Here is a 1052187-nt window from a genome sequence, read left to right as displayed (position 1 = left end):
AAGCAAACGGCCGAGGCACCGAGGGCGAGAGGCTGAGGTGAGGCGAGCAGGTGCGACGCAGCAGCATTACCCGTGTGTTGTGCGGAGCAGCACCACTGTGTTTGAGGGCACGCGGACCCCCTGGCTCCTGGTGATCTTGGAAACCCCAGCTACATCCTGGATTGCTGTGGATATGCGTCCAGGAGCTCCAGGCTGGGTGGTTACCTGCTGCTCAACTCAAGGGCTGCAGGCAAGTCTCCTCCCTTTGATTTTGCTCTAAGTCAGTGGCACCGGAGTGGTGGGGAAGAGCATCCCTTGCCCGCTCTCCTGTCCCTTCTCCAAGGATGGGAGCCTCCTGGCAGGTGCCGGGTGGCAGGGAGCAGTGATGTCTCATGTCAGCCCGTTGTGAATCATGGCATTTCGTTAACCAGAGCTGAGCTGTCTGCCCCAGTGGGACCCAAAAGCCATAACAAAAAGGAGACAATCTTTTTCACTTGGGAAAAGGTTTAAGAAAGAGACAGATGAGACATAACTGAGACAGAAGGATGTTGATTTCATGGTTTATTGTCACATTAAAAAAGTAATCTTACTGATGAATTAATATTTGCTTCTTAATATAAAAGTGCTTATTCTTACAAATCCTTAAGGCTCATTCTGTTACATTACAGTAGGATTTTTCACCATCCCAGAAACTGTGCTACATGAGTTTTATATGAACTGTGGACATAGCAAAATCTCCAAACAGTAAAACAAGTCATCTTTAATTTCATTGCCTTTGTATGCATGAATCTGTTTAATTGTGTAGCAGAATTTAACGTGAAAGCAAACAGAAGTAATGTTTTCTTTTATTTTCTAGTTTGAATTGGAACTGATCCCATAAGGTTTATATTTTGCTTGAGCAAATGGAACAAATATAATTGTTTAAGAATCTCTTTTTTGTTGTTGTTGTTACTTGTATGGCAAAAAGGAAGGTGTGAGACAGAGGAGAGTTACAGATGTAATGTTTACTCTTTGTTCTTTCCAAAAGAATGACTACCAAGCACAAGGACTGGTCATATGTGGTATATTTATTTTTGTAATGTCCTTATGTCATACATTTACCCAGGTAAAGCTCCCACTGCAGCCAATGTGAGTTTTGCCTGAGGAAGGAATAAGACTAGGGCTCTCATGGGGAACATTTTAGATTAAGTGGCTTATTATTTTTTTGTCTCAGAATGGAAAAATGGACAAGGTGAAAGTTTCTAAAGCTCTTGATGTTTTTACTGATCACAACTGCTATATGGTTTCTGGCATATACTATAATACACAGATAAGAATATACAATATTTATTTTTAATCATAATCAGAGCTATATTAGTTGAATGGGCAGTGAATTTAGCTATTTCTACTTAATTTTTAAATATCTGTTTGTTGTAAAGACCATTTTTTAAAATAATTGGGTCAAAATGCAGTAACTGAAAATAATGTAATGCAAAAGATAAAAATAATTTAAAATATTCTGGAGCAAGGTGGGAAATGCTAACTGATCTAATAAATAAGGCAGTTCAAAGCATTTGTAACTGCTACAGTGATATATGTACATATCTTACAGCATAAATTACTGTACAGAACACTCCATTTGTTAAGCCGTGTAAACAATATTGCCTGCTTATACAGGGACATACTGTGGGGATATGCTCACTGGAAAGATGAATGGCTGCAGCTTTGGCGGGCTGGGCCTCAGGCAGAGCACCCTCCGAGAGACACACAAGCGGTACTTCACGAGCGACAAATACAGCCATGCCCACGTGAATAACCGCACAAGAATTTGCTGATGTGCGTGGCCATAAATGAAACGTGGAAGTGACATTCTCTGCGTTTTGTTACAGAAATGATGCTGGGCCTAAGCTGGTGTTTGTACACCCCCGACGGACAAGCGCGTGCAGTCAGATCCGTTCATCACGTACACCGAAAGGCAAGAGGCTGTGGTAGGTGATGGGCATTTTTGCATGCCGTGTTTTTTTCCTCCCCAGGCTCCTTTTGCAGTCAGTGCAAATGGCCCCATGTTAATGGCAAAGCTTAACTCGGGTGCTCCGAATAGCTCACGAAGGGAGCTGCTCTGTCCATCTCCACTGGCAGCAGAGGGAGGCAAGGGAGATGCCCTGTGTTGCTTGCAGCCTGTTCATCATGCCTAAAAATGCAAGTTTCTTGGAGTCCTTTCATAGAAGGCATTGGCAAATGCTGTTGAATTTCCCTAAAAAGAGTAATATTGGCCTAATGTTGGCTCATGGCCAATCTGATCTCTCACAAGCTACAGAAAAACTGTTTCTTCTGTTTCCACAAAACCAGCTGTACTTTCAGCCAACATATGAAAGAAGTGCCTTTGAGTGTTTACTAAACTGTAAACTATCTCTTCTGGATGTTTCAGTAATCTGAATACTTCAGTCTTGATAGAACACAGGTGCACACTGAGGCCTCAAGTAACTACTGACCTCTCTGGATTGGAGCCCAGTGAATGAGAGATAGGGAAGTGATGGTCCAGATCTATAACATATGCTTTAAATAGCTCAAGAATAAATGTATTTACCTCATACATATTTACCAGCATGTCTGCTGCCTCCCAAGTGATCTCAGCCATATCCTGCCTCAGCGCATCCAAACATATTTTACCAATTTCAGCAGCTCTCTCATTAGCAACAGGTACAATCATAAACTGAGTACGGGATTTATTTTACCTCCGTATTTGAGTTCATCACCTGGATTCCCTTTGCAGGCAGCAGAGGGAAAGAGGCATTTCTAGTGGGCGATTCATCTAGTTTATTTTAGACCTGCAATATAGGATGAGGTGACTCCCATCTTTTTTCGTGTGAGTGATGTCAGCATCTCCCTTCTCTCCCTTAGGAGATGGGCTTGGGGAAGGAATTGCCTAGAGCTGCAGGAAGAGCAGGCTGAGTGACCAGGAAGGTGAAATGAAAGACTGAGGACATAAAAAACTAATTAATGTACTAATCATGGATCCAATTAACTCTTTGTGATTTGCTGGGGCAAGGCAGAAGTCCCTATGGCCCCATGCAGCACTTTATGCAACTGGAAGGTGAACTTGTCATGGATGAAGGCAGGCCTCAAAATCTCAACTGCAAATGAAAATATGCTTTTTAAATAGAAATATTTTCAGCGATAGATTGAATAAAAAGACTAAGCAGAGCCTATATTTCAGTAAATCTTATTTTTGTCTAGTTTGTTCCCCCAATAAATATTTATTTTCCAATGTTTGTTGATGAGTTGAGAATTTCAGATAGAGTAGTGCAAAATGGAGGAAAAAACCCAACTCAATAGTGCTAAATAAGAATGAATTTGTTAGTATCATCTGAACATCACCAAAAGCAACAGAAACATCTTGTTGATTTGACTGGTGTTCATTTCCTGCCATTAGGGAAGTGCTTTACCACTGGCTGAGTCAGAAAAGCACTGGGAATTTAACCTCATTATGCCAGTTGACAGTCATGGTATTAGGAAAGTAACTCCCTGACCATGGCATTGCCAACATAAGCTCCACCTGACTTACTAGATGAGTTACTGGCAATGTGCATCACCCAAAGATGCACAGAGCTACATGCTTTTCCTAATATACTGAAAAGCAACCAGTCCCCTCTGCAATGCACCATTTTAAAAGAAAACACCCATTTAGTGGGAGTAATTCAAAGCTGGATTTGGAATAACAAATAAGTTGAACATTTCTGAAGCTGTTGATAAGAAATGCACTTGGTAAGATTTGGGAAGCAATTTTTTTTCCATGGAAATACAAAGCAGCTAAAAGACATATAAAGAACCTTTGAATTTTTAGGATGGCCACATACCACTGGGTTAGCCTGTACTGTCTGTCCCATTAGGTGCTGCAGTGATTCTTGCTTTCCACAAGGACGAAAGCTACAAATACTCTGGAAATTGCATTTTTCACCTAGGCTCTTATTCCCCTCAGTGTTAGGCAAAGCTTTCATATACTCTGGCACTTGCTCCGAGAGCTTACATGGTATTTAAGGAATTCAAAGGTCTTGTAACTCTGGGCTCAAGGGTGAAATTCATCCAATGTGCTTAGCAGTTTCTTCCATAGCTCTTCAACAGCACTTTCCTTCTGAGGATGCAAAGTGATTTGCAAACATTAATTAATTCTCATAAAGCCCTATGAGGCAGATAAGTGTAAGTGCCCCTGTGTTAGTATATAGGAGGAACATGAGACCTGAGTGCCTGCTGATCCGTGCTCCTCTCTATATTCATTCCCAAAAAGGAGTATGTGCGTCGGGGCAGTGGAAAGCCCTGTTTTTTGGGCATTCTGGCATTTTGGACTCACTGCAGTCCTTACAGGGTAGTGTTGTGGAATAACCAAAATACAGTTTAGATTCAGATCAGATGAGCAGCACTTTATTACTACAGAGGAGCTTCTGTCAGTAGAGGCCGTCACTCTGCTGCTGTGTGGTCTGCCCTATAGCTACTGCTTCTGCTCCGACCCAAACCTGCACTGTACTCCGTGACAGCAGGAAGAGCAGGGACAGGATGAGTGATCAGCACGAAATTCAAGCTACACAGATCAGGAAAGAGAGGGAGCCTCACTGTATTCGCTGCTGGCATTGGGGAAAGCAGGACTTTCTAGGCAACTTGTGGGTCATTTGCTTGCTCTGTGCTCCAGCACCCTGTTTAAAGGGCAGCTTGGGCTCCAAAAGTAGAAAATGCACCTGAAATTTCACACCTACTTGAGGACTAGCAAGAGCAACACAGCCAGACAGCACACATACACAAAGGATTTACCTGAGGAAATAATCCTCAGTTGAATCCTGCCCTTCACACTGAGGAAAACCATACTCTCTTGAGAGAATCATGTGGAATGCCTTGGACTTTCCAAATCTTTTTGTTTTTCTTCTGTGTGGATTCCTCTGGTGAGGGAAAGCAGTTCCCAAAGTGACTTTCCCAATGCATTAATTAATATTAAAAGCAACTCAAAGCACAGTAGCCAGGAATGCTGGCAGTGGAGCCTTGTCCTTACTGAAGGGAATGATAACTTTATGAGACACATTAAAGCAGCCAAAGTCTCATGCTACCAGTATTGTGTTAGAGACATTGTCCTGCCATTTTCTAGAGGTAAGAGCATCCAAGTGTTTTTTTTTTTTTTTTCTGAATCCATTCTGACTAATTTATCCATGGTCACATGCCTTACCAGCCTTCAGTGCATGGCACATCAATGTTAACAATTATGATTATGGTAGTGATCAGGCCTCGCGGGCATATTTATAACATGAGAATCAGAGTAATTCTCTGGTTTCAAGCACAATAACTTCCAACATGTGATGTAAATGCTAACAAAATGTTATCAAAAAGAAGAGGCATGTTGGATCTGTGCCACTCAAACTCCTGTCGTTATCTTGCAAATTAATTCTTCAGGCACTGTTTGTATTTCTGTTGTGTTGGAGAGATTCTATTCTTTAGTTTGAGTATCCACCCTTAATGGAGGGAGGCAAATGTTGCTGTTGTTGTGAAAAAAGAAACATTTCTTTTTGAAATATTAAGCATTAAGCAGATTAGGTACAGGCAAGGCATACTGCAGAAGGACATGTCCTTTATATAGCTTTGACCATGAACTCATGACCCTCCAGAAAATGTAAGAGTTAAAAAACATATTGCTTTGACAATCTTTTCATTTAAAAAAAAAATCTTGTAAAAATATCAAGGAATTCAGCCATTGTTATTTACATAAAATTCAACCTTTCCTGCTTAAAAACACAAATCACTTAATGTCACATCTGTGGGGTTGCTAAGGCAGATGCCATTAATCCGAGTCATTTTGCAAATTCCAATTTCATTTGGATTAAAATCTACAACTAAGTCAGTCAATAGTATATGCTGTACGTGCAATAACGGGGGTGACTACTAAAGTCTCTTGGGTAGATAAAGTAGATTAGCCAGGTCTAAGCATATGTCCTAGTCCAGAAAAAAAAGATATCCTGACATTTCAGTGATGTAGATTTGAATCAGTAGCTATGAAAAATGGTTGCACGCTTGTACTACAAAAGAGATACTATGGCGCAGTCCCAAAGGTGCATTTCTTATAAATTAATTAGCTGCACAAATTATTTTGATAACAGTTACTGCACTTCTGAGGTGATACGGCTGCTCAGTGATAAGTACTTGATGATCAATGGTAGGCACTAGTAATATCTTTCATGCTGAGTGACTTTTATTACTATTTAGATTTACAGTATATACATATGTGCTTGCATCTACACTTAGGGCTTGATCTTCCTTAACCTCCTTCCCTAAAGTCCTGTGGTCTTTGTAGTGTTTCCTCACGAATGCTATGATATTTGGATACGAGAAATAGGCAGGCAAGGGACTGAGATTTCCTTCCATGTGATAGGAGGACCATGCTTTGTTTTTACCAATACTTGAACCTATGCTTTGCTCTCATCTGCCATCCATGCCACCATGAAGTACTATAAGGGGTTAAGGCCAGCATGATCTGCATGATCTTGCTGTCAGTGAACATCCTGTAGACCCCTCTGCATGGGCTGCACCCACCTCCACTTCGTGGTTCCTTTGGGTGCAACCCGATTGCTTTGCCAGCGCGACTGATTCAGAAACCCCTGTTTGTAAACAAACCTCTCCCCCCAGGCATAATCCTGCTGGATATGTACAGGACTTCTTATTTCTGCCAAATGAACTTCTTGCTGTGGTGTAAAGAAGTCTACACGATCCTGAACTTTAACAACAGATTAAAACAAACGAGCTTCTTTCATGGAGCCCCAAATAAGAACAATCTCCACTGATCTCACCTAGAATGCACAGAGGCCCTTCAACTCTTGCTGAAATAACTAGGGACTATTTAGGTCCTTAAACTGAAGCATATCCTTAATTGGAACATACCTACACTTTTCGAGATCAGGCCCTAAGAAAACAGAAGGGAAGGACTGGTTGTCACTAATTCAGCTCCCACAATTCGAACAGCAGCCACCCTATACAGTAAGTAGTCTGCACAGAATAGTATTGTGAAAAACCTCACCAAATTAGTCCAGTTGTAAGAAGCCCTATGGAGAGAAGGCCAAAACCTCTAATCCATTTAGATGTCTAGTTGGTTTAAATGGCTGCTACTTCATCCTGTTACACCACCAGAGATTAAGGCTCGGAATGCTTATCAGATACTCAACATAAATGATGCCAGCACAAAAAAATGAAAAAAAAAAGAAGTGTTTTTCTGTGGAAATCAACGGGTCTTTTAGGTGGAATACTTCAATACAAGTACAATTTCTACAAAAAAAGGACAATCATCTACAAGAGATCCTAAGCACTTGGAAACACATGACAACAGGACAGTGTTAGTTCTTGCATTTCTTTGAAGTGGCTTGACATATGACATCCATACAGGGTTCATTAAAATTAAGAACAATATCTTCATCTTACTAAAATAAGCATGCTTCAAAGTTCCATACCTGAAACTCAAAATGCCAAGTGTGCAATAAAACCAACTCCATTTAAGGCAGTAATACATATCTAAATTTCCTCAACATTAAATAGCAATAAGGACTCCCAGAATGTATCTGAAGACAAACATCACAGGCACCATTGAAGAAAACAAGCTAATCTAAATCTCCCTTTCCTCAACTGAGCAGAAATCCCACAGTACCTTCCTGTAGTACTGAAGCCGCCCACAGAACCAACTCTGGAGGATCCATGGCAGACTTCCACAGCTGGAAACCAGGCAAGGAATAATCAGAAAGGCACCGACTGCGTTCTCCACTAGTACTTGTGACAAATTAAGTTATGCTGCCGCTGGGGTTAAGAGTGACTGGAGGAGTTGGAGGATGTTAAGTCATACAAAGGCAGGTCCATGTTCACTCTTAGGGCCAGCCTTGCCATGACCCACACTGTAACACAAAAGCAAGTGCTAGCAGGTTAGTGGAGCCCGAGCTCAGGAGCTCTCTCTGGAGGAGGAGGGATGTGAGCGGCCCTCGGTGCATAAATGGGCCCACGATGGCCTGGGGCTGAGCATTCGCCAGTAGCCACACTGCTGAGCAGCTTCAAAGGGCAGTGCCGGTGCCCTCAGTCTGAGCAATAGCTGTAATTATAGTAAGCAACCTGGACAAAAAATGCAGCTGCATGGAGCTCAATATGCTCTCAAACCTGTTCTTCACCACTAAAATATAGTCTGCGTTACCAAAGATGTTTTAATGAGAAAACATGCCACATCATTTGGTATATATTTTTAATGCAGTTCTTCAAATTGGGGGAGAAAAGAAGGCAGCAGGGACCAGCCAATCAACCATCAGTATCAAGTGGTTATTTCTGTTTGTATCGACTATTAAAAATTAGTCTTTTTTTTTTTTGTACTCACATTTCCTTAATATATATGTACATTGGTTTAGAAAACAACAACCAAAGGGTCCAGTCAGTGGTGCTGACAAGAATAGTCTGTTGAAGTGACCAGAGCTGCTGAGCTGAGTACCGGCTGCAAATCTGAGTGCAAAATAGGCAACAAAATTATAATTCCAATAAAGAAGAGGAAACCCAAATTCATCAAATCTACTGAAAATGAAAAGAAAATGCAAAAAAAAAAAAAAAAAAAAAAAGAAAGGCATTACTAAATACAAAACGTAGCTGATAGAAACTGGCCTTGACCTCAGCTGGCCCAAATTAAACTGCAATTATTGCAGGATTAATTCCCCTGGCACACAAAACCAGCTTGTCAACAGGCACTGAAAACATTCTGTAAATCAAGAAACATTAAAGCCTAGCTGAGGATTATGCATGAAGAGTGAGAGGATTATGACAGGAAACAGTTTTTAGTCTGGTGAGCAGCAAACTCGGCTTCCTAGATAAAGGAAATTGCATGTAATGTTCCCATACAGTCTAGAAGAAAATGCAGCAAGCTTCTGCTGCTGAAGAAAAAAAGGTACAAAGATCAAAACCTGTAAGATGAAGCCTTCCCACGCAAAGCCAACAAATGTCAGAGATACCTCTCTGTGTGTATGCAGCAGAAATTAACACATTTTCTTTACTAAGTGGATTGCAGTTTGCTTTTTTTTTCCATTTATCTATTTGCTGTCAGTAACAAAATGCAATTTTCTAGTCTATTTTAAGTTCTTGCTATTAGCATATCTGTTTTTCAGGCTTTTTGCCTGAAACTGTAGGTCATACTGTTGGTGAGGAGCTGAACAAGAGGTAAGCTTATTTAAAAAGATGAGGGATAAAGAAATGCATGCAATCTGTTGAAAGCTATTGCACATGAAGGAATGTCTTCTTTCGCCATATTAATGCAGTCTACACAACTCCTCCGTGTGACCCAGTGGGGAAGTAACAGCAAGAGGGAACATTAATCCTGAAACTTCTATGGCATGTCTGCGCTCTCTGGAGAAGTTCTCTGTGGCCGTGATTTGCCCCCAGTCATCCCAGTTCAGGAAAGCCCTTATGTATGTGCTTAAGCTCCGCTGAAGTCAATGGATTTCAGTGCCAGCTTAAATTTAAGAGTCTATTGAGAGCTCTCCTGAATAGGGATTTGTGCTTATTGCACTTGGTTCAATCAGCCCATGAGATTTTGGATTCTGAGTTTTTCAGCACGAGAGTAGAAGTAATATACTTGGTGTATTAAGATCAGTTCTTTCTAGTATTTCTAGTGTACGAAAATGTTTGGAGAGTGGTAGGGAACAATTCATTCTGAAGAGACATCATTGTATATTGTATATGCACACACAGATATGTCTACACTCAGAAAAAAATTGGTTCAACATTGACGAAATATTCACCTTTGTTTGGATCAATGCTGTGGCTGACTATTTCTGTAGCACAGTGTCCAGAATAACTGAATTATCCGTGAAAGTTTTACAGTCCCCGCGAATGGCACACAGTCATTATGACAATTGAGCGCTGTTCCGCACCCAGTGAAGTCCTTGTTGAGTGTACTGAACTAAATGCTCCATACTGCTGTGCAAGGTGACAGGTCCCATCAACGCATCCAAGTCGTTAAAAAAATCTATGAGGAAAAGAAAAAAAAAAGATTCAGCATTAGAACAGCAAAGTTATATTTTCGGTTTGTCACCCTTTAGGAGATTTTATTTTCCCACAAATGGAGTCAAGCTGAACATCTCACAAGAATGAAAGTTTAATGCTGCTGAGATTCATTTTAAAGCCCTGTGCTTCATGATGTTACAGGCTGATGCAATTTTCATTTTAAAGAACAAAACAGTTAGTTCTTCGGCTCTGCATTTCTGGTAAACCTTGAAACAGCAAACAAGTGCTGGGCAGGACTTGTTTTGAGATTAAGGACAACTAAATCCCAAAGATTACATACAAGTGTCTACCTATACGTATGCTAGATACCATGACAGTCAAAGAGACTTGTACAACAGCGTCATCCCAGACTAAAACATAATTTGCCTAATGAGCCAATTGGGGTTTGTATTAAGAGAGAATGGGGCACCTGGTTCCCTTCTGTATCTACCTGTGTCTGTGTGTGTGCGAGGGTGGGTGGGAGATGTCCGTTCGTTATGCAAAAGGAGAGAAGCTCCTTCCTGACATGGCCCAACTAAATGCATCCACCATCCTCCTCCGCGACTTTGCTGCAGTCAGGGAGCTGCCTTGCCTCCCCCAAACTTCCTTCTCCAGAGCAACACAAATGGCAGCAAGTGCTACCTATAGCCATGCCAGTAACTGTGCTGTCTGCAACCTGTTCTTGCCACATTAACGACAAAAATAGTGCTGTACTGCTGCTTCTGAGTGAGAGAGCTACGAGCACTACCTTTTGGGGCTGCAGTTTGGGACAGACTGAAATAGAAGAAAAAAAAAACCTCCGCAGTCCTTCCCTGTGAACATGGTCCTTATCGAAATAGATCAGCGATGTATGGGACCCAACCCAAGTATACATTCCCTTACAGCAGTCCAGTGCATTGAATCCCTCACCTCTGTTCTCCTTGGCCAGGTTGTCAGCCATCTCCCAGTAGTCATAGCTGTGCAGGATGCTGTTGGTGATGCTGACGTGGTTGGCGGCCATCTGATGAATGCGCTGCGGGATGCTGATTATGGGAGATGGGGAAGGGGCCCCTGTGCTCCCCTGAGACCCTACAGAGCTGACTGGAGAAGGGCTAGGAGACATGGGTGATGGCGTTCCCGTGCTCCTGAAATTGGATATTAACACAGTTACTTAAAAGGGTGGCGGGATTAAATGCTTGAGAGTATTCAGACACCTACACACTGTAGGTAAGAAAATACAATTTCTGGTAGCCAATCTGATAAAAGTTTCTGTGTGACACGTGAACTTACTTTCCACTGGCACCCCAAGGCGATGGGGTCTGGGCAGCTTTTGATGAATTCTGTAAAGGCAAAAATAATTCACAATGTATATGATGTATATAAGACCACAAAACAAGCAACAGTAAACAGTATAAAAGCAAGGATAGGTAAATAAAAGATTGTGCAGCTAGAAATAATAATGTCTCAAGGTGCAATAAACCCCCTGAGACCAGTTTGGCTGTGATGAATCAGTGCTGCAGCACAGAGACAAATCACATTCTGTTAAACTCTCTGGAACTGGGACTGGTAGAAAAACATCTTAAAAGTGAGTCTTTTCATGGAAAACCTAGGAAAGCAGAAAAAAATGCTGTCAGGACTCTTTCCCAGATTTAGGCTGGAATTTCTTGTGACAGAGGGATAAAACTTCTTCCCACCCTCTAGCTAGTAATTCCCCTAGCATCTGAGAAACTCCTTGGTCTTCTCGGTCTGAGCAAGACAGAAATTGTAGGGCCGGAAACTGCTCTTGCAGAATGTTTAAGGGTTTATGGCTAGAAGCGGCCATCAGATCATCTACAACTTTTTTTTATGCAAATGTAGTCATCAAGTTCTCGCTGGTACATTTTACTTAGACTGAAGAACATCATTCCTTGTAAAGAGACTGCCTTGTGCAGCATATTTACAGCAGCGGAAATGAAAGTGGCAATAGTAGGGAATAGAGAAGCAAAAATGACCTGAACCATTCATCTACAGGAGTTAAGAATTTATTTTTTCCTGCCCATTTGGCCTTCAGAAGAACCCCTTCCTACTCCCAAATGCAGTGTCCGATTTAATCCAGGGCCCAAAAGAAAAGAAACACGCAAGAAGCAGAAATCTAAGAAACAAGATTTTTCTGGTCCATCCCCATGTTCAGCAAAGGCCGATCCCTGATTCTCCAGGGGAAAGAGGCCTCCTTAAACGCTGCCCCACAGCAGCTCATGTAGATAACTGTGCGCTGGGGAGCAGCCCTCCCTGCTTGGCGAGCACAGGAGACAAGTGTTGAGTCCTGCAGCTGCAGGGTTGTTTACACGTGTTGGGTAAATGCACAGTTGCAAGTGCTACAAGCTGTACACGCTACAAGCGCTAACAGCGACACAAACGCGCCTGTTCTCCCGTGGCTCGTGAAGGAAAAATGACAAACAGGAGACGGAGCGATTCACGGATTTCCAGGCTGGAAGCAATCCCCCAGGGCACTCCCTCAGCAGTTTCCCTTTTCTAGCAATGATGCGGGGAATTTTTACCAGAAGTGCAATTATTGTACTTAAAAAATAAAGTATAGCTACTCATATAGAAATCCTATGATGCTGCTTATCCTCCTTATTCTCTTGTATCCTTTTCTCATGTTTAAGAGACCTCAGAGATAGGAAACACTCTGTTTCAGAACTTCAAGTTTGAATTTTCTTAACTTCAATGCTAGCTTGTGGATTTTGTTGGTCTAGTGCCAGCAAAACTAAATGTCACCTGGCATTATCGACTCTGTTTCCATATACACAGTGATCACATCCTCTGAGGATTACCTTTTCTCCAATAAGCCAGACAAATCCTTGGAGCTGCTCTTCATAGAGCTTGTTTTCTCAGGTTTGCCATGGCCTCTGAACTCCCTCTTGTGTCCCCACATCTCTCCTCACATGCACACACTGAAACTGGTGATGGTGTTTTAGCACATTAGTGCCCTGACAGTCCTCCTGCATTTTGACTCTGGGCCTTCTACATCCCAAGTGACTGCGAGGAGTAATAAACTATTGGGTGTCCCTCAGTGTTCCTTCTTCAGAGGCTTTTCTTTTCTTCCTTGTTTACTATCACAAACAGAACCAACTAGTGAATCCTTGCCATTTGCTCCACTGGCTTAATTAATTAATTAATTTTGCTATCTCAGAACTGTTGACCTTGATCTTTACAGTTGGCAGGAATTGGCTGCATATAATTTACATATGAAGTCAGAGGAAGGAAAATATGAAAAGTGAAGTCAAGGATATTTTCTCTGTAAATGTAGCCAGCCTTACTGGATGCAACTTCACACATCTTTTCTTTTTCTCATCCTTTTAGAGATATTATTCCAGCCTCCTCTCCAAAAGAAAAGGGGGATACTGAAGAGAGTATCACGATGTAAGGAGACATCTCTTATCCCACTCTGACTCCTGCTGCCCACCTATTCTCCTGACTTCTTTATACTCTCGAATGTTTCTGGCTCCTGAATGTCCATGGTTTCCTGTTAATTCTCTGCTGCGCTATTTTTTTATAATAGAAATAAAATGCTTAAAAGACAATTTAAATATTTTTTTTATTTATTAAAAGAAAAGCATATCTAATTTTCACTGAAAGTGTGTGCGACAAGGTTTAAAATCTGTCTTTGATGGATAGTTTACGTGGAAGTTCTTAATGCAGGCAGCATCTCACGTCACTTGGTTTTGAAAGCTTTTAGGTACCAAATATGGAATGAGTGGAGAATTGGCTAGTTTTCCACTGAAAATTATAGCAAATGGATTTTTTTCTTTCCATTTTTACTTTCAAAGGTGAGAATGCTTTCTAATGTGAATCTATGCTATCATTGTATCAGCAGGAGCTCTGCAAAAAACAAGCTCATCTTGGCTGTAACAGAGTGCAAGTCCATTTTATGTTTGCCATGAAACAGTTTCCGTCTGCTAGTAGAAGACATTTTACGTGGTCGAGAGCCTGACCATCCTGTTCTTAATGCAGGTATTCTCTGAACAGGTAAAGAAAAATAAAGCGCTATAATAAGCACATATTTCTTTCCCCTGAAATCAAGTCATTGTTAGAGAAAGGTAGCATGTTGAATTATATATTGCTAAATTTTTAGAAGCAATTACAGTGACTTCAGTTTCAGTTTGACAATAACAGATCTGTCAATTTCCTTCATGTATTTAAAATCTGGTCATGAGCATTTGTGCTTGTATTTGAAATTTTTTATTAACAAAATGTCAAAGGATGGATGTTTTTCATTTCAAGGTACGTCCCCTTGCAAAAAGGAAAAAAAAATAAGTAAAAGAAGAAGATGGGCCTTGTATCCAAAGACAAGTGGCTATTCAGGGTCGACCAAAACAGTTTGTCTTAGAGCACTCTCATGTATGGATTTTTTAAGCTAGGAAGATGGAGGCTGGTTTTCTGTTAGTTGGTCAAATGCTGGATGCACTCACTGGTTGGTGGGTTCTCCAACAGAAAGGTTTTGTTCTTGAGATATTTTCCAGACCTGGCAGAGAGTGGAGCACGGAAGCAGAGGCAGGAAAAGAGAAATGGGAAGGAGGAGCCAGCAGTGTCGTGTCAAGCACAGGATAGGAGGCAAGGTTGTCCTTGGATGCTTTTGTGTAACTGAAGCCCGCGTGGGCTGTCTGCAAGTTCCTTAGGAAGGAACATGTCCTACTGCACTATCTTACCTATCGATGCTGCTAAAAGGAATCCCTGCAGCTACCAACCGATCTGTATTCAAATCTTCAACTCACAGGAATATAGTGTGAAGTGCAGTCCTAAAAGGGATTCCTCCAGCAAAATCTGCAAAATCTATTCAGAACAAAGCTGGATAGTGCCAGACGATTGACTAAGGATAATCCGAATATGCCTACTTTGTGGTACAAAAGCCCCCACTCTCTTATGGAGTAACACAGTTTGTATATTGCAGACAGGCAGCCTTGTGAATACAGCATGACTGAGCACAAACCAGGTGCTGCCATGGGAGACTACAGTAAAACTCTTGACTAGACCAGGGAAGAATTGAGCCCACCATGGCACCCGCTTTTAAAGATGCTGTGTTTTCTATAATGATGCACTGATTTTAAAACACGCCATAGAGTAAGTACCTTGAAATACTCAATGAGAGCTTTCGAATACTTGACGGCATGGTCCCTCTTGAGCCGGAACATCCTCCAGTACAGAAGAGCCAGGCAGCGGTAACTAGAATGAGAGGAGAACAGAAGGTAAAGTGTGTCTCCTGCATAATAATTAAACAATCCTAATTGATTATCTTTAATTCTTAAACAAACAGACAATGGAAAACTAACAGCACCTTCCTTACTATTCTGATCACCACTCCATTTTCACACTTGGCCATGGGTTCATGAACAAGGCTAGGTACTGCAGCCAGGAGAGCCCACATTGTGATGGGTGCCACTAATGAGGTACTGAATAGCCTCTATACTAAGTAGGATTCACAGAGTTGGGTCCCTTTGGTTTGACAGGGTCAAATCAGGGTCTTGACCTGCAAAGAGATCATTGACAGGCCTGGAATCCAATATATGTAGTTTTCTGGGTTTTGTTGTACACACAAAGGCAAGTTTTTTGGCACCTTAGCCTGGGACTACATTACTGTAGGCTGGAGCTGATGTGATAATAAACTAAAGTCATCCTGGGTGTATTCTGTGTGCAGCCAGTTTTCTCTTCCGGGGGCTGGAGATGGCCAGGAAACGGGTAGACCTCAGAGCTACCCATATTTCACTGTTCAAGCTTGTTTTTGTTGAGAAACCAGAGTGGAAACTCTGTAGGGGTTGAGAGAGGGCATTCCCAGGCCATCTGCCTATTTTTTCTCATATAGAAAATCATCAGAGAGCTGACAAAGTCATCATATGGTAGTCGAACTGTCTGCCTTCTTGATCCTTGTTAGTCTGCAGAGTGCCAGATATCTTTATAATGCTATTAAAATAAATTAGCAATTGTAGCAAATGTATTATGTATAACTGTGCTTATACCTAATGGTAACTGATAATCAGCATTCAGGACACACCAACTCTTGTCTTTGCTATTGGATTTAGGTGCACTGGTCAAGCCCAAGAATCAGCGCAGCCTCTTCCCAGTAAGATTTTTGATCAGATAGGATGAGACTGCACCACAGGACATAGCTCTTGAAACAAATCTGGTATGTTCTGCTTTTCACTTGGCAGCAGAGGCCTTATTTTAATCTTGCAACTCAGTCTGAAACAACAGAAGGAAGCTTGAATTTGGGAAGTGCAGACTAGTGCCCTTCTCATGGTTCAGGAATCATAAAGTGCCCTATGGGGTTGCCAAAAACTCACCAAAACACTCAAAAACTCACAAAAAATAGTTGAAAATCCTCAAAATCCCAGCCAGGGTTTCTATAATTCGCAGCCAGTGCCTCTTTTCCTAAATCGAAAATGTGAATTTCTGCCTTGGGCCGCTGGAGGACAGTGTCTCCTCAGGAGTGTGGAGCGCGGCGCGCGCGGTGCCCGGCCGGCGCAGGGAGCAGCCAGGGGACGCGGCGGGCTCAGAGCCACCATCACTGTCACTCTGTCACCTTCACAGGTACCGCACGAGTGCAAATGGTGCCAGCTCGTCTGCTGGATGGCAGACCTGGCGTTAGGGCTGCTCTTCATCGCCGGGAGAAGGCCCCGGCAGCTTCCCCTCGCGCTGACCTTCCTCCTCAAACAGATGCGCTGGCTTCATGTGCTGGGATTCAGTTCCCTGCGCTGCGGCACCGTGGCACTCCTAGAGAACACTTCCTAAGATGGGTTTATTTCCTCTTAACCAATTTTTAGTTGTTTTCCCACCTCAGTGCTTTTAAAGCAATTGCCATTAATCTGTTCTGTGCTCCTCATTGCACAGCAGAACAGTGACAAGGAAAAGGCATTGAAAATAAAAAATCGATCAGCGAGTGTTTTGTTCTTTTTTACACAAATGATTAATTAAGGCTCCTTATTTATGGAGCCTAAAGATGCATATAATCTGGACTTTTAACAGATGGTTAATAGATGTTAAAAACACACTTGCTGATTGTAAATGTCCACTTACTGAGAATCAGTAACCATGTAATAGATACTTTATGTATTAACTGCACAGATATTAAATTAAAATTTGATTTTAATAACATTTTAGTATTTTATTAGCAATCACTAGCCACCTTATAGTATCTAAGCTTCATGCATATAGCTAGAAATCTCAGTTTAGAAGGTAATCCAAGAAACTTAATTATCACCTTCGCCATATCTCCCTTCACATAATGTAAATATAATTTATGATTACTGAGCCTAAAATGTCATCATCAAAAAAAAAAAAACTTATTGAGCTATTGGTACAAAAGGACATCGCTCATGAAAACAACAAACCATCGGACATTTCAGAATTAATTGTGCTGACGTACCATGGCTGACCTGCCACGGTCAATAGGTATGAATTGCCTATTTACCGAGATAGATGCAGATCTGGCGCAGTTATACAGGGGCCAGACCTTCCTCGTGCAGAAAGGATTCGCTTTATGTCAGCAGACAACATAGTCCTACCTGACTGCCCCCAACGTCTGATTTTAAGGAACTGGCTTGCTGCAGAAAAGGAGCCTTTTGAGGAAATTTTGGTCTACTAACCATAATGCTGCCAGCTGTTTGTCTTCTGCTGTGGCGTTGGGGCCTGAGTGGGTTTTTAGCCTCACTGCATACCTTAAGCAAAAGAAAAAAAGGTCAGTACGAGTTGACTGAGGCAGCATTATGTTACTGGTCAGCTCCTGACTGAGCAATGCTGCCTGATGTCATTCGAAGATCTGCCCCATTATACTCATTTTCTCAGGCTGCGACACATCTGCTGTGTTTTCCAGGTTGTGTTTCGGAGCCATTTTGTCAGCAGCGAAGCCTCCTTGTGCTTTCTGAACAGCAGGAACTCTCCCGCACGTCCATCAGCACAGAGGAGAGCCTGGCTGACAAGGTGCTGCTCCCTGGCTCACCGTGCTGCCCTGCCAAAACAACCTCCCCTGCTGCGGAGACCCAGTCACACCGAGTTCACGCAGAGGCGTTTGCGCGGGGTTTGAAGGCAGACAGCAGCATGCCTCGAAGCTGGTGCTGCCCTCGCCCTGCTCATGCTGAACGTGTCTGCTCAGATCTGCTCCCCCAAGCAGAGCACAGCAGAGCGGGAACATGTGGCTCAGAGCTATTTTTGTTCATATGACATTACATTCAAATTCTATAAATATTAAACATGCACAGAGGTAGCACTGCTGGTTCAAGAATGTATGTGCTGTGCAATCACAAATTAGTTTCTGGAAATCACAGCTTCTGGCTGAATACCTGAACAATGGACAAGGTTAGGACAACATGCAAGACTTCTGGGCTCGCTTCCAGGAAAATACCTGTCTCCATAATTAGCTGAAATCTATTTTACCTTATCTTTGTTTTCAAACTTTAATTCTGGTACCTGCACAAAGATTCAGTGTGAATATTTTGTTTCAGCAGGCATGCCCAGTAAACTGTTTGTTTTTGGAGGTGCAGCGAGCGAGATCAACCACAGTTCACACTACAACACAAACAAAGCTGCACACATTGTTTAAAGCAATGAGTCCGCAAGCAAAATTCATTTCCAGAGGTAGGACCATACATTTAAAATCATGAAAAATATCAAGGCAAAAAAAAAAAAAAAAAAAGCTCTGCCTGTGATTGGTGTAAGAGAAAAGAAGGGAAGAAATGCAGAAATGTGATGCACTATTCTCTTACAGAGTAAATACTTCTTTCTGTTTAACAACCTTCCAGTTAACAAGCTGGCCTCAATTCACTGAAATGCATTAGAAGACAGCCCGAAGTGGAATAAAATGCCAATGGCGTTGTTTATATATGCGAGAAAATCAGCACATCAACACTAAGTCCAAAAGAAATCAATTGTTTTAGGAGTTTTGCTTTACGATGAATATGATTAAAAAATACAGTGTGGTACTTCCTGTGACCTTAGCGCTGATTGTCCTAGCCCAGACTGTCCTATGACTTAAACATGGTCACTGGCAATACAGCCTTCTCCACTAGCATGGGTTGATGGACTCTCCTGGGGAGACAGTCACGCAGACCCTGGGATGATTTTGGGCTTTTTCTAATGACACTGTCAATCACGGCAGCTCTCAGTACCAGCTATACAGAGAAAAGGACTTATGAGTCAGAAGCTCAGAGGGTCTGAGGGTGGGATTGAATTCTAGACGGTATCATCTGGAGAGCCATGCAGCTGACTAAACCTAGGGGCCCACTGTGGTGTGAGATGGATTGCGCATCAAAGTCCAGTGACTACAACAGCAGCACAGGCACCTAATGGATATCGAGTGTCCATTTTTCTACCACTGTTCACATCTTCCTTCAGGAAACCATTAAACTGCAGTCACAAACATAAGTTGTAACATTTTGGAAACCACCACACCATGTGAATGTTTCGTTGTTATGGAGACATTTCCCCACCTTTTCAGGAGAGCAGGACTTTTATCATGAACTCTCAAAGTAATTTGCAATTTAAGTAGTAAGAAAAGCTTTATCTATTTTTTTCTATATGGTTTCCCAATTTAATTTCCATAGTGATCACAAATAATGCATATATGGTACATATTACTGACCTAGCACCTGGGAGGACTTTGCTTCTCCCTTTTTACTGTGTCTAGGGAATTGTATCATAATTTAGATGAGAGTATTTGAATGAACAGGATAACCCCTGCTGTCATCTCCTTCCTTCTTACCTGATGAGTTCAACTGTTTCTGAATACATTGTATAAGGGGATTTAGATTCCATTGGGCCTTGTTCCATTGCATTTCCACATTCAATAAATGACAGTGCTGCTTCTGCATAATTCAGTGCCTTTCCAAACTTTTCCACCTGGAAGGACATAGTGTAATTAAGATATGGTTATATGTGGTGGCGTTTTCTTAACATGATTTGTAAAACTGATGCAAGTAGGTACTGCTTCAGGTTCGCAAATTTTGCCAGAGAAAGCTAACACCCAACAAAACCCGAAAATCAGTGAAATTCATAACACACAGAAAGTAAAGCTAATAAAGACTGCAGGATGTTAATTGGTCCATACTTTTGTGCCCAAAGGGGGATCAACTCTACTAGTATATTCCTGACAGATGTTTGTCAAGCCTATTCTTAAACACTTCCAGTGCTGGAGACTCCACAAAGTGCTCAGGCCTCCTGTTCCAGCTTTCAAGCATCCTCACCATTAAAAAAATTTCACAGCTGTTTGCAGGTTTTCATCACTAAATGAAGAAAGGTAATAATCTTGAACTAAGAGAACTGGAGTTAAATGCTTTGACTATTAACTCCCCATTATTCAGAGGCTCATCTCGGTTCTTGTTTCTTTTTTCTCTCTTCCATCATCAGCACTGCTTGACCACACTCTCCTCTCCTGTCAGGATTTTGCTTTCTCAAGACTCCTTCTCTCTCAGAGATTTTTCTTCTCCCTCAGCTTTTCCTTCTGCAAATCCTTCTTCCTTGCCCCATTTCTTATTTTCAGTACATCTTTGTGTGTATTTATGTATTTATGCAGATACACATATTTGTCCTAATGATGGTACATACGTCTATGTACACATAGTGCACATGTGTGTACACTTCCATGCCACTTATCTGCTCTCAGAGTTCCACTTTTGCTATGGCTATAGATGAATCACAGCTCTATCCTTCTGTCCTTATTTCTCTTTTCTTCAGCCTGAACTCCTGTGGCACATAAAGCCCATTAATGGACTGGATGCATTTGCTTGAAATCTGATGCACACAGTGAAAGGTTAATGGACCTTATTCTCTTCTAAGGGATAAAGATATTAAATAGTAACTTTGGAATGGCACACTGGCTTCAATCTATTTTAGGTTCTTATATGGCTCCCATTGCGATCATACCTTAGAACTTCACAAACTTTTTATTATATTTTTCTCCCTGACGCTCTTGTGAGGAGTGGAGGTGCTATTATCCCAATTTCACAGATGGGGGACTGAGGAGCAGGGAGACTTACAGTCATCATTTCGGACTGCTCGCTCTAAGTGCCTACATTAGATATTGCAGTGTCAAATTAGGAGGTTTTGTGCCCAGCAAGGTGATTCAAAGTGCCTCCACATTCTCTCAGGAAGCCAATATGGTCACGGAGGGACAGGCAGTACCTCCAAATCAGAAGGTATAGGGTCTACTATGGAGGAATGCCGAGTGTGAAGGGTATTTCAATCACCTTGCACTGATGAGATTATTTAAACAAGTTTCTAAGTGACTTTCTTGGAGGAAACTTGTGGCAAACCAGGGAATCTGCTTGCATTTCTTTTTTTTGAGAGTCCACTATAAAAACATTTCTCTTCAGGATTAAGACAGAATTTCCTGTGCATATTAAGTGATTTTTCCATTCCGTTTAAAGCAACACACTAAAATGCACTATTTATACTTCTCTGCCATATTTTCTGATTTAAGACTCACTTCATCATGGGACTGAATAAATGATGGAAATTTGCACTAATAAACTCAGGTAAAGTGTAAAACTGCGTTAGTGACTAGATTAAGGGCCTGCTCTTGCTTCCCTGGCCATGTTACACCCTGTGCATCTGAGAAAGGAGAGATGAAGAAACGGGGGCTCTGAGCTTCCTTTCTTTTCCTCCAAATCCTGTGACAGCAAAATGTCTGTCTAACAGCACAAGGCTGCCCCTGCAGCCATCCTTTCTTGTAAGAGAGTCGTATTAATGCAGGCTGCCATATTAATGCAGGCTTCTACCCCACATATTGCACCTACCAGCCCAGAAATTTAATGTTTTTAAGGTTGCACTTAGCTCATTCATAGTGCTGGGCAAACATAGCCCTGGAGAAAGCCGTGAGACAGCTAAGTGGAACTTAGGGGAGCACTGGTTACTTCATTGCACCCTTCTCCTTGGGAAGAGAAGGATCCCTTTAATGCTATTTATAACCACAGATTCTCGTTTTTCAAGACGGTCTCACTGGCTACAGTTTTAGACAGGTCAAAGCCAGGGCTAAGAACCTGTTTGCTGCAACAGTCCTTTGTGTGAAAGTAGTTCCTCTATGGTTACTTGGATTTCCCATGAGCTTCTGATCATGTTAGGAAGGGTTTGCCATGAAACTAGATTTTTTTTGTTCTGGGAGGCAAAGTTCTTACAAAGAAGCGCAAGTTTCTCAGCCTGAAGAGCAAATTTGGCAATATAAATGCAAGGCCTAACCAGTTAGGTAAATTGGGGAGAAGATAGGTATGGAAATACCTAGTGCAGTCTCCATTGCGTTAGTTACTAACTAAAGTGCAGGAATAAATAGAAAGTTTTATTTATCTAGGCCCTTATCTCAGTAAGTCATTATTGGTTAAGTCATAGTTTATTGGGCTATGAACATTTGATTATATAAACATTTCTTAATTTAACAAGCCTAGCCATCCTTATAATAGATTTTATAATTACCCTAGCAATACTGCACTGATGAAGAAACTGCATTACAAAAATAATTTGGAACAACATAACTGGAAAGAAAATGTTCTCACCATTGCATCTGCTTTATGCTTCTTCCGTTTAGCTTCCTGCATAAAGTAATCTGCATTGTGTGGCCTACCAGGAGAAAATAAGAAGACATTTTATTATTTTCTGAAGTGCAGAATATTTTCAAGTTATTTTCCCCCTATTTTAAATCTGATTTGCAAACATTTTAATGAAGAAAAAGCATTTATCATGTAACCATGCATCTTATATTTCCAAAGTACTGCCTGTGGAGACAATAGCATTTATGGCTGTTCTCATTTTTTAGAATTCAGTGGCTCAAAGGAAAAAAGAAGGCTAATAAAATGAATTTTATGGATTATATAAACTGTTTCCCAAATTAGTGCAGTTTTCAGCTGCAAAATGTATGCAACACTAAGTGGAATAAGTTATTTGATCTTCTCTCCCTTGTGCTTGCTTACCTTCTTCTCTACTCCTCTCTGCATGTTGTCATTTGCCTTGGCTTCTCCCTCCTCACCAAACAAGTGTGTGTTTAATCTCTCCACTTGGAAAATACACACTGAATCTGCCTGCATCCACAGTTACCATCTCATCCCCCCGCTCCCTCTTATCTGTAAGTGTACAGAGAATGCTGTTTACTTTGGCTGCCTGGAGTTCATTGCTGGCACTGCACGAGGCCATCTGCTGCACTCCTCGGAAATTGCTCTTGCCAAATTCTCCATTGATTTCTCCCCAGGTTGATCTCAGAGACTCCAGTTCTTCACCAACCTGCTTGACCTACTGACTGCAGTTACAAACGCGACTGCTGTCCCCATGCTGAAACTCACGTGTTCATTTCCGATCCTGCCTTGTCCTCTTCAGGCTGAAACCACAAGCTGTCTGGGGTGCCCTTGGCTATGTTTGATCATCACGTCAGTGAGCTCCTCATGGCTGCAGCAGATCTCTTTATTTCCTCTTGCAAGCCCTCCCTATTGCTTCTTTCTTCACATCGCTATGGGGAACACTGCCATTTGCCATGTCACGTCAGGCTCATAACTTGCATCTTCGATTCAAGCCTCTCATAACAGCTCTCGCATCTGCTGACTTTTCAGGTTCTTCCAGCTGAATATATTGGGGAAATGGCCACCTTCCCTCTCCACTCAGCTAAAACTTGTCCTTTTTCTCCCCAGCTCATACTTTGGTTATTGCAACATCCTGTGCTCTCTCCTTGGCGAAGGAGGTCCTGCCTTCCAAGACAGTCATGTGTCATCACTCTGCCTTGATCTAATAAAATGAGATATTTTTGAGGTTTTGGGTTTTTTTAAGAAGTGCTTGGTTTTGTAAGTTATATTATGATTGCCACTTAGCAATGCTAACTATTTTTTTTTTTTTTGAAATTGGGATTTTTTTTGTTTAAAAAAATCATGTGAGTTAGAGAAGATACTGTTATAAAAACACAAGTCAGCAGCATGGAAGAGTCAAAAATTCTCACTGATAGCAATGCAAACACTCTCAAGTACATAGCTGAGATCAGTGCAAACATGGTGGAGCCTCTTGACAGAAAAAGACGGACATAGATGCTTTTTTGAGACAACTGCTGTTTGGCAATGCATTTACTCAGTCCATTTACTTCTACTCATATGCACATAATTGCAAGGAGACTTAACTGTATCCAAGAAAGAATTTTGAAGAAAAAGAAGACTAAATATCACTACATAGAAATAAAAATTTTGGCATCTGGGAGTTTTGAATGACCCAAGACCTAAAATGCTTGATGTTAGGAAATAAAACTTTCTTCAAAATAATGGTCTCCCTCGGATTGGAATTTCTCCCCCGCTTTCTCCAGCCAATTGTCAGTAATTTGGAAAGAAGACTAAAGACAGGTTTGTGCCCCAGCATCGCTTTGCTGACAGCAGCTGCACATACACCCTGTGCCACTGAGGTGCTAACATTACCTTAACAGTACAAACCATCCGGATTTGCGCTTGGTGTATTACCCAATATTTACCCAATCAAAACCATGCTGCCTTGATATGCAGACATAACTGTTTTTTTTCAGACCAGTAAAGTTCCATCTTTTTTAGTCTTACGCAATGAACTATGGAAGATGTTTTAACAGGAAGCGCCCAAAAGTACAGCCACACAAAGCAAAAGAGTGGACACAGCCCTCTGCAACGCTCAATGTGATGGACCTTTACGTGTGCCTCTCAAACCCATGTCATTAAAATCTGAAGCATGATAAGAACTTGTAAAAACAAAGGGAGAAAACACAGTGTAATTATGGTCTACCTGTTTAATTGCAAAATGTCTTTGAGACTCTAGCAGGATTTATTTTACAGCACTATGATTAGCAATGGAAGCACTAGCAAGAGGCACACACATTACTGAAGCAAGAAGCCAATGTAAGTGCTTAAATATTTTGATAGGAAAAGCACAAGATTGATTTACAAATCAGGAGATGCCTAATAGAAATTAAGCTTCATTAGCAAAAACGGGTTGGCTGTACTTTACTCTAAATTTCTTAAATAGTGCTAGCTTAACAAGGTTAATAAATGTGTCAAGTGAAATTCTGATCTCTACACCACCTATGCTGTGCTTAGCAAATTGAAGCCCTGAATAAGTTAACAATTCAGGATCTCTGTTTTATGTAGTGCACATTATTAATCTATGAAGTTCAGCAAAGATTCTGTTAATCATTTCCCTTTTTGCAAACCCTTAAGACATAGCGAGGGAAAACCCATCCCAAGATCTGTTAAATGCTCCAAAGTTTGTCCAAATTTCCTCTGCAACCTGGCCTTCTTAATGAAAGTGGCAATAATCTCAGACTGAAGAATTTGTAGGTAATCTCACTGCACGATAATTTCAGATATGTTACACTTCCTTAGAATTATTTTTTCTCTGTTAAATGAGTTTTGTTTAATTCAAACTGAGCTGAATGTTCCTTCTTGGATGTTACTGCTGCGAGGCATCTTGAGGAGAAGCAAATCACTGTTTTCTCACTGAAGAGAGTTAGAAAGAACAGGTCACAGCCTTGCTACAGCCTCAGCAGCCAGGAAATGGAGAGAATTTCTACAGGGTTAAAATGGCACTAGATTGAGCTGCAGTGGATGTGAGTGCTAGAAGCAGCACTGGAATTTCTTTGTTAGCCCAAAATAGTTAGTGGTCATGAAGTCCCACGGGAAGCTATTCACTCATTTCTGGTTTTCAGACAGCTCAGTCAGACTCTTCTCTTATTTATTTACAACTGTTGTACCTACTGGTGTCAACACTGTCATTCTAGATTTACCGACAGGATTCAGATTGCTTGTTCTTCTCTAATTATTTAGTAGAAGTCTGACTTCAAATTAGCAGGTACAATCAAGTGTTTTATCTCTATTAATAATGTTGACTGCACAAGAAACTCTTTTGTTTCTGAATATCTGAATGTTGGTGCTTTCAGAAATATAGTCCTCTTGAACAAAGCCAAAAGGCGTTCTAATACACTGCCCTAATACATCTCATATATCTCTCTGAAAGGCGAGAGAAAGAGCATGGAGCGGCTGTGCCAACTAAGTCAGGCCGCTGCTGAATTCTCCCTAGGATCAAGTGTCATTATGTGAAACTGGCTGCTCTCGAGAAGGATTTACCCGACTATGTTGATTGGGGAGAGCAATCAAGTATTGCTGGAACCCGTTCAGCGCATTCTCAGTCACCAGCAGCCAGTCACCTAGGCACTGCAACAGAACCCAGCCTTTTACAGAGCAACCCCCCATGGCTAGATCTGATAGTACAAACAAGGCCAGGCTTCCTTGTCAGCAGAGGTATTCAAATCGCTTATGGCTTTGACAAGGGCAGCCTCGGTAGCACGTCTGGGACTGAATCTGGGATGAGATTTATCAAACAATCTGCTACTGTCCCGGATTGCTCTCCCTCGCGTCGCCACCGCTTTCTCTGGGAGCCTGTCGAAAACCAGCAGGGAATCCAGCATTGCCAGTGCTCGTTACGTGGCACAGGAGCGCAGCATGAGGTGCGGTGGTGGCGGGCATGGAAGTTCCTCCCAGCCTCTCCGAATTTCTGGCTCTCAAGCTCCCAAGAGTGGTGTTACTATTACCCAGGTGAAACTCTTGTGGGTACCTGGGCCCTCTCTCTCTCTCTCAGTCCTATTTAGCTGCGTACCATTACGGTGCATCTCTGCCACCTTGCTCTTTTTGCCACCTTCTCTGAATTTAATTTAGTGTGGTTTAGCAGATAATTGCAAAAATGTAAACTCGTGCAGTAAAAAAAAAAAAAAGAGAGAGAAGAGAATCAAACAAAGTGAATCAATAAAAGCCTTACATCGCCTAGTAATTTATCAGCATCTACTGCAACAAAATCTTGGAACTCAGCACTACCACGTTTATTTACAGAGTACAGGGTAGCTTAGATTCCAATATACAATTTTAATTATAACTGCATTCAAAAACACATTTTTCACCTAATTTTTATATTTTATATGAACTACCTACTAAACTAAAGTGTTTTCTGCTTCATTTACATAATCTAGCACTTGTACATTATTTCTTACTGTGGTATGGTGCTTTATGAGGATACATTAAAAAAAAAACTAATAAAAGTTCAATTAAACATCATAAATGTAGCCAAGTGCATATTTTAATACCCTTCAGAGATAATGGTGCCGAAGTGTTATAAAAAAACAAACCAGTGCTTCCTCAGTATACAACAATTGCACATAATAAAAGCAGCCTAAATCATAGGGCTAAATATAGGACCAGTTTCACAGCTTTAGAAATCTAGGCCCTAGAAAAGGTGGGTGCGCTGAAAGGGAAAAAAGCAGAATGAGCAACTTGAAAATTTGATCAGAGCTATGGGGAAACCAGCAGCTGTACAGAGCAGCAACAGACGGGCAGAGCCTAACTGAACCCACCTCCAGTTCTGGAGCTGGGCCAGCAGGCACCGAACTCTCGAGCCAAGACAAGGAAATCCTGTAAGGTCAGGATAACCACATAAAGCAAAGGATTCCACATTGCTGCCCACGCGCTGTGTCGGACACAGCTATATTGGGAGACGCGTCTGGGATGTCTGACACGCTGGGTCACAGAGAGGGCAGGTCATCTTGAGGATGAAGGACCGAGCTGAAGCAGGGGACCGGGTATTGCAATGCAAAATCAAGTCTCTCCCTCATGCATCGTGACCTCTTGCAAATTCTGCAGCCCAGAATAAGTGCCACTGATCTGCTGTGTCTGGGACACTGCACGAGGGGTACAAGGGAGCCCAGGGCACTGTACAAAGTAGGTACCCAGTTACCAGAGCCTCATCCTAAGTATGGCAAACCCAGCAGCTCTGCAGAGTTAACAGAGGAGTGGAGATATGGAAAGCAAGGAAAGATCACTGTATTTGTGATCCATTTAAATGACGGTGTTATATGGAGTTCAGATTCGCATAGGGTTAGGCCAGGTGCAAGATACATTTACCTATTCTGAGGGGCCCTGTATAACAAGGTCAATGGCTTAGATAAATGTAATAATAGTACAGATGCCTGGAGAGGAAGTTGCTGTTGCAAGAGTAGAAGCCAAAATGAAAGCATGGCACCTAGTTCAGCGAAAATTAAGAAAGATAAAATAAATGGGGATTCTCATTTTGGCAAGAATACAGAACTACCCAGACAAACTATGTTAGTGAAGTGAAATGCAAGAGACAAAGAGAAAAAATCCACTACAAATACCTGGGCACGTCCCAGATTCATGGCATAAAGATACTCACATGAAATCAATGTCTGGACTAAAACGTACATGGGAAGAATGTGCATATGAGAAAGGAGTATTAGCAAAAGGCACTTGAACTCCTGTGTTAAAAGCAGAGAGGGAAGATTTTACATCCTTGCAAGTCTATCTCTTTTCTTGCATGTTGAATAGATATTCTGAAATCAGCTCATTTCAGTTGAAGGTGAGATGGAAGCCTCTATAGTCAGGCCTAGAGAAAGGGCAGGAGCACAACAGTCAGGATTTACATCATTTAAAAATGCCATGGAGTCATATCCTGAATTCACAGGAGGCAACTGAAAGCCAGAGGAAGAAACATCTCTTTAGGAGAGAGTACCTGATCAAGTGTACTCTAACCCTGACAGGCAGTTAGCATCCCAACCCTGATGAGTGTGAAGCTCAGATGGAGTTCTAGGGCTCAACTGCTGCTAACGATGGATCTGAAACCGGAGTCAATGAATGGGGTGTCTCTACCAACAGAAGCAGCAAATCCTCAACCAAAAATTGAACTAATCAGGGTACTTGTAATCCCTTGGACTTTGTCCTGTCATGCCTTTCTGAGAACCTTCAGTAATGGTAGGGTTTGAAAGAAATCATCGTCAGAGACTAGAAGATCAGAAATGCATCTGACAGGGATTTGGGGAAATCAGATTCCTCCAGTCCATTTAAAACCAACAAGTCTCTCTTCAGCTTCATGACATGATTTTGGCCCTCAGGAAGAAAAAGGATACTCCCAACTTAAAAATGAATTTGAACACCCTACCTGATTCTCTAGGCTGAGGGACATAAAGAGATTTGCCAATGCCACAGAAAGACTGGTAACTGTCTTGGAACTAAGTTGGGAATTAATCTGAATACAGATGCATTAAAATGTCTCTTATATACCACACCTCTTAAACCTGACATTGAGAGTGATGAAAACCCTCACTGCTATGTGGCCCAGCCCAGCAAGACAAACCCTGAAGTCTTGGAATGGACTGCTGGCTTTTAGAGAGTAATATCAATGTTTAGAACGAAGCCTGAGGAAGACAAGTTCAGGTAAAAACAAGTGTTAACATAGTGTAGAACCATATGGCTGTTGGGTAAGGCTTTCTCATACTCAGCATGAGACCCGAGACTAATCTAAGAGGTGAGAAGGGTTTTGGAAGGTGCTTATCACCTGCTATGGGCATCTGCCCCCTGCTCACCAGTAGTGGAGGTGAGGACAGACAACTGCCCTCTCTACCTTAGACATTCAGCTCTGCTGCCAGGAGCCAGGGGAAGGTTTGCTGAGCCAGGGGCTGCCTGTCTTGCTCACATTCATGATTCTCTGTGGACTAAAGATATTTCCTGGCCAAGTTGTAGAGTGAAAAAAAGGAACATCAAGAGTCAAGTCATAAAAACAGAGTGGTAATATTATCAGAGGCTATTTCAGATCTGAGTCTGTCAATTAAAGCATTCCTTGTCCATGTCTATGCTAGAGAAATAACCAGAGCAAGGACACCAACTCTATCATTTGATCATCCATGCTGTTTAATTGCTGGCAGTCTCCCTGGCATAATTCTGAGCTCTCTCCCAGACAATGCCTGGACGCAGCTGGGGGAAGGCAAGGGCCAGGGGCTCTTCTCAGGAGGCAGCAGCCATTCTTGGTTTTGGAGGCTGAATACAGCTTAATCATGAAGACAGAAGCAGTGCTGCACCACTTGCCCATACGGACAGAGGAGGGGCAGGGTTGTAGCCTTTAAGTTCAACCTAATCCCTGCTTCTCTTTTGACATCAGGGAGTAATGGCTATAAATCCTTTACCCCATGAGAATCTCCAGCTAGAGCTGATTAAACATCTATTTCCCAACCAAAGCAAGCTCTCACAAAATGTCCCTAAGGAAAAAAAGGGTGTAGATGGTCTTGCAGGGAACAGGCAACTTATCTAATCATGGGAGGCAGAGTCTGCTATCTGAGGGTCTAATGTTATTTTCTCATGGGCAGCGTAGACACGGGAAAATTGATTGTCTTAAGCAAAAAAGGAAGAAGGGGAACAATGAGGCAGTTAGATGAAGTCTTGCAATCTCCCAAAGTCACGCAGGTGGAAGCACTCAGAGTAAGCCTATGAATTTGTGAAGAAGTCAATATAGTAAATGCTGACCTGTTTGACCAGTAATTTCTTAGATTGCTGATGGGAAGAGGACCCAAACTCTTTTCCTTAAATGTTCTCCTGAGGATATGCTCAGTATTACACAAGTGTCTTAAAATATCTCAGAAGACTAAGAGTCCTTGAGGCATTTTGAGCAGAGTGAGCTGTGCTTCAGATCTTGTTTCAGAGTCACAACCGAAGCCCACCTTTTTCTTTCCTCTGTGTGGTAGATAAACATGGGAGAAGAGACTGATAATGAAAAGATTTGAGATCCAAGCCAAAACTTAAGAGATGTGCCAAGAAGCTGTTTTTTCAGGTCTTTATGAGCTCTATGCTCATACACCTTTACAGATGCACCATTTCCTGAGCACAACGTTTACGGCAAGAAACACATGAAGACACACAGCCATTAGAACCAGAAAGCTAGGTATGTTCTACCCTTTTCATAGCACACATGCAGTGCTTTGAGGAGGTGTGGGACTTAACTCTCAAACACCCACAGCATGTTTGTGCTTATCACTTCAAGGACAGCAGTCTTCCTTCCTGAATGCAGGGAACGCCATCATTCAGTGGAATTATAGAGGGACAGAGTTTGACTTGAAGCATTATTATGTAACTTTAAAAGGTTATCATCTCTTACAGTTATAAATGGCAAAAAATCAACAAAATCTTGTTAAGAAATAATACTAGAAACAGTATTGATGTCACTTATGCATGTGACATGCTGGGTATCTCGAAGGACATTCAGAGCAGGCAGTAAACAATGGCAAATCAGAGGTAGTTGGATTTTGCCTGCCTTTTTAAAGACTGTTATCTATATTTACCTTTATATTTCAATGCATGTGTGTACAGCATTCTGCCAAGAAAGAAACACTTTTTATTGACCTGCTTGTGTTCCAATTTATTGCTAGCGACAGCTGTTGTCAATGAGCTGGCGAAAATAAATTGAGAATATAACAAGATACTGATTGGTCAAAAAATTAGTCGTTGTTTTAAATCAAATATAAGGGATTTAGTCTCTTCAAACTATAGAGTCTGATTAAAATGAAGACTTTAAAGCTAGGGCTGGATTATAATAATTCTGAACTTCATGGATTAAGAGATGAAGTATTTCATGGGCATCATTTTGGACAAAGCACTGCCATTAGGATTACTAGATAATTTTAGACCCACGATATTGCATTTCTTCAAATCCTCTGTTGCGGTGCAGAATTTGAAAGATGCTGGCTGCCATGTTTAATCTGATCCTTCTAACACGTGAGCCAAATTTGTTGACATTCAACATTTGCAGTCAGTCTAATGTGCTATGTTTCAGCAACCTCTCTACACAGCAGTTTTAGAGGCCAGGTCTAGTATAGCTGTTATTCTGCTGGTGCTTCTTAAATATAGGTTCTGGACAACTGCTGTAGTTCATGAAAATCTCCCTTCTCTAGTTAGCACAACACACATTTAACTGTTCCTGTTTTTTTAAGGGCAAATTAAGACATATTCGATTTCTGCACCTTATCTTATTTGGCTTTTTTGATTGCCTTTTTTTTTTTTTTTATGGACCACAAACTGCTTGGGGACATTCTACATGGAAGGCACTATTCACGTACAGTTTTATTGTATCTCTCTTTCAAAGGTGAAGCAGTTTTATTGAAGATGCCTGCCAGAGAAATCACATGTATCACTAATGGAGAAAGCAAGTGATAAAAGCTTCTTAGATGATAGAGATACTGAAAAAAGCAGTTTTCCTGTGACAGCATTACAGGGAGAAAAAAAAAAGCAACAGTTCCTCCTTTTTTTTTTATCAGTGTGTTGAAAGAGATGAGTAGATGAAGACACAATAGTTGTATTGTAGCTCTTTTTCATTGTATTTTTTCTTCTAACCTGTACAGATGAGCACTTCCTACATTTCGAATTTTATCAGTTACACTCATGTCTTTTTGTTTCCTATTTACATCTTTAAAATGCAGAAAAGAAAATCTACAGTTGCAAGCAAATTACAGATGACAAAGTATTTGAAGAGCTATGAAGATTTAGGTCATAATTCCAAACAGTTCTAAATTTTCTTGGTAAGAGTGGTTGAATAAGTGCATTTGAAAGAGGAAAAAATAGTATGAAGGGAAATAGAGAAAGAGGGAAAATTAGAATATATACACTAGGGAGAGTTTTACATAAAAGGGACAGAGAAAATGGTTACATTTATTCAACCTGGATCTTCTTATGAGTCATGAATGCTCAAAGAAATGAATCTCATTAGCCTTCTTTTCCTGACATACCAAATAGATACCTTCTTTTGAAGTCAATGGGTGTTTATTTATACTTTACGCAGGAAAAGTGGTTTCCCTTGGTGAGATAATCTGGAGGTGGTGTGAAGAAAGCTTATAATTTTTGTATTTATTTATTAAAAATCACAGTTCTGGTAGAAGATAGTTACTGAGAAAATGGGCTGTTTTCCCAATGTTCCCTTTGGTACACAAGGGTGAATGATATTGTGGGTGCAAGTCTGGGGGTATGAAGGATCTGTCAAGGACATGCAGCATATGGAGCTGTATTCACTCCAGGCAGTCAGACATAGCTTTAACAGAATCTCTTTCATTCTAGCCAAGCCAGAAAAGTCAGTATTTCTTGGCCATAATCTCATCAGACAAAAAGCGTGTGACTTTTCTAGATACTAGGATTCCAGCTTTCTGTTTCAACTTTGCATTTTATCTCAAAGATACCACATTATAAATCACCTTTGTAAATGAACTAGAAATTTGAATTTACCAAAATTGGAAGAAAGACAGTTGCAGGAACTGAAACTGTTTTCAGAGGAAGGGAACAGGGGATGTTTGAAGGACATCCCAGGGACGGAGAGAGGCAGGTATCTCCCCAGGTACTCATACTAACCACTACCACCTCCTACTCACCCTGCCTTCATTAATGCTCCTTTTTCTGAGCAGCATTATCAACAAAAGCAGCAGCTGGCAAGGCTCAGGGCTGCATGTTCCTATTTGTCCTCTCCCCTAACTCCAAAGGAACTCAGGGGGAGAGCCATTTCACCCTGCCTTGCGACAACTCTGCATATATCTGCAGTTAGATGTGTACAGAATTAATGCTAGGACCCTGAGAGAGCTCACAAGCCTTAAGGGCCAGTCTCCCTGCAGCCTCTATGTTCTGTCCATCGCCCAGAAGCCCCCTTAATCTCAGGCTTGGCCCCCCAGGCCCTGTCCAAGTGATGCTGTAGGTGTGCCTGTCTTCAGTCCTGTCACAGCTATGCCTCTGCCTGGCTGTGCACCTCTTTGATATGGACTGTAGCCTGTCTTCCCAACTTCACCTCAGGCCTGCCCTGTAACTTTTCGCTTGCCTGACAGTAACTGGGCTGGATCTGACCATGGTTTCCCCAATCAGTCCTGCCCCCAACCTGACTTCTTAGCTTTATTTTAGACCTACGTCATCATGGCAGCCTTGTTGAGTGTTAGGACTCTTCCCTGCTTGCCTTGCTCACGCGAGGTGGGCTGGGCTCCTGGCTGACCTGCTGGCTGTGTTATCCCCTTCAGCTTCCCCGACCTTAGGAAACAGCCAGTCATCATGGCTCCCCAACACTTAGACACTGATTTGGTGAAGTTTATCCAGAAGAGTTTATCCAGTATGTCTCTGTACAACTCAATGTATAGTATTGCTGTAATGGTACTAGCCATGTCCGAACTTCTCTTGGACAAATTCATTTTTCTCTCTTTTAGTAGAGAAAACAACATTGTTTGCTTTCTTTATTTTAAAGGCATCTGTACTTACATATCATCAAAGATAAGCTTTGTCCTTCTGCAGTCCCTGGGTGTGCTGGACAAAGGCGACCAAGGCTCTGTCTGGGACTGTGGCTTATTGCAGAGAAGAACATTTTCTGAATTGATGTGAATTGCTTTCTGGACAACAAACAACAGAGAAGGCATTGAGGAATTGGCTACTAACTTCAAAAAAGCAACTAATAAACAACAGAAGCATCTTTGCATTGTGCTGTAAATTGCCAGTTAGTTTTCCTACTATTTCAGCAGGGAGAATGTATAACTGTCCTGTCACTGATAGCCACAAATTCACAGATATTGCTCAGAGCACTTTGAAATCGGCTAGAGTTTCAGCATGATATACTGAAGAACTGGAGCTGAACTATTAGTAACTATCAAAAGGCTCTGTAACACAGTAAGTGAAATTATTAAATAATAGATCTGTTGTGGTCATTTAGAAGATCAAGTTATATCTCTGCTCTTGAGTTTCCAAGCTAGCATTGTACCTTGCCGTGGGAGAGCAAGATTCACTGGTTTGACTCTTGTTTCTCACTGCACTGCTAATGGGTCTGTGTGGTGTGAATTTGCAGCCCAAGGTCTGGGTTTCTTTCTGCTCTAGACTGTTCTGTTGAAAGGTGACTGCTCTGTGCCACAGCAGGGGCACATGCTTTTCGGCAGGTTGACGTGCTGAAAAGAGGGTGTTGCACCTTCCTGCTGGAGATACACTCTTCATGGGGCCTCATACGCCCTTCATACCACCAAGTGATCTGCTGTGTGCACTACCACGCACTGGGCAATAGAAACCAGAGAGCTCCAGGTTGCCCTTGTCAGAAAATGCAATTGCTTCTCTTTCAGGCAAAAGAAGGGCATGGAATAGAGAAATGGACACAAAAAGTTCAAAAAGATAAAACCCTTCGTTGGCTTGTGATCTCCGACAAAAAACTCAGATGATCACTCGGGCATGCCAGGCAGGCCCCACACAGAAAGACTGAGCAAAACAAAGCTAGATATAACATTCAGAGTTCAGGAACTCTCATCTTCCACAGGGCACATGCAGATCAGTTCAGCACATGAATAAGTCAGCACATGAATAACCATATACATAAGAATTTTATTGCAAGGGTTGTTAAAATGTTGGCCAAATGGTGCATTACTAGGCTATGCAGAAAATCTCAGTGAAACGCATTTGCTAAGAGCGTGGATCATAAAGCAATCGCTTTCTATCTTTGATTTCCAACACATTTCCCTGTGAAGGAATTTAAATTGTTTTCAAGATATCCTGTGAAAAGTCATATCATTATAACTCTGAATGGGTTATAAACCTCTAAACTTAGGTTTTAAAAGTTAAAATGTTTAAAAATTTACAATTAATCCATTAAATAATAAATTAGTACAATATGTTAAACATGTCTTTTTATGGTACATTTTTGAGTATTTAATTTTATTTCAATATACTGAAAGCATCTGTGATACAGCCTTGAAACACATAACTTGTGACAAGATATTAAAAGAAAACCCTCTAAAATTAAAGTTATAGTTACCACTTTCCCCTCCTTTCAAGAAATAAATACATTAACATAGTCATGTGCTTATATGGGCTAGTTATTCCCACAGGTCAGTTATCCCCACAATAAAAGTGGCTGGCAGAGACCACTGCAATGACTCTGGCAATTTATTTACCAGAAAGTTGCTATAATATTTAGGCTTTTGTGGCCTCCCAACTATCAAATAACAAATAATGTGGCAGTGAATAGGCACTGGATAAAACATCTAGCAGCCTTTGCAGAGAGAAAAGGAGCATGGACCTACTTCCTTTCCCTTTGTACTTTGAAGGCAGTGGCTGCCACCTGATTTAGCATGTCATAGGCTTATCTGGAATAGTGCTCTGGACATGCTTATTAGACCAAGACTTTGATGAGATAAATACTCATATGCCTGGCCTCTGATGGGGCTGAGTTGTAAGGTTGGTCCTAAGCTATTATCCAGTGGCAAAACTAAGTATCAGTGTATGAAAAGCTTGTGTGTAAGACATGTAGGAGTGCCCAATTGCAGGCATACTCATGATCTGAGTAGAGGCCTAGAACACCACACTTTTGGATGGAGGTACCTTACATTGTGCCCTAGCTATTTTCTAGAGGCCTAAATCAGTTTGCTTTAGGCCATTAGCTTTTACCTCTTGCTTAGGTAGACTTTGCTGAGTATTTGCCTGCTTTACGGCCTGCCTGTCCTCCTTCCTTCTGTGCCTTGACATACTTGAAAATGAAGAATTGGAATGTACAGTACAGCATTTATTATAACTTTTTTTTTTTTGCATAACATTCTGCAAATCCAGCATGGATTGCAATACAAAATGAAGAATATAGAGCTAGTGAACAATAGTATAAACTTACATTGAAGTCTCCGGCATGTGGCTGCAACTGGATTTCACCCTTATGTTTTTTGCTGGAGGAGATGGAAGGTAATAGATTGCTGCCATTAGGTCTGCTGGAGGAAGTTAAATCATCGTTCGAGTATTTGTGTTTTGATGCATCAGAGAGGGGAGAGACGGGTGACCGAAGCATTTTCTCATTTTTATTTATTGGTATTGCCAAGCTGGAAATGGAAATTACAGTAATGGAGTGTCACAAAGCTGGCTTTGAGAAAGGTAAATGTTTTATATATTACCAAAACTTTAAATTTAAAACCTGCTGGCAGGATAAAGTCTATTGGTATCTGGTAACAAGCTTATTGGGACCAAGAGTTCATTTGCAAATTTGGATCATGCTTCTCCTCCTTCCCTTCAAGGCAAATTGTAATTCTGGAGTTAGTATATTAAGTGTGTATCAGGATATTGAAAAAAAATGTGGAGATAAATGGCCACTTGCTCGCCATCTCTTAAGGGATAGCTGGAGAAGATTAGACTCTGTAAAGTAAGTTTAGGTTATGGAGCCCTATTTCACCATTACGGGTGACAATTCATAAGTCACAGCGACAAAACCACATGTGAACTGAAACAGGAAATGTTTTTGAAGCTGGCTGGGTTATCTCTGGGCTCAGTGGCCAGCCTTTGATAGCACTGTTTATACTAATCTGATACACATCCTGAAGACAAAGACAGGCTGGTACTGCAAACAACAAGACACACAGGCAAACAGTAGACACAAAGAAATGTGAGCTGCTCCATCTTCTAAAGAAGAAAGCTATGACACAGACGATATTTTCAGCTTTCATTTATTTGAGAAAAGCCTTAGGTGAGAAGAGGTCAGACAGGCAATAAGATATGCCCCAAAATAAACTTCAGATGGATTAAATTGGAAAAAAAAATCTGAAACTTTTAAAACAGTATGCATGAAATAAGATTTTTTTTTAAGGAGACAGTTTACATTAAGGCTAAAACTGTGATTAAGATCAGACAGCAGACTATTTTAACACAATACCTTTCCCTGACGCTTTCCCCTTTATCTAGCCTATTATTTTTATGAACAATTCTCGCTTCTTTATAGCTAATGTTTTAGACGGTATGTACAAAATGGAATGGCCAAAAAGGAATGTGGTACAAAATATACTTTATTTCACCACATGATTTCAAGGAATGGAGCATATTAAAAGTCCTTAAAAACTAGCTATGAGAGAAGACGATCATAATTCAGAACCTTCTCCTTCCCACAGTGTACTACTATTAGGGTATGACACGGCCATTTTGCTTTAGTGACCAATGCTGTTTATGAAGGTAAGAGTTAGGGTGTATAAAATAGACAACTGTGCTTTTTTTCCCCACAAATAAAAATAAGATATTTAGTGCTGTTTTGAATTTGCAGGCTGATGCTGTTATTTCTTTTCCTGTTTTCAAACATACAACCATGCCTTGGTTAGCCATGTTCATGCATCACTGGCAAAGTGCAGGGCTAAAACACCCATGAGAAGCCATAGCTCCTTGGGATTGTTCCCAAGACTCAGAAGTTTTGCTTAGCCCTTGTGCAACTTCCAGTTGTGCTGCAGACCTTCTTCATGGTCTTTGGCACACTGCTTTGGGCCCACCTAAACACACTGCAAGCAGTCCAACTGCAGCAGCCCTCTCTGCCTTATTCTGCTGAGAAGCTGGGTAAATTATCCTGTGGTGAGCTCTGGTCTGTAGGGACCGGCTTGGCTGGGGCACCTGATGGAGGTGTGAGACATTTGTGGCATCTCCTCCTGGTACCACCGGTTTTCACGTCAAACAGGGCCTTGCTCAGCCGGTGCCCGAGGCTGTATTTCTGCAATACAAAATGCTCGTGTTTGTAAGTGTTGTGGTTCCTGTCTTTGCTAACAGCCCTCAGCTGTGCTGACAAAACTGTTGCGTGCCTGTGCTGGAAGAGGAGTAATAAAAGCTTGGTGGGGAAAAAAAAAAAGAGAGAGAGAGAGAAAAATAAAAAAGAAGGTTCTGGTTTCAGTGTCTTTAGTGAATTTACAAGTGGGCCACAGACAACTGTTTTGGCATGACTGGAGGGGAGACATGCCAGTGTGAGCACCTGGTTCTTGAAAGAGGCACAGGAGTTCCTGACATGGGCAATGTTGGTTTAGCTACAAGCTCGGTAGCACCTCCTGAGCAGTGGGATATTAGCATTTGATGTCGTGTCCTGCAGTAACATAAATCACATAAACGTCTTCTAAGCGGGACACACCAAAGAAGAATTAGGAGGCAAATGACCATTTAGGACCTTCTTTGTTGTTTGTTTGATGTACAGTTCCTACCGGGACTTTGGAATAAAATGTCAAGCAAAACCCAAATTGTGGTACTGCTTCCAGGAAGGGAAGAATTGACCCCTGTGACATAGGCCATAACAACCATGCGATTCAACTAAAATGAACGTGACAGAAAACATATGACATTGTGGTAACAGGAATGGCAAGTTTGCACACAATCAGCCACAATAAAATAAACTGTTACATGTAATGTTTTCACTTTATGAAACACACATGATTTATGTAAGGACAAATAAACTGAATGCATATTTCTGAATAGGCAGTGTTTGTATCAGTTTTCTCTATAACTTTTTCCAGCGTTAATGACTTGAGTTGTTCAAACTCATCAGTGATAAGTACAACAGAAAAGCCTCTTACAACAAAAAACAATATCCTCTCATTTTAGAAGTTTCATCCCAAGAGATACCCTGATACTATAAGAAAAAAAGATGTTTTTGAAATGCTGATGACCAGAATGTATAAAGCAACATATTCTAAGAACTCTTAGACATTATGTCTGACTGCTGAAAGCCTCCAAAGAAACCTAGTATGATTGATCTGGCATTGACGGAGTCCATGAGCATAAAATAATGCATAGACAATCAGCAGTTAGCTGGATCCTTTGGAAATTTGACTGTTCTTAAAGTATAAGATTCTTGTCCTAAAATGTCTGCTAATTACATACAGAATAAATGGATTTTAATCTAGAGAATGTTGCATTTAAAATGTATTCTGTAACTGAGTATAGTAGGCAGTCGTGAATATTTTTCTCACATGTTTCCTCAGAGTTAATAGATAAACCCAGACATATAGATAAACTCTATTTTGAAATTCTTAACACTATAAGGAAACAAAAGGGCGTAACATGGTCACCTACATGAACTGATGTCTACAACATATTGTGCTTACAACATAATGTTTGGGAAAACATCTCGGATAATTGCATTCCTCTAACTGTAACTATTCACACAGAATCACAGAATCACAGAATGGTTAAGGTTGGAAGGGACCTCTAGAGATCCTCTAGTACAAGCCCCCTGCTCAAGCAGATACACCTAGCACACATGGCACAGGGTGGCGTTCAGGTAGGTTTTGAAGATCTCCAGAGAAGGAGACTCCACAACCTCTTTGGGCAGCCTATTCCAGTGCTCCGTCACCCTCACAGTAAAGAAGTTCTTCCTCATATGGAGATTAAACTTCCTGTGTTTCAACTTGCACCTGTTACTCCTTGTCCTGTCACTGGCCATCACGGAGAAGAGCCTGGCCCCTTCCTCCCTACATTCACCTCTCAGGTACTTGAACATTCCTCAAGGCTCACACTTGAACTCACAACTTCTTTGCCCAATAGAACAAAAATGCTAGTATATAAATGTGTCAGGAGCTGCTAACTTCTTCATTAAACCAGAAGAAAGGAGAATGCACTGGGCAATTTTTCAACATAAAATGTGATAATTAAGAAATAAATCCTGTTAAAGGCAAAAATAACACACAGCATTAAACTGCAACCAGTTATGTGACTGAGTGGTAAATAAGAAGGAAAATGCTTACCTGTTTTCATTCATATTGCAGTGATTTGCTGTTGTGATGCTATGGGCAGGCGCAGCTAATCGTGAAGCACTCTCTTGTTCTAAATGAGTCTTCTTGATATCTCTGTACTCCTCCTCATTCTCACACTGAATAAAGAGAAAAATGATAATCTTGTAGGTTTTGGATTTACTACAGAAGCAAGAGCATTTTGGTAGTTCAGGGGCTGGTATTTTCCGATATTTTGGTGTTAATGGTGATGCTCTCTTTGAGCATTTACCTAAAGGGTATTAGAGAAGATTCTTTGCCATATCATATAGATAAAACAGGCCAGCAAGTGGCATATGTATCCAGCATGGCACAGCACACATCCATCTGGCTTGACACTTTTCTGCTTCAAACCAAGGTGTACTATATTTAGACTGCCTCTTGGGAATGGGCCTTGGTCTTTGTGGTCCTTGGCCATGGCCAGATATCATCTGGAAAAGAAAACGTTGCTCCAGGCCAACATCATGTATGCTAACAATTTTAGTAGATGGATGATTATACACCCCTTAGGACTCTACGCTGGCCCTATCTGGCTTAGCAGTGTGAGCAGAGTCCATTTTTCCTGACTCTATTTGATTTCATGTGAAGTTCCTTATGCTCTATTATGTTTGTCTTCCAGTGGCCCTGCTTTCCCACTCTCCCACCTCCATTTCCACTATTAACACTTAGCCCATTTCTGGCACTGACTGTGTTTTGGTTGTGATATGTTGATCCCACTGTATTTATTATTCGCTGCATGGCAACAACATTTTCTGTATCACACACTGCCATAGTTGCTGCTGCTGTGGGGCTAATGCTGTAGCTCCCCCTCTGCAACAGTGAAGATAATCCTGCTCAATACTCAACTAGCATCTTCTGTCTCTACTTTGCTCATCTTCCTGGGGCCATGACAGAGATGGGAATGATAAAGACCTCTTTCTAATTTTGCAGTTGTGCCTGAGATTCCTTTCTCATTAGTCTTTCCCTTAAAAATATTTTGAGAAGGGATGTCATATATTCCGAATCTGCCTACCAACTGAAGAAACGTGTAGATGAGGCACCTAGGGACATGGCTAGCAAGCATGGTGGTGATGGATTCATGGTTGGACTGGATGATCTTGAAGGTCTTTTCCAACCATAATGATTCTATGATTCTATGATGCAGTGAGAGTCTTATTCCAGATGGTTTGGGGCAATTTGAACCTCTAGCAATGCCTTGTATTTAGTACATTGCTAATAACAGCACGTCAACAACAGCAGTACTTCAAGACAGAAGAATAAAAGCTAGCTTGTGCCACAAAAAGTAAAATTAAGCCACTGCCATTAAAATTAAGTCATGTAGTCTTTCTAGACTATATCTCTTTGGCTCTTTTACCATATCCTCCTGTTTTCTCCTGGGTATATGCCCTGCCAGTATCACTCTAGCATTTCCTATGGCACAAAGGTAAATTTTTTTGCTTTGGCAAAAAAGTCCAAGTCTTCTTGCCGTGTTCCCCATCCTTGTGTACTGTGTAAATGTTTCCGTGCTAAAGATAATGCAGGCTTATTCATTTCAAAGAAAACGGGGCTTTCTATTACTGCTCTATCAGTGGCCAGAAGAGGGCTTCCACCTTCTGATTCTAAAGAAATGAAAAAATGGAAAGAGAGAAAAAAAAGACTCCTTTGGATAAATGGTCCCAGGGACCGTACAGATGAGCCTGCACAGAAGCTCCAAAGGCAACAGGCAACTGCAAAGTCAAAGTTTCCTGAAATGGGGCAGAAGGCAGTCCCTGTTCACAGCGACTTGTGGGGTCAGGTGGCTGCAAACAGCCTGGAAAGCTGCCTCAGGGGCACAGCTGTGGACTCAGGCTGGAGGAGGACCCTCAGCAGGGAAGCAGCCAGCACGCCGGGCAGCGATCCCGCACGGGCCGTGGCGAAAGAGCCAAGGGCACGAGGCTGCCGACGGTGCGGGCACCGTGCCGGGCTGCGCCTCCTGCTCACCCCACCACAGCCACCCCCTGGCCCCATGGCTCACCTTGCGTTTCCTTCTAGGTTTCGGTAAGCCCTTCTCTGCCAGGGGAGCGGCACTACTAGTCTGCTGGAGGCTGGCCGCCTCATTTGCTCCGGCGCTCATGGCCAGCGGCTCTTCGGGCAAGCGCTCTGGAATCCTGGACAAAAGAGTCAAATCAATTTTGACCCACAGCGACTTTACCTCATCACTGTCTTTCAGAGGAGACAGGAGCTCATTCCTACCGAAAGGAACCAGGGTGTAAAACTGTTCCTCCAGCTCCTTTGCTATTTCACTACTAGTCCTGGCATTAATGGAGCCAAAGGCACTGCAGCCGCTGTGGGCCTTGGGGGCAGCGCTGCTCCCCGAGTCCTTGGCCCGCGCCTCGGCCCCAGCCGGCGCTTTGGGCAGCGGGCGCTCCTCCCGCTCTGACTCAGAGCCCGAGTCAGAAGAAGACGATGAAGACGACGACTCAGTCTCGATGAACTCCTTGGATTTGGGTGCCGTTTTGCTCGGCCCCCTGGCCCGTCTCTTCTCGCCGGCTGCGGAGGAGCGAGGCTCACGGCGATGCCCGGCTCTGCTGCCACCACCGCTGCCGGGCCGGGCTCGTGGCGGGTCGCTGGTGCTGTGCTCCACAAAGCCGTGGCTGCCAGCGGGCGGCTCAGGTGCACGGCACGGAGCCACGTCCCCGGCAGAGCTCCTCTCCACCCGGCGCGGCGGTTTCTTCCCGGCCGCCCGCCGCGGGGGGCCGCTGTCCGCGGCGGGGGGCGACTTCTGCCTGCCCCCCTTGCTGCCTGGTGCTTTGCTTGCGGTGCGGGGCCGCGGGCCGTCCCCACTGCCTGCAGAGGCCGCGGCGGTGGCTGTGGTGGCAACAACCCGGCTGTCCCCACTGTGAGGGTCAGTTGTGCTGGTGGCTGGTGTCTTCTCGCAGTCCTGCCGCTCTGGCTTCACACGGCCGTAGTAGGGATGGCTCTCCAGGGCCGGGCTGTCATGGTGGGTCAGGATGGGCGCCTTGTGTGGGGTGACTTTGTTCAACCACTTGTCCAGTTGCCACTTGTTGGACGAGGGCGGCTCGGGCTGCAAGGCAAACAAAACCAAGGAGCACTTAGTGCTGGCCCCACCATGTTCCAGCTCTCCCCGAGTCCCCTGGAGACAAACAAAATATGGGGCTCCCCCACTACCCTCTACAACGTGGAGTCCCACTGCCTCCCTCCAAGCAAAGTGAGGCCCCAGGAAAGGCTGGAGAAGGTCCCCAGAGGCCACCACCACCATGGTCACCGCCAGGGAGCAACAGCCCAGAGACCTGTCCCTGCCCTCTGCTCTCCAGGGACCAAGCTCAGTGTCAGGATGAAGGTAGAAAAGGAGGAAAAATATCAAAGGATGCAGCTGAAGCTAGAAAGGGATGCCTAGTAAGAAAGCAGGGCTATATGTATTTTGTGTCCTGTATTTTGTGTACCACTGAATTCAACAACAACAACAAAAAGCATGAAAACAAGCAGCAGTGAGGAGAAGGAGGGCTAACCAGACCTCATCTTATGTATCATCTTACTGATATGGATGTTTAAATACTGTCAGATCACACAAATGTTTGCTGTGTGGTGGTGTTGTCAAGTAATCATTTTGTAAGCATTACATGGCTGATTGTTTTTCTCTTTGTTCCTGTCACAACATGATCAAGTTTTAAAAAATCATCTAAAATATAATGGCATCTGGACAGTGAAGAAGGGGCATAATTTTCCAATTCAGACAATGTGGCAATCAGTTATTTGAATGAAAACAAATGAAGAGGAGAGACCACGACCTCTCCCCTCTCTCCCCCCCCCCCCAAAAAAGAAGGGAAATGATGGGGTAGGTGATCAGCCATATCCTAGCCCCAAAGAAGCCAATGTGGAAAGTCTCCTAATTATCTTAACTGGACCAAAATTCATTTATAAGCAGTCAGAAAGCATGTTGTGAGCCCAAGTTGAAAACCATCGCAGCTCTATACTCTGCATGGAAAGAAGTTGGCTCAGAAGACAATATCCACACTCTAAATTCGGGTATTTAGAGAAGGTGCCTGAAAGCTACACCGGTTTCCTGCATAACCAAGGGTGTCTCCAGAATTGCCCTCTGAGGGCTCTGTTCGCTCTACAGGGAGCAAAAGTTCCTAAAATAAGCAAAAAAAGTTCGATTCTGCAATTCGGATGATATAAATATTCCCTCTCTCTAAAGTTTCTAATTTGCTTATTAGCCAGCTAGCTGATGTCTACTGCAACTTTGCTGAATTGCACTAAGTTTATTTTTTCTCAGTCATGCTCCCTAATATCTAACATGATAAATTTCATTCCTTAACTGTAAATGTTAAAGATGGGTGGGCAGATGTTGGCTGAAGAGATGTTTTTAAAACTCTTAACTCTTCATGTAAAATAAACAGCAGCTCTTAACTGCTGCAGAGAATAGAGACGGATTTGTTTGGTGCTATTCATTATGTATACATGAAACCAGATATGTAATAAAAAGGTCACTGTACACAGATCTCTTTGTAGTCTTCAGTGGATGTATATAACAAAAAGACATACAGCAGAAGCACATGGGAAAAATAGCTCTGTCTATAAGTATATGCCAAATAATAAAAAATATGTCAGAAATGTTGCAAGCTTTACTAATTTTGTTGGGAGTCTTTGGACACTATTTTTCTTTACAGCTTCAGTTTTAGGGATCATGGTCTTAGGTATATATCAGGAGTTTATTAGAAGAAATCTTCCCATCTATGTGGCTGAAAAAAGTTTTTTTTAAAAAAAAAACACAAAAAACATCACTTCAGGATGTGTCTTCTTAAAGCAAAAGGCTCACAGACCATAAGGTAGATCAAAAGAATCCAACTTTTAACACTGAAAATTTTTAAAGTTGTCTCATTATTTTGGTGGCCTGATACAATTTTGGAATATCTTAGATTGTCAGTGTACATCAGAGATGCCAATTTACTTTTGCAAGCATTATATTCAATTGATTGCTCTAACTGAAAAGTATTGCACTTTGAAAACCCTTACAAAAGCAAGGCACCTTGCAAGGGAGCATAACCATGACAGCCAACAGAGAGGAGTAGACCTCATAAAAAAATCACTTGAAAGTATCAGCAACCCATTTTATGTGCCTACTTGCAATTATTTGTGTGAGGAAAAGGAAATCCCTAATTCTCTAGTCTACACCATCCCCCTAAGCAGCTAATATACTGCTCTACAGAAGAAAAGCTGGCTTGCCCAAAGTCAGAAACTTTCAGCAGCCTGTAAGGATGGAATGCGCTGAGATCCAGACAGATCAGGAAGTGGAAAGGTCTCTGTCCCCTAGCTTTTGTGTCAAGGTAATATGCTGTCCTCGAGCGCTTATTTTAATAACAACTTGGTAGTATTTATCTGTGTTAAAACTGGTGGTGTCCTGGTGGGCAGCACCAATATAACCAACCAGTCTGTGGTGAAGCTGACTTGCAAAGAAAACTTGTTTGCTGTGAAAAGCCAAACCATGGAACTCTACCAGAGAAAGGCTAGTTCTGATAACGCATCACAGACTAATGCATCACATGATAAGCCAGACTTCATCTGAGAAAGACAGGGATGTTATATACGTCCTTAAAAACTGCGATTGGATTCATCTGTATGATGCAGACAACAACTTTTGAGATGGTAAATGAGTTCCTTCTACAGTCAGTGGACTCCTCTTCCAGACTGTGATTCACTTCATCTTGAAATATATGTCTGAAACAGGCCAGATCAGCTGCGTCCTAGAAATGTCTGCTCCTTTCCACTAGTTTTAAAGAGGAGGCTGAGGTGATGAGCAGATGTAGGCATCTGCAGTGCAGGTGTCCACATTTAGGAAAGATGACTCCCACAAACTGTGTCTATGTATCATCTTAGATGTCTTCAAACCTATATACCACTGGATGCACCAGTGGCAGTGGTCCAAAAGAAACCTTCTTCAAAGCATACTATCCAGGACTGAGGAACTATTAAATAGTATAAGAGTGATAGATTCACTGCACTTCGGACTTCAGCTGTAGTTAATTCAATGGTAAACTTGAAGCATGGTAACAATTTCACAGAGGGATTAGATAGAGTGTAATACTGTGCCTGTACCCCTCTAAGGGGTAAGAATGAGCCATCACTTTTCCTAAGTGCAGTGTACTTAATCTATTGTAAATCTGTAGGCTAGTTTTGCCTTATGATAACTTGATTGTATAGCTATACCATCAAAAAAATGGTTCAGGGCAATCCTTATATAAATATAGTGTCTTTTAATTGTGTCTAACATATAGATTATTATAATTATTACTACTTTATTGCTACTGTTGTCAGTATTGTTATTACAACTTTACTCAAATAGAAATGGGATGTGTTAGGTATGCCATGTGTTAGGTATAATGAGCACATACTGTAGAGATGGCTTCTACCACAGAGTTTTCTGGAAGGGAGAGCTGTTTGTAGTCTTTGCCCCCAGACAGTACAGATGGGACAGCTAGAGCCCATGAATATTATATGCTATGAATATTATAGCGAAGGTAAAGATAGTGTGCACAGTCGGTCTAGTGGCAAAATCTCCTATTTTTCTGAGTGTATCAGTCAGGAAATCCAAACAAGATTCTCACAGAGATGTGTAGAAACTTTATTTTTTTTGAAAACTATCAATTTAATTAAGTCCATCAGTGAAGAAAGATTGGTGAGGTGACAGAAGCATGCTAACCAGTTAGCTACTCTGATGGGTACACCTACAGCACACTGCTTATTTACAGAGCTATTAGGAAGGGAGTCAATGCCACACAATGCCTAAGGGAACAGCAGGAATTGATAGGCAATGGCTCCTCAGCCATTGGTACCAATGTCCAGGCAGCTGGAGGACTTGTTGCATAGTGCTGTGTTTGGAGTTGCTTTCTGTTGATAAAAGAGAAAGGTGGGAAAGAGCATTACCATACATATCACTTCACGTTGGACCTGGTCAGTCACAACCTGAAGGATTGAGACCAAACAGTATATCCTGTGATGATGGCGGAAGCATAGACAAAAGGTGTGCATGAAAAACAAGAAAACATTTCAATGGTTGTTGACTGGTCACTACAGTGGAGTGGAGGCTGCAAGGGCAGTGCATCTGGTGTTTGGGAATGGTGGGGCTCAAGACAAGATATCTCACCCAGTAGCCTGGTTGCTGAAAGGATCTGTGCTGCAACAGGCATTCACACCCCGTCCCATACAATGGCTCCCCTGCTTCCCTCCTGTCAGTTCCTCACTATAGCCTTTCCCTCATGGCATAAATTCACTGGCTGTCGAACCAGGCTCAGCTTTTTTAAATCTCTACATGTTAATTCAATGCAACAAAGAATGAGCATTTCAAATTCTTAGCTTATGAAATTTATCTCTTTCTATGGACTTGAGACTTATTTTTTTCCTACTGTTTCAAATAATACAAAGGACAAGATATCACTGTTTTGCAGAGTCCTCATTTATGACATTACAGAAGGTCATGCAAAGAATTCATGATCACAGCAAAGAAAGAGGAGATAGAAGTCTCAGTCCTTGTTCATAATTTTCTGTTTGGAAGGCCACAAAACTGTAACTATTCACATTGCTATCTGAGGCACCCTAATTTGTCCACATCACTGAAACCAGTCTGAATGTTCCTTCCTGTGCTAGCTCAGCCATTATTCTTGGTTTACTGCAGACATAAAGCGTAGACAGCTGAGCTAGTCACTCCAGGCTCTCAGTAGTCAATGGAAAGAAACAGACACTTTTAGGGGGCAATTAATCTAATCTATTTTCTACGTATGTTCTGCAATGAGCTACTTTAGCACTCTAGGCAACTGCATTTAGAACCTGAAAACAACTCAAAGATCTCCAGATGAGAAAAAATTGCAGAGGAAATGAAACAGCAATCCAAATTCCATAGAACTTAAAATGTAGAAGATATCTGCCCCAGATACTAAGGCCCTTGAGTTTATTTCAGTTTATGAAAAAAAGAAAAGAATCAAGGGCTCAGAATTCTAGATGAAGTTTACCCCAAATCAGAAATACAGATTTCCTGGCCATCATTATACCTATATATATTGATCTGCGTATGAAATGACGAAGATGCATTTGATGCAAAGTGACATTGTTCTATCTTATCCGATAGATGAAGTTCACCTTTATACCTGGATCTGAATCCGCTAACTAAATTTAGGCGGACAGGGCTTCCCTTTAAAAGCTTCCCTGGATTTCTCTCTCTGCATTTACTGGGTAAGAACATGGCATATACTTCAGGAAGATGACTTCTCTGTGTACCTAAAATGTAAGTTCAAGTACTGATGCAAGGCAGGCAGGACTTCCATCCGCATGTTTTCAGTTGGTGCCATCAGTTGCGTGTTGGGCTTGGGAAAGTGTTGGCTCCTGGGAAAAGCACAGATGATCTTCTTCCCTTGGACACCCCAACCCTATCCAGGTTAAAGTCATGGCCTCTCCCATACCCCATCAAGGATTGAACTGTGAAAACCACTGCATCCATCAATTTTTTTTTGATCCCCTTGTAGTTTCAGCATGTCCTAGAAGGCAAACCACACAAATATAATGCAAGGAGAAATGCAATCTTTTGGAGCAGTGCAGCTGTTTCATGACAGTGATCACTGGTAATTTAGATGCTATACAAAAATAGTTCTACAGATCTCAAGAGGATATGTATATATAAAAAACACGTAACAGGAGACATTTCCTGTAAGTTTCTGTGACTTTCAGTCCCTTCCAGAACACCCTTTCTATCTGGCTTAATGAAATCCATGCCCTGCCTCAGTTAATTCACTTCCCACGTTCCCTGAGGAATTGCCACACTCAGTTCCAAGGAGCACAGGTGAGCAGTTAGATACCCTTTTACTTTAGTAAACACTTCTCTTTTCCTGAGTATAATGCTTCTCTGCCTTTTATCTCATATTTCCCTCATGGGGTTCTTAGTTTCTTCTCTTTCATCGCTTAGTCCCTTCCTTTCCACCTTCTGAGATCCCATACCGAGTGAGAGCAAGATCTCTGCATTAAGTCCAGCGGGGAACAAAACAGAGAACAAAGTCTTAAAGGGCAGAACAAGAACGAGAATGGGAAATAAGAAATGGGCCACTACAGAGAAGGGATCAAAGAAGCAGAGACTAAAGGAAAGAAAAGTGAGGGGAAAGAAAGGAGAGAACTGGAGAGATTTACAAAAGGGGTGAAAGTGAGGCAGAAATAAATTGGAAATGGATCTGAAAATACTCCGGGGAAGGAGAGAAAGGAAGATATATGTTAAATTAGGAAAAAAAGTGACAAAACCCTTTCTGTGAGTGCTGTATTTTGCCTGATAGAAAGCATGAGCCCAAATACAGAGTACAATATAAGAAGAGGCTTGCTGGTATTAAGTACAATTTTTCAGGTTGAAAGAATAGGAGAGACATGGCTGTTGGGGGAGGAAATCCCGTGACTGGATGCGCTATTAGAAACAAGCTAATCTACTGACTGTATTTCATGTGTATTCTCAATCTTACTACTAGTTTTTTGAATATTTGTATATATATTAATGTGTATGATGTGGCTGTAGAGTTTGTGGTTGACCAAAACACATAAAAATATCCAGCCGCGTAAAAAAAAATAAAACAGAATAGAGAAAACAGCCTTGTGGTATCTGTTGAGCGCTCCTCTGAGATGAAAGCAGGAGGTGGCATAGAATTGGCAGATAAATTGTAATATGGCTAGGGCTGTTCCACATATGGAAATTTCCAGTATTAGCTTTGTGGATGACAAGTTTAGGCCTAATATTTTGCACCATCAGTAATTCAGTCTAATCCATTTTGGAGGTGGATTAAACTAAATCACACGAAGGCAGCAACATCAGAGAACAATTCACCTGGGGAGAAAGGGAACGGAAGTGAGTGAGCGAAAAACGACTGTTTTGCTTTCAAAATCCACCCTCAAACTGATTTTGCAATAGCTTCCCTATGTAGACATGCATTTAGTTCCCTTGCAGTGCTGGGAGCCCACACCAGGGCTTACGCAAGCAAACCATCATTATGGAGGCCAATTGCACAGAACTTCAAGCAAGCTGTGAGCCTTGCAAGGAGTTCCACGCACCTCAGTTTTGAGGGAAATATCACAGGGTTCTTTCTTTCTATCTTTATGTTTCAAATTTCTTCGTCTGCCCAGGGTTCCCTTCCACATTCATTTCAGAGTGTGCCAGGAGGAGGATCCTCAGTCCTTTCCTCTCCTACGTTTCTTTGTGCATCTCCCCCAGCCTCCTTGGGTTGGCTTGGCAAGAGAAAGGGCCCAAGTGGGTTTAATAATGGTTTGCTACCCTAAGTCATAAAAAGCCAATGTCCTTACCTCGGGGCTGGAATAATGCGAGCGCTTGCTGCCGTCACTCTCACTGGAGCTGCTTTCACTTTCTGAGTCAGACTCGGAGCTGGTCTCAGATTCACTGGAACTGCTGCTGCTTGACCCCTTGCTGGAGAGTCCTGAGGCTCGGGAATTGGGCTGCGGCACAACCAGGCTGCCAGTCCCGCACGCAGCCCACCGACGAGCAGGGAGGGAAGAAGAGAAAACAGCAACATAAAGCAAACCGTAAGGACCGTAGTGTTCCGGGAGCGTACTGGTGTGAACGCCTGTACGCACGTCTTTTTGCTGCTAAAGCAAGGTGAAGTGTGTTGAACATTACATTGTTTTGATTGCAGGGAAAAGATTTGGGTTGAGCTGCATATTCCTTTAAATCCCCAACCTTTGCTAACCCTTCTTCATGTGAGGAAGGTTGCAGCTTGCCTCTTTTCTCATTCAAGAGACATTTTAGGATACATTAAAAATGTCTAACATGGTAAAAACATAGCAGAGAAGGCAGGCTTACAGTGCCTAATGAACACTCTGCACAGAGGTAAGAGCAGGAGATGGAAAAGGTGAACAGTTAAGAAACTCCATTAACAGCCATTAACAAATTGTAATAGTGATGATAATAATAATACATCCTCTCTAGAGCTTCCTACTCCTACTTTTGTTCTCTACAGCTCTTCACTTCTCTATAAATAGATGAAGCCAAGATGATGTGGTTGTCTGTATTCACCATCTTGACAGTAACAACTGCAAGAGCTACAACTGTGATCCTGCAAGAGTTCCTAAGAGATCAGGCTTGTCTTTTTGCAAATCAGCAGGGTGGTGAGGTCAGCAGACCTACCTCCCTTCTAAAAGTTATGTTTGCATGCAAGTGTTCATAGCATCAGGCTTGACAGCAGGAGAAATGTATACTTTCCAAAAGTAGTTGACTAGGCATATTAAAATATCACAGTCATAAACACTTGGGTATGAAATGTCCTATTAAGTCATCCAGCTTATTCCCCAGGCAATGAAAGACTGTTCCCAATAGCCAGGTGCTTTTTCTAGTGGGTTTTCCAATCTGATTTTAAATGGCTTGAATGCAGCTTTCACTTTTACCCCTGGGAAGCTTATGGGTTCTTTTGCAAAGAAATTCTATGGTCAAAATTTTTTCCTTGCATTCAACCCGAAGTTGTCCTCTCTAAATTTATTGTTTCTCCTTATTACTTCATCTTCTTACTAATAGTTACAATGATAAATTATCCACCTCCCTTTTTGCCTTCCCATACTTGCAGACTGTTTTCCTGCCCTACTTCAGCCATCTCCGGGACAAGGCCTTACATATTTACTTCTGATCTTCCTTCGTAAGTCATTATCTCCAGGGATATGGAATCATTTTTATGGCTCTTTTCTGAACTCATTCCAATTCGTCTATATCTCTCTGATAACAGGATGCCCAAAATGGAGTGCTGCATTATAGATGGGTTCTGACTAGAGCCCTACAATGAAGGGCTATTACCTTCCTGCTCCCTGATGCGTTGCTTCTGTAAACATATACCAGAGCTGTGATGGAATATATAGTCCATTAACACTCCTACATCTCTTTCAACATTTCTTTTTCCAGAATTCCTCCACTGAATAGCTACATTTTAGATTATTCACTTCCAGAGAGGTTAGCTTGCCTTTTTTCCCCCTATTTTTTTCACACCAGATCTCATTTTCTTCTTTACTGCACATGCTTCTAGCTCCTTTTGATTTATTTCTATGCCTTCGGAGGTGTCTACAGCAACTTCTAATTTAGTATCAAATGCAAACTTAATTAAATGGTTATTCACTACCTTTTCCAGATCATTAATAAGACTCTTAAATAAGCCCAGCATGAAACACATCGGTACCCTAATAACTATCTCTTCCCCATTTCATTCACCAGTGTTTATCATTATCCTTGTTTATGCTCTGTCAGTCCAATATTGTAGTTAATGCAATGTGATTTCGGAGATGCATTTTGTGAGAAATAATATCTGATGCTTAATTATGTTGCACCTAATGAATTGTCTTTACCTAGGAGTGGTGTATTTCATTTGAAAAACAAATGGTGTCTGATACCTGGATAGGTACCAGACACCTGGACCACTTGTAACACGTTCTTTATGGGGCTTTGAAAAGAGGCCAGGCCACCAGAGAGGTGGTTATGGCTCTGTGACTCTCCCTGCCCGCACAGTCCCTGTCCCTGCCTTTCCTAACATATGCCAGCGCTTCCCCAAAGGACTGCTCATCTTGTACGAGCTATTTTAGCAGAACTCCATCCATTCTGCCTTTTACGCAGAGTTATCTCCCTGCCTATTTCTGGTTCCCTCCTTCTGCTAGGACAAGGCACCGCTGCTTGTGGTTCTTCCTGCCTCTGTCACCAGTCCAACCCCTGTCACCAAGCCTTCTGCACTCTCTGGGGCACAATGGGGTAGACGGTACAGGGAGGAGACAACATCCCCTCAAGCATCTTCTTGTCCCCCTCAAGTGGGACCACAGCACAAGCTCACACTCTGGCAGGATGGCTTGGTGCTACATGTGTTCTTTTTTGTTTTTTCTTCTTAACTTAATATGAAAAGCTAAGTGCCTCTTCTGGTACTATAGCTTAGGGAAATGTTCTTGACAGTGTCCAACTCTGATGGATCGTTACTTCTCTCCACAACAGCATTGCGACTGTTGTCTGAAAAGTTCTTCAACATCATGAAACATCTGCACATTTATGTCCTGCCCCTAGTGATTGTGGTTTTAATTTTCAAACCATAATTTTTGTTTGGCAATGACTAAAGTATTCAGAACTGCTATATGGAGGATCAGGGTGAAAAAAAAAAACTCAGTAATATTTCTTTCTTATTGTGACACAAAATGTTTTTCTAGGCTGCTGAATAGAAGTTGTTACTACAGCCATAGGTATAAAATATAACTGTTGGACTCTTCGCAAACATCTGGAAATCTATGTTTGTTGCTCTAATGGTAGTCAATATAGTACAAAAAATTAACAACATTACAATATTTTCTCATTTATGATGATACTATTGAAATCTCACGTCTCTCCTTCTACCGTTTTCATTTGTAAATATTGTGTAATTTTCTAAGTATCCTCACTAAATTATATTGATTATATTGATGGTCAAAACCATCTATATGTTTCTTCATGTTTTCGTAAAAAAATAACCATTATTTTAAATTGGTGTCTTCTATTTTCGACTGTTCTTTCTGAAGTATGTAAGCAAGATCATGCAGTCAAAATAAAACACTGATTTACATTTTAATGACTATGGCACAGACATTTGTGCATATTTTGCTACTGGCTTATGCCCCAGAATTAATTACTACATCTTAGAAATTATATTTTTATTTTAAGCAATTAAACAACGATTTGGGTAAGAACCACTCTTCTTTAAAGCCCTTGATCAGAGCATGCACTCTGACTTCAGAGAGAGAGTGAATAAATACTCCATAAAGGTGCCAGTAGCTCAGTAAGGCACTTATAACCAAAATAAAACCTGAATTTTCTGACCAGGTATAGTCCCATCCTCCTACCTAAAGCAGGACCTGGACATCACCTGAACACCATGCCGGTCTCCAGCAGCCTGTTGGCTGCACTGCTTAATGAAGTAGACACCCTCCTGCGGTAAACTGGTAAACAGCCAAACCTCGTAGCCTAAATATTTCTCAGATGTGCAGGTTCAAAAACATCTGGTTGCAGGGTGAATAACACTACTTCCCTGCTCCGGTGTTGATTAGTGCCATTAGACTGTGTGGCCATGGTCAGCATTTGAACGGTACCAGGGTGATTTAAAGAGCTGTCCAGGGAGGTGCAGACATTTGCTATTCAGTCAGTAGAAAAAGATTTTCAAATCAGGTTGCCTCAGTAGCACTCAGGAGACCTCTTGAATTTAATCATGCTGGATCTGGGTCCTACTCTGTGCTCCATGTTAAGCTGCATCTTGTAGCTATGTTGCTTTTCATGATAATAAATCACAATATCTAGCTGTGGGCACATGAAATTCCTGGGTAACTAAACACAGGTTATACTGCAGTAATTCAGACTCAGCAGTTCAAAGGCAGAAACCATGGATGCTTGATCAAAATACAAAAAAAAAAAAAAAAAAAAAAAAAAAGATGTTTACTACCAAAAACCAAGTATTTGGTAACAATATTAATTTGAATCAAAGGGGAAAATCCATCTTAGCATGAGGAATTCTCCATAGTCTTAGAGCATGAGGGCTTTACACAGGCTTTACCACTTTAAACGGATAAAAATGATTACCAAAAATCCAAACCAAGGAGGAGTCAGGCCTTGAAGAAATGACTGTGCAAAGAAAATATTTCATAGTGACCCTCTAAAATACTCTTCCAGCAACAAGAAAGGAGACTGTGGAAATTCTCATGCTTCATACAAGTGGATCCAGTCAATCTGTAATTCACTTTGCAACAGTTGTGTCCTGAGCCTTGTTCCGAAAAAGCTGGTGCACTTGCTTCCATGTCTGGAAATAGGGAAACATTTAGCCAGTGTCATCTGCTAAGCTGTGATGTCTATTCTGTTTTTCTTCTAAAATCTCACTCTCCACTACCATCTACCCAGTGTTGTCCACTGTCAAGTGGCCTAGGGCTCACAGTAGGAAAGAAAAATCAACCGTTAGCATGAAGCAACCTGAATAAACAAATGACACTGTTAAGGGTCACGTCATCAACAGCAAGAGGTAAACATGGAGAAGGTGACTTTGATTTGTAGATGCCACAAACATAGGAAAAAAAATCCCAGGAATGGCTGTATGAATGCTTGAAGTATTTCAAATGCGAAGAAAATCTGTCACTGTCTTAAGAAATGTTTAAAGATCAAGGGAAGTAGACCAATTGTGGGAAAACAATACTCAAACAGGCAGTCGGTCCCTTGGCTGGTATAAACTGTCATAGCTCCATTTACTTCAATTAAGCCACTCTGGTTTAAATCAAATGGTAAATCTGATCAAGACTCTGAAATGACATTTCAAACTCATCAATGAAAACATACTTCATGATTTAAAGGAATTATTTTGGCAGACTCCCTATTTTTATTCCAGATGAAAGTATCTGAAACACCACTTCCTTTTTCCCTTGAAACCAGCCTAAAACCCAGTTTAGGTATTTTGTGGCAAATGCTTTATCCCTTTGTTGTCAGAAGAAAATTCCACGTGATACATCCTCGAAGTACAAATTAAGCACATTGTGCCAAAATCTGCATAATTATCTCTACCCTACTAAAGATATTGCAAGTTTCGCATGCCCACAGCTGGGAATTCCTGTGCTGATAATTGTGAATGAATTGCAGAGGCAATGAAAATGCCCACTTCTTGCTACTGCAATACTCTGTGTATTTTTCCAATTCCATTTTAGCAAAGATATCCGAAGCATGTTCACCACTGGTGTCTATCCTAGATACCTAGACCACCCAACCTGGTAACACAACACATAGGCATATTTTTCTAAAGCAACTGTAGAATGCCAAGAAATAGATCCTAAGGATTTTCACTACCAGAGTGAAAATGGATGTCATCCATTTGTTCCAGGAATTATGGCCAAAGTAATGCTTTGGCTTGGCAAAGGGAGATGATACCAGAAACCCTAAAATACTCATCCACTTGAGGACTAGAGTTTTCTATAGGAAGACTGGTTGTTTACTTACATACAAATGTGAGCATAAGGAGTTCCTGTTCTAGTTTTAGCATTGTCATGTACTGTCTGATTGACCAGATCACTAGATCCTTCTCAATGAGTAGTCCTCATTCCCTCATTTGGTCACCATCTTGGTCATAAATGAGAATGGCTCTCGTCTACCTTCAGTGTGTTAGGCAACACCCTCTGTTACTGTGCAGAAAGCACTTGGATATCCTTAATCAGAATACTGTGCAATTTGCAATTTTATGTTTTTGTGCCTTTACTAACTGAGAGAATGAAACCAATTAATTGTCTGACTTCTTCATAGTTACCCATCACGAAAACCTATTGTTTATTAAAGGGGGAAAAAAAAAGGCATGCAGCCTTGCCATGGCCTTCTATTTGGTCCTGAAGGCAAAAAAAAAAAAAAAAATCAGTCTGGCCCCTTCCCCTTCTTCAGGTAAACCATTTCCCAGAAGTCTGTTAATATCTTTAGGAAACAGAGAAATGTTTTCATACCTCATTCCTATAATGGATGAGGTATGAAATGGGAGTCATGATGAGTGAGAATCCTGGAGGTTGTTTGACTTGTCACAATGTATAATGCTTCTGTGAAAACATCACCTTAGCTGTACCACCTTTGTGCAGCAGAGCTAATAAAGCACAGCTGCCAAGAAAAGAGTTCATAGACTCCACCTATATTTTAACACTGTCCTTGGGAGTTGCTTAAACGGTTTGTGCTGACAAGACTGCAAGTATTATCTGATAATGCAAACCTAAGGTAAATCAGGGCTTTTTGGAGAGTCAGGTGTACACTGTGTGATTGTAGCTTAATTGCCAGAATAGTCACCAAAGCAAAACAAATCACTAGGAAAAGCTGTTTAGAAAAACAAACTGTGAAGCTCAAAAAAAAAAATCAAGAAAGTTCAGTCTGACAGTCTAGGGGATGTCTATCTAAGATCTGATTGACACAGCAAACAGGGCAGAACCACTGCTTCCACCTTGAAAGAACTTGGTAAAAAAGAAAAATACTTTTTTTAAAAAAAACTTGGTTAAAAAAAAGCCCATAATAACATAATACATAGCAATTAATAATGTCGCTATATAAATAGCTCTCTCAGAATGAGTGTGTGCCTGGGTATCTGAAATGAAAGGGTTCTATAGACCTGGAGCAGTGTTAACGTGGGGATGAAGTGATTAGTCAGCAGGCTGACAGCTGCTCAAGGAGGCTGGTGCCAGATTCCTATGTATGCTTTCCGCTGCTGCCAAGTGTTTGCTTGTCGCTCCAGATAAATGGAGCATCAGCAGTGTTTTATTTGACCCGCTCACAAGAAAAATAAAGCAACTCTGACTTCCTCGGTGTGCTTGTCGTTGACCTTGCATCAGCTGAATATGAGCAGTGAGATCCCCTGGTCCAGGAAAGTTAACTCTTTAGTGGAAGGGCCTCTAAGAGTCTTTTCTCACTGGTAGAATAGCTAGTCTTCTGGTGGCATTGAGTATAGTGACTTAAAAAGTTCCATGCACAGCCTACGTGACTGATACTGTTCTAGGGTCATGCTCCCAGACCAATCATCCTGAAGAATGATGAAAGCTTGGGCATAATATAAACTGCCATTCTCCTGCACCTAGGGTAAAAAGCGGGGGGAAGTACCATCTGAAGAAGGACTTTGGCACTGATAGACCTTAAAAAGGGAGGGAGTACTACATAGGAGTCCCTTTTTCATAAAACCTTGATGTGTCACATATCAGGTAAGGAGGCACCAGTGCTTCAGACAAACAAGAAATTAGGAAACTAAACTTGCAGTCAATGAAAACAGGAAGAAAGACCCTAATCTGAGGAGGGATGGATGAATGGCAATACAGAGTCTAGAGTCGCAAGTGCTAAGAAGTGTTTCTAAGTAAGTCAGCTGGCAGGTAGCCCCTGAAGACCTCAACCAAGCCAATTGGCTGACTTTGTGCACAAATAAAGACTCTTACATCCAGGACTTTATCTCCTGCACGAGCTCAGTGGGGTATAGAATGGTGGGTCTGTATGCACTATGTTTTTATGTCCTTAATTTATAAGGAGGTCTAATTACTGCCTAACTTACACACTCGAAAATGCTCTCTGGAGATACCTATCTCTCTTGATTGACTAAAAGGAACCTAGGATCCTAGTGGTGGCTAAGGCAATATGCTTGGCATCCTCCATGCCTTGTCCTCTGTGAACAGGATGGGGAAACAAGGGAGGTGTTGTTCAGACTCCTCTCCACAACCATGGACTTTAGCTAAAAATTGGGGTTAGTCTGCACCATGAAGATTCATATCCATTCCCTACCCAGTACTCCAGTGTTTAGGTGTAATTTATCTTGTCTGCGTGTAGGAAAAAGGAGGAGATGCCCTCAGATTTCTTTGTTAATAAATATACAGATTAGGTTGCTAAGGAGCTTACATTCTGTGCTTACAGGTCAAATGAGGAAGAAAATAAGCAGAAGAGGATATAAAATAGATGTTGGATTACTCATAGCAAGAAGAAGTGCAAAATATTTGTGGAGTATGCAGAGTAGCATTAACTATATTTCTATCATCTTCCAAATGTCTCATCAGAAGAATTTTATACCACTGTCTGAAAATTAATTTGGGTGTTATCTTGCTTTTCTCATTTATTTCCTAAAGCATGATGTGCAAATGTACTTCCAGCCAAGGAAGGGGCAACTTTTGCTTCTGAGTGACAATGTCATCAAGCCACAGAAGGCGACGGCTGCACCACAGTATAGGAGGTTCCTTTCCCTCCCCTGCCTAACATCATCTCTTTCAGAGATACTGTATTGCCATGTCATGTCATGGCTGCGCATACGAACAGTTGGCCTGTTATAATTTTCAGACACAATTGTACCTCACTTCAGCATGGCAGTCTTGCCTGATTCAACAAGGGCCTGGATAAGGTTCTGTCTTGCAAGATATCTCTCTAAGCACTGAAAGTCCAAATACAGATGAACTTGTGCAGATAAAATTACTAACTACCATAATGGCTGTCCAAATGGGTGCAATAAATTTCAACGTGAGACAAACTCTCTCAGGTTTTACTGACTCTTAATGTTGCTGCTGCCAGCTTTAGTGTTACTCTTTGACTCGAGCCATATTCTGTTGCCTCCCAAAGGTCTTTTTGGCCTGTAAGCTCTAATCAATATGCTGCCTTGAGAAGGAGCTTGTTTTAAGTGGATTTGCTCACCATAAAGAACCATATAAAGAAAATCTAACTTCTACTGCTTGTCAGTATATATCACTTCTTATGCAGAGCAGCATTTAGATGGTCTGTTAGTTGAATCCAAGTGCTTTCTTTTATATGTTTCAAGAAATGACAAATGCCTGGAAAAGTGCATAGCTGTTCTACAGCAGACATTAGGCAGGCTCAGGAATGGCAAGCAGAACAGCTAATAAAGCCCAGAATTGTAGCTGAGAGGATGTTAAAAGCTAATTAGTTTGAGATTATTTGAAGACTTGTAAAACATTCTTCTATTCTCCATTCTAATATAAGTACAGTCTGTTTTCCAGCAACATGCAAAAGTATTTTAATAAGCTCTTACAAAGAGTTGTCCAAGATACTCTGTTTACCTATTATCTACATAATAGCTCAAAATAAGGTATGTTTAAAACAAATATTCAGCTGTTGAATGTTTGCTTATTGTGTAACATTAGTTTTCAGTGCTATGAGCTCTAGGAAAAATGTCTTCTCCCAAACAGACCAGGCTCAGATTTATGACGCCTTGTTTTGGCTTAGGACACTCTCACTTTTAAGCTTAGACTGGAGTACCCAGAAATACTTATAAAGCGCAGGAATGTTCTGCTCAGCGAGGGCATCAGGATCTGACCCACTGCGCACTGCATTGTGCAGACACCTGATGCAAGTTTTTAAGCAGAGAGTAGCTACTGTTAACCACCCTTTGCTCTGCCTTGCTCCATCATAATGTTTAAAGGTGGCCTTTGAAAAATAACAGACAATGATTAGCAATGAATAAGTATAATAAGCACAAATATACTAACTCCTTGTTAAGAAACAGAAGGCAAATTGCCTTCATACTTCAGAGGAAAAATCAGATGTGAATTGCATCCTTTTGTTAGATGTCTTCCATAGAAAGCAAACTTGAGGCCAGTTTATGCACATACGAATGACTATGGGAGGCAGAAATAAATTATAAAGCAAATATAATTTTATTTGCTTTATTAATCTAGAATGTAGTACCAACGTGCCTGGACTCAGTGGCTCCCCAGCTGCACCCTCCTGCAGGATGTTATCAATCCTTTATTTCTACAAAATGTGCTACCAACTAGTAGAAAAAGCACTAGAACTGTATGACATTTTAATAAAAAAGATCAGTCTTACACCATGCTGTGTTCTGATGTAGTTATTCCTGTATATTTCAATATATCTTTCACTCCATATCCCATATGTTTTGCTGTTCTTTAACTACCATGCATCTTTTTTAGATTTCTTATGATATTACAATATCACTAAGGCATGCATAGATGCATTTGCCTATTCTTCAATGTAGCTTTTGTTCTCTCTGCCTCTCCCAGGGAGGCAGAAAGGAAATACACACTTGATAAAGGGCAGGGGGCTTGGGAACAAGGAAAAATATTGCTCATCAGTACTGCTTCTCCCTCCCAGTGCCCCAAACAAGCTGTTTTTGTCCTCTCCCTCTCCCCACAGCCCTTTTGGCTCTCTGGTGTTTGCATCATGGGGTCTCAAGCAGACTCCTCTGTCCCCTAACTGGGGTCTTGCATGCTCTAGGAGGTACTACATGGTGAGCATGGAATTACTTTTAGCAGCATGATCCAGCAGGGAGACAGCTAAGAGTGTGGGAGTCAACATTTGTTGCAGGTAGGAGCTGAGGGCCCAGCTGTGAGGACATATTTTCAGTATTTCTTTACATCTACATGTATCAGGACACTTGTTTGCAGCTGGGAAAAGCGACCAGTGGAGGATTCTGCCCAAGCAAGGGCTTTGCAGATAAGATGATGCAGACAGATAGGTTTCCAGGAGAATATGGTTTATCCATAATCATTTTAGCAGCTTTTTTTATCATCTCTGCTTGACTCTAAACCCTGCTAGACATTCTGAGTTCGGAGAAAAAGATCAGGTGTTGGGTCTTTACCATTAGCTTAGACAGTTGGGGAAAGGGTTAGATGACTCTTTTGACAACTAGCTTGAAGACCTTAGCAGGTCTTCAGACAAAGTTCTATTTATTGTAAAAGTCATTTGAAACAGCTAATTCCTTAGAGGAAAAGTAAAATTTAAAAAATCCTCAAAAGTATGAAACAATGCAGCAGTCCCCCATTCCTGAGACATTCTGTTTGCATTCTGGGCATGACACTGAAAGGAAATACTGTAAGAGTGAAACTCTCATGTAATACAACCAAATGCTTTCTCAGGGAAGGAGGAAACACTTTATGATGGTTTTAGATTGCAATGAGGAAAGATGCTGATGGGCCCTGAATGGTACTCTGGAGCCTGCTGGTTGAGCAAGGTGATTGTTCCAATCTGTTCCTCTTTGGCCAAATGACATGTGGAGTCCTCTTGCTCAGTTTTGGGCTCCCCAGTACATGGAGAGTACCCTTGTACTCCCCAGTACACTAAAACAGGTCCAGAAAGGGACCAAAAAAGATGATTAAGGTACTAGAGCACATCTCAAATGAGAGGCTGAGAGAGCTGGGGCAGGCAGGCAGGCCGTCGCCTGGCACAGAGAAAGCTCAAAGGGGATCTCATCAATATGTGTTAAATACTAAATCAGGGGGATTAAAGAAGATGGAGTTAGACTATTCTCAGTGGTGCCCAGTGACAGAGAAAGGGCAGTGGGCACAAGGTGAAGTACAGGAAACCCAATTTAAACATAAGAAAAAATGTTTTTTTCTGAGATGTTGGTTGAACACTGTAACAGGTTGCCGAGAACTTATGGAGTCTCTATCTTTGGAGATATTCAAAACCTGACTAGACACATCCCGGTAAATCTGCTTTGAGCAAGGGGTTGGATCAGATGATCGTCAGAGGTTCCTTCCAACCTTTCTGTAAATCTGTGGGACTGGCTTAGGTACTACACACTCTGGTGCTCCTGGGGTATAACATTTGTGGCAGTGAATCATTGCTGAGCTCCGTTTGGCCGTGAGTATCTCTCCTTGTTTTTATAAAGCTCACTGAGATGGCTATGGAATGTCATTTCACCAGCTTGCCTAAAGAGTAGACATGGACTGAGGCACCAGAGCTAGTGTTTGGTGAAACCATGTGCCAGCTGCACATTGCACATGGACATCTTTACCCACTACTCCAGACTTCAGCCAGTTATTTAGGCTTGCTGGAGTAAAAGGGACTCTAGGGAGTGTTACGAAATTCGTTTGCTGCATTTGGTGTATTTTACAGTAGATGCGAGTCTGCAAAACTTTCTCCTTTACGTATTTCTGGTTCTGCTTCTGAAGGTGGTCAGCAATGCTTGAGGCAGCTCATAAGGTCATGACTTATCTGTTTAATTGCATTCTACAGTACCTCTCTCTTCTTCTATAAAACTGCACCATTAAGAGACTGTTTTACATTTTTGGAGACTCTCTCAAGTGTAGTAGTCTAGCATTACTGCCCAGAGCAGCTGCTGACAATGCCAATACACTGAGAGCTGCAAAATCCTTCCTTCCTGAAAACAAGAGTAGAAAAGATCATCGTGAAATAATGGACTAATGTGGCCATTCTATCTATGCTACTCATAAATTAGATTTTGAACTTGGCAATTGCAGGGTAATTAGGAGGAGAGTAGCTTTGCTGCAGGAACGTATATTTCCTATTCTGCCTGCCTGAGACACTCCAGTTTAATTTTTCCTTTGTTCACTCATCTCAGAGAACTGCAATTACGAAAGGTGATAGCCCAGTGGTAATTTTAAAATCATGAAGAGACTTGGCACAGAAATGAAGGGGAAAAATAAAAAGGACAGATATCACTAGTAATTAAAATAATTTTGGATTAGAGAGACTATTTCAATAATTGCTTTTGTACTATCATCGTCACTACATAACCTATCCTTATAAATTACTAAACCAGTGAAATAACACTACTATGCACTACTATGCAGAGGGAGCCTGAAAAGACTGTTTCACTAAACAGGTAATCTCATGAATGAGAGATAAGCAGCATCTGGACAGACATTTCTTAATGGTATGTGATGCCATGCAGCTGATCACTAGCAGCCGTACAATTTTTAAACTCTCCTTCCCCCTTTGGCCCTGTCAGAGAGGCACAGGAAACAGAGCTGGAATTCCCATCTCGGGTGGCCAGAAGAAGGTTTCACATTATTAAAATAGATTATTTCCTTCATCTAAAAGCCCCAAAGGAGCATAAATTACAAACAACATCAAAGCATGTGAAAAGGTTTAGAGCAGGCTGTCAAAGAGACTGCTGAGGTTTCCGTGGTAGCTTTCCATTTTTAAGGAGTCTCAGCAATTTACTTTCTTTCTCAAAACAATTCCATATGTCTTGGATTATTTAAGGTTGTTTTGACTTTTGTTGTCATGGATTTTAAAGAAACAATATCACAATTATTTAATGTAGGGAAATAAAGTTAGACAGACAGTGCCTGCAGCTACAAATTGCTTGGATGATCTCATGGACAAAAAATTTTGCAGACTTATTCTGTGCTCTCCAGGGTTGGATGGTGTGATTCTAGATAAGATGCAAAGCAAAGTATAGGCAAAGCATAACTAACTGGAAGTCAGCACAGAACTGGTGCTGTACAAATACAGCAACTAATTATTCAGGTTGCCATAACCAATTTTACAGCATGAAGCACAAGTATGACACAAGGAAAAAAGGCTGTGAGATATGTTGGCCTTGATTTGAAGTAGACCTGAGAAAACTGCTTAATTTAGGGAGAAATTCATCCAGTACAAACCACAGAAGTCATCCGTGATTTTAGATGGAGTCATTAGTGCAAGCTGTGAATATTAGCTCCCTAACTTAGAGTGAAGAAGAGACTATTCTTAGAGAAGGCATGGAGAAAGTATGTGCTGATGAGGTTATTAGATGCCCTCATGGCTCAATGCCCCACACTCGGCTTTTGCTGAGTGTGGGTTTGTTTTTAGTGCTATTCCCTCATGGAAAGGCTGGCATTAGTGTCCAATGAAGGGACTGTGCAGGACACCAATGTATGACACCTCAGCCCGCAGTTCCTATCAGGAGCCCTGCAAGGCTGTGGTTATATTCAGCAGTGATCCACAAATTTGATGCTAGGTCAGGAGCCTCTGCAACCACATGTAGTGCCACAGTGGGTAAGTGAGCAGGAGAAGCCAGTTTTAAGCTCTGTCATGTCTGGCCGTGTTTCTGCTGTGTTGTTCCAGCAACTAGAAATGATACAAAAGAAAGAGCCTTAGGAGCAAAGCACAAGTCTGAACAGTTTCCTTTCAGGAAAGACACCTTATTCCACTTGTGCATGAGTGCCCAGAAAAATGGAAAAAGCACTATATTGTTTCCTAGCAGCATATACCAGACTCTGAAATATGTCATTTTCTGCTAGTGAGTTATTTCAAATGTTATTCATGGTTCTTGTCTAATAATTCTTCAAAAAGCATTTTCATAAATGTTGAATTAATATTTTAAAAATATACAATTTTCAGAGTGACCTCTGATTCATGTTTGATGACTGGGTTGGATAACAGCAAAAGACTAGTGCAAAACAACCTTACATTGTATGATGTAAGAAGGAAATGCTAAAGGGTGACTTGCTAATGACTTCTCTCTAATGGGCACTTCCCTAGACTGACCCATAACAACGTCAAGCCTCCATGGGCAAGGACTGACGAACATAGTCTTTGAGTGTGTAAGTCAATGTACTGTGCTGATGGGAACATGATTTGGGGGCTTAGTCTAAACATGAGTTGCCTTCTCTTCACTTTTTCCTAATGCGAAACTAACTGGAAGTAGCTCCTTCTCATGCCAAGCTTGCAATTTAAAGGTGATTACCTTCTGCCTTTAATGTGTTTATTTGATAACTCAAAGTTCTGATTCATTGGTTGAGGTCTTGACTGTGGCCCTGAGTTGGTGCCATTGGATTGTCTGTTTTTAATTAGCTTGTTGTAGTTTTAATATGGTTATGAGTTCTACATTTGCTTGCTTATTTTTAGTATACCAGGCTAGTTCATTTTGTGCAATTGTAACATGAGTCATGTCAACCAAAGATGTATGTAACTTAAATAAGATACTTCCCAGCCTTGTGGCTCTGCAGACAAATAAATAAATCTACCCATGACGAGATGGTAGCAAGAATAAAACAAAGCTATTAGAATGCTGCCTTATATAGCAACTAAACTAAAAAGCCCTCAAGGTCACAGTATCGCCTTTAACAATCTCTTTACCAGGTGCAAGACAAACCTAAGGTGATCATTTCTTAGTGTAGCAAGCCCTGTTTACATCTCAACTTTGGAAACATACGTTGTCAATTTTAGAGTTGCAGTTGCCCTGTGAACTGGGTGGCACTTCTAAACAAAAAAGGAGAAAAAAAAAGTGACTTTGGGAGAGTAACTGCTTCTCAGCACAGGTACAGAGAGTGGATTTGAATGTTTTAAATGTTCACATGAGCTAAGCTTTGCCTCAATCAAACTACAACCTACCACAATCTGAAAACAGCATCACAAGATCTTTTCTTTCAGACATGCTATAGGCTTAATAAAAACTAGCTGAGAATTTCTTAGCTTAAGAAGAGCCTCATCTTTTCTTCTACTCTCAGATTTTACTTTCCCCCTCATGCTCTCTCATTTCATATTGGTGAGACTAACCACATGGCTACCACTTCTTTGTCCTTGCAGCTCTGATAAACTGGAAAAGGGACTTGTGGGTCCACTCAGCTATGGGTTTCACAGTTCTTTCAAGCTAATCTCCCAAATTAAGAACGGAATGTGAGTGCACAATAACCTCACGGAGCTCCACTCTGAAACAGCCAAAGAGCGCAGTGTGATACTGAAACATGTCTTCCTCATGCGTGGTGGGAGGAATTCATTTGCTGCACAGAGTTTGAGAGTTTCATAGAGTTTCATAGAGTTTGCTATAACATATTTAAAAGCTGTTGTGGTTCTTTGCTAATGTAAGAACAATTACAAATTGTTCCCCAATCTACTGGTGCTTCACAGTCACACCAGACCTTCTGCCATAAAAACAACCCCAACAGTTTTGGATAGGGCAACTTCACTGCGGTAGCCTGGAAAATCTTACATGAGCAGATGATACCAAAGGTGAAGACTAGCATTAACTTTGTCATGGATTTTGTCATGCTAATAAATGGTCAACATTTGACTGCATTTTGTCCAAATGGAAAAAAAAATGCATTTCTTGGAACATAATGTAATGCTGGCTCTGATTAGCTAACCACATCAAACAGTAAGGCACTTATGTCCCTAAGCACTGTCCTCTGTGGATAGAAAATGTGCATGGGAACATAATATAGCGCAAGGCTCCAGGAGGAGAACAATTATTATTGCCTCATAACCGAGACATTCTTGGATAACCAGGTATCAACCTGGAACTCTTCATGAGCACTAAATCCCCTAAAATTATTTAGGAAAATACATACTTTTTCACACACTTTTTTGCACACTACTCAGTAAATATTAATGTCATGAAGTTAAAATGCAGTGGCATCTGACCAGCAGATAACATGCTAATGCCGACAAGTGGCAAAAAAAGAAAAGTTGAACTAAAGGTCACAGCACATCTCTATACTGGTTAAAGTGTGATAATCACAGAGGGTGTTTAGGATTTGCTGTCTCTTCAAACTGCTCCCAAGGTTTCCACAACTGACTTTGCGTCATCTTCCTCTTCAGCTGAAAGGGAGGTGCTGCTCCATGAATCCTTCCCACACTAGGGGAAGAGGAGTGTGGAGTGTGATCCGACAGCTGGAAGAGCCTCAGATTCAGTTATTCCAAGAGCCAAACCTTTCAACATGTCTATTTCAAGTGCGTAGAGAAGATTCTCCACATAGGAAACCCAGTGGCACTTCTTTTTTGCGGACTGTACCTGGTCCTGTGAGGAGCAGGAGGTGCTTGCACAAAGCGTCTGCACTGAAAAGTTTCAATCTGGTAAAATGAATGTGCTCGTTATTTATTACAGCACACTGGGAATCTGTCAGTCTTTAACAAAACTGCTCATTTTCTGAGTTTTAGCTCTTTTAGCTATTATTTTTCTTTTTCTTTCTTTTTTTTTTGTGTGGGGGACAAACTCTGTCTTATTAAGTGCAAACAATGGAGAGAGAAGTTGGAAATTGCCAGGAAGCCTGGGAAAGACCGACACTCGGCAGAGATTTCATTCCATGTTTTCCTGTTGACCTCACAGGCTCCCAGCACAAGAGCGCCGAGTACATTAAAGAAAGGCCACAGTCTCATTTGGTCCTGTGAACATTGGCAATATGTTATAAGGACAATATACAAGCTTGAAAGGGAAAAACCGCAGCAATGTCCTCATGCCCCGGAGGTTTTGTCTGGTGCAATGCTGTTTAACCAGAGCTCTGTGAGGTTTTAAATGGCCATATGAGATTTATAGTAGGTCATGACCAGATCTCTTTTCAGGGCAAAGTTTGAAAAGTCCATTTGTCTCAAAATTTTAAAAAAGAGTCTGGTAATTCTCCAAGGTTTTTCCTCTTCCTTCAGGCAACTATTTTAGCCTGGCCAGAGTTCCTAAACCCTCCCCAAGAGGCCTTTTAATGTGGGAAGTATTGTCCTACTGCCTCCTATCAGAAGAATAATACCAAAGACACAAATATTTACTCCACGTGGTCAGTATCAAGCTTATTAAGTTTTAGAAAAAGGGACATCATGACCTTAAAAGAAGTGGTCACGGGAAATAAGTATTTGAGGTGATTAATAGCGTGGAGGAGCAACAGGTATTAAGCAGAGAAGACTCGGTGCCCCAGAAGTATCTCGCTCGCACCATGGCCTTGCTGCCGGCGCTTACGTCTTTTCTCTCCACGAAGGAGGCAAAGAGGTTCCTGGTAGCGCCAGAAAAGCCAGGCGGCACTGCTGGGAGCGAGCAGCTGCCGACATGACCACCAGCCCGGGGGCTGTCGCGATCCACCTCCTGCCAGGCTACGAAATGGTACAGATTTCCCAGGGCACAAACACACCGTGCCACATCCCGGGCAGCTTCACATACTCACACAAGCACATTAAAGTGTCTTAAGGGATCATTATGAAGCAAAAGATTTACTTGGCAGGTCTCTCTGTCTTTTCTGGGACGATTTTTATCTGCTGTGTAAATCAGACTCATGGGGTTCTTTAACTCCACTCCTCCTTTTATTTTATTTTATTTTACTTTATTTGATGAACTGTTTGTTCATTTAGAGCAGTTATGCTTCATTGTGCCAGTAAATAACAGGCCAGTGCAATGGTAAGTTGCTCGGCTGCTGTATTTTCACAGAGAAGGGCCAGTTCTCCTCTGGGTGTGTGAGATTCCCACAAGCATGAAGAAAAGTTATGTGACTGAGTCAAGAATGAAAATGGCCTTTAAAATCTTTATAACAGTCTGATACATGGGATACACTGCTATGAAAAGTAAATTTCATTAGACATAAAATACCTGCCTTTAAAATACCGAATTTTCCTTTTTAAAATACATACTTCTTTTTTTATTCAAATGCTGGAAGATTGTAAACTCTATGAAAGATAGTGTGTGTCTCATGTAAATTATACTCCTTTGAAAAATACCTAATTTAACTTAAATAATTTGTATTTATTTCTGCCTTTCAAAATGGAATCACTTTCAGGTTATAAAAATGTAATTCCCAAACTTAAGACTATTTACACTTAGTTTCAAGCCAGATCTAATTTTACATCTAAGTTAAAAACGCATAAGAGTGCACAATTATAATATGGTCTGGCCATTCTCTGACTTCAAAAAGGGCAACCTGCTATAAACAGAGATCTTGAGAGAGGCAAGGCCTTCCATTTTAAGGGTGGTTGTGAGATTTTATGCTATTCCAGTCTGGAACAAAGCCCTCCAGTTCTGGATTTCCCCATGAAACATAGCCTGAAAGAAAGTAATGATAATAAAAAAATAAAGGAGAAAGTCTTTGTTCTGAGAGTTTGTAAAGAAAATGTTACCAGGCAGACCTCCTGGAAATGATGACTGAGCAAAAAGCCTTGCAAATGGAGAATTGGAGACATTTGACTTTTAGCGGAGTCTTGGCTTCCATGGAAAGAGCTCTGGTGGTTTGGGAGCCTGGATGCCTTCCCTGCAGCCCTGCTCATTAGGAGTGTATGTGGGGAGCTGACAGTCATGGTGAGTTCAACCAGGACCAGGTCCTGATGTCTAAACCAGCCGCACAGAGTGTGCAGGAGCAAAGATTTCACCTGTGCAGCCTTTGGAAGCACACACAGGCAGCATTGTGCTTTTTAAAAACGGGAAATATTTCCAAAGCCCTGAGGTCAAATCCTCAGCAGGCAAAAGTGTCACTGAAATAACTGAGATGACACCACTGAAAGCAGCAAAGCTATTATAATTTATACCAGTGAACTATATCTGGTCTCTGAAGTTTCAAAAGAGTTCAAAGGGTAAAAATTAGTATAAAGCAAGAATCATTGCTGGTGTACACTGATCAGAGCCATCAATGAGCCAGGTAGAATTACTGGTCTGTGAGGCTCAAAACGTCAGAAACAATTACATGATTTAACCTTTGTTTTCATGTGGAAAAAAAAAAACAAAAACAAAAAAAACCCACTGTCAATCAAATTAAACCAGAAACTTGTCGTTTTTCTATTTACTTTTCACATTTAGCATTAAAAAATGCTCCCAGCTGCCACAGACTACCTTCTTGGGTAAACCAAAAGGTTTACATGCACAGCCAAATTGTCAATGTTGACCAAAAATTATATAAGCATACCTCCTTCTCCTGATGTCTGCATGAAAGACTTTTCACATGCCTGGAAGGAGTATTCCTTCTTTAACCAGCCCAAGCCCTACAGCTCAATATGACATTCCTTACTCACCCAAAACTTCCAACAATTTGAATTTGGCTTCTTGGTAAAACAGGAATGCAGGGTCAAGTCCCTGCTTTGGAAGCTCCCCAAACTTCTCTGAATTGTGGCTTTGCTTCACTATCTAGATTTCAATGCGTTGCACAGAAAGAAAGACTTGTTGTTTTTCTTTTTTTTTTCTTTTTTCTTTTTATTTTCTTTCTTCCACAAAAAAGAGTACAATCAACAGGATCTATGGAATTCTGGGGATAAGACCCCTGGAGGTCTGTAAATGGTCTGTGGAAGTGCATCTCCTTCACAGACTTTTCAATAAGAACTTGCTTACAAGTGTGGATGGTGGTCCTCAAGAGGCTTGGATGACATTTTCTTGGTCAAAAATCTTGGGCAGCCTTGAGATGACTGGTATATGTCACCCAGCATGCAGTGATTCCTCCTGATAAGGTAGGAAAATGGCAAAATTGTCAAAAGAATAGGAGTAGACAAACAAAAATAGTCCTGTGAATCTCATGCTGTTCTTTAGAAAGTTTGGATATTTTTCTTCCCAAGGCTTTCTTAGCCAAGGACTTCTCCAGGAGTACTACCAAGCAAGCCTGCAACCTTGCAAATAACAGGTGACATATTCGTTCAAGATGAAGCATTTGTAAGAAACTTGGTGGAGCAAACTGAGCTGCAGAACCTCGCAACCTGCTTCTGTACCTTCACACTGGCCTATGTCAAATAGCTGTGCAGGAAAACTAGCTTTCCTGTCCTCAGAATTCTGTTAGATTTCACAAATGTTCCAATTCTTCTCTGAGAGGAAACCCAGCTGTTTGAAGATAACATTTTTAATTCCTTTCATAGAAATGCAAGAAATCTAGAAGAGTGGGAAGCCCTTCCTCAAGGCAGAATAAATCTGCCCCTTCTGTAAGTCAAAGACAGGGAAAAGGATGAAATTCTTCCTGCAAACTACGTCAAAATCAAAACAGTTGTGGAAAAAAAAATAAAAAAAGAAGGGGGAGACACCTGATGAGACTTTATAAGGAGGAAAAGTATCTCAGATTTATCACTATTGTCTTGCTAAAGCAACGTTTCAGGCCCAGTTCAATTCAGGCCCAATTCACTGGCACCCGAGTTGAAAACCTAAGGGGCCTATTTCCTTGTACATACTCACCTTTGGTTACCTGCAAAGAAACTGGCTGTAGTTCTGCTCCTCCTACTCAGAGGCCTCTGCATCCCACTCAGAGTGACAGAGCGAAAAGCCAACTGAGGCAGAGACCGTGTGTTGTCCCCACCAGGGGCCACATGAAGATGCAGCACTAAGGAGTCCCTTGCCCACCCTTGGCAATGGCCTCCTGCAGAAGCCGCCTGCTCTCCCCCTGGCAATCAAGGCTTTCACTGGTGCCAGGGACAGAACAAACCAAGAGCAAGGAGAAAGTGCTCTAATATATATAGGTATAGATATAATATATATATATATATTAAAGGGCAATAGGCAGATAGCCTTTCAAGTGACAAAGGCAAACCTTGAAGTTCAGTTCAGATTTCAAAACTACCCTAGTGAGAGGCTGGAAAAACACGACTATGGAGAGCATGTCATCCATGGAGTTTTTGGGGCTCATGCCAGAAAGCCCTATTGTGCTTGGCTGATTTCTGAGTGATTAAAGCTTGAAGTGGGGATCTCCTTCCATGGATAACTGGCTCCCAGCAAGGGAGCAGCAATGTCTCATTTGCCCTGCTGCACCTACTCTGGAGACTCCCTGAGCTAGAGCTAGAGCGAGATTCACAAACACAAGAGGGTCAAAAGTCTCATACTAATGTCATGCAACTGGACCACACCGAGGTGCCATGACTTTGTTACAAATTTTCAGCATTTCTTAAAAGAAGGTGGTAATGAAAGCATGGTGATTTGTGGGAACAGCATGGTCCCTCATTTCCTGCTATTAGTGCTGCATAAACCTGAGCTTTCCCTTCTTTAGGCCGCCAGGAAATAGATACAAATGTATTTATAAGATTTCACTTTTGCAGCATAACACTAAAAATAGCACAATACGTCATTCACAGTAGAGCTCTTTCTATTCTTCTATCCCACTGTTGAAGCCAGCCCATAGAGAGGCAAAATGTTATCAGCTGTCCTCACCACCTCTTCCAATACAGCAAATTTCAGCAACTAGTGTTGCTATCAAGGTTAAATCCCCTTTGTTTTACAACATGTTCATTGCCTTAGGGGATGGGCATTCCCCAAAGTCACCACAGTTCAGGTCTCATTGAAAGACAGTAAGTAATATCAATAATAAAGAAAATAGACTATTCATTAACAATTTCACTGCCCACAGCTGGCTATGTACTCGTGATATATGAAAGTTGTGTTCAGAGCATCAATTCAACAATACTTTAAGCCAGCACTCCTTTGACCCATGCTGATGAAGATGGACAGATAAGTTACAGAAGCTTATGCTTCCAAGGGTCATAAAAGTGTGGAAGTTTTCCAATTGCAAACTGATTTTTCAAAGACAATTACTTGCACAATTTCACCAGGCAGTCATTTACACCTTCCAGGTTTCGTATTGTTAATGTTTGCTTCCTCTTGGATTTTTGCTTTCCCTTGCTCTTACTCTTTTTTTTTCCCTCAGATGCAATTATTAGAAAAACACTCTTGCACTTCTTGTCCTATGTGATTTATTCCCATGAAATTAAATTACATTTTTATAAGCCTGTGTTACCGCAAATGATAGCTGAAGATTTGCTGAAAAAATTAATTCCTGATCTGTTGCTGTGAAGCATCCTCTCTAGCACTGAACTGACTCTGTCTTTCAAAACCAGATGGAAGCAGTCCAACGGTATGATTAACTTCTTAGTCCCCGCAATTTCCTATTGCTCTACTTGCCCTAGATTTCAGGATTGACCTCCTGCTTCACTGCAAAGTGCACAGTTGCTCAGCTTGATAAATCACGAGTACTTTTTTGATCACAGTTATCTACTATTTACTACACACCCAGTGAGGTTAATCATATGCCGAGGTACTTCACATGCTGCACACATACACACTCTTCTTCCCAACAGCACTTTGCATATTCTTCTTGCTGCCAGCCAGCAGTGGGACCTGTGTTCTCCTTACTATGCAAAAGACTGAATACCTGCACCTTGTCGCTTCCCCCTCCCCATGTTAATTATGTAGTTAGCCACACATTAATTCCTAAAGGAACTAGTAAGCCTACTAGTCAGATCTTTCTTGTAGCAGATGAATATTTTTCAAAATACATTTATTTTTCTGAACTAGATCTTATTGTCTCCTCTCAAATATCCCTGGGATGCTATTGAGAAAGCATGGGGTTTCCTATGGGGAGGTGGGAAATGGGCTGTGGGGATAGCAAACTGCTTTCGCTTACCCAAAGAAAAAAAAATCTTAACATTTCCACTTAGCAAATACTTCTTTAAACACTACAGGAATCTCAGTAATCACTGAAAACAAATCTAGCTAGGGCTCAAAATCACTAAAATTTCTTCAGACAGCTCTGCTCAGCACATCCAAATCTTGTCCCTGGGTGCTATTATAGAGCAATTCTATCCAAACAGCAGCAGTAGCCAAGCTATGGGAAGACATCCAGGAGCAGATGGGTGCCTACAGATCTCTCTCACAAGATAAATGAAGAGAAATAGAGCCCCAGTTTTGCAGAGATATCCATTCCTTTTCACTCCAAACCTTCCCCACAAGTTTTTCTTTCAAAGCCCTTTTTCTCTAGTGCACAACAGGAAGCTTTCTTATAGTAGAAATAGTATCCTATATATAATGCATATCGTTATTCTTATTCCTTTAAGTTTTGCAACTAGGAGGGCTGAGAAATGAGTACCCTAGATCATTTCTGCCACAAGATGTAACAGCAGTCGCCTTTGCTACCCTGCAGCATGTGGGAGGTCTGTGACTGTGGGACACCAGTGATTCCAAACACCAGGCAAGCTTTCAACTAGGGAACAAACTGTAAATCTGTATTTCCTGAAAGAAGTGTTCTCTCTCTCTCTCTCTTTTTTTTTTTTCTTGCAGAGGTAATCTGGGAAGCATAATCAATATACTAATAACTGCTAGAACCGTGCATTTGTCTCGGTGACAAAGAACACGGTGTGTGCACCTTGGTCTCCAGCCAGCCTTTGCATCCTGTGGAGCCCATGATCTCAGTTCCTTCATTTTCTTCTGGGAGCCAGATCAACCCTCACAAGCCAAGGCTTCCCCTTGGCTGTTACTGATTACACAGACCTGTCACACTAAGTCTTTCCTGCCGACCAGCAAGCTGAGTCACTCTGCTGATAAGCTGACCACGTAGCTTCCCATGTGGAGGACTCTCACAGTGTGAAAGGCGATGTTATCAAAAACTCAGTCCAACACAAACATAAATATGTGGGTGACATGAAGCACATGAGTATTTCTGCTGGCTGCCACTGGACTATTTGCTTACTTTAGAGTATCACAAGTTTAAATGCGTTGCTTGATCACAGCTCAAGTAGATACTTGAGAACAAGAAATCTTTGGCTATGTCCACAAGTTTTAAGACTGCTTGGATAGCTGCATTCCCTGTTTTCCTGACCTATTAAAAGTTTAAACTGCTGCCTATTGTTGCCTTAATCCTTCACAGACAGCCCCTCCCAAGGCTTACTAACACAAACAGTCCACCTCAGCATGGCATAGTTTACAGGCAAACAAACAGCCATGCTACAGTCTCATTGGGTTGATCACCACTCCATGGCTGCTTGCAGTATCAGCGGGAAGGACCGGGGTTGTCCCTCACTATCCCTCACAGCTCATCACAGCTGGGTGCTACCGTGCTTAGGATGCACGTGAGAGCAGGATCTGCAGCACTTCTGCTTTCAGACCACCCCATGGCACCAGTGTGTGTCATGACCTGCCGCACAGTTCCTGATATTAATACCTGACACTGAACAACTTTGTCCCTTCTCAGGATCTTGTATAAAGCTCACCTGAACTGAACCATCCTTTAGGGTAAACCAGCTCATGCTTGGCACACCCTGCATTTTGATGTCCTAACTATGATTAGATACGGAATAACAAGCCTCAGCTACATAGAAATACATAGTCCCACTCCTTCTGCTTGACAGGAGCTCAGGCAGGCTGTGTAGTTCACCAGATGTCATGCACGAGGCTTGTCTACATTGCAAAACGGAGATTAGTGTTGAGACGCCTGGTCTATCCACAGCCTGAGGTGGAAAATCAAATAACCCTATCATAGCCTGCGCTTAACAGTTCAGGTCTGGATGAACCATATTTATATTAACCAGGTGCTGAGCATAAGGTAGTAAGTTGGGCTCTTTACAAGACTTATCGGCTGAGATGGGAAGGCTTGCCAGCACGGCCATATGGCTACTAGGCTGAATGGGCTCACTCTGCCACTCGAGCACTCTCAGTCTCCCTGGCCTGCACTCCTTGCTGAGGTTAGCACACGCAGAGCTAATAAGGTCTGTCTGCATCCTCCAGGATGAGTGCACAAAAAGGATAACAGATCCAAACAGTGAACTAAGCATGTCTCGGAAGTCTCGCCTAAGCACCCCAGTGAATAAACTATCTTTTCCCTGTTGCAATGAAAGAGGAAATTCAGAGGCGGTGTCAGGCTTTCCTTAAGCATTCAACATTCTCAGACTTACTTGGCCTACACTATAGCACGGAGAAATAAAAGTAGCTATGGGAATAAAATGCCCTAGGATACTGTAAATCCTTACTTCATGGAAAATCTTATCTTGCACATGAATATGAGCTGCAAGCAAGTTTAATGTGTGGATTAAGTATTGCAAGGTCTCCCTTATGGTGGGCTTTTCAGCCTAAAAAGAACAAAAGAATAATAATGAGCGTTGTGTTTGGGTATGATTGCAAACATCTGTAATTTACAGCTGGACATTCTCCATTGCAAAAGTGTCCACAAAGCAAATGCTTTTGGGTTAGTGGAACACACTGCAAAAGAAAACAGCTTTTAAATCCAGCAATAAGGTCAGAGTTCTGGGACTGATGGAGTCAATAGTAAAATCTATTTAGCTCAGTGGGACCAAGCAGGTTTAAGACCTGGCTTAACCACGCTACTTACTGTTGAATAATAACAGAACACACTGAATATTTTAGAAATAGGCATTTTTCTTAACCTGAAAGCTATTCAGACAGCGAATATAAGAATCAGATGGTCAAAGATATTCTGGAGCACTCTGCCATTAAGGTATATGAGTTAAGTTCATGTTCTTTACTGTCCCAGAAACTGAATGCTCTGTACAGTCGAACCACTTTACTGAAGAGCATAATAAAATTAAAGCCAAGCTGTGCAGTATAAACACTGAGGATTTCATGAGAGAATGAAAAGCTAATGGGGCCAGTGCATCTTTCCTGACAGAGACTCCTGCAAAATAGTCAGTGCATGTGCAGAGCAACCTGTCTTCTGGAAGTAGAAAAGCTGTTTCAGTCAAGCTTCTGGGTCACTAATCTTTGTGTTTGCACATAAATCTGCTGGGGGTTACTGTGCCATGCTGAAAACAAGACTGAGTGCAATATACTGCAGAAATCAATGGCTACAGGTTTAAAAACTCTCCTTTTTTTTCCTTTTCTTATTTAGCTAAACTATTATATATATATTTTTAGAGGATCTGAAAGCTGAAACAGAAATACTTGGAGAATATTTTCAAAAAAGAAGAGCAGATGAAATAATGAAGAGGTTGATTTAAATTGTCTCCTCAAGGCAAAAGGGACTATCTTTGGACAATGAGAAGTATGTGACCAGGAGTCCTTAGTTGCTCCTGGGAGACACGGAGGGAGGGGCAATATCACATGCATCCACGCTTTAGCCAGGATTAGACAGAAACAGCTGTTCAAAGCCCCTTGTCCTCCTGTTTGCTCAATATAGTTAAATTTTGGGAGGTGCGGATCATTTCCCCTGGGGTGAGCTCACAGTTTTTCGGTGCTTAGCCTAGAAAGAGCAGAGGAAGGTGGCCTGACCCACAAACGTTTGCAGAGCAGGTGGGAAATCTTCAGTCTCCAGAGGCGCTTTCAGGAGGGGAACAGGGGAGGCAGAGGAAACCTGACCATAAATAATAAGCCCGAAGTGTGAAGGGCAACTCTGTGCACTTTGGACCCTCAGTCTTTGGGCCACCTGTGAGGGAGAACCTGTCTTTTAGGAGAAGGGGAAAGTGCCACACGGGGTTTTAGGCTCATTAACCCCTCTCACTCGAGGGTCAGCTCTGCAGGAATGTTCCTTGTTTAGCTTGTTCTCACTGATGGTGAGAAAAGTCATATTCTCCAGGCACAGTAGTGTTCCTACCAAAAGCAAAAGCTGCCTGGGATAGTGTGCACGCATGCGGGCAGAGCAGCGCGGTGCTGCTCTGCTTCTTCCTTCTCGTGGCAATTACGGCGAATCCTCGCGTGTCCTACAACTGAGACAGTGACTTCACCCAGCTCTCACACATCTCACTCAGGAAATCTTCTCCTCGCCAGAGAAAAAAGAAAAAAATCTAAACAAAACTGTGTTTCTAAACTGGAGCGGGAGGAAGGAGGCTGATAATTTTGGCGGTCTCAGCCTCAGACCGGAGAGAAATGTTATTCATCCATGCACAACATATAATTCAGCCTAAGTGACAGGCTTTGCTCTGGCGAAATCCTGGCCCGAGCCGCCTTGGAGAGTCAATTACTGCTTATTCCCAGGGAGGCGGGGGGCGGGGGGCCAGGCGCGGCCGAGGGGGCTGCCAACAAGGCAGGGGGAAATTTACTCCGTGTCAGCCGGCATGACACAGTACCTCATTTGTGGATAAATGTAAATCTGCTCGCTCGCTCTCACAGGCACTAAAACGCACAGTCCTTCCCTCCTCCCTCCCACCCCCCAAACTGGGAAAGAAATCAGGGCTGCTTTAGAAAGCTACCTTCTATTTCAATCAATCCTCTTTCATAAAAGTCATTTAAGGTAAATACCTGCATGGACCTATGGCCCAACTATAACATTTATGGTGGCCCAAATCCTAAATTCCTCACTCAGGCAAGTTTCCCCCTGAAGTTAATGGCATTTTGCCTGAAAAAAAGAGCTGAGTAAAACCTGACTATTGTCTAAGGATTTGGTCCCTTGCTTATCTGCGTGAAGCACCGCTGCCATTCCAGATGAAGGAAAAAAATGAATTAAATTCCTCAAAAACAGCAATCCCTCAAAACTTTAGGAGCAAAGAAAAAACATTGTTTTTGTGCATAAAATGTATAGAGGATCTCATCAAAAGAAGAGTAATTCCCAGGGAAAGAATTTGGAAAAAGTCAAAGGAGAACATCTCAAAATAAATGAAGTACTTATTGCTGAAAAATGAGCTTAGATATATCTCAGCAAGCTCTAAAGCCCAGAATTTACTGCATCATTCATGCCTTCACCAGTAAGTTTCTTATCTCTCATTTGGTATCACAACAAGGGATTCTGCATACTCTGTATGAAATACAACAAGACTGTGATTTTTGCAGTAATAAACTCTACACATGCATGACAAATCCAAGCATGCAAAATGTTTAACATCCCAGTTCACAGATACTTTGGGGACAAAATCCGATTATGAGTTATATGCCACAATAAATAGGGCTCAACGTTTCATAAAGCAATTTATAGTTCATAAAAATGACAAAATGTACCTGTCAGATAGAACGCGGAGAGCAGATCTCTGTGCTGCCTGCTGGAAGAAAGGGCAGAGATGTTTATTTTATATTCTGACTTTAAAATTACGAGCACAATCAACACTTTAAAAAATGCGTTACACACATTTTTGTCACGTGTCCAAATTTTAAACTACTAGCGACGGAGCAGAGAGTCTATAGTAAAATAGACATTCCAGCCTAGTAAATGTAAAAACACTTTGTTAAGTATGCCATAAACCAGAAGATTGTCAAAGCACTGCACAGTATTTCAGGTCTGAACTGCTCTCCTTAGATGATTTTCTGCAGGTCTCTGAAAACTCTGCAGGGCTCAGCTCTCTTCCTTCCCCTTTCCCCGCTTCCGCACTCCCACTCCCTCTCCTTTACCATTAGTCTCCTCCCATTCTTCCTCAGAAACAAACATCACATATTTGGTTCCTTTTGCGATGAAGCCTGTAGCTATAATTATAAATTTAGCCAAGCCTGCCAGAGCTGCTGCAGACTTTCCGTGAGTGCTTCCATGTTAATCTGCTGGCAGCCTTTGACTACACAGGGCAGGGTTGACCTGTTGCTGGTTTGCTCCTCGGATTTTGCCTAGTGCTACTCTTTGGCTGCAGGGGGAGGGAAGCATGGTGCTGGTCCTTGTGTTAACCAGCAGTCCTGGGAAGAGGAATCATCACCTCTCAAGTTTAAAAGGACCCCCAAGCCTATCCCTGAGCTAGTTTGCCGCTTTGTTATTATTATTCTTTCCCTCCTTGAATCATTTTGAGTGGTGTGATTCGTGGCTTCAGCACAGCAATTGGCTGCTAAGCAAAGATCAAAGCCATTATGGATTGAAAATCTACTTTAAAGCCTCCATGCTGCTTGCATGTGCCTCAAGCATGCCCTTGGCATTTGTACCTGCCCTTAGTGTGCTCAGAAGGGACACAGGTAACCTGGTGGAGAGGCAAGGGACCGAGAGTGAAAAGGGAATTTTCTCTTTGCGGCTGCCAGGTGGATGTGTTTCAGACTGCTCTCTGTGACCTCTTGGGCTGCAGAGTGGCTTGCCTGTATCCGTATCAATATATACAAGTCACGTGGCTGGTAGGCATTGCTGTCCGTGCTGGAGAGCATGAAACTAATCTTTCTGGCTAATAAAAATGCTACTGGCAGGAAAAAACAGAAAAAGCTTGGTAAAACATAGCTTGTTGAAGTGAGGAGCACTTCTCAGAAAGGTGTAAAAAGATTCCCTGGGTGGGGACAGGCTACAGATCTGACAAGAGCGCAGAAGTCCTTTGAGAAAGGTTTCAATTTAGTTTTGGAAGCAGGATTTCTGCCTGAAGAAACATCCTGGAATAACTTGTGCCTGCTGGGATCCTCGGGGAATTGTTGTTTGCCATGTCTCACACAGCAAATTGTCAGGAGATGTGGGCTATGCTTTACCCTCTGTGTCTGGTGTGGCTGGCAGGAGGCTTTTGACCTCAGCATCAACTTTTTGCACTGCTCAGAAAGCCCATAGAACAGATTGGACAGGTTCCCTCCAGCTCAGTGCAATGTGCCCATGGCATGAACATATTTAGTGCAAACAAAAATAATAGGAGGACTGTGGTATTTTTTACTGTCTCCAGTAAATCATCTTATCTGCATGCTCTTTAGATATAAGTCTACCCGTCATTCAGTCTATGCAATACAGGACATTTTAAGGAGAGCAACCACTTTCCATTCCTCTCGGTTGGCATCTTGCCTCTGAGGAGGATTCATTATAAGAATTGCATCTGACTTTTTGTGTACAAAAGCAGAAGAGATTGAAACCTTATATTTAAGAGTGTCTTACGGTTTAATCTCTTCCCAACTAAGCCAAGTCAATGTAAGTTCATCCTTTCCCACACCCGATGACCCTCACTAGGAGGAAGCTATGTTCTGTTTGAATTTGAAGTCTTCCAGCTTCCAGTGGTGACCCCTGCACCGTGTTATGCTTTTGGCTGCCAAGCTCAGGAGCCTCCCTTCACTACGATTGCCCGTTCCATGACCAAGTAATCTGTATAATAACTGAGTCGCCTCTCCTTCTTCTCCCCATCAGCAGCTGGCACAAGTCTTTTGCTCACAGGCAGCCACTACGTGGCGGTGTAGTTTAAAGTCACCTTTAACATTTCCTACTTTTGGTCCAGACTGCTTTGAGTTCTCAGGTGGTTGTGCAAGGAAACTGGTTAGAAAACTGATCCACTTGAAAGAAAATATTTTCTTTATGAAAAGTCACAATGCCGTGTTATCTGCAATGTGAATCCCCTTTCCAAGCTATTTCCTCATGTGCTGGCTGTCACAGCAGAGGCCTGGGATGGTGGATATGTTCACCCCATGGGTTGGTAGGAGCAGCATACAACAGAATGCCTCCCTCATAAGAAAAAAGCATGTCCACCAAGGGGTTCACTTGCACCTGACACCTCTCACTCCTTTCTGAGGAGGTGTGGAGACCTCAAGGGCCAAGGAATATGGTTGCTGTGGTAGCTAAAAGGAACAGAAGGAGACACACTGGTCTGTAGCCCCTATCCTCATGGACCTCACAGAGACCTGAAGAAAGAATGTGGGCTTTGATGATGCTAAAAAACTCCCACAGTGATGTGTGGGGTGCTATTTTATTTCCTTAAAATCCCTTATTTTGAGAGAGAGAGAAGCTCTGAATACTTTTTCTTCCGGTCTAGATGAAAGCTGGCCTCAGCAGGAAAATGAGGCAAGAAGACAAGATTGCTCTCTTGTCTTAATTTGCTTCAGAGTGCTCAACTGTGCTAGCCCATGTGGTACCGGACTGCAACCTCAGGTACCAGTCTTTAGTTTCAATCTTGTTATGTCCAGGAGTTGACAATTTTGAGAAGGTGATTCTTTCTGAGCGAGAAAATGCAGCCACATGAGAGACAGGGCAGCAGAGAGAAAGGTACCAGTACTTTTCAGTGGCATTGTTCTGTTTTTCAGCTGAGTTCTCTTTAGTAATCCTTTAATATATGACCTTCTTCACTTAGGATGCACTGCAAATTGTATAGAGCAACTCACTCTTTACTTGATGGTGGCACATTCTATATATGAAGCTATTGATGTCTTTCTCATAGTGTTAGAAAATGCAGCCATATTTGGTCATATATTTGAATGACCCCCTGGGCTGCTAACAACCCTATTTCTACACGATGGAGGTAAGAGACTGAGTTGCAAGTGGTTAAGGCCCTGGAGAAATAGATCTATTGCCTTCAGTGAGAGGCAGTTAGCAACTACCTGGCAATTTTAATTCTAAACTACATTGCTGTCCTCTCCTAGAGAAAGCAAGCTGTTGTAATTAAAGGTAGTTAGCAGTTCCCTAGCATGTATAAATACTTGCAGTCACTAATTACTGCCTGTTCTCTACATGCCCTGTTAGAGGATTGGGCTGCTTAACTTAAAGGGAAGTATTTGCCCTCAATTCCTGCTAACAGGTTCTTCGTGACCCCACTCAAACCTTGCCATGAATTGCCAGGGGAGGGGTCATGACCCATAGTTTGAGAAATCCTGCACTATGGAAACAGCTTTCTGTGATTTATTATGCTTCTAATAGGCTGGTATTATCTACATAACAATGTAAGCAAAAGAGTTTATCATTTATGTAAGCAAAACTTGCTATATAATTTATTGCCTGCACCACTATTTTTAATAGCTTGCTTTTGATTGTGCAATTTATTTTGCATTTTCTTCTACGTTGCTAAAAACCTCAGCGAGGACAACTCATCATTCATCAGGAAAGAAGTTAAGCATATGCTATATATTCTTGTTTATTTCTGGAAGTGAGTAACTTTACTGCTTACAGAAATTAGGGCCAAGAATTAGTTTGTACTTTGATACTGCTGACAATTTAAAGATCTTCAGGTGCCTAATATGCTGCTGATAAGTTGAGCTACACTCAGTTGTGAACAATAGTAATGGTTATAATCCTGAATTTTCATTTCTGAGATTCAATGGGATTACTCATGGAGTAGTTTTCTCAGTTAGAATAAGGTTATTGCAGGTCATCCCATCACATAGTAACTTTAATGCTAAATGGAAAATGGGGAAGTGGAAAAAAAAGTTTATGCAGCTCAGGTACTTGAGAAACTAGACATAGTAAATGAGATGAATTACTCGATTTCACTACAAGAGTTGTAAATTAGAAGATACCAGCTGGATAGACTTCTTCATTCTCCACCTGAACTGGTTATAGATGTATTTAGGACAGAGTTCCATTGATCAGCCTTTAGTACATTAATCATTCATGAAAGACTCTAGCTGTACCCCAAGACTGAAGAGAGAAAACAAGTTTTCAGCCAGCAGTAATCATGTTTGGATTCTCAATCTCTAGAGATTGCCTCTCCTTTCCCCATTCTTTATTGCAATGAGCCAGAGCTTGGGAACATAATCAGCAGATATTCAGGTTTCAGCGTGTGTTAAATGAGCGACCAAAATTACTTGAAGTGTCACAAGTTGCAATCTGTTGTTGAAAGGAAATCAAAGAGGAAATTAAATGCTTTCATTGTAATTGGGACTGAGCAGTGAGCAGAACAGGTTGAATAGGGCTATTGAGCTAGAGATTCTGGAGTTCAGAGTGGTCCCCAGAAATCGTCTCTCTCTTTTTTTTTTTAATCTAATTGGAACGGAATTGCCTCATAAGCTGCGGGGTTTGCAGGCATTTTTAGAAAACAAGAAAATTAGAGCCATGGAAGAATGTTATGCTGGGCTTGGGAGAGTGTCTTGGAGGCACTGCTGTTTGCATATGGATACTTTTTCTATACCCCATTCGAGACATACTTTGGCAAATAAAAGCCAGTAAATCAAGTATTGACAGATTCAGGCTTTTTTTTTATTTTTATTTTTTTCTTGTTTTCTTCTGCCATATGGATTAATGACTATTGTCAGGAGAGAGTTCACTTATGGCAAATGTATGGATTTACACCAGCATTAAAGGACTTCATAGAGATAGTGCAGGTGTACACATGATGAGAATTTGAACTGTTTCTTTGGTAAAGGTCTAAAGCAATACTTATTCACCTGCACATGAACAAACTCAATTGCTTCCAGAGCACCTTGTTTGTCTTCCTCTGTGGGTAGGTTTTGCCCAGGTACTATGCAGTGAACCAGTTTTTGTCTAAGTGAGGATGTCCCTCCTCAGGAGCCTTTCCAACTGCCTTCTCCTAAGCCAGGGTTAAGCAAAGACGTCATGACCATTTACTGTTGTTTGGGAAGGACACCAGAACAAATGTTTTTACATCTGCCTTCTTTCACTTTTTATTTTTCATTTTTCTTCCATGATGATTCTCTTTTAACTTCCTATGGTTTTGTTTGCCTGAGGCTTAGATGCAGTTTATTCTTTAACAACTGAAGCTCAGAAGAAGCTTTTTGAATGGCACAGCCTGACTACTTGCCACAGCTTAGGCCTCCAGCACTTCTTTCTGCTTCAAGTCTGGAAGTTCTTGTGGAGCTAGAGCAAATTTTGGGGGGTAATTCCCTGACTGTGATTAAAAATAAATCTCTGCAAGTGAAAATCCTACTGGTTCTTCACATGTGGAGCATGTTATTCTAGCCCAGCTTTGCTTGGATCTTCCTGCACTGGAAGTTGCTCCTTTGCCTGTGAGAGCTCTTTGCAGTCTCAAGACTCTGCTCCTTGCACATGTGTATTTATAGACTGCCATCAAGTGAGTCGCTAGCCCCGTTTTGGACAAGCTCAATTCATTGCGCTTATTTCTTTTGCTCTGGGGCAGGTTTTCCAAATTTGTAATGCATCCTCCTCCCCCTTTAAATCACCTTCAGGTTTTCAGTGCTCTGCCTGAAGATTGCAGAGATGTGCCCAGAACAATAGCACTCCCATCACAGCTCAGACCAGAGGCAATAATATCCCTTCATGCCTACAGATAAGCCCTTTGCAAATGCCTGCAAGTACCCAGCGGCCACAAGAGTTGTCCTCAGAGCTCATGTTTAGGTAATTTATTGGATATGATTCTTAATGTGCCTTATCTCTATGCATTATTCTGCTACCTCTCAAAACTCCTAAGGGTTTTGTTTGTGAATTGCTTTTCAATGTGGATTTTGCGGGGATTTAAAATCACTTGTAAACTGCAGCTCCAGTGTTCCTCTGTAAACGTGCAATGCGAATGTGTGAATATGAGTTTCACTGTCCAGTCAATGTTTATTGAAGATTTACAGGCTATAATACTTAAAAGGATCTCTTTTCTCTCCCCTTTTGGAGTTGGTTACCATCAGAGCCACATCTTTTATGAAACTATTAAAACCTTCCTGGATTTCATAGGTTTCTCCAGGCCTTTCAACAGCTTGCTATTCTTTCTTTCTTTCTTTTTTTTTTATTTTACTTTCTTTTTTTTAATTTTACTTTGGGGTTTTATGTTTGCATTTCTGGAGTGTGTTGTTCTTTCTCTTCTGCTTTGCCCATTAATCCTTATTAATCTTCTGGGGCAGCACAGTCTAGTGACTTGAACATAGCACCTGAGATTGAAAGCCCCAAGTACTAATCCTGGCTTTGCAACTGACTTGCCGTGTGCCTTCAAACAAGCCACGTCCCTGTCTTAGTCTCCATGTCAGTTCTGCAGAGATAATAATTCTTGCTTAACTTTACCTAAATACCTCCCAGGGGCATTGCGTTAAGCAGTTAATACTTGTAAAGTGATTTGGATCTCCAAATTACTATATAAGCAATATGGGTATTAACCATTCAGGCATTTTTATATGTTGAGTCTTCTGTCCTGTCTCTGTTCAGATTTATGCCTGCATTCTACCCTTGCATAAGCATGTACCATGTCAATGAAGACAAAATAACTTTAATCTTTTCCAGTGGAGACAAGCAGAAGGAAAGTCCTTGGTATTTTGTGTTAAAAAGACAAATGCTCAAACACACCGGAGGGAGGTCTCAGTCATTGCAAGGGAAGCAGCAGGCATCTTGGAAAACTCCTTCTGCCTCCAAAGAAACAATCTCCTTATTGAGGAAAAGATAACTTTGTAGAAGTGCTGCTTTACACCAGAACATCTCAAATGTCACAAAATGTTAGTGTTGTGCCCTGGATTGATTTTTGTTGTTGTTGTTGTTTTTTCAAGATTGACTGAGAAGTCCAAAACTTCAGGATTAAAGTTGAATTTTTCCAAAAGCCCAGATTTATGAACATGAGAAAAATAAAAGTCTAGATTCTCCACATGCTAGTAATTTTGTTCAATTAGATGCTATGCCATTTGTCTGGCATACTACCCAAACATTTTCTCCATTCTACTTGGGTTGTGTTGGAAAATAAGAAAGAACACAGGATAAAATACTTAATTGATGAAAATCAGTAGCAAAAGTCTTGCTAATTTTGGAGGAGCCAGATTTCCTTCTAGGCGCAAGTAAAATTACCTCAGTAGTTCCCAAATCCCTTTTATTTAAATCCTGTTTTTGACAGATTGACGGAAGCCTCTTTTTTTTCTTTTATCATGTGCATTCTTTAATCATGTGCTAACATACCTCCTATTCCTTATATTCTGCCATTAATTCTGAAGGATGTTATAGCAGAAACGGTGGGAAGCTATTTGGCTTGGGGAAAAAAAAAAAAAGGATACATTGGAAAGGGGCAGGCTTTGAAGATTTGGTAGAGCTGCAACTCGGTTTAGTCACAGCATCAACATAAAGAGACAGGAGAAACACCCCTGTATTTCAAGATTATCTTCTGGGCTATTTTTAGAGATTTGCTAGCAAGGAGAGCTGAGCTCAGTGTGCGGCTCTCTCCAAATATTGTGCAAGTCCAAGAGTCAGGCTGATCTCTAACCTTTCCCGCTGTCATTTGTGGTGGTGGCATTCAAATGTAGAGCTTGATCCTGCCAGCCAGTGCATGACAGACACTGAAACTGATTTTGTAAGATCAGCAGTGATGTGAGCCAAGCTTGGCAGGACAAGACCGAGCTCTTATTTGGTTTCATCTGACAGTTTCAGTGAGGCAGTCTTGGTCTTCTTGTCATGCCTTGTGGAAGTGCAAATTTAGATGTCACAGAGATTTTAAAATCAGAGCTGGCAAACCACGAAAAGCTTGGCTCAGCTGGCTTACATCTTGTTCAGGATTTTAGCTATGTTGTATACCAGAAGGGCTGCTTCTTTAATATGCAGGAAATAATGGACTTATCTGAGTTAAGTAAGGCTGTTACAATGGCTATTCTTCCAGTCTAAAAATAAACTCACATTATAGTGACAGAGCACTGAGCAAACCATTCAGATTAAATATGAAAACACCTCAGATTCTACCTATTCCTTAACCCAAAACCTAATTTTTCTATTTTTACTTATCTCTGCTTTGCGCAGTTTTGGTCACAAACTTGCACATGTCCTTACTTTGTGAAATAAATTTCCTGTGCTCAGTGGAGTGAGCAACTTCTCATCAAAATGATTTTTCTCAAGTTCATCAGGACTTTTTTTTTTGAGAGAGGTAAATTCATTTCGAAGGATGATACAGACTCCCTGTTTTACTTTTTTTTTTTTTTTCCTTTCCCCTGGGCTGCATGTTCTCATCTCCTTTTTCCTCTGTGCATTTTCACCCCTGATCAAGCGTCAAGGATTGCGCTGATGAAGAGGTGAATAAAATGGAGCACTACACTGAAATGACTCAATGTGGTTAAAATGTTTGGACATGGCATATGTGAACGCAATTAGCGCTGACTAAAAATAGTTCTAGTGACAGACAAGGCTATGCAATGGTGTGTTATAATTTACCTAATATAACTGTTCTCGCTAGGTGTACCTGGCTGTGCTCTGTGAGTGGCTGAGCTTTGACTTGGGAAGGCACCATCCTAACAGCTGAGGTCTGATGGAAAAAAAAGCTTGTAGCTGCTTTGCCCCCCTTTCAGTATGTTTTAAAATTCATTACAGATTGCTTCAAATTAGCTGGAATATTACATTTCATATGCAGAACTAGTGCATATATAGATCCTGCTAAAATTATTCCTTCTGGAAAAAGATCTGTGCATGACTGTTCATTTCAGGATAATTTTTACTTCTGCTTTGATTGGCAGCCCGTATCTAGAACTGAAAGGCAGAAATCCCGTATGGTTTTTAAAAAGCTTGTTCTTAAATATATATTTCCCACTTGTTTCTGGCTATTGTCAAGAAAGTGAAGCACAAAATGAAAAATAAATAATTTCCCAATGCTGGTTGCGTAGGGACATGGCAGCACTGCTGCAGGGGGACTCTGGCCCTGCCGCGAAGCCCCTGGCTGTGCCCACCCTGGCTGTGCCCAGCCAGTGCAGCCGCTTTTCCTCCCGTTCCCTGGGGCATGGTGGGGGGAAGCCAGGCTGGGCTCTGGGGAATCTGGATTTTCCCAACCTGGGGCTGCTCCTCCTGAGCTTTCCTGAGCCCGCTCTTCTCCTGGGGTCTCCTGGACGGGAACAAAGCCTCTGCTTGCTTTGGCTTGCTGTTGGACACCCTGCAGGGTCTCCCTGGCCCTCCCGCTCCTTAGGGGGCAGTTTTTAGCCTGAGCGTTTACCTGCTGTGGCATTGCAATAATCATCTGATTGCTTATTTATTTATTTTTTAAAAAAGAGTACTAAAGCTCAGTCTTTCCTTTTGAGATACAGCAGGGGCTTGAGCTTGGAGCCCTATCCCTGCGAGTGTGTTCTGATTGCTTCTTCAACTTCTGTTTATACAATTTCACAAAATTTGGGCAGGAATCAAGAGCACATACCAGGGTGTTGGCTTTTATGAATCTCCTGGGATGTGAAAGTCAAGCTGACTGGATGAACTTTGGTTACATATTCCAGACAAGCACAATGACTCTATTTATTCAGACTTGGCAGCCAGAATGCAGATTGACTCGGTGGGTAATAAATTTTCGCAGCCACAAAACTTCAGCGGCAACCAACCTGATCCTGCGCAGAAAAAATGCATGCAAGGAAGCAGACTTGGGTTGCAAAAATATGTTAGATTATTATTCCATGTATGTGTACCAACCAGTTAATTTATTTGGCTATTGATTGACATGAATTGCACAAATGAGTTGAGGGATCTTTTCCCCCTTAAATGAACTGCTTTCCATTATAGAATTTCCATGTTGTAAAAGGACAAGTAGGGGGAAAAAGAGAATTGTTCGTATTACAATTGACAATCTCCTTTTAATATTTCACCCAAGACTGATTTAAGTTATCCAGTGACCTCTGCAGTGAAGAGCAGGGTATTATAATGGGGACTCTTTCATGTGCTATGCCACACTTCAAGGAACCAAAAGGCAATAACCACTACAATTCAGTACTTTGAACAATCTTAAGCACAATTTTGACATCTTCATGCTGCAGAGCTTCAGATGCTTTCTGGGAGAGATGATGGCAAAATTATTACTCTCTGTGTTATAAATCAAAATGAATTGGCTCTTTAACTTGCAGATTTATGTTAACTACCTTGGTGTTTCTTAATTGCATGCTCTTCAGATATTGATTGGGGATTAAAAAGTATATTTTCTTCAATCTGTATGATGTAAAATATGCCAACAGGAAATTTTCCCTTTGCATATTAGATCCTATGATCACTGCCTGTAAAATTAAAACGATCAGTTTAAATGGATAAACTATGCTCATTAAAGAGGAAAAATACGTTTATGTAATTAAAATTAAGAGACTAATATGTGTGGATAATGCAATTACTGTGGGCACACACACACGCTCAGCCCAACCCCAGTCTCTTTTGCCTCTTCTGGGCCTGTGAATCTCCCTACCTTAATTGCTGGCATAGAGGGAGCGTTTGAGAACAGCTTGCCCACTGCGGTCCCGCAGCTCCCGACCACGTGTCTGTCTTGCACTTGCCCTCCGTCATCCATGGCTCACATTCCCTGTGCCAGCCATGGCCCTCCAAATATTGCCCTTAGGAACACAGTGGCACCTGTCTCCCTCTGCACGACTTCAGAAACTTTCCATTTGCTTCTTGGCAATTTTGAAGGAAAATACAAAATCATCTTCTAAGCTTTCTAAGCCTCTCCTCAAAACCTTCTGCTTTAGTAATCAGGAAAAAAGATAAGCTTGCTAAATCTTGCACTGTTCATCTTCAGCTGTTTAAACAACTGAACTACTTAAATGAGTATGACTACTCAGAGGTTAACTAATTATGTAAAGAGTATCTGGGAATTACTCATGTACTGTTCTCATACCCTCAACTTTAGTTTCTTTCTTTCCTCTTCCTCAATTTAGATCTGAGATTAAAGAGCCTCATAATTAAGAAGCAAAGGGAAAGTGGGTTCCTCCATTCACATTTAAACACAGATCCATGTGGCAATCCCAGCTAGAAGAATGGGTCAGTGTTATTCTTTTTTGGAGTCTATTTCCTGTCAGGTAGAGAAAACTTACTACTTTCTTCATCTAACAGTTATGTATTTGTTAAACAAGCCTGCAAGCTGCAGTGGAGATTCTGCAAAGCATTTTAAATAGAATGGAGCAGCCCACGCCTCAAGGAAATTTTTGTCTATAGAATCAAATCAGGAAAAAAACATGATTATTCCCATTTTACAGACAGGAGATCAAGTCACATTATTTTTAAAGATTGTTCGCCCTGCCATTTGCAATGACTAGAATTGGGAAATTTGAGCCCAGTTGTGCTCTAGTTGCCACTCTGGTGGCAAAATCTATTTTGGCCTCTGGAGAGCTTGTTCGAGCACAGAGACCCTGGCTAAATATGGTGTACCGTAAAGCTCTAATTACTGAATGAAGCCCTTGCATAGTGTACATATTACTAGCGATCCAAGCACAGGAAAGATATTAATAGTTGTAAGACATGGCATTAAAGCTAAGATACCATGCACGCATGCCCAAACGGCTGAACTTTCCCGCTATCTCGTTTCTGCCTAAAAATACCAATAATCTTCTTTTTCCTCTAATGCTCAGTCCCACATGCCAGGCACCTCAGCACCTTTGTGCCCTATTGTTATTCCTCAGACGTCCCTTCTGTTCTTCACTTTACTTTGCCCTACTCTGTCTATGGGCTGTATTTTAAACTATCTAGACAAGCAGGAAGAATAATTAAATGTGAAGTGCTTCAGGATGAAATATATTAAACAGAGAAATTGTATAAATATGTAAATAATTGAATCCATGTGCAGAATCTTCTTAACACCACTAAACAGATGAAATAGTAGTTTACTATGAGTATTAAAAGGTTTTGACTTACCAGCTGTTTGAAATATAATGTTAAATGCAAACTTGTGGTAAAGAGAATTAAAAAGAAACAACTGTAACAGTTTCAGGAATTATTACTTAGAATTTTCTGACGTAGATCCTGAATTTTGGAATGGTGTATAGCTACAATTGCCCTTGATTGAAATAGTCACATTTGAAAACCATGTTACATCCAACACTGGATCCATTTGTGGTCTACAAAGGTTGGGAGCAGCTGTGCAACTGGTGTCAGGATTTCCATCCATCCATGCACTTTGGAGAATGCACAGGACATGAATTTTCATGCAAGGAGGAAGCGAAGGCACTCCTGTCTGCTCAGCACTTCTACATCTGTGCCCGTATATTGTGAGAGTGAGAGGAAGAGCATGTGAGAGCACTGCAGGGCAGCCAGGCACTTGGTTGGCCATGGGAAAGCCAAGGTCCTCGTCTAGTGAGCGCCTAATTTTCCTCACCTAGTGAGCACCTAAACTCCAGGCAAGTGCCCCAGTTGTTGGATTACAGATTGAAACAAAGGCACAATGGAAGATTTTGTTAAATGCCTTTAGCTTTCTTAGTATGTACAGGGCAGGGACTTGAAACGCCCATGGGAGAGATGACAGCTGGGGGATGCTAATGAGACTTTCAGTACGTTAAGTGACCCAGGGGCTTCTCTCCGGGGCCCCACTTTAGACAGTTGTGTTTGAAGGTTTTTGGCCTGAATCCTTAAAACAGAATTGCTGTTTCTCCCTTGCTTGGCTGCTCTTTAAAACAAAACAGAAAAAAAACTATCAAATCAGAAGGAGACTGATACAAAAACCTTCTGGGTTACATTAAGGTCATAAATCAAGACCACTGCAGAACATTCCCCACAAATACAGCAGTTAGCACATGTAGTCTGGCATAAAGCAAGAACATCTGCTACTCCATTTACTGTACTTTCATGTATTTTGATAACCTTTATGTATATTTTGAAAAAAAAAAAAGCATTAGCAAAATATTTGCAGTAACCTAGGCTCAACATGAAACATTCTGCAAGTTATGTATCAGTTGTCTGGGTCTTACCTGGTCATTCTCTTCTTCATCGCTACTTAACTTGAGGTCATCTTCTAGCATTCTGCAAAGCGAGCAGTTGAATAAATTATAATTTGCCAAAATGCTATATTTTTTGTTATTCAAAGAGTTAATAATTTAAATAAAAAGAAAGTAAAATTTATCCACTAACTGCACAAGTGACATTGTCCTTATATATTTTTTTTTTCCTTAGGCAGTGGCAATTAATTCTTAATTCATTTCCTACTATAAGTGCTTAAGGGGAAATGTTTATTACAGTAGTAATTGATTTTGAGATGATTATTGTTATTAAACTCAGTGGCAAACAATTTTTACATTTTCAGTGTTGACAGGTCAATACTGTCTATAACAGGAAAAGTTTTGCTCCATTTGGTTTTGAACTTACAAAACAGCAGTAGATATTTACACAGGCAATACAGAGGATCGAAATAAGAATCACTGGTATTTCCCATGGGCCTTTTTTACCTTATTGAAAGTTTGATGTAAAATTGACATTGACCAAAACAATTAAAACTAAAACATTTTGTCTCAAGGTGCAAGGAGTTTGTTGTCATATAAGCATAGAAAACAATGCATATTTTCTAATGGGCTTTTTCTCCTGCCTTTCTGTAGTCTTTGTTCAGCTTGCTTAAATTAGCTCACAGAAAAATATGAGTTTGTTTTTACCTCTAGGCAATTTTTACAAGCTAGGGTTAAGCAACGAGCAGTGAAATGCATTGAAGAGGTGCAAAGATTTCTCCCTCACTGCTTGAAAGCTCTTAAAACATAGAACCTTTTTTTTTTTAAAAAAAAAAAAAGCCTTCGTAATAATAATCATTCAAAATCTGTTTTTTTAACTTTTTGCGTTCCAGGATAAGAGAATCAGTAATTTCACCCTGACTCCAGAAGAGAGCTTTGGAACAATTTAAACACATTCTATGACGTGGGTGGTCCCTGGAGTGTAAATATATCAAGAAGACATATGTAGTCATCTCAAACCGCCTCCTCATGCTTGTGCTGAGATCTTCCAAGAATGTGCCTGAAAAGTGTGATTCCTAACCGGGTACGTGGCATGTGTTTCTCCAAAGGATGCCATGTCTGCAAAGAGCACAGAGCTTCACCACCCTCCTGAAGGAGCCATCGCTGCTGGCACCTTGCACTGCTATTACTACAGTCATGGCTTGTCGCTGCATCCCAGTTGCTTCCACATTTTCCCACGGCACTTTGAGGGAAAGCTGGGATAGTAAGAACAGGGCTGCGGGGTTCGAGCAGAAATTCCTGCTAGTTTATCTCCTAAAGAATTGCATCTTGCTTTTTTTTTTTTTTTTCTTTTCCCCATGTTTACTGACACTTACACTAAGATTCTTCCTCTGCAAAACATATCAACATATCAAGTTCAGAAAAAATCGGTTGCAGCTCCAAGATGCTCCAAGTATTTTCATAGGAAATATGTCCGTAGGCAGGAAAAAAAGTCATCTACCATCTCCTGAGTTGGCAAAATACCCAAATTGATGCATGTGGGAGAGGTACCAATGAGAGGACATCTTCTCCTAAGAGCTAGACTATGTCAAAGAGGTAAAGCTTCCCCTATACACTGTAAGATCCGCTTTCCATTCAACTTTGCGTTCTGTCACTTCTGAGGGACATTTTAGATCTGGCAGTATTAAAAATCCATTTACTAGTTGGATGTGTTTAGGGCATGCCTGAGCAGAAAGTGCAGGAAAATAGAAAGCTTAGATTTAGGACTGGGCATTATGTAATTAAATGTGATGAAATCTGCACTGATAGCCAGTCAACCAGAGACAGATTTGCTGATTATGCGAAGAACATTGCTCTTCCAGTGCCACTGTCTATTCCTTTTTGATTTTAAGTGTTTGAATGGCTGATAGTGATAAGTTAGGTAAGCACATTGCTTAAGATTTAGTAATTTAGCTCTTCTCCTAAACTGAAATTGAAAAACAAAAGCTTACAATGAAATGTTCTAAGTATCCCTCTATATATCAAATTGTCCTGAACTTTTGCATCAACATAAAACAAATAATGTACATTATAAGTCCACGATTTAAGTTTTCAGGTATTACGGAAGAGTGGAGTTACAGTAAAACACACAGATAAAAAATATATATATAAAGGAGAATCATCCACACAAGAGAAACAACAAGTAACTGGACTGGCCTATCAAGAGCTCCCTATTTGCATGTTTTTGCCCTGTCTTTATTTTTCTTGTCTGCTTCTCATTTTAAAGCTGTTGCTTTCCAAGGAAAGCACAGCCTGACAGCTCGCAGCTTTTGGTCCTCTCTGGAACTACTGTAAAGCGCACAAACAACTCTGTGGCCACAGAGAAAAGCAGGTCATCATAAAAATAAGGCTTGCTTTCTCTTTCTCTTTCCTTTCTCTCTCTCTTTCTTTTTTCTTTCTTTCTTTCTTTCTTTCTTTCTTTCTTTCTTTCTTTCTTTCTTTCTTTCTTTCTTTCTTTCTTTCTTTCTTTCTTTCTTTCTTTCTTTCTTTCTTTCTTTCTTTCTTCCTTCCTTCCTTCCTTCCTTCCTTCCTTCCTTCCTTCCTTCCTTCCTTCCTTCCTTCCTTCCTTCCTTCCTTCCTTCTTTCCTTCTTTCCTTCTCTCTCTCTTTCTTTTCCTTCCTTCCTTCCTTCCTTCCTTCCTTCCTTCCTTCCTTCCTTCCTTCCTTCCTTCCTTCCTTCCTTCCTTCCTTCCTTCCTTCCTTCCTTCCTTCCTTCCTTCCTTCCTTCCTTCCCTCCTTCCTTCCCTCCTTCCCTCCTTCCCTCCTTCCCTCCTTCCCTCTTTTTCTCTTTCTTTCGGCCAGGTCAGACCCTCACCCGTGATCTGCGGAGCTTCAGCCAGAGCAGAACGCACCGCCACTGGTGACAGTAGCATCACCCAAAAATGGTTCTGGAGAGCTGGGAGGCCCTTTGGACACGATGCAGCTTTCACATCCCAGGCAGGAGCCCACTTGTGGTTACCAGGCAGTATTTGCATTAGAGGGATTCCAGGTAGGAACACGCACCTTGAGGAGATCAGATGAATTTTGAGTCTGAAAGCTTCTGAGGAATGCTTCCCCTTGACAATTCATGTCCAGTGTGACTATGATGATAGCTAAAAGTACCAGAAAAGGTACCAGCAGACTCTGCTTGAGAAGTGGGAGGACGGAAGAGAAGAAAAATGCTCCAAGCTCACCAGAGACATTATGTTAATCTGCAATTTATCTGCAAAGCACTTTGGCACAGGGTCAGCAAAGACCGAGCTGTGGTTCGTCCTCTGTTAACAAAGCACTTCAGATGATGTTTAAATCGAGCTCTGTTCAGATCAGAGTTTCTTTATATATTCTGGCAAGCTAGTACAATGATGGACAGCCAAACATATACAAGCTAATGTGCAAATACAGTCTTTTCAACTACACCCAACGCTCATTTTCTATAACATCTTTTTCAAAATACACAAAATCTAGGCCACTAAGTGACACTGTCTATGGGCTTTGAGAGTTTTTTGAAGTGGGGCAAGTTTTGATGCATTCAGGCATGGGTAGAAAGATAAATAAAAGCAATTTTGTAAACAAACAAACAAAGAAAATGAAAAGAGAAAGAGATATGCAAGGTGGCTCTGAAAAACACACATCACAGGTCTGCAGTGTGTGAATGCGTACAAATCTCGGTTGCGAGGAAGTTGTTTTGCAGACCCTATTCACACATCTGTAGTGAGATCTTTGGGAGGCCATGGAGGCTGCAGATGGTGGAAGGACTGGACAGGAGTGCTAGCCAAACCATATTTAATGCATTTTTTCCTATATCCTAGAAGAGATAGGTAGAGACAGGTAGAGATGTAATGAAAGGAAGTGAGGGTGAGCTTGGGATATTGAGAAATGCCAGCTGGCTTCTTTCTCCCGCAGCTTGTTAAGAGGTTCCAAGCAGGGATGCTCTGCCTGTCAGTCGCTGTGGAAAAGGGGAGATGGGGACAAGGGACTACTTGAACTGAAAATAGACAGAAAGCCTTCCAGAAGACATAGGTATCTAACTTCAGTGTGACTGCATGTCCAGATCACCTCTCGGAAAGGGTGACGTCTTTCTTGTGTGGACTGCCAGGGGCTGTGCAGGACCCTGTGGAGACACCCAGTGCCTCTGACTGGCCCCCACATGCGGTGGCATGGGAGATGATCCAGGAAGAGATGTAGATGGTGCAATGCCTTGGAGGGTGGCCTTGAACAGCCAGTCTGGGAGTCAGTCAGACCTCTAACATCAGGAGTCAGCCTTAGACCCATCCCATAGTCCTTCTTGGGAAAATGCCTATTCTCCTTCTGAATTTGTGGTAATACTGGGAGTAATTTCCAGTTCTTGAAAGGTCTGAGATCTGCTAAAGGTTTTCAGAGAGAGTTTGATCTACCTTTCGTTAATGCCAAAGGATGTGAAGACCCCATTACAACTTTCTTTGTGAAAGATCTCACGGATGTTAAGAAAGAACTCATGAGTGTTAATCTGATTGAGTATATTCCATTTTCATGAGAGAAATTAAAAAGGCAGAATCTCAGTCAGAACACAGTGTTTACTGAGGACTTTCATGATTTGTGCTTACTATGGAGGGAAGTGATCTTATTAGTGGAAAAAATACTTTGATTTTAGTGGAAGAGGAAGCCCACAGAGCAAAGAGCTGTGATGAAATATGAAAGTCAGACAGCTAAGTGCTCATTCAAGTTTATACCATCACTGTTTCATCTGAATGAGACTATTTGGGGCCAAAGTATTGATATAATATTGACATAATATTGATGCTTTATTTTCTTTGCCATAATGTCAAGAACAGTAGTCTCCACATTACATCAAACCTAGAATGAAAATATTCTCCTAAACAGGGCCATGCTCGAACCACTCAGAGGGTCCAGTTGTTTAAAGCCATGACTGATGCACGAAGCACTTCACACTGTTGGAAAACAAAACCAAACCCTCTTGGAAACACTGTGTTATGCAAGACCTTTAGTTCTGCTGCCAGCAAAATGACAGAGAATGGCAGGCAGGCATCTGCCTCATGCAAACCCTACTGTTACATTCCTGGGATTATTTCGGCTAGGAGCACTCATAACATGTAGGTAATAGGACTTGGGCACTCATGGGATAAATGTACCTTCAGTCTCTGGGTATGTCTGTGGCTTCTTTTTAAAAGATAAATAAAAGTAAATATATGCCTGATAAGAAGTACAGAGATTTCAAAAGAAACAGATGGACATGTTTCCTTCCTCAAAAGAAGTAAAAAAAGAAAGGGAAACATGTTATTGTTACTATCTTGGTTACCTGCACATAACAGATGGCCAGTTACATTTGCTGCTTATTGAAAACTGAAGTAGGTATTTCAAGAAGCTTTGCTTACCAATTCTAAATGCAGGAGTAGCTGTTTTTATAGAGCTGTAATTTTTAATTAATTGGGTTCTGATTGCTGAAATTATCTTTTGCTTTAGTGTCATAACTGATGCAAATCTTACACTTCAAAAAGTTCATGCATTGATATAGTCTGAAAGATAGTATTTATTCCTGTTTTATGTGAAATAAAATCAGAGGCTTCTGGACAGAGGCAAATAGCTAGATCAAGAGGGTATTCTATAAATGTTGTAATAGAGCTTTTAGCAGACTTGTCATAACTAAGCAAATACTGCATCTAAAATTCAGTTCGAGTATATGATGCTTAAGTTTTAAAAAATTCTCAACAAACAGCATGTTTCACTACACAGAAACATGTAGGAGAACATGATTATTCCGAATACTGTCAAATCTAATTAAAAACTGAATAAGAAGGTCAGTAAAATCAAGTTGGTGAAATATTAATGTACTAAATGTGGGAATGAAGTATATATATCAATGTGAGATTTAATTCTGGAGTGTAGAATTTAAATGCCTGAAAAACACACTCAGTCCACTCAGTCCATAGACTTAGCAATTCCAATAAAAAATAGATGCTCTGAGAGGAAGGTTTTCTGTCCTTGGCTTGAATCCATTTAGGATGGTCTCCACCACTCTCCGAAACCATTTAACTAGGCTGAATGCTCTGCTAAATCCCCATCACGGCAACAATCTCCTTACAAATGTAAGGCAGTACCCTCTGAGCAATGCAGCGATGACACTAGCATATTAGCAAGCACAAATAGAAAAGAAAACCAGCCGGCTTTTACAGAGAAGCTGAACATCCGCTGATAGGGGCCAGAAGCGCCATACGTCAAAGGTGAGTCTGGCTCCTTCCTGAGCTTTGTGCAAGCTCTTGGTGATGGGAACCACGGCTTTTCCTTGGAGGTGTCATGACTGCTAGTGGCCAGTGTCCAAGCAACTGGCACAGAAAGCAGGACCAGGAATCAAGTGGATGTAAAGAAAAGGAAAACAAATACAGTCTAATATTTCCAATCCATTACTTGCCTCCCGACCTTCTGTCCCTTCCAGGCTCTTGGGGTCTGATTAGCTCTAATTTACTAGCCCTGATTTGCTGATTTCCTGGTAATTTCTGATGCTGCCATCTACAAAATATTAATTCCAAATGGGAGGCAAAATACGAGCATGTGAACTGCACTGCTGCACCCTGTGTGCCAGCTGCCAAGGTAGATATCTTGGGGAATTTATGCTCCTGACACTCAAAATTGCCACTGCTCAGTCTCCCTGCTGAAGGTGCAGAATCTGATTTTGGAGTTGGTGATTATTTTTTTTATGAATAGTCTCTTTCTGCCTATTCCCCATCATTACAAACATCTGTCCTCACGCTGGAGTCATCATCCCACACATTTTTATTCCCTTGCTTGCTTGCAAATAACTGCAGTCATCTGTAAAATGCAGATCATTCGTTTAGCAATTTTCATAACCAAGGCTGCGATAGTATTTATCCACATCTCATTCCTCAGGCAAGAAAAATTGGTCTAGGCTAGAGGCTCCAAAACTTTGCTCAGGTCCTGTGGTGGCAAAAAGAGAAGCATCTTGGACCATAGCAGTGACGGGAGAAGCGCAGTGTCCCCGCGCAGAAGCTGCTCGCTGCCCTGGTTCCCGCCTCATGTGCCAGAGGCTCAGGGTGGCTCTTTGCTGCCAGTCCCACGATGGGCGCTAACCTCCGCTTGCCTCTTCACCTCCATCTCTGAATCATTTCTGAGTTGCAGCCTCTTAGGACACGATCCCTCTCTGCAAATAGGGGCATTAAGAATGACTTTCCTTGTGTAGGAATAAAACACTTGGTTTTGTTTTTCCCAACCCTCTTCTGTTTAAGTGAGGCTGAATTACCTAACCATTCAGGTTATTTGGTGAACTATTCCATCATCGCAGTTTCTTGCTCTTCTCTCCTCTACAAAGTTTGGTTTCAGTGAATGTCGTTTCCTTCCAGGTTGTAGCGAACAATACTGGATCTCCCTGCATGACTGCTCAAAAAAATGCTCCTTTGACTTCAGAGCCCTCACTGGCCTAACTTTTAGAATTGGCTAAGAGCTAGGATTTTTTAATTTGCACTTAATTGATATTGCATGCGAGACATTTCTAAAGCCAAATGCCTTACAAAGGATGCTTACAACTTCATTAGTGGCTTTATCATCTAAACTTGCCAGCTCCTCACAGAACAAAATCAGCTGTGCGGGAGAAGACCTGATATTCCTTTCCTAGAAAGTGGGCTATTGGATGGCCACAATCAGGCTCTTGCCCTTCAGCTCCCTGTTGAAATTAATGGCTCCCCACCACTTCTTTTTAGGATAGGTGCCAGGTGAGCTGTCCTGAAAACTAACATTTTCTTGGCCTTTTGATGTATCGCACAGCAGTAGCTGCCTCCTGGAGTTTATCTGACTTTTCAAGGTGTATGACAAGCAATCGTTAGACTAGCCAGCTTCATAGCTGCAAGGAAGATGGTAAGGTCTCAGGCTAATGGATGTTTGCATCTGGGGTAACTAATTTTAAGTGTTTTATTCCCACAAGACGCTGTTCACCTTCCTGCCTGTCTGCAAGTCATCCTGGCTTTCCTAGTACATTTTCAGCCAATCTAGTATCTTCAGTGAATCCAGCATTAATATTTCCGGTTAAAAGGGGCTATTGCTAGAATTCCTTTATTATTGTTGTTCTTTATATGCTTTTAAAGTACCTTTTTATCATTGCCCTTGAAACTTTTCCTGGCATCCAACGCTCCTTATATCCACATATCTGCTTATATCCATATATCCACTCCACACATCAGTTTTCAGGATTTTTAAAGTCCTCCTTTAGATTGATTGCTATCTTTCCCTTTCATGGTACATGTACTGTATATTTCATTGCTATTGCATAGATCGCTCTTTCAATTCTATTTGCTGCTTTTATTTCATTACTGAAACTGAGTTTTCGTCAAAGTTAGGGTTTTCCTTTACTGTGGAAATGCGGCCATTTGGCAGCCTAATAAGCTCTGCTTAATGAATTTCAAGTTTCCACTTTCAAACTTATTTCTACATCTTTCTTCCCCATCCATTCTGGTCAACAATTTCTTCCACTTTGGGGCACTAGACTTAACTGTCTGTTATTTGTCCAGCTTAGAGATAAAAATAATCATGATCTAGTTCCCAGGCAAACATGGGCTTGATTTATCTTTAGTCAAAAAAAAAAGTAGTGAAATGTCCTTTGTGTCAGAAAAGTTGTCATCATGAACAACATCAACAAACTTAATGTTGTTTTAATGCCTGGCTGCCCGGGACTTCTGGCGATATCTTTTAAATAAGACCTTGGGCATCGACATGATGCTTCTGCCCTGGCTCCACAGCCTGGTGCTGCTGGTTTTTGGCTTGGGTACATGAGGGACCCCTTGCCTGGCACCCAGGGCTGAGCTACTCCGTGTGCAGCCAAGATGCTGAAGAACGGGGCAGTAGGGACAAGAATATACGGACATTACAGGTCCTTTGTAATCTAGCGAGCCCCAGTCAGCAGAAACACATCTGCAAAAGACACAACATGACCCCCAACGTTTTCACTATTTCCTTAGAAAATACTTTTCCCGGCCATTTCCTGGAAAACCATTACATATATTTTACTCAGTCCCATCTTTAATACTTATAGCTTCATTTAGTTTTAATATAGTTATAAATGGGCTGTAGCGGCCTGCTTCTTTTAATAACTAAGTAAATGAAACCCTGTCTGTAATAATAAATGAACCATCCATCTGGGAGGCCTCCAGTAAAAATTTCAACAGGTATTTATTGCTCCTTTATGTAAACAGTACTCCGGACAATGCGAGTGATTATACTTTCTGTTAGTCCTGTCAGGAAGGAGACAGGATAGTTTTGGACAAGGTTCCACAGAGCACACATTGAATGTACAGGTTTATTTGGCTAGATGGAGAGAAAATGATTAAAGCAAGCAAATAAACGGACAAGCACCCAAGTTGGCTACTGTGAAAGCAAGCACACTGTGTCGTGTAAAGACGTGGTTTATGGGGTTAAAATGCAAGAGAACAGACAGCTCTGTGATGAAACAGCCTCATCGCAACCCCAGATGTGGCACAGAAAAGAAGAATTAAAAAAAGAATCTGCAGAAAAAGAGTTTCCCTATAAAATCAGCTCTTCCTATAAATTCTAAAAAATACTCCACCCTTCTAGGTTCTCACGGTAAATGCAGAGCAATGCCTGAACAGGACCGCTGACCCAGTGCAAGTTATCTTTCTCCATGGACATCTCATCTTCTGCCTTTTGCTCCTAGGCACTGCTGCACATACACCAGAAAGGACAATAACATGAGACTTTCACAGTAATTAAATTTTAATTAAAAAAAATCTCATTGTCACAATCATCTTTGTAGCACTCTTCCATTCCATTTCCTAATTACACACCACTACAATCCACTCTTGTTAAAATAATATGGTGTCAGGATATACTGTCAAATAATTAATTTGGTGTGTGGCAGGAGGAAAGAAAGAAGAAACAAGGGGCAGGAAGACTTCAAAGCCCGTGAGTAGCCAGGCTAGTGGGCCCCCATTTGCTCCTGAGGAGTGGGCTGTGAAGCCTTCTGTATTTTAAATATGTAGAGGCCTAGAGCATGCCACGATTCGTGTCAAATTTTCCAGCCTTTGAATTTCTTCAGGAACAGGCTGAAATCTCTCCCATGAGCAGCATCACTGACAAGTTTCCTGGTGCCTTTCATTTCCAGCCAAGCCAGGCATAGGGAACAGGGCAGGTTTTTCCTTACAAAACAGGCTACAAAAGAAAACGGAAAGTAGCGGTCAGCACGTCCCAGGGTGCTGGGCACGGATGAATCACCAGCGCCCACGGGGAAGGACAGCAGCGAAGGTGCCTGGCCCAGGCAGGGCTTTCCTGCCCCACCTTGGGCACCGTTTTGTTCGGCATTGCTCATGATACGTTTTTGAGCTCTTTTTTTCCTCGTGTGTGTGTGTGTGCGCGCACGCAAAATTATGAAGTTAGCTCTCAAATAGTAAACCTCTCTGTATCTCCTTTCTAATGTCTCTTTTTTAAATATACATCAGGGAACAACTCTCATAACTCACTTGACACATGCTGTCTTATGAGTTATAGGTCAGTCTTCTATGCGCAGAACGTGTGTTGCACTTCTGCATGCTGTTATGAATTTTCCATCTCTCATCATTCATATTGTGTCAGAATATCTATTACAAACTCCTGTTTGCAAGAAGGGCTTTTATTTTCCTCTTTCATTTTATCACTGCTCTTAAATTTTCTTCTGGACACCAGCTTGGCATGCTGGCAATACCATGCTGGCAGTTTGTAAGAAAAAGTCATATTCAAAAAATCATATGTCAGGACTATAATGTCACTTCCAAAGAAACATCATTTTTTTAACTAAGAGGAATAGTATATAAAAAAATGAATTAAAAACACTTCTAGTCTGATTGGCAGCCAAACGCTACCACCCAGCTGCAAGCTACCACAGCTATACTGTGCAAAAAACAAAAAAATCTGAAAGTCTGAATTATGTCTGATAGTGTTTTCTGCTGTCCTAAATCTTTGGAATTATTGAGTCATCCTGAGAAAACGTCGACAGCCATTTTTCACAAAGGCTTGAGTGTGGACAAGGTCCTAATTGGAGTCCTGTGTGAAGCATTCAGAGCTGAGCAGATTTTTTTTGACTAAAAGTTTACTCATCAAGAACACAGTGTTAGAACTGGCCAAAATTCTTGACAATTGCTGAATTTGAGAAATACTTTCCCACAAATAACTATAAAAGTTTAATCTCTGTATAAAAAAAAAAAAGTTTCAGCATTTCTGAAACTTTCTTTTTTTGTTCTTTCAAAAACACCTTATTTTGAAATATGCCTATACCTAAGCCTATGAAAGGGCTCCCAAGCGCTTTCTGTAATGAGGTAAGCTAAATGAAATAATTAATCCCAAACGTCTTTTCTCTCATTTTTTATTTTCCTGATAAGGTGAACACAGCTACTTTTTTTTTTGAGTTGACCTATATGATTTTTTAAATTGTATTACACAAAATATCAATTACTCCTGCTGATTCAGACATAAATATAACCCGACTTGCAAAGTACTGAAATTAGCCTCGGTTAGAGTTTGAACTGCATCCACAAAACACACTGGCTTCTTTCATTTCTTCCCACTCATTAGCAGTTAATTGATGCTTTCCATGAATATTTTGCTGTCATCACCTGCCAGGCTGCCATCCCTAGGAATAAGCATCTACACCATAGTAGTGTTGCAAGAGATATAAATGGAAGCATGTATGAAATAGGTTCTCAGCTTGTTACATGACTAAAATTCAAGAAATTAATATTTTTGTTTTTACAAAGGTACATTGGAATAAAACCCACTTTCTCAGATTTCTTTCCCAATAAGAAAGGTTGGTTGGTTGGCTGGTTTGTAAGCTTGTAATTTATGATCTCCAGGTACTCTGCAGTTCCTGGAACTCAGTTGTATACAGAATTCTCTGGGATCCATCTGGGGTCTCCACCTTTGGGAACTTGACTTTAAGAGTTATTGACTGCAATTATCTGCGGTGAAATTGGGTCTAACCTACAAAATCTTTAGTATTTCAGAACTACATTTCAGTGTGGAAATAAAATGTGTTGTGTCTTCCCACAGCAAGCATGTGGTACCTAACATGGACAGAGCTATGGATAACCATCTTTTTGATATTTAAATAAAAATAAATCCTACTAATAGTAAAATGTTAACTTAGTATATATGCAAACACATTATATGGAAATATTATCTCTGTATTATGCAGTATATATTAATATGTGTGGGAGATGACGCAACTTAATTATGAAGTATTCAATTTAGTACTAACATTTTTAATGTTCAAAAGTAGATCTCCTAAGTTAAAAATATTGGGTTAGTTTCATCACTCATGTCACCCTAGTAAAGCCAATGGAGTTTCATCAGCACTTAATTTAGTCCATCGAACTTCAGGTCATACAATTTTTTACTGACAGGAGAAAGGACTTCAGTTCCACATGGTTTATCAGGCACTTAAATATTTTTAGTGTTCTGAAGACAATGGAGATGGCTGACGAAAATACTGAATAAAATAGGCAAAAATGTAGGGGACTGATAATAAAGACTATTAAAATATATAAATAAATTCCCAGAAGCTGTAGAAACCTTTAGAATATATCCAACAAAGCCTTTATTCATCCAACAAAACCATTTTGTGTTTTTCAGAGTACTATTATCCTTGCAATAACAACAGAAATGCTTTTACTATTCAAGAGATGCAACAAACAGTCATCACTAAATATTTTCATAAATGTCTTGTGTGCTTGAAGCTTAAATGCAATTTAAAACAATATTATGGAATAATCAAGACTGAATGCAAGCTCTGTAAAATTTCCACATTGGTCCTTCCTCCAGCTTTTCCTGATTACAGAATATGTTCACTGAATGTGTAGTGATTTACTCTCTGTATTACTGGAATAATTAACTGGTAAATAATAAGACCCATCACATCGAGAGAGAAATCAGTTTATCAGTCTTTGTTCTACCACACTATTTTCCCAGCAAAAGCCCTCCATCTACCTAAATTTCCCAAGACTCTGTCATTTGAAAAGCGAACATAGACACCCTTATTTTCATTCAGTGGGAAAGAGGAAGCCAAGGTAAAGAGCTGCACTGATTTTTTCAAAATTCCACTATTCAATCAGATCTAGAACTGGAAAATAAAGCTCAACATCCTGACTTAGAATCCATCTGCATTCCTTCGGATATATCTGTGACCTGATATGTTATATTGTTTAGCCTGCACTTTATGTTGGAGCCTGTCCTAAAAAGAAATGCTAAGTGAAAGAAGAATGAGGACTAGGTGGAAAGGTGAAGAAGTGCTGAAACAGTATCCCCTTATATATGATACCACCTATTCTATCAGAGCACAAAAGAGCCACTAGAGCAGAATATGTCAACATTTGAGAGTCTATAATTCCCTGGCAAGTGTGTATTCCTGCCTGAAACAGGGCAAGCAGATTTTAAAGTAAAGAATGCATTTATTCATCTGCAAAATGTTGCAAATAAAAAATGAAATTGGACTGGGCGGATTGAACTTATTCCAAAAGAACCCTTAACATTTGACCTATTTTGGTGTTTTAAATCAAAATTGGATTTTTTAAAGCTGCATGTGAAAGATCATTCAATCCTAACAAGGACTTTTTGCTTCTTCAAAGTAGGATTAAACAAATTTCATCGTGCTGCAATTGTTAACTCCTGACATTCTTTACTATGCACATTTTGGCAGCTCCCAGTAGCCTGGGATTGGTTTGGGATGCAACTGCTCTTCCATAGATTCTTGTGAGATCTGAAACTGTGCTGAGAAGAGTCCTTTAAACACATATTTTCTGGTGGATTTTTTATGCCATCACTGTCATAAAACTACACTACTAGTGCCTTTCATGAAATATTCAGGCACGCATTTTAGTGGGTGTATGAAGCAATGGTATTTGCCTTTGGTGCCCCGGTCTGAGACCACCAGGACTGGGTCTGCGCTGCCTACAGTAGCTCAGGTTCAGATGCCAGCACTTCTGACACCAGTGCTGGGTCCCCAAGGGCCTCTGGGACATGGACGGTTGGGGTGGAAGTACCTTAAAGTCAGTGTTTAGGTATTTAACAGCAAAAGAAGTGGCTAATTTGGACTGAAACTTAGGCCATAACCCCATTTTGTAGGTTCATGCATACAACATGAGTGTCTTGAGAGTGAGGGTCTCCAGCATCTTTGCCCCAGCCATCACTCCTGGGGTGTGACCTGCAGAAACTCATCCCAGCAAAAATCCCAAGGCACGTGGGCAGGCCCTGGCGCACAGCACGCAGCGTCACTCCTACACGCTGGCAACGTGACAACAGCTGCGCCGCGGCCAAGTTGCACTCGCTCTTCCAGGGGCTGTCTCATCATCTGGGCAAAGAGAGAACGCCGCCAAGAAATAAGAAAATACAAGTGAGAGCACACGTAGGTGTTTTTAATTATTAGCATCATTTGTGATGTTAGGAGACAGGTGATGCTGTGGTCCTCTGTTAGCTTCGCATGTAGGCGGTGGGAGCTACTTATTGTGAGCTTTTGGGCATCAAACTCCAAAAGATTTAGGGGAAAAAATGCATTATACACACTGAAAATAAATACGTGTAGCTGGGACTTTCAAGCATGTCTTTTTTTTTTTTTTTTTCCTCAGGATGTAGATTAATTTTGCACGAAATCACAATAAAAATAGCCCCTAAGGCTCATTTTCCTGTTCTTATAAAAGGATGGCAATGACTAGTTTTACAAGTGGTGCTGTAAAGATCAGCATACTGGACTGTAAGGAGGTCCAAAAGAAATCTGAGGATTCAGGAGTCTGCTGGTCCAGAGGATTCTGCTGGACTGGCCCCAAATCTCCTACAATGTTTTCTTCCTTACAAATCACCCAGCAAAGAGTGGACTTTCATCTGTGTGAGCTGCAGGCATACTTGAAATTACTTAAATGAATGTAATTGCAAACTAATTTAATTCCCCTGCTTTATAGCAATTTCCTTGCTCTGCCCAAGGCAAGACCAGAGCCCTTGGAGTACAGGAGGCTGCAGAGAGCTTTGCATTTTATCAGGTCCACTTCTAAGGTTTTGATCCCTTGAGGAAGCGTGGAGGACCCCCAAGCCCACCCTAGACCAGCACCCTGAGCCCCACCACTGGGCAGTGACCTCCTCTCTTCTGCTGCTCATGCTTGGTCTCAGTGCCAGAGGAGGTGCTAACTATAGCGCTCTGGTGCAGCACGACTCCGGTTCTGGAGGTAATTTCCTACACCTTATTACCACATAATAACGGCCTCTTAACAACCAGGCTAATCAAGAATTAATGAGGCACTAAAACATTTTAAGCAACAATGAAGGATTTTTTAAAAAAAGATCTCCTATGTGTTTTATTTAAAAAGCAATCCATTTTAGAGTTGGTGCCCTTACTTGAAAGTCATACAAAAAGTCTCTGGATTTATGAGATGTGTTGCCTGTAGAGTTTTGTTCACTTATTGCTGTTTATGCAAGCAGAGCTGCATATAACTGCAGCCCCGAGGAAATCCTAAACAGAGCAGAACCAGCTTTGGGCCCCATTTCCCTCACCTCAGGCCTATCCATCCATCTGACAATGAAATGCAATACCCAAAATGAAACGACGTTAACCCAAATTAACATGACTGCCGCAAAGAGGACTTCACATTATTTCTGGAAAGTTACTAACTATCTTATTTCTCAGGAAGGGGGTACCTTCCAGATCCTTCTTGACTGAAGAGTTTCGGAAACTCAGAGCTAGGTAAGTGGGAAAAAATATACGGAAAACTTAAGCTTGTAAAACATTTCATATCAATACCTCAACACTGAATTAAAGCCTGCAAATCTGCCTTTGCCACTAGCCTAGAAGGGATAATCAACATAAAAACAAGTTCAAATTTGTCTTGTTTTTAAAAAACTTCCTTCTCTGGTGAAGTGATGGGTGGAGTATCCAGTTTTGCTGAGAAAATCCCTAAGTAGATCATTCTGTGACAGATAACTGTGATGATTATCAGCTCCTCTACTGACATTGAAATTAAACTGATTCCCAACATAATGGATGAGTAAATAGCACATCAGAATTTCTCAAATACTTCTACACTTCCTATGCAATCAAAGAAAGGACTCCCTCATTAAATAATACTGACAGAAAAGGCAATTTGATTAAATAAACCTATCTGCCAATCATGCTGAGAGTCATAAAGGGAAAGCATTAAGTAGCTAATCTTAAAACTTTGTTCCACATTTCTCTCTTTCCTGCTTCATTTTTCTTGATTCTTAAAAGAGAAGTGATGGAAAATGAGGCAAAGTAAGACCCAGACAATCTGGGCATCTGATTTAAAAGTGAGGTTTCACCCCAGGTATTAATCAGGGCAGCAAACACATACCCTCCTGTGACAGTAATAGCAAATTTTAGTATTGCCAACATTACCCAGCTGCATTCCACTAGTGGTGGGGTTAGCTTCTCATGCTGTTTAACTTCACAAACTCCCTGGGGCAGGGAGTGGGGAAGAGTTGCATAAGACAGTGTGATGGGCAGAAAGTCACTGAACATCACCGTGTCTGGTGGCCAAGGATGGGAACGGCGGCCTGGCAGCTTCTTCTCCTTGAATTTGGGAGGCAGCAGCTTCTTGGGACATCAAATACTCAATTAACTTTCACAACTGTGGGATAAGTTACAAGCAGTTGCTTCTCTGCTGGAAACCAAGAACGTCAGCCTGGGCAGCTCTGTTCCGGGTGAGTTCTTAAAGCTCACGCAGCTCACACCCAAGATGTTCTTTGAAACAAACCAGAGATTTATTTGGATAAAACACTGAGTGGATGACAAGTGCATGCAAGGAAATAAGACGAGGTTCTAATTTTTCTCAAGAAGTAAAATGTAAGCAGCTTGAGCAAGAGAGATTTGCTTTCCAGCTAGGCGTTAAGGCTTTTATGTTCTCCAGGGCACAGAAGGAATTGTTCTTTTCATAGCAATTTCATAGCTGTGTAACATCACTGAGCCAAATGGGATCATGCTAAAGATGTGCGTGGCCATTTCTCTTGCATAAAAATAAACCAAAATCACTTAAAGGGAAGGGGATGTTGATTTTTATAAAGTTTCTATAATGCCTGGGTTATTGATTGTCTTTTACCTTCTTTGGTCATAAAGAAACATATGCGAGTTGAGGCTAATATCAATATTTTAGGTCCCTCTAGCGATGTAACCATTCCTGTCCAGCTCTGCACCCGTTGTTGATCTATGTATTTGTTTAGTCGTATGTGTTACATTTAACATTGGAACTCCTACTAAAATCTTATTTTACTGCCAATTCTTTTGTGAAAATTTCTTTAACCACATCTCTATCTATCCCACGCCCGCCCAGGCTTCAGAGCTGGACACTTGGTTCCTGCCTTCTGGCTGCTCAGCAGCAATCACACAGTACTTCTGAGCCTACCACAAGACTCTTGCTTTCACACACCAACTAAGAGTGCTATCAACCACTGTCCCAGCCTGCTGGACAGCAAGCAAACCCATGCCCGGGGTAGGCTTAGGGAGAGGTTTCTTTCTCTTGAACAGGGGAGCCTGACTTGCAAAAAGCTCTGCAGAGTGGTGGAAAGGGAGCCCCTGCCCAGGGAGAACAATCCCGTGCTCAGAGCTGGAGGGCTCATGTGCAGCAGCTGCACTGGGATTACTTTAATGGAAGAAGGAAAGGGCAGCATATAAGTGGTAGCTGTAAAGAACAGGGAATAGGAACATCTGTCCTGACAAGAACAGGTTCATCTTTTTCCTTTTTTCTTTTTCTTTCTTGCTCTCCATGTGCTGTCATTCTGAGCAGGCCACATTTTTCAGCATCTCAAGATATCAATATATTCATCCTCTGGGCAAAGCATTCAGTTTACAGGGAAATACATGGTTTGTAGCTAAGCTGGATACAGGCAGCATGCATAACCCCAAATCTAGGTATCCACAAGGACTTTCTGTCTTTAAAGCAACAATGATGAAGCAAGTCCTGTTGGAAAGCAGCATGCTGACCTGCAATTATTTGCAAGATTGAAAATTTATTTTTTAAAGGAAAAGGCCCTTTTTTTAGACAGTTTATTGAACAATGCTGCATCCTTTCTTTCACGGAGACTGCTACTGTTGATAGTGTTTGCAACTACTAAACAGCTTGTGTCTCATATCACAGTTATTGTGTAAGTTATACATAGAGGAAAAACTTAACACCAGTTAAAAAAGTAAAAAAAAAAAAAACCAGGGTGATTCTAAACTATTTTTTAGGTTACAATCTGTGATGTCCTGAGGATCCAAAAGAAAAACACCTCTTGTTGCTTGGTCTTTGCTGTACCAGTCAGAACTATATCAAGCCAGGCTTCATGCTTGTGTTAGCTAGCTCATCTCCATACGGGATTTCATGACAGAAACCTCCCAGAACTTCAGCTATCATAAATGGCACAAAAATTGGCCAGAGAACAAGATAAAAAATAGTTATTTACTCACATATTCTGCACATCACACTATTAAATACTGCAAAGAGAGTATTTGTATTGGTTCATGTTCTCTGCTTTGATGCACAGTCTTTATCTTATAACTGCAGAGTAAAATAAATGATAAGTCTCCATACTCACTGAGTAATAGATCTTTTTTGTTTGTTTGGTTGGTTTAGTATACTTACTCCTTTAATTGTGCCTCTTGGATTGTATCTCTGAAGAAATATGTCATGAGTTTCCTTTTCTCTACCTGCAATTGCTTACAGTTTATGCCATCAAAAAGGGAATCGGCACAAATGAATCCTGACAAAATACCTTACAAAACTAATAAAAATCAGCATGCAGAAATGTCAGCTGTAATTGCACAATTTTGCCATAAAAAGTTTGTGGGCCAATCAAACCCTGTTATTTTTTTCTTGGAAAAACTTAGCTTTTATCCTGGTACGTCAGGGGCACAGCCGCCTTGATTTTGGAATGATCTGTAAGTACAACCCTTTTGAATCTCAGGAACAATATAGCTCATCCAAGCTTTTGTCCTGATTCATCTCTCAACACTGCTTGCTTGTCAAATCTATCATCAGTGCCAATAAATATATTCCACATCTCTTTGAGGAGATGTAGATTGCCTACCTGCTAAACAAAGAATAGAATGCATAAAGCCGAGATGCACAGGAAGATAAAATATTCTCACTCTTAAAATATCACAGGTGAAATGATAATGTGGAAATATTCTTACCCTGAAGAAGGCAGACTCCAGTTGTAGCTTAGCAAATCAAAGACCAGAAAACTTGCTTGCAATAACATCCTAGCAAATCCAAAGGGTAATTTTTCCCACAGTTAAAAAATATCCACACACATGAAATCCAAATCCAGAGATTAAGGCAGAAGTATTTCAATAATTTGTGTATTTAGGTATGACAAACTAATTTGTCATGAAACTGTCAGCTAGCTACTATAAATGTTTGAAAAATCCTTAGCTATTCATGGCTGAACAGTAGAATTTTTCCTCACTGGAAAATTGATCATAATTTCAGGTTTCAGCATCTTTCTGTGCTTTGCCTAATAAATAAAAAGTTGTCCTCCAAGTTTGAAAAGCCTCTTTTCTTGAGTTGGTCACTCTGTGGGAAAAGCAAGCTGTTTATTTAAATTCCCTTAATTTAGTCTTCATAACTGCAGAATAATTTAAAAGCCAAATGGGAAAGCTTCTCATTCAAAGCCTCACTTCCTGGTAATTAAAAAAAAAACCCAAAAAACAAAACAAAAATCTGTGTACCAACAAAGCAGAAAAGTAAAGCTTCTCAAATTCCAAAATCTTTCCATTCCTGGACGAGCTTTAGTGTTCAAATGTTAATAGGATGCCTGCACTGAAAAAAAAAAAAAGAAAGCCTGGCCCGTATTCAGGCTAAAGAGTCTGTGAAACAGACTTTTTTCCGTACTATGACCTCAGTCTTAGGATTTCTCTTTTGCAAAACGTTAGTTATTTTTCTTGGCAGGGCACCAGAATCCCGTATCTCCCTCGCTCTCCCCTCCTCTTGCCACCCTCTGCGCACCAGCACCTCGTCTCTCCGCAAGCCCCTGGTCCAGCGCCCTGGTGCGGGATCCCCCCACCCTTTAGCTGATGCTCAACAGTGGTGGTGGCGCGGGAAAAAAAAATCATTTTATGAAAACCTCAGAGTGCCGAATGCTCCCCATTTTTCCTTTTGTGAGCTGTTTTATTGTGTTTCCTTCCTGGCAGCCTGCTCCATGCCACTGGTGTCCATGGAGCATCAGCCCGGCAAGGCGCCTGCCGACCAGGGTTTCGGGTTGCAGCAGCCTGCACCTGGGGTACAGTATTTCCAAAACGCGTTACCCCGGCAACCAGGAATTTTCACTCAGCAAAAACAACAACACTCACAGCCCGACCCCAGCGTGCGAGACACCGAGCTTTGGTTTGTCATTTTCTGTAAGGAAAAAAAAATACTGAGCTGGTGGATGATGCCTAGGTTTCTTGAAAGCATTTCAGATGAAACAAGAGTTTTTCCCAGGTATTTGCATCTCCTGATTTTCCTGGCAACCCCTCCTTAACCACCGTGATATTTACAGCAAGTACCACAGTCAAAATTCCTAATTAGTCTCTTACAAATGACCAAGTCCAAGGAAAACAGCACTCAAAAGAAAAATAATATACTTTTGGTGCATTACAGAAAGACATTTCCTCAAGTCGGGCTCTATTTCAGCTGGTTATATTGGTTAGTTTTATTCTAAGTGACAGAAATGAACACAAGTACCATACATTTTTTTCCTCGCTATAAAATGAGACATAATGCCCAGCATTGTAATGCGTTTTCCAACTGGACAAAAGATGCTGAGCACTTCTGTTTTTGAAGCAAGGGCTTCAGTTACATTTAACCACTTTCCCCTTCGGCTTTGAGTCAAGGGTGGCAACAAAATGAGAGCACTGGTAGTGACTAATTATTTTTCTCTCTGGCGCACACCGCACAGGTAGATAGTAAAGGTGAAGGTGCTAAGCAAGAAGGCCTGGATTCAAGGAGGCTTTACAAATATGTGTCTGTGCTGAGTCCTGCAGTGATAAGGGCAGTTATCTCAAGCTATTGGCTATGTCTGGTAAAAGAGAGGACTAACATTTAAAAATAGCACAAAGAAAGCCCTGTCTCTTCCTATCCCCATACAAGTCAATCACAGAACTTCCCCCGACCTTAGCTGGTGCTTTTATTTAGACTTCACCTTTTGCAGTTCCTGTTGACATCTCAGATAAAGTCTTTTTTTTTCCCTGACTCAAGCACAATGGACAATAAATTTTGTCCCATGACAAGCATAGTTGCAATTAAGATCAGATTTGGCTTCCACGTATTTTCTTTCTGAATCAGACAAATACATATCATATTCCTTTATGGACATTAGTATCTTAGGTTGTTTTCGTATGGTTTTAAAATATTTTTCATTTGTACCATCTTTAGCTACTCTATGTGCCTACATTTTTTACATTGTAAAAAATAATCACTGAAAATGTTAATTCTATCCTCCACTATTAATTTCGCTAATCATGAAGACTAGATTCAGTCTAGACCCGCGTGAGCAAGCTTTAGCTGTTCTTGCTGGCCTGGCCGAGCAGAGTGACAGTCTGGCACAGTTAGGGGTTAGCTCTGCAAGCTGAGGCTGAAGTAAACAGGTGGAATAGTGCAATGAAACCAGCCTTTTTCTTCTGCCAGCTCCTTGGTTCATGGATAAATACTAGATTTCTGCTTCTACAGTTTTTCAAGACCTCCATCACTCTGAAAAACACTACCTTCATTCATCAAAGTAGGTTTTTTTTTTTTCTTGTTTTGCATGGACTATAAGACTTCTGTCAGAAACAGAGTCGTATATTAAAAGGCATCAATGATAGAATGCAGTGTGTTTTTCTGAAGCAATACATCTTAATGATTAACTTAAATGATGTCATTTTCTCCCAATCCTTCAAAGTTGTGATATTGGGCAGAGGAGACCAAGCCATGGCTCATGAACAGATTGAAAGTCTTATGATGGCCCTCTGTGGAGCCAATGGAACAACTGAAAGATGCACCACCAAACATTTGACCGTGTCCACTACAGATGTCCTTGCTCTCTAAACTGCCCATAACTTGAGCCATGAAAGACCGTTCAGGAAGTTGTACTGATATCTTATGCTGAAAGTCAAAAGTGGATGGTATCCAAGAAAAGTTTGGAAACAACTTCCACATTTTTAGGTTTTCACCCTTGATATTGCCCTTTGGACCCATCTATTTTCAGGTTCAGTTGACAGGAGCCATCATGCTCATCTTGGCAGAAAAAAATATAGGCTATCTAAGATGTATCACTGGAGGGGTTTTTCCTTCCAAGATTGCACACTTTGTCCTTTCTGCATTTGCCATCCCACCCTAAGGTTCAGGGAGACAAAAAACAAATCAGTCTGACTGCTGTCCCAAGAAGACTGAAACACACAGAAGAAGAGGGGCCAGAGTTGATGAGACAGCAACCACCAGGACTACCCAGATGTTGGGATGCCTGTGTGAGACGGAGGCACCCATTTCTGCCTGTGCTCCCTAAACCTGGTACCCACTAAAGACATCTTCCACTTATCACCCAAGACTCTCTTTAAAAACATAAACTACTGCTCATTTCCTTTACAGTTCTGGATGAGTAATCCTTAGTCATTTTTACAGAACATTACATTTTTCAACACTCTGTACAAACATTAATGGACTAGTCTTCATGGCGATCTAATTATTATTTTAGATGGGTGAAAGCCAACGCTAACTTTAAATAACTTGCACTGGGCCTTTCACCAAAATGATGTGGGATCAGGGTGACTCTTCCAGCTCCTGCACTCAATCAGGCTGTACTTGCTGCCTGAGAGATTTAAGGTCAGGCCTGAGATCATACGTCAGCCAGATGTGAAAGTCAAAGCGTTTTGGGGTCTAAGTAGAGGACAGTGCATTCACAATGCTTGGTCAGGCCGATCTCCTATATTTGGGACTGTTTTTCTTCACTCTCTGGAGGCCCCTGCTGAGACCTATGCCTCAGTTTCCCCACTTGACAAATGGGAAACTTAACCAGCAGGTATCTTTGAACTGTAGTATTAGTCTTTGGAGAAAGGCAAAGGCTCATAGAAAGGCTTAGAAGCTGCTGAATTACTACTGTTAATGAAGCTTCCCCTGAGCAAACCATTCTCCAAGTGATGGTAGAGACTCGTGCAAAGGGGAATAGAGCCAACATCTATTTCAGCTGGCAAAAGCAAGCGTACCAAGATCTCTTTGCTTCTTATAAATATAGAGTATTAACAAAGGACAAAACTTGCATAACTACCATAAATTATAGAAGCCTCCCTCAATCTTGGTTAATTCCATTGCAGAAAGGGAGGGAAAAATGTGGAGCAGCATAGCATGAAAACAATTGTGGGAGGGATAATAAAGAGAGAGCACAGAGGTATCTAGTTGCTAGTGCCGATATCATTAAGTAAGTGCACTAGAAATGTCGAGGTAAGTGCATAGCAGTGAATGACAGTCAGGCATGATTAACCTTGGGTAGTCTGAGCTGGAATCCATTTGCAAACACAAAAATGCTGAAGAACATCACAGCAGACAGGACATAGAAAGTCATACCAAGAGCAGAGGTCTTTGGGTGAGTTTGGTACATGTATGCTGTATATTTGAATTACTGTGATATGTGTTGCATGGGAGAGGATGAGCTTTATCAGACCCCCTGTTTCTATGGCACCTATGTAACATATGGACTGGTTGGAACTCTGTTTCTCAGTGTGGAAGTCTTATACAACTAAAATTTAAAGTCAACATAGTAAAAGTACCCTGTTTATGCCAAACAGAGATTAAAATTCTGTAAAAAAATTCTGATAACAAAAGTAAAGCTTTTTTTATATATATATATTCTATCCTTCCCTGTGAACTATTAAAAACCTGGGAAGAAAATATGAACTTTTTTCAACAAAATCTTGTATTTTTGATATTCATATGACCCATAGAGGGCTATATGTTAAGAGAACAAAAACAACAACAACAAACTCAAATTTAGATTTCTTTTGGCTTTAAAAGCATTCAATTATGAGAAACATGAATCGACTGGAGAAGATTCAGACAACTTAATGCTTCTTATTGTTTGCACCTTTTATTGCAAGTCTTTAGCGACAGTTCATCTGATTATTGAGCATGCTGATTTGGTGAAGACCACAGGAATATCGTGCAAAAGGATATAGCTCTACACAGACTTCCCCTGTGATTTTGCATAATTCTCATTCCCTGACATTCATCTAAGTTACTCCTAGTATTGCAATAACTGCCCTTATTTATCTACCTAATTAGGATGTTGCATCAATTAATGTAGATCATCTAATATATACCAGTCTCTTAATGTTTAATATTATTATCAGTGGAGAACTATGTCATGCAGAGGTCTAAGCCAGAAACTTAATGCATAACGAAATAAAACATGCATAATACTATTCAGAATGATACATTTACTGTACTGAGAAAACTCTAAGCAGAACACCACACATGCTGTGCTCCACTTTTCCATACTCTCAGAGATCACAGGTAGTAGTAGCTTTGTCCCTGTGACTCCATATCATAGCTTAGTACCTGCTTTTGAGACCGTAGAGCCTGGTGGACAAGCAAGGATCAATCTCTAGAGGAGGAACTTCATGGAAATGCTCAGAACATGAGCACCTTGCCACCTGATTCAGGAGGGTAATCAACCTGTCTTTTGAAAATGCATAAATAATGTGTAGATGGTGGTAGTAAATCTACACCTAGGGTGAATTAACTGCCACTGAGTCATATAAGTTTGGTTTGAGTGTGTGGCTTCTGACATGCCTGAGGAAAATAAAAAAGACATTTATGAGAGAGAAACATTAATTTGCTCTTCCTTGTCTTTTCTCTCTTATTTTTGCCTAGGCCACTATGACTTGCTTTGTGGGATTTGTTGCTGTTTGTTTCTTTCTTTACAAGGAAATGATGACTCACAGCTAAGTACATTCGCAGTGAAGTCTTCATGACTTTCCATGTTTTTTTCCCAGTGGGGCTCCGCTGCGCCACCCTGCCTATGGCAACACCACTCCATTGCGACATCCCTCCAGCACGGTGCCTATTGGACTCCTTGGGCATGTCCAGGGGATCAACACCTCACAAGAGAGTACTGCCTTCTTGCCCTTGCGCTGTTTGTGGCCCCTTGCATATCTCCAACCAGCCTCATGACTCCCTGAGAACCAGGGATAAGAAATATGTCTTGGAAATCTGAAGAAGCCCAGAGAAAACACACATAGCATAGTAGAAAGAGATTTGGGATATCTGTGTTTAACCAGCAGGTTAAAATGAGTTAATTTGCTTGATTGTAACACTCAGCTAGTGAGTACTCTTTTCAAATATATGTATACTCTAGCTTGCTAATGGTTATTGCCCATTTTACTCTCCCTTCTTTCTCTTTCCAGTGTTGTTTACCATCACCTTTCTCTTTCATTGCACTCGCTTTTATATCTCCTGTAAATTCTGCATTGGCATTTTATTTTCATCTTTTCTGGCTCAACCACTCACATTTTCTTCTTCCTTCTCTGCCACTGTACTTGCTTGTTCCTTTCATGCCTGCCTTCCTCACCTACTTCCTTTTCCACACAAGCCATTCCTCTAATGACAGAAACCTCCATTTCTTGAATGCAGTCATTTATCAGTGGTAACCCATCCTTTCTGCTTCTAAATATAGCGCTAGGAACCAGTACCTGCTGAAGGGTAACCTTTAGCATACGATAACAATTCAAAGAGGAGTAGTAGAAACATGCTGCATGCAATAGATGGTGCATAGTTTAAGAAGCTTGTACTAGGACCTCAAATTAGGCAAGCAGCTTTTCACACCTAATCAGATTTTCAAGTTTGCTGTATTTAGTACAGCACATTATATGACACAGCATGTAGTGTCAGACTAAACCTATAAATGGGCCGGGGCATTCCTGGTTCAGAGATCATGCAGAATTTTGTTCCAGTGAAGGAAAAGAAAGGGAAGTAGAGAACACACTTCATGAATAAAATACCATTTAACTAGCAAAAAAACACTTTGGAGGACTGATTATGTTTTGCATATTGCTAAATATCAGCAAAAATAAATGTGTTCATTTCTCCAAAATACCTCCAGATGGCATTAAAACCCTTCTTCTTTCAGCCTTTATTGCAATATTATTTTTAAAAATGATAATTATTGGAATTGTTCTATTAACCATTCCCAGCAATCATACTATCAAAAGGCATAAGGCTGTTAATGCTTAATTCATTTAATAAGTTTGGCTAAATACGCTCGCATACTGTAATTACATTCTACAACACAATATCCAAGACAAGTCGTTTCTTACACCATGTCAAATCTTTTTCTAGATTCATTTCCAGGAGATTTTTAATGTGTACTTGCAGCAGAAATCAAAACAACCCCCCATAAATCACTCTTATTGTACCTCCTTCTGTGACTACTTTTGGCCATGTAACAAATGGTGACACCTTGCAAGATTAACATGATATAGCACTCTGAATTTAAATAACAGGACTCAGAAAACATAAATTACAGGCAAGATGCACTCTAAAATTCACATAACTGACTGCTAACAAGAACTTCCCTCCCTCAAATAGGATAGAAAGGGTGAAAGGTTTTGTAAAAATCCTAACCTCTTCTGATCGGTAGATACTAAAGGAATTCTCTTATCTAGATCAGTTTGGGAGACGGATACTATTTATTTATTTTTTTAACTTGTAGCCCATCTGTTTCATGGAGTGGTTTATGTTGGCAAAACAATTCAGTCCTTTGTATTCTAGAGTTAAAAATGTTAAAAGCCTCTATTGTTGCACTAGAGTGAAGGTAAACACTGATATATTACAATTGCCTGTTCCTATCTATTTCTCGACTTCTTTTGTTAATTCAAAAACATCAACAAAATCGTGAGAGACCAGAGATAGCTGTAATTGGATTTCAAGTAATTCAGAGATGAAGCTGCAGACTGCAGTCTTTTAAAATTACATCAGTACATCAAAGGCATATGTGACACGATGTTTTTTAGCAGCATTGAGGTAATGTTGAAGTCAGGTTGTAGAGGCCAGCCTTGTGCACCCACAAAAATAATTTCCTACCTACTCAGCTTAATATAAAGCTATCTCACTTGGGAAGATCTCTGACTTAGCAGCATGAAAAAGTTCTAGGAATAATTAATGTTGAGTCATTATCTAAAAAGCCTTTTAAGGAACAGCATCAGTGAAAGAGTTTTATCTTAACCAAAACAAACTGACGAATTCTATTTTACTCAACAAATCTAACAAAAGCACAGTCCCCTTCTTTGGTTAGAAATGCGAAAGTGACTTACGATGTATGGGTTGCACTTTTCTCTGGACTCTTTGGCTCTACGTCACTTTTTCCTTCAAAAGAAGAAGAAAACAACATTAGGAAGGGATGAATGTGGAAACTGCTCAGATGCGACATGTCAAAGCTCATTGCTGACACTAAGTGCTCTTCCCACGCACACAACAAAATGATGCTGAGGCAGCCACCTGGCTGCTGGGGCACTGCTGGAGCATTTGCACGCTGCGAGTCAACCCTGACCTGACTTTTCTTGTCACTAGTATGTGAAATGTCAGCTGAAGAAACTCCACAGGAGAGGCTGCTTAGATGTCAGAAAGCCTCAAGTAATGCCCCCGCGTTAGCAGGGATAACAGCCTTTGGGTTCCTTGGAAAAAGATTTCTCTTGGGCTTATGGCTCTGCTATATGGGTAGTGCATGCAATATGCGCACACTCCCAAATGTTCTGCTGGGAAGGGTGAGAATTGCATACAAAGTGGAGAAGCGTCATCAGTGCTACTAAGTTTTCAGGTAGGAATTACTAAGGCCATGATTAGAGGATGCAATTGTAAATGGATGCTCCGGTTCACATTGTTTTTGACAGAGTAAAAGTCCTCTCTTCAGCTCTGGTAAATAGGGGCTAGGGAAGGGAATAGGGGCTTTTCACTCTTTTGTATGAGAAAACATTAATCTGGCTTAGATTCCTGACCCAAAAATATACCAGGTACCCAAATGCTTGAGAAATATCAGAGGCCTGAGGGATGCCTCTTCATGTTTGTTCATGACTCACTTATGTGGGTCCTGGCATAGCATGTTGGCCTGTGGTGATCCCCTTTGGGATCCAAAAGAATATCTGACAAACACAACTTAACTCCACACCGCACACACAAGAGACCGCGAGGCCACTGGACGTGGTGGTACTGCTTTTGTTAGATCAGGCTCAGAAACTCTTTCTGCCTCTTTCATCCTGCAGAAGAGTATTGCATTCTGTGTATTGAATTTTGTACCAAGGATCTGTGCAGCTGCCGCTCCTCTCATGTGTGGCTGAGTGCTGATAGCTGTCTACATAGGAGCTGATGTTGCTTGGCAGAAAAAGAGGCACAGAGGTTGATCATGATTAGTTTTTTGCTGAATATGGTTTTTTCTCCATTATCTTTTTATAAGCTTTTTTCTTTTAAATGTGTCATCTGAAAAGCAATGTGAGAATAGCTTACTTGTGTTTTGGTGTACTCTTGTCTATTTTACTGCTTATCAATTTGCCAGTTGACTTGAGTGTGTTTTGGACCAGCCCCATGAACACAAGCATTACATATCCATTTGTTGCTGGCGGAAGTCCTCAGCCTCAGTTTTCACACACTCTTGGAGGGCCAATATTGGCTTCCAGAAAATTTCGGCACAAGCTCGACATCCGCATGAGATGTGATACATAATTTCCAGATCACATTTCTCTTTTAACAGTGACCTCAGAAAACATCCCCGTGCAAGAAACTGACTGGTTAGAGAGATGATGCTTCGTGACATATTTGTCAGGTGTAAGGGACCTGGTGCTTTGGAGCTCCAGGGCATTATGGTAATTTGGAACACAAAACCAACAGTAACATTTGGCGTTTATTTTCAAAGATTTTCTATTTGTAACTTAGACTTTTTTATATATCAATTATGAATTATTACCATGAACACTGATTTGTTTGTGTGTGAGGAGGAATATGGGTTCCTGAGTGCTTTGCCAGCAGAGTTCACATCAGTCCTTCTTTAGCAATAGATGTTGATGTAGCAACAAGAGAAAGAGACTAAGTACCACAAGGAGAGAGAAAAGGCAAATTTAGCCAAACTTGATATTAATGAATTACTCTACAATAAACATCTGCAGCTGCTTTTCTACTAATAGTCACTTGACATACTTGTGAGAGAGAGAGGATGAAACTCATAGAGATGTTAGAAATGCATCAGTCCAGCCTATCGCAGTAGAAAATCTGGTCATTAATGCTTTATCCGTTCTTACCAACTTTGTTTGTGCTTGACTGAATCACAGCAATTTACAAAATGGATAGAGACTAAGCCTGATGACTGTCATAGATAAGGCACTGATATGAATTTGGTTAAGCATATGTAAAAGGCATTTATCTATCACAACAACTTGGCTTTTTTACACTCACTCTTGGCCAGACTAAGATTTGTTTTCCATTTTTCACACGATTTTTTCACCAAATGCATGATGGGACCATTCTGGGAGGCTGGCATTTGCTTAATACTAAATCCTCTGTGGTCCTGACTTACTTTTCAGGGCAAATTTGTGTGGTCCTTTGTTTTTCTTAATCTTACTGGAGCTGGTAAAGGATATGCTACCTACCTCTCCTCTTTCACAAGGCAGCTGTTAGCAAACTTCATTTCAACAAGAACTAAGTTAAGAATTGTCTATATGTGCCTTCTGAGATAGGTGTGCGTGTGTGTGTGTGTGTGTACACATGCATGCACCCAGCTACACACGTATCTGGTGGAAAACATCAGTCTTCATATGCTTAGTCAAAGACCTGGGAATTCTTTGCCAATGTCTACTACATCCACAGAATTAACTTCTTAACATTTTAGATGCTACCAAATTAGATGTGTCTCGACTTACCCAATTTCAAAATAAATTTCCAGTTAACTTATTTTTGGTAGGATTTTCCTCTTGAATAGGGGTAGGCCAGGGAAGTTTTTGCCTCTGAATTACAATTTGGGTGAATCACTCAACCTGATCAGGCCAACTATCCCTCTCTGGGTAACTGGGATAAATATTACTCCATCTTAAAAGGATGGTATAACTTTATCCATTGAGAGTTTTAAAATGCTCTAATTTCCTTGTTGGGGAAGGATGAGAGAAATGCAAACATTGTTTCTGAGAAAGACAATGTTTGCAGTTGGAGTGAAAACACTACAAATGACGCACTCAAGAGCCACTCTAAAGAAGACATGGTGCAGTGGGGAATAAGAGCTAATCGGGACTCCAAAGATGTGCAATCGCATAATGTAGTGTATAGACCATTAGGAATCTTTCCCATAGAGTCCTTTACCATTTCCTCAAGCTCACTTTTTTTTTTTTTTCCTGGAATTTGCACTGAGTTTGATATTCATAACTGTCAGAGTCCAGGTCTTATTCTACCTTACTGTGTCTTATTTGACATATTATTCCAGCATCTCAATAGGAATCACCCTTGGATATGGGTCTCAGAGAAAAATTCCTTTTCTAATATCAGGAAGAGTGCTGACCGAGTGGAGGACAACGAACCTAACTTGTGACACCAGTGAAGAAATGGTGTCAGCATGAGCTCAGCAGATCTCTGTGGCATTTGGTTCCACATATGTTGGTTTTGAGGAGCAGAGTGACTGGAAGCATGGTCATGCAGGCATGACCAAAGCCATGCAAATGCTGTGGCCTTCTGGTGTCACCGCAACCCCCTCCGCTTGGCTTGTGTCTGTATCCTGCTCACAGCTCTGTGAGTGGTCAGGGAGTGAACAAGATAGTGCTTTGGATTGAGATGATGTTGTGTTGAGAGCCGGAAAGGATCATGTATTTTTAATATGCAAGACAACATTAGCAACAGTCAGATGTGCCAGGGCAGAGGATTAATACTTTGTATCACAGAACATTTAAATCTCTCCCTTTCAATACCTTTCAATACAGTTGCTTTTTTGCCTTTTTTTTTTTAACCATAACTAAATGTAATTAAAGTGATGTTGATCGCTGGAGCCTGCGGAGGGGCCCGAACTGAGAGCTATATGAACACCCACCACCACCACCTTCCCACACTACAAGTCAGAAAAGTCCCCACAGCCACATGGATTTTGAGACATTATTGGCCATTAGTCTGCCAAGAACTTATTACAGTGTAATAGACACAAAGTATACCCTTGCCTATGAAAGATAAATGATGAGCAAGTATTTTTGCAGAATTTTATGGCAATCTGGATGTGGCAGTGCCCAAAACCATACAACTCGGTCAGTTCTTTACTGGCATTCTAGAAAAGCCGCTTTTCTCCCTTTCAATCTGTCCCATCTAAGGCAGAATTATACCTAAGTATCTATGAAGACACTGATGTTCTCATGGTTGCCCTTGAATCCAGTTCTCCCAATTTGGCTCAGACTTTGCATCCTCCCAGTCTACTACTGGTTCAATACTCTGACATTCACTTGGCTTTCATAATCATTGCCAACATCTCCCTAAATGCAGCTGTAAAACAAGGCAGTACGTACTTGTATTGCTGTGTCCTGTGGATCCCTGTTGTGAGTCCTGCAATAACATCAAAAAAAGTACAATATATTATTTTAAGGGAATTTTTAGCTGTAATACTTACTTGAACATTACCTTAACAACAAACACAGCATTGCTAATTGTTCATTCCATTAAAAAGCCATTTCCAATTGCAAGAATAAAGCCAATATTTCTTTGAAAATGCATTAATTCTAAAGCTTGTAAACTGATTTCATGACAACCCTTTAATGGTGCAATTCCTTGTATACCCATTACCTATTTCCTGCTCACTATTCATTTATTGATCAGCCAAAACTGGCCTACTATTAGAAGTTTAGATGAGAAGGCAGAAGGAAGACCAATATTGTTTCATGGGCCATTGGATTCTTGAGGTAGTAGCACAGCTGATCTTTTCTTTTCACATGTTGATATCCACATCACTGGAGAATGGAAATACAGGCTTTGGTTCTGGCTCCCTGAGGTTACAAGGTCAACCTTGTGTAGTATCAAAACTACAATACTAATTAATGTGCAATATATTAGACCATATTTTTCTTCATATATAATTGCTCAGGTATTGCTCACAGAATTTGTTTGTATTCATAAAAATGTAAAGGAAACATATAAATTAAAATGCAAATATAATAAAAAGATAATTAAAAAGAAGAAAAAAAAAACCAAGGAAAACAATCAAGTAAACCTACTTATTCTCCCTTATCTGAAGAAGAAAAAAGAAAGAATGATACTGTAGATATTGAAAAAATTGGATGACATAAAAATCTTATCAGAAAACACCCGACCTTCAACTATATCCTGTGTGTCTCAGTCTGGACCCTGGTAAACAGCCTAATATTTGTGATTTCATAATTTTATCTCAAACGAATTATTAGGTGTTTTATGAAGCTTGTTGAGAAAACATTGCTGGTAATCTGTCCCACATTAAATCTCCAGACTTGATATGTTCAAACCTGCTTCATCTTAAACAGCACTGTCCAGTGGTGGTCAACTTTTAAGTTTGAAAGTAAGAAGCACTAGCCTCACATTAATGGTAGACATTCACTACTTGGTATTATTTCTATTTCATGTTAGCAGCTCCTCTCACTACTGAAAACTGGAAACTCAGTTATCACAAAATCAGCACAGAATTGAGCATTTTTAAGCCACCTATTCCTCTGAAATATTTTGAATACCTCTCCTGTGCCCCTAGAGGGTTTTAATACAAACACTGACCCAGTGCAGTGCTTTCCACTGTGCCAGAAGCCGAGCCCATGGTGCCACGGGTTATGGAGGGCAGCCTGGAAATTTCCCATATGTGACTCTGTTTTTGAATAACATAAATATGCACATGGATACTCTTTAGCATGCAATTATGATAGCAGAGACTATTCTGACTGGGCAAACACCCCTCTGCAACAGGCACCTTCATTTTCAGTGAGGAATTGGACCTTGGACTTGATGGTTGGCCCACAGAGGCTCAGCACACAGACAAAAGCAGAGACTTTAGGCTCTTATTTTTATACATGTTTATTCATTTATATTTATTCATTTTACTTCCAGGTAAAAACTGCTATGTGTAGATTTTTGCTACGTTTTGAAGAGGGAAAGCAGTTCAGTCTGTAACAGAAAGTCTGTAGCTTTCCTCAAGGTAGGAAGCCCGGAGACTTCAGAATTTACGTTGCTCTTAAATTAAAAAAAAAAATCATAAAAGCATAGAAAAAATATGCTTAAAGCAATTCTCTTCTCTTTTGCTTATCCTCTAATGCCTCTCTGAGCAATCTTCTCGCTGGCTCAGCAGAGCCTGTAGGTTCAGGTAGAGATTTGAAGAAGGGGATGGGAAGCCCCCAGAGAGCTTGATTGCCCTCTGGCCTGGATGAGCAGAGATTTTATGGATGAGTCACGTAAAAACATGCCTTGAGCACTCTGGGCCCCAAGAGTTTCTTTGCACCTTTGAATGAAGGTTGACTGGACTGAAGGTGCTGAGATCTCTTGTGCCTGGCCAGCAAATTCCTTCTAATTGCACTGTCTGCTTTGGAGTCAAAGCTCTCTGGGCTGCACTATCTGTAATTTATATGTCTGTAATACACATCTGCTATCAGCTGCCATCCTACATGGCTGAAAAGTGAGATATCGAATTTTTGGACAAGTCTTGAGAGTTGATACCTTCATTTATAGTAGTAAAAGACCTGTACCATGTCTCAAATCATGACAGTAATTTCCCAATAATTTGAAATTGTCTACTTTTGACAAATTGTCTCAGGCTTTTATGATTGCTTCTGATGAAGAGATATTAAAGCCTGTCTTTTTCTGGTGACTGAATATAATCTTAAGAAGTCTGGATCCTCTTGCAATAGTGATGTGGCGACATACACCCTTGAATTTGAATGTTATTCTAGCAGCCAGCTCAACTGCCAATAAGAAAAATAGTCTATTAGAACAAGGCCAGTTTCAGAGTAGAGAATTTACGAATCTGTAGATGATCGGATCTTTTTCTGTTTTGGGGGATAGAATTATTTGGACAAATGCAAAGTCAGGTTTGTAAAAATGTTTGAAATATTTGAAACACAAGGCTCTCTCTCACCATTTGTAGGTGTTTCTTCACTTTCACTGCTGAGGTACCCCACAATCCTCTACATTTTCATCAACCTGGGGGAGAATACACCCTCCCCTTTGAATTGTCTACCTTAATTCATCATGCAATATCTTACCTCTGCCATTGAGTCTGCATAGTCTCAGACTTGACATCAGCAAAATATACGAGCTACAACATTTTCATTTATCCTTTTAACAGATTCTTTAAAATTAGTGACTCATTTCTCAACAAATTATCCTTAACGATAAAAGGTAAAATAAAAATGCTGCAAAGAAATAGAGAATGCATGCACCCACTGAAGCAGGAAAAACTATGCCTTTTTATATTTTAAAAAGAAAAGGTAGCTATTTCACTTTTGGAGTTTTTTTATTGTTGTTGTTGTTTTCTAATGCATTTGCTAGAGTTTGATAAAATAACAAAGAAAAAGTAAATGGATTGACCACTGAAAAGATAATGTTAATATTATAACTAAGCTTTTACTAAAAATAATTACTTGATACTTTTGTGAAAAGACACTGTTTTTCCTGGAGTGAATAAATTGATTCTCAGTTAAAAAAAGAAGGATAGCAGACTCTGTAATATCACACAGACATAAACAGAAACCAAAAATCAGATCAAGCTTTCAAGATACAAAATCACGGTAAAAATGAAGAAAGAGCAAATCGGGCAGCAGAATTAACAGCATCTCTTTCCTATACAAAAGTAGAGAATTACTGCCTGAACATGAAAGCTCATTCACGCAAGCATTAAATCAGCTCTTATTTGCCAAATTTAATTATTCATTTAAAGTTTATTTATTAACATGTTTGTAATAAAATTACAATCAAATAATGCCTAATCATTTATACATAACAAAGTGTGACATAGATAGGAGAAAGGAAAGCACATAGAGCACATACAGATTCAATTATCCTTTAGCTTTGACAAACAAGAAATCAAGAGACCCCTTCCTAGTAAATTCAAGAGTACAAATAAATTCTGCAGAGAAAAAAAAATCAAAGTTAAGAATGAAAAGTAACTTTATGTCCTCTATCATATAAAGGATAATTCCTTAAATACACTTTCCCAGCAGCGTTGTTCAGGAGAACCTGCTGGCCATGCCACACATTTCACTCTTGACACTGCCCTTTCTCCCACTGTTGTGAATTAATGTATACCTCCAATGTTAATGGAGATCTATTTTTTTATGCATGTACAGCATATGCACATGCATCCCCACCCACCCACATAGAGAGACCATATAGTCATATAAATGAAGATATTTTGAAATATGCATGATTATTATGTTTGTGATATATGAAACTCAGTCATTTACCTTTTTTCTTTTTTTTTTTCACTAGACTGATTTCAAAACCAGACTGGCTGTTGTTGCTTTGGCCTCTGCAACTTTAATAGCCTAATTAATAAATTTCAAGTTTTAAGCTGTCAAATCACTAATTAGCAGAGCTGCAGGTTAAAAGTGGATTGGTATGTGTAAGAATTAATGATGCTGATCCTCAGTTTTTATAGTCAGAAAAGTGAGAATGATTTGCATCCTTGCAACAGGCTAGGAGTCCTCTAAGCTTCTGTTTTTCTCATTTCCAAAACTGTGAGTATTCTGGCACCTGGGAGGCTTTTTTGTGTTAATGAAGGGTTGCAGCCTACTTGTTCCCCTGGAGCTGGCTGCAAGAGTCATTGCAGATGAACTGAAATGATCTCTTGCACTTCCACAAAGAAATGAATTCACAGTATCATGCACTGCTTGGAAATAAGAGATGGAGCCAATGCGCTGAATTCAGTATTTTCACATCTTTGCTGGCCTTTGCCTCTATTTGACTGACAGAGCCATTTCTGTGAATAACATTTAATGTACTGTGGCTTGGTGCAGTGCACAGGTTCTAACAAAAGAAGTTGGGACAGCTCCATAGCTTCTCTGGGAGAAAGAGTCCTAAGAGTTATGAAGTCAACCCCTCTGAGATTCAATAAGTGTGGTGTTACATCACACTTTGTGAAATGCAAATAGCTAGTTTTTGAACATTTTAGAAACATGTTTGAAAAATTATGCATTTTGGAGTCTGAAAAGCAGATGTCTTCCTGAACATGTGACTATCCAGGACCAGGTATTTGGGATTTTTCCATAATGCATGTTAAATGCATGTATATATATTATCATATGAAATCTGGTCCATTTAAAGCTTAAATAAATGGAAATTCTACTTTAGTAAGAGAAAATGAAACTATTTGGAAAAGCCTCATTAAATGGCTCCACAATTTGATCTGCTAGAATATTTCCCAGAGAGATGGATGAACAGGCAGAGAGAAGATGAGATAGCCGATATCACCACTTACACATATATCTTTGGCCTGTGTGCTGCGACTATATTATTGCTCTATTTATCATGATGCATTTAGTTGTGAGGCATCCAGGAAGGCCAGACAGATGTGCTAAGAGGTGTACGCCTTGCACCATAAACATTCTTGTTCATGTGCCCCACAGACGCGTCCAGTGGGGTTCACTATGGCAGAGCTTCACTGCTGTCAGGCCCAGCTGAGCACTTTACCTGCGAGTGAGCTGCTGACCCATCTCCTGCTACACTTACCAGCCCTCTCACCATCCTCAGTCAATTGCCTTCAATGCACAATCAGCTATGTTCTTTCTTTTTCTGCCATAATATGATGGAGATATTTTGCTTTGCGCCCCTGCTGCTTTAAAACCATGACATAGTCATCCATGGATAAGCTCTTTTAGCCCATGCAATCTGTAAAGGTTTTTTGGCCTTGCAATTGTAATCATTCCCCTCGCTATAAGCTATGGAGTAGACTCTGTAGACTCTCTGAGAGGCAGGGGATACTGGCACCCCCATGGAAAAGGTCATCAGCACTGCGCGGGTCTCGGTGTAGGGCCAGCACTGGCTTAGTCACAGCTCATGTAGGACATCCCGAGGCGGGAGAGGCACAAGTCTATGTTATGCTGCATGTCTTACCTTGTTTGGGAAGGGAAACTTGCTTTGCTCTACCTTGCCTGGTGTATGAATAGCTGACAGCGGTGGAGGCCAAGAATGGGTCATCTCCTGAAAAATAATATTGTACAGCAAACTGTATTTAGAAAGTCAATGGAATAAGAGACAATAACAGTATATCAGCAGCATGAATGTCTGGGCAGTGAAATATTTAAGTCACTGTAGCTTCTAGGAAATGCCCAGTTTACATATAATCTAGACAACACAAGAGCTACATTGATTTTTATCACAGACTCTTGAGAGCAGTTCTTAAACACCGTTTCATTTTCCTGAACGGTTAATGCATCTTAAGTGCAAGAAGTTTGATTTTTCTGACAATCTGCAACCATATTTTAATCAGTCAGTGTACTCTCATTGGTGAGAATAACAGAAGATTTTTTTTGTCTAGCGGTATCGGAATAGAAATTTCAGTTCGTGACCAAGTAATGGGGTGCAGAGTACGGATTCATAATAAAATAGATTTCACAGACCAGGTCGGAATGACAAATGCTTAAAATCCTGAGCTTGATCAGATGTTTGTTCATGAAATAGCCTTATAACCTTTTTTCTTTTTGTTGTAAAGATGTTAAATGAGCTTCTAACTGCCACTTGTTTCTCCCCCCCTCTTTTTTGAAGGACATTTTTTATTAGCTAAGTGATTGTATGCAGTCATTTTTGACACTCCTTCAGGTAGGCCACCCCGTTCCTTTTCAAGCTTGAATGATTTGGTCTCCAAAGCAAAGTTGCTTTGGCAGGAGTGAGGGGCTAGCTGATATTTATAAACCAAATACTTCAGATAAGAGATGACTTGATGAGACACGGCATTCATATTCCCCTCCAGTGTAGCCTGTTATCGGTTGTTTTTGCAACATGTTCAGCAGAAACGAGCATAATATTTGGCATATGAGAACTCAACACAATTAATAGGTGAAGTAATGAGTGTGAATATGAATATGAGAACCCTGAACAGTCAGTCTGTAAGTTTCAAGAACCAAAAAGCAAACAGCATCCTGCCTTATTATGGGCTCACTGACACTATCAAGAGTTTGTCTGGCAAATGCTTTGCCACTTTTTTTGTATCATTAACTGACTGTGGGATCATTTCTCAGGAATAGTCCATGGAGTTGTGCTGAGATCTATTGTTAGGCCCAGAATAATATTGAATCTGTATCTCCATGACTCATTTCTTTATAAATAGATGAGAAACGTTTTTTTTTATCTGAAAAAGGTGTATGCGAATCTCTTGCTCATCCTTCATCAGTACTCAGGGAAACACTTCAGAGCCTTCACGGACTGAGCTGGGGCACTTTTTACAGAGTCGAAAGTCTCTGAGTGTCCTGCCAACAAAAGGATCAGCCCTTTTGACATAGTTTATTAGTAATAAATGTCACCTCCAAAGTATTCTTGATAAACAGCTTAGTTCCCAACAAAAACTGCATTCTTTTATTTTATTTGAGGCTAAAAAGTTACATGATTTATTATACTTCTGTAATCTATGTGGGTGCCTCTAATCAGAGCATCTTCTGGTTTGCAGTTTCAATATCAGAACTGCTTTGCTTTTCAGTTCTTTGAGGCAGATTTTTCATCTCGCGTATCTGGTAAGTGCCAACTACAGCAGTACATAGTAATCTTTAATATACAGTAAGTTCTTTAAACACAGACAACCAAACCCAGGCCATCTGACATTTGGAAGCAAGCAGTCCTCCTGCCTGATACACATGCTGTCATTTCCAAATATCAATGAATTACACGTGGAAAAATATTCCAATAATAAGAGGCAAGTTGATAGAAAGATCTGTACTACGGATATTTAATCCTAAGGCCATGATCCGAACAAGGCGAGCTTTCTCATCTATGGTAAAACTTCTTTTTCTTAGTTATTATTATTATTTTATTTTTTCAACAATGGGACACATACAGAGTAAAGGTGTTTCCACCTGTAAAACCCCGTTCCTGAAGAAGCTAAATGCTTTTCTCTACAAGACGGGATGCTGAGTCAAAACTTTGCGTAAGAATGAACTATGCGGCTCTTTCTTTTGAAGAGTAATGCTTTATTTTAGTTCTGTCCATTGAAGGATCAGGACAGCCAGAGTGGGAGCTTCTCGTGGCTTTGACCCAAAGATACCTATGTCTAAAATATGCTATTAAGTACTTATGGTTTCCAATTGCCCAAGAAGCAGTTCCTCCAGGTTATATGATTGCTGACCTCCACTGTCACCTTTATGGAAACGTCTTCCACAAAGTGTGCTCTATGCCATATAGAAACCAATCTGTTACAAGAGGAGAGCTCAGTCCTCCTCCCTTGCCTGCCCAGGTCTGACAATGATACCTCTATCCGTGGAAGGGACGACAGTGCTGATTAAAAATAAGAGTGACCTTTTTCTCTGACATGTCAAAAATCTTTCATTTCTTCTTTTCCACAAGATTATTTCTCATCCATACTTCAATGAAATATGACCTTAATGGTCTTTTTTTTTTCTTTCCAGCTAGTTTCTCTTCTCTATTTGCACTTTGAGTTGTGGTATATAATAAAGCTCTGTACATAATTTAAACTTGATGTAACCCTTTCTGACACAAAGATTTAGTAAGACCACAGATATTTACCAGGGTTAGTAATTGCCATTATCAAGAATTATCACCTCTCTGAATGTGAATTTGCTGGAACAGTATTTTGAATATGCTGTATTTATCACTACCATTTAGAATTCAGGCAATTTAAAAATGAACTAGAATTAGAAAACAATAAATAAAATATGAGAAAACTTGTACAAAAAACACTCTTTCCCCCGAACTACAGCTCTTTGCAACTGAGTAGTGGTAAGTTTTAAAGGTAATATTTTTCAAAAAGAGAAACATTGAATTGTGTACAGTCTCCTTCTCACTGCCAAGAACAGAATCTCAAAAACAGGAAAAAGCATTTAGGCATCCTGCAATTATCAACACTTTGTAAGGTCAGTGGCAAGCAGAAACAAATCCAGAATATGGCCTGATGTTGCCAGCCCTTGTGATTTTTTACTCTGTATGAAGACATTTTATGCAGATTAAAAGCACTAGCAGTGACATATCATCTTTTAAGTAGGTAGTGTGAAATTTGTTTGAAAATGTAAGCTCAAAGGGTAACTTCCTTCTTACCTACCTGATGAGCTAGCCAGAAAGGACTCCAGTTTTACTACTGAAACAAAATCTTATACACAGCTTCTATCTATTCTGGTCAGCTAACTTATCTATCCTTGGTTTTTGAGATTGGCAGTTTTGGCACAAAATACCCTTGGGACTAAAAAGAATACTTTGGATGCCTTGTTGAAAGCCACTAATAATTAACATGTAATGTAATGTAACTCTGCACTTTGAAATTGGTGCTAGAACACCAATTTTATTGATGCAAAAGATTTTTGGAATCAGAAAGAGAAAAAAGCAGTTTTTTTTTGTATCATAAATGAATGAAATATAATTCTGAAACATCCAGTTCCTGCCATTACAAGATAATGGTCTAATTTTAAAGCAATAGAGATTTTCCTCCCAGTCTGGTCGTTAACTTTAAAGTCCTAGAAAATGTTAATGAAACCAACCACTAAGAAATCACTTGGGGTCCAGAAGTGGGAAAATCAAAGATTTCTAGATCTGAACAAAGCCCCGATTAGACCATTTACAAAATGCATGAGCACACGTGTGCTTAACTTCAGGCCAGTTTACTAGAGTTGACTGTCATCCTCCTCCCATGGCCTGATGTTTAATCCAAACGTTGCTTAGATGGTGTGAGATGGCTGTTTGGGCCAACATTGCTTGAAATAAAGTGGGCAGGGATAAAGTAGTAGGGATTTTCCATTGGGCAAAACCCAGTCCCTCACTAGTGGAGGGATATTGGCACTGGGTGAGGGACGCAGGAGGTTTGGCTGGACTCATACTCAACACCATCCATAGTCGCACATATTGTGGGCAGAGAGCTCCATGTCGCCTTTTACCTCCCTCGTGGGCTAATGGCTCAGAGAAAATACACCTGGGTGCCACCTAAATTTCAGTAGACTTCTGTACATTCTTTTAAAATTAATTAATTTATTTTTTGGACCCTTGCTTCTCCCTGTGTTACAGCTCCATTGTTTCAAATTGAGGTTTTCATGGTGGTAGCAATGATGCATTTTCACACACATATTGCAATTCCACACCCAAGTTCATCTCCGTAGTAAATCAGTTTCCAGCAGTTATATATAAATGCCTAGTTCTGCAAGTTATAAAGGTCTAAGTCTAGTTAATCTTAGTCAACACACAAACACAGCTCTTCTTCTTGCTGAAGACAGAACCTTCAGATAAAAAGATCAATAGTATTGTGTACCCTTGGTCTAAACTTAGTTTATACAGCAACAACTAAATAACAAGGCATTTCTTGTGGATTAATGAGTGCTTGGAAGTGTTTTGTTTGAGGCTTTTAACCCTAGCTTGTAGGTAATTTTTCAGGAAAAGTACCATGCAGAGGTAAATAACAGCATTCAGTCTAGACTTAAGGCAATGCTATTTATTTAGTGCCATCAGTCTTGCTATGTGGCATGTGATACTCATAATGGTTGAACTGATTCAGAAAAAAAAAATGTAATTAAAAAGTAGTAGTGAATTCAGGCTCTTTTAGATTTCAATTCTGGCCATGTGTACTAACCTTGGTGTTCATTTACTGCCACAATCAAAACTTATCACCAGACCATCAAGAAAAAAATGACTGTTTGCTCTTTGCTTTTGCTCATCTAGCCAATTTTTGATTCATAATAGTTTGTCTCTCATAGACGATGACTTAAGAAAATGTATAGCATGTCATAAAGATCCCTGTCAAAGATATTTTGAAAACTATTTTAACCTACTTACCTTCATCCGCTACTCTAGTGACACATCTCAAGAAACACAGGAGATAGACTGGTGAAACAATTTTCCTTTGCAAAAATGTTGCCAATCAGCTCATAAGCACCATAGAAGCTCTCTATATTCACCTACCCTAAAATACATATTTTACAGAAGCATTAAATATACCTTTTTTCAGCTGGAAGCAGGGGCAACACAAAGTGAACAGCAAGCTTTCCAAGACCTGTTAGCAAGTGATTACAGGATACAGCTTGCAAACCTCTTATCCAGTTAAGTGTTCTGTCTTCATTAAATAGTTTTTTTTTTTTTTTTTTTTTTTTTTAGCACAAGAGAGTAGCTCTTCGACTGGTGTCAGCTGGCAAAGATCCACTTCAATTCAGTGAAGCTACACTGACGCTAGCTGACAACATGGCTATGATTTTTTTGTTAAACATCCAAAGCAAAGAATCTGACACCGAAACTTTTGGAAACTGTGTTCAAGCAGACAGTGTGATAAAATTTCCATCATATGCGCTTCATCATATGAAGTACAAATTTTCATTTTTAAAAAATTGATTTCACTAGTATCTGCTGGAACAGATGGAACAGGTTGCCCAGAGAGGTTGTGGAGTCTCCTTCTCTGGAGATCTTCAAAACCCGCTTGGATGCAGTCCTGTGCCACGTGCTCTAGGTGACCCTGCGTGTGCAGGGGGGTTGGACTAGATGACCTCTAGAGGTCCCTTCCAACCTTAAGCATTCTGTGATTCTATGATTTGTTATGCTTGGCCTTTCAGACTTAAACTGATGGGCTTCAGCTGAAGTTGCTGGAAAATAAAAGGAGTGCGTGTGTGTGTGTGTCTGTGCACAAGCTGGAGAGGAAAAAAGGAAAAGATACAGAAATTAGGCCCTCGGAAAGGGAGAAGGTCATAGATTTTGCAGACTGCAGCATTAAAGAATGTATTCGGCATTCAATCTCCAGATGTTTGATATCTACTGAACTAAACCATTCCAAATCATGAACATTTGTAACGTGATCCGTGGATCAATTCACTCTACAGCAAACTGCAAATGCCAGTACATGAAATTTCTGTTTGGAATGTGTTATCTCTGCTTTACTGGAATTGTCCACAATCACCTGCAACACTTAGCTAAGGTCTCACAGTCCAGGAACAACAAATGCAAAAGAATGAGACAGCTGCTTCCTTACCAAACTGATTTATTTAGGTCTTTCACTGTATGATTTAACCAAGGGTCTTGTTTTTTTCTTTTTTTAAAAAAAAAATTATTTGACCAAATGAATTCACTAGCTCAGAAGCAGCTATAGCTGCCTGAGAGAAATGCAGTTTTATTCTAAGCTCAAGCACCAACTAGGGCATAGCCTGTGCCATATTCTCTAATGGCAGAGTTTAAACCAGAAAGATTTATTATCTTTAACTATCAGGAAAGAAAGAAAATGTACCATTTTCAGGTAAATCACAGAAAAGGATATAGAGGCTTGCTCTAAAAATGTTTAGATACTCTTCATTGACATGAAAAAAAAGGGAAAAAACAGCTCCTTTGGTCTCTGTATTGAATATCAGTTCTTAGTTAGGGAGTTCTGTTTTCACATGAATGCATTGGCCGTATGGTATGACAAACGGTCTGAAAAACAGCCTTGCCTAGGCAAGCTGAGATGATGTGGTTAATCAAGGTACAATCTTTATTAGTGCATTAACCTCCTGCACCCGAGGACTGTGGATTCTAATTCCTGAATTGCCATGCAAGACTGATGCAGCTAGTTTTGTGGTCTCAGTTGGCAGCAAGCTAACAGAAGTGGCTAATGAAGATGAATAGCTGCCTCCTGGGAGTGGGGGGAGGAGAAAAGAGGAGAGGAAAAGACCTAGGATACTTCAAGGTCCAGATCGCTGCATGATTTCAGATAATAATGAAAAAGTGCACATCGTCGACACTTTTAGAGATCCTAACAAGCAACTTCTAGAGATCCTAACAAGCACGTTATTTCTGCAGTTTGCCAACAAAGCAGCAAAGAAGCCTCTGGATTGATCTGGAAACATTTCAAGAAGTTAAAACAAGGCAATTGGAAATAAAGAGCATGACACTGGTTAGGATCTTCACCTGTTTTTGACAGAGGATTGTGTTAATATGGACAAAGGAGTAGAGAAAAAAACACGCTCAAAGCTATAAGACAGACACGTTTACTAAGAAAAACATCTGCGCTCTGGAGAAGACAAAAATACCATCATGGTAAATATTTAGCAATACAGAAACATCTTTTCCGCAAATGCTTGTAATATTCTAATATAAACATTCCTTTATTCCAGACAAAAATATGCTGCTAAATGTAAGGAGGTCCTCAAAACATGATTTATGGGGAAAGAAAAACAGATTTTTGAAACTAGACTTCTTTTTCCTCTGTTTTAGTCTTGTGTAAAGCTGGAAGCTTTCTGATAGGTCCATTAATGGTCCCGATTCATCCCCTAAACGGGAGGTCAAATAAAAGGTCATCAGATGAGTCTAATTTGCTTTTAATTTCAGTTTTTCTTTCATATACTGAAGCCTGCTTAAGAGGACTGGCATACCAAGAGGACTTACATAGTCACTAGAAACTCATGGGCTGTATGAAAGTACTTTTGTTAATCTACAGTTGGCATCCTCTAGTGGATTAAGAACTGATTACTGTAGCTCAGTTTATTCAGTGAAGTGAATGAATAGATCACACTGTACAAATTTATGGGTAATATTACTGTATGCTCTGTGCACTGCTTCTGTGCGGACACTACAAAAAGTAGATACCTTGTGCTCTGCTTGAAGGTGCAAGGTGCTACCATTTAAATAACCTGGAAGGGCTGCTGGCACTACCAAAACTCCTTTTAGTCACCTGCAAAGGCTGCTGACCATAGCCAGAAGGAAGAAAACTGTTTCCTGCTACTACAACAAACTCTGTGGTCAGTGTGGGCAGTGAGAAAAAAATCATAGAGAAGGAGAAAAATACCATAGGAAAAAGTCTGAACTAGAAGTATTAGCACTTACAGTGCTATGAAATGTGGCTCCACAAGGCATTGCACTTTTGGTTTATTAATGACATCAAGTAAAATGTGCTCAATTTAGATGTAAAAATCATGAGTCGAGTACTGAGTACTCAACTGAGTACTCAGCTGAGTACTGAGGCAGGGGCTCTCCTTCCCATCTCCTTTGAGGAGCACGAAGAGGTTCTGCAAGGCAAAGCAGCCTATAAATCCCTTCTGGACAACCTTGCATGGATATGGCTGGCTACAATTAGTAAACAATTTTGTTTGTGACACTCTGACATCTTGCGGAATCTGTTCACATACAAACCATTTATTCTCAATGAGATTAGGAAATCAGTGTAGCACTGTGTGCTCCAGTATTTGTGAATTCAGCCATCTGTTCTCAAGGCTGCATCATGTACCACCTAGATCGGAATCAACAGAAAAATGTTCGGTCTTGAAGGTTCTCATTCTAGAAGGAGTCTAGTGGCATTGCATGTCAGCTGAAGCCAACAGAGACCAGTTCAGCTAAGGGCACAGATGTCAAATATATGCCCATGAATGAAGAAGAGCAGATATTCCTGGTAGAGCGGGAGCCTAGATCCCAGAAAGGAGATAGAGATCACCCATGGACAAGCAACTGAAAATGGTCTCCCAACATCTCATGCTATGGTTCAAAGAGCTAGCTCAATTGCATATTTAAAAGAGAGAGAAGTAAGTCGAAGAGTAGAAATAGTGAGATCAGTGCTAGCATAACCTGTTTCTTTTGTCCACTTTTTTTTTTTTTTTTTCCAAAACACTGGAAATTTGGAGAAGGTGAAAAGAGAAATAGAAATATCACAAAGAGATTTATGAAGATCAGCCCTGTTAGACTAAGAAGTATTAATTTTGAGCTATGTAAGCATCTTCATAAGGGGAAAAAAACTCAAACAAACATCTTTTTCAAACAGGACTTTCAGAAAATTTATTTGCAGCCAACAGTCAAGGGTCGCAATGAAAAAGGTAGGAGGTCTACTGAACGCCTTCAACAAAGGTTCACAAGGGATGACTGAAAGATCAAGGTTGTTTGTAGTAGCAGTTGTGTAGCAGTCCACAGTTATAAAAATTTCAGAATGTTTCCAAATGGCCCTCACTGGAAAATATTGTCAGCTCATAATAACAGAAAAAGATGAAAAAGCAATCACTTCTTGTATCCTAAACGAGTGGATAGGAAGAAAAAAAAGGCAAAGTGAATTTAGATGAAAAGGACAAATGTTCATGAGTGATGGTGGTTCGCTGCTGGGATGCAGTGCTGCAGATATGCCTCTCCTCAGCTCTTCTGGTCTTCAGATGAAGAAAGGATGCTTTTCTGAAGGATATGCTGCAACCAAATAAAAGATCAACACAGGAGTAAGCAGCTGCAATTATCGGGCCTGTTAAAATGTGGGATAAAATAGAAGTTCATACCAGCTTCCAAAATGTATCTAAAATGGTATTTCATTTTAGAACTTCTTTTTCAGTCCACCAAAATCTTTAATACTTACGGCTCTCAACAAAATGTGAAGCACTGGCATCCACGTGTGCATGCTAGATGCTGTCTATCAAAGCAGTGTTTAAGAGAAAGATATGTTCCATTTTGTTCTAAAAGAGGTAGAAGCAAAACTTTGTTCTTTCCTTGTGTATCACTCATCTATGAGCCTGTAGCAGTCCTTGCAGCCTTTGATCATATAAGGTCCAGATGCCTCACAGTTAGCCTTGGGAATTTAACTGAATGGCCAACACAAGGAGTATAGCTGCCTGATGCTCTCACTATAGACAGTGGGAAGACACAATCATGGGCCACATCAGTGGACATAAAATCTGGAGCATCCTCTGGAAGTGACCCTATATTATCTAGATGGATCTAGAAGGCAGCTGCACCGAATGTGGAAGTGCCTCAAATTGTGGGTGTTGAATCTTGGCTTGTGCTCTTTTATTAAAAAAAAAAAAGTTTTATATTTTAAGTATTTGTATAGCACAAAGCATAATGATTTTGATCAGTACTGGGCCTCCCTAATGACTACAATAACACATATATGAAGAAGGCAAATTCAGAGATGGCTCACTGGCAGTGCTATTATATCAGTTAGGATGCCCTGCCACTTTTTCTCAGTCAGATGTCTATCTCAAAACCTGCAAGTGCTACCACATTGTATGTATACTGTCCCTCTTCCCTACCCTTCCGACGTTCCTTAGAAATATGCTCTTCTAATACCTTCACATTACAAAGACACTACTGTTCTGAAAGGTCGTCTGTGTTCACCTAATATATTTGCATTAGATGCATAAAAGATTATTTAGTATTAGGTTTTCCAGTTGAATATTGTGGGCCATACGTAGATTAGCTGGCTGGTTCTATCTACTTGGTGCTTTTTCCTTCCTAAGAAGTCATGAGGCTTCTGTCCCAGCCTGGCAGGGACATGCAGAAGCAGATGGCAGAAGAGTGACGCTATGCTCCACAAAGGGTACCGAGGGTTGATATCTCAGGACGAGACTTGAGCGTGCAGAACTGCAGTCCAGCAGGTCCTGCAGGCACAGATGCTACCTCAGGGCAGCCCTGGCTGGCTCTGTCCCTCTGGTTATCTTTGGTCATGCGCACGACCTCCCTCCCCTGGATGCAGCAGACGGAAAGAAGACCTCTGTGCTACCAACCTCACCCAGAGGGTTAGAAGCATCACCTTGGAGAAAAAATCCTAGCTGGAAGTTGAAAACATCCTCTTCCCTCCCGTGCTCTCTTGTTTTAAACAGCAAGTTTCATTGAGTTAACAGTTAAAAAAATGCCAACACAAGTGGGCAGAAATTTGGGGAACCACAATCATTCTCTTGGATAAACTACTGGATATCTTCGGGAACTATCATGTGGTAAAAAAAAAACACATTCACTAGCACAGCTTGTACAGTACAAAGATCGAGGTTCTCTTTGAAAGGATAAAATGCACAGTTGAACCTCCCCAAACTGTGATGGCACTGCACTGTTTTGGTGAATTTAGTGATATATGAATTGACATCAACTTTTGTTGAACAAGATCATCTGACAGTATTTTAAATGAGCAAAAAGTCATTTCCTTTTCTCTTACAATGTAGATGTCTGATTGTTTTTATCCAAAATCAGTGTGTAAAAAGCAGCTTACAATGTAGATGTCTGATTGTTTTATCCAAAATCAGTGTGTAAAAAGCAGCAGGGGATAGGGGAGGAGGCAGAAAAGATGCACTGGAGGATTTCTCTAAAGAAGTGAATAATTTATCAGAAAAGTCCCACTGATGGAGAATTTATAGGTATAAGTCCACGGAGCTCTTCTGAGACCCCATCCATGCACACTACAAACACCAGCCAACATGCACTGGATGCAACAAGGTGAGAGGCTTCAGTGTTCAGAGCAGAGGCAAAATTAAACCTGGAAAGCGATAGGATCCAAGTCCTGCTGATATGCTCAGCTCTTTGCTTGGCTCATGTAAGCAAGTGTCTGACAATCTAGGCCTTTTCCATCACAGCAAAGGGTTTGGTGAGCACCACACACAGGGCTCCTGTCACACTTACCTTCATCTATTTCTCAGGGACACAGCCAAAAATCAACAGATAAAAATACACTATTTTTAAAATTAATATGTGGGTGGTTTTCTGTTTGTAGGAGAGAGTGAAGGGGCCAGAGGATGAACTCAAAGGGTATTTTACCTGCTCACGGAGCTGGCACAACAGCCCTTGCAATTGGGAGGTTGCAGATTAGTGCAGTGACAGGCAACCTTGCACAAGAGACGTAGATCTGCACCATGAAAAACACATCCCTGGAGCCCATCTGGGCTGCTGCTTCTCACCAATACGTTCCTAGGGCTGGTGCCTGTGGCAAGGCGCAGCGCTTGCCACAGGTCCTGGCTGTGATGGGCAAGCAGTGCCCTTCCTTGCTCCCGTTGTCCCTGCCCAATGGCATGTCTCATTGAAACTGTGCTTCTCTCTAGTTGCAAATATGCCCACAGAGCAGCAAAGGAGACCTTTCTTTAACTGTGCAATCTGCTCTTATCTAGTGTTTACATTATGTGGATTCTTCAAAGCTGCATTGTCTTTCATTTGCAAGGGTTTCTACCAACTCGAGTTAAACATCCCAGCACCCCTGTCATCTCTGTGAGTGCCATGCTGACCATTATTATGAGGCAAAACATACAGATCCGTGATTCAGGCTGAAAGACTCTTCAGTGGGAAATGAGGCTCCTCCATGCCCTGCGAGAACCTCAAAGTTTCCCCATTCAGGCACAAATGTCACTGACGGTGACAATGCCCTTTTGCTCAGAAAAGTTAATCGAAGGCATGAAAACACACATCAAAGCCTTAATTCTGTTCCTAAATCACAACTTCTGAGCCCACCCATTGCACACTTTATGTCATTACACCCCACAGTAACAGTAGGATCTTATTCATTGTCATAGGTATTGTCTGTATAAGAAATTTGCATCTACTTTAACGAAGCGTTGATTTTTAGCCACTTGAACATGATGAGCATTTCAGATGGTATGAATGCTTTAATGAAAACAAAATATATTTAGGTTTATCTAAATGGATTAAAACCACATGAAGTGAACTATTTTGAATGGAAAGAATAATAGGTAGATCTCTGAAATAGTTCATAAGGAGATGTGTTAAAAGCAGTTTACATTTATGCAATGCTTGTATGCAAAAGAGCCTTCATGAACCACTACTTCACACTATCTCACCAATTCCACTTATTCTCAGGTAATTCTTGAAGGGATTCTCAGTACAAAAAGCCCTTGGTTTTATAGCTACAATGTTATGAAAAACAATTCTGACATAAGTTTTTACAGCTCCCTAAAACATTCCTAAACACATCTGCCAGCAAACAGTAAGTGATTATGAAATTATATGCTGTATCATGACAGAGGCACGTAAGCAAGACTTATGTTTACACATGCTTGCTTATTTTTGAGCTCTTAAGAGCACACAGTTGACTTTTTTACTTTACAGCAAAATTGACATTCTCTTACTGTCATTTAAAAAATCACAATGTATGTATTTTCATACCCAAAGATGTTACCTTCTTTGAAAAAAAAATAAAGTAATGCATAAAGGAAAAAGGAAACAAGACACAACATTACTACTTCTTAACTATGCTATCCATTTTTTGAGAGAGCAGAGAATAAGGCAGAGCAGCCTTAGCACTGGAAATTTAAAATATTAAAAGTCATAAAAGGTTGTTCAGTGACAGCAAATGCTAATTTCTTCTGATTCCTCTTCAGGACAACTATCAAATTGCAATTCACTGCACTAAGAAGGTCTGCCTAATGTCTAGGTATCAATTAATTTCCACTTAAGCCTTCAACAAGTCTCCTAGTCAGGGAAGGATTTCACCCCTGTTGATTAAAGGTAGTCCTTTAGGTGACTTCTTTTTTACTTGGAAAAAGTTTCTTATAAAACAAAGCCCTGGATATATCTTTGAAAGTTCTAATGTATGCAGAATTCCATTAGCAGAAAGCTTGCAGTTTCCCTGCAAGCAATAAAAGTACAAATAAGAAACTCCCTCAAAAGCAAATAGAGACAGTTGAATGTTACTTCAGTGGTAAAAGAGTATAGCAATGCAAAAAGAGCATTTTATGCTTTTTGAGTGAGAAAAATGGTATCCTGGAATTATGCCAGGGGGGTTAAAATACTCTGCATGGGTACTGCAAGTGCAACCAACCTGTGTATCCTGAGAAGAGAAACAATAATCACCTAGAGGTGATTCAACCAGTGAAATATTGCATTCAGAGCGGTAAATGTAAACTATGCCCGTGGTAGCAGCTCAGCCCCTCTCCAGTGAGGGACTAAGTCGACTAAAGGGAACTCTGGTTATGGTAAGGTAAAGCTGTGCAGCCTGCCAATGGTTCTGCAAAGATTATTTGGCAAATGGAACCATTCATAATACCTATATGCTAGGCAGACTGAAGTTTTAAGCTACAACATGTTATAAAGTGAGATGAGAAAAGATAAAAACTGTACTTTCAAATTAATCTTTTAATGCCAACTAGCAGTAAAGCTTTTAGTAGAGTCTGTTTGGTTTTATTGATAGGTTCAATGTGTTGAATCTCTATCCATATTTTAGCTCCAGTGCCTATGTTCCCATTGCCATTGGTTTCTGATGCTTAATCTCATTAGTACAGCTATTTGTATTGATATATCCAATAAGGCTGCTAATACTATCTTTGCTAAGTGTTATTTATTGTATCTGTATATACAACAATATTAACACAGTCAAGCATCAACATCAGCACTTGAGGGCACCATTAAATTCAGCCAGTGTTCAGAGAGAGATTTAATGATGGATTTAATGGTATTAAATGGGAAAAAATGCCCTTGGCCTTTACATTCTCATTTAAAAACATATAAAAGAGTAGTAATTCAGGCAGTTATACTTCTTTCAAAGATTTCCCTTTAAATCATACTCAGCAGTAAGAGATCAGCTCTACTTTGGCTGCTATTGTATCTTGACCAAAGCCAGCAGCCTCTAGCATATCAGAATTACCAAACTTTGGTGAATTCAGTTCAAGTTCCTATGTCAGATATGGGTAATATTTGCTGCTAAAACAATGAGGATAAAGATTGGCAAAACATGGTTTTGTCTGTGAACTATATTACAGAGATTTTTGTTAGCATCAAAGACCTGTGAAACAATTGGCCATTATATCTCTATGATGAATTATTTCACAAAACGTAATTTGTTTGTCATGCAGCAGTATGATTGCTGAATTTTCCCAAAGTTTTACCTGCAGCTACCTCACTTCCTTTCAGTCTCCCAACGCCTGTTAAGGGGGGCTACTGATGTTCTCTAAACCTATCAACCAGGGAATTTCACCTCAGAATAGCATGCAAATGGCCTTTGGTCTGTCTCTGATGGATTTGGGCTCAGTGTGAAACCTTAATCTGTCTTCGTGCATTGCACACCCTCATCTATTAGTTTGATATCACTAAAGATATGGAAGAAAAATGCTGGGAGATAAAGATGCTCTCTCCATGTGAACTTTACCAGGGATTAGAAGATGACCTAAAAGTGATTCACCTTTCAGTCTTCTTAAACTCAGAAACCAAGTGGCACATACCGTTCTCAATGACTTCTACATGCAGATTGAATTTATACCACTACGAACCAACTACTGCTCAGTCTCAGGGCTTTTTACATATTTTCCCTCTGTCATAAAAAGATTATGGCTAATAACGCAAACACTTACACTCGAAGCATGAATACTGACAATTAAAAGATTACTGTAAAACAATCATATTTGAATTTGAAACCAAATTAAAAAAGTTTTTTTTTCCAGCAATTTTAGGATTGAAGAGAATATGGAGCAAATCAAAATTATACTTCCGCACACATGGGTAATAACACTTAAAACTAGATTCTTAGTAGCAAATCATGCAAAAAAAAAAAAAACACTAAAACACTAACAACAAAAAACCCCAGGTGACTGCTTATCAGAAAACACTCACATTTTCCTCTGAAATTTCCCTGCTTGTGAATAGTTCTAACGACCCAGCTACTCAGACATTTAGAGCAAACTTGCAATATAATGTCTAGCAAGATAATGTACCTAGTTTAAAACATGAGTTATGCAACAGAGACAAAGAAAGGGACAGGGCATTCTCATTTCATCACACAGCCAGACACTCTGGATTAATTATAGAGCATAATATAAATGCATTTGTGCTTGATTCCACTGTGCTTTCCAAAAGAAGTGCAAAATATCAGTGATGCTCAGCCACCCTACTGATGGGGAAAAAAAGCCCCTACAGGATACACAATTCACTGAACACCAGCCACGGTACTGAGGATGGGGAAAAGGAAACTTCATCCAAGGACAAAATAAAAGAAATAGCATTTCTTATACGACAAACCCCTACGTCTCTGATGTCACTTCAGATCTGGCTCTTCGGATTTAAAGTATATCCTCATATCATGAAATATATGCTTCTGAGTTTATACACCTTAGAAAAATGAGCCAATATGAGGAAAATAGCTACCTATGTCACTGTGTTATCCCTCTACCTGTTTTTCTTTATCACATTGTTTAAATAGGAACAGATTAAGGCTCTGTTCCTGCCATTAGAGCAAGACTTGATGTATTTGCCTGCTTGGTGATTTTGGAGGGTAAAGCCCTGAGTGCATACAAAGCTAAGGCCTAATTTAGCTCTAAGTCTGATGCATATCTATGTGTGATACGTAGATTGTGCAGTAATTTTGGCTAATAAGAAAGCAGTTGGAAAATATATTTTAAAGGGTCTTGAATGGTAAGACTTGATAAGGAGGTATCAATACAGCTACTACCTAATTGTCTTCATTTGTAATCAACAGCGAGAAGTATTTCATCATTTCTAACAGCATATAATCTGGTATTAGAAATTCCTGAGATTAGTTTGCAACACTTTGCCATTCTTGGATGAGAGGCTTGGCAGTCCAAGTATCTTGTGGAGAGATACTAGACAACTTCTGTCTGTATGTGTTTGGAGGCATCTCTCATTGAAGACATTAGAAGCTGAAGGTCCACAAATAAAACATTCTATACTAGCAGCAGCAATGAGGAACAAAAATGACTGAAAAATGCTAGGCAAAATCCTTTCTTTTAACTGTCTGATAAAACCATATACTTTTAAGAGACTGAAATGGTTCGTCTAGAATTTGCACTGTTGGTTAAATAATACTTAGGCAGATTTTTGCGTGCCGATTATGTATCAATTATTGTATAATTGCATCATTACTTTAATTAGATTAAACTACATAATTGGGATGCGCAATTACAGAATGAGGACGTAATAAAGGTAACTTACCTGACACGAAATGTGGTTCCTAAGAGGTGTTGTTCACAGCTTTTGCACCAGGGCAATTTTATTTTGTGTGGGCACTGCCTTCCTCTACAGCAGCAACACCTAATGTGGCCACAAGTACATTTTCCTCCTTGAGATGCCTTCAGGTACACAAGGTTGTAGAGGGAAGATCATTTAGCACTTGGTACCTTCACTAGTAACCCCCCAGAGCACTGGGCTCTAAATTAGCAGGGAAGGGATGCAAATTGTCATGGCTGCATGGGAAACTCTTGGTGAAGAACCCCAGTGAGAACCAAGGAAGTAGCTGCTCATCTCCTTCATGCACCAGTCCACACAGACACCAATCTGGGTAACGAGCGTGTGGGAGGAGAACTCTTACATGAAGAGATGACTTTACAGGTGCTGGCATCCCATTTACTAAGTGGAATTGAGGCACTATGGGAAGTAAATGAGTATACAAAGCACCAGGAAGTAGACTTTGGTGCCTTCACAAATGGTGGACAAGCTCTGTCATTACCTGGAGGGTACTTCTTAATTATCTCCCAGAAAAAAGAACACAGTCCAAAATTTTCTTGGACAAAATTGGTTTCTAACCCTTTCAGGCAGACATCTGAGCAGTTCTGGGGGATCATCTGAGCGTATAAATCCTACAAATAACACAACATCTCACTGCTTTACTTCACTGTGAGCAAATACTACGAAACAATGACATAATCTTGAATATCAAAATAGTCTTAAACTCACTAAGACTGCATACCATTATGTTGGCAGTCCAACTCTTAGAGGCATACTTGCTACCTTCATCTATTTTTTTCCTAGAAGGATCACAGGTCATTTAACAAGTGGGTCAGCCAGAGGCACCATCCAGCTCCACAAACTGAAAAAGAGATGATAAGTAAATTAGGGGGAAGGCTAGAAAGCTCCAAGAAATATTATGTTCGATGAGGCAGGAAAATGGAAGACAATTAAAGGGTCCCACGGCTGAAGCTGCAGATCTGTTCAATGTTCCTCTTTTTATTCAGTGGCTCTGACTGAGATGAAAGTGGCAAGGCCAAAAGCATCATGATGTGCACTGATGAGACACTCTTGCTGGACACTGATAACACAGCTGATAGATACATTCTGACTGAGTTGATCAGAGGCAGAACTCCTGGGAAGCAATCCAGCCCATATACTTATTCCATTTAGCTTTGTAGAGGGTTATGTACTTGGCACTAAGATGTTTTGAAGAGTGCTGTCCAAAAAGCCTTGGACTCCCAGGTGTTGCCTGGCTCCAGGTGTCTAATTTGGCTCTGGTTCTAGAAAACTAAGATTCAGAGCAACACAACTGACAGAGCTGGCAGATGCATCATCCTGGAGAAACCAAATTATCCTGAATCTGCCTTCTACATGAGTTTTCTAAGAATTATGGACGTCCAGAGAAGCACTGGGGAAACAGAAGACTTTCTGAATTAAAGCCTCTAGTATTTTGCTATTGAAGTTCCTTCTGTGGCTCTTCTTAGGCAGGAAGTGACACTCTTGGCTATGATGTGACAGGTGAGTTTGAGGCTTCTTCTTTTGTTCTGATATGTCTTCCCTTTTGTTCTGGCAATGTCTGGTGAGGAGAGCTTTTGGTGCTTGCTCTCACTGCTCTGGGTGGTGTCTCCACTCGTTCGATAACCTGATTACGGGTCAGCAGAGACTTCTCTCTGTTTTCTGTCAGCGGAAAGGACGGATGATTAACGAAGCCAGCTCAGCTACCTGTGGCAGAACCTTCCCACGGATTAAGCAATCATCCATCTAAGCATAATATTGGCTTCAGTGGCTGTGAGGTGATGCAATCACCTTGGCAAGGTTTTCCATACAGACTGAGGGTGCTAGTAGGGGTCAGTTGGCAAACCTTTGTGTTAGCTGCACAATTTGCCTACCAGGGAAATCGTGGTGTGAAAGTGATCGTCCTGGAAGCTGATATTTAAAAGGCCAGGGTTCCCAAGCAAAATACACCTTTATACACAAATGTGCTGAAATCCTGAAAGACAGATGGGATCTCCGTGCTCATTTCTTCCCTAAAATTGAAGGAGGATCTATTTTTCTGGGCATTAGCAACATCTCCTCTCGGGTGTATCAGCCATGGCACAGTCCACGTGTCACAGAACAGAGAAGTTAGTGAGAAAACAAAAGTACATTTTTCACTATTTTTTGCCTCAAAGATACTGAAGAAACAAAACTAAAGTGCTGATATGATCCAGAGGCCCAAATGTTAAAGGCATAGCATGTATTTGAAGAAATGAAAATTCAGTTTGGGACAAGCCTATCCCTTCCATTGTAAGTGACAGAGGGGCAGACAGGGTGCAAATAGGGCCACCCCGTTCTCAGGACAAAGCCAGTATATTCCAGCTGTGAAATGTGTGTAGCCAGGTGTTCAAGCATGAATATATAACTGTAATTTTTAAAATGTTGTCAAAATTATTTGGAGACATTTTTCATCAATGTACTTTGATTGATTGTGAAATTAAACATTTTAGCCTTTGCAATTTCTCTTCTTTCATTTACAATTTCATCTATTAAAATTTCACAGAACTAATTATTTCATATTATAAATTAATTACTTGCACCTTTTTTTTTTCTCAGAAAAAGGCTTGAGAGCATAACAAAGTCTTACATCTATTTTTAACTCTTGTATAGCTTAAAAAATAACAGAATAAGCTTCTTTCATGTTTCTTTCACTCCCCTCATAGTCCAAGCACATTCCTTTGGAAATAAGGGCCCCAATACCACATGCCAAGTTGCATCTCCCAAGTGAGAGGTTAGATTAAATCCTATCGATTTATTGGGCTGTTGCTGGACGGGTGCGTACTGAAAAACAGCACTTTTCAGAGGCTTTTTTCGTGCTAGCGTTTCATCCTAAGCAGCTTAATTAAAACCTGATATTATAACAGTACTGTTTACCCCGCAAACGAACAGCAGCGATGCCAGTCACTGCTGCGTTGAGTCCAGTTAATGAAGGTAATTACAGTTCGCTCGTAGCGTAGGAGGCGCCAGGGATGGGGAGGACCGAGAGCTGCGCGCCGCACGCGGGGGCTGGCGGGTGCTCAGGTGCTCATGGGGCACCAGAGCCACCCCCGGCTTTTTTGCTCTGCAGAAGACACTTTGTGAGGACTATGCTGGAGCAAGCCCTGCAAGTTATTTTGCAGAAAAGAAATCACTGTTTTAAAGGGAATTTTTAGGCCTTTCCCAGGAGACACTAGGTCATCCCTGATTTAGTTACTCTTTTAAGCCTAGCTGCCATAGAGCTTATCTTAAATGTGCCATTATTCAAATTCCCTGATTTTTGAATACCAGGTGAACAGAAACACACAGCTCCCTCCACGAAAACAAACTGTGAGGAACGGAGAAACTAAGGTTTAGCACTAACGCATATGTTTTTGGTTTCACCTCCAAATTCTGTTAATAAAAACTCGTTGTATTTCTCCAAAACCTAATGGATGAAAACTCAATCAATAGATATCTAAGAAAGCAGGATAAGATCAATAACAGAGCTAATTTAGCCGAATTAAGGAGCAACATGAAGATTTTTAACGAGGAAGCAGACACCTTTGCAATAACTGCACCATGATATGTTGCCTAGCAACAAGATATAAAAATGATGTATAAAGCCAGTAACTTCTTTCACATATGAAAACAGCACCCTACCAAGACAGCTTCATAATGTACTCTTACAAACTAAAAATCCATAGAGACCATTAAAGCCTCCATCTTCTGTAATGTACTCTGTTAAACAATCATGTGTTTTTGTTAATGCAGTAAAACACTGAATTTATTTAATGATTACCCAATGATACATCAGCAATAGCAAACATGAATGTTGCTATTTTCAAGTCTGCAAAAACCCATTCCGAGATATCACACTTCCATGGAGAATAAGTGCAATGAGCCAGACCCACTGAATACCCAGGACAGGCATGGAGAAAAATACACATCAGAAGTTTAAGAAAGAGGAATTAAAAACACTTCCTATCTTTGAAAAAAAAAAAGAAAAAAAAAGAATTCAGGGCATGCATTTGTTCCTTTCCACCGCTTTCTTCTGCAGCTTGCAACTTGCTCCCTGAATATGTCCTGTTTTTCCATGGGCAGCAAGAGGAGGTGCTGGCAGCTCCAAAAGGCAGCTCATCCCTGAGCGCCAACTGCTCAGAGCCACAATGTCCCATGGCAGAAGCCACAACATCCCATGGCAGTGCCAGTTCGGTGGTGGGTTTAGTTTTATGGGCTTACATTGGCTTGGCACACATGGGTGCTCCTGGCTCTCTTGGAGATGCTGCTGCAGCACCTACCACCAACCCTTGCTGAAGTCCCCATCCTTTCCCCTGAGCACTGCCCTGCCTGTTGTTCTTAAGGGCTGTGTGCTGAATATTTCCAAATCTCGACACCTGCAGATTACCTGAGGCACGCGCTATGCGCCTGGAAAAAAAGCAGCCCTTAATCCTTTGATGATCTCATGCTTTGAATTTTAATCTCCACTCTGCTGCTGATGGGCCCTTTTTTATCTTGAGCAAACCATGTCAGCTCTGTGCACCTCAGTCCACCCATCTGTTTAAATATATCTAGCTATGTTCCCCTCCCTGGCTGACCTGTATGTTACAGGCTCACTGAGAGACTGAATTAATAAGTGGTTTGATATTAGTACACTTTTGAAGGAAAACAGTAACCGTGCTGTTGATCAAAATAAGCGTAAATCATTCTAGCATTGAATTGTTAAAAGTATTAAATACATACAAAGGATCATATAATCCACAAATGCAGCAGCTCCAAGTGGAACCAAAACCCCAGATCATTGAGATTTCAGTGTTGGGAGTGTCAGAGCATCTGAAGTTGGGTCCTGCCTATGTAAGGGTTACGTATAGAGAGAGAGGAGTAAAAGTAGGTATACAGCCCTGTCTAACTTCTTTGATAATTCCTGCCACAAGTCTTTGTAGGAGATATGCTCAGAGAAATGAGAAAGTCCCATTTTTCATGCAGTACTGGGGACTTACAGAAGTTCTGTGTCATGAGGCGCACATGATTAAAGCAAAGTGTGTGCAATTTTATTTAATCTAACTGAAGGCCAACTTTTGAACTTCAGGAGAGAATTTCACTGTAAAAGCATGCATTCTAAGGTATTATTCTGAGCAGTTACTTGGATTAAAGGCAACTGCAAAGATGGAGACATTGGCAAGATATAGAAAAATATATAAATATGTAAATGCATAAAGGGAAGTCAAGTGTGACTCCCTTTCCTAATTGCCTAACATGATTCCCACTAGATGCATAAATTACAGCTCCTATTAACAGCACTATGAATAATAATCAGTTTACTTTCTGGCTTGTATCTAAATATACTTTCTATATGATTTCATCTTTTATTCAGCTGTTTAAAAGCAGAACATCTAATTACAGTTCCTATTAGTCTACATTATTTTTTTTTGCCACAGAGCATGTGTGATGACTGATTTTCTAAAAACAGACAGAATTTCTTAGCATATGGAAAAATCACGTTATTATTAATACATTCCCACATGACTCTACATTTCAATTCCCTTAATTATTTAGTCATTGCTGATTATGTCTTTTCACAATTCATTATCCCATTTCCTGCAACGTGGGCATTTTATTCATTAAGTGTCAAAATGAAGGGCCTGACCTCCAGGAAGATAATCAGGAAATAAGTGGCAGATATAAAAGGTCTGGGTTTCCCTTAAGTGCTCACTTATTTCAGCAGCTATGCCATGTTTTTTGTAAGCGGTGACAGAAACTAACTGTTGTTTATAATTCCAAAAATGTACAGAACTGCCATTCTGCATGAGCAGCAAGTGCAGCTATCTCTTTTTTTCCAATGTGTGCCTTACCTCAGCTGATTGTTTCTGCTGTGATGTGACAACAATAGGGTGTCGTGATGGCAAAGTAAAATCACTTATTATGTAACAACACAGAGTCCCACTGCCTCTGAAAAATTTGGTGAACCACAGCAGGAACTGCAGAGGGACTGGCCAGCACTCTACTGCTCAGGTTGACCCTGGTGTATCCTGTTGGATTTGTTTTGGAATCCCTCCCTCCTGTCTGGTTTTGCCAGTGCTAAATCAGCAGGTAGCACAGAGGGGAGAACAAATGGCTGGGAGAGATAGAAGAGGAGGCCAGGGAGAGCAGAGGAAGTTGAGCACAAGGACAAGTGACACACCAAGTAGCGGAGCACAACTAGGCAAGGAGAAAGCAAGACCACTCCATCAGGTAAGGGTCACCCTCGGTTGACCAAGAAGTAGGTTTCTAGCCTGTTCAGTGGCCTCTCTCCTTCACAGCATCACTGGCTCATGCATGTCCTGGCTCCTGTGTGACACAGGGGCTTGTCTCCATCTGCTCTGACCATGAGTGCCTTGTATCCTTCAAGCCCCATGCACTGGGCTGCTCTATCCAGATGGTCTGGCAGAAGGGCACGTGTCCTGATGTAAGGAAAGGAGAACTCCAGAAAAGTTTATGAGGATGGAAATGAATCCACCTTCTATAGAAGCCTAGGACATGGTTCAGTACCTAGGACTTGAGCTGGGAGTCCAGGGGGCACTAAGAAGGGTCCAGCCTGAGGTTTAGCCCTCTAGGCTAGAAAGGGATGGCCTTGGGACAGCAGGTCATGTGTTGTGCTTCAGGGTGTCACCTGGCGAAAAATAAGCCCAGGCTGCACCAAGAGGTACAAGCACCCATCTCTGGACTCCCACACAAACCAAGCACCAGCCACAGATGGGCACAGCAGTGTCTTTGGGAAAATGAAGGCTAAAGGAAAAGACCCTCCTTGGGTACGGAGCCCTGTAGCTTCCTATGTCTGCTGCCAAGCTGAGCCTCTGAATGAGAAACCTGTGGAAGCTCCACAGACAGCCATGTCCCCTTCAGACTTTAAAAGATGAAAAAGAAAGCCTGTGAGGAACAGGAATGTTGCATCAATGTTTCTCTCTTTTCCTCCACTTCTAACAGATTTTTGCCAAATTTTGGTGCAGCAAAAATATTATCCTAAAACACCCCAAAACAAATTATACAGCATAATCCCGCACAAAATAGCAAATAAAATGAAAATTTGAAAATGCTTTAATGAAGCTGAATAGCCACTAATGAAGCATGAAAATTTTGCGATGTTAGGGCTGAATGTTTGCAGCGTCTGTAATATATATATAATGCGTACGTATATATAATACGTACACCCCATATATCTGTGTGCATATATCTAAAATACATATATCATGCTTTATTTATGGGGGCTCCATCAAAAAAAATAATTTGAAAAGCTTTAATAGACATTACATTAATATACAGTAATTTCCTAAATAGCCTCATAGCTAGACAAATACTTTGCCTAATGCCATTTCATTTTCTGCCAGCTGCATGTGATTTGCTTTTGATCTGGCACACACTTCGTTATACATTATTAAACAGCCAATCAGCTTGCCCCTGGAGTTAGCAGGGTGCCCCCTGCTTATTTTTTAACAAATTTCCTCTTTTCTTTTGTACCAAAGCGATTAATCATTTCAGCTAACGGTGCTCTGTTTATGATCTGAGTCAGTGACTTCAGACCATCTTAATCTCATGTTAGGCAGGTTTTAATATGCTGAGAATTTACTTACGAGCTTTTATTTATAGCACAGTATGCTCTCGATTTCATATAGCAACACAAACAAAACCTCCAAATAGCACTCGATTTCTGCTTTTAATGTTTCTGATGAACTTTCATGGGAGAGAAAAGCACAACCAAACCGCGAAGCAGAAACTGAAAAGGCAGCAGGATAAATGTGTATTTTTTTAGAACTGCCTAGGTTTTTATCCAGTTGTCTAGTGAGAACCTGTTGCCTTCCAATTTCTCTCTGCAGTCGGATCATTTCTGGTATGGGTTATTTTTTACCCTCTGGTTGTCTGCAACAGCGCTTTTAGATGACTCGCTTATTAAAGCACACTCCTCTGGGGCTTCTAAAGTCCTTATTTGCAGCATCCTTATTTGCAGCATGGTTGGCAGAGAAGCAGCTTTGATTTTTCTGTTAATATTACAAATATTTCCAGCTAACTTTAAGATCTATGCTGAAAAGGCTGACCTCTTTTCTGTGTTATAACAGCAGTTCAAAAGACTCTTTTATTAAGCCAAGTGCCTGACCGTTATTGTTTTTTATTGTGCTATAGTTTCGTACAATATTAAGGGAAATGATTTGAGGGGAGAGATAAAGCACCAAATGGATTTAGTTATCAAAAACATTATGATATCTTAGCCTGCTGCAGAAATAATCTGAATGGATATTTCTTTGGAGTTTTTTCTTTTTCTTTTTCTTTCTTTTTTTTTTTGGCTTTTCTTAGCAAAAAAATTATATACCAATATAATGCTCTCCATTACATGTGTGTGTCAAGGGCTACAAGCCTGAGATATATCTGCTTAAAAAACTATCAAGTGAGGCAGAGAGATGGTGACTACAGAGCCCAATTTGGATGAAATGAGGTTATGGGGTCAGGGTCTGTGATGCTTCTTTCCCAGGGATGGAGCAGGTGTGGGGAGGGTACCTGTTTTATGGCCAGGCTATGGAATTCTGAATTTCTAATATCTCTAGAATTCCTCTTTTATTTCTCATTTGCATTCTAATACGCTGCTAAAACCCAGACTTTTCTCCAGAAGGAGAAATAACTGAAGCAACTCATGCAACAACTCAAACAATGGCACTGGGGAGGGAACAGCAGCAAAAGGCAACACCCAGGGAGACAACTCCGACCTGCTCTGGAGAGTGAGGAGACTGTCCCAACAAAGCTCCTCTCAGTCCCCTGGGATGTAGATGAGATAGGAAGGTGCCAGGATCTCACTGCCTCCTGCTGCTTGTCACTTCCCCAGTGTTGAGCTCTTCTGTTTTTTGGACATAGTCATTCTTCATTCTTACTAGACATTTACTCGGACATAGTCATTCTTCATTCTTACTGGTCTTCATCCTCACTCCCGACACAGTGGCAATACATGACATCAGCTCCTCCACCCTCCTTCCTTTTCCTAAAGCCACACAGAACTGACTGTCTCTGCTCCTGAGCAGAGGTGAGCTCTGTCTCTGAGCTTGTTTATCTCCCTGCTGCAGTCTGGACATCCATGGCTCATTTTGAGACATGCTTCCTACGTTCCTGAGCTGTTCCCAAATGCTTATGATCAATGTGGACTATGTGGTTATGTTTTCCAGTTATCTACCCATATGAATTGATAAATGCATGGCTAAATATAATTGCACAATGCTATTACTTGTTTTTGCATTGGCAAGTTTTCTATGTACTCACCCACCTCCAAAAATATTTTTTCATCCCACCTTAGCTTTAGTTGTCAAAGAAGTTTATTGGTATATTTCAGGAAAGCGACTGGGATTGAAGAGAAGCACCACCAGGAAACAACTCATTCCATCTTCTCTCCCATGACTACACAGGGAAATGAAATTCCTAACTTGGATTAGATCCTATCTTCAAATAAGTAAATCAAGGTGAGATTAATTCCATCTCTACTCATCGCTTACTTAATATTCACACAGTAGAAAACATTATTTTAAGTGCTCTCGTTTACTTCACATTTCAGTAAATGTGTATAATTTAACATATTACATTTAGAACAAGGAACTTCTCAGTGACTTCACTTTACAAATTTAATAGGAATCTATCAACTTGTGTGGAGCTAGTGAGATGAGTAATAAATGTTACAAGAACAGCTTTAAGCATTGCATATTAATAGCTGTGGTAGGATTGACTTGCGGTGCCTTGGTTCTATGATCAGCAACAAGATAATTAGTAAAATTATCCTGCAAATTCATTATCTTGATTCCTTCCACTTGTGCATTTTATTCATTACGTATCAAAACGAGGAGCTCTGCCTCCAGACAGATAATCAGAATGTAAGTGGCAGACACAAAGGGTCTGAACTTTCTTTGAATATGCTTTGGTAGATGTGACCCTAAGTAGTCTCTGTGCTACTGAGGAATTTACTATCATTATGGCAAACAGAAGAATCTCTGTCATTTTGCAGAGGAATGTCTTTGTCCATTTTATTGGCAATCTCACACTTTATTTTTTTTCTCAGGATAAATGACTTTTAAACATTTAATAATTCTGGAATATAACGGCTTGTTTCTGTCCTAGCCTAAACTCACCTGAAGAACTGTGCCCTACTCTCCAGGCTCCTTGGCCTCCCACCACCCAAATCTGAGACTCAGTTGAACTGAATCCTTCAATGCAGACATGCAAGAATTTTCTGGGGGGAAAGTGGGGTACAGGAAAGATGTGGGCTGATGCATGCAGGGCTGTTGCTTCACTGTGTGGTTAACATTGCCAGGCATAGGAGATTAGAAGTACTCCTTGGTCACCACCTGCATAGATGGAGTCAGATGGACAACTAGTGTTCTGTTTAGCAAAATATCTCATCGAACTCTGGGTTAAGTGCCTGGTTAGATGCCTGTTTCTAGGATCTTGCAAGAGTCAGTGCACAAGAACAGGCTGCACCATGAAGGTGACTGTGGCACACTTTAAATTAAGTGCAGAACTTGGCTTGAGTGACCTCACAGTCATCTGGATTCAGAAACAGCAATAGGGTAGCAGAGAGACAAGCAGACATGAATTGGAGAGGAATAGCTAGGGCAGACAGGAGCACGATCTGCTAATTTTCCCCTTTACCTCTACTGACTTCATCATTTAATATCCCCTACCTTTGCCCTTCAGAATGCTCCATTTTCATATACCTTACAACATTTAAGTTATAGGAGTCTTGAAGTGTTTTTATTTTGGAATATGGATTTCATAAAAATGCATTTGCCAACAATGCAATGAGATATGGCCTGAAAAATATAGTAAGAGGTGCACCTTTTTTTTTCAGAAAAATTGAAGCTGAGTCCATTACAATGGAATACATAATTATGGTTACATGATTACGCACCTCCTACTGGCCCCAAATCCTGTGTGGTTTCTAGGATGCAATCCACAATAATTACCAATCCTACAGCTCATCGCCAAAATAGAGTCCCTTCTAGCAGTGAAGCAGATCCAAATACAAGAGTCAAGGACAAATCCATGCCTGTACCTGTAGAGTCTGCGGCCACTTGCATATACTACTTAGCTGGCATGTTTTGTACAAGGCCATCGGACACATTTCTGCTACGCAATTCAGGTAAGAAGGGACATTGCCATGCCGGAGCCACAACCCTGAACATCCTCAGACACTGCAGCCAGCAGTGGGTGATTCGAGAGTGCTCAAAGCACAGGGCAGGCTTGCTCCCTCCCCAGTATCACAGGTTCGAGAGATGGCACATAAAGTGGCAGCAAAGCCAAAATCTCTGCTGAGAGCTCCCTCCACCCATCAGTCAAATCTGCATGCTTTCTGCTGGCAAAAATGACACAGGGGGAGAAAAAGGGAGAAAAAACGCAAACTCCTGTTTGTTTTGTTTTGAATCAATCAGAACTCATTCGAAAGGCAAAAAAAAAAAAAGAAAACAACAACAACAACAAGAAACAAGGAAAGAAAATCTGTGAAAGCTTAAATGAAAGGTACATATACCACTGAAACAATATGGATATGGAACATGTTTTACAGAAGTGAATGTTTGATGATTTGGGGAATCTGCCTATGTATAATTTATGAATTCCTTATGGCTGTTTTTTACTGTGTAATGCTTTATGTTCCTTGAACTAAGAAGACAGGAAAAAGAAGCTAAAGTCTGTCCATGAAATGGTTGACAGTTAAAGGCTATCAGCAGCTGAACAGATCTTACACAAGGAGAACAAATGAGTAAAGGTCATTTTCTTCACTACATCTCCACAGAGGTCTAGATTTGGACAGTGGAAAATCCCAAAGAGAAGAACAAAGATATCAGAAACTAATCCTAGATCTTAAAGAAAAAAAATCACAGAACCTAAGTGACTCATGTGAGACTCAGAGGCACTAGAGACATGGGCAGCCTGTTTGGGGGAAAGGCCTGGGGGCATGTGTCTTGGCCTGCGCAGCACCATGGAAGCTGAGGAGAGCAGGAAGGGATGGAGAAAAGTTCAGGCAAAGCCAAGCATACCCATCTCCTACTGCTTTGTATAGAGATATATGCTGTTTGCCTGGCTAAAGTTAAAAATATCTGGCCCTTGCTTTGGAATAACCTTGAAAAACTGGAGGATATGTTAAAACTCAAGAGCCATTGCTTGGGAAAAATATCTAGGACACCTGCAAGACCAAAACTGAGTCCATGCCCTTTTTTTCCAGGAAAAATGTCTTTAAGTCTACTCTGGTATGTGCATGAAGCTGTTGCAGCTTTCAGCTTCCGCATCTGATGAGGGGGAGCAGGCCTTCACTAGCTGCAGTGGCAGCAACTATATTTAGCAGTCTATTCTGCTATTGATGCATATATACCTGTTCCTATTGACTATAATGAGAATTATTCTGACAAACCACAAGGAGAATAGGCCTTTTAGGATTCATCTCTTACTAATGAAATGTCTAAGGAAAATTACCCTTTTTTTGTCCATGCTAAATTATTCCAGCTTTTCATTAATACTCATTAAGTTTCTAAGGGTTGGCATTTTTAGCAAAAAAATGGTTTGCACTGACAGAAAAAAAGCCACCCAGATAAATGAAGAAACTGTTTACTCAATTTAATAGGCATAATTTTCTCTTTTGGTGCTCAATTCAACATGAGGATCTGAAGTCAACAAAGGTTGGATCAGGGTCTGCAATTTTTTTAATTGGGCTCTTCTCACTTATACGGGAATATGTTGAAAACTCAGGCTTATAATGAAACATCACCTATGCGTACATGCAATGCGAGGAAAATAAATAACTTCTTGAATTTGCTCGGTATTTGTTCAGCATTCATGAGTAAATAACAAATAACTTGATAATATTCATTTTAGAAAAAAAAAGCCTTTGAAAAATCTACACAGCTGGAAATAAACTTTTTTACTGCATGAAGCCCACTTTCTCTCCCACCAAGTTATTGTCATTACTCTGAATAACTTTTTTTCCCCAAGGGTGAAATGACATGCCTGCAATTTCTCTATAAAATTGTATATTTTTAGCCTAAGTTTGTATGTAAGCCTCTTTCTGTCTAGGCAACTTTAAGTGTAGTTGCCATCCTTCTAAAGAACATATTTGTTTTTAATTAAATTAATTCTTTTGGCAGAGCTCAGAAGCTTTTAGGAACTGTCAGGAAGATGATGGTTTATCACTGTCAGCATTAGACACTGCACAATGGTGGTGTCTGGAGAACCCTGTTGTTTAAGGCACCGTCAATAACATATACACGAAACAGGAGAGCCTTTTCCAAGCACTTCGCTTTTGAAGCACACCTGATAGCATTTTACTGCATAATACACTAAATCCAAAATAACTCTCAAAATGACACAATGCACCAGACACAGCAAATACCACTTAACATTAATCATAAAGGACAGATGCGATTAGTCAAAACCTGTCCAGTATTCAATCAGACTCTTTTAAACTGTTCTTGTTAATGGCACTTCGAGTTCTCAGACAAAGACTGTGTAAGGTCTTGTCTTCTCTTCAAAAACAGTTTTTCCTTTTCGCATTTTCAAAGGAAAAAAAAAAAAAAAAAAAGCCTGTAATATGTCCCAAGAGCAACCGCGCAACCTAATGGCTGAGAACTACAATGGGAAAAGCTGTCAAAATATATAGAGTAAAACAACAACAACAACAACAAAAAAAGCCTAATGATTTTCCACCACAGTTTTTACAGTGATTGCTAGCACTAGTGATTTTTGCTAGCACTGTATTCTCTAGAGTCTTTGCATTTTATATAAGGCAGAGTGTTGCCCAGCACACAGCACAGAAGAGTAAGACCACATCGGCCCTAATAAACTAATAGGCTCAGGGCACATGCCCAAACATTGGCCTGTAGTTGCCCACATCATTAAATTAGCAATACCAGTACGGTTTTGACTGGGGCCAACTCTCGCAAACAACATCCACGCTTGGCCACGGGCCACTCCTGACAGACTGCTTGGTTGGAGCCGCTCTGTTTTGGGGCTGTAAAAGAGTTTATCCGTATGGACGCAAGCCATGCTCTGTTGCATGGCCTCAGGGCAAGAGAGCGGTTATTGGTCTATTTTATTTATAAGTAGAGCTATTGCAATGGAATATGCTTGAAAGCAGTTTATTTTCCTTTTTAACAGACTCCTCTTTTCTGCCGCAATTTCCTTAAAGTGCTTCTGCCAAGAGAAGCTAACTTTTAACTCATGTGTTTCTCCTAAATAGGATTAAGCAAAATTAAGGAAAATGTATTTGCCTCAGCTCACAACTGCAGAAAGCTGCCTCTCTCAAGGATAAACAGAAAGACCTAAATACGGTGGGAGAGTCCCCACTGATGCTCATCAGCTGATGAAATTCAGGCATGACACAGAAATCTTTTCCATATGAGCTTGTCTCCACTGCAAATACTAATATAGGGGAAAAGAAAAGGTCCCTGCGTAAAGTACATGTGTTTTCGGCAGTCAGTTGAGTGTGATATCAACTGCTGAAACCCATAAGTCGATCTTGCCTGATGTCCCGTTTAATCCAGGGAGAAGCTAAAGCACTTTTCAAACATTTTGCAAATTTACACATTGTAGAAAAAGCACCTGTGAATCTAGGCTTTACCAGAGGATGCCGTTATCTAAAGTCACATTTCTTTTGTGGTCTGCCTTCTTTTGGGGTGAATTTAATCACAGGAGTAGAAAGTAGAGTGTTTTCTAAAGCTGACAGCTAGAGGCATCAAACCCCTTGCTCAGAGCAGTGTGAGTATCTGGGGTTACCCAAATTTTATTATTCTCTCATTAGGACTGATAGGGCAAAACCTTTCTGGTATTAATATGCATAATTCTGTTGGCCTGAAAGGCGCTGTGGTGGGGATTCACAAAAAGAGGATCTATCTGGCCCTTTGCCATGAACAACAAGGAATCATGTCTCTGTATTGGAACAAGATGGTGATTGTGCCTCTTTTCCAGCTTCATGAAAGACTCTAAACAGAGGGAAAAATTAGTAAGTATTTTACTGTATTATTTTTGCATAGCGGAGAGGCTGGATAATTCATTCTGGATTCTCTCTTGCCTTGTCAAAATAACAGGGTGTACACACTCACTACAAAACAGCAATTTTGAAAATTAATTCTACTGCATTAGCACGATAGCGTTTCACCAGCTCTTTTATACTTGCCTGCCATTTCCTATGTGGGCAATAAAAACAATGTGTCATATATAGTGCCTAAATGAAGGACAGTTTCTGCTTAGGTGAGTTAATTGCAATTCACACATCACCTGGAGGGAGAAGCTGGTGATTTCAAAAAGTAACTCTGGAGCCACCTTCAAAAGAGATTTTTTTTTCTTTTTTCTTTTGGATAAAAGCAAGGAGTGTCCCCCTATTAGAGTAACAGAAACACTGAGGTTGCAAGGGACCTGTGGAGATCACCTAATCCAAGCCTCTGCACAAGCAGGGTCACCTAGAGCATGTTGCACAGGTTCGTGTCCAGGCGGATTTTGAATATCTCCAAAGAAGGAGACTCTACAACATCAAAACACTTTGAAGTTTGTGGCCTTTTGAGTAGAGAAAGGAAAAAGGTATTAAAGAGACAACAGAGAGATCTTAGGTGTTTCTGTACAGACGACTAAGCACCTAAAATGCACACAAAATGAGCTGTGTAAGTTAGCTGGCTTCAATTTCCCCTTTTTCCCCCAGTTCTCCCAGGTCATCACTACATAGTAAATAAAACACAGCATGCTGGGACCTGATGTCCGGCTGCATTTCTCATATCACAACTGGGGATATGGGAATAGGGTCATCTACTCCTTGCAGTCCTCTGTGCTTGCGTATGTTCCCAGGGAAAAGAGGGACATCACCAGGAATCCAGTAAAAGTGATCATCTACCTCATCTATCAGGGTGCTAGAGACACCTAGGTAACCGCAGACACAGTAGAAAGACAGGGAAATTATTAATTTTAGTGCTACAATGAGTTAAATGCCTTTGTTATTTTTTCCGGAAATTTTCCATACTTAAAGTTACAGGAGAGCATCTGCGTGCAAACCAGGAAGTCACATTTTGGCCAGAGTGCAGCAGGCAATGCTACTGAAAGGTCAGATCTCAGCAAGCTATCTTTGACACGAGTTTCAGTACAGAAGGCCATCCAAGGCATGCCTGCTCTGCTTACATGGAGAAAGCCAAATCCGCAAGCTCCAGGACTGTTCCTAATTTTGCTATAGTGGCACGAGGTACAGTACAGACCGCACATTCTCACTGAAAAGCCGGGTTATTTCCAGGCAGAGAGCTTGATGAAGCTCCATGGTGCTGTCATCCACACTGCTAGTGGTACCCAGGCTGCCTGGATGAAAGCTAACCTGGGTAAACCACTACAAATAGCAATTGCGAGAGAAAGGATATTGTACAAAACAGCCGGAGGCTACAGTTGCAAGAAGGGCAATGTAAATAAGTGAGTAGCGGAGGCTGGATTAGAGGCGTGCTTGAACTATTGCTTAATGTTTCTATTTTTTAATGCATTGAGTGAAAGAATACACCTTCCACCTCGTGCATACGCTTCTCATTTATTGAGTACAAAAGACAAAAAGAACAGCATTGAAGAAGCACAAAGAACAGCATACGTCAGCCAAAACAGTGCTTTAATTGCTTTGAAATTTAGGATACTGAAAGCAAAATAGTGCCGTGAAAGCTCTTCTGAAGATCAGGATGAATATGAATGATCTTCCTCTGATACATTTTTAATACGATTCCATATTCTATTACTGTGGGATATTCCTATATTCTCTGACACCAGCCGAGAGAGGCAGTGCCAGCGCATTGCAGCTCCTTCCAAGTCTCTGCACCTTCTCTCCCCGTGCTCCTTCTGAACTTGCTTTATTCCTTCCAAAACTTTCCCAGCAGCTTCCCCTGGGAATCAGGCACAAAAGCCAATGAGTGTTTCCCTACGAATGTCTAGGGCAGCAGTGCTGGGGGCAGCCTTTTTACCTTCCTCCCGAAGGTGCCCAGCAATCTCTTTGCAGCAGGGAGCTGCACTAATAACATGCTCTGCTAGCGCCGAGGTGGCTATTGATCCACGGCAGGGCAGCAAAGTGGGTCTCGCTCCATCTGCAGGCTTTTCCCTCAGCTCTGGGAAGCAGGAGGAGCTCTTGGAGACATGCTGCTCATTTCCATATTCGTGTTCGGTAATTCCTCCCGTGTCTGACTCCACTAGGAGCTTAACTGAAACCAGTGGGATCTTACAGTCATTAACATTTACAAGGCAGCGGTTCACAGTTGTTGAACTAACAACCTACCTCTAAGAAACTGATTTTTCTCCCCTCTAAGTATTGACACGTGCTCCACTGGCTGTGATGCTTATTCGCAGTGACAGCGTGTTTGGTAGGATTTCGTGTTTTCGCAGGATTTGCCTTGTGCAGACAGTTTCTAATTTGCCTCTGCTCTTGTTTTAATTCAATCAGCTGATGGAGTGCAGCTGATCTCATGGCACATATGGCTGTTCAGATTTGAAAAAACCCTGAATATTTGATGGGCTGATCCTTAACGCTTTCTGCTAAAGAATTAGCAAGGCTGCTAATGAGCCAAGGGATCCCAGGTGGGAACGGGGAGAAATACAGAGTAAGACTTGGTTCTCATTCATTTTTCTTATGTTGTTTAAAGAGGGAATAATGAGCTTTACAACTTCCGACTAGTTTTTTCACAGAATAGAGAAATTTGAATAAGTTACTCATCAAAGATATTGCACTTAAAATGTCATGTTTTCAGAAGTGGATGTCCCTTCATCCCACATTCCACCTTGCTGAGTTGTTCAAGAAAATGCAGCTCGTCCACACTAGGTGGTCCTGCTTGATTTTCCTCTAGCTCTTCCTCTGCATTCCTCCTGCTCCTCTCTGCTAGCAGCTTCTGGGTGTCCTTGTACCCTGCAGCTCTCTAGGCCAAATGCCCCTAGCTGCATCCATCTCTCCAAAACTTGGTGATACCTCTCATGTCCATAACATCTTCAATAATTAAGAGCTCGGATTGTCTGTGAGGTTTGTTTCAACAAGCCCACTGCAAGACCAGGAAATCACAACCAAGACTGCAAGAATAACCAGATCAATCTCAGCCCAATTACCTTACTAACCAAGAGTCACTCACTCCCAATGCACTTCATTGCTCCCTAATTCTGCAGAAATATAGTCTCTGAGTGCATTAGATACTTGTTTCAATAGTTAACTTAGCTCAGAGGTAGGACCCTCGGTACTCTCGTTTTTCTCAGAATAAACACTTATCCCAAATCCCACTAGTCATAACAAAACACAGAGCATAACACACCAATAAAAGCAAATAAAAATCAGCCAAAATTATGACTCTCATTTACTAAGCTTGTGTTTTAGCTGAGGAGGTAGAAAGGCTGAATAGATCGGCTTTGGAGTTGTTTCAAGAATTCAAGCAGCAATTCTTCGGTGCATGGTGGAATTAAGGATGTTTGTGTAGACTTAACTCTTACTTTTCGCTTCAAAGTTTTCTGTGATGTACTCCGCCTACGATGCAAACACTTACAGAGAACTGTTTTTTGTAACTATGGTCAAGCAATGAGGCCTCTCTCTTCATTTGACATTGCATATGTAATTTGTCTTTATTGGGATTATTTACATCAAAAGCTCTCTTTAAGGTTTCCCTAACCACACTGCACATGTATGCATCTGTACAGAAGAATCACTATGGATTGAAGAAGCTGCTATAAATTCATGTGTGGGGTTAGTTTAGGTTCAGGATTCTTGCAGTGATTATAAATGCAGCAGGAATCCTGACAATAGCTTCGGTCTCTACAGGGCCACTGTCTTGTTAATCAACCTCCTTGAGGACTCATAGCGGTTCTTGCTTTCCTCAAGCCGCAGTCTCATGCAGCACACTATGCCAATTTACAAAGTCTACAGGGATCTGCTATGTTTGGTAAGAATGCATCAAATAAGGTTAGACTTCAACTGTGACACCCTGCTTGGTACAAGAAAGTCCAAAGGTTACAAGTTCTTGCGATGGTTATTGCATACTGAGATTTACTGAGTTTAAAGCTATGACTAAACTGATTCTGAAGCCCAGGTTCAGATGTTAGTCCTGGACACATCCAGGCTGTGACCAGATCTGAGCATGAACTGTTTTTCACCTCCTCCTATCTGCCAGACATGCAGGTGTGCTGGTGGAGTGGGTTGGTAGCGCCGGAGGGAAACAGGACTCCCGGCACACTGTGGAAGTGCCTGTCCCTTGGAGGAGGTGCAGACGAGTTGCGCAGGGAACGCACTGCCCAGCAAGGAGCCATCTTCCAGAGGAACATATGGATTGCAGCCCTCTCGGCTTTTCAGTGCTCTGTCTTTGCACATCCGTATGGGAATTGTGTATATCTTGTCCTAAAAGAAGGTAAACCTTGGCTTTATTATGGGTATGGCACTTTCAACAAAATCTGCAAATGGCATTCTTTCTAAATAACGCTTCTAAAAAGCAGAAAATCAATGTTTAACCTGAATGGATCTGTTCAGCACAAAAGGGGAGCACAGAGAGGATAGAAAAGCCTGGATATAGTAAATTGTCGGGGGATTAGCTATGGTTATTGTTATTGTTATTCTTTTTATTAATTATCAATAGCCACAACTGCTACAGGCACTGATCTGCATTGCCAAAGGACCTAAGAGCTGCTTTTGTACTATATGACAGGTCCTTGACTCAGAAAATTGACCTTTCAAGACAAGAGAGAGCAGGTGAATATATCTGACCTGACTGGGCAGTGCAAGAAACCAGTGGGGCAGCAATGCTCAGGCATGAGAAAGAGAGAGTTCAATGCACTCTTGACCCCATCTCTATTTTTTATAGTCCTTGTAGAAAAGGGGGGACTTACTTAAGCAGGGGGATCTCAAGGCAGATACAGAGGTACCTGAGAGAGCTCAGTGGCGCTTCCCGCGTACTAGGGGAAGTATGGGAGAATAGAATTCATGCAAAACTTAGCAACAGGGCGTTCGAGTCTGCTCTCCTCAGATGAGCAAAAGTGTGAGCCAATATGTCAGTCCTTACTGGTAGATTTGAGGCCTTAAAAGTGGAGACAAATAGTCCTATTTGATATGATAGAGAAAGAGATGTCAGTGGTGAGACGCAAAGACAAATGTGATGTGGGCAAGATGTTAAGCTAGGAAAATGATCTGTGCAGCAGCATGAATGGAGGTAGGTAACACTGCATTTGTCAAAACCGCAGAACAGGATACTGCAGCAATCAAGGTGGGTGATGAGGCGAATTTAGACCAGAATATCTGTGTGAATAAAGTGTTTCATTTAGAAAATGCTTCATAAGAAACAGCCTGCATGATTTAAACGTAGCCTTGGACAGACAGATGCAAGGAAAGTTCAGAATAGAAAGTGATACCCAGGTTACACACCTGGAAGATGGATGGATTGGAGAGGTTATCCACAGTGATTGAGTATACTCATGTAAGGACAAGAGCTAGGGAAGAAAATTATATGATCTCTTTTTGTCATGTTAAGCCTCAGCAGATAGCTAGACACTGATGAGAAGTGTGGCTTTCATGTTCTAACTGCACTTAAACTGCCTCCTACCTCCCATCCTGCAAGCTTGCTTTCTAGCCTGGTTAGCGCGCATCCTTCAGATGGCCATGTCCAATCCTTCACCTTGCATGTCCAAACGCGCTCAAAGCACTGCCAGGCCAGCTTGCAGGTGGCCATCAGCAGCACTCAATAGGCAGCATGGGCACAGTGCAGAGAAGGGCCAGCCAATAGTTGGTTTCTTCAGATGACTTTTTGAATCTTCAGCCAGTCTCTCAGGTCTGCAGACCCCGTTTATCACCTAAAGTATTTTAAGGTCTTCTGAAAATAAGTTTGCAAAGGGATAACTCAGAAAGTAGATGGTGATGTTTTTCATGGTTGGGAAGCAAATTCATACCAGCACATCTTTACTGAAACCAGCAGTGCTACACTAGACATAGCTGAAGTACAAGTTATGTTTGGTGTTGTCCAGATGTAGATTCCTGTAGGCTAGAAAGTTGACTATAGCCCTGGGCAAGTTAATCATACCGTTTAAGAGCACAGAAAATGAGTCCCAAAATAACACAGAAATTCAGCACTTGCATATGAAGAAGCCAATATTGCCTCAGTTCCCATACTGTTGGGAACTGAAGACAGGGACAAACCTGCTGAGCTAAATACATGCTGAGATTTCAGAAGGCCAATCTCCCAAATAGTTCCATATGAAGGAAGGAGTCTGGCAGGTGAGACATGGGGGATCTGGGCTCCTGCTGACATGTAAGACCTAGGGCAGAGTGCTCTGCAGTCCTCAGAGGCAGGAATTATTCTGTCCAGCTCCTCACCTAGGTACTGTGCTAGATTTTTTCTTCTTGAACTGCTACTTTGGGAGGACGCAGGATTGCAACTAGCATGATGACCTGTGCTAAACAAGCAGGAGATCTTGGGAAAGCTGCTTGTAGTAGATTTTTTTTTTTTTAATCCGCAGTGAAAGATTTTTTGAATACATTCAAAATACATTCATGTGTTTCATGTTTCACTGAGAAGTTATGCGAAAATATTTCTTGAGGAACATGCTCAAGGGAAAACAGGGAAAGTAAACAACTGTGTATGCCATTTTGAAGATGTTCCTTACAGTCCCCAGTCATACAACCAATTCTGCTCTTGACTAGGGACTATTAAATGTCCATGTGCCTCTGCATAGAAGGCACCATTTTTTTCCCTCCATTTCTTGGCTAATGCTAAGAAAGATGAGTTTTCTCGACTGTTCTTTTTAACTGTCCTGTATAGAAAAGGGATTAGTGAGCTTCACATAACATCATATGCCTAATGCATCATGAAAATATAAAAAAAAACCTCTTGTGATTTATACTCGGTGCTACTAATTTGTAACAAAGCATCAGTGAGGAAGGCGAAGGACTGTTAAATATTCAGTCGAGTCCTACAAAAGCCTACTTTGTAAATGTTAGCTATGTAAAAACTCTGCCAGTAATGTCATAAGCAATCCATCATAATCACCCTTTGATAAACTCTTTGTCCAGTTCAAGAAGTAAAGCTGTATTTAAGGTATTCATGGAGAAGGGAGAAATGCCTTTAGAAACAACAGCCTTAATGCACTACTAAGCTCTAAACCAAATATTTATAGGCCTGCAGTTTATAAACAATCTAAAATATTTGTATAGTGGATGTACAAGAGATAGAAGCAAATTCAGTAATAGAGGTTTTACCATTCCAGCTACCTTTTTTTGCTGCTTTAGCCGCTGTTACGTCAATAACTGAGTTATTGGCTTAGAAAGAGAACCCAAAAGAACATGAGCTAAAAATATACAGAATGAAAATGGTGCATTGTTTATAAGTTTATCTGCCTCAGATAATAGACAATATCAAAGCTGATTCAAGCTGAGTTCTATCTGGATATATATTAATTTTCACTAAGAAAATAAACTAGAAATTACTAGGATAAAAGAAATAATAATGAAATATGGGAATAACTGCAGATTTTGCACATTGTCATTATATAATGGACATAATGGACATAATGGCATTACATAATGGATTCTAATTAAATCCAGGTGGAAAATGACCTTCCTAGACCTCCTTTCAAAATTAAGATTCTTGACAGTCATGATTAATGGAAACATGCACTTTGCATGGTTTGTAAACCTGAAACATCGTTGTACATTTCAGTTTATAATTTATCCCATTATCTGCTTCTGCATGCATGAAGGTCAGCTGTACTGGTACAAAGTGGCAATGATATCCAGAAGCTCCAGAAGGTTGTTTTCACAGATTTTCAATTATTTCACATGGGTAAATAATTTTGCCTGCTCATTCCTTAGAAAAGTGACAGTCTAAAAGAGTAATATTTTTAACAGCAGAAATTACAATATTCTTCTTCCTTTGCTTTTTAGAGTAACAAAATGGCACAATAACAGAATTATTTTTAAGAATTCCTACCCGCAATATTTCTTCAATGCAGCTGTTATCTCCTGCTCCACTGTCCTGTAAACAAAATGAGAAAAGAGTTTGTTTGTGTTTTAAAAAGAAATAACAAATAGCAGGTTTCAGAAATGGCTGTCATGTGAAATTTATTCAAAATTCAATTACAGCTTCAAGATGAGGCCAAGTCTTTCTAGCGTCTGAAAACTGCCAGTGTTTAAAATTCCAAATTATTCCCCATCTGGGCCACAAGAAAATGCAATAATTGCAATGTTGACATACAACTGCAACATATTTGTATTAAATTCATAGGCTTTTGCTTATGCTACTTTTGCATGTGGTTGATGCTATTTTGAATATTTGCTGTGAATGAGTACAAGCAAAACACTTAGTGCATGTACACATATCCATCATACACATTTATTTACATGAAATAAGTAACATCTGTGTGCATATCCTTTGTGCAGGGAAGACTCTGCAGCAATCCTGTCTGTGTGTAGTCTGATGAGATATAGGGTAGACGCAGCTGTGATGCTGATGGGAGAGCTGCAGAGATTGTGGCACAGGCTGCAACACGGAGCCTGGACTAGTCAGCACAGTATTGGTGAGAAGGCTACAATCTCCTGAAATCTGGCCCCTAAACATACCCACATGGTGTGGGACTGACCGCACGGAGGAATTCAGCTCTTCTGAATTGTACTGCTTACCTGGAGTGGTTCTACAATGGGCAAATGAGAGATTTGGCAGCTCCGTGCTGGGAGCTGCTCTTCCTATACGGCCATCCAGCTGGCACCTTGCCTAATTGCTCAGCTGGGTTGTCCCTGAGGATCAGGTCCGAATGCAGAAAACACAAGGCAGTGGGGAACATCATCCTGCCATGCCATGGAGCCCCCATGGAGCCCAGCGCGACCACGGTGTGGGTGGTGATGGAGGCATGGGAGATGAAGGGGGCTGCCATCTCCAGCAGCTCTCCACAAAGTACAGGCGGCTGCTGCATCAAGCAATGTTTCTTGGGCGTTACTTCAGCACACTATATTCCCTGAAGATTTCCCAAAGCAAAAGAAGATTTTCTTCCTTTTGCGAAACAGAACTAGCTCAGGGGGTGAAGAATGGGGCTGAGGGTCTTGTCACCTGGTTAGAGAGGTATCCAAAAAAGGCAACCTCATTAATTGTCCCCAGAGAGGCAGCCATGGGATGAGCAAGCTCCCATTTCAAGAAAACGCCTAGTGGTTCAGAGGTTCTAGGTGCCCATCTGGAGAAATATCAAAGGGATTTGATTTTCCAAAGTGTGGAGCACTTGCCATCTGGAAATCAGACTCCTCAAAGACGTCTCCATCTGAGCACCCATAAAATCTTGAGGTACTTTCAGAATTGAGTACTTTTGTGTCTACAAGACATAAATGAACTCCCCAGCTAGCCTATGCAAGGCCTGCTCCATCACACTGTCACTGTCCATCTCCTGACTGTGTTGTGTCATGGAGGATGTTAAACTCGCAGCCACATGTAGCCCAATAGGTTTAACCAAGGTCAGAAGTAAGACCACCACACATAGGCAAAGGAACAATTTATGTTTTGTAATTTTTCTGTAGCTGTTATTTCATGCCAACTCATAGAAAGTTGTAAATGTTTTACTGTCAGCACTTCCACTAAATCTTTGCTGAATATGGCCCTTGATTGTTAAACAAATGAATTGCATTAACTCTTTTTGGTGCAGTGCTGCCAGTCACATGCAGTCATACCGTTGATTTCAAAGGGAAGGGAACTGAGCCTACTCTAAAGCCAGTTTGTTCGAGAATTACTCGTATTTGCTGTATTGCTGCTAAAGAAAGACTGCAATCCCTTGAAAATAGCCCCGTTCAGGGCTCCTCATGGTCCCTGAGACACTGCACAACAGCCCCTGCTGCCTTCTCTGCTGCTGCAGTGGGAAGGCAAGCAAAAGAGTTGCTGGTGCCAACAAAGTGGACAAGACAGGACGAAACACACACAGAGCAACAGCACAACAAGCTGTGGACTTTTAAGAATGGCAAGATACTATTTCAGATTAGGGTTATAAACAAGCTCCTGTTTCAAAATTAAATCTCTTTCCTAGACGTGCAACCAAATAGGTCTGCAAATACTTATCAGCAAGAAGCTGCACTTTCTATTATCATATAACTAAAACTACAGCACATTATATCTTTGAGCAGGGAGTAAAAAAAACTTTTCAGGCTTCACCCATCACACTGCCTTATCACGTTGCCTTCCAAAAGACAAAAAAAAAAAAAAAAAAAAAAAAAAAGAAACATTAGATCAAAGATAAGAGATACAAAGATGAAAACACTATTTAGAGAGAAAGTTTCTATATTATCCTTTTTGTTGTTTGTCTTGTGAATGCCAAATGAATATATATTTATATATTTGCTTTGAATCTTGGTTTTCTGGTAAATATCCTACATTGCTGTTGATATCCAAATGCCTAGAATAAAAGTGGAAAACTTTCTGTGTGTGGTCTGCACACAGCAAGCAACTTCAATTTCACATGGTCTGGGACCATATTATATTTTTTTTTCATGATATTACTCCATAATGCAGTGCAGAGTGTTAAAATGGGATCCAAAGTGTATCTGCAAGGTGTCTATGGCCCTTGGTATTCAAAAGATTCCCCATTCTCACTCTAAAAGTTTCTCCAACCCACTACAACTCTATTTTCATTACATAGAAGGCAACCTTCTATGTGAACCTTATGAACTTAAATTTAACTTCATGACCATATCTTAATAGAAAAAAAAAGCAGCCAGTAAATGTCTATTGAAATCTACATTAAAGGAAGAGACTATATTACCTATGAGCAACAAATAGCACACAGTGCTTCATGTGCTATGTGCATGAGCGGAGCTGCCTGTTCCAAACAACATGGTCCTGATGCTTGCAGCACACCCCTTGTGCAAGGTTTGTGTTGAAAATGCCATAGAATAAGCAGCATAGTCACTGTGCCGCCTTGATAGTGTGCAAGCCACAAAACAGTGATGCAATAAACATTTCAATTACCTTTTTTTTGAAAAAAAAAGGAAGGTTTTGAGGCTGCCGTTCCCAGCCAAGGTGCTGAGTAGCTAGGCTGGTTCCAGCCCTTTACCTCCACATGCTCTGCCCATTCCCTGCCTTCCTGGGCCAGCCTGGCCTCCCAAGCACCCGCGCGTGCGGCGTCTGGCAGCAGGAGCTGCCGCCGCGGAGAGCAGCGTTGGCTGCTGAAGAAATAGCCGGGAGCATCGCGCTCCCGATAGCGTGAGGAGCTAATTGCCATGCAAAGCACAGCGGCCTGCGAGCAACGCGCCTCACGAAAGGCTACAGCCAAGGCTTGAGAAATGGGATGTCATTTCTGAAAAAGCTACATCCGTGCAAATTTTATTTTAGAGCGTTACTTTCTTTTTCCTCCCCCTCCCAGCAGCTTTCACGCAGAGACAGACAAAAACGCCTCTCTGAAAGGAGCTGCTTATTTATGTTTTCCCCTCCTTTCAAGGCTTTGCGTTAAGGAAAACAAGAACAACCTTCTGCGAAACCCCTCTTGCTTCAATTCTGTGCAGGCTTTCAGTGCTGCTGCTGTTTGCACCGTGCTAAGTGTTCTCACAAACTCCCCAAAAGTTACTGGATTTTCGATTCAATATAAACTAAGCACGATTGAAATCTGCACTCCTCGCAGCCCTTCCCGTGGCACCGTCAGCCTCCGGGGAGGCTGTTCCAGAACCAGTGTTGCACCATGGTGGACACTGCGTTCACGGCTCCCTGGGGCTGCTGGGGTTGTCCCTCTGGACTCATGTGCAGTTTGGGGCATTATACTGCAGATTAAAAGACAACAACAACAACAACAACAAAAGCCTGGATCTGAGAGTGTATCACAAATGTTTCTTTGACATACAATACTATAAAAGAAGAGATACAAACATGTGCCTATATATACCTATGTATGAAGTGCTATATGCACATTATCACTGGCCTCCCTGGTTATTGTTTGCCTGGTGGTCGTTACATGTTCAGAGGTGCATAGGTGCACACATCATTCATTGCGTCATACAGGTGTGCTTTTCCCTAGCCTTATTTTTGTTAGGACAGCCAGAGTTTTCCAGGAGGACATTTCCTGCTCTTTTTATTGTTCATATATGTGGAGTTTCTGCAATGTAGGCTTATGAAGACTCATTATCCACACCAAAGCTGTCCTTCAGTTGTTTCTCTGAAGAGATTTTTATACCTTCAAGTTGTGGAATAAAATGATGAAACTTAATAGTGAGGTGTGTCTGAAATTGGAGAGGTGACTTTTGGTGTGTGTGTGGTGTAGGCAGATCCGGTAAGCATTTTTTTGCAGAGCACATGCTCAGTAAGGGGTTTTAGACACCGTGGCTTAGCTTGCTGTTGATCTTATTATTCATGCCACATCCAAAACATTCTTCAGGGCATGACTTCATTGAACTTGGAATGGCTGGTGGGGCACAGTTCGACTCTGGACCTAAGAAAAGCTGGGCTGATTAAAAAGTAAGACCTGGACCTGGTTAAAAACTCTTTTTTTTTTTTTTTTTTTTTTGTTTCTAAAGAAATGCCCACAATTCTTATTCTGAATCAGGGATTAGATCTCTAGGTGTAGTTTTTATTCAGTCAACTATGTTCTCATTAAAAAGTATAGCAGTCTGATATTACTTTCAAAATGAAATTTTAAAACGTGTTCAGTTCTGCTGAAAAATGATGAGTTGATCAAAACACTTTACTCCAATGTCAAATAAAAAAAATAGATTTATAGAATAAAATGCAACCTAAATTAAGAAGACATTGAAATAATATTGAAAGTTTCATTCTCATTCCAAATTTGGTAAATTTTAACTTATAAAAATATATTCTCTAAATGACAGTAAAAACAGGATCAGCCAAAATCAATAGATACATGCAGACATTTTCATAACTGGAGCATCCTAGAGGCAAAGGCTTCAGAATCAGAAAGGCCTGACCAGAATGGAATTTCAAATGGTGTTTCTCTTTTTAGCTCTCTAACTAACAAGAATGGCATTTCCATTTTGATGGGTGAAGTGAGATCCATCAGTGGTTTTTCAATGTACTTTAACAGAGCTGGACCTCAGGGACACACGGTATATACTGTAGTCTCACTCATTCTGCTCATCGGCATGAGTAATGCCATGCATTACACAGCCCTTACGCAGACAAGACTCCTTGTCTCCTACAAGCATCCTGCAGGATGAACTGGGCATGGCTATGCCAAGCAAAGAAAAGTGAAGATAGAAGCTTCATTTCTTGTTACTTCTGATTTTTCAAAGCTTGCCTTTTTCATTCTCAAGGTTCTTTAGTACTAATTTAGAATGCAAGTGGTCATAATCTGTTGATAGAGTAGTTTGCTCCTGTGCTCTGTATTGCTGGAGTAGGAGCTGTTTTGATTTAAACAAGAATTCCTGCTGTTTCCTTAGACACTGAGACTTAAAGGAGGGAGCTAGGGATGCATGGATGAATTCTACCCCGGCCCTGGGTCAGAAAGCCTTGCACTAATTTAAATTATTAGACACACCTAATTTACAGAGACTGTTAGTAAACTGTTCCCCTTAATGTGTCCATTTGCTTTTTGAAACTGAGTCTTTATATTGATTATAGGGTTTATTTTTCCTACCATGGGATCTTGCAACATTGTTCTTGCTTCAAAGGGGAAGAAGGGAAAGGTTTATAAAGATTCTATTTTAGAAAAATAAAATGTGTAAAGAGCAAGTGATGAAAGGCACCTAGCCTTGGTTTTTAATAAATGTATCTGGATGCATTAACTGGGGGTTTCATTGCAACTGGAATGCCGTGATGCCTGAGTCTTGTACCAGGAATGAGATATTCAGCTAATAGAAAATGGTGATGAATCAAAAATATCTCTAGATAGACACAAATACAAAATGATCAGATAGACTTGCCAAGCACACTAGAAAGGGGAAGTCTGTAGGACAGGAGCATGTTTCCTTCCTCGTGAGTGACACTTACCTAGAACAGCTCTACTCAGCAGCTTACCTGCAATGGGGGAAGGAAAGCTGCTTTTGGTGGCCACAGCCTCTGAGAAGGGAGATTGCACTTTGCAGTGCCGTTTAGATTGCTGTAATCTAGTATACTGCCGGCCTTAGGTCTGGCCTCAGTCAGAGCTGAGGGACCAAAGTGCGAGGAAGGGTCTTGTCTTTCGTGTCTTGCTGAAGATGAACTTAATGCAGATATGAAAGAAAAGGAACTCCTGCTGCCCACAGGGTACCTGCACTGAGCTATGTGTGAAAATCCCTGGCTCAGAAAGTGAGGTGAGGTTGAAGTGCTGTTGTGCCAGTATTGGAGCAGCTTTAGAAGTGCTGGATCTAGCCAAAGGTTGGGGTAGGATTCGTTAAACTAACAAGCCAGTCCAATTCCAGGTCCAAAAAGACAAGAACCATCACAAAAAAGGAAGAAAGTCAAGAGAATTAAAAGGCAAGGATCCTTTTCTGAAACCTCTCCACCCTCTTTACCTTGAGGGACCATGGAACAATCAATTACCAGAGCTCTGTCGGTAACATATCATCTAATAAAAGATGATGCTTGTGAGCCTCAAATGAAACATACTGGTAGACTGGAGGAGCAATTTTACAGGCTTTACACATGGTAGACTGGAGGAGCAATTTTACAGGCTTTACACAGTATATTCATAAAAAACACACACACACACATGAACACAAATTGCTTCATGACCCAGCAATAACAAAAGAGAGTTGTAATGAAAAAGAACAGCATTGTTCTTTTAATAAAATATAAAATGTTATTGTTATTGGAGAAGATTGTATCAAATCAATACCATGTCACGTCACAGCCTATTAACGTTTTTCTTCACTAATGACACAATAAGGGCCACGCAGCCCTTGAACAGCCACCCTGTGAGTGATAGAGAAGAATCTTTCTCCTCATCAGACACCTGTCCTCCCTGCTACACAGACACCAATTACTGTCAACTGGAACGAGGAGTTTTTAGCAATGTGGACACTTGTCCACTAAGTCCTGGACTGAAACCAATCGCATGTGTTTAATATATGGCCTATGTTTGAGAAGAATCCATAACATCTGTAAAGCAGCAACAGTTGGGAAGAGGAGTCTCATGGAACTATTAATCGTTCTGTGACAGTTTAATATGAATACACCATCAGCTAGTACAATATTCAATAAATTAAATGGATTATTTTGCCAGGAGATCCTTTAAAAATGTTAATTAACAATAAATCAATAAAAACTATTCAACATGAAAATCAATTACCTCCCTGTTTACATTATTTAACTCCAAACATTTCTGTTTTCTGAGCTTGTAATTAGCAAGCTATAAAAGATGCCATAAATAGGCGCATAATGAGAGGAACTGTTTATAAATGATAATTGGTATTCATTCCTACTGAGCTAAAGGTTATGTGATTACAAACTCTCATGGATAAAGGGTTAAACTTCTTACAGATATGTGGTTTTACAGCATAGAACTCAGCAGAAACCTTTCCCACAAAGGGCCCCTGGTAGAAGAAAGCCCTACATGACAGTGTGATACAAAGGGGAACATCTACCAGGCATTCCTTAAAGACTATTTATAACCAATTAGAAGTGACTAATGGGGAGAAATCTATCCTTCTGGCCGGGGGAAGAAGGATGAGCAGTGGAGGCTGGCAAGAGGAATTCAATATTAATACAACGTCACACTGATGTTATTCATTGAAAAGAAGGAGAGGAACACTGAAATGCTATTGAAAATTGAGTGACTGCCTTGTTAAATAAGATGACAGTGGGAAAAAGGAAACAAGGGTATATTCTGTCATGATGGGTGACAAAAATGTGCTTTACCCTCTACCTCTATTTTGGCCAGAAAAGAGCCAGCTCACAGGAGCCAGCACTGAAATGGGGCGACTCCAGGATCTTCCTGTGGCTGCTGGAGCTCAAATTGCCACCCGCCAGCCTGGATCTCCAGAAGGGAACGGCAGTCTGTTTCTCACTGCAAACTGCTTCAGGAGCAGAAAAACCTGCTTCCTCGGGAGAAATAACCTCTCATTAATCCCAATTGCTGAAAACTGCTTTCTCAATTTTAAAGACTTGGACCATGATCTAGACTTAACAGGTAAAAATCTCCGAGGCCTAGAGCCCAGAGTAATACTTGGCCTTCTGCGAAAGCCATTCCCTCATCTCAGAATGTAGCCAACACTGAGAAGCAGACATGTGGGGATTTGACAGCCTGAACTCCTACAAAAAAAAAAAAAAAAAAAAAAAAAAAAAAAAAAAAACCAACTCATTCCCTCATCACAAAACTTTTTGTGAGGGCAGCAAGAACCAAGCATCCTTGGGAGAGAGCTCTCTGCTGGGCACAGCAGTAAGCACCGGGCTGTAAAGCCAGCAGACCTAAATCCTGCCACTTTTTTTTTCTACACCATCCTGACAAAGCTGCTATGCACTTCCTTTCCTTTCTGGATCATCATCACTTAAAGTGAGTTAATTTTGGCGTGAGACACATTCTACTGCTTTTCTTAGTCTCCACATTTTTCATGAAGAATATGGGTCAAGATTAGAAGATACTAGGAAAAAAAAACTCTGATATGTGTAAGGAGCAGAGTAGGACATGCAACAGGTTGAAGCTCTTTGCTTGATCTCATCACTAAGATTGCAAAAACATGTTCTAGTCCTGGCGCTTATGACCTGAACACCTATTTACCCAAGAGGGATATAATTTGGTACTGGAGAGCCAAAGCTGTATTAACAAGGATGAACAATCTTTATAGCATTCCCTTGACATAAGCTTAGGTGGAGTCTCTTAAAATTCACATAAAAGTTAACAAATAGCTCAGTTCTACAGGCTGCGTCAAAAATCTCAGCAGCACTTCATTGTGCTCTCCGCTTTCCAGAAAGCTGAAAGAAAAATCCTGCCAGATTGTGGTCAGTGACAGATTGATGGAAACAGGCTCACTGCAAAAGCTACTGAAAATAGGACTCTTTGGAGATTTTGTAGAGTTAATATGACACAAATGAAATTGCAAATAAAACATCAATGTTGTAATGTCTTAGGGCTCAGACATCTAAGTTCCTTCTAGTTAAAAATGTACATGATACATATATATATAATAATACAAAAAAAAGTATATATGTATGCTCAGTGCAAAAAACCTTCTGAAAAAATAGTCTCCTGCTCAAACCAACCAAGCTGGTGTCAATGCTTATCAACTGTAGCCTTAATAAGGAAATTCATATGTTCAGCAAATCCATGATGTTGAAGTGTAAACAAATACCTCTTCTTTTTTTCCTAAAATCTAAATCTCACAGAAATACCTATTTTCCCACAAATTAACCTATTCACCTGTTCAGCAAGAGACAGAAAATCCCTGCCTTGTCAGCTAGGCAAGAACAGGCCACTTTTGTCATCCTGGTTGCCCAGGGTTTGCCTGGAAGCTGCCTTGCCACCTCTGCAGCCATCTGGCCCCGATGAGAGCCACCCCAGCCCACCGTGTGGTCATGCCAGCGCTGCCCCACACATAGTCCAGCCTGCTCCATTGGGCCCCTGACAAGTTGGGCAGTTGCAGGACCACAACTGAGAGCAAAAACCTTATCACAGGTTTGGAGAAGGTGGTATGTAATTCCCAAGGAGCGGTATGATACTAATTAACGTTTTTTGATGGGAGCCACAACAAGAGAAAAAAAGGTTGAGTTCAACCTACCCTAGCCCTTTCTTTTCTCATCTTTGGCTTTTCTCTTATTTTATATATATTCTCAGGTTGGCATTCCCTTTAAAGGGGCCATCGCATCAGCAAGTCAGGTTGTTTTATGACTTTTTTTTTGTCTGTTGCTGTTTCGAGTAACAGCGAACTACAAAAAGACAATAAAAAGGAAAAAAAAAGCCTTGACTTATCCTTTTTTTGTTGTTGTTTTATGTCTTTGAAAGAGTTCCCTTACCCTTCCAGTAGAGTAGCCATTTTCCAGTTCCCTGCTGTTTTCATAGTTCTCCCATCCAGCAAAAGGCGAAGGAAAATCTCTTATAAAATCCAGAAATACAAAACTGTAGACACTATGACTGTTGGCAATGTTATTTAGTGGCAGTAACCACTTTTCACTGTCACATGAAAGGTTTTTTTTTTAATACAAAAAAAATAGTAGAATAAGTAACTTTATAAGAACCATAGGGGTCTGACTGCCATGGACTGGCAGGTGCCTGCAGAGGATTGCTCTCTCAACAGTATTACTGCAAAAGGAAAAAGGTTTTAAACCATTTATGCACTAGTATTCTCACTCATGCAACACTGAATACAACTGAAGGAAATAGAAATAAGAAATGAATAGGTATAATATGATTTATATTTTCTTGGGTTGCAAATGATAACTAGCACCATATCACTGCTTTGCACTAGAGAGGCCTGTGAATCTTTTCAGAAAGTTTAGTTGATCCTTTTGGTTTGGTTTTGGGTTGTTTTTTAAAATCATCAGTATTTTTCTTCAAAAAAAAAAGTGATTTGGTTTTTGGATTTTTATTTAGGTTTATTTTCAACAGATAGGGTGTGGGGGCTTTTTCACTGAAAAGAAGGCTATTTAGTCTCTACAGGAAGCTATGCTCAGTGTAGACCCATTTGATTTTAAAGGGAAGCTAAATGGGGAGAAAAACCTCTAATACTGCTACAGCTCCCAGACATTTCTATTGAGGTCAAGTACACCAAATCTGCATTTTTTTTTTTTTTTCAGCAGCAGAGACAGATGTCTCTCCCTGTAAAAACTGCAAGGCGTTGTGTCGCCCTGAATTCTTGAAAACATACATAGAAAACAAGAGTGCAGCAGGGAAGACTTTGAGCTGAGAAGCTATGAGTTTAGCTTTTGCTTTGTGATTCTGATGAATTTATTTCTGTGGCTTTTATTCATGTTTCGGGGTGTTGAGTCCTTTAAACTTGTTAGTATTTTCTCTGCTGCCTTTCACTGTTTTAATTCATTGTTTTGTTCCCCGGTGTAACTGAAGGCAATACAGTCCTGGGCCTGTTCCCCTCCGTCTCTTTGATCTTGAGGGGGATATCAAGAAAGACGTTATTTGTTCTCAACACATTCAATCCTTGTGTCTAGCCTTTTACAAATTCTGTTATGCAACTTTGATACGGCCGGGAATAAGTTGTCAGGTACCAAAAGGCAGGGGAGCACAAAGACTTCTCAAAATGTCAGCATCTGAATGGTGTCATCTTTCTGCTCCGCGTTCAAACACAGCTCACACGGGCTCACTGAATAGGAGTCATTTGACTGCAGACATCTGAATCTGTATTACAGACACCAATACGCTTTTATAAGAACTTTAAATATCTTAGCCGAGCCCCGAGGATCAAAGCCTCCTAGGTAATAAACCTACCGTGAGTTACCCAGGGAGATTTTCAGTACCAGCGACAACGATGGCTGACTTGCCTCGCATAACAAACTACCCATACAACAGAAGGGCTGTGATCAATACTCTAACTAGCAGGAATAAAAATCTCTCCCAAACTCAGAGGTTATATTAAGGTCTCGTAATTTATTTTATAAGCCATCTATTGCAATTTTAAGATGCACATGCACCGAGTGATGTCTGAAATATATTAAATCTTTTTTTTTTTCTTCAAATTAGAACACTGGATAATGAGTGGAATTGGCAGCACAAATGCACACAATGCATAAAACACAAAAAGCTCTTGGCTGTTTTTTCATATGCAGCATTAGAAACAGAGAAACACACATTGTCTCCCAGCTATCTGCAATAAATGTATTTGTTATGGGTTGGGAATACTCCAAACTATTTGTTTTGGATGAGAGAGGATGCTCCGCTTTTATGATATACGACACCAAATTGTCATCAATTGTCATGCTTGCTTATAGCACTGAATAATTTGTAATTGCCAGATTACTATGTTTAGTCTACACTCCGTCTTTCAGACTACATGTATTATACAGACCAAATCCTTCTATCTTTTATTTATTTGCTTGTTTATTAAGGAAATGATGAGGTGCTCATTCCACAGAGCATTAGCTGCTTGGCGAAGGGGAATTTCAGGTACCCACTGCTATTTTCTGAGGAGGGAAAGGCAAAGCTTCTGCTGGGCTCTGAACTTGACCCTTTGGTCAAACTGCCATGAAGGGGCATTATGTAATAACATCAGAAAACAAAGAATACTCAAAGGACTATTTATATTTTAAGGGCTTCCTTCAGCTTTTTGTCCCCCTTCTTTTTCCCCAGCCACGTTTTTAACAGCATTTCCTATGTGGTTTATTTGCAAAGGCAGCTCTAAGTCCCTAGCAGTCCAGCTAAGCAGAACTGGGGTTCTGCTAAGTCCAGCTAAGCGGAAGCAGAACTTCTGCTTACTGGGGTAAGCAGAAGATGAGGAAGCCCCACAGATGCTCCTGCACCATATTCAGCAACAGGTACTTAATGGGGGAAGGGAAGGAAGAGACAAGGGTGCGCAGCAAATGGGCTCTTTTGCATCTTCTGATTTCTGCCGGACAAGCACTTGCATGAAGCAAGGGAACTGTAGCAAGAATTGCACACAGTGGCCGTAAAGTCCTTCGGGCTCAACACAAAGGAAGTCAGCGCACTGAACTGACAGTGGGCAAAATAAATCCTGGCCGAAGTGCAGCCCCCAGCACATTTACATTTTCTATACATTCATGCTACAAGCATGGCAGTGTTTATACTATAAAGACAAATTCTTGCAGAAGGGAAATCCCTCAGAACCCTATGGTTAAATGTTTGTAACTACTGATCCATGGGGTCTGTGCAGGCACAGCAGTCCCTCTGCACAAATCACCTCTGCAGGTCTGTGCTTACAGGCAAGAGCAAGGAAGTATCAGTCACTGCTTATACACTGCCTGGTTTACCTTGGCATTTAAACTCGAAATACAAGGACAATAAAGGAATTAGACATTCCCCCCAAAATAAATACAAATTTGAACAGCTGCTTTGCAAAATCATAGCACTGGTTCATTCCTCATGCAGAATATCTGCACCACTAAGATAAAAAAAACTTAAAATATAACCAAGAAGAATGAGACAGAAGCCAAGTTAAAATTTCCATACTTATCTCCCTGTACTGATCATCTCATGGAGGTTCCTGCTTGCATAGCAGCTGCTGAATTGCCACAGTTTTAGAGTCTAGCATATTAAAACAAACTAGCACTGATTTTGGCAGTTTGCAGTTGTGCAGTCGCTGCTATAGAAGCGGCTGATGGATCCCTCCAGCAAAGGCAGGAGCTCTGAATCTCTGCCCACTTCCGAGGCCGATCTCTAAGGCTGCACGAGCATAAGCACAGCAGAGGCTGCAGTGGGAACAGGCCCCCCGTAACCCCTCATTTGGGCTTCACTGCAGAGCAGAACTTGATCACCCTTGCCTACAAGAATGATGAGACTTTGGAAGTGGTGTTTCCTCTCTTTTGATCAGATGGAAAGAATTAAATGGGGACATCTTGATTTAAAATATTCTGCAACAATGAAGTCATTTAGCGCACACGCACATTGCCATGAAGCAGACAAACAGAAACACCTATGCTCACATACGGTTATGTAGTATAAGTAGATAGTATAGTAATAGATAAGATAGTATAGTAAGTAATAAGTAAGTATAGCATATAGTAAGTATATAAGTAAGTATAGTAAGTAAGTAAGTATAGTAATAGATAAGTATTTATAACTTCGGATATGGAATGTTGCAGCTGTTCTGTACAGGCAACACTACATATTTTTAGCAAGGATAAGAAAGAGTACATTTTGTAATTTAAAGGGGTGGAAGTATCCTGGGCAGGCAGAATATAACTCTCAGAAATGGGGATATCAACCATGGTCTGCAGTTGGAGATAGCCAACATTAATGGGCTACCAGGTACAGGTGGCCTTCATCAGCTCCTTATCAGGGCCTTATCAGCTCACTAAATAGAAGTCTCCAATTTGTGCCCCAAAATATCTCTAGTCCACTGCTGTGAGGAAATTTAGTCAAACGTTTGTGTCTGCCCACTGATTATATGGACAGATGTCGGAGTGTTACAAAATGTTCCCACAATAATTTTCAACTCTAAATGTTTGCCCACAAAATATGAAAGAGCAAAAATGTAAGGAAAATATTGGCACTTGACTAGAAATTCCTTCAGAAATCAAAATGATGATTAAAATTGGGACCTTATGTTCCAGATGATCACTAGCACCTTGCACATGGGAAAATCCATGTGAGAATCTGTAGAATTAGATGTAAGGAATTTTTTTTCCTACATGCTGCTAGCTGTTTTATTATCAGCTGGACTTCTCTCAAGGACTTGAGAATGCCTTTAGAAAGGGGAATGAAAACAAGATCAAACATTCCTACCTTATATCACAAGGAACAAAGCAAAACTGTATGCTGTCTTGTTTTACATGCTCCCACAAAAAGCTAACTGAGCTACTAGAGCATTCCCTCAGCAAGGTAAATTAAACCTTTAACTTATTTCAGTCTTCAGGTCAGATTTCAATATTGCTGTGGATATCTGTTGCAGGAAGTGTGGAAGTGGGGATGCAGGTGAAATTGCAGTTTGTGCACAATAAGGATATAATCTCTAACATTAGATATAAAAGCAGAATGTCTTCTAAGACAAACTATAAAAATGCAATTATTGGAGCAGTGTATAATTTACCAAAATATTATGACATTTTTTCTCAGAGATAGTCTGTTCTTCAGTATTTGCATACGTTTGACTCTAGTCTATAGGCAGGTATAAGCATGAAAAAGACAAGACAGAAAGTGATTATTTACTGGTTCAGGAGAGGATGGGCTTGAAGTTTGAAATACTAGCATCCCTATTTCATCTTCATCATTTTGAAGGAGAAAGAAGGAGAAATGAAACAGAAAGTTTTTAAGTCATGGAGAGTCCTAATTCTTGATGTTAATGCCATAAATTACTCCTCTTTACCCTTTCAGTTTAGAGCTGTCTCCTGATACGTCCAGGTCAGCTGCACTCAATTCATGTTTACTCTACTGAGGTGATGAAGGTTACACAACTCAAAATTTTTTCCATTTCTAAGAGAAATGAATCCAAACTGAGCTAATTTGTATACAGCTGCAGGCAATATAAACATGGCTGGTTAGAATTCTTTATATAGTATAAGCCTTTGTACTCCATACTTCATGGAAGTTAATAAGTAGGTGTCAAACTCTGAATTAAAATTCCCAGAAGAGGACACAGCACAAAGGACAATAAAAATGATTTTTAAATAATCATAGGGATAAATAGCATCCACTTCTGACAAATGTAAGTGCTGGCATAAAATGTTATTAGGCTACAGAGATTTTCTTTTGTTCAGGAAGTATGTTTTATTCTCTAGCAGTGTCATTCATCATCCTAATGAGCCCTCAAAATGTAAATTAAATAGCAAAGACTGATTCATTCAAAAACATCTTTGTGCTATGTGTTAAACCATTTTTCTACTTTTATCCTTATATATTGGTTCATTCTTTCATTGAAAATAACCCCTCAGCCCTTGTATACTTTAATGGCCAAGTTCAAGCAAAGCATATTTTCAGTAAACAGTATTTATTCATGGGTGCTCTGGTACAGTAATCTAAAAAAAAAAAATCTCATTTAAAAATGTTTTGCCCCCTAAATTATATTTGATCCAGAAAATCTCAGAAACCTGTGCATGCATGTAGTTTTTGTTTTATTCAGCATCACTTAGTCCACGGAAACCCTCAATGGAAAAGGATTAGTGAAAAATTCAAGTAGCTTTAATTTTCCAAACTGAATGCATTAACAACTAAGCAAACATCCTATTTTTTAGTAATGGCAAAAAAAGAGAATCCAGGGTCATGAGCCAAATTAGTTTGGATTTCTTGTTATCTGTTGATAAGGACATTACTTATTCTTACCAGGAGTACAGAGGAGAGGTTTCATACTTGACCTGAATTTATGCATGAGCACACACACAACAACAAGAGCGACAAGGAAGAGGATTTCTCTGGTGCCAATCCAAACAAAAATATAACAGGAATGGAAAAAAAAAAAACAGCAAAAGCATGTCTGGATTTGGTATGATTAGCCTTCGGCTATCTTGTTCTCCACATCTTTCCTTCTCTTTCCCATTCTGTAACGGCTCTGTAAATCATCTTCAGCTTACTTTGAGTGTATATATGTTTGTGTGTGCATAAGATGAAAACATTAATAGAGAAGGCAAAGTTTGCCTGATGACAAGAATGCTGCTATTAAGCTGCACATGGAAGATTTAAAAGCCACAATCTTCAGAATAAATTACCATAAAATTTAAGCATTCAGTGACATTATGCTTTTATGAGGTCAAAATGTTGGAGAGATACACTAGGGGTTAGAATGAAACCATCCAGCTGTGAAAGAGGTAAGTACATGTATGGTGTCGTGCTGCCAGTGAAACAAAAAACGGCCCTGGACCACCACGTCTTTTATTGCCAGCCCAGAAAGAGACGAGTGATGCATTGCGGTAATTGAGTTAGGAGGAGGAGGAGTTAACCTAAAGGCAGGGTTAAGTGTTACAACTTTTGGCTAGAATATCATGATGGCAGGTGACCTTTTGGAGGGCTTCCCCTAAAAAAGTTAAATTGGTGATTTATGGAATTTCAGTGACGGCTCCACACTGCAACTGTTAAAGAGACCATACATGTAATTAGGTTAAACTCCACTGAGCACAAGGATGGGGGAAAAACAGCTTTATACTATGAAATATTATCACTTAAGAAAATTAAGCATCATGGACCTTAGATGAGAGAACTTAATAAACCATCTATCATTTATTTTTGAGTGCTGATCCAGAAATCAGACTGGCATTCACGAATACAGTGACTGAGGAGTATAAATGTGCATGGTATCATAGTTTAGATGCAACGACGGTAATTTAAATTTGTAAACAGAATCTCTACCCTCAGAATAATCTGCTGAAGTTTGAGATATGCTTGAAGACACTATAGATGTACTCAACTTGTAGGAAATAGTCCTATGGGGCAAAAGCTATGAGATTTTATGCTTTGGTTTACCAGTCTTTAAATACAGAGGAGCTATTAGATGAAAGGCCCACTGTTTACATACAACATTCGTTATCCGTAGGTACCCTATCTGCATTTTTACTAATTAGCCCCCTTCTCATCAACACAGATTTCATTAGCTATTGTTAGCTCATATTTTTATATTAAAGTTGAAGCACAGACCCACAGATCCTCTATCTTGCTACAACTGAGGAGTTCTCAAGTTAGTTACCCAAAAATAGAGCACAGAAAAGGAATGAAGACTCTGGAACACTGCCCATTAGAACTCAGGCCACCCAAGAAGTCGGAAAAAAGAGAAAAGTATGCAATGGAAACTCTTTATTCTACCTCCCCCTTTCCTTTTCTAACAACCAAGAAAACAGTGAGATTATGCATTTCATCATGGTGTTCAAAGAATCCTATAAATTCACTATTTAAAAGCTCAGCCACAAAATCATAATTTTATTTGCATACTTAGCAACAAATAGGGTAAGGCTTTGAGCTTTTTATTTTTATCATTTTTCTTTTTTCTTTTTTTTGAAATATATGAAAAAAAATCACAACAAAGGAAAAGTTAATGAGATTGATCTGCCCTTGAGTCTTCCTGGCTTTTGTCAGCAGAAGTGAAGTCTCAATGCATCCTGTTGCAGAGAGTCTACCTGAAGCTTAGCCCTCGGTGGCGTGCAGAAGTTGCAACCTCTGCTCTTCCTTGGCATCTGCAGCCAATTAAAACATACTCCAAAATAAATGTTGTTGCCCGGGACTCTGGTGTGGTCCTGACAGATGGTGGAATATTTTGGTCCCTACCCTACACTTTCAGCAATGAGGTACAATGCGGGAAACTGGTTGCTGATGTTAAAATTGGTTGCCATTGCTAATTCAGGCACTAAGAAAATCACGGTTCATGACTATGAAACAGCCTCCAAGTCCAGGCTATGCACCGCTCAGACTACCCAGAGGAATGAAGAATAGGCCATGGCTTGGGTTACACACGGGTGGCAGCTGCCGCCACCACACTACGACCATGCAGCATCTAGGTGAAATGTGATGACATCACATTTTCCATAGTGAACCACAGACCTGCAGCCGCAATGAAACACTGGTGCTGAGGAACCGTGTCCCGCGTCGCAGGAGGCCAGCGTGCCGTGTTTCATAGCCTTCATCAATTGTTCCAAATTACACAGGAGGACAAAATCTGGAGTGATTTTGTCAGATTAGTCAATATTTGTTGGCAACTCCCCCACAACCTCTGTCAACACTGGTTCAGCCCCAGTTGCCTTGCTGGTGTTTGCGGGGAGGCCAATCAATGACTAACAAAAGACTTTTACCAAGGGACACCGCAGCAGGGTTGACAGTCATAGGATAACTACAAGCTTCAGCAGCGCTCCGAGATGAGCAGTGACAGGCGCAGACAGACCTTTTTAAGGATGTGACAGGACAGGAGGCTGATGGCATGCTGCCTGCGAGGGGACTACATCCTTCTGGGATTCAGTTCGCTGACAATGATGACAATGTTGACAACAATAATGATGGAAGTATAAAAGATCAAAATTTGAAGGAAGAAGGAGAGTTAAGCTCATCTGTGTAAAGTATCTCCCTTGGGCGTCTTGTTCCTTGGCTGGTTTCATTTGCTGCTTTTTGCTACTTGGGAGTTCTTTCTTGAGTCGGTTTCTGATAGCATTAGCTACATCTCCTCCATTCATTGAGGGTTTTATAGATTGCACAGGCTCAAAAATGACCAGCACAGAGAGAAGTGGGGGAAAAGTAGAGGGAGTGAGAGAAAAAATATTCTTTATATAGTGTGACTTAGCAGTTCCTGATATACTAGAAGTTACAAATCTTGAAACTTATTTCTAGAGCTCAAAGGAGGAGTCAGAAGCAAAGCCCAACAAGCATGGGTGAAATGTAAATAGTGAAAAAGCAGGAGAAGTTTTTTCAAAAGTGCAGCAGGTCGTAAAAGAATATTTGCAAGAGGATGTGTCTGACTCATTTTTCCCACTACACTTCTTCCTAGACATGAAGTTTCTGAAAAAAAATTCTTACTCATAGAGTAAAAACAGAGGTTCTGCTTCAAATAATTTGTATATTCTTAATTCGGCCATTAATGCTACCTGAATAACATACTCCTTGAAAAAAAAAAATTAACAACTTCTCTCTATACATGCCATTTTGATGTATATAGTCTGTCTCTATTAACGATTTTTAAATAAGCTGAGTAATAGTATGGTTACATATACGCATGCCAGTGCTTATTATAAAATACTGCAAACACATATTTAGATGTTCTTAATCCAGCCAAAAATTGCATTGTTTGAGAAATCATACATAAACACTTAAGAAAGCATCAAATTACAATAAACATATATATATTGTGAATGAAACTAAGATTGTCATTAAGATTGCCATCATCAAAATTATGCTATTCCATTACTTGTGAATGCTTTGATTTCAACAACTAATTTAGTCTAAGTGGAGAATTAGTAACTAAAGGACAAGAAGCAGGTTTTGTGCGGAAACATTCTGTCACTAAAAAAGACGCAGAGCACACCATCTGCATGGAGAGGAGCGTAACATGCCACAAAACCAGTTGGGACTGGTGGCTGGTTCACATCTGTTGGCCTCTTTTGAGTTTACTTTTGGTATGAGTAAAGAAACAAAAGAGGCTGTTGCCACACCTCCAGTGGGCTCCATAGCATTGATGAATTCCCTGGAGGGATTTAAATAAGGAAAGGGGGTGACCTTGCAGGTCATTTCGGCAGAGACGCCCCACTGTGTGTGGTGGCACAGACAAAAGCATAGAGACATGGTGTCCCTGACGGAGCCAGGCATCCAGTTGGATTGATGAAGAGGCCAGTGACGGCCGGAGGAACAGACTTTTGAGTGGCCTTGAAGAGGAAAATAAGAAATTTCAAGTTGATATGGTAGACAAGAAACAGGATGATGTAACCAGTGGGGAAAGTGATCCTATTGAGAGATTTTTGTAAAGACAGAATGAGAAGACCTTGTCAAAGATCCAGAGATGAGAAACAGCAAGCCAAGGAAAACACAGTGCTAGGCATCCTTGGTGAAAGCAGACTCATTAAAAAGCCTAGGAGAAAGAGAATTGGGAACTGGGCTTACGCTCAGGTGAGCGGGATGAGCCATGAAAAGTCGGATTGGTGCTGCAGTACCTCCAGCTGAAGCACATTGGAAATCTCTGACTTTTCCTGGCTGCCTTCCTTTGATTCACTGACAGATCGCCCAGGTTTTTGCAAACTAGCTACAGGATTTAATAGAAAGCATAGTTTTTGTCAGAGGGTCATTATAACACAAAGTCATTAATAACTCAGCTCCCGTTGAGCTGCAGGTCATTCATTGAACAATTTCATTTTCTCTCCAGCAAGGCAATACAAGTGGCAGAATCTGGCCCTTTTTTAACATAACACTGATGAAAGCCGAGGCATTTCTAATGTTGGCTGTGACCCAGTCCTACAGTCATGCTCATATGTTCATGCATTTCATTAAATGTGATACATAAAATCACTTAGTCTACTTGACTCCTTTAAAGACCTTGACAAAGAGTTAGATAAATTATGGTTTGTTTTCCCTATAAACAAGAGCCATAGGGTTACTTTAATGTACACACACATATATATTAAATTCACATATATTCAAGTATTGTTTTTACAAATAGAGTTATGTGACCCTCATACCAAATATTTCACATTAAAAACAGTCAGGAGAATAAACCAAATGGTATCAAATAGCTCATTGTCAGATGCTTATGAAAAACAACCTGTACATGGGCTTTGAACAATACACTCAGCATTTTTAATAAAATTATGTGTTAGCTGAAGGAGTACATTCTTCTCCAGCACACACAGTCAGGTCTTCTGGAATTCATGACCACTCAAAGCCTTTAATGAAAGCTGAACACATTAGTCAGAATAACCTAATCTCTCTGTCTTTGAAGATAAGCTCAGCTTTTCTTGCTCATTCCCACATCCACTGAAATGCAGAGAGACCAGGAGTGTCATCATCATGTAAGACACTTGCTATTAAATCTATTCTCGATACAAGACTGACCTGAGGTATGTTTCAGAAATCTTTCTCTTTGTCTGCTCTAATCCATCAGAATCCTTTCAGCTAAGACTACGGCATTTATACATCAAAACTGTATTTTTTAAGTAAAGCTGTCACTTTAAAGGCATGCATCTTTTCAGGAAAATGTCAGGGATGTTATACTTGGGTGTCCTTCTGCCCAAGAGGCCAATGGAGCCTGAACAATGAAGCAAACAAGACAGCTAATCAATAGCAGTCACAACACTATTTTTTATCCTCCAACATCTTCATTTTCAACTCGGTACACATCATTACAATAGGAAAACAGGACAGTCAATCTCCATTAGGTTCAAACACTGCATGAAAGAATTAATTTGAGTGCCATAAAAATGATGATACAACTGCATGCCCTCAAACCTTTTAAAATTTATTCTAAATTTACCAAAAAAACAAAATAAACAAAAAGAAATGGGAAGGCAGATTGCCTAGATATGAAGGCAATGGCATATTGACTCATTTTTTTTTTCCTGTTGGCACAATGCATTTCTTGCTATGATGATTTCTCTAAGCATTGGAATACATCCTGTAAAATTCTGTAAGGCTTTGGTATAAAGCAATTTCACAAGTACCTGTGTAACTAATCAGATTGAAGGTTCACGATGCCTATTTCTCAGAAGTATGTCAGTGACAATCAGTTGCATTGCTAGCTCTAAAAAATATCCTTTAAATTTGGGATTTTCAAAGGAGCCAAGGGATTTAGTTGTCCATAAGCCATTCAAATACAAGTGATGAGTACCCAACTCCCTTTGGCTATTTTGACAAATCCATTTCAAGTAACTACTCATTTTCACGTTTAATTTGAGTTCAAAGGAGTCCAAGTTACCATTCTCTCCCTCCTCCACACTGACTGCTTTTAGCATCTTGCACTGAACACTGACCTTATGTCATTCACACGTGTATGCATATATGCATATGAATACACACAAAAACATACACACAAGATCACTGAAATGGGCCAGCATATGGCAGGATGTCTTGCTGGCACTTCAAATGCATACAGTGGCACTTTCCACAGAGGGAACACAGTACAAATGAAAAACATACAGAGATTTCTAAGTCTCCATGCATATGTCTATTAACTTCCCTCTATTTCCCATATTTAAGATAGGATGCACACATCACAAACCTGTCCAGCATAACCTTACATCATCTGCCATGCTAAACTGCGTGGGAAACACTATTCATACAGACAGCACAATAAATAATATTATGTCCAGGACTATTTTGAAGTAAAGGTGAGTAGTCTTTATAGTTTTTAATCATGATGTGATTCTGCTTGATCAGACATGCTGATCTTAACTGAATCTGAACAAAATACTTAAACATATAAATAGTCATAGTGTTCTAAAATTTCAGGCAATTTTGAATGCTCTGATGAATAGATTTTTATTTTCTTGGAGTGGCAAGCAGTCAATACCCATCCATAGACACAGACTCTGCAGGCCAGGCTTTGGGTAGAAAAATGAGAGGAGTGCTCCTGTCAGAAAATGCAGTCCAGATCTGCAATATAGATGATAGTCTCTAGTGGTGTTTTATTTAAAAACTTAAAGAAAAAAAATGACATATTTCTAATTATGGTATGACATTACAGACACATGACTGAGGCAAATACGACAGAAATTTTTTAGTGCTTTGGAAGAGTAGCACGTCAGGAGAGACTTCTCTTAAAAAAACAAGTTTAGTCAAATTTGGAGAGTAAAGCCCCAACATCTAGTAGGCATTCTGAACATTTTGAAATGTATTTTCTCTATATTTCTCTGTATTGTCCTCTACTGACAAATTTTCAGCCTATTTTTCTAGGTATCAGATGCGGCATGAAAGTATCTATAAATTAGCCTCATGCTCCAGTGTCCTGTTGATAGCTCCAGGACATTACAATGACTGTCTCTATGTTTTTCATGATTAATGAAAGTTATTTGCTCCCAGATCTTGCTTCTGTCAGGCAGTCTTCCACTTCTTTTATTATCTACTATCATGGTTACTCTAAACATTTCAAGGGAGTCAAAACATTTCAAAATGTAATATAATCCTAAAAATGTTGAAAGTCATGAAGTTCATGATTAACTTGTGGCCTAAAAGATTATGGAATGACTAACCTTAAAACCATGCACACATTTTGGTTCTCTCCTGGATCAGAACTTTTACATTTCTTTCCTATTTTTTCAAACAAATTCTGAAAATGTAATTTAGCTTTTTTGATGGGAAGTGATTTGGTGGTTCACATAGATGTAAGGAAGCTATGGAGTACCTTTTTCTCTGGAGAGAATTAATCTTTTGGTAGGTCTTTTCTTACATTAGATATGAGATAGGTTTGCTGAACATATCAGCACCAGGAAATGGGAAAGAAGATGCTCTTGGAGAGGATCATATTCATACAACACCTATGCTTTACTAAAGACTCACTGAGGTGCCTACCAGTGGATTGCCAGAACTAGCTTTTCGCACCTTCTTGTTCATATTTGAAGCATCTACAAGGCCGTTGAGCTTTTCTTGCTCTTAACAGAAGTCTTTGAGAAGACCACGCTTCCACCAGAAAACAACAAACATATGTTACTGGCTCTTGATTGTAGCAGATTGTGCTTCTGTAGGAGAGATGCCAATACAAGCCAGGAGACACCTGCTAATGGTAAGGATTGAAGGAAGTGACAGCTGAAGGCCTGACAACCACATCAGAACGGTCCCTATCTTTTTGTTTGTTTGTTTTGGTGAAGTTTGCTGAAATCTGAAAAAGATTTAAGCTTAGCTGAGACTTAACTAGTACTAAAGGAGTACAGAAATTCTAAATATGAGCACATAACATTCCAGAAAGAAAACGGACTAGCAAAAGTAACATTTCAAACTTTCAAAACTAAACACTTGCATTTTGACAATTTCTCTCTTTTTTTTTTTTTTTCAGATCTCAAATATTCGTTATTGGAAAGCTCAGATTCCCTTGAATCTTTTCTGAGGAACCCGACTGTTTTACATAAACATGCGGAAGCAAGCACACGCTATATATGTGCTTCCAATTTATATTCCACCTTGATGCACAGACAAAAAGCATGGGCAGTGTTCAGTAAGCGCCTAGGGCATACAAAAGCACCAAAGTTGATGCACAGCTTGAGTTTTTCACCTCTTCCTTTTGTGGCTGCTGCTTTGTCCTTGCCAAACACCAGGCAGGGATGACTGCCCTGTGCCTTAGAGCCATTGGACCTGGGAGCGATTGGGGTTCCAAGGGACGAACCTGCAGTGCCGCATGGGGTGAACTTCCCCTTTCCTGCTGGACCTTGCCATTGCAAAGCATATCTGCCCTGGCTGATAGACCAGCTCAGCACAGCCTGTCTTCTAAATTTCAATACAGTTGGCTATTCTCAGCATAGCACAACCCACAAAATAAACTGATCTCAGCCATACCCTGCCCCTGTAAGTCCAAACACTGTTTTAGTGAGATCCCTGAAACTAGAAACTCTGTGTTGTCCTCAGGAGCTCCTTGAATATTATCTTTCTTATGCAGTGTTTCTATGTTCAAAGCTTCCAGGGACAAGATAAGAGATAGAAAAATTTCTTCGATATGTGTGCATGACTTCTGTTAATATTTGCAGGAGTTAGATCTGTTTATTGGTTAAAGAATATAACCTTTTTTGTACCTTCCATTTTCTTTCAGGTCACTCATCTCTCCTATTCTTGGATCAAACTAATTGGTAGCAGTCCAGAGTCAGAAGCATCTTAGCTGTGGCATAAAGTGGATGTCAATAGTATCAGTATAAAAAAATTACATGTTATGCTGTTTCAAATGCAGAGATAGTAGAAAAAAGAACACACACTGGTGTGCTATGCATCATTTAAAACCAGACATACTCTTCTGCCAAGATCCTTCTCACTGACAGTGTTAGATGTGTGTTTTTTTTCCTTTTAATCTTTACAGGGTTTAAATTCCTTTTTTTTTTTTTTTTTTGCTTATGGCTTTTTTTTTTTTTTTTTGGGAAACAAAGGTCACTTACTTAGCTACAGATAAATAAAAATTCACAAGCATCCCCAGCAAAATCAATAAAGGTACTAAAAAATCTAAGTTGATAATAAATTTTTGTTCCCCCTTCACATAGCTCAGGAATGTCAGTATTTACTGGAACCACTGTAATATCAGATATTTCAGAAGAGTATTGATTTTGCCACTGAAGTGTGACTAAAGGGATAAATAAACTGCTCTTGGGGTCAATCGATCCATTTATCTTTGCTGTTATTTTATAAAAAGTCAAAGCAGCATAAACTTTGATAAATAAATGTTATCATGAAAGAAATACTGTCGATATGAAGATTTTGAGAGCAGTGTGAAAATAGCTAGTCTGCCAGCATTAAGCTACAAAATCAGGATTATATTTATGCTGCTTTGAGTACTAGCAATGAGGACAAAATATGACTTTTCACCAGTGATGCACAATACAGAGTGTACAGCTTCGAATGCTGTTCAGTGATTTAGGGTGAGTGTTACAGTATGTAAAGCAGAATATGCCACAAGACAGGAATTATCCATGAGGGGAAAGAAAATGAGGAAAGAGCCTCTATTTTCTATTTACAATTAATCTGTTGGACTATTTATACTAGCACACTCTCCTATTTTACAAATTAAAAAAATTTGGTAACAGCTGAGGTATTCAAGTTGATAAGATTACTAATGAGAACACTCTCAAGTGACTTTATGTAGCTTTAATTGTAAGCAAGATAATAGCTACTTCAGGAAGTCACAATGATCTTGTAAAGACTTGAGTGCAAAAGTCATGCAGAGCCTGCCACAATGTGATTATGATGTAAATTTAAGATGGTAAGAGAATATTATCACAAATATGAGGTTTGTAAAAGACACAAGAAAGTGCTGTCAGCTGTGAGTCTAATTTGCAAAGATATATATGTAAATGTAAAATTGGACATAATGCAATGAGATTAAGATAAAATGACACAGAGAAAGTGTATAGCACCTTTTGGTATGATACTTGGATAACAGGTGGCTATTGTCCATGTTATTTGAAGTATCTGCAATCTTGACACCTAAACTCATGGCTAGTCACCTCTGCTCTGCTCATAGTCAAAGGAAAGAAGCAGAAGATCTGAGAGCAGTTCTTATTATTCCAAGGTATGCACCTCCCAAAAAGCCAGTTGAATCACCCTTGAAGGTGCCTATTTTGTTCTTTTGACTATAAAAGGAGGCTAGGCTGCACTTGGACATCCAACCTCTGAACACGGAAAATGAGGGCAAGTTAATCCTATGTAGGGTGTCACTGATAAGAAAGACATCCTGTATTCACCAAAGTGAGAAATGAGAAGGCAGTTCTTCAAAAGCAAAACTGCCTTTCCTATAGTTAAGAAATTAAAACAAACAAACAAAAAAACAAACACACATGCACACACAAAAAATGCCGAAAGAATACAAATAGCTTTAAGCAGTTTGAAATGGTTGCGTGAGTTTGAATGAAGACATCACGGACTGTCTGGAATGCTTTTCTACCTTCCTCTTTTTTGAAAAATCTGGGTTAAAGATTCCTCAGCATTCCTTCTCTGAAGCCCACGGGAGAGCTGCTGAAGACACTAGCCTCCTTTTTGCCATCAGAAAAGGACAGGATTGCTCAGAGCAATCAGGATGTTGACTTTACCTCACATGGCATACTAAAACCTGCAAGACAGTGCCCTGCTTTCCCTGAAGAGTGAGAATTCAGAGAATTGCTCCTTATCTGCAGCTGTAGTGGAGAAGCTAGGAAATAGGCAACAGGACGAATGAGGAGAAGCTTGGGAGTAATTTTGTGAGAATTTCATCACGAACAACTGCAAAAGTTTACAGTGAAATGCAGAGGTGATTTCTTTCTTAAGAATGAAAAAAAGTGAGACATGAAGAAAAAGAAAAGGATAGCTAGCAAAAGCTGTAGGAATGTAAAAAATAAGCAAATTTCCTTTTTGTTTGGTGTGCAACCTTTTTGTATTAGAAGTACACTCACACAGCTCAGGATCTTGCTCTTTAATGTTTGGGAAACAAACTTCTCACATTTGATATCTGTTAAACACCAGTATGTCTTGGTTCTTGGGATATAATCCCTACAGCCTCCCTGGGTCCCTTTCAGCCCTGTTGCCTAAGGTCAAAGAAAGATAACCCTTACATATTCTACAGATTTTTTTTTATCTGTACCACAGACATGTAAACAGGTGAAATGAGAGGGGTGACATCCAGGTTTCCTCTGCTGACATTAGAGCTGTACAGGTCCAACCAGCAATTTAGATGACCATCCAGAGAAAAAGCCACCAGAGAAACACCACATGCCTCAAAAACCTGAGAGAGACAACACAGCTTCTGGCTTTGAAATGTGAGGCCGTAAACCCCAAATTAATGGGCAGGCTTTAATCATGATATATCCTTAATGAAAGGCAAAGAGAGTTTTTCTGCTGCTCTCAGTAGAGCTACAGGTCTTTTCAACTGAGTGACAAAATTCATCAGAGTGCCTGCAATTTTCTCTCAAGGAGCCAACATGGTGAGCAAATTATTGTCCCACGTGGTTATTCTGCAATGTCACAGCTACACGTGGGCTCCAACATGTGAATTCAGCTAGAGAATTCAGGAGAGGAACATGATAATCGAAATTTCAGTTTCAATGAGGATCGTTGAGCTTTAGGACAGATCTCAAGGACTCATCTTGAACCATCCTAGCGAAATGTGCTTCAACAAAACCATTCAAGTCTCTGAATCTGGTCACGTGCATATCTTCAGCTTGCTAAATCAATTAGGGCCTCATAGCCAAATGCTAAAGAAACCTACAGGCAAGCCTTATGTATTCACCTTGTTTAGATACTAACAAAGAGAAACTTAACATCAGTTGGAAACACCTACCAGTACTTTGTTTCGTTCATGGCCATAAAAAAGAAAAGGAGACAGAAATATTGTGCACAGCATATGTGTGTTTTACTGTCTGTCATGCCAGTAACAGCTGCCAAGCGGTGATCTATTTGCTTCAGCAAACCATTAATTTTCTGAGAATAACTGGAAACAAACACCAGAGCTGTAACATTTCCCATGTTCTAGCAACAATATTCATGTATCATACACAGATTTTTTTTTAGGTATTGTAGTCTATATAACTCCAGTACAAATTTAATTCTTTCCTCAAAGTTTCTGCTGCCCCTTTGTATGTGTAGCACATGATAGATTTCCTTTGGCCTGCGATACTGCTTTTAGCTGACAAACTGGACAACTATACAACTCTTTCCTTGCTGTAATACTCATCTATGAAGATCAAATACATCTTTGGGAAAAACAGCAATTCAGCCATACATCCGAAAGGGGGGAAAAAAATTCCAAAACCCCCAGCCCTATAGCAGCTATTCAAGGTATGACTTCATTGCTGCACTTTGATATAAACCTGGCTTAACACCAACAGATTGTCAAATGCTTGTTGTCAAAAAGCTTTGAAGAAGTGTATTTTGATACAAAAAAAAAAAAAAAAAAAAGAACGGGGAAGGCAATTGGCTCATAGGAAAATTCTGTTACCATGAGGGAAAGGAACTATGGCTCAGCAGAGCACCACTTACGTGTTTTGGCACCACAGGAGAGAGACGGCAAGGTGAGTAAGAGCCCAGGTAGGCTCCAGTGAGAGCTCCCACTCCACACGATGAGCAGCAAACTTCCCTTCCCAGGAAAGTAAACAACAAGATCCTGCTGTCTCCAAAGGAAGGAAGAGCACGAATGGTGTAGCTGCTTCTTATGGGTTGTTTTCACATATGTTATCCCCATCAGGTATTTTAAAATCTATGTCATTTTACAAATCTGTTGAATTCATTCGCAATTTCTGATTTACAAGCTGAGCTGCTCTGTGACGTCTAGGAAGCTACACAAATGTTCAAATGAGACTTTCTGTTTTACTTTGTATTTTTAAATCTCTATAGGTGTCGATTATTCTTACTTACCTTTCTATTTGCTGGTAACTGTGCTAAGGACTGCAATAAACAAACTGAATAATTAAGCATTCATTTTCTTACACTTTAAGCAGTGTATTATTTAAGAGTTAAAGGCACTTAAATCTCAGCCCTAAAACCATGCCCTTGGGATCAGTTGTTCTGAATTCATCTGAAAGTTAGGCCTGAAGGATCAGGGCCTAGAACAGGTCATAATCATAATTACTGTGTTTGGCATTCTATCATGTGTTACAATATATCACCCATTCACCACTGGAAATATAATCACAGTTCACTGTTTCTATTCTTTTCATTTGATAAATGAATTTGCTTCATACACTTGCTTTATACAGTGAAAGAACATTAAAGCAGGTCTGGCTAACATCATGTCTGAAAGCATAAGGGAAATGTTCTTTGGGAGGTTTCACTCCTGTCACTATTAAAGTATCACAAAAGTTGAAATGAACATGCAGTTGAGTCAATTTAAATGCATTTGTAATGAACAAATGGATCCACTTAACTGCATAAATTAAAAAACAAAAATACCTGAATCTTTCCTTTTAGTTTTGTTGGTCTGTCCATGTTATTATCATCAGCAGCATCTTCAATGTTATCAGTTTGATTTCTTATATCCCAAATAGCATTTAATTGTGAAGCCTCTTGAATAAACTATGTTATTTTACCAAATAATACAAAAGTAGGTCATCAAGGATTTGGCCTTGGTTACAAGCAGAACACCACAAAATAGAATTTTGCTCTTGGGCATACAGACCTCAAAACCATGGCATGTGTGTGAGCTATTTAAGCAGGATGAATTCTGTTCTTAGATCCACTCTACTCGGCACCCAGCAGTAGGGTTTATCTGTCTCTTTTCCCTTTGATATAGCTGGTGCTGGTTTTCTTTTCGTTAGCACTAACATAAAGGCTGCTTAACTTTTTCATAACACCTCGAGAAACTGAAGAGCTTTTCATTGCTCCTAGCCATTCAGATAAACTTGCCCCTTCCCCTCCAAAGAATCATGATATCAGCAAAAATTCCAGATAAAATTTAACTGTTATTGATTCAGTTTCCTGGATGAAAAGGCACATTAAAGTAGGAGCAGATGTTACTCCATTTCCTGACAACTTGCGTTTAAAATGGGAATATTCAGAGCGCTATTGCCTCTTGGTCTCAAGCTGATTCTGGGAATTTGCTAAAGGGTCTTTAAATCCCAATTAAATTCAGTGCCATGATTTCCAAGGATTACCACAAACATTTGAGCGCACACACACACACACACACCATGAACATGCCTTGTACACAAGCATTTGGGAACGCATACACTACAGATCGTGATTGACCAAATCACAGTAAATATTTCAGGGAAAAGATAAGGAGAAAAGAGAAGCATCAGCAGCATCAGCTCCTTGCCCCAAACTGAAACAGTCCACCAGAAGCCCAATATAGAAAAACAGTTCTGAAATACATGCTCCTGGAGTCAAGCAGTATACAAGAAATATAGCTGAAAATTAATCATCAAGAGCCTGTTTCCTTTGGTAGGAACTGGAGTCCCTTACACCTGTGATTTATCCCTCCCTTCTTGCTAAAGGGGAATATCTTCCTCTTGCAGAATGTCACTCACAGGTGGCAAAGACTCTTTTAGGTTGAGACATCTGTACTCACATCATCATGATTCACGTGACAGTCTCTGGCGAGAAACGTGCACTGGGAGCGTGACTCATCTGGCCTATTTTAGATGTCTGCCTTAAGTGAACTGAGACCAAGAAGTCCCTATTTTTTTTCCTTTGACAGTAAGGGGAGTCTAGACAATTAGCTCAGATGCCAACATTTAAAATATACATCTGATCAGATGAATCCCATCTTTACAACCGTGGTGGAAAGCGGGGCATGGGGTTGTTCTTCATGTAGAAAGATTAGAGCAACGACTACACAATATTAAGAAAATCAAGCTCAAGCACCATGTAGGGCAAATGCACTTATTGACACTGGCCATGTGCAGTACTAAAATTCCAAAAAAATATCAAATCCAAATGAAATTACAAGGCACTTACAGATTAATTAAGCTTTGTGAAAAAAGTGTAGCTTAAAAAGTTGCCAGTATGTATATGAAATTATTAAAACACCTGTTTGAAGTGGTTTTGATAGCTCTTAGTGGGAGAGGGAAGCGTACCATGAATGTTATGTAACTGAGCTTTGCAGGCACAGGGTATAGGAAGAGGCTACATAAGTATAAACAGTTTATAACCAATAAAAAGCATCTGTGTTTAAAGCAAGATCCTAAAGGACTTCTGGCTCTTTATCTGTCTTTTCTGGAACCTTAATGTACCATTTGCAGAACCCATGCTGCCTCCTCACCAGGAACTCAGATCCACTTACCCGTGGCTGCATCTGCCTTCTGGCTGCCATGGGGTGCAGGTGTCTGCATGCAACCCAACAACCTGGGCTACCATGAGATGAGAAACTAGCTCTTTTCCAGCTGCAATTCCTCCACACTTTCTGGCATGTTTAGAAGATGTGCAAAGAAGACAAGAAATCCAATGAACCTTACTGATGAACATAAATCTCCCATACAATTTACATTAGCTAAGCAAATCCCACCAAAGTGCTATTTTGCTCATGTATTTTCATGGAGGCAGAACTGTGTTCAAAGCACCCCTTCTCCATGAATAGTAAGAATGACAGTTCATGAACTATTCATTAACCAGGTCAGCTGAACACACTTCCCTTTGACTGCGTGCAAGTCAATCTGAGTTAACTGGATAATAACCATATCTTAACCTTGTTTGTTGCCCTCAGATTTTATTCAGTCTGGTATTCACTTACAAACATCACGCATAACAAACAATGATGCTTGCAAATATCCAAATCTTTACTTAGTATCCTAAAGTAATAGAGAAAGCCACAGATGTTTTGGTTTATTTTATATTACAAACAATACTTAAGAACTTTCAAAATGAATGGCAATTGCCCAGCTTCACTTGTAGATGTATAAAAACTACCACTCATAATTTACAGTGATGTCATAAAGAGAAGTTACACACAAAAACAATGGATAAGAAGAGGAAAATTTATTCAACTCCATTGTCATAAATTTCATGTGCAATTAATTTTGCTGTCTTAGTTTGGTGTCTTTTCCCTACTTTTTTTCCCCCAATTTGATAAATTGACCTAACTAACCTGGATTGATTTGTACATTTGAAAACTGGGATTCCCTCTTACTGTCTCTGATGCATTCTTTCTCCTTTACCTCTTTAAGGTCTCTGGCCTCTTTCCTTCCTTCCTCCTGCTCCTTTCTCTTCCCTGCTCTCTTTTAGCATTTTTATTTCACCTTTCAAATGCCCCTGAAACAGGCTTTCAGGTAACTCTAACTTTCTCTTGTTGTTAAAATTGCTGAATCAGGTGATTGTCAGGAAATTTTGTTTTAGCTTTTCCACATACTATGGAACAAGCAGAACTACTTAGTGACACTGTAGTTGAAATGACAAAAAGAGCTTATTTATGCCTCTAGAAACCATGATTCCTTAATTCAAGTAATGTTGTACTGTGTTTTTATAATGCAGTTTATCTTTAGTAATGACAGTTATACAGTTTTGAATAATAATAGACATTTTTAAAGACTATACTAATCTCTTATCTTCTCATTTGTTATTTCCTTGTCCTGTCTGTTAGTATAATATAATAGTCATGCATTATAGACATAAAAGGCTCTATTCCATCATGAGATGTGCACTTTGGATAGATTATCCCTACCAAATGTTACCAAATAAATTAAACAGCACAAACATATCGAAAGCCATAAATCTCTATGACCCCCTTCACATACTGCTAAAAATATGAATCACTTGGATGGTGTATTGACCGTGCCCACAGATGGAGAGCCCTCTCAGGTCAAGGTGGGTTGAGAGTCTGGGGACAATGCCCTGGGAATTCAACAAGGGCCAGTTTTGACACAGTTGCCATCTGTCTTCCTTCCTTCGTATATCACCTACATCTGAAGAACATTTTGACTCTGAGGGGGCTGCAAATGGACATATGCTAAATCAACTGAGCCCAGATGGACCCAAGCTAACAGAAGGTGTCAGGAGGGCAGACCAGAGCTCTCCAAGCTGCTCCACTGAGGACAGTGCAAGTCCAAGTGTGGGTGTCTATTTCTGAGAAACTTTGGGCGATGATCCAGGTCCCATGTTGTTGATGGGAAAAATCCCATGGGTTTTGATGGTATTCATGACCTGACAAATTGTGCTTTTGCAAATGGAGTTCAAGTGGCTGGTCTAGACCCCCTATAGCACTAGCATGTGTCTGCTCTCTGCCAGTAAAATTTTCAGTTTTGATATCTGCATCTTTGCGGGGTCCTTAGCCATTACTACGACCTTCTGTGCTTAGACCAAAAATCTCCCATCACGCATAGTCTACACAAGACCCAGAAGTGAACCTCTGTACAAGATAGTGGGCTCTTCACTGACAGGAGGAGGTCCCCATGGGCCAGCTGCATGAAACATCCCGACGGGGCCATGACGCCACTGGCACATGTGCACCCTTCCCTGCCTAAAGCACCTTCCATAATGTCACCCCTGTCAACATCTCACTCAATATGCTCCTTCCTATCTGCCTGAAGTGCTTCAATAATCACATTGTAGGCTGCATGGCATAGTCCTAACTCTCTGTAGCTGTTTCCAGTCCTCCAGATCTTGTTTCTTTATTGTATCACAGCTAATTAATTTTACATTACAAACCAGCCGCCTCTAAAAGATCTGTTGAGGTTCAGCTTAAATGCAGAATTTCAGTCCCCTTCACATACCCTTGAGAAAGACAATTTTATTGCCCTGATGTCAGATGTTTCAGGCACTAATTGTGCTATTTTTTGACTCAGGTAAGTGAATTTGCAACAGCGTCCCCTGTCCTTGTTCTGCCACTATTCCTGATAAAATAGCAAGCGCCTGGATTTTATTTTCGCTCTTACCTTTATCGGAATATGTACAGACAGACTCATTACTGTGAGGTGCATAAACCAGAAAAAAAATTCCTAAGTTTAAATCCAGTCAGATAATGATTCTCTGAGCATACCTTAAATCTATTATTGGCAGCATGAAAAAATGTATAAATATATATATAAGTTAACAACGTGTAACAGACCAAAACAAAGTGAGATAACTAGTTATATTAGAATATATATGAGCAACTAATACAGCTGAATGATCCAAGAAGGTCCTCATACTATAAAAATAAAAATAAACAAACCATCAGCAATCCCCTAATGGAAGTCTTACCCATCACACAGTTTACCGCAAAGTCCTTCTTCAGCGCAGCCACAGGGACTCTGGATTCTCCTCAAAGTCTGCATGCCATTTCTCCTAAGGGTGCAAAAATCACTACGCTCCGGCACACACTGTAACCTTCTCACTGCTGTATGCTCCAACATGACCAAAACCATGTGCTCCCACCACCATCATAAGCATTTATTTATCTCCTGCCTTGGGAAGAAGGCACGCCCGAGCATCACAGAAATGCTACCTTGATTTATAGTGGGATTTAGGCATCATGTAGCTGTTGCCCAACGACAAAACCCAAATCTCACTGAAGCTGCTCCGGCTCCTTCCGGTCCTGCTTCCAGAGATGTGACATGCCTCAGAGAATGGCATGCAAGTCCCCAGTGCTGCATCCACAGCTATGAGGCTCACTGCTGACCATCCTGCCTGGAACAAGCCTGTTCATTTGGCAGATGTGTCCTTCCAGCCAGCACCTGTGCTGGGAGGACACTCTGCAGGAGCAGAGCACCATCAAGAAACATGGTTCCAGCAGTCTGAAGAGTCATTCTTCAAAAGCGTAAAGCCCCAGTGGGACACTCTAAGGGCCACCTGCCCTCAGGGAACAAGTGGGAGCTGACAGATGCTGCCAGAGTCTAACAGACAGATAACATGGACTTGAAAACCTGCCAGGCCATGGAGAAAGTGGAAAATGGGTCTCCCATTTGCTAGGTGAGTGCAAAAGCAGCTCATTTGCTCAGCTTTGCCTTGTGAGAAAGGACTGGCCTAAGTCAGGAGGAACTCAAGGGCAGGAATCTGGAGTAGCAAGACCTCCTTCTTTATAGCCTCCAGTTAGGGGCACAGGTTTTGGCGGGGGGAGAACAGCTGTAAAGTACAGCCACCTGCAGCATTTCTGACTGGCTGGTTTTCCTAGGCCTTTTGCACCCTGCTCTCAGTCATGTGCCTGACACAGGTTTCTCCACGTAGTCTGCTACCTAGATGTAATAGATTGCTATTAACTTGAAAGGCCGCACTATAAAGTATCACTTATTAGAAATGTAAAGCTCAATGTATAAAAAAAAATGCTATGTTCTTCCTATTAGTGAGGAGTAAACTTTGATTAGCGAAAGAGATTGGTCTATAAAATTTAACTTGCCATTTATTAACTGAACAACCTAACAACCTGGCTTTATTAAATACTCAGGGTGGAAACCACTGTGACCTGTGGAAAAGTATCTGCCTGGAGAAGTGCAGATCAATATTTCTACATTTAGCTAAAGTTTTACATATTATGCCAAAAACAGTTCATAAATGTCACTTCATAATTTGCATTAGTGCAAATTATTAGCACAGAGTCACACCCCTGGCTTCCCACACCAAAATACTGTATTAGTTATTTCAGCAGGTCTTCCAATTTATAGTTATGCGTGAAGAATGCAGTAAGTAACTCTTTTTGTTCTAACAATTCACAGTGTGACTTTATAAGGTACTGTCCAAGCAGACAAAAGTATATAAAAGTCTGAACTTTGAAACTTTTAGGAACTAAAGGGACGAATAATAAAACTCCACTAAGAAGTAGATTGTCTAGATATATAAGATATCAGAATGAATCTAACAACGTGACATACTGAAAATACAAATTTGTTTGACCTCTAAAAAATGAAAGGCCATTCTCTGTAAGTGCTTTTAAAAATTTATTATGTCTTAAAACAGCACTTTCCAAGACAAATACTCCTAATGAGATTTTAATATGCATTCATGTGTCCTATTTGAACTATTTTCTTCAATTATGCTGAGGTTACAGGCAGTTTTCTGTCTCTCATGCAGGCCTATTATGTGGGGCACTAACGTTTGCAAGTTATATATTGGGAGCTACACCTGAACTTCAGGCTTCACACAGCATGGTGAGCACACCTTAATGTTTTAATTGGCCATGGTATCAGAGAGAGGTCAGCAGCAAAATCTGTATCCCACAGTGTATGGCAGTCACTGCATGGATTTTGATTTAGGGCAAGCACCAGCACTGCAATTAGTGATCAAGTGGTGGCATTTGCACTGTGGATCTCGGGCGTGGGCACTCTTCTGGAGCAACCCCAGGCCATGACAAAACCAAGCTGAAGGTGACAACCTGCTCCCTGTGCCTGTGCTGTCCTCTCCCTGCAGCCCGTTTGCACAAACCCAAAACTCGCCTCTTCTCCATCCGCCTGCAGCTGGAAGGACCAGCCACCTCTGGGCAGGAGTCAGCGTTTAGCAAGAGACAGCGGGAGAGAAGATAACCGGGGAAACCTTTGGAAGGCTGTGTTCGTTATGGCTGATGCTGGGCACAGGTTCATAAATGCGCTTTCATGGAAACCCACAGATAGGAGGGATGGATGGTAGCCAGAGGTGCTTGGAACAGTGCATTCCCCATCATTTAACACCCCTAATGGGACGGTGCCCTTGTATTTCTCATGACACTGTTATTCTTCCTAAAGAGGATTAACAACCTTTCTTGTTACTCCCTACCTAGATTTCTCATGAGCTAACATCCCCACATCAGATACTATATTAGCAATAATAAGAATAAATGACAAACAGCTTGGCTTCTTGCTTGACACGGGTGCTGCATTATCCCACCACACAAAGAGTACAAAGAAATTTCTGTATTTTATTTATTGTTTTGGCTATTACATAAAAATATTACAGATATAAAAACTCTGAAGAACTAGTATGGTATGGTATTGCTCTAGTCATAATGTGCTAGTACACAATCAATTCTTATAAAAGCTTTTCTCTTTCAGAGTAGTTTAGTTGTCCAAAGGGAATAAATAATTTACTGCTAGTTCAATCCAGCACTTCTCTCCTATTATTTTTAAAAATTTATTCTACTTTGCATTTACTACATAAAGGGTTCTTTGTTTACATTTTGACCGTTTGAAATATTTTTCTTCTTTCAACGCATACAGGGTACCCTTAGTCAAACGAGCCCACAAACCTGATGTTCATGGCTTGACAAAAGTTGACGTTTACATTTTATTTTATGTATTTCCAAAGTCAGTAGGCTACCTGGACATATTTCATGTAAATTTGCAAGATTTCTGTATTTTTCAGATGAGAATTTTATATAATGTAGTGACATAAGCATTTATTCTCAATAAAACAGTATCCCATTAATGACTTTATGCCCTTACTCAATTCTGTAATGTATTCAGGTTTTCTGCACAGGCAATGTCACTGCGTGTCTATTCATTAAGGTTTGAAATGTCCTTTACATATTCATTATTCGTTATGTAACAAAAATGCTCAGAGATGCCTGGAATTTCCTTTTTTTTTTTTTTTTTTTTCATTTTTCCACAATATTCCACATTGACAATAATTTCACTGGTAGATCTGTAGCTGACACTGACATCAGGCTCACATGTGCTGAGGCAGGTAGACTGACTTAGGGGATGAGAAATAGAAGATAGGAATGTCAGAGTCTTTTGCAGCTCATTAGAAATAACCCTTTATATTCAGAAAATTCTCAGAGAAAGGTCAATACTTGCCTGTCCTGTTTGAGCCTTGATGGCAGCCAGCAGAGACCTGTCTGTGCTGCACCTATCCAGCAGCAACACAGAAAAGAAGACCTTCTTTCACCTAGACAGAGCATCTCCAGCACCTTTCATGAGATCAGCTTTCCTGCAGAGGATCAATCTTAAAACCTTGAGTATCTCCTTTTTATAGGACCAGTGATGCTCTAAGCATTTGGTGAATATTTCAATGGAGTAATTTCTACAGTTTCAGTAGTTCTTTTAAAAAATGGTATTTTGGCTGGAGATAGGCCTTAGTTTTTCATTAGGAGAGAAGAAATTCACCACCATATACATGTTTTCTAACATTGACTCCTGAAACGCTTGCATCTATTAAAGAATTTGAGGAATAGTCTTTGAAAGGTGAGAATGAAAATGAATTCATGAAATGAATTCACGGCACAACACATGCCATATTTTAGTGGTCTCTTCTGCTGAGAAACCCACAATTTAATTTTAGCTTTTAAATTATCTTTTCCAAATTGGTTAATTGGCACAAAGATGTTAGCATTCACTAGCAAAATGAACAGTGTTTACTAGATTGTATTTACAATTCCAATTAGCAGTTTAATCCCCACATGTACATATCTAATAGTGTACCTAAAAGTTTATGAGATTTATTGCATGACCCTAAAGCCTTTCACTAAGATATTTCTAATGACAAGGTCAAAGTAACTCATTCACTTTCTTTGGTATCACATAAAGATTCTGAACTGCATTCAATCTCAGATGCTATAGTGTTTTAAAATAGCATGGTTACTTGATTATAAAAGGAATCTACACTTGTGTATCACTTTGAAATGAGGAAAAGGCACATCAAACTCTGGCTTCTAAATAGGTTACTTTTGCTGACCTTGCTATTGGTCTGTGAGTGGTTTTGAGAACTGACATTCATCTGTTGACCGGTAAAACTTTGAAATCACTACTGTAAAATATTTAATGAGAAGAATGCAAGATAAACCTTCTCTAAAACACAATTTAATGACTAGTGGCTGATAAAAAGCAGCATCTTCGGCCATCCTAAAATGCAGTGTCATCACTCCAACTACAGAATAGATGTAGCAAAGACCCACTGCTGGTACAGAAATGGAGACAATATTAGATTTGGTTAATGTCTTCCCCATTACACTGCAAAATCCTTGCATCAGTGGCTGAAATTTCTGATCATTTTTATGACCTGCCTACAGGACTACAGGTCCAAGTCACACTGCTGATTGAACCTTTGAACTATTTTTCAGTTTGGAATTAGAGGTTAGTGAAGAGCAATAGAAATTGAAATCTAATATATTTCACTGCCTTAAGAAGCACACTTTTGCCTTCTAAAAATAAAAATCCAGGCTTCCTTTCTACAGCTTATTGACAAGAACATCTTGCTTGGAGCATACTGCACAGGGTTTATGGCCATACACGCTGCTGCTCCTATATGGGAATTAAGCAATTGATTTTGATCTGTGAAGTCCTAGACAGATGGGATCAAGTTCTTGAGTCTAGAGATTGAAAATATTTAGGGGAGAAATATTTGATTGCACTGAAAAATCTCATATTGGCCTACATAATATTATTTATAAACTCACTAAATTGTTTCAGCTGGAAAAAAAAATAGGCCTCGATTTACAAGATTGTTGATAGCAATCTGTTTGCCATTAGCTCGATTTTTTAGTATACGGTATGTATGAGATCCAGGTTCAAATCCACTCACTGATTTGATTGATCACAAGCAAGGATTTGAGCCCACTTTTTTTTTCCTGCTTCAGCAAATGTTTAAGTAGGACAAGCAAAAATTGAACAGCTCCCACAGAACGAAATGGGGGAGCCTCTCCCCGCTGCGCCTGTCGCATGCTGAGTAGATGCTCATCGGGAAGAGTGAGAGCTACATTTGGATCCATCTTGCCCAAGTAACAGCAAGTCTGAACTCCCACTCAGCAATGCAGAGACGGGACATATGCAATTCCTCTTGTTAAAACTGTTCTACTTTTCACTGACTACTTAACATTCAACAAGAGAGGCAGCAAGAAAACAACTCCCAAGCTTGATAGAGAAGTCATTCAGGATGCCTGGGCTCCTTTTGCTATGCAAGTGACTGGTTAGCATAGAGAGTGGAACAGCATTAAATAAAAAATAAGAAAATAAAACTGAAACCCCTTTCTCTTTTCTCTTTGGAATGACCTATAGGTTTGAGGTCAGGGCTGTCTTAAGAAGGCTGTCATTGAAACTGCTCCCAGGAGAAGCAAGGATGCTCCTCCTCCATCTGGGCCAAATACCTAAACCACTGAGCTTCCAGGCAGAAGTGGCCATAGGTCTTCTCTTTTAATAATCTAATTTGACATTTCCTTTGCTTTTATCATACGTATGTCCACTGCAGAATTTTACCTTTGGATTGCAGCAGGATTTTTTTTTTCCATTAGAAACAATCACCTTAATTTCTCATTCTGATAAATGCATTTTTTTTCTTTCTGATTTCAGATAATGCTTAAACATTTTTAATATATTTTTGTTGGCTAGATCCAAAGCCCACACACCTTATGCAAGACCTTGCCCTTTGAAATATTTTCGCTGTTGCTGACTGTAACAATAGTGTAGCTGAATCTTTTAGTGCAGCTGAAGTTTTAATCAAAACACACTGATTGATGGTTATTTCAGGATTTACTTTAATTCACTGTATGATAGGCTAAAGGTAGCTTGGTACTGTTGCAATTTGTTTGGAGTGGGAGGGTGAAAGGGGGAGACACACTTAGGTAAGGACTGCCACTCACCAGCAGGAGTTAATCATGGCTCCTTTAATGATCAATAAATGTTTGCAAGTTGTTATGCATATTCAAAAATGCCCAAGAGTATGTCTTCCTGGAGGGAGATAACATCCCACTAAAAACCTCCCTGGATTTGATATTTATATGCATGGCTCTGGGTAGATCCCAACAGTGACAGTGATGCTCGACCTCCTCTGGAGAAAGTGCCTGGCAGAAAGCCACTTTACTGTAGTGCTCTGCATGTTGAGCTTTCCTTGTTTTTGCCTTTTTTATCGTGTATTTTAGGAACCTCGAAGAAATCATCCACCTGACCTCTGTCAAATCCCCAATTCTGCTCTGTGCAGGGATGGTGGAAGGGAAACATTCGTGCCAGGCACTGCACAGAAATTCAAAAATTGGTCTGGCTAGACTTACAAAGAGATGCTAACATCAACTCTGTCCTTGTTAATATTATACGCCCTTTCTTAGGTGAAGTATCTTGTTGTTATCATATGATGTCCAGGTGCAAAGGTAGGTGCTTGCTCAGCAGTCTCCCTATCTCAGGACATCCACAAAGACAGAGCCAGCATTTAATGATAAGAAATTAAATGTGCGGCCTGGTAATCATGGCATTCGCCCAGGGTGCAAGGTTTCTGGGTTCTGATTTTCCTTCCAGTTTTTTTGAGTGACATAAAATACATCTATTTTTAATTGGACTTGCATATAGAGTCCTGTTATGTTATTTGTTGATATAGGCATGCAATGATCTCTGAAATCAGTGCCTGATTTCTCTTTTAAGCATCCATTTGCAAGTATTCACCTAAACCATCCCAAGAGCTCAAGAGGGGTTCCTAAGTACCACTATTTTATGACGGTAATGCTACACTCTTCAGACAGATCCTCGTTGTCTTCTGTGTCATGAGATGGTGGTGGTAGCTTCCCTGGATGTCCTTCCCCGTATTCAGCGAGCATTTCTGTGCTGCTGTTACTAGCTTGCTATTGCAGCTCTTTAATTCATCCTGTCACTTTCTCCACTATTATGGCTTCTGGAGTCTATTTGCTGCAGGCAACAGAGAGCTTGCACAACGGCGTGACATGAAATGTGGCGCCAGGCTGCTGGTACCTACCGTCGGTGTGCTGCTTCAGTCCAGCAGCATGCTCTGTGTGCGTCTCTGTCTTCCGTCTGCCTTCCCAATATATTTTCTTGGCAATCCTGACAGCTGCTTGTGCTTCGCTGTTAGGCTGGGGTTGATGCTGAAGAGGCACAATATGGTCAAAGCCTGCTAGTGCTCTACATATCTGACATGCAAACGAAGGTCCGTTATCTGCAATAACAGTTTCTGGAGCTCCTGCCCGGATGGACGCAGCCTTATGGCCATCAGGGATATAAACTGCTTTTTTTTTATTATGCAAGGGACCCATTTCCCAACATCAACAAAAGCTCTCTGCATTCGTTAAGGCACGCATCAAGCCGTGGGGGTTTTGTTTAACCTCGCTCCGTAGGGACACAGGCCTCCTTGCAGCCTCCATCCAGTAGGCCAAGCGCTAAGTAGCTCAAAGCAATATGGCTCCCCTAGGGAGCTAACGGAGTATTCACACGATGAGGCTGCTGACAGGCTGTCGGTATTAATACTGGTTAAAACAAAACTTGAGACACTCGCAGAGCACAGGTTGGCAATTTAGAGAAGTAAGCTAACAGTATCTGAAAATAAAGAGAAAACAGAGAAAAGAAGAGATGTCTCCTGGAAAACATTTTTTTTTTTTTCTGAAATGTGCTAAATATGGATAGATTTCTAGGCCGGTGATAGAGTGAGAAGCTGCATTTTTGAAGCATTGCTCAAAGACCAGCTTGGGAGCATTTCTGTGAAAAGATCTATGTACATTTGATTTAGCTATTGCCATTGCTAAAGGAAGAGTCCTTTGTACCAGTCATATGACAGAAATGTCACAAATGTCTTCATCAGGGCTCGCTTTGCTGCAGTGCCCAGTGAAGGCTGGGCTGCCAAGACCTGCTTGGTAAGACCCATGATGGTCCCCAACCATGAGAATGGGGCCATCTCTAACTTCTTGCTAAGCCTTGCAACCACCCCTACACTTTCTTTAGCAGAGAAAGGACCTTTAAAACTTCTTTCTTTTCAGTCCTGGACTGAATTAAATCCAGCTGCGCACCCTAACACTTGAGATACTGTGATTGTGTCCAACCTTAGTTTTAGGGTTACTTATTTAAGCGGGGAGGGAGCACTGCTAGTCAAGTTGCAGAAATGAAACATAACTTTAAACAGCTCTGTTGGGAATACACTAAAAACTCTGCTGTGCAACTATTCCATCCTGTGAAAACAGAGCAGGAATTTTTGCCATGCCTTTCTACTGAGACGCACCAATGGATGCAATTAGTTTAGTCTTCTGCAAACAGAAGATTTTCTCCGGACTGCAGGTTAGTTATGAATGACAAGAACAGGGATCAGCTTTAGCTGAATATTTTTATCTGTTGAGCTCCAACAAATGCTGAGTTAATATTGAGTGCAGAGAAGGCACAGCTTTAAGAAGCTTTTGTTTCAAATAAATGAACAATGCTATCAGAAATATGAAGTATGGCGTTGTGGAGCGTGGTATTGCATTTCAATTCCCTTGCCAGTTGTGGAACCTTCATGATGAAAAGCTGTTTATAAATTTAAGGTAATACTATGACAATATTTTTCTTTTTGGTCAAAAGGAAGGAAATATTTACATTTATTGTCTTTTATATCATTACTAGTAAAGCCAATATATATAAATATTGCATGGGCTAAACAGCTATAATTCTGTCATGTATTTATCTTTTATTTTTCATGGTGGTTTTGGCTATTTTTTTCAATTGCTGGAGGTCATTTTATGGATTTTATGTTGCCTAGGTAATCTTAAAGGTTTTAAACTTTCCATTTTTTCTTCTTCTTTAACGTTGATCTCACTGTAACAGCAGCTCTTTGGTTTTACATCTGGTTGCCAAGAAGAAATTGGAATGTGTCATACCAATAATTAATTCACACTAATCTCTGTACACTTGCTATATTTGAATATATTTAAGAGAAAGCAACCAATCTGTGGAGATGACAAAATGACAACACAAATCTGCATTCATTTTTGCCCAATTTCAAATACCAGGCCACATCTCACAAGGTACAAGGTCTCATCTAGAGAGATAACTCATCTTGCAAAACTTCTATCCTTCTAAACACAGACGATCAGGACTAGTTCACATGAATTTAATAAGATAAGGACTTTGCATTGGACCTGCTCCTCTCCCTTACTCTTGGTCTTGTAAAGAATAAACCAACAATAGTATAGTTGTAGAAGTGTGTTTCCTTACAACCCTGCTGGCAATTCAAAACTAAATGCTACTTTTAAAAAATCACAAGGTTTCTAAAAAATCTAAATGTCAGCATACCTAGGAACGTGCAATTGAGGACTTCAGCTTTACAATGTCATTCTGACACTCAAGCGAAATGTGGCCTGTTAGTTGTCAGAACAACAACTTTGGCTTATGTGAATGATATGCCCTTCCCTGAAATACTGATTTTAGTTGTTTGTGTCAAACTCTAGGATGATGAGAATATCTCATCTCTGAAGTTTAGCTGGTTGTCTTGACTAAGGACCTTTTAATGTCTGGTTGTGCACTCTCCTTTCACTACTTAGATTCCTATTGTAAATGTAGGTGCGTAGGTAGAAAGGGAGACACAATATTCTCCAGATGTCCCTCTGAGGTCTGGAGACCAGGACTGTGAATTGTGCTGAGGAATACACCTGCATTATAGTTAAAAGAGAGACTAACGAAGACACAGTAAAAATAGGAACTGAAGGAGCTGATCAAAATGATAGGAGACATGGATGGACTTCCAGATGAAGAATGAGGGAAAACAATTAAATAGCTTAGCTTAGAGAAGAATGGGTCACTGAAAATTACAGGAGAAGTCAATTAGATGCTGCCATTTGCCTTTCCTTGCAACAAGAAAATAAGGAAACAGTTGATGACTCTGAAAGGTGACAGATTTAAAACTGAGCGAAGATTCACTTTTTTTAGGTAAAACATAATTAAACTGTGGCATTCATTGTCACAAAGTAATGAGAAAAGCCTAGAGGCTTAGTGGGATTAAAGAAGGACTAGACCTTTATAGAGGTAATGAGAACACATTCTGTTATATTAGTTGGCATATAGTTTTCTTAATGAGAAGCGTAAAGTCTCACGTTTCAGTGTGTGAGCCAGCTACGAACCTTGAGGCTTGGGAGGAAATTCTCTCCCCAAGCAGGTTCTGCTGTAATTGCAGTGCCAAGAGTCAGGCCAGAGACAGGATACTCGAGCAGAGGGACAGCTGGCCTCATCCAGAACGGCAATTCCTACATTTCAGTGTTTATATGTAAAATGCAACAGCTCAGTTATATAACTAAAACAAATTTGAGTGAGATCAGTTGATAAAGCATATCCAATCATAAAGAAGAGAGAAAGTGTTATGTGCATACAGTAAATTCTTGTAGGAAAAGAAAATAAAAAAAAATAGTTAAAGTAAATACAGCCCAATAAAACTGAATAATGTCCAAAGCGCTCAGATATAATTCTCGCAAATGAAGGTGTCTTTCTGTTCCACTAGTCTGTGCCGAGGTACACAGAGGATAATATTTTCTCTAACAGTAACAAGTAATTGTCAGGAAAAAAACCAGACATTTTTCTGTTCTTTCCAAAATTCTTAAAGCAGCATCCACACTGGGAAAACAGCACTCTCAGCCACAGAAGACTGCCTCCCCAGCTGGCACAGATTGCTGCAGCTCCTCTGACGTCAACAGACCTATACCCATTTATATCAGCTGAGGATATTTCTCCTCAGTGAAAACCTTCAGAAAGATGGTGTGTCCTCCCCCAAAATGGTGTTAATTCTTGTAACTACGTGTATTCTTAAGCTTGCTTCTAGTACTTGAGTGTGAGAAAGGAATCACTGAGATGCAATTTTACAGTTCTGAGAAGCCATCTGTTCACATTATCTGAGCTGTGAGATAGTACTAATCATTGGAAACAAATCTGGAAAAGAGCAGAACGATATGTTGCTATATAAATTTGCTAGATTACCTATTTTTGTTCCCTTTTATGCTTTTATAACTCAAAAGAAAAGCTTTATTTCTTCCAATTGTAAAGGAAAATTTGCAAATCACTCATATAGAACACAGGCTCAGCCCTTTAGGGATTTGACATTTTTTATTGATGATTATGATTATTTACTATTTGCGCTTTTTATCTACTGAATAGATTTAAGTTAGCTTGAAATTGTGGAGCATTTTTACTGTTCAGCTTTTCTTCTTGAGTCAATAGAAATCATGGGCACCAGATTATTCAATATATTGATGCATGAAACGCAGTACATATCTGACTAAAATGACATAACCTCATCAATTATATCCTGGAAAAGGACCAGGAACAAAGTGATGAAATGATACAGATATGCCTCTCCTTAGCTAATAAAAGGCAACCTTTTCACGTTTAATTTCCACCACACTGCCTCATAGTTCCTTTCTGATCATTCTCTCATGTGACACTGGATGAAAAAAATAAGACAGCTGTGTTCAAACCATCTCCAATTCCTAAGTTCTCATTCTGAATAAGTGCAAACTTAGCTGTGAACAAATTACTTTGCAGATTTCTAATCCTGAAATAAAGGTCTGTATACGGTTCAAAGCAGGCAGTACCAAAATTAAAAAGAAATGCAGCGCAGCGCTTTGAATGCACAGTGTGACATGACTAACTATTTAGTCCCGTAAAGCAATAGATAACAAAACCAAGACTAGGCAATGATAGACCTAGTCCAAGTCCAGTAACTCCTACCCTCAGAACACAAAATCTGGGGTTTTCCAAGCCTATCCTGTTATCTATTCAGGGGGAAGTATACCAGGGTGGGAGAGCAGCTTTTTGGCTACTCTCTAGACCTTCAAAATTGCCAAAGGTCAGCATGAGAGTAGAAGGTTGACTGACACCCTTTCTGGAGTTTAAAAGAGAACAAAATATGTATTTTTTTCTTCACCAAATAGGACATCATTAGAAGCAAGTACTTCAGCAATTCCTTTCCCAAGGAGTACTTGAAGCATCAGTCAGACACATGGGGGTGACTCACTTCATGTCATTAGAGCTATCTCTTCACAGTGACACCACTCAAGGTCTCCAAGTCACTGTAGCTTTACTACATGAGAGCATGGGGGCCACTTGTGACTCAGGAGGCACTGCCCGTGCTCCCCTTGAGGAAGCTTGGAAACTTTGGACTGCTTTGTCTCACCCACACACGCATCCTCCATTCCTAGGAATTCAGTTTTATTGCACCATGCCAGTCTCTGAGGTATGGAAATATGAATAGGTCAAGAGAAAACTGCTTGTATTAAATTCTGCACGCTGAGCCTACGGATCCTCTCCTACATCAGAGTGGGAGGGCAAAGCTCCTCTAGTGTCCCTGTCTCCTCTGGTCTCAGCAGAAAGGTAAGGATTTCTTCTCCTCTATCCAAATGCCCGGGGGCTGCAGAGGCAAGATGACCCTCCTGGCGCTTCCCACAGGCCTCTGTGCCCTGTTGCCAGGGGGTGCGTGGGAGGAGAAGGGTGCCCTTGTGCTCCCATGAAGGAAGGCAAGGGAAAGGGAGTGGGAAGAGAGTAGAATAGGGATGCCCAGCACTTTGGGATGCCCTGTGGCTCTTTGGGCTCTGGAAAGGTAAGGAATGAGGTGGCCAGGGCAGAGGGGGAGAGGGGACTTCAGGTGTCATCCCACTAGAGCTGAGGGACAACTCTGTTTGCAAAATCAGGACTTCAGTGTCTAGCACATAACACACTGATGCTTGTCCTGTTGAATGTCTCTTTTTTCAGTTAAGTGGAGAAAAAAATGTGATTTTAGGAAAGATAGCAGACTTTCCAGACTGGAGCAATTATCCAAACCATGTCAAAAGTTGGTCTAGACTCAGTTACAGATGATCAAGGACAATCAGCAACTTCAAAAGTTCAAAAGCTTTGATTAATATTTGCAGCTACTCAGCAGCTACAATGCAATACAAGTCTAGCCTTAGGGCTTTTGTGTTTCTTTAAAGCATTAGCCATTAATAGGCTAAGTTTACCACTGGGATACAGAGCACTGGCCCAGCAACGTAGCTCAAATGTATTTATTTTCCAATCTATGGTTTTCAAGTACACTGTATCATTTCTACAAGGTTTAATAAGAGCCAAGAGGTGTACATTATAAGCAACAAATTTCTATTTCTAATGGTGCTCAGTTCAGGTGAAGGAGGGATATATTATCTTTTCTCAGCTTTTACTTGCATTTAGCTAGAGAGATCAGAAATTTAGATTTAGATCTAAAATTCATAGGCTAGCATCAAGAGCCTTGTTTTCAAAGTCAGATTTTTTTTTTAATCTTAAATTTGGTAATGTTCTTTTCTGCTTGAGGTCAATCATTCTGAGGAATAGCAAATATCTGCCAGCTGCTCTAGACTGTCTCATTAAAATGAAAGCATTGTAACTTCTAAAAGTAAAAAAAAAAAAAAGTTTTTTTGAGAGCAGAGATACTTACTGAAAAAACAGAGGGAAGGGTATTTGTCAAAATAAGTAACTCTCAGTAAGCTGTTTATTACTACAGTTATTCTCAGTAATAATAGGAACAATAAGACCAAGAGCAATATTAATTATTACCAGTTTATGGAACTGCAATTGCCCTCTGAAGTAGATGGCAAAGACAGTGCACGCTCAGCTACAACCTTTAAGTTAGGAATGGAGGGGGACCTGTTTTAAGAGCCATGAAGCTTCAAGAATGAGTCTTGTATGTTGGATCCCAACATAGGCAGCTGGCAAATGGCCAGGAAGGGTCTCTGGAAGGGTTATGATAAATGGCCTACTAGGATCATTAGACCGTTCAGAGGTTAGGCTTCATGCTGAATGCTGCAAGACTTAGAGACAGGAGGAAAACTAGAATAAATAAAACACAACCTGGAAAGAACTGTTTAGCATTTGAAAACTTACAAAGCAGATGTTTCCTGGAGGTACGATCTCGGAAAGCCTGCCATACATGACAAGAAGCTATTATTTCTGCCATGTGAAAGATCTGTGGTGGAAGTTTCCATTGGAATAGATTTATCAATAAAATTTCAAACACTTAAGCTAATGTCAGAGATTGAATATTGTAAATATAAGGCTACAATGTGCTCTAAACACTAAAAAAAAAAGCTTTTAAGCTGTGTAAGGCTGTGTAAACCTACACAGCCTTCTTTTCTATCATGTAACTGAACTGAATAAGAACCAAATATATTAAAACAAATAAATAGAATATTAATGAATGGCACATGTTGGTTGAGATAGAAATATTAATGCACTATTTGCTAGTGCTAGTGCCATTTATTTTGTCTTTTCCTGTTTTACTTTTTTTTCCATTTGAGATTGTTATACCAGTAAAGCTGAATTTGTATTACAGCAAAAAATAACTACAAATTTTAAAGAAGAGCATTCTGAACTTGTGCATCTTTCTAGAAAGCCTACAAGAGACAAGAGACACTGAGACAAGAGTTAATTCCTGCTTATTCATGCCTCTCTTTTGTCACATAGACCTGTTTGTTCTTGCTACAGAATCTGGGGAGAATAAGAATGGCATGACTCAAGTTTACATGATCAGATGATATTTTCTTCCTCTAATGGAAGAGAAGGACATTAATTCATCCCTCTCTTTACATAGATTAATTATGTTCAATAATTGTCTGTTATTATTACTGTACATTGTAATCTATTTCTAATGAATCTCCCTTGGTTATGATGAATCAAGTCTAGCATAAAGAAATCTAATCTGTTAGTCATTATCTTTGTTAATATTTTACAGTCTACATTTATTAGTAAGATTAAGAAATAGTTTATACAGTCCTTGGTACTTTCACCATTTTTAAGTACTATCTCTTGTAATTAGTTCTCCCTTTAAATTGGTCTTACGATTAGTACCGATCACAGTACAAACAGTAGGTTTTAGGGTTTGTTTGTTTATTTGTTTTTTCAGGTTCCTGCTTGAAAAGACAAGTTACAAAATTCCCACATATTTTTTGACATGGATATATCTTTGTGTACAATATCGTATTATCTGGTTGTGCTCAAGCCTGAAGGTAGAAAAGGGGGACTGGAGCTGAGGGGAGCAGAAGAGGCTGCACACAAGCAGGTCTGGGCAGGCTCCAGGGATTTCTCTTCTTCAGGACTTGGAGGTAGACATTTATTTGGGGGAAACAGCAAATCTACACAAGCTGTAAAACTGCTTCCCATCAAGTAGCTACGCGGCTTGGGAGTGCACTCTCTAGTTTGCAATACCATTTACAGTTACAAATGTCTTGGTGTATAGATAATAACTGGGGAGCTATTATCAGATCTTGTAATCTCATTACAAAACAACTGTCACTGGCTTAATGCAAACTAGCCAAGGAAGAACCCACAGTCTGCGATAAAACACTAAGGGACTCAGGGCTCGGCTTCCATTTAATTAGATGCATGGCAAGAGTTTGTTTAATGTCATGCCCGTGAGCATTACTGCAGTGAAGTGAGGAAAGGGCTATTTCAGACAGCTGAATAATTCCCAAGCAGTCTTATGTGTCTAAGGAGTCCCCCTGAGTACTTCATTGCTTATCCTGAGGTGGTGGTCACACCTCTTGGAGCAGGTTGCCATTGAGGCGCCTTTTGGTAGAAAGGACCTTGCCAGAGTGGGTTGTGCTCTCTGCGGTCTTTGCCCAGGCAAAGATTTAACTGGGGAAGAGCAAAGTGCACCCTTTATCCCCCTGTGAATGCTTATTGGCATTTGGTAATTAGATTTGGCAATTAGAGCTGGTTGGTAAACTTTTGATGATAAGCAATGGAAAATGCTGATTTGTTCAAGCTTTTAATTGGAACATGTTGGATTCAATTAAGTGTTTTGGAAAGGGTTCCTTAGGGCATGATGGACATGGTAAATAGCTGTGAGACTTCACAGCAGATGAATGGTTAGGAACCCACATGAGCTAAGAGACTGGGGCTCTAAGGCCCCACTCTGCTTTACTGGAGCAGAACCTGGACGTTTTGGTTCTCAGGCAAAAATCTGGTCTGAGATCATCATGTACACCAGTGAAAGCATGCTGCCAACATAAAAAACTTCCACCATATAAAACTTTCATCATAAAAAACTTCAAAAAGTGTCAAAATGAACCTGTGCCACTCTGCAGCAGTATCTTCAGGAAAGTAAAATTGCTTTGTGTCCACCTGAGAGTACTCAGTGACTCAGGTGGTTTGCCACCAATTTCTCCTGGGCATCTTTCTGAGGCATTCTGTGCTCTCTAGAGTGTTTTTTGTGGAAGTTTGGCAAGGTTTTTTATACCTTCAGAAATAATTTACTCTTAATGTCTCAGAAGAGAATGTTTTCTTCAATTTCCATTGCTCTATCTAATATGCTATGGAGAACAGCTTTTATTTCAGCCATTCTGAAATACTCTTTAACATGTGATCAATATGTAAGTATTTTTATTCTTCCCAATACCTTCCTCATAAGTAATGCCCACGAAGCCCCACTGACCCAACAGCCAAGGATTACACCAAGGAGCTAACTCCTGGCAGCCTCTTCCCAGCTGCAGTGATGAGTCTCTGTGTCCAAGTTTAAACATTGTGGTGCAAACATTTGCAGCAAAGGGGAAGGAAGCAGGAATTGCCAGCCGGCGAGGACGCCTAGGAGACACCAGTTGCCTTTAAACACGTGAAATGTCCATCCCCCAAATCTGACGTGTCAACACTAGTTCACCACGGTTGTATCAATGAGATGATCAAGGCCCCTTCCCCCCACGAGCAAAATTCATTGTGGTGAGATTAATCACCACCAAAGGGAACAGAAAACACCTGGCAGTGGAATGATGGCCTCAAGAAGTTGTGTGCAGCTGCCTTTTTCTGTATGATGGTATGGAGACTTATGCCTGAAAGGTTAGCTCTGCAAACAAAATCAAGCAGAGCTTTTGCTGTGGCCATTTCTGCAGTAGTTCCTTCAGCTGAAGGAGTTTGCTTTTCCACAGATGTGTGACACTCAGGCTATGAAGTTGCAAGACTGATTAAGAGCTCTGGACACTTCCGTAACATAAATGTTTACTCCTAACAAAACTAGTCACAGCTGCTGCAGTGATGGAAAAAGAGAACCATGGAAACTGTGAAAAACCAAACAGGAGAGAGGACAGGTAGTAACGTACTTGTAGTCAACAGACTTTTCCATGACTGCGGCATTTTCTCTGGAGCTTTGGAACTGTCCATAATGTTGCAGGTCTTCTGAACTAATGGGAAATGATGCTCAGTCATAACAATGAAAGCAGTCATATATTTTTTAAGAAAAAATAATTTCAGTCAATGATTACATGGAGTTATTACCAACTCTGTGATGCTGCCTCATTCTCACAGAAAAAAAAAATGACAAGCATATGAATGGCATGAAGATTCAATAAAAATTAGAAATTAAAAAATATGCATTTTTGAAAGTACAAATTAAATATCATTTTTATAATTAGGAGGGAAGGCACAGATGACAAGGCACAAAGAGCTCTAATGAGAAAGGAGGGAGGGAGAAAGGAGGGGAGAAACACCACCCCAGACAGCAAAAGTGAAACAATATATTCAATGCTTAGAGATATGCAGCCTCTGATATACAGCAGATACACCCAATGGAGAATGAGAGTTCGGAGAGAGACTTCAGAGGAAGAATGAGCTTTCCTATTCCCTTTGAAGGGGGAAGAAAGGCAGAAAAGGAAAGGGAGAGCCCACCGAAAGATTAGAGAAGGGGCAGGAAAGTAAAAGAAGAGGGATTTGTTAACAGAAAAATATAGAGGAGAAGCAGCAACAAAATTCATTCCCAGGGAAAAGAGGACTGAAAGGGGAAGGAGGCAGAAAGCCACAAAGGAGAAATTCAAAATAAACGAGTAACAGAAAAAGTCACACATATATGCGGTGCTGAAAGCCATTGAAAATACTCATCTATAATCATCAGGAATATCCACCAGGAGATATCAGATATTTGACACTGTAGAAGAAACTTGAGAGATCTGCTTGCAGTTGTGAGATGAGCATGAGGGTTATCACTTATAGCCATGGGAAAGTGGACCGCACATGTGTTTCTATAGCCTTCTGACAGGAGTTTGGTATTTCCCTGCTCTGTGAGAATAACGTACTCACTGGTTGCATATATGGACACATGAAGAGTATGCAGATGTGTGCACACATGCACACAAAGTATAGCATTTAGAAATGCTTGGACTGGTTCCAAGGCAGTTGAACAAAATGAGGCTAATAAAATATAATTAAACATTAATTACTCTAACTATCAAAAATAATTGACTTGTACAAAGCACAGCACTCCTATTAAAAAGGGACCTACGGGTAATAAAAAACATATAGTATTCTGTAATGCAGACATAATAATTGCTATGAAGCAATTAAATTTATAGGCAACCATTAAAATTCTTTTGTGACTATTTAAAAGTGTGAGCGTAGGATAGATTTGGTCCAAAATTGTCTACTATAAAGCAGTCCTGGTATTACAAGCGGTAAACATTACCATCTAAAATATCAAAGCAAAGGTGCATTGCTGCATGAACTAAATCAGAAGTAAAAACTGTCTGGAACTATCACAGAAACGCTGCTGTATGGAACCCTACAAGCCATTTTTCTTCTGTCAGCTTTTTCTTCTAAAAATATTTTGAGCACAGGAGAGCCAGAGCTGGCAGATGAAAAGAATGAGAGTTGAGATCCTTGGTGTGAAGCTACAGTGCTTCACTCACTTCTTGCTCTGCTGGTTTTTAGCAGCAAAAGAAAGAAATAGCCTCAGCACAGACAGAACTGGGGAAGAGACACAAACAGGTTGAACCAAAGTCACCATAAGTGAAAGTGAGCTGGAGTAAAGAAGGGCATTGTACCAGTAAGGGGAGCTGTGGATGGAGCAGGATGATATCCATGTCCTCATTACAAGTATTTCAGGGTGTTTCACTTCAGACCAGCTTCAGTTTGTTCCCATTGATGGAGTGTCTGTTAATGTCTGAAGTGCATTAGGCAACTCCTTGATCTGAACTAAGACACTAATATAGATGAATCTGCACTAATGGAATCTTTTCTTTTCTTTTCCTTTTTCTTTTCTATTTTTAAGGTACACGATAGGTATCTCATCCCCTTGTGAAGAGCTTGTTCTCTTAGCTTGCATTTAAGAAAAAATGAAAGTTGTGCATATCTGAGCAGTAAGTTAGGGACAATACTGACTGGCAAGACACAGAAGAGGCAACAATAATGATGGACATTGCAAGAATCAGTTTTGCAAAGACAAAAAATCACTGCAGATTACTGTCTTCTGACTTGGAGAGTTCTTATTCCCTTGACATTGCTCTCTCTCCTCATTTGCTTGGGCAGCAGTTAAAACCCACTCTTTATATTGCTGTTCATCTTTCTTCTCTCTCACTTAATCTTATAAATTCTATTTACATTGAAATGTTTTGTTCTAACCTAAAAGAGTTCTCAGTGTGGAATCTCTTTGGAATGATAATGGACAAATGGCACATCAAGAAAGTTCATTTTCCTGATCCCAACCCTAATCAGGGAAATGAGAAGTGTTAAAGATTTAGAAAGAGTAGAAAGAATACATTTTGCAGACTTATGCTCTCTTCTTTCTCTGCTGCCAGTGTGTTGACAACAGCTTGGTAAGTCAGTGAGTCTCAGCCACTCTCTTTAATAAAAAAATGGAGTTCTTACGTAACAGAATGACTTAAAAGGAATGAAAATTACTTAGGGCAGATGTAATATGGCATTGTGGTACCATATTAATATAATATAGCATGGTGGTGATGACATAACATGAAATATATCTGACCTGTGGTGCCTTCACCTGTTCCACAAGAAAAATATTATGTGTAGCAAGATACAGTCAGTTAAGATGGTAAAGCAATAATCCTAGCACCTCAAACTGAGACTACATTATTACTATGGTTCAACTTACTACAACCCACCAATCAAACTTACATCTACCAGAGAGCTCTGGTTTCAGGACATTCATTCATGCATGCAAAGGAAAAATGTGCTAGCTCAAGGATCAGTTGAAGCAGCTAACCAGGGTTCTGATTTTGGCTGCCCTTTCTGGCCATATCACATTATACACTACCTTACCCCACCCTACCCTACCCTACCTAACCCTACCCCATCCCACCCTACCCACATTAGAATGACAAGAAAGTGAACAAAAAAACAACTTATTTTCTCTGAGTTCTTCTCAAAGAATTTTCCATGCATGCTATGCTTTCTGGCCATGCAGTAGGTTGGGCTGCTTCTAAACTATAAATACCTCTCTTACATAACTAATTAATCAGCTAAAAAGTCAAAGAAAGCTTCTATTTTTAGCGTAATATTGCTAGTCATGCTTCTCCAGTGTTATTTTTGATTTCAAATAAAGAGACTTCTTCATTCTGCAGTTCTTTCCCATCAATGTGTGGGACTCTGCCAATTCAAGCAACATTTCTGTATGAAGAGCACTGATTAATGATGCAAGATTCCAAGCAAGCTTTATTGTCTCAGTTTTGCTACTAAAACCACTTGCAAATTTTCTGCAAAAGGATTTAAGGTATTCATATATTACTCCCAAAGTGTTTTTCAAGCTCCAGCTCTTTCAACTAAAAAAAGTAATGAACCAACCAAAGATTTTTGAAGAAGTTATTTTTACAAGAAAATCTCAATTTTTCATTCAGGGATGATCATTCTAATGCCCCACTGGTGGAGTAGGATGCTCTTAGCACATAATATGAAGTTAAGCATGGATCAAAAAGTTAAGTGCTGCTGGCTTGCTCCAGCCCTGGAGCATGAATGGCTCTGACTCCAGGATCTTCTGGTTTCACACCGGAAATATTGGAGTGCCTGGAGGGAGCACAGGCTGGATGCTACTGGCAAGGATGAGAGCATTCCCTCTCCCACATACATGTGTATCAGGGTTAGATGAACGAATCCAGACAAAACCAACATGACCTACAGGCAACGCCTACTCATTAATAATTAAATGTATTTCAATGTCGCAAATAAAGCACATTTTTTCAAGATTGGCTTAGTTTCTGCTTCAGGACATAGACAAACTTTTGAATAGTCTCTTTCTACAGGGTGTTGGCAGGAAAGGTATTGAAACCTTTCTTGCTGCAGTAAAGGCATCGCAGATTAAATGTGCATCTGTACCATTCCTGGATGATTATTTATGGGATGGCTTCTGTTTTCATTAAATATTATCATATGCAAACATCCAAACAGAATTCATTTATATGTAAGGCTGGATTTAGATACGGGAGATTAAGTACTTTGGACAAAAAGAACAATGAGATGATGATGGTGACAAAGAATAGTCCCCTTAAAGAGCAAAATAATTGTTTGCAGTCACAGTGCAGCACTTGAAAAGCAGGGCCTTACCAAAGATAACTCGCAGTTTTAAAAGGATCAAATGCCTCATGTTAGGTTAAGAGTAGCTTTCATACAAAGCAAGATGTGAGAGGCAACGGATTGTGCTGCCTGTCTGCCAAGATTTATTGAAGATAAAGACAGCACGTTAAATCATTTTCAGGGGAAATCCACCTCAGGATCTGGGAAGTTCTTGCTGTGTCTGATGTGTTTTCTACATCAGAGGCACAAGAGACGAGCCCATCTTTGAAGAAGAGAGAAGCCTGTACAATATTGAGTAAGGCAAACAGCAGGGCACTATGATAGTCCTGTCAAAACCAGAATTTTCCTGCTAATACAAATCCCATCTGTCAGACTGGGCATGTATGCCCTATCATGGTGTCATAACCAGCAGAGGCTGCAGCTCAAAGACTATCATGCCAGGCAATATGCAGTTTTACAATTAGTTTTATGGGAAAACCCAATAATCAAAAATTCTCTTTCTTCTCTCTAACAGTTGTTATTCAGAGACAAATACCACTTTCAGCTCTGTTAAATTCTTAAAAAGAAGTGAGGAAACTCCACAGAGTGCAATGAAAATGTTTTAAAAATGCAAATAAGGAGTGATATAGAACAGAGAAGAATGGGAAAGCTTTTTTGCAAGGAACATCAACTCCATTATTTGAATATAATCCCAATACATTTATAATAAACCTATTCTCTTGAACAATTCCTCTTCTTTTGGAATGACCCTTTATAAATGGCTATACATCACACTATTATTATTTCATAGTTTACTTCTCTATATGTTTGACTTAACTGTATTAGTGGAATACATTTTAAACGTATATACTATCCACAAAAGCAGGACAATAATAAAACTCTAATAAAGTGAGAAAAGCCTTGTATATCTGCCCTAATCTTGCCAAATTTAAACCTGCTCAACCCAAGTCCTTTTCTTCAAAATGCACACAATTAAAGAACTTTTTAATTCCGTGACTAAGAAGAAAATTAGTTCTTCAAAGCTAATCTATGTAACACTGTTGTTTCAGTAAAATTGAACAGAGCCAAGATGACTGCATGTTAAATTTCTCCAGTGGGGTAAAAGTGATGGCAAGAAATAAGAAAAAAATAGCGTCATCACATTCATTTAGTGGATAAAACATGAAGTGAGCAACAGTGGAGATAAGCACCCTGGAGGCTGTTTGGTTTGTCACAATGTACAAACACACTAATCCCTGACAGTCCTTCTTGGAAAAGAGTTTTTTTTTCCTTTTCTCTGCTAATACAGAGCAAAGCTGTGGTTATAGCTGCTTACTAATGCATTAGACTTAACAGCATAAACAAGTAGACAGTAATTCATAAAACACTAAACTTGAAAGACGTAACAGACATGTGAAGTTAATTTGATTTACAGCATAATCAGCATCAGAGTTCTTTTGCTTTTCCTTCCAATCTAAATCTGAGCTCAGCAAATCAAATTTCTGCTCCCCTTCACATCCAGGGAACTTCTCCTAACTTGGCTTATGTGAATAAAAGAACAGCTGAATTTGACCCTGACCTTCATACTCTTTAGGGGAAACAGTAATTTTGCCTTGCAACTTGTCTGCATTATGCTGCCATTATTACTGTCTTCATTTGCTTACTGCAAGAACATTTTTAATACACGAGGTGCTTCCCAAACAAAATACATACACTACATGGATTTAAGACTTGGAAAACTGTAGACATGAAGACAAACAAGAGGCGAGGTAGCAGGGGATCCACCTGAAATAACCACTTAAATAACTTCATTTTTGCTATGGCGCCAGTCGGTCAGATCTTTTCCTAGAGGCAAATTATAGAGTTTCAATTAACAGCTGTGATCCTGCTCAGCCATATGACAGTGAGCAGTGCAGTTCCCCTCCTCCTTTGCCCCACTGATGAAGTTGTTTTCCCACCCCGGGCTTTTTTCTCTCCACCTCTCCCACCTACACCTCTGCAACAAAGGTCAAACCCAGCCCTCACAAGTGTAGAAATCACTCATGGTGACCATGCTTCTCCCTCTGGCTCTCCAAGCACCTGACTGGTTTGCACAAAGCACAGCTGGGAAAGGATTGCTAGTTTTGTTGATTCGGCTTGTGAAAATCTGTGAACCTCCCTCTCTTATGGCTTAAGGCTTTGTGTTTTTAAGATGGTCACAGCATCTTCTAGAAACTATTTCATATTTAGTTCTTGAGATTTGTGTTCCTGAAACTGGTTAAGGAAGAGAGAACTTTCTGGGTTCAAACAGACCCTTACAAGCATATAATTTTAATCATTATTTAATCATTGCACAGTTACAATAAAAGCCCAAATAGCACCACAGGCAGCTCTCTGCTCCATCTCTTCAGTAGTCTAGGCTCAATTATCAGCTAGATCGTGAAATCAAGGCCCAAGGTTGGCAAGACAATGGGGATATGGGAAATACCCATATCTCTTGGGTATTTCTATGTAGGTGCCAATAGAGGAACACGGGGAGGGTGAGAGCACAAAGGTTTTGAGGTTCTAAAGTAGCTGCTGTGGGGATGTTGAGGCAGCCAGGAGCAGCAGAAAGTCCAGGCTGAAAGCAGAGTTGGCTGGTGGAGACAAGATGCCTTGATAGACCTTGGTTGAGGCCTGGATAGAGGAAATGCTCGGAGTGAGAAAAGGAGTCTAGCCACTGCAGAAAAGGAGGAAGACATTTGAAATTAGTTGACAATGATAGGAGGCATGACAAGAAGCGACTAGCAAGGTGACAGCTAGAGTTGAAGCATTTCCAAGGTGAAAGCTTCAAAAGCACATATAACCTTTCTGAAGGCCTACACTGGCAGTTTGGAGAGATGAGGCACAGGTGGGATCCTGTGCTACCCTGCATCCACAATGAGGTGCCTCAAGCCTGCTGCTTTGGATGCCTGGGAGAGGCACTCCAGGTCCTCATAGGAGCGGGACTGCACACTCACTGCACCACACAGGAAAGGGACTGCTCCAAGGAGACTGTGAGGGGGATGCAGCTGCTGCCACTGGCCCGGGACAACATGAAGCCAGTGTGGACGGATGACTGAAGCTTCTAAAATATGAAACTTACTCCCTTTCTGCATGTACACCATAGAAAGAAATTGCCTAATGTTTTCCCTTTCCTCCTTGACTGACCTGACATTCCCTTGCCCTGAGTAAACAACCCTTCTGCAGGAATGTAAAATTCTGTGAGGTAGATAGCACAGACATAGCCAGGATATTGAATCACATCCTCACAGATATTTCTGAGATGATAAACCGTGTCAGTCTCCAAAAATTCTATAGGCAACACTTTTTGATCATCCTTGGGATAAAAGATAGCCCATCTCCTATGGCACCCGATGTAACAGATACACATAATAGAAATAAAGAAAAATGTATATCTGCACACAGCCTGTTAACGATAAAACAGGTATCAAAATAAAACAGGGCTGAGCTTGGAGGATTTTACTGCAGTCTGAAGAACACAGTAAGGCACAGACTTTTATGGGAGAAAAACACCAGATTGTGACGACATTAATAGAACTGTCTGCAAAACGGAAAACATAGATAGCTTGGTCTAATTCTCAAGCTGGGCTGTCAAGTGGCAAGGTGACAGAGCAGAGTGGTGCTTTCAGGGTAGCATAAGCCAAGCTGGAGCAAGGGCCAGCTAAATGAAATGTGGGAGCTTGGCACAATGCTCCTTAAATTGCAACCGTGCTGCCCAACCTTCCCAACTCTGGAGGCCATGTAACAAAGTCTCCACCTACCCACCAGGCACATACCGCATCCCTCCAGACCGGGAAGAGAGCTTACCCACAGTAGCGATAAAACCGAGCAGGACAGAAAGTCCAAAGCACTAAAGCAAGTATATTCCCTCCCACACACCAACTACAGGAAATCTGTACTCAGTTCCTTACACTGCTCAAATTTCAGTCAATAAGGTTGGCATGTGTGAGCAGGTGATGGTGCCGATGTGGTGATGGTAGGCAGCGGCACATGGAGAGAACTCCTCCTGCAGAAGAGGGGGCTGCAAAAGGACCATCCCAAGGACCTTGCTGCAAAACGTGTCAGTGGGATGCTCTGGAAAAGACTCTGCCCTTTCCCAGCACTGCTCGCAGGTGCATGCACCATCCCGAACAGCAGTTGGCTATTGCACAAGCACACGCCCCCAATTATGTGATTTCGGCGCATAAGCGTTTTCCAGCATGAAGAGAAATTAGATCTGCCACACTACTGTACATGTGGCGTTTCATTCAGCAGTTTTTCCAAACTGAAGACTTGTCATATAAACAAAATGAGTGTACGTGTCATTTTACTGCTTCTGAGAGCCCTGCGAGAGAAACACAGCAGAACGCACGCCATTCATCAAGCGCATGATAGCGGAGGTAGGTATCCCTAAATATCCTCTGTTTCTGTTACTTTCTCTGCTCTTAGTGACAGCAAATACGGTTTGACAGAGACCAGAACATGCCCCTTTTTTTCTCATCTCCAATCTTGCCTTAAAAAAATAAATAAATAAAAGGTAAGACTTTCAAGAGCACTCACATTGAATTTGACTTACCTCTGCTCACATTTGAGTCAGTAGGAATTTAGGCCAGAGCTGAACCTTTTAAAATTCTTACCATGTATTTACATTATTCTTTTGCAGGTTTACATTAAATAATAACTGTGTATAACATATGCTGTATATATGCAAAGCACACTTTCACCTCTCCTGGCACTGAACTTTACAGATAATTATCCTTCAAAACATTTGCCTTTGCATGACAAGTAAATGTATGATACTTGCTGTTTATCTACATTTCATGAGTGAAAGAAAAAAAAAAGTGAAGAAAATGAATTGTACAGAAATCACACAATACACTGAAAAAGGTTATGAAGAAAGGATCCAGAGGGTATTGATGAGTCTTTGGATCATCTATAAAACACAACATTTTTCAAAAGCACTACTTTAAATTATATGCACTATAACTTCTAGCTAAATTATCTCTTTTGGCCACAGGTATGCGATACCACCATAAGTACATTTCAGAAGACACTAGTTCACTTAAGAGGAAGCTGTTAGAGGTACATTCATATTTGATAATAATTTTGGAGTCAGTTTTATGCAGAGCAGATGGAACAAAGCAACTTGAATTAATAATGTATATTTTCAGCTTCAGCTACAGCTCAGAGGCTGGATGAATGTGGACCATATTTTTTGAGCAATGCCCTCTGCCTCAAAATTATGTGTTACTTTTGAAAAACACTGTGGACCTTCGAGAACCATCTACCAAGTAGAGAATCTTAGGCTTGCTTGAAGCCAACCCTGTGAGGTTCTCCAAAAGGTTCACTGGGACCTGAGACCATCCTGCCAGGGCAATAATTACCAGGTCTCCAGATGGGTCATGGACTTTGGGATGCCTGATGCCCAATGCATCAGGTTGCCCTGCTGTCACTCTCCAGCCCAGGAGGTCTGGCAGGCTTCCCAGGGGCTGCAGCCCCTTTGCTTTGCCAATACCATGTTTCTGCAATCAGAATCCCAAGGAATATCCATGTGACGGGAACAAGAGCAAAATCAAATTTTGAAAGGTTAAAACATACTGCAAAATGGAAACGGAGTTCTATACAGTTTTCAATCAATTATACATAGTCTGATATGGGGAGGGGACTTCTGTTGTCCTCCTGAAAAGTGATTTACAATTTCCAGACCTTTTCCCAGTGGAATCAAGCCATCACTCCTTAAAAAACCAATGAATCTAATGGCCCACAATGGACAGAGCAAGTCCTGTTCTGTAAGAAGGAGCCATCTGTGACTTCCTCCTACCCGACCTAAACGTCTTTACTAAAAGATGCTGTGAGAAAATTGCATCAACTCTAAGTCTGCCCAGAAAAATGACTCAAAGAAAGGCCTATAGATTGCAACTCCCTCCAGTTTCTTTTGACAAATCTTCTCTACTTTTCAAATGCTTTTCAGTTCCTTTGACCTTCAGATGTCGCATATTGATTGTTGAGCAGAGTTTAACCTGCTCCTCTCTGCATCCGCCGCAAGTGCTTATCCCTGGCAGAACTTCTGTCGTTTCTTGTCATCAGCCACATGAGTGAGACCCAGAAGAAAGCCCTCTCCTCCACTTTATAGATACTCCGCAGTAGTATTTATTGAAGGCAAACACAGATAAAGGAGGCTTTTTTTATAGATGCTCTATTAACAGAGGCTACTTGCTCATCAGGCGCAAGCTTTCATAGAACAAGCACTAAAAGGATCATTTTCCCTATCCCACTTTACTGAAGTGCTGAATACTGCTAATTCTGATTGGAGGAATTTACCCTTGCTTGAATCCAGTACAAGTTTCATGTATTTATTTGGAGAGATAAAATGGGATTTAGATGATATTTAAAAGGCCTTCTCCCAAGTGTCTGTGCGGGGAAGGGCAAATCTTATCCACTACTTTTTTCCTCCTTGTTTCTGCATACATTCATGTGCGTGGATTATACCAAGGCTGCTACACAACCTTTTTTTTTTTTTTTTTTTTTTTTTAGCATTCAATATTTTTGGAAAACCTTATCCGTAACAACATAAATTGCAACAACAAGCATTCAGTGTTTTCCTCTGTCTTAATTTGAATGCGGTTTTGACTGAAGCTAGTCTCGTATATTTTTAATTACAAAAGAAATGTTCTTACCTTTGGATTTTTTTTTTGCTTTTCTTTGAAAACAAATGCTTCTTTTGTTTTCTATTTATGAAACCTTTTACAGAAAATTATTACTACACGTATGGGTCTTCAGTGGCACATAGAGCTTCTGCAGATATTATTTTAATTAGCTTGCTTGGCTCCATTTCATTTTTAAATAGCAGTGGCACAGACCTTGTGTTGTGATCTGCTGAATGGGAGGGAATATCTGCTGAGGATTTTTCCCTGCTAGAAGTAGTGTATTAATGAGACATTTTCTTAATAAGAGCCTTGCATCCAGTCCCATAATCAGAACACGAGAGACATCCAAACCAGCAGAAACATTCATTAATTCTGGAAGCCACCATTTCTGCATTGTGTTCAAATATTATTCCAAGAGGAATTTAACCTTAGCAGTGATTTGGGGTGAAAGGAAGTTTATATATTGCAGCGAGAGATACAGTTAGTCAAACTTAATGTGTCCTATACCAATTTTGCTTCCTATCTAGCCTAGAAAGGCTAGCCTTTCTTTGGGAGCAAAAAAATAAAACTTGTTATACAAAAAGGCTTTAGCGCCTTGGAATAAAGAAGAAGTTTAGTATGGGACTTCAAAATTGTTACCTGATTATTCTTCCTTTTGCCCAAATCTGCAAAATTAATTGGTGCCTGACTTCATACAATAGATGGATATCATTCTAATTTAGCACCTGTGAACTCGTTATTAAGTCTTTCCAAGCAGAGAAATAAGTGTGTTGTTCAACACTTCTGACATAGTGGTACAATATGATCACAACATCTCCACCTAAACTCGTTGGGAGGAGAAGCCTAAAACATCAATTAAAACAAAACCAAGACATACACCTCATCACGCCACCCTAGCAAGGAAATAAAAACCTCCACGGAAACCAAGAAACTGATCTACAGGCTATTAACGCAAGTTTTCACTTCTGTGTTCACCAACTGATTTTATCAGCACTTTTTATGGAATTAAAAGTAAGCAAAAAAGAAATAACACAGAAAGGTGTTCTTATTTATTTGGTCTGCATGCTATTATTTGTAACACTGGAGGAGCACAAGAGAAAGGCAGTAGTAACATTACAGTCAACATTACAGTCAGCATTGGATTGTGTTACTATAAATAAATATTCTTATTTTGGAGTTGCATTTTTTAATCTACAATGAGCAAAGTAAAAAAAATCCATTAATTGTTTCCAATGTCATGAATGGGAGAAGAAAAAATCTTTTTTTTTTTCCTTTTTTTTTTTATGAACAGGTTTTGAAATGGTCATCTACCTCCATATAATCCATAATATTCACTGCAATAATTTTCTGCTTTTGTAAACTCACAGTTGGCCATTTTGGCTGAATAGGTTCACATTTGGGCTCATCTGATAAGTTACTTTGGTTAAATCCCTTAAGATGTCAGGAAGCCATCAACAGAAGTGAATAAATATAGTGTACAACCATTTTCTGAACCGGGAAATAGGCTTTGAAACACCAATGAACATGTTGAGCTTTTTTTCACTTATGAGAGTTAGTGCACCTTACTTTAAGAAACCACTGTCAGACTACTTAGAGTGGCACAATGAGGAGCAAAGTACAATATTTCCTGAGGTGTATGGGTATTCACACACAAATATCACTTGACAAATGGGACCAGTAAAAGAAAAGCAGCTTAAGCTTGAGGCAGCTATCTGCAATCCCACTGGTTAAAAAAAAAAAAAAAATTATCTGATCTACAGGCAAAGGTGAAAGGTGAGCAAGTCAATCATCCACACAGCAAAGACTTATTTTCTGCCAAGCAAGTACTATCTGTCAGTCTCTTTTACGCTCCTCTGCAGTGATCAAGGTTCATCTGAACAATCTGATTTGTGCATGAGGCATTATAGATCAAATTTGCCAGTGGTACAGAGTTTCCTTTATTTATTCTTTACAGAACAAAATAACTACTGAAATGTCCTATAAGTTCCCCTTCTCTCCCTCAAACAAAATGAATTTCTTGGGAATAATGGGCCTGATTCTCATTATCACTAAACCATGCCTCTTCTCGGTCATGCTGGCAGTGAATTTCTTTGTGGAGAATGTAATGGAATCTAAATTGCAATTTCTACACTAATTTTTGAGCTCCTTTGTAGCACCAAAATAAGATAAACACCAAAGTAAGACAAAGAGGCCTCACCATAATAACAAATAAGGCCATATACAATTCTTATTTACCTACCTCTTCCCCACCTATTTTTTTCGAATGCCTCATGCTTGTATGAACAATAAAATTATATTTAAAGCCTGAGTCAGGATTTCATTTCACATCAGCAGTGCCCACTGGATATGATGATGGGTTGGCAGTACAACTTCAGATCAGCGTTTTGTTTCCCACTTTCAGGCAAAAAAAATGGGCCTGGCCTTCAAACACTAATATTGTGCAGAATTACATGCTTCATCCATGGATTTTGGTTCCCTGTTCTGTGTGCGCTTTTCCTCCACAACAATGGAAAATTAAGTACAAATCCCATTACCAAAGCAGCTTTTCTCCAGCTTTTCCAGTCCTGCTATAAGAGCTGCAACCAACCTAGCACCCAAGCACCTATAGGGACCACAAAACCCCTCCTCTGAGGCTGCTGTTGGATTTCCAGGAAGTTCTGCAATACCAGTCTGAGCAGGACCACTGCAGATCAGTGCTAAGTTACTTGGCATTTTCTTTCTTTCTTTCTCTTTCTTTCTTTTTCTTTCCTTTGTTCTTTCTTTAGACCTTGCTACTTTGTTCTGTTCTTCCTCCCATCCTCACCCTGTTAACAATATGTTAAACATATATATACACACATATATAAGAGAAATAAACATTACTTTTCCACCAAATATTAATGCGGAGTTCCTGAACTGCGACCAAAAGCGTACAGGTCTGTCACACAACTTGTCTCCCTTGTGTCTCCAGATGCCTAGTTGGAGGTCTCCTCTGCGTACCGAGGGCTTGAAGACTACTGCTCCCAAGGAGCAATGCTCCCCTGGGGATAGGTGAAGGCTCCCAGTGAGATGGAGGGCTCTACACTGCATGGGGAGGTCTGCAGCCCTTATCTCCATATTAAAGAAAATGGCAATTACAGGCTGCTCCATGTAATGCAAATGATGCTTCTGGAGAGTTGCCAGTGGGTTCCCCTGTGGCAAAATTGAGGCTTTTTGTTCCATATACTTGTTCCATATACTAAACAACTATATCCTGGATTTCCTGCAACACTATCTCCACAAACGCTCAACAAATTAATCACTTTCAAACTTTTCTGTTAATTATTTATTCCTCTTGTCACTTTTTATTTAAGAAGAAATGGATGCATTAAATTAGGGACTGTCTCATCAAATACACACAATACAAAATTCAAACCAGAGACTCTTATGACTAAAGGAGAACACTGCTGAGAAATATTCAAGTAAGAGTTTAACAATGATACAGAATTAAATTCTGTAATATACCCCAGATTTCTGATGGGAATACTTCACAAATGAAAAACACTTTTCAATTTAAATTAAATTAAATTTCCAATTAAGTCACAGAGAGATGTACTCCGGCAGGAAAACCTACTAAAAATCACATATTTCTTGGCCATGAATTAAACATCTAGTGTAGTTCAACCTACAGTGACCCACCATAGGAAGGACAAAAAAAATACCTTCTGGTTCCCCCTTGCACCCTCTGTTTTAAATCACAGGCTTTATAATGGGAAGTTTTTTTACCCTCTGACAGAAGTATAAGCAAGACTTTCTTCATTATACAGTTATATCTATAAAGTTAACTTCAGAAAACAAATTTGATAGTCAAGTTACTTCTGTCATAGCGTTTGATATGTTCATAAATATTTAAGATATTTTATGTAATATGCCCATCAAGTGACAGGCTAAAATAGCTCCTGAGACTTTACCATGAATTAAAAATGTGAAAATAATGGATTTTCTGGGTTGGTAGCTGAAGTGAAAGATGTAAGCAAAATAGTTCTTGTTTGAGTTGGGGTTTTTTTGGTTTATTGTTTTCAAAAAGGAAAAAAAAATAAATTAATCGTAATATACCACTGGAAACATTTGATTTTATTTGAAACCAAGTTCTGATCTTGTGATGCTATTGTCCTACTAAAAAGTATAAACAAAAGGAAAACTTTGAAATGAGGCAACTCGATTTTGAAATCCATGATTAGCTATTTCAACCTTTCTGTGATTGCTTGTTCTTTTCCTCCAGTTAAAGCATTTCATGGTGTCTGACTCTGCACTGACTACTTTGGAGAAACTACTATTCACGAAAAGAAAATTAATGTATTTCTATCAAAAATACCTCAAACTTTAAGAAAGTTCATTGATCCTAGTGAGAAATTTACCTTTGCCTCCAACAGAGCCAGGGCGTCTCCCCTTGCCTTTATCTAAATACCAAAGATAATGTGTTTTTGCTAGAAATGGCTGCAAGCAAATCCCATATTCACACAGATGTGAATTTAGAAGCTACATTGATGCAGACTTTATGCATTACGCACTTGTCTAAGATCCTTTTTATTTGAGCCATAGCTCCAGGACTCATGTAGTTGTGGCATCATTTGGCAGAAAAAGCATCATGTTATACACAGCAGAAAATTCCCTAAAAACATCTCCTTATGCTGGCAACGGAGCCTAAGAGATAACTACTGCCCAAGTCTCGTGCAAGGTCAGATGCTGATGGTGAGCAGCCCAAGACAGCAATTGTGTGCATCTCCATCAGGGACAACTAACACATCTTTAAGCCTTTTCTCTGCCTAAAAGTGACGAACATATTTATCCTGTTTTCACAGTACCTCTTGGAGTGGGATCCATGATTTTGCTGCCTTAGGTACTTTGCATCCACGTGCATCCAAATGCCATATTGGATCTTTGTTTTTATATCACTGAGTAACAGAAAGGTTGAGACTGGTTGTATGGAACATGTCTGAAAACATTTGCCAACACAAAAGCAAACTTTTTTTATATGCAATAAGGAAAAGGGATTAAAAGGCTGGAACAGACAGCAACCCTGTGAAGATGCCTTTTAAGAATATTTTGTCACTTTGAAGTGTGATTATTTGAAGTATTAGTACAATGTGATTTCATTGTGTAATTAGTATCATATGCACCTCTTCTATTAAAGTACACTCTGTAACATATGCTGAAGTCATAAGTCATAATTCACTGTATCCCATTTTCAATTTACTGTGTCAGCAACTTCAGTGACATAATGCTACAGAGTAATATTTCTGTATATTTATTACGGTAATCATGATATTAAAGTGTGATGACGCCTTGCTAAAACCTATAACCTCTTGTAAATGGTACATTTTTGAGGGAAAAAAAAAAACACCGAGTGAATAGTACATAATTCAGGACTACAGGTTCAGTGACTCCTGTTCAAATACCCTAACTATTTAGGTGTGCACAGAAGCAATATGCTGATAACATCTTTCAGAAGTCCCACTACCTAGGAAACATATGCAAAAAGCAGGGGACACATTTGGCTAACGGTAGACATCTACAGGGAAGCTAACTTCCCCAGGACCTCTTACAGGTCAGTAGAGATCATTATGTGCTCCAACTTAGTCTAATTGGAGATCTGGGAAGATTCAATTAATGGCACCCCAAAACTATTTATTTTACTGACTGCAAAGGGAACTTGGAGTAGTTCACATAACTTTGGTTCATATGATAAATATCAGGCGCTAGGTCCAGCCAGGAGAAAAGACCTAGTCAAAACTCTGAGAAGACCTATTTTAGATACAACCTCAGTTGCAACTCCAGATCTTCCTTGCTTCTCAGATACCTTCATTATGACTGTTGCTTCCCTCCCAGATCTCCTCAAGGAAACAAGCACTTGATAAAAGTCCAAAGAAATGCTTTTTAAATTCCTGCAGTTTTATTGCCCCGCAATAGCACTTGGACTTCCTGACAGGGGAAGAAGTGACTTTCTGAAGGAATTCAAGCATAAAGAAAAATACTGGGAATCTGAGAAATTAATAGCAGAGTTCTACCACTCAAGCTAATGGGAGCTATCTATGCAGTTCATAAGGGGAAAACTAGCTTTGCTCAGGCATCTTCAAAAGATCAGAAGAATAAAGTAAAGTAAGACAATTTGATGATTGTAAGACATGCCATTTATTTCACTGACGCCCCACAGCCACCGGTCACTGTAGTAGCTGCCCTGGTAGCAGACAGACAACGGCACCCAAGGGGAGCCTGGCTGGAATATATCTGTCTGCAGTTTCCAGCACAGTGTAAAATTGCTAGCAAAGTGCTACATCTTCTTGCCTATCTACTCCATGTTTATAATATTCCAGTTCCTCACCAGAATCTACAGTAAATGTATATATATATATATATGTCTTTATAAAAGTAAACGGCAACTTGTAGACAGGATTTCTCAGTAATTTCCAGAACATAAAATTGATCAGTTAACTTCTTTTATATTTATAGATATACTATTTTGGATACTTTGAGCTATTCACAGTTCATGAGTAAGACAAATTTCACCTGCACCTTCTGTCAACTTCATAATCTTGCATTTTACTTAAACCTAAGACATAAGGGCCAAAAAAGTAGCAGGAAAGGCTGAATTGCAGAAAATAATGGGTGAGTTATTCTTTTAAGTGAAGAAACCCATTGAATCCTTTCTGTTTTGTGGAAGCAAAAGCAAATTGCCTTTTTTTTTTTGAATAAAGAATGCCAAGTTTTTGCATATTCATTCAGGACCTGTGCCTGCTTTCATTATAGACGGTGGCCAAATTTGCATAGGTTTCAGTGATGCAGGATCAGCCCATCAAAAAGTTAACTGAGAAAGGCATGAGGCTGTAATCTGATGCCTAGATCAAGAAACAAGGCATAAAATATTATTGTGGAAAGAATCCAGTGCAAAAGAGATTATGAGTCTATGATTGTAAAGCGACTATAAATGTTTCATACAGTAGGCTCTTAGTAAGGGAGTTTTAGTATCAATAACTTATGTCTTCTTTTTATTTTGTTTTCATTTTCACTGTGAATTGGGCCAATATTTCATTATGGTATGAAGGATTCTTGATCATTTTCTGTGTTGATTTGCAACAGCACTGCCTCATTAAAAAATTACTGTAAGAGGTTCTTTATTCAGAAAGAGATTTTCATAATCCTTTTCTAATCTTTCCACTCTTTCTCTTTCTTCCTATCATCAAAATATTGAGGAAAGACCACATTAAATTTCCTGGCATTCTGGCACAGAAACTTCAGTAAGCTCCTGGGCTTGTATGTGGAAGCGAAATAATTGAGGGAGGAAAAATAAGCTTTCAAACTGTTTATCAATACGTTATATTAACACCATCTGTCCCACATCCATGATGTCAGACAGCTTTTTCCTTCTTCATTAAGGCATAGTTAGTTTACATGAGCCACTGCTTAAGATACTTGCTGGAACACTTAACAGCTCACTCGTTTGTTTGGTAGTTTTATAGGCCTCTTGTGCTGGAGCGGAGGTACCACAGCTTGCAATGCAGAAAAAGAAAAGATAAAACTACCCTGCTGTGCAGATTTAGTCAATTTTCACTGGCTCTCACACAGAAAACAAATTGCAACCCCCTCACAAAGAGTTCTCTCTCTGCACTGGCAGCCCTGACAAATGCAGACAAAAATGAGTAAATCAGGCAACTTCACATCAGGAGGAAAAAAACGGCTACTGCTTCAACAGCTGCTATCATAATTAAGAACAGATTTCATCACTAAACTCTTGCTGGTTGGGTCTGCAGCAAAACAAATACACAGATGTGGCGCATTTACATACTGAAAAATGTGCGTCGTGAAACTGAAACAAATTTGCATTTGCAGCTTTTAAATATTCACTTTTTAATATGAAACAATGGGGGTAGTTTGCATGCTAATCCCCGGTCCTTGCTCATCAAACTCATTCAGTCGGGGTATGAAATATAATGCAACACCTATACCTAGTAAGTCCACATTTCAGTGGTAAAATCTAATACCAAAATTTACTGCCATGTTCAATAAAGAAGCATTTCAACACAGTTTCCGAACTGTACTTGAGCACCACAGTTTGTAAATGACATGCTTAAAAAGAAAGAGAAAAAAAAGGAAGAGAGAAAATGTGAGAGGATTCTTTTAATCATGAAATGCACCAGATTTATTGCGCCTTCAGTTCCCACACGTTTTAAAAGGTCACCTCGCATGATCCACTAGAGAAGAAATCATGCAACCCTTTTAAAGTCAAAAGGGTATATCCTCCAACGCTGTGAAAGCAGGGAGGGATTATTAATACAGCAGTGACTGAACCTTCCCAGCTGCCAGGTGCCCATGAGAAATTCCACACCATATTTTGAGAGCCTGTCTTACAGTAAGGAAAGAGCCCTTGGCTTCTCTTTTCCTCACTCCAAAGCCACATCTTTTCGAGCTAGAGCTATTTCATAGCTAAATATCCTAGCTGTTGTCGTGCAAACTCCTGCAACAGTATCCTGGAGTTGTTTCCTCCCTAAAAACCTGTGATAATTAAAGAAAGAGAGTGTGATTATTGAGGCCCATAGACTTACTTACAAACTCTTCAGAGAGTAAATCTGCAAATCTGCTGATAATGTGAAAAGCAGTTTTACCTTAAATGTATTTTAAGCCATTCAGTCATGCCACTATGCTTTCCCTAGTGAATTTATTTGTTCAATTTAAATCCATCTGCAAAATTAATTTAAGAAGTACTGCGTAGAACTAGATGATTAAGTTTGAGCACAGTTATTTTTCAGACAGATGTAGGTCTGATCAAAGAAGCCTGAATACAGCCTTCCACTGTAGGTATATAAAACTCCATATATTCAGTCCTCTTGTGGTACTCATTTCAGAAACTGATACTCTGTGCGTTACAGATGGTAGGGTTTAAAACTTTGCAGAGATGTGTGCCTTTACATGTCAGTGATGGGACTCATAAAGTGCAACTGAAGATACTTGCACGCACATCTTTGCATGCATACAAAAAAATGTTATTGCTTAAGAACCAGAACCGCTGTAGACAGTGGACATCTTTATATGACAAATAACGAATGCTGCTGCATCATCAGTGCTATTTCATAGACATATATAACTACCGGCAAATGCTAAATGTCAAGGCTTTAGTGGAAAACCAATGTACGAAGAATTCAAATGAAATCTCCTCTAGCAAAAAGGAGCTACAAAGTCAGGGAAGAAAAGTGGTGCTGGTACACACTTTGTTTCCATGTACATTTTGTTCCTGATTTGCAATATGGGCCTCTGGATAATGTGACCTACTGACTTTAATCACCCAGCTACCTCTGCCCTTCACTCCATGCAGCAACACCAATGTGACTATTTGTGCAGCATCAAGGACAATGACTGACCACTTTCTGTCACTGTACATGTGGAATGAGAACTGGCCATGCCCTGCATGTGAGCACCAGAACCAGACCCAACTGCAGACTTGGGTCCTTTTCTACAGGAGTACACTGATTTTGCACCATCCAACCCATTTACAGCTTGTCTTACTTGTCTGTTCAGTAAGGGACGTGAAAGGCGTCACACTGTGCTTGGCATAATTGCAGGTGGGTTTATGTGTGAAGACATCTCTGACGCCAGGATTGTTGTGCAGGGCACCAGACCTTAAGCATCAGTCATTTGTCACTTAAAATAACGAGGAGTTAGACTTTATGCACAGTTATGAGAGCTGAAAAAGCACACAAGGAGGTGACTCTGTAGATGTAATTCTGCATGCATGTTAAAAGGAGGCCAAAATAGGACTTCTACAGAGAAACCTACATCTGTTTCACAAACAAAATTCTTCTGAAATTTAGAATGACTCCAGTGTTTGATGAGCCATGAGATACCTTTGCCGAGAAACTTGTTGGCCTCCCATCTTAAAAAAGTGGTTACTTTATTATAACTTTATTATTTATCTTTTCCTTACAATATTTTCATAATGAGGAAAGGCTCTAAAAAGTTGGTTCTTAAGGGATAAGTATATGGAAGGTTTAAATAAGGCAAAACGCTCCTCCCTGCTTAATAGTAATCAATGCATTACTTGCCAGCAAACAAGTCACTCTGGGATTTTAGGGAGTAAACAGTATCAGAAGAACCTGTCATATGCATCAAATGTATTTTTGCCTGTCTCTCATCTGTTTGTAGATGTACAGTGCAAGTGATATAGGATAATCTCTAGGAAGTTCTTTCCTGTACACATCTTCACTCTATTTTGGTTATCAGGTACTCGTTTCTATTTGTCTGGCAGATGCTGCGTGTTCATTTTAAGAGGACTTTATAGAGGGTTCCAAGGGAACTCAGAGTCCTTGTTTCCTTTTTTTTTCCTCTGGTCTGGAGTCCACCTTATCATACAGGTAGTATCAGTCAGCTGTTTATTAAATTATTCATTTCTTAGCTACCAATAACATAATCTCTGCAAAGCTATCTCCTTACAGCACTTAGATACTGTATTTACTGTTACACTAGGGCAAGCTGAACTCAGGGAGAACTGGTGGATTGGTTTCAAAACAGAAATCAGGTAACAGAACTCAGTTTCATGACGCATTTATGAGCACATCCTAGTGCATGCTGCACCAGCAGGCATCAGGGAATGATTTTGTCTTGGAAGGACACAAACTTTGGGAGTTGGGATACGTACACTCTAGCTATATCATTCCTGTGCTGTTTGCATGACAAACAATGAAAATTTATTTCAAATGTACTTCTAATCAAGTTACTCATAAGCTAAAACCTTCACACTAATACACCTAGCCTGTTCCATAGCTGCCAACTTTGTTTTGTCTTTATGCTAAGAATGGAAGACTGAATAGAGATATGAGCTAATGAAATCTGGATTTAGACAAACTGCTTAATTGAGATAGGTTCTGAAATCTGAAACATACATTTGAATTCAAGTAACTGGGTCAGAGGTAGCCCTTAGTCGCCAGGTACTGTTGCTACAGTGGAAAAATGGTAGCATTAGTTTAATGTATTGTAATAGCATAGTGTAATGATCCTTAGCTTAGTAGTACTGAAATACCTTGACGACAGCAGTCCAAGTCAATGGTAGCATTGCATGTGCCTGTAAAAGGGCAGTCTGCAGACCATTAGGCATAATTTCATCAGATCTTTATTGGAATAAAAACTGCACTTAAGCTTCTGCTGTTGTGTTGGCAATTTAGAAACACAGTAGCTGTATACATGAGTTTTACAAAGCCGCTCTGTTAAACCAGAGATTAAAGTACTGCTAGGATGCCTGGACACCGGGATTCATTTGGGTGAATTTTTCATTTGCTCTTAAGAGAGCAACAAGTAAAGAGGTTAATGTCCGGTGTTGGTGGCATGAGGACAATTTATACCTACAGAGGCCTTGGGCCATGGAAAGTACAAATACAGCATGCATACATTTGGAGCTAGACATTGTTTTTTCAGTGTCAGCAGACTTCAGCATTGCTAAGCAAGGGGAAGACAGAGAATTCACTTACATCTGCCTCCCCTTGAACAATTCTATAGGTTGTACTTATTATGGAGAAATGAGGTCTACATGCAAACAGCACCCTTCCAACCTGTGCCTCTGAGGGTGTACCTACATCCTATATTCCCCAAGCTAATGTGCAAGAATTATAAACAGAAACATCTCTGCTGGTAAGATGCTCCAATCTAGTTGCATAGTAGTTTCCCTTTTTCTCGACTGCATGAGCAATGCAGTAGCCAGCCTGCTAGTAGGAAAAGTTGCAGACATACACAGGGATTTGCAGCACGGTACCAGGATGCATGTAGACTTACCTCCTGCCCTCTGAGTTTCTGATCCAACCTTACCCACCACAGAAACCAGAGAACATGGCTGTCGACTGAATGTAGATGTAGTCCCTGACCCAACTGTTTGCCTCCAAGAACAGCACAAGCTCTGAAGCTTGTTATTCCTTTTGGGGGTTTCCTTTTAGGAAATGCTTTACTAGAAATAAAACAAGTCAGAGAAAATTTTTTAAATAATTTACTATTTTTCTGAATCCTAGGGGGAAATAATGTCTGCTAATTCCTGACTTCCACAACAGGCAGCAAAGAGAATACTATCCTAAAAAAGTCTTAACAAAAAAAAAAAAAAAAAGTTTCGAGGAACAATTCTTAACAAAAACTTTGCATTATGAGAAGCCAAGAAGGCAAGAGAAATTCCTCTAGAAAGTAGCTTCATGCTAATGTCAAAAGTCATGGCAAACGAGTAACAAAAGAAGCAAAAGGGAAAGGCTTAGCTTTCTATGCTCTCTGAAGGACAGAGAAGATAATTGTCAACATCCTTGTCATCTGGACATAGCTATTTCAACCATGCAGAAAGGAAAGGGCCCAATAACCCCAGACAGAAATTAGCTCAACACCATTATACATGTCCCCATTACTCTTGGAACTCATGGAACTATTTCCCATTTTTAGCTTTCAGTAACGCACTTAGGTTTTTTTTCACACCTTGTGACTTGAATCTCAGACAAAAACTGCCGGCGCCCGGAGGCATGTTCATTGAGTCACCACAGCAGCCAGTGCGCCAACATGACCTGTAGCCTTGGCAGCCTCCTCTCACTCGCTATGGGAAGCGAGCTCCCTTCAGTGAGCAATTACCATTTCAAAGTCTGACATTATCTCAGGAACAATTACATCCTGGGTGAAATGGGTAAATTCTATTTATTCAAAAAGACAACAACAGTTAAAAAAAAAAACTATAAATAAATAAATGAATAAAAACTACAAGAACCTCTTCCAAATTAATCTTGCCCAGGTCAAAATAATTCCACCAGGAAGAAGTCATCCAAGTTCCTGAGCAGGTTGCAAAGCACTACAGCAATTCTCTTGTCTCATAGAGGAGGGAAAAAAATATGCTATCACACAGCTGTTAGCTCAGTGCCCAGAAAGTCAAGCGTAGGCTTGATTACATGGGGTGGCATCAGTTTGTTCTCACATTCACAATATGTCATACCAGTGGGAAAAAAAATGGCAATTAGCGTGAGCTCCACATCATTTGGTTTAGCACAGCTTACTCAACACAAATGTCTTCATTTATTTCCTCCCCATGTAATGCCTCAAACTCACACTGGTGGTGCCTTCCCACCTGGTTCTGCACAGCTACTGTGTGAGTTCCCACTGATCTCATGTGCAGGCTAGAGCCACTGAGACAGACTCCTTTAATGTCCAGCCACTTTCTGGGACAGAAGTGTCCTTTCAGCTCCAGAGAGTGCCCTCCATTATCATTAAAGGAAATGCAGCGAGTCCAAACTCTCTTCTGCTCTTTTGGAGTCCTGTTTGGTTCAACTTCTCCTGTAAGCAGAGGCCCACATGAATATCTCCTACACCAGCCAGTCCTGGATTTCAGCTTATCATCTCCCCTCCATCATCTTTTTCTCTGTCTCACTCTTTCCCCTAGGAGCAGCCTTTGCCCACCCTATTAAGGCTTCTTCCTCCTGAACACCATCGACACTCTCCAGTTGGGTACTTCTCTCAGCTTTGTCCCTATCTCCTTTCTCCAGGTGCGATAGGTTAATTTAGTTTTCAGACTCCTGTTAACCTTTCCTGTGCCTTTCCAGGGCAGATACACTCTATCACAGAATACGTCTCACTGTGTGCTTGTGCAGCACCTTGCATAATGAATTCCAACCCCAAGCTTTTCAAAAACATTGTAAGGAATTTAAGCTTCTTGTCAAATTCAACAAAAAGTCCCACTATATGTTTGCTGAAGAATGCTTGGGAAAGGAAGAACAGCACAGAGCTGATCTAGACTTGTGATCCATAAGACCATTCTGCAGTTTCTCTCTCTCCTTTGCATTTAACCCTTAATTTCAGCCATGGACCTCAAAAGACTACATGAATCAACACATTATAATTTTTAATCTAAGCATATCGTGGTTTAATCAACAATTTTTGCGTGTGCCTGTGACTTGTTACTTAATCTGTGAAATACAGCTCAGGAAAACAAATCAAGCCCTATAAAACCTATTGGTGTAAAGATAAGCACTTTATTTAATATCCAATTAAATGTGGTCACCGGAGAAATCACAGCTTATACAACTTTATCAGAAAAAAGATTAATCTATTTCAGGCTTAACCCAAAATGTCATAAAAAGAACTCATGAATTTAGATGGGAATCCACTTATTATCCAAAGACATTTTCCCATTGAGTAGGAACAGTCTAAATTGCTGACTATATTTATACTTGGTTCAATCAAATTTCTGTACTCTGTAGCTGTCATTGATTTTTAGGACAATTATCAAACAAAAATGATGAACAAACTGAAGGAACATTATAAAGTCTTTTGCAACTCCACGGTAATCATTAGCAAACGCACAGCCTGCTCATTGGTAACAGTTTGGTAGCTCACGGGTAACATCATGACATTTAAGAGAGTGTCACACCTGGAAAGCAGAAGATTTTTTTTAATAGCATTACAATTTACCATTTTAAAGTTAATTGTATTTTACCTGGTGTCTCAAACCATATAGGCTGCACTAAAGTTACATTGCGCATGTGATCATGCCCAAAACTGCGATTTTAAAATTAGGCAAATAGTTGAATTTATTTATTTAAATTAAGCAGACTTTCTTGCCTGTCTAGAAACTGATCCTTTTCAGTTCATTAGCTGAATTTCCCACAGGGTTTGCGAAGGCACATTTCATTTCTACACTGTTTGATTTGTCTAGCTGATTTATTTTTAGAAGTATTCTGTATTAAATTTATTGAATAATAACTGTTTGGTTTCATCTTTTCACGTTAATCATTATATTTAGAAGGACACACATTTCACAGATAGTGCCTGCAACTTGCAAAAAAACACCCGCACATGAGTATCGGCAGGAGTCAGAGCAGCTGTCAGTTGCCGGGGCTAAGCACTTAATTTCTGTCTGCTAGATCAACTTAAGGCAAAGGGTGCAGGTGCAATGGCTAAAAGTCAGTATTAAACAGGGATGCTTAATGGCCTACTTCAAATGAGTTCAGGGATCCAACCCCATTCCGTTGAGCACCGAAATACCTGTCTATTCAGAGGATGAGAGGTCTCATTTTGACAACAGCGTAATTCACAACTGGTTACAGAATGGTTTCTGAAATGCGTAGCACCTTCTTTTCTCAAAATTGTTGTGGAGTTCACTTGCAAAGCTTGGAAAGGATGCCTTCTTAGTAAAAAAAAATAGCAAGGAATTAAGATGATGATGTGTGGGGATAGCACCTTACTGTCGCCTAATTACAAGCCCAGCCTTCAGAGAAGATGTAGTGGAAGTCCATGAGTTGGACTGGCCCATGCTCTGAATGCGCAAAAACTCAGTTTAAGAAAAACACCAGTTTTAGTTGGAGAGCCCAACTCTTAAACAAGATGGAAGTGGGGAATGGAATGTGGTTTGCCCCCAGGGCAATAAATTGTGGCCGTAGCTGGGCCTTTTCTAGGATGGTTGGCGAGCTGGCATGCTGACAGGGAAGAGCCAGGAGGGTGGGAAGCCATCCATAGAAGCCCTGCAGACCTGCGAGGTCCCAAGGCTGGTGGCAGCTCCCACCTTTGCACAGCCACCAGGGATGGCAGGTCCCCATGTGAGTACCCCTGGGTGCCCAAGTCTGGCTGCTGCTCCAGCTGGTGGGAACCATGGGCCCCAGTGCCCGGGCTTAATCTCTGAGCTACAAAGGATCTGCTGATCAGATCCCTAGCAGCAGGACCTGCTCCTCAGTGAGCCTTCAAAGAGTTGTGGCAGGTACTTTTTAGTGTAACTTCCTCTGTGTCAGCTCTTCATCCTGTGCTCTTTATACAGCAGCAATTAGCATATCTGAGAAATTCCCATTCGGCATGTTTTATGGTCTCTTCTCTGTGTATTGAGATAGTTCTGTAAATTATGTGCAGGCTACACCGTAATTCCTAATGTATGACTGTCACGAAATCACTCACATAGATTTATTCACTTAAGAGCCAGTGAGGAAACTGATTCTGAATAGGGAGCTGGAAACTTTAATTACATGAGAGGGAAAAAAAAAAAAAAAAAAAAAAGATCCAAGCACCTAGGACTGGTCAAGAAGCTCCTTTGATGCTGTAAAGAGATGTCCCGAAGTTAATAGATTAACGGAGTATAACATTTCAAGAGGATTTCTGAATTCAAATACCATCTTCTGCCACAGATCGTTACTCTTTATTACTGTTGCTGACTTTCTTCAAAGTAATAACAATGTCAAAACAACCACAAGTATTACATCTCCATTTCTGGAACAAAACAGAGAGAGACTAAAGAAAAAACCGTCTCCCCTCAAGCAATATCTTGTTGACCAAAGGAAGTTCATACAATGTGGAAAATAAATATTAATCCCTGTCAAACCGTGATCTTGCTGCCACTGAATTCAATGGCAAAACTCCTATTAATTTCAACTGGAGCATGATCAGTGAATAACTCAGTTGGAAGTGGTAAACCATAAGTGACACAATCACCCAGGAACCATCTCTGTCTCAAGAACCTAAATGGTAGGAAGAAATACATTGAGAAGAGCAATATTAACTCAGAGTTGAGCAAGAAAGCTTTACTTACGTTCTTGCATAACTTTCATCTCCAGAGTAAAGCCAAGGGAAGATTTTTATATGCTGCTGTGCTATACAACCAGCTGGATTGCAAACACCGGAGGACAGAATTGGGAGTTAGGTCTTTTCAGTTTCACGCCCTGCTTTGGCACTAATTCAATGTGGGGGCATTTTAACTCCTGCTCAGTGCCCTGGCTACCTGTGGTTATGCAGGAGGTAGTCTGGACCTCAACCTGGACCACAGGGAACCAGGCCAACAAGCACCACAGCAGACATCTGGTCTGTGGGGTGAGGCCTGGCTGTGCCATCTAGAATGATGTCCCCATTTGCCCCCCTCTCAGTTTATCCCTCTGAATTCTACATGGTCCGTTTTCAGAGCTGTCTGGCTGATAAAGAAGAGCTTTGAAATTCCCAAATGAAAGCAATTAGAATAGTAAAGCATGTAGTATTTTTTAAATACTGGTGTGAATGTACCTCTAGACCCCAGATATCCTCTGAGTGGAAAAATAAAATAAAATAAAATAAAATAAAATAAAATAAAATAAAATAAAATAAAATAAAATAAAATAAAATAAAAGTGTGGGGTATTTGAGACATTGGGCTGCATTGCACAGCTGTGCTAGGGGTACCTGCCCCAGAGCGCAGGCATGAAGCATGGCGATGGGCTCCCCGGGTGCAGAGCTGATTTCAAATCTGTGTAGGAAAAGAGTTGAAGACATGTGGCACGTCCTGTGTGAACACGAGGTTTTGCCTCTTCTGCTTTCCACCGAATCTACACCAAGGGCCTCATCCAGCTGCCGTGTGAGCTGGTGTGTAGCCCGCATGCAGGGACTGGGAATGGGCAAATATTGACCGCACCTTGTGCCAGGGTCAGTGCTACCATGTCTGTTAAGAGAGTCACCTTCTAAATTTTTGCCCTCACAGGGCTGGATGAGCTGAAAGCTTAGAAAGCTTTAGAAAATACTGCAGCTTTGCAGACTGAGCCTATCGGGAAACCCTCCGGACATTGATCCATTCCTGTTCAGGAGCAGAAGCTGCACTCAAAGAGTGCTCCCAAAGGCTTCCTCGGGGCAACAAATATGAATATACTGCAGCAAAAATCTACTGTTTGTAAGTCTGCTTGACCAGCTCTGAGTTACTGAAAACATAAGGACTCTGTCATAAATTACAACTGCAATGCCAGCAGTAATTCAGTTTCTCAGGGTCTGAGGGTTTCTCAAAACATAATTTCATTCTTTTCTCTTTTGATTCTCTAAAATTATTTTCTCAGACTCCTCCATTCAGGAGGCTATTTGTATGTCCTTTATGTACAGCTTATTCTTATGTTATTTTTTTTTTTCTCTGTGTATGTTTTACTTTCCCTGCATGCCAAATGTTTATAACTTGGTGCAAGAAAGACATTATCTGCTGACAGTTTTTCAAACCTTCCATCTCATACTGAGACTTAGTGCTTCCTTCCATGCCCTTTCTCTAGGCACCATGCTTCAACTGCAGATGGGTACTTCCACAAGATCAGAAATTAGCGGGCTAATGCATTTTCTTGAAGCAGATGTCCCTGAGTTTATAATTAAAACTGCAAAAGGTGTTTTAGAACATAAGGGATACATTCCAAACCATGGTCTTTCTATATGTTCTGTATTAATATCGGGTTTGACATTTTTGGTAATCAATAATCATATAGTTGTCCAACCAGTGTCTTCCCCTTTTCCACTTCAGGTCTAGGAGTTGCAGTAATCACATAAAGCTGTTCCTGCCTCTGCATTTGAATGCACTTGTACAGCTAGTTTTAAATAAATGCAAAATTTGATTAACAATAGATTATACCTGGTATTTGAATACTAATAATCTCTAGCATGTGCAAGAAAAAAACTATCATCTTCAACATCTCGTTTCAAAATAATTACAAAGAAGAAAGCATTTTAAATCTCATCACTTCTCAAATATGTGCTAGGACAAAGTGATGGGAGTAAACAAGAAATACTCTTTTTTTCCCTCTCTTTCTAGCCACACAAGCTTCCATTACATCCATTTGCAGTAAATACAGGGGAATATGAATGGCAATTTTTGGTTTGGAGAGAAAATGCTGGATCTAAGTACTCCTGACCCTGCAGCTCACTGGCGTAAAAGCTGTTGTGTATTTATCTTCTCAATACAAGGGGTGTAGAGCACTGCGCATCCACCTCTCTCATAAACCTGCTGGTGAGCTAGAAGAGATGTATGAGAGATGTATGTGGAGATGTATGAGAGAGTTTCGGAGAGGAAATGCTCAGACTAAGCTACATAATAAGCAACCTGAGCCTCTCTCACATGCCGCTTTTAAGTCATGAAGTAATAAAGGTACCGTATTTCAGTACATAAGATTGTTATGTATAAAATACAATTAAGAGATTTGAAACTACATGAATATGTAATGTAATGTATACATTTCTTTACAGATGCTTTTTTCTCCAGACAGGCCGGTGCCTGCTTTAATTTGGAAGCTATCCATTTTCATACAAAGTTAACCAAGAGTGACAGGAAATCAGACGCCTACGTTATTTATCTTTTCCAAATCTTTAAAAAAAAAGCCTCTGTTAATTACTTTTCTAGGAAGCTATTTTGTGATACCACAGGGATACATCTTCCATATTCAGTAGTGCTACGGAAATGACAACTTTACGATGTCACGGGTGAATAAAGTATGTTACATGCAGATATTTAAGGGTATATTTGTCTTCATTTACTGTAAGTGATTATGTGACCAACAATAAAGAATTTAACTGCTTCTGGCCTGGCTGGACACCTTTACAATGATTACTGGTGGTCTGACCTTTCTAACCTTATATATCAAGTGGTACATACGTGTTATTTATTTAGCTGGAATTAACAGCGATCTGTGAAGCTCTTTGTATTCCCTTTTGGCGCTCTTGCTCATCAGCCGTAACTGGCCCCAGTGAGTATGTTCAGTGAGGGCAGTTTCATGTCACCCTAATTTATGAAAATCTAGGGAAAGTACAGATCAAAGCAGTAAGACCTTTCTCATGGGTTCCACCTGGCAGCCCGCTGATACAATGGGACAATGTCAAATGTAAAGCCTGAGAAGACAGAGGGCATCTGCACATTTCATTTGTAATAAAGTTTGCAAGCTCCAAAACGCCCTTTGCTGTCCATACCCTACTAATTTTAAGCACTCCTTCATTTGAGGAGTCCTGAAGCAGGTGGGGCAGGCGCCCACAGCAGAGTTTCCAGCTGCCTTGTATTTACCCTTGCAGGCCCTCAAAACCATTCATGCTAATGGGGCCAAAGGCAGAAAAGTGATAGCAATGCCGTCTATCTTTGGAGACACATTTCACGATGAATGTCTATTAGACTCCTCTGTTTCTGGCAATGAGGGTTTTTATTGCCTGCAGTTATCATCATCATAAGCACTACTGATGGATTTAAAAAAAAATCAGCCAAATAGTGCAATTAGAAACTGTTTTTGTAGTTCTAGAAATCATATTTCCTTCATCTGTATCTTTACTGTCTTAATATAGCTTATCAAAAGGAACCAAAAAGCAATTATAAAGAGTTGTGGACATTTTGATGCATGCCCTTTAGTATTACCTCCAGAGCTGATTCATAACCCAAACCATCCAGTCTGACTGGAAAAAAAAAAAAAAAAACAGGACAAATGCACTATTCTCATGGTGAATTGTATTTTTACATTCATTGAACTCTCCTTATCTAAAAAGTGATTATTTTTCCTAAACTATTTGCCCTCTTTTCTTGAGTTAGAAAAGTAAACAGTTTTATGGAAGTAAGGCTCTGACCCCAAAGAGCTGCTAAAAATATTTGTCATTCATTAGAAAAAACAAACAAACAAACAAAAAACACCTTTGGAAAAACTTTAAAAAAGGCAGATGCATGGATTAAGGAATTCCCTTGAAAAGCTAGTGTCCAGTTTCAAGAGATCTTCCACTGATTAGGTAGTGAAACTAGTTAAAAACAATGAGGAATAACAAGTGATTCACCATAACAACAAACACATAGCACATGCCATATGGAAAGCAATCCCTACAGAAAACTTTAAGCTCAAAGTAAAGCAACTATTTTTTTTAAATCTATAGACAAATTCAAGTAGTGTTTTCCCAGAATAGAATGTTGACATTTATTTCAAAAGGGAAATGAAACTTTTGCTGAGGATAGAAACAGTAAAACTAGAGAGCTCTAAAAATCAAGTAAAATTATTTAGAAAATATTTTCCTCTACGAGCACTACTGTCCAATAATAATTAAGCAGATTAGGCCCACTGTGCTCAGTGAAACTGCCTACATGCACAGAGTTACTGTGTGCTCTCAGTGCTTGCACAAGGCCAGAAGGGAAAAGGCTTGTATCATCATCCAAAAAATGTATGAAAAATCCATCTTTACACATTGTGGCATTCGCTACATTTCTTAAGAGTGTTTCTGCAACCACTTTCTCTATTTAATACATTCCTTTTTTGCAGTCCTAGCCTGCTGAACATAAAAATGGGCAGTTATGCAGAGCCCTCCCACGGACACACTCAAAGGTCCTGAATAACATGCAGCTAGCAGGGATCTTCGAAACATACTGCTCCTGTTGTCTGTTTCTTCCTGTTTAACGTGGGAAAACATCCTTTATTTGTGGGGAAGGTCAGTGGCAACATTACAGAGATGAATTGAGCTGTGTCTTCTTGTAAATGCAGCTTGCTAGCTCTTTCCCATGAACATCTGGGAAAGAAAACATCTACAACTGGCTCATACTTACAGTACTTAACAGTGCTCAAGTGCTGTGATTGCAAACTGGCTTCTCAAGCACTGCAATTCTTCAATAAAATTGATAAACATTAGAGGAGTATCAACACATTTAATTCTGTGCTTATTGTGCTTATGTCTCCAGCCTCTTTGGGCTAGTCCTAGAATGATGTCACAAGATTTCTGGAGGGGTTTTTGTTTCTTTGTTTGTTTTTTTGCTAGTTTGTTCAACCTATCTCTTCAGTTTTCTCTAAAGGTATCTTCAGCTGCTTCTCTGTTTCCATTTCTGCCTCCCTGGGGCAGATTGACCACACACGGGAAGGCAGATAAGAAAAATTTGGATTCAACTTTTAGTTCTGAAGTAATTCAACAGGCTCTGTCACAGCAAGGCTAAGACAGTGCTGCCCTGTCTGACCCAGTCTACCCTCCACTTTCCTGTGTATCCAGATATGCAGTATTTCCAGGAGAAACATTCAATGATCATGACCATCTTCTGTACTTACTCTGCACTACAGTTTCTGTAATCAAATGAGATGTGGATGCACTTGTTTTTTCACACATTAATTTCCACTTTCAATGTTAAACATGGCAGTACACATTATACATGTGATGCACCAAAGCTATCCCTAAAAGAATATGACTGTGAACAAATTATTCGTAGTAAGTCTACATTTATTATTTTTGGTTTGTTTTGTTTTTTTGTTTCTGAGGAGTGGACGGGAGAGAGGAAAAAGTACTCTTTTTTTGGTTTCTATTAAGATACGGTGATGGAAAAGATTGCAGATTTAAAGAACGCTTGCTAGCGCATGTGCCAGATGCTGACAGCTATATATAGCTACTCGAACAAGAACGGCTGCAGAGAGTATCTCATCCAGGCAAAAAGGAATTTGCCTGAGTAAGGCCAGGGCAGAAATGAAAAAAATTCAGCATTTAATCTATTGTGCATTACTTCTGCTGCAGAAGAACTTGTGTAAGTACTCCATGAAGTGGAATAAGAACATGTCCTCGCGATGACCTTATCTGCTATCTACATTGCACATAAATGCGTTCCCAAATTTAACAAAACAAAACCTGTCTTTTTTGCCATTATACTGCTAGTCATTCTTGAATACAACCTTATTTTCCTAGCTCCACAGCCCTTAGAGAAGTAAGCAAAGCACAATAGGTAATGTATCTTTGAAGTAATAATAAAAATCAGCATGCAGTCTACAATAAGAAATTCAGAAACGGAACTCTAATATAAAGAATATGATTTGCCATCTTAGGTTATTGTTATTGTCTCATTCATAACAAAATTTTGGAAATGAGAGGCACTTACTTTTTCTGCCTCTTTCCTCTATACTGTGATACCACATTTTTCTTCCTTTCTATTCAGTACAGTGGATTTTTACCTACAGCTGTATAATTGCTAAGTAGTTTAAAATGTGAAACAGCAGTATTTGATATGACGAGCTATCATTTATACAGAGCAATATGATAATTTGAGAAGGATAGGGAGGGTGGGTATGGATTCTAATTAACACTGATGAACCTGGTTCCTAAAGATTAAATTCCCAAATGAGTAACCGCTACCTCTCTACACACAGGTCTACCTCATTAAAACAATTAAAAAAAAATTATAAGCTTCACTCCATGTCAAGATATTGAAGGCTTTCCAAAACTGATTAAAAATATTAAATGAGGTATTGAACTACATTTAAAATCAACCTTTTTTGTGTATTGAAAAGTAATGGTCTATAATTTGTATTCAAGTGCTTTTATTTCCAGTGAATAATAATTGTACTGCAGCCAACTTGGTGCCCTGTTCTTCTGAAAACCTCAAGGGATGTACAGAGGAGGATTTTGTTTCCTACTGAAGACACACACTTTGCATAACATTACTTCTCATGCTTCAGTTCTTATGTATATGCTTAACTTTGTTTCATTATGAGTTTGTTTTTCCACTGATGGATCCTTCAAACCAGTAAACACAGATGAAAGTGCATCACTATTAGATATGCTGACAGACTCTGCAAAGAACTTTATGCTAAATGAAAGCACATGCAAACAGAGGATTCGGCCCAAATGCCTTAGGAAGTGGACTTAAAAATCAGGAGATTTCTAACACTCTGTTATTGTCTCCTGTTTTTCTTTTTTTGCAAAACCTTGCCTACAGCCACATGATGTTAAACTAAAGCTGAAATGACACACACAAGTGTTCATCACCCTGTGTCCCCCTGAAAAGAAAATAAATTCTGTGGCAGTTGAGGAATCAGTCATTTCTTATCATTTGGCCCTTGTGCAACATTTGCCCCCACTGATCTTCCTTATGTCGAATCCCATCTTCCTGGGTCCCCAGTCTGCATCCTTTCCACTTACAACCTCCTGCTTTTCAGTTCCCCTACACAGCTGCAGACCTTGTCTAGGTTAAATTAAAAAGTACTTGTTTTGGATCATAGTATTACAATGCACATGGATAAAAAAAGCATAGTGATAAAATTATGTCTGTAGACAGAGAGCTTCCTGTCCCTCTCCCTTCTGTCTCTCATACACTTTTCCAGCATATTTGTCTACCTTCATGGTCACCCCATAAGGCATTTCCACTCTTCCAGCCACCTCATGGTCCTTTGGGGTATATTGGGAGGGCTTATTTTGCCCACGCAGGTCCACAGGACAATGTCAGTCAGAAACTTCTGTCCTAATGAGGGGCAGTGACCTTGTGATGCAAAGGAGAAGCTTCATGAAAGCAGAAATCTTAAAAATGCATGGAAATTCTTACAACACTATATTAGGAGACCTGTGATCCACAGCAAGAGTGGAAAATACTCTGAAACAAACACAAGTGTGCCTGAAAAATTAAAGAGAGAAGAGCTTAGGCAACATTGACAGAGACTGAAGTAACTTTCAGGGTTGGTCAGTATTTCTCCCTGCGGAAATACCAGTGGGCCACCAATTTCATCTTGCGCCACTTGGGATGGAAAATCCTAGAACAAAGGAAATGTCAGGATAAAGGAAAACAGAAAGGAAAAAAAAAAAAGGGTACTTTTATCTTCAGGACTCTCAGCTCTCAACCATGAGATCCAAACACTGTCTTCTCATTAGTTACAGTTTCAAAGGCCAGCAATATCTATAGTATCTGTTGTTTTCTTCCAAGTAATATGTCCATCATTTTTAATAATTTCTTAGCCACTTTTTTAACCTATCAGACAATGATTGCTGTCCACCTCTTTCGACTTCAGTTAAATATTTATATCCCATATTATCAAATACTGTTTCAAATATACTACATGCCACAAAATCTCCTTAGCAGCTCACCTGTGCTCCCCTCTCACCATAGCTTATGTTGCCACTAGTTTAGCAAGTAAACAAGTTAGATTAAAGCCACCTCAAATATGTCTATATGTCTAGAAGCTGCAGTAAAAATTTACCCTTATGCATCCTGTGGATTACATACAAGCCATGAAAGCTTCTTTTACTACTGAAGTAGGCAAATCTGGAATGCAAATCCTGAATTTCAGACAAACAAATGATTCCTTGTCCAAGTCCCTTTCCAAACTTGTCCTTAGGGTATTGCATGTATATAAAGGGGGAAAATTTGAAAGATTCAGACAATCGCCACAGACACCTTTAGTTCTAACAACCTGCAGGTAGAGGCACAAGTCTGAAGGAGGTAATAGTAGCTAATGGATATTAGTATGTGCCATTACCTGATCTGTGTGCACAATTACAGCAATCTACGTATACTACATTTGCTTATCAAATTTGGCTTGAAGAGCCTAAAACAACCACTTTTCAGGAACAACATATCACTTCAGAGTTGTTTGCAACTGATGGAACTTTAACTTCGAGAAAAGCCACATGGGTATAATGCCTAAAGGAACCGAGAAAAGTAATTGCTTCCAGAGAGATTTCTTTCCTAAACTAAACTGAAGGGGAATACAACAATGAACTCCACTTCTCGAAAACAGACATTATGAGGCCAGAGAACTCTACCAAAAATGAGAGTTTTCCTCTCCCTTAACAATGCCAGAAACAAGAATGTTAAGACTAAAAACATCTCAAGACACACCACAGCTGTCAAAAAATTGTAAACAATCACTATCTCTGCTCTGAGACAGTCCCAATGATTCAGCTGAACAGAGCTGTTTAGTCCTATCAACAGCACGAACTGTTTAAGTTGTGGGAGCTCTACCAATTAGCACAAGAAGAGGATGTGATTATCTTTTACTGGTCTATGGGTCTCTAAGAAAAAAACAAAACATTGCCCCTCATCCTGCTAAAACGGTCCAATTTCTCCCTTCCAAAAACCTCAAAATCAAACAGAAAATCACAGGCTAGATTAGTGATGAAGCCAGGTGCCCTGCTGCAGTGGAATTTGAAATAAATTAATGCAAAATAAATCAAAGCAGAGATCTTTTCACATCTACTGCTAGTAACAGAAATGTTGCCTAGAAGCTTTCAGACATTTTCAGATGTCTTCTCATCCTCGTAGCATCATTGCTTTTCTACAAGATGGTGGTTCTTGAGGAGGAAAACAACCATCGTTATAGAACCATTTTGAAGTAGAAACAGATATTATGAAAGCTAACAAATGAAAAAAGAGAATCTCTTTATTACATTCTCATCTATTCCACAGATCTTTTATTGGTTAAGTAATTTATTTAGATTGTGAACTGCTTTGACATCACTGAGGATGGCAGAACTACTTCTGATCAGAAGAACATCATTTAATTATTGCCAAAGAGGAAAAAGTCATAAAAGTATGAAAAGTTCATAGGAATACACAAGGCTAGCAAAAAGACAAATTAAAATTATCCAGGCACTATATGTCAACACAATGAAATTATACATAGTATTAGAAAATGTGTCAGGGTAGGAAACGTTACAGTCTTGAAAACAGTGAGCATTTTGCCAATCATTTTCAATATAACCGTGAGGCTGCTTTTTGCAATATAGGACGTCAATGTCAAAAAATAAAAAAAATAGGTGGGAAAAAAATCCTCTCAACCTTCAAACAAATACATTAAAAATATGTAAAAAGAGATAGATGTAGTTTGTAGTGATAAGCTACCATCTATACATCTAAGGTGAAGCATGTCAGAAAATGCTTACAGACACCTACCTCATCTTGCTTAGGAATGCTGAACTTTGTTATCTTTGACTTGGTCCTGGCTGAATCAGCCTTGCTAGAAGGCACTCCCCTGTATGATTTGGTTGTCTCTGCTGATAACTTCAGCTTTGGAGACTCATCAGGGGCCTGGTCTTGCCCATCCATTGGTCTCACATAAGCCGTCGGTTTCTGCTGAACCAGACTGGGCTTTGAAGCTAGTGAAGGTGGGAAGTTTTGGACACAGTGCCCACCACCGTGCTTTGCTGGCCTCTCTTGCACTTGAGCTGCTCCATCGGAAGCACAGCTTAGCTTCAACTGCTGCTGCACTCTGGTGACGTTGTCTCCCAGTGTTGACCTCAGCGAGCTCTGCTGGGCAGTGTTGGAGGAGGAGGAGGTGGGACTAGATGCATAGCGTTTCAGTTTGTCCAGACCAGATTTTTGGTTAGCCAGTTTGAAATCGCTCTTGTGCGACTCCAGTGACCTGTGCCCATGCTTGCTTGCTCTCTGCTGGCCCTCTGAAGCTGAGTTGTGCCCGGCCTTCTGCCAAGCCATCGTGGAGCTTTTGTTCTGTTGGGCAGGTAGAGCTGCTGGTGTGGAAGAAGCAGCGCTGCAAACTGGTGGAGGTGGCAGAGGTCTTGAATCAGCAATGAGGTGCTCATCAGGCTTAGGAAGAGAGGCCTGGGGAATGCCAGGTTTTGGGACCCCGACAAGGTGGCTCTGGTTTGATCGATCAGTTAACAAGTCTTTCATTTCATCGTAGTTGCCAAGTGTGTTCTGGATGCGATTTGAGAGCTCGTCTCCCTTGTTAGTCTGTAAAACAAAAATAAGAGTGTTCTGTAACGGTCAACATAAGAAAACCAAATTTCCCTGCATGCCTCTGCTGGAATCCTTACTGAAGTTGCACTGCCTTATTCAGCAGCATCGTTGAGGGATGAAATCGAAAATCCTTATTGTCTCTGAAGGCACTTGTCAACATCTTAAATCTAGCCTGAACTGGAAAAGCTATAAAGGGCCTTAGAGTATATAAAAGAAAAGAAATCTATCACTGGTATCATGCTGTAGTTAAAATATATTACCTGGAAACTAGAAAATTTATTAGTGCAACTACACCGAATGGTTTGGATTAAATCTGACCATGATAAAACTTTTCCTGTAGCCCAGTGCAAGCTTTTCTTCAGCCATGAGTGTAAGCTCTACATTCCTGATTTCTTCCTTCGCCTGCTTATGCTTTCACATTTCAGCACTGGGAAGCCACACAAGTGTTAGTGCAAGCACTGAATGAACTCACTAACCCACAACCTTTGAAGTCACTTGTGGAGACACCATGGGACCATAGGAAAACTATAGGTCATGATGCACCTTCTTTGAAAAATACTGTGTAGGATGCTCACTCTGGGCATCTCCCCTCTGAAAAAAAAAAAAAAAAAAATTGAACAGATCCCCCCAGGGTCTCAATAATGCTCAGTGCTTGCTGGGCACTGAGTGGGACAGTGGAACACCGCTCGAGACAGCCACCCTTTCTTTCCTTTGAGATTAATCACCACTATTTTAAAAATAATCCATTTACTTCTGACTGAAAAGAAGTTTCTCAAAGGAATAAGAAAAAGCAAACAAACAATATTTAAAGTGATAGAATATTATTGCTTTAAGAAGCTATTATGAACAAAAGGGCGAATTTTTGCAGCAGAGAGTTTTCTGAACCACCCCAGTAAGCAGGCAGGTGATGTCAACAGTATTCTCCTTTCTTTTATTCCAGTTATGTCATGATCTGCCATGAAGAGAAATGTGAAACCGTTATCCACAGATATGGACTGGCTTAACTTAATTTTAACTGGCTTAAAAGGGTGCGTTCCTTCACTTTTCAAAAACAACACTGGCATCCTATAGAAGAGGAAACTCCTAACACGGCTTCAAAAGTGGGAAGTATCATGTACATTTAAAAATGAAGTGATGCAAATGCAATGCATTGTCTACTGCTTTAATTGGATAAGAGGGAAGCTTGACTGGCACATTAAGTGATGTAGATGGCACTTCCATGCGAATCCCCTGTCTTGGTCTGCTTGGTTGGTACTATGGCAAAAGCTGCAAAGCTGACAGGGGAGATCCTGAGATGCTTCTAGATCAGGCTCTAGACTGCCTACAGTTGGGCTTACTGATCTTCAAGGGAGTTGGAGATATGTGATATGTTGCATATGCTTTTACTAGGTTCTACTTTCTGTAAAGCAAAGATAAGTCTCCTTTCATCCCATGGACCTCTTCTGTATTTCCTGTGGATTCTTCCACTAAAAGGTGGAAACCTGGAAGTTCTCTTTAATTCAGTCAATTCTTTGCAGTTTATATACTTTAATTGTTCATCACTACATCCGTACGTTCCTGCTCTAGAAAGTACAGCTTTCCCAATACAAGGTCTATGCTTTCTCACGGTTGATATTTGGATGAGAAGTAGCTACTAGTCTCATTGCAGATTGTCTGTGGGATATAAATACCCTAGAAAAGTCAGAAGATTGTCTTCAATGTGGATGATATGTTCACAGAAAGATAAGTCTCTTTGAGAGATGACAGACAGCCACAAGAATAATTGCAGCAAACAGATCTATATGATAACACATGCTGTCCTGTGTCCAACATGTTAGTGTTTTTGCCAGACTGAGAACAGCTTGAGGTGAGAAGATTTTGAGTAGAGCTGAGCTCATCTAGAAGAGCTTACTTACACTTTCTTGGAACACAATGGGATTTGAGGTACCTTATTTTGAGCTTTAGATGTAACACACCATTACTTTCTCTGTAATGCTGCTGGCCTTATTTAGTTAATCATTCATAATAGGAAAATATATTCATGAAATCATTCATATTAGTCTCAAAATGTAAGCAGGAAAAGCATTCAAGGCAAACCTTTCTAACTTACAGTGCTGTACAAAACAAAGTGGGAACTATTCACATGCTCAAACACCTGTAAGATCCAGTATTTCTAAAAATAAGCCTGATGGTTGCAAGGAAAGCCATCAGAACTTTTCCTTCATTAAAAATACTGCTACGGTTAGTGAGGAAGGGCATTCTATCAATGAAGCATCAAGAATGAATTTTCTACTTTTTTAACTCCTGTGAAAGACTTTTTTTTTGTAGAAGACACTGGATTTCTTTCATAAAAGGTTGCTATGGATACTTCGAAAGGCACAGGGCAAGGGGCAGCCCAAACAGTCAGGATTTTTCAGAAAATCTGATGCTACAGGAGTAGAGATATGTGTCAAGGTGAGAAAGGGCATAAGATGTAAGAGATTTCCAGTCTGCCTTTGATTTCCAGATATGGCCTTCCAGATAGCAGATCATTTAGTTCTAGCTCATGTTTCTCAAGCTGTGCAGAGGAACACTGAATTCAATCAGAACTTGCAGTGAATGTCACTGTAACTTCATTCCCTTGTGGAAACACTGAAGACTTGAACATGATCTTTAAAGATGGTATAGCAGGTTTCACTTTTATTTTTGCAGATCATTTAGTTCTAGCTCATGTTTCTCAAGCTGTACAGAGGAACACTGAATTCAATCAGAACTTGCAGTGAATGTCACGGTAACTTCATTCCGTTGTGGAAACACTGAAGACTTGAACATGATCTTTAAAGATGGTATAGCAGGTTTCACTTTTATTTTTGCAGTAAGGTATCCTCTTTTGCAGTCAGTCTCTCTTCTCAGCAAGATCAAAATGCTCACAGCCAAGAGTAGCAGTGCTGCACCTCACACTGATGATTCAGAAATGCTTGCAAGAGTTCAGAGAGCCCAAGGGTCCATTGCCAATGCAGACCTGACATTCAGAGTATCTCCCTGTCTAAATTTTAGTGCCAATAGAGTCAGACCGATGCATCTTCCCAGTTGCTGTTACTGTCATTCCCATGAAGCTGCAGTTGACTGATGTAGCTTGACTGAGCTTTGCATTTCTCAGTGCTTCCTTGCACTGAGCCAGCTGTAGGATGCATCTCTGCAGAATCTGTTTTAACCAGCTAGGCCAAAATAGGGATATGATGATTAAAGATGAGATGCATGGATGGCATCATTATTCCGATCTTCTGGTTCTACAGAGTGCAATGTTTTTTTGTCCACTCTTATTTAGGTGGGTGGAATTATACTGTGATTGAGTAGGAGTGATTTCAAAAATCATAAACAAATTCATAAACTACTGATGTGTCTGTGATGCATGAAGTCTGTGTCATGACAGTCAGTACAGGGGTCAAAGCATTGGGACACAGGTAGTAATCATGGTGTGCAAAAAATTCCAACTATACCACCTTTATAAATGTTTTGAGCATCAGTATTATCCACTTTAAGCATGACAGACAAAAGGTATCAAGGACCCAGCAAAATCAAAGACCCTGTTGCGAAGGCCTATTTAATTGTATCTACCAAATGCTAAATGACTATGACCAGTTGCAACAGAGCCCTCACTAAATGTCAAGACACAGCTGCATTAATTCTTTCTTTATTTATTTCTTTTTTTTTTTCCTGTGGATTAGCTGTAGTAGCTTGATTGGTCTCACAGTAGACTTTCTCAAGTGGAACCCTGAAGAGGAGTCCAAGATGCTTCTCACGGTTTCTAAGTGCCTTGGTCATGAATCTCAAATCTGGGCAACTAGAGGCCAGCTTCGAGGTGGATAGAGCTGTCTTCTATCAAGGGCCATGGTTTGAAACCAGTAGCTCTTTGTTTTTTATTACGGTCTAGAAACACACAAAAATCTGGAAGGAACACAAGCCTTAGCAAGTTAAAAGCTGACTGTGGGCCATGGGCAGTTAAAATAAAGTTGCCAGGTCCCAAACAGGCCTGCTGGGAAGAGGCCCTAAAGCACCCAAAGCACCAAGGATGAGTAGAGCTCCATGGAGAGGAAATGCTTCACAATCTGGTGAACTGTCACGCTAACTTGGGCATCACTGGGCGGGCACAGTAAAAGATACACGATGATGCTTTTGATGCATGCAGGCAGTGTCTGGCCTAGCTGCTGCGGAGGAGCAGCCCCTGTGGGATGCTGCTCCCAGGTCTTGTATCATTTGCGTGTTTCTGTCAGCAGCAGTTAAATGCCGAAGATCCTCCTTGATCCTAAGGGGAAGCGGGGGAGAGGATTGTGCCTCATCACACTACTGTTCCCAAGAGGGATAAAGCAAGGACTTGAGACTCATAAGCTACTTCTGCTGTTGCTGAAGGCAGAACATGGTTAGCAGAGAAAAAGACAGTCAGGATTTCATTGCATTAACCTTGCTTAGAGCATATTATTTACTATGCAGCTTGACCTTCACAGGCAATTCTAACGCAATTATTTTCTTCTATGTGTTGCAAAAACAGGGTACCATCACCTTCACCTCCAATTTTAATGCCACCTTCACCTCTAATTTTAATGCCAACATTGTTAGGGTGCTGCTAGTTTATTTCATCCTTATGTGCAGCTGAATTATAAGAAGATAATGTAAAAAAAAGAAAGAAAGAAAAAGCCAAAAAAAGAAAAGAAAGAAAATCCAGTTCCCAATGAGCCATAAATGTTCCATGTGAATTTTGTGAGCCTAGCACTTGTGAGAGGTTACTGAAACCTGGACAACACAGGCTGAAAAGCTGCATTTTTATACTGTGGAATAAATAAACAAATAAATAAACAGCCAGCTGGGAAGCATCTACCTTGTATGGTTCACTGAAGAGGGAGTAACTCGTGTTAAATGTGCCATCTTCCTGCTGGGCCTCCTGATTTCTCCTTTCCCATTCCTTCCTTCGCAGCACATTTCTATCCGGCTCATAGACACTGTAGCAAAAAGAGGAACATCTTTTTTAAGAGTGAATAATTAGAGGGCAACATATAAGCCAGTGAGAATCTAAAACTGAAGAACACTGGTTTGCAGACAGATGGCAAAAGTAAGCAAGGACATGAATCAGATGCATGCCAGTCCAAGCAGGCTGAGGAGACTCAGGTCTCCGGGAATGCGGCTGCTTTCTTCACACAGAGAATAGGTAATTAAATTCTTACAAAAGAATTAAAAAAAAGAAATCACATTGCAGGATCTAGTCTGCTTAGAACTTCTCTGCTTGAAATGTGACAAAGGAAATATCTAAGCAACTTTGACAAAGACTGAAAGTACTCTTAAGGCAGATGGTAATTACAGCTATGAGTAAATAGAAATTATGAACATATTTCCACTTATGACATATCCTCTGAGTGTTGTATGAGAATGCTCCTTTTTTTTACATCGATGTGTTTCTGTAGTGATTCTTTCATTAACTAGCTCCCTGAAGAGCTGTTAAAACTACATGCTGTAGTGGTTTCCACAGTTAGGCTGCTGCTTCTGATCTCTGTTAATCAGCCAAGTCATGAAACTACTACTGAAACAATTCCTCTTTCTGATGGATTTGACACCATCACAATTTCAGAGCATGAATAAATGAATACTAGCATGATCGTGTATGTATGGCTGGGAGAGTGCGGCTGGTAAGAGAATAAAATCTATGCACTGCACAGTATCAATATAGGCACACAAAATAAAAATCGACCTTTTTTTCTACAAATGCCAGTTTAATGCATGACACTGTAAAACACAGGGTCCTTTCCCCAGCTCAGCACAGGTCTGCAAAATTCAATCTCTCAGGTATTGTTCTCATCACAAAGGAAACCAATGAGTCTAATAAGTTTTCCGCGTTATTTCAGATAATGGCACGAGCATGAGGGTTGCTTGTTTTGCCTAGCTCAGCTCATGCCTGTGTTTGGGCGCTCTAAGTCTGTAAAGCAGATGCATATATTAATGCCATGTAAATGTACCATACGTTAATAAAAAAAAAAAAGATTGTCCTGCTAACTAGTAGTTTCCCAGATAGCAAAACACATGCTGCATTGGCAGCCCACATGACACTACCTAGGATGCCTCAGGCAAGACTGTAAAAAGGCCAACAGCTATCTTATTTTAATCCGAGAGAGCCAAAAACACATAGAAAATATAGACACTCTTAGTATTTTAAAACAATGCCTTCGTAGTCAGCAAAGGACACTGAAATTCTACCTTTATCCATTAATGCTGCCAATTCCTCCTGGACAGGTCTACCCTAACTAGTGTTCATGTGAATAGACTAATCCGCAGTGGACTCTGAGCTGACTCTTCTACCTGCCCCGCAATTGCTGATGCCAAACACGGAGCTCTGAGCACAGGCACTTATTTTAACACAGAATTTCACTACAGCAGCTTGGAGAAAGCTTCTGGACACTTTTTTTTTTTTTTTTTTTTTTTCCTTCTGCTTACAAGGATAATTTTTATCCTGTGCTCTTCAAGAGCAATGTATATATTCCACATCAACACTCCCCCTTCAAAAAGGAGTGCAATGAGTAGACCGTCTCAGGATGGAGCTGGGGACAACAAAATACTCCAAATGTCCCCTGGGAGGATGAAAGTAAGGAAGATGGAGGCATGCCAGGGGCACGCCACTGTGCACCCTGCAGATGCCACATGGCAGAGCAATCCTCGTCTGCTATTACATGAGACACTGTCCTCAGCTACTCCGTCATACTATTGGAATATACCCTCATGGGATACATCATGTATAAGAATTTCTTATAATAAACCTTGTGTCTAATTTGGTTTTCTGCCACCCCAAATAACTGTGGGTTTATCTGCAGTTGCAGGGATCTGTTTTCATCACCATCATCAGCTGCCTTTCCCCACCCTCGCCTCTTTGAGACACTTTGTATTTGGACTCTAGCCTGCAGTCAAATAGAGATGGGCAGCTCCTCTGAGATTAATTACAATACTCATCTTCATCCGGTTTCTAGGAAGTAAACAAGTGCAACATTCTTCACTGTGCCTCAGACGAATTAAAAAATGTATCAGCGTGATACTCCTTAAGTGGAGGGATTTATTTATTGCTTTTTATGATAGAGGAAAAAATCAATAAAGATATATAAGTCCTTTGATCTCTGAGGCTCCTCCTGCCCTTCCTGAATTAGACGCTGGCTGTTAGCAATGGCATTCATGATGGGCAATAATTTAGACTGATTATGCAAATGACAAGACAGTGTGACAATGCCTAATATGCTGTGTTTGAGCAGTAAGTTAGGAAGAGCTACAAGTCGAGTTGTATTCCTTTGGTAATACCAGATGGCAAAATCTCTAGCATTTGCGAGTCTGCTCCTTATTTACATGAACATTACAACAATCACATTTCCTTGAACGTATGTCACTGAATGTATTTATTTATTTTGGTTCAAGGAGAATATTGCCAACTGCTGCAATTGTCTTTATTGCAAACACTTCAGTTAATGGAAAATGAGTGTCCTTAATAGTTTCCTTCCTTCTTCCGTTCTATTCTTTTAAATTTCTAATTTAAAATAACAGCAAACATACATACACCTTTTCAATCGTATACACTACATTCCTCTTTTCCACTGCATGAGCCATGTAGAACAAGTTCACACAAATCTTAAGATTTTTTCTCCTCTGGTGCATGCATATGTATGAGGTGTATGTATATATGCATATTATATGTACAGGCCCCCATCAGTTTATTGAGGAAGGATTTTCTAGTACAAACCAAAATGTTGAAGCCGTTTTGCAAGATTAAGCAACTAAAGAACAGACAACCATTCATCTCTCAGTAAATTGGTATAGTTTATTTTATAGGGGTCAATTTCCAACAAGATGGATTTAGATATTTTTTAAGCAGTATATTGTTTTTATAAGATGCTGCACTCATTTCATATTCCTGCTTAAGGACATTAACTGATGCATGAGTGATGATTTAAATACTTACAAATCTGTACATGAGTAAATGTTGCATTATAAAAATGATACTATCCCAAGTTTAGCACACTGATTTAAAGACACATTTTCATTTACCTCTGCCCTAAGATCTGCCAAGAGACGTACTGAAAAGGAAACATTTCCTGATTAATTATGTCCAAGTGCCAGCGCCTCAAAGTGCTTCCAGCACAGCATCATCATCCAGGCTCCTCAGCATTATGTTCTCGGCTTCTTCTAAGGTACCTTGAATAATTTCACTATCAGATATTGTACAGACAAGGATACTAACAGATTGGCAGGTGTCTCGGACTTGGGATGTTCAGTAAGCTTCAAGCTGCTGTTACGACTTTCAGGAGATTATGTCAAAGATTGCCCCTTCTTTGGCTGTTCCCCACATCTGGAGGGCCCCTACCACCCCAGTCTCCCCATGCCGCAGACAGGGATGCTGCGAGGTTTATCATGCTCTTGTCGACATGGGAAGGAACCATTTCCTTTAGTCCTTAATTAGAAATAGACAGAGCCGGCTCATGGGACAACCAGGGAGCAGAGCAATAACCTTGCCTGAAAAACCCAGAACTGATTTAATCTGATACAAAGTCCGAAGAGTTGTGTGGTCTCAGGCTAGGCTGAAAGCAATCATATAAAAAGCCTAAAGTTTTAAGTGGTGAAGAGCTTGCTTCTTTTGATTGCACACTATTTCTGACTCTCACCTTTTTGTTTCTGTACCTTGCAAAATCCATTCAAAAGATTTATCTTATCATTCCCTGAATTATGAGGGCCCCTTCTTCCTTCTACCTCCCCAGGTATATGAATGTTGTAATGCAGATGGACAAGTTGCTTCTTTACTTGCAGTTAGCATTTTTTGACCCAAGAGGTTGATCTTCTTGACCACAGCAGCTACTTGTGACACTTCATACAAAACTTTCAGAACCTGAAGTATAGACATTTTAATGAGAAAAAGCAAAACCAAAGTCTCACGGTAACATAGAATGATTTGTTAAATTGCAAATACACATTTCCCTTGGGCTCCTGCCATATCTGTGCTAAAGAAAACCTGAACGCCACTTGCAGGGCCAGAGCTTCTTTCCCAGATTTTGTCAAGTAGTACCTGGATTTCTTCATTTGTGTGGAAACTGAACTTTTTGCTTTCAAGTTAGATCAAGACTACCCATATGAAGTTCCATCAGACTGCAAAACCTACTCTCAGTGACTCATGGAAATTACACTATTTCCAAGCAGGGTTCCTAAACACCTCGGAGGGTATTTAGAGATGGTAGTGTTCAAAGAAAAAAAAAAAAAACTCACTCCATAAGATAAGTTTCAAGCATAAAACTAGACTTGTGAACTAGTTTTCTGTGAGGACAAATATATCTTTAAAATGAAATTGTAGCACATATATTCATTTCTGCATTATGAAAAAAAAATGGAAATGTTTCAAAGATGCCAAAAAGGCAATATTTTGAAAAAAAAATAAATGGATTACTGATTATTCTCAGTATCCCTTCAAATTCTAATCAAGATGCAATATCATAGAAACATAGAATCATAGAATGCTTGAGGTTGGAAGGGACCTCTAGATGTCATCTAGTCCAACGCCCCTGCACACGCAGGGACACCTAGAGCACGTGGCACAGGGCTGTGTCCAAGCGGGTTTTGAAGATCTCCAGAGAAGGAGACTCCACAACCTCTCTGAGCAGTCTGTTCCAGTGCTCTGTCACCCTCAATGTTAAGAAATTTTTCCTTAAGTTCCTGTGGAACTTTTGGTGTTTCAGTTTGTGGCCATTATCTCTAGTTCTGTTGGTGGCCACCACTGAAAAGAGATCAGCACCATCCTCCTCACTGCCTCCCTTGAGGTACTTATGGACACTGATCAGATCCCCTCTCAGCCTTCTCTTCTCCAGGCTGAACAGGCCCAGCTCCCTCAGCCTCTCCTCATAGGGCAGATGTTCCAGGCCCCTGATCATCCTTGTGGCCCTGCGCTGGACTCTCTCCAGCAGCTCCACATCCCTCTTGTACTGTGGGGCCCAGAACTGGACACAGTACTCCAGATATGGCCTCACCAGGGCTGAGTAGAGGGGCAGGAATACTAAATTTCGGGCTGAAGTGAGGCTATTTTCTTAAATATTTAATAGGTGAATTCTCCCCTAAAATACCACATTTATGCCAAAGTAGTTATATTGAATAACTCCAGGGAAAAATGTATACAACACAATAAAGAACAAATCCAACCCTGATGCAGGACAGTGATTATAAAACTGAGTTCAAAATGGAAATAAGATACTGAGTTTAACAGCACTGTCACTCCCTTATCTCTGTAGTATTTTAATTTACAAAAGCACTAGCCAACCTAAAATTCTCTATAGGCGGTAGCCCCAAACATTTTTTACAAAACTCTTTTATGCTCACAATTTAATTACAGCCGTACAGGTCATCTTGCTTCCTAGATTTCTGGGCAATCCTGAAGTGCTATCATTTAATATTTATTTTGTATTTCATTGTTTATGTCCAGGTGTTTTGTTGGCCAATCTACTGTTACCAGTTCCATTTTCTAAGTAAAACGGGGAAGTACAAAATATAAATGTTAATTACTTGAGAACTAATTGCTAATGGATTATGGTGAGTTCTTAGAGATGACAACCTCACATTTTTGGATGTTAAATGTTTTCCCTAATGACATTTGAGCCATTCATGCGATTAGAACAAAAGGTCTACCTTTGATGAGCAAGTGACACAATCAATAAAACACCTTCCTAGATCGCTGATGTCTTTTTTTAGTCTTTTCAGCTAGCCTAAACAGCAGAAGTTAATTTGAGGATTTTTACAGTATTTTTTTTACCATTTGCAAACAGAAATGCCGTGGGGTAAAGCAATTACTCTGATTTACTGTTTTCTCTTTGATTGAACATAAAGATGTAGCAGGGTCTCAAAAAAGCAGTAACTTAACAAACTGTGCTCCTATCCACAGACAGATAAAGTACCTACTTTGCTATTTCAAAGAGTTTACCTCCAGGCAGCAGCACAGAGCAAACATCAATCAATGACAAGTGTCTAAGATGAGATTGATGTTTACTCTCACAGCTTTTCATCTTACATCCAATAAATTATTTTTGCTTCACCAAAATGCCTGGTTAAATTTCATTTTTCACTTTGCAGTATCAGTTCTAGAACTTTAGCTTCCAGCACTTCTAAAGCTAGGATTCATTGGTGCTTCATCTTTTATAGCCTGTTTATGATTTGTATGAACCATGAGACATAGGCATACAAACATGAATATGATCATGCAGGGCCAGCCATTCGCTCAGTGGCAGGTGCTGTCTGGAAGGTGCAAGATTGCTTTAATTACGTGCCTGCATCTTCTAAGACTGAAACCAGGAGCTGTATTTTCAGGGGTAGATACACCACATCCAACCCAGTGAATGCAGAGAGAAAACACAGACGCAAAATCAGCAGGCCTTTGAGAAGCCACACTGGGCAACTGGAGGGAACCAAGGAAAGACTAGTTGTCTTTTATGCAATTATAATGTTTAATGTTCTTGCACCTGAGATTCACAACTTCCCTGAATTTTAAGTATCTACTGAAATATTGAGAAAATCCATGATTAGAATGGAGATGGGGATCGGTGTGGTTGAATCAGAACAGTAAACATCAAAAGAGAGGATCATTTTAAAAAATCCAATTAAGTTCAACATCTGCTTGTAAAAGAACATCTCTTCTAGCTCTGCTACTGTTAAAATATGCACATTTTCTTCCCAAAGTGTAACCCCGAGTTTTGTCCAATGAAAGAAATACATTCATATATCTAATTTTTTTTTTTTTTAGTTTTGGGGAAAATAACTTATTCACATTATAAAAATCTATCAATCCATACCTACAGTATAGACAGATATACAAAAATTCACAATTCTGTAGTAACAGGCAATTCTACATTCAATGGTTTATTGATTTTTTTAGCTATGAAGTGCTGCCACTTTTTAAAAAAGAAACCCTAAAACTACTAGCAAAAATATGTAAGACAGATGGAATTCTAGTAACGCTATTGAGCCAAGTTAGAAACAGAACATTAATACTACTTTTCATTATACACTTAAAGACCTAAGCTTAATGGGAAAATACATTGCCATATTCTAACAATATATTGTTTGGAAGCACAGTCATATGTTACAAATTCACCACTGTTAATGAGCTTACACCTGGAATAAGTTCCTGTTTTTGTCTTCCTCTTCAATCCAAAACGGTATTGAAAAACCTCAGAAATGAAATGGCAATCTTAGTTGTGAGGAAACAAATACTGTAGATGAGATACAGGAAAGTATTCCTTTTGTATCCTCATCTGTGTTTTTCAGGAGAAAAGAAAAAAAATCAGGAATGAGTAGCACAAAACAGGCAAAGGAATATGTCTAAAACACACTTGTTTTTGTTATTTTTTTTTCTTGTAATTCAAAAATGCTGAAAAGATCAGTAAGGTGTGTTTTTTTTTTTTTTAATTTAACCTAACACTTCTAAATTCCCTGGGCTGTTACACAAGACCTTACCTAACTTGGCATTGCTTATACCTGATCCACTTTCTTATTACATTGCTTCCTGAATAGAGATGTCAGATACTGCACCCCACTTGTCTAATTTTTTTCCCACAATTATTTCTACCTTTCATAGCAACCTTATGCATAGAAAACCAGAGCAGTTATAGTCTGCCAAGTCTTTATTTTTCCCCCTTTAGCTTCTCCTTTAGACTCCTTACATTTGTAATTAGTCTATAATGATTTTTTTTAGCAGACCATACAGCTCATCTATGTAGAGGGCACGCTTAAACAAATGATGTATACAGGCTAGGTGCATAACCTAAATAACTTACAGATCAAAACTTGCAATAAGCTGAATTTCTGGGAGTGATCTGAACATATTTTAAGAGTAATGAAAAAAAGCTAGCCTCTTAAAAGCTATTCGATGTTTTTGTACAAGTGTTTAACACTTCAGTCAAAATGTTTGTTGAGCACTTGTTAGTGACAAGTGTTTGCTGAAGACTATGTTTCAGTCAATGAAAATCTTCAGAGATGATTGCAATAGCAAAAAAAAGAAGTATCCTGAAAACATCTGAAAAGTGATTTTTACCTCTGTGTTTTTTTTCTTTCAAAAAGATTGTTTTAATAAAAATATCCCTCTTTCTCCCATTTTTATCTATTAACTTAAATAGCATATTCTTCCAGTGGGACTCTGAACAGTGATCTGTTTATGCACAGCTAAGAGCACGATGGAGAACTATACTGAGATACACTTGACATCACATTAAAAAAATCAAAAGCTTGGTCACCAGTAGAAAAATATCATATCAACACACAATTCAACCTGCTGCAGCTTGACTGGAGGCAGCAAAAGCAAAGACATTAAGGCCAGATCTAAGAGTACTTTGTCACTCTAGAGATAGCAGCACTGGCTACTAAAACGTATTCCTGGCACAGTAACGAAGAGAGCAAAACTATATAAAGTTTCACGAACGAGAAGTACACATCACTCAGAGTTTGAGCTTAGATTGTCTTAAGTTGTTTTGAAACATGAGTGAAAACCATCAGAAACTCAGTCCTTAGAATGTAAAGGTTGTGAAGATATTTTGTCTGTATTTACATGACATGCACGTGATTCTCAATTGACATTCCAAATTCTCTGATGTCCAAAAGGCAGCAAAATACATCCCTCTCTGCCTCCTAGGACATATGATTGCAGATTTATGTAATTTTGCTCTTCCAGCAAAAGCCAAAATACAGTATTCCGTTATGAATGTGTCAGCTGTTAGTAACCATCAAATCTATGACTCATGAAAACGTCTATACATATTTTATTAACAAAGCAACACACTTCCAATTTACTTTTGCTATAATGGATGATGACTGAAGGTTCATCAAGGTTAATCAGAAAATTATATGAATTTTATGTCGTATTATGTTTCACTTGCCTTAAAATGGATCTTGTGTGATGATCTTTTATACATGTTAAATCATGATTTACAACATTGTGGAAACCACAAAACAGCCCCAGTGTGAAACAAATAACAAGCACATTAATATATAAGTCATCAGATCTTTCATATTCCCAGAAAATGACTTCTTAGGATGTTCTGTGGGTAGTCATTGAGTTTGGTTTTGTAGGAAAAGAGTCAATATATTTTGAGTTCCCTGTACAAAGAAATTGTGGTTGCTTTTTTAGCAATTGTATCTTTGTGCTAGAGTCTATAGGCATAAGGTCTTTACAGAGAATGATGAGGTTCCATTTTCATCCTGGCTAAATACACACAGACACACACGTCTATAGAGCCTATATATAGCTTGGTTTAATAGAACAAAAAGGAACCCTGTAAGAAATTTGGGCTCTAGAGTTTAGGAAAGCTGTGGTTTACATATTACTTTAAGCTATTGACAGTGAAAAAGTATTTATATGGAGGATGTTTCACTCTCTTTTCACAAGAAAATAGTATTATACAAACACAATGCATTGTACCATATAGTCAGCTAGCTGCTATAACATACACTGTGCACATTCACACTGCAGCCAGATGTAATTTTCTTCCTGGTTCTTTTGAATGAGGAGAACCTTAAGTGAAGCTGAGGTTTATGCTTGACCAATTAACAGTATCACCACATACCACTTATTTTTGGCATCTACCTAAGAAAAGTGCACAGCACACAGAAATCATATGAATCCTAGTTTTTTATTCATTATGTCCTGCTTGCTCTATGCAGTTCTGTCATATTTTGACACATAGCCCCAAGGGATACATAATCAAAATCAGGGAGAGAGCTTAGCTAAAACCACCATACCCAGGCTTAAAAGCACAATTTATGCCCAAATCTGAATAAAAATCCTTACACGGTAAAAGGGTGGCTGTGCTAAAACTTTTGTACCCTGTGACTGGTGTAGTCCACTTGTACTGCTTACACACACTACTCCCAACTCCGTCTGCCTGTGAAGACAACTATATCATAAACGGGTTCATGCTACTTGTCTCCAGAACCGCATGGAGAAGTACCCATGAGGTCAGTTCCTTAAGCGTTGGAAACAAACTCATTTGTAAAGCTGGTGCCATCTGGACATTCTGCTTCCATTTAAGAAGAGTGCTAGTGACATCACCAAGCCAGAAACCTCGAAAATGTAAAGTAAGGAAAATCCTAAACGTAATATGGGTAAAAGGAGGAAATAAGCTTCTGAATGGCAGCATCCCAGAAATGGCATTGTAGTTTGAGTGCCTTAATTTCAAGCAGGTTAAAATGTCTTTAAATACTTTTGAACTGTATGAAGGAAATGACATAAAAAATGCCAAAAATGACCCAGAAGGTTGTGACACATGCAGAAACCAGTCCAGAGTCACGAATATAGGGAGGAGAGGAAGATGCAGCAAAGAAGGGTTCTCCAGTCTTCATTTGATTAAGATTCGATAGGATTTTCATGACAAGGTAAGCTATGCCTTGACCACTAGCCATGGAGTTCACTGAAAGAGTTTTCCCATTGCTAAAGATTAAATACTTGAAGGAAGAGCATGTGTGTATTTTGGATTTAGCTGCACTCGCACCCTCAGGCTCTGTAGTCTAAGGCTTCAAACTTAACACTGAGTATTAGCAAAACCCAGCAGTAATAACACCCAAATTGCTGTTAATTAGTAACACCTGGACCCTGCAGAAGGTGTTCAACACGTCCACGACACAGGATGTCTGGTAGCTCTCATACCACGTTTTGCCACCCAAAGCTAGCATGTCTTTGCTCGTAGATAGAGGCAGTGCTCCTGGGGTGGGCTGTAACACCAGCTAAAGGTGGTGTTACACCGTGAGAATTACTTGCTGGCAGAAACCTGAAATAGCACTGAACAAAACCCCCAAAAGCTGACTGGAAGGGCCCACAATGCAGAGAAAAATGACAAGGATGAGGGTGGGAGAGAGCACAAAACTAGAGCACTGCAGGTGAACTTGAGTTTGATTTGCATCCAAGCAGAGCATGGTATAATTCACACTTGCTAACTGGAATATCCCCATGCAAAAAATAAACAGAAGCTGTTATTAGCAAGAGAATATTTTGTCGCTAGCATGCAGTGTTAAACAGAAATCTGCTACTACCTTTAGCCTCCCTTAATTAAAATTTTCTTAAGCAGCAATGCTGACATAGCTTCTCAGTAACCAAAGACATGGCAGAGAATTATTACACCCTTTCAGATCCTGTAATACCAAAAACTTAGGTAAAGATTTGGGGGTTCAAGACAATTAAAAGAAAGCATGCTCATAAAAAAAAAAAGAATTTTGAATCTGATGATGATTTATGGAAAGCAGTGAAATACTTACATTCTATTTTGCTGTGAATGAAAACAGTATCTTAGTAACTCAAAGAAAAACATTTGTCAAAGATTTCTGTTTTTTTAACTAATCCTAAAGAACAGTTTGCTGTTCCATGTAAATAGCTATCTGACCTAATTTGATACTAATCACATACCATGAAAAAGAAAACTTTATTAGCATCTCAGGAAAGGAATCATGAAATGATTAAGCACTAAATTAACAAGAAACAACCTGTTAGGTAGATGTAAGTACCAAGTTGAAGATACTATTATTTAAAATTATATATTTTCAAACCAGTCTGTTCTCTAACAATTTAAATGCCTAGGTTTGCCATCTTTTCAGGTATCTCATTCTACATACACAAAATGGAAAAAGCATACTACTTTGCCAATCTCCCAAGGGCCAAATTAAACAAAACAGAAATTCCAGAACATCATCTCCCTTAATGAACCTACTTGCTCAAATGTTTGAGAAAATGCATAAAATGCTAAAACATGAGCTGATTCTGTGAAACCAAAGCAAAATGCACTTTACAAAGTTAATAGCCTCCCACTTCCAATGTGAGTATGACTATATTGCATAACCTATTTAATGTACCTTTTCACAAGAGCTCACAAGGAGGAGCAGTCTCTCAGGTAAGCAGCTTCAATGGCACGTATCATTTTACAGCTAAAATATCATACATGATGGCACATAAAAACTACACTGGTTCTTAGGGAAGGGTTATAAGACAGTAGATTCCCTGAAAGTATGACCCAAAAAGTATCCCAGAAAATGTTCAGCAGGAGAACCAGCTGGATGACTCATAGTCCCATGCAGGGCCCATTTTAGCAACCACAAAAAGCCCTTGCATTCTCAAGACCTTCCCTTCACTCTCTTTATATTGCCTGTGTCTTTTTGCTAGCAAGCGTCATCCCAAATCCGTTCACAGCTGGGCACCGAGAAGACACTCACCAGCGGTACAGCCTTCAGGGTCAGCTGCCTTTGAGGCACAGTGGTGACCAGCAAAGGAAGCCACCCCTCTCATTTTGAGAGGGAGATGGCAGCCGGGAGCCCTTGCTGTGCCCAACTCGAGCACAAGACACCAGGTTACCTACAGCAGGGGGTCTGCTCTGGGAACCTCTGCAGTAAGAAGGGGGTGATGTCAGCCAGAAAAAAAACAGAGGGGTTAAAGGAACGAGATGTGAAAAAGGGCAATTTGCAGTTTCCCTTAGAAAAGAGAAGACCAGGGGGCACATGAACTTCCCACCTCTAAAAACTCAGTGCAGAGGAGACAGTAATGAGTTGTGTTCTCTGTCTGCTAGCTGAATCAACTCCATTTGCAACAGAAAAAAAAAATGGTTATGATTTTAGAAATGCCACCTTCATACTTCCACTGTTTCTGAATGGGTTGGGTAGTCTTGCCTTCTCTGCAAGCCAAAGACATTGAATGTCAATGCTGCTCCTTTTCAGCTAGGTTTAATCAACAATTAAATGTAGAGAATAAAGAAAGAAGGAAGGAAATCTCTATCCTGCCTTAGACTGGAGTGATGGAGTAGGAAAGGTGCTCTGCAGGCCACCATTGGGAATAATCCATTTTGGCTGTAATTTTGTAATTGTGAGGGTTGAAGGACAAAGCAAATTTCCCTACCCACAGCTGCTGTTTTCAGAAACTTCCATCACCAAACTAACCATGTTTGGCTGCAACAAGGATGTGCAGGGTGTTATAAGGAACACATGAGGAAAAAAAAAAAAAAAAGCTTTTTTAAAATATCTAAATATCTTGCATTGGTAATCAAGAGCTTAAAATATCACTGACACTAAGAATTCCAAAAGGAGTATTACCCACAACAGCTTATATTTTCTATTACAGATTTACTTTAGGTCCCTGCAACTCTGTGCTGCAGAGAAGATCTGCGACCTCTTTTGGAATAGGAAGATAGACAAGTGGAGAGCAAGGAGAAGCTGACTTTGCGACCACATTTAACAACTCGATCCCCTGCTCCCCCCATCCCCACCACAAAACTTTTCCTTAATTTTAGAAGTTTGTGAAATAAAAAGGAAGGGGAATCCCACAAGGTTCGGATAGACTACTTTGTCCTTTATATTAGAATCAGATGAGACATCTATTATGTGGAAATTACGGCATCTTTTGTCACAGACTAAGATAAAACACTTCTTTCGTATTGGTTTGGATATTTTTGCTGTGCCTGTCCATGGCATTCTATCAGCTGCCATCATAAAAAGAAAATACTTTTGGCAATATTTATTTGTAGAGACAAACATCAATGCTAAGCACTTAGAGTACATTTTTTTTGAGAAAGCACTTGGGGGAATCAAAATATTTTATTGCACAATAGATATTATTCCGTTTGTACCTGCATTCCTCCAAACTTAAACCATCACAATATTTTATTTCACAGAATACATAACCAAGAACACTGACTCTGATGATATTGTTAAGTATTCAAAAAATTCCTGCACATCACTTACAAAAAGAATGCCCTGGGGTAAATATCTACACTTTCTCTTTTTCTTCACCTTTCTTTAGTCAGCGCCCTCATATGACATATTCTTGGAGAATTACAGTTGCTTCATTTACTGACTAAAAAAAATAAAGCATGAAAAATATTATAAGCCATAAATAAAATCATCCAGTATTTGTATTGCACTAATTTGTCAGGGGTTGAATAAATGTTAATTATACAGCTTTTAAAAAATCAGACTTGTTAATGTCATTTTTAATTTAGAATGTTACACTGTAAATGTTTTCCATTGTGTTAATTTACACCTGTTATTACAGCCTCCATTATTAGGTTTACATTGGAACAGCTACTTTGTGCCACTGAAATTTGCTTAAAATAGCAGAAACAATTACTAATTAGAAGGGCATGTTTACTTTAATTATATTTATTTCCTAGTCTAGTTTTATACATAGCACACTATGAAATTGTATGATTCAATTAGCCAAACCCATTTATCTTAGGCAATTCCTCAAATGAGCTTTGCTTAGAAAGACAGCAAATTCTTTAAGCACCACTTTGCTTCATAAATTTCATAGGTGACACTAATAAATACATATGGTGACTGGATACCATTCTCTATGTGACCTCAGTGCTTTCTCCCATTTCTGCTAATGCCTCTTCAGTAATGGAAGATTAGCAGAATTACATTTTTTTCAAACAATGAGCCAGATTGTTTTAATCAAAGATTTTAAGCCAGTGACATGGATAGCCGTCTTTAGCATTCATAAACTCAAAATCAATATATGATAAGGCATTCAGCTCATTCATTTTTCCACACACTGGGAAACTACTAGATTCTCATTCACTGATACCTAGAGCTAGCCTTATATATTACACAATGCTTTGCAAATTTGCAAACCAAGTGCAATTTAACCTTCTTGAGAACAAGAAGTTAATGTCTTTTTCCTTTACAAATATGAATCTTTGAGGAGTTTTCTAGTGAAAGTTGTATTATCTATCCACTCTCACAGATTAAAAAGGAGAGCCATAAAAATTCTTTACAAATTACTTCCCTAGAGCTCATTCCTGGTATTATATTTTTAAACCTGAAGTGAGGATTAAAAAAAAAAAAAAGAGAGAGAGTTACATTTTTAATTGATAGTTGCCGTTCCTAATCTATGTAAATGATATTGGCAGTGTTGCTTTCAAGTAATATTATTTCAGCACTTATGACAACTGCAGTACTCTGCAGAATGAAGCTCTAGGTTCAATTCTCCCAGCTCCCAATTCTCCCAATATGTGTCACATCACAAGGCTCCCTGCCTGCCCTAGCCTCTGCCATCAAGGTTAATGTATTGATAACATCATGCCACCACGGCTCGGGCTTATCAGCGAGAGGGCGCTTAGTCATTTAAAGAGTGCAGCCGATGCTGTCAGAGTGGCTACGATGGCCACGTGGCTGTACTTCCCCAAACTGTGGGGATAACCTATCTCAAGGTACCATGTGCATGTGGACCAGTGTAATACAGCGCCGTGCATCAGCAACATACAAGGATCAAATTCATGAATTTAGACCACCACATTTTGGACTACTTAGGCCACGTGTTATACCTTCCCCTATGGAATTCATTCCTAGTTAAATTTCTCCTTGAGAAACAAAGCAGAGTAATAAAATCTCAACATATAAGAAGAATTAAGTCAGTATCATGTGTGGCCAAAGATCATAGGCCTACCTTGTGCTAATCTACTGCAGCGCAGAAAGGAAAACAGTGTATAAATAGAAAGCCTGATGTAATTTCGAAAAGGTTGCTATTAAAAAGTCAGCATTTTTAAAAAGCTAGCAGAGACATATCTCAGCTGCAGCAATTATTTCGCAGGTTAAGAGGAGAGAAATACTGCTGCAATTGAAGATTTGTCTTCACGGGGGTTCTCAGGAAAGTTAAGGCAAATCAAGTGAGGGAATGAAGTCAGTTCCCAGTCAAATGAACCTATATTTTGGCAGCTTATCCTTCCTCCAGGAGGAAAGAGATAAACTATAGTGATGCTTGAGACCCGACCAAGACTGTTGGGTAGGTAGACTGGCTTCACGCATCCATCCTCTATCCAGTCGCCTCTATCGGCGCCGCGTGGCAGCTGATAATATAGGCTGACTTAACGGGCACCGTCGCTGACCTTTCACCACTAGCACTTCTCTTTTATTTACGTGCAAGTGGGGGGAAGAGAAGGCTATGGGAAGAGCACTGGCAATTTCAGAGCACTGACTATCTTTAATAATGAAGTGTAAGATAACAAATCAAATCTGAGTCATAACTAATTAAAAGAAATGGGAATTGAAAATGAATGCAATTAGTCAAAATTTCTGAACAGTGCCTCTATAATAAAGTCAATAATTAAAATGGAGAAATCAGTGTTTTGTAACATAATCAAGTCCATGCTTAAGTAACTTCTGCCCTTTCTCCAAAAGCCTTGGTTTTGAATACCTCTGGTTTCTGAAAACCTGGATGACTACAAATGGTATTTTTCTCGGAGGAAGAAACTGATGACATGCACCTAGTTATCAATGCTGGTAAAATGTCATGAAAAGTTAACCGCAGTGTGTTGTTACTGCCTTTGCAATTAGGCTACTCTTTGCAACAGCAGGGAAGAGGCAAGATCAATTAAAGCTGGAATAATGCTGGTTGCATTATTTAGTTTAACATGGGAACGGACTTAGACGTATTGGTACATTCCATGTCGCTATAATGAGTCTGAGCTCTCGAGTGCCTGGGATACACGCATGCAAAGCAGGCATGTGCTTTTTAAAAAGGGCCCTGCAGGTGCTAAGTTGCAAGCAGACTTCAGAAGAATCTTAATTTCTGTGAGAAATATTTAGATTCACTCTAATATTTTCCCTGTGATACACACTTTGGTGTAACCATAGCCTGGTGCTGCTTCAGACTTGCTCAGTACAGATCCTCAGTCTTACATGCAACAGTTTTCTAAAGAGCAAAGATAAAGACCTTTTCTGACCAAATGTTCCTTCTGGTCTAACTCTTCTTGATCCTTTTCCAAAAGGAGAAGGGAATGTCCCAAAGAAACCACAAGGGATTCTGAACCTCCTATCTGGTGGGAATCCGCTTGCGCCAAGGAGCCAGATAATATACGCCACATTCATGAGTTCTTTATTACTCCTGGTAGAAAGTTACAATATTTTAATCCAGCTTCCTAGATCCACAGCTAAGGAATAGGGGGGGCGAAAGAGAAATGCACTGGTGCGCAACAATTCGGAGCTGTAGGATAAGGGACTCCTCCATGAAGCCATGTGTGAAGTGATGTGACGTGGCACTATCCAGAAGGCTCCTGCGCCCAGGAGCTCTCCTGCTGCTTGTTCCCACTGCCGTGTGCGAAAGGCTTCAATTAGCAATGACCTCAGCGTGGGAATATTTATCCCTGGGCGGGAAAGGAAACATCACAGACTGAAAGTACTCCTCTCTCCAAGCCTGGGCTAACTTGTGCCTTGCGGGAATCACCACGGCTCAGGAAAGGTAGCACACTGTGGAGCATCGTGGTAGTAAAGACACAAAGGTGGCCAAAGCCACTGATTCCTTAGATATTTGCAGGGTGTGTGAATGACATTAATTCTGTGCTGTTAGCAGCAGCGCACAGGGGCAAAAGCATGCACACATTGCACCCCTCCTCATCACTTTCGGATTAAAAAAAATAAAAATTAATAACAACTAATTTTTTTTAAAAAATCTGAGAGCTATTGTAATAGTAAAGAAGTTACTGAAACAAAACAAACAAGTCTCCACTATCCCATAGAGTAAGATTACCTTTCTTCTAGGTTTTTTCAGAAAAAAAATACATGTTTGTGCACAGCTGGGGGTGACTTTGAAATAGATGTACAGATTTTTACCATACAAAACTGACTATCACGAAAAACTGGGAAAGCTCCATGTACTCAAACGATCAATAATGCCTGAATTCTTCAGAATGAAAGGTAAATCAAGCAAAAATGTCAAGCAAAAGGCGAATGCATCTTAAAAAAATTACCAGAGAGGCAGTGTTGGATCTAAAGGCAACACCAAGCCTGCCAACTTCTCGAGGAGGCTGCCAAGAAGCCAGATGCCATAACTGGGAGGATAATATCCAGAGTTTTACATCTGAGACTCACGAGTGCCTTTGAAAAAGGACAAAAAAAAAGGATGCTGGCATGAGCTGAACTGCTTAATTTCTATCCCCACCCTAAATATTTATTTTATAGTTAAACTGAAACCATTGCAAAAATTAACAGCAGGATGCGCAGATACCAATGTTAAGTACTTAAAATGACCTACCAGAGCGAACTAGCCCTGCTGCAGTGATGGAAAACTCTGTGGGAGCACAGTTAGAGTCCTGAGGTCACCCCAAATCTTCCAGTTTTAGCTGGCCTTCAAGAGCACAGAGTCATTGCAGAAGGACTTGCAGTATTTGAGTTTATAGCAACAGCTGGGGCAGGCACACGGTGACTCTTTTCCACTGCTCTCTCATCAAATGGAGCACACAGACAGCTCATCCCCATTGCATGATGAGCTGCACCTGCTGCAGTATGGGCTTTATATGCGTCCCAGGGCAGAGGAGCTCTGTCTCTTATAGCCATATGGCTGCCATGTGACAGTGATGCCCTTGTTTTCACTGTTCTGTTGACATATTTGATCATACCATGGAGGAAATGCTGACTGCCCTGGGGACACAGGTTGCTGTAGACCATCAGAACAATTTCAGTGGTCTACAGCTTTCTCCATGCCCGTGTCTGAAGAAGCCATGGGAATGAGGTAGGTAAGTAACAGCCTTCAAGTAACAGGCTGCAAAATGTAGGAGCTGAAGAGTGCCTACTCAACAAACAGGCCAAAGGCTACTTTCCTCTGCATTAACCCTTTCCTCCAGCAAAGTGTAAGTTAGCACCGACAAACTGTGCCCAGCCCCTCTCAATGAGAAAGAAAGTGACCATAATATTTGAATTTTTAGGGTGAGTGAAAGAAGGTATCTGAAGATTTTCATTGGAACTGCAAGGCCAAACTCTGATTTAATGTCTCTACCCTCAGCTCTGTGAACCCATAAGCACATACATTTAAAATATATGAATTAGTCCATTTGAATACCTGGAACTGTTCACGTGCATCAGGTTAAGCACTTGCATAGGATCCTCAGGACACTGTCTTGCACTGTTTATGCGGATTTTTTTTTTGCAATGAGATTGATTTGTAAATCCTGCCATCACTTGGCACGGAACATTTGTATCCCTTGACGTTAACTGGCATCTGTCAAACCCTTTCCTATAAAAAGTTATTCAGCTGCGCAGGTTTGCAATATGCAACTGCATACATTACTTGGATAAAGGCAGCTATTTTGATTTCTGCTATAAAATCTGACATAAGTGTAAGCTATGAAGTGCAGAACACACACACCAAAAAAAGTAATAACTTTTTTTTAAATACGGACCAAGGAAGCAGTACTTTGCATGTCCAGAAATGAATGTTTAGGTCAAACTGCAAAGGCCACCAAACCCAAACCACTGTGCTTGAAAGTGCACAAATTGCTACCCCTAGACTGTGTTAACATGTGAGATTATAAAATACACTGCTATCTTGCCTTCTGTAATTTCAATGGGTTCATAGCCCATATTCATTAGGGATTTGGGGGACTTTTTAAAGAAAATAGCAGATAGCACCCTCCTTCCCCAAAAAAAGAGAACTCAAATTCTGAGCAAACCCAAACCCCTCTTTTATCTGTTTTGTGTCATACTTATAATGTGCATGCACCACTTTGCATTTACCATGCGGCTCCTCAATTAGTTCACAGACAAGTTAACCTTCTACCTCCCAGCAAATATAATTCATGCTTATTTTATACAACACAGCATTCTGCTGGCTATTATCCATCATTTACAAGTGTTATTTGTCTATAAAAATGACACTAAAAAGTTGAAAAATGATTCTGCTCTGCCTGCTTCTGGGTGTGTTTTAACAAATGGGACCAATGCAAAAGGCTCTAAGTCATGTAAGAAGCAATTAGTCAAAGAAGCCATAAATATTTTTTAAAAAGGATGTAAATGATTGCTTGCCAGATAGTAAAAGCTCTAAAGGTTGCTACATAATAAAAGGCTGAACCTACACGTACATATTTGAGTAACTTTACCCCTGTGTGCAATCGTATTAGGATGAAGAAGGTTACTCAAGCAAGTAACATTAGCCAGGTGAGTAAGTGTTTGTCCTAAAATAGTTAAAATAGTACTCTTCATTATTTATTGTTAATGAAGTTAATCAAATTCAGTGCTACTTACTCATGCATGCATTTAAATAGAAACCCGAACATGACATGCATATTTATGGAACAGAGATTGAAAGATCATTATCTGTAGGGAAGAAAATCCAGCAAAAAAAGGATGTGTAAAATGTGTCTGTTATCTTATTAGAACATGAACTGTTTTGCTTAAAGCGTAAATATTTATTTTAATTAATTCAATTAACCTAAATAATGGCTGCCACACATGACAACTATAGCTAATATATGAATTTTGTGATTTCTGATGCAGATGTAGGCTAAATCCATAGCTACCATAAACCAACCGAAGTCAAAGGAGCTTTATCAATCTACGTCAGGGCACATCTGGCATATAGCTCTCCACTACCTGAATCTTTTACATTGAGCTGAAGCACAGTACCTCACAAGCTACCAGAAACCTAAAAGCAGAGGAATTAAACAGTACTATTTACTTTCCAGTCAGCACAGACAGTGAACACATTATCCTGTTGTTCAAACACTTGAAGAGAAGCCAATAAATTACCTGTAACCGTATTTTCAAGTTCTAAGGTGATTTTATTAACTCCTCTTTATTGCCCAGTTTAAATATTCCAATTGGCACACAGGACACTTACAGCCACTAGAAATCCATTAGACTTTAATGGGTTTGAAACAGGCAATGCTATTATGGGGCTGACAGACCTACTGCAGTCCCATGTACAATGACACAAGGCAAGTGGGGCATAAAACCACAGCAGTTAGCGCCAGTGCAAGAGTAAGAAAACCTGCCACCACCTGATTGCCTCAGCGAGGATCCTTGTGGATGTTTTTTCACAGAGTGAGTGTGGCCAACCAAGGTGAGTGTGGCCCCAAGCGTGGCCAACCAAGGTGAGGTCCACAAGAGCATGCAGTGCAACAGGAGCAGGTCAGGAGAGCTACCCAGCATGGGAGTGGACCGTGCTTCTGATTCGTAAGCCCACCGTGAACACGTCTGACACAAAGCATTTAACCAACACCTGCTGGAATTGCCATCCTTTCCATGGAAAACAGGAGCCTTTGCATTCACCCAGTGCTAGGAGAGCTGCTTTCGCCGTGTACTCTGAGACTTGATTCTGCTCTCTGCCACTTCAGTAGGAAAGCACAAGCCAGCAAACAAAACCCTCATTGCTCTGAACAGAGCCAGCTCCAGTGCCTGGGCACCCGCATCCTTTTTCTCTGGATTTGTTGCCTCATTTTCAATTCCATGTCCTGTCAACCAAATTGGCACAGTTGTTATTTTTGGAGAAAAACAGTGGTCATCTAGGGAGAAGTTCATGACTGTGAGGAACGTGAAAGGAAGACCAAGCCGCTCTCATTTGCTTATTCAAGGAAAAAATGAGGGAAAAAGCCCTTGCTACTCACACCCTGTAGCTGTGTAAATGCCAGCCTGAAAGGAAAAAAATACCCATCTGAGTTCCACATGCTACTTTTTAATTAAATCCTTTTCCATGTGAGAGGTTTAAAACATCTCATGTTTTACGATACTTAGGAAATATTAATAAAAGCCCACAGAAATCTGGAGCTCTTTCTGCTACTGTATAAATAATTCCTCTGTCTCCACTCTCAGGGAAGTGCAAAGGCCACATGAAGATTCATACCTTCTCTTCCTCTCTCCCCCCAGCTTCTCAGGGTACTGAACAGAATTGAATGAGGAAGAATAATCATCTTCTTAAGCAGTATCCTCATTGAGTCTTAATAACTGATTCCACATATTTAGTCACAGAATCCTCCTTTTATTCTTTAATTATGCCCGTAGAAATTGAAGTGGCATACTTATAAATATTTTCAAATAAAAAAAAGAGAAGGAAAACTAGATGAGTAATTTGATGAGAAAAAAGGGAAAAGTCTTTCAGACCTTCCGTATTCTTTAGTTACAAGTGATTAGACCATTTCTATTTGGGTGGTTTTACACAATAAATTTTAAAGAGTAGTTGCTTAAGTACCTCTAAAGGTTAAACCTCGAGCAGCTAATCTGTATGTAAGAACAAGTAACTGTCAAATACTTAACCTTTTACAGATTAAAACTGTCTGCCTAAAAGATGTGAAATCATCATTGTTGTAATTGTTATAAGTAGATATCTGAGCATTCTGTGGAGATAGATCTTTTTTTTTTGAGCAGCAATTTTATGCCTCAGGTCACTTGCATGTTCAAGACTATGATAAAACCATTGCCTTTCATGAAAACTTATATGCCAGGATGCTTTAACTGCTGTACTGGCTTTCAACACCAAAGTTATTGGTTGTAACGGGATGTTTTAAATGATTATAAAATGAACTCGTGACTGGAAATGTTTTATTGTTCAGTTGCTATAAGCGTTTATATAAGTGAATTTTCGTAATGGCCAGAGTATAAAAGGAGAAAATGCTCTAACTTCTGAAAAGCTGCAAGTATTGCTAGAAAATACTTTTCTTTGTGAACACTGAATTGAAATGCATTCAGTTATTAGATTGTGTCTAAAAAGACATTATTTTACAACTATCTGTTGTAAGCTTTACAGATATAGGGCAAGACTGTTTCTGCTATGGTAAGTGGGCATTAAATAGTATTTTTTTCTTATATGTTACTTATATGAAGCAGGGCAAACTAGCTTGAAACACTTTAGATGCTTGTAAATAGATGCACGTTCCCCCATGGGTCTACATTTAGACCAGGATCCAGCAACTAAGTAGAAATTCTCCTGTTCAATCATGGAGAACTGTAATCTCCAGGCTACCACGCAGCCAAGTTATTTTATGAATTCAGCATGTTACATTCAGACATACGGACTTTGCAGGTATGGATTTTGGCATATAAAGACACCAGAACAGAGTAACTATAAATGTTTGGCCTATGTACTGCTGCTGAATTTGCATTGGGAATGTATAGCTGCCTCAGACTGAGGTCCAGACTCCAACCTTCCTTTCCCTCGCCATTTTTATAGTTTTATTTCATTTAAACTGTAAATATCAGTGGTCCGGATTTTTCCTGTGCTAGATGTTGCGCAAAGTCAAATGCAGGCATGGTAACTACTCTTTGCAGACTAACAGCTATCTCATCTGACTGCCTTTTCTGAAAGGCCTAATTTACTTCAGCAGGAAATTTCCTGCAAGTATTTGTGTTGGGCTCCATGCCAGATACTCAACTTGAACTTTTTTTTTCCATCTACCAAGTAAATTTGTGTTTGGAACAAGGAGGTCTTACTTTATTTTATTTTTTAAACCCGTCTGCTCCTTAGATTGATACGCATTGATGACTGGCATTGTTTCCTAACAAAGCAGAGCATGTAGGAGCATCACATAGGTCCACCAGTTACCCTTCTCCTACACCCTCCTCCCCTGAGGTCACTTGGAACCTGACAATCAACTTCAACCCAATTTGACAGGTTTTAAGAAGCCCTCCTGAAAGCCAACAGCTCTTTGGGTGGCTGCAGTTCACAGCTGCACCCATGCTTGGAGGATCATAGCCAACAGGTCAATCAGCACAGGGATATCACACAGCTCAAGCACATTTCTGAAACCACCCCACTACCGAGTGCTTTCTGCCCAGGGCAAAAAATGTCGAGCGCTGAGGGAGCTGTGAGCACCAGCAAAGAAATTATGCAGTGGGACTGCTGGGCTAGAGGATATGAAGCTATGTAAAATTGGGTTTGGATCATTCTGCTGCTCAGGAGAGGCTTTTTTCCCCCCTGACTGATAATAGAAGACAAAACAAAACAAACTCCCAAACACTAAGTACTGACGAGTGTCAGCGTGCAGTCTACAAGTACTCAAAGCCAGGTCACTAAATAAATTAAAAATGATGTTTCAAACAGCAGTAGAAATTCCCACAACATCAAACACATGCTCTCTGGCAAACTCCTTTGCAAATGATCTGTCACACCTTGACTGCTCTGTATAGGAGATGTAAAAATTGGTGCAGCACCATCCTCAGTTGGAGAGGTCATTCCCAGGATGCAGTGAAGCAATATGCACTGACCTGCACTCTGCATGGATGCAGTCTCAATGCAGGTTTATTTGTGAGCTGAACTTGAGCTGAGAATGCCAGCTGTGAGGTATTGTAAAGTGGATTTGTCATGTGGATTTATCCATACTTCGTCCATTAAGTCACCCTTGGGAACGAGCTCTAGTTAGAACTCTCTGATAGATGTGAAGGGGTTTAATATAGAAAGAAAAAAAAAAAAGAGGAATGCAGTGATTCCAGGAGACTGGAAGAAAAAAAAGAAAAAAGAAAGTGGTATTATTAGCACATTGAAAGGCATCTGAAATATAAATTATTTGAAAGCACATCATTTTATATATCCCGTTAATTACATGGTTAATATTATGGAATCTGACAACTCCCTATAGACCCTAGGAGTATTGATGAGTTCCATTTTATGATAGAAATTTCTCTCTTCTTGTGCAGAATTACCTCTTTAACCTCTTTCAGTCCAATAAATTCACATTAAAATGTGACCAGGAGTGACAACCTTGAGAGGGGACTAACCTCTTCCTCTATCATGTCATTTTAGCCTCAGTCTCAAATTGGTACAGCACTCTCATAGCTATTAGCTCAGCTCTTCTCCTACCTCCTGAGTAGATGAAACAGTATATCTAATTAATTTACAATTCTTAAGTACAAAGGTAGCTATCAGCAAAACTACATTAAAATCAAACTACCAATAAGGTAATTGTAAAATCATAATTTTCTGGGATGTTTTCACCGACTACCATCCTAGCTTCATAGCTGAATGTTTTCCAAAGTCTAGCCTTACGGCTACATGAAAGTCAAATATTTCATACATTACAGTATATCTAGCTCCAGAGAAAAAAATGGCAGGTACTCTTTAATACAATGAAATGCAATTTAAAGCCAAGTCAATAAGATACTAACCTGTTATCCTCAAATGAGGGCCACGTTATACATCATAGGTTAGAAGTTAAAAATGAAGAGAATGGTTCTTGCCACTCATAATTCAAAGACTCTTGTCAAAAGCTCTCTGTTCATGGAAATTCTATTGGTTTTATTCAGCTGGCAGAAACTGTGCAGTACACTAAGTAGCTCAGACAGATAGCTTTTTTAGCTATACAGTTCAGAGCCAAATTTTCCTGAACAGCATAAGGACTCAATTTTGCTAACATATACATGATACACTCTACCCTGTTCCAGAAATAACCAGAGACCATGAAGGTAGGCAGGGGTCTGGGGAGGATACATGCTAGCTGCTAGATTCCCTGCTTTGCTTTGTACTCAGAGGGACCAGACATGACCAGCAAAAATGATCTTCCTGAGCTTAGAAACCTTCTGACAGCACAAAGTTCAAGGAGGAAGCTCTACTGCTGCCCAGCTCCCTAGCTCTTCTCTCACTGATGAGAAAATACTGAATATTGGAGGTGGGAAGTGCTGTGCGGCAAAGCAGCAGTGGGTGAGGTTTTCCGCTGAGCTATAGCCACCCTTGAGGAACTCTCATTTTAACAGGGTCCAAATAGGTGAGGGACAACTAAATTACTTTGGCCAACCCATCCTCTGCTTCTCCTGCAAAAAGCTGCTTTCTTTGATCGTGGCTTTCCTACATGGTGAGGGGCATCAGAGGAGCTGAGTTCATTTGCTGATGGGGGATGCCTGCATCTGCCCTCAAGACAGCATCTTGTCAGCTTCTTGGAGGAGTTACCTGGATACTTGGGCTCAAGCAGTTTTCATAACCCCAACAGGATGTCACATGCAGGAAACACTGTAAGCCACATCTTCCTTTCTCCCTGTGGCCACACCTGATGGACACAACTCAGCCCCAGACATGGTCCTAGTCTTTTGTTGTAAATAGATTTTATGTAAAAGATTAACACAGGCAGCAGAAAGCTGGACCAGTCAGCTTGGCAACATTCAGAAGTGGTTGGGAAAGAGTGGGTAAAGCTTTACATGTGAAATGTCATCCTGCTTCATCAACAGCGTATGCTGTGATGGGTCCTGAGGAACTAGAAACTGCAGCAAGTCCGGATATTCCCGCCAAGGAGACGTTTCTGCTGAAAGGAACAGAACAAGATGCTTATTTGTCCCCATCATCTTTCTAGAAGGAAGTCATCTGCTGCTGTTAATAGTGAAATCTGTGCGTCATGCTCATGTCTGCACCAGATTGAGGGAATCACAGATAAAGGCTAACTTCAAAATTTAAACAGAAACCACTAGTTTTGAACAGTTTGTTGTATAGTGGCATTTCTCATTCTGAAAAGAAATGCCTGGAGTTTGATATAGGCATGCCATTAGATATATTTTACATCTATATAAGCACACTTGGTTAAATAACTGCACATATGGGTGTAATTTTCCACATACATTGGTATGCCAGCACCCTGCGGACTGTACAGCAGGCTACTCAGCTTACATCTGCACATATTTTGCTTGCTCACATATAGGCGAGCCCATAGTTATTGATATTCTTTTAGAAATTGGACCTGCTGTCTACTGGGAATTATTAAATGTCTCACCAGAAAATACTGAACAGAGGATAGTTCCTGCATGAGGGCATGACAACACGCATGCCTTTACCCTTACATGCCTTTTTTCCCAGACACATACCTAGCAGGTGCAATCCAGACCTTCATTTGTCACTCAGACACCAGTAATAGGCTCTCCAGAAATACCATAAATAGATTACATTAGATGAGAGTTCTCCTCTGTCTTTTTAGACCTTCCTGGTAGTAAGAAAAATTAATGGGTCTATCTTACAGGTGAACATGCTTTCTCCAAGAAACTAGAACAAATGTTGCTGTCTTCTCTGAAACAACGTTTATCAGACTTTGCTACAGAGAAGCAGCTAGCGCTAATTAATATGGTGGAATAACATTGAACTTAATAAATATAATGGCTTAAATATCTAAACCTTCTTCTAAGAGATACAGATACTGTTTAGACCTGAACAGTTGGGTGCAAGGCTAGACACCCAGCTCTAGAAATGGAAATCATGGTGCTGTGTTTGGTACCAAAATTGCCTGTACTGTGGATGAGGAGAGTTGGACACCCAACAAGTTTCTCAATAGTTCGCCAGCAAAGTTGAGGGTCAAACCCTATGCCTGACAAAAGAAAATGTCAAAGAGATCTTATATTTTTTGCTGTGATTAGACTCCCTAGTGAAACTATGACCTACCTCCTGAGTCCCATCCATGCATTCACTTGGACATCAAAGTCAAACACTGGGGGCAAAACCCTCTTTGAAAAGAAAACCAGAGGACACACCTAAGCTCATTATTTTCACAGTGTTTTAGGACTTAAAACACCAGCATAGGAAAATGGAGCACCCAGATCCAAGTATCCTCTCAGTAGGAGATACACATCCATCAATTCAGTTTCAAGGAAAATGCACTGTTTATTAGACCAAAGGCCTTTTTGGGTGACGAGCCCTTCACCACTCTTCCTGGCATTTGACCCTACTATAGATAATGCAAACACAGGAGTCCCCCATGGGACTGGAAGGTTGAAAAACTTAACTGTAAAAATGGAGTCCTGATTTCTATTCCTAACTTTCCCGGATTTTGTCACTGAAAGGCTGTGAAGTGCATGTTTCACCAACAGCACAGACAGTGTGTGGGCACAGGCATATCTTGGGCTCTTCAGCGAGCCCTTACTGTGGCAACGAGTCTATCAATCTCCTGTAGGAGACTAAGGAGCACACTGCCGGTATGTTTAAATGTAATTCTGCCAGAAAATGTTGGCATCTTGGATGCCTAGCTGGATTATACGGATGTTCTGGATTCTGATCTGGTAAGTAAATTCCGCCTAACTGTGCACATACATCTTTATGCTGCATCTAGCTCAAGATCTGTAAAGACTGAAGTAAGGATCTGCTTTGGTGGCACACAACCAGCTAAATTAACCTTGTAACATAAACTTGCACTGCTTGGTTAAACAAACAAAATCAAACTCCAGTCTCCAAATAACTCAAGAGATTTTTCTGGCTGATGTAGTGATCATTAGGCATAGTAGATGACAAGCATAATGCAAGTGATTTTTAGTGGTTCAGATAGGCAGCTAGTGCAGCATTAACTCCATTCACCTTCCAACCTAGGTTACATCTTCAGCTTGCTAACAAGCATCCCTTTGTGGATTACTTACTGTACTTTGACCTTGTAGAGCTGCTTGCTTTTTCTTTAGACTGGAGAGCCCTAAGAATCATCTCTGCTTCCTTCATTTGTACTCCCCGTAAGCAGTAAAACTGTGCCTGTTGACTGACTGACTTTCTCAATAACTGTACACCTCAGATAACAGGCTTTAGGTTTAGATGCATTTGTGTATGAAGTACTTCACAGTGAGAAAGGTAATGATATTCTATCATGCATGGAAAACTTAGTCTCATGGATAAAACTGGGCCCACCCCTGTCCTTCTAAACCTGTCAGGTGTCAGATGGCAAGAAAAGGGGTGGAAATACGTAAATCCATTGCTCAAACTACCTCCACTCCAGTCTGCATGTGCCTGGGGACTAGCTTGGCTGGCCCCTGTCCTTTTGGTAGGCTTTGGGTATGCAGATGTGGCACAGCAGGGAAGAGAGACCCCCAAGCTGGTGCACAGTGAAGCAGCATTTCACATACATGCAGCCCTACAGGCTTATATCTGGGAGGAGCATAGTTGTGTCCACAGGATGCTGATCCCCAGATAATTCATCTTGTCTCCTGACAAAAACATGTGACCGCAGCTGAACTCAGATGCTAGTCCATATGAACGCAGCTGAACTGCTTACAGATCTGCTTACATGATATTTGTAGCAAGCAGTGCTAAATATCAAAAACATCACTTAAGGTAAATACAACCCCAATGTTAGTAATAATATAATTTGTTTTTATCCTTACTGTGTGTATTTTAGCAATAACTTGTGCTGGATCTGGCCCATAACCACTCTATGATAATTGGGCGTTGTCAGTAAAATTACGCAAAATTAATTTTGACACCCTTCTTCTGAAGTATATGTTCTGTTCTTCTATGTCCTTGGAACAAAATGTTTTGATATCAGTGATTTTCTTTAATGCAAATCGCTCCCTAAGCTGCAGTTGCTACCCCTCTATCTGCAATGCTACTGAATGTGTCATAAGCAGGTTCCACTCCGTTACCATATGAATTTTGCTTAACAAGTCAACAGAGTTATTTCAAAGATCTTTTTCTCTGCCTTGCCATTATTAAGAAAAGGTCTGTTTCTGTTCACTTGAGCAAAAATAAGACTGATGTTAATTTTCTAGTGTTAAAATCAAACATCACACATTAAGAAAATCTTCAGATATATTCCCTACCTATCAGGAAAAGGGTTTTTTTTGTATGAAAAAGATATTACATATACTGAGGACTGGACTAAATCATGTTCTCTGCTGGGTTTCACTACTTTTGCTCAATCACTCAAAGCTGTAGATCCAAGTAGATCATATTCATGAATGTGTCATGCCTCACTTTATCATTGTACCAGAGACTCATTAAAGGTCTACTCAAAGCTTCCTTCCTAATTTTTATTTCCACTTTGCTTTGAGAAATCTCTCTTGCAAAAGGAAAGCCATCCATTGTTTGAACTCTAAAAGGAAATGTAGGTGTATAATTGGTGGATGTGGTTTTCATTATACATTCCCATATCCACCACAAACCCTCTTCATAAATTGTGACAAGTCTGCTGGCAGCCTGCTGTATCAGACTGGAGGTAGTTGACTTGATAAACAAGTCACCCAGCAGAAGAAAAACATGAATTCCCTCCAACTTTCCTTTAAATTGCTAATTAGTTTAAACGCAGTGTCCTGAACCGGCATGGAAAACCACTGTGAGAAAGTTCTAGTGATGCATGGCTATAATTGATCAGAAATAGTAATATCTTAAACACTTTCTGTTTTATTAAAAGCATGGTAGCATCTTTGCTCTGAATGTATTCCCTTTTTACATATACTTACAGTGATTTACAATCTGGTACAAACCCTAACATCATTTCCATGAAGCACACACCACGCTGGTAAAGAAAACTCATTTTCCAGAGAAAATAAAAAGGGAAATGTTTTTACTTTTTGAAAATCAGTCACCCACTATGCAGGTCTGAGGCTCATTTCCTCTCAAGTGAATATAGAGGTGCAATAAAGGAAGCACTGATCCCATGGGAACTGTAATCCTACTGCTGCCATTTCTCAATGAGGTTGTTCCCGCTCCCATTCCAGACAAGAGAAAAAAAAACATTAATTGCAATGGGTCCAGAGTAAGCTCTAGAAGAGCTATGTTATGGGAAATAGAAGGAAGCAGAACAGGGTCTCTTGCTTTAGTCATTCTTGGATAAATCTTTGTACTGTGCTCTATCTTTTCTCTTTTTCAGTAAAGAGATGACTAGGATAAGCAATTCTCTCATTACTCTAGAATATTTTGTTCACCTAGGAAAAGGTTTACATCTGCAAGGGCCAACCTGATTAGAACTTTGGATCCTAAGTCCCTTGAATCATTATGAAACAATTTATAAGACTGAAAGAACAATGGGGAGAGAAGCTGGCTAAATTGCCAGACTAGAAAATATTCCATGGAAATGAAACAATCCCTATTTTCCTCTCTCCGAAACAAATACTTGGAAAAAAAATCAGTCAATCTTGACCTGAAATGTTCGGCTTACTCTCTGTCCCCACCAAAACCCACAGAATCTGGTATGTGAGTAAATCGAGAGAGGAACTACTTCACAAAAGAGGTGCTGTGAGACCTTCTTTTTGAATGTTGCCTTCTGTGTTAGGAAGACTGTGGCTTCTGGGACAGGACTGTCCCTAGTCCTGTGCTAGCAAACCAGCCAGGACCTGGGCAGAGGCTCGTGGGCACTGTTGTCCATACTGTTCATGGCTAGCATGGGGCCTGGCCCAGCACAGTCCCTGTGTTTAGCTGGCAGAGGAAGATTTTCCATCAGGCAGTCTGCATGAGGTTACCATTTCATATCACCACATGGACATGACTTGTGTGAGGCCAGCCAGCACAGCCCTTGGCCCATTTTGGCATTTCTGATGCGGCCTGAAGTTCACCGCCGTTCTCAGATTCAGGGGACAGGGTAAAGAATAGCACTCAGGACGGTGCAGACCACAAGAGTTAGCTCTAGGGTGCTCGCCAAGAGTTAGGTAACTCCAGGTGCACCATAGGGTGCAAAGAGTCACCACACTATTGAGTTGCTGCAGTCCTTCAGAGACCCTATGATTGCTGAGCAAACCTAGTAAGCAAAGGAGTAGAAATACCAGAAGCTCTCACTGTAAGCACTTCACCACAAGCATCTAGGTCCTGGGTTGTTTGTTGAATGTGTGCTGTTATAACAGCCTGGTGGGGCCACGCTCTGCAGCCGTCGCAGGAAGGGTACCCAGAGAACCCCAAATGGATCTGAGGGCCCCCTGCCCTCCTGCCATAGGGTGGAGGGAGCAGAATTAACATCAATTAACAGCATTAAGAGATGAACAAGAATGGAAACGGGTCCCTGTTCGAAGTAGCAGGAGAACCCAGGAGAGATTGTGCCATCTCCCTCTCTGGAGATCTTCCAAACCCGCTTGGACGCAATCCTGTGCCCCGTGCTCTAGGCGTCCCTCTGCTTGCAGGGGGTTGGACTAGGTGATCTCCAAAGGTCCCTTCCAACCTTAACGATTTTGTGATTGTGATCTATTGAACATCCATACCGATATTTGTTGATATGTGAACTGCTACCTGTTGAACATCTGTATCTGCCAGTGATCTGCCATCTATTCTGTTGGATAACCGTCGTCCATCACTGTTCGACTGGATAATGAACTAAGCGTGGGAAGAATAAGAGAAAGTAAGCCACATGCCTTTGTATGGACTTGGACACACCATGAGCAGGCCTGCAGACCTGACAACCCACCCATCAGTGGGGATATCCCTGATGCCAGCTACCAGGGAGAACATGAATCACCTCAGTACAGCTCAAGCAAAGTGACGGCAATTCAGGGAAAGCTATACTGATCTTATAGTGGCCCATAAGGATAAGGAAAGGGCAAGGACAGCCATTGCACCATGCATCAGCGACTCAACCACAAAGCTCTGGACATATATATGAATATTTTTGTTCTGTTTCTAGCTTCACTATAAACTCTGTTATACTTGTAGATTGACTGGTGTTAAGTTAGTGTTGTTTTGTGTCTGCCGTATGTGTAGATCCACTTAGCTCTAAAAAACTCTTATACTTGACAAATGATGCTCTCTCGAGTTCAGTGCGACTAATCCCAGACTCTGAAAGAATCCCAGATGAACCTCTATTGGCACTTCACAGCGGGGAGGAGAATCCGCAGTCACTGTGTAGGGCTAGCAGATCCCTCCTGCCTCAGATACCTGTCCCCATCTTCCTTAGGAAGGTGCTCTATCACATAGAGTTCTGCAGCTAAAGCTCTCCAACTTCCTAGAAATACTTGAGCAATCACTGGAACAGGCACTGAGTCCAGATGTCCCACTTCCCAACTGAGTCCTGTTAACTTGGCTAATCATTGTGTTCCTCAGCTGGTGAATTATTTTGTACAAAACAGAACATTTTGGCATGACTGAGAGAGTTCTCAGGATACCTACGGTCTGAAGTAATTAGGGAACTCACTTGGCACACACAAATCTTTGTGCAAAGATAGGGAATGCATCTGAACTTGTAAGGATGAGGTATTGCAAAAATTTCTAGGCTGTCAGAAAGATCACTTTTATGGGCGTGGAGTTGTCTATACCATCAGGATGCCATCCTGGCTTGAATGAATATAGCCGCACCGAAAAATAACACTCAAGATTAGTCTCCCACATGTCCCACTCTTACGGGATTTGCTCTGGAAATTTTGCCATGCAAAGAAGAAATCAGCAGTTTTGCCAGGCCTCTCAAGCAAGCCTGGCATCAAGAAGTCCTCGAAAATGGCCAGTGTATGAACAGTATGTCCATCCTGTATGTCAGCATTGAGGTACATCAGATTTATTATGCATGTGCAGATCATCTGATTTATTGCCATGGTTTATTACCAAGTGCAGCAAGACTAGCACATTCAGAACAGGTTGGATTTACTGCACATACACAGGACATCTGTGAGCACACACACTCATATTTACTCCTGAGACTTCCTGGGAGGAAATACAGGAAAAAAAATACTAAAACTTCTGGATTCACTTTGGTTCTGTAGTTGTCTGTATGCAAAGATGTCTGGGATGAGGTAAACACAACTTCTTTTGAATGGTCTTAAAGTGTGCTGTGAGAAAACTTGTCTGTACTTTCAATACTCAACAAGCAACATCAAGAGGATACTGGAGAACTAGCAGTATTTCAGTGGAGCCAGCCTATTTCTGTACTGCAGAGAGGTTCAATAGCACCTAATGCATTATGATGACTTGAGTTTTAAAAGATGGCTTCTCTTCCACCAACCAAATTAGAGTATGAGCACTGCTGACATTTTACTACTTTTTTTCTTTTTTTTTTTTTCTGCATGTGAATATGAGCCGAGGAAATTAAAACCTCTGAGTTATATATTTATTCAAAAATCAGAATTCCATTTTCTTTAAGGCTTTCAATGAGAGATAGGTTTCCAAGTCACTTCTGAAAGTGGGAAATAGGGTACATTTGACAGGTACCCAGGTATGAGCTCTGAAACTTGCTTTCATCTGTGATAGCAGTAGTGGAGTAGTACCCACAGCAGTACTGTAATAGATAACAGCGAGATAGATGATCACACTGCAAGAAGTGCTGTGCATCAAGCATGCCCAGTCATCTGCCTTGGCCCAGGTCAAGGCTCCAGAGGACCTACCTGTATATAAAGATTTTGAATTAGGGCATTTTTCTGCAGCTACACCTACACCAATTTGCAAAACTGGGCTTCACAGATGAGAACCAGCTCCAGCTGGTTATATTATATTATCTCCCAGACAAGATGCTTTGACTATAACCCTCTTTTCTTTACAGCTCTTCACTGGCCCCTATTTGTCTTCACTGTCAAGGCCCTTTGTGGCCCATCCCCATCATTATGAAAAGTCATTACAAAAAAAGTCATTACAAAAAGGCTGACTCCAGGCTTCAATTGGTCCATGAGGACAGCTCACTCTCCAAGTTTCAAACTAACACCTTCAGGGTATCCCTATGCTGTCACTCAGGCTTGGGAGGAGCCCCTCATAAACGGCTTCATTGTTCTTTTCCACTTCTTGCGAAGAAACTGTTTTTTGCCATCACGCCCACATTCAAATACTTAGCAAAACCATCAGACTAGTGGTTTGCGGTGACCACTGTTCATTTGGGTGATTAAAATATTCTTTTTCTTTTCTTTTTGACCTATTTTACCCGTATTCATCATCATCTTTCTCTTTTATTTTGTCTGCAAAATCTTTGGGCTCAAAATCAGGTTTTTAGGTTTTTTTTTTTTGTTCCATGCCTGTACAGCATCTAGCATAGCAAATCCTGGTTCTTAATTAAAAATGCAAAGCACCACAGTAATGCACACCATAAGTAAAAACATCAGTAACAGGCATAAGGGTAAAATAATATAGATGCCACCCTCTCGTGGAGGCAATGCAGTCAACCAGCCATTACAGTTCGAGAATATCCATTCCAGTCCAGTCCACACCCCTTAATGATGGGAACATCAAGAATTTCGCTATCAGTTCTGCTGGGGTGAGGATTTAGGCTGTGTGTTTCGTCTTCTGGGAAACATTCACTGTAGTTTAATTTCAAATTGGTCAGGCACCAGAATTACCTGTACCTTTTCATTTTGCACTATTTTCCTCCTTCTTTTTAACCCATATGATAATTTCTTTCTTCCTTTTTTTTTTTAACCATAGGTTATACTGCCATGTATTAGTGCATCACAGAACTCATTTTTCTAGTTACTTTGACAAACTTGACATCTTGCAGCTGTTACACATCTTGTTTCAATTACATCTCTAGATAAAAAGAATTCTTAAAGCCCTAAGGCTACAGATGGCTTCCTGGTGAGAGGTTAACTCCAGCTTCAGATTAGAGCTGTTTTGGAGGTCACTTCTTTAGCTGTTCTCTTCAGTCTCCTTCCCCTTTGCTCTTTCCTGCATCTCCTTCTAATTTGGCTATCTCCCTCCCCTCAGTCTACATCCCATTCCTCTCTGGGGGCTGTAAGGTGGGAAATCATCTCAAATCAGCACCCACCACCATCTCCTTCCCACCCAAGGGTGTCTAGGTGGAAGTAAAGACATTGTTGCCTGGCCTTTGGCTCCATACACGGTAGAGGCAGCTCATTTCAGGACACAAATCAGGGGAGTGACAACTCAGGGCAACACTAATTCCTAAGGGATTGTGGCCTGTCCCACAAAGCTGGGGATCTCTTGAGAACCTGCAATGCTCTCAGCATCTGGCAAACCACTTGTGTTTAATTGGGTACCCTATAGTATTTACACTGTGCTTAATGATTACAGAAGAGATTGATCACCCTATTCTTCGTATCTATCCGAAAAGGGTATATAAAATCCTTTGATCTTGCTAAGGCAGCAAAACATGTCTAACCATCAGTTATGTAAAGGTGGTTGTTATTAATTTGAATACTGTACGGAGAGGAAAGAACAGAAGTACCATATAATGAGATATATTAAGACTACAAAAGAATTAAGTGAAGCTGTTATGTTATGAATCATGATTTTATTGTTTAGCCTTCAACTCCTGGTGTAATTCAGATAATTATGACTGGGCTAATTCCTTCCATCTTTATTCAGGCTAAACTTCCATTGATTGCAAAGAGAAAGTTGTCCATGTTGGGATTACAGACTATAGCATCTATACTGTTATTTATAAATGCTTTCCTGAATATATAGTGTTTCTTCCTTAGTCCATTATAATGGGCTACCTCAATAACAGCAATATTTACATAGTATAAACCTCTTACATAAGGGTCCTTTGTGTACAAAAAAAGACTTGTTCTTCTTATTCTAAACTGCCATGTAAAAAGTTCATCTACAAACCCTAGTATTTATAAAAGTACAGGAGCATATAGATTTTCTCAGCGCACCATTTCAACCACATTTCCTTCTGCTCAATGTTTTTACTAAAATTTCTTCACTTTACCATAATTTCTTCTTAACAGAATGTGTTATTTATTGATTTATTAGCAGAGACATTATTTATTATTGCAAATATTTCTCCTTTTCTTAGAAAACAGAGTGCCAAAAATGGGAAAATGTGCTAAGCCTTATTACAATTTAACAGATGCCGAAAGTATTTGGTGAAACAACTGAATAAATAGTCCTGCATCACTGTTTCTCTCACTCTGTATTCTTTTTATAAATTAATGCCCTATATAACATTTCAAAACAGCATTCTGAAGTAATTTTAAGGTAGTAGTTCAAAACTTGAAAAATCATGCTTAAGCATAATACTTTCTGTTTTGATCAGGGAAAGACTTTTGAGGTTCTAGGCAAAATCACGTTTTTTTTTTCCAACTATAAAATACTCGCTTCCATCTGGAACTTATTTTGATATTTTGAATCTTAATGTCTCAGAAAAAAAACACACAGAACAATAGATGGGCACTACTTGATTGTTTTAAATTGAAATTAATTAATTATGAAACAGCTGCAATAGTCTAAATTACTTATTTCCCTTTTCAATGAAAATGAATTTACAGACATTTGCAAAGCATGCAAAAATAAAGAAAGAGACCAGAAAGTCAGTAAGAAGGGGCGTCATGTAGAATTGTCTATGATCAGTATTTCAAGAAAGTAAATAATTAATGGCTCCAAGGAAGGATAGTAGAGATTGTTCTTTTTATTATACAGTCACATTGAGCAGTAAAATAATGCTTTAAATCTCACCAAGAAATATAGTACAGAACTCAGCATGGTTTACCTTTGCAGATAATCATTTTTTCAGCTGAAAACAGCGATTTTTTTCACATTACAACCAGACTGTGAGTTGAAAGAAGCTTCTCAGTCATTTAGTCAAGACAGATGAGCAATGAGCGTTAGAAAAGCTACCAAGGCATCAAAAGATCTACAGTCAAGGCCATTAAAGAATAGCTAATCTGCTCTAGTTCTAATTCTCCTCTAATGGGTTTCCTTAAATGTGCTTTACATCAGCTGTAATTAGTTCAAGATATTGCTACTTGTATACTTCTAAGAACAACTAAAAAAAGGTTTCATTTCTACTGCAAAATATATATCACATTCATACAGCCTTGCACCCAGGCTAATATGTTCTTGTGAAGCACAAAGCCTTGGAGAGTGTCATAACGAGATACCTTGCTTGGGCCTACAACAGCCAGGGCAGCTCTGGAAGCAACAGTATTTATCGGGGCTTTCCTTTATTAGGGTTATCCCAAACCTGCATTACTTCAGACGTTGCAGAAGCAGTAGCACTAAATAGCCAGGAATTTATTAGTCTCCATATCCTGGAAATACGTACCATTTTGAAATCAATGGTTTGGAACAGGCTTGTGTAATGAGCAACAAAACCTGAGAAAAAAAAAAAACTTTGGCCACACCATCAACTTTTGACAGGATTCTCTCCTTTTCAGGAGCTGTCATCTGAGGCAACAGCAGCCTAGGATGCACATGTGCCAGCTGCAAGCATGTTGCTACAGCCAAAGATGCGAGGCTACGTAGTGACATTAATTCAGATCAGCTGGGATCGTGGTGGCTTTCTTGCAGGGAGCCTAAGTAAATGGACTAGTACACAACCACTTTTGCACTAAGGAATTCCCGACAATCTTCCAGCCTAACACAAACAGAGCACATTGACGCATTAACTTTAAATTAGTGAAATTTAGTAAATTCAAAGGTCATCATCTTGCAGAAAATGTTACACTCTCCTTGTCAAACATGACATGAAGCAAAGCACACTTGTTTGTTTGTTTTTGTTGCTTCATCCTTTAAAACATGCATACTGGTTCCTTCGCTGACCACTTCAGAAACAAAAAGTGTCTTCTCTTGGATGTGCTGTTACATAACTGTCTTCTCTAGAGTATCTCTGCCCATAGACTGTTTTTTTCTTTTTTTTTTTTTTTTGACTGAGGTTCAACTACCTACTGCACCTGTTGCTTTAAGACAAAAGAAAAAACTGCAAAGGCATTCAGAAAAAACATTCAAATTATGTCATTCCCTCCTAAAATCCACAGACTTGAGGGCTAACCTAAGGCTAGGTGATCAGAGAAATGATCAGACAGAAGCTGCTAAGAAGCAGCCAATAACGCTGAAGGAATCCACTTTCTCCTGGTATATCACAAGGGCGTAGCTCTGACCAGAGCGAAATATAAATCCACATACAAGGAGGCTCAGGAAATCTGCCCATTCCCATACATCAGAAAAAGAATCACCAAACCCTTCTCCATGAGCTAAGCAAAGAACATAGGATATAAACAGAGGATAACTGGTATATGGTACATGGAGAGATCACAGCTGAGATGACTTCTTAACCAGAACCTTGCAAATGCCTGTTTGACCGCTTCCCTGTCCTCCTGGCCTATCCATCTGTGTTGTGTGTATTTTTCATTTTGTCATAGGTCATCATAGTCCCCTGGCGCCCAGACTCCACCATAAGGACAACTCAAAGGAACAGCAAGGTGACCAATTTCTCCCTAAAATAGTTCAAAAGTGATACGCACAATAAGAACTCATCACAGCCTGAAGCAGGCAAAACAAACTCAGTGTAAGAAGATACTGCCTTCATCCTCTGTTTGTCCAGCACAGTCATTCAGCTAGACTGGGTTGACTCACAAAAGACTCTTTCTTTGGTCAAAAACATGTGAAAACAACCACACAGAAAGACTGGATTACATTAAGAAGTTGTGTGACTTTGTCAGATACAACCCTCTTGTTTTTAGTTCTAAGTACTTACAGTTGTGGCTCATCTTTATTGAGAAACAAAACATAGCAACAAAAAAGCTTCCTAGCAAAGATTTCTAGTCCCTCCTGCGTAATTTTAAGTGTTTCCTGACTGCTGAGACCACCACTGCTGCTTTGGAACTAATTTATTTTTAAAAAACTACATGCAGAATCTCCGAGGATAAGTTTAAATTGCATTCCTGCTGTCACATTTCCCAAGATACACGCATATCCGTGTTTTTGGTGCACACATACAGGTTAAAATCTTCCTATGAGGATAAAATGCAGTCAACTTAAGTTACTAACATACTGTTTTGTTTGCTTGTTTGAATAAGACACCAGGAAAGCTGAAATATTGAGCTATGAGACCGGAACATAGGTAGCCTTTTATATATCTTTGTTATAACACATTTTTATCTTTGAAAAGATACATAAAAGGCTTTTCACATAATATTAACAACTACCATCACATTCATTTCACCATTGCTGCAATTCATTCATTCTTCTCCCGAAATATAAACGCATCTGTAGCTATCCGCAAATCGTTCAGAAATGATATGGATTATTACTTGCGTATAAAACGAGAAGTGTCCATTTTGGGTCTCCCGGGACCTTAGCCTGCACCAGCAAGCTTGATCAGTGTCTTAATATTGATTTTAACGGACAGAAGACCAGCCAGCAGCCCAGCTGCTAATGGTGCAAACACAGTGTCTCCTATGAAGGACCGATTTTCTCATTTTTTGACAAATCTGTAATGGAGCGGTGCTTTTCAGTAACCCCAAAACTTTGACAAAGAGTGTCCGCTTTCTGAAGAAACATCCAGCTTTCCACTAGAAAACAGACCTCCCATCCACCAAATCTCCAACTTTTACTGGTTTCCTGGGGATCCCCGTGCCATGTGTCCGGGACTGGGCCCTGCCAGCAAGGCACCAGGAGCCGGCACTGCCAGCTCCTCGATGCTGGACACTAACTCCCCTAAACCAGCCCAGCTGTATTGCCAAAAGGAAAGTTTTATTCAAAGCCAAGGAAGCCTTTTACTTCTTCGACTTTCAATTTTTCAGAAAGAAGTTATGGTTTTCCACTGGAATTAGCCTCACAGCTAACCAGCCCAGATAGAGAGGAAATTTCCTCTGTTTCACAGAAAACACCTTTTTTTTTTTTTTTGAAATCTCATTTTGTGAGGATGTCACTTCAAAACTACAGCTCAATTGTTAGATGAGATAATTATTATCTCACACGAAATGCAATCTCTCTGTTCTCTGTATATAATATCAGGGTTTTTTTATTATTTTTATTGATTTTATTGTTAACGAAGTTATAACCAGAGATTTAGGTAGCTCCGATTATATGCTGTGAATAATTTCTGGAACTCTTTTTATCTGTGTTTGAGTAAACCAGAAATTATCAGTGCTTCGTAGTCAAAAGTAAGATGCAAATGGAATAATTTGTTTTATGAGGTTAAAAAGCTTGCTATTAAACAGTTGTTTTCTCTAACGAGAATATTGTGGCATTGAGTGTGATGTTGTTGCTAATATATGGATGGCAGGAAAGATATTCCCGGAGCCTATGTTTCTTCTGTGTCTTTTTTTGCTTAATGGACCATACTTTCCTTCTTCCACCAGTTCTAAGAAGCCCATTTTTTCCTCAGAATATTCACATAGAATATGAAATGCAGCGTGTCCTGTCCTGAATCCTTCTCCATTGATCTAGCGAGGTTTCTGCCATTCACCTCTTGGCTCCTCATGGAAAACATACATGCGGTAACATAAACCTACAAGCCTGAGCCTGAAGACTGCCACTGCCTGTGGATAACAATCCACAGGCAACTGGGCTTGCATCCCCAAGTAGTCCTCAGTGAGGAAATAGGAAAGCACATGATATACGCTGAAATGTCAAAATTTCATTCATGGGACAAAAACAACATATAAGGATGCAAAAAAAACCAAAAATAGTAATTATTCTTTTAAAACTCAACAGAGTGTACAACAAGCCAGAGATAAGGGGCCAGATCCTTATGTGCTACAGACCAGCAAAGCCCCTGGACTCAGTAGAGCTCCTCAGCCTACAGCCAGACTAGGATGTGGTACATTACACCCAGCAAATGAACTCACGAAGCACTACAGACATATTTTTACAGCATTATTATTCAGCTGATGTTTATAAAGTATTATGACCACAAAAAGCTTGCTCTTCTTCTTATTTATACTTATTATGTTTAGCACATACAATTTGTTCAGAGCTGTAAGGAAAAAGTAAAATAAAATCTCAAATAAAATAAAAGTAATTCCCAGTCCACAGGGCTTGCAGCCTGAAAAACAGGCATGAGGAAGAGGGAACATGCTGTGAAAGCAGAAGGGAATGGGCTGTAGGTAGCACCCGTGTTGTTGTTTGCTCACAACTTACAACATCCCAGGGAGAGCAAGTTTCTAGGTGGGATCCCAGCAAGGGGAAGGTGGCAACTGTGAGCCAACACGAGGAGATGTGGACCAGAGCAGAGTCAGCCCTTGTGGAGATGAGAGATAAAAGGGGCTTGGGGGTATTTTTTAAGATGGAAGTTTTACGGTTTTGTACTGTCTATAAATTGAATTCTAATTAATGAATTCTACCCTATTAAGAGAATGGTCCCTCTCTAAAAACTATCTGCTTAGTGTTATCTGAAAACAAACATCTTGATATTCCATATCGACTGAAGATATATTTATAGAATTAGCTTTCCAAAATTTTCTCCAGTGAACATCGCCGGGCAGCATGGAGGAAAAAAAAAAAAAAAACTTTTAGACTTACACAAGTCTAAAATGTAGTGTCTAAAAACTAGACAACCTGGGATCAAGAAGTTACAAAAGGTTCATTTATAAGAGTGCTGGATGTCTAGCCACTTTTTGTTAATAGCAACTTCCAAACAAAACTCTCATTGACTTCAAATGGAGCAGGAACAGACCCAAAGATAGCAAATGAACTAGTAATTCAATACGTGGTCTGTAAAACACACTGGGCCACCTTACACTGTGGCATTTGATATTCATCTCAACTTGGAAACTATACAACTATACATTTTTACAGAACTATCCAACCTCTACGAAACTGATGCTAACTCAAAATACCCAGAAATATCAGATGAGTACCACTTAAACTGATTACATACTTGACTTCTGTTACCTAAGCAAACACTGGTTTATTTGTAGCTAACAAACGTATCATGCTCAAAATTATTCTTTTGTTCGGTACAGCACAGTGAGTAAGTGCTTTAATAAACCTGGTAATTGTTTTTAATGAACGTGAAAAAAATTACATGTGTATCTTAGAGGAAGCCTGGGAGGAGACCGTTTGCTAAAAGAAATGGTCCTCAGCAGGGCTATTTTTGGGCCTAAACCTAAGCACAGGCTCCAGAACCTGGATGACTTTTGATCTATCTTTGTCAAATAAGGCAAATAGCAACACGAATGCCTGAAATACTGAAGCAGTCCTGGCACTCCAAATAAGTCCTCTGCTCTGCTTACTTGCTGCTTTCCATCACATCTAATGTGTTTTCGGCAGTACAAAATGGATATAAAACACAACTAACTGAGAATTTTCCATCTCTTTCCTCTGCTGTGAATAAACACATGATTACATGGCAGTGGAGAATCCACATCCTTGAGTGTGAATGAGCAGCACTACACATACTGTGTACAAACAAACGTATGGAGAAGGCAGAACAGGAGCTGGGGCTGTGCTTCAAAGACGTTAGTGCCGCGTGTTTGGGATAAGCGCATTACTCAGCAGCAATGAAGCCTTCAGGAAGCGGGGCTGATCACTCCAAAATGTTCCAGAAAAAGCCTACCGCATGGGCACAAGTTCTGTTTATGCCACAGATTTGTATGTTTTGTTAGATTTGCTATTTGAGTTTGCACTCAGCTTTCACTATTTGAATTATAGTAGTTTTCTGGGTAGCAGAAGTGCTACTGGCATCAGCACAACCTGGAAAAACTACTGCTAGTAGAAAACTGCTTACAATGTTCTCCCGTTTCTGTTTACTAGCTAAACATTGTCTTATGGTCACAATATATCATTACGTTTTCTGTGCTACAGCAGAGTAAAAGACATGGCACGTATTAATTGGAGAGCAAATTCATTAACAGCATAAAAGTAACAATCAATGAGAATTGATTAGCATGCTGCTGTTCATCTGGAAATCCCTTTTCATACCCTTTTGATTTTCCAAGAACATAACAAATAAAAAACAAATAACACTTTAGAACAGCACATTAATATTTAATTGCTGCACTTTTAAGCAAAACATTCACCAAACGCTGCAAAAAGTGGATTTTCCGTCGCAAGTTAAGTGTGCAAATTGTCATCATGACTACATTCAAAAGAATAAAGGACAACATTCATTCTTGCTGCACAGAAAATTAAGTCTCCTAAGTGCTGCTCTTTGCTATGAAGTACTTCCCATCTATACGGTCGATTTTAGTTTCCTTTTTGGGAACAACTGTACTCGTTGCAGAAAATCCTGTCGAGCCTTTTGAGCTGAAAATTAACATCCTGGCTTTGTTTGGGCTACTTTAGCACATTATCCCAATCGGGGTTCTTGGGAATTCGCATGATGTGCGTGTTCTCCAGCAGGGAGCCGGGAGGGAGAGGAGCTGGATGCGCACGCTGCCCCTGGCTGTCCTGACACCCACCCGCCTGGGAGTTTTCACAGCTTTTTTATTCTTTTTTCAACATTACCCATCCAACTTTCAAAGTGACTATTCTGAAAGGTCCGCCCGACCCGCTGCTTTGTGACAAACTTGCAGCCTGTGAGCTCAGATACACCAAGCCAAGGCCATGCTAGGCCTGCAAGAACGCAAACACGAAGCACAAAACGCTTAGCTGATGAGCCTGTTAAAGCCTGTGACCGCCTTGGTAAGGCATCACCTTGGGCGTCTGTGGGTACAGCCTGTCCAAAGTGGTCAGAGTTTAGCAAGGAATGGAGGCCTATGGCCTTTAAAGTGCCATCTGGGGAGCTCTGTTGAATATATCTTGGAAAAGGGGAAAAAAAAAAAAAAGGAATAACAACATTGGAAAATAATACAAAGTCTATAAAGCCACAATACAACCTGTAACACAAACGCAAAGATTTTAAACATGGGATTTAGCTGGAAAATGATCAGTGTCCCTTTGGACCTGTCCAAGAGTTTGATATCTACCACAGTCATTTCAAAGTAGCCCCACAAGAGTCAAAAAAGATGCTACAAAGGTGACAGAAAGGAGCCATTGACCCAGTTTTTCTGGGTTTTTAAATTCAGTATTTCCTTAGGTTGTTAAATTCGGTATTAACCACAGGAGCTACCTTGTAGAATGAACTAATGAACATCGCACTTTCAGTGGAACAGAAAATTCCTCTGAAGTTTGTCTTCATTCAGGGAGAAAGGGAAAACAGTCAAATGCATGGGAGTATTATTTATCCCACTCTTGTTTAGAAGAAAATGCCTGCAACTTAATTTTAAAACGGTGCATATGGACTGAAAACTTACAATCAGGCCAGAGATAAATGTTATGGTTGGGATATAAACTGAATATTGGTATTTATAATTGAAACGAGGACATAACCTTAACTCGTGTCACAGGCAGCACCACTGTAATTAAAAACTTTTATAGGGCAGTAACTAATTTCACATTATACACGCTCTTTAAAGTTCCCACAGCCATATAAAAGTTTTATTAGGCAGGATGCTATCGAGGCGCACATTTATAAGCACCAGCATCGCGCCCTGCGAGCTGCTCTGACCCGCGGCAGGTTTTCCGTAGGGAGCAGGCCAGGGACGGGACGCGCTTGTTCTGTTACACCTGCCACCGAGGAGAGAAGCCCCAACTGTTGGACGCGCACCCTACTGACGGGAGCTATAGATCACATAACACGTTAACGTATATGTATACGCATATGTGTATATATGTGTGCATTTCTTCCGCAGGGGAAACCGCGCCCGACGGCGCGTCCCGCGCGGCTCCCCCCGCCGCTCCCGACGGCACCGGGAGCGCCTCCCGTTCGGGGGCTGGCGCCTCCGGCCGCAAACTCCGCCACTCGGCAGCGCCTCGGGGAGGGCTCTGCGGGGCGGGGGGGCCACGCAGCAATTCCCTCCTCGAGTCGCTAATGACATTTCTAGAAATTGTTTCCCCTCCTCCCTGGCGCCACCGCGGGGGCGGGCAGCGATGGGGGGCGCGGGGGGAGGTCAAGGGCATGAACGGGGGGGGCAGGTGCCCCAGGCAGGGGGGCACAGCGGGGCTGGAGGCAGGCGGGTTCGCAAGAGCCCCCGCAGCCGAGCAGCACATTCAGCCCCCAGACCCAGCCTGGCAGCCCCTGAGGGGGCACCCTCCGCTCGCCCCCTCCAGGGGCAGCGACCTTGGGGAGCAAGTGGCGGGAGGGGGACACTGGGGGGGTGCCCACTGGGGGGGTCCTCTCCTTGCTGTCCCCGCCGCCCCGTTCAGTGCCCCCCGAGCCCTCGCACTCCCTTATTGCAATCCCCGGTTGCAGCCCCCTTCCAAATTATCGCACTCGCGCCCCACATTACCGCAGACCCCTAAGTGTTGCACAGTCCCCTAGCTACTGCAGCCCCTCGGTTATCGCACCCGCCGGCTACCGCGCACACCCCCCGTGCTCGCACACCCCCCAGGTACCGCATCCCCATCCCACTCGGCTCACGCCCGTGGCGGGGGGACGGGGAGACAAGGCAGCACTCACCAGAGCGAGTCCAGGTCCCATTCCTGCAGGAGAGCCAAGTCGAAGCTGTCCATGGTGAGCGATGTCAGCGCGGCCGCGCTGCAACCGCACGGCGGCCGGGGCGCATCTTAACTGCACGGCGGGCAGCAGGGCGAGGGCGCGCAGCCTCCGCCGGCCCCGCTCCGCACCCGGCGCCCCACCTCCGCTCCGCGCCCGTCTCACCTTCCCCCTCGCCTTCCCCCCAGAAAATAAAACATTAGAATGAAATAAATGACTGTGCCGCGGCTCGCTCGCTCGCTCGCTCGCTCGCTGGCGGCTCGGCGCCGCTCCGCGCCCGCCCCGCTCCCCCGCGCTCCCTCCTCCCTCGTGCGCGCCCGCCCCGCGCACGCTGCGCCCGCGCACGGCGAGCGGCCGGGACGCGCACCCGCGGGGCGCCCCAAAGCAACTCGGGCTGCTTTTGTGCGCGAGAGTTTTCTCCCTTTTTTCTTTTTTCTCCCTGCTTAACTCCCCCTCCTGCCCCTTCTCTGCTCCCCTGTGGCCCTGGTGTGCAGGCCCCGGCTACCTGCCCCACGGCAGGCACGCCAGCCAGGGAGCCTCGGCTGTGCTGCTGCACCAGCCCGCGCTGTGATGATATTCCAAGATCTGGGGTCGAACTGGGGGAAAATCGTGCTGGTCAAGACAGTGGTGGGACCTACCAGGTCCTCAGCCTGCTGTAGGCCGGGCAATGACACAGGCCCGATCCATGCATGGGGAAAGTGGCCGTTCAGGTGGCACGGTCGGGCTCATGTGCTGTTGCACAGATGCCTCCTTGGACACATGGCAGAGCCCTTCGGGCTCTGTCTGCACGCTCACCTGCGCACATCTGCACCGTAGACCTTCAGAGCCCAGGTGTGCACGAGCCCTTTAAAAATCACCCATCTGTGGTTGCAAATAAGAGTAATGATGGTCAGCGCCTGCCATCCGAAGTGAGTAATACCTATCCTGGCTTTGGGTGTGCGAGTAACTGCCCTCGCGCTGCGCGGTCTGTGCAAAGCGCCGTCTGCACTATGCCGCTGGCCAGATGGGGCAGCCTCTCCTGATCTGCAGCTGCTGAATCACATTGAGAGGTTAAAGCACATTAAATACTGCCCAGAATATCGGGTTTTTTAGCAGAGCAGTGACTAGCTGCCAGAGAATTGCCATGTCATCCCCGAAGGGTGAAGAAATCTGCAGAACTGGGGATTACAAGAGGGGTTATTCCTGTGCCCGCGCCTATGCTGGTGGCCAGAGGGCCATCCCGCACTTGGGGGTTGCCTCTCTCGGAGACCTGCAGCCAGCCCTGCAGTGTGGACACACACTAAGGGACAGGTCTGGCAGCCCCCACATGTGTGTGCAGCTCTCCCCGGGCGTTACAAAAATCCTGAGCCGCTCCAGAGCCGCTTCTGCTGCCTTGCACAGCCAAGGTGGTGCTGCCTCCTACTGCCAGAAGCACCCGGACCTGGACGTGGCACGTCTTCGGGGCAGAGGTGCTGACCCGATGTGGCTCATGCCGCCTCCGTCTCCTCAGGGCTTCCCAGGGCTCCCCCCGAGGTGAGAAGGGCAGTCCCAGAGCGGGGAGGCTCTGCTGTCCGGCCTGAGCAAGTGAGGATGAAAATGAAAAAAAAGTCTCTATATAGAGAGAGAGCAGTTCGGATGCCATGCTTGGTCCAGCATTAATGGACACATAAAGGCAATTGAAAGATGGCTTTTTTTCTTCGTGGAGGTAAAGCTTAGCATGACTCAAAATTGACCCTGAAAACCAGGTAGCCTTCTCAACAGAATATATTACTTATGTGAGAAGGAGGCATGGCAGCATATTTATACTGACCTTTTAAAGCCGCTGCCTGTGCTGCGTCACTCTTCTTATTTTAAGAGAGATTTTGCAACCCAGATTTTGCTGGCAGTGTGGACCTGATTCTCTCCCTGAGTCCCAGCTCACACAGTGATTTGCAGCAGTGCTTAAATCACCCTCAAAGTGATATGTAAGGCGTGAGAGGATTAGGCTATCTTTATAGACTAAATCGATAGAGGTGGACCCCCTTTACAGCAGTGGTGGAGCTGGCTGTAGGTCATGCTTGCACCGAGGCGCTAACAAGTGGCAACACACAAACGCATGAAAGCTTGGGAGTGAAATTCTGTAGGTAAAATTCATCATCCCAACTGAGATCAATAGGAAAAAAGTAAACAAACAGCGTGAACAGCAGTTAGTGAATTAAATTTCAGACAGTCATACATAATGGTAACAACCTAGGCGGTATGTTTTATGTTTTTAATATGTTTTAATACATGGGAAGGCACTTTTTATGTTTTTCTGCATGTATATTATTTTTTGCTTCATTCTTCCCTTCCCTGTCATGGCCATAACTCTCTTCTCATGCAAAGCGTCGTACATGGAGACTGATTGCACCAAAATTAATGTCTATGGAAAATCTCAACCCTTTCATTCAGCTACCAAGTGCTGAAAGTTCCCTCTCTCTTCCTCTGGCCTCAATGGCATTTTTCAAACTCTTGTCTGTAAGGCTCAAACTCCAAGACCCTCTTTGGCCCATGGCTTTTCTTTCTTTGCTGCTGGCCAGGCTTGTGGCTTTGCTGTGACCAGAACATCCCACATGCTCAACAGTCGTGTTTTATTAGAACTCTTCCTGCTTGACATTCTTCGAAGGTTGGCTTTTTTCCTTAAAACTGCTCCGTGTATCACAACACATAGTATGACCGTAACAATGACGTACAACAAATTAATGAGGACTGGTTAAAAGGAGTTCAGACCTGGTCCAAAGGAGCCTTTAATGCCTCCCATTGTAACCCATTGCCTGGCCACAGTCACTCCCTCCATCATCCCTTGATGCGCTCCGTGTTGGCATGACTTTCAGCTCATGTGGGAAGTAAAACCTACCTCTTCAGAAAAGCGTGGCATTATGTAAATAAAAATATACTATGTGCTGCCTAATCCTGCTCGCTGCTTGCTTTCGTCTTTTTTTTAGTGATTCATATAGACATTACGTGCCCCCTCATGGTGCGCTTTCCTCTGCTAACAGCTCTTCATTGAGAATAAACATGAAGCTGCACCCAGTCAGGCAGGCTTTCTAAGAAGAGCTGAAGGCCAATGAACAACATGGAATTCAAACCCATTACATAAAGGATGTATGCAGTGAGAAAGCTGAACATCATCTTAAAAGTTGACATTTCCCACTTCTCACCCTCTCTGTCTTGAATGTGGCATAGCAGCTGTCTGAGAAAGAGTAAAGATAATTTTAATGCAACATAAAATAAGGGGGAGGTGAGAAATACTATATTCTTAGTCAACATCCTATGTGAAATATCTCTCCCTAGAACCTACCTTTAAAAGAGTTACCCAGTAAGAAATGAATTCCCAGCACATTCATAAAAGCAGAGCCTTCTGCTTTCAAAGAACAAGAAAGAAGAGGCATTTGGGGGTGCTGGGAGATACAGAAATAGACATGTTTTAAATAGGCTCTGGCATGGGAAATTCCAAAGCACCAGTCTACAGTGTCAGGATTGGCATCACCCTCCACCAGACCAGCCGGTGCAGAGGTGGTGGAACACAGTCCCACCCGAAAAACTTGTTGCATTTTAACTGTGCATATGTGGCACATTCCATGACGAGACCAGACAGGTCGTAACCTGTGGCTTTGAAGGCAAAGTGGGGCTGTTGCGTGTCTCCAGTAAACCCATGCATCTCCAAACAACCCAGTCCACCAATAGTCATTCCAGAGGGTGCAGTATTAAAAGCCTTTCTTTTCATGACCTTGCAGATCTTAGAGCAAGGCAGAAAAAGGATCATCTTGCCCGGCCACCCACATGTTGCAGCTCGTTCACTTTCACACAGTTACTTCTGTACTGACCTCAGCAACTTGCAGTCTGAGCAGCTGCAGAACCCATAGTTTAAGTGCTCTTAACATAATAAAATGTATATTCATAAGGAGTTTTACTTGCTAAATAGCTTCATTTTTCTCCTCAATCTATATATCCCCAGCCTCATAATGGTCCATTAAATAACAGCTAAGTTGTGTCACGTTGGCAGTCATTGCTTCAGCAGAGTGAAATGATCTGAGCTGAATTTCTGTCTGCTTAAACTCACCATTGGCATTTCCATTCCTCTTAACAAAAGTTGCATTTATGCTTGTCGGTGAACATATGCCTAACCATAACTCGGAGTCAGGATGCGCAGGTCTTCTGCAGCTCCATGCTCCTATATACTCCTTTCTTGCCCTGCTGTAGGCTGCATTCGCTACATGGTTCTTCTCCAGTCCCTACAGAAGATGCCAAAAATATTGTGAATGATTTCTCTCTTGCAAATATCATCACAGTCTATTTATATGCTGTAGCTTTTGAGATTTGATAAGACTGGAGTATAATATGGCATGGATACAGATGCTGTCAAAGTTAAGCTAACGCAACATATTTCATCGCTCTCCTACTTAACATGCATATACACAAATGGTTGCAAACTATCACTCTTTTAAAGAAGCAAAATATATAGATTTAATTTTTAATGATTAAGCTTGGTAATTAATCCAAATTATTAGTTAACAATTGCTAAAATGGAGAAGTGTAATGGATTCCATGGATAATGAAAATATTTATTATTTTAATATGCTGCATGGCTGGAAGTCTAAGTAAGTCAAGCCTTAGTCTACTGGCCACATATTGCTCTTGACTCACACATGGGACCCCCACTGAGGTAAGTAGATGGCTGTGCCCCTGAATGAAAAAATATAAATGGCTTTTTTCAAGTACTGGTGACAACATCTATCATGTCAACTGCAGAAGAATTGATCCATTTTAAATTATGAGCCAGGGCTGCAGAAATTATGCCAATTAGAGACAGGTTTACATTTTTTTCTCCCATTTTTTCCCTTTCCTGTACCCTTTCCCCACATAAAAGATTTTGAGACCCATATGTATTGTGAAAGTTCCTTTGTAGACAAAAAGTGTGGTTAAAAAAATGTTTTTATCACAGAACAGGAGAGTCCTGAGGGCCACTTCAAGACTCGGGGGAGTGCAAGGCACAGGCTTGACCCAGGCAAAGAAAGAACCAAAGCTGACCTTACGAGCAGGTTTTCCTGCTTGCACAGGGTGCACAGAGCCCTTTCACCAGCTGCAGCACTGCCAACCCTGAACAAGGCCAGTGCTGAGACACCTGGGAAAGATTAGGATGACATGTCATGTTTTGGGTTTGCAAAACAAAAAGAGGAGGGGAGGCAGGTGGTCCTTGATGAGCAACCACAGCTCTCCTGTATGTGCCCGGGGGAGCTCCAGGTCTGGAGTTCGACACTGGGGGTACCACATGTCGTGGGGCACATGGTGGGGACAAATGCCTCTCATGGACCCATCTCCACCTGTTGCATCCCTGAGGCAACCTGCTGACTCCAATAGGTGACAGTGGCTCTTGCACCACTTGCTCTCCCAGATGGCCCAACATCCCACATGTTGGGAACCGTGGCCCCACTGAAATACATACTGACCCATCTCCCGAGCATGAGCCAAGGCACCTCTCCCCTCTGCTTGGGAGGCAGCTTCTGCTTCTCCTGCTGCAGGTCATCACTGCTCCATCTCAATTGGCAATGGTTTGCCAGGAGCAAAGAGACAGTCCAGCTGCCAGTGAGCGGCAGGATCTGTCGGGATGACAGGATAACTTTCCAAAACCAACAGGGGCTTAAAAAAGAAAGAAAAAAAAAGGAAGGAAAAAAGGTTTTAGGATGGGATCGTTTCATAAATCACTAATGTTTCAAGAGATGAAGCCATGGCTTTCCATGGAGCTGGGGCAGGCCATCGTTGCTGGGTTGAGATATTTCCTCTACCTTCCTGGTTTTTTAGAGGACTGTTTTGTTTCATGAGGGAAAGAAGAGAGCCCTTTGCGAGGCAGTAAGGTGTTTAATGCAATATTTGGGTACTTCTCAGTGGGTTTTTGCGTACAAAAGATTGTGTATTCAACTTAAAGGGCACAGACCTTTCGGAAATTCAAAGGATCTTTTGAAAAGAGGTTAAATATGTTTAAAATTTATGACTGTGCACCCATGCAAATTGGAAAAGGAAATTAAACTATATCTACAGAAAAGGAAAAATAAATCTACTTACATATGATGTAATTGAGAAAGTCAACTCTACCTTTGAATGATGTCTGGACGAAAGGATAAGGTAATGCTGAGGAAGGCTTAATATCTGGGCTTAAAAAGCCACATGGGGCCATAGGGAAAAAAGGTTTGCAATATACATGTATACTCATTATGGATAGTTTCCAAGAGAATGAAAAGTGTAGCTAGCTGGCTTTGAGCTGAGAAAGATATGCAAACAGAGAATAAGTAGAATAAACTATCTTTTTCTGACTCTTCAGTATTTTCTGTTTAACTAGATCTACGCTCCATATAACTAATTTGAAAACCTACACACCAATATTTTTTTCTTAAGTCTGTTTAATATTTGTGGATCTCTCATTTCCTATGCTGTGCAAAATAAACCTTTAGTCAAAATAGCTGGAGTGAGAACAAAGGCAAAAAATGATAGTGGAGAGATGTAAAGCAGAAAGAAACAATTTTTGCAGGCATTTCAGATAGCAGAGCACTGTCAGAAAGCACAACTGGCAATATTTTCCTTATGCCTGATGCTAGAATTTGATGGTGGCCAGTAAGTCTACCCAGCTCTTACTGGGTTGGTGAATTGTTTCGTGTCACTGAGACTTGCAGCAAACAGAAGTTGCCTCCACATTGGGAGATGGGCAGAATATTGCTAAGATCAATGGGAAACTCCTTCCGTGGGTCACAGAGTACCATCAAAATGAAGAAGTGATGCTAATGGACTAGCCAATGAAAACTTGTGTGTCGTGTAATTTACTGGTGATGCAGAAATAAATAAATTACGGAGCAACAAATAAGGAGTTAAATTGGTGCTTGAAGCCCATCTTGGCATGGGGAGTTGCAATCCATGTGCCACATTAAAGGAGGCAATGATCTCAGCTGAATTCCTAGTGAACGGGTATTCACCGAATGGTTTGTAACAATTGGGTCCCCGGGTGGCAATTTCACTGGAGAGGCCAAGAACTGAAAGGACGTGGAATTAATATTGCTATGCTATGCTGTTCCTTTTCCGAGGGTAAGAGAGGACTTGGCTTTATAATGCTGATGCTGCAATCCCTTAATGAGCACTAAATTCACTTAACAAAATTCTAACTCCTTCAGATTTCTGATCTAACTCAATATGTCAGCTTTACCTTGGAGCTTTCTGTGTTTTGTTGGTCTACATCAAGAACCTAAGAATCCATAAATCCAGCATTTCTTTTTATTCACTGCACCTATTAATTCCTTAGTATATTTACCCTTTTATTAAGAGCTTCCACTTGCTTAAGACTTGTTCAAGTATAAGCTCAACAGGAAACATTTTCCTTTATACTGTAATAACTCTATATTGTTGCCTAGAGGGTGACAGAAAGTAACGTAAGATTCATAAAAATATAACTGTCTGAGCCAAGTAGATAGAATTATGGTAAGCATTAACCAAAGCGTATTTCTCTGTCCTATAGGGTGAAATCAGAACATCTTAATGTTTTCTTTCCTGGGTCACATAATTCTGCAAAAGAACACCCAGAGAAATAAAAGACTGCTCCTGTTCAATAGTTACATTCTGTACCAGGCTTTTGAGCAGGTTGCTAAATAAAATTACTTTATTTCATTATGTGTCATTTTGCATTTTATCCATGCACCACCCCATAGAGACTATTTGGCTTAAGATGCCTCTTTTTTTTTTTTTTTCTTCAAGCAATAAACAAGTTGAATTTTAAATGCATTTAAACTATAATTCAGGATACATCTAGAAGCCCATTTGCAAGTTTGGCCATTAAATCAGTACATCCTTAGAAAAAAAGAGAAATGCATGTCTAATCGTCACTCATTCTTTATCAGGAAAATATATACAGATATAGATTAAAAAAAAAACACAAAAAATACACCCTTGTAGATAAATTTTAACTCTATTGGAACCAGCATGGTGCTTTCTGAATAATTTTTTTTCCCACCCTTTTAAATTGCGTAGGCAAAATGTAGACATACTGACTCCACTCAGAGCCAAGGCGGGTAAAATTGCCTGTATGTCTCGCTTTCCTGTATAGATAGTGAGATCACAAGTCTCTCACTGACATGGCTCGATGTCAAAGCACTGGGTCAGTTTGTTTGTCCCTACAGGCTGGTCACCGGCGAGGGATCAGCCCTTGCTGGGAGGAGCTGTGCCCAAGCCTGGAGAGGCACTGGGGTAAGATGCTCAAGGCCAGTCTTCCCAAGTACCACAAAGAAGCTGAAGTATAGCAGCAGCAAGATAAATGCCACAGCCAAAGTCAGAAAGGTGAAATTTGTTAACAGCTATGGGTGTGAAAAACAAAAAACACAAGCAAACAAAAAAACCCTTGTACCTGAGAGACTGAAAGATTAAAGGATGAGATGATCTATTATAGTATTATCATTATTTTATTTCAGTAATTAGTTTTTTACATGGACATGTAGTTGCGTGTAATAAACAGGCTGGACTCTGTCTATTTGAAAACTCTAGGCCATTTTTCACATCTCAAGACTTGAGAATCCTGATGTTTCCTTTGTTCTGGTTGTCTGGTAAGATTTCAGTATTTTTATTTCTATATTTACTTTAATTCTTAAAAAGTCAAGAGGTGGAGATATGTTGACAGACTGGCGAAGGAAGCTATTCTTAATTAAAGTTTTTTTTTAAAGTCTAAGATTAAAATAGTGTTCCTGCATATAAATCTGCTTAAATGAGCTGGACCCACCACTATGTCAAATCACTGCATAAATTAGAAAATGTAGCAGGCATAACAAACATACTGGCTGGGGACAGGATGGTGCTAACAATTTAGGTAGTGCAGATTCTGCTTCCCCTATGCCCTATGTGTGCATGCAGCTTGGATGCCAGTGAGTTATTATCCACCTCGGCTATAAATTAAATTCTTTCTCGTAAAAGGGGCTAGTTCAAAGTCCATGAAAAATCACTGCAAATTTCCCAATCTGCTTTAGTGCAAGTTGGACTGAGCCCAGAAAGAAACCGAGTATGGAAATTTCGGAGGCAGTCGTTATCTCTGTTATTTGCTGGTAGTGCTGGAAGGAAATATTGCAAAATGCCACACAGCCTGCTCTTCATTCTGCCCAGCTAACGCCTGCATTGAGAGCCAGCGTGTCTCTGAGAAAACTCAGCTCCATAGGAAAAGTCAAGCAAGGAGGGGAAAACGGCTGTAGAAGAAAACAAGAGCTTCCTGAATTTTTCATTTCGATTTGGTGGCACTTCTCTGGAATCACAGGGAAAACAGGAGTAATTTTGCATTCCCAGATAAATAGTGATATTGGCCACTATAGTTCCTGCTTGGTAAAGGCCACATGTCTTCATGTCACATCCGTGACATGGAGCAGGGCTGCTGGCCCCGCTCCCTGGGTGAGGGCTCTGCCTGGAAACCTCCCTGCTCTTCAGAAGTGGTCCATAACTTCTCTGTGCTGTCCTCTTCTGGCCTACAAACCACTGCTGATGCTGAAAGGAGGGTGGCCATTCTCCTGCCCTCATAAATGGTCATTACACTTCAGTGTAATGCAACAGTCTCACCCCCTGCCAGGAGAGGGGAAATTCAGGGAGGTTATATGCAGAGAGACAGGATCATAGCCACTTCATGCACTCGGATTTACTCTTGCACAGCCGGAAGGTTAGATACTGAAAGCTGGAGGCAACATACAGCCCTCCAGAGCCTGTAGGTTCAGGCTGCAGAGACCCGAGCCACAGGGGACTACTGCAGTGGCAGCTCCTTAAACGGCAGATGGCAAGGAGAAAGCTATCCTTTCTCCTTGTGTGACATCCTTCGTGACTAACATCTCCGGTGGAGGTGACCTGCATCCCTAAGTGAACTGCAGGAGAACCTGCAGAATCAGCTATTCTTGTACTTTTAAGGCAAAATCCTAATGAGAAGCCAGTAACAGCGTTGTTCACTGTCCTGGCAGTACCTGGCAGAGTGGTATGCAAGGGCTTTGCCTAATTCTGCGGGATGGTCCTTTCCAGTGCCCAGCACCCTGCAAGATGCCCAGATAAGATTAACAAGACAGCAGTCAGGATCCAGTGCCTCAGAAACCACAAGACAGGTGGAACTCCTCCAACACATCTGCCAGGCGATGTCGTGGGACCTCCAATAGCCTGTCCAGGACCAGCCGCCACATTGCGTGCAAGGGAATATATCCACAAAGCTGTTTATTTATGTGATAGCAAAGGAGGAAGAGGATTTGCCCCAAACGCCTTCTTATTTATGTTCTCTACAAAGCAACCTACAGCTGTTTTATTATGCCTAATTTGTCATCCTTAGTGAATGCCTCTTATCATGTGCAAATTCCTTTTAAATTATTATATTGACACAGAAATAATAGATGCTTGATTTACATTATAATCTTAAGTGAGAGGGATGTTTGTATTTTTGAAAGTGTTATGATTTCAGTTGCTTCTCAGTGGGGTTTTTTAACTTGTGATTTTGTATCACAATGTATAGAAAGGAAGGGGAGTTCAAGCATTCATTAGAGACACTTCAGGGTGAGAATCATAGAATCATAGAATGCTTAAGGTTGGACCCAAATCCGAGTCCCTTAGCAGGACACCACAGCCATCAGCACAGGCAGCAGCCCATTAAAAAGCTCTTAAGTAAATAATGACTGCAATGATGATATAGTGGGGAAAGGAGCAAATTTTCAATTCACCAGGGTTAATAGTGATACGCTCTGTTTTCTAAACAAAGATTACTACCCATTCTCTGGAGCACACATACACTTAATACACAACCACAACATTAAAGCCGAGATAAGGAGACAGATAAAATTCACAGCGGGAAGCCCCATACAATGCAGCATTTATAGGCACGCTGCCACCGCACCGCTTAGCTGAGCGCTTTGGTACCGCGTTTACGCAAAGCAATCGAATCGGTCCACCTCGAGCACGTAAGGTGACCTCAGCCTACTTAACACTGCCCAGCTCCCACTCTGAGGAAGTTATCATCTTTCTTGGACCAAATCAAGCTAATGGCTGCTTTACGAAAGCACCTTTTTTTTTTTTTTTTTTAAGCTCTCACGGTCTTTGAATAGTTGTGTGGCAATATGTAAAATGTTTCTTTTTCCCGGTGAGACTGCGTGAATTTGGAAATAAAGAGCTCGTATACTGGTGAGGTCAATATTTGAAGCAGGGACTGGTATTCTTCTTTATGACATTAAATGTCACACTATACACTGGACCTTTTTGTCTCCTTGGTGAAGGAGAAAATGATTCAGGGAAGAGAATCTAATTTGGGAACGCCTTCTTTGTATTGTGATACAGAAATCTTTTGCCTGGCAGTAAACACATCTTCCTTCTGCAAATGTAAATAACAGCACTAAAGTGCAAGGGCCAGAATCGAGCCCCAAAGTGATTAAGATCCAATGAAAGGACAGGTGGCTAAGTTTCAGAAAGACTCGTCTCACCAAGCTTTTACCCCGCTGTAATGTGAGAAGAGGCCAGGGTACCCAGGGCAGGGAATCTCTCACTATTTCTCCAACAGGGTATGCATTAAAGGCAAAACCGGCATCACCTTCATTTGCACTATGAAAAAGCTCTTCGCATTTTCTGTGTAGTTGTTTAATGTCCCTACTTTATAGGCCAGCCTTTAGAATTATGCCCCAAATGATTTTACTGGCTATCTGACTGTCATTCTATTTAACACAGTCTGTGGTTTGCTAGTTGATGATAGCTTAAGCGGAATTTAATTGGTAACATATTGTCGGTTGAATTAAGAGCCATATGATACAGATTTAAACCTTGGTAATTTTTGCATAAAGAACAATCTGTCAACAAATCACAGCAAGAAAAACAGCCATAAATCAAATTGTCAAGTTTATTAGTAATTGCAGAAGTTTTGTTGTCTTGTTTGACTAAAGTCTATCTCTAGTACCTGTTGGAGAATGTTTCTCTAGATGCAGGTGTTTTGCAGATATGCAGATTTTATGCTTCCTGAACGCGTGCATGCACATAAACATATGCATATATGTGGCACCTGCTGCTGCCAACATAATGATCTAGACAGCTTCTCCACCCCTGTCTTCCTAAATAGATCAAACCGCGGCACCAGTTAGATATGCTATACAGTCATATCCACATACATTTGATCTTGTAAAGCTGAGGTTGTATTTAGAGGAAGAAGATGCACTTTTGCAATGCCTTTGAATTTATGGTGGCCAGATTTGCTTTATTAGGTTTCTCCTTATTAAGCCAAAAACATTTTCTCCAAAGATTCATGTTAAAATCTTCCTGACAAGAAACTGGAACTTTGACTCAGTCCTTTCCTTCTTTCCTTCTTTTTTTATTTTTTTTTATTTTTATTTTTTCCTGAAATCTTGCAGTCCTGAGACTGATTTTTCACCCCAACAATAATCACTCCTGTGCAGTGTTTCCCTTAGCACGTCTTGTTTTGTAAGTTATCAAGCTGGTCTCACGTAATAAAAGAATCACAGCTAGCCTTTTGCTGGGGGCCAGAAGAAACACCCCCCAAAAAGGCAGCCTCACACCATTCGTTTTTCTGAATGGTCAAGGATATGCAAACCCAGACAAGCCGCGGCAGCTGAATGAGCAGTTATCCAGTGGGCATCATTATGAAAAAGATGGGCAATCAGAAAAAAAGCATCCAATGAATATTTTATTTAAAAGGCCGTCTTATATATTGTGATTACCCTTGGGTGACAGCAACTACCGGAGCATGTCTATCATTCATGATAAAAATTGCAGGATGATCTGCACCACTGTTCTCGAGCATGATATAAGGTACAGTGGCTGTTACAGCAACATAATGTTCATATGCAGTAACAAATACACTATACAGAGACATGCACATAATTAAAACGACGCTCGCTGCCTTGCTAGCACCATTTGCCAAAGAATAAGTTGCATGCAAGTGGATTTGCATACAAATGAGATACTGTCAGAACAATAATGGGACTTTGATAAGACCACATTCTCATGTCATTAAGTCACTTCAGTAGCTAAGGAATATGTAGTTAGCATTAAATGAGGATCAAAGTTGATCATTTCCCTTCTCCCCCAAATTAAAACAAAAGCTAGCAATGCACATCCACTTCAAAATACTCACACAATTTTTAAATTGAAAAGGTATCACTCTTAATGTCATCCTGAAAAAGTTTGTCATGAGCTGCTGAAGTAAAAGTTACTCTTTTTAAGGCAAAAAGTAAACCTATACATTGCATATACAATCGCCAGCAAGTCTCCATGTCACCTGATTGCATGGCAAATACAGCTGTAGTATAGCGTATGTTGTTTTTTACATAAATAGATCTTGTAAAAGAAAACATTAACATTCATGTTTATATTTAGTTGCGTGCTGAAGTGTCATTTAAATCTGTGCAGGCTAAATACAGACTGAAATCCTGTGGTGAACTGGGGCCTGAGTACAGCCTATGTATGTTGTACTTTATGCTATACTTGGAGACCTCTTGGAAATGTCTGAACTTTGGACTTGATCCAGCTATGCTGAAATCAATGGGAATTTTTCCATTGACTTCAGTGAAAACAGGTCTCTTAGGAACAGTCTGAACTGAGATGTATTGCTCTACTTAGCTGATAAAAAAAAGCTTACGGAAGACCATCTCAAGGTCTGTACATCATATGGGCTTTAGAAATAAACAGGTATGCAGTAATTTTTATGCTTTTGTCATACATAATCAAAGGGAGAATTAAATACTCAGGTAAGAAAATCAAAGGAGAAATCAAAACTTAACTAGCCTTTTGCTGTGTGTGTGGGAGACCTGCTAATCCTGCATTGCAAGAAGAGGTTTTGAAATTTTGTTAACTTCATCTCTAACTTGGAAATTGGTGCAGGAATCACTCAGAGGAGGGTAAAAATTAATATTAATGATTTCATTTTGACAGGAATGAACTCATTACCATGCACATTTCCACGTTTTTCAACAGTTAATTTTAGCTACTGAAAAAAGACCTCTTGCTAACTGAAAATATGGTAATTTCACGTTAAAAAGTGTGTATTAAGAAGTCTTTCTTTGCCAAAGTTAGAAGTACTTGACAGAGGTTTATAAACCACACTGAGCATCTCACAAACTTTCAATCACATATTATGAGAGGACTAAAATATCCCAAGTTAAAATCAGTTGCTTGATTCAGTTTTTGCAACGCATAACTTTTTTAGCTACAGCTTTAATGCCAAAACAACTAAGACATATAGGGACAAGAAATACACTGGCCCCACTAAGATTCCCTAGATTTCCTTCCAGAAAGAAAATATGGCATTGTGTTTTCATAGCAGACACTTTCAGTGGTATGAGTTACACTTTTTTATCAGGGCTTCATCTCTGCTTCCTGGTAACTGCCCTCCCAGGACCGGCTGCACATCCTTCCTCCATCCACATTCCCCAAAATTTCCAGCTGTTTCGAGAAACAAAAGGGGCTGGGCCTGGGGCACATGAGCCCTCCTGGTGCAGACAGGCGCTGATAAACAAGGAAAATAAACCTCTTCAAACGCTGTCAAACCCACCAAATGCACAGCGCGCAAACTGGGGGAGATTGCCTTAATTCCCTTTCCGTTCCAATCATCTTCAGGGCTATTTGTAACATAGGTTGGCATCACGCTGCCAAGCACAAATGCAATTTCCAAGTTGGAGTTACTTTCATAAAATGGATTAGTTTAATTTTCCAGATGTCAGACAGGTGTGCAGTTAAGTATACACTGGAATTCAGTTTGGGTGATTAACACTCATAATGACTATTTGGCTATGACAATCAGATCTGTATTCTCAAAACCTGCCCCTTATTGTTCTAGCACATTTACCTCACTGAAAGCCACCAGCCAAATTCATGATCAACTAGGAGGAAATTAAGGACCAATTTATTATGCTTGTGCTGTTTGTATTGCATTCATCATCACTAGAAGAAAGTGACTGTGAAAAAAAAAAAAGGAAGGGTGAAGAGGTATTACACCAGTAAAGAAAGAAATGAAGATGTGTCAGTCAATTCCATGTGGTCTTGCCAGGAAAAAAATGGAGAAAAGAAAATGCATTTTTGGATTTCACTGTCGCTTGCATCAATTTGTCCTTTTCTCTGCAAAAGTTGCTCACTCCCAGGACGCCTCTGCCCCTGTAATCCTCACTCTGCCCAAACAGTTAAAAAAAGCAGCTGCTGCAAGTAGTTGGTGAGGAATGGGAGCTACGCATGGTAGTGTCTTTACAAGGTTACTGTTGTGAAAATCAAACTTAGTGGGGAAAAAAGGTGTTTTCTTTCTGGTGGCACTGCTGCCTTTGCCAGCAGTAGCCCTTTCAGGGCCATCAAATGCAAGAGCTCCTCTAGATAGGTGCATTTTGTTAAAAAAGGTAGGAGTTCAGTAAGAGGGATGCCTAGCAGTGTCCGGGTGGGATGATGACCAGCTTCTTTCCCCAGATAGAAAGCTGCAAGCAGATTTTAATAAATACACGCCAATATTCTATATCCTTGCCTCAATATTCTATACCCTTGCCTTTGGACTTTATATTCTTCAGGACTTGAGATGAAGTGTTGGAGGGACAGGTGAATAGAGACTCCCTACCCAGAAGTGGCCCACTTAGATGGAACTGCGGTTAGGATATCAGAGGATTAGATATAGCTGGGTGCTTACAACTTAGGAGTTTAATAATATTTTGTAAGTGTCTAGTGTTGTGGGTTTTCTGTTGTATGGCTAGCACTGACCCTGAATGTATTATTCAGCAGTTGCTAGTTAATTATGTGTGTGGTTAATAAACCCTCTCAGTCCTGATTTGATTCAACTACATGAACTGAGCAGTTTTCCTGCTACAGTCATAATCTGAGACTACTGCAACTACATGCTGTGACTACTCCTTGTAGCCTGAGGAAAAAAAAAGTGCCTCATCACGATAGGCAGTGATGAGGATTTTCAGTGTAATAAAGCATGTTTCCATCCTAACAGTGACGTGAGGGCGTATAACGTAAATCTTAAGAGTGGATGCACAGAGGAACCAGGAGCTGTCAGAGGTCAGTTTGGCTTAGCAAGCCCAGCAAGTCTTTTTCCAGGCTGCTAAAGACTGCATTGTGGACCCAGCCCCACATGGTTAAATTCTGCCTCCTCTTCCTGGCAAACAAGCCTTCCTTGGGTGCTTTCTTGCATACTTTCTCTCCTTCACAAACACACCTACACGGCACCTTGCTGACTGCCAAGCTGCCACAGCCTTTTCAGAGCCCTCGTAGTGCTGTTCTATTTTGTGGATGCCAAAATATCTTAAGTTGACTCGGTCCTTCAGTAGGTGCATTTAAAATTGCCTTGCTGATGTTTTTAAAAGCACCTTTGTAAAAAGACCAAGTAAAAAAATCTGAACATGGCTGTTCCACAGTGTGATTTTTGCACCTAGATATTACGTTATTATATTTTCTGTCAAAGAGCAGATTTAAGACTTACAAGTGCATAAATACGAGATGTAGTTTAAAAAAAAAGTTTCCTTTTCCTATTAAAGTTAGACATTAGAAAATAACCTCTTTGCATAGTTTATCACTCATCTTTATTAATTCTGAGGATAATGTCAAATAAAACATGGACTAGTTCTTTTCTGCATCAGGTTCTGTGAGAGCGAATTCCTGTAGGTGGAACCATTAATAACTCCAAGGAACATTGTGAAGGCAATAGCATAAAAAGGTCTCCTGGCATCTCTGAAGATGGATTAATGGGGTCTGATCTCCTTATGATGACCTTATGATCACTTGTTCAAGTCATATGAGCAGAACTGGGCACAGAAATGACTTCCATAACAAGAAAGCACCTTCTTAACCTCACCTCAAATTATTGCCATGTTGCATTGAAAAGTACTTAGGAGACGTGTTGACTCAAAAATCAGTGGCTGTCTCAATCGACAGAATTCACTCAAACATACAATAACAATCCCAAACCCAAAAGGAAAGGAAAGGAAAGGAAAGGAAAGGAAAGGAAAAGGAAAGGAAAGGAAAGGAAAGGAAAGGAAAGGAAAGGAAAGGAAAGGGAAAGGAAAGGAAAGGAAAGGAAAGGAAAGGAAAGGAAAGGAAAGGAAAGGAAAGGAAAGGAAAGGAAAGGAAAGGAAAGGAAAGGAAAGGAAAGGAAAGGAAAGAAAAGGAAAGCTCACATGGAAAGGGGATAACTTTAACTATAGCATCTACCGTTTTGCTATCATTGGAAAAATGGGACAAAGATATTAGAAATTGGGAGAGAGACCAAAAATTGACCACTTTTTTTTTTTTTTTTTTACAGTGATATTAGGTGATGTAATATACAGAAGAATCTCTCTTTACAGTCTCTGCTTACTTTACAGTCTCTGCTTACTTGGTACCTGTGGAGAATTATGCCTGCAGCACCACCAGTAAGATTACCTTCCAAACTCAGCTGATTTCTGATCAAAAAACTTCAGTGGATTGAGCCTGTACCCAGAAGGTCATAGGAAGACCTACTGTATGTAAGAGGGGAAGAAAAAGATGAGTAAAACCATCAGAAAAAGATCCAAAGACATGAAATACTTTTGATTAGCATTTAAATATCTCAGCGATTAATATGAACTCAATCAGAGAAGTCCATTTGGGCTTTTCACAGGTTTTAAGGAACCCACTTAAATGATTTGCCGGGACAAGAATTTACTTACCTCTTTAGAAAAAGAAAACAAGCCTAAATACTGAACTTCTTAACAAAGTCAAATAATTAATAAAACAATTTACTCTTGCACACGCACTGTGCAAGTTGAACCCATTATAATCTTAAAGCAGAAAGGCAATGCTAGGGTTAATTCGCCACAAAAGGGAGTAATTAGGCAGAATTTGCATCTCAACAAAAAAAGAAGAAAATAGAGATATGAATTTTGCTAAAATCTTAAATATGCAGGATTTGGTGGTTTTTTTTTTAATCATCACTGGGATAGTTTTTCTTCCATTGAAATCAACAACATTTTTATTGACTTTCCTAGAAGTAGAATTTTGGCAGTACCGGATTCTAATGAAAATGAAGTGTTAGAAAGATTGGCGGTACGGAGAGAGTGAAATTATGAAAACATAATTGTTGTATACAACACTTTATATAATTCAAAAATTAACTTCCAAAAATATAGGAAATGTCTTGGACTTCCTGGCTAAAAGTAATGCAACAAGCAATTACTGAGACACTAATACACAATTTTATTTTAATCTGGTATATGTATATGTTATTATATTAAGCCGCAGTCAGTAGCATAGACTGAAATATATGTATATATATGATTCTTCTTCTAAATTAATTATGCAATAGCAAAATCCTATTTTGTGGGCAAATAATTTACAAGCAAGGCACTTTTCTTTCTTTTCTTCCAATGTTACTTTTCCTTTTGGATATATGTCTTCTTTAGGCCTGCATCTGATTCTCAAAATATTTATCTATACTTCTTTTGCATCAAATATTTTTTCAAAAATAAAAAGTTTCAGACTGCAGAGCATGAACTGTGAGAAGATGTTTATGTCGATATTGTCCAATAATCAATTTTGTCATTTAAAGTTATTTTGTGTGCAACAGCTTCTCCACCTTTTTTCCAGCATGGGAGCTGGTTCTGTAAATTCAAACATTCATTCAAAAGCATAGTTCAAGCGTGCTGGATAGCTAACTCAACACTCTATTTTCTTTTCAAAAAGTGTTTTCATGCTTGTTTCCATAGCTTGGATCTAGCTCTTTATCACTTCACTCCCTTCATCGTAGTGGCTTATTCAATCTGACAAGGCTTCAGGGGTTTTCTTTTTATTTATTTTATTCAGTGCAGCTGAGAAAACCCTCTTACAATGTGTCAATTTTAATATTTGCTTACTCCGCCAGTGCACAAATGAGAGTATCAAGGGTTCCCTGTAGGGAAGTAGGAAATGCAGATGTTGATGCCGCACCGCACAGCGCCTGTAGCAGCATCTGGGGAGAAGGACTTGAGGACTCTACACCTACCAGCTTCCCTGCCCACTGCATTTTGCCCTCTCCATCCCCCTCTCCTGGTTTTCGTTGGTCAGGCAAAATCTGGCACTGCTGCCTCACTGAGCCAGGACTTGCTGCATGTGGAGGGGGGACTTCTGGTGTGTCAGAGCCTTTGAAAATATGGTTCTAGTCCGTCTCCAGTCGGCTTCTGAAAATTGAAGGATTTGAAATTCTTTCACGATTGCTCCAGCATTTCCTTGAATATAGACAGACACAACAAGACACACTTAACCCCAAAAGGATGACCGTTCATCAGCTTTTAATTGTTTTTTGGAAATGTGAAATGTAAAGCATGAGGGAAATGTGAAGCAGTGCTGTCACAGCTGTTCTCAGAGCAGGTCACCTGCCTTCTTCCTTTGGGGCAAAATACATTGCTAGGGTACTTCTTTTTCTCTGAGGCTCCCATGAAGGCTCTTGTCATGTCTTATTCTATGCACAGAACAGACTTGAAGATTTTATTATTAACAGTGCCTTTATAAATTGTTGATATAATCAGCTAACAGTTTAGTAGTTAGTCATTACTTCACCTGTTCCATAATACTGATTGTTTCAATAAAGATGAAAATTAAAGAAATTACCTGAAGGTTTTACCTACGAGGAATATTTTTGATATCTCTTCATGAGTTTCTGTTCTATTAAAGCATAAGCTTTCATCAGTCATTTAAGTTATCTGGTAGTTTATGTAGCACATGTGAAGTGTCCTTAACAGAAACCTGCATGATCTATCGGTTTAAAAGATTCCTCAGAGGAAAGAGAATATCTGTGTTTTTCTCTTTTATTGTTTTCCCCTTCGGCTCATCATATTAAAATTACATAATTAGTCTGCTGTTCAGTTATAGCAGAGAATATCTACATTGCTTCTGGGACCAAGACCTGCTGATTTTTAAGAACATGGATTTTTTATGAAAAATTTGCTTCTCTGATATAGAATAAAATAGAAATATTTACAAAAATGAAGACACATGACTTGCAAACTGCTAGCTAGCGTAATGATATTATCTTTTGTAGATACTTGCATTTCTTGGAAAATATTTGAAGGACTGACATTGTAAGGCAAATGAATTACAAAGGATGCTGCAGTCAACAAGAAAGAAAACACACACACACTTGCAGATGTGTATGTATTGTGCATGTGCATCTTTATATATGGTTGTACTTTGGGCATATAAAAATATATTTCTACTCAGTTTATAGGCCTGTCTTTTTAAAGAATTTAGAATTTATGAGACTATTAAAGAAAAAAACTACATTTGTGATCAAAAAATCTATGAAGTAGACAAAAATGGTATCCAGGAAACTTAGGTTAGTTGTAAAGTTTTCTGCTGAAGCATGGTATACGTAGAAGTAATTAATTTTGCTCAGTTGGATTTTATAGAAATGCTTTTTTTGATTGCAATGGTAGGATACATTTGACATAATTTAACTGTGGTATTATGAGTTTGGATTTTTTTTTTAACTGTCTGAGATAGAGTTGCCTATTCTCAAGCAAACAAACTGTTACACAGCGTTGTGTTTTGTGATACTATGTAATGAAATGCTATAATTGATATAGGTCTTTTACCACACTGACTATCATACAGTAGAATATAAAATAAATTACTGGAAAAGAATGGCATTTTTCTAATCTTAGATGCTTATATAAAGCATTCTGGATTGTTGCATTTTCGGGAAGTGACAATTATTCTCCCCATATTCACTTGATTCATGAATAGAGCAATTTTCAGGCATTTGTATTTGGTTAACAGTGCTGAGAGAGAAAAAAAAAGCAAAACACCATAACAGATAGACAAGAGGCTGTAAACCAGATCCTTCCATGTTGACAGACTAATTAATCTGGTCATTCTTGAATGCCAATGTTTGTCACGTGAGCAATTGCAGTGAATGAATGCTCAGCTACAGTGGTCACCTACAGACACTCTCCGGTCACCTTAGGGCTTAATACTTCTCTCACGAAAGCCAAGGGTAAATCTTACTGATTCCATTTTTTTTTCAGAGAACTGAGCAACCTTGCCTCAGTAACTGCCACTTTTCCACAAAAAAAAATGGTGAATAATAAGCTGGAAATTTGTCCAAAGCAAAAGCATCACATTCCTGAGAGACTGCCAGGCAGGAGCTGCTTGGGCACTGCAGGAGGAACCTCACTTCCTCTTGGCTTTCTTGGCACACATACAATGAGCTGTGCAGAGGCTGCCCATCTCCTGTGGAAATATCTAGTTTGAGTACGAGTGCAAACAGGCAAATGTGAGCTGCACTGGTGTGTGCATAGATGTTGCACGGTCATGTCTAAAGCGTCATGCTCTACTGTGCAACAACTCATATTTTTATCTGTAAGGGAAGTGCATCAAAACAATAGCACCAAAAAGAGAGGAAAAAAAAAAAACCCTGCAGCCGTAAATGCAGCTAATGAAAAAATATGCTGTTAAACAATGCATCTGGGATTCTTCTGTCACTTTTAAATTTCTCTGATTTGTGAGCAATCTTTCTCACAACTTGTGCGGCCGGTCACAGCAGTAGGCTACTAGGGTTTTTTTTTTTCAACAACTCATCAGGCAGTAAGGCAAAAGAAGCTTGTATTAAATTCTGATCATCCTCAGAACACAGCATATTTCTAGCAATATGCTACCAGGAATAATATAAAAACATAAAATCAAATTATATTTTTTGCATTTATTTATTTATTTTTACAAAATTCTCATTAAGTTTCATATCACATTATGAGCTGCAATTGCTGCTGTAGAAAAGCAACAACCTAGAGCATCAGATATTCTCTGGTGGATCTTTCAGACCCAAACCTGCTTAGCTTTTAAGATTAGACAAGATCAAGCCTACTTAGACGAGGAAGGCCATCTGTTTTCAAGAATCCAGCTGCTATCCCTTCAAACACAACTCACTGTGGACTCCTATAATTTATTAATCCCAGGATAAATGTGTAAGTCTGCAATATCATTATTTGAATTCTTTATACCATTAGCTTGAACATTTTATCAACTGCTGTGCAGGTAACAGTCAAAAAAAGGCTAAGGAGATTTGTCAATCCTCATAATTAATATCTCCCTTCTTTTAAATTATCAAGACTCCATTTTATCACTGGAACTTAAGCACATGCCTGGCTTCCTGTGTGTGGGCAGTCTGGTGGGAAGATTAAAGTCTGGCATGTGCTTATGATCCTTTCAATACCTGGGAACCTGTGCTTAAGATGTTGCCATCCCGAATTTGTTTCTGAAACTGGTCCATGCAGGGGCAAACACACATACAATGCTGTTTTGTTATTTCTAAGCCAGATTTCTGCAAAAGGGCAAAAGCCAAAGACTCCACTCAACCCACGTGCACCTGGTATTTTTCTGAAACAAAACAAGTCTGGAGTTATGTCAGCCCCCAGAATTTATGTGCTGGATTTAAAAGTGAAAATGGCTTTTGTTCAGTCAGACAACTCCAAATGGCTAAATGACTGGATGGATGTTAATAAAACTTCCCTTTCATCTGCAAAATGATCGTGTCTGGTCCCAGGTGGAGCATGATAAATCAATGCAGAGGATACTTTTCTAAGAAAGCTTCAAGCAACTGAAAAGCAGGGTTCAGAATATAAGAGCTATATTAGTTTCAGCTTCAGAGTGTTGCTACCATGATTTCAAAGGCCTCCTGCTAAACATATGGTGAATAAGATAAAATAAATATATCTGTATGTATGCACAAGTATATATTTGCCAAATCCAAAACACTGAAGTCCTTACAGCATGTTACGTGAGAAGTTGTGAAGAGTTCATTCAGGTTAATTCCAGGTTAATTATATGTTTCTTATGAACACCTCAAAGAGGCAGCACAGAGGCTGCACAACCTTTTTGCCCAGCCACACTCTGCCCTGCTCCCTTCCTGCATGCAACATGAGAGGGGTTCCCACTTTCAGGCTTTTCACTCCTGGAGCTTCCCTGATGGCTTTTCGGAGAAAAGTAAAGTGAGTGTTTAAAAAGCAATTTTTTTGTGGGTAACTTCTGCCTTATTTCTTCAGGCCCACTGGCTCATGTGTGGATGGAGAATTAAGAAGATTCTATATATTTAATATATTAAGATCCATCCTTACTTGTTTGAGAACGAGATGTTCTAGATGCTGACTATACAAAAGTGCAAATTGATGTTGATAGGTAAGAACTCATCCCAACTACTATCAAAATCATTGGTGGTTTGATTCTTCTACTGCACATCCAGTATAATACGAGGCAATATGCAGGAATTTCCATAGGTTATGCTGTAAAGCTCTGAGCAGCAGGAAAGCAACCTCCACATACTTTTGCAAGTGGTTTCATGTTATCAAATGCGCTCAATCAAGTGTTGAGACAAACTGAGTCGGGCTCACCAAATAGATATATACTCTACATATATATAAATATATATTCTGTAGTGAAAGAATAACTTCTAAATCAGATGATTACATAACTGTTATTATTCTAATAATTGCAAATATTTACATTTATTTTGTTTGTTATCGAAATATAGTAAACTATAACCACAACCAAAGACAAACTAAAACCTGGTTTGCCTTCATGCCAAAGGTTCATTTGAAGGGCTTCAGAAACTGTCCATGACTGAAGAGATGTGAACATTGATGTTGCCAAACCGTTTGGACATCTGATGTGAAGATGTGTGAAACACCTCAGAACACTTTCTAGATATCATATGAGTGCATGGGAAAGCAGAAAAAAAATCTACTCCTGGAATGATCTACTTGTAAAGGTTTAGCAATACCCAGATAGGACTAACGAACCTGTCCAACTTAGACAGAAAATAACTAGAAGGACACCTGGAGAAGAAGACAGAAGCATTATAGTCTAAGCAATTTGGTGGGCCAAACACACTGCATGCAGTGTGCATGCAGTGAATGGTGGTGCAGTAATGCCATAGTATGTGCTAGGGGGAACACTGACAACAGACGTCTTTCATTACGGGCTCAATGTGAAGGTGTTCGTCCAGCCAACAAGCCTGGTGTGGACAGCAGATCTTGCTTCAACAGCACTGGTATGAGCAGTGTGTGGATGGATGTGGGTCAAGATTATCATAAATGATGAAATTTCCCTTTAAAAATGCCTGAAAAGCAAACAGTGCTGGGGGAAAGAAAGCTGATGTCTCAAAGACACACCTGGGCTGCAGTGGCCTCCAGATCTGCAGCACAGACTGATGCAGAGGACTGCCGGAAAGCACAACAGCTCTATGAGCATCAACCACACTGCTCCAGGTTATACTATGAGGATCAACCACACTGCTCCAGCTTGTGCTTCACATAACCACTGGATGATGCCATTGTGAGAAGATTCACTGCATAGGGGTGGAACCCTGGTTAATCAGTTCTATCTGTGTGGAAGGTTAGGACAGACCTAGGCTGCTTCCCTCAACTTGCCCTGATGGTGGCTTGATGACCATCTCTCAACTAATACAGTGAGAGTGGACAAGACATGTATCTTTCCTATTAGAGACACAAGACTCATCTTTCCCTCCAGAAGGGATCAAAAGGATGCAAAGGCAAAATTATCTCCAGTGCCCAGGCCTCATCAGGAGTATCCCTATAGCTGTAAATAGGGTATTTTACATATGCTTTAGCAAGTGCAAGGTCAGCATAGCTCTGCTGGTTTGTCAAGGCATCACTAATTTACTCCAAATAGGTATCTGAATCAGAAGTCTAGTGCAATCAAGTGATCTTGATCCCAGGTAGGTGATTTCTACTGCCACTTGTTAAAAGTGCTAAAAAGGCATGAGGAAGCTTACTTGTTTTATCTTTCCATGATTATTTTGCCCTGTAATTGCAAACATCGTGTGTTAAGTCTGACAAAAATTAACTTATGCTTTGGCAAATACTGGCGGTTTCCTTCATGTTCCCCCTGATAAAAGTAGTCTGACTTTGATATTGCTTAAAGCAGTCATAGTCTTTGTTCTTCAGAAAAGATAAAGCATTTCTAATTCTAGGTTTTATAATACTACAATATGGAGAGACAGATTTTATCTTAATAACATCTATATTATGATAAAGAACCAGCTACATGACAGGAAAGTGAACATTTCAGTTCATCTACAATTCTTCATCACATCAAAAGACACTACATGTGAGAATGATATGCTAAAACTTCCCATTATGCAGTTTGGATACACATATTTATTCCAAAGCAATCAGTATTGTTAAGAGTAACCTCAATAGCTGATCTAGATAATGTTTCACCACCAAAATTGATACTTTAATTACAGTGTAATGATACTGATCTTATTTCTATACATCTTCTAAGATATTTCTGTGAGCAAGATGCTGAATGTAAAGAGCTGTTTCTGATACAATAATTGCAAATAATAACACAGATGCTATCCCTCCCAGCTATGTTGTGACACCTAAACTGTTGTTAGTTTTTAATGCAAGTGGCGATGAAATGGGATAAACTCAACAAGAATTCTATTTCCAGAAAAAGGTAATAATTTCTGTGAAGGAACAGAGAATCGGTTGAATCATTCATCACCCCAAAGAGAGAACGAGTTGTTTATTCTGTATAGAACAAAAAAAAAACCTAAGTCCTCTGCATCTTCCAATAGCAGAAAATATGAAAGTATGCAGTATAAACCATATGCATGCGAGTTTTCACTTAATATGCACATAAGTAGCTATATTTTAAAGGGCTCTCCCTCACATATGCACTTTCATTCATTTACGTGAAATTTATACACATGTACCTATTTAGGATGGACCCGATTCCACCTACCTTGTTTGTTCTGAGGTGTCTTACCCTGCAGTAGTCTCATGGGTATCAAGCAGAGATAATGCTCTTCAGTCTGACTACGTGGCAGATTTCACCTATATATAACAAGTCTATATTTATCTCAATTTTAAGTAGTTAATTTAGCCCTGTATCACTGATTTAAATATATATTATCTGCTAATACAAAAGCAGCTTGGGAGCAATTAGAGTCCTCTATCTCCCCCCACCCCAAATTCTGCTAAAAATCAATGAATAATATGCAAATTCTAAAGATTTTTTTATACTAAACAAGTTGAATTCTTAATATGAGACAAGAAGAAAATCATAGCTTAGCATACACTCGTAGATGTAATAAATAATGAACAGCACTAACAGCTTAACATCATAAGGAAACAGATGGAAAACTTCCCTCCAGAGATCATTGCATCTAGTATTAGAGAATGAGTTTCTGGACGTGCACAGGGTGAACAGTTCAAGTCTGAATTACAATGAGGTTTGTAACACTTTTTTATTATAAATGTAAGAATTTCATGTCTTCCTTTTAGAAAGTACTGCTATTATAGCGTTCATCTGTTTCACTGAAGACATGAAAAGCAAAAGGCAAAATCTTAAGCTGCTAAAGCATGCATAGCACGATCAAATCAAGATCTCGCTCTGGGAGTACCTTCACTGGGTTTCCAGAGTATGGTAGGGCTACAATGCCATCATCTGTCCAGAGAAAGAAACAGAATGAAAGTTGTGCGCTCTTTCCCTGTTCAGCTGAACATGCGAAACTAAACAACACCATTAAGCCAATAGTTACTGTATTTGTAGGTCAATGACTATTAAATGTTTAGAGAATAATAATGAAACAATGTCCAGTCTATTACTCTGATAGCACTTCCTTTTTTTCACAACAAGCAGCTTGGTGGTGTGATCAAAGTGCTTTATAAACAATGAATAGATGAAATAGAAATATCTCATGAATGCAAAGCCCATTTGTTTGGACTGAATAAACCATGCTGGAAAAGAGAACCGATCATCACATCTTACATGCATTTATTTGCATCTTTTTGTGACGTGATGCCCAAATAAGACGTGCACTGTATCATTGGAAGTAGCCGAGCTATAGCAAGATATCATCCCTGAATGCTTCAACGAGACTCCTAGCAATGGGCCTTTGAGCCAACGGCACAGACTCTGGCATTATAATAAGAGTTTGCTCACATATGTATACTGCATGGATAAGGTTAAAGTCCATATGCCTCACCTGTTGTTCATAGGATCTCAAAGCATGTTGTAAACTCCAACTCTAGAGACTCTCTTTTAAGGGTCTCTTTTTTTAAGTGTCACTGCATCTATTCACCACATATGAAAGTACATTTCATAGAGAATAGCTGTACAAATACTACTAAATTAAGCTTCTCAAGAAGATGGGGTTTTTTGCCCCTTGCTTCCTTCCTCTGCTCTCCTTACACACCTTTCCCATTTTATAGACCACAAAAGAGACATAAAAGTTAAATGCCTTGCTCAGAAGTTTTGAAGTCCATTTCAGCAGAGCATGCCCAAGTCAGGCAAATTCCTACATGGTCTGTCAACTGTTAGACAACTTCGCCTCCAACATCAGCTGGATGTGCAAACTGCCACTTTCTATTCCTGTTTTAGATACTGAAACCTGTATTGATTTTGAAGGCTGAACTTTTAGATGGCTAGAACTCTGGGGCAAAAATAGGGTCAGCCAGAACACCTTTGGTAACAGGATGAGGGGCGGAAGCTGATATTCTCCTGACAAACTTGCTGAGCTTATAAATGTCTAGTGTTCATTAGTTTATATGTAATCCTGGCCAATAATTGCAGGTTGCTGTTCCAAGACACAAATTACTTCCAAATGCAGGACTTGACAGAAATGGGTGGAAGAGGACCAGCTGAAGAATGTAAGGGACACTGAAGAATTATTTCCATATTAAAACTACTCAATAATTTTGTTTTGCATGGTTTGATATTGAATCACATGACTCTCCTCTGCAGCACCTTGATGCTAGAGTTTGCTGCAAACCAAGAGCTAGTAAGGTACTCACAATGAGACTGATTACATATATATATATACACAAAAGAAGTAGTGCAATATCTTTCTAGAATGGGAAGCAAAAAAAAGAAGAAAAAAAAAACTTCAGGGCTGCTGAGATAACTAAAAAAAAGTGTGTATACATGAACACTGCCTGAAGAGATGCAGGGTCACAGGGCTATGGACCAAGTTGCTTGCAGGGACAGTTCGGAGGGACTAAATATTTCCATTCTTTCCCGTCAAGAGGAGCCATGGTGGCTATGACCAGGAGCAGATGCTGGCCCAGGCCTGCTGGCTGTGGAGGAATCCGATCTGGAGCCTCCTCAGACTGTCTTTTCTAAGTGATGAAATGTTTATGCCACAAGTTTTGCCTCAAACTAAATGGAGTCAATAAAGCTGACATTGAACTGGGATGAAATTCAGGCTTGCCTTCAAGATCTTGCCTAATGAAGTTGTTGATCAGTATTTTCTTAGGGCCCAGTCTTCCCTTTGACCTGAAGTAGGCTAAAATAGCACCTTTCCTGTGCTCATCACCAGAGGTCCGAGAGTGGCTGTAGGCCACCGTCCATGCAGCACGGCGTGGTTGCCGGTGTATCGCACCAAATTTCATTCCAGCTTCCCTGAGACGACCAGCTTTGTTTGCCAGGCAAATCCTGTGCTGACTAGGGTGATAACGAAATGAGCTAGCATGATGGAAAAAGTTCCTGTGGAGTAGGGATGCGGAGCTGCATCATGCCCGGTTGCTGCTGGAAGCTGATTCCCTTCCTGCTCACCCCCGCTTGTGTGTGCCTCCTTCTGGCACTCTTTCTGCCCCATCTCATTGCTGTGGCACTTCCTCACCACCCTATCGTAGCCTTGGATAAGATTAAAAAGAGGGAGACTTCTGAGGAACGTTTTCTCTGTGCTCATCCTTTGCTTTTGTTTCTCCTGTGCAAGGAGAGGGCAGCTAAATTTTTAAGCGTGGGTCCTGGGGGTCTGTAACAGAAGCAGAGGAAAGCGATGCTCAGCAGTTTGCCCACAAACCCAGCTTGGCACCAGAAGAAAAATTTCCCCCAGTACATTTGGGGCTTTGTGAGGAAACCACATATTTTGTTTCTGAGGTTTGCTCTTAGCCTCTCTCTTTTCCTTAGGCTATGACGCATTACCCTACAGTCGCTGAATTTATCACTTCTTGACTCAAAACCCTTTAAAAGTGAGACCCTATCTATATAGCTTTGGGAAAGCCTGGAAGCTGAGTAGAAGGGGTGTCCAGAAGGAATGTGAGGGAAACCTTTGTGGTTGGAACCAGAACACAGGTTCTGCTGGGGAAAGGACGTCGACCCTTTGCGTAGCCTTGTACCATTTGACTTAGCAAGAAAATGGGGTTTAACCACTAACCATGTGGATTTACACCCTTCTGTATACCTTACAGCAGGCAAACGTGTGCTTTTAGGCCTATGTGACCAGTTCCTATCTGCATATAAGCATGAGGGCTGGATCCTTTATTATTTTGCTAAGAGAAGCCAAGAAATGTGAGAGATTGGGAAAAAAAAAAAAAGGGAAGAAAAAGGATGTCTGAGAAGCCAGCAGCAGTAATGAAGAGGGGAGGAGGATTGCTTTCCTTTAAAGTAGAGCAACTTCAAAGAAATTTGCTTGACTTCAGTGGACAGGCAGGCAACAGAAGAGTTGAGGCTTGTACAGTACCACTGACTCCCCGCTGTTGGGGAGGTGGCTTTGGGCATTGCTGGGAACCTACTGTTCACTTCAGGAATTCAGTGGTAGCAAAAGTAACCCTCACACTTGGTGCCTTTCCCATAGAAACCCGTAAGGTTGCCTTCCTGTTGTTTTTTTTTTTTTTTTCCACATTCCACCTATATAAATAGTGACAAATTAAGCACAACTGAAAGTGATTCCCTTTTCACCGCCTATTTCAGATTCCAAACACACTGAACAGTTGGACGAGTGCTGACCTACATAGCACTTAATATAGAGCAAGGGTGTTTAACCCAGAACAGGTCTCTGACCCACTTTAGTGTCGAAAGAGCACAGGTGCAGGCTATTGTATTCGTGTTCACAGGGGTTTTGTTGATAAATTATCAGGTTTTACTCTGTGCTGGGGCTCAGATCAATTGAAACTGTTTAGCTGCCATTAAGTCACAAATATTCCATACTCCTATTAATAAAAGTACCGGTCTGGGCCACTTACAGAGTTTTCCATTTCCAAAGCCCTTTACTATTATTATTGTTACCATTAAAAATTTATATTAACATAAGGCCCAGAGGGAGTAGCGAGGATTAATTCCCTATAGTGCTAACTCTCAATAAACAAACAAAATGTAAATATTAGCTAATCCATGTCTTGTAACCAACCTTGTTACATTGCAGCTAACCTCAGCATGCCGGAGTGGTGAATTGCCCTTCGGAAATGCTGGGTAGAGCAGGCCCTATGCCGTCAGTGGAGGGATGCAAACAGTCTTAAGGCTTCTGGATTGTCCTCTGAAGGCAAATACCTCTCTGCACTGATCCACGATGACTACATAGGGAGTGTGTTTAGTGGCTCTGAGACCAGTCGGAGAGAGGCACAGGTCTCTTCACAGAATAGAAACAGAGAAATAAACTTTAAAAACCTAAAGTATTGCTCCATTGAGCTTGCAAAATCTGGTTAAGATGTCCCTGTTCCTATACATCTCCCTGGTCAGACAACAGGCTGGTGTGCATGTCTTCCTCCCTTGTTCCTTTCACAGCTGAGCAAGCTGCAGTCCTCATCTTCCCTTTGCCTTGTGGGAATCATAGAAGCATAGCATCATACTGGTTGGAAAAGACCTTCAAGATCATCAAGTCCAACTGTAAATCCTTTTCCACCATGCCTGATAAACCATGCCCCTAAGTGCCTCATCTACACACTTCTTGGCCACTGCCATGGACCGTGACTCCATCACTTCCTTGGGGAGCCTATTCCAAAGTTTCACTGCTCTTTCTGTGTGAAATTCTTCCTAATATCTAACCTGAACCTCCCTTGGAGGAGAGATGGTGAGAAGTGGGACAAGCAGCCAAAAGGTCTTCCTGGCAGCTCCGAAGGGGCACCAAACTGAGGGAGGAAACCTGCCTTGTCCTGTGTGGCACACCGTGTTCCTGAGGCACCTCCCAAGCCCCCCTGCTCCTTCTGCTCCGCCGTGTGCTATGTGTCACCTTAGTGAGAGGACATGCTGGTGACATGCCAACTCATGATATAGGCTGGCTCAAGGGGGTGGATCTCCAGAGGCCTTTCCTTTTGGGGAAAGCAGAAAGAGAATTTAATTGCTCGAATTATATGTAATGTAGGGAATTGCTGGAGTCTGAGGACTGCATCTCAGGAGGCTGGTTTCTGTTTACATTTTAAGCAACACACAACTGTTGGGGTTCAGTGTTTCAACCCTCCCAGCCACACAATCAGACGCTTTAGCCCCAGCCAGTCTCCTTTCGCTCCCTCCAACATCCCTCTGAGTCACAAACTCTCTGCTCCTCGGTGGCCTCCCAAATGTCACTACTTTCAAGTCCCTCCATGTGGAACCACATGTCACCACCCAACAATTAATCCAGATTTCTCTAGGGAACACTGGCTACTCATAGGATGTTCCTACACACTGCTTTTTTGCATTTGAACCTCTGAGTCACAGGTAGTGAGGCCACATGTGGCAAAAAATAATCACATATTCTGTGGGCAAAGCGCTTCCTATTGAGCATGCATCGTAAGTTGTTCGTGCATGCCACTTATCCCGCTGAGTCTATAGGATAAATTATGCTCAAGAAATTTGCTCTCAATGGCCTCTTTCAGATAGCAGCAATGAGTAAGATAAAACCTGCCACTTTATGTCAAGTCACACTCGTTGAGTGCAGATTTAGTAATAGTAATACTTATCTTTTATGTAGCACTTTACATTTTCCAGTTGCTGCACAGAGATTAATTAATCAGCTAGACATATATAAGCCGGGCCTAAAGCGCATTCTGAAGGATTGACAGATGCCTGTGCTGCAGCAGAGACGCAGAGGCCACCGTCTGACCCTCAGATGCACAGGTATCGTTAATTGAAGTGAGATGGCAGCACGAGGCTTGCAATCTACTGAGATTTAAGTGGGGCTTCGGGGGTCCAGAGGCCTTGTTCTTCTCCTCTCAACCAGATAAAAAAAGTAAATGTAAGCAAATTCCTTTCTGCAATACATCTTCCAAGCCCTCTCCTGCGATTCGAATGGTTACCTTCTTTAGACTGGGAAATAAGAAACAAAGATGGATGTTTTCGCTTCCAGCTTTTCATTAACTTTAGTTGTCTACGGTGCCCCTTTGAGAATTCCTTTTGCAAAGGCTTAAATATCCTCCCTCCTGTGCCGTCCCAACCCTTTTTGGATATTTAAAAATCTCTCTGCATGGGGGAGAGGAAGGTGGCATTCCTAATGACAATCCGAGAGAAGGCCCCCACTGCACGAGCATGGTATCAAATGACAGGATCTCGTCCAAGCTGGCTACCCCGCTGCTGTTATTGCTGCTGTTAGAGTGTTTCAGACAGACTTTCCAAATCAGGCCAAGCCTGCGTAATTGGAAGTTGGAACAAATTCAAACCTGAGCCAGCAGACAAGGAATCATGGTGTTCACTGAATTTGTCCTCGACAAAGAAGAAAAAGCATTTTCTGCAGAGCCCTCCAGACAGGAGCGCTCACTGGAGGAGCGCCTCCAGGTTGCGTGAATATGCTGGTTGTCATCTCCAAGGTCATGTCCAGACTGGACGTGATCGTGCAGCCTGTCCTACGCCAACCAGAGGCAGCACGGTGACTTTTGCTCAAGATATGCTCAGCTTGTCATAAACTACAAAAACACACCAACCAACTCGTACAAGAAGCTGCAGACATTTTTTTACTTAGGGACTTTCTTTTTTTGTCATCCACCTTGCTGATACCTCCAGAAAAAAATGCAAAAAAAGGCATTAATATGCGCATGTGTGATTAGTCCTACCCTTATGTCTGTCATATACTTGCTATGTGAAGAAAAATCTTACATTAAGCATGTGTAAGGTGCTCAGATGTGCTGAAGCTGAAGCATCTATAAAACTGCAACACAGGCCTTGAAAGCATCAGTTTTAATTAAAATTTTAAATAAATGTGGGTCTCCTTTTATTTGCTTTTTGGATCCTGAGTCCCTAAATCATAATTTCAGAATATTTCTGCTCAGACAGAAGGACTACCAATGCTACTATTATTTGCAGTGAAAGATGAGATTCTCACATGATCAAATGACTTCAGCAACTGAGACTTTAAGAAAAAGTACCAGTCATCCTGAGAAAGAGCTGGCAAAACTGCTATGAGACATTACAATTTCATTTTTTTTTGGCACTGTGCATGTTTACATTTGTATTTATGTAAGCCTTTTTGCATTTAGTTATAGAGGCACTTCTGCTGTCCAGAGGCACTTTTCTGTCTTCTTACATTTACTGTCACCAGAAGTTCTTCTGTGATAAAGGCCACATAGTTGCCTCCAATTCTTAGCCGTACCCAGACACCTGCTTCTCATTAAATTCACAGATTTTTGTATTCAAAACAACTTTTAGTCCTTAAAAAGTGCTGTAAGGAGATACTGTGCTGCTCCAGGTGCCCTGTCTCCTTGAGGTCCCTTGCCATTTCCAACACCTCACATTGACGTTGCAGACATATGCCCTTATCTATTTATTTATTTATTTATAGATATTTTGCTGAAGCTCAAACACATCTGCTGCACAAGGTGAATTCACCTGAACAAGTTTCAGTGTTCAGCCTTGATGCTTTGATCGAATTTTGGCTGCCCAACCTTCTCTGGGGATGCGAAAGGCCTGACCTTTCGGTCAAACGTCACGTTGAATCCACAGGAGCTGGAGTATTGCATTGGTCAAACTACCAAATAACCAACTCTGACCTGTCACTGTATAACAGATTTTTTCTTGCATCTGAAGTTCATGAGGAGAAGCAATCATTTTTCCAAGGTCGCTTTGGTCATGACTGTTGCTGTGGGTGTAGGATTAAAAAGCGCATGCAGGCTTGTGACATGATATTTTTCCAAAGACAGAGTTCCAAATCACAACCCCTTAGGTTATACTCAGGAAGGACCATTTTGTGGCTGCTGTTTCATATGAAAACAAGCAGAGGGTCACTTTTAAAATATCACTGTCGTTAAACTCTGGCTAGCAGAAATAAATGTTTATCCCTTCTTTTTCCTCTTCCCGAAGAACACCTCCGCCTCCTCCAGAAGAGTGCCAGTTAAATTTTGTAAAGTCCTTATTATCACACTTCACTACATAGCAGGATGAATGAAGAGAGCTGTGCAAACAGTGCAGATATCTTTTCTTTATTACGGCTGCAACCACTCCCCGGAGACATTATTAATGTCCATGGTTCTTGTAAAGAGGCGGCGTTCGCGGGAATCTGATTACTATTCAGATCAGCCACCTCGCTCGGTCTGTCTGTGAACCAACACATTAGTGGGGACATAAAGGGCTCTTGCTGGGGGCTGAACAAGTTCCTAGGGCCTCCGTCATGAAAAGATAATGGCAGTGTGATTGCCAAAATTTCGTGGAAATTGCGCTAAGCCAAAGCAGAACAAAACCCAAGGTAGGAGATGTGTTTTTTCTTGGGCAATTTATTATTTATCATTGCTCAGCAAACCCCTTTGTTCTTATGTGTGGTACTTATTCTCCCTTTATAGCTCACTTGGGTGTAAGATCTGAAAAGATCTATGATCCTTTTTAAGAATGGAGGGGTAAGTCTCATTCCCTAGGCCAGGTCCAGGTTTGACAAGGGGCAGCTACATGAGAACTAAAAGCAAAACAAAAAAAAATCCCTGTAAAACCTATGGCCGCTACCACTCTAGGGTTTCTGACGAGAGAAACATGCTACATGAGACTACCAGTTGGAAGGATTTTGAGGATGAGGAAAGGCTCCCATCCTGAGACATGCAGAGGTGCTCACTGCTGGTTTGAACTGCACCGTGGAGTAGGAGCAAACACGTGGCTCCTGCAGCAGCAGGGAGCCCTGCACTCTGTGGGGGGAACGCCTGCAAATCCTGCTTGGTGCCACCTACTTGAATTTATGATAAATCAAACCTTAATAATACCCTCCTGCCAAGTGCATACACATTTTGTATGAAGAACAGGCAGCACACCCATAAAGTGTCCATCCAGGCTGGGAAAATGATATCTGTCTGCTCTGACACAGCCTTGGTCAAGACATACAGGTGGCAGGTAATTTGGCAGGAAGAGAGGAGAAAGATGTTTAGTGATGAAACTCGGTTAAGACAGGAAAACCAGTATTCACACAAAAGAACCACTAAAAGAAAGTTGCTTGAGTAAACACAAGAAGAAGGTAGAACGCCTCAAAACCATAGGCCTGAACATCTCCCATGCACTGCTGTTCTATTCCCAACAGCATCCAAGTCACTCACAACAACAGACCTCTGAAATAAGCTATGTAAAGAAAGAGACAGCAAAACAAAAGCATGCATGGCTGTGTATCAACCATGGGCATTCAGAAGCTGTTCTAGGAAACATGGTAAATGAGCCATACTATCACTACCAGCTTGTGACAGAACCACAGAGTGCAATCTGGATGCTTAATTTCTTGGAGAAATCTCTCTATATATACGACATAAGCAGACTGTCGAGCATGGGAGTGCGCATGTGTGGTCCTCACAATAAAACCTGAGTAGCCCGCCTCCATGCCTCTGTGAGAAAGCATTTCAAAATGAGAAAGGTCAAATGGAGAAGTGCTGAGAGGAAAGTGGCTTCAGCGGACAGGAGGGAACATCCCATTCTCAGTACCGACTCACACTGTGCTTTCATCATTGAACATTTCTCCGTAACAAGCCCTCAGCCTGTGCATCTTTAATTCCTGCCCGCTTGGCTTACTGGCAGAAAGCAAAGTCATTTTGTTTATGCCGAGGACATCTGGCCTGGCACTCGACGCCCAGCTAATCCCAGACAGGGTCATTAGCAGTGCTGCATTGCCCTTTTCTGCATAAATCGGGAATGAGACAAGTAGTAGTATCTTCTCCTTTCTACAGCCCCCATGGTAAGTGTTAACTATGAATCTCGGCTTCGACCCACTCTGTCTCATTAGTGTAGAGGGGAGGAAGTTAATCTCTGGAGTTGGCTGGCATACTAATATTTTCACCCAGTTTTGTGCATTCTGACTTCAAGGCCTTGTGTATTCTCAAACGCTCTCCAGCCTGATATGAGCACTTCCTTTCCAATACCTGCTCACCTACGCACCCCTGCAAGCATTGCCTACTGCATGATGCATCCAGCCATGGGCGATGGATGAGATGTGTCCTAGACCTTCACTCTCTCTCACTTTCTTCCCAAAAGAGGATGGGAATTCATGCTGCTGTGCAGATTTCACCCTACCTCAGTCTGGTCCAGTAAAGACATCACATCTTTTAATTATAATGAACTTGAAGATTGGAATGAACTGTGTCAATGAACTGTAATGTCAGGGCCTGTTAGGGTGAAGCTTTAGGCAGCAGCTAACTCAAGAACAGATGTTCTTGATTCATGTAGAAGACCCAAAATACATATCATCATTTTAGTTGATGCAGATCTTTTAAACGAAGCAAAGTTCTGCCCCATTATGCACCAATAACAAATTTTCTCTTCTACCTCTTGGTCACTGCAGAAGAGGGTTTTTTTGTTTGTTTGTTTGCTTTTTCTTCTATTTAAAAGATGTTATCTATTTGTAATATAAATTCCAAAGAACCAAGTCCCTCTTGAAAATGGTTTTGCTCAAGGAAAGTGTATCCATGGAAAGTTTTTTTTGTTAGGCACTTCAGTACAATTACTTGACCATATGCAGTGTGGCTGAGCTGCACTGGAAAACTGATACTTTCCGTAATGGTGTCTCATTACTAGTGATTCATTGGAGAAGTGCTGCTGTGATAATTATTGTTTTATGAACGAATGGGCAACACATTCTGAAAGCAGGGCTCTTCCCTAAGTATGATTTAAGTGGTTGGTTTCTGATAGTCATGTAAATAAATACGTACTAATGAAACATAGTGGCAACGCCTCTGCTGACAGGTTTCTGTGTCTTACCATAAAGCAGCGGTAGAGCTAAATCTGCATATACAAATCCATAATGGTTAGGGGCTTTTATGTGTTTTTGCAGGAATGGTTTTGACTGAATGCACAAGAAGATGCAAACTCCTCATTTCCATCAATTTTTACCTCCCAGGCTGACTTCAAAGTGTACTTTTCAATGCAGACATTTGGAGAGGATGATGGTGGGCGAATTAGGGCTATGATGCATCTGTTGACAGCCCACCACTGTTCCTGGGGCTGGCTTCCTCCTCCCGCTGCTTTCATGTGCTTTGCCTGCCAAGGGTGCCCAATGCTTTGCACAGTGCCCCACATTAAGGGATTTGGTCCCTGCATGCAGTAGGTGCTGGGGTGCCTTGTCCTGGTCACTATTGTTGACTACTTGCCACCATGGCTCTGCCATAAGTCACTGCCTTCCAAATTTACCTGCTGAGCTCCCCGTGTGAAAACGAGGCAGAAATGGTGGGTCTGCACAGTCAGCCTGGCAGAGATTAGGAGGTGCAGAGAGCAGGCAAGTCCACTAGAAAGCTAAAATAATGTCTTAAAAGCAGTATTCATTCAATCACATCAAGATAAAAAAAGTTCAAAAAAAAAAACCTTTTTTTCTTGATGATTATGGCATCATGAAAACAGGAGTTCAGGTTCTATCTCACAGGTTGTGCTGCTTCTGCAAACTCCTAAGACAGTCATGATCGCGCAAAAAGTAAATCCTTAAGTCAAAACTAAGTAATTAGCAAAACTCCCACCCATTTCTCCCAGGAGAATTTTGACCACTATGAGTGTTTTGCTATATAAGATTTTTTTTCAAATCAGAATGAAAGCATGTGTATATAAAAAAACATATTATAGAGGTAGTAAAATTATATATAGCACATTCATATATTCAGGGAAAAAAGAAATGGAAGGAAGGAAGGAAGGAAGGAAGGAAGGAAGGAAGGAAGGAAGGAAGGAAGGAAGGAAGGAAGGAAGGAAGGAAGGAAGGAAGGAAGGAAGCATATTTGCTAATAGAATATATAACTGTTTACATCTGCTAGTATAGTTGCAGGGAATTAGACCAGATGTTGAAAGTCTGTCATCTTTTATTTTGAAAGATATTCTTTCGATGCATGTAATCTGGTGTGTCAATTAAAATATGTTCAAGAGCAGATTTCTTCTTCAGCATTATAAACTTACTGCGACGTGGTGGCTGAGTCATGCTTGTCTGAATCACTTCAGATTTCCTGCATTACTTTAGTCAGACTTAATTCCCTGTGGACATAAAGCAGAGCAGAGCCTTGGCTGTGCCATGCTGGAGGGCATGATGTGACTTTCAAAGGCTGACAGACAGAGTGGGATGTTCTTCCCTGTAGTCTCTCGTAATCCTGTGTTCTCTCCAGGGATAGAAAGATGTTTCTTCTCTAAATTAAAATAGTAGCAGCTTCTTTTCGTTACTGTCTTTAAAAGCCTAATATGTTTGGTGAGCACGCCCTCTGATGAGATAGAGGGAATCATGCAAGAAGCAGCCTGTTCTCACCTAGTTTAGACGGTAAGGCCCCACACCTCAGCTCTCACTGCAAGGTGCCTACATATCTTTGAGTATTTGAAACTGCTGGACTTCACACAGCCACTTACTTATTGCTTCCTCTCTTCCAGAGCAAATTCTTTGAGCACTCACTACCTTAACTGGTCCTTTCTTGTAAAAAGCTTCATTACAGTTGTGGTGTTCAAGTAACGTATAAATAAGTATCGTAGCAATGGGGAGCCTGTGCCAGGCTCATTCTCGAGCCCCTCACCAGCACCGTGGCTTTGGCTACCCAAGGTGCTGAGCAGCCACAGAGCTCAAACAGCTTCCTGGAGAGCCCCGGTGTGATGGTGAGCTATTGGCAAGCAAGCTCTCCGTAACATTTTCTAGCCCTTTTTGTACTCACCATGCAGTAGGTCTGTCTAGACCACCCACTTCTCGTGCCTCGCTGAGAGAATGCTGTGTGAGGTGCCATGACCAGACATGCATTTGCTTAGGTCAAAAAGATCTGTCACCCTGACACATAAGGAAAGAAGACTGGTTTGACAAATCCATGTTGGCAGTTACTCTTCCCATGCTCCCTTCTAGGTGTTGGCTTGTTTGCTTCGGTATTTTTGTAGGAGTTGGTGTTATGCTTCTTGCACTGATTGGTGTGCACTTCCGCAGATGCTGCTTCCCGCTGCCCACGGGAGAGGCACCCCGTCCCTCCCCTGCCAGTCCTTCGCAAAAAGTGAAAATTACTCATCCCTTGCAATTTCTTGCAAATTTTCAGCCGAAGTGCCTCTGAAATTTCAGTCACCTCCTCCCACCCCGGTATTTCTTTGAGGATCCTAACATTCCTATCATTAGGTCCAGACAAAATTGGAAACATCATATTTATTTAGAAAGTATGTGTTAACCTGGTCCTTTGAACTCAATTGGAGGGCTTGTTTATTTTCAGTGTAATATTACTTACATAAATCTCTTTTTTATGTTCCTGCATGAAAACTTTGCTGTCAACTAAGGCTGTATACAAAGACTGACTCACTTCCTTTGAGACATGCTATGTTAAAACATGGGATGAGTGCCTGAGATCTCCATTTTGTTGTGAAGAGCTAAAATAAAGAAATCTTCCAAGAGCAGCTGGCAGAAGATATTTGTAACAAGAGCTGCCAACTACTAGGGGAAAGTGGCTTATTTATACAGGGGCACCACTGAGACAGGCTGAAGAGACAGACTGCCTTGAATTTAGAAAATGAAATTCACCCAAGTGGACAAGGCTGCAAAAACTATATAACATAAAAAATGAATTTTGTAACCGAACAGCACCTGCATGTGGCAATCACTTTCATGCTTTCTCAAAGAGATAAACCATCTTGCTACATCAAATAAACCCTATAATTATATTGCTTAAGTAGGATATTAAGTGGCATCATATTAAGTCATTACATGACCCTTGTCATCACCAGTCCTGGCGAGCAGTGGGGAGGAGAGCTCTCCCTCCCCGCTGATTTCTCCTGATAGCTATTTAAACACACTGTGGTAATTAGAAACATCTAAATAAAGCCTTGCCCAGGGTTGCCAGGGCTGAACGCAATATAAACCTGTCTTTCTTGTGGCCACAATGTCCTCCCTGTGTCCTCGGCTGCTGCTGAGCACACGTTCCTGCCTGCGGCCGGCTCTGCCTGGCATTGGAGGTCAGCTCCCCTTGGTGCAACCCAACACGTGGCAGGGTAAGAAAGCAAAGCTGTTCAAAGGAGGCCTCCTTTTCCCTCCCCTCTGCATAGAGCCTCGGCTTTCTGGGCTTTCTGCAGTGCCTGACGGACGCTGCTGCTAATTCTCCCTGTCTTGCTCCTTTATGCTGTTCTTTGAAGGGAAACACACGGGTTTCAGAAGCCAGCCCTATTTGAGGCTGCCTTCCTAATTACCCGAGCTGCCATCGTTAAATGCAACACGTGTAATGATCACTATCATGAGCACTGTTTTTTCTCATACTCAGCGACTGCAGATCAAACTGGGCCACAGGTGTGGGTTTCAATGACAAAGTATACCTGAGTGCACCCCACAGACTTCCCATCCTTATAGTGACTACAGTTGAATCAGAAAAAAAGAATCACTCAACTTCCCACCCTTTGGCTCTATCTAAGCTAATATTATGAGCTGAGAAACACAATTCAGCACCTCATCCTGGGGGAAGATTTCAAGTCCCTCTGGGAGAAACCCCTTGCTGAGCACAAAAGGCAGCTACAAACACATTTCCAGACTGTATTGGCTCACATATTCACAAAACTTATGTTCCAGAAAGATTTATATTCACTTTTAAAAGCAACATTTTTAGCCTTTACTTCCACTTGCCACACTAAAACCACTACAGCCACCACAGCATTTTGGCTCTGCTCTAGGCTGACATCCATCGTCCTCTCTCACTCCCGCACTTACCCATCGGACACGGGAACTCCGGGTCTGACCTTCTCTCCCAAGACTGAGAGAAGTGTTCAAGGACGATCCCACAAGCGAGTAATGGTTCATGTCACTGCCAAATGAGCATAGGATTGGGCAGAGAGCTTGTTAATAACATTTTGTTGTTGGTGGTTTTTACACAGAAAAAAAAATCACAGATATCAAGGACCTTTGTCCATAGCCAGTTTTAAGGATTTTGAGACACGTAAGGATAAATAGAATTTACCCATTTTTAAGGCCTGGCTTGAGTTGTAAGAAAATGTTTTAATAAAAAACAGCCTGTGTTTTATAGTCAAGGGCCAAACTATAATGGGTAGAGACCTGCACATGTAATACAAGTGATTTTGCCCGAATTTGACAAATGCACATAAGAAGAGTTTGTGTGGGAGATATTTTGGTATTAATGCATTGTCAGCTAAGACTCCATGACCTTGTTGCCTTCATTCCTCGCTGGCTTGCATGCAGGTAGAGATGATCCATCCAAGATGATTGCCCATCTCTTTGATGGGAATTTGGTCCAAGAAATTGCTCAGGCTACATTTTTTAGTTACAAGGCACTACTAATCTAGCCTATATTTTACCCTGCATTCAGAGCATCTCTTTCAGTAGAACACAGGCCTGTAAACACTAAAACTTCTCAGTGCCTGACCACCTAATTTATGCATATAATCGCATACATAGATGCACAATTGCACCCTCACACCAAGCCTGGGTGTGAAGGTGAATGTTGGGTTAACTGGTAATTCTCTGGCCTCTTTAGACTAGAATAAGTAGCCCAAAGCAAATGCTCCAAAATTGCAATTATGGGATGGCTCAGGGGTCTTGCTTCTGGAAAAATATAATAATCACAACCCCCTGGACATACGGCGGCTTTTCTTCATTCTTCCAACAGCGTGCCCTACTGGAAACTATTCCCAAACAGGTATTGGGAAGCAGTGCATCCTGCAAGAATTATTACAGGCAATTGATGTAGGCAGTTAAGGTCAGGAAAGATGTTGGGTAGAAACACTCTTGGATCAGTTTGCCTGGAGGTTAAAGAACAATTTTACCCAAGCACTTTCCCTATGACCACAACTGATGCTGAAAAGAAGAGCAGTGTCTACTTTTTTTCTCCTATAGCCTGCATAGCTATACCTGCAATCATGGTATTTGTTAGGAGGTCCTGGAAAGGAAACAAACCTTTTTTGCCCATAGTCATCTTCCAAACTTTTTTTTTTTTTTCTGTTCTTCTTTGGAGGTAATGGAAAGAATTATGTGTAAAGTGAAGAGGCAAATGCAATAGCAGATTCCACTCCCCGCATGCATTTCACATGGTGGAAGCTACAGTCAGCCCTGTATCTCTGCATGATTGAAATTCTGCATGTCCCAGTTCAAAAGTTATCTTTCTTCACCAATTAACTTTGTTGGCAGGATATCAGGATAATATTTCATATAACCTCTCGCTAGTGCATTTTATGGACCTGATATTCTAATGGACACTTTATCCATTTATCTCTAGCTACAATTCCACAAATTGCCCTTGGTCCACAGGGTTAAGAAAAGGCCCCAGCTAGCACAAGCAACTGTAACATAGTGACTGCCATCCTCTGCCAAACTAAGAAACAGAAGAACTCCATGTTTATTTATTTGTAATTTTTATTGTGGTATCCTGAGAAACCGTGGAGAGAACTGCAAAGCATGTTCTTGTTAATCCTTCTAATGAAAATGTCTTAATTCGCAAAGGTCACTCTTTGGCAAGGAAAATGTCCAACAACCTCAGCAGCTTTAAAATGTAGGATTTCTATGTTGGATTTAGCCATGAAAAAAAAAAAAACGCTATCTCGATAGAGTTATTTTGTAAAGCAGATGGGCTAGATTTTATGAGGGGAAAATTTATTCAGAATGACCTCAGTTTTTTCTCTATGGGAGAAAATTATGCTCATCTCCAAAGTGCTAAAATTAGGTGTCTCCAACTATTGTTAATGATAACAGTGACCTCTTGTGGAAAATCTGAAACCTTTCCTAGCTCAAGTTAATTTAACTGGGTTGTATTTTTGGATCTGTGTTTGGCATTTCTAATACCTTTGTTACTATTCATAAAAGAAAAGCATTTTAAGGAAGCTGCTTCTCTTCTGGAGAAATTTATGACTAGGTCCCTGATTTCAAAATGCCAGATCTTTAAATCAGAAATAAAAGTAACACTTGTTTTTTCAGAAGAAGAGATCTGGTGTTTTTTTAAAAAGCAATGGAAGTCCTTAAGTTAGATAATTAAGCATCCTATCATGTCCAGAAGCCACAAACAGATTTTGAAATCTCCAGTTAAAATTGATGCATCCATTTGGGGATTCTGCAAAATTTTTTCATTTGTATTCAAAATCTTTTCAGACCAGTCATGATTTCAGAAGCTCAGAAGCCAAAAGTGTCTTCAGAAAAAATGCCACAGGAGTTTTTTTTTTTTTTTTTTTTTAACCATCCCTCTCTTTCAGTAAGGACAATAATGTTCATGATATGGGTGAGGAGGCTGAAAACAGGAAGATGGAAATGAATGCAGAAAAAAAAAAAAAAAAAAAAAAAAAAAAAAACAGAAAACATACAAACCAAAGAAAACCTTATGGATACAGAGATAACAAATTGTCTCCCACCTGAAGGAGTCAATACTCTGTCTTTTTGGTAGGGATTTCTGTTAAGTATTTCCTAAATTATGAAAGTTACTTCAGGAATAAATATAATGCCAATATAGAAAGAGAGATGGCTATTTAGGTACTTACAGGCCCATCAAGCTGACCATAACAAGGTCAGCATGCAAGACTTCACAGCAGTTCCAAAATGAAAGAATAATTGAAGACCTGAAGTTAAAGGAAAAATGAGATTAAAGCATTTAAAATTAACCAGATTACTGTGCTTTCTCCATGAAGTGAATTGATTGGTCTCAAGTGTTTTCACATGAGACTTTGGGGGTAAAGTTCAAAGAGATGGCATTGAACAGCCAATTCTTAAGGCTTATGGAGGGCTGCAAGGGTGATTTGAAAAAGGAATTACATAGCTGGAGGTGAGAAAAGGTATTTAGTGTTCTTTCTCGAGGATCAGTCTTGGGAGAAGTTCTTTGAGCATAGATATTTGCAATGGGGATACTATGTTACTCACTGGTAGGAGGTTACAGTTACTTGGCGCCACTACAAGCAGGGTAAAGGACACGCAAGGAAAAGCTCCAAAATGCATCCACCGAACACGGAGCCAAGGTAAGGTCTGTGGCAGGTGAAGAAGCAAAGTCCAACAATAATGGGGATAGTCTGAAGGGATCACAAACAGAAAGCCAAGAAGCAAAAGAAAGAGCAAATACCCCCTGCACACACATGGAGGGGTGGTCATAAGCAACAACTGACATTTATGTTAAAAAAGCAACGTGTTTTGTGAACAGAAAATAAAAAGCAGCACACATTTGGCTGAAATGAGAACTCATTTGAAACGTGAACCAGTGTTTGCTAATGGAGCTTTGGCACATGCTGGCAATTTCAGTTATTAGCACCGACTGAATGATGCCAGAACTATACTATAATCCCCTAATCAGGGGATTTATAGCAGAGGGTAGGAGACACAGCAAGCTCCGCAAAAATGATGCTGTAGTCGCTTTCTTTATCCATGGGCTACTTATTAACACTAACAACATCACCAAGTAAAAGCAGGGTGATGTCATCCTTTAAAAAGAAAAGAGAAACAATGTGACAGTTTAGTCTACTGGTGTCGACAGTGCTGTGTGGCTTTCTGGAGGACCCCCGTGAAATTTAGTTGACTGGTAATGGATTTTTCATTGCTTAGTTACTTTACAGGAAAAATAGCACATGTATATAAATACATATTCAGTAAAGCAGAGAGCTGATAAACAGCCTAACCACAACATACTCAAATCTGTTTTTGTACACTTTGTACTCAGCATTGTGAAACTGGGACACACAGTACTTAAAGCATTATACTACACCAAGAGACAGTATTTCATTACCATTTCACATGGGAGAGGAAGGGAAAAAACACTGTTCATTTTGCTTGTTTTTCCTTTTCTGTAATTACCTCTTAACATCCATCACTTAAAATAATTTCAAAATCTCCACATGCCTCTAACCCTCTCTCTCAAGTTTCAGCATTAAGAAAACTTCTTGTGCTCCTTAGCAGCTGGAGGCTTGCAGGAACAACACATTTTGTCTAGAGAGCATCAACATCTTCCCTGTTTTAGAGTGGGACTTCTTGTCACTAATGTAAGTCTCTGGCTGTCACGTGTTTAATTGCCTTTCAGAAAAGTGATGCAGGGCCGTTGTTTACACTAACACCTTTCTCTTCCTCATGCTTGAGGAGCCTGGTTCCCTAAGAACACCATGGTAGCCAAGCGAAATGAAGCCAGTTCACACAGGTATTCCTTGGGGAAGCTCCCAAAATCTACCAGTGGCAAGGGACTCCTTTGGAAAAAGCAGCCCGCTCTTTCAGCCTGAGGCAGAGGGTGTGGATGAGAAATCCCAAGTGGAGCAGTGATTTTCCAGCTATTATTCTGTGGCCGAGACATAACGTTCTCCCTCAGGAGAGGAGCAGAGACCCAGCAGGGCTGTGATCCCTCTGCTGAATTGCCTCTGCAGAGCGCAGTCATTGCTGCGCCCCGGGGACGAGTGATGCGTCCGAGGAGTGTCACCAGACGCCACTGCCAGCCCAAAAGGAACAGGAAGGAGTACTTTGGCCTGGGCAAGGGTGTGGGAGGGATACGGAGGCAGCATCACTGGGCTCCTGCCCAGGAGTCTGCAAAGGTAAAAAGACTGCTCCGGTCACGCTGACCCCACCTTCTTCCAAGAAGATGTGTTTGCAGAAGAAGGAAGCCAGCGGGACAACACGCAAATTCTGCTCCTGCATCTGTAACATCTCTTGATGCTAATGGAGCTGGTCCAAGTTTAGAAGAGGCTGCCCCAGCAGCAGAAGTGGGGGGAAATCAGTGGAATTAGGGCAGAGGAAGACAAGAAGCGTCTGCCTAAGTGCAGGAAACTAGAAGGGAAGGTTTGTTCATAGGTTGTGGCAAGAAAAAAAAGTGCTGCTGCCAGCACTTGCAAGGCCTGCGTTGCTCTTGCTAAGACAGCTTCCAGCTCGGAGCTGGGCTGTCTCCGTCCAGCTCAGAGAGGAGGGCAGGCAAGCTCACATCTGCTCACACCTCCTCAGTGGCACGTGGCTGCCTTTGCAGCCTTTTTCTGCTGGAAAAGCCCAGGCTCAGTGCTAGGCTGCCTGATACGATCAGCACTGGGTCACCGCGGCAGCCAGGACCGCTCTGTGTACCCTGCTGATTAGTCATGCTCCTGGGGAACAAGATGACATGGGAGATTTACTGCTAAAGCAAGCAGTTCCCAGGGCTCTCACAACTGTCACAGACTAGTTTTTCTCAAGATTTGTTTCTTCTGCTTGATGGATAGCATCTAAAAACGCAGCTTTTTTCATTAGCAGGAACATTAATGGCATCTCGCTCCTCTACTTGGCTGCTAGTTTTCTTGAAATTTACTGGGATTGAGACTTCCGTATCTCTAGGAAATTTGGTTGAAATTGCCAAATGGCTTAAAATATTGTGGCAAGCAAGATTTTTCCTCTGTCTCTGATCTCTTATGGAGTCCCACTACAAAGGCACCTTGACCGGTACAATGAGGACTCCCCCCCCCACCAAAAGATGGGAGGGATTGGTTCAAGTTTTATACACTTTGGGTATGTAATAATCATGAGAATAAGAAATTGTTACAACATAACACAGTATCTGCCATTTGCTGGTAGCATTTTAGTCCTGGCAGTCTGAACACAGGGCCAAATATTGTATGTAGGGAGAGGCAGCTGGTCATCTGGCACCTCAAGGCTACTTACGTGACCGAAAGCAGGGGCACAGCCTTGCGCTTGGGCATGTAGACATGTTTTCCTATCCAAAAATCTGGTGAGAGAAGAAAGGAAGCATTGAAGGGAGACTCAGTGCCTCTTTCTAGAAGCAATTGCAGAACAAATTTCTCTATTTTCTACCGAGATGGTTGCACAGATACAGACAGGTTAGCGCTGCTCTTTTCAGGCTAGTCTGAAGAACTCATAAGGGACTAGTAGCTCTGAAGAGTAAAGATCAGAACTTCTTTTTTAAGTGCAAATATTATACTAAAATTCCCAGTGTGAGGCAGAACATACGGGCAATAACTCTCTTATGAATGTGCGTAGGGAAGATGTTTGTATTTGTACAACTCTCAAAGGCAAAAAGTTTTTTCACATAAACGCACTCATGAGATGCAGCACAGTGTGCTAAGGACTAGTCTATTGCTCTTTGGGTCGGTTATTGGGAGTGGTTAAAATGGTTAGATGCAGAGCTAGACTCTGAATCTGACCTGGCACGGTGCAGATGGCGGCATTTTTGCCAGTTCTAGGGCTGAGACCCCAGCTAAGGAGAGAGAAGAGGAGGTGAGCGTACGAGCAAGCCTGGTATTCCTGTTACATGGGCTCTTCAAGGCATGGAATGATATCCAGCAAGGGGGAGCTAGGTAACCTGTAGTAACCAAAATAAAGGTGTACTGTACTGGCTGTAACGATGGCTACGCGCTGCTCGGCGAGCTCGCACGCGGCTCAGGGGAAGCTGAAGGGAGCGGAGGAGGACACTGGCTCCTTGTTAAGGCAGGCTGAGAGAGTAAGCAAACGGCTCAGCACAACGACACAAGTTCTGGTTTCTTCTCAGGCTTCCCCTCCTCCGCTGCTCCCCTCCAGCCTGCCAGGGCAGGAAAGGGAAAGAGAGGAGGTGCAGGAAAAGGAAAGGAAGCTATAGGGAAAGCACGGTTGGATTTGGAATATTTCAGAAGAAAAGTATTTAGACAAAGAATATTTTGATTAGGTCTTGTTCTAGAGAGGTTTCCTCCCCGGCCTTAAGGATATGGCTTTACCTGGGGGAAAGCCAGGGGAGCAGTTATAGTTACAAGACGCATGCTCCCACTGACATGGTCACACAGCTTTGGGACATATCCATCCCTGGCTTATTACTGCTCCCTGCAGTGGCATCAGATCAGTCCAGGGAGTCTCTGGCACTAGTTCTCCTTCCCTTTTATTGTGAATACCGCTCTCTCTCTGTCTCTGGCATGCTTTGGGTATGGCTAAAGGACTGGCCAGAGGCTTGAAGAAATGAAGGATGCCAGCAGGAACCTGCAATTGGTGATAGGAACATGAAATCCAGAGGAGAAGCAGAAGAAGAAGCTGGCAAGTGGGATGTGCCTGGATCTTAGCCAGAAGGAAGCTATGCTACACAGAGTGAGACTTGGGAACACTCCTCACTCCCCCAGATATTAGGTGATGATCAAGCATTATGACAGTGACCATAGAAGAACAGAGTCTGCTGTCACCCAATGAAAATTTTGTGTCTCTTAAAGCTGAGAAGACCAGTCTCTGACGTCGCCTTCCATGGAGTCTTGAAAAGGCTTGAGATTCATAGTTTTAGTCTGAATAGCAACTATGTTTTGTACCACTTTCTTCACAGATAGCAGAAACATCTTCTACTTAGCGTGTTACAGGCAGATGTCTCTCCACCATCTGCTCTGCTTTGCAGGCAGTCTGGCTTTCTAAAGCAGTGGGCAGAGAAGATAGCAAAATTGTCTGTTGAGCAGAAAAAAATGGCTAAAAATATCCTTCTATCATATAATACAGCCTACACTGCCAGCAAAAATAGCCTTTGCCATCTCTGATTTTTTTCTGGCAAAGACCTAGGTGTAAGTCAAACAGTGTGGCCTATCCAGGTGGCTTTGGGGCTGACTGATTGCTTGGCTCGCTCGTTCCCCTGCGAAGCAACCCACAGACCTTGTGCTTCTGTGATGGAGAAGTCTCTTTATTCCTGACAATACTAAGTCATTCAGGACTATTAGGCTGTAGTCTAACTGTGAGGAATTTGGGAGGTTGAATGACTGATCCTGGACTCTATGAACTGACAAAGGCCTATGAAAGCAGTAGCAGCACAGCAAACACGGGGGAAAACAAACAACAAAAGAATTGAGGACTCAAGAAAGAATCCTTCCCCTTTGCTTGTTACGCTCTCGTTGGCTCCCTTTGGTGCCTCTTTGGTCTTGAAGAAAGAGAAGGGAGAAACAGGGAGTTGCAAGGCCATGTCTCGATGACCTCTTCCAAAAATTACTTTCACTTTCTAGTCCTTCCTCACCTAGGCCCTTACCAGACCCAGTCTACCTTCAGTCTCCCAACACAAGGATGAGGAAGCATGAAGCAAGTAAGAGATTGGTCCAAGCAAATAAAAGAGGGAGTAGTTCTCTATACACTCACCAGCCTGTGGGAGTCAGGCTGTGGGTGCTGAAAGTTCCCAAGGGCTTCAAGTAAATGCTGTAAAATTTATGGACAAGAGCTTTTTAACACAGAGACACCACATTAGGCTCAGGAAGCCTCTTCAGTGCTGGAGGCTGGGAAACGGAGTGGTAGTATTGCCCTGTTCTTCCCTGGGTTTTCGGCAACTGCCAGAAATAGGGCATTAGGCCAGACAGATCTGTATTGCAAACCAAAACCATGTCCTTGTATTCCTTTTAGATGCAATATACTCAGGGTTTGTGGTCATCATCAAACCTGCACGTACGGGCCTGGACTCGTATCCTGTCCTCATGCAATGGGAAATGAGACAAACGGAGACGCACCCAGTTGGACACTCTCCTGTGACTTTTCCCAAAATTAATCACCGCTCCTATACTCCCTCCCCTTCCTGCACTCTTGTGAGACCGAAGTCATACACTCAGTTTAGGGAGACGAAGCCGGAGCAATGTACAAGCCCAACACAGGTTCCTACCTAAGGGTGCTCATTAGGACTTGCTATGCTGTTCACCAGTGTCATATCTGAAACCAGTCCTAGCCAAACTGTTTCCTTTGCAGCCCCGCTCCTGGCCTTGTACTTTACATCCCCAGTCACAAAACCTGTGCTTTAAAAACAGCTGGCAAGGCCGTGTCTACACTATTGCAATAGATGGTGCTGGGAAAGACTATTGTCTCCAGACATGCACATCCCTCCCACCACCGATGTGCAGCCACAGCTCTGGCTTAGCACAGTCCTGGGACTGTTCCCATAGACAGCTGCCCATTTTGGGTGGGAAGGAGAGTTTCACACGAGGGACGAAGGCTGCTCTGTGCCAGGGAGCTCGGTGCCAAAGAACAATCATCTCAGATGCAGTTTATGCATACAGACACAGCCAAACGTTGTGGTTCTTTTCCTATATTTCTTCCTTCATTTGTAAGAACTGGAAGCAAAGCAAGACCTTGTCCTCAGCGACTCCTGCTCTCCATGTCCTTGTGCCCCTTCTCCTCCCAGGCATGCAGAGGGCCCCAGGTGTGTTTTTATTTGTGGTAGCTGTTCCTGCGCTCCTGCCTGCGCTCGTGCATGTCAGACGTGAGCAGCGAGCTCATGTTCCCGGACCGACTCCAACCCCATACGTGCTTGCAAGCAAAACGACTCCCGAAGCGGGGACAGATGACTCAAGCGAGAACTAAGAAATATTTAACTCCCCAGTGCCAGCAGATTTTTCCAACCGTAAGCACATAAGTAACAGAGTGATGAATTAAAGATGACCTAGAATCAGCAGCTGGATCTGTAAAGGAGACTGGATTTCTCCGTTAATAACAGATATACCTAGGCTGTCTTATAACTGGAAGGACATCAAATCATCTTATCACACACTCTCCAAGAGAAATTGCCTGTTATTACTCATAAAGATAAAATCAAGAAGTCTCTGCAGAGAAAAATTAATATGTAATGACAATATATGGAAAGGTCTGGCCAAAGCTGACACTTACTTTGCAGTCAATTGCTGCAAAGCAAACAAGAAAATTACTTCCCTGAAAAAAGCTCTTGGTAGGGAGTCACCACTGAAAAACAAGGAGCACAAAATTCAGACATAAAAGTGTCTGAAGGCAATCCAATATCTGTCTGCAAAGCAAACAAAACATTTGAGCGTGTGAAAAGTGGGAGGCGCATTTGGGTATAATTCCTTCATTTAGGTAAGCGTGCTCAATTTGGACCTTTCTAGCAAAAGAAAGAAAAGCATACTAGAAATTCTGAGACTGGAAAAGCGAAGTGAGAAGGAAAATAAAAACATTTTTATACACAATTCCTTTGAAAAATTCACCGATACAGCGAGGCATAGAGGCCACACCAGCAGGATGAAAGGACGGGATTGCATTTATGAATGGCATGAGCATCCAGCATTACTTGCCAAAGGTTACAGCCTCCCTCAAGTTTGGCTACTGGAGGTTTGCAAGAGAAAAAAAAAACTTTTCAGGACATATGAGAGTCTCTAATTGAGGGATTAGGGAGAGATGTCTTCCCAGATTCTTTTTATTTTTCCTGTCCAAGCATTTCTTGTACTTTTTGAAGGGTATTAGTCAGTGTCAAGAGAGAACACTTGGAACATTGCTCAGTTCCTATAGATAATTTACAGACACAACTCCTCCTCAGGGTTTGAAGATGCATAACTCTAAATATCTTCATTACTCCACAGTAAGATCATTTCTTCCTGCGAAGCTGGTCTGGGCAAACACTTGATCTTCAGTTACGGTGCACCATAAGCAAACCAAGCCGGATACGTGTTCACTGGAAGTACCGTGAGGCTTTCCAGCAGGTGCTTAGAGCTGTTCAGGGCTGCAGTCATCCCTGAGTGAAGGCCCCAACGCAGCCTGGGCTCTGATGAGGTGTGCTTAGGCCACAGAAGCCAACCCTGACTTGGCAGCCTTGTCACAGGTCTTAGTACAGGACCTGCTGTCTGCAGCAGAGAACACCACTGGAGGTTCAACCAGAGTTCTTCAAAGCCACTGTCAGCTTCAGACCTCAGTGTGACCTCACTGTTTTTACAAGGAATAGGTCTTGCTTAAATACCTCAATGCATTCATAGGGAGCAAGTGGTAAAACACATGGGTGCTGGGCAAGGACGTTAGCTAGGGACTTACATTCAGTTAATAGATGGTCTTGCCTCCTTCTGTCCAGAGTATTTTAGACATTTTCTGACACCAGGACTACCTAGCTGTGGCAAGTCACTGACCGAAACTATCTCCTGTTAACCTGTATAAAGCCTGTTGACTTATATCCTGGCAACCAGACAGTGCTGTGAGATGCCTCATACACCAACAGAAAATATGAGGTATTTGCTCCAGGGCAGGGCTGAGCCTGGACTCAAAGTTGGTTATCTTTCCTCTTATGATGAAGGACACCAAATTACATATTCTTCCCTCCTTTTGCTTTAAAAGCATCTTTCTTTCCTGATCTGCTATAAGAGTAGATCTAACAGGATATGGGGCTGCTGCTGCCTGAACCTGCTCTCTTACTGCATGCAGGTTGGGCTAGAAACTTGTCAACTGTGGAGACATTGGCCAGTCAACCTTTCAAGAGTGTTTGGCTTACCTATTTTCTTTGATCTATTCTCTCCAGCAGGTCAGTAAGGACTGGCTCAAGCCAGGAAGGGGAGAGGAATCATGGAAGAGGTGACATCCATGAACAGTGGGTTTTTCATGGAGTAGATGAGTAGAACTGAAAGTGGGAGGATTTCATACCCCAGTGAATATGAATGGGTAGATGGGGTGAAAGGGCCTGGGTGAGGGCATTTCCTTTGGGTATTGTTATACTTCAAAAAAAAAAAAGGAAAAAAAAAGAAAAAAAAAAGAACCTGCTCTTGCTCAACACCAATAGGCCTTAGCAGAAATTGCTTGGAAAGCAAGTTACTGTGCTTGCTCACTAGTGACTTCCCTCCACGGATTAATTGGTAAAATGGGGCAGGTCGAGGCATTTCAACTCTGCCTCTGGAGAATATTGGACAGGGGCATGTGGGCAAATTCCTGTCCATAACTGTCTCCTTCAACAGCTAGAGTGAGGTGAACTGGTCTGACCCTCAGATAAACATAAGCTCCTGTGTTTGAAATCCCTTTCATTTCTGGTGCAGCACTCCACCAAGGCTGCTTCACAAAAAGAGCAGCAGACGTTTATTAGAATAAAGCTTAAGCAACATTTAGAAAGTGAAGATTTTTCCTTTATGGATACACTAAGTCTCCCATTTGGCATCTCAGGCTGAACCCCACATAGTGCAGAAGAGCTCTACAAAAAGTTGTCAGCAAGTGATGTTCATCTTGATTTAGAAGCAACACGCCCCCACAGGGTACTATAAATCCAATTAAAAACACACATGCGTTCTAGCTGTTGAATGTTGCATACGCATTCCTAAAATTAATTTGGGAAAGTGCTGGCATAGATTCACATTTTTCTTTCCTTATAGACATAATCTGAGATTTTTTTGGGTCCAGATTACTGCCTTTTTATTCAATGACTCATTAGGCAATGGCTTCCAGCAAGCACTCAGCATTACGAATTTAAGCAATGTTGGACAGAACTTGGCATCATTATTTTGGGTTCTTGGTCTGATGAAGCAGAAGGTAGTGAGAACTTCTAACGTTTACGTGCTCTAGGAATGGCAGCCCTCTACAGTCTGGGGAAATGGCCACAGTTCAGTCTGTTGCCTTTTGCCACCTCTGCAACTCCTAGTGAAGAAAATGCTGCAGGACAGGATATCCCCTTCATTAAGATTTATTGACTCTGTTCAGTTATTTTACTTCTGTCTCCCAAGGTTTACAATCGAAAAAAGGAAAGCAGGATCAACCATCTTTCCCTGCCTCTCTTCTTTGCCTTCCTTTGGCAGACACTTTTTGGAGAAATTATTTAGCACATCAAGATAGCTCAAGGGGCATTTGCATGCACCCTCCAGCACCCTCAAGCAGCTCATTTCACAAGAGCATTCCTATGACTGATGGCTGACTGCTCAAACATTCAGTGAATACAGGCAGCATGAATAAAGCAGAAAGCCAATCCAACTGGGAAGAAATGGCTAATATTTACAAAAAAATGCCTTCACGGTGTTTTTGCTCAGCTGGCACTGCAAGTTGCTGAGTGATGCGATATGCTCGCCAGAATCTTGTTTTTGTTTGCCCGCCGCAAGGCAGCATTTTGCTGCCGTCGCTGAAAACCTGGCCGCTGTCCCGAGCCCCTGCGCCGCACGCAGCCATTGCGCCTGCAGCCTCACCATGCAGCACTGGCTAAGCCTAGCAGCACTGGAAGGGTATTTAATTTCACTAGTCAGTCAGTGAAGTGCTTCATGCTCTTAATTACATTTTTTTGAATGGACTGTGCAGGCCAATCAGATTACATTTAGAACTAGATAACTGAAGTCTCTCATCCAAGAATCTACAACATAAAAGTCAAGATTACGTGACCTCTAATTTCTCCTTTGCCACATCCCTCTCACTGTTGCATTTGCATCCCCTGTCCCACTTTTATAATTTCTGAGGGGGCTTGTAGCTGATGGGGACAACAGCATGGAGTGGCGACGCTGCACTATGCTGGGCGACAAGCACTTGCAGGCCACTGAGCATGTAGCAAACACCCCTCTCTGATAGCCCATGTTGGCCTGGAGAGCAGCTCTATGCTCCTGTACCCTCCCACTGCTTCCCAAGAGTCTCCGGCCAAGGAGGCCAGAGGTCCCAGGTCTTTAAGGGCGACATGGACAGGCAGGATCAAGTAGCCATGGGACCACAAAAGAAGTCTTCATCTTGCATAGCTTGGTCTCAGCCCTGTGCCCTGGCACACGCTAACCCCCAGACTGCACCTGAGCTTTGCTGGCATGATATAAATCATAACAGTGCTCAAGCGCATGCCCTCATACTGTTAAATTAAAAGGTCTTAAGGCACCCTACAGCGGTCCCTCCCGCCTGGCCCTGGAGGGCATGGAGAACTCGATGGCTTTTGGTACAGCACTTGCACTCTCTCCCGTGCTCTTGCCTCAGGCTCTTCAGTGGTTGTGCAGGCTCACTTTGGGTAGTTCCAGCTCGCAGTGACACGCGGCGTTCGCTTCCCTTAGGCTCTGGAGCAGCCCTGTGCACACAGATTACAAGGTTAGGGGTACACGGTCCAGCTGCATGCAGAGTGCCCGGAACAGGCCTCCACAGAGCGGTGGGAACTGTGGGATCACACGCAATGGAAACTTCCATGGCCTCAGAGTCAGAAGTGTTTTGAAGACCTGCTCCCCCTCAGCTTCATTTCTTGCTCTCCCCAAACCACCCAGCGCTGCCCTCTGCACATTCCTCTACTTTCCCCGCATCCGGGAAGAAACTCTTAAGATGAGTTTGTGAACTGCAACATCTAACACTGACTCCTGAAGGTCACTTGCTTTAACACTTTTGCATGGAAATCAAACTGTCCATCTACTCCTGAGAGCAGCACGTCAATAACAGGCTTCTGTTCAGATTGGGCTACCCCTCTGACTGTGAATTCACCAAGGACAGTGATCAAGAACAGCAAATTTTACCTACAGAAACAGCTCATCTCAGAGATACAAAATAGTAATATATATCACACAAGGAATTTGGACAACTTCTGGGTGAGAAAAAAAAAGCAACCTCCTTAGCAGTGGGGCTGGGGAGAGAGGTGCAATGGGGGCGAAGACAGGAGGGGTTTGCACCGGGGATACACCCGTGCTGCAGCTGGGAACTTGGACACAGTATGAAAATGGGAAGTGTTTCACTGTTCCATTTGTGATTTGTGGCATCACACATTCTTGCAACTGCATTAAATGAAATTCCTATTACAAATGCTTGCTCTGACAGTAATTCTAAATTTCTTCCTTGAAAACCACTCACAAAATGATAAAGTCATCCAATAAACTTAGACTGAATGGAGTGAGCTCAGCATGACACACTTGTAAATTCAATCTGTTTTATTCCAAATATCACATAAATTAAATACATTTCCCATGAATATTGCAAATATACATGAAATGAACATTGCAATTTTTAAAAAAAGTTTTGGCTTTGCTTATGCAACAAGAAGTGCCAAATGTGGTTAGAACATGAACTTCTCCTGTATTTACTAGATAAAAAAGGTGCAGATTAATAATTTATATTTATACATATGTACACACTCCATTTCATAACTAGCTTTAAAACAGTAAAAAATGGTTTCAAGTTTATCTACATTAAACATACTCGTTTAAATCTGGTCAGAAGCCCCAGACAAGAGTTGATACAATCATTTCACGACTGCAAAATTAAGGCGCTACCAAAATACCAGTTCCACTAGTGTAAAATGTAATAGAATAGAGAGTGTACAGCTTTCTATTTATCAATTTAAAAGTGGACTGGAGAACAAGGAAAAAAGGAGCAGTAAGAAACATGACAAGATCAACAGGTTAGAAGTACAAAGAGATCTCGATGACTATCAAATGAACATATTAAAATACAGTAGATAAAAGGCCTCAGTGGCAAACAATTAGTATGTTTCTGAAAAGACAAAAAAAGGTTAAAATATATATAATTTTGTAGTTTGAAGCTTTACAGGTGAACAACAGGTGTAGAGGTAGAGGGATTTTTTTTCAGGGCCTCTTTATGATGTATAAAGAAGGGCCACATTCACCACAGTGAAGAGACTCATCATATATCCCAGCATCCTTGCTTGGGCAGCAAGCAAGAAGCGCATAATGAGTTAGAAAGGCAACAGATCCCGTCTCTCTCCTGCAGGAGCCCAGCTCCGCGCTCCCCCGCGCACCTTGGTGACAAGGCCCACAAAAGCCCAGGCCGGCCGTGACGCCCCTTCTCCTCCAGCCACGAGAGCCATGAGATAGCCAGCTTCTCCAATGAGGTACTACTGGATGCTGCAGAGATTACACGGCAGAGAGATTTTGGTAGCAATGAACCTGGTACTCTCTCTCAGAAGGCGAGTACCACAGGGTAGTGGTGATTGTTTTCATTAAAGCTTTTCTGTTTGATCAGCATTCAATGTTTTGGAAGAAATGTCAGCTTTGGGCTGCTCGTTTGTTATCTGCATCCATGCACAGACAATTCCTAAGTTGTATCATTTATCCAAAACATCAGTCACTGAAATATTCAAAAATCGCTTTAGAACTTCACTAAAAAAAATCCCTCTACAGTTCAGCTTTCTCTTCAATAAATATCACTCCATTAACTACACAGGCCTTCATGAAGATAACAATGTCACTTTCCATGTAAAATGTCTCTTTATACATTACAGAACCGCAATAAGGAACTACTTCTGTTCTGCAGGGTTTCCTCTTAGAAGTACCTCAACAGTAGATACCTTGAAAAATCACTTTTGCAAAGAAAAATATTCACATTAGTTACTGAGGCAAAGCCAAGAAGACACTAACTAGCACCTTGTTTTTTTTTTTTCTCCTTAAATGCACTCCTATATGTAAAATTAAGCACATGTAAGACTAGGGACCAGCAATATACAAATACCATCAGTGTCCCTTTGCAGCCAAACTATTAATACTCAAAACTACGCCAGACACATGAAGGAAAGGCCAAGATGAGAATCTAGGAGAAATACATAGCATGGAAGGAGATGGAAAGATTGGGAAGTTGAACAGATAGAATTGCAAGATCAAATACAGTCCATTTTCCGGTCTGAGAATTAAGTTTGCCAAACCATCCTTTGGTAGCTGAGTTGATAGTGAGCTAAAGAACGACTGATTTCTGATATTTCCTCCCCCACCTATAGAGCAATCCTCTAAAAGTTCCTTAATACTTCAATGACTTTCTCTCCATCATCTACAAATCCCGGAGGAGATGTATTCAGCTTCTATTTTTCGTATTTTGGTGACGGTAGCAGAACTTGCAGAAGGCTACTGTAGAGGTTGTTACATCATTTGTTGTAAATTATGAACTTCACAATTCAGAGTATATACTTACAAATGATTTAAATAGAAAAGGCGTGTTCAAGGTAGAGGCAGTTACAGTACATTCAGGGTATGTTACAGAAACCATTTGTGGTAGCCATTTGCTGAAAGGAAAAAAACTCAGTATTTTTGTTTCCCAGACCACACAGGTTTTAACTACAATACCCAAAGAGAACACGTAATATCTTAATTGCTGCATTTTAATGCAGTCTTCTTCCAGAACTCATGTGCAAATTGAAAACAAAAACAAAATACATCTTCATTGACAAATACGGACAAAGGAACAAAAAAAGAAAAAAGAAACCAGGCACTTTGACCATTTGGGTAAACAGCCATTTCATCTTACCAGACTTCAGCACATGAACAAGTCTTCAAACTGGTCTTATGCTTGTAGCACACAGAGATTCAAGTCAACTTCTTTTCTGTTGCTAGTATCAATTCTACTTGTAGGAAACCATGCCAATTGAATTGGTAACACTGTTAGTTATTTCACTGGCAATTCAAAGAAAAGTTGATCATTTGACTGACAAGCAATGGATTTAAGAGCTATCAAAGTCAGATAAAAACAAAATGTATATTAAAAAAATCAGAAAACACAAATGACGGTTAACACCTGACGTAAGCTTGCATTGAGACTTGCCTTTTAGTGTTCGGTTTGTGCCTCCACTCACGGTGTTATTAGGACTAATTTCCATGGCATACAGCAACTGGTGCTAAACTACAATACTTCTGGTTTGAAACATGTTCTAGAGGTCATTCCAAAGTAGCACTGGGTTGGCAGGGCGCTACAGACAAGACAAGAGAGGAAGCTTCCCCGGGTTTTATCCCAGCAAGTTCCTCTTGCAGAACACGTTCAAAGGAACCTGCAGCGTGCTCTCCTACTACTTGGAATGAAATCATTTCACAGCAGCGTTCATCATACTTTAGGGAGCTGGTTTGATTTGAACTAGTGATAAGACCAGCTTGGATTACTTTGATGTGTTTTTTTTTAAACCAAAGTACACCTCTTCAAAGATTTTGTACATACTCAATCCGTTATAACACATAAATCACAACACAAGGGATTACCTAAGGCTACTAAATAGGATACTTATTCAGTAGCTATTATTCTTTCAGATAAACATCTTCAGATGCCTTGACCACAAAGGGCTTAGTTTTTTTTTTTCCTCACAGACTGATTTTTCTTGAAAGAGAGAGATGTGGGTGTATGACAGACTGCCTACCCATTCAATAACAGAGCGTACTGTTCTATATAGCCTTCATGCATTCTTCCACTGGGGAAGTATCTCTTTTCTTCTATTGACGAGCTCCAAAAAAGTCTAGGAAACACCTCTTCAGTCCACTGTTCAGATTCCTTTTCCTACTAAGTAGAAATCCAATTCGCATGCAGGCTGGAGATGCTGTCCTAGGACTTAACTCTCTTGCAGGCTAGAAACATCAACTCTATTACAGCACGTTGAAGCAGTTATCCACACCTACCAGCTACGTTATAACTGTAGCAATGCTTTGTAGAGGCTCAGATTTCACCAGGACAACAGGATAGAGTGCAAAGATTGGTGAATACCCAGAATAACAAACCGATGTAATGGATGGATGCTGGACACAGTCAGAAAGGGCTGTTCATTTTCGAAAGATACTTTAAAAACAAAGAAGAAAAAAAAACCTCTCTCTCCCCACCCCCCAAACAACCTATCATGAGATGTTGTCAGTGCCCGCCCACAACTGAAGTCCATGTTATCTGGGTCTTTTGCGAGTCACAAATATCAACACGCGTCTGATGGCAATAAGACGATCTTTAAGGGAAGTCATCGCCAGTATAGCCAGCTGAGCTCTGTTTTCCAGGGGCAACACTGCCAAGAGCCACCAGTACCAGGCAGGACCGCTGGGGTTGCTCTGAAAAAAGACAGAGAGACATGGAATGATGTATTCACCACCACCGTCCCACAAAGAACACCACCTTCCTGCCAGTCTACTACTACTGTTTGCTAAGAAAGCTACCACGAAATAGTTCAAGTAGCAACTCAACATTTAACTTCAGGTGTTCGTGCCTACTTGCCCCATTAAGGTTAATCTCTTCACATGCTGATTGATGTATGGTAATTGTTTACCATACTTCATGCTAATAGACTAAAACAGGGAAAAGTAAGAAGACCTTAGGATGTATGAAAACACAACAAAAATCTCTGTCATAAAACAATTCAGTGGAAAAACTTAGTATGTAGGACAAAGATGCATATGTGGGAAGTTTTTACCTGTGGCTCTGGTTCTTTTCCTGGCATGGACCCAAAATGATTGAGAATTTGCACTTTCATGTTGTCTTTAAGAGAAGTAAACCAGGCAACAGCTTGATCATAAACCGAATCATGAAGGCGGACAAGCTCTTCATATTCTGGTCCTTCAACCTTATTTTTAAGAGAAAGGAGAGTGAACAAAACAAGTTTGATACCACGGAGTTCATACGCTCCCCCAGAAGCGAGCGAAGCACAATAATGCAGTGACAGCTGCTCAAATGTCCTTATCTAAGCAAACTGTTCTCAAGTCTCATGTTTCAAACCTGTGATGCTGGATTCTTTTTACCCTCCCCTGTAAGTAATGTTCTGAAATGACATTTCTTAGAAAAATGATTGCTTTATTAAAATTCATTCCTAAATGCTGGCACAACTGAAGGACCTGCTTTCTCATCTCAGGACACTGTATTCATTCCTTTAAACCCATAAAATAAAGTCCCTGTCACAAAAGAAGACCTAAATATCATTATATCATCTTGTAAAATAAATGCAACTCTACAGCTACCATGCAAAATGATGGGGATTCTACTGCATTGAGAAATCAACATGATTTAAAGGAGCATTAAGGCCTTGGTAGAACAGCCAGGGAGAAGGTGGAAGAGGGCAGGTGTGTCAGCAGGCAGCAAGTAGGTGAAAGTGGATAATTTCTTAATATTACGCACAGCCATAAAAAAGACCCTCCCTGAGGCAAAAAAAGTGTTCTAGTTGCATAGACCTGACTATTTAGTCATTAGGGGAAAGAAAAAAAACAAAAGCAAAGAAAAACCTAGAAAAAAGACCACTGCAAATCACTTTTTTTTTTTAACTGTACACACCAATAGTGAGATTCATCTGTGCTACTCAGAACACTTCTGAGCTAGCTGCTCTGGATGCCCTTCACAGCTGAGGAGAAACAGCTCTAGAGGGCAATTAATCTCATCTTAAGGCAGGTATGTAAGACAGAGCAGATAAATAGGCAGCTTTGGACTGAGGTTTCTCATCACCAAACAGAACAGGAAAGCAAGGTGATTAACTTAGACTGCAGCCTCTCAAGTGAGACAGAGTAAATCTCACTCTAATTATAAAGAGCTGGGTCTCTGGCACCATCTACAAAACATGCCTTGACATCTACGTGCCACCATCCTTCACCGGGGATTTTAGAAGAGCAGATGATACCAGTGAACAGATTAAATACAGCTGTTTGTGGGGGGAGGCATTTCTGCAGGATCTGCCTTACCGGCCCCAAGGAGCATCTGCACCTCCCTGCAGGAGCTGAAGAGCCCTACCCACTGTCACGTCAGCTGCGGGACCAGAACGGAGCATCGCCACTTGGCATGAGACCCCTGCTAAGCTCCACGCTAAGAGGCACCAACAGTTTACAGACGTGCTCGGAAGATGATCCAGGAAGTCACAATTAAGAACAGCCAAAAATTCACCTTTTTGTCCAAAATCCATCACAAGCATCTCACCTGCTGGAGGCTTCCTAGGAGGACTTGTTTTTAAGTTACCCTCAGCCCTGCAATTCTCTGTTCTTAGCCAGCTTTGATGGATGCTGTTGGAGGCACAGCAACCATACGCCACTAACATCTCTTTTTAAGAATGAAAACACACATTTATTTGAAGAGCTGTTCTGTAAACCAGAGTTGCAAGGTTACATGAAGCTTGCAAAGGCTAGAAACAGATATTCTGTATTCAGTGACAGAAGAGACTAGTGAGTTCTCTAATAACACAGACATGTTCTTAGAAGGGTTGCAAGTCCGTATCAGTTTTAAAACATTACTTTGACCTTATCTACACATCGTGTCAGATACGTCATTCAAGACTCAGAAGCTTCTCTGAGAATCCCAGTGGGACTGCAACACTTTAGGTAGGGATAATTATAGAGATAGAAACGAAGAAAGGGAAGTAAGAGGCAGACTAAGTTCACAGTTTTCAAAATAGAGCTAGAGTTTTTCTAATTATACTAGTTTAAAAATAATGCACAGCTACCTTGAAATGCAACAAGGAAAGGGCATTTAAGTGAATCCAGCAATACATGGGTATGAATAACTTTGCACCATAGATCACCTTTTTATCTTCAAGATATTCGATGTTTGCTGTGTTATATCCATCTCGTTGGCCATGGCTTAAGACCCTAAAACGACGGACACCAACTGTATCAACAACTGAGCGTCCATCAGGAAAAAACTTTACGTCCCTGATCTCTAATATACAGCCATGATCTGCAAATCTGAAATGACAGAAGGGCATAAAATTGGAAGTCATCAACAAGTGTTTATACACATCAGGACAAATACTGGGCCTATATCACCACTTTTTATTTGAGAGAGGATCCTGGCTTTGGTGACAATACAGTTCTGTTTATCCACACAAGCCACACAACCCCCACCCTTTCTGCCTTTCTGCAAGGGTCTGGGGCAGCAGTGCTGACAGCTTGCAGGTATTTGGGAAGGTGGGGAAGGGACGGGGAACTACATGGGACATGTTTCATGGGAGCTGCCACCTGCTAGCGGCAAGTTCACCTGGTTAGCAAAGAAAACTAGATGGGTTGAGATACATAAGAAACTGAGGAACAACTGCAGGGATGAAGGGCTAGAACAGTCCAAGGCTGCTGCCCTGCTCTGAGGTGCAAACAGGATTAGAGGCTCTAGAAGGAAAAGGCATTTTCAAAGTAAGATTCTCCTTGCATTTATATTGTCTAAGTTTTGAAAAAGTCAGTAGAACCACACTTAATTTATGTCTATTTTACTTAAATAAGTCACTGCTTTTAACCATGTCCTGGAAACAACACAGAAAGTCTTAATTTAAATTCCTGGCTTTTGTCTATCTCGCGTTTGTGCTTTAGTTGCTTCCCTAAAAAGGTTGATTGCCCCATGATAAGCTGATCTGCAAGCACTTGCAGCTTTGCACCTCAGCTTACTGTGCATTGCTAACCAGAAGAATGTGCTGTATCTAGTCCCATCTCAAGATAACAAATCCCTGCCGGGCCCGAATGCTACATCGGGGAAATACTTGTTTTACCAGGGCTTGGCAGCATGTTGCATCACACTAACAACACAGCAGCAGCACTGCAGAGGAATGACTCCTGCTTCTACTCCACTAGAAATCATGTTTTTAAGTGCAAAGAGTAAAATCTGACCCCCTGTGAATAACTGCTCTATCCTCTTCATCACATTAAACACGAACTGAGGAACGGCAAGAAGAACACAGCTGTATAAAAGTAAGTGCTGTGTGTTCCACTGGTGGGATTGTGATGAATGAGTTTATTACAGCGAAGTTAGGCTAGGCACTAACTAAACATCTGCATAACTTACTTTTGTTTAAATTAAGCGTATTATGGGCACTCAGTTTAAAAATTAGTCCAGAAATAAAGGTGATGAATGACTTTTTGATTTTTTGTTCTGTGGAAGTTACTTTTGAGTAGAAAGTGACTTCGACCAGAAAGAAACAAGAAACACCTAAGATTGGGCATAAAATATACTTACGTGTACTAAAAAGTTACAACCCCCACCTCAGTTTAAATTTAAAATAGTAAACTAAAACAGAGGAAGGTAATGAACTGAACGTATTATCACCACGTTTTTCAAAGAAGGCACCAATCTCTGCCTTCCATCTCTCCCCATTACATATTGATGTAATGAGGCAAAACAAGTTTCCCTACTTTTTCTATTCCCAGATGATTTTGCAATTTTTAATCAGCAAGAGAATCTCTTTACTTATGTAAGAACCTACAACAGCCTACCAGGTGCTTACAGATCCTCATCTGTAAATCACTGCATTTCAGTGGCTTAAGCAGAAGATACCATATCTAAAAACATTTAATTTTAACAGCTGTAAAGAGACAGTACATATAAAAATCTAACTCTGCCAGATGCATTTTGAAATATCGTATGTGATGTTATCAAAACAAAAGTCAAATATTGTTTTTTCCGTATTATCCGCAGTCTGCCGTGCACCTGGCATCGACAGCACCCTGGCAGGTTCTGAGTGACACGAGAAGACTGGAAGTTGCAGTGTCTCCTATGCTCCTGTTGCCACAATTACCCTCTGATATGTGAGAAAAAAAAATAACAAACTGGGCAAATCAACCAGGACAGGCTGCCGAAGCCTGGTATGACTCGCCCTTCCTCTCAGTTCCAGTCATCCCCTCTAAGGCAGCTGCTCCTGAGGACTAATGTGTCCTTAAAACTTCCTGCACTTGTAGTCTACAGTTTGCATTACTCCAACATATCTTCTGAAGGTGGCAACTATCTATCACAACTCAAAAAATAGACTGCTCTTAAGATCTTCCCCCCTACACAAGCTTCTGCCTATCCTTTTTACCTCAAAAAACTGTTACATTATCTATATAAGATAAAAACTGAAGGTTTCACCTAGACTTTCAGCTACTGATTAGTATTTAGTCTCCACACAGGGAGCTGTTATCTGGAAAAACACCAGTGTCAGAAGTCACAAAAATGAATTTCGTATAGGAAGACAAACCCACTCACTGCAGAAAGAGAACACAGCAGGAAAGACAAACATCAAAATTCAACATTCAACAGCAAAACAGTCTTCTCAGCCAAGGATATATTTTGTCTCATTCAAATCATACAGTCTATGTAGAAAAACTATGAAAGGGTTGATTTTTTTTTTAAACAGAGCAGAAGAGCAACTTCAAACTGACTTTGTTAGCTTTCACTAAGAAAAGCAGGCTGAAAAGCTATTCAACCACATACACAACTAAGTGCTATTTGAAGCCTGCAGTAGGAGGATGAAGTGTATTCTTGCTATTCAACCAACAGAGGAGCAATAAAAATGAAGAGTTTTGTGTCAAAAGGAATGCTCAATATACTAAGCTAAAAATCCACCAGCTTCTGCACTGATTCATACAGGAATGGCAGGAACCACAGTGATTTGGGGAGACAAATATACAGCACAGAACATTTTTAGCTTGTGTCCTTACCCTTTCAATTCATCAGCTAAGCACATGCCAAACTGCTTGGTACCAGTTTCCATGCATCTTCTGATCATTAGACGATAACGAGGTTCAAAGACATGAAGTGGGCAAGGGATGGTAGGGAAGGCCATGGTACATACGAAGATGGGAACATCTTTATTCAAACTGCAAAATAATTGTTAAAAATAGGTGAGCTTTCTTCTGTGTGCTACTGTATTCAGCATAAACCGACCTTTAATGCTGCACTGACTCCAGTGGTTTCCTTAGACTCATTCTTGGTAAACACATATCTGGTTGTGGTTTATCATTTTGAAAGGGCAAAATATCTCAGGGCTCTTCCTGTTAATAAAATCCTCTAATCTACTTTCACAGTGGAAGAGTCAGGGAGTAATAGACAGTTTCCTAAATATGTGCACATAGATACATACATCTTAAATACAGATGGCAGGATTTCAGCAATTTTTAACAGTAATTTAATATCTAAGAACTTGTCGTATTTAAAGCAAGGTGGTGGAGGATTTCAAAGTTCAGTAAAATCCTTTAATTAAAAAAAAACAGCCAGTTAATCCTCATACTTCTTTCAATTGCATGTTTTATTTTTCATTTTGATTGAGTTGTAGAGTAAGAGCCATAGAGCACTGATACAGCAATGAACCTTGGCACTTATGCTGACCTGAAGTGAAACCCATTCATATTTGGGCTTCTACTCCCAGGCAACTCCCATTACAACTCTGAAAAGTGATATTATTTTCATTGAATGGAATAAAGCAATTATCTTTATTGCAAGATATTGTTGTGTCTCTCCGCCATCCAAGGATATTGTTTTTTGTCTATCCTCAACAAACACACCAAAAATATGAAATATCTGGTAGGTTCATTTACAAATTAATTTCAGCATTTTGCGCATTTTCCATAAGCAAGTTTCTTCAGCAATCTGGATTAAAAATGCATTGCTGTGACAACTTTTGGTAGTAAAAACTGCTTACTTGGACAATTCCTTCATTTCTTCCTCATGAACTTTCTTCCTTTCAGACAACTCTTCTGGTAAGTAGCGGATTATCAGCTCTTCTGTAAGGACGGTCTTTTTGTAAGTTCTGCTTGCCAGAAACTGCAAAGAAGAGTCACCTCTGAAGCCTGGTAATGAGAAGTCATCTAACATCTCTTCCTCCCAACCCATCCCCTTTTATAACACAACACAATACAGCACATTGGCCCACGAGTGTCCTCTTCCTTCTCCGCATTCAGGTTTCAAAACTCCCACTTAAGGATATGCAATTTACTCCAATGCCCGTTAATTTTAATTCAATGTCTTTAAGTTGGCAGAGGCTGTGCTAACACCAAAGCAAAGCCTTGAAAATATATTTGTATCTAGAGCTGGAATGCTTCTGCTTCCCAGGAAGTACTCAATGTATGGGATGGATTACATATACTGGACAAGTTTCAACCAAGGCCATGTTCACAGTCAGCAGAGATCCAGGAGAGGTATTAGGAACAGGACTAGGTTTGCTGCTCCTCAAGATGAGTCTGAAGTGAGATCGGAATTTTAGATAATCTAAAGCACCAGAAAAGCCCTCCTTTTCTTTAAGGACTGACAGGATGTATTCTGGAATAAAAGAGGTCTGTGCACAGAATCACAGAATGGTTGAGGTTGTAAGGGACCTCTAGAGATCACCTAGTCCAACCCCCCTGCTCCAGCAGGGACACCCAGAGCACGTGGCACAGGGTGGCATCCAGGCGGGTTTGGGAGATCTCCAGAGAAGGAGACTCCACAGCCTCTCTGGGCAGCCTGTTCCAGGGCTCTGTCACCCTCACAGGAAAGAAGCTCTTCAAGTTTGATGCTATGGGCAATACTGTGTTGTTCTGCCACAGGTGGAGCATAAAACACATCCAACATGCCTGCTTTCTATAAAACACTACTTCCTGCTTTTTTTGGTTAACTGAGGCAAGGATGTACTTACTTCTGACAGCTTTTCTTTGCAGAGAGGACAGTGGGGGTTATGGTCAAGGCAACGCTCAAGGCATTTGAGGCAAAAGGTATGTCCACAGGGAGTGGTAACAGGTTCGTAGAACAACCTGAACAAGAAAACACAGAGCGAAAAAAGCTGAGTGACTAAACCTAGACATCACCTTTCATACAAATCATGGCAACATTTTTATCTTAGGATTTAAAAAGAGGTAACCCATAAAGTGAAGGTGTCATGAAAAAACTATCCAGTTTGTAAAGAGTCATTAGATACCAGTTTCAGGAGAAAAAAAAAAAAAAACAGGAAAAAAAAAGAGTAATCAATTAGACATTTTGCAGACTGTCTCCCTTCCTAAACCATAAAACCTTTTTGTCAGAAGATTAAAAAAAAAAAAAAGCTTTTATATCTTCATGCCAGATCAGTCTAGTCATACCTCATGCAGAGGGAACACTCGAAGTCAGAAGCATCCACAAGGGTTGTTGGTATCTCACTTGAAGCAACAGCAGTGTTTTCAGGTAAAACATCTGCATCTAAGTAAGTAGTTAAGAGAAGAGTTACAAAAAACAAAAAGTTAATTTTACTGCAATTTCAAATGGTGTTTAGGTTGCTTTTCTATTAAAAAAAAAAATCTATCTCATTTGCCACAAGCTTTAACAAAAAAACAGTTTCCACCTAATTTTTAGGCTTTCTGGCAGGAGAGCTTTTTGGAGAGCAGAGAAAGAAGTCCATGGCCAGAGAAAGCATTTTACAGATGAATACCCATGATTTTCTTTTCCAAAAATGGTGGTTGTTTTTTTAAGTCTAGTTTTTAAAATGCTCTGCTATTGCTTTCCCACCACCACCACCACTCCCACATCAGCTAGGCCAGATGTTTTTGAGTATGTTAAGTCCAGGATTTAATTTGTTTACACATATTTAAAGTATTTCAGCACTGTTTGTTATAGATTTTCTCAGTAGGAGTACTTTTTCTCACAAGTATAAAAAGGGCTTACGCTCTTCTAGACTAGCCTGCTGTGGAAATCCCGTGTTTCAGACAGCTTAAATTTTAAGGACTACTGGAGCCAAATTAGCTAATACCAATTTTACCAGCTCAGCACTCTGCAAATACCAAAAACACACAGTGCACACACTTAAAATTTTGCCTACCCTGTTTTTTTGAGGGTGCTATGTACTGCAGTAGTTAATGCACGTATGAGTCAGGGCCTCAATCTTCATAGCAGCATTTAAGCTCAAGAGCTACCAGCTTTAAAACTCTGAGGACATTTTTACAGGCAGATTCTGCAACTTAATTTATGGTCTTCACCTTTACTGTCCAGTGAGAGCTGTAACCAAATCATGCCTACTGCCTCCATGTCCTTTTTATCATCCAGATTCACTGACTGTTAAAAAAAAAGAATGTTCAACCTCTGTGTGAAGTTAAAGAGTTAGGTTGTTTTGTTAGAGGGTAACTTTTGCTCAGCATCTGGTTTACCTCAAGCACAGACAGGACAGGGGAGAGGGCAGCAGTGTTGTGTGGCCTACAAAGAAGAGTTATCTTTAACCTATATCTTGCACACTGGCCTTTAGCAAGAGCAAGAACCTAACTGCTTTGTTCCACAAATAGTAACGCGGCATCAGGATCTAGCACAGACCAGAAATTAATGGTTATGGGTAAAACGCGATCTCTGGCCTTTCCTGCAAAGATAGAGGAGGGTCAGATTTCACAATCTATTTACTGAGTTTGCAGTTCATAGGCAAGCAGAGGGTTTTTCCCCTCACAGTAACGAGATCAGAAGCTAACCACAGACTGACAATTTATGGAGGTGGCAGATAAACAGCAGCACTTTGAGACCTGTAACAATTCAAGGCAGAAATTTGTCTTTTTTCAAAAAAAAGAATTTAAGGTTAAAAATGCATGCTAAAATAATGGCATTTAAAAAGCCTCCTTTAACCAATCATTTCACTACTCATGCAATATACTGCCTTCAGCACTTTTTTTTCCCCAGAGCACTAAAACTACTTTGTTAGAAGCCTGAGAAGCCCAGCAATTGTAAGCACAGCTATCAAGTGACAGAATGGGTGGGCTTATTAGCTTTCAAAAGGCTTCTTTGTTTGCTTTGCAAAATTCATGTAAAACTGCATGTGACTGTTTCTGATGCCAACTAAAGATTAGTTTCCCAGCTTATTGTATCTTTCCTTCATATAGAAAGTTGAAGTTCGGCTATATCTCCGAGGCCTGGAAAATGGCTATGTCACCAGCAATAAAAAGACTAAACTGTTAGTGGATTATATATTAGAAATGCTCCTTTAGAGAAAGAAAATACAGTGTTCACTGAATGAGATTGTTCTGGAATAACGTAAATAGTATTTGTTCTTAAATGGCTTTGACATCCTTTAAATCTGCATGGTCCAGGAAGACAGAAGTGCCTAATTGAGTAAAGCTGTTACAGCAGAAACAGACATACTAGACAAGAAAATATTATTTCAATCCCTCAATCCCCACAAGGAATGTTTCATTTGCATGTATAAAAAAGGTACAGAAAAATGCAAAATAAGTGACCCTTCTAAACCAAAGCACAAACCTTTTTTAGGAATCTTATTAGGGACATCCGAGCTGTGTAAATCCCTCATGTCACTGGACAGCTTTCTTTTTAAGCCAGCCCCAGGTAAACTGGAGAGAATAGTTCCCAAGGACTTCTTGTTGTCTTCAAAATAGAGTACATGTGAAACAGAAGAATCAGTGCTTCTAAATACATCAGATTCTTGGGACGGGCTTTTTGTTAATCTAAACACAGTATCCTAGAAAACAATAAGAACAGTTGCATGGGGCATGAGACAATGTTGCCTTTTATTTTTTCCCTCTGTTGCACACATCAGCAATACGTATGTTTAGAAAGTGGGAAAAAGCCCAAAACATGCTATAGAATGTTTAGAAAGCGGGAAAAAGGCCAGTACCAAATAGAAGGACTCTCAAGTTACATGAAACAGACAGGGATGTTTCTCTGTCAACACATCCCTTCTCTGAAAATTCTCTGCCCATCATACAAAGGTTCACAGTGCACGAAGGGCACAGAGAGGGAAAAAAGCACACTTAATGAATCCTTAAATCCATTTGTTTTCTGCAGAGTTTCATTCTCTAATTTTTAAGAAATACGCTCCATCAAGACATCCAACAATAACTCGAGAAAACAGGATTACCAAAATAAAGTGCCTACATGACCGCAAAGACAATGCCACCGAGATCAGACACAGACCCTTGTGTTATTTTTGGTATTTGTATTTGAGCACTTTTTACTTTACCTTTGAGGACCCGGCAATAGAACCATCTTCAGCAGCTGACTGTGTGTTTATGCTACTCAAAAATGCAGGTTTCAATCTTGTATAGGATGTTCGACTAGAAAAAGGTGCTGTTAGACTATCATGCACATTTTCAAAGGCTGGGAAAAACATCTCACACATTATCTAGTCAATTAAGAGAGAAAAAAAGAAGAAAAGGAGTTAAGATAGGATCTTTGTTGGTACGAATACAGACAGCACAAACTTTGAAACTTCCAAATGCCAAGATGCTTGCAACTGCATTCCCCATTGCTCACAAGAAACTTATATGGCATTGATCACAGTTGTAGAGACATCCCAAAGTTATCTTCTCTCTAGATACAGAACAGATACATCTCTTTAGATACAGTTATCTCTCTCTAGATATCTTCTCTCTAGTCAGCTTCCCACCCCAAAAGCCTTGGTTCTCCATGAGCAGGGTGACAGCCCGTTGCCTCTTTCTCCTGCTTCCACCCCTCTGCTCTCTGAGCCTCAGATCTCTACTTCCCAAAGGACTTAGACCACGCTTTCCTAACAAAACTCATTAAGCCAGATGCATTTCAGTTCCCATTAACTGCATCCAGCAAGCTATTTCTCTACATTTCATTCAAAACTAAAAGTTGCATAGAGCCCGTTCCCCTTCTCAACTCCCCACCATGCACCTCCACCAATTTCCTTTTCTTTTTCAAAAATCTGACTGTACAGACCTAAGGTGGAACCTATTTATGGCAGGTTAGTGTGTCCCTTATGGCAAGTTAAGCTTCAGAGTCCAAAAGAGGCAGCAACTCCTTCATCTCCATGACAGGGCAGCATGCAACTCCCCTCTGCCCTTTTCCCACTTTCTGCAAAAAACCATTTTCTGGGGGCACTACAATTAGCAGTCTTGAGTCTACTTAATCCAGGCGTGCTCAAATCCAGCTGATATACTGGCAAAGGAATCTATGAATTGTAGGAGACAAATTAAATATTTGCAGTGGGATTTACAAATATACAGTCCTTGTGATTGATATCTGAATCAAATGCATGAGGCCTCTTATGGCATCATACTAATAAGGTTCAGAGAATCTACTGAATCAAATTACCATTTTGTTGTTAACAACTATTACCTGAAATGACAAGAATTTTGTTTAGCTGCAGGAATAAGAGCAGCATGATGGCTATGAGGCAGCCAACAAAGACATTCCGTACCTTTTGGGCTTCCTTCTTCATTGCGCTCCATTCGGGATTTAAGGCAACACAGTAGAGAAACTCCTTCAACGCTTCCTCAGTCCTTTCCAATCCAGAAAGAGCTTTTGCTTTCACACAATGACCCTGTTCATACAAAGAAAACAAACAGTTTTAGAGACCATTTTTGAAGAGGCAGTAAGACACCTGCAAATAGAGTACTTGGAGTTTACTGCATTTTGCAGGCACTGAATAGCCAGAATTGTAGATGAAGGTTTTGCTTTTCATTGTCATTGCTGACCACAAGCCGCCAGCTCTACAATATCACAGTATTATTATTTCCAATTTTGCCTTGATATCAACATGTCTGATTTATGCGACTTTGGGAAAGCAAGAAGTCCTGGAAACCTGTTGCTCTTTCCCTGCCTCAACGGCACACATGGCTTTCCCCAGAGGGTGGCCAGACAGAGAATGAGGAAAGGTATTTATTTCCTGGGGCTTGGGAATATCACATCTCCATTTCCAGGGGAACTGTTTCACATACAAAAGCAATAAATACTACTCAGGAAAGGTAGCAGCACAGGGCAGGTTGGAGATAGCAGGTGAGGGAGCAGACTTCATATACAGGAGTCACACTTCTTCTGGATATCTTGCCAGGACAGACATGATTTGTGACTTACTTTGCCAAGCTAGAAAAGATCAGCATACAACGAATTTAGGAAATTATCAGTACTTAACTAGAGCTTCTTAGCCCCTCTGACCTCTCCCAAATACTGCAACACCACATCCATGAACAACAGGTAAGGTAGGGTAGTCAGCTTGGGGACAAGTCCTACTTTAGTTGTTTGTGACAACAGAACACTCCACTTTCAAATTTCTCTGTGGAATCCATTTGCATTTTGAATATGCCTATGGAAATTATTGTCTTAACATGGAGAAAAACTAAACACGGAGCTAAACATTTGCCTATTGCTGGGTAGACAGACTCATGCTCTGCAAAGTCAAGCCCACCTCTGATCTACATGGTTAGCTTTAGGCTGTGCTGAAAGTACAAATCCTTCAGAAACTGGTCAGGTAAGCAAAGACATATCTCCTATTCTTCAAGCTAATGCAAAATCTGGTTTCTGGTTTCACAGCGTCTTCCGAAGAAGCTACCTCAGTCATTCAAGCTGATTCAATGCCATTTAGATCATTCCCTCTCTATTGTCAGGAAGATAAGTAGAAGACCTATACCAAAACACTGCCTCACACAGGTTAGTTAACATTTATCATCTGAAGAACTAAACAAGAAGCCTCAATATACAGACATCTCTCAAATTGAGCAGTGAGAAGTTAGTCTGACTCTTTCTCTAAAAGAAGGTAAAGAAGCAGTCTACTTCTATTCTAAAGAAGCAGTGAATAGAAAGCATAAGATTTTCTAATAGGAGTTTGGGAGTGAGGAGTACTGCAAGAACTGTGCTTGGTTCCAAAGCCCTGTGGCTTCTGGGGACTCGGATACGGTCAACACGCTGGAGGCATCTCACATCGAGATCTCTGTAAGACATTTCTTTCGAACACAGTAAAGGAGGTGCTTCCAGAGACCTGACCTTTTTATTTTGACATCTGCACAGCCTCTGTAAAATCCTGTTAAGGAGCTCCTAACAAGTCAGACGCCACTTGTAAGATAACTCCACTGCACTGGAGAGGCTACAAGGTTGCCTGCAATCTTCCTTCAGGGCCCAAGAACAATTACCTTGCCCAAGTGCAAGTCACAAAGGGAATACTGATCTCCCACAGAAGGGCTTTCTAAAGATCTAATACCAGAAGCCCTTACACTTAAGGACTATCACTTCCAATTTCTCCCTTTCTGATTTTCACAGTCTTGATGAGCATCGGATTGAAGGGCAAAGTCTAGGCAGGACCTTGCGCAGCGTTAGGGAAGGCATCTGTTTCTATTTCTCACATGAAAAGTCCAATTGGAAGCTTGCTCTTGCCTCGGAGTCCAAGGATACGGTTTTCACAGTGACTGAAAAGAAACAGACTTGTCTCCTGCTCTAATTACTACCACGGGCCTGCAGACCCAACGGAGCTTTGCTAACCCAGCAAGCTGCTAAGTTTAAGTTAGCAGCAGGCCAAAAGGTTCTCGTGTGTGAATGCTGGGCTTACGTCTACTTTCTTTACTAGACAATGCATGTTTGAACTACATTTCAGCTGCAGGATGAAGTGTTGCAAAACACAAAACAAAGCGCATGCCCAGAATTCCTGTAGAATATTAATTTTGGACTACCAAAGCACGCCTGGAAATTCTGACAAATGCATACACAAAAGAAATAAAACTGTGATATTGCTGGTATGCCATGATGACAAATTTCATTTTAGATTAGCATTCTTCAGAGATGTGATTAACAACGTTTTTATCCGCCCACAACTGACATCCATCATATTTCCATGGATTCAAGGCAAACAGACAAGACACTTCATAAAAACATTTGAACGTGCTTAATTCATCTTTCCCTCTGTACAGAAACCCAATCAAAGCTGCCCAAGATTAATTTCTGACTTGATTAGTAATGATCCTGAACAAAAAGATAAATTTGGAAGAGTGAAACTGGGGATGAGGGGAAAGATGATGACCTGTCTTCAAACAAAAACTGTTGTAATAGATGATGAAACAGTTACCCTTTGAAGACAAGTATCCAACTTCCACCCAAGCTAGAAAAACAATGCTCTCTGCAGCCCTCATGCTGAAGCAGGTCACTGAGGACCACACGTGGCTCCTTCTCGGTCTTGCCAAGATAAGACTGAGAACAAGTCAAGGTATTCCAAAAATTCCCACCCCGTTCCCCATGCCCCCCTGTCTCCAGCCCGGGAGCTTTCTCCGACCAAGCCCGCGCTGCTGAGTTCTGCTGCTGGGGTGAGGGAAGCGGGCACCGACTGGAGCTGCAAGCCGAGGTGGGGAGACCGGTAACGGCCCGGCCTGCCCTGGGGCAACGCGCGGGCACTGCGCGCTTCCTCCCAGCCTCGGCTCTGCTGCTGGCTTCCAGCACCCGCGGCCGGCGCTCCTTGCAGCACCTCACTTCCTTAAGGAGAAACCCCCAGAGCCTCCTGCGACTCACCACGACACTAGAGGGAATTAGACATGTGAACCCCTGGTCTCAAGGGAAATAAAGTTTATATCTGAAATACAGTCTGGGAAACTCTTCAGGAAGACAGAGCAGTCAGGATCTGGCTAAGACACTCAGTGCCATGGGACACAGCACCCACTATGCATGCAACCCAGGGCATCCCCCTGCTGCCGGATCCAGTCCCACTCCCCTGAAGCAAATTGGTGGGCCCTAGTATGAAAAAAGCCATCTTGCTGGCAGCCCACTATAGAAATTGTGTGTGTTGGAGCCACATTAGACCCTCCCCATGCTTTAAGAACCATCTAAGGTTTCAGGAGACACTTCCAGTCCTGGTAACACCAAGACATTCTTCCAACAGCAACACTGTAAGTTCTGTAAAGAGAAACTGAAAAGAGAAACCCGGAGAGCAAGTAGCTTTCATCTTATCCTTTGCAAGAAGTACCGTACCGCAGGCCAGTGGGGTTTGTTTCGGCAGAGGACTTCTGCATCATGGAGAGCTTGCTGGTAGTTTTTCATTGATATACAGAGTTCTGCTCGCTGTGCTATTAATGAACACTTGCAGGGAGCTGGAAAACAAAAAGGTAACAAAGAACTCCATTAAAAGAAGCGTTACTGTGTGTTAAATATAGTAACCTGATTTTACCCAGAGTAACCTAAAAAGCACAACTGCACATTGGTTAAATTTGTACTCTTCTGTAATGGAAATGAGACAATTCTTTGCTTTCTTCTTCCCTTCTTAAAACACATTCCTTTCAACCTGGAAGCAATCTCTGTATTTTACCTATCGGGGCAGGTTCTGTTGATCTCATATTTGCACACACGATGCCACCTGCTCTTCCCCTCTCTTGCTTACAGGATGCTAAGAAGAAACTGAAAAAGGAACACTGTTTTTTTTTTTTTTTCTGCTTCTAGTGTTGACTTTACTTAAAATATAATCATATAGGGAGGAATCCCCAACATAGGACTCAACTAAACTACATCCTAGAAGCCACTCATGAAGGAAAACACATACGGACTTCAAATTACACGTCCACTGGCCGCCAAAGTACCCTGTCCTCCTCGGGCAAGCAACTCTCTGATGATCACCGACCTTGTTACTTTAGCACCTACTCATTCAAGGAACCACTTCCAGGTTACGCTGGCTACAATCGTTTCAAACGCCGATTATTCGGTCCTTTCATTAAGGTCTCTGTAGACCAGAGGCGCTGCTTTAGCTCTGCCATACCATTTGGATAAGCACAGGGCTTGCACTTTCCTTTGCTGAACCAAGAACGCTGGCCAGCCCGTGCCCGCAGGCTGCCCCTCTCACAGGCAGCCGTGCCCTGAGCACGGCCCACACGAACCCGCGCTCTGCCATGAGCACAGCCCACACAAACCCACGCTCTGCCCTCAAGCGCAGCCCACACAAACCCACGCTCTGCCCTCGAACACGTCCCACGCAAACCTGCGCTCTGCCCTCTCGCCAAGGCCGCCAGCGGGACGCTGACCCACGGCAGCCCCATCAGCACCAGCCGAGTGATGCCTGTGGAAAGCGTGCCTTCAGGACATGAACCACCAGCCCAAGCACCTCGCAGCCCAACAACTCGCTTCACCTCCCACGTCTGGCTATGTGGATGCTGCTGGGACCAGGCCAACAGCCTTGCTAACACCAAGGTAAGCCCCAAACGACGCCCTCCCTCTTCCACTGGTCATTTCATCTCCGCAGGCAATTGGGTTGGTCAGGCACCACTTGCCCTTGGTTGGGCTTGTCCTTCAGGAGCCTGGAAACAGCTTCCAGGAACAGGAAATTGGCTACCTAAGGGTGGAAGCTACGTGCAGCAGCTCCCAGCCAAACCGGTTTAAAATTGTCATAACCGGGACTTGTCTTTTAAAAATGCTGCTTGCTCCTACAAATTATAAACGTCACCTTCCAGGCTGGCACTCCAAGACTTTCCTTGCAAGAACCATCCCCCGTATGTCTCCACACAGGGTCCTATCCACATAACCTTCCTGCTGCCTCCACTAGGCTTTGGCTTCACTCTCTGTGCCCCGTTTCTGCACCAGCCCACGAAACATCCTCAAGGAGTGCACGTTACCCACACCAAGCCTGTGGACACGCCAGCACACGCACCCACGCGCGGCCGAGGCAAACGCCACCGCTCATGCACGTCAAGAGGGGGGATGGCCCAAGACTACCTGAGCTTCCCCTTTCCTCCCGTTTCCTTGCGCTGGCGCTCGTGCCACAGACCAAGTTTGCGGGGTGGCACAGTGAAGCAGACCAAAGAATCAATGTACCTCAAGCTAATCCAATCAAAACAAACAATCAAAAAGGTTTCAGAGGATCAGTTTCCCTTCAGCGCGGGTGCTAGCACAGGGGAGGAGACGCACACAAGCAAGCCCTGCTGCCTTTTTCGGCCGGAGCAGGGATCCATGCCAGACTTCCTAACTGTGGGTATGACAGGGCAGGCCTAATGGTGAAGCCAGGAACTCCACCTCAAATAAGGAAGCTGGCAACACACAGTTAGGAAAAGCCGGTGCACATCATGCACCTGAGGTTAAATTAGGCTGGAAACAAACAGCCTAAGACCTTCAGAGGCAAAGACTTTTTCTCCTTTTAGTAGATGCTCAAATATAAGATTATTCAGTTTAACTACCCTTTAAACAGCGAGTGCCTTGCGTGGAGAGCAGACGCGTGCTCTGCCCGCATTGCCAGGTCTGTACCCGCAGAAGGGCACCTGCGCCAAGCAGGGCATCGGGGGCAGCGCAGTGAGCGGGGCCAGAGGTTGCACCAGCAAGGCAGGACGCTGCCTGGGGTATTTTCTGGCACCACAGAGGTAAAGGAAGCAGTGCAAGATAACTGGGCAGGCAAGCTGGCTTCCTGCTTCTGTTCGCTGCTGCATTACTGACATTTTAGCTGTGTTGATATTTCCTAGAGCTTTTCTGTACACACCTCTTCGCCTCATACAGTCCACGGCCTCTGAAAGCTGAGGCTTTTCTTTTCTTTGGGGTGATCTTGTCTCCAATCCACAAAAGCTGGAGTTTCAAATATAGAAAAGTCACTGCAAGGCACAACTGTGATGCAAAGGTTGCAGGTCTTCCAGAAGTGAAGTACAAAGGGCTCTCACAACATGACATCAGGAAAAAGTACCTACATTTACGCAGGGCTTGCATTTCTGCTCACCGAATTAAGGTGCAGCATGTTTTAATGAATAATTGGCTAGGAATGTTTAGTTAACTGAGACAGGGAGGGGGAGAGGAAAGAAAGAAAACCCCCCATACCCAAGCCCAGGTCTAAAGAGAACAGTATTTATGGACAGAAAACTGCCTTTCTAGAGGGAGCTTAAGCAGTGGGAGGAAGGCAGCCTCACGGCAGGGTTTTCCCACATGGTTATGTTCTGGAGACTACTAGCTGTGAGCTACCCATGCTTCATGAAAGGCCAGGAAAAATAAGATTAAAAAAAATTCTAGGCTATGTGATTTTAGAAGCGCAGATCGATTGAAACATCATATTCCTCATCACTGTGACTGGCACCAAAAAGAGCATCAGCTGGTGCCCTGTCACTGCCTCCAACTTACTTGCGGCTATGTGTGAAAGTAGGAACTCAAAAATGAATGCTCAGCTGCAGCTCAAAGCACTACACGGATCCCTGAAGCGCCACACTCCACCTCATTTGTTAGGGGAATAAACAAGTTTCTTAAGCTAGACGGAGAAGGCATGAGGACAGACAGAGCTCATGGGTGTTGCTAGACACAAGCGTACTAAAAAAATGTGCCAAGTTTATTAATAAGTTCACAATAAGCAAGTTTATTTAAAATTACGCACTCATTTCTTCTGCAGTTGAAAGAAAACAAAATGATTTTTTATGAAATGTCTTATTATTTCAGACTAATAAAAAAAAAAAAAAGCATAGAAAATTCTACATTTTTTACAATACCAGCAGATGGCATTTCCCGAATCAAAGTCTTCTGGGAATCCGCAGCTGCGCTGCAAAATTTATGATCTTGTCAGCGTCATGGATCCACTGCAGAGGCTCCCAGGATCTGCGGCTCCAGGCGGCCGTGCCACAGATTTCCTGCAAGCCGCAGGTCCTGGGAGCCTCTTCCCATGGCTTCCCGACTCGAGCCTTGAGCCCGCAGCAGGAGACACAAACTCTGCCCGGCCTCAGCAGCTCCCTGTGTGATCCCTGCACCGTGGATGCTTCTAAACTGCCCAGTGGAGCCTACCTGGGCTGCCAGCACCGGCTTCAAGCAGATGGAAGAGCTGCCTCAGCTTGGGTTTTGTAAAGAAGTGTTGGCTTTCTGCCCCGCAAGGAAACGAACCTCAGCTCGGCTCACCCCACCTTCCCACTCGTTTGCAGATGTTCATTAGAATGCACTTTTCCTTATGCAAAGCCTAACACCCAAAATGAGTTTTCCAGACATGCTCAAGACTTTTAAAAAAAAAGTCCAGCTTGAGCTAGGGTTGCTGGCAGAAGAACAGGATTCCCCAGAATCTCCTTGTGCCAGAAAGACAATTAGAGCAAATATGGCTTACATGCAGAATGCTCCAAATACAGTGCAGATTACGGCAAAAAGTGTTACCGTAATAAGTTACTACTGAGAATTTTTTTCCAGGAATTCACCACAGAAAGAACACATTTAAAGTTGGTAGGACTCCCTAATCCTTCTTATCTGACATTCCCTCCAAGAAGAGCATGCCTTCCCCCCCGCCAAAACTTCCATCCTTAACATATTTTCTAACTGCATGAGCATAAACAATAGTATCACAAAAATACATTTGAGTTCTCTGACAAGAGTCAAACCTGCTCAGAACTTTACAGGCAGAGCTACCGCACAAGTCAGAGCAACTTCCACCACCAGAGAGAAGTTCAGCCTGCTCTGCTGTCTTATGCATTCAATTCTGAACAATTAAGTACTGAAAGCCTTTTCAGAAATTTGGAAAATATGAAGCATCTATTTTCAGTTCAGCAAGAAATTAACACGATCTGGGTAATGAACTCAGTGGCAAGCTAATTTTTCCTGTAGGCGTCATACAAGCATGACAAGTCAGCTCAAAAAAGAAGAAAAGGGGTTTTGCTTGGCTCTCTTTGGAAGGATAGAAGGATGGTTCATAAGACAATTAATAGAATCAGTAAATACATTCGGGACTCTAGAGGAAAACTTTATTCTACAGCAGAGATTACGAACTAACTCAGTTCCACAAAAGTGACAGACAGGGACCATGAATACGACACATACTTGCAATCAGCAAGCCCATGCTTTTCCACTTACTCTCAGCCAACATTCAATTAGTGTTTTAAAAAAGTGCTTTCTGCATCTAACGGACATTCCACCTTGCGTTTAAATCACTGACAGTCCTACAGCAAGTGGAAAAAATAATAAAAAAGGCCTCCCACCCCCCCAGATAAAGCGCGCAGGAAGTCTTAGCGTGCAGCGAATCCAGGCAATCCACTTCTTTCTGCCTAAGCCCATTCTTCCAGCGCTGTCTATCCTATAGAATAAGCTTTAGCTATTATTAGGAGGTAAATACGCATGAACAGCGCTCTGCGGGGGAATGCGCTTTGCGTTCTGGATAGGCCCTGGAATTTCAGCAATACCTCCACAAAAGCCAGTCCTGGCGGGAGCAGGCGGCGGGGGCAGATTACGACACAGGCCGAGGCGGGACAAGGCCAAGCGCTGGACAAGGCCAGGCAGCTGCCCATGAACTCGCCCGGCGCCCGCGGAGGCTCCCGCGGCGCTCAAGGTTACCAGCTCGGCGAGGGAAGTTAATCCCTTACGTAACGGGCGGCGCGGCGAGCACGTGGCCCCGGCGCCCACGGGCGGCCCACGCGAGCGCGGCGCTCCTGCCACGGCCCCAGCGCGGCGCCGCGGCACCGGCCACACGACCGACTGCTGCGCTCAGGCGTCCCACGGGCCCTCTCCTCGTGCAGTCCGCGCTCCCCACAGCCACGCTAATGGGATAGAAACCTCCTCCTCCTCCTGCAGACTTTGTTTCTCAAAGCTGTGAAGAGGTTTTTTTTTTCTTCTTCTTCTTTTTCTCCCTTTTAATCTTCATATAGATATGAAGTATTTATCTTCATCTCTGCAAGACAAAACTGACAGAATGCGTCCCTAACAGCAACTGAGGTCAGGGAACAGATGTAACTACTGCAAATTCCGAAGGCAGCTCCAAACCAACGTTTTCCCTTCACCCGTATGTAGAAAAAGACGTCGTTACCCACTATAGTGCTTTGGCATGACTCACTTTCACTAAAAATCTATGCTGCTGGTTCATGCAAGATTTGAATCTCTCATCTACAAAAGAAACCCAAGCATAGAATGCACTGAGGGTGCCAGAGCCCTGGAACAGGCTGCCCAGAGAGGTGGTGGAGTCTCCTTCTCTGGAGATCTTCCAAACCCGCCTGGATGCCACCCTGTGCCACGTGCTCTGGGTGTCCCTGCTGGAGCAGGGGGGTTGGACTGGATGGTCTCCAGAGGTTCCTTTGGCCGCAGCTGTTCTGTAAGGTGGAAGAACAGAGACTCACTAACACTGGGACAGAAAAGTTATGGTCACCGCCTGTCAGGCAGAGCTGAAGCTGCAGCCCCCTCACTCCCTGTGACCCTCAGAACATCCTGCCCCTCACTGCCTGCCTCATAGCACCCTCACTGAGATACCTTCTCCTCTGGGGCAGAGGGAAACTTCACGAGATACTCCCTTGGATCATCACGTCAGCCAAAGAGCACAGGGGACAGACCAGCCCCAGCTTTCTGAGGAATACACAACTTTTTGAGCAAATTAACTTCTCCCTAGACCTCTGTTCTGAGGTCCTGAAACCATATGGTATCTGCATTTTGCTGTACAGATAGAGAAAAACTTAAAAATAAGCATTTTTGTGTGTACTTGCAAAATGCCTTGGATTCCCAGTGGCTTTACCTCAGGCTCACTGCATAGGTCCTCAGCTAGGAATCTCCGTATATTATTTATTAAGTATTTAGCTATTTAAATAAAGGCAGACTGTCATCACCACAGCTAATCACTGTCCCTATGATTACTCAAGATGGTGCAAGAGATGCTGTGGGAAGAAAAGCTGCTGTGAAGAAAGCAGAACTAACTTCATGGCCTTACTTTGTGATTACACCTCCAGCCTAGCGAGGCAAAGGCACGGCAGGCTGCTTATATCAACCTACGTTAATGCAGCTCCACTCCTGTAAAACCAAAGGCAATCTCTCTTTACAGACTGGTTAAGTGAGGGGAAGAGTCCTCAGTTCAAGAACATCCTAATACACAGCTAAATATTTGATATTATATCAGAACTAGGATGTCTTGCTAAATAGCAGGTACTGAGACTACCCCAAAACAAGAAGCCTAGGAACCAAAGTAAGAAAACTCATTAAGCAGGTGTCCAAACATGAGCGTGGAAACCTGCACCAATTTCACGAGTCTCCAGTTGCAAAGAAGCTCCAGGGCAGCTCGTGCCTCACAGCCAGCCACGAGCAGCCACTGTATCTGCCTCTGATCACGGCTGCCAATGCCATTCACAGCCAGACGCTCTGTCATGATATGATTTTACACATGATAATCTAGTCACCCTTCTTGTCATGATCAGTAAACACACCACATTTCTACCAGTTACTCCTCATGTCACCATAACCATTGCTTTTTTCCAGTGCAAGCTTATCTCAGCCTGGAATTTCAGACTTTTAATTTATTCTTCTTTGTAGTAAGTTGTGAAAAATGCCTGCTTGCTTCTCAGCTGCTGCCCTATTGCTTTTGTCCTTAAACATCACAAGTTACTTAAGACTTCTGTAGAGGAAAAGAAGGAGCAGTGCTGGAGCGGCCTACTAATTTTCAGATTAAGAAGTCAGAGTCAGTTCTATAAATGGCTTCTTCCAAAAGAAAAAGACATCCCGTTAAACCTTATCTCAGCAAAATTAAAAGAGAATATGCTGTTTGAAGAGAATGCAGCAATCCGAGAGAAGCAGCTGTATCTACCTAAAAGAAAGCTTGAGAAATTTTCTGAAGCAGTTCAATTATTTATACGATATTACATCTGGATGACATACTCAGCCAAAAAAGAAAAAGGGAGGGGAGAAAAAAACTACTTTGTTTTAACTGTACATAATTAAGTTACATAAGCAATGTAACTGCTAAAAAAAAAAAAAAAAAAAAAAAAAAAAGGCAAACAAAACAAGAGAAATCCCACAAAGAGACTCCACAAGCCAGAGGTAGTTCACTGTTCTGCATGGGGCACAGGACGGATCTGGATGTCTGCGTGCGGCTCGCGCGGCCCTTGGTCTCGCAGCCCCGTGGAAACAACAGAGAGCAGGGAAGTTTCGGAGCTCCAACAGTGGGGCCAGAGGTTTAAATTTTAAGCGCTTTACAAATCGGGCGCAACGCAAGCTCCTGCTCTTAAGTGCTCTGCACATTTCCATTAGTGTCATATGGGAAGTATTTACTACTGTTTTTTTAAGCACTAGCTGAGTTTGAGAAAAAAAAGAATAAGTGGGACAGAAGTTAGCAAAATATATTATGCAAAAATAACACTCAGACTACTGCAGCAGTCTCTAGGTAACCTTAATTCCCACTCCACTGTTTACGCATTTTATTCTACACATGTAAAACAGAAAAATCAAATTCCAAGAGATACTCTTACAGAAGATGAGCACGTTTCTTGACTAGTAGAAATCCTCTAACAAAAACAGCACCTATTTTTTGTAGTATGTGCTATTCACATATCCATTATTTGGTTTAACACGATAACAATAAAAAACACAGTCAAAGCTTTTGCTCGGGGAGTTAACAAGTTTTGTCTCTCCCCACGAGTTATCGCATAGGGAGCGCCTCATCCTTCATTCAGAAGTCAATTTTATTTATTTGCTGAAAAATTAATTATTCCTTTGATCAGTTACTAAAGCAGCAGAACCATTGCTATTCCAACAGTTTTGACATCATCTGTGAGGGTATTTTTGTTTGTTTGTTTTTAAAGGCTGGTACCAAAGCAAGAGATTTATTTCCTTACAACTGGAAACAGGAAAGAGATGAAGGAAGACCAAGTCAACCTATTTCTGATACTTTTCTCCCTTTCTAAGGAAAGGGGAGACTACTAGGATGGACTAATGCACATAATTCACTGGTACGGTTTTGGAGCACCTCTCACGCTTTCCTTCCAGTGCAAGATAAGGAGCCATAGGCCCTAAGAAAGCAACAACTTAAAATGCGTATATCAGTTACCTTCATTTAAGCACAGCTTTCTAGCAAGATTCAGCAGCTTCCCCCTGCAGATGGGCTCAGTAGCTTCTTCGCTTCTCCTGACCCTTGGCCCACGACTAACACAGGAAGATCTTTCACCTTGCCAGTTCTGCAGCGCGCTAGCACCAGGTGGAGCGTCCCGGCCCAGAAGGGGGTTGACAGCACCACCAGCTCACTGGGAAACTCTGGTCATCTTTTTTCTCCCCCCGTTACCTGGAAAAACTCGGGAGCAGGCTGGGAAGGAAAATTTGCCCACAGCCATTTTAACTTTTCAGTGGAAATACCTAGCTCTGCCTCGAGAGTGCTTTGCTGGAAGTTTACCTATGTCATGCTCACCCAGCAGCAGTATGCTCCCACAACTTGGCATCCAAATGGCAGGAAAAACGGGACTGCTGCTCTTGAACCCACTTGCACTAAAACATGACTTAACATAAGAAAGATTGCAGCTTTAACAATCTGAGTGCCAGTACAAAAGGTCCAAAGACAAAGCAAGACACACTTTTTATTCATAACAATATTTTTTCCCTATTTAACGATCACTGGTATAAAAGAACACCTACCCATTTGTTAGACATCAGCAGGGGACACCAGTTCTGTTAACAGACCTTCACACTTTGAAAAGGACGACCTCACACTAAACCTGAATTTTAGAACATGTCAATTATTGAGCAAGCTAAGGTTAAGCTCCAGAACCTGCATTTTTCTCAACAGAATTAGTTTTGCAATCCAGCAATAGGAAGCGCAGACATCCATCCTTTGATCTGATGTGAAGCTAAGGGAAGACAGGGGGAGAAAGCAAAGAAACTGAACACATGAACTACCACCTACCTAGCCAGTACACTAGGAACAGCAGAACCGCATTTGAATGCGCAGACAGCGGTGCAAACGGCTGCACACAGACCTGATGAGCCAAAATAGAACAAGAGGGGGTGGCCCGCAGACACTCAGCGCTGAGGCAGAAAGGTCCCCCCACCTTGGTGCTGCAGCAGTCCCCTAGCAGCACGGTCAGCAACTCACCTGCTGCTCAGGGCGCTGGTGGTGGCCACCACAGAGGCGTCACGCGCAGCACGTGCACAAGTTTGGGGTACAGTGACACTGAGCTAGTGAGCCACCAGCACGCCACGGCAAACAGCAGCAGGTATCGGGCAGGGGGAGAAGTGGGTGGAAATCAGCCCCAACCTGCTGTCCCCAAAGGCTATGCCTGCATGAGAGGAAGATGCACTTGGGCCTGACACATTCTCTTCACCTGCTTTTTTTTTTCCTCCCTCTCCTTTCTTTTATCCTCCTGGCCTTCCCCCGCTCCCACCTTAATTGAATTCATATCAGGGTAGAATACAGAAGGCACTGGGTAAGTGCCCATGAGTTACTTTATCACAAACCAAATCAGCATTGAGTGGCCCTACTGAATTTCCTTCCAGATTCAGTCCGCAAACCACCACTGGGGTAAAAAGAAGGGAGAAACCTCTCTCTGGTTGAGGGAGGAAGATTTTCCTCTTCCCACCAACACCGGAGAAAGCCCCAGCCAAGGTTTCTGGAGGTGCCCTGATGAAGCCCCAGCAAGGGGCAGGAGACTCAGAGCTCCCCACCATAAGGGACACCCCAGGGAGCGCCACCAGGACCCAGCTGCCATGCCGAGGCCAGCACTATTTCTTCCTTATGCTCCACCAAAGGCAAGATGCTGCACGCGGACAGATGTGCCTCCTCACTTGGCCCCTTTTCCTGCATCACAGATCCACTGAGGTTGGAAGGCATCTCTGGAGAACATCTAGTCCAAGCCCCTGCACAAGCAGCATCACCCAGAGCATGATGCCCAGGACCGTGTTCAGGCACAGTCCCGAGTTCTGCGTATCTCAAAGGGTGGAGACTCCACAACCTCCCTAGGCAACCTGTTCCAGCACTGTTATCCTCACCGGCAAGAATGAAATTCAGGTGGATCTCCCTGTGCTTCTGTTTGTGGCTGTTGCCTCTTGTTCTGTCACAGGCCATCATTGAAAAAAAGAGTCTAGTCCCTCCTTGTGACACCTTCCCTTAAAGTGTTTATACACATTGATAAGATCCCTCTCAGTCTCCTGTTTTCTAGGCCGAACAGGCCCAGCTCTCTCATCTTCTCCTCACAGGAGAGATGCTCCAGCCCCCGATCATCTTTGCAGCCCTTTGCTGGACTCTCTGCAGTAGCTCCATGTCCCTCTTGTTCTAGAGAGCCCAGCACAGGACACATACTCCAGATGGCAAGTCTTTTACATGGGTCTGGCTCAGGCACCCTCATCGCCAGCTGTGCAGCTGAACCTCAGCAGTGTTGAAGAGTTTTGTCTTCCAGCGTCTTACTGAGAACCACTAGGGGAAAACAAAAACAAAACAACACACAAAAACTGGGCAATTGGAGCAGTTATTTCCACCAGCTATGCCCCCTGCCAGGAGAAACCTATTTCTGCTCAAGCCGGCACAGCAGGCTCAAACTCCCAGCAGCCACATGCAAGCCCTACGCCATGTTCCCTTTCACTTCCACACCACAGCGTTAAAAATAATAATAATCTTGGAGGAGGGAGAGAGGAAGGAAAAAAAAGTGGAGGCTGCATGACAACGTGGGGGCGAGAAGAGAGAGGGGAAAAAGAGCCCATCTGTGTGTGCATCAGAAATGAAAACAGCCACTCTGAGGGAGCGCTCTGAGGCGCTGCTGATCTCCAGAGGCAGCGACACCCCTCACGCTTGGCAGCCGCTAAACGAGGACTTTACAGCGGCCGGTAATTGCGCCACGCGGCCGACGTGCCGCGGGCAGCAGCGGCGCGTCCTGGCGCGGGGCGGGCGCCGCGAGGCCGCGCGCGGGGATTAGGGTCACGCGCCGCACGCGGGGCTCCGCAGCGAGGGGCCTCCCTGCGCCGAGCGGGCGCTCTCGGGCTCGTTTACAGGAAAGGCGCAGGATGCTAACAGACCGTCTCGATATGAGAAGAGGCGCAGGGGAACGGCAGCTGAAGGAATGAGTCACCAGTACCCAATTCCCCTTACGTTTTACACGTTTATTTGCTTAGCAGCGTGCTCTCACCCTGAGAAGCGCTCAGACTCCTTGAGATACGCACAGAATCTAATTTTAAAACCAACAGACTAGCTTGAAATGCACAATATGCCTGTCTGCACCCGACAGAATAATCTTTTTTTTTGTCAACACCACTCCCCAAGACTGAACTTTGTTTCCCCCCCGCCGTCCTGCAATACAGTCTTTAGCCCTGTAAAGCAACGCGTCGCTTGGGGAAAGTCCTCCTCATTAGCTGCCCTATTAAGCAACAGCCACCTGCTACTTCTGTAATTGGGAACAGCTTTCTAGAAAAAAAAAAAAATCACAATCCTAAAAGCGCATTCTCAAACTTTTAGTCGACCTGTTCATGTAATCAAAACAACAATTCTCCAATTTAAGAAACAGGGAAGTAGTTTCGGGGGTGGCCTAGAGGAGCCCACCTCACTCCTCCCGCCCCTCAAGACTACGAACGCACCGAATGGCCACGGGCCAGAGACCCGGCCAGTGCTGGGCATTGCAAGGACTGAGCGGGCTCAAGCTCGGCACAGACACCTCGCTAGAAACAAGTGCTTCCTTCCTAGTGGCCTCGCAAGGCACTTTGCTTTGAAGTTGTGGTAATCAGATGCCTTGCCCTAATGGGGAATTTATTACAATGCCTAAGAGAGTGAAGAACAAGTGACTTTTTTAAATAGTGGAGATCACCAAGGTGCGGGTACTTTAAGTGGACTTGAAGGATCAAATAGTAGAACCAAATAAAAAGATATATTTATACACACACAGAGACTCTCACAGTACAGTAGATCTGTAGGCGTGTAGATTTACTCTCTTGTAGATCTCAGTGCAGATGTGAGGGTTTAATGACACAGGTTGAAGCAATCTTTTTCAAGACTGACTAGTACACCTGGAAACAGCTGACAACTTTAAGGCACAAAGACCTCTTCAGATCTGAAATTAAGCAGCAGGCACTCCAAATTCTGCTGGAAACAAATAAAGGCTACATGAAAGGAGCCTTTTATGATCTAGGCAGCTTGTAGCAGACTTGAACAAGCACTGAAGCACCTCAAGAATTAACAGCAAGTTAGAAGACAAAAGGTCACCAATAACCGGAATGAGAGAACTGACTGCTAACTGGAAAACACATTTTCATGTGACTACTGCAGTAGTCACAGAGCCACGTGTAGCAGATGTCCCAGGGAAAGCACTTAACAAGAAACACAACCAGGAATGCCACAGAACCGCACCTCCTTCCAAGCCTGGGGTTTTAGCTAACTTTATACAGTGATCATATTATCAATCTGTCCATGTGTCTTTCAGCTCTCTGATTCATTCTCTTAAATTAAAAAAAAAAAAGCACACCCCCTTGGCTCTCAATAATAATCCATAAGCATTTGAAAGAGGAGAGGGTGTCTTCTCTCAAATAAAAGGCCTTAAATACCCAATACTAGATCATAAGCATTGGGCCAAACACTAGTACTTAAGAGGTAACTGAACAGGAAGGAAACAGCCATGGTTTTCCTCTTTTTTTCCTCCTGTTTATTGTGATACATGGCTGGAAAGCAACAGCAAAAAGACCAGCAAGCCAAAAGGCAGTACCTGATGAGCACATGGTAAAAATTTAAACAAGCATCACACTCTCTGACAGCAGTTTGAACTATGAGAAATCACAAGCTGTACACATGAAACAATAGAGAGAAAAAAGGCAATGTTTGGGAGATGGGGGTTGTCTGCCCTTCAGCAACAGGAATTTGGATCTGCTACCAGGAAGTTACAGCACGTTCTCAACCTAAGGTTTTAGGATTTCAAAAGTGAGAGAGATATATAGAGAGAAATACCTGCTGGTATTTCTGACTAGCTTGGGGGAGCGTGGGGAGAGAGGAGGAAGTCACATTAAGCAATTTGGCCTTGTTTGCCAAACGAGGAGTTTTCAAACGGGTCCCAGCAGACTCTACAGTCACAGAAGACCAAACAGGGCCACCACGAGGGGGTTCTCTCAAGACCCTGAAGCAGTGCACATAACTGCGGTCCCGGATGCTACAGGGACGGGAGAAGGGCAGGATAGGCTGCAGGAAGCCATAAGCACATCCGCAGCCCTAAGCACATCTGGAGTCCTTCCAGCTCTTCCAACCTCCATGCAAGGTGGCAAGGAGCTACTGCAGCTGCACAATGCACCCCTGAACAGTAGCGCACGTTATTCTACAAAACAGCTCTTTAAAAAAAAAAAAAATATCACGGCACGCTGTCACTTATTTCATTCACTAGATGCCATTTCCTCAGCAATGGACCCTGGACCCAAGTTTCTTGGGAGATGGCACTACTTGGAAGAGCACAGCAGCCAGCAGTGACCTACATCACGCCCCTCTCCTCCACCGTTCTTCTCGTGCTCTCTGTCCTGCCCTACTTTACCGGGATTACTTTGGCTAAACCATATAATAGTTTTACAGAAGGACTTGGGTACGACTGAAAACTTGCCGTGCCTAATACTGGAAGTGAAGCCAGCAGCAGAAACAGCAGTTTCCCTGGCCAGCATCGGCTGCGAGCGGAGCCACGCGACGCCCTACACACGGCTCCGGCATTTCTGATCCGCCTCACGCAACCACGACGAGAAATGAAACCATGGCAGGGACTAGCAATAACGGTCTGTTGCCACCCGTAATAGCCAGCACACAATGAAAATTTTTCACAGCCATTGCTTCTAGATGAAAAGCCAGGAATGAGGGCAGCAGTTTTAGCCCAAGTAGGAAAAGGAGCTCTTCCACCCACGGCAGAAATACCGTTTCACAATTTCTCTTTTACACTGCATCTACCTATAAGGAAAGCGATCCAGCTGCGTAATTTTTGCTTCATGCTAGCGAGGCTTTTTCTCCCCCTTCCTCTCCGAGTCAAGCCAGTTATCTATCAGGTCAGACGGGAGGAATGGCAGGTCCCGGGGGATTTGCTGGGATTCTGGCTATTCATAGCTCGCCGCCTCTCCAGGCATTTTCAACGCTCATTGTGCCGTGCCACCCCCACCACGGCTCAGAAAGCAAACAAGAAAAGGATGCACACACGCGCACAAGCCTACTACGAGGCTACAACAGAGCGAGCAGGAGCCGCCTACGAGCCCGCACAGAGCCCCAAAACAAGCCGGTTTCAACCGACTGGGACTGCCATCCGTGGGGAGGGGAAGCGGACTTGGGGTCGAGGCCAGGCTTTTGGGGAGAAGAGCTTGCACTTGATGCATTCACATCTCCTTACTCAAACAGGTACCCAAAAGCCAGGCAGCGAGTCCCCACGAGTGGGAGTGCAGAGTTACCGTGAATATTCAGCACAGGACAGGACAAAAGAAAACCTCTGTGAGCCCCTACTCGTGTTTTAATGCTCTAAGGGGAGCATTCTCCACCGCTGCATTTGCTGAAAGCGCCATGGCTCACGGATCCGAGCCACGAGCTGGTTTCCTCTGGGAAGCCCTGGCAAGGCTTAGCTGGAATACTACAGCATACCCCTTTCATTAAAAAAAATAAAAAATGAAATAAAAAAGATGGTCTCCTCACAAATATGAACGAGGATTTTCTAGAAATACTGCATAATGAGTCATCGACTGCAGGCAGGCTAAAACGCAAGACACCTCCTGAGCGAGCACAAAAATAACAGCAAGGGCAAAAAATAGCAATTCGCTCCAGAAAGGGGAGAAAAAAAAATAGGCGAAGCACTCACAGGATTCATTCTCAAAACTTTGCACTCCTCTAACTTCCCTCCAAGCTCCAGCATAACCTTCCCACCACAGCGAATGGCAAGAGAGACATATTCACCAACAAAAACAAATAGAGAGACGAAACTTCACTGACACCGGCGAGCAGGGGTAGGAAATGGGGCGGGGGGTGGGGGGGGCAGGCATTTTCCCTGATTTTTCCCCCTTTGTTCTCCATCTCTCCCCCCCACCCCGCCCCCTGGCAGCGGGATGAAGCACGGGGACAGCAGGGAAGGGGCGGAGGCCGCCGCGCTCTGGCTCACCCATCTCCAGCGCCTCGTTGTACTTGTCCAGCGCGGCCGCCGGCTCGTGCCGCTCGCGCAGCGCGTCGCCCTCGGCGCGGAGCCGCCGCGCGCGGCTCTCGGCCCCGAACCACTTGTGCAGCAGGTGCCCCAGCACCACGTTGACGCGCGGGCAGGCGCCGGGCGCCGCGGAGGCGGAGGCGGCGGCGGCAGCCCCGGCGCTGTCGGCGCGGCGCGGGCGGTGGCAGCGGCCGCAGTCGCCGGGCTGCGCGCAGCGGCGGCAGTGCGTGTGCCCGCAGTGCAGGGTCACCGGCTCGCACAGCAGCCGCCGGCAGAGCGGGCACGCGAACAGCTCCGGCGGGGCGCAGCACGACGGCTCGCCGGGGCCGTCGCCCTCCCCGCCGCCGGCGGGGCCGCGGGGCGGCAGGCGCAGCTCCTTGTCGCGGATGCTGAGCGCGAAGCTCTCGGCGAGCTCGCGCACTCCTCGGGCCGCAGCCGCGCCAGCCGCGCCGCCGCGCTGTAGGCGTCCAGCGCCTCGGCCATGCGGCCGGCCCGCGCCAGCGCGTCGGCGCGCCGCAGGCACAGGCCGCGCTCGGGCTGCGGCAGCTCGGCCAGCTGCGAGCCGTAGATCTCGGCCGCCAGCTCGAAGTTGCCGCCGCGAAAGGCCTCCTCGGCCACCTGCAGCATCTCGGCGCACGGCCCGCCCGCCGCCGCCGCCGCCGCCGCGGGGGCCCCGCCGGGCGGCAGCGCGCGCGGCCCCGCGCCCAGCTCCATGCCGCGCCGCCCGCCCGCCCGGGCCGCCCCTACTCCATGGCGGGCCCGCGGCGGCGCCGCCGACTCCGGCTCCGGCTCCTTCTGGGAGGGGACGGCCGGGCCAAGGGGAGGGGGCGGGACGCGGCGGCTGCAGCGGGGGGCGGTGCCCGCCCGCCCGCCGGGGAGCGGGAGGAGGGACGGGGGCGCTGGGGAGGAGCGAGCCGGGGGCGGCCGCGCAGCGCCCCCGCGGGCCCGGCCGGATTATGTAAGGGGCGGGCGGTTGTGTAACCGCCCGCGGCCGCCGCCGCCCGGCCCGGAGCCCGGCCAGGTGCCGCGGCCCGCACGTGTGCGGGGCCCGACCGCCCGGCGGCGGCTCCCGGGACCGGGACCAGAACCGAGGCCGAGGCCGAGGCCGGGCCAGGTTTCTGCCCCGCCGCCTCTTCCTTCCCTTGGCTGTCCTCCGCTTCCGCTGCCTCCCCCTGGTGCTGGGGCCGGTTTCTCGCCTGGGAAGCGAGCACGTGTGCCCCTTCACTTTATTTATTGTCTATTTTTAAACCCACAACTGTGAGGAAAAATAAAATCTTTTTTTTTTTCCCCCCCCCGCGAGCAGCAGTGGGCCCTACCAGCGCAGCTTGGGGCCAAGTGCCCCACAGAGCAGCTGCTGGCGGCGGCCGCGGTCAGGGAAGTGCAGCTGGAAGCTGGATAATCAGGCGTGAGTCAGGAGCCCAGCCCGCTCCGCAGGAATAGCAGGAGCAGGGAGGAAAAGAAAAAAAGAAAAAGAAAATAGGCAATGTTTATTTTAGACACTACTGTAAACAAACCACTCATTCTGCTGAAGAGGGACCGCTTTTCGGTCACTGTGGGACAGTGGCTGGACAGCAGCGGGTGTTCAGCACTTGCCTCTGGGAGCCCGTGTGCCCCACGGCTCCTGCTTTGGTCCCTCTTAGCACCATTGCTGCAGTTGCATACCCACGTCAGGCTGTTACCGCTTCCAGCGCTGGTGCTCGGAGCTCTGCTCGCCTGCCAGGCGCGCACGCCACCCTCCCTGGCTCCACGTTTCTTTCCAAAAGCTGACCTCGGCCTCCTTCCCTCACATCGCGGCGCCCATCTTGAGATTTTCCCTTGGAATTAGGAGGGGGCAGTACCCGGCGCCACCTGCCCGGGTGGCCTGCAAGAGCAGGGCGCCGCTAGCCCGTGGTGCCACGCCGCCTCCCCGCACGTGTCCCGGGGCGGCTCCCTGACGAGCCCTTCGCCTGCGCCGCGAGGTCGTCGCTCCTGTCGGGGCAGGCGGCCGTGCCCTCGTGGGCACCGGCTCAGGTGGCAGCGTCAGCGGTGCCAGTCATTCGTTTCGTGTGGCGGGCGGGCTGCACGTCTTCTCTCGTCTCCTAGAAGAGCCTTGCGCCAAGTGAGGCCGCTGCTTTATTTAGCAACACGATCAATAGTCTCTTGGTACGCAGCCTCCGTTCTCTCGAAGGCGTGTGTTTGCAAGGGAACAAAATTACCTTGCTCCAATTCAAGCTGACTCAGCTTGAGGTCTTTTTCCTTTCCCTCCCCTTCCCGAGTACAGACCACAGTGGGGTCTGAGCACACTTGAAGCCTGTTTTGGGGGCAGTGTTCTCCTCCAATTTATTCTGCCCCAAAACACAGTGCGTTTACATGTCTAGAGACAACACTACCCTGCACTAGTATCTGAGTATCTGTAATTCCTCCTTAACAGCTGCTGTTTCCACATCTGGGAGACCAAGTTAGTTCCCTTTTGCAACATCAGTGAGAAATCATTGAGCCCAAGAGCAAAATGTTGCAGGGGGCTGCATAAATGCCCTGTGTAGCGGCCATTCATTTAGTGCTTTTTCCTTCCACACCAGCCTGAGAGTTAATTTTTTCTTGCTATGGGGGCCTCTACAGAGGCTGGTGCCATGGTTTGTCAGAAGGGACTAAAGTGACAGTCGGTTGAGACAAATGTGATGTAATAAGAGAAAGATGACAGCAAAATAAGCTTCTATTAGCTGAAGAGCTTCGGATGAATACCTGTGACTGCCAAGATTGAGGGCTCGGTGTAAAAACAAGGATGCAGGTGCCTATTAATACTTTGCAGGATGCAGGTGCCTACTAACACTTTGCAGGAAAGAATGATACTGTAACAGCAAAAACAAGGCAAAGAAGCTAACGTAGAACTGTTAACAATCCGTGCTTGCAAATCTCATTCTTCTAACTGGAATTACTGGTAGTTCAGCCAGGTTATTCGACTGAGGTCAGAGGACGTGACATAGGGAAATCCTGCCAGAAGATATGAACCTCTGCATGGCTCATGGCTTTTCTTAGGATGAAGTAAGAGCAGTGGATTGCTGCAGCCCCAGCTCAGAATGGGTTTCCCATGAAATGCCTGAAAGCTGACTGAAACACCAGAGTTAATTTGTAACTGCAATTAAAAGACAGGATGTAGCAATTCTACAGGATTAAAATATTGCCTGCTGTGGGAGATGAAGGAACTTCTCCCATACATGTCAACCCCTTGAGAAAGTTTCTGCTAACTTCGTGAACTTATAACTGGCTGACCCTCAGCCAGAATCAGTGACTATGGTAGCAGGTTGTTAGAGATGCTCCCCATTAGCAGTACAGTTTTTGCTTGTACATAGTAGTATGTTTCCAATTAGGAATGACCTCGTGACGCTGGACCAAACTATATGCAATTGCTGAAGTCCCTCTGCTTTCCAAGGGGAGAATTACAGACACGTTCTCCCCTGGGTCACTGTTAAACACTTTAAAGTTGATTTTCCCTTGGCTCTGTAGCCTCGTCTTCAGCTTCTGCTGGAGGCCCAGCTTTCCTGAGATTTTGTCCCAGGATGGAATTTTTGCTTCAAGTTGGAAGGGGGATGAAGGAAAGGAAGCAACTTTGGAATTGCACCATTTACAGACTCAGGGGACATTTTTAATTCATCTTCAACATTTCTAGTCCAAGACAGTTGGAACTGTTAAACTTTCATATGTTTTGGTGCTCTTGTGGAGGAAGTAAACCTTTCATTGTTTGGGGATAAGTTAATTAGAAAAGCATGATGACATATCATCAGTGCATGGGCACACACATGTACTGCATTAAAATGTTCAGCTGAAGCTGCAAAGTCACACATGAAAAATAGGAAACAGCACAAAGCCAATTAAATTTGTCTCCTTCGTGCATGTGCTTGATACATTTTTAAATTAATCACTCTTTTCTGTAGGACTCATACCTCTTTCAGTGCTCAGGACAGAAGATACTCATTAAGGGGCATTTAAACAATATCTTATTCTCACTGATTACTGTGCAGTCCCCCATAATAGATGGGGGACAGTATTACAGTATTTGGATATTTCATGCATACAGATTTACATCTTCAACAAGAGCTGAGGCAAAAGGTTGTAAAAAGAATTATACCAATTTACAGATGGGAAGTTGACGTACAGCTGAATTAAGTCCAAGCTAGCCTTAAATTAGTATTTGAGGTACTCCATTCGAGATATTTAGTGCATGAACTGTCAGAACATGATTTTTCAGGTATGCAGACTATTTCACAAGCACAACCTCATTTGGCTGAGCTGTAGCTGGATAGAAATGCTGAGAGGTCATTCAGAGTCCGGGTCTCAGCTTGGGCACTCGGAAAATGAGAGCTATTAGTGATTTCTCTCCAAAAACACGATTTAAATGACTTGCACTGTGGCACAAAGAAAATCTGCAGCAGAGTGCAGAGCCCAGTTCTTGCAGCCAGCACTCAACTGATTTTTTCTTCCTTTAATCACTGCCTCATTTATAACACGCTTTCTAGCTTTCAAAAGAAAAGGTCACTACATGATTACTATTATTAAAATTATTTGCCAATTTAATGAATTTGACCTAGCTGAAATAGAGTAAGTGCTTAAAAAAAAAGACAGAAAGAAAACCTGTGATAAACACTAATGATGAAGAATTCCATCTCATGGTGTTTAAAGGCAGCACACTTATAAGCCAGCTTTTCTAATGAGAACTACTATTAATAACATATTAAAGATAGGTGAGATCATCTGTCCTGAGTATAACAAGAAAATGATGTATAAATAATCTGTAATGGGAAGGGGTTCATTAAAGCAATATCACCAACTGAAAGAAGAGTAATTTTCATTTGTTCGGAAATACTGTTTATATGGGAAGGGTGCTACCAAAGATGAAAAAGGTGATAGGCACAATCTATTGGCATAAATATTCAACAATTTTTTAATGAAGATTTTTCTTCTCCCCAGAAGATATTTGATATAGCAGTCCAGCTGCTGTGAATCACCAGAACCAAGAGATTTCTAAGGTTTTGATCATTCCTTGCATCACCCCAGCCTGGGAAATGCATCTTGTCCTTCCAGCACAACCCGTGTGTATCACGTACAGAAGATACCACTCTTAACTACATCCTGCACGGGCTCACTGGAAGATTAAACAGATTGATAGTTGTCCAACAAATCATTAACACATCCTATGATGCAAAAGGAGCCAATTAGTTAAAGTGTGCTCCTGGATGCCCTTCAAAGAGTTGCGGAGCAAGAGGCTCTGCATGCTTAAATGCAACGGCACCTAGGTGAGATGGATTGCCAACGGCCTGGGCATTGACCTCGCGCGGGTGGCAAGCGCTGTCGCCCACACTGCCGTGGTGCCAGCGTGTCCCATGGATAAGCAAAATGAGGCACAGAACTGCAAGAAACCCTTTTGGCACCTGCCATCAAGCTTACTTTAAACAGTGGGATAGCACATTGCTGCTGGGGTCCTCCCAAATTCCTTCTGGTGCCAAGAGCCCCGCACAGGTGCCTTGAAGCCAAGCGGCAGAAGCTGCGGTGTGGACGTCCCCTTAGTTACAAGGGACATCTAGTGGCGTCTACGGGCAGCTTTTCGTGTTTCTGGAGCCTCGCACAAAAATTCAGGGAGGCAGGCTGACTTCACAATATAGAGGAAGATCAGCATTTCTCCAGGTATTCTCTCCTCGGTCCCTTTAGGATAGAGCTATCTTCTCAGGTGCTCTTTCTCATTCTTGTCATGCCTAACTTTTGCACATATGTAATTTTACACCTGTCTTTTCACACTGTATGTTTTAACTGAGCGATGAATCCTATTTTTAGATTACTGTTAGTATCAGAAAAGGAACTGATGGAAATGTAACACTTTGCCCTGCTTCAGAAGTGACTCCTCTATAGCTGTACAAGGCTGGTGTGACATCGTACACCAACAAGCGTCAAGACCACGTGCTCTGAGGCCCATTTCCTAGCAGCCTGGAAAAGTAGATCCTGGTGTTAAGCTTTAGTATCCTATCACCACAGCTTCCTGCCATTTGCCTGCTGGGGCCCAGGTTCCGCCCTCAGTAATATCTAAGGGAGGTCTTTTATTTCAGGAGTCTTTCTAGAGATTAACTGAGGGAAAAGCTGGACCTCAGTTATGCCTTTCCGTCCCCACTTTACATTTATTAGGTTTTGGTGAACGAGAGAGGTGAATGGTATAAATCTGGTGGACGCACAAGACACTGTTTTACCTGCAAGGAACCTTCTTGTCCTGTTTGGATCAGTTCTTCACGGTGAGTCAGTGTATGACACATTTTCATGAAGCTCCCAGGCATTATGCTTACAGAATTGAATGCAAAAAACATTATGAAGACCTGATGGTGTTAAGGCAGAGACAAGACCGCATTCTAGGAGGCAGAGATCACATTCCTGAGGTTCCCCATGAAAGTACCACTTGCTTGCTTTCTGACATCATGCTAGGACTGCACTGGGAACCTGTCCTTAGAAACATTAGAAACCTCCGGGTGATATCCCTGGCCCCAAGAGCCTTGCAGCCTTTCAAAAAGTCAAGCAGGCTGGAAAACGACAATTTGGAGAGAATGAAAGAAAATAATAGTACGTCTGCTGTTCTTTGCCAGTCCGGAGCAGACAGAACAAGGCAAGTTTCCACCTGTAAACAATAAGTGTTTGTCTTTTTTCTTTTTTTTTCTGTGGCAGAGGCAAGTGTTGGAAGGCGAGGGTAGAGGTTCTTCGTGGTTTGATTAGACACTGATTTTGGATTGCCTCAGCAGCGAGCTGCTTCAAGCGAACACGTCAGCCGCGCTGTTTGGTGCGGCACGGCCGGCAGCTGCGGTGAGAGATTTCACCAGCCTTTCCACATCACGGCATCATCCCTTATTTCCAAATTGGAGCCTCGAGCTTTTCCACCCCCCAGGCTCCGCTGCGGAAACGCGCACTCAGAGAGGAGCCCTGGGTGGTCGGGCAGGCACGGAGAGAGGGAGCTGCCTCTAAACTTCTCGGCTGTGAAGGCGAACGTGGTTTTTGTGTCCCCAGGGGTGAAAATCTGTTTGTGGGGGCTTGTCCTTTAGTGGGACGAGGAGGAGGAGGAGGAGAGGCAGAGCAGGGGTGAAGCACAAGGCCTGCTGCTGCCAAGGTTATAAGTTGGAGTAACCAGAAGTACAGCGACAGGGATGCCTGTGATAAAGGAGGTGAAGCCTTTTTGCGATGACTGGGCAACCACCCAGGGATGTCAGAGGGACACATCACGGTTTGTTTTAGCTGCAGAAAGAGAGAAGATACTGGTCAAAGCTGTGTGAGAGGCTGAAAGCACCAGAAAAGTAAGCCAAGAACAAATCGCTGAGGGAGAGCATCCTTCTGCCAAAGGGCAGAAAGGATTAGGATCTGATAGAAAGGGGAATGGAGGGAGGAAAAGTCACAAGCCTTCCAGGGATGAGGGCACGTAACAGCAGCACAAGCAGTGTCGGAGACAAAACCAGGGTGGAGGGCACCTCTGGCAGCATTGGAGGAGAGCGGGAGTCAGCGCTGCAGCAGCACACGGAGTGTTTGGAGGGGAGGCGGTGAGGAGGAGGCACGGGGCGTGAGAGCACAGCTTCTTCCAGCCGGCTGGCATGTCTTCCCGCGCGCCTTTCTGCTGTGGGAAAAATAGCACGACTCTGATCGCAGAGGATATTCAGCAAAGAATATTGAAATCGGCTTCAAGCAAGAGGGAAGAATGGAAGAAGAGGTGGAAAAGATAAAACGCTTGCTTTGATCTTTGATTTTTTCCTCTTCCTTTAACCTACCTCTCCTGGAATCACGAATCAATTACTAAACAAAAGCAAAATCACTTTAGGGAATTGGCAACCAAAGATAAGATTACTTGTGTCTAGGCAGGCTCAGATGCAACAAAGATAATCCTTTATGCTGTTTTACTCAACACCTTCCTCCAGACTAATGAGGTATTTTCTAGCCAAGAATTGGTTGATTCCCAGGATCCAGATTCTAAGGAAGGCAACATCAAAATGACAAGGAAGGAAGAGAACAATCCCTTTAAGGAAAAACACTGAAAGTGTTTCTATCTAAAAGACTGTTCAAAAAAAGGCAGGTATCAGCTCTGTCATAAATGAACTGACATTCTGTGAATCACATTGTCTGGGAGCTACAGCAGAGCACTGGAAAGTGAATGCAAATGTAATGATCATCGTGCCTCCAGTCAAAGCTAAGGGTCTGGACAAAAGTAAAAGAGGGGAAAAAAGTAAAACACCACATAGGAATATTTTTGTGGTTAATTGTGGTTTTAGTGTGTTACCTAGTACACATCTTCTGTGAATATGAAACTATGTCAAAATGGCAGAAAATTCAGGGATAGGGAGTCTGTAGCTGTTTGATTCAAAATATTTCATAATAAAGGCAGCAATGATTAGAATGAGAAAGAATATCTTAAGAAACTCCTACGTGGAGATATTTAGGATAAGATCTAATAAACCCATTAATATTTTCAGTGGAATTTGTTCTAAGCAGGTAATAGAATCTATTCAGAATAAAATACTGCTTTCAAATGCTCATGAAGCTCCTTCATAAAGTTACTTTTTTACCGGTATAACCTTTCAGGTATTTTTTATTTGTTTCTCATTCACAGGAACACCCAATGCCATAGTCTAACAGCTATAGGGAGATTCATTTTCCGCAGCCATACTATTAAATTACTATTACAGTGTACCCACAGCTGAAAATTAATTTACAAGTTATCACATGACTAAGGCCTTTTCCAGCCTACTCTCAAGCAACCTGGTGATGATATATGGTCTATCTTTATTCTCCCTGCACACATTTTATTAATCCAGTAGCTAGCAGAGTTCACACCATTCTCTCCTCGCCTCTTTCCTCTTTCTTCTCAATTGCTTGGCTCAGATCCTCTACAAACTCAATTTAGACAGTGACTGTCAACTTTCTTGTATCTCTAGGTGTGGTAGCACGCCCAGCCCTTCAAGGAAGTCAGCAGATTTCATGTAAGATGGAATCAGTGTCAGCGCAGCAGGTAGAGTAACCTCAAATGTCATTAATGAGTTACAGTTGCATTCATGACTGATTATTTTCAAGGTGTGCCTTACTTCACCACTATTCAGTAAAATAATTAAGTTCAGTGTGAAATTCAAGCTGGTTGCTAAGAAAAAGACTCTCGGTGTCTGGAAATCCAGTCCCTGCATCTCTGTTTTGTAAGGTCAAAGAGAGCAAACAAGAGTGCTGTTGAGTGTGAATAAATGCAGGTGATTTATGGAAGCACACAGATTGCTTCTGCAGAGCTGCAAAATTAAAGTGCCGCCTCGATGCCATGCAAGTGGTTTAGATTCACACCCCACAGGAATAAAAGAGCTCCTAATGCCTCTCTTATTTCACACTCGGTCACCCTGATTTCATTCATTCAGCAAGATTTTTTTTTTCTGCATTTATTCCTCTCTTCCTATCCTGAGCCCACATGTCATTCACAGAGACTGACATATGAGGCTAACGGATTCAAAAAGTCAACAGTGGTTTTGCAGTCCACGCCACAAACAGAGTCCTGCTCCATGGAAGGGTTAAATAAGCGTTAGTGTGCACAAGAATATTAGGAAAGGCAGAAAACCCTTCACTGCTGTCAGTCAGCTCCAGTCCTTCCTGCCTTCAGTGCTGGTGATGGAGCTGTGCGGCCTCCTCCCTCAGCACCTATGCCAGGAAAGACATCGCGTCTGATCTCCTGGCTGCAGCAACATGAAGCAGCCCCACCTGTAACAGATGGAGGTTGAAGAAAGTTTAGACTAGAATTATTTATAAATATTTAGCTGTGATGGCATCTGAAGGTAATTATCTTTGAAGGTAATTAAGACTAATGCGTTTTACTCAGGGCTGTGATGGATTTGCCATGAATGGACCTTTGTAAAGGAGGTCAGATTCCTTCCTCTTCCCCTTTCCTAAGCCTGCACCCTAAGTCAAAGTGGAAGCAATTTAGGAATGTTGTTTAATGGCCTGTGCATTGCAGAAAGTCAAAATAGGTGATTATGGAGTCCCTGCAGTCTTGATAACTGATGAACCAGAATATGACAGAGGTTTCTCATGTATGGACCTTTTACTAGCCGCTCTGCACTTGCCCTGCTTGGAAGCAGTCCCTCTTGGAGCTGTGTGTCCATGTTTGGGTGCAGTTTCACTCAAGGCTTGTGCAGGGGCATTAATATTGTGCTGTCCTCACCAGAAATCCCCAAGTTCATGCCTCAATAACTAATTCTGGACACAGGAGTGCTGACAACCTTGGCCCTCTGCCAGAATTTCCATGTTAAAAACAGTCACAGCAGGGCAGCTTAAGGGTATTCTGACTTAATTTAGAACTCAAAACATAGTTTTTCTTAATTAAGAAGAAATACTCATTGCTTCCACAGTCTCCGCCCTGCCCCAACAAAATAATGCGATAGGACAAATACCCAAGCAATAATGATGGAGGAGAGCCATTACCCATTTATAAGGCTTTTCTCCATGCACATTTCACTAACTTCACACAAACATCTTTTGGCTTCTGCAACTGTAAAAGGATTATTAACAAACAGATTGGTCAGTGTTCCCAGCACATGCTGAACACCTTAGTTGCCATGGGGGTGGTGAGCTTTAATCAATACAATATTTAGCAGGCATCAAATGCTTAACTGTGTATTTCTGAAACCCCGCGGCGCTGCAGTTCAGGTGCGCAAGCAATACTGTTCTCCAGGTAAAACTGGATCTCTAGCAGTGGTTCTCAGGGTTGATAACCAAAGGAAAACTGTCAGTGAGTCAACACAGTCTGCTGTCAAGCCAGAGGAGCTTCCTGACAAGTGAAATTGCTGTTTATGTTTTGCTCAGCACATCACACCCAGCGGTGGTTACTTGGAAAACAGGGCGCGTGAGTGAGCAATCACATTGCCAGGAGAAGGTGCCCCTGGAAAACCAGGTAACAAGGTCAGGAGCACAGTTAAGCACACTCAGAGTTTTTGGTGTCTCCAAGGCAGGGTTTTGGAGTGCAAGGGATTGGAGAGCAGCCCTATTTGTGCACCAAGGCAGTTGGAGAGAGGGAATGCTAATCATGAGGAGACAAAAGGCTCATAGCAGATATGATCACATAAATATCCCTTTCCATCAAACTTGCACACAATGCTCATTTAGACCGCTCATTTTCTGCTTCTGCAGTAGAAGAAGGATATCCCACCTGTTCCTACTCCATATAACCTGTATTTTCAGGAGGAAAGGGAGAGAAAAGTAAAGAAAAGGTCAGAAAGAAGTGGGAGAGCTATGCTTATTGCCTCTGCAGAACACAATTATAGGAAAAAAGAAGAGGTTGGAAAGAAGGTCATCTATTCCTACTCCCTGTTTAAAGCAGGGTCAGCTTCCAAGTTAGATGAAGTCCACTCAGTTAGAAAGTCGCCTTGTCCAGCTGTGTTTTGAACACCTCCAAGGATGGAGGTCACACAGCCTGGCCAGGAGCCTCCTCCAGTGTTTACCCATCCTTGCTGTTAACATTTTCTTTTTCTTCTTTTTCTTCTACCCCAAGAACTTGAACTTCTCTTGCGGAAACTTGTGGCCATTGTCCTTCATCCTTGCACGTGTGGAAGAGCCCGGCTTTTTCATAGCCACTCATTAAGTAGTCAGACAACTTGCAGGACATACACCTGATAAACATATAGCATATAACTGAGATAGATAGGAAGAAGTAGCTTCATTTACTTTCTGCTCCTAGGCTCCAGGACTCTAGCTGTTTGGTCCTAAGCTTGTGCTGAAGGTTGTTCTACCCCCAGTGCTGAACTTCTCACTCTGAATTTCATGAGATTTGTGTCAGTCCCTTCCTCAATATTTCAGAGTCACTCAACCATTCAGGATAGCAAACCTTTCCTCCCCCCTGCCCTGACACCCAATATATTACCACACACAGATTTGCTGAAGGTGCAGTCTGCCTCATCATGTAAGATCTCTGATGAAAATATTCAACAAAACTGACCCCTTGTAATTACCTTGGGTCACTCCATTATTACTCTCTGTTAATTGGACACTGAGCCATTGATTACTTACCTGAGAGTCCAATAGTTCAGACATCTTTCAAACCATCTCCAATTTGTTCATTCAGCCCATGCCTCCTCAGCTTTCAAGCGAGTCCTAGGGGAGATGGTGTCAAAGCCACATTAGAGCCAAAACATACAGCATCCACTGCCGTTCCCTTGTCCATAGGGACAGTCTTTCCATCACAGAAGACAATCAAGTTTATCAAACATGATTTGCCCTTGGTAAATCCATGTTGACTGATCCTGAGTGCCACTTTGTACTTCATGAGTTTCAAAATGTATTCCCAGGACACGTATGCCATGAACTCTTCAAGGGACAGAGGTGAGGCTGACTGCCCCTTAACTCCCTGGATCATTTTCCCCCAATCACCAGAGACATCCCCAGTCAGCACGATTTTTCGTCAATGATTGACACCAGTCCTGCACTCACATCAGCAAGCTCCTTCTGAGTGGACCCCATCCAGCTCCAAACTTATGTGGGAAACACTTACGCAGATCGTTAATACTAATGCTCTATAGCAATACACATATTGCTTCAACTAAGGTTGAAGTGAAAAGATTTTTGCAGCGCAACTTCATGTTCTTCACACAGTCACCACTAGAGTGAACTAGAGCGACTATCACTTAAGAAACTCACTGGGTCCTTCTGTGTGTATACATACCCACACCAACAGAGCTCTGCTTAGAGCAGCCTTGAAAGTTACAGCTGTAAAAATCAAAGTAACACTAGAGTTAAAGTGATCCAAACAGAACTCAGTTCAGAAAGACACTAGGGCTCTATTTGTAGTGGCAATGATGGGACCCAAGAGCACGGAGGAAGCTATAACCACGCTGCAGGCCCAGTGGGCTGAACCTTTGTTTCAGGCAGGGCATATCAGGTGCTCTCTGGGTCCCTTTAGGCACCGAGACCAAGGCGTGGGGACAAGAGACCCCAGAGTGGGATCAGTCCTGTGTTTCGTTTCAAAAGCATGCTCCTAAACCAAACTGAAGCGTTGCTCTAGATGCGTATTCGAGGGGCTGGGATTTCAGGGTCTCACAGCCAACATGAGCACCAGCCGTGCTGGCCCCCAGGGCCATTGCCTGCAATCATAAAGCGTGACGGCACGGCCTGGGAGCTGCCCTGCACACCCTCGCGCCTGCCCTCTAGCTTGTCCCCTTGCGTTTAGGTACCACGTCTCGTTCTGTTCCCCATGGCCAAACAGCCCTTCCATGCCCCCTTTTACGCTACAGGTCAGGCTTACACAATGCTGCCCAAGGCTTGACAGGGAAATATATCTTTTTTTTTTTTTTTTTTTCCCCAAGGGTTCTTCTGTGGTGTTTTATTCCTACAGAGTATTCCAACCAATAATTATTTTCCCAGAATGCCTGTGAAGCGAAGGAACACCTATTAATCCAGCTTTATAGGTGGAGGCCTGACGTACAGAAAGCCCGAGGAAAAACTATCCGCCCATTCTGCAGCCTCAGCTGAGGCCATTTACAACCTAATTTAATATTATGTTCAGATTACAGCCTTGACTGGCAGAGTTGCAGCTGTGAATGAGCCTGCACAACTCCCATCCCAGGGCTTGCAGTCAGAATCACAGGACCATTAAGGTTGGAAGGGACCTTCAGAGATCACCTAGTGGAACCTATTATTAGTGGCCCAAATGTGAGAGGTCAGGGTTAGATAACTGAATCAGCAGTGTGCAAAAATTTAGTGGCCAACTGAGACAGATCTTTTACTTTTGTTCAGTTCTTTGCTCTCTAAGTACCTACCTTCTAGCTTCTGCAAGACCTGACGAAGCAGCACTGAAGACATCTTACTCTTTCAAGCCCTAACAGGAGCACCCATTTGTCCTGCACAATGAATGAGACTGGAATTCCATGAAAAAAGTAGCATGGGACAATGTAACTAGAATAACTTATATGTTAGGAAGCATGACAGACAAAGGTGTGGCGAGGGGAAGGCGGTGGGGCCCCTACCTTCTTGCTTTTCCCAACTTTTGGAACTAGACTTTGCAAACTCAGCACTCCCAGAATATATATTTCTAGATGTAGGCATCTAAAAAACCAAACAAGTCCAGTCAGCCCCAGCATCCTCCCCAGGTTCCTCCTTCAAATCTTTTTACCCCTCCACTCTTTGTGCCCCTCTCTTTGCCTCAGGTCCCCTGCAGCTCAGCACTCATTTCCAGCACCTCAGCCTGCAGAAGGCTTCTGCAGTGAGCAGCAGAAATTGTTAGAAAAGTCCTCTTTCTCATTTGCAGACCAAGGCAGATCACACTTCGAAGAATTTGGCCATCAAGCTCTAGGGCCAGAGTTTGTGTTGCCTGAATTTTTCAAATACTTGTAATTCCCCCAGTGGTTTTATCCCGCGAAAATCAAAAGGCACATTTTGAACAACATTCTCATTTTCTCACATTTTCTCTTAAGTCTTCTATCCATTGCATCACTCTAGCACAATAAGATTTTTTCCCATCAAGGGCACAATCTAAGTAAATATTTGAAACAGCATTCCCAGAATGGCATAACTATTTTAGCTCTCGAGCAATAGCCAACTTAAGGTAGACATCCAGTAGAGGATATTTCAGCTTGATTAGTTCCAAGTCTGGCAAAATTAGAAGCAATCAAAGCCACGGATTTAAGGCAGGCACTAGAAAATTTAATTACAGCTGGCACTATCAACTCTACATGCGATAGAAAGAAAACAAAAATAATAGAAAGAAAAACAAAAACCCGAATACTACTTCAGTGAAATTGCCAAAACAGGTTCTAAGCTCCTCAAAGATGAGGGTGAAGCATTCTAGGATCTAGCCTCTATAAAACATGAATTAAAGACAATAAATCAAAACCCAAGCAGTCCCACAAGAAAGGCCGTCTCTCTCCTCTTAGCTGGTTCATGCACTCTCAGATAGAGCATGCACTGACCAGTGGTAAATTATATTTATTTTTTCTTGGATTTAGGTTCAAAGAAGAGATCAAATAAAGTAACACACAAGCACTCCCCCTGTTTTCTCTGTCTTCTCTTCCCATTGCTCTCCTCTCTCTGCAGTGAAACCTCTGGGAAATAATAAAAGTTGGGTTTTGGTTTATTTTGTTTTCTTCTATGCGCCCACAAAATAGCAACTTTCAGGTCATGGTACCTGGGTGGCTGATAAGGGACTTGGGTTCAAAGGCCTTTACTTGGGGACGTGGAGCAAAAGGGATTTTCAGAAGACAGCACCTTTTGACACAAAGACAGCACTGAGAAACACTTCTACAGCCACCAGCAGACATGGAGAATACAGCAAAGGAGTCTTTCTGCTGGGGAAAAATGTTCCAGGGGTTCAATATTCACAGTGTTTCTATATCGTGCTTCAGGAAGACCACTGGCTAGAAACTCCCTGAAATAGCATAAGATTCAGCAGTGGAGAAACAACCGCTCAGCTTTAAATCTTTCTGTGCCTTCAGCTCAAGTAAAGTGCCTAGCAGACTTAGTACGTGTTGGCATAATACATCAGAAAGCAAGCCCTCAACTACACTTTAAAGTTTCAGGAGGCTAATGGGCCTATTACTCATAGCCTTGAACATTAGGCTGCTGCGCTGGCTGCAAACACATACGCTCCTCATCATTTATGTGTCGGGGCAAAATTGAAATAATGCTTCACATTAAGCAGCTGACAGGATTCCATGTAACCTGCACTAGGCACCAGCAGTAAGCACTGCATGCTAAGCTTACCCTACATGATTAAACTCAGAGGTTACAATTGGCTTTTAAAACTATATAGTGATTACGGAGCCGTTAATATTTTAGCCCTGCTCTGTCTTCCGTAGGAACTTTCACCTTCTCTAAACACGTTACAGATATCTCTAATACTCCCCACCTCATAAAAGCAAATTTTGTTTACGAGGCGCAGTCACGAATCAAGCTTATTTGGCTGTACCACCCCTCCGGCGACGGCTCTTTCATTTCTGATGATGGCAGTTCTCCTCTGCAGAAAGTCATCATATTCCCACTTCCCTCAAGGGACAGAGGCAGAAGAGGCAAATTGCAGCTTTGTGATGGATTTTCAGGAGGCGACAACTGTTTGAGCAGGATGGGCGCAGCGCGCGATGGTGCCGCCTTGCAGAGGTGCTGCCCAGCAGTGACACTCCACACGTGTCCATGTGCCATCATGGCAGCAGAGGCTGATCTCTCTGCTTCTTGTGGGATGGGGGCCGAGGGTCTGGTCTGGGATTTGGTTGTGCTGCCCAACCAGGTAGGCTAGGTTTGGCTAGGAAGGGAGTGGGATCCTCGGAACTTCAAAGGGATAACAGAAACTGTCCAGGATGCCACTTGACTGCTCTCCAAACGAAGGAGTTACCACATGATATCCTGTTCCTTCCCTTCCATTTGCTACAAAACCACTTCTGTGTCAGCCATGCAACCCCAACACAGGCAGGGGGAGCATCATTAACTCCGTACAGCTCCGTACAAAATTCCGCATTTCTTCCATCACCTCCAAACGTGATTTATGTGAGACAATGAACAACTCAATAGTTAACATAATCCACCTACTGTAGGAGCACAGCACGGGGGCAGTGGGTGCCGTCCCTCACCCTGCCAGCCGGCCGGGTTCCTTGTGGAGGCAGCGCACACCACAGGCAGGAGGCGACTGCGGCTCCCCCGCGGTGGCCCCTCTCTCGGCAGCCAGGGCCAGCCTGTGTGCACGGGGCCACGTGAGCTCAGCCCCATCTGCTTCGGCTGATCCTTTTCCACCCACGGGCAGATTACCCGGCCCTCGCACGCCAGGACTGCTCCTCTGCGCGCACAGCCAGAGCTCGCCAGCCTGGGACTCGAAGGATCATCATCTGGGTCATGAAATCAAGGCCTCTGCTGCTTCGGCAGACACCGGCACAGCACCCTCATCTCTATACCCTTTGTGTAGACTGAATTGGCAACGCAGATGATGCATCTATAGTCTTTGTATAGACACTGAGCCTCAAGGTAGGAAATGTCCTGCCATTCACAGCCTCAGCTGGCTGTCAGGCCAACACAGGCTGGTTATGTCTGTGCTACTGTACTGTCCTTTGTCTCCTTTTCTGCAGGCAGCTCATCCTATTCTCCTTCATCTCCCCCAGCAGTTTCAGACAGCAGTGGTAGCCCCTCTCTCTGCAGACCAAGCAAGCCATGCCTTCTGCTCTCCCCTTCATCCTGCTCAAACACCAGCTGCCCCTTGCTGCACCTCTGCCAGATCATGGCTGGTGATCACTAGACACAAGTGTCAAGGTAAGGTCTCTTCACAGGCTTATCCATCATCTTCATAACTACTGGATGTTGCTGGAAATGTCTTGCTGGATACCTGTCAGAATCAGGTGGTAGCTTCCCCACAGCCATGTTATGGTGCTGGTTAACAGGTCTCCATCAGAGCTGATGTGTCTACGCACTGTTCTACCTACAGGCCAGTTACAAACTTGCATTAAAATCAAGTGCAAACTGTTTAAACCTGAATTAATTTCCAAAAGGAAACTGCAGCAAAGAGGCCTAATAATAATAATAAATAAAGGAAAATTCTGCAAATGTTACTTCAGAAGAGAGAAGTGTGTACAAAGCAAACCTACCATGATGTATTTTGAGACAGAAATCTATCCGTAAGATTACCCAAAAGAAAGTATCACTAACAAAGTGATTTTCTCTGACTGTTACACAACCATATGACAGATCCTAACAAGTCAGCAATGCAGTTGAGTTATTTTTCATCAGAATGGCATTTCAAATAACCTACTAAGTCAAATCTGAATTCACAAAAAAACAATTACAACTTACTGCAGTACCTTGCTATCACATAAAGATGCATTTTAAATAGTGTGTTGAGATTAAAAACTGATTAAAAGGTTGTTTTATCACTGGTCAGCTTCTAAAATTACATTAGGGGCCTCAAGTCTAATCACAAATATGTATCTGGATGGGTTTTGCATCAGAGCTAAACTGAAAAGATAATGAAAGGAAAAAAGTTGATCTAAGATGAAAGAAGTTTGTGAAATGGACAGAGGCGTACAAATAATGACACATTTTGGAGATCTGTTTTTACATCTTCTTGCTAGCTGCCTTTTTACAAGTTCAAAAACTGCAGATTTTCAAGGATCAGGTGGTAATTCAGCAAATCTTAATAAAGCAATAAAGTAAACCTTACTTTATAAATTACTTAAAGGAGAGCGACAGTAAAATCAGTAGACTCAAAGTGAAGCTTTATGGTATGTATGATTTCCAATTTTACTTGCTGCAAAACCTTATTAGGACTCACTCAAAACATCAAAAAAAAAAGATTCCAAGTACTTTCTCTATAAGTGAATTCCTGACCTGCGGATGAAACACCTGAAGAGTAACTAAGGCAATCTTGATGTTTCACAGTCACAGTGAGCCATCTGTGAATGATAATAATTTCCTGCTCTGAACTGATCTTTATAATTCATCAAAACTATGTAAGAAACTTCCTTCAGCTTCTCCAACCATTTTGCAAAGGAAGAATGATGCCTCATATTGTAGTATACTGTCCAGAGATCTCACAGGACAAGGGAAAGAGAGCTGAATAAAAAAAGGAAGGCTTTAGACCAGAGAAATAAAGATCTATTATGAATGCTACTTCTAAAATCACAGTGGGTATAACTCGTAGTTATTCAAGCCGCTAGGCATTTCACAAAAGCTTTTCCTTCTTCTTGCATGCTTCCAGCACAGCTATACATTTTTCCCAGAGGAGATCCATGTGCATAGGCATGATTAGTAGCCTTGGCTGGGTTCTCAGTGTTAAATAGCTTTTCAGAGAGTGTGCAGCTGCCCTGTGGCCCATGTTTACCCTCCTAGTTGCAGATTCTCTTTCATCCCAGAAGCGGCTCAGAAATGTTTGTCCCCTTCCAGGGCAGTTGGCCACCTTCTGGCTGTTAGCTAGACACTGCATTTCCAGGTATGCAAGCTCTGTGGCTATGTTTAATTCACTCCTTTGCAGTGGAAGCGCTTTCCTTTTTCCTTTTTTTTCCCCCCTTTTTTTTTTTGAATGATTTCAAACAGTCATATACAGCAGATGCTTCATGTTTTCAGTCTGGTGTGTGCATTTTGTCTTACTGGCAGCTGCTTCTCTGGTGTGCAGGCACATGATACGGGGAAGAACATTTGCTGCTCTAACACTTCCAGTAACGCATCAGCAACTTGCATTCATCATCTCTGGGGGGCTTTAAAGCAACTGCCCGCTCCTTTTTTTCCACGCTCTTCTCTCAGACATGACTCCAGGTTAACACTCCAGAATTTCTATCATCAGTGCTGTTCCTTTTCACAACCCAGGGCAACCATACAGCTCTTCTCCCTTTTCTCCTGCTGGGATGGAGAGGGAAAACGATGATTTCACAGCAGTTAGCCCTAAACAACACCGTTTCTGCTGGTAGCAGCTGCATGACTGCAGGCCTAATACCACTTGCTTCTACCGCACGGCAAAACGGGCGCAGGTCTCTCAAGGCTGCTCTGGTGACAAGGAGATGAGGCACCTCAGGCTATTGCCACCCACAGGAAAACAATACAACAGCTCAGTTGCACACAACTGCATTAAAAAGCACAAAAAATAAAGATTTATACCCAGCCGTGCCGAAGTCAGCTGAACACATTTGAGCGAGACGAACTCCCTCCTCCTCTGTGAGGGAGGCATTTGGCATTCATTGCTTTTGCTACAAATAGGTAATTTAACTCCGAAATCATCCACCCAGCAGCAGCCCAACAACATGCGCCGTTAACCTGGGCAAAACGGCAAATTTCCACACAAGAGTCACAAAACACTTTTTGCTTTGCAGATGTTCTCAAGCCTCTCAGCCTACCAGCCTCTGCACACCCTGTGCAACAAGGAGTTGGCCACAGTAAATATTCAAGGTTCAATTCCTATGTCAAGAGTCCTTACACTCTTAAACTTAAAACAAGCACATGCTGAATTTTACGGTCCCCTTACTTAGCAGAATAATCGGACTGGGCCCTAGCGCAAGGCACAGCAAGGCCATTAAGCTGAAGTATTGCTCTCCCTTGCAATTAAAGGCTATCAGATACAGGCTGAAATACTGACAGGAAATCCTTTTTAATCTGAGAGAAGAGCTTAAGCTATGCCTGTATAATCACTCTTTTCTCTGTCAGCTTCCTCACACACAGATAAGATCAGAGCTGGCTTTGTCTGCAAATAAATGTTTTAGCACCTGAAGGAGAAAACGGCCACGATGTTGCACGAAAGCCAGAGCTGCCTGGTGGCTCGGCTGATACCACTGCAGGGACAAGCGGGGACAGCAGGGGGCTCTTACCCACGGCAGCATCTGAGCTGCAACAGCAAGAGATGACAACAGGGTGTCTGCAAAAACATGCGTATTTTCTGCATGCTCTGGAGCAGATAACTTCTTTTAAAGAAGAGTTCCCCAGATGACAACTCATAGCTAAATTCTCACCAAGGAGAAGCATCTTCATGGCTTGTGATCAGAGAGACATCACCAGTGATAACTGGCTGTGTGCTGGAGTTAATAGAGAAGGGGACAGACACTGCCCTTAAAGTTGGCTCACGGGCACGTAGATTTTGGGTCTACTTCTACTGCAAGAAAGAGGGACATGCACATCAAAAAACAAAGCAAAATTGATCTCAAGTGATTCTTAATTTTATACAAGGCAGATGACAGGCCCACACAAACCCATGCTAATCCATTATTTTTGCTGTGATTAGTTGAGGTGAGAGTGCAGCCTCTGAGCACTAGGCAAGAGTGTGCGAGAAAAAAACGGTTCAGTGACTGGCAAAATCAGTAAAGCTCAGTCCTTGTCTGCACTTTTCCTAACATGAACATGCAGGGTGGATTCTCTGATGTATAAAGAGTACTTCTCTGCTCTAGCTAGCTGTCATTTTTCAGAAAGGTTATTACAACTCAGTGTCTTTAAGAACTCAACCTTCCCCTGTAAAACGGGGTTAATATTGCCCAAAGGATTCCAAAACTACTGAGGAAAGACAACAAAAGGAAATGCACAGACATAAAGTAATCATGTAGGTTTGTCTTCGGAAGCTGTAACAATAATAAAAAAGAGAGGTAATAATCTGGATGAGTAGTTCCCAAAATACATACATACCACCTGCATTTGACGTAGGTACCCCTGCAGCTACAAAGCCGTACGGAAACGACATCCAGACGCCGTCCATGCACGCCACTGGGGTTCGATTTGTAAATGCCTTGCACAGACTACAATTAATTTAAAACAGAGCACAATAGTTTAATTGAGCGTGACTATCCCAACGAGAGCCCTGTCTAGGACACGGAATGCGCTGGTCACTCTGTGCTGCACCGAACCTACACGAGAAGGATTTCACCATACCCATTTAGGGACTTACTTTAATTTTATCCAAGTTTCTGCAAGTCATGCCAAAACTGCTCTGTAATTCCCTGAGCCACAAGAGCAAAAGAACACTTCCAGAAAGAAAATATAGCTCAGGAGTAAGAATTTTAAGGAGGAACTTCATATATGAATGGAAGAAAAAGGCACTGAATATTCCAGCTCCAGCCTGCAGAAAATCACAGGGGGGAAAGGAGAGCATGGGACATGGTGTGCTGGAGTTGTCTGCATCAGTGTGTAAATGCATCCACATTTGCCATCAAAATTTGAAGGGAACTCAACTCAGAGAAGGCTATTAGGAAGAACATTGTTACTTAAAGCCTCTATACAACTTTCCATCTGCAATTTTTAAGCAATCAAGGCATTACATAGTTTACGAAGAAAAATAAAAACAGATACGTTTGTGTGCTGTGTGATCAGTAGCTTATGCTTTCAGAGAAAAATGATTCTACTTTATTAGATTTAAACTTTAAGGCCTGAATTCACTATACATTATTCACACTGTTACATTTGAAATTGGCAGAGAGGTAATCAATCAGCTCATTAGCTCCAAAATGTGTTTAATAATACACTTTGCTAAGTTGTCGTATTAAAAACAAAAAGAAACCAAACAAATAAACAAACAAACAAAAAAACAGAACACACAAAAAACTTGGAGCTGTTAACAACTTTTTCTCATAAGTTAAGAACTAACAAGGCGAGGGCACTGTAAGTGCCATTTATTTTCTCAGAAGCCAACAAACAACAAAACCCAGAACGACTCTTCCAGCTTTGCCACCTTGGGCGATTCTCTTGCTAACAATGCCACGTTAATGATTCCCCCTTATTTCAATTGGACTGTTGAGATCTTTCTGAAATTACATCCAACTGCAACAGGGCTTCCTTTTTGCAGATAGCAGCACATGTCAGTTTGGCACAGCTTTCCTTTTTCTTGACTGCAAGATGCTGCCTTCTGTTGATACAGGAAGCTATCAAAACCAGACTGTGGCTGCCTTTAAGAGCAGGCTCCGTTGCGTTGACCATCATTTGCATTTCTAGCCAGCAACGTTATGCTGAAGATTAATCCTTTAGGACTAAGACTTCAGAAACACGGCTCAAATGCCTCACTATGATGAACCAATTCCCCTGACGCAGACACAGTCTCTCCTTCCCATGAGCTGCAGGACAGCACGCTGATTTTTATTGCTGGTGAACTCAGACAAAAGACTTTTTTAGCAGAGAGGAAGAATGCAAACACAAGCAAATGTTATGGTTGCATTCATTCAGTTCTGCTTTTTTGTTGTTTTTGTTTTTTAATGCACAAAGTGTATACATAAATTTAAGTGACATTCAAACTCCTGGCAAGCTGCCAACTCACCCACTGGTAACACGGACGCTGGGCATTTTTGACTCAGGACACCATAGCAGCAAAACACTGGAAAAGTCAAGGATTCACCCTGCCCCCTTCAGCAGCAGGGAGATGCATCTTCAGAGGGGGAGAAGGTTTCTCTTCTCTAAGGTACTAAATATTGAGCAAGGCATGATAAGAAAAAGGTGGAGCATTTACCCAATTTAACTCCAGCAGCTCTCTTCCTGCTTTTGTGGCTTGTTTAACTGTTAGAAGATAAAACAAGTTAAAATGCTTGATATTCAGAGAGCATCTTGTGATGTGTTCCATCTCACTTTTTTTTTTTGTTTTTAAACTAACATTCCTTAATAAAAGGAAGCCCTAGAAGCTTTATATTTCTTATGCGCTCCATTTGTATCTGATGTTCTCAGATAACTTCTATAGCCATAAGTTAAATAGTATTCTTCAAAACAGGCCAGAAGTTGAGTAAACACTTGACAGGAACACAGCGACCGCTGGGCTCTGGAACCAGCCCCTTTTTTTGGACATTGCCAAAGTTTCTGTCTAATTAGATTCAGTTTCTGACAAACAAAAAATGGGATTAGATTATCATTACTGTTTTTAGAGCAGCCACATGACAGAAACTGGTTGATTTTGTCAAGCATTTAATCTTTTTTAGTCCTGCATTTCCTTCTAATTTTCATAGCTCATGGGCAACTCTACGTGGCTTTCCCAAGAGCATGAATCGTAAATTCACCCAAATCTCAGAGTTAACCTACAGTGAAACTGCCATCTATAAATGCTTTTTTTGTTGTTGTTTTCGATTTTCTGGAGGGAAGAGAGAATAAGTAGAATTCTGTATTTTAGATAACATATTTCACTCTTAACAGATTTCAATGCCACACATTGAAAATATGATCAGTAAACAACAACTATAAGCCCCTAATTGTTCATACGACAAATATCACTGGAAGATGGAGCAACATCAAAAAGCTAGAAAACAAATGGTCGTTCTTAGCTCTGTCAGTGTTGCAGCTGGTATTCATGTGGGTTTAGTTTAATCCATCGGATATGTCTCCAGAGCTTATTCTAGGCATCAGTTTAACAAGAAATCGGGCTCCCGATAGCCAAAGAGTTTAAAATCACCTTCAAACCGAGCGTAGAGGCGTCTTATGTCTCTCTTGCTAATTCCTGAAAAATACCGCTCCACTTTCGTTTTGTTGTACACCGTTATCCCGGGCGGAATCGTGGGGTACGACACCAGGTGGTCTATGCCGGCTGCTTTCAAGATATACGGAGCGTCCTCCTCGAGGGTTTCGTGGTGCCCAATCACGCTGTATGTGATTTCGCAGGGGGCACACAGCTCCACGTACGTGACCCAGTGGATGATGTGATCGCCAAACTGAACATCCAGCCACCGGTGATTCGGGTCACCCAGATAGCGCACAAAGTCCTCGAACTGCAGCCCTCGGGTCTCTGTGCGGTTCTTTCTGTATTTACGAATGATGCCAGGAGCAATTTCATGCCGGTACCAAGGCTCAAATCGAGGATTGTGCACAAACTTGTCCTTAAATGCAGAAATAAGTCTTTCAAACGGATCTCTAACAATAAAAAACTTGAAGTATAAATTCAGTCTAAACAGAGGAGGGAAGGAATAAGAAATTAATTAATTAAGAAGATACCAGAAGTGCATACCAAAGACTTGCAGAATATATGTAAATTCTGATTGCAGAGACAGCAGTATGAATCTTAGATGTGTCACTTTATAGTCTATTAACACTGTAGTCCAAAAGACTCAAAATACATAAACTGTTTAGTAAAAAGACATATATACAATAGAAACTGTAAAATGTACTTGCTGTTTGCCACACTTCATGCAAAAGGAGAAGCTAGGATTATCCTGGATCATCTAAACAGAGGACCAAGTCCTATAGGATGTTGATAGCTCTGAATTTTAGGTATTTTTACTTTCATGGGATTGCACTCAAAATAAGAAGCAACAGGCAAATTAGACAAACTACTGTTTAAGTTTTTTTTTTTAATCTGATTTTCTGTTATTTTATATGAAGTTTTGGCATGTTTTCAGTAATGGCAGAGAATATTATATTAATGAGACCCAACAGTCTTCAACAGAATTTTGTATTTTGTCATGACATCTGTTACATGTTGTAGACCATGTGTCTGATTATCTGCAGGAGGAGTTAGCTGAAAGCAGTCAGGTAAACAGCAGACGAGAGATTTAGAGCCCAATCCTCACTAAAGGAAGCAGATGGACTTTTTCCAGCCCCAGTAGGCAATTGATCAGTCTTCAAGTTCTCCTAGCTTATGCCTAACCAGGCAGGAGGCGAGCACACTAGAACTGCAGACCCAAACGATCCCTCTCGCTACTCATAAATGCTACAAAAATTTATTTTCGTGATTCCCAACAGAACCTACGTTACTTATCTCCAGTACTATTTCTCTAGTGGGCTCACTGTAATACCCCACACAATGTCATGACTTCATGACTGAGCTACTGCTCAACCCCTAGGCGAATGGTTCTTCTCCATGCAGGGCTGTTCACAGGGAGATGAATCCACTTTCTCATGAACATGGAGATATTTCACCATGGTAGTATTTGCTGCGTGTGCAGCACTGAACCCAAGAAACACTGGACTGGGCTCAAGTGAGAGCTGCCACCTCCTGTATAAGGGACTAACTCTTCAGAATGGTTTAATATACAAGAAGACCATAAAAGTTTACAGGTGTCCACTGTCACCTTGCTTCCTGTTCTCTCCATGCTGCAACCCCCACAAGGATTATATGTAGAAAAGGCGCTAGCAGAGATAAGAACAAGTGCAGGGACAGCTTAGCCAGGGTAATTTAGCAGGCACCAAAGAAAAAATAAGTGTCTTGCTCTGAAAAGGATGGCAAGCGCTCCAACAGAAAGACAAAGTCAGCTGCACGGAGAATAGTTTCTGGCTAAGGAGGGGGGGGCTCGTAAAGTTATATGGCTCAAGCACGGTAAGAAAATCTACCTGCAATGCCAATCTTACATGTAGGTGGGAAGTTTTACTCTACAAGGGATCTGGATGGACCACAAGTAGCTATCCACTGAACTACAGAAACCCCCTACCAAGATGGAGCTGTGGGATCATCTGACTATTTCACCAGCTACCCTCGTGCTCATCTTCGAAGCCAGGAGGGGGACTGTCACAAGTGCATGTGGGTGGATAAGGGAGTTACGCTGCGCTATGTTACACCAGCGAGTGGTGACACAGAAACCTGCACCCTACTCCAGACATGGACTGCAGCTGCGCTCCTGCCTGCTCACCCACCCCACCGCCGAACGCCACCCACCCTCGTGGGAAGTCACTTCTCACCGTTCCTTAATTTCGGCGTCCGTGAAGGAGGACAAGCGCGGAAGGCCGTTCTTCTCGTGGTCGTGTACAATGTGTTCCGGGATCTCCTCTATGGAAGAATACGCCCCTAGACAAATCACAGGAGGAGCAGGTCAATCTTCCAAGGGTGGGGGGGAAGACAAAGCCAGCACAAGCCAGAACGTGTGTGCCTTTGGCTCACGGCTTTTTATTTTTCTCTTTTCTCTATTTTTAGTACTTATGGTTACTATGTTTAAAGCTGTTAAATGATAAGAGAGCCTGACTGTAACACTAAGAGCTGTTAAAACTCTTCAGCATATGTGACATCAAGGTCCAAGACCAAATCACTTCAAATCTCTTAGAAATGCACATTACATAAGTTTTAGCAGCAATTACGTCTAAATCTGTAACTCCCTACCTCACTATCCCTGTTCTCTTTCATCCTGCCCACACATTCAAAGAGAGGAAGACTTTGAGGATTAACTCCAAAGACGGGATCAGCCTCTGCGGCCGAGTTTCCACAAGCAACAAAAAATAAATACTGTAGGCTGCTTTTGGAACCGTTTCAACAGAAAAGCACTTTGCTGTCAGGATCCATGAAGTTCTTTCAAGAGCTCAATTGTGCTGAAAACAAAATCCCAGTCACACAATATTACATATATTAAAAAGTACTAAAATTAAAGAGAGAAATCCTCCAGAAACTTATTTTTCAAGCACATAAGCTGGCAAGAAAAACGTCACTAAACTCTAATACATTTATTTTAAGACCCTGATCCTGGAAGTTGTAATGACCTGGGGGGAATACTCTCATGCAGACCCTTTGGACTGCAGGAGCCCAAAGCTGCCACACCAACAGCCTCACTTCAGAGCACCAACCTGCAAGGGCTGGGCGAAACAAAACAGCTGTCTAGGAGAAAAGCTCTCTGGCTTTTCTCTCTTCCAGTATTCTGAGCATGACAGGGGTGCAGGTAAGAAAAGCTTCAATAAAAAGCTTAAGGGTTGCCAGAACTACAGTATGTAGCCCACATAACTCTCATCCATATAACAACGATGAAACTAATAACCAAGTATTTAAGATATAGCCTTTTCCAAACAAGTTTTCTTGGGAGATACAGCTCCTCTGTCAATTTGTGACTGTTTCCCCTGGGCATGTGAACTAGCTCACACAAGGTAAAGCAACACATGGAAACACAAGGGCAGAGCTGGCAGCCTGGCAGTTCTTGGGACTTTCAAAGTCCCATCTTCCTTGTTAGAAAGTTTGGGTTTTGCCCACACCGTGGTGAAGCTATGTCATCTGCAAAAGCACATAACGGTCTCCAACTGATCTGCCTACGTGTAGAAAATTCACCGTCCTTTATGTCAAAGGTGTGTTATATCAAATATGGTCAAGTTAATAGTGTGCATGCAGTGGTATAGCAGGAAACCATGAAAAAAACAGGCTACTACAAATTCTTTAAATAAGTGACTTCCCTTGAAGGAAAGTACTCTTTCATGACTCAAATCACCTTTTAGTCAAACAATAACAATATCTATGTTCACAGAAAGAACAGGTTTAACCTCTTTAAAAGAAAGATTTTAGAAGCACTAGAAGCAACCATGAAGAATGACCAGCTGATATTAAATATCAGTGCAGAAAAGCTGAAAAAATCCATTTTAGTATAGTCCCTGTCGGGCCGATTCTGCTCCGTCCTCCTCCTCAAATGAACCCGCACGTCCGCATCAGAGTAGGTACCATTTAAAACAATCAAGACTTTTTTCCACTGAGTGTTGCCCACTTTTGGTGTCTGACAGAACAGGATCTTGTGCTTGTCACACACAAATATTCGATCCAGGACGAACTTGGAAACAGCAGTGTGAGAGAGATTTCTCAATGCAGTGTCTCTGCAGACATTCCTGAGAAGCTCAAGTCTTTCCATATGAACCAGGTGTTGGCGTATCAGATTTCCAGAAAAAGCTTTTCCAGTTGACTTTATAAAAATGAGGGAAGAAAAAAAAAAAAAAGAAAGTGCAAGAGTTTAGTTTTCAGATCAAATTCTCGAGTATAAAAATACCCAAATCTATGCATCCTAATAGTGTGCATATTACATCTTCCCAATTCCCAATAAAAATACTGCTAGATATCAACTAAGAGTATCACAGTTTGTTTCCTGGGCTCCTGTAGATGCCGGCGTGACTCTAAGTCATTACCTAGTACCATTCCTAGAGTCACAGGGATGGGGAATTTTAACTTCCGACTGAAAAAATCTTCCCCCTTCCCCTTACTGATTTACGCAGCTGAGTCTGCAAAAGTAAAGAGCTAATATGGTCATTAAAAGTAAACTGTTGATAGTATAAGATTTCTGTTTGTTTGCCTGCTTTTAAACAGCCCTACTTGGATCACAGACAAACAAATGAAGCAACTGATACTTTTTTCCGAAGCCTGGCAGTTGTACCAAGTTATCTTTAAGCACGGGTGTCTTATCTTCACTAGGTATGTGAAATGAGCTGAAGTTTACTCTGAGAAGCCATTAAAATAGAAGGTAAACATTGTAGTTTGTTAGCAACTTATTTTTTTTCATTTTGTACATTGCCTTCTTTCAAAGTTTGAGAATACTAGAGGAGTTCATGAACTCAGCAAAAATCTAGGGTTTTCTGGCCTTCCTGGAGCTTCCAACAGGAGAAGGAAGGGGGTGGGGGGAGTCTATTTTTGCTTTGACCTAGTTTGCCAGCTGAGGAGGAGGGGATTTAGAAGTGGGCCAAAACTCAGTGTATGTGGAAAATTCACCTACAGCTCTGGTATACATATGAGCAGCATATTACAGGGACAAACTGTAGTTTAACTTGTTCTTCAATTTCTTAAATTATTGTGACCTCCCTATTCAGCAAGGGCAATGTTAGAAAGAGGTATTGTAAAGTGAAAGACATTTTTCCGTCTTATTCTCTCAAATAACTAGGCAGTTATTCTGAACTGTGTGGACATCATGGTTGTACGGGTGAAGTTAAGAAGCATTTGACTGAATCTATAAACCTGGGTGCTGCCTTCCATACCTTCATACGAACACTGCTTTAGGTACAACGCCCAAGGTACATATGAAAAGAAGGATGACTTTACTTCTCATCACAATTTTTCTTAAGAAAAATCTGATCCTCATTTTCTGTTGCCATTCCTCTCTGATCTTCCATGGTAAGGATTTAATTTGAACTGCTAACAGACTCCTATCAGTTAAAATGATACTCTGCATGTAATTAGGATTAATTCTACTTTGTGTTTCAAGCTACCAGAGGGAACAGTTTGGGATTCAGGTATCACATTAATCATTTCTATAAATGTAATGGAAGATATTAAAACTCACTACATAAATCTGCCATCCTTCCATAAAACAAAATCTTTCAAGTATTTTGAGGATGCCTTGAGTTTCATTGTTTTAACTAAGAAAACAGCAAGTGCCACATTTATGCAGAAACCCATCCTCTATGCTGCATCCTAAGCACACTCCAAATACAAGATGACTTATTTAGCCAATTTGAAAAAGGTGGTCCTCAGAATCTCAAGTGCACATTTGTATGAGAAATCTGTGGAGTCTCCCTGTAAATTAGGGAACATCACATTTGTTCTGCTTTACATCTGAAAGCACAGAACTGCGCATCTGAAGGATCAACTTGTATCGAAAGCTATTGTGTTCGTGTTCTACTTTGGACAAATGCTGAGATGTGAAGCACAAAGAGCAAAATACAGGAAAAAGAGATGGAGACTGATAAAGCGAATCAAAGCAGAGAGACTGGGCAGGGGACCAAAAGGAACTAAGACATGAAACAAGACAGAGCCGTGCTCTCCGGGAGGAGGAACCCGATGGCTGTGGCAAGGCAGAATACAAGTAACTTGAAATTGGGTCATTATATAAAATAGGCTGGCAAAAATGATTGTCCTGACTTGTAAAGGAACACCATAACTATTTTCTCCTAGAAATGAAAACACATTTTTAAATTAAATCATTCTGATGAAACAAGATAGCAGCTTATTGTAACCAGCTAGCTTTGTGGAGCTAAAATGAATTACATTCTATCTCAGTAAAACAGTTTGAACAAATAATTTCTATCTAGCAATTCCTTTGAAAGAAAGAAAGTTTGTAGTTAATCTTTATTTCTTCCTACTCTTTAACACACATAACCCTCATCTCAAGGGTACATACCTGAAAATCTTCAGGCCAGTGTTTTTCCTCTGGCCCACGTACCTCCTCCACTTTTGTCACAGCTGTCAGTATTAATGGCTCTTGCTTGGCACCATAGCCTAAGGAAGGAAAAGAGATAAGATACACAGGGTGGTTGCAGGCAGACAACTGTTTCTGCTTTACATTGAATACACTCAAACATCACTTTCTGTATCAAACATCACGATTTGCTCCGAAGTGAGAAGGTGCCTAACAAGACTGGAGACGGATGATGAATGTTTTAAAGGATGTGCTCTATAGGAATTTTAGATACAACTTCAGCTGAGCTATGTGATGGATAGACATGATCTTTTACCTTGGATTTTTATGAACAAACTGTGTATAAAGAGTCACAGGAAACATAAATCCAAATAGCAAGAAAAAGAACTAATTCATTTCACATGTGATCAAAGCTCTAGCATATGATACTTAAATCTTGTTTGTTAGACAAATGAACATAACTACATGGATTTAATGGTAGATTTTTCAAATCTGTTCTATGTTACCCTTAAAAAAAGTCTGTTTTTTTCGCCTGTGTTAGTAGGTAGGCTTTTCCTACTGCACATTCACAGACATTACTGAAACAAAACCTTCACTGAGAGGAACTTTTTCTTTGGTGCTGAAATTAACACATCTAACCAGCACTAAAGAATACAAAACTCATTACATACTACCAGACTCAGAGACTTCCTTAAAGACTCCCAAAGGTGAAAAATGATTCAACTGATAATTCAGTTCTTCTTTAATGATTTTTACGCAGCGAATAGGTTGTGAACAAATTAAATCACATAATGGAAGAAGCTTTTGCATCTTTATCAACTGCCATATACAGGGAAACTGAAAAAAGAGCACAGGGCTGCAGCTGTTCTCTACATAGTGCAGAGAGACCTAAAGGGATGTGAAGCAGCTCTCCCTAGCCGCACAGCAAAAAGAACATGATCTTTCTCACAAAAATTATTTCCATGCATATGGGACTATTTTCCCTTCACGTAGCTTGTTCTTTATGAATAACCATTCTTCATCTGCCTCCACAGCAGCTTACTGCTTTGTGCTCAGGAAACAGTGTGCACTGTGTCCCTTTCTTAAGCAAGTACTGTATTGTTTCTAAATTGCCTTTTAACAAAGCACATGAGAGAAAAACAAGCTAGAACCAAGAGCAGTGTCAGCATCCAAGCAATGGGCTGCGGTAAATATAGCTGTGCACACCCTTGCCTCACAGCATCCTGTAGTATATGCACACAGATGATAGCAGAGATGACAGAGAGTTATTGTTCTTTCTCAGCAAGGTGTCCATGCACCAAAGACATCACTAAAAGATTAATAAAACCAGAAGCCACACTGATTCATTGAGCATCTGCAAGCTTTGTTCTAGTTGTTCGGTAGATGCATTCACATAAGGAAAACTCTTTACAAGCCATATTTTGTGAAGTCTACAGGAGTTCCTCCAGAACTGGCCATGCTCTTTGTACTGTCTCCAAAATTCTGCTAGTGCTTTCATGACACTTCCCTTCATGAGTCCTGATACAAACACTGGCATCTCCAACACATACATACACTTAACCACTGCCATGTTTTCACAGGGATGGAGGTTAGGAATTATGCAGTCTTCTGCTCAAGCAACTATTCAAAGGGAAAGCCAAGGCAATCACAAGCAAGTAAATGCAGAGGGTATACTTGAGCAAAAGACTTTTTTGATTGCATTTGAATTCCCCTGACAATTTCTGGTGTAAATAACCACTCAGAGAATACTTGTGCTTCGAAACAAGAGCTGGCATAGTATCAAGTATCAGAACATTTAAGGACCTAATATAAAACTGGCCCATCTGCAGATGTACAAGGACTTAAAAACAGCTGAGACTGAGAAAAACTACCAAGTTAGCCTATAATTCTCATCTGTAAGACATGGTGAATAAGTCTTCACACAGAGGTATGCTATTTAAAAATAGACACTTAATATATTTATCCACTGTCACATCACTGAAACACTTATGATTTTGGCTCTTCAAGACTTGCACATTTTTGCATTTCTTAGAAAGATGCAGAAATTCAGATCTCTCATAAGACTAAGTCGTGTTGCCACCTTCACCATAAACTCTCTGCAGGGTTGCTTTTCAACGGCAGCTCATCAGTAGAAAGAAAACTGTAACGCGCTGTGTGGTATCATCAAATGCCTTTAATTCCTTATCAGTCTAATACCATCTGGGCTACTTAGGCTAAGCAAAAGCCTATAAGCCCTTTGCCATTCAAACAGCAGAGGATAAAACCGAATGCAAGAAGCAAGGCAGAGGGGGCTACATTAAGTGCACTGCAAATGAAACCAAGCGCTCCACGAGGCTCACACTGCAGCCACAGCACAAGCAGTCACAGAGGACAGAAGCAAATACAACGTGGAACAGACTATTTTGTGCCTTGTGCATCTCGCTTGTCTTGGGAAAGGGAATTCTGCTGTGTTGTCCTGCACATGGATTTCCTGTTAGGTTGAAACGGAGTGGATTTGAAAAATCAGACCTCACACAACCAACCAGAGAGCAAGACGTGATGGCACACGGTTAGTTTTGCAGACTTCCATCGAGAAAAGCAGAAACTGTGAAAATACGTGTGCTTTCACATTGGTAATAATTCAGTTGTTCTGTTCTCAAATCCTGCTGAAGAAAAGTGGTAGCATACTGAGAAGTACTTTTCACAGAAAGACTACTTATTTGTGTGAAACATCACTCAATCTTCTGTTTCATATCAAATTTTAGTTAAAAGATGAACTTACCATCTGGGTCCTTAAAAGTCAGCGTGATAAACTTGCTAGCAACCATGAACATGAATATCACCCAAAAGCATGCAGCTAGCAGCAGCCACTGGTGGTGCATGTTGTCAGACATGAGCCATATAAAGAATTTTGTTGCTTCCTGTTTAAAAGAGGAAAGATCGACATAGAGTTTGTTTCAGTTTTGAGAGAAAAAAAAATAATCCAAACTTCCCCCAACCAATATATGACAAGATTCTAAGCACATCATAAAACCTATTCCAAGCAGCAGTTTTCACTTTTTTGATGTTTTTTTTTTGGCTGGCTTTTTATGTGACATTACAGCTGAGCCAATGCAATGGCTGGCTGCTACCAAAAGGGACGTTTCCTTCACCCTTGCATACACATTCCCTGTCCCCTTCCTTGTGCTGCCATTAGCACTGTCTACATGGCATCTGAATTTGTCTCCTTATCTGAAAAAAAAAAAAACTTTTTTCTGGCCTTTGTTTCTGGTGTCTCCCCTATTTACCTCCCTTAGGCAGCTCACAACAGCAAAAGAAAGGGGTATATGGAGGAAACTTCCCTTTCCATGGTACCTAACCAAGCTGTAACATTAAAAGAGTGTTCCTAGTTGTCAGCTATTCAGACAAATGCATGACTTCAGACTGCATCTTTCACTGAATATCTGACTTGTGTTGTGCAACACTTCCCAGGAAGCACTCCTGTTGACGCCGAGGTATTTGTGAGGTCCCACTACAAAATTTAAACCTACATGACTTCATTTAAAGATTCCAGTAGAAAACATCACCACCCACCTGCCAGAACCTGAGATGCCACTGGCATGAATATTTATCTTGCAAAAATAAATCAGAAACTGCTGCCAACCTCAGCACTGTCCCAGGTGCTGCTGGAGACAAGGGTCTCAACTCAGCTGCTGGAAAGTTCAAACTCTTCATTTTGAGGATCCATATACTACAACCTCAGAATCCGTAACCAAAGAGGACTTAAAATAAAATCCTCAACCATCTCTTGTGAAGCTGGTACGTAACTTTTAGCCTTGGGAAACAAGATCCTAAAGTAACTGCACCAAACTTCAGTGAGAGTCACTACTGTAGGGTCTTAGGACCACACTTCTATGCGGCCATTTAAACAAGTTGCTAGATAATATAAGAACTATCCCCATTCCCAGCTCAGGTTCTAAGATGACGCTAGCTAACCATGCAAAGCAACATTTATATGGAGTCATGCACCGATATTCCAACTTTCCGATCGCCATATAGCTTAAGCATGAGAAGTAAACCTGCTTTTGAGATTGCACGTCTAGTTCCTCCACCTGCTACACCCCTACTACTGCTACAAGTCTTGATTGCTTTTCTACCCAGTTTTTGCCTTCTGGCAATGAAAATGCTTCCAACAACAGTTCTCCCTGCAGGTGACAGAAATGAAACATCTCCAGGGGTACTGCTGAAAGCCTCTGCAGACAGGCAAGCAGCACGAAGCAGATTTGGGAACCTAAAGATGCAACTGAAATGGGTGAGATGGAGGAAAACAACAAAATAACTCCACTTAGAAAAACAGAATCCACATCTTTTAGTGAGGCTGGGAGTGTTCAAGCCTATTTTTGTTTTCTCAAAACAATATTTTTTCAGTTTGGCTACTGAAAGATCCTTCCCTTCTGATTTCACTTTTAAATACTTCTCTTAGGAAAAACAACATTTAAGTTAAAAGATGCATCTAATATGTTTTGGAAGTCACGAGTATTTTGACTTCCATGAAAACAATATTTGCCATCTCCCATTTTCTGCCGCAACTCCCTAGTTACCAAACAGGCATGCAATTTTTGAGACATATTATTCTTCAACATCAAAAATTGTAGGTCAGGAAGGGCAAACTCTACGGCCTGAATTTTAGATCTCTTTACAGTTCGGTAACGCAGTTCAAAAGTAATTTTCATCTTACCATTATCCTAATGCAAAACTTGCCCTAAGATGCTTGCTGAAGACCATCAGGTCTCGAGGCTGCTCATTCTCAGTCTGCTATAACACGCGCTGGCCCCTCTCTGGAGCACTACAATTTACCACCGTGGCTTTCTGACACCGCAGTGATGTGGATGCCAAAGCACCCTTACGAATGAGAGAGCAATGCAAAATGGACATCAGGAGACAAGGCACAGATTGCAGCAATGACATTATTACTTTTGGGGAAGCGCTACTAAAATCAGAACCATTCTGCACTCTTCACTCTTCTTGTCATCTTCAAAGACACGAGGAGGGGTCTGGGACAGGCCCTTTTGTCCAGCCCAGTGCATCTTTCAGTACAAAGAATGGTAAATCTGGGCCTTCGACATTCACAATATCCCTCCTAGTCTACGATTTTTACAATGATGATGGACGTGCACCATTCAGTAACGATCATTGATCTATATCTCCTTAGGTAATTTATGCAATGAATTTCTAAGAACTTGCATTAAATGACCAAGGAAGATAAGTTTCAGCCTGCTCTGCCCTGAAAGAAAACAGTAGTTAGTGCACGGAGGAGGCTGCAGCAAGGCCCGCTGTTCTAGGGCCCGGCTAGCAACACAATCCATCCAAAGGTGCAGTTTACCTTAAGGACCTTAAGGCCCAGAGACCAGAAAGGGGACAGAATCACTGTCACAGTGAGAATTACTATTCTATGTTGATGTCGAGATGGAAATACTGAGCAATTTTGCCTTCTCCTCTGTCATGCACACAGCAGACCTACAACCACAGTCAGTTATGTAATAGTCTTCTCTGAGGATTTATCATAACGTAATTATAACTGTAACTCACTTCTAGCGCCCTACACAGTCCCCCACGGGTATCAGCTGCTCACTAGCTATCTCAGGAAGCAGGTGAGCGGAATGCTCAAGTTTCTGTATTCATCAATAAGGGGGTTTTTCCACAGTTTGGCGGAATGCTCAAGTTTCTGTATTCATCAATAAGGGGGTTTCTCCACAGTTTGGCTGAAGAGCAGGACAAAGGGAGGGAGACTGAGTGGAGCCATGAGCCCAGAAGGACAAAAGGAGCCATCTGCAAGGAGATGGGGCCTTTACAAAGAAGGGAAATAGGGCAATTGCCCCACATTCTTCAGCAAGGGGGACAAAGGAGTTGGTGAGCTCAGGTGAGAACAGATGGCGGGAGGCCGGAGTTCGGTGTAGGCGGGCCGGGAAGGCTGTAACTTCTGAGTACCTTGGCCAATGGGGAAAAGGAGAGGGCGTCCCTCGGTCGGGAAATTAGGATAAAAGGGGGGCTGCGTCCCCCAGCATTTTGAGAGACCCCACAGGGATATGCCCGGTGGACTCTCCCTTTATTCGAATAAAGTTTTAGGACTCCTCTGTCTCCTTTTGGACATTCAGTTCTTGACAGCGAGATTTTCCGCACAAATGGGGGCTCGTCCGGGATCCTTCCACCTTCCGGGAACGGCAGACGGCGATTGGAGTCGACGGCGCGCCTCACCATAGCTTTTGGTGATCGACTCCCTTCGACGGCAGCCTGCACCGGACGACTGATTGGGTTCCCGAGACTGTCCGGAGACAGACGAGAAGCGGATCGGGGGATCCGCAGGTAGGACCAGGAGGGGGTCCTCAAGGGGTGTGACGTAAAGGGCTAGGTCTGACGGAAAGGACCTCCCGGTAGCGCTAAGCCCGACGGAAAGGGCTAGGTCTGACGGAAAGGACCTCCCGGTAGCGCTAAGCCCGACGGAAAGGGCTAGGTCTGACGGAAAGGACCTCCGGGTAGCGCTAAGCCCGACGGAAAGGGCTAGGTCTGACGGAAAGGACCTCCCGGTAGCGCTAAGCCCGACGGAAAGGGCTACGTCTGACGGAAAGGACCTCCGGGTAGCGCTATAGTCTGACGGAAAGGACTAGGTCTGAAGGAAAGGACCTCCGGGTAGCGCTAAAGTCCGACGGAAAGGACCAGGTTTGACGGAAAGGACCATTGAAATCTCACTGGTGAGTACTATGGGACAGTGGGGAACAAAAGGGGTGACGACCCCGACATGGGAGTCCAGGGAGAGCAGCGAAGGGAAGGCAAAAGAGGGTGCTGGGGAAAGGAATGATGACCTTAACTTATCCCCATATAGTCCCTTGGGGAGACTTTTGAGGGTTTGGGATAACTTACGCATTCCCCTAGGAATAATTATGGAATTAATGATAAAATATTGTTGTTTTGTTTGGCCAGAATATAAGTTACCAGGGGGATTTAGGTGGCCCCCTGTAGGGTCGGACGACGCATCAGGAGCCACAGGTCTTGTCCCCTCTGCACCTCCTGCTTCTAGTGACAGTGAAGAGGAGGAGGAACAGGACATTTTATCCCCTTCAAAAACAAGAAAAGGAACCCAGTACGAGGTGCCAAAAACTTCTAAAGTTCCGACAAAAATTCGGCAAATGCCCCTACGACAGGTTCCATTGGGAGGTCAGGATGGGGGATTTGGATTTGTAATCGTGCCACTGACCACCCAAGATATAAGGGGATTAAAGAAAGAACTACCTCCTTATTTAGATGATCCCATAGGAGTAGGGGAAAAGATAGATGAATATCTAGGAAATGCAGATTACACTTGGAAGGATTGGGATTTTCTTTTAGGAATCTTATTTGGATTCCAGGAAAAGAAAATGATCTTGCAAAAAGCTCGTCAATTATGGGAGGACGAACACCCGCAGGCAGGCCAAAATGCGATAGATGCACCCACTGTGGATGATATGATCCCAGTGGGAGACCCCCATTGGGATCCAAATGATCGAGTCAGTTTGACCCGTCTTCGAGATTATCGAGCATACATAATCAGAGCCATTAAAATGGCAGTCCCCAGAACTAATAATATGTCAAAGGCTATGACCTTGGAACAGGGAAAAGATGAGAGCCCCTCTCATTGGCTAGAAAGAATTAGAGATGCTTTGAGGAAACAGGGAGGACTGGACCCTGAGGGACCAGCCTTTGACACATTACTAAAAGTACAGTTTGTCACTAAATCTTGGCCTGATGTAAGAAGGAGGATGCAGAAGGATGAAGAGTGGCAGGATAAACCATTAGAGGAATTGGTAAAGAGAGCACAACAGGTGTATGTGAGAAGGGATGAGGAAAAGGCAAAGACAAAGGCAATGATTATGGCTCAGTATATAAGACAATCACAAGGATCTGTGAGGCCCCCTGAGGGACTCCCAAGGGCCAGAGGAAGGGGTCGATCTCAAGGGCGTAGTCAAAGGCAGGGCAGGGGGATGGTCTCTTCAACAGAAGATATCCATCTAAAACAAAAATTGGGAAGAAATCAGTGTGCATTGTGTAATGAGGAAGGACATTGGAGAAGGGAATGCCCACAGAGGCTAAGAGATCCTCAGGAAGAGGAAATTCACCGACTAATGGAAATGGATTGCCAGGGATGTCAGGGGCTCCCATTATACCAAGGATCCACCACACGGGAGCCCTTGATAACATGTAGGGTGGGTCCGGACCGAGAGGAAGTGTGTTTCTTGATAGATACAGGAGCCTCTCGATCCACCTTGAATTTTATGCCAAAAGGAGGGCGATTGTCAAAAGGCTCCTTGGTTATCCAAGGGGTAAGTGGGAAAGACGAACGAGTGCGTATTATCCAGCCACTGGTAGTGGATGTGGGAAATAAATTTGAGATGCATGATTTTCTCTTTGTCCCAAATTGTGATTGCAATCTGCTGGGGAGGGATTTGATGGCTAAATTGGGAATGCAAATCAGTATTGTAAGAGATGATAAAGAAGCTTGCACTACTGTAACTTTGTGCAAAATGTCTGACAAAGCTTATGCTGAAGTGAACCCAGAAGTGTGGGCAGTTCCAGGAAAATATGGAAAACTAGACATGGAACCTCTCCAAATTACTTTAAAGCAACCAGGGCAGATAGTCTCTAAAAAGCAGTATCCTATTTCACGAGAGGGAAGGAAAGGCTTACAACCTACTATTGAGTCTTTGCTGGAAGCAGGACTTTTGGAGCCGTGTATGTCTCCATACAATACTCCCATTCTGCCAGTCAAGAAGCCAGATGGAACCTATAGAATGGTACAGGACTTAAGAGCAATAAATGAAATTATCAAACCAAGACATCCCACAGTTCCAGATCCATACACTATTCTAAACCAGATCCCCTCTTCACATCAGTACTATTCAGTACTTGATTTGAAAGATGCATTTTGGGGATGTCCTCTCACAGAGGATAGTAAGCAATATTTTGCCTTTGAATGGGAACAAGAGGAGGGAGGAAAAACAATAAAACAACAATTGACATGGACAGTTCTCCCCCAAGGATACACTGAGGCACCGGTCTTGTTTGGACAAGCCTTGCAGAAAATACTGAAGGAATTTACCCCACCTCCTGGAGTTAGGTTATTGCAGTATGTGGATGACTTGCTCCTATCAGGGGAAGAAGAGGGGGTAGTAGAGGAAGCCACTGTGAAATTACTTAATTTCTTGGCCCAAAAAGGGCTTAGGGTGTCCAAAAAGAAGGCACAAATGGTGGAAAGAAGGGTCAAATATTTGGGGCATATTTTGACCGGAGGTTTACGATGCCTTGACCCAGAAAGAATTCGGGGAATTTTAGAAGTGCCATTACCCAGGACTAAGAGAGAGCTACGGCAGTTCCTAGGGCTAGTAGGATACTGCAGAGCCTGGGTTGAAGACTTTTCTGCATTAGCTAGACCACTGTATGACTTTTTAACCCAAAACAGCCCCAAAGTTGTGGTATGGACACAAGAAGGAGAACAGAGCTTTAGAAAATTAAAAGATAAATTGAGCAAGGCTCCGGCCTTAGCTCTTCCGGATGCAGAAAAAGAATTTGAATTATATGTGGATGTCAAACAGGGCCACGCCAAGGGAATTTTAGTGCAAGAATATGGAGGCATGCCAAGACCAGTAGCTTATTTTTCTAAAATATTAGACCCAGTAGCTAAGGGGTGGCCTTATTGTCTGCAGAATTGTGCAGCTACGGCCCTAATGGTAACTGAGGCCCGAAAGCTGACTACAGGAGGATCCCTTGTTGTCAAGGTCCCACACCAGGTCAAGGCATTACTAACTGAAAGGGCTTCCAAATGGATGACCAGTGCCCGATTATTGCAGTATGAAACCTGTTTAATGGAGCAGGAAGATTTAAAATTAAGAAGTGGGGGAGGGTTTAACCCAGCTTCTTGTCTAACTGGTCCTGAGGGAGAAGAATCAAAGGAAATCCATGACTGTATTCAAGTACTAGATCTCCAAACTCGACCTAGGGAAGATTTGAGAGATATTCCTTGGCCAGATGGGGACAATGTGTTTATTGATGGATCTTCAAGAGTAATAGAAGGGAAACGGGCTACAGGATATGCTATCATTAAGGGAAGGGAGCTGCTGGAGGGAGGAAAGCTGCCATCTACCTGGTCAGCCCAAACCGCAGAATTGTACTCTCTAATAAGAGCCTGTGAATTATATCAAGGTAAGCTAGTGAATATCTTTACAGATTCTAAATATGCATATGGGGTGGCACATATGTTTGGAAAACTGTGGGAAGAAAGAGGTTTATTAACTTGCCGAGGAAAGGCATTGGTGCATAAGGATCTGATTGCTCGCCTGCTGGAGGTGGTGAACCTCCCCAAAAAGGTCTCAATAATTCATATCAGGGGACATCAGACAGGACACTCAGAGCAGGAGGTAGGCAATCGATTGGCTGATGAGGAAGCTCAAAAAGCAGCACTCCTACCAGAAGTATCTAAGATCCTCCCTCTCCTACCGGTAGTCCAGCCATTACCAGAAAAGATGTCTTTTCCACCAGAAGAATTAGAAATAATTAAAAATAGTGGAGCAAAAGAAAAAGGACATGACTGGTTTACAAAGGAGGGCAAACAATGGGTGCCCAAAGCCCTAGCCCTACAAATACTGAAAGAGCTTCACGAAGGAAGCCATTGGGGCTCTAGAGGGCTGGCGGAAGCCTTCCTTAAAACCTATGCTGCCCTTGGTCTTTTTGTTCTGGCAAAACAGGCCATTGAGGGCTGTCTGATTTGTGCTAAGGCCAACGGCCGAGCCGCAAGAGAAGTTGCAAGGGGAGGACGACCCTGGGCTGTACGCCCATTCCAACGATGCCAAGCAGACTTTACTGAGATGCCCCGTGTAGGGAGACTTAAGTATCTTCTGGTAATAGTATGTCAGTTGACAGGATGGCCCGAGGCATTTCCAACTGCCTCAGCAACAACTGGATCTGTAATTAAGGTGTTCTTAGAACAAATAATTCCAAGATATGGGTTGGTAGAGGCAATAGATTCAGACAGAGGCACTCATTTTACAGGAAAGGTCCTTCAAGATGTCATGACTGCCCTAGGGATTCGATGGGACTTGCATACCCCTTGGCATCCTCAGAGTTCTGGTAGAGTGGAAAGGATGAATGGGAACATTAAAAAGCATCTTTTAAAATTGGTGTTAGAAACTAAGATGCCGTGGACACGACTTCTCCCATTAGCTTTAGCAAGAATAAGAGCAAAACCAAGGGGAGACATTCAGCTGTCCCCCTTTGAAATAATGTTTGGGATTCCCTATCCTGCTAACTCCCAACCTGGCAAGGAGGTGGAGATAAGTGATATATATATGTAAAGCAATATGTGGCCAGAATACATTCTCTTGTGAAGTCTCTCCGACAGGAAGCCCAGCTTGCACAGACCCTCCCCTTGGATTTTGCAGTCCATGATATCCAACCAGGGGATTGGGTCTTGGTCAAAGAATGGAAAGAAGCACCACTGCTAGCAAAGTGGCGAGGACCTTATCAGGTATTACTAACCACAGAAACATCAATCAAGACAGCTGAGCATGGATGGACTCATCATACTAGAGTTAAGATTTCCAAGACTCCAGAAGTCTGGACTTCTCAGTTGAAGGAAGAGGATGGAAAGCCCCGGCTAACTCTCCGTAGATCTGTACCGCTGACGGGGAGTGGGTCTGGAAAATAAACTCTGGGTTGCTGGGTCTGTGAGAATCCAGGAGGATATGAAGACTACCCATGGGTACTAGACATACTGAATGCAGGTTGCAGGTTGTTAGTTAATAAGCTAGTTTGTAAAACAAATATTGTTCAAAAAAAAAAAAAAAAAAAAGAAAAAGAGGAGGGATTGAGCGGAATGCTCAAGTTTCTGTATTCATCAATAAGGGGGTTTTTCCACAGTTTGGCGGAATGCTCAAGTTTCTGTATTCATCAATAAGGGGGTTTCTCCACAGTTTGGCTGAAGAGCAGGACAAAGGGAGGGAGACTGAGTGGAGCCATGAGCCCAGAAGGACAAAAGGAGCCATCTGCAAGGAGATGGGGCCTTTACAAAGAAGGGAAATAGGGCAATTGCCCCACATTCTTCAGCAAGGGGGACAAAGGAGTTGGTGAGCTCAGGTGAGAACAGATGGCGGGAGGCCGGAGTTCGGTGTAGGCGGGCCGGGAAGGCTGTAACTTCTGAGTACCTTGGCCAATGGGGAAAAGGAGAGGGCGTCCCTCGGTCGGGAAATTAGGATAAAAGGGGGGCTGCGTCCCCCAGCATTTTGAGAGACCCCACAGGGATATGCCCGGTGGACTCTCCCTTTATTCGAATAAAGTTTTAGGACTCCTCTGTCTCCTTTTGGACATTCAGTTCTTGACAGCGAGATTTTCCGCACACAGGGCTATTCAAAACTCTGTACAAAAGTAACTCCACCATGAGGCTCACCAAAATGCAGCGCCCTTGGGACATTTTTAAAACACACGTGCTCGTGTTGTTGCTTTTTCTCTAGCTTCTCCTACCCTTTCTAATGTGGCAATCTTTATCACTTTCACATGGGGCAATCATACTTGCTGCTTCCCATCCAGTCTTCATTTCTCTTGCCTCTCTTGTTACTTACTTTTTGGGGAGTACGTTTACTAGCTGCTGCTTCTCCTCTTCAACAGTTCCCTTCAGCCTTGAAGTATTTCTTCTAATTCTTACTGCCTACATGTTTTCTTTATAAGTAGAGAGAACAAGAAAGGAAAAACAACCTGCTCCTTCTCCCTCCTACAGCAATTCAATGCTTTTTAGGATATTAAGATCTGAAAGATCTTTGCCTGCGTCTCCATCCATCCTGCTCTGGGCTACCTGTCCCAGACCTGAAATGTCACATATTCCTCAGGTCACCAGATGCTGGCTTTAACAGAGCAAGGGTGAAACTGTGGTAGCAAATTTGCACCCCCAAACATGAAGAAGGCACGGCAGGGTTAAGCCACGGCCTGCCAGCAAGACATGATCTGGAGAAAACGCGCGTGCTTCAGGGGAGACTCCGGGGCAGTTGTAGTGTTTCAGCAGCACCAACACTCAAAGCACAGGCGCCTGTTCTGCAGGTCACGGGCCCTGGACGGGGCTTCCCGCCGGAGGGTCACCGCACGCACAGGGATCACCCCTGCAGCCCCAGGCCATGAGCTGGAGCGCGAGTAACGGCGCAGCTCGGAGCGCAGCTCGGAGCGCAGGGCATCCAGCAGCGAGCCGGGCCACTTGGCGCATTTTCATCTGGGCCTGCTTGTCTTAACTTCACCAGACCGGGGTCTCCAGGAACACGCTCCGCGCGCCCCAGGGAAGAGCGGGAGCCCGGGCTCGCTCGGGGGTGACAGCCCCGGGCCAGGCAGCCGGGACAGGGAGCCCGGCTGCGCTCGGAGGCGTCCCCGGCTCCGAGCGCCGCGGGATCCTCCGCATCCCCGCGGGAGCCTCCGCATCCCCGCGGGAGCCTCCTCCCCGCCGTGCGGGGAGCTGCGAGCTCTGTTGATCTCCCGCAGCCCCCGGCTCGCCCGGGCCTCCCGCCGCTCGGCCAGGCCGCGATGCCGCCCCCTGCCGCGCCGCACTTACCGGCTGCCGGGGCCCGCGGCGGGCGCCGCCGCTGCCGCTGCCGCCGCCCGGGCGCCGCCTCACGCGGCGGCCCCGAGACGCGGCGGCGGCGGCGGCCGCTGCTGCTGCCGCTGCTGCTGCATTCCCCGCCCGGCGGCGGCGGCGGCGGCGGCGCCTCCCCGCCCCCGCTCAGCGCCGGCCGCCCGGCCCTGCCGCCGCCGCCGCCTCCATTTCCTCCCGCCGCCCGCCCTGCCCGCGCCGCCGCCGCCGCCGCGGACGACGGGGAGGAGGAGCGCGGCAGGAAGGGCCGGGCCGGGGGCTGGAGCCGGGCCCGGGGCTCCCGCCTCGCTCCCGCCGGTGCCGCTCGGCGCGCCCGGCGACCCGGCGGCGCTGGGGCCGAAAGGCGGGAGGGTAACGCGCAGGAGCCGAATCCCTGCGCGTCTTAACTCCTTAAAATACCTCGAGCGAGTGCGGCTTTGGTGCACCCACCCCGAGGGCCAAACCGCCTCAAAACCAAGTTGCCGCGGTGCGTGCCTCTTAGCCGGCAGAGTTTAGGCAACTCTTTTTTTTTTTTTTTCTCCAGGACGTATCCCAGGGCGTAGCGGTCCGGGAGGAAAACGATGCTGCAGATGGCGAGCTCCAGGCTGGGCCTCTGGGAGTACCTGGAGCGGGACACCCTGAGGACACGGCGGCACCACAGTGCTGGGGCACCACAGTGCTGGGTCCTGCCCTTGAGGCTCGTTTGCAAAGGGAGAATCTTTTTCCTGCCCTGAACCCCAGTAGCACCCAGGAGGAGCACATTGCTGCTTGCTGCAGGATCAGAGCCAGCTGGTCCAGACAGGACAAAAAAGTTGGAAGAGACTGGACTGAGCTGTAGCAGAGATTTCTGTGTGTCTGTATGTATCCTGCCAGCAGTTAATAAGAGGAAAACTATCCAATGGCAGTAGTATTGAAAATGCTCTCACAACTAAATAAAGAAATACATTTCAGTATCAGAATGCAAATCAGAAGTAATTCAAATTTAAACAAGTGGGACTTCGAGAGCAAGGAAGAGGAAATATAGAGCAGGCAACCTTGACTTAAATGCTGTTACTCATCTCACGTACTTTCCAGCCTCTGCTTTTGTAGTCCACGTCACAGTGTCAAACTGGACTCCGGGACTCGCTGACCCATATGTGTAGCTTGCATCATTTCCAGCTCCCAAGCGGTTGCACTTTGCGTGCTAAGCTAAATGCTTCATGAAACGTCCAAGAGGAGCGTTTTGTCCCTGTAAGCTGCACCCCTCTGGGCTTGACCAACATTACATGCAATGTACCAAAACCCAGCCAGAAAATCAGAGGGAAGCTGTTTGACTTTGGAAGCAACTTTGGAAGTTGCTTCTTCCTTCAGACTTGCAAGGGACAACTATGACTGAAGTCATGTGCAGTTATTAATAAGCAGCCTTCAGCTGCGGAACCAATTTCTGCCAGATTACCAGGCTCAGCCCAAATATTTTAATCTTTCAAGTATGTTGTTACTGACATGTATAATAATTAAGCTAGTATAAAAAGAGCCAATTTTCTGAGATAAGCATGGTTAATAAGCTTTGTTTTCAGTAATTGGGCCTGAAAGTGTCTGATGAAGTCAAAGAATGTGTTGCATAGGCAAATTTAAAATTGGATTATACAATTGCTAGTTCAGGCCAGGAGGATTATTGCTACAGTCTTCATGTGCATGGCAGATGCTGAACTGTAATGGATTTTAGTGCTTTAAATAGGCAGCAAAATAAACATTTGAGTCTGGGTTATAGACTCGAGATTTAGAGACTAGAGTTATACTAGAGATTTTTTTTACACTTCAAGAAGAGTATAAAAGAAATGTGTGCTGGCAAAAGAAAAAAAATCACCCATCTGTCTCTGAGAAGACCTGGGGAGAATGAAGGGCAGTTCCTCAGAGACACACCACTGAAAGCAGTGCAAAGGAGGCACGCAGATTCCTCTTAGGACATGGACCTAGGCTGGAAAATTTGATTTTAGAGCAGTTCAAGTATTTACACCATTAAAAGAGTCTTCATATCCTAGTAGCTTCTATGTGTCTTTTTTTGCAGGTTTGACTTTTCTGCTAGAAAAGCCCTAATTGCAGAATATGAACATCTGTTTATCTTTGGGGCACAAGGCAAAGCCTGTGTTTTGGATCAGCTCAGATTGATGAGCGGGAGGCATCAAATAAGCCACTGCACTCTGGGCTTTCTTGTATTGTACTTTTTGGAGTGTGTGTAAGAAGTGGCTGTACTTTTCATGTTTCTATTGCCAGTTCATTGGCATTTTGAAAGTCGAGGAGGGAGTGAAGGTAAAGGTAGAGAGAGCAACCCTAAAAGACCACCAAGGCTGTCAGTGCCTTTGGCACCAACACGTGCAGAGCACTTTAAACTCGCTGCCCATCAGAGTGAAGGAGCTTGTGGTTACAGACTGGCGGGACAGGATGAGCTGTGGCACCGGACAGCTGGGCTGCAAGAGGCACATTCAAGCATTTTAGGAAATTATTATCTGTCAGTGGCAGGCTCTCTTGACTGCCCTGCCAGTATAAGTTAATGCTAAATGGCATTTAAGCCATTTAGCTTAAAAACACCTGAGTGTTTAATTGAACCCTTACCCTGGACTTTGTAAGCAATCATTCATACCACAGTTTGCATTTGAACACATCCAGCCTAATCATACTGTTGATCCTGGACACATCCATGTTTTCTTTCCCCTTTCAAGTCTATCATCCTATTCATCAGAAGCATAGACTTGCCCATGTTGGTGAACAGGGCTTATTTTTTGCTTCACGCTCTTATTTCAGGTTTTAATTTGAAGGCAACTGCTGGATTAGTCTTGCTGGATTAGCCCTTGTAGACATTTTTTGCCTCCTTGAGAACTGACCTAATGGCTATTTATCTGTCCAGCATCAGGGAACTCAGGAACAATAAATATTATTTAACTCATCAAGCCAGGTTGAGGGATACTCTGAAATAATCAGGGCGTACAGCATCCGTAGAGATACAAGATTCAATAATTCCTACAAAGAGTTATGTTTCCTTATTTCCTGCATAATTTTTTAGCAGTGTTATTTAAGCAAGGAGTGACCTGTAAGATACATATGTAACCCAGCCAGTATTTTTGTAGTGCAGGGCTTGAGAGGCATGCAGGAAAGACTGAAGTCATTAAGTGTGTGTGAGGGTAAGGAGCTTAATGCTCATATCTGTAGCAAAATCAGACTGGTTCTAGTGGGGGCAAAATCAGATCCACAGGCAGCAAATGAGACTTGCTTTCACGTTTTATTTCGGGGCAGGAACAGAAGTATGTCTTATGATCAGTGCCTTGAAATGGTTAAGTCTTTGTGTGTCATTTATTAGATTTCCTTCCGAAGTATGAAACAAAATATTTAGTTTAGACTGAGCTAAGTAGGCCCTCAGCTGAACCCTTTAGTTTACCTTAAATTCCTAAGGCTTTTAGTCTGAGCTGATAGTTTGCAAAAGAAAACAGCTTAGTGGGGTTTATTAACACCACGGAGCAGAGAGTGTTGCCAGGACTGGGCTTGAGTAGAGTAAGAACTACATTTAATTATCAAATCAATGTCAATTAAAATTGAACCCAATAATTCAAAATTAATTATCTAGGTCATGAAGTGAGTGCAGCCAACAAGCAAATTATCATGTCAATGCAGCAAGATAAGTCAGTTCCTCAAAAATTTTCAGAAATGATAATTGAGTTTTAAGTCACAGTTATAGATGTATTTTTTTCTGCAAAGTAGGGAAATTAAGGAGAATTTACTGAGTGAATTAGCATTCAGAACAAATCAGTTTACTCCAAAGTAACCTCTCTTAAAAGTAACCTTTTAAGCCTCTCATCTCCCCACAACCTGAATCACAGAGCTGGACTTATCAAATCTTGCTTCAGTTAGGAGGGAGCTGAGGCTTAAATCCAACAGTGGGATTCACAGCCCCCCAGATCAGTTGCACCTCGGTTGTGATGACACTGAAGCTACAGCACCGACCACTGGCAGTGTGGCCGAGGCCCCTGTGGCCCGACGTGACACGTGTGCCCCATCAGGACACAGGATTGGCAGTGTCCCATCTGCTGTGCTGCAGGATGCACCAGGGCATGGGCAGAGCAGCAAGGCAAGTTTTTAAGATTTTTTTTTGCTCGAAGGGGAATTTCAGCTAGAGACAAGTAGGCTGTGCTGAGGCAATGCTTTTCCTTGCAAGTGTTGGATCTGGGCTCTGAAACATTGAAGGACACCTGAGGACAGTTCAAAACAAAGTTAAGACAATATGCCCAAGCTTATACCAGTCCTATTGCTGTGGTAGTGCCAGCAAGGTTTGGGAGAGCTGTTACCTTGAGTTTGGTCAGTCACCACATTAGAAAACTGATGACACTGGCACCTGAAGGAGTATTGTGGAGCCATTTGGGTTACAGAAATGTGAGAGGAGAGAAAAAAGAGAGGTGTGAGAGGCACAGATGCAGAACCAGCGTCCCATTTACTACCTTAATGAATGCTTTTAAGAGCAGACCGTTTTATACCAAGTGGAACACAGAGTACTTCAAATAACGTATAACTTGCTGTTTGGGCCTGGCTCTAGGGAAGCGGCGGATATGGTATCTACTAGGAGGAGTCAGAACATTTGTTTCTCATATTCCAGTATCCCACTCAGTAACTAGGAAGAGCACCATTTTCATGAAGAAAAGAAAAAAATTGTTCATGCTAGAAACTCTAGAAGACATAAGTCTAGGAGAGTCATCCTAAAATGAGAAGCATCTCTCTGCAGTCCAGGCTTAAGAAACAACGTCTACCAGGATCAAGACTTTACTTCATGGCTCCTTTTTGCATTTGCTGCTGTCCAGGCTAGTTTGCATGCTGGACTTGGAGAGTCTTTAGCAAGGAGCTGGGTCCTCCTGCAGGTGACAGATCCGTGTGCTGGGCTTGGATGTGTCTTCCCCTAGGCAGCTTGGCCTCTAAGAGCTAGGTGATATTTGTGGGGAGTCTAAATCTTGTAAAACTGGGCCAGTGAGTCTGATTTTTGAGCTATTTATACCTAATTTTTCTCAATGGAATTTGGGAGCCTGCATTTCCTTGCTGAATCTGGGGGCTGGCCCAGAGTTTTCTTGATTCTTTATTAAAAAAAAAAAAAAAAAGGCAGGTCTTCCTGGCTGTTTTCAGGGGATTATTCTGCTGCCTTCTCTATCAGGAACTATTAATGAGGTTACCATGTACATGTCTGAACTTACCATGCATATTATCATGCTAAAAATTAAAAGGAAAAAAAAAAGGAGAGAGGGAGGGAATGTGGAACCTATCCCAGTCAACATGTAGGCAGAAATGGACGCAGGAGGAAGAGTTAAGGTGGGAAAGTTGAACTGTTTCCAACGAAGTGTCCCATAGACTTACACTGTAGAGGGTCCCATCAGGATCCTGCTGATCACAAAGAAGATGATCTATATTACCTTTATCTTGATTTCCTCTTGAAAATTTGGACTTCCTTCAGCTTAATATGTTTCTCAAGATACTGATGTATCTTGAGATACTGATACTGATGATGTATGCGCCAAGTCTCACACTTAAACAACAAATTTTTTTCTCACTGAGATAACAAAGCATGTAAGATGCCAATCTGTTTAAAAATGACTATATTTTAATCTTCTATCATCAGAGTCATCAAGGAGGGCCCTGAAAATATGAAGGGTTGGATAAATACAGAAAATTTTATGACACCTTTTGGATTCACCACAAGGAAAAGGTTCAAGAGTACAAGAAGAATTTGACAGTTAGTAAAAAGCTTTGACATATCCTTAGTTGTAACTAATGGTCTTCAAATAGCTTTTGCATACATCCAGCTTCCCCTAGCAGTAGTTCATATGTTTGGAACTGCTTGACCATCACCCATTCATCACACCATGGGTTAGGACCAGCCATGGCAGATCAGCTGTGAAAAGGATCATGGCTTCTCCCCAGGAATCTTTCATCTAAAAAGAGGGAGAATTATTTTACATTTTCTTGATGTAAATTCAAGATAAATGAAAGAAAGTTGAGCACGAGGTGAAATCTGTGTTCACAGACTATCTCTCACGAGTACTCTAAGATACTTAGTTACAAAGTACATAATTAAACAAAGAAGTCACGGTCATCATTACAATTATTATTTGATAAATAACAATATCCAGGGTGTCAGTTTTAATGTTACACTTTGAACAGAGAAAAAGTATTATTGTTTTATATATTAGACTAGGCTTTATCTTTGAATACTTCTGTAGTGTTAAAGTATCAGGATATATTCTTTTTCAGCAGATATTGCTCTAAATTAAAAAATATACAACTGAACACTAAATGATGAAATGTATCAAAGCAAAGACATAATTTTCAAATGTGAGCTAGGTATTATTACAAGTGATTTTTTTAGTGGTCCAGGATGCCATTTCAGGATGTAAGTCCTACCAACACAGCAAACACTCTCTTCTCAGTTCTTGCTCTATTCCTTTATAAATATCATTGACAGCCCAGACCAGCTGAATTAAACATTCCTTCTTTGCAATTTAACATTAAAAAAAGCTGTTCAGAGCCAAACTTTCCCCCTTCTTGGGCCATCATCTCACTTTGGTCCCAAGGCAGCAGGCCCCCTGCTCATCTCAATTCCTGCTCACAAAAATCTCACAGAATCTCAACTATTTATCTTTCAGCGTAAGGCACACCACAAGCCTCCATCTGGAAGCATCACACCTTTTAGGTGCTTTTCCCCATCAGCTCTTTCCTTATTTTAAGATGCATCCCCAGAAAAGAATGATGCTGCCACAGATCCACCCGTTGGAAATTCTTCCTAGATATTCTGTTCCTTTTTGAGATCACTTAGCTAGTGGGTTTTCGCTGTTTTGAAAAACACAAAGCAAAACAAAACCCTACCAGAGCAGTTAACATATGCTTTTTAACAACTTCTTTATTTTCTAATTTCCATGCAGCTTCCCTGAGCACTTATTTCATTAAGGAAACAATGTCACTGAACAGTGATTCCTCAATCCAGGCAGCCAGAGAGCAGGTTACTTTATTCTCTTCAGCGGTAATATCAAGCAACATATTTGGCATCGTCCTGTTGAATAACTCATGGTGGTAAATTGTGCCAAGCACTTATTTTGTCTAACTGTGGTCCTTTACTGAGTCTGCTCAGTTACTGTCCTTTACTGAGTCTGCTGTTATCTCTATGAAGTTGATGGGATTAGAATTGGGAAAATTCATTTTGGTGTTTTTCTCTGAATAGGATATGGGGCAGAGGTTTTTTTTTTTTGTTTTGTTTTTTTTTTTTTTTTTCTTTTGGTTTGTTTGTTCTGCTGTCATGTTGTATTCAGTAACAGGTTAGTGTTAAGCCAGGTTTAGTTTTCTCCAGTTTCTCCCCTATTCTCACCCCAAAAGGCAAAAAAAAAAAAAGATCTGTAATCCTTTTCTTTCCTTGGGATTTTACAGCTGGATAACTGTAGTGCATCATTTATTTCACTGACGGGGGAATACAGGACTGCTTTAAAAAGCCTTTTTTTTAATGGTAGATTGAATATGCATCATGAAGCTGTATTATAGTCTTTATTGGCTTATTTAATTTTGTAATCATATGTCTAACCATATCTCATCATAGATGAACCACCCTCCTCAATCTGCTACTAAATACTAGCTTCTTTAAACAGGATATTACTAGAAAGGAATATATATGATAATTTTATAAACAGAAAGAAAAAGAAAATTAAAGATACACACAATTAATTTCTCTGTCTCAAGACTAGTAATACATGTAAGTAAACACAATATGATCTCCAATTTCACATAACCTCATGTGAGTTGCAAACCTCTAACCATCTAGAAACCCTGAGATTAACCATGATAAACCAAACAATATTCACCTGCCATTACTCAGTATCTTTTCATATTAACAGGTGATGAGATCCAGTCTCGATGTGTCATCTCTGCTAAAATCTCTCCCCAGGGAGATGCACGTGGGAGAAGGTGGCTGACATAATCCTTGCTGCTGCCACCTGCTTGCTTTTTGAATTTTGGCTTTTTCTCTTTCTTCTGCAATTGAGTCTTTTTGGGGTCATAATCATAAGTATTCTGCTTGTTTTCAGGTGTGGTTTCTTTTGTGGCAAATCTCACTGCAGAGGAAAAAAAATGAAGCCTGTCTTCTCCAATTATATGATGACAAGAACACTAGAGAGCTCCCACCTCTGTCTGTGTATGGCAGTAGGGCTGAGAGAGAAGGATATTGGGCTTGATCTAATATGAAGAACACAATGTTCCTCTGTCTAGGCAGAACCTTCTTTTCTCTGAGGATATTTGCTCTGAGAGATCTGGTTCACTACAGCGCTCCTTGTCAGCATTTCCTTTGAGTGATGCTTATTCTCTCTCAGGTCCCCCAGTTCTTTTTGTCTATGGAGTAGTTTTTTCTTTATTTTTCAGCCACCAGAAAATGAAATGGGTGCTGTTGAGGATGGCCAGGATGCATTCTCTAGAGGCATTACTTCGAGTGAAAAATGGGAAGTTTTTCTTTGGGTGCACTGTTGCCAGCTTGGAGGTACACAGAGTCACAGCGGCCACAGGGGAAAACTGCTCAGTTCACATAGTTTAAACCAAATCAGGGCTGACATGGTTGGTTATAAAGAACACGTGGTTAACCAGCAATCAGTGAAAAATATATTCAGGATCAGGAATACAACAGATATATCACAACCCTAGACACTTGCAAAATACAAGTAACTCTTACTAGCTTTTGAACACCCTTCTCCAAAATTGCTTCCCAGATAATCCCCCAAAGTTCTGGATCAGGCCGTTTTGCTGGGGGGGTGCTGTAAGAGCAATTCTACACACAATATTTTGCTGGAAAGAAGTACTTATAAAGGAATAAGTAAATGTGGATGGGTGATACAAAGTCTCTGTATTCCTGCCATCACAATCACCTTGTCTTTCATCTGTTCTGACACCTGCAGCTTTTCTGATGAGCTCCTTACTGGCTCTGGATCCTTACTGGCGCCTTTGGACCTAATTGGGTTCAGCAAGGGCTTGTTCAGGCATTCAGCTGCAAAACTGAAAGTCCTATAGTGTCAAAAACATGTGTCTGATTGTCCACAGACAGGCCAGCAGGAGCGGAAAACTTTAAAGCTACAAGTTGACAGCAAGGTGATACCAAAGCATATCCAGGTCATAACCACTGCAGCCAAAGAGCAAAGTAAAAGTCAGCTGAAGTCTTACAGCTGTCAGGAGTCAGAAGACTAGTTATGAAAGATCATATGGGAAAAAATGAAACAAAAAAAAAGAACAAAAATTCAATTTAACATGTCAAGAAAGCAATTGGTTCATTTTTAATGCCACTAAAACTTGTTATAAATATCCCTACCTGAAACAGAAAAGTAATTGCTTTCATACCAAATGAGACCAATTACTTAACAAGGAAAATACAGATGTCTTCAGTCATAATTGTAAGTAACAGGATCTGAGTACTTACTCATTTTGAAGGCACTCAACTCAGAGAAGTAAGTACTTCTAAATATGGAGAAGGGAAGCACAACTGCAGGTTAACCTCCTTGCTCCTCACTCAATGGTACATGCCTGGCTCTGAGCTCCCACGTATTTACATTCTTCATTTCAGAGACAGAGCATTTCTGTGCATTATCTTAAAGCTAGGAAGAAGAAATCTGGATGACAGAATGGGTCATATGATATCGAAACAGATTTTCAGGTTTTTTCTCTTTCAGGTTTTTTCTCTTTCGTCTCTCTGGTTGGGTTAGAAAGAGCTGTTTGAGGAAACTCAGTAGGGTAGTAAAAATGACCTGGGACTAGTTCTACTTGTAGCGGTCTCGTGATGAGATAAGCATTTATTTTAACATCATGTGTTCTTACATGTGTGTTCAAATATAGAAAATAATGAAGAGTTAAGATTTGTACTTCTGTCACAGATTTGAGATATACAGTATGGCATACTATGGGAAATTTTTTATTCTAGTAGTTGAAAAAAGGTATCAATTACCATAAACTGTGGCCATCCCTCTACAAACACAGAGTTATAATTTACATATGACTGCATTCAAAGAAAATTAAAGCTACAGATATGAAGGATGAGCATCAGCATTATAATTCAGCTCTTAAAATCAGATCCATTCAGCGTGTGAGTTTGTGTGAACCACCCTGGTTTTTGGTTAGGAGACAGACTTGAAATCTCTGGTAAGGAGTCAGGAACAGCGAGTCCTGGACAAATGCTTGATCACAGCTTAGTCACGGAAAACAATTGATTTGTCCCACACATTGCCAAAGCAGAACAGTGTATGGCTTCCCTGTCTGAATGGCAAAATATAAAAAAAAAAAAAGAAAAAAGAAAAAAGAAAGAAAGACAGAGGAAGTTCAACTGAAGATCTTTTAAAATGCTTTTGAAGCATTATAATAATCTTTCAGACTGATATATCCAATACGGCCCATTGCCACAGTACTAATTTCTGTGCAGCACATCCTGGTAGGTGCGAATTTTTCCATTTCAAAAGAGTTTCTACTTCTCTGTCTGCACATAGCAGGCATAAATTCACCTTTATCAAGGAAATTAACTAATTATCCAAAAGAACAGAAAAGTTCAGATTTCTGGTTTAGTGGAATATCTCCCCCCTTAACTTGGTGTTTGAGACCATACCTATATACCCATAAAGTGTAGCAATCAAACCAAAAGTTACAACAAAAAATGTACTTATTTCACATCTTGACAAACAAAAGCCAAATCTATACTGGACCTCTATTTTAGAAAAGTGATTTTTTTTCCACAGTCATTTTCAGCCTCAGAGATCCAATGGACATAGGTGTGCCCATAAAAGCAAGGTTTGGACCTACAGCTCTGAGTGCTGAGTGGAGCATTTTGTTCCTGTGTAGGAACAAATATGAGGCAGGAACCTTTACTGTTTGGACTGCCTGTCTGTGCCGGAAACATAAATGCACGTTAACTAAAGCAACATTTAACATGGCCTAATACTCAGCATGAACAGGCACTGTTAAGTTTAATACAATGTTAGGACTTGGAGAAGTCTGCGGGCTTTGTCAGTTTTGCCCAGTACCCTGCAACTTCTGCAGCATTTATCATCTTTGCAGATGCATAGGCATAAAAAGCTCACAAAGAAGGATAATGTTTTATACCTTGTGCTGCCAAGCTGCAGTATATGAGAGATATGAAGAATCAGAAGTCTCCAGTTGGGATATATATGGGAATTCTACCATCAACTTTGCACTGATGCTGTCCCAGCTGTCGGCGATAACCTGTTGACTTCACTGCAGAGCCCATTCACAAAGAGGAAACCCAATTGTTGAAGGAAAATTGTCTTCTTGTTCATCACTTATCCATCACAGTGTTTTGGATTTTAACCCAAAATCACGGATGACAAAGTGTTACTGAGGCTGAATATACGCCAAGCCTCCTGACTCATCGTGAAAATTCTTTTGCCTCTCGTTGACCCCCTACCAAAGCTTCATTTTTAACTTGTTTATGAATAACGCTGGCCCTGAAACTCTTGACCTGATTCTCCTTCTGCACGCAGGAAGTCCAGAAACTTAAAGCAGAAATTTCATTTGTACAATGGTAATATGGCTCATTAGTCTTGCTTAGTGCTGATATATCTACTGGGAGAGCTGCTGCTCAGCTAACAACTGTGAAATGAAATCTGCAGTGGGAGAAGAAAGTTCTGAATTAAGGAGGAAGGATTTCTGACATCGAGCTTTTGGAAATTTTACTTTTAAACACTTTCTCTGTCTCTTCCCTCTCTGCGTATGGTCGCTGAGAAAATACTATTTTCCATTTGGTAATAAGTAGTATTGATTTTTTCTTGGTGGAACTGGTATGACTGACTTAATTTTTATCTAATCTTGAAGTATAAGCCTAACTTGAAGCACTTGTTTAACTCCATAGGCTGTAGAGGACCAACATGAGCCACAATTTGCAGAGGGTGACCTCGGGGTGCGCACTGGAAAGGGAGCAGTAAGTAGGTGGATCTTGCATCTGTCAAGAGGAAGAGGAATGAAAGAGAGAGGTGGCCTCCAGTATTTCACTTTAAAGAGGAATATGTTTTACTTGCGTGACATGATCCTGCATGATCCCCTTTCTGTATGCAAACAATTCACACTCCTAAACTTACCTATGTATAAATGTTTTGTTAAGATGAGTTATAGCTTAATGGGCTGTCTGCGACAAAAATGTGATGTTAGCCACATAAAGACTTGTCTCAGGAAGAAGAAAGCAGATTTTGCCTTCCTTCCCAGACAGGGAAAACCATGTCGCATAACTCTGAATAATCTCTAGCAAGGATGTACCTGCTCCACTGTACCACACCAGTTTAGAAACTTAGTATATGCAAAACCAGCCCATCTTGGGAACTAGTTAATAGTATTCTACTTCAAAATACAATAACTGATTTGTATTTAAAACTATTAGTATTTAAAATATCAGTATGTAACTGCTAACTGAATAACTAAAGAACTAAATAGCACTGAATTTAGAATGGATCTGTAAGATCACAGTGTAATGCCCCGTTTTCACATTTATGTGATCATCTTTGCTTAAATAAGATAACAGCGAGCAAGGACCTGTTTCTACTGCCTTAAAAAAAAAAGGTCATTGTCCCTCACCGAGAAAATTTTCCTTGCATGAACCTGCCCAGAAAACAATGTCACTGCAGAAAAGGGGTACGCAGAGTGCAGGATGCCCGAAATCCTGCATCCACTCTTTAGTCATAGTCTGGGAGATGAAAAGTCCTCCCTTCATATCTCCCTGTAAGCTGCTTTATCTCCCCAAAAGGGGTAAAGGTTCCACTGTCTGAGGGAGCCATCTCTCTAAATACTGCCCTGTCTTGAACTCCCATTTCCAGTCCCGAAGGGTAAGAGGCTGCTGGCTGAGAGCTCTCATGGCACCCAAATGGCTGTGACGCAGCCAGCATGGCCACTCTCGCAGGAAGAGGTGGAAAAAACGGGTGAACTAATGGTGTCGAGGTGTCCGAGCCTGCTCCTGCCTATGAAGTGAAATGCAGGATGACAGTGAAAAAAAGGGATTTATTTCACATGGAGATCGATATAATAAAATGGACTGAGACTGCCTGACAGGAAAGTTCCCATCCTTTTCAATTCGAAGGCAAACTTTATTTCCCAGGTTGCCACGAGAAATATTTTCCAAAGCATGCTAAGCCCTACTATAAAACAGCATTTTCTGTTAAAAAATATATAATTCGATCCCTTCAAATTCGCATGGCTGCTTCTGTCCTTCCTTTTTTCTCATGTCATCTACAGAAATAGCTTCTTTGATAAGTCAAGATCTCAAAAGAGCTTAGAAATGAGTGGCCACTACACAAGTTCCACCAGAGCCCGTGAAAACTGGAGAAGCCCGAATTCCCTGGGGCTGGATTATCCTGGATCAGGACACAGAGGGGGGACCCTGGAGAGGGACACTAGGAGGGGATCCTGGAACGGGCACAGGGAAGGAATCCCAGAGCGGGGCATGGAAGGGGAGCCCAGAGCGAGACCCAGGAAGGGGGATCCCGGAGCGGGACACGGGGAGGGGACCCCGGAGCGGGGCTCGGCGGCTCCCGGTGCCGGTGCCGGGTCCTCCCCGGCCGTGCCCATTGGCTCCGCCGCTCCCCGCGGCCGCCGCGGCCCCATAAAGGCGCCGCCGCTGCCGCCCCGCGCCGCCAGTCGCGGGAGCCGCCGCCGTCGCACCGGGAGCCGCCGCCGTCGTCGCACCGGGAGCCGCCGCACCGGGAGCCGCCGCCGTCGTCGCACCGGGAGCCGCCGCCGTCGCGCCGGTCATGTCCCCGCCGCCCGCGCTGCCCTGGCTCCTCGCCGCCTGCTGCCTCTGCGCCCTCCCGCGCGGCTCAGGTGCGTCCCGCTCCCGCGGGGAACTCGGGGACACGGGCAGAGCTTCCCGGGGGGCTCCGGGCAAGAGGCGCCGCCGGGCGCCCCGTCGGGCGCCCGTGGCACCGCGGGGCAGCCCCTGTCCTGTGTCGCCCGCAGGGTTTCCCCAGCCGCTCTCTCGACGCCCGGACGGCGCCGACCTCCCCAAAAGTCAGGTATGGCTTTTCCCCGCCTCCTTCTTCTCCTTTCCCATCGGTCGTCCCGAAGGTAACGCGGGCTTAAAGAGAGGGGCAAAGCCTGCCTGCTCCCGCCTGGCCGAGCAAGCTGGGAATGAGACTTGCCCGGGGAGAACTGCGACCTGGGATGTCACTGGCGGGTGGACACGTTGGTGGGGCCTGAGCCTCTCTGCTGCCCGCAGAGCTGGGTGAGACGTAGAGGCACAACCACACAGTGCCCAACCATATGGGCGATGGGATGCGGGGGCCAGCGGGAGGCAATAACCAAGCCATCCCGAGCCCCTGTGCCAAAATACTCCTCGCAAGGCAGAGAATCCCACTGCTAATGTCCGATCTTTACTTTTCAAGCAACTGGCGCTGTGCTTCCGTCAGTGGATGGAGATGTCTAGCCAGCCGCAGGTAAACGCCGGCGGTGTGAGCGGTTTGAGCAGGCTGAGGGGCCTCTCCCAGCCGTGCCCGCTGGTCCTGCCCTCTATGGTTTTGCTATGAAAAAATGTTCCTGGCCGGATACATTGTATTTAAAACCGATTCCTTTTTTCTCCCCCCAACCAGAGTTAAATGCATTTATAGGGAATAGTTTCTGTCATGTTATTGATTTCAGTGTACAGTTAGAGGCTTTTTTGAGAGGCTTGTACTGATTGTTTGAGATGATTATTGGTGACAATGAATGTAGATAAAATATTTCAAAAAAAATTATTTCTAAAACACTTCGCACAGGAAAAGGTGTTTTAAATATGTCTGATTAAAGTCTCTTTACAACACAAGAATGTATTGAAAACATTTGTAATATTATATCCATTATCCTCATAGGATTTTTTTGTTACTTGTCTCAAAACAGTGAGTCTTACCCTGCTCTCAGTTCTTTTAAATTGCACTGAGGTTGGAACCAAGCCTGTTTTCTGTAGAAGTGTGTACATTATATCCTATCAATTAACATTCATTAAAGTGTTGTTTGATTTTTCAGATTTCCAGTACTGTTTTGGATCTTTGCTATTCCATATTTAACAGCATGCATACAAATGAGGTAAGGTGTAATTGTTCTTTTACCTAAAAGCATCCCGTCCTCTAACCCAGAAAGCAGGCCCCCCAAAACTAACTTCGTAACATTTCTCTCCAAATGATGTATAATCTAATAACATAACATTAAATAATGTAGATTAGATTAAAGTATAATCTGATATTGTCATGGTTTAGGAGGCATAGGACAGTAACCAGGAAGTATATGAGACCATTTATTCTCATTAGTAATTTAAACGTAATCGTTAGTTCTATTAAATTACCTGTTGAATTCCTGTTTTCATGCAGTTTTTATTTCACCAATTCAGAGCTCAAGAAGCAATGCATCTAGTTAAAACTGAGCTCCGTATTTTAACCTAACCTTCACTTTGGAATAATACAGGATTAAATAGGCTAACAAAATACACAATATTGGTTCAACGGGATACTTAAGACACACTGAATATGAAAGTATAAAAGTTGCTTTACTGTACTTCTAGTACTGTATTTCTGCTTATGTTCAGTGCGCCCAAATCAGAAACAAAAATTTAAGTCTACAAGGTACTGAAGACTCTCCCTCCTCAATCAGGCACACTAGGACTTGGCCCAATGTTATTTTGCTTTACAGAGCTTTCCTATTTTCACCAGTTTATCAAGAACCTTTCCAATAAAATGCACACTGGTTTTCTTCGGTCTGATCATCCTCAGTCAAAAAGGCTAATGATGTTGTATAGATTTGGGATTCCCTCTTCTTTCAAATCATAAGGAAAATCTTCAAGACAATAACAGAATGTCTTTTGAAATACATTTCATTATCTCTTCTTGACAGTGTCTGCAGTTTATTTTAATTCCAAGTATATTTTTCTAAAATAGCCAGAAAAAAAATCCATAAAATCCACTGTTTATTATACAAAAAAGTATCACTTCAGTCTCAAATCTACAGTAAGCATTTTGAGTTGAGCATATCAGCATATTGGCCCCTCTGTCTCTACACCTTAGCTAGTTAGGGAACACCCCAAATCATCCAGTACCTCTGCATGGAACCTTTTCCCTGCTTAGTAGTGTCATGACTAAATTTGTCAAAACTTCACCTTATTCCATGAGTCCTGAGGGTGGAAAGCTGTGTCTCATGAAGTGCCCTTTCAAGACTAATATCTTCTGGATAGTCACTTATGACAAGATTTCCAGGTGTTGTTTGATTAAATGGCAGATCAAATGGCAGATTTCAGTTGGACCTGAACTTTCTACTTGGTTCCATATTTGTGGGTTCTTTTGTATTTTTTAATTTTGATTGAATCAGAGTTACAGACTGGAGAAGGTGGATTGTGTTTTAATGGAGAGAGTGATGCCTTAGCACCATGAATGTTTAAGTCAGACAAAATTTTGATATTAATAGGACTTGAGCACCATCCTTAATCTTTTGAGAGAACTAAATAGAACATTTGGGTTCAATTTCTAATCTTTTGTTAAATCTTGTGGATAGGATTTCCAGAGGAATCAAAAGGAACTGTCTAAATGGAGCTACATTTCAATCACCTCTGTCTCATATGCCAAATGCTTGACACCCTCTTCCTTTCTTTTTAAATACTCCTTCTCTTCTACTTCCATCCACATCCTTTGCCCATATTTTCTGCTCTGCCTTCACATCCTTGCTCATTACATGTGCCATTTCCTCAAGCCCACCCTAAGTAATGAAACCCATTTGCTGGTGTATCATCCTACAGGCTCAGGGTTTCCTTAGACATTATCCCAGCTCGTCTTGAGAAAGCTTCTGTCCTTTTTTCTCTTTTTTTGCATGCATTGGAGCAACTTAAGCAATGGTAGAAGTTCACTGTAAGCAACCAAAGAAATGTCAGCATCTTGATTAACATATGCTGTCACTTTGCAGGAATCACAGATTGCTGCAGCAGAGTTTACAAAGAAGGTATGTAAACACAATGCCAAGCAAGAGGCAGTGGACAGGGCACCATGGCCCTTCTCCTGTCTATTTTGCTGCTTTATTTTAGTGAGCCCATTTTTTTGAAACAGTTGAGAAGAGACCTGCATTGCCTCTGTTTCTGCAAAGCAACCCACCATGAATAAAGCTTCCTTTTATACATTTTCTAAAGCTTGGGAATCTTGAATTATGGCAATTTAACATATTTGCGCTAGACAGAAAGAGTAGTTCTTGACAGTCCCTTTGGGGTATTGATTTTTAATCAGCATTCCAGATGAATGGGCACTTGGGACTAACAACTTCTAGTTGTCTGCATTGCATGCTGCCAAATAAGTCCGTGAATTATTAATATTCTTATGGAATGACGCTGGACCTCATCAACAGATGCATGGAACTGAGATTAAAATATTTTGTTAATAATTTGTGTTTTATTTTACAGAATAGTCGTGGGGCTCTGGGACGACCCTTCTTCCTTTTCAGGGTATCTTAATCTTTTCCTTTTTAAAAATCCAAATAACATATTATATTTTATATCTGTATATGAGCAACTGTTTACCTTTGCTGGTGCCTGCTGCTCTGTTTTCAGCAGATAGTAAATATCCCTTGTTTGAAAGCTTTGAGAGACATTGCTCAGGAAGCTCTGATTAAAATAAAAGACTGAGAGATAATGAGATGTTAGGTATCAATACATTAACATTTTTCATTTAGATAGATAACTCTGCAAATGTTGTGTCCTGAGCCAGACCACTGAAATACAGAAAGTAATATGTGTCTTGCAGCTCTGAGACTGCCAGTGTGCACAGGTACCAAATTCACCAGACAAAAAAATATGCATGAGCTAAGTGTTAACATGGTCTAATAGGTCCAGTCAGTAAGCAATGGGGCATTGTATATAGCACGATGAAAACCCAAAGCAAAATTAGGGACGTCATCTTTCACTGAATTTTCACCCATTGCCTAACTACGGCATACTCTAATTCAGTGAAAGATGACGTCCCTAATTTTGCTTTGGCTTTGCCTGTATAGATGCAGCATGTTATTAAAAACCAACTGATTTATATTAACATCTTCAGAGCACATTAAAAAAAAAACAAAAACAAAACCAAAAACCATTAAAAAGAAGGTCCTGACAGGTGACCAGTGTCACAATTCATCTGTCTATTAAATTTTAGTTCAATTTCAAACATGTCTGAACAACTACTTTCAGTCACGGCATTTACGTACTCTATTTTAAATATCTACTTAGTACCTAATTAATTGGGACCAAGATACTCAATGAGAATAATTAAAGTCAGATTGTCTGGTGTTAGGTCAGAAGCTTTGTGAAGATCCCCCAAGATTCAAAGTCAAAACCTACCATGCATGGATCCACCTGGTCTTTGATTTGTTGCCCTTTACAGGGAATCTTGCCATACCCTTGTTATGTGCTCTGTCTGCATGACACGAGATGTATTTTGGTGTATTTACGAATCTGATATCTAATACCTCTGCATGACCATCTAATTAAATTTTTCAGCCTCGAAATGGAAGAACTATCGAAGACAGTGGTGAGTAGGCCGTCCAGCTCCTCTCACTGGAAGAATATTGTGCAGCAGCATTGCTATGTGTGCGCCCTGTTCTTAGGTGGTGCCCTGGGCATCCATCATTTCCCACTGCCAAAATGAAGATATGCAACTAGATGGATCTTTAGTTTGAGCCAGGATAGCTTGTGTTCTTAGGCCCTTATGTACACAGCAAATGTTTCATAACTGATATAAGAAGTGGTAGAGTTCTGCGTGGGGTGGTATACACAGAATAGAAGGACCAAGAGGTTTCTAGCGCTCCTAGTGAGGAAGGGCACGGCGGAGAGAGGAGAGCTATGTGAGGAGAAAGGATTTATGTGTGAGTATAAATAATAGATCTGGGTACCTACTTACCCAAATTTTCAAAATTTCACCTATTTTAATCTTCTGGAACTAGGTTTCAGACCATTTCTATGAATACCACATCACATTCAGATCCACACCTTAACATAATCTGTCATTATTTAATTTGTTTCAGAATATCATGGAGTATGAAGTTCATGGGTCCATTTACCAGATTGACGACTTGCTTTATACAAAGAAAATTCCTGTTTAGATTGTCTATTACGTGACTCAGTCGTCTAGAATTGACTGTTCCATATAATAAATTTGCAATCATTAATTCTTTTTGTTGTGGTTTTTTGTTGTAGCAGGTACTAGAGTTTTTTGGGCTGTAATATACCATTGTCTGGTTCCAAATATGCTCAAAGAAGATCATTCAGATGAATATATGTAACTTTTTAATACTTCCAATTGTTCATTTTCCTTTTACAATTTCCTTTTTACTAGGAAATGATCATGTCGATAAGCCTGCCCTTTTCATAAGATAATATATTTTTCTAGGCTTTTGGGATGTACATCTCAAAAAATGTGATAAGATATTGAAGTTATTGTGAATAGTTTAATGAGTTAATTCTTACTTTGAATAATTAATTTGAATAAAAAAAGGGTTAAGTATGATGAATCCAAAGAACTTCAAAGAAGGTGGGTCCAGCACTACAGTTACTTACTGGCACTATTTGATGAGGAGAAGTATTCTTTTAGTCTTGCCTTACTGGATGTCATAAAGCAGAAATGAATCTGTACATGATGATCTGCACCTTTTACTGAAATGAATCTAGGACTGTGATGCAGCCATTGGTGTTCCCACCCTAGGGAATGGGGTGAATTGTTTTCAATAGGTGGAGACATTTACAGGAAGAAAACACAAGGTAATAAACGGCTACTTTCTTAAGAAGAGAAGAACTTTTATTATGACAAAAACCCAGGTCTGGCATAGTAAGTCTGTCTGGTGGATGCACCCACTGGTTTTGATGCCCAAGCTCTTCTTGGTTCCCCACCTTCCTTCTTGGTTGCTCAGCCTTATATCTTGGCCGGGCACATCCCAGCTATGCTGGTATTGCCCTGCATGAACCAGACATGGGAACTCACCTGTCTCTAAAAAAAATAACGCTGAAAAAATATGTGCAACTGTGTGTGTGTTTTAACTGAGCGAGTTCTGGATCTGGACTGTATTAAGTAAAGGAGTGTAGCCAGTTGAGAGAAGGAAGTGATTAGTCATCTGGCTTTTGTTAGCACATGTCTAGAGTACTGTGCTCAGGTTTGGAAGCTAAGCAAAGGCACCAAGGCTGCTGGGGCTGGAGCACTTGACCCCCCCAAGGAGAGACCAGTGGAGCTGGCCTTGCTCAGCCTGGGGAAGGGGCAGCTTCAGTAACACCAGCGAGGAGTCATCAAGAAGCCAGACCGGCCCTCTCAGCAGGGCTTGCTGGGAGGGCGAGAGAATTTCAAGGTGGATATAAGGAGAAACTTTTCTGCTCAGAGGACAGGCAGGGGATGAAAGCAGGCTGCCCTGAGAGGCTGTGCTGTGTCCATCCTTGGAGGGGTTTAAGACCCAGTTGGACAAAGTCCTAAGCAACTTGCTCTGAATTGTTACTTGGGATTGGACTAGAGACCTCCATAGGGTTCAGCCTCCCATAACATAGATATGATTTTGCGCTGTTGATACAACAGGCTTATTTTTGTCTGTTTAACCTGCTAAATGGCATGTCTGGATTCTGACAACTTGAGGACCTGGAGGGCAGGGAACACCTAGCCCTGGACAAGGAAAAGCAGGTCTGCTCCCTGCACCAGGCCCTAAGCTCAAGTCAGACTTGGTTATATCATGAAACTGTGCTTGCAGCATCACCAGCCATGGTGCTGGCATTGCTGAGAGGGCAACGAATGATGGCATGGTGCAAAGATGACAGCCAGGAACAGGTAGGCATGCTGTTTGTCCGGGATCAGCATGCATGAGCATGCTCCACAAGCTTCCATGGCTGAAGGCCAAGCTCCTGTTTGGAGCAGAAACTGCATGGGTGGGGGTCCCAAGGAGGCTGCTCAGGACTCAGTGATTAGTTGCCATTGATCACTGTCGAAAGTCAGTGGAAATCTACCAAAGGGAGGTCTGACGTCTCCATCGCTTGAAGTATTTAAGACCGACCGGGGTGCCCTTCTGGAAGAAACAGCTAGGCCAAACACAAGTTATGAAGATGCACATGGTAATGTGCACAGCAATGGGACTTCTGGCTTGTGTCACACCACCAAGTTTTACTCGATGCTACACAAGAACTGCAATGTGGGCAACTCCTGCAGGGCTCCCATAGTGAGTAGTGGCTCTCTGTACCCACCGCAGGTTTGAAGAACAGCATCTAGGGATCCCCCAAAATCTGTTAAATAAAGCTGGTAAACATGTAACTATCATGTGAAGAAATAACTTACTTTCTTCCGCTATATTTCTGTAGTAATTACAGCTTCTCTGGAAAATGCATGAGCTTGTTCACTGCTCTGTGGAAACCTTTCCTCCCTGGAGTAGCAATCAAAACCAGAAATGTCACCTGCAGGGGAGGAGAGATTAATAATACTGAAATGTAAAGGTCATGGTCGGCCTGAATCTCCTTCTGAACATCCTACTTCAAAGTTGGTAGCAGGAATCTCGCAGGAGTCCCCACACAGGTGACAGCAAAAATTAGAAGCATGAGAAAAAAATTCTGTGAGAAAATGGATTGACAGCTCTGCTCCCAGTGCCAGCAAAGGGAGAGGCAAACAAAGAGGGACATGACATGGTATACAAAGTAATCAGTGCGCTTCAAAGAGTAAATCCAATGCTTATCCATTCACTTGTAATCAAAAGGAGCAATAAGAGAGATTCAATTACACCAAGAGGCAATATATTTAAACCACAAAGGGGAATTTGTTTTTATAAGACCTAATCAACTCAGGGAACTAGTTGCCAGAGCTCGGAGTGTGCACTTAGAGACATCTCTGCCAGCTCTAGGGAAGGCAAACACACTGAGGAGCACACAATCTTCCCTAGAGGCTCCTGTGGCAGAGCACACCTACTAAATCTGCAGACAACAACAAACTGTGAGGGGACTGCAAGCATGGAAGAACAGGGTCAACATGCAGAAGGGTCTGGGCAAAAGAAAAAAACATGTACAGCTCCCTAAGCATGAGGGTAAGGTGGTATACATACTGAGGAATAATCAAATGCAGCTTTGCATTTTGCAAAAAAAGAGGGTGGTTAACTGCAGATAGCCAAATAAAAGGGCATTGAGGAAAGAAGAGAGATATAACATGGAATCACTACAAAGCTGTGTAGACCACGACATGGGAGGGAGCTTCGTGCTCTACTCATTACAGGGAAGACAACATACAGAGTAGCACTGAAGAACAGCGGGACCTACAGGAGAGCCCAGCAGAGAGGAAAGGCAGAAGTTTGGGAAATGTGGCAAGCTGAGTAAAGTGGGACTGGTTATCAAGGCAAAGAAAAGTTTGAAGGGAGGAATGATAAAATCCTTGTACTTTAAAGGTTGTCACAAAAAGAGAAGGAACAACGGCCATGGAAGATACTGCCCAAAAGCAGTATGCTTAAAATGAAGAAAGATTCACATTGTTTTTGACACTAAGGAGAAAGATACACTGATTTATAGGCAGTTAGGTCTTCTTGGTGACATAATTCTCGAGGACTGAAACCTGGCTTGGATTCTAAATTACAAACGCCCCAGTCTGAAATAAGTACAAGCAGCATTTTTCTTGTCAATGTCACCACTATGGTGACATCATATTTTGTTGGTATGTTTCATTTGCAGAAAGAATAATAGCATTGTTTTCTTGAATATCTAGTGTACTTTAGTTAGAAGTTGCTCTGGCTACTCCTGGAGAAGCAGAAGCTTTGATCTTAAAGAGCTCAACACTTATACTTTGCCTAGTTTATCTCATATTACTAAAAACTCTGACATGTGGTACCTCCCCCCTAGCACTGTACTTATCCAGAGCTACTGGGAAGATCCGGGAAGGTCAGTGTCTTCTGGAATGCTTTTTTACGATCAGATAAAATATTCCATCATGGAAGTGAAGCATATGGATTACAGAAAAAAAAAAGCTGGTTTGTGATGCGTGCACTTAAACCGCACACAAACCTGAGTCCTTTGACAACACGACAATCAAAGGCCTGTAAGATAACACATATACACTCGTGACATGAAATACCACATAGGAACTGAAGATGCGGCAGCTGTCTGCTTTTCTCATCTCCACAATCCTCAGCAAGTGATGTGACAGAAGTAGCTGCAGCAATTTAAATCTACCTTCTGTAGATTTAAAGCCATTTGCTTAACATAGCCAATTCGGCAGAAGTTAGGCAGATTCTTGACAGGCTGGCCAAAAGCTGCTAGCATCTTCTTCCAGCTTTACTACTGCACATAAGGCTACAGAGTGAACTCCTGCTACAACATAGCAAGAAAATGTTGACTTCCTGGATGGGGCATTAGAACAAAACAGTGAGAGCAGAGTCTCTTCTGGTAGTTGAGATGGATGCTCATGTGGAGTCAGCTTTAAAGACTTGTCTTGATTATCCACTACAGGCAACTCCTGTATTGCGATTACAACCTCTCTCCTCACTTTATTCAACAGGCAAAAGCATGTATTTGACATAGCTGGACCACTGAGAATGCATAAACTAATCTTAATCCATACATCTATCACTTTGATATCTATCAGTGATGGATATTACAAGTGATGTGACAGATACTCCACTGACAGCTAGAAGCAGCCACCAAGCCTGCTTCTGCAGTCATTTCTCTATCTGCTTTTTCCACAGTAAAGAAACAAAAATATGACTGATTTCATAACTGGTCATGAGTCATCATCTAAAAATTTGACATTTCTCTAGGGGGAAAGAACTTCATACATCAAATACCATCTATCTACTACCCTCAAACCTGCTGAGATATCAAGAGTGAAAGTCTGAAGGAGAACAAACTGCAAACTTGAAAGAAAAAGTTTTGAACATGTTTACCACAAAGCTTCTGTGCTCAGCGGTTTCTATACAGCCATTCATATATCGCCTGCTGAATTACTGTGTGCAAGGAAGGCAAGTACAGAACTAAACATTGCTGGAGTACAGCTGCCTACATCTACATCAGCAGAATAAAAACAAACCTAAATATAAAAATATAAATTAGAATTTCTTTTCTTTCTTCTTCTTCTTCTTCTTCTTTTGTTTTAATAAAGGCAAGAATACCGCACAAAGGATCAATGCTTATGTGTGAGTCATGAGAAAAGCAACAAGTGTGGTAATCTAATTCAGTGTTGGATCCGGGTTCATGTTTCCTCTCATGACTCCCGAGTAAAAGTGCATTTCAGAGCCACGTGCCCTAGTGGGAGAGCATCTGAGACTGGACTAGAGACTACGGCATGTTGTGTAAATAAACATGCACACAAATAAAAAGTTTAGTCTTCATTTTATAACTCTGTAATCTTATATCATGTTTTCTCCTCAAATTCCAGAGCTACTTGACTATGGAATATGTACATTCAGTGATCACTAAGATAACCAAAAGTCACTACTTTGTCCCTGCTGCTGCACCAAAGTAGAGCACAAATTTGTCTTTCAGGAAAACGGGATGCAATAGTGGGACTGATCAGCAGAGGGCAATGCTAATATCAAATCCGTGATTATAAAACCAGAGGCATTCCTGAACCTACCCCGCTCTCCATGTGCATTAGTGACACATTACTGCCATGCAGTGGCCACCGGCATGCTCTGCTTGTTTTGCTCCTAACTGAAGGAACGAATGAGTTAAGATTTTATGCATCTTTTATACTTGTCTGGACAAAGCTATCTGAGGCCAAAATATGGGATATTTCCTTTCCTTAAGGAGGATGGAGTGACACAGAAGGACAAACTTATGAACACACAAATCTCTGCACAGAGTAAGCTGCAGGCACTCCACAAAACTAATACATCCATCACCAAGATCAATCCGCTCAATAGGCAAAAGAAAAGAGCTTTTCCAGGCATCATTTCGTTTCCATGCTTTCCACCTGCCCACAACTTCACTGAATTGTGGAGTGCCACATACAGACATTTTCTAATGGGTGTTATTGAAAACATCCATTTTCCTTGACAGACAATTGCGCCACACCACAACTGAGTTAGGAAAGTAACGCTACATCAAGATAAACATGTTCTGTAGCGCCGGTAACAAGAGAGCTGCCAAGGGAACTGTGTTTGGAAATTTTTCATTGCTTTGCTTTACAACTAAGTCACGTACCAGTCCAGCTACAGGTGATGAGCTGAAGTCTATAGCACAGACTAGCACAGAACCAGGTACTTGCAAAATTACTGCCCAATTAACATCTTATTTGAAATAGAAATGGGCATGTCCATACTCAGCAGAACCAGTGATGTTTTCCTTCAGATTTGTGCTTCAAGAAAGATCTCCTATATTCTGTTAATGAAAGACAGCTTTCATTATCATTTCATTAGCATAATGCCATGCTGTACCTTTTCACACTGCCCTTCAGGCAGGGCACTCATCAGTTCCCTTTCTTTTACACCCTCCCTATTTCCAGGAAACTGGAGGGAAGCATAACATGGTTTCAGCACTCCGTCCTATTTGCCTAGACGTGGTCAGCAGATTCAGAACTTAATAGAAGAGAACATACAGACATAAGCAAGCAACAGCACAATGCCAGAAACTTTGTTTTCCTGAGAGGAAGGCCAAAACCTGAAAAGAGTGAGGCAGCTGAGTAGTTAGCGCACTAAATTGGAAACTGGGTGTCTGGGTGCTGGTTCTGGCCTTCCTAGTTGATATACATATTCTTGTTTCAATGGGCTAGTCAAGTGTATCATTTTCCTACTTATATGTATGTGTGTTGTTGAACAGTGGCTTACACAGATGTGTAAAGTTAAGCACATCCTTTACTGAAATGGCACCTTTTATCTGACTTCACCCTTTGTGAAAGAAGGGTATAGGTACTTAGCAGCCTCAGAGGTCTGCTATGATAGTGCTATGATATAAATAGTTTCTGAACAGAAATGAACTTTGAAACCTAAAGAATAACTGTTAAATAACTTGATAAAAAAACAACAACAAAAAAACCCACAGTCCTCCCAAGGAAGGCAAAAGTCAATAATCTGGGCATTTGTCTGAATGTTTTTCTAATCACTCTGTCTAGAATAAAGAATGATATTATTGTTATGCACTAGTAAGATTTTCCATTAAGATTCTCTTGTATTTAAGTGAGCAAATTAATTCTTAAATTTAAATTTACACTTAAATTAAAGGATCTCTTCACTTTCTAAAATACATCATTATTTATCAGTGTGATTAGCCTGCTCCAGTAAATGTTTAAGTAGTCTTCAAGGCATATTTAAATGCCTTGCAAAACCACATGCATATACCCTGGTTCCTCATTCTTCCTGTTCATAGTAGTACAACTTGTAATGGAAAAACTTTCCTGTATCCCCAGGTTTCTGAAAAGCTATCATTTCTCTGCTGATGTGTTATGAAGCAGCAATGAAGGACCATAACTATATTCATTTGCTCTTCAGTAGCAGACATTATATCTGTTGGTGGCCCCTGCCAGGACTGGTACTAAGCTTAATGATCTACATTAACTTTTGACAAGTATGGTGGAAAAAAAGAATACGTCAGGAAAAAATATCAGTTGTCCTGGAGAGTAGGTAATGGTACATGCAGGTATAAATACACAGCTCAAGTGACTGGAGAGTGCTCTGACATTCATCTTGCTTGATAACCTTTGCAAGGGAAACCAAAGAACATCAACCAGTAATCTCTCCCACAAAGGAAATGATTCTTGTTTTATTTTATTCTATCACCAAATGCTGCTCCACACAGTAAAATTTGCTTTCATTCCCCAGGGATATTTATGACACCCTTTGCATTATCATCTACATGTCTCTTTTTACATCACTACTGCCATCTCCTTTCACCCATTTCATAAGCCCTCCACCTCCATTTCTCAAAACACCTGATTTTACTTTAACCCTTCCTTGCCAGATTAATAAACAGGAAGCTCTGAGGAACATTTCCTGGGTTTATTACTGAATCTTGTTCCAGAGAGTGGCTAAATGTAAGTATTACCCCAAAGAATTTGGTTAGATGCCCAGTGAATTAGCAGATGAGTAACAACAACATTGATAGAAGAGCCAAGAAAAAGAAAACCAAATATGAAACGAGAAGTGATGTTAAAACTTGAGGAAGGAAGGAAGAAGGAAGGATGGGATGTATGACAGATGCTTAATGTTTCCTCAACAGATGCAGGGGCTATGTTTGAGTTCCCTTACAGTAGCATGCACTTTCCTCCATTAATTCAGCTAGCAAAGTATTATTTAAGCCTCATCAAGCAACTGCAAGAAGTTTAAATGAATAGAGGAGCCCATATTATAAAAAAAAAAAAAAAAAATTGTTTCCTAGTTCAAGCAGTTCACTGCACTCTATGCATGCCTGAAACACTCTAAGAATCTTCAATAATTGAGTTCCATCACTGCTTGCTTATGCCTTTGATTCCAGCTTAGATAGCACCCAGGATACAGTGCATACTGCAAGGAGAAAAATGAGGAGTTTTTCCTCTGGTCTAGATGAAGAACAACTATTTCCACATTCTAATTTGCACTTCTCTTGCCTCCATTCTGTACTGTGGAAATTAGGCCTATTACTCTGCCATTTTTCACTATGTGGCACAGTATCTAGAATCAGAACCATGAGCTGAGGTCGCATCAGAGTTGGACATCAAAGAGAAAACATCATCATCCCTGCCGACTTAGCTAACCACTGACTAAGAGTCAGGCTCCCTCTTCCCATTACTGTGCTGATTCTGCACAGTCCCTTCAGCTACCACAAGCTCTCTGCTGGCTGGACAGCTCTTGGATAAGGTTGCTTCTTAAGAGAGTAGCCCTCAGGCTCCAGAGGCTGTTTCCTTGGATTTGTACACAATCACTCCTGGGACTGAGAAGGTGACAGCAGTGAGTCCAAAAGACTGAACATGAGCCAAAACAAGTCTTAGTCTGCTTCAGCAAACATCTGTTGGTACAGGTAGAAAGATGTCTAAGTTCTGGTGCTTAGGAAGAAAAGTAGTGCTCCCAAATCAAGGAGTAGCTGAGAAGATGTATGTACCTTCCTTAGCATGGCCCTCCAGAGAGCTTGCACTCTGGCAAAGGATGCCATCACTTGCAAGTCTATGCAAAAGAGCAGTGAATGCTCTTTGATTATCTTATATCCTCAAATACATTTAAATTCCAACTAAATTTTCACATAGCTTGTGACCAATTCCTCCATTCCTTGTTTCCAAGGCAGATCAGACCACACAGATAACACAGGGTTTACTTGTACCTTTTACTGATTCATTGGTTAATCATTTCTAAGAATATGACTGTCTCCTCTCCCAAAGTGCCAAGTGGTCACTGACGTAATAGATGTTCAAGTCATTGCTAACTGAGCTTAAGTGGACTTTTCTTTCCTGGGTAGAACAATTAAGAAAACCCAATCATGATACTATTCGCAAGAATATTTCACAGATGCTGTGTCCAGCGCTAAATAAAAAGTAACATATTTTGATAAAGCTGGAGAGAAGACAATTTTCACTGCAGTCCCAGAAACTGCTGTTCTATTGACTCCCACACACTCTTGTTGTCTGGGAGTCTAATGAGCTGCTTGTATAAGTAAAGTATAAGTAAAACAATTATTTCCTCACATTTCTAACACACAACAGTAACAGCTTCAAAATCTTCAATAAACATTAGTTATTTAATAAGCAATTTGCCCCCTGAAGTTAAGGAAGTATGCAAGTTATAACACTAAAGAGAGCTCAGGTATAGAGACCAAGAAAAAAAAAAAAACTGTCAGCTTGGAAGAACAAGGAGAAAATCTCACCCAGCTGCTAGTAGAGCCTTTGCAAACTACACGCTTCAGATGTTATCAGGTTACTTGTTTTGGATACGTGTTGCACAACCTGACAACAAACAGTGCTAATGAGTTGTTAGAAGACAAGATATGATGTTATTGTATTTTTAAATTGATAATGGATTTTTATCCAAGGTAAGAAGTATCCTTTTGAAACACACTATTTTTAAGCACATGATAAGTGAAGACAGAAAATCGGTTCCTGCTTCCGACTGCTGTAAGATCTTGAAGAAGCTGCCCTGTCCACCAGAAGATTACTCCTGCAACACTTCTGGCTCATCTAGCACGTTCTCCCTTCCTCTGGTGTTTCAGATCCTTTCCCTCCACACCACCTCTTGGCAAAGAGGTGAGCCTCTGCTGAAAGTGATGTCTCTCCCCTAGATAGCCCTTTGAGTTACCAGCCCCCAAAACGGCCCTCAGGTTAGCAGATAGGAGCTACAGAGCCCACTATCCACGTGGAGCACTTAGATCTGATAGAGCACAGCTTCCTGAGCTTGCTGTGCTGGCTGCCCTGTCATGTTTAAGTCCACATAAACTTTCTGGCAGGTCAGCATGACAAGGAACATAGAATGTTTTTTTTCCCCAAAACACAGCTCACATTACTGATGTTGACGGAAACTACCACAGAAAAACATCCAGAAGGCCCCTAAGGAGCCAGAGCTGCTGTTACTTTCCATGCCCCAGTGTCAGGTTTATGATACAGGTCAACACCATTTCACCCCCTCGATATCCGGCCACAGCTGACCATGTTTACAGAAACAGCAATGGCTGATCTTAAAGCTGCCCTCTAAACAACACTCATCTACTATCCATGATCTAAAGCACTTTTGTCCAGCTGTCATAACAGCTAGTAACTCCAGGATTTACCAGCAGACCATTGCCTAGCTGGTTTCCTGCAACCTCCCTGTAGCAGGCACTTGCAGCTTATGCACATGTAGAAAACTGCAGTCCTGTGCTTCCTTATTCATAGCTTCTTGTTACATAGCTTCTTCAGTTACATTGCCTAACTTGCCTACATACAAGGATGAATTCGGTTCCCACAAGCCCAGAAAACCAGGGAAGTACACTAGAAAGAGAACCATCACAAAATGTCTCCCCGGAAGACAGATACTGGAAACTGGATCCCAAACCCTTTCCTCATAGGATCTGGCTTGAGATGGTTCTCTAATCTTTTTTCCCTGAACCTACGCCTTCCTACTATATACAGAATAATTGAAACACATACATATTACACAATATGATAATATTAATGTAGTAGTAGAGGTGTTAGTTTTTTTGCAGTACTGCAAATAGATTAACAGCTTCATACTTTGAGGTCAGGAATTATACATTACTGAGCTCAACATTAGCATCTGTCCCGAAGAGTATCTGTCACATAGTGTTGCAATTCAGAGTACTTAGGTAGCTTTTCAGGCATCCATAGGTATAGGACACAAGAAGTTTTGGATGCCTTTGGAAAGGAATCTTTCTGGTTTGCCTTCTTGATATCTAGCTTTTCTTGAGCTGGACACTAGTGGAACAAGGCCCAGAGAACCAAGAAAATTCTCATTGTCATTCACATAAAAGTTAAATTGGGGCTCCATAAGAATTTTCTAGAACTTGTTTCTTCTGTGGACAGCATACAAACCTCACCAGTGTCAGAGCTTTAAACCACAAATTGCACTCCACAAGCACAGAAACACATAAGGCTGTGCTAGCACCATTTGTGGTTCAATATGCATTGAATGACCATCGAAGAATTTATAGCACAACCCTCCTGCAGCACCAAATACAAGATAAGACGATTCATCAGCTTCATCACCATTACAAGAGAGACCAGTCTAAATTTCACAGATTCATCAGCTTGTACTGGATAGTACACTTAAAACCTTTTCACAGGCACAAATGTCGGATGAAGCAGTCATTTAAACACGTATATCAAGAGGAACCCAGCTGTGCACATGCAAGCACACTTTTTTTTTTTTTTTGAATAGATTAGATTTCCTTAGATAACTTCTAAAAAAGAACTTCAATTTGAAACACTAGTTATATAAAAAACAGAAAGAAGACAGACATAAGTCATGTGCACACTTGTTTAATCATAAAAGTACCCTATATTGGGTCTCTACTTTTAAAGGGCATGTGTAGGGAAACCTCACTAACAACTCTGGCAAGCTTTTAGGCATACACATATGTAACTTTATAGCAAAAAAATGGTGGCACACATGACAAACTGATCTGTGGAGAAAGCCAGTGCTGCCCCAGCACAGTGTCAGTAGCCTAGTGGGGGCTAGAACTCCTGCGACTGGACACCTTTGTGTCGTGGTTTCAGAGACATGGTCTTTTTTGGAAGAAGCTGAGGAAGAACATTTGGTATAACCCCTCCTTGGGCAATGGTCACACAAGAGAACAGCTTGTTCAGCTCTTCATCGTTTCTCACGGCCAGCTGGATGTGTCGCGGAAGGATCCTCTTTTTCTTGTTCTCCTGGGCAGCGTTTCCCGCCAGCTCCAGGATCTCCGCACTCAGGTACTCCAGCACCCCAGCCAGGTAGATGGCCGCAGCAGGACTTACTCTCTCAACATAGTTGCCTCTCTTCAGTAGCCCGTAGATACGACCCGCTGGGAACTGCAGACCAGCCTTGGCTGATTTTGTTTTCTTCGCTGTGAGTAGTGGCACTGCGTTTTTCTTCCCGTGTGCAGACATTCTAACATCAACCTAGTGCAAAAGTATGAAGAGCTGAAAATAAGAGTGATTGATTTTAATGCCTTAAGCTATAACGGGGCAAGAGTAAAAAACCAAGATGGGCAAGAACATTTCAATGCCTTAACCCCTTTCTCCTCATTCTACTGGATTTTTTTTTTTTCAATTCTCATATAAACCTTTTTTCATCCCCTCTATCAGAAAGAGTAGCTCCCTTGTTTCACCACTTTTATCCAAAGGATAAACAAGCCAGGATTCTGCTCTAGGGAGGCCTGACAAGTTTCCAGTCCACTAGTAGTCATCTATAAGCCCAGTAGGAGGAACGTGACAGCTACCTGGCAGACCCCCACAGTTTCTTGCTCCTAAGCTCTGCCTTACTCCCTAGAGGTCTTCTGACTCTGCATCAAAGGAGGAGCATCGTTAAAAAGAGAAGATTTCAGGATACCTATGAGCATTCAGAACACCTCCTGAAAAACTTCATTGAACTTACCCCAAGTAAGCAACTAGGAAATTGTTTAACTATTAGCATCTTGGAAAAAAACAAAAACAAAAACAAACAAACAAAAAAACCCCACAGAGCTAGAAACTTCATCTGAAGTAAAAGCAACAGAAATGAAGATTTAATGTGCTGAAAACCACTTTAAATAGTTCTTGTTTTCCAGAAGTGAGAGGACCTATTTTTGCAAGATAATAGTCCATCATCAGGAACAAGGTTTATGGGAAGAGCAGAAGCTTTGTTTTATACTAGATACTTGAATTACTCTACTTAGCACACTATGCACCAGGCTGCCACAAACACAGCACTATCTTTTTGCATGATATTACATCCATCCTAACACATTTCCTCCACTCACTGCTGACATAGGATCTCTGTTATTTAATAGAGCCAATTACTACTCAATGCGTCTAACAAAGCAACTGGAAGAAGGAAACGGGAGAATTCCACTGTTGCATTACTCTTACTGGTAAGAAACAAAAAAAAACAAACAAAACAACAACAACAACAAAACTTCACAAAGCTCAAGAGATGCTTTACCTAGAATCAGGAAGGAACTAAATTGGACATTTAACTAAAAGCCACTTTTCTCCAAGAGAATTTATGAGTACCCTAGCTTTTAGAGTTTAGGTATAACTCATTTATAAAATTCTATTTATTAAAAAATGGAATATATACGTATATAAAGAACAGCCCTATGCTAGCGCCAAACTTCTACCTCACTCGAGAGAATACATAGCATGAAGAACACATACTTGACTTAAGAACAAACTTTTACCTTAACAAATGAAGCTCTTGATCTCTTTTCTTACACTTCCATTAGCCAGATCTACTAGATTATTCATTCTGTAAAGCAATTCCCCTTTTTAAATTCATGCATAACAGGAGCCATATTGTTACCTTAGTGCATTCAGTACCAGCTGGGTGAGTGATGGTTCTGCCACTCAAAATAGAAAACAGTCAAGGTCACAACACAGGAGCAACTAGGTAGAATACCTGAGAGCTTGATGATCTACTACTGTTTCCTGTAGAACTGTTTAGCACCTTGTTAGCCCATCTTCCACCTCAAAAACAGGAGGATATTAACTGCCACAAAGAATTGCACTGACCCTAATTGACAGTTAATTTATTGCAGCTTTAAGCTTATCAGGTAAAAAGTGATAGCAGGAATTATTTCAAGGTGCTAAAATGCATACATTATCTTCAAAAGTAGAAACATTTGTCCAACTCTGCTCACTAACCTCAAATGCTAGAAAAACCTTTCTCAAAAAGGTGATTAAGTAATTAGAAGACACAAGGGAATGTTTATTAAAAGAGTGCTCTGTTTTCTCTTCATTCTTCTTCCTCCAGTATTTGCTTTCTGGAACTCAAGTTACAGCTCTGGTACATCTTCCTCATCCATACTCACACTGAGGACTAAAGTGTCAGAGTCATTTTTTAGCTACAACAGATGGGAACTGCACACCTGAATGGATGCTGGAAAGGAAAAAAAACTCACCTTGCATTTTCCTCAAGAATTAAAAGCAGCAACTTATAACTACCATGATTCTTTGTGTTGCCGGCAGTGGCTAAACGGCTTTATAACCATGTTGCAGAGCCTTTGAAAGCTCAGGATATCTCACATAAAGATCTCTTTGTTCTTTTATACACTCCCATCTTTCATATAGTTCATCTCTTTCTCAAAGCAACAGCGTGAACAACTTTTTTTTTTAAAGGCATAAGATATATTTTCTAGAAATGAGTATGTGTTGATACCTGAATCTTTTTTTTCTTCAATATAAGAGTACTGAAAAGTTGAGTTTGGGCCCAAGAGAAATAGTCACAGAGCAGCTGAGTTAGGAGACATCCACTTACTGCATATCCAGAGAGGTGATTTTTTCAAATCACTATGCTAGCTGGTTAAGTTACAAATGGGTCAAACTATTGATTAGAGAAAAAAATGAAATTGGTTTCAACAACAACAACAAAAAGGATCTCTGACCTTTGGACTAGACCAGTACCTCATCCCAAGCCATTTATCTTTAGTTCATAGAATCATAGAATCACAGAATGCCTAAGGTTGGAAGGGACCTCTAGAGGACCCTTCTAGAGTCCAACCCCCCTGCACACGCAGGGTCACCTAGAGCACACGGCACAGGACTGTGTCCAAGGGGGTATTGAAGATCTCCAGAGAAGGAGACTCTACAACCTCTTCGGGCAGCCTGTTCCAGTGCTCTGTCACCTTCACAGTTAAGATTTTTTTCCTTAAGTTCCTGTGGAACTTTTGATGCTTCAGTTTCCGGACGTCTCCTCTAGTTCTGTCGATGGCCACCAGTGAAAAGAGGCCAGCTCCATCCTCCTCACTGCCTCCTTTGACGTACTTATAAACACTACTCAGATCCCCTCTCAGCCTTCTCTTCTCCAGGCTGAACAGGCCCAGCTCCCTCAGCCTCTCCTCATAGGGCAGATGTTCCAGGCCCCTGATCATCCTTGTAGCCCTGCGCTGGACTCTCTCCAGCAGCTCCACATCCCTCTTGTACTGTGGAGCCCAGAACTGGACACAATACTCCAGATGCGGCCTCACCAGGGCTGAGTAGAGGGGCAGGATCACCTCCCTCGACCTGCTGGAGATGCTCTTCTTAATGCACCCCAGGATCCCATCGGCCTTCTTGGCCACGAGGGCACACTGCTGCCTCATGGTCAACTCATTGTCCAGCATGATGCCCAGGTCTTTCTCTGCAGAGCTGCTCTCCAGAAGGTCAGTCCCCAGCCTGTAATGGTGTCTGGGGTTATTCCTCCCCAGGTGCAGGGCCTTGCATTTGGCCTTGTTGAATTTCATGAGTTTTTTTTTCACTGCACAGTTGTCCAGTCTGTTCAGGTCCCTCTGGATGGCAGCACAGCCCTCTGGGGTATCAGCTACTCTATAAGCAAAGTTCTAGCAGCTGTAAGTACTCTATCAGCTACTTTATAAGTGAAGATAGGGCCTCCCTGTCTACTCTTATAATATCTCCTATCATGCAGAGATGTCAGCTAAAGACATTTTCTACCAGCTGCCTGGATAGTGGCTATGTCTTACAGGATTTACTTGCATGATCTAGAGCAACACAAGATGAAAAACACAGTACAGTGTTCTAGATTAACTAGGGGTGCTTCAAGCACTGCCTTTAGAACTATGCATGAACTAAGTACTTAACTTGAGCCTGGTGTGGCTCCACCCTTTACACTTTTGCTTGAGCCCAAAGAATTATCATTCCAGGAATGGTTTACATTAATCAGAGTAATTAGAAGAACTAATTTTATTTTCATATTTTTTTTCTTCCCTCCTCATTCCTGTACTCCTTTAAAGCCTCTCCTTCCACTTCCAAGTGGATACATTCAACACAAGTTTGAAGCACCTTGGATTGGTATAACAAAGGAAGAGATTTAGCCTTGTGTTGGAGCACTACCCAAAGACAACAGTTTACTCTTGATCTATGAGTAATGACTTTAAAGCACAGAGTTACTATCTCTAGAAGTTAGACTAATTATGAAGTGTTGAATTAGTTGTGCTATAAGTCTGTAATGGAGGAAAAGATTACTTTACATAAATGGCTACATATGTCTGGTTGTCTTCATCTGTTGCAGAGCCATTGCCTCCAACACCTTTTCAAGGTAGATACATACTCAACTTATGTCTAGTCATCAGGGAACTGGGCTGCAAAGAAAGGAGAACAATATTGCATTCTAAGAAGTTTATTAGAAGCTTTAAAAATAACATTAAAAATGGTAGGAAAATACTTGACAGAGAAGTAAACACACTTTGAAACAGTGCTACTAAGTCCCATCATCCATAAGCACACAAATCAGACCAGGAAGAAGGAAAACAAAAAAAGCAAGTTTCAGTTGCTACCAAGTCATTCCTGGGAAGGAGCAGGTTCTTTCTGAGTTCTCTTGGGAAGAAGCTGGGAAAGGATATTTGGCATAACCCCTCCTTGAGCGATGGTCACACAAGAGAACAGCTTGTTCAGCTCTTCATCGTTTCTCACGGCCAGCTGGATGTGTCGCGGAAGGATCCTCTTTTTCTTGTTTTCCCGGGCAGCGTTTCCCGCCAGCTCCAGGATCTCCGCGCTCAGGTACTCCAGCACCCCAGCCATGTAGATGGCCGCAGCAGGACTTACTCTCTCAGCATAGCTGCCTCTTTTCAACAGCCCATAGACACGACCCACTGGGAACTGCAGACCAGCCTTGGCTGATTTTGTTTTCTTCGGCACAGCTCCGGGTCTGCCAGGGGGAGCAGTTTTCTTTCCACGCCCAGACATCCTGATAATGAAGAAATAATGAAGAGACCAGAAAGTTGAAATCTTAAAGCTGGGGATTTAGGCCATAGATTGCTGATAACAAGAGACCAAGAGATGAAGGTGACAGCAAGGTCAGTTACACTTTCTGGTATTTGGGATTGAAACACAATATTTTTTTCTTAAGTAGCATTTTCTCAAAAACCATGACCACTTTCTTAAACTTAACCTGAGACTAAGTCTGCTGCTTCTTTGAAGAGAAGATAAAATAATAATGAAAGAATACAGAAGGGTAACATTTGAGGAAATTCCTACAATCCACAATGCCTCACCTTTACCAGACTCCAGGAAATTTTCATAAGAAGTTTAAGGCTAGCTCCCCCAAGAATATTCTCCAGATGCTATGAGAATATTGGTCCTGTTCTGCACACAGAAGAGAACTGAACTGGGTTAAGTACTACAGTTCTAAGAGTGTAAGCTATGGTTTGCCTACTGTGGACTCAAGACAGGGCAAGGCTTTAAGTATGACAGCCAGTTAAAGAACACTTAGAATAGAGGAATAAAATCTCATTTAAATAATATCTCAAACATGAGTAAGTAGAATAGTTAACCTTCATCAGTTATTTACAATGCACCAGATGACCATCTGTCTCTAGATTCATGAAGATTGTCTTGCATAGCTTTATATAAGAAATGTAATAATTAAGGGAAAAAAAAAAGATTTAGCAGGAAATGGAAATAAAACAAGAAAGCTCTGAATCAAGCAATCCAAGAAAACTAGCCCATAACTTCTTAGCCCTCCTAGCAGAGAGAAACCTTCCTATTCTAATTACTTATTTCATATATATTGCAGTATAAGTATAGCTATTTTTAAAATAGCTCAAAAAGAATAATAATAATAAAAAATTCAGATCTTTTGCTATATAATATAAATGAGAAAATTCACCTTATTACCTTTAAAGAAAGCAGAAAAAAAAAACTTATTTAAGCTGGTCCGTGTTTTGTTACAGCATACACCTAAAGGTAAGCAAGATACAGGTATCTTCTGATCCTGGGACAGACTTTTATTAGTGACTTTCTCCTCATTACAGGTCACCTGGAGTTGATGAGTCATTTCCACAGGTGGCTCAGCTTGGTCCTAATGCTTGACTTGGGGGAAAGGAAGGGCTACGTTATGGACACTCAGGAGGCAGGAGCCACATTGTTGGGGATCCCAGAAACAACTACAGGTGTGTTTGAGGCTCGTTGTAACTCGTGCTCAGCCATGAATCCCTCTGCCTTGAGCATTCCTGTCCATACGCTACACATAAAAACAGTCCTCAAACATACACACAAAAAATGCGCTCGTGCTTTTCCTGTGTTTGCTTTTCAGTACTGAAAATAGGTCCCAGTCAGCACTGTAAAAAAGCTGAGGGTGTGAATAGCATATGAGAAGAACGGGTGCTCCTGAGCGCCTGGGCTCTGACAGAGCATCTGTACGGGGACAACAGCAACATTTGCATGCCAGGTACTAGCTATGGGTCAAATCCAGAAAGACTTTGGGGCTTTAAGAGGGCTTATGGAAGATTCCAGAAAGCTCATCTCACATGCTGCCTCCTGAGAAGCTCCCTGGACCCTGTCACTTTTTCCTTTCTAAACTGCCGTTGCCACATCATCTGCAAGCAGAGCCCAGTTTCTCTGTGTGTCTAGACATCTTCCAGGATGAGGAGGGTCCTCACCAAGTGCATCTGCAGCTATCCATTTATTCTGATTCTTACAGAGAAAAGGTGACTCTGCCTCTGAGGTAGAAATGATGGTTGTGCCTGCCCTTTGGTGATGCCCAGTAGCACTTAGAACAGCTGTCTATCTGGGAGAAAGCTAAAATGTAGTCTGTCATTGTAGAGCTGAAATTTCAAATCTCAGTGAAAAGAATAGTTCGGGAGGATTGGTGTCTTTGCCACAACTATTGAAACTCTGTTACTGTGCAGAGAAGCACTCACAAGATAAGGAAAGGGATGGAGCCCTGGTTTGGATCCTAGATCTCCACCTGCATTTTACACCAGCCGATTACCGGAGAAGACCAGTGGCTGAAACAGACCATTATGAAATGTTGCTTCTCTGAACATAATTTAAGTGTCTTAGCACTTTTCCAAATACTTCTTCAGTGGGTGTTAACAGGATGTTCATGCTGTTGCAAATATGTGATAATGAGACTTTGAAATTCCCATTTCAACCCCCTGACAGAGCAGAGCAGCAGTAGCTCCTCTGCAGCCCCCCAACCCGGTTTTAAGGCCTGCAGGCAGGCAGTGCTGAGGCATTTTTTTCTGGGGCCTCGGGAGTAGGTTTTAGTCTTCCTTGGTGAGAGTGCTGAGCATCAGGTGATTGCATAAAAAGAGGATGAGTGGGATGAATGGAAAAGTTTTCTTCACCCTTCTCATCTCCTCATGTTAAGATCTGCTTAGCTCTCTGAAAGGCCAGAGGTGCCCATTTTAGGGAATGGAGAGCTGGTTCGAATTGCGTGGTGGGGCATGTGCTTCCCTAAAAGCCCGCATGAGACGGAAGCTCCATGTGGGGTTAGGTCTCATACCCAATCTCTTCCTCAGGCTTTTTTTTTTTTTTTTTTTTTTTTTTTAAGATAGACTGAGAAACAAAGTAAAAATCACCATCTAGATTCAAATTTCTGATCATGCTAATCGGCTATGATTCCACGCAAGCAATATAATACTGGTAATTTTGTCTGGTAAGAATGGATAGTATACTTTTTTCTTTGTTTGTTTGCTTGGTTGGTTGGTTGGTTTTTCCTTAAAAGATCAAGGAAAGCAAAAAGATGAGAGAAAGTGGTGAGAAAAAAATAGAAACAAGATATGAAATAGAGAAAAGTAAGAAGTGGAACAAGAAGAAAGTTATAAAAAGGTATAAAGGTATGGGCGGGCCCAAATGCTCAGCAAAAGCACATAGATACTTCTAGAAAAATGTTTCCTAGGTCTGACAATTTATCTGGGGCATACAGTGTATATAGTTTTAAAATCTAGAATCTTATCTCCTTTTAACTTGTGACATAAGATTCCCAGGATGTGTTACATATTTTTAAATCTAGTATCACACTGCTAGTTTCGCTACCCATGCTCTAAGTCCCTTGCAAGGTTGTGTTTAGCAGCTTTAAGCGGCTGCAATTTTGTATCCAGCACCATGGCTGTGGGAACCATCAGCAAATGAGGAAAGTGGTGTTTGGGCAAGAGTAGAGGTAGTTTGGAAATAATTTTATGTGTCTTATGTACATTTTATGCAATATTATGTATACAGCTTGACTGAAAAGTGGCAATCCTTGTAATACATTTTTGCCCATATTTTAATTAAAAAAAAAGAGCTATTCAAAAGTAAATGTTATCAGACTTTCAAATATGTGTTAAAACGGTGAGCAACTTGATTCGCGAGCTTTACATTATTAACAAGGATGTAGCAAGACATGCTTGATAATACACCTATTCCTATTTTATCATGCTGCAGCTTTGGGCTGTGGCAGAGATTCAAGCCCTATGGCAAAGACTGGATGTAAACAGGAAAACAAGGAGGCCTTTTTATCCCAGGCAGGAGCTGTGTGCAAACCCCCTGCCAGCACAGAGGAGGGTGAGCAGGGAAGCACATCGTGGTGTGGAGAGGCCAGTGCTCCCTGCAGCCGAGCTGCCTCCGGTGCAGCTTTCCCACCACTAAAGACGGATTGGGAGCGCGAGGCTCCCGGGCGGGCAGGATCTTGACAGTGCTGGGGCAGCTGCTTGGGCCTAGCACCAGGAATTGCAGCGGGCTTCCCTTTGGAAAGCCGTGCGGATACTGCGAGGGAGCGGGGAGCTAGATTTCTTTTTTAATAACGAAATGGCTAGAGAAAGCATTGATAGCGTGAGGAAGGGGAGGGAAAAAGAATGGAAAAACTTGAATTTATTTACAGGCAACGTTCTTGAAACAGGAAATCCTTTTTTTTTTTTTTTTTTTCGTCTTGCAGTTCCTGTGGAAATCCCACCTCCTTTCAGCTCTTCCGTGACTGCCCTTAATTCCCCTCGCCTCGGGGCCGGCCTTATTCGGCAGCGGCGGAAGCGGCCGGTGCGACCGCCCCGGTCCCGGCCCTGGCCTCGATTCCGGTCCCGGTCCCGGTCCGCAGGCAGGATGCAGGTGAGGAGCGCGGCGGCCCCGGTGCTGTCGGTACCGGTGCCCGGGCCCGGGGCTGGGGCTTGGTCCCCACTTCGGAAGAGGAGGGGAGGGTTTGTCGTGTGCGGCAGTGGGCTGCGGCATTTTATGTCTTTTATGTCCCCTTGCCATAAATAGACGGACTAGTGGATATTTTAAGTGCTTAAGCAGAAGGCTTCTAAACAGTAATAGACTCTGAGAAATACACCTGGAGAGGAAAAAAAAAAATAGGTGTAGTGGGAGAGGGAAGACCCTGCCTCCCCCTTTTCTGTCTGTCTGTCTGTCTGTCTTCATAAGCACTGTTTTGATCTGGAGAGGGAAAATAAAAATCGCAAATGAATGTAATGGATGCTACATTGGTGTAAAACCCTGCAAAGCTACAGGCAGGTGTTCCGATTTCAAAGGATTTGTGGGCTACGGTTGAGTCGATATGGTACCAAATTAGTGCTTACCACTAAACTTTCAAGATTAAAAAAAAAAAATCTTGCTGTGTAACTTTGTTGGGACAGTTTTTTTTTTCCGGAGCTTTTCAGCAGTACGTTGCCTCTTGGCCTTGCTTGCACTTCTGCTCCCGCAGCAGCTCTGTCATGGTGGAGACGCAACACCCAGCAGTGATACAGATAGATACAGATGTAGATCCTGTTCTCTGGAAATGGCCTCGTCTGCTAGAGATGGGTCATGCCCGTCTCCCCAGGAGTGTGTGTAGTCACACAGACCCGAACCTGCCAGGGAGACGTCGTTTATGTTCAGGACTATTCCGGCAGGGCCGGCACGCTGTGTTTTCTGACCAGCCCTTCCGAGTGTAGCGACTGCTGGCTTGGTGACCTGCTGTGCTGCTGTATGTGAGCATGACAGCCAGCCGGCTTCCCCTGTCAGCCGCTTCATTTCTTCTTCCCTTTCACCTTGCAAGAACTATGATGTTGACTACGAAACTTTTTTTTTTTCTTCTTCTTCTTTTTTGTCCTGCAAAGACCTGCTTCTCAGTAGGCTAGTGTAAAATAAAGTCACTTTTCTGGGTACCAATTTGGGCTATAAGGAAGATGCTATGTCTTTCTGATGGAGTCCTGAAAATCACCGCGTTAGGAGTGCGTTATTTCTCTTGAGAAACTTGCTTGTGCTAGTTTCCGTATGTGGCAAACTTCTCCTTAAACGCACATCTCTGTTTCTTGCTTTCCTCTAGGACCCAAATGAGGACACAGAGTGGAATGACATCTTGCGCAAAAAAGGTATCCTTCCTCCAAAGGAAGACCTGAAAAAACAAGAGCAGGCAAAAGAAGATGAGCAGCTTCAGATCCTGCAGAAGTCTCTTGGTGAGTGCCCGGGCAGGCTTGGGCAGCAACAGGGTAAATGTTGAAATGGTTTCTATGAGACACTTGAACAGCTAGCAATAATGTGGAAATGAGTCTGTAAATAATTATTTCCTTTTCTAAAAGTATAAGGGATAGCAAAGCTAATTCTTCCTTAGTGTCACCATCTATTACAATATTAGGCAAATACATCCCTAAGTGTTTAGAATTACTCCACTGCACCAAAACATTGCTCTAGATGTCAGCCCTCTGATTTATATGTATAAATCCTCGAAAACTGAAACAAGCACAGTTGGAAGGGAGCCATAATGAATGTGATAGTATAAGTATCTCATCATTGTCACCTCCTTTCCCTACTATGCGTTATCTTTTGCTCTGTGTGTGTGTTAGGTACCTCCCTGCTACAGTCAAGCTAGCTCAGGTACTCATGGGCTAGCTGTAGCCACCCTTTGGGTCCAACTCCTTTACAACACCTTTCCAGCTATATGTCTAAAGTGTGTAGTAATATTTCAGAAAAATGCACTCACAATGATCTTGCAGAAAAGTCTTATCTCCAATGGTTATTCTTTCCTTAAAGTAAATAAATTCTGATGGACTGCTAAAAGCTGTTGAGTTTTATTCCTGAAACAAGAGTTTTGCTGATTTGGTGTTTCTTGCATTCTAGTGAAAACTTATGAGGACATGACTCTGGAAGAGCTAGAAGAAAATGAAGATGAGTTTAATGAGGAAGATGAAAGAGCTATTGAAATGTACAGGTCAGAGCAGCATGCAGAACTTAGATTTAATGAAAAGTGGAGTTAATTTGGGGGTAAGGGGATGGTCCTTTTTAAATGCCATTAAATATTGTTGAAGAGAAGGGAGGAAGGGTTTTCTTAGGCCTGGTGCTAGAAAATCTGAGTTGTGCTTCTGGTCTTGCGTAGAACTTCTAAATATTTTCGTTAAGATCCTTGAGTTAAATTTTGTCCTTTGTCTAAGGACAAAAAGAGAATAGCAGGGGTTTTGATGAGCTCTAAAAATCACTTCCAATCTGTTTCAATTTTTGCCTGAATGAAGTTATAGCACTGCAGATTTACATAGTTATGAAGTAGCTTTTCCCTCATCCTGTTATATTTTGCAGTGTGGTATCTGCAGAAGAAATGTCTGCTCAGGAGAAAAAGGGCAAAAAAATACATTCCGTGGAACAGCTGTGGTTCTTCACATGCTGGCTGATTTAACTTGTGATGCAAATATAAGAACATCTGTTTTGGTCTGTGCTAACTTGCTTTTGTTGTTCTGGGAGGCTGGAGAAGTTTGTATCTGAAGGCAAGTCTTCAGGCTAGTAACCAGCCTAGTTAAGAGTTGTTCTGTCAAAAATGCATCTTTCTCAAAATTTCTTTCCCATTCCTTGCTGCTCAGACAGCAAAGGTTAGCAGAAATGAAAGCAGCTCAAATGAAGAATAAATTTGGGGAAGTTTTGGAGATTTCAGGAAAAGATTACGTTCAAGAGGTTACCAAAGCTGGGAAAGGAATATGGGTAGTTCTGCACCTCTACAAACAAGGGTAAGTGTGTTTTGTCTGTTTGTTTTTGCTCTTAAAACTCTCACCGTCAATAGCTGGAAATGCTATAGACAAATTCATAGTTGATGTGGAAATTACGTAGTTGATTTTGGAATTTAAGAAGCAAAATATTGAATTAGTAATTTCATTGTTGTTGACTGAGGTCTGATTAACTTTAAACAGATGCTATCACAATATGACATTATTTTGTATATGTGGCAGTGATTTCTCTTCCTATCTATCTAGCTGCTGCCGGTGAAATACTGAGCTCTGGAAATTATTTTGGGTAAAGGAAGTGCTAGGGGCCGTGCATTCAGAAGAATCACTCTTTGTCTCCTTTGACCAGTTTTCTTGACGAAATGTCATGAGCAAGGGTTCAAAGAGGTGTAATAAGTTGCTAGAATTTTCTAGAAGAGGTTAGAAATATTTGATTTATTCTGTTGTTTTGCTCATCACCTAATTCCATCAGGGGTATGCTTTTTCATCTTTTGCATCTCTTTTGCAGGAGCTACTTGTCTTTCTGTTTTCCCTTACTCATGCAGTATTCAAATATCATACCTTATAAGCCAGTTTCTCTATATGATAGAAGGGCAAGTTGTATTGCTAATATATTATTTAAATCAATCAAAAAACACTCACAAACCCTAATTTCCTTTGAAAAAAAAAAACAAAAAAAAATAGAAATTTCTGCTGAGTCAGATTATTCTCTGATTTGTCCGCCCCCCTCCCTTTTTTTTTGTCCTTCTTGCCTGTATTTGTCACTTTTTTTTTTTTTTTTTTTTCAGAATTCCACTCTGTGCCTTAATAAATCAACACATGCAGGCGCTGGCAAGGAAGTTCAGAGACGTGAAATTTCTCAAAGCGATCTCCACCACCTGCATCCCCAACTACCCCGATAAGAACCTGCCTACGATATTTGTCTACCTCGAGGGCGACATCAAAGCCCAGTTCATCGGGCCACTGGTGTTCGGTGGCATGAACCTCACGCGAGACGGTGAGTGCCTCCCTCCTAGTCCTCCAGAAGAGAAAAAAGGGGAAGAGAATTCCAGCAAACAGCTTTGCTGGGAGGGGAAGAAAGGAAGTGAGGGTTGGAAGAAGGAGGAGGTAACTCGGATCATATGAGGAGGGTGCAGTCCTGGACACGTCACGTTTCCTCATCATTCTGCTCCCTTCTCCCCTGAACATGGGGGCGAGGGCCCTTGGGGCACCTCAGTGCTCTGTGCTCCGGCTCTTCCCTAAAAATTGTCATTTGAAGCTGCTGGGGCAGGGACTGATATCCTGAAGCAGTGCTGGGTGGCAGAGGTCAACAGTGGAAAGGACTTTTATTATTTTATTTTTTCTTCATTTTGGAGAGTAAATGCAGCTCTGAGATGTGACCTAGAAGATTTTACTTGAGTTAAAGGGATGCTTTCTGGGTAGATTTATTAGTCCAGATAACTGAGGTTGTTTTAAGGCAAGATTTTAAGAGCATTTTTATCTGAAATGAACTAAAGGAAGTGGCATTGCAAGGTCTCTGTTCAATGCTGTCATTTTGCCATTCTGGAATAGGATGCAATGGATTTTTCTCTACAACCCTGTAGTTTGCAGGTTATCTTGAGTGCGTGCTGTAGCAAGTGGTCCTCCGCCTGGGCTTTAAGAAGGGGAAAAGCTCACCAATTAGATTATTATTTTGGGGATTATATCTAAATGTAGTGGTGTGTAACTATAGACTGAATCAAGCAATAGCTGCAGAGCTTTTGGTCTTTTTTTTTTTTTTCATCTTTAGTACTTTTATTTTTTTATCCCTGGTGGGAGGGAAGTGTTGTCCAAAGGTAATCGAGTTAGCTTAACTTAGTGACCAGCTTTCTGTGAACTGAAATAGCACTTTTTTTTTTTTTTTTTTTTCCCTTTCCTTCTTTCTCCCCTAAGTCTGTGAAACTGGATGGCTTGAGCTGGATATTAAAGACAGCGTGAAGTTATGGTCATTAATCTGGACCATCTGAAGGAATTTGAATTTAATGATAGGGTTGCCAGCAGGAGTGGGAGAAAAGTTTCACCTGAATATATTGTATTGACCTGCTACCACTTCCAGCGTAGGCCTGTACAGTAATAGGCCTACCACTGACAGAGGAGCTTCTTTTACCCTCTTGCTAAGGAGCTAATAATAATCAATGCACTGAACTGTGTAAGAGGAATTTCATTTTTAAAATACATTCCTGTAAATACCTGTATTTCAGATGTGTGAATTGAACTGCTGAAACTTCTCTATCCCTCTGCATCCCAGGAAATGATTTATCTCCGAGCATCCTCTGTCTGTGCAAACTCAGTGTATGATTTCTAATAGCTCTAATGCATCAGAATTATTCTTTCACCCACAGTGGAGGTGCAAACTTGTTTTTTCGATATGTGGTGACCTGATTCTTCAGCAGAAAAAAATGCCCTATCGACAGGGGCTGCTTTGCATCCCTCATCTCTGGAGGTGGCTCAGCTGGAGAGGATTTGGGAGATTGCCAGGGGCTAGGACCAGGCGGTGTAGGACGGAGAGGAATATAGCAAGGCCCCCAGGCCTGGTGGTAGGAGAAGAGCTGGGAAGGTAGGGGAGAAATTTGGAGATCTGGGGTCTTTCTTCCTTTTCTTCTTTTTCCTCCCTTCAAAAATCAACCAGAAAGGTAGAGTGCTCTATATGGGGGTACATAAGTGAGGATATGTCAAAAAGAGTAAGAGTTTGAAACTTTTAAAAAGCCATGTTTCATTCCCTGTGTTCATGTGCCTCTCTATCTTTCCCCACGCAGAACTGGAGTGGAAGATCTCAGAATCAGGTGCCATCAAGACAGACCTTGAGGAAAATCCCAGGAAGCAGATTCAGGACCAGCTCATGTCCTCAGTCAGGATGTCTGCCCCGAGCAGAGGGGAGAGTGACTCGGAAGATGATTAACTCTTGCAGCAGCATCGAGGTGATCCAGCGCCCTGGCAGCCGGTGTTCCTGCCTAGAGACCCTGGGCGAGCTCGTGGAGATCTTGCTGAGCCACCAAGGGTAGTATTTAAATAGAGCAATTTAACTAGAAATTATTTTTGTTTCCTCTTTAAATTTGTTGTAACTTCACTGAAGATCCTGAAAGACGTTTTATATTATGAAGCCTGAGTAAATCTATTCAAAGTTTTAAAATACAGACATCACTAAAAATAGATGTTTTTTGTCATTTTTGTCTTAGTAAATTGCTGACCTGTTCTCAGTTTGAGATATGAAGTGGCCTAGAGCGTTTTTCTGGTTTTTATCTAGCTTCTATTTGTGTAAATCAAATCTAACTCTATGTTTAAATTCAATCAGTTATAGTGCAGCATGTTGGCTGCCCTGGGCCCTGTAGATGTGGGACAGTCTGCACTGCGTGAAGAGTTTCCTTTGCCCAAAGGAGGAGGGTGGCAGTCTGTGACATGGCTACCAGAAACCAGCACTTGGCCACGAGTCTGGACCCTGATGTCACCAATGACAGCGGCATCTCCAGGCATTGCCCAGTTACTAAATTACTGTGTCTTTCCACAAAATCAAAAGTTTGATCTGATGCTGCAGTGGTGCCGTGTCTGAACAAGAAGGAAAAGGATGTTTGAAAAGCAGATGTCTTTCTGTATTTATATATATATATATATATATATATTTTTTTTTTTTAGAAAAGCCTTCCGTCTTCTCAATATAAAAATAACAATTAACACTAGTATAAGAAGAAAGGGAGCTGAAATAAACCCTTAAGTACAGATCAGTTGAAACTCAGGGGTGCTGCTTGCTTTTTTCAGGGCGGGCGTAATGTCCACCTACGCTTTTCATTTGTCTGCATTTGAGCTAACAAGCTCTAGGTGAACGTGCTACCAAGCCTGCCCCAACTGCTGGTGGGTTTTGTGGGCGGTTGGTACAGAGTACAGCATTCGGTAACCAGAGGGTTTTTTTATTTTGTTTTATATTAGTTTATAGTATCTTTCAATCTTGTTTCCTTCATTCAATCTCCCCAGTCAAATCAAATCAGTGTGTAGTTTAAATGAGTAAATGAGGATTTTTTTTTTTTTTTGGAATAAATTTCAGATGAACTTGTAGGATCTTGATGCAGAATTTTCTCTTTGAAGTCTTGATTCTGATTTAAGCATCACTTACAAAAGAGAGACAAAGAGAAAGATTTATTTTTGACAAATAGCTCATCTGTTCTGCTGTTCAGTGAGTGACTCACACTGTTTTGCCTATCCACTTAGAGAGAACAGGAAAAGGATAGAGGTGTGTGTGGGATTTTATATTTGGTAGCTTGTTTGTTTGTTTGTTTTTTCTTTTAAATCTCTTTTTAAGTTCTTAGTGTGATATGATCATGTGTAAATAAAATTTCCCAGTTTGTTTATTCTAGCTGCCTTTAAAACCCTCAGTGCAAATAAGCCAAGTGCAGCATGATACAAGATGATGAGCACTAAATATTAAACATAGCAGCTTCTGCTGGTGCTGGGTTATCCAAAACAGTATCCAAGCACATTTTTTCTGCATCATCTTAGCAATATAAGAGGAGGACCGCTTTCTCCTCTTAAGCCCAGGAATTATTTTAGTTAGTTATTGGTAGAGGATTACTCTCACTTGTGTTAAATAGGCAATGGTAGAAGAGATTTTCCTTATCCCAGGGTGTCCTTATTTAACTGTGCTTTGGCTCATGTGTTGGAGTGACCTCCTGGCACATGGACCATCCTTCTTTTGGAGGGCATGTGCCAGTCATCACCCAAAGGACCTGGCAGGGGAGATGCCAGGTCCTCAGCCTGTCTCTGTTCAGGTCTGCTCCTGCTAAGGTGCCCCACTTGCTAATACAGACCCAGCCATGCTCTTTTCAAATTCTGTTTTTGACCGCAAGCTTATCAAAACTTCAAGGAAGGTGGGGGAGGATATACAATCTTTCTTGCATCATTGCTGCAACAGCTTTCACATGAAAGGCAATCAAAAGTAGGTAAGGCTTTGAATATTTTGTTCCTTTCATTGTTCTCTGTCTTTATTTTCTCCCACGTGTGTATCTTGAGGAGGTTGGTTGTACAAAACTTTGCTGGTGCCTTTTTGCTGACAGTTAAGATCTATTAATGGCTCCCAGCTTGAGTTTGTGGCGTGAACCCTCCTGTGCAAAGGTGGTGCTGGAGCCCTTTTCCTCAGAAACTTTGGACTTTCCCTGCTTGCTCTTGTCCTCTCCTTCAGATGTGGCAATACCCTTTTCCTTCTGGACTAGACCAGCAAACCAGTTTTTGCAAGATGTTGTCCTCTTAGCAGAGCAGCCTAATGCCTGGCAAATGAGGCAGGGCTGTGGGTAGGGGCTTGAGCCCTTCAGGCAGAGGTGAGAAGGGACATTTGCTGACACTGATGGTGTCCTGTGCAACTGCAATCGCTGAATAACTGAAAGAGGACTCTTTGCATCATGGGCTTGTCTTCCAGCAGGGCTTTAAAGAAGAGGGTGCGTACCTTTCCTTTTTGTGCCGAGTCCCATCTGTCTGTCATGCTGGCACTTGAAATGCCTGCGCCGAGCCGCTCGTGGGAGCTGGGCTGCTGTAGGGGCTTCCCTGCCCTGGGCACACCGCTTGGAGCAGAGCCAGGGCATCGTTTCCCTGCACCGTTACTGGCACAGGAGCTCGTAGCTCTTTGCAGTGGCCCGGGCTGCTCATGGCTGCTTCGAACAAAGTGAGAGCCATGACCCCCACATTCAGAGTTGACCTGGGTGGTCCAAAAACAGCCCGTTGTCCAGTGAGGTCTGTTTTCAGCACTCCCACATAACAGTTCTGTCAACTTTCCCCTTCAAGGAGTGAGCCAGGTCTCCTTCCAGATTTTCCTTTTGGGGAAAGCACCCCTTCCTCTGAGCACTCCTTGCTTCTGTGAGGGCTGCAGCAGTGGCTGTCTCGCCTTTCAATAGGAGTCATTGACCAACATATTGTGAGTCAAGAGAAGCAGAGCCAGAAAGTTTGATTTGTAGCATTATTTTGTCTTGAGCTGCTTAAGGTGGGGACAAGTGGCCACTAGATACTACTCAGAAGGGGGCAGATGTGAGACCAACAGAAAACCAAACAAGGTTGAAAGTTCTGCCAAGCTGCTGAGGCCCATGCAGAGCATAAGCTTGAATGGTCTCTGTGCTCCTTGGCATTTGCTTAAGCAAGCAAACAGCTTCTGATAATCTTGTTCTCTTTCTTGCCAATCATATTGCCCTGCTCAAGGCCTTTTGTATAAATTAGATCTCTGCAGGAAATGGGTAATGAGATCTACTTAACCTTTTGGCATAGCAGAAGCTATGGAAGCGCATGATAAAGGGGAATGAGCTTTAGTTGAAAAGGAAACTGATATCTAAATAGCAAACCAAAACTGCCAATTAATATACACAGCAGTATGAGGCAATCTAGCGCAGGAAAATAATTGGAGAGCCTGAACCCTGATTTGTAAAGGTTTGGGGCACCGTTGCTAAAGGCTCTATCAACATTTGTGCAGCCTATCAGCAATTAGTGTCACCTCAGTGATGACTTCTCAGTGGTGCAAGGAAACTTCTTATGCCAGCCACCAAGGGAGAGGTGAGAGGAGCCAACCCTGAAAAAGCTGCAGAGACTTTTAGGAGTCACAGCTCTGCGTAATGCTGTGAAAACCTCCCAGACTCATCACCCACAATGAAGCAGGATGAAGAAAATAGCTCTGGGTCACAGACGGGTGAGAAGAAAGCCTGAAATATCAATGTTAGCTCTAGCCTCCATATTGGTGTGCGTGAATTGCTCTTAGTGATAGTCACTTTGGTTTTTGGGGAGATGAAGTGTAAGCGAACCTATTGGTTGTGAAAAGTGCTCTCTTCCCAGCACAAGCCTGCAGTCTGCTGCTTGTCCAGCATGAGTGAGCAGCCATGCTCAGTTCATGACCAGAAAACTCACTGGTCTGGTTTTCCCTTACACGAACTCATTCTCGCTCACGATCTAAACTCAGCAACCTTTGCTGGACCTGCAGGGGAACATTTTACTTGCGCAGAGAGAACTGTGTGCTGTGCAAGACAGATAAGGTCAGGGCAGGGAAATTGAAGCTGCCAGTTCTCCAGGTGCTTACACCCACTGTTAGTCCCACCATGGCTGAAGGACCTGCACGCAGGCCGAAGTGTCTGGAGGACCTTGATCTCAGGAGGTGAAATGGAGGAGCGTCCATCAAAACCTGTGTGGCACTGTGCTTGTTTTGTTCAACTCTCTTTGCCTGTGCTTGGGATACCTGCAGCCACATCTGCATCCTGCCTGGGTCTAGGCTGTCCTCCTCATGCCCAGGCACAGTCAGGTGGATGGCTGGCTACTCTGATGGCCAGGAGTCCAATTTAAGTGAGATGATTCGCAAAAGAAAACCAGATGGGCGCTTACATGTGTGCTACATTGGGCTATGTAAGATAAACACCTAATGTTTAGGTCTTAAGCTGGCATAATAGCTGAAAGTGAGTATTTCACTCCCAAGAGTTCATGAAGAAAGTAACTCCAATCCACACCGATTCCATGAAAGCAGAGATGTACTTTTTATTCCTATGTTGTAAATTCATGTTTCCAAGAATTTATCCTTGTTCTCTGGCAATCTAGGGAAGTTTTCTATTTTGCAAGCTGTGTATCAATAGGAAATGAGACTCCTAATACAAACCTCCGTCACTGAGATTGGACTTTTCACAGCTCGCAAAGGAGAATGTTTTCCCTTCTCTATATGCTAGTCACTCTTTTAAATCACTACATTACTAAAACTCATCTATTCTCTGTCAATTATTTGGAGTGCAGTGCATATCCAGTTGAACTCACTTCTCATTACAGCCCATTTTAAATCACTCCTCGTTTAGCTAATTCAGTCATCACAGAATTGCAGGAGGCATATAATATTTTATTGATGCATTTAGTTCATCACAGAATTATAGAAAGTACTGAACTTCCTAGGTCTATTTGCAGATGGCTCTTGGGATGCAAGGGAAGGCTTCATTCCTTTCCTTGAAAGACAGTTCTAGATTTCAGATGAGAGCAATCAAAAAAAAAAAAAAGAAAATCAAAGCAGCGAAGAATCTCTAGACTTGCATGGGAAAGTGATGAACAATCTGGCTTGTTTTTGTTTGTGTAAATGTTTCATTTTTTGTCACCATGCCAAAATTTTCAGAGTCTCACCAGATTTTAGTATTAGGATTTACAAAACTGACAGAAGAATCTCAGATCAGATTAAAAATAGCAGGAATAACATCAAGTACTTCTGAGGTTATTTACATTTAACATGTTAAATGAGCAAGGAATTGTACAACCTAAGGCAGAATAGTCCCATCTAGCAGGAATTAACTGACAGTTAATGAGATGAATGCTATTTATGTGCATTTGTAAGCTTTTTAATACATCTAGTATAAAAAGTCTTATTTTTGTTAGTATATTGAACAGTTTAAACACAAATTCCTTACAAATATAGTTCTGCTGAAGGCAACTGTTACAACATCTGTAGCGAGAAGCCCTGGTTTTCCAAGACCTATTGTCTACATCCAAAGTGACACTGCCTCCTGCTATTGTGTGGAATCCTGATTCCATTCCCTTGAAATGGGAAATCCCTGGGAAAACTGCCATTTACAAGGAGGGCAGCAGAACCAGTTTGGAAACTTTTCTCCTTGCCTCACTGAAATTTATCCATCTGTGAAATAATACAGACTTTGGGGTGTTGGAAAATTTGATTAATTTTCTGCTTGCATGAAGATAATTTCCTGTTATATAGAGCTGTAAATAGGGATGTATTGGATACCTCAAGTTGAATTACTGTGGCTTACTGTTCCTGAACCCAGATGATGCTAGGACTGACTATGAGGGCTGCTGCCACAGTAGGAGATCATCAACAGACAGTGCTACAGCACTAAAGCAACAACTTTTTTTTTTTTTTTTTTTTTTTTTCAGTGATAAAGTGCTGGTGGTCAAAAAGGTGCAAATTTTGGTAGGATGAAGCAAAACCAGGAGAATGCAACATATGGATTGGGTTTTCCTCCTTGTGATGTTCCCAAACTTCTCCAGCTGAAGTACATTTCCTCTGGCTATATTTCCACTGGCAAATTTAATAGTCCTAGAAAACTAGGATGACCACAGAAAGAAGGAATTTTTGGCCTGTGCCAACTAGTACCATGGCCCTAAGCAACTTTTAGGAGTAGTTTGTGAGACATAACATTACAGAGGTCCTCCTCAATATGATGTCTCAATGCCCTGAAATTTCCTGAGATGAAATGCTGGGGAGTCACAAGGAAAGTAAACAGGAGCTATCTATTACAAAGAGGAACAGGACACCATCTGCCTTATGAGCAAACCTTGAAGAATCAATATTAAGGAGAGTGATTCAGGCATATTTGGTGTGTGACACACTAGTAGAAGCACTGTTCTTCTCGAAGGTGGGCTTATTCCATATGTCTGGGGGCACTGTGCTGAGGCTGGTGCAGCAGATGAGAATATAAACCACAGGCTGAGGGGGAGATTTTGGTGCAGTCTCATATAATCTTCATGTTTGCTGGTTTCAGCTGACAGGAGAGGATTAAAAAAAAAAAAAAGTAAATATGGATGTATTGATAGGTAGAGAAGTGCCACTGGGGAGACTGCAAGTAAGTACCACTGGTCTTGTGAGTCCTGTTTGTCCCTCTATGCCAGAATTTCCTGAAAATAAGTTCTCTGCTTTGTCATACTTATTGTGCATCTGCATGGCTGTTAACATTTGCATATAGTCCATGAATAACGAATGCATTTCCATTTCTTTAAAAAAAGTAGGCTTTTATAGAACTTTGTTAGCCCCAATTTTCTGCTATTTTATTCATTTCATTGTGATACAGCTGGGTTTTTTTACATTAATTATACTTAATAAAGCACTTTGCAAGATGAAAGGGAAACATTTGCTAGCACTGAAGGCAGTTCAGATCTTGCTGTCGTTGTTTGAAGATTGGAACAAGCTGATCTTATTTAGGGAGATTTCTCCATTCAAGGGCTCAAACTCTGCTTCAGGCATCTTTGAGTTTTCAGGAAACAAAGGAGGGGTATACTATGTATGTGGAGTAACCTCCACAGCACCACCTCTCACAGGCACACAAAGTAACCGTAGTTGTGCACAAGATGGCAATGTTCTCCATGAAAAGTACCTTGCTGCCTTCCTTGGCTGTGCTGTATTCTGTTGGTGTGCTGTTACACATAATGCTGGTTTCGGGGAAATATCAATGGCAATGGGATGCTCAGTTCTCTGGTATTCAGGATTGAACTCTCTGAATGCGTACACCCAAGAAAACCACAGACAGTTATGACATTTGAATACATCCCACTGCAGGCAGATGTAAATCTGTCACACAGACTGGGCATCCGCTTGTTTTTCCTGCATTCTTAGCTGACTCTATTCCTGTACAGGAACTCGAGTATCCATAGCATTAATTCTCATCAAGAATAACTGGCTGTACACATTTGTGATTCGCTCAGCACCATGGCTCTAGGCATCTTGTCCAGAAACATGTCACATCTAAATCAGTCTTCAGAAAGGCCTTTGATCTGAATACAGTAAAACCTGAGCAATAGCTTTAGCCTGCCTGTACCAGAGCAGTCCCATCCCATTGATTTCAACAGGAGTGAGCTGTGCCACATCCTCACTGTAATTGCCTGTTTGAGATAAGATAATTCCTATGCCTTTCTCTAGGATATTGTACTTCTGTCTGGAGAAACTCCTAGACAAGTAGATGGCTCTTGCTGGGTGAACTACAAAGGGTATGCAATAAATTCCTGATTTGTAAAGCAGAGAGTACCCTGGCCCAGAATTAGTCTCCTCTAGACTGAGAAAACTGTATGATGAGTGACAAAGTCAGGGGCTAATATCCCTGTGCACCACCTTATCTGTGGTGCTAAAAATATATACAACTGGCAACTTGAAAACCAAAAAAATCATGTTAGACACAACATCGGTCTGAAATAAGAATAACAAAATATTGATAAAATATTTATCCAAATTGATTCTGCAAGTGTAAGTATCTTCACAGTCCTTTGACTTTCTGATCACCTAGAGAAACGTCCCTGGATTGGAATTACGGATACCTGCTTAGCCAGACGGCTCCCACGCCAGGAGGCAGATAGGCTGGCAAAGGGTTTGAGAGCCTCTCCCTAATCCCTACAGACACCAGCAGCCTGGGCAGCAGTTCTGCAGGGCAGCAGCTCCCGGCTCCTGGCAGCTGAGCCCCGCTCCAGGACGTTGCCATCACCGTCTTCTCCCCGCTGCAGCTCCACTCCCTGGTGCAGTAGCGTGGAGGCACTGTGGGTGCCTCTTCAGGAACACAGCGGGACCTGTCTGCTCTCTCCGCTGACTAAAACTAATTTCTGGAGCTGCTCAGGGCACGCTGAGGCATGGCCCCTTGTGTTGTTTGCTGGGTGGGAGTCAGGGAGTTGCTCCCATGGGACTGTGCTGAGGCTCCTGGTGGCTATGAGCAGGGGTACAGTCCAGTGTGCTCCATCCACACTGTGTAATCTATTGAGGAGCTTTTTGGTGGCTGTCATTCATTGAGCAGACTAGGAGGGATCTTTGCCCTAGTATGATACTTCTTATAAGGTTCTTGTCCTAAATTCCTGCTAAAGATGATCCAACTCATTTTCACAGATGCACTTTCCTCTATTTTTTGTGAAGTAGCTTTTGTGAGGGGATAAGCTGGCTCTAGTTTTTTATGGCCAAAACCAGGCATGATGACTGAGAAAGTAATATCAATTCAAACACTTTTATAGATAAGTACTGGGTGCTGGTTGGGATGTAATGCTGCGTTTTGCAAAGCCACATTGCTAGTCTTGTGGAATCCTATGCCTATTTATTACACTATTTAGTACACTATATGTGAAGTTTCCTAAGATGGTCTGGCCCCCAGGCAACCAGGCCTTTCCCTCAGTGTCTGATGCACCGATTACCCTGAGGAAACAAGGCTGCAGTAGGCACAAGACACAGATTAAACTTCTCACACCATCAGAAGGCCTCTCATAGGGCAGGTGCACAGCACATGTGGGCACTGGGGAGAGGAAACCCCCAGAGGCAGGTGCATGTGATGCCCATTCCACCCCACCACAAGTGCCCACGAACACGGCACCCCACACATCTCTATTCCCGTGATGTGAATAATTTTCTCTTATTAGAACCTCCGTGGAGTTTTTCAAACCTTAAATAACCTGTCTTCATAATCACTCTGGGAGGTAATTAAGCAGCCCGGCTATCAGCTGTGGAACTGAACTGTGGAGTTGGCATCTGGAACTTGGATGAGAAATCCTTTTCTTTTGCAGGCTGGGTCATGAAACATGAATGTAAGTAGTTTGAACCAGGATTTCTGCTTCAGATACACCATGACATCTATCCTTAAGTTAGATTTTTAGAATGATCCGATTTTCTAGTCCTATTCTCAGAGCATCTTCCCTTGAGACGGAATCCAAACATACCTTGTTAAAAAAATGAAAAGAATGGGAATTGTTAACAAAGCCAAAGTGTACCTAGAGCAGGATAATTTGGAGAACATCACATGTGTTGTTGTGTCTTATTGCAATGCTATTGTCTCTCTTTGTATCAGGTTTTAGCCTAATCTGTGGTGGACTGAAGTTTTTTTTTCTTTTTCCTTTTGCCATGGCAACCTCACTATGGTGATTTCAGGGCTACGAGGCTTTATATTTATCTTGACCAGCATGAAGAAGTCTGAGCCTCATTAGCTGAGGAAGGTGGATGGGTGGCATGTGGAACACACTGCACATGAGACAGCACTTTTTTTTCCCAGGGCAAGTGGGTCATTCGTATTATCTACACTAGCCACAAGTTTCCTTTTGGAAATACTGAGTTGCTAACTGTTCTCTCTGTCCCGGGGGAAGAAAATCCAGACAGATGGCTTCAGAGAAACATCGCCTCTTTAAGGCAAGATATCCTCCTGGAACAATAATTAATACTGGTGGGATTTTTTTATTCTTTTTTTTTGAGAAACTTGGAAAGAATTCAGTATCACCAGAGGGCATTTACACAGAAGCCTAGCAGAGGACAGAGAAAGATAAAGAGGGTGAAAAAAATGCTATGACAAAACAGTGATCCTATTAAAATGACATTGAAGAATTCTATTAGTGCTCTTTGCCCCCTCGCCTGCCTGCCTTTGAAGATCTGGGGCAAAACGCAAGTGCTTGTCAGCCAGACAAAGCCTACAGATAATCCCTGCCAAAAGGTGACATTCACACATTGGGCCCATAGCCACCAGCCCAGCCCAGGCTCTGGGCTGCCCACACCAAGGGCTGAAAAGCTGCCCTGGGCTGCCAGGACTCACGCCCTCCTCGGCACAGGGATGCCAGGGACAACTGCAGGCAGGGCTGCTCATCCACGCAGAGGCTGAGCTGGCCCTTCCTTCATGGAGTCACAGGAAGGTGGCACCCATACAGCGTACAGGTGGCCTCCATGTCCGAGGAGGCTGGTTGTCACTTCCACAGCCCCTCCACTTATGTTGGGATATGCGAACGTGTTCCACCCTGAATGAAGGACCTTCCTGCGCAGCTGTCTAGGGCTGCAGGTAAAACCCAATTCATGTTGAAAGGCCATTGCTCGAACTTTGGATATATTCACCCTTATTGTGGGTGACAGTCATAGAAACACACAGTTGTATGGGAAGAAACTCTAGATCCTAAGCTACTTTTTCTAACTGAAAGGTAAGCAATTCCTCAAGCAGGCTGCCTATCAGCAAATACTGTGCATTGCCGTGCAGCGTTACACACCGGCCTTTGGGGGAACCATGAAGCTGAGTGCAAATATTGCTCTCCATCCAAGAGTCCTGGGAAACTGCAGGAAGTTTTTCCCTACTACGAGCTAAGCCTTCTCAAATTTAATTCCAGAACTTGTGCTGCCAGTATGTTCCAGCAAATGTCTGTTTATGCAGGAGTATCTGGTGCATCATGGACAGAATTAAGAATGTATTCTTTTCTTAGATACACTCAAAATAAATTTTGAAGTCTATTAATTTTTTTTTTTTTTAGGGAAACCTATTGCGTGATGATCAAAGGGAGAATTTATCGCTCTTTGTAGAAGAGCAAATTCTGTCTTACCTTGGGAAATTAGTAGACGCACTGCAGAAAACACATATGCCATCTAGAACAAATATCTGTCTGCTCTACTCAGCACAGATAATGTCTCAGCTGGAGTTTGCTGAGCGCCAGGCTCTGTATCCCCAGAGGGAGAGGGTCCCAGTGGAAAGTACCCAGAGGAGAGCTTCAAGGACCATCTGGGGGCTGAAAATCAGGATCAGAAGAGATGGCTGCATTGGGGTTGCTTTGCTTTTCCTAAATAAAGAAGATTAAGGGTAGGAAGGTGAGAATGAAAATATTCCTCAAATAATGCAGAAAACTGATACTGAAAAAGTGTTTTGTTTTTTTTTTTCCCCCAGGTGGAAAGAAAGAGAAATAATAAGTTCAAATGGAAGCAGTGATGACTAGGCATCAGAGAAAATCTTCCTAACAGGAAGAAACATGGAGAGTCTGAAGTCTACATTGACCCCAATGCTGGAGACTTTTAAAGCCAAGTTGAGCAACTTTTCCTCCTGGGCAGAAGAAAGGAATAGATGACCTTGGGAGGATCATCCCAGTCCTCCAATTCAAGGGATTGTTATGACATTTTAGAAAAAAATAATTCACCTGAGGAAAAAACAAAAACAACAAAGCAGCTAGTATCAAAGAGACAAGTTGAACAATTAAACTTAAGTTTTTATTAACACTTTTCTCCTTCTTAAAACCTTCTCTAAGCATCTGGTCAAGCCTCCCCAGGTTATTTGGTATGTCAGAATTAGAGCATTAGAAGGTGATGCAAATTTAAAAAGAATATATAAAGAAAAGACGGTTATATGTTTCAGTACTGAACTGCACTTACTTATCTTAGGACATTTGGAGCAGGATCACTCTCTGGAAAGCTCACCTCTTATCTAGATCATCCAGGTAAGGAAGGCAGATTTCCCCACTGTGTTCTTCAGAAGGCTCTGTAGTCTCAAAGGTGGTTTGGAGAGCATTTTCAGAGCATTCCAGGAGCAGGAATTACACCTACTCTGAATGAGGGCTGAAACTCATGGGGGATGGAAATAAGTAGAGAGGATAAGAACACTGCCAAGTTGGCCACTGCACCCTAACCCACATTGGCAAGCTTCCTTCTCTGCCTCTCTAAGGTGACCTCTCCAACACCCTTCACACAGCTTCACAATTCTGCCAAGTAGGATTATATCCTCACTAAGGAAGAATTTACACGTTCCATAGGGCCTGATGAATAATGATTGCTGAAGACATATCCCAGTATTAAATGGAAAAAAAAAAAATAATTTTTTTTTTTGCGGTAAGGGAAAAGCAGCAAGAAGGGAAGAGGAGAGCTATAGTCCTTGTTGTGATTGGTTTTAAGCCCTAGCAACATATGCCTGTGTGGAAGGAGTCCTCTCACAAGCCTTGTGCTGGTTAGAATTTAATTGCTTGCTGATTGTGGTGCTGGCAAACTGGTGAAAATAGAGATGATCCCTCATAAAATTTGCAAGAGCTTACACGAAACCAACTCAATGGAATATTTTCAGTGTTGTCTAAATATCTTCTGGCCCAAGATTCCTTTCACTAGAAAGCTGTTTTTTTAACTGGACCAAAGAATTGAGCAAGAAGTCCATCTGGGAACTGTTTCCCCAAGCCAAGGTATTTTTTAAAGTAGGTCTCTGAGTTTGCAGTTTGCTTGAGAGGTAATTCGGGTTCAGGAGCTGCATGGAAATGCATTTGGAGCCACATCATCAGTCACAAGGTCAGAGAGCCAGTGGCCACTCTTAATTAACTTCCAGGTAGGCAGGAGCTGAAACTCTGCACTTCAGCCTTATTCAAGCAGAGAGAGAAGCACAAGTGTAAACAGCTGTAAAGAGCTGCCAGGAAAGGCGAAAGCTGCATTTACCTTTCACTTTTTGCCTTGTGTGGAAAAAAGGGAATGGAAAAATCAACTCAAAGGAAGCTGCACATGGACTATTTCCCTTCATCTTTGGAGGCCAAAGTCATCAATCTTCTCTCACACATGGAGCAAGTAGCTTATTGAGATACCTTGTGATTATAAACTCTGCCCAACAAAATTACTGAGGGTAAAAGAATATGGGGCCTTGTGGAACGATCTGATTGGCAGGACAATTACGTGCACACTGCATTCTTTCATTTCCACTGGAAACTTCATGTAATTACAGCTCCTGTTTCTGCCCGGTGTTATAGCAAAGGTCAGAAGAGGTGATCACACTACTCCCTCTGGCCTTAAAAATCTATTAACCTTGCTTAGCACCATGCCTGGTTCTGACACACAGAAACTCAATACCTGTCCACCAGCAGAAAGCTCTCTTGTCAAGGAGGAAGAAATAGGAACAGTGAGGTGAACAGAGTTTCTCTCCAGTATTTCTGTTGAAATTGTTGGAGAGAAGCTCCCAGACAAGGCGCTTGGCTTCCAGGTCCAGCTGGATTTTGGAGGCTCTGCAGAACTGAATGGGGACTCTTTGCAGGAGTGGGTCCCATCTGTACAATGTGCTGCAGAGCTCTTGGGCAAGTGATGGGCCATGATGAAAGAGGCAGATTGCAAGGATCACCACACTCATTGACAGTGCTAATTTCTCAATTTAAGGCAATGGAAGAAAAAGAATCTGGTGGAGAGTTGCTACCCTTTCCTACAAAAGGAAAGTTCTTAAACACAGGCAATTAGGCTGCCCCAGAAACAGTAGAGAAACCCACCATCCTCTGGAGACTGCGATCTTTATTTTTGCACATAGAGGGCATGGGTGCTTTTTTGAGTGAAGATCCTGCTTATTTATCAGCTTTCTCAAGGGGACATGTCTAGAGAAATGGGCTACTGAATGTTTGTCATTAGTCTGGGAGGTTGCCTTATCAAGCAAGACATTTGTTTACCTGAAGGTAGAGATCTCTAGGCCTGAGCTGGCCAGCATTTTACTCCTTTTGTACAGACTAGGAGAGATGGCTAAGGTCAGTTAGGCAACACACCCTCTGGAAATGTCCGTTTCCCCGCATTATCTACAAAATGAACCTTAGGTGACCAATTCAGGTTTCAATATCTAAGAGAAGTCCAAGTTAGGTGAAATTCCCAGCAGCCATCTAAGCAAAGCCTAAACCCCTTCTCACCAATGACATAGATGACATTAGACCCCCCCCCCAAAAAAAAAAAAGCTATCAAAAAATCAATCATTAGCTTAATCCATCCAGCCTAACACTGCTTCTGCTGGGGCTGGTGGTGGTTTGGGCAGTGATGGGGAGCAGCTGGGAGCACATGGGACAAAGTCCAGCTGTTCCTTGCGCCTCCCATCATGTCCTTGCACAGCCAAACGCTCATCCCTGGGAGGTGCTGCATCCACAAGGCTCATGAGAGGAGTCTTTAAGCTGTCATCTGGCCTCCAGGCGCATAGAACAAAGCTTGGACCACTCTGGGAATTGAGTCATTCTTCTTGATCAGGAAGATACTCAGGAAAGTAAACATCTTGAAGTTTGCACTGCACAGTCCTGTTTTCAACAGTCCAAATTAAGGGCTTGGATGTGGAGTCTGTTTTGTGAGAGAGAGCATTTGTGTAACTGGGATCCATGTGATTCCCTTTGGAGGAATATTTACAAAGAAAACTGGGCCTTGTGTTTTCTGACATTTTCTTTGACTAAGAGGTCCTGTGAGGACTTTTACAGAATACCAATTAGACTCACACGTTAGCAAGGGAGAGCTGTTGATCGTTATGTGCTTCATGTTGTCTGAGGTGACTGCACAGTAGAAAAAAATCAGAACTACTCACAATCAGCCTATCCTACAGGTGCAATAGCTGAGTCCTTTTTTTCAGTGAGGCGAGGGGTGTTAGGAGAAGTGGCATCTTTCCTTACACCATCTGCTCCCACAGTCAGCACAGGGTGGTGAAGAGGGCAGCAAGTGCTGAACTGCTTTCAGGTCCCTTAAAGTCCAGTGGCCCCAGAAGCACATTGTCCTTTTAGCCTGGGCCCATTTTTAGAGAAGTCAGCACAAGGAGCACACATTAATGTTATGGCACATCTTCTCAGTGATGAGAATCATGAAAAAAACCTATGTATCCTGTGGCAGCTATGTGTGGTGTTTAACAAAAATACATAAAATAAAATTAAAATAAATTCAAACTATTTGTTCTCCATTTTCACTCACTCTAATTCAACAAGCAGATTTACTTGCTATCTGTCTTTGATGCAAAAGAAAGGGAATATCTCTAATAGTGATATAGACATACACAACAAAACTCAACCACCTACACAGCTTTAATCAGAACATCTCTCATTGTTCACCAGGGGATTTTTTTCCAAACAACAGCTTTTAAGCTGACCATGACAGTTTTTCTGGGTTTACATCTCCATCATTTTTCTGCATTTATCTCCATCTGTTACATTATCCTTCCTCTGATTTATCTGCCCTAAACATTGACTAACCAGGATCAGGTGAAAGCACAACAGGTAGGAAGGCTTTGAGGTAGCTCGGCTCTTTGCTCTTCACCTGCCTTAGCACATGGCAGCTGAGACTGAAGCCCTTGGAGATTCGCCAATTCACCTGCCCCCCGAACAGAGGAACAGTGGAAAATGTCATTCTTCTCAACAGACATAGTCTTGCAGCTGATCTTGGCCCTAGTGCTGTAACTCCTTGCCTGAGCGTTATCCTCACTCTGCTTAACATTTCTGCTGCTGTACTAGCTTTAATCATGTAGACAATTTCTATACTGCAAAATAAAAGAGGGTCAGGTTATGAATGCCTAAGCCCAAAGACAAATGGCATTTTGGGTACAGTTCCTATAAACAGAGGTTCAGTCCTGACGGTCTGCTTACCTTCAGTTTGCACAAGCCAATTGTACTTACCTTCTAGAGAACTACCCTCTCCAGAAGAAGGAGAGGGTAGTTGCTGTTCTTTCTGAATTTTAATCCATTTAATAGCCAAAGAAAATTGTTTGAAGAAATAGTTGCTAAACTCAAGTTAATGCAAGGCATAGTATTTAGGTAAAACATATAACATTCAGCTTCTCCATGAACTCATTTAAAAACAGCTTTCAGTGCTAGGAAGAGTTATTTGTCAATTAATGATCATGTCCCAAAATAATAGTCAGAAGGTATGTGCAGACTCACACATTTGCATGCACACGTACACTGCCTGATTCATGACCCACTCTTTCTTAAGTTTTCAGGGCGCTACATGCAGAATGGAATTCTTATTTCTTTAAATAACTCTTTTCTTCCTTTTTCAATGAACTTACTCATGCTCTTTGAACTTCAAGGTAGAAAAATCAAAGGCAGTCACTGTGTCTCTTAGGAGTTCTTGACCTACTTTGCACTGATCAGTTCTCATCTCCTACCAAAATGTGGAAACTGTGTCAGGAGGATTTACACAATAAGTTGTCAAGAATGCTTTTTCCTTTATGCATTTCAAGGAAAGGAACCTAAAAAGAATATGCACAAACTTTAGGTAAAATTGTAGGAAAAGTATCTGTGACAACAGATAATGTAAAAGATACCTCTGAGGGCTCAAGAGGCTACTTGAATGAGTTGTCACACATAATTCAGGAAGGTGTCTCTAAATTCTGATATGTTGGTAGTAAAGTCAGAACTATTGCAGAATGAATTTCATTGGCAGAGAAAAAGGAAATTTGAAAACTTTGTGGGGGGAGGAGAAAAATATTTTTCCATTTGAAGAAAAAATTCCACTCATCAGACATTGCTCAATGGCATGAGATAAAGGCAAACAATAACAAGTAATGATGAAGTATGATCATATGACTCTTCATATTTAAAAAGTTTTTGGCACATAGTTAGAGGTCTGAGCTTTTAGCCACTAATCACAAAATATGTCTCGTTGATTGCCTCAACCCTGCTCTGAAAACGCGTTGTCTGGTGTATTTTCCTTGCTACTCACCCCATTCTGTTCAGTGTCTTTTGCGGCAGAAGACACTTGGCAACTTTTTTGACAACTTTTGTTGTCAAAGCGCACCCAGACACAAGCAGTGTTGGTTGCACCAGACAAAGATCATGCCAGCTGCAAGACTTGGCCAATTCTGGGCTAAAACACACAGTAAACAACGTGCACTGTGTTTTCTTTCTTAGAAGTGTTTCTGGCAGCGGACATTTTTCTACTGCGTAACAATGTAAGTCTATTGAAAATGGACATTGAAAATACTGGCTCAGAAGAGTACAAAGAATTTCATTTTTGAGTTGCCCATTAAGGGGTTCAATATTTTTTCATGTCAGTATCTGGGCGTGGGTGCATGTGCATGTGTGGGTGTACGCATATAAGTATCATCTGCTTCAACGCAAGCCTCATGTGGAAACTGGACACCCATATCTGTGTCTTTACATCTAACTTTACCTCTTTGAGGGACATAAGGAAGGCAAACCTGCATCATTACTGTAATCCATTCAGTACTTTTCCACCGATCACTGCCAGAGAAAGGCCTTGAGTTCAAGGGCCGGGTTTTTTTCAGTCTGTGAAAGACTGCCTGGAAGAGAAAGAAAATATGATTTAAAGGATGTTGGATCCTTCTACGACAATCCACTTAAAACTGCAGCACAGCTTCACTGTCGGATGGGTAAGCGGCACCCGATGTGACATTGCTCTTGTGCTGCTCCTTGATAGGATTGGTGGCCTGTCTTCAGTACAGAAACACTGAACTCCCTGGCTTGTCCTGTGGCTGTTCTCTGCACAGCAAGTTTTATCACCGTGCTACATGGTGCCTTCTAGGAGAGGGCTCCGACTTGCTGTGCTCTGCATCAGTCACATCTCTGCTCTAGGCCACCCTGGCCTGCGTCCCACTCCTCCTGGTCCACAGCTGTGACTTGCGGCCTCATTTTGGGGCTATCTTCTTTCTGCAGGATTATTTTCTCCAACATGGAGGTGATATGCAGAGACAAGAGACACTATCCAGTGTCTCCTGTTTGCCATCTCCTGGGTTGGGAGAGGAGCTGCATGACCCAGACTGATTGTCCTCCCTGCTGGCTCTCAGCCCTCTCTTTTCTGCACAGAGCTCCCTGCTATGTCCTGCCAAGAGGCTGCTTCTCCAGAGGGAAAATGGATGTGCTTGGAAACTCCCATTTAAGTGATCCCCACGTGGGATCGCTTCTCTTCTGCACACCAATATAAATACAAACATATACATATTCCCACGCAAGCATCAGGATGCTGCATGATGTGTATTCTCCACTGCACATTAAACCTACAGCCATCTCCTCTGCATTTCATGCATGCAACAGCAGTAACCAGGTAACAGTAAACTGATTTACATTCCTGAGCAATCATCCACAGCGATGCACTCCATTAAATGGGCGGAAGGTGGTTTACTTTCCATAATCCATGTTGACACGCTGGAAATGAAAGTGACAAAAATTATAGATAGCTCTTGGGCTGAATACACAAAGAGAAGCCCTGGAGGAAAGATAGGGGCCCGAGGGCTTCATGCTGCAAGGCACTAAGCCAGGCTGCGATGTGCTGAGTGCCTCCGTTCCCACTTGAGGTTGGTGAGAAGAGGATGCTTAGTCCCTCACAGGAACATAGAATGGAGCTCCCATTCAGGAAGAATGCTCATTTCTTCTCAATGTCTGATGTTGTCAGTTCTGCAGTTCAGAACCTTGTCTGCAGTTCATGCACATTAAAACAAGAACAACCTTTGAATTTGCTATTCTTCAAGTGGTTTTCTATTTTTTATGAAGGAAGGCCTACGTGTATGCCAGAGTGTATGTGAGGATTTAGGTCAACAAAGGTTTAGTTTAAAAATAAGGTATTACTGACCCAAAGATTGCGAAGGCAAGTGGTAGAGGCCGAAAGGGATGGAATCAATAGAAATTGCTGGAGAGAGTCTCAAATGTCTGGAATTTGTATTGAGCTGTGATCTTTTAAGCTATAGGACACTGAGAGCAAATAGAGATCAACTCCCAAACTGAGTCAGCTCACAAGCACTTGGCAATTCAACCTCTTTCCTCGGCAGCTGCTCCTTGGGTCCCAAAATCCAGTGGGCACAGCTAAACAAATAAATCTGGCTGCCATTTGTGTCCACTAATGCACAATGCCTCTGTGTTTCTGAGTTCAGTCACAGACACTCTGGGGTCTTCTGGGTTCCTGCAAGAGCCATGGATCCTGGAAAAATGATTCTACTTAAAATCAGTGCCTTAAAAACACAACCAAAATCAATCCCATGTTAAGACAGTCTTCAAAAACACCTATTGACTTGCCTCAAAAGGCATCCCCAAACTCAATACTCATGAAGCCAAATAAATGCAAGGTAAACATCTTTTGAGCAAAACTTACTAGTGAAAACTTATTAGTATTATGTTACAAAAATCTATACAATCTGCAGAGACTGAATCAAATGGCTGTATGGTCTGCTCTGTGATTCATTTTGCTTTCATGAGTAAGGGATGCTGGATGAAATGGAATATCCATGTAGCTACAATGTCTGGAATCTACGTGGTGAGAAAATATAATCACTTTCAGCCTGAAATCTGACAGTGACATATGTTTTCCATTGCTTTCATTAGGATATCAAAATGTTTCTGTCACATGATGAAACTCATTAATTCGTGGCAATCCAGATTAGATGCTGCAACCTCTAAACTAGGGAAAATCTTTCATTTAGATATAATTCTGAAATACTACCATCAGCCAGTGTTCTGCTAGCAGGCAGGATTTGCTATCACATTCACACATATATTTTTGTGTGAGTTAGACTTGCAGCTCATATTTTCAAAGTATCTATGTCAGTCTCTAGTCTCTCTTGCTTTAAATTAGATATATAACTGCATGAGAAAAAAAAAAAGAAAAAAAGGAAAACTGGCAGTGTCACCAGTAGCATCTCTTTACTCTAAACTGGAGATGAGTCAAGCAGAAATTAAATTATAATAAAGTACTATCTGTCTTACATGCCACCGGTCCAATGATCCACCAGGTCTGAGATAAATAACTTGTTTCTTTCTTTTTAGTGTGCTTTGAATACTGATCGTTTGAGTTTACAGTAAGTAAAATTAGCCCACTGAGTTTGGTGGGGGATAACCCCATCCTCTCAAAGAGCATCCTTAGCTGCAAGTGCTGTATTATTGCAAGGATATGTCAAGAGCGGAAAGCAGGTCCAAGAAGTGCTATGAGCCCCTTGGGAGCTGCGTGAGCCCAGAGCTCAGTTTAATATGTCCCATGGCAGGGCAGAGCTTAGCGGCTGATATCTGATGCTGGGCTGACCGTGGCCACACCGTTTTGGGGTCAGAACCACTCACATGTTGTTGCTGAGGAGCGCAGGCAGGATAAGGGTGCTCCCACCTGCAGAGTGCTGTGCGAAGGTATCCCCGTCAGCATCCCACAGCTCTGAAACAAATAAATAAACAAATAATGTGCATGTGCAGCGAAGGTGGTGAGCGGAGTGATCCAGCCTTCAGCTTTTGCGCTTTTCCAAGCAGCTTTGGTCTAGTCATTCCACCTACTTCTGTCCTAATTCCTCCTCCGCAGCATAGTGCTGGCTTCTAATTGCTGCAGAGATGACTTTATCAATGATCATGATAGGTTTGCATACTAGGGTGCTGAGGGGCTGTATACATACCAAGTAAGAGGAATCAAATAGAAAGATTGACATGCAAAATAAAATACTGTAATAGCTGTGTTATTTATTTATTTATTTACCTATTAACTCCCAGAATTTATAAAAGGACAGCAAGAGATGGCAATCAGCTCATCACACAACAGCCCATCACAATCCTCCTTCTCTCCTGTGCTGTCACTGTGTCCCTGCTGAATGAATAGGCAAAAACAGCCTCATCTCAGTTTTGGACGCAGGCTGTCAGTCACTTCTGACAACAAGCATTTGGTGCCCATTTTTAGCAGAATTTTAACAGATCAGTCTTTATCTGGTGGTTCAAAGAAGCCGTTCCATCTGCATGCAGCTCTGTGCGTGCATACGATGCGCTTGCTCTTTAAACATATCATTGTTCTGAGTCACCGGCTTGCTCTGTTTTAATGTAGGTGATCTGATTCACCAAAGTGAGTTAATAATATAACTGGGGGAAATTAAGTTCCTATTTCTATGAAAGCATAAATGTTATCTGAGATGGTGACATTTACGATTCACTGGAAAATATGATTTGTTTTATATGCAGTTGTTGAGCTGCCAAGGAGCTTTTTTATTTCTAGCAATTTAAGCTTCTCTGTAAAGTAGATGATTTAAGACAGGCAGAAGATGCCTTTTCCTCACTGATCCATTATGTCTGCCTTTCCCTTTACTCTTGGTCTGTAGCGGGCAAAGCAGCAGCACCGGTTAGAAACCTCCAGATAAAGGTATGCAGCTCATTTTTCTTTTTCATTTGAGGGAGGGAGAAGTAAACCTTATAAATACCAAGGCATAAAAAAGAAACAGACGATTCTATCATGATGGATAAAGCTTACACAATTAAGTAAAAATACACTGGCAATACCAAGGAGCACAGAACATTTCATTTTTATTGTGGTATCACTCTCCTAATGGCTTCTGTCACCAAACCTAAACAAAACAGATCTGTGGAGCAGACAGTGTCTCAAGACTCAGGGATGCCAAATTCTGCCAGGTGGATCAGAAAAGTAGGTCAGTGGGACATTAGTGCAAACCTGACACAAAAGAAACTCTGACCTGCTGAAAAGGAAGAGGTTTAACACATTCCTACATCCAACACTGTGTGTATGGGTTCCTCTAAACAGGAAGTGCAGGTCAAATACTGCAAGCCAAAATACAGGTCTGAGGGCATCTCAGGGGCTGAGACGCCTTCATTCTCGCATATTGTGTGGGCCTCCCAAATTACTTAGATGGTACTTTTTCACACAAAAATCAACATATATTACAATTCCTCTGTGACCAAGTAAACCATTTTCAGAAGCCTATATGGCCCTATTTCTATTGTTGAGCAAGGCACTTACTTAACCCATAAAATATTTTCCACTTCTCTACCTCCTCCTAAAAGGCCAAAGTATTTCTGTCATTTTGTTTTCCAAGAAGACGGGAGAAGTGCAAATTGGAAATTTCCATTTGAAGGCTCGCACTTTCAGATACTCTTCAGTTTTCACTCTATCCATGGCTCCCTGTGTCACCTCCCTCTCACGCATGCCACCAGAGTCACTGTTGGTGAGAGCCACCTTGGCAGGGTCACTGTCTGGCTTCTGGGAGCTGAGCCTCCTTGTTTGCTCTGAGTTTGCCTCTCTCGGTTGAGATCCTTTTTTTTTTTTTTTTTTTTTTTGTTCTTGCGAGATTTTTCTCCTGTGACCAAGCAAACAAGCACTTTGGCTTTCTTTTCATTTGTTTAACCTATGCAGAGGTTCTTGTCTTGTAGTCTTTTAGTCTGGCAGTGTTTCCAGCTCTATGTTTATGCCACAGTTTTGGATTCTCCCTTCTCCCTTCGAAAAGCGAATTTCAGGAAGTCTAGTCAGTGGTTCAGGATTTGGGTGCGCCTTGGAAATCCTTAATGACATGGAAAACGTGCTGACAAAAGCAGTAGCCCTTGCTGGGCTGCACAAAAAATACATGCAAGCAACCCTGGAAAACTGAGCATTAAGATTCCACATGTCTCTTCTATACCTTATATATATATAAACCTTATATATAAGGTTTTTTGCACTTGTTTGCTCATTTTGCTTTATGGCTTTCATGAACCACTTGGAGAATCTAAAAACACAGAAAACATGAAAATAACATAAAAAGAAAGAGAGACTCCCTTTTTTATACTGTCCAGTTTGGCTCACAGTTTTCTGAAACAATGAGTAATATAATATAATAATATGCAATAATATATATAACAGTATTATAATAATATATATAATTAATAATATAATATAATATAATATAATATAATATAATATAATATAATATAATATAATATAATATGGCATTACCTATGTGCATGCTGCAACAGCAGGTGACCACTCAGGAAAACCCCGCACATCCACACGATGTAGCACAACCCTGCTCTCTGACGAGGTGTATTGGGATGACTACTCAAAGCCATGGGCCCTCGCGTCTTGCTCTGACCGGGGCAACTCAGAGGCACCTGATAGATGAAACGATTTGTCTGACAGGGACAGCAACCCATCTGCAGGATGAGGGGTGGTCTCCAAGCCTCCTGCTACCCATCCACAGCCCTCACCACCGGAGTACATGGCATATTATTTTTTTACGTGTCTTCAGACAGCTCCATTATAAACAAATGTATGCCCATAGGTAGTAATTATTTAAGTCAAAGTGATTTAAGCAATTGTTTCTAATTGTGATTTCAATAATTAGCAGATGAAGTCTTGTTTGTAGTTTGCTTTGAATTTGCAGTTTTAAAATAATTCTCTGCACAAAGGTGGATTCTCAATAATTGGTATGCATTTATATTCATATTTGCAAGACTAAAAGGTAAACATAATCTATGTAGATTTTATTTGTGGAGTTGTGGTTTACGTATATTTATTCAGATCCCTAATTTTAAAGTTTTTTAATTTTGATGTGTCAGACAAAGCTTTCCTTATTTATTAGATGATGATGCTTCCTTCTCGCAATTTGAATGAAAATAATTAATTAAAATACACGAACTTAACATTTTGTTACCATTTTAATTATCTCAATAATGCTAATTTAGATGTGCTGTACATGTAGGAAAAAGTAAATCTGTCATAGCGCATTAAGCATTTTAACAGACTTATTAATCAAAGGACAACGTTTCTGTCTGATGAATTAAATTGATTATTTATGGTCACCTCTTTTCTGATTATGCTAGAGCTACATAATTTCCTCCCTTCACATTATTCTTTATTCATAGATTAGGTGATGAAAACAAGTTTTCCTGCTTTTTTCAGTGAATGCCTGAGTTCAATTTGAATGATCTAGTCCTTGATGTAAGCTACTCAAATAATATGTAATGCAGAAAATGTTATTTTTGTACCTTCAATAGCAGCTTGCTCTGACAAAAAAAAAAAAAGGAAACCTTTCTTCCAAATGCTTGATGAATATCTTCCATTAGTTCTGGTCCATGCCTTTCTTTTAAAATATTGCTGAAAACATCCTGTTTTCTTATTAGTATATTTAAAGTAATTCATATTAGTCTAATATATGATAACACATACGGATCTTCCCATATGCTGCCATGTTTTACATGACTTTAAGCAACTATTGTTTTAAAGAGAAAAAGGAGATCAAATTTCAGCTGTAATAAATCTATTTTTTAATGAAAATATTAACTGACTTTCCTCTGATCAGGAGAACAAGGTGTTTATACCAGCAAACAAATTCAGTCATTAAATACCATTAATGCTACCATACATGTCAACATACTCTAGGCAATAAAAGCCTAGAAAGCCTGATTTTATTAATTACCTCCATAGTTGAAAGGGCTTCAGATATACTCTGTTGATGAAGGTCTAATTTCTACCAGAATTGTGTGTCCAAGTCCCTATGGAAATCAAATAAAATGAAGCATTTGCTGAGTGTTTTGTTAAATTGAGAGCCAAAAAGCAGTGCCCACCAGTTTAAAGGGGTTAAAGATCACTACATATAGTCTAAGTACCTATTTGACATTTCCAAGGAACATGATAATAAAATTGGTGAACAGTCAAACAAAAAATTAGAGCTTGGTTTAACTAGCAGGTCAAATCTAAAGCAATAGCCATGTAAGGATGATTTGCACTGAAGTGCTGCTTTTGAAGTTGTCATCTCTCCTTTAGAGGTCATCCTGGGCTGCAGATGCAGATTCACCCTTTTCATGCCATTGACAGACAGCCAGGGGCTGTAAGGCATTTCTACAGGATAAAGGATGCGGTTTGTCACTCTGAGTGGACATGGATCCACTGCAGTAACTCTTCCCTTGCTGTGCCCCACTTGGGGACATATGCGGTGGATCTTTATGATCAGTGCAGCCCCACTGAAGACAACAGCTCGCACCAGCCGAGTGCAAATCTGCCCCTTAACTCGGCACGCACTGTCCTCAGGAGCCAGAGAGGAACCGCTACACATGGGGAATTATCTTTGAAATGGAATTCTAAAACAATGCGTTTAACATATGAAAGCCCAGCAACCCGAAATGAAAGTTTTTACATAGTTGGCATTCATTTGTAAGTTGGCAGTGACAGCTTTCATCCTACAGAAAACATTTTTTTATCTCATGAAAGTTGAAAATAGCTTTGTGCGGTGCTGGTGCCTCTCGCAAAGATGGGGCTTTTCATCCCTGACCTACTTTGCTTCCTGCACAATGTACCTAATGAGTAATAATGACTTCGGAAAGGGCAGCTCTCGAGAAGAAGTCAAAGTAACGCCTTAAGATGCTGTCTGCGAAAACATCAAACGGAATATTTTCCAGTGAGCTGAATAAAAAAGAATCTGGTTAAAGTACACGTAAGTAGAGGAATTAAACGACGCTCGGCTGACGGGTGCACGCTCATTGCTCGTGGGGGCTGGTGGTCGTGCTGTGGCAGCGCCGAGGAAACGCTGTCACCGCGACAGGGGGTCATGCAGGTACCACGTCACTGCGGGCACCCTGCTGCACCCTCTGCAAGAGCTGCCTCCGATGCACCACGTGCCCCAATTCCTGCCGGCTGTTGGGTGTAGAGCAGACAGAGAGGGAGCAGGCGGGAATATGGAGCTGGGGGTCCGGGGACTGACGTCCATCCTTGCTCTGTCAGACCAGAATTAGGTCTGTCCCTTATCAACACCCTGCTCAAGTTAAGCCCCAGCAGCCTGGAGTAGGTCTCCTTTCATTGCAACAGTCTTGGTTGGAAAGCCAAGGCAAAGCAATACTTTTTAAAATTATTACCATTGTCATTCTCCTTGTCTTTTAGACCAGAGTACTTTGATTTTTCTTGGAAGGGAAGAAATGTCATGCTTTTCTCTTCCTGGTTACCTGAAAGTTTGTTATATCGCAAAGATATATTATTTTGCTCTTCTCAGGTGAAGGTGGCATTTCTGGCTGCAGAAGTATTCCCTGTGAAACTGCACTGAGAAAAAAGGTTTTATATATCAAAAATCTGTGCCAGTCTCAATTTCCCACAACATTACATCATTTTTCTTCCCTTCTTTCAGCAGATGCCTGCAAGTTTTCGTACCAGCCCAACTTTGAAATGTATTTTCTTCTCTGCCTGCTGAGAATAATCAGAAACCTAGGGACTGATTTCATGAAAAACACAAAATGCCTCCCTGAACAACAGTGAGTAAATAAAGCAAATGCCAGGCAGTAAAGAGCAGAGATGAACTGCAGGAGGAAGATAAATTGTGAGTTCGTTGTCAGCAGGTGAGGAGAAGATGTGGAAGCAAGTTGTGGCCTGATTCAACCTGGCTTTAAAAAGGGCTTCCTGTTACAGACACAGCTAAAGCTGAAGGTTGATCTAAAGGATTTAAGGTGCCGGTGATCAGCAGGTCCAGATTTGAGGATAAATCCAATCCTCTGCTAATTAATACCAGCATTTCCCTAAGGAAAGCTGAAATCCACGAAAGCTGTGGGAAGAGGAGAGCAACAGCTAACTTCCCCCGCAATATGCCTAGCAATATAGAGGGCTATGAAGATGCTGTTATTCCCAACGTTCACAGTAGCTGCAAGGCCCCCTTATAATACTGACAGGATGTGAAGGGGTGTTTGCTTAAGTGAAAGCTATATCCAGTGTTTTAAGTAGGTCGAGTTCAAAGCCTAGTCAATATTTGAAAAATCTGTGCAAGTTAAAGAGGCTATGAGAAAAATCAGCATGTGAGCCCAGTGGAGCTTTTCTTCTCATTTGTACTTTGCATGGGGGAAATGAGGACAGTACACAATGAATTGGTATTTGTGTCCCAGATATCCAACGCCTCCTCTGACTTTCCATAGGGGAAAAAAAAAAGAAAGAAAGAAAGAAAAAGAAACCAAACTGAATTCAGAATCTCTCAGAATCCTTTTTTCTGAGTTCCTTCTTGCTCAAACGTTTTTCTAAATTGGGAAATGGAAAATTTGATTTCCCATTGCAACTTTGCCAGAAAAATCAAGATCTAAAAGTGAATTTTATTTAACCTAAATCCCAACTATACATCCTAATTACGGTATCTCACTGCAGTATGGAAAAACTGGATAATTGGATATATGCTCTGCAAAATGTAGATTACAGAAGACAGAAGAAGCATTTCCGTCAATAACTAGAACTCGTTCTTGATGTAGAAAAAGCCAAAAAGCAACAATTATGTGAATGAGTCCGGGGAATGGCTGGGCAGGAGAAGAAGTGAAGGGAAGGTTGGATGATGCCAGCTCCCACCAGTAGGAAGCTCCCACTTGTAGGCCCTGCTTCCCTTATGTCTCCCAGCTTTAGCCGATGGGCTTCAGAGAAGGGCTTGGAGAGGATGCCATGGCTCACTGTCTGCCAGAGCCTCCGGGCGAACTGTGTAGGTGTTTCAGTTTGGATCAGGAATGTCCCATTGGAGTGAGCATGCCTGTGGTCCCCACTCCCAGCGTCACGTGGGTTTCATACGCAGGATGGATGCCCTGCAGATGAAGGAGACCTCTGGCCACCAGCACTGATTTGCTCTGCAGATATCTGCCTGTGGGGCACCCATGGCTTTTTCTGAAGATACAGCCTCTGTCTCAAGATGTCGAGGCAGCCCCAGGAGCTCTGTCCCCCAGACCAGTGCTGGGGCTCAATGGCAGCCGGTCGAACATTCCCTAGGACCCTCTGCAGCAGCGGCTCCTACAGAAGCAGCTGCCAGCATGATGGTGCTGGAGCCACCAGGCACCACGTAGCCAAAGAAGTGAGGCAAAGACTTTTTATCAGTTCAGGAAAACCTCAACCAAACCCAATAGAAGTTTACATTTCTTCAGGCAATGAGACACTCAAATGAAAAAATCAAGTGTTCTTTTTTTTTTTTTTCTCAGTTTTTCTTTATTTTTTTCTTGCAGGAACATACTAAGACTTAGATATGCCTTTCTACATTCAAATGTAATCCTAGCTGTGATATCAACTCCTACCCGAGTTTAGCCAAGAAAATTAACCAACTGCGAGTTGTAACAGCAGTGTTAGCCTAGCACTATCCGTTACATTTCTAAAAATATTTTAAATATGAGACATGCTAAATTGTTTTTTGTTCATATTTTTTTCAGTACTAAAGAGAACACGATACAGAGATATAAATGATTTACCCTATGTTTTATATTAACTTCAGGGACATACATTTTTTGTCAGTGCCACAGCATTAGCAGTGAGTTATAGTTAAAGGAGGGGCAAGAGTGATTGTCTTTATATAAATCTGAGATGCATCTACTTCTTTCAAAAGAAAATCATGGTGAAGGTACAGTTAAATAACTGCACCATTTTTAGAATTTTATTGGAGCCCTTGGTGCACAAATTCTGTGAAAAAAGAAGCCAGTACTAACAAATTGCCTGAGCTGCCACATCCTGATTCCTAGGGAATATTAATGTGCTTCAGCTTTACACATCACTAAGGATAAACAATGTGGCAAAATGTTAAAAGTTACGCAGACATGGTTGCAGGATCTCATCTATTAGATTCTTTTTTCTTACCTAAAACCCTCACAAGAATAAACTCATTACGCTTCAACCTGCCAACTGGAGAATTCTAGTCAGATGAGAAGATAAGGAGAAATATTCCAACTACCAGAGAAGGGAATGTATAAGAGATGTGATGTACTCCCCACTACCCATCCTGCATAAAGATGCACCTTCCAGTTGCAGCACGGAGAAGAGGTAGCAAGGATATTACTCTGTGCATACTGACTCTGACTGCAGAGCCAAAGTTTAAAGACTTGTTGCGGACCCCACTGCCTATAGCCTGTAAATCCCTCTCAGACCGTGATGATCAAGTCATGTCAGTCATTGCTAAATGAGAAGAGAGACTGAAGAAAGCCCAAGTCCTTTGGATTTGCAAGTATACGAGTGCTTGAGTTTTCTCCCTCCCTCTGTAGAGACCACAGTGCTTTAGACTGTCCTATGAGCTCCCCTTTCCCATAAGGTAGCCCCAGACATTTTACACCCATGGAGCACAAGCACGGAATTACTTCCTAAGCTGTTTTCCCCAGCAGATAAAACTTATTTATTTATTTGTTTATTTGCTTGCTAGAAGTCTACAGATCAGGAGATCTTTCCAATGCTATCGTAAAGGCATATCCTACATGTCTCCAAAAAAATGCTCACTGTATCCCAGCCTGAAATGCCGTGGAAAAACATCCCTGGGTATGTTTGATCTATTCAGACTCTGAAGCTTTAGGTAAGTGCTATATTAGTCATGAAACTGACCGTGATGGAGCTATTTCATTTACCCATATAGTGTGAGAGGTGTGCACATTTCATTACAAAATTTCTAGGTTCTTAGTGCCTTTACCAAATATGACTATTTGGCCAAGGTTTATTAAAACAGCCCTTGCAACTGGGGAAGTTTTCACATGGAGTTTTATCTGATTTTTATCTTCAGGTTGAAATATATTCTCTCAGGTAGTTTTGACTGAAGGAAAACTCAAGAAAGCAGTCAGATCACAGCCTCAATTTTGAGCAATTCAGAGAAGGCCATATAAGATGAGGATTTTGAAAGGCGTATCTGAGGGTTAGCATTGGTATTCAGATATGCAAACAAAGTTAGGTCAAATTCATCTGCTGCTCTAAGATTTTAGTTCCAAAACTTAGATGTGGGGAAAGAGACTATTAAAATGAAATGCAATATTTATATAAAAGCCCAAATGAGGATTTTTCTTTTCACTTAACAAATGTTTTTCACAATTCTCCCTGCATCTAGCTTGACAAACATTGTACCAGTGCAGAACTTACACTGTAAGAGCTGGCTATGTGAACCACAGCATACAACAAAGTAAGGCATCACTGTGAGAAAGTTTGCCTCCAGGCTGTACTGCTAATAGATATTAAGGCCATAAGACAGAAACAAAAGTCTATGAAACAAGCATTAAAGCAAAGCATTCACACTTAAAGAATAAAAAACAAATAAACTGTGGGCTGCATTTTCAGAGTAAGAAGAAATACCAGATAAGGCGTGATGGGTATCTGGTTGCATATGGTCACCTTTAGCTCCCAGAGATTTGGCTTTAATTCTGAGATCTTTGCCTGGATTCATTTTCCTAAAGCCGCCCCTTTGCCCCCGCTGATGCAGGGCAGAGCTGAGCGCATCTCCGTTTTCTCTGCCCTCCGTGCTTGCCCTGCACTCTCCATCTGTAGCTTCGTCATTCTGGCTGCTCAGAGTGACAAGTTCATGACGATGATACTGTGCTATCAATGTGCATGGCTTTTTGTGATGCAAAATTAAATTCCTGCCACAAGGAGCTGCCAGATTGTGGAAACACAGTGCAGGCAAGCACTGGAGGGAGAAGGAAAGCAGCACAAGGGGGAAAAGGGAGGGGAAAGCTCCCCAGGGCCCAGCTAACAGGGACATTGGTAGGACAGATGTTTATTTCTTGCCCCTTCTCTTCTTTCTGTCATATGCACACAATCACACAGTTTTAAAGATTGCAAGGGGAGCACATGCATAGTCTTCCTCCTAAGACCAAACAGAAAGAAGAGGTCAATTACGAGGATGCAATTGCTCTACCTTTGGCAATAGCAAAGGGTATACTGAAAGCTGCTGGCAAAATAAATTGCTTTTTTGCATCAAAGTTTCCATATACACAAAAATTTCCCACTGTGTGAATTCCTCTGTGAAAAGAAAGCAAGAAGGACTAAGGTTGGAATTATTTCTGATAAACTGTAGAGAACTGAGGCTTTCCAGAATTCAAGAGCAGAGGCGGATGGCAGAGTGAGAAGGATTACATTAAAAAAAAAAAAAAAGAAAGAACTCTCTTTCAATCTAACACATTTCAATTACTGAAATTATTTAAGATTGGACCTTAATTTATTTAATCTTCTTACATTGACCAGAACTCACAGCACACCAAAAGATTTTCTGCATACAGTGTTCCTCATGCAATCACAGTATGTTCGTAAGGATCTAATACAAGTAGCTTTCCATGCTCCCTTATCACTGGGAAATCCACTGAAAAAAAAAATAAAATAAAATAAAAACAATGAAACCGATATTTTTCAGACATAACTCTCCACAGCAGAAGTGAGATCAGACCCCACATACATATTTTGAGGCTGTAGTTAATGAGCAGAATTAATTGCATTAGTCTTGTAAAGGCCTCAGCTTTCCCAACCTTGAATTCACACTTTAATGATGTTTTATGATGTGAAGTCTTCTGATCTTGAATAGCACTACCGTTAAAAAAATCCTTCCATTATCACTCTAGCTGTCAAAGAATAACTAAATGCTCAAGATTGTTTCACTGGGGAGAAATTGGGGAAGTGATCTTAGAAATAAATTGTCTGTATGGATGTCACTTTGCCTTCTTGATTAGGCCCTTGTAATAAAAGAGTTGGTGAGGATTCAGGGCTCATACAAATTCAGATAACCTGACTCTTCCTGAGGAAGCAGAGTCAAATATCATGCGTTGTGAAAAATCAAAGCCTTTCCAATTCCATTTCTTAGCGGGTGAGGTGCTCCCAGCTCAGACCCTCCCTTTACAGCCACTTTCACAGGCTCCCCATCTAAATGGCCCTCTCAGACTGGGCTGGGTGTTTTGGAAGTTCAGTGTAGCATTTTTAAAATTCAGCCCATTCAAATGGCTTTATGTGCTTAACCAGACATGGAAGTGTTGCTAAATCCATGTACTTCACATGGCTCTTGCATTCATGGAGCCAAGTGCTGTGGCTATAAAAGAAGCCCCGGAAGGAGAAGGGTTTAGTGACAAAGGGGCAAGAGCTTCCTGGGCTCCCTGCTTTTGCTGGTGACTTTGCAGGGCCGATACCTCCCCTTTCCCCAAGGTGTGCAGCCTTCTCACCGAGCTGGAAGCTTATCTTTTAAACTCCCAGATGAAGGCTGCATGAGGAAGGTGTCACCCCATAGCACAAGGATCGCAAGAAGGTGCTGGATATTCCTTCTGCCCCTGCATAGACAGAAGATGGAGGAAGGTGAGAGCCAGCTGCTATTGCTGTCCCCGCGCTATGCCAGGCTGCCTGAAAGCCACCCAGGGCAGCCTGTGGGATGGAAGGTATGGGCAGTGCCCCATCCTCATTGCGCCCAGCGCTGTACGCTGCTCAGCTGTGCTCAGCCTCTGCTTACAACCATGCCTTTTTGCTCATTAACTAGTTTAGTAGTATATCAGTTATATATTATCTAGTTATATATTATATATATATATATAAAATATAATTGGGATCACATAATATATATTTGTGCCACTAACACCACAGGGACACATGGTCCCTGCAATGGGGGGCTTCTCCCTGTTGCAGAGGAGGACTCCACGCTGGCCACTCCATTGAGGACGTGACCATTCAGGTCACCCAGCTCTGTGCAAAACCAGAAGTCCCTCCAGGTGGGAAGTGCTGGTGCTCCTCCTGGCTGCAGTGCAAACATTCCTGTCAGAGCTCTCACCCAACCTCTCACAATAAGAGGATTTTTTTTTTTTTGCTTTTGTTGCTTTTTATGGAAGACTAGAACAGCTAAGAGCTCCAACCGACTCAAAATTCTGTGGAACAGAGGGAACAGTTAGAGAGAGTTCAAGCTGCATTTTCTTCTGTCTCTACAAGCAAAGGGTTTGAAGGAGAATGAAGATGTGTGGAAAGCTCATCTTACTATTGACTGCAGAAGCCTCTGAAGCGTTTGATGTGTTGTATAGTTTTCAGATAACTCAGGCAGGGTAAGTTAACAATAAAACTGTGGCATGGAAATGTGAAGAGTGCCAAGCTGCACATAAAAATGAAAAGGAGAGAAGTTAACACAGCAGGGCGTACACATAGTGCATATAAGCTCGCTGTTACTGCTGTTCTGCTTAATCTAACCAGACAAAGCAGGGACACAAATATTCCTTGAAACTGTGACCTAGAGAGGAGAAGCTCATCCATAATTTAGCTGCTTAAATAGTAATCTTTGCCAGCATGTCCAGTGAGTCTGAAACACATATCATTAAAACAGTTTAAGATACTGAATTTAAAGTACTGATCCCCAGCCTCCTCAGCTGCTGGTGCCCAGACACATGGGACCTCTCACCCACCATATTCTTTGGTTGCTGTCACTTGAGGGATGAGAGGTTCTTTGCCTAGGCCATGATGCTGATGTCCTGGGCAGTCCTGATAGGTCCAGGATTTATACTCCTCTGAATGGATAATTTGGTTCCCCACCTGCCTTTGTGCCTCTGGGCTCTGCTTTGCTTGAGAATATGAGCCCTTGGTGGACTGATTGATAGCTCTGCTGAGATGGGCCTGGAAGTAGTCAGGGCAAGGTGTTTTTCAGGTTCCTCACCTGACTGTCTGCTCTTTCGTGCTTGTGGAGATGAAAATTTTGCCACATAACATAACAATTTCATCTCAGACTGTACAGTTTCTCATGAAATAGCACTGAAGGTGGTGATTTGATGAATCCCCAACTTTCTACTTGCTGGTGCACCAAGCAAGGGGAGATCTTTGATCTTCATAGACACCTACCTCTATATATCGACTTGATAGGCGTGTGGGTACTTCAAAAGACTGCTTTACTGGGCACCTAAAATAAAACTGTGAATAAGGTACCTTTGCCAGGTAGGTTTAAATCTACCCACAGCCCTTGCAGATTAGGAAGGAGCAAGATGTTGGGAATCTATGGGATTTCTCTACCTCCAAGGGATTTCTCTCACTTCTCAGTGGAGCTCCATGGAGAAGCACCAGGATGCTCATCTCTGAGATACCACAGGAAACTATGTTTTAAGAAAACAGTAGGAGCTAATTTAGAGAAATAAAAATTTAAGAAAAGGACCTTATGAATAGTAATATTTATGAAAGCAACTGCTCCCTTAAAAAAAAAAAAAAAAAAAAAAAAGTAGGCATAGATGATTTTTAGTTTTAACTGTCTGGGAAAAGAACATATACATTCTAAGTGACTTTATTCACTTCGTTGAGATAATTTAACTTGTGGATATTAGAGTCCAAAGCTCATCTGTACAAGTCAAGTTCACTTTCAGTTGATATATATAATATATTGTTGTTTAACAAAGGACTGCCATTTAATGGTATGAGTTCAAAGGTTTTGTAGTGAAGTAGAGGTTCAGACGTGAGACCTAGAGTCTGTATCACACCAACCCAAGGGACTAGTGGCACTGGAATAAAAACAAAACACCTATTACAAAAGGCAAAGTCAAGCACATATTTTGTGTGCAAGAATAATAAGATGTCATCAGAGAAACACACACTGCCACAAGCTGATGATTTATTTAACAGAAAACTGAGAATCAGGCGGCCTCTGATGTTAGAAATTGGTCTCAGAGATATTTGCAAAGATAGAAAGAAATGCTAAGGCCAGTTTTTAAAAAAATCATGATTTGGGGTCAAAGCAATGAGGGCAATAGCCAAAGGGAAACTGAAAATGGAAACCACTGCTTGAAAAGGGAGACGTCAGATGCAGCTGTTTGGAGACTTCAGGAAATTACCCACCAGCATGCTGGGGCATGCGAACGAGCAAAAGACTTCTCCTCCCTCTGGAGGGGAGGTCTTTGGTGGGCACGAACCTGGCCTTCTCCCTGGCGGCTCAAACAGGAGCCATTGTACCAGGTTAAGGACAAAGAAAGCTAGGACAAAGCATGGCCAGTATGAATGCATTTACTGATTTTTTGGCAGTCATATCTGAAGGGAGACCTGGCAGTTCAAAGGACTATACAAAGCACCTCAGAAGTTAACTCAACTCTGCTAGTAAGTTTGGCAAGTAGCTCGTTTCGGAGTACTTGGCAATAGGTATGTATGATGTAGCCATGTTATTATTAATATTTGTCTGGGAAAGGCAGATATGGTGTTGGAAACTGGATCTTTAAGCAACACAGATTTAGCAGCAAGAAGAGGAAGGGCATGTGTACAGATGCAGCCAGGTTGGAGGTATGGACAAACATCCTGGGCCCACAGCACCCTCTTGACCAAACCATGTAGTCCACACGGGCTATTACATGGACCACAATCACAATCTCATTTCTTCTTTCCACAAAGCATTATGCTGCTGCACATTGAGGGAAGAAAGTCTAGCCCTGTTGAAGCAAAGTTTCTATTTACTCTTCATTTTCGTCAGGTTTTTTTAACTTCTTCATGAGAGGTCATGGAGTCTCCTTCTCTGGAGATCTTCCAAACCCGTCCGGATGCCACCCTGTGCCATGTGCTCTAGGTGTCCCTGCTTGATCTCTAGAGGTCCCTTCCAACCTTAACCATTCTGTGATTCTGTGATTTTGTATGTTAGCAGAAGAGTTGAAAAAATCTGGAGAAGAATCTAAAGTCTCCTGTCCCTCTTCTCCCCTGGGCTGAGATTGCTAACATTGCTGCAGTAGCGCAAATTAGAAGCCTGTTCATACCTTTAAACTCTTAAAACCTTTCCAAGCTTATTCATTTCTTGTGGCTTTTCCCATAAGATATAATACCAAGGACAAATCAAACAGAAAAATATGTTCCCCCCACTTTCTATTGCTAAAAGAGCATGAGAAACACTCGAGGGCAGTTTGCTGAGTGCATTAACCATTGGATATGACAAGTAGGTTAATTGGAATGAAGGAAAATGTGACCCTTGACTACAGCTGCCCCTTAAGGGTATTGAGTTTAGTGTAGTTGTTATTGTGCTCTGTAACATTGTGAGGAAAAAAAAAACACAGCGATGGGCACTTCCTCACACAGGAGCTGTGCTCAACAAAGAGCTGCATGGAGTGAGCTGGATTCAGTTTGACTAAATCTTGCCCCAAGAAATGCTTCCCTAGAAAATCCCATAGCACTCACAAATGCTCAAGGAGCAACAATGCTGGGTGTCCAGCTCAGCAGAGAAGCACAAGGGCTACGAGGGAGCAATACCATATGCACCTGCTAGGCATGGGAACACACTGATCACCTGCCGCTTCCATCGCTGGCTGTGCACTCAGAGAAATTGGCTCTATGACTTTGCACTTGAATGTTGAGAGGGAAACTGCTTTTGTCTGCATTTATTTGTTTTTTTTTTTTCCAAAGAGGGAGAAAGCATGACAAGAAAATATGTTCAAATTAACATTAGAGAATAGAGGTGTTTTTTTTTTAGTCTAATTTACTTGAAAATTTTACCCTGTTGAATGCAGGCAGTCTCTATGGAAATTCAGACAGTAAGAGCTGGGGTTTCATGCATTCAAATTTGATCTGACCTCATTACAGCCTAGTGTTAAAAGCTGTCACCATTATCGTGAGAGCTTATTCCCATAAATTGTGCCTTCGGTTTCTGTGGGACTGCTCCGTGGCATTGGACTTTGAAGACTGAAATATGCTGCACTCACAGAACAGGGAGTTTTCAGCATGTCTCCCTCGGAAGTAAGCAGACATACCAATAAACATAAGGCAAATTTTGCAGGGAGAGATGGGCCCACAAGTGTCCCCAGACCCTAGCGAGTGCCATGCAGATGCATCGCTCGACCTGCTTGGAGGGGACAGTCAAGAGCCCACCTCAGCTCTGGAGCAGGCTCTGTCCTGGTTATCATTTGCTGTATTGCACCTGCAATAAAAACCCTTAACTGGAACTGGAAATAAAAGCCCGCCTACCTCTGGATTACAGATAGCGTGAGAGAAGGTTGAAGGGAATTCCCTTTGAAATGAACATACCTCTGAAGACTTGAAAACTGGGTGTAAAGAAGGAAAAGTCATTGCTCCTTCTCCTAGTCATGAAAAAAAAAAGATTGACCCCAAACAGCTATTTTTATATATCCATCCATTCATACTAGCTACATTCACTCACCGTATATAGTATCTCTTCCATAGGTTCAGTCTTGTAGGTGGCACTGGCCTCACTAGGAAGGAATGACCTTCCTGCCTCAGACTGTCTGAACAATAAGCAAAAAAGCATAAGTGCTTCATAGTCCCAGATCTGTCCTCCAGCAGCAAAGGAAGGTTACAGAAGTCTTCAAGAGGCCAATTATTAAGTGAGATGAAAGTATTTTTTGAACCATTGTAGAGGTTGACCCATGACCTGGTTCAAGGCAATTTGAATATTTTGAATTATCTGAACATTTTTCACATCCTTCTTGAGTTTCTTTGGGATTCATAATCCACTTTGTCAAACAGTGGGATTTCAGGGGAATATTAGAAAAAGCCTAAAGTGCACTTAGGCAATCCAGCTGTTGAAATCTTGGTGGTGCTACATGCCTTACATCCCTTAGAGATGGAGCAGTGATGATTATTTTGATACTGCTATTGAAAATACTGAGTTTATTAAAGGTATCCCCATTGCTGGCATGGGTTGCTTCCCCCATCTTCCTGTGGCTGCTTGTTACCCTGTTAGTGTCCTCGATGCAGCTCACTGAGTCCATGGTTGTGCTGGGGTAACCTTGCCTGAGCTCTTTCTCAGTCTATTACACAGAACGATCTCTTCTGCCTCTATCAAAACCAAAGCAAAGGTCCCTTATAATAGAAGCAGTTCCTCAACCTGGAAGTTCATTAATGGCTCTGCCAGAGGAATCATTAAACCAGCAGCACTAAATGGGCAGCAGTGCTGGCTGCCAACTAAGGCTAGTCACCAGCAGTCCAACCAGCCGTCCACAATCCTAAATGTTGTGGTGGCTACTGCTGAAGTAGCTCTTGAACCGGTTTCTGTGTGTATCTTAGCATCAGCTTGTGAAGAGGTCTCTGTGAGCTCTCATGCTTAACTCTTCTAATAATTTGGCTTGATATTTGCAGCACTGATTGGGAAAACAGAACAAAATAAACTCGCTTTTGGGTGGTACATAAAAAAAATCAGAACAGAAAGAAATGTTGTTGTTCTTAGACAGACCTGAAAGTAATAACATTGTACAGATATAGAAATATTTGGAAATGCACTAGCCCTGTGATATTCCAGCTGGGACATGGAAATAACTTGTCATGTTGGTACGCGTTTCAGACAACAGAAATGAAATCATGTCTCCAGTGCGGAAAGGTCAGCCAACAAGATTTTGCTAAATTCATCAAGCTCCCCACTGAGTAGATATCACTGGTGTGCGCTGAAGTAATAGGGAGGCTGGTGGTCTCTTCACCCAGGGAGCACCCTGTGGCCAGAATAGAAGCTGAAAAAAATGCACTAATCTTTTCGTTTTCTGTGCATGGAGAAGTAGGATTCCCTAGCTGAAACATAGCATAGAGATATCTTTCCTCCCCCATCTTTTGTTTGGCAAACTGCGCTTAATGACTTCAGAAGGAAACCACTGTTTCAGTCAGCATCACCTGGCAGCAGCAAGATGCAAGAAAGTTCTCCAAGATTTCAGTTCAACATTTTTATTGAGCAATAAAATGCAAGTCCAATCTACCCTTTCTCCTGAAACAGAGAGGAGAAAGATCATTCAGTACCAGAGCGTGTGAGACTGTCTTTACACACTTTGAAACTGGTTCAAAGCTACTACTGTAATACCCACCGCATCCACAGATTAGATGACATTTACAACAGTTTTTAATTAAATTTACTTAATTTAGATATTTATCGGCCAGAATCCATTGGCACACTTTCTTCTAGCCTTTCTCAAAGGTTAAATGAGCAATATGTGTAATGAGGTCTTTAAGGGAACACAAATTGTGTCAGTCTCCAATTATCCCCCCGGTTGGAGGCGTGCCGGGAGCGCGCAGTCCTGGCACAGGGAAGGGCTCCGGCTCGCTCATCCTGCTAGCTCTAGCACTGCTGACACCAGAGAGCAGTGTCCGACCTCTGCACGGGCTCCTCCTGCCCAGGCTGGAGCGTGGGATGGGAGCACAGTCTGGCTCCAAGGTAATAGTGCATTCCCAGGGACTTTCTTAAACAGGCTGTAAAGTGGTAGCTGGGGACGCTTTTATTAAAGACCTTCAGGAGGCACCCAGCTGGCACGGAGAACTTTTGAAGTGCACTGGAGTGGTAGAGGAGTGCGAGCCTGGTTGGTTCTTCTGCAGCTCAGGAATAACCGCAATGCTTTGCTGTTGGATTGAGGGACAGGTGAGCAAGGAAAGGAGTGAGCTCTCCTCCACTCTTAACTCAGACAGTGTCTACTGTGCCATTTGGCGTGGCACTAATGCAACTGTTAAGGAGCATGTGGCAAAGTGTGCCTTGTAAAGGGCATTATGTCAAGCCGACAGAAAGCAAAACAAAGAAGCGCGCTGCTCCGAAAAGGGCAATTGCAGTGACGCTGCGTATGAAAGTTGCAGACAGACACAATATGTAGCTGAATGACTAATCAGGAAACACAGTAAATGGTCTCATAACAGCACAGGGACCATACGGTATAGCAAAAGTTAGGGAATTATTCTCATCAGTGTGGCAGTTTTAAAAGCACCAAGGTAAAAACAGAAAAAAACTCCTCTGAAAATCCCACTGAGTATCTCATCTCAAGCTGACAGACTTCTTCAAAGCTAGACTTAGGGGTTCAGACAGTACAGTGTTGAATGAGGTCAGAGTAGAATAGAATAGAATAGAATAGAATAGAATAGAATAGAATAGAATAGAATAGAATAGAATAGAATAGAATAGAATAGAAAAAAAAAAGAATAGAATAGAATAGGAGGAGACTCCTGTGAAAGTCTATACCAGACAGTAGAATTCCTCTAAATTCAGCATCACTGGATTCACTGAACTGAGTATGAGGGCTGATCAGAATTTGGCCAAGGTATTTGCATGTTGTTTTTTTCACTTCCTCTCACAGTGTGTTGATAATATCTTGCATCTAATAGCAAAGAGTACTTAATTGTCTAAATGCAAGAAGTAGTCAACCTTGATTCTTTCTGTCCAAGAGTGTACAGCATTTTGACATGAGTCGCCTGCACCACAGATAACTTATATCTGCCTAAACATACCATTCATCGAAAATAAATACGCAGATAACCTGCATTGCTAAATACAGAAGTCAGAACTGACCACAGAGGAACTAGTGGCAAAGAATGAATGGGGAAAGCAGGTTCAGAAATCAGCTTCCTTCTCCATGACCCATAAATTCAACAATAGAGTTTAATTATAGGTTTGTGGTTTTAAAAAATACTGCGGATATTATGGATAAAATATAGGTAACATACCTCTTTTTGGTTCCAACTGCAACTCATTAAGTGATGTTGCTTCCAGTCTATCTACAGGAACTGCCTGGAACCAGGGAAAAGTGACATTCATCCCTTGCAACTGGTGTTGGTAGGATATGATTAAACAAATGCCACATGTTGAAAGTTTGCTTTTTCATTTCTTTCACTGAGATTTTCAGACCTGGGGGTTGACCCGAATCCTCCAACACACGATATGTCGAAGGAGGCCTGGTTTCCAGTTTAAAAATCAACTGCCTCTGCTTGGGCATGCAGGATAATTACTCCTGCTCCTGGACATGTCTGCCACAGCCTTCAAGCGATGCTGTCTGACAGGAGAGTTCTCACGTTGTGTTGGTAGCTCCTTGTCAAGAGCTGTGGCTAGAAGACACAAGATGGATCCTTGTCATGGGTTCAGCAGCGGCACCAGGCACTTAAGTCTGTGCACAGTTTGTCACTTGCCTCTGATAGTGTCAAAGCCCCTGCTCCAAAGTCTGAGGTCCTGAGCTCACCCTGCTTGTCATATTTGATCTCCATTATCTTAAACAATCTGACAAGACATGGGGAAATGGAAACACGACATTTATTATTCTGCAGAATGAAGGATTTTATGTTCTAGCATATTTCTGGCAAAATGCAGTAAAAGAGTCACATTTAGGTAGGTAGCAGACAGTTTTTAAGCAATATGCTAACTTATTTCTTTCTGTCCAAACAGTAAGTTATATGACAGCTGCCTTTCTAATGAGAAAAAAAAAAAAAAAAGAAAAACAGTGCAGTAATCATTGTTTCTCTGTAGTGGTTGGTGACAGTTGTTTGAATTTCTGGTGAGCATAACTCTCTGATCTGTTTTTCTTGGTGTAGTTTACATAGAGTCTCAAAAGTTCGCATTGTTAGTCATACCTATATTTAGAACTTTCATTACTGGTGACTCAGTGCAAGCAGAAAAATAATAGGAAAAAAAGATATGAATGTAAAACTCAGTAGCAGTGTTGAGAAAAAAATCAGTATCCTAAATTTCACTCTGTGACAGTATGCATCTTGAATTCAAACTGGAATTAATTTAAGCAGTCAAAAATGTTTTAAAAATAATTGACAGTGCAGGGAAAGTTATTTATAAGCTGATTTTTTGTACACTAATTTTTACTTTAATTACTGTAAGTACTTTATTTCCCTGATTAAAAAGGAGCTAGGTTAGCTCCAGGCAGATGTATTCAGCTGTTTATGCGTTAGGTAAAGAGTGCCGATTTTGCTTGCCAGGTAGGAGGGTCAGATGGGAGACTGGTCCCACTTCATGGCAGAGACGGGGCAGGAAGCAGAGCTCTATTTTATTTATTTATTAGAGAAGACATCATATGCCTATAGAAAACCTGATTGGAGATGGCAGGGTCTGCCTGATTTGCCTGGTTTGAGCCCCAGCTTCAGTGCTGAAATGGGGTCCCCCTGCCAGAAAGGGGTCAGGGCTTATTTTTTGGCCTTCCCTTGCTTTCCAAGAGCAGCGTCTTGGTCCCTCCCAAAGGTCTCCCTGCAGTTGGCTGGTTGTCCGGTCAAGAGCTATGATCCTACCCAAATAAATAAAACATGGCTTACTTAAGAAATGGTTGCAAATATCTCTCTTGCAGCCTCACAATAACAGTCTTTCTCTAGCCATTCACATCTGTGATCTTTGCAGTATCTCATAATAATTGAGTAAGTATTCACAGTTGTGTTTTTTTTTTTTAATAGAAACCAAGCAACCTTGAAAAGAAGAAATAAATTTATGTGAAAGAAGGGAAGAGGTAAGGAGAGGAAAGAAAAATACTGTTTTTTTCTTTTCATCCATATCTTAAGAGCACTGTGGATAAATCATGTTTAGTATGTGCATTGCTTAAGACACTGGCCTAATTCTGCCCTCATCTCTATTCCAGCACAGCCCTTTGACTTATTCCCTGCAACAGGAAGTGCAAAGTTTCCTGCAGTTTCCTCTGCATTATTCTGGGGTTAACAGAATGCCCAGAATTAATTCAGTCAGTTGGATATAGCAAGGTCAGTCCTAGACATATTTTACAAGAAAAGATGAATTTATAGTTGGTCTAAATTAGTGCAGCTTCAGGGAAGTCAATTGAATTACTTTTGCTCAGTGCAGCTCTTGTAGTTGGATTGCCTGTGGAATATGAAGTACAGCTTGTCTGCTATCAGTACAGAAACTAATTTAATCTTTCTAGGTGATAAAGAAGAGAGGCCAGTCTTTAGTCAAGATTTCTTTCAAAAAGTATGAAAAAAAATGAACGTGCATTTTGGATATGTTCTGCAGCATATTCAAATGCCACAATTTAGCAGAAAATATCAGGTCACTGATGTAAGGGGAAAAGTGCGTCGACTCAGCAAGTGGGTGGCTCCGGAGTAGACAGTGAGGGCTGGAGGTGATGGCCAGCTAGAGAACAGCAATGCCTGGGGCTTGGGCCACTTTTAACATGAAGGAGAGCGACAGGAGCCAATGGCTACCTCTTTTGGGACAGAGGAATCTAAAAAAATGGCAAGAGGGAGCTCAGGCTATCACGCCAATCTGTGCTAGTGCAGGAGAGCATGAGTGCCTGGGATGCCTTTTTTGACCTAGGAGACTATTTCTGAAGAACCTGCTCTCAATGATGTATTCATGAAGTTAGCTGAATTTTCAGCCACTCTTTTCATAGCTGAGGGCACTGACTAGATTTGCAAAAAACTCTACTTTTTTGCTGTTGTAATAGAAAAAAATCATTCTGGGACACATGAAAATACTCTCCTGATCACATTGCTGATCTGCTCCCTTTTCCTGAGTGTTTGGCTTTAACAGTAATATCTTTTCATTAAAATTAACAATGCTGCTTTAAATTATAAAATTCTGACTTTTGAAATTCTTTTATGTTCATTTCCCTGAGGTACATGAACAAAAAGTGTAATAGTCCCTCATTGCCATTTAGTATGTAGCTCCAGAAAAAGAAATAAAAAAGGAATGTTTGCCTATATTTTCAAAAGACCTTAAGAATAATCTACCCTCCTGTTATGTGATGGTCTGATTACCACTGTAAGCTGCATGTGGCAGGAAAGGGTACACAAAATAAAAAAGCAAAAAGAAGAAGATGTTAGAAATTATTCCATGGTATCTAACCCATCTGCAGGACAGAATGGTCTGAAGTGGTGCCTTGTTGTGTAGTGAGGAAAAATCTTCCTGCTTTGAATTAGATCCAAACGCGAGTGTTTTCATACAGTACATTGCCTTTTAACAAAGGGATGAGTTTGGGGAAATATGGCTCAGCAAAAAGAAATAATTCAGAACAGGAATTTAATGTGAATACTGAAGCCGCTTCAGGGTGTTTATGGTCAGAAGTATTTATTTCTTGTGGAGCACAGTGGCTGCTGCCAATGCCGAAGACTCTCGTATTTTGATTTCAAGATCCAAGCATTGACTAACAAAACAGATGATAGCTGCTGTACACATAAGTGTGCAGACTGAAATTAGCATTCATTTGCGTCTTCAGGGTGGAAGGATCTTCCCAATAAGTTCTAAAATCTCTTTTTAACACAGAGGAGAAAAAAAAAAGTGATATTCTAGGATATCTGCCATCACAATGTCACCATACTCAAACCTGTCCTGTTTGCTGGTATAAGAGCCAGGTTACTAGCTGCCAGCCCAGCCAAGGAAGCTGATAGTAATGTGAGCTTGCCTGGGACGTCTCTGACCGGTGGCACATGTGACTGCTGTAAAATGTACTTTTGCCCTGTTGTGCAGGAGATAAAATTATTTTTTTTTATCAGCTTCTCCAATTCCTGCTCTCATATTTCTGTTTTATGCTGTTTCCATGCAACACTGGATTTAATGAGCTAGAATGATGTTGCTATCAAAAAGCCTGCCCCTTTTTCAGCAAAGCCACTGGGTCAGGGTCTTCTGCTCAGCTGGTGGCTATGGGTTTTTTTTTTCCTCAGATATTAGGGAGAGATCTTTTCCAAAAAAAAAAAAAAAAACACTGCTCCTTATTTAGTGATTTAGAAAAAAAAAATGTTTCTTCATTTTGATCTCCAAATTACACTATCATCTGGCTTAACTACACTCCATGTGCCAAAATGTCTCTTTGCATTATTTTAGCTGATAAAGAGGGTGAAAAACTAAACCTGTGCTCTGCAGATATTGCTCTCCCTTCCCAGCAGCAGGGAGAGGACCCCCACCAAAGCAAATCCCATAAAATGCCACCCCTGCTTGGCTCACAGACCCAAGATAAACCCCAGCCATAGCCACAAGTGAACTGAACAGATCAGCTCTGAGTGGACTGCAGTACATGCCAGGATACCAAAAATAAACTTGAAAGACAGACAACTAACATGTCCCTCAGAAGACAAAAAAAAAAAAAGGCACAAAAATAGCCCAAATCTCCCAAGAGGCAGAAAAACATATCACACCTCAGGAAATATTAAATGTCCCTGCAAGTTAAAAGAGGCTGCACCAGGCTGAGTGGGCTCCTGAGTGCACCCAGCACTGCCTGCTCCTGCAGAAGAAAGGTCTAGCAAGGCAGATGCTTTTTCTTGAGCAAAAAAAGGAAAAAAAAGAAGCTGAAATCTGGCTTGACGACCAAGTTGGATGCATGGATTTAACAGCAAATAGATGTGCAATCACATGGACCTTGAGGACCAGCAAAGCAACAGCAGGCAACCCTTGGTCCCTCTCCATGCTGCTCCTGATGGGGCTTCTCACATGTGCGCCCCGGCGGGCTGCCCGCTTTCAGCACACGTAGTCTTTACTCGGTGCCTGCTATGGAGCTGAATCGTGCTGCATCGCCACGGGCTGGTACCGGCAGACCTGGATTTCTAAAGCAGCGAGGCTTTGCTAATTAGCACGGCATCCTCCTCGCTAGCTTAATAAAAGTGTGCTCCGTGCCCTAGTGGAGCTGGAAGAAGCACAGTTCAGGATGGAGGGGGGGGTCTAATCCCCAAACCAGATTTTTGTGCCCTCAATGAAAACAAAAACAAACAAACAAAAACAAACAAACAAAAAACAAAAAATCAAAGGCAAGGCTATTAAAAATGGCAGAATAAAACATTTTGGTGGGCCTTCACTTCTTACATGCTTGATTCAGTAAGCCAAGAAGATAATATCCTCCCTTCCTCCAAACTTCTATGCATTTGGCTCGTGTCACCGTGCACCCAGGAGTGGGCTAATTAAAATTGTTTTGTCGCTAATGACAGTCATCTTCTTTCACTGCAGAGTTCAAGCTTCAGCCTCACTCTTGATCTACTGTGAGATTTTCCGATCTCCAAATTAGGTGGAAAGCACAGAGTGTTTTAATGCCTATAAGAATTTGGGCTTGTTAATTCAAAAAAAAAAAAAGTAGGATTTCTATTATAGTTGTTCTTTAATTAAGGAACAGCATGTGTGAGAAGACTCATAACTGTGTCCTTCATCCTATTAGACATTTCAGTGGAGAATGCATGTAATAGAAAAACAGCAATAGACTAGACTGTGGAAATTGTCCAGAGCCCTGCTCTCCTAGGGAAAAGATGCCAATGGTATTTTTGTACTGCTGCTCCTCAGCAGCCTCTTTGCACTCTCCTCCAGGTTACATGCACAGCATGACTCACTGCCTGATGGTTTCATTGAAACAGAAAAATATAGATATAGTAATGATTGCATTCAATCATAAATGACAATCAATAGAGCAGAGTTTAAATATTCTGTGCCCTAGCAAGCCACGGTGTTTCTTCCCCCCCCCCCCCCCCCCCCCGTCTTATTCCCTAAATAAAAGATTTTTCATTTCTAAAGGATAACAGTTGTTCCAAGTGATCTAGCAGATGTAGTCAGGTCTCTCAGAATGAAATATGTAGGTCAGAGCGGGAGGCACTCGTCGTTTTCTTTGATGTACTTCTATGCCAGCCCTTCTTTGGGTGGAAAAACCACTTCCTAGTCCTCACTGCCGACCTCCAGGGAATGTCCCTGGAGGGACTCCCTGCTCCGAGGTTCAGCTGAGGCCATGGGGCAGGCAGGGATGTTTGTCTGCAAACCAGAGGCTCTGCGGCCTCTTATTTACAGGCGCCAGGCTATAAATCTCAGCCTCACTCTCCGATTAGTGTGGTTATCTCAACAAAATCTTCCTCTGTGCGCATCGCAGCATCGTCGTCGTCACAGAGTTTGGCAAGTGCCCCGGCTCTGATGAGAAACTGCTCTCTGGGGAGCCCGAACAGACTGAAAGTAGGATAGGGGCATGGCGGGGAGGGGAGGGAGGAACACATCCATGTCAGGATGCAGGGAGCCTGTCCAGGAAAAGCAGTAGACATGACATTTGGCCTTTGGAGACATCGTGCATCCCTGTGCCAATTACGATTCCCTGGGAGAAATATCCCCTTTTCAGTGTCAGTAAAAAATTCTACTTTGCTTGTTCTCCTGAGTATCTTCAAAGCAAAGGGGTCTGAAGGAATCATTTCTTCTGCACCATACTGATACCTCAAGAAAACCCAGATCTTCAGAATTTCCATCCTATCACGGGTCAGGAGATGTCCCCCAAAGCACCCTCATCCCAACCCCAGCAAACTCAGTCCCAGCTCCCTGAGCAACCATCCTGCGCTAGCAGTGAGCAGAGACAGCTCATTCCCTCTCCCTGCTAGCAGTGGGACTGCCTAGAGATGAAAAACCACTCCCAGAAGTCCAGTTTAAAAGGAAATCATGCCAAGAAACCCTAAGTAAAGGTTGCAGTTCCAGCATGTCTTCTGTAACACACTTACGATGTGCAGGAAGTGACAGCTGAATAAATCAAATCCCTGGAGTTCCAACATAATGATAAGGTTAAAAGTATTATTATTATCTCATTTTAGCTAAAAGTTCTGATTCATACTTTTTTTCCCCTTCCAATCTGGGAGACCTTGGTATGTATGCCATTCATTTTAGAGTCAGAAAAGGACTGGTTTAACTTTCTAGCAGACACCCTTTTTTTTTTTTTTTTTTTTTCCTTTTTCTTTTTTCTTTTCTGGTCATAAATCAGTGTTCTTCATTTCATTCGTCTGCTCGACTCCTTTCTTCCTCTCTCCCCCCGTTTCCTCCTCCCACTCGTTAGTCTGTTCGGCACCTTCGGTGAGTCACACAGAGCGAGCTGACAACCCAAGGCAAGTTCCACTTCAGACAAAGTCACTGCGGAGCCCGTACGCCGAGCGCTCCGCAGTTCCAGCACAGCCCTCCCAAGCCGTGCTCAGGTCGCTCTTCATACCCGAGGATGTGCTTTTGGGTCTGTAAGTTCCCATCCACACCTGGAAATCTGAGCTGTACCTGAGCAAATCAAATAGCTCGCGGGGAAGTCGTCGGTGAAACGCCGCCTGTATTTATACCCTTGCCCAAAAGATTGAGCCCGTGAACCTTGGATTACAGCAAGTTTTAAGCCTGAGGGAATGAAGGAACCGTCCTGCTATTGATTAACACAGCCTCCTCTCTCTCTCTACTCACTAAATATTTCGCGCTTAAAACTTCAGAGAGGGATTCTCCCTTACCAGATGAAGTGTCAGCACAGGCCACAATATTTAGGTCACGATAGCTTTCTCTGCAGCAATTCCTGAAGCAAGAATTGAAAGTATTACTCTATAACCCAGTTTCAACAAGGTTTGCAAGACTCTGCCTAACCTTGGACACGAAGTGATCCTTGCAAAACCCCAAAAGGCTACACCAATCAATGTGCTAATAGGTATGAGGTTTACAGCTGTTGTTTCATTAGCTAAATAATTCTCTTGTCCCAAAATTCTAGCACATGATGCAGGCCCTGTTCTTTAAGTGTCTGACTTAGATTTTGTGTCATCTCAGCCATAGGTGCCTGTTCCAGGAGAGGCACCCAGTTGGTAAGAGATCTTCTGTTGATGGGGGGGCAACTAATGCAGAAAGACACCCCAGAAATCTTGTGTGGGGAGGAGGGAGTTGCCTAGACACAGCAATGGTCTAGAGATATCTCCTCTGTTGCAAAGATGTCTAGTTCTGGCCTGCTTACGAGGTCCCTTGGTCTTTGGGATCCACGTCAGGCCTAAGGGATATCTGGTGGGATTCTGGGGGCAATAGACAGTGCCTCCAAATTGTGCCTCTCATCAGGTGCCTGAACTGTGCCTCAGTCCCAATCCAGATGGCAGTTAAGTGTTCTGAATCTTGCCATTAGGGCCTTAAACAAATCTAACTCTACTCCTGCTGTAATAGAAATAGCAGTAGATTCTTGTTTAACTTTTAACAGGAATGTAATTTTAGAGCTCCTATAGGTGCAGCTATTAACAAGGCTTAGATTTTTTTTTTTCTAAAGCCTGGTTCGTTATAGGGAAAAAAAACACTTAGGTCTGGAATTGATTCCTGCTTGCTCTTTTATGTATGTTTAAATATTAGGTCAGTCCCGAAAGATGCATAAATTACTGAAACCAAACTGTTGAGTTAGTAAGAACGATATTTTCAGACTCTGATAGTTCCATTCTAAGTTCCCATGTTATTAACGCCAGCTGAATAACTTACTGCAACTGAAGTGCACTGGGGCTAAATTATGCTAAAATAGGTCAAGCAGCAGTGAACACAGTTATTTGGACTGAGCTAGGGTTAACAAGATGCATGTAACAAATGCCTCAGGAGAACAATCACATGCGCTTGCTACACATGATACCACAGCAGGATACCCATAGCTTCAGGTTCCAGCTAAATGGCATCATGGTGTGCTCTTTCGGGCAAGAAAAGAGTTTTACAATTGTTTGAATATGATCCCCTCAGCTTATGTGATGCAACCTGACAGATTAAAGGGTCCCATAAGTACATTTTCACTGAAGCCTATGCAACTTCTACATCCTCAACTAGGCTGTTTTTAACATAAAGCAGAGGGAGAGCAAAAAAGTAATTAATGAAAGAGCTGATGCCTTCTGAGACTCCTGGCATGACAGCATGCCCAGCTGCCTTTCCACTTATTTCTGAATAAAGAAAGAAAAAGTCAGGAGACAGAAATTAGCCTGAGGAATCAAAGTCAGGCTCGAGCTGAATTACTGCCTCTGAACATCCTTGGACTTTATGGTAGAAGAGAGGAAATATAAATCTAACCTGGTTCTTCTTAGTAATGAAAAAGTGTAGTGAGTTTTCCCTCAGTTTCTGGATTTTTTAGCATCACGTCCATAGGTCATATATGCGACTGTGTATAGGGTTTATCAACATGACAAAACAACTTTATAGATATATGGTAAACAGGCACTTCATCTTGCTTTGCTTTGCCTTCCCTTCATCTTCCCTTTCCTTCCTTTCTCTCTTCTCTTCCCTTTTCCCCTTCATAATGAATAGCTACACTTTTTTTTTGCGTGCTTTCACCATATATCTGTGAGTGGAAAAATGAAGGAGAGGAAAACAAGTAGATATATTCAGTCTGCTCTCATCAAGCACCTAGGCCCAGCTACTTAAATGTATACACTTTGTGCATAAAAAAATCTGCATCTAATATGCCAGATGCACATCCTTTTTCAGAAAGTTGACATGTATATGGAACAGTAAGTTTAGGAACATTTGTGAATGTATATTGGATTTTGCTTATCCAAAAGCATCGGATATTTTTATGTAAAGATATTTGATGATGATAAGTGCCAAAATGTTATAAACTTGCCAGTTATTACAGCTGTGTACATTTTTATGAGGAGTTTTGAATTTATTATTTATCCAAGCAGAGAGACCAAGGAGGCAGAGATGGAACAATATACAACAAATGACCACATATTCTGGTCATTTAAATAATCAGATTATATATAGAAATAAGATTTCTGCAGTAATTGAAAAGAAAACGTTCTCATCTAGTTTCTCCACTGAAAGATTATATAGTTTTTACACATTTGGCTGGGCCTGTTTTAATACAAAGTACAGAGTGTGCAATTAAGTCACTAATGAAGAGTCATCCCACCGTCAACTTCAAATGATAAAACACAGCTTCTAAAGTCCAGTGGAAAATGCTGAGTCAACAAAACCCAAAATGTTCCTTAGTACTGTATTAGTTTGTTAATCCTGTTTTGGGATGATAGTTAATTTTTTAAAAGAGTATAAGAAGGTTTAATTTCAGCAGTGCCATTCTGACTTTTATTTCAAAATAAAATATGCGTTGAATAGAATTTGTAATATATGAGACTATGAGTCAAAATGACTCATTGTCAATGTTTTAATCTTCTCTTGACAAAGGACTGCATCCAAGTGAATAAATTGCAAAATATATAAGAAAATATCCTATATTATATTATCCTCCACACATAAACAATAGCATATTCCAATTATTCCTCCTATTTCAGACTCAAGTGGAATTTTCAGCATTGCACACTTTCCCACAAGGGGGAAATTCCAGATTTTGGACACTGCTAAATTTGGGGGGTTTGCTGCCTGTCCAACTTGGTTTAAGTTTATTGCTGAAATCTGTTTGAATTGAAGGCTTTAATGTTGTTTTCCCATGTCGGTGATGGGGCTTAGCAAAAGATGTCCTTTCTCTTTAGAAGCTATTTTAGCTTGCCTTGGAAAAACTAAACTAGATTCACCTACTTTGAGACAAAATTTCCTTTGCCATAAATGAGACGTGCAAATTATCTATAATAATTAGACTTGACCCAGTTACTAGGTTTGGGAACATCCTTCCACCTTGCCTGGAGCTGAATATCCCTGCAGAAAACAAATCTCACTCCTAAGGCAGGGTATAATCAGAGTGAAAAGCTCTTCATTGAGGACACAAAAAAAGACATAACTGAACTAGTGCTTTTCCTTTGCCTGACACAGTCTATTATTTTTTTTTCTGCACAGTGAGTTATTCATTATTAATAATTCAGATTTCTCTAGCTTATCTGCATGATGACTACTCTTCTCCCTCCTGTCACTTATACCCCCACCACAAGAAGAACATTTATGACAAATAGTGCTTCAATAAGCATTGGCTATTAATCAATTGGCTTAACTAATCCTTTCCCATCTATACGACAACTTCAGTAAATTGTGGGGTATAAATGACTGAGCGCTATATATGCAAAACTGATGGGAAACACACGTCCACGAAAGCCCTGCAGCAAGATTGCATTGCACTAAGAAATTCTGTTTGTAGGCTGGTTGGCTGGCTGCAGAAAAGTTATTTATCCCCTTTGAGCTTCTGAGTTAAAATGCAGGGGCTAGTCTGCTAGGTGTATAATCTTGTACCAAACCAGCAAGACACTTGAATTCTGTCACACTCTTGGGTGATTGCCACCGCGTTCTTAGTGCAGGCTTTGGGATCAGTTGGCATCTGCTCGCTTGTATTTTTTTTTTCGGTTGCTGGTCAATAGGAGAAGGAAGTAAATACATTTCTGTGTACAAAAATGTGGGTTTTTTTTTGCCTAGGAAAAAAATGAATAAAGAACTCCTAGTCAATCTATAGCTCCTACAGGTTTAAAGGTGTTTTCACCAATAGAGTTTTACCCAAATTCATAAGCAAAACAATCTGGATCATAGAATCATAAAATGCTTAAGGTTGGAAGGGACCTCAAGAGGTCATCCAGTCCAACCCCCCTGCACATGCAGGGTCATCTAGAGCACATGGCACAGGACTGCGTCCAAGCGGGTTTTGAAGATCTCCAGAGAAGGAGACTCCACAACCTCTCTGGGCAGCCTGTTCCAGTGCTCTGTCACCCTCACTGTTAAGAAATTTTTCCTTAAGTTCCTGTGGAACTTTTGGTGCTTCAGTTTCCGGCCGTTTCCTCTAGTTCTGTCGGTGGCCACCAGTGAAAAGAGGCCAGCACCATCCTCCTCACTGCCTCCCTTGAGGTACTTATAGACACTGATTAGATCCCCTCTCAGCCTTTTCTTCTCCAGGCTGAACAGGCCCAGCTCCCTCAGTCTTTCCTCACAGGGCAGATGTTCCAGGCCCCTGATCATCCACAGAAGTACTTCTCCCAGGAAAAACTATGGCTATGGTGTGAGATTATCTGGGGCAATAACAGAACTGCAGCAACAACCCCTCTCTGGTGTGGCTGGGACCTGGCCTCAGAATAGACTAAAGCAAGCACATTTTTACACCTTTGGGCATCTTTACAATCAACAGGAGAAAGTGAAATAACTCATTCTGATTGGAAATACAACAGTTAATCTGAAGGAAGGAAAAGCAGCAGCAAATAGTGAAGAAGCTCCTGCAGCCTGAGAAGGAAGGAAGGGTCCTGGGAGGCTGAGAGAGCCCATCTTGTTTAGCCCTCTTTTACACCAGCTGCCTAGCGCTAATATAGTCTACAAAATACCATTTTAGGCTGAAATGTAATTTTGCTTTGGTTAAAGTACGTAAGTCTCTCAAAACCTTTGCTCATGCAATTTATGAGGGCAGTTTAGTCCCCCTACAGAATTAAAGGCTGAATGGGAGAATTGTGGGAGAATTTGGAAGGAGGGCAGGTCAATGAACTAAGTTTATGATTGGGTGCAAGAAAACTCCTAAAGTTTAATTCCATTTCTGTATTAACTTGTCACTTGCTCTTGGGCAATTTTTTTACCTTATTAAAGTTTCTGAATATTTGTAAAACTAAATACACTAGGGAGTGAGGAAACATTCATTTCTGTTTTTTTATATATTATTTACAGAATCATGTATTGGTAGTGGCTAAATCAGCTGCACGCTATAATAAATTAAATCAAGACCAGAGCTTGGAACTCCTTTTCAGTTACCTAACATCTTCACAATCAGATGAAAAATGCCATAAACGGATTCATTTACCATCTGAAAAAAATTAATGTAGGTACAGTGATGTCTAGGCAACCCTGCGTGTGCAGGGGGTTTGGACTGGATGACCTCTAGAGGTCCCTTCCAACCTTAAGCATTCTATGACTCTGTGATTTATGCATTAGAGTTTGCCTGTAGGGCCTGAAAAAAAGTCTGTGGTCACTACATCCATTCCTGGTTTTAGCAAGCTGGAAAAATCAAGAATAATTAACCACACTTTTCCTTTAAAAATAGGCCTCTGGATTGCTTACTTGGAGGAGGTATTCTTGGAAATTAAGTAAATGGAGAAAGACTGCTGGAGATACATGTTTTTTTCCATGAGCAACTAGACTGCAAGTCATTCATGAGGCTGATTCTCCAATTAGTCCAAACTCATCTCTGGGATTTCTATTTTCTTTCCAAGTCTTCTAGAGAAGAAACTGGCGCATTACGGAGATGACCCGTGCCACCCAGGTTGCACTGACTCGTGTTAGGCTCTGCCTTAGCTCACTTCTAGCCAGATGCTTGAAATGTTCTGGCTATTCTGTTGAGCTGATGCCTGCCGTAAGAGATAACCCAGGCCAGAAGATTAAGCAGTGGCCTATAACTTTTGTTTCATGAATGAAATATCTTTTCAGCTTCTGGGGTTCCCCTTCATTGAAATGGGGATAATAATAAGAGCACCTCAGTATTTTTAGTTCAGGCATTGCTTTGTATTTATTCCCCTAGTTTTTGGGGGAGGGGGTTGAATATTTGGGCACCTAAGAAGGTATTTTTCTGGACAGGCTTCACAACCAACAAAACCCTCTTTGACCTTAAAATCCTCTTAGGGGAAGGAGGAATATGGTAGGCTATATAATCTGTAATCTGTAGTAATATTAGCAGTACTAATAATAATTAATAGGTAGTACATATAGTGCAGTTACTCAAAACAATACAAAACCTAATAATATGAGAAACGGTGGTGAGGAGAGATCTACCACTCCAGATAGAAGCATTTTTAGCATCATGTTCCTCAGGAAGAGCATCAAGTATTTTTCGGAGTGACCTAATTTTCTTTGTCTGATCAAATGTGCCAGATGCTTCCTTATTCAGAGTTGCCGCTCTAAGTGAAAAACTGTTTGCTGGCAGCCACTTGAAATCTTTTCTTCAGTTTTCTGTTACAGATTATTATACAATCACTACCCGGGCAGACTGAAAGCATATGGCAGCTAGGCTGACATTCCCTGTGCCGTTTCAAGGCTCCCTGAGGATGTGCGGGCATAGTTACAATCACAGGTATAAGCCAACCTCCCCAGCTTGTGCAAAATGCTGCCCAAGTTCAATGGCATTCAGAGCAACCTGCAAATGGAGAGCTGGGTACCCTGCTTTCTACATCCCTCCCAAAGGTGTGACCTTTTCTTCCTTTTTGTAGGTATTTCCATCCCTTGACCGGGAAAAGTAGTAAGAATGTCTCGGTGTCTTTAATGTACAGTTCCTAGGTGCCAGTTTACCCCTTGCAGCCTAGCTGAAACCTGAAAAGCTGTATTTTGGTTATGGTCACTGCTGTCTCTCAGACTACACTTAATTCTCGCTGCACTGATTAACTTTCTTTGTCTTCTTTTTTGGTAGGGGACTGTGAAGATTGTAATGATTGGCTTAGCCTCTCCTGGTAATCCTGTTGCTGTGACAAAGAACCAGTATTCGTAAAAGCAAAAAACGTAGCCAAAAAAAGTTATCCACATGCATCCCAACCTATGCTATGCTCTTTCCACACACCCAAGCTGTTGTACCTGCTCTCCAGGCCCCTTATTTTCTGCAAGCACACGGACAAAAAAAAAAAAGAGATGTGTGATTTTTTTCTTATTTGATAAAAATATGCAAGAAAAGGTCCTATTACAAAGAAATGCTTTTCCCGCTAGATGGTAGGCAATGGGTGTTAGGTGGATATTGACCAAAGCAGGTCAATTAACAACTCAGCATTATTTTTACTTGAACAGCAAAAATCAAACTTTTGCAGACCAATGAATGTCTACATTAGCACACAGCTAAATGAAATATCCCATGCCTATGCACCATGAGACAGATGGGAATTTGGAATTTATTGGTATCATCGTTCATTTTGTATTGTCTTGTCCCTGAGGTGCATTTATACTCAAAGTGATTTTCGGGGAGCTGTCCCCAGTTGCAATAGGTCAGTATAGAACCAAGAGCAAACTTAAAGTGAAGCAATGTGCATGTCTGGTGTACCAGTGCCAACAAAATTGGTCCAGCTTGACATTCCTGCAGCTCTTGTGATGAATCCAGCTCAATCAGAAGGCACTTAGCCACACACCTTTGCACTGTTTTTGTTTGTTTGTTTGTTTGTTTTAGGAAATGAATAGAAGTGTGAACATCCAATAAATGCTTAACCACTCCAACCTAGTTTATTTTTGTTTGGCTACAATCATTAGGAATTGATTTAAGATAAAACAAAGCAAGTGACTTTTAAATTGTAGTAAGAATATCTACGTAGCCAATATATCCCTGTAACAAAATTGGTAGAAGACTGTACACTCACAAAGTAGTAATGGAAGTAGAAATTAACTTTTCAAGCCATTCAGTTTTAGTTTCTTTAACTTATTCTGAAGTATCAACTATTTGTAGTAAATACGGTCTCAAGAAAACTGACTCCATGGATCAAAACCTGATCTCATTTTGCAAATTCTATGCACACATATAATTCAATCTACTTATTTTTTTTTTCCTTTCTGACTTAAATTACCAGCAATGTACAGCTCTAGGAGCTTTACAGAATTTTAAACAGAAAATATTAAAATAAATAAATCTGTGAGATAGATAATACATTCTGTAATATTTACAGTTGAGATTGCTCGGTTTCTTCTATACACTATAATTTTATCGTAACTTAGTCATGACCTAGACTATATAATTTCTTAACATATTGCTACAGGCAAGTTGTCTTCTTTACGTCACAAACAAAAATCTCATACCAAAATACTACTAAAATTCAAACAACCTGGGACAGATATGCCAGCTTAATAGCATGGCTGGGATCTGAGAGATGGAATTGTGCAGGAGAAATAATTTTAAAAAAATGAATAAAAGCCAAGGAGCACTGGTAACACTGACTTTAACAAACTTTATCCCAAGGCAGAAACCCTGCCAGTGAAAAACTTTAACTCCCTAGAAATTCCTAACAGAATTGTATGAATAAATCTTCCCAGCCTGTCAGTTATAGTAGGAGACCCTAAGAAATGCTTCCCAGCTGTAAATTTGCCATTCTGTTATCCCCACTTCCTTGCTGGTCGAGGCAAATAGTTACCACTTCCCTCCCAAAACTGCTCTTTACCCCTGTCCTCCTGGATCCCTTGATTTGTGCCTCAATCACCCTTCTTCAGAATCCAGCAAACAAACCAAATGAATTAATCTATTCCCAAGTGTTCATGTTAAAAAAAAATGTTCCAGAACTTTACAAAATCATTCTCTTCCAAATTATTAATCACTAAAACCTGTCTGTCAAGGGTCATCCTGATTAGCCAACTGTGCTACAGAAGAGCCATGCTGCCACAGTCCACTTCCAGCTGCCTATTACCCAAGATAACATTAGCTACATGGAGGTCTTAGAGAGACTTTCCCTAATTATTAATGATTTGCTATTCTCCATGCAGTGTTTATCAGAACAGAGGATGGCAGGGAGTCTTGGAAGCCTTCTCTAGCAAGTCCTGTCTGATCATTTATTTATCCAAGTTCAAAGCCCTACCCAATAGCTTGGTGTGATTTTTGTTTTTCACCTTCATTTAGTAAAGCTGGGTATATATGAGTTCATATCTTTGGAGTCCAACCCACCAAGTTGCTTTCACATTTGTTATACCTCCCTTGTAGAATCAAATTTCTTCCATATTCTTTTGCTGTAGGCCTTCCAGCTCCCCTATCAACTGTGGCTCCTCTGTCATCAATAATCCACTACTTTAGCTGGCTTAGAGTTTCCTTCCCTCTCTCTTTGTCACGGTCAGATGCCAGATTGGAACCAGCAGAAGCCCAGTACTATCCTTGTTGTGTGTATTAATCGTCTTATCAGTATGGTTTGTTTTGTATTTAACCTCTCCTCTCTGCATAGCCAGGTGATACTGTGAGCACTAGCAATGTTATTTTCCTGTGTGCATTAGCGAATCAAGCACCTGTTAGTAACACACAGCTATGATTTCATATAATAGGTTTAACTGAAATTGCCCAAGCCACTAATCCCCAGCATGCAGTTAAGGCTCCTGCTCAGCCTCCTCTGCTCTCAACAGGCATCGGTGTTGTAGGCATTTGAGTTATTTGGTTGGTATTGCGCCCAATGAGTAAAAACCCACGAGGTGAGTGTTCCTTTGAAATCAATGGGCGTTTCTGCTTAAACAAGGCAATAAGATTTGATTCCCTGTCTGTGTTGCAGAGCTGCAATACAGCTATATTACAAAATGCTCCTCACGTGGATGGTACTGTGTCTAGGCATGTGTCCAGTCGTAAGAGAACAAGACCAGAAGCTGAGAGTCCTGTGTCTATTCCTGGCTTGTCCCCAATCACTGCATGACTGCGGGCAAATCACTTAAGCTATCTCTGGGATAATAAGTGACACAGCAATTCCAATAGGCTTAATTTCTAAAGCGTCAAATCATATTTTATCCAAAGGGTCTCAGGAGATGTCTCCTCTCCTTCGCTGGGGACAGGACCAGGGCCTTACTACTGACAGCAAGATTTGCAACCCCTGACCCTCTTTTCCCCGAGTCTGCCACAACTATTTCATACAGAATGTTTTATAATAATGCCAGGAACACTGTCCCAGAGCTCTGAAAGCCTCTTATCATCCTCTATTCTGAAAGTACCGTATACAGAATCCTGTGCAATGGTTTCCTTTTCACTACTTTCTGCATTAATTCTTCTTTCTTGTTATGCCAGCAGATGCATAATTCTGCTGCTGATGCTTCTTGGCTTTGGTTTCACTGATTGCATGACTAGCTGTGGCCCCCAAAAGAGTTGCGTTTTATGTTTCCAATGTGTCTTTGTCTGCTTGAAATCCTAAACTTTTGCAAATGACTAGTGATGGGTTGTATCTCTGTTCCAGGCAGGAGACAAAGTTTACATGTGCTTGATTTTTGGGAAAGTCCATATACTGCACGCCCATCTTTTGAAAAATCACAGTCTCAGTGTGGAAGCACAGAAAAGACTATTCACTTGTGATTATGCAGCTCATGGGAGACTTTTCTCTATTTTTTTCATAGGGTAGGTCAAATTCAACAGCAAGATACATAACAGGTCATCTCCACTTCCATGGATTGTACCTCCCCCCGTTCAAAATGGCTTCAGATCCCTATGGCTACCAGTGAGAAGAAATTACTTTCATGGGTAAATAGTATTAGGAAAACACTTGGTGTTTCTTCCAATACAATTTAGCAGCTGGAGGGAGTGAGAGCATGTGCCAGCAGTTTTCTGAAGTTCAGTGACAGTGACCCAAAAGCTGGGAAGTTGCCTTTTTAAGCACCCAGAGCAGGATGGACATCCATGAAGCCAGGGGAGAAGCAGTAGTTCAGACTCCAACAGGGAGTGAATCAGATCCTTGCCTCAACAATGTATTTGCTACATGACAATATGTTCCCTCAAAATGTCTTCTACCACTCACTTTTAAAGCATCTCTTTCTTATATTTATTGCCTTGTCATAGCTGACACCTTTTTATGGTTTTTCTGCATTATTCTGATGCTTACAGATCAAGCTGTTCAAGATCACTCTAATTCTGAATATCTGGGGAGAGGAAAGCAAGGGAAAAAGTCAAGTATTTTTCAGTAAAGTTCCTTTCCTCATCCCTCTCATCTCTATCTTTAGACCAATCTTCTATCAGAGACCTTTTTTTTCTTGTAGTCTTTTTAAATGCAGTGCAAGTATCTATTCTTCTGAAGTCTTCTAATGTAAAAATGTCCCTCTTTAGGATAGGATTTAGCACATGCCAGGTCCATCAGTTTCCAGGTGAAGGGAAGGACAGATGCCCCGGTGAGTTGGCAAGAATAGGAGGTCATCAAACCCATCTCCCTGTCCCAAGGTGGCCTTAATGCTGCCTCTGTCAGTCCTACTATAAACTCATCTCATCCACTCTTAAAGACTCCAGTATGTTCATCTGCCAGAGACACACTTTCTAGGTAATTCATTCCCCTTTTGCTAATGGAAGTGTGCAAAGAAAGACACCACTTTTGACTGTAGGTAGAATTACAGTTGCACTGATTACAAAAAGGGAAGGAAGAAATACTCCAGGCTATCGGTGTACCAAGTAATTTAGGAACATGTTCTTGTTGCACAGAACGGATCTTAGTAGCAGTGAACATAACACGCGCATACTGCAAAAGAAGAAGACACACAGTAGGGCAAATCCTGCCCTCAGAGAGATAAGCACTGTTTCCAGTGACATCAGTTGGAATTGTACGTGTAGAATGAGGGCACAATCTGGCCCTTTATTTTCGGTTGCTGTATTATGATCATGACATGCTAATTTCTAATTCCTTCAGCAAAAATAACACAGGAAGGCTTAAATATTAATGTTGCCAAATGTCAAAAACACCTCTGCAATACAGCCTTCATGAAAACAGCTTTCAGAAATTGTGGCCTTGCCCGTTACTAGAACCTGACATCTTCAACCAGTGAAAACTCTCCTTATTTCCTGTTTCTTTTTGTTTGTTTGTTTTTGGTTTTGTCCAAGTGAAAAATGAATAGGAGCTGTTGGATTTAGCTCAGTGGTAGCCTGCTTTGGCATTTGGATCTCATGTCTAGCTGTGGTCACAAGCTCTCAATTAGAACGACGGATGCAAAGGTGCAGATGTCTTCTTGGGTTTGCTGGATGATTAGCATTGAAGTAGAGCCCCTGTCTCTTCAAAAAGTGTAAACAGAAGTCAACTGAATGTGAACCAATCACTAAGATGAAAAATACAGGTGTGGTTTTACAAGGGGAAAGAAAAAGAGAGAGGAGATCAGCCCTTCATCATCCTTTCTTGCTACTGCTCACTTTCCTAGGAAGATAGAGGAGATACTAGAGTAATGAACAGGAGAGGCTAAACCTCTGCACCAGCAAATCTGCCATATGGGCCTGATTTGGCCAGTAGCCTGACATGGGTCAGGGCCCCAACATCTGCATCATACCCCCAGCAGCACAGGGAGGTCAAATCCTTCTTAAAAAAAAAAAAAAAGAAGGCATTCTGCCTTGTGCATCTGCCTGAGCCTCTAGCAACAGGGTTCATCATGCTAATTGAGCTGCTTCTTCATGCCAGCTGCAGGTGGACACTCAAACCCATGGGAGGGAAGGGGAAGGGAAATGCTATGCCTGAACCTGACACATTTCTGCAAGGAATTACGCAGCTGGTACAAGCTCCCCATTACATTACAGGACCTGAGAAAAGACTCCTGGAAAGAAGCAGCTCTTGTCTCCTCAAGGAGCTGAGCTGGAGCCAGCAGCCATCAATGCCTTTTGTACATGCTGCCCCGTTACCACAGACTGGGCTGCAAGTTACTACCCATTTAATCTTCCTCTGATGGGAAGGGGTCTCCACGGCTGCTGGTCCCCTTTGCTGCTCCAGGTTGGTGTCGCTATTTGAACATGTGGCTCTCCTGTCTCCTCCTCTGATCAGGCCTCTGGGATCCTGGTGAGATGCAGCAGAATGAAAAGGAATAAATAGTAAAATGATGCCGATTGAATGTCCTGCCACAAAAGCACAAAACTCTGTGGAATACAACCCACCAAAATGGCTTAAAAAACAGTATAAAGGGGGCAATAAACCAAAACATCAGGGGGAAAACACCAAGGGATGAAAAAGAGTGAGAGAGATGGGAAAAAAAGCAAAAACAGAGCTGCAGCTTCATTCCCACTGTTGGGTTGCGTAAGGGCAGTGATGCTCGGGTGCCAGCGGCCCCTTCACCCTCAGCACTCGTGGCCCTGGATGCATGCAGGGCCTGCCGGTGTCCTCCGGAAAAGCGCGGCCTGTCACAACGCATTGCTCCATGCTAAACCGCTTGTTATAAATAAACATGGTCCTAATAATAGTCTCCCTGACCTGACTCACTGTAGGAAATAGCCTCAGAAATAAAGAGGATAACTTTCAAAGGCAAGAGCTAGGATTTTACATAAATAAAAAATGAAAAGGGCAGCGCAGGCTCGACATCAGGAAGCTGTATCACATGACGTTGATGTTACAGTCTGAGGGTGTTAACTGGCTTGCTCAGTTGGCAAATCCAGTGCTGTCTCCCCCTGTACATTCACTGGACTTTGATGGATGGATGTAGAGAAATATTACTCAAATCGTCAGGGAACTGTTAGTCACCCAGATTAAAAACAAATCCCCTTGACATTGTGTTGTTCCTCAGGAGCCCCAAACAGAGATTGATGTTTCCATCTTGTTGCAGGCAGGAGGGATATGGGAGTGGGCGACGTGAGAAATCAGAATCACCCAGATAGAGCAAGTCTTCCTGCTTTGCTTGAAAAATGACACCGCGGCACAGCACACCAAGCTGAGAATGAGAGATAACGCAATCCAGCCTCGCTCATGCCCTCCCAAATAAAGGGGAGACAAAGATGGCATTACCATAAAATGACAAAAGTTGTAATGAGTGCGCAGAATTACAAGTGCAAGTGTAGGAACTGTGTTCACCAGGTGCATCCTGCAAGATCGAGCCCTTGGTGCCTCCTGGAGCCAGGGGATCTGCAGGGGCTCAGACCCGATGCCTTTGCTAATTTGGGGCCTTCTTGTGCCTAGGAGGGATCATCGAGGAGATGGAGCTGGGCTTCTCACGGTGGTTCTTCAGACAGGCTTCTTCAACAGCATGGATGAAGACTGAGACAGCAGACATAAATTGAAACAAGACGGGTTTAGTCTGGAAAACCTTCTTCCCCATGAGGACAGATGAAGAGTGGAGCAGTGTGTCCCAAGTGGCTGAGCCATCTCCATCCTTGGAGGTTTTTGAGCAAGATGTTGGACCTGAGACCTCATGAAGTGCCTCCCAACCCTGGATTATCTATTATTCTTACCATAAATTCACAAGCCATTCTTGCTCTGTAGGCCTCAATGATATTTATGGTGAATTGTATCTATGGAGGAGCTGGTCCTGAATTTGTACCCATCCCAGAATCAAAAACGAAATTAGGATGTTTTGTATGAATTAGTAGAAGGTGTGGAAAGGTCCTAAAAGACCTGCTTGTGGTGATATCAATGATACTTATAAATCTTGAGGTGGCAGAGAGATTTCTCTGTGAAAGCATCTTATCTTCAGTCAGTATTATTTCTAACTAAAGGGTTGACTGAGTTTTATGCAAGTTATAAAGTTTTGGAAGAGGGACCGTAGCTTTCTTGATATAGAATTTGGCCTTCCAGGTACATGTGCATGTATGTGTGTGTATATGGGAAATATACTTACACGTGTAGTGTATGTATAATGTACCTACACTGTAGAGGTAGGCATAGATACACACACCTACCTAAATACATACTTTACACAACTTATAAACTATATGCTATTACTAGGATTGCAAAATCAAGCAGTCAAAAATTAATAATAGCTAGTCAATCTTTAAGGGTATATCTCCCTTAAAACCGATATGACGGATTTGAACACTAAAAAGTCATTTTAGACTATACCATATATAACACAGAGTTATAAATGTTTGCTAACTTTTATTTTTCCCATTGATGAAAAAAGGTTCTCAGTAGATAGCATTTCCTCAGTTAAAAAGAAGTTCTTATGAATCCTTTTTGTTTTCTTGCTCTTTAGAGAGCTCCCTTTCTTATTTAATAAAAATCTTCCATGCTCCACTTTGAGTTTAGAACAGTAATTTGTTCGTGATATGTATGTGATAGTCATCATAAGCTATTTGTAGTACAACGAAGTTAATATTGCCACTGTCATGCTGAGGTAATTTCAAACATATCAACAAACACAGAGAGAGATGACACTGGAATTTTATGGGCTCCAGTTTCTTCAGCACAACCTGAAGACTTCGGTGGCCTCTGAAGCTGTTGGCATTTCTGCAGGTAAATCTCAAGTTATGGACACAGTGACCAACCAGAGTTAGTCTTCTTTAACTTTCACCAGGCTCTCTAGAAGGCATGTGCAGAATCCATTTCCCAGGCAGTATGCAGCTGTCTCAACTGCAACAGCCATCTTCATCATGCACCTTCCAGTAAACAAGGCAGAGGTCATTTTCTGCACAGCCTTGACTCATCACCGGAGTGGGTTAAACATGAATGTACAGAACGAAGCAGGGCTCTGAGAAAGCAAGAGTAATTAAAAAATTTATTACCACGCATACTTATAAAGAGTCCAAATTAAGTTTGTGCAAGGGACCCTAATTCTGGTACTAACATTTTTTTGGACTCAGAACCTTACTAATACTCTTTTCATGCTTATGAGTGTCCTAAGTTTATAAAAAAGTCAAAAGCAGAAGACTGAAATTCCATCCTGGGACATCATATTGATTACAACATGGTTCATCACCACAGTTTGAGCTGACACCTCACATTTGAGATGAAAGAGTATAAGATAGCAGGCATGACCTGTCATCCAAACCAGAGCCTGGTTCACAGGCTCAGCATGACCTTGGGGAATGAATGACTTCTTGTTACCCTGTAACTTTAAATCACACTTGGATTAAAGTAAAATGCAAATGACGACAGTTGTACATGACATCCAAAACAGGCAACACAGTTACAGATGCATATAGAAGACGCAGTGGAAAAAAATGAAAGAAGATGGTACACAGTCATGCTGGACAGATCCTCCTGCTGTTTCCTCCTCTCCATGAGCTCCCTCTGGGGATCCACACATAATGCATGACTCCATCAAGGTGTGTCCATTGGGAGGCCACCAAGAGAGGTCCCCTGGGGAACAGGGCTTCTCTAGGAATCCCATCAGACAGTAACTTCAGACATCTCCCTTAACCTTCTTCACCTTAAGTCACCTCTCCTCCATGATCAAGTCACTGCTTTTTCATGATCACGTAGCATGTGTATCCACGCATTGCTTTCCTCCAGACCTTCCAGAGGCCCAGATAGGGTTAATTTTTTTTTTTCTTTTAGATAATTCTCTCACCAGAAGGCAGTCTGGCCACTCTTCAGTAAAGTAAAATTTTTTTCATTCTTGGATACAGAAATGTCTTTGTTGGTTGAGAATCACCTCCTGCACTTAACTGGCTATGGAACAGCTCTGCTTCAGCAGTTTCTTTCCCCTGGATGCTACATGGCATTTTTCTGGCCCTTTTATTCTCCAGCAGGCTGTGCACGTACACATGTCTGAACAGGCTACTTGCAAGCACCTCACCGCGAGCTCTTGACTGAGAACAGACACAAATGGTCATTAATTTTGTTGGGATACCAGCAAGTTTCTCCATGCTAGACTAGATGGCTACTGAGCGGTGCAGAGTTTGCAATGCTCAGCCAGTGCTGGGGAAGGGTGGCGTGCATATATAAAACCTCTTATATAAGGCGAGAACAACAAAGACTTCCCAAGGTAGAATTCAGGTGGCTGTCTCATACTATCAAACGGTCAAGAGACACCCAAAACCAAAAAGGCTGGAAGACAATCCCAAAACAGAAAAGTGCAGTAGGACTGAAAACCAAATATCTTGTTAAATAATTGAATAATTCTGTTAAGGCAGCAGGAATAATGTTATAAACAATTATCCTTCCTGTTACTAAAGACTATGTTTTTCATATTCTGATAGGACATAAGGCAAATCTTAGTGGAAGTATTGTAACATACCAGATACAATACACATCCCCAAAAGATGCTATGTGACTTAAAAGTGCATGCCTGAAGTTGCTGCCTACACCATGAAACTTTTTTTCCAGGTTAACTTTCTGTCCCTTATTGTATTGGTCTTTGCTGGATCTGGACTGCAAAAAAAGAGGCAGGCGGCCTATCTTCCAGATAGGCTTAACTAATTAACCAAGTGAGCAGAGTGATTTTGCCTTGCTTTCTTCTCAGAACAAACCTGCAGCATCCCCAGAATGGCTTTGCGCTGCTGAAACTAATCGAACCTCAAGAGGTCTGTCATTTCTCAGGTCCTTTGAAGTCCCATGGAGACTCAAGCAAATATCATAGAATAGATTTATCAAGGGAAGTCCCTCATATACATCTGGTGTGTGCCACACATCTCACCCTTTCAGTGGGAACCAATCCGAAATTCTTCGTTTTGCAAACAGGCCTGAGTGTTCTGCCATCAATGGTACTATGGAGATACTTCTGTGCAGGTGCTGATTCATCACACTTAACTTCAGACGTCTGGAAGATCCAAGGCTGAGTCAAAAAGCACTCTGGGCTTTTTTATTAGCAATGGAAAGACACAGGCACTCCCCCAGGGCAATTCATCTGACCTTATGGTAGACACCAATCTGAGCATGAGATGAACTGCCCTCTGCAGGTGCCTCTTTCTATCCTTTCACTATAAAGGGGCTTTGGGGTGACAAAGTCGAACTTAGATGTTTAACTTTCAGGTGCCTGAGTTGCCACAGGTGTATCTTGCCTAGACAGGGTATGACTGGAGTGAAACGTATAAAATATGTTGGCAGCTTAATAAAGTTTAATGCATTTCCAAATTTGGAACTTAAAATTCTGCAATGGTGTGTGTCTCCCTCCCCCAGCAACAATCTTGAGCTAAGGCAACTCTTCCTTTTCCAAGTTTACCTAACTTTCATTCCATACTCAGAGCAGAATCTGTTGGGTTTCTTTCCTAGTTAGAAGAATTTATGAAAAAGAAGCATATTTTTCCTTGTGGCTGCAGTAAAGTGGGAAACAAAATACCTGCCTGCAGGAAAATTCACCTCCTTCTAAAGAATTTCTTGGATCATGCTCTTGTTTTAGACAAAGATTTCTGGTCAAATGAGGAATAAAGTTATATATTTTTTACTGTGCCACAGATATAAATATTAACTGTCATATCATACATTCTAAATACTGACTGCAATAATAAGTAAATATTGCCTGGGGGACATATGAAAGGCCTTGGGATACGATGAAATGTTCAAAGTAAAAAATTGAGGACAAATATTTCATAATCTCCAAATTATTACTATTTTTATACCTCTGGCAATATGTTATCTGGCTGTAGCTGAAGAAAATAGTCGCTTCTTTTTATTAAACTGCATGATTTTTAAGTATGAGCATTGTAAATCTTATTTGAAGACTTCTCCAGAAGAAAAATTTTGAGCTCCTCGAGGGCATTTTCAAACTATGTCATTTTTAAGCCAGACAATAACACGGTTTTATAACAGGTCACATGAGTGTGGCTCAGCCACTGGAGAAATGTAAGTGTGCAGTAGATGTGCAGTTGCTGACCAAGGGTGGCTTTAGGCAGAAGCAGGGCTCAGCGTGTGCTGATGTGAGAGGGGAAAGAGCAAGCTGGCACAGCGTTGGAAAGAGGTGAAATGATGCCCTCTCCACTGCAACAGATGGTACGTTCTGGGGTTGGCTGTGCCTCCTGGTCTGCAAAGTCCTATTTGGCAACAAGTTATAGCAGGTGCTTGTGTCTCTTCCACACATCCTCCGATCAGCTTCATTAATAGACTTTCTGGTAGCATTGACAAAGTGTGTGCTTGCAACTCCATAGAAATAACATGAAGTCACAGGAAAGAATTATGAGCATTTTCGGGGCTTTAAATACAGGTTAACAGTTCCTGTTTGATGGATGAGAAGTACTTTAACCATCGACCAGAGATGTTGTGTTTCCTGCATTAATTCATTACATCATAAAGTCATTAATTCAACCATAAGCAAAGATGGTACCATCTTCCTTCATAAACCCTTCATTTAATCGTCCCAGATTAAAGTCTGGGCACAGATTCCTGTTGTCAGACTTCAAACAGAGCTCCTGAAGTCTTCTGCCAGAATCAATGATTATCCCTATCTCCTTTTCTTGCACAGCCTCTGTATCTTTTTTAGCATTAATGAACATTATTTTTGCATGCTCCTGAGCCAACTAAAAAATACACTCTTGAATCATATTTCCCATGCGAGGAGGGAAATGAACCTTCTACATTTGTTATTCTCCTCTAACAAGGATTAAACCACAGTGTGGGTGCTAATGAGTGACTCGCAGTTGCCCACCTCTCACTTTAGTTCAGTCCTCAGGAATATCGAAGGTGAAATTTCTCTGCTGAAATCATAACACGCTCTGTGGAATAAATGTTTCAGACCTGTTCTTATAACAAACAATCAAGCCGTCAAGACTACTTGCTATGCAGACTTGCACACCTCTTGGGTCGTTGTTGCCAAGGAGTAATTTTCTTTGAAGTAGACTCTCTCGGCCATTTTATGAAAAAGGAAAACAGAAATAGTAGATTTCAATGAACTTGGTGTGAATGATATACCTAAATTTCATGTCAATCTGCTTCCTCCTTGCTTTTTTCTTTTTTTCCCTTTATATGCTCCATAATTGCTAATTGAAGATAGAATTAGACTCTAGAGCTCAATTAAGGTAGAAAAAACTGGCAGAATTTCTTGATGGAGATACAACTGATGATAACCCTGATTCCAGAAGTATGTCCATTTGACAATGAGTAAACAACAGTGAAAAGTCAATTGCTACCGTATTATCATTGTCAGACAGAGGACGTAGTGATGATTTTCCTGTATGTATATTTGTGAGCACATCAGTGCCAAAGAAGCACAAAATAAATGAATATCTTGAGCTTTTATCACCCTGTTGATATTTCTCTCAGTACTACAGCAAAACTCATGTACCTTTATTCCTGTTTCATAGACTACAACTCTATTTATAGGGTGGCACATTTAGTACAGTGCAAAATGCTCAAGGCTAGATGTAGGAATAACTTCCTCTTTAGGAGATGTAGTTAGAGAAACAGGATATCGTATATCACTTCCCAGATAACCAATTTACAAACTTATACCTGGCTAGTTAAATGACCTGCTCACTCAATACAAATTAAACTAAGATAGCCACCGCTTACTTTTCACTCATTTCTTACCATTCTGCTCACTAAATGAGAGAAGAAAAATTCAAAATAGCATGGTTCCTATGGTGCCAAGTTGTTTCCATTGTATCTGTGGCCTTTTTGGCTCCAAATACCAAGACAAACTGACTTTACTTCATCAGCATTAGCCATCCAACACTAAGAATAGTCTACCAAACCTTTTTTAAAATGTGCAGCAGGACAACTGAAAATTAGAGATCATGGGGATACTTTAAACTTGTACCTTCTGGAGAAAATGGTTCCTTCAGAAGAAATCTGGAAACCACATTGGGCAGATCTGCTCTACAGAGCTCTGCAACATTAGGCTTGCGTGCAGGGTGTGAGAGCTGAGGTTGGACGTGGCAGGGTAGGCATACCTGTCAGCTGCCTGGGAAGGAGAGTAAAAGGAATGGGCATGCTATTTCCCCTCAGAGCTTGCTGAAAACTGGAAAGACCTCTGATATAAGGCAAAGTTTCAGGATTTTTTTTCTTATTTAAAACCCTCTGATTCATCCCTGAATAAAGGACTTTGGATCAAACTCTAATTTGGGTTTCATTTACTTTCTCCAGATAGACTATCTTCCTGTTGCTTTATGACTTCCCAGGAATTATTTTGCAAGCTACAAAACACTGCCAAAGTTCATCCGATGAATGACTGTGTCATGAAGTTATAGAAGCATTGCCAAGGAGTCCGGGTGTGTTGGGACAGCAGGGTTTGGGTAGAGCTTTCCCTGTAAGAAGGGAGGCATCCTGATCATGCAAACCGTGAGCAACTGGCGGAACCCAGTACCGCAGATTATGACAGATGCTGTGAGCCTAGCAGCACATAAAAAGAGCAGAAAACATAAACATATATATTCCAAAAGGAATTTAAAGCACATATAGACAGTGAGAATTCCTGCAATGAAACAAAACTTGGTAAACCCTGCAAGGAACAGAAACCCTCAAGTTTTTCTATGCAAGGTCATTCCATAGTTGTCCATTACATGGTTGCTTGTGCTTTCTCCTGGGGCTTAATTTATTGCCTGCCTGATCCTCTGCCATTTTTATATATGAGATAACAATAATGTACAGATTTCATACATTTCATTTCATATATTTTGTTTCCAGCAGAAGCAGCCATAAAACATAGGAACTGTCTTAAGTTTCCATCTTTCTTAGGTGTTTGTGGTAATGCAGGATAATTACCTATAGCAATGAATATATGAAATCAAATGACAAACTCAATTATAGCACAAAAGTAAATTAAAAAAAAGTACAGACAAAGTATTCAGAACTGCTTAAAAAGCTAAATAATGACTAGAAAAGAAACCAACATACCTTGCCTGTGGCTCTGTTTCCATTGTGCAACTTACAAATTTTGACCTTGCCCTAAAATTTCTACAAGCAAATGTAGTCACTTGAATTTTAGCACCAAAATAGACATACACAAAGATGACAGGAGGTTTGAGTATGATTCAATTAGAATAGGCAATCAGTCAAGACCATGGGAAAACAGATATTAATAATTTACTAGAATTACTCATAAAACTCCTTGATCAAGTGTGAGAAGCACAAATAACTTACCACTAGTAACCCATAGCTGCTGAACAAGATCCCTGCCCTCAGTCTTTAGCTCATGAAGTTTTCCTGTCTGATTTTGAATGCCTTAGTTCGAAATTATCTTAATTAAGATCCTTACTGGCAAGAAAAACTGTATTTTTAAAAAGACGAGAATGCAGAGAGAGGATTCTTTCAGCAATTTTTAAATGGAAAATACAAGGAAAGTTTTGAATTCTTTTTATTTTTTTCACAAAAACTTTACAACTTTCCCATTGCAGTCAGCTGAGGTCATGTGAGGCCAAGCAGTTGATTACCTTCAATTCAGTATTCAGCCCGACAGATGAGTACACTGTAAGAGATTCTTCGTTCCTTGCTTGAGCACAGATTATTAGCTAAGAGAGTTTTCAAATACACGTATGAGCATTATTTTGAGGGCTAAGTTACATTGCAACTGCTAAAACAAAAGACTGGCACAGGACTGCGCCATTGCAAGGAGCATCTCATGAAAGGCGCTGTGGGGCTGTTTTCTTTCCTTGGCTCCCTGGCTTTCCTCCCAGCAGGCTACTCTGTAGTTTAGCAGCCCTTCTACAACTCAGACAGACAGATGTATTTGTGGAGTCATTCCCTAATCACTGTTATTGGGGTGTTGCTGCTAGATAGCACTAAAAATCTGATATGCATATCTTTAAATCTGATATGCATATCTTTATGCAAGAGTGATGGGGTAGAAAAGGGGAGATTTTAACCTAATCTAGTGTAATCACAGGGAATGATTAAGCCTTATATGTTAGCTGAAGCAGTAAGAAAATGAGGTGCTTCAGCATTGCTTAGCTATGCGCTTATTGGAAAGAGCAGAGGCTCACAGCTTCATGATGCTGAAGGTCTCTGAGAAGCGGAGAGCCCTTGACTTCCCTGCTCGAGTGCCCCCAGCGTGTTTCAGAAAAGCTTCTGAATGTATATTGACAGGAGACAGGGAAGCTTTACCTCCAGGCAATCGGAAATACTGGAATTGGATCCCTGAGATCTACACATGCAGTGAGCACTACTTGGAGACCAGAGATTGTCTTCAGAGGTCTTCACAAAGTGAGGAGTCTGTTGGTCTAGTCCAAGACTTTCGCTTATGGTCTTGCAAATGCTCGTGAGAAAGAGGCTGGCACTGACAGTGCCAGTGATTTAATGGGCAGTTTCAGCAAGTCTTTAGAGAGGATGGGGAAGAGCTGGCTTTGGGAAGAGGTGGCTTTGGCTTGCTGAGCTGCGTGTTAATGTGGCCTGATGGCAGGTAACATTTCTGCTAGTTCTGCAAGGGTTGATTGGGGTACAGAATACCTATCACAGCATTTAGCTGAAGGACCTCATTGCTCTTGACAATGAGAGCGTTTGCAATGAGGATTCTAGCAACATGAGCTCAGTTGCAGAATCTGACCCGACTTCCCCTTCACTTGATGATGAAATGTCCATTGACTCCAGTGACTGCAAAGTTGTGCTTCAGATGATACAGTTAAATGTTAGATCAGAGAGTAAGGAGGTAATAACTTTTTTTTTTTCCTGCATAATCACTGAAATTGGTAACACGAAAAGCATTTCAGCAAGTAAACTTTTCTGTTAGTCTTTTTTCTTTCTTTTTTTCTTTCTTTCTCTTTCTTTCTTTCTTTCTTTCTTTCTTTCTTTCTTTCTTTCTTTCTTTCTTTCTCTTTCTTTCTTTCTTTCTTTCTTTCTTTCTTTCTTTCTTTCTTTCTTTCTTTCTTTCTTTCTTTCTTTCTCTTTCTTTCTTTCTTTCTTTCTTTCTTTCTTTCTTTCTTTCTTTCTTTCTCTCTTTCTTTCTCTCTTTCTCTCTTTCTCTCTTTCTCTCTTTCTCTCTTTCTCTCTTTCTCTCTTTCTCTCTTTCTTTCTCTCTCTCTCTCTGCAACCACAGATGGAATTTCCAGGTCATAGTAATCACTAAGGAAATAAACAAGTTCCCTGAAAAGAGAAGGTGCAGATTTGCAGAACGAGTGTGGTTTGGCTTGTGGGAGAGAGTGGTGCCTGCCAGACCTACAATGGATGAGGCTTTAAACCCGCCTTCGATGCATTTTCCAGTCCTCTAGGCAAACTTTGTAAGTTTGGTTGTTGTCCAGACCTGAGCCTGAACAAACCCAGGCGTTACAGTCCCAGGTGCTGAAGAGGATGATTCTTTCACCTTGAGGGCTGATTATTTGCTCTCTCTATCTTGCCCTGCCTGAAGATCTGGGGATGACAGAAAGGCTGTGAGGCAAAGGGGAGCCTCAGAACTAGACTGCTAAACCCTGGCAGAGGGGGAGGGAATTTGTGCGACTGGAAACTTCTGCTCTTTTTCCCCATGTCATGTCCTTGGAGAGGTTTGGCTTAGGAAATCAATCAAACTGGTTCTGAGTATTGTGCGAAGAGAGTAGTCAGGAGCATCAGAGAGGCCAGGATGGTTTTATTCGCCAAAAGAGGTATTCCCAGCACAGAGACAGGAGCCATTTTTGTTGCTGCACATACTAGAGAGTTCACAGCACTTCCTTAAATCTGTTTTTCTGGGTAGAGCCCCATGGGAAGAACTGTCAACTTCCACTGCCTCAGTTCAGCAGTTTTATTACAGCTAAGTCAAAATGCTGTGCTGCCAGTTCTCTTCCCTTTTTGCTAATTGTTAAAGGAAATGTCTTAATTGTGTAGAAGAACATGCAAGTGGAACACATGACTTATTACCAGAACCCATTTTTTTCTATGCACCGTAAAACTCCATCTGTCCTATCATCTGCAGTTGGCTACTTCCCCTTGTAACACACAAACACAGATCAAGAATAATAAGTTTGAAACACCCAGTAAATTAACCAAAGCAAGGTCTGATCTTATCTAATTGGAAATATTAGAAAATCAGAGGTGCTGCTGTGCTGTGGGCATCAAACAGGGTTTTGTGTTGGAGCTTCCACCACCGGCACTGAGCAATCGAATCTTCAGGTTCCTTAAGCTCTGCGGCCGGTTCTAAGGGGTGTTAGTGCTTTAGGAGGCCTCAGAACACATCAGTAGGATTTTCTTTTCCCAGTTCAGGCTCTGTGGGGCAGCTCAGTTCTGCACAGGTCCAGGGCCAGTGCTCCTTGCATCATGCAGCCAGCACATGGCTGAATTCTCTCACAGTGCGACCACGCTGACTCGCTGACAATTATTAGCAACTTCTCATGTTAGATTTTTTAGCAGTGTAAAGCTATGTATTACCCACAGGTTTTGATCAGTCATTAAGGAGAAGCACGACTTAAATAAGCAAAGGAACAAAGAGCATAATGAGTAACTGAGGTCCTGACTCAGCAAAAATGAGTAACTTTGCTCATCTCTGCTTGACCCTAAGCCCTAAAAATGAGCTTAAATGCTGCATAGAGCAGCTATGTCCTTAGTCATGCGCAGACATTCTCTGAACTAGACCTTTCTTAAGAAAAGGAAAGCAAATCTCATCACTGAGAACTTGACCACAAACATGCAACGTGATGCTGAGTGAGAGACGTGGTCAGTAGCATCTGCAGGAGTCACACAGCATGATGGCAATGGGCCTTGAAGAAATGTGAACCTTCTCACTTATCTAGTTTGGTATACCCTCTCACTTGTTTAGTTTTGTGGTATGTTCCAAATCTCTAGATTAAGGTGTTTGTGTTAAAAAAAAAAAAACCCACAATGATCATGCTTAGACCTGATCATTTCTCATAGCGTTCAGTCTTTTTTTTTTTTTAATAATGTGATCAATAACATTAGAAAATAATTTAATTAGGAACTAGTTTAATATAGATTAATGGATTGTATATAGAGAGGATTCTGTTGCATAGTAAGGAAGTCCCAAGTGAGAGATCTCAAAGAAGATCATTGGGTAATAACAGAGACAAAAACAGCTGTGTATTATGTAAAACTTAGAATTCTAGATGGACTCTATACGGGCAGAGCACAATGTATCCTGATACACATATTGCAAACATGAAAATAAAGAAGCCCTTGTTATAGGTAGGACTACCACAGAAATAACAAAATTACTATGCTAACTGGAAGATTTCATTAGTCCTATTATGCTATACTTTATTGCCAGCCATTCTGATAAGAATCTGGGAAGAAAACAATAGGACAAAGTCACGTATAATCATCAGAAAAGATAAAACACATTTTTATCTAATTTTTATTTATTCTTTTTATTTATGAGGCCACAGATATTACCTACATGAAAGAAAGATAACTCCCTTAGCTACAAAAAAAAAGAGAAAAAAAAAGAAAAAGAAAAACAGAAAGAAAGCATGCACAAAACATAGCAGTGTATCAAGGGAAAAGTTAGCTCTCTTAAAAGTTGGTGAGAGTTTGGCCACTGACTATTTGCCCTCAATTTCCTGCTGCTTCTGTTACCCTATGGGCTGGACCCTATTGAGGATGCAGGTGTCTGTGCAGCTGGCGAGGTCCAAGCAACACCCAAACCTGGGTCTTCTGTGGGAAGAAGAGCAGCAGCTCTTCTTCTTGTGCAGCTTCTGCACAAAATCCTGGTGACTAAGAGTGTTCAGCTTCCTTCCCCAGTCCCTTCTACAGAGAGAAACCAAGTCTCAGACCAAGTCTCCCACCAGAGGTAGCCCCAGGCTGCCCAATGGATCAGCAAAAGCCACAAATGCTGATGCAACAGCTTACTCAGTCCTGGGAGCTGGGATTAGCTTTACAGGCACCTTTCTAATGATATGAGTGGAGACCTGGCCAACGTGGGCCATTATATATATATATATATAATTATATATAATAGAGGTATTTTTTCTTGAAGACCAAATTTAGAAAACAAACATTCCCAAAGATAAAAGTTTTTGAGTTCCACCTATCATGTGAAAATTCACATCAGTGCAATTGCACCCCTATTTGAAACACTCCCTGCATCAGTAGAAACAACCTTGATGTCTGAGCAGGCTGTCTGTGCTAGGGACACCCCAATTCTCTTTCTGTACTAGTTTAGAGCAGAAGATGAAGAAAGGATTTTTGAAGGAAGGCAAAGAGGCAAGAACCATTCACTCCCAAACACAGCAGCATTTGGCTACCCACCAACTCCAGGCCCCCTTGAGTTAGAGGGCTCCTCAGGACAGTCTCCACTTATCTTATTTAAAACTTTTCTTATTTAAAAACATAGCGATGGAACAGTCAAATAGATTCAAGTTCAGCAGCCATGATATTATTGTCATGAAACAATTCAGCGAGGATTTGCAGGGATAAAAGGAAGGCAAGGGAAGCACAGGAAGCCGATATAAATAACTCGCCACGTACAATGAAACCATGAAGGCAGGCGGCTCCCAGGGCACTATTGGCCCGTCAGTCATGGCCACCCTGGGATTAGGAGCAGCTGGGATTTGTAATCCAGTGCAACTCTCACAGTGTCTCCCGGCTGGGGTCAGATAAGGACTGCAGCTGCCGGGGAATCACAGAAGGGATCACTAGGGTAATTCCTCTTTCCTCCTCCGCGCGTTTGCTCCGGCTGGCAGGGAGCAGCACGCGGGTATGTCTGCATTCCCGTGCGGCTCCGGCCGAGTGCGGGGCTCCGCAGTCAGGGGAATTAGCGCGGGGATGGGAAGCGGAGACTCCGTCTCCCGCAGGAGTCCCTGTCTGTGCGCAGAAGCGGTGACCTGCCACAACCCCGTCCTTCTCCCGCTGTGAGCTTACTAAGCGCAGACTGTTCCCTCAGCTGAACTGACACAGTTCTGTCAGATTTGGGGCTATGTGATCTGCAGACAAGTGTCCTCAGGATGCGCCTGCAGATTGTTTCCTTACCAGTGACTCAAAGGCTTTCAAGAGGAAAATGCGTGCACTGCGGAGGCACTGTCATGCCTAACCTGTGGTATTAAGCCTTGGGGATATTTCCGATGGCATTAGAAATTTGCTATGAACTTTTGCAGCAGCTGGATTTGGCCAGTTGACCCACGTCACGCACACAAGTAGGCGGAGATGCCCAAACGCAATAGCATCCCTGCAAACAGAAATACAAGCAACAGGGAATGACGCATAGCAAGGGTTAGCAATTGTGGCAAAGAAACAAAATGCAGCTTCCTAACTTTAGGGCATGCTCCGTGCTAGCTCTGGCATAAGCTGCCTATAGCCTTTTTCTCTTGCCGAGAATAACTGGAGCGCTGTAATGCCAAATCCCATCTTTCCACCTAGAGGAGCTGAGCAGCTCTTATATGGCTGCCACAAAGAAGAGGGTAAATCTGCAGCTCAAAATGTGGCTCTGCTAATTTGATTTGCTTTCACATTCAGTTGTTTCTGCCAGTAACGCTGTGCTGTGCTGTGCAGAATGAAAGAGCTAATTTAAAATGGCATTAAGCTGCACGCTGTTTGTGGAGTCTGTAGGAATGATTTCATGGGAGTGTTTTTGTGGAAGGAAGCTGAAATTAAGGCAAAAAATTTAAAATTCTGCATGGAATTATGCTAATCTTCTGGAATTGCACAGGTGAGGAAGACTGAGTTTCTTCAGATAATCTAGAATTAATTTTCAAACATTATTTTCCCAGTTTGCCTTCTTCCTCCCCAAAGGAATCAGCAAACAAAGTGCTGTAGCTCACCACAACTCTCCTCAGCTGTCGGGACTGGTTTTTCTACAGGCTAGGGGTTGTGGGCCATGATTTCATTTTGAGAAAAACAGAGGTGTTTAGATCTTAGCGAGACCTTGGCACTGGCTGTCCAGCTCCTCCCTGTACAGAGAGACCATCCTGCTTGGAAGCAGGAAGAGCACAAATGCCTCATCAATTTTGGGCCTGCCATGTACATTCCAGTTTGGGCCCCCACAGCTGTCCCAAGTTTCATCTTGAGTAGTTTCTTTCCTTTTTTTTTCTTGCAAAAGGAAAAAACATCAGGAATGACTGTCCAAACAAGGCAGAGTTTTTCCTGCAGAAAGATGAATGACGTTACCATTTATGCTCTGAATACTATGTGAAATATCAGTTAAAACAAACAGAACTGTTTGCATAAAATAGAGCAACACTTTTTTGCTAATGCCTGATGTTGCTTACAAATAAATATTCCCCAAACAATAGACCCTGGACACACATAATTTGTAAAATGACAAAGAAGTCAAATGATCATACAAGGTTTTTTTTTACAGGGTTTTTTTTTTGCTTGTTGGTTGTCCCAAGTGTTAAATAGAATCTCTGCATTTGCAAATGTTATCAACAGCTCCTGTTTCCTTGACAAAATTGTAAGAGAGAAATAAATCTCATAAAGCGATTGCTAGGCAGCTGCTCGCCAATGCTAAATGCTTGCAAGAGTTACACAGCATTATCTCTGTGTTCTTGCAGCTCAGCACTTGACTAGGAATCAGGGCATCTGAGCTCAGCTTCTCCAGACCACCTGGCTGCCTAGCAAAGTTTGGTGCCTTGGCCAAGCTGGGATCCCTTTCTAGGCCAGTTATGTCACCCAAACCCAAATCCATCAGTGTATACCTGCCCTGTCCCCTGCACCCTGGCTACACGGGATCATGACGTTGTCCCTGCACAACGAGGGTTGCAGCCCTGTCATTCACCCAGCAATGTCTGTGAGGAGCCTGGATCTTACACTGGCATGGTGGGATGGGGCCAACATGAATCTCCATCCAGAGCAGTTTTTAACAACAGTCCAGGCAAACCTCTGTTAAGAAGGATTAAAGTGGAGCTGACCCTGCGTTGGGTCAGGAAATAAGACTGGGTGTCCCTTCCAGCCACTTCTGCTGTGTTGGCATCTGTCAAAGCGCCTATATGAGCAGATAGGCCATAAAATCCCTGTACAAATAACCGGCGTGTTCCTGTTCCCTTAAAAGCATCTCTGGAAGAGCAGACTTACGCAAAGCACGTTTGGGTTAATTAAGTGAGGCTATGCCAGCCTCATGCTTGACATATGCATGCACTCAGGCATGACTCACCCTTCAAACAATGATTCATCATTAGTTTTTCTTGTGGGTTTGTGAGTCTTTTGTCCATCCTTGCTTCAGCCTCTTGCCGTCATCTCACAAGTGCAGTGATGGTTAAAATGACATTAAAATCAGACCTTTAATTGGGACCTCCTCGGTGGTGCTGGTGGCGAAGGGCGGAAAGGTCGCGTCTCTCTTGTTCTGACAAGCGACAGGGAAATGGGAAGGAGAGGATCATTTTAAATGGAGGAAAAGGAGAAGGAGAGAGGCTGGGGTGACTACAAAAATGTTAATTCTAGTAGGACAATGTTGCCAAGCAATGCGATAGTACATTTGGTTGCTGCATAAGGAGCTACAGCAGTTAGGGTAGCTTGAGAGGAATAAATCTGATATTAAAAAACACACCACCTGCATAAAGGCATGCTACATTTTGCTCTGCATTTTTTTTGCACTAAGGTGAGTTTGAAAAGCTCAGCCACGCAGCTGACCTGGGGTATGTCTTGCACCCGTGATGCCAAGGGGCATGCCTGATAAGTTAGCACTGAGTAGATGAAGTGCTTGGCTTGCTCTTTCCTCCATACAGCACCGCACAGCATCCTGCCTTACACATCCTGCAAGGAGCCTTGCAGGAAGCTGGCTAGAGGCTGGGTTGGGAGAGAAGTCTCTCAGTCCACCTTGTCACTTAAAAAAAGAAATTACCCTCTGTCAAACTGTTCAGTTGTCCTTCTGGTGCTGTTCAGCGCTAGTAACCAGAATAGACCCCCACAGCTCTTTTTCCATCAGAACGAAGGCAACTACTTTCTAGTTAGATCCTAAGCAACCCAGTGTTTGGTCATTTGTTCTTTGGGAACCAAGATTTGGCCAGAAGAATGGGACTCTCTGCAAGAAAAGAAAGCAAACAGAAGTCTCTCCTCATTCCAAGCACCCAGGTCTGTTTGTGTAAGCAGAGGGTAGGAGTTTACAGTGGATTACAGGTGATCATTTGTAATGGCATTTGCTCTTAAACGGCTACCAGCTTTATTATCTGTACCCATTAAAAGCGGATTTGAAGGAAGGGATATTAACAGCAATGCCAGACTGTACATATGTTTCGTTTCATACTGCAGAGTTCTCAAGAGAGGAATGAGATCAGTAACTTCAGAGGCTTTTTTTAAATACGACTTCTACATTTAATAATATTTTTAAACTGTGCTCCATGCCCTGTTTCCTTTTGTTCCACCCGCTTCCTTTTCTACTTCACTTTCTTTCACTCTCTGTTACAGTTTATGTCTCTTCTTTTGTATGTCACACTTGTATTTAACATAGTTCTTCAGATGCCAGTAGCCTTTTTTTTTTCTCTTTAGAATCTGCCTGCTCTCATCTTCCTTTATTTGCAAGGAAGCCTCCCCTCCCTCACTCCATCTTTCTTCTGCTCCTCGTTCCCCATTTCTTACCTATTTAATACCCTGCTCAGACATCCTTTTTCTCCTCTTTGTTAATCACCTCTTTAAAGGCACCTTCCTCTCCCTCCTTTCCTTGCTCTTCAAAAGTGTTGCTTCTTCCCCTTGTTCTCTGCTTCCAGCCCCTTCTACTCGGCACCTCTCCTTGTTCGCTCCTCATGGGGCTCTCTCTCTTCTTCTCTTCACTTTCCTCTTGTCTCGAGAGCATTGCACACGCTTTTCAGCCCCTTTCACTGCCTTTCTTTCCCACTTACGGAGGAGGCAAAAGCCTGAAGACTCCTTTTCTGATGCTCAGATGGTTATCGAGAAATTTATCTCTCTTTCCAAAAGACCCAGGAAAAGAAACACCAGGAGAGCCAATGAGAGCTTCAGTGTGTTCCCTGAGATGCCAACCAGGGAGGGAGGAGGAACACTTGTGTGACTTGCTGGAAAAGTTTCTTCTCTAGGTCTGTGTGTGTGCGAGCAAGGGAAAAGGCTTTGTTGGGATCACCCTGTCACCAGAACAAGTGTTTCAAAAAAAAAAAAAAAAAAGATAAAAGGTAGGCATGAGGATCGGAACCAGGAGGTTCCAGGAAGCAGCAGCAGCAGATGCTGGTTCTTTCCATTTGTACTGCATCGCACCATTAACACACAGGATGTAAATCTGCTCTGGAAATGCTTCTGTAGGAAGAGTAGATAATAATAAGAGTAATTTTAAAAGTAATTATTTATCAGTGCCACACCTCTGACGAAATTCATCTTCAGCAAGTTACACTGAAAATGCCAGAAGAGACTGAGGAGCAGGTAGGGTATGGAAAAGATTTAAAGAGAATGTGGTAAAGAGACACCTAAAACGAGGTAAGATATATGGGACACCGGCAGAAGAGTCTCATGTCCTGCATTCCTCACTAGTTTCTTGCTTTGGAGTACAGTTCTCTTTAGCCAACACTTATAAGTAAATAGTGAGAAATTCCTGAAGGACTCGGCCAAGCATGCCATGAAATTTCATTAAGGTCCAGAGGCGCTGGTGTCTGGTCAAACCCTTCATTTTCTGTGCAAACCAGCCTTTCACTCAACATCCCAGTGCAAACAGTCCATCAGGAGTCACTGCAAATGCTCCTATCCCCTCCGTGGCTTTCCATCAGGCCTAGTGTGACTATTAAAAATTAAGCAGAAACATGCAAGGAGGTTCCCCGCAGACTCTTAATTAGCCTTTGCCCGGTGGCATTTCTGACCAGGAAAATCTGCTAATGGTGACAAAAGGGCCACAAGCGGTTGTGCTTGGGCGCACCCAGTGGGATGCAGCAGCGGCTCCCAGACCCGCTCTCCTGGGCTTTTCTGAGGAGCCAAGCACGATCCAGCTTCACAAACAATACTGCGGAGAGGAACAAACAGCAAGATAATTCAGAAAACCAAAGGAAGGATTAAAACCAGGTTCTTCAGAGCCTTATATCTTGTAGGATCAAGATTTATAAAATATTCATATTGTACGGCTAAATATTTGTTATAGGATTAAATATTTTTGCGCTGCTCTACTGACTCCGCTGCTCTCGTGGCTTTGCCCGCCCTCGGTGCCTGAAGCTGGTGGTAATGAGCCGGAGTCACCTACCCTGCTGAATTATTATTACCACCACGTTTAGATGCAGCCTCATACCTGATGAATGACACCTGCTGTGAAAAATGAGTGATGCTATTTTGGGAAGGTATTTATCTGGCGTTTGGAGGGTAGGCAATTCGAGCACATTTCTGTTAGTAGGATAATGATCCTTGCATTATCATATTCTACGGAAGAGGCCTACAAGTACATGCTCTGTATGTGCTGTACATATGCGATACGTGTATCCTAGATACCTAATGGCAGTGACTGATCCCAGTTGTAAATAAACTGATAAGTCAAATGTATGTTGCTGGGTCTGGATCACTAAAATCAGCTGCAGCCTAGTCTGGAAGGGAGCGCAAGATTGGATCAACACTAGTAAAGACAAACATTAATATTTCTTTTCTGAAGATTAAAGCAATATTGCAAATTTAAAATTGGATGACATTTTGCTCAACGTTTGGTAAATCATGTTACAGATTTGCCGAGACACTTACAGAAACTGCCTTATGGAAAAGTTTGTGATGTTTCTTTTGAAACCTGCAGATACTTTCCCCTTCTCCCTTCCCACCTACTTCTACTCTGCTTGCTGTTTCCAACCCTGCACCGCAAAAAAAAAAAAAAAAAAAAGAGGAGAAAAATATTTAGGACCAATATTTATTTTCATATTTTTTATTTGTACTTTTTTTTTTCTGCAATTCCTGATTGGCAGGTGAAAGCAAGAATTTATAGGGGGTGCACAAGTATGTTTGCACAGTTGTCTGCTTGATCTCTGTTGATGCAGACATTACCTGGACACTGTTTACAGCAAGTTTTGAAGTGGGATGATAAATGTGCCTTTTGTGATTGCTTTTTCCTGAGGCACCATCTTGCTTCCCAGTAATATCACTTGCACATTCAAAACAAACCAACAACAATGACAACAATAACAAAGAAAAAGAAAAGAAAAATTAAAAAAAAAAACTTCCTCTCTTTCTTCCAAAGAAAACAACTGCAACTTCCCAATGGCCAAGTTTGGACTGTTCCAAAGTTTTGTAATACACAAACATATTGATGGCAATGAAAACAACAAAAAAAGAACATCCCTGTGGTCAGCAGCATTTGGTTCATGGGTTATGTTTAGAGACAGGATCAAATGGACCCTGCAGGGTTCAGTAGATGTTATCAGGACTGCGTGTTGGCAAGTTCTAGAAGTAAAGCTAGAGCCAAAGCTTGTCTTAGTCTGCCCTCTGGACTCCCCTACCTGGGTGTTTCTGCTGTTTTCTCTCCAGTCCTGCTGTGACTACTAAGCAGCCTGATTCCCTGGCTGGTCCCTGTGCACATATCTGCACTGCTGTAGATTTATGCCCAGGATCTTACTTAGCATTATACTATCCCAAGCTACGGTTTCTTCAAGTGCTGAGATTCATACTAATGCTCCTGAGATGCACGTGGCACTCAATTAAATTTGATGTCATTTTTTTCCCTCCGAAAGACAGCTAGGCATTATTACCATTTTTCTCCATAGGTTTATTCAGCATAGCTCAAGATAAACACTTTCCTTTTCTTAATTAGAAAATTACTTATTCAGCAAAGTAAAAAAAAAATGATTTAACCCAATTTCATTTTGCTATTTCTTCTATGTAACTTCCAAACCCACAATCTGGCTTTGCAAAATCTTTTTTACAATGTCCTAATACTTATTATGAAATCTCAGATTTCTCTAAACAGCCACAGGTGCTTAGTACATATCTTCTTTCACTAGTATAATTTTGTTCCTCACAATGGGAAGGCAAGAATCATTCATAAAGTTCCTATTTTCTCAAAAGAGCAGCCCTGGCTAATATTCAGCAAAATTTAACATTTTGATTGGCTACATAAAATGTCAGGAAATTAGGTGCTTTTCCCAACCCAGGTTATGCTTTGAAAAAAAGCTATAAGAAAAGCAGGTGCTTCCAAAAGCTAATTTGTTTAAAATGGCTCATTTCTCCATCCAACCCAAAATTTGTTAGATAATATTGCATGTGTCAAAAGATTCAGTGAAATGCTATGATTCACTGTTAAACTGAACATATGCACAGTACTGTCAGAGGAGAGGAAAAATCAGGGCTTTCATATTAGCACCCAGAATTTGAGATTCTAAGCTTTTCTTCAAACATGATAAATAGTCTGTTCTTTAAAGGAAATTGAACTCTCCGCAATTTATGCTAATTTTTCACGCTCTTCTATCAGTTTCCAATCTTCATCTCTGTGATCTCTATTTAATTTTTCTGTCAATATTCCTGCTGACTGTTGAAGCTATCTCTCATAACCACTGCTCAGCAAATTTATTAAATATTTTATAAGTATAAATACTTATAAAATTCATTTATACTTATAAAATACTTATAAAATACTTATAAAATACTTATAAAATTCATTCAATTGTAAAATTCATCTGAAACTTTTAGTTAATTTCCCCAGATTGTGCTAAGCATTGTGTGAATAATAAAATAATAGAAATAGAGTATTTTCTCTCACTTTATCAATGAAAAGCACATTTACCTGCCAAAATGACATGAAATAGGTAGACTTTTCTTAGCCCACCAAGAAAGGCATATACCCTCTATTTAGAACTGCAAGTTAATGGCCACGAGTGTCTAATACGTTTTTGCAGATGTATTAAAACTTCGTATTGAGCATGACATCCTATGTTGACAGAATCACTTGTTAAGTCTTGTTAATGTTAACGATATAGACACAAGCTTTATCTAAATCAGCAGTTTGCAATATCCGTTTACAAATATTTCCAATTTCCTCATTCCTGATAAATGAAAACTGAAGATACCATTAGTAATGCATTTGGCTCGAGGGGCTTTTGTGAATGGGTAATGACTTCATATGTTGGAGCACATGTGGGAATTAAAATAAATGGACAAAGAGACTCTGATCATCTGCCTTTTTGTTGTCTCGTCAGAACTTACAACTCATGGATTAAGAATGCCTGAGCAAATAGAAGGGCTTTGTTCGGGGAAAATCCAGTTTTAGATCTCTGAAGATAATTTCGTTCCCAGATATTTTATACTCATTAGGGATGTCTTCCTACAGTGAGCTCTTGCTCAGATTCCTGGAGCTGATTCTCATTTACACTAATGTCTCTTTAAACATTTGCAACTCATTATAAGCCACATTTTTCTCTGGCAGAGACAGAACATGATAGACAAAATCACAAAAGTCAAGGAGAAGGGGCCAGGGGTATGATCACTCGCTATTTCTTGTAACATTAGCACGAGGAGGCACATCTGAAGCAAACCAAAGAAATGTCTGTTTTCCACAAAGTGTATTTAAATTGTGAAACTAACTGCTACAGCAGTCAGTACTGAGTTTCTCTTCCAGAAAAAATGCATGTCGTAGGGGTCAAAAGTATGAACATCTTCCAAAAGGGCTGGAACAAATTCATGAGGGAGAGATGCAGTAGGGGCATGAAACAAAATTATCCATATGCTTTCTCCAGCTCACCAAGGGCCCCAAGCTGCTGAGTGATGGAAACTGAGAGGGCTTCAGAAGGGGAAGAATCACTCCCTCCTGTTCAGTCGATCTCCTAATTGCCCCTATTGAAGACAGCGTGTGAAGCCAGATGGACTTTGACCCAGGTCAGACTTCTTAAGCCTCTATATAAATGTTGATGGGAATCTGCCCCACTATTTAAAGAAGACAATTTCAGGGTGATGTTAGTTCGGATGGTGAATTCAGGTATTCTTCAACACAGATTTAATTTGGGTTCTCAGGAGTTTGAAAGCTCAAATATATTTCATTTATATAAAGCATATTCCAGAGCAATTTCTGCTGTTGTGAGGCTTGTCACTTCAATGTTCAGTTTTGAAGATACAAGAACTTCTGCGCTGAAGTGATGCACACAGAACAGAAGGCCAGACACCTGCCCAGATGCGTTTGACCTAATAAGCCCAAAGAGGGGTGTGTAGCTAAATTTAGATGACTGCAATACAGATATCTGTACGTGAGCTGGGTGTCTAAGCTTTTATTAGAGTCAAGGGGAATTTAGTCAATAGGTAATGGAGTTTAGAGATATACTTCATAACATTACAAGATAAATGTCAACGTTTGCTTAGATGAACTGCTCTGGTCTCCACTGACAATATTGATTAGATATCCAGTAACTATATATACTGAAAACTTATCCCTCAGCTGACCCATGGACCCTTAAATTAGGATGAGATGACTGGAGACCTGTGCTTGTCTATAAGTCTAGTTCAACCTTATTGAGTCACAAAGAGTTAACCTATTCTGGGTGGATTTGATCTGTTCAATAGCCACAGCTCCCACCACATACCAGTCAATGGTTTTTCCTTCCCTGAAAGGTATGATTACTTCAGGAGGCATTAAGATGTATACAGTATATTGGATTTCTTTTGTAACATCAGCTAGGAGTCAAGGTTAAATTAGCCTTTCCTGTAATTGAGAGAGATTGTACCTTGGCATGTGGAAGCTTGACCAGTAGTTGAGAATGGAGTTCTTGAGATTGCATTCATTGTCTTTTCATTGACTTTTATATCATTTGTATAGTGGACAAATTCTTCCTGAAAAATATATGCTACCGCTGCGTCTACATAGACAGCTTGTAATTTTCAGTGGATTGCAGTCCTTTCAGAAAATCTCTACAATTGCTTAAAATTAAGTTTTCACATTGACATCTGGTTCCTAGGGGACTTGGTTCTAATGTGAAGGACTGGAGTGCTGATACTCTCTGTGTTTTGAACACAGAAAGTCGCAAGGACTCGAGGCTTATGCTGGAGCACTTCTTCACTGGACTGCATTCGTATGGCATTTAGCATTCAAGGCTAACCTTGTGCAAACACAGTCTACCACTGTTGAATAGGTGCATCAGCACTGCAAAAGAATTGAAAATAAACTCAAGTACCTCCATGGGGACATATCCTACCTGATCTTAAGGACGCACAAAGCAGCATTGGTATATGTTAATCCTTGAGTACTATTAAAGAGGTACTTTTTATTTGTTGTGCCCTACCCCATCACACACCATGAGCTTCCCAACTTCCAGTCTGTTTTTAACAGCCAAAGATCAAACTATTGTCTGTCTGACCCAAGGACACAGTGGGCTTGGCTTGGTGTAATTCAGCTGTCCTACATTTATCTCTACCTGGCATCAGTTCTGTCATGCCAGCTGCATGCTACACGTGTTCCTTGTCCTTAGCAGCATTTTCTTCATATTTGGAAATGAAAATATAAAGATGTCAGGTCTTTTGCTTAAGAAATAGCTGAAGGAAGCTAACATTATTTTGCCTTCTTTCTTAAAACTGCACACAATCACCTTGCCTTGTGTCTCAGACTTGTGTCCTCATCTTTAAAGCCCAGCACAATTTGTCTTTCCTCTCCCATCTCTTGACAATGCGTTGTTGATGATGATTTGACAATCTGTGGTTGAAAGAGATGGAGTGAAAAACTGAGACATGGGAAGGTGAAGTGACTTGCCAGAGGCAATAAAGCAGCTCACTAGAGTTCAGACTTCCACTCAGGTCTCCAGGCTCTCAGCAAAGTACTCATATTTTGCACTGAATCTCTGCAAACCTTCATCTGTACTTCCTACCAGCCCTCTGCACATCTCTTCCCTGACTTCTTGTCCTTCCTCTTTTTCCACGTCCTATTCAACACATTCTTCCTTTCATCATCCAGTGGCCTTTTCCCTCTCACAGAATGTCTTGCCAATGTACTAGTAATAGCCATCTTTTTACCTGCTTTTCCCAAAGCTTCATCTCTGCCAGTCAGGAGGAAATGGCCCTATGCCATTTTTCTGTGTCCATCTTACATTGCTGCAATTGTACAACACGCTCAGACTTCTGTTTGAATAACAAACTGCTACTCAGAGTCCACTGTGAATAATGGCTGCCTAGGGCAGGCATGCTCACAGAAAAAAATCTTTGCTTTTCTTCTTTCTAAAAATAATCAAAGAAAGGTAAAAGTCGGAAGCTCATAGTGCCCGAAAGAAATGTCTGCATTGACACACACAAAAAAAACTTTCAAATATTGAAACCAAGCCAGAGTGGCAGAAGTAGGAATTTGCAGATCAAAGGTTTTGAAAACATAAAGTTTTACATCTGTGATGTAAAAACAGGGTGTTTTCTCTTCTTGGAAGCAGCCAACAGGCCACTACACTGTTGCCAATGCAACATTAGCAGCAGCTTTTAAAAGCAGACTGATGATTGTGAGTAGAGCTAAAGCAGAGATTACTTTAATTGAATTGGAGATTTCAGGCTATTTTACTGACTTCCATAAAACAGCTGTGGATAATTAAGCATAACTTTAGAGAGACATTTGAAGATACAGGGTCAATATTTGGCCCTGCATATAGCAGCACAGGTGCCATTGGATGAAGTTGTCGTCAGTGTATACTCACTGACTTTTCACTAGCCCTGGTTTCACCCGACAGCAACTCTGTGCAATGTTCTTTCTCGTACTATCAATCAGACCTGCTCCACATGGATGGTATGCCATGCATAGTATGAGCTCTCCACGCATCTGTGATGCACATGACACTTTTGCAGGAGACCCAGCCCCGGTGACAAATTGGCCTCATGCACAGTCTTCTTGGTGCATTTCTGGCACCAATAAGGCTACTGCTGATGTGAAGATGGGTCAATCCTTGCCTTAACCATGACCACCTTCCCAGCAGGACATTGACCTGACAGGTGACCCATGGCACATTCCTTGAGGAGCTTGGAGGCAGTCAGGTAACTGTTAGGTATGAGCAGTGCACACAGACTTGCCACCATAGCAGGGACCAGTGGAAAAACAGAAGAAAGAACCTGGCTGGGAGTTTTATTGTACTTTTGTTTTGTTTTGTTTTGTTTTCATATTGGTAGACCCAAAAGTGAGACAGATGTATCACTTTTCTTGAGAGGAGGAGCTGTCAGACTAAGACAGTTTAGATCATCGCTAGTTTTCTACATCTTTGTATCAGTCTTCTTTAATAGCACCCGCACAGATTAGAGAAACAATTTAAAATGTGAAATAATATACCTAGGAAGGATTGAGGAATGAAAAAGGAACTGAATAAAAACGTTACTCATGACAGGTTTCAAGTGATACAAATATCTGACTACATCTTTAAGGGTAGGGAGGATATTTTTAAATAAACATGCTTCCTTCCTGCAAGTAATAGATTGCAATAGCAACAGGCAGTAGGATTCATCTGTTGTGGTTTTAGTTGTTTTTTATGTTTTTTAGCTCTAACAAAAATATTTAAAAGGAGGTAGTATGTTCTTTATAGAACCCACTGCAGGAAAATTGTCAAAGGTTTGTTTTTCACCTAGCGTACAATTATTTTCACAAGAACATTTTGAAACATTTCCCTTAACTTTTCAAATTTTCTGTGACTGATTCTCCCTCTCTTCCACTTTTTTTTTTTTTTTGTATGAATAACTTATATATAGTCCCTCCAGAAGGGACTAACATCTTGGAAGTTACATTGAATAAGAATAGACTTTCTCCTCAGCTATATTCCATCCATCCATTCTTTTCCTTCTGTAAGACTAAATCTGTGGGTAAACTGAGATTAATTCCTATTATTTTGGCTTGTAGATCAATTCAGTAGATCAACTGAAAAAAAGGGAAAAATCACTCTTAAATTCATGTAACTGAAATATAGTATGATTCTGTGAAGATTTAAAAAGCTCAAGAGGAGTTGCACCATGCTCTAGCAATGATTAGAGAAGGAACAGAGGGAGTAAAACATAGAATATGATCAAGCTCCTATAAAAATCCGGTCTGTGCCCACTTGGATTGCCCACTGAATGCTGTAGGAAGTCCTGGCCCTCATCTCAAAGGATGTATACCTTGAACCTGGAAAACGTTCAGAGCAGGCAGCGAAGAGGATCGAAAACATGGCATAGTTTCCATACAAGGGACAAAGAAGCAGCCTAGAGCTCTTCGGCTTGGAAAAAAAGAGATGACTGAGAGGGGGTAAGATACAGATCTGCAAAAGCATGAGCAAAAAGAGACTGATGGTTCACTCTCTCCTCCAACACACAGATGAAGGGACACCAAATAAGCTAACAGATTCAAAACGAACAAAACTAGATGTAATCTCATAAAGCATGTAGTTAAGCTGTGAGTTTCCCTGGGGGAAGATGTTGCCTGTGATGGTTACATGGGCATAAGGGGAGTTGCCAAAGCATAAAGCCTTGAGGGCTGGGAAAAGGGAGGAATATGTTTTTACATTTCCTCAGTTATCTCTTTCTGGCACAGCTGGAGGAAGAATACTTCAGTGTGACCCTGCATAGTTGCTCTTGTTTTCCTGATTCCTTCCTGACAACCCTGTAGTCCTTGTTTTTGCCCCTACCTACATGCACAAGCTCAGGTAGGAATAGGGCTGTTACTGCAGGTGCATCTGTTTGTAAAGAGGTGTTAATATCAATGATTTACGGAAACACTGAAAATCTAATCAGAAAACTGCTCTAGAGTTAAGAGTCAAAAGAGAAAAGGATGGCAAGAGTGTCCAGAATGAGGGAGGAAAACCAGTTATATTAGGGTCTTGCAACCATTGGCACTGAAATAACGCAGTCTTTGAAACTCTTGCTTTTAAAAGAGAAGTCTTCTGCCTTGTGAAATTAGACACATTGCAATACAGGTGATGGACTTCTGTCCTCTTTAATCCATCCTGGCGGAGGTAGGTATTTGACTAATGTTAGCATTAAGAAGAGTAAGACTCACTGCTCTTTCAAATCACAAAGGAGAGACTTCCCCCTCAGAGCCATACTTTCTACACAGAGCCTATAAATAGTCCTTTGGAAAAAAATATTTTGCTGTATTTAGCATTTTATTAGGAGCATTGTGTAAAATGAATTCTCCATTACTCAGTGCATTTCATCTGCATGTAATACCAATGGTAATTGATTTTCTGATGGTGCATGAACTGCTAATGTAAAACCTCTGCTGAAGACTTGGAGGTGAAATCTATTTTCCCTGCAGAAAGCCTACCTAATCTGTTTTTCCACAGGAGAAGTGTATCCTAAGAAACTGGAGGAGACTGAAGTTCCCCCACTCCAGTTACCTCTCCAATGTGTCAGGGAGAGTGAAGTACCAACTTGCTTTCCCCAGGGTCTTTATGGAGGATACAACATCAGTGGCCAAACTCTGGCAAAATCTCCACCTGCAGCCTCCTGCCTTTGCTGAGACGAACGTGACCGAGTGCTCTGACCATGCTGGGCAATGTCTTACCCGAGGACATCACCTTGCACCTCTGCTAAAGGCATCTTGCAGCACCACGAAGCACACAGGAGCTGCTGGACTGATTTTGCTAGGAGCGAGCAACTGCCTGGAAGTGGACCTCTTTCATTTACATTTTCTTAGTATTAAGTTATCATAAGCAGCTCCATTAAGTACATTTTCTCCCACATAGGAAAGGGAAACAAAAGGCGCTGCATGTTTGTGTCCACACATACAGCTGTGTTTTTGTCTCTGTGCCTGCCACTTTCACTCACTGGAAACATCCCCGTCTGACTCTGATCCCTCTTTCAGTCGCACAAGAGCATCGGTTGGGACCGTGGAGCTGCATCTGCGCATAACTAGTGTTAAAACATCAGAATCAGGCCCTGCGGGCTGAAACAACTCGCCTTTTCCTCCACAAATGTAGCTAAGGGCAAGTATTGCCTACAGTATCTCCTGATGCTAGAACACTGCAATTACTTCTGAAATCTAACCTAATTACAGTTGCTGAAAATTTTCGCCATCCTCCCTGGCTCATTTACAGTTCTCCCACATTCTCTTTTCTGTCTCCTTTTTTTAAGTCAATATTTACCTTTTTAACGCTTTCTCTCCCTCAGCTTTTCTCCTTCATGCAACGCTCTACTCAAGCAAAACAGCACAGCCTATTCTACCAGCCACATCTGCCTGCAGCCTGCATTAACTGATGAGATGAAATAGACGTTCCCAGCTTTTACAGTCAAAGCTCTTATTTTGCAAAAACAGCAGAATATCTCACCAGATTTCATATTAGTGAAGTTGTTTTCTGTTCTGTTCTGTTGGAATTTCAACACTACCCCAGAGTACTTATACGGAAATCAAGAACATCAGAAAGACAAAAAGTGACAGAGACTAAAAGGTTAGTTCATGAAGCAGGCCATTGTAATTAGCCATCTTGAAAGCAAATAAACTAGCTCAAGGAGAGAAAGAAGATTTTTAGAAGTCTATTTTTAAGTATTACTAAGCTCAGACTAATATTTTAATGGCAAGATAATTTGTTTTAAAAAGTATAATTTAATTCAGGGGATGGAGGATAATTGTTATCAGGAATTTAGTGTCTGTTTGGGCTGAGGTGAACATATTGTAGCTGAACATTTCTGGTGCCTCATTGACATCTAGTGCTTACTGCTTTCTGTAGTTCAAGCAACACCAGTCAAAACATTGAAAAAGATTATGAAGAAATGGTCCTGATTTGGACTTTTTAAGTCAAGATCCATATCTTTTCAAAAGCTTTAGTTTAACTGTAAGTCACTTGGCCAGACACACCGAGAGAAACTTTTTTGTTCTGGATTTGTTCGTGACTTCAGAATTAGTGGTCATAATAGTCCCTTCTCATATGTAAGACATGTGACTAACAAAATAATAAGGAAGAACTAGGTATGTATGCTACGAGAATCCTGGAACAAAATTTTGAGAGGTGATATTTAAAAGTTAGGCAGTTACATTCAGGCTTATGTTTTCTCTTGTTACTGATAATTTCTTGGTACTTTGAAAACTTATAGGATGTTTAGATGGCAGAACTGTGTATGTAACGGCAGAGTCATATGTCTGTAAGTTTCAAGAATGTTATTATTACATCTGTTATTTATTTGACTTTCACATTTACATTTTCCGTATTTTTGCTAATGAGGGTTAAATATTTTGAGTTAAAAATAGTCATGAGAGCCGCACTGGAGTCAAGGAAAGTTAAGGAGAATTTGAAAAAAGCGAGCATGTTGGTAAGCAGTGTCACAACAGGATCGTTGCTGAGAACAATGCTCAGAAAAGAAGAGTGCAGGAGCAGCTAAAAAGAATTTGAAAACCTGCACAGACTCCTGAAAGCGAGCATGAGCTCCAGGCCTCCATCCCCTGTTGGTGGGACCAGGATGCGACTGGTTGTGAGGAGAAGGTGAGGGTTTGTTACACATTCCCACTGCTTCTCCAGAGCTTCTGAAAACAGAGGGAGGCCAATGTCAAACCTGGCAGCAATCGAAATATTTGTAGGCATCCGTAGGGATTGTGCTGTGACAAATGCACACCTGAGCCCAACAGTAATGCAGTTGCTTTTCACAGGCAAGGTAAGGCTGCAGATGCTATGTGTGTTCAGATTTCTCCCAGCCAGTCTTAATTCAAAGGCTGTGGCATTATAACCCTCTATTAACTTCTGTTTCATTGTGGTTTCCAGAAAAAAAGAGCAGATCCTTTTCTTTAGGGTTTGAATTTTAACTTCATTTTCTTCATCAGCTGTCAAAACTAAACAAGCTCCATCAGCCTGATTTTGGTGCAGAGTTTTATTCCTTATTAACCAGTGTGGTCCCGCGGGAACAGGGCTTCCCCACAGGACTTATTGCCATCCTGACGGGAGCAAATGCAATGCCTTGTACAAGCCAAGAGGTACAAGGAGCAAAGGGCATCATCAGCCTGAGAAGGAGAGGATCATCTCATCTTTCACTTGCGAGGAACAATGGGAGGCTTTAAGGCTCCCTTCATCCACAGCAACAATTTCAGACTTTCTAGACATGAAATTTCTTTGGATATTTAGTGATTGATTTTTTTAGCCCATGTCATTTTCTTTTCGCCTTCTCTTGCATTAGCCGCTAGAAGAAAACCTATAAAATGTTGGTTTGGTAAGATGTAAAAATCAAATATTCATGTAGCTTGTACACAAGACTATGTTCTTCTGTGAAAACCTTGGAAAGGGATAAATTCTTGCATCAAAAAGACTAAGGAAAGGTCAAATCAAAAAATATCTTTTTCTCAGGTAATAACTGTGCAGAAAAACAAAGAGTTTGGCTTTCTGGCTGAACAGAGCCTGAAAACCCATCAGATATCCTACTCTAACTCTCGAGGCAGCACCACTAAGAGGCATTTGAAGTCAGTTTCTGGCATTTCTCTGCCTTTCCCTGATTCGGAGTCAGTGCTGCTGGTTGGTGTGTATTTTGTCCCCCTCACTCAGGAAGCTGTAAGCCGCAGTTTGAAAAATAGTGCTGATCTTCTAAAAAGTGTTCCTCTCTGCAGAAATTTTTGCCAAAAATTGGTTACAGAAGTGTTTTACATAAAGAAGCAGCTCCTCACATCTGTCCATCCACTCTTATGCTATCCTCCCCCCAGGCAGCCGGGCAAGGAAGCAGCACATTCCCCACTAGGAATTGTTCCTGCAAACACTTCAACTAAAGGATTTATCTGACGCGTTTTTCCCTGTTGCTGCCTTATTGAGATGGAAGTCTGAAGTCTGTCCTATCCTTCAATTAATACAAGAGTAATATTAAACAGGTTAATCTTTATCCATCTCTTTCCTTAAATGAAAACTTAACAGCATCTCTTTGCAATCAGTACAAGATTGTCTTCCCTTTGAAGAGCTTTTATTCTTTTTGATCACCCCCTCGCTTCTACAACACCATGACTTTTGCACCATTTTTGCCACTTATGTTAGGGTTATTACTTTGAGGGCATCCCTTACATATGCACCAGTGCTAATCCAAATACAGGCTTTGTTGACTACAAATTGCATTTTATTTCTCATCAATGTGCACTTGGGTCCCTTATATTTTCAAAGTGCTCACACTGCACAGGTAGCACCCCGGTCTGACTTCCAGGTTGTCAGTCAAAAGATGTTCATGGTAACTCCTGAGTTGAGGGTTACATCATGTAACTGCGCAGTTCCCATCGGGAGGGAAGGGAAAGTAAGCCAAACAGATTTAAAGACAGTGAGTCCAGGCTGAAACCTCACGCAGTTCCACATCCCTCTCCACAGAGGAGCAGCGAGGTCCCCACGGGCTGCTGTCATCTCCTGCTCTGCCCTGGGAGGCACCTATCTCATCCTTCCTGGCCCATAGAAATCACTGGTGCATCCCTGCTGGGCCACCAAGCTTGGCTACCCAGTCTAGACCAAACAAATGGAATTGCTCCCCTGCATCACAGGTCCTGAGGTCCTAAAACTGACTCACTGCAGTTTTGTGATTACAAATAAATAAATAAAATTAAATTTTAAAAAGACACTGGGCTCATTCCCTTAGTTTCTTATGTGTGGCTAGTCCTCTGGGCAATTTAAAAAAAAAAAAAACCCCACAGCAGTGACAGCACTGATAGCATTTTCTCATTTCCCATCAGTAACTGTGTGTTTTGCCGGGTGAGTGTTTCACAATGGCCCTCAGGTATGTGCTGGGAAAACCCTGCCTCGCTCACAGCCAAGCCACGGACTGCCGCCCTAGCTGAAGTTTGCACTGGTAACCAAGGGAATGAATTAATAAACAAACCTTAACCAATTTCACTTTTCGCTTGTGCAATGGAGTCACTGCGAACTTACGGGGAAAGTGTTCAAGTAAGGTGCAGGTATTTTGGATATCCGCTCCTGTGTCTTGCAGATTGCCTTTCTGAGCACGGCATTTTCCATAAGTACTTGTTCCTACAGGTTTTGGAAGTGCATGGCTGTTTGGGGAAGAACATTTTTGTTCTGTTTTCTGAAGGACCTGCATATCAAATCGGGTGGTATATAACTATGGCAAACAACTCTTCTCTGACCTCGCAAGGCTTGACTATCTATCTCATGCTCTACTTCCTTGGGCAACGCAAGAAAAATACCTCGGAAAGAGAAACGTCTTTTATTCCACTCCCCATGTATCTGATGTTTTATTCCCTCAGGCATGACTTGTTTGCCAAAGGATTGTTTAACCACTGTTTGACAGTTTCCAAATGGGAAAAAAATGCTGGGTTTCATCCAAAGGAAGGGAGGAGCTTTTCAAAGTTTTGTATTTAATCTTGGTTAAAAGTAAACAACGTTACCCTTTCAACATTAGTCATGCCGGTTGTATAAAGCCCGGCAGCATAGAAGTGCTCAGCTAAAGAGCACAATGTTTTTCCATACTTTGTAATTATTAACATATAGCACTCAGGAATGCATCAATCATGTAACGAGCTAGCTCTGCCACCAGCGCGGGGGAAGCCGGGCATCACCGATAAGCACGTAGCCTCGCAGGCCATAGGATGCTGTGAGGAGCATTTCTGGAGCCTGGTGGCTGAAGCAACCTTCAACCCTGCCCTGTGCCCACAAACACACAGGTCTCTGCTGGCTGCTATTTTACAAGGCTCAACATGTCTTTAATAAGGAGGCAAAGCGGACTGGCGGAGATGGGGGATCGGCTCCCACCAGGCACAGATATGGCAGGACCTGCTGGTGGACACACAGATGGCATCAGCTAAAGGGACTTTTTCCTCCACTGCTCTCCCCAAGGTACACATCCACCCCTAAATGCAGACTAGTAGGAGAGCCTCTTTGCAGGTGCAAGAGGTGCCTGCTCCAGGTATTTCTCCAGTAGAGCAATGGGTATTTTTAGGGGGTCTATTTTTTGGCTTTGCAGACACACAGCAGAGCCAGGAGCCCCAGGGCAGAGGGCAAAGACGGTGGCTCCACAGGGACCTGGCTGCTGCAGTGAGGATCCCGTCCCAGCTCCTGCTGCTGCCCAGTGACCCTTGGTGCCCACCAGGGAAACGAGAGGGGCCACAGCCAAGACATGGCCCCCTTCTGCCAGGGGACACCCCCCAGCTTTGCTCGCTATCCCCTGGCACACAGCGTCAAGACTGACTGCCCAGTGAGGCCAAAGACAGCCCCCAGTTAAACCACTCTTCCCAGGCTCCGGCGCGCTTCCTTATCTCTCACTGGCTACTTTTCAGGAGTTCTACTAGGCAAGAAAAAAAAATACCCAGAAAATAATAATGCTAAGTGGGGAATAAAAAGAATGACCTACTTTGGGAAAAAAAAAAAAGAAAAAAGAAAACAGAAAAAAGGCAAGCTCTCCGCGAAGGTTTTGCTCTAATTGCCGGTGTGGCGTTGCATAACCGAGCCGGGAGTCACCGCCCGTGCCCGCCGAGGCCGAGAGGCTGCCCCAGTCCGGTCCGGCCCCGCGGGCCCCCCTTCCCCGGCGAGGAGCAGCAGGGGCGGCCGCGGGGGGTGCCCCGGGCCCGGCCGCAGCCCCGCGCGGCCCCGGGACCCGCGCGCGGCACCTGCCCGCGCGCACGGGGGCTGCAGGGGCGGCCGGCGCGGAGGCCGCTACGGAGCGCTGTAAATGCGGGCATGGCATGGCGCGGTTTGCTCGGGGCGTTGCGAAACCATCCTCGATTTCGGGCTGGGCTTTATTTATTTATTTAGTTAGTTAGGTTTTTTTTTTCTTTTTTTTTCCCCTGCTTCCCCTTTCGTTCTCTTTCCAGCTTCTCGTTTTCTTGGATCCTCGCCTGTCTCCTCCCACAGAACGAGAGAGAGAGAGAGAGAAAAAAAAAAAAAAAAGGTCACGTATGTTTGGAAAAATATGTAGGTCAGTGGAACATTCCCTGCACTTGTGCAAACGGAGCCGGGGCGGGAGAGCTGCTCTGCAGCTCCTCCACTACCCACCTCTCAGCCGCTCCCTCCCCAAATCCCGCCGCCCTCCAGAGAGGGGAGAGGGGGCGCAGGCAGCGGGGTCCCTGTTCCCCCCTCCCTGACCCGTTTTGCACCCAGGCTGCGGGTTTGGGCTCCCCCCCTTCCTTCCCTTTCCTTTCCTTTCCTTCCCTTCCCTTGCCTGGGAGATTGGGAGCGCAGAGGAAGGCGGCGCGGGCGAGCGCGGTCCTCGCGCGCCGGGGCCGCGGCTCCCCACGGGCGCGGGGGGCCCCCCCCACCCCCAGCACCGCCGACAGAGGAGGAGGAGGAGGAGGGCGATGAAGGCGCCGCGGAGACGATGCCCCCGCCTCGCCCGCGGGCCTCCAACTTTGCGGACAACTCTCGGCCGCGCAGCGCCCGCCCTGCCCCTCCCGGCGCCGCGTTTAACTTAATGCCCGAGCGGGCGCGGGCGGCAGGAGCTCCCCCGGCCGCCGGCCTCCTCCTCCCCCCGCCGCAGCCCGCGCTCCCGGCGGCCTCGGGCGGCCGGCGGAGCCCCCGGCCCCGGCGCGCGCGGCGCCCGGGGAGGCGGCAGCGGGGCATGCGGCGGCCCCGCGCACCATGAGAGCGGCCACCGGCACCGGCACCGGCACCGGCGGCGGCGGCTCGGCGGCTGCCGGGCAGAGTTTGCCGGCTCCCGAGGCCGGCCTGCTGCGCGCCTGGAGCGGCCGCTGCCGCAGCGGCACCGGCAGGCACCGGAAAAGCGGCGGCAGCCAGACCGGCAACGGCACCGGCACCGGCACGGGCAGCGGCAGCGGCACCGGCGGCTCCCGCGCCCAGGTGGCCACCGCGGACAGCAGCAGCAGCAGCAGCGGCGGCGGCGGCGGCGGCGGCGGCTGGGGCTTCCCCGCCGCGCTCGCGCAGCCCCGGCAGCCCAGGTAACGCGCGGCCCGGCCGCAGCACCGGCCCCGCCGCGGCGCCCACGCGAGACGCCCCACGCGCCGCGCTCCTCGCCTCTTCCCTCCTTGCGGCCCGCGACGCCCGTCCCCGCGGCCTCAGGGCTGCCCGCGGCGTTGGTTCCCGCGGCGCGCGTGGCAGCGTCTCCCCCGCGCGAAAGTTTTCGCGGGGCCCAATGCTGGGGGCAGCCACGCTCTGCAGCCCGGCCTGGTCCTGCGAGCCACGGAGAGTGGGGGCCTCTGACCCATCGGCTTGGAAAGTGTAAAACACCCCTCGCCCCCCAGCCCCCGGCATTGGCGGGTGAACGCTTGGTGACCCGCATCAGCTCGCCTGGCAGGGTTCAGCCGAGGCCACCTCCCCTCAGGAGCCACAGGATTTGTGAATGGGCACAGGAGGTTCCCGGTGGGCACCAGAGCTGGGGGTGTTTGCTGCTGCTGAAACCGGGTGCTGGACTCCCGCTTGTTCTGCTTCTGTGACCAGAACAGGAGGGAAACGTTAAATGCACGGCTGAGCGGTGGGTCTTGGCAAGGAGCTGGGGTTTTCCTGCATGGCCACCAGTGCCATTTGGCTACTAGCAAGCATGCTCATCCGTAAACTTTAGTGGGTCCTCCCTCCTCTGCTATCTGCAGGATAGCATCTCACTTGCACTCAAGTGACTCAGAAATAATTAGCGGTTATAAGCATTGCAGCCAGCAGAGGAACTTCTAATCTTTTCACGGTGCTAAATCTCCAGAAGGGCTGCGGGATTCCCCGCATGGGCACGGCTGACGTGAGCTTGCGGTGCGCGCGCAACAAGTGCCTGTGGCCTGGCGTGGAAAGCGATTCCCCCGTGTGAAATGCCCACCCGTATCCCACCCGGTTTGAGGTCCTCTGGCCATCCTGAACTGTCAGTGCTCACAGTTTCTGGACGGAGCTGGCCCATCCACTGATCCGTGTCTGACTCGGAAAGCTGTCGGGTGGTGGAGGGCCCGATCCCACATACGTTTCTGCAGGTGAATATTGACACAGAGCTGATCCATGGGGTGGCCCAGGAGCAGGACTCTCCAGAGAGCACCAAGCTCTGTGCTGCCTCCACTGAAAAATTAAGTTTTTCCAAAACCAAGGGTCTGATACCAGGGTGATTCCCCAGGCCAACAACATTTCTATGCCCTCCTCCAAGTAGCCTTGCCTAAAAGTACTTCCCTCATGGATAGAGTGCCGCTCTGCGTGTGTGCAGGCTTGAACCCACACATTACACTTCACAGAGTTATGACTATGCCCCGTTTTGTAGCCTGGGACGCGCACGAACAGTTGACTTCATTTTGCTTGGAGTCAAAATCACTATTTTATCATAGGCAGAAATAATGTCTACAGTTAATCTTATCCAGTACTTCTGCAATATAATATTCTGCTTTCAGGTGCTTATACATCTGCTAGGCTTAAAACTAGACTGACATTTTCTAGTCTGAGTGTTTGCTGAAAAGAGAATCTCTCTGGGAAGTTTCAGATAAAATGGTTCAGCAATTTCTGAGGTTGTGGTTGGAGGAAAATGTATTCTTTGGCCGCACAACTGCGAAAGACGGCTTAAGTGTTCATCATCCTGCATTAGGATGTGGCATTGCCAGCTCCCTCATGGCACCCAGGCTCTCTGCGGAGCGGGCCGAGTCCATGGGTTGTTCTCCCCCTTGCTCCATGCTCCACCTCTGAGGACAGTCAGCAGCGCCCTGGGTGCAGGGCCAGTGCTCCTAGGGCTCAGGCCTCCATCACAGTGTGTGTCCGCCTTTTCCTAGTGCTATGTTTGTCGTGGAGAGGGTAATCATTTTTTATTAAGTTAAGTTTCCTAGTGGATTTTTAACATGTGGATCTAAAGGGCTCAACCCGCTCAATGACTCCTGCAGTAGACTAATGTTGTTGTGTTTTTTTTCTGCCACTTTTTAAGCCAGAAAGGAATTTCAAATCTCAGTATACTAACAATCAATCAAAAGAATAAAGTTATTTGCAAAAGAAGTAATGTACAACCTGGTAACTCATCTTGCATCATGATGTATTTATTTAAGGCAGGTAAATTAAGATTGAATTTCCTGCAAACTAATCGTTTCGATAGCTAGTTTTAGTATTCTTTAAGGGTAGGACATTTTACGTAACAGACATAATGATTTATATGGTCATTGCCTGTTTTCAACCCTAGGTTTTGAGCAATCAGATTACTAAAAGTACTATACAATTGTCAGTTAATAAATCAATCAATAAATAAAAACGTTAGGGAAATGTGTATTTTACTGCCTACTTTGTCACTTTCTTGTTCTTTGAAAGGCATGCAATACAGACCTTAAATAACTTTGTTTCATGTGTGCTTAGAGTTTTGCTCTTGGGCTTTTAAAGCAGATAGATACACTTGAGTTGCAGATTTTGTAGGAAAATCATTACCCGTATTAAAACAAAAACAACAACAACAGCAAAAAAACAGTCCATTTCATAGATTTAGCTTAGCCTTCTGTTGATCCTTGATCTTATTAAAGCTTGTGTTTGAAAAACTAGGCTGAGGCCATACAAATATTTATGTCTTAGCTAACTTTATTCAGGCTGGAAGTTTAGAAGAAGTCAGCCCTGGATGCCTTTTGAAAGATAAGACAGATTATGGAAGTCTGAAAAGGAAACGCTGGGTAATGCAATTCAAGAAGAATGTAAAGGTGGTGGATTTGCTTATATAATGGCACTTGTGGTATTGCTTAGCTTTATTTGTAAGGACTAGGTCAATACCAATTATTGTGATCTCCTGTGGGTCACATAGGATAAAAGGTATTTTGCCAGTTTAAGTCTGAAATGCAAGAGCTGCAGGTCAGGGAAAAAATAAAAATGAATAAAAATAAAAAGCAGATGAGAAGGGCTATGTGCTTGGGAAGCTAGTGCTCTGAGTAGTCAGCTCAGAAATTCCAGCCCCATGGCTCACTCTCTGCTCCTTGCATTTATGTTGTGGTGGCTTGGGTATCTTTGCAGATTGGGCAGAGGGTTTTTTGGGGACATTTTGCACTAGAACACATAATTTCTGTACACATTCGAGGGAGGAGGAAGTGTCAGTTTTACATTTCTTTCCTTGTGTCTCTTCCCCCTCATGCCAAATTGTGAAGCACAATTCAGCTCAGCCAAAATGTTGGACTTGATATCACTTTGGTAGAGACTTCTGTTCCTTCTTCCAAGGACCATGCCAGAGAGCAATATTTCTCACATGCTGCCTGACACGTTTGGGAGGAATATCCTTATATATCTCCAGAGCTAGTCCTAGTCTGGCATCTAGTCTAAAAATACAGTTGGGGCTTCAGAAAAATAAAACCCTCACAACAAGTTAGGCCACCTTTGAGTTTGGACCTCTATCACTGATAACTAGTATTACCACATGCTTTTCCTTTTCCTTTTTTTTTTTTTTTTTTTCTCCTTCCTATGCACTTTAATGGCTGGTAGCATGCCTAGCTCCATGCTGGGAGCTGCAAGATGCTGAACAAAGGATAATCAAGTGAGTGTTGGGGACAAGGAGTTTAACTTACCTTCCTCTGCTTGGGCGTAAGTCCACATAAAGCAGGTGGTGTTTTGCTGGCTGTAACAGACCACATTTTGGATGTATTTTACCACTACACTTAGGGACGTCTTTGGGCATAAAATAGAAATTTTATAACCAAGAGATATGGAAAAAAATATAACTAAGAGATATGGATATCTAAAAGAGGTGTACATGTGTTTGACTGGAGTGGAAATTTGGAAGTCCAAGTATGAAACCTGAGTTAGTTTCAAACATGCATGACAAAGCATCATCTACTAGTACATTTCAGCCACCCTTTCTCTTTGAGTGTCTTCATGTGAGAATGAATGTAATATGAATTAGGTTTTACTAGGAAAAGAATGGAGAGTAAAATAAATAAATAAATAAATGAATTTCATTATTTTATCATATAAAGAGGTTCACAGCAAGGCAATACCGGTGATGAGAAGGACAGAACGGCTTCTGCATGAGCAGTGACAGAGCTGTTGAGGAGATGACTAAGGGGCAATACAGCAGAAATATGTAAAGCCCCGAGCAGCACGGACAAGGCAAGCTGGGGATGACTGCTCGCTGCTTCTTCCAGTGCCAGCGGCAGAGGCATCACATGAAGCTGGCAGCTCTCGAGGTTAAAACCTAAAGGGGTGGCTCTTCATACAGCAAAGCCAAGTTGTTGAGCTCCTCACCACAGATGTGGATGCTAAAAGGTGACATCAGCTAATGGGGTGACTGGATGAGTTTGTAGGAGAGAAATCCATCAAGGACTATTAAATACAAAATCACCGCCTCTGGCTTAGGAAGTTTAGGGCTGCAAAGCCGAGTATCCAGAGCTGCGAGTCTTCTCTTACCCTGGTGTCTTGCCATGCGTGTTCAGCTCCAGCTGAACTAGGTGGATGTAGCTCCAGAAAGAGTTAAATGAAGTGTTTCTTCAAAAGGAAGTGAGCCAGAGCCTGACTCCATTTTGGTTCCCAAAGCCAAGTGGCTCTAAGTGGCTTGAACCTTCCCTAACTCAGGCCAGCCCTCTTTGTGACACATTTGTCACGGAGAGAGCTAGCTGGAGGGAACTATCCCAAGTGCTCATGAGGAGACAAGGTGTGGGTCTCAAGCTCTCTCCCTGGTGTCGTGTCCCACCATTGAGCAGTACAGATGTGCCCAGGAGAGACATACTCGTCTTCTCAGGTTGAAGCTGGTTCAGAAAGCAATTACGTTCATGGCAGCGATCCCACCAAGAGAGTTTGAAAACCAAAATATTCAGTCTGGCTGAAGAAGTCTCCACTGGCAGTCTGCAATATTGCTACAAGCCCACCCTGTTTGCAGGATCTTGCCAGACGTTTCCTACTGCCCAGAATCAGAGAGGATTTAGGGCAAGGTGTCCGTTTGCCTGACTTGGTGTTGCTGTTGTTACGGTTTTATCTATCCATCTGAGACAAGGCTTTGAAAGTCTGGGCTGAGTATGGGAGGATGTGTTGGAAATTAATTTTCTTCACCTCTCCACTTGGCTGCTCGTTAAAACTACAATGTATAGACTGCTGTACAGTAAACAGAGAAGCTCCTCAATAATTTAAGAGGCAGATTTTAAAGCCCTGCATCATGTCTGCTTTGGCTTTTCTAAACTAAAGACTGTGCATACTATTCACTTAAGCAACGGTCAAAGTACAATATATTCAAGTGTAATTCATGCTGATAATATTTGCTTGCTTTTAGATGAGGTCTATTTATATTAGAACAAAAACAACAATCCAAACACTGGCAATATATAAGCACTTACGATCATTTGTTAACATTGCGATATGCTTCCTGGGAAAAGCTCTGATCTGGCACTTAATTGAACTAACAAATGCCTACATACATTTTAGGAGTACCTTATGTAATAAAATGGCAGGCCCTTACGCTGTGTGTTAGAGCAATGTTGCATAAGCTGCCTAGGGAAAAACAGGAGCTCCAAGAGCACTCCCGAGTTTGTCGTTCTTGTTTGTTCTCATTTAACGTTATTTAATAAACAATATTCCTGGAGCTCAAGAGCTCCTCAAGAGCTATCCTGGAGCGGTGATGTTGATTTCATTTCACAAACAAACCTCACTTTTTTAAAAACATCATCAAAGTTTCCAGTCAGTAGCGCAATCTAATGTTCTAATAGCCTTGAATGTGCTGTAATCGGCACTCAACCAAGTTAAAAATACAAGCCCATTAAAAACAAAACCTTGAGCTTACTTATTTTTCATTCTGGATAGCTATTCTTAAAGGTGCTATGATTTGTTCCATCTTGGGAAAACACAATTTAACATTCAAGCAGTTTATTTCTTTTTTCTTTAAAAACGAACAAGAGTTTTCAATCTTTGGGAAGAGAACCAGAACAAGGAAATCACAAATTGCAATAATTTCTTTAATCATAAAAAGAAATCAGTCCTCTAAAGAATAATAATTTTATTTGATTATTTTGTACTATTTTGTTACTGATGAGTTGACCTGATTATTTTTATCTTGCTTTACTCTCTCAGGCTCCTGTGGTATTTTTTAGCTGAGGAACGTATTAAGAAGGAAGCTCCCACCTGTACTCTCTAGATCAACAGGTGGATGTAACTCTGAGAAACATGAAACTGGTTATCTGGTTCAGTCACCGGCCAAATGAATCCGACATTGATCAAGTCACAGACTTATTGGACACAATATTTCATATATTATGCAAAAGAATGGTATTCTTGCAAAATCTCATAGATAGTAAATGTTATTACTTTTTGCAATGTGATCAGCCAGAGACCAGATATTTTTCTGCTATTTGTGTTTCTGCCACAAAATATCTGCACTGATTTCTTTAGTGATAATTCTACGAATTTTACTCATGATATTTTTCTGTTTCTGGTTTTGACATCTAAAGCAGTAAAATGTTTTATATTGAAGCCTTTGCATTTGACATACCCACATTCTAATTATGCTTACAGGGAGAGTTCCTTTAATTTGTGATTTATAAAGGGAAAACTGTTATATGGTTTCTACATAGACCATTAAGGGCTCTACTTAGCTATGCAGAGTCTTCATCCTATTTATCCAATGAGCATCTAGCTTTTTAATTTTGCTTTATCTTTCGTTACCAAGCTGAAGAGAATATGCTTTGCTTCGATCTAGCTATCTTGTGTTTCATTTCTAAATACATTAATACAATATTTGTGAAAGACATTTTCTCTCCCTGCCTGAAAACAGCCCAATCAGACAGTAGTTCTGTGAACCAGATGGGTGCATTTCCAACAACTTTAGCAAGAGCAGTACAGATACAAATAAATAGGTCACTCAAATTCATGGTTGTATTTCATCTTATATTTTTTTTAGATGATGGACTGTAGAATCTTGTTTGTTTTCTGGCATGTCACTAGAGACAGTTAAAACTTTGCTTAAATAATGTTGGACCTTTAATTTGGTTATTTGCAAGGTGGCATGAGTCAGTTTTTCGTCTTTTCCTTTTCTTTGCAGCACAAAGGGCCTTATTGTCAGCTGATGCCCACTGGGGTAACTCAGCTGGTTGTAGCTATTATGTTTGTACTGCCTGGCCTCTAATATCCATAACTCTTCAGAAATATACAACCTTTTTCAACAACAGAGTATCTTGCCGTAGCTTGCTGTTATGCAAGTGCAGAAAATAAAGCTGCATTTGGTGCGTATCCTGCAGTCCTCATTAAGGCAAAACTCCCACTGAAATCAAGGAGAGTTTGGCTTGACAAAGAATCACTGGCTTGAACTCTTGAGAGGTCTAAACTTTTCCTGCTTTCTTGTTGTTGTTTGTTCAGGTTTCTTTTTCTCTTTATCTCACCTTCTACTTTAGCTGTTCCTTCTCCTTATTTAGATATATTATATATAGATATATTTATTTATCACTACTTTTCATCGCTTGGATTTTTTTTGATTTTTACTTCAGTCAGTACTTACAACCATCTACTTATCACTGCCCCTTCTCCTCCTTTTTTCTCTCCTCTTTTCCTCTCTCTCTCTTTCAGTTTCCCCACCTTCACTGGCTGCAGTGGTATGAGAAGATGAAATACATGATGCATACATCAAAGAATTTCATTTAGCTTGTTTAGGCCACTTCTGTGCATAGCAGCCTATATTCAGGGTCCTGCCTTAGGGCAAAGCAGCGGTGTATAACATCGATGATTTAAGCAGAGATTTATTTGTACAATATTCCTCTCTGTAATCCTTACTCCTGCACTGGACAGGATCTTAAAAGTTCCTCTGAGGTATTTGCTCAGAGTTGGTGCCGTAAATTGTGTTTTGAAATGATAAAATAAATATTTGGCAAAGCATTGCTTTCAGAAAAAAAAAAAAAGTGATTTTTAAAGTGTGTGTACAAGGGATTTTGTTGATGGAGACAAAGCCTGAGGCGGAAAGTCTCAAAAAAGATGTGTTTTATTCAAAATCTTTCCACAGGGTAATGGCATGAGCTGAGATGAAATTATAACCCCTCTGTGCATCACTTCTCTGGTCTATAAACTAGGGGCACTTTTCAGAGTGCTGTAGGTGAGGATCAATTCTGACCGACATTCGTACCCAGATGTTTGAGCAGGGCAATGGCAGAAAGAAGTCTGGAAGTATAAAGTATTGCTATTTTCTTGCAAGTTTGACTAAAATTCAAATTCTTTTCCAGAAGACCTAATCTGTGCTTGTGAAATAAATAATAAGTGTGCCCTTCTTAATATACAGAGGAGAATTTCAAAATAATGTTATCACCTTACCGTTTCTTAGTGTCTGGTTCCCTGCAGACACACTTCTTAAAGTTAGAGACATACCAATAAATTTGCATATTCTTCCTTAAATAAGCAACATCATTTTCGGTTATTGTAATGGTTACAAACAATTTTTTCACGGTACCTGATTTCCTGTTGCTCTGGCAAAAGTAAAATATGGCAGTGCGAAAATGTTCTAGAGGTTCATTTCTCTGGCTAATGAAAAATGGGTGATTATGTTTTATAAGGAGTCAGTTTGGGGTAAATTTTACCTTTTCATGCAAAAGTTGAAAGAGATGTCTTAAGGAATTTCTGTGATAATGTAGGTTAAATTCATTTGAAATCTAGATATCCGGGGGTGGGATGTGATGATGTATTGAACATTGGTTACTGTAGAATTGGGAGGGGATTCCATATACGAGAGGTGAGTATAAAGACTGGATATAGATCTTTGCACTGCTGCCAGCTTTGCAGCTGAATTCCTTAGCACTGTTCCTAGAGTGTATAATATCAGTTGTGTTTGTGCGGATTTAATCAATTATGCTTGTGCACAAACAAACAAATGTAAAAAAAAAATCTGCTAATTTCAGACTCTTTGAAACAGCAGAGCTAGAGATTTGATTTGCAGTGGAGGAAATATTATTTTCAGGCCTCTACAATGATTTTAAAAACAGCAAGGGTATATTTAGTAAGTATCATACGTTTCAGTGCTGGCAGACGTATATCCATAGGCAAAAGTGGATTTAGCTGAAAGACCAATTCATAAATATTGTAGCCAACGGCTGCGGCGAGCTCGCACATTTGCACGAGATAATGTAAAACGTGTGATGCTTTTTTTCTCCACCCTCAGAAGTTTCAGCTTAAGCAGCTGAAGCTCATGAGTCTAATGAGTAATATCCAGCTCACAAAAGTATCCACGGCTTCTGGAAGCACGGGCACTGGAGACGGCCGCGCCGGCTCCTCGCATGTCGGAGGAAAGGTCAGCGGCTGCAGTTAGCCTGAAATCCCTCTCGCGCACTGTGAAGCGGCTCGCGGGGAGGAAATGTCAATAAATAACTTGACTCCTGCACTCCATGACTTCCCTCTCCTCGGGCTACGGGCTCCCAAGTGGGAAGCTCAGGCTGGCCCTGGCTGCATTGGAATGCCCAATGGGAGATGGGGCAACCTCTGGTTCCTCCACATCTTGATTTTTTTCCCTCCTCTTTCCCAGACCTCCTCCCCTTTGATCTGGGGAAGTGAGAAGCATCTTGGGGTGTATAAGACTTGATCTTTGATCTGATGGCTCCTTTCATGCTGGGCTGTTCTCCAGGAAAAAGGTTTTCCCCCTTGGGCATGCAGTGTTTCTCCTGGTATTCCTTCCCCAGCTGAGAGTGCTGAGGAAGACCCTGAGCGTGCCTAATGCATGCTTGGCATTTGAGCACGGGCTCAGCAAAGCAGCTCCATTCAGGTAACCTCTGAGAGACATGCTTTTCATTACATGTTCACTCAGAATTTCGGCTGAGCTCTCTTCTGGGTGTGCAAAGGCTTCAGCGCATCTCTAGGGGCTTGCGCGGTCCCTGTGTCTGGCTTGTGCGTGGCACAGGGAGGATGCATGGGTTAGATGGGAAAGGAGCTGCCTTCCCTGTCATTCATTTAGTCTAGAGAAGAGGAGGCTCAGGGGAGACCGTCTTGTTCTCTACAGCTACCTGAAAGGAGGCTGTAGTGAGGCATGGGTTGGTCTCTCCTCCAAAATAACAAGAGGAAATAGGCTCAAGTTGTGCCGGGGGAGGTTCAGGTTACACGTAGGGAAAATTTCAACATGAAAAGAGTGATGAAGCATTGGAACAGGCTGCCCAGGGAAGTGGTGGAATCACTGTCCCTGGCCGTGTTCTAGAAACTGTAGATGAGGCACTTAGGAACATTGTTTAGCAGGCACGGTGGTGAAGGGTTCACGGTTGGACTTGATGATATTGAAGGTCTTTTCCAACCATAATGATTCTATGATTCTGTGATAGCGGCTGGGCGCAGCACTGCATAGCCACTGGTGATCTACATGCTAAGCTACTCAGAAGATGCTAGTGATGTGTATTAAGTCCTTTGGGAAATATTCACACCACATCAATCATGGAAAGTTCTTGAAATATTTGTCAGCAGTGGGCAAATATCAAAAACTTGGGACTCTTTTGGCTGCTTTCTTTGTGAACACAGTTTTGTCTACAAAGCCTGTATTGATTCAGACGCTGATTCAATCTTTTCTCCACTTTGACGGAGTTGAACTATGTATCTAGAGCAACGTTTTGCAACACAGAGAGACAAAGAGATAGGCATTGCAGAGCGAGTTCAGAAATGCTTCTGCAGGAGAGAGTTGTTTCTAAAGAGCTGGAGCTCATCTGCAATTTGCTGACAGTGATGCATATAAGGCTGTGGTGGTGACTTTCTGTAACAGAGACGTGCACACTGTGTGCAGTTGCTTCACTAGCAAAGTTAAACTGTCCCCCCAAACAGAATAAACTACCCCAGTGAAAGGATGGCTGGGGGGAGTAGAGTAGTGTCAGTAATTCCAAACTAGGGTTCTTTAATGTTTCTTTCTTTTTTTTTTTCCATATTTCTAACTGAAAATGCCTCTAAAGTTTAAAATACAGGCAACTCCTAAATAGAAAATGGACCGTGCGTTCCAAAAATTGTATATGAATAGTTGGTAATTTTTAGTTTTGTTCTTGTACTTAAAGGAGGAGCACAGCTACGGTGGCAGTGCCTTCCAGAAGTAACAGTCAATCTGAGCTCTGAGGGGATCTCACTTAAGGCTAGCATTTTTTTCTCTGTTTTTATCTGTGGCTGATAACTTCTTGGATGTTCCTCTCTATTCCTGCTTTCCAGACAGTCCAGAGGTTTCTCTGGGAGAGTTTGTTTCATGCAAAACTCCTCTTAGTCTGCCCAGATGTAATGCCTCTTGTACGACAACTGTCTCGAAGAACAAAGCAGTAAATGGGGAATTGTGAGACATTTCTGGAATGAGCTCAGGCAAGACAGCCAACACAGCACATTCTTCCATTTAAGAACAATTTTCCATTATCTTATCAAATTCTACACACTTTTACTGAAGTGATGGTTGCAAGATTGCCTTAATCCACAAAGCCTCTGTTATAATATAGACGAAATTCTGGAAAGGCTGCTGCAATGCAAAGTAATGCAAATCTCCATTTTCCACTTTTTGAAGGACCAAGGGCAGTCACATGCTCGCAGAAACTATGCTAGACAGTAGCTGCTAGAGCTGCAATGCCAAGCACTCAAAAATTAGGGAATCGTATGATTATATCTGCCTGTGTTTAGTTTATTCAGTTCCTGCATATTCACTATGATTCTCTATTTAATGATATAATGCTCATACTATGATCACTATCATACTATGATAAATTCTTCGTCTTGTTTTGTTTCATTGTTATCAGGTCAATTTGAAGGCAGATTAGTTTGCTAGCAGTGCCCAATCTGCTCCCCGAGTCACTGCAGAAATGGGGGCACGAGCTGGGGGCAGAGGAAGGATGCAACCACTACTGCGTCAGCAGGGCTAGTTTTCACCGGCTAGACCCATTCTGAAATGACAACATTAATTTCCGTGTGGTAGGGAAACAACATCAGTTTTATTTCTACCTTTCTGTTCATTTTCAGGAGTTTCTGATGCTACGCTATCTGTTTTGGTATGATTAAATCAGCTTTTCAGGATTTTAAATTAAAAATTCTAATTGGTTTACATGGACCAATCAATACATTTTCTTGGACAAAGTTATTTTTATGACTCTTATAAATGATATAAACAGGGGGCAAATCTGAGTGGATTTTTAAATGGAGATATCCTTGTCTCAAAGACCACGCAAACCTGCAGAGCAAGGTGTACTAACTCCACCTGAGCAATTGCTTTCTCTGTTTCTTAACTGCTTTGACTGAAATCAGGAACATAGTAATTCTGCAAAATTTCAACAGAAATGCCCTGATTATGGAAATATTCTGTGTGACTAAGAAAGATTCCTATAATTGGAAGATTCCAGCAAGCTTCTTGACAGGCACTGTCCTGAAATCATTCCCAAGAAAAGGGGACACATGAGAGAGGTCTGACAAGGCTAGCCCAGAATAAGGTTCTTATTTCCTGCAGCCAAATACATGAGCCTCTTTATAAACCCTCAAGAATTAAGACTTTCTCCTTGATCATTCTGTGGTGCTGTAGATGAATTTATTGAGCAGAGCTTTTTTCAGAGAAGCTTCTCCCTTTTCTTTTAAAAGTATTGCTTTTTAACTTTGAGTTAGAGGAGAGACAGAAAAATGAATCTCACACTTAGCTCAGTTGTAAAATCTATTGGCTACAAGTGTTTATGTGCAAAAACAGGGAGAAGAATAATTTTATGCATAACCTAGCCAGGTCATAGAGGCTAGTTCCCTATATGGTTAGGGAGTAGAAAATCTCAACACAGACACCATTGACTGTCCAATTAAATTATTTTGGCAGCTAACTGGTCCAAAATATATTTTGGAAGAACAGAATTAGTGCAATGCAGTGATATCTTTGGCTCATGCCCAGTTCCTTTATGTCCTCTCTGCTGCAGTAGGAAGCGGGAGGTGAAACATGACAGGACCATTTGCACTCTTGACACCAAAGTCATTTCAGATGACTAGCTACTGGGCTCAGGTCTACTTTGGACCAAGCGAGCAGCGACAGGCAAAATTAGATGAAATTCTGATTCTTCAGTGTGACTAAATTTTGGCTTTTATAACCTGGAGTTCTGGGGGCTCAATGAGGCCATTAAATGTGGTTGCCTCACATGTTCTGTTCTGTCCATAACTTCCACTCACCACCATGCTTCCTTTGGCTTTCATATATGTTTTAAAAGGGGTACTTTTTGATTCAGTGAGCTTTGGGTAGGTCAAAAAAATGCATTTTGTTCATCTGTAAAGCATTTTCTTGGAAACCTTGTTTTTAAGAACCCGTACAACCAAAAGAGCAGCATAAAAGATTAAATTTGACAAATAATTTGTGCCTGATTGCATTTTGAATGTATGTGATTGAGAAATAATAAATATTGAGTCCCACAGTGCTACTTTTCTGTTCATTTTCTGGTGTTTCAGATGCTACAGTATCTGTTTTGGTATGATTAAATCAGCCTTTCAGGATTTTAAATTAAAAATTCTAATTGGTTTAAATGGACCCATTTTCTTAGATAAAGTCGTTTTTATGACTCTCATAAATGACATATTTTATTCTAAAATCCTATGCACTATTTCTATATCTGAGGAAATATTGGTTGTTCATGTTTAGAACTATTTAAATCTTCAACTATTCTACTTTTTGATGTGAATTATTTCAAGATTGTCAGTGTGTAACCAAACTCTTGAGATCAAACAGGCTTTCTAATGAGTTTTCTGATCTTCTAATTACATCTTTTAGAAGCAGATTGACAGGGATTAATTAAACTTTTTATGTATATTTGTAATTTGCTCTCTACAAAATCTCATGCAAAAGTAAGTTTTTGTCTATTCATATATTCCTTAAGTTAAGAAAACATTAACTTTAAGAATCTTACTGTAAGAAAATTTCTACTTGCTGGCTGAACTGGAGTTGTATGTGCTGTTTTGTATTAAACCTGTAATTTCTTCAATCTGCAAAACCTTCACTGTCTCCATCCTGTCAGATCGATGCACTAACTTGTTGGCTTACAGACTTCAGTCAGCAAAAATCAAAGTAACCTGGAAAATAGAAGTGCAACCTGTTTCTCTATATAATTAAAACAGTCAATATGTTTAAAACTTCACTCAAGGCATTGGGCTTTGCTAAAAGAGCAGACAGAACTTGGAAGTGAATCTAAGTAATCTCTTAGATAACCCCTTAATCAAGAGGTTCGTTCTTTCACTCTTTGTTGTGTATGAAGACACAAAGTTTCCCCATGGACTTTCAAGGGACCCAGTTAACATCTGAAGTCCAGTTCTTATAGCTACAGTAAATACACTGTTGTCATGGTAATGCAATGATCAAAGTCTGAAGAAAACACTCTGGCATTTTTATGGTTCACAGTGTGAGATGAAAGAAAGGCTTGATGAGAAAGAAAATAGAATTGATAAGCACTTATTGTAAGTTGATTTTGTAACCTCCAAGAATGGCATTTTGAATTTTAATTTGAAATTAAACAGTTCAAATTTAATTACGCAATTTTGTGTAGTTGTTCAGGTATTGTTAGTGCTCAGACTAATGCTGTTACGGATGCCAAGAAAAGATGATGTTGATCTTCCCCAAATCAATTCCTGCATGACATGGGGCAAAATTGGCAGTTGCCTTTCTGTGCAGGGAAGTAATGGTGAGCAACTGGGAAGATTTGGAGTATGTCTGCTAAGGGAGGAAAGGCAAAGTTTCACAGCAGATTGAAGCTCATTTTGTCTCCAATGCTTGCACGGGAATGGTGGTGGGCTGGTCCCATTTCCACTCTAAGTATGACTAAGACCAGTTTGTTCTCCAACCCCCATCCCATGCATCTATGTTCTTCTGACAGTTGCCTTGTGCTAGCTGATCTACTGAGACTTCTCCATAAGTGTCTTCAGCTCCCCAAACCAAGAAAAAAAAAAAGACGACTAACTACTGATTTGCTGAATTAAATCAGCTCAATGGGAGCAAGGACTGGCAGTGAGGAAGAGTGGGAGGGGAGGAAGACCTCCTCCATTTGGTGGTGAGGTGGTGAGACTTGACTGTCTCACTGTGTTTGGCCTTTAAAATCCCAGATGCTTAAATTAGGCATGTATGGGGCAGGAGAAATGCATGTGGCCTCGGTAGTGCAGAGGAGAAGGGCGCCATGAGACACTGCTCTTTCTCTTGGCTTTTGGTGCCCTACTAAGCACTTCACTTGGGACCATGTGCAAAACAGGTATGCCAACCTCCAAAACCTTTTGCATTCAGACATCAAACCAGCGCCTCTGTACTGTGAGTCCTACCCCAAGGTGGTCGGCTTATATTGCGTGGAAAATTGGGACACGTCATTCAGGCTGGTGATTTCCACCCACGAAAGAGCTGCCTAACTATTAAGCCCAGTTGCACAGAACATTACTCAGCTGAGGTCCCTTTTAGGAGGAATCATCTTCTTTGCCAGCATATTCATAATGTGTTTCTAGCCCAAGTTTAATGCTCTCATTACTCCAAAGCTGTGTCCCGCACGTCAGTGGTGTATTAAGTGGGGTACGTGCATGTGTATCCATGAGCCCACATAGATCGCACTGTGCTCACTAGTCAGTGCAAAAACTGCCCAAAGAAAGTCTGAAGTGTTAAAACAGTCTTTTGTCAACAGGGACAGGCTCTGACCTCCTTAATCACAGCACCTGCTTCTGACAAGTAGTCCCAATGAATGGACAGAAACTACTAGTGGAGCAATAAAGCAGTCCACCTGGGAGGAAAGGTACTGAATTCCAGCTCTAGGTCAACAACCTTGTGTTCAAATCTCAATCCGTTTTGTTGATGCCTGATAGTTAATGTTCTGTGACAGCCCTTTAACACACAAGAAAACAGCTTAATCTGAGAGAGCCCTTCTGACATGCTATAAATTTCATCAGTGAAGACGAGGAAGATTGAAATTACAGTTACAGAAAAGATGTGAAATGCCACATGACATGGACATGATAAAATGCTGGGCACTCTCATAACTTAGTTCCTGGACACTGGAATAGGCCCGCTATCCATTGCTTAACAACCTTAAAAGCATTCATATGGAGAGAAAGTCTTAACGCAAAAGCAAATTCAAAGGAAAAAGTACAAAAGCAAAGAGGAGAGTAAGAAAGACGAATCTGCCTTCTGAAATGCTCAATTATCTGAACAGAACTGATGACGATGTTGAAACCAAAAGGCTGGTCTCCATGCAGGAATAAGGCTGTATTTTTCAAGGATAAGCTGTATAAAAATTGAGTGCATCTAAGCCACCAGAGATCATCCATAAGACCTGTCTAAACACCATGACTGCTAATCTGAATCTCTCCCTGACTTTAAATAAAAATCCCTGCCAGAAAAGATTGGCGAACTTAATATTACTTTACTCAGTAATTATTGTGTCAAAAATGGATGTGAACTTTGCAGGCCTGAAAGATAAGAGAGTTCTTGTCTTTAAGATATTACCGTCTTAGGCAATTTTCAACCTAAACAAAGTAAATAGAAAAGGAGTTTTGTCTAAGGAATTTATGATATGCCCCAGAGGAATTAAACCTCCAGGAAAGGAAATGGAAAACTGAGAAAAGACAAAAAAACAAGTGCTCAAATTTAGTAGGAAGTTTAAAGTAGGTATTTATTTTAGAACATGTGTTCAACATCTTCCTTGCTGGGTTTTCAATAGGTACAGGTAAGTACAAGCTGATGTACATGACTAAATCATAATGCAAGGGCTCATAAATGTATCAGTAAAACTTGCTTTTTTCCTGGACTACAGCTTGCACATACAAAATAATAATTAAAAGGAAACAAATAAATGAAAGTATTGAATGGGCTTTCTACCTTCAAATAGACTGTAAATCAAGCATATTAAAGAAGATTTCATCAGTCTTAAGGCAGCACTTAGCTTTATAGAATATTAAGTTTCCAAAGAAAAAGGCTATAACTTCAGAGACGCACTTGATGTTCTCATTGGTAATTTATTCTGTAAAAATACAGCAGTAGAATGCTAATGCCCTTTGGTGAAATATTCAAAAATTGAGAAAAACTGAACTCAAAGGGCTGTAGTCAACCTGACAGCCTGATATTTTAAGAATGTACTGGAAGTGAATTCAGGGACTCCTCTTGCACCTGAGTCTCCATGTTGTAGTTCTACTACTCTGTTTCTGAGTATTTAATAAATTACTTTCCTCTCTGCGTGTAATGGGCATATCCAAGCAGAGGGCAAGCTAAATGGCAGGCCACGTATAGGGAGGAACAATTAAACAAAGAGTCATCATACATACAAAGTAGAGTCTTACAAAGAGAAAGAGTTCCTTTTTCCCCTTCAGGTGATTGTCCTTCTTGGAGGTGAAGAGAAGACCTGCTAGTCTAGATGAAGAGAATGAGGAGTCTGTTTTAAAAGAGGAAACAAGGAGTTTGATTTGTTTAATAAAGGTGAGGAAGCAATGCACATGAAAAGGCTGAGCAAAAGGAAAGGTGAATGAAGGTGATTGCTCTCTACCTTAGATAAGTAAACATGAAGGAGAAGAGTGTTTAAGCAAAAGCACGGAGATCTAAAAGGTTTAAATTTTCAATGCATAATTGCAGAAAGTTTAAGCTACTGCATAGAGGAGGTGCTCCAACCACTGGGGAAAATTCAGCAGCAGTCTCTCCATAGGATTTTGGGGCGGAGAAACCTACCTACTTATAGGGTGGCCTTTCTCAAGTTTCTGGCACAAATTCAATCATGGGATTTCCTGAGATCCTGGGAGACTAGAGAGGAAAAGGGTCTAGCCAGATCCAGTTGGCAGTTGGCAAGACAATCCAGAGCATGAATTGTTTGTCAGAATTTTCATAACTATCTTAAAATTGGGTTAATCAGATGCTAGAAGTTCTTGGCTTTCTTCATTGACAACAAAGAGAATTTTAATAGTCATGTCTTCTATCTGCGTCTGTGCTGTGAGTTTGGTCCTGCTGAGTCAGACGCAGCTATTACCCTCCACCTACGGCCATTCTTGAACTGGATGCCATCATGCGTAGGATCACCACACTTTCATGCATTCAGTTTTAAAAGAAAAACATGCTAAGAAGAAAAAGCCAGAAACTAGGGAAGAAAATAAGCAGGGACCACTGGGAAACCTGGGTGGGCTTAGGGCTAGGGTTCTTAAATTCATAGTGGTTGTAGTTTTGGTAGATGAAGTATCATAGTAGTGGTTATTCTGGAGAGTTTTGAGTGGTGACTCCACACCATGTCTCCACTGGACACAGCAAAGAAATCGCAAATGGAAGGGATTACTAATGGATAATGCTGTATTATTTTCACAGGGCTAACAGATTGTGTGACATAGCAAACTGTCAGAGAAAGCCAAAGTTGTGAGAAACATCCCAGCATTTGGACACACTCTTGGCTAATTGCTGTACTACGGCACCAAGGAAAGCAAGAAATGCATGGGGTTTTGATTGCATCAGTAGGACCCACTGATATGGGGCAAAGGTGTAGCCAGCCAGCTGCTTCATGAACTTTCTGGGGCCAACAGTATCACTGACGTGCCAGCTAGGTGTAAAAGCAGAGAAAGGAAATAACCATGGAAAGTGAGGAGATAGATAAAGAAAAACTGCCTGTTGACCGCCAAGCCTGCAGCCAACAGGGCTCCTGATAAATATCACGGTTTTTATCTGGAAGTACTGAGGTCTTCTGCCCGGGGATTTGTAATTTTTCTCCTCCTGCATTGCTTAACATTTCAGTTCCTCTCCGAGTAAGCCAGAGCCAGCTATTTCGATTGCCCTAAATGAGTCACACCTACAGATAAGCCTGAGTGACTTTAAAACTAGACTTACTCTGCATTGAGTATAAAATGTTGAGACAGAAAAAAGCAGATTGTAAATGAGGAAAGGCTCCTGCCAAATTCCCGTCCCTGTCACATAAAGGCATACTATTTCACGTGTTAGGTGAAGCGCTGTTTTGAACTGACTTCAGCTGATCATAAAACAAAAATGATGCTGTAATTGTCACATAAAGACTCCTGACATAACGAGGGAGAAGGCTTCAATCTGTCGCAACCTGTTCTCTCTGAGGAAGAAAAGGTGACTGAGAAAGTGTTATTTGGCACAAAACAGTGGAATCAGAAGCAGAAATATAGTCTTCTTTCATTTTTTGGAAGCGTTTACACTTGCTAATATACCACTTGGTGCTCTTAAAAACTCAGCTTTTCATTCTTACCTGGCAACAAACTGAGAATCTACTTTCCTAGAAAAAAGCTAGAAAAATGCAACTTCTTCAGAACCCCAAATTTCAGTCAAATATGTAGTACAGAGGTTAACACTGGGATTCATTCCCATACCCCCAGCTGGGCTACTGTCTGCACAGGACGTTCTGGACTAGGAATTCCCGCAATTCAAGAGCAAAGAGATTGCCTTTGCCTTTTCCCATCTCTGCCCTTCTAAAGATATCCTGTCTGCTGCCAGGAAACTAGTAAATGTGGCAAGCAGGGCTGAAGCAAGACATAAAGCTGTCTATTCAGACCTCCAGACTTCGGCTATAACACCTACTTTATCTCTCATGAGGGCTGGGGCAAGCAGGGAAAGGTCAGTGTAGGGCTGGCAATGAAGCCCCCGTTCTGCCACCGGAGCCTCCTGCAGCAAAGCAGTCCTGTTTTACAGCTATAGTCATCACATATCACCCAGCAGCGCCTGGCTGTGAGGGATATGAGCTGGGGCTCTCTCAGAGAAATGTTCTGCCAGGTTAAGTAGTGACGACATTTATTTGATTTTTTTTTTCCTTCTGATTTGTAATATTTTTTCCAATGGTGTTTAGCTTGTGTGAGACACAAACGCATGTTTTTTGCTCTCAACTGTAGCCAAATTGAGGCAGTTACAGGGTACATGTCTGAAGGTAGCTCAGGCTGACCACTAAATTCTTCTCCTGCTGAGAGTTTCCTTTGTTCTCTTATAAAACAACCTGAGATGCCCTCAAATTGAGTAGAGGCTCTCTACAGTGTGTGGATTTCCAAGAAGGTACTATACACCTTTACATTTATCTTCCCCTTTTCCTCCACATCATACATTTTCCTCCTCCCAAATGAATTTTCTTCTTCTACCCCAGGCACATGAGGCGTTCAGAGTTAATTTAGAGTTCACAGCAACTTTATGATATCAATTCCTCTTGCAAAAGCCGAGGGCAGCTGGCAAGGGGCAGGCCATGGTGGGGATTTGTGAGAATCCAGATTGTGAGAGGCTTCTCACAATCCCCACAGAGGTGGGCATATGATAGAGAAGGCACCAATGGCCAATGGAGTACAGTGTGGTTGGGGGTCTGTGAAAATGGGTTATTCTGGGCTCTGTGGGGTTGTGAGGACCTGCATTTACAGGCAAGGAAGAGGAATGATCAGCATAAAAGAGAGAGAGAGAATTTCCTTTATATTCTAAATAGGCAACAGCATATCATCTTGGATCAGAGGAACTTGACAGATATACTAGTAAATTTACCTCTTCAGTCTCTGACCTCCCTATTTCTGACTATAGCCCTATCCATAGCTATGCAACCCCCAGCCAACTGAAACTGTAAGACCCTCACCATGCATGTCTCATAGCATCTTTGAACTTAGATCTCTGGAAACAAATGCTGATGGTAATACTGACCAAAGTCAGTAAGGCATACCTATGTTAGAAACTATTCTTTACTCCATCTAGCGTGAATCCTCCTGCTTGGCCTTGGGATAGAGAAAATTAAAACTAGGATTGATATTCAGGCTATTACTGGGAGTCACAGGGCAGGGGAATTCAGCTTATTGTTGGATCCATGAACGTAATACACAGAAACAATTGCACTGGGTCAGATCAAAGGTCTGTCTAATTCAGGATCCTGGTTTCAGTAGTAAATGCCTATGAAAAAAAATATACAGACAGAACAGGCAAGGATTATTTTCAGCATAATCTCCAGTCCTCCAGAACCTTGAGATTGAGAAACCTCCTGAACCAGAGGTAGGGTCTCTGCATTTCACAGCTCTTCCTGGGCTTTTCTTCCACGAGCGTGTGTACACTGCATACTGATTTCTAAGTTCTTTGCATCTCTTCTGGAAAAAAAAAAAAAGTCATGCATTTTCAGTATACTTGTCATCTCTAATTGTTCACACATAGGAAGAGACAACAAACAGCCATTCCCTGGGCACCTTTCCCGCACCACTCATGATTTCAGTTACCTGTATTCCTTTCTCTTCCAGGCTGAAGAGATTCATCAGAGATATTGGTCCCAGGCTGTGGGACATAGGGGTGATCTTAATGATTTAAGCTTAGGACTGGTTTGATTCAGGTTGCTGAACTATGGTGGAAGTTGGGGCTGGGAATAAAATGAGAGTTTGTGCCATAGGGCAGATAGGGATCAAAATCTTACCCTGTTGTTGAATCTTACATAGTCTTCAGGGCTCGTTTGGTAGTAATTGATGATAATTATTTGTAAAAGGTTTGGTTTTGTATCAGTGCCTGGATTAGCTACGTAGCTACTAAGTTAAATTTTATGAGAGAAAGGACTGAAGGGCTGATTTCGTTCACTGATCTTAGCTGGTGTAGGATGAGGTTGGTATTTTGTGTGAAAAGATTTATGGATAGCTGTGTGGCAGTTAAGGGTAAGGGCTAATACTAGTGTCTGGATTAAGAATGGGAATTAATAGAGGGGTTTACTAATGGGTGTTGCAATGTCCAAAGGGCTAGGATGGTGCCAGTCAGGGCAGAATTGCTACAAGAGACCATCAAGCTATACTTTAATATTAGATGAGGAGAGGAAGACTGAGGTTTCTTGCTGATCCCAACCCAGCTCTGAAGTTAGTGGGACAGAGGCCGACAGTTAGCACTGCAGCAAAGGAGGAGATATGGGACAACTTTTACCCAATCTTAATCTTATCTCTGAAAATAACCCTAATTTTCACTATGATCTAGTGACCCCACCTCTTCCTAGGTTATATAGAAGCCATTTGCTCTGCTGGCATTTGCATTCAGTCTAGATCAGAGGAACTGAAAGAGTTTTATCTTTGCTGCCAATTTCCACCCCAGCCTGTGCAGGATTCAAGCTGGTAAATGGTTTGTCCCTCCCGGCACCAGCCACCATCCTGGAGCCTATGACATGCCAACAAGAGCTGTCGGTTTATGGCATCAAGACAACTGCAGAAGGCAGAAGAGAGAACACTAAGAATCTTTGCTAGTGAGCATACATCGCATATAAATTTAACAAAACATAGAAAACTGTGAACCAATTGATCCCTTACGTCCGTGATTAATGCTCTTGCTTGCTTGTTCACTCAGAGTGTGCAAGTCACTGGCCAGCCTCTGTTCTCTTGGGCAGGTGAGACAGAGTCTTGAAGGATGGTTCCTCTCTCTGCATGCCCCAAGTAGGATGGCTACCTTTAATAGCATTATCCCTGTGTTGTGTATGGGTGAATCCTCATTAGCTTGTATGAGCACATGGCCAGTGCATAATAGACCTTTTCAGAATATGTATATTTGGCAAGACATTGAAGCCGTCCTTGTTTCAGGTCACTCTGTCCTGGTTTCATATCAAAGCTTTTCATATTAACAGCAGTTTCATTTCAGTAAGCTAATAATAGCCTTTAAAAATCCTGTATATCAGCAAAAAGGATCCCCACACCAGCAAAACAAGAGTTTAAGAGTTTATGCTGCACAAGGGTGAGTGATGAGGAAGTCTGTGTGTTGGCACAGGCACTGTGTTTGCATAAGGAGGTCTACAGCAAGGTTCACCATTCTCTATAGCTGAGGTATCAGTAGGTCCTGCAGGATCCAGTAATAAATTCAGTCCTTTGGGTCCAAACTCCAGTGCTACCTTAAGCCATTAAACCCAAGATGAATGTAAACTGTGGTGTATTATCACCTTCCAGCCCTAGAGCCATTCACACTCTTCTGAGCTTTAAAAACTTCATACTTCTCAGGAAAAAAAAAAACTTGATTTTCCTCCCCATCAATCCCCATCTCTAACCCCAACTGTAGCTGTATCATTAATAAGCTTGAGAAATTGAGACTCTGTCTCCAGAATTAATCTATATGAACCTAGATCACATCTCAGCCCTTCAGGTCTAGAGGAAGAAACCAGAAATCTTCAGCTCCAGCTTTTCTGAATTCCAACACCAACCAACACCATTCCTAAAAAAAAAAACATTCCTAAATGACATTTGCATTAGTGGCAATGGGAAGTCTACACAGTCCCGTGCCTTGGCACAGAATGGTGCCTTTGTGGACATTGCAGTCATAAATTTGAGCTTTGCCCACAGCGCTGACTGCATCCAGCCCGTCTGTAGAAAACGCACACAGTGCTTGCACTTCAATTGGAGCCCAGGAATCGGGCCCTGAACATTGTCCCACCTTATTGTTTCCTTTTCTTTATGCAGAAGTACAGCATTAGCTGTATGCATGAAATCAATAAAGATTTTTGCCTTTTTTTCTTTCTCAATATTCCATTATAAAATGGGCTCTTCAGGAAATCCATATATTTGTCATGATACTGTAGGTAATTTTGCACTGGTTTTGAGAAAGTGAGGATGTAGTCAGTTTAGCCAAGGCCATTAGAATAGTTCCATTAAGATGATGCACTTTTTCCTGTGCAAATAGTTGAAATGCTCTTTACCTCCAAGCTCTATTTTCACAAGAGAGCTGAATCGATGTATCTTATTCCAGTTCGCGTACATTTGTTTTACTTACAGGTGGTAACTGATATTACAAGTCTTCAATAAGGATTTAAATTAATTCCTTCCAGACATTCCTTTTAATGCCTTTCAACGTGACAGAGTTAAATCAGCTAAGACTAACTACTTAAGAGTACCCCAAAAGAAAGTAAAATATTTCTAGGAGGAGACAGGTTTATACGTGAGCATATTAAACCTGTACAATATAGGTGCTAAACTGGGCTTTAGTAATCACCTTATCTGAAGCAATATTTTGATAAGAGCAGAGTCCATGTGTCTCAATCCAGGTGGATGGGAGAGCTGCGTCACTGTGCAGCCACACACTGTACTGCCAATATTTATTTTAAACAACAACGTGTTGTCATTTTTTCTAGATAAATAGATGTGCTCTTAAAGTAAATAAAAGTGTAAAGGCATTATTTTCCAGAATTTCTTTAATAGGCTTTTTCTGCATAGGAGCAAGATAACAGCAGCAGAAACGCACCACAGCACAAGGCAGCAGCCCCAGCTTTTACAGCTCCCCCTCAGCAGGACCCCTTCCCTCCTTTCTAGCCCTGACCCAGACACCATATGCAATGTTTGTTCTGTAATGTATATGTCTCTTACCAATATTTTTTTCTATTCTATTTCTATTATCTAGTTCTAAATATTTTTTCCTGAAAGATCAGAAATATTGAATTCCTTCAATAAAGAGATGTACCCCAGTTTCCATAAAACCAAAGGCTTCATTAAAAGATATACAAATATTTTCCTATCAATAATCCAAATTTATCTTTTTTAAGTAGAAAAAAAAAGCTCTCACATATTTGGCATTTCTCTCCTTAATTAATATTTCATATGTAACATTTATTTAAATGTTGTGAGGATCTGGAAAAAAACACTGAATCCTTAAAAAAAGAATCATAATCTCCACTCTCTGTTCCTTTCTCCTTTTTTTTGTTGTTTTTTTTTTTGTTTGTTTGTTTTAAATGAAAAGTAGGAAATACAAACCTGGAAAATCTGGGGAAAACTTATAGTGAATGTTTTGAGAGATGTCTTCTGTCAGGATGAACAGTCAGGATGAAAAATAATGTGTAATGTTTAAAATAAATGCTAAAAATATAATCCTTCAAAGTGTTTTCTATAACAATAACATATCTACAGTTAGGTTATTATGAAATTATTATGCTGTATTAACTGTATCTTGCTTAGGAATGCGTGTTTTCCAAATAATTCTTCTAAAAATAAGCATTTGTGCTTTATTCACATTGTACAGTATCTCTAAATCTTCTGGAACCATTCTGTTAATGGGTCAGTAATGGAGGTACTTCTGATTTCCATCATTATAACTATTTATTTATTTTTACTGTTTTAGAGTTATGACAAGAAGCAAAAAATTGCAAGAAGTGCTGTTGCTGCAATACAGTTTTCCCTTCAATCCTGGGTATTTTTGGTAGTGTTGAAAAAACAGATTTTTTTTTTCTCACAAATATATCTAGCATTTTCTAAGTGTTAACTAAATTAGGTATAATACAGTTCTTATTTGCAAAGAAGTAAATAAAATGTAGTTTCAATGAGAAGGCAGGAGCTATTTCAGTTTTCCCCTCAAAGGAAAAAAAAATGCCAGAAAAGTCTATTACTTCTTTATACATACAGGTAATTCCAGGGAGTTTAAATGATTCCTCTGCTGTAACAAAAGTCAGAGTCAGGTGTCATTAAGTCAGGACATTCCAGTTAAAGAAATGGTGGAATTAGGTGACATTTGGGAATGCGGAGGTGCTTCTGTCCCTCTCCTCAGGGCCAGGATCCAGGTGGCAGGGATGGGCAGCAGATGGAGAAAGCGGATCTCGGGGTTTCTCCCGTCCCCATGGCTGCTCCAGGAGCCGCTTCGTGAGCCTAAATGCACATGCTGGAGCAAGGAGCCGACCTGCCACGCGCTCCATCGCCCTGCAACGTTGCTGCCAGACAGGTCAAGCTTGGAGCCAGGGCTCTCCTGCCCCTGTGCCCCTGAAGGACTGGATGTGCCTAAGGCTGGGAGGCCTCAGCAGCAAGAAAAGCCCCTTCAGAAACACTGGGGACTGGGAAGGTTTGTCTTGTCATCCAAAATAATATACTTAGAGAAAAAGACATTTGCATTTGTGTAACTGGGCTTAGGTCTCCAGTCCTACAGGATACTCCTAATGGTGCCTCTCTGCCCTCACCCAGAAATAGACTGTACATATTTGATCTCTTTATTATGGTCTCTTTTTTTCTTACATATCTTTTGAGATTCATTCTGCCTAATGTTCTAAAATGTGATGAATGCGCATTGCCATTGCTTTGCAGGCTCCAGAAGATTTAGGGACTAAAAAGAAAAGAGAGAGAGAGAGAGAGAGAATTGCTTTTGTGGCATCTTTGTCCTCCAGGAACCTTGCGTTTTAGAAATATATATATAAAACTCCAGTGGAAAATGGCACAATGTCAGAACACTTACTTTCCTCATCCCTTCTTAGCTTTAAGCTTTTCTGCCCTTTCTCTTAAGAAACAGCTCGTCACTCAGATTCATTTCCTCCCCAGAAAAGGCTGAGAGTCAAGGCTGTGTTTCCAGCTAAGGAGCATGGCAGCACAGCTTAGTCTGAGCATCTTAGAATAATTCAGAGTTCATTGGTCTCTGGTGCATAGTACAACTATCTCAAGTAGGCCTTGATTTACACCAGAGACTGGCAGCTAAATAGTGCCAGGACATGCTGCTTTTGCCCTGACTTTGCTCTCTGCCCTTGCTCTCAGTGGATCTACCGAGAGCTGCAGTCTGCCCTGAAGTCAGAGGATTTCCCTGTGTGGGAAATTCTGTCCAACACCTCCCGCACATCTCCAGGGAATCAGCTCCAGCTCCTCATCCCTGAATCTCAAACCTCAGAAAGCAGAATGGGAGGAGAGGGTTCCTGCACCCACTCTTTCTAAGCTGTCCCATTGCTTGCTTTGATACTGAGAATTTTTCCAAAGTGGGAAAAAATTATTTCCCAGACCTTCTGAGGTTGCATGTTCCAGTCCTGACATTTGCCACTCACCTGGCAGTAGAGAGATAAGGGCAAGGGAAGCAATGTTTGGATTAGCTGTTGCATCAACCCAGGTGTTGAAGTTGCTTGTACTTGTTTAAGTAATGACAATGCTGAGGATAGTGGAGAAGAGTCCCCCAGGAACAGAACATGAACATTAATTATAGGGGGGAAAATATATTATTAACATCAGACCGTGCACTACAGGAGATCCCAGTGTGACTATTAAAGGAAATTAATTACTACCTCTCTTTACCTTTCAGATCAACTCTTCTTTATAATGAGAATAATTCCTTCATTGTTAACACTAGTATTATCAGCTGTGAGAGAAGAATTTTTACTGGTATTTTATTTACTGGCTCCATGTATTTGTATATTCTCTATATCATTACTCATAATAGATGCATTGCATCCCTTCCACAGGGAAGTCCCATATACTGGGCTCAGTTTTTGTAAAGCAAGGAGATAGGCCAATATATTGGTTCTTCGGCACTGGTAAGTATGAAATAGCATAAAATTCATTCAGTGCGGCAAAACCAGGAAGAGAATTTAGGAAGTAGTATGTACAAGACCTCTCTGTCTCCCAGAACTGCTCTTCTCTATATGAGCTGCACTTGGCCCTCATAATGGGTTTGGTAAAGCTTGAGGCCAGGTATTAGTGGAAATAACAACCCACCTTAAACAAACGGTCAGACTTGGATTCTTCTGAAGCCAAATAAAAATAAATGTGAAGATTCTCAATCTAAATTATTTTTGATGCATCTTACTCCTCAAAATTAGAGTTGTTAAAAGCAATGAGACACTTCTTTACTCCTTCGCAACCCCCCTTTTCCGGATTCCGTTGTGTTTTCCAAATACATCTTGCATGAGCTCACATGAGAAATTTTTGCTGGTAAAGTCAGAATTGAGGTCAGAATTGGAAGAAAGGAAAGCTCGTTACAACTTTAACATCCGTAATCCACCCTAAGGAGAAAGACAAATGCAATGAGTTGGCTGTGGATACATTGTTTCTATTGTACTCTTGATTAATTTATAATTCACAAGTGAGGGAGTGTGAAGGAAACTAGTAAGGGATGGAAGGTCACCAATTCCAAGAGGAAATAAAAGATATATAGAATTCCCATTCATCACTTTATTTGCGTAACAATATTTTCAGTTCTGTTTCTCTGGGGTAAAGCTGTTTAAAATCTTCTAATATTTTGCAAAGACAAGGCTAAAGAGCTTGCATAATCTAAATATTTAAAGAACCATATATAAATTCTGCATCATAGGGCAACCAGTGGCCCTTCTCTTGGAAAAAGCCCAATTCCCCAAATTCTTATGACTGCCCTTGGACAGAGGCCAGGAATGACCATGTTGCCTTCAACCCCTCAAGAAGATCTGCCATCAGTCTACTATTTCCAATGTAATAACAATCTTGCCTCATTGCAAGGTGTGTACCCACTTCTCTGAAAAAACCTGGTTATAGCCACGGCTCTAATTAACAGCACGTTCCCAAATTCTGGAGCCAACAACTATTTTAATTTGCACATGACCTACTCTCCTCCTCTGCAATAGCACACTCCATTTTTATGGGAATAAATTGTTGAAGAGCAAAAGTTATTAATGGGTACAGTGAAGAAATTCTAAGAAATCACATCAGTTGCTCCCACCATTTGTGGAAAAGCAGATACTCCTCAAGTACTGCAGCAAGATACTGAACCAGAATCTCATTTTATCACATTGAAAAGAAAGAAGTGTAATGATGGCTAATCTGAGCATGAAAGTAGTAGCAAGAAATCAGCATACTCGGTTGGTAAAGGCTGCAGAGGCTTTGACGAAAACAAGAATCAGAAAAACAAAAGTAGTTGGTATAATAGCTATCATTTCTGCACAATGAGTTCTGTATTGATCCCTGTATTTACTACTATTATTAAAATAATACCATGGCAATATGGCAGCAAGACATGAATGAAACACTTTCACATTCTCCTCAACTATTTATTGTAGAAATAATAAGCACATTGAACTGCACAGAGTCAAATTAACTCATACGATCCCCTGCATTATTGGTGGCTAATGTGATGGCTCTGGAGCAGGTCAGTGCACATCCTCACTTCCAGTTTCTTTGGACAAATGCAAACTAAGTGTACCATGAAAAATTGCATCACATAACATGGTGTCTAAAAGATGATGCATGTCACTACGGTGATATTTTTATTATGCCTCAGAGAAAACCCATTTTAATGCACAGCTGCAAAAAGAATCACAGGTCTTGGAGTACTAAAAAAAAAACCCCAAAACCATAATGTAATCAAAATACGTAATCTATGTGGACCTTTTTTCACATAAGTTGGCAGAAGTGCAAAAATGCATGAGACAGGGCACAGCTTTCTGAATGTAATATCTTTTCCTGTGAGAGACAGGTAAATTGGAATTGAATTAAGACCTAATGTCAGATTTTGTAATAATGTCTGTCTGGAACATAGTGAATTGCTTAATAGAGAAACAAGAGAAAGTTATGGCATGCATACCAAATCCTGAAGCCCAGAGGAACCAAAACGTAATTTTAAAAAACACCATCAACTCAGCAGAGAGTTCCTCTGGTCAATCTACTATGGAACAAACACTGCATTCATCTCTAAAAGTCTCTAGCCACATTGTGACTCTGTCACATCTTTAGCATGCAACATGGCTGGAGCTGCCAGCACTGGTCAGGCTTCTTGTCTAGAATGTGGCTCCTCCTTAGCAGTAAACCTGTTTATGGGAGGAGAGCTCTCATTGAATAGCTCACCATATAATACCAGGTAGTAATTTTGGGTGGTTTTACATTAGTTTAGCTCCATTCATTTCAAAGCACTCAATGTTGTTCTACACTGATGTGAGTGAGATGAGAAACTGACCTGGCCTCAGTGAGGTCCCTGCTGAACTGCTGAGGAGTGCTGGTGTGCGAAGTGGTACTTCCCCAGCACCATGTCTGCATGGACATGGGTGGAGGGACATCTGCGGAGGGAAGAGAAAGTACATGCTGGGAAAGGGAAAGGAGCTTCATGCATCACCAAGGGGGAAATGATCCTGACTGAGGCTGAAGTAATGGGTTATATAGCTTAAGTATATGGCAACTGGTGAGAAGTCTTTGAATGCATGAGAAGAGCAGCAGATCGGAGACTTGGCTCATGGTGATAAGGTTTTGAGAGAGAAGAGAAGCCTCTCTTCTGAAAGCAGGAGATCAATTTTTCTTTAACATCTCTTTGGGATGGCAACCTATGATCCTCTTTTTTTTTTTTTTTTTTTTTTTGTATAGTTTCTGCAAAAAAGTGGCTGTGTCAGTAAGTTCCTCAGGAATAGACTAGAGAAGGCAAAGTACTTGCGTCTATGAAAAGGGTCAGAAAGTCTCTGCTTTCCCAGGGAGCTCCATGCCTTCTTAATACATCTACTATTGCCTCAAAGACAGATTGTATCTGTGGCATTATCACTGTAATTCCTAGCAGCTTCTGAATTTTCTTTCAAGGTTTCTCATCCTAGCTTTGCCTGTCATTGCATATCCTGTATGATCAAAAATCATCCCACCAGTCAGGGAATTGGAATACAACAGAAAATAGCTGAAAGCTAGCTATGAAGAAAGCTGGCTATGAATTTAGAAGCTGCAGTAGCTGTTTGGAGATTTATTGTCTTTTTTTTTTTTTCTGGGTAATGGACGAGTTAGAACTTTTCACTATTTCAAAAAGAGAGAGAAGTAGGAAATACCCCTGAGGACAGACTGTGTGAGCTCTGAGTGTATCACAAGTCCAGTACCATTGTTTTTCCTATGAAAAAAGTAATTCATTCAGCTAAAAGAGAGTGAGCTTAACTGTGAAAATTAAAATCAATGCTTTAATTCAATATACATAGCATTACCAGCTGTTGAATGGCAGGTAATGCAGTTTTACTGAAAAAAAAAAAAAAAAACAGCACAGAAGGAGGCTTTGACAAAGGTTAGGACTCTCATCATCACTTTTTTGTGTGTTTTTGAACATAACACTGCATTATTAAGCTCTTGAGATGATACGGCATAGTGCAGAGGGCATAAAAGAGCTACTGGTGTTTTTCCAAACACAGATCACTGCTTCCTCTAATGTTGTGTTGTCACAAATATATAGTGATTAGCTATTTGTCAGACTGAAAGCACATCATAAAACATTCTACATGTCATTGAATTCCTAATAATCTGTGTTGCTGTAAAGACTAATACATTCAGTCAGTCCGCATAACTTCACGGAACACCTTCCTTCGCCAAGATTTGTGTTGGTCTTGGCAAACAGAGGATGAAACACTGATGGAAAAGGAACATAGACTTTGGTTTGACTGGCCTATGAAATAACACGCTTGCTTATTCACTCTGTGTTAGCACCCTTTTCAGGTGGCGAGATAGTTAGTGCCTGCATTTCTCACCTGCCTTTTTACTACTACTCCATTCCCTTTAGGCTGGGTTTTGTGACATGAGTTACGTGTATTGCCTCCATGCAGAACTTTTTGCCTTGCTAAAGCACAGCAAAGAACAGCACTGCAGTGTGAATATTTTTAATTTTGGGCACTGAAAAGTCAGCACTTAAATTCATATTTAGTCGTCTGAATAACTGCTCTTCCAAGCACCCACATGTCTTTCAATACCAATGACCTAGCACTACTAGCACTTCAGCTGGTACTTCCTCAGAGCTTTGCAAAGTCCAAGAATACACTGGACGCTGAATTTTATCCAAGGAATAACCAGTGTAATTACTGTTTCTGAAAAACAAACAAACAAAAAAACCCAAGGCAGACTTAACATTGCAAAAGTGTAGGTGTTTCAAATCACAGAAGATGTCTGAAGTCCACCCATGTGTCCAGTCAGCTAAATATACTTCTGCCACTGACTTAGAAGCCCCATGTTTGAAAAAGTTGTCATAAATCCAGTCAAAAACACATGGTTTGAAATGAAATCAGTGATGAATCCAAAGGAAATACCTTCTTAGGCTGAAGCATAGCGTGTGACTGATCACTTGCATCCTTAGTTCATAGGAGAAGGTGGGAGTTCATTTAGATTGATTTATTAATATTTTTTATGGAGTCACTAAATTACTTGGTAATTAATGGCAAAGAAATGTGAGTTCAGCTAAAATTCTCCATAAATTAGAAGTATTTAATAGTAATTTAGAGGATTTTGCAAAGCGCCAGAGCAAGATAACTGCATTTGCAAAAAAAAAGATCTGGTTGATTGGTACAAGTAATATATCTTTATAGCCACATGGGTCAGATTTCTGCAGCAGTATTACTATCCTTCACATCAATATTTCTATGAAGAGATAGGAAAAAATATATCAGGTCTCTAGTATTTCATTCCTCTCTATTCAGCTAACTAAAGATTTACTGCAATCTTCACAGCACAGTTTAAGACTCATCATTATTTCTCAGAACGATGTCAGTTTTAAAATAGCCTAGAATTAGTGGATCAATTGAACCTGCTGTTCTTCGAAGCAGTTCATTCCGGTAAAACGCTTCTGGGTTCTAAAGACATGAGAGCAAGTCTCAGGAATACCAGCATTTTACTGACTTTTTTTTTCTCCCAGAAAGTAAGCTGGTTTTCATTTGAAATGCATTCATTTGAAATGAATGCAGCAACACCATCAGTGGGCAATATAGACAGATGCAAGGTGCGCTGTGGAAGTCCTTATTAAAATTTCCAAGCAATATTCCCAGGGATTCAAGGGGATATGGAGCATTTCACTTAGCAAAGACAGGTTGTGTTTTTTCATGCTGTGAGCCTTCAAGAGTGAAGTGATTAAATGCAAAAAGTTTAAATTTTCAAATAAAGAAGAGTGTTACAGAGCTGGGACACAGATTTGGAGGAGGATCTCCCTATTTCTGTCATGCCCATTTGAAAAAGCCCTTCTCTACTTTGGAGGAGTCTTTTTTTGCTAGACTCTCTGCTACATATCTTAGGAGTACTGGAACATGTTTGGTCATGGGCAGAGAGGATAGAGCACGCTTAATTCTCTGCACTTCAGGTGGTTTATATTGACACCATCTAGAAGGTTTAAAGCTCTGAAGTTTACAAATTCATAGCTGGGGCTTTCACATTTAACATTATGTACTTTTAAATTTTTTTTTTAATTCGCTTGAAGTAGGAAATAATAGGAATCAGCATAAAAGTTTTGTCAGGAGCTTGCCTTTTGAATTAAAGGAAGGTGGATGGCAGGGGGAAAAAAAAACACCAAAAGGAAGTCAAAAATTGCTCTGTTTGAAAACAAATCTCCCCAGACCTACACACCCCCATAATGACATGTTGCCTGACTTATGTATATCGATGCGGCAGGAGGATGAAGTATAAGCAGTGTAAAGTGAAGCACTGGAATATCATATTTTATACTACCTTTGGCACAGCTTCTTACAAACTTCTCTGCAGATGCTAAAGTTGCTACTGTTTGTATAGACCTCCTCGAGTCTCTGGACAAGGAGCAGCAAAAGCAGCTCTGGGACCAAACACCCTGAGCCAGCCTCTAACAGGTTTTTTTTTACCCTGGGGTCCCCAAAACTGCCTTGAAGATGCTTTTTTTTTGTCCGGGTTTAGGAGCAAGACCTTCTATTTTCTCTCTATCTTGATCACAGCCCTACAATTTACCTTTTCTGGGAATTTCCTGTCAGACATGAGCCAGAGGACCCTCCTGGAAATAAGCCTCTGCAAAGGAGCCAGCCACAGCTCCCTAGCCAAGCACATTTCTCTCACTCTCTCTCACTTTTTTTTCCCCTAAATCTAATTGCCCTATGCATTTTATTTATTTTATTTTATTTTATTTTATTTTATTTTATTTTATTTTATTTTATTTTATTTTATTTTATTTTATGAACTGGGTAAATATGGAAGCTCCTAGGCCTACTTGAGCTGCCTTCCTGCTTCACTGCTACTCTAAAGACAGATCAGAAAACGTCTACAGGAACTGAAAGTACTGTAGTGGCTGCAGGAATAGCTATTCTGTAAAGTACCTTGCTTTCTATAGAGTAGTTAATCCTGATTTGTTAGAGTACCTTCTAAAATCATGATGTGTTGAGGATTCAGGTCCTATTTTCCCATATGCAGTGTTCTGGTAATGGTCATGACACTGTATTTGAAATAAACTCCCATTCAGCATGAGTGAGGATCCAAAAATATGTCATTTTTTTCCTCTTCGTTTTTATCACAAGTAATTATGAAAGATAGGTAGCAGCGTGCAACAACTCAGGCTTTTAGGGACCTAGGCACATACTTAGTGTGTCTGTATGAATATCTGACACAGATGGCAAATAAAATAGCAAGGCTGCCTGACATTCTGACAGCAAATTTTCTTGATAGTGGAAAGGGTAAAAGCGCATTTTGAATTGCAAGCAGCACCCATCGTAGCCAAAGGATGCTTTCCTACCAATATCATTTGGCACAAGAAGGACATATTATTTTGCAATTCTAACTTGCACAGTACATGAACATGAGGTGAATCAGCATATCACTATTTCACTGAGATTTTCAGACTGCCTTTTATTCTTCTTTTCAAAGTTAATATCTGGCAGCAGCATAATGCGATATTTTGCTATGGGGCTTTTAATGACTTCAGTTTCCGAAACACAGCAGTTGAGTGAATATGCTAAAATGTAAGTTCACTTTACACTCTCTGGACTACAGCCTGTATTTAGCTCATGTTCAAGAGGACATTAAGCTGAGATTTTTCTGAAATCTCTATTCCGTTTTTGTCAATAGGGACAGTTAAATGTAGGATCTGAACTAAGGGGATGCTTGAACATGAATAAAAAAATACAAACAAAAGCAGTTATAGTTCTCTTCTTCCCATTTTATTAATTTAAAGCTGTTTTTATAGTAATAGGCGCCAAATCACTGCAGTGCTCTATGGACAGCAAAACCAAATCTTTTGAGATATTTCTTTGCATATGTTTAACAGAAAGAATGAATCCTGAGTCAGATCAGTTTAATTGCTCCCAAATAATCTGATTCAGGACCCATTCTATATTTAAACCCGTTATTCCAGGCTCTGCATTTAAACTGAGTGGACAGCTTTAGCTGTAAATGTTATTGTCTTGAATATTCTTCAGGATTCCCCTTTTCTAAGTCCCATGCATTCAAGTTGCACTCCTGAACAGAGATGCCTGGAACTGGGGTGATTCCCTAGCACCAAGGAAAAGCCGCGCTGGCTGCCATGACTCTCCACGCCGCGCTGCAATGCCTTCTCACGCAAGACACAGTTGTGGTATCACAAAAATAGAACATCTATCAATTACGGTTGAGGAGGCAAAACCTCTGTCTATAATTCAGACAAAATCTCTTGCATGTATTGAATCCAAGAGCAGAAAAAGAGACATGAGATGCAGGGAGAACTGATGGATTAGAGAAGGAAGACGATATTACCATTAAAGCCAGACTTTACACTGCAGTATGATTATGCAGAGCTTTTTCTTGGTTCTGTACAGGCCCCTGTTTTGTTTTCTCTTCTTCAGGTCTTGAGTTTTTGGGTCTTTTTTTGTCATGCTGTACAAGTAATCATTACCAGAAATAAATAAAATAAAATAAAAAACAAGAAATGCAATATGCTTGGTACACTAAAGGTCTGGGTTTTTTATCCTTAGCATTTTGTTTTTCAAACCACGGTATTCCCAGCAGCACAGCAAAAAATCATTTGCCTTAATGTAATTGCTAACAACCACGATATCAGCACAAACCTCTGTTTGTTCATATGTTGAGCTTGTTGAATAAAGCAGCTTATCATTTATCTGTGTAGAAGCTTTTAATTAGTTTTCTGAATTTACTCCAGAGATTAATGGGTAGATAATATTTAATATAGGCTTTATTGTCTTCATTTCTTCATTGAGATGTCTGAATTTATACAGCAATCCACCTTTGATCTTTTATTCTCTCTCTGCCTTAATAACTGTAAGATATTTGACTGCAAACAAACTCCCACATAAAAATTCCAGTAGCCCGTTGCAATAGTTTTCCAAAGGTGTGTGAGGGGGTATAATTTAGGGCAGAGCAAACCGTACTCTCTCGAGGATTGTAAGCTGTGCTCAGAAAACACCCATGTGCATTGGTGTCCCATGCTGGGGCTGGGCAAGGTTTCTGGTGGGCACGAGGGTTTCCCCATCAGCCGCCTTGCCCAGGGGAAATTTTAACAAATACCCCCGCACATGCCCCAGCGCAGGACAGCTGTGCTTGTAAATACCCCAGAAAACCAGCGGCTGTGACGGTGTCAGGATTGAGCCTCCTTCTTACCTGGAAAACAAGCAAGCACCGGCTCCTGAACTCCTCTTTACTCTTCTACTTTTTTTCTTTTCTTCCACTTTCCCATGCCTTGGGAGAATGCACCTTCACTGCACACATAAAATGGAATGGAAATCCTAAGTAAACAGCATCTCACTTTTATTAAAAACAGTACCCTGTGTAAATATAAAAGTTCAACGTTATGATTTTGTTGGCCCAGTAGGAGGAGGATTAAAAATGCTTATTAGTGGGTTTAAAAGCAGAAGTTCAGTTATATTAGCTACAAAAATATAATTATCATAATTAAGATTGCAAAGCACTAATGAAGATCTTTAATAATTATCCTTTTTCCTCAGAGAGTCTCTTTGCAAAACCTGATTTGAATTTTACTTTGCGCTGAAGAAACTTTTATTGCTGTGAAATGGGAACCACCACAGCATGATGAGGCTGCGATGGTGGGGTGACCAACAGCTGAAGCGACCCTCAGCCTGACATGGAGGGACCTGAGGGTCACAGATCCACAACATATGCACAGGGGCAAACTCAGCTTGGCACTGTGTCCGAATGTTTGACCAGGGTACAGCCTCGGACACAAAACTGGAGGAGCAAAACTGGGCAGCACTCGGCCTTACAGTGTCCTGCAAGCAGCCAGTCTGTGTGTCTTGGCTCAAGTCTCTGCAGTGCCCAAACCAGCTCCCTCTCCTGTCTCTGTCTTGTCAGAAATAATCTTAAAACCCTGGAGATGACAGAGTTCCCCAGCAAGGGACACAGCAAGCAGCACAGAGAAATAGTCCATGCGGACACAGGCTTACAGGGTCCCTTCTGAGAGAGGGGAGAGTCAGCGAGTTGTCGACATTAGATGACAACAAATTGTCCGCTTAAAAAATATCTCCCCAAAACAGCTTTTCATGATTCATCTCCCCAGATAATTAAATATTTAGTTCTGCTGACAGGAATATGGTAGTTACTATAGAGCAGAAAATTTAGTGCAGTGTGTGAGCTATAAGCAGATATGTTATCAAGCTGTTAACACAAAAGTGATAGGATTATTGACGCTGATATCTGTATTTATTTCTGCATATCCTATAGGATTTTTTCCCCTGCATCACAGCAGATTTAGGCCACAGTTATGTCTTTTGCACAGGGAAGAGAAGCTCTTTCTCTCTTGCAGGCTCTGTGCAAGAGCTGTGATGCTTCCCTCCATGCATCCCACCACAAGGGCAAGAGCCAAGGCCACTGCGGGCATCACAATGGTGGGGCACACAGGTTGGAGGATTTGGACATGGGGCTATAAGGATGGGGGTGGCCAAGATGAGCACTCACCACATCGCTTGAGTGCTCCTCAGCTGGGGCCCACCAGCACCTGGGGTCTTGCTGGATCAAGAGCAATGTACGGGGAGAGGACAGCACAGGTAGGACAGCACAAGTTCCCTGGAGTTGAGAGAAGGTCAGGCCACCAGGAGAAGACAATCCTTGAACCCCAGGTTCTGCTCAGTGGAGAGAGAGTTGCCAAATGAGGTTAGACATCTCAAAAGATATGCCTTCAAATGCATAGGGCATCACACTGAGTTTCTGGCGTGCTCTGCCTTTTCTTTGCAGAAACATGTGGTCTCATTCTTCAGCATCTTATGTATGGAGCGGGCACCACTGCAGCTGATGTAAACTGCAGTTTTCCTGTAAAATATTCAAAATTTCCTTCTGGAGTCAATTTCTCTGCTGTTAGTAAAGTTGCTCCCGGGCCCAGAACCTTTAAAAGAAGAATATTGTGGTCCTTTAAGAGCCATCCATAGAAGTTTAACAAATAAATAAAAATGTGGCGGGAAATGAACCTGTTTCAGCAGAATATCCTGCTTTATGCTTTAGTGCAACTGTAGCCTGTTTAATTGGATGGAAAGGATTAAAAGGATCTTGTCAAGGCTATTGTTGACAGAAAAAAAAATAAAAGAGTGACTTCGAAAACAGTTCTACCTAGAGAGACTGACTTTCTGCTTGTTTTCCAGGGAGTTAATGCCAAACAAAACAGAAGTCCTTGAGTTTTTGTCAAATAAATGTTTAAAGCATTATACTCACATATTCTGCCAAGGTGAATGTGTTGGCTGAGCATTTGACCATCAGGAAATCATAGCTCAGATGTTGTATTGTTCTACGTATTTAAACAGTTACAGTAGAAAATAAAGTTTAGTATGTTTTTGCAATGAAGGTTACATTATAACCAAGACCATTTTCAATGGAAAATTTCAGAACTAATAATTACAAAATTATCTGTGCAGTTCTACCTCAATGTTTAGTCCTCAAGTTTGCAAATATATGCGTATATGAGGGACTCATACCAGTACAGAGTTAAGTATATGTTAAAGTCTTCATACATTCAGGACTTCCAACTTTGAGGATTAAAATTTTATAAATACCTAAAATAGATTAAGAACATGGGAAGGAGAGAGAAAAATATATAAATTTTTGTAGTCAAGGGCCTTTCTCAGGAGAGATAATTCTTTTCTGGTAATTCTATTATAAAGAGAATATGCTTTCAAATTAATGTCTAAAACTGACATGACAGACACATGGCATATAGACACACAATGTTAAGATCTGTATCATCTCAAGTTCCTTTCTCCTAGATGGCAGGTTTATAAAGCAGGAGGGATATCAGCATATGGGAGACAGTGCATAAGTTATTCTCAGCACAGAAGACCAAAACCAGAATGAAGTAGATTCTAGGAATGTATATAATAGAGGAACTCATTCAAGGGGACTGATATGCTCAGGATGTTTGTGATGGCAGCTAGCTTACAATATCCAGAAGGGTCACCAGACATTAGCATCGTGTAACAGGACACGCTGCTGAGAGGAGCCCAGCAGCCCTGGGGTCCTTTCAGAGCCCCGGAATCACAGAGTAACTCAGGTCAGAAGGGACCTTGGGAGGTCTCATATGCAACCTCCTGCTCAAGGCTGGGCCAGCCTTGGTCAAGCCAGGTTGATGTGACCTCATCCAGTTGGGTCTTAAAAACCTCCAGACAGAGGACAGATACTGATTAGCCTCCTTGGAAACCCGCTCCACTGCTTGACCAGCCTCATCAGAAAAGAAGAGCTTTCCCATGCCATGCTGTGAAGAGCTCAGCTCCATCTCCTTGAGGCCCCTTGTAGGTGCTGGGGAAGTTGTTTGGTGCTGAGCAAGCTCCAACTCCTGTGGCCTCTTTTCACAGAGCAAGTGCTCCTACCCCAACTGTCTTGGTGGACCTCTGCTGAACTTGTTCTAGTTTATGAGTGTCTTTTCTGCAGAGTGGAGGGAAGTAAAACTGGACGTGGTGTTCTAGATGTGGTGCGACAAGTGTCAAGTGTCAGGGGATAATCCCTTCCCTCAGTCTGTTGGCTGCATTCCTGTTAGAACAGCCCAAGATACTGTTGGCCATCTTCCTCGTAAGGGCGCATCGTGGCCCATGTTCAGCTTGTTGTTTGCCAGGACTACCAGGGCCTTTTCCAAAGAGCTACTTCCCAGACTGTCAGTACCCAGCCCAGGCCATTGTTGGGATTCTTCCTTTCCTGGTGCAGGGCTTGGCATTCATTCTTGTTAAATATCATGAGGTTTCTGTTGGCCCATTCCTTCACCTGCCTGAGTTCCTTGATGGTAGATGGACCTTTGAGTGTGAAGGCAACATAAATGACATTTCCTGCTCTCTCTCCATCCACAGATCTAGTCATTTTATCATAGCAGGCAATCAGGCATGATCTACTGTTCATAAATCCATGCTGACTGTTCTCTATCACCTTTCCTTTCATGAGCCCAGGGATGGCTCATGGAAAGGACTCGCTCTTGATTTGCCAGAGAGTGAAGTGAGGTTGACTGTGAAATTTTGTTCCCTGAATCATCCTTTTGGCCTTTTTTGAAGGCAACATTTGCCTTTATCCAATCATCAGGGGCCTCCCCCAATCTCTACAGCCCTTCAAAGATGGGAGAAAGCAGCCTTGCAAAGAGAACAGCCTGCTTTCACTGTGCTCAAGGATACAGCCTGTCAGGTCCCACGCACTTGTCTTGGTCAAGTACCCTCCAGGTTCTTGTCTTGACACTCACCAGCTGCTGGTCAGTCTTCTGCTCCTTAACCACCAGCTCTAAGAAAAAAGTCCTGCAAGGCCTTGCTGGTTGTGACTGCGGCAAAGAAACACTGAGTACTTCAGTGCTGTTTGGGTTTGTTCTCATCTCCCCACTACTGATGCATCAGCAAAAGTTCTTCTTGTTGTCCTTGACCTCCCTTGCAAGTGACAACTGCAGGTGAGCTCTGCCTTTGCTGGTACCATTCCTACCCACCTTATAGAGGGTGCTTGGCTATGCACCCTTTTTTTCCAACAAGTCCCAATTCTTCTGCACTCATGGGAGTAACACGCTGCCTGGCTTTGTGCAGTGGCATATGGAGGGAGAAATAAAGATGTCAAACCAGTAATAATTCAGCCTTTAACTGCCCCCTGTCACCATTCCCTTGCCAAAACACACCCATTAATTCCAGCGCACTAGACATGTTTGGTAAAACTCTTGCTTCTTGCAGACACCCTCCATTCAGCGCTGGGCACCACCTTCCTCACAGAGGAGCACGCTTCCCTTGCAAAGCCTGGAGTTGTGTGAGCTGCCAGTAGGTGCCCTGTGATGAGTCGAGGTGCTTCATCCCTGCAGCCCGTTCAGGACGAGACGGCTGCGAGCAGCCCATTGCAATCACATCATCCGTTCATCACACGGAACAATGTTCCCGACCTGACCTACTTTTCGCGTACGCCCACGGACCGCTAATCCTGTTTAGCATTGCTGGAAGGGGACGGGCTCACCAAGAAGTGCTCCAAGTTACACAGATGGCAGTCTTCGCTGATTAATGTTAGTTTAATTTGTTTGCCTTTCCGTTTCCAGTAGTGAGAGAGGAGAGAGAAGCAGGGTTTGAACCTGGGAATTTGTTTAGTCTAGTCATTGAAGTTTGAATGGCTCAAGTGACTCAGTGATGATAATAAGGAAAGATACCGCATGCATATACGCTGATCTTCATCAGAGATCCCGAGCTCTGCACAAACTTTACACATTGCTCACAAGCTTCTCACTTGCTCTGGGTCTACTCCAGCATGGCTTTGCAACATCAGCTCTGATCCTCCTGCCCCAGACTGACGTAAATTGCTCCTTACCTGTAGAGGGTTCACACACTACACATCTAAAAATACAGCCGCCACTGAGGCAGAAAGGGGACAGCTGTTCGATAGGTGCAACATTTCTGACATATGGGAAAGAATAACTTTTTTCACTAGGTAGGAATAGCATAAAGAATAATACTGGTATTATGAGATTTTTTTATTTCATCATGATAATTCTATAGCACTCAAATGCTTTACCTGCGAGCTTCTCCCTGCCATCCTCAGTTCAGAATGGACAATTAATATATGTCAAATTCTACCTTTTTTTATTGTCTCCATTGGTTTTTTTCTAATCTTGGTTGCTTTAAGCCACTTAGCAACTACGGATTCCTTGTAAATATGAAACACAAGCATTAGAAGAGTAGTTATTCAATTGCAATAAACAATAATATGCATTTAATAAAACATTAGTTTTTTGTATATTTAATTACTGTTTGGTAACTATCAGGTTCTAGGTGATTTTGATTGTAATGCTTTTCACACTAGAATCATTCTGAGTTTTCAAAATCTGTATCTAAAACATCACAGCAAGTTACCTATCTGCTAAAAGAATAACTTAATGAAGTCCAATATTTTCTCCAAAAGTTTTCTTCTACTTTTCCCCCTGTGCTTTGTTTTTTTTTTTTTTTGGAACCACCCAAACATCCTCTTCTCTAGCATAAATAAAATGTAGCAAATTACTAAGAACGGGAAGAGTAGGTTACAAGCTGCCATGCAAAAATAATCCTAACTAATGCTAGGCACTTACTGCGCTACTGGATTTTTTACTTTACTTATAAAAACAGTAATTCTCATAACAATTTCAGTATTACATGACCCGTGATAACTGCAGACTGCCATTCTCCCTCCGAAAAATCACAGTCACAGTCCCTTCTCAAATAACAGTGTACAACATAAGAAATGTGTGGTTTTTTACTATTTGTTGCCATTTTCCTAGAGTTACTGTGTTTACATTTTCATAAATTGATTTTAATTTGTACGGATGGGATTATGCTGTATTTAGCTATGGGGTCTAGTATGTTCTTGTAGCAGTTCATGGGTTTACATCTGAGAAATAAGCATGGAGGGATGCATTTCTGGTTTAAGACTGACTTTTCTATGAACCCACATTTTACTCTGCTTCAGAACAAACGGGATGCCACTGCTGCAGCCAGCGCAGCAGTGATCCCCTGTGCTATTAAATACCTGTCCAGCTTTTGATCATATGTGATACGTACGGTGTCCTGCTCTTCATTTTCCATCCCTATGCAAGCAGGTGGATCCAGCCTTCATGTCCTGAATGGCTGAACACAGCTGTGTGCCTTCTTTGGGTACCTCCTGCCTATCTTCAGCAGCCTCTTTCCTCTCTTTCCAAGGTGAGGAGGGGGTAACTCCTCCTGCCAGGGCAGCGCTCGACGTCTGGGAGATGTTGGACTCAGCCGGGACGGTCTAGGACGCATGGAGACATATCCCCCTGGGGCTTTTCCTTGTCTGCCCTGACAGACACAGCAGTTTTTGGAGGCTCTGCCCGGAGGATCGGCTGTTAGCTTGAGATATTTCTTCTCAGAGTCCAAATTTTCAATACAGCTCCTGTCCATGCTCTCTCTGTGGCAGGACTGCTCTCCATGTGCAGTATCTTCATTTTAGGATTATGGTATTGGGCCAGCATGCCCAGTGCTTCTGGCATGAGACTAGAGGGAGAGATCAGGTGTATGTGGATCAGGGTGGCCAAGTCATGGCCAAGGCATGGCCAAGGCACCTCTACCCAGAACTGCACGTGCCCTGGATGGGACGAGTTGCTGAGCACGAGCACCCCAAAAAAGCCCACGGGACAGGGGCAGCAGCTGCCTCAGCACCCACAAGAGGCAAAAAGAGGCAGAACCCGGCTTCTGTGGCCAGCACAGGGCTCAAAACTTCATGATTTCTCATGAAGTGTGTTCTCATGTGTTTGTGCCAAACACAACCTGGCACCTCTAGGAGAGATTTATGCCTCAGCCTTTGCTGTGATCGACGGTGCTTTAATTAGAGCAAGTTAACGGAGTATGATTGAAAGTTCTTGTTAAATGCCAGGTTGATTTGTAGGAGCTGGGATTAGCTGGTCACATAGCATGTTTGTGGGAAATCAACAACTGATAATTTATATCGGAGTGTCAATCGTTTGATAGTTTAGCCTTATGGGCACTCGAACAGCAAAGAGGGAAACCGGCCTTGCAGACTGAGATGGGTGGCAGCTTAACTCACTAAAAAGGATGTTTCGAGTGCAGCACAAGGTGATCAGGGCCAGATGAATTTTATAATGCCAGCTCTGTGTCCACTGGGAATAGATGGTATCAAAATAAATGTGCAGCTTTTCTTCAGGAGGGTCCCTGGAGTGACCTGGAATTGTGCCTGAATTACTTCTTTCCCAAGCAACTTTTCATCACATGAATGAGTGTGAGGGGGAGGGTCACGCTGTAATTCTCTGTCTGATATCCAAGCCAGGGGTGTGTGGTTACCTGTTTTACCTATTAGTTTACCCAAAAAAAAATAAAAAAAAAGGGAAAGGAAAAGAGAGGAGGGGAGAGGAGGGGAGAGGAGAGGAGAGGAGAGGAGAGGAGAGGAGAGGAGAGGAGAGGAGAGGAGAGGAGAGGAGAGGAGAGGAGAGGAGAGGAGAGGAGAGGAGAGGAGAGGAGAGGAGAGGAGAGGAGAGGAGAGGAGAGGAGAGGAGAGGAGAGGAGAGGAAAGGAAAGGAAAGGAAAGGAAAGGAAAGGAAAGGAAAGGAAAGGAAAGGAAAGGAAAGGAAAGGAAAGGAAAGGAAAGGAAAGGAAAGGAAAGGAAAGGAAAGGAAAGGAAAGGAAAGGAAAGGAAAGGAAAGGAAAGGAAAGGAAAGGAAAGGAAAATCTAAAAAATGAAAAAGATTCAAAAATGAAACATTTCCAAAAAAGTCTGATGATTTGTTTCTCATGTGCTGTCAGGTTAAAAAAGATCTCACTTTGCTTATCACATTGGGCTCAAGCCAGACTCCCCGGTCAGACAACCTATACCGGGATGAGGCAATTATGGCTTGTGCAAGTTCACCCCGTAAGGGAAGTACTCCAAGGGACACACCTGGCTAACATGCCCAGGATCTGGGGCAGAGAGGGCAGTGATTTGTCAGAAAAAGAAGTGTAGTTAACAACCAGGCTAGTAGGCAAGTGGCGCTGCAGCCTGCCCATGCCTGCTTTGGACAAAGAATGATGCTCCTTTGGACCAGGAATAGCGAGGGGGGAATCCAGAGGCCCCAGACTTTTTGAATGACAATTTCTTCACTTTTTATTGATACAATATTAATGAAGTTCTGCACATGGCCGTCATTGCTGTATACCCAATGCCATGAGTCACACCATGTGGTGCTGTTACTCTCACGTTTTCAGGTTTTCTTTGTTAGCATGAAAGGATTGTTCAGATTTTGAGGAATTCTTGTGTTCCTGGTTTTAATGTCATTTATGTGGAAGGGAACAGTGATCCATACCCATGGAATTTGCTGCCTGTCTCTGTCATTGTAATGCGCTGGAATTGCTTCCTAACCCTGGCACTGATGGGGGGATAAAAGAGTAGACTGACTTTTTGTTTCTCGTTGTTTTTCTTTTCTGGGCCCTCTCAGCTTGGGAGGATAAAGTGGTGCAAGCAGGTTGCACCGAGCACAAACCTAACCTCTGTGTCATGGGACTCTCCTCCAGCACTTAGCCAACATTTGGTGTAGCTTAGGGCAAAGATGACCATAACTGTTCACAAAAGTCTTATACTCTCAAAAAAAAATCCTATTTTTTGGAGAATAGTTTTAATTGCTTATGGCTGGCAAACACTGTTAGTAATGCTTGCAATGCTCTGGAGATTTTGCTGTGTGAGGAAGTAGAAGCAAAACGACAATTAGATGTTGTCTGACACCAGCAAAAACACAGTAGGTCCTGAATTTGCTGTCAGTCAGTGAGAAATCTTGTTTACTGGCATTTGGCCATAAATTGCTTTACAGATCTAGCCAAATCCTTGGCAGAACAGACCAGTTAGACCTGTTGATCTCTTGTCAGGGTAGAGACTTCTCAGCGGTGTAATTCCTTGACAGTTTATAGATGGCTCTTTTTATTAGGTACCTTCTGCCTTACGAAACCAGATGGGACTAAAAGCTACATAGTGTGATCTGTTATTTTGTTCTGTATAATAGAATTCAGCAATTTAAATCTGCCAATCCCAGCTCAAAAAGCCAATGTCTCTTTATATTTCCTTCTTATGTTCCTCCACTAACAAATTGAACCCCATTAAGTAGCAGCTTAGGTTTTTAATTTTTTTTAATTGTTTTTTAATAAAATGTTCTTTAGATGGGTGAATTGCTATGTGACTCATATGTGGAAAATACTCTGGGCTGAAATAATGCATGACAATTAACTTCCCTCCTCCCACCCTCTGATTTTGTTCGTATGTCTTACATTTTGAGGAATCATTATGTGAACATATTATTGATTTTTGAAACTATTATCATTGCATGCCATTATGTTAACACTTTGAAAATGACCGTCGACCATATCCAGACTTAGTAACAGTACTGTGCTCCTGATCTGGAAAATATTTGTGCAGCATGCAGTGAAATGCAGCTTTTGTGCTTCGATGCGAGTGCGCGATGCCACGAGAGAAGACGGGTGGTGTAGAGCCTTGTAGTGGGCAGCCTGCACAGGGCTGTGTCTCGAGCATCTCTTCCTCCTGAGACCATGGAGCAAAAGAAGGGCTGGCAGTGAGCTCGAGACGAATGTTTCCGAGGATCTCAGCCGTCAGCTGTGCTGGTCTTGTACTTTTTCCCTCTGCCTCACCTGCACGATTTACTGATTTAGTTGTTTACTCCATTTTGCTCTGTGGCTTTATGAACATGTCTCGTGCTCAGAATACTTTATCCTTACAGAATGAGCTGCCTGAGCAATTGGACCATAAACCTGACTGCAGGTCAAAACGTTTTGGTCAACACTAGCAAAAGGAATGACACTGATGGCTACGGTTCACGGTCAGGGCTAGAGCCAGGGGCTACATATTCACCTGTGCAGCAAATCAAGGCCTGTCAGCTGCTCAGCCATGGAGCACTAGCTGTTTCAAGCCTGGACAGAGATGGAGACGAGATCTGCAGGCAGCAGAATGGTTTTGTCCTCACAACACTCTTCTGAATTTGAGCCTTTTGAATTTGGGCTATAACTCAATGAGGTTACAATGGTCTCTTTGGTACTCGGGTGAGGGCCCATGGAGGAGGACATCACGTCTCCAGCCAGCCCAAGGCATGGCCAAGGCCAGCTCCAGTCCATGCGCCAGTGACAATAGCGTGGAGCAATATATGGAAATGCTGAAAACACCTTGTTAGCTTGGGCACAAAACCTAGGGCCCATCTAGATTGCAGGTTTGCAGAGAATAACCCCAACATTGTAAATCCTTCTTGAAAAGACTTTTTCTACTGTATTGGCATGCTGTGTTATGCCTGGGGCTTTGATTGCTGACTGGAGCCCCTACAAGCTGGTGTGATGCTGAGAAATAATATTATCTACAACGGATGTTTCTTAAAATCAAGGACTGTGGTATAAAGCACTGCTGACACATTTATCTGACCTGAATATCATCACTCTGTTATTAAAATGAAATAGAAGAGACTCTGAGAATAACCTGAAAGTAGAGCTAACAAAATGACAATTTATAACGACTCTTGCATTCCTTTAACAGAAAAAACTGCTTAGACAATCTAATGGAGGAAGATGAGAAGGACAGGGCAAAAAGGTGAGCACTTTTTCTTTTATAACTCTCTGCTTATTTTGTGGTGAGTCTAATAGTGTTTGTTGCTGCAGAAGCTGCTTTATCCATAATTAATTCAACAGAAAGAGAGAGTAAAATAAAGCCAAGCACAAGCTGAAAAACTGCTCTATCACAGATCACTATCTCAGCTACCCTGTAAGAACAAAATAACTTAAGCAATGTGAAAAATGTCAAAGAAGCAAAGGCATTGATTTTGCTTTTTCATATTACTGCAGAGCACTAGAACTGGAGAACTAGCAGAATCCTCCTGATTCTATAATACATCACCCCAGCCTCCAGAGTATATAAAATGCGTGATTTTTTTTTTACAAGAGGTATCCTGCAAAAGAAAAAAAAAAGACTTTAAAATGATTTTTTTTCCTTATTATGATGGTCATTTATTCAGCTGTGCCTATCTCACAGTAATGAAAACACCCAGAAGTTATCTTCATAACAGAAAAAGACCATTAAAGAAGTGCTATGTCAACCCCGAACTGGCACAAACATCTATTCACATATACTCTCCTCTCTCTGATAAAGCCTCAGTTGATAAGTAGGCAGGAAATTGTTGTGAACACTTCATGAGGAGGAGGGAGGGCATGTTTTGAGGCAGAAGAAGATTTGTGGCAGTAAACTGCAACAACTGTCAAATCTGACCGGCATCTGCAGTATCACAGAAGCAGTTGGTGAGCTTTTTTTTTTTTTTTTTTTTTTTTTCTGGAAGCTTTATCAATACTGCAACCTGCAGCTCAATTGCTTCAGACAGAGCCGCAGGTTACTTGCATTTTTTTTCCCCTTGGTTCTCTCTAATGACAGTATTTCCAGTCCAGGCACAACTAGTTGATCCAGTTTCATCTCTTTTGATTCCTTCTCCGCTTTTTTCCTCCCTGCAGCCTTTTCTCACTAATATAGGTCAGCACACGCTGCAACCAAGCTCACCCGTCCTCCTTTGCTCCCTTTTCTAATTTGTGCATGTTCAAGGCCCGCGTTCAATACCGGAGGCGAAGCAATGACCTCCACTCAGGGCTGCAAGGGATATCTACTTACGCCTCCTGCAAATAACATAGGCATCGGTGGGCAGGAGAGGTGGATTCCGCAGAAAGAGGGGTATGTGGAGAAGGGATGTCACAGCTGAAGGTGCCATAGTGAGCATGAGGCATTGCGAGACGTGAACTTCTAGTGCAAGAAACACAAAGAAGGGGAAAGTAGAGGAAGGAAGCCCATATAGAGTTTGTATCACTCTTCATACATTTAAGACCTTGTTATTTTTCAGGGTATCTCTGAGCTAGGGCATAGATATGTAGTATGTGTGTTCATTTTCAGTGCTTTTCATCGCCACCTGATATAGTTTTTATGCTGTTTGTTCAGGCAGGGAATTCTTTTGCTACCCTGAGTCACATCTGTATCAAGGTGGATAGAAAAATGACAACCTCTAAATTGAAAAAGAATATATATGTATATTTTTATCTTGATATTCAAATTTAGCTACACTTTCCTATTCATAAATAAAGCTAAAATTGAAATTAATTTTGAAATCATGAGAGCCTAGGTGAGGCCTAAAGTTGCTATAATATACTAAATCCATTGCAAGTCGATGAAAAATAATCAAGAGCTAAGCATTTGCTCCCAATGCTCTGCAGAAAGTCAAACCTGGGCAAAGCCACTAAGTGTCTTGCAGTTGTTTGTTGGAAACTGCTGGCTCTCATCTGCCATGTGCTGCAGGGGAAGCACTTTCTGTGTTTTATTTTATTCAGTCTGGGGAATAGGTCCCTCAAAGCTAAGAAACCAAGGAGGAGGTTTAAAAAAATAAAAGACAAGAATTTTTTTTCTTCTCTCATTTCATGAGCAAAAGCTAATGAGGCTGCAACTGCCTGTAACTAACACCTGGGGGAGGGATCCAAGCCTCCAAGCAGGATTTCTTGAGCCACAAGTATGACCAGATGCCTTCGTATTTGCTACTTGTTTTGATTTATTATGACTTAATTTGTATTATGCAGACATGCACCATAAGCGGACCAGCATCATTAAAGCCTTCTAGGATTGCAACTAACGCACTCACCAAGAGCCGGGAGACCCAGGTCCACCAAGCCGTGGGCAAGAGCATCACATCCCGTCTGCTGACCCTGATCCTCTGCTCCATCACAAAGCACATGCCAGGGAGGAGAGCAGAGGGAGGCCCCGAAAGAGCCACATTTCTGTGGCTTATTGATTCAAGCAAATCGTCACGTGGGAGAGGAGATGCTCCTTGCAAAAGGAGAAAGTTTTCAAGCCAAATAGGCTTTGATATATTACCAGTGCTGGGAACACGGGCCATACTCTCCCAAGGAGAGGCATCTGAAATCTCAACCCTTGGCTAGGGAATATTATTTAACTAAACCGTACTGCTCTTCCTTCAGGATCCTGATTACACCTAGCTCACCTAACCACAACAAAAAGCCCGAAGGCCAAAAATATAGGTGTGATGGCACCAAACCTGAAAACATCTAAGACCTCTTGGAGATCTCGATCTTCTGGAGATAGAAACAATAGCAATTCTTTGGTGCTGGACAAGGCTTACTTTGATTTATAATTATATTAATTTAAAACAAAAAGCACGTTCTGTGAGCTTTTTTTTTTGGCTCATCTGATTTTCTTTTAGTTTGCTTTAACTAATGTAAAACTATTTGAACATACACTTTCTGCAATTTAATTGAATTCCAAATTCTTGCCATAACCAGCTGGAAGTGAAACATGAGTAACCATGTAAATCAGAACTAGCATTTGCCATTTTCACTCTAATAAAAAAATAAGACTCTGAATTAAGGTACGTTATCTAGTTAGTTGCTTTGATGTGTATACAATGTATCCTCCTGGATAGCAAAAAGAAATATCAAATTCAATGTAAAACTACAATTCATTGTAAATCAGCATGGTGATTTGGCTGCAAATCAACAAGCAACAGTCTTTCTATAAGACAATAAATAGAAAATATATTTCAGATTAAAAATGACTATTTAGTAACATTTTAAATTGGGGATTTTGATCATTCTGAATTCAAGCTGTCCTATATGTTCAGCTATATTCGCTAAAAATCCAAATTCTAGTCATACGGTGTCTCCTTCCCTTTGAATAAGCCATATTTTTTCCTGGGTAGTGAGGAGAGAGGAGAACTGGGACGAATCATACGGAATTAAGACGCAAACTGTTTTGGCTTGCCATAAATGACATGCCCTAGCAGTGAAGCAAACAAGGCTAGGGAATAATCTTTAGAGGAAAGTGAGGAAAACTGCATTATTTAAGACATTTGTAACTGGACTGAGCAAAACATTTACAATGGTAGTTTAGATGACCTAATTGTCTTTTTCTCTCTCACTTTTTTTTTTCCTTTTTAAGATTTTACTGCGATCATTGATTCAGATCTTGGTAGAGTTATTTCCACCAGAGGAGTTTTTACATTTCCTTTGTGAATAAAATGTCAAGTGTTAAAAATAGGTACCCTATATTCATGTTAAGACATCTTTGTGAGACATCTTTATTTTTGGCAAATCAACACACTCACCCTATAGATAGTTAGTGTTTTGTTTTATTTTCAGGAGACTCAAGACTTCCAAAAAATGAAGAGAACCTCAAATTATGAGGAAGTAAAATGCTGATGTTCTTTAGGTTCCCTTGAACTGTACAGAAATAGGATAAGGATGGAGCTTTTCACATCTTGTTCTGACAGCCTTTTGCATTGTAATAAGAACAGGCTGAAATCAGTCAGGCAGTATCCACCCAATCTCTTGTGTTCAAAGCTGTAAAATAATCAGGCTTTGGCTTTCATCCAGTTTATTTCCAAGTGCGTTCAGGGTTGAGAGCAAGACAAACAAAAATTACCGCTCTGTCAGTAGTAACATCCAGAAGACTCTGCTGTGATTTTGTAGCTGAAAGTGTTTATTGCCATATTGGTCCTTGGGGGGATGTAAATGCTGGGATAAATTCTGCTCTGGTTTTCAGTGGCGTGCCTCCTGGTGAAGTACCACAGAGCTAGCATGGGTTTAGCAACTCTGCGTGAGAATGGACCTGTTGGTTTTTCTTCCCTGTCTACTTATAAGCAGACTTTTTAGATCTTCATGTATTTAACAAAGCAAATCTTGTTTATCTTTTCTTTATTTACACATGGCTACAGATGTCTGGGCAATGCCTTTCAAGGGATTGATTGCAGTATTCCAGGGAACAATTCAGAAAACACTTTCTAGTGTATAAATTGGTATATAATAAATATCATTAAAGGACGCTCAACCAAGAGACCAGCAGTCTTAATGATAGCATTATGATGGCACCAAAACACCCCAAATGAAATTAGGTCCTTCCTTGCTATGAGCTTTTCAAGCACAGCATCAGAAGTAGTCTCTTTCTGAGGAGTCTGTTATCTAAACACACTTTCTAAAGACTTTTTAATCCTGAATATTCAGACTTTTTCTTGGTCCACTCATCTTTTTCCTTTTTTTCTCCTCCTTGCTTGCAGGGCTTCGCGTAACAAGTCTGAGAAGAAGAGGCGCGACCAGTTCAATGTTCTCATCAAGGAGCTCAGCTCCATGCTTCCGGGCAACACCCGCAAAATGGACAAAACTACTGTGCTGGAAAAAGTCATTGGCTTCCTGCAGAAACACAATGGTAAATTTACTGCAGCTCTTCATACAGTAACCAAGTGCTGGTACAATATCCTGAACCTTCAAGGATGAGCAGACTAGCTCAAGGGGCCTAAAGGTGCTGCTGCAAGGTGTTAATTCCTGTTTCTTCTTCTAATGAAAAACATGCAGGCTCTTTTCTGCCCGAAGTGAAGGCCAGGAGGTTAGTTTTAAAAAGCACTCAGTACTGATTGCTGAGTATTTTTAAGATGTGCTCTGGCCATAGTAGTGATTTCAGAGCCAACTGTTCTAATCTGGTTGGTCTTGTTTCCAGTATGTAGTAGGTGAGAGAAGTGTGGGCATCAGGCTCCTTGACACATGGACTTTAGCCACCTGCTCAAAAAAAAGAAGACAATTTAAATGCTTTTCCCTTATAAATCAACAAGGGCTGGTTTAAAATGGGGTCCCCTTGTCCTCTCCTGTGGGAACGAGGCCAGAGGCTTCCGTGAGTGGCCACGGGTAACATTCCTGGTCCCCCAAGGCAGAATGGGCGCTAGGGAGCTAAAGCATCACCTGTCTCATCTTCGTTCATTCAGCCATCTGCCACCCACGCTCCTGGGAGCCCTGGGTGAAATGGAAAAGAGCATAAAAACTCGTATATCATGGCTCCCAACATAACGGAGTCGCAAGTGTCAAACTTACGGAGGGAATAATTATAGTGATTCTGATGTTAGAGAAAAGTTTCTCTTTAAATTAATTTTTACCCTGACTTCATACAGGAGGGCATGACTAGGACATCTGAAAGTTTGATAATTGTATATACCTATTAAAAAGTGACAGTAATAACATATCTATTTTTTTAGCTGCCCAAGGCAGAGTAAAGGAGAATGGGACTGTGCTCAGTTATAAAGCCAAGAAAAGAAAGATCACATGGGATTTGAGTAAGTGTAGACAAGAGTAGCTGATAGCCCAAATAATTCACTCAAAAAGGCACTTCATTTCTAGAGGAATAATTAAGTAAAAGAAAGCTAACAGCCACAAATCCTTATACAGCAATTGGGTCAAACTGTGACCGTTTTTGTGCACTTGCTAAAAAAAGCAAATGTCATCTATTTTTAAACTAGATTAGTAGCCACACAGTATAATACAAAGCAACACAGTTTTAAAATGTTGATTATTTTCAGGGTAATTTGAACATAATTTCCCTTTCACTTAGTGTGCTGAATCAAGATTTTAGTTATAAGAGAGGAGTGGATCGATTTTCAGATTTTCTCTTTCATACACATGGAAACTGCCAAATTTCAAGCAATTCTTCTAGCAGTTATGTTTTACACATAGTATCTTTTCCATGCTATCTATCTGCTGTAAGTATCCTATATTCTGAGGCTACATAATAAAAATCTGACTGTGGCTGCTCTCCCTGCTTCCTTAGCTGGCTTTTGGAAATGCCGTCTCAAACCACCTTAGCTCTGGAGATCCCCTGTGCTAGCAGCGACCACCCCCAGCAGTGTCAAAACCTGAATAAGCTGCTAGAAACAAACAGCTGCCTCTCTCCACTAATAAAGCCCAAATGGAGGCTTTGATTTATTTCTAGGAGACAATATGCACAGGCACCGTTATAAATTTACTGCGTTTAATACCATTTACCGTTTAATTTTCATTTCTCAGGCCAGTTTTCCTGATGTGCTCGGAATGGAGAGTGTTGAGCACTACGTGCTCCATGAGTGTTAATCAATCGGGTTAATTAGCAGGTGGTGCTGGAAGGGAAAGACAGGCTGCACACGGCACCCCGTGCACTGCGGGAATTCAGGAGCACTTCTAGAGCAGCAGAGCAAACAGCAAGCAAAACCCACGCGAGCCTCTCCACATCATGAAATTTGCCCCCTGTAACACCAGCTGACAAGTTTAGTGGGTAAAGCTAATGTGAGTCACCGTTATTTGGAGCAAATCTCTTAGCTAGGTGCACCTTTCATTCGGCTCCAGGTTGTGCTGCGGGTTCTTTTGCCTGCCCGATGAAGCTGGCAGGGAGCTTGTGCCTGCAGGCTGGCCCAGCAGCGGGGCAAAACACTGTGAGCAGGTCAGGGTCCTCATCACGGACGCGGTGCATGGGAGACCACCCTGCGGGCAGGATTTGGGGATGAGAACCCGGGCACTCTGTTCCTTCTCCTCCCCTGTCCTGCTCTCTTTGCAAATTTAGAAAATTGTAACCACCTCTTTGACATGGGCTGGTCCTTGCCTTGATTTTAGCTTTGTGCACTTTTATCTTTTGATCAATACTCACCTCTGTGAGGCTGACAGAAGGCAGTGGTTCATGACTGCAAGCTCCCACTGCAGCCAGTTCCAGCTGAGCTGAGTAAAACTTGAGGGAAACATTTTGGGATTGGGCCACATTTACATATTTGTTGTACTCTCGCTCTGCATCTCATGCTTGAAAATCACAATTTTTGAATGTAGAGATGGTTTCTATCCTTGCACAGTAACTCATGTACAGTCTTGCCAGATGTAAGTTTCTCTGAATTTAAAAACATGCACTATTTTGTTTGTGTTTAGAAGTCTCAGCACAAACAGAGATTTCGGAAATTCAGCAGGACTGGAAGCCTTCATTCCTCAGCAATGAAGAATTCACCCAGCTGATGTTGGAGGTGAGCATGCATATATCTTTTTTTTTTTTTCCTAATTATGTCTAACAGATACAAAAATGCCCAAGCTTCTAGAGCAAAATGCTGTCTGCTGTCCCAAAAGAGGAGGTTGCAGGTACTCCCACATGTGACCACTGAGCAGAGCCGCGCTTGGCATGAAGGACTAGGGTCCCACATACTCCTCTCCATTCTTGGAGGGGCAGCATCATTTCACAGAGCTGCTGCAGCGAGGTACAGAGCACACAGACTTCCAAGACATGCAAGCCAGAGGAGGTATTCAAATCACGCTTTACATTTCAGTATTACCAGCAGAGGTGAGCAAAGGGCAAAGCAGCATTTTATCCTTCTGTTCTTGGGAAGCATTATTATTACCTAATAGCTATGCAAGAGTAGCACCTAAAAAGCTACGGTGTCAGGTCCCTTTAGTGCTAGGTGCTGTACAAGCAGATATAACCTGACAGCTCCTGTTGGTTTGATACAGTTAATACTTCTACTATAATGATTTTCAAGGCCCTCATCAAGAATATTTCTATTATAACAGGGAGCGCAGTTATTTGGCAATGATAGTTTTTAAATTACCTTTAAATTATACCATAGGCACTCTTAACGCTAGCTGGGATCTGAAGGGGGGTGACTCAGTGGCTTTTACACAGGGCTGAGATGAATGCAAGTGAGCTGCTCAAGCACATTATTCTCTCTTTCCAAGAGCCAGAGCCCTTTTCCTCTTTGACCCCCTCCATCCCTGAGCACGCGGAGGCTGCTGGCCCTTTCCCTCCTTTGGGCCCCGTCGTGGCTCCCGCGCGTGGGGCTGTGGGCCCTGGCTGTGGCACCATGTGGCTTCATGTCACTGCAGGGGTGGCACCAAGCGGCGCTCGGGGCGGCCGCCTCTCGCCCGGCTTGGGGTAGAAAGGCGCCGTGTTGGTGTCGACCTGACAACTGCAGATTCTCCTTTCAGTGTACAGGAATTTACCACGCGTCACTCCTTCAGCTTGCATTAAAATATTTCCCGCAGATGGCCACAAATTGGCCGATGTCTCGACCGGCTGTGCCTTTGCGGATTCCTTTTGTATGCTGTGCTGGTTTAGCTGAAAACAACTGCTTTTGGTTTCCTAGCTTAAAAATAAACTGCTCGCTACTCTGAGTTTCCCTGCCCATCATGCTGACCCCAGGTGCTGCGATGTCCCGTTGAGCCAGGTGTTCATTACTCTTTTTTGCCTTTCCTCTAAGCGTATTTCATTAACATTTGGACAAGCTTACATTTTTTCCTGGCCTGTTATAGAGAAATGGGGAGGAGTTTCCTTTAAGCACTCGTTAAAGGGAATCAAAGCATATTGATTCCAAGTATACTGCAGTAATGTACCGGCTTTCCTAAAAATGGTCTTTTCTCACACCCAAAGAAAGATTGTCATCAGATTACATAGGAGCTGTTATTAGGCTTTTGCTGTCCATTTACGATAGCTGCAATAGTGAAATCTTTGATGGGGGATATGCCATCTCCACGTTAGAAGAACTAGTTGCAAGTAAATAAAAATAGAATTATGTATGCATGCATTAACTTGATTTTACCACCAAATTCTGATATGAGTCACTTTATTTCATATCCAATGCAAATTACACAAAGACTTGATTTGAAAAAAAAAAAAGTCCTCACCATAGTAACATGCACAATCCAGCTGCCTTGTAAAACCCCTGCTCTCTCCTATGGGTTAACAGCTATCGTGGTTTTTAGAAAACAGCTTGAATGTACTGTACTAAAGAAAAACATATCCTCTGCACTTAGCTTAACAAAATCAAACTAGCTATTGCAGCTGGAGGGTTTTCAGAGATGCTAAACACACACTCCTCTGCTGGGGTATAAGTTATTGACCTGCTTTTCAGAGGATTGTAGCACCAGCAGATTCCCATTGACTTAAATAGTTGCGGGTGCTCAGCGTTCTCTGGAAAAAGGAACATATGTTTGTATCATTATTCAAGGCTTTGTGTTTTCCTTTTTTTCCTTTTTAAAAAACCCAACAATTAGCATTTTCCAGTGTTCTCCAAATCCTTCCCCTTACTGAAGGCGGCGCAGGGGGAGGATGTTCTGCAGTTCCCAGGAGCAATTGCTATCCTGGCTTGGAGGGACAGTGGGGTTTGCAATGAGCTCCTCTAGCTCCATGTCACCCTAACCAGGCTGTTTGCACAACACCTGTCCTCTGCACAAGCATTTCCTCTTCCTGCTCTGCTCTGGTTCATTTGCGCTGCTCAAATACGGCAGTCAGTACCAACCTCAGATGTAGCCAGTAAACTGACCCAAAAAGGACCCAAACCTGCCCTGCTCAAAAGGCACTGGAAGTTCACTAGTGACTCCCAGATTTCAGTGGGAAGGATTTAATGCAGTCCCTGGGCACCTGGTGTTGGCTTTTCGCTATTTTGGGGGTTCTGCTCAGAGCAGATGAAACTTAGCTTCAGGTCTGGAAACTTCACTAGATTTAGCTTTGAGCAAGGTTTAGCTCACAACTTTGCAGCTCAGGGTGATGAGGAAAACAGTTTTGAAGGCAAAATTGCTCCTCTGCAGAGGACAGGAGTGATCACAGCTGGTATTGCCTTGCGGTCCCAGGAATGAAAGGACTTACTGCAAGGTGGGACAGAAACTTCAAGGCTCTGCAGAAGGGTGAATTTCTCCTTGAATGAGTAATCTAATACCATGACCTTTAAAATAAATCACTCAATTAAAACGCAGGCTAAGGATTATTTGATCATTTGCATTGCTTTTACTTACATGAAAGCCTGGTAATATACAATGTTACATTAATACAAACTGAGATTTATGGGTTTTGCAGAGAACTACCATTTTGAGATAGGCTGCATCCTTTAGCGTCCTTTGATATTTACACAGAGCTCAAATGTTCATTTTAATAACTTCCAAGGGATCCAGTCTTAGTCATTTTGCATTATTAAAATGTGTGATTAATTTAAAAACCGAGACATGAAATGTTCCTGTGAGCCCTTTGTTGCTTCAGTAGTAGGTTTTACTAGACTACAAAGAGTGTTGTAGAAGTTAAATCAGACTGTAAAATCAGAGAATTGCTGTTCTGCGACTCAAGATAACGTTCCTACACCCTGATGACAACATGGTGCTGAGGTAAAAATGGTTTTTTGATCAACATGCAACGCGACGCGCTATTTACACCTCTCCTCCCTACTAAAGCACTCTCCACTTGTGTGTTTCCCTGTTTTCCCTAGGCATTAGATGGCTTCATTATAGCAGTAACCACAGGTGGAAGCATCATCTACGTGTCTGACAGCATCACCCCCCTTCTAGGGCATTTACCGGTGAGTAATTCTGGCGAAGGAGCCACGGGCGCGCGTGGACAAGGGCACCCAGTGACGGTGCAAATCACTGCGCTCGTGGGATCACAGGGCCCTGTGTTTCCAGAAGCAGCCTAAGAGGGAGCGGGGGATGTTTTCCTGAACACGCGGTGATTTGTGCCGGCCGTTGCTGCTGATGAGCTCTGTTCTCCGTGGGTGTCACCCGTTCGCTGCGTGGTTTTGTTGCTATGAGGCACCTCGGCAAAGCTCGTGGGAGAACTCCCACCAGGAAGGACAGGGCGGCCTGGCTGCTCTCTCCCACCCCTGATTTCTAGTCTAGGGAGAAGAGCTCCGGCGCTCCTGGCAGTCTCGCAAGGAGCCCGCTAAAGGCCTTGCCCTGCTCTCACCACCATATAGGAGAAAAACCCCACGGAATTGAGGGGAGTGGGATTGCACCTCAAACTAACTGGTGATTGTCTGTGTTTGCCAGGGTCCTCCCCACGGCCAAACTCCTCCTTCCCAAGGCAAATGCACCCACACCCGGGTGGCTGGAGCTGATACTCCATGCTCCCGTTTTGGATAGCCCATTGGACTCAAAAAAATACATACCCAGGAAAAAAAAAATAGCTGCCAATTCATTATCGTGCCTTCCCAATCACCACCACCACCTCCACACACTTAGGAAAATTGCAGTTATTTCTCCTGTGCTTACATTTTCACTATGCTTTCCACCCAGCCAAATATATTTCACACACACTACCTTGCCATAATATGAATGAAAAATATCTTCTTCTGAGATTTAAAGGACTTGATGAAAGGCAGCAGCTCCTGGTAAAAGCAAGGATATTGCTATGCAACAGTAGATTGAACTAAATCTATCCATTTCAGTTTTCTTTAATCCTCTACAGTTGAAAAACTCAATAGTTGGCTGTTTCGTGACATACATATTTATCGCAAAGGCAGAGAACCCTGTCCTGCAGTCTGTTGGGTCTTCGGCCACTTGCTGATTTCCACAAAGTCTCTTTGTTTTTTTTTTTCACACTTTTGGGGGGTTTATTGCTATAATTTACACATTCTTAGTGGAAACTAGATCTGCTGCAGGAAAGTATGACTTTTCGGGAAACTCACATAAAAACATATTTCAGGCCCTGTTCCTAAAATCTTAAGCCCTACCTGAACACGTCTGAATTGAGGCTCCTAAGTCCTGAGTTGGCCCATCAGAGAGTAAATTTGTTTTCCCTCCCAACGTCATGCTTTGTATTATAAGCTTATAATGGAACCCATAGCAAAATGAGAACGGCTGTAATTTTTCATTTCTATTGAGGTGACCTTGCAAAGAGCCCAAGCCAGGGGCCAGCTTGCCAAGGCCCAGATGCTCCCACAGACTTTCTCAGCACTGAACAAGTGTTTGTGGGTAAAGAGTGCCCCTTCCCAGAGACCACAACAAAGCAGTAAAGCTGCTGTAAAAAAGTAAGCTGTTTCCCTGCGGTGTACAAATCACTATGGCCGTGGCTGAAGGTCCCATCGAGTGTGCAGTAAGGTGGCATAGCTGGCATTTTAGTTCCATGTTGTCCTTCCCATCTGGCTTCTTAAGCTTTAAAATAGATTGGAGTGCCTTCTGAAAAATCTCTGTGGCTTACCTTCTCTACTTCCAGGGACTATTTGTGAATTAATTTCAGTCCCTGTTTGAAGGACAAAATATCAATTCTTTCTCTTTTGTGGCTGCAGGAAAAAAAAAATCTTCTACTTTAAGCGTTGGCTAGAAAGCACAACTGGGCAGAATCTGAAGCAGGAGTTTCTCAGGGAACCTACCAAAAAATCTCAAGTCCTTTCTTTCATTAAAATCATGAAAGACCTTGATGCTGGGAACAAATATATCTAATTCTCTTTAAAACAGCCTTGCTTACTTTAAGTTCCGTGAAACTTTTCAAAATCTTTGTTGTAATTCCAAATAGTCTGTTATTATGAGATTTAGAGGCAACTTGATGAGCTTGATCCCATGCTGCAAGACTAAATATTAGTAAAGTCACTCCCGTAAATCTGTTCACAGCTCATAGCATCGTCCAGTCAAATGTTAGGCTACGTCTCCAAAGCTCTGCAGGTCTCTGCATCCTCCCTGCCCCTTCCCGCTGCTCTGTGCTGGGAAGCAGTTGAACATGAGGCATCAGAGCAGCCATTTCCCATCGGTAGGAAAAGGCAGGAAGTCCCTCTGCCTGCCCGTTCTTGTGGAGTCTCTGTTAGCTGGTTGCCCTGCTTTTCTTCCCTGCAATAAGGAATTATTCATCATCTTTCCTCCTCCTTCTCTTTCCCAAAAGAGCAGGGGAAAGGTGAGGACAGAGCTCTGCATCGGAGTACAGCTGTGTTGTTCAAACCGTGCAGACATGTGGGCTATGCACCAAGCCACCCGAGAGCTTGGCGGGGCAGCACTTTCAGGGCTTTCCTTTGGGCAGAGGTGTTTCGTTCCCTGCCACAGTTATCGGGGATAAATACCCAGAAGTTTCTGTCACCTGGCAGGATCCACTGGTTTGAAGGTGCAGAGTGGGCTCAAAGCTTAGCAGCATAAATAAGCTTAGCTTAGCGATATATATATGCATTAACAGAGTGACCAGGATTTGGCCATCTCTGCTTGTGACCTTTTTGCCAAGGCACTAGCTGTCTGTCTGCTGTTTGGATCTGGTGCAGAATTAGCTCTGAATAGCTCGCCTGATATTTCCCACAGCCCCGCGGAGACCGTGGAATATTTGCTGCCTGCTCTGTGTTTGAACTGTTGATGTATTTGTGATTGATACATTGATTCAAGAATAGTGATTTATTCTTGATCTGTGCGAGAGCAGAAATTCTGCTCTGTGAGCTGCTCTGCAGGTGGGATTCACTCCTGAAGGAGGCAAGAGTATAAATCCTACAGTTCGGTTCGCTTTCATAAATCTTACAGTTTTGTTCATAAACAAACAAACAAACAAAAAACTTGGTATTCTCCAGCAGAAAAGATGAAAATATGGATATGGAACATGACAGAGGCAAAAAAATATATATAAATGCCGGGACCTGTATGTTGGTCAAGTCAGCTGGTAGAGAGTGCTCATGGAGGCAGGTGGGCAGGTTGCTCTGAGCTGGGCTGCAGAAAAGAGAGTATCTTGCAACTCCTACCATACACGAAGCAGTGGGCCTCAACATAGTAAATGAGTCACAAAAACAGTTTTCAAATGTTAAATATTCTTAACAAGAAGATTATTCAGGTAATGAGCTCATACAATAAATAAACACAGTTTAATAATCTAAACTAGTATTTTATCACATCAAGAAAAGTATACAAACGGTAGCAATATCATTTTCAAAGTATATTTAATGTATGTTGGTATCTTAAGTATAAGATACTTAAGATATAAATTCCACACAGAACAGCAGGCATGTGTGGAAAGCAGAGCATAATCTTAAGTAAATACATAAATAAATGATGATGATTAATAACTTGCCAGTCTCATACAGGGCTAACACATTTTCAGCGTGAAATACAGCCTGGTAGCAGCTGCTCTGACAAGGCATGGAGCTGTATCAGTATGCCAGCTCAGCCTGAGGTCGTCTCGAGTGAGATGAGCATTAAGTTAAAGCCATTAGAGGGTTACTTTACCTTAGGACTCCCTTTCGGGTGTTTTTCTAGCTCTAGGGTTCCCGCAACGGCCGATGTAGTGAGAGTTGCCCCTTGGCGATGTTGTGACACACTCTTCTCCATCACGGGCACGAATCTCCTTCTGCTGCACAATTCGATGCCCTCTTCCCCTGCCCAGACCTCAGCATCAGCCGTGCAGATCCTACCCTGACTGCAGGAGCGCTTCACCTCCCTGCCACGGCGCCTGCAGGGTCTGGAGCCAGTGACACCATGAAGTCCTGGTCCCAGGAGACACTCACTGCTGCCACGTGGCCACCAGACCACGGCGTCACCTTCGCTGTCCCCATCCTGAGCTTTGTCAGGAGCGCCTGGAAGTCAGCAGGAAGCTCCCAGTGACCCCAGGCTCCGTGTGCCCCACGTAGGCCCCTCTAGCTGGCCGCAGACACTGGAGCAAGGGGGTGACAGGGAAGGCGCGCACCACGCTGCCGTATGTGGTGAGAGTTCTGTGTTTCTCAAGATATCTTTTTCCTTGCAGTGCGATGTCTTGGATCAGAATTTGTTGAATTTCCTGCCGGAACAAGAACATTCAGAAATTTATAAGATGTTGTCTTCTTGTATGCTTATGACAGATTCTGCCTCATCGGATTACCTAAAAAGTGAGTTTTATTTTGTCTTTCCCAATACGTGAAAAAGCATGGGCAGGGTAGGAATTTTCTCTCAAAAGAAAAGCTTTTTATGTAACACGCAATACGCATCTTATGTCCATAGCATCTTAAAAAGATCTTGCCACCTGGAATGACCTTCAGTACTGTTTTAAAATTAAACTCATTGCACTTATTTTAGTAGGCTATGACTGCTTGCAGTTGTGTTAATTATTAAACATTGTCCCTTTTGAGACAGCTAAGGAAAATAGGTTAGCCAATGGAAACCGAGAGTTCGCCTGAGACAAATCACATCTTAATTGATATTTCAGCCTATTAAAGTAAGATGCTGTTTGGAGATACGCTAATGTTGTGCACCTTTGTTTTATGTTACAATTGAAAAGTATCTGTAAAATCATCGTAATTCTTTCTCTAATTGAATTTTGTTTTTCTTAAAAAGCCTTTGCCTTGCCTCACCCAGAAAGCACAAGATAATATAAGATGTGCAGCTGCTTGATCTACTGTAAATACAAAGCATGCAGCTGATAGCTAATATGCCAAAGTTAACTTGATAGAAATTTTTGAGGTAATTAGGCACACTTTTCCGACATGAGATATAGAACAACTATAAGCCTAAACAGAAAAAAAAAAAAAAAAAAAACATTTCTCTGGGTTACTCCTGTGAGGAAGATGGTGTAAGAGAATGTAAGTTAGCTAAACCCAGCCATGTGCACAGTGCTGAACATCCTGGATCTCCTGCAAGGCATTTCCTCAGAGAGGCACTGATCCTGCAATTTATAGTACATTGGTGTGTAGGAATCTGAGTGGTAACAAGCTGCTCTCGTGCTGCCGATTGCAAGATTGGGGTTGAAAGGCACCATTCATTGTATTTAGTTTAAATAGTATATTTATTTCTTCTTCTTCTTCTTTTAACAATCCAGCCGACAATGAACTAGAGTTTTATTGTCATCTTCTGAGAGGAAGTTTGAACCCAAAGGAATTTCCAACATATGAATACATAAAATTTGTAGGAAATTTTCGGTCTTACAGCAATGGTAAGCTTTAATTGTTGTATAAATGTTACTTTAGTTATGCAAGATAAAATAGAAGTATGGTTCCACAGAACAAGACAGGCTGTTAACTGAAAGGACTATTTCTAACATTATGGGATGAATCTCACTTCACATGGTTCTAGCAACTGATTTGCAAATGCTCCATAAATACCTATGAAGTCTGAAATAGTCTGAAATTGTGTTTGTTCCTTTTGTTAATGCACCTCTCTTAGAAGTGGTAATCCTGGATTCTAACTCTGCAAGTAATGAAGTGTTCGAAGAAGGGTTGGTTTGTGCTCACTGATGCTAGATGCTAAGACTGTACCTATTAGCTAACTCACTCATAGCATTGCTGACTTATCTACTGACTATGTAAAATATGAATTCAGGCCTGCTCCAGAACTGAGAATCTGCTGAATCTGCCTTTTCACCCTTCTCCAGGGGTTTCTGGGGAAATGCTGTAATGTCACATAACTGAGTGCCTGCATCCCACACACCGTCACGCTGCGGTGATGTGTCCCCTTCCACAGCCATTGGAGTAGCTGAGGTCACGTAGACCCTTCTCAGTCTCAAACTCTGCCATTTTGCATTCTCCTCCAGCTACAGTACCCGATATTCACGTAAAAAGCAGAGAGCTATAACCAGTGTAGTCATTAATACTGCATAGTCATCCTAAGGAAAACACCTTTTGAGGGGTGGAGAGCAGATTTTTACCTAAAGTTCTCCCTAATAAACAGACGGCTGCATGGTTTAGTGTCAGGAATGAATTATTCTTTTATTACTTTCCCTTTTCCTGCCTGTCCAAGTTTGCCTTAGCTACTTGCCTGATTGAGCTCCAGAGTGGCATTTCAAAAGTTGCTGGGTTTGTTCCAAATAGGTCATCCTCGGCAAAAATTCCCCACCGTGCTTTCCAAAAACCGCACACCACACTGCGAAAAAAATGTCCCTGTCCCCATTTAACTCTCTGGTCTCGATCCGCATGACTAGAATAGAAACCTACGTGCAGCGTGGAGATATGTATTTCTTGTTTGGTGCTGATTTGAGGCTTTATTTGTACAGAAATGTGCCTGCCTTTATGCTTTCTAGTTTGAGTGAAGTGAGATGTGGCTGCATGGCAGACACACACAGCAAGCTGTACTGTTTTCTAGAGCAGAAATTGAATTTCAGGTGCTGACTCATAAGGATACATTTCTTTCAGGGGATTTTTTTATCCATTTCCTTCAAGGACTTTTAACCTTTTTCTATTTTTTTTTAACGTGACCTTAAAATTGCCTTCTTGCCCCTTCGGATTTCATAGCCGAGCATTTTTACCAGCTATTTCTAAGAAGAAACATAAAACTTACATTTTCACCCTGTTACTCAGAAGTCTTCCCTAGCTCAGTGGTATTAAACTAGATGGGAATATATGGTTTTCAGGAGACACCAGATCATCTTCTAAAGACTCCAGCTTATAGCTCTCAAATGAAGACATGCGCTTTCCATTTTCTTTTCCTTTGTATCACCTGTTTTTCTCCACCTTTCACTTTCTCTCTCTCAAGCTCTTCTCATCTCAGCTGTAGCCTCACTTGCACCCAATGTGCAGGGTTGCCCTTGTCCCTGATGGGCAAGAAGTCCTTCTTGGCCTTCTCCCCAGGGGTAACAGCCACTTGCCCACCTTGATTTTTGTGTCCCCACACAGGGGATCTTTACCCAGCTCATGCAGCAGAACCCAAGCAAGCTCCAATACCAGGAGGAGCAAATTCCCAAGGAAGGAAAATTTCACAGAACAGAAATTTCCTGAAGTGCTTAGGATCGGCTGGCCCTAAACCCCACATTTTAGAGGCATTTGTGGAGGGAAAAGACAGAGCTAAAGATAAGAAAAGAACTTGTAGAGCATCCTGTGGAAGGGGAAAGACAGAAATTGCAAATTAAGCTTAATTAGTGGGAGATGTTCCTTATTAATGTATTCAGGAATGCATTTCCCTGCAGCTTTTCACAGAAGCGGAAGTGTGAGCGTGTTTTTACACATGGGAGACTGATACAGGATGTTCTTCTCTAAACACAAATCTCCAGACTTCTTTCAGCTGCCAGATGTCAAATTCTACCTTTGTTTTTAATAATTTGTTTAGCACATGGTGAATCCACTGTGGTACCACACTCCTGCCACGCTAATACAAGGCCCACTGTAGCCGGAGAGACCGTTTTATCCTTGCTGCATCCCACCAGAATACCTAAATATCCCCCTCTCACGCTTGCTGGGCTCCAAACGGCCTTGCCTTCCTCCCTCCCTCCCTCGTACCTTCCCCCTTAATCGCAGTGTGACTTACAGCTGCGAAGTCGGTGCAGGGATGGGTTTGAACGGATTAGTTTGAAGGACTGAGGCTTAGGAAGCCAGTTAGGGGCTTAGCTGCTCTCCCTAATTTGACCAGGAGCCGCAGGGCTAATTCGCCTCTTCGTTAAAGGCCGTTACAGCGTAACATGGAGGGTTTGGTCTCCATCAAGGCCAAACAGATGCCTGGTGCCTGCGTCAGCAGGATGGCTGCTGGTGGCCACGCCATGCAGAACCTGCCTCCCGCCCGTGCCCGCGGCGGGGCTCGCCACGAGCGCGCCGCCAGCGCAGGGCCTGCGCCAGAGCGGCCTGCCGGCGCCAAACCGCGTACGAGAGATTTGATTTTCCGTTTGGGAGGGTTATATAATCACCGTTAATTAGGCTCCAGTGAGGAAAGCAGGACGGCAGCCTGGCGCGAAGGCTCAGCGCTCTCCGGAGAGGAGGGCAGATGGCCAGTGGGTCACTCAGAAGAGGAAGGCAGAGTTTCCTCTCTATTTCTAGAGGAAAAATGACTATTCGCTCCCCAGATATTGATTTTTTGGGGGGAAAGGGGACAGGATTTGCAAATGGGAAGATCTTCCAACATATATTAGTCCCCACTCAGTCAACTAAAGCCTTTCCCAACATTTAGAGTTTAACAAGAGTTAAAATCTGCATATACCCAGCCATCACTATAGCTGTTGGCCAGCAGCACATGTGCGGGAACAGGCACGTCAGAGTTACCAAAGACTAACACAGCGGCCCCCATCCAGTTTTGGCTGAGGGCTGATGGGGAAGGCAAGTAGCAAAGATCATCCCCCTCAAAAAAAAAAAAAAAAAAAAAAAAAGGCAAGGTAATATTTAGCTCCTAACAAAATATGCCAAATTAAAGTGAGAATAAATTATTTGACAAAGCAGCTTAATAGCTAGCTCTGATAAGAAAAGATAAGGCAAGCTGGATTTATCCCTCCTCTAAAAATTGTTTGCGAGTTTGTATACAGAAGAGTCCCTCACAATCATATAACTAAATATTGGCTTTGGTATTTCTGAGGTGATATGTTTGCTTAGAAATTCCCCAAAGAAGCAAAGTTAGAGTCCTGCCTTTCAAAGCGCTCATCAGAATAAAAAGAAACACCAGCTTTTTTAAAGTGACAGATCTGACCTTTCATTCAAAATGCCTGAAGTTTTCCTCTTAAAGGAGGAAATAATTGTTGCATAAAAAGAATTCCTGATTAAGTAATAAAATGAAATATTATAGTAGAATTTCAAATTGTGTATCTCATGTTCCCAATTTTATGGGAACTCAAGAAGTATCTGGTTACTGGATGCTAATTATAGCAGATACTCTCCTGTTAGCCAATATACGTCTCAGAGAGAAGATTAACCATCAAGGAAATTATTACGCTGGGGAGAAAAAAAATTCTCTTCACTCCCAGAGCAATTAATTCAATCTGAATTCCCTCTTAAAGGAAACAAACAGATTTATATAAAATTATATTGATCTTGAGCATATAGATGCACATGCATACATAAGCATATGTATAAACATCTGATAACAAGAATAACCCAAACAGAAATAAATGTTTTGCTCAAAACCAGCAGTTGCTTATTGCTATTTGCTATTAGCACTATAATAGAAGCTGCAGCTCGCAGTTTGCATCTCTTCTGGTGGGAACTCTACAGGCATTTATGCAAAAAGACATAATTTTTATCCTAAAGAATTTACATGGGATTTATATCAACATGGGGCAGGGGTAGAAACAGGAGGAGGAAAGAGGAGGAAAAAGAGCAAAATAAACAAATAGTCACCATCACTGTTATTCATCCAAGTCCAAGTGTAGCCTTGCTTGCCATTAGCATTTTAGATATTTTAATTACTGAATATTCCGTTGATCCAGGTTCTGAATTTATTTATAAGAAACAAACTTTTCCTTATTCTGGTCTGTTTGACTGGTGAGTTTTTTTTTTTTTTTTCCAATTGCTTTCTGTTTGTTTAACAGTGGCTAAGATTAGTGCTTTAAACTTTAACATCTACTGCCGAAATAGGAAGGAGCAATTTCATCTTTCAAATGACATAAATGAGAGATTTGCTGTTACAGAAAAAAAAAATTAAACATCCTAAGTTAAAATGTCTGAGCAATTGACTGTTGTACACTTATTAAACAAAGAATGCAGCATCTGGATTTTTTTAAACATGCTTTCATTCATCTCATGTGGCATGTTTTGTGTCTTCAGAGATAAAAATCTTTGTTTCTTTGATGGTTAAAGGCTTGGTTCTTTATAATTTACTTAGTATTAACATCTTAGCCCTAATGTTTCTGGTCCTCATTTTTCTTAAAACCCTGTATTTATGCAAATTGATTTCTTTCTACCTTCTTGTATTATTATATTTGCAGGTAGTTTAATACTTCTTCTGCCAAAGAATTATGTTGTACCTCTAGAAGAAGCAGACATGATAAGCAACCACAACTATTAAAACTCATGCTGAGGAGCATCACCTAACTAATATACACAAAACAACTGTTTCACATTTCTGATCATGTCTTTTGCTCTGCCACATAACCTCATAATTTTCTATTCAGGATTTTTTTTGTCCAGATCATTTAAATGTGAAATACACCTCTCCCCAGCTGTTTATAGGCAGCTTAACATTTTTGTCAGAGGCCTTCTAAGCACCCATGGATCTTTATTAGACATATAAAAGACAGTATTGTCATAGCTTTAGACTCCATCTTATATTTTACATTGGACTATTTTTCTGTGGTGCTCTCAGAAAGTTAATTACTGAACTTTGCTACTTTAAGACCTCGTGCCTTTTCTTTCCAAAGGGTTTTTAGAGATGAAGAATATGATTTTTCAGAAGGCTTGTTTAAAAGGCTATGTTAGGAATTCTGTTTTAAAAAAATACACGTAATTATCCCTTTTTTGATAACACTTTCAAAGGTCTCAGTAGAAAATGTTGAAATTTACTGAGGTGCAAGAGAACAGTAAAATAGGCTTTGCAGAGCTGTCAAAAGTTCAAAATACTAACAAAAACAATTCAAGAAGCAAAATAGTTCAGAAATAAATGTAGTTTTTGTCCCTTTCAGCTACAGTATTTGTTATTTTCAAAGTATTCAAGTATTTCAATTCAAGTATTTGTTATTTTCAGTTTCAGAGGTACCTCTCAAGCTGGTAGTTACCTGCACTCTGAAGGCTGCTATTAGGCTTTTAGTGCCTTGGACCTTGTCGAAAGCATTTGAGCATGGAGCAGGCTGAGTACCCGTTCGAAGCCTGGGGGACGTCAGCCAGGCTGCCTCTATCTCACCTCCCCAGGCTTCTTCACTCACTGCCTCCAAGTTCAGCATTCCCAGTGATGAAATGCCAAATTTGCCAAATAGCTGGATTTTATGACAATTACTGCCCTGCCGGTACTGCATTTCCTTCTTGGAAATAAAACTCTATTTTGTCAAAGCAACATTAAGGGATGCATTCTGCTCTTTTCTGGGAACTTTTTTTCAGATTCAAGGTTGTTTACATCAACCAGCTTAAGTAGAAAAGCCATCCACTCTCTCCAGAGCATCTCACATTTCATTCTGTATTTCTTCTGGAACTGGTGTTGTTTGCAAGGTCATGCTTTCACTAACTAGGTTAAATTATCATACCTGTGCTTCAGAGCAGTGAATGTGCTTATCTCATTTTTATTTCTTAGTGACCAGCCTGCAAACATTTGCTACTGAACCTGACTATTACAGAGAGAAACTGCTCCATTGACTTATAAGGTCTAAATGTGACCACTTTATTAGGTAGAAAGCATGGAAGTAGCTCTTAACAGGACTTCACTTGGGTGTATAGCCTTACCATTAATTTTTAAGCAGGATTGACTACCAAAATCAACTGACTGGTATCGGAACAGAGCAGGTAAATCTTTACTCAGAGTTCAACTGTGTTCTGTAGCTTTTAATTCTTTTCCCTTTTTCCCACGTCTTGGGATAATAGTCCCATAGAAGACCTCTCACAGGCACCTTCAGCCCAGGAGCAGAATCCAAATGCATATTCTTGGGAGGGTCCCAGAGCAAGTGTGCTTTGCTTGTGAAAAGATGAAAATTTCTTCCGCATTTTTTTTATCTTAGTATCTTGTAAGCCATGCCCTCAAGACTCAGATGTTCACATCTGCCTTGCTTTCTCAGATGTGGAATCTCTTTCCCCATTTTTGGTGATATATATATTTTTGCGCACATAGCAGTCTAAAACCCTTCTCTTCAGAGCACTTACTTTTCTGTCTCATACATGGCTATCCTTGTTATCAGCTTTACGTTGTTATGTTAAGACTTTGTGACAGGTTGAACTGGACTCCAAAAGCACATGTGATAACTAGGTCAAGACCTCCATCTGTACAATTTAGGCTACTGAAGTAAAGCCCAGCTATCACCACAGCTTCATGCTCAGTTTTCCTTCACTGTCATGGGAGCAGGACTGCAATCCCTCAACAGCCCAAATTTGGATGAAGAATTGGCATGATGTCACCATAACATGGGATGTTGGGCTAAGCTAAGGCAACCTGATCTCTTGGTGATGCAGCACTAAGTCAGTAGGTACTCAAGGCCCCTCAGTGCAACACAAAAGCCATGCAGTCACGAAAGGCATAACAAACATGCACAAAATCTGTGGCCACACCTCATCCCTTTTTCTTTCCTTCAGTCTAGGCCTTCAAGAGACAGCAGGTCATCTGCAGACCTACAAAAAATGGCCAGTTCTGGATGCTAGTGCTATACACGGGACCCTCCATTTCTCATAAAAAAAGCTTGACCACACTGGGGTCTGTTCTCCTTAAATATGGAGTAGTAACACACATTTCTGCAGCTGAGCAGTTTGTGCTAGCTCAGTGAAGCCTTCCTGGCTTTGGTCCTCAGCGTTTTGCCACTGATGACTTGCAGAGTGCTCTTCAGCTCCCTCCTTTGCCAACACTTTTTTCCTCTGCCTCGTGGAAGTAACGTGCTAGGCATGCTGCAGCATATGTAATTATTGTGAGTGGTGAAAAGGAGCAATTGGATGTGTGGGGTTTCTCTCCAGAAAGCTGGTTTATGCTCTCTAATAAGGTTTGGCCTTATTTTTATCAGGATTAACCTGTAAGATTCATGCTTGAAGTTAAGCTCTGATGTCTTTCTGCCTAACATGACTGACTTGGATTTAAATATATGCATATCAGCTTTAAAAGCTTTTAGAGCACTTCACTGAATAAAATTAGTATTAGCACTCTTCAAGTGTGCAAAATATTCAGGGGGAGTAAATCTCATATGAGGCATGACTCGGGGTCTTGTTTTCCCTATGCCTAGTGCCTAACTCCACTTGCAATGGCTTTGATGATGCTGCTCCAAGGGCTTACAGAACATCACCAGGAAAGCAGATCTGCTTCGTTGCTACTGTTCGTTTGGCAACCCCTCAGTTTTTGAAGGTAAGAGCACAGCTGGATCCCAGTCATTTTAGACACTTTCAAAGCATTTCCAGACCGGGTACATGCAAAATTCTTAATTTTGCTAATTGAATGGATTACAGATATCACATTTCATGCATAAAAAATCCAGTGAAGAGGATTATCGGTGTGAGCAGGAGGCGTAAAAACAATATCATTTCTGCCCTGCCTTGTGCAGGAAATGTAGACCCTACTCGCGTTAAGAATTGCAATTCCACTTTAAAATTATATTGTTCATTGTAGCTTTCTGTTAGGTCTGCAGTGGGACAGGGTAGAGGTGGCTACCTATATTTTCCTTTGGGTTCCTTGATGTCTTTTGTTGCTAGTTTTCCTCCTCCCAAATCTCGGTACCAAAATAGCGTTAGTTGCTTCTGGAAATAAAGACAGAACATTTAGCCTTGTGTCTGACACTGCAGTTTCCTCATCAACGTCCTCAGAGGTTAAGAGATTAAAAAGCCTAATTGAGACAAACCCTGTATGAAATCACTGCTCCCTTGGCGTGACTCTATTACTGCATGGGGACCTTTCAGAGCAATCTCGACTGATTCATAGCCATGACAGTCAAATGGAGATTTTTTTCTGGATAAGTGAGGACACTTTCCATAAATCTTAAGCACAGTAATCATATTAGTAAAGGCCAGAGTTAAGGTTGCTCTGGGATCCTTGTAAATAAATATGCATATCTTTGGGCAGCTAACATCTCAAAACACAGTGCTAGGGAGAAAGCTCTTTCTGAACAGCCCAGAGAAGGCTGTAGCTGTCAGTAAGTCCTAAGCATTAATCTCCTAAATTTCCCTGGGTGGGTCATTTAACCCATGGTCCTGACTTCCTCCTCTAAAATGAGGTCAGAAATATTTGTCTGACTGTCTAGGTAAGACAGAATTGTCATTTTGGTGTTACATGGCAATGCTTGCACCTGAACACCTCCTGAACTTGATCAGCATTGATGTTGCTGTACACTAGAGGGAAGGAGAGAGGAAAAAGAGATATGTGATGCCTTTTGTCAGTGTACAGCCAGCACCTTTAATCACTTTTGCGAGTATTAATATATATCAAAGAAACACTTGATGGCAGTGTCACCTCAGCGTGTTCTGTGTTCCTAAGAGGGCTGGAAATCCTGCTGGCCCGAAAGACTTCTCTCCCAAAGAGTGGGAGCAGGAATAAGGGTAGCAGAGGCATGACAGGAGGGTGTCATGGAGTCCATGGCCTGAGGGGTGACTCCAGGGAGGAGGGAGCAGCCTGTTGACATGGGGCTGCAGGGAGACCCAGGTGCAGCGCAGAGGAGCTTCCCTGCTCTCCTTCATCAGCCGCAGGCCTGAAAAGCCATTTAGTCCTCCATGCATTGAGGAAAACCTCAGCACCTTGACGACTGGTCACCATTCCCTTCCAGACTGTGCAGAAATGTGGGCAAATACAATAAAATGTTCTTTGGAATTAGCAAGGGATGTATGAATTATCTTCTTATGTACCGTACATTTATAGCTAACAAAAGGTGTGTGAAGCGGGGACGTGAAGCTACGACTCTCACTAAGCAGGTTTTCTTTGCCATACAGGAGATGTGCGTAGTTGAAGAACCTTTAGAGGAATTCACTTCAAGACACAGTCTGGAGTGGAAATTTTTGTTCCTGGATCACAGGTTGGTGGCAAGAAAAGCACTCTGGATAGTGTTTTGTGCTTGTTTGCTGCTATTTTCATAAGCACGATTCTCTGAAATAGAGTTATGCTTCCCATTCAAGTCAAATGAAAAGTAGGGCTACCATTAAAATTCCCAGAAAAGTGATGTTTACTATTTTAACTTGCATTTATTTGTAATGGACTCTTGAAACAAAATCACTCTACTTCTCAGATAGAATTTTCAATTAACCCGTTCTTACTTGCTTTAAAATATCAATAGGCCAAAGCCTGTAACATGACAGAAAAGGCCTATTTGTTACATGGCGGAGGAAATCATTTCAAAACTCGACCACTGATTATGTGTGCAGTTCCCACTGCGGTATGGAGAGAAGGTCTGTGCTGGCCTGGGACAACCACGCTGGCGAGAGGACAAGGCAACCGCATAAGCTCTGCAGAGCCCCAGAGCCCCTGAGAGCCCGTCATGGTGCAAGATGCCTTAGAAACTGTCTTTTCTGGAAAGGAGAGGGATAGGCCGTGTCTTGGGAGCCTGCATTAGGCCCCAACTTCAGGGCATCCCCAGCAGGGCACCTGGGCAGTCACGATCCAGTCCCTTGGTGTGGCTGGCCAGACATGGCAGTGAGAGCAGGATTTTCTGGATACCCACAGCAACGTGCACAAGTGCTGTTCATTTCACGGCCATGCCAATTCACTTGTATTGTGCCCAAATGCAGAGCACCGCCAATTATTGGATACTTGCCTTTTGAAGTGCTGGGTACGTCCGGCTACGACTATTACCATATAGATGACCTAGAGCTGCTAGCAAGGTGCCATGAACACTGTAAGTATGCATGACCCACGTTTGTTTGTTTGTTTGTTTTTGGGTTGCATGGGCTTTAAAATCTAAAAAGTCTTAAAATGTGTATGCGTGAGAAACCCTTGAAATCACTGGGAAAAAGCAGGGATGAATTTGGTCCACAAATCCTTAAAACCTTTAGGTACATCACAGCTTACTGCACTTTCAATTCTTGTCACACTAGGAATTTTCTTTCTGTTCCAAATGCTTTTATCTTAGCACGATGTTACTCTATATACTCACTTCTTTCTTAATCGTCACTGAAATCCATCTGCACAGAACATCCATCTTTTCGAGCATTTTTACCCTTTATTTTTCTGGTTTAGAACTTAAGATGACGACTCTTAGAAATTAACTCCAACTGCTTAATTAGGTAGTAGGTAATCAGCTCACAAAGCATGGAAAGGTTAATACTTAAGTTACAGAAGATATTAATGCATTAATGTCCAGAGTTAAAGGTATTTGCACTATTTCAGAATTTACTGTTTAAAGTACCAAAACAAGACACCTATTCTTCTTTATGATGTTTGCTTTACCATTAGAGCCACAGGCCCACACACTCAAAAGGTATTTAGGCTCCTACCTCCGTTGGAAGCCAGTAGGGACCAGGACGTGGGCCATGGATATTTTCACCACGCTTTTCACAGTTTGCGTCATTCTCACATCGCGCTACAAGTTGTGTGTCTTTTTGCTGGCAGTGATGCAGTTTGGCAAGGGGAAGTCTTGCTGCTACCGGTTTTTGACCAAAGGACAGCAGTGGATCTGGCTGCAGACCCATTACTACATCACGTACCACCAGTGGAACTCCAAGCCGGAGTTCATTGTGTGCACACACATGGTAGTGAGGTATGGAAAGCGGCCGCGTGCACAGTAGTCAGGTACGCAAAGCAGCCGTACTTGGCACCACAGTAGTCGCAGCAAGCGGCGGGGACCTAAATGGCAGTAAGATAAGGGCGTTCTAATTATGGCAAGCATTTCTCTTAGAAACATGAATGTGTCTTTTATGCAACAGAAATTAAGTCTGGATTCTGTGGGGGATAAAAAAAAAAAAAGTAACTTTACTACAGAAAAAATGAGCACACTAAGCCTTATGCTGTGCTAAGCTTCCCTTATTAACCACTAGTTTACGGGCAGATTAACTGCTGCATTTTTCCATTTTGTGTAACACCAGGGTATAAACAGATGCCTTGACTGCTCGGTTCCTGAAATTCTCATGTTGATTTTTAAAAGAGATGCATGGAAGCTTTCTAATGAAGTTCTGAAGCATGATACAAATGTGACCTCAGCTCTTTAATATATCTCTAAACTCCACAAATAGAGGAACTGAGCAGAAAATTAAATTTAAAACATGGTATCTCAAATGTATCTCAAATGTTGTGCAGAAGAATGTGACTTAAGTGATCTTCAGTTGTTCATTATCCTGTAAAATGCTATGATAATTTGTGTCTTTGTTTGCTTAAAGCATATTTTATGAAATATAGCAGTATAATGTTGAAACATAAAATTGTATTTTTGCAATCAGTTATGCAGATGTTCGGGTGGAGAGGAGACAAGAGATGGGCTTGGAAGAAGTGTCCTCAGAGGTCGTGTCCTCAGCACTAAAGGTACAACCAGATAAAGGTGTCCTGTTTTGTTTTGTTTTGTGAATATATGCAGCAATCACAGCCTGTCCCTATGTTACTGCCATCAAAGACTTCAGTGTTGTCTTTTCAGGTGGATTCCCTCAACCGCAGAATTCTTGAATTGCTTGAATAATTTTCAAGTAAATTGAATAAGTTCACGAAAGAGTAAACCTGGAGAACAGTAACAGTAATGAAATATGTGGAACATGGGTAGGGCAATGTGAGATATCTCTATGTTCCCCCATCAAAGGACTACAGTTTTGAGATTCATTTGGGACACGTTTGGGCAGCCCTTTCTTGGCAACATGTAGGTGCTCTGCTGAGGGAAGGGAATGCAAGCTCCTCCTCAAGGCATCACTGAGTGTCCCTCAGAGGTTTCAGTGACTGCCACATCTAACTGAATGCAAAAAAAAAGAAAAAAGTTTCAAGAGAACAATTTCAAAGCACAAAATGACTATGCCAATAGCTTGCTACTTCTTTCCACTTCAGTAACAGTGCATTGGAAAATGAATCAGGATTTGTAAAGGACTTTGATATTTGGGCCTAAGCCTTCTGCCGGCCAATGGGGAATAGTTCTGCTCAAGTCACTTTAGGCTAGCCAAAGGAGTGGGTCTGGAAGAATTACCAGATGCATGACAAAATGTTTTTACCCTGACATATGTTTTAGTTCTTTCTTTCTTTTGTTTTGTTTTGTTATGTCTTGTTTTAGGAGAGTGGCTCCAGCTTGGATCCTGAACAGCACTTTAATGCACTCGATATTGGTGCCTCGATCCTTAGCACTAGTCGGACACCCTCAGTATCGTCCAGGAGCTCACCAAAATCCTCCCACACACCAAAATCAGACCCTGCATGTGAGTGGCATTTCTGGGTTACTGCATTGTTCTAAATTTAGCCAAAGTACAGAATGTGTGTCTGTATGACACCGTTGCTAATTTAACAGTTATTTATGAGATAGCAGTGGTACATTTGTCACACACAATGAAGAGCATAATCTGAAATTATAACACACATGAGGGAAGGCTCTAGCGCAACCATTCATACACTGAAAAACAGGTAGCGACAATAACCTCCTGCTTAGGTTTACTAGGAAAATTATGACTTTTTGTCTTCAAGTTTGAGGGTGTGTGAGGTCCATGCAGATGATGATATTCTTTTGGCCAAGACTCAGGACGCTCTGTCCATGACTTGGACACCCCTTATGCACTCTTTCTGCTCTCTGGTCTGAAAGGAAAGCTGATGAGCTAACTTCAAATAAAGACAGTTCCAGGTGTTTTAGAAATGATTTCGGGATCCCTTTGCTTTATTCATTGGAGCACAGACTTCGAGTCTGTCTCATTGACTTTCATCTTTGCCCAGATCCTTCTTTTGAGTTTGATTTTACTGCTCTGGTTGCAGTCAACAGGAAGAGCCTTGACTGAAGCTGGAACTTAGCCAGACCACTTTTAGACTTGTCTCCCTCTGACTTAAAAAATGATTGTGATTTTTCAGTTTGTGGGAACTCACTGATACTTTCCTTACAGCTACACCAACAAAGCTGATTGCAGAGCCCAGCACTCCCTTGCAAAGGACTCCTAGCACGCAGCAGGATTTGGCCGTGCATAGACTCAGTCAGCCTACTGCTCTACAGGTAAGTTTACCCACAGTCATAGAAATCGGCAGAAGGTTTGAAGCATGTTCCACATGTGCAGCTTAGCAGAGGTGAAAAAGACTTACCCAAAGGCCGTGGCATTAGAAGAAATATAAAAGAGAAAGGAGCCAAACTTATAAATTAAGTTTTGCTTTGTTTTGTTTTGTTTTTAACCTAGGCTTCTTTGCCTTCTCAGCCTTCATGTGAGCTTCTCCCACAGCAGTTGCTGCCCCAAGCAACTTTGCCAAATCAGCCTGCACCTCTGGCACAGGTTAGTTGGGGACTTGGAAATGGAACAGGTCACTTCTCTGATATTTTCTTCCTTCATCGACCAAATCAATTGACAGAGTCTAGTGCTTTTAGGATCTTCCTATAATAGTTAAAACCTCAAACTTCACCAGTTCTCAAACTCTTAAAATATTGCGCGAGTGTCATATGAACGGTAACCTTGTGTGCTTACACATGTTTATATTCAGACACTCACAGCAGAAGAAGAGGTACAGTAGGTTCACGTGCACACCCACATTTATGTCATAGGGAGACAAAAAACAAAATGGAGAAGCAGTTTTCCACCCTGCCTCTTCAGAATCGAGTCCCCTTAAAATCAAGATCCTGATGAGAATTAAAAAAAAAAAGATAATTAATCCTCCAAAAAAAAAAAAAGTTTGGTTAATATAATGCAGAACTAATAGTAAAGGACACATCTTAAGGATCAGCAACACCCCTTTTGAGAGATTGCCAGTAATGACGAGGATGCTGCTAGTGGCAGAGTGCTCCACTAGAGTCCCTTAACCCACATCTTGGAAGCAGCTCTTGACCCAAAAAGCCATCCCCATGTTTCGCTGGGAGTGGATTTCAAAGAAGCAAACTTGAGTAGCATGTTCCCATCGTTGCCATCCCACTCTGTGATAATATCCTCATGTCCTATAATTTGGGAAGTGGCTGAGGTCTTCCCTTAGGGACTTCTGCAGGACCTTAGGGGCTTCTGCTATTTGTATCCTGTACTCCCTCGCAGGACCCCAGAGTCTTTTCCTGTAGCGTATAAAACATTTAAAGTCTGGAGGATCCCAGCTTTAAAATACCAATTTCTCATTTATCTTTCATGTTTAACATTCTTTTCACGACTCCACACCAGCCTGCAATGAAGAAACAGGGTATCAATTATCTGCTCTGCGCATTCGCTTTCTTTTGCAGATATTCTTCTCTGCTATTCATTAATGCATTTCAAAACACCAATTAGTTTATTTATACAAACCTGTGCATGTTTGCATGTTATGCTTGATTGTTTTCTACTCCCTTCTCTTCTCCATCAAAACTTATTTCAGAAGAGATGTTTTTCGGTTGTTTACCAAAAGCCTCGTTTAATGGGCTTATTGGCATTCCTCTCCCATTGCTTCTCAGCCAAACTGGAGCATTTTGCAGTGTCACAGCCAGCAGTTTGGCCTCTTTGGCCTGGCTAAATCTGGGGCTCAGGTACTGAACAGAGTCTGTCTAAATACGCAGCCCTCCGTGGTCACCTTCCTTAGCGGCAGCAAGTGCCCCAGGGAAACTCAGGCAGGCGCTTCCCCGATGGCAATGTGTGGATAGAGCATGTGGGAGCTGGCAGCTCAGGATGCTGTGGCACATGCTTCCTATAACATGCTCCTGGGAAAGCTAGTAATTCTCCACAGATTTGGATGATGTTTTCATAATCCATTAATTTCCTTCTGTACTTGCCACCTTAAAATAATAAGCACGCCAGTCTACAGCAATACAATCCATTATTTAGCAAGACAAGGTAAGGATTCACCCTACAGCACTAAGCGAATGAGCAATGAGATCCAGGTGGAGCACAGAAACCCAGATGTATTTTACACCGTTACCATTCCCTCAGTTTGATAATTTTCCCAGCATTTTAGCAAGAGAACAAGACCTCGTTGCTTTCAGAACAACAGCGTCTCCTCCTCTGCCTCAGATTTGCCAGAAACACTACTGAATTATTCCCACATCATTTTACGGCGTCACTGTTTCAGAAGCTGCTCTCCGTTGGCTTTTTGCTGCTCACCCCATCCTGAAGCTGCATAAAACCAAAGTTTTCTGAGTGCGTGCGTGCAGGACCAAGGCATTTTCCAGGAGTCCTTGCAAGGGCTCTTCTGTGGAGCCCGAGTATCCAGCCCAGGGGCGGTAGCAAGGGAAGGATGTTTCAAAGAGCCCCCAGTGCCTCTGCAGTGAGCAGCCAGCTCCTGCCTGCGGCGTCATCTGCTTGAACTTTGATTAGTTTTATTCCAAGCAAATGCTGTCTTGGTTTTGCCGCTGCCTAAATACGTTTTTAAATCCCCACTTGTCGATTTGCCTGAATGAGCCCTAAAGCATCGCACTGGGTGCTGCTTGAGTGTGAATGGTTTGCTCTAAGCCAGGTGCTCCCCGTTAAAATATTTTTCTTGTCATTGTAATAAATTAAAATCCCCTACAACACAACGGCTGCTGGTGGCTAAATAAAAATTAGACCTAATAATTCTGCTTGGGAGCGTGCAGGTGTCATCCGGGAGGCAGAAGGAGCGAGCAGGTTGTTTGGGGAGCAGCCAAACTGAATGTGACGTGGGGACTGTGACTTGCAGCAGGGCCCCCAGCGCTCAGCAGAAAGGTTGGGAGCGCAACCGGTGGGTCCTGAGGGGCTGCTGGCGCTTTGCTCAGCCCCAGCTCCCATGAAAACTACAGCAACTTGATGCTTTCGAGACCCTCGCGACTCCACTGTGTGTCTTGAGTATTGGCCCAGAATATTGAAAGTTAGAAGGCAGGAGGAAATTAAAGCTTCATTTCTTTATGAAACCATGCTAAAAAATGCACCTGCCTGCATGGGACAACCTGCCTGCATGATCAAAAAAAAGCCTCAATTCTCTTTTTTTTAAATAAACCAGACTAAAATTATTGCTATTTGTCTGCTAGCAAACCTTGATCAACCCAGTCATGCTCTACAATTACAGCTATCCCATAGATTTTTGCCTTGAATGTTTGGCTGTATCTGGAAAGCTGGTACAGCTGCAGCATTCCCTTTTCCGAGGATCAGGGGTATCTGCAATATACCAAAGTGAGACCAATGCTAACTTTCTCCGATGCTAACCATAGAGTTAAAGCCATGTAATGTTTTCTGTGGAACAATATGAATTAAGCTCTTTAATTCATTACACAATTACAGATTTCTCCCCTAATTAGTTGAGCAGTTAATGATCTGGAGATAAATACTCTCCAGTGAAGGTCCATTGCTTCTGGTGTCTCACTATACCCAACACAACAGGAGCTTTTTTATCAGATGGGCCATTGCTAGAGTTACCACCTAATTTCAGTTTCACAGTGGGAAAGGGAAGAAAAAGAAAGGAGAAAGCATCTTCTCCTCCTCCTCAATGGCTCTCCTTCTTGTAGGACATCTAATCATTGTTGAGTTGTTCATAAAAAAGCACATGAAGAAGAAAATAAAAAAAAAAATAATAGAAATGTATGTCAGGTATGAGAATGTGCTGAAAAGAGTAACATGGAGTAATAATTTAAAACCAAAAGCAATTTTTGTGTGTGCAGCTTTGCAAAGCAAATTCGAATCTAAAACTAATGCTGGGACATAGAGATTGTCTGTTATTAAAATATGAAATGAGTGTAAAATTATTTCTTCTAAAATGCCTGTAATTTCTTATTTGAAGAAAAATCAAGTTGATTTCCCAGTGTCTAAAATGAGTTCACACATCTGGACTGTCCTAGTGATAAATTTACCCTTGGCAGGCCAGGTAGCTAAAATGAAACTTTTGCCTAAAAAATGCTTTTACTTCCTTTCTGATAAAGACCCGTCCAAAGGGTTAAGAGAACTCCTCAGTGACGGAATTCTTATAGAGAGAATTAGGTTCTGAGGCTTTTTTTTTTAATATCCTTCCATACAGACGCATGCTAAATCAGGAATTAGCTATTATTAATTTAAACTTTGGTTCTCCTCCTGAAATTCCCCTCCTCGTGCAATTCCATGCCTGAAATTAGGGATCCCAGGAGCCTCCAGAAGCTCAGGTCCAGACTAGAACAAGGATCTCGAGTGCCCCTTGCAGTCCCTTGTCTTGTTCTCAAACACCAGCAGTTTCCACTCGTCCATTAGCCAAATTATATACATATGTATTAAAAAAATCATCCTTTCTTCCCTGAAGGACAGTCACAGGGAGATTTCATCTGTTTCCTGGAGGGCGTGTGACAGGTCTTCCACCCGTGTAGCTATTTCACAGCAAAGCCAAGACAAATCTGACCTGGCACATGCAGATTTCTGCAAGTGCCCTGAAATTCATTAAGTGGTACAATGTTGCTAGCACCTTAATTCCCCATTTGACCCCATTTTCGGGTTTCCTGTTCAGAAATAAAGGGAAAGCCAGGAATGGTGTAAGCAAGAGCAGCACTGTCAAGCAGGAAGGTGCCAGCAATGTGCACCAGTTTTGCCCTCTAAGAGCAGGGCCACTAAGAAAGTCACAGGACCCATGCACCATTTTCAAGTCATTGCAAGATTTTTCTTATTTTTCTTGGAATGGAAACTCATGCAAAGCAGCTACTCTAAAGCCAATTAAAGTATTAATTAGCTTTGGTGAACTTTAAATCATCCCCTAAAACACCAATTGATATGAGGAGCTCATTACCATGTCAGTCTCCTCGGTGCTTATTGGATGATTCCCTTCCGTGCCATTACAGCTACCGGATATTTTGCTCTCTTCTGCACCCTCATTAGTGATCTCCATTTTATATGATTATTTAGAATAGCCCTTTTGCCTGCTGAGCTTCACCATTTGTTTTATGTCATGTATAAAAATAATGAGGACTCCTTGTAACCTGATTAGTGCTCAGCTGTAGAAACTAGAAGGTATTTATTGTGGTCAACCATTGCATGATGATATAATCAGGAATAAATCACTGCAGGACTGCTATTTCAGTGTGGGAAAAGCAAAAGTTAGTAAAATGCTTTGGAATATATGGTTATGTCACATTTAGGACTTCAAACTACAGGCTAGTAATAATAATGCACTGCTTGATCATCGGTTAATATGTACTTGATAACATTTTAAAGTAGCACACTCTCCAAAGGAGTCACTGGGTGGTTCACTAACAGACCAGGGTCAGCTGTGAGCAGATCTCTGTAACTGAGACAACTTAATATACACACATAAGATTAGAAACACAACAGCTTTGCCTCTGCCTAGAGGTTAGTCTAAAAGTATTATAAACACACACTTTATTCATTTGATTCTGTTTGAAAAGTCACGAGACCAATAACCTCTTACATATTAACATGGTATTGAGGTCTGCCTATATCATAATGACTGATCTTCCCCCTTTTTTTAAGTTCTCAGCACAGTTTAGCATGTTCCAGAGCATCAAGGACCAGCTCGAACAGAGGACACGGATCCTGCAAGCCAACATTCGGTGGCAACAGGAGGAGCTCCAGAAAATACAGCAGCAGCTCTGCTTGGTCCAGGACTCCAGCATACAGGTGAGGTGGTGTTGGGAAGGGGCAGGGTGAAGCATCTTCTCACCAGACATCTAGTAGAGTTGCTAACTTCAGTGTAGCTGCAGAGTCCATGAAATCTGGACGTGGGAAAACCAGCTCCTCTGAATGAGGATTTTGCCCTGTGCTAGTTTCTTGAGCAATTTACACTGAGAAAGATTGAGAGCTTCTGGAAGATGAAGAGAAAGAAATTTTTCAACCATGGTGGGAAGAAAGTCGGCTGTTCAAAGTCATACTTCAGTACTTTATCGACTGAGTCTTCAGACTGAGCAACGTTAATAGCAAAGGATTCATGTTCAGATTTGCCAATGCTCATGTCTCCTGAGTCATGTCTCTTCATCAGCATCAGTGCTTGCTTCAAACATGAATTACCAGTCCTGTCTGTCTCATCTGTCCTGCTCTTCCTTGGCCCTGTGCTTCTCCTGCCCACCATCCTTCACCTCTTCCATGTACTCCCTGCTTCCAGACCCAGCTCCAGCTTGGAAACACAGCACTTTCCTCATTGTGTTTTTGACATGTATATGTCCAAAAAAGGAAAGAAAGAAGGAAACAAGAAACAACTCTGCTAGCGTTGTGCACAGCAGAAAGGCCAACACTCCTGTCTCGTTTCATCTTTCCCTGGACCAGCTTGAGCCGTGGGGTGAAGCCGACCGAACCTGCCCTTCCTGTGTCTTTGATAGGTCTCCTTCCCCGAGCTAGAATTCACTAAGTACAATATCTGCTCTGTACTACCCTTTACGCCTGCTGCACCTCGTAAATAATAGCAAATGCAATTTGGTACTCCTCGAGTTTCATTTAATGACAAATGGAGAAATCAGCCCGTTTTATGGAAGTTTTCTAAAGCAGGGTGATTACTGCTCTGTTCCTGTAATTTAAACAGGAATATCTAGTTAAATGACCCTTTCTAAAAATGTGGCATTAGGGACCCACTATGAACATTGTACTATCAAGATTTTTTAGAAGGCAAGCTCCATTGCAGAAATGAACGTCCCAAAGAACATTTTCAGCGCGGTATAAAATCCCGGGACTCACTGAAGTTAGTGGGGATGTTGCTCCTACCTTCCACAGAAATAGAATCTCACCTATAATCAGCATTTGTGAGATGCAGCTCACAAAACAACATGGGATCGTAGGCTTAGGCAATTAAGGCATCCATGAAGCCAAATTAGAAACTTTGCCACCTAAGTTGCTGCATATGGACGGCTAATAATACAACACAGCAGTGAGGGGTCCCAAAGCCAGATCTCTCTGTTCCTGGTATCATATAACGCCATAGGTAGAACAGGTTTAATATCAGTGTTTTTCTTCCATTGGTTCTACACTGAGTTTGATTAACAGGAAAGGAAATTCTCATTGCAATTAACTGGCTTTACAGAATGGTGTCATATGTCTGAAAGCTATTACTGTTATTACAAATAACCAAGAGACATGATATTCTCACTTGTCCTCTTTTTAATTGGGGAAAAAAAAATTACTCCGCTCGTGAAGTCTTCAATATTTATATTCACTGATCCTTTCTTTTTTTTTTTTTTTTTTTTTGAGTAATTCAGACTAAAGTGGGAGATCAGGGCAGCTTCCTACACGCAGGGAACAGATTTTACTTTTACCCAGCTGTCTTCGGCACACACTATGGTGCCTCTAGCAACCCAGAGACTGCGGGGCAGATTCTCTTCTGTGCTGCTGGTGGCTCAGGCAGGGAGGCCCGGGGCGGGTGGTCATGCCCCCTCCGGGTTGTGGCTCCAAGCCCCAGCGTTCATGCGATCCCCGCTCCCCCATGAACACTGTGCCAGGTTGGACCCACGGGAACTTTTTTTCCAAACCCAGCGAGTTGCTGGATGTCAGCGCCGACCACCCGTTGTTACGGATGCCGAGCGGAGGGGAACCGGAGGGAGGCTCGGAAACGCAGGCGCCGCTGTAGCTGCTGCAGGAGCACGGCGGGAGCGGGAGAGCCCGTGTTTGCAGTCCGAGGGCCGGCTTTTCGGTCTCCTCCGAACAACCAGACAAAGTATTGGGATGTGAGTGGTCACGCTGACTTAGGAGCAGGGCCTTCTCCTTCTCCAGCTTTCTCTAGATTAAAAAAAATGAAAAAAAAAAAAAGGAAAGAAATTATTGTGCATCACTGTGCTGCTAAGGGGACAAAGCGAGTGAGGAATTAGGTTTGTCTTATTCAAACCATCGGGGCAATGTAAAAACAAAGCCTCCTATATTTGCACGCTGGGCTCTTGTTCCGGCCAAGCAGCCAGGAGTAAAGTGCTGGATCAGAACCCAGACCGCGCTTTGCCGGGCGGCCTTCTGCATCCGCCGGGCCGCGTGCCGCAGACCCTGCCCGTGCCTCTCGCCAAAGCGCCAAGCAGCGCCCCAAAGAGAGCAGCGCGGCCACCACGCGTGGCTCGGATCCCTTCGACGCTCCACGTGGAGAATGGGAGCTGGAAGCGTGGGGAGCGCCATCGGGAGTTTGCTGAAAACGGGGCCCTTGGGGCAGTTTTCCCTCGCGAGCTGCTTGATCCGCGCCCCTCGCGCAGCGCCGCGCTCCTGTCCGCGCACAGGGCTCCGCGGGGAGCGCGGCCTGGTTTCCGAAACTCGACGGAGGCTGGCGGGGCTTCAACAAGAGTGCTCAAATCCCATTAAACCCCCCATTTTTTATTTCGGAGGAAAAATGCAAGCGCTGGGGACAGGAGCAGCAAGCGCAACCCCAGAAGTGTGCAGGCTGCTGATTTGAGCAGTGCAACTGAAGAACCGCGCACGGAGCACGGACAGCACTGTACTTCTCATTTTTACTTATTTTACACAAGAGACTTGATATCAGTGTGATGAGCCTCAAGGTTGTAAGCCCCCGATTACCCAAAGAATGGGCAGAGTCAAACTGCCACTTGTCTCATGTCTCACCAGCACGATCCGTCCATTAGCTGCAGAGGGGCAGCGGTGTCGGCGCGTCCCTTCTTGCTTTGCTGGGTATGTTAACAAGCTGGCCAATTAAAGCATATTTTTAAGATGCTTCACTGACCTTGCAGCACGCAAAAGCAGCCACGAGACGTGTCCTTATCCGCAGTGCAGTTACGGGGCTGCTAATTTATCTCCTTCGTTCGCTCAGACCAGGAAAGGTTTGTTTCTTGAGGGGATTTCTGTTCTTGTTTAAAGCTAGAGGACTTCAGCGTTGCAGATGAATCCAGGCAGGACTGAGATACCACAGGAGACATTTTAGGGAGAAGCACTCGTAGGCGTTGTACAGATGAAGTATGTCCTTGCTTTTTATGCTTAACCAGAGTCCCACTCTTCTGATCCTCTCTCAGGTCGACCCCAGTTTTGATGAGGCACCTGGAGCCTGCCTGTTTTGCGGGGGCACAGTCGAAATGGCACCACTGCCGTTTTTAAGCCCTGGGCTTGTTCTTCCCAGGACATTTATGTTCCACGGGCAATAACGGTGCCTTGGCCGTTATTAGGCAACAGGAGTGTCTCTGGGTTCATGCCTCTCGGGCTTTGAACACATTAAAAAGAAAGAGGTTTCCTGCGTTGCAAGTGTGTAGTTTGGTAGCTGCCAGCCGTTAGCTGTGCGCACTCCCATCCCGTGGCACACGCCGATAACTGCGGAGCCGCCTTCCCCGGTGCCTTTGAAGGATAAGCTGCTTTGCCTTCATCTCAGAGTAGGGCATGCACACAGTCACTTCCCTGCAGAGTAAGTAATTTGCTATAAATTCACACCCTGCCTAGCATTTGCATTGATAGGTGTTGAATTTGCATTAGAGGAACTTCGTATTTCTCAGTGCTGTGCACCACGTACAAGGAGAACGCCTAAGATGCTGCTTTTGAAGGACTTAGCTTGTCGTGATCTTGCCAGTAACAGTGGGTGCTCATCCCACACCACATTTTTGAACAATGCCACTTGCTTTACCTGTTCTGAATTTTATAGCAACCAAATGGTCACCAGTTCTATCGCTGGAGCTAGTCAAATAAGCTCATTTACTAAGCATGTCCAAAGCTCATCTTCTAAATAGAGAAAATAAACAAGAAAATGAATTTTCGTAATTTCCGTCTTTGATTTACTCATAATAAGAACTATTTACTTGGCAGAAGTTGTGAGACCATCTGTCTTTCTGATATGTAATGGCTCCAAACTCAGTGAGCAATGTTTTTTAAAAGAAAACACTCAGAGCTGGTTTCAGACCTGCTACGAGCAGCCACAACTCCGTTACTTGACCCATTTATTTATATCAGGCATCTTTGAGATGCTGCTAGCCCACAGCCCCTGAGACAAGCCGTTGCTTTGGGACCATTAACATTTTCATTAATTGCCCCCCTCTCTCAACCGATTAATGTAAGCTTTGTCTGTACCTTTCCTTCTGAGTAAAACCTGGCACACAGACATGCATTGAAAAATTCACATATTTAAGTATAAACTGTGTTTTAAAAGCTAGATAAATAGGCACAGGTAGGATGTACCAACCCATACATGGGCAACTGAAGAGCAACTGGGTCAGATCCTTGGAGAAAAGTATGGGGGGTTTTTTCCAAAAGAAATTGCAGGGGACATGGTCGTTTGGGGAATTGCTAATATAGCAATAAGCTGCAGAAAAGTGTACTCATTACTGGGCACACCTCGGATGTACTGCTGGGTATGAGGCTGATGGATGCGTGATGAAGAGAGTAACTGTGACTCTGATTTCATTTAAACTATAAATGGTTCCACTTCAGTTAATGGACGAGCTTAGCATGTTTGCACGTGGGCAGCAGTGGCAGGGAATCAGGAGCAAAGCCCGGAATGCCTTCAGCTACCGGGGAAGTGCAGCTCCCCTCGGGCCCTGGCACGAGAGGATAGATATCCAGCTAGGTTTGGTGCATTGCAAAGAGAGCTGGTAGCATAAATAATTCACAAAAAGATGCCTTTGGATGGCTACAAAATAAATGAATAACTCATAGAAAAAGAAAAAATAATAATTCAAAGCCCTGTAACTTGTATAAAGAAGAAATTCATGAAGAAGAAAGTCTCATTTTGCAGGGCAAAATAGTGTATAGTAGAGGGGTTGTTTGTTAGTCCTTCTGCATACGCCAAACACAGGCAAGACCAGTGGGTGACAGGCATCGGGCTGCAAATGACCCAGATGGCAGCGACCGCCTGCTTACGGACCTCCTCAATGCTAAGGACAGAGCCCTTAGTAAAATTCAACAGCCCGGCTGCATATACGGCGCTGGATTTTCACAGCCAAAATCACGAGTGGCTCTGGCTGCAAGACAGGCCGGTTTTGCTGATGGGAGACATGAAAGGGCTGAGAAGCTGGGCAAAGACTCTGCTCCCTCTGGAGACGATGCCCTGGGACACCGTGACCGTGCGGTGCCTCTACAAGGACAGCGCCTGCCGGGCACAGAAGGCTTCTACCCCCGGGCACCTTTCGTGACTAGTCAATACGCTCCCAGGAGAGGGAGGAACGAAAATAGAAATGGCAGAACTGCTAATGTAGGAACGATTTGTGATTTCCAATTAACAGTAAAACTACAGCTAATGTAGAACGGTGATAACTTTACTTTAGAGCATATCTTTGGATTTATCTCTGTCACCATCATTATCTCTACCTAGATAGCTAAGAGATGTGAGTAAACCTTCCCCTTTCTTTTCCAGATGTTTTTACAGCAGCCAACAGTGTCCCTGAGCTTTAGCAATATTCAACAGTCGGAGCCACAGCAGCTACAGCAGAGGCCAGGGGTCATTTCTCAGCAGCAGCTCGTTCCCGGTCCTCAGCTCCAAGGGCAAATTGGGTCTTCACAAACAGCAAACCAGCAAGCACTGAGAGAAGCCAGTGTGATATCGAGCCAGGTACTCCTTTCTTTTGAACAGAGAAATGTTTGTATGGAAAGAAGACACTGAGCTGTTATTAAACAGCAAGTAAAATCATGCCAGTCCCGTAAGTGAGGGTGTCTATGCCTTGCTCCCCTATTCCCCATATAAAGCGCCTGTCTACAGCATTTCCTTTACCTTAAATCTCTTTCCTAAGACCCAAGGCAGGAGCCTTACTGGAGCAGCTGTTCCAGCCTTAAACCTGAGCAGAGGGAGCATGCAGAAGGTGTGGAGGACCCGTTTTTCTTTACTTGGTCATGCAAGAAATCTGACTGGCCGCACAGTCAGATCTGACTGCCCAAACCAGCAACAGGGGTGTCCGCAGCGCGACCTCTCAGAACAAGCCCTAACCTGGCTCCTAGGAGCAGGTCACTCTGAGGCCAAATTAGCTCTTGACCAGGGGCACCAGCAGGGCTGAACTGCTGCAATGCGGCAGCACATGGCAGAACTCCTCAGAAATTGGTTTGAGCCTTCCAAGCTGTAGCCGCCTCCTGTGCAGAGAAACACGTTTCACCTCCAGTTACGAACAAGTGAGACCTGTGAAATCTCGGAACAGGCTGACACAGGCTTTGGGGTTGTTTTGTGGGCTTTTCTTCCCCCTTATTGCAGATTTCCAGTGTTATTTTTTCCTCACAACCCCTGTTCCTCCGTTCCCAGAACGCTTAGCTCCTAGCCCTGTTACCAGAGCCTGCAGCGCACACAGCCGCACAGACCCTCTCCAGGGCCACTTATAACCTCCTATAGTGTCCTACATCACGTGTGTGATGATAATGGCTCCACTGAAACAACAAGCCGCGGATCTGCACCATAAACAGAAAGGAAAAAAAAGAGGGGAAAGGGAGGGGAAGGGGCCAAACGAGGGCCCGCGCTAACGCCTGGTCTCCCCCGCAGGGCGCCAAGGCGGCGCGGGGCGCCGAGGCCGCCGGCAGCCGCGCGCCCCGCCCCGCGCCGTTCGCCGCCGCGGCGCCCCCTGGCGCCCCGCCGCGGGGCAGCACCCCCGCGCCGCCCGCCGCCGCCTGCGGCCACGACCAGCAGCTCAGGTAGGGCCGGGCCGGGCCGGGCCGGGCGCCGCGCGGGGCCGCCGCGGCCCCCCGGGACCGGGCCTTGGTGCCGTCACGTCGCCTTTTATTTTCCTTTTTTTTTTTTTTTTTTTCCCTCCTCCCCTCGCCCCGTTTCCTCGCCCGCCCAAGGCTGTTGCTCAGCCAGCCTATCCAGCCCATGATGCCCGGGTCCTGCAACGCAAGACGCGCGACGGAGCTCGGCGGGGCTGGATCCCAGGCTAAGTACGTGGAAGTGCCAAGGTCGCTTTGGAGGGGGAAAAAGAGCCTTCTTGATAAAGTATATAACACATAGATATACAAATAAAGCTATAAATACCGCTGTCCATGTCAGGCAGCGACCCTTTCTATACGGGTACTTTGGAGCTGATAGCTCAGGCATGCAGGTATTCAGTACTTTCTAAGCAACACTGTTGCTATTCTAATACTTTTTTTTTCCCAGCTGAAATGCTCTGCTTCAATTATAAATACAGAGTTCTTTAAATGTAAATACTTACAATAATAAGGGGGGATCTGCTTTTAAGCATTTCAGTAAAGGAGGCCTGATTTTCAAATATGCGTCTCCGAATTCTTGTTTGCTCCCTGACTCACAGGACCCTTTTAAGAGCTCACATCCTAGTCCAAGAACCCAAATTTTAGCATTTTCATCCGATCCCTAATTTCGAACAGCTGTATAGCAAAAACACACCACACGATGATCTCATCAGCCATTACAGGATAAACAGAATTAGGCCGGGCTGGCAGCAGCTGCATTGTGGTTTTGCCCAAAGCCTTCCACGCAACAACAAGTATTTAGGTTCTGCAGTGCAAAGGCAGATTTGGCAGGAGGAACTGAGTATTTGGGGTTTTGGCCCGTCCTTCGTTCTAGAGGGCAGGCTCTGCGTTTCTTCTGTTCCTGTAATGTGGTTCATAGCTGGGGGAATTGCTGACTGTCCTTGGCAATTTGTACGGGAGCCGCTTGAAAAGTAATGAGCCTTACCCATCTTTCTGCGAGACACTGGCAGTGGTAGGGGAGCACAGACAGCAGAGAAGGAGCGGAATTGCAGCTACTGCAGCTATTACAGCTATTGCAGTTGGGAGCGCATCATATCAATATAAAACCAAAGGGCATTTGCTTTCGTGAGCCTGGGATGTGAACGCAGTGGCTGGAGAGAAGATACGCCCAGGCCAGGCTCTTCAGCAAGCCTAAAAAGTGGTCGGTATCTTGAGGCGGGACGTGTTCTGTCCTTGCAGTCCAGTATTGCTGGTGTTCGTGCACACGACGCCGTCTTCCACGTTAACAGGTCCGTGTATTGGAGTCCTTTATCAGGAATGATTTATCTCGAGTAGGGCTGCCCACCCCATTTTTTTCTTTCTCCTGGTCCTTCTCCATTGCTTCACCTCCTTCTCTCTTCCCCAGATACCCTCAAAGCCAACAGATGTTCCAGAGCCTGGAGGTGCCGGCCTCCAGCGGCGGCTCCCCGGTCGTGCTCATGGGACAAGCCGTGCTCAGCCCGGGCTTCGCCGCCAGCCCTCCCTCCCTGCCACCTATGCAAGCGGCGCCGCGCCAGCAGCAGCAGCAGCCCCAGCACTACCTGCAGGTAGGGTAGGCCCAGGAGGACACCCCCGCGCACGGCCGGGAGCCTTTGAAAGAGGCGTGAGGCGCAGGACGCCGATCCCGCGTCGCGTGGCCGCAGAGCGAGGCAGCCGCGGCAGCGGGCCTAGAGCGTTTCAAAGGAAATTACTAATCTGGTACGCTGGAAGCATAATCAGATTATCCTGGATGTGTTTAAAGTGTGTTTCTAGACTCTTCAAAAAATTGCCGCCTTAGGATTTATTCTGTACTCTTTATTCAGTATAAAATTTGCTTAGTTTACAAGTGAAAAGATGGTTTTTTTAACTACCAGCATCAACATAAAATGAGATCTGGATCAGATATCTGGATCCTGTCAGTAAATTAACATATTTCCTCATCTCCACAAGGCAAAGAAGATAAATTGGAGCAGATCGCCTGGAAGAACCAGGTGAACTGAAGATGCAAAAATACTTCTTTTTTTTTAACTAATCCAACACACACTGATGGGGGAAGGGAGGAAAAGAGGTGTCTGTATTAACGCAGAAGGATCTGAACTGAGCCTCTAAAACCTGATCACAAATCCACTCGAGTCACTGAAAAAGCATCATCAACCTCAATGATTAAACTCCTGTTTTTGTGCTGGAACCCTTTATTATAGCTGGGAAATAATAACTATGGCAGATTCCACTCCCAGTAAAAGCATCTGCAAAATTCACATTAACCTCAGCACTGCAAGTTTACTATTGTAAACTCACAAAAATAACGGGCTAAAGGGACCTCATGAGCCACACTAGGCTCCCGTGTCACTCCTGTCATCTGTGTCATTTCTGACATGTTTGTCCAGCCTGTTCTTAAACAGGCTTTTCAGCAACGAATAACCTGAAAATCCTAGAGCAGCCCCTTCCTATTCGTAAACCTTTCTCAATGCCTAATTGTAAACTTCTTTGCTGCAACTTAAGTGCATTCCAGCTGGTATTAGGGAAGCTGACCCCATTCCAAACACACAGCCTCACGAGTAGCAGCCAGCAGGCTGGCGATGGTGCTGAGCGCCCCGTACATTGAGGACGAAGAGCTGTAATCTGTGACAGAATGAAACCACACAATGACTTTTATTTTGTCTGTAGGTGCAAACTGCAAGTTCTTTGCACAGTGAGCAAGCCGATTCTTTGCTCCTGCCATCCTACTCGCCACAGCAAGGAAATATGGGCTATCATCAGGCACAGCAGCAGCAGCAGCAACTAACACCAAGAAGAAGCAATAGCTTATCAGAAGCATCAAATTTACCGCAGCCGCTGCGATAGAGTCCCACCAGCACAACCAATGCACGATTAGCTTTAACCAAGGGGCGCCTGGGGCACAGGAGAGTGACTCTGTACTTCGTGTTCTGCCTTTTGCACAGGCATTTGTTCCCAAGCTCCGCGACAGAAGTAGGCCACGGAGCGCAGACTGCCCATTCAGGGCACGCCGGACCCAGCTCGCGCCGTCTCGTGAGCACAGGATGTTCTGTCAGAGCAAAGTAAGAGAACGAAACACTATCCTGCGCAAACTCCATCGCCGACGGGCGCCGGGGGAGGCGGGTCGGTCTCCGCGCGTCACGCGCAACGTGCGCGGGCCCACGAGGTGCTCGGCCTTCACTCTTTCGGTTCTTCTTTGTGTATGGAAAGCACTGCGTCAAAGGTCTATCGAGGAGAGAACAAAAGATTATTTTTATTATGATTATTGTTGTTATTTTGCACAACTGCACAGAGGACAAAACCTAGGCACTTTCTGTAACGAGAAAGGCACTTTCCTTCTTCTTGTGGCCAAATTAGCACATCCAATGGAGAAGAAAGCCCAGTCATTGGTGAATATGCTCATAACCCTTCATTTAGAATCTGAACAGTATTATGCAGCTTAGCCTACCTGGCCATCACGACTGAAAACATAAAACAACAACAGCAAAAACACTGGACTGTTTCCTGTGTGAATTCCGATGGCAAAGGAGAACTCGGTTTATAAGCACAATCCTGCAGCTCTCCAGTAACACCACACGGATCCCTCTTCAACCTACACAGCAAGCCGCGGAGGAATATGCACTGTGTTTTGGCCCACTGACTCGGGATGCTGCAGACTATTACATCTCTCTTTCATTATAACATTTAGGATTGAATTTTCCTTTGGGGGGGGGGAAAGAAATGCACTTTTCGCTTTTTTTGTATGTTTTCTGTTAATATGTTTCTAAGAAAGATTTTATGTAATTATTAAAGAAAAAGTAGTGTATTGTACAGCTGTTGTAATAATGACCTATTTCTATATAAAATAAAATTATATGGAATTATGTGGAAATTATTTTGTATATGAAATATCAATTCATTTCACAAGTATAAAGATTGTGCTTGTGTTTTTTCTGTGAGTGGATATTTTGTAATAAACTAATGAACTAGAGATGTTTTTGTGGAGGAAACTACTGTTTCATGCTATATACAATTCAAATTATTATTTTTTCCATTTGATGATGGACAGTTGTCTTTATTTGTAGAATAAAATAAAAGAGCCACAAGGCTTTATTGCAGGAGTTGCACAGATTTTCCTTTGGCTGCTGCACTACGTCGTTCACTCTGCATGTTTAGTAGCGGCTGATTTCCAAGTTCTTACATTCAATGAAGCAAGAGTGACCCCACCAGATGAAAACCAGACAGCTAAAGCCTAACTTGGGTACGGTCGCTTGACGTCTGAATGAGGCTGCTTTCGCTAACTATAGGCAGAGCCTAACGGGGCTGCTCAGCCAAGCTGGAAGCCAAACTTCATGCGTATTCTGCTCCTGCAAGGGCTTGTTCTGGGAAAGACGAGGGGAATGGATTGTCTGCTGGCGTGTAGGCCTGAAAGTTAGTGCAGAGGGGAGGTACCGGAGGGACAGGAGCGTCCCTAAGGAAACCCGTGTGCAGGGAACCCGTGATGTGTCTCAGTGCAATGGTGGAGACCACAGAAACTCGCTGACACTGTGTCACGCTCAGACCAGCCCCAGCAGCCCCGTGTCCCCTCATCCCTGGCGAGCCGGCCTGCACCAAGCCAGACTGCACAGCAAACCCTGGCTTTCCTAAACCGGCACGCGCTCATCCCCGAGCAGCCGTAAAGGGCGTGGGGTTGCCCTCCAGCACGGCAGGGCTGTTGCTGCCTGGAGGATACGGAGCCCTCGGGAGACCACAGCGAGGCCAACGGCCGCCGCCTCCGCCCGCCCCGCGCCCCCGGGGGCGGCGGCGACAGCGACAGCGACAGCGACCACTCCCGCCCCGCCCACCCCGCGCTTCCCGCCGTGACCGCGCGGCCCGCAACACCGCTGCGCATGCGCATGCGCGGGCGGGGGGGGGGGGGGGGAGAGAGAACGGGCGCCGGCGCATGCGCAGTGCCCCCCGTGCGGCCCGGCGGAAACGCTGTCCTGTCCCACAAGCCCCTGCGCGCTCCTTTCCGGCCGGTGCGCGGACAGGGTGAGCGGCGGCGCCGCCATCGGGCGGCATCGGCGGCCATCGGCGGCCATCGGCGGCCATGGGGCGGCATCGGCGGCCACGGGGCGGCCATGGGGCGGCATCGGCGGCGCGGAGCGCGCGGCGGCCGCGGGGGGCGGGCAGCAGGGCGGAGGGGGCTCCCCCCGCGCCGGGGTGACGGTTTAACGGCTGTGGCGATGGTGGGAGGGACTGGGCCCGGGTCGCGCGCGGCCTCACGTGTGGCGCCCGCCGTGCAGTGTCGCCGCCATGGCTCCCGCGAAGAAGGGCGGCGAGAAGAAGAAGGGGCGCTCGGCCATCAACGAGGTGGTGACGCGCGAGTACACCATCAACGTGCACAAGCGCATCCACGGCGTGTGAGTGCCGCCCGCCGCCCCGGTGTGTGCGTGGAGCTGCGCGTGTGCCGGATCGCGTGAGCCCTGAGCTGGGGAGTGGCTGCCTTAGCGGGAACGCCTGGTCAGCGCCGCGTGGGCAGCGCTAACTCTGTCTGACGAAGTGTTGGGCCTGAGAGCTCCACAGCAGCCAGGTGATGGAGGGGGCTGTTGTAAAGCTGTTGTCTCTCTTGGGCACCCTTTAAATGTGAGCAGCTGCAGTCACATGGAAGAAAGCTATATCCAAAGCAAAGCAGTTATGTAAACTGCTGATGTGAGCTCACGGGAGAGTAAGAGTGTTTGTGGCAGTTTGCTTTAATCTTCATGCTGATGTTCCTGTTTTAAGGCTCACCCTTGTATTTGGGCAGAAAAAGTGAAATACTTTATGCTTAATGTTTCTGTCATTGGCATCACTTCCCTCTCCCAATGATTTCTAGCCCTAAATACCAGAAGCAAGATATTACTCAGCAGAAGCCATCACCTATAACAGGACTGATGTGGATTTTTGTACCACGGATGTAGTTCCGTGTTGGTTACGTTACCGTTACTGCGCGGTCCCCCCGTGGGCCCTCTCCTGCTCAGGGTGTCTGTGAAAGCCGTGTCCCTTCAGGGGTACTGGCAAGAAGTCAGGATGCTAGCAGAGAGTCCAAAGCCCCGGGAGAACTCGAGAGTTGCAGGATTTTGTTGAAATCTCTCCCTGTAACTGTTAGGTTCCTGTTAGGGACAGACATTGATGCTGGTGGATGTTTGATAGAGTCAAAGTCTGATCGTGATCTGGTGCAGCTCAGGCTGCTGAGCAGTTACCACAGCTTCTTGGAGTGTTTGTGTGTGCGTGTGTGTGTGTGTGTGTGCAGAAAGGGAGGTTGTGTGAACGCCGAGAGCGCTGGCAGTTCCCTGAAGCTGAAGAGCTGCTCTGTGCTGGTACCAGGGGCTTCAAGAAGCGGGCCCCGCGTGCGCTCAAAGAGATCCGCAAGTTTGCCATGAAGGAGATGGGCACCCCCGATGTCCGCATCGACACCAGGCTCAACAAAGCCGTCTGGGCTAAGGGAATCAGGTGCGTTCCAAAGGAGTGAGGTGCCTTCCTGTGGCTTTCCTTGGGGGGGGGAAGCTTGCACCTGTGCGTTCGGAGGGGTAAAGAAAATTGTGTCCTTAGTGACACCTGAAGGTACCTGGGATTGGTGTCACGTGCCAGGATAGAGGTACTGACTGACCAGTGCTACGCAGCATGTTGAGGTGTGTTTTAAACAGGGCCGTTAAGCTTGGCTTGAAAGTAAAAGTGAGAAGTCATTTGGAGGCAGGGAGAAAACTTAAATGCCAAATTAACTGCCTTTAATGCATACGAAAGTGGCCCGAAGGGTATTGACTGCGAGGAGTGGGGCCTCTTAGACTGTACTAAAATGGGCAGAAATAGCCGGCGTATGCAAGCGATGACCCCATCACACAGGAGCAGACCTCACTTGAAGCCATTGGGAATGAGGTGCCCAAGTCATTTCTCCTGTTTGGTGCTGGCTCTGATTTAGCATGAGCTCTGTGAGACTGCAGAGCAGGGAGGAATTTCTTTTTTGTATTTTACAGAACAGAGTACTTGGAGCTTCCCCAAATTCTGAGTTTATTTATTTGAGGTGGGAAGGTCCTTTAAAAACGGTGTGGACAGGCTGTTTTGTGCCTCCCTGCAGCAGTCTTGAGGGGAGGAAGTAAAGCTGGGACTACTTGCTTGTAAGCACAGAACCTTTTATGTAATTTAGCTGTTGGTGCACGGGCTGTGTGAGGAAGAACTGTTGTTGATAGAAGGTGTAGCCAGAAAGGGGACCTGGGTTCTACACTCTGATGCTCACCTGAGTCACTACATGACTCTGGGCACAAAGTTTGGATGTTACGGCTCTGATAGGGGCGCCAGACTTCCAGAACAGATTTTTTTTATTATTATTATTTTCTGTTCCAAGTAGAAAATGCAGACCAGCTGCTTGCTGATCCTCTTAGCCTCATCACACCTATTTTTCTAGGGCTGCTTGTGTCTCTACCACTCTGGCTGGATTATAGGCCCTCATTTTACTTGGGGCTCAGTTAGATCTTAAAAAAAGCTGATGTTTCTCTACGGCAAAGAGAACAACTGTGTGTTCTTGTAAAGCTAAGGCAGGTACGGACTTGACTCCTCCTGCCTTTGTGTAAGTTCATGCAGCTTAAGAAGTTGGGGGTTAGAAACCATGGAGAGAACCTTTACTTCCTTTTGTGCCATGAAGTGTGCTGTTTTCATGTGCATCTTGCTGAAAAATGACACTTTATCAATGTCTTCTCCTTTGTAGGAACGTTCCTTACCGTATCCGTGTGCGCTTGTCCAGGAAGCGCAACGAGGACGAAGACTCGCCCAACAAACTGTACACTCTGGTCACCTATGTGCCAGTCACCACCTTCAAAGGTCAGGGCTCTGCTCTCTTCTTCCTCCCTGCCCTGTTTTCTGAACAAGCAGTGGGGCCAGAGGGCTCCTCCTACACTGCACAACTCCCATGAAAAGCATGTTGAGGGGGCCTCATGATGAGGGAGCTGCAGTAGAAGCTAAATGCAGGATTTAGTGAAGTTGCGAGAATGAAGTTGAGAGAATTCTGAGTTTTGTCTTGATATTTGAAGCATTTGTGCATCTACTTTGTTCTCCGAGAACTAAAGCAGCAACCTACCTTTGAAACCCTAGGTGCTCTTTATTGTCAAGATTTGTATATTATATATATGCACATGTGGCATTGTACTGATAATAGGTAGTGATGCTTTTTTGTTTGTTTGTTTTGCAGGTCTACAGACAGTCAACGTAGATGAAAATTAAATTTGATTTTAATTACAATAAAACTGTAAAAACAATGTTTATTCTGACTAAGGTTTCTTGCTGACCCATGTTTTCAGGGGCTCTGTCCAAGAAGAATTGAGCTGAGCAGGGATGAGCTGTTTTGCTTTTTGGGGGGCTTGCACAGAGTGGTACAACTCTTGCATTTTAAATCCTTTACGCCTTTGTTAGCTCTGAGTGAAAAGGGGAGGTCCCTGCGAATATGCGGGTGGCAAACTCCCACCTTTTGTTCCTCAGGGAATTAAGAGCCACTAGAGGGATTTTCAGCTGAAGGCCAACTTGCAGAAGATGGTCAAGTCAGATCAGTACCTCAGAGCTGTGCGCTGCGGCAGCTACAGCAAAAGCTGCTCTCCACATTTGGCCTCCTCCTGGTCTAGGTAGAGTCAGGTGGCTCTTCCCAAGTAGGTCCATGCCCTCCAGTGAAAGATGAGATTCTGACCAGTGAACCAAGGGGGAAGACACTAGCTTAGGAAGTCCATTTTAATCCAGCAGGGATAAGGGCACTTACCTTGTATCAATCAAGAAATACTGTCACCGCACATCTAGTACAAAAAGGGTTTATTGAAAAGTGCATGTTTTCACAGACCAACATCAAAAGCACAGTCCATGTACACTTAACATTTCAGCAAGACATAAAACTGGGATATGGTCAAATATATTAAAATAGTTTCAATTACCAGCATTGAAACAAGTTTTCAGTATTAGTGCAAAAAAGGCAACCTAAACAGACCGCAGACAGTAGCTGAGACGTGTTTTCCCCCGTTTGTTTTAAAAAAAAAAAAAAAAAAAAATACAAATGGAGCCAGCCTGTGCTCTCCCAGTACGGAAGAGGGCTGCAGCATCTTCACACTGCAGACAGATGTTTCCTTTTACATTCAAAACAAGAACATAATAAATCAATGGCACAAAACAACCTACACACCCTTTAGCTTTTAAAGCTCTTGAACTGAAACCCACAGGCCAACAACGTGTTTATGAGAAGCACACTGCTAACTGGAAGCTCCTAGGGGACGTGCTTTGGCGTAAGCTCAGGGCGTTTGGTTTCCACGCGACTGCTACTGCTGCGTGCTCGGTTTGGGGTGTTCCCCTCGGGCCGGGCAGCTCGTGGCCGTTGTTTTGAGACTGTACTGGTTCAGCTTTGCGTTCTCAAGCTTGGGCTTCAGTTCCAAGGGTCTTTCAAAGAAATTAACTAAGGACTGTTCGGTCAGGAGGGAGGCCAAAATATGTTCAAAAGAGACAGTCCAGTCCCCCTCAGTCACAGGTGAGGGTTGAGGGTCTTTGAGAGGGGACTTCACAGTGTCAGTAAAAACGGCATCCGGCTCCAAAGCCGAGGCCTCGGGCTGCACGTCCTCAGCGAACTCCTCCGAGCCGCTCCCCAGGCTGATGCTCCTTTGTCCCACTTCTCCGATCTGAAGCAGGAGCGTCGTCACAGTGGCAATGGCTTGGTATAAGTCATTCTCCTCTGGATCCTCGTGAAACATGCTGTACAAGGTTTTGCAGAATTGAATGAATTCCCGCTGGAAGGCATGAAAAACTGTAAAATCGGGCTACCAAACAGCCACCCTAAAACAGTAACTGAGGCAGGGGAGAGTACAGCGCTGCAAAGCAAGGCCGGGTGCTGGGTACGGCCACGCTCATTTATAACTTACCTACTTAAAAACAATACTAGGGGGATTTTGACCTCCACAGACTGAACAAACCCTGGTACTGCAAGTCAGGAGGGGAACACAAAAGTATTGTTCTGCCTTAACTAGAACAGGGAATTAGAAGCACGTAGAGGAACCAAGGGCAAGTAAGAGGATACAATTCCTCGTAGGAATTCCTAGGGTGGCCCTTACGGAAAATAGGACAGAAAAAGCCACCTAAAGGTTTGGAAGCTTTTTCTTCATCTCTTGCCAACTCCTTTTCTTCTAATAACATTCGGACCTCGCCCCTGTTCAATCCCTTCTCACCTTCCCTCATTCATCCATCACTCTTGCCTACCACCCTATACAGCAGTTTATATAGTGTGTGGGGAAATATTTGGGAGCCCTCCATTTTCACATGTGTAAGAAAGAGGGATGTGGTTTGTGAGGGACCTGAGGAGGCTCCGGCAGGTGAGGGCTCTGTGAAACACTGCGTGGCCCTGCCCGGACTGGGCACGCGTGCCCCATCAGCAGCATGGGCACCCCGAGGACGGCACCCTGGCCACCCCGGGGATGGCCCTGGCCCTCCTCTGCGCTGCTCCTCGTGCCTCCTGCAGACACAGCAAGTACCTGGGCAGCTCCGCGCCAGCAGCGGCACCCAGGCCCTTGGAGAGAGGCAGCAGGAAGGCAGAGCCGGGCAGCGTGTGACTAAGCTGGGGCAAGTCCCAGGTCACAATGGACTGAGAGGAAAAGGGGGAAGTTTTGCCTGAAAGGCAGAACAGTGATACGCATCCTCCTAAGCTTACAGGAATGCTCTGGGCTTAGGAGGGGAGCAGCTTCTTCCCAGCTCGAACCACCTCTAACGCCATGAAATTCTTTCTATTCACCACTCTGAGAAGGAAGAGCCTCTGGCAAAGGAGCAGAGAGCCCGTGAACATCCATTCCCCCTGTTCTGAACAGTCCAGATATCCAGATACACACACACACACTCACGCAAAAGGGGGAAATAAAAAGAGCTGAACAGTTGCATTTAGTCACATCTTCTTAGGTCTCTTCCCACTTCTTTACAAATTCACTTCAGCCCCTGCTATACGTACCTGGCTCATTTTTGGCAATTCCTTTTCAGTTTTAGTATCCTTTTCTTTGGCTAGGTCCCTAAGCATCTGCTTCAACTGCTTTTGGTAATCTACTGCATCTCCTTGTGTGGAACAGACACAAAAAGTAGTTGATTATTATTTTTGTTAATTATTAATTTTATTATTTATATTATTTTTGTTAGTATTTATTATTTCTAAGGCCATTACAATAAATTTGTATTTCGAAATAAAACTCAGAGAGTAGGAATAAACGATTGGGAAAAACAAATGTAAAGCTGGATATATCACCCGTACGCACCCTCATTAGAGGGCCATTTCAGACATACCATTTGATTTTCCAATAACTAGTGGTCTTGAAGTTGACAGCAAAGGATTCTTTAATGGTGACTGGCAGTCTCTCTCATTTTCTGTGAGAGCTACATAAAAAAAAAAAGTGAGAAATCCAATGTTACATAATGATTAAAAGCTTTTAAAATAATAATAGGGTATGGCTGAGGGCTGTTTAAACAGCACTTCATTAAATCATAGTGTAAAATTATGTTAAAATAAGATTGGTGCTGCAGCAGAAGAGTAGGAAGCTTGCCAAGAAAGGCACATTAATGGAGAGCTTTGCGCATCAAAGAAGCTACAACAAAAACGTGTCACATAAGCAAGACAGGACCCAACTGCGATAAGATTTCTTATATAAATGGAGTGCTAGCCATTCAGATTTTTTAATTCGTATCTCATCTGCAAGTAGCCACACAACTGACTGCAAAACACTTCAGACTCCAGCAGACAGGAATCTTAACATTTTCCTAAAAAATTCACCCTTACCCCCCAAAGTTCCAGTTTGAGGGGTTTTTATATTGCAGCAAACGTAATTACACAGACAAGCCCCACGTGCTCCCGGCTGGGAAGCAACGTAAGGTTCTTCACTAAGCAGCCTTTCCCCAAAGTTTTACACCAGAAGTTGTAAGGAAAGTGTTGTTTTTTTTTTTTTTTCCTCATATTTCTTACCAGGTGGGATATGCAGCTTATACAATAGCTTTATCTTTTCATTCATTTCTCCATTATACATAACATCTGCAAGAAACAAAAATAAAAATCTCAAGGAGGATGTGGACTAGAACATTTACTTCCACAGTTTCAAACAAGCCTGTCATCTCTGTGCACAAAAAGAGAATTGTTTGCACGGACAACCCATGCAAACACATGGCCAGGACCTGGCAAGGAGAGTCTAAGTTCTGCTGATCAATGAGGAACAGCAGGTGACAACCATCTGTGTTGTTCTTTGTTCTTGTAAAAGAGACTGTGAGTACTTAGCTCTGGGGAACTTAATCATCTTTTAAAAATACCAAAGAGGATGTCAGGGATGTAGCAAAGGCTGTTTGTTGCCACAGATTAACAAAACTGCGAGAAGGGAGACACATAAAGCTCCTTTCCTTTAGGGCCATATTCTTCATATTTCTTCCCGTCAGCCCTTACGGCTGTTCTATAGGATAAGTCCAAAACAGTTAAGAACTTCACATGTGACATTACTAATTTTAACGACCAACAGAAATGAGATTCTAAACTTTTAAATGCAGTAAAATGATGTGAATAACTTTTAAAAAAAAAATCTTGAAAGCTTAAATGGTGAGAATACAGATTTACTTACTTTACTGAATCTTTCAATACTGATTCCTTTTTTTCTTATTTTTTCATATTTATTTATCTATTTATTTAGGATCAGGCAACAGTTATAGGTCACTTATCTTCAGCAAAGCTTTGGAACGAGCAATCCCATTTCATCAAACAGCTGAAGGCTGGGAGAACAACTCTGCCAGGGCTCTCAGTCCCTGCTGGTCGTATGTTTTTGTTCTGCTAATTGCTGACATATGGGTCAAACAAGAGCCTGCCTTATGAGATTACACTGAAAGTCTTCAAGGAGCAGTTGAAAGGTTCGCTGAGATTACAAGGGCTGAATTGAACAAGCAGGTAGGAGAGAGGGCTGTTCCGTGAACTAGCTAGAGAGCGCTAGTTTCATTAATTATATTTCCCCAGAAAAAAAAAGGGGAAATGTGTTTGTATCCTCTTCTCTCCATCATACCCTGTTTTAAAACCCGCATCCCACCCAAAGGCCACCCCGTGTGCCCCCTTTCCCGCAGCGCGGAGCCGGGGCGTCCCGGAGAGGCCGATACCCAGGCAGCTGGCGAGCGCCTTGAACTCCACGAGATGGTCCCTGTTCTCATCCAGGAGCCGGAACATCCTCTCGGCGAGGACGTCGGTGTGTTCCCCGCAGGTCCAGGGCGAGAGGAGCTTGTAGAGGCTGCAGAACTGCTGGGCATCTATCCGGTACTGCTCGGCGTACGGCCTGCTCGGGTCGTGGCGCTCGGCCGCCGCGCTCGCCGCCTCCCAGTAGCACCGGATTAAATGCTCTCTCTGGGGGGAATCAAAGGCAGCAGAGAGCAGTTACAGGGTGAGCTGCCGACGGGAGCGTGGCTGGCAGAAAGACGTGTGCACAGCAAGGAAAGCACCAAAGCTCTGCGCGTGTGTGAGCTGGTGTGATGGTACCAGGACCATTCCTAGCAGGAAAAAGGAGTCTGTAATGAGAGCAGCCAAGCTCACTCGTGATTCCCAAATCCACTGCAGGTTACTGAAACTCTGTTAGCCACATCTGGCCAGGGCACCTCTATCCATTAAACAGTACAAAGGATTGGAGGAAACTGAGGATGTCATAAACACTTCACATGTTCCTTCATTCTCCCTGACTTCTCTATTTGGATACTGCTGCTATTTATCTTCCTTTAGGGACCAGTTGATGTAAAACAGAGTCCTAAGGAAACAAAGTGTCCCAGGGAAGAAAAGAGAGCTAAGGAAACTGTACAAAACCAAACAAGGAAAGGGAAGGAGAGCAAGTGAGTCCAAGATCAAACAGGCAGCAACACAGAACAGGAGGAGGGAAGTACTGAAGAACATGCTGTCCTCCTGTGCAGCACCGTCCTAGCACAACTGATGGAGGGAGGATAAATTGAGTGATCACTGCATTAATACTGCTCTTTAATAACTGGACAACCACACAAAGGACCAAATGACAAGGTCTCATCTACATAATATTATACAAGCACATGAACCCCCGAGCAATTCTACACACAACATCCCATTCAGTTCTGCTAAGCAAAAGCTGGAAATGACACCCAGAAGCCTCAAACAGCCTCAGCCCCAAATTTTCAAGTAGACAGACCTTGAACAAGTCATACAATTCCTCTAAATCTTCAGGAAGAAGCGAAACATCTGGGATGACAACTCGGAGCTAAAAAGGAAATAGAGATGTCAGTGACGATCCCTTCTACTGTCACCACTGCCACGGGCAGGACCGCTGCGCTCTCCCACTGATGGTCCTGACGTTGCACAGCTGCAACTGCAGAGCTGCAGGGACTTGCAGCATCTCCCCCCACCTTAGATTCCCTGGCTGGACAAAACTGTGGAAGAGAAGTCCCTGCAGGGCCACTAGAAACAAAGCCAGGAAGCCTACGCTGCAGGTCACAGGAAGCTGGGGAAGCCTCACGTCACACTCGCTCTCTTCTTCTTCTTCTTAAGCTGAGCCCTGGGTGTCTGCCTAGGGCCACGCTGACCCAGCAGCCACTTCTTTGTGTTTTAACCACCCTGATAAGTAATGCCCTTAGCTGCCAGAAAAAGAACAAGAACCTCGGCAGCTGGGAAAAGTTGTTTGGTTTCCAGAGTCAGTGACAACTCTTCTTTTTCTCATGGTACGGGGACTTCAAAACAAAACACTAACTTGCAGTTAGTGCAAGGTTGGGGTGTTAAACTACTACAGTGCCAACAGCACCCTACTCACCACGTTTTGCTTGGTTGTGTCTTCGTGGCTTTGCAGAACACGGATTCGGTGTTTGTAGCGCATGTGCTCTATCTGTTCCACAGAGTGGTCTCCAAATTTCTACAACGGAGGAACAGAATTTTATCAGACCAGAAACACAATTTGGAAAACACTGTGAATCCTTAAATAACCTATGGACTAAAGAACACTCAATCTTTTGTTCACCTACCAATGCAGTTGTATTCATACAAAATAGACATTTACACTACACCCTGCATTGTGCATTTGTGCACATTTTCGAGGATTCCTTAAAGATGTGCATCAAGTATGAAAACATCCATGATGAATTTAACCTCCTTAGATTATAATTTACCTGATCAATAGGCACCAAAGAGTATTTTACCTCATAGGAATCATGAATTAGGTTAGCTATTTCAGTCACAGGAGAGGCTTCCTGATCATCACTGAAAAATGCATGGTGGTTACCAATAGGTGGCAGAGGACTTTCTTCATTTTTAACACGCTCTAAAAACCTAGAGGGAACAAATACAAGCAATATAGGACACTTGGCAGCACGCTCTTCTCCAGGTAAAATATAAATAATCAGGTAAGCCTTACGGCTCGGACTTAGCAGAAATAAACTGTTTTTTTTGGCTGCTAGCCTTGTCAAAAACATCTTCATTACTAATCAGCGCAGGAACAGCAAGCCAGCCAAATGACTAAACTCTGCGCAAGGAAGAAACCCCGGGTCCCCTCGCAGCCTGGAGCGGGAAGCCCGTCACTGGCGGGAAGCCGCGGTGGATTCCGCACATCCCGGCTCCTCGGGAATGGCCGAAGCCGCTGCTGAAGGCGGAGCGCGGCCGCAGCGGGTCCCCACGCGCTCCGCGCGCTGAGGCGGGAGCCGCGCGACGCGCTGGAGCCGGGCGGGCGGCACTACCTGCTCAGGATCATGAGGGCCTGCCCGTCGTCCTTGCTGTTACACAGATCCACTGCGTTGGCTTCCAGGATGGCCAAGCCCAGCTGAAAAATGGCTTTGATCCCGTCGTAGAAGAAGCAGTCCACCACGTTCACGGCGCTTTCCAAGGGCATGATGCTGAGGAAAAGGGTAAGGAACCACGAGAGAGAAATGGAAGCTAGTGGAGTCAGGTCCTTCATATGCTCCGCCAGCTCGGGAAGCTGCTCCTTTATGAGCTCTTCAAATACCGACTGGTCTACCTGGGCACCTGCAAGTCACAAGGAAATCGCATCAGCCGGGACTGAAGCAAGAAAAATGTTCTTTAAAGCTACTCATCACTGGCAGCTGCCAACTGCAAGACTCTGTGGCATGTGAGCTGACACGACACGCACAGACCTACACTGCAAAGCCCCGTTATCTTCCGGCCTTGATCTGAGCCCCGGCCCTGACGTCTGCCCTCCTCACCACACATCTTTCTGCAAAAAGACCAGGTTGATCTCTGCTAAGGGCCTTTAGGGTGCTGTAAAACAGCAACAGCAGCAGCTGTTGGTTTTGGCTAAGAGAGCACATAATAATTAAGTGCTAGAATAAAACAGTTTTGAAGCATTTTACTGCGCAGCTTGAAACCTAAGCAATGAAAATAAGAGAGTACACACTCCTCTCCTCCAGCGTATGGACCCAGGAAAGGGGCAGTACAGCCTTCATTTTCTTAGGAAAATACAAGACTGTATCAAAGACAGCTGCATACATTGCACAGAAGGAAAAATATTATACACATATATGTACATATGTGTGGATATGGATTTTTTTCTTTTTTTTTTTTTTTAAAAAAAAAAGAATAGAAGTTTTCTGCTATTCCCAGATATAAGTTTTCCCATCTATCCCAGGCAGTCTTTCCAAAAGGAGCACATCTGAGCCCAGCTCCTTCAGTTTTAGCTACTAGATCCTGTTGTGTCAGCAGCTATTATAGAATCAATATAATCTCATACAGTTGAAGCAGTTTATGTCTACAAACCACACCACAAGCTTCAGCTGAAGATGCTACCAGCTAAAAACGTTCCCTGAACACAAAAAGCAGTTAGCCTTGCAGTCGTTTTCTGCCTTTCCTTGGAAATTATCACACACTGAGGTTCCCTCTCTCTGTCTACCTTCTGCTAATATCACGAGACAGCTCTGCTATGAAACGGCCAACGCACATCCCTATCACTCAGCATCACCGTGGCTGAAAGGCAGGATACAGCTTGGACACTTTTTGGCAGAGAGACAGCATCTTTTGGTCTTGCATCCAAATCTCAATAAACCATATACTATATTTCTCCATCTTAGAACCTCTCACAGCAAGCCACAAAAAGTTTCCACTAGTGGCTGAACAAGCCAAAAATAAGTGCCCAGAGATATATGAAGAGTTTCTGAGCAGCACATTGGGCATGGTGCTTGCTCTGAAGCAAAAGCCTTCTCATGTCAGATGGCCATCAATAAGGAGGGTAAAGAAAACAGAGAAGAAAAAGCAACAGCTGTACTCACAGAATGCACAGGCAGTTGTTTTTGTTCTTTATGTTTTATAGCAGGCTCAATACAAACAATTTAATAGCCACAGTTAAGAAAAAACATTAGGGAAGGTTTTTAGGGGTATTTGAAGGATACCAGCAGAGAGATCAGCAGAGATATAGAAAAATCATTCCAGAGGCAACATGGGGGGAGAGTGGCAAAAGCAGAAGGTTCGAAGAAATGTAAAATGCTGCCCAGATCTTTTGCAGAAGAGCACTTCATGGTTAAATGTTGACACCCCAGACAGAAGCCAAATGGGTCTATTCAAGGTTACTCTTACGTCCTTCCCTCTCGTTAGTCATTCTGTATCTGGGTGGTTCAATCTCCAGGATCCAGGAACCACAGTGAGGCAGGGATCGCCAGGGCATTCACATAACAAACAAGAACCCAAGACACAAACTAAATGCCTTCTTCAAGATTGAAAAGGCAAATCAGAGCACTGAAGTGAGGCCTTCACTATTTCAGGAATGACAATAGTAAGAGGACAACAATCTAGCAGATAAAACGGGACGAGATGGCCCGCAGGTCTGAGGACAAAGTATGGAAAAAAATCACAGTAGCATGACAATAGGCCAGGCATGACTCTCCCTAGGAAAAAGCTGGAAAGCCCAGCTACCAGCTATCTGCTTATATTTTTCCTATGTAGTGCAAAAGAGGGAAGGCCTGAGGGAATTCCTGAAGGAGGAGATGGAAGGTCATCCATTTACAAGCAGCGAAACAATGGAAAAGCTTGTAAAAGGACAGAACCATCATAGCGGGCATGATGGGAAGAGCTGGTCTTGGGATAAAAATAAAGGGGTTGGGTGGGTAGAATAGGGCTGTACTGCTAAGTACTCTAAGCAAGGAAAAAAGATACGGAATGTCATAGAAAAAAAAAATAATAAGACCAAGAGAAGATGGGGCCAAGAAGAGCTGAAATAACCATGGTCATTGGCTCGGTAACCATTTTGCCTGTACAGATTATTGACCCACACTAAAGAGATAAAAACATAATGCCACGTACTACAGTAGGGATCACTGGAACTACGCAGAGATCAAACCCTGGACAACAGTTTTGACAATATGGATAAAGAGTAAAAGTTGGGTCTTGGAAGTGTTATGACCACAAGCAGGAAGAAACAATCTCAAGTTTAGACAAGAGCTGCTTACAAATCAAAAAAAAAGAAGGTCAAGTCAAATCTGAAGGCAAACTCATGAACTCAAGCAACAGGAACCAGAGCAGGCAGCGTGCAGAAGGTCAGTAAAACTAATCTGGCTGTACTAAAGCTGCAGAAAATAACCGCTCAATCAAGCAACGACGCTGTGCTAGCACTGCCCTTTTCTTTTGGATACAAAGGACTAGAAAGCAGACAGACACAGTAACCAAGACTATGGGCACTCAAACCATGTAGATTGCAGTCACAGTGAGTAACAGACCTGATACAATCCCAAATTTAAGGAGAACTCGGGGTAGCTATAACAGCAGGCCACAAAGGACCACTAAGGTTTATGTTGATGCAAAGAATGCTACTTATGGGCAATAAGAAAGCAACTCATGGGCAATAACCCAGCAAGCAGCACAGTTTTCGCTAAATCAGAACAAGCCCTAGGCTGATGATCTCTAGAAATATACAAGGATGGATAAAGGGCTCAGACTTTTAAAATCAAGGAAGGAATCAGGCAAATGTGAGGATAAATCATTAAGGCGGTAGTTTAAAATCACGTCAGAACTTTGGTTCTTTTCTCCAGACAAGTCAAATATTTACATTGCCTGATCCACTAGTTGAAGACACTACTGTCATTCAAAACATGGCAAAGCTCCTGGAGCATCCAGCTGACTCCAGAGCAGATCTACTTGAACCAACGCCACCTCCCAGGTCAGTGGCAAGGCAACCTCTGTGCAGCAGCACAGCACGGGGAGGCACCACGGTGCCATTCCGCAAGCAGGATATAGAAACCTTCCCGGCTTTCTCTCTCCTGCTCCTGGGCTGGCCAGGAGGGACCCACACCACTCCTGGCTCCCTGAACCTCTGCTGCCAGGAGCTTCCTCCTACCCCCATCTCCTCACAAGTCGCCCAGATCCCTCCCTTCACTATGGCGATGTCATGGTAGACGCTAAAGATGAAGCTTAGCACTGAAGAGAGAAAAACTATCAAATATTTCTATAGTAGGAAGAAGCAAAAATCACTGCAAGGAAAAAAGATACTTTTCTTTTGTATGCATACATAAACCATCATGTCAAATAGTTCAGCCCCTCTCTTTTTGTGCATTAGGCACGTAGTTCCTGCAGCACAACTCCCAAGGATGTTTTCAGGCAATCCCAAAAATAAGTGCATTATGACGAACTGAAAACAAGGCCAAGGCAGTGTAGAGCATGAACTGCAGAGGGACTAGGATTATTTCTTAACGCTGCATCTCTCATTCAGAGGTCTAACAGGGTTTTCTGCAAAGTGCCTTTCCAGATGCAGGCCTGTATTACAGCAGCCCCCAGACAACACAGACAGATCAAAAACAGCAGCCCTAGCAAATCCTTCCCAACTGTCTCAACAGCCAGATTTTCTAATACCGAACATTGAACAGCGAAGACAAGCAAGCTCTTGTTCCATTTTTATCTAAGATTAGGTTTAATGCAACAGGCAAAAGCACCACCTCCTGCTGACCATCAGCAAAAAAAAAAAAGGACAAACTATACAAGTTACACAACTATATGTAATTCTTGCACTACTTTAAGTTATTCGAATAAGAAGCAACATTACCCGGAACCTGAGCAAACATCACAGCTATCTCTACACACTGATACAAGGACCCACTTCAGCCCTGGGTTATGGGCCTCTGAAGGGGGTCAAGTTCTTGGTCCCAAAGCCAGGCACTGCCCCTGCCCAGCTGGGCGCTGGGAAGGCGCCTGGGGGAGACACGAGCTCACCTATCACTCGGTGGTTGAAGTAATCTGGCAGCATTCGCTCGCACACAGCGACCAGCAGCCAAAACGCTTCTTCCTCTTTGGCATACAGCAGCAGCACGGAGGTCAGAATATTCATAGACTTACAAAGGCAAAGGAGAAAATGGGATTAGTGACAGCAAATCTTATGGGAGGGGGAAAAAAGCTAAGTTGGGGCTATTTTTAAGTAAAAGCACCCTAATGTGATGTAAACAAACAAGCAAAGAAACAAAAAAACACAACAGAAGGAAGGTAATAGTGATATAATGAATACATAACTGCACTCCAGGTGAGATGTAAATGCGTAACAAGTTTTTCAAGCTTACACATACTGCTTTTCATAACGGCAATAGGAAACAACTGCGAACTGCACAGTCCTGGATGGGTCCAATGCAAAGTAGGTAAGTGATAGCACAAAACGTTTGGGGGCTTGATCCTCCTACGTGTACTTCAAGCAGAGGAACTCGGTAGCTCAGGGATGGCGCACCTGGCAGTAGCCGATCCTGGGGTTGCGGTGCGCGTAGGCCGTGAGCACCCTGCGCAGCGCCGCGATGCCCGTCTCGCTCTGGAAGGCCGGGTGCTCGGGCAGCGAGCGGTGCAGGTCGCGCTCGATCTCCTCCGTGGCCATGCAGCACCTGCCCAGGGAGGCCTCCACCAGGTGCGCGTAGTAGCCAGGGTGCAAAGCGAGGTCGGTCGCAGCGTCTGAGGGCAGCGGCACGGGAGCAAGGGCAGATGGATTAGGGTATTGGAGGCTTAGTGGGGATTACTGGGCAACAGAAGGTAAGCAACAAGATTGGTTTTCCCCCAAACCCATGAAATTAATAAATTCCCAGATGAAATAAAACGCTAGCAGAACACTTCCTTTGAAAATGAGATTAGTACTATCAAGGCCTACACGACACAACAGGATACAGAGCACCTCAACATTGTCATTGACCAGAGGAAATTACTACCAGGAGAAACATGCTCAGCCCTGTTTATACCAACCAAGGAGGAAAAATTCCACACAAATGAATACATTTTACAAGTGTCTGAACACGTCAGACAGCGTGTTAAGGACCAAACTTGAGATCATAGTGTAGGAATGTCCCAGCTCTGCCAGATCTACGGATGAAATGAGTTGGTTTTTTCCATCTCTAGTTTCTATTATTCCTGTCAACGGGCAACAAGAAGCAGGACCAGGACTGCTGACTTTAAGATGTCATTATTTTCCAGTAATTTGGTTTGACCGGGGTTAAGCCAATACTAATGCTCAATCTAATTATTCCCTGAAGGAGGGCATTATTTTATGAAAATGAGCATAATTTTAAATCAATTACACAGATGCAACAGACATCTAAGTTTTCAGCTCATTACGTAATAACATCCCGAGATAAAATTCTTACAGCTCTTCTTGGGTTTTTACTTGCACTTATTATTTCAGTAGCTGAGCATCTGTAAGCACAGAATCCAATTACATTTTCTGCAGGATATTTTAATTCCCTCGGAGAGATTTCTTGCCCAAATGTTTTCCTGTGTTTGGAATGAGGCTGGCCAAGGCCCCATCTCAAGGAGGTCTCACCTGAAAAGAGCAGCCAGAGTTGGCCTCTTAGGGATTCTGGGATTCCCATAGCCACAAGCTTCCTGATCTTCTCCGTGCGAAACATGCACACGGTTCTGCCATACTCGACAAAGTGGTCATCCCACAGACTCTCTTTTATTTGCTCCCTAGACTGGAAACAAGAAGATATCTTTTAGAAGAACTAACTACGTGCAAGTGAGACCTGGCACACTCAAACATTTTCTGCAGGATATTTCAGGGACTAGTAGATGTGGGAAATCTTTTCCAAGGAATAAAATTTTCCTCATTTTGCATACACAATTTACCACATAGGGGAGAGCAGAACTAATCAAAGACAGAAATTATACATATCTACCAGAAAGTATCAGACAAAAAAGAGAAGGAAAAAAAAAAAAAAAAACAGTCAAACAGAGAAGCCACTCCCCCATACTTAGCAAGCACACAATACAAATGTGTATTTGTACAATGTGATTCTACCAAGAAAAAAAAAAAAAAAGAAAAAAGGCACATTTGAATGTTACCATGGCTACTCTAAAACTTCTGCAATATTCCCCCAAACTTACATACCTTTCCAAAGTCAAGGCCTGCCCCTCCCGACTGATGAAAGTCTGATCTTAGTGCTTCTGCGTTGAGCAAGTAACTGCTCTCCTTTTCGCATTCACTTTTGTCCCCTCTTCCCACGTCCCCAGACTCACAGTCCCTGAACACACACGTTGACCCAAACACGGGAGTGTTCTGCAATACAGTATCAAAGGAGGCAAAAGACAAGAAGAGGTGAACAAGTATGTCTTGATGAGTGCAGAGCACAAAGAGCAGCCTAACAACTTTCTGGTTGTGCTGTTTGTTGCAAGGCTGTTCAGGCTTCGTATCAGCGCTACGAGAGCCAAGCTTCACTCCATCCTCTGCAGTCACTGCCCAGATGCACTGAGCACTGCAGGACCCACCACTTTCACCTTCTTCTTTTTAAAGGAAAGGAGGACAGAATGAGACTTGCCTCCTGGATAATTCTGACTGGAGTTCTTCACACTGTCAGTCTTCCAAGTTGTCTACAGGGTGGCTAGGGGCAAGGCTGGCCCCCAAAGCACTGCAGGTCTGCCTGGGGCCAGGCCTCGCCTCCGCTTCTGAGGAGCTCCACAAGGTTTCCAGCAGAGTGGGGAGGTCTGTGGGAAGGGTAGCCCTGGCCTCCAGCGTATTCACTGCTCCCCCCAGTTTGGGGTCAGTCATGAACTTGCTGAGGGGCCACCCCAGCCCATCATGCCGCTCATTAATGAAGGCTTCAAACAGTACGGACCAAAAATCGACACCACGGAATGCAGGACAACAGAGTACTTTGGATATACACAATGAATTTGTAATTAAAAGAAAGAAAACGACAGAAATCGAGTACCTGATTCCTATTTTTCAAGTTGTTACAGTGCGCTGGGTTGCAGGAGTTCACTTCTTTTAGCCTCTGGAGCAAGTTTTCCACTAAAGTATCCCGGTTCTTCAGCTCAATGAACTGAAAGGCAGTCTTGCTCCTTATACTAATAATGATGGGGTTAGGAAGCAGGCTTGTGTCCTCCATCTTTTCTATGGTGATTACCTTCCAAAATATTACAGAAAACACATTATTCACCATTTCGCATTTTCAAGCATTCTACCTGACCAAAATGTAAAATACCGACATCTACTTCCACACACACTTTAAACATAACTATTCATATCGGTTTTCCTGCGTCAGACATACCCTCCCACATGAAGGACTAGGATCTCTTTAAAAACCCAACGCAGACACAAAGTACCCCAGATACATTTTTTTAAAGACAACTTCTTAATCCAATTTTGGAGAGTGGAATAAAGAAAGAAGAAAGATAAGAAAAGACTGTGATGATTATCACACAATTCAGAGGAGGAACAACTTAATCAAATTGGGTGTGGGAAGCAAATTTGCTTTCACGTTTTTAAAGATGGGGGAAAAGGTTGTTTTGTTGTTATGTAACATTCTCTTTGTTTTGTATTTCAGTACCAGTGGAAGGTAAGTTGCTACAGTTAAGATGTCATTTGAATGTTACTCTGTTATTAGCTGAGGATGAAAGGGAAGCTTTAATTAAGAGCTCCTCACAACCCTGTATCCACTGCAGATCAGGCAGGTGTTTGCTGACAGCCTCCTCCTCTACTCCCACCACCTTCCCATGCATCCTCCCTCCATTTAAGCTGCTGTTTTCATGGAAATTTGGCAGCTCTTCAACGCCTCCAGAATGTCCCTTTTTCTGTCAGCCCTATAGGTCTGTAGTGTGCACAGGTTTGCTAGAGTTTGTCTATGGAAGAACATCAACTCTTCCGAAGTATATCCAGATCCCCGTAACAGATAAGGATGTAATGCTATTATATTGCTAGAATGTCTCCATCAACGTCAAGGTGAACGTGTGTATTTGTGGAACTGGAAGATGGGAGTCTTGGAGTGATTAGAATCTGCTTTTGCAATGCTCTATCATGCTCCACTATCTGTCAGTGATCCATTTGGAGAATCATGTTGACTCACCCACTTGCATTTTAGGAATTTTATACCGTAGTAAATCCCAGAACAAGCATTACAACAATCCTGTAGGCACAGGGCTCACAAACAGCCTACTCTCCTCCACCAAATGACAGTTTACAGACAAATCAAGTGCCAGTGGATGCCTATAAAAGAGAGACAGATATGAACTTGAAATGAGACCAACAACTCTACCTCTCTAAGTGGGATGATAACATTGCAGCAGCCATCTTCTTTGCTGGCAAAACATATATATGTGTCTGACGTATACATCCTTCCTGCCGTGTGACAGCGGCTAAACGGTGTCCACAGAGAACAGTCCAAAACTTCATGGAGCTTCTCCTGCCTGGGCAATCTGAAGAAAGCCCGAAAGAATTCGTTCTGCGCTCTGGCTTCAAGATCCCTTAAGAGAAAGCATTAAGAACCAGTCACGAGATCCGGAAAGACAAGACATCAAGTGCAAAGGTTTCTTTTTTCACCTTGTCAATCTCACCAGGAGCAAGAAATAGAGAATAAAAGCACTGTACTTAATCTTCATACTACCATCTATATGACCAGATCGATATAAAACTAGCTTTTAAACACAAAAAGAAACCATCAACGCCTTTGTGTTTAACAATTTGATCAAAAGTCATTACTAGGGAAGAACACTGATAAATTTAGATCAGTCCTCATGTTCTCATTTAGCCATACATTTCCTACAATGACGATTGCTTTAGTGCCTTCCAGTTTCAAAGAGTTAAGTTTTAGTGCCTAAAAGGTAACTTTCATTTGAAGAATGTACTTTTATTTTTTCTTCTTCTTTCTGAGAATTGAGGAGAGATTGATAGAGTTTCCTGCTTCTGTTCCCAGCAACATCACCAGAATTCTGCAACCTGCACCACAGGGATTTGCTTCTGCACCCAAAAGTAATACATTTGCTCCACAAGCATTACCAAAGCAATCAGTAACAGATCAGCTAATGATGGCAGCAGTTACATCACCACATCCTTGGCTGGATCATCACATCCTCGCAAAATGCAAAGCAACTTCAGGCCACTTAGACACAAAAAGGAATAACAGCACCAGCCAAATTCAGACTGGATTTGGCTTGCTTCCATTCACCCATCCACATAAGCAAGAGAAATTTTATATAAATAAACATTTTATTTTTGAACACAAGCTAGGGTTGTTAGGAGTCTTTACCCCTTCCCCTTTAAATGCTAGGGATTCTGCAACAATTTACAGAGCTCTGCAATTACACTATTCACAGTCCATGGCTATTACCAACAGCAATCCCAGAAACTTCAGGACTTAAATTCTAACATTTTCTTTGTTGCAAATAAGTGTTTCTAAACATTACTCACCTTAAAGGAGGGAACAGTTTTCTTATATAATATATATATATATTTATAAGTGCTTGACTTTGTTGCATTGAAAGAATTTTAAGCGTGGGCTGAAGTCTAGAGGGAGTGGTACCTTGTGACTGTAAATCCCCTCTCCACTCCTTCCTCCACCCTCCACTTCTCCTCTCCCTGCCCCTAGTCCAGCTGCATAAAAATAGGAAAGTTATATAAATGAAGGCTCACCTCCAGCAATATGTAAAGGGCAGGAGTGTGCTTCCCCCACCCCCCTTTTTTTTTTTTTTTTAAGTTTCATTTCAATCTGTAAAAAGCTAAAATTGTGTGAAACAGGGAGAAAGTGAAGGAAGGATCTCGCAGGAGTTACAGAAAAGACAGAAAGCACTTGAGCAGAATTCTGCTGCATTTTCTTCTACTGTAATTATCTTCCTTAACGAGATTATCCAAGGAAAACAGACAAATAGACTCCTGTTTTTCAAAGAACAAGGAGAAACTCCCTTTGGGAAGGAAGACAAAGAATTCCCTCCAAAGTAAAACTTCCACAGCAAAAGAAACTCTGATAAATGCCTGCAGTGATCTGCTATTGTGACAAAGCTGGGTCAGGATATGCCTCCTAGTTAACTCAGTGCAAAAATATTTTCCATTTCTGCACAACACAGATGAATGTTACTGATAGCATCTACAGTCGGTCCTGCGTAGGGCTGTTTTCTCCCATTACTCTGCTGGGAAGGTGAGTTCCTGCCAGAATCTATTCAGCTCTTACAATTTCTTATAATCCCTTTAAGTTAAAAGATGCATTATATAGAAGAATCTATAGAGAATCTCAGTTAACAGAGACTGTCAATAATTTAAGAGCAAACTGTTTCAAATGCTCCAAAAATCTGCATGCCAATTCTGACTGATTTTGCTGCATCTCCTGGGGCTGCAGGCTTCGAACACCAAGTCTTTCAAACAAGAAATTCCCTAGCTGCAGGTTTTTTTTTTCTTGAAGGAGCTGAAGAAAACCTTTACCGTATTTGAAACTAAGTGAATTCACAGAGCAGTTTTCTTTGTGACACAGCAGCCGGCTCCGCTCGCCCAACATCGCAGAGCTATTGACTCACTGAAGGACCACGCAGGGCCACGACTCCTCACCTCATCCACAGCTGCCCTCAAGAAAAGTGCTGAAATAAGGGATGACTTCTGGGAAGGCACCATCCAGGGCAGAAAAACAGTAGCTCAGGCATGAGATACTGTCAGCACTTGTTGCTGCAGGCTCCAGCAGAAGTTTTATTAGGAAGGGGCTCACACTGGTTCTATCTCCTGTTAGGTGGGCAAATGCTAAGGCTTCTAGCAAGTGTTTCCCTCCCTAAGTATAGACAAGTACTGCAGCTCATCAAGAAAATCAAAACGAGCAAATTTTACAGCACCTCAAATGAAAAAAAAAAAAAAAAAAAAAAAAAAAAAAGACCGGCAGTTCTTTAAATGTGATACAGCAAAGATTGAGCAATTGGTCCAGGTCACAGGCTACCACAACCTCCATTTGAGTTTCAGAACACCTCTAACATCGACCAGAATTTTATACCTCCTGCCCAAGCTGTTTGAAATTTTCCTCTTTGCTTTTCCTAAGAGTTTTGGCTTTTGAGCCAAATGTGCTGAACTGATACCCAAGGAAACAAGGAAAGCTAACATATAAACACGTGCTATTAATAACAGCATGTAAATAATGTTCATCATGTATATAAACATACACCAGAAGGATAAAAACCACAACCTCTGTTCCCTACTTTTCAGAGGGGTGAGCAGGCTCTCTCCTCCAGTCTTTTTTAAAATACAGCTGCAATTAATACGGCAGCATCCCGTGCTGTACGGTTCAGGATTCTCGGATTATCTCCAATCCCAGCCCGAGAAAGTGAACCGCAAGACTGAACCACAGTAACTTTTTGTGCGTGACCCACGAGTTACTTCCTTTAATTTAAACCTCTCCGAAGGTAAGACACAAGCCTAAAAATGCGCCCCAGGATCAGGAAACTCCGTGTTCTGCGCTGGCCGTCAAAGGAGTTTTCTCTGCTGCAGACCTGGCGGCGGTTGCTTGGCAAGGCCCGCAGGCCAAGAACCAGGCCCCGTAACGTGGGGCTGCAGAAACGGGAGGGAAAAAACAGCTCCCAAATGACTTGGTACCCAGCTGACCTCTCGCTTTTGGAGATCGAGTACCTCTGGGTGCTTCTGTTGCTTTTCAGGCTCCAGAAACGGACAGATTTTGAGGAACCTACCCGGCAACATTCACCGCGTGTATCCGAAAAAATACTAAACCCCTGCGGCAGCAAAAACTTTGCAGCCAGGCTTGGAGAAACTACCGGCTAACTGCCAGCACGGACTTGTAAACAGGGGCCAACGTAAACGCAACGTAATTCTTTGGTACAGCGGGGGCAGCGGAGCTGTCCCTGGGGGAGACGGCCGCCTTGGCGGACGCCCTGGTGGCTCCTCACACGACATGGCGCCGCGGCGGCCGCGCGGCCAGGCCCCGCTCATGGCTGCCGAAGGCTCCCTGCGCTCACAGGGCCTCCACGGCGGGGTCTGCCGGTATTTCCAGTGTTCAGCATGCTCAATGGCAAGCTGAGCAATTGAACAGGGACCGCAGTTATCAAGGCTGACTAACGAGCCAAAGGACACGGTTAGTATTCAGTCCAATATTCGTAAACTGAAGGAATGACACGTAGGAAGAGAGACCTGGGGGTTACCAGACATCTTTGAAATATGTATGAATCGCCAAAAATACAACTGGTTGCTGTAAAGAGAGAGAAAATCTGTTCTCTCTAATACTGCTTGGATAGGACAAGAAGCAATGGGCTTATTCAAGTTAGATTCACGTTAGGTTTTAGGAAGGACTTTTAATGGTAATACAGTGAAGTATTGGTATGGATTTGGGCATTTCCATTACTGGAAATCCTTAAAAACAGGTTGGACAAACATCTGTCCAGAACAACACAGAGATAATTCAAACCATGCCTCTTGCCAAGGGGATGGAATAAAATTAGGTCCTTTCTAGTCACATCTTCCTTCTTGCTTAAGTTCTGTGGCATTCTTAGATTCTGTCTCAAAAGGAGCTGTGTGGATCAAAGTGACATTTAATGACAGTAAGATATTTCATTTGGTTTCTGTTCATTTTAGATCAGAGTTTAAACCCCTTTTTTGCTTTTATATCAAGCAAAGCTATCCTTATTGACAATTCACATCTGTGCCTGAAGAACAGACTCCAACCAGGTTAGACCTTAGAGAAACGCATCATCCTCCTTTTGAAACTTTACTGACACTGAAGCCGTTAAATCATGTGTTTAGCTCAGGTCATTTCCCTAATACATTTGCAACTACATTTGCGTTCTGAAAGAGATGAAAATAAATACAAATCTATAGCAAAGATCCTACTTTCTTATCAGAAAAGGAGGATAGCTACCCCATGGTCCACACAACTCTGCCGGAAAAAAACAGCATTTTTAACTACCAAACACCTCAGCCTCATTTGTTTTTTTAGGGCAACTAAATGGTTGTTAATCCCTTTGCAATTCATTGTTCCAAACCCTGCCCTCCCATTCAGAAAGATAGAACCTGCATTTTATCTTTTATTGACTCTGGCCATGACGTAACTCATGAGTTTTCTCTCTCCACTCTGCAACTGCAAGAGTCCCAGAAAAGAAAGCAAAGACTTCTGTTTTACAGAGTGCAGTATATATGGATCATAATGATACTAAAAATTACTTTATTTAAAAGAAAAAATAAATATATTGAGATGAGTCCCCTGCAAAAGAAATCCCTCAAAAACAAAAGCAGTCTATAGAACCTTCCTTAGTTTGACTCAGTTGGAATAATTTTAATGTGTGGCTTGCTGCTTTCATTTTATAGATGACATTTCACAGTATTTGTTTCTAAACCATGCACAGGAATTAATAAAGGTAATGCATTGGGGGGAAAAACGTCCAGTGAGAAATAGTTGTTCTTGCAGTATTACAGTGCCTTCCGAAGAAAAAGCAACAAGCAACCTCACACAACAAAAAAGCTCAACCCCCCAAAACACATTAGCATTAGAAACCAGTTTATCCACTGTTCCAACTACAGTCTGGTCTTGCTTAATCACGTTACACCAAAGCGGTTACCGAAGTGTGACAAAGGGCACCAGGAATTGCAGCCTATCCCCAGCCACTACCTCCTTCAGGCAGAGGAAATGCAATTTCAGCATCTTCCAGCTTTTCCCTTCTGCCATCTCAAGTTACAGCCCAGCAGCTTGGTTAGCATCTCGCCCACAAAACCTCCAGCAAACACGGTTTTATGCGTCCCCCGCCTCATTCCTTCCCCCTCATCCCTCCATTTTATAAGTTAAAATGGAGGAGATGGAAAGAAAAAAGGAATAAATATGTGGGATTATTTCTAGTGCTTTTTGGTTAACATACTTGCTATTTTTCCAGAAGTGCCACTAGGTACTTTCAGGTTGGTTCTCTGAGAACCTCCACATTATGGCATATTACTAAGCTGCTACTTCTGCAATTTTAGGACTCCTTGACTTTTTCTTACAGTTAACACCTTTTGAAACAAGGCTCTTTCGGAAAGAGGAAATGACAAGATAAAAATCAGTAGATTCTCCCCACATTTTTTTTTTTTTGATCACGCTTCCTCTAGCTTTAATTTCCTTGCTTCAAGGATATAATTTTTATTTATTTTTCAGTCCAAAAGCAGGAGAGTGGTGGAATAAAGAATGAAAAACACAGAAGGAGACTTGAAAGAGATATATTACACAGTCAAAACACATATCCTGCATTTCTTAGGCATAAAGCCCAAAATATTAGCAACATCCACTTACACATTTTTAAAACTAATCATAGCCATTGTGTTTAAAGGAACCTGGGCTTTGAAAACAAGCCTTTGAGAAGTCTGATACAGTAGTGATCAGCTGCAATCTAACAAACATCTCAAAAAGAATTTCTTGATGATGTCATGGATGAAATCCTGATCTCATGGATGAAATCCTGATCTCAACAATTTTACTTAATGTGAGTATATAAAAGCTAGAAGAAAAGTTTTTTTTCATTATCTTATGAAACATTGCAACTGTTTAGCAGAGGCGCTCTTAGCAAAGGCATTTAGCAAATGCACTACTAGTGCAAAAATACACCCCTGAAACTATTCTTTTTTAAATGATACCCTGGAAGTAGCACCTGGCTAAATCTTTTAGCTCTGGCAAAAGGAAGGAAAAACTAAAAACAATATGATTCACAGTGGATGCTCTACTTGCATTTATTTTGAGAAAAAAAAAAAAAGTATTTTAAGCTAACACTCATGCCCTAGGCAAATTCCAATTTTGGCTATTGCATTCTGCCCACATAAAACTCCTCTCTACAGTTGCCCTTCCCCTTTCAAATAACAGCAAATAAAACAAAGTTCTGTGTTGTGTTACTCTCAGAAAATAGTTACCAATTTCTCCCTAGGAACCAAATGCATTTCTGCAGTGGGAGAGGAATGTATGGATGCATTTCAGAGAGGAACTGCACAGAACTGACAGCAGCAGATCAATCTGTCACCACAGCTTGCGTGGGCTTTTTGTTTGTTTGTTTTCTGGTTTGGCTTGATTTCTACACCTGCTTGTTCACTATAGGAATCCTACTGAGGAATTCTAGCTATCAGATATGATCAGAAGTAATGGTTCTACAGGACTGACAGCTCTAGGAAAACCTCTGCACAGCTCAAGTTGTAAGCAAAGCATGCCACAGTTCAAGAAACATGAAAGGCAGAAACTATCTGCCACAGGAATTTCCCTTTACAGGGAATTGCACTTTTAGAGCAAAAATAAAGCATGCATATGTTTGTTCCATATATATATGGAGCATACATGTGTGTGTGCATATCTATATGGAACAAACATGCATACGTATATGTATGCGGAACAAAGTTTCTTGCCTACAAATTAAAATGCACCTATTTGACACACTGTGGAACATTATAAAGTCTGTTTTTTCTCCCCCTCTAGCCAAGTAGACTTTTGAAGTTTTGCCTCACTAATAAAGGGAACCAAAAACGCTACTTTACTGCAGCGCGCACAAGGAGGAACAATTCAGCTTTTTACCTCTTCGTAATCTGAGTCGGATCCTGCAGGTCTGGATCCAGCTCAAAGACCTCATTATCTAGCAGCCTTCGGAGCGTGACATCCGCCAGCTGCTCCATTATCCTGAAGGCCTCCGCGATATTGAGGAACGTGGAGAAATCCCGCTCTTTGTTGGCAGTGGTGACGCGGACGGTATCGGCCATGAAGACGTTGGAGGTTCTTTCCAGTTTCTGGACCTCAACCCAAGGAATGACAAGTTTTACTGAAATTGGAGAAAAAAGAAGTGTGTGTTAGGAATGCTTCAGTTCTAGAGGTTTGGGGATATGCAAAGGCAGAATGAAATGTAAACAACGGCAGAGACAAAACACTCATTTTTACAGGCAATAGGCAAGTTTAAAAAAATGAAACGTGGGTACTTGCCCCAACAAGCTTTTTTGCCCTTAAATATTTTTCTATCTTTGTAAAAAAACAGGGAGGTCTGTGTCTGCCAAACACCTCCAGAAGCTTTGTTCATAACTTTGTTACAAGATGTTTCTGCAGCTTGCTTAAAAGAGCAGGAAGAAAAGCGGGGAAGTGACCTTACAGGCAGGAGGGGAACTTGGGCCAGTTACATGTACAGTATTTTAACTGTAAAGGTTACTCCTATACAAAGAGAAACTTTTGCACATGGACATCTTGGAAGCTTATGTTCTAGATCATCAGGGAAAATCACTTACGCATGGGGATATTCCTATTTTGGTTACCATTTTATTTGAAAGTTACAACAGCAAATTCTGATACAAACATTAGTATAAACAATAACTCAATACATTCAGAGAGTGGTCTGTATAGTAAAACACTCTGTTACATCATATAAATAGAAACAGAAGAAAGAACCAGCTTATTTGGATAACCACTGAAGGATGTACTTGCCTCTTGTACGAATTTTTGGCTAGCATTTAGGCCAGGAAGGACTTTAAAATCGAATAGATTTCTACTTAACAACTGCTGGAAGCTGCCCAGGGATCTCTGTGCCAGCAACCCAAGCCGATGACCTGCAACATCCCCAGCCCATCTCATGGTGCCAGCAAGTAATAAAAAGGCAGGAATAACAAACAGTCACACGCACCGTGCTCATCCATTACCATTAGTCACAGGAGTTTAACCCATGGCAAGTTTGCTGCATTACATGAAGCACAACTGCCAAGCTTATTGACAGATTATTTTCTTCTTAAATAAAGTACAGCTGCGTCAACACGCCAGCTGCAGCGAGCGGTCATAAAATAGCCTTTATCGGCCGGGCTAGGGAGCAAAGATTAAAAACAGTGCTGTAGCAACAAGGTTACTGCTCAAGCAGATCAGAATCACACGGGGCCTGCAGCGTTTGCTGTAGTGGCAGCAACTGCAGTAGGCCAAAGCCTTTCAAGAAAGGACCAAAGTCTGCAACATTTCAGAAAAACTGTATTTAAGAAGGTAAAAACTTGGCGCTTCCTTTCAAGAAATCTGACATCCTAACCATTAGAATTCTGCAAATACTTGTAAGTCAGATAGAAGGAGACTTGCCATGAGGAAAGTTCTGCACACTCACACAAAGCAGAAGGGAGCCTGAAGATGGGATTGAGGATGGCTTTCCACATCATTTCAACATAAAATAAAACAGCACATGCCAAAAGCTGAACACTTAATACTTTTAAGAAAATTCCCCAAAACAGCAGACTGAAGTAGCTTTTATAGGTAAGAGTTAAATAAAAGAATTAATTTTATTGCAACTCATATACTGTTTTTCTCCCAGCCCAGTGGTGAAGGCAGCAATAATTGTGATTTATCAGTGTTATTTTCTAGACCAATTCAACCAATGTTACCCTGTAATTATTACCTGCAAGGACAACGAATCCTTTGTTCTACTTACGATGAGAAAAAAATTCTCAACTATTAACAACTAGACCTGTAGTAAATTTGGATTATTCAGTATAATTCAAGTGGTTCCTAAATGTGACAAAAACGAGCCTTGTGAATGCAACAATCACATTTATCAGAAACGGGGAGGCGGGAAGCATTTCAAGATATAATGTTTCACACTGAGTGAGAGAAGCTTAAAACAAAACAGAAACTCTCATTTTTTTATTGCTCATTTCCAGGCAAATGCGCAGGAACATGAAGGCAGTAAAACTGGCTGTAACACTGAGTGAATGGTTTATTTTCCTAGTTTAAAATGAGAAGTCACAAACATGTATCAGATTCGTTGTTTGCGGATTTCTTTGTTTGGTTTGGGGGTTTTTTTTGTTTGGTTGGTTTTTTTTTTTTGCATTTTCATCTTGACTTATTATTAAAGAGAAAGTATTTCTTCTTAAGATAGCACAGTGTGATGTTCTTCCAGTATCATTTAACAACCTAAGGTACTGCATAAACAAAACGTCTGGAATAATATGAAGGATTTTTCTCCTCTCCTTCCTCTCTCACTCTTTATCCTTCATTAAAAAGTATCTTTTTTTTTTCTCCTGTGTGTGCTTTGGCAGGCCAATTATCTTAGATTTAATGAGTGAACGTCTGCAATGACAGCAAGCAGCAGTAATTCAAAGGAAATTAAATAAGGATTCAGATATGTAGTATGCATCAAAAATTCCATTTTGTTCTTTCAAATCAAATTCAACTCTTGTATTTATAACGAGCAACAAACATGTTAATACTTTGAATCTAACTCTGCCAATTTCTTGCAGATATGACAAAGTAATCTCCAGCTCTAGGTATGTCCTTGTGTGTTTTAAGCCTCAGCACTTAACAATTACTATCTTACTTACTGTTACAGTAACGTGCTTCGGATTTAAATTTACTATTTAAAAAACAAACAAACAAAACCCACCAACACAACCTTCTCCTAATTGTTTTAAGTGACAATTCTTGCTGGGTATATTTTGACTGCCCTTGCTGAAGATCCAGCAGAATATCCAGAACTCACAAAAATATCAATTCAAGCATTACTCTTACGAAACAGAGGAACGTCTCACATTTAAACAGCTACATGTGTTTTTACTTTCCAATATCTATTCTTTTGAGCTTTTCATTCTCATGCTGCTCTTCCTCTGCAGTAGGAAATCATGACCAAAGTCTTAGAATTAGCTTCCTAATGTATGCTTTGTATTTTTAGTCACCATCACATGCAAAATTGCCACTTTGTGAAGAGCCTAAAATCCTGGAAACACTTGTTTTAACTTTTCTGTGCTGTTGTTCTGAAAAGCACGGAACAGAAAGCTGCCCTTTTTCACCTGAGGATACTGAATTTTCCCACCGCTGTTTGGAGAGCAAAACACAGCTCTGCTCCCCATTCTCTTTCCAAGGCCCTAGCTAAGCTCACATCCCTGGCAGCAGGCTTTCTTAGACAAGCAGCGCTTCCTCTGCTGCCTTGCTGTCTATTCCTGCACCACCAACAGCTGCACTAAAAGCAGCTACTATTGTGCTTCTACACAATAATATGTGGGAGGGACTGCTCCTCAGTGACCACTTTCGGCATTAAAACGATCTATTTAAGCATCTGTAGGAGGCCTCTTACACTTAAAATCTGCTTATTATAAATAAAAAAAAAGCAACTGTATCTACATACTTTTACATACTCATTTTTATGTTCATATTTTCTAATCTGGTAAAGGATGAAGTGAAAACAAATTAAACAAAATATTTCACCCAAACAAACCAAAAACCCTCAGAAGACAAACTTCAGAGCAGAATTACATTTTTTTCAGTCAAAAAAAAAAAAAAAAGGAATAACTGCTGTAAGTTATATTTACATCTTTGCATAGCATTAGATTTCTTACATATTTACACTTACACTCTTTGCCCAGGAAGAAGGAATAAAAACAGAGATGATTGATACTCAAATAAAGCCAGCCCTGCCGAGGAACTTTTCCTTTCCAACAGCAGCAGGAATAATAGGTGATCAACTTCTCTGCTTCAGGAAAATTAAATCTGGATTCAAATTTCACCAGGGCTTCTCGGAACTTTTCAGGATCTTCCTCCTGCTCAGCCAGTTTGCTGCTGGTTTCCTCTGCAATCAGAGCCTGATTCAAAAACAGGATAATATATTATGATAAACCTGCAGTATTCACATTCAGATGAGCTACTACAAGCTGCCCATTCAAACTGCAAAAAGCACAGCTCTCTCTAAAGGAAATCCAAGTTGGTTTCCAAGTTTCCCAAAGAAATACATTTCTGCTGTGTGTGCCTCTCTCAAGCATGGCCTAGGCTTTCACATCAAGACTCCCTGCGCATCTCCCCCTGCCCCACAGGGAGTCTAGCAAAAACATATTTGCAGTTTCACTGCTGCTTGTAATTCCTGTTATTGGCAAAGGTACAGGAATGATTTAACATACCGATCTACACTATTTTCCTGCAACGAAGCAGCACAGTGAAACGCGTCAGTAACTTGCAACATGCCTTAAACCATTAGAAACATGACTTAAGAACACCTACACAGGAATAATTAAGCGCTGAGAATTTTTATAGCAGTATCTCTAGAGGTCCCTTCCTACCTTAAGGATTCTGTTACTAGAAAGAATCCAAATGCACGTTGCGCCACTCTGATAAGCAACTTGCATATTACAGCACATGAGGTGATCTGCAATTGCAATCCCAGCCTGCCAAAAGGCTGCAGGAGAGGCCAAAACCTGGTCTTTGGTATCAAGTAAGGGAACTTGAAGAAATTTAACTGCTCTGCTGTGCAGGGTAACCCTCCAGCAAAGTGTTATCAAGCTGGACAGTGCAGTCAGACATCCGTTGTGTGCTAAGAAACCCTGCACCACTAACAGAAGCAGAAGTAAGTGAAGCTTTTCAGCAAAGCACAGGGCACGGGAGTCAAGCAAGACAAAGTTCCCTTACCTTCACTTTCCCCTTGACAAAACTAACAATATCTTCTTTATTGTCAAACACAGACAGAGTATGGAGCAAGTTTTGTTCCAGCCATTCCCAGTGCTGGTTTATCTCCTCTACGGTGGCACCTAGAAGAGCAAAATTAATCTACTGAAACTCATGCTATAAAACAGAATTGAAAGGAAAAAGAAAAGGCAATAAAACACATTTCATAAATTCATTAAGAGATACTGAGCTTTCAACCTCAAAATTGTCAGTAGCAAACAAGTCAAAAAAGGAATCTAATATGTAACAGTATAGTTAGAGGAGAAAAAAGAAAAAAACCCTTATTGTTTGGTGTGAGAATTGGTTTTAATCTTTTCATTTTTAATATCTTCACAAATGTTTGCAGCCAGCAAATGCTTCATTAAAAGTCAAAGCAGAAAAAAAAAACAGCAGCAAAACTTTTTATCAACCTGTTAAAATACAGCTCGTTTTGACATGACATTCCTCGAGCAGCCAGCATAAACACTGGTCTTATTCCCAAAACTCCCTGATGCTTCTTTCTCCTTCCCTTCATACGCACACTCATGCCATACACACTTCCAGAGGAAGTTACAGTCATAATTTGTACCTATTTGAGAAGTTTTCTGAAGTAATTAAAGCACCTAAAAATGAAGGTGTTGAGTTTAACACTTAAAAGACTGACAAAAATAAGTTTGTATAGTCCAGGTGATTGTACGGTGAAGAGAAAAATCTTAGGGAAAAAAATATATGGGATGTGAGAGATTTGTGGGACTTAAGGGGTTCACACTAAATGCGGAAATAATGTTTCAGCCACTTGCTTGTGTTGGCTGTTTCTGCTTAAAACTGACTTATAGTCACATCTCATGGGATCATATGGCAGAAGGACAGAAAAATCAGTACAAAGAGAGGCAAAACACAGGAATATTAGGAGAAAATCTGTCTGCTCTAGCTCTTACTGGTTCAGTGATTAAATATTGGATATATGTAGAGGTAAAAATGTAAAGCCAACAAAGGGTGCTTTTTTCTAGAGTCTCGCTAGTGGGAAAGGGTAGAGAATAAGTAGCGTGGCATGAAACACAAAAAGCACAGAGCAGTACAATAAAAAGATGAATCTCAAATAGAAAACCCATGAACCCAGATCTTGATTTGTGTGTGCCTTGGAGACAACATGCTGCCTTACAATAAAACAAGATAAATTTAGCTTAGGATTTTCCACCTTCCTCTGCTCTGTTTCCCATACAGAATGCCAACTGGCAGGGAAACTTTCCAAGATTTAACTTCCTTGACAGGAAGGCCTGGTGATGGAAATGTGTAAGTATCATCAATCAAGGTAAAATTAAAAAATAAGAATAAAAAAGAAAGAGGCATTTAAATAGCCCTTACCTAAAGAAAACAAACAGTATCAGTTGTTAAGGACAACAGAAACAGTCATTTTATGTTGAAATGGCTGTGCAAAGCAAATGCTGAGTTGAATTTCCACATCTGAGCAGCCTAAAAGCCACGAGCTGCGTGGGAGAGCAGGGGGTCTGTCTCCCATGAAAGACAGCACGGAAAGAAGCTTCCACAGCAGCATCCACGCTGTTCTTGCTGCCCCAGCCTTGGCTCAGGCAGCCGCTATCTTTTACTGAGACTAGTGCAGTCTTTCCCACAGATTCTGCTTGAATGCTGAAAGAGCTTTCGCTTTTGTTGGACAAGCCTCTCCAACACATCTTTGGTCCCTTCTGTATTTGTAATTCACATTTCGTAGCTAATGCTGATATGACATATGCCTGGTCAGTCTCTTTCTTACTTCTCTTCCTGTACCCGTGCTCTTCACGGCATCTTGTTTTATTTTCTGTGGGTCTGTGCCAAGTATTCAATCTAACCATCATCTCACTCCTCCTATCCTCCTCTTTTAACTATTTATTCAATAACCACCACGCTCTCCTTCTTTCAAATGGCCCTCACTCCACTTAGCTGTTTCTTGTGTTTCGATTTTGGCTACGAACCTTCTGCAAGGAAAGCCACGAGTGCACGGATCTACATGATGGCTGAGGCCAGGGATTTTTTTCCCCCCTTGTTAGTGTAACACGGTTAACCATCTGGATGGAAACAGCTCTGCCAGAACAGCTGTGCTGGGCATGGATCAGATTTCCTAGCAGCCCTCAGAGATTTGCAAGAGGCTGTAACGCTGCTATGACCTTTACGCATAAATTACCATTGAAGCCCACAGCTCCTAGAACAGAAAACTGTCAGCACAGATTGGAAAACGTCATTGGAATTAACCGACTAACAACACGACGGCGATTCCTAAGGAAGTTACATTGGGAGCCTGCTGGGAGCTCCCGGGACTGCTCTTGTGCTCATCTGCATAGCGTGACGGCTCCTGCGTCCAAACAGCCCCGCGTCGCGCTCAGGGAGCGACTCCGGCACCCACGACCAGTGTGAGCAGCTCCCAACGGCGTGGCCCGTCCCAAACACCTCAGCCACGGGCTCGCGGGAAAGGGGAGGCAGGGACCGCTCCAGTGTGGGGCGAAGAACAGGGAGTTGGAGGCCTCCAGCCTCCCTAGAAGAGGGGCCAGTCGTGCTGCACCCCGGCTGCTCTCACCCAGGCCAGTTGTTCCCTGGGCACTCAAGCCAGGGTTTCCCAAAAAGCAACTTCTGCTGCTGTGGTTCCTAACGTCACCCTAGTTCCTGCAACTGCAAATGTCTTTTACCTACATGGTATACAAAACAGAACCCTCTGCTTTTCATTCTGTTACTATGAACCTCGTTTTTGTAGGGCTGCGTACTCATTTAGAAGAGGAAAAGAGACTATTTTCAAAAACATTAAACACAGTTTTATCTCAGCAAAACGCTGAACCATTCCAACTAAGTAAGTTTTTGATTTATATTTCCTTTAATAAGGAGAACTGTGCTGCCATTGTGCAGTAACAGACTGGAAAGGGCACGGATCAACAAACCCCTGACAGCAACACTGATCTTACACTCCCAGTGAAAGCTAACTGTCTTTAGAGGAGTATTGCAGCATGGAGCTCTTGAATCCTTAAATTTCTTAGCAGGGAGGCATTTAAAAAAAGGGAGCAGAGGGATTGGAAGGGGCCGTAAAGCACACAACTTTTCAACTTTTTTTTTTTTTCTTCACACACACCTGCCAATGTATAAGCAGTTTTGATTTGCAGCCCTTCACTTTGGTCCCTTCAAAACACAGCTATTGCACAGAAACTTCCCCTAGGCAGCCCCTTCTCAGGGCAGAACATTTCCTTGCAGTACACAGGGAAGAATTACAGCGGGAAACTCAAACGCATCTCAGCTGTGACTGCTGCAGAGATGCTGAACAAGCTTGTAAGAACCTGAAGGAAGCGTGTGCTTCCCTTTTAAGGACTACTGTGTAAAAACAAGCACATTCAGATGCTTTCGGCACGCACGGTAAGGTGGCTGAAGCTCCCACCAATCTCACTTTCCTGAAGAAAAGTTCAGCCTTGGAAAGCTGCAAGAAGACTGCAAAAGAGATCACTGCACAACAGGCCAGGCAATTCTGCACTGCCCCATGATAAGTTAATTATCGTTTAAGTCCTGTCTCATCTTTTAAATGTTCCATTTATATTTTGTTAAAATTGAGAGTTGTGAGGCATTTCCTAGCGAGCAAATTAAAATAACTTCAGGTGCACATACTGGTGAAAGACCAGACTTAAGAGCTGCTGGCTGTAAGAAACTATTACACCCACCTGAAGAGTTATGCACACGAACAGAATCACGCTCACAAGAGACAGAAAACTAAAGCAAAACAGCCTTTGCTAAACCACCTTCCTATTTAGCACATTCTCATGATTAACACCTCGAATTCACCCGAAGGTTAATTTGACTGTTAATCAAGCTGCAGCCGGGGGCTCCACGCGCTCGCTCCGCTAGTCGGGGTTACCTTGAGCTTGGTGGCCATGCAGAGACCGAGCATGCTCGGAACCGTGCTCAGAACCGGCGCTTTCCGTGTGGGACTCACCAATAGCCACGGCCCAGTAAACGTCGGATCCGGTCAATAACTCACCACATGCTATGGCAGAGTACACTTGCGATCCGGGAACTTGGAGTAGGATCCGAAACGGAGCAACCCGGGCGTTGGAATCGAGCACCGCATCCAGGGCGCCGACCAGGCGACCTGCAGCCGCGCGCGACAGAGAGGAAGGGGGAAAAGAAGTTAGAAGAAATCGGCTTTCATCGCAACGAGTTCTACAGCTTCTCGCACTTGAAACCATAAAATTGCACCGCGGAGCAGAACGCTAGCGACGCTTTCCTTCTGTCACGCTCCGATTTGTGGACGTTCAGCAGGCACAAGGCACACCAGGTCCGGGCACACCGAGCTGTGCGTGTCTCCAGTTTTGCCTCACACAGAACTGAAAGGGAAGACCTGAAGGAACCTTGGGCAGCTACTGCTCTCGCCCCGCTCTGAAACTGGGTAAATACCCCTCTACCAGCAATGGTATTTGTCTAACCTGTTCTTCAAAACCTCCCCCAACCAAGACCCAACAAGCTAACTAGCCTGTTCCATTATCCTCATTACAGATTCTTACAATAAAACAAACAAACAAGGCAACCACCTCAAATCTTCCTGCTGGAAATTAATCCCACCCCCAGGACCATGGGGAGTAATTGGCCACAGACACTTTTTATCCACTTAGCATTCTGAAAAAGTATCCTCACGGTTCCCCACCCTTTAACGATTTCTCTTTCTCTAAATAAACCCTAATCACCTCATCTTCTCCTTACGGAACATATTTTTCAAATGGTTCATCCTCCTTCTCTGGAATCTCTCCTGTTTATCTCTGCCTTTAAATGGGATGCTCAAAACTGGACACGATGCTCATTCCCGATAAGGCCTCACCCGCGGTCAGAGTGGAAAATCGCCTCCTGTATCTTGCATGCACATCTCTGTTACAAGATCCAGGAATATTTACAGCAGGATCTTGCTGTAGCTCGGCACTTGGCTTAAACACAGGCAAAATAACTGCAGGAGAGAGCGCAGGAGCAGCGGCTGCCTCCCACGAAGATTTTCCAGCCCAACTGCTGGAAACTGCTGGCCTTGCCCTGTACCTCCCTGAACCGTGCACAGAAAAGTACTTCTAGCACCACAACTTGCATGTGACATTACTCAGAATTCCTTTCACCATTTACCCAGCATAAAAAGATGTTCCTGGCCTGCAAGGCTTTGCTAGCTGTTGGTGTCACGCACAGATTTTCGAGCTGCACTTTCTACTCCATCACCTAAATGACTGAGAGACGCAGCAAAACGAGCCCTGCAAGGCCTCACGTGAAGCATCTTCTCTCCTGGACAACAAACCAGAGAGGGACGAGCTGAGCAGAGCAAAGCGAGTTACTCTGAGCACAACGGCCGCAGCAAAGCCACTGTCTAGGCTAGGAGGTGCAAGAACCTCATGAAGAGGAAGGTCAGCAGCCTTCCTAGAACGAAGATAATTACATCAACCACTTCCTCCTTGCACTCACACGCTCCTTCAATGGCTATTTCAAGGCCAAAGAAAAGTTGAACACAAGCAGGTTCTAAAACTGTATTGAGGGATATTCAATAACAGTTCACTTCTGAATTAAATACCCCTCAAGACATCATATCCATCTGTTTAACATGAAGACATGAGTTTGGAGACCAATGCTATGTATAATGTCAGAAAATGCCAAATGCTTTCCTGTAGGCACAAGAAAAAGACACTAAAATTTCTCCAAGTACAAAAAAACCCAGCAAATTATCCCCATCAAGTCCATTCTGTATCTTTAGAAAAGTCTGAGAGCAGCCAGCAAGAGAGCATCACAAGATGCAGGGAACGGCAGCAGGGTCCAACTTTCAAATGGCAGAAGTCAGGAGACATTACAACAACAAAAAAAGAAGAGACTTCTGAAGGACTGCACATATTTTCCCATGATGATGGCTCTAGGAGAAAGATTCCTCTTTAATTCACTGGAGTTGCTGGAAAAAAAAAGCCAACTGAAAGCAAGTCCTTCTAGACTTCCAGAGGAGCACCTAAACATCTGTTCTGTGAAAGCCAGCAGTTATAGGAACAGGACAAAATATACATTAAATATAGAACTCCAAAGACGTGTTTTTATTTCTGTCTGCTCAAAATTAATTCCCTTTTCTGTTCCTGAATAACTGACCTAGGCAACCAATTCCTCTTCTCACTTTTTACTTCTGCTTACAATTTCTATCTCGCTTATCAGCTACCAAAAACAACATTTCCTCCTTCCACGCCAGAGCTGCACAGATAAAAGAATTCCCTAGCATAAACTATCCACAGCTAAAGCAGCAATTAGGGATAACGGAGAGAAGCCCTAAGGAGGGCTCAGAGCGGGGTGGGGGTCGTGGCCATCCCGGCAGCAGCTCTGACCAAAACCCAGGCGCGCCGCCACGTTGCTTCGCTGCTCTTCAACACCGAGCACGGCCCGCGGCGCCCGGCCGGGGAGCCCCGCTGCGACGCCGGGACGCGCCTGCCCTGCGCTGCGGCCGCCCGTGCAGCTGGCGCGCGTGCCACCGGGCGTTTGTATAAAGGAGCGTTGATCCCCCGTGCTAGGGAAGACAAAAAAAAAGGGGAAGAAGAAACGGAGACGGACGCAGAAAGGAGCTTCTAATAGCGTGCATTTGTAAGAGGATGAAAAATACGCAATACTAACAAATAAATAAAAGCCTTATGCGCTAATTCAGCTGCAAGCAAAGTAGAAGGAAAAAAAAATATTGAAACAAGGGGCAATATTTTCCAAGGGCTCTTCAGATGGCGCTCGTTTTGACTGACCTTCCACTCCAAACACTTGCACTCTGCTTCTCACTGGCGCAGCAAAAAATAAACAACTAAAAAGCGCCTTAAAACAAAGATGAAAAATTACAAAGCACACGGATTTTGTACCTAATACTTCCAATATCTTCTACTACTACGTCCTAATAGCTTGTCCCATGGAAGGGTATTTCCAAAGGGTCTCTGGATCGCACATGGATGCACTAGGGACACTGCAGACTTCCTTCTGCACCATAGCAGCAGTGAAACCACTTATAAAATACACCAAAACAAAAAGGAAACAGAAACAGAGGGGAGAAAGAGAGGAACTGCTCCCCTGCTTTCTGTCCAAATTCTCATAGGTATTTTTTCTTACTCTACACACGACAAGATTTGTGGAAGAAACTGATAACTGAAAGTACCTCCTTCTCTTTAACCGGCTATTCCACCAACTTCTCATCAGCTTCTCTCCCCCCTCCAAAATGCAGAGCTATTTCAGGGAAGCAGTTACCCAGATACTAAATTCACTATGGAAAACTGCACGTGGGTTCTGTAAGACTCGTAACTTCCTACTGACCTTACCAAAAATCCCCCTGGCGCTAGAAAACCTCAAGCAGAAGAACATTTGCAAGGGACCAGGGGATTTATTCTCAAATAAATCCTGCAACAAATAGGTAGCCCCTCTTTGACAGAGGTCAATAAACCGCATGCAAACTGTGCATTACACACTGTACAACTCGGTTTTATTTCCCAAGACAATCCTAACTGAATGTAAAACAAACTTGCTCAGTACTTCTTCAAAAAAAAAAAAAAAAATTCAAGGATATTTTATATGGATCTGGTTCTCAAATGCACTATCAAAAGTATTACCTTTCTTTTCATCTTTAAAAATACGTTTCTTTACGCCCCACATCCCTACAGAAAGCTGAAGGATCCCACTGCAAGTTATGCCATAAGCAACATATTCATAACTAATCTAGAAAAGATACCCATTTACAGTGAGTTAATCCAACGGCAATTTCTACTAAACACACTGCATCTTTCAAAGCCTGAAATGTAGGTTCCCTGCCTCCATCAATGTCAACTATCCCCATAACATTTAAAACTTCTTCTCAACTTCAGAGACACTGGGCAGTGGGTGATCAAAGCAGAATTCACACTGAAAAAAAATGAAATTGGTTCATGGCGAGAAAAAAAAAAAAAAAAAACAAAGTCAAGGAAGACCAGAGTACCACGACACTGAGAAATGCTCCTCCTAGGGTTTGCTTCCAAAGCGAGAACCTGCTGTGTAACACACGCTCTGGAGCTCAGCGACCGAAGGACGAGGTAACAGCAGTAACACGTGGCATCTCCTACGTGTCAGTAGGAGCCTCCCCTGCCATGGGAAAGCTGGATCGCTGCGAGGCGCCAGCACATGAGCAGGGAGCACGGCTTTCCCTGAAGGACTCCCGGTTACAGCGGGAGCCTTCCAGGTCCTTGCTCCAATAAACGCCGCAGCACCGAGAGCGTCGCCGAATGCCTGCCGAGAGCTCAGGGCTGCGTTTCACTGCCGCTCCCTACTTCTCTTCGTCCATCAAAAAATCAGTAAGATAGAACAAAAACAGTGAGGGAAGCCAAAGCAGCGGTCAGGAAGGAGCGAATCCCTTGGCCAGAGGCAGCCGGCTCCTACGGGGCGACGCGGGCGGCACCAGCAGGACACGCAGCCCCCGGCACGCGCAGTTGCGCACCAGGGCACCCCGAGCTGTGCAGGTGGGAGAGCGCTGGGGAAAGGGCAAATCAAACAGCCAAGGCGGCCAGCAGCACAAAGGATTTTTCCCCCCATTCTGAAGGCAGTAACATGAGCTGATGGCTTCAATAAACCAGGGTGCATCTCACTGCCGGAGGCAGAGGAACGCTCTGCACCCCGCATCCTGGTCGCGCTTTTCCGCGCAGGCTCAGAGCAGGAGCCGGTGGCACCGCAGCCACGGAACTCGCCGGGATAAGCGCGCCAGGAAAAGGAGGCGGGAGCCGCTCGGGCTCGGCCGCAGACGGGCTCTGCTCCCTTTGCAACGATAAGGGCTCACTGCATTGCGGGATAAGCACAGACAACGTTAGACTTCAGCAAGGCCTAACGCTTCAAACTGCTGCTCTACTGGGGACACACAAACAGTCAAGCCCTGAAAAGTTACCTCTAATGCACGCTCTGCCAGATCAAGCGTTGCCACTAGACAAGTCTTTATATTTTTCTTTTAATCCAACACATAAAAGTGAATTGAAACAAACCTTTTAAGTGTTATTCCTTCTACAGTCTCAGTGCCCCATGGAATGCAAGAAAATACCCCCGAAAATTAAGGAGAGGGGGAGACAGTATTTTAGCTTGGACTTGCGTACCCATTCATTCTGACATTTTCATATCCTTGGGAATTAAGTTGTTGCTATTGCCCTCATATCAGAGCACAGAATGGGGAAAAGGGCAGGTCACCAACGCAGGAAGCGGGAAGGATCCCGCAAGTCCCGTCCTGGGCCCTGGAGTCCCGGCTCAGCACCCCGAAAGAGCAGCTCACGAGTCATGAAGCAGCGACTCCTCTCGCTCCCTGCTCCTCTGAGGCCGTTTCTGTAAGAACGCCACCGCGACAGGATTGGTGCAGCTGCTTATCTCCGTCCTCTGTCACATTAACCAAAGTCACGTTCAGATTAGGTCGAGCCTATTTTTACAGCCCTGAAGGCCACAGAGCCAAATGCTTTGACTCTCACGTTACGGATCCATAAATGCAGAATTGTCTTCTACCTGAAAATTAACGAGGCGGTGGGACAAGCAAGCTGCCCTTTGCAGTCCCCCAAGTCACCAGGGCACAACGTATTATTTTGGGTGCTATCATAAAACACCGTCTCCCTCCTTTTTGGTGGGTGCTGTACATAATCTAACCAGAACAATCTAGTATTACTTAAATTCTGCCACCACATAAAAGTTACCCTCTTAACAGAGGGTATCTAAGCACGAGCTTAGAAAAAGAGCGACAATAAAAAAAAAAGAAAAAGAAAAAAAAAAGAGCTGAAGGAAAACAAAAAATCCTGCTGATCTGAATTCCACTTGCAGGCAAGGCTAGATAACATCTTGACAAGAGTCCAGGTTTTCAACAAACTATTTGGATTATCCCCCTTCTCGTACAAGGTTTCAGAGGGAGTTTTTCCTTAAGTAAACAGGGACATAAATACAGATACTGAGGGATCTTTTATTGACCTTTTTCTCCCCTCACACTATTACATTGATTCTTAATTAACTTTTTTTAATTATAGATCAAGCATTACCTTTAGCTATCGGCAACTTGCTCTGGTATCTTGGACACCCCAGCACTGACAGGTGACTCCCCCTGGCCCTGACGGGCAGGCTTCCCTGGGGGCTGTGTCAGGACAGCTCCTTCAAGGAGCTGCCCATCTGGGAATATTCATCTGCATTCCCCACTAAAACGCCAAGACTTGACCATATTCCCGACCCACTACAATAAGCCTGGCCTAGGAACTCCTTGCCTTCTTGTGGTGGGAACAACGACACGCAAACCCAGTCCCACTCACGAGCAACTCTGTATTCACGGGGTCTGATGGGTTTTTACTGCCATCACGGAAGATCTCCATTAGGGAGTCCACATGCACCTTTAGGATGTGTCCATGTAACAGGTCTATCGCTGCCTTTCTCCGAAACCGACTCTATTACGAAATTATTTACCGCAGGAGACGAATTGCACTAACAGAAGTTCACGCATATAACATGACTACTGAGCTATTTGCACCGCAGAGAACGAAAGAGCAGCAAAAGACCTTTCACTTTGTGTTTAATTTCCAGAAAATGACACAGAGCTTATCAATAAGTACTGCTCTGTATGCATTAAAAATTAAAATGCAGGTGAGTGGAAAGAAGCTCTGTAACTAATCAGATCTCCATCCACAACCAGGAGGTGCTCCAGAGATCAGCTTGAAAACTACCACCTTGCAATAAGTTTTTAAAGAGAAGATAAAACCTAAGATTTTATTTCAGTTAACAGCATACGGCTCAAATAAGTGTATTTATCACACCTCTTTTTACTGAAGGAATAATAAAGTTCAAACTCACATAGCACAGATGCTTCTTTTTGCCAGTGTGTTATTTGATATTTAAGGTTGTGAACTGTTAAAAGCTCTTGTGAGCTTGAGGAGAAATGGCTTTCTCTCCTGTACCTTCATCCACTGAGGATTAAGATGACCACATCCACCTTGGAATGTGTCTCCAGCTGGATCTTTAGGAGGCTGGAAAAGTATATGGGGGGAGTATCATAAATCAGTTAAAAATACTGGTGAAACGGGAGTAATTCATAACCTTTTATCAAACTTTAACTTCCTGGTGGGAGTAGAATCACTGTACCTCAAAAAGTAAAGACAAAAAGCTGCTTGAAGTAAAGCCTACAGACTTTAGAAGTCTTTAATCTTATTTGTAAGAGACCATAAGTATTTAAAAGAATCTTAAGTGTTTGGGCTTTTTTAAATTACATTTATAAATAAGCACCTAGAGTGTGTAATGTGAAATACTGAGCAAACAGAAACTGCTTGGGAAGAGTGAAAAGTTGCTCTTAATGCGGCGCCCGTGACAAAAACATTCCCAACAGGTCACAGCACAAGCAGTTTTGCTGTCAAAACGCAAAGAAAGAAAAGAGCTAATCTAATCAAACAGGAAGCTAAATGGAGCTTTCAACATCCCCTAATAAAAAATGAAAGTAGCAACGCTGGTGCACTCACAAGCTAAACTACCCTGCATTATTCTGCTATAAAGGATTCGGCAGTATTTTGGGGTCCTGATGGCAGCTCCAGGTGATCGCTAGCAGGTGAGCGCAGAGGTACCGGCAGGTATCCCCATCCAGCCACCTCCGACCGTGACGTGGTTCCATCACACATCTTCCTTTTGCAGGAGGTATCTAAGCAAGCCTTCCTCTATGGCAATAAAAAAACACAGGACTAACAGAGACTGCTGAGCCAAATCATTCCAAGAATTCTGTTAATTTACAACTTGTTAAAAACTAGCAAGTGCTTCCAAAATTATAATTTTGTTTCTGCGGAGAAAGTGTTCCTAAAAAACAATTTCCTTCCTAAGTCTCTGATCCAACAAAGCTTTCAAGCAGAGACCCGGATTAGCTGGCAAGTTAAACATTTACTTGAAAAATGCAAGCCCGGGGAGGAGAGAAAACCAAATTACACCGGTCAGATAATGAACAGACAAATACAACCTCCTTCACTTTCTGCACCTTCTGTTTGCAAGCACAGTGTACATTCAGTAAATGCCCCAGAACACAAATTAAATAACGGCAGTAAATAGTGTCTCTCTCTTTCGAGCACCTGCTCCGATATTGATTCGAAAGCACTACCCAAAGAAACGCGGACACGGGAGAGAAAAGCTCTCATGCAATGCATCTTCCAGGAATTGAATCCACAGAAAATACACCCTCCAGCTCTGCTAATTCACTTTTAGGTAATGGACAAAATGCCCTGGGAAGCAGAAAGGAGCGTACAGTCCTGCAAGGAAAAAAACAAATGCAGACACAAGAATAGAGCCATAAAGCAGATGCCCTCACACAGGCCCAGTGAAGACACGACACCGTAACTAACACACACGAGCACAGCTCAGGCGTCACCCGATTCCGCCACCACTTGGTTGAACCAAGGCAGGTGGGCCACGGGGGGACCACTGCATCGCCCGCACGCGCCAGCTCCGAAACTCAGCTTCCCCGGCGCGTGGGACGGGCTTGTTCTCCCGTTTGCTTGGTCTTTCAGTTGACCCCGCACGGAAGCGCAGACGAGCAAAGCCTGAGCAGGCCCTCTCCTCAGGGCTCACCGATCTTCGTGCAGCGCACGGGACCCTCACACATCTCCAAAGCCTTCTGCCAAACTTAACCGCAGCGCAAGTCGCTGCTGGGGAAGGGAAAGGGGAACAGGTAACATTCTCGCTTAAGCTCTGTTTTCTCAGTAAAGCAAACAGCGTGTTCTAAGCTAGGACTCTGCAGCTTACTAGACCATGTACTGAAATGCAGTAGCCCTTTTCACGTGCAAATTTCAAGAAGGTAGGTACAAAAAAAGCGTCTCTGTATCCTTGTACAGCAAGAAGCACAATGGGACTTTTGCACTAAAAAGAAACTGATTTACCAGTGAAGTCAAACTGTGTTCCAGTCTTGGTCTCCATTTTGATTACTCCAACTATGAACAACAACAACAAAGTTACCCATCTCCAGCTATACTCAATGCTCATTTTCCTGTTAGAGAATGCTAATTTCTAAACACTTTCAAACACCAAAACTTAAAATGACTTAAGGGATCAGCACTTACAGCTAAGAAAACTTTTTTTTTCCCCCCTAGTTGTAGAAAAAAAAAAAAAAAAGAGGAAAAGGGAGACAGGAGTGGCTTTTTTAGCCAGCCAAGAGAGATCCGTGCAAGCCCGTGCACTGTAGATTCAGCAGGATGATTCACCCCGAACTCAACCAGACGGCAGCGCGGCCGGCTCCGTGCGGGGCACCCCGGGCAGCGGGGGCTGGCGGTGTCACCCATGGCACCCTCGGACCCGCACGACGCCGGGCGGCCGCAACGCACGGGTCTGAGCCTGGGAACGGCCCCGCGGAGCCTCCGCGCGAGGCGGGGGGCAGCGGGCGGATTTCACGGGATACACACGGATAACGGGGCCGTGGGAAGCTCCGGGCTCCTCTACGGCTCCACGACGTGCGCAAACTGCAATAAAAAGGAAAAAAAAAAAAAAGGAGGGAGAGAGCACGTGCAGAAAATAGTATCGCCTCCTGCCAAAGGTCAGTGTTCCACCAGGAAAAGTTTTTATAATAATAAAAAACCTCAGATTGTAGCCGTGTAAAAGCAGCGGCCCGGCTCCGGCCGCACCGGGGGCTTCTCCCGCAGCGCAGCCCCCGCGGAGGCCCCGCACGGCCTCGCTCCGAGGGGCCCCGCGGCGCCCCCGGCCCGGCTCTGCCGCGGCCCCGCGGAGCCCGGAGCCGGCCCGGCCGCAGGCGGGACCCGCTCACCCGCGGCGGGCCGGCCCCGCGCCCGCTGGCGGCGGCAGGTAACGGCCGCCGGGCCCCGCACAAAGCGGCGCCGCCGCCTCCTTCCCGCCGCGGGGGCGCAGGCCCCGCGGCTCCCGGCGCCGCCAAGTTAGTTGGCGGCGGGGCGCGCGCGCGGCCGCCCCGGGCCCGCCCGCCCGCCCCCCGGGCCGAGGTACCGGTGAAGCGGCCGCCGGCGTCGCCGTGTCCCCGGCGCCGCTGCAGGACGAAGTAGCCGCTGCTCTTCTGCGTGACCCAGAGCTTGAGGGCGTTTTTCAGCAGCACCTCCTCGGGCTTCAGCCACATCTTGTTGCCGCCGCCGCCGCCTCGCGTCCCCCGCCGCGGGCCGGCCGCGCCGCTGCCCCCGCTCCCGCAGCGCGGGTCACATCGCCCCCCGCGGGCTGCGCGGCGGAGGCGGCGGCTCCTCCGCGCGGGCCCGGCCGCCGGGAGGGGCCGCGGAGGCGCCTCCCCCGCCGCTCGGCCCGCCCTGCCCGCCGCACCGGCCCCACGGCGTCCCGGCCCCACGGCCCGGCCCCACGGCAGCCCCGGCCCCACGGCCCGGCCCCACGGCAGCCCCGGCCCCACGGCAGCCCCGGCCACACGGCGCCCCGGCCCCACGGCAGCCCCGTCCCACGGCAGCCCCGGCCCCACGGCCCGGCCCCGCGGCGCCCCGGCCCGGCCCCACGGCAGCCCCGTCCCACGGCAGCCCCGGCCCCACGGCCCGGCCCCACGGCAGCCCCGGCCCCACGGCAGCCCCGGCCCCGCGGCGCCCCGGCCCCACGGCAGCCCCGTCCCACGGCAGCCCCGGCCCCACGGCGCCCCGGCCCGGCCCCACGGCACCGAGGGGGTCTGGCAGCATCGCGGTGCAGCCGGGGGTGCTTCCTGAGGCCTCCGCAGTGTGTGGGTGCCGGTGCCCCACACACTATCCCCAGCCCTATACCCCGTGCTGTATAGCCCGTATAGCCGCCCCTATGCGCTCTCGTGTACATCCCGTGCACCAGCAGCCCCCGCGCGTGGCTGGTAGGAAAGGGAGCCTTTGCTTGGGGCACGCAGCTTCCATTTACCTTCTTGTTGATAAGGGATTAAAGCAGGAGCCTGCAACTGCTTTCCTTGGCGTTAGGAGTTGTTAATGACTGCCAGTGTTTGGAACTCGGTATCACAACAACAACAAAAACAAACAAACAAAAAAAAACAGAATCCCAGTTATGACTTAATTTTCTCTCCTTGTGGCTGAGCTGCCTGTAGGATCGTTCGTGAACCTACACAAATAGCTATCCCAATCCTCTTAGATTGGAAATAATGGATCGAGCCTTTGGGGATAAAGTGTGAGCAAATACAGAATACAATGGTGATTCCTGAAGCTTGGAACTGGCAACCTTGTCCTCTCTGCCCAATGTGAAATGCTCCTGGCATCGAAGCGGCCATCACAGCAGCTTGGGAGAGCCCCTTCTCCAGGCTGGACCCGTCCCTGGGACCTACAGAGTTAAGCAGGGGACTGTGCCACAGGGCTGCACTTAACCTTACACGTTCGCTGTGGTATCGCCATCTGCACTGTATTCTAGGAAATGCTTTTTAAAGCCAAACCTGTCTATCCTAGTATTTAAAATGAAATGGGCCTATTTTAGAATCTGGTGTTATATTACACATTTTCAGTAACCGGAGTTGCCGGTAAAACATGACCAGTGTACTTTCTCTCAGCCAGATCCTGCTTTCAATTAATAGCAAATATGAAATACGTTATTTATAACCTTGGGTTTAGCTGACAGCTGAACCTCACAAACTCTCTCTTTGTTTGACCCCACTCATTGTGGGTTAAATCATGGATTCACAGATTGGCAAAGATCCCCTTTAGCAGGGCATTTTGATTAAGGAATGAAGGAAGATCTGAGTTTCAGTTTACAAAGCTGCATCTATTGTTGTGTGATTTCTAAATTTCCAAACTCCTCGAAAGGGATTAATGCTGCAGGGTGCTATTCGGTGTGGCCAGTGGTAATTATTAACTGGGATTTGGAAGGTGACCGTGTTCATTGGTTTCCAGCTGCCAGTGGAGCAGGAAAATTTCTGTGCTCAATTGCAGTCTAGTAAATACCTTGTGAATTTTGTTCTTTATAATTTCAGTGTAGAGCAGTCTCTTCATTCTCATACAACAGAAGAGCAAGCAAGCACTGTGAGCATACTTCTTGTCTGATGTAAAAATAAAAGCTATTAAAAGGAAGAGATGATGGAACAATGTGTTTTTAAAATTAATGATAGCGTAAGAAGGGCGTTATTTTAAAGCGCTCATTCAGGATAAACTTGAGAGGGGAAAAAAATCAGGAGGGAGGATGATAAGAGGGAAGACTAATCTGGGTTGACTGGCTAAAACAATGCACTTTTTAGTATATATTGTGTAAATACTTTTCATACATTCAACCTAGGAGCCTGCTTCCTCCTCAACACGGAGCTGCACGTGGATTTCCCTGGAGATTTGCCAAGGGGGTGGTAGTGAGCAGCTCACTGCCAAAATGCCTGAGTTCTGAGTCATCGTTGCCCTCCCTCCCATTGCTGGCTGGCTACCCTGCAGGGGAGCCCTGTCCCACCAAAGTCAGGGGCTCCAGCGCGAGGCCGTGCAGTGCCTGCCGCGTACCTCGGGCTGCCAGTGAGGACGTTTTGAAGAGCGTCTCCGGCCTGCGTTCCACCATGGCTGGGGGTTGCTCCCTCATGCCAACCCGATGGTCACAGAATCCCAGAAGGGCTGAGGTTGGAAGGGACCTCTGGAGATCATCTAGTGCAACCCCCCTGCTCCAGCAGGGACACCCAGAGCACGTGGCACAGGGTGGCATCCAGGCGGGTTTGGAAGATCTCCAGAGAAGGAGACTCCACAGCCTCTCTGGGCAGCCTGTTCCAGGGCTCTGGCACCCCCATAGGAAATAAGTTCTTCCTCACATGGAGATGGTACTGCCTGGGTTTCAACTTGTACCCATTGCCCCTTGTTCTAAAGGGGTCCTCGGGCAGGAGGGCAGGAACAATCACGAGGCAGAAGTAGCACAGCTGCCTTGGAGCCAGTAAACTGAAGGCACAAAAGGGCTGCACAGAGAAGACAAAGACACTGATTATATCACTTAGCCAAAGATCTGCAAGGAAAATGCCCTCCACACATACATGCTTCTTATCATTAAGTGCAGTAACCTGCAACAGCTAACTGGATAGTCTTTGGCAGCAGCTAATGAAAGGTTTATATGCATGGAGAAAATCTTCCAGCTAGGTGCCAGCTATTTCCACAGCCGGTATTTGAACAGGATTTGGATATTCTAAAGATCTTTTTCTGAAATCTCATGTGAAGCAATAGTTTTACAATGCTGACCTGTCAGATTCCTAGACAGAAAAGAAGGTGCTGCAGAAAGTTAAATTCCTTTATAGGTCTTCTCTTGCACATTCTGGGAAGGAACGAGAATTGCTGGGTAACCTGAAGGTATTTAATGCTGGGATGAAGCAGAAAAGTAACATGAAAAAAAAAAAAGTGAAAATGTATTTGAAAGCAAAGAACTGAAAGAAAATAAGGTTGCTGTTCTTTATTCCATCCTTGACATGGATATGAAATGACTGTATTTGGTTGTTTATGGTCCTATGTATCATTCTTAGATGTAAATAACAGAGCACCAGAAACCGAGTCTGCAGCTTAGGCTGTATTAGACCACACACTTTAGTCACACCTGGACTAAATAACAGTTTTCTGGAGAATGTCATAAACCGCATGGCTCCTGAGTATCTCTGAGGCGGAGTACAGAGTGCAGAGGCAGCAGAGGGAGTCACAGGGCAAACTCGCTTGTCGCTTCTTGCTTTTGTCACTGACCTCCTTCATGACCTTTTACTTCACATTGCTTCACCTTTCTCAACCGTAAAGCACATCTTTCTTTTTTTTTTTTTTTTTTTTTTTTTTTTTCCCTACAGATATCACAGAGATGTTTGGGCAAAGCAGACTCCTCGCGTGGATCAGGTTTACCAGGCACCTCTGGGCCTAGAACTGAGCAGCAGCGGCGGCTGGGGATGTCGCGTCCTGGTGGCCTGGGCCCTGGGCCAGGTGGCCCCGGCCTATGAGATGTCGTGAGAGGCTGCGGCCTGGAGGCCGTAGATCCCTGAATTTACCTGCAGGAGCCTCCAGCCTTGTCGGGCAGGCTCCAGCACTTGCAGTTGTGCTGTTGAAGCTGATAGAAGTACAGGCTGTGGCCAAAGCAGGTTGTCCATCCACCACCTGCCAAATACAACTCCTGTAGTGAGATGGATTGAGGCACTTACCCAGCTGAAAGCTAGGTTTTAAGTGATTGAGAGGCGATCTGATCAATATGTGCAAATACTTGAAGGGAGAATGTTAAGAGGATGGGGCCAAACTCTTCTTCATGGTGGCCAGTGACAGGACAAGGGGTAATGGGTACAAGTTGAAACCCAGGCAGTTCCATCTCCATGTGAGGAAGAACTTCTTTCCTGTGAGGGTGACAGAGCCTGGAACAGGCTGCCCAGAGAGGTTGTGGAGTCTCCTTCTCTGGAGATCTTCCAAACCCGCCTGGATGCCACCCTGTGCCATGTGCTCTGGGTGTCCCTGCTGGAGCAGGGGGGTTAGACTAGATGGTCTCTAGAGGTCCCTTCCAACCTTTCTGTGATTCTGTGTAAGTATTTTGGATAGTTTTTAGCCGTGTTGTGACTTGGTGAAAACACCTGTGCTGGGACAGAGGAAAGAAGCAGTCCGATGTTTTTGGCAGGAGACTGTAGAGAGGTTATTTTCCATTTATCACAAAATGACATAACAAGCCTGATGTATTTAGGTTTATGGCAACAAATTTCTTGGAAATTCAATAGTCCTGTTATATTCACGTTTCCAGTTTTGAGTCTTTATCTTATGTTTTTTTGATATCTGAATCAGCCCTAATTAGTAAGTTAATTAAATTCCGAAGAACTGGTTAGTGAAATTCCCAAATGATCCTGAGTTTGGGCATATTGGAGGCAACAGTCAGTGCAGTGGATAATGTATAGGGTTTTGGAGGAATAATACATATTAGAGAATCTAACACTGGAAACCAAAACTCCTAACTAATACATCCAGGAAAAAAATAATTACAATATACTTATTGCATTGGACCAAAATAAGTCTCACAGAGATTAACAAATAGCTGCTGATTTCAACCGTTGCTGATTTGCAGCCCTCCACATTTTCCACTACAGCTTCAGAATCCTGCACATACAGGGTCACATTTCCCCTATTTATTGTAAAGCCAAATCCCACATCACAGACCAGGTAAATAAAAAAGTCTAAAGAGCCTATTCTTGATGCATCATATTCATTTCAGAATACACCAGTGCTTGAGCAGTGTAGCTCTCGTGGAGACACTTTAAGAAAAGAATAACAGAAATGATGAAGGGTTTAAAACACGGACTTGAGAGCTCAGGTTGGATGTGTTTGAAATACGTGTACCATGGCTGAAAGTGACAACGAAAGCATGACATGAAATAGCTGCCTACAAGTATTGGTGTGTTAAACACAAGGAGAGAAGATGATGTGTTTCTTGTGTTTAAAAAGCAAATCACTAAAAGCAGTAGGAAATGATTTTTTTAAAAAGAGAAGTTAAATTAAATACTAAGATATTCCTGCTGACAATAAAGAGTGTTACTCTGCTGAAGAGAGGCATATTAAAAATAGAATGAAGTGGATCGTTTTCTCTAATGTAACTGCAGTCAGACAGACTGGACAAGTAGGATGTCCTTTGTCTCCTACGCCCAGGTAATGACTTTCTTCCCTAAAAGAAACCCCATGCAGGAGGGGATTTTTAAAGATGCTTTACAAGGCTTCTCTGCAAGGTTTTTCACACCAAATCTCCTCCCAGATACTGTGTTTTTGGAAAGGAGCCATGTTGGCCTCGCACTTGCAGAAAGTCCACTTCAAATTTGGCAGAAATAGGAAGGCCCAAAGGGAAATCAGGATAATTCACAAGGAGCTCCCAATTCCTGGCAGCATGCCCTCATTGAATCCACTCTGCAAAGAGCCTTCCTTCTGGGTATATCAGATCCTGGGAACCTGCAAAAATAATTATTAAGCTTAGATCAATTAAATGCATTTAAATGCAAGATTCATTTGGGTTTGAAAAGAGGCAGCAGATGGCAAAGGTGCTCAGTTTCCTACACTAAGGACTGCTGTAGAAGTGCCTATATTTCTGATGTCCCATAACAGCTGGTTTGCAAGAGCCAGGTAATGGCCCACATTTTTGTCTTCCTGCTTGTTCTCATAAAGTGACAAACTGTCATGACCTGTAATTAATTCCAGGGGTTCAGATTATTGTCTCTGATGAAACGAATGTCCGTGCAATAATTAAGATATAAAGGATCTAATACACTTTTAAGAGCAAGTGCAACTAAGCTCCTGGCAATGCTATAAAAACAGATTAAAATTCTTCAGCATCGTGTGCTGAGATTGCATGGCTTTTTTTACAGTGCACATTTTTACATTTCTTCCGGCAAAACTCATCCATGGACTAGGTCTTTTAATGAACTGTTTAGAATAGAAATGTCCAAAACTGTTTTTGCTGTTGAGTCCACATCTTGTTTTACTACCACCATCACCCTTATTCTCAGTGGCAAATGCCATTTCTGCAGCTGAGGACTGCAGACTCTCTTCTGGAAACCACCAGGATGATGCAGCACCAGAAGGGCTATCAAATTTCAAGGCGTTTTGCAACCATCTCCTCAGAAGACAGCCCCTCTCAGGATATGTATTTACAATCATAGGTGTGGTTTAATACAGCAGTTCTCCAACTGTTTTCTTGTCTCTTTTGACTCCAGTTCTCCAAAGTGGTCCCGGCCCTCCTCTCCCTGGATAATGCTGGAATGTCTATTCTCCCAGAGCTGAGTCTCACCTGAGCTCCTCTGCACCTTCAACAGGCCCCTCTTCATCTCCAGCCCAGCCTGCCAGGCCCCATCGGTCGTGGACCCAGGAAGCCTCAAGGAGATGGCACCATGAAAAAAGGAATTTCCACCCAAATTTCCTCCCTGCCCATCCCCACAGGCCCCACTCCTTGTCCCAAAGGCATTTTCATTCTCAGGGGCACAGCTGCCGATAGACCCAGTTCTGTCAGGACTTTTATATATTACCCAGTTCACACTGAATTTAAGACACTTGAAATTACATTGGCACAAAAGGAGAAAAGAGCCCAACTCCAGATAAGAAACCACATTCCAAGAATACCATTTATTTTGCCATGGCTTAGACACTGTATTATAGCAGGAATGGAAGGGCTGCCCTCCTACAACGTGTGCTCTTCAAGGGAAATCAAGCAAGCAGCCAATGGATTTCAGACCTTCTGGAATTTAATTAGTTAAACTCAGTGATCTTGGACAACAGTACAAATAAGCAGAGCTAAGAGCAAGGGTGGCCTAAGCAGAGCTAAAGATGTAAAGGTCCTTTTATCTAAGACAAGGTGAAAAGGCCACAGCAGAGAGGACAAAACTTCATACACTGAGGTTCAGGGCTGCCGTTTTCCTAATGGGAATTTTCTGCAGAGCGGTGATGTTTCAGGAGGGAAAGCGCATGACCTTGGCGCAGAAAGGTATTGCTGTACTCACCTGCTATTTAAACTGCAGCTCCTGGCATTCACACATGCTAGGCAGCCTCAGAGGAAGCCTGAAGTGGAGGGCTCAGTGTTAGTAGCAACTTCCTTTAAGGCTGTTTCCTCATCCCCATACTAAGTCCACTTTCAAGATCAAAAAGCCTTCAAGAGTAAAGCAATAATCAGGAGATGCTGGGGAAAAAAAAAAAAATATGCCAGGGCAGTTTATAATGTCCTGCCTGGTTTCTATACGAAGATGGGCGCTAACCCAGCTCTCTTTTGGAGGATCTGGGTGCAGTCCATCTTGACTAATAATATGGCCTGGAAAGCTGGCAGAATTTACAGTTTGCTTTCCTGCATTTAGAGCCAGAGGTTCTTATTGTTTTCAAGATTTCCTTTAAGTGCTTATCACGCTCTTCCTTTGAATATCCACGCACCAGCATACGGCCCATGCAGACAGTAAAACCTTCCTGAAGCCTTGAAACAACCGTGCCTTTTTCTGCGTCAAAGGTGCCTCACGGCCTGCAGCGACTTCAGAACAGAAACACGTGGACGTGCCCTGTGTCACAGCGGTTGTTGTGGCCCCAGTCCTGCCTGTACCCAGCAGGGTCTGTCTAACAGGAGCTGTTGTCCTGCTGGGTTTTTCATAACCCTGCAGCCACAGCCACCACACACCAGCCTTAAGTCTCCAGGTTTGGGTTTCCATGTTTTGCCTCCCTGGCACAGAGCTCGGCACCAGGCCATGGCCTGCAGAGCAGCTGAAGAGCAGCAGAAGGTGTCGCTGACCCTGCAGGGCAGCCTGCTCAGGGAGCCACCATTTCTGCTCCTGTCCCGAGCACTTCAAACACCTTTGAGCAACAGCAGCTGCACAAACGGCAAAACTGGATCATAACCTAAGCCTGGTACCATGGATGTGAAATGTCTGTGCGGGTGCCTGTGAGATGCCCTTTAAGATAGCTTTTCAGGCAATTTTTCTCTCACTTCCATGCGCTGGGGGCTCTCCAGAGGAACCCTTCTCTGGCATTTTTTATATTTTTTTCACTGACTTGCTGCAACACCCCAGGTTGCGCTGAGATGGTGCTCTCAGCGCCTCGCTGGTGCTGCCGGATGGGAACTGTGCTGCGTGTGCCCACGCTTGGGCTCGAACTTGCTCTTTGACCAGCGTGAAATTTCTGTGTCTGCCTGGCCACTGCTATATTGAGGCTTTCCTCTGCGGGTACGCTGTGATTTCCCCCTATTTTGTTGGCTAAATTAATCGTGACAGTCTCCATTTATACAGAATTTGGGGGCTTTCTCGTCGCCACTGTTTTTGAGGGTAGACAAGCAAGATGCTTTGAAATAAACATGGCCACAAAATAAAATTTGAGAATGCATAATTCTAAAGAAAATAACTACACCTCTCTCCTCCTCTTCATATTACACTGTTACATATATATTTATTTAAATTTGCTTCTCTGGTAGTGTTTGCGGTAAGGCCATCAATTCACGAGGTTTCTAATAACGCCCTGTGTTTTCTTCCCCTCGCTTTGGCAGACCCGGTAACAACGCACACGTCCATGTTTTATATTCCTCTCACGAATAAAATATTCATCACGCACTTACAGAAGTGCACCCAAACCATCTGCCTGGTCTTTATGGAAGGTGTAGGATGATTTCAAAACATGCTCTGCTTCCCTTTCCATTTACACAGCTGAATGAGTCTACTTGGAAGTCTTTTCTTTTAATCTTTGTTTATCTTTGTCCTTTTTGTAACCGTATAAAGGCCGGGAAGTCTTTGTTTTCATTCTTGCCACAATGTCCTAGTGACAAATTAATAACTGCTAGATGTTTATATATATCTTTTTCTCTCATAAACTAATCTCTTTATGCGGATTGGGGAAACCAGGCAGGCAGCATGGCCTGGATTTTCAGACAGCATTGCTGCTTCTCAGTGTGCGGTTTAGACCAGGCTTTGCAGAACTAACCAGCATTTGGTTGACTGTGATGGCAACTGTGGAGCCAGTGCTGAGCGCCAAGCGGGGCTTTTAAAAGTAGCTTTTGCTTTTCAAAACTTTGGACTTCAGCCAGAGCTTTCATCTCCTTATCTACAAAAATGGAATACGGCTTAAATACCTATCCAGCAGCTCGCAAAGGTTCATTAGTGCTCCTAAAACCCTTGGAATGGAAAAGCACTGAGTATTTTTGATTGCTTATTCATTCCTCTTGTCTTGCACCTTCACATTCCCTTCCCATGCCCTGGCAGTGGGGTTTGTGCGCAGCAGAGCCACTGGAGCTCGTGGGGAGCGCTCCACATCTCCTTCATGTCTTAGCTGCTCTCCTGCCTGCAGTGCCCGCTCTCCGCTCTCCTTCCAAACTGCACAGAGCGAGCTCGCTTTTCCCTGTAGAAACAGTGTTGAGATTTCCCTACAGCCCTCTTTACCCTGTTGTAGTTACAGCAGGACACGCATGGGAGTTGATTTGTCCATGGTACACATGAGGTCTGCAAAGGTGGCGGCTTGTCACAGAAACATCTATAATCTCCAGTGACAAGAATTGGGAAATGAGCAGAAAAAGTGATACGCAGATCCCAAACATTCTCAGAAGCACTTCACACTATCGAATTATGCTGTGGCAACTTCCAGCTCCTCTGCCTTGTGGGAATGTGACCTAAAGTTTATTCTGCCTTGGCGTTGCCTCTGCAAGTAGAATTCCTCCGGGCGGAGGAAGGATGTCGTAAACTGCAGAGCACCCCGAGACGCGCTGGCCGCAAAGCCGAGAGCGCGCGCAGAAGTGCGGGTGCCAGCACAGCCTCACGGGCGCCTTGCTCACCCAGACGGCAAAGCAGCGAGTCTGCTGGGGAGCTGAAATGAGGCTGGCCATGTTCGTGCCTGCCCGCCTTCGGCTGGGAAGGCAGCCCTGGGTGCCGAGACCCGATACCTTCATTTACTGTCAGTTCTGCCTCCGTCTTGCTGCAGAATGACCTGCTCACCTGTGTAGGGGAGGACACCAAGGCAAACTCAACTTGCCTGGAAAGAAATACCCGCTTCACATTTCCACATTCCAGTGGAAGCCACAGAGTGGTTGGGACCTTTAGAGATCCCCTCGTCCTACCCTTTGCTCAGGCGGGCTCACCTGGAGCAGGCTGCCCACTTCACACAGGTTGTTTTGGGAGGGTGGCTGAGCTGCCTCAGGAACTGCAGCACTATGCACTGCAGAAAGCCCCGCTTGTCTTTCCTCAGCTCCTGCTCACAAACGTCCTAAGCCCACTATCAAACTACCAAAAATAAAATGCTTCTGATTCAGCATTTTCCCTCGCGCCCTCTCAGCTGCTGCCGAGGCAGGAATCCCGCCCCAGCGAGGGACACGCTCCTGTTTTGGTGTGGGATGCACACAGAGGGCTCTGGCCACGGAGGGCATTTCAGCAGCAGGGTTTGGGGTTTTTTTTAACCCGTACTTGACTGTGATGATTCTCAGCAACTGCAGGTGGTGGCTGATCACAGGGAACAATCCATGAGCGCAAGCAGGGGGTGCAGGCGTGAAACAAGGATCCTGCCAAGAGGGAGTGTTTCTGCATTTGGGCAAGGGACTCAGGTGTGTTCCAATAACACAGGCGGAATGACTGTGCCCAGTATTACATTATTTGGCCCAGTTAAACCAAGTTCTGTTCTAGCATGAGTCCTTTTTTCTTACTGAGCCGCTGATTTTTACAAAACTTGGATGCTTTTAACACTTTTGAAAGGATTTTGCCTTTCTGTCTAATCAGGATGAAAAAAAAAATTTAATGGTCCAGTAGTTGAGGGGGGAGGGAGAGAGGGAAGGGGGCTGACTCAATAGACAGTCAAATAGACAATGTGATTGCATCAGTCTCGTTTCCTTAGGAAACTGGGCTAAAAATAAAAGGCTTTATTTGCTCCTGGGAATAAACCAGAATGTCTCTCACATCTTTACAAAACATTTGTTTCTATGTATACTTATAAATAGTAAGGATGGGAGAGGAAGCTCGCACGCATTTTCAGCGAGCAGAGAATTCAAAGGAATTGAACCACTCTGTCGCTAGACAGCTACAGGTTTGAAGCCTGCACCCCAGACCACTGAGGGTCATCAGGAGGTGCGTGGATTTCAAACCCCGTGAGCCCTCCAGGCAAGCGATAGCCGGGACAAGCAGGGAGCCTTGGGCACTGCCACCACGTCACCCTCGGCCGCTCGGCCGGCTCCAAGCCACCAAGCGGCACCAAGTGACCTGCTGCTTCAGTGGAAATACTCTCCAAAAGGCCTCACTCATCACTAATGGGTTGTTCAAGCTGAAGAAGCATTTTAATGCCTTCTAAATTCTCTTTCTTGTGCGCGCTCCAGATATTGCAATCTTTGAAAATATGCCTTCTTACAACTTAGCCTCAGTGATACTTTGTGGTTCTTTTTATGCATGTCATGTATATAATGATTTTTTTTTTACAAGACTTGAATTTACTTTCTTTTGGTTTGATTGAACTGACACAATTTGGACTTGATGTTTTTACAGCTAGACTTAATGGACAGGGAACAAAGTAGTTCCTCATCCTCTAAAATCTTGTAATTGTTGCAAGACACAAGTGCAGATGTAACATCGAAGAGAAGAGAGCAGTTCATGCAGTAGGAGCTGAGGGGAATTTCTCTCATATTAGGCTGGCAAAACAGAAGGCATTTGCACTCGCCGTTTCCTGTGCTTTTTGTCTTTATTTCTTTTTTCCTCAATGGTGTATGCACACAAGCATCTTCTTCCTGTGGTATATAATTTCCATTACAGGAGCACTTAGCAGTCCCGACAAACACTGTGCTATGACTGCGGAAACATGTCACTAAGTCAGCCCTTGTCCTGAAGAACCCGTGTTTAAAACATGCAAGATGAGTGCAGCCTGGGGAAAAGATACAACTCACCCTCGCAAGGCAAGAAATTGAGCGTAATATTTTGCCTGCAGGTACAACTGGGGCTTTTACTGGGATTTAGCCTCACCTCTTGGCTTCAAACCTGTTCTTGCTTGCCCAGGGGATTCAGCATGCCTTTAGGGATGGGATTTATCTGCCCTAACTTGGGAGTCAAAAACAAGACATCTGAGCTCATCATTCTACATGCAGCCAGCAGAGAGAATCAGGCACTTCCAGGAGCCTGTTTTGAGTAACAAGATACCAGTCGCTGCTTCTGCCTCCAATGATGCAGCTGAAATTTCTTCTCAGATTGGTTTAAAATCAGGGCTCTGCTCTGTTGCTTTCAACAGAACTCCTCATTACTACTATCGGTATTAAAGCTAAACTGCTTTGCTCATTTCCAGATTTGTGAGCCAAATGAAGACAGCCTGTCTTCGTGATGCTCTCTGGCACTGAGAAGAAATCGGTCCCTCCGGATATGAGTAGAAACCAAGTTTTACCTATATTTTCATCAGGACATATGGGCACCTATGCCTGTCTCAGACACTTTAGCTGTTAAATGTTGCATGATTTCTTAGGTAACCCCTGACATTCATGTATCTGATTTACCTCTTGGGAATTGCTATTAATTCAAAAAGTGTTTTCAAAAGGGTTCGAAATTGCTGACATGATATTCTCAAGAATTCTGCTTCTGAGCTGACCTGTAGCATGATCTCAAAAGATAAGCACAGTGATCATAAAAAAATCTGAAAAAATGATAATCAAAGCAACTGGGCCTTCTGTTGCTTGTTGCTGATCAGGGAAAAAAAAAAGAAAAAAAAAAAGAAAAAAAACCTTATCTGGTTATACTTGACTGCACTACAGTCTGAGTCCTGACCTGTCAGATGATCCTGTTGGTGGACATGGTTTCACAAGTGTGAAAGTAAATTAACTGAAAACCTCATACAAACATAAGCCTTCTGTGTATCCCTGGCCTTTTCTCTTTCTGTATAAGACCTTGTGGACATTCAAGGGATAAAATGTATTCCCTATTATTTTGCCAGTGCAAGGTATCATGCCCATTAATGTGGCTGTACAGGTAATTGGTGGGTAAAGCATACAAGTGGTGCCATGAGAAGCCACAGAGATGAGGCCTATATTTGATGCAAATTGCACTGGTATTCATTTGTTATAAAAAACAAACAAGCAAGCAAGCAAGAACACAATGGCTCTAGAAAAAAGAGGTCCATAGCTATAATGCAAAGAATGAGAGGCGCATGCATGGCTGGTGCAGCCTGACAACACTGCTGTTCATGTCATTGCAGAGCAGCCATGTGGTACGCAGCCAGTGCACTGCAGCACTAGCTGTTTTCCCTCTTTCTCATTGAACCCTTGGAAACCTCTCCTAAATTCAGTGCTCTCTAAATCCAGTGTTATTCACTAAAAGGTCACCGTTATATTTTCTTACCTTGTATGTTCCTGATTTCATATTTCTATTTGCTCTCCTTAGACCACTCACTCAACCAGAGACGCTGTAACTAAGCTGTCTCCTATCCAGAGGGCATCCCCCGCAGTTCATTTTGCTGTGGAGCTAGTGTGCTCCACAATTTCTAAAACACTGGAAAGGATACACTCCTAATGTGGCTGATTGCAGCAGACTGTGGGATCAGTAGACGGGGACTGTGGGGCTTTTTTAGCAGACAGTGTGTTGCACTTGTCTTGCCTTTGTACCACATTAAATATACACTCTGCTAAAAGGCTATTGAATTGTTCAAATGTCAGTGTTTCAAATGAAAATCAATAGCATGCTATTAGGCTCATTATATTGCTGTTATGCATCATTAAAATGTATTTAAAAGCTTTCACCATAAAACAGGAGATGGGAAGGATAACAAGACACTTTGAGGATATGCAGCATAGTTAGAAAGCGATAAAGAATCTCAGGAGAAAGTTTGGAGGGAGCTGGAAAGAGAGGCCTGCAAAGAGCTCAGGAGGTATTTGAAGCATCTGGTAACATTATAAAATGAGCAACACAGGAGTGCGTGAGGGTACAGACAAATCAGTGGAGCTGCAGGACCTCTGGCGAAGAACAAAATCACCAAATATTATTAAAGATATATTTGCAAATGAACCTTTGCAGTTTGAGGATCTCTCTCTGCTTTGTCTACAAGCATCACTGTACCACAATGCTTAGTAATGCCCCTAAAGCACCACTTACGTATTTTTTCTTGCAAAAAAATAATAATTAAAAAAGGGGGCTAAAAGCATGTTTAAAATTTATCATTTCCAAGACTCTTTCTGGCCAACTGTCATGTGAAAAAGTGTCAGCTCTTCAGATACTCTAATCCCCTTCTTCCCTACCTGAAATATTGGGAATCCGTCAGATTCCTGGGTTTGCTCCCTTTCCCTTGCAGTGACTCCTCAGTTCCTGTAAAACAAACTCAAGCAGAGGAGCTGATCATTCCCCTCCGCTCCTAGGACAGCGATAGCACAGGAGTTGAGCTTGAAAGCTTAAAGCAGAGGAAGAAATAGAATCCCAGTCTCCCACTTCCTGGATAAGAGCTCTAATCAGCTCTGAATTATTGAATACCTTCTCAGAAAATGGATTCCAAATCTGTAGCTTAGGCACAAAGTCCTTCCTCCTGCAATCCTATCTGCTTAGCTAAAGATTCAGCTGAGATGATTGATTTTGGATAAAAACAGAAACATAAAGCGTCAACCAAGTCACCAAGCCATGGGAGAGAAACAGTGCCAGCTTAGCTATACAACTGCACAGCGCAATTATAAATGCTGAATATTCAAAGTTCACAGTGAAGAGCTCTGAAGTAGGGCAAATGCTGACTAATCCATACAAAACATATGCTCAGCAACTGTAAAATAACAGAGATTTTTAAAAATCCCTGCCTGACTAAATAAGATAAAAAAGGGATACATGAAAAAGATCTTTTTGTTTTCAATCATTTGCTAAGGAGAAAATGTTCCTAAGTTATCAGTGAAGGATTCTGTAGTCAGCAGGGAAGATCACACAAAAATATACATTAGTGTATGCCTCTGTGTGTGTATGTAAGTAGGTGTATTTTATCTCGTTTTTCTGTGCCAATAAGACATGCTAGAGTTTTACCATTGATTTTTGCCCTAGGCCAAAATTTCATCTCTTCTGGAATGTCTAGCACACTGAAGAAATCAAGTGAGTCAACTAACGTGAATTTTCATATGTGGGCATGTGACACTTGAAAACTGGCTTAAAATGTCACTAAAATTGGCAATACCTAAGAACACATAGAGACATGTTTGTCTCTAAAGCACCCAGTGTTCAGCACTTCTGCAGTCGCTGTGCCCTGATGTTACAGAACAGATGTTTCTGAGGTGCACGTCAAGCTTTATCCAAGTATCCCTTGACACCCGCTAAGCCTGAATACAAAGTGAAGATTCATCCTCATACAATTCCTCAGAAACCCTTTTTGGTGTTGTTTGTGTGCCAATATTGTCCCTTATGCTAGGAATGACAAAAGTTCTTGTGGTCTCAACTAGTGTCTTGAAAAGATGGGCTTGGAAGAAAAAACATAGAATGGGTGCTAGAAAGACAAGCATGAAAAGATGCAGGCAAAAGATACCTTCTCCTTCCCCTTTCTGATTTGTTTCTGTTTAAAATACCCTGTAGATGGGATTGGCCACTAAAATTATCAAGAAAAAGAGTTTGTTTCCAGGAGAGAAGTCTCATGAGAATAAACAGAACAATCTGGAAGTGCTTTAAGTTCCCCTTAGACTTTAAGGTGTGATCTAATTCCTTCCCACCATATTCCTCACGAATGAAATATGAGATCAAAAACATGCTGGTGGGAGTTGTTTCCTAAGTATTTGGCTTCTTTGCCAGAAGAAACTCAAATAGTTGTAGAACAAGTCCACTGAATACAGCTTTTTTATCTCTTTTTTTCTTTATCCTTCCTCATGTTATTTTTTTTCCTGCTGCTTCTTCATTAGTAGCTTTTTTTCCTAGCACCCACAATGCATTTCTTGTTCATTGACTGCCGCCTAAAATAAAATAGCAAACAGTAACATAAGCTATTTTAATAAGAAGGCAAAAAAAAATCTGAAATAGAATTATATGTGTATTCCCTTAGTTTTGCCTTCTACTAGGAAATCCAATCAAACCCAACTCAATATGCTCCTCTGGTCATGGATCCATTTTCTAATAACAGTTACAATTTCTCAGATGCTGGTGTTCATTTAAATATTAAACCAATTGCATATTGGCAGTCAAACAATTTGTAGAGTTTTATTTGTATTTGTAAAGGGTTACCTGACTAACCAGAATTTCTGGGTCTCTTTTAGTCTGAAATCTTTGCATCTCTATTAGAATTTATGAGCCAAGGGGACAGTGCTAGAAATGGAGAATCAGCAATTCAAGTACAGCCCAAATACATTTGTCCACCTTTAGACCCCAATGCATGATGTTACAGAGGTTCTTAGCCAAATCCACATTTAAAAAATGATGAAAAACACCTAATGCTCTTACTGACCATTTAAGGCTATTCTATATTCTAAAAGAAATGGAGTATTTCCTGCCTTCCCCCAGAGGGGCTGTTCCACAAAGGCAGAAAACGGAACCTTTCTTTACAGCATGAGACTGTTCTGCAGTGATGCATCTTCTAGAGAATCATGTAGTCCCTTTCAGGAGCCCTCTCTGGTGAGGATCCATCCATCTGGGTCTCCGATGACACCACGTTCTCTTGGTTCCTCATTACACAAGCTTCAAGGCCAAGAACATGGACAGCAGTACGCTGCCTGTGTGCTTACGAAGCAGAGTGCCTTGCGCAGCAGCTGAAACCCTCTTTTGGAGCATATTTATGATACCTCCTGCCACAGTAGCAGTTTAACCCTATCTTTCTCTTAGATTAAGATTTTTGACCCCCAAAATGGCCATCTGTTTTAAAAGTCACAAGGACTTGAGAATCTCCTTTGTCAGCTGAGGCTTGCTGCCCAAGCCATTTCTTGCCAAGCAGCCCATCTTCTCGCTTGCCTGCTTTGACCACAAGCTCTTGATTTGGATAGAATAACTTCAGGTGGCCTCATTAGCCACATACGAGTCACACAGGCTGACTTTTTCTTCTAATTATCTCTGTCATTGGAAAATTTTTTATTCCTCTGAAGATCGTTTCTGCAAAGATACACACATTACTCCACTATGTTGTACAAGGCTACTTACATTTCTATAAATTACAGGAAAAGAAGCTTTCTCTTTCTAAATATGTTTGTTCTTCTGCTTTGCTGTCTTCAGCAGAGTTTCTTAGCAAGAAACAAACAAAAAAAGGCCCTAAGGACAGAACAGCACAGGTCTATTTGACTATGAAACAGCACCCAGTGAATTGTCCTTAGTTTTCAGCTGCAGTTTTACGCATCATCACCCCTAAGCATGAATTTAATCCCCCAAATGAGCAAAAAAACCTTTTGCTAGCATACCAAACACAGCAAATCTGGACTCTGTGAATCCAACAGATGAGCAAGACATAAAAAAACACTGAGGGGAAAAGGTTAGAAGAGAAAAAAACAAATTAATTCTTTGCATCTCTACATGAGATGCTGGTGCTGTTCCCAGACAAGAACCTTAACTGATGGGGTACAAGTCAAGAGAACTGTCTCATTCTGAAGTCCTAGTAGGAGACGTGAAACTAAATGCATAAAATGAACTGTTATTTATCAAAAGAGCAGGTGGGATTCACCAAAGAGATTTATATCAACTGAAGGATGAAGATGCCGAACGATGAATAGTGGTGTGTAACCTGCTGATGCAAATGGTCTCAGTATCAAAGAAATAAGGGTGGTAAATCTCATATGAATCTTTAAAAAGGCCATGGGGATAATCCAACAAACTACAAAGCACCTAGCCCTGTTTCCATACATACTGCATGAAACTACCGCAATAAACAGAAATGTGCACAGAGAGGAGAGGCGCTGAGGGGTAAGTCCCACGCCTGTGCGTTAAGGAGCTGATGGTGCTGCGGCTGCTCAGGGATTCCCGGGGAGGCAGAATCTATCAGGACCGGCAAAACTGGAACCCATGGAATTTGCTGCAGCATATTTTCATAACATTGAATGACAAAATGGAATGGCCATGAAACGAAATGTTTGGTAAATGTAAAGAGAAACGCTGTAGCAAGAGTCGGGTGCCAAGGGAAGGAATCCTTGCCTTTCATAGCGGTTAGTGCTACCCAGCCATTGCTACTGAGGAAAGTTAACGCGAAGTCACTGAGGACAGGTCTTTGATAGGATCCGCTCAATCCTCATTGATCTGAAGGGCAAGTAGTGTATTAGGCACTACTGGAAAAGGAACAGAGAACAAAACACAACTTGTTATACAAAGCCATGCGAACATGCAGATCTACAGGATATTCACGTGTTGAACACTGGATGAAAGACTGGTCACCACTACTCAAAAAAAAGGATATAGCAGTAGAAAAAGCAGAGAGGGCAATAAGGATGACAGAACTATGGAATGGACACCACAGAAGAAGAGTCCTCAAATAAATGAGGACTCCAGCTGAGAAAGGGAACACCAGAGATAAGAAATTCACAGAATAATGAGCAACGAAGACAGCAGGAAGGAAGTCCTGTTTTGCACGGTGTAGTTCTTGAACTGCTGCACTCTCTGCCACGGGGTGGCAGTGCCACAGGGCTTTGCGGGTGCCAGAATTATAAACGGGCACAAGAAGCACCTAAGAGGAGCTCCTGAAGGCAGCTTCCATCATGCGGTACTCATAGCAGTGAGGAAGACTCAACCTTCAACTCAGGAAGTCCCTAAACTGGAGATGAGGGGAAGTGCCACTCGGTGCTTTCCCTGTCACACCCTTTCTCCAACCTCCAAGACGTGGAGAGGGCACTGAGCTCAGTGACTGCTAAGAACCTCTCTGGTTTCATGTGCACTGATGGACACTTACAGCCACAGCTACTCACACAAGTTTCTTTCATGTGTTCCCATAGGACTCATCAGGAAAGCTTAGTTTTGCTGCAGTAAGCTACCACTCTCCCAAATCTCCTATATCCCTGTATCAAATCATATTCCCTGATATGCTGGTTACCTCAGCCTGGGTAGCTGGTTTAAAAGAGAGATAGGAATAGGCCACTAGGGCCTTTTCCACTCTACAGGCCATTAACATAGTTTCACCTTCCCAGTGAACAATAGTTCTTCAACCCCACAAACCCCCAAACCATTCCTTGACAAGCAGAGAACTACAGTAATTCATCTACAGATGAGTGTTGGTGGGCCACAGAAGACAAAGTTTTCCTCTTCTGCATGTCCTCAGTTCCTCTGTAAGCTGAGAGGTCTCCTCAGAGACTGAGCTTGGAAGCCAGCTGCACAAGTTCATCTTTCTACTTGTTTCCCCAGAGAGCCACCCCGAGGAACCTTCTGCACCTCTCTAAACCCGTGAGCTTTCACATCATTTGGCTGGGGGCGATCCCATCCCTATAGGCGTCACAAGTAAAGCCACAGGGAAAGCTCTTGTAGGTGTCCAGGCTTTCCAAGCTCTCCTGCTAGCCTCACCACGCACCCACACAGATGACCTCCTGGTCGCGGGGGCTGTGCAGTGCCAGGGGCTGTGCTGTGGGGGGCCGCGCAGCGCTAGGGGTTAGGCGCTGTGCTGGGCTGCGCAGCGCCACGGCCTGTGCCCTGCTGGGCTGCGCGTGGTCACGTCCCTGGCGGTTGGTGCGAGTGCCCATGAGGAAACCGGGCGCCGCCTCCTGCGCTTCCCACCGCACCTCCCACACGGGCCGTTCTGCTCTCATCAAAAACAAACACAAGAAAGAAAGAAAGAAAGCAAATAAATAAATAAATAAATAAACAAATGGCGCCCCGCCCCCAGCCCCCCCTCTCCGCTTCGGCCCCGCCCCAACGGCCGCTCGCAGCCGCCGCGCTCCCCCTGCCGGCCCAACGGCCGCGCGGCCGCGCCCCGTCCCGCCCCCCCCCGCGGCGCGGCCCAATGGGAGCGCGCTCAGCGCCGCCGCCGCAGCCAATCCCGCGTCCCTCCTCTCCCCCCGCGGCGGCGGCGGCCAATCGCTCGGCAGGGCGGGAGAGGGGGGGCGGGCGCACGCCAGGCCGTCGGCTCCGTGCGCGCCGCGGCGGCGCCTTTGCGGCAGCGCCGTAAAGCGGCGCGGCGGCCGCGCGGATGCCCGGCGGCGGCGGCGGCCCCAGCCCGGCGCCCGGAGCCCCGCTGGGCGCGGAGGAGCCCGGCGGCGGGGCGGGCGGCAGGATGAGCCTGTCGCCCAAGGAGCTCTCGAGCCTGCTGGGCATCGTGTCGGAGGAGGCGGGCGGCAGCACGTTCGAGGGCCTCTCCAGCGCCTTCCACCACTACTTCGGCAAGGCCGAGCACTTCCGCGCCGGCTCCGCGCTCGTGCTGCTGCTGCAGCAGCCCGACCTGCTGCCGAGCGCGGCGCAGCGGCTCACGGCGCTCTACCTGCTCTGGGAGATGTACCGCACCGAGCCGCTCGCCGCCAACCCCTTCGCCGCCGTCTTCGCGCACCTGCTCAACCCGGCTCCCGAGCGCGGCGGCGACGAGGCGGAGCGCACGCCGCTCTCCGGTGCGCGCGGGCGGGGAGCGCTGCGGGAGCCCCCGAGGAGAACACGGGTGCCGTGGGCGCGGGGCAGCCCCTGTCCGGGGTGCGCGTGGGGGTCCTCGCTGCAGGAGGTGGGTGATCGGCGTGCCGAGCTCCTGGCTCCCTGTTTGTCTCTCCCGGGGCCCATGACTTGGTGCTGGGTGTTGCACCGCAACAGGCGCTGCACTGAGGTTCCTGCTCAGGCACCAGTAGGTCAAGCAGGTGTAATGTCGTATCCCACTGCACCTGAGGGGCTGAGCAGGTGGCTGCAGCTTTTGTACCTGTTCACGAGCACTTTCCCACCGCCCCGGCATCAGTGTAAACGCTGCAGTGTTCACATTCTGCTTCTGTTCTTTTTTCCCGCCTCCCCCCGCCCCCGCACCGTGAGGAGCATTGAAAGTGTTGATGTTGCTGCCCTGAGCTCCGGGCTTATTCTGCTTATGTCTCCGCAGGGTTTTTGCCCCCCATCACGCCCCCGGAGAAGTTCTTCCTCTCGCAGCTGATGCTGGCCCCGCCGCGGGAGCTCTTCAAGAAGACGCCCCGGCAGATCGCCGCCATGGACGTGGGCAGCATGGCCCAGGCCGTGGACATCAGCGGCCTGCAGCTCGCGCTGGCAGGTGAGGAGGAGCTCGTGCTGCCCCCCGAGTCGCTTGAGAAACACACAGCTCTCCTAAATATTAGATGGTTTCAGCGGTGCTTTAGAGTACATGGAAGCTTCAAGCACAGATTGCATCTTTGTCCTACTTAAAAAGCAATTTCTTTAGCACACAAGTTCTTAGTGTCTTAAAAATGAGAAATGTCTAGAAGTATGAAAAGATCTTCATGGAAACTAGGAACTTAAGGAAACTTAAGGAAAAATTTCTTTCTTGTGAGGGTGACAGAACAGGCTGCCCAGGGAGGTTGTGGAGTCTCCTTCTCTGGAGATCTTCAAAACCCCCTTGGACACAGTCCTGTGCCACGTGCTTTAGGTGACCCTGCGTGTGCAGGGGGGTTGGACTAGATGACCTCTAGAGGTCCCTTCCAACCTTAACTGTTCTGTGATTCTATGATAAACTGTTCTTTTGTTTCTTTCTGTGAATATTTTTATCTTTTTTTTTTTTTTTTTTTAGTAGTCGTCATATGAAGGCACATAGGATAACTGTCACATAGCCAACCTGCCAGCTGAACTACTGCTGTTACAATTGCAGCTCCAGTTTTATGGAATAAAGTCAGATTTTAAAGTGTTAGCTTGAGACTGGGAGCCCAGTCCACTTTTACTGGATTGAAAACGAAAACAAAGTGATGTTTATCCTTTGACAGGGGAAGGGAGCACGATCTTTCTGATCATTCTAACTGATGAATCACTTCTGCAGCTATTGTGAAATAGAAAATATTGTTGAGGGGAAGGAACCAGTTTGAACAGCAAAAGAAATGCAGAGTTTGTTTTCCTGGGTATGTGCAAATGCACTTACTCACCTGAAAACTGATTCTCCTGGTTTTGCATCTGTATAATGTGGTTCCCCTTTCTGGCTTGGGCACTGACTAGTCTTTCTCAGGCCCATAGTTGGATCTTGATGTCCTCATTTTCTGCATCATCCATCACTGATTTCTTGTGCTTCTGGTTTTTCTTCTGTCCCTTTTGCCTGTGGTATTTGGAATATTTTTGTGAATTCACATTTCACAAAGTTGCAGGTAACTTGCAACTTTAGCTGCTCAGTACCTGCTGCTTAAAAGAAGCCTGGTACTTCTTTGTGTTTCGCCTGTGTTTTGGTCTGGTGCTTGCTTCCTGAGGCTTTTGTTCTCATCACAGATTCACAGATCACAACAGAGAAAGATAGTGTGGTGAAAAGCATCAAATGTATAACATGTAGGGCTGTCACAGGTGTGTGGATGGGTACTCTAGTCAATATGTTTTATTCTGCCCCTTTTTAAATGCAAGACAGTGATGGCTTTAAAAACAATTCAGTTGTAAGTGGCACTTTGTGAAATGAAGCTCTGTAAGATGTGCTTGTATACTTGCTTACTTAAGGTAGCAAGCAATAGGCATAGGTAGCCTTGCTGTGCTAGTCATGCCAGGGCTCTTGGCACTACTCTGCTTCTGATAAAGCTTCACACTGCCTTTCTCATACTTCAGGCTGTAGCTTCTGAGAGTAGCTGCTGTTTGCTTTCTGTCCCCTTTCCTAGAGGATGCCTTTTTTGCTTGGGTTTTAACTTTGTCATGCTGCTTAGCTGTCTGTCTTGTGATGTATCTGAAGTCTTTAGTATGTTTCTCCTCATGATTCAAAGTATGAGATAGGAGAGAAAAAAAATGTATGAGTGTCAGTGTGAAAGGTTTGTTCCCTTGCTTTGGTTTGCACGATGGTCCTTCAAGCCGCTGACATTTCTCCAACCTGCTTTTGCTGGCATGGTGTTTACCCTGTCAAAGACATTGCTCCCTAGCAGTCGAGGGATGTGTGTCCTGGGAAAGTGTTTTAATTGTTCATCTGATGGCCCTTGCTTGCTTTAAGGTAATGGACAAATACTGAAAATTGATGTTATGGTGGTACCTGTTGTTAAGAATTAAAGGAAGTCTCTTGTAATCTCTAAATCTTAAGCTTCAGGCAGGCTTCTAAAATCAGCAGATTGAAGAATTTTAGTCTATGCTTTTGTATTTCATATTAAGCAGCATTTGAGATTATGGGGATCCAAATAAATCTGTAATTTATTACTACTGGCTTGATAGAGATTTAAATTTTATGCTATAAATTACAAGACGGAAAAACTCCAATATCTTCTTTTTTTCCTTTACCCCTAGAAAGCTTCTTTTCTTAAATCAACCATTATGTTCAATGGCTGAGTGAGACTGCAGCAGTTTGTAAAGTGGAAGAAAGGATTCATAAACCAGTTCATTTGGTCTTAGAGTTCAAAATCACTTTTTTCTTTGAATATAGCTACAAATTATAATGCTTGTCTTTAACAGAAAAACAGAATCCAGCTGTGCTACTTCAGTGAGCATTTATTGAAGTATTTCCAGGATCTAAAATAATTGGGTAAAGCGGGACATGGAGCCAAAAAAGAAACCAGTAACGTGCAGTGCTTTGTTTTGATGACTTCTGAAGTGATGACATCAGAGTGACAGGAGAGACATGAGAGACACTGGCAGCGTCCCTCCAGCCTTTGGCTGGTGTCATACAAGGTGGAGCCCTTGTGCATGGGCAGTCATGAAGGGTCCTGTGATAGCCCAAAGTGGGGGGCAACATCATATTTGAGCTGTACTTCACATAAGTAAGGGCAGTTCACAGAACCTGGCAGCACTGTGTTGGTCACAAAAAAAAAAAAATAGCGTTCAGTAGTGTTCAGTTTTACATGGAACTTTTTCAAGGGATTCTTTGAGCTAAAAGCTAAACTGGGTGGGACCAACAATTTTGGAATTTACCCAAGGTTTAGTCTGGTGTTGCAGTGGAGAAAAGTGTGTTTATGCATGCGGTTGTATGCAGGAAGATTGGCAAAGCTTGAAGCAGTGTGTCCCAGTAATGGAAAACATTGTCTCTTGGTACAGGGAATAAGGAGGGTCAGCCACTGAGTCCTCAGGTACAAGTGAGTGATAGTGTGATAGAAATTAAGCACTTAATCTAGAAATGTAAAGATCGAGCCTGGTTTTGTTCATTTTCTTGTTCAAAAACTGTCTCTCTTTTCCTATGTCTTAAGCACTCTGTACTAGATAGTGTGATTAGTGATTTTTTTTTTTAAGGGCAAAGTAAAAAACATAATTTGCTTAAAGAGACACTGCTGAGTTCTCTCATCACTGCTTTTACAGTGATGTAGAATTTTGTAACAGCTCTGGCTCATTCATGCAGGCAGTTGCTGTAGCAGCAAACGCAAGAGTAGCTTATGCCTCAGCACTGAAGTGTTCTGAGTGAGTGTGAATAGCTGAGTAGAATAATAGGATGGCCCTTGTCATAATAGGATGGTCATTGTAAACATTGGGGATGTGTCTGTGTAGGTCTTTCACTTTCCTGCCCTGAAAAGTGATTGCAAAATGTGAGGTGGTAGGTGAACTCTCTCAGGAGCGTCTGAAACTACTCCGTGTTTGTTTTCTTAGACTTCTTAGAAGCAGATTAAATCAGCCTCCCTTTTTTATTTACAAAAGCCAAGACTACACTTCAGATTCATTTGTGTTTCTACTTTATCCTTGCTGGCACGCTAAGAAGTAACTGCCTGACGTGGTACTAAATTTCACATTACTACCTGTTTCTAAGCCAGTTCTTCTCTAAAGCTGAATGTTTCTTGGCACTGTTATTATTCTAGACACCTCTGCTTCGATTTTTTTGCTTTAATGTTGTGGGCTGACCTTCTTTCAGAGCGTCAGTCCGAGCTGCCAACGCAGAGCAAGGCCAGTTTCCCCAGCATCCTCAGCGATCCTGACCCAGATTCCTCCAACTCCGGTTTCGACAGCTCCGTTGCCTCCCAGATCACTGAAGCCTTAGTGAGTGGACCGAAGCCTCCTATAGAAAGTAGGTGCTTTTCCACATCTCTGTTTCTGTGACTCCTGCCATGCTGCGTTACTGTGCTCCTCCAGATCAAACGTCATGTAATCCAAAGTACTTTGAAGGTCTGATACTTCATGGTGTTGCCTTTTCAGGTCACTTTCGACCAGAGTTTATTCGACCACCGCCTCCGCTCCACATATGCGAGGATGAACTGGCCTGGTTAAATCCAATAGAACCAGATCACACAATTCAGTGGGATAAGTCAATGTGTGTTAAAAACAGCACTGGAGTAGAGATAAAGCGAATCATGGCCAAAGCCTTCAAAAGTCCTTTAAGCTCCTCACAACAAACACAGGCAAGCGTGATGTTTTTGCAGTTTTCTGCTTAAGTTGCATGTATTTTTAGAAGACTTGGGTCATTTTAACTGAATTCAGATCTATTTTCTGATTATTTGGAAAACTTCAAATACTTTCAATTGTCAAAGGCCCAAAATTTTGACCTGGCTTTGTGTAGATAAGGCAAAAATCTTTGTACTTCCTAGCATTGACTAGACATGGTTAAAGCTAATCACTAATTGGCACAAGGATTTCTCTGGTTGGAAAATCTCCTTGGACCAAACTTGTTTGTGCTTCAGTGGATGCTTTTGATAAGAAATTAGTTCAGAAATGTGCCATCTTCTAATATTTGGTAATATTAGCCCTGAGTTCTTTGGGCTTTTGTTATTCGTGTGTCTGTCATTTGTAGAACTACTTCTGCCAACAGAGAACTTGAAACTGAGTTTGTTTTTCTGCTAAATAGAAAACTAATGAAGGATGAGCCTTTATGTGGGGGGGTTATTCGTTTTCTTTTTTTCCTCTCCTCCTTGCTGTTCCCTGATAAAAGCCTTTTAAAGGCATAGGTGTCCTTAAATAGGAATATTGAAGATGCGTCTACAGGGACATTTAACAGAGGTATCTAAATGATGATCATTCTCCTGTAACTCCAGGTGGATTATAGCTGCTATTTCAAACAGCAATATGAATAGTTTAGAAAAAGTCACCTATTCATGGTACACCTTATCTCCAAATAGGCTGACCTGCTCAGTATTTCTGCTACTGCAAATGCAGTGAGACAGTCGGTCAGTGACTTGTGTTGCAGGGTACAACAATTTGCCATCTCCACAGAGCAGAGTTACTCTAGATTAAAAGCTTAAAGTAAATGCCTTATCCTTAGATTGTTAAATTTGAGTGTAATGAGTATGAGTCTTTTTGCTTGTGAAATGGAACGTTTCTTCTGGTATTTATTTTCAAGGCAGTGGAGGCTAAGAAATGAATCATTGAAGTTCAGATTGTGTTTTAGATGAGCAGCTTGTTTGCAGTTGGTTACTAGAACTTAAGAGTCTCTTCTTTCTTTATAGCTCCTTGGAGAACTGGAGAAGGACCCCAAGCTTGTTTATCACATTGGTCTCACTCCTGCCAAGTTGCCTGACCTTGTTGAAAACAATCCTTTAGTAGCTATAGAAATGCTGCTCAAATTGATGCAGTCAAGCCAGATAACAGAGTATTTCTCTGTCCTGGTCAACATGGACATGTCTTTACATTCGATGGAAGTGGTAAATCGGTAAGTAGTGTCTCCAATTTAAGGAAGTTTTCTTAAGTATGTAAAATGTGACTGCGACACTGGTCACAGGGCTCTGTTTGGATTAGCTTCATAGACTTAAAAGAAACAGGAATTGAGGAAATGACTGGTCAGCTTGCACTGAAGGAAGAGAGAGTATCAGGCAGTCATTTCCCTTTCAATTTCTCTATGTTCTTCGTGGGTTTTTTTGTTTGGTTTTGTATTCCCTCTTATACTAAGACTAAAACATAGTGTCTTCAGATCCAATACTGATCTCCTCTACAGGACGAATTTATGGATTTCTGCAACCGTTGGGCTATGTAAGCATTTTCTCTTGCAAAGGCTGTATTTGCTTCATAGGTGGTTTCTCATTCTGTAGCTAAACAAAAACGACTCCTCTTCTGGTCTAGTTTGAATCCATAAAGTGAGGTGTGGGTGGATCGTTGAAGTCTGGAAGTCTGAAAGAACTGAACTCTTTTGAAGGAACCAAGAGTTTATTCTGACTGTGTACTTTGGGAGGGAGCTCGGCATCTACAGTAGGTATTTGAGACTCAAATATGAAATTGCAGAATTCTGCTGCAGCGAATACTTAACACAATCCTGGTGCTCAGACAAGTGCTGTTCAGTCAGTTCCTTCTAAATTTGGAATGAGTATCACTGGCCTCTTTATGTAATGTATAGCAAGTCTTTGTGAAGTAGAATTCAGCGCTGTGCTAAGTATGTTAGAAACCAAATCAACTTATCTTCTCTGCCTAGTCTCAAAAAAATGAGTAACATGTCTATAAACATGTCTGTGGAAACTGTCAGAAAATAGTTCCGTATGACAAGTTTCAGGAATCGAAGTTACAGGTCTGCAGTTCATCTGACTTGAAATCGAATAGCTAAGATTTCTGGCTTCATAAATCGCTGGATATTTTTCATTTGAACAGACTTACTACTGCAGTTGATCTCCCTCCTGAATTTATTCATCTCTACATCTCTAACTGTATCTCAACCTGTGAACAGATTAAAGACAAATATATGCAGGTGAGTATTTCATAGTAAACTGGTTGTGAAAAAGGCTCCCATCCCTTATTGTGTAGTATGTGCTGAGACTTTATAAGGCTGATACCATTATATTATTCTGCTTTAGTGCTTCTTTATTTCAAAGGCTATTCTTTTTTCTGCTAATGAAGTGCATGGTTTTCCATAGTGTTTATCATGCACTTTGTGTGTTTCTTCACTTTTTTTTAAAAGATGTCAGTGTGGTGGTGGTGGTGTGTGTTTTTTCTCCTCCTACCCTCCTGTAAACATCATATACTTTTCCCTGGCCAAACTGCAGTTTTGTGCGGCTTGTATTCTTGCATGCAGGATCTGTTACTCGGTGTGTCTTTTCCTTGTGTCCCAGCATCAGATGGTTCCCTGTTTTGCTTATTTTCAAGCTTCCAGTTCCTTTTGTGTCAAAGTGTGCCCACCACTTCTGGACCTTTGAAACTCTTAGAAAATTCCCGTGGATTTTTCCCCCTGTCAGTGATGGCTATTACTGACCCCCAGCAGCTTGCAGAACTCCTCAAAGGCTTAAAACCCTTCCTGTCCTACTGCCCTACCACCATTCCCGCTGCTTCCCAAGCCTGCCTGTCTTCCTTAATACCGGCATGCGAGCTGTGCCCACTGCAGGGATCTTTACCTACCCGAGGAGATCTGCATGGCAATGGCACAGGGTTCTCTGCATGCTGGGTGAGATGCATCCTTCCGTGTTAAACTGATCCTTACTTTCACGCAGTGCCCGGTATGCCCTTTCTTCCAGGATCTCATGGAAGACAGTTCCACGCTTGGTTTGCCCAAGGCTTTGTGAACTTTGATCAGTTCCTCTCCAGGCTGCCATACTGAAGGTCACAGCCTCCTTAGCATCTTGTGTGACAGATATTCCTTCCCCTTGAGATTTTTCTGTTGTCCTTCTCTAACTCTACTTTTCCTTAAGCTGCAGAGACCAAATCTGCATGCGGCCCTCGAGCTCGGGGCGCGGGGTGGTTTCAGGCAGCAGCAAACCTCCGTCTTGTTCTCGGTGCCGCTCCTGGTGACTCTCCTGGTGGCTGCTGCGCGCTTGAGCTGATGCCTCTCTGCGCTGGGGCGCTGCCAGAGGCGCAGGGGGGCTCGGATCGATAGCGGTGCCGATTCACTTGCTGCCAGAGCAGGAGGAACAGCCGTGGGGCTGGGCTGCCCCTGGGCACGTGCCCCACAGCGAACCCTCTGCTCCAGGGGCTGCGGGAGAGGGCGGGCACTGGGAGGCCCATAGCAGATGGGACACGAGGTCTCTTGTTTGAGAGGCCCTGCACGAAAAGCACTGCTCATGGATGGCTGGGAGTCAGCAGCGACTTGCACTTGTACTTTTGTTCGGAGCTGTGAACGCTCAAAGTATTCAAGTTACTTTTCTTGCCAGTTCATGTGGTGGAAAAAGAACCTGGGATGCCTTTTTGACTGCAGTGAAGGAAGTAACTTGCTCTTTTTTTTTTTTTTTTTTTTTTTTTTTTTTGCAGTCCCTCAGCATAGGTAGCAAATCTTGCACTAGTAACCTCAATCCTTGTAAAAGTGGTTGGTTACTTTTCTCCTTTACAGTTTTAGTTTAAAATAATGTAGAATATTTTGAACTTTACAATTAAGTCCAGTCAGTTTAGTCTGAGACATTGTTTATGTATATGACTGTTTTTTAGAGAAAAAATTGGGTTCAACTCTTTCACAATGCAAAATATAAAGTTATTTTATCAGTAGTTATAGCAAGAGGAAAAAAAAAATGCACCCAAGCACAGAGGTGGTGCCTGAATCTGCGTATGGCGAAGGGTTGGGGCCAGTTCTTTGGTTTTGAATGTGCAGCTCCTGGCATAACAAATGAAGAGCAGTGACTGTGTCAATCTGGTATTTCACTTATGCAGGAGGTCAATTTTAAGAGAAAGCTCCTTTACCATGAACTACAACATTACAAAGCAGAGGAGTGTGTTTTGAAGTAGAAGTAGCATGGGAGGTAGAGTAGGGGCAGTATAAAAGTCCTGAAGATGATTTCTGCTGGAGGCAGCTGGTCCTGCAGTAAGTCCTGTCGAGGCGAGAGGCACAGCCCTTTATCAACCGAGCTGTTTACAAGCGCTTCCTTGGAAGGTGAAACTGCATCTTTTCTCTTTCAGAACCGCCTGGTACGTCTTGTCTGTGTCTTTCTGCAGTCTTTAATCCGAAACAAAATAATTAATGTACAGGACTTGTTTATAGAAGTGCAAGCATTCTGTATCGAGTTCAGTCGGATACGAGAAGCAGCCGGCCTCTTCAGGTTGCTGAAGACACTAGATACCGGGGAAAATCCATCAGAGGCAAAAGCTTCAAAATAAAACCCACCTTGCACATGGAAAGAAAATCAACTTTGGAAACCAATTTATTGTACATTTTAAGCTTAAATCATGGGATTAAATGATTTATTACACTATAAATAGCATTTTATGCATTTAAACAATAAATATTGCTTTTTTTCTGATATATATGCTTGAAGTGGTGAAGGACATGTACCGCTGAATCTGTAGTCATAATGTGCTTGACAGGCTCCACTGCCCCAGGAAGATGTAACCACCCAAATTTACCTGGCCTCATCACTGTGCCCAAAGCAGTTCCTGAAGAGCTTAACTCAACTTCGGTCAGGATAAGTAACTGTCAGTGCCTGGGGCCTTTCAGTACCCTCCCTCTATGAGCACTTGAAAATGCAGCCCCTAGCGCTGCATATGGTTTTTAGGGAGTAAGGAAGGTCTGATGGCTGGCTGGAAGAAGCTAAGGCCTCCTCTCTCTTAAACATTTATAACGGAAACGAAGTGTTGAGTGCCATGGACTGGGAGCAGTGTGCTCCCTCTTCAAGGTCGCTGACTTGCAGAATTCTGATTTCATCTGCAAGAATGCTTGGAAGAATGTCCCAGGGAAGGGAATGTGACCCCTTTCTTCTATAAAATCACAGGGCAAAGAGCACGTTCTTCCTTGGGCAGGCAGCTGTGGTGGGACTACCACAATGAGAACAGCCTCTTTTTTTAAAGCATATAGTTGAGAGTGTCATTCATATGTCAGAATGCAAGTGCTGAGGAGAGGGGAGTAAAATATTATCTCACATTGATAGCAGAATGAGTGCTAGCGTTTAAGCCCTGGAATTTAAAATCAAAATAACTTATCTTGAAGAGCTACTTCTCTGCTTAATGGTGGTTGAGAAGTAACTGCTGCAAGTTTGCATCTGCTTTTCAAATTTTCATGAAGTTCAAGATCAATAATGCAAGATCAAGACTTTCTCTTGGCTTTATCTTTACAAGTAATTTAAGTAAGTGGATAAATGGCTGATATAGAAAATCTTAATCTCTCACTTCACCAGGAGATTAGGCTGCATAAAAAGTCCTGTGAGAAGAGTTCCCCAGGTCTTAGGTTTAGACCAACACAGCTTCCCCCCAGTTGCAGTGTTCTAAGTTTACTAAAGTCCCATTTATTTTAACTCTGCTTCAATTTTAGAAGCACCTTTTTAAACTAGGTAAGTTTGCTATAAATTAGCAGTAACAGCAAGAGTCAAAAGAGCTCTTAACTTTGTAACCTGGTGTTTTAGGTTACTTGAATTACTCGAAGTCATTAAAGCTCAGGAGTTGACTGCTATGATAGGATTCATCTTCTATTAGCGGTTAAAAACAATCCTTTATGGAGCATTTAGGCTTCTTTTTGGAGCTTATAGCTTTAAACACAGTAATAGACTCCATCAAAATATTGATTCCTGCTCTATTAGTTGGTCTGCAAGTTTGATTTGTTACTGATTTACAAAAATACTTCAAGGGTATTTAGGACTTAAGAAAAATGTAGCTTGCTTACAAGCTGCAGAAAGCTTCTGTGCTACAGCAAAAGCCTGTTCTGGCTCTTAAGACTCCTTGCTTCAATTCTGTCACCCTGCATCAGTCCCCTATGCAGGGGTTAGTCCTGTAGTTACAAAGTCATCAGTGCTCAGTCCTCAGCCTTAGGATTGAGCAAGGGAACTTCTGCAGTGTAATCCTATGCTCAGGAAGGTGGCAGAACCTCCCCATCATCTCAAACTTCTGGGGATTGATGAAAACTGTGGAAGCTGTTACTGATTTTGCTGTTATTTTCTGCCATTGTTTCTTGTTAGGAGGTTGCACAGAAGAAAAATGCAGCAGGCAGAAAGGATGTGAACTTCTCCTTGGACAAAGCTAATGCCCCAGCCCAAAGCTAAGTTTGGTCTGTGCTATGTTAGCTGAAGTCTTGCATCCACTCCCAAAAATGTACTGAAGAAAGCAAGTCGTGCTTTTTTATTTTAAAAGGTCTATAATTTATTATGGAATTTGAGCTCTCAGCCATTAGCTTTTAAGTTACATCAACGATGCAGAACTCAACATCCTTACAGTTTACATACACAATGGAGAAGGAGTTTGGTGCTTGATCCAATCAATGCAACCAAGGGCATACGAGGTTACTGTAGAAGAGCTGATGTGAGTAGCAGTTGACAGCGAGACAAGCAAGTTGGGAGGGTTATGTGCAGACATTTTTGTAGAAGTAACTGAAGCCCACGTTTTGGACTTAAGTTTCAGACTAATGAAAAGATGGAAGCTCAAATTATTTTTCTCTTCGTTTAGAAGTGCACGTTCAGTACCATGTTTCAGGTGGTGAAAACCAGCCTCAGGGTCCCACGGAAGTATAAATGGACAATTTCCAGGCAATGCATTCCTCACACAAACACATGCAGTTATAAAGACATTCTACTTTTTAAACTTTCTCAAATCAAGTTTTGCAATACAGCAGGGTATCTGAGGAGAGAGATCAGGCCCTATACTGAACAAGAACAGAAGCCTTCAGCTTGGTTTGGGAATCTGCCATTTCAGTTCCCGAATCTTCACATTTCACCTGTGAGAAAAGAGAACACCCAGTGAAGAAAGGGCAGTATCGAAGGCACAAAACACAACTCTCACAGCGCAGCTGCTGTCCTGGAATTGCACCGTTTCAAGTGCAATTCTTCATCACAGCCCTATCATAAAACCACATCTCAGCAGCTCAAAGGGGAAGGTTTTCCATCCCCAACTCCTCATTCCCCTGGCCCAGCTTTAACACTCACCTGCTTACACAGTAGGATCATTCAACTCCCTACGTGGCAATAAATAAATAAATAAATAAGATCTAAGTTTGTTTTCTGCTCTTGCAGCCAAGCTAACCTGGCACATCCTCTTCATCTGAACGCAGGGGCCTGCACAAAGCCAACAGCGAGCACAGAGCAGAGAAGCAGCCCCCCACGCTCTCCCTCCCGTGAGGGGAACTGCTGAAGCGGCTCGAGGCGTTTTGGGAAGCCTCACCCTGCCTGTGGCCCGAGCAGGATGGAACAGTCCTGTCGGGCTGCCAGCACACAGACATCAGCAGTTTCATTCCCTTGAGGTTAACCTGGCATGATACTGCCAGCTGGTTTTTGTTTTTCCTTAAAAATAAATAAATAAGAGTTCCTCTGTAGAGCTGCCGCATCAGTACGTTCCTGTTGACCTCAGTATCTCGGTCTAGCACAGAAACACCACAGGCCTGCACCAAATGTTGAAAATTCATCTAATGAAAGATTACCCATGCAACCTCTCCCCTCTGTCAGAAATATAGAGGTAAAATAAAACCAATCTGCACAATAACTACTGCCTTCATACAGAGCCCCCAAGGCTTTTCTGAGCAAATGCTCTCAGTTTTGCCGAACACAGGGTTGTGGATGTGGTATAAGTGTCCACTGTAACAAAGATGTATCTTTGTTACATATTTACAGCTTTGGCAACAACTGAAAAAAAATCCACAAATTCAAAATGCCATTTTTAAACTGCTGTGTATTTCAAAGCACTAATTGCTTTTGCTAATAGTAATTACATGTTTAGACTTGTTTGGAGTTGTAAGAAGTTTGCTTTAGCTAAATCATCATCCCCCCCTCTTGTCCTACTGTTGCTACCAAAATGTAACACCAATAACTTGGGCTTCTGACTGAGAAAGAGACCGTCTACAGTCAGAGGTTTTGCTACGTGTAAATTTCTCCAAATCAGGAGGCACAGGAGGTGGGAGAATAACCGCTCCACAGCTGCTGCTGAGGCAGTTTCAGTGAAAGCCTGACAGGCTCGGCCGAAACTCAGGATGAGCGCTCTGAAATCCAGGGGCGGCAAAAACTCAGCGTGTTTCACAAAGCTAGGAAAGCGCTCGAGATAGTTATAGCTTCTTTTAAAGCTCTTGAACTTTATTTGCCCAGCTGACTTACTCAACATAAGTTACTGCCGTACAATCGAGTGCTGCTGGTTGGCCCTTCAAGGCTTATTCCTTGGCAGCCTGGAATTCCCCACCCCAGGGACACGAAGCAAAAGGGCCCTTGTGCCTCCTCCTCCTGCTCTGCTCCCCCTGTAATATATCTGCTGTTGTGCATTTCAGGTCAGCCTGCTGAATTTGTTCTCATTAGACACTTCCCAGCTCTAGTAGTGGTTTGGTTTTTCTCCAAGCCATTGCCAGTGAATTGGGCAAAGGACGGAAAGCAGATTTCTGGCAACTTGAGGCATTCATTTTATATTGCAAGAGAAGGCACAAATTAGCAGGTACTACATGCTTTTGGTCATGTTAAGTACTAGTTTTTAATATACATGCAAGACTTGCAAGATTTGACTGATGTGATCCATTTTCTGCAATATAATATTTTGAGGCATTGCCTTTGTTTTCAGTGATCTGCCCCTTTCTGAGTTGCAGTTTCAATAGCCTCTAGGGGCAGCTTAGGGGCGGGCTGGGTGTCCCCTTGGAGCTGGCGCTGTGCTTGTGCTTTATGGCCCTAGCAAGCACCCTTCTAGCTGACTTCAACAAGTCCCTGCATTTTTTATGAAAAAGACACAGATAGAAAGTGAGGAAAGATCCCAAGATAAGGTGAGGAGACAGCACGAACAACCCTATTAGGCAGCAGATAACCTAAGCAGAACATTTAGAGATTCTTCAAGCAGGGAAAGTATTCACAGGAGAAAAAGCCTCATTAGTTCTGATCCTCACACAAATCTTCGGGAATTATAAAAGTGCTAGTAGATAGAAATGCTAGTTTGATCCAACATAACAGGTGCAGATCAGCAAGATCTGGGAAGCGACAGCTGCTTACAGCCATTTACTCCAGAAGTTTTCTGGTGGTGCTGTAATAGTACAGGATATCTTGCATGCTTCCAGTCATCCCGTGTTACTCTGTGGGGTGCCATAGATTTTCTGTCTTTTCCCATAGATACTTTTTCCTACCCCTTTCCTTGGCTAAGGCATGTGGCCATTTCACTGAGGTCAGACTAATGATTCGCTTCAGGAGACTTTGTCATGGTGCTCCAAGGAGAGCAACCTGCTTCGGGGAGCACTGCAATTCGGCCTTTTACTGTCATCATTCCTCAGCAGCGCGGCCACTCGTACGAGCCCTGCCTGGGTCTGCGGAGCAGCTCAACTGGAAAAGCAGCTCCTCCTCTTCGCAAGTTTGGGGGGAAATAAGCAGTGTCATCATTAAAAATACACTTCAGCAATTTCATAGTAGGGCATTTTTTTTTAAATCAGCAGTACTAAGCATTACTTACACTTCGGATTTTATAACTTTGCTTCCCAATTTCCGTCAGCTTGCAGCTTGGATTCCAAAAAGTTTATTTTTACAAGTAAAAGGTGAAGCACTTACCACATTTCTTCCCTCCAGCATGAACACTGTGGTGCAGGTGTCAGCAAGTCATGATTCACACATCGACAAGGCTTCTCTTGATAACTCCTTTTGATTCCTCATTGAGCTAGAGTTTAAAACCTCTCAATATGTACTGTTATAAATGTTCAGTTTTGTGTTAAGGAAGAGGGAGAAGACTTAATTTTCATATTGAAGAACGAGTTAAAAAGGCAGTTTCTGGAAATATTGATAAGCTGCTTTTGGAGACATACAGGTCCCTAATGCATTGGTTTAGTTGTGGGTTTGGGTTTTGTTTAGTTTTGGACATGGTTGGTCAGTCACATTCCATTCTCATGTGCTTCTCATAAGATAAAGGCATCACAAAAACTTTCACCTGCTGGTGACATCAAAAAACCACCACCTGATAATCTTCCAGATTTTAAGTAGACATTAATAAGAATATTTTGAAGAAAATTCAGGATGAAACATCTGCTCTGCAAAATACAAATTCAAATTCTTTTTTCCCCAGCTGAAACCTCTGTCATTTCTGGAACATTCATTCTAAAATTAAAAAAAGTTATTGCTTCTACTGAAGCTTAATATAAGTTAGAAAAAGAATTGCATATTTTCCTTAAAAACATTCCAAATATACATCTAAGAAACAAAATGCACTCTAAAACAAGTGTCTAGTAAGAGACACTGTTTTAAACAACCAGCAATTAACAGCTTTACAAAAAAAAAAAAAAAAAAAAGAGGAATGTAGCACATTTATAACATGACAATACTAAAGTCCTAAACAATTCATTTAGCATTCTTGGTAAGTAGTGTTTTAAATACACATATCTCTTTACAAAACAGTTTAGCAATTCCTTATACCACTTACAGTATATAAATATTTGAATAAGAGGTCCTAATGGGAGATGCCTGGGTTTATATTTACTCTCAGATGCTTCAGGTTTAATAAATGTTTCACTATAAGGCACAATACTTCTAATCCAAAAGAAATGAATAAAAGCTAATGATAAACCCAGTCAAAAGTCCTAATATGGAACCACCAAGAAAAGAATTCTAGCATCTATAGCCAAAAAATAAGCTTCATAGAAGATCTTAAGAAATGATTCCAGCTTATACATAAGGAAATGGGACAGGATTGGAGCAGGAGCAAGTAGTTCAATAAAATCTTATAAATAGACTAATAAATATATTTTTAGCCATAATTAGCCCTTTACCTCTGTTCTACTGAGTTTAAGATTGAAAGAGGTAACCAGTGTGCATATACCTAAATAAGTCTACATGCTCAGCACGTTAAGACCCCCTAGCACAACCTATTACTGCCAAATTCAGTATAAAAAGCTAGTGAGCTGGAGAAAGCCTCCTTTTCTCTCAGCATCCACTCTGAGTGGAACACATTACAAGATCAAATCAGTATTTATTACATATAAGGAAATTTGTAACTATTACTTTTTCGTTTTGAAAAAGGATATGTAGCATATCCATGAGTTATTTGATTTCTTCAAATAATCTGTTTTTTTTCCTCTCTGAGAGCATTTGTCTCCAATTGCAATAGATCAGAGCTTTCAGATCATTTTAATAGCTGTAGTCTTGTAAGTGTTCTCTGTGTGTAGGTACTCAATGTAAATAGTGCATCCAAAATATTTACCATTGGCCATTCTACATTGTTTTCACTGCCCTAGTCTTCCTCTTTGTTACAGCCCTCTGGAACACAATGACACTGTAATAATGCTTACAGAAAAAGGGTTATTGCATCTTTTTTTTTTTTTTTTTTTTTTAGGATGAGACATCCAGAGGAGATTTTATAAAATCCTCTTTTATACAAAATTCTAAGTTATTAGCCCTTTTGGAACAACAGCTAGAAAAGTTTGAAAGGTAAAATAATTTACATTGTTATTTTCCATTAACTAGACAAAAGTCCGTACTAATTAAATAAAAAATAATAGTTCTTTAACAGTCTGTTCAAGATATCTTCCATGAAGCAGTTCAATGGGTATTTCCAGTAGTCAGATGTTCTCCATGCCGGTTATTACTGACATCCACATCTAGGAATCAGGAATTAGAAGATAAATTGTTGAGTTACCATTTTATTACACTTTATCTGTTATTTCATCTCCAAAAAAAAGAAAAAAAGAAAAAAAAACCATGCTCAGATATACCTAAGGTTCTCTTCTAGGTGACTAATCCTTCCAAAACATTGTTTACATCTTTTTTTTTTCCCCCCCGCTTCTCTCAAGTCAAATCTTCTCCTGCTTGGTGGGAGTCTCTCAGAATGTGCCTATGTATTATTTTTGAATACCAGTAGCAACACCATTCAATCTGGCAGCATTATGACTATTAAAAACACTTTGGAAAGGCTTCCTCTAACCCAATTAGTGGCATTAAGGCTTGTCAAGTGATAGACTACATTATTACTTACCGAGTAATGCTGTGGTTTCACCTGCATCCTCTTTCAAACTGGTACATTGCAATACAGATTCATTAGTGGAGGAAGCCGACAATTCGCTTACTTCATTTCGCTCATCTTCTTGTAAAGCAATACTCAGACTTCCCACCGAAACGCTGCCACTTATTGATTCAGGTATCGGGACGTCGAGCGTGTCTTCCGGGTCCCCCTTCAAAATGAAGTACATTGGCTGACACTTGGCTCCACCAGCAGGAATCAACAATCTTCCATTACAGCACTTTGAAATCTGACCTTACTGGGGAAAGGATCATTTTGCCCCTTTTTCCACACTCATGGAGACAGAATTGAGCAGTATCCACTCTCAGTTTTAACATCTGACTCAAAAATCAATAAAGCAAGAACAGCAACTGCAGCAGTTCACTGAGCTAGCCTTCAGGATAGAGCAGCCCAATGCTTGTTAGCACCTGTACTGCTGCAGCCTGGCTAGGAGCATGCTGAGCCCACGCAAGGTCTACTAACTCTTTACAAAGTTCTACTGAGTTTTTGAAACTGCTCTTCTTCATGATGTTAGATTGGGAGGCTTGCAATGATTTTATTATTTTTACTGAGGCAAGCAAACTTTTGATATTAGAACAACCCCCCCCCCCACTATAGCCTATCCTAAACTTTTCCAAAAGATGTAGATGCCGGCTTCTCAGTTTACTAGAATAAAACATCTTCAACACAAAGTGATTTATTTCAGCTATATCTAGTGTGATTTGCTTTACTAAAACCAGCTCTCAGAAGGGATTGGAGAAGTCTCACATGTACAGTCTGTTCCTAATATTAAACAGACCTCCTTCAAGAGCTCATTGCCATTAATGTAATGAGATAAATGTAACAGCATTATTTATGCACAGGCAAGTAGATAGTGCAGTATGAAGTAACTATTCCCCTGGCTTTTTAATTAATAGTCCTCCTGCTCTGCTCCATACAATGAGCACACTCCTACATCTCCCTAAGACTTACGAACTTCTAGGCTGGTCTATTCTTTAGTATAAAAGCAGCACAGTTTAAAGTGTGCTGAAAGTCAGTAAATTATAGAAGAGTTATATTTAAAGACAAGTTAAGACACATGACAATTACACATGACAATCTCCAGGTTTTGTTGAGAGCTGTGTGTGGACATAAACATGTCTGTAAATTCCTTAAGATTGAACTGGGCCTCCAGAGCATTCACAGAAGGTGCAATAGATTTCAGTAAGGAGGCGGCATGTTGCGGGCTGCGGTCACGTCACTCGGGGAGCTCACCAGTGAGAGAAGCTCTCGTTCTTCACACTTACTTTTCTCGTGCCAGTTAAACATTCACACAACCACTCTATGAACCAGACTGAAAAACCTGAATCAAGCTGAGAACTAACCTAGATAAAACACTGAATCATTTCACACGTTACTAATTTCAGTGGAGCTTGGATGTTTATAAGCAAGCTCATTTCTCTCATTCCCTTAGGAAAAATATGGGCTTCTGTATATAACGTCATACTCTTTGACCCACTTCCAACATTATTCTTTCCTAAAAAGCACAGATATTACTACTCTTCATTAAGCTTGGTATCAGCATCCCCTACAACAGTCCAAATTCAGTGAAGAAAAGCTATGTTCTGTAGGACTTCTTTTTTAGTATTCAGACCATAAACAGATGAACAACAACAACAAAAATCTCTATGCATACAACTGAGATCAGGTCAACTCCAAGAACTGAAAATAAGCCAAAAATAAGCTACTAGTACAGTCCTATTAATGTAACTGTAGCTGTTCCACATGACCAAAAAGATTAGATATCCTGGGTGAAGTCAGATTTGATGTACAGAACCACCAGTCTGGTACACGTTACATTACGTATCAAGAGCACTGTCACCTTTGACAAAAATTAAATGGGGAGTGATAAAAGTCTGCCAAGTCTATTTCACCAAATAAGAAAAAGAGCTAGTTAAAATGCACCTGTAGCATATGAAGGGAAGGCACCCAGCGTACCACTATTTTCTCAAGATCTCTATAGATCAGTAGAAAAAAGGTACATTCACGCCTATGGCATTTTAGTGGAACTCAAGACTATTGAGCAACAGCGACTGAATAACCTACCACATATGTCTTCATCTCTCTTTTCTGGTGCTGTCAGAAAGAAATAAAAGCACATCATTTTCTCTATTTGTGTAAGGCCTGGTGAAAGTCTTTAGGAGGGTTCTGAGTACTGGTTCATTTACAAGGATAAGACATTTGGCATATGTAGAAGCATACATAAACACATGCTAGAAACACTAATTTCTTCCTTTGAATCAGGACTCCCAGCAAGACAGCATATATTCTGGATGTACTCAAATAAGCTAGATTTGTGCAGCTTGGGCAAATTGCCTCACTTCTGCATTAATTTCACTACTCTTGTCAGCTGAAGTTAGAAAAAATTTGGTTATTACAGAAGAGTGCATGGAGGATTAGCCAACTGTACAACACACTGTTTAAGCTATTACTCATAAAAATTCCCTGTTTTTCCAGTTCTCTCTCAATCACTCTCGTATCTTTGCTCAGCTTCCTCAGACTAGGCAAGTAACAACTGATCTCATACCCTGAACGGCCAGGTGAAACCTTGTTTCTCACGTTGTACTTAAAATAACCGTGCAACCTACCCAGTATCCCAAAGCCTTAATAACATCTAGTTTACACATCGGACAGGTTCGGTGGTCCAAAAGCCAAGGGTCAATGCATGTTCTGTGAAAGATATGCCTAAAAAAAAGCAAATACTCATTAGATCTTATTATCATCACAGATTTTATACTAAAAGACAAACCAATTCCTTCAAAATCTTGATAATTATTCTACAGCTCATATAGAAAACATTTTTAAAGCATCATTTTGTAGTCTAAGTGATTAAGGAAAAATGACATCCCATCAGAAGTTGCAAAATATAATAAAAAAAATATAATATAAAATATAATTCTTCAGAACTTTAATACACAGAACCAATATGCATATGCATATTATAGCATTACCCTTTCAGGGCCAGTGCCAGTATTTTAGTGGCCAAACTCTAAAAATTGATTAAACAGTTGCTACACATATGAGAGCAGCCATTTTAAAGCTCAAAAAGTCCGTAACATCACACGCATCATGGTGCTTTCCTATGATTCTCAAGACACTGAAATGTTGAGGATTTTTTCTCATCTTTAGTTACCCATGTTTACACTAGCAAACCCGGCTTCCAAAACAGATGGTGACATGTGAACTGCATGTCACAGCTGTCCTGGGATGTTCTTATGCCTGAGCTACACCTAGGAATTGTTTGGGAGCACAGCACTGCCAATGGGCAAAAGCATAGTGGATAATGTAACAAAAATTCAACAGCATTTCAGCATGCAGGAATGTGTTTAAGCACTTTTGTAACTTACTAGCACAAGCATAACCATAAGTTCTTAATTTCACACTAGCCTTAAGAAACGTGTTACTAAGCACAAAACCAACTGAACTAGCAGTTCAACAGTCTACAGTTCTAACTTGCACCATTAACTGCTAACTGCTACTACGCACACCCATACAAAGTGCTACACAGTCTCCCAGAGCCCTTTGGTACGTAACTGGCTGTACAAATGGCACGGCTTCAGCTCTGCACACAGCTCTCCCACCAAAGCTCCAGGAGAGTTTCCAGGGAAACTAAGGGAAAAGCCAGTAAGGGGGAGAGAACAACTTTGGTAACTTACTTGCATGGCAGAATCCGGACAGTATCTTTCAGTTTATAGTTTTCAATGCATACAGCACAGTTTTCCACATCAACGTCTAACCCCTAAAGATGACAACACATTTAGATGCATTATGTCTGTATGCCATTATGATAGCAAGCTGCGTATCTCATATATACCTTCACAAGAGGGTGTTTATAGAATGGTCTAGCAAATAAACTGCTGCTTCACTTAATGCAAGATTCCATCAAGAGGCGATTTGATCAAGCGATTCCAAAGATTAAAACCAGTCAAATTCTAACTACTAATGTATACCACTATGTGACACCTTAAGTGACTAGTTAAATGACAAGCACTGCCTGTGTTCATGTGAGCACAATAAAACTTTAGTTTAACATTGATACAACATGAAGAAGGTTTGAGAGGTCCACAGAGATGTAAGTATCTAATTCTTAAATGACGGTCCCAAGGACTTGAGTGCTGACGTGGGAAGAGGTTCTGAGGGCTGAATGTTGCAAACTCTCCTTTCCCCACATTTTTCTTCCTTCTATCCCATTTTAGGAAACAGCTTTTGGATGCTAGAGGAGAACTGAAGTAAAGAATTTGCATGATTTTATAACTCCTCTCCAACCTTGTAACAAAGATATTGTCAAAGCAGAGTTTTTTGTTTCTCCCCCCCGCCCCACCCCAAGTTTGATTCTTTCAAAAGATCCTGACAGGTCATACATAACAGGCTACATATGAAGGGTATATCCTGATGCAGGAGAAAATAATTCAGTGTTAATTGAGTTGTATTAAAAACAAGTATTAGAAGAACAGAGCACAAGTCCACCCATCCCCTATCCCCACAGAATAAATACTTTGTTTGCTGCTTACTGCACTATTTCAATATCGGTACTGCAAATGTTCACATAAATTAGTACTACAAGCAACCTTTCAAGATCAAAGCATTTTTTGCATGCTATCAACTCACATAATTAAGGACTTAAACTCTTATACAAGTCAAATTACGATTTGTTTCAACAAAAAGATGGAAAATAAAAAAACACTTATTCTACTGCAAATATTTTTAATTCTGGACAAGAGGCCAAGTCCAAGCATACCGTATGTAACACATAATCAAATGAGCGTCCATTTTACAATAATCCCTTAAGCTTCTCAGGAAAGATCTAGATGATAGCAAATTCACTTTTTAAGGTTGACCTATTTTTAGTTAAATGCCTCAACTCTGCGTGAAATAATGAAAGATTGTCCTGTGCCACAGTAAGAGAAATATACTCTTTCAATAACTATGACTGAATGAAAGGAAATATTTAAAAGTGTACATTTATGGAGCAGACAAGTCATTTTTAGATGAACTCACATCAGTTCACAAAAGTACATTTGCATCACTAAGTTATGTAAGATTTCTGATGACAAGCTGATTCAAACCAAATAATAAAACATAATTCATCAGGATAAAACCTGTATTTTATGTACTTTTTTTTTTTTATTTTAATGTAATTTCATTCTACTTTGCTAAGGGAACATGGTATTCATAGTTTCAACCAATACACTACTAAAAAATGCCCCCTTAAGACTAATGTAGATGGGAAGAAACTATCTGGTACACTGCAAACAACCTCATAATCCTTGTTAAAGGTTTACTGAATATCAACTTAAAAGTAGTTAACAGCTTCTTCATGGTCCCCATCACAGATTTCATCAGGTCCCATTTACATCTGTTTCTTCTTATGCCGCTTTATACTTCGGTACATTTTTATGCATATTTTTGTTCAGTTCCATCTTTCTTAAGCTCATCAGTGTGGTGCACAGAAGCAAGAACATTCCTCTATTCATAGCTTTACAAGTATTACACTTAATTGGAATTTAGAAAATAATTAAAGATTAACAAATAGCTGTAAAAGGCTACTTAAACATGCTGAATGCATAAGGGGAAAAAGGCAAGTCAGTTTTTCTTTTAATTTAAAACTGATTTAATAAATGAAAGAAGTATTCTAGGAAGTATTCTTCAACCTAGGGCAATTGTTTAGGTTCAGTCCTAGTCCCTTCTAAAGTTTTTAAAACTTCAGCATTCTTTCTTACCTTGATTTACGGCTCAAAAGAAAACTTAAAAGTTAACTGAGCACTCATCAAATACCTCAAATTGGGTGGGACAGGAGGGCCAGTGGGTTAGATTTAATAAGTTTAGGTTTCATATGTCACCAATTTGATCTATTAAAAAAAAATCAATATGACTTTCAGAAAGTTTTAATATTGAAATATATTTTAATTTATGCTTCAAGCAGGTCTATATGGCTCCTTAATGTATTGTATGTCAAAACAGATAAAACAAGTATTTTCCATAGCTTTATAGACTTCTAAATCCTTCTAATCAATATAAACTATGGATATTCCATCAGAAAATAAAACAAAACATTACATCAGCTATAAAAACTGCGCAGTCAATAAATCCTAGGAAGGACTTTGCAATTCACTTGTTGATGCTTGTAAGTGCTGATAAGATATTGGTGTTTCCTCATGTTTACAGAGCCAGACTTTTTCAGCCTCCTGCAATGTTCTGCATAACCAGACATTATTTGCAACAAACCAGCGTTACATTTCAGAAACAGCCCCAGTTTGGCCACCTAAGCAAAAGTGCTAAGGAGGTTATAGGGGTCACGCTCCAGCTGGGCAACCTTGCAAGCATTTTAGTTTTAATTCTACAAGGACTACTTTACAGCAGTGTTCAAATATAATTAAAGCCACTGAATTACCTTGTCTCCACGCTTTACAGTATGCAGCTGAAGCTGGCTGATTGCTTTCTTGGTTTCTTTCCTATGTCCCTTGAATAAAGCCAGACAGTTTTAAAAATTAGTACACAGGTTAGTTTTAAAACTGACATTTCAAAGCTTTAAAACATTTGCCTTGTAGATTACTAAGTCTTCTGAATACAGCCAGAAAATTGAACAATTTGGCTAGATCACATGTTTACAAAACACAGATGTTGAAGAACACGATGCTTTGCATTCTTAGGGTACACTAGTAAACATTATCTATAAACATTATGTATAAACACACTGCTTAACAGAGGAACTACACTGGAGGCAGAATCATGCAGATACAGCTGACACACAGTCATGTACACTTATTGCCTGCATTAAGGGACTTTCCACCCAAGAAAATTAAAACTAACTTTTTCTTTAGAGGCAGTTGGAACTGAATCAACCAGACCTTCCAGTTAGTCAAAGCAAAAATCAAGTGCCCTGGCACATTTGATACAAGCTTGGGAGAAGGGGGAATTCCAGCAAAGAGTCTACAGCTTGTAGTAGTAATCAAGCCTTAAGGTCAGAAGGCTGTTTGTTGCTATTAATACTTCCCCTTAGCTGAAGGCTCCATAAGACATTATACAAACCTTTCCTTTGAGAGGACTCACTACACAAAGGGGAGAGCAAGAAAGAAAGGCTCAGGAGACCTAAGGCACCATATCAGACAGCTGTACATTAACAGTCCTAATTATGCTCAGAAGGGAAAGAAGAAAGGGAGAGGTACTATATTCTAAGACTATTAGCTACCATTTGAACTTGAAGAATGAATTACACCAAATCAACAGATATTGATCTGCCTAGCAGCAACCCACATCACTGATGAAATGCCTTTCAAAAAAATCAGAAAATAATAATAATGGCAGCTTTTCTCTTTAAGGACGACTATTGTGACTTATATCCTTCAAACTTATTTTTCATTATTTAAAAAAGAAAAATTCGAATTGACAATATCAGAACTAAAGCATAGAGATTTAAACCAGCAACAGTGCATTTCACCTTCTATATCAGCACAGTTCTATTTCATTTTTGGTAGCAAAGAACTCTTCCAAAGATTAAGGGCTAAACTGATAGTAGGACAACTAATAAGATACTCTTTTTCAGCTTCTCTTACCATTATACAGTAGCTTGCCATAAAGCAGAACTTCATTAACCTTTGGCCACATTTTTATTACTATGCAGTCGTATTGCCAAGCTAAATCAAGATTTTTTTGTTTCAAACAAACAAACAAAAATAAACAAACAAACAAAAAAAACAACCCACCACCTTTTCCAACCCGTATTTTAAACATCCAATAATACATGTTGATCAGAGTGTCCAAGCTAGGTTAAAAAGTTAGCTTGTTGAAAACTGCATTTTTAGAGGGTGTAAAAATGAAAATAAACAAACAAACAAAAAACACACATCTGTTTTAGAAGAGAGGGAACTAGAGGAGAATGGCATAGTCTAATGCTAGGCAACTTCTTTAAATTAAAAAACAACTTAAAAGTCAAACCAAATAGCTAATGATCTGCGTGTTTGTGACAAGTATTTTGGGGTAAATATTCCATTCATCCATACAGTGCTCTTTAAAACTCTTTATAAAAAGAGTTCGCACTTTTTAAAATTGTCCTAAAGTTAGAATCATGGGAAAAGGGAACTTTCTTCAGCAAATACCTGTCATAACAGATATAAATATCACTTTTTTCTATAATCATTTCCAAAATCACAGTTTTTTTGAAAATATTTTTAGAATATTTAAATTCTAAGATTTAAAATATATTCCTAAAAAGTACACAAGGAACCAAAACAAGCATCTTTAACTAGACTGCAAGTCTAGGCGTATTGACCCAGGTGTTATCCTCAGCTGTTGAAAAGAGGATATTTTCCCCCCTAGAAGAGTCCTGAAGTTACATCAGAACTCAGATTTCCGAAATCGCGCAAGAATTATCATCTTTTTCGTTCTCCCTCATAATTAGAACTTAAATACCCAAACAGAAGGCATGGAAAGTCATTAAGTAGTCACTTGAAACTACTTTTTTTTTTTTTTGTACAAAAGTTGAGGTGAGAAGAAAGAAAAATCTGTTGGCAAAGAACACCAAGTGCAATTTTCTTTTTTTTCCCCTCCTGACTGTGATTATAGAACTATGGCATGATTGCCAATGGCCTTTAATGGACCATGATGATTCTATACTAGTGGAATGATAAGATTATAAATCTGAAAAGTAATTCCCAAATAAACAAAAAGAGGGCATCCTGGTTAGTGAAGTTAATACTTCCAGAATGAAAGTTACTTATGAATTAAAATAACTTCCTTCCTTCTAAAGTTAAATTAACCATGATGACAAATCACACAAGCTGCTGCTTTTATTCAGTTGTTCATAACTGACTAAATAGATTTCCCACAACTTCAGACAATTTTGGAATACTGATTAGCACACTACTTATTAGCCTTCCTGAATAATGACTGAATACTGCTTATAGTTAATGCAGTAGCAAGCAAACATTTATCTTCAGGAATGCTTTAATAAACAGACAAAGGTAGGAAAATGATTTCAAGTGTCATCATCTCTAATTACCTGGTTTCCAAATTGTGATCCTGTATACAGAAAACGCTGTATATAGTAAAATATGAGCCAGGCAAGCGATATAATCATCATGGTGATGAAGGCGATGGCCACAAACACAACCGACTGACCGCTGATATATTCCTGCACGTGCCGCGTGCCCACGACAATGCTCATTTTTACTGGAATGCCTCTTCGGACTGGCTCCAGGATTTCTATTCCTTTTGGATAACCAACCATTATCACCACTGTATTTCCTGTTCCTGTGGAGAGGGGCAGGAAAAGAAAACAGACAGCACAGTAAGAAAGACAATCTGTTTTGCTGTTAATTTGAGCTTCTTAGTCAAGAACAAGGAGGAAAGTTATAGGAGAAGCCTAAGCTTTTTCGTGCACAACAGACTTAAATAATGTTCAATAATAAAGAACACACTATCCATATTACAAAATTCTCAAATGAAAGGTTTTTTGTTTGTTTGTTTGTTTTTAAATCTCTTGCAACAGATACACCTTTATCAAGGTTCTTTACTTCTTATTCCACACAGTGAGACAGGATATGGATGCTAGGCAAGAACAGGCAAGTTCCAAGCATTGCACGACAGGAAGTTGCTGAAGTTTAACGCGCTTTCAGAAACAGCTAACCCTGATTTGTGAGAGCTGAAGACAGCCTAGAAACTAGCAGGAGATGCACCCAGAGAAACTGAATCACAATCCACAGCACAGTTAGGCTGCAGGGGCGAACAGAAAAAAAAATCAAAATACATTAATAGTTAAATATTTAAAATTTAATGAGATCTCACGACAAGTTCTTGTTAACAAACACTTTGGGAGTCATTTGGGAGCAGAGAATCAAAGGATTTTTCCATCATATTAAAACTTGAAAGCCTTCAATCATATGAAAACAATTTATGATTCCAGAAAAAAAATTTAAACATGTTAGTATGACCAAGCAATATAAGATATTGTCAAGACTGATAGAAGAAACCCAAGACCCCTTTTGGCTAGAGCTTCACCCAGGTTTTGTTTTGTCTTTCTGGAAACGTCTCCAGCATTGTTCAAGGAGTAGCTAACTTAAGAGTATTACAAAATAAGTGACAAACAAATTAGCTTGTTAAAAACATTATCTCACATCTTCCCAGTCCAAACCATATTTATTCAAGTATTCAAATTCTTACTTCATGTACTAACACTGCTATATACTCCTGATAAACCATGGTTTTATAGCCTCCTTTTTGCTCATGCTTCTGAGAAAAAGTGAAACTAAATTACAAGCCACTCCTTTCAGAGAGAAAATAGAGGAAAATGAAGGTGTGTTCATATCTAAAGAGCTAAAACCATAATATGACTATGTTTTTAGATACACAAAATTGCCTATTCGCACGAAGACCTCCCACTGAGTATTTATAAAGCCCTTTTTCCTCACAGTTGTGGTAGTTTTACTATTGAGAAGCTATGTCAGCTATGCCAAGGGAAACTGCTGCCTGATTTATAATATTACATCATGAGAGGGTTTTCAAAACTGGAAAAAAAAAAAAAAAGCATTTCACCAATTTCACCACCCACTTATCTGCCTACTATCGACAGCTGTGTGCCTAAAGCATTGAAAAAAAAGTCTGGGAAGCCTTATCCATTGGCATGCTAGGATATAATGCACACTTTCGCTTCTACAGATCCTCCTTCCATAAACAGTTCCTCCTTCCTCAAGGTGCTTACAGTCTGCTGGGGATAAAACACTGAAAGTTCCAAAGGGAGGAATAATCCTCCTGTGCCAGTTGGTCTTCTTCACCTTCGGCTTAGGCAGTTGCCCTCCTTCCCTTCATCTACTCTTAAAAGCTCTTGTACCTGTTTGCACGTTTCAGGCCAAAAAGAAGAGATTTTGCAAGCGAGGCCAAGTTTCCTGAAGCTTTGAGGGCTGCATGGCGACACAAAGGAAAAGGTGCCTTTGGAGAAAAGCCTAACGTATGTCTCCGCTCAGTCACCCTCCTGCTCACCAGCGACGAGCTGACCAGGCAGAATTCGCCCAGCCCCGGTGTGTGTCGCCTCGCCCAGCAGCAGTGTTAGGAGAGCAGAGCGATGCAGTTTAGGCAACTAGGGCACATCCACAGGCAGCTACACTTCATTAATTAGTCTCACTGTCAGAAACAGAGTGCTTATTGACACCACAAGTTTGAACACGCTAAGAACTGGTTAACAAACATTATTTTCATCCATAAACCAGTACAAAGGCATTACCAAAGAGACTAATTAATCTTGGAGAGAAGGGATAGTTTGAATTTCTTTTTGTTTTCTGGCCTTGGACAAACCCACAATATATTAACAAGAAAAGAAATTAGGAAGGTAGAAATGTGCTTCACCTCTCACAAAGTTGAGAGCTATTACCCACAAACGCAAAGAGTAGATTAGGTTTTATGCTTTTAATCAACTGTAAGAGTTTCAAATAACCAGGTGCTTCAGGGTTGTTGCTGAATAGTACAGGAGTGTTGGAAGAGAGTTGCACAGTTTCATTCAGCTTTGAATGTAGAAAGTTTCAACACTAGGAGACGCTTGGATTTTTAGATCAGTATTGACTTCCTCTTGAATCTCAAAATCTAGAACTGGTTAAATCCAGCTACACAGTTCTCTGCACCATGTATAACAAAAGTATTTTTTAAAAGTTACAACAATCAGTAACGCCTACTGATGGAACAGCTCTTTTGGCATTAACATATCTAGCTGACTTGATTAGAAAAGCAGGATACTTCTGCATGGCAGTGAATACTCACCTTCCAGCTTTAAAACTTAATAGAAGTCATAAAGGGGAGATAAGGCACCTCTTATCATAGCTATTACTCACAGGCCACATTTGGTTTCTAGTTAGCTTTTACCTATTACAAGCTACAAGTTAAATGTGTATGTATAACTTTTTTTTTTTTTAAGTTCTATTAAAGCATTTTTAACTTTTTCAAGATTTGATGATTAGCCTATTAAAATAAGTAAAAGTAAATATGATGGCTTGAAAATCATGATATTGTGGGAAGAAAAATGGAGATCCAAAAGGAAAAAGAGTGGCTCAGAGAAGCAGATGCCCCAGGCGGGCCCATAAAGCTTTGGACTAGAACTTCAGCTCCCCTTTCCTGCCCTAATTTTAGGCTTCTGTTCTGAAAAGCCTTTAAAAACAACGAAAAAAATGCTGCTGAGTCAGCTTCCTCCGTTGCAATACAACTCAAGAGACTTTAAATCACAGTTACACAACAATTTCAAGCATCTCTTGCACAGAGTATATACTCATGCACACATGCACAGAAAGCACAGTCTGTTGGCTTTACTCTTCCACAACTATCTCCAATAAGTAAGCACACACTTATTCCGCTAGAGTAAATCTGTGGGGTTTTTTTGTTTGGTTGGTTTTTTTTGTTTGTTTTTGTTTTGTTTTGTTTTTAAGGATTGCTTGGTATTTGAGTAGAATCAGGTAGACTTGAAATCTGATATTCTGGTACGTGTTGTTGGGTTTTGTTTGCTTGAATAGCCATCCAAATAAAGCAGTGTGAGCTGGCGAATCCCTAGGATACCTGGAAATGAGGACAAGTTTGGAACTGTGAAGAGATGGAAGGCACGTTTCCTGCCCATGTGTCACAGTCATTTTTACTCCTGGTGTTGCTACAATCTTCTCTTGCAGATGGAGTGCTCTCCTGATGAGGAAGCAGCAGCACAGATACAAATCTTGATTCCAGGCATTCCAGACTATCAATCACATTTATTCTTATTCATGTCTACATATAACTAGGAGATCATTTTCTGTTATCTTAGAAGAAGGAACTGTAGTTCTGTCCTCAAGAGAAACATCAGAAAATCCTCAGAGCTTGAGAACTCTGGTAAGAATGTCTGAGGTCAGTCTATTTTTAAGACAATCTATTTAAGCTAGGCTTCTTACTCAAATTGCCAGAATTTTACATGGAATGTGGTCTTTCACTTCTGATTGCTTGGTAAAGGTCATAACTTTTGACTTGCATATAGCAGCACACTAAAAATTACATGACAAGCTTCATTGTCTCAACTGTCTGCCCCACTGCATCTCCCCAGATCTGGGCTGCATTTTTTCTTCCCTTGAGAGGGAAGCTGTGTAACCAGAAGAGTCAAGTAGCCACGGAGTCAATACAGGTACACATCCTTCCCCCCAGTACACTTCTACTCACACATGCGCTTATATATGTATGAGACTCAGATTGAAAATGTTCTTATTTTGTTTGTTCTTTCAAAACAATGTAGCAGCTCAACACAAAACATTGCTCTCCGAGTTAAGAGAGCCACTGGTTTCAGTTCTCCCCTTTTGGAAGGATTGTACCAGAAGAGTTGTACCAGAAGCTATCAGAAGACATCATTAGATGTCGGCAACAGTAACATAGCCTTTACAATCAGTAGTACAACATTAGTCCCATCTGATTTCTTATATATATAGATAAATAGATATAGATATATTCGGTAAAACTGCACCAGGTCCAAATCAATTTTCTTTACACAGCGAAAGCCACACACTCATGCTAAGCCCCAAGCTCCCATTAAACCTACAGGTCAAACCCTGAAGCTCCAGACCCATTTCTCAAAGTACCGCGACCAGTCCCATTCTTCCCCTCAATATTACGTTTGTCAGGCACAATTATATTTTATTCCTGGGTCCTCAAAGTATTAAACTCACATTTTGATCAGCATTCCCAGGTCCTAGCTCACAGAAAAATTCACAAGGGGCAGGATACATAGCATGAAGCATAACAGAAAATACAGCACTGAAAGACTCTTCATTGTTTCCACTGCAACATACTTGTCTCCCTGAATTTCTACACTGACCCAGAGCATTTAACTTTCCTCAGTCCACCCTTCACAATCCCCCTCACTTTGCCACTCCAGGCACATCACCAATCCTCTCCTAACTAATATTCACATACACAATTTACTTTCTTTTGGGAAACGAATCTTAAGTCTTTCAAGCTACCATTTTACAATAAGGACTCTCTCCCTTTCCTTCAAACCTTGACAGATTTAAAACTGCCTTCAAAGTCTAGATTCCTGACAAAATTCAAATTCAAGTTTATACTGTTCAGATTCAGTAGACAAAGTATAATTCCTGGAGTCACCCAGGCAAAACGAACGCTTCCTGGTAGAAAATACTCTCTAATGTTTCAACATTACTTTGCCAAAGGACAGAAGGCATCTGGCATTTTGAGCCACTTAACTCAGGCAGGGAGCAAGGGCCAAGACACACAGGACACATCGTTAATAAGTCCTATTTTAATAACAGTCTTCTGGAAGGAAGAAGATCGCAACATTCAAACTACTGACTGATCTATGTTTTAACTAAAAGCCCTATTTCTTGTACCTGTGAGGTACCCAAGATTTCAAGTAGGCATCTAAACTGCAGTGTTTGCAACATGTATTTATTATCAAATATTTTGACACTAATTAGAGCAAGTCACTCTAGACCCTCCCAGAAGCTGGGTTTCTGCAGGGCCAGTTTACAAATGCTTTCAGAGGAACAGCAAACTTGAACCCTGTAACACAAAGGGCCTCATATTCCATGTTCTCCCTTGCCCTGGGATTGTTTCTCCAAGCACTCCAGTATTCAAGTCACTTACAGTAATCCCTCCCTATCCCCCCAGCAAAGCACATTGAAAATTTCAGCACCTCTTTCAATGTTTAGATATTTGAAAGTTTCAGCTATCGAACATGAAGATTTGTTATTTCAACAGAGCCACTGATTATACACTGTTATACTCCTGCCCTGCATTTACGAAACGGGTACAAACACATACAAACATATACAAATGTATGTACTGCACTAACAAAGCAACCCTTAGAAAGCGCTTGTATCAGCAAAATTCTATCAGCTTAACAATAAAAATGTTGTTAAGAGAGCGGTAGCTATCAGCAAACACTTCTCTCCATACCACTGCTACATGCAGCTAGACTAGCAAGCCCAAACCAGAGCGGCAATTCAAGAAAGCCTTCTGCAGAACGAAAGAAAGCAAAGATCTGAAAAGCAAAGAATCAAAGAATACTTACCAGAAAAATCAACAGGGGATTTTTTTCCTTTTAACTGATTGGCCGAGACACAGTAATAGCAAGAAAAAGAATGTAGCAAGTGATAGAAGGATTGCTACAAAACAAAGAACCTGGTTTGCCACCTAATACCAGACTGAAAGATACGTTTTGCTTAGCATCCCACCGGCACTTCCACGAATGCCTAAGAGCACCAGAAACAACCCACACTGCATAGCCAAGTGAGCGCAGGCCAAGAAGAGCATTTTGGAAAGAGAGAGGCTAGTTCAGGGGAACTGGTTCCCAGGTACCATATCAGAGAGTGACTAAGTTTGTCTTCTTTGGTAGCACATTATGGTTCTGTGTCAACCAACTCGTCCCCCCATGCCCCTTCTCGCTGCCAGGAAGGCTGGACTGGTCATTAAAAGGCTCGGGTACTGAGGCAATACGAAGCAGACATCTGCTGCTCCCCTCCTCCCCCCCTTACTTTGCTTTGTATGCGTATCCTTCTCTGCAGGCCTCGCAGTTCATCAAAAATCTACAGATGCTGACACATTTTAGCAGAGTTTTATCTTTTTCTTCAGTTTGATTCTATAAAACTGTCACATCTGCAAAACTCAGTGGCACATTTTAGTCCCATAGAGCGGACAGGGACGGATGCTAGACCATTTGAGCACTCAGCAAGAATCATAGATCCTTCCTATAGACACATATAGGCAGGCATGTTCAGGCAAGCCAGCCCGCTCGCTCCCTAGGCACCAGTTTTCCTACCTCATCCGTACGGGTTTAAGCGTGGGCAGCCCGTGCTCGCATCTTTCCCCGGCTTTCGCAGAGTTAGTCGCACGCGGGAAGGGCGAAGCTTTCGCAGCGAAGCCTGCGCCGGGAGCTGTCTGCAGGCAGCCGTGCCGCTGCCCGGGGGCGCCGGAGACATCTTCGGGATCCCTCCTCACGCGGCTCCGCGCAGCCTGCAGGGAGCAGCCTCGCCGCCGCAGCGACCCTGCTCGGAGGCGCGGGCAAGGCGAAACGCGAAAGGGCAGCTCTAAATACGCCCGTTTCTCCTCTAATCGCGATTTAATCGTCACGGGGCTTCCCGTTTCGGTGGCTTCGGCCACCTGTCCTCCTGCAACCCGTAACTTCGCCGGCAAAACCAGAGCCTGGGCGCTCTGCCTGCCGCATTGCCAAGCATAGTGATTTTTGCTCAAAAGGAGAAATTACGAGGAAAGGGGTGGGGGGGCGGGCGGGTCAGAACCGGCTCTTCGCAGCGTTGCGGGCGCCCCGCGCCGCACAAAGCGCGGCCGGGCCCTGCACAACAAAGCGCGGCCCCGTCCCCCGGCGGCCCCGCTCACCGAGGTGCGACATGGAGACGGTGCTGTTGCCGAAGCGCGCCTCGTTGTAGATGACCACGGCGGCCGCCCGCTTGCGCGCCGCGTTCGTGATCTTGTCCTTGAAGGTGCAGCCGCCGCGCGCCACGAGGGCGATCCAGGGCGGCGGGTCGGCGTCGGGCGCCGCGCGGCTGCCCGGCGGCCGCGGCACCTCGTAGTCGGTGTCGGCGGCGCAGCCCTCCATGTGGCGCGGCGAGGCGCCGCGGGGGATGCCCACGAGGCCCTGCGCGCCCTCCTTGGGCGAGCTGTCGCCGTAGCGGCCGCTCTCCGTGTTGCCGCGCACCGTGCGGTTGCTGAGCGGCTCCACGTACGCCGTGCTCACCCACGCCGTGTACCACTCGAGCGCCCGCGCGCCCGCCGCGCCCGGCGCCCGCAGCGCCACCAGCGCCGCCGCCGCCGCCACCAGCGCCAGCCGCGCCATGGCCCGGCCGCCGCCACCAGCGCCACGACGAGGCGGCGCTGCAGGAGGAGGCCGCCCCGCAGCCGCCGCGCCACGCTCTGCCCCGGCCCCGCCGCCGCCGCCGCGCAGGTAGCGCCCGCCCCCGCGCCCGCCCGGGGCGGAGCTAACGGCGGGAGGGGATGCCGGGAGGAGCGCCCCTCCCCCGCCCCGCCGCGCCGCGCCGCGCCGCGCCGCGCGCGCCCGCGAGCGGCCGTTGCTGGGGCCGCGCGCCCCTCCCCCGGCCCAACGGCCGCGCCCAACGGCCGCGCGGGGATTCCCGCGGAGCGGCGGGCACGCTGCGAGCCGCCCCGGCTGTTCTCCTCGTTGCGGACCGGCCCGTCCGCGTTTTCTGTTTTTGGTTTAACCCCCAGCGAGCGATAACTGGTTTAAGTCCAGTCTGTCGGCTTGCCCGGTGACACATGCGTAAATGGAGTTAGTCACCCGCTCCACCCTCCACTTCCGAGGGGAAAATAAGTGTCCTCCCGCATGGAAGGAGTTCAGGAAGGGAGGGGGAAGGGGAAGAAGGTACAGTCAGAAATAGAACACGGTCTATAGCAGGATGGGAGGGAAAGAACAAAATGACTGGAGCTAAAAGTTCAAACGAGCAATGTACGTGTGCTGTTATACCAAAGGAAGCTCATGTAAGAGAGAGGGCAGAACCCTATAAATTTAAGAAAAATATATTGGAATAGCAACAAAGTACTGAATAAAGTAATTTTATGGATTAGTTTTACATTAAAAAATAACATATACCTCTTGCATAAGCATTAATTAAAGACTATCTTTTTGCACAAAAGACTCTAGCTTGTAGAGGCTGTCTCTTGTTCTCACCAGTCCTTTCCGAAAGGTGCCAAACATAATTTCCCTTTAAAAACTCAGCAGTCACCATGTGATCTTATACTGTTAAATATATTGTCAAAATTTTCTTCCTAATCACGACGATATGATGTGGCTGCTGGTGCCGACTCATTCTAGTAGGGTTTGGGCACTTTCTGAAGAAGGTGTGAGTGGCCTCCGTCTTACAAAAGCCTTGAGCTTGGTTAACTCCTCAGCAGCAGAACTGTTCTATTCCCTATTGACAACAAGGCCAATGTGTCCAAAGTCTTGATCTGTTTAAAGAAATTAAAAAAAAAATCGGCTAAATTACTCTTTACAGTAACTCTTTAGCATTATCCTAAAATACTTGGCAATATAGTTTTAGGACTCTATCCAAAAGCAGTGAGCACTGTGAGAACAAGACTGAAGTAGCAAAATCAAGAAGTCAGCCGAGACTGAGATTTGTGAAACAGGGAAAAAGTAGTGTGTAAGGAGCTGCGAAGCAGGAATTAGAAGCTGAGGGGAAGAAAAAAAAATCACAGTAAAAGTAGAGTTAAGAAAAAATGTATGGGAAAGAGGATAAGGCAACAGACAAGCTGAGAATGTTAGATGGGAGATGATAAATGGAGTTAGAGCTAAAATAGAGGCAGGTAAAAGGTAAACATTGTTTAAGGACAACAAGGGACAGAGAATTCAGCATAAACAAGAATTCAGTATTTGGTAAAAAGCCGATCATGAAAAGTGATGGTATTTTTAGGGAGTCCAAAAAATGTAGCTCAAATGAGAATATTTTGGAAAGGAAGTGAAAAACACTTCGTGAAAGCAGAATAAACATCAGTATGGAAACAGAAATCACTCCAGAAATGCAATAAACTAGAGAAAGGCCAGTGTTCATTATAGTCAGTAAAGATGAAAAGAGGAGCTGTAGGAAATGTTCCTTTAAGAACATGGAGACACTCACACTAGGAAAATGGTGTTGGTTATGTTTTTACAGGTTAAGAAACAGTATTGCTGCAATCTGCACAGGGAATGAAGTGAAGGACAAGACAAAGATTGTACAGCACAAATAGGAAACACAGACTGCTTCCTATAACCTTTTTGGATAAAAGCAGGAATTGTGGAGAGAAAGCTCAAATTTTGTTAAAAGGAGATGTCAGGAAAGAAAAAAAAAAAAGAGAAGGTAAATTAATGATCTTAGCATGAGAAAAACTGCCAGAGGAAAGCAGGCAGTAAAAAACAAGGCGTAACAGGAACGCACAAGAGCAAGGCTTGTAAGGGGAGAAATAGCACTGAGGAAACTTCTAAAAAACACTATTAATGCACACCTGCTAGGTGAGTGCTCAATCTCCATGTGCAGAAAGGAATAGCAAACTTTACTAAGAACGACAATTAACTGTTACCTTGAAAGCAAAGCCGATAGAAACAAGAAGACGAAAAGAAAGATAAAAGGTGCTTGGCTAGACTTTTCTGCCCTAGAGAAAAGTGAGGCTACACTAAGGCAGATCAGAGCCTCAGTTACCAAAAGCCCCTTGAAAGACATAAAGAAATCAGCGTTGTTCAAGAAAATAGAATAAAAAAAAGCTTTGTTCAAGAAAACAGAAAAAAACAAAGGTGTTCTAATCAGATAGCAATTATAATGGCCATCAGCAAAAGGTCAGTTACTCAGGGTAGCACTTGTACTGAAGACTTAACATAAATGTTCTGACTGCAGTTTCACCTCTGAAATTCATTTTATTTGCATTTTGTGCTTGACAGATGTTAACAACATTCAATATCTTTAGAAGTCAAAATACATTGCCGGTTGTAATAATATGCATCCAGAAACAAGACATAGTGCATTTCATCCACTTAAGTGATGAAAAATTCATCATAAATGGAGCATTCTTTGGTTAAATAAGAACAGCAGCTTAAACTAGCTGTACTTAAATACTGTGCATGCATTACATTTGCCCAAATTAGATGAAAGTTAGAACTCAAATACAGGAACTTTGTCTTCCTTTTTTTTTTCAGCAAATACACAGACATGGCTAAATGTATCTTATGGTGCAAAACTACAGTTCAAGTTTTAACTATTACATATTGCACAACAAGGCTTTTTGAGGAAGCTACAGAAATAAATAGCTAAAATAAAGAATACAAAATAAAAATCAGCTATTTGCAATGTGTTACAAATTCATAAAGGCTTACAAAGTCTTTCATAAAAGGTCTATTTGATCTAATAATTAAAGTACAACAAATAAATAGGATTTTGCTATTGACTTGAGTTAAAGCAAGATCAGACCCATTACAGTCTCAAGAAAATATGATCTTATTATGGATCTTAATAATGATCTTTGGATTAAAAGCTTTAACAAGCATCACTTTCTATGCGATGACCAGCATCACTTGCGACATTTGTCAGTTTAAAGAAAAATTGTAAGTAAGTAGTACATAATTAACAGCGTAAAGTCCAATTAAACAAACTAGGGTCCATCTCCTCTCTCCCCCACCCCCCTTTTTTTTTTCTGCAGAAAATTCCATTTAAAGCCTGCAGGGTATCTTTTTAATGGATTTTTACAGACTTTCAAGGGCTTTCATGGAAACTATTCTTCTGGAGAAAAAAACGCAAGATGACAACAGGTGATTTAAGATAACATTTTTTTACAAAGCCCCCTCTGCCGCTTTACATGTTCCTGCTGTTTCATGTTTTGAGGTTCTGTCAAGAGTCTCAAAGGCTCATCCACATAGCATGAGCTTGTTTACTGATGTGTCACTTTATAATGCAGAAATTAATCTACAATTAATCTAACCACGTGGGCAGAGAGCAGGCAGCAAATAGTGTACTGCAAATTCCAGACCTCTCTTAGTGCACATCAACTCCTTAAATGGTTAAAGCTCTACTAGCTATTGTTAATACCGACCCTTACTATTTTAAGGCCAGAGTGCTATTAAGTAATGGATACTAGCTGGTAGGGCCATATCATTGTTTCCAGACTATCCAGATATGTGAGTGAAAATGACAGTTTAGCCGTAAGCACATTTCTAAAAATGTTATTCCCTTCTTCAGCTTGTTTAAACATTAAGCATGTTTGTGTGTGTGAGAGAAGAATATGAACATTCCAGGTTTCTCTGGGAACAACAGTGAACTAGGATAACATGTAATTAAACTTGCACATAAATTTGTACTTCAGACCTGTGGAGATGCTTTTACTGGGTCTAGTACTCTACCTATTGCAAAAGTCCCATTAACCTTAATGGGGACAGAATCAAATCCACAGTGGACAAAGATCTCCATGGTAAAATATCAAGAATCCAGGAGGATTTCACTTACTGGTATTTTATAAAGTGATATAGGATCAGCTGTTTTGCTGTGCTACAATTTTTGGGGCAAACTCATATGAGAAAATGCTGACAAGAGAACAAAGGAACCACATTTGGGCACAACACTTCCTCTTTTTGTGTGGTTACCTCTACAGAAGATCAGCGCTGTTAACAGGCTCACCGGAAGAGAGACAAGACAAAACAGGCTTAGCAAGTGTCCAAGCAAACATTTCCCCATCACCAGTGATATTCCAGTTCTTAGAGAGTATTAGAGTATTAACTGCAGCAATGCCTGGAGCCCGAGGTCTGAGTGACCCCTGGTAGTTAAAAGAGCCTGTTGCCCTGGCATGGGGTACTAGCAAGAGCTCCCCCTTCCTCCCAGCGATATGGAAAGACTTGTGCATTTCCCGCCAGGCACACAAAAACCATCTAGATTTGCCTTGCTTTGAATTCTAGAGGGAGGAAATTGTATAATTTAGACTGGACAATTATCCATGGGCCCTTTTTTAACTGGGATACCCTGAGAAGCTACAGAATAAATCATCTACCGAAAGAGCTGAAGACTAATAAAAGACCTCTGAACCATCTTAATATTATAATGAAAAGTGCCAATACATAATGTGTTGGCAATGAAGTTTGCACTGTCGGCCCTAAGAAAGCGAGTTTTTGATGGACTGAAATATCTAACTATCATTAGGCTTCTTTAAAAAATTCAGGAGGATCCCTTTAAACTTAGTGAGAAAACAGATTTAAGAGCCTAGCTGCACCCTTTAAATGAGTTAGTGATGCTTTACAAAAGTCAGTTGTGCAAATGAGTTAAAAATAAAATAGTAGCTGGAGATAGGAAGTAAAAACTTGGGACTGTAAACTATGAAAACTACTTTTCCTGTCTCATAATCTACAACAGGCTAGCTGAGAGCATTTATTTATTTGTTTATTACAATAATGTTTGTGCTTGTATTGGGATAATCCTTGTGGGGCTGATTTGTTGTTTGGACCTTACCACGTTTAACCAGCTTTGTGTCAGCAGGAGACAGGTTGTTCCAAAGCTGCGCTAGTCGGGTGGCTTGCAGATTTTTCTACCAAGGCCGTGATGGGAAGTGGTTGTTCTACCACCAGTCTCTCAATTTTCCAATTAAATATTCACTTAGATGGAAAAGTACATGTACAAAATATAAGCTAGCAAATGAGGACACCTTTATTAGAATATTTTAACTCAAATATCTAAACTGGTAGCTATTAGATTTAGCTTAGAATGCCTACAAAACACAAGGGAGTAAGCATCAATAATATTTCCGCAATATACAGAATGTTTTGAATAGGCAATTCACTTTTTCGTAAATCAGAACATTATATTTAGCACATGCTACAATTTCCATGTGGGTGTGCAGCAATAAAAGTCAAAACAAACAGACACAAAATGTTTTTAAGTGATGTTCAAGATGCTTGAACGTGACATATTCATACTTTGCAGGTTAGGGTTACTATTCACCTCTTCTTCATTATTTCAAAGTCTACACTGGTTTATTTTCACTCTGTTCCATGTAAGACAGGGCTATTTTGAATACTTTTGAAAAAAAATCACTGTAAATAAAACATCCAGCATGAAATTGTTTGGAAAGGAAACTCAAAAGACCTGTGTTTCAAAGCCCATTTGATCATGCTTTACTTGGAATTGCTTTTAAATACTCTTCTACTGTAATGGTAGAAACTTCTCCATACCAGCTTTGAAGCCAAATGTGTTCAATGTTCATTTTCAAGAAGAACCACTCATAGTTACGAGGCCACTTTCTTATCACTGGGTGCCTGGAAAGACCAAAAAGAAAAAAGAAAAAGGGGAAAGATATGCCAAAGCATATGCATAGTCCACTGTTTTCCTACAACCTAGTGCACTCAGCCAGACCGAAACCTGAGATATGACCATCACCACCATTCATCTTTCTTTTTTCTTTTCTTGTAATGAAGTTTATAATGCTCCATACCTTAATGTGGCAAGAAATACAACTAAGGCAGCCAAAGACCACCACCCTACTCCCTTGCAACCTTCATCTCCAAAGGCTGACATTGTTTGGTCTATAAGTAACTAAAAACCAGTAAGAGCAAGATTCTAAGTGTGCTTATTCCAACGTGGGTCATTTGAAAGTGTGAAGATTTGCAGCTCATGGAACAAATTGTTCCTTCTCAGCCTGCAAACCATTTCCAGAAGATCGGAAGCAGATGGCCCAGATCTTGTTGTACTTGACATAGACCATTAGGCTCAGGGGGCATCACCGAGGACCATTGTGGGGCTCCACTGCGCAGAAAGGTGTGAACCCAAGAGCCTCAAAGCTCTTCACTGTATCTTATTAGGCTGTGTCTTAAAAGTCCTAGCTGACCCTAAAGTGGGGGAGAAGCATTAAACCTGGTGTCACACTGAACAAATACACCTTGTAATTGGGAATCTCTCCTCAAAGCTGCGTAAAGTGCTTTCCTAATCCCCAGATTATAAATGATACGTACTACTGGAGTCTAATTTTTACTAATGGTACTTACACATTTCATTACCCCAAAAGTTAAAAGGATGCTCTAAAGCTCTGCATGTCATTGTAAGAAACACAGCAGTCAAACTATCTTTATGGCCTCCAAATAAAGGCCAGATTCATTACTTCATTCAAATTTTCACCCCTGAATAGCTATGTCTATGTATTTGTTTCAAAACAGCAGGTTGTGTTATACTACCCACGTATTACATACAGACCGAGAAAACATTGCTTGCTTGGCAAACTCCACTTCCTCGGGAGGCACGGTGACCATCTGTCCTGTGAGAGTCAGCCTGGTGCACCTCGGGTCCTCGGGATCAATTACATTTTTTCTGTGCACAGAGAAAAATGCTCATGTATCATAACTTGCATTTTATTGCCAGGAGTTTTTGAGAAATATGAATGTGAACTGATTCTCACATATACATAGCTGCAATATTTTGTCAGACTTTCAGTTTTTTTCTATGTTCAATAATAGCATTGGGTGCTATTCTAGAAGGAATACTCACCTAAAGAAGACGTCTATTGTAGAGATTTGTTTGATCTTCATTTATCTTCTTTAAAACTGCAGTCAGGTTTCTGAAGAGTGTTAGTGAAATGGTTAGTTTGGACCTAAACCTAAAAAATAAGTGTGCATATGTATATTTGCGAGTATAAAATACAAGGTCTCTTCCTAGTGACAGGCTTAATCCCTGCTTACTTGTACCTTGCTGATTGCTTTGTATCAGATTCTTTTTACAAACAGATGCATAGAATCAATTTTAAAAGACCCTTGAAATATCTCCATCCTTGAAACCAAGAATGGAGAAGTATTAGCTATTTTTTTTTGATCTTTCTGCATAATAATAGTGTTTAGATATATCCCATAAATATATGGGGCAACTGCTGACTGACTATGAGTAACTTGACCAAGAGCAAAAAGGAGAGTTGCAGGGAATGACCACGAAATCCTGGCCCTGAGAGTGCTGAGCTGCCCCCAAGCCTCCCACAGGGCTGTCCCCCACATAAGAACATAAGCTCCAAGAATCACATTAGGAAACGAAGATTGCGTTTCTTGTTTTCTCCGCTTTAGTCTGAAGCACCAGAGCACAGCAAATCAAATCTAATCTGTGTGCAATTTTATTTAAAGATCTTGGTTTTAACCCTTTAACCTTCACTGTATGTGCAATCTGCAATGCCTTTTTTTCCTCATAATTCTCAGTGCATGTCTACGGCGTTCAGGAAACATACGGGCATTCTTCTGCTACTTTAACACCTGCAGATTCCCCGCAGATGGTTAGCAGAGACCATGTAACTTACTGGATAAAAAGCCTTCTTTTATACATAGGACCATGAGCAGAAATATGCCAGAAAACATAACGGGCTGATACTTATCTATGCCCAATAAGCACTTGGCACAGTTTGCAGCCTGCGCTCAGAAGAGCCATTTGCACTCACATTTCCTGAGCGTCCTGACTGGTTTGGAGCAGCAGTTCTCTGAAACTGTTCAGCTGGATGATGTCTGGGCTCCACTCCTACTCTTTTTCCTCTACCTCAATTTCTGCATGGAAAGAAGGACTTCAGCCAAGGACCCAGCTCAAGCTTTCTCTTCACATTAATAAATAATGCTCAAGATTACTTTTCCAGTACATTTTTGAAATATGAACTAATATATGGTGGTTTAAGTACCTGAAAATCTGCATTCCATGTCCCAGCTCTGTATTTAATTCTAGGCATGTATATTCAGAGTATGAAATTGTCTTCGTAGTCACCTTGGCACGCTGCAGAATCTCTGCATGGAACTGATCTAACAGTTTGGAAGTGGGATAGGCTTCTCGCTGAAAAGCACTTTAAATGGCAATCAGCTCACCTACAGCATGGATGAACACAGTGTACACAGCCAAAAAAGGGAAAAGGAGGAGGCACAAAGCCCACTTACAGAATGGGAGATCAGGGCCGGAATGTCCAGCATCTGGAGCAGTGTAAATTCACCCTCCTGGACACTATTGGCCCTGTACAGAAAAGTCATAAAGCCCATTTGAAGGGATTTCCTGATCTACTGTTACGTTTTGTACTTAATCGTTGTTCCGTAGCAACACAGCTCACATACATATGTATATGTAACTTGGTAATTCTTAAAAATGAGTGAAAGGCACTTCTTACAAGCAAAATTTCACTTTTGAAATTTAATTTAAACTAGTAAGCATCCTTTGCAATGGAGCCTAACAGTCCTGAAAAACAACAGAACAACTGGGAAAAATGGAAATAGTTGCAAGCACTTCTGTTTGGTATAGCTCCCAGATGTTAATTAGATGTTAATTATTTTCAGATAGGAATTATAAAAGAGTTTTTAGTGAGGATGTCTATAGCACATCGATCAAGATATTAAATTTGGGTGTAATGATGAACACTGAGAGACTTTGGTCTGATACCTTCTCAAATTACAAAATTGACAATGATTTAACATTTCTTTGTAAGTACTCATTTATTCTAAAAGTGCACGTACTTGCAGTTTTGAGCAGGCAACAGACATGATGTTGCTGTCCTTAGGCAGCAGCAGGAATCATTAATCCCACCTTTCTTACCAAAATCGCTGAGAGGTTTTGGCCCTTTGCCTAGGGTTGGGAGTGTCAGGTAAGACTTTGACTTTTCACTGATTTACAGGAAAAACTACTTTCTGCACATTTAGCTGACATCAGAACCCCAGTACTGTATACCTTTATATAAATGTTTTCATGTCTTATTTTCTTTTCAGCTTTCTCTATGCTCTTTCCTCTAGACTTTGTGTGTTGCATTGATTGACACACAAAAGTAAAATACAATAATTCCTAGTAAGAGTTATTTAAACTGAATGCTACACATTGGAATAACATTCTGCAGGGTCAGAAGTTTGCCTTTCAGGGAAACCAGTCAAACACATTATTTTTTACAATTACGTTTGACAAAGTTTTTGGAAGAGCTGAATAGGGACAATGATACATTTGAATTTAGTATGCCAGGTTATTACTTGCTTTGTTTTGCTTTTAGTACTGCCTCTTATAGGTTTTCCATTTCAGAATAGTAACCTTGTATTCTAGTCTTACACTGACATTAGTATTTTCTTTATCAAATGATTTGTTCGTGTTCTGAAGGAAATCTGGCTCTTCATCACTTTTGGCATAGCATTTCCCTCATAACCTGTAATTATTTTTATACTTTCTTAATCATTAAAAATCACAGAAATTACAGCTACCACCTCTAGCTCTGTTGTGAATTTTCAGTGGTATTACTGCTGAAATTATGTAAGTGCAGGCTTTGTTTCCTAGGAATAAAGGGATATAGCCAGTAATATATCTCCTACTTTTACTAAAGCTGAACAATAGATACTAAGGATAAACCTGCAGAGGTCTAGTTATGCATTCACCAGATATTTCTTACTTTCTGTATGAATAAATGCATATTCAGCTCTCAGTCCTTGCGGCCCTTTTATCTTTGCTGGCACAAGAGCAAGAACATACGTAGAAATGGCTTTATGTAACATCTGTGCATTACTGATGGGAGGGATTGAGGGAAGCAGAGTTCCCAAGAAGCAGCAGTGTGATGGTTATCCAGCCTGTGTAGCTGAGAAGCCGTAGGTGCTTTCATAGGCCTTGTATTTATCAGAGCTGAGGATCTAGTCCTTGGTGTCATTGGAGAAGATTTCGTGGAGGCTATGATAAAATATAAACCGGGGGAAAAAGAAAGCAGGAAACTGTGGAAGGAGACAAATCAATAGAGAACACATTTACTTATTTATGCTTATGTAAAATATGTCTACCTTGTGGAAGAAATTAAAGGAAGCCAGATTAAAATGGAAGATCATTCAGTTTATGCATTTTGTAAGTATGCATAAAAGTGCATTAAAAGAGATTATCTTAATTATTAATCTGATGTGAGGACAGGGAAGAACTGTTTGTCTCTGCTGTTCTGCTTACAGTGAGCAAATGGGGCAGCGTTTGCCTCTGTTGCCCATTCTGAGTAGGTGAGATTAGAGAACGAGCAGGGTTCAGTCTCACCAAACTACTCTGTAGAAAGCGGTCTGTGGTGAAAGTCTCAGCTTTTCTGGGCTTATGGAGAAGCCCATGTCCAAGTTAAATATGTTTCCCAACAGTTATGCAATGCACTGAAGCACGTTGCTGCTGAACATCTGCCTCTTATTTCACTGCGGGCGGCTTCCGCCCTTTCTGGGTCATGGTTCAAAGGTGTTGGGAGCAGAGTGCCACCTACTCATTAAAATATTTACTACATTAGCCTAATTAGAGGATTCTCAAAGGGAAAACTAGCCATGCCCAGATCTCTTGACACCATGGCTCAAGCTGATGCGGCAGTTCTGGCACACAAGGTGACGATGCTGTTATTTAGGATTCTCTTTCCTCATTGATATCCCTGCTTTGATTCTCTCCCTCCTGCTTGCTGACCAGGAGTATTCGTAGAGTGTTGTTTCCATTCTCAGCAGTCTGCTAGCAAGGCTGCAGTGCAGTGAAGGCAAAGGATAGGTATTTGGGAAGGAGGGTGAAGTGTTTCCAATAAAGAATCAGTAGGAAGAAGGTGGGAGGGATCAGTAATGTTCTCTCCGGAATTGGCGAGCCAAGTTGAAAGAGCAGTTTCCTCCTCCTGCCATTGCAGAGCACATGCCTCACGTGTGGCATAGTCAGGGCAGCGATGGATTTTGCTCCACACGCATAAACGTCTGCTTCGGGGTAGCAGCAGCCACACAAACCATGCAATGAGGAGGTGAGGATGGGAGGAACAGCTGTTCCCTGCCACCTCCCTGGGATGCGAGGTCAGCAGCGCAATGACCCACACAGAGTTCCTGTTTGCCTAGCTTCAAATGGGGCATGAGGTGAAGACGCATAGGTCTTTGCTAGCTTGAAAATATATGATGCATCATCATTCTTTCCCTAAAACGTACAGAAATAAATAGAGGAAGTGTAATGTCCTGGAAAAATCACCATATCGTGTATATGATTTCGATTGTACATTTTGAAAAGCAGAAATTATCCTCTTTATACATTCCCTTTGCTTATCATTAACTAATGAAGGCTCTGAAGCAGAAACACTGTATTAGTGTTACTAATCTGTATGGCATGAATATCAAATGAAATCCCTGCTGAAAGCCATTTCATAATCAGAAAAGCTGCTGCTGGCCCTCAGATGGATATGGCAGTCTAGAGAGCAAGGCAGTTTTGCACTGTCTTCTTTTGAGTTTTAACAGGAATCACTTTCTTTATCAGTCATGTTCGAGATCCAACAAAGATAGTTAAAAGTTATCTTTGCTTTCAGTAGTGCAGTCTTCCATTCTGAATCCAAAGTGATGCTTGGTAGTAATGAATACTGTTAAAATATTGGGGTTTTTTTTTTTGCATATAAGTGCCTGTATTCAGAGTATACCTATTTTAATGTTTTAAATCACGTCACTCTTCCTAGAAGATAATCCTTCCTAGACTATTTTATTTTACACACACACATATATAGACAGATATAATTTACGTCAGCTTGTTGACAACAACAACCCATTTCTTTGGCTGAACTATATGTCTAAGCCAGGAAAGTTTTATATAGTTTAACAGTAGACGATTCACAGAAAAAAAGAATCACAGCATCAATTATTTCAGTAAAAGCAGACAAAGAAACACATCCTGGTGTACCAGACAGGGATTTTGTAAAGCTAGTAGAGAAAAAAAACAAAACAGTAATTTAGAGCTATATTGTATGCACTGGGCTATGATGATAGTAGGTTTCATGTTTAACTTTCTAATTTGGTATTTCCTGATTTTTTAAATACAGATTTTTCAGGAAAGGCTACTGACATCATTATTTTCATAAGACTAAAGAAGGCCAGTATAAATGGCAGAGATAGAGAGGTGTCTGTGCCACAGAACTAGGAGATCAGCCTCAACTTCCTAAAAATTGAGAGATGTTTGGATGTCCAGACTTCAGGGCAAATTCTTCTCTAGCAGATGCATTTCTCTTCTGAACATGTAATTTTCCTTTGCTTGGCAGTGTAATGCCTTGTATTAACATCGACTACATAATCACAGAGGTAGACAAAATTCGGGTGGCCAGCTGGCACCTCGAAGGTTGTGCCTGTGACCCATGGCAGTTCTGTCGGTCACTTTGACCTGATGCCTGAAGCAGTGATGGAACAGGTAGGTAAAATGGCTCTGAAGGAAGCACCTTTCCTATCCCAGGTGCAGGAATAGGAATGCCCAAATAGGGGTATGTCAATCACTCAGAATATCACAGTCTGCAGTGCAAACGAGAAACAATCTTCAAATTAATAGCAAAGGAAAACCACCTATGGACTGACTCCAAAGTATGTTGCTTTTCTTTCTTTTTCCCTCGTGTTTCTCAGTTTGTAGTATCCGTTGAACTGTTACTTCTCTACAAAAGCTGCATGTGGTCTCCATGAAGGTGCTGAACCTGATGTCAAGGAGACAACTCAATGCTTAAAATTAATTGCCTGTTTTCCAGACCCAGATGTAATGAGGCAGGCCCAGCAGCTTATTTGGAAAAAGAGATCATCTGAACAGCTTGTGGGTTGGGACATTCATTTAGAACAATAGCTGCTCTATTCTTCAATGTAGGGCTCAGTCTTGTTCCCTGTGAAATCTGTACAAATAGGACTCAATCTTTTCAGCTTTTCTGTGGAATAGACTTGCCAGCTTTGTCTATTTTTTTTGCCTTGAACCATTTAAGTCTTCTCTCCTCTATTATCCATTTATTAGCCTTCTGATAAAATTCAGTGTTAGTAGTTATTAACTAATGCTTTCTTTAGGCTGACCATCAGAGAAGGTTCCAAAAGTGAAGCTTGTTATCCTTTGGGAAACGTAAATCTCTAGGTCAGAGATGAGGAATCCAGACTATAACTGCAGCATTAAAATGTGATGTAATTACTGCCCACTGAAACACATCGTAGCTCTCTGTTTTTCATTATTAAATATTATTTTTCTTATTCGCTTAGGCTTTTCAAATTTTATTTTCAGTTGGTTAAATATTAACACCGGAAAACCAGAAAGACCACTCTATTCCTCACTTCTCCAAAAGTGAGAACATTGTCAAGCTTTGAAACTTGAATATGTTCTGAAACAAAAACAAATGAAAATTTACTACTAACTAAATTTAGTAACAAATTGATATGCAAGCACACAAGTCACTCAATACTCATTACACACAAGACTATTGAAATGTCACCTATGTTTTATTTGTAAAGGCCAGAGGTTTCTTTTGTGTAGAACAGTTTTCAGCAGAGTGCTGAATTCTCCCATGAGCATTTCTACAAGCATCAAATAGCTTTCACATTTATTTTAATTCTTAAATCTCAGAGCAGATACATAATGAAATTCTAATGAAATTTTACATGAAAATAAACCCTAGAGCTAAATTCATCGTTTGCACACAAGGGCATGAACTTACTCACCTACAGCATTATTAATTTAGCTGATTCTGAAGTCAAAACAGTCAACGATGCCTTTGACCAGAGAATTTACGGTAGTAAAACTACCTACAAATGACATTTTCCTTTGAAAAGGAAATCTCATAGATGCTGCTTTAACACCAAGCAGAATCGGAGGTACTTTAGACAAAGAGATTTTGCCCCATATATAGCGTGCTATACAAAAATTAAGCCACCCCATACATACTGCACTAAGGTTGTTACATACTATTTGCATGCCACAATTTTAATCAGAGAGCAGTTCAAAAGGTAAATTCTGACCCTGCTCACCAGGGGAAGATTAAATTCTCCTAGTCCTCATGTCTTCCCTGGTTCCTGACTGCAAGACAATCACAAAACCTTGTCACATTTTTCTACCTATCGAAAACTCAAACTGCAGCTCAACAACTGCCCCTATTTTCCATTTTCTGTACTGCTTGTTCTTTGTGCTAATACCATCAACTGTTGCAGATGGGAATTCTAGAAGTCAAGATAAACAACATGAACACGACAATAAAATAAATAATGCAAGGACTGACTAAAGTGTTGGTCTTTGTATTCAATTCAATAGTTTTTCAATTCAATAGCCTTATGGTTATATACTGAACTGGGAATGTCTCATTCTCCTCCACCTTCTCCCTTCCCTTCTCCTTTGTACTTATGCTGTTCTAATCCATTAAAAAAAAAAAAAAAGGAAAGAGGTATCTGCTGGGTTACTGAGCTAAGCAGCTCCACCTCCAGGAGCAGGAAAAAAATGAAGGAGAACCAGCAGAAAACTTTATTTACATTGTTGAGCTAAATTTCTTCTGATTTATGCTTTATTTAGGGTCACGCAAAACATGAAAGTTGATGCAAGAGAGATGGGGGGGACCCTGTGACCTACCAGATATGGGGAGGGAGAAGGAGGATGCAGAAACTGGTAACTAGTTTGCCCTAAACTGTCATGGAAATACAAGCTTAGCTTACTAGTAGTGTCCAGAGAGCATTTCTTGCCATATAATTCCATGTCAGGATGCTGAGGGAACTAAAGAATCGTGTGGCAAAATTTAGGTTGCCCTGGCTACAGTACAAACAGTAATTTCTGGGACATAAACCCAAAAGATAGTGCTTAATTTTGGAAATTAATGGTTGCTTTTTAGGAAGCCAGTGAATAAATATTCTTGATGGGTTTGTGATGTATGTGACTTTTATATTTCTATAAATCATGAATAGATTTTCGGGTGAATTAGCACTTCCCAAACAGGTGAATCATGCAGTGTTGTTGCTGTTGCTAAATCATAAAAGGCAAAGACTGTCAAAAGTGGATGTTTAAAGTCAGGGATAAAAGGCCACACTTGAGTGTCTAAATGAGTGTAATTTTCTGAAGTGCTCGTCACCAGCAGTTATCATCAATGGAAGCTGCTCTGCATCTAGAGCCTCTGAAAACAGGGCAGCTACACAAGTGCTAGGACACAGAACTTATCATGTATTTGTAAGCACTTGGTCTAGATATTCAGTTTGTTATTTGACTGAATGAAAAAACAGGAATCAATTCTGTTAGTCTTTTAAGAAAGAACTGATTAAAACAGAGTTAAAGCTTTCCTTTTAAATTCATTTCTTTCTGAGGCAGCCTGAAATTTCCCTTTTTTTCTGTTTCCTTGGAATATCAGTGTGGAAGATCTTCCTTGGAAGATCTGTCCTGTCTGACACAATCTCAGCGTCACCACATACCTCGTCACGTAAAGAGGCCTCTGGAAATAACACTTCACACAAGGCTAACCCAGCCACGCTTGTCACATGGTTTGACTGTAAACAAACATATGGCACAGATAGGTCTTTTTCAAGGAGACAAGTATGCAAGGGAGAATTGTATCATTTCTGAGTTTCCATGCATACATTTTACATATGCAAACCATCAGTGAACTAGAATTATGCACGCTACTAGGAAGAAAGAACTGAACTCAACACTATTTGTGAAGAGACAAGACCAGGATCAGCTGGATCAGTAAATCTCAAACCTGGCTTTCTTTTTGTGGGGGAACATTTGGAAGGTTTATGATATACTCAAAATTTGTGATGATATCACACTTACTTGTGTGCCCTGGAAAAGATGGAAATTCAGCTGTGTGGCATGGTCCTGTGCATAACTTGTGAACTAAGAGTTTGGGATCCCATCATAGTTCACAGAGAACTAGTCAATGCAAACAACAAGCCTCAAGAGCAGGCCAAGGGTGTCTACTTCATGGTGACTTCAGTAGCCCTCGGGGTTCAAAAAATATATATACTTCATGTAGAAACTTCCAGGAGAGACTTAAATTTAAGTTTGCTAATAAGTAATTTGAAAGTCTCCACAACTTTTGATGCTACAGAACACTTAAATAAAGCTCCTGATTCTCTTTAAGATATACTGTAGCAATTTGCTGCAAAATAAACCTAAAGAAGAGGTTATAGCTGATGGTGAGAGCCAAGAGCACAAGCGGGACATTGAAGGTTTGGGGCCCAGCATAAAGCTATCATGGATTTATCCTGAGGATTGTGTTTTTTTCTTGCTGAAGGGAGTATTATACAAACAAAATTCAGTTACCTGCAGAAATTGCCGTCCACCTCTGGCAGGGTCAGAGAAGCTACAGGATTCTTCAGCAGATCTGCCACAGTCTTATCCTTTGGTGTCACATAAAAGAAAGGGATTCCCGTGCTGTTATTGATGGGACCGTCGCTGACAAGTAGACAGTTTCCATAGGGCATTCCTTGGATCTGGAAAACCCAAATAAGTGGTGCCTTATGACTTTGCAAACAGACAGTGTGGAGCATTGGGGACCTCCTCAAGGCCTTCAGCAGAAAGGACAAAGCCCATTTGTTCTATCTCACACTTTCTGTTGTCACCACTAGACAGACCATCTTCTAAATCGGATCTTGTTGTCACGCTTCTATGAAAACAGGTCTCTCCTCCATCTCTCTCTCTCTTTTTTTTCCAGTCTTGTCTGTGATGTTAGAGAGAAGATTTTCTCTTCCAGTGAACTTGAAGGAACTAGCAAATTAAAAATGTTTAAGTGCACTAAAATCAATGTTATCAACATCAAGAAATGTTTACCCGCCTCCAAACAATGCTGATACCCTTCCTCAGACCACAAGGATACGGATTTTAATTTATCCTTGATCCAATCTGCTTTTTAGTCTAAATTTGGCTCCCCTTTTTAATCTTAATTTGGAATCATCAGCTGATTTGGTTGCATTAGCTTGCCAAATTAGAAGGAAACACTTTTTAGCTAGAACTGTGCTTGAAGTCAAACAGAATGTCAAACTAGCCAGCAGCAGAGCTGCCTCCCATGTAGGAGGGAGAAGAGGCACGTTTTCCACGTTTGTTCCCAGTCACTGACTTCCATGCATACGATGGAGGTTACACATGCAAAAATAACTTTGTCCAATAACGACATACATTACCATTCTCTGCAACAATTTATACTGTTACCATGCTTTTCATGCCGTTACGAATCGCAGTGGTAGATACTTAATGAATCACTATTTTTTCATGTCTTCGGATATTTCTTTCAATTAGATGATAAATAATAGAATTATCAGTCAATATCTTACATCAGTATTACTGATAAATGCTTTATATCAAAATCAAATTAAGTATGAGCAATTAATAAAAAAGGTGATGTTATTTACCTGGACTGCATGCTTTCTAATGTTTATATGTGATTAAAATTTTAATGTTTCTAGTGCTTGTTAGTAGGGATGTTTTAAAGAAACTGAATGACTTAGAAATTAAAAATATTTACATATTACCAAAATTCACAACGTGAAAAAAAAAGCAACAGCTGTCAGTAATTCTGCACTACATGTTTCAATTGCTTAAATATCCTCAGTCTTTCACCTGTGTTAATTCACAGCAGATGCTTGGAGAGCTCTGTAATCGCTGGCACTATAACTCACGCGGGTAGCACCACGCCACTCGTCAATTCCAAATCTTAGCCTGAATCGGATTTGCCTGTACTAGTTACGTGATGCAATTAGTGACTGGTAACGGCGAGCTACCTGCGGACCCTACTAAGGCTGTCATTCTACCATGGGTTTCCTTCTGGTGAAAGCACGAAGAGGAAGCGCCAAGATCATGGGGGTCTCGCACAGCGGCCCGCAACCACCCCCCGGGCGCGGCCGTTGGTCGCTGCCCGCCCGCGGCCGTGAACCGGCCCTCGCGCGCCGGCCGTTGGCCACCCCCACGTGCGGCCGTTAACCGGCCCTCGCGCGCCGGCCGTTGGCCACCCCCACGTGCGGCCGTTGGTCGCTGCCCGCGAGCAGCCGTTAACTGCCCCTCAGGCGCCTCCGTTACCCTCCCGCGGGCCGCTGTCACCGCGGCGGGCGCCGCTCGGTACCTTGCCTTGCGCCGCCTGCGTGGCCACGAAGCCCCAGGTGCTGTGGCGGGCGAGGAGGCGGGCGGCGGCGGCGCGCTCGGGCGGCGGCGGCGGCCCCGGCGCGCTCTCCCGCCGGTAGGAGAACATCCTCGCGGGGGAGGCGGCCCGCGCCGCCCGCCGCGCCGCCGGCCCCGCGCCCAGCTCCGCGTGCTCCCGGTACGCCGAGGCCGGGTCGCTCTGCTTCCAGAGGCTGCTCGCCTCCTCCAGCAGCGCGGGCAGCGCCTCCTCGGTGGAGGCGCTGTGCAGCTCGTCCCCCGGCGGCCCGTCGCCCTCGGGCAGCGGCCAGGACACGGGGCTGAGCACCACGTAGCCGCGCGCGGGCGGCAGCGCCGCGCCGCCCCACAGCACGGCCGCCAGCCAGCACGCCGCCGCCGCCGACATGTTCTGCCGCAGCGGCGCCCTCCGCCGCGCCCGGCGCGCAGCTCCCTCCCGCGGCCGCGCCGGCAGCCGCAGCGCTGCCCCGCGCCCCGCCGCGCCGCTTGGCCGGGAGCGCAGCACGACCTCGGCAGGTGCCGTCTAGGGGGATGGAGCCGCTCCTGCAGCGCGGCCGCTAGGTAAGGGCTTAGCTAGGCAAAGGTTTCAGTGCATATTGGAGCTGAAATAAACGGCACTGTTTTTTTTTTTTTTTTTTTTTTTTGTGTCGTGGCTCTTTTTCCGCTCCTGGCAGTAGACCCCTTCGATGCAAACTTAACAGTTCTTCAAAATACACAAGCTCACGCTTTCATTGTATTCACAGAAATTATTTAAGGAGTTCTGGCTCAGCCTTAGGCAGAGGAGAATAAATCTTTCAGGAGACCCTTTGGTAAGGTTTGCGGACACATTTAGCGGACTGTCAACAGACATTTCATAGTGTGAAGAACGGACCATAAAGTTGGTCTAATCTTCTCATTTTTGCTTAATTGTCTCAAGAAAATATGCTACACATCTAACCTAGAATAGAAATTTATAAATAAAAACTGAGATACCCAGTATCTTTAGCTTCTGTTTTCCTAAACCCACTGTTTGGTATTTTATCTTCATCACAGTAACCTGAAGAAACTGTGTAAACAGGTGTAAGAGGCCGTAAAGCCCGTTATTTCTTTTCAGGCAGGAACATGCTTTCCCCAGAGAAATTTGTCCACGAAACTCTTACCAATGCAACTGAAGACACTTGCACCCGTTCTTCAGCGTCTGGTCCTCACTTCACATGCTAATTTTGAATATGGATTCTTTCAGCACTTGAGCTGAGAAGCAGGAAAGTACACAGAAGTGCAAAACAAATGTACATTTCCCAAACCCGAATTAATAAAAGCTAGATAAGCTCCCCCTGCCCTTCCATTTTTTGTTCCTACCCTGGAGATGCCCATGTCAAAATCATGAAGCAGGCTCATATACACTCCGAGCACATTTCAGAAAGCCAATTCCCTTGTGTCTCTCACTGGACAATTAGTTGTCTTCCTAATGTAAACCGATGCATGCACAACACAAATTTTGTTTTATTTTTATTTAGTATTTCATATAAAGTTATTCTACAATCTTTTGCCTGTACTATGCTTAATAGAGCAAGTTTAAACAACTTGAGTTTCTGACATATGATAAAGAAATCAATAACACTATACACAACCTATTTTATTTCAGTTAATACAATTACATCTGAGCTATTGACTCTCTGTACCCAGCAGCAATGGGAAACCATGCAGGAATTTTTCAAGACTTAGGCATTTCTGCTAAATGCTATATGCAATAAATAGTCATTTTAAGGTAGACACAAAGCAGGGTTGGTGCAGGGTCGATCTATTCACTAGCTTCCAGATAAATTCACCACAATGACTCCAGGTAGGCCTTCAGCCTTCCCAATGGCAGGAATACAAGACACAGAAAACACAAGTATTCCACTGTGTATTCTGAAGCTTTATTCAGATAAAGTCTAATAGCTACTTCACAAGAAAACCTAAAACCCTGCCCAATAATCATTAGCACAGTTTTGAATTTAGTATTTACAGAAAAAAAAAGATTTAAAATTAAAAAAGTAAAATGGTATCAAAAAGTAAGTATGGCCTATCCTCATAAATAATATTCAAAAGTCAGATTGGTCTTCTGTGGAGATTTGCTGTGCATCAGAGGCACAAATAATGAATTTCTGTCCATCTTTAAGAGTAACAAGTGCTTCTTTTCCAATTGGAAGATCCAACTTAACAGAAGTTTTAGTAATTTTGTCTTCCAACATGACCTGGATGAGCTGAAAATTAGAACAGAAACATGTAAATGTTTTGACAGTTAGAGATTTTGACAATTAGAGATTGTAAATTAGTTTTTCCCTCTACTGAATAATAATAAAAAATATTCCCTATTCTTTCCTGCAGATACCCAACCTAATTTTACATCAGTTAACCCAGCAAAGCAGAGATGCGTATGTGTTTCCTTGCAGGGTAGCAAAGGTCTGGTCAGAGCGCGCTCTGTCTTTTAACACATCATTTGTATTTTATCTGTCTGCTCTAACACCTTCTGTTCTTCCCTTTTTAAAAACATAAGATTTCAGTCCTGTCTCTCGCTCTCACAGGGACTGCTTTTTAATTCTGAAATCCTATTTTCCGAAAGTCAGCACAAGTTTTGCCACTGGCTTTAGTCAGGTTCAGGATCACACTCTAATTTTTGATCGCTTTAGTTATTGTTTTTACTTGATCTCTGTATCCTGGTTTACATACACCACTTGGATGATGAACACTCCTCATTCATTCATGTGAAACAGCTAATTATTCCCTTATTTTTTTATCCCTTTATACTAAGCCAAAGTGTCTGATTTCCTGTCTGCCAGCTGAGCTTCATATGAACGGTGTTGCCTTGCTCTGATTTGCGGTTTATTATATGTGACGGGGGCGTGGAATTGGATTAAAAGCTGCAGCCCAGTGCTCGGCAGATAAAGCCGCGGCAGGTGTGCAGTTTAATAGGATTTTAATTTGGGAACAGGTGAACAAAGAGGAGAAGCACAGAATGGGATTTTCTAGATGAAAAAAAAAATGCTATTCGTGCTGCGAGAAACTAACTGCCAGCTCTGTGATAAGCCATGAAGATCAGACCAATGCTCTCCGAGCTGCACTTTCACAGATTACAGTTCCCTCACAGCTCCTTCGCTTGCGCCATTAGTTTCAACAACTCTTAGTTGGGACTAATTCTTTTTGGCTACACAGTATTTCATCTGCCACGCTGTCCAGCAAGCCTGCTTTAAAAAAAACCCTGCATTGCCTCATTCCCCTTCTTCTACAGCTTTTCACATTAAGATAAGGTTTTCTTGGGGAGATGTCAGCAACTTGGTATTTATTCAATTTTCTAGATAATTAACAATAATTTTCACGCTTTGAAATAAAAAAGAAATAGATGCAAAGATGTGCTTGGCTGTTCAAAATAAACGGAAAACAACATGGTCTCTCTGCTGAGGAGTGTAATTTATATTCAGCACAAAGTACGAATGAAGGACCCAGAACAGATGGGGAAGGAAAAGCAGGGATGAAGGTGACAACTGGGAGATCATGGAGCGATCTGTTAAGACACAGGCACATATTGATACTGCTGATGCAAGGGCAGGGTTCGGAGATGCTTCTCTGATTTCTGTTACCAGTCCTCCCTCTCATTTTCCCAGGGCTTCGCAGCAGAGCTGAGTTTTTAGCACTCCCCTCAATGCAATGAGGGTGGAGGTGCCAGGAACAGATTTTTCCGTGCCTAACAGACTGCATGGAAGGCACAGAAATGCCTTGTGGGACGAGATGAACAAGATATGGAGGCTGGTGCTGTTGGCAGACGCTAAAGTGGAGGAAGGGAGCTGAAGACAGACACTTGGCCAAAGAGAACTGCAGAGGCTGTGTGGTAAAGAATTTAAAAGAAAAATGACAAAACGCACCCTGGATACAGAGACCAGTGTGGCAGGTGGCAAAGCAGGAGCCCAGGAAACAGCAGCGCGGACAGGCTCCCGAGGAGGAGCCCCTGCAGCCGCTGAGCTGGGGGCCGCTGCCTCTCCTGAGGACACAAGTGCCAGAAGCTTCTGCCCATCCACGGCCTAGATCTGCCTTGGGGACAGCTCACATCCCAAGCTTGCAGTTTGGCCTTTGAGGTCAAGGAGGTATGGCAGGAGGACAGTATATTGCATTTAAAAAACCCAATCACTGTCCAACATGCACATGATGTTCCTATAAACCGCTCCTGTGTTTCATCCCTTTTGTGTCTTCTCTTCCCCAGTTTTATTTAACAATCTGGTTTCATCTTTATATTTTAAAACAAGAATCCTTCAACAGTCTTAATTAATAAAGACACTTGATAAAAAAGTCCCTTTCTAATCCTCATCCTATTTTATAAAAACTGAATACATCTTGAGCAGTGCAAAATAACCAGCAAAAGAACTACAGTAGGATCACCCTAAAATACATTTTTCTTCATCAGTCTTGGTGCCATTAGCATTTGTCCAGCTCTGCTTTCTGGAAAACACATTCCCCATGACTTAAGATAGTGGTGTTATTGCAAGGAAGAGAAATCTGAAAACAGCTGAATGTCTAATGAATCACTTGCATTAACCACTTGCACATGTTCCCACATGTCCTTATATTTATCCATTTTCTAGGAGAGTTCGACTTGTATTTTCTGTCTCTCGTTCCTTCTGATCGACTTGGGTGACTTCAAAAAAATTATAAGTCTGGCACAGCAGATTTTATATTTCTAAATGTTTTGCTAAAGCTAATAGGTGTACAGAGGGTGGAGAGCCTATCAGTGCCTCTAATATTGAGGAAAGATGACACAATGCGCTCCCTTTTCTGATCAGTGAACAAATAGATCCTGTCAGGTGAGGCCATGACCAGCATGGAGGGTGCTTGGACAGCACCAAGGGGGAACTGAAGCTACTCTGAAACCTAAGGGCCTGTGCAAGAACTAGGGGGCCTTGGTAAGGCAGATGGAGGCAATGTGGAAAATACCTGCCACAAAGCAGTTCGGAAGTGGGTGTGCAGTGAGGACAATGTTTTATGGCCTGGAGGTGACTTTGGACACAGCTGCCCTTTGTTATTTCTGCTTCACACACAGAAGCCCCACAACAAATCCCATACCCCCTCCCTGTTCTCCCCCTTATAACCTGGCAATCACTGTAACTTTCTGAAGTTGATGATTTGTTTCACCTTGCTGCCTGTGTCTGCGTCCACCAAACAACTCAGAACCCTGAAAAAAATGTTGCTTAAAGTGTCATTGCTCTGGTTCTGCGTCAAAGTCTCCGGAGTTGGCTGTGGGCCTTTGCTTTCAGGCTGCTGCTCTGCAAAACTGTCCAAGAGATGGTCGGGTTCATGAACCAACAGAACGGTTGAGTCGCTTTGCTCTATGACACAGAGACTTTCATCTCCCTCCTCCTCTAGATGGGACTGGAAAATGTGAGCAACATATTCCAAGAGCAGCAAATGAAATAAATGCCAGGATCCTAGGTTTAAAGAAAAACATAAGTAATTATAACCACCTCTTCATCTGTCTGTCTTCATGATGTAGTCCCTTTTGAAGGACTTTGTTAATGTCACAGGCTACACAAAGTAGCAGCCCTTATCAGACAGCATTTACAAAATTATGTGCTTCCACATATCAGCAAAATAGGCACCAACTGCAGATTGCGAAAGCCCTTTCCCCTTATTTTAGCTAGAGATAAAAGTATACTTGTGTTTGTTCATTTTCCTATTTAAGTCCCTCTCTCACACAGACAAATCATTCCACCTCTTCCCAGTCAAACCCTCCTGCAGACTTCAAGATACTCGGTATTTTCTGATTAGATGGCCAACTTGGCACCCTGGGGCACAGCTGCTAAAACCAAGAGAAAGACTCACGGAGGCCACTGAACTTTAAAACCTACCTTTGGCTGGAAGCCCCTTACAGTAAAGAGAGGTCTTCTTCCACGTCATAAATCTGCACAGGAGCTCACCAAGCAATTCACAATCTCAACAACAAAAATGTGCACACAGGCATCAGCAAGAAGTTACTGCATATTCAAAAAGTGTTAAGTGTGAAGCAAAAGCTACCACTCCAATTGTTCCCTGGGCTAAGATGCAGGGACAGGATTTTGACCTGGTATTAGGCTGACGCAGTTTGCTAATGAAAAGAGAATGCATAAACTGCTCATCATAAATAGCCTCTCAAAAAGTCATTTTTTGAGACTGTGTAAGGCAGTGTGTGCTGAAAACTGGTGTTCAGCCTTTTTGTAGAGGCATCAATGGCATCTGATGAATCATCTGTGCTGTCCAAAGATGAGATGAGTCCTGTGGAAGGCAGGTCACGAAACCGAGGTGATCCTCACGCACCTGGAGCTATCTCGACATAAATCCTCAAGTGTCTCCCATGGGAAGGGAGGATGTACCCTGGCACAGAGCTGACCACTGAGGATAGTGAAGAGAACTCTTCTTCCCTTCTACTTTCACAGCACAACCACAAACAAAGCAGAGTTATGTCTGATGGGAACAGGAGCCCATCTAGCCGCTCCGTAAGTAGGAAGTACTGAACGCGCTGCACGTGCAAACGGAGCTCTGCGGCCGGGCGGCCAGCGCGGCTCAGCAACGCGTCCCGGGGTGTCCCAGCAGCTCCGCTGACAGAGAAAACGGAGCAGCACCAGCTCACATCAGGTTCTGCCATGCAGACAGGCAGGAGCACAACTTGCTGGCAAGAAGAGGGGCTGGAGGCCCCTTAGCACTGGCTACTGCAGCACACTTGCACCCTGCTGCTTGACACACTGCTCCCCTGATCACACTTGGACATCATCCACATGGAGATCGAGGTGGAAAAAGGTAAAAGCTGATCCTAAATTGCGAGGTGTGAGCATGTCACTGTATCACAACTGCCCAAAGCGCCAACCTTCAAGCAGGAGCATCTGGCTGGAGGTGAGTTTGGTTTTGGTTACTGTTGTGCCCTTTCTTTTTGGGGGGCATCGCACTGCACTCACCCGACACTTACACATTTATAGAAAATTCCATGTTTTGCCAAAGTAATTTTATCTCCTGAGCATGGATGCTGCTTATTTCAGTCTGCACGATGCTCACAATTCCTACAAGAAATGCTGAGATTTAAGGATTTTCTGAAAAGCAATGACCCTGACTACAAAACATTCACACCAGATGGCTTGTTAACATAACTGCTTCAGTTTTGTCCACTAAAATTTGAAATCCTACGTATCTTGCTCTCATAGGAAAGGCGGCAGTGTTATTATACAACCAACATCTTAAAGAACTAAGGGTGCTAAGAATGATGATAATAATGACCAAATTAATTGGAGCATCAAGGAACAAGAATAGAAAAGATTCTTTAACTCTTTCATACGTGAGAATAAATTCGATCTTGGTGTTAACGAAGCAAAATAGGAAGACTATCAAAATAGGATGAAAGTGTAATCTGTAACTGGTTTAAGGAAAGCTCAGCAGAGGAAGGGAGACACTCTAAAACAAGTGGTATGAACTGTGTCCCTGGGCAGGGACAACTGCAGAACAGGGGAGCAATTCATTAAACTTCGCTTGTGGTGGGAAGACGGGAGAGGATTCCCTTATCATGCAGGATTTCAGTAAATGTTATGCTTCCTGTTCTTGGACTTCATTCTCATCCTCCTCATTGCCCAAAATACTGCCTCCAGCAACGAAGAATTCTGCAGAGAACTCCAGATTTTGAGAGGCAGAGAGGAAGGATTATTTTATTATGACTGTAACACTGTAATACCTGCAGTTCTGGACAGGGACCCCACTGTGCTGCAGACCAAGCCAGACACAGAGCAAAACTCCAACCTTGCTCCAGAGAGTTCGCAATCCAAACTCAAAGAAACAGCTAACAGCAGAGTGGGAATACATTTGTGCACATACACACGCGCACACACACACAGAGAAGTTAGCCACAAAAGAAGAGTGAAGAATACAGCTTCACTCCCTCTGTTAAGTCTTAGCACATCCCTTTGTTAAGTCTTTGTAGGAAACATGAGAGAGCAGAGTTTGGAAGAGAGATTTCAAAGAAGATAATAAGATTTTGGGGGGCTATTTGTGTGGATTTCCACTCAAAAGGACAGCAAAAAATATGAAAGTGCTTCTTTGGAAAAGAAAAAAAAAAAAAAAAAAAAAGCTCAACAGGGTCTGAGATCAGGCGTTCGAGGAGAACTTCTCCAGATGTATTACAAGCAGCCTGTGCAAGGTTCTCCAAGTGAAGAGAAAAGCAGTTAAGTTTGATGCCATACAGAAATGGAAGGCACACAGACAGAGACGGGATTGAAGACACAGTCCTGCCAGTTCAAGAAAACTGGAATAAATGTGGTTGGGGTCCTGCCCTCTCTACCATTTGACTGCTCCCCTTGCCTTGCAGTGGTGTGTGACTGATTTAATGCGTTACAGCTCAGAGCACTGAAACAGGGAGAGAATTAATTCAGAGAGAGTGACTACTTGTCAGTCAGAGAGAGTGACTGAACATGCTTGCTGCTGGCTACTCAAATACTTGGGTGGGCTTAAGGCACAAGGAAAAGGAAGGAGAGTAAAGCTGCTGTGAATAGGAGTGTCTTTTTGGCAACTAGTTATTTTACTGACTTTGATATGTTGCACTACACACAAAAGGTTGGGAGCTTGAGAGATCTGGAAGTTTTATGACTTGAGATAACGCCGGCCCCGCTCTCCATCACGCCCCTTTGCTGGGTGAAGAGATGTTCACACCTCGGGCTCCTGCTCCCCCTTCCCCTCATACAACCAGTAACTTCTGCCGAAAGAGGGAGTCCTGCCCTTCCCATGCCCCCAGCCCCATGACTCTCCTTCACCCCCTTCTCATGCTAGACTTTGGGTCAGACAACTGATCTGGCTGGAAATTAACTATTTAATTTCCCCGATCTGGCTACCCAGAGCACCAGACAAGCGCTGCTGCGTCAAACAAAAAAGGGAGTAGGAACAAGCGATGACCCTTTTGACTGTAGCTTGAATTTATGTCAATTAAAATGATCCCCTGCCTCTATCATCTTCTCAACTCACAGAGCGGGGTATCAGATGAAGGTCACAAAGATCTTACCAAAACTCACTGTACGGCAGAGTGTCATAGCTTTGCTTACTCCAGTTAACAGGAAGTTCCATCGGAGCTGGAAATTAGCTGCCACTTTTTTAAACTCCTCTTTACTCTTGCTTGGCTGCAAGTAAGAGAAAAAGAATGCTTTATGACAAAGCTAATTAAAAGAACCCCTTATTATACTGCAGACAATATTTCCAAATACCAAGTGCATGCAAAGGTGGAACAAGCAGTTGCTTGGTTGGTATCCTAGAATAACTCAGGTTGAAAGGGGCCTCTGGACACCATCTTGTGCAACTCCTTGCACAAAGCAGTTTGCATTAGTTGAACTTGCTCATGGCCCTGTCCAGTCAACTTACTCAGTCAAGAAATACCTCTCAGGATAGAGATTTCACGGTCTTTCTGGACAATCTCTTGCCATGTTCAACCACCCTCATGGCTCCATCAGAAACAAGTGCCCGAGCCGCTGTACAACAACATAGCACTCCGACCACCTGCTCAAATCAATGGTTACACGACCCAGGAGCTTCAGGAATCATGAAGTGTTCTCTTCATTTTATAAACCCTTTTTCTTGTAAATCTGAATATGTAAGAGAGTGTCATAATGGACGCCTATAAAGTGGGACTGGAGATACAGGAATCGCCTGAGTGGACACACGCACCGAGGCTGCCTGCACAGCTGGAATTCCTGTATGCCAATTAGCTCCCCCTTTTCTGCAGCCTGCATAAATTGTATTTATGCAAATCTGCAGTCTGCTCAGGTTGCTGTTGTACAGTGCAAGACCAGCAAACTATTGATAAGTCAGCATGTAACATGATAATCGGTGTGATCACCCTTTCTTTTCGGGAAATAATGAAGTGAATTTTATACCTGAATGACAAAAGCCTGAAGATTTGAAGACAAACAGTTCAGGAAAATCCGAATATCCGTGGAATTGTCCAACAAAGCTATTAAGTCATTCAAGCCTATAAAATATGCAAGGGAGATACATTAATTGAAGTAGTTGCTTTGCTTTTTGGTTTGATTTCCAGTTTTTAACTTTTTTTTTTAACCTTTAATTTAAAATATGCTAAGACATCTGTTTATAGCATTTTGATCAATACACTCATATCATTCTTTTACTATGAAATTTTATCCTACTCTGAAATCAGTCCTACCCTATTCAGATTTACATCTACTTCTGCCATGGCTCTATTGACCTAGTGATTATAGTAAAGGTTTTACCCGTTGAGGGGAAGAAAACTGTTTTAGGTAACAACAGAAAACAGAAAATTCTGTTGACAAGCAAAAATAGTTAATATTGCCAAATACCAGAGCAGCTATATCCCTAAAAGATTAGACTCCACCTCCCAGCACCAAAAGTTACCTCCCTATTGCATCTCTCTAATTTACACCCTTCTAAGGGACACGTCTTCGTTCAGGAAGGTTAAGTGCAGAAGGCTTGTGAGACCTCGTTTACTATAAACTGAAACTCACAAAGCAACGAAAGCAGAAAAGGCAGTAAATCCAAGTTGAAAAGAGTAAGGCATTATTTAAATTAAAGATAATTCAATATTATTTAAAAGATTCTCATGATGTGTCCGTGAACAAAGCCAGTTGTTCCTCCTGGAAACAGCCCCAGCAAGGCTGCAGCCCATCCATGCTGCAGAGCGAGCTGGCCGCAGGCTGGGAACCAGGAGCTCACGTTCTCACTGTCACTTCTGTGCACGGTCTAGTCCCAGCTGCCTCTTGCTAAGAATTTAAATAGCAGCTCCTTAATCTAGGAATTATCTTGCCATTACGTTCCCATTACTCTCTATTAAACTGGCAAACACGTTACGTCATGGCTCCACACGAACTGGGTATTTTATTGCATATAGCACAACGTCAACTGCAGAGGCTGCAGGACAGAGCAACTGCAGGAATGCTGTAAGGTCAAAATATAGTATTTCAAATCTGGCTACACAAAAGAATTCTGTGTATTTAGATTAGTAACAGAGGAAAATGCAGTATGCAACTCTTCCTTCTTCTTTCACTCACAGAAAACAGTAACAAATGAATATCCCTGTTGGCCAACCCTCTCCTAGAAGACCTACCATTTAACAACACAAAACCCTTCCGCCACAGAAAGCTTTAAGACACAACCAGAACTGAAAGCCTTTCATTCTTAACCTTTAAAGTTAAAAGGACAATGTTACATGCTCCACTCTCAGTTTTCTTGGCTCTTTTCCAGCACTTAGGGCTACTCCGAGCCAGTAATACCCATTAAGGCAAATACCAAGAATAAACAAGAGGAAATGCTGGAGCTTTAACAACATCGAGCAAGGGCTTAAAAGGATAGAAAAGACACAAAAGGATATTACATTTGAGTCCTATGTCATTCTCCAGGTCATCCGGATTCTTAAACTTCTTCTGAAAGGGGTTTCCATGAATATCCACAAATCCCTGATCGATGACAGCATGCAAGTCTGATTTTAGAACAGTGACTTTGCTGTTGTTGTTCAAGACTATCCTCATTGTCTACAGATAATAAGAAAATAGTTAGTGTCTGTCATTTTGTTAGATCCTTAACTCAGTCTAAAAGCTTCCCTTATTCAATGCTAGCTTTAAATGTGTACACAGTCTCCAAATGCAGGGGAAAAGAATCAAAGGAGATAAATTTTAAGTGCTCTTCAAGCATTTTTTGTTCTGCATGATGTTCTCTTCAATGACACGTTGTATTGCTGTGTGTGATGGAGCACAGAAGGCAGACAGATACTTAAAGTATCTGGGCAATTGCCTGGGCATCTGCCTATAGTTATTACAGTTAGGCCAAATAGCAGTATTTTGTCTAAAATATGGAAAACTGTATCAGGGCAAACTTTCCTGCAGTGCTCCTCTCCTTTATATATTTTTCAATCAAAGGCAGTTTTTCCTAAATTACCCAGAACTTTGAGAAGCTAAAGATAACACTGGAATCTTCAGAAAAAAAAATGGTTTAAGTAAAAATAATATTATGGGAGATTTTATCTCATTACCTGTTTATGAGTCATTTGTGGATGAGCCTAGTTTCCTGACCGTACTACTCACTACAGGTACTGGACTACTCAGTACTACCCAGATACTGAAAAAAATCTTTCGCTTAACTTGATGAACTGCCTTGATGAACTTGATGAACTGCTGGGATCCTGGGCTGCATTAAGAAGAGCATCTCCAGCAGGTCGAGGGAGGTGATCCTGCCCCTCTACTCAGCCCTGGTGAGGCCACATCTGGAGTATTGTGTCCAGCTCTGGGCCCCACAGTACAAGAGGGATGTGGAGCTGCTGGAGAGAGTCCAGCGCAGGGCTACAAGGATGATCAGGGGCCTGGAACATCTGCCCTATGAGGAGAGGCTGAGGGAGCTGGGCCTGTTCAGCCTGGAGAAGAGAAGGCTGAGAGGGGATCTGATCAGTGTCTATAAGTACCTCAAGGGAAGCAGTGAGGAGGATGGTGCTGGCCTCTTTTCACTGGTGAAAAGACACTGACAGAACTAGAGGTAATGGCCACAAACTGAAGCATCAAAAGTTCCATAGGAACTTAAAGAAAAATTTCTTAACAGTGAGGGTGACAGAGCCCTGGAACAGGCTGTCCAGAGAGGTTGTGGAGTCTCCTTCTCTGGAGATCTTCAAAACCCGCTTGGATGCAGTCCTGTGCCACGTGCTCTAGGTGACCCTGCGTGTGCAACCTGGACTAGATGACCTCTAGAGGTCTCTTCCAACCTTAAGCATTCTATGATTCTATGATTCTATTGCTTCACTATTTCTTGCAGACAATAGCCAGATCACACAGCATTGCTTCAGATTCTTGACTAAAATATTTTAGGGGAGAAAACAGTGAAGAAAATTAAAACTAAAGACATTAACATAACAGACGTAAACTACACATTTAGCCCCTTGATTTCAGACTGGCATCAGTAGGAGCCTAAGTTACCGAGTTTGGGCTTTTTAGTGCATAATGAATAATGCATGTACAAGTGTGGCCTTGCAGAGGAAAGCTAATTTCTGATAAAATTCAGGAAAAAAAAAAAAAGCAGGATTCACAAACATCTTCAGAAATTCCATTCATCATCTGCATGACAGTAAGCACTGTACCTCACAAACAGCAGCGAATCCAGCTACCTGCTTGTTTACAAATATAATCCCCAATCCAGTGATTTTTGTTTTTCGCTATTCTGCTTGCTCTACTGAAACATCAACAGCACCATGATTCTCACACAGGAATTTCCTTCCACAGAGTTAAAGCCAAAATGTCTCCTCTTATTTCACTTGGAGCTTCCAGTCAAGCAGTTGCTTGACACAAGAACATCCAACATAAGCATTAAAAAGGAACCACTAAGCACCCAGCCTTCAATATGCTGCTAACACCCGACTCCATATTCCACTATTTAGGCTACTTTCTCGAGCCATTTCATTTCACTAGACCAGGTAGAGCATCCTAAGTGCCTGAGAGCCAGCCGCGAAGACGCTCAAACATGGCTTCCCAGAGGCACAAGCAACCACAAGCAAAGAGCCACGTTACATTCTCCTTCCTTTCTCACAAGGAATTCTCACCTTCTTATATTCTACCCATTAACTTCTATACGACCAGGTAGCAGCAGCCCTCACCCTGCTTTAGCTACACAGGATGGGAAAGTTACTTCTTTCTTTTGAATGCTGACCCTGACAAAATTGTCCCTATTTTCTCAGCGGGTGGTTAAATTCCTGCCAAGTACTCTACAAGGTGGGGGGTGTTTGCACCATTTGGAAACTGCAGCTGCACAGTTCCTCTGTGTTACTGCTCACTAGGAGCACAGCAGCCTGCTTGGACCACCAGTCCCTAGCTGAAATTCAGGATGTGTTTTGACAGAAAAAAAAAAAATAGAAAAGGATGATAAGAAACAACAAACGACCCCTGCATGAGAAGTTCAAATAAAATTCAACTTAGGGTAGAAATAACTGAGGGAAAATACGATAGGGGCTTGCATGAAAAGTAGCATGAAAAAGGGCAGATTTTTTTAAAAAAATCACTCAATAAACAATAAACCCCAGAACTTACTACCCCAAGATGTTGTTGATGCCAAAAACAAGCTATTAAGTACAAAGAAGTGGCTACAACCCTCCTCCCAGATTGCTGGAAGACAACACAAGAGGAGCGAGACGCCACTTTCCTCCTTTTCATCCACTTCACTTGCACATCTGAGGAGGGCCACAAGGGAACCAGGATACAAGTCAACCCAACCCTAGTATCTGCTCTGACCTTGTACTTCGGCCTGAGTGACATCCACATCCCCATGAAGTATCTGTGTGTTTCCCACAAGATGAACATTTCAAACATCTGTGGTGGTGCAGACTGCCTTCTGATACACACAACCTTCTCCTTGCTACTGGAGCCCAGAGCTGAGAGCCTTGGCAAGTTCTCTAGCAGAGGATCCCATTCCGACCACGTGACTGCTCAAAGACTACGGGGATGTTCACTCACCAGAACTCTACAATTTCACTTGCTGAGGCCCTTACTTTTAAGTAGCTAATGGCTCCAATAGTCAGTTACACTGGAACTCGTTTGCCCTTCTTTGAAGAGGCCCTGGGGAGGGTGCAAACATCATTTACTGGTGAGAATGGTGCCAAGAGCTTTCTAGCAGGAGCAGCAGCCAGGCTGGGAGCCCATTCGGTCGCACATCGACACATGACCCACATTCACAGCTCTACAAGCTTCACTTTGTGCTGGCTAAACGGTGTCAAGTGGACGTAAAACAGCTCGAGGCTGCCGCAAGAGAATCCCCCCCAACTAGGCTAAAATTCACCTGGCATAAATCTCACAGGTATGAATTAAAGTTGACTTCCTGTGACTTTTTCCTCACATTAGGGATGGGCAGGGAAGAATCAAAACGCTCTAACCAGTCCCTTGACAGCATGGCTCAGGCACACAAGAAAGAAATAAAAGTCCAAATACGCAAATTAGCTTCGGCTTGCCTGGAAACGGCTGGCACTCCCAGGCTTGCTAGATCATGTCCTCTGATGCACAGAAAGCTCTGTTCAGAGGCGTAGGAAGCTGCGCTTACCAAGTGCCCACCACTGCCGAGGGCTGCTGCAGCAAACTGGAACCGAGGCTGCTGGGAACTTCACGGGGACAGACCCTTTCTTATGCTTGTGCATTGGGTTTTTTTCCTTTTTATTTTTTTACCTGAGTGAAGCGTGACTTTTGTACGTTGCCAGCAATGAGGTTTTCCCATGAAGAGAAGCTACAATTAGTGAGGGAAAATCTGACACCAGCATGCAGTCCAAAGAGCCACCACACCCCTTCTCAGTCCCTTCTCTGTTGGGACACAGGGCAGTGATTTAAGCCAGCTAGTATCTTGGCAGAGTCCTGTCCTTGCTCTTTGAAGAAGAGGAGCCAACATATTGCCTATTTTCCTCTGCTTTCTTCCCTATTCATTGCCTATCTCTTCTCTTGTATCCTGGGCCACCTAAAAAGCTGCTGATTTGGAGGCATCTACAGCCAGTGATGGAAGGAACCCCATGGGAGGGTACAGCTCACTGCACTGAAACAGCACTGAGGAACTGCAGTTTGATGAAACAACACATGACACGGGGCTAAGGTATCTCCTCTGTCCTACAGCTGAGAAGATTGATACTGTAAAACAAAATGTAAATGGGGATACAGCTCCAGAACTCCCGTTTTGTCTCACTCTTCCCAACAAAAAGAAAGCCAGTGATGACCCTGGTTTCTGGATTCATGGATTCTGGAACTTACCTTAGCCATATTGGAAAGATATGTCTTTCTTCTGAGTCTTTTTACAAACATGGTAACTTCTGTTAAAGCAGAAGAGGAAGATATTTCAGATCACTGATATTTACATTCCAAAGACAGCAATGGAGACAGATCTTTTACGTGAGAAAGCAGGTCCCTGAGGGAGCCCAGTAACGGCCCTAGGGACCCTGCTGGTTTAATGCCTGCAAGCTGCAGCTGCCTAGGTTACCACTTTCCCTCCACTGCAAACCTGCTAACCAATGGCACAAAGAAAAAATACTTCAAATATATATGTGTATATATATAAAAAAAATATGTAAGGATATATAAAGAGCTTAAATCTTCACCTTTGTGCATCTATAATTCTGTAGCACCATTGTTAACACTTGATTTCTTTGGTTCTATTTGTTCCTGTGTCAGAACAACAAAAAGCATGGTCCAGGAATATCATTTTTAAGAATGAAATGCAAAATACTTGATTCTTAGTTGAAGGAAGATCAAGTATAAATCAACTTACAAAATTCTGCAGACAGGGAACAGTTTTCAAGTGAAAAGGCTTTCAAGTAAAAATTTCTGTTTCTCTGAAGTATGTGCAAACCAGAAAGCCCAGGATGAGTACAGAGCGCACCGTATCTGACTAATTGCATATGCTTCCATGTACACAAGTATGCTAAAAATACATGTCTCAGTCTGCACTGTCCCACATGCAAAAGATAAGAAATGCCAGAATTAAGCCTGACGGTGCACATCTTTCCTGATGAATAAGGACAGTACGACCCTTTGTCTGCACAGAAGCCCTGCCTTGTCACCCAGATGGGTTTTGCTCAATCAGCAATCGGCAGTATTTTGCTTTAGCCAAATGCTTTAGCATCATATATATCTATGTGCATTCACTTATGTGCTTACAAACACACACATATAGGCACAGTTTTATACATTACACACTATTCAAATCCTATTCTAATGACAGACACAGTTTCCTTAAGGGCCTATGGCATTTCTTTTTTCGTACTATTGAACTGTCTTATAGCTATTAATTAACTTATATTAATTAACCTTGCCCTTGCAAGGTGAAGACACAGATTGCCACATTTGTCAGACAGGATGCCTTCACTGCATACTATTCCTGATCATCTACATCGCCAGAGTGATCATGACAAAAGACAGACCATTGAAAATAGTCAAGCACACTTTAATTTGCCATAGACTGGGAATAATTTGACTTAAATTTGTTCTCACGTGTTATTTGGCACCATTTCTTTTCACCTGTACCCCAACTAACTCTAGTCCTCATTACGAAAAGAGTTACATCAGCTAAAAAGAGTTCTAAGATTAAATTATGCAACTGTCTTGCAACATGGCTTTCTCCACAGTTTAAGTGGATATTATTTTCCTATAATCTATTACTCAAACGTACCTTTAAATTTGGACTTTCGGAGCAGTAGTGGAAGCTCTTGCAAAGCACTAAGCAGCCAAACTTTAACATTTTTACTGAACATTCTGATTGATTTCAAGTACTGTATAGACACATCCGCCAGGAAATCATTAAGTAAAATGTTCTCCATTTCCTACAATAGAATTTCATGGAACTGCATGTGATCGGTGTACTACAGATGTTTCCAGCAGCATGAAACAGTTACACTTATGCCTTAAACATAAATTACACTAGAAGCCCGCTTTTTCCTCCACTGAAGTCACTAACTAAGCTAGATCCATTTTATTAGCAGAAGGAAGGAGATCCTAATTACAAACACTGTTTCCTGGATTTATTATTAGCCATTACTTAACAGCTGTAAATAAGAAGCAAACTGTTTTCAACAGCAAACTGATTATTTCTCAGTGGAAAGTCAGTGAGAAAGTCTATGCACCAGCATTAACAAAGGGAAAAATAATACCCACATTCAGTTCAGAAAACAGCTCTCAGTCACTATTTCAGTCCCATATCTGCACACGCCAGAACCAACGAGGTTGGTAACAGCCTCCTCTGTTGAAGGTAGAGACTTTCAAAGGAATATATAGCAGCAAAATGAAAGTTTTTTCGAATTCCACTCATTTCTTTCAAAATCTGAACTGAGCTATCTCAAAACACAAAGAACAGACTTGAGGTTCAAATAAAAGTCCCACTGTACAGTACATAGTAAAACAACTGACCTTTCTTCTCACGTAGAGCCACTGTAAAGATACAAGCACATAATAAAATAATTACAACAAACAAATGTGTCTACAATACCTTAAATAGCTGCCTATCATAGCATGTGAACAGCTGGCACACATCTGGCAATGACATAAGTGCTGTTGTTTCAGGCTGCAAAGACTTCCAGAATGACATGACGCAGTCTTCAACCTATTGCACAGAGTCCTTTATTAATTTCCACTACATTTCCATTTGTGGGATGTGAAGCACAATTCAGCAAAACTCCACACATTAGCAAAGAAGGAAAAGAATTATTTTTGAGCTCTGGCTCAAAATTTTTGTCCTGGCCAGGCTCAAGCATCCAGGGGTACCAAGCTGAACACAAGCCTGAAGCTTGCAAGGGAGAGCAGTAAAGAAAGAAGAAGCAGAGACACATAGCTCTGGTCGCAGATATGCTGGTGTACTGGATGATATATGTCCACAGACACCGTGTTTTGTGCTGAGTTTGGACCTGCCGGAGTGTTAGGAATGCTTGGGATATGCCTAAAGGATCAAGTCCTCAGAGCATGCTACATTAATTAAAAATCCCAGAACGACTGGACTGAATGTGCCTAATCCACCTTAGATAAGAGCCTCGGGTACATAAGCTCCAAAGGAACAATTTTACCCCCACACCTGTATGCTGTCATGAAAATGAACGTCACTCAAGCACAGGCAAGGCCTACCTTCTCAAGCTCTTCCCTTCTCACAATCTGTAAAATATCCTGACAATAGCTACAATACTCATCTGCAAGCAGTTCAACCTGGAGACCGTGAACAAAAAGAGCGTATGAAAAGACCCCACCTGCAAGGAGCTAATTTGCTTGATGACTGAATACTTAAACATACCAGTTCGTAGGGGTGTTTCTTCCCCAGCTCTTGCTCCCAAGAATAGAATCTCCTGAATTCAGGCAACGAGTTTTCAAGGCTGTCCTCTTCATTCTTCAAGTTAATGACAGGAGGGAAACAGTGCAAATCGTTACTTACTCTCAATGCAGGAGGATTTATTTTAAACAATTTAAAAAAATCACACAATTATCCTGTCACTTCTATTAAAGGTACTAAGTACTTTTTTTTTTTTTTTAAAAGTTGCATAACATTTTAAGAGCATGTATTTCTCCACAGCAATGCTTGTCCCTCCCTTTAGAAAGCAAGGGTGGATGAAAGAAACAGGTATGTTTGGCTAAATATTTAAATCCTAGAGAGCACGTCCATTTCTTTTCAAGGCAAACGAGTGTTTAATGCTCTACATATCTTACACATATATTTTCCATAGCACTCACTTTGCACTTGCAACCTTCTAAATAAGGCTGCAGATAGTTGGCTCTGCTACAGAGGTGACAGCACATTTTTCATTAGCTGTCATTCTACGCATTTCATTGCGCTCATTACCCTATCCAAGCGCTCTGTAAAAATAAGACACCCGGTCTCCTCTTCATCTTCACCTTGGTCCCATTCAGTATTTCTGCTGCTTGTGGTGGGCTGTCGCAGCGTCAGGCCGATTCGTGACACGTGTAGTTGGGAAGTGCCCCAGGCCAGCCCAGCACCAGCCCTTCTCACCGAGCAGGGACTGGGTTTTCTTGATCCTTCCCCGCAAGCTGAAGCATGGAGGGGCCCCACACAAAAAAGGCTGGACCCACTGACTCCCCCAGTACCCAAAACCTGGGCATGCAGCCACAGCTTTCGCTCTCCGCATAGGTTAAATTATTTGAGCCGACACTGGGACAACATAAATATTTAACTGCCAGGTGAAGTAAGGCTCAGAGGTGCAGACATTTAGTGAGGCTATGCAGAGAATGATTATGATGGGTTAACTGCACTTCATTAAAACATTTTGTATAGCAGTTCTAATTAAACACCCATGTATCCATTTTGCTGTAAGTGTAATTTATCCAAAACTCACTGTTCCTTCTTTTTGGCTATCGCTCTTGTAACCAGCTGCATCTCCAGCACTGCAGGCATCTCCACTGTGGTGAAACGCACAACATAAAAACCCTTTAAAAAACCACCAATTCCCTTTGTGTTTAGCATGCAAACGATCTCAAACTGGGTAGAGTGCACTAGGCTGAGGCATCTTTCTTGTCATTCAGCACCCCCATAATTTTCAAATAAGCCTGAACAGCTAGTTTTTCATTTTAAGATAAAACCGAGTCACTAAAAACACAGCAAAGTATTAGCCATATAACATCGCAAAGTCTTCCACCTTCTTGTACCAAAACCATGATCTTCTATTTATAATTGTAGCTCCTTGGGAATGATCAAAATAATTCTAAATTATTTTAATTCTTTAATTATTCTTTAATTCTTTAAAATAATTTCTAAATTATTTTACCATAATAATTCTAAATTCTAAATGCAAAGAATGAAAGCAGAACCATCCTGCCACTTCGGTTAACGAGCATACCCGTTTTCTGCACCCTTTATCACTTTAGAAAGCAAACTAGTAACATTAGGGCTCTGTCTCCAGGTTTATTTGCAAGTCTTCCATGATGCTCCACACATTCAGAATTCGTGCGGACCTGCAGAGGAAGCTAGTTTGACAAATCAGCATGGGAAAAATTTCTGGGAACCAAAGGCTGCTTTCTTGCTTCAACATCTTCTCTCTCTCCGCCTGTTTCAATGAAGCTAATCCCCAAGGAGAGAGAGGCAATAATGCTGCAAGGAGAAGAGACATGCTGGGAGATTTGGAAGCCCTATCCGTCCGAAGCCCTATCTGTTGATGACACCTGCTCGCTGCCCGTGAAGTCACTTCGAACTCCAGGGTCCTTTGCGGTTATGTGGCAGGTCACACTCTGGGCTTTGGAAACGTGCTTCCCTTGGGGAGTGCCCAGAAGGCAACACTCAGGCTACCTAATCAGATACCGATGGTGCGCTGGCAACTGCAGCCTTCCACTGCTCTGATTTACCACAAACCAGGGTGCTGCCATAGGCACTGAAGAGGCAGCAGACAAAACGCAGCAGCTCAACCGCTCGGGAATGCAATGCCTCCCTCACAATTCTCCACAGCGTCTTCATTAGGACAGAGACCAACTCCAGGCCACAAGACTGACCCTCGCTATGTGAAAAATCACCTCTGCCGCTGCTACTGTTCTCTGCCATGCAAGCTGTGCCCACTAAAACAAAAAGCTGTCTGCCACAGCCTGTCGCAGGGCACAACCTTGACCAACCTTGTTTGGCAATGCTCCTTTCCCCACCTGCCTCACGGTTTGTGGCCGGACAAGCGAGTAGGTAGACAGCCCCGTTCCGTAGCACTTCCCCTCACTGGGTCACTCTGGCAGGTCCCTAGAGCCCGCGATACAAAACCAACACCTTGGGCGCACGTGGGCTGGGCCAGACCGCTGGCTCCTGCACTCAGCGCACGCGTGGGCCTGGCATGGCAGCTGCAGCCCCTGCGTGGCCCCGTGAGGACCAAGGGCAGGAGCCCTCGGCCTCTCCCCTGCCGTGGAGCAGCGAGGCATGTGCGTGTGCTCAGACTTACCCAGTGCCAGGGCACGTGCTGGGGGGGCATGGAGAGCAGTCCCTTTCCGGGGCAGCCGGGGGCCTGGAGGTGAGACGAGCAGAAAGAGAAGGTCGGCGGGAGAAGGGGGAAAGAAACAGAAAAAAGAGGTAGCATTAAAATTGCAAGGAATTTAGCTCTATGTCTTGACGAGTTCTGATGATCCTATGAAGGGAGAACAGGAGCTAAAATGGGAAATACGATGACTGGGCTGGAGAAAAAATTGGTGGAGGAGGCAAACAGGATGGACAAAGGAGAAATGAAACAAGGGAGGCTGCTGAATGTGCATGCTGCCAACTACCAGATTATACTGAGACTAGAGAAGGCCCTGTTAATATTTGGCACTCTCACTCCTTAAGAATCACATTGAAATTTTTCTGTAAAAACACTCCAGGTCTGCTTCACTAGAAAATAAAGAGGCCCCAGCCTTCTGCATGACTACAGTCACAGAGCTGCTCTTAGGAAGTCGAAACGTGCTCACATTTTTGTCAACTCTACCATCCTCCAGGCCTTCTCGCACTGCCAGTGTAGGTACTATCTTAGGGAAAGCACCTCCTCAAAGCTTCTGTTCCTCCAAAGCACCCCGCTTTAACACAAACCTCCTTGATACACTCAGCCAGCTACAGCTGTTTATTTACAAGACCTTCCAGACACCAGCACCATCGGTGTGGCAGCAGCCTTACCTGTCATTCAGGACTACACAACACAGCAGCCCACAGGTGTTTTATCGTGGTCACCCCCCTGCGCTCTCAACTGACACATCCCAGCTCTGCCTGCCTATCAAAACCCCAGGCCTCCTTTGGTCGCAGCAACAATTCCAGTCCCCTTGCTATTTATATCACACCACCGAGCCAAGCTCCCGCCCTGCTAGTCTCTCCAAGGACCCAGCTCCTTCCTAGCAGCACCGTGTCCACCCACAGCAACCTTAACATGGCCCTCAAAGGTTGTGTTCAACCTTTCGAGGTTGAATTAGAGACAGCGGATCCCAAATTTGAAGCTGCCTCTTTCCTGGCCTCACGATGGGGCTCCTGCCTCAGCCTTCACCTCAGGTTGGCCCAACAGAAAGAGCATCTGGGCCCTGCTCTTCACTCAGGCAGAGTCAGGCCACGAAGAGCCCTTCAACAGCCACGTCCTGTCCCTGCTGTGAGCCAGGGCTGCATCCCAGCAGCAGGTACTGCCCCATGGAGCAGCCTTTGCCCGGCATGTTAACACTCTGCTTCACTGCCGGGTGGGAATTCCCACCACAGCACCCACGCGAACGGAGGTCCTACGGGCCAAACTGCCCTGCCGCAATGGTAAGAGTATCTCAGCAAGAAGCTTGGCCTTGTAAAATCCCCAACTTTTGATGAATTTGCTTCCTACTAAAAAAAAATAATAAAATAATAAAAAGGTGGTAGTTATGCCAACTTTATTGGAACAATGGAAAATTAATTCTGGAAAGCACTGAGCCCTATACAGGTCAGCGCATCACTGCTGTTATCCCTTCTTGGCTTTTAAGTTGAAAAAAGGGTTCTGCAAGTTGTTCCCCATCAGAGCAGAAACACGTTAACAGCCACGTACTTTCTTGGTGTGTTCCTAAGGAAACAAACCCACTTGTTTGGTACAAGCTGCATTTTATCTTGTTGCTGGCCTAATTATGTTTTTTCTTGCTTCTCTGGCTGTGCTTTGTGCTTTTTCACTGCTCTCAGTTTCTTCCAATAAAGAAGATTAAGAAGTAACTGGGACACTCAGCTGCTCAGGTGTTCCTGATGTGTGCACTGGCTTTGGACAGTGACAAGTGGCAGTATCTAAAGTGGGAGCTGTGCTCATTTCAGCCATCTGGCTTCGCAGGACAGCTTAATCACTTCTCGTAACCATCTTAAAAAGAAGCATTGGACAGAAACACCATATAGTTATGAGATTTTTCATTTGGAGCTGGAAAAGTGGCCTTATCTGAAACTATTTATATTTCCTGAGTTTTTAATTTTGAAAAAGTTATTCCAGGAATCTGCACCAAGACCACTCCATAGCTACTTGGTGCAAGCTTTTTCTCTGCAATGTATGTCTTCTACCTCAGTCTGACGACATGAAAGATCAGTAGGTGTCCTGGAAGGCAACTCTGGCAGCTTAATGGAGAAGAAAACAGAAACCCTACAGTCAGTGCAGTGACAACTAAGCATGGGCTCTAGTTCCAGCAGCCTGCCTCAGCTTTGCCAAGGCCACTTCTGGAGAGTTCCTCTTATTTTTGTAATAAGAGTTCCTCTTATTTTGGTAGGCCTCTACCCTCTGTTCTCACCCTTCTGTATCACCAGAACTCACAGCTCTCCTACTAGACACATGAAGCTAGCTGTTTTCAAGGGACAGCTCAGGAAGAAATACTACCCTTTTCCTGAAGGAGCAGCATCGCATATCGGCAATATTCCCTGAGCAGTGGCCACGATAGTTTTCCCGTTATGGATGCCAAACCTCAGGCCTGTTTCGATTACAGAGGGTGTGCTCGATAGAAGGGGATAGCGCGTCAGCAAGGGTGAAATGAATCTCCAGCTGCCTGAGAATAATTTGTTCAGCCTCACAACAACTGCTTGCTACTCGATCATATGCAGGGTATGATTCTTTAGCCTTGCACCATTGCCTCCCTACGGACTTCTGCAACGTTGCTCTGCTACAAACTCAGGGGAGAAGGGCAACAAATCCACCAGTATGATCTTGCCAGTCTCCTGCTCATCATGTACTCTGTTAGGTACCTATATTCTGAAATATCCAAACACTGAAACAACATTCACCATTACCAAAATATCTGGATGCTTTCTGATATACATACAACACTCATGCTATAGAGAAATGCATAAAGCCACTTATGCACCCCCACTTGAACAAATGGATAGTAAAACACAGCAAGGACATCAAGGTCAGGAACAAGTATGTGAAAGAGTGAGGACACGAACCTGTCACCCAAGGCAAAGGCTGCACCCCATTTTGTTTCTCCCAGGCACATAAAATTGCACTTTTCCCCCATGCAAAACTGTTATAGAGTGGATTTTGATGTGGCAGCTTTTCATTTCCTCTCTTCTTGGGTGTGATGCAGCAGAAATTACACCTCTAGTTTGCTTAGCTCGACCCGGAGCTCAGTCATGAGCACTCTTTGTAGCCCTGCCCCTGCCTGGAACATGACCAAGTCTACAGTTCATGCTCTGCCCAAGTATCTTATATTGTTTTAAGAGCTTGAATTTCTGCAGTCAGTTCATATTCTTGTCTTGTGTATTTTCTCACTGCTGCTTCCTTACAAGAGATCATTTTACAAACTGTAATTTCAATACAGTAGTTAAAAAAAAAGCAAATGACTACTTACAGGACTCCCTTCAAAACAACACAGCCATTTATACTTTTAATACTTTCAACTTATTACTTAACAAGGAAGCTGCTACAAAGTCATTAAGCAATTGTTGATATGTTTATTTTAGCTCCCATTTAGATTCTTAGTATATTAGTTCTTTTTTCAACTCTGGCAAGAGCTCCTGCTCAGAAGATATACACGTTTTAAGTGCTGAATCCAAGGAAGTCCAATCAAGGAGGCCTAATTATTCGAAATGGAGCTTCTCTATCGGTGACATTACTTAATGGCATAACATTGTAAGAAGAAAAATACTATTTTCAATGTTCATCAGACCTTTATATGCAGACAATATAGAGACTTTTGTGTGACCTTTTATAATTAAAACATTTAAAAAACAAACCTGTGATTTTTTTTTTCAGACAGAAGAGAGCAATAACGTGCATAAAAGGAAGAACTCTTCTTGACATATATTCCATCATAATGATATCTACAAAATAAAAAAAAAAAAGATTGACAGAACTGCAGTTTCCAAGATAGTCAGAAAAAAATCATATTCCTTTAGCTGATCATTCTGTTTAGACAAGTAAAAAGCAAGTAAAAAAAGCTACATTTCCTTTCTTTTTTAGTTCTGTTGAAATATTCCCCAAAATAGGATAATTATACATACTCAACTAGTTTTTCTAGAGTGACTTTGCACACTTTTAAACCATTTTAGTGCTGCAACAATATCTTTTTTAAATGAACAAACACAGTAAGTACATTAATAGAGTGCAAAAAACACTTATAAGAATATTACACAAGTGAGGAAGCAGAGTCTGAGCTGGCCTATGTCCCTGTGTGAAGGACTGAGTCCAGCTGCACTATGATTTACAATTGCTTATGGACTGGATGGCTCATCTGGTGTCCTAACAAGTTAAAAAGCAAGAATTCTGCAAGACCTGCTCTCAAGTTTTTGCCAGTTCTTGGTGAACAGCACAGTGATTAGTCCTGCTACCCATGTACCATCAACTGGCTCTTCCCTGGCCTTTCCAGGCTGGATTTTTACCTGGTACAGCTCAGTTGGAAAGAGCAGTGCAACAGTTTCTGGCCATGAACAGCCAGCAGAGGGTAACCTGCTGCTGACGGGAAGCCAGTGCATGGAGTCCGAGGGCTACCATGCACCATCCCAATTGCAGCCAGGTATGAGGAAAAGCCTGTAGTAAAACATTCCCCAAATAAAGGATCTTGCTGGATCATGCTGGCAGCAAGTCCAGGCTAGTGGAGAAAAATCAGAAATCAAGTAGGAACGTGTCATTCTCAGAACCAATATTTTACAGCTATTAAAACTGCTTGTAAAATTACTGTGTCTCAATGTGCTTAAAAATTCCTTTTTCCAGTGTATAAGTTAATCGGTCAATTAAAAGTTTGTACATGAAAGTGGATTGAACTCAATTCTTCTCCTTTCCCTGCTCTTCTGTAGGAAGAGAGGGAAATGCAAAGGGAGAAACGGAGGTAATTTGATCTAAGTGCAGCATTTCCACTGACCACCAAAATATGCTGGGTCACTCCATGGATACGTGCAAGGACAAAAAGCCATCTCAGAGCACAAGGGTCCTGGCACTGACATTGATCAGAACTGCCAGCCCTGCACATCCCTGTGGCTGCCTTTCCAGCCCTTCTGCAGAAGCCAGTACAACTGGGAGTGTTCAATTTTTTAGCACCAACATGATGTGGAATTCATGTGCTACCGAAGCAACGCCAGTGTGGTTCATTTCATGGAATTAACTCTGTTTTAAAGCACTTGGTGACATCATGAATCACTCTGGCTCTGCTCGTGCCATTTGCAGGCTGCAACTAGCAATTCAGCTTATGCATTGCCATGCTGAAGCTCAAAATTCAGCTATTTTAAAATTTTGTTAGGATGGGCATGTGTAAGATTTTTAAACAAAGAAAGCAAAAATAATACCTAGCACTCCCTCTTGTGCCCAGCCTTCTTGTCCCCAGACCTGGGAAAACTAACCGAACAAGCTGAAAAGCAAACAGAAAATAAGAGATGCTTGGCTAATTCAATCTAAAACACAAGAGCTACATCTACTACACATTTCTCCCTAAACATTTCTTTCGCCTTCTGCCATTTGCAGGCTAATACCTGTTCTCATGTACCTCTCAAATGGCCACGCTTGAACTGCAACTCAATAAGACAGGCTTCTATGCATCAAAATCTAGTAATCTAAGGGGTTAGCTCCCACAGCATGAATTTTTTACAACAGCTCATTTTGCCCTGTGCTGAAGCGTACTTGATGCAACATCAGGAGACCACACAGTGGCAGTTACTGTGTTTTGATGAGGGGAACTTGATCTGCAAGAGCACAGAGCACATCTGACAAGGCCTTGCAAAGGTACGGTGACTGTCTAGTGTATTGTGCCAGTCCTGCAAGCTTTACTCATTCATGAAGGCCTTGCTCGCCCGAGGGACTTGGCCTTCCCGTTCCTCATGCTTACAAGCAGCAAGGCTCACAGGATGGTGTCACACTTGGGCTTTATAAGGACCTCGATCATGAAGCTGCAGTGACTTTTTAACCAGCACTGTGGCAAACGTGACCTGAGGGCACGCAGCACCTGTCACTGCTAGACTATGAAAATAAAATACTGTCCGTGCTATAATGCACTTCGTTATGATCATTCTGCATAAGGTATCCTATAGTTTCCTATGCTCTAGTTGAAGCTATTAGGCAGCAGCACCCCTGTTTGTTCATCTGTCACGTGCTAACCTGCATTGCAACATATGGAATAGGTTAAGACTGTAAATAAACAATTTCAACAAAAAATAAGGCTGTGAATAAACAATTTCAGGTATCAACTAACAGCAGCCATGGATCCTCAGCTAAGCTCTTCTGTGTGACCGACCTCCTGCTTCACCCATGCCTGTTTCAGCTGTAAAATGCCTTAATTATAGGTGGTAATTCAGTCTTTTGGGGGCACCTGAAAGTGCACAGGCAAGATGGGACTAATCCTGGCAATAAGATAGAGATGTCCAAGACAGTCACTGCATGCTCTACAGTCAATAGAGAGAACCAGGCAATTCCAAAAACACAATTCACCTGATTTAATTTAGATGACTAATTTAGGGTGAGAGGAATCATGTGTAATTACCTACTTCTCTCCATTGACTACTGGGAGATGTTAACATGACCAGCTTCATGGCAGACATCTACACTGAGCCACACAAATTCCACCCGCAGGCTTGATGGATGGTGATGATCATTAAGCTGTGGCAAATAAACCACGCTGGACCACTCTGTCAAATCTGTGATTTGTTATAAACCCACCCAGTGAAAAAAACATATTCAATTGAATTGAAATAAATTATTCTGAAAGCAAAATGTGGTTATCTGCACACATAAAAATCATTTCAGATATAACTTTTACTTACATTAATTTGGCTTTGGATTAAACCAAAGACTATGAGCTACTACCAAAAGGAATCTCTGCTAGTGTAACACACACCAGGTTCATAATGACACTGAAGAGCATCAGATTGTTTTTTTCGTTAGTAAAACTGTGTCAACATGGGGACACTTCCCAGAAATATAATAGGCAAGACACAAGCACAGCGGAGGTTTCTGTGCACCTGCCACAGAAAATAAGGAATAAAGACACAACTCCTCAAACAGACTAAAAAGGAATGAAAGATCTGACAGAAGCCCCAAATAGAATCTTTTTTTCAAGATCCTACACTGAATTAATTACCACATAACACACTATAATCACCTTCTTTGTAATTTATTCTCTCCTGACACACAATGTATATATTTGATATGCAATGTATATATTTGATATAAACTTGTGCAATTTTTTATATAACAGCTTCTTATATATTCTATTTACCCTGTACCTTTCCAAAGGTGGCTGGATTTACTTGACTCTTGACATTTTGACTGCAGTTTTCTATATACATTTCATACAGTAGACAGCGGGGCACACTGCATCCTTCACACACACAGAAATTATCAGCAATCCTTTAAAACAAAAACATCAACCAGGTTATGTAAAGATTAGAGGAGAGGATTGTTAGCTTGTCATTTTAATAGCTTACCAGGTTTACAGTGAACTCTGTACCATTTTATAGAGGTGTAAAACCAAAATAAGTGCTACTTCCCTTACGTCAATCTGTATTCTTGAATAAAAGCAGAACAAAACAAAACAGGACCTCTTCATATATATTAGGAATTTTCTAAGGTTGTTTTTATCTTTGCAACTTCTACTTTCCTTGCCTCCAAAGTGTAAGAGAGGTCGTGTGATACTCTGCTAAAAAACAGACCAGATCTCATAGTTTTTAATAATAAAATACAACTTAATAAAATCATTATATTAGAACCAACGTGCATTAGCATCCAAAAGTACTTTGATCTTCTAACTATACAAGTCTCTACCACCAAAGATAACAATATGAGCATTTTTTGATCTAAAAACATTGTCCAGTAGGGTGCTTTGGGATGAAAAGTGCACAAATTATGCAGGACCAAATTCTTTTCTCGTAAAACCCCTCTGATTTTAGCATGACTGTAAAAAGTGAACAGAGTTTTATTTACAGTTATTGTGTGATAAAACTGCCAGCACTGTATTTTCTCTGTTCTAAGTATTTACAATACTCATCCTTTGGGCAAAGCTCTTGCTCTTCCTACTTGACAGGATGGCCACAGTCAAGTAAATGTAACTTCATGCTTCAATAAGGTGAGGAAGAAGAGACCTGAGTTATTCATTAGCTTAAGCTATTACCTCTACCAGAAAAAAAAAAAAGGGAGGGGGCTTTAATTATGAGATAATGTCAAAAGCTTCAATGTCAGACGACAGTAGCTTCCTGCAGTACAAATCAGAAGCAAGGCTGGTGCAGAGAGGCAAGGGGAGATTAATTTTCAAAGCATGACACACGGATCTCTTGACAGTGTTTTCTTACTGTGACTCTGCTTCCGTTATCCCGACGGATATACGCATATTTAATTATCAGATGAATACTAGTGTAACCTAGTGCCAGTCACTCCTTGTCTCTTCACTGATAAATCAAGTGGTTGAGAAAGCCGACTTCTCACAAACAGCGCTGAGATATGCAGCTCAGATTTTAAATCAGCATTCTGCATTTTACTAATAGCCTGATTTCAAACTACCCGGTGTTTGCCTTCTTCTATTAGCTTTACTGGCGCTTGTTAACGGATAAGCAAACTGGCTTCCTAGAGCTGAGGCCACCTGAGACCCGTGAGCAAGAGCATTATCACCACTGAGGCCAGCGACGTCCTGCTCCAGCGTTGCCCCGCTTTTTATTCACCCTCTTCCCCTTTCTCCAGGGGAGAAGTCTGATCTCCTCCCCCGGTTTTCATTCTCCCTAGAAAAAGGCCCTGAAACGCCTCGCGTTTGCCCATGTGGAGCCCACGCTGCCAACCACTGGCCCAACAGCCTCATGCTGCCAAGTGGCTTCTGCTCCCCTGCCCCGGGTGCGCCCAACATGTGCCCACCACCTCCAGCCCGGCCACCTATCAGCTACAAAAAACAAACAAAAACGGGGTAGAAACCAGCACCCAGGGGGTACTTCCCATCGTGGGACTGAAAGACAAGCAGGTTTCACTCCGGAGAAGGGTCCTGCCTGAGCCCTGCCTCCCAGCACTGCGGTGCTCGTCCCCCCGGAGCAAGCGCCTCGAAATCCCCGGGAAGTGCGCAGCCCCGGAGGAGATTAAGCCCAAGGCCAAAGCCACCTTAGTGTAACGCCACGAGAGTCCCTGGAAGCGTGGCAGAAATTAATTCACACTTTGGTTAACTTGAGTTGCGGCCAATAGTTTTGCCTCAACATTTAGCTGCTTAGTGGAAATATACTGTGGAGTTTCATTTCATGAATGTATTGCCCATTAACCTGTAAGCATTTTTCAAATTAAAACATGAAACATTCCTAGGGCTGACACAGAAGTACCGTGTTTCAGAAAATAAAAGATATGCCGTACAAAGACCACAGACCACTTTTCTTCTTGTTCATTAGCCCCAAGGTCCCCCAAACTCACATGCTTACAGCACACACCAACAAAAAACTGTTTAAATCACAACAACAAAATTGAAAAGGAAGAGAATGGTGAGGGAGAGGTGGAGAAGAAAAAAATCCATCCGTTGGGACCATTCCCGCTGACCTACTCCCTTCTCTCCCTGCGTCCTCCTCAGGCCCGGGCACCCACCCCAGCGGTGCTCCAGCCCTCCGGGCTCTGCCACCCACTGCTTCGGCAGCCAGAGCAGCGCAGCCCTTTGCAAACCTGCCATCGAACCGCGCGGTTTCTCTGGCCAACCCCCCGCCTTGGCCATTACCGGCACTGCCACCCCACAGCCTCACGCAGCGGCCGCCGAGCCCCCCGCACGCACCAGCGGGTGATGGACTGGTGCGCGGCGCCGCTCGGGCTGCTCTCGGCCATGCCGGCTGCGGCCGGGCCGGCCCGGGCGGAGCGGCCGGCCGCCCGGGCGCCCTGTTTACTTTAGAAGCCGGTTCCAGAGCGCGGGGCCGGCGGCTCCGCGGGGGCCGCCCGCCGCGGGGCGCTCGGCCCGGGAAGCGCGGCCGCCCCCGCGGCGCCATGGCGGCCCCCGCCCTCCCCCGGCCCCGCCGAGGGGCCGCCGCCCCCGGGGCGACGAAATGGCGGCGCGCGCTGCGGCCTGGCCCCGCGCCGGCCCCGCCGGGGCGCCGCCCCACGTAAGGAACAAGTAACGGCCAAAGCGGGATTGCCGGCTGCAGCCTCCGGATGGGACACAGGCAGAAACGAAGAGGGGGTTGTTTGAGGCCCCCAAGCCAAGGGGGAACCCCAGGAGTGCCCGGTTGCCATCCCAGCTGTCCTGGGCGCTCCTGCGGAGCTGTGGGGCAAGGAAATGGCGCCGCACCGGAGCCAGCCTCGCCATGGGCACTTGCTCCCGCTATTAGAAAAAACAGCCAAAGAGTAAAAATAATGGAACCCACTAAAATGTAAAACAACATCCCAGTGCCTTCTCTGTATGGGTATGAAATGCCCTCCTCATGTCCTCCCACACCTCTCGATGGCAGCGGCCACTTCAGCAGCACTGCTCCAGGGTGGCACAAGTTGGCGTACCGGGGATCATGCAACAATGCGATCCCATGTGCCCAAGTATGAATTTTGTGGGAATTATGAGTAAGAGAAATGAGTTGTGTGTAAACCAGTAGGTGCGAAAACGCCTGAGAGAAGCGCAAAGGCACAACTGCGGTGGCAGCGGTACGTCTGAACTGCCTAAGCGATGCTTAATAGTTTTTGTACACATTTAAAACGCTTTCAGCACCCTATACAAGAATGCTGTGAACTCCCTTAATTGTTTAATTTCTCTTTGATACAGATAGATGAAAAGGCTGCCTGCTCTGCTGAAACCTTGTAAGCAGTTTTCCATTGCAACTATCCATTATGCAGAAGGAGTTTTACAACCATGTGCCTGGAAAAATAAATTATGGATGGCCAGAGTGTCTAAAAGCTTCCTAGTGGATGGGGTTATGTTACATCAGAGCTGTGCTTCTCAGAAACTCCCATGGCTTCTTAAATGCTCATTAGCTGCTGAAAGCCTAGGTATGACACAGGCAGATTTGCTTTGTTTCTCATGACAAGACCATCAAAGCCAACATGTTGGTAAACAGCAATATTAAATGCAATATTAAATGGGGGAGGGTGCAAAAAAAAGGGCAAATTTATAGTGGAGGGTGGCCGGTTTGTCTTAGCCTTCAACGTCGCTTGCGTTCAAGGAGTGGTGCGCACAGCTGTCATGCATAATACATGTTGGTTTTAATCTGCAAAGCCTCGAACGTTGTTGAGAACCCCATGGGAAGACCCTGCTCACTAAGAGGGCCCCACACCAAAGCCTTGGAAACTGTGGCTGCCCCAAATATGATTTAGTATACGCGCTCAGTAACCAGTATGATCTGTCATTAATAAATGTGCTTAATAACCCGTTGTCTTCAAATCAAATGGCTCATGAATCTTACATGAGATTTAATTACGCGACAGGCCTGACGCTAAAGCTGCACAAGCCAACATTTCCAAGCTTAGGATCAATCCGTGCAGTTGGTAGGCAAGAGCATTTGGACAAAAAGACCACTTGAGCAAAACTCCATTTGCATTTTTTAAGGGATGTTTTATTAGGCAAAGGAAGGAGCAAAAACTAACACAAAAAAAACCCGACAAAAACTCCGTACCTGAACTTTATGTAAGATTTCTGAAAACCAACAACGGTATCTTCCTTCAGTAACTGTTCTTGGCTGTTCCCTGATTCTCTGTCTTTCCAGTCGACTGGCCTTCCCTGCAGGACTCTGAGCTTACACAGTTACTGTAGAGTGAAATCCTTCTTAAGGTATTTTACACCATCTCTCTTAAGACCCAGCAGCAGTCATATTGCAGCAACGGCACGCCTTGTGTGGATTTGCCATGTAAGTATTTATAGAGCTTTCAAACTGTGTTTTCCAGTAAACGCTCAACACGGTGCTGCCCATGTGAGATTGCAGCAGGGTCCGTGCCTGGCTCACTTATTGCTAATTCAGATATGTCCATGCACACTGAAATGACAGTGTGTTCGAGGGTTATGTACCTGAGAAGGATGAAGCCTTATCTCCAGTTTCTGAAAACTGCCTTGCTTACTTTTTTTGCATGTGCTTTTGGACCTGGTTGTAGTTTTTAAGGTTCATTGCCAACAACTGATAATCTGGGCCTATCTGAAAGTCTGAAACACTGGGCTTCTTAAGGAAATGTTCAAAGAGGCTGGAGCAGGAAGAAAAAAATGTTCTCTAGACCTAAAAAAAAATGATAAACAGACACTTTTTGTGGTAACAGACTGAAAACAAGGACAATATGTGGACAAATAGGTCCCTTGACAACACCTACTACTCGGAAAAATATTGATGAGAAGAAGTGAATGGCACACAAAGAAACTGTCCAATTACTGTCCGTGGCTTAAGATGTGCAGAAGTAGGTCACCGAGAATTTCCCCCGCCCAGTTTCCAGATGGCAATAACGAGGTACATGGTGTGTCCTGTTCAGATCCTTTGACAGCCTGCTCTTATTTGATTAGGGGGGTTTCAGTTTTTCAGAAAATGTCCCTTTAACCTTTCAAGTAGATCTAATACATTTCAGGGGGAAAGTCTTTTTAAAAAAAAAAGGAAAAAAAAGAAAAAACTTTTAAAAAAAGCTTTTAGTAGAATTCAATTGAAAGTCTGAAATCTGCTTCTTCAGTTTAATTCAAGCAGGACAGATAGGATGTACAGTAGGTCAAGCTGCAGTAAGTATTTCTTGTTGCATAAATTGAAAGTTGTCAGCCTGTTTATAACTTTCATGAGCATCCTGCTTGCATCTAATGAGAAATTATTTAATGAACACGCACTGCAGCTGAATACAATTTTGACCTAAAATGAGATGTGGTTGAATTGATTAAAAGAAACAGTAAAGCATTTCCTCTTCCCTGACTTTTGCCTCTTAAGAAAACAAACTTGAATCAAACTTCGTCTGCAATTCCAAAAGTTTCCGAAGACTGTAGTGAGTTTCTTTAGCACTAAATCGCCTTTTCAGATTACTCCTGCCCACATACTGAAGCAGGTATATGGATACTTCGTGAGTTATTCTTCACTGTAGAGCTGTATAAAGTATGTAAGAAATAGTGCTGGAGGTAGCTGTCTTGTACGGGAAGGGTAAAAACGTCTCTCTCATATGTAAGATACTTAAAATAAACACCTTATGAGAAGTTTAAGCAGTGTGTACTCCAGCACATTAAGCTAAAGTATGTGTAAAACAAGGTCACGAAAGCAAGTAAATCCAGTACTGCTTCTACCACTACCAGCAGCAGTGGAACTCAATCCATGTAATAAATTATATGTTTCCCTGGGGTTGAGAAAGCTTCTGAGGTATTTATTTGATTCACTCTCCTGTAGAAAGAAGTTGGTGAAGGAGATTGAACAGTTAGAAAACAAATAAGAACACCGAAGCAAGGCCCTGGAGCAGCATACTGTTAAGTGTTCCATAAGAAAAGTTAAAGAATTTAGTGTTAAAGCAAGAGTCTAATTAGAAAAAAAAAGGAGGTATTCTGCTTTGAGAGATAAATCACTACATTTTGCTGAGGTCTTTTTTTGCATCACTGCTAGATGACCTACTAGGGACATAATGGCATCTCTGTAAAGATTTACTGACTTTCCCTTCCTTTGAGATCCCAGTAATGCCGATGAGACACTGCCTTGATCTGATCAATTTACGGTGAACTTCAGAGCAGTAGCTACATTTCAGAATTTAAGTTAAAATAAAAAAACTTGACAGAATTTAGAAAATACAAAAAATGATAACAAGTTATGTGATATTTGGATCAGCAGCAGAAAGAAAACAAGACCGCAATCATCTTTTCCTTGAATACGATATTTTGACATGCTGGAAACCTTTGCGGCCTTCCCAAGCTGCACACTCAATCATGAATGCAAATCAGTAAGAGGAAGGCTTTTCTTCTAAGTGCCTAAGGCAAATGAACTCTTCTGTGCATGAAAACCCAGTTCAGCAAAGCATGTCAGCATGTGCTTTTGACCACTTCAGTTCGGCAAGGCAGTTAAGAATATGCCTAACTTTAAATATGTATTTAGCTTAATCATTTTGCTGACCAGGGATTGATGTCTGACTTAAGGCATTAAACATTAATGACAAAGCTGAGAACACAAAATAGTATGTAAATCAGGATTTGTCGGGACTAGAAGGAACTGATTCAAACAACATGATCTTTGTACGATTAAGATTTTGTAGAAGATACGAAGCCATTAAAGGGCTCAGGGTCTGCCGACGGAGATGGCTGGCAGTCACCAACAATCATTCCAGTCATTCCACCATCTCAATCACCTCTTTTAGAGTGTCTGCTGAGAAGACTGGGGGGAAAACACTTCCCCCTACAGTAAATGGAGTACTTCTTAGGTCCCCGATGAGGTTGCTGCTACAATTTTAACCCTAGATGTTGTTCAGAAGCAGCCCTGCAGTGTTGACTAATCGGAGTGTTGACTTCATCCCTTAGGATGAAGAATGTGGGTACCATGATAATTATTTGCAGATCTTTTTGTATCATTGTTACGGGCTTTTCTCGCCGCTTTTGGACCTGCCGCGAGTGGTTGCAAGGTCTGTTTGAGCAGCTCCGTTGTGGCCCGGATCCCGTGCGTGGGGTTGTGCCGGCCGCGTCGCCGGCTGCCTGCGCGCGCGGGGCTCCGCGAGCGCTGCTCGCACCGCCTGCTGATGACACTTGCTTTTATATTTCTGTCTCTTCAGGTCCTCGCAGGGCAGCCAAACCACTTACCCAGTGACTCATGAAGATGGAGATACGGATAAAAGCTCCCTGCCTATCTGTCCCGAAGTGGCTGAGGTAATGCTTGCAGCAGAGAGCAACTGCTTCAGTTCTGCTTGGCAGAAGATCCAGCAGTTGCTCCTGCAAGTCTACGTAATATTTTACTGCACTGCCCTAATTCTTCCTTTTTTGTGGTTTTTTTTTGTGTGTGTATATGTGTGTTTTTGTCCTTGTGGATGTATATTAACTTTCCATTTGATAGATTAATCTGTTATTAATGGCTGTGCTATAAGCTGTGAATTAGGCTGCATTTTTGCATGTTACATTAATTTAAGTGGAAACAGAGTGTTTCTTCTTTATATAAAGAGCAGTGGTGAGTCATTTGGTAAAGTCCAACTTATGTCAGAGGCTGGTGAATAAAGCAGCAGCTCTGACATTAGTTTCTGTGCCTGATTAGGAGACCACCTGCAATTGATCTGTAATTGTATTTGTACATCAGGGATGTTTACGCAGTGAATCAATTAGTTCTGAAGGAAGGAATGGCGTCAAGGACAGCTTTGAAAATGCTCAAGGTAACGTCTATCTATGAAAGTTCTGAAAAGATAGAGAACAGCTACTTCCCACACCAGAACAAATACAATTCTTCACTGTCAACAGAGATGCTTTCAAAGTTAAATGTATTCCTTAAATTAGAAGCTGCCTAAAAAGCCATCGAAAAAGGTGTTGTGCAACTTGTGGAAACTACAGCAGAAATACTTACTTAGCTCTGGATTTCTGATTTGACACATCTGAACCTTTTTGTAAATACTAGTTGTTGCTTATGTGCTAAATTTCTTTTGTGAAAAACTTGCATTGCTTCTATAATATAAAAGTTCTGCTTACCAGAAGTAAGTAGAAAGGAAGAAGAAAAAGGATTCAGTATCTTTTTATTTTTCTTCCTAACTTCAAAATGAATGACCTAGAATGCTTTTGTTATTTATTGTATTTGTTTGTATTTGTTTTTTCAAGTACTGGGAAAAAAGTCCTGTAAAATATTTCACTTAAATAGCTAAATTCACCAGTAATTTATTGAAAAGCATTTGCTGAAGAACATCAATATAAGAAGCTTATGAGAAGCTTTAATATGATTATATCGCAATGTAGTTAATAGCTACTCTCTTCTGAATATGGTTTTATTAGAAAAATGAAATTCTGTCTCACCTGTTCTTCGAATGTAAAGCATGCATTACATGAATGACGTGACTTCATCTTCCTGTCATGTGAGTCCTGCAGACCAAAGTAGCACATGAAAGAATTTTTTTTTATGCATACCATCAGAAATGATATGATGAAAACTAAAATGTTTGGCTGTTGTATAACTGCTCTCCAAATTACGTATTTGTAAGCCTTGTGCCTGTTTTCCAGATCTCATTTAACAGGAGATGGAATGTTTTATACCTTGTGTATATTTACATAAATGGTATCTTCATCTTACTGATATCTAATACACAGAAGAAATGGTAGAGATGGGCAAAGTATTACAACAGACTTTCAAGCATTAGAGCTTAACCATTACAGGTATAAAATGAACCATGAAAATCCTGGAGTCCAGCTGAGCTGTTCAGATCTACCAGGATCCTGCTTTGAGCTGGAGATTGGGCTGGACATCCTCCTGAGGTCCCTTCCAATCTAAATTATTCTATGACTACTGCAAGGTCTATTTCTTAACTGGCGTAAGCTCTTATGAGTTGCCTATGGCTGTTTTTTTTTTTTTTTTGGTTCAAATATATATCCTACTCAAATAAATATACTACTCATTTATCTGCCTAGTGGTACCATTGTTGTAGCTAGAGCAGTATAAACATATAATCCAGACAAGCTTTATAAGGAGAAATAGTACCTTTTTTTAGACCAGCTGATATAGCTAGTGTATATACATACATTCTTACATATATATATATATATAAATATAGACACACACACTGTTTTAGAACTGAAAGAGAAGCAGCAAATGCCAGGATAAATACAGACTGGGAACAATTGCTCTGTTGGAGTGAGAGTATGTCCCTTTCTCCATATTTAGCAAATCAAATTAGACTGGCAGGAATTAGGAAGAGAAGAAGGCTTCTGCAATGATTTACTCTATATGCTTCCATTGGAATAAATTACAAAGAAGTCACCCCTTTTGAAGCATTCAGCATGAACTCTCCCTTTGACCGGCACGCAGGCCTGCACTCTCACCCCGTAGGTTTTTCTGCAGCTCCCCACTGACGTGAAGGCATTCTGGGGGGTTTGGGAGTATGAGCAGACAGTCTGTCTCTAGGCAGGTTGACATCCTTGATTTACAGTCCTGATTTGTGATCTTGCTCTTGAGTTACGCTCTAGCCATTCCTGACACTTACAAATACATTCCTTATTGCTGAGTGTTCCTCAGATGGCTGACACACATACATAAAGCATTTCAGCCACTGCAAACTTACTTCACCTGCGTGCTCCTCGCAATGTGTGTTTGACCCTTAGGTTAGTACTATTGGAGTTTTGCATGAACAAGGGCTAGAGTGGAGTGAATACATACCATAAATATTTATTTGCATTCAAAAGGGATTTTTTTATTTAACTGTGGTTGTAATCTTTTCATACTTATTTTCTAGGAATATGTAATGATTTTCACTTTACTAACATAATATTTGCCTGTGAGAATTCCCATTCTTCATGAGAAGAAAACATTTAATTCGAGTATTTGGTCACCAAAAGGCAGTCACAAATTGTGTATGTTATTTCAAAACGTTCTTTTGACTTTGTTTAGGTTATTTATTCAAATCAAATGTTATGGTTCATATGGATAAAGCAAAGCAAATCTTGCCAATACTACAGTCAGACAATTAACATTCACACTTTCCTTGTTAATTTAAAAAGCTGTATCAATTTAGGTCAAAATATACACATGAAATAAATTAAAGCCCCCTGCCTTTTTGCAGAAGATACATTCCCAGTTGAAAATTCTGTTACAAAATTCATCAATTCCGTGATCAGCAGACCTGCAGTCATTCACTGAAGTCCTTCATTCACAGCTTTCATGTAAGCTTGTAAACGTATTCGACTCTTAAACTGCACATCTACAAAAGATTCAAGGTAAAATTTGTCAGAGAATATGCTCTGGAAAGGCCATGTGAGTTGGAGATGCAGGATATGGTTGCTTGGTTGCTTAGCAGGAGTTCACCTGCAGAGCACGATGCTCCTGCACTTCAGAGTCGGTAGGATGGGTTTTGCCCTTTGCTTTTGAAGAACCCTCCTGCTGAACATTCACATGGAGAACAGGGGGGCCAGCAACACGAGCAGCCACGCTGCCCAGACAGTCCTTGCAACTCTGGTGAGCAGCAGTGCTGCCGTCCTTGCAGCACAGAAAATACAGCCTGATGTATACTGATGGGAAAATCAGTAGGCAAAACCTGGTTTTAAGAGACATTTTAGGGAATGCACATCACCTAATGGAAGGGACCTCTAGAGGTCATCTAGTCCAACCCCCCTGCTCACGCAGGGTCACCTAGAGCACGTGGCACAGGATTGTGTCATACGTTTTTTTCTCACAAACACTCTCTTTTTGCCCTCAGGCAATTCAAACAATGCTTTATTATATGTTTTATTATTTTCAATACATCCTTGGAGGTTTTTTTTTAGTCAGTCTAAAAATGTTTTCCTGTAGAAGTTGAAATTCATTTTTATTTGAAGCTGAGTCATGACAGAAGCAGTATTTTAACAGGTTTCTGCAATCTGTCCAAATTTGTTTATAAAAAGAAAATACTTTCTACTACTCCCTTTGAGTTCTAACCAGATCTAATAAGTTCCAGAAGCTGTAAAAAAATGAGAGCCAGGATTTGAAGATGAGACTTAAGACTGTTCTTAATAAAGGACTCCCTAGGAATATGCACTGACTCTCCAGAAACTCTCAGTCAGCATTATTCCTCATGCTAGTGATCTATGTCCAGCCTTTCCACATATTTCAAACCTTCAGTAATGCTTATTATTTCCAGAATAAGCTTTATTTTTTCCTGAAGAAAATAACTGATTCAAGTTTGCTGAAAAAAACACGTGGAAAAAAATATTTGAGAATAAATACATGCCACAGATAGATTGATTTCTATTCTGCCAAAATTAGTTTTGAGAGAACTGTGCTAATGCTTATATAGTTGCTCCTCAGTTACTGCTGTAATTTACCTTTCAGTGAATGAAGAAATGTCATAAACTTCAGAGCATACAAAATCATGTGGCTCTGATTTTAAAACTGTATTATAACAAATTTTAACATGCCATGCAAGATTAATATCCGTTCACCATCCTCATATCGTCAAGCTTAAACAACTTTAAAATTGCAGCTGGGGAATCCTACCCTGCTGTACAAAAGAAATCTCTGCTTACAGAACCTGGGCTATTTAAAGGGAAACCTGGACAATATTTTGAAGTCTTTGCAGTTTTACAGTCAGGGGTTAATATCTTGTGTAGACATGCTTCAAAATTTCAGTGTATTCAAGTATGATAAAATCTCTCTTGTAATTGTGAAGTATTTTTGACATATGAGGAAAATGCATGCAAAGCTTTGGCTATGGAACTTCCAGGGCAAAATGATAATTTATCTTTGAAGCTCTTTGCTGTGGTAAGTAACTTGGGAAATTAGCTGAAAGTGCTCATCTGTGTGAATTTCTGATTGTTGGGTAGCATATCCCCAAATTAGAGTTCACAGGCTCTTCTGTGTTTTCAAAATTCAAATGTTTGATTTTAATACATCTTTTACATTTTCAAATATTTTAATAACTAAGATATGTGATATATGGTATATGATATGTATTATATGTTATATAACACATGACATATAGTTCATATTAATATAGATGCTTTTTCACAGCTGTCTTAAAAGCAATCAAGCAGACATTATGACTCCAATAAAATGTTTTCTTTTATTTGAAGGCTCTGGGGTCACAGAGAAAAAAACCCAAAAAACTAAATATTTAATCATTTTCTGAACTGAAAGGGTGCTAACTTATTGTTGAAAAGGCACAAGCTTTTGTTTTGCAAGATATGTGATTTTAGCTATGAATGAATCTTAAGCAGCTCGATTTAATTTGCTGCCACAGACAAGCAAACTATTTGAATGACTTCAGATAATCTTATTGCACACTTTTTTAATGCTTCTGCCGCTGTCCTCTTTTTCTAATTATCATTTTTCTTAGCTACAAAATGGATTTCAAAAGTTTTGTTTCTACAAGTTACCCTGGAATTATTTTTATTGTCCACTCCATTTATATGCAATCTGGTCTTTGACAGTTCAAGTTGTTAAGAAACTTCTGCTTGAGCTGGGGGAAACCTCCTGACAAATACTTCATTGGTCTGTGCACAGGCAGCACTCAGCAATTCCCGAAAGGGTGACACGGATTTCATTTTAATCATTCTGTCTTGAAGGGAGGTTACTGTCACTGTCACAGTCATGGCCTCGTGTGGAGATGTAGCTTGGGCACGTAAAAATGAGTAAATGTTAAGCAGAGTCCAGCTTACCACCTCATTACGTTTCTATGCAACACCTACTGCATTTCCTGTTTTCCATAGAGCTCTTAGCGCACCAAGCAGAATAATATAGTAAAAAAGCTTCGTGCACCATCCAAAGCCCTTCCTGCAAGGTGAAGCCTGGCTGCAAAAATTTAGGGCCTTCTAGCAGGGGGTCTACCAGGAAACTCCCGTAGATTGGGGGCACCCTTGCTCCATGTCGGCACTGTAACACCCACCATCCTCCCTTGTCAGCAGGTCATTGCCTGGCTTAGAAGTGTACGAACAGCAGTGTCATACTTCAACAGGCAAAAAAGGAAGCCACAGCCACGGCTTTCGTTTCCGATGAGCAATTTAATGCAGTCTTAGAACATCTTTTTTTTTTTTTTTTTTTTAATGCTGTGATTAATATTAAAATGCTAACTTTATTTGGGCTGGCTTCCGCTTTGAAAATGATGCTTAATCAAGAGTTGTTCTGCTTAGTGTTGTTCTACAGAGGTTTGGTTCATTGATTCAGCTTTTCTCTTACTCATATGATGAATGAAATAAGAGCTGACTCTTTAAGAGTGGATTATCACCCTTCAGGAAGAACTCAAAGAAATTAGCAAGAACTTCAAATAAGGGATGGATGAACACCTTAATGACAGAGGTGTTAATATTCACTGCCTGCTAGTTTGAAAGAAAAGATCATTTTTGCACACGTATGACAAAGCTCCTAATGCCCAATTTGTTAACTATTAGTGTATGCTAAAAAATTGTGTCACTCTGATAAATGGATGGAAAAGAACCTGTGTATGGTTAAATCTAAGGCAATTTTTCATTATTGCTAATATTATTAAATGTGGTATTTTTCCCTGTCTTTTGGCTAGGTAGCCATTCATGTTACGCCAGTTAATCCTGTTTCTTTGTGCGCTTTAATTATAAAAGCAACTAATACTGTACAAGACTGCTTCCAATAAATTAAATATGCCTGAATAAATAGAGAGACCTTGTTGTCTATTAGGTGCAATATCCGGGTATGGTTAAACCCAGGAAAGTCTGCTTGAGCTCTTCAGGTAGAAAGACTTCTTTGCAGTTTAACACACGTGTAAAGGACATGCTCTGAGCTCTAGCAGATCCTTGAATTGTAAGGACATGGAAAGTTTTGTTCACGTGCATAAGTAAAAAGCAGATAATACATCAGATTTGGTCTGCTAAGTCCTCCCATGTATTGTCATCAATTCTGGATTTCACTACAAAAGAGCATTTTGCAGCTCTGTATGATTTTACATGTTCAGCACTGTGATTTAACCACAGTCTTTGTAGCCCACAGAAAAGCAACCTATTCATGTTTCCCAAAAGCAATAGTTCTTATGCATATGAAGCAGAAATGATAAAATGCCCAGGTTGTGGCCAATTTTAGCACTGCCTCATCAGTGGTGCTGCTGGTCACACTGCAGAGTCAATGTAGCTTTCAGGCACTGTTGTTTCCACTGATTTTTGGTAGTCTGAAGCAGATGGGACTTGCCATGGTTTTTGCTCTGGCCCTGTCTTTTTGTAAGTACACACAACTCCATAGCCTTTATCTAGTACAGTTTTTAGCGAGTGTTTCTTATTGAAGACTCAAGAAATTTTGTATTGCTTCATGCAGGTGCCTACAGAGAAATTCAGCTCTCCTGAAAGCCTGATCATCATTATCTAAGTGTGATTTTGTCATTCCACATCAATGTAATCTTTCTTCAGACCTCACCGCTGCAGAAAGTGCAGCCACGGTGGGGGAAAAAAGGGTGAGAAGAATGCCCTGCAATAACCCTTTATTAATGAATGAGCACATGCATACTCGTGCATACTTCAGATATGTGCTTTGATATCCAAACACAATAGAGCCATAGACTAGGCTCACTTTTTGACCTTCAGGATAGTGCCACTAAGGCATTTATTCATGAATTGGTTTCTTCAGCCTCATGGTGTTTTCCTAATCTGTGCTGAAGTAGCGAAGAAGTCTGGTAACCCCTGCTGTGCTGCAGGATGCTGTCCCCAGTCGGCGAGAATGGTGTGAGACTGGCAAACTTGAGCCCAACACGTAAGGGCAGATCCTGCCCGTGCTTCTTTGTCAAGGGAACCCAGGCTCTATGGGACAACCCTGGGGATGACATGCAGTTTATCTTCCTCTGTCAAAGACTCTTCTCCAAGGCATTTATTGGTGTGATCTGAATAGGATCGAGCCCATCTTTGATCATTATATCAAGTTGTGAAGCTGGTACAGCTAACAGCTTAACAATTTATGGGCAATTTATACTCCTGGAAAAGCCATTTCTGCTTATCTTGTGGTGATCTACCCTTTCTCTCAGTGTCTATCTTTTAGATTATGAAATATTTCTTTCTTGGTGGTCACCATAGTTCAAACATTATTTGAAGAGAATGACACTTGGTTAATGTGATTTTGCTTGCTCAACTCTTTCGACTTCTTGAAACACCGAGATTTATTGTTTGTATTTTTTTTTTTGCCTGTGCTTGTTCCTCAGATATAAATATATATGTAAAACTGGATGATGACCTGTTCATGTGAAGAAATTCAGGTCCTAGCAGTAGAGTGTTCAGCTATACTCATGGCTTCAGTGAACCTTTGTATTTTGATGCAATGGAGAGAAATCTCATCAACACAAAATCAAGGAGCACAAACTGTTTTACTTTTAATCAGAAATAATGCTCACCTTTATTTCTTTACTACGTGTAGTAAAGAAATGCTTTCTTCAACCCTTTCTTCAACCTTCTCATCACTAGAACGTGATAGTAAGACTTAGACACATGAATTGAGCAAACGTGGCCCTGATAGCTTTAAGATCAATTCTCAGAACTGCCCCTATCCCCCTGCAGGGATAGCAGGCAGAAGGCAGGATATGTTTTGAGAGCTTCCCTGTGATTTTGGGCTGGATATCTGAGGTTTTAGAATGGAAAATAACACGATCCTTTTAGCTAACAATCTAAATGTGTATTAAAACTGTTACGTGTGTATTAAATGTGTAAACGTGTAATGTGTATTAAAACATCTCTGAGTGCGTTTTGCTTCCTGCAGCCTATTTTTTCAGATTCTAAGTGGTTACCTTTGCTTGTGCTTTTTCATCACAGCTGCATTTACATATGAAGGGGCCCAGGGGAAAAAAGCTTTGTTGCCAGACTTTGACATCAAGAGCATTTGAATATAGAAAGAGTGTCTTGATTCCTAAGTCAGAAGAGTTGCTACCACATGGGGCCTGGCACAGCTGCCTGGCTGCCGCGTACAGGCGGGCTGTGGCTCTGGGTTGCCTAAGTCCTGCTTGGAGCAGTACCGATAGCTCTGGATTTATCTTCCCGTGCAGATTGGGCAGGCGTGCATTTGCTCACAGCAGATGAGAGATGGGCGCACCTATTATTCGGCCTGCTAACGAAAGCATTTGACCTTCAGGCATTCTTATATGCAACTCAAGAGAGAGAATGTGATAATCATACATGCTTGTGAACTATCAAACACAGGCTGCACAGGCACCCGCTGCGCTCTCTGCTGTGTTTTAGAGGTCACTGAGGCATGCCTACCCATTTGGTACTTATGGGCCTACTAAATACACGACTAATGTGTCATGGGTGATGATACATTTTCTCTTCTATCCCTTCCCTGTGGTGGAAGTTGTATATGCAGCATACTGTTATGTTCTGCTAGAGTTTTTTGTTTAAAATGTCCACACTGCTATTTGTGTAGATTAGGAAAGAAAAAAAAAGTTTAAACATAGGTCTTGAGCATGACACAAAGGCTACATGAGGAGGTTGGTGCTGTTGTTTGTTTCTGGGAGAGCTGGCTCCCCATAAGATGAGGATTACCATTAGGGTAAGTTCTCTTGCAATTGAGGAGCACATCTGGTCGTCATGGCCTTCAAACAGGAACTGTAGGTGAATTTGAGGCCCAGGCCACAGAGTGCTCTGAGTACTGGTATTACATGAAGGCAGGGTGCTTGCAGGAGTCTGTGCTGGTGAGGAGGAGTATAGCAGCCTTTGGTACTTGCTGAAATTTCCTAAGGGCTTGTGGCTTCTTGCCTGTACGTGTGGCATTGCTTTAGTCTAGACAGGAGCTGATAAAAACTTGTGTAATGGGGAGCAGGGCATCATTGCCAGAATAGGGAGGAAATGTCCTAGAACTAGAAACCATAGGAAGTGGTAGCAAGCGGGAACTTGGCATTGGCCAGGAACGCCTGGAGCCCTTGCAAGCGGCTCACCCAATGCACAAGTTGTGGTTTTTTGTAACTTCAACCAAAGTCAGCAGCAAACTCCTTAGAGTTCTCCCTTTGCATAACAGCATAGCATCTTTCTTTTGCAGGATTCGCTTGTAACTATCCCCCTCTGGAAAAAGTTCATGACAGCTCTGTTGTGGGGAGTTAGAACTATTTTACATTGATGTATTGCTGACACACAAGTCCAATTCAGTAGTAGCTACATATAGAGAGGATAAAATTGTTACTTGGCCTGATTCTTAGGTAAATTCAGGAAAAAAAAAAGAGGAGCAAACAACAGAACTGTGGTTTCACACCAGTACGTATTTGATAGCTCTTTCAGTTCGCACTGTTTTAGTGCAACTAGGACTCTCACCACTTAAGTAAGTTGGAGAAACAGCATCTCCTTGTTGGCAGCACCAGCACGGGTTCCCAGGGGAGGATGTCGGCTCATCAGGTGTTGATGGGACCCAGTTTATCTAAATCGAGGACTGCAGCCTGTGGCTCCTGTGAGCAGCCTGACGCGGAGCCTCACTGGCTCCATCATATGACTGGCAGCCAAGCTGTGCTAACGTGAGGCTGCTGAGTAATCCGGATCGGGGCCCGTGGGAGGAAGCTGCTAGCTGGGGCTGCGTAGCCCAAGCTGAATTAACACGCAGTTTCTAGGCTATGTCCTGCCCCGAATCCAGCCTGTGCTACATTTAGGATTGAGCTTTTATTAGACGAGCTTGTGGTTGGCTGTCAGCTACCTTCTTTAGTTGGTGAAAATCTCCATGTTCTGCATCAGCTGGACAGAAGCTGTTCCCAGAGCTAACTACATTTCTGTGTGCCTGAAGGGCAAAGGGAAGATTTCATCTCACTGCATCATTGGTCACTGCTTGTCAGTGGTGCCAGAGTTCTGCAATTCTCCTTCACCTCCAGGGGCAGAGAGACAAAGAGCAAATATTTGCAAACCCACCAGGTTTCACTGTCATTCCCTGCAGTAGTAAAGGGGCTGGCGCTGTAGTGTGAGGTTTGGAGGAAGGGAAAAGCTCTTCCCGAGCAGCAGTCAAAGACAGCAAAGCAGAACAGCAGAATCCATGCAGTGCTTGCTGCTGTGGAGCGAAGGCGAAATTCAGCAAGCCCATCGTGACTATGAGTCATCCTTGAGGAAAAAAACACATTCGTGCATCATATTGGACACTTCAAGCTGGATTTGTCACTGCACTCATAAAATAAAGTGGCAGGACTTGTCAAACGTATCTCCCCCTCCTCACACATTGGAAAGTGTTGCATATGGCCAGGTATAACTTAAACAGAACATGCCTTCAAGAACATGTCTTAGGTAAGATCTACTTTCTGAAGCAGTTAAATGACCATGTGATTGCAACACGAGGATGTAAGCAGAGAGGGTTAATGGTGGTACTGGAACAGTCATCTTCAAAGAGAGGTTTTTCAGCTGGAATTCTGACCTCAGCCTCAACTGGCCATTTCTTCCCAAGAGGGATGACAAGTAATAGCAGTAGTGCAGGATGCTGAATGATCTTTTCCTGTGACCAAAAAATGACTTTTTTTTTTCTGCTAGGAATTCAGAATAGTGTTTTCTACTAAAACATGCAACAGGATCTCTATTACTTTTTTTCTTTTTTTAGAAAGTAATGTATTTTTATAGTACATGATCAAGTCAGGTTAGCATATTCTTCATTGGAGGTCTTGTAATCCGAATGTTTTTCTGCTAATTGGAAAAAAAATTGCCTTTTGTCAGGGCTGTTTGGAATTGCCACAATTAGAAGTCAAAGCTTCCATCTAATCTGGAATGACCAAGAATATTTTTACAATACAGAAACAGAAACATCTAAAGAAAGTTAGGTCATCAGAGAAAATTAATTCAAATGCAATCACATCTTTTTCTTATTATTATGGATATCAACATCTCTTATAAATAAACAAGTACGTAGCTTGCTGGATTAATAGACCAAGTCCTGAATACCCTAAAGATAGACGGTAATTTGATAAAGAAAATAATAATAATAAATAATAGTAATAATAATAATGCTTGGCTCACTCTGTGAAATTTGTCCCTCTCCTTCTAGAATATGTATAATTTGGGCTATAGCTAGGCTTGGTGCAGAGAAGAATGAAGGAACAGGGTGAGTGCCTCCAGCCTGGGGGAAGCCTGTGCAGCTCTATCTCTGTAGCCAGATCGTTTTGTTATATATCTGTCTGCACAGGCCATTCCACATCATTTTTGGCAGCAGAACCGTCTTGAGGAATTGGGGTGCTCTGCCTGCTCCAGCCCCTCACTTGCTCCACATGCTTCAGCTCAAGGGCCGTCAAGGAGTCTGTTGTGATCTTTGCTTATGGCTGAAATGCTCCAAATGGCACCTTCCCGGCTCCCCCCAAGCCCCACGGCTGTGAATAAGTAATTCAGCCAGTGCAGAGGAGAGGGCACTAGCCTGTGATGGAAGGATAAGAACAAGCTCTGTGTGTGTTTATAAGGCTGTGCAACTCCGTAAGCCCACTGCACAAAAAAGACCTTGATGTCTTTTGGTGGAATCACCCCCTACATCTGTATTAATTAACTAGACTGTAACAAGGGACATTCCAAGGCCTGGTCATTTATACTAGTGTTGGAATGGTTCCTGGCATGGTTTTGGCTCTGCGGGACTAACACTCTTCTGAAAAATATGGGTGATAGCACACCCTGGTTGACTTCTCAGTGGTTGCCCTGTCTGGAAGTTAAGGGAGTTGAATCTAATGGACATGGGCTGTTCCATCCCGGCTGCTCTTACGGACAGGGAATGCTCCTTGATCAGGATATCTGCTTACACGCTCATTCTGTGGTTGAAAAAAATGTGTTTCCAGCAATGTATCTGAATCACTTTTATGTGATCCCATAATATCTTTGCTAGTTAATACTGTTTGTTTGCTTTTGTTTTTGTTTTGCAGTGGAACTGCTTTGCTTTGGGCAGAATTCATAACTTCTCTGCTTTCTCAGAAAAAAAATAAGCGCTGATTTGTGTTTTTCCTCATAGAAGCTGCATTTCTTTGTACACAAAATATGAGTAATGAAACAGTGTACACATTTCAGTTGGTGAAATTCTATCAGAGTTAGCAAAAAAAAAACCCCAAACAAACAGAAAAAACCAGCCCATCGAGTGCAAATGGCTGACTGGAGCAAAAAGAATCACAGATGGAGGTAATGGGTTTTCAAATGAGGAATTAGAGAGGATCTGAATGAAGGCTCATAAATCTGCAGCGATTCCACTTTGCCAAGAACTGCGGTGGGAAATCCTCGCTGCAGTTTTTGTTTCTGCTCCCCGTGGGAGCTGTGCGCGGGCAGCTGTTGTGGGAGCCTTATCTGGAGGTGCCTGCGGGACCCGGCGATCAGCATTCCTGAGGCCTGTCGCACCACGGTGGCTGCTGACTCACGCGGCGACCTTGAGCGAGTCACTCATTGCCAGGTGGTTGGGCCTGACCTTGTCAAGGCACCACAAACAAGGAAGCGAGGCGGAGTTGTGGTGACTGTTGCAAACAGGTTTTATCATGTCATAATTCAGCTTCTCCCGCGTCACTGGACGAGCGGTGGGGTGAAGGGGGAAGCTTTTGGCCATGCCAGGCCGTTTTTAGGAGAGAGGCCGAGGTTGTTGCCTTAGAGCGGCAGGACCGTTTGTAATGGAGGAGGGTGAGAGTGGCTCTGCTGTAGTAAAGGAGACATTAGGACTCCTGAAAAGCTCTTTGTATATAGAAAGTTAGAGAAATTTGTGGCTCAGCAGATACCGTGGGAAGGCCCTGTGAGAAGGAGGATATAGAGCCCCAGGGAGGGACCTGCGTGAAAGGGTGAAATAGCCTTATGCCACACTGGTATGCGAGCCAGCTCAGCTCAAGTACTCACCTCCCTGCAGAGAAAGGCTGTGTTTATGTCCTCCACCGAAGAAGTGGAATCCAAAGAAGACCGCTGATCAGTAGGCTGATGAGTTTGCAAAGGCTCAAAAGGATTATTCTGTTTTACTCCCCCAGTTTCCCACTGGAGGACAAGTCACAGTGCTGATTTGGGAAAGGCTGGACGTGGCTGGACAGTTGCTGTGTTGGGGCAATTGCTGTGACATCTTGCATTGCTGTGGGGCCACAGATGTGAAGTATTTTTCTGTGTTAGAAAAGCACTGTCAAAAGTTTCTGAAACACGTGAGATTTATCTTTTCATGAGGATCTTGCTGTGTAGTACTGCTCAATAGCTTCTCTTGTGCTACTGCCTTTGACCACTAACACTGGGTGAGATAAGGCTAATATCTGAGTGGCAAAACCTAAACAGGAACTAAAACCTGACTGCTGCTGAGATCAGAACTGATCTCAAGGGAGAATAAGGTCATATATACCCTGCTTCCTGCCTGAGCTTTGATCTCCTCATAGCCCACTGCTGGCTCAGGACCAGACTTTCCTGTTTTATCACAGGACATAATAATCTCTCAGGAAGCAGAACTTACCTGTCTTCTTGGCCAGGTCCTTCCTCTTTAGCCTTTGTCCATTTCTAAGGCGTTTTGCACAGCAGTGTGAGCTTTACCTTAGCTAGTAATACGTATGTGCTTTAACAGATATTTCTGGCTGCAGCCTATGGCAAACATTTTCTCATACATCACTGTCATTAATCAAATTTCTGCATTCAATATTTATGCATACGAAATGCAACCTGTATTCCAGATTACTGATAATCTTTCCTAAGTGCCAGTGGAGCAGCAGCTGTCCAGATCCCATTATTGATAATGACTCTTATCGATAGACTGTTGGAGAAGATTTTCAATTAGGGGTTAATTAGAGGCTACACTGCAGAGTTCCCATCTGTGGTTTGGACTCGGCCCATGCTTCAAACAGAGCCATATATAACTACCACTAAAGCCAACAGGACATGTCCTGAGCCCAGCTCCAGGCTCCCCATGAGCTGTGTGAGGGCAGTAAAATGCTGCAGGGTTTGGGGTTGGAGTCACCTTTCTTCCCCTGGCCTGAAGAAGGTGAGCCATTCTGAGTGAGCCCCATGGTCCAGGTTTTCTATTACTGCAAAACTTCAGCGCTATCTGAAAAGCTGCAGCAAATGATGCCAGAAACTCTGTTTACAGCAGAGTTGCACTAAGGGCGCTGTCGTAAGAGGCAATTAAAAATCTTTGTGTGTGCTGGTGAAGCCCAGCTGCGTATTGCAGCCAACTCAGAAAGTTGTAGAGAACGGTTTGAAATAACGAGCAAGTAGGGTTTCGTTTTATAGGGTAGGCCTCAACCAGGCCATAGAGCCTCCTCTGCGCCCTGGCCAGGGCACGTGTGACCTCCTGTCATCCAGAGAAGTGGCAGATGCCCATTTACGTGGGGTCTCACACTAAAACCACTAAGTGCTCTGTAGGGAATGAGCTCTTTGCTCTCAGAGGGAGATACCTTAAAGCATAAGTGCCTCTCTTTTCCGTGCTCCATGACTCTGTTGGAAAACCAGGCTAGTGAAATATGCTTGCCAGTTTTAATCCCCGGATAACACAACTAACCCTTATTTCCTTTGTGCTGCTTCCAGCTACAGCATTGCTTTGCTAAACATATTAAGTGTTAGAATTTTTATACTCTCTTGGTAAAAAAAGATAAAAATAATACTTATTATGAAGCTGGCCCCTTTTGGGGTAGTGAAATGTTCAAAAATCCCAGTTGTCTTTGAATAGCTGTATTTCAAAGTATTGCCCACATACTTTGGAACAATATTCAAACCATGGCTTGTTTGGGAAATGTTTTATTTGATGTTTTCAAAATATTTGATTTCTGCAAGCTCTTGGATTTGACTGTTAACTCTTGTTGAGAGCTAAGCAACATGCTTCAGTATGGAAGGGCTAAAACTTCCCGGTTGACAGCAGGGGAGTTGCTTACTTCTGTGCTTCTTGTTTGACCTGTCTGAAGATAATTCATGCTAAATCCATCATACATTCAGCATTTGAAGCATGACTTCTAAATACCAACAGATAAACCATTATGTTAGCCTGGAAATTGCAGTTAATTGAATTCTACAATTATATTCTCGGTGCACCCAGATCTTTTATTTACGATTTAAGCAGCCCTATGAGGTAAATTCCTTCATGAGGTGAACTCCTCTTTGTGAAACGGTTAATGGGCACATTTCATGTCACAGATGAAGCTGCGTTTGCATTATGTTGCAAGATTTTTTTTTTTAAATCCTCTGAGCAAATCTTCATTTAGCAACCCATGTGCAAATCCTTCGGGAGCAGCGGGTGTGGATCCGAGAGCGGAATTCTGCCCGCTGCATCCAAGGCGGTGGTGGGGATCCGAGGTGGTGCCACCAGGCGCTGCCGCGGTGGCAGGATGCACGGGGACCTTCCCCCGTGAGCGCGTGGCCTCCCTGCAGTGCTGAGGAGAGCCAGGGAAAGGGAGGCCGATGGAAAAGCCGGGAATGAAATGGAGCAACCGAAGCTGTTGCTGTGCATGACTGAACCCACTGTCAGAGTTTCAGTGCGCCGAAGCCAAAGCGCCTCACCCCGTAATGACACAGCTAAATGGAAAGATTTTGTTTCTTTTGTACCTCCACCCAGCTAGATAAGGGCACAGCTAATGAAAGCTGGGTCACACCTGTCTGCTGGCACCTTTTCCTCTCTCATTACGCGTGTTAGCCTCACAGATAGATTTATCTCAGAATAAAGGTGGTTTTTTGTTTGTTTTGTGTTTTCCTTTTAACTTTTAGAGGAAATGTTTCATACCTGAAAGGTGTAGCTTACAGCCGCTTTTACTTTACGTGAGCTTAACCCTGGTGGCAGGAGGGGAGCTGCTGAATCTACTGCATTTGATTTACTGGAGAATAAATATGTAACTAAATATTTGGGGCCATATTTTATTACACAGTTGACTTCCTCCAACTTACTTTGGGCAGCAGAGGATATGGCCCTGTGACAGTAATCTATTAAACACCATGAAATAAACCCAGGAACATCTTAAGTAGCTTCATAGTAATAGTAATAACAACACAGACATTTGCTTTTGTTTTAAATATTTGAACATATGCTTTTAACTTTTTGTATAGTAAAATTTGAGGCATTTTTGATTCACCTGAAGATAGTTGTTCTTGCAATGGAAACCCCTGTCTAATATCATTGTTTCTAGACCTCCACCTTTCACCCATGCCTTCTCTAGTGGAGTCCCACCTGCTCCTAATAGATGACCCAAGGCAGGATAACAAAATTTGACCTATAATGAATTAGCCTTGCAGACAAGACTTAATTCATTAATGAAAGGACAAGTTTCAGTTAATCTCAGAATGATTAGTCTTGAAGCAGAAATCTCTCTTGCATGTACTATGCATTCATCTGATAAGAGTATTTCTTTCCATTTCAAGGCTCTAGCAGAATGATAAATGTCCTAATACTGAAACTTTTACAGGTGCTTCATGTAATCAGTAAATTGCTCCAGAATATGTTTGCCTGCAGAGAAGTGACAGTACTTTTATTCATTGCACAAGCACTTCAATCAATCTGTCTGCTCAAGTTTCTGGAGATCTCTATGGTCTGATTCACTATTTCCCTACTGTTTGTTCTGGGGCTGGGGAGTAACCACGCAAACATAAAGTTGCTGCAATACCTGTAGGGAGTAGCTAGGCTAACCCCTACTTTCAACTCCTGAACATGTTTGTTGTGGGAAAGGAGTTGGATTCCCTGCTGTCTCCTATCCCAGGATGCTGCATCCACAGTTGGAAGAGTTTTGCATGTATTTTCTAACAGGAAATCGTTATGTCACGCACAAGGCAGTGAAGAGAGTAATTTCCAGTATACAGTGGACATACATAGTCAACGGGAAGCCTTAGCAAATTAGCTAATACCAGAAATGTATTATGACACTTAAAACACTTAACAACAACTTAAAACACTTATGACACTTAAAAACTATTTATACACTGCCAATGTCTGAGAAATAGTCTTTCTCCTCTTGTATTACCAAAGGCATTGAAATGATCTCAAAGTAGCCAAGCTAACACCTCATTTTTGGTATTAATGGATAGATGCTTTGAGTGGAGGATTCTTAGAATTTGCATCTTTTCTGGATTTGCTGCAATATATCAGAAAATTTAATTGTTCCCAAGATTTTTTTTTTCTGGTGACTCAGAGTTGGAGAGCCAGTTTGGGAGGCAGAAACGTACTCTGAGATCTGTGTTAACGTTTTAACTGCATTTCAGGTAACATTCATCTCAACTGATATCGAACACCTTTAGTACAGACATCTACATCTGGGCAGGCCCTCTGACATCCAACCTGTTTCAGATGTCTGCCTCAGGAGAAGAGAAGCTGTGGGCTAGGAAAGCCTGCTTCTCCCCATGAGCTGTCTAGGGCTCCAGTCAAGAAGCTCGGATGCAGAGATCTGCAGTTTGGCTGCATGACATCCCACTCTTTGTGAGTGAGTGAGAAGCAGGATTTAATGCAAGAAGTGGCTTATTTGCAGTAGCAGAATGTACAAAGGAAGAAAACCAGCAGACCTTCAAGACCTGTTTTCCAGTTCCTGATTCCATAGGGAGTGTTATGTTGTTTTTGGAAACGTTTATGAGGGAGGAAGGTTTAATTTTCACTTTAAGGGCTGCAGGGTTTCTAAGAGCAGGGTGGATAGTGATTGCAGTCCTTTTTAGGAAAGAAAAGATCAGCTTGTGTCTTTCCATAAATACTGCCACTTTTGGATGCAAAGCAGCAGTATGGAGATCAGGTTTTGTGTTTAGTCTCCCAGGCCAGAACTACAGAGATGTAAAAGATCCTCTAGAAAAACACAGCTATAAGGTTACGCTTCTTGGCACTGCCTGTTTATGGAATAAAATATGGAATTGTAGGTGGGCGTGGTGCTTTGGGATTGTAAAATGTTTGTGGAATGATATTCGGCCTGGAGATGGCCAGCCCAGGGGACTGGCTGGGTTGCATCCAAGGGTGCCGAAGGAGAGAGCTGATGTCATTGCAAGGCTGCTTTTGGTCATCTTTGAAAAGCTGTGATCTTGGGGAAGGCCTCCAATGGCTGGAAAAAGGCAGATGCCACACTCATTTTCAAGAATGGCAGGAAAAAGGACCTACAGGCTGGTCAGCCCCACCTCAGTCCCTAGAAAGATTGAGGAGAAAATCCTTCTGGAGCCATACGCAGACACATGCAGAACAAGACTGTTACTGGGAAGAGAAATGGGCTGGCTGGAACATCGTGAAGTTCAGCAAAGGGGAATGCAGAGTCCTGCAGCGGGGCAGAGTAACGGCAGGCACCAGGACTGGCTGGGGGCCACCTGGCTGGAGAGCAGTCCCGGGAGGTGCTGGTGGACAAAGTGAGTGTGTGATTCAGCAGTGTGACTTTGTGCTGATGAAGGTCAAGCACATATTTGGTGCATTAGTGAGAGTTTAACCAGCACGCTGAGTAATGTGCTTTTTCCCCTCTCTTCAGCAGTGCAGCTAGAATACCATGTCCAGTTTTGTGCCCCCAGTACAAAAAAGATGCTGACAGGTTATGGTTATGGTCAGAGGAAAGCTGCAAGGATGATGAAGGCGCTGGAGAACATGGCATGTGAGGGGAGGCCAAGGGAACTGCGCTTATTCAGCTTGAGGAGGAGATGGCTTGAAGGGCACCCACTGTTGGTCTTCAACTACTTAATGGGAGGGAATAAAAAAGATGGAGCTGGACTCTTCTCAGAGGTGCACAGTGAAAGGACAAAAGGCAGCAGGCACAGACTGCAACAAAGGCAATTCTGATCAGCTAAAGGAAAACGCATCTCAGTGGGAGCGGGTAAGCGTGGGAACAAGCAGCACAGAGGGACTCTGGCATCCCCATCCTTGGAGACATTCACAAGACTAACCATGGCCCTGAGCAACCTGCTGTGAATTAGCCCTATTTATAGTGAGGGGATGGTCCAGATGAATGAGAGGAACCTAAAAAAGTCCCTCCCAACCTGTTACATCTGTTTTGTGGTGTATGTGTTTATACGAAGATGTACAGGAGACTTGCAGAACTATGTCTGGCCTTGTGCAGTAGGCTATGTTGTGTCTTACTTCAAAACAATCATGTCTGGCTTTCTACAATAAAAAAAAAAAAGTGGTACCTTCTAATAGTTGAAGTTTTCATTTTCTGTTGTGTTATGGAGGTGTCAGGACCACCAAAGTCAGCACTGCATGCAGGACTAGTTACTATCTGTGTTAAAAATGGAAAACATTTAAAGCTGTAGCACTGCACTGCCATTCAAGGTCAGGTTTAGAAGGTATCTAGAAGGAGACAAGAGAGGGCTTGTGCTGCCACGGTCTGAGCTGTACCAAGGAAAGGCTCCAGTTTGCAGAGCTGTCAGCCTGCCCTGATCCCCCTCTGCATATCTCTGTTTTCACAGACTCACAGAAGGGTTAAGGTCGGAAGGGACCTCTAGAGATCATCTAGTCCAACCCCCTGCTCCAGCAGGGACACCCAGAGCACGTGGCACAGGGTGGCATGTTTTGCATTTGAGTGTGTTGTTGAGCCCAAGTCTAAAATGAAAGACATTAGGAATCTCTAGCTATATTTCACCCATGGCTTTGCCACATGTTAGAAAGAAACACCAGCAAGGATGCACCCACAGCAGTGGGAACAGCAGTGAACGGCAGTAAATGCGCTCTTTGTTCTCTTCCCTGGGGAAGGGAAACACAATAACCTTGAAGGGCTCAGACAGACGTTAAACATTGTCATGACACCACCAGAGCTTAATCTGGGAGATCCGTGTTAATATGGCTTTCAGTATCATGATAGAGATAACATTTAGTGGATAAGAAGACTCCACATTACCAGGTTACACCCCTGTGTGCTCATTGCCATCTGTGCCCGTTCTGGAGCTTCCTCAAGATACATCAGGCAGGGTTCATCTGTCCCGGGGGAGAATTTCACCGTATACCCATCTATACTGAGATTCCCTTTGTACTCAGTGCAGAGATATAGGTAGTTCCAGGGCGTAGTTTCTCTCCTCCTATAGTACATCTTTAGGATACATCTTTAGGCTGTATTATCATACAACCCCCCGGCAGTGTTTCTTTCCATCGACTACAAAGGAAGCCTGGGCAACAGGCTCGTATGCAGGTATCTGTATTCCTCACAGGCAGGCACTAAAACTTAGGCAAGCTAAGTTGCCTGACTAAAAAGAGAGGAAATCAACACGATTATGAAAAAAAAAAAAAAAAAAAAAAAAGAAAATGCTAAATCTTTGTGCTAAGTATTATGCTTTTCATTTGAGAAGCATAAATGGCACAAGATTTGTGGAAGTTTAAGATTCAATCTCATCGTCTCTCTGCCTACCAACACATTCCTATTACGTTGCATACACCCTTGCAAAACATATCCTTTGTTTATAGGGATATGGACCATGGAAGAGCAAGGAGACAATTGTTGCACAGAAGAATTTTTTTTTTGGCTACTGCAAAATATAAATCTGAAAATATAAAAAATAATTGTGGCTATGTTTTTCTGTATTTTTTGATTCTGTCCCTACGATTAAATTAAAGTATTGGTAGCATATAATGATGATCTTTTTTGCACATCCTCCTCTTATCAGCCAGTTCTACATTACTGTTATAGCCTTGTCTGTTGCCATAGAAATGATTGATATGTCCAATCACAGCATTCTTGCCATACTCCTGCCTCTATATATTATGTATCTTGCTTTTTAAGCCTGAGTCACACTTGGCTTTTTGATATTTTGAGTTATGTTGTGCAGAAAAGAAAAAAATGAAAGGAAACTCTGCCTGAAACTAATCTATAAGACAAAGTCATGTATATTAATACTGTGAATCCTCATGACAGGACATGAAAGTCTTGTGACATTTGGTGCTTTTGTTAACCCCTGACTCTGGCAAGTGAGGACTTTGTGAGAATCTTAGCATCGTTTCATGAAAAAGGAATATTTAAATGATTAAAGCTTCCGAGCCATGGAACATGAAAAGGCAAATATAAGGAACTGCCTTTTTTGGATGTGTGATGATTTTAGGGGGAATTAATTATGATTTTTACTGACTTAGGTTTCCCTCTTGAGAAAGCAGGAGAGTCAAGTAACTAGCCACACTTTTCTCTGAGTCAGTGAGTGGAAGTCAGGCTGATGGGTTTCATTTTGCCTCACATGTTTCAAGCCAGCCATAGAGGATGGCTCCTTTCCAGGCTCAGATGTCCGTTTCGGGGCAGTTTATCATGCTGAGCAACGCACCAGGGCTGGCTTGTCTTAATTTTGGCATGGCCTCCCCTTGTCCCTCAGCAGTGCCTGGAGGGATACGGCCCCAAACAGGCTGTCCCCTGTCCCTGCTCTGCACATTCAGCCCTTCTTCCACTCCTAGGCCCGCAGTGCCATGAAGCCCCTTTGCCTCATCTATGGAGGAGCGAGGATGTGGCATTTGCCACACGTGAGGGTTGCTGGAGGGTCTTCAGCTCCGAGCGGAAGCAGGCAGCGAGGAAACTGGTCTCTGGGGAGGGTGGCTATAGGGCTGGCTGCCCCCTGTGATATTTGGAGCTGAAGTCCATGCCCTGATGAATGCTTCAGGTCAGGTGGCAGGAAAGGACTTTCAGGGCAGTGTAAGCAAGCCATGGACCCAGCACGGAGCTTCCTCCTCCTCAGCCTCCCGCCTCTTTCCTCCTTTGCAGCCAGATGTTGCCCGTGACACCAAATTCTGCGCGATGCCACTAGGTGGCTCCGTATGGAGTCCTCGGCAGGCAGCAGCTCCCGGTGGGATGCGGCTGGAGGGGGAGGGAGGGATCCAAGTTATCCCTGGGCGGTAAGCGCCACCCTGCTCGCCTTTGCGATTTGCAGATCTCCGTTGCAGATGCCGGAGGAGGGGAAGGGGCATCCCAGCAAACAGCCTCAAATGGGAACGAGCTCCCTCTCATTTCTCACGTGAAACGAAATACTGGGAGTTTTCTCTTGTTCTGTTCCTTGAGAAACAGGACAGCTCGTAGCCCGGGGCCTAGTAATCCTCTCTGGGATACCAGTCACAGTTCTTTTCCCCCCTGCTAAGAGACAAACGCGTATTATTCCTCTCTTTCAAGCACTATCACAGGCAGTTGTAACTGTCAAGGGCTCGCTTTGACCCCAGTCGGCCTTGGGAGCACGTCATTGACGGGAGGTCTGAGTCCAGTACGCGGGGGCAGAGAAGAGCTTTTACGGGCCCAGCGCACGGCAGAGGTGACCTCCACAGGCTCCTATGCCAGCCACCCTCCTGACCTCTTTTGCAGGGATGCCCTGAAGGAATTCCTTGTTCCTCCTTTCACTCCATGACAAATCCCTGCGTTTTGATCCCATTCCCATTTCCCCTTGCTCTGGGGGTTACCCTACCCTAGGAGGCCGCGCTAGAGGTTGGTGTGGGATGTGACCGGAGGAGACGGGCAAGGCCAAGGGGCTGAGGTGCCCGGGGAGCTGCCTGTGGGAGCAGCTGGGTGCAGCGCTCAGCTCTCCTTGCCAAACCTCACCCTCCTCACCGGAATGAGCTTGCCAGGGTGTCAAGGCCTCCGAGGCAATGAGGAGGAGGGGAAGGAGCAGAGAGGGGGGTCCTACAGAGCAGGAAGGTGCAAGCGGGGGCCATCAGCCAGTTGTTTGAACTACAAACAGTCGCGGGGATGCTTGAAGCTGTAGCTATGCTAAACACTTGGCTCCATCCCCCGCCTTTGGTGTTCCCATTCCTCCTTCCCTCCCCCACAGTCAGCAAGGTTTTGGTGATACCTTCCCTGACGTTTCGGATTTGATTAGAAAGCGACATATATCCTATGACACATGGGCAGGCAAGCGCAGAAACGCTGTCAAGTCGAGTGTGTGGTGTCACAAGCCCTGACAACAAGTCAAATACCCGCCTCCCCCTCACAGGCTTTGGAGAAATCCCCTGAGATGCCAAATGCAGGGGACCCCACAGGGCGCTGGGCAAGCACTTGCCCAGGTTTGCAGTTGCACATAGAGTCACAGAGTCATAGAATCCTTAAGGTTGGAAGGGACCTCTAGGGATGGGGAAGTTTCATTCGGATTTCATTTGCATCCTAGCGGAGCTTCTGTTCACTGTGGACAAATTGCATGTTTGTTTTAAAGCGTAAGAATACACTTCTGAACTTTGCTTTTACTAAGAGAAAAGGGGATGAGAAATGAATGCATCAACCCCACCTTGAGCCTCTTCCCCCAGAGCTGGCTCTCCCTGGGCCTGCATCCCCACAAACACAACCTTCCTTGCCCCAGAGGGCTGCTCCTGTCTTCCTCATTTTAGGGTGGAGGCTAATGAGCCTCCCCAGCCCTCGTAAGTCAGGATTAATTAATCCTGCACAGCCCTGCAGGCTCCCAACACCTGCTAACTGAGAGAATCCAGCCAGTCTCTCACGGTGCCTTTTTTTTTTTTTTTTCCCTTTTGCACACAGCAAGCATTAGCACCTGGAATAAGGCAGGTTACCAACCCTGCCTTTGTCTGGGTGCTTTTAAGTTGGGGAAAAAAAAAGAATACTTTGCACGATTTTTTTTTTTAATGTGATCACCAAACTCTTTTGCATGGGAGTGGGCGACGGAGCTCGCCAACAGCTCCATTTCTTGCCATCGCCACCTTTCTGGGCTGGGGGAGGCACTTCGGGCCTCTCTGCTAATGGGCACTGCTCTGTGGGCTGGTGGCTGCCATCTGTGGCGAGGGCCGTGGAGCACATAGGCAGCCCGTGCGCAATGCAGTAGCTGATGCAACAGCTCTCTGGGGACTGATTTAGGACCACTGTGATAATGACAGTTGGAGCTAATTGGCTTGTGTATGTCTTCTTTCCTTTTCCTTTTCTCTTCTTTCCCCATCCTGGGTTTCCAGATGTGATGGGGCAGCATTGCTTTATTAATCCAGCCAAACTCCTGCCTGTTCCCTGTTACAGAGGAAGGATTTTTTCTTGTCTCGTTGCGTGGAGCCACAGCTTAGTGGGAGTCGTTTCCTGCAGGTTTCTGAGCAGGAGCAAAATGGCCTTGCCTGCTGCAATTTTAATGCATGCTTTCTAAGCAGGGGTGCCACCCTGCTGAATGCTGGCTTTTTTTTTTTTTAATTTCAGTGAACACTTTTTGTTATCTCTGTTTATAATTGACTCATTTCAGTGGACTGGGCAAACCTGAAAAAAAAAATCCCAGCAACATTTTCTAGTGAGTCATATTCAGGTGTACAAACCTGCAAATGTCCCATATAGCCAAAAGAGCAGTGGCAAATAGGTTGTTTGCAGAAGGATTTAGGTTTTGTTTTCCTGGCTCCTGTTCCGCAAAAGCCTCAGCCAACCTCATGGTGAACTGCAGTGCTCTAGGCCTTCCCTGCTCCTGCTCGTGTGCTCTGCCTGGTCCTTGTGCCAATCTTGGGGCCCACTGTGCCCTCTCCAGAGCCACTCCATGACTCTGAACTGACAGAAAACTGTTTTCTGCTAGTGCTTTGGCCAGACAGGGCAAGAGGGAGAGGGTGGGTTCACGGGGCTGAGGAGAATGTCTATATCGCAGCAGCCAGAAGGCAGGCCAGTTCGGGCTGCCGTGCAGTGGCAGCCTTCGTGTTATCTCTCCCGTCCCCCCATTCTGGACCTGGTTCCCCTGTTCTGCACCTTGGTGATTAGTAACAACCTCACAGCGCTGCCTGCCAGAGCTCTCCGTGCACTTCCGAGCTGTTCATTGTTTTCCATAATCCTTTCTTGAGAGAGATGAAAGATAAAGGCCCAAGGGGAGAAGAAATGACCTGCCCAAGGGCATTATAACAACTATAACAAACCAGCTTCTACCGCAAGTTTATCTAGAGTGTTCCACCAAAACATCTAAGAAGCTACATGTATGCTTTATTTGTATTTGTTTGGATAAACCTACACTTTAGATAACAGGCAGCTTGGCCCATATGCACTGTGAATCACTCATAGGGCAAAGCAGTGTATCGGAAATATTTTGTTGTGGACACTGATCCTTTGTTTTCTTTATTTTGCTCCTGGTGTTCCCCTCAGGAATAAGTGGGGATGTATCTGATTTATGTATCCTGAACACCTTTAGGAGAAACTCAAGGCTTGCCAGTACTGTGCACAATATCACCTCAAAGCCAGAATGGAGAATACCATCCACATTAGAACAGTCAATCCGTGCCCTTTGCAGTCCAGGCAAGAGTAGCTGGGCCCCTTCCAGCCAACCCAAGCGGCTCTAGTGCTTGAAAGGAGTCTCCTGGTGCCTGCAACCAGGAGACCATGGCAGTGGCCTTGACAAATATGGCTTCTGGGCAGGAGTTACCACACGTAACACCATCTGCACGAGCAGTAGTGGCTTCACTCCCATGGAGATGCTACACAAGGACAAATCTGCTTCTGCCTAGCCAGCCATCATTTTCCCCTGCATTCCTTCCCACTTTTCCTCTACATTTTTTTTTTCACAGCTGGCAGCAACCTGTTGCCAACTTTCCTGTTGTACGGTGCTCTGTTTTTGCCCCCATCCCATCAACCACAGGACGATGACGTGTAGCTGAGCCCTCAGCAGCAGTGAAGGTCAGTACCAGAACAGAAATCTTCCTTACGAACTCACTGCCTGCACTCTCACATATACAGTTTCCCTGTGAAACCTCCTCCCTAGCAAGTCCCATTTGACTTTCTTAAAGGCTCTGCTTCTTGAACATGCTTTTGCACTCCTGGAAACCAAAACAAAGTCATTCTGGCAGCTGTCCTCTGCCCTTCTCTGTTGTAACAGTTCAGGATGATGCCAACAGCCTCCTGGGCTGCCCTAGGCAGAGCATCACCAGTGGATAGAGGGAAATCATCCTTCCCTTCTGCTCAGCTCTGGTGAGGCCATATTTGAATTGAGGAGTCCAGTTTTGGACACAACAGTATGAGAGTCATGGACATACTGGAGCAAGACCATGAGAACGATTAAGGGGTAAGATTATCTATCATACAAGATGAGGCTGAGAGAGCTGGGGGCTGGGGGCTCAGGGGCATCTTGCTAGTGTTTGTAAATACCTAATGGGGAGTGTAAAGAAGATGGAGTCAGGCTGTTCTCAGTGGTGTTCAGTGACAGAACAAGAGGCAGCTGGCACAAACTGAAGTGCAAGAAATTCTGCTCAAACATAAGGAATGACTTTACTGTAAGGGTGATCAAACACTGGAACATGTTACTTAACACACTGTGAAGTCTTTATCCTTGGAGATATTCAAAACCTATAAGGACAAGACCTGCTTGAACTGAGCCAGCTCTGAGCTGGGGAGGCTGGACTAGGTGATCTGCAGAGGTCCTGTCCATCCTCAGCTGCTCCGTGAGTCTGTGCATGTGTAATTCACTTGCTGAACTCATGCTCTGTGGCCAAGTGCCACTGCCCTTGTATTTTGCATCGGCTACATTTCTCCTGGGAGAAATAACAAATTATCCCTTCTCTGGCAGATAGTCAGAGACTTCCGAGCAGCTGACAAACGCATGTCAGATTTGGAGGTAAGAAAAAGAAGAAAAAGAAAAAAGAGTCTTTTAAGAGTCTTTTTACAGGGCATTAAGTCAGAAGACCAGACAAGGAATGTGGGATTCATCCCATCTAACTTCGGACGTTTACAGCATAACCATTTATATCTGAGTTATGTGTCTAGACTGCCTTTAGAGAGAATACAGGGAAACAGGCATTTATAGAAAGTGATTCATGTGACCTATTTTACATGTCTCCTTTATGATGAGATGAATCACACCTTTCTTTTCTGCCGACTATCAGTGGAAATTATATGAAGAGGTCAAGTTTGGACTTCTACATTGTAGACACTTAATGACATATATAATGATTCCTACCATATTTGTATAGAAGTCTATCTGCTGTTGTCTAGTGTAATTTTTTTGCACACCATGAGTAGTCAAATTTGATGACTCTCTTATCTAGAAATAGGGCTGAAAAGGAAAGAGACAGTGAAAAGTGAACAGGTTAGGTAAACCTGAGAGTCCTGAAGATAAAAAATTTGTAGAAAAAAAAAGAAAAAAAACATACAAGCAAGAAAAAAAACCTTCTTTATGTTAAGGGCACAGCTGAAGAGCACTTTGAGTAATAGAGCCTCATCTACTTCACTGGGCCAACAGCAAAGAGCCCAAGAAGCTCTAACGAACAGATAAGCTGATCAGTTCATGCTACCATCTATGGGGTGGGCAGAGGGAATTTGTGGAAAACTGCAACCAGGACAGGACGGCTCAGGCCGCCAAGATGTCTTAAATCCTCTTTTGCAACTGGAAGTCCAGATTCCCTTGCATACATTCATCAACAGCATCTCACTGGGTAAGAAGTTCTGCACCTCAGCATGATGTTGACTCAACTTTTCTTTCCCATAGACAAGTCCTGACGTGCAATGGCAAGCAGCAAAGAGATAATGTACATGCTTGGCAGTGGGAGGCCCTGTGCTGAAGTGTCAAATTCTTGAAGGGCACTTCATGATGACACAACCCACCTTGCCTTGGACTTTGAGTTGAGAAGAGGAAACACACCGTCAACCCGTGTCCATTCTTTCACTAGCTGGCACACACCTGGCCAGGATGGGGCTGGAAGTCTGCAATATAACTTGGCAGAGTTGGTTGGTCTGTGCAACATGCAGCCTGTGTGCACTATAAGAAGCGAGGCTGGGTAAGCCCAATAGGCCTAAGTGGAGGCCAGAGTGTGAGGGCTGCTAAGATGCCGTGTGGTCCTGAGCCTGGCTTCCAAAAGAATGTCCTGTTTTGGCTCTCCTTCCCATGAACAGCTTGAGAAGATACCATGAACTCCAAAGATCCCTATCCATGACTCCCTTTCAGAGCCCCCCAAATAGACTCACCAACACTCATCAGCTTCTCTATTAATTTTAAGTTGTAGGAGCAGGTGGCCTGTTGTCACCGTTCCAATGAGATGCCCTGGATTTCTGGTGGAAAGGCCTTCTCAGAAGGCCTGCTAGCATGAGCAGTCTACAAATTTGAGCTTGAAGTTGCTGCAAAGGTTCTTTGAAAATTTGCAGTTGAGAGAGTGCATAAAACCTACGGCCAAGAAAACAGATGTGCCAAGTATTACTGAAAATCAAGTAGTTTGTGTCTAGTTTGGTATTCAAAATGACTACATGTTTTAGAAGAACCCCTGACCTCCAATTTCTCGGCACTTGTACAAGTAATCATCTTTTTTTTTCCTCTAACATGCTCTGAGGTCTCAAATAACTATGTAAGATTTAAGTGATATTAAATGTAGATATTATCTACTGTCTTGTAAAATAGAGCATGCAAACATGTTGGAAACTGCTGCGTGATACAGAAGAAGGTTTTGTATTAGATATCGTGCCAGTTAACTTGCCACTGTAAAATTTCATCATCAAAAAATTATATTGGGAAAAAAGGTGTTTCCACCCCACGTTACTTTAGCCACAGAGGAACATGACTAATTGTTACAAAATGCTTGGAACACCTGGCTCCAAGGTAACTGACCCTTATTTAAAACTCAGTAATTTCATCCAGATCATTTCATATTATATTTTTTATACTATGAAAATGTATATACATGTTATTTCCCAGTAAAGTGGAATGAGTATTAAGAATAGGCCTCCTTTTTTTCTTGCGCTGCATGAGTAAAACGTTGGTAGCAAAGCATGATCGACCAAAGGACTATGAAGTCAATATCGTTCAGTCTGCAGAGATTTTTACCCCCAATCTTGCCACGATTCAAGTGCAGGGGACAACTAGTTTGGAAAGTGGAAATTCATCCTTAATGAGCAATATTTCAGATTACCCGACTAGTAAAGTTCTTTCCAGCAGGAAATCAAGGACTTGATTAGCAACAGGATTACAGGCAGGATTTGAGTACATCTGGCAGCGTGGTGGGGAACTCTGCAAGGCGCTCTTGCCAAATCCCTCGGATCTGATCTGGGGAGACGCCCTTGCTCAGAAGTGCATGTTTGTTTGTGTGCCATTAACGTCCCACGGCCCACAGCACCTCAGCTCTCTTCTGAACTGGGATCTCCTCCTGCCCTGTGGTGCACGGCTTCAGCTCAGCACTTGTACCTATGCATTTACACCTAGTCCGAGGGTTCAGTCTGGGTTCATGACTGCAGGAAGGAACGACGGTTATTATAGCAGCAGTAAAACTTCTCAGGCGCTGCTGGGAAATCATGTGCTGATTTTTCTAATCTTTGTATAAATTTTCCTTCTTTTTCCACTTCAGGGTTAACTGAGTTAAGGGCAAATTGCCTAACCACCATTGCCTAATGGCATACTTGTTTCTGATGATGAATGCTTGTAGCAAGTACACCAATGTTAAATTTTAGAAGTTGATCAACAGAGCTTCTATTTCATTTCACAAGAGCTACACCAGTTCACACCAGCTAAGAATCTGTCCCCTCAGCTTCTATTTTCCAGTCAAATTGATAAAACATCCAAAATATGGAGGGGGGGACTATCAAAAACCTCAACAACTGGCAACAACAAAAGAGCACCGACCAGCTGCACAAGATTCACCTCACAGGCCTGAGATGTCTACGCTGGGGTCTTCGACACCTGAACCACCCATGCCAGATCCCTCTTTGCACCTGGGTATGATCCCATTTCTCTGATTGGTTTTAGCTGTCTCTATCAAGATGAGATGAACTCTACCCTGGAGCTGCTTCCTTCTTCCAGTCAACTGTTAAAATAAGTCAAGGTGGTCTGCTTAGATCTAGACATCCAAAATGTATGCTGCATGTGGACAGGTGAATCCCCAAGTTTTATCCTGAGGTGATAGCTCTCTCTAGACTCGCTTGCTTTCTTCAAAATGTTTCTCTTATAATCAGAAGACCCCCGCAAAGCCTCCATGCTTCAGAAGTTAAATAAATTGTGCTGATTGTAAAGTTCATCCCCAACAGTTACACTGAAGAGCCTTACAAAAACACTGTGTCACACCGTCCCTGATGCTTGGCTTTCTTAAAAACACAGCACAGAACAATGGGGAAAGAAAAGGATTAGAAAAAACATCCTTTCAAGCTAGACTGTAGCTCAGATACTTTGCCTTACATCACCAAAACCAGCAATGCACTGCAACATTCAGACTTTTACTGTATTTTGATGACAACATTTTTTTAAAAAACAAATACCTGAAGAATCGCGATGTGTCAATCACTGGCCCATAGGTGACTAATACCTTTCATTTCAACCAACTATTATGACCAGTGGATGTCTTTTGTTAAATTATATGCTGCATGGTGATGCCTGAAGGCTTTGTGTCTTCCTACAGACCTTTCCCTGGCATTTCTGTTGACCTGCCAGCAGCAGCTCCACGTGACCTTGGCTTTGGTGCTAGAGTTATCTTAAGGAGCCTCCAATGCTGTTCCACTGTGTCAGCCTACCAGCACCTGCTTCTTCCTCTTCGCCATCACAGCCTCCTCAGGAAGGCCCCTGCAGCTGTCCATGGGGTCACACCATAACCATAAGAATGGACCCACACTAAAACTCACCTCTTTGGAGAGTTTTATTCATAGCTCGATGATGCAATACGCAGCTCAGGCCGGCAAACCCTTGCTTGGGCAAGAGGTTGCCCCTGGGAGGGCAGTGCTGCGATGTACGAGGCACCAGGGAAGGGAGGAGAGGGAGCGCTTTAAGGTTCCTTCACTGGCAAAGCCAGAGCTCCACGGAATTCCAGCCTCTGGTGGACCTCATGCTGTGTAAAAGGAAAGGGAAACTAAACCAATTAGGAGCATGTATTAATTGCTACAAACCTTATATGGTGTCATTTTCGCTTTAAGTATCCTAGCACCAGGGTTTTTAATTTTTCATTTGAAAGGACAGCTAATGCTCACCTGTGCTGCTTCTATTTCTTTTGCATTTTGGTGATAATTCAGTCTTCATTTTTAGAGTTACTTCCAAAACATAACTCCCTACTCATTATAAAATATAACACGAAATAAAAATCCCTTCAACTTTCAAGTAGAAGTCACTTGGAAACTGAAGAAGAAAGCTTTCAAAGGGCAGACTTCATAGCCTTGATATTTGTTTAAAATGTATGCTTTATACTTTAATTTCATTTTCTATAATTTGCTTCACTTAAGCCACAGTCCTCAAAGATTTATGAATTCACAGGGAGTTTGCACAGTGCACAAAGTTAAACACAGGGATAAATGTATAGGATTAAATGCAGTCGCCCTTGGACTAGGTGCACGGTGGGAATTTGCGCTCTCCGCTTTCCTCCTGAAGCCCACAGCACATTGGCTCCATTTCGGTGTCTTGATGACTTCTGCACCAGCTAGGGCCATGGCTCTAGGATCATTATACCATCACGTGGGCTTTCCACATCATCATTATTATCACCATGTGGGCTTTTTGGAATCCATTCGGTCCAGGTGTAAGCATGCAATTTCTTCCCTGTTCAGTTAGTGCAAGTATATGGAAATATTGTGCCAACTTTATGCTTTTTTTCTTCACCAGGTTTAAGCTGCCTAAAGAATAACTGGCGATACCTGCTCTGACAGAAGACTCCTTCCACTTTTTTTTTGCACACAACTGAATTGATAAGGGTTGAGTCCATACAGGCTCAGTGCTTTGCATCATATCACTGTGGCATTTCTGACTCAGTTTGTGGAACATAAAGACTATATTCATGGCCATGTCAAAAGAAGGATGAAGTTCATGAGAATTAATCTCTACCTATCTGCTCAAGAGCCTGGTAGACTCACAAACTCAACTTGATCTATGTTTATGTAAGTTGGAGGCTTATGAAAGACCAACCCAACCACCTCTGCGCTCATTGCTTTGCTCGATTCTGTTCTTTCACCACACTGTGGGCACAACTGATCTGGATAATCTGAAAAAAAATCTGGGGAAAAAAAGGCATTATTGCCAACTGATGAGCTCCCTGATCTGCTTGATTGCAGAGCCCTGCACGCAAAGGTACCAGCACAACCAGGAACCAGTGCAGGGACAGGAGCCAGAGAGCAGGCGGGAAGGTGCAGGGCATGTGCCCGTGTGTCTGTTGGAGGGCACTTGGGAGATACTTACACAAGCACTGCCCATAGAATCACCATGTTGGTAGAGTTTATCTTATTCCAAAAAACACGAATGTGGTATGAAGAAGTTGCTTTCTACCTTGGTCATCATCCCAAAGCATGGATCTCAGAAACTCTGGATGAGAATCCCCAGGTATCTCCTGAACGAGATAAAGGCTGTAAAGATGAGCAGGGCTGGGGAGTCTGAGGAGTTCTGACTCAGACCGGGGGGAACAAGTTTGGCCAAAGGAACTGCAGATATGGCTCAGGTCAGATGTGTCCCGCTATAAAGGGTGAAATAGGTGTCATGGTTTGGTCATGGGAAGATAACTACAAGCCAACTTAGCTGCAGGCAGAGATAGCCCGAGACAGAGAGCTGTGTGCACTAATTGCATGTTTTGTGTGGTTGATACACAGCTGGTCCACAGACAAATAACTGGTTAAACTTAGAGCATTCCCAGGGTCTGAAAATATGAAAACACCTGAGCTCTTCTGAATCAGCCCAAGCTTACAGCAATCATTTTGATGCCAGCTCTAGGCACTTCTGCGAGCTTTAAGCCTGCCCGCAGGACCGCCGATACCTGGTGTGTTGTGGTGTGTGAGATCCTGGGCCGTGCCGAGAATTCACAGCGCGGGTGGCTCCGTTAGGGATGTGGAGGCAGCAGAAGGCAGCAGCAGCCTGCAGCCACCCCTCCTTGCCCTGTTCTGTTCCCAGGAGGGGAGCAGCCTCCTCGCTGAGGCTGCAGCTCCACGGGGTGTAAATCCTGTGTGGGCATGTTTAGAAGCAGATACAAAATGCCCCAGCTATGTGATGCAAATTGCTGAACTTTGCTCTGCCGGTTCAGATTTGTTCACAGCTTTCTTTGGGAGTACATTCATCCTGACAAACTTCATGCCATTTCAGTTATCATCTCCTCATATCACATAGTTTTAGATGGACCAGATACTGTCTTTCCTCCCCACAGCCAGCATAAAGCCACGTGTGACATAAACTCTGTATTATGCGCTCTGGTTAACTCCAAATGAACACTGTCATATGTTCATTCATGATCTGGATCAAGTTACTATTGCTGTGTGCTCTAAGCGCTGCTTAATATCACAGCTGTGATATTAATAATTGTAAGACTGAGGTTACATTGTCTCTCTGTTCACCCATGTGAGGTAGCTCTTTCACCCGAAATGATTTTTAGGACGTACTTCCATGACCTCTGCTTAATACCGGCTTAAGGGATTCCCGCTCTCGCATTACTGCCCGCCACTCCTTCAAAGCCGGGGTTCACACAAGTCAAAGCAAAGCCTGCAAAAAGTAATAAAAAACAAAGGTGGGGTCAGAGCAGAGCAGCGATCTGGCGGCAATGCAGCTGGCACAGCTGAAGAAACTGCACAGATGTGGAAGTGCTAAAGCAGATAGCACTGATGGTCTGGTGCCCCTCTGGCGAGTTCAGAAAGGCCTTGGGAAGTGCTCTGCTGCTCTTTGCCACGTGTCTTGTGCTGGCAGAGTTGCTTCTTGGGCAGTACCTGTATTGAAACAGTCCCTTCAGTCTACTACCTTGGGTCTCTGAACATGCGTGAGGAAGCAGTGGGGCAATTACCTTCGGTGTCACCTACAGCTACATCGATAGAGCATCTAAGGAAGCTTCCCAGTGCCGGGGTCCCACTACACCGTGGCGCTGGGCTAGCCTGAGGAGGAGGGGAGCAGCGGTGCCGTGACCAGCAGCAACCAGAGGGGTGGGAACCCAGCCACCTACGTGACGCTGCAGAGGCCGGGTGTGTCGGCAGTGAGCGCGCGGAGCGCTGGACGTGCCAGAGAGCGGCGGCAGATGTGGCGGAGGGGAAGAGCGTATCTGCGGGAATGCCGAGTGCGTCGCGTCCTGCTGTGTTTGATCGGCTCCTGCCACACGTATTAACCAGCACTGGGAGAACAGGTTGAAAGAGCCACCCAGCCTCCCTTGGGTTTCCAAGGTCCATGTGCAGTAGAAAGGTTGGACTGTACCGAGCCTCCCTCGGTCATGTTCGCCACTCTGAAGTTCCTCACATAATCTGAGCCTCTGCTATGGAGGTTCCTGGACAAGCTGAGAACCATTTTCCGAAAAAATACGAGGGGGTACATGTCTAACACTTGATACTGTCAAGTAAGTCAAAATCACTCCTGCTTTTTTTGAAATAGTGAAAGGGAGGGGAGGCAGGAAATGAGATGCCCCAAGGCTACATGCTGAATCAGTACCAAAACAAAATGAAAATACAGAACTTCCTGCCTCTTTACTCATCTCCTTGAATACTGTTGATGATTAAGCTCTTACAATGCTAGTGCAGTTGATGACCTCTGGATCTCTGGTCAGTGATCAGGGCCACAAAGTACTAAAATGCAGAACAGAATAAAGCAACCACAGTTTCAAAGAACTGGAAAAAAAATGGAGGAGAAGGAATTTATTTTGTGGCCAGAACATAAATGTTGCCCCCCATCCCCTTGATTACTCCCCAGTGTCTCTTCCGGTAAGGAAGGAAGTTTCTATGGTTCTATGCCTATGGATCCACTGAGAATTCAGACTGTCACAGAGGCAGCAGCAGAGAGGCAGTGCCATGGTCACACTTCCTGCCCTCCACGCCGTTTCCGCCGCGGTGCTGCCCTGCCCCTCGCCCGCGCAGCAGTTCAAGCAGCCGTGCACTGAAGTGGCCTGGGGAAACGATCAATATTAAAATAAATTTGTCCTCTCCTTTGCTGGTCCTGGTTCACTGCACAGTGGTGTGAGGCTGGCACAAGGGACATCGTGGTGTAGGGTAGGAATGAATGGACAGAGAAGAAGGGAGGATTCCTTCTTCCCTAATTCCCTTTTTCAAGGATGCCAGAATTTCTCAGGAAACCATAGCTTCTCTGTTCCCCTGCCAGTGTGAGCACAGAAAGAAAAAGAGGTCCTGAGGGTTACAAAAATCCTGGCTGGCTCTACAGTTTTGCACCACATATTTTGATGCTTGCATTTGGTTTGCCAGTAGAAGACACAGGTCATTTTCTTCTGTATGTGTGTGGGATGACTATCCACAGGGCTGAAATTAAGTTTCCTTGGAGATCTATAATCTCAGGAGGTCATTCTCCTCCAGGAAGGTTGGTTTCACTCTGTGAGGAACACTTCTCAAATGGACTGTCCATCTTCTTTGCAGCAATGTCAGGTTTGATCTTCTATCCCTAGACTTTCCGAACTGGGCAAGCGCCCTGTGCAGGTGAAGGGCATGAACATGTGGTTTTGGCCACAGCCGAAGAGACATCTTCCTCAGGAAAACAACTCTTTATCCTCTTAGCTCGTGTAGGAAGAAAAGGAAGGTGAGGCACTGAGGTGCTGGCAGAAAGCTGTCCTGTGGCATTTACAAATTTATGAAAGCTACTTTTTTTTCTCCCTAGAGGATGTGACAATGTTCACTGAATCACTATCTTTTCATTAGCACATCTGCTTTATCAGTCTTATAATAACTAAAACAACTATAACTTAAATAGCAAAATAAAGTTTACTATAGTAAAATACAAGCTCAGAAGCAGACCGTTATGATGGAAGCACATCACTGCTGTGTGAAAATGTGTATCTGTGAACAGGTATATTTGTGACTCAGAGTCTCAGCTCTGCAAAACTCACACTGTATCTTCACAGGGCATGAGAATGGCACTATGTATTGGGCCTGGAAATCTTGCAGGTCATAGTGTGCACTTGGAAATGTTTGTAACATCAAGGAGTAGACAGTTTACTATAGTAAAATATAGTATGACCACTAGTAATCTGTCATCACTAGTTGCAATAGACATGTTCAATGGAAACATCAATTTCATACTCAACAGCAGGGAAAAGGAGGGACTAGAGTGTTCGGAAAGGACTGGGGACAAGGACTTGGCCATTAACGCTGCATGAGGCCCTCTGTGTTGTGGATATTGTATGGAAGTTCTGTCTTAAAAAAAAAAAGAACACATTTAGAAGCAGAAACAGTTCAAGGAAGGGCAAGCTGGATGGTCAAAAGTATGGAATGGTTTCCATTCGTGGCATCCCTAAGCCTGCAAAACCACAAATCTAATGGATAAAATAAAATAGGAAATGATTGTTCTCTGTCTCTTCCGACACAAGAACCGGCAGGGGTTTCTTGCAAGATAGCAGATACTAGTTCGAAGACAATAAACAGAGATGGTCTTTCGTGTAACAAATAGTTCACCTGTAGAACTTGCTGCTCAGGGACAAAAAAGAAGCTGTATGAATTGACAGTGTAATTTAATGAAAGAAAAAACCCTCAAAAACTATCAATTATAGTGACACCAAATATCCTACCATGTAATTCCCTGGGCTGCTGGGAGGATGCTGCAGGGAAGCACCGCCAGACCAGTACCTCGTCCTTCTGCTCTTCCCGCAGCAACCACCCCTGGCTGCACAGAGACAGGACGTGCTTTGAGACATGCACAGTTTGGCCTGACCAGTCACGGTTTTTCTTATGCGTAGAAGAAACACAGAGGTAAACGAGCCAAGTAACGCAGTGAAGGCATTAATAATAGTTCTGCCAGCTCTCAAGCTCACGGCGCACATAGGCCTAGCACTGTGCAGATACAGCCAGATGGAGCCAGCCCCAAGCCCGTTTGAACTCATTTGCCTTCTTGGGACTGCAGGCTTCCGTGCGGACCGGAACAGTTGCGTGGTCCAGGCCTTGGTTCACCTTCTCTGCAACAACACTTTAAGTGAAAATGAAGTGCACCATTAAACTGTTATGATAATTTATTCTGATACTTTCTGCTCAACAGGTTTGCTTTGTTTTAAAAGTATGCTTCTGCGATACTTATAGAGATGTTTATGTAATTTTGTGGTTAAGGTGGAAGAGACAGGAAAACCTTGGTTCCCACAGGAAACGTAACTGCTTCTTGAAAACAGGCTGCATTCTTGCCCTATCGCTGCGATAAAGGACTTCAAGGAGAGATAAATCCTGCCAAGGCTTACACCTGGGTGCAGCCGCCCCATGGGACTAGCTCAAGACAGGGTAATGGGCTCCCTCCACGTGACCGAGTTTCTGCTGGGGGATCTCTCTGTGCAGCAACAGGGCCTGGCACGAGGCCTCAAGGTGCTCCATGGGCCTGATCCGTGGGGCCACTATCTGCCTCTGTTTCTCCGAGGCCTCTGAGCAGCATGGTCTTGCTGAGGGCCTGCGGGCTTGGTGGGGGGGGAAGGAACTGTGAGATTTTGGTGGCCATTTCATGAGTGGAAGGAGGTGGAAAACGCCCGCACAGCCACACTGCCCACGGGCAGCGCCATGGGCACCCGGCACCTTCTCCATTGGTGTCTGCACCAACCGCTGCAGCGCCTGGCTCTCCTCTGGCCGGAGCAGCCGGGGCTCTTGCTCGCCGTGGGGCAGGCCCGGGCAGGGCTCCCGGAGCCGGTTTCCTCCTCCTCCTCCTCCTCCTCCTCTCTGTGCCTGCCTGCGCGCATTTACCCAGCAGTGCCTCGGTGCGGGCGCGTTTCCGCCGGTTTTTCCTGCTGCAGGAGGGAAGGGGGAGCTGTTTTCTCTCTCTCGCCCTGCCTCGCTCGCGCTGTATTTTGTGTCCCTCTTCCCCTGCTCCTCCTCCTCCTCCTCCTTCCGCGCTCATCTTTGTCTGCCGCGCTCCAGCGCCGCGCGGCCGCTGCCCGCCGCCCTTTCATGCGAGGGCAGCGCCGCGGCTCGGGGGCCGAGCGCGCGAGCCCCCCCATGCGAGAGCGCTGCCGGCTGCCGGCGTGAGCGCCGCCCCGTCGCGGGCCGGGCCGGGCCGGGCCGGGCCGTGCCGTGCCATGCCCGGGCGCGGGGCGCGCCGCGAGGCTGCCACAGGCTCCGCGCCGCGGCGCCGCTCCTGCCGCCGCGACATGGTGTGAGCGCCGCCGCCAGCGCCGAGCGACGCGAGCGACCCCGCGCCACCGCCACCCAGAGCCCCGCGGCGGGGGGGACAGGCGGCGCGCAGCACCCCCTCTCCTGCCGCCCTCCTTCCTTCCTTCCTTCCTCCTCCTCCTCCCACCACCCATCCATCCATCCATCTACCCATCGCCCCCCCTCGCCAACCCCTCCCAATGCTGAAGAGTTTCAAGCCGGCGGCGCTGGAGTGAAGAAGGGAAAGGCGAAAAGGAAGGAGAGGAGCTGCGCGCAAATTCGCATCGTCTTCGGCGAGGAGGAGGAGGAGGGGGGGCGGCGCCTCTGTTATTTAACACAAAAAGAAGGAGGAAAAAAAAAGAAAGGGTGGAAAAAGAATAAAAAGAGACGAGAAAAAAATGGCGAACGATTCTCCTGCAAAAAGTCTCGTGGATATCGACCTCTCCTCCCTGCGGGTGAGTGGCGGGGGGCGCCGCGCGGGAGGGGGCGCGGGCCGCGCTCCTTTGTTCGCGCGCGTGGCACGCGCGTGGGCAGCGGCCGCGGCCAGCGCGTAACCCACCCCCCAACCCTGTTCTCTGCCCCCGCTGCAGGACCCCGCCGGGATTTTCGAGCTGGTGGAAGTGGTTGGCAATGGCACGTACGGGCAAGTCTACAAGGTTTGTGCTCGCGTTTCTCCCCCTCGCGCTCGCGGGGCCAGCGCCCCTTCCCCGCCGGCGCGGCAGCCCCGGGGCCGTGCGCTGGTCCCGCCGGGCCGGGCAGTGCCCCCCGCGCCCTGCAACGCCCCCGCCGGGCGGGCGGGCGGGCGGGCGCTGCCCGGGGCGGCCCGCGGGGAGGCCGCGGCGCTCGGCAGCGCTCGGCGCCCCGCGCTGCGGCGGGGGCGGCAGCGCCTTTAAACAAAGGCCTCGGCCCGCGTTAGCGCTGTCACCGGCTTCCCCCTTGGAAAAGCGCCCGGGAGCCGGAGCCGGCAGCGCAGGACGCGGCCCCGCCGCGCTCCCGGCTGTGCCCCGCGCCGCGGGGACGGGGCACCAAGTGACAGGAGGCCACCGGGGCGGGGAAGGTGGTGTGCCGAAAATCCGGATTCCCAGAATAACCTGTTCGACGAGTGTGCGCCTCTAAAAAATAGAAATAGGAGAGTGTCCGTGTGGGTGTGAAACTAGGATGCCTTTTTATTTTTATTTCAGCCCCTCCTCTCCCCCCCAGTGTTCATGCAGTGGAACAAACAAACGTTGAGATTGCATGACTTTGCAGTGAGTGGTAGCTGCCAGGATGACTAATTATGCACACAGTCTTAATATTTGGCCAAAGACCGAGGAATCTAGCCTTAAATTGTTGTAAAAAATGCCAGGAAAATTTGCAGAGGGAGAGAGAGAGAACTGAAAGTAACTGAATATGCTTATATATGTATATATATATAGCCTATAAACAAGGCAGTTTAGGTTTTTCTTGTGGCAAGCTATGGCTGTGTGCGACTCGAATAGCTAGAAGAAAGCAGTTCCGTGTGTCTTCTGCAAGGGAAACACATGCTAGTTTGTTTTGAGGGAGGGGACTGCAGCTTTCGTGATGGAGAAGCCTTCTGCCTCCACAGCAAGCAAGCAGCGTATTAAGACAAGACATAAAATAACCGGGCTGCTTCTGTTTGCACACACACACAGAAAAGCTGGAGCCACGGTTGTACGTGGCTCAGAAGGGCGGAGGAAGGCGGAGAGATTGATTAGAAGCTGTACTTTGACATTGCCTTGGCTAGGCCTGTGTTTTATTTTTGGTAATCCTCCTGCTCCTGAGCTCCCATCACCTGAGCTCTTCTTCCAGGAGAGAGAGAGAGAGGAAAAAAAAAAAAAAAAGTAGGGCGTGAATGTGTAACTTTAAACTCTCCTGTTAATTATTGCAATTCGGTGCATTGTTTCTTAGCTTACTTGTTAATGCTTTGACTCAATTAGCAAACTCTTTTTAGGTTTAACTGTCTTGACAAGAGAAAATGGTGATTTCATTACCATTAAGTGTGATAGAATTCTCCCAGAAGTATATACATATCTTTTTTTTCTTTTAAATGAAACTCAGCAAATGCATTTATCAGCCTGGAACAGTGGCCAATCACCTGAGGTGCAAGAGGCAGTCGTGTTACTCTGAGAACATGGATAGCAACAGTTTGGGGCACTAGTTTTTGTGTGCGCCCCATCAGGTTTCCCCTACCCTTTCTCACTGGGCAGGAAATAGTGAAGATGTTTCACCGTATCTATCAGATAAAGAAATAAGTGGTGGCTTTGGGTGCCAGAAACAAGTATTTCAGCACTGATTTCCTCTAGAACCGTTCAGCCTGTAGTGCACTGGGGATATTTGCACTGATAATTTGTCCCCATTTGTGCTGGCCTCCTACTTGTTCTTAGGAGGCGGACAGGTAGCGAGGTGGCGCGTAAACAAAACATCCTTTTGTGATGAAAGCTCCGCTTTGTTCCTGGGAGAATATGTAATGAAGAGGGAATGTCAGTGGGCTCCTCAATAGCACTTAGCTCTTCTTGGCCACTCTTCTGTTTGGACAAATTCTCTGGAGATGTGTAAAGATGAGAAAAGATGAGACGATGCGGGTGCTTTGTGGGCTTTGGGAGGAGTGGCGCGACCCAGGGCGAAAGCTGATTAACTCCTCGCTGTGGTTGCTCGTCGCCTTCCAGCTTCCTCCTCCCCAGCAACGCGGGCTTGCAGTACCTTCTCCTGGACTCTTTTGTTTCCCTTTTGTTTTTGCTCCTACTACGTAGTGTTTTGTACGCCGGGCCTGGCATCACTAGTAGTGCGGAGGTGCTTCCGCACTTGGCCGTTGGCACAGGCGGTGACGTTGTTCCTGCGGCGGGGCTGGTGCCCGGCCACCATGGGGAAGACGGGGGGCATGACACGAGCTCCTGGGGCGGTGATGGCGCCCCGGGTGCCCGCCTCGCTGGGGACTTGTGGTTCGAAGAAGCACGCGTTGACCTGGTGAAACGCCAGCAGGAGGCCAGGCTTTCCTGCCCTTGCCTCAGTAGAGCTGGGTGGAAGCACGCTTCTGCTTGCAGATATACATTGTGTATGTGTTCGTGTGTGTGTGTGCATATGTATGTGTGCAGAACGTGATGGCAGTGCACAACTGCTGCTGGGCACCCAAAGGCGTCTTATTGCACGGGTGGGATTCCTCCTTGGCACAGAGCAGCGTAGACACCGCTGGGTTTTTGTGCTGCTAGAAGGGTTGGTTCGCGTGGTCTGTCCTGTGGGTTTGGGACCTGTGCGATAAGCTCTTTGAACGCACTAAGCTTTTGGCTGCTTCCATGGCGAGGTGTGAGATTTGCGTTATTTTCGCTAGTGATTCCCTGGCTCCATGTGCCTAAAAGGAGTGGAAATTCTCTGCCTCATGAAGGTACTGGTGGAAGGGGCAATGGAGGGAGCTGAGTTACTTGTCCTTGAGCTAAGCAGAGCTCCTCAGCTCGTAGTTTGAAGTCCCCGGGACTGAAAGTGCAGCGCGCCTGGAGGTTGTTTGCCCTTTTGTAGTTGATTGCAAGTGTAAGCAGGAGAGCATGGAAGGAAGAACGGAGCATTTCCGGGTAGTGTTTCCTTCAAGCTAGCAGGCAGGCGGTTCACTCCTGCAAGAGGGAGCTGGAGGGGTCACCGTTGAGTCGATGCAGAGGTGCCAGGCCGCAGAAGCCCCCTATGCTTGTGCTCGTTTTGAAAGGAGGCGGGTTTTGAAGAGCGTTTCTTCTGTTCAGAGGGGTGAACTGCCCTCGCCGGGCCCGTATCAGCTGGGCAGAGCGGTGTGCGTGGGCCTGCGGGCCGCACTGCGTGCCACCTCCTCGCGTGAGGCGCCGGGCGCCCTGCGGCCTCCTGCGAGCAGCGAGGGCCGAGCCGGGCAGTTCCCGCTCGCCCCTGCGCGGCTGCGAGCCGGGCATGAGCCGAGCTGGGCATGAGCCGAGCGGCACCGGCGCCACCGAACCCCTCGGGTTGGCACCGGTGCTGCCGAACCCCCCGGGTTATGGGGCCCTCCGCCCCAGTCGCTATCTTCGAAACAAAGGCCCCGCATGGAGCGTCCTGGCGGCCTCCGGTCAATCATTATCAGGGCACTTCAGTGGCTCGCAGGGCTTGGGTCAGCTTAGCAGAGATCGCCTATCTCAAGAACTGCTTTTCTTTTGATCCTTTACCGAGTTGAAGGGGCGTTTTTAGCATTGCTGCAGTTAAACTTTATTTTTTTTTGCACGCAGCAGTAAGCGCATTTGAAGTTTCACTCATACAAAATGAAAACACTCCCTAGGTTTGCCTTGAGATAAGATTCAGACCAAGTGTTTGCCTCCCCTTTTTTAATGCAGAAAAGAAAAAGGTGAATTAAAGGCATTGCTTAGGAATTTGCAAATTTTAAAATTTGTGCCGTCTGGCCATTGTAGTTGTAGATTTTATGAATTTTGCTGGGAGACTGAATTGGGTTAACACCCTCAGTCACTTGCTCTTTTTTCCCAGGGTGCCTGTGTGCATGAACGCGCCTTTAAAGATAGATAACGCTTCAAAATAGCTGTTCTGAGAGTGCTGTTACGTCTCGCAGATAGACATCGTCATTCTGTTTTCGCAGCAATGACTAGGGGGAAGAATGTTTTTGTGCGACTTCTGAGGCATAACAGAAGGATCCGAATTAGGGGTGAGACTCCTAATTGCCCTCGGCTGGGGCTGGTGTGGCTTTCCGAGAGCCCTGTAATGGTTAATTCATGGTGAAGGCTGCTTTTGTTGATTTATGTTGCAGCCTTCCAAAACTGCCTGTAAATGATGTGCATTGTCTGACTGCTGGCTCATAAAAGGAAATGATGTAAGATGGGATCGTTTAAACGCTGATTTGAAAATAAATTAAAACTTGAATAAATGTTTTCCCACGCCAAGGATACTCTATTTTTATCGTAATGGGCTTTCTGTCCTACAAGGTGAACTGTTTTGGTGGGTAGGGAGAGGGGACAGGGCTCGGTGTTCGCCAGCAAGTCACTTGATTTCCCCTCCCTGGCCCCCCTTTTTTCTCTCTCGCTACTAAACGGGCGGCATTGTGGATTGAAATGATTTTGTTAAACACGGATACAATTCCAGCCTTATCGCCATAAAGACAAGCTGTGTTCAGGATCAGTGAGGTCACTGGCTCTCAGGAACTGGTGCAGACCAGCTTATTTGAGTATAAACTGATCTTCTTCTCTTCCTCCTCTTTTTTTATTCTTTCTTTCTTTTCCCTGTATTCTGTTGCAAAGTGACAGTTTGCCTTTCGGAAAAAAAAACAGGAAGGACCAAGTAGTGGCTGGAATGGGGCATTCCACTGGATCTGAGGCTGGATGGAGCCTCTCCTTAGTGTGATTCTGTTCCCCATCCCACCCCACCCCCCCAAAAAAAATAAACCCTGCTGAACTTTTGAACAGTTCTCCATCACCCAAATCCTTTTTAATTAAATATACAAAAGCTGGGCAGGTGGCCAGTGGGGATTACTGATATTTATTTTTATTAAAAAAAAAGGAAGAAAAAAAAAGAAAGCAACCTGCTAATTGTGGGTAACCACATGTCCCTCTCATTCTTCCTCCCCCAGTCCATCTGTCTGTTTGTCAAAATGTCTTTTTTGTATCTCGTCTTAAATCAAATTGCAGGCTCTTGGGGCAGGGACTCTCTAATCTTGGAGTAATTAGAGCAGGGCCTGGCACTTGGGGACCTGGATGTGTGCAGAGCTTCGAGGTGATGGATGTAACAAAATGTAGCACAGAGACTGAACTGACTCCTAGGAAGTTTTTTGACTTCTGTGGGAGGATTTTCAACTGATCTGGGTTAAATTTAAGTTGAAATGCTCTCTCCCATTTTTGTTAGTTCAGGGACATTGAAGAAAGACGCGGAGGAACATATGGACGTATCCTGGACTCCTTACTTTTCCTTCCTCCCTTTTTGCTCCCTCATGAAGGTTGGCAGTGGAATTTTCGTTGAGGGGCTATCAAGGTTCATGCTCGGCCAGGGGAGCAGGCGCCAGGGCCTTGGTGGGAGTGAGGAGGGTTTTACTTCAGTGATGACAGCGGATCTGTGCCTCCCATTCCCAGAGGGAATCCAGTATTACAAGAAATAGCCTTTGCATTTCCCTGCATTCAGTGTATACTTTTTTTTTAGTATATACTTTTGGACTAGATTGATGGCTGATTTTTCTCGTGTGGTCTGGGGTATGTTTGTGTATACACATCATATTCCAGTCATCCTCTTTTAAAGTGGTGCTTTCTGCTGCAGTTGTGACTTCAGCCTGGTAGGGTGTGAGGTTACTTTCTCGAGATCTGTTTTCCTTGGAGGAAAGTGGTGTTTTTGTTGTTCCCTTTGTACATTTCTGACTCCACACTTGGGCTCCTCCAGGAGTGTTTCTCCTCGCCTTTGAATGACGTTGACGCTTCAGCTCAATAGCACTTTCTTGCACAATGTGGGTTTGACTGTAGTCGAAAGTTACAGTAGATGATTATCTGCGGCGTTATTTTAGGTCCCAGTCCAACTCCCACTGGAGACAGTGGAAAGAATTCAGCTCGCTTGAACTGAGAGGTGGATTTGGGAGGGGATCTCCTAGTTTTGCGTAAGCGGTTTCTTATCAAATACCTGGTGTTTGGGGCATTCTGCGTCCCCGATTGTTTTTCAGATCGGCACCGTCTCAAAAACCAGACAGTGTTGGCTCTAGAAGGCAACTGCAGGAAGGGGAAGGGGGAAAAACAAGAAGCTGTGTACAGTACTTAGGGATCTTGAGGTAACTTGGAATATAATAAGCTTTGAGGTTTTTACCATTGCAGCTCAATGAACTTTGAACTTATTTTCAGAGTACTTTTCTTGCCTTGGCTGCAGCATGAAAGACTTGCGCTGAGGCACAAAATGTGACTCGGATTGCAACCTGCAGAGCACTGCCATGTGGTCTGCAAGCTCTTTGGTAGCTCAGGGTGCCTCCACCTCGCACCTTCGCTCCTGTCCCCCCGTGCCACCTTGAGCAAGGCTTGTCACGCCTCCCTAATGTGTGCGGGGTCAGATGGACGCAGGGATGGGATCATAGAATCACTATGGTTGGAAGAGGCCTTCAAGATCATCAAGTCCAAGCGTAAAAGGGCCAGCTTCCCTGCACTTTGTTTAGAAATTGGTGCTACTTCCATCCAAAGTGCCATGTGCAACTCCCAGGGGTGGGCCTGAAAGGCGTTGACTACCTCTGGGATCTTGCCATGCTCTCCTCCTGCTTGATTTTCCATTCAGCTAATCCAACTGGTGAAGGACCAAGTCTGCTGTAAAATATGGGGTCGGAAAGTGAGCAGGAAGAGACAGCTGGACACCTGAGAGAAAATCAGCCCTAGCAAAAGTGAATTTGCTGAGGAAATGAGAAAGTGAAGGCAGAGAAGAGGGCATGAGCACCAAGCACGAATTGGCAGAAGATTCATAGTTGTGCAAAACAAAAAGTAGTGAGGAATCAATAAAGTGTAAGAAAAAGTACCAAGTTAACTTTACTGTCAGTAGAAATCCTTACTTCACTAACAGAACTTGTAGAGTTAAAATATTAGGGGTTTGACCTATGACAGTTGAGGAATCTTCTGCTTTCACCTCCCAGCCAGCCTTTGGGCATTGCGGATGGGGTTATTTATGCAGGTTTTTGTGCTGGTTTCGGTGCATCTCACCTGGCTGTGCCAGAAAAGGTGATTTTTGCAGGGGAATTTGTGTGCTGCTCTCCACAAAATGGCTCTTGCCCGTCCCCGCCGCCCCCTCGCTGCTTGCTGGGCCACCGTGGCTGTCACTGCGGCGGCACAAACAGGGCACCGCAGGCGGCGACCAGCCCCGATTGGCCTAGCTAAGTAACAGAACAGCCGATGTGGGAGAACTGCCGCGGCCACGCTGGCATCGTGGCGCTTATCTGGTGCGTGTCGGTCACCCCCCTCGGAGCCATCCCACGAGGCGCTGATAAGAGCGCACCCGTCTAAGGACTGCAGTGAATCATGGAATGGGAATAGGAGCTGTGGGCAGGTAGCTCCGCCGCGGGGAAGGGCCCGCTGCGGGCTGGCGGGGCCTAGTGCTGTGTAAAATGGCCCCCCAAACTGCCTTTTTAACAGGCCTACAGGGTTCCTCTGCACTTCAGCGGCAGCTTCTCGTCAGTTCTGGAAACCAGAAGATGGGTTTTTCGTCCGGCCGGGCTCGGTTGCTGCGTTTCCACGTTGCAGCCGCGCGTCGCGTGCGCCGGGCCGCCGCGCGGCTCCGGTTTCCGCAGCTGGCGGCTGCGCGGGAGGACGGAGGTGAAACGCGGGGTTGGGGGGAGATGAAAGCGTGGCAGCTGCTGTGGTGGGCAGCTGCCTGGAATATTGTGTTGCAGCAGAGCTGATTTTTATTAGCTCCGCGGAGATTACCACGGCTATCGTCTACACCTGCTCATTTACCTCAGAACTGGTGCCGTTTGTGTGAGTTTTTTGAGTTTGGAAGCTTGGAAAATCACTCTAAGGATTTAAAATAAAGCAGCCATGTTCAGTTAAACAAGTTTCACTTGTTTCTTCCCGGGACTTTGGGAGAGTTACTGCAGGGGATGACAGTGGGAAAAAATTCACAATTTCAACTTAAACAGTAAGCTCAAACCCAATTTAGCTCATCTTAAAAGCTTGCTCCCTTCACTCTGAGCAGCCTAGTGGTGTTTCATTTTCAAAACAAGGAAAGCAAAGCTCCCTGGGCCTTGATGTATTAAAGTGTTCTACACTGTACCTATTTTTATGTATACTAAAAAGTCTGGGGATGCCCCTTTATCCTCTGTTGTAGTTCACTCTTTTTCTTCATTTTTTGTACTTCTCTACGAAGAGAAAATCGAGATGTGGATGCACCCTTGACTGCAGTGCTGCTAGCACACGCTGCTGTGACAGCCCAGGCAGTTTGTGACTGCAGTGATGTCTGAATCTAACGATGCAGTGTTTCCTGGGTGGAAGCTCTAATTTAATTTCTCTTGTGCTCCTCCAAGTGACTGGCAGTGCTGGGTAGCTCCAGATATTTCGCAGTGGTCTGGCACATGCACAAAATGCATTCCGGTGTGTGTGCTGCGGCCATGCACATCCCGTCGCTAATCTGCAGCTTGTTTCTGTGCAGTGGGCTTGGATTATGCTCTGGAAAGGTGCTTAAGTAGCTGGGCTGTATCCTATCCTCTGTGTGCTGTCCTTCTGGCATCTCAGTCTGAGCTATGTGTCTTGGCCTTGGAGTGGAGAGAAGTCAGCGAGATGAAGGGCCTATGGAGGCGCCTACCCTAAGATGAGATGAATTGCTCTTTACGTGAGTCTGCCTGTGGCCTATAGATACCCCGGGAGCCTGGCATGAGCAGGTCGGAGATGTGGATTTTCTAAACGTCGATGCTTAGCCAGATGGGCCCCACTGCAAACCTTGCATGTTGTAGCTCCTGCCTTCAGGAGTGGGAGTGAAAACCCTGTTGCGAGTTAATGTGTGAAAGTGAACAAAGTGCCTAACCCCTCTTCCCCATCACTGGAAGGAAAGCTTCCCGTTTTCCCAAAGACTCGTAAATAAGCAACTCTTTTTGCACACATTTACCAAGAAGCAAATGTGCTTTCCCTCTGTGTGTCTGTACAGAGACCTGGGGGGCTTAAATACAGGCAGGTTTATTCGTGCACAGCTGCTTGGGATCTAGCAGCATGCAGAGCAGGCTTCTCCACTCCATGTCCTCAGCAATAAGTATCGGGTTCTCTTCTGTATAGATAAATTACGTTTTTCAGAATGGAACTGGAGAAATAACGTGAGTTCTTTTGATGGTGTTGGTAAGGGCTGTAATTAAGTGCTGGACATTCAAGCTATTTTTTTCAAAAGTGTGTTTCTCTGCAAGGGTCCTTTCATTTGCTCCAAGGCTTTTTTTCTTTTTTCCAGCCGTATCATTGTATTGCTTCTGTGTAGCCATGAGCTCAGCTGATTGAATTCAATCTGCTTGTGAATCTTATTTTTAAACCTCAATCTGCTGCAAATCTGAGAATCTCTTCTCTAATTAACACTTTTTTTTTCTTTCTTTCCTTTGGAGGCAGCGTAGTGCATGTTCCTTCAGCAAGCACGGCAGGCCTTGCCGAAGTGTTGGAAACTCCTTATTCTGCTCCGTTCACTCAACCGAAGCTTCTGCTGGCCGACAGCCTCCATCGTAGGCAGGGGAGGTGGCGGAGCTGGTGGGGTAGAGGCCGCCTCTCCTCCCGCGACGGTTGCGCCCGAGTCGGAAGGGATCCCTTGGCCGCAACAGCAGCTGGGATCGGCTTTCCCACCCGCCCCGTGCAGAGCAGGGCAGGCCTCGCCAAGTGATGTGGCAGCTCCTCGAGGAAGGGCGCAGTGTGCTCGTGTGATGGGGAGGTGGCTCCCGTGCTGCGAGCCCCGTTGCAGCCCTGCGTGTCTGTGCGTGCGGTGGAGCCAGCGGAGAGGCTTATACGGTGACGGGACTTCTGCAGAAAGCCCGGGACGGAGCTGCTGCAGCTGCTCTGCTCCCTCTAACGGAGGTGGGGCAGGTACCGGGGTGTTTTACCGTGGCTAAACAGCGACACGGACACCTTCACAATTGGTGTCCTGGCGTTTGTTAGCACGTGTCGCGTTACAGTGACAGCTTCAGGGGCCTTCTGCTGGCTGTAAGAGCTCTTGGTTGAATTAGGAAGCAAATAAATAAAGAATTGAAGCCACATGAACAGTGCCGTGCATGCTAAACTGAGAATGCACGGGGATGCGGTATCTTTAGCTTATCCTGCAATCTATAGTTATTTGGAACGATTAAGTTAATGACTTACTGTTGCAGGATGGAAAAAAGAAGTGTTAGGAAGTACAGGGGAGTCTCTGATCTAAAGCCCTTCCCTGTTTCCCTGCGGGTGTTTTAGAATATACCTGTATGCAGGTGTCATCCCTCCCCTCTGATGGGTGCCCGACGGTTCAGGAGGAAGGTTGTAGGATGCTGTATATTGTACAGGCCCTGCCTTTCCAGAGAGCTCATGTACCTCTGCTCTGACTTAAATCATCACCTCCGCCTGTATTTCTGGTACAGTCTGGTGGGGGAAGAAAAAATGTCAGTCTATTAATAGTGGCAGTGCAGCCTTTCTCGAAACTCTTTGTCTATTAGGCATCTCTGGAATGCCTGGAAAACCTTATTTCTTCAAAAACCTTATGTAATGTCAATGGTAGGAAAGGTGCACTTAGTTCCTTCCTTTCACTCAAGTCAGGGGAAGTAAAACTGGGATTTTACTGATCCTCGGGTGCTGTGGGAGACGCTTTATACGTGTTCCCAGGCGTTTTAGGCGCCCTCTAAGAGTTAAATTCTGGAGCAATGGCAAGGGAGTATTGAGAAAATGTTTCAAGTCATGTGAAAGAAATTTCAGTTGCTAAATAACTTGAGCGTTAGGAGAGCGGATGGGAAAAGCTTTTCTTAGCCTTTGTAGGAGTCTTACATGGCAAGGAATGAAAATCTTTATTATTGTCCTAATTTTATTTGTGCTGAAGTTCAAAGAGCTCTTGTCAATGAGTCGCTTGTCTTACATGCCACCGGCTTTATGGTTTTCGGAATGACCCGAGGCAGTAGATCAGTCCTGAGTGCCGCTACCTTTCCGTAGCTTTCCTCCCAGCTGATGGAAGAGCGCTCTGGGCTCCTCCTCAGGAATAAAAATATACTGGTTGTTGACCAATAACCTGCGAAGTGGATCATATACAGCAGAATTCATTGAAGATGATGTGTTTTTTTTCGAGTATCTGTGGCGCAGTGGTTTGGTCTGCAGAGTTTTGCCTGCTCGTGAGCCTGTATCAGTGGTGGTTAGTGGTGCTGCCTTGGTGGGGCCCTTTCAAACCTCCCTCTGGCTGATGCTTCTGTAATGCAGTGAGAGGTGCCACTAGACAAGGGGTTTCATAGAGCCCCGTGCACTGCTGACCTCTGATAAAACCTCACGTTTTCAAAAGCTGAGGGCGTGTTTTCCATACAAGAGCTCTTGGTCTAAAGCTCCATTAACTGCACGTCAGGTACCATGTGTGTTATGATAATGACTAAAAGTGAAAAGACTAGGTTTATTCTGGTATTTTACCAGTAAAAATTTGATAGCTGTTCTTTTCTTTCCTGCGCGGGTTGCGCACGGGGCATCCAGCACCAGTACCAAGGGTTGCCCTGAGAGCTGACTTTGTAACCTGCCCTTCTCAAGAGGGAGATGGGAATTTCTCTGGGATGCACAGAGCAGTTCTGTCTTGGCTGTGCTGAATTCTGTGGGTTTCTTCTAATAGTGGCTGGAAACAACACGCAGAAATGGCCAGGGACTCGTGTCACAACCGTCAGCAAAACCACCTAGTTTCAGGAACAGTTTCGCCTGACGTCAGAAAAAGTCTTGTGAGAGTCTGAGGCGAACTTCTTGTCACCAAAACATTCAAATCATGAAATCAAGTATTTGAAAGAATATTTCAAATGTTTTTGCTGTCCTAGGTTGGCAGAAACCTTAACAGATCATGCAGGCAGAATGTAAATTCATAATTTAAGAGCTTTAAATACCATTTGAGAGCAGGATGAAGTGCGATGGCGCAGGATCATAACAGAGGTAGGCCTTCTTATTGCAGCGGTTAGGTGAAGATTGCTTTGTTTAAACTGCTTTTCTAAAGCTAGGAATACATTGCTGCCCGTCCGGGTCTGGTCTGCTGCCGTCAGTGCAAGTAAGTTGGGTAACAGTCAGGTTCTGCAGCTGGGAGTTGGGCTCATGGACAAGAGTTTGCAATTCCCGGTGTAAAGGGATGTTCCTGCTTCCAGCTTATCGGGGAAAAAAGCATTCTTTCCAGAAATGCTGCTTGTCAGAAGTGCCGTCTGCCTCTAACATTTTTGATTTAATCTTTTCTCCTAGGATTTTCTTTTCTAAGTATGTCAAATTTTAGGTGGTAGCAGGCTTGCCTCCCTTATTGTGGTTTGCGTTGTCCTTCTTGCTCTCTCTTTCCTCACGCTCACCCTCATGTGGGTGAGCTCCTCTGGCAGTTCCCCTTTTCCCTGGCTACCCTCATCCCTTGTAATCCTTCCTGCAGGCCTGTCTGCGGCATCCTTGGTGTACGTGTAAGTAGCAAATAAAAGGGGTAGAGTTAAGTCCTGTGACCTCTGCTGTAGGGCTGTAGTTCTGCCAGGATGAGGCTGGTCTGCTACTGAATTAATGTGTTTCACCACACGTTCTGCACCTTCTTTAGGCCTTTTTTTGTGGTCCTTTTTTGGGTTGGCTTCACAGAAAAATGACGCTCGCCAGTTTTACTCTGTCCTCGCTTCTCCGTGTGAGTTTGCAGAGAGCTTTTTGGAGGGATGTGCTCTTACACGTCTGCCGGACAAATCTGAGCCAAACGTTTCACTCTGGTATCTCTTCGGACTTGTGAGAATCATCTCAGTCATGACTTCCCTGCGTGTGGGTTTGAGCACGAGCTCGTGAGGCCTCTCAGCGCTGAGTGCCACGCAGCCGCTCGAGGAATCCTCATGGCTGTGCAGTTCCTGCAACACGCGCATTTTACCCGCGCTGCCCTCAGAAGGGCAATGTCATTTCCCCTGCTTTTAAGCCGTTCTGCTTTAAACATTTCAACACTTCTGATTTTCCAAAATTTGACGCAGCCTCTGCGGGACGCTGAGACATTTGGCCTGTGTTTCCTTTCCCACTCCTTTGGCTGTAAGGAAGTGCCTGGGGGCTTTATAAGGGCTATAACTGTTAAGCTGCTAGTTGAGATGGAGGGAAAAGAGGAAGAGTTCCCATGGTTGTGTTTTCAGTGCAATCCATGGGGACTGTGACAGCATCTGCCGCTTTTTCCGCACGGGAGCCGGTGTGATTCCTCCAGGGGAGATGAGGGGCTCAAGGACTTAAGAAACACCCATTTAATTTGTGGGGATGGTGATAACATAACTGGGCATATCGTGCACTCACTCTTGTTTTCAGGAAAGATGCAGTTGCTTGCATTGTTCGGGCTCTTTTGTTTTGTTTGCTTGTTCTTTTTTTTTTTTTTTTCTTTTCCTTAAGATTACCTCTTTTTGCCCCCACCCCTTGCTCTGCGAGGAGGTGACAGTTGTGGGAGGATTGAGCCAAGGCTGTTTTTTAGGTATTAGGAGGTACTTAGAGGAGTTTCTGTTGAGAACACCATCTGGACAGAGATTCATTTGTCGAGGAGCCGCTCTCATTCCAGAAAAAAAAAAAAAGTTTAAATGCGGTGTGTATGTTGCTGTAAAGCTGAAAAGGCATTCGGGGAAGGTACAGACTTCTATACGGTTACTTCAGGGCTGCACATTCCTGACAGGAATAGCTGAGCGGGGAGCAGTGGGAAGCCGAGGCGGGCAGGCCTGGTGCTGGCCCCTTCGGTGCCCTACGCGGGCAAAAGGCTCTGATCGTTGTTAATTGCTCCCGTGTGACAAATTCAGTAACAGTGCTCAGAGGCGCTTGGGAGGGCCTCGGGAATCGCTGGCCTCCCTCTGCCGGGTTTGGTTTAACCTGCTGTGTTTCATGGCCTCGGTGGGGTAGAGCCAGGGGGCGGCAGGGGCGCTTCTGCCCTCCCCGGGGCCGGGGCTTCCCGTTGGGGCAGCACCCGGAGCAGAGGGGCCCTTTGCACGGACGCTCCCTGGGGTCGGAGATAGGGGAGCGGCCGGCAGGGCAGAGGAGCCTGGTGCCCCTGTTAGCCGGGCTCTGCTCAAAGGAGGCGGCTGTTTAGCTAGCGTAGACACCGCCAGTGCAAGGCCGCTCCAACGGCAAATCCCGAGCGGAGAACTGCACCCTGGGAGCAGATTAAGCCATATGCTAGGAGAGAAGCAAATTTCTCTCTAGCTCAGTTGACAGTGGCATGATTAAGGGGTTTTTTTTTTTTGCATTAAACGTTTGACAAATCTGTAGTAGACTTGAATTCCGCTTTAATTACTTTAGATTTTAAAGCCTGCAGAATTCTGACATCTTTGTTCATCTTCCAAAAAAGGAAGCCCTTCACCCCCTTATCCCTGCCATGATCCTATTGCATGTTCGTTGTAGGCGGCACACGCAGTGATAAGGCTAAATTTCTAACCCTAGGAGGTCTAGTGTCCTGGAGAGCTCTGGTCCTGAAGTCCAACTTCAGGAGGGCAGAGAGGAACCTCATGAGGTTCAACAAGGACAAGTGCAGGGTCCTGCACCTGGGGAGGAATTACCAGGCACCAGGACAGATTAGGGGTTGACCTGCTGGAAAGCAGCTCTGCAGAGAGGGATTTGGGAGTCCTGGTTGACAGCAAGTTACCCATGAGTCAGCAATGTGCCCTTGTGGCCAAGAAGGCCAATGGGATCCTGGCCTGCATCAGGAGGAGCGTTGCCAGCGGGTCTAGGGAGGGGATCCTGCCCCTCTGCTCAGCTCTGGTGAGGCCGCACCTGGAGTATTGGGTGCAGTTCTGGGCTCACCTGTACAAGAAGGACATGGAGCTTCTAGAGAGGGTCCAGCGTAGAGCCATGAAGATGATTAAGGGACTGGAGCATCTCTCTTATGAGGAGAGACTAAGTGAGCTGGGCTTGTTTTGTCTGGAGAAGAGAAGGCTGAGAGGGGATCTGATCAATATGTTCAAGGACCTGAGGGGTGACTGTAGGGAGGACAGGGCCAGGCTCTTGGTGGTGCCTGGTGACAGGACAAGGGGTGATGGGTGCAAGTTGAAACCCAGGCAGTTCCATCTCCATGTGAGGAAGAACTTCTTTGCTGTGAGGGTGCCAGAGCCCTGGAACAGGCTGCCCAGGGAGGCTGTGGAGTCTCCTTCTCTGCAGATCTTCCAAACCCACCTGGGTGTCACCCTGTGCCACGTGCTCTGGGTGTCCCTGCTGGAGCAGGAGCAGTCTAGTTGGACTAGTGATCTCTAGAGGTCCCTTCCAACCTCAGCCATTCTGTGATTCTGTGATTCCAACATGTCAGAAATATTTGATTAAGTTTATTGTATTAGCGCAAGGTTAGTGTTATTGCTGCTTCCTATAATGTATTAAAGGATCTGTTATTACAAGTGCGAGCATGTGTGTTTGCCTCTAGTGAGCCATTTCTTTCTCTGCTTTGGGCAGCAACTTTGTACTGACCACACGTGGTTGTTCCCAAAACATTGAACAGTGAGGGAAGACAAAGGCAGAAAGCCCCAGCCTAGGAGTTGCTGGAGCTGTTTTAGTCTGTCTGTTGTTGCTGCTGTTTTATCATCACTCGTGTGCTTTGGGCTGGCAGGCTGGGGACTGCAGAGAGGGGAGCAATCTCTCCTGTAGAAAACCTGATCCATGTATTTTCGGCATGGTTATCTCTCCTGGAAGAGCACAAATTGAAGGGAAAAGCACTGAGCCCACGTGAGCAGTTGCAGTCCCGTCACCCACTGGGTTTAACAGCCTTAGCGAAGTTGAGCTCTGGGCTTCAAAGCTGTGTGGGAAATGGCTTTCCAGCCCTGCCAGAGAAGGAAACCACGCTACGTTGAGAATTAGGTAGAAGACAGCCCAGCTCCTCTTCTAGAAAAGGCCTGCGCTCAGGTTGCCTCCATGTCACGTACATTTGCCCTTTGGTTGAATCAGAAAAGCCAAGAATTTTTTTCCGTGACTAATGTTTTGTAAACACCAGCACTCTGAGCGGAAAGTTTTCCCGTGAGGAATCAACATGTTCCAGAGCAAACTGGTGCGGGTAGAAATACTGCGGGGCAGCCAGGGGTGTCGGCCTGCGCTGAGGCTGAAAACCCTGCCCCCAGCTCTCCTCTTGGCCAGGTTTGTGTCTCTCTCGAGAGCCCTCCTGATACCCTTGTAAGATCTTTTCCTGAGGTGTCTTTTCTGCAGCCGTTCCCCTAACGGCATCTTCCGCGTCTTCATGAGGTTTGAATTCCCCATGCCCCAGAATATTCCCTGTGCTTCGTCAGCCTAAGTATGTTTTCCGTAAGGTTGTGTGTAGCTTAGGTTCCAGAAGTGCTGGCGATACCTAAAACAGGAGGTCTCAGCATACAAAAAACATAATCAAAGCTGCCTGAGTTTGTCTTTTCTAGCTGCTTTCCAGCCTTCTGACCTAGGGCCCTCCCCATTTGCCAGGAGCTCAGTTACACATTAATGAGCTGCAATAAATGAGTGGTTAAGAACAGCGCTGGTCGAGGCTGAATGTCTTCTGTTCTCCTCAGACTCCGCGTAACGACTGTGGACGGAGTGATTCATCCTCCTGAGATGTGACTGAGCAAGCAGCTCACCTGCAGTCCCAGCTCAGCCTTTTCACTGTTACGTGCTTCCTGCTGTATTTGGAGAGCACTCTACCTCACAGATAACTTCTACACAGGGTCCAGCTTAGAGCTGGGCTGGCGCATCTATCATGAGGAAAGACTAAGTGAGCTTAACCTGTTGAGCCTAGAGAAGAGAAGGCTGAAAGGAGATCTGATCAACAGATACAAATACCTGAGGGGAGACTATAGGGAGGACTGGGTCAAACTCTTCTTGGAGGTGGCCGGTGACAGGACAAGGGGTAATGGGTAGAAGTTGAAACCCAAGAAGTTCCATCTCCATGTGAGGAAGAACTTCTATAGTGTGTGGGTGACAGAGCCCTGGAACAGGCTGCCCGGAGAGTTTGTGGAGTCTCCCAAACCCACCTGGATGCCACCCTGTGCCACATGCTCTAGATGTCCCTGCTGGAACAGGGAGGTTGGACTAGATGATCTCTAGAGGTCCCTTCCAACCTCAACCACTCTTGTGAGTCTGTGACAACCATGGTGAACGTGCCCCTGCTGTGGATATAGGTCATACATACTGGCACGTTCATATAGCCACTGAGGTTGTATCTGTGTTAGAGCTTATGGTGACTCTGATGTTGGTGGCAAAAGCTCAGGCTCAGGTGGAAGAGCCTGTTGATGCTGCCTTCCTCCATGAGTGAGCTCTGCTGATGCTCGTCACCAGCGGGGCATTGCCCAATGCCTGTTCAACTCCTTGTCAATTCATCTCTGTTATACAAGTCATCTGCTGACAAAACAAAGATCTGGGTCACTGCTCTTAAAATAGCTTCAGCATTAAGCAAATTGCTCAGGCAAACTCTCCTTTGCTCTGAGAAGGCAATGTCAAGGCAAGCTCACAGGGATAGCCCGGACAAGCGCTTTTGAAGAAACCCTGTGAATTTAGCTGCACTTGCCTAACACTTTTTTAAAATGAAGTGTCTCACTGTTTGCCCAGTTCCACTTGTGCCTGGCGGGGTGAAGATTTAAAAAAATGTATATATTGATGTTGGTATGTGCATCACAGAACTCTTTTTAATTTGGATTTTGCAGATCTTCTATTTATCACACTTTGGAGCCTGGCAGTGTTGTGAGTGGCATGCTGTATTTTCCTCCGTGAGGGAGCCATAATCCATGACGTCCACGCAGGGGGGTTCTTGCCCTCGCTTAGACGTGGAGCTTGTGGCTGCTGGTTGTCAGTGGCTTCGTAGTGGATATCAGCCGCCCTCTGGTGCCTAACCTCTCCGGCCACGCTGTGCCAAGCCCATGCAGGGGTGCAGAGACAGTCAAGGGTGAAGCTGGCTTGAAATACGTTTTGAGGTCACAGCTGGGGCTCCCTGGCCTGGGCGATCCTGTGTTTGTGGAACTTCCTGTGCCCAGGGCTGCTTCGGCCGAGGGCTGCAGAGCCCTTGAGCCTGGGACACGTCCCGCGCTGTTCGGCGCTTGGGTGGCTGCATTCTGTTCTGCTCGCCCTCTGGGCATCTCTTATCTCCCCTGGGCTACATTTGCTGCTGAGTGGTGCTGGAAAATAATGCTTTTTAAAAAGAGGAACTGGAAAACTGGCTGTCACTTCTCAGTCATCAGATTCCACCTCTGTGTGGCTGCTGCCGTCCCCTGCAGGCCTGGAAAGCCTGGGAGCCCGGGATCTGAGAAACTGGGAAGTCCAGGGAGAATTTCCAGTTATGACGCAAGTGAGGTGAAATATGTTTCGGTGTCCTGTGAATCATTTTCCTTCTGATCACATGCCAGCCTGGCTTGGCAGGAGCAGCAAAGTCCCTCCTGTGAGGGGAGTGGTGGCGGTGGTGGCAGCGTGCTGCTCAGTGTGCCTTGGAGAGCGTGGTGTGTTCCTGAGGCAGGGGTAGTTGGGCAATACGAACTCCCAGAGTTTGTTTTGCCTCTTTCCATAATGTGGTGTGTGCGTGTGGGTGCTGTCCCGAATGAGCTCTAGGCCAAGGTGTGGGCAGGGTCTTGCTGCCTGCTGGGACCCTTCAGCATGAATTGGGCACTTCTGTAAGACCCATCTGTGCATCTAAGAATATTGAACTCTCTGCTGCGGTGAAAAATGATTCTATGAAAAGAGGCTGAAGGGTTGTGAGTTAGTGGTAGTTTCTGTAGCAACAAGGGGGGAACCTGGGATGCTAGTGCTTAGTTCAGACCCATCGCTGACCGCAGACTTGCAGGTAAAGAAAAAAAGAGTGCTTGGGCACCTCAACTGAAGTTCATAGGTGGAGCAGGGCAGAGGTTTCTGAGGGACTAAAGTGCTTGTATTTGGCTCAGTAGATCTTGCCCTAGCTTTTGTTCAGTCACTGTCAACTGGTTATTTCTGAGAAGGTCTCTTATGTGTCATTTACAGAGGAAGCACAGCAGGAATACGGCACAGCCTTCTTGGGAGCCTACTGCTACCTTAGGTCCAACTTTTGGGAGCTTGTGAAGCCTCCAAAAGCTGGGAACGACCTCAGCAGTCCAGGGAGAAGGTGGGCACATGATACAGTGCTGCAGCTTTTCAAGATGTCCTTGTCATTTGATCAATGGCAATATTTTATATAGCTAGTGCCACAAGCTAGTGCTTCTGCATTGGAAAACTACCTGGCATGCTCGAGGGGGACAAAAAGTAGGGTTTTGTCAGGCGCTCTTGAGAGCACCTTGGGTAGTGAAAAGTGAACTACCTTGGGTAGTGACAAGTGAACTACAGAAGTTAGTGGTGAGTTTTTTATCCCAGGTTAAGCTTAGTTTAATCCGAAGAAGGTAGATATGTTGTTCATGTGGGTTTTAGTGTGTGCCCTATGCCCAGGGTACAAATGTCTGGCGTGAGGCTTGGTGGGTGAGTAACAGATGACTTGCTGCTGATGAGCAGTTTTCCCCGCAGTGAGGAGCAGAGGGAGTCTGTGAAAACTTCTGTAAATGCTGTGCTTGAGCAGGGCCTCCTCTGTCATGGAAGGCTTGAGCGGTGTATGAAATCCAGTATCGGCTGCAAACAAATCATTTCCTTTCACAGAACATGAAAAATGTCACAGGACACTGTACTACTTATTAACAGTGTCTCTGCTTTCCCCTGCTCAGAAACACGTGCAGATGGTGTTTCTGTTGCCCGCTCTTACCTGGCTTTCTCAGGAATAGCTTAAGAGGATTTTCAGTTGGGTAAGAATTGGGTGTGCCATTTTATGTGTACACGGTGATGAAGTGTTGCTTTATTTCCTTTTTCCTTCTAAATCATCCTTGCCTCCCCGAGGAAGAGATGACTGGAACACAGGAATACCGGGCAGTGACTTCCAAGTGCCTGTTCCAAGGGAGACTGGTGCTTGGAAAAGTCATTCCTTTAGCTTGACTCGTTGCCATTGCTGTTAATCCTGGCCTGGAGCCTCGTACTTGCCGTTTCATCTCTTTTTCTTCCCACCCGCGAATCCCAAATCTAATCAGATTCAATTAAAAATGGTAATCGGGGAGAAGGCTTGTGAGTGTTCTCCGGGGGAGGCTGCAGCTCGCCCTGCCGCAGCCCTCGCCAGGGACGTGGGCAGCAAGAAGCTCCTGCAGCCGCTAAGTTCCTCCCAAATCTTTAGCCAGGGAGCTGGACCGAATGAGGACCAAAAATAAGTCTAACTCACTCTTTTAATTTCAGCTAAAGTCTTAAGCCTTGTTGGATCGGGACCAGAAGTGAACCAGGGTGACCTGAGAGGTCATTTATAGTTACGGTTGCTGCTACTCCTGACCCAGGAGTAAGGACAGAGCTTTGGCTTTGACTTCCCACTTTAAAGCTCAGTTGGGAAGGTCCAAGCGTTGGTGCAGGCAGCAATTTGCTGACACAGGAGTGTACTTCCATGGTCAGTCCCAAAGTCATTTATATGAGTTTATTAGAGTGCTGCGGAGCAGGGTTTTTCAGTGGTGGGATGCTTAGTTATTGCTTTAGTTGCTTAGTGTACTTTTAGAAAACATTTTTCTTTATTAAACATTTATATTAAAAAAGGCAGTATATTGGTTCTGAAACTATTTCTTTCTACATTCAGAGGTGAAATATGCAGGTGGGCTAGAAAATAGCAAAAAGCAAATGCAAGTTTGCTGGAGTGGCCTTGTCCTTTGTACTGTCCTTTTCACTACCCTTCTGTTTTTTGCAAATGTTGAGCAAAACCTTAACAAGTGTTTGAACAGAGAAATCAAGTAAAGTGATGTTTTGAACTACAGCTTTGCCTCTGTACAAAAGGCAGGTGAATAAAAGGAAGGCAAAAAGAAGAGAAAGGTGGTAGAAACGCAGAGAGGTTGCACTGCTGTGCTGCATTAGAGCCATGTGCATGGATGCTCCTGTTGAAGCATTTCATGCAACTTCCCGCTAAGAGCTCTCACCGCTGCTGCTGGTCTCCTCTGCGTAGTTTATCATTAATTTTTCAGTGTACAAGAGACACAGTGTGTGGATTGCACACAGGGAAAGTATAAATCATGCATGTTAACATATTAAGGATATAATGCCGACTGCTCTGGTAGGCTTTAAAAGCAGGATTTCTGAATCAATGCTTTTTTCCCCTAATATACAGAATCGTGACATCTGTCCCTTGCACATCTGTGCATTTTCCTTGCTTGCTTTTGCTTCCTGTATCAATCAGCAGCTTTATGTGAGACTGGACCAGGTTGAAAAAGGGCAAAAAAGGGACGTTGTTAGCGGAGATCCTGGTGGCAGTGGCTGCTGCGTCGGCAGCAGCCCCCTCATGTCTGCAGGAGACCTGGTTGTACAACTGAACTGATCAGCTCTGGGTGCTGAATTATGGGTTGGCTTCAGCGTGCTGAATTTCTGCCTTTATTGACAGTAGAGGCAAAACGGAAGAGCAGAGCAGGAGCCCCGGCATGGACAAGGCTCATCTTCGTTAGGCCTCTACGAGAGTTAGGGTGAGGTTTCCTAAGAAATTATAACCTGTCTCTGCTAGCAAGAAGGAACTGGGTTATATTGGAACTCTGCTGCATAATGGAGCACAGCTGGGCTTATTTAAATGGGGCTATTTTTGTAATATGCACTGCGCCTTCGTGGGAGTAGCGGATAGAGATTGCTGACCCACGGAAGTGAGCCCGGACGCAGAGGCACAGTGTCAGCTTGCAGGGCGGTCGGGCAGGCTTCCACCGCGTCTGCGCTTAGCACAGAAGAAGGGTGGGCAAATAATGAGCATTGAGGGAACGCCGTATCTGCCTGGCGTATTTATGTGCCTTTCCATCCCATGAGGAGCGACGGATTTCTCTCCCCCTCCCTTTCTTTCTCTGACTCCCCTCCGTTTTTACATTGCTAAACACGGTGGTGCAATTTTGGCACCTCATCTTCCTCCCTCCTGTCTTTCAGACACCTGCAATTAATGTCTCAGACGCAGCCATTTACTCAGACATTGTTCCCTCTAGAGCGGGGAGAGGAGCGAGCTCCGGGAGGCGCTGACTCACCTGACCTGCCTTAGACCTCGAGCCGGGGTGGCCCCTGGAGCTGGCAGTCAGATTCCCCAGACTGGCACAGATGTGCTCCCTGCCTCCGTGCAGCGCCGCCGCTGCCCTCGCTGGGGTGGCTTTGTGCGAGCCGGGAGGAGGGTCCTTCTGGTCTCCCCTGCGTGGTTCCCAAGCCAGGCTCCCAGCTGTTGCACCAGTTCTAAGGGGAATTGTGCTTCGCAGATGCTACCTCCACCCGGCTGGCGCGGCGTGACGGGGTAGCGCTGGCTCCCGGGCTTGCCGCCCGCTCTTAGATATGCAGATGCCCTCGGTCTGATTTGGCTGGGTGAGCCGGCGTCTGAGGCTCATAATGACGAGATTGTTTGTTTGTTTGTTTATCTGCACGGGGTTTCCAGCATTAGAAATTCCAAGGATAATTACAATAATAGATGGCACGGTTATTTCACAAACACGCTCCGCGCCCGGCGCTGCTGCACTCAGGAGCCTGCGCGCGTGTCCGTGGCTTCCTGTCTCCTCCATGGGGAGGTTGTCTGCCTTTCCTTTGCTTGCAGACAGCAGGAGTTTTCCAACATGGAAAAAAAAATAAAGGAACACCAAGAACGTGGTAAGTGAGGAGCAAAATTACAAAGGCACATGTAAGCAGGTGGAAATCCCCCTCCTGCCCCTTCCTGCAGCGGCTGTGTCCTGGGCATCTCCCTAGCGATGCCCGTGCTGGGGAAGAGCCGGATCCGGGCAGCGCTGTGTCCTTGCGATAGCGGATGTTCCGGCCAGCGCCATTCCAAAGTCACTTTGTTGTTGTTGTTGTTTTGTTGCTTGATGGGAGATTACATCGACATGCAAAACCCACATCAGACCCAGGCGTGTAATTTACCCTACCTGGAGGCTGGGCAACTTTCTTCATACGCTCTTCCCCCCCCAAGATGGTGTTTTGGCTCTGCGTCCCTTTTGTTTTTTGGAACCGAGGATGCTCCCTCCTCCTGTTCACAGTTTTTCCCCCCTCTCTGCAAGGCAGCGGTCCCTCGGGCATTTGTAAGGATGCATAGTATTTGCCATGCAGAAGGTCAGGGTACTTGGACACCTGGCTGTGAGGACACCAGACGCCCCAAGTTGTTTTTCCCAGGACTGAGTGTGCCCGTGCGGTGTTTCGGGGCACACCGTGCCGCGACGCAGAGCCGGCCCGCCCGGCCTGCGCTGTGCGGGACAGCGCGCCGCGAGCTCCGTCTCCGGGAGATGCTGCCGGATTCCCCGCTGCGGCTCTTCCTGAACGCCGTGTGGCCCCGCGTGCGGCCCCGCGCACGGGCAGAGCAGGAGGCCCTTGGATCCTCCAGTCCTCCCGGGCGGCCCCAGAGCTGCTCCCACGGGAGCTGAGGCAGCCGGAGCGCGCCAGGCTCGGCCCTGCCTTGAATGTTCCTGGAGGAGCACGGAGAAGTCAGGAGGTGAGCTTCAGAGTTTCTGCATATTTCTGAAGTGATCCCGTTTCTCTGCGTGTGCAGGTGCCTTATTTACATTCCTAGAAATGTGGCTGTGTTTTCTTTAAAGACGAGGTTTCTGATCTGCTCGACTCGCTTAGCTTAAGGCATCCTTGGCATCTCTTCTGGCTTGTCTCTGTCAGAGATTTGTTCTCGAGTAGGTTGTTTCCCAACGCCATAACTTCCGACGGTGACGTAGCTGCCAGACTAACATCTTTAAAAAACAACAGAAAACGAACCGTTTGAGCTGCATTTCTACCATGGCATTTGTCATCCATGAATGTGTGTGTGTATATATATATGTTCTTGTTTATGAGCAGTGTGTCTGACTGGCAGCCAAACCATATGTTGTAATGCGCCTCTTCTACATCCCACCTTTTGGGCAGGTTCCGCTGAAAATTGCGCAAATTGGGATTTGGTTAGTGCTGCCCTCCCCTACCTGACTTGGCAGTTGCTGTTACACATGACAGATCAGCACTCGCTGCTGAAAGATGCTCTTGATAGCAAGAGGAGGAGAAAAACCAGGGCTGATCTTGTCCGTAGGTGGAGTGACTATCCCTCGTAAATACGGTGATTAACGCACCTGCACACACCAAAAAGAAAAAGGGAAAAAAAGAAAAAGGCTTTGAAGTTCCCTCAAAAATGATCTGCATGCTGGAGGAAGAGCATGAACATAACGTAGTTTTTATTTCCAGAATACCCTCTCTGGACCTTGGTCAATAGCAAAGGGTCTGTGGACTGTGCACAGACCCCTTGTGCTCTGTGGACTCATCCAGGCAAAACTGGAATACCAAAAAATTGACAGTGCGCAATGTCTTTGTATTTAATGCTTGTGTCTCTTGATACAAAGTCTGCTTAAACTGAGTGGAAGTGTCTAGTTACTGCTCGAAGAATCTGACACTGAATGCAGATGTTAATGTTGAACTCTTCTAAGAACCGACTGATTCCATTTTATGGTGGAAAGATTTTTTAAAAAAGGTAATTGCTAGGCATCTCTTTTATGAGACTCAAAAAAAAAAGCAGCACTGATGTAAATTATTTGCAGCCCTGGTGTCTTTGGTGGGTTGCTGTCTCCTTCCAAGCAGCTCTACACAGCAGAGCTGTAGCCCTTGCGGCCAAGTTCTCTGCGTTCTCGCGCGCAGAAACCCCGTGCCCTGTGTGGACACAGACGTGCCCTCCGCCGAGAAACAGTTTTATTGGCCCCTGTGGAAAAATACAAGCACTGGCAGCGCTTTGGAGGGCTGTTTGTTCGCCTTGCAGTGGCCGGCCGCAGCACACTTCTGAAGGGATTCTCCTCGGCATCTGCTCTCCTCGAAAAGCCTTCTAAAACCGTGCGAGCCAGGGCGGGCTTGGTGTATGACCTGTCTATCAGAGAAGGGCATAAATGTGGAAAAAATAGCACTCCGACACCCATGGTACTTGCTGTGTGCTTTCATTGCACAAGGCTCACCAGGTGTGTGGGAGAGGACCCGTCTGCAGCGCTGTGTGCGGGCTCAGCTCGAGCCCCCTTCTTGTTTGAACTGCTTGTCTTTCACCCGGTCAGGACTGCAAACATGAATAAATCCAGTCCTCTGCAGAACGGGTGCAGGCTCCTGCCTAGTGGTGTCTCCAGGCCTGCACAAGTAAGGCCCCCAGGGTATCTAACCAAATGAAACCTTGGAGGGCTGTGTTTGACCTTGGCCGGGTGCACTTACTGCACGTTGCCCACTTGTCGCGAAGACAGCAAAGAATGTTGACATTCACAACGTGAAAATAAATATTTGCAGATACGTTTTGGTCTGGTTGGCTTGCCCTGTCAGCATAAACAAAACTTTGCTCTTGATTGCATTTTGGGAGTCCTCATTGTAGCTTCCGCAGTACTGGTCTGTCTGATCTGAAAGCCCTTCATAGAAGGCATTTTAAACTGGAAGTTAGAAATTGCAAAAAACAAACCCAGAAGTGATGCTCTCACTCTCCCCATCTTGTTTGTATTCTTCCCTTTGCTCGAACTTCCATATCTAGTTTCTTCTTTTATTATTTGCGCGTCCCTACGAGGAGCAGGATGCTTGCCGCCCTCTCAGCACTCAGACCCATGCCCGAGTACTTGCTTTCCTGGGAGGCCCTCATTTAAAATCAGGTCTGGGCTTTTCTGTAGGCTGCTGAAGAAAAGGAGGAAGGCTGGCTCCCTGGTGGAATTGCTGCCTCCCTTCCCAACTGCAGGAATAAGTGGAAGACTTTTTCCTCCCGACCTGTGTCTTCCATATGGAGGACCCATGGCAATGACCTCCTAATGACAGCGGTGTGACAGTGCCAGTTCTAATGGCTGTACCTCTCCAGGAGAAACTCCCAGCTAATGCTGCCAAGGACCGAGGGAGAACTGGAACATTTGGGTGCTGAGATTAATGTTCTCCTCCTCCTTTTTGCTTTCTGATCCTAAAGCCAAGGCTTAGGAGGTTGGTAGTGATCTCTAGTATGTTTTTGCTTCTGCTAAAGGTGCCTCTAGCGATGCTGTGCCTCCCAGCTACTCCAGAGCTGCAGGCTTCTGCTTAAATCCAGGGAAGACCATGGAAGAGCAATTGTCCTTATCAGTTTCTGCACTGGGAAGTCTGTGAACATCTCTGCTTGCAATGACCCCATCTGTTTTCATTCTGATTAGCTCAGAGCGTGGGATGGAAAGGCTGAAAACCGGCTGGAAGTTGCTTAGATCCTCCCTTTCCACTGAGTGCTTTGGGAAGCTGCTGTGAACGCTTGGAGCTCCTTATCCACGCCCCTCCATAGAAGAGCGTTTCTCCCGTTTAAATGGGGCTGAGGTGTTTGGTACAAGGCTGGTGGGAAATGTCATGTTGCATGTTGACAGGTAGTAATATTTCTGAACAACTTTCCTGGGACCTTTTTTTCACGTTTGAACTTTCTGGCAGGCCGACTGTTCTGCAGAGCAGAGGTGTGAGGTCAGATTCTGTGTTTCGGTTAATTTGCGGGTGATTTTGCGCTAAGGGCATTGCAGGGAGAAGTCACTGAAGCTGTGTGAGAAACGCAGGATTTATCCTCTGCCTTTTTATTTCACCAAAAAAAACCCAAAAAACAAAAAACAAAAAACAGGCTTATTTTGTGAAATTGTGTGTGAGTTTGTGAGCTGCTCTCCAACTCACAGACTGGGTGTTCCTGCGGCTCTGCTGTGTCCTCCTGCTCGGTGCGGGCACCGGGTCAGTCTCCTGCTGCTCCCAGGTGCTGCCGCTCCCATCCAGGATGTCGGGAAGCCTGCGGGGAAGGGGGGCGTCTCCCGTTGGGATGAGCGGGAGAGTCCCCGCTCGGCGCGGACAGCGTCGGGGTCTGCGCGAAGCTGGATCATGGTCTCGGTCGTGTGGGACGCGCGGAGGGAGAAGGGGAATTTCACGGGCACCGCTCGGAGGGAGGACTCGCACACGCGGGTTTGGTCGGTGGCGTGGGGAAGGCGGTGGACGTGTGGAGGAGGACGAAGCCCTGGGCAGCGGAGGTCAGAGCGCGTGGAGCTGCCGCCCCAGACCCGTGTCCTACCGAGCACCGGGCAGGTCTGGCCCAGCCGCAACGGCCAAGTCCCAGGCACGGAGGAAGCAGCGGGACATGGAGCAGTGTCTTGCCCCTTGCTGAGGATGAGCAGCTCTGCACGTTTGTATGTGGAAACCTAGGCTGAGCAGATAGGTTTGTGCCAGCATTTAAGGAAGCGAAAAAGCAATTCTTGTAGCAGTAAAGGCAAAATTGCTGTTCGGGTTCCTGAGCTAGCAGGGTAGATTAGTATTGTGGAAATTATGGAAACGAATACTTGTTTGCACAAGCAAATGCCTGTATGTGCCTCCTAAGTATTTGTTTATAGAACATAGTCCCCAGTGATTATTTTCCTCATCACATCTCACTGTCCTGTATCTCCATTACTTCCTTTTGGGAGGTGGAAAATGCAAAGAGGAAAATGGCATGACTTGGTACGAATCATAGAGCCCTCTGTGGCTTTGTTTTTAGATGTAGTGTATGGCCTGGTCTGTGGAAATTTGGCCGTATCCCACTGATTTTCAATCGAAATTTTGAAAAAAAAAAAAGGAAAAAAAAAAGGAGGGGGAGGAGTTTAATACTGGTTGAGTCTCTTCCTGCTCTTCTGTCTGTGGTGCATGTGGAGGGTTGTCCCCTCTCTCGGAGAGCTTAGAGACCACCAAGGCTGGTGGTGGGGGCCCTGGGGTCCTTTCTGTTTCTGGAGACTGTTTTTTGCCCTGAGCGTGAAACGTGTGAACACAACTAAGCAAAACCCCCCAAAACAGCAACACCAAAGGGCACCCTCAGCGTTTCTGCTCGGTGGAGAGGTGGGAGGGAGGCCGGCCGGCCGCGCTCCTCGGCTGCGGGACAGCCCCAAGGTGACGGAGATCAGGCTCAGATCCCCGTCGCCCACCCAATAACAGACTTATTTCAGTCTTAATAAGCTCCTTGAGCAGATGGATGCTGTCGGACAGATGGATTTAATCTGGAAAAATGATTACCCGGCTTTTGGCCTCATTAGTGAGTTTGGTGGTTGCGTTCATGTGTGAATGTTCTTCTGGCGGCTTGGTGAAGACACGGTGCTGTGAAGTGCAAAGTTTACACGGTGGTGTAAAGGCCTTCTGCATGCAGCACTGGGGCAATATTCCCTTATTTTGCTTCTGCTCCCCCGGGGTACACGCTGAACACATGTCCTCATCTCCGTGGACTTTATAGGTTCATGCAATTCCTAACCGAGTTAAGTGCGAGCTTTTGTTTCGATACAGCTGTGCAACCTCGCGTCCTGAAGGTGCAGCCGCAAATGGTTTTCCGAGCAGGAATATTTTGCCTGCAGCTCAAGCGCGGCCACCTTGGAGGTTTGGAAGGAGGCTTGGCTGCTCTTCCCAATAGGCATGGAGACCAAAACTGGGACCGTCGGGTTGTGCTTGGGTGGCGCAAAGGGTTACTGAATGTGGGTGTGCAAAAGGAGATGGTTTGCAAATGGTTAATATCGGACAGAGGATGCTGATAAGCACCGTCTCTCCCTGTGATTCTATGAAAATTAGAAGCTTTAAAAGCACGGCATGAGAAAGTCCACCTGCAGCCTTTTGTGCTCAGGCTTCTTATGGACCTGAGTGAGAGCAACTTAGTTTTAAGCGATTCATTTTGCAGTTATGGATGAGTATCGCTTGCAGCACTGGAATGGCTGCGGATGCTTGACATAGGCTGAACCTTCTGAAATTTTAGACGAAGTCAGAAACCGAAACTTCCAGGGGAAACTTCTTCATATATTTAGTTCGCTAGCTCTATACTAGTGGAAAACTGAGGGGGAGGAAGTGGGCAGTGGGGGAGCAGTGTTCATGTGTTGTTCCTTGAATGTGTGAGCGGATGTTTTAATGGTGAAAAAAAAAAGAAAGGAAGTTAACATCACTGGGGTCGTAAAGCTGCCCTCGACACAAACGGAGGTGGTGTTTGCCTGCTACTCGTTTTACTTCCGCTCAGCACTCCGTTTTCAGGCGCTTCGCTAATGCTGCCTCCCGCAGAGGTTCTGGGCAGGAGCTGGGGCCGCTGGGACGCGCCGTGGGCAGAGCGCGGGTGCCGGCCGGGAGGTCCCATCCTCGGGGCTCTGTGCGGGAGCCCCCCCTTTCCCCACGCTGCTGCTTTTCGCTGCTGGGGCCGGCACGGGGGAGCCCTCGCGCGCGGCTGCGTTGGTGGCCGGCCGGTGTCCGCGCCGTGTCGGCTGCGACTCTCGTCCTTCCCCGCAAGCAAACAGCAACGTGCGCGCGGCCGTCGGCTTTCTGTCAGCCTGGAAACGCCCCACGCGAGCGTCGGGCCTTTCTCATTCAGCCTCTCCTCGTATTCTGTGCAATTCCCGGGGCAAGACACGTCAGAGAAAAGCGCGTTCCCGTGCGTGCTGCTCGGGACAGCTGGGCGCTTTCTGCAGCTGGATTGCACCTTGCGGCACAAGGCCGTGTTTCGCAGCCCTCCTCTCCCTCCTCACCTGCAAAAGAGAGCGTTCGGCTTCTCCCGCCCTCCACCGGCTGCGTGGAAACAGGCTCAGCCCGCTGCCAAAACTCCGTGCTCCGTATGTGCCGCGTGGGGTGTTGCGTTAAGATGATGCCTCTTGGATAAATCGCTTTTAAAGGAGTTGTCCCCTCGGCTGCTCTCCTCTGTCTTCGTAAGGCTGGTTTCGCACGGGTTTCTCCCTCGCACCGCGACGCGTGGGGCTGCTGCTGTGTCTCTGCCGAGGCCTGTTGGCCTGCGGGCTTCGCACGAGGCCGGGACGGTTTAGGTGGAGATCTGCGGCAGCCCCGTTACGTTTTGTGTTTCAAGCCCTGCTCTTAGGAGGCCATTTTTCTGTGAGAGAAGGTGACTAAGAGGCTCTAGGAAAGCCAGCCTGGCTTGATGGACTCCTCCTGTCCTTCCAGTCTCACCCAGCTCTGTGAAGGAGGGCGAAAGACACTGGCCGGTGCCTCCAAGGCTCCGTGTCCTGCTGGCCGGGCTGCCTCCGGCACACGGCAGCCCTCGCCTGCATCTCGGCTCCTCAGCCAGAGCTGAGCAATACAGCGACATTTCTGCCATGGTTTTGTTTAAATTCAAAACACTCTCCTTTTAATCGAATGAATGATGTGGCAGGGAGCCTCCGTTTCGATACGTGAATTAATTTGCTTCCAGTTTTGAGCTGCTTCGGCTCAAAACTGGCTTTTGCACCCAGGCGCCGCTGCGGTGCCGTGCGAGGGGGATCTGCTGCCAGGGCCCTGGTGCTCGGCCACGATCGACCTTGGGGCTCCTGCCTAAACTCTTGCACCCCAACATTCGGCCAAATACCCAGCCGAGAAGCTATGAAATGGGAGACGCACATCTGTTCTTGCAGCAACTTTTGGTTTTTATTTTTTTCCTGCATCCTGCCTTTGTGTTGCCTAAAACAGGGAAGAGTGGAGAGCGGCTGCTTCATCGTAAGGCTGGTTTGCAGGCCGACTGGATGGAAGCTTGCGAGGATAACATGAATGTCTGTCACCCAACTGGATTTGGATAGATCCAGCACAAAGAAAAAAGATTTCTGCATTAGACTTGGGGGCAGGGGTGTTGAGTTTTTTTTCAGTTTTCAAGCCTTTTTTCAGTTTTCAGAGATTATTGTAAGTCCCCACGCTTTGGAGTTTCCCAAAATACACCATCCTTTCACACCATCGCTGCCACACGTTCGCGTTTTCTTCCGGCCTTTTCCGAAATAATAACTCTTTAGGTTAATCTTCCAGGGTAGGTATGCATTAAATATCTAAGTCAGCCCTTGGCCGTGCTGGCCAAATCCCAAGTAATTCCCAGCTTTGGCGGGATGAGCGCCCAGCGCAGCGCCGGGGGCCGTGCCGCGCGGCGGACGGAGCTGGAGGGAGGCTGCTCTTTTGAGAGGCCGCTGCTTAACCGGCCTAAGCGCTTTGCCCCGCGACCCCGCTTTGCTGCGGCGGGGCCGGCTGTACATTATAGCTCCCCTTGGAGATTATTTACAGCGATTTAGGCCGTGCTGATTGCCGCGAGCTGAGGCTGTTGGCGAAGTGCATTGTTTGGGGTGCCTTTGTAGCTTAAAAATAAAGAAAAAAGAGTGTTTTTATCATGCTGCGTTCGTCAGAACTGGGTACACACATTAACCAGCCCTTGACAGTACCTTCCCGTGGCTGACACTACTAGCTGAATACCATAATTCCTGTTAAAAGTGGCAATTTTAGTCTCTCTCCTATTTCTCCTTGCAGTATTTGTTCAGTGTGGTTACTCTGCAGCATGCCTTGAGGCCCATGCATATAGAAGATGGCAACATGATGGGTGCAGAGCTATCACACAGGTTTGGATGGATATTATTGCAGTGAGGAAAATACAGGCATGCTCACAAGTGTACATTCCCAAATCATTTTATTGGCTATGGGGGCCTAAAGGGACAGATTATTGCGATTTATTCATCGCAGTTTTATAATCCTAGATTTGAGGAGTTTCCTGTTGGGATTTCGTGCATCGCGAATGGAAGAAGCCTGTCTGTGGTTTATTTTGTGCGCCCAACTACAAGAAGCGCTTGGGCATGGATTAATTAGAGTTAGCAGTAGTAAATATTTTTGCCCATAGCTTTCAGATTTCTTCTTGAACAGCAAGATTCATTGCTTGGATTGGAGGTGACATGAGAATTGAGTCACAGGCCTAGCCCCATCTAACATTTGCATAAAATACATTTTAATTATTTTTATATTTATAAGAAAAAAAAACACACCTCATAAAGACCTTTAGTTTTATGATAAGAGCCTGCTTTGTGGTTTTATGGGAAGATTGTATTTTGAATGTTTGCTCTATGGTATTTTTTGGATGAGGATTTTTTCTAAAAAAGCTTTGATTTATAGTTTTATATGTATTTTTTAAGAAAGTCTGTTATTGGCTTAGTTTTCCATAGACTAACCTAAGAAATTTTAAACTGAGATACTTTTTTTTTTTTTTTAATGTAGCATTTCTATGCTGTGTATCACTTTTGAACAACGTTATCTTTAGGTAAATGATGGAAGTTAAGGCCAGGTTGATGGAGTAGGATGACAAAGGCTTGTATTTGGTGAACTTTCTACTCAGAAGGTTCTGTAAGTTCATTTACAGGCTGATTTAAATGCATCTGTGTGTTCCTTAACCTGTTTGAAGTGAACGAAGATACTTCTTATAGGGGCAGGACATATAATAATGTAAAATGAGTAACAGCTTGTGATTCTGGAATTGAAACTACCGCTGAGCACTTACTTACAGCTTGTATAACTAACCAATTTAAAATTTAACCATATGTGAATATCTTTCCCCTTGCAAAATATATTTTATTAGGGAAAAGAAAAAAAAATGCAAAAGCGATCCAGCAATCATCACTTATTGTATTATATTAGATTTGTATTAGATCGAAACCCAATTTTTTGTTGGTAGCATTTTAAAATAGGAATTTAATCTTAGTAAGTGCCTATTTTCCTCCTGTTTCCACTTGTTTGATGTGGACAGTGCGAGTAGACTAGTAGCCAAAGCCCATGGTTATCAATACCTGGTTCCACATAGGACACGGCGCTGCCGTGGGCGCATTGACAGTTCCCCAGGGGAAGGTTTTTGCACTCAGGAGAAACGTAGAGGGAACTTCATCAACCTGGCGCTGAGGGCGCCCTCGGAAGCTGCTCGCTGGGCTGTCTCTGCACCGTTCTGCACAGCGGGGCCTGCAGCGTCCCGGAGGGGAAGGGCAGTCCGCGCTGCCCGTGCGCTGCTTCTCCTGTGGAAAAGGAGGCGTCTAACAGTGCTCTTTCTGCACAGGGGTAGGTAACAACCCGCTTTTGTGTTAAGCTATACGGCTCATTTAGTCAACTCGGTGTTAGATCCTGCTGAAGAAAAAACACTGGAACTCTCCCCTTTGCTTGCTTGCTTGACAGCAGCATTGCACCCTTGTGCTTAGTGCTGGGACCTGCTTTTTAAGGTACCAGTGAGCTGCCGTTCTTGACGTAAAAGCTGGTTTGCCTGGCAAAACGTAAGCGTCTTCTACATGAAAATCTAAATATATTTTAACTAGCCGAAGGGCTTCTATACTGGATCATACAAGAGCTCTGTAAACCTTGACTGTTCTTTCTAATTATTGTCACTAAAGAAGAAAATAGTTTTATTTTCTTCTTTATTTATTATACATTATTATTATATTATGATGCTTATATGATATAAAAATATACACAGATGGGTTATATATACAATAATATATATATATTATAATAATATATAATCTATTTATACAGATAGATATAGGGAGATCCCTCACATGGGATATACCTTCCTTCCTTTGGCAGCTGATGGTTCGTGTGGGTCGTTTTAATTTCTTTTTTGGCTTTCTGAGCCTAAGGGTTAGCTCCCGTTCGTTACACTTCGTAGCCATTAAACCCTGTTTGTGCCCCTGGCTTCAGTGGCAGCCCATGTCAGTGCGCAGAGACCCGCGGGCTGCGTTGCAGGCGCGCGCCGCGTCCCCGCTTCCTTCGGACACACTCCTCGTGTAGCTCGCCCCGTTAGTGACTTCTTGGTGTTCGTCCTTTGTAGTTTAAAACTAGTGTAAACAGTCACTTTTCCACGGGGAACATGGCTGCACAAAAGCATGCAGTCACCCAGCTGGCGTTTGCTTTAATCTGCGAGTTGGAAAGAGACGTTCTTCTTTTTTTGGTTAACTGGGCTGCCATAAGGATGCCGTAGGGAAGGCGCGAAGCTTGCAGGCTCTCTCGTGACTCCCCTCCAAAACTATTCTTGCTGCAGCATTTAGATGTGATCTCTAAGTCGTCAGAGTACATCTCTGATTAAAACTCGTCTTTTTTATAGTGAATTTTGGTTCTCAGCAAAACAGCCATTTCAGCTTTAGAAATGTTCTTTTAAGCTGTGAAAGTAATCTCGTTCTAAAACTTTTACAGTTACTTTCACGCTTCTGAATGAAGTGTAGGTTTAGTTTTTTAAAGAACCAAAGCAAGTTTTAGGCATTAGTTGGCACACACTGTCGGACGGCTGATGCTGAATATAGTTTTTCTGTAGATCAACTGTAGGGTGATCTGCAGTAGTTTTCTGATGTGATTCTTTTTTCTAAGTTTATAGATATGCTTGTACATCTGCTCTCAAAGTTTCATGTATGGGGTTCTGTACTTCCACATGTTTTTACATGTTTGTGTTACATATATATATATAGAGAGAGAGAGAGAGAGAGGAAGAACAAAGCAAAACTTTCATAAAGAAAATTTTCACAGTATATTCTTATGTGCACAAACTTGGATGTTTATTGGATCAGTTTGGAGTAGGACTTTTTCTAATGATCTTTTCCTCCCAGAGAAAGCTCATCAGATTTGAATAACCCAGGAGGACAGGAGCAAAACGATGTGTCTCAGGCAGCTGATGTCTTCCAAGGAAACCAACTGAAAATGTGAAAAAAAAACATGAAATTTTGTGTCTGTTGGTTTCGGCATCTGTTTGGCTCTGCAAAAAGAAAAAAAAACCAAGTCTTTTAAAATTGGGAAAATGCTCAAAAATGCTTTCAGGTATTTGCTTCTGTCTTCTAAATGTTTTCAGCATCTTCAGACACCAGTATTTTACTGTAAAAAAATGCTTTGGTTATGAATACTTTATTAGTGAAGACTGAGAATGATTACTATTGAATAGTAACAAACATTTTGAGAATATCATATTCTGAAATGAAATACGGAATGCATCAAAGGTTTGCCAAAACGTGTTTTTCGTGTTTTTTTCAGAGAGTCCTTAGAATAGTCTTATGTTTTTTTCCAGGGGGGGCTTTATTGTCATTAAAAAAGGCTTTCCTCCCCGCTCCAGCAGCCGTTGGTGACAGCGTTTGCAGAGCCCGCAGGATACAAACAGGCGAAAGCTCTTTTTGATGTGTCATTGTCTCCGCGAGACGGGAATTGGCAGCCCCGATGAAATGACAAGCACTTGGCTCTGCCGAACCTCCCGCGTGGTTGTCGGTCTCGCAGTTCGAAGGCATTGGCGGGAGAGGGTTACGCGGCCAGGCGGGGGGCTGGTTTCCCACCTCACAGCCCGGTTCTGCAGTTTCTTTGCTCCCTCCGCCGCTCCTTCGTGGCGGGCACCGGCACCGGGGTGCTGGCGCCGTGCCCCTCGGGCCTCCCAGCCCCGGGACAAGGTCGTACCCGCTTTTCCGAGCGTCGATTCTCGGCAGACCAAGGAAAGGGCTGTTTTCTTGATACTGGTAACGTTGCATAAAAGGTTTTTTATATATTTATTCATTTTTATTCTTATTTTATTTTGTTGTTGCAATTTACAGGCTCACTGGAAGGGTACTTGCGTGCTGGGCAGAAATTCCTGCAGGGCTCCTTGAGGGCTCCCTAGCAAAGGCCTTTTGTTCTGCCCCTGAGCTCCCTTCACGTGATCCCGGCGTGGGGATAAATAGCTACGAGGCCTGTGCAAAGCCAAGGATTTACTTATCTTTGCTCCCCTCTCCCAGCCTGTCTCCTCCACCCTCATCCCCCTGTGCTCCTGTGGCTATTTTCTTTTGTTATTATTAAGCATGATCCGGTCTTTTGCAGCTAAATTCAGCTTTTGGCAGGGGATGGAGAGGAGGGAAGACAGGGAAATCTCCCCTGGAGTTGAGATAAAGTTTCCCATGACTTAATTCTGCAGAAAGTGCACTTCTCCAGGCACCTACAGTGTTTTAAAAACCACTCGCGGCCGCTCCGTGCTCGCCCCGCGCTCACGGCTGGGCCGTGCTCGGCGCTAGGCCCCGGGCGGCAGGAGCCATCTGTCTTTAATGACCTCTCCAGCAGTTTTTCTTTTTTTCCCTCTCAGCAGACAGGAAAATTCTCAGCATTGTGCCTATCGGTTTCGCGTTACAAATCCTCTCAGCTGGCTTCTAATTTTATTGGCCTCTTTTCCTCCCCCGCCGTGCTCGCTGTGGGGACGGCAGCGTAGCGGCGCTCCGCGCCGAGGCTCGTGCTGCCGCCCGAGACGGGCAGCGCGGCGGGTTCGCCCTGTCTCTCTCCTCCGGTGTTTTAAATCAGGCCTATTCAAACTTGAACTGACTCCCTTTGGTATTTTCACAGAAGGGCTGAGGTTGGAAGGGACCTCTAGAGATCATTTAGTCCAACCCCCCTGCTCCAGCAGGGACACCTAGAGCACGTGGCACGGGGTGGCATCCAGGCGGGTTTGGAAGATCTGCAGAGAAGGAGACTCCACAACCTCTCTAGGCAGCCTGTTCCAGTGCTCTGTCAACCTGACAGTAAAGAAGTTCTTCCTCATATGGAGATGGAACTGCCTGGGTTTCAACTTGTACCCGTTACCCCTTGTCCTGTCGCTGGCCACCACCGAGAAGAGTTTGGCCCAATCTTAGCCCCATCCAGTTTAGCCCCATTCTCCCCTCAGGTATATTTTCACCTTAGCACATCCGAAATGCTTGGAAGTGGAGTGGCCCTTCCAGAAGGGCATCAGGTTATTAGTGCCCCGAGCCCGGCTGTTAATCTCGATGGAGGGAGCGAGGCCGCGGCACAGTCGTGACCTACATTCTCAGCGTCTAATGGGCAGAAGGGAGAGGAGTTAAAACACAGCTTACCACTACTTTGGTGCAGGTCTTTTTGGGGGGAGGAAAGGGAGCTGGGCACGGTCACCTGGTAAATGCCTGAAATCCTCGGAGGGCTGCGGATATGCGAACAAAGTGTGAATTCTTGGCATCGCTGGTCTCAGACTTTGGCCGCAAATCAGCAGAGCTTACAGCATCTTGCAAACGATGCAAGTCTCTGAAGAATACATGCTTTTAGATTGTGCATTTTTAATCCTGTTTCCTTTTTTTCATAAGAGTTAGGACACATCTTTGCTGTGTTTTGATTAAGAAAAGAGGGTAGACCCAGCTACTGATCATTAGCCTTTCCCGTGTCATTTAAGGAGACGCACTTAAATGGGTATTACATAAAGCTCCCATTTAGTGTCCTCCTGTTACAATGGGCCTTTCTTCCCCTCGCCATCCTGTGCAGCCTCCAAGTCTTGGAGGAGCTGCTGAGGCAGAGCTGAATGTTCCGCGGAGCCTCAAGTACAGCTCACATAAGCTCCATTCAGTGCTCCGGAGCAGAGGGTCTGTCCGCTATTTTCATTGAGTCTTCTCTCCAGGTTGCTGGATTTCCAGGAGTTTTAAGGAAAACAAGCATCTTTCAGAGCTTTGTGTGCTGAAGTTTAGACGAAACCTCTTACAACTTTTTGCTTGCAGAGTTTTCAGTTCTTAGACGAAGCTTTACTTTTTTTGCGGGGGGGAGGGGGATAGGAAAGCAACCTGCTAAGCTTGAATGTTTTGTAACAGCTCAGTCAGGAGAGAAAATCCTATATATAATTGTTAGCCTTGGATCGTGCCCGGAGCCAGCTCTCCACATTGTTCCCTCTCTTCTTGTGCTCTGTAATTGCCACCGAAACGGCAAGTGTCCTGTCAGTGGCTCTGCGGTGGCTCTTTTTTTGCCTCTCTCTATCGCCCACATCGCAGAGCACTGCAGAGTTCAGCAGTCTGGGGCATGTGTGGTTGTCTGTGTTCCTGGGAGGCTTTGAAAGGCACGTGTGTTGTTGGGGACGAGGTAGGAGTGTTTTCTTGTCCTCTGGCTGGCCCAAGCTGCTGTTTTGGAGATCTTTGCTTTCATTATGGGTAAATTCGACTGCACACACTTTGCTCTCTGCTTTCTCTATGTTATTAACCCCTTTTGGACTTTACTCCGGAGGTGGTCACAGCTGCTGTTCGGGGGCATGGAAGCACCGTGTCTTCACTCCCTCCCCCTGCCGTGGAGAAGCCACTTTGGCCCAGGACGTCCTTTGGCAAGGATGAGGTTGAGTTTTGGGTGTTGCTGAGGAAAAGGAAGCCCAACAGGGTGGGCAACACAGAGCCAGAGCTTGGCTTTTGCCACCCGGATATCCCGTCAGTCCTGGCGCTTTGGAGCCTGTGAGGTTTCCGATAGCGCTGCGGCATCGATGCGTCTCCCGTCGCTGTCTCGGCCAGCTGAAGGGCTTCCGTCATTTTTGGCTGCACTTTGGTGGATCTTTCTAAGTGTGGTTAGCAGGCGTGCTTAAGCATGGCTTTAAATTCCTCCAGATGAGCAAAATTATAACACGCTCCTGCCAGCAGCGTGGTGGGAGCCAACTGATGCAACGGCCCTGTGAAAAAACATGCACCAGGTCCAGGTAGCGCCCGCACGGAGATGGGAGCGCTCCGCGAGGCTGGGCCCGAGTCCTCCAAGCCTCCTTCCAGCACGTGAGTTTGGCGGCCACATGGAGCTGCCGTGTTTTCTCCTAAGAAGGAAGTTTCGCAGATGAGAGCGGCCGCAGTTACTTAACAACTTGCGGATTAACCTTTGGCCGATTTCCTTGGGCTCGAGCTAGGAGCTCTTCTCTTCTCGCTGAAAGTGGGACTCAAGCGCCTTACGTAAGAGGGCAAAGTTTTTAGTCGCAGTCCGTACATGTAGGACACACGGCACTGACTTGGGTTGCTGTTCTTTTTTCCCATTTTTTTAGTAAGTATGCGTAATCTGAAGACTGAGTGGTGTGGGTCGTGTATGTGTATCTGCGTTTATGTATTTATGTGAGTACATTTGTCCACACCTGTGTATACTCATATACAAGTCAGGGCTGGAAGGGCTCTCAGGAGATGATCCAGTCCTTCCCTTGCCCCAAGACTGACATGCTCTTATGTGCCAGACTATTCCTTGGAGTATCCCATGTTATCCCTGGAGTGGCAGCCCGTGCCAATGTCTCATTACTGGATGTGGCAGTACCCGACGTCTCCTGTGGCTAACCCCATCATGGCTAACGAAAGCCTTTTTTCAGTCTGCCGTCCCCAGTAGCAGACCCCAGATTCCCAGCTGATAGATTAAACCTAGCAGGGTTGGTGTCCTGTTCTCAGAATGGGCACGTCTTTGGTGCGCGCGCTTGGCTCATGTCTTTCCAAAGCCCTGGCCCTTCCTAATTGTGTGCTGACACAGGTGCGTGGTGTCACCGAGGAGTGCCACCACTTTTACTTCTGAGCAGGGGGTGCCGGTTTTCTTTTTCTGCTGGTTGGTGCTAGAAAGGAGAAGCGATTGAGCTTGCTGCCAGCTTTGCTCCTGAGCAGACTCCTGCTCGGGTGGCCATTCCTTGGGGCAGCGGGAGGAGGTGCGGGCTGGGGGCAGCAGCTCGCGGCCAGATCCCTTCCTAGCTGCCTCCTCAGGCGCAATGTGGACATGTGCTCTTGGCTGAGAGACATGTGTGCTGCTGGCAGCGGGAGAAGCACGGGAATAAGCCGTGACTTGCAGCAGTACCAAGTACCCAGGGCAGACAGACTCGCCACGTTTGAATCGCATGAGGACTCGCCGTTTTTTTTTTTTTTTGTGCACAGACTTGGACTTCCAGTCACTGCTGAATCCGTATCCTGCTCGTTACTTATGCTCTCAAATGCCTTTGCCTATTTTCTGCCTGTTCCTTCTTGCCCACGCAGTGGCTTCCCTGCTTTGCCTCCTTTGCCTCCAAACAAGGACAGGAACTAACTTCACGCTGCTTGGCTGAAGCTACAAACAAAGAAGCCTTCTGCTAAACACCCTTGTTTCTTTTGAGGGCGAGGCAGTACACGTCTTTGAAAGTGTGTTTTCACCACTCTTGCTTTCCTCTCTGGAGACTTCTCAATATTTCTTTTTTTTTTTTTTTCCCAAATCTGCTCTTTATAATTACTGAGGCTGAGTTAACCGCCATGTTCAGCAAGTGCTCTTCTGCACCCGGAGGAATAACTCTTGGCGAACTAGAACTTTCAGTTCCCCACGCGTGAAAAAGATGCTCTTGCCCTGAGCAGCACCGGCCGTCCTACTTCCAGAGCTTTGGCTGAAAGGGTGAGGTCAAGCTAGGAATAAAAAACCGTGTCGCTCTGTCTTCTGTGGGTGAATGAGGCTGCTTTCACAGAGCTATGTTTGCAAAAGGTTTAAGTTAGTCTTATGTTATCCTCAAAAAACATAATTTGTTTTCCTAGCAGAGAACAGAATAAATGTCTATCTTGAAACAACAGTGTTCTTAGTAATAATGAAATTGTTTGCAGCTGAAATAACATCATTTTATTTTATTTACTTGTCTTTTGTTACTGTCAGTAGTGGGCACAGAGTGTTGTTATTGCCTGAGCACAGGGATAAGGTGAGGAGCTGCTTCTTGCTCCCCTAGAAGCCGCGGACCTTCCACATTGCTGCCGAGCTCCTGCTTGTTATTAGGCCTCTGTGCAGCCTGTCATGCAGCCTGCTCGCTCCTCTCGGTGGCCGGGGTTCGTCTCTGTGCCCTGCAGCATGAGGTCAGCCATCCATCCCCCTTCGAAGTCAATAAAAGTGGGAGCAGATGCTGAAGTCGTGGAGTCCGGGCTCTGCCTCAGCCCTACCGAATTACCTGAGTTCCACGATGCCCTCTCAAACACACTGAGGCAGAGGTAGATGTTGCTTATCTCCTCCTGCCAGGGTTCATCACAGACCCCGTCACGCCGAACGGCAGTCGTTAATGGGGAAGCCGCGCTGAAAGCAGCGGCCTTGGCAGCAGAAAGTTTTTCTTGTGGAACTCCTTGGCATGGAAGTGGCTTTGAGCAACCCTGTACTCATGATCCTACTTCCTTAATTTATAAATATTAAGTTAGAAGAATTAAATGTCTTCTGATTTCAGTCTTTAAGCTAGTGAAAGGGAAGTAAATCATAGTTACGGATGAACTGCTAAGTAAACTTGCTGCTATAAAATACCCTGACAAGTAGGATGATACAACAAAGTAAATCCCATAAGCCCAAATCTTAATGTTCATTTGATTTAGGCATATATACAAATGCTAAGAAAATACTACAAGTTCAGATTCTAGTTCAAGTTGTAACTCAAGTAGCAAAATAATTTTCATTATGAGTCTCTTGATTGTACACTCTTAAACTACTTAAACTCCTCTTAAACTACTCCTTTTTTTTCTTCTTCTTCTTTTTTGGCCAAAATTTGTGTTTGGCTCATTCTCCTTAGAGCTTTCTTTGAAAGTGTGGTTTTGTGTGGGCCTTTGAAATGGGAGGGTGCTGGGAGAAATTAGTTCCCCTCGTTCGATTAAATGCTGTCTTTTCTTTTACAGTGGGCTGTACTAAACATTTTAAACTAAGGGGAGAAATTGGCATTAAGAAAACTTAAACCATTGCTGAGACATGGAAATATTTCTGTGTTCAGAGCAGTCCTGCAGCAGAAGAATGCCTGGAGAAACTGTCCCCATCGGAATCTCCCAAGGTTTTCTTAAATCTATATACATTAGGAGTATAAATAGCAGCACAGATCCTGTAATTTAGAACTTTGACAGTTTGGAGGAAGCTGTGTTTATGGCAAGACGTAGCACTGCTGATAAAGATGGTGATCAACTTCTGGGCGTAGGAGGAGCCTTTAAGGAGGAGCACACTCGATGCTAACTCGATTGTTTTAATCTAAGCTTCCAAGGGGTATTTTTATGTTTTAGCACTATGGTCTCTTTTTGAGTTGCATACTGACTGCGTGTCGGAAATCTTTTTACTGATGCTAAACAACACCATAGGGTTTTCTTATTCAGCTTACCAGTTGGCTGTCAGGTCTGAGGATTTGCAGGGCTGAGCGTTAAAGACAGTAACAGCAAGGTGAGAGAGCAGAGTTTGCTGCAACTTGTGCAAGGAAGACTGGGAGTTCGTCCTTAGGCGGGCCAGGATTTAACTCCGTTGTTTTGGGTCGCTGGCGTGCAAACGCTCCTCTGGATTTGGGCATCAGTGTGTAAGCAGCTTGGGCTGAGCAGCTGGGGTACGTGGGGGATTGAACAGTATCTGATACAACGCCGCTTTGGGTGTGATTTGAGGCCTCTGAGAGCTACTGCAGTATAATAAGAACTAAATGGTTGTGGAGCCGCGCTCCCACGCTGAGCCTGTGGAAATCCGTTCAGCCCCAGCAGGCCGTGGCTCCGACTCGAATGAGGGCCCAGCCTGAGCTTTCCCCAGGAAGCAGAGCGCTTTGGTGGAGAGTGGAGGGGCCGTAGCCTTATCTCGTCCCAGTATCTGCAGAACTGAGTCCTTCCGCTCCTAGCTAGAGAATTCCTGCTGCGTGGGGCCTTTCCACGTCTCTCTCCTGTGCATCCGTCTGCGTCTCCGTCTGCGCAGGCTCTGCGGAAGCAGATCCGTGCCGCCTCCGTTGGCACAGTGCTGCGGCAAGCTGTGCTGCGCTGCCCTTTCCTCTCCCCGCAGGACTCCCGCTTCCCGGGGCACCCTGCTCCGTCTCGGGACATCCTGGGGAGGGAAGTTGTGTGGGCTGCAGGCTTCCCCTTCCCCGCTGTCCTAGTGACAGGGTCCCTGTCTGCTCTGGGCCGTTTCCCTCTGAGAGCAGCTGACATCACCTGTGTTTCCAGGGCTGCGGGAAGAGCACCCGGGAAAGCAGGCCCCCTTCCTTTATTCCTCTAGCTGCTTCCTACCTTGGTAGTGACCTGCACTACGTCCACGTGAGGGATTTACTCACTCGTGCCTCACACTTTCCTTACCAGCCATAAAGTCTCACCTCTTCATGCCTGCCTCTGATGGCTAAATTCAATTTCTGGCTTGCTGTTGCGGTATCTGCGGGCCAGGGAGTCTGTCAGTTCCACCCATAGAGCCAGGGCAGGCGCTCACTCAACTGCTCCTTTTTTTTTTTCTCGTGTTTTTTTGAGGTTTAGGATCCTCTTTGATCCTCGAGTCGCCTAGGGAAGGGTGAACTGTGTAAACCTGAAAGTTGCTGATTGCTCTACTCAACAAAAAAGCTCTCTGCTCTCTTTTTTTTTTTAAACTTTATTTTTTGCCATGAGTTTTCCTGCTTTAATTGTTGGCATTTGGGCACATTAATATCAAACAGATAACCTGAGGGGTATACAACAGTTATTTATAAATATTCCACATGTAACTTCCGCGTTCTCCACAGCGTCTGAGCGTAACCTTGGAACTGTCTCGTCTTCTTTGAAAATGCAGAAGACATAATTGTGTAGGAAAAATGGGGTAAAGCAGATTATTGGTGTCAAAGCCAGCTGTGGAATGACACAGAAGGAGGCAACTGCCCTTAGACTTTACATTTAAGTGCAACGTGAGGTCAGGTAGGCATTTGGGCTCGCTAGTGCTTTGGTGACCTTAATCTTTGTGTTGAATGACTAATCAAATAGATAGTTAAACGCCTCCCAGGCCAAGTTCTTAGTCTTCCTTCATGAACAAAGAGAAGAAAAACAGAATTTTAGCCCACTGTGATGCTCCCCACTGTGCTATAGTGTTAGCCTTGCAGAGGGTTTTATTTGAAACGGAGCCTACCGGGAAGATAATTGCAACGTTGCTCTTTTAGGGTTCTATTAAATCCGTGATGCACTTGCTTATGTCCCCTTTGACCGATGCTCATTACATGTAATCTTGTAAGCAGCCCTGCTAACAGCAGGATTATCTTGAACTGCACCTCACTCATATTCTAATGAACTAGAGGCTCACAAAGTGGAGGGGAGCTTAGGACCTACTTAATGATGGGCTGAATGTCTCCGAGGGAAGAAGGATGGTGGCAAGTCCTCCGCGTTGGATGTTGGACGCGTGGAGCTGTTCTATTTAAATAACTGTGAGAGCTGGGCAGGGGAGGAACAACAGCCCCAGCCACTGAGAGGTCCCGAGGGTGGTCAACCACAGCGAGGCGTCTGGTGGTGCTCCATCATAACGCTGCAGAAATGCTGACATGCGCGTGTGAATCTTTTACTTCAGGAGTTTTTTGTGAGTCCATCCCGTTCTGTAAAAACTATCATTCATGATCAGGGCTAATGGAGGGTCTAAGATGGCGGCCGAGTTTGTGTTGCCCATGGGGCACTGGCGATGGTGCCCGTGGGCTGGCAGGACCCCGCCGTGGGGCAGTGCGGCCCATTGCTGGGCTTGCTCTGTCTTTCTAGAATCTTCTTTGGTGGATTTGCAGGATTTTCAAAGTAACTTGGCATAGAGCGAGCCATTGGTTGAGAGGTGTGGGAGGAGTTGGCCTGTGTTAAAGGCAGCCTTTTCTCACCACCTCTGAAACAGGGAATCTTTGGAGGATTGAGTGATTTTTTTTTTTCTTAATTTGGAAACAAGAACACCTTAGACTGGAAAGTACATCAACAGCTCCAGCATCGAACAGGGCAAGGTGCAGAAATGATGGCCTTAAAGTAGAGGAGTCTTAATCCTAAAGGACAAAATGGCTCTTTAGAGAGGGATTTTAGAAATTATTTCATTTTGCTTTGCTTTCAGGCATGTAGATAAAGATCTGCATTTCCTCTATATCAGCAAATCTTGGATTTACAGTCTCTTGAAGACTTCCAAATGATGTCGTTAATGTTTATTCAACAGATCTTTCTTTAATAACAAGATCTACTTGCTCTGGAGATGGTCTTAACCTGCTCATTCCGTTTTGCTTTGCTGAAGATCATTGAGCAAAGTAATGATAATTCTTCCCGTAACCCCTTTCTGCCATTTCACATTTAACATGGAAGGCATTTGATATGTGGAAGCTGAAAGTTGGAATGAATGCACCCTGCGAACAAGTCGGGCCATCCTCTCAAAGAAAAGGAGATTTTTTTTTTCATGTGTTGAAGTAGAAGTGAAAAATTTAAAAAGCTGGAAGGGTCTCTTCTCACACGAACAAACAGTAGACAGCAGCATTTTTGAAAAGAGACTCCTCTTTTTTTTTCAGACTGCTTGCCAGATTATCACGTTGCCGGTAGCGTGTCTTTTTATGAAGGCTGGAAAGTCGTGTCTATTGTTAAAAATGGGCTGCCTGCGCCTGGCTGCATCTCTGTGAAGGCATTTCCTCAAAATCAAAGGAATTTCGCCCGCTTCCAGGGGCCATTGCAGCCTCTGCTCATCCCGGCGCGTGCTGGAGGGAGTGCATGAGGGGAGCAAGACCTCAGTTTGCAGGAGGACGCCACAGGCGCCCCCTCCTTGGTTTAGGTGCGCGCGCCACAGAGCTGTGGGGTGATGCATCCAGCAGGCTGGGTGCAGGGCCAAAATGAGTTCCCCGGTTGTGGAAGTACGGCCTAGGGAGGCTTCTTGAGGTAGACACTTCAGAGCCACATCGCAAGAAGCCACAGGGATTGATGTCTGAGCGATGTCTCACAAGGCATCACCCACCCACGTTCAGACCCGACGGACTGAACCAGAGAATTTAGACCCAATGGACTGAACCAAAGCACACCAACAGTTGTGGCTTGGCGGCTCGCTGGAGGAAAGGGAAGTCAGACTCTGCTTCCTCGGTCTTCCCTCGGCACCCCTGACTTTGCTGCTCTCCTCCGTCGCAGCAGCCGCGCTCCTCCAGATCTTGCAAGGCGCCGTCTGCGACTGACCCTCCCGCCGGCAGCACCCACTGCGGTTTTCTGGTCTCAAATGGCAGCTCGGTGCGGAGTATGACTTTAAACCCTTGTAAAAGGCTCCAGTCTTGGTAATATTTAGCTGTTCCTTAATATGTTATCTATCTGTGATGGCTGTTGCCCAAGAACATCAAAGCACTTTCTTTAATAAACATTGATGAATTATGCCCGACAACACAACTATAAAGCTAGTTAGTATTTTTATAGATAAAAAAAGCAGAGGAAATTGAGTTACTTGTTCAAAATTACACAGGAAGTCTACAGCTGGTGTGGAAATGTGTCATCTCCTTTCAACCCGCTCTTCTTTGCAGGCATTCTCCTACCTAACAATATTTTGTGGTGACAAATATCCCAAATATGTGTGTATTTGTGTGTATCCTTCATTGTGCCTCAGGTTGCTCGGGACAGTAATTTCCTTGTGAGCTTTTCTTTCTTTAATGTTTTTTTGAGCTTCTTTTGAACTTTTCATAGCAAAAGCTGGAAATTTTGAGGCAGGAGAGAGGGGAATAATGAGTGGAGTTTCTCTTGGGAAGAAGCTCTCTCTTGGGGCCAGGAAGTGTCCTAGTTTCTGTTGTCCCTTGGTCACAGAAGGGCCTTTTTTGGTGTATATTTTTGTAGGTGGAGCATTAGAGGTGCCCTACCAATTTTAATCGGAAAAAAAGAGGTAGTTGGTATGCTTTATCTTTCGGAATATAGACAATATGCAAGTTCATTTTGTAAATAGCAAACTGCTATTTACCTATAGAGCGCTCGGGTGTTTCCTCTGAGGAAGTGTAAAGCGGTAACAAAAACTTGTCACTTGGTTTTGCAATAGCTGCCCTTGCAAGATCTGACTCAGAAAAAGCAGGAGGGAGCCCCTGCAAAAGGAAAAAAAAAAAAAAAAAAAAGATTTTCAGGGAATGGTTCTAAGAGTGGAAAATAAAGGTGCTGTGTGGGTCAGACTGTCACTGTGTGTATGAATTGAAGGAAAAATGCGGGAAATGCCAACTCCTTTAATGATAAATGCATATTCATTTTTTTTCCCCACAAATGATTTATATGTATGGAGGTCCTCTGGCACAGCTTTTAGTTTTAATAGTACTTTGGCTGAGATCTTGAAGTCTGCTATAGAGCTTTGCAAAAGCATATAATAGATTTTTTGTTCATTAATAATAATAATAATAAAGTTATTGTACCTTGCCAGTTCAAGGGGGCTTAACTGTCTCCCTTTGGAAGATTTCTGAAGCTCCTTACATGTTTTGCAGCAGGCAAACAAGACAGAATTTTGTTTGCTCCCTATCAGACCTTTCTTTTTTTTTTCCAAAAAATAAAATATTTATTGAAATGTATTCAATTTGAGATAGATAGCTGTATTTGAGCATTGGTGTTTCAGTCATGGCCAAAGTGATGGGAAGCACAGGTAGAAAGCAGACCTGAAAATGCCAATGTGGAGCCTTTGTGTAAAGAAGCGCTGTTACCCGCCCCTAATGGCATCATTAAATGGATGAGTTGTCCTTAAATCTGGCATTGAGGAACTGAATTCAGTTAATCTCATATTGGCTGTAAATCATGGACATTGTTCAGACAACCTTTTTTTTTTTTTAAGTATGAGTGAAACTTGGCACTCCAAAGAGTGACTCTTCTGTGTAAAGAGCAAATAGCATGAGTTGTGGTGGTAGTTAGGATTACTAAATGCTGGAATTCCCTCATCCTTTTAATCTCTTCCGTGCACACGTGTGTCCCAAGCCTCTCTGTGGTAATGGTTATCCGTGGGCTCTCCAGCAGGCGCTACAGGGATTGTGTGTGAGGACTAGTAGCACTGAAGCAATATCTGCTTTACTCTTTTCTTTTTCCTCTTCTTTTTTTTTCTTTCTTTCTGTGTCTGTTCCTTCCAGCTTTCTGGAATATGCGCCCCTTCCTTACTCTGTGGTGTATCCATTAGGTAGGAGCTATTTGAATACCCCATTACTCTCAACTCACTATCAGGTAACCTTGATTGAAGAAAGAAACTCTTTGATCATGGTTCATGAGGTGATTCCAGCCGGGGGAAATGAAATGCTATTAACACTGGAATTTCTTAGGTATTCTCCCTTGAGATCCTGTTTTCCGAGTGGAGTGAAGGAGTCACTGGAACTGCTGAAAGCTCCATGTGGAGGAAGAGAGGAAAGATAGGGCTTCTACGTGTCTTGTCTTCAGCTGTTGCCATCAACCCATCCACCACAGACAGTCACGCTCGTTGTCAGTGTTCGCCTTGCGTGGCCCTGCGCTCAGCCCTGGGTCAGGGTAGATCCTGCGGTGGCGGCTCTGAGCTGGGCGAGGCCTTCGTCTTTGTGAAGTTTCTGCTTCATCCTTGGGCACCCCCAGTCCTCTCTGATGTGTTTCTGTGTTTCTGACTTGCTGCCTATCGGGTGTCTGCCTAGGATAGCTGGACAAAACCAGGCCCGAAGGCCTACTTTTTAAGTTAATTTCCGTGAAGAAATAAGACTTCTTTTCAAGCACATGGTGTCCTAAGTTTGTTTGCTTGGAATATATTGGCACAAGCTTGTCTAAGCTTTGAGAGGTCTCAGTCTTAAGGCAGAGGAAGTGAAAGCTTGTCGTTCGTAAGTGTGTAGTTATAGTTGAGTGTATGTGTATACACATTCACGGGAGAGACATATAACATAAAATAAATTGATTTCTGCCTGCAGTGAACACAAAGGGGGAAGTTTGGAGACCTGTAACAGTCTGCTCTTGAATTCATACATGTTGGCTTTCGTGGTTCTTTTAATAGGTTTTTCCGTAGCTAAGGTGGTTCTCAAATATTTTCAAATTGTCTGCTTTTTCTCACTTGCCACTTCATGAATTTTCACCCTCTGATTTCAGTGTTAACTATAAATTCAAGTGCTGAATGGTATAATTAAGTAGATTAAATCTCTGTTACCTACTGGCTCATTCGCATGATGGAGAAATGTGTTCCCTTTTTCTTTTTTCTTTTTGTTTTGAAACAGTCTCTCCAGAAATTCTGAATTAAAATTGTGCATTATCAGTTTTTAAATGTGTCTATAAAATGGCTTATAATCTGCTGGGGCACTAATGAAAAATGAAAATAAATAGCCAGCCATCAAAATTAATTAAAAAGAAATTAAGCACTTGCTAATTTTGCTAAAATGGAGTGGTAGCAGTTGCCAGTAATTTGCATTTGGTTATTTTTGTTGCCCCAGCCCTTCTGCTGCATCCTTAGGAGCGCTTGTTCGGTGCTGCCTTCTGCAGCGCAGTTGTTACAGTGACACAGTTTGCATCTTCCACACGAGCCTTGGGTGTTTTTACCTTTGATCTGCTTAACCTTGTTCCTTGCTTGGCTGGATTGGGGTTTGTGGCAAAGAAAACAGATGAGGAGCTTTCCACTGTGGAAAAAATGAGCTCCTTCCCTTGCTTCTTCGGCACTGGACATCTTGAATGCTTCTGGGTTTGAATTCTCATGTTTATTTGAACTCAAGCCCAGTGTAATGTTAAATAACCTTTTGAGGTTTTCTTGATGTTTCAGATGGAAATTCACTGGAGGCTTCGGGCCTACTTGTGTTTGTTTTTTGTCCCCGGCACCTCTATGGGAGGTATTTTCGAATGGGACAAGGAGTAAGAGCAGCACCGGGACCGTGCTGCGTTTATCGAGTTTGGCCTAACCCATCCTGCAGCCCTGATCTAGAGCAGGGCCTCCAGGACAGATGCCAGTGTCTGCGCAGAGCTGGCCGGCTGCTGCCAGGCTCCCTGTAGCTGCAGGGGTCCTCTTTGGAGGGCCAGGAAGCCAAAAACCTTGCTCAGAAAGAGCTGGTTGTTAGCAGCCTGCCTTCCTGCTCTTTAAAGGAGTTGGTGAGAGGTGAGTGACGATGGAAAGTGTGTTTGGGATGTGCGTGCAAGGCGTCCCTACCAGAAGCTGGTGCAGAAGAACCTCGTGGTCATGGTGGGTATTGGCAGTGTCCGGGGCCTGGGTTTGGGGGTGCTGTGCCATAGTGTGAACAAATCCACTTGCAACGCGTATCCCCATGCTCAGCTATGGGTTTTGGGGCCCGCCCCATGCTTGGAGGAAGGTCTGTATCCGCCCAAGGCGCTGCAGATGCGGCCTGGGTTGGTGACTCCCCGAGATGAGTCTTTTCACATGCTTCTCTGAGCAGCCCATGGGCTCAGCTGGGCTGCTTAAATACCCAGTGCTCCTCTCCTTCGTGTTTTGAAAGAGGAGCCCTTGGACTCGCTGTGAATCCTCCTTTGACAGCAGTCGCGATGGCTGTGCTTTGTGTAAGTGAGCAATCAATTCCGGCATGTTATATTGATGTTTTCAGTGCAGACACATGATTATAATAAACTGTAAGCTCTCTCACTAATTAGACGAGTGGCTGTAAATTTGAAAGGCTAACTTTAAACGCAGCGGAACTTTCGGAAATCCCATTTTATTAGGATTTAAAAAACAATGAGTCGGTTTTAGCTGTCCTCGGAGCGCTGTGATTTGGGGCGGGCGCAGCCGGTGCCGGCAGCCCCCTCGCCGGGGCGGCGGGTGCCCGGGCCTGCTGCTGGTGCAGCTGCCGGCCGCACAGCTCGCAGGCATGAAGGGGGTTTTGTTCGCCTTCCCGGCGGGGAGCGGGGCAGCACCGCAGCTGATTTAATTTAGTTTGCTGTGCCTGACGCTTAATTGGAAGATTGCTTAATTCTAGGAACCGCTGCTCCGCACCCCCGTGCCACCTGATGTATCTAGGTCACCCCTGTAGCGCTCGGTCAGAGTGCCCGATTGCGTTGAACGTGACCGCTCCCAGTTGGAAGCGGTGATTTCTCTAAGTGCTGGGGATAGGTAGTTTTTAAGGCACATTCTGCACCCATTCCTCGTTGGCAGCAGGTCTGTCTTCCACAGTGACCGCAGACCTGAAGAGCAGGTTGCCACCACACCATATTTACCGGGATGCCACTGCATTATATTTAGCTGAGGTGCCATTGCTGCGGTGTTGGAACAACTTTTCAGACCCCTTTGTGTGGTTCGTCTTTGACCTGCGAGGAAAATGCTCCTTTTTTTTTTTTTTTTTTTCTCCTTTGTTTCTTCCTCTGTGAACATGGAGACCTACAGAGCTCCTTAAGGAGTCCAGGCCAATACTGAATTGTCTCATGTGTTCTAGTTTACTAAGTGATTTACAACCATAAGTTGGGCCTTCCTGACTGGGAGTTTTTTTATTATATCTAATGACAGCTCTGCTCCAGAGTAGTGATTTGTGGTCTGCAAGAATATTTGGTATTGCATCATGACACATATATTTTTTGTGTGGAAGAGACTTCGTTTTTTTCTCAGGTGCCCTTGTGATTAGAAATGCTAAAAAGTCCACAGCGGACACAGTGCCTGTAGTTACAGAAGGCTGAAGTCTTTGGGACTGAAATCTCACAAATCCTTCTGCAGGGAAATAGTTTTTGTTTAATCTGTGTTATGTTCATCCTGTGAGCATCGAAGGCAGAGGGGGTCCGGCTTCCAATGGCAGAAGCACAGGGCAGTTGTTTCACAAGCCTTCCCTAGAAATTTCTTTTCCTTTTTGTTTGCCACAAGCTTGGTCTGTTAAGGCCCACAGTGTGTTATTTAAGAGCAGTGAACGTGTTTTGACTAGTTTTTGTGAGGCACTAGGTATGTTCTTGAGTAGCTGGCAAAAAGTAATAATCGGAGAAGGCGCAGGCTCAATTTACTTAATGAATACTCTTCTTTTCCATGGATTAACCTGTAATCTAGATACGTTGCATAATGGCTTTTCTGTCGTGTGGCCCTTTCAAAGAATAAGCAGGGTGGCCGCAGGCTTTGGGAGTGCAACCCAAGTGCTATTCAGGTAGCAACCGAAAGGAAATTGTGCTCGCTGTGGTCCTTTCCTCCAGCCTCCCTCTTTGGCTAAATAAATAAATAATAGGATGGGAGAATAAATAACAGGATTGGAGGCCTCTGAGGTTAGGGCTTTGCTGTTTGCGAGTCTGTTAAAGAAAGGTTTGTTCGTGCAGGCCGGCTTTCTGAGTCAGGCTCTGGTGCTGACAAAGCAGAAATAATTTGAGGCCACAGATGCCGTGTGGGTGTTTGAACCCAGCTCACGTGGACACAAAGCTGGTTACGGACGGCGCTGGCTCCCGGCCCACGTCTCGGGGACAAGGTGTTTTTTGCTTCAGAATCGCAGATGTACTTGGCAGGATGTCAGGAGATGAAAAGAAACTCCGGAAGTCTCGAGTCCTATGATGCAGGCCCCCGTTTAATTAAAATACATGCAACTTTTGGCTAAACGTGTGTTTTGCGTCTTGCAGACAAGTTGGGAAAATGTTTCTTAGGTTGTTTTTGCATACAGGATCCAGGTATGAAACACAGTCCCGTTTGTGTGGCTTCTACACTAGCTGGTTTCATCGTTCTTAGTGCCTCCTCTTACAATACCTTCCCTGTGCATCTGGAGCCCCGAAAACTGGGCGTTTGGCTTTAAACTCTGTGTTTTGGTTTAAACTGTGCATTTTGGTTTCGGCATTTGCTGTCTAGAGAATTTCCTCTAGGCTCCCTACTCCAAAATGACCGGGGGATGTGACTAACAAGAAGCGGCGCCCATTGTGTTTGCAATGACTGCCTAAGTGCAGGAAAGATCAGCCCTGCTCTTCCCCAAGAGCAGCAAAAAGCCCTAAAATACAATTCCAGCCCTTCTTTATCGTGCGTCGAAGAACTGGACAGATGGACTGGAATTTCGTTATATGTATTTTAGAGTTCATTAACTGTTCTCATTTTATACTTGTGTTCTGGATTTTTTTTTGTTGAAGGTCGTGGATGTAAAGTCTTTTATTTTAACCATGCTGAAATAAAACTCATTATGCAGCCTAACTTTCCTGCTCTGTTCAGCCGTATTGTTCCACTGGGATGATATAAATGAAAATAGTTCTCCTTTCCCTTGCCCCCATTAATATTAAGCTGTCCAATTACAGCTTCAAATTCTATCCATAAAACGTGCTGGTTAGCATCTCGTGCTGCAGCTGGATGAAGGGCCGGCCTCTCTCGACGGGAGAGCAAAAAGTGGCAGCATGTTGGTCACGGCCCAGTCTTGGCCACAGCCCAAGGAAATACTGAAATGGGAAATAGAGGCAGTAGCACTCCTCCTCCTCGTTTTTCCCATCCCTTCTTGCCCTTTCTTTCGAGGCCGAGCTCGCATTTGTAATCCTTTGCAGAATAGTTCCCTGGCGTGGTCAGTGTTCGTGGGGACCACGTCCCCGTGCAGGCGAGGACAGGGCACTGCTGGGTGATTTGGTTTCCATCTTTCCTCCCTTCCCCAGAGAAAACCAGGAGTCTTTGGTGGCACTCCTGCGTACCTGATGCTTAGTTTTTGAGCTTTTTTTCCCCTTACTCCTGACATTTCGGATCCACACACACACATTAAATCATTTTGATCTGAATTCTGCTTTCCGTCCTCTTCATAGGCTTTGTCTTCTTTCTTCTTCCCTTAATTAATTAATTAATTAGAATTGCCAGAAATAAATTACCCTGCCTGAAGGAGACAGTTGCAGGGGGGTCACAAGAAACAAGTCAATGTTAAGAGTGGTGGATGTAATGAATGGTTAAGCCTTTAAGACAGGGTAAAGAAGTGATTTGAATGAAAGCCGGAAGCGGCCAATTTTAACTGATGTTTTCAGAGGAAGCCAAGTGTGTTCTGAGCCAACTGTGTCTGTGTGGGAGGTATTCCTCTACTGTTATTTCATTCTTTTTATTATTATTTTCTTTCTTTCTCTGGTATCTTTTAGTAATGTCTTAACTCAATTATCTAGGTGCCCTTGAAAAAAAAAGGAGTAAAAGCACAGGCAATAATAAGGTTAGAGGCAGACAGGCAGATGTCAGCTGCTCTCCTTTTGGAGAAGGCTGAGGGAAGGGATCCACACTTAGAGGACAAGATGGGTGATGCTGCCTTGGGGAAGGTCAGTAAATCTGAACAGCACCTCGGGGTGGCTGGAAGGAGGGGGTGAATTTCAGCTCTGGGGACTGCTCTGGGAGATAATGTTTTCCAGGCCTGGGTAGCTCAAGGGTCCTTGGAGGAGGAACATCACAGCTGGAAAGGGGGAGCTCCGGCAGCTGCCCCTGGAGCAGTGGGAATCCAGAGCGAGCCCAGCTCCTCGGCTGCAGCATCAGTCACTGATGGCCCCTGTGGCTTGGGGAGGGCCTGGCTGCAGCGCTCCCCAAGGAATGCTGTCCAAAGACATGCGAGTGCCCCGAAGGCCCTCGTGGCCTTGCTGCACACGTTGTTAATGGACCAGCTTCTTCGGCGTTTCCCGCGGGGCAGTCGGGAAGGAGGAGGGAAGAGGCAAAGCTGTGACTCCACTTGCTCAAGGGACATTTGGTGCCATGTGAGCCAGGAAATGGGAAGCCTTCAAACATCCCAGGGTAGCCAGGCTGGCCAGATTGGTGTGGCTGGCGAAGAAGCTGCCTCCACAGTCTGGGTGCGTGGCTGCCAGGCTCCTTCCCTCTGCTCCCCTCCAGCCTGGCTTTCCTTAGCCGATATTTTGCTCAGTCCCTCAGTAGCTTTCTCAGTGGCTATTGTCTGAGATGCCTGAGGCTTCACTTGGGCAAATCTGTCATGGATATTACTGGGAATTGGCCCTGTTTTCTAGGTGTTTCTGGGTTACACTTCCATGGGTTCCCCTGGCACTTGGCAGAAACAATGCCTGCTGATCCACAGGGCAAGGAGGACGGCAGGACGGGGCGCTGCGAGATGGGTGCTCTAGTTCTGGGCTCTGCCACTGACCTCCTGTGATCCGGGGAAAGTCAGAGTGTGGTGCTCTGTCCTGCTTCCCACCAGGCTTTTCTCTGCTTTGCCTATTCAGGCAGTGAGCTCTTTGGGAGAGGGAAGTGCCCCTGGCTATGTGTGTCCAGCATCCTTCAGAATAGCAAGACTACCATCAACCTGGTAGTAGGAACATCGAATCTGTGCACAAAGATTGTTTTCCTTCCATGCTTTAACAGGCTGCATCTTTTTTGCTCTGTACTATGTATGAGTAAATTGTTGTTATTATTTTGTCATAAACTGTCCTTATTGTTATCTGCAGCAGGATGGAGACTGCATGATCCCCTTTGCTTTCTAGGCACTTGATGTCAAGAGTCAGAGGAAAAACACAGAAACCCCATCCTGTTTTTTTTGACTTGAACAATGGGAGTCTTCAGTAGCTTCTGGTTGATTTTGGTTTAGAATTCATCTAAAAGGCAAAAAAAGAACACTGGTTTGAGTCCTTCCCCCCACCACCCCATGCTTTTGGGGTGGTTTGCTAGACCTTCCATTGTCCCAAAGTTTGGTTTTTGACAATCTTTATTTTAGAAAGGATTTCTTTGCTAGAGAAGCATTGTCCTCTCTCTGCTGATTTTGTTTAGGTTACAGAACGCTTTATAGGTAGGAATAGCATCAGTTTGACTGAGAATGCAACTAGACACACTTCTTGCTTGAGAACTTTTCTTTTTCCTTTTTAACGTGAAAGTTGCTTTTGCTGTGTGCTAAATTCTTGCTGTCTACCAAAACACACATACCGTTTCCTCCCCCAGCGTTGCTGTTGTTGCTTCCTACAGGGTACATCTGGTCTTTCTGGGTGCAGTGGGAAGAAGCATCTCGCAGAGCCGGGCTCTTGGGCTGCTCTCAAAGCCTCTGTGTGGGCAAGTGACAACATGGGCTGATCATCGACATGAACCCCAGTGATATGTTACCAGTCACTGCGAGGATGCAGCCCAGCAGCAGAGCGTTGCTGCATGGGCTGCTGCCTGGGGCCGGGAGGAGTTTAGCATCTACTAAATGAGAAGCAAATTGAAAAGTTAATTTTGGCACTGGGGCATCGTGCAGTCCTCAGAGGTGGTACCGTGGTAAGTTAGCACTCGACAGCACAATTAAAGCCAGCCTGCCGCTCGTGCAGGTATTGTGGCACCAAAACGTGAATTAGGGGGTTGCTTTTTACAACTCGGTTGCTTTCTCTTGGCAGCAGTGACACTCAGGGTAAGACAAGGGGAGGCTGGTGAGGTCTCCCAAAGACTTGGTGGTGAGCAGGGAGCAGGAAAAGCCCAGCCTGCAAGTTAGGCGTGCTGCCTTCCTGGCTCAGTTTGTGATTATGTGGCCCCCATATTCCTCTTTCTTGCCGTTTAGCTGGGGAGCAAATTTCTAGGAACAGTCCTCCCAAAGACACACAGTTACATAGGACGGAAACACTGTGGTAATAGGAGATTTAAATTGCCATGGAATACCTAATGGGTCAGTAATGGGGCAAGAAGGTGTATGAGCTGATAGGATTTTTTTTTAATTTAATTTGTATATTTCTTTAATATTAAGACACCTTAGGAAAAAAAAAAAAACTCAGTACATACAGTACTTGCCTTTGAACCTTTCCAAAACCAAAAAAAATGACAGTAATACTGTATGGAGAAGAAGAAAGGGGCAAGAAGTAGGTGTGTTAACTGAAGTCTGTAATGTTCTCCAGATCCTGGCGGTCTGTCACGGGTTTCCCCTGTCCCCGTGGCTCTTCAGCCTGCCGGAGGCCCCCTGAGGTGGAAATTAACAGTGTGCTGCTCTCAGGCGCGATCGGCAATACGTTTCAGTGGCACTGCTAGCTGAGAAGTGTTTAAATGTTGCTCAGAGTTTAACACTCCATGGAGCGTTATTTGATGAGAAGAGCTGCATTTTACCATCCTGCACGTGTAAATAAGTATTTTTTTTGTCATCCTCATGAGAAGGAACAGATTTAGGGTTCCAAGATCTGGTGGGGCGTGGGCTCAGTTCCACTGACCTGCTCATCCCAGTGCTGTTTTGGGGTAGTTTAAAATTAGAACCGTGCAGTAGTTGCCTCCAAAATATTCCTGCATTCCTTCCTGGGGTGAGCAAAGACGCGCTTTAATATAAATAGATTCACAAAAAAGAAAGGGGAAGGCAGGAGGAGGGAGCGTGCAAGGAGCAACCCTCACTGTCGAGGCGATGCAGCCCGCGCTGCCGGCTGTGGTACCCGGGGCGAACGGCACGGCCGTCTCCAGTGCTGCCCGTCCCGCGCTGAGCAGGGTTCCCATCCCTGTTCTCAGTGCGTTCCGTGTGTCCACGCTTCCCTCTCTGGCCATGGGACAGCTACTTGGCCATCTCCTGCGGCCCATGTTTGGCATTTGCAGAACCTGCTGTTTGCAGAGGGTTGCGTTTTGCAACCTCGACACGTTTTTTGGATGCTCGGGCGGTAATTAGAGGCGATGAGGGGCAGTCCTGAGAGGCACCACGCACCTCATGTCATGGCCAGGAGGGAGCCCCGGAAGGCTCCGCGTGGTACCAACACGGGGGCATCATCCTGCACGAGAAACGCTGCCCTACCTTGATGCTCACCACGTTTGGGAAGCGCCTCGGGACTTTGGATCCAAATACATTTCAGTCCAACTAGGTTGAGTTTGAAGAGTTTTACACATCATCTTACGGGCTAATGTAGCATAGCATCACAGCATGCTTAAGGTTGGAAGGGAGCTCTAGAGATCATCAAGTCCAACCCCCCTGCACACGCAGGGTCACCTAGAGCACGTGGCACAGGACTGCGTCCAAGCGGGTTTGGAAGATCTCCAGAGAAGGAGACTCCACAACCTCTCTGGGCAGCCTGTTCCAGGGCTCTGTCACCCTCACTGTTAAGAAATTTTTCCTTAAGTTCCTGTGGAACTTTTGATGCAGCTCCTACAGTGCTTTCGTAGCACCCAGCCGCTTCTGGTTTTATTTCTGTATTTCAAGTGGGACCTATCTTTGCTGAGCCAAAGCTGGCTAGGGAAGTCTGAAGAGCAGTTGCCAGAACAGGAGCGCTCAGCTATTCCACGTCGCAAGCAGCGTTGTGCCGGCATGCTAATAGCTTGGCAAGTCTGTTCTTGAGCAGAGCTCTTAAGCAGATAAACAAACAAACAAAAGCTCTGCTCATGCCTATATGCCCTGCTCGTGATGGCTGCCGTCTTCCCTCCCTCCTAGAAATGTTTCTAATAAGATGAATGTGGCTTCAGACTGTCCTTTTCCTTCTCACATATAAATCAATTTGTCATGCCAGCCCCTACACGCTGCGGATGCTGGAAACGTGGAGCACTCTGTACATCGTGAGAGTATCTGGAGCCGCTTTTTTAACAACGTTCTGAGGATGGCCAGGGTTTAAATTTGGCCTGGGATGCTGGGAATGCCACGTTTCCCACAGTCCGCAGTTCCCTGCCTTGCAGTCCCTCAGGAGGGCTGCAGAGGGGCCTCTCCTCTCCCCTCCCCACGGCAGAAGCCGCAGCACTGGCAGGAGCCGCGCGCCGCCTGGCCCACGCTCCGCGGGGAAAAGCAGAGGCCTCGGCTCTCAACGGAGAGAAGCGGAGCCCCAGCAGGACCGGAGAGCTGCGGGGAAGGCGAGCGGGGGCGGCGCGTTGGTTGTGTGGAGCGGCCGCGCGCACGGGCGGGCGGGAGCGGCGCCTCCAGCCGAGCCGTGGAGCCGGCCCTGGGAAACTCGCTGCCTCCCTCTGGAAAGAGCAGTAGCTCCGAGCCTTAAAAATGACAAATGTGGCAAACTTGCTCTGACACAAATGGTGCCCAGTGGATTTCTCGCTACTTTCCTCGTTCTTTTGTGTGGGGCGTTTTATGTGGGGAGGTGTTTGGCCGCCATTTTAGTATCCCTCGTTCTCTGCAGAATTGGCGCCGAATGATGTCTCGCTGTTTTTTTTTTTTAAAAAAGTTTCCTTTTCCTCGGTGCTCCTCAGTGTTGTGGTCTCTTTTTTTTCCCCTTTCACCGAGAAGGCCGTGTTCCCCCCATATCTTGAGCATGTGCTTTCTGCACTTGAAACTATCAGTCACCCTGGGGCCTGCTAATTCCTTCCACGGAGCAGAGGAAAAGAGGGGCAGAGCTAAGGGAGGAGGTGTTTTTCCCCCAGGTTGTGAGGTATTTCTTCCTCCTGCCTTGGTGGCGGTAGCTCTTCAGGAGAGGACCACAGGCCTTTGCCATCAGGCAGAGGTCCAAGGAGGGAAACGTGAGTTGTCCCTTTCCTGGGCTGGCCGAAGGGCTTTGGATCCAGAAGGCAGGAGGGGAAGGCAAGGCCGGCCATTGGGACCCTCGATTCGTTTCGGAATCCATGCTAGCTTGGGACCAAACTATAAAAAGAAATGCATGTAATAAAGAGACTTTACAGAATAGGCAGAAGCCTGAGTAATTTATTTATAGAAAGCAGGAGGGTTGGTTAATAAGGGGAGAGTGCAGCCCTTACAAGCTGTAAAAGAAAATGGAGGCTGCGATTCCTGCAGCCCGTGATCCGATCCCTTTGTAAGACATTGGCAATAGGGGGATGATGAAGGGGCCTGTGTTATCCAAATAAACCAGTGGTTTCGGGTGTTTTGCTTCTGGGGGTACAACTTTGAGACGACTGTAAAGATATGAAAAAGTTACCCAGGAAAAAGAATAACGTTGATGTCCACCAACACAAACATATATGTCCTTGTAGGCTTCTGCCTGGGAAACTCAGAAATCAGTGAGAAGAAAGTCTGTAAAAAGAAACTATAACTTTAGTGAAATGTATTTTTGTGGGGATCTTTTTTGTATCGTGCTTTATTTGTGAGAGAGGAGGAATTCAGCAATGTAGGTGGCGTGTCTCTTCCTGGATGGAAAACTGGCGGATTCAGAGGAGGGCCTTGGAGTTGAGGTTTGGGAAGAGCATTGGGAGATCAGACTCTTTGACTGGAATTCTGTGTGGACTGTGGTGCGTAAGGGGAAGCAGGGAAAATATGAATACTAGGACCATTGCTAAGTGCCTATTAAAAAAAAAAACCTAATATTTACCCCCCTGTAAAATTATACTGGAGAAAACAGTTTTACGGGATGGTTTCATGAGTCGGCAGAGTTGAATTAACCTTGGAAGTGCTGGAAGGAGGTCGGGAGCCACCCTGTCTCTGCTCTAGCTGCAGAGCCAACCAGCTCCGTTTGCTCTTCTGCATCCGCCCCCTTCCCCCTGCAGTTCAGGTTTTTTTGTTGTTCACTTTCTGCCATTTTAGTGATCTAAACCAACTTATCATATGATCAGAGGAGCACCAGAATGAGCTTGATGCTCATCAGAGAAATATGTGACAGCGGAAGGGAGGGAGATGGCGGAGAAGGGTAAGAGCTCCCCCTCGCAGCAGCTGGATCCCTTAATGCAGCTCTGGGTGCATGTGCCCTTGCTGTGGGTGGCTGAGGAGAGACCCTGCCTTCTTGCCTTGCAAAGACCTGAGAGAACTGACCTTTCTCAACCACCTCAGCACGCCTGGGTTTACCCAGTGAGGTATTGCCCAGGTGCCAAGCACCAGTGCCTGGAAGTAAAACCTGCAGTTCCTGAATGCTAAGGAACTATCAGGCCTGAGTCTGGGTCTTGCAGAAGTAGAGGGGAAGGTGACTGCACAAGCCTCCTCTTTGCGTTTCATCTTTCTAATCACCCTTTCAGTGTGGAGAACAGCTGTTGGAACAGCTTCCAAGATTTTGTGTAAGAACAGTTTTGAAAGAAATTCTCTTCTTTTACCTATCTGGAGTGATAATTGTTTTTATGGGTCTGTCGGGGATGGGGAAAGCCCTGTGTCGCAGCCCCTGTCTGAACGTTGTGCTCTCTGTGTGTGAGACACTGGTGCTGACGCTTCTCTCTGTTTTGCAGGGCCGGCATGTCAAAACGGGCCAGCTGGCAGCCATCAAGGTCATGGACGTCACCGAGGTGAGTAGAGAAATGCTCTGCTACATAAGCAATAAAAGCAAAACTCACTGGCACGGGCTAGTGTATGGCTTAACTCGTATTTATTTTCAAGGACATGGTTCTCGCGTTCAAACGCTGGCTTGTTGTTTGCAGGACCTGACCCCTCAAGCCCGTCTGCCTTTCATGAGATTTCTGTGTGTTCATGAGGCCCAGAGGCCCCTGTGCACACACTGCTTGGTTAGTCCCGGGATGCAGGAGCACAAGCAATGCTTCCTTCTCAGGAAACTCTCCAAAGAAGGGACACAGAAAGGGACAGACTCCCCATTGCCCCCTCCTTTTCTTTTTTTCTTCTTGCATCTGCCTTACAGAAGAAGATGAGGAGGCTGCTTGAAGTGGAGGACAGTAGTTTCCCTGGTACATTTGCAGCCTAAAAAGGGTATACAGTTATTGAAAGGAAATGGGTCCAATAAAGTTCCCAGAAGCCTGAAAGCAGAAACATCTGCTGGAATGATGAGCAGATTGCTGGCAGAATTCAGCAGTGTAAAGCAGTAGTTGTAACTGACCCAGAGGGATTTAGCATGGAGCTTTAGATGGGAAAGACGGGAAATTAACCCAGTCAAAGAAATAAAAGATGTATGCCTGTTTTTGAATCCTTAGATGTCCTGTAAGCATAGGCTCTGCTGTTCAAAAAGCAATGAGTTTAAAGTTTTTAAAACAGATGAGAAAAAGAATGGATCATTCGCTGTTGATTCTGTTTGTGCTACATAGATTTTTATCTGCAAATTAACACAACAGCTTCAGATTTGAAGTCAGATGAGCTCCTTCTGTGTGATGTGCAGTATGTTTAAGTGACAGTGCACTTCTGAAAAGAGGTTGTGCATCTTGGAACCAAGCATCTTGCTAAACTCCTCAATCTTATATCAATAGGAACATATTTTTCCCTTATATTGGAAAATTTATGATAATGCTCAGAGTGTGTTGCAGAAAGCAGAGGTTCTTTGGCAAGCTGGTTATTTAAAGCGGGAACAGGGATATCACTGCAGAATGTTTTATGTTTTGATGGTGTATGAATAGGTCCCAACAAGTAAAAATGGACTTGGACACAGACTCCTAAGAGCTCAGATGGGGAGTAAGGGGTGAACAGGCAGGAGGAGGAGGACAGCCAGGCAACAGGGACAGGGCTCTGCTCGCACCTCTGTGTCGCCTTGTGATGGGTGCACGGGGTGGCTGCTGGTCTCTAGCTTAAGCCGTTGTGTCTCCCAAGAGCAGGACATTCTTGCTTTGTGGGGTGGCCTGGTAAAAACCAATTTGCAGCTGGAGATTTTCAAAGAGCGCCTCCATGAAGAGGCAGTGCCTTTTTGCTGCAGTTAACATGTAGGCGGAACTGGGAAGATTGGAGGTGCCCTGACTTAAAGCGAAGGCTCTTTGCACAGCCGAAACTCCCCTTGTGCTGCAAGCAGCTTTAAATAAGGCAGTTTGCTGCACCGTGCGGAATGAAGGCTTCTTCCTAGCATTAAGTTTGGCTGTACTGCACACTCTCCCTGTTTTTAATAGCATATATTAATCGCAAACAGTTGCAACTGAGAGGTTGCAGGGCAAAAAACAATTGGAAAATGCTGTGTAGAGTGTGGCTGAGCTCATGTTGCAGGAGATGCCTTATGTTTTGAAACTTTCTGTAATTTTTGGCTGATTCTGAAACATTCATTTTGTATTGGCACTGTCTCTCTTTTATTCTTTTATCTCATAGCCCTCCTGCTCCCCGCTCCCTTTTTTTTAGAGGAGGAAAGGCAGAGGGAGGAGTTTTGACACGTTAGCCCCCTGCAACTTAAAATCCTCATGGTTCTTTACCAATACATTTCAAGCGTTTCGCTTCAAAGCAGTAAGCCTGTGGGGGCTAAAAACGTGGCGTAAGTGTTTCCAAGTCGTGCTAAGTCAGCCCTGCCTTTTGGCAGCAGGCATGGCTGTTCCGTGTGCCCTCTCCTCAGGGGCAGATGTGGCCCCGGGATGCTCCTGTCGGCTCTCACTGCCTGTGGCCGCGCACTCCCCATCCGCCTCCCCGCGCTTGGGCAGCCTCCCGGCACGAGGGCCCCTGTGGCCAGATGGAGAACTGGATCAGACAACGGGCCCCACTTCCAGGTTAAAAATACCCTCGCGCTTCTCTTCCCCCCGGTTATTTATAACCGGGATTGGTTCACGGATCTAGTTTAGCACACGACGTGGCAAACAGTTGTGCCGTCGCTAGGAAGAAGGTGGTATGAGACGGGAAGAGGGGTGCCGGCGGCGGCGGGGTGGGAATAGCTCGGGCTGACGTTGCTGCCAGGGATGGTGCTGATTGTCAAGCCGTGGCGGTCGCGCCAGCGTCCCCCCCGGCTGGCAGGGCACAGAACAGCCCCGTTTCCAGCCGCTCCAGCCTTGTTCTAGTTTGCCACGACTTTAGGAGAGAGGAGGAGGAGAGAACGTGGGGGTGGATGGGCAGGCAGGGAGGGGAAGGGGCTGCTGCCGCCCGCCCCGTCCCGAAGGAAGCGCCGCAGGAGTCACGGCCTCGCGCTGGCCGTGGCGCCCGCTTCGGCGGCCCCGTTGGCAGGGGCCGCGCTCATGCGCTGGGGTGGCTGCGCGCGTGCCGAGGGGCAAACGCTGCCGTGAGCAGCTACCGGGGCTCTAGGTGACTGTGCCTCTGCTCAAGTTTTCCTGGCAATGTTATGTCTTCCTGCTTAAACGCGATCGCTGCAGTGGGTGATATCTGAGTGTTTAGTCTGACCGGGGCTGGGAACAGGCAGAAGACTCTCTCCCTTCTCCGCACCGCTCCCCTTGCCAAACACCCAGCTCGTGACAGTATCTAATGCCGTGGCCAACCCCGAGTTTCCAGCTATCATGGCCCAATTCTGCAAGTCTTGCATGGCTCGGGATCGCCAAGGCTGCATCGGGTCTGGGTTGCAAAGCTTCGATTACCCAAAATGGCAAAACCAAGGTGAATACTCTTCCAGAGAAGCTCTGCTTGGCATGAAGAAACTGAGGTATTACTGGAGCTGGAAGAAATATCGTTATCTCAAACTGTGCATGGCACTGTTGAAAAGTTCTTTGCTCTTCTCTGCTTTTCTTGTGGTTTTCTCTTCTGATTTTAATTTCGAAAAGAATGGTGGTAAGGATGAGAAAAGAGGAGGTGGGCTGAAGATATCAGCTTGATCTTTGAATATATTATGAGTAGTTAGCGCTGCTGCCTCTAACGTTGGGGGAGTGGTTGATGTGCATAAAACTTTCCTGTCTCTTCGCCATCCCTAGTCTCTGAGCAAATTAAGACAAAATCTACAAGTATTCTTACAGAATTGCGTTTCTAGATCAGGTTTTCACTTTCTGAGGGTGAAGCTGATGCAATATGTAGGATGAAAATTTTCATTTCCGCAAGAACAAATAAAAACAAACCAAATACCAGCCTTCATCAATTGCAAGCTATTCAGTGGTTGGAATGAATTCAATGACCTTAAAAGGGGAACAACACGAACCATCACCATATACATGCTTTAAAAATGACTTTCTGACATGTACACGTGCAGGATTAATCCACGGCTGTGTGTGTAGTGCGAGGAGGCCTTATTTGAGAGATTCTCGCAGGTTGTCTTTAAGCTTTCGACTGTAGGGTCGCTATGGGGCTCTGCTTTGGAAAAGACTGTTTTTAGCCGGGGCGACCCCTTCCCAGAGGGCACTTGCTGCCCGAACTGCCAGGGATCCAGCCTGGAGCGGGGAGCTGCAGCTTTCCGAGCGAACCGTGACCGACACCATCGGATACGGCACAGGCGCGCTGGCACATTCGGCGGGCACCACTTAGTTAGAAGAGCTGCTTTTCTTGTGAAGCAAAAAGGAAGAAAAGGAAGGAAAAATTAAAACTTTGCCATGTTTTCTGGCAGTCTGTGTGCATCTAGGCTGTTAACTCGCAGGGCTCCCTGAACAGACAGCTTGACGCTGCTTAACTCTTGGAGGCTTCCTCTGCAGCTGCAGAGCTGTTTCCAGTGTCGATCCTGTGTTCCACTTCCAGAGAGGCTTTTGTTTGAAATGTTTAGTAGCTAATTTTGAGGGAAAAACACAATCCTGTCTTTTCTTTCTATTTGTTAGAACCCCTGACGCTGCTGCTTCTTCCTCCTACCTCTTCCCACACACGCTCTTGGCATCCTTTCGGAAAGTTTTCCGCATGCCTTTTTAACAGCGGCATTTCTCAGCTCTTGTGCCCAGTGTTTCATGACTTGTCCAGTCTAGTCTGTGTAAAATTGTGCTAAGTAAACAACTGGGTGCTGTATCCTGCTGATTTATGAAAGAAGTTGGATCGCTTTTAGTGCTTGCCTGTCTTGCCCTTTCTGCACGTTATGTGGCAAAACTAACAACCCCAACCCAAAACCTCCACGTCTGCACCGCAACGTGGCACATCTCCTCTACCCAGGCAGTCAAGCTTGGCCGTCTCCCTGGCTCTGCAGGTTGCTTTCTGTCTGTTGTAGCAGGCGAGTCGCTGTCTTTTGAGCCTTATCTTATGGCCTATGTGGAGTTGCAGGTTTGCATCTTTGTATAGTCCGTGAGAAGTCTCAAAAACAGAGGGATTGCAGGTGAATGAAGATGCCTGTGTTCCGCACACAGCAGAGGACAGCGGGGCTGGCGGGGGGCTCGCGGGTGGCGCCGCACGGGTCAGCTCAGCTGCCCGTGCCTGGCTGTAACGGAGGGGAAGGGCACCCATGGGTGCCCCGCGCTGGCGAGAGCCCTGCTAGAAACACTGACTTGGTCTCCCAGCAAAGCGAGTGCGTCCAACACCTGGCCTGAGCTGCTCCTGAGATTCTGGATGTAACCCAAGAGACTTTCCTGGAGTTTTCCTGGAACTGGTTCCGAGGCTGGCAGGGATTTGTACAAAGGGCAAGTTTCCGTTACTCAGGGGCCTGGGGCAGGTAGCAAGGCTGTGGGGCTGGAGAAGAGGCTACGATCAGGGACGGGGAGGAGGGTGCCAAGCTTCTCTGGGTAATGACCGGACAAGCGGGAGGCTGGAGAGAGGGAGCATATTTATATTTCAACGTGCTTTGCTTTGGAACCTGGCTGCTTCACGGCTGGAAGAAACAGATACTCTCCTTTTGCTGTAAAACTCCCCAGGGGCACCCCTGCTGCCTCACCAGGATCTACTGCCTGCCAGGAGCAAAAAGCTTTGGCTGCGGAGCTTCGTGTGGCTCTGGGAGCCCCGTTCCTGTTGCGCGGCTTCGCCGCTGATGTTGGGAGCTGGCCTCGTGCTCGAGGCTGCTCGGGAATCACCGCGTTGGGAAGGTGCGCGGGCAGCTGCGTCGCCTCTGCCTTCCCCTCGCCCGTGTGCCCGCACCAGTGTGATGTGCAAGGCTCCTCTGCTGTCCGCCAGGAAAGGTTTCACCGGTGCCCCATAAATCATAACGTGGTTTAGACTCTGCTAACTGATCTTGCAGCTGCATCGAGGAGCTCTGCTAGTCCAGTCAAATCCCCCTGTTTCAGGGAGACAGCGTTTATGTTTTGCCCGGGTTGGCCGTAGGATTACCGGGTGACATCCTCATGTAGCACAAGGCAGGCTGGTCAGGATACTGTCATGTACCTGGAGTTTACTGCAAGGTGTCCTGCTGTGCAGGCCCCAACTGGCCTCTGTGGGCAGAAGAGTGGGAAGGCTGACATGTGTTAAGGTTTGAATGCAAGTTTTGAGCTCTTTGGCCAAGTGTGGACTCATTTTCCTTAAAAATTGGGGGGCAGTTCTCATGTATTTAACTGTAATCCTGCCCATATATTCCTGCCCTGGTACCTGTAGTAGCCTGGAGACCTCCACTGTTGGGATGCGAGTGACCGGTTTTTCCAAGGAGCGTCTCGAGCGCCTGTGCTGGGGACGCCAGGGCCATGCGGGGAGCCGTGGAGCACGGACAGAGCGCGGGTGCTCGCACAGTGCTGCTGTTTGACCCACGGGGCCCAGCAGTGCCCCGTACCGGGCCTGGCCACGGGGCTACCGGCTGCGACCGCGCGGGCGGCCTCCCCGCGCGCGCTCCACCACGGCGCCCTCGGGCTGTTGGAGCTGCCTGGGGACGGTGGCGGTTTGATGGGAAACAGAAGTGTTTGGTGTGCAGGTAACAGCAGAAAGGACGGGGCTGCGTTTGGTGTGATTACCGTCAGCTACGGAGCGCGGCTCCGTTTGCCAGTGCTGAATCAGACATACTGTCTGCTCGGGGAAAGCAAGACAACCCTGTCAATACAGTGCTAGAACATGTGTGCTCTTGTCAGTTTGGGCAGAAGGGAAACAGAGCAAATTGTGGCAGAGTGCTTTAATTTTAGCAAGCATCTAGGCTGGGACGGGGTGCTGGGGCATATTCCTGCTATCCGAATAGGCAAGTGAGAAATCACAGTTTCAGGGTCAGCTTCTCTTCTTCAGAGGTGCACTCTGGGTTTAGGCTTAGGCATTAAGATCAAAGGTATGAGAATTAATTTGCTGTTTAGGTTAGAGGGGTTATATCTGTTTGAAACATAATCTTTCTTGACTGTTGTTAATTGTAGTTTCATAAACTCCACCTGCCTCTGGGTTCCTCCTGCTTTTACTGTGGCATTCCATATTTTTATCTTGACTTCCTAAGGAAATGAGGCTTCTCAGTGATAATGCCTCTGTGTCCTGCCCTCTTTTCCAGCAAGTGCCTTCTGAATCCACTTGGCAGCTTCAGCCAACCTTAGTGAGAGAGGAATTCCAAAGAGAGGAGCTGCAGGAGTTCCTGGCAGGCTGCATAGAGAAGGGAGGGTGCAGTTTATTGCCTCTTTGCGTCTGCATATGGCAAAATTTAGTCACTCTCCTTTAGCAGTCAGCTGACCACTGTGCTGCACTAAGTCAGCAGGAGGAGGTAGATAAGGGGTTCCTTTTTTTTTTAAGAAAAAAGTTTCAGTGCTCAGCTTTCATGTGGACACTGCAGCTATGAAAACTCATGCAGGTTGACACACACACAAACAACGTTGGAGCATTTTAAAATCTCCCTCTGGTTCTTCCTTTAGGTTATGGGTTTACAGAGAGGGTTGTGCGTTTGAGTTTATCTCATCATATATACACAAATGCACACACACATATATATATAAAACAAAATAGCTGTGTTGTTCTCAAATGCTTAATGAGAGAAAAACACTTGTAGCAAGTCCCTCTGCGGCGCTCCTTCTGCAGGACGCAGTGGTTGTGTGGGGAGTTGTTGGCTCAAACACAGCCTGAAAACCCTGCTCCTAAAACAAGGGAGGCTGGCGGGAAGTGCTGAAGTGGAGGGATATCGGAATGCAGCGCTGGGTTTCCAACCCGACACGGGCTGGGAGGGATAAAGTGGAAGTGCTGGCGTGGGCCAGGGTGCCCTCCGGGCAGCGGCGCTCGCCTGGTGAAGCGCCTTGGATGGAGCCACGGGAGCAGGAAGGGAAAAACCTACACAGTGCCTGGAAATCCATCCCTGCTGTGGGGTGTTTCAGCGAGCGGAGACTTAGCTGGGAAAACAGGCCAGGGGCAAAAGGGGAAGCGGCAGGAGCGCAGGCTCCCGGCGGGGTTTGCTCGTGTCTTACTGCGCCACCTCGGCAGCCTTTGCTCGAGCACGGGTTTGTGGGCTTGGGGTTTTTTCCCTCTTCCCCTCTGTGAGACAAGCTCCTCTTTTTAAACAGCAAATGAGCTACCTGTTTTGCAGCTCTGGCTTTTTCTGCTTTCTCCCCTCTCCTGCCGTGGTGGTTGGAAGCAGCGTTATGTGGAGCCTGGGGTCAGCTGTGAGGTGCCGGAGCTGCGCTGGGTGACGTAGTTGAGCGAGGGCTGCACTCTCAAGCAAGTCTCCACCAAAGCCAAGTTCCTGGGAGCAAAGCCGGTTCCTGTCTCAGAGCTGCCGCTGCTCCTCCGCTCTGGTTCAGACAAATTTGCAAATGCACACAGCGAATTCCCCCATTTGCAACACAAATCGTTCGCGTGCTGTCGTGCGCACCGACCACTTGGGCAGAAACGGAGGGATCAGCATGTAAAGGGCACCCTCGGCTCTTCGCCTGGCACGCAGATGTAGATGTCAACAACCATCCAGCCCGCGTGAATTCATCCAGGGTTTCCTCTCCCTTGCGCCAGAAAGCTGGAGCAGCAGTTGCCTTTCTCGCTTACAGATATTCCCACGGCTGCGCCGTGGTGGCAGAGGCTCCTGCTGCCCCAGCCCGGGGCTGCTCCCGGGAGGTCCTGCCCGTGTCCCGTCTGCTCCTTGCTCAGAGCTGGGGTTTTGCAGGGCAGCAGAGCCCGCCCGAGGCCTGGCCCTGGCCGGGGGGCCAGCCCGGCCTCTCTCCTCCCCCTGTCCCAGCTGCAGTGCTCGTGCCCTCTCCCTTGCGCCACCGCTGGCGTTTGCCTCGTCCCAGGCTTTAGAAAGTTCAAGCAGCAGAGAAGTATTGGCCGCTTTTTCCTTTTTCCTGTGGGAAGCGCCAGCCGCGTCCGTAGAATCTCCCCTCGCGGCCTGGAGGAGCCCTGGCCGTGACCCGTTCCCCGTCCGCACCTGGAGGCCGAGGAACCCGGGAGCGCGTCCCAGGCTCCCAGGCCGGGATTCCCGCACCCTCCAGTGCTTCCCAGCGTGCAGCAGGCTATTTTTAGCCCGCTTCCTCGCCTCAGAAATGACTTCATTCCTTGCACTGGAGCATTTCCACAGCACTTCCTGTGATTCTGGATGCCGGCGCTGGGGATCACGCGGGAAGCGGAGTCGCCGGATGGCTCGGTGCGAGCGGCGGGGCTGGCAAAACCGCCCGTCCCCGGGCCCCTACAGCAGGCCGGCCTGGGCGCAGCGCGGCGGGGACCCTGCCCCGTGTTTGTGGGCACGCACACCGCGTCAGCCCTGCGCTTCGGCTCGGGAAAGGCGAAAGAAACCGGCCACATAGCAGCAGGTCAGCGCAGGTGCGGGGAGGCGGCTTACCTGGGAAAGGCATCTGCTTGCTTTAGGTGAATTCCGAAATCCAAAGGCCAGCCTGCCCTTGCTTTGTGCGTGCCCCATCGCTAATGCAGAAGATATTGCTTTTTCTTCCCCCAGATACTAATTAGATAAGACTTAAATCACCAGCTTCTTTGGCAGCAGTTTCAAAGTGGTCTAAGATACCTGAGCAGACTTCGCTGTGGGAAAGAGCGCTCATTTAATGTTGTTGCATATGAGGCACCTAATGATTTATCACTTGCAGATAAAGAAAAGATAAAGGAAAAAGCAAGTTCTGTAAGAGGTGCATTTCAAAAAGCTAGTAGTCAAAGGAGGAGAGCCTAAGTTGGTGGATTTGGGGAGAGTGTTATAAACGTTGATAGGAAAGACTTGACACAGCAGCATCCCTGAGGCAGTGCTGGATTTAGAGCGGGGCTCTCGTGGGCTGGCATTTGAGTGGCTGGAGTTTTTCTTAAGAAGAGCTCAAGGTGTTTTCCTTACTGGTCTCCTCTGCAGCATGGAAGGAATGTAGCTGTGGAAAGTCGGGAATGCTCAGGAGATGTGTGATTGGTGGACAGCAGTGACTGTGCTGTTGTCAAGGCACAGTGAGACCAAAAAGGTGGATTTCAGTTTTTGAGGTTAAAAAAAAAATTGCATTCAGTATCACGTCTACTACCTTGTGAGTTTTCCACCTTTTTCCCTTTGCACAGGGCTTAATTAAGCCCTGTTACTCATGATGGATTGCTGCTGGCCTCGGACTGGGGCCGTGATCCACGCTCGCTCACAAACCGCCCCTGCATGGTCGGCCTCTGCAGGACAAGCAGCTGCCCAGAGCGTGGGCCGGCGGCTGCGAGCGCCCTGCTAAGTTAACGTGGCTTCGTGAGCTGTTACCTGCTTCTGCCTTGACCTGCCTTGGCCTGTGAGCATTAATTTATTGTGCAGACTGTCTCTTGAGTTTTCATCCTTGTTCCCTAAAAACCTGTGAGGCTGCTGAGTATTGGCCATGGCTAGAGGGCCCAGTGAGGTACCTACTCAGCACCTACACGGTGTGAAGAAGCAGATGTTCCTCCAGAGGTTGGCACAGCAGCGCAATGCGGACCTTTGAGGGACACTAGTAGCGGCTTGTAGGTGGTCGGTGCTCCTTGTGTATTGAGTTGACTTGTTTGTTTCTTCACGTTTATTTTTTATCCCCTCCCATGGCTTTTGCCATCTTCACAACGCCACGGGTAAGCCAGGCCCCGCAGGTGTGAGGTGAGCAGCACGTTGGGGTGGCCAAGAGCAGCCCAGTGGCTTTGTGGCCCCCTGCGCCCCGCTGGCAGGAGGGAGCGCGATGGGCGACGCCGGAGCGCGCGCTCGGAGCAGAGCCGCCGCTGCCGCCGCGGCGCGTCCTCCCGCCCTGCCGAGCCCGGCGCGCAGGCGCCTTCCTGGTGCGGAGCTAAATGGAAAACTCCTTCCCCCGGCCCCGGCCCCTCTCCCCTTTGGCTGGGCCGATTGCTCTTTGTCTGGTTTCGAATCAGAGCGATTAAAGACAGATTTTTCAGAGCGTCACTCTGTCATGTTTCAGCACTAGCAGAGCAAAAAGTCGTAATATCGTTTAGGTCGAGTAGCTCGAGCGTAGGGTTACAGTCCTTTTCCTGCTTATGAATCATCTTCCCAAGGGACCCTGCAGTGATAGCGTTAGTTTTGTTTTAAAGGAAAAGTCCCTGTGAAGGGACTATTTATTTATGCAGACAAGAACAACCCTCCGTTTCTTTTTTTTAAATAAGCATGTGACTTCTGCATTTATTCTTAACTTAGGCAGTGCTCCAGAGGCAGATGCAAGCAGGCTGGCGTTGCAGAGCAGGCTGAGCTGTGCTTGGCACAAGAGACCTCGTGGCCACTGGAACCCAAGATGATGCCCTTTCCAAGGGAGATCAGCTTTGGGTTTTTTTTTTTTTTTTTAATGTAGAGCAGGATTTCAATGAAATACACCACGAGTAAAATTGTTTTGCTGTCGAGATGTTGTGCCTCGCTTTTTAGCCATGGATGCGAGGAGAAGGGGAGAAGGACTAGCTTGTGACTTCCTTTGAAAAATAGGAATTTCATGCTAGAAACGAAAGCGTAAAGCGGTCTGCTTGGGAAGCGGCCGTGTAGAGATAGGCACATGGCTTTCTATACGAGGAAGGGCGTCCTGAGGGGCTGTAAGTGCCATGAAGAGATATGTGCATGGGTTTCTATAGGAGGAAGGGCATCCTGAGGGGCTCTTAATTGATCCCATTCTGGCGCTTGATGTTGCTCAGGTCTGGTAGATCAGAGGTGGGGAGAAGAAGAGACCGGAACAGGTTCCAGTAGACTCAAAACTTACCCATTGTTTTTCTGGACTTCTGTTTTGGTCACATATGTTGCCCAAGAAGTCAGACAACCCCCTGCCACGAAACCAACCCAGCAGCGCTCCTGCCCATGGCCCCAGTGTGAGTAGGGGAGCTCTCGGTGCTTTCACCTCGGTTCGTTCTTGGTGCAGTTACTTTTGTGTGTTTCGATCTGTCCTGTGCTCCTCGATTGACGCAGAGAGCCGCTCTCAAGGCAGGTGGCCATTTCTCTGCTTTCTGGGCTGAGGGAAGCCCCTTTTCCTCTCCCCAGCACACGGGCGTCCCTCTCCCTTCCTCACTGCTTTCTGCTTGCCCTCCGCGAGCCAACAGTTCCAGGCACCCCGTTTATTCCTCCTGCCCTCCTGCGCCCGCAGGTGCCTGCGCTGGTCACGGCGCGGTGCTCTGAGACCCTGGGCTTGGCAGAGGCCGCCGGGAGCCCCTGAGCTCCCGCGGCTCCGCTCGGCTCGGAGCCTTCCCGGCGGCCTTGGCAGCAGCGGCAGCCAAAACATCTGCTCCGGGAACACAGTTCCCTTCTGCTGGCAGCTGCGGGAAAGGGATTTTGTGCGGCGCGGCGCCAAGCGCGCGTACTCGGGCACCGGAGTGCGCGGCCTCCCGAGGGCTTTGGCAATGCAGGGTGCTCTGCAGCGCTGCGGGTAAGTCAGCATAAATCTCACCGAAGCAAGTAGCGATGAAAAAGAGCACCTCAGCAGCTGCTTCGATAAGGAACTCGCTTATCTGGTATGCACAGGCACGGACATACCTTTGTACCTGCCCAACAACTGCTCTCATCCGAGTGTAAGGGAAAAGCGTCACAGCCCTGTTGGTCGTCCCTTCTCTGCAAGGGTTTGGCACAAACGCAGAGTGAAATTTGCCCTTTGCAAATGTCTCCTTTTCTTGAGGAGCCTTCTACATTTATTTGTTACCGATAGAGATTATCTGTCTCCTCTTTTGTTTTAGGAAGAACCTACTATATGCCGATGAAAGTGCTAGCTGTGAATCAAGTAGTTGGGTGTCTGCTGGTAAATTGTAATTTGAGTGGTTGGACCTGATAATTACAGAGGCTTCATCATCATCTTGTCAGTCAGTTGTAAATCATTCTGGAATGAATTTGCTTAAAAAAAAAAGAAAGCTGAATTTCTGAGCACAAACATATTCCGAGGTAAAATGTAATATCAGAACATCAGGTTTTTTTTCTGCTTTGAAAACCTATAGGGTTATAAATGTGGATCACTCTCTTATGTGAAAAAGCAAGTTGGAGAGAGCCATTGCTCTATGAAATTGCTCTCAGGACATACTTTTCCAGTTGTTTCTCTTCTGCCTCGGAGTTCATTCCCAGAGACTGCCTTATCCTTCTTATTCAGTGGGTCTTGGGCTGCTTTTGACATCAGTCACGGGCCTGTGTTTGTCTTTTGCAGAAGGGGACTTTTCTTCCCCGTGCCCCAGACCTGTGGCCAAAAATGCACCCTACAGCAGTAGCGCTGATAAAAACCTAGTGAGACATCTCTTATTCAGTATGAACTGAGAAGTTTTAGTCAACTTTTCCCAGGGCAGAGGCTGGTGTATTTCTGGGTGTATTCACAGAGGTGTCTGTCTCACAGCTAGAAAGCAGATGTTGGTGCTCTGCTCTGCGCTTTTCTAACAGCACAGCTGAGGGGGGAGAAGCGGTGCTGGTGGTGGAGAGGGGTTAGAACCTCGCTCTGTGGGCCTTTGCAATTAGCTGCCTTTGCAAAATGGGTGGAAAAAAAATAAGGTACTTGTCTGGGCATTTTTTCTAACAGAATAGAAAATGGAATTTGACTTACTTCTAAATGGGGGGAGGGGGGGAGTTACTGGCAAATTTGGGCCCATTTGGGACCTTGACTCTGTGATTGTGTCGTTCCGTGCACAGTCTCATTTTCATCCCAGAAATAAAATTCGGGTCATCTTGTCCGCTTGTGTCTTTCCCTCTTTGTGTCACTCATGCCTTTGCCACAAGAGTGTTTTGCCAGTGTCGTTTTTGACGGCTTTTGAGATTCTCTGTGTTCTTTCTTCTAGTTGCAGCCACCTGCAGGCTCTGCATATGATGCATATTAAGCCTGTATTTTAAACAGATGATTGAGGGCTGCTGTCTTTCCAGCACGGTTTTCTTTCTGTGATCCATTCTGCCTGTCTCCTTGTGACAGAAAGTGCCATTTGGACATGCCAGATCCTATCCGGTAGCAATCGTCACTTTGCGTTTTCCATGCTTTGTGCAAGGCGCAGGAGCCGGGTGCTGATTACCCGCCGAGGCTGAACGGTGACTAATATTGGACCGGAGCAGCTGAAGTGTTTCACCTTTAGGCAGAGATTACCTGAGATTAAAACTTGCAAGGACTTGTGTGTTCTCACTATGTCATTCAATCATCTTTGTAAGACACATGTACAGATGGGACGATGTGTTTTATTCCCGTGTAATTTACGTATTTTGGCTAGTTCACAAAAGAAACCTTTTGTTGAAGAAGGCAGATCATGATCTCACATCAGTCCTTGCTTACAGGGAGTTTTTTTGGAGACTGTAGCGTGGCCCAAAATTTGAAGCTTTCCTTTTGTGGGTATAAGAGACCGTGGGTTAAAGCCAGCACGTACAGCAGGCTTTGAATGTAGCTGTTAGCACCCAAGCCAACGTATTACTTAGGTGTTTGCAGATTTGGTGGCTGTGTATTAGATCTTGTTCTGTCTAGTATACCTCAGATCGGCTTCTTTTTAAAAAAGCATTTACTATTTCCTCATAGCTTAGGTGCTCAGTGAGGTATTTATTTAGCTTTATATGAGTGTATTGGTTGATGGTCTGCAAAGAAAATGTAGGAATCCTGGTTCCCGCCTCCCACCCCCTTTTTTATTGTAATATTCTGTGTAATGTAATATTTGCATTCGCTGGCAAAATGCAACACCGCGTTAGTGTTGCATACACAGTTTTAAATACGTGGAAGGAAAAAAATTGCAGCCCTTGCAACATTTTAATGAGGAGGGTTTGCTTAATTAAAGCCTGAAAGACGTCGGGAATCCGGGCAGCCGAAGGCTTGGCAAGTTGTTCCACCTCCCAGTCGATTTAGGGGCAGAAGCGTAAGTCGGTAATAAACAACATCTCGGGGCCTCCAGTGGCTGCTCCACGGCCCTCTGAGAAAGCCACCACCGTCCTTAGCGGCCACAGCCCGGGTTGGCCCTCATTTTAGGCCCCTGCTTGGCAGGCTGGAGCTTGCGACATCGCAGAGGAAGAGGCGCTGGCAGGAGATGGGCCTGACCCCCGGGACTGCTTCCCATCCCTGGGCAGGCCGCGGTGCCGGGAAGCAGCCGGCGCTGCGCGGTGGCTTCTTTGCAGCTTTCGGGTGCCCTTTGGACCCGCCGAGGGGTTGCGCAGGCGCCTCCTTCGCGCTCACCCCGGGCCTTGCCGGCCTGCGGGCCCGCACGGCCACCGCGGCCGCTCGCGTCGCCGCAGCCTCGCGTGGCACGGGTGCCACAACGCGGCTCGTGCTGCCAGGACGGCCGTTTCCTCACGCGCGTTTTGCCTTCCCCTCCTGGACGCCTGCTGATACAGATCCCGTGCGGTGCTCTGCGGGTAGAGCAGCCCTTCCAGGACGTTTCTGCCTTCTCCCCACGCCGCCCACGAGGGGCTTGTGCCGAGGGGGATGCCAGGGAGGGCGCTTTGAACCCCCGTGATGGAGTCGTGTGGCTGGAGGCGTCCGAGTGCAGCCCGGGAAGGGGCAGCCCCCTCCTCCGAGCCAGCACCGACAAAACCGGGGTTTTTGACCCTTGAGGGAACATCCCTCCGTGTTTCGCGCTGCGTTCCCGGCGCTGCAGGCTGCTCCCCTGTATGTGAACTCCGCACCTTGGCAGGCTCCGGCAGGGACCTGCCTCGCGTTGGGAGCTTCGCTTTTATTGTGGTTAGTTCCTCCCAAAATCGCAATCTCCTTCCCGCCTCAGAGGCAGCACCGCAGCTCTTGCTCGGTGAGCAGCGCTGCCCCGGCTCCCTTTGCCAGAGCTTCCCCTGGTGTGTGAGAACTGTTTTAATGACCGTGTCTATTACAGATCCCAGTACCAGAAAAGGTCACCTATTGTGCTCGGTGCTATTCAGCCTTTCCCCGTCCTGGCCAGATCCAGTTTCGAGTGGATGAAAGCCAGAGGTTTGGGGTGTGGGAAGGAGGGAGGAGAGAGGATGTGACACACGCACGGAATGGGGCTTTGCGGGAGCTGGTGTCATCATTTATCTGGAAAGGGTTGGGTTTTTTTTTTGGTGCCTTCTAAGACTTCTGGTTTTTGGAGGGAGAGAGCAGAAATGAAAAGAGAGAGGAAGGGGGAAGGAAAACAGACTGAATTTCTTGTGGCTTGTGTGATTTTTGTTTTTGTTTTTCCCTGAATTTACATGGTAGGGGAGAGACAGTGAAAGAAAGGGTGCGTTGTGCTAGTCCTGGTGCCCCTGAAGGCAAAAGCGTTTCCTCCTCCCGTTCGGGGTGCTCCTGGTTTGGTGCTGCCCTTCCCCTCCCACTGCAGAGCCGTACAGATACACGGTGTCTCTCTCCATGTGTATCCAAATTCTCAAATAGTTCTAAGATCCTCAGATCCCAGAAACTACCCCGGAGCTAGTGCTTCTTAGCCAGTGTAGCTTAACCCGGAATCCCAGGCACAGTGTAAGTGGCTCTGCCTTTCCTAGCAAGGCAATTCCCTTGGTACCGGCTGGCAGAGCCTCGTGGGCAGCATGGGAAAAGGCAAACAATAGGAGACTTGGAGATTTCCTTTTCCCACCCCTCCGCTTTTCCTGAGTTTTTGGATTGCCGCTGCTGGGGCAGTGTTGTTAGTGCTTAAAACCCTTGCTTGCAGCTTCAAACCACTGAATGTTGCTTGTATGGGGAGGGAGGAGATTTTTCACTCTCTCATTTCTTATAACAACAAGGAAGGTTACTGAGAGGACCAGTTTGTATTCCTCTGCGGGCTGCTTTAGAGCAGCGTGTAAATTGCCTGGTAATTGATGAGGTTCGGTAATGAAGCTAACATTCGTTTTGCTTTATCCCTGCCTGGCTGCGTTTCTTCACTCCTGTTGCCTGTCATCGTACTCTCGGATAAATAAAAGCGTCCCGTTCCTCCTCCCCTGTCTGTGCCATCCCTGAAGGGCATAAAACCAAGAGCGGCCAAGGGCAGGAGCTGCTTTTGGAGGCAGCTGGTCATGGAGAGGCACCAGTTACACAGGATGCTCCGCAGGCTCTGGACAGGTTGAGGCTGTTTGGCTTGGTCCTGGGTTCTCTAAGCAGTGACGGGCAAGGAAGAATATGAGACTGGGCATGGAGGGATTTTTTCCCCCCTCTCCCTTTGGTAATGTCCTCTCTGCTTCTGACCATTGGTTTAGGCACTTGCTGAGCTGCAGGTTCCTTCCTCTCCCTTCCCACCAGCTTGTCCCCCAGGGTGCTCATGATTCCTCATCTTCTGAAAATGTGTGCAAATGGGCAGGGTTCTCTTGGGATAATGATTCTAGAAGGTCATTTTTGGGAGAGCTGCTGAAGTTGCATAATTGACTTGTCCAGTTTAATGTTCTCTCCATAGGGCCGTTGTAGTTGCTTTTATTTTTTTGTTGTTTGTACTCCAGTGACAGCATGTTCAGACAGACCACCACTTGCAAAACCCCAGCTTAAGTAACAGAAGTAACAAGTAGCTGATCTGTGTTTTGCTGGTCACTGCATCTCTGGTGAGGGCACTAGATAGTAGGGAAGCCAGCAGTTTGCAGGGAGAAGGGAGGATTTGGGGACATTGCAGTGTGAGGGCTCTGGGAACCACTAGGTGGCACGTTGCTAGGCCGGATCCGCTCCCGCTTTCATTCCTGAGGTGCTCTCCAAAATTGTGGCACTGCACGGTGGCGAATTTCTCTGCCGATGTCACGTGCGTTTTTTAAGTTTTATTTTCTTATTTTATTTTTTGATAAGACCACAGGGTTTTTAAAGATTCCTGGAGATGCAATCTCCGGAGGGGAATGCGTGGAAAGCGAGGAGGAAATCCGCCCCGAGGCTCGGTTGCGTGACGGGCCTCCTGCCTGCAGCACTGCAGCTTGCTGCAGAAACTCGAGGAGAGCGGAGGGGCTGTCCCCAGGAGAGCGCGAGTCGCAGCGCGCCCAGACGGGGCTGTGTCTCGGTGGCACTTGGTGCCACGGATAACGGCCTCGAGTGGTGATTGGCTCCAGCTGCATAAAATCCCTGGGAAGGGCCGAGCAGCCGCCCCTCTCCTCCACGAGAAGAGGAGGCACTCGTGTTCCCTCACGGGACTGACAGCCTCTGCCCTCAAACGGTCTTTAGTTTTTCCAGGCCCTTGTGGTTGCGGAGCCCTGTCCGAGTGCGGCTGCGCAGGGAGCAGCGAGGGGGCCGCCCTCCGCCAGCCCCTCGGCGGCTCTGCCTGCTCCCTGCCGCGCACGTGCCGGCCGGGAACGTCCCTCTCCGGCGGGTTCCGCGTGGGATGCGCCTTGCCCAGCTGAGGGCGTCTGCAGCGCTGGGGGCCCTGTCCTGCCTCGTGGCCTCATCTTCCTCCTAGGCCTGGTGGAGAGCAGCGTGCCATTCGGACGCGGTGGGCCACCTTTCCAAAAAAACGGTCATTTGAGTGCCCCGTGATGCAAGTAAGATGCTGAAACAATGTTTTGAATCGAGAAATGATGGCTTTCATTTTAGAAAAACGTTGAAGTGGTGCTTTTTGGCACATCCAAGGCTGAAGGCTGGAAGAGTCACCAAAGCAGACCTGGAACTTGAGCAAAAGAATTTTATCTTGGATGAGCCCCCATTTTTAATGATTCATGTAATACAGAGTCCTCTAAACTGGTTAATGCTTTTGATGGCTCATGCCACCATAAAGTCTTTGGGCCTCGGTGCCAGGAAGTCATCGATCCACATTAAGTGAAATCCTTCAAAATCTGGCAAGAATTATGTACCCATCTCTAGTTTTGTAAGCTGGCATTCAAGCTGGATTGAACCATAGATCGCCACACTCTCCTGGGTGCTGGACAAATGTTCAAGCACAGCTAAAACAGCATGTTAGCCCTGTTGGTTCAGTGAGACCCTTAGCGTTGCAGCAGCTCACAGAGTGGGTGCCTTGATACGGCTGCAAGGGAAACTGAAAGAGCCTTCACTGCTTGCAGCCTGCTGGGTTGTGCAGGCCTCTTATTTTCCTTCAATCCTTTGGTTTGTTTGTTAGTTTTTTTCAGAAAGAGACCCTGTTTAAGCTTTGTCGTTCTGCCCGTTGCTGGAGTGGATAAGCAGGAGCAGCCCTTGGGACGTCCTGGCCCTGGGAGTGTAAAGCTACTGTGTGCGCAGGCTGAGCGCGGGAAAGAATTCCGTGCACGGAGAGTCGGGATGGAAGAGCAGGTTAACCAAGATAGAATATGAAATAGCAGATTAATCACGTTACGTGTACGGAGCCTAGCGGCGAGCAAGGTCCAGACTATTGAGGTTAGCAAAATTCCTGTTACAGTCTTTCGTGGGAAGATGGAGTTCACCAAGTTCAGCGTGGATATTCCTAGTGCAAACAGTTTCATTTATCTATGTATTTATTTATTTAACATTTGGACAAAAAAAAAAAAAAAGTTTGGGCAACGGCAATGGCAGCAGCAGCTGAGGAGGCACCGGCTTCGCTCTTGGCTCACTGAGTTGTTCTGGTGATCCTGCTTTCTTCCCACACGCTGGGAGCTCTGATTTACAGCATTATTTCACTGTTTTGTTCAGTGTTTCAGAAATGCCCAGTGCTTTCCTTTAGAGAAGCATCACGAACTGATTTAGGCATAGTTCATCCCCGGCTGCATTTGGGGAATTCTTTTATCCTCATTCGCGAGCAAGCCTTGCATCCCAGCGTTGGTCTGTGTGAAATAATTGTTTTCTTTGTAGCGGACAGGGGTTATTTTAACTGTCCCTGTGCCTGCCAGGACACCCTGCTGACACGAAGCCAATATTAACATTGTGGGGGCACACGTCCACTGGGTTTCCTCCGTGCTCCTCGTCCCCGTGGGTGCCCGGGGCGCTCGGCACCCTGCCCTCCGCACAGCTCTTGTCCGAACGTCCAGCACGGCGTTGGGCGGCGGCATTGCAGGCTCGGGTGCTTGCCGAGGGCTTTGTGCGCAGCGCTGCTCGGTGCAGCCCTGCTTGCCTGTCTGCCCGGAGCCCAGCGCCGGAATGAGCGCCAGGGCCACGGGAAATCCTTCCCCTCCGCTCCTGTGCGGCCGCTTCCCTGTTATGCTCCCAGCGCCGGTTCCTGCTTCTTCCTGCTCTTACTCTTCCGCCGCTGCCATCGTGCCCGACGGCCGAGGATGAGGAGGAAGGTGGGTCAAGGCGGCCCTTGGGCCATGGTGGGTCCTTGTGCACTGGGTCAGGTCGCTGCGTGGCTTTGAACTAGAAAGTGTGAAATTTTAAAAATTGGAGGAAAAAGGAAAGGAAAAAAAATGCTGACGAGTGAAATTCTACACCTCCAACATAAATTCAATTTTTTTTTCTTGTTCTCTGGATTAGAGAAGCCTGTTGTTTAAGGCATTGGAAGCACAGATTTTTAAACAAATCCTGCCCTGCTTCCTTACTAGATGAAGTCCAGTACATCCTTTATTTGCTTTTTCAACTGCTGAAGAGTTGGGAAGATAAATGTCTGTTTTAGAACATCATAGTAAACAACAGATCTTGCTGGCACAAACCATGCTGAGCATGGTGCTGGTATAAACCAAACTTTCTTAAACCTGTTTGAGTGAGAGAGAAGCAGGTGTTGCACATGCTGTATTAAAAGTGTATGTTTTTTGTTTTGTTCCCAAGGATGAAGAAGAAGAAATCAAACTGGAGATTAACATGCTAAAGAAGTATTCTCATCACAGAAATATTGCAACCTATTATGGTGCTTTCATTAAGAAGAGTCCTCCAGGACATGATGACCAACTGTGGGTAAGCAGAGAGTTCTCAAGCATGCCTTTCCCTTTGGGATATCATTTGAGGATGACACAAATACCATGCTATGGAAAGGCAAATTGTTGGAATTTGGTACTTGTCTAAACAGAGAAGTGAATTGCATAGGTGCATCATGTATCCTGGAGACAAAGGCTGAGCCGAGGTTTGCTATTAGCAATTGATTTGCTCTTTAAGATTTTTTTGCTCGTTTCCCAAATGGATAGTTAACATGTTTCATGGGAGCAAGGCAGATGAGCTGAGCAGTAAGAATGTGGCTGTAAAAATAAAGCTGAACTTGAAAATTTTCATCATGACAGTTCTCATCCCATCTATACCCCCTGGAGGATTGAAGTTTGGGTTTGAAATGGCAGCTTACAGGCACCAGTGAATGTTCTTGTCTGCCATAAATACATGGGGTTTGTAAATAAGATGTGTTGCAATGGTGTGAGCAGTTTGATTTCTTCAGCATTGGGTATGTTCTGTGTTCCCATTGCTACTAATGCACCTAGCTGAGCAAATCCAAATTCTCAGCGTTAAATTACAGTGATTAAATCAGTTCTTGAAAGCGTGGCAACTAATGTGAGACATGCTTCGTATATGTCTGACACACGCTGGAGACATTTGGTTGGGATCCACTTGCCAGGCAGGGAATGTAAAATAGATGCTGTCGTGGGCTTCGGGAGGGCTTTGCAAAGCACTGCTGCACCCGGCTTGATCTGCTGCTCCAGGCAGCTGTGAACCCTGTGCTCTTACCTGCTTTGCAGCTTGTTATGGAGTTTTGTGGAGCAGGCTCTATCACCGACCTCGTGAAGAACACGAAGGGGAACACTCTGAAGGAAGACTGGATAGCCTATATCTCCAGAGAGATTCTCCGGGTAAGGAAAACCGACCAATTGCCAATTGTGCTTGGAAATAGCAGCAATCTTACAGAGATGTAACCTGGTTTGAGGTTCCACAAGAAATTGTTTCAGGCCAATTCCTTTAGCCACACCATGGTTTGAAGAGTGTCTGAGAGTAAGTGTAGACTGCTCCATCTCATTTAACTCTCTAGCTGCTAGCGAGGACAGGAGCGGCAAATACTTGGGGTTGTGCGAGCTGTACCCTACAGCAACAGCAGCCTTGCAGAAAGCAGCAATTCTGTGTCGTGAGAAGCCAGTGCCGGAGCCACTGTCACAACCTTTAGAGGCTGAGAAGCAGCGTCCGTGCGTCCGCGAGGCGCTTGTGTTTAGAGCGCCAAGGCTGCAGGGGGATCGTAACGGAGCAGGGCGCAGGATGGTTTCTTTCACACGTGCTGGGCAGGTGCTTTTCTCTGCTGCCAGTGCAGCGTGTGGAGAATGGGGACTGCTGGCTCCGGCCTAGGGTTAGTGCTTCTGTGCCGTGAGGTGCTCGCGTGCACGATACCCCTGCAGCCTGCCTGAAGCAAGCACACATACCTTACATGGCTGGGCACTGCAGGCCGCTCCATACCGCGCTGGGAAAGCTTCTCAGGAGGAGGGATGCCACTTAGAGGTGGTTTTTTTGAAAAACTGAAGATCTAGCTAATTACTCTTCATATTTAATTTCCAGCTGGTACAGTTAAAGTGCTTTCTGAATTGGCATTTGTTGGCTGTGCTGAGTAAATCTGGGGTGGTTTTCCTTGTGCTTCTTGGTAAATTGCCTCCTACCCGTACCATTACGCAGTGTGTCCATTCCATTGCCTCATCATAAGTGAAGTTCTAAAGGCTTCGTGTTAAAGGAAACCACCAGTGGCTCTGCACATAAATCAGTGCTTCTGTTGTCTGCGTTGCACATTTGTTCAATCTCGTGATTTTTGAGATTACGAGGGAGGGAGATGCACGGCTGTGGGCTCCTGCCCCGCTCCAGACGTCAGCAGGGAGTTCTGCTGCCGCTGGTGTTTGAGCTGGCGTTGGGGCTGGCACACTCTGAATTGCTGTGTGCAACAGGCAGCGAAGTTGCAGTCATGAATACCCACTGTGGCTGTATCTCAAACGCAGTGCGTGGCGCGCTTTAGTGTTAGCAAAGGTAGCTGTTGCAGGGCTGCCCTCGTGCTCGGTTTGGGAACAGCCGTGCCTCTTTGGATGCACTGCATGCCCTGCTGCCCTTGTCCTAAGTTCCCCTTGAGTCAGGAGGTAAAGTCATGCAGGCTGAGAAGAGGATAAAAATCAGCTGCCGTGGAACAGAGTTGTTGGAAAGCAACTTTCTCCTGCTTGTTGGACTTAAAAAAAAAAAAACAAAAAACAAAAACAGCTTTAATTATTTGCTAGCAGGAACAGGAATATCTGGAGGGGGGAAAAAAAGAAAAAAGGAGTGCTGAATTCACGCTGGTATGAGGCATTGCAAAACGTGATTTGACACTGAGTTTGTGTCGGGGATGGACGAGGAGAGGTTGTGTAACGGAGGGGAAGGTGGATGAGCTGCAGTGCCGGAGATCTCCGCGGGCGGAGGCCCGGCTGGGAGCGAGTCCCGGCCTGCTGGGGAGCGCCAGTGTGGGCGCTGCACGGAACCGAGCGCTTGACCCCCTGCCTCTTCCTGACTCTTCCCAAGCCCAAATGGACCATTTTTTTTCCAGTTAGATGAGATTGTTCTCTGGAGAGAACATATGAGCATATGACTATCTTCCTGGCAGGAGTGGCGGAGCATAAGGCCTTAGGAAGTATCCTGTGCGAAGCTGTGGAAAAGCCTTCGCTCCGGAAAAAATATCCGACCACACTTAGTGTTAACATCCAGTGCATGGTACTGAGGACGTTGAGCGTTCGTGTTGCTGGCTCGTGACATGTGCAGGGAGGAGCTGCACGCTCGATTATTTGTCACGCTCATTGACTATTTTTAAAAAAAGAAAATAGCCCAATGGTTATGCAGACAAACTGGCAAACGACCGTTTAATGGAGAACACGTGTTAGCAAATATCTCTCTGCAGCAACCACTGCTCCGTTAACCTTTTGCAGCTGTAAAGGTTCCGTGTCTTTACTTTCCCCAAAGCACTAAAGGCCTGGGAGGGCAACGTGGACGGGCAGATGATCCCGCCGGAGACGGCGCTTTCCCAAGCAGGGCTGAGCGGGGAGCGCCACCCGCGCGGCTGCCGGGAGGGCTGCCTGCTGTCCTGCCCTGCCGTCGGAGGGGGAAAGGCAACGTACAAGGGCCCGTCCCTCCCTCTGCGCGGCTGACGCGCCGGGGCAGGCGTCCAGGTGCTGCCTCAACAGAAAGCACCGTGTGCGGGTGGTTGTGTTGCCTTTGGAAACTCTACCGCGCTCCTGCTCTTTTGTCTGGGCAGGGTCTCTGCCGAGGAGCCTCCGTATTGGCGGCGCCTGCGGAAGGGCAGCTTTGGAAAGGAGCTTTTGCTTTGCCCTCACTATGCCCTTGCCCTGGAACAGGGATGCTGGCCCCTCGCCCGTCCCTTCTCAGGGGTATCGGTGCCGTGTGGATGCTGTGCCCGCACGTGGGCCGAGGTTTCCAGCTTCGGGGCCGGGACGCGCTGCGTGGCGCCAAGCGAGGAGGCACTAACCCCCTGTCACCCCTCCCCTCCTGTCCATGGTGCAGGGCTTGGCGCATCTTCACGCCCATCACGTGATTCACAGGGACATCAAGGGGCAGAACGTGCTGCTGACGGAGAACGCAGAGGTGAAGCTCGGTAAGTAGGCGAGCGCCTCCGCTCCGCGGAGCCTCCTCCACTCCTCCCACGCTGGCTTGGCCCGGCAGGAGCACGGCGTGCCCGCAGGCACAGGAGCTGTGCTTATATACAGCCCCTGCGCCCTCCTCTGCTCGCAGGCGCTGGCACCCAGGCTGTCGCTCTGCCTGAGCAGCGTTTGCTGCTACCATGCCAGGTCCAGCGAGCAGGTCGCTCTGCGCCTCCCTCTGAGCCTCGTGTGAGCTGGCTTCATGCCGATTCTGGTTGTTTTGGAGTCTGGAAGTGATGGGGATCACTCTTGTATTTAGCTTGTATTTAGCTAGCTAAAACAGCCCCATGCTGTTCAGGCTCTGGGCACGCATATGTGATCGGGGCAGCCCTCAGTGAAGATCAAAACACAATTCCTGCCCAGGAATGCCTGCTGGGAACGCCTCTCCTCCCTGTCCTGTCCCTGTCCCTCCCAAGAGGAGACACTCTTTTTCTTTAATGTGTCTCATCTGGTTGCTGCCTGCCTTAGCCTCCTGCACGTGCATCGCGCCGCATCCGCCACCTTCCTGCTGGTCGAGCAGAGGTCCGCGCGCAGCCCTCCCACCCTGCCCGCAGCCCGCGGGCTTGCGCGACCCCTCCGTGCTGCGCGAGGCCGGGCGAGACGTCCCGGCTGCCGACGCTCTCGGGGAGCTTCCTCCTCGAGCGGAGCTGGCGCCGCTGCCCTTGCGACCAGCGTCGTGCAGGGAGCCGCGGAGGAGGAAGCCGTGGCCTGTGGAGGGGGCTCCTTGGCTGCAGCCCAGGTGCCCAGAGAGGACCTCCTGAGTGCCCCCATCTTCTGTTGCCAGTCCCGTGGCTGCTCTGTGCACTAGAGCCATTCTCGGAGCCACAGGTGGTTTTGCGTGCCTGGTTTTAGAGCGGGAAGTGCAGGCAGTCCAAAGGGAGACTCGCTCACGAGTGCGGTGCCCCTGCAGCACGAGCAGGACCTTTGGGAGGTGGTGTCCCTCTGTATGCATTAATTTTCTTGGCTCCGGCATTCCTGTAGGCTCCAGGACAGTAGTTTTGCAGCTGCGCTGCCCCTTGGGGCAAAGGGGAGGCTGTAGGGGCAGCCACGGGGAGGTGCAGAGGAGGTGGCCCCATGCTCCTGTGCTCCTTGACTCCGGTGGCCTGAGCATATTGCACGTGAAAGCCAGGGACTCGCCTGCCTTGGTGTTAATCATCGTGTTTCTCTTCAGCGTGCTGTTCCCACAAGGAACATCGACATGGCTTTGTTTCCAAATCATCTGAAAGAAGTAACTGCTGCATATGTTTTTCCCCTCTTGTTTTATTTTAATCTTTTTTCCCACCCGCAGTGGATTTTGGTGTGAGCGCTCAGCTGGACAGGACAGTTGGCCGGAGAAACACTTTCATTGGAACTCCATATTGGATGGCTCCCGAAGTTATTGCCTGTGATGAGAATCCAGATGCTACGTATGATTACAGAGTAAGAGTCGTGTTTGCAGAGTAAAACAAATTACACTTACAGTATGAAGGCCTGAGGATGGTGGCAGGTTTTCAGAGTTCTCATCCCTTGTAAGAATTAATTCATTTTGTACAGATAGATACATTCTTGTGCAGGAGGACAGGCTAAGGGTCAGTGCCAGATTTTGACCTTTCACACTACTTGAGTTGTCATGGCCTCTGGGCATAAGGAGGAGCAGTTCAGTGTGCTGTTAAGCACTCAGAAAAGATGCCCCAAAGAAAAAAAGAGTTTTGTTTGGAAATGCTGATGTTCTGAATTTGTATGAAGTTTGTACTTTAAATTGTGTTTGAGTATGTCCTAGTTATTGCACTAATTCAGAACAATACATTTTAGGTGTTGCCTTAAATAGAACTGCTGTCTGGTGAGTTAGTGAAGCACAGAAGGAACTGTTCATGCTGTGCCTGTTCCTGATGTTGAGACACTGTGTAAATGTTGATAAATAGTTTGCTACAAACCAAAGACCTAATTATGGCAAAATCATAATTGGCTTGATAGTATTTGCAGTACCCCGAGAATAATGCACATATATACACATATATATGTTTAAGGCTATATTTCTCTAATAAGAGCATTCTGAAACCTGCCAAGTGCTTATTAACTTGCGTGTATGAAAGCGCAAAGGAGGAAAAAATGTAAAAACGTGCTTTATAAAATCCTCAGTTCAAGTAATGCAACTAGTCCAACTTTTACCCAGGCAAGGCAGTGAGGATATCAGAAAACCTCTGATTAAGCCGTTACCATGAGCGCAGTGTGCACTCGTGGTAATAGTGATGTTTGCCATGAGTATGTTTGTGTAGGTCTAAATTGCCAGGTGATTGGAATTGGTGTTTTTCCACTTTTGGCTAAGACTGAGCCTGTTTCTCTAGATTTAATGGTGTTTTACATGCTGATGCTCGTTTTAAACCTTTGCAAGGTGGAGTTATTAAGGATTGGAGACTTAGAAAAAAGAACTTCATTATATTTGTTAATGCAGTAGAAAAATTCTTTCTGTTTTTTGTTTCTGGGGAACCTATAGGGATTTGAAGTAGTTGTCCTTTTCTGCATCCTTTAGCAAACTCATGCTTCAAAGCTTCTTAAGACCATGAGGCCATGCAGTTTATCTTACACAAATGGACTGGACCCAGAGAAATTGTTGCCCTGCTGCATCTGAAAATGCAGATGGCAAGCCAGTAGAAATGCTTCCCTGCTCCTAGGGCAGAAAGCTGGCTACTCAGTAGCGTTCACTTTTTAATCGTTATCCTCGTTAGCCTGGCAGAGAGGAACGCTGCTTCTCTCAAGAGCAGTTACCTTTTCTCCTCCGACTGGCCGTGCTCCTCCGAGCAGCCTCCTGCCAGCACTTCCCCCGAGGCTGTGGGAGCCTCTGGGTTTTGCTCCTCGCTTGCCTGGCTGTCCTTGGGCAGCGAGTGCAGCTGGCTGACAGGCAGGGGCTGGCTCTAGAGGCAGAGCCTTGAGGGGCTTCCACAGAAGCGTTCTTGTTTTGCAGTATCTCAAGCAAAGCTGAGGTGGTGGGGAGGGAGCATTTGCTTTGGCTACAAGTGTCATGCAAAACAGAGTCTTCTTACAAGTTTAGCAGTGATGGTTATTTCCCTATAAAAACCTGTTATTTGATTTTTGGGGAATAGAAAATATTGGCAGTGTAGTCCACAAATTTGTGTTCCTCTATATTTACTGGTCTAGGCCCTGAAAAAGGCATGGTATACTTCTGTGTGTGTGTGCATACGCATTTGTCTGTATACATATGACATGTGAGGCATCGTTTTCTGTTAATGTTAGAAGAAAAAGTAGCTTACACAGTGTAAATAGCCATGGCATTTGGTTTCAGTCTCACCCGCAGGGCCCCTGTAAATACTCCTTTACTGCCCAAGTCGGGTAGGTACTTACTAACATATGGTCTCTGTCTCTCTTTGTGCAGAGTGACCTTTGGTCGTGCGGCATCACGGCCATTGAGATGGCAGAAGGAGCTCCCCGTAAGTGACACGTCTGCTTTCCCAGCGGGCTCATCAAGGCCGAAACATATACTTAAGAGATGCTGGTTGTAATCTAAGCCTAGCTTTGAGGTTTCTGGAAGTGCCCTCTTGTTATTTCTGTTCTCTTTGGGTTTGCCTGCGCTATAAATATAAAATCCCATAAATAGCAATGCTTTTGATAGAGATAAGATAGCATTTAAGCATTACTATGCAGTAATTTAATTTTGCTGGGCTGAATTTAGAAGCTAATAGAGCTGTAAACATCCTTCCTATAAATATGCTGTGGTTTGGACTTGCGTCCCAGTTTGTCTATGGCCTGCCTGAGACGTTTACACCTCAACTGGGGAGGGGGGCAGCAGGGTATCTGGGAAATAGACCTTCATGAAAAATGCTCCTGTAGCGCTCTTTGCTGTGCTGATTTTCCAGGACTCTGTGTAATGGTCACGTTACCACTCCTTTTGTTTCAACTCATCATGGCGGGGGTGTTGCCTTTCCTCAGGAATGATGTGACTTAAACTGGAAATCCATCTTCAGCGCAGAGTATTGAGCTTAGTGGCTCCTAGTTGACAATATTCACAATGTTTTTGAGAGAAACCTGAAAAGCAAAAACATGGAACTGCATATCTTTTTCTTCCCCTCACATGCTTGTTCCTTCTGAATAATGAAGCTTAGGGATGATATTTTTGAGGAGGAAACGAGGACTTATAAAGAAGATAAACAGAAATGATCCTTTTTCTTAATGTTAGTGAAAATCCTTCATTAGTACACAGGCAAATGTAATTCCCCCATCCCCTGAACAGCCTGAGCTACCTCAGAGTGGGTTAGTTAATGCATTTTCTTGCACGTGAGCAAAATAATCCCCTCAACTGAAAAGCCCATCTGGAAAACACTCTTTGAAATTGTCAAATTCAGAATGAAATATTGACTTCTTCCTGGCTAGAAAATGGGCGTTTCATTGTAGCCTCTGGCTGCTTTTGCTAGTTTGTTTTTAAGTGCAAAAGTTTTAAAATGAAGCACAATGTTTGAATTCATTTTTAGAAGGTTGGATGGTTTGATTTTTTATTTTCACATTTTTTCCCCTCTCCTTCCTAATTTCACATTTGCCCAAACACCCAGATGAGAGCTGCTCCCTGGGCGCCTCACCTAGCACTATATTAACAGTATTTGAGCTACCACTTGGCCTCCTTTCGGTCTTACTTTCCCTGATCAGAACATTGTTCTGCTGGGCTGGCTCCCAATTAAAAGCTGCCTCACAGGGGTTTGCAGGCCTGGAATGGGACAGTCGCATTTTTTCCTTTGCAAATGGAAGCAGAGGTTCTGGCTTGGCCTCTCCTAGTGTCCAAATCACGGGAGCAGCGTCCAGGAAGCAAGCAGAGATTCACTGCACATGCTAAATTGCTCTCACCTTTTCATGCAGACCCTTTTTAATGCAGAGCCTTCACTGCTGTAAACCCAGCAGGTCTTGGAATAAAGAAAAGCTCCCCGAGTTTGGAGAGTGGAAGTGAGGAGGTGTCCTGCTCCATAGGAGGGCAGGTGGAGTGAATGAATTTGTATGAGATGGTGGCTGTGTCATTTTTCCCACCTGCCATGATCTTTTCTGGGCATCATCTTAACCAAAACATAAGCTGGATGACTTGCAGGAGGAGGAGGGCTGTGCACAAACGTTCCCACCATGGCTGATTCCGTAGCCTAACCTGTGCTGTGACTTCTTTCTCATCTGGGGCCTCACTTCCCACACGGAGCTGTGGAATTGCTGTCATTTCATTTAATCAGTTACATTCCTAGCTGTATGTGCTCTGTAAGGGGTTGGGTTTGCCAGAGATGCTTGTGGCAGCTGAGTCTTGAGAAGACAGAGCGCAACGAAGCCAATGTCTGTTTGTTTCTGTTTGGTTTTGTCTTCTCTCCTTCAGCACTTTGTGACATGCATCCCATGAGAGCGCTCTTTCTGATACCCAGAAATCCTCCCCCGCGGTTAAAATCCAAGAAATGGTATGTAATACTTGCTGCTTTCTAACCCTTTTTGTATCACGATGCTTTCTTGCATTGCACAGCGTGCTGCTTCGGTGCTGCTGCCGCACAGCTGCAAAGTGGTTGAAGTTGGCTAAAATCAATCTGTTGTTATCTTCCGTGCCATTGAATCGAGGCATAAAATAAAAAGTGCGCATTGATTATTTTAGTTCTCTTTACCCCAGAGAAATTTTATCTTTGAATCCTGGGAATATAAAAAAACAAGATTTTTTTCCTTGGCAGAACAGCATTAAGGCGACAAATAGTACCATATTTTTAAAAAATAAACTCCTGCAGCATTCTTAGTATGCAGATTTTTTTCGTCAGATGTAGCATAATAAAGAAACAGAACAGTACTGTAGTGTTCTAGTTGTTAAGTTGAAAGGAGCTATTAAAACTAATGAAGGCTTTTACTATAATTATTGTAAATGATTGAAATTGAGTGTGCACTTCTTGCCAGCTGAGAAGAATCCATTAGTATCTGAGGGTTTCCTCTCCGTTACTGGTTACGACTGGCGGGTATGAAACAGAACTATTTCCTAGAAAGAGGTTTCACATGGATTGATTGTGATCGCAGGATGCTGTGAACCTGTCAAAATAATGAAGTGAAGTGACTGCTTATTCAGTATCAACATAATAGAAGTTGTGGCTTGCTGATGGGCTTGGTGCTTGCCTGGATTGGCCTATTTATGCATGGGTATCTATCGGGGCATCATTTTCCTTCTCTCATACTTGCTTTCTGCATATATTAAGGGACAGAGTTGCATGTATAGTATTTGCATGTGCCTTTCTTGCATCTTTTTTCTTGGAAGCATAACATTCGGTATGGGGAGCAACAGGAATAACAGAAAATGGCAAGGCTACCTTGAATTCAACTTTTTAGGTTTCAGTAAGAAAATGAAGCAGCAGGTGAAAACCACTTTGTTTTTTCCTCCACACTTCCCCATTCAGTGGTGGTGGTGCCACCCAAGCATGGCAACAACTGGAGGGCACCAGAAAGGGAATGTGGCCAAAGCCAAGGCCGCTGCTTCAGCCATGTTCACTGAGGGAAGGCTTTGTGAGGAAATAGGCCTAGGGAAGCAAAATGTGGTTCTGAGGATTTGCAGTGCTGGTGTGCTGCTCATTGAATGGTTTTCCTCTGGGCAGTCTGCACTAAGGGCTCAGACAGCGCGAGGGTAGCGAGGAGCCACCTCGGATGCGCTGTGAGCGCTGCTGCGCGCGGCCCGGCCCGGCCCAGCCCGGCCTGCTGGTGCCGGGCAGCGTGTGGCCCCAGGGCCTGCGTGAGGCACAGGCCCCAGGGAGTGCCTGCGCGGGGTCCTGCGAGGACCCGTGTGTGGCATCCCAGGTCAAAATGGAAACTACCGTCAGTCGACGCCAGGCGCTCTCGCTGCGGCTGGGCGACGCGGCGTGGCCTGCGCTGCCTCGAGGCTGCCGGGCATCCCCGCGGCTTTCGCACTGCCCTTCCCACGGGAGAGCTGCTCTCTCCTGGCCGGGGCAGGCGGAGACGTGCCCGAGCTGCCTGCCCGTGCTCCGAGCATGCGGGATGCGAGCCGGCAGCAGCGGAGCGGGAGCGGAGCCGGCCTCATTCGCTGGCCCACTCTTCCCAGCAGTGCTCGGAGCGCTTCTGGGGCACGCTGCTCTTGGAGGAAGGGAGTTAAGCTTTGAACAAACGTTGGAGCTGTGATTTTGTTTTGCTTTCCCCTGCCCACTTTCTCAGGTCGAAAAAGTTCTTCAGCTTTATAGAAGGTTGTCTAGTGAAGAATTATATGCAGCGACCTTCTACGGAGCAGCTTCTGAAGCACCCGTTCATACGTGACCAACCAAATGAAAGGCAAGTCCGAATCCAGCTCAAGGACCATATAGACAGGACCAGAAAGAAGAGAGGAGAGAAAGGTACGCAGCTTCTGAAAGCCTTTTGGCTTACTAAAAATCCACGTACTTCTGTCCTGCTCTGTGTTCCACATCACCTCCCCGCAAAAACAAACTAACAGAGTGCTCAAACCCTTAAAGTTTCTTTTTTAATTCATATTTTGACTATCAGCAGGCTTCTATGTTTTGTTCTTTCTGCACAGGATATCTGAATTGCAAGTATCTTATTTTCAGATCAGATTACTCTTTTCTAGGCCACTACCTCTTCCAGGCAACCATTAAGCCGTGTTTAGGAGGATATTGGCATATCCCTCCTTTCTTTTTCTTGCCTTGTGGTAGGTTCTTTCCTGGAATGATGCCATCAATTAGGCTCACACACAGAAATGACCCGTCACAAGAGCTATGGAGCGAATGTCTTGGGCAGCCTGGACTCTCTATTCAAGTGGCCTGGAGGTTTTCCAAGCAGCCCCTTGTTGTAGACTGAAAATGTGGCGTCATTCAGGGATCTTGCTGAAAGTCTGCTGGTCTGCATTGCATTGCATTATGTATCTGGGAAAGTGTGCCGGGATACACAGGATAAGCGCTAGGGTCTGAAGGGAATCTGGGAAGTGATTGATGAAGGTGCCAGTGCAAGTTCTGTGTCCTGAAATGTGGAGATAAGCACTGCTCAGGCCGCTGTTTCTCTCCTGCTAGATGAGACGGAGTATGAATACAGTGGAAGTGAGGAAGAGGAGGAGGAAGTGCCTGAACAAGAAGGAGAGCCGAGGTAATAACTGCTGGTTGGAGTGCCCTGGGCAGTCCACATCAGCAAATCTAAAAATCTGTGCTTGTAAATCAGGAGCATCCTCAATTTCTGTATCTACCAAAGTGTGGCATTACCCGCACAAAGCCTACCACCCAGAGGGTCTCCGTGCCTATTCTGTGGCTGCTAAAGGTTTTAAAGCTTCCCCTCTCATGGCTTAGTGCCCAGAGAGTCCTGGATGAAGGAAAATTTACGGAGAAAATGTGACTGGACAGTGGGTTCTGGTCGGGACCCCAGAATGTCCGAGTTGGTCCTTACTTTGCTTGACTTCCTTTCATACCTTCCACTGAAAGCCCCTATTTGATATGCATCCAGTGTCTTCATTCTGAAAGAAACGAAATTTAAAGAAACAGTGAATTTTATTAATGTACCTCCTGCTTTGTGGGGTGGGGAAAGCGTACTTAATGGCCTGCAAGGCTTTGTTGTAAAGGAAGCTTTAATTTCCTCTTGTTGCAGTTCCATTGTCAATGTGCCTGGAGAATCAACCCTCCGACGCGATTTCCTGCGGCTGCAGCAGGAAAACAAGGAGCGGTCGGAGGCGCTTCGGAGGCAGCAGCTGCTGCAGGAGCAGCAGCTCCGCGAGCAGGAGGAGTACAAGAGGCAGCTGCTGGCGGAGCGGCAGAAGCGCATCGAGCAGCAGAAGGAGCAGAGGAGACGGCTAGAAGAGGTAGAAGCAAAAAGGCTGCAGCTCAGGAGGCAGCAGCCCCTGTTCCACTCATTTGGGTTGTGTTTTGTTTTTCCCCTATTCCCACACTCATGTGAAAAGAGTTCCCTGTAGTCCAAGCACATCTCGGGGAAGAAAACAACACGTACGACTCCCTTGGCAAACGTAAAGCAAAGCACTTAAATCTGTGTCTGGCTACTTAAATATGAGCAGTCTCCTACAGCACTGAGTATCCAGCAGCTTCTGCGGAGTCAGTGGCAGCCAAGGCCTGCTTGTTTGAAGGCACAGGGGGAGGCCGTGTCTTGGTCCCTCTTCAAAAGAAGAGGCAACAAGTCTAGACTTTTGGGTAGCTGTACAGAAGGGGAGACATTAATTATTCCCACATGATTTTTTTAAAGTGGGCAGTGCCCCAAGATGACTTTTTTTGGGCCCATTATGTGCCTAGAATTTCACTTTAAAGCTTTCACAAACATCTGCGTTTGGCACTCGATCATGGTAGGTGAAAGCCTATTTTTTGATGTATTACTCTTTCATCCATAGTAGCCCGATGAATAACCTTCCCCCTAGATTTATAGATAAGAAATGCAATTACGATTTGTACATCTGTGAAAAAATATAGTTATGTAAGATTTATAAAAGTGCACGATACTTCTGTGATATGGTAAATGTGCAGTTTGCATACACCACCTGAAGGATTTTTTTTTAAAAAAAGTGAACGTACATGCACAATATCGCTTTGCCCTAGTTTCCGTATGATCTTGTACGTGTTTAGGTAAATATACATGGAAAATTCAGTGCAAGTTTCAAGGGTAGAAAGATTTCAAAACAGTTTTGCAGGCCAGAACTGGATGCTAGAGCTAAAGTGAAACCGATCATCAAGCTCTACAGGAAGCACAGGGTCAAATTCCAGTTGTCCTTAAATAACCTCTGTTGTTGGAGTTGCTGTTTCAACTGTTTGCTTGGCAATAGTGGAAAAAATACGCCCATCCTGGTTTTCCAAACGTTTAGCAAGGACCCGATGAGGACCAAATGTTGATTTGCATCCCAACGTGAAACCTCACATGACGTGTTTGCGTAACAGCTAGTGCAAACAGCTCCGGATGGCCTTTTGCTCCATATTCTGGTCCTTTTGCTCCATATTCTGGTCCTTTTCAGTACCCAAGCACATTTAGTGCTGCTGGAAGAACCGGTAGCGACAGCTCCACCACACATGGAGCAGGAGATGGGACAAGGGGGAGGCTGCAAACTCCATCGCGCTTGGGTTTCTTCCCCACCCTTGTGCGGCTGCCAAGACAAACATCGTTGCTCCTCCAGCTGCTCTGCCTGTTTTTAGGCTCTGGCGCGGCAGCAGTTTGGGGGGACGGAAGGAAGGTGACAACACGAGGCGAGGCAAAGTTAACACGGGACAAGAGGAAAGCAATTTTTTTTTAGTGTTATGAAAGGCAAGCACAAGTCGTCCTTTAGCCTCTAAAATTTTGCTTGATGTAGGAGTCAATGAGTTTTACTGAATGCCTGTGTGATCGCTAAGGTTCCTCAGAGGGATTTTTTTTTGGCATGGAAGGGGATTAAATTATCTATCATCTAGTTTGTTTATCTTCAGTGATCAATGAATCACTTAAAATTCTGGAATTTCTATCTAAAACAAAGGAGATACTGCTGTTAATAATGGAAATAAAAAATGCATCTCTTTGCCGAGGGTTGAAAATCAGCTTTTTGGAATGTGGCAGAAATCATAACCTAATGAGCAATTAAAAAGTGAGCACAGTTACCTGCAAGTTTAATCCATCCTGCTGCCTCTGTAAATACAAATCGAAACAACAGCTTTAGCGACCACAAGGCAGTGCCTGCTGTTGCTTCATGATTTAGTGACTAAAGCTACACAGCAAAGCTGTAAGGTTTGAAAGAGAAAACCCTTTGTCTCTTCTTGAACCTATAACCCCTGCCTGGTTCCCACAGAGATGGTGATATGGCTGATGAGCTATCAGGTTTCCCTTCTGCAAGTCTGGGGGAATGTTCTTCTTAAAGGAGATTATATTTAAAAAAAAAAAAAAAAAGAAAGAAAAAACACAGTGCCTCACCTCAAGCACTTAATCACATTTAGTCCATTGGATCTTCCATTGGAAAAATGTACGATCCCGAGTGATTCTCCCCGAACACCTGCCATGGCAAACTCCCTTGGAGGGGGGAAGGGTGAGAGACTGCGTTCAGATAACATCAGAGTTGGGACACAGCTGCAGGCCACAACACTGAAACATTGTCACCTTGTCCTTGACTCACCCCCTGCGCTGATGAAGGCAGCAAACACGGAAAACTGGGTGACAGGGGCGAGATTAGCATCAGCCTCTGCGTCTCTGGCCTCCCATCTGTCTGGTGAGACTTTCACCAGGTGTGGCTCTCTCCTGATACCCGGTTTTGTGGAGTTAAGTGTGTAGTTTGATAAATGTGTTTGACATGCTTTGAGAAGAATTCTTTGCATTAGATAATCTCCCTGCACAACTTGCTTATCCCCCCTTCCTCCCTCCTCACTTCTGCCCCTTCCTAAATTAAAATCGAGGGCTTGTTCTTACAATGCTGGCACAGAGCCCAGACAGTTTTGACTGAGACTGCTACAGGAACGGTGTTTAGGACAGCTGCCAAAAACTGTAATTCTCAGCAGTATTAGAGAAGAGATTGCTGTTTTTTTTCTTCTTTTTTAAACACATGTAGGTGACTATCACAGGCTGTTGTTGCAGGGACCTTATAATTTTTGTGTTACTTAAGAGACAGAAATCATACGTGGTCAAAGTGCAGAAAATCATCTGAAACCCTCTGGAGGGGGGTTGTTCCCGCTTCCCCTCCTTTCTTTTTTGAATGAGAGTAAAGGTTAACTGCATAAGTATCAGCTGTATGACTTTAAGTGCTCCAGATGGTTAAAACAAGAAATCAGAGCTGTTGTACGCTGTTCTAATGTGTTTCTGTTCAGCAAAAGGCAGATGCTGGTGCTCAGTGTGACAGGTATAGAAAGGCAAAGGGGCATTTGCATTTGCAAAAATCAGTGTGGTTTGGCAAATTCCAAATTAGCTGTGGGTGCATCCCAATCTGTGTGGCCCTCCTTGATTCTGGGTAATTGGCTTCAATGCTGTCCCTCTTCCTGGTTAGAGGAGCCTAAGGTGGATGTTTCTGAAGTGGTAGGGATAGACATCCCTCGGCAAGGAGTGGGGCCCAGCAGAAACGGCTCTGTGGGCCACAAGTAATTGAGGTGCTGAAGACCCAACCACTTCGGTGCCCGTGTCTGAAGGCAGGAGGAGCTGCTTGGCACCAGCTGTGCTCTAGACGGTGCGCCTGCTCTGGCTGCAGAGCATCTGCCTTCTTAGTGTCATCCCCAAGGAGTGGTTGGCACTCACAGCTGCTTCAGAATATGGAACAAAACCTGCTAAGTGGAGATGATGGGATGACTCGCATCAAAAGAGCATTCCTGATCTGAGCTGAGGTGCTAATGCAGATGTGCCCACAGGTGCTACTTGCCAGGACTTTGCTTCTTTTAGACAGGGTGATTACTTGTGCCTGTTTCATTTGCATTGCCTGCAGGATTAGGTAAGAAGTACTGAGGAAGAAGTTCTACTTCTGTCTTCTCTCTAGTATGGACAAATGAAAAAAAACCCTCTTTGTATCAGTCTTTCTAGTCCACCTCCTAAAACAATAGCAGGGGCTGCCTAATTCTTCATGGAAGAATCCTGGCTATACCTGTGCATCAGCCTTCTTCTGAATATAGGACGAAGTAATAGTCTTTTATGAATATGAAATTAGAAAGTCTGAATTCATCTGTTGCAATTTACTGTGTGAACTAGGTCCGTCCTCGGGCTGTCTGTGTACACCAAGTGCGTGTGTAGTTGCATTGCCCCCTCCTGGTAAACGGTGCTTCACTGCGTGGCCTTCCGTTGGGAGATGTCAAAGTGCCATCACGAGATCATCATTAAGGCAACTCGAAGTCAGATAAGGAACCAGAACACTTATGTTCTTTTTTTTTTAATGTAATAATGTTTTGTGAAATACAGAAATTTGCATAATTTGAAGAAGGTGCCTTGTGTTTCACCCACCGGCCCAGGAGGCTGAGCTGGTTTCTGGCGGGCAGGTAGGAGTGGTGCAGAGAGAGCCCCTCTCTCCGTGTGCGTTGGTGTGTGCATGGGAGCACAGTTGTGCTTTGGATATTGTACTTAAATGCTCACTGGTGGCAGAGAAGCTTTCTCCTCCTCCTCTTTTCATGATAGGTATTAGTAAAGACCTATTGTAGGTGCTGGGCTAGCAGTCTTGTTCAGTGTTTGCTTAAAAATCTCTTCTTTTAAAGTGGAATGGGATTTTATTATTTCATGAAGTCATGGGGGATCAGCCCTCGTAGTCGATTAGAAACTTCTTTTTATCTCAGAAAGTTATTTGTAATTACTGCTTAAAAATTCTCCATTGACTCAAATGGCGATGATTTTGTTTCTTCAGATGACCCAAAGACCCAAAGATCTTCCTTGAAATGAGACTGACGCCATCCCAAGATTTGCAATATATCCACTTAACAATGTCAACAAAATTTGTTAGACAGACAGGCTTCATATGTTTAGGAAGTGTTTGTTTTGCTAAGTGTGCATATAAAGCAGTCAGCAGCGTGTTCTCTTGCATCCTCAGGGCAGCAGAATTATTGTACTTCATATCTTAGTTTTCTTAAATAAAGAGCCTGTCAGACTTGATTAGCCAAGAGGCACCTGAATATATTGACTTAAATATAGAAGTTGTTTGACACAGATGTGCATATTCAGAAATAAAAGTGCCTGCTTAATCCTTTTAAAGTGCTTAAAAAATAAAAAAGGGAAGCAGCGAAACCTATGAAATCCACTGTGTTCCACAGCTGCCTTGGAGCACTTTTACTATTTTTATATCTCCATGTGTTGAAGAGCAGTTTTTTAAATGAGAGAGAAAAACCTAGTAAATGTATTTGGTTAGGAGAGGAGATGCAAGAGCATGAAGACTTTGTTTCCAAGAACAGACAGAAAACACGGTGGGAGAAAAGACCTTGTGGCATAGAAAGCTGGCAATGAACCCAGGATGATTCTACAGAGAAGGAAGAGCAATGTTATATTTGCAAAGTGGGTCTACTTAAAAAGTAGTCTTCAAGAAAGGTGCATTTTTTCACAAAAGTGCAATTAGTTAGGAGACCAGAGAAGCATCCCCTTCTTATTAAGTATTACCAATTCTTATCATGTGTTACCCACATTTCTTTCAGTGCTTGTACCCCAATTTGGAGTAGGATTTCAGGAGACAGAGAAAGCTATTGAACTTTTAGTTGCTTCACAGGGTAATGTACTGAGCAAAGAAAGCTCATCGCATGAGGAAACAGTGTGTCTTAGCATTGGCAAATTACTGGCAGCACCAAAAAATGAGAATTTTGAGAATTTCATTCACCTAAATGTGAAAAAGAAAACCAATATAGTTCTTTATTGTGCTCTTTTTTATATATCGGATATAAATTGACAGTGCTTTTTTGTCTACGTTTCTTTTATGATTTTCAGCATATTACAGAAGTCTATAGTGAAAGTAGATGCTGTAGAGAAATTCCCAGCTGATGGTAGGACAGGAGGCAGCTGCATCTCTTGACACTTAGGGAGCTGTGGGAGGCTGCCCGGGATTTTGGTGTAGCTGGAGTAACTGGAAGCTTCTGCAGAAGTGCAGGAAGCGTCGGTCACAGCTGTATGGGCACCTAAAACGTCTGCTTTTGATTTCAAAAATACTTTCCAGAGCTCTTTTCCAGGTTCTTTTCAGGCTCAGGACCCCAACACCAGTTAACATTTGGATCATGCATGGCAGCTTATCTGTGTAACCATAGAAGCTTAGCTCAGCTCTTCTTGTTCTAAATGCAGGTGCTTTTGATGTTCTGGGAGGGGCAGAGGTGCTCTTGGTCAGCCTTCCTTCTCTGCTAGGCAAGGCTTGGGGCAGGACAGTAAATCCAGCTGTATTGTTGTCCCAACACCACCAAATTCTTAGCAGACCATGGACTCTGTTAAGAGTGAAGGTACTTACCAAGTACTCAGATGGTTGCCATTTGAGTGTTAGCTGATTCTGTGGGGCTAATCATTTCCCTTTGGCAACGTTTGTGACTTCAGTGTGTTGAAGACAAGAAGATAGTCAGTTTGCTTAGTTCCCAAGTTCAATAGTTCTTAAAAGACTGAGATTTCAGCTTGAACCACCTTGTGGTTTTGATGAGCTGCATGCAAGTTTCCACACCTCAGGTGCCAAAAAGGTGGTACCTGAAAAAGTTGGGTTTGGCGAGGGGCGCGATTCATTGTTGGTTTGTTTGTTTGATGAAGAAATCCAAGAGAAAAAGTGTTGCTGCTTTCAGGGATACCCGTGTGGGGGCTACAATTTGTCTCCCCATGGAACACTTGCATACAGAGCTTTGTGGCTCAGTAGCAGAGCTCGCCAGTCCTGGTAAATCCTTCTCTTCCCAGGAGAAAGCAACCCCACCTCTTTCTTTGATAACCACAACAGAAGTAAAACTTTGTGGTTTCTTCTCCCCTTCTGCAGCAACAAAGAAGAGAACGGGAAGCTCGAAGGCAACAAGAGCGTGAGCAAAGGCGGAGAGAACAGGAAGAGAAAAGACGTCTGGAAGAAATGGAGAGGAGGCGTAAGGAAGAGGAAGAGAGAAGAAGAGCAGAGGAGGAAAAGAGGAGGGTAGAAAGGGAGCAGGTGAGTCCATTATAAAGATATGTGTGCACTAGGTTTGTTTCTTCTAAATTCTGATTTTATTTAAAAAATATTAAGAATGAAAAAGCCTAGAAACAATCTCATGCTGACCCTTTCATCTTTATCTGCGACAGCAAATGCACTAACGTAGACCATAGGGCTTTCTGGAAAATTCTGGCAGCCTCAACCGTCCCTTGAAAAAGAGCTCTTGTTATAATACTTACTCTAAATTCAGCTCGCACCCCTGGGCTTAGCTAAAACTCAACAGAATTGGTGAAATAATCACTGTGCTAAAAACTGATGCTGTGCTTGTCCTGCTGGATGTGCTGCAGTTCTTGTGGGAAATGCCCCCATTCGGGCAGCCTCTGAGAGAAAGGACGCGCTCTTGCGGGTCAGGTTCTGGCACCCCACATTCATCAGAGGCTTATTCATAAACTTTGAATATTTGGAATTTGAAACGGAACCTTTGAGCTGCAGAGAGTTTTCCTTCCTTGAGTTTATACCCCTCTCTCTAACTCTGCCTATCTAAATCTATAATAATGTGTGCCAACTAAGGCAGCTGGAATATGTTAAGTTGCATCAGTGTGCCCTTAAAACGTTGAACGTGCAGGTGAGGACCTTTGGAAACTGTGAAATTCAGCTGCCATATTTGTGCATGAAATCTGCATGTTTTAAAATTCTTTGCAAACTTTAATCAGGGTAATAATTATTGTGCATGTATTGCAAAATTCTGATCCCAAATGAAGGGCCAATTTTTTTTCTCCTAGAGGCTGATTGTAAATTTACCATTAACTTTAGGAATACTGGTTTGGGCCTGGTGTATTTATTTTTTCCTATGTAAAAGACGTAATATTTGAGACCATCATGTTACTAGGGAATTTTTATTGTGTGTGTCTCAAAGATTTTTGGAGTCAAAAGAAGAGATTAACCGTTGGGAAAAGATATATGGAAAATTTACAATTACAGCACAGCAATAGCTTTTGGGCAGACACCGGGTATTCCCCCAGCTGCTGTTTAATCTCTTGAAATGCTAATTACGCACTGTGCCACTAATGACAACTGCTTAATTGATGCGGCCGAACTGAGCCACCGTGAATTCTTTATCCTTTTTGTAAAAGAAAGGAGCGATATGTCCCCTCTCCAAAACTCCTTCCGCTCAAACCGTGGATCAGGCTGCGCAACATGACGACGTAGCGCACAGCACCAGTCTGCCCCGAGGTTTCCTATAGCTGCCATCACTGTGCCATTGGTCTCTCTATGCCCACACTGTGAACGTGAGCGTGCGTGTGCCTGTGTGTGTGCGCATGCACGTGTTACAACACATTGCCATTAATTGCATGGTAGGATGTGACCAGCTTGGGTACGGTGCCTCAGGGCTCCAGTTGTTCCAGGGGGGCAGGTGAAGCAGCAGGCAGACGTCCCGGCCTGCTGAGGACGCAGCGGAGGAGACAGCGAGGTGGCCAGGGCGAGCGAGTTTGGTCCCACATCTGTTTCCTGGTGGATGTCTGTTTGTGCCATACCCATCGCATCACTCAGCCGGGCTGGCAGCGCGTGCTCAGGAGAAGCTTTTTGGCGAGGGCGCAGGGGAGACGGCAGGGCAGGGCCGAGCTGCACTGGCAGAGCCCCCCGGGGAGCTTGCACCAGGTCTGCCTTCACTAAGCCTGGCTCTAGCTGTTGCTAACAGTTCATCGCACCAGTGCAACAAACTAATGTTTAATACGACTTGCATGTGACTTTGTGTTGGCTGTGTTGAGTCAGACTTGCTGTGTTTTAACTTCTCCAAAACCTTCAAGTGCATTTTGCTGCTTCTTGAAATCACTCCCAAAATACACGAGCCCACGCCGGCTGCATTTGCAGGAGTCCCAATTTTGGGCCTGGTGGGCCAAAACACCCGCTGTTGAGGTGACAGGACTTCCTAAATTGTTCTTTAGGCACGAATCAATCCTGAAGTGCATTTCTCGTTAAAACTGAACTGGGGAAGTAGCGTGTGGTGTTCCACCCAGGGGGTTCTGATGCATTCCTTTTGAATAAATTTATTGCTGGGTAATTTCTATGTGACAGGAGTATATCAGGCGACAGCTAGAAGAGGAGCAGCGGCACTTGGAAATTCTACAGCAGCAGCTGCTCCAGGAGCAGGCCATGTTACTGGTAAAGCACTGTATCTGTTTTGTTCAGTAGCTATAGGATCCATTTATCCGGGCAGCCCTGGGCTCCCCGTAGTCGGGCACAGCTGCACAGCAGTATGAACAAGGGAGCGTGATTAAAAGGCCATTCAAGCCAGCGTCGTGGGCTGACAGGCACATACGAGAAGCGTTCTGCGGTCACGCTGCTTTCGGAGCAGTAAGAGGAGGCTTTATGTTAAAGTGGAACAGCTCTGGTTTGGTGGTCGAGTTTCTGAACAGACCTTGGCATTCAGTGCAGAACTAGAGTGCTTGTGTGGCAGATCAAAAGCACACACGATATGTAAATCCACCCCGGGGTACAATGGCCTAGTGTTGCTCTAAGTCACTGCTTTACGAACTTTTACACTGGTTTTAGTATAAATAACTTGTTCCTCATGTAATAAAAATCAGTTAGGACGTAACTCTCCAACCATGTCAAGCTAAGCAGCACCCTCTCCACTTTCCCAACACGAGACACATGCCATTTTGGTCCAACTTAGCTCTCGGTTACACTTTAACAGCCAAATAAGCCAACAACCAAACAGACAGCAGCAGCGAGCAGCACGGTGTGTTTTTGGTGGGATGGCTGGGGGCACGGCCGCCGCGCGGCGGGGACACCCCCTGAGTGGCTGCCGTGCTCTCTCAAAGGAATACAGGTGGCGGGAGATGGAGGAGCACCGGCAGGCGGAGCGGCTCCAGCGGCAGCTGCAGCAGGAGCAAGCCTACCTGCTCTCGCTGCAGCACGACCACCGGCGGCAGCAGCAGCAGCAGCAGCAGCAGCAGCAGCAACAGCAGCAGCAGCAGCAGGAAAGGAATAAGCAAAGCTATCACACACCTGAGCCAAAACCCCACTACGAGCCTGCTGAAAGAGCACGAGAGGTACGTTGTGCGCCCGGAGAGGCGGTCTGCTCCTTACACTCCTGGCTGTAGGTGTCTCTAAGAGGACGGCTCTGTTACAGCCCCATCAGGGGCCAAGGTGTCACTGATAGCAGGCAGGATTCCTGTCGATGTCACTCGTGGGTTGCTGAACCTGAGAGGTACCCCAAACACTTGTGCAAGTGCAGGATTTGTAGGTTTAAAGGGCAGAAAGAAATTCCGCAACCCTGCGGGCTGAGAGGAGCTAATTTTGGAAGCCTTTTGAGCCTGAACGCCTTTTGCTGGGAAGCAATGGTGCAGTCGGTGATTCTGGCAAGTCCTGAGGATTGGAAACTGTGAGGTGATTGGAAAGCACCTGCAAACCTGCAAAAGGTGTTTGCGCACGGCACCTGTTTACAGATGTAACCCGTGTCCTTGGAACTGGTCTTCTTATGAACACAAACATGAATTCCATTCACTTCATTTCTGGGATGTTAAAGGTTCCTTTCTGAGAGCACTCTTACCTACTCTTAGAAAACAGAAAACTCCCTGAGACCTCCACGGGCTGAGGGCTCTCGTCAGAGCGCTGTTTGTCTCAGTGAGTGCTCTGTGGGTACCACTGCTCAGCAGTTGATCATCACCTCTGTGATGCACAGCTCTGCTCTTTCTGTGGCCTCCTTCTCCAGTTGCCCTTGGGCAAGAGGGGAGCACCGTGTTACCCACAAACCACTCAACTGGCAGTACTGGCCAAAGCTCTTAATGACTTGCATTGCCAGCATGTGGGAACTAGATAAATACATTTTGGAAAAAGAAAAAAACTCCATGGGTTGTTGAGCATGATAAAAGAGTTTTCAATCCACCTTTATCCAATAATTGTTTATAGCTTTTGAAGTATTACTGTTTTGACATGGTAAACACAAACACATTTTCTTATAGATACTATTGTCCTCGTTCTCGTATTTTTGCGGTCTCATCCATTCCTCTTGGGTGAAATGTCTGGTACTTCTCTCTCTCCTGGACAAAGTTCAGACTTGTCCAGCGTTTGCATACCTGGAATGAGCCAGCAGGTCCTTGTTGCAGATTTCTGGCCCATCTCTGTGAAAGCACTCCTGCCCTGTTAGCAGGGTTTCTGAAGGCTGATTTTGAAGAGATGGAGAGCTGTCTCCATTCCTCCTTCTCCATTTGCCTTTCAAAGCTGGAAAGGGGGGAAGCTTCTCAAGGTTTGGTTGTAGCAGAACCACTAACTCAGCTCTTCTCCTTTTCTAAGTGAGCTAGCTAAAAGGAATAAAGTGAAGGCAAAGAAAAATCCTGGTATTAGTCAGATCTTCACAGAAGATCTGCAGTATTTTGCCTTAAAGAATTGTAGTAGAAATATCCAAAATATCTGTTTGGCAGTGGAAATGATGCCAATTAATCTTAAAAGCATTAACACTGATCTAGTTCTTGACCTGAAATAGTAATTGGACTCTCAGGAGGACTGCTGTCCAGAGAAACCCCCCATCTGCCAAGATGCTGGCTATCGTGATGATAGGCCAAAGTGGCTATTTTCTGTAGAACGATTAGGGATTTTTCCCATTCCAGTTGGAAGAGGGGATACCAGAGAAAGGACCTCTAATGCTGGCTTTGTGAAGCAGAAGGAAACTCAGAGCCTCCAGTGACAGGAACGGAGCCTGTTTCTATGCAGTAATGCCCTGGCTATCTCATCTGCTTGTTTTGAGGGAAATGTAGCTGGTGCAGCTGCTGTGCTTTGTGGAGGAAACCTCCTATCATCTACAATCAGAGACATAAAAGCCAGAGACATTCAGACAGAAAGACCTGGAGCTTTTCCTTATTTTATGCATAACAAGAAAACTATTAGGAGGAGTCTGGCCTATTTTAAAACTTTAAAGGGTGACTTTAGGTGGTTGAGAACGGTGGTGAAAATGATTGCATGATGCAGATTCTCACCTCACCTCCTTTCGTTTTGTGTCTGCCAAGATGTGGCTTAATGCAGGCGGGCCTGGCAGCAGCTTGTCTGTCTGCTTGTTCCCACAGGCAAACCAGTGCTGTCCTCAAGCTCTGGAAGGAGGAGGCAGGTTGGATTTGTCAAGATGGCCCAGCCAGTGAGCCCTGGAGCCCTGTCTCTGTCTTCCAGCGTGGCTGTGTAAACAGCCCGTCTCTCCAGACCATCACTGCTAGGGGAACAGTTAGGAGACAACCCCCAAACTGTTTTTATGCTCCAGGTGCAAGGATTAAAACTTAGGAGCAGGATCTCAACATATGATGATTCCAGAGCTGCAGCTTGAGCTTGCTTTGACACTTGGCTGAAGTGCTGGAAGTTTCATGTTCCTCAGAGGTAGCTCCTCCGGTAGAAAGGTGCACTCTGCTGTGATTCCAACACAGGCTGCCCTAGGAGAGGGGAGGCTGCCTCTCTTCTGGCTGGAACCCCCTCCGTCCTTTCCCCCCTTGCTACTCGCTTTGTTCCCAGTGTCGTGACCTTGCAGGGGCCAGGGTTCTGCCTGGGGGATTTGCTCACTATCCTTCTGGATGCAGTTGATGCTGTTTTGGCAATATCTGATAGGAGAGAGCATGACCAATCCTACCATTTCATACCTAAAGCTGAACTGCCTGCAGTATTACCAGAAAGAGAAGTGTATCCTATCTGTTCTTACATTGCTAGAGAGACAGGCACAGAAACCCTTCGGTTTAATAAGGTGGGTAACCTACACCAAGGGATAGCAATGGGAAATATATATACATATATATATAATTTTTAAAGTTATTTCTATTTTCACCTATACTTTTCTGTTGTCTGTGAAGAAAATTCTTATGAATGGTACAGGCAGAAAGAAGCCCCATAATTGTCCTTCATCAAATCACATCTTGCTGCCTCTTGTAGCCTCTTTCCTAGTAGGGATTTTCCATATTGGCATACTCGCCATTTTGATGCAGTTCCCTGTGTTTGCCATAGCTGGTGAAAGCTATAGGGAAAAATAAAAATATTCTGCCAAACCTCAAATGTATTTGTTTTCTTTATGGTAAAAGAAAAAAAGAGTAATCCCCTTCCTACTCCTACTGTAATTGGTTTTATTGAACCTGGGCTTAACCTGCATTTATTTTCACTTAGGTGGAGGAGAGATTTAGAAAAACTAATCAGGGCTCCCCTGAAGCACAGTCTAAGCAGATGGGCAAAGTGTTGGAGCCACCAGTGCCTTCAAGATCAGAGTCCTTTTCCAATGGAAATTCAGAACCTGCTCAGCCAGCCCTGCAGAGGCCAATGGAACCCCAGGTAAACGTCAAGGGAAATCCTGGGGAGCCTGCAGGAAGTGCAGGAGCCCCAGCTTGTCTCCTCTGACCACGCGTTGGCAGGACTTGGAATGTAGAAAGTCTCATGCAAAGAGTAGCACTATTATGCGAAGCAGCTTATTCAGTAGGTTTGCTCTCTGTTTTCTATTGCTTATTTTATTAGTGAGCTGATGGTCTTCCTTTTTCTTTTTAACTAGAACTAAATTAAACTGTTGCATTCTATGATTATCTGTAGGGTAAATACTGGACACCATTGCAGAACAGGTTTACAATTCAGAATTTGATCTATGCAAAGTATTTCTACCAAAGAGGATGTTCAGGGAAAAAAAAAAAAAAAAAAGTGAACTAGCTTACTTTTTTAAATTATTGGGGAAAAAGTTAACTAAATAGGTGGCTTTGAGTATGATGCAGTTTGAGTGCTGCTTCAGAGGGTTCAATAAAACCTGACTAAGAAAATCATGTTGGCCATCAGTAGGCTCGCTCTTGTTAAACAGAGCTCTCTATCACCCCTGAAAGTCAAAAAGAGGTTGAAACCACTGAACGAAGTGGTGGTTGTCATTGTGTTATTTCCTAATAAAAACTGTCAGAGCTTGTATCTCATAGGAATGAGAGCATGAACTCTGCCTAAGATTTACAAATGGGCCATCAGTTCTGAGCTATATAGTTCCTCTGTGTCCCTGAAGAATTCTTTTCTCCCAAATATGTGTAAATGACAGTGTTCCCGATTGCCTTGTTGCAAGTAGGTATTGAAACTCTTCTGGGCAAGAGGAAAAACTGAGCAGCCAAGAGAGTGGGAGAAGTCAGGACAGATCTTCATCCCTTATTCACTAATTCCTGGCTTTAATTCAAACCTTTATGATTATTTCAAAATATTAGACTTGTATCTTCATGCTCTCTGTGCCAGCTACTTTTAAAGTCTGGGTCTTATACTCACATGAAGAATAATCTGGCTCTTCCAATAGCTGTGTGGACAAAAATTGAGGAAATAACGATCATATAAAAATAAACACAACCATCCTAATGAAAATGGAATTGAAATAATTATTAGGTGCGAAGAGAATATCTTCCTCAGTTGTGACCTTTCCTTCTCCTCAGCTTCAGAAATTAGTTTGGAAACATGGTTTTATGCATGAGGAGGGATTAGGTTGAAAGTTCAGTATGGATTCCAGTGGAAATCCCAATGTTTTTTTAATTCTGGAGTCACTGTTGTGCCTTCTTAGTGTGTGTAATTGAATGTGTGTGTGTGTATGTTTGTGTGTAGTTTGTGTATAAATACGTTTATATGTGCAGTATGTGGTACATATATGGGATATGTATAATATGTATTATACATATGTATACTGTATACAATATATATTATGGTTTATATGTGTATATATATATTGCAATGACTGTAATGGAATAAAGGCTTTTGTGTTATGACCTTCCTCCAAAGGTTTGGAACTGTATCCAGTTCCCTAATTCGTTAGGTGACATCAGTGCCGGTTGGTTTACACATTTGGTGGCCTTTGTTAATTCGTCACTCTCTGCGATTGGCCACGTGCTCCAAATTCCCCAGCCACTGGTGCTGCCTGGAGAGCTGGTCCAAACCTGCTGAAGCCTGGGGAGCTGCACGAGGCCTCTGTCCTCAGCGGCCTTTGGACCCAGGCTCACGGTGCAAATCCGAGGTCCCCCCTGGTGCCGGCAGCGGCGCGTCTGTCTGTGGAGAGCGTCGCTCCCGGGGTGCACGTGTGCTCTGTTTGCAGTCCCTCACGTTGCTCAGGCGCTTGCCTTGCTTTTAAGTGCATCGATCCCACCCCACGCTTCCCTAATGCCATAACCGATTGTCTCTGCCCGCCCCAGCTGCCTTTATTCTGTGTTGATTGGAAAGCCCGTGATACTGAGCGCATTGAATGTTTTATGTTTTGTTTTCTTGTAAGGTACAGTGGTCCCATCTGGCATCTCTCAAGAACAATGTTTCCCCTGTCTCGCGATCCCATTCCTTCAGTGACCCTTCTCCCAAATTTGCTCATCACCATCTTCGTTCCCAGGACCCATATCCACCTTCACGCAGTGAAGTGCTAAGTCAGAGTTCTGACTCTAAGTCGGAGGTACCCGACCCCACCCAAAAGCCTTGGGCTAGATCAGACAGTGACGAGGTGCCTCCAAGGGTAAGGAGGAGAAGGACAGACGTGTGCTCTTCTTTTCTTTTACTGTGTTCATTTAAGGATGTTGTAGCCTGGGCACGGGGCAGACTGTGCCGTTGGGACAGTGCCACTGTGGGGATTTCAGGAGGGAAGTCGTACTGTAGGTATTTGCGCAATGGGTTAATGATAATCAGCCTTACGTGCAATATTGACAGTTCCTGTGAAACAGGCAATTTTTTTATAGAACGTAGCTATTGTAGAGAGAGACAATTTATTATGCAAAGTTAACAAATCATTACCATATCCAGGAAAGAATTTAAAACATCCCTGAGGTTATTGCTCAGAGTTAATTTTCTTCTTCATCTGTGAGCAACCCAAACTATGAATCATGCACAAATCTAAAATTGAAATGAAATTGAACAAAAAGGAAACATTCAATATATTTCCTCCTCCTCTCCCTCCCCCATCCACTGGGATTTGCTTCTTCTGAGTATTCCCTCTCCCCCACCAGTCTTTGCCTTCTGCTGATCCATTCCCAGGCATTTGTTTGATTCCCCTGAGCTTATTGCTTATTTTCCTAATTCTCATGCTGTTTCAGCAAATTGCTTTGTGCCTCGCCTGCTTCAGTCAAAATGCCATATTCTTTTTAAATGTCTCAGTAGTTGGAGAATAGGGGGTGTGTATGTGTTTTGTGTGATAGCTACTAAGTACTACTTAGTATTAAGACTAAACTTGGAGTTCTCTTCAAAATCTGATCAGAATCCCAACTAAGGCTCTCTGGCTTTGTGGGTATATTCTTATTCATTCTGATTTTCGATACTAATTTGGACTTAGAGTAAGCATTGTTAAAATCTTAAGAGTATATTCTATAGCAGGAGAGGATTCGTTTTCCTCTTCTCTTTCTCCTTTCTTGTCTTTAATACAACCATTTTTCTCCCAAGGTGCCCGTGAGAACAACGTCCCGATCTCCTGTCCTGTCCCGTCGTGATTCTCCGCTGCAGGGCAGTGGGCAGCAAAATAACCAAGCAGGTCAAAGAAACTCCACGAGGTTTGTAAGCCTACGTGTGCCTGCGTTTCCCATGCGGGAAGGAAAAGGCTGATGGGAAGCCAGGCTTTCCTCAGAGGACTTTTGCCTTTGTCTATTTATGGGGCATGAAATGAAGAGGAATTTGGATTCCTTTTCAGTTGTGATTAATTTTCCTTGCCGTATCATGTACGCTAGCAAATGCTGGCAGAATTTCTTCTCGCCTCCCCTTTGAATTGTCTGTCCTATAATTTTTGAAAAAATTCAAAATATCCTGAACATTACTGAAAGAAAGAAATGTGGTCATTCATGAACATTACACCTTTTGGTGTATCAGGTCATCTTGGGTAGCTGTGGGAGTTGCTTTCAGCAGAATTAAGACCTAAAGCAAAGAGATCTCAGGAAATTTCCAGCCTCTCAGCCAGAACTAGGCTTCGGAAGAGGCAGAAACATCCCTGAATTGTGACAGAAAACATTTGAGCTCAGAAGGGGGAAGAAGGGGCTATCTCCAAAGCAGCAGAGCAAAGTGGACCCAGAATTGGTCTCTGGAGGTTGGTTGGGGGTATCCTGAGAGGGGAAGATAGTGCTGGCTTTATGGTTTGGCTTATGCGAGCTAACTCTGAACATGCTGCATGCAGGCTGAGGGAACTGTCTGCTTTGGCTCGGATATGCAACACAGTCCCAAGCAGGAAACAGCAGCTCATACCCAGTTACATTTCCTTTGCCATCCTAAATAAGGTAGTAGGTATTTCAAAGGGAGCCACTGCCTAGGTCGCGAAGTCACTGACGCTCTCAGTCCAGTGTTTGTAAGCGTTTTTTCAGAGCAGTTATTAGCAAAACACTCGGGAGGAATGATGTTCGGGTTGAGAAGCAGGAATCTGACACTGAAGTGAATGACAGAGACTTTCTTGCCTCCTCTGAACCAGCAATATAGAGCCTCGTCTGCTGTGGGAGAGGGTGGAGAAGCTCGTTCCGAGGCCGGGCAGCGGCAGCTCTTCAGGTTCAAGCAACTCCGGCTCCCAGCCTGGCTCCCATCCCGGCTCTCAGAGCGGATCTGGAGAGCGCTTCCGGATGAGATGTAAGGCCTTCCACCACCCCTCGTAACATTTCTGGAGTTAGATGAGCTGCAACACTTAGAAATGAAGGGCGATAACCCTCACTTGGACAGACATTTGGCCATGCAGTACCCAAAACAGATTAGCTTTAGCATTTGGAAATGCCCCCCTGCGGGCTGCATACTCTTGCTCAGGAAAGACAAGAGATGTAGAAGTGGCCATGAAAACATTTCAGAGTTCTCTGGTATGCGTTCAGTTGCTGCTGCTTTTTCCCATGTGCAGGCAGCCTGGTCTCCATGCTTTTGTAACCTGTTTCCTCACTTGTTCGAGGGCACCTTTCGATCTGTGCTGTGATCGTTGCTGAAAGTGTGCAAACTGCTAAGGACACCGCTCAGCTGGAGTGCTCTGGATGCTGCATCCAGGTCTTCCAGCTTGTAACTTAGTAGGGTTAAACAGTTTGATTCACCTGCTGGCCCAATCCCTTGGGCAAGTGAGCACAGCACCTGTAACCACTTTGGCTTTGTACTTATGTGACAGTTTATTTGGACTTTGGTCATAGTCAGCTGCACCTACACCAGTCACAGCTGACACTGCTACTTTCTGCAGAGTCTTTCAGGGAAAATGTATCAGCAAACCAGTGAAACAGATGTCTTGCAGTCAGACACTTAAACCTTCTCCCCTATGTTTCTTCCTCTAAAGTGAAATAAGAAAATGTATGTTAGCTTCCCAGTGAATCCCTGCTTTGTTCTGTGTTCCTTTTTGGGTCTTGGTGCACACAGCGTCATCAAAATCGGAGGGTTCGCCATCGCAGCGCCATGAGAACGCGGCCAAAAAGCCTGAAGAGAAAAAGGAAGTCTTCAGGCCTGTCAAGCCTGCTGTAAGTCACATCTGCTGCCCCCCGACTCTGCTCGTTTTCCCGTAGACCCCTATGAGTGTAAACGTGAACATCGTGATGTCTTTGAGAGTGAGCTTCAGTGTTGAGTTCATAACCATGGGGCCAGCAGTGTGTTCTGTGCTATGTAGGTTTGCTTGTGCATATGACAAAGCTTTAAATATGAGGATTTATTCTGCCTTTGGAATTGGTTTCCATTCTGTCATTTTCTTCCTTTCTAACCTTTCTCTTTTTCAATCCTGTGCTTCCTGTCTGTGGCGGGACCCATGATAACGCATTTGACCTGAATGTATCAATGCTGTGCTGAATGGTGCAGGGAGAAGTGGTAAGACCTTAAATTGTTGCTATTTTCCGGTTTTTGTTTTTGTTTGTTTTTCTTTTAATCTGGCTGCCGTTAAGATGATTATAATTCTATGTGCTGTTGTATCCAGGGGATCACAGTAGTATTCACTGTAGGGGAACTTTCTTTGAAACTTTTTTTCTCTTGCTGTTACTGTACTAGCACAGAAACCTGTCAGTTAAAGCTACTTTCTTAAACGCAGAGGTTGTTCCTTCACTTCTAACTGGTACTGAAGTATTTGCTATAAACTCTTTTTAGCTTAATAATGCATAGCTACAGGATTGAGAGTAGGTCACTGCAAAACTGCTTTGCCCACACTTCAAGTGGCAGGGAGAAAGTCAGCTTATGTCCCAAACTGTTTGACAGTTGTGTATGAGAGAGCCAGTGCTAATGAATTTGACCTTTCATATGAACTTCTAAGCTGACTGGATATGCTGTGCCTTGCGATGCTCAATACTTCTTAGGATGTTTTTGCTATCTCAGTGCCCAGAGTTTCTTGTGGTAGATGCTATTAGCCTGCAGGGTTAAGAAAAATGAACTGTGAGAGGCAGCCGTTGTGTGAGAGTGGGTGCAGGTGCTTATATAAGTCTTTCGAATGGTATAATGGGATAAAATAAGGCCATAGTCAAGGTGGTTTGGATTCAGAATATACACATTTTTCTTCAATACGGCAAGGACTCCTTAGGTTGACTCTTCAGGTGTTTTAGTTTTTATCTGCAAAGGAGTATTGGTAGCCATCAGAAATGAATAAGCCAAGGAAACATACCGCTTGGAGCTTTGGGAACAGCAGTGGATTGCCACGCACAAATCAGGCACCAAGTGTAACACAGTGGGGCTGTCTTGCAAGCTGTCTTCCTCTCTTGCCTGCATCGTCACTTTTCTTTTCCCTCTGCCGTCAGGATTTAACCGCCTTGGCGAAGGAATTACGTGCGGTAGAAGATGTGAGACCTCCCCATAAGGTGACGGATTATTCATCCTCCAGTGAAGAGTCAGGGACAACAGATGAGGAAGATGACGATATGGAACAGGAAGGAGCAGATGAATCTACTTCTGGACCTGATGATGTCCGAGCAGTGTTAGTTCTTCTGCATTTTGCTTTTGTTTTCCCACTTGGGGGGTTTGAAGGATAATAAAGTTAAGAATTTGGCTTGTATGTTAGTTCTTACAGCTTGCAACTGATCTAAGAGCAAGACAGCATTATATATAGTGACATTTTCAAACATGGAAGCAGTGCCTTCAAATCAAACTGAGCATTTGGGATGCAAGTGAGGAACTAAGTTCTAGGTAACTCTAGGTGACCCTGCTTGTGCAGGGGGTTTGGACTAGATGATCCGCAAAAGTCCCTGCTGTCCTTAGTCATTCTGTGGTTCTGCAATTTCTGCAAATGGGAAATGAGCCTCTCAGCTCCCCAGGAAAGTTTTATTGGTATGTATTAAAGCAGGCTGAATGGTACTTCTAGAAATAGTGTCCTTTCAAGTTTCTCCCTTTGATTTGCAATAAGCAAGAAGGGGTGTTCAGCAAATTCTTGACTCTCTTTTTGACAGAGAAACTTTAATTGGCAGGTTATATAAATACTCCATTTTGAACACAACATAAATGAATTTTGGCTGTGCCTTGGTGTGGAGCTGTGAAAGCTAGAACACAAATACTGTTATCTCACCCCAGTTATTTCTTGCCTGGCTGATAGGTCAACGTTGAACTTGAGCAACGGCGAAACTGAATCAGTGAAAACCATGATTGTCCATGATGATGTGGAGAGTGAACCAGCCTTGACTCCGTCTAAGGAGGGCACCTTAATTGTCCGACAGGTATTGCTTTTCCTTCCTGTGCAGCGTTGCACCTTTTCTGTGCTCATTAACCCACTCGCTCATTCACCCATGCTGTTTCTACATTATATTTGTTGTTTGTATTACCGAGACACAGCTGTAGTGAATTTCAGATGAGCAAGATGTTTGATGCATGCAAAGAAACAAGTAGTCCTCACCCCTTGCTACTGTTCTGCATGTTTTCCAGTGACCCCCTAGCAGCAATGTGCAGAGTACCTCAAAGGCTATGGGACAGGATGGTAGCACAGCTGCAGGAGTGCAAAGCAAGTACCTGGAGCAAGGAGCTTAGTTCAGTTTTACCATAGGACAAAACATGTGTCTCAGGAGTGGGGTTGGGAAGGAGGCTGTCAGGAAGCATTCAGCGATTGGGGCTGTCGTTTACTTTATTTTATTATTTCATTATTTTCAACCTGTAGTTGAGGGCATACTGACCACCCAAGTAACACATGCAGAAAAGCACACACACACACACAGACACACACAGAGACAGATACAAATTTGCACAACAAACAACTAGTACAGCGGGAATGGAGAGGCAAAACGGGTGGCAAAGCAGAGAATGTGGACAGAGCTAGGGTGCTTTGTTGTTTCTTTTGATGCTGAAATGTTGCATTCTTGTGCCTGTGAAAGATAATGCTTCCCTGCTTTTCAATGAGCTCATCTGTTAATGAGCGTGTTAGCTTATAGGAGTTGCCCCAGTAATCGCATTGCTGAATTTCACCCCCAAGTGCCAATTGCTGAATCGAGCCTGCTAGTTTGAAAATGAAGATTTCATGCTTATTGTTTCAAGCAGCGAGCCGAGCGCGTTCGCCAGGCAGCCCCAGCGCGTAGCTGCGCGGGAGTTCAGTTAGTGCCACCCAGAGCAGCAGGGGTAGAAACCCCCGTCCCGAGCCCCGCTCCCTAGGGCGCTGGCCCGGGCTGGGGCAGGACACGCGCCGGCTCAGTAGCTCCTCTCTCAGCGGACCTGCCTCTGCGGAGCCAGCCGCATCCCGTGCGCTTTTGCCTGCCCGACATGGTGGGGATGTGCTGAACCCCGGCCGTTCTGCCCACTTTCAATCCAAGCACCAAGGCGTGAGTTACCAGCCTGTTCCAAGGCAAAGCGACAAGTGAAAAGGTAGATGAGGTAGAAGGAGAGCGAGGGAGAGAAGCAGAGAGCTCGTTAGGGACGTAGGCCTGTAAGCAGCACTTGAGCAAGACAAGTGTGCCTGTTTTTTCTGCAGAGTACAGTTGACAAAAAGCGCGCCAGCCATCATGAGAGCAATGGCTTTGCCGGTCGCATTCACCTCTTGCCAGATCTCTTACAGCAAAGCCATTCCTCCTCCACTTCCTCCACCTCCTCCTCCCCATCCTCCAGCCAGCCGACACCCACCATGTCCCCACAGACACCCCAGGACAAGCTCACTGCTCACGAGGTACGTCGCTCCCCACAGCTGGCTGCTTGCGTAGGGCTCTAGCAGCGCCGCCTCCTAGCTAGTGCGCACAGGGACTCCAGCCAACCTCCCCTTGCTTCTTTTGGTTGTTTTTTTAATTTCTCCTGTCACCTTGTTCCCACCCCCAAAATAACACGTTTCAGTTCTGTTTGAGAAGCCCCTAACTCTAGAGCAGCCCCCACGCCAAACTTGCCAGTTTACTATTTTTGCTGCCTTTTAGTGAGTCATTAATTGCATGGCGTTTGTTTGAAACTAAACTTGACTACTGTAATTTCAAGCCAATACTCTTTTTTCTTTCCTTTTTTTTTCCCCCTAATTCTGTTTTATTCTGGGAGCAGGCTAATTTCAGGCAGCGTGCCTCCTAAAACTTAGCGGTTGATTTTGGCTTTGTCACTAAAGGCTGGGCTAGCAGCTATGCATCTATGAGGAGCTGCCTGTAGCAACTCACCGCTGGGGAAAGGAAGCTGCCACGGAGGGATTTGGGCATTTTTGGAACTTGCCACGTGGGGTGGGGGAATGCGCCAGGTGTTGCCCGGGAGGGTTCTCAAATCTGGGTGGTTGAAATAAAGAAAATCAGGGGAAAATCTGTGTTTTTTCAAGTATGTTTGTGCTCTGAGAAGCGACCGTGCAAGGATGGCTGTGGGCTTGGGTCTGCACAGAGGAGGAAGGCTCGGCCACTTTGGGAGCTCTCTTGCCCCACTGGGTGGTCCCATGGGGCCTTCCTCTGCCCGTGGGGCTCTGCTGGGGCCTGGTGGTGCAGGGGTCTGTAGCCCCTTGCAGCAGAGGGGATGCAGCCCTGTGAATGAAGGGCATCGTTTGCCCAGTCCTACCTCTAGCAGCAAGTGAGGAACCTGGTGTGACTTTCCCACTGCCACCCAGGAGGCCAGCGTAGGCTTTAGGAACAACCACTTCCTTACATGCAAACAGGGTCAGCGCAGGGAGAGCAAAACTGTGTGAAAAGGGCACCTGGCCCTGCAGGCTTGCGAGGGCTGTGGGCAAGAGCAGGAGGTGGCGAGCGGGGCTGGCTCGTGGCGGTGCACTCTGTGAAGCCGTGTAGCAGCAGGTGGTGTGTGCTGGTTGGGGGGTGGTTTCTCCCTGGAAGCTCTATTAGCATAATACTCCATGTTCAGCTGTGCTTTGTCAGCCTTTGATCTTTCCAGAAGCTTGCTCTGGCAGGTCGTAGAGGGGATGGGTCCAGAGAGATGCTCGCGCATTGCCCTGCTGCAGGCAGCAGAATGAGCCGGGTTCAGCTGCCTCAGGCAGCTGGGGCCCTGGCTGCTGGAGCTAGTCACCTGTGCAGGAGAGTCATGTATTCATAAGACCCATTGCTGTTTCTCTGCAGTAGAAGCTTAGAAAGATCAGAGGTTGGAGATTAGTTGATGATGACGTGCATCTAACTATGTTTGCATAAAGCTGAGCTAAGACCCAGTTCTGCTTGGTGTAACTTTCCCACGTGCACACCCTTTACATGTATTTTTACTTGTCCCATTCTGCTTCAGTGTGCAATGTCGTCACTATAATGCTAAACTGGCAAGGGTTTTTAAGTCGCTCCATTTCCACTTTTAACAGTTCATTGTTTCACTTGTCTTCTTCCTTTCTTTATGTTTTTTCATGTTTAGACCACATAAGCAAGCACCAGTGCTTTTATCCACTACATATTCATAGCTTCATGTCACCGTTTGCTACACCTTCCACACTAATGAGCCCCTTTGTTCGATACAGGTTTAATATTTTGCTATGTCAAATAAAGGTGGAAGAACCTGCTGCAGCTTTCTGGCAAGAGGCTCAGGTTAAACAAAATAGGGAGAAAGAACAGTACTGGACACTGAAACATATTCCATCATAGAAGTGAATATCTGATCCCAGATGTTTCAGGTTTTATTGCACAAGCCAAAAGATCCAATTTCTTAGCTTACTAAACTAGCTAATTTTAGGAGATGCTTCAGAAATGCAGAAGTGGAATGTAGTGGACAGCTTGCAGATAAGAAAGTAGACATAAGCATTTAAGCAGACTTAAAAAAAAAAAAAAAGGAAAGCTAAAAAGGAAAAAGCGACATTCCCTCACTTTATGCCTGATCCTAGTGACCAGTCTTAAAAAATGATCTTGCAGCTGAGCTGACAGGGATGAACATTTAGCTAACTGCATTTTCACTGTAACATGCAGTTTGCATATGTTCAGGTATGGTGCCTGCAGTGCATTAATTATATATCTCTAAAGGAAGCATAAAAGAGTGGGGAGGCTCTGTACCACAATTCTGTAGTGACTTTAAAATGTTGGTTGTTGTTATCCTTGCTTTTTATTGTCATTAATATTAATAAAGTTGAAATTTACATTGCAGACTCAGTCCGCTAGTAACACACTCCAGAAACACAAATCTTCCTCCTCCTTTACACCTTTTATAGACCCCAGATTACTACAGATTTCTCCATCTAGTGGGACAACTGTGACTTCTGTGGGTAAGTAAAGTAGCTGCAAGAAGACAATTGAAAAAGGGTTCAGTGACTTTAGTGGCTCTTTAAAGTACTTACGAATTTAATCATCATGCTTTTTATTTGATTTGCAATGGATTGCATAGTTTATTTCTTTTTCCATTTACATTTCTTACAAAAAGAAAGACTTGCTCAGTATTCTCAGTTACTGATGTGGGTTGTTTGGAGTAAGGAATAAACGGTCAGAGCTTAGCACTCAGGGGATATTACATGCCCTGTACTTTTCTCTCTTTTCAGTAGGATTTTCTAGCGAAGCAATGAGATCAGAGGCAATAAGGCAAGACCCCACGCGGAAGGGATCAGTTGTCAATGTGAATCCTACAAACACACGACCACAGAGCGATACCCCCGAGATTCGCAAATACAAGAAGAGATTCAACTCGGAGATTCTGTGCGCTGCCTTATGGGGTAATGAATTCCTCTTGCTCACTTTCCTCCTGCAGTGCTGAAATGTAACCTTGCCAGTAGGAGCATGAGGTCTGCGAGAACAAACCTCTGAAGCCTTAGCTCTTTCTGTGCATTATTCACATGACTTCATTGCAAGAGCTGATCATTATGTTTTAAAAAATATGTTGCTTCTGCTTTGATACAGCTTCTTGCTGCTGTACACATACTCCCAATGGCATGGGTCAGACTTGCTTCAGCCTATTTGCATCTGGATGCTCTTTTAGCTTTTCTAGTCCCCTGTTAGAACATTTCTTGCAGCTTTTGGGAACTTGTGGTCATCTTTGCATCATACACGTCAAGCCAGTGCCCATTCACGTAGGGATTTACTTTTAACAGATATCATTTTGTGCTGCTCTTGTTAATGTATTGTTGCAGAGCTGGAGGAAGCTGGGTTTTGTTAGATATTTTTCCACCTCAGTTATCAGTCTCTGTAGGAAGGCCAAGGAAAAGGGAAGGATACCTCCAGTGTCTTTTCCAGTGTGAAACTACAGCTTAAATTCTACAGTGCTGGTTAGTGCAGAGAGAAGTTGGATGTGGGATGTCAGCTGACTTAAGTATGTCTGCCTTTCTGGTCACAAGGGCTAATTTATATCGGTGTCAGACAATGCAGACAGGATCCTACACTGGTAAAAGGCTTAGGGCAATTCTTTTATTGCCTGTTATAATGTGGAATCAGTGCTGCAACACCCAGTTGAAAGCCTTTCTCTGCCATGTAATTTCTCTGTTGGCCAAAATCCATGGGGCCACTTGAATTTCCTCATTATCTAGATGTTAGTACATGATGCTTGTGTATATTAAATTTATGTATATGCACGCATAATATATTCATATATATCCTAGTTCTAAAGTGAGAACACTGTAAATGCACATGTATATCACATGTATATCATTTTCAAAGCTAAAAAGAGTTGGCCTTTCCTTAAACACAAATGATGAATATGTAGCAGCAGAGTGCACTTCCGTGTTTGCATCTGCGTAACTCTTTGCAAGGCTTTCCCTGGCTTTCCAGGTGATTTCCAGTCTTCCTGTTCCTCAGGACAGCGCTGTTGCCCTGTGCTTCTTGCCTGCAAAGCCATGTGACTTAAGTAGCAGCCCCCCAGCAACTTAGTATCAGAATTTTTACCCATATGCAATTTCTGCATGCATTCATGTGAATAATACTCTGATAAAATAGAGATGTGTGCAAATGCAAGCTTTCTGACTGCATGATAGTGAAGGCAGCAGGAAGTTGTATAGGATCAGTAAGGATGACTCATAGTCTTTCTGATCTGCCTTGTTTTGCCAATAGCAATTTGTGTTAATGGTTTTATATTTTCTACGTGTCTGACTGTTGCGGTGATTTAAAGTGTAAGTGCAAAATCCTAGAGGTGTTTTACAGTTGAAACAATGCCCGTTTCTGTTGAATATTTAGGGCCAAACTGATGGTGGTGTAAGCTAGTGAACATGCGTATTTCTTTTCTTTTTTTTTTTTCTTCCTACAGCAAATCAAGCCATTTCATGCTGGTGTTTCTCACTGAGTAGAGGGAGTTTGCTTTCCTTTGTTTTGTTTTACCTTTACTAGTGTTCATGCTATCTGGTAGGTTGCTGATTACATTAGTTCTGTGATACTGTTTCTATTAGTACTAAGTGGTGACAGTTAATGGCTTGGATGCATAACAGAGATTTTATGGTCATTGATTTTTAAGCCCAGTCCCCACAAAAAACCTGTTCCTTTCTTTTAGGCAACATTTCCATTTGTTTGAAAAACCAGAACAGCTTAATTGTAGGGTGGGGGTAGAAGAGGTTGGCTGGCATTGAGTAAAGACGATGCCTGAATTTTAATGTGGCACAAGGTGACATCCAGGCGGGTTTGGAAGATCTCCAGAGAAGGAGACTCCACAACCTCTCTGGGCAGCCTGTTCCGGGGCTCTGTCACCCTCACAGGAAAGTTCTTCCTCATATGGAGATGGTACTTCTCTCAAGGTGCAGATAGCTAGGGAAAGGCATTGTGGACAGGTAAGTGCAGAAATTTGAAGCAGCAGCAACAGCATAAGGCCAACAGAGAAAGATGAGGGTGGAGGAGGAAGCTCTTGAGCCCTGGCCTACAAAGAGGGGAAGAGACCATGCGAAAGCAGTTTGCATGTCCCTTTGAATATTAAACCACACTGAAAAAACACAAAATTATGTATCAAAGCCGACTCACTTGCAGCTTTATGTATTCCATGTGGGAGGTGCAGCAGTGAGACCAAGTGCTTGGCGCTTCCTCGGCTGGTTGGGTCCCGCTGCGCCCTGCGTGGGGCCCTGCCTGGGTGCACTCCCGGCACCCTTCTTCCTTCTGCCTCCTCCCAGCTTGAGATCTCTTCCCTGGGAGAGACGGGGAGCCGGGTGGTGTGAAATCCAATCTGAGGTGGAAGCAGAGGTGGTAGTTTCCAGGGACCCACTGAAGTTTCCCTGCTGAGAGGGCATGCGAAGGAGAATGGGGCAAGTTTCAAACTTGTGGTGGGCAGGGTAGCATTTGGGTCAGCTCCTCGTATCTCTGATTACTCTGTGTGAACAACGTGCCTTTTGGAAATGATGCGAGAGCAGGGAGATTTCTGTTGATGTCTTGTCACTGCTGCGGATCCAAACCGTGTGTCCTGAGGTGCAGGCTCCCATGTGCTGGGACAGCTTTGCAAGAGCTTTTGCTTCGTGATCAGTCTGCATGATATTCCTGTGTGGCTCCAGAATAGTTATATCTTGGGAATACTGTCTGACTAGGGATTAAGGCCATTTAGCAATATAATTATTATTATCTTTTGTGTAAATTTCTCTTTTATTATTTCATTATATTATTATGCTTAAGGATAACAAGTTTAGCATCCAGATTGCAACACAGAAGTCTAATAAAATGAGCCTTGTGTTTGGTTTGATTTCCATTCCGTGTACTGTACTGTATTTGACCTGTCTCTGAACAATTTGTGGGATCCTAGACTGAAGCACTGTAATTAATGCAAATGGTTATGAAATGTTACACTGATAATATGTTAATCATTTTTTAAAACTTGTTCTTACAGATTCTTTTTTCACTGCAGAAATGTAATTGGTTTTATATTCTGAGGTGTTTGGGGCTCTTAAAGAATTTTCTGTTGGAAGTGTGGACCTTTGTATAAAGAAACTGGCCTACTGACCTTTCTCATCTATGTTTGCATGATCCTTAGAAGAACATTTGTGAATACTTGGAAATAACAGATGAAAATCATAGCTGGATTGTACAATTTACGTGGAAAAGATGTTATAACCAGAATTTTGCTATTTCAGGTTGTTGAGAAGTTGAGACCCAACCCTTTGCCCATCCTTTTACAGGAGAAGAGTGCAGTCTTCTCATCCCATTGGTCCTCTTAAGCCCCTGCCACTGCTTTTTCTCAATGTTCTTGTCTTGCATCGCATTTGCCAGGCCAGTAACAGCTTACAGGCCAACCCTTCAGAATATATAAGCTTGGTAATGTGCCTTTCTGCTTGGAAGCTGGTGCTCTAGAAAACTCCCCGTGGCTTACTGGTCTTTTGCTGTCTTGTATGGCACAATATTGTTTTGGGTTTCGGTAGCTGCAGTTAGCCAAGAGAGCCTCTGGGTCATGAGGACTTCTGCTTGGCAGCCAGGCAGGACCAGCAGTGATTGGGCATGCTTGAACTATGACAGTTGCTCTGTAAAGCGTTCGTTCACCAATGCATACGTCAAATTTGCCTCCTAACCTCGGTCTCTGTTTTTGTTGTTTCTTTTAGGAGTGAACTTGCTAGTGGGCACTGAAAGTGGGCTGATGCTGCTAGACAGAAGTGGTCAGGGGAAAGTTTATCCGCTCATCAATCGAAGACGATTCCAGCAAATGGATGTACTTGAAGGGCTGAATGTCTTGGTGACAATTTCTGGTAAAGTTAACTGTTCAGTGTCATTTTTACCCTTGTCTGGCATGGCATGGCACAGCAAAAATCTTCTCTCGTCAGTCTATGTGTTGAGGGGAAAGTCCTGACTTGACTGAGGTTGGCGGGTTTTCCATCACTTCACCTCTCCGAGTTTTCAGTTTGTTTCTGCAAATGAGTCATTTTCCATACACCGCCCGTGCCTGCCTGTCCCCTGTCCTTCCTCCCATGGGTGGCTGTTCAGAGAGCTGCGCGGTCTTGGAGGCAACGTCCATCTCTGTGCTGTGTTTGGGAGCTGTGAACGAATGTTTTGTGAAGTTGTCAAAAGGGCATCCTTCCGCTCTTGCGCACTTAGCTTCGGTCCGGCCTCTTTCTAATCAAAACATGATTTGCTGCGTGGGCTTCTAAAGCCATCTCGTGCGTTTGTATCGATAGAAGGGGAAATGTTCTTGCAAAGCAGGGAAATAAGAACGGCACGGAGGAGGTGACAGGGAGTGGAGCGCGGCCTGTGTGGCGGGAGATGATGAATGTGAGAAGCCAGGCGGGTGCAGTGCTTGCCTTGCTCTCCTCGGGTGCAGCAGCACACGGCTGAGCAACAGGGCATGGAGGGTGGTGGTGACGGCTGCATTTGCTGTGTGTGTGGTGATGAAAAACGTGCCTTACGAAGCGTGAGCTTCCAGACTGCTAGGCTCCAGAGGGTTATTGCGTAAGGTTGTTCTGCGGTTAGGCATCTTGGTGTGGTGTGCTGTTAACCTTTCTCCACGGCCATAGCTCAGCCGTGGGGGCTCCCGCCACTGCACCGCGCCGTCCTGCGAGCCCTGGGGCGCCGTGCACAGCCCCGCGGTCCCTGAGGGGAGCTCCTCGGCGCTCCCGGCTCCTCACAGAACCACGGAAGGGTTGAGGTTGGAGGGGACCTCTAGAGACCACCTAATCCAACCCCCCTGCTCCAGCAGGGACACCCACAGCACGTGGCACAGGGTGGCATCCAGGCGGGTTGGGAAGATCTCCGGAGAAGGAGACTCCACAACCTCTCTGGGCAGCCTGTTCCAGCGCTCTGGCACCCTCACAGTAAGGAAGTTCTTCCTCACATGGAGATGGAACTGCCTGGGTTTCAACTCAACTTTGAACCCATTACCCCTTGTCCTAAAAGGAGAAGCTCCATCATTGCATGCCCATGGGGCAGGCCCTGCGGGGCTCGGGGGAGCAGTAATGACTGTGTCTGCCAGAGCTGCAAGTAAATATACACCCAGGCAATTTAATTTGTTAGTGGTAATATGCTCTTGCTGTAGGATCAACGCTGGGCTTGGTTTCTGTTTAAAGCAGCTGTATTTTTAATTGGCTTGTAAGCTTGTTCAATTTTCAGATACAGCTAAGCTGCAAAACATATAAGCAGGGTAAATGAATCCAGGATGATTAAAAACAATCAACCAGCCTCTTGTGTGTCCCCTTTGGTGTTCCTTTGACGTCTAGCACCGAGTTGTGCGTTAAAAACGAATGCTACCTGGGGAGGACCATTCCGCAGAGTTTGCTGCACAGTGGACCTCACAAACAAAAGTATTGTATAACCCAGCTTGTGTAAAACCTGCTGGTTGGAAGCATAACCTATACAGACGACAAGTGTCTGTGAAATCTCGTGCGCGATTGTTTTAGGTTTATTTATGTTTGCGTCAGTCACGATCCGAGTGCCCTGGCACATCCGTTTTCTTTGTTTCCTTCAAAACTATTGCTTCCTCTGCCGAGACACGCTACATTAACCCTTAAGAAATCAGCCCGTCTTGGGCTGTTTTATGGCTTCACCTTTGTCCCTTACCCTCCGTTCTGGGGGGAGGTTTCTAGACTACATGGAAGGACAGAGGTATTCCTGCCCACCGAGAGGCAGGATGTGCTTAGGGCAGCCATTATCTCTATATACCCAGGCCTCCCTCACGTCACAGTTTTGGCTCCTGCGCTTTAGCGTTCGGCCTGACCCATCCTCACACCAAGCTTGCTGTTTTTGGTGCCTATGGAAGTTGCTGCAGCTACATTGCTGCGGCCCGGCGCTTCCCTCCCCTCTGGGTGTCGACTGGCGGCAGCTCCCGCTCCGCTTGGAGCGCGGCTCCCTTCCCGACGGCTCCGCGGGCCACGTGTGCCTGCGGCTTCTTCAGGATGTGACGTGCTTGTGGTGGTGGGGTTTGAGAGGTGCCGCGTGCTGCGGGAAGCAATTGCTCTGCGCTGTCACTGTGAGGGGATTGTCACCAAAAAATGGCATTTTAATTTAGAAAACCTGGCACCCTTTTTTTTTCCCCCCAAGTCTTTTTCTTGAGTGCAAAACTTACCTGGACAGCAAAGCTTCTGATGCTGAGCTGTAACCCACAGCACCGGGCAGCTCTGCAGGTTAAAGCTCCTGAATTCATCGTTCTTCAGTTTATATAGTCGGGAGACAAAAACAGTTTCAAATACTCAGATGAGAGCCATAAAAATACTGGAAAACAAAGCAACGACGCGTGCACAGAACATGCAAATCCCTCAGGGAGTCATGAATGGAGCAAGTGCCCCAGGAAGGTAGAAGGAGATGACGGGGCAGAAGAACTGGTTGGAGTCTTCCTGCTTAATAATTAACAAACCACAGCAAAAATAAAAACAAAAAGCTCAGAATAGGAAAAGGGACTTTGCATGTGAAACAGTGTCTGTGGGAGAACCAGGACTAGGAGTTCTCATAGAAGTCACCGTCTGATCAGCTTATTCAATGACTGGAGCAGACGGGTTTTTTCACTCCTTATTTCAAGGCCTTAGCAAATTTACCACCCCCATAAAAAAGAAGGGTTGTTGAGAGCTGTTTAAATTGACTGGTACAGATTAGCAAGCAGAAGGATCTAATCCTTCCAACCGCCCATCTCCCATTTAAATATTAAGAGCAGTGTAACTTGCTGAAATCCATGCGTTGCCATGTTTATGTAACTAACTGCTCGTGCTCTTTTTGTGTCAGCTCGCTGAAAGGCAGAGGAATTTCCTGTCTTGTGACTTTCCCTGTGGTCTAGACACCAAAACACAATGGGAACACACTTGAGATATTTTCCTATTGTTGTTGTGAAAAAAAAATGTTTCTGGAGAGAAACACCCCAGTGCATATCATGTGAGGAGGCATGGGGGAAGAAAATAAAGCCATGTGCTTGGAAACTCTGTACGTGCTATTTGTTCTGAATCATAAAGTCTGACTAAGCTACTGGGGAGCATTAAGCCATGGAGAAGCCTGAGTGGGAATTTGTCCCCTAATTGACAGGGACTTGTCATAGTTTTACGGTCAGTGCCATCGTTCTGACCTTGAGCTCTCCTTTTGACCTGTTCCTTGCCCAGAATTGTACTACTTTCTGCTCTGGATTCTTCCCTACTGAGAGAACTGGAGGGTTTTTTTTTTCCCATCCTGTCCCTCGTGACCGTCTTCTGCAGTGCCTTTGTGAGGGGACCTTGCTTTGTTCAGATGTGGCACCTGTGGCACTTGTGTTTTGTTCTCTGGTACCTTTTGCTCATCTTCAAGAGCTGTGTCGAGATGAAGCTTTGTCCGTATGAGACTTGGCCTGATAAATATGAAGCCAGACAGTAAATCGGAGTGCTCACTTGCTGCCAGGTCTGCTGACCACATTTGAGTGGGAATAAACAAAGGACAGCACAGTGTTGCCTCACATGTCACTTGCTGTCATCAGAGCAGAGGGTGATTTTTTTTTTTAGTGAAATGGCAGGTCCAGATTCCATTTTACGTTGAAATTCAGTGAACAGATTTTCCCTTTCAGGCTGCCTTCCCTTGTCCTCCTGCCCTCCCCCCCCGACTAATCACACGCACGGGATCTTTCAGACTGTGCCTCTTTGTCACGGAGAGATTGATGGCCCTGGTGTCGAGCGCGCGGTCTGTTGGCAAGCTGTGCTTCCTGCCACACGTGCTCCCGCAGCCCTGCCGGCGAGCGGGCCCTTCCGAGCGCCCGCATATGCCCCGGGAGCCCGGCCGGCGCAGCCGAGCTCCTTCCAACAGGGAAGGGGCTGTGTGGGGCTCCGGGAGCCCCGACCCAGCCCAGTGCAGTAGGGAGGTCTCAGCACTGGGGCTTCGTGCTCTGCTCCGCAGCCGCACAGGTTCACACAATCCCAGAATGGTTGAGGTTGGAAGGGACCTCCAGAGACCATCTAGTTCAACCCCCCTGCTCCAGCAGGGACACCCACAGCACGTGGCACAGGGTGGCATCCAGGCGGGTTTGGAAGATCTCAGAGAAGGAGACTCCACAACCTCTCTGGGCAGCCTGTTCCAGGGCTCTGGCACCCTCACAGTAAAGAAGTTCTTCCTCACATGGAGATGGAGCTGCCTGGACTTCAACTTGCACCCATCACCCCTTGTCCTGTCACTGGCCACCTCCAAGAAGAGTTTGGCCCCATCCTCCCTACCTTCTCCCCTCAGGTATTTGTACATATTGATCAGATCCCCTCTCAGTCCTCTCTTCTCCAGGCTAAACAGGCCCAGCTCACTTAGCCTTTCCTCATACTATAGATGCTCCAGTCCCTTAACCATCTTCATGGCCCTACTCTGGACCCTCTCTAGAAGCTCCACGTCCCTCTTGCACGGGGGAGCCCAGACTGCTAGAGCCTTAACAGGGAAACATGGAGCTACTCTGCTGACAAGTCAGGTCCCCGAGGGCTTCTCCTGTTTCCTTTCCTTGTGCAGAGGCACCTCATGGAGCCCCGTTTAGGGGTCTCTTCCTTGCTTCCCATTTCATCTGCAGGACTTTAGTGACAACAGCAAAGCCAGTTGTAAGGTTTGAGGATGTGCATTAGGATGTGCATTTCTCATTAATTCAGTGCTTTGTAGGCTGTTAGTTCTTAGAGAACCACTGATAAAGTTTGTTGTGAACCTTGTTCTGTGCTCGAGGTGGCGTTCTGATATTAAGTGTTTGTCTGAGCTGTATTTTAATGACCAGGGCAGATACGATGTCAGCTGAAGATATCAAATATTTACATTCTCTGGCTTGTGGAGAAGAAGCCTCTCTCGGAGTTGCAGTTTGCAGCCTGATGAGTGCTACGTGCACCCCTTGGAGCACAAGGTCAAGTCTGCTGACAAGGCCGGTGTCAGCTCTGAGCAAGCTGGTCATGGATGTTTACATGAGCAGTGGGCAAATTCCCTGCTGCAGTTTGAGACACGCTGCATTTTTACTTAAAACTTAACAGATGTGAAGTAGTTATACCTTGACATTACTTAGCACTAAAACTTGTATAAGAAACAATCTTGATAAAACTTGGCCTGTTTGTGTCTCGGGGGTTGGTTTAAGTGATGGAAATGGCCTGATCATTAACTGTGAAGAATTTATAAAATACATTTGGTTGCCATGTTCTTCTCTGCTTTTACTTCCTTCTTTGAAACCAATCCTATATCTTCCAATAGCTGTGTGGGTAATTTTAGGCCTTGCATTCTGTCATGCTGCTCTCCTAAGTTTCTGTGCAAAAAGAGGGCTGTTTCAACTTAGTTACACTTTTTTTTTAAAGAAATGTATATAGACATATATCTGTTCATGAATCTCTGGGGTCTTTTTGTGGTTTTATGACCTTGAAATAAAAGTTATTGGAGCCTTAAGAGCCAGAAAACCAGAGACTTATTTCCCCGAGTTTGTCATTTTATGTCCATGGAGTATTACCATGCGTCTCCATCACTGATTAACATGTTGGTGTGTGTTTGGGTAGAGTTTCATCTAAAGCTCTTGTGGACATAAATAGGGAGGGGGATGTCTCTGATTGCAGCAGTTTCCCCTTCGTTGTTGTTTTGGTTTGTTCTGTGGGTGTTTTTTGTTGGTTTGAGAAGGAAGGGGATTGCATTTATCTTTCTGTTCAGAGATAAACCAATCTTTTTCCCTTTGTGGCTAGGTAAGAAGAACAAGCTGCGAGTTTACTATTTGTCCTGGTTAAGAAATAAAATCCTTCACAATGATCCTGAAGTGGAAAAGAAACAGGGTTGGACAACTGTGGGTGACTTGGAAGGCTGTGTGCACTATAAAGTTGGTAAGTAGCAAATGAGGTAATCAAAGCTGTCAAGATGAAAGCTGGCTGAGACCGAGGGCTGCAGTCCATGTAGCTGCTGGGCTGAAGATTTATTTCTATTTCTAGCTGTCTTCTCTATCCCTGAGGGCAAGCTTTTCTGGCGAAGTGACAGAGTAGATGCCAGCATATTGGTTATACTGAATATGGAAGAAGTTTTGCAGTGGGATGTGGGGCTGTGAAGTGGAATGGGCTCAGATTGCCTTGTCTGTTTCCCATGGCTCTGTCCCATATGGGCAGAGAGGGATGATACAGGCACCTCTGTTAGACCCTTCAGGGTCTACCCATGGTGCCATCCAGTTGCTGCTCCCTGTGCTAATTAGTTTCTCAGAACTTCACTCATGACAAAAAATGTCTCCTTTTTTAATGCAGATCTTTGTGGGTGAGCGTGAGGGGGAAGGCAAGCCTAGATAGTGTGCTTGCTTTGGATGGGCGTCTGGGAACAGAAGCATATGCTTGAACTTCATGATGATTCACTGATTCCCCTTACTTCATGATGTTTGCTAACGCCTTCTCGGATAGGCTGCGATGCAGCTATGGCCTGAAGCGTGTTTCCACAAGGCAGGCTGCTTTGGATGGTCTTAACTCGTTTAAATTCATTAGCTGTAGACAATTCCAGCGAAACGGGTGGAGGACATCAGTGTTCTCCCAGTCAGTGGCCCACGCAGTGAGTCTGCTGCCCTGCAAGTGGGGATGTGAACTAGGAGCTTTTTCTCCTGCTCTCATTCCCTGGTACCATCCTCTGGAAGTGATGCAGCTTAGTGGACCCTCGGTGTTGCCTTTGCTTTTGGTAGCTGTGGCTGTGCTAAACAGCAGCAGTCAGGCTGAGCTCAGCCAGCATCTCTCATCCATGTGCTCTTGGAAAAGCCTGCTAGTGGGGCATAGTCAATAAATATGGCAGTAAGTCACGGCCCCACCAAAACCTTGACCCAGAAAACAATTTCTGATGCATTGCTCTGGTCTGGTAGCTGCTGACTGCTGCTGCTGTCAGCAGCATAATGAAGCGGCCTGTTAGCAATGCATTAACAGCTCTTTAATGGAGGCTTTCCAGCAGCGGAGGGCAGGCATACAAAGGAAATCCCTTTCCAGAGGAAGAAGGATTTGTTGCATGGGGCTGCAGCCTGGCACTGAGCTTTGCAGTGAACTGCAGGTGTACAGCAGATTTCTTCAGGTGGTGGGAGGCCTCTTGGAGGCCTGAGTTTCATCCCAGGAGGGATGAGCGCTGCAAACAGGGGCGCTCGCAGGCGGGGAGCTGCCCGCCGTGCGGCTGGTCCTGCCGCCCTCTGCGGCTGCGGTGAACCGGGGCTCTCAGCCCTCCGAGGGAAGGGGCGGTCCTGGATCTCCATTGCTCTGGGCAGCTCTTGGCTCTTCTAAATGATAAATCGCGCTCCTGAAACAAAGACTTGGGTGCATTCCCAGATAGTACCCAGAGCAAAGAATGGGGATTATCAAAGGAGCCCTTTCAGATAAGGTGGTTGTATTGCACACCCCCCTCTACCACCACTACCACCACCAAAAAAAAAAAAAATCAAAAGGAAAGAATTCCAAGAAGTTTTGTAGACAAGACTGAACAAAAAACTATTTTTCAGTCAGTATAGCTGTGGAGATTGAGACTTTTTTTTTTCCCATTGAAAAATCATCAAATCCTTTAACACTTACAGTTGAGTGTTCTTCCTTCCCTGCAAACAATAGGGAGCACGTAATAGCTTTGTCTCTCTATTGCTAACCAAGAGAGAACAGCTACAGACTTGTACAACAGCTGAGTATCTAAAAGGCATTAAAATAATATTATTAAAGCAGCACTGTTCTCACAGGAACACAAGAACAATTTTCTCTCTCACCCTGTGTCAAAATCAGGTTTGGCTTGGAGATAGAATGGTATAAGGTGGAGATGCAGGGGGTTACTCACCGGTTCTGAAAGACATCATATTCCCCTAAAACTTGGTGTTAAGAGATGGGGAGAAGTCTCCTGCGGCTGAATAGGTATTAATTGGTATTTCTATTTTTTCTTCCATGAAAAAAAAGTATTTCACAGCCTAACACAAGACAACATGGTGGAAGTCCCCAGGGTATATTCTTCCCCAAATTCAGATGGCAGTTGCAAATGCAGATCCAGCAACACTTTTGTAGACTTCATCAGTGCCCTCTTGGAAAGAGTAATAGCAAACAGAGCTTTGCTCGGCTGTTAGTTTTTTGCTCTCTGAACAGGGGAACAGAGAGGGAAATATTGAAGAATTTGCCACAATTTGCTGTGTAATGACACGTTATTAACCCTGGTAAATGGTGTGTGTTTGGTTTTGGTTTTTTTCAAGCCCTGGACTAGCACTGCCCAGCAGCTTTCTTTGTGTCTGATATGGTACAATTGTTGCTCTTCTTTCGGGGGGGAGGAGGGAGAAGAAAAGGTTGCGAGATATTGAAGAACGTCACATATATTTTTGGAGAATCTGTTTTTAGGGTGTTGTTTCTGAAATGTCCTAGAAAAAATCCTGACTCCTCAACAGCTCAGATTTTTTTTCCATTCTTTTAGACAGAAGGTAAAATGTGTTAACAAAATTGTCAGTAAGAGTGATTTTAGCTCCTCTGCTTTACTTCAGAATTAGGGAATAAAGTAAATTAGAGAAACTTCAGGTAGTATAACTTTTTTTTTTGCATTTGCATTTGCTTAGCTATCTGTTTCTTTTAACTTGTTGGCTAGCAAAGAGCTTTCTGGGCAGCTACTTAGTCTTTCTTTTAAAGTTTTTGGTAACAGTTTTTCTTTTTGATGCTATGAACGTGGTTATTCTATGTTCTCTACTTAGGTTTAATTATTTTCCTACTAATGAGTAATCTCAGGCTTTGGGAACAAAAGAAAGTGCTCCGCAATCAAATATGCTTTTAAAATGGACTCATTTCACTTCCTTTTTTTTTTTTTCCTACCTTCTGGGGAGTTTTTGCCATCAGCTCAGAATATACTCATGGTTTGAGTAATGCCAGTGTGGTGATTGTAACTGTCAATAAACTCTGCCACAGTCAAAGGTTTCTATTGTAGGAAATATCTGTGATTGAAAACTTTTGATGAGTAAGCAGCGTCTAATGTGGAATGAAATAACTGTAAATAAGTGTGTGCTGACTGGATAATTCCAAACATGGTGACACTGAGAAGAGTGAAGAGTTTTTTGGCATAAATACGTCAAAATACTTAACTACGTGTAATTATATTTTCTAAAATAATCTACTATTAAAAACCTTTAAAGTACAAAAATATGTGGAAATATTGTCATTTTCTGCTTTTCTGAAGTGACCAAAATGACTTCGGAATTACTACTAATTTTTTTTTTGTTTTCTTTTAATTTCAGTAAAATATGAAAGAATCAAATTCTTGGTAATTGCATTGAAGAGTTCTGTGGAAGTCTATGCATGGGCACCAAAGCCATACCACAAATTTATGGCCTTTAAGGTAACAGTATATTTAAGTTGTGTATACGATATTGACCAATTCACTTGTAGTTACCCCTTTTGCAAAGATGTTCTAACACTTTATCGCAGCAGTGTTGCAAATTCTTTGCTAAATCTATCATGAACTTTTTAGAATATTCTAATTTGGGAGCTCATTATTTCTAAAAAGCAGTATGCCTAAAATTTGAAATTAAAACTGAGTGTAAACTAACAATCAGAAGACTCCACATGACTCAGTAGCACAACCATTTATTACCTCTCTATAAATAAAAGATGACTCAGAGAAAAGTGAACTCGGTCTAAAAATCCACACATGAGCAAAACTAGCCATCAGGTGATGTTCAGATGTGCTCCTTTTGCATGCTGCAAGTGTGAAGGTAGCTGGCTCGTATCAGTACCAAACTGATTAGTGAGCAATTGGTTATCGCCAGTTGTGCAATTTGAAGTAAACAGTAAAAGAGTTTTAAATTGCCCTGAACTGTGAGGAGAACAATTCTTACTAAAAACAAACCAAACAAAGTAACACAGCCCCTTTCCCTCCCCACAAAAGCTTATATTATGTGGGTGAAATGCTGCAGACTGTAGAGTAATCTATCCTTGTCCTTGGAGGACGTGTCAGCTTGGCTGGTCTGTTGGAAGGAGGCCAGAGGCCCACCATGTGTGCGTTAGAGCTCGCTTTCTAATGAAATCCATCTAGGTTCTCAGCAGTGAAGTCTGATTCTTGTCTTACAGTCGTTTGGAGAACTGGTACATAAGCCATTGCTGGTGGATCTCACTGTGGAGGAGGGTCAGAGGCTAAAAGTGATCTATGGCTCCTGCGCTGGCTTCCACGCTGTTGATGTGGATTCAGGATCAGTCTATGATATTTATCTACCAACACATGTAAGACTTACTTACTCCTGGGCTGGGGATTTCTTCTTTGTCTGGGCTCCTGCCATCCCTTCCCCGCAGACCATGGACACCTCAGGCTGCCCCTGTGAACCACCACCAGCTGCCCGCAGTGGTGACGGAGGTGGTGGCGTCCAAACTGATAGGGCCATGGGAACGTATGAGCTTCTGCAATCCACTGTCCATTTTGCCTTTGGGGTTGGTGTGTCCCACTGGCCAGGAGCTGCCCAGTCAAGTCGGCCAACACAGCAGCTTAATGGCAAAGCCCACTGCAAATGCTCAGCGGGGGCTGCAAGGCAGTGACCAAATGCTGTGGCAGCCAACTAATGGGCCACTCAGTCCTTTCTGGCAGAGTGGGCTTTGCTATTCAAAAAATAAAGTATATATATTTTTCCTGCTTCTGTAGATCCAGAGTAGTATCCAACCGCATGCAATCATAATCCTCCCGAACACGGATGGAATGGAGCTGTTGGTTTGTTATGAGGATGAAGGGGTTTACGTAAACACGTACGGAAGGATCACGAAAGATGTGGTTCTGCAGTGGGGAGAAATGCCAACATCCGTGGGTAAGTGCTCCAGGGGAATCACTACAACGCGCAGTCAGGGAGTAGGGAGATGCATCAGGTTTGATTTCAGGTTTGGAAGCAGTGATGCTGTAATATTGCTGGGAAACAGCTGTGCAAAGTGGAGAGTAATCATGTGGATTGTTTTCTGCTGAGTTTTGATGAACACAATCCACAAATATCTAGTGAAGCCCATGAATGAACAAGCTCATTTAATAAAACACCAGGGATCTGTGAGCTCCTACAATTTTTTTCTAGTCAGCAACAAAGTTATGAAAACCCTTCAGTGTAAAGACTTATAAAGTGGCAGACAAGTAAAATACTATTGGAGGGAATTCTGTTGTCGTTAACAGTCTTTATATCCAACTAACGCATTTATTGTAACTTGCCTGCAGAGCAGATTACTCTCCTGGAAATTTAGATTGCCCCAGCACGATAGCATAATGTCTTCATCTTAAAATAGGCAGCTTTGAGAGCAGGAGCACTGAAGCTCAGTAAAATGGGTGCAGACATGCTATGGAGACACAAGTATGTGCAAACACAGTGGCTTTGCTTGCTCTGCGGTGGATCCATATGTTAGGAGGTTACTTCTGACAACACTGCTAGAGCAGTGCAAACAGTAAGGAAGGGGCAAAGGGAGGCAGGTTCCACGCACAGCGTGTTCGCTGCGGGGATGATTAACTCTTGACTAGCTCTTCTGAAACCCAGTGAATTTATGAACTGGCAAATTGTAGAGCCCAGAACGTCACTCTTTGGAGATGGAAATGCTTGTGAAGGAAACGGATCTGGGCAGGTGACGCCGTCTAAGATGTTGTTTGACAATTTTAATAAGCTACGTAAAAGAGTTACCATAATGGACATATTTTAAAAATAAGTATGTTTCCAGTGCGATATTATGTTGCATGCTGTACGTGTACTCTATACAGTAGTAAATTATTTGGTTCAATTTCACTGAAGATTAATATTAAAAAAATGTAAGCAGGAAAATACTGCTATTTTTAAGTACTATTACTAAGATTAATTGATTTTCATTTTATTTTGCTACTAAAAATGAATGCAAATCAGAGGCAACAGCTTACTCCTCATTAACTTCCCATATGTTATCTTTGGCAGCATTCCTAAGACTATCTGTCAAATTGCTTACTTAATATATGTTTTCATAATACTGGAGCCTTTCTCCTTGGTTTGACTTTTGCTGCTATCCAGAACAGATTATTTTTCCTCCTGCTGGTGCTAATCTGTTTAGCCTAGTGACACCCTAAGGAAAAGTATTTGAGTTTTGCTTCATCTGTGTGCAAAGGAGACCTGTATGGCAAATAATATTATTTCCACCTAGAGAGCTAACAGAAACCTCTGCTAAAAATACATAATATTTTTCAGTCCAGCTGCATAAAGGATGTTATCTAATTTTCTTCTAGCTTTCCCTTTTCCTCTCTATTTTTGCTGACAGACTCCTTCAGAGGGAAAATAACAGAGTCAGATGCAGAAGGGATGCAGGGGACATTCCCAAGGGGATCGATTTAGTCTCTTTAAACCTTGGGTACTGTTTTTCCTTTTTTGCCAACACCTCATTAAGCCTGTCCCTTTGTCAAACCTGGGAGAAAAGGCCTGTGCAAATCCTGGTGCTCCTTCCCTTTAATTGAACGTTGTGACGTTCCCATTATGTCAGGAATGCTCAGGCAAGAACATGGAAGGAAAACACATGGGAAAATAATAATAATTAAAGAAAAGGACTTTTTAGACACTGTGAAGGTGTTTAAGACAAAAATAGCACCGTGAGCGTGTGCGTGTTTATAGTATTGTACAAGCAGGTCCTTTGTAGCCGAGCGGCCTTTGCCCTCGCGGTCGCTCCGCGGTGCTGCTGCCCGTGGTCACCGCCTGCGTGCCGTGTTTCCTCTCCGCAGCGTACATCCGATCCAACCAGATCATGGGCTGGGGGGAGAAGGCGATCGAAATCCGATCGGTGGAGACTGGGCACCTGGACGGCGTGTTCATGCACAAACGGGCGCAAAGACTCAAGTTCCTGTGCGAGCGCAATGACAAGGTACCCGTCCCCTCCCCGCGTTCTCGCCAGGGCCGCGGCCGCCGTCTCGGCTCCCTCGCTTGACCTTCCCGTCCTCTTTCCTCGGCAGGTTTTCTTCGCCTCCGTGCGGTCGGGCGGCAGCAGCCAAGTGTATTTCATGACCCTGGGCAGGACTTCTCTGCTGAGCTGGTAGAGTGCTGGGCTTGGGCAAGGAGAGGCTGACATCCGGAGTCGGAGATCTTCATAACTCGGAATTATTTTCAACTGGAGTAGAGACCTGCACGGGGGCAGCACTCTGTGTCAATGTGTGTGCAGGCGTCACTGGTGTTAGGTTTCTTTTTGTTTTTCAACTGAGGCTGCAAGGCAGCTGGTGCTGTAAAGATATTGCCGTCAGGTGCTACAATGTCTTTGAGATTTGGGATCACACTAGAAAGCTACAGGTCTTTTTTTCCCTTCAGCTCCAGGATTCCTAAGCTTTGAAGGACTCTGTTTGTTAGTGGTAAAACAGAGGGGAAAAAAAAAGAGGAGGAAAACAGAAAAACAGACTTACCATGAGATGCTGTTGAATGGACGGGAGGCAGGCAAGAGAAGGTGACAAGTGGTATTGAGAGTCAGACTTGCTGAAACAGAGGGCAGATCTAGTCTAGTAATGTTAACAATGTATTTAATTGACATTTCTTTTTTGTAATGTGACAATATGTGGACAAAGAGGAAGGTGCAGGTTTTAAGAAGTTAATATTTATAAAATGTGAAAGACACAGTGACTAGGATAACTTCTTCTTGGGGACAGGGAGGGTGGGAAGGGGCCGGGGTGGAATTCTTGTTTTCTTTTTTTTTCGTTGTTTCTGCAGTTTTGTTTTGGCTTGGCCAATAACTTTAGTCTTTTTTCTGTGTACCAGGTATTGCCTGAAACATGTGCAGATGATAAAAAAAAAAAAGGAAAAAAAAATCCATTTTCTATAATGATTCTGTGTTAGGCCAGATCTTGGTTATGTCACAGTATTAGCACTGCCTCAGTTAAAGGTTTAATTTTTGTTTAAACCTAGAAGTGCGACAACAGTTTTACCGCAGTCTGCACTCGCAGAATTAAAAAGAAAAAAAAAAAAAAACAGAAATAAAATCCAAACTACATATGTTTATTTTTTGTGCCTACCTCATTGTTTTTAATGCATAAAATAAAAGAGGTGGTTTAGTTTATACGTTTTTAGATGAAAACCATTAATGTCTAATTTAATCTTAATACCAAAACTACCAGATGGAAACGTTTCTGACTGTTATTGTGTAGCAAGTTTCAGCAGGAGGAGAGAGTGGTCCATTGGGGCAATAGCGGTAGCGTTATGGCAGTGAGACACTGAGAAATGTAATTTGCTTACTAAATTTGGAAAGCAAGCATTTTTTTGAACCAGTTTCATCCTTAACAGAAGTCTGAATTTAGCCTAAAAGCAGAGGCTTCACTCTTCTAACGTGAGCTTAGCAACAGGCAGGTAAAAATAACTAGGCTAGTTCTGTAAACTGTTAAATGTTGTAGGAAACATTTTGGGGCGGTGATGTTTTTTCTTTTTTAAGAATGCAATGCACTAAAACTCTTTTAAGAATGTAGTTAATACTGCTTATTCATAAAAACAGCGTATACCTGTGTTTAGATGTAAGATCCCAGCTCTGGCTTTTTTTTTTTTCCTTTCCCTTTTTATTTTATTCTTTTTTTTCTTCAAGTCAGTTTTATGAATAAGTTCCGACATTTGTAATAAATGTCTTCAGAGTAATAATTCGTTTAACGGCTACATGTTCATTACTTGAGAATCCTTGAGTGTGTAATAATCTGTTGGTGAGGTGTAATATGCACAGTGTCCTGATTCAGCCATTTTTTTTTTAATTTTCTTTTCGTTTTGACCTTTTTTTAAAAAAAAACCAATATTTTTATTCTTCTCCTTCTCGGTGGGGTACTTTGTTGACAGCTGCCTTAAGCTGTTCCTTTGGTGAACAGGCTCTCGGTGTTCCCCGGGCTCCGCTGCGGCTCCCCGGCGGCGCGCGGCCTCCGGGAGCCATCCCGCCCGCCGGCGTCGGACCCGCTGGCGCTTTGTGCCCTCCTTTGGCCGTGGCGAGCGCCTGGCGCACGGCCCCGCGCGCGCACCCCCTCCGCACACCCACCCACACACCCACACCAGAAGATTGAAAGCTCAATCAAGCCTTACATTTGCTGGCAGAGGAATACCTAGAAATCTTCCTTTTTGTTTTTTTCCCCCCCTTTTTTTACCGTGTGGCTTGCGGCCCAAGGCGAAGGACGTGTTCTTTCCCGGCCGGCTTGATGAGCCCAAAGAGCGGTCCGTCTTTTTGTACTATAGCGAACTCCAGGGGACTCGGAAGCCGCGACGCGATCGTAGAGGTGGGTGCCCCGTAGCCTAGTGAACTCAGTGCGCCCGAGGGCAGCCCGCGTGCGGGGCTCTTCCAGCGCCGCGTGCTCCAAGCTCGGTTAGTCCTGGCAACGCCGTTCCCGTAGCCGCCGCACGCGGAGCCCCGCTGCCGGGGCGGACGTGCCGGGGCGGCAGCAGCGTTACCCACCCGGCGCGCCGGCAAACACCCAGCTCGTCAAACAGTGCTTTTGTAAGCAAGGAAGAAAAGAAAAGCTCCTAGGTTTAGTTTTAAGCTTTAATAAGTAATATTTTTTTTCTTCCTGTATCTTTAAGTCAAAGTAACCCTAACTTGTATGACTGCAGTGTTCTTATTTTTTATCTTATGCACATGTTATGTTGGAGAAAATGTTTACAAAAATGGTTTTGTTACACTAATGTGCATCACATATTTATGGTTTATTTGAAAGTGATTTTTGTGGGTTTTTTAGTTTTTCATAGTAGTAGTAGTACACTTTTTGTGATTTATAACCCCAAACTCTGCTGATTATAAAGATGCTAAACAATAATACAAAATGACAAACTGCATTAAAATTACTAATCGTAGAGCTGCAAAGCAGACTGGTGACAAGTAAAACACTCAGCCTTTTTTTTGCAGTGCTATCTAACTTGTCTTCTGTGTATTATGAAAATTACTGTTTTTTCCCCGTTTTTCCTTAAATAAAGTCAAAATGACACCTACTGTATGTGGAAAGTATTTTGAATATCTTCTGACTGCAGAAATCAAGCTGCATGTTGCCTAGTTGCATGCATGGTAAGAAGAAAAGCCTTATTGTCAAATCTCATAACTTCATAGAGAGTTTGACAATAAACACAGGCTTTTGAGGGCCTTTTTGTTGCTTCTTTTTCTTTTTCTTTTTTTTTTTTTTCCATAAAACCCTGTGTCTGGGGCTCCTTGAGAATCACGCTTTTCCTTTTCAAAATAATAAAAAGTAAGTGAAAGCTGGGAAGCTTTTTTTAGCTCAGAAACGAGGGGTTGCATCAAGGAGAACCTGGACATGTTGGGGTATTATCTCTCACCACACTGCCTGAAGACACATGATTTTGAAGAGTGAGGATTACTTTATGGCTATGAGAGTGTCCTGAAGTCTCGAGCCAGAGTTTTGCATGCTGCAAAAGCGCCGCTCCGTGAAAAATGGAGGCCTTCCAAGCAGTGAGCCTTGAAAACCAAGCAGGTTGATATAGGGCAGCTGTTCGCAGCGTCTGGGTCCTGGCAGGCCCCGGCACGTGTTTTTCCACCATGGGCTGCGCCCGTCTTCTCAAGTGCAGATAAGCAGTAGACGTTTCCTTCCGCGTAGACCGTAGGCTGCCCTCCCTGCCAAGAGAGGAGGACGCCTGTGTTCCCGGCCCCCTGGCTTTCCTCACGCTTCCATCTGCAGCAGGCAAGAGGTTCCTGTGGACAGAGGCACCTTGCAGCCTTGCGCCACTGCAAGTGCTAGATCCCGAGGGCGACCGAGCTGGGACACACGAGCACGACACCAAACTGCACGTCGGGCCCGTCTTGGCTCCAGGCCAGGGGCCGCTGCAGACCTGGTGGGTTTCTTCCGTCATTCTTGACCTTCTGAAGGCTTCCCTAAAACGGAACATATTTGGCAAAGCTGAACAGCATTGCCACCCACGGAGACAAGTTTGAGATGTTGCTCTTTGTGGGCAAAAGCCTGGTATGTAAAAAGGATGTAACTGAAAGCAGCAAGTTTGTCGTGAGATCCTCATTGTGCATCTTAACAGAGGCAATCTTCACACTTCCTTGAAGGAAGACACAATTAGCCCCCAGTTTCCCCAAGAGGAAGGAAATAGAAAAAGTAAAATTATGGAGCAGGTCCTCCATGGGAATTGTATAGGTAGTGGTGATGAGACAGGCCTAGAGAAGTATCTTGCGAGGGGAGGATGGATTCTTATAGCACAGAACACATCAGAGTAAATTGCCCAACAAAACAATTTTTAAAAATTAAAATTAACACATTACATAAAATTAGCACATTAAAAATGAACAACTGCAATTGTCAACAGAGAATGATCAAACATCAAAGGAATCACTTGGAAAAAATATTACAAAGTTTATAGGAATGCAAGTTAAATATTAGTGCTGAAAAGTGCTCTTAAACATGAGCTTGAAGGTAAGTGCAAATGAGAAAAGCTGCAGAGGCAGCTCTTTTCAGGGCTTGCTTTGCAGAAAGCCACATGCGGGAGAAATAGGATTGCATAGGAGTTTATGCGGGGGGAAGTTTCCCTCTGGACCGCTTTTGTGCAGCCCTCAGTGAAGAATTCAGTGCAGAACTCGGGAAGAACACGAGCTCTTCAGGTTGCGTTTGTGCTACTGCCATGTTCCTCAGAAGGAGGGAAGTGGTAGAAGAAACCGTTTCAGGTGAAAGCAGAGAGCCCAGGGCAGAGAGGAGCCCAGGGCAGAGAGGAGCCCAGGGCAGAGAGGAGCCCAGGCGGTGCATCCGGAGCAGGACTTTGCTGCGTGGGGCTGGGACAGCCCTGGTGTGAGTGTGCTCAGCTCGGAGCCGAGCGCCCATGGGGATGGCGGGGTGGGAGAGCTAAAGGAACCAGGGAGCTGCAGTCACGTAATTTCCTCTCCGTGATGTGTTGCTCCACTAAGCGTGTTCTGCAGGAAGGGACATGGGGGCTGTTTCAGAAATGCCAAGCAACTTATTTCTTCTTGTTTCACTCTGGTCTATCCCAGTCCTGCTCTAAACAATGATAAATCAGGGAGAAGAGGAAGGAGGAAGGTGTTTTGTTGTTTAAGAAAATAGATCCCCAGACTCCATAAAAACGTGCCTGTTCCAGCTGAGGAAATTACGTTTTTTTTCCTTTGTTATACTGTAAGAGGAAATTGAGTTTAACGCTTCATTCCCAGGCTGTTGCGGTTCTACAGGGTAAATATGTGGCATGGGAAAGTAAGATTAATTTGTTCCAACTCGAATTTAACCTACCCTCTGTGTGATTTTTTTATTGCCCAGCCTCATACTTGTCATTCAACATAATTTGTCCATTAAATGGCATTACCACACTGCCATTTTAATGTAGTATTTTCATCTCCTCAGTCATGCAAGGCAGGGTAAAATATTTTTCTGGCTGTGAAACAACTGTTAGCATGAAGGAATTGTAAAATACTTTTTTTTTTTTTTTTTTTTTTGCCTAGACTTTTGTCACAGGGCGTTTACAGCCAATTTTTAGTAGAGGCCCATTGGCATCGTTAGCCAGTCTCGCAAATAAGGGAAGTTAAAAGTCAGTAAATTATATTGGAGAGCTCTTAGTGAGTCGGAGCTGCAGTAGGAAAATGGAGATTTTAGTTAGAAATCTTTCACCTTCACTGTTAAACTGACCTATCCCCTTGGGGAGCTGCAGTCCTACCTGACATTTGCTCTAGGTGGCAATCTGTAACTCACCAGGGTGGCTCTCTTGGGGCAATACTCATATCTGTTGCATCCTGGTAAATCAGACAGAAAGCCCTTAGTCAGGCTAGACCCATGAGAAACTAAAGATTGAGGAATTTACTTTTTAGTCATCTGCTGGTTTGCAGCGAATTTATGACATTTTGTGAGGGGGTTCTGGCTTTCGCATCCTGTGTTTCTTACCACTGGGGACTCAGGGCAGAGAAGCAGACTTGGGTCCTCACCTAGAGGAGCCCTGAGGGTGCCTATCACGAGCAGGCAGGAGACACAAGTTGCAGCCAGGAGTATCTGCGCAAGTAGCCCCAGCCTGTCCTCGCAATGGGGCCGGTCCTGGCGCAGAGGCTGGGGAGCGAGAGCCGTGCGCGCGCACAAAAAGCTCCGTCCTGAGGGCTGGCTTCATTAAGCCCTAAATGTACCCAAATCAAATCACAGGAACTTCTGGAAAATTCATATGGAATTTTTCCTGATGTTTCTGTAATGAAATTAGCTGAAAGATAAGAGGAAAGCACCAACCAGCGCAGAGTGTTAAAATGCAGAGAATGTAATTATAGACTCGCAGTTGTAATGACTCTAATGGATATCAGAGACAAGCATAAAAAGAGAATAAATTATTTCAGGGCATAAAGAATCAGTTATGGGTAATTAAGCTGCAATTATCATTACTGTACTTCTGTGATGGTTCTTCCTTTTGCTCATATTTCTGAATCAAGTGATTCAAGCTAAGTATGAATTTATCTATTATTTGAGATGCAAATAAAAACAGTTTTCTAGTGCTTTGCAAAATGGACCAGTGGGAAGGATCCCATTTTACACCAGTGAACTTTATTTTACAACAGGGATCTTTGTGAAATGATTTATTTCATGTCAAGCAGCTGCTTAGTGGCGTCATTTAAACTCAGATTCAGTGTATAAACCCATGCCTGCCATCAGTCATGCAAGCCCAGCAATCTGCTTCAACAAAATTATTCACATGCTTGACATTAGATGAGGATTTGGTAAATTGGTCATCTGGAGCCCTAATTCAGAGCGCGAATACAGAGCTTAGCATGTCCAACAGCACTGCAGCTCCAATTCACAGTGCTGAGACGGCTGAACTTGGAGAGCTTCAGTTTACAGAATTCAGACAAGCAGACATTGATGTCACTTTGCTTTAAAAGGCTCCAGCTGCTGCCACTCAGGTGTTTGGGGTTCCCAGCCCAGCAAAAGCAGCTCAGGTGCTTTGGCCATCCTCGAAGGAACTGCTCACTTGGTCTGGGTACCACGTCCCTCATGAGGTTTTCACACGTTCGTCATGACGTTCAGCTCTTAGGTGTAGAGCTTGTCATCCATTGCGCGTGTGTGTGAACTGCCTTGCGTAATGTACTGGGCCTATGTTGCAACACAACATCTTTAAAAACAGAAAAAAATCCTGAAAAAAATTTTTAAAAGGGGGTTTTAATATTACTAACTTAACGCAGACACATCTTACTACTGCTCAGCATTTGATTACATTTATGAACTTTTCCTAAAGTGCCTTACATACTGTACAACAGATGGTCCTCATGGGGTGGATGAGCATTCAAAACCTCTCCGCATGCTTATTCATTAGTTTGAAGCCTGATAGATATGCCTTATTTTGCGTCATCCAAAGTGCCCATTTTTTCATAGGCTGTATCAATTCAGAATGCCCAAATACTAAGGAACTTCTCTACATTCCTATAAAATGGCAGAGTTATCCTCAGAAGTATTTTTATGCCTTTCTGTTTGTCCCGTTTGCTTGAATTAAGAAATGTTAGCTTTTTCTTTTTTTTTTTTTGAAAAGAATTTCAATAGCATTTTGATAAAGAAAAGTCAAAGTGAAGCATTAAAAGAGAGATTGAAATTGAAAATTTATAGCCCCTTCTGGCTTCTATATATGAAGAACTGAAGCAGTGAGGTCCAGCTAGCCAGTGAGATGCTCATGAGATGGATGCTGGCTGCCCCATGTGAGAAGCCCTTAGTGACCTTCAGGCCACAATGCCTGCACATCTCAGCTGCAGCCTGAGGGCTGCAGACCACATGTATTTCAGGTAGGTGCCCAGAAGAGAAGAGCCCATAGCAATTAGCCTGAAGACATTAATGTAGGGTGGGAGGATCTCTGGTAAAAATTCAATCCAGGATGAAATCCAATTTTCTGAGGTAGCGCATCAAGCACTGTTGACCTGACCTTTTTTAACTGTTCACGTGAGACATGCTAAATGCCTTTCAAAATACTGCCTATTTCATAAGACTAAGACCGCCAAGGGTCAATAACAGAAAGGCTGGTTTCTGTGGGGATCAGGTGAATCCTGTTCCCCCCTCACCTCTGCCATGTAACCCAACACAGAGGCACGAGGTAGAGCTCTGCAGCCCCACTTGAAAAACACTGAGAACTGGAAAAAACAACAACAACAAACTAAAACAAAACAAAAACAGGAAAAAAAAACAGCATAGGGAATAAACAAGGGGAACTGGAGATGCGTGTGTGACTGCAGGGCCCTGATCTCATTGCAATTACTGAGACATGGTGGGACAGCTCTCATGACTGGAACATGGCCATGGATGGTGTTACGCCTTTTAGGAAGGACAGGCCAAGTAGGCCAGGTAGGTGAGGTGGCGGAGTTGCTCTTTACATGAGAGAGCAGCTGGAACGTATGGAGCTCAGCATAGGGGAGGACGAAGCGTGGATTGACAGCCTGTGGGTGAGAATCATGGGCAGGCCAACAGAGGCGACACTGTCGTGGGAATTCACTACAGGCCACCTGACCAGGAAGAGGAAATGGATGAGGCCTTCTACAGGCAGCTGCAAGAAGCCTCATGATCTCAGGCCTTGGTCCTCGTGGGGGACTTCAACCACCCTGATGTCCGCTGGGATAATCACACAGCTAGGAACAGACACTCCAGGAGGTTCCTGCAGAACACTGCGAATAAATAACTTCAAGATGAGCCAGCGAGGAGAGGCGGGGGCACCGATAGACCTGATACTAACAGAGCTGTTCAACTTACTCATCAATGGCTTGGATGAGGGGCAGAGTGCACCCTGAGCAAGTTTGGAGATGATACAAAGCTGAGCAGAGCGGCCATCACCCCATAGGTCTGTGCTGCCATTCAGAGGGACCTGGACAGGCTGGAGATTTGAACAGAGAGGAACTTCATGAGGTTCAACAAAGGCAAGTGCAGGGGCCTGCACCTGGGGAGGAATAATCCCAGTGCAGATGAGGCGTCAGCCTGCTGGAAAGCAGTTCCATGAAGAGGAATTTGGAAATTCTGGTGGTCAGGAAGTTAACCATGAGGCAGCAATGTGCCCTTGTGGCCAAGAAGGCCAATGGGATCCTGGCCTGCGTTAGGAGGAGCGTTGCCAGTAGGTCGAGGGAGGGGATCCTGCCCCTCTCCTCAGGTCTGATGAGGCCGCACCTGAAGTATTGGGTGCAGTTCTGGGCTCCACAGTGCAACAGGGACGTGGAGCTTCTAGAGAGGGTCAAGCGTAGAGCCATGAAGATGATTAAGGGACTGGAGCGTCTATCATATAAGGAAAGATTGAGTGAGCTGGGCCTGTTTAGCCTGGAGAAGATCAAGAGGGGATCTTACCAATATGTACAAATACCTGAGGGAGAATATAAAGAGGACAGGGCCAAACTCTTCTTGGTGGTGGCCAGTGACAGGGCAAGGTTAATGAGTATAAATTAAAACACAGGAAGTTCCATCTCCATATGCGGAAGAACTTCATTACTGTAAGAGTGGCAGAGCCCTGGAACATCTTGCCCAGACAAATTGTGGAGTCCCTTTCTTCAGATATATTTACAACCTGCCTGGATGCCACCTTGTACTACATGCTAGGTGGCCCTGCTTGAGCAGGAAGGTTGGACTATATCTCTAGAGGTCCCTTCCAACCTCAACCATTCTGTGATTCTGTGAAAAAAAACTTTTTGGTAGGCTTTCTAAAGGCACAGTCACTTATTTTGGGCTTTGGTAGACCTAGTTCCGATTCTTAAACTACTCTGTGTGCAGCTATTCATTTCTCATGCTCACCAAGCAGTGAGGGCTGTCCTTGCAAGGCTGGTTACGTAACCAGCCATTCTGACTGTCCTACCATACAAAGCAGCACATTGCATTCTCCAGGGTGCAGTGGCGGGTCCTGCCTGCACCCTCAGGGCCTCCCCCAAAATGCGGTGCTTCCAAAATTTACCAAGAAATGCCCTTGATAACAGCATTGCTGAACTTAAGCTTCACTGTTGGAACTGCTTGCTTTCCACCTTCCTGCCATGGAAATGCAAATACAGTGTTGGGTTGCTGGATTTTCGAAGGTTGATGGATAGTGTGGGGTAATCTAGTTGGTATAAGTGAGACACCAGAACAGAGCTCAACTCCAGCTTTAGCTACAGAATGTTCCAGTTTCCATGCAGGTTTACTGTAACAATTTTAACAGAAGTTGAGGACGGATCTAAAAACAAAAAAGAAACCAAATTCTCTTGGTTTCATGAAACCATGAGCAGTGATCAAGCTGCCCAACCCATATGAGTAAGTTAATGAATTGATGAATTTGCTGAGAAAAACAAAAGGTGGAACAGTAGGTGACACAAATATTTTTCATCTCAGCATCTCCGCCAGAGCCAACTGCTTCTTGTGTGAACAACAGCAAGAGCCAAAGGTGCCCTCAGTAAAGGGGAAACAGCAGAATAAGCAGAACAGCCATGCTGGAGAAAAGCAATCTGAAAGGGACAGATGTGGAGAAGAACAAAGAGAGTTAAGAGGCACTGAAAGACAAGGGAGTATTTCCCAAGTGCTGCCTCTGGCTGATGTGGCTGCCTGAAGACTTTGGAGGGATTTACATGCCCTGTCCCCTCAGTAAAAGGAGAAGACATGGCATGCTCCGTGGGTGAAAAAATGTTCTGCATGACATACTATGCTGGTTCTTGCTGTTACATGGGAGGCGGTGGAACAGCTGGTGAAGAGTTTGCCAGACAGAATCTGTAGGCTGAGGTGCTGTTTTTTGTTAGAACAATGGATATTTCTGGGGAAAAAAAAAAGGCACAGCAATTTAGAGACTGCCAGGCTCACAAGCCCTTCCTCAGGTGGTCCAAATGTGAGTGGAGAACAAGCTTTGGGAGTTCAGCTGGATGCCTCGAACTTGCTGAGAGGAAAGCGAGCTGGCAGGAGGTGGCTGCTAATTAGAGAGGAGATAAGCTGGTTTCTCCTAAGGGAAAAATGTGTGGCTAGAGAAACAGCAGTTTAGGGTGAAAGCAGGAAAAAGAGTGCTATTTCTGCTGTCTATTTCTCAAGGTTGTCTTTGGAAGATGATTTATTCACCGCCATTAAAGATGCTTCTTCTGACCAGAAGTAAAAGGCTCATATCTTTATCTCTCTCTCTCTCTTTTTTTTTTTTTCATGAAATAGACTTTTTCCACCCATTCCGCCTGGCAAAGAAGCTTTCCCGTGACGTACAGCCTGAGAGCTTTTAAAGAGATTCTTTGCATTGGTGACATGGGAGGTGGGCACCACAGCATGTGGGCAAAAGGGGGAATAGATTTCTCATGGCACATGTGCAGGTAGCTGCAATTCAGACAGAGCCTGAGTCAGAGTTATTCTTAAAGCTTTCACAGAAAATACCTCACAGTTGTGTTTTTTAATTGAAATTGATCCAATTTTCCAATTGATCCATTTTTTTAAAAATTGAAATTGACCACAATTTCATCTGTGATCTGTTTGTGGTTAAGATTTGTTGCAACAACAACAACAAAATTGTTCCAAAAGGACCAGTCAGAATAGAGGGTTTAGGAAGGGAGTAATGGTTAAAACATTCCATTATGCCTTTTCCTATCAGAAATATTGTCTGGAAGCAAAATCTATGAGTCTGGATTCTGTAGGAAATCTGTGCATAAACTGGAAGAAATCTGTAAAACCTCTGCTCTGCTCGCAAGTCAACCACCCTCCCTAACACCTCAGGACAATGACATTAGCTCAGACAAATGACAGCAGCAGATCTGCCTGGGCCTTTGCCTGCTCTCCTGGTGGAAGATGGTAAAGAGCTCCAGGAGCCCCATGCATCATCTAGCAGGAATTCCAGCTCTCCTTGTGCAGAACTGCTGCAAAGGGCAGCCTAGATGGTGTTGAGGGGTTTGGTTTGGGCATGCTGTGGAGTCAGGCCTTGCCTCTTGCACCTTGCAGCTCCACCACAGACAGCAGAATGCAGAGGGACAGGCCTCCTGATGGAGATAAGCCAAGAAGTTGCTGTTTTGAATTGGCCCTCATCCGGTAAACAGGCCAGCCTTTCGGTTTTAGTTTTGTTTCTAGTGGTCCCTAGAGCACTACACTCTTATTCCCGTTAGTTAAAGGACGAGGTTTCAGGTCCTGTTCCCATTCCCTGCGTGGAGGAAGGCATGATTTCCCAGGAGCCAGGAGCTCTTTGTAGTCCGAGGTCACATTCCGCCCTTGATTCCCCTAGAGCAGAGTGCTGAGACACCAGAGGCTGATGCCAGCAACGCTGGGGCTGGGTGCTGGGTAGGGCCGTAGCCTCAAGGCACCAAGCCAGGTCTGAGCTAATCAAGATGCATGACAGCATCAATCAAGGGAGCTTCCAAGGGGGTTTCCACTGCTTGGGGGAACCTCTCTGCATCAGATCCCATTGCACAGTAAAAATCTGGCCCTTAGGGTCACTGCAATCTATCTCAGCTGCTTCCACTGCAGGGAAGGCAGCTTTCTTCCCTCTGGAAATCATGTCTTTAGGGTCCGCAGGACCCCTAACATCTCAGAAGGTTTAGAAGTTTGACTTTTGGTAACTTCTGTGAAATAAACCTTCTTCGGAAATGTGTCGTTGGTCCCATTATGCATATGTGTTGTTGGTCCCATTACATATATTCCCTTCTGCTGCTGTTTTTCCTCCTTGTTGCCTCGGTCCTTCCTTCATAACTTTGTATCTACTGATTTAACATCTGAGTGTCTGAAATAGCTGCTACCCTGCTATCCCAGACTGAACCGCCACAGAAACATGCAGCGGTCCAGGTTTCTGGCTGCGGGGAATGCCTGGGCCTCTCCATGTTACCGGGGAGTGGCGAAAGCACAGCCTGCCTTAGGTGTGAGCAGGTGGATGACCTGCTCAGCCTGGTGGCGGAGCTAAAGGAGGAGGTAGAACGACTGAGGGCCATCAGGGAATGCGAAAGGGAAATAGACTGGTGGAGCTGCATCCTGCAGTCTTCCCAGGAAAGCTACCCTGAGAACTCCCCAATTCAGTCAGAAAGTCCAGTGCCCTCTTGCCGTAGGGTAGAGGGGGTGGACTTAACAGTATCCAGGGACGACCAACAATGGAAACGGGTCCCCACTCGAGGTGGCAGAAGATCCCCTCCACAGCCCACCTCACCTCCACCGGTGACCACGTTCAACAGGTACGAGGCCCTGGAACATGTGAATCAGATAGAGGAGGCCTTGAACCAAGGCCCGTCTAAGGGGATCTCTACAGGGGGGCAGTCTAATCCATGCAGCAAGGCTGCTCCCCCTAAGGTGAAAAGGAGCACCCGGAAGAAGCGGCGGGTGATCGTCGTGGGTGACTCCATGCTGCAGGGCACGGAGGCACCGATATGTAGACCGGACCCTTCATCCAGAGAGGTCTGCTGCTTGCCTGGGGCCAAAGTAAAGGATGTCACAGAAAGGCTCCCAAGAATTGTTCATGAGTCTGACTATTATCCTCTACTATTGATTCATGTGGGTGCTAATGATGCCATGGGGAAAATGAGGGACGTCAAGCAAGACTTCAGAGCCCTAGGGATGGCCATCAAAGGTACAGGTGCCCGGGTGGTGTTCTCCTCCATTCTGCCAACGAGGGGAATGGACTCAAGGAGGAGAAGGCGGATATGGCAGCTTAACAACTGGCTGTGCCGCTGGGCCTGGCAACAGGGTTTCGGCTTCTATGACCATGGGTCTCTGTTTGATGACCAACAGCTAGTGGGGAATGATGGGACTCATCTTAGCAAGAGGGGCACACGTCTCTTTGCAAAAAGGCTGGCCAACCTGGTTAGGAGGGCTTTAAACTAGGCAAGAAGGGGGAAGGGGAGTGTCACACTGACACGGCAAGCAGTACCGCACAGCCCAGGTCAGATGGCGTCCAGCGGGAGTATGGTAGTGGGGAAGTGAGGGTAGGAAATGATCACGGAGGGTCCTCTTTCACCCCTCCTGGGAAACCTGTGGCCTCTGTTGCTTCCCTGAAATGCCTGTATACCAATGCGCGAAGCATGGGGAATAAGCAGGATGAACTGGAGATCTGTGTGCGGTCCCAGCGTCATGATCTCATCGGAATCACAGAGACGTGGTGGGATAGCTCGCACGACTGGAGCGCTGCCATGGAAGGCTATGTGCTCTTTAGGAAGGACAGGCTGGGAAGGCGAGGTGGTGGAGTTGCTCTTTATGTGAGAGAGCAACTGGAATGCATGGAGCTCCGTCTGGGAGTGGAGGATGAGCGAGTTGAGAGCTTGTGGGTAAGGATTAGAGGGCAGGCTAATGTGGGAGACACTGTGGTGGGTGTCTGCTACAGGCCACCTGACAAAGACAAGGAGGTTGATGAGGCCTTCTATAGGCAGCTGGATGTTGCCTCACGGTCACAGGCCCTGGTTCTCATGGGGGACTTCAACTACACCGACATCAACTGGGAGGACAACACAGCCAGGCATAAGCAGTCCTGGAGGTTCCTGCAGAGCGTCGACGATAACTTTTTGACGCAGGTTGTGGAGGAGCCGACGAGGAGAGGTGGGCTACTGGACCTCGTGCTATCAAATAGGGAGGGCCTAGTAGGAGATGTGAAGGTGGGGGGTAGCCTCGGCTGCAGTGACCATGAGTTGGTGGAGTTCAGGATTCAATGAGGAGGAGGCAGGGCTGTAAGTAGCCTTGCGACGATGGACTTCAGGAGGGCCAATTTTAGCCTCTTCAGAGACCTCCTCGGAAGAATCCCATGGGCTAGAGCTCTAGAAGGAAGGGGGGCCCAAGAGAGCTGGTTAGTTTTCAAGCGGCACTTCCTCCACGCCCAGCAACAGTGCATCCCTGTGTGTAGGAAGTCAGGCAGAGGGGGCAGGAGACCTGCGGAGATGAGCAGGGAGCTTGTGGCAATGCTCAAGCAGAAGGCAGCGGTATACAGAATGTGGAAAAAAGGACAGGTCCCCTGGGAGAAATACAGGAACGTAGTCAGGGAGTGCAGAGATGCGACAAGGAAAGCTAAGGCACGTCTGGAAGGCAAGCTGGCAAGGGACGTTAAAAATAACAAAAAAAATTTCTTCAAATACATTAACAGCAAAAGGAAGATCAGGGAAAACGTGGGTCCGCTGGAGGACGGGATGGGCACCTTGGTTACAAATAACACAGAAAAAGCAGAGTTGCTCAGTGCCTTCTTTGCTTCGGTGTTTACCAAGGGCAGCCCTTTAGAGTCCCAGGCCCTAGAGACAAGAGAAGAAGCTGGTGGAGAGGAAGACTTGCCCTGGGTAGAGGAAGATTGGGTCAGAGAGCACCTAAGGAACCTCGATACCCACAAATCCATGGGCCCTGATGGGATGCACCCCAGAGTGCTGCGGGAGCTGGCAGATGCCATAGCTAAGCCCCTCTCCATCATCTTTGGAAGATCCTGGAGAACGGGGGAGGTGCCAGAAGACTGGAAGAAGGCCAATGTCACGCCAGTCTTCAAAAAAGGCAAGAAGGAGGACCCAGGCAACTACAGGCCAGTCAGCCTCACCTCCGTCCCCGGAAAAGTGATGGAACGGCTCATACTGGCCGTTGTCTCCAGGCACATGGAGGACAAGAAGGTGCTCAAGAGTAGTCAGCATGGATTCACCAAGGGGAAATCTTGCCTGACTAACCTGATAGCCTTCTATGATGAAATGACCGGCTGGATAGACGAGGGGAGAGCGGTGGATATCGTCTATCTCGACTTCACCAAGGCTTTTGACACCGTCCCTCACAACATCCTCCTGGGCAAGCTCCGGAAGTGTGGGATAGATGAGTGGACAGTGAGATGGATTAGGAACTGGCTGGATGGCAGGGCCCAGAGAGTGGTGATCAGCGGTGCAGAGTCTAGTTGGAGGCCTGTAGCTAGCGGGGTCCCCCAGGGGTCAGTCCTTGGTCCAGTCCTGTTCAATTTATTCATCAATGACCTGGATGAAGGCACAGAGTGCTCCCTCAGCAAGCTTGCTGATGACACGAAACTGGGAGGAGTAGCCGATACCCCAGAGGGCTGTGCTGCCATCCAGAGGGACCTGGACAGACTGGACAACTGGGCGGTGAAAAACCTCAGGCAATTCAACAAGGCCAAGTGCAAGGTCCTGCGCCTGGGGAGGAATAACCCCAGACACCAGTACAGGCTGGGGACTGACCTTCTGGAGAGCAGCTCTGCAGAGAAAGACCTGGGTGTCATGGTGGATGATAAGTTGACCATGAGGCAGCAGTGTGCCCTCGTGGCCAAGAAGGCCAATGGGATCCTGGGGTGCATTAAGAAGAGCATCTCCAGCAGGTCGAGGGAGGTGATCCTGCCCCTCTACTCAGCCCTGGTGAGGCCGCATCTGGAGTACTGTGTCCAGTTCTGGGCTCCACAGTACAAGAGGGATGTGGAGCTGCTGGAGAGAGTCCAGCGCAGGGCTACAAGGATGATCAGGGGCCTGGAACATCTGCCCTATGAGGAGAGGCTGAGGGAGCTGGGCCTGTTCAGCCTGGAGAAGAGAAGGCTGAGAGGGGATCTAATCAGTGTATATAAATACCTCAAGGGAGGGAGTGCAGAGGACGGGGATGGTCTCTTTTCAGTGGTGGCCACTGATAGGACTAGAGGAAATGGCCGGAAACTGAAACATCAAAAATTCCATAGGAACTTAAGGAAAAATTTCTTAACAGTGAGGGTGACAGAGCACTGGAACAGGCTGCCCAGAGAGGTTGTAGAGTCTCCTTCTCTGGAGGTCTTCAAAACCCGCTTGGACGCAGTCCTGTGCCACGTGCTCTAGGTGTCCCTGCGTATGCAGGGGGGTTGGACTAGATGATCTCTAGAGGTCCCTTCCAACCCTAAGCATTCTATGATTCTATGATTCTATGATTCTACCCTGCTTCTGTTTCTGCCCAATGCCATGTTTGTTTTGCAATGTGATTGGCTGAAGCAATTCTACCCTGAAGATTTTTCTGTGAATGCAGCTCCTGCTCCTTCTAGCAAAAGCACACTCTGTGTGCTACTGGGATTTCACTTCTGCACTGTAGTGTATAACTGTGTGCTCATTCTAGGACGAAATGCCCCAGGATAGGCCAAAAACTGTACCTTTTAATCACACAGCTTTGGGCTGTTATGGAAATTTGTGCAAATAATAAAAGAGTTACATGAGGGGATGAAGTTGCAGAAGGATTTTTTTGAACAGGCCAAATCCAACCCTTGCTCCTAAACAGGCCATCTGCTTGCAAAATACATATCAGCAAATGCTATAACTTCATGTACGTGACTTGGGTTCAAGTTGACTGTGGTAACTCTGAGGCCTGACTAATGACATTTGGTAATAGCCTTCTTCAGTACTTGCTCTGGAAAGCGCCTTCCATGCTGACATTTCAGAAACACCGAATACAAAGACCCAGAAGTCCCTTCTGGATTTGAAATGTGGTGTTATTAAGCAAGTCTGTTTCGCAAGCTCTAATCTCCCTCCAGCATGTTTCTCCAGCACGTGCTATTCTCACAGAGAGATGCCTATCAGAAAAGTGCCTCTGGCATTCGGTGAGATCTGAGCTGGACTAGTGTCCCTCAACGGGAGAAATTTGTGGACAGGCTACGTGGGTTCTTGTACAGCAATATCATTTATTATTCATATCATTTATCAAAAGTTAGAAAGCAGTTTAATTAATTCCCACATTTGGGATGTCCGTTGTGGTCTTCCTGAAGTGGAGACACTTTTCCTGGAAGGATCAGTGAGGTGGATTAGGAACTGGCTGGATGGCAGGGCCCAGAGGGTGGTGATCACCGGTGCAGAGTCCAGTTGGAGGCCTGTAGCTAGCGGGGTCCCCCAGGGGTCAGTCCTCGGTCCAGTCCTGTTCAATTTATTCATCAATGACCTGGATGAAGGCACAGAGTGCTCCCTCAGCAAGTTTGCTGATGATACCAAACTGGGAGGAGTAGCTGATAACGCCAGAGGGCTGCACTGCCATCCAGAGGGACCTGGACAGACTGGACAACTGGGTGGTGAAAAACCTCATGCAATTCAACAAGGCCAAGTGCAAGGTCCTGCACCTGGGGAGGAATAACCCCAGACACCAGTACAGGCTGGGGACCGACCTTCTGGAGAGCAGCTCTGCAGAGAAAGACCTGGGTGTCATGGTGGATGACAAGTTGACCATGAGGCAGCAGTGTGCCCTCGTGGCCAAGAAGGCTAATGGAATCCTGGGCTGCATTAAAAAGAGCGTCTATAGCAGGTCGAGGGAGGTGATCCTGCCCCTCTACTCAGCCCTGGTGAGGCCATATCTGGAGTATTGTGTCCAGTTCTGGGCTCCACAGTACAAGAGGGATGTGGAGCTTCTGGAGAGAGTCCAGCGCAGGGCTACAAGGATGATGAGGGGCCTGGAACATCTGCCGTATGAGGAGAGGCTGAGGGAGCTGGGCCTGTTCAGCCTGGAGAAGAGAAGGCTGAGAGGGGATTTAATCAGTGTATATAAATACCTCAAGGGAGGGAGTGCAGAGGACGGTGCTGGTCTCTTTTCACTGGTGGCCACTGATAGGACTAGAGGAAATGGCCGGAAACTGAAGCACCAAAAATTCCATAGGAACTTAAGGAAAAATTTCTTAAGAGTGAGGGTGCCAGAGCCCTGGAACAGACTGCCCAGAGAGGTTGTGGAGTCTCCTTCTCTGGAGATCTTCCAAACCCGCTTGGATGCAGTCCTGTGCCACGTGCTCTAGGTGACCCTGCGTGTGCAGGGGGGTTGGATTAGATGATCTCTAGAGGTCCCTTCCAACCCTAAGCATTCTATGATTCTATGATTCTATGATCTGTGAAGGCTGCTGCAGTCTAGGTACTTTAACAATTAATTTAGGTATATTCTTAATAATGGATGACAGGGAACAATCCTTTTTTTTTTTAGTGGAAATATATTACATTTTAAATGGACATTATTAGTCCCTTAGGCAGAACATAGTACTCCTGCCTTCTCATTAAGAGTTGTATTGTGGCAAAAAAAATCTCTGAGAACGGCTATCCGTGCACTTTTGGCTGTGACTCAGTGTCAAAAGCTTGTATTTTCCCCATCTTACCTGTGTAAAATCTTTTAAGCACATGTATGGCCAGTTAAGGGGTTAGAGTGATGATACTGTGTGATTAAAATTCTCACTTCACTATACTTAAAAGCTTCAAACTACCTCTACTGAGTAAAATGTCAGATGCATCCGGTTTGGAAGTACATGATTCCGAATTCTGCAAGGCAAGCTCATAGTATATAGACCTGATAATGTCGTTCACAACCTAGTGCAGTGCCCAAGCACTCATTAATCCTTTCTGCTTTTGCAGAGTGCTTGGCGTTCACAGGTAAATAATTGTACTTCTTTGCGTTTTGAAACAGAAGTTTTGTGGTCCATTTGCTATCATTTACCAGAGGTCTCCTTTAACTACAGTGATCTTGTGTTTTTGTGCTCTGCTAAGTATCTATCTGATCACCAGGTGTAGCAACTAGCATGTCTGTTATTTCTCAAATGCTACATAACTGTGAGCATATATTTTCACATGTCAATCTTAAAAGAACACAAGTGTGAATGTCAGTAGATTTTCAGGAAGATACTTAGCATGTTTTATATTGCTTTACACAGGGAAAAATGATGTAAACCTTTTTATTATATTTTTTAAAAACACTTTAGATGCTACAAGAAAGTGAAAATGCTACCTTAAATGAACATTGTCTAGAAATCTAGTCTTTTCCTCACTGTAGGAACATTATGAATGGTTTATGCTGCACAACAAGAGCTGGACTAGAGGTGCAAAGCCGGTCAATCTGGGTTGTCAGAGGTTTTCCCATGGCTGGTGATAGCGCTGAGACATACAATGCTGGAACAGGGTCAGATTCAGACTCTGTCACATCCCAGATTTGTGGTTGTTTAGGCCTAATATTTAGATTTGAGTCTCTATTTCAGGTTTTTGCATATGAGTAGGTGCATGTGTCAATGGCCGACCCCCCACGTCTGTGCTGAGATGCTGAGACTTAATCACATCGATGAACTGAAGTTTATTTAATTGATCAATGTTGGGGATTATTTTTAAGAAGTGATGTATTTAAGACGTATTTGAAGAAAGTATGGCATCCTTGAAGTGAACAGTGTGTGAAACGAAAGCAGAGGAGGGAACAAGCATCTAAAAACAGCTTGTTGAGTTAGCAGTGTAAGTAAGTGGCATTTGCACAAACAGATGGGTACCAGCTGTCATTTTACTGAGAGACCAGGATATGCTGTATGAACTGGAGAAGAGGAACTGAACCTGCTAACGCTGTAGAATGGCAAAGGAGATCCATTAAAAAAACCCACTTTATTAAACATGGATAATTTTGTTTTTCTAAAATAATTAGGGTCATACTTGATGCAGAGTGTGTGTTTTTCTTTAATGTTTGAATAGGAAAACATTTAAAGTTGTGAGTTGCCTGTCTCTAATACTGCTGAAAAACCACTGGATACATGATAAAACGAATATTTACTGGGGATCACAGATGGGGAAGGGAATGATTACTTCTGGAGAGAGGCAAAAAATGATATATGGTGGGTATTTTTTCTTGAAATGCTGATTAAATCTTTCACAAGAAAATTAGCAGTGCATCAAGAAAAGAACAAGATGACCCATTGGAAAACATCAGTTTTATATCACATATTCAAACTTAGCAAATTGGAGAGAGAGTCCAATAAAACAAAAGAAGAAAAGAAGAAAGAAGGATTAGGGCTGAAAGGAGAGGTTAGGTATTGACATGACAAAATGACATTTGGTCAGCTGTAATCTAAAGTCTCTTGTTTAGAAAACAAAGGTAATGCTGGGAACACATACAGTGTCTTGAAATTTGTACTTGGAAGCTAAAGTTATGTATATTCATATGTGAATTAGCAAGTAGGTTTCTAACAGTGTGCATAATCAATCCACACTGTCTGCTTTACGGTACATGCATGCACAGTATAGTTAGATTTGGACTAGTTGGATGCACAGTCATTGATTCAATATCCGTAAACGTAACAGCAGGAATGACTGCTGACAAGGACAGACATAGTCTTACCCTGCTGCTGGACAAGTCCAGCTTCAAGTCCAGCTGCTGGAAGAAAACGATTAGATAGGAAAGATGGTGCCCATTTTTAAAGCCACAGTAGACTCTGTTGACCGGATGAGGCGTAACTGGTGTAAGTTGAAACACAGAAAGTTCCACCTCCATATGCAGAAGAACTTCTTTACTGTGAGGGTGCCAGAGCCCTGGAACAGGCTGCCCAGAGAGGTTGTGGAGTCTCCTTCTCTGCAGATCTTCCAAACCCGCCTGGATGCCACCCTGTGCCACGTGCTCTAGGTGTCCCTGCTGGAGCAGGGGGGTTGGACTAGATGATCTCTAGACGTCCCTGCCAACCTCAACCCTTCTGTGAGTCTGTGAGTCTGTGACCTGTTCTGATATACTGAGCTGGTGGTGCTACCAGCCAGATTAGCTAATGAGAACTCATAACTCTTCTTTCTCACCTGTAGATCACTGGAAACAGTGACTCTGTGTCTTAAAACTACCGTGTTCACAGCTGCACTAGTTGTTTTTGAAAGTGATGTGCTGTTAAGGAAAATCTTCGCTTCTCCTCCTCTCCCCGCCATAGCGTGGTAGGTGTTGAGCCCTGAAACATTGTCATATCCTGAAATGCTTTGCTTCCCAGCAGGTCACCGCAACACTGCTGGCTTATTGCTGAGAAAGGCCAATGTCCTGGGCCATATTTGGGGCAATGCTCAAGTGCCTGCCCTTCATATCAACTGCCATTTCTTGGCTGTTTGTTAGTGCTTTTGTGCAGACTCTTAGAAGACTGAAGTCATCAAAGGGAAACACTTCCAAATCCACCAAAATTGGAGAAAATGTAGGTTGAAAGCATCCTACAATGATGTAGATCAAATTCCTTATCATATTTATTAGTTAAAAACATATAGGCAATGATGATCATAATTGATATCCTGCAAGATTAGTTATTTGAGCCAGGTTTTTCACTCTCACATATCTCAAGAACTGCAGGAAAAATATTGAAAATATACAGTAACAGGCCATATTAAGTTTTATGACAGGTGCCATTATTAATGGCCATTTGGCCTGGTATCCAGCAGGACATGTTTCCAAAAGCAGATTGCAGTTGCTCTCAGGTAGCTCTCCTGTCACCTCGCTGTTCGGCACTGCTAACTTGTCCTCCAATTTCAACTAGTTCCTGGGAGTAAATGGGTTGAAATTTAGACCAAATCGACCAGAGTGAGATTTTGTTGTCAAAGAGAGTAGTTTGTTTGTCAAAATCAAGTTTGTAAAGAGGAAGCAACTTCAAGCCTCTCAGTGTGTGGCAATTTTTCCGGAACAGGCAGGCAACATGCAATCTGGGACAGCCCCTGTGGAAAACAGATCAATGAATACTTGCACAGGGATGTTGCCTAAGTAAACACAGTCACAGGGTCTTATTTCACAAGCATTTTTACTGAATTTGTGTACTGTACAGATGCCTTCTGCACAGTGAAGTCTGGGTACCTTATGGCTACCTCGTACACCTAGAAAACCTGAAACCTGCCTTATGTGCCAGAATGCAAAGCATGAAGTTTGGCACCGAATGGATGCAGGGGGTGAACCACAGCCCTTTGGTTTCAAATATGAGATCAGCCTCAGGGCCATATCCACATCTGCAGCTGTGTGTCTGCGCTGGAGCTCCACACGGTTGCGTACGTAGAGCACGTACAGTACACTCTGTTCTGCAATCAGTGTCCTTAGCTTTCGTTTTACCATGTCCTAAATGTGCGCAGGTTGCCGATAAATGCTCTGCATTCTGGTAAGTTGCTCCAACACCTTCCTGGACATTTTCTGGAAACATCTGCATGTCCTATGGTGTACCTAGAAAGTACAGGACATCTGGGGCCTACAAGAGTTGTTCCCGCAGCTCCACTGCTCCTGCAAACTGGTGCCTTTTAAAATTCTGCCTGGTTACTTGGAGAAAACCTTGATGTACTTTATGGTCCCTGGAGTCAAGCATATAAACAGGGAACTGGCAAGCAACTGAATTTGAAGACAACAAGAAAGGAAGAAGTCAAGTTGCCCTACTCTGGGAAGAACTGAGCCAGCAGGCAGCGGGGTAGTGCCAGGGGTCAGCGAGGCTGTGCTGCAGGGGAAGATCTCCCTTGTACCAAAAGACATTTCCTAGGGCTGTAGGCAGAGCTTGCTGCAATGCCTGCCAACAAGAAGGCAAGAACTCCTGCATGTAGACTTTGCTCTTCACAAACTTGCCATGCCTTGTTTGCTAACACACATGGTAGTGGTGATGTTGCATGTCAGAGGGACATGCAACGCCATCATGAAATGCCAAAGTGGCAGACTAGAAGTTGTTAGCGACTAGACTTGGCTGGATTTCTGGAACTGCACTGCTGAGAGCAAAGAGCTAACCAGACAATACTGTTATGCACCTTCTAAAGTCCATGTTACACACATGTGCAGTTCTAACCAATTAACTCAAGATTGCAAAGAGGATTGCAAACAGTATACAGGTGGATAGCAGGAGTGGCAGTAAACCTGGAGCTGCATCTGATTGCCGGGGGAGGATGTAGTTATGGCTACTTAGGGTGCTATGGAAAAGGGGAATACAAAATGTTGCAGGCTGTAAGGAGCAGCCAGTGAAATTATCACCAGTAACTTCAAAATATGCAGAAAAATGAGTATTATTTTTCCATCAAAAACATATTTAAGCTGTGGAAATCATTGCTACAGGGGGTGGTAGAGTCTGGAAGTATTCATGAGTTGAACAAGGGCTTCAACAAATTCCTGGAAACCAAATGTTATTGGGATCTGTATCAACCCTTTCTGGAAGCTCTTCATGACCTGAATTGTGGATTGCCAGAAGACTCAAGGAGGAAAGTCACTCTCCACATGTCCTGTTCTTACATCTCCCTAGAGATCTGCTGTAGGTTGCTGTGGACCTTCAGACTGGCCCACCGTGACTGCTCCTGTATTCTTAGAGCTTTGGATTTGCCATCTCACCACAGATATTTCTCTGTGATGCTGCAGGCTCTGATTCCTCATGGTTGGATAGACTGTGAAGGGCCTCCATAAGGGCCTTTAGAAGATGCAGAGCTGCTTGCAGACACTTTCTCTATTCACTAAGGAGCTTTTTCATATACATATATGTATGGTGTTGATCTGCCTCCTGATGTATGGCAGATCCAGAACACCTTTCATCCTTGGCTTACAAGATTTTTACTGGCAAAAGAGTTAACTATCCTGAGTGGCTGCAAGGCATACATATGTGCATATATATGTGCACAATGAGATGTGCATTTGCAGGGAAGAAAGGTAAAGTGAGGTACTGTGATGAAGGCTGAATGTTGCTTGTAGACGTCACGAGAGCTGTTTGCTGTGATGTGGGCAGCCTCTGTGGGGGAAGCAGGCACATGAGTGAGAGGCCTCTCTACAATGCTGCAAAGGTGGTGCATAATACAGATAAACTCCTTACAGTAAAAGCTATAAAAGTCTGTAAAGTCTGTAAAAAGCTGTAAAAGCTTGTAAAAGTAAAAGTCTCCCTTGGCTTTGTACAACTTTGTGTATTGTCTGTTCTTGGTGTCATTCTTGTGTTTATGACCTACCCTTTACTGTAGATGCATCAGCAGGCAGCTTGCCTCTGCACAAAGGAAAGCTGGTTTTATTGGTTAGGTGAGTCCTCCATCCCAGGACATGATCCAGCAGCCAGGAGCAACACTGATCAAGGTGTTAGGAGAAGAGCAGACAGGTCTGCAGAGAGGTGAGGGTTATTGAGCAGAGCGGGCTGCGATATGAATGAGAACACTTGCCAGGGGCACAGCAGAACTTGGTTCAGCATGTGGATGAATCTGCACCCACTTGGCTGCGTGGAAACCTGTCCCCGATCTAGGAAAATCTGTTTCTGAAATGGGTTTGGTAATGTGCTTAAAATACTACAGGGTTTGCAAACATTGTGTTTTGTTTGCTGAGCATAAAACACCTGAACTCAAAGCAACCCGGGTTTACTCACAGCAGATCCTGAGTCAGAGATTAGCTTTATTGAAAGCACTGCCTCTTTAGATAATTATTTCTGTTGATGAAATCAGGAGAAAGAACCAACTTCTGATGAAAACCCTTCTTACAAAAACATAAAAGTTGACACATTGACAGAATCCTTTCCTCAAGGTGCTGTTTCTTCATCTTCTCAGAAAGTAGAGCTTCAAGGAACGGTTCTGCCAGGCGCCTTTCTTCATTACAACATTACGAGGTTTTGAAACACTTATTGAAGAAGCCTGCTAAAAATGGTAGCTGTTTAAATCACTAAGAAAACACCACATAGCTCCCTTTTGCAGACTGCAGTACCAGAAAATTTCATACCTCTTGTGTTCCACTAAACAGTGGAACTAGAGTTCAGCTATAAAACGTGTGAGGACATGCTAGAAACTCACTGTCTTCTATTATAGAAGTGCCTCTAGAAAGTGAAGAAGCGAATTTATTGAAGAAAAGACAAATTGTCTGAGCATGATTTTCAGTTCTCGTAGCTCCATGAACTAGTTACAAGGGCTTTACATGAGGCTGCCAACCTCTAGTAAGCATGGCATTACCAGTAAAGCCATTAACTGATCTTGACCCAAAAAGCACACAGCATACTGAGCTTTTTAATGTAGTGGGTAGTAGTCCTCGAGTTCTCATTCTACATATAAAATTCAACAAAATGCTGTTAATTGTGTATTATGCTTTATCAATATATAATATATAAAATTGCTTATAATAAGTAGCCTTTTTTTCTTTCTTTAGCTAGTGTTTTACTGTAAAAAAAGGTTTGAGTTTCTCCAGGCTTTTCCCAATTTATGGCAAATAGTTTCAGCCAGACTGTTCCCCTGGTGAGTACATTCAGTGTTCTGTAGCTGTTTCACTTGATCTTCAGGAAACAGACTTGAGCAAGGAGTCCCATCTCTTTCAGTCTTGCTCTGCTGCCTTTTTTCATTGCTCCATGCAAAACGAAACAAGAGACACTGAGACCCTATAAAAGACAGTACGGAGACCCTTGTGGGACAATAGGGAGACGCCCCTGATCAGACTAAAAGTTTTAGTCATCTTAACTATTGGTAGTAGTGGTTGATGTTGCTCTGAGAACGATCATTCTGACTGTAAAGGGTGAAAATACTGTGAAGACTCCTTAACAGTAATTTTCTGAAGGTGTGTGGATTTTCCTCGTAGTCCTCCTGGGTTGACACCTGCCTGTTTCAAGATCTGAGTAAGTATTGTGGAAAGAAAGATGAACAGCTAGGAAAATGTTTTTAGGCTGGAGTACAGAGGAGAGTGGTAGGTAGCTCATGAACCGTATGAAAGGTGAATGGTGAAATGGGGATAGCTGGCTGGGGCACAGACTGAGTGGAATTTCTCAAAAACTAGTTCTGGGGTTGCTTGCTGTGATGTTATCATGGCTGGCTTTAATGCAAAGACTAAAGACCCTGAATAATAAGGGAGTTGGCAGAAAAGAGGAGGAGAACTGAACGATCCTCAAGTTGTGGAAATTGGCTGAAAGTCAGTGGTGCCAAAGGTAGAGCAAGCTGCCTCGTCCTCATCAGCCTCTGCTGCCGTGAGAAGCACGTCGATCACAAATGGTGCGGACTTAGAGTGTAAATTGTCAAGATAATGTGTCTGCAAAATTAGTAGCTGTAAAACAGGGTGTTTTGGGTGGGTGAGGAAGCATTACAGCCAAAACACAAGTGTGGGGAAGGTCTTACCCAGCAGTTTTGGTCCGCCTCACTTTAAGAATGATGGACTTCAACTGTTAGAGTCCGGCTAAGAGGATAATCAGAGGAAGGAGTTACATGCCATCAGTCTCTGATAGCAGAAGGCAGGATATGATGACCAAGATCACCTTTCTAGGGTTCTCACTGAGCTTGTGATTGTCATAAAACAGCATCAGCAAAAGCTGTCAGATGATCCCTGTCCTTCCAGGCAGGGATTTTAATCAGCAGGCCCTTTTCTCCTGCTGCTTTTTCGAGATGTGGTGCAGCAGAGCAGGGCACAAAGGTAAGCTCACAGAGTGTGAGAACGTGCTTCTTGCTGCTAGAGGTTTGCAACCTTAAAAAGGCCTACAAGCAATAAAAGATCTGTGAGATGATTTGAACATGCAGCGCAACTTCTCTGGTGCTGTCAAAACCCCAAACCTCCTCCCCACGCTGACAGCACTGAGTGATGCATCTTCAAAGAGCAACATGAATTGTGTCAAAAGCCCTCTGGCTCATCCTCACGAAGTGCCAAGTTATGGGGGAGGGCATTCTGATCAGACAGAAAATGTTTGTCCAGACCTGGTGTAGACAAAGTGTAGATTTAGATGCGATACTTAAAATATCTTCAGACTCACGTAAAACTGTGCCCAAGACATCTATTGGTTTTACATGGCCTTACTTTAACATTTCTCTCTTTTGTTTCACTCATCTTTTCTGCTGTCCTTTTGGAACTTCTGCACGTCTTGCCTGTATGCATGTCCATATATGGATAAATACATATCCATATATGTCTAAATATATATCTATAAATATTTCTTTTTCTCAGTCTTTATATTGAAAGAAAGAGACTCTAATGAATCTAAAAATTACCATTCAAGTGCTAAGTGTTGTGTGCTTGCTTACTTATTCTCTCTCAGGATTTCTCCTGCACCTTTTAAAACATAGCAAAAAATCTGTGAATTCCACATGGAACATTGAATAACAGAGCGTTCTTCCCAGGGCAGTTTCATAAACATGTCAAGAAACAGACAGCAGCTCTGAACAGCCAAGCAGCAGCAGGGTGTCCTATTCCTGGGTGCTCTGTATTTGCTGTGAAGACCTGGCCAGGTGCAACTTCTAAGCAAAACAGTGATCTTTAAATTTTCCAAGCAGTATTTCCATTGCATGGCGCATTATATGGTTAAATTCAGTTCCTCATTTTTGTTTTGTTCCCGTAACTGTGGTATCCAGCCAAGAGCTGTATCAATTATTCATATATCCTGCCAAAACCACTCTCCCTGGGAAGCCTAGCCACGAGAACTTGTATTTTAATCAAGATACTGATTTGTAAAGGTCTTGACATCTTCCAGCTTTCCGTGAACACAAGAGGATTAGCTCAGCACTTCTGAAAAGGTCAGGCTTGATGAGCTGTCCTTAAAGTAAATGCAGGGTCCTGCTTGGTCCTTGCCAAGACCCTGGTAAAATAATGTTCCCAAGATAAGAGATCCTGAAAGGCCAGAAGGATCAACAAAAAAAGATCTTAGTTTTGCTGGGAAGCTCTGAATCTAGAGATGTTTAGAAAGGAAGAGAAAAAAAATGCGACAATCTTTCATTGAAGCTTCCCAAAATTTCCCGTGAACTGTAAACCTTCGTTTTGGGTTCTTTCTGTTTCCAGTTATCTGCATTCCCATGAAGATTCTTCCAAACTGTGACTAAGGAAAACATGCATAGTAAAGTCGTGTTACTGTTACTGAATCCTCTGGTCTTCCTTTCCGACATGGAGTTGGTAACAGCGACCTAAATTAATAACATTAAATATTGTCTTCACTTCATCTTGTGCGAAAATCACAGAATCTTTAAAAGAATCTTTAAAAGCCAGAATCTTTAAAAGCCAGTTGCCAAAACGATGAGTTCCCTTTGCAGCTTGCACAGAGAGGTACGTGCTGGAGAAGATTTTAGCTCAATGTATGCAAAGTCCGACGGCAACTTAAAATTAATTTTGCTGCCCCCATATATATTGTACTTCTGTTAGAGAGTCAAATATTGTGCAGATAAGGGAACCCTCCAAGCTTAGTTGATGATAATTGTTTTTTATTGAACTTAGTGTGTTCATTAAACTGAATTAATGGTCCAAATTCTTATTTTCTTCAGCCTTCCATAGTCTATATGCACATATTGAACAGAGAAATAAAAGATAAAAGAAAAGGCTAAGGATATCACATCTTTCAGGTAAACAAATGTGATCTTGCAGCATGATTATAGGCTGTTCTTGCATTTCTTTCTTACGGGTGCAAAGGTAATGTTGGGATTTTCTCTTTCTTCTGAGCTGAATTGTTTTTTTTTAAATTCTGTTTTCAAATATGCTTTTTTTTTTTTTTTGGTCTCCTTGAGGAGCATTATCTAGTAAATCTATTTATTTGTTACAAGTTTAGTTGCGATGCAGGCTTCCATAATTTCACTGGTCCAGAACAAGCTTACCTTCTCTTGTTTTTGTCTCAAGCAACTTTAATGCTGGTCAGACCTGCTGGCCATCATGGTGTTAAACACAACAAAGTACCAAGCAAGAATGGAAAGTACAATTGAAATTTTGGTATCTTTATTTCTTTACCATCTTTCCTTTTGTATGTTTTGCTTTGTGACTCTTCTTCATCTGTTCACAACTTTTATGATTCTGAATTACACATCTTGGTGGTGGAATAGGAAAAAAAAAACTCAAGTAACTGTATCCACTAAGTGTGTTTCACTTTTCTGCTTCTTAAAACAAGTGAGTGCAATATATTTTTGTGTCAGAGGATATTAAAAGTAAGATAAGTGAGAAGATTTACTGCTGGCATTAAATAAATGTCTTCATCTTCTTGGTAAGACAAAGATTTCATTCAGGTTCATAGAAAAAAAAAATAACTGCTCTGTAGGCCAGTATGCCTACAGTAGTGTAGGATCCATGCTAGCTTAGTATGTCCCTGTTCATAGGATGTATGATGCTCTTTCATGAAAGTAACTTCTTACCGGTTAAAGTTCATCTTACAGAAAGGTAATCATGAAAAAAAGCAAAACCAAAAGCTTTTCCTATCTATTTTTCTTTTTGCTTAGGTTCTGAAATGCCTTCCTTGTTTTCTGGATTAGCTACTTCAACCAACAAGCACAAGTGATTTAGAAATCTTCCATTATTCCTGTTATTCTGGCTCATGTAACTCCATATGAGTCCATGTTCTTTGATTTTGTAGTCCATGTTCCTGCTCCCACCAAATATGACTGTGGGCTTTTCACAATCACTGCTGAGTTTTTAGACCCTCTGTATACTTTTCACATCATAGCCTAGAGAGCATGTTATGTTGCTTCACATATAAAGGAGAATGTGATTGCACTGGCACTGTGATTTTGAAAGTGGGAAAAATAAATCTACTCAGCAATCTCAGGTTTGGTTTTGCTAGCTATCAAACCGTGTTCCTGGTGCCCCTACTGACTCATTGCCTGTGGTTTGAAAAACTACCATAGCTGTGGGAAGTGTCTGCTCGCTGCTTTTCTCAGGCTCAGTAGCACCCGCTGATCAACCCAGACATGGTGAGTGATCTTGTTGGTGCTGCATCTTTCTTAAAGCCTTGCATGGAGATGTGGTGGTAAGAGGAACTTGCACTGTGGGTTTACTGCATCTGAGCAGTGGGAATTGTTGGTAGCTTAGGAAACTGCTCCAGCTGAACCGCAAGCTGCCTCCTGCCCATCTTCTCAGCGATCATCTGCAGATCTGCAAAGAAGTACACACACATTTGTGTTTTTATTTCAGCATTAATCCAATTGATTTCACTTGCAATACATCATTATCAGCATTTGCAGCTTTACAGTGGTGAACCAGCTTCTTGATACATCATGAATGCTCTGTATCATACTATATGAATCTAGATATCATTTTGCATGTGGGAAAAAGGAGTAAGAGACATTTTAACTTTTGAGAAGCATTCAGACATGGAGGTGGTGAGATTGTCACTGCTTAGTGATTCAGATTATCCTCTCCAGTCCATAGGGATAGAGTATGCATCTTCACAACTTTCAACAATCTCAGCTTTACAACAGTCTTGCAAGAATTTTCCTTCTCTGCTTGTGCACATTGCACCCCATGTTGTGAAGGCAGTGCATCAGGGGAGTTTTCTTGCTTAAATAAAAACCCAGAAAAAAACCCTACTTTTTTTACTAATCCTTTCTTTATTGCACACCTACAGCTGTCTGTATATGTGCACAGACAGTGTCACAGTCAGCTGCCAGCAGCCCTAGTGCAACCATAGTGGTCAGGATAAAGATCTTATCATGTCCCAAGCACAGATTGCAAACATGGACATGATGTGTCCACCAATGACAATGACTGATGTGGAGGTAATCTCCTCCACCAACTGTCCTCTGTCAACTCAAACTCCATGTGGTTTGGGCAGATGAGGCCTCAAGCTAATTCCTCTGCTTATTCTTACTATTTCTGTCCCGTGTATTTGCGCTTAAATCTGGAAATTTTCTTTCTCCCTTCCTGTGGTCCCCAAGAGCCCATCTGAGAACTATGCAGAGGGACATTATAAATTATTAAAACCGGGTTTGCCTATATCAGTAAGTCCAGGAACATGTGTTGGTGCAATAGCTGTGGTTTACTTTGCATCTGCTTGCCAGCCAGCTTTCAACATTCAGTATTTCTTAATGCCTCATCACCTTATTCTTATGTGAACCAGAGAAATTATCTCCTATTTTTAATCATGTGAATTTGGCTCAGCCGAGTTGAGTAACACAATAGATAGCAAAATTCATGGGAGTTGAGTTCTTGAATGTGATACTCAGCATTAACCACATTAACTCCCTTTCTGATGAGTTCCTTTAGGAAAGAAAGCAGAATTAAAGAGTCAGAAAAATAGCTGGCACTGTAACCATTCTTCACAAATGGTCTCACCCCTCCCTCAGTGATGCCTGAATTTCCCCTCCCATGGACAAGGGTTAATAAACAGACGTACCTTACTTGTGACGGCCTTTCGAAAGCCTCTTTTGTAAGGAACTGTGAAAACGCTAGATATTATACAAGATTTTGGTTATGGTAGTAGGATTTCCTTGGAAAGACAAATGTACCCAAATGTAGCAAGACAGTTGCATGAAGCCCTAGTGCGGGAAATAGCTTTCTACGGAGATGAGCAAAGACTGAGCCATGTGGGGAATGGCCTGGTCTTCAGATCAGGAATTTCACAGCTGTGCTCCAGCAGCTTGAGCCGTATAAATGAATCAGCTGTACAGCCAAACCGCAGAATGACACCAGCTTCCCTAAAAGAGTCTATATATAAAAATGCTAGACTTGTGTATTTCTGTTTATAAATACTTGATAATAACAGACCGCAAAGTGGCAAGGTTTTCTCAGCACAAAGCTCCTAAAAAAAGTACTTGTTCTATCTTTCTTTTCCTCCTGAGCTGTATTAAAACAGTCTTTTGCACCTCTAGATGTAACGTGCTACCTTAATGTAGGCATGTGACCAGAACATTTTATGGGGAAAAGCTAGCCAGGATGAAACTCCTCTGAAGAGAGTTGATTGAAAATGCTGACCCTTGCTAGGTGTAGCTGAAGGCATCACACTCTCTGGGAACTGCACTGTTATTCTGTAGATACTTGCATTTAGGTTAGTTTTCTAAGGTTAGACAGCACATGTTATTGCTCTTTGAATCCTTTATCCAGCTTCAGCTGTGTTTTCTGAGGGATTGTATTCTCAAAGAGTCTGGATTCATAGAAAAATAAGGAAAATTGGTAGCTGGTGGTGTGTGCAGGTGGAAGATTCAAAGCTTTGTCTCCTGGGGGATGAGTCAGGAGGGTCCTTATCTGCGTTGATGGAGAGGGAGGAGTTTACCAGTTATAGCTGTGAGCCAGCCCCAAGATGTACCACATCTTGCCCAGCCAAACTAGTCATGTGTGATGGTGGGAGCAGAGGATGTGAAGGAGGGAGACAAGGGCTGGAGCATGGTAGGGAAAGAGCCTGAGGTGAGAGCTGAAGTGGCAGCGCTGGTATGTGTGTGTTTGCAAGCCTGTGCCTGTTAGCGATGTGGGGGACATACCCCCAGAAAAACAAGTGTAGCTCATGGAACGTCTTCCTTTCAGATGGCTTTAGCCATTGAATGCAATGAATTTGCAGGTAGGTGTAAGCTTTTTAAACACATCAAACCTCATTTCCTGCATTTTACTCTTTCTGAGTCTGGTAAAGTTCTGGGTTTATTTGCTGGAAATTTGTCCAGTTCCTGTTGCCATTCAAGCTTCCCACCTCTGTTGCATAAGTAGAAAGACTGTGATATAGCAAAACCTGAATTAGATCTAATATAAAATAGGTCATTTACCTGATAGTCCTTCTATCTGGTCCTTCTGTCCCTGAAAGAAAGGACTATAATCATTTCAGAATTCATAAAGTCAGATTCTCAGGATGCAGTGCAGTGGCTCCAGAAAGCCAAACCAGTGGTTTCTTTCCCCAGCTGCATCGATCTAGTGTCGATGGAGATGTTTCTTTCATTTGACAGAGAACATGCAGCACCACAAGGCTGTAGCTAACTTTAGTTCCTTAGCAGCCTTTCATGCTCATAGCTGACAGGATTGCTCAAGAGCAATGGGACACTCATTCATGCGATGGGGAGCTACCGTGACCTTTGCAATGACTATCTTGATCAGGATATAAGAAACATAAAGAGGATCCCAGGTATAAATTTGGGGCTTTGTGTTTTTTTTTTTTTTTTTTTAATTTAGGTTGCTCAGTGGAGTTGCTGTGATGTGGTGGCTATTACCTGCACAAACAAATGGGTGCAACACAAACATATGACACATCCCCCAAAGTTGCAATATGTTAACAGATGTCAGCAAGCTATATGTTTTTTCTCTGTGTAGAAGATGACAACATGGTCTTAATAAACCATTAAATTTTCATCTCCTATGCAATATTTTTGAGGTCTCCAGTATAACTGAGGCTGTTATCAGCTAAATAAATAGATCATGATTTATGTTAGAGTTTTATTAATAAATGATATATGAAATGTTTGCACATTGTGGCTATGGTAAACAGCTATGTTGGCTTTATTAGTCATTATTTGGTTTATGACAACACCACCACGAAGCTCTGCCTTCAGACTAGGCCCCTGGTGCTCCAGACGTGGGCTGCTCAGCTGAGGTTTACCCAGATTGTGGGGCATTTTACTGAGGTCTGCTAGCAGGGACTTGTGTGTTGACTCCAGCTCTGTCAGGTCAGTCAGACACCACACACTGCTGTCATGTGCTGGCAGTTGGAGGTGGATGGCAACTGGGCCCTGATAGATCAAGGAACCATAAGAAGTACAGAGCTGCATGCAGGAAATATCACCTGGGTGATATCACAAGACCCAGGAAATGAGATGCTGATGGTCCAATTCCAACTGAAGTTCTCCACTCAGTAACCCTGTTGTAGACAGGCTGAGGTCAACATTACCACACTTCATAGCTCATTTCTTACCCTTTATTTTCCTGAGGCTAGATGTCGTAATCTGTTTACATCTCTCAATTCTTTATATTCGCTTATGAAGAGACCCTTAATGTAAATTGTTACAGTGAGGTGAATGTTATGGAAGGGATGACAAACTAACACATTTGTGATTCACCAGTGATGTGGGAAATCACAAAAGAAGAAAATTCTGCCATATTGTCCATAAGGAAACTTACCTAAGACAATATATATGAAGACTGAGATTATTTAGATGGCAAATAAGCTACAAGATATTTTTTTATTCCTCAACAAGAATATTTTATATTAGATAACGTAAAATAGTCATGTGAAAATATGAGTGTATGAAAACTACAGTTCGTCACAAAAAGGGAAATGTAGTCATATATTTAGCAGTCATTTCCCCTTTTTTGGGAAACTCATATACATTTTTTTTTCTCTCTCTCTTGCTCTCATTCTCTTTGTATCACTGCTGCTCTACGGAAGGAAAGAAAGGTGGGTCTAAAATGTCATTTGGTTCTGACACAAACCTGATTGGGCAACACGAGACAAATTTCCGTTTTGTATTGAGTTAAACTCTATATAAACTCCTTGGTAGCAATTTTTGATCTTATAGCTTTTCAGGAGAAACCAGTGCTGGAAGAACACAGACCCACAGGTAAGTGAATCTGATGGAAATGAAGTCCAACCTTAAAGCCTCAAATTGGATAGAGGCTTGTGGAGGCTGCAAGAGACCAGGCTGAAGGGACTTGAAAGATCTGAAAAAGTGCTCCATTGCAGGTTAGCATTTGAACCATGAGGCTTATTAATGCAGCAAGCAAAGGCATCAGCTCCATCCCAGTTCTCTGGAAACACTTGTAGACCTAGCAGAAGGGGAAAAGACCTGTTGCTGTGAAAAAGTAGATAGCTGTTGAGATGTTGATAGAGAGCTATGAAAACAGTAGATATAGTATGAAACTAAGATAGCTGTTAGTTTTGTGTTACTGTAAAGAAGACAATAATCTGGAAATAGTTTATTATAGTCAGACTGTTAAATGTCAGCTAAATTTAGTCACTGGACTAGGGAGAAACGATGAATAAATATACATTATATATACAAGTGGTGTGGATGCACAGAAGATGCGTATAATTGTATGTATCTATGAATGCATGTGAGTGAATGTGAATGCATTCATGCTGTGAGAAAAATATTTCTGCTTTTCGGTACAGTTTGATGTAGTTCTCTAGTTGTTTTATAATTGTCCTACAGGACATTCACAGTGTTAGGCTAATGTTCAAAATATATAATTTATATTTTTGAATATGACTTGTATAGCTACAGCAAGTAGAAAGACCATATGTCATATGTCTGTGTATTGCATAATATCTATAGGTGTATGTATCATGTGCTGATATGTATATAAATACTTTATATATAGGGCATAAACTGATGCCCACATGTAGCATGTTTTATGCATATTTGCACGCTGTACTCTCAGATGACGTATAAACACATGCTACGATACTTTTGCACTTGCTATATATTAAATCTCTATTGCTACACACCATGTGCACAGGACTTACTCTTGTGAAAGTGGAGTTAGTTACAGCACCTGAAATCTTGTGGCAGAGCAGAAAGTATTCAGTGATGTGTGCAGGGGCTGTCCTGTGCGTGCTAAGCCAATACAGATGATGGTTAATGTGTGATTGGCAGTGGATAAATTTTTCCCTTGTGTCTCTGAGTCAGATTTTAGGATTAGTTGTTCAGGATTTTCCTTCTCTTTTTACTTACATAGATGGTAATAGCATCCACATTGAAAACTCCCTTGTGTATGAGCAACAGGACGGGTATATATATACCAATGGAGGCAAAGCATTCTGACCCAGGGGAAAATCTGAAAAGGCTTTGATAGCCTGGCTCTGGCTATGAGGAAATATGCCTGTAGCCTGAGCTATGCTAATTTATCTACTTTGGGAGTGGGAAAGGTAAAGCAAAACAGCCTTTAGTGAGGGCTGTACAACCTTGAGAGCGACCTGAAGTGACTGCATAGGGTGCTACAGTTTGTTCTGCTGCAACTTGGCTCCTGTGGTTACCCAAACTTGCTGTGCTGCAGCTAACTCAAATCTGATGGTCTGAGTCTCAGTCAGATCTTATTGCAAATTAAGCAGAGCTATATTTTTCCCCCGCTAGCTGTTGCACCAAAAAGCTGTGGGGACAGCAGCATCTTGTTGTATGTTGTTGGCATCTCCTGGAGTGAAAGGAATGTGACAGAACTGATGTGTCTGTGCCAAGCCAGATGCTCTGCTCCCACAAGTCAGCCTGCATGAATGAGAGATGAAGAAGGCCTTCTGCTCGCCAAGGGTGAACGAAAGCTCACCAGGTTCTGCAGTTAGGAAAAGAGCAGTTAACTCCTAATGTTGTAAAAACTATTACAATACACGAGTTAATGTTTAATTGTGCCTTATGTCTTAAAATAAACTTTGCTGCAGAATTCAAGATGCTTTCCCCCAGTGTTCTCCCTATTTCCTCCGTGAAAATGTGTGGGCTCTTTGTCCTGGTTGTCTGTGCTATGGGTGTCTCCGCTTTCAGGATCCAGCAAGTGGAAAGCACAGGTAAGGATAGGCTCCATTCTTCTGAGTCTCTCTCCCTCCTTTTTAATGTGACAGACTAATAGTAATGTAAAAATGTCTTTGATTTATATAGAAAAATGCCCAGATCACACCGTGTATTTCAAACACTACTATGAACTGCATGGAGAACCTGTGGTTCTGAAATGCCCTTCCCCTCGATACAAACACCTGGATTTTTCTGCCTTGACCCTTAATATCACATGGTATAAAAATGATTCAAAAACCCTGATATCAGGAAGAGAGGAAGATGCAAGAATTTGGGCAAAAGGAGATGCACTCTGGTTTTTACCAGCAATGTTAGAAGACTCAGGAGTGTATATCTGCACCAGAAGGTAGGTATCGAAAAGAAAATCCAGTCTACTAACAAGATGTCTGTATCTGAAATGCATCCTTAGTCTGATTCTAAGATCCAGTTATCTTATATACAAGGTTGTCTTGCAGCAGGTTAAGAAAGATAATTTCCTTACCAAATTTAGAAAAAATGCAGAAAGTTAGAACTGTTAAATGCATTTTGTGTCCCCTAAATATATTACCATTTGTATAAGTCTTGACCAAATATTACCATTCTGACTGCAGTATCATACTGTGGTAATAGCATATATAATATTTTGTTCTGATATATTTATTATTCAGTTGGGGTTACATCAAACAGATATACTGTAGAAACAATTCTATAGAATGCAACCCTTATCTGACAATTTTAGAGAAGAAAATAGTATCATTCTCACTTCAGATTGCATTATGAAGCACATGCCAGGGCACTGTGTCTTTAAAGTGGTTTACCACTTTCCTGTTCTTTTTCCCTGATCTTAGTTTTTCTTTCAGTTTACATTTAAAAACATAATAAACAGAATTCACTTGCTTTGATTTTGCTCTATCTCATGAGATACGATAACTAATGTGTTTACTAGAAAGGTACATGTGATACTACAGTAGGGTGAAACTTGACTCATGACTTTTCTGAGCTTTCCTGGTCATTTTTGAGGTTTTACAGTCTGCCAGCCTGCCTTGTTTCAAAAGAGGAACTGGAATCTGCAATCTGCATTTGTGGAGGACTGAGTAAGAAGGAAATAACAGTTGTTGTTAGGGTCTGAATTTTGAAACATCCTTACTTTGGAAGGCTTCTTGTGTCCTTGTCCCCTGTCAACTCTGCTTTGCATTTGGCCTTCCAGTACTTGTCTGGGAACTGGCCCCTTGTTGTTCTGGGATTTGTGGTGTAACACTTACTTATCTTGGTATCTGGAGCTGCCTCTATAGAGCACTGTTTCCCTGCTGGCAAGGCATATCTCATGAATGAGATGTGTCCGTAGTAGATGAATTGGGCAGGTAAAACTCATGCTGATAAATTATGCTCTGCATAAGAAGTTGGTCCTTCTGCATGTCTTAGCAGAGTTTACAGTGGTGGAGCAGAAGAGAAGACACTGATAGTGAGGCTGGAATAATGAAAGAGTATGGAGTGACTACCTGAGACTTTGAAGGGTTGGTTTTTATTTTTTGAGCATTCTGCTTCATTTCCTCAACAACGCTGCTTTTTTCAACACTCTTTAAAAAGAGCTTAGAGACTAACTTTGCAGATTTCTGCTTCAGTTGAGCAAATATTTTGGATTTAGGAACCCACACTGCACTTGTTGACCCAGCGGAGTGCCTCCACCATGGTTCGAGTCCATCTGCCTACAGCATGGAGAAGCGCTCCAGCCAGTCTCAGCCCTGCACACATAGGCCCCCACTTCAGGGGCCCTTGGCAGAAGTCAAACACTGCCATGCGTGTTTGACAGCTGTTTCTCAGAGGGACGCTCTCAGAGGTCGGAAAGGATAGGTCTACCCCTCTAAATGGTCTATGCTGATGTTGTTACTGCAGCAGTTAAACAGAAGGAGAAGGTTGTTTCTCCTCAGGGTAGGCAGTGATTGCTACCATGGGTCAGCAGGAAAAGTTAGTGTTAAACTGCCAAAGCAAGAACACCATCTTTTCTATGGAAAACAAGATATACTCACAGAAATGCCTATTAGTTGTGCAATAGTACCTGTAGATGTGTGTTAATATGCTTTAAGCATTTATATGTTCCTTACATCCCAATTGTTAGGATTTTTACAGTTAAGATTTCTTTGAAAGCAATGAGTGGATGTTCAGGACACACATGTTACTACTTAAGAAGACATTTTGTTTTCCATCCTTGCAAAATTAAAATCATGACTTAGCCTCAGGGTATGCAGCCAACTTGAGGTACCAAAAATAAAAAAAAAAATTGGAAACTCTGAAGCAAACATGTGTCATCAATATGTTTAGAAAGAGCTAAAATCAGTGTCAGTGCCTTTCCAGCATCCCTGCTGGTATGACCTCAGTCTTGGCCTCTTAGAAATGGCTAAGGAGAAAAATAGACCCATAAAAAAATGAATGACACAAAATAGAGGCTTCAAATCGAGGCGCAGAGGCAAAGCAAAGGCACTGCTCAGACCATGGGGTGATCAGGATTGAATCACATCAGCAGGAAAATACAGGGTCAGAGAGGAATACAGTGGCCTGGGTCACATCAGCTCAATTGCTAGACAGCAGGTTTCAGTAGCTACCAGTTATGGGTTTCAAATAAGCTTTATCTCACAGCCGTCAGGTTTCAAACTCACTTGCTGTTGGTTTGAAGGGTGCAGCCTGTGTCCCTGCTGCAGCCCACGCTCCCGCTGAGGGTCTCCCTGCTGTGTCTGCAGGAATGCCTCCTACTGTGCTGAGGTGTCCATCCACCTCACCATCGTGGAGAAAACGGCTGCTCGCAAGATCGCCTATCTCCAAGTCCTCTTCACGTTCACTGATGGAAATGTCATCTGCCCTGACCTCTGGGACTTCACACAGAATAAGACAGACCTGGAGCTCAAGTGGTACAAGGTAGAATTTTTAATTTCTCTTTGTGCAAAGCCTAACCTCATCCCTTTTGTAAAGTTAGATATGTCTCTGCTTTTTGTTTCTCTTGAACGTGAGAGTGTTAAAGTTAATGGCATTTTGACAGTATGGCATTATATTCTGGGATTTTGGGGACAGAGGTGTATTTAAGAGAGGTTCTCCAGGATGGACCAAGGAGGATGTGAGGCCTGAGTTGTCTGAATTGCTCCATATTATTCACTGTCAGTGAGTACAAGTATTTTTAAATGCAGATTGGCCTGATTCAGATTTTGTAACTTCACACTAGGATCTTCTCTTTGGTGGTGACTTTGGTAGGGACTTTTCTTTGGTAGTGAATCACTTAAAGTAGGACTGCTTGTTGTACGTGTCCCCTATGTGAACTATGTTCAGACAACTTCATTACACAGCATTTGAAGGTGACACAGATTTATTCCACAAACCTTATTCTGAACCTAACTTGCTAGTCCAAGCCTATTTTTCGAGTAATCACGTCTGGTTTTGCCTATGAAGCCAGGTATCCTTCACATGACTGGCCACAGCTGTCTAATCTTGTACTGGATAGCATGGGATTCTTGTATTTTTTCATACCTTGGTTTTGCTTTCATTTGCACACACCCTATGATCATATGCTCTGCTTCTTGCAGCTATCTTTCTGAACATAGACATAGCACCTAGGGGGATTTCTTCCAACCGTGTCTTTGCTATGGTTGATGCCATACTAATAAAGTTACTCTGTTCGGGTTTTCCTTCACAACCAGGCTATAACTGACTTAATCTAGGTCAAAGTTTCACTCCACAATGTAGTCCATGACATGACTGTCAGAAAGAGCTACCCTGTCTTCATGGAGGAAGAATGTAACAGTTCCAACAGAGCTCCAGCCTGTGTATGATCAGAGTGTTAGTGATGCAGAGCAGGAATTTATTACAGCTTTTAAGATGATGTGGGGAAAATAACAGTGTTGTGAAGACCTGCACGATTACTCAAATGTATTTGTCTCTGACAAGATTGCTCTTATAAGGGCTCAGGAAAGAGCTTCTTACATCTTCTCATTCTTAAAATGCTCATTTTTTAGAAAAGTTATGCTTGCACATGTTGTGTATTGAAATAGTAACACTTCATATACAATGCTTCATATAGTGTCTCAGAGCAGTTTTAGAGATGGTTACACACTTGAAGAACTTGCTCTTTGGTGGCAAAATGGAGCTGCTCAGATTCCACGATCGTAAGTGAATGGGTGCTTATGAGAGACAAGAATAAGTGATTGCACTTGGAGGTGATATAGAGTGCAACAAGTCTTCCAAGAAAGACCCACGCCTGTTTGAGCCGTAATACTAGTTGTTATTTCTCCAGGATGCACAGCCTCTGGAAGGCAGCAATGAAAAATTCGTAAGTCTGGAAGGTTCAACTTCTCTGACCATCACTTCAGTGCTACCGACAGACTCTGGCTATTATACTTGCAAGATGCCTTTTCGATATGAAGGTGTAATGTATGAAATCACCAGGACGATTCAGCTGCAGACTGTTGGTAAATATTCACCTTTCACAACAATGTCAGGATGGAAACCCGACATTTTCAGACAGAAAATGTCTTGCTAGGGTGGCCCTTATTAGTGAAAGTCAGGAGGGCAACTCATGTTCAATCTGTCAGCACTGCTGAGTTCATTGCCAAAAAAAAGTGGGGCACCAGAGGAGCTTGTTGGTACTTATGCAGCAGTGTTTCCCACTGCAGCTTTGACATGGCTCAGAGCAGCATTTTTGCAAGTACCCGTGGTTGTTAAATTGAGTAATTTATATCATGAGGTTGGGGGGAGAGTCTGGGGAAAGCACTGAAAATGGCTTCAAAGGGCTTAGGAGACAAAACCTTGAATATGCTTGATGGGGATGGGGGAAAGACACTATTTCAGAAACCAACAAGACAGGGTTGCCTTGCTGGCTGGGTGCTGTGCTAGTCTGCAGCTCGGCCACCAGAGGACAGGAGTGCCACATCCAGCCTGGCCACGCGGCCCGGGTGATGCACAGCGCAGAGCCCGCACAGACCAGAGCTCTGAACCCATCTTTGTCCCCTTGGCATCACAGGGTGGGCCAAACCCACCCGACCTGTCCTCCTTTGCAGTTACCGCCATTCTGTCCTCCAGGAAGCAATTTAATTGCTCAGAGATTGCATGTTTCTTAAAATAACCCCTCTGAGTACTTACAGCTATATGCAGCATCTTGCACAAACGGAGAGAAATCTTCAGGATCTGCTTTTAAATTGCAATATTCTGCTACCCAGCAAGTCCCAGTGCAGAACCTTGTGCCTCCAAGCACAAAATTGCAAGTACGGAGATAGGGCTCTGCAAGGGGACAGACCTGTGAGTCCTGCTTCCTGTGGCTATTTAGGGAGAGCACCTAGTCAGAGCACCTTGCCAGTGCTGAAGGTTTAATTTTTACTGCCACGTACACATCCATTCTCTACTTATGCTTTTGGTCTTTTCGCTTTTACACGTACGAGAATGGGTGTGCAAGGTCTCCACACTTACCGCTCTTGAGGAGGAGGACTGTGTTTTGTGCCTGCCATTTCCATTGCTTCCAAAAGACACTCATCTCCCATAAATTCTTTGTGGTGTAGCTCATGACCATTGCTTTCGGAATCAAGATGTGAGCTCGAGCCTGTCTCACTATTTCTACAAACACATATGTCTGGACTGGAAACCGACATTTTTCTCTCTGACAGTGGGCATAATCAAATGCTTAACTGGGAAATGGAAGATGCTGAGCAATGTGGCATATTTCTATTTATAGTTCTAGGAGGATAGCCAAATTTTCTGTTGATCTAGCACTGACTCTGTTCTCTGTATCTGTCCAGAACAAGAAAAGAGAATTACCCCAGTAATTGTGTATCCAACCCAGAAGACTACATCAGCTGCTCTTGGTAAGGCCCAATGTTATTACTGGAAATGTCTAATCAGAGAAAAATTGGTGCAGGTCTTCTCACAGTGTAATTAGTTGGTATCATAGAATCACAGAATCATAGAATGTTTAAGGTTGGAAGGCACCTCTAGAGGTCATCTAGTCCAACCCCCCTGCACACGCAGGGTCACCTAGAGCACGTGGCACAGGACTGCGTCCAAGCGGGTTTGGAAGCTCTCCAGAGAAGGAGATATAAATTGGAGAGGAATATATAAATTGTTATAGTTCTCTGCATCTCAATTACATCAGCTGAGGGTCTGTGCTGCTGCTAGATGTTATCATCCATCTAGAAGAAACTAAAAAAAAATATTGGAGCTTTTAGCAGGTGATCAAAACCAATCAGGGGTTGAATTCAGGTTTGAATGTGGTGGGAACTTTATCTCCCGCTGGAGATGTTGGTTTTAACCAAGAGAAAGAGTAATTCTTAATATATCTCTGAGTATTCTTTGCATCTTATTTTTCACCACAGGCTCCAGGATGACTCTCCCATGTAAAGTGTTTGTTGGACCGAGCAGCCATGTCTACACGGAGGTGGAATGGCTTGCAAACGACACCTTAATTGATGTGGCTTCTGAGCAAAGCAGCGTTATAGTTGGGGAACGACAGTAAGTGAGGCTGAAAGAGTTTTGTTGTGATGGTTTTTTTAACTTGAAATGGGAAATCAACAGTTCTCAGGTAAATGTGACCTCTGAAAAACAAACAGATAAGCCAAAAAGCCTCAGGAGGAGTGAAATCATGTCTTTATCTCTGGATTTTGTTCCTATTGCACAGTCACGAGGCAAATGGGCCATTCTAGCAGTTTACACTGATTTCTTATAGTTTCGTGGGCAGCTAAGCTCATATAAGAGCTGACTGCAGCAGAAAGCAACAGGATTCCATTTTCCTTCTCTTGTTTCTCCCCTTGCGCTCTTCTAGGAAAGCTGCAATATCCTTTCCCTTGCATCAATGCTCACATTTATGACATACTTCTCTGAACTTTTGACCACACTAAGACACAAGAAAGCAATCCAATTTTTTTAATTGTTATTTTTTTCCCCTCAGGGTTGTTCTTTTCTGAGTTAGTGAGCTATCCTGACTCACAGAGTGAGTGCTAGAGCTGGCACAAGGGGAGCATCAAGGAGGAATGCTAGAGGGAGGCAGAGGAGAAGGTCCCACATCCTGTTGCACTAGCCGTTGTCTCTGCAGAGGCAGTCTGAGTTGCTTCACAACTGCATGTCTCCAGGCTTTAGTGCTAGCAGGATGAAGATCTGCTTTTAGTCCCCATCACCTGAGCAGTGTTAACTCACTCTGTGAATATTGTTAGGTCTGAGGTTGTCCATCAAACCTGCTTCCTCCTCAGGGTCACTGTGGCTTTGCCTGTACTGACATGACAGGCAAACACAGAAAAGCTTCTGGGCTATGGAACATCATTTCCCATGGCATTAATGGCGGGACTGGTTCCTCTCTAGCTAGCACCTTCTCAAACAGATCCTCTAAGCTGTGGAGTGGGATTTAACATGGGTCAGGAACAGTTCGCAACTGGGCTTTGGAATGTATCAGTCCTGTTCTGAGGGATGAGAGTTTTTAGCAGTTATGGATCTAGGGTGCTTTTGGCCATTCATCCTCAATGCCAGAAAACAACCTGGCCATGTTTGATTTATTGCATAGTTATAGCCAGAGGTGACATGGTGATTTGTGAGCCTGAGTCCTTATGTGTGATGATACTCCCTACAGCTTGACTGAGACTATTTATTTATAATGTTGTCTGTGCGGGTGTATGGTATATGAACCACCTCACTTCTACTGGGAGGCCTCAGATTGGCATGAAGGTGAAACACTCTAGGAAAACAAACTGCAGAAATCTTTGGCAAAGCACTGTCTGCTGTGTTGCTGCCTTCTTGTGGTGCAACATTGGGATGAGTCCTCAAGAAACTCCATTGCCACAGCACATAGCAGGCTTATGAACAAGTCGTTAAAAAGCAGCAATGACAAAGAGATGTTGAGAGATACTGTTGGACTGTGGCTAGAAAACTGCTGTTACATAGCTGACCTGATGACACAATCAGGTTAAAGCAAGCTGGAAACTTTTTAGGCATCTTTTTGTACTATTAATTTTGGGCACATGCTATAGAGGAATAGTGGTTCAGCTTCCTGAGTGACCATTTGCAGGGTTATCTTCTCCACAGGTTTTCTTCCTGTAAGAAATGTAAGAAATGAATAGATTTTAGATGGAAGGAATTAGGTGCCTCTTTCCTTGCTGTATAGAGAGCTCAAAGGTACACAGAATCCTGTTTGCTTTTTCCACCCCCTTTTCTTTACTTTGGCAGGACAAATGCAGCTCTTACTTTTCCTGGAAAATTCACTTAGTAAAGAAGGGATTTTGCATACTGAAATTCAAATTGTTGGCAAAGCTGGCGTAGAAGACAGGGGTGTCTTCTAGCGCAGAGGGGTTGGTTCAGAAGTGAGCAAATATCCAATGCATTTTCCTGCTATGCACTGTAAAAATGAACATATCAAACAGGGAAAAGTTGGCTTATAACAGGAATTCAATTTTCATTTTTCTTTCTCCTTCAGAGAAACCACAGAAAATGGTGAAAACTTCATTGAAGTACCATTGATTTTTAATTCTGTCAAGGAAGTGGAC

General features: G+C 43.1%; 15 protein-coding genes, 1 long non-coding RNA gene and 1 other non-coding gene across 22 annotated transcripts in view; 7 read left to right on the top strand and 10 right to left on the bottom strand.

Moving 5' to 3' along the window:
- Positions 1–9485: 9485 nt before the first annotated feature.
- AFF3 (ALF transcription elongation factor 3) lies at positions 9486–308903 on the bottom strand. 2 transcript variants are annotated; one of them, XM_088520310.1, is made up of 22 exons: positions 308741–308828; positions 263152–263272; positions 257514–258311; positions 168637–168681; positions 129023–129109; positions 123472–123508; positions 119266–119317; positions 92002–92053; positions 78811–78851; positions 71914–71916; positions 50582–50747; positions 42273–43322; positions 40256–40380; positions 36397–36598; positions 34020–34147; positions 22479–22542; positions 19697–19833; positions 17586–17657; positions 15075–15168; positions 11257–11306; positions 10897–11111; positions 9486–9970 (listed from the first exon to the last, which is right to left on the bottom strand). In XM_088520310.1, the coding sequence occupies exons 1-22, from the start codon at positions 308791–308793 to the stop codon at positions 9849–9851; spliced, it is 3714 nt and encodes a 1237-aa protein (XP_088376436.1). In that variant the 5' UTR covers positions 308794–308828; the 3' UTR covers positions 9486–9848. The 2 variants fall into 2 exon arrangements, with proteins under 2 accessions (XP_088376436.1, XP_010220966.2); XM_010222664.2 differs by lacking the exon at positions 71914–71916 and having other exon boundaries at positions 308741–308903.
- A 56567-nt stretch (positions 308904–365470) lies between these two features.
- On the bottom strand, positions 365471–399264 carry LONRF2 (LON peptidase N-terminal domain and ring finger 2). Its single transcript, XM_010222659.2, has 12 exons — positions 399188–399264; positions 383427–383545; positions 379900–380022; positions 378697–378858; positions 377979–378195; positions 375851–375947; positions 375412–375526; positions 374440–374561; positions 373460–373618; positions 370582–370744; positions 368500–368649; positions 365471–368140 (listed from the first exon to the last, which is right to left on the bottom strand). Exons 1-12 carry the CDS (start codon positions 399189–399191, stop codon positions 367982–367984), a joined length of 1590 nt encoding a protein of 529 aa, XP_010220961.2. The 5' UTR covers positions 399192–399264; the 3' UTR covers positions 365471–367981.
- Positions 399265–406278: 7014 nt separating this feature from the next.
- MAP4K4 (mitogen-activated protein kinase kinase kinase kinase 4) lies at positions 406279–1008833 on the top strand. Of its 4 annotated transcripts, XM_088539830.1 has the most exons (33): positions 406279–406301; positions 872727–872871; positions 873007–873072; positions 932869–932925; positions 952933–953058; positions 953826–953936; positions 956599–956689; positions 958024–958154; positions 960106–960160; positions 962071–962149; positions 963885–964060; positions 964730–964802; positions 965295–965505; positions 972049–972210; positions 974269–974355; positions 975018–975248; positions 978331–978492; positions 980429–980659; positions 981577–981683; positions 982586–982737; positions 983494–983591; positions 984846–985021; positions 985634–985754; positions 986993–987184; positions 989542–989659; positions 989930–990100; positions 993878–994021; positions 999887–1000021; positions 1003393–1003493; positions 1004225–1004374; positions 1004787–1004946; positions 1006848–1006987; positions 1007076–1008833. In XM_088539830.1, exons 2-33 carry the CDS (start codon positions 872815–872817, stop codon positions 1007157–1007159), a joined length of 4155 nt encoding a protein of 1384 aa, XP_088395956.1. In that variant the 5' UTR covers positions 406279–406301; positions 872727–872814; the 3' UTR covers positions 1007160–1008833. The 4 variants fall into 4 exon arrangements, with proteins under 4 accessions (XP_088395956.1, XP_088396038.1, XP_088396105.1 ...); XM_088539912.1 differs by lacking the exon at positions 986993–987184; XM_088539979.1 differs by lacking the exons at positions 980429–980659; positions 986993–987184.
- CHST10 (carbohydrate sulfotransferase 10) lies at positions 422864–443084 on the bottom strand. Its single transcript, XM_088539200.1, has 6 exons — positions 443012–443084; positions 432203–432341; positions 429424–429521; positions 426987–427221; positions 425258–425363; positions 422864–423529 (listed from the first exon to the last, which is right to left on the bottom strand). Exons 2-6 carry the CDS (start codon positions 432312–432314, stop codon positions 422992–422994), a joined length of 1089 nt encoding a protein of 362 aa, XP_088395326.1. The 5' UTR covers positions 432315–432341; positions 443012–443084; the 3' UTR covers positions 422864–422991.
- NMS (neuromedin S) lies at positions 456492–461567 on the top strand. The gene is made up of 8 exons (XM_088531997.1): positions 456492–456684; positions 456779–456868; positions 457004–457059; positions 457429–457479; positions 458045–458104; positions 459965–460000; positions 460452–460493; positions 461529–461567. Exons 1-8 carry the CDS (start codon positions 456492–456494, stop codon positions 461565–461567), a joined length of 567 nt encoding a protein of 188 aa, XP_088388123.1.
- Positions 478834–479282, bottom strand: LOC104580970 (histone H2A). Its single transcript, XM_010228524.2, has one exon. It carries the CDS (start codon positions 479272–479274, stop codon positions 478870–478872), a length of 405 nt encoding a protein of 134 aa, XP_010226826.2. The 5' UTR covers positions 479275–479282; the 3' UTR covers positions 478834–478869.
- Positions 483300–489418, top strand: PDCL3 (phosducin like 3). Its single transcript, XM_088538343.1, has 6 exons — positions 483300–483393; positions 484589–484718; positions 485380–485470; positions 486111–486254; positions 487037–487245; positions 489023–489418. Exons 1-6 carry the CDS (start codon positions 483388–483390, stop codon positions 489163–489165), a joined length of 723 nt encoding a protein of 240 aa, XP_088394469.1. The 5' UTR covers positions 483300–483387; the 3' UTR covers positions 489166–489418.
- NPAS2 (neuronal PAS domain protein 2) lies at positions 585607–677319 on the top strand. The gene is made up of 21 exons (XM_088520450.1): positions 585607–585781; positions 632433–632486; positions 636988–637136; positions 639641–639732; positions 642952–643041; positions 647160–647280; positions 648207–648320; positions 655920–656038; positions 657610–657692; positions 658402–658508; positions 659222–659369; positions 660046–660127; positions 660855–660996; positions 661666–661772; positions 661951–662043; positions 667111–667257; positions 672884–673078; positions 673991–674139; positions 674290–674382; positions 675557–675737; positions 676837–677319. The coding sequence occupies exons 2-21, from the start codon at positions 632455–632457 to the stop codon at positions 677011–677013; spliced, it is 2421 nt and encodes an 806-aa protein (XP_088376576.1). The 5' UTR covers positions 585607–585781; positions 632433–632454; the 3' UTR covers positions 677014–677319.
- On the top strand, positions 679400–682412 carry RPL31 (ribosomal protein L31). The gene is made up of 4 exons (XM_010228526.2): positions 679400–679547; positions 680491–680616; positions 681866–681978; positions 682346–682412. The coding sequence occupies exons 1-4, from the start codon at positions 679441–679443 to the stop codon at positions 682375–682377; spliced, it is 378 nt and encodes a 125-aa protein (XP_010226828.1). The 5' UTR covers positions 679400–679440; the 3' UTR covers positions 682378–682412.
- Positions 682937–724762, bottom strand: TBC1D8 (TBC1 domain family member 8). 2 transcript variants are annotated; one of them, XM_088519512.1, is made up of 20 exons: positions 724636–724762; positions 714692–714802; positions 710671–710789; positions 709625–709853; positions 705844–706084; positions 698608–698815; positions 697285–697479; positions 696465–696632; positions 695898–696048; positions 694824–695038; positions 694322–694439; positions 689854–690139; positions 689320–689449; positions 688938–689036; positions 688323–688391; positions 687280–687520; positions 686117–686182; positions 685444–685533; positions 685118–685218; positions 682937–683912 (listed from the first exon to the last, which is right to left on the bottom strand). In XM_088519512.1, the coding sequence occupies exons 1-20, from the start codon at positions 724760–724762 to the stop codon at positions 683451–683453; spliced, it is 3426 nt and encodes a 1141-aa protein (XP_088375638.1). In that variant the 3' UTR covers positions 682937–683450. The 2 variants fall into 2 exon arrangements, with proteins under 2 accessions (XP_088375638.1, XP_088375709.1); XM_088519583.1 differs by having other exon boundaries at positions 683828–683877.
- CNOT11 (CCR4-NOT transcription complex subunit 11) lies at positions 745050–755022 on the top strand. Its single transcript, XM_088537533.1, has 7 exons — positions 745050–745461; positions 745929–746093; positions 749796–749948; positions 750077–750279; positions 751321–751523; positions 752450–752546; positions 754676–755022. Exons 1-7 carry the CDS (start codon positions 745050–745052, stop codon positions 754871–754873), a joined length of 1431 nt encoding a protein of 476 aa, XP_088393659.1. The 3' UTR covers positions 754874–755022.
- Positions 757224–761700, bottom strand: LOC148596405 (uncharacterized). Its single transcript, XR_015913137.1, has 2 exons — positions 760195–761700; positions 757224–757412 (listed from the first exon to the last, which is right to left on the bottom strand). It is a non-coding gene; the product is annotated as an uncharacterized LOC148596405 (long non-coding RNA).
- LOC148596406 (small nucleolar RNA SNORD89) lies at positions 759812–759924 on the bottom strand. The gene has a single exon (XR_015913234.1). It is a non-coding gene; the product is annotated as a small nucleolar RNA SNORD89 (small nucleolar RNA).
- Positions 761758–779492, bottom strand: RNF149 (ring finger protein 149). Its single transcript, XM_088520029.1, has 7 exons — positions 779006–779492; positions 771666–771916; positions 769059–769127; positions 766324–766406; positions 765256–765352; positions 762605–762800; positions 761758–762230 (listed from the first exon to the last, which is right to left on the bottom strand). The coding sequence occupies exons 1-7, from the start codon at positions 779460–779462 to the stop codon at positions 762172–762174; spliced, it is 1212 nt and encodes a 403-aa protein (XP_088376155.1). The 5' UTR covers positions 779463–779492; the 3' UTR covers positions 761758–762171.
- CREG2 (cellular repressor of E1A stimulated genes 2) lies at positions 784857–798322 on the bottom strand. The gene is made up of 4 exons (XM_088519734.1): positions 797903–798322; positions 796111–796280; positions 786334–786447; positions 784857–785402 (listed from the first exon to the last, which is right to left on the bottom strand). The coding sequence occupies exons 1-4, from the start codon at positions 798320–798322 to the stop codon at positions 785255–785257; spliced, it is 852 nt and encodes a 283-aa protein (XP_088375860.1). The 3' UTR covers positions 784857–785254.
- RFX8 (regulatory factor X8) lies at positions 799961–829110 on the bottom strand. The gene is made up of 15 exons (XM_088527050.1): positions 829026–829110; positions 826525–826648; positions 824596–824657; positions 823055–823137; positions 817745–817881; positions 816691–816783; positions 816528–816605; positions 815899–816012; positions 815086–815236; positions 813672–813730; positions 809288–809444; positions 807816–807910; positions 806951–807065; positions 803077–803369; positions 799961–800159 (listed from the first exon to the last, which is right to left on the bottom strand). Exons 1-15 carry the CDS (start codon positions 829073–829075, stop codon positions 799998–800000), a joined length of 1773 nt encoding a protein of 590 aa, XP_088383176.1. The 5' UTR covers positions 829076–829110; the 3' UTR covers positions 799961–799997.
- A 32915-nt stretch (positions 1008834–1041748) lies between the features above and the next one.
- The window catches only part of LOC104568661 (interleukin-1 receptor type 2), a 12355-nt gene continuing 1916 nt past the window's right edge, over positions 1041749–1052187 (top strand). The window contains exons 1-8 of the mRNA XM_010215562.2: positions 1041749–1041772; positions 1043584–1043706; positions 1043798–1044056; positions 1046425–1046599; positions 1047966–1048140; positions 1049461–1049526; positions 1050034–1050169; positions 1052118–1052187. The exon at positions 1052118–1052187 is cut by the window's right edge and continues 76 nt beyond it. Coding sequence (XP_010213864.2) covers positions 1043592–1043706; positions 1043798–1044056; positions 1046425–1046599; positions 1047966–1048140; positions 1049461–1049526; positions 1050034–1050169; positions 1052118–1052187 — 996 coding nt within the window. The 5' untranslated portion in view covers positions 1041749–1041772; positions 1043584–1043591. The remainder of the gene's footprint in view (positions 1041773–1043583; positions 1043707–1043797; positions 1044057–1046424; positions 1046600–1047965; positions 1048141–1049460; positions 1049527–1050033; positions 1050170–1052117) is intronic.

The sequence above is a fragment of the Tinamus guttatus genome, unplaced genomic scaffold, assembly GCF_059628265.1.
Source record: "Tinamus guttatus ecotype Peru unplaced genomic scaffold, ASM5962826v1 Tinamus_guttatus_pri_ptg000002l, whole genome shotgun sequence".
Classification (NCBI taxonomy): domain Eukaryota; kingdom Metazoa; phylum Chordata; class Aves; order Tinamiformes; family Tinamidae; genus Tinamus; species Tinamus guttatus.
Note: the sequence above shows the minus strand (reverse complement) of the source record. Positions and strands in the feature narration are given on the sequence as shown.

Coding starts and splice junctions, on each gene's coding strand:
- AFF3 (XM_088520310.1), bottom strand. CDS start 308,793: ATGGACAGCTTCGACTTGGCTCTCCTGCAGGAATGGGACCTGGACTCG. Junction 263,273..308,740: donor TGGGACCTGGACTCGCTCTG/GTGAGTGCTGCC, acceptor TTTTTGCTACAG/TGTCTATGAGCCGGATAGAA. Junction 78,852..92,001: donor ATGAAGAAGAGAATGACCAG/GTAAGACCCAGA, acceptor CCTTTCTTCCAG/CAGGCAGCACAGAGATCTGC.
- LONRF2 (XM_010222659.2), bottom strand. Junction 374,562..375,411: donor GCAAAGAAAAGCTGTCAGAA/GTAAGTACATCC, acceptor TCTTCTTTGCAG/TTTCTGGCAAGCAGAACTTA. Junction 368,650..370,581: donor AATATCTTGAAGATAAAAAG/GTGATCTATGGT, acceptor CTTAAAAATAAG/GTTGAAGGACCAGAATATGA.
- CHST10 (XM_088539200.1), bottom strand. CDS start 432,314: ATGTCTGACAACATGCACCACCAGTGGCTGCTGCTAGCTGCATGCTTT. Junction 427,222..429,423: donor ACTGGCCTGAAGATTTTCAG/GTATGTACCCTT, acceptor ATTTTTATAAAG/TCAACTGGAAAAGCTTTTTC. Junction 423,530..425,257: donor GACGCCGAAATTAAGGAACG/GTGAGAAGTGAC, acceptor TCCTCTGTTTAG/ACTGAATTTATACTTCAAGT.
- NMS (XM_088531997.1), top strand. CDS start 456,492: ATGGAAGGGGAGCCCAGAGCGAGACCCAGGAAGGGGGATCCCGGAGCG. Junction 457,480..458,044: donor AGATGTCTAGCCAGCCGCAG/GTAAACGCCGGC, acceptor TTGATTTTTCAG/ATTTCCAGTACTGTTTTGGA. Junction 458,105..459,964: donor ACAGCATGCATACAAATGAG/GTAAGGTGTAAT, acceptor GTCACTTTGCAG/GAATCACAGATTGCTGCAGC.
- LOC104580970 (XM_010228524.2), bottom strand. CDS start 479,274: ATGTCTGGGCGTGGAAAGAAAACTGCTCCCCCTGGCAGACCCGGAGCT.
- PDCL3 (XM_088538343.1), top strand. Junction 484,719..485,379: donor GATCCTGCAGAAGTCTCTTG/GTGAGTGCCCGG, acceptor CTTGCATTCTAG/TGAAAACTTATGAGGACATG. Junction 485,471..486,110: donor AGAGCTATTGAAATGTACAG/GTCAGAGCAGCA, acceptor CTTGCTGCTCAG/ACAGCAAAGGTTAGCAGAAA.
- NPAS2 (XM_088520450.1), top strand. CDS start 632,455: ATGGAGGAAGATGAGAAGGACAGGGCAAAAAG. Junction 632,487..636,987: donor GAGAAGGACAGGGCAAAAAG/GTGAGCACTTTT, acceptor CCTTGCTTGCAG/GGCTTCGCGTAACAAGTCTG. Junction 661,773..661,950: donor GTCAGCCTACTGCTCTACAG/GTAAGTTTACCC, acceptor TTTTTAACCTAG/GCTTCTTTGCCTTCTCAGCC.
- RPL31 (XM_010228526.2), top strand. CDS start 679,441: ATGGCTCCCGCGAAGAAGGGCGGCGAGAAGAAGAAGGGGCGCTCGGCC. Junction 679,548..680,490: donor CACAAGCGCATCCACGGCGT/GTGAGTGCCGCC, acceptor TGCTGGTACCAG/GGGCTTCAAGAAGCGGGCCC. Junction 681,979..682,345: donor GCCAGTCACCACCTTCAAAG/GTCAGGGCTCTG, acceptor TTTGTTTTGCAG/GTCTACAGACAGTCAACGTA.
- TBC1D8 (XM_088519512.1), bottom strand. CDS start 724,762: ATGTGGCTGAAGCCCGAGGAGGTGCTGCTGAAAAACGCCCTCAAGCTC. Junction 696,049..696,464: donor CAGGCCTTGACTTTGGAAAG/GTATGTAAGTTT, acceptor TCTTGTTTCCAG/TCTAGGGAGCAAATAAAAGA. Junction 685,219..685,443: donor AGTTATTGGAAAATCAAATG/GTATGTCTGAAA, acceptor GTTCCACACAAG/GAGATGCAGTAGATTACCAA.
- CNOT11 (XM_088537533.1), top strand. CDS start 745,050: ATGCCCGGCGGCGGCGGCGGCCCCAGCCCGGCGCCCGGAGCCCCGCTG. Junction 750,280..751,320: donor GCTCCTCACAACAAACACAG/GCAAGCGTGATG, acceptor CTTTCTTTATAG/CTCCTTGGAGAACTGGAGAA. Junction 752,547..754,675: donor TTAAAGACAAATATATGCAG/GTGAGTATTTCA, acceptor TTTCTCTTTCAG/AACCGCCTGGTACGTCTTGT.
- RNF149 (XM_088520029.1), bottom strand. CDS start 779,462: ATGGCGCGGCTGGCGCTGGTGGCGGCGGCGGCGGCGCTGGTGGCGCTG. Junction 769,128..771,665: donor GATCACAATTTGGAAACCAG/GTAATTAGAGAT, acceptor GCTTTATTCAAG/GGACATAGGAAAGAAACCAA. Junction 765,353..766,323: donor GTCCGGATTCTGCCATGCAA/GTAAGTTACCAA, acceptor GCTTTTTTTTAG/GCATATCTTTCACAGAACAT.
- CREG2 (XM_088519734.1), bottom strand. CDS start 798,322: ATGTCGGCGGCGGCGGCGTGCTGGCTGGCGGCCGTGCTGTGGGGCGGC. Junction 796,281..797,902: donor CGCAGGCGGCGCAAGGCAAG/GTACCGAGCGGC, acceptor TGGGTTTTCCAG/ATCCAAGGAATGCCCTATGG. Junction 785,403..786,333: donor AAGCAAGCAATGTTTTCTCG/GTCTGTATGTAA, acceptor TGGTCTTTCCAG/GCACCCAGTGATAAGAAAGT.
- RFX8 (XM_088527050.1), bottom strand. CDS start 829,075: ATGGCCGAGAGCAGCCCGAGCGGCGCCGCGCACCAGTCCATCACCCGC. Junction 815,237..815,898: donor ATGATAGGCAGCTATTTAAG/GTATTGTAGACA, acceptor ATTCTATTGTAG/GAAATGGAGAACATTTTACT. Junction 807,066..807,815: donor TTCAGGCTTTTGTCATTCAG/GTATAAAATTCA, acceptor TCTTACTTGCAG/CCAAGCAAGAGTAAAGAGGA.
- MAP4K4 (XM_088539830.1), top strand. CDS start 872,815: ATGGCGAACGATTCTCCTGCAAAAAGTCTCGTGGATATCGACCTCTCC. Junction 994,022..999,886: donor TGTCTTGGTGACAATTTCTG/GTAAAGTTAACT, acceptor CTTTGTGGCTAG/GTAAGAAGAACAAGCTGCGA. Junction 1,003,494..1,004,224: donor ACAAATTTATGGCCTTTAAG/GTAACAGTATAT, acceptor CTTGTCTTACAG/TCGTTTGGAGAACTGGTACA.